General features: G+C 43.2%; 3 protein-coding genes, 3 long non-coding RNA genes and 1 pseudogene across 10 annotated transcripts; 3 read left to right on the top strand and 4 right to left on the bottom strand.

Moving 5' to 3' along the window:
- Positions 1-23,698: 23,698 nt before the first annotated feature.
- Positions 23,699-28,548, top strand: IER5 (immediate early response 5). The gene has a single exon (XM_055110864.2). The coding sequence runs from the start codon at positions 26,608-26,610 to the stop codon at positions 27,589-27,591; it is 984 nt and encodes a 327-aa protein (XP_054966839.2). The 5' UTR covers positions 23,699-26,607; the 3' UTR covers positions 27,592-28,548.
- Positions 28,549-127,922: 99,374 nt separating this feature from the next.
- LOC117976481 (uncharacterized) lies at positions 127,923-129,339 on the top strand. Its single transcript, XR_004667162.3, has 3 exons — positions 127,923-128,057; positions 128,337-128,391; positions 129,093-129,339. It is a non-coding gene; the product is annotated as an uncharacterized LOC117976481 (long non-coding RNA).
- Positions 129,340-258,342: 129,003 nt separating this feature from the next.
- CACNA1E (calcium voltage-gated channel subunit alpha1 E) lies at positions 258,343-756,616 on the top strand. 3 transcript variants are annotated; one of them, XM_057301979.2, is made up of 50 exons: positions 258,343-258,673; positions 355,429-355,876; positions 425,902-426,168; positions 452,705-452,810; positions 453,599-453,738; positions 521,219-521,322; positions 522,668-522,820; positions 524,191-524,372; positions 595,940-596,043; positions 661,231-661,346; positions 665,604-665,657; positions 666,306-666,395; positions 667,358-667,567; positions 668,320-668,432; positions 670,002-670,114; positions 670,457-670,588; positions 671,034-671,106; positions 672,008-672,125; positions 674,721-674,788; positions 676,318-676,415; positions 681,312-681,368; positions 682,521-683,171; positions 683,570-683,883; positions 686,033-686,192; positions 687,283-687,412; positions 688,125-688,184; positions 688,905-689,011; positions 700,212-700,223; positions 701,878-701,974; positions 704,964-705,124; positions 705,683-705,820; positions 706,652-706,853; positions 707,674-707,838; positions 708,485-708,595; positions 712,300-712,383; positions 713,132-713,257; positions 716,270-716,335; positions 721,011-721,102; positions 721,784-721,949; positions 726,586-726,713; positions 731,910-732,006; positions 734,170-734,275; positions 735,147-735,254; positions 735,804-735,904; positions 736,200-736,306; positions 740,948-741,059; positions 744,166-744,294; positions 745,369-745,549; positions 747,200-747,390; positions 748,824-756,616. In XM_057301979.2, the coding sequence occupies exons 2-50, from the start codon at positions 355,443-355,445 to the stop codon at positions 749,364-749,366; spliced, it is 7,377 nt and encodes a 2,458-aa protein (XP_057157962.1). In that variant the 5' UTR covers positions 258,343-258,673; positions 355,429-355,442; the 3' UTR covers positions 749,367-756,616. The 3 variants fall into 3 exon arrangements, with proteins under 3 accessions (XP_057157962.1, XP_063459668.1, XP_063459669.1); XM_063603598.1 differs by lacking the exon at positions 744,166-744,294 and having other exon boundaries at positions 258,344-258,673; XM_063603599.1 differs by lacking the exons at positions 681,312-681,368; positions 744,166-744,294 and having other exon boundaries at positions 258,344-258,673.
- A 199,835-nt stretch (positions 756,617-956,451) lies between these two features.
- Positions 956,452-986,289, bottom strand: LOC129397512 (uncharacterized). 2 transcript variants are annotated; one of them, XR_008624997.2, is made up of 3 exons: positions 982,967-986,289; positions 981,730-981,915; positions 956,452-956,698 (listed from the first exon to the last, which is right to left on the bottom strand). It is a non-coding gene; the product is annotated as an uncharacterized LOC129397512 (long non-coding RNA). The 2 variants fall into 2 exon arrangements; XR_010111879.1 differs by having other exon boundaries at positions 981,730-981,826.
- On the bottom strand, positions 963,618-977,068 carry LOC117976491 (uncharacterized). The gene is made up of 3 exons (XR_008624996.2): positions 974,347-977,068; positions 973,697-973,769; positions 963,618-968,708 (listed from the first exon to the last, which is right to left on the bottom strand). It is a non-coding gene; the product is annotated as an uncharacterized LOC117976491 (long non-coding RNA).
- Positions 986,290-1,008,252: 21,963 nt separating the features above from the next.
- On the bottom strand, positions 1,008,253-1,022,125 carry ZNF648 (zinc finger protein 648). 2 transcript variants are annotated; one of them, XM_034941930.2, is made up of 2 exons: positions 1,022,072-1,022,125; positions 1,008,253-1,011,832 (listed from the first exon to the last, which is right to left on the bottom strand). In XM_034941930.2, exon 2 carries the CDS (start codon positions 1,011,767-1,011,769, stop codon positions 1,010,063-1,010,065), a length of 1,707 nt encoding a protein of 568 aa, XP_034797821.1. In that variant the 5' UTR covers positions 1,011,770-1,011,832; positions 1,022,072-1,022,125; the 3' UTR covers positions 1,008,253-1,010,062. The 2 variants fall into 2 exon arrangements, with proteins under 2 accessions (XP_034797821.1, XP_057157960.1); XM_057301977.1 differs by lacking the exon at positions 1,022,072-1,022,125 and adding an exon at positions 1,015,320-1,015,475 and having other exon boundaries at positions 1,008,337-1,011,832.
- Positions 1,022,126-1,143,772: 121,647 nt separating this feature from the next.
- LOC106633885 (protein yippee-like 5) lies at positions 1,143,773-1,144,188 on the bottom strand (annotated as a pseudogene).
- Between the last annotated feature and the right edge of the window lie 9,245 nt (positions 1,144,189-1,153,433).

Here is a 1,153,433-nt window from a genome sequence, read left to right as displayed (position 1 = left end):
GCTTCTGCATTTGCCCCTGGGCGGGAGTTGGGTATGAAGGTCTGGGCCAGAAGGTTCTGAGTCGCTAAGCTGAGCTGCTGGGTGGCAGCTGGAAGGTCAGGCTGGCTGAAGCCCTGGCGAGGTGACACTGGGTCTGAGGCAGGTACAGTGGCAGCGGCCAGACCTCTGAGGACACAAATGGGTTAGAGTGTGGGAACAACCGGGGAAACAACCCGGGGGTGGGAAGGGAGTAGGAAGGGGGGAAACAGCCTCTGAGAGGAGGCTACAGGATGAAATGGGAAGGCACGAAAATAAGGAAGTGAAACCAAGGGAGAAATAAGACTGCCACCCAAGCTGAAGCCGTCCTGGCCTTTCTTCCTTTCTGAGGCATCAGCGCAGATTCTAAGTTTACTTGAACTAACTGAAAGCTCTGTTGTTTTCTGAGCAACATCACAGTGGCATAAATAGAGAATTCCTGGAACACACTGGCAAGACACACGCTCTAGAAGGTGACAATTCTGGGGAAATCTGAAGGGCTGGAATAATAAAAAGTCAAACATTTGGCATCCCATCAGCTGCTGAAACACAACCCTCTCACGTACTTTAAAATACCCAACACATGCACTCTGCATATTACTCACGAAACAGCTACGAATGCACAGTCCCTGTGTTACACACAACAGGAAGTTGCCAAACCAGATGTAACCCACCAAGGCTGAGCACATGGGCTGCCCTTCACCTTACTGTTAAAAGACTGAATGGTCATTGGTCCCTGAGGATCCCTGAAGAAGACAGGCAAGCTGTTCTAATCCAATTTAGGTCTTTGCAACTGAAATTGAGATCAAATTTCAAAGATCTGTAAACTAGTGCAGCTTCACAGACTCGAAATTAGTCTACAAGATGACATGTTTCTGGGCCTAATGATGACATTTTTAGAGACTGCCCCCAGCCACAAGGAATTATTCGTTTTTTCTGTGTGGCATGGTATACACCATATTTTCATTCAAGCCACAGAGTTTTTTTTACCCCAGTTTCTTATTAATAATCTGCCACAAATATTGATATTTAAATCAAATTCTTATGGCCTTCATTAGTTAATCAACCATTCATGAAATGTATGCGCCATAAGGCCTGACACTTCAGTGCCTGGCACATAGTAGGCACTCAGTACATATGCATATTGACAAAATGAACTGCTGCTCCTACAAGCTAGACTCTGTAGGCAACACAGCACAATGATGTTCTGAAAATTAGCAAGTACAAAAATGGCCCAGACATATGCTTATAGAAAAATCAAGCTCACATCACAGAAAATAATTTTAGAGATTGTAATCTAGAATGCATTTCTATAAAACAGTCCCTGGGTTTTCTGCTAACAGAAGAAATACAACTCTGGCTGGGGGCACGGTAGCTTACACCTGTAATCCCAGCACTTTGGGAGGCCAATGCGGGCAGATCACTTGAGGTCAGGAGTTCGAGACCAGCCTGGGCAACATGGTGAAACCCCGTCTCTACTAAAAATACAAAAAAATTAGCTGGGTGTGGTTGCTGGTGCCTATAATCCCAGCTACTTGGGAGGGTGAGACAGGAGAATCGCTTGAACCTGGGAGGCAGAGGTTGCAGTGAGCCAAGATTGCACCATTGCACTCCAGCCTGGGCGACAAGAGCGAAACTCTGTCTCAAAAAAAAAAAAAAAAAAAAAAAAAAAGAAAAGAAAAGAAAGAAAGAAATACAACTCTGACAGTGAGCTTTCATAGTAATACTGAAGACACAGGTTGAATAAAACTTTCAAGTGAGATGGGAGGGCCTGCACATAAATATGCCATGAAACAAAGGACATGGGGAGGATGAAGGGCTCAGCACTGCCTCCATGAAACAAAGGACATGGGGAGGATGAAGGGCTCAGCACTGCCTCCTTCCCTGCAGCCGCTGGGCTGGGCTAAGAGGACCCATAGGCAGTGGCGATGGCGACAGCAAGGAACTCAGAGATGTTCAGTGAGACAGAGGAACTTCTAATCCTCTAGTTTCCTTTTGTCTTCCTGATAGCCTATCCTCAGAGAAATAATTCCCTTACTAAACGCCTAAGTGCTTTTCAGCTCTGCCACTCAACTGACACTTAGCTATTCTGTGTTGGTATTTATCTGTTTCTGCACGGCTTATCTCCCTGGCTGGACTATAAACCCCTTAAGGGCACAATGTGAATTCTGTGTCCTTCACTTAGTATCAGGGTGATCTTAAGTTGTTTAACTTCTCTGAGCCTCATTTTTATAAAACCCAGGGCTAGTCAATACCTGTCTTCCAGTGTCAACGTGGGGATTAAAGGAGATGTGTGTATGCAAGCATATTGCAAAGAAATGGCATCTGGGATGTGTCTTCCTCTATGTGCTCTCCAGGGACTGCTCCCCATGTCCCATATAATCGCAGCCACCATTTATGAGTGCTTACTATGCACTGGGTACTTCACATATATTACTTCTATTCCTCATAACAACGTTGGCAGCAGGTATTATTATTATTATTTTGTTGAAGTTCAGATAAATTGTATTTCTTGACAAGGTTATATAGTTAATAAGTGGCAGAGGCATGATTCAGACTCAAGACAGTGTCTTGAGTCTGGGCACTGTCCTATCTGCACACAGGGCACTGTCCTATCTGCACACAGTAGGCCCACTCCATCAATGCCTGACCAAAACTGTGAGGTGTCATCCACTTAAAACTATTGAGGACTAAACTCTGATTTTTTTATCTTGCCCAAATTCTTATCTAAGGGGAGTGGGGAGTCATGCTCTACAAATCATAAATTCTCATCAGATGGGTTTTATTTAACCCTACATATCATGATTTATTTTCCAGCTTGACTCTGACATAACATTACCAGACAAAGAAGAAAATCAAAATATTTTAACCTGGCCAGGCATGGTGGCTCACGCCTGAATCCCAGCACTTTGGGAGGCCGAGGCAGGCGGATCACAAGGTCAGGAGTTCAAGACCACTCTGGCCAACATGGTGAAACCCCGTCTCTACTAAAAATACAAAAATTAGCTGAGCATAGTGGTGTGTGCCTATAATCCCAGCTACTTGGGAGGCTGAGGCAGGAGAATTGCTTGAACCGGGACCCAGGAGGCAGAGGTTGCAGTGAGCCGAGATCACGTCACTGCACTCCAGCCTGGGCGACAGAGCGAGACTCCGTCTCAAAAAAAAAAAAAAAAAAAAAAACCCACAAAAATTAGATGGGCGCAGTGGCAGTCACCTGTAATCCCAGCTACTCGGAAGGCTGAGGCAGGAGAATCACTTGAACCCAGCGGAGGCAGAGGTTGCAATGAGCCGAGATCACGCCACTGCACTCCAGCCTGGGTGACAGAGTGAGACTCCATCTCAAAAAAACATAGATATATATGATATGTAATATATTTAATATTAATTTAAATATATCAATTTTAATGTAATTTAAATATTAATATTAATTTAAATATATATATATTTTAAACCTCAAAACATGTTTCTTTGCCTTATTTTGAAATGGCCCTGCAAAGCTGTTCTTTGTCAGGGGAAATTTGCATCTGTAAAGAATCTCTATTAACATAGCTAGATCTTTTTCTTCCAGACCCTCCCAATCCTAAAAAGATTAACTAAGATCTGAATAGGAAACATTTGTCCCCTATTGTCTTTAAGCCACTGTAAGACTTAAAAAGAACTTTGGTCTCCACAATCTTTATCTTAACCTGAACATTCCCTTTCTATCTATCCCAGGTCTTTAGGCAAACTCAACCAATTGTCAACCAGAAAATGTCTAAATTCACCTATAGCCTGGAAGCCCCCACTTTGAGTTGTTCAGTCTTTCTGGACCAAACCAATGTATTTTTTAAATGCATTCGATTGATGTCTCATGCCCCCCTCAAATATATAAAACCAAGCTGCTCCCTGACCACCTTGGGCACATGTTCTCAGGACCTCCTGGGCCATGGTCACTCACTCACATTTGGCTCAGAATAAATCTCTTCAAATATTTTACAGAGTTCGATTCTTTTCGCCGACACTATGTTCTGTACTTAATCTTGGGAACAAAGGAGTTCAAACATCTGTGCAATGAATCAAAAATTAATAAAGGCCCTGATAAATTTAGGAAAGTTTGAATCTTTTTCCTCTGACTTTGATGATGTGACTTAAAGGCTGAACAAGGCCTAAAGGGCCAAATGAAGCAAGTTACCACACATTTCATGGACATGTCAGTGAAACCCGTGGATAACATTCGCTACTTGTTGATTCTTAGTATATGGAGATGCTGGTGCATAAAGGAAGAAGTATAAGCTCCCTCACCTTGCAAAAACAACTCACCCAGGGTAGATCTATGGGCACACAGAATTGTAGAGCTGGAGGGCCCATTGAGTGTCATATAGTTCAATTTTCTCACTTTTTTTTTTTTTTTGAGACGGAGTCTCGCTCTGTCGCCCAGGCTGGAGTGCAGTGGCGCAATCTCGGTTCACTGCAACCTCCGCCTCCCGGGTTCAAGCAATTCTCCTGCCTCAGCCTCCTGAGTAGCTGGGATGACAGGCGCCCGCCACCACGCCCAGCTAATTTTTGTATTTTTAGTAGAGACGGGGTTTCGCCATGTTGGTCAGGCTGGTCTCAAACCCCTGACCTTGTGATCCACCCATCTCGGCCTCCCAAAGTGCTGGGATTACAGGCGTGAGCCACCGCGCCCGGCAATTTTCTCATTAACATATGAGAAAATTGAGGCTAGAGTGAGTAAAGTGATTTGCCAAAAGAAACCCTGAAACCAATGATAAACCTCATGTCTTGACATAAATGTTCAACATCACTAGTCATTAGGGAAATGCAAATTAAGAGCACAATGAGCTATCACTGCATATCTCTAAGAACAGCTAAAATAAAAGAAGGCTGGGTGCGGTGGCTCACACCTACAATCCCTGCACTTTGGTAGGCTCACTTGAGTATCACTTGAGTCCAAAAGTGATACTTTGGGAGTATCACTTGAGTCCAGGAGTTCAGAATCAGCCTAAGGAACATGGTGAGACTCTGATTCTGTAAAAAATTAAAAAAAAAAAATTAGCTAGGCATGGTGAAATCTGCCTGTAGTCCCAGCTGCTCAGGAGGCTGAGGCTGGAGGATCACTTGAGCCCAGGAAGTCAAGGATACAGTGAGCTGTGTTTGTGCCACAGCACTCTAGCCTGTGCTGTCGGGCGAGCGGCACTCTAGCTTGGGGTATGGAGGGTAGGGGAGCGAGAGGGAGAGAGAGACCTTTGTCTCTTAACAAAAAGAAGTGATAATACCAAATGCTGGTGAGGATGTGGAAAAACTCAAAACAGTTTGGCCATTTCTTTTTATAAAGTTTTTGTGTATATATTTATGGGGTACATGAGATGTTTTGATACAGGCATGAACTGTGAAATAAGCACATCATGGAGAATGGGGTATTCATCTCCTCAAACATTCATCCTTTAAATTACAAACAATCTAATTACATTCTTTAGATAATTTAAAAATATGGCTGGGCGTGGTGGCTCATGCCTGTAATCCCAGCACTTTGGGAGGCCGAGGCGGGCAGATCACAAGGTCAGGAGACCGAGACCATCCTGGCTAACACGGTGAAACCCCGTCTCTACTAAACGAAATACAAAAAATTAGCCGGGCGTGATGGTGGGCGCCTGTAGTCCCATCTACTCGGGAGGCTGAAGCAGGAGAATGGCGTGAACCTGGGAGGTGGAGCTTGCAGTGAGCCAGGATCATGCCACTGCACTCCAGCCTGGGTGACAGAATGAGACTCCGTCTCAAAAACAAAAAAAAAAAAAAAGAAAGAAAGAAAGATTATTTAAAAATATACAATTACATTATTGTTGACATAGTCACCATATTGTGCTATCTAGTAGTAAGTCTTATTCATTCTTTGTTTTTTTGTACCCATTAGTTTGGCCATTTCTTTAAAAACTTGATATACACTTACCCAGCAATTTTATGCCTGGGCATTTACCCTAGAGAAATGAAAAAATATGTACGCATAAAAATCTGTATATGAATACTCATAGCAGCTTTATTTGTAATAGACTCAAACCAGAAACAATCAAAATGTCCCTTGATAAGTGAACTGTTAAACGATGGTACATCCATGCCATGGAATATTACTCAGCAATAGGAAGGAATGAACTACTGATGCATGCAACAATTTGGATGAATCTCAAGGGTATTGTGCAGAGTAAAAAATGCCAGTCTCAAAAGGGTCACCTACCATATAATTCCATTTATATAGCATTCTCAAAATGACAAAATTATAGAGATGAAAAACAGATTAGTGGTTGCCAGGGTTAGGAATGGCTCAGGGGAGGGCATGAGTAGACTGTGAAGGGGTAGCATGAGAAAGAGCTTTGTGGTGATGGGATGGTCCTGCATCCTGATTGCAGTGGTGGTCATACAGATCTACATGTGTGATAAAATGACACAGAACTATACACATGTATTGAACCATATCAATTTCTTGGTTTTGATATTGTACCATAATTATGTAAGATATAACCATGGAGGAAACTTGGTGAACAGTACATGGAACCTCTCTGTGTTGTCTTTGCACTTTCCTGCAAATCTATAATTATTTCAAAGTAAATTTATTTTATTTTATTATTATTATTTTTTTTGAGATGGAGTTTTGCTGTTGTTGCCCAGGCTGGAGTGCAATGGTGCAATCTTGGCTCACCGCAACCTCTGCCTCCCGGGTTCAAGCGATTCTCCTGCCTCAGTCTCTGGGACTACTTGCATACACCACTACGCCCAGGTAATTTTGTATTTTTAGTTTAGACAGGGTTTCTCCATGCTGGTCAGGCTGCTCTCGAACTCCCGACCTCAGGTGATCTGCCTGCCTCGGCTTCCCACAGTGCTGGGATTTCAGGCATGAGCCACTGCACCTGGCTAGTAAATTTTTTTTAATTAAAGGACAATGCACCTCCTCATTTCTGTTAGGATATTTGTAATTATCTGGTTTAACTAAATACATTAAACTAATTGCTATAGAGTGTTCCGTAAAGACTAGCCAAATAATAAAATTGACCAGTTAAAGTGACCTGTGTCTATTATAGCTAACTAAAACTTCTTTTTAAAAAATTGCACTTAGTTTGCAATCAGTAAGTTGTAAATTAAAAATACTTAAGTGGATCCATTAACAGTGGAATAATCTGAAAAGGTTGTCCTATTAAAATTTGGCACTATCATAATATTAAATATCATTTGTTTGGGGATTTTGGGGGATGTTTCCACTGGTTTAAGATTCTAGGCGGGGCATAGTGGCTCACGCCTGTAATTCCAGCATTTTGAGAGATCGAGGTGGGCAGATCACTGGAGGTCAGGAGTTTGAGACCCGCCTGGCCAACATAGTGAAATCCTGTCTCTACTAAAAATACAAAAATTAGCCAGGGGTGGTTGTGGGTTCCTGTAATCCCAGCTACTTGGGAGGCTGAGGCAGGAGAATTGCTTGAACCCGGGAGGTGGAGGTTACAGTGAGCCCAGAGCAAAACTCTGTCTCAAAGGAAAAAAAAAAAGATTCTATAGAAGAAAAAGCCCAAGGTATTCGGTTCCTGGATCTTGCTCCTATCTTCCATAATTTGAAGATGTCACCACCTAAGGTGACCATCATCTACTTACGTGACTGAAAATTCTCATCACTTGGTGGTGAGCAGCTCAATGAGATGATTTGAACTTTAAGCTCTTTTTGCACAGGCAGGAGGGCTACCACTTAAGACTGATTATACTTCAATTACTCTGATTGTTGGGTTTTAAAATGATTTCTTTGCAGCAGCTCTTGTCTAGCTTTTCATGGCTGCACCTTGAATCTACAGGTAAATCTCCCGTTTTTGGGGGCTTATGTTATCTAAGATGTGTAACTAACGTTTCTTTCCCATTGTGACTGTACCAGTCAATCTAATGAACAAACTTCAGTCACTGCATATTTCCTTAGGGGAAGTTCCCCATGGAATTTATTCATATATTGATTAGACATGATGGCCAGAATCTCAATTTTCTTGGCATGCATTTTAATAGGTCTAACCCTGGTCAGTTTTGTCCACAACAGCTATTCCAAAGTTTCTTCACTCCCTTCAAGCTCCCTGCTTACTTTACAAAGTACCCCACTTACCTCCAACTTTACAAAGATAATTGAGGTTCTCAGAAGTCTCTTAGCTCCTCCATCCACAAATGGACCTGTATCCCATTTCCCTTTATCTTCTTCCATTCAGTCACAATCTCAGTAGAGGTGTTCTATTTTTGTCCTGGGCTGGGGCCTTAGCCTCCACCTAAAACTCTAGGTCCCATTTTTTACTGACTCTCCCAAGATCTTTCCCAATTATTCCTCTCTCTCTGCTGTAGTTCAGCCTCATAGACTACCATACGTATGAACAGAAAAAAGTAGAGATCACAGCCAGTTTGAATGACCCTAGTATCAGTGTCTTAGGGCTGCCATAGCAGATTACCTTTAACAACAGATATTTCCTTTGAGTGGCAAGGTGCCCAGCCACAGGAGATGGATCATCACTGGTCAAAGCCAAATGTTGGTATCTTCCCATTCCCCTTTGCCAGTGATTGGTCTAGGGATAGACATGTGACCAAGTTCTAGCCAATGAGACATAAAGGAAAATCTTTTAGGGGTTTCTGGGAAACATTTTCTTCCATGATGAGGAAGAACTGTGTGAGGAGAGAATTCCTTGTACCTCCACCTTCTCTTCCTATGTTTTCACATTTTCATGTGAAGATGTGATGTTCAGAGTTGCAATAGCCATCTTGTAACCATTAGTGAAGATACTCTGAGGATGGCAGAGTTGAAACATTACAGGATTTTTGTCTTTGATTACATCATTGTAGTTACCTCCAGATTCCTTATTATAAAAGATGAATAAATGTCTTTTATTTTTTTTTTTGGAGACAGAGTCTCACTCTGTCGCCCAGGCTGGAGTGCAGTGGCGTGATCTTGGCTCACTGCAACCTCCTCCTCCCAGGTTCAAGCAATTCTTCTGCCTCAGCCTCCCCAGTAGCTGGGATTACAGGCGCACAGCACCACGCCCGGCTAATTTTTGTGTTTTTAGTAGAGACAGGGTTTCACCACGTTGGCTGGACTGGTCTCAGACTCCTGACCTCAGGACCTCAGGTGATCTGCCCACTTTGGCCTCCCAAAGTGCTGGGACCACAGGCATGAGCCACCACGAACAGCCACATAAATGTCTTTGTTTTTTTGTTTTGTTTTGTTTTGTTTTTTGAAACAGAGTCTTGCTCTGTTGCCAGGCTGGAGTGCAGTGGTGCCATCTCGGCTCACTGCAAGCTCCACCTCCCGGGTTCAAGCGATTCTCCTGCCTCAGCCTCCCAAGCAGCTGGGACTACAGGCACGAGCCACCACTCCCGGCTAATTTTTGTGTTTTTAGTAGAGACAGGGTTTCACCATGTTGGCCAGGATGGTCTCGATCTCTTGACCTCGTGATCTGCTCGCCTTGGCCTCCCAAAGTGCTGGGATTACAGGCATGAGCCACCGTGCCCAGCCTAATAAATGTCTTTGTTACTGCCCAAGTCACTATTATTTATTACTTGCAGCCAGGGATATCCTTTATAATACAATTGACACACTGTATCTCTTCACATTTCCATGTATCCTTGAAATAACATTTCATTATCTAAGGTCAAAAAACAAAACAAAACAAAATGAAAAACAATACCAAAAGAAAGGAGCAGAGATTTCACAGCCAGCCAGCCAAGGATTCCCCCTCTATTTACTAGCTGTGTGATTTTTTTTTTTTTAGATGGAGTCTTGCTCTGTCATGCAGGCTGGAGTGCAATGCTGCAATCTCGGCTCACGGCAACCTCCACCTCCCAGGTTCGAGCAATTCTCCTGCCCCAGCCTCCCAAGTAGCTGGGACTACAGGCACGCAAAACCACTCCTGGCTAATTTTTGTGTGTGTGTGTATTTTTAGTAGAGACAGGGTTTCACCACGTTGGCCAGGCTGGTCTCAAACTCCTGACCTCAGGTGATCTGCCCGCCTCAGCCTCCCAAAGTGCTGGGATTACAGGCGTGAGCCACCAAACCCAGCCTACTTAGCTGTGTGATCTTAAGCAAGTTCTTTTACACTGTGGTAAAATACATATAATATAAAATTCACTGTTAAGGTCTTAACCATTTTTAAGTGTACAGTTCAGTAAAGTACATTCACACTGTGGTGCAACCAATTTTTTTTTTTTTTTTTTTGAGACGTAGTCTCATTCTGTCACCCAAGCTGGAGTGCAGTGGCATGATCTCAGCTTACTGCAACCTCCGCCTCAGGTTCAAGCGATTTTCCAGCCTCAGCCTCCCGAGTAGCTTGGATTAGAGACATGCACCACCACGCCTGGCTAATTTTTGTATTTTTAGTAGAGACGGGGTTTCACCATGTTGGCCAGGCTGGTCTTGAATGTCTGACCTCCAGTGATCCACTCACCTCGCCCTCCCAAAGTGCTGGGATTACAGGCGTGAGCCACCATGCCATACCTTAATGTACTATTTTTATTCATATATTCAACAAATATTTTTTTACCCCTGCTATGTGCCAGCTACTGTCATAGGTGCCAGAGGTACCACAGCGAGCAACATAACAAATGTGGTGCCCTGAGCATGTTTTGGGGGCAGATGCTACTTCATTAAGGATTGAATGGTGACTGGAACTCTCTCTACCCACTCCCATCTTTCTATACATTATTCTCTTCTGCAACTAATAGAAGAAAAAACAGCTCAAGCTGCCTTCTCAGATACCATAAGCCTTGGCCCCCAGCTCTCCCCTTGTCCCCATGCCCTGCATCATAGAAGAGTTACCTTTGCCTTCTTTGATCTCACCCTTGTCCTTGTACATAGTCATATTGTAGGACTGATTAAAATGTATTTCTATTATAACCTCACCTGTCCATTTCCCCTACAAGGAGATGAGCTTCATGAAGGCACCAGTGGATGGGGCCTTACTTGTCTTAGTATTCCTAGGTCCTGGTATAGTGCTTGGCACATGGTAGACAATCAGTGAATCTTTATTGGGTGGTTGAAGTTGAGAGTTATTTTTTAAGTTAACCATCTGGAATATTATGATGGTTCTTTCTGTTCGCTTATATTGTGTTGGTTTAGAACTTGAACTGCAGGGATTTTAATAGGCAATGGAAACATACAGGAAACATCTTAATTTCTTTTTCCTTTATTTTTTATTTTTATTTTTTTAGAGACAGGGTCTCACGCTGTCACCCTGGCTGGAGTGCAATGGCTCACTGTAACCTCAAACTCCTAGGCTCAAGCAATCCTCTCACCTTGGCCTCCAAAAGCACTGGGATTATAAGCATGAGCCGCTGTGCCTGATCTCCTTTTTCCTTTAGATATTCTTCTACTGACAGTAATTTGGCAAATAAAGTTGGGCTACTCAAAGTCGTTTTCATTCCCCTTTTTCTAGCATGTTAGCAGTGGAAAGAACCTTAGATAACCCCTTTCTTTTATCAGATTAGGAAGCCGATGACTGTGTAGTGCTATGGTTTGCACAGGGTCACATGCCTAACAAGTGGTAGAATTCCACATGCGAATCTCATTGTTCATTCAATGCTTTTTCCACTATCCTCTGCCATCTGGCAAACATTCAAAGCCACAAATATTTATGGGGTGCCTATTAGATACAAGACAGTAGGCTGGATTCTACTGGAGAGATACAGGTTGAGAAAAAGATTCCCAGCCGGGCGCCACGGCTCACGCCTGTACTCCCAGCACTTTGGGAGGCCGAGGCAAGCGGATCACCTGAGGTCAGGAGTTCAAGACCAGCCTGACTAACATGGCGAAACCCCATCTCTACTGAAAACACAAAAATTAACCAAGCGTAGTGGCGGGTGCCTGTAACCCCAGCTACTCGGGAGGCTGAGGCAGGAGAATTGCTTGAACCCGGGAGGCGGAAGTTGCAGTGAGCCGAGATCACACCACTGCATTCCAGCTTGGGCGACAGAGTGAGACTCCATCTCAAAAAAAAAAAAAAAAGAGAGAAGATTCCTACCTTGAATCAGTTTTAATCTAATGATCAAGAAAGACATGCAGGCAGAAAATGGTAGAAAATATCGCATATGTAAAAAACAACTGATATGGCTTGGATTTGTATCCCCGCCCAAACCTTGTGTCGAATTATAATCCCCAATGTTGGAGGAGGGGCCTGGTGGGAGGTGACTGGATCATGGCGGATGATTTCCCCCTTACTGTTCTCATGATAGTGAGTTCTCAACTCACAAGATCTGGTTGTTTAGGACAAGCACGGTGGCTAATGCCTGTAATCCTAGCACTTTGGGAAGTTGAGGCAGGTGGATCGCTTAAGGCTAGGAGTTCAAGACCAGCCTGGCCAACATGGTGAAACCCCATGTCTACCAAAAATATAAAAATTAGCCGGCCATGGTGGCACATGCCTGTAGTCCCAGCTACTCAGGAGGCTGAGGCATGAGAATCACTTGAACCCAGGAGGCAGAGGTTGCAGTGAGCCAAAATGGCATCACTGCACTCCAGCCTGGGCGACAGAGCCAGACTCTGTCTCAAAAGAAAAAAAGATCTGGTTGTTTAAAAGTGTGTAGCTCCTCCCTCTGCTCTTTCTTCCTCCTTCTCTAGCCATGTAAGACATGCCTGCTTCCCCTTCACCTTCTGCCATGATTGTAAATTTCCTGAGGACTCCCCAGCCATGCTTCCTGTACAGCCTGTGGAAATGAGTCAATTAAACCTCTTTTCTTTATAAATTACCAAGTCTCAGGTAGTTCTTTATAGCAATGCGAGAATGGACTAATACAATAAGGTACATGGAAAAATCCATGGAGGTAATGAGCTCCAACTGAAGAACTGGCAGATCACTTTGGAGTAAAGGCGGTATCTTAACAGTGAGCAGACCAGCCCAGTTGCTCACACCTGTAATCCCAGCACATTGGGAGGCTGAAGCAGGAGGATCCCTTGAGCCCAGGATTTCAAGACCAGCATAGGGAACACAGACTCCTGCCTCCAGAATTTTTTTTTTTAATTAGCCAGGCATGGTAGCACATGCCTGTGTCTCAGCTACCCAGGAGGCTGAGGCAGAGGATCACTTGAGCCAGAGAGATCGAGGCTGCAGTGAGCTATGATCGTGCCACTGCACTCCAACTGGGCAACAGAGTAAGACACTGTCTCAGAAAAGAAAAGAGAACTGTGAGCACCCCCTTCTCCTTTGAGAGAGAGGGTATGGGTGTGTGGAGATGAGGACACGGCATCCTTCAGCGTCCCTGGATGCCATTTCTGGCACAGCTGGCAGGGTTGGAATGCTGCTCACCTCTCATTGTGTGCTTCCAGAAGAGATGAGGAACCATGACAATACCCAGACCAGCCACAGGTTTTCTGAACAGAAAAGAAAGAACCAAGCTCAGTATTTCAGACATATATTTACAACCTTATCTTTTCTTAATCTAAAATGTTCCTGAACAAGGACTTTTGAACCAAGACTCTCGGTTTGCAATACAACCTGATTTTGTAAACAAAAAACAAAAAACAAAAACCTCCAGAAATGCTCAGGATATTAAGTGACACAGAACTACAAAGAATAGTCTGTAGAATTAATGTGCTAATGAGGTACTAACACAGCTTTGCTCAGGATTAACACATTCAGGAGCCAACCAATTAACTGTCCTTTCTAATACCTCCCAGGCAAATTTCTGCGTTCAAAACTTGGTACAGCTCCTGGCCTATGTAAATCTCAGCTCCCATACACTTTTTTTTTTTTTTTTTCTGGGCTTGACTTGTGTAGGGGGCAGGTTGGGTAAATGAATAACCTTAAAGCTAGCTGAGTGGCACATCCCAGATTGAGTTCTTGTGTCATTACACTAAATGTTGGTTATATACCTGCACAATCATGTATTTCCTTAGCATCACCCCATTCCTTCGTGGATTCACACAGCCTTTCCCTGACCGTGGTCTCTGTCAGAGCAGAAGCCATGCTCGCTGGGCTTCTATTTTGCCAACTGTTCGTTGCTGACCTTCCTCCCTACTTAATATCCATGTATCATGCAGAGTCCTTGCCAAAGTAAAAAGAAGGTAAGCATCTCTGGATCCAAACATCTAACAGTTGAGTCAGCCACAGACACTTTTAAAGGAGGATCTTTTGGAAATATCACACCACATATATATTTCTATTCCTCTCTCCTTATTTTAAGAGACCTTCCAAGGTCTCCAAAAATATCTCTTCTCTTCATGAGGTTTTTTTCTTCTTTAAGATGTTTCAGAGTCAAGACTGGGAAAGACAATGTCGTAAAATGTTTTATATTTGCATCACTATACAGAGCTCCTCCATTCCCTTTTCTGGAAACCTCCTTCTGAAGGGACAATAGCTGGTTTTCTTCTCTAAATCATTAATTCAACAAATGTGCACTGAGAGTAACCCTGTGCATGCCATCTATTGCGCTAGGTGCTGAAGAGGAGATACAAGCAGCAAGTCTTGTTGGAACATCAAAGATAACAGGATTTCTCCATTTTGCCTACCTGTCAGAAGAAAGCTTGCAAATTTTATACTTCCTTTTCTGGCTATTGGGTGAAAAGGAGATGATTTATGAGTATTCCAAATGTCTTCCTCCACTATCTAATTTCTCCATCCGTTCATCCATCCACTCACCCCAACACTTTAAAGGGCCCTTCCAACTTCAGTGCTTCCTTTGGACCAAGTACTATGCTAGGCACTGAGGATACACACAGGGCAAGACCTGCCCTCTGCCCCCAGGGAAGTCCCAGTCCAGAGGGACACAGTTGTATGATCAAGACACAGTTGTATGATTCACGTAGGAACTTGAATGTCATTGCTAGAGTAGAGGTATGCACACAATACTAAGGAATCAAGATCGTAGTTTTGAGCAGCTGAGGCTGATTGTGGATTCATTCATAAAACAGATTTCTTTTTGTTGTTGTTGTTGATGGCTGCTTTAATTCCCTTTAGGTATAGTGCAAGGAAATTTAGAAACAGCAAAATCCAGATTCCAATTTGATATGTATAATCTGTTGATACTTTGGGGGCACGGTTTGGTCCTTCCATTTCTCCATGGTCCCTCTTCACCTGCGGCTCTGGACCTTCTCAAAGGCGTGCTGTGGGTCTGTTCCCCTCGTTCAGCTCATCGTGTGCTTTCCCTTCCCATCCACATCCCCAGTCATGATAGGAGACATTTCAGGACCCACAGAGCCTGGGCTGGCAGTACCAGTTGACATGGAGGAGTGTGAGAGGGAGTCTTTCATAGACAATGAAGAGGAAGAAGTAAAAGTGGCAGGCGAGGAGAGCAGAAAAAGGAGAGAAGGAAACAGGGAGGAAGGACAAAGCCGACAATGAAGGAGAGGCGGCTGCAGCAGCAGCCTTGGTTCTAACCAGATCTCTTCAAGACCTGATGCTGAGCAATTTCTGTAACTGAGAATCAGGCTTATAGAAGGGCTGGCTGCAACAGTCCTTCCAAATATGGGGGCAAGGTGAAGCAGAATTGCAGGAATACCGAAGACCTGACTCACTTGCTGAGCGACATCTTAAAGGACGATTTCGCTTCAAAATTATGAAGTCGGGGGAAAGAAAACTCTCTCAGGATCCATCATGTGTTGCTTTTGGAAATTATTATTTTGGAGCACAAGCTGTTTCCTGTCTTTAAAGCCTATTATCTATTTCCCTTCCAGGTGGAGGTTGGGCTGCCTGCTAATTTAATCCCCTGGGCTTCCCCCTCTGCCTTCAAGATCTCACAGACGTTCAGGCTTCATAAAGAGGGCACTTTTGTGTCTTCCTCCCCTGAAGGCCTCCATCTACCATGGCAGCAAAGGAGCTGCTATTTTGGGAAACAGCAGCAGAGTTGGGAGGGTTGTTAATTGTTTGTCAAACCCTTCCATGGGGGGGCAAGAAAAAGAGCAGAGCAGTGCCCTTGCCTTCACTCTATTTCACTCTTGCATCTGTGAGAAGGGAGGGGAAAAGAGGACTCCTTGTCCTTTTCAGGCACAGGCACCCAAACTAATTTAAAAAAAAAACAAAATTCATTCTTCTACCCAATGGAAAGACATAAACAAACATAATATTGTCCAAGAAACCAATCAAAATAGTTTAAAAATCATTTATAACGTCAAAAACAAAACAAAAACAGCCAAGCAAAAACCCTTCATAACAGAAATGAAACACCAGGGGTTTTGCCGTCCATTCTGATCAAACCACTGCAGCCAAACTGACTAAGCAGATCCCCAAGCCCCGCCAACACCCCACTGACACACATGAAAACAATTCTAGCCAGGCACACTAATGGGATAATTCACCATGACACACACTCACCCCATCACAGCACAGACAAGTTCAAAATCAAACAGAAAAAGTCCCAGACTAAGAAAAAGCTACTCGGGACTGTGACCTCAGAGGCCCCCATGTGATTCTAAGACTTTCCAAGAGTTAGTCAGCCCCTGAAGGAAATGGGTGGGAAGGGGCAAAGACCGGGAACCCAAATCTTATGCTTCTTCTTTTTTTTTGAGACAGGGTCTTGCTCTGTTGCCCAGGCTGGAGTGTAGTGATGTGATCTGGGCTCACTGAAACCTCTGCCTCCCAGGTTCAAGCAATTCTTGTGACTCAGCCTCCAGAGTAACTGGGATTACAGGCATGCGCCACCACACCCGGCTAAGTTTTGTATTTTTAGTAGAGACGGGGTTTCACCATGTTGGCCAGGCTGATCTCAAACTCCTGGGCTCAAGTGATGTGCCTGCCTTGGCCTCCCAAAGTGCTGGGATTATAGGTGTAAGCCACCGCACAGGCCAAAATCTTATGCTTCTTAATAGGGCAACACCACCAATCACTTTATAACTACTTGGTTTTCTTCCTAGACCAATGCTCATGTGGAAGCATGGCTAATCCTACTTGACATTTTTTTTTTTGAGACGGAATTTCACCCTTGTTGCCCAGGCTGGAGTACGGTGGTGCGATCTCCGCTCACTGCAACCTCTGCCTTCCAGGTTCAAGCAATTCTCCTGCCTCAGCCTCCCAAATAGCTGGGAATACAGGTATGAGCCACTGTGCCCAGCTACATTTTTTTTTAATACAATGATCTTTCAGCATTTTCAGGAAACTCCAAATGGAATGATCTCTTATTAATAGAGGAGTTGGGCTCAGAGAACTATGTAAGTGATAATGATAAAGGGAAGGATATGAGAGAATGCCTATTTTACATTTTTCCTCAAAAGAGCTCAGACTGCCTTATAAACACAAATCTACTAATCCGCCACACATTAGCTCCTGGTTAGCCAGCAGATCTGAAACTTCCTTTTGCACTGGAGGATGTGTTTGTATAAATACTTACTCAGAATCTGCTTAGTCAAAATGAGCATACGATGGGTTAGTGATTTAGGGTTTTTGAATTGAATGAACATTCATGTTAGAATTTAGATCAGCGGTGTTGATCTAAAGTGAACTTGACTAATGAATTAGAATATGTTCTATTAGCCACTACAGTTAGAATAGAAGGAGGGGGAAGGGGGCAAGATTTTCTTATTGGCTGAAAGAAATATATAGGTGGTCCCTAAATGAGCTGCTGATACCCTGCAAGGTTTTCAGTGCATCAGTAATCCACAATAAACGTTTAATCAGAACAGAGTGGGCAAGCAATTAGCTCAGTGATAAAAATCACACATTTGTAAACACCATGGCAGGAAAAGGAAACTGTTTAAAATCAACTTATTTTTTGTGAAAAATAGCTTTTATAGGGAAATGGTATAATGTAGAATCATGAAAAATTATGAGCTAGGCTAAGATAAAATGTATTTGCAGTAATATTTGGTTAATCTACCACTAGAATAATTTATGTCGAGTACTCTTTTTTATCCTCTAGTTGGCTGCGTTTAAATATTCTGGCCTCAAATTTTAGGAACCCATTAATTAATCCATTTATTTAATAGTCATTCATCCCCTGATACAAACACAGCAATATTCAGGGTGCTGGTTACAGGGAGGGCAGGATGCAAAAAAGTGTAATGGAGCATCTCCCAGCACTTTGTTTATTTATTTTTCGAGACAGAATCTTGCTCTGTAGCCCAGGCTGGAGTGCAGTGGTGTGATCTTGACCCCACCTCTCCAGTTCAAGCAATTCTTGTGCCTCAGCCTCCTGAGTGAGTAGCTGGGATTACCAGCATGCGTCACCACACCCGGCTAATTTTTTAAATTTTAGTAGAGACGGGGTTTCACCATGTTGGCCAGGCTGGCCTTGAACTCCTGACCTCAGGTGATCTGCCCGCCTTGGCCTCCCAAAGTGCTGTCTCCGAGCACTTAATGCTATTTGGAAATGAGAACTATATCCACATAAAAGTTAAGTAATATGAGTAAACAAAATATAATACAAAACAGAAATATAAGGGATACCACAAGATAGTGAGTGCTACTGTGGTTTTAAGTAACAAACAACTGTTGGATTATGAGAGAGAGAGTGTGTGTGTGAGCACACAATAAGCATCAATGGGCACAGAAGACTTCCTGGAGGAAGTGATGTGCAGAATTTGGGCGGGAGGGAAGATGATTTCTTCTTAAGAAACTAGATGAGATATATACTTTTTTTTTTCTTTTTTTGAGACAGAGTGTCGCTCTTGTTGCCCAAGCTGGAGTGCAATGGCATGATCTGGGCTTACTGCAACCTCTGCCTCCTGGGTTCAAGTGATTTGCTTCTGGAGTAGCTGGGATTACAGGCACGCACCACCACGCCTAGCTAATTTTTGTATTTTTAGTAGAGACAGGGTTTCACCATGTTGGTCAGGCTGGTTTCGAACTCCTGAGCTCAGGTGATCCACCCGCCTCAGCCTCCCAAAGTGCTGGGATTACAGGTCTGAGCCACCGCACTCGGCCGAGATATATACTTTTGATTAGATCTGTCTAGCTGAGAAAGAGGGCATTTATGTTGTTCAGGATAGTAGAAAGGTTGGAAAGATTAGCCTAGGTTCATAGAATCATAGAATTTTGGACCTAAAATGATTCTAAAACAATCAGCTAGGACACCAGTTCTCAAATGTGGATGCACGTTGTAATTACTCACGGAGCTTTTAAAAATTTCAGTGCTGGGTTTCACCCCAGAGACTGATTTAACTGATCTGGGTGAGGCCTGGGTGTCTGGAGGTTTAAAAGTTCCCCAGGTGATTCTAACGTACAGCCTTAGTTTGAGGTCTACTGATTTAGTCCAACTCCCCAGTTTTATGAGAAAAGGACCACCTTCAAATTTGCTGACACACAGCTGGTAAGAGCTGCCAGGACACCCAATGAGCCCCAGCTCTATGCACCACTCTCGGTTGTTTGTCTTTGACAATGTATTGTGTAGTACTCTGGAGACCACGCCAGAGAATTGGATTTTTGCCATAAAAGGTCATGGGAAGCCACTGAGGGTTTTTGTGCAGGAAAATGGCACATTAAAAACAAATGGTCCTGCAACTTCTAGAAAGACATCAGAATTGAAAGGAATAAATGCACCCTAACAACCCAGGGGATTGATGTTATCCATGTAAATACTCCTCTGAAATTTAAGTTTTCATGTTTATATTTTGAATTAAAAACTAATATTGTGATAATTTCTATGTGATGGCATTCAAATAAGGAGAACTGTGTTCCTCGAACTTGTGGTTGTCTGTTTAGAAAGAACTTTCTTCTGGCCAATTAGTTCTGTTGTTTACATTTTTCTTTGATTTTCTCCTTAACGCTACAACTATCTGTTTTATGTTTCATTTCTTTTAAAATTTATCTGTTCTGTCCTTTCCCTGTTCCCCAATCAAGGACATTTGTTAATTGCCCACAATATGCTCATGCATATTTATATGTCTACACCTCCCTCTCCCCTTATTGTCCCCAGGGCAGTATTGTCCAATAGAAATATAATTTGAGCCACATACGTAAAATTTTAGAAACAGATTAAATTAATATTAATAATCTATTTTATTTAACCCAATATATCTAAATTATATAATTTCAACATATAGCCATTATAAAAATACAAATGAGATATTTTACATTCTCTTTTTCATCCTATGTCTTTGAAACCTGCTGTGTATTTTACGGTTACAGCACATATCAACTGAGATGCTAGATTTTCAAAATTCAAAAACATGACACAATAAGATTGGGTTTCAGGAAACACGTATTCTGCTTCAATTTTTAAATTTAAATGGATTAAAATTACATAAAATGTAAAATGCAGTTCCTCAGTTGTACTTAACACATTTCATGTGCTCACTAGCCACATGTGGCTAGTAGCCAATGTAGTGAACAGCACAGGTCTAGGGTTTTATATGGTGGTGTTTTCTCATTCTGCAGCTTGATACGATCCTAGGCTCATTTTAATGAGTTTGATTACTCTACCCTTATTGAAGAATCTGTTTTCCTTAGGAGTCTTAAAGGAGACAGAATCTGAAAAAGTTGATCATAAAAACAATTTAAGGTTCTCTAGTGGCTGGTGCAATGGCTCACGCCTGTAATCCTAGCATTTTGGGAGGCTAAGGCAGGCAGATCACTTGAGGTCGGGAATTCAAGACCAGCTTGGCCAACATGGGGAAACCCTATCTCTACTAAAAATACAAAAAAATTAACCAGGTGTGGTGGCGCACGCCTGTAATCCCAGGGAGGCTAAGACACAAGAATCTCTTGAACCCAGGACGCAGAGGTTGCAGTAAGCTGAGATCCCACCACTGTACTCCAGCCTGGGTGACAGAGCAAGACTCTGTCTAAAACACAAAAACAAAAACAAAACAAAAACCAAAAAACAGAAAAAACAAAAAACAATTTAAGGTTATCTGAACAAAGATTCAAAATTTAGTACAAGAAGGTGGGCAGGGTTGTAAGCAGTTTAGGAATGAAAATGGAGAGGAGGGAAAAAGACAGGTTTTGATGTGCATTCCTAGTCAAACGCCATTTGAAAATTTAAAAATTATATAGAAAATCAAGCAGCCAGGGCCAGGCAAGGTGGCTCACGCCTGTAATCCCAGCACTTTGGGAGGCTGAGGCGGGCGGATCACAAGGTCAAGAGATCAAGACCATCCTGGCCAACATGGTGAAACCCTGTCTCTACTAAAAATACAAAAATTAGCCAGGCATGGTGGCGCACGCCTGTAGTCCCAGCTACTCAGGAGGCTGAGGCAGGAGAATTGCTTGAACCCAGGAGGTGGAGGCTGCAGTGAGCCAAGATTGTGCCTCTGCACTCCAGCCTGGGCGACGGAGCAGGGCTCTGTCTCAAAAAAAAAATAAAAATAAAAATAAAAAAAAAAGAAAAATGAAAAAGAAAATCAAGCAGCCAAGAGAAAAGAAAAAAAAAAAAGATGTACAATATCCAGAACAGTGAGAGAGAAAAGGAACAAATTAAAAAGTGGATTTGGGCCAGGTGCAGTGGCTCATACCTGTAATCCCAGCACTTTGGAAGGCCGAGGCAGGTGGATCAATTGAGGTCAGGAGTTTGAGACCAGCGTAGCAAACATGGTGAAACCCCATCTCTACTAAAAATACAAAAATTAGCTGTTGTGGTGGCATGCGCCTGTTGTCCCAGCTACTTGGAAGACTGAGAGGCAGAAGTTTCAGTGAGCCATGATCACACCACTGCACTCCAGCCTGGGCAACAGAGTGAGATTCTGTCTCAAAAAAAAAAAAAAAAAAAAAAAAAGGGGGATTTGTCTGTTCTCAGAAGAAAAAAAGGAGTATCACTTACATAAAGTGCTAATAATGTATTTTTATAGATCTTTTCCCCCTAAATATTTAGTATGTCATACAAATGACTATTTGATTGCATAAGCAACTTTGACACTGCCCCTCACCCCCCACCAATTGAAAATGTCCTAATATTGAAAGGTAGGGACAGTGCAAATAACTTATTTTTCTTTCACCAACTCCCTTCTTACTAATTGTTACTTCTCACATAGCTACCGTGTGCATAATCTGTAGTGGGTTTGCACAGACTAGACGTAATTTAAGGCAAGTTAAGATCTTTAATCATCTGATAATAATACTTAGCCTTCAATTAGTTGTGTAAACAAGGGCATAAATAGTGTCAACAGCAGTGGGCAGAGCAGCCTGTGCTGACAGGAATCCACAGGCTTGAGCCCAGATAGCGCCTGAGTGACCTCAGACAGCTGTGGAAACAGCAGAGCCCAAAGCTCCTTGTACTAATCTGCCTGTGCCCAGCAGAGGGGTGAAAAGACAGAACAGACCTGTGGGAGGTGCTCTGGCCTTTTCTTCCAGAGCAGTTGGTTCCTCTGTTCTTCTGACAACCCTACTGTTTCTGATCATGCTGCGAACTTCTCTTTTCAACTGACAAAATCTCAGAGATGGATGATGGCAAATTCTAACTCAGTTCCTGCTTGCTGAATCTGAAAAGAATATGCTATCGTCCTGCTTTTTTTGGTAGGTGGAGGTGAAGTTTCCTGATCATAAGAACTCGGGCCCTCCAGACATGAGTTCTAAAGGTTCCATTTCGTTCGCTCAGGATCAAAGAAAATCCTGATAATGACAGTGATAATGTGCAACTTGAAAGTCATCAGACATTTATTAAGCACCTATTATGTGGTACAGCAGAAAAAGCATTAAAAATTCAACAAGTACTAACAGTGTACCTACTAGGTGTTCAGAACTGTGCTAGGCACTGGTGTGATAACAATAACCATAATAACAACAATAACTAAGAATTATAAGTGTTTATATGGTGCTAGGAACTGTACTAAGCAATTTAGTTATTTTTATTATTCCCATTTTTCACAGGAGACTGAGGCACAAAGAGGTTAAATAACTTGCCTATATAAGCAAACTAAAATATGGATTTCCCATTTCACCTAGAGGTGAGATGACTTTCCAAAGCTCACACAGCAGTGAGAACAGGAGCCAGGCAATCTAGCCCCATGACCCCACACTGGAGCTTTAAGTAGGTTAAATGTAAATGAAGATAATGATATCTACTTTCAGAACTTTATAAATGCGCTAAATAATGCATGTACTATGTCTAGCACAGTGCTTGGTAAACATTATTATTATTAGGAATTCATTAATCCAAGTGCATAATCACTCAGTATGCACTGGTACAGCCAACCCAGTTGTTAAAGTATTGAAATGTTTCCATGTCAGTTGATAGAACCTCTGCCCTAAGCCCGTGAGTACCCCCTTACTGGCCAGCAGCCCCTCTTGCAGGAGCCCTCCAAACCCCTAGCATTGTAAGGGCCTCCAGGACCCTGTTCTGATGGTTAGTGCCTGTACTGCACCAGTTGTTATGTATTTTCACCATATCCTGGCTACAAATATGAGCTGGGCTCCTGCCTTCAATGAAGGCATAGTCTGGGAGGGACACTGGGCATGACAGGAGAAAGTGATGAGGGCAGTGATGAAGGAGTGTGCTGAGTACAGTGGTGGATGATGGAAAAGCTCAGCTCAGGCGGGTCAGAAAGCCTTCATGGAAGGCAAGAGGCTGACGCTAGCAATAACCTGCCTGGATGGGTGAGTGGGGGCATCCCAGATCATCACTAAAGTTCTTTTGTCTCTCAGTTTCTTCATTCTCTTTTTTTTTTGAGATGGAGTCTCGCTCTGTCACCCAGGCTGGAGTGCAGTGGTGCGACCTCCGCTCACTGTAACCTCTGCCTGCTGAGTTTCAGCAATTCCCCTGCCTCAGCCTCCCAAGTAGCTGGGATTACAGGCACGTGCCACCATGCCCGGCTAATTTTTTGTATTTTTAGTAAAGACGGGGTTTCACCATGCTGGCTGGGCTGGTCTTGAACTCCTAACCTCGTGATCCACCCACCTCGGCCTCCCAAAGTGCTGGGATTACAGGCGTGAGCCACCACGCCCTGCCAGTTTCTTCATTCTTGTTGCCTCCATCTAGTTCAGGTCTTCACAACCCTTTGCCTAAATTTCCACAAGAGCTTTTTATGTGCTCTTCTATGCACCAACTGTTCTAGAATCTATTCTGTGCTTCCCTTACTGAACAACCTTTAGTAAGGTCCCTGTGGTCCTATCTCCTCATCAAGGCACCCACAACCCACTATCATGCAGCCTCGGCCTCTGTTTCTAGCCTTTCCCACTTGCTTTTGGGCATGTACCCAGCACAACTGCAAAGTAAGATGTTCCCTACACTGGACTCTGTTGCTCCTGCTGCTTGGAACTTGTGGATCCTACCTCAGAGGTTTTCAGCACCCTCTTCAGATACAACTTCTTTGGTGAAACTTTCTCCCATCTATGTTCCTTTCTTCTCCCAGCCTCTTCTCCCACCCCAGGGTAGTATGTGGGGTAGTGTGTTCTGAGAACTAGCCTACATTGATAGCTTATTATATGCCAGGTGCTGTTCTATGAGCTTTGCATATGCTACCTTGTTCTACCCTCACAAAAACTCTAAGAGGTAGGCATTATTATTATTATATTTATATTTATTTTATTGTATTTTTTGAGACAGAGTCTCACTCTGTTGCCCAGGCTGGAGTACAATGGTGTGATCTCGGCTCACTGCAACCTCTGCCTCCTGTGTTCAAGCAATTCTCCTGCCTCAGCCTTCCGAGTAGCTGGGATTACAGGCACCTGCCGCCATGCCAGGCTAATTATTGTCTTTTTTTTTTTTTAGTAGAGACAGGGTTTCACCATATTAGCCAGGCTGGTCTTGAACTCCTGATCTCAAGTGATCCGCCCACCTTGTCCTTCCAAAGTGATAGGATTACAGGCGTGAGCCACCACACCCGGCTGATTATTTTGTAATAAAAAAGACAGCAGCACAGAGAAGTGAAATAATTTTCCAGAGGCCATGCAGCAAGTGAAAGGTGAAGCTGGGATTCCAACCTAGGAAGCCAGCCTCCTCAGCCTGTGCTCTTAGCCATTGCTTTATAGTGACTAATAACTTGCAAAGAAAAAGAGAAGAGAAAAATTCTTGCGTCATTACTCAATATATGCTATTTGGTTTTGTAATTATTTGTGTCATTATTTTATCTCTTCCTCTACGTGGGCTGAAAATTCCTAGAGGGGAGGAACTCTGGGTCTCAGAGCCTGCTGTCTCAGTTACCATCAGTTGTGGGCACAGGTAATGCTATTGAGCCATCACATCCTCTGGAGATTGTGAATTGGTCATGATCAAGCCCACTCTTCACTGGTATTTTTCCTAAATAAATTCATTGCTTGACCAACCCCGGGGCAGGATCAGGCCCAGGGTTCCACATGGACTCCAAGAAAGCAGTGCTTAGTTTTCTCATTCAGATTGTGGCTGAGAAGTTGTCATTTATCGTCTGTACAATAAAGCAGATGTGTATGTGACTTCCCCCTTTTCAGCAGTGGAGACATTGAAGCGGCCTGAGGTTATTTACCCAGAGTCCTCAGGCAGGTCTGTGGTGGAGCTTCGGTGGAACTAACTGGAAGTGACTCCATGTTTCCAGTCCAGGACCCTGGGCAACCCCGTGGTAATTGTGTCCTGATATACTTATAAGGACCAGTAGATGGACTAAGTTGTTGACTGACCAGAAAATTCTGGAACTCCCTAGCACTATATTTTTACCTTGACACGAAATGAAATTATGACATCATCATGGGAACACAGGACTTCTTTCTTTTTATTTTCAGAACTTGCTCGATTTTTCCAAGGGTGGACTGGGTCAGTCCTTGTAATGGAAAAATGGAAATGAAAAAAAAAAGGAAAAAAAATCATTGTGGAGAACCTGTAACATCTTCCATTTAACTTATTTGATAACTGGGTTTGTTCTAGAATCTAGAGAACAAAGTGAAAGATGCCAGCTTTAGAGGACAACCAATAACTTTGTATCTAGACACGATTCCTTGATAAGAAGCCAAAAACCTAGCCAAAAACTTCTGGAATCCCCCTTTTCTTTGGGGTTAGAACTGACAGCTGCTAAGAGTGTATGTGACTCTAGCGGGGAAAGCGGCTCATCCAAAAATAATGATTGCCAAATACTTTGCAGTAATACTATTTGTTATCCAGGGGTGTCCTCCGCCGCGTATGGCCACCATCTCTATTTTTGCCAGGGTTGAGGGGGGTCGCTTACAGGTGTGGCCGGCCTGGAAACGGTGGCGTGGCTGGTGAGGGCGGAGTCGATCGGGGAAGGATCAGGACTTTATGGCAGAACAGAGTCCACCACCGTGTTCGGAAGAAAGTTCGAATATTTTGTTCGCTTTGGTTCCGGCAAGCCATCGCACAAGCCAGAATCTGTAACTCCAAACGGTAGCGCTCTCGAGCACCGTCCCCAACATTCACTCCCCACGGGCCTGGTCTGCGGCCGCAAGCCGTCGCCCCCTTTAAGAGCCTGCTCCGCGGGACTAACGTTCGAACGGGCCCTGGCGCCCCTCCTCGGGCTCCGATTGGCCGTGCGCGGCGCACGAGGGCGCGCCGGCCAGCCCCGGAACGGTTGGCGGCCCTTCGTGATTGGCGGTCGAGGAGCCTATATAAGACGCGAGGCTGCCGGGCTGCCCTGTTTAGCGACCGGACCCGAAACGGGGAAGTTGTCTTGTGTGGAGAGGTTAGTAGATCTGCGCGCGCGTCACCAGAGTCGTTTCTCTTCGGAGTCTTAGGTGATCGAGGGTGTGCCCAGGGGGCGGACTTGTTTGCGCCTCCCGTTCCCTCCCAATTTCCAAACGTGTCACCCCGGCGCCGACGGCCCTGTGCAGGGGAAGCAGGATGGAGTTCAAGCTGGAGGCTCACCGCATCGTCAGCATCTCTCTGGGCAAGATCTACAACTCGCGGGTCCAGCGCGGCGGCATCAAGCTGCATAAGAACCTCCTGGTCTCGCTGGTGCTGCGCAGCGCCCGCCAAGTCTACCTGAGCGACCCGTGCCCCGGCCTCTACCTGGCCGGTCCCGCTGGGACCCCGGCACCGCCGCCGCAGCAGCAGCCCGGGGAGCCGGCGGCCGGGCCACCCGCCGGCTGGGGAGAGCCGCCCCCGCCCGCCGCTCGTGCCTCTTGGCCGGAGACCGAGCCGCAGCCGGAGCGCTCCTCCGTCTCAGACGCGCCGCGGGTAGGGGACGAGGTGCCAGTGGCCACGGTGACTGGAGTCGGGGACGTTTTTCAGGGCGGAGAGGCGGACGCGACGGAAGCTGCCTGGAGCCGCGTGGAGGGGCCGCGCCAGGCGGCAGCCAGAGAAGCCGAGGGTACCGCCGGAGGCTGGGGCGTCTTTCCTGAGGTATCTCGTGCCGCGCGCCGCCCCTGCGGCTGCCCCCTAGGCGGGGAGGACCCGCCGGGTACACCGGCCGCGACCTCCCGCGCTGCCTGCTGCTGCGCGCCGCGACCAGCCGAGGACGAGCCCCCCGCGCCGCCCGCGGTGTGCCCCAGGAAGCGCTGCGCGGCGGGGGTGGGCGGCGGCCCAGCGGGCTGCCCGGCGCCCGGCTCGACCCCGCTCAAGAAGCCCCGCCGGAACTTAGAGCAGCCGCCGAGTGGAGGAGAGGACGACGACGCGGAGGAGATGGAGACCGGGAACGTGGCTAACCTCATCAGCATCTTCGGTTCCAGTTTCTCGGGACTCCTACGGAAAAGCCCCGGGGGCGGCAGGGAGGAAGAGGAGGGAGAGGAGAGCGGTCCGGAAGCCGCCGAGCCCGGCCAGATCTGCTGCGATAAGCCGGTGCTGAGAGACATGAACCCCTGGAGCACAGCCATCGTGGCTTTCTGAGCCCTTGGCCCCCCTGCGGGGAGGAGGTGGAGCAGCGGGCGTCACCGAAGTGAGGGCCAGGCCCTTCCCGGCTGCGAGGACGCCCAGAGACCGCGGGCGCTGAGCGCGTTGGGCAGACTGGTTGCCTCTGGGCATCGCAAACTGCCCCCGGGCGCATCTGGCTTATCTGGAGACCTGGGAGCTTGAGGCTCATTGGAAGAGGACGATCGTTAACTTTTGTGTTTGTGTATGTCTGTGTATGTAAGTTTGTCTTGTGGCATTAAGACTATTTTGCTCTTCTGGAATGCACCACTCCTTCCCCAGGGTTTAAGAGATTGGGGGCAGACAGGGACTTTCCTCTGCCGGCTGCGTGGAGAAGGAAGCGGCTAAAAGGTTTGGGTCGGGGAGTTCCCCATTCGTTCTCCGGGGAGGGAGGGACTTTACACCCACCCCTCACCGGAAAGCTAGACCCGCTTCAGGGCCAGGAGTGGCGTTTCCGCACAGGATTTCCTAAGACGAGAGGGATTTAGCCAAGAGCACAGACTTGGATTCCTTCTGTCCCTCCCCACCTTTCTCTCCCAATGAAGAAACGTTTATATCCTGTGATTACTCTAGGAAAGGGGCGTATTAACGGTCCTTTGCTTCCCCGCAGGGGAGAAAAAGCTTGACGAACTTCACAGAAGAGTTCAAGCTTGGAAATAATGGAGTTTATAGAGAAAAGATATATTTTTAAAAGCTCTAGGTCAGAAGTACTACACAGTGCTTTTAAAAAGTGTTAAATGAGAGTTTACAGACAGAAGCCCGAAGTGGAAAGACCTTATGGTTTTGTAGATATGGTGACTCCAGTCTTTGTTGTATAAAGGTTGGGGGAGCTGATAAGGTTTTTGTACAGTATTTTCTCCTTCGTTGTATTGATTTTTGTATAAAAATGTAACTTCTACGTGTCTAACACGTATTAAATATTTTGAAGCAACGTAACTGCCTGCTTGTCTGTAATAACCTGCCTGGGTTGGGAGGGAAGTGGGAGGAGGGAAACCAGGGCCTGAGCTAGAAAATTGAAGGTGTGGTTCTTAGTATCAGTCATTCGCAGACTGAGGACATTGTTTACTGACTCCACTAAGTATCAAGAGAGACACGTTTAATTTTTCCTCCTAGATCAGAGGACTGCTATTAGATACTAATATCAGCGACCTGTCAGGTTCTAGAAACCTGCCACTACAACTGCCTTTTCTAAGGTCAGTTTAGACCAATTTGTCACCCAATATGTGGGTGTCTAATACTAACTAATTTAACCAACTTTTGAAGCCCCGCTTATCCACAAAAATGTTTTTCAGCAAAACTTTGTTTCCTGTTAAGCTATTAATACGGGTCATCTTTTAGCTTTGTAACTGAAAAAAAAAAGTTTAGATAGTAGTTTACCTTAAAAGCCCATTCGAACTGACATAGGAAGATGAAAGAGACTGACTTGTCCAAATTGTCAGGTCCACCTCTGCATCACAGTGGATGTCAGGATGTAAATTTTCAGTTTTTCTCTTACATCTAGAAAGTAAATGTATTGCTGAGAGGGAAATTGCTTGCATCAAACCAGATAAGGAAGGAGGGCTAGGCAAATTTAATTCTCATTTAGCAAAACTTCCTGATTTGTTACTTAAATGGTGACATCAGTGTTTGGTCATGGTAGACACTTAGGTGATGATAGCCAAAACATCCATCGATTTTACTAAAATCACTGCCATTAAGAGAGTTTTTTGTCTCTTCATGTTCAATGTTTGAAAGGTATTCAATAATCTATTTCAGAAGCAAATCAATTAGGGAATGGTGTTTATTAAAATACGGTACAGTTGCCAGGACTTTAAAAGATGGTACTGGTTTCTAACAACTTATGAGTATATAGGGTGTTTAAAAGATGGGAGAGATTGAAGAAAGACAAAGGTTTAAAAGTCATAGCCTTCGAGCATAAGAGGCATATGAATGGTGTCTTGGCCTTAACTCCCAATTATATGAACTTCTGTTTTAGCTGAATAGGCCAGTGCCTCGTGCCTTGATATTTCGGCAAATCTATTAGTGGTTCCTTAAGCATAGGCAACTTTCTACTTTATGCTCTGTCGCCATAATAATGTATTTATAGAATTAAACATTCTCAAATTAGGGTCTTGTTAAACTGACTTTTTCTTTCAGAAAGTAGCTACTTAAATTGTGTTACAGCTACAAAAGATCCATCAAGTGCTGACTGCTTAAACTGAAGAAGGTGTCCAGGGCCTTAATTCTGCAAACATTTCCTGTTGTTAGAAAGTATGATGCTTGAACAGCGATCTCAGTGTATTTTATGTTTTAAAGGGGGTAACATTTGGTGTGTTTAAGAGAGCTGATGTGTTTTGGATGAGACTAAAGTTGATCCTTGGTTTTACATTACGATGAACCTGGGTCCATGTGTCTGCTTAAAGAATGTAAATTGGCATACTTGATAGGAGGATAAAGCTTTGTAGGAATTAGAAAAGATCATTCTCTTTTTTGTTGCAGAAGCAGTATAGTATAGTAGTTAGAGCATGGGCCCTGGAGCCAGGCTGCTTGGTGTCTTCCTTTATTTATTTATTTATTTATTTTATTATAAAAAGTAAATATAAAGTGAGCTATGTTGACCAGGTTCGTCTTGAACTCCTGGCCTCAAGCAGTCCTCCTGCCTCAGCCTCCCAAAGTGCTGGGATTACAGGCATGAGCCACCACAACCTGGCCTGCTTGGGTTTTTCTACCTTGGCTGTGCCACCTAGCTGTGGGACCTTGGACAAGTTACTTCATCTCTCTGTGCCTCAGGTTTTTCAAATGTAAAATTGGGATAATTGGATCTGTCTCATAGGGTTGTGAAAATTAATGAGTTAATGCTCTTAGAAGAGTACCTCATATGTAATAAGCACGTAACTGTTAATTATTGTTAATGTAGAAGTTAATTCTGTGTATAAATCAGATACAGTGTGGTCAAAGATTTGTGTGTATTTGTAAGAAAAGAGGAGAATGGAGAATCTATTTTTAAGTGGTCCTATGTGTGAATGCTGGGTTCTTTTATTCCTCTTTTTCTCTGGACACTTGGCAGTCAGGAAGCTTTGTTCTACCAACGTAGTTTTGTTGCTGTGAATGTCTCACCAACCGGATGATTTTTCCAATTGTATCAAACAACTCTATTTTCAGGGAGGAGTAAGCTGAAGTGAAAACAGGCAAGGAGCAAAGTTCTTGTTGACATACAAATGCTTTCTGTGGATGAGTAAAGAAAAAAGTAGCCCATAAAGTTATTTTTGCTTGAATTACTTGCGCATGGAATGTTTAAAACATGCTTATTGATAGGTCCTGGACAAGAGCCTTCCCAATGCCAACCTAGGGCTATCACACAACCAAATCAGATGCAGTGTGACTAGAAACGATGCCATGGTTTTAGTACCTAACCACTTCTTGACCACTCTGGGAGGGACCTAGTCTCTTGATCAAATTAACCTTAGCTCTGGGGTGTAAAAAAACCTTCTGACTGCTGCGTAAAAGCCAGATGTTTAAAGTGCTTTCCAACAAGTACTCCAAGAAGATCACATTAATAGGGAATAAAGTCTGGGTGCGGTGGCTCACACCTGTAATCCCAGCACTTTGGGAGGCCGAGGCAGGTGGATCACCTGAGGTCAGGAGTTCAAGACCAGCCTGGCCAACATGGTGAAACCCTGTCTCTATGAAAAATATAAAAATAAGCCGGGTGTGGTGGTGGGAAAAAAGAGAATAAAGGGATAAATGTTAGTAATGTTTTTTTTTTTTTTTGAGACAGAGTCTTGCTCTGTCACCCAGGCTAGAGTGCAGTGGTGTGATCTCAGCTCACTGTAACCTCTGCCTCCCTAGTTCAAGCGATTCTCCTGCTTCAGCCTCCCAAAGTGCTGGGATTACAGGCATGCACCACCACGTCTGGCTAACTTTTGTATTTTTAGTAGAGACGGGGTTTCACCATGTTGACCAGGCTGGTCTCAAACTCCTGACCTCCGGTGATCCACCTGCCTTGGCCTCCCAAAGTGCTGGGATTACAGGCGTGAGCCACTGCCCCCGGCCCAGTATGTACTTCTCAACCATGTTGTTTTAACCCTGTCTTCCCTTGTAGAAACCATCATTTGTTCTTGGCGATGGGAACTAATGATGGAAAGCCTGAATTGCTCCTCCAAGGTGACTGGGTTTTCTTTATGGCACCAAATAACCTTTCCATTTCTTCTACTCATCACTGATTGGATTTGGGAGTGTGAAGTGAGAGGAGATGGGTCATTTGACAACTTTGGTGGAAAGCTTCTCAGAATAAAGATGTCAGAAATATTGGGAATGAAATTAATAATTATAAAACTGTTCCATCTTATCACTGGGTTAGTCTGAGTTTCTCGTACTGCAACTTACTAGGCATGATAACCTAGCCTCAGATCCTGTGTGATGGGGTCGACAGGCTAATCCCACTGTGATATGGCATTTGATGGACATTTAATTCCTTGTACTTTTTAAAAAAAAAGTAGAGTTAGTTCAGTTCACTGAATAACCAAAGGATTTCTGATCTCTTGCCCTAAATATTTTATTCTTCTCCTGTTTGTGAATTTTTTATTCTTCTAGACTTCCTTTTATCCCAGCAGTCCCTGAAAAAAGACAGGAATGAAAAGAAACGCTGATCCAACCTTTCCATGACTATGAAAGAGGCCATTACTATGAGGTGCAGTGCTCCGGTGGGGAGGGAGGCCTGCTTCCCAGGATTCCTGGCACTCTTTCCAGTAATGAGCAGTTTGTCTCTCAGCCTTTGAACCATTGTTCAAATTTAAAATTCAACCCAGTGGAAAGCCTTGGGAGGACAAACATAGAAGGAGAGTTGATGTTAGGAATCACTGTGATCTTAACGCATGCCCTTGGAGTTTTTCAGTAATAATTCTTAAGGGTACGATAGGGAACAAATGTGGAAGAGCAGAAAGTGTGAAAGGATACGCACATCTAGCTGAATGCCTCCTTCCTGATTCAAACAGTTTTTCCCAATGCCTGCTACCACTGCTCCCTCCCCCAGTGGGAATGGGGGTTTTAAAATAAAATCTCTCTCTAGCAATTGCTGTCTCCCAGAGGAATACAGCCCAAAGCTCTTTGCTGGACTACAGCCTGGGGTTTATCTCAGACCTCTGGAATCCTTCAGGCAGGGAAGGAGAAACCTCCAGGGACTGCATTCCTGAAAGGGCCTCTCCTCTTTCCTCTCCAGACCAGCAGCAGCCTCTATCACCGGATGCTGCCCACTTATGGGCAGGTGAAATAGAGTATTGGCTATCAGCTTTTGGAAGCTGCAGGAAGAAGGGCTGGTACCCAGCACTGCCACTGAGTATCTCTAGCAGGTGATTCTTTTAGGGGACTGGCATAGAACTGGCCTGGTGTATTATATTAGTCCGTTTTCACACCACTATAAAGAAATACCCAAGACTGGGTAACTGACAAAGAAAAGAGATTTAATTGGCTCACAGTTCGCATGTCTGGGGAAGCCTCAGGAAACTTACAATCATGGCGGAAGGGGAAGCGGGCACGTCTTACATGGCAGCAGGTGAGGGCACGTGTGAGCGCAGGAAAAACTACCATTTATAAAACTCATGGGAACAGCATGGGGGAACCACCCCATAATCCAATCACTTCTCTCCCCTGACATGTGGGGATTACAACTTGAGATTTGGGTGGGGACATAGAGGCAAACCGTTATCATCTGGGATATTTGCAGTAAATCTACTTTTTATGTAATAAAGTTTTCTGGGACCTGGTCACAAGAAGCCTCTAGGCCTGTGTGGTAAGCCATATCCCTAACTTACAGGATGGTGAGACAGCTGCCCCTTTTCCATCCATTTAGCACCAAGGCAGTCCTGGTCCCAGCCCTCTGCTTTTTCCCTATGAATGGGGCCTCTGCAAGGTTGCCCCAGCCCAATCATTCCACCAGATGCCAAGACAAGGCTCCTTTCAGTTTTTCTAGAATTCAGGGATGTGCGGAAAGCCATGTGTTCCCACCTGCTTGTTCTTCAACCCATTCCACCTCTCAAGTCTTGGGGCAGAGCAGCTGTTGGAAACTTGCATGCTGTGAGGTAAAAGAAAAACCATTTTGTTCCCTCTGTGCAAACACTGATGTTGTCTCTGAAGTGTAGGATTTCCTTTGGTACTCTCTACACTTGATCCTCTTCCAGAATCCAAGATACCATCCATGAGTTTTTCTCTATGTTGATCCACATCTGGTTCGTTCTTTCTAGCCAGTCACAGGATCTGCCTGTCTTCTGTGGCACAGATACTTCCTTCAGTGCTGTAGCTGTTTTGTCTTTCCATTTCTGTCTGTCTGGGTCTTTCTCTGTCTCCCCTCCCTCCACCCTCTCTTGAGGACGCTCATGTTCATTATTTTCCTCGGGAAGAATCTGACTGCTAAGGAGAGAACTGTGAGTGGGAATGCTACAGCCTGCTAAGAAGGAGCAGAGATTTGGATTTCCTGACCACGAGACTTGCAAAGAATCTCCAGAGACTCTGGGCCCTGGAGATCAAGCCACAGCTGTGTTAGCTGGAAATCATCCTCTCACTGTCTCACCAGACCGCCAATTCCATCATAATAGCAGGGGGTGGGTAGGGGAGTATACATCCTAGAAACAGGAGCAGCAGCTGAAACCCAACTTGGCTTGTGGCCAGATGCAGGAAAGGAGAGGCAAAGCCAGGGGAGCCCGAACGTGGGTTACACGGCATTTCCGCTCCCCACCCCAACTTTTTTTTTTTTTTTTTTTTTTTTTTTGCTGGAACTGCGTGTGCTGCTTTCTAGAACAGATAATGAATCACAGAGCTGCTCAGATGGAGAAATCCAAAAGTGCCTCTTTGCCTTATCTCCCCCTTCTAGGCTTTGATTGATTAATGGAGACTTTTTACAGAGTCACTAAAGTGGGAGTGGGGAGTCCTCATGACCCCCTGGGGGTCGTGCAGCAGAGGTGACCAGCGGGAAGTGAGCTACAGGATTGTGAAGTGATGTGGGGAGGTGGAGGAGGAACTGCCACTCAGTCAAGTTCTGCTCAAGAAGGTCTGCTATGGGCCGAGTGAATTTAGGGCAGGAGCACCCCACCCACTTTTTTCTCCTTGGCTTTTCTTAAACTGCATCACAACCTCCTGTTTTCTTCAGACAATTTCCAAGTTTTATTTTTGGTTTGGAAAAGGGTGAAAGTGCCTTGGCATCTGCATTTATCAGCTAGCACTCTGTGTGACCTACTTAAGAGACTGTGTAGTGACTTTTCTTTTTAGGGCCATGGGAGAAATCCCTAAAAGCAAACATTCAGTGTCAGAAACTGAAGTTGAGGTATATGGGATGCTCTGCTTGGGTGATTATGTTCTACAGCTCCTGCCGGTTTCTCCCCGCACCCCCCTGCCTCTTCAGAATGCATTTTGAAAGGCGCTCCTAGCCTGCACTGCAGAGAGCAGCTGTAAAGATGCAGCGTGGGGGCGATTCTGGTGCGTGGGCTGGCCCAGCTGTCTGCTTCCCAACCTTTCAGTCACCTCAGCATCAGGCATCTGGCTGCCTAACATGGAGCTGGCAGCTTGCTAAGGCTCCTGAATGCCCTCAGGAGATGAAGCGGGGAGTCTCTTACTTTACCAGGCAGAAAAGACTAAATGAGGTCCAGAGAGTGAGCAGCAGGTCATCATGAATGGTCAAGTGAGGACCCAAGCAGAGGCAGTGTTAGAATCAGCCCTGGACTGATTCCTTGAGACCTCTCTGGGCAAAGGGCTGTGGTCTTGACTCTGAACATGTGACTCACGATTTGGAAAGTCATTCATCTTTGTTGGTTTCTATTTACAGTTTTAAAATAAAGTATCCACTTGCCTCACAATTGTGATTAGAAGATAAATTAGTGTTTGTAAAGCAAAGCTAAAAGATATAAACAACTCACTCCTGGATCCCATCAATTAAGCATTGACAGGAACACCCAGAAGAAACTCATGAATAGGGAATACAAAGATGCAGACAACAGGACCCTGGCCCTCACGACCATTACATTCCAGTTAAGACGCAAAACAACATAGAACCCCCCCAAAACTTGATAGTATGTTAAGTGTCGGCTAGTCGCTTGCTTCTCAAAGTATGGTCCAGGGACCATGGGTATCATCTGGGAGCTTATGAAAAATGGAGAGTATCTCAGGCCCCACTTCAGACCTACTGAATCTGCAGTTTAACAAGATCCCCAGGTGATCAATATGCACATTAAAGTTTAAAGAGCAGATATTTCCACTGATCTCAGAATCAAGCATGAATTTCTCAGCTTTAGGTCACTCAAGGTCCAGCTGTGTCTTGTTATTTCTTCTCTCACATGCTGCCTCCAGCCATACGAACTATCTGCAGTTTAGGTAACTTATTTGCAGGCTTCTGGGCCTCTTCACGTGCTGCTTCCTAGAGAGGCATGGTCAAGTTTACAGCTTAACTGTGAGAATAAAGAAACTACAGGGAAGGAAAAAGAGCAGAAAGCTAAGACCTAGTGATGAGGAAGCCTAGAGGTAGGGGCTAGAATAGGAAGAGGGCTCTGTTAAAAGGAACAGTTTGCAGAGAGGTAGGAGTAGAGTCTGGCTGCTGTGAAGGGAGATGGGGCAAAGAAAATGTCCTTGAACTAAGACTGCCATTAGTGAATTATTATTATTATTATTTGAGACAGGGTCTTGCTGTGTCTCCCAGGCTGCAGTGCAGTGGAACGATCACAGCTCACTGCAGCCTCAGCCTCCCAAAGTAGTTGGGACTACAGGAGCGCACCACCATGCCAACTAATGTTTATATTTTTTGTAGAGATGAAGTGCCGCCATGTTGCCCAGGTTGGTCTCGAACTCCTGACCTCAAAGGATCTTCCTGCCCTCAGACTTTCAAACTACTGGGATTACAGGTGTGAGCCACTGTGCCCAGCCACATTTTTTTTTTTTTCTTTTAGAGACAGGGTCTTTGTTGCCCAGGCTGGAGTGCAGTGGTGCAATCATAGCTTACTGCAGCCTTGAACTCCTTGGACAAAGTGATCCTCCTGCCTCAGCCTCCCGAGTAGCTGGCACTACATGCACACGCCTCTATGCTCAGCTAAGTTTTAACTGGTGAATTTTGACAGAGGTTCTGTAGAAGATGGGAGAGAAAACTAGATTATAAGTGAGTGGAAAGATGTGGGGGCCCTGGCTGTAGCTCCTTCCCCAAGAAATTTGGCATAAAGGCAGAAAAGAACCAGGTGGCAGCTAGAAAGGATCTGGGGTCAATTGAAAGGGCCTGCACATGTCTTAAGGCAGAACCATTGGGTGCAGAAACAGCTAGAGTGACGGTGAATGGGATTTGAATACATAAACTCCTAAATATGAGTCTCTTATCAGGAGGAATAAACACTTTTTCTTCTCCTGTCAAATAAAAGGAGACAAGAGACACTAATAAATCACTCCAGGGACCTTGTTAGTATCAGCAGTCTGCATTCCCCTCCTCAATCCCAGTTCATGAAGAACCCTGCAGCTGAAACTCCAGCATACCAGTTGGCAAGGTAACAAACTGCTAAGGGATCCTGGAGAATAAAAGGATCACTCCTGAAACCCTAGTGCTGCCAGCTACTAATCTAAAGATAGAGATTTCTGATGCTTCATCCCCTTTATAGATTAGGAGTTTAAAACATTGGAATGCAAACATGTGCTATGAGGAAAGCAGGATTTGTCATTCTTGCCAGCAGAAAACACACATGCACACACGTGCACACGCGCACTTGTAGTCTGTTCTCATTTGGAAAGCCAGTTATGAATGAGCATGGTTTCCTGGGTAAAAATTTTCTCTTCCTTCCCTCCCCACCAAGTCTGACCTCATCTGTCATTTTCAGTGTTATGGAGGATTAGTCTGAGACTGAAAACAGGTTGAGACATGTCCAAAAAAGAGGCTCCGGATACCAAGAGAGGAGGGAGAGAAGCCAAGCAGTTTGAGGTCTCTTAAGGCAACTGACAAGAGGATCAGGAGAAGAAAGTTAAGAGTAAGAGCGGAGAGTGGAGTGGACGGATAGGGAAGGCAAGAGAGACAGATGTCTGTGATGATTTAACGAGAAACACGAGATTAAAATAAATTCAGAGTCAGAAAACAGGAAGAATGTGAGGAGAAAAAGGTAATGGACTGAGAACTGCAGTGTATTTGATAAAACATAGCCCCGTTCAGATGGAAAAACAGCATCATCCCCCAGCAAACTCCTCTGGAACGTGGGGGCGGGGGGAATGCAAAAGAATTAATAGCTCCACTTGGTAGTGGGATCCTTTCATGCTAAAGGTGTGAAAGTGATTTACAAACCGGCATCATTACTGGACCTTTGTCACAGTTTGCTGAAAAGATAAGGTGAGGCTCTAACTTGTTAGTCTTTGCATGCCTAGACCACCCAGAGACAAAACTCAGCCCAGGGCTCAAAATTCCTCCAGTCTGTTTGCTCTCTGTCCTAATTAGTGAAGCTATTTCTAAAAACAAACAGATATCTCGTCTCACAGATTCCCTCGCCCCACTGCTATCTGCATTTAGTGCCTTCTCCTGACTTGTCTGATTCTTCCACTTGCATTTCTTCTCAGGTACCAGGGTTGCAAATCTTGGCCTTACCCCCTACCTCCACCCCCCATCCCCCATACCTCTTACCAACACATCTAAACACTCGTTAAGTTCACAGCATTATCTTCACAATGTAGTTCATTTCTATTCCTGCTTTCTAGTTCCCACTGGTACCATCTTCGTTCTTCAAACACTTCTTACTTCAGTCTGTTCTCCATTTCGCATCAAAGCCCCCCTCACCCCCACCCCAGCCCTACCTTATAACTAATGGATTACTCATCTGACAGTACAGTTTTGGTGATGTTATCAGTCTCTGACTCAAAAGCCTCTAATAACTTCCCATATTCTCTATGAACTCCTCTGCCTGCCAGTCAGCCTTTCATTTAGCCATCATTTATTGTCTACTTTGTGTCAGGCACTGGGTACAAAGATGAGTAAGGAAGTTGATATCTAGAGGGAAGAGGGATGAAAAATGGATCATTACAATCCAGGGTTAATACTACTGTGATATAGGAATATTGATGAGGAATACTTAACCCAGACAGAGTGTCAGGGAAGGGTTCCTGCGAAGAGGAGGTTATTTCTGCGCTGAGTCGCAAATGGCAAATTGGACTTAGCCAAGTAGGGAATAAGGGGGAAATCATTCCAGGCAGATAGAGCTGCATGTGCAAAGGCCCTGAGGCCTTGAGAGCTGGTAGGAGCTGAACATCACAAATGCTTCCTTCCTTCTGTTTGGAGCACGGGTGTGAAGAATGGCCCTGAGGATTAAGAGGGGTCAGATTGCAAAACACTGGGCATGCCATGGAAGGGGGTTTGGTTTCACCTTAAAAGATGTGAGGGAGCCAAGGAAGGCTTTTAAGTGGGGCAGGGGAGCATGGTCCAGTTAGAGGGCTGTTCAATAATGCAGGTGAGAAATGATTGGGGCCAATAGCAACAGTGGCACTTCTCCTGAGGCATCTATCGTACATTGCCTTGTTATTTGTGTACATATTTAAAAATTTCCTGAAATGTCTTACCTCTCTTATTCTCACCAAGTTGTAAACTCTTTGAAGATAAGTGCTGGACCTTAATCTTTTCTATGTCAAAACCTTTTCTGCCAGGATCTGCTCTGGTATCAGCAGAACCAGAGACAGTGAAAAAATGGGGACTAGCCTAGAAGCAGTAAGCAAGAGGGAGCTCCCAAGCCAAGAGAAAGGAATGTGAGGTTTCTTTTCACTCCGACCCCACACTTCCTGCAGCCCAGCTGGGTTCCCGCTCTAGTTTCTGAGAAGCAAGGTCTGAGTCACCTTTCTTCCTAAACTCCCCTCTTCCCCAAAGGGATTGGAAGGCTGGAGGGGTACTGAGTAGGAAGGATAGCAGGCAGCACCATCTGATTCTTTCCCCTTCTTGCCATACAGACAAACGGCAGCGATACTGACAATGGCCAAGCCCTGAAGACCCTAGCCAGAATGTAACGTCCACCTCTCACCCCTGGGACCCGGCTTCCACTGGGGTGGAATTTCGCTTGGAGAGTAGGCAGAGGGGGGTGAAATTAGCCTTGAGAAGCTGGGTGGGAGGTGTGGGGAGGAGGGCTTGAGGGAAGGCAGGGAGTGGAATCAAATAATTTGAACCACTTCTCGGGTTACCGGGCTCTTCCCTGTCTTTCTGGTAATTGCTTGTTTACTCACTTCCTGGTTCTCAGAGGCTGCTGGACTCCTGCTGTTCTGGGAGTTGTGGGCTTACCTGACCCCCCTCCTCCCCACACCTTCTCCACTGTATAGAACCTACTGGGAAGGAACAAAGACCGGAGTTCAAGTCCTAATGAGGTCTCCAGTGAGGCAGAGATGATAGTCTTCATTTGGTACCAGGCAGAGAGATGCTGAAATCCCAGAACCAGCCCTTAAATTGGCTGTTGGCCTGGTGCTCAGAATGAGTACCCCTGGGAGGTGGGCAAGCTTCTGGAACCTGGTTTCTGGGAGAGGGGCTCTAAGTGCAAGGGCCCTACTGGGCCTATTTTGTCCCTAACCTACAGTCCCTCCCCAAGAGAGCATCTGAGTGCTGTGATTTAATAAATAATAAAAGTCAGAGTAAGGATATATGATAAACACAAATATGCATATTGTACCCATAAAGAAAACAGTAGACAAATAAATCCTCCTATCTGACTATAACTGGTAAGAGCTTGTACAAATGTTCCCAAAAGGAGACAGATATTAGCCCCTTCATTAGTTAAGGTCCTTATCTGCATTTCTATGGTGAGGGATGATCATGTATTCATTTAAGTATGACTCTGTGCCTCTGGAGACAGAGATTCTGCGAAAACATTGATTGGGGTAGGACCTTGCTAGAAAAAGTCATAGGTGTGCAATTCATATCTTCTAATTAAAGCACATTATCACTTACTTACAGATGGTTAGGGCTTTAATAAACTAACCCCTTAGGAGACCCTAGCTAGGTCAAAAAACAAAGATAATTTTCTATAGAAGGGTCAACATAAAACTAATGGAAGAGTTTACTATTGCTTTTCCTTAGGCACATTAGGTCCTTAAGGACTCTTAGCCTTGATCTCTAATTTCAGGTCTCCCCTTTGGCCAGGGCCTTAGGGAGGCCATGAGTCCTTGGGAAAGTGAAAGCAAAGCTGAATCTCCAATGGCATCTGGGACATCTCTGCCCCTTCCTTCTCTGTACTGTACCCTATCCTCAGCAGCACTTGTGGCTCCCCCAAAGCCATGTTTTCCCAGTCTTCCCCTGCCTGGGCCACCCTTCCCATTTACCTGCTGGGCCAATGAATCCTTGCAGACTTTTCTATTTGATGTAATGGTTTGTTCACGTTTCTTTGCTTGACCAGACTGTACCTTCTCCACCTCTAAATCACATTCATCTCCTTATCCCTCGAATCTAGCCCAGAACCTGGCAGATGCTAGGGACTAGATGTTGTCTGGGGAGACTCTAGTTCTGGTTCAGTCATTCACAATCTGTGTGACTTTCAGCAGGCCTTTTAATCTTTTTGTTTCTTAGCTTCTTCATTTTAAAATAAATCTTGCCAATTCCAACTTACACGGTTACAAATTAAAAATGAGACAACTGTGGAAGTGCTGAACAAAACGCCAGGTGGTGGAGGTGGTAGGAGGGGCGCTTAGCTCCAAGCGAAGACATATTTGTCTTAGTCTGCTCTGGCTGCCATAACAAAATACCACAGAGTGGTTTAAGCAAAAAAATGTATTTCTCATAGTTCCGGAGCCTGGAAATCTGAGATCAGGGTGCCAGCATGGTCAGGTTCTGTTTAGGGCTTTGTTTCTGGCTTGCAGATGGCCGCCTTCTTGCTGTACCCTCACATGGCAGAGGAGAGAGAGAGCTCCTAAAGACCCTATTTCCAGATATAGTCACATTAGGGGTTAGAGCTTCAACACATATGAATTTTGGGGAAGCATATCCATTCCACAGCAATGCTGAAGGAGATTCATCAGCACATAGCCCTTCAGTCCTGTTCCCACCTCCTACAGCTTGCAAATCTGAAGCATCCCAACTCCGTATTGCAACTACAGTAATCATGACTTGTATACCAATTTATAGATGTTTCAATAACTAAAGCATTTGTATGACATATCCTATGGCTTACGAAGAATATTTCATACAGTCTAATCTCATTTTCACAACTATCATCTCACAGTTGAGAAAAGCAAGGCCCCAATGGCCAGCCCAATCTTATTTCCAGGTCCTTTAACTGTATACCTTCAAACTCTTTAGGCCACACCAAAGTACTCGGTTGTAACCACTTCAAAGAAAACAGGGCTCTAAGAGCTGGTGAAGTCTAAACTCTTTAGTTCCTCCACTGTGACCACAGCTGACCGTCTTTACTTGTTCTATTCGCTCCCATATGAATCCTTTCTTTGTGCTCTAGAATTTTATGGAGTGGAAAATATATATGGAACGAGACAACATTCTTAGAGGAAAGGACTTTACAAATGCGAAGTATTAATATTTTGTTTGATATGGGCACCATTTTCAAAGGACCCTGCATACTTTCTTACTGTGTTTCTTTGGGATGCCCTGCCCACCCATGACAACTGAAGGAGCCACTCTGGTTTTAATTGCAGCAATTCACCAGACAGTTTAGAACTTTCTACGTGCCAGGGCCTCTGTCCCCTGCAGAAGCTCACATTCCAAACAAGTCAGGTGTAGGCTCCGCTCCTAGAGAGGGACGGTGTGAACAGAGCTAACTGGGTCGGCCTCTCTCCTTCCGACCTCCTACTCCCCTCCCAACACCTCCTCGCCCAGAACGTCTCAATTCTGACCCAGACACCCTGGGAGGCCGAGAGGCTCCTTTTGGATCTGCAATACACCCTCCTCACCACAACCAACAGACAAAACGCGCGAGTGCCGTGCAAGGTGGAAACCCTTCCCTCCGGGGGGCGATCGCCCCAGTAGGGTGAAGCAGGCCTCTTTGTTCACGGGATGCCTCGCTAGCAAGCCGGCGGCGGGGGCGTTCCCTGGACCGTGAGACCCCGGCTCCCGAGGACGCCTCCCGTGCCGCCGCTTCCCTCAAGCCCAGTGCCGCCAGCGGCCAGAGCTCCGGATTCCTCCCGCCCCCAGCCCACCGGCAACAGCTGGCTTCATTTTCCCAGTCCCCCTTTCATCTGGCCGCACAGGCAGAGCACCGTCCGCTAAGGTCTCCTCCCATCCCAGCAGGAAGGGCGGGGAGACCCGCGGAGGATTTAAAGGGGCGCGGAGGTCAGGAGGGCTGGGGGCGGCTCCGCGGAGAAAATGGGGCGCGCTCGTCCTCTCCCGCAGCCTCGGCCGCCGCGAAGCTTCCTCCCAGCTCCCGCCTTTCCGGGCCCGGCGGGCCGAGGGGGAAGGGAGGCTTCCTGCGCCGGCGCCCGCGGCTGCCCCAGTGAGGTCCCGCCCGAGAGCAGGCCCAGGCGGGGGCTGGGCGCGCGGCGCGGCGCTGCGGGCTGGAGGGCGGGGGCGGGGCCCGCCGCTTTTAGAGTCACCTCCCGCGCGCCGCGGCCGCCGTTGCCAGGGTGACCGGGGGAGCTCCGTTGGGGGGAGGCGGCCGCGGCGGGTACCGGCGGGCGGAGCTCAGCGGGCGGGGCGGGGCGGGGCGGGGGCGGGAGGAGCTTCCTCGTCGTCATGGGAACGGCGCAGTTATTTCCAGCCCCCGGGCCGTGCCAGTGGCGCGGTGCCAGGATGCGAGGGTATTGCAGGACAGCGGCAATCTGCTGCGACCTGGGACATAACAATGCGCCCCTTCTGCAGCGCTGGGCCCGCCGGCGAGAGGTCTCGCTGGTCTGAGAGGCTGGGGCCGCCCCCGCGCGTCGTGCCTCCTCGGCGCTCCTCGGCTCGGAGCCTGGCGGCCCAGCGCGCTCCCGGCTGCACGTGCTGCCCCCGCCGCCGCCCACGCCAGACAAAGCGGGGCCCTCCCGGGCGTGTTTCCTAGGCGCCCCCTTCCCTCGATGAACCGTTTGATTTCTTCCTTCTTCTCTCTCACTTCGTTCCAGCCCCCTCAACTGCCTCCTGGAGCGCCTTTTTTGTGTGCTCGCCATCTCACGTTTGGCCCTCTCTCCAAAGCTCTGCCTTCACGAACGCCTCCATTTGACCTTCCCCTTCCGCCACTCTCTGGTCTCCTTTGGTAGCTTTATCATACATTTGATGGAAGGGTGACTCTCCCCTCTCCTATTTTCAGCTCCACATTACCTTTTGTATTGTCCTCTCCCCTTCCTATTGGCATCTTCTTTCTGTCCTTGCCCTTTTCAAGACTCTTCCAGAAACTCTCTTGATGTCTCTGCCTCTTTTCACGGTTTCCTTTCCACTTTTTCTTTTCTCTCTGGGCTGTGGGACAGCAGAAGGGAGATTGCAAATGGCTACCTAGATTGAGTGCCCCTTTTACCTCACTGACGCCATCCTTTTTTCTGTCACCTTGAGGTCACATTATTTGGGCACCTTGATGAGGCTTTGGGGATTCTACTGCCGTTGCTGCCATTAGCAGTCTCTTTGCTTGGAAGCTTAAATGAAGGAAATTTCTGGGAACTGGTCAAAGACTCCTGAAATGCACCTTGAGGACTAAACATCTCTCTCCCTCCATCTCTGCTTGGTTACTCTGGTTTGTTTCAAACACCGGCTGCTGCTTCCCACTTCTTGACTCCCTGCACCCCTAGCCGCCCCCCCAGCAATCACATTGTTCATCCCTTTGGCACCAACCCTAGAGAGGAAAGGGTAGGTCCTCCTCTCCAGGAAGGAAGGTGGGGCAGAGTAGCTCCCGCAGGAAGGGAAGGAAAAAGGAGGGAAGGAAGGAAGTGGCCAACAGAAGGTGGAATCCGGTGGGAGGACTTTTCATTGTTTGAACGTCTTTCCTTTTTAGCTCTGCAAAGTCAAGCCCAAGGCCATCTCACCAAGGTTCTGCTGCCATCTCCCAGAACCCCAGCTAGGACTCCCTTGCCAGAGGCTGGAGGGGGCTGAGGTTTTGGTGGACATATTTAAGTGAAGTGGGCAGAGTTTCATGTATGCTGCAAATTGTAAGCACTTACATTTTTAATGTATCCATCTTCTGTTTCTTTTCTGTCCAACAAAGTCAGCTTTTATCTTCCCTTTTCTCCAGGGGAAAAAAAACCCCAAAAACTCCAGGGTAGAATTATGCCTCAGGTAAGGAAAATGTATCTACCATTTCCTGAGGACCTTCTACATGTGAATCTGCTCTTATGTTCTGTAATACTTTACATTTACATAGGGCTTTTTTCCCTGAGTTTTAAAGGGAAAGGGCTGAGTTTTAAAGTTAGTGGGTAAAAGGAACCAAGTAGGGTTGCGATAAGGGTTGAGATGAAGTAGTGGAAATGGGAGCTCTTTAAAACGAAATACTCATCAATACTGCTCTCCAATATTTCCCCACCTTTTTTGTAGCCTAGGCTTAGGGCCAAATGCAAGCCCCAAGAACACAGGCAAGGAGGTGCTTTTGTCCGTTCTAGGCATGTGATCCAGTACCAAAGATGCTTAGTTATGAACGAAGAGAAGTTTGTGGTATGACTATTCTTTTGCATAGTGTATCTTTGCATCTCCATTCACTTAATACCCGAATACCTAGAAAACTGCCAGCCAGACTTTGGTTCATTGTCAGTGTCTTGTTCCTTGAAAGCCCTAGAAGGACAAAAAAATTAGCTGTGCTTTGGAAGACTTTGTCTGGAACCTACACTAGGTTTCAGACAAGGTCATCCAACCTTCTGGATTAGTTAACTGTGTCCTGAACACTGAGCAGAGGCCAGAGGGAGTGGGGTTTTGTTTTTCTCAGCCTGGGGAAGCTCATCCTTGTGCTCTGCAACTGTGTGCTCTGGGGAGAGAGTGTTATCAACACTTCCATGGTGTGGGATGGGGTGGGGGTCAGGAAGGGGGCCAACAACTTTAGGAGGCTTTCTTTTGTTTTCTGTTTTAAGTTGCTGTCTTGGTGATGGGAAGATATGAAAGGGTGGACACCTGGCTGTTGGAGTTGGGACAAGTATGAGCAGAGCTGTGGGGCTTGGCTTCCTTTCCTACTGGCTCATTTCCCCGGGGAGGGGAAGATAGTGGTCTAGAGGGAATTTGCTATCCCTTTCAATCAGCAAACGGACCTGCAAGCCAGTTTGCCTGGGCACTTAGGGCACTGAGTTTGGGGCACCTCAGGGAGCTTATACTCTCCCAGAAAACACAAGCCCTGCAAACAGTTCTCTGGTCATTGTGTGGAGCAGGTGTGGGATGCAGAGGTAGGTAGGGCAGATTCCCCGTAAATAGAAGACAGGATTTTCTCATAAACAGAGGTCTCAACTATGAGGGGGAGCTGGGCTTCCTTAGGCATTCCTAGTTATGGAGATGGTCGAGGAGCCTGGGCTGGAAGTTAGCCTGTCAGAAATTCTGCAGCGTTGTGTTTCTGTGCTGGGTAGGGGTGAACTGATGGCCCACATGGTCCCGTCTGACTTCAAGATTCTGCAATTTTGAAATACACTAATGATCCTAGGCAGCATGTGATGAATAGCTTGAGCTTTACTAGGGATTCCATTCATCAAATATTTATTGAGTGTGTACTTTGTACTGCAGCTCTGCTAGATGCTGTAGGAGATTCAGAGGTATGAACAATGGGGTTTAAGATCTTTGCAGAGGCCGCTAACACTTGGAATACAGTGAGGCAGGAAGGGGGTTCCAGGCCAGAATGAGTGGTCCTGCCCCACATTACCATCCCATCAAAACCAGACAGTCAGCATTCTCTTAACACCAGTGCCCTGTGATTTGTTTCTTCCTGAGATGCTGGTTTCAAAGATTTCCAGCGACTTTGATCTGCAGGACGGGGGCAGAAGAGAGAAACCGTGTTAATCCAGAGAGAAAGGCAGAGCATGTGGGGTTGTGTCTCTAAGGGTGAACGCTGAGTGAGGATAGAGTCCCTCCTGTCAGGATGTGCCAGGATGGGGCAGGCATGAGAACCGGGAAGAAAATGAGGTGGAAATGAATGGGTCCCTGTAGGAGGAGGTAATGAGGTGAATCAGAAAAATCTGTCACTGAGATCCAGGAAGCGACTGGGAGGTTTACTCTCTCTTGGTCCTTTTAAAGATGAGATGTGTCAATTTGAGAACCTGGACTCATGAAGACAGATCTACCAGGCGCCAGGGATGGAGCGGGTGGGAGCTTGCTGTAGCTGCTGTGCAAAATGGTAAGATCCCCATACTTGGGCAGCCTGGAATTGGCCCTGGGGCCCATCTCTCGTTTACCATCTTTGGCAAAAGGAGTCCTGCTGAACCCCAAGAACTCCTTCCCTGGCCAGTGCTCAGTGCCCCCATCCCCATCAGCAGCCCCCTGGGAAGAGTCCAGGTATCTGTAGGGACTCTCAGGATTTGTAAGCCAGAGAGAGCTGTGGGGAGGGGGTGGAGGTGACCAATGCAGAATGGTGAATGTCTGGGGAAATGAATGTGTCCCTTTCAAGGATTCTGATTGGCTCGGTTGTTCAGGGGAGCAACTCAGGAATCAGTTTCATTAGACTCCTTAGCATCTTCAGGGATGCAAACCTCTGCTTTGTTGGTTTATGTCTGTGTGTGTCCTGGAATAACCTCCCTCTACCACAGCTGTGGACACTCTCAGACTCTTATGCCCAGAATGTCCTTCAGGGGATCATTTCTTGTAGCTTGGGAAGGACCTGGGTGTGATTTGAAGGGTCTCAGGAGGAGGGGCAGGCACTCACATGCCCCTAACCATGTCTCCTACTAGCCTGTAGCTTCTTTGGGGACATTGGTCTAGTTTTGAGGCATGATTTTGGGTACCCATTGAAATGCAAATGCTGCCTCTGCACTCCTGATGACTGTGTGCTGTAAGGAGCAGAGCAGCAAGCACAGAAAAGGGCCACCCAGCACAGACCAAGAGCCTGAAGGAATGGGATCTGGGACCAGGGAAGATGGGGATGGGGACAGGTCCAGGGAGGAAAAAAACAAATAAACACGGGGGTTAGGGTTAGAAGCCTTCTTTGCTGTCTGCGCTTCATCTCTGGTGAGCTGAAGGACTCTGGAGCTGCCCTCGGGTCCTGGCTTGCAGGATAGAGGTGCTCAGCCATCTCTGAACCATAGGGCCTGTGGACCTGACTCTGTGGCCTGGGATATCTGGGAACCTCCGTGAGGTAGATGGGGGCTGGAGTGAGATTTTATTCTACCTTGAATATGAGAATAGGAAGGCTACTTCTGGGAGTTTTGCTCCTGTCTGCATTCAGATCACCTCAGCTTTCTTTGCTTTGAAGAATGAACAGAAGCCAGGGGCTCCATTTGACAAGGGCTCTGCGGGGGAATTGTGGGATGTGGTTGTGAGCTGCAGGGAGCCCTTCTCCTGCCCAGATGATGGATGTGACAACCCTCTGCAAGAGAGGCAGCCAGATGCCAGTTGCTTTTCTGGTGTTAGCTCTCACTGGTGGGGTTCAGCTAGAAAGCCCTGGCAGGTATCATACGCAAACCAAACGAGGGCCAGAGGCACCTGGCCTGAACCCAGGGTCCTCAATGCCAGACACCTGGGAGTTCCCCTGCAAAGGGTAAGGCAGTGGAGGGGAGGGGCTGAGCTGGAAGCTGAAAGAGATGGGGCAGAGGATGGACTCTTCAGCCCCAGAGGAACTGGTCTTAAGCCTGTTGCACTAGTCAAGAGTGACCAAGAGGGAGCCCCCATGCCCGCGTGCATGATCAAGTTCTGAGAGCTGAGTGATTAACGTGTAACTCTGGCAACTCAGATCTGGCCATTTTTGGTTACTCCAAGGCCACTGAGCCTTCCTCCTGAGGTTCCCTGCATTTCCCATCTCCACCTGTCAACCTCTGTGTTGGACTGTTTGGTTTTATCTTCATCCTTAGCTGACACGTTCAAGAGCTAAGTGAGCTTAGAGGGTGAAAAGAGGCTCACCTTCACTTTCAGGATTAAATTCAAATTCTCCAGTACTAGATATTCAAGCCTTTGTGGTCCATTCCCTGCCTACTTTTACTGCCTCATCTTTTGACACCATCCCACATGCATGGCACCTTCTAGTCCAAACACATGGAGGTGTTTGTAGTTTTCCAGAGGATGGTCTACTGTCATTCTGCTGTGTCTTTGCCCATGCTGTTCACTCTCCCTGGAGCATATCCTTCCCTTCTCCCAATCCAGAGATGCCTGGCTCTTCCTATGAGGCCTTTGAAAGTACTTGTGGCTCGTCTTTTCCAGAGTTACTTTCCCGATGCCCCATGTCTCCCCATTCTGGGGTAAGAGGTCCCTTCTCTGTTCTCCCAGTCAACCCAGTCACAGCAGTTATCTATTAGATTGTGATCGTTTGCTCCTTTGTCTTCCTTTTTTTCGGGGGTTGGGGGGATGGAGTTTCACTCTTGTTGCCGAGATTGGAGTGCAGTGGCGCGATCTTGGCTCACTGCAAGCTCTGCCTCCCAGGTTCAAGCGATTCTCCTGCCTCAGCCTCCCAAGTAGCTGGGATTACAGGCATGTGCCATCATGCCTAGCTAATTTTTGTATTTTTAGTAGAGATGGGGTTTTGCCATGTTGGTCAAGCTGGTCTTGAGCTGACCTCAGGTGATCCACCCGCCTCAGCCTCCCAAAGTGTCGGTATTACAAGTGTGAGCCACTGTGCCTGGCCAAACTCCTTTGTCTTCCTAAGAAACAAACAATTTCTTCTGGGGTTTCTCAGTGCTTAGCACTGTGCCTGATACAGAATCATCACTTGTTTATTTGTTTAGTTGCCAGTTGTCCGTGTCCTCCCCACCCCCACTGGAATTTAAGCTCCATGAGAGCAAAGATCTTGTCTTCTTCATTCACTGCTAAACCCCAATGTCTAGCACATAGTGGGCCTGCAATAAATATTTGTTGAATGAATGCATGGAAGTCATGAGCTGTGATTCACATTTGGCTCCTCCCCTGAGTGCCCCAGTGACCTCGTGTAAGTTCCTCAGTGTACTTAGGATGGTGTGCGTGTGTGGGGGGAGTTGTGGTGGGACCTGTGTTTAGTGCACAGCCTTATGGACCACTTCAAGTCTTCTCTGTCTGAAATCTTCCAGCCTCCGCTCCTGTGGCCAGTTCTGTGCAGGATTCCCAGCTTTGTGTATGTACAACTCAGAAGTATGGAGGAGTTCGTACCTTGTGGATGAATGCTTCCCCCCATTCTTCTCCTGGTGGATCATCTTAAGATGAGTTTCAGTTTCCTCAGACGGTCTTGCAGGGTTGCAGGGTTGGTTACCAGTTGATCCTTAGCCATAGACAGCTTCATAATGAATCCTATTGACTCTCTGTCCCCTGTTTCTGCCTCCTGGGATTATATTCCCAAACGCACTGCTTGCACGTAAGCCTTTGTCTCAGGTTCTGCTTTTCGGGGGAACTCAGGTGAAGACAATCAGGTTCCACTCCTGGCTCTGCTACTAACTAGTTCTATTTTTGGGTAAAACCATTTCACCTGTCTGCTTCTGTTTCTTCAGCTGAAAAATGAATATCATTGCCTACCACACAAGGTTTTTTGTAATATTTGATAATTCAATATATGTGAGAGTGTCCGATTCAGTCCCTGCATATAGCAGGCATTCACTAAAGGTTTCTTTCTTTTCTTCCCTCCCATTGCTATAAAAAGGCAGGTCTGGGAAGCCTGCTTGGCCTCCTGGCTGGTGAGGCCTTGTGAACAAATGCTGCTGAACATGATATCTGCTCTGGTGGGAAAGCCAAGCCAGAGGAGCAAAGGGTGACTAGGCCAGATGACTCAGGGGTTTGGCAACTGGATCATTCTCTTCAGAGCATTCTGTAAACATTGGTCAATGGAATCTTGCAACATGCCTGACAGGTGGGAGGCGGGCAGGAGCAAGGGTGTGGAGGATGTGGAGGCAGGGAGGAGGCCAAACATGTTGCTCACAGGGGCCGAGGGCAGCATGTTTAAGATGCTCCTGCAGCATGCTGGTAGGAAATGTTTTCAATGGGGGAGAGGATGGGGTGGTGACTTCTCAAGTTCTATTTCTGTCCCCTGCTTCTTTCCTGTCAACCCCATGGCCTTTCCCGGGTGGCGTCTTTTTGCTGCAGAGAAAAAATCTTCATGCACCCCAAGTCCAAAGTAGCTTACAGCCCATAGCCATGAAAAGTGAGAGTACAATTTCTGGCCTTCCTATGGGAGATGAGAGAGGGATTTGGGGGAAGGGGAGCTGCCTGGCTCCCCCTTTATTTATATATGATATACCTCCTCAGCCCACAGGTAAGGCTGGTTCTAGGCACATTAAGCCCATTGGCTCCTGGGAAGATCCTTGGGAAATGACTCAGAAGGGCTGGGTCAGCTTTCATGGTGTTTTATCTTTGAGCAGTGAGACCTCTGCTTCCCACCCTCCCTGGCAGCCTCGGCAGCCAGCTGGGGACAGTCATGCTCGCTGATTTGCAGAGGGATTCTCTTTCTCTCTGCAGCCTCCACCACCCTAAGATGAGCACGGGAAGGGGAGGTTGGTGCCAGGGTGAATGGTTGGGTGCCTCCCCCTCCACAGAGGTGGTCCATCTCCCAGAACCTCCCGATGGACTAGATTCCTGCCCTGTTGGAAATCTGGCAGACATCTGGCTTTGACTGGGCCTTCTGAAGTAGCCCGGGAGGGGAAAGAGGCAATTGTCAGCAGATGATAGCCGCAGCTGGTGCTGTGCCTTTGTATCCACAGCCCCTCCACCTCCCTGTCCCTGCCCTGCTCCTTCCTTTTGGTGGCAGCCCAAGGCCTGCTCCCACCTGGCTAGCAAGTCCCTGAACTCCTTACATGCCCACTGTCAGGTCTCTGCGCCTTGTGGTCAGTTGCATTTAGAGACCTGAGGCTCCTCTCACTGCAGCCCCCCGCGGACCTCCCTTCCCTGCCCCCTAGCCAGCTACTGGCTGTGCAGGCACAAGCAGAGCAATCCGAAGAGCTGGGAACTTTCTCTGGAGGGAAGTGGCTGAGAGGGGTGGGGAGAGAGAGTGAAAACTGAAAGGGAGACTGGCAGTGAGAGAATTGTGGCCTAAATTGCCAGGACCAATCATCTCTAGGCGCCCAATTCCCAATTTGTTACATTCATCTGGGGATGAGCATTGAAATAGTCACACGTATATATTGCTTGCATATGCAGACATTCAGTGTGCAGTAAGTCCTCAGCTAACGTGATCGATGGGTTCTTGGAAACTGTGACTTTAAGCAAAATGACATATTGAAATCAATTTTACCACAGACTAATTGATATAAACAAGAGTTAAGTTCCTATGGAATATTTCTGGTCACAAAAATATCACCAAACTTTTTCTTTTCTTTTTTCTTTTTTTGAGACAGGGTCTCACTCTGTCTTCCAGGCTGGAGTGCAGTGGCATGATCATTGCTCACTGCAGCCTCTGTCTCCTGGGCTCAGGTGATCCTCCCACCTCAGCCTCCCAAGTAGCTGGGACCACAGGGGCATGCCACCCTGACCAGCTAATTTTTTTGGTATGTTTTGTAGAGATGAGTCTCACCATGTTGCCCAGGCTGGTCTCGAACTCCTGGGCTCAAGGGATCCACCTGCCTTGGCCTCCCAAAGTGCTGGGATTACAGGCATAAGCCACTGTGCCTGGCCATCACTAAACTTCTTAATAAAGACTCAAAACATTTCTAATATTAAACACTGAAATAAATGTGAGCTATGCATACATTTAAGAAAGATTAATAAAAATAAGACAATTATTAACCTGCTTTCCAGTTTAGGGTTGAAGCCTATCCCAGCAGCTCAGGGCACAAAGTAGGAACTGACCCTGGAGAGGCCGCCATTCCATTGCAGGGCACACTCACATCCCCACTCGCTCAGACTCGGATCGTGGAGACATGCCAATTCACCCAACACGTGCATCTTTGGGATGTGGGAGGACACCAGAGTACACGGAGAAAGCCAGGAGGAGCTGCTGTAGCTGGCTGGCCAAATTTGGTCACACTCATCCTCAGCCCCAACCCTCCTTTCCAGCTATCTGATCCTCCCATACTCCAGGCCCACGGTCCACCGAGTGTATGAATTGTGTCCTTTATCACAGTGGTTTTCAAAGTGTGGTTCCTGGACCAGCAGCATCAGTATCTCTTGAGGACTTGAAATGCAAATTACCGGCCCATCTCAGACCTCCTGAGTCAGAAACTTTCAGAATAGGGCTCAGCAAATCTGCTCATCAAGCCCTCCAAGTGATTCTGATGCTCTCTAAGGTGTGAGAACCACTCTTTCTCATGATGTTTGCAAGAATCTGAGCAAAGAATACTTTGTCCAGGGCAGAGAGACCAAGGCCAGCAGTGGGTAATTGCTCTAACAAGCCAGACTTCCTGGTGAACACCGTACAGCTTGCAACAGGTGCTAGAGGGTCCCACCCACTAACAACTACAACAGAGGCATCCAGAAATGCTGAGCGGACAGTTCTCACTGACATCTCTCCTAACTGGGAGTGGTATTCAACAGAGGTAGAAACGCTCTTCCCCAAGAATGTGGTGAAGCTGGGGGAGAAAGGGGCAGTGAAAAGAGAAAGAGAAATAGGGAAAGAATACGGGAAAAGCTGGGCATGGTGGCTCACGCCTGTAATCGCAGCACTTTGGGAGGCCAAGGCAGGTCGATCACTTGAGGTCAGGAGTTCAAGACCAGCAAGGAACCAGTGACTTGCAAGAGGAAACATGTTAGCTCAGCATTAAAATGCAGTGTTGGTTCTGACTTGGTGTCCACGTCTTTTCTCTGAAGGGGCCTCTGTGACAGTATTATTTGGTTAGCTAGGTTTTTCTGAGTAACAAGGCTGAATTTTTGGAGGCAAGGAGTATAGTAGAAGGAGCATTGGATAAGGAGTCAGGAAACAAGAACTCTTCTACCCACTTTTAACATATCTTTCTCAACTTAATGGGACTTTTTCTGGCCAGTTTCCCAACCTGTGCAGCTAGAGTAATATTATTAACTCCATTTACCTGAAAACAATGCTTTGAGGATGGGATAAGAACCCTGTTGTAAAAACTTTTGGGAAAGTTAAAAGTGTTTAGTATCTAGTCCTACAATACTAGTTTTTGTTGTTGTTGTTTCTTTTTTTTGAGACAGGGTCTCCATCTGTTTCCCAGGCCAGAGTGCAGTGACGTGACCATAGCTCACTGCAGACTCGATCTCCCAGACTCAAGCAATCCTCCCACCTCAGCCTCCCAAGTAGCTGGGACTACAGGCACACGCCAATATGCCTGGCTAACTTTAAAACTTTTCATAGAGGCTGGGCGTGGTGGCTCACGCCTGTAATACCAGCACTTGGGGAGGCTGAGATGGGCGGTTCACTTGAGGTCAGGAATTTGAGACCAGCCTGGACAATAGCAAAAGCCTGTGTCTACTGAATATACAAAAGTTAGCTGAGCGTGGTGGCTGGTGCCTGTAATCCCAGCTACTCAGGAGGCTGAGGCACAAGAATCGCTTGAACCTGGGAGGTGGAAGGAGGATGTAGTGAATTGAGATCACACCACTGCACTCCAGCCTGGGCAATAGAGTGAGACTTCATCCCAAAAAACAAAAAAACCAAAATCTTTTTATAGAGACAGTGTCTCATTATGTTGCTCAGGCTGGTCTTGAACTCCTGGGCTCAAGTGATCCGCCTGTCTCAGCCTCCCAAGTGCTGGGATTACAGGCATAAGCCACTGCACCCAGGCGTTTTTTTTTTTTGACAGGGTGTTGATCTGTCACCCAGGCTAGAATGCAGTGGTATGCTCACAGCTCACTGCACTGGGCTTGAACTCCTGAGCTCAAGTGATCCTCCCACCTCAGCCCCCTATAGCTGGGACTACAGGTCATGCCACCATGCCCAGCTAATTTTTTTTGGTATTTTTTGTAGAGATGGGGTGTCGACATGTTGGCTAGGCTGGTCCTGAACTCCTGTGCTCAAGGGATATGCCCACCTCAGCCTCCCAAACTGTGGAGCCAACATGCCCCACCGATTTTTTAAAAATAATCTTCTCTGTGGCCTGAACCCAAAGGGCAAGCAGAGTCAAAGGGCAGGTTCATATGTTGGAAATAACAGTTGAGCAAGGACAGGATGTCTGAGCTCTGATTTCAGTTTTGCCACTAACCAGCAGTGTGATTGTACATCAACTGCCTTTCTCTCTGGGCCTTAGTTTCCCCATCTATAAAATGGGGATGTTAGATTAGATCATGTCTAATGTCACACTAAGATTTAACAGTCTGGAAGTCTATGACTTTAATTAGTTATCATGGTCTTGATTTCTAGGCAGGCTATCATACTCTGGCCTTTGTGTCATGGAGGGAGAGAAGCCAAAGAAAAGAGATGGTGTGCATCAGAATATTGTTGCTAGATCCAGGATGCAGGACATGGGGGATGGAGACTGAAGGCAGAGCTGGAAGGCTGTCATTCTCAGACAATTTTCTGGAAGTCTGGGTGCTTTTTTCACCCATGAAGCTCGGGTTGGCAGCTTATAAACCAGGGAGTTCCCAGGAGAGAGAAGCTAGTAGGCTGGCTTCATAGACTCCTATGCCACCTCTCTCCTTGGCTTCATGACACTGGATATTTGAATTCCAATTGTCCCCTTCTGGAGACCAGCAGGGGTGGAGGGTAGGGAGCTTAACCTTTCAGCTCCACATCTATGCCTTGTCCTTAGCCTGGCCTTGAGAGAGCTGCTCAGAAAGAAGGGCGGTGAGCAGGCTACTGGCTTTAGGAAGGAAAGAGAAAAAGCCCAGCATGCTCTTAGAAGACCAGCATTCCTGCCTCCCCAAGCACTATCTCTGGCTCTCCTGCCACTGGACACCTCTGCCCTTAGCCAGGCCAAGGGTGTGTGCCCTGAGCCTCACTCACGTCCCTCCTCCTTAAGGGCCACTCACAGCTTTGGAGAGCAGCTTAAGTGGCAGAACCGGTATCAGAGCACCCCGGGGCTCTGTGAGGCTGTAGCTTCTACTCCTGGGAAAGGCTGGAGGCTATTTCTACTCCCTTAGTCAGCACAGGGCGGGAAGGGTGAGGGCCTGGGAAAGGCCAGTGGTGTGAGCTTCTGCAGTAATTGCTCCTCTGTAAACACAGTAATAGCAGGTCTGGGATTATGGCTGTTACTCCTGATAATTATCAGCTGCAGTGCCTTCCTCCCTAGGTGGGCCACACGAGCTCATCACAGCACAGGGGGCTGTGGAGTAAACTCCAGATTTCCCAGATCTCTTTCTACAGTTGCTAGGCAACTGGGAGTCTGTGCTGGAAGCAGGGGATCTCATTTAGGAAAATCTCCCTAGGTCCCCCAAATCTCTGAACTCGAAATTGATTGTTCTCCAAGTGGAGGCCTTGAATGACTGACCACTCACCTGGGAAGGTCAGAGGCCCGTCCAGATGCAAAGGCAGTCCGTCTGGTAACCGAATGAGGGACCCAGCCAGCCCAGGGCACATGGGGAGGAGAGGCTGGTCTGGGAGAAAGCCTTTTGCTGAATCCCATGACTTGTTTAGGGAACGGGGCTGGTTCCTGTGTACTGTGGCTTAGCTGGCTGGGATGAGAAGCAGCTTACAGGTGTCCACCTTGTACTGACCAGAGAAGACTAAGAGGTGACCCAGAAGAAGAGAAGACTCAGAGGGCTGGAAGGTGAACTTGTGTTATTTGGCTTGGTTTTTTTTTTTTGAGATGGAGTTTTGTTCTTGTTGCCCAGGCTGGAATGCAATGGCGCGATCTCGGCTCACTGCAACCTCTGCCTCCCAGGTTCAAGCAATTCTCCTGTCTCAGCCTCCCAAGTTGCTGGCTGGGATTACAGGCATGCACCACCACACCCTGTTTTTTATTTTTAGTAGAGACGGGGTTTCACTGTCTTGGTCAGGCTGGTCTTGAACTCCTGACCTCAGGTGATCCGCCCACCTTGGCCTCCCAAAGTGCTGGGATTACAGGCGTGAGCCACCGTGCCCAGCCAAGCTGGCTTGTTTTTAGTGGAAAGTGCCGTGAGTGTGTTAGGGAACAGGCCCTAGTGTCTTCTGCTCCACTCCAGAGCTCCATGGACCAGTGTGTGAGACCACAGGGGAGGAGAAAGTTCTTGGAGCTGCCTTGATTTGTTGATGAAGGGGATGTGACTTGGAGGTTAGTAACCCAAATCGTATCTATTCAAGGACCTAATGCATTGTTTTAGGCATGACTTGGGAATCTACTCCCAAGACACTCGGTCTCTTTGTCATAAGTTTGGGCAGGTGTGGAGTTGGGAAGGAGGAGAAGGAAGCAGCAGGGACTTTGGTCCTGGATCCTGTTCACCATGACCCAGCATGACGTTTTCCTATTGAGTTTTGAGGAGTGCATCTACTCTGCTTACCTGGCAAGAGACTCTAGCTCAGAAGCAGAAACCAAACACACAGGCATGAAAACCCAACAAACCTTCCTTGACCATGTACTCAGATTGGCAGGTGCTAGGGGCTAGGAGGAAAATCAGGACATGTAGGACCCAGTTCCTGCCCTCAGGGAGCTCACAGTCTACCAGGGAGGTGTCACATGTACTACTGCAATTAGAGGTCATTTTTCTTCCTGGGAATGAGTGTCTCACAGCAGCCAGAGGTTGAGGCTTTGTCTTAAGGTGGAGGTAATAAAAACCTGTTTGTTCTCCCAGAGCAAGACTTGCCTCAGGGCCCCTGCTTGTTCGAGACAGGGCATTCAGTTTGCCTGAGTCAGGCTGGGGAGGTTCTTCTAGTCTTTGGAATCCTGTTGGGCAGGGTGGCTGCAGGGGATCTGGAAGAGGTAAGGCCTGTCCCAGGGGTGGGGGCTGAGGAGGTGGACATGAAGAACTCCCTGGATTAGGACAGTGGCCCAGGAGGGGAAAAGAGATGTTTGGGTGGTAAGAAAAACAGAACGAGAGAGTAGGAGCAGCTGGCCACCCAGCAACCCTGACCACAGTCCTCTCCACCTAGCTGGAACGGCGTGTGATGAAAAGAACCAAGCTGCCCACACACTCGTGGTGACAGCACTTTAACACAGAAATATCCATGATCACAGTCATCTTCAGATTCAACCAATATTCATGGAGTTCCCACCGTGTGCCAGCTAAGAGGCTTGGTGCTTTTCCACAGCTATCTTCTTTAGCCCACATTCTCTCAATAATTCTATGAAGTAGGTGGCTCACTCCTGTAATCCCAGCACTTTGGGAGGGCGAGGCAGGCAGATCACTTGAGGTCAGGAGTTCAAGACCAGCTTGGCCAATGTGGTGAAACCCCATCCATCTGTACCAAAATTACAAAAATTAGTCAGGTGTGGTGGCACATGACTGCAATTCCAGCTACTCAGGAGGCAGAGGCACAAGAATCGCTTGAACCTGGGAGGCGGAGGTTGCAGTGAACTGAGATTGTGCCATTGCACTCTAGCCTGGATGACAGAGTGAGACTCTGGCTCAAAAATAATAATTCTATGAAGTAGGTAGCAGCCTCATTTTACAGATAAGAAAACAGAACTGTGAAGGCCTAAGAGTACACAGTGAATACTCACCAGATTTGGGTTTCAACTCATCCTGCTGGCAGGTTCTATGGGACACCACCTAGATGTCCTTTAAGTATTTATTTATTTATTTATTTATTTATTGAGATGGAGTCTTGCTCTGTCACCCAGGCTGGGGTGCAGTGGCGTGATCTTGGCTCACTACAATCTCTGCCTCCCGGGTTCAAGCGATTCTCCCGCCTCAGCCTCCTGAATAGCTGGGATTACAGGCACCTGCAATCATGCTCGGCTAATTTTTGTGTGTGTGTATTTTTGTGGAGACGGGGTGAGCCTCAGGTGATCCACCTGCCTTGGCCTTCCAAAGTGCTGGGATTACAGGTGTGAACCACCACACCTGGCCTCCTTTAAGTATTTCAAGTTCATTTTATCTAAAACCAAGTTCACTGCTGTTGACTCCTCCAGGGTTCCCTTGTCTCAGTAAATAGTCTCAGTGCAGCAGCCTGGAATGTGGATGTTTTCCTAGATACTTCCCTTTCTCTTGCTCCTACTCTCTAGGTCTGTTTCTCTTACCACCTAAACATCTCTTTTCCCCTCCTGGGCCACTGTCCTAATCCAGGCTTGAATCATGTATCAGCCTGGTTATCAGAATGGCCTCTAGCCTGGGCTCCCTGCCTGGAGCCTCCCCACCCTCTCCCATCCACATTGCTGCTGCAGGTACCTCTCTGTCAAGATAAATGCAAACCCATTATGTTCGTTGAAGGGCCCTTCTGGACTGGACTCTGATTGTTTGCAGTGCCACATCTCCTATCCAATCTTCCTGCACATTACTGTCCCCCAGGCAGGTGACCTGTGTGTGGTTTCCCGAGTGTGCCACACCTCTTGTCTGCCACATGCTTTGCTCAAGCTGTTCTTTCTCTCTGGCCTCCCTTGTTCTCACCCATCTCTGCTCATCCCCCCAACTTCTATTTGTGTCTTCCAACCTAGCCCCAGTTTCACCCCTTTGTGTTAGCATTTCCAGATGCCCCAGGTGGAGGTATTGCCCCTCGCTTCTGCTACCTGTCCCCAGAACAGACCGTGGGGCTCTGCTGACCAGAATTGGAGTTTTGGATGCTTGGCAACTGTAGTCATCGTTTGACAAATGAACAGCCTTAGAAAATAGTGTTTTAAGTCGAGGAGACACTGCAACATAAAATAAATTTTAGAAAACTATGTATATCTTGTGTAGTTCATTATTCAAAGGAAGAGAGTTAGCATTTGTTGAAGCCTACTACACTCTATGCCGGCCCTTTACATGTGTTATGTCACTTAACCCACAATGCCAGGACTGAGGCACAGAAAGCCTAGATGGCAGACCCACAGTCACTCCGCGGTTATGGGCCACACCTAGGGATCAAGTCCAGGCGAATTATCTGCTCCTTCCCTGCCTCCTCTGGCCTCTCCTTTTACAGGCAGGCTATCCAGTGTGGGGATTCTTTTCTTAGCTATCTGGAGGCCTATCAGGACTCTGACAAGGGAGTAGACAAGGGATAGGGGACCAGGACAAGAGGATCGGTGATGCCCAAGTCCCCACAACTCGATGTGTTTTCTTTTTTCTTTTTCTTTTTTCTTTTTGAGACAGAATTTCGCTCTGTTTCCCAGGCTGGAGTGCGGTGGTATGATCTCAGTTCACTGCAACCTCTGCTTCCTGGGTTCAAGCGATTTTCCTGCCTCAGCCTCCTGAGTAGCTGGGACCTCAGGCATGTGCTACCATGCCCAGCTAATATTTGTATTTTTAGTAGAGACAGGGTTTCACCATGTTGGCCAGGCTGGTCTTGAACTCCTGGCCTCAAATGATCCTCTCACCTTGGCCTCCCAAAGTGCTGGGATTACAGACAGGAGCTACTGTGCCTGGTCTTGTGGTGCGTTTTCATCACACCTTACTGTGTCTCTCCAGAGGCACAATTCCTACGGTAGGATTGTCACAAAGTGGCCTGAAGGCTGACAGCATTGTGACTCCATGACCAGGCACATTGGGCCTATGCCCCCATGGCTCATTTCAGCATGGAGAGAAGCAGAAACAGAGCTGGGCCCCGGGTTTTCCCAGGAGCCTGGAGCAGGGCCCTCCCCTCCCTGTCTCCTTGCTCAGCAGTGTGCCTGGTGCCAGCTGGTGCCCAGCACAGGACTATTGCATGAATGAAGGAATGATTGGGTGCATTCCAGAATGCCATGCTTCTCAGGAAGGAGGAGAAGGGAGTGCTCTCCCTTGTTCTTGGGTGTCTTTCCTAAGGTCAGGAGAATTTCTACCATCATCCAATTCCTAGCGCTCTCTCCACGCTCCCCTCCTTCTCTTCTCCCTTCCTTGGCCCCTTTTCTAGTCTCTTACCTGGGAGATGAACATATTATTTTACTTTTGCTGGCTTTGAGATCCCCTAGAGAATGATCCATTCAACACTTATTCACCAAACACTTATCGGGTGCCTTCTCTGTGCTTGCCAAGTGTGAGGCTCTATAGGTAGAAAAAGAATGAGGAAATGCGCCTGACCCCCAGGAGCTCATGCACAGGGGGCAGCCAGACAAGGCGATGGGTTACAATGGCATTTGACTGGAGGTGAGTGCAGTGAGGGACACCAGGAAGACTTGGATGGATGGGACTCAGGGAAGGCATCCTGGAGAAGGTGAGAGCTGAGCCGAGGCCTGAGCACTTGCATGACCCTGGGAGTGAGTGCCCCCTTACACTTTGTGTCCTTAGTCCCAGCTCTGGTCCTGAGGATGGGTTGGGGTTGGTGGGAAAGGGGAAGACAGTGATGGTGAACAGCTGGGAAGTGCCTTCCAGGTAAGGGAAGCAGCTTGTGGCAGAGGCCTGAAGTGAGCCCCATGGTTCCTTCATGTCCACCCCTCTGGAGGGGGCGCCGTGTGTCTGGGACAGCTGCTAGTTAATGCCTGTACCTCATCAGTCACACCCAAGAGCCAGACCATTCCCCACCCCCCCCCCCCGCCGTGTTACCAGTACTCTTTCTGGGGAGAGAAGGTAGCTCAAGGTGGCAAGGGTCTGGCTGTTGTGGGCTCTGACAGCTTCTCAGCCTGTCTACCAGAGTAATAAAATAACTGACACTTAGTGCTCACCGTGAGTCAGGCTCTGTTCTGAACAAGCACCTTACATGCATGAACTCACTTAGTTCTATGAGGATGGTGCTATTACTATCATCCCAACTTTACAGATGCAGACACTGAGGCACAGAATGGTGGAGTAACTTGTCCAAGGTCATACAAGCAGAGCCTGGATTCAAACTCAGGCAGTGCAGTCCCAGAGCCCATGCGCCTAACCACTATACTGCTTTTCCTAATACTGCTGAGAAACAGGAGAGAGTAAATGCCCTTTGGGCAATTTGTAGTAAGTACTACAGGTGTAAAATGTATGAAAAACTCACATCTTATCTTAAAAGCTCATGTTCATTGTGACCGGGCACAGTGGCTCACACCTGTAATTCCCAGCACTTTGGGAGGCTGAGGCAGGAGGATCGCTTGAGCCCAGGAATTCGAGACCAGCCTGGGCAACATGGCAAAACCCCATCTCTACAAAAAAATATAAAAATTTGGGCGTGATGGTGCATGCCTGTAATCCCAGCTACTTGGGAGGCTGAGGTGGGAGGATCACCTGAGCCCAGAAGTTGAGGCTGCAGTGAGCTGTGATGGTGCCACTGCACTCCAGCCTGGGCCACATGACAAAAAAAGTCATGTATGTTTTGCATCTATGGCAAAACAAAATCCCTGTTTAATAAAAATAACTTCCACCAAATAATCAAGTAGAATCGGTGCTTCAGAGAGATGTGGCCCATGTCTTCTGAGGCACTGAGTATCCTCAGAGACAGTCTGCAGCAGGGAGAGCCCAGCCAAGCACAGCTTTCAGAACAGGAGGGGCTCAGACCAGGCTGCAGGAGGTGGGAAGAAGGGACTTGAGTTTTCACATGGGTGCTAGATTGCTTTCCACCCTACATCCTCTCACCCTATTTATACTAGTGTCTCTCTGAAGTCAGAGTGCATGCTAGGAACATGGACAGAGACTTCCCCATGTGACCATCAGTGTGAAGGACTTCTGTCAATGGACTACTCCCATGTTATGGTCACTGGGCTGCCTTGTTGGTGGCTGCTGTTTCTCCTCCTCCCCTTCCCTGCCTCCCCTTTCCTTCCTCCCCCATCTCCTCCTCCCCTCCTCCTCCTCCCCCTCCTCCTCCTCCTCCTCCCCCTCCTCCTCCCCCCTCCTCCTCCCCCTCCTCCTCCTTCTTTGTCCCTCCTCCTCCTCCCCTTCTCCTCCCCCTCCTCCTTCCTTGTCCCCCCTCCTCCTCCCCTCTTCCTCCCCCTCCTCCTTCCTTGTTCCTCCTCCTCCTCCTTCCTCGTTCCTCTTCCTCCCTCCTCCTCCTCCTCCTTCTGCTTTCTTTTCTTCTGGAGGAGGCCTCCCTAAGAGTATGTTAGCCCACACACATGAGATCAGACTCTGGGGAACCTATTCCATTTTAGCTGCAGCATTTAGTTCTTTCCAGTTTTCTAATTCCTCTTTTTTTTTTTTTAGTTCTAGTGTTTGCTCATGTTGAGCCACTGCAGAAAAACCCCCTTGAGTGGGCTTAAAAAATAACAGCCACCACTACAAAACCCAACATTTTTATTATTTCTTTACCCTCCCAGTTTCCAAATAGTTCCCTCTTTTGGGGCACACATTGACCATCTTTCTTCTGTCCCAGACATGAGGTGCACTGTCGCATGGCTGACTGTGAGGCTCAGCGGGGCCATTTCTGTTGAACATATTGCAGGTGAAACTGCCCCAGCTTTCTTCTCCTCTGATGTCTTTCAGCCCCATCATCTCTGAGGTCTCCTTAGAGAGACCTCCTCATTCATTCATCCAGTGGATAATTATTGAGCACTTACTATTGGCCAGGTGCTGTTCCAGGCACAAGGGTGCCATGGAAAGCATGATAAAATTGTCTTGTGAAGCTTACATTGGTCAATGGAGACAGACAAACACCCAAGATGTAAATAAATTTAAAAGGTTCAGATAGTTATAAATGCTATGAAGAAAATAAAATTAAGTAATATACGGAGCAACAAGAGGAAAGGAGAAGAAACATCAAGTGCCAAGATCCCAGAGTAGGAAGACTTCAAGAATGGAAGGGGTATCAGGGACAGCGGGGAGGGGGAAGGAACAGATCACACAGGCCTTATATGCCATGGGGAGGAGTTTGATTTTATTTTTTGTGCAGCAGGGGAGCAACATGATCACTTCATGAGAAGGACCATCCTGGCTGTTGTGGAAAATGGATGGTTGTGACCAAGAGTGAGAACAGGGAGACCAGTTGGGAGGCCATTATAGTCACCCAGCCCTCGGCTATGGTGGCTTGGAAGGTGCCCCCTTGGATGGGGGCAACAAAGAGGGTGAGAAATAGATTTGAGGTAGATTTATTTTATTTTATTTTTTTGAGATGGAGTCTCACTCTGTTGCTCAAGCTGGAGTACAGTGGCACGATCTCTGCTCACTGCAACCTCTGCCTCCTGGGTTCAAGCCATTCTCCTTTCTCAGCCTCCTGAGTAGCTGGGATTACAGGCGGCGCCACCACACTGGCTAATTTTTGTATTTTTTTTTTTTTTTTTTTGAGACGGAGTCTCACTCTGTCGCCCAGGCTGGAGTGCAGTGGCACGATCTCAGCTCACTGCAAGCTCCGCCTCCTAGGTTCATGCCATTCTCCTGCCTCAGCCTCCTGAGTAGCTGGGACTACAGGCACCTGCCACCATGCCTGGCTAATTTTTTGTATATATATATTTTTTTTAGTAAAGATGGGGTTTCACCATGTTAGCCAGGATGGTCTCAATCTCATGACCTTGTGATCCGCCTGCCTTGGCCTCCCAAAGTGTTGGGATTACAGGCGTGAGCCACCGCGCCTGGCCTAATTTTTGTATTTTTAGTAAAGACAGGGTTTTGTCATGTTGGTCAGGCTGGTCTTGAACTCCTGATCGCTGGTAATCCACCTGCCTTGGCTTCCCAAAGTGCTGGGATTACAGGCATGAGCCACCACGCCTGGCCGGAGGTAGATTTTAGAGGCAGACACAGTGGAGTAGAAAATGCTCTTGTCTGGGACCCAGAAGTCCTGGGATTAAATCCTGAGTTCACCACTCATCAGATGTGGGAGCTTATACAGATGGCCTAATGCTTCAGTCTCCTCATGTATAAAATAAAGATAACGGCACCTACCTCCCAGTTTCTCAAGAAGGGGAGCTGAAGAAGGCAGATGTGCCCAGCATGGTGCCTGTGAAACAGGGCCTCCGCCAAGTTGCTTAGCGAGAATGAGTGTGGGTTCGAGTGTACTCCAGAGAGGTAACTAGGCACTCCAGGCATTTCCTGGAACTCACTTGTCCTCTGTTAAAAAGGTGGAAAGGAAAGATTGTCACCCAGGCTATTGGGAGTGGGCGCATCTTCCAGGTAACTCAAAGTCAACTCTGAGTAAACAGGTAAGGGTGTATTTGGAAGCCACTCATTGCCTTTTAAATTGGGACATGGGTTTTAGGTGAGGGTTGGGAAATGCTTAGGGCTGGCAGGAGAGAATGGCCTGAGGGGCTCATGGCGGCTGGGCCAGGCAGGAGGGCTTGAACCTGGGGGCGGGCCTGTTGCATCCAGAGGGGCAGCTGGTAGAGGTGGCTCTGGAAATACGGGCTCTGGCAGATGATGGAAGGAAGACTGGGGAACAGTTTGATGGACTGATAGGTTTCCAGAGACTCTCAGCCAGCCTGGATAGTGACCTTTTGCAGGTGGAGCTGGTCAGTTTTGAGGCCTTTCCGTGGAAGTTCTGAAAGCAGAGGTCCCACCCCTGGAAATCCCCCAGCCTACCCCGGCTTGTTGTTGTCCTGCAGCCCTGTGGGAGCTGCCTGACCCTGGGGCAGGGTGCACGGACTTCGATTAAGGCCAGAACCAAAGGTCAGCTTAACTGGAGTAGTATCCATGGGCTATGCCCCTTTCTTTTTAGCTCTCTGAAGTGTGGATGCTGCAGCATCAGGTTTCTGAAGGGTGGGAAAGGGGAGCTGACGTCAGCAGAGCACCTATGGAGCGCCTGGCACTGTGCCAAGCAGCCTAGACTCCTCATGACGCATGGGTAAAGCAAACTTTATTATCTCCATTTTTTTTTTAATAGTATGAAACTCAGGCTCCAAGGGTTGGAAGTAGCTTTTCCCATGTCACGTGACTGGTACTGGGAACTCGAGTCTGCCCTGCTTCACAGCTCTTGTTCCTGCACAAGTGTCTCCGGAGAGGCTGGGGTACATCAGAACCTCCAGAGGAGGGGACTTGGGAGCTTGATGTTTAAAAAAGCAACACAGGCATGTGCAATGGAGAACTGAATTGGAAGCTTCTGCCTGTGGCTTTTTTTTTTTTTTTTTTTTTTTGAGATGGAGTCTCGTTCTGTCACCTAGGCTGGAGTGCAGTGGTGGAATCTTGGCTCACTACAACCTCTGCCTCCCAGGATCAAGCAATTCTCCTTCCTTAGCCTCCCGCATAGCTGGGATTACAGGCATGTGCTACCACACTCAGCTAATTTTTTTGTATTTTTAGTAGAGACGGGGTTTTACCATGTTGGCCAGGCTGGTCTCAAACTCCTGAACTTATGTGATTTGCCTGCCTTGGCCACCCAAAGTGCTGGGATTACAGGCATGAGCCACCGTGCCTGGCCTGCCTGTGGCTTTATTGAAGGCCTTAGTGGGGGCATTGTTAGGTGCCTGCTTTTGCAACACCACCTTAGCAGGACTTACAGAATCTTAACTGGAAAAGAAACTTTAAACTGTGTTAACTAGGCCGGGCACCGTGACTCATATCTGTAATCCCAGCATTTTGAGAGGCCAAGGTGGTGGTTGTGGTGGGGCTGGGGGGTCATTTGAGCTCAGCCTGGGCAACACAGTAAGATCCTGTCTCACTATGGGCAGGGTGGTGCGTGCCTATAGACCTAATCACTTGTGGGGCTGAGGTGGGAGGATCGCTTGAACCCTGGAATAAACTGTGTTAACTGACTTTCCAGCTATGATGCCTGGGGAAGTCATTTAACCTCTCTTAGCCTCAGTTTTCTTGTCTGTACAATAGGGATCAAAATGTTTACCCTGCAGAACTCTTGAAGGATTAGGGATGTTATAGGAAATGACTTAGCATAATGCCTGGCCCAGCTAACCACTGAATGAATGGTAGCTGTTAACATTAACCAATGCGTCATTAAATCTTCTTTTTTGTGAGGGGACTGGGGGATTGTTGGCTCCCCTGTGGTCTGCTCACCCATTGCTGAGGCCCCCTCCTTGGCACAGCCTATTCCATAGAAAGAGCAGACTGCCAGCCACTCCTCTCCTTCTTCCTGAGGAAGCCCAGTGTCCCCACAGGCCATCGGACCCTTGCCCCTGGCGCTTGAGGCTTGGACACATGGTGACACCCTCTGCTTTTCAGCTGGCAAGCGTGCCCCCTCTCCAGGCTGGCCCCAGGGCAGGCTGGGCAGGGGGAGCTGGCCTCGTACTGGGGATGCTGGCCCTCTGCCCTGCTCCTCTGCCAGCTGGGCGGCTGGGCCCGGCAGCAGCTTGGACTAACTTGAAGGCCCAGCAGGGGCCTCTGTGGGCGGCAGCCTCCCTGAGCCCCTCTTTTAGCACCGGGCCATCTGGTGCCTCTGTCCCCTTTTGTGTGCCTGCGGGGAGAGGAGGGGAAGTGAAGGGGGAGGAGACAGGAGATCTCTCTGGCCAGCTTTCTTCTGAATTGAGGAGAAGGAGGAGTTTGAGACAGAGGGGAGCAGGGCCTGGGAAAGAGGTGGAGGGGACTCTAGGCTTGGGACTTAGGAGGAAAGGAGGAGGGAGACATGAGAGATGGGGGGAGAAAGAAAGCCCAGAAGGAACGGACGCTCTAGGATCCTGGGTACGAGAGCTCAAAGGGAGAAGAGAGCAGAGAGAGCAAGCCAGAACCAGAATGCTGTGTGGAGAGGAAAGGGAGTCCTGCAGAAGAGGGAAGAAAAGCACTCAGGAAAGAACGATGTCCAGGAGTTGAAAGGGGTACAAGACTCTCTCCAAGTACAATGTGTTAAGTTGGTGCCTTATTTCTGTTCTTGGAAAGAGGAAGTGAGAGTGTGTGGGTCGGATGCCCTTCCCTGGTCAGGCTGAGGGTGAAAGGGAGGGGCGGCTGAGACCTGCAGCGTGAATTTCCGCAGAGCAGCCTGGGGCCCAGCCTGGCCCTGCCCAGTGGCCATGCAGGTTGGTTCCCAGTCATGGCAGGCACCAACTGCGGACTCCCTAGGGGTGGGAAGAAAACGTCTCCTACTGACAAATACCCCTTTGATGGGGTTCACCTGGGGAGTAAAAATGCATTCCTGAGGGCATCAGAGGCATGACTTGAAAGAATGTCACGTTTGGGATTTTACAGGCTTTGAAGCACCTGTCCCCTGCCGGATGGCAGAACATCCCGTGTCCTCCATCAGGTCCCAATGGCGTGGCATGAATGATGCAGACACAGGAATAACAATAAAAGCGTGTGGCTTTGTGCTTCTCTGGTACCATGTTCATTTGGGCTCACGGTCTGCATTTGGTGTAGTCACAGAGGACACAGAGAATGGGCTATTTTCTCTGCTGAGGACAATACAGACTGGCCTTGGGTTGAATGCCTGCCTTTCCCTGGCTCTGTTCCTGGAGCCCACTCAGAGTTGAGCTCCTCTCCCTGCTTAGTTCTTCCAGGCAGTGGCCCCCTCCCTCTGCACTCTGGCCCTGAGGTGTGGTTAGCCCAAAATCTGCCAAGTCATCTGCATAAGGCCTTATCAGGGTCTGTCTTCCGGTCCCATCTGGAAAGTACTGTCCTTGAAGTGGGAAATCTTTGCAAATGAACGCACGACTGAGGCACTGGGAGAGCACACTAGGCATGAGAAAGTTGAGTGTGACTGATTTAGTGCATGTAGGTCCATTTAACATCAACCAAGTGCCAAGATTTTTTTCTTCCACCATTAAGTTCACTTGAAGATCACAGGCTGGCAGCTCTAGGAAGCACTTTGCAGCTCCAGTGCTGGTGTGGGGGTGCTCCATCCTGCCTCAAAATGTCCCTGCAGTGGTTCAGCCCTGCTGGGCTCTGGAGGAGAATGTGCCTTAGACATGCTCCCTGAGGAGCCACGGGGAGCAGGGCAGGCCACGGGGGAAGCAATTGCTGCCAGCGGGGCACGCTCACCTTGAGGAAGGGCAGGCTGCGGCTCAGAAGATCCCTGAGCAAGGTCACCAGATGCAGCCAGCGGACAGCTGACAGCAAGCAGAGATCTCGGGAGATGTCTGTTCGTGTGCATCTGCAGACAGGCTCACAGCTGAGCCACCTGAAGAAGGGCTAGAGATGACTTGCAGCAACTGCTGTGTATCGAGCACTTACGACGTGCAGGGCTTTGCACGGCAGGTGGTCCCAATCAGTCCTTGCAGCACCCTTGAGAAGGATGAAGAAGCCGTGGCCCAGAGAGGCTAAGGGACTCGCCCACCATCACACAGCCAATAAGGGGCGAAACTGCTCTCCAAACTGTGGCCAGGGGTCAACAAAGGCTGGGCCTGAAGGAGTGCAGTGGAGGAGGGGCACAGCTGGTGGGGGTGTCAGGGAGGGTTGCATGGAGGAGGCCTTGAAGAATGAGCAGGACATTGACTCTTGGAAGGGTGACATTTCTTCCAAATGGAGAAAACAGCAGGTACCAAAGCACAGGGCCTATTTTGGGATCTGAGAATCTGAGAAAAGGGCAGATTGTGGAGTGCTGTTTGGAAGAGTCAGGCCAGGGAGGCATGTTGTCCATTTGTGGAGTCTTTTTTTTTTTTTCCCATTCTCCTTTTATTTATTTATTTATTTATTTATTTATTTATTTATTTATTTATTTGAGATGAGGTCTCACTATGTTGCCCAGGCTGGCCTTGAACTCCTGGGATGCGGTGATCCTCCCACCTCAGTCTTGCTAGTAGCGGGGATTACAGACCTGTGCCACCTCACCTGGTTCATTGTATGAAGTCTTAATGCCACTCGGGGAGGCTGTATTTTCTTCATAGGGGTGGGGTCTGATGACGGTTTTGATGAGGGGAGTCCCATGGGTGGGCCTGTCCTGGCGGTGGCCTGAGGGGTTGGAATGCAGGGGAACAAAGAGCAGCAGGGCTGAGGCAGAAAAGCACTGTGGGGGCACAAAGATGGAGGGGTGGTGAGGAGGCCGCATCTACAGGGACACTGGGTGGGGACAGGGGATGAGTGGGTGAGAGTCGGGGCCTGAGAGGATTCAAAAGTGACTGAAATGATGATGGAGGGGTTATTTATAGAAATGGGGACGTCACAGAGAGAAGGTGCCTTTGAGTCGGGGAGGGGACGGGAAGAAGAAGGAGGGAGTGGATTTTTATTTTGAACCTGGTGGTTGTCAGTGGTTTGCTGGACCTTCGGGGGGGCCAACAGTGAACAGCAGGGGCTCCCTGATAATCAGCCCTAAAACCTTGTCTGGAACATGTTCAGCTTCTTCCTTGCCCACCCTCCTCCCACCCCGCCAGGTGCTGAGCTCACCATTTGTGATTCTTGGCCTTACATTCTGCACCTCCCAGTGGCACTGGAACCTTGGATGCCCCGGGAGCTGCAGGGCCCCAGTCACCAGCTGGTGCTGAGGGTCAGAGACTGCGACTGTGCAGGCCATGTCTGCAGGTGCTCCCCTGTGCAAGGCCTCCAGGGGCGGGGGTGTCCCTCAGACCTTCAGGGAAGTTGCTGATAAAGAATTTCCTTAGAGGGGGTAAGTCCCCCTCCCAGACCCAGCAAGGCCTTCTCTGTGTTTCCCCGGAAAAACCTCTTCCATCCTTCCGAAGCTCCAGGCCTTGTTGTGGGTGTGACAGCCGTGCCTGGATCCAGTGGCAGCAGGGGAAGGGGGAGACATTTTGGTTCAAGGGGCCATGGCAAAGGCACTGCCTGGCAGATGGAGGAGGGAGCTTCCTGCTGCTGGAGTGGCTGTCCTGGCTGTGAGTATCCTGTCCCCTCCACCCACCTGTTCCCCTCCTTTTTTTTTTTTTTTTTGAGATGGAGTCTCACTCTGTTGCCCAGGCTGGAGTGCAGTGGCGTAATCTGGACTCACTGCAAGCTCTGCCTCCTGGGTTCACACCATTCTCCTGCCTCAGCCTCCCGAGTAGCTGGGATTACAGGCGCCTGCCACCACGCCCGGCTAATTTTTGTATTTTTTTTTTTGAGACAGAGTCTTGCTCTGTTGCCCAGGCTGGAGTGCAGTGCCTCGGCTCACTGCAAGCTGCGCCTCCCGGGTTCATGCCATTCTCCTGCCTCAGCCTCCCTGGCAGCTGGGACTACAGGCACACGCCGTCACGCCCCGCTAATTTTTGTATTTTTAGTAGAGACGGGGTTTCACTGTGTTAGCCAGGATGGTCTCGATCTCCTGACCTTGTGATCTGCCTGCCTCGGCCTCCCACAGTGCTGGGATTACAGGTGTGAGCCACTGCGCCCGGCCTAATTTTTGTATTTTTAGTAGAGACGGGGTTTCACCATGTTTGGCCAGGCTGGTCTCAAACTCCTGACCTCAGGTGATCCACCCAACCTTGGCCTCCCAAAGTGCTGGGATTACAGGTGTGAGCCACCACACCCGGTCTTCCCTCCTCTTTTCAAACACTCTACTGGTACAGGGGAAAAACTTTTTGAACTCAAATTTTGGACTTGAATTAATTCCAATTCTAGGAAGAAGCAAATTAGATTGTAAATAAGATTCATTCATTCATTTTCTCACCCAAGAAGTGTGTATATTATGTCTACTCCATGTCAGATAAATGATAGCTAAGCTAAAATCCCCCCCACCCCAGAAGAGGTAAGAGTTGGGAGGTACAGACACGTAAACAGGCAAGAACAGTATAGGAGCAGCCCATGACCCAGATTTGGGGAGCTTGGGGGTGCCTCTGCAGAGAAAATGTTGCCTCAGCTGAGACCTGAGGTAGGTAGGAAACTGACCCAGGCAGAGGGAAAGGGACAACAGTGATCTCTGCAATGAGAACAGCAGGAGCAAAGGCCTGGATGAGACAGCATCCCCACCTTACTAAGGCACTAGAAGATCATCAGCTTAAGGAAACCAGCGATTCTAAAGACGCCTGCCCAGTAGGTCTCAACCCTGGCTGCACATTAGAATTACCTGGAAGCTTGAAAAAAATGCAGCAGTCTAGTCCCCCATCCCTAGAGGTTCTGATTCCCTGGGTCTGGGGAAGGTCATGGACACTGGCATTTAAAAAGTTCCCAAGCTCCCCATATGAGTCTAACCTGCAGCCTGGGCTGAGGACGCTACCACTGGTTTGTTTACTGAGGTTTGCTAATTACAGGCTGGTCATATTCAAGGGAGTGAGGGGTTGAAGCTGCTGAGTATAGTGGGAAGAAGGGAACAGCAGGTCTTTAAAATGAGTCTGCTTTGCATCCCTGAACTGACTGAGCCAGTGGCACTCTCTACACAGAGCCAGCTTCTCCCCATTTCCCCTCCTCTCCATCTCTTTGTTCCCACTGCCACCACCTTGTGCTGGCCCCTTGCCTCTCCAGGGATCGCCCAACCAGGCCTCTGCTGCTCAGGCAGTCAGCATGACCTTGACCCAAGGCACAGACAGGTTCCTGCGGCTCCTGTCCTGGATGGGATACGCCCACCTCCCACAGGCTCCAGAGAGAGCACATGGCCGTAATCCTCCAGCCTCACACCTGCTACCCCTCGCTTCACAACTTCTTCTACCCTGAGAAACCCCACACTTGTCATTCCCTCCCCACCTTCATTTCCCTTCCTGGAATGTCCTCTCTGCCTTCTCTACCTGAATTCCCTGTGTTCCTTCAAGAGGCTCAGGCGACAGCCCCTGTAGGTGAATTCAGTGCATTCTCTGCACACCCAGCCCGCACTGCCTGCCCACATGCCTGCGTGGGAATGGTTAAGACCAGATTTCTCCAGCAGCCTTCAGCCTTTGCTTCCCAGGCCTAGTGGCCCCCAGCACAGAGCAGGCGCTCAGGGAAGGTGAATTAATGAGTGCAGCTGAGGTAAGGGCAGCGGCCAGGGCCTGGCTGCAGATATTCATGCCATTTGGGCTACTCTCCTGTTTTAAAATGAGGAAATTGTGGGCCGGGCGTGGTGGCTCAGGCCTGTAATCTCAGCACTTTGGGAGGCCAAGGCGGGCAGATCACCTGAGGTCGGGAGTTCAAGAACAGCCTGACCAACATGGAGAAACCCCGTCTCCACTAAAAATACAAAATTAGCTGGCGTGGTGGCGCATGCCTGTAATCCCTGCTACTTGGGAGGCTGAGGCAGGAGAATCGCTTGAACCCAGGAGGCAGAGGTTACAGTGAGCCGAGATCGTGTCATTGCACTCCAGCCTGGGTGACAAGAGTGAAACTCCGTCTCAAAAAAAAAAAAAAAAAAGAGGAAATTGTGGTTCCCTCAGAAGAGAGACTTGTCAAAGGTCATTCTGTAAATGACAGAGTTGGCATTTATTAAGTCTCAGGTTTGAGATTGTTGCCTCCAGGGTTTTTCCGGCTTTGTGTTGACAATGCCAGATTTTCAAGGCGGGGTAGAGGAGCGTAGGAATTAGGGGAAGCTGCTATGTGACCCGCATCTTTCCTCTGTCTTCCACCCAAGTGTCCTTGTGCCCCCAGCTACTTTCTCCAATTTGCCTGATTTCATCCTGGGTGTTTTGTGTTTGGCTTTCACTACTGACTTCTCCTGTGGGCCCCCTGACAGTGACCGTGACTCTTAAACAGCCTTGTGGTTTCACAGTGCCATCCCTGCCAGGCGCTAGTTTCTTCAGAGCCTTGGTCCCCCAGCTTGGGAGCCTGGGGATGGGTGTGCCCCACGGGAGGGGCAGGCAAGGACAGAGAGCAGCGAGACTGTAGTGGGGTGTTTCTGCCTGTGTGTCCCTGGGTGTCTCCATCTGCGTGGCAGCAGCCCAGCGTGAGGCTGAGGGTGAGGGAGGCATGCCTGGGCATGTCTGCTGGGGCAGGCTGGCCAGGTTCCTGAGAAGACCAAGGAGATCCTTGGGAGAGGTGACTGGATCTGAGGCATGGAGAGAACGCCCGAATCAGGGGCGGGAGGCGAGCCGGAGCAGGGATGGGTATTGATGAGGAGGCTGTAATGGGGGTGGCTGGTAGTAGTGGTGGGTAGCATTTATTGACTACTTACCAGATGCCTGGCACTGGGCTTAGGTCTTTTACATATATTGGATCGTTTAGTCCTTAGAACAACACCATGAAGTGAGATTTATCTCCGCTTTTCAGATTTTACATTTTGCAGTTTACAGATAAGGAAACTGAGGCTCACGTCACCAGTCATCATTGGAGTCCCTGCCTGTCTGAGCCTCTGACTACTGTCCTCTCTGGAGACCTCGAGAGCCCTTGTGGGGACATCTAGAACTGCTGGGTGGGGTTCTAGGGGTGGGGGAGCTGCAGCGGTGTGGTTCAGAGCCAGGCAAATATGGATTTCTATTGTTTTTGTGTCTCAGACTGGCAGGGTCTAAGAAGCCTTGGGTAAGTTTTATAATCTTTAAAAAACTGAATTGTTTTCACCCTGGATTCCAAGATAATAAACTTTCTTTAGCCTTTGTTCATAAGGAGGTGCAGCTTTCTCTAAAAGACTCCTTCAGAATGCTGCCTGTGATGGCTCCTCTGGGCCATACTACTACGAACTGGCATAAAAACTAACAGCTCAAACCCTCCTGGGTCAAACTACAGAAGAAAACAATTCCTGGAGTGTCATAGTTGGCCACAAGCTGAACATGAGTAAGCAGCAGAGATGCTGATTTATAAGAAAAAGCTGATTTGTGACAGTGTGATCTGCAAAAGAGGGAACTGTCCTCCCCTGTCCTCCCCCTGCAATTTGTGTAAGGCCGAGTGACTTACTCTGAGTTGTTCCCAAGGCTTTATTTCTAGGCCACTTGTTAGGAACGCAGAACCCCTTGCCTTGCAGAATTACTGTGGGAATGGAGGCACAGTTCTGAAGCTAGCTTGGAAATGCCCACCTATAGCTCAGAACCTCATATTTATGAGAAAACAATAGGAGAAAGCAATTCAGCTGTGATGTGCAGCTGATTTTCACCATTCCTTTGCTATGACCAGGAAATGCCCCATTGGACACTTTGTGAAGGGAGCGATGATGTCATGGCCAGAGGCACAGCTTCTTTTAATATTCAGGTTGTTAGTATTTGGCGAAACCTGCCTCTTTCCACCCCCAACCCCTACTGGATTTTTCTGGAAGGCTTTTAGCTCTTCCCTCAATTGTGCGCACGTGTGCACACACACACAGAGACACACACGGACATACCCCCCACAGACAGACACAAACATATCATATACACAGAGACATACACACAGACACACTACACACATAGACACACCACACACACAAAGACACACCACAGACACACAGACACTCCACACACAGACACACCACAGACACACAGACACACCACACACAGACACACCACAGACACACAGACACACCACACACACAGACATACGCCACACACACAGAGACACACATCACACACAGACACACCACAGACACATAGACACACCACACACAGAGACATACCACACACACACAGACACACCACACACACAGAAACACCACAGACAGACACACCACACACATAGACACACCACACACGGACATACCACACACACAAAGAGACACCACACACACAAACACACCACAGACACACCACACACACAGACACACCACACAGACACACCACACACAGACACACCACACACAGACACGCACCACACACAGACATACCACACAGAGACACAGCACACAGACACAGCACGCACACACAGGGACACGGAGCACGCACACAGACAGCGGGGCCTGCCTTGAGCAGCTCCTCACCTCTGTGGATGCGTGACCACTTCCCTCACCCCAGTGTCTCTGACTCCCAGGGTGAGATCTCCTTCACACACTGTCCTAAAGTCTGACAACAACAATATGCCAATGGTTAGTCCTGCCTCCAAAATACACCTCCCTTCAGATTGTATCTCCATCCTTTTAGGGCCTTCCGTCTTCTTCGCCAACCCCGAGTCATTGCTTCTCATCCACACAAGGTGATCACCTATGGGACTCTTTGTTTTTGAGATGAAGTCTTGTTCTGTCACCCAGGCTGGAGTGCAGTGGCGTGATCTCAACTCACTGCAACCTCTGCCTCCCGGGTTCAAGCAGTTCTCTGCCTCAGCCTCCTGAGTAGCTGGGATTACAGGCACACAGCACCATGCCTGGCTAATTTTTGCATTTTTGCATTTTTAGTAGAGTCAGGGTTTCACCATGTTGGCCAGGCTGGTCGTGAACCCCTTGACCGCCTCGGCCTCCCACAGTGCTGGGATTACAGGCGTGAGCCACCACACCCCACCCGCCTATGGGACTCTTGATTCCCCACTGGCACCCCTGCGCCGACCCCAGGTTCCATTCCCCTCTTGGTAGCTGGAGTGAGCGCTGAACTGTCTGTCAGGCCATGCTGCTTCCCAGCCTTGAGAGTGAAACCCCCGGCTTTGAGCCTGTCCCTGTCCCTCTGCTCCTCCTGCTTCTCGCCTCCTTTCTCTTTTCTCTGCCACCACATTGCCCTGGGCTGCCTGAAGACATCCAGCTCCTTCCTGGCTCTGGGCTCCTTCGGTGGCTGTCCTGAGACTGTAGGATGCACCTGTCAGGTGTAGTTTAAATCTTGGCCCCCACCTCAGAGACATCTTCCTTGATGTCCCTTCCTAAAGTGGCCTCCCTCTACTCTCTTGGCTGATCCCATTTGTTCCTTCAGAGAGCAAAAAAACAATCCACAGTGCTCTGTTTTTTCATGCGTGTCCTTTTACATTGTGTCTCCTCCACCAGAATGTAATTTTGGAAGCCTGTTAATAGTTATAGTTGCAGAGTCCAGAACAGTGCTTGACTGTGAGGCTGTTCATAAATGTTTGTTGAATGAAGCACATTAAAGAGATTGATGACAAAATGCTCCCATGGTCGGGAAGCGTTATGGCGTGAAGGGATTTTGGGAGGTGGATGCTATAGAACCTGCCAAGTCGTACTGGTTGGTGACTGACTCAAAGTGGAGGACAAGCAGAGTTGTGTGAGGGCCTTAGTGGTTAGAGGGCCCTGCTGGGTTTGGTGAGGATGAGCTTTAGAAGCCCAATCCCTGGAGTCAGTGTCCAGGATGGACATGCCATTGGGGATGATGCTTCCAGGAGGATCACAGGGGAGGTATAGCCATTGGTGGAGACCTTGCTGCATCTACGCTTATTTTATTTTTCATTTATTGTTATTTTTTTGAGACAGGGTCTCACTTTGTTGCCCAGGCTGGAGTACAGTGGTATGATCATAGCTCACTGCAGCCTCGAATTCCTGTGCTCAAGCGATCCTCCTTCCTCAGCCTCCTCAGTAGCTGGGACTACAGGTACATGCACAACCATGCCCAGCTAACTTTTAATTTTTTTGTAGAGATGGGGTCTCACTATGTTGCCAGGGCTGCATCTATGCTTGTAATAAATTGGGCTATGTGGTTTAAACACAAACAAACCCCACTTTCCCACCCATCTTAAGTGGATTGAGAGTAATGTGGCTGGGGTGAAAATAATCACAGTTTAATTGGTTTTAAATATGCTAATGCCTGTGTTGAAAACACGGTGATGTGAGCAGATGCCGGCACACCTTTGGAGGTGTGACCTTTGTGCCACATGGTGGGATGACTAATGAGTGAAAGAGAATCCCCTAAAATAAGTTAGGGGTATGTTTATGAAGAGTCAAGTAGAGTCCTGGGAGAAACAGATTCAGGACACATGAAGGACTTGGTGGTAAGGGGAGAAGAACGTATGAATATAAGAGGCAAAAAGAGCAAGTTCTTTTAGGTGTTTGTCTAGGGCCGTGAGAAAGAAGTCAAGTATTATCTCTGAGATATTAAAACAATGGATTTTCACTCTCAGTAATCAAGTGCTCCTATTCACTGAATCAATGGGTTTAGTGGCTTTAGGGAAGCCCCAAACATCCTAGAACAGAGAAGCCTTCCTCAGTTTTGTGCTTCAAACTAGATTTTAAAAAGTCCATAGCAAGCTAATAGTCAATAATTTTGAGAGCCTGGTTAATAAGAGGGATATATTTTTTCTACTTTCCAAGAAGATCCCTTCTGTAAATCCAGAGCAGAGCTGGGGGGATCTGAGCATGGCTTGATGTGTGAAGCCACAGTGGAGAGAACAGAGGATTCCACACAAAGGAAGTGCCTGCCCCACAGGAAGGAAGAAAAACCCAGCTGGTGCTGGGAGAGGCTTGGAGGGAGATTGACACAATGAGGGAGCAGGGTACCATGCTGTGTGCCCCACCCACCACCCATGAACTAAGGGTAGGGGCAAGGTGCTAGAAATAGCCTACATAGGTAGATAGGAGGTAGAAAGTAGAGGGGCCTGCCGCCTACTTCCCATTTGGATATCTGGGAAGAGAGTCCCTTGCAGGTGTCTGCAGGGCAGCCCCGGCATGGTGGAAATGCTGGCAAATTGTGTCCTGTCAGAGGAAGGGCTGAGACAGTGGCCCTTGCTTCTCCACGACCTGCATGAAGGTATATCCGCGACTTCCCAGGTGCCCCCTGTGGGGCATAAGGAGGCTGGGAATTAAGAGCCAGCGTGCTGCAGAGGTGGGCCTAGGAGGCCCCATGGCTGAGCCTCAGAGTGGACAACAAGAGCAGGGCCAGAGGGAGGATGTGGCTGGGCCCTAGAGGGTCAGCAGTGCCAGGGAGCACTGAGGAGAGGCCCGGGCAGCAGGGGGCTGGTCAGACCATACAAGAGCATGTTCAGGCCATTGCCTAACCCGAGAGAACAGGTTATAAGCATCTCAAACCCAGCCGCACAGGGGCAGGAAAGGGTGTGGCTTAGGGACAGCATATGGGAAAGGCATTTAAGGGTTTTCATTCATAATAAGGTCAAAATGAGTCCCCAGTGTATTAAGATCTGTAAATAAATGAACAAGTTACAGTCTCCTCAGTGGAACCTGGTCCCATTCTTCTCAGGGCTGGTCAGCTCCCTTCCGGAGAATTACAGTCATGCTGGGTCTCCCTTCGAGACTGAACAGACAAACCAGACCCCCATACAGAGGAGAGTGGGGAGAAACCTCCACATAAGAGCAGCTTGCAAGGACTCGAGAACACACAGTCTGGTGAAAGAGAATTTAGGGGTGACACCGCTTAGGTTCTGTATGTTCCCAAGAGGAGACCCAATGCATGGATGTTATAGGGAGAGAGTTCAGCTCCAAAACCACTAGAACCATCTAATAATTCTAAACCGGCATGGGCTGAACCAGGACACTTCCTGGATATGGAGCATCCAAGCAGAAGCCAGAACACTGCTATGCAGGAGAGGCAGATGTCTGCCGGGTCATGGACCTGGACAACCTTCAACATTTCTTCCAACCTTAAGATTTTGTGAATCGCTGAATGAAATTCTAATTTTAAAGTTTCTGACTCAGAGGCAGAGGAGGCTCCTATTTTGAGTCAGAGTACCCAAATGCAAAGATCCCAGCTCCTTGGAGACAGACGGACCTGGCTTCTGAGACTGGCTTTGTCACTCACTAGTTGTGTGCCCTGGAGAACTTCCTTTCCCTTTCTGAATTGCAGTGTTCTCAGCTGGAAGATGGAGATATTTACCTGGCAGGGTGTTGTTGGCATTAAGTGAATCAATGTAGTAAACATGGCCAATTGTGTGTGTGCACACGTGTGTGTGTGTATGTGTGTGTGTGTGTGTTAGTGGGGGTAGGAGGAGTATAGGATGTTTGCCATGCTAGCAAATCTTATTATTGCCTACTGGTTAATTTTCTTTTTCCTAAGACCAGCTTACAGAGCAACGGAACACTGAGTTTAATGAAAAGATGAAACAGATGCTGATGTGGTGTGGACAGATACTGGTTTGAATCCTCTTAGCAGAGAAGGGAAAGTTCTGATATGGGGAAGATGGGGGAGGCACCTGTGACTATGCTGGAGGAAAGGGCAAGAGGAAGTCACCCCCTGAGGGCCACAGGTGGATACCCTCTGGTGCTGTACCTGGGCTTCTGGCCATGGGATGAGTTGAGCTGTGTGGTGCTCACTGTCTTTCGGGAAAGGAATGGGCCTGGACCGATCTGCCTCCCCCCATGACTATCTGCAGGTGACACCAGATCTGCAGTGACCTTCAGCTATGAAGTGGGCACAGGTTTCCTTTTAGCCCTCCCCACCTCGGCTTTCTGCACTTGTTCCTGCCAGCCCCCACTCCCTCTTACTTCATTCCTAATTCCTTCCTCCATCACATTTTTTCCCTTAGAAGCTCATGTACATAAGGAGGTATGAAGGACTGGCAAAGCTACAAGCCCGACCTCTACCAGGGATGCTTGCATTTCAACTCTCAGCCACTGCCATTCTCCACTGGGGGCCTCTCTCCCACAGTGTGAGAGTGTGGGTGGGCGTGGTGCAGCTGGCACCATGCTGATGTCTGTCTCTTTGCAAAGCTGACCTACCCTGGGTCAGGTCCTGGCTGCCTTGAGTACTGGGAGAGGGTGGTGAAAAACAGGCCCAAAGCTCTGCGGGGAGCAGCCCCTTCTCCCCTGGCCTTTGGCTAGGGGGAAGTGAGTGGGTCCTGCCTTGGGGCCTCCACTTCCGGGGCCTCGAGGACTGAGGCTGACTCGATGATTCCTGGAAGGTGATGATGTCATGGTGACATAGCAGTTCCCCTCCCCAGCCAAAGTCAATAGGAGAGTGGGTGATGAGTGTCTCTCATTGGCACAGAGGCCCGAGGCTCTCAGGAATGACCAAGTCCACTGGCTTGTCCAGGCCACTTAACACCACATTCATCAATAGCTCCCTTCCTCAAATTCCTACAGCTCTGATCATCTGTCCCTTCGGCGATCCCATATTCTGGACTTCCAGGGCAGGCTTGATTGATTTTAAACATTCTGCCCCTTTGTTTTTCCACGTCAACAAATTCACGAATCATAGAAATTCATCCCAGGTTGGCCTGTGCATCCTGGGGCTTTGGGGACACGGAGCCACCAGGCTTTCTCAGAAACAGAGCATGATCATGTGTACCCTTGCGTCCCAGCTTCACATCTGCATGTCTTTTCAACAATATTAATAGCTTCTTTAGAATCAGCATCTGTGTCTGTTTCTTTTGTTTTCTCCAGGACTCCTCGAAGGGGCTGAGTGTGTGGGAAAATCTAAAAATGCTTATGGGGAGGGGGAGGTTAAGCTCCCCTTCTTGTCCTTGTCAAGGGCTCTCTCCCACTACTTCACTGGGGGTGAAAGGCGCATCCGCAACAAGGGCCCCGTGAGTCCATAAGGAGATGTCTTCTGCTTCTCTCACCCGTGCTTATTAAAAGGTAACCTAGTCCCGGTGTGGGTTTGGGAAAAACGCTGCTGGACTTGCGCGGGTCGGGGTTGCTTTTGGATAGCCACTCCCTGCACTCTTGTTTACCAAAGACCTGACTCTCTGACAGACTGCGTCAGACCCGCATGGAGTAAAACGGATCCTTTGTCAGCTGGAGTCTGAATTCAAACGCCTTCTCTGCGGCCCTCCCCAGACCGACCCCAGCGTTTTACAAGGGAGCCCTGGCGTTGCCTTACGCTGCCCGATGCTGCCCCCTGCAGGCGGCTCGCAGACACAGCCCGCTCCGCTGGGTGTGGAGGCTCAGCCTGTGCCACACAAATGGGTTTTCATCACCTAGAGTTGTCAGAGCAGCTAATAGCGCATGAACAGGAAGAAAATTAGGCTTCTCTAAGTGAATTGGGTGTTGAAAGACACTGAAATAAATGGTGGAGGCAGTGAGAATGACTGATGGTGTTTCAAGTCTGAAGTAATAAGTTGGGGAGGTGAGGGTGGGAGAAGAAGGAACTAGTGTTTACAGTGACCATGTGATTTAAATCTGGGCTCACAACAGCCTCAGAGGCAAATGCTCTGAACTCCTGTTTAATGGATGGTGAAGTCGAGTCTTAGAGAAAAATTAAATAACTGCCCAAGATTATACAGCAATAAATGGCAGACCCAGGACTTGAACTCAGTGACCCCAGGCCTCTGTGACATCTGCTGTCCCGCCACCCCACCATAAGAGATCATCGTCCTGCCTGGAGGAAGATCCCTTTGTCTATGGGATGATCTGGGTTTTTTGGAATGAAGGGGAAACTTCAACAGGGAATTCTCTTCACTAAGACAGTTTGTAGCTGTAGCCTCTGTCATGTGATTTGAGGGGTGTTTGGCAGATCTCCCTGCCTGAAAACATCTCCCCAACTTGCTCATCACATTGCCTGGAATTTTGCTGTAAGAGAGTCCTTCCTTTGATTAAGATTGGCTAAGTGGTACTCCTGTTAAATGAAAATGCAATTCCTGTGGGGGAGTCACAGGTTAAACCTTTAAATCTTAATTCAACCTCAGTGGAGATGAGCTCATCAGGTTGCTTCATCCCTGTGATAGAGAATGAAGGGTGTGGGGAAATTGGAGGACAGGGGGTGTGCCAAAATCTAATTTTATTACTAAATGTCTCAGAGACTCCTCAAACTGTACCAAATGAAACTCTTTATCTTCTCTCCCACACTCTCCCTTCTTGGACATTAAACAGGCTCAGAAATCCCTGCAGTGTCCCTCTCTCCTCCATCTGATGGTCACTGGGTCCTCCCCAGCCTGCCTCTGAAGTGGTGCCTGAATCTCCACCATGCACCCTCACTCTGTGGTGTGCTCAGGCCCTCGTCAGTGTGTTTCTGCCCCTGAGACTTTACCCTTTAATCAAACCTCAGTGCAGCAGCAAATGAGAGCTTTTGAAAACATGAATCAGAGGATGCTGCATTTCCTCCTAAAATCTTCCTCAGTGCCTTAAAGAAAAGTGCCAATTTCTCAGTATTTTATACTTAGGAGAGTGTTCCCATCCTTCTCTCTTGCCTCTCCTCTGTACCTCTCATTACCACCCTCCTTCACCCCATTCCCCAGCCTGGTCATCTCATTCACAGCTCCATGCTTTTGTGCTTTGTTTTTGTCAGGAAAGCCCTTCTCCTTCAGTGGTCAGCTAACTACTCCTCCATGAAGCCATCCCTGATTCCTACTCCAGCCCCCAAGGAAGAGGTAAGTTTTTATGTCAACCCTCACTAAGCCCACACACATGAATGAATGGATGAGTAAACGAAGCTCAGCTGATGAGTGGACTATCCAGTTCAAAAGATGAGGTTGTTTCTGAAATGAATATAAACCAAACTGTGGCTACGTTTTTGAAGGTTGCTGCTATGATGCACCGAATGTGTCTGTGTGTGCATTGGTGGGATACAAAGACTCTGTTAGGGTAAATAATTTGATGGGCCTTGAACTTACACAAGCAGACTAGTTTCAGAACATTGCCATGGAGACGAATGAGGACTCAAGCAGCAGGGTACCACTTAGGCAATGACAGATTTTACAGAAAATGGGCTTAGATACACCTTTCTTGTCAAAAAATCTCCTAGCTAATGGGGAGAGTGCTTCAAGGCAGAATAAAAGCTTGCACCCTCAATGAACAAAAAGCTCCTGAAGTTAGAAAACCAGGAAGTAGCAGGTCAGGAAGAAGATAAATTCTTAGCGATAGACTGAAAGACAAATGGCCAATGAGGATGTTGGGGCCATGCCATGATGTTAGATAGAGTTCAGCATATTATATTAGAAAATAAACAAAGGATGAAGATGTTTCAAATGTATCTTTAGATGTCCTGTTGTGTGAAGTGAGGAAGCTGTTCCCTTGGTCCTTGGCAAACTGTTAAATCATTTATTTATTTATTTATTTATTTATTTGAGATAGAGTCTCACTCTGTCGCCCAGGCTGGAGTGCAGTGGTGCAGTTTTGGCTCACTGCAACCTCTGCCTTCTGGGTTCAAGCGATTCTCCTGTCTCAGCCTCCTGAGTGGCTGGGATTACAGGCACCCGCCACCATGCCAGGGCCATTTTTGTATTTTTAGTAGAGACGGGGATTTCACCATGTTGGCCAAGCTGGTCTTGAACTCCTGACCTCAAGTGATCTGCCTGCTTTGGCCTCCCAAAGTGCTGGGATTACAGGCATGACCCACCACACCTGGCCATGTTAAATCATTTATTACAGAACTAGGACTATATAATCTCCTACATAGCCACCATAGAACCTTTCAAGTCAGGGCTTGCACTTGGACACATCTGCCATCCAATCCACAGACCCCATTCAAAATTTTCAAGCTGTCCCAACAATGTCTCTTTTTCCTTTCTAGTCCAAGATCATATCCAGGAATACAAGTTGCATGGTTCTTGTGCCTCTTTAGTTTTCTCCAATTTGAAACAGTTTCTTAGTCTTTCCCTGTCTTTCATGTCATCAGCTGTTTTAAAGAGTACAAACCATTCATTCTGCAGGACGTCCCTGGGTCTGTCTAATGTCCTGGTGTCCAGACTTGGGTCATGCTCCCTTGATAAGAACACCACAGAAATGATGCTATTCTCATTTCAGCGAATTGCATGGGGTGGAAGGAGGAGACATAGGATGTCAATCCATTCCACAACTGGAACTGTTTATTTTGATCACCAGTCACGTACCAACATTTGTCTGCCAGGTTTCTCTCCTATAAAGACCCCATTTACCCCCTTTAAATTGATGGCATTTTGTGGGGAGATAATCCTGTTCTTTATCAAACTTGCATCTCCCAATCTTAGCCTCCATTGATGTCTCCTGCCAGAATCAACCACAACTATGACAGTTTCCAAATTATGGTTTTCTATTTCCATCATTCCTTTTCATTTTATTAGTTGGTGGGCTACTGTAATACAAAGCTTTCCCATTTTCTATGTTCATTTGCATATTTATTTCAGTAGGGAATCTTGTTTTATTCAATGGATTGTATTCCATTGCCATCCTTGTTTATTTTGATGTTCACATTGCTCCAGATATGGCCAGTGGAGTCCCTTCAGCTTGGCTCCTGCCTCCTTCTGACACATCTCCACCATTCTCAGCACTGTCTTACTTTCTGGCACTACAAAATGACCAAGGCTCATCATGGTACTTTTCCTTCTCCAGCCTGGAATTAGCTCTTTCTCCAAGGAGCCCTGCCTTCTTGTAGTGGAGGATGGTGTTTAGGAACCAAAATCTGAGCCCTTAGTGTGCTTCTTGTTACTGAGGTGTCATTGCTTCTAGGCCTGTTGAGTGGACAGATCTAGGAAATATATGTGTGCATATGTACACTCACAGGTGTATACACACATCTAGAACTATTTCCATATCTACCTGTGTTTATATATCAGAAAACAGTAAGTCGATGATACTCACACCTCCAGTTCCAATCCACCTCAGTGTTCTTTATAGTTTCCGTCTTTTCTATATTTGTAATTCTCTTCTCCAACAGTAAGAAACCTGACTGTCATTATCCTCAAGATATGTACTTATTTGCTCAAGAAGTTTACTTATTTTTGTAATGTAATCAATCTCCCAATGACAGCAGCTGTGTCTTTCACCTCTACTCCCTGTCCCCACCTCTAGTGCCCTGTATCCTTAGGTGCCAGCAGGCATATCATCAGTGAACTCCACACAGCAGCCCCCTCTCTGTCAGTACCCCATAGGGGCCCTATGTGACTCTTCCAGGCCAGGAAGGGAGGGGAAGGAAAAAGAGAAGAAAGGAAGATGAAGCCTGTGTGGATTGTTTTAACTGAATGCCAAAAGGAAGAAGGAGATGCCATTTTGCCTATGCCAGCAAGTGCTTTGTCAAGTATTGATCAATAAGAAAGTACAGATATCAATAAGAAAGTATATGCTCATGCATGTATGAATCAGTGATGAATATGACTTTAATACATAATCTAGTTATTTATGTTTAAAAGTAGTACATTGTTGATACCCCTTTCTTCACAAATACCCTAAAACCTTGTAGATGGGGTGGAGTGGGAAATATAAATTATCAGAAATGTGATCAGGAGTCAAAGAAATGCCCAAAGGGCAATTCAGAGTTGCATTCAGGCCTCAGAACAGGACACTTCTCAAAATTTGGGAGACAAAGTTAAAAATAGCTTATCCTGGTGGGCATGGTGGCTCATGCCTGTAATCCCAGCACTTTGGGAAGCTGAGGTGGGCAGATCACTTAGAGCTCAGGAGTTCAAGACCAGCCTGGCCAACACGGCAAAACCCCATCTCTACAAAAATACAAAAAAATTAGCCGGGCATTAGTGGTTCATGCCTGTAGTCCCAGATACTCAGGAGGCTAAGACTGGAGAACCTCTTGAGCTCAGGAAGCAGAGGTTGCAGTGAGCCGAGATTGCGCTACTGCACTCCAGCCTGGGCAAGAAAGTGAGACCCTTTCTCAAAAACAACAACAGCAACAAAAACAAAAACAAACTTGTTTATCCTCTGAGGTTGAAGCCAACAAAAAGCAGCCCCAAATAAATGAGATTAACTACCTGTGGGTGGAACTGTCTTGGAAGATGACTTATAATTGACTCCAGGCATCTTTCACATCTCCATGAAGGAGAATGAAGAGCCTTCCAAAATCTTCCTCTGCAGTAGTTCATTCATTCAACACTATTCACCTTGATGTCTGCCGTGTTTTCCCTTTTAACAATGCTATTTATCTCTTTGGAATTGTATGTCAGTCGGCTGAGCACTGGAGGATATAACAGGGAAGAAAACACATTCCTCATAGTCAGAAAGTTCATGGTCTGGAGTGGGAGACAGTGACCAGGGCACTTCAGCATGTGAGCTATGTGCATTGAGAGGCGTGAGCATCTAGCTCTGACTGGGTGGAGGTATGTGGAAAGGTGTGCCAGGGAGGTGACCGCTAAGTGGACACCTGAAGGACTCATGGGAATCAGCCAAGAGAAGGGAGTGGAGGGAATGTTACGGGATGAGTGGCCACATGTCCCAAGGTCTGGAAAAGTGAGAGAGCACGGAGCGCCTGGCCAGTGGCAAGTGGGAATGTCAAGTTTGAGGGGGAATGGGGTCGGGGTGAGATGGAGAGCTAAGCAGGCCTGGATCATCAGAGGTCTTGGAAGCCGTATTTAGGCGTTTGGACTTCGTCCTAGGGAGAGCGAGACATCCCTCAAGTGTGATCCGTAGACGTGTGATATGATCATGATCCCATTTTAGAAAAGCTCCCTGACTGTGTACAACAAGTTAGCCATACTCCTGGTTAAGGGCACAGTCTCCACAAGACTGCCCTCACTTCAGACATCAGCCCCAAGTTTGGAGGTCCTCAGGGTCACCTTCTCTTCTGACAAGTTGCCTAGAAATTCAGGGGTTCCCACACTACCTTCAGGTTTGATGATTCACTAGAATAACTCATGGAAATCCGGGAAGAGCTATACTTATGATTACAGTTTTATTATAATAAAAAGATACAAATTGGAACCTGTCAAAGAAAGGGACACATACAGCAGAATCTGAGAGGGTTTCAAACATGAAGCTTCTGTGTCCTCAGGATACAGTGCCCTGCCAGCATTGTATGTGACAACAAGCATGAAGGAAGTCCACTCAAGCTTTGGCATACAGTTTTTACTGGACTATAATGAAGTCCAGAGCCTTCATTAGGTAGCTGTGATTGATCGAATTTTTGCTCTTGTGGGTGGACTTGATCTCCAGGCCTCCTCCCCTTCCCAGAGGTCAGGCTGATATCATGAGGCCCAAAGCCCCAACCCCCTAACCACATGGTTGGTCCTTCTGGCATGGTCAACCCATACACTGAGTCCTCTCATACTAAATAAGGGACCCGCCACGAATAACACAGATACTCCTATCACTTGGGAAATTGCAAGGATTTAGAGGTTACCTCCCAGGAGCTGGGACAAATGCCAGATCTCTCCTTAGTTGAGGCCAGATTCCTTACTACACACTGTGGTGTGGCAATTAGACTGGATGAAAGCAAGTTTAGAAGCAGGGAAATCAATTGCTAGTTGCTGCAGCAATCCAAGGAAGAGAACATGGTGGTCTGGACCAAAGAACAGCAGAAGGAATGGAAAGAAGTGGAAGGTTTTCAAATGCTTGAATCCTAGAATGTCAGGACTTGGTGGCTGACTACTGGATAAGGGGTTTGAAGGATGGGGAGGAGTCAAAGATCATGAGTAGGTATCTGGCCTGGGCAAATGGTTGGTTTGGGGCTGCTGTTTGCCAACACCTTTGGCTTTTCAGTTTCCTGAACAATCAGCCTCACAGAGTGCTTGGCACATAGTGAGCATTCCATAAATATCTACTGAATAAAGAATGAACGAATGAATGGACTCATCTTTAAGCAGAAGAGACAGTGACTGGACCTAGACTGCTGCAAGAGAGCAGACCAGGCTCAGAAATCTTTATTATCCACTTCTGAGATGGGGCCACAGAGGAGCTCACCTATCTTCAGCAACTGGACATTTTCACCTTCCATGTAGGAGGCTTCCCAGGCCTGCTTAAGTAGGTGTGTGTGTGTATGTGTATGTGTATGTGTATGTGTATGTGTATGTTTATGTGTACGTGTATGTGTGTAATGAGGGGTGGCTCTATGCAAGTTGTGAATTTTATTGATCATTTGAAAGCCCGACTCATAATACTATTTTGGGGAGGCTTGAAAAGGGGCTTATGTGTACTTAGAATGGAATTGGGATGAGTGTTGAGGAGGAACTTACTTTCTCCTCTTTTCACATTTCCGTATGAGGGAGTTTGATTAGGGTGACATTCCTAGCTTCTCTCTGTCTCTTACTCTATTTTCTTTAGTAGTTGAACTGCTTAGTGAGCCCGTAAAGGAAATTGTGGGTATGTGGCTCAGCCCCTTCCGGGCCCTCTCTTAGGATCTGCCTGCCTGTAGAGAGTATGATCATTGCTTTCAGCCAGGTGCTTAGTGAGGCAGGCCTCACAGTGGGAGGCCTCGGGGATGCAGCTGTGCTAGTGCTTGGGAGGGCAAGTCTGCCTGATCCTGGGATGCAGTGTTAGAAAGCACACGGTTACTGTGTCCCTAAGTCACATTTCCTGAATCAGTTTTGTTATTCATATGTTCATGAAAGAGGGATGGTATCTATTTCAATCTCTCCCCAATACTGGGCTCCCAGCTGAAGGAAAGATGTCTGCAATGGGCTTTTCATGGCTGAAATGACCCTGCCCTGGTTCCCTGGGGAGTGGTTTTATGGCTCCCTCCCAGCTTGAGTTCCCGTTTGTCTTAGTCCATTTTCTGTTGCTATAACTGAATATCTCAGACTAGGTAATTTATAAAGAAAATAAATTTATGGAATTATTGTAGTTCTGCAGGCTAGAAAGTCCAAGGTCAAGAAACCACATTGAGCAAGAGCCTTGCTGGTGGGGACTCTCCATAGAGGCTCAAGGTGGTGCAGGGTATCACATGGTGGAGGGCTCATGAGAGACCTGAACTGGCTTTTAATAACAGACTCGCTCTTGTGATAACAAACCCACTCCCCTGATTTCCCATTAATCCATTAGCCCATCAATCCATTAATCACATTAACTATTAATTATTAATCAGAGCCCTCCTGACCCATCACCTCTTAAAGGCCCCTCCTGTTAATACTGTTACATTGGGGATTAAGTTTCAACATGAGTTTCAGAGGGGACAAATACTGTTCTTTTAGAGAGCCTCCCAGATTCCCTTCATGATTAGAATATGGTTATACAGTCTGAGTTGGGATTGAGTTAGGGTTACTGGATTGTGATTTCCAGCTGGTTTTAAGAACCGTGAACCTGGTACTCAATAAATACTATTTATTGGCCTGGGGAATGTGAAGCTTAGGCTTGGGTGATATTGGTGTTGGGTGGGCTTTCGGCAAGACACCAGTGAATATGAGCAATATCTTGGTGCTGATGTTGGCTGCTCCCAGATGCATCTGGGGACTTTTCCAATGCTAACCAACAGGTGCTATTTGTTATATCACAAAAATCCTCCAAGTCCACGTGACTGAAAATTGGGGGCAAAGGTCACCTCTGAAAGCTTATTTCTATCTTATTCCTATGTCATTCCTGAAAAGTCCATGTGCTTATTATAGATTGTAGTGGTGATAAAAGAGGTGAATTGCTGAACTGACAAAAATACTACAAAGTAGAAGCAGGGGATTAAATATACAAAATTGTAACCTGTGATCAAAATTATGACTTTGATCTAGGCTTAGAAGTTGTTACACCTTATCCCATGTTACTGGCAGGCAATGTAAGGTCAATATATTGCCAAAGAATTTGTCAGCCACACTGGGCAGTGTCCTCTCTACTAAAAGGCCACAGCCATGGAATGAAAGCCCTGCTCCTGGTCACAGACAGCCCAAGTCTGTTCTGGGAGCCAGATTTAAGGGAGGCCATAGCAGTGCCAGATGGTAGAAGCCAGAATATGGACTGTGGAGCTGGGTAGAACCTGGTTTGAATCCTGCCTCTGCTGTGAATGACCTTGGGCATATAACTTAACCTCTCTGAGCTTCTCTGAGCCACTGTCTTCTTATCTGTGAAATGGGAATGGTAACATCACACTAGATTCTTGTCAAGATCAAAAAAAGATGATGTACTTATATGAGTACCTAGCACCATGCTTTGTTGACATTGACATGTGAGACCCTTTCTCTCAGACTCTATCCTGATTGCATCAGAATTCTACAAGGCCTGGCATCCACTTATCAAGGGTATTAATTTCCTCCACGAGGCTGCTTTGACCTCCAGAACCCAGCAGGCGTGCTCTTCTGAACTCTCCACCTTATCACCTCCATGGATCATATCTTGCTTTGCTGAGTGTGCTTTCTATTCCTGTATCTGCATTTTACTTCCTCGATTAGGGTGTAATCTCTTTCCAAGCAGAAGCTTTCATCTTTTTAAAATGTTCCATTTTTGCATTTTAGCGCCGTGCCTTTTTGTACATAGCGCTTGCTCAAAAAATAGGAATCGGTTGATATTTTATCTACTTTTGTGTCCTAAAAATTGCCCCAGAGTCATGAGCTGAACTTAGCTTACATGAGGTCGTTACTACAAAGTCACAACATGTTTATTCATTTATCTGTTTATGTGGTAGCCCTACCATGACTCACACATCCAAATGAGGATTGCAGCCGTATAAGGGGCACTGTGAAGGCTGACTGTGATTCTGGGAGCCTGTCACCTCGCAAAACATTTTTGGAACTCCTGCTTTGAATCAGTGCCAGAGTTGCAGTGGTGAATCTTCACACCTCCTGGGAGGAGTTATTTTTGGAAACAGTGAAAATCTGTCTGGTCACATTTGGTAGGTGTGGTCATTCAGGGCCTGAGTGTGAGGAGGGATGCTCAGTGGAGTGGTAATTAGTTAATATTTAATTGGCCATTTCCAATGTGTCAGCCAGTTTACATCCACTGTCTTATTTTAATCTTAATGTGACCTCTATGAAGTAGGTGGTCTTATTATCACCATTTTATAGAAAAGGGACCCTGAGGCACAGAGAGTAAACCACACTCTGTACAGGGACTCCATGGCTTTTTACCCATTATTAAGCTAGTGTAGCAGGCACAGGGGACATACCCAAGTAACCCTTATGTACCCTAGCAGAGATGAGGGATCTGGACACCTTTTTTAAAAACAATAAGGCCAAGGACAGCCACATTTGGATTAGTGGGAGCAGGGGGAGAGTATGGGGAATGCGGGAACCCGGGAGGAGCTAAGAAAACTGGTCAGATCCTGCATCATAGGTGAGTACAGGCACCCCAGGGGGCCCAATGGGAGAGACCAGAGAAGGGAGGAGAGCACTGGGGCTTGTTTGGGAACCTCTGAGTGGGTAAAGATGGTCACTAAAATCTCCAACCAAAGGAATTCTTTTTATGCCTCTCTTTTTTGCTTTCTTAAAATTGTATTCATACTTGCTGATTATAAAAGGAGTTCAAGTTCATCGTAGAAAACTTAGAAAATATAGAGAAGTGATAAAGAAAATAAAAGTCATCTGTAAATGTCCCTCTCCTCCCCCAGGCCTCAGGCTTTGCTAAGACAAGGCCGCTGAGCAGATCAGCACACATCGGGTTATTTATAAAGCTCCCGCCTTCCTCTCCACCCACTCCCCTCTCTCTTGGCTACGGAGAAGCCTTCGGCCAGGACATTCCCTTGCAGCCTACTCAAGCTGCTATATAAAGCCCTGCACTTCTCGGGGCTGGATCAGAACGTTCCTTATCTCTCTGCAGCAGGACGCTGATAATCTGCCCAGCTGGCAGGCGCTCTGAGGTCGGCTTGGGCTGCTGCGCTCAGGGCCTACAGCCCCCGTGTGGTCGTCTTCTCTGGTTCCCACTGAAACTTGGCCAACGACACTAACTGAAACCTCAAATATAGGAAGTTGTTGGCTCGTTTCATTAGAGGGCAGTTGCCAGACAGCTGAGATGAACTGAATGGGCTTGGCATGGGTGACTGGTGTGTCCAGCACATTCAGGCTTAGTGGTCAGTACTGATGGCCCATCATGACGTCCCCTTCGGAAGCAGCTGTGCCAGCTCCCTCCTTCCCCAGCCCCCACCCCTGTTCCATCCCCTTTCTCTGCATTAGCGCTTGGCTCAGAGTCTTCTTCATCCATATGGCTTCTACAGGCAAAGGCCTTCTGTGGCCAGGTGGCCTGCTGCATTGCAGTGCCACAATTCCAGGCTGGACTTCTACCTAATTGAGAGTGGACCACAGCAGACGTACTTGCTCTGCCTAGAAAATAAGTTTTGTCATGGGAGGCAGAACCATCTTATTGCTGTAAGTCAGGGCAGAGGAGTGTGCAAAAGAGGCAAGGTATTATCCTGAAAAAATACACAGGTTTTAAATCGGAGCTGGTGTGACATCCTAGCTTCTCCACTTAGAAAGAAGTGTGATCCTAAGTAAGTTATGTAACCCCTTCGAAGCCTGGTTTTCTCATCTTTAAAACGTAGAGTGATATTTCCATCTTAGAACTGTTGTAAAATGTAAATAAGATGACATATGTAAAGCACTGAAAACATACATCAGATGGCATTATGGTAGCTATTTTTTTGTTTTGTTTTGTTTTGTTTTTGAGATGGAGTCTCACTCTGTTGCCCGGGCTGGAGTACAGTGGCACAATCTCGGCTCACTGCAACCTCTGCCTCCTGGGTTCAAGCAATTCTCCTGCCTCTACCTCTCAAGTAGATGGGATTACAGGCACCGACTACCACCCCCAGCTGATTTTTGTAGTTTTAGTAGAGACGGGATTTCACCATGTTGGCCAGGCTGGTCTCGAACTCCTGACCTCAGGTGATCTACCTGCCTCGGCCTCCCAAAATGCTAGAATTACAGGCATGCTAGGATTACAGGTGTGAGCCACTGTGCCCAGCCTTATGGTAGCTATTATAATTATTGTTAATAATATTATTATTTATGAACATTTGAATGAGAAAGAGTTGGTTTCTTTTTTTCCTCTTAGATTCAAGATCCAATAGGGAAACTTTTGACCTTGGTTGTTAAGAAACCCATCTAGGCAGGTAGGTGTGTGTTTCCATTGATATTTAAATGAGTTTTTCAAGTGTTGAGAAAATTTTTTCAAAGCAACTTCTGGGCCCTGAGAAGGTTCTGGTTCACCTTCATATTGGCCTCATAAGAATCAGGTCAACCTCATATGAAAAGGCAAGTCGTTGTACCTACTTGTTGGTCAAAATTTAGTAGCAAAATATTCCTGCTGTAAGCCACAAGACATTTTCAAGATGGAATGATTATCTGTAAAACAGCAATAATGAAAACATCACTTACCAGAACTTAGGAGGTACAGTTAAAGCAGTGTCCAGAGGAAAATGCGTAGTGTGATGGGTCATTTTGTGTGTCAACTTGACTGGGACACAGGGTGCCCAGATATTTTGTCAAACATTATTCTGGGTGTGTCTGTGAGGGTGTTTCTTTTTAAAAATTATTATTATTTTTTTTTGAGACAAGGTCTTGCTCTGTCACCTAGGCTGGAGTGCAGTGGCATGATCTTGGCTTACTGCAACCTCCACCTCTTGGGCTCAAGTGATCCTCCCACCTCAGCATCCTGAGTAGCTGAGATCACAGGCATGCCACCATACCTGGCTAATTTTTGTATTATTATTATTTTTTGAGATGGAGTCTTGCTCTGTCAGCCAGGCTGGAGTGCAGTGGCGTGATCTTGGCTCACTGCAACCTCTGCCTCCCAGGTTTGAGCAACTCTTATGCCTCAGCCTCCCGAGTAGCTGGGATTACAGGTGTGCACCACCACATCCAGCTAATTTTTCTATTTTTAGTAGAGACGAGGTTTTTGCCACATTGGCCAGGCTGGTCTTGAACTCTTGGGCTCAAGCGATCCACCTGCCTCAGCCTCTCAAAGTGCTGGGATGACAGGTGTGAGCCCCCATGCTGGCTGAGGGTGTTTCTATGTGAGATTAGTGTTTGAATTGGTAGATTGTAAAGCAGACTGCCCTTCCTGATGTGGGTGAGCCTCTTCCAATTCATTGAAGGCCTGAATGGATCAAAAAGGCAGAATAAGATAATCTTCTCTCTCTCTCTCTACCTATCTTTGAGCTGGAACATCAATCTTCTCCTGTCTTCAGACTCAGACTTGGACTGGAACTTAAATCATAAGCAATTGTGGTTCTCAGGCCCTCAGACTTGGACTGGAATGACATCATCAGTTCTCCTGGGTCTCCAGGTTGCTGACTGCAGATCTTACAAATTCTCATCCTCCATAATTGTGTGAGCCAATTCCTCATAACAATTTAATACATATCTACATAGATATCCGATTAGTTATGTTTCTCTGGATAACTCTGATTAATATGCATAGTCTTATAATGAATTAATAAAAAATTAAACAGGAATGAGAAAATGAAATAAGCATCCAATGGAAGTAGTTAGAAAAAAGGCAATAAATGTCAAGAAAGCAGAAAGGAATTAATAAATGTTAAAACAGAAATCAATTAATTAAAAAACAAAAATATTTTATAATTGATAAACTGATACATAATAAATATATTCAAAATAATATTCTTTGAAAAAACAGTAAGATTTCTAAATTGTCAGCTAACCCTCTCGAGAGAAAAGAAAAGAGGAAGCACAAATAAGAAATGCTAAGGGGTACTCGAGAGGCTGAGGTGGGAGAATCACTTGAGCTCAGGAGTTCAAGATCAGTCTGAGCAACACAGCGAGATGCTGTCTCTAAAAAAATTAAAAAAAAAATAGCCAGGTGTGGTGGTGTGTGACTGTGGCTCCAGCTACTTGGGAGGCAGAGGAAGAAGGATCACTTGAGCCCAGGAGTTCAAGGCTGCAGTGAGTTATGATCATGCTATTGCCTAGTTGACAGAGCAAGACCCTGCTCTTAAAAAATAAAAGAAAAAAAGAAATACCAACGGGACAATAACTACAGATAAAGGAAATTAAAAGAATCCTTAGGGACTATTTTGCTCAACTACATGTAAGAAAATTTAAAAACTTATGTAGTTAAGAATTAACCTTACCCAAAGAGAGGTTTGGCTTTTGTCCTGGCTCCTGGAAGGTAAGCTCTGGACCCTTGGAATGTCCTGCCTGATAAGAGTATCTTTGTCTACCTGGGAGCCTTAGGCCACCCTGGATAGTCAAATCCCATGTGATTTATGATGGGAGCTGGGGGCACATGGTATCTGTTCTACCTCCTGTGGGTCCAGAGAGGAAAGGTCAGCCCCATGGACAGTCAATTATGTCTGTGTTCTCGAGCCCCAATAAAAACTCCGGACACAAAGGCTCAGGTGAGCTTCTCTGTTTGGCAGTACTCTGTGTGTATTGTCACACATTGCTGCCGGGGAAAGCAGCATTTTCCATGGCTTCGCAGGGCGAGGGCAACTGGAAGCATTGTGCTTGGAACTTTCCTGGAGTCTGCCCTACGTGCCTCTTCTCTTGCCTGATTTTAATCTGTATCCTTTGTCTATAATAAACCATTAACCACAATGTAACAGCTTTTAGTGAGTTATGTGAGTCCTGGCAAATTATTGAAACTGAGGGTGGTCAGTTTCAACTTTGTAAAGCCTGACATATTGGATACTTTTCTGGGAAAATATAATTTGCCAAAAACTGACTCAACATCATAGTCAATATCAGTTTTGCCTTAGTTAACCTATAAATTAAAAGAAATCCCAAGAAACCTAACAGTTCATATGAAAAAAGAAGCAATGAAAATCAATGGGAAATGAGCCCTACAAGATATACTGTAATGCATATTATAAACCTACAATAAATAAAATAGTGTAGGACATCTTGGAGTTGGAATGAGATAAGAAGTCCAGAAATAGACCAAAACTTATTGGGAGTTTAGCTTCTGATAATGATGGCATTTCAAATCATTCAGGAAAAGAAATGAATTATTCAATAAATGGTGTTGAGACAACTGGGTAGCCATCTGGAAAAAAATTAAGTTGGATTCAGATCTCACTTCTTATATCAGGATACATACCAGGAGAAGTCAGTGATTTAAATGTTTCAAAATGATAGAAACAAGTTTGGGAGAGTAAAAAAGGATCTAATGACCATGTTGGAACAGGGAAGAACTTCCAAAGTATGACACTAAAAACAGAAGCCATAGAGAAAAAAACAATAACTTCTATTGCATTAAAATTATGCATGGGAAAAAGAACAAAAGTCAATTCAGAAGAGTAATGTCAAACCAGAAAAATTATCCTAATATTCCTAATGCGTAATGAACTTCTCTTCATCAACAAGAAAAATGACATACTATACAGTAAGAACATTTGCAAAAGGTATGAACAGAGAGTTCGTAGAAAAAGGAACAGAAGTGTTTTATGAACATATACAAAGCTGCTTCACGTTACTCATAGTAAGAGAAATAGTAAAATAAAACAACAGAGTTAGGATTTATCATTTTTTACTTAACAAATTGACAAAAGATTAAAAATTTGTTTATATACTGTTGGTGAAGGTATGAAGAACAGAAACTCTTATACGTTGCCGATGGGACACTAAATCTATACAGCCTATATAGGTGACAAAAATGACAAATGCACACACCTGTTGTTTAGCTTTCTACTCCTAGCAACTTATCCTAGTCACTTTTGGACAAAATGAAGTATGTACCAAGTTATTCACTGCAACATTGTTTGAAAGAGTAAAAGACTGGATACCTTTTAAATGTCTATCAAAAAAGCAGCAACTAAATCAGTTCTTGTATGTTGAGGCAATGTAATACTATGCAGCTCTAAAAAAATTAAGATTAGTTCATCTTTAATGCAAGTAAAAAAAAAAAGGAAGTTTTGTTTTGTTTTGTTTTGAGATGGAGTCTCACTCTGTCCCAGGCTGGAGTGCAATGGCATGATCTTAGCTCACTGCAACTTCCACCTCCTGTATTCAAGCTATTCTCCTGAGTCAGCCTCCCGAGTAGCTAATTTTTGTATTTTTTTTTTTAGTAGAGATGGGGTTTCACCATGTTGGCCAGGCTGGTCTTGAACTCCTGACCTCATGATCCACCCACCTCGACCTCCCAAAGCATTGGGATTACAGGCATGAGCCACCTTGCCCGGCCCTCGAAGGAAGTTCTTTATGTACTGATATGGGAATAACCTCCCAGATACACTTCACAGTGAAAAAATAAGGTGCAGAACAGTGTGTGCAAAAGTGTGCTATCATTTCTGTAGAATGGGAAAGAACATATGTGACAGTGAGAGCTGATATATAGTGTTGAACCTCCCTTGCGAGATAGGTACCACAATTATGTCCTGTTCTGTGGATGAGGGTAACTGGGGCACAGAGAAGCTGTCCAAGGTCACATACTAACTGGTGAGGGGCAGTGCTACGTCTTGAACTCAGGCAGTCTGGCTTCAGAATTTATATTCTCATTACTACATCATGTTCCTTTGTATGCATACATGGGCATATTTGTTTGTATTTTCATAAACGATCTCTGGGTGATTAAGAGAAACTATGGGAAGGGGATATTTCACTGTATTTCCTTCTGTGCATATGACTACTGGGTCACATGAAATATTATCTATATATTTTTTTAAAATTCAATAAACATATGATTAGGAGCAGGGTGCAGGGGAGGGGGATATGTTGCTTAGGACCTGAGTTCCCTAAGGCAGTTGTAAAATTCCAGCCTGGGTACCAGGGGCAGAAGGTCTCTGCCTGCTGCGCTGGCTACACTGTGTGGCCTCACCATGGCTCTGATCCACTCATGGAGCTCTTGCATGAATGGTGGGTGAAGGTGAGCCAGGAGATGCCCAGGTCCTGCCTACTGGAGGGCTGTGCCAGCCCACCCTGTCTTATTCTGACTCTGGGGTCCAGGGTCAAGGAGGTGGTCAGCAGGCTGGACCCTCCACTTGGGCCTTTGGTGTGATCCGAGGCCATTGTCCCCACACCCCGGGGCTATCAGTTTACCTGCTGGGCTTGCTTGGGAATCTCAGGGCAGTGGGATGGGATGGGGCAGGGTCTATTTTTGGTGGTGCCCATAATGGGTTCCTGCACAGGAGCATGTTCCTGGGAACAGAGGTGCTGCAAGCAGGAGCACCTTCAGGTTTTCAAGCACTTGGACTTCGCTTCAGCTCCAGATAAGAGGCCTACACAGCAGTGCGAGGGAGTCACCCATGGCCACAGAGAGGGCTATGGGACTTCCTTTCTGACATACACTCATCTGAAGAGAATTTCCTTTCTCTGCCCTCCCCTTTCTTTGCTTATCTGGGCACAGCCTGGCGCTGCTGTGTGATGAGTTGGTGCCAGGTGTTCAGAGGCCACCCCTCCCCAGTGGCTGGCCTCCTCCTCCATCTGTGATGAAGGAACCAGAATACCTGCAACAACCATGCAGCCTCACAACCACAACTGCCACAAACCACACAACAACCATGGCTGCAACAACCACAGCCATTTGACCACACACCACAACTGCAGTAACTACCAGAACTGCAGCGACCACACAAGCCACAACAGCAGCAACCACAACACCCGCACAACCACACATCCACAGTGGCCATTAGCTACTGTTTACCAAATGCGTACTTTGCTCTCACTTAAGACCCTGAGATGCAGTCCCGCAGCCTCCTGCTGTAGATCAGTGGAGGCTGAGGAGGTTGGGTGACTTCCGAAGAGTGTCAGGCAGGAATGGGTGGGGCTGGTCTTTGGCTCAGAGAGCTTGCTCCTTGGAGGGAAGGTGTGATCCTTTGAGGACTTCCATGTCAATTTGGCTGTAAGCCCTCAAGGATGGAAGCTCTTTCTAGTTTCCTTTTCCAGTGGGTGCCCTGAGATGCTTGGCTCCGAACTGTGAGAATAAGTGGGCCTCCCTGTGTAAAGGGGTTGGGAGCAACAGGCTTGTTTTCCTCTCGTCCCAGTTCTCATTTTCTGTGGCACCTCATGTGGGAGTTCAGTCAGGCTGGTGGAAAAAATTTTAGATGGAGTTATAGGATATAGACACAAATCTTCTTGGAAGGCTGGGGAGTTCTGCATAGCTTCAGATAGTTTGGCTGAAGGCAGCCAGATTCTCTTTTCAGGAGCCTAAGAGCTTAGGGTGCAGATACAAAGGCGTATAAGGGAGTTTATCTAAATAGCATGTTTACACATGTGGTCCTAAGACTAACCTTTGACCATTCGTGGGCAGGATGGCTGTCTTTGGGGGAGGGCGACCAGATTAATTACCCATAGGTGTGTTGACTCAAAGCCTTTGTCATTTAATGTGTGCTGGATAAATGCTGGCAGGACCAGCTAGTTGAGGCCATGGCTGCTACTCTTTACAGCACCTTCCTTGGTGTTTGTGAGGGGCCCAGACCCTTAACTGGACTGACAAGCAGAATATCTGTGTCACTGTACGTTATTCATCCGTCGCTGGGTCAGGGTCTGTGGGACAGACCCCCACAACCTCCCACTGGGGAGCAGGCCTCTGGCCTTCTGAAAGCCAATTTCCCAGAGGCCACTTTCCTCCCACCATGCAGTCACAGCTGTATACCTGCTGGTCCACCCTGCTGCCTTGGGGGTCCCGTGAAGGCCGGCTCTGTCTTTCTAGCTTTGCGCCTCTGCTCTGTGCAGGGCCTGGCATTTAGCAAGTGGTCTGGCAATGAAGGAAAGAACTTCCCTAGAAGGTTGTAGGGGTCCCCAGATCTTTGTGGCTCACTGTCACGAGTATATCCAGGTGGATATTTGAGCAGCAGACTGTCATTGGGAAGCAGGGCCTGGGCTCTGGGCCACATTGGACAGGCAGTTTCTGCTAGCCAGAATCTGCTAGCTTTCTCTCCTGGGTACCGGTGAGGTACTGGGCACAGTGGGCTGAGGCCTGTGGCAAGCTGGGCACAGTCGTGGTTCTTTCAGTTTCTGTTTCCTATTAGGGACTGACAATGGAATTAAGGGGCATGGAGAAGAGTGAGGCAGATGGTCCATGCTTCTGGAGAGCTCCGAGGACCTAGATGTTGGGTGTAGGGGGCGCTGGAGGGGATGTCAGAGGAGCCACGAGGGGGTCGCAAAGGAGAGGCGGGGAGCGGGTTGGGGTCAGAGTTTGAAGCCAGCTATCAGAGGAGGGAGGGCGCTGGTGGCCTTGCATCATGTGTGGGGTGGAGAGCACAGCCCAGGAAAAACAGTGATGGGGGAAGGAAGGGGTGAGGTGAGGCTGAAAGAAGACGCAAGCTTCTGCTAAGGAGGCTGGGTTTTATGTAATAAGCAACTGGGAGTCATGAGCACCGGAAGATGATGCAGTCCACACGTGGCCACTCAGGAAGACAGCTGCATCTTCTGTGAGGAGGCCTGGGGAGAGCTGTCACCCGGGCAGGATGGTCTACACAAGGTCTGCTGCAAACTCAGGTGCTAGCCTGGGTAGTGGCTGAGAAAATGAGCAGCTGGGACACCAGACGAGCTGGGCTGGGAAGGACGAGGCTGTGTGGTGCATCACCAGCCAGATGCCTGGGGTTGCAGGCTGGGAGTGGGGAAGGTGTGCCCAGGATTTAGAGGACACTGGGGGTGGAGAAGTGGGGGCAAGGGACAGGGGGAGAAGGAGAGGGGATAAGGAGAAATGCATCCTAGATCCAAGAGAATAAGATTTAACAGCAAACTTACTTTGTTCAGTTCATTTCCACATGAGGCTGTGCAAGTGAGAAATGAAGTGTCTCCTCATTACCCTTAATTCTGTCAATGTTAGGAAGCAAGAAGACTCCCCTCTTCCAGTCCTGGGGGTTGTTAGTTATGCTGAAAAGCACCCTGTGCTCTTTTTTGATTTCAGAGAAGGGGTACATTTTCCTCCAAGGAAGGGGGAGCCAGTTCCAGGACCTATCAGAACAGCACCTCTGAGGTTTGCTAAAGTATTTGCCTGGCTGTTCAGAGGCCCTAGTAACACAGTCAATTAACACATAATTTGTTTTATTTATTTATTTAGAGATGGGATCTTGCTCTGTTGCCCAGGCTGGAGTACAGTGGCATGATCTCAGCTCACTGAAACCTCAACTTCCTGGGCTCAAGTGATCCTCCTGTCTCAGTCTCCTGAGTAGCTGGGATCACAGGTGTGAGCCACCATGCCTGGCTAATTTTTTTGTGGACATGGGGTTTCACTATGTTGCCGAGGCTGGTCTTGAACTCCGGAGCTCAAGCAATCTACTTGCCTTGGTCTCCCAAAGTGCTGGGATTATGGGCATGAGCCACCACACCTGGCCATAATTTGTATATGTATTATAACTGTATTCATACAATAAAGTAAGCTAGAGAAAGGAAAATGTTATTATGAAAGTTGTAAGTGAGAGAATACATTTACTATTCATTAGGTAGACGTAGATCATCATAAAAGTCTTTACCCTCATTGCCTTTACATTAAGTAGGCTGAGGAGGTGGGAGAGAAGGGGTTGGTCTTGTCTTGGAGTGGCAGAGGCAGAAGAAAATCTGCATATAAGTAGGCCCAAGCAGTTTAGCACCATGTTGTTTAAGGGTCAACTGTATTTCAAATGAGGAAAGCTTGGGCTAGACTTAGAGAAAGGTAAGCAGGAGAAAAGTAATCATTAGCATGAAATACCTCTGAATTAGAATGCTGTCCACCTCCTCCCTGTCAAACAGCTGTGTGTACCTGGCTCAGGCCCCCTATTATTGTTCTCAAGTGTCAATAAAATTCCACCTGTACCTTCACTGGCTCCTTATCTTCATATAGACCCAGATTTTTGTGCATGCATCCTAGCTCAGATTGCTATAAGAGAATACTAAACTGGACAGCTAAAGCAACAGACATTTACTTGTTTCTCACAATTTTTCAGGATGGAAGTCTGAGATCAGGATACCAACATGTTCAGGTCTGGTAAGGGCTCTCTTCCTGGCTTGCAGACAGCCACCTTCTTGCTGTATCCTCAAATGACAGAGAGAGAGAGAGGAAACTCTACAGTCTCTTCCTCTTCTTATAAGGGTACTAACCCCATTATGAAAGACCAACATTCATGACTTCATTTAAGCCTAATTACCTCCCAAAGCCTTTACCTCCTAATACCATCACATTGGGAGTTAGCGTTTTAACATATGAATTTTGAGTGACACAAACATTTAGTTCACAAGAGTATAGTTATCTTGTTCTCCCAAAAGCTTTTAAAATTCTTACAAAGGAGTTAACACTATCTAGTTAATAACATGACTTTGAGGGCTAAGAGATATGCTAGTTGGGAAACGTCTAATATGATATAATGCCTGGCTCATAGCTGGAAGCAATACATCGTAGCAATAGTCATTATTGCTTAGATATTTAGTGCTTTTGTGGTTTAGTTCTAAACTTTTGTAATTTTCACTGTGATGTCATTCCACATAAATTTTTTACCTGGAACATGGGCTATAATTTCTTTTAATTATTATAAAAAAGTACATATATTTTCCTCTCACTCTTGAATGAGTAACAGTTTAGCTAGGTATAAAATTGTATATTGATAGTAACTTTCTCTTGGCACTTTGTGAGTTCCTCCCATGTTTTCTGGCATCTGTTTCTGATGATGTTCCTCCCATCAGTTTTCTTTTTTTTTGTAGATAATCTTTTTTTCTCCAATGAGATTTTTTTTCTTTATCCTGAGATGTCTCACAGTTTCACTGTAATATATAGACACTTAGATATATCACAGTGAAAATACAAGTTTCTATGTATCCATATCTAGTGAATTCTAACTTTAATACTGGAAAACTTCAGATATTATCTCTTTGAACATCACTTCTCTCTCATTCCTTTTATTCTTTTCTTCTGGAATTCCTATTAGCTGTATGTTGATGCCCGTCAGTGTATCTTCTATATCTCTTAGCTGCCCTTTCATATTTAAAAAAATACATTTTCCCTCTTTGTGTTGCATTATGGGTGATTTCTACAGTACTGCCTCCTAATTAGTGGATCTCTCTTCTACCATGACAACATAGAGTTTATCCAATACTTATGAGTTTATGTATTTTTTTTTTGAGACTGAGTATCTCAGTCTGTCGCCCAGACTGGAGTGCAATGGTGTGATCATGGCTCACTGCAGCCTTGATTGCCCAGGCTCAAGCAATTCTCCCACCTCAGCCTCCCAAGTAGCTGGGACCACAGGTGCACGCCACTATGCCTGGCTAATTTTGAAATGATTTGTAGAGACGGGGTCTTGCTATGTTGCCCAGGCTGGTCTTAAACTCCTGGGCTCAAGCTATCCTCCTGTCTCAGCTTCCCAAAATGTTAGAATTATAGGAGTGAGCCACTGTGGCTGGCCTGAGTTTATGTATTTTAATACCTATATTTTTCATTTCAATTGGTTCTCTTTTATAACTTGCTTTTGTTTTAGTTTGCCTATTTATTGTTTCATAGTTTATGTTTTTATAAATGGTTGTTAGTCATTCCTTTATATCTTTGAGGATCCTAAACATTTCTTCAAGCACTTGTTAATAGTTGACGTATTACATAATTTAAAAAATTTTCTGTCTCTTCCATAGAATGTAAGTTTCAAGAAGGTAGTTGTATTAGTCTGTTTTCACACTGGTATAAAGAACTGCCTGAGACTGGGTGATTTATAAAGAAAAGAGGTTCAATTGACTCACAGTTCTGCATGGATGGGGAGGGCTCAGGAAACTTACAATCATGGTGGAAGGGGAGGAGGCACATCTTACATGGTGGCAGGGAAGAGAGAGCATGCAAGAGCAGGAAAAACTGCCTTATAAAACCTTCAGATCTTGTGAGAACTCACGATCATGAGAACAGCATGGGAAAATCACCCCCATGATCCAAGCACCTCTCACCTGGTCCCTCCCTTGACACATGGGGATTATAAGGGATTATAATTCAAGATGAGATTTGGGTGGGGACACAGAACCAAACCATATCAGCAGTCTTGTTTTGTTGATAATTGTATCTTCAGCACCTAAAACAGTGTCTAGGACATGGTAGGTGCTTAGAATATTTGCTAAATAAATAATCAATTCCTTAAAAAGTCAGTGTCACATTGCCCTACCATTTTCACTTCTTCTGAAGTGAATTCAATTCCTACCATTACATTTTTAAATTACATTTTTTGACTGCCTTTTTAGTCTTTCTCTTGTGGGAGTTATTATTAGTAATTTTAGTCTCTCTCTATGCTCATTCCCTTTCAACCTAGTGGTTTTGCAGTAGCTTCTTTTTGGTCCTCACAGCCCCCAATTCAGAACCAGATTTTCAATTGTCAGCTCAGGTATCCATACTGCCATGATTTGGGGACATTGCTGATCCCAACACTGAGCCAGGGGACCTCTTTGGCAAGGTTCCTCTTCAACTGGGATAAGAAGCTTTGTATAAGTCTCAGCCCCAGCATTTTATATTCCTGGTTCTTGGGTGTGAAAGCCCCACCCAGTTTCTGGACTGGGAACCCCTGGCCATGTATAGTTCCCCTTTTACCACAAGAGAAGAGAAAAGCTCCTGGCCACCTCTGCCTGAGTGGTGACCTGGAGAACCTATAGCACCATTTCTGCTGTAGAATTGTATTTCTGTGTTTCTCTGATCCTTGGAGATGCTGATCTTTTTTTTTTTTTTTTCCTGGAATGCAATGGCGTGATCTCGGCTCACTGCAACCTCCTGGGCTCAAGCGATTCTCATGCCTCAGCCTCCTGAGCAGCTGGCAGTACATGAACTTGCCACCACACCCAGCTAATTTATATATTTTTGGTAGAGACAGGGTTTCACCATATTGCCTAGGCTGGTCTCGAACTCCTGACCTCAGGTGATCCACCTGCAGCAGCCTCCCAAAGTGATGGGATTACATGCGTGAGCCACTGCGCCCGGCCAAGATGCTGATCTTCCGGAGCAAGGCTTGGACTTTCATTTTTAAAATTTTTGTATCTTATGTATTATTGCTAGGTGTTTGGAGTGGTGGGGGGCTCTTAAAGCATGGATTTACAGTACCATTGTGCCTGGAAGGTGTTTGTGTCCCCCATTAAACCTATTGGAACAGCAGGCCCGCGGGGTTCACTCTGGAATGGCTGCAATGCTGACGTTGGAGGACATGTTAAAGCTCACCTAGCTCCACCTCATCTTACAGAAGCAAGGCCCAGTGGCTTGCTTCAGGCCCCGCATTTTGTTAGCCTCAGAGCCAGGAAGGTAAACGTGACTCCACGCCTGGGTCTTTGAACATTTGCCTTTGAACATCTGATGTTTTTCACGCAGAATGGCCTTCCTGCTTTGCTGCTGTCTGAGCCTCACAGTTTAAGGGTCAGCTCTAGTTCTACCCAGTTTTCTGTAGTCTTTTCTTCTTCCCCAGGCATATGGCACTTAAAAGGGAGGGAAAGAGCATGGGTTTTAATCATTACTTAGTGCCGACCCTGTAGTGGCTCTGCATGTGGGCTGGGCGGGGTGTCTTCACAGTTAATGGCTGTGTGAACGCTCACATTTTATATACGCCACTGCTCTCTAGTGGTCAACCCAGGCATCAACTCTGTAGTCTGGAACAGTGAGTAAAGCCACCCCAAGCTGTTCATAGCAAACATTAAGTTTCTCATAGTCATAACTTTCCTACCATTCATGGAAAAAATAGTTCAAGTCCTGTTTATTTGGTCTTTCAAAGCCAAATATATTATATTTATTTATATAATCAGAAACTATATATCTACCTCTGTATGTAGAGGTACACACATTCTCCCATTGAAGTTGATCATTTAAGCACCACTGTCCCATAGAAATATCACATAGGGCTGAGGCCAGGCATGGTGGCTCATGCCTGTAATCCCAGCACTTTGGGAGGGTAAGGAAGGAGAATTGCTTGAGCCCAGGAGTTTAAGACCAGCCTGGGCAACATAGCGAGACCCTGTCTCTACAAAAAATAAAAAAATTAGCCAGCAGTAGTGGTGCACATCTGTAGTTCCAGCTACTCAGGAGGCTGAGGCAGGAGGATCACTTGAGCCTGGGAGGTTTAGGCTGCAGTGAGCCGTGATTGTGCCACTGTACTCCAGTCTGGGTGATGAGACTCCGTCTCCAAAAAAAACAAAAAAACAAAAAAACCCCAGAAATATAACATGAGCCACATAGTAACTTAAAATTTTCTAGTAGCCACATTAAAAAATAAAAAAACATGTTAAATTCATTTTAATGATATAATTTATTTAACCGAATATATCTAAAATATTATCATTTCAACATGTAATCAATGTAAAAATTATTCACCAGATATTGTATATTCTTTTCTTGATAAGTTTTTGAAATCTGGTATGAATTTTACACTTATAGCACATCTCAGTTCAGACCAGCCTCACTGCAATTGCGGGTAGCCACATGGGGCTAGTGGCTACTGCTTTGGGCAGCAAAGGTCAAGGGCGGTGGTTTCCAAACTCCGTCCTTGCTCTTGCAACCTCCGGGGAGGGGAGAGGAGCTGAAGTTTAAGTTGATCACCAATGGCCAGTGGCTTTATCAATCGTGCCTCATAATGAAGCTTCCATAAAACCCAAAGAGACAGTGTTCAGAGAACTTCCGGATAGCCGAACATGTGGAGGTTCTTGGAGGGTGGCGTGCTCAGGGAAGGTATGGAAGCTCCACGCCTCTTCCCTCATACCTCGCCCTATGCCTCTCTTTGTTTATATTCTTTGTAATATCCTTCATAATCTGGTAAACATGTTTCCCTGAGTTCTGTAAGCCACTCTGGCAAATTAATCAAACCTAAAGAAATGTTGTGGAAAGCCCAGCTTGAGGATCTGTGGCTGGTGTCTGGAGGAAGAGGGAGGCAGTCTTGTGGGACTGAGCCCTCAACCTGTGGGATCTGATGCTATCTCCAGGTAGACAGTGTCCGAATTGAATTGGAAGATACCCCTGCAGCTCACGTCTGCTGCTGAATTGATTGCTTGCATGTTGGTGGGGTAAAACCACTGAGTATTTGGTCACAGAAGTCTGTTGTTTTTTGAGACAGAGTCTTGCTCTGTCACCCAGGCTGGAATGCAGTGGTGCAACCTCCGCTTCCTGGATTCAAGCAATTCTCATGCCTCAGTCACCCAAGTTGCTGGGATTACAGGTGTGCACCACCATACCTGGCTCATTTTTGTATTTTTAGTAGAGAAGGGGGTCTTACCATGTTGGCCAGGTTGGTCTCGAACTCCTGGCCTCAAGCTATCTGCTTGGCTTGGCCTCCCAAAGTGCTGGGATTATAAGCTTGAGCCACTGAGCCCGGCCAAAAGTCTTCTGTATTCATGTTGTTGGTGGTGTGAGAGCAGAAGAAACATTGTTCATGTTTGTTCCACTCACCTTGGCTGTTGCCACACACCTTGGAGGATGGCATTGCAATTTTGTGTGCCTCCTTTTAAATGCAGAGCAATGGAAGCTGATAAAATATAAGAAGAGAAAGCCATTGTTTTATGGGGAAGGTCGTTAATACCCTCCCAGGCTTTTAACAGGCCTAAATCTGAGGTGGTACTGGATCAGTTTGTCCCATTTCATGGGGCTGAGGGACAGAGGGGGAAGAATCTTTTTTGGGAGCAGCAGTTTTCCCCTCTGTACTCTGGAAGGAGCATCTTCTTGCAGTTGCTCCAAGTTGCAGACTGGTCTCAGGGTCCTCTCATCTCTAATTGGTGTCCCCCTTGGTTCATCTGTCTGACTGCATGTCCTAGCAAGTCACAGTTCTATCCCAGGCATCAAGGCTGAATTTCAAGGTGTCCTTAAGGTATGTCTTCTGGTCACCCTATTTATAAATGCAGGCCTTAATTCTCCACTCAGCAGCCTCTACGGCACTCATTAGTAGCTGTGTTTCTTTTTTCAAATATAACCTTTATGGTAGAGTCATAATATGGAAAAGATGCCAGCAGACTGAAATTTTGTAAATCAAATAATTTTGATTGCTCTGGGAGCTCACAATTTAAGGAATCCTGTGGTGAATTCTTTTGTAGACCGAGTAATCAGCCCTCTCTTTGTTTTAAAAATTCAAGTTTTAATATATTATCTTGCCTGAGGGAGATGATTCCACGCATATTAAAAATAAAAAAGATGCAAAGAAAAGATCCCATCTTCATGCTCCCCTTCCATATTTAAGTGGCGGTCTGTAATCACAATTATCCAGCTCTCAAGCAATTACACTAAATATTAATGAAAGAACCTAGTCACACAACTGTGCCCAAGGGAAGCTTCTGCCTGAAAGTCAGGGTTAATGGCCTCACAATTGTTTTAATGGATTTTCAATGAAGTGTGAAGATGACAGGCCAACAAGGGTGAGGTTCCATGACAGAGCACAATTAGCATCTTCCCATTAGTACCTGACCTTGTTTCTATTTTTATTTCTTTACAATCCTGGTGAACTGATTCCCTGAGTATTTATTTATTAGTTTATGTTGAACACAACTCATAAGACCTTTGTTAACTCAGAGTAAGAGCACCCATCTCCACTGCTTCTGCGGGAGAGGTATTATAGCTTTGTTTCATGGGGGTGTTGGTAAAGCCCCTCCTGATGATGTTTAGACAGCAAGGCTGATGCCCGCACATTCTAATGACTGACATGCTGCTGCTTTCCACTGGCCCTTTCTAACTCCCTGGCCCTCTTGTGTTCCACCCTTGTGACTCCAACCCCTGAAGAACTCGGCCTGAGACACCCAGCTCCCAGTGCCTGGTCCTCTGTTGTTTCTTTGTCCTCTGGAGTAATTGCTAGTGGTTACAAGCTCAGCCCCTGGAATCACACTGCTTGGGATGGAATCCTTCCTCTACTAGCTGTGTCTTTTGGCAAGTCACTTGATCATTTGGTGCCTCAGTTTCCTCAGCTGTAAGATGAGCCTTTAGTGCCTGTGGGCAAGCCAAGGGCCTTGTGCGGAACTCCTCCAGGGTGCCCTGTCTTCCTCCCGCATTTTGAGTCCACGTTCTTAAACCCCAGGAGTTTCCTTGACTCCCCTCTTAGCACTTCTGGGGACTCAGATTTTGCTCCGAATCTCTGGTTCCCTGACTGAGTCCCCTCTTTCAGAAAGGCTGCAGAAACTCTTTTTCCTTGTTTTAAAATTGGTGTTCTAACCTAGGGATTGGCAGCTATGGCCTGCCAACCACATCTAGCCCACAACTTATTGTTATAAATAAAGTTTTATTGGAACAAGCCAGGCTTATTCATTTATGTATTGTCTATGGCTGCTTTCAGGCTGCCACAGCAGAAGTGCGTAGCTGTGACAGAGACAGTGGCTCACAAGTCTAAAATATTACTATCTGGCTTTTTCCAGAAAATGTTTACCAACCCTTGCCTGTGTCCAACCCTTGAAACGTTTACCAACCCTTGAACTGTGTCCCCACAGAAAGATATGTTGAAGTCCTAACCTCCAGTACCTCAGAACGTGACCTTATTTGGAAATAGGGTCTTCACAAAGATAATCAAGTTAAAATAAGGTCATTAGGGTGGGCCTTAATCAATATGAGTAGTGTCCTTATGAAAAGGGGAAATTTAGACACAGAGACAAACGCACACACGGAAGATGTTGTGAAGACAACACCCTGTGAAGAGGCAACACCCTGTGAAGAGCGAGGCATCTATGCCTGAGGCTACCAGAAGCCTGTAGGGAGGCCTGGAACAGCTCCTTTCTGAGGGCAACGTGGTCTTAGACTTTAGGCCTCTAGAGCTGTGAGACAATAGATTTCTGTTTTTTTAAGTCACCTGGTATGTGGCAGTTTGTTATGGCAGCCCTAGGAAATGAGTGCACTGCCTAACCAATTCTTTTCTTTATTTCTTGTTGTTCTTTTATGTAACACATTTGTATGTTGTGCCAGGTCACTTCAAGGTGGCCCTCATACATGAGGTAATGGTGTCACCACCCAGTGTGTTCATTTTGCCTGCTGCCCAGAAAGAGCTGAAGATCAAGACTGGGGAATTGCAATAGAGAAAGAGTTTAATTCACGTGGAGATGGCTAAACAGGAGACCAGAGCTATATTATAACTCAAATCAGCCTCCCCCAAATTTTGGAGGCTAGAGTTTTTCAAGGTTATTTTGGCAGGCAGGGGGAATGGGTGTTGCTGATTGGTTGGGGATGCAATCCTAGGGCTGCGGAAAACAGTCCTTGTGTGTTGAGTCCACCTCTGGGTCGGGGAGCCACAGGCTGGCTGAGTCTTGAGCCACTTGTCCAGGTGGGTAAGTCTGAAAAAGATCTCAAAAGACCAGTCTTAGGTTCTGTGATAGTGCTGTGATCTGCAGAATTAATTGGGGAGGTTGCAAATTTTCTGACCTCTGGAATAATGGCCAGTAATCGTTTATGTCTACACCTCAGCAGCATCTAGTCTCTTCTCATCCTCTTAACCTGGTGGCCTTTCATTCATAGATTTTCATTAGTAAACCACCTTTCATTTCAAAGGCAGTTTAGTTTTGGGGAAGGGCTATTACCATTTAAACTGTAAACTAAATGTCTCCCAAAGGTAGCTTGGCCCATGCCCAGGAATGATGGAGGAAAGTTTGGAGGTTAAAGACAAAATGGGGGTTGGTTAGATCAGATCTCTTTTGCTGTCATAATTTTCTGTTATAATTTTTGCAAAGGCAGTTTCAGCAGGGCCAGTTGTCAACTCGTTTAACAGGTGACGGAGGCTCAGAGGCTTTGAGGGCCTTGTGCAGGGGCCCCTTGTAGGGCAGCAGTGGGGAGAGAACCAGCAATTCCCGAGGGCCCCTTCTGTGCTTTCCTCACATCACTTCGCAGCCCCCACAGCCAGCTGAGGAATTATAGGAAGAATCAGGCAGTTATGACTAGAAAAAGTGTGCTTTCTCTCCTGCCTCACTTCCCTGTCTCTGCGGGCTACTCAGCCACCTGAAGGACTGTCACTGTTGGAACCAGCCTGCACGGGATGTGGAACGTCTAGGGAAGTTGTTTCTTCCAAGGACAATGCCGGCCTCACCAGTGTGTGGCAATAAGAGACAGGATTGCTCTAGAGACTGAAACCGCCTTTGCAAAAATCATAACTGAGAAAATTATGACAGTGAAAGATACCAGACATAACTGACCCCATCTTGCTTCTAACCTCTAAACTGTCCTTATTCATTCCTGGGTATAGGCTGAACTAGCTTTGAGAAGGACTTTAGTGTATAGTTTATATAATAGCCCTTCCCAAAAGGCTAAACTGTTCTTGTAAAACAAATGAAAGGCCACCAGCTATGAAGTCAAGACGACAGTGGCTAGAATTCTAAATATTACCAGCCATTATTCCAGAGGTCGTAAGATTTGCAACTTCCCCAGTTACTCTTGAAGGTAACATCAACATTGTGAACCCAAGATCTGCCTTTTGAGATGTCTTTTCAGTTTTTTACATTTCTAACAACTGGATGGTCCCACCTGGACCTGCCAACCAGTTCTGGGGCCCCCACCCAGGAACTGACTCAGCAGAAGAGAACAGCTTTGACTCCCTATGATTTCATCCCCTGGCCAACCAATCAGTACTCCTGATTCACTGGCCCCTGACTCACCAAATTATCCTTAAAAACTCTGATCCCTGAGTTTTCCAGAAGACTGATTTGAGTAATAATAAAACTCTGATCTCCCGCACAGCTGGTTCTGCGTGAATTACTCTTTCTCTGTTGCAATTCCCCTGTCTTGATAAATTGGCTCTGTTTAGGCAGGAGGCAAGGTGAACCCCTTGGGCGTTACAGGACCTCTTCTTTGGCCCTGTGGGGTGTGCTGGGGCCTGAGAGGGGACAATGGAAGGGGCCTGGGGGCTGTTCCAGCGTATAAAACCATTGTGAAAGTTGGTGCTTTCCCTGGTTAAGGCTTGGTCTTGGATGCTGTAGGTTCCCCTGACCTCTGGCCCCAGGTGCCCATGCAGTCTAAGGTTCTTGCAGCCATGATCTCTGTTTCTTCCTTGTTCTGCTGTTACAACGATTCTTCCACATCATGGATATTTTGTGAGTTATGACAGGAGTTTGGGGACCACAGGTAGGGACGGTCATCCTGAAAGGGATGATCTCCATTTTATAGAAGAGAAAACTGAGTCTCTGTGGGGGTGAGTCTCACAGCCATCAGGGATGATGGTGGCACTGGGAGTGGCCCTTCTGGCTCTGCAGCTCTTGTGGTCACACTGGGCTGAGGTGGGGCAGTGTCCATGTGCTTGGCCTCTTTTCCCATCGAACATCATTCAGAATGTGATTCCCATGTGTGGGGTGGGGTGGGGGGAGCGAGAGCCCCAGCATAGACTCCGTGAATGCCCTTCTCCATGCACTGACTATGGAAAGTGCTGGATGCACTGAGTGTCACTAGCTAAGGTAGGGGAGGATGGAGAACTAGAGGGAGAAAAGCCAGGGTGTTTTCTGGGGAAGAGAGGAAGCAGGAGGCAAAAGAACAGAAGAAAAAAGTGTGAAACTGACCTTGGGACATTAACCTATCCCGCTCTCATCCCTGCCTTACCTCTGTACCCCTCCCCGCAAAGTTGAAGGAGGTGCCACCATCCTGGCCTCAGAGACACCAGTTCCTGAGACTGCCCAGCCCTGGGTCAGCCTTAGCAAAAAGGTGTAACCAGGGGCTGCAGCTGTCCTGGAACTGTGGGAAAGCCTGGGGTTGGGTGTTGGGGGATCTGAAGCTGGGGTTGAGGAGGAGCTGATAGAAGGACTCTGGGAGGCAAGGTCCCACCTCAGCAGGGTGGGACAGGTGCCTGACACGTCATTGTCAAAGGCGTTGGAACCAGAGTGACTCCATCTTGAATAGGGGCTGGGTGAAATGAGGCTGAGAGCTGCTGGGGCAGTATCCCCAGGAGGTTAGGCATTCTCAGTCACAGGATGAGACAGGAGGTCACAAGATGCAGGTCACAAAGACCCCACTGATAAAACAGGATGTGGTAAAGAAGCTGGCCCAAACTTGCCAGAACCAAGATAGTGACAAAAGTGACCTCTGGTTACCCTCACTGCTGATTATATGCTGATTAGAATGCGTTAGCATGCTGAAGACACTCCCATCGGTGCATGACAGTTTACAAATGCCCAGAAGTTACCATGTATGTCTAAAATGGGGAGGAGCTCTCAGTTCCTAGGGAAATCTCTGCCCCATTTCCCAGAAAACTCATGAATAATCCACCTCTTGTTTAGCATATGATCAAGAAATAAAAATAGCCAGTAGCAGCCCTCGGGGCTGTTCTGCCTATGGAGTAGCCACCCTTTTATTCCTTCACTTTTTTTTTTTTTTGAGACAGTCTCACTCTATTGCCTAGGTTGGAGTGCAGTGGTGTGATCTCGGCTCACTGTGACCTCTGCCTCCTGGGTTTAAGCGATTCTCCTGCCTCAGCCTCCCGAGTAACTGGGACTACAGGTATGAGCCACCATGCCTGGCTAATTTTTGTATTTTTAGTAGAGATGGGTTTTCACCATGTTGGCCAGGCTGGTCTCAAACTCCTGACCTCTGGTGATCCACCTCGGCCTCCCAAAGTGCTGGGATCAGGCGTGAGCTACTGCACCTGGCCTATTCCTTTACTTTTTAAATAAACTTGCTTTCACTTTAGTCTGTGAACTTGCCCCAAATTCTTTCTTGTGTGAGCTCCAAGAGCCCTGTCTTAGGGTCTGGATCAGGACTTCTTTCCGGTAACATCCTGACAGTGGTTGGGGAGCAGGGCTGCCCCATTCCTGCTTGAGGGAGGCTAAATAACAGCCCCCAAATATGTTTATGCCCTAATCCCTGGCACTAGGAATGTTAACATGTATCAAGAGGGACTTTGTCCATGCGGTTAAGGATCTTGAGGTGATTAGCCTGGCTTATCTAAGTGGGGCCCAGGTAATCACAAAGGTTCTCATCAGAGGGACCCAGGAGTCAAGAGTCAGAGAAGGCAGGAAGATCCGGGAAGCACAGACTGAACTGATGCGCTTGCAGAGACTGGAGAGCTGTGTTTTGGAGACGGAGGAGGGGCCAAGGCAGGCCATGGATTGTCTTCCCCACACTTTGGAAGGAACCAGCCCCGCTGATACCTTGATTTTAGCCCCATTAGCCTTATTTTGGACTTCTGATCTCCAGGACTGTAAGAATAATACTGTGTTATTTTAAACCTCTGAGTTTGTGGTGATTTTTTGCGGCAGCTGCAGGAAACAGAAAATGCACTGCCTAGATGGACCCTCTGACTCCCCACCACCCAGGCTGGAGCGGCAGAGGCTGCCAGGAAGAGCCGGAAAACAGGTGAACCCAAGGCCACTCCCTCCCCAGCCTGAGGTAAGCAATTCTGGGAGGTGTGGGGCCGTGTGGGGCCTGCTGAGGCGGTGTGGGGCCTGCTGAGGACAGCAGCCCTTCCAGGTGGGGTTGGGGCCTTCCCTGTGCCGAAGGCAGGAAGGGATCTAAAGCCCAGCCGCCCCTCCCCTGACCCTCAGGACACTAGCCCCAGTGCAGGGGCCCTCCAGCAGCTGCAGAGCTCCTCTAGCACCTGGTGTGGCACAGCAGCTTCCTTTATCTGATGATAGGTCACTGACCAGCTAATACAGGCCAAGCCTGCTGGGAGGCCAGGAATATGGCCATGAGGAGCACAGCACGATGTTCCCTCTGTCATGTGTGCATATTCTAGTGGAGGAAGACTGACAGTAAGTAGGTAAATATATGTACATCAGGTGGTGGCAAGGGCTGTAGAAAAAATGAGCAAGAGAGGGGCAGAGAAAGTGGTAGGATGGAAGGGAGATAGGGTGGGCAGGGAGGGCCAGATAGAATGCAGTTTGAGCCACGTAGATCTCTGAAGGAAGGAAGAACATTCCAGGGATAGGGACCAGGAGGACACAGGTGCCAGGACAGGAGCATACTGGGCATTTTCAAGGACAGGATGGAACCCAATGTGGCTGGCGTGGAGTGAGAGGTGGGGAAGGGATAGGAGCGGGAATGGGGAGGGAAGATGGCCTGGGATCCTGTGGGCATTAGCCGGGCTCACAGGGGAGCTCTTGGAGGGTTCTGAGCAGAGAAGTGAGCTGCTCTGTGCATTCCAAGGGTCCCTCTAGGAGACCTGAGATACCTCCTTTCCCTGTTCTGCAGCTGCGCTGGCTGCAAGGTACAGATTTGGCCCTCAGCTAAATTGCAAGGAAGACAGAGGAAGAGAGAGGAAGATTCCATTCTCCTGTTTCTTGCCCATTTCTCCTCATCAGTGGAACCCTGCCTGTACATGGTCTTCTTTATTTGCACACAGCTCCCTGCCCTCCCCAATACCTTACCAATGATTTACACTTTAGTAAAATCAAGGCTATGCATTCCATGACCCCTTCTCCAAAGTGATGAATTATGTCTCCAGAAAAGATATGTTGAAGTCCTAACCCCCAATTACTGCAGAATATGACCTTATTTGGAAATACGGTCATTGTAGATGAATTAGTTAAGATGAAATCACGCTGGAGTAGGATGGGCCCTTAATCCCATATGAATGATGTCCTTTTAAGAAGATAATGTGGGCTGGGTGTGGTGGCTCATGCCTGTAATCCCAGCACTTTGGGAGGCGGGTGGATCACCTGAGGTCAGGAGTTCGAGACCAGCCTGGCCAACATGATGAATCCCCATCTCTACTGAAAATACAAAAATTATCTGAGCGTGGTGATGGGCACCTGTAATCCCAGCTACTCAGGAGGCTGAGGCAACAGAATCACTTGAACCCAGGAGGCAGAGGTTGCAGTGAGCTGAGATGGTGCCACGGCACTCCAGTCTGGGTGACAGAGTGAAACTCTGTCTCAAAAAAAAAAAAAAAAAAAGAAGCTGATGTGAGATACAAGGGAGGAAGGCCATGTGAAGATGGAGGTGGAGGTGGGATTAGGCAGCTGCATGCCAAGAACAAGGCCAAGGATTGCTGGAAACCACTGTGAGCTGGAAGAGGCAGGGAAGGACTCTTCCCCAGAGCCTCCCGAGGAAGCGTGGCCCTGCTGACTCCTGGATTTCAGGCTTCTGGCCTCCAGAATAATGAGAAAATGAATTTCTGTTGCTTTAAGGCACCTGGTTTGTGGTACTTTGTTATGGCAGCCTTGGAAACGAGTCCCAGGGATGTTTCTTAGGGTCTGATTTCTAATCATAAAATTTGAGATTTTATCCCATTCAAAGAAATATCCGAAGTCTTATTAGCCTACTAGTCAGCCTTTACCTGAGGACAAAAGTGCTTTGTTTTGGGGGAATCCTGGGGCTGTATGGGAATTCCGAAGGGCACATTTGGCTCAATGGCCTGGATGTCTTACCTTTGGGAAGCAGGGAGCTGGGAGGAGCCTAGCTGGACCCCTGCCCCTCTGCTGGATGGGTTTGGCTCAGGGTGTGGGTATTGGGTAGGTGTGGATACAAAGTCTTGGTCCTTGCTGTGGCAGAGAAGGTTGATAAAGGGGCCTGGGGAAAATTATATTAGATGCTGAACTTTGCCTTTTATTCATTTGCCTGAAGATTAAGCTGTCCACAGGTTAATCTGCAGGTCCGTTCACAGGCAGGGACACAAAATGATCAAGACAGAGTCCCTTTCAAACAAACACCACACATGTATGTTCACTGTGGCATCATTCACAATAGCAGAAGGTGCAGACAACTCAAATGTCCCTCAGTGGATGAATGGAGAAACAAAACATGGCACACCCACACAATGGAATGCTCTTCAGCCATAGATGGAATGAAGTACTGCCCCACGCTACAGCATGGACCAACCTCAAAGACATGATGCTGCGTGAAAGAAGTCAGCCAGAAAAGGCCATATACTGTATGATTCCTTTCATGTAATATACCCAGAATAGGCGAAGCCACAGAGACAGAAGGCAGAGTGGTGATTGTCAGGGCTTGGAGGAGGGAGAAATGGGGAGTGGCTGCTTAATGGGTATGGGTTTCCTTTAGGGTGGTGAAAATGTTCTGGAACTAGGTAGTGGTGATGGTTGTCTAACACTGGGAATGTGCTAAATGTCACTGAATTGTGCAATTGAAAGTGGTAAATTTTTGTAATTTTACTACAATTTTAAAAAAACAACAGAGTGAGAGAAGACAATCAACAGAGAAATAGATATTTAACATATGCGCTATGAAGACCAAGAAGATGGGCTAAGGAGGCAGAGAGTGATGACGAGGGTGCTATTTTATGGGGTGGTCAAGGCTGGCCTTTCTGAGGAGGATGTGTGGGGAGAGCCAGGCACATGGCTGGGAGGAGACCCTTCCAGGATGTGGAGGAGGAGCAGCAAAGGCCTGGGGCAGAAGCGAGAAGGAGTGCTGGGGAACCAGCAAGAGGCTACCGGGACTGCAGCTGCAGTGGGAGGGGGTGGTGAAGGGATGGGGTGGGGGGGCGGCGGGCAGAAGAGGCCAAGCGCCTGCAACCACTGTCAGGGGTGGGAGCAGAGTAGTGGAGGGAGGGGCGAGCGTGGAAGCAGGAATTCAGCCAGGAGGCGGTTGCAGACAGGGATCTGTTTCTGAAGATCCATCAAGACCGGAGACTAAACACTTGCTTCTTGCTTTGGCTGTGCTGCTATTAATTAGAGCTCTGCAAACGGCCTCTCTTCTGTCCTCAATTCCAGTGCTACAGGGTCATGATTAAGCAGATCTGTCACTAAGTGAGGATTTTGTGCTTTTTGAATGCAGTGCCTAGGTATGTTCATTTATTTTTCTTTCAAGTTTGTATTGAACGACGTATTATATCTCACATGGTAGGTCTCCTGTGCCCCACTGCCTGGGGCTCCCTGTCCCTCTCCACTTGCTTTCTTTTTTCGCATTGCACTTACTTATCACTACCCAACACATTGGACATGCATTTGGCATGCTTGGTTTTATGTGTCAAACTTGGCTAAGCTATAAGACCCAGTTTTTTTTTTTTTATTTTTTCATTTTTATTTTTGAGATGGAGTCTCACTTTGTGGCCCAGGCTAGTGTGCAGTGGCGCGATATCGGCTCACTGCAAGCTCTGCCTCCTGGGTTCATGCCATTCTCCTGCCTCAGCCTCCTGAGTAGCTGGGACTACAGGCGCCCGCCACCATGCTTGGCTAATTTTTTTATTTTTTATTTTTTAGTAGAGACGGGGTTTCACCGTGTTAGCCAGGATGGTCTCAATCTCCTGACCTTGTGATCTGCCCGCCTTTGCCTCCCAAAGTGCTGGAATTACAGGTGTGAGCCACCGCGCCCAGGCAAGACCCAGTTATTGAAGCAAACGCTAACCTAGTGTTGCTGTGAAGGTATTTTATAGATATGGTAAACAAGATCAGTTGTCTTTAAGTAAATGAGATTACCCTTGATAGCTTGGTGGGCCTCATCTAATCAGTGGAGAGGTTTGAAGAGGAAAACTGACGTTTCCCTATGGAAGAAGAAATTCTGCCCCAAGACTGCAGCATCAGTTCCTGCATGAGTTTCCAGCCTGCTAGCCTGCTCCACAGATCTCAGACTTGCCAGCCTCCACAACTGTATGAGCCAATTCCTGAAATAAATTCCTTTATACATATATGTAATATGTACACATACACACATCTATGTCATCTAGATTTAGAGCTAATCTAGCTCCTCCTGGCTCTGTTTGTCTGGAGAACCCCGACTGATACTGATGTGTTTATTTGCTTATCATCCTCCCTACCCCAGACGCAGGCTCTCTAAGGGGAAGATCTTTTGTCTGTTTCCTTCATGCTGTGTCTGAAGTGACCAGGACAGCAGCCGGCAATAGGACGTGCTCAGTCGATATTGTACAATGGATCTTCATAATTCTTGCTTATTTGCGTGGTTGTTATCTGTCTGAAATTCAAGAAAGAAGGACATGAGAAAAGAAAAGGATGAAAGCACACTGGTCTTATCTGAGGCTGGGGATTTCCCTGTTGGGCCCAGCGTTGTGGATTCTGCAGTTGAGTTGTGTCTGTTTGCAGCTGAAAGAAAGCTGTGGCAGTGAGGAGAGGTTGCAAATTTAGAATCAAGTTCAAGTTCTCCTAGCAACATGCACACCCCCGCTGCTGGCTGGTGTAATCCAAGCACCAAACACGTGCAGCTGGGGTAGTGCGTGTTGCTAGGAGAACAATGACTCTCTTGCTTCCAGAGCTGGTAGGTGACTGCGGTATTACCAGGGGCGCACAAAGTGGGTGTTGCCCTTTGTTTCCCAAGTAATTGTTTTAAAGCAAGGTGAGGAGGAGCCTGGGGAGGGGTAGAATGAGAGAAAGCATGAACCCTGATTTGTGTTTGTTTGTTTAGGAACTAGAGGTTAGTGAAAAGCCTCTTGTTTCAGAATGTGTCCCAAATGGGTTTACAATTAGTGACAGAGTCTGTAGGAGCTTATGAAACAACCAATTCCCCACACTGTTTGGCTCTCAGCATCCACAGACCATCTGGATCAGCTGAGCATGAAGTGTGGGGGCGTGCATTGGGGGTGGGGTCCAGAAACAAAAAAGATCAAGCTGGCATCGGTTGGGGCGGGAGAGGGATTTGGGTTTTCAGATTTTCTTTCGCTTAATTACATTCGCAAGCTGTCCTGATCCTCATTCCCCTTCCCCATTGTTTCTGCCCTGTCAGCGGGGTTGACTGGCTGAAAACAGACCACCCGGGCAGCCAGAAGAACTGTGCCTGTCCCGGCAGCCCTGACTCCGGACAGGTGGTGTGGGGTGGTGTGAGGTGGTTGGGGGATGGGAGAACAGGGAAGCAGGGCCAAGGACAGTAATATCCCTGGCCACTCTTCATATATGTAGTCACCAATGCTCAAAGTCCTCCATGCCCCCACTTCCATCCTGCAAAGGAGGAAGCTGAGCTGCCAAGGAGTGGCAGAGCTGAGAGCAGCACCAGCTCCGTCTCTCCCGAACACCACCTTCTTTCTCCCATGTCTGCCTGCAGGATTTGATGATGAGACATCGTCTGCTACAGGATTTGCAGGGAAACATGGAGTATCACTTTGGGCCTATTTTCTAAGAGAATGGTCTGAAGAGAATAGATTCAAGTTTTCTCCCAGAAAAGCCTCTGCTTCAGGAGCAGGTAGCAGAAAAAATACAATATGTTCATCAAACAGGTTTGATTCCCCTCCTGGACACATGGAAAGGCTATCTTTTTTTTTTTTTTTTTTTAAGACGGAGGCTCGCTCAGCCACTCAGGCTGGAGTACAGTGGCATGATCTCTGCTCACTGCACCCACTGTCTCCTGGGTTCAAGCGATTCTCCCGTCTCAGCCTCCCAGGTAGCTGGGATTATAGGCACCCGCCATCATGCCTGGCTAATTTTTGTATTTTAGTAGAGACAGGGTTTCACCATGTTGGCCAGGCTTGTCTTAAACTCCTGAACTCTGCCCGCCTTGGCCTCCCAAAGTGCTAGGATTACAGGCGTGAGCCACTGCACCTGGCTGGAAAGGCTATCTTTCTGAGCTTCCACTACTGTAAGGTGGAGTCATAGTGTTAGAGTAGGTAGCTAAGCAGACATGAGCAGGACAGGAGAGGACTCCCCACCCCCCCGCCCACAGGAATGTCAGGCAACCATCAGGTGATGGTCAGGCAGTTGTTAACTGTCAGTCTAAAATAATAATAGGGCATAGCTGGCACCAAGGAAAGGAAGACTCCTAATAGAAAACACCTGAAGCTGGTGAGCAGCCGCTTCCTGGTAAGATCTCAGGAGCTGGGCGAGTGGGCTCTAGCCTGGGCACTAAGAGGCAAAATGACAGAGTTTAACCTGTATATGACCTTCTTCTAGGAACACTCGACTGGTAAGTGGAGAAATGCCTCAAATGAGCATGTGCACAACTTCAGTAAACATGCTGTGCATGTGGCCCCTCCCAAGTGCCCGCAGGCCACCACGCAAGTGGACAGCCCTGGACAGCCTGCCCCTAGGGAAGAATCAAGGGAGGAGAAACAGAAGCCCTGGAACTGTGCTAGTATATAAAACCCCAAGTCAAGGGCCGAATGGCACACTTGGATCTCTCAAGTCACCTGCTTGGCCCCCTTCCAAGTGTACTTTACTTCCATTTGTTCCTGCTCTAAAACTTTTTAATAAACTTTCACTCCTGCTCTAAAACTTGCCTCGGTCTCTCCCTCTGCCTTAAAACTACTTCTGCCCCCTCAGCCGAATTCTTTCCTCTGAGAGGGCAAGAATCAAGTTGCTGCACACCCCTGCAGATTCACTGCTGCTAACAATGGGGCTGGTTTTCTGGCCTGTGGAAGGTGGGCTAAAGGGATGAGCAGCCCTGCCTGGCTCGGTCCTAAAACCTGCCATACCATCCTCCCCCTGTTTTCTTCCCGTCTGCTTGTTGGATGCAGGGTACCCAGGGTGGTACTCCAAGGCCCTGAAAGACAGTGGAGCTACTTGGGAGGAGCCCAGGTCCCGAATGCCTTAGTGGAGCAGAATGTCTGCTACACTCAACTTGTATTGGACTCTGAAGGCAAAACTCACCTTTGTTGTGTTGGGCCACTAAGTTTTGGGGGACATCTGAAACAGGCTGTGCTGATTAATACGGAGTGGCCAGGAGGGCATGGGAAATGATCAGTTTTGTGGTCTGGGGGAGAGGCAGTGGGATTTGGTGGAAGTGTTTCCATGAGGGGGCAGAGAAGAGCCTCCTGGAGATAGAAAGGTGAAGTGGAAAGTGCTATCCTAAATTGAGAAAAGGGAGCCAGTGTGTGTGCACCCTCTTATATTTGTAAATTAGAGTTAACACTTCTGGTGGGGCCCTCTGTAAACTGTAAATACGGATAATAATGAAGGTTTGTATTGCATACTCACTTTTCTAAGTGCTTCAGATGGATGATCTCATTTAACCCTCATACCATCCCAGTGAGGTAGGAACTATTAATATCAGCCTCATTTTAGAGGTGAGAAAACAGAGATGAAGCACTTTCCCCACCATCACCAGAAAGTAAGTGGCACAGCCAGGATGGAGTTGAGGTATCCAGGCTCTTGAACCTGCCTCTTAACCATGATGTCTCTCTCTCTATGGACGGCACACTAAAACCTTTCTAATGAGGATGAAGAATTCTGCTGTTATACCTGGTGGTCTGAAATAAAGCAGAAATTTGGCTGGCTCAAGTGTTCCAGGTTGCTCAAGAAGCCATGCAATTCAATCCTCTCTGAAACGGTGCTGTATATTCCTGGAAGCATCCTAGAGGGAATAGGGAGTGCTGGGCTGATGGGGGAGAATGAGGGTCGAGAATGGGGGAGGCCAGCCTGCATTATTTGTAGGCTCAGAGGGAAGGGTCCTGAGTGGAGGACTAAAGGAGCCACTATGGCTAGACCAGTGCTCTTCTGACCCTGGTGCCACCCAGGAGTATGTCTCACTGCTGGGGCTGGCCAGCCCTGGCACATCTGGAGAAAGGACTGTTGGTGGGAAGAGACCTCAGCCACCCTCTCCAGAATGTGTCCTAAGAAGGAGGATGGGTCCGAAGGTGGGAAACGTATCCTATACATCTTTTTTTTTGAGATGGAGTTTCGCTCTTCTTGCCCAGGATGGAGTGCAATGGCATGATCTTGGCTCACTGCAACCTCCGCTTCCTGGGTTCAAGCGATTCTCCTGCCTCGGCCTCTCAAGTAGCTGGGATTGCAGGTGTGCACCAGCACACCCAGCTAGTTTTTGTATTTTTAGTAGAGATGAGATTTCACCATGTTGGCCAGGCTGGTCTCAAACTCCTGACCTCAGGTGATCCATCCACCTTGGCCTCCCAAAGTGCCGGGATTACAGGTGTAACCCACCACACCCGGCCTCCTATACATCTTTGTATCTTATACAAGAGAGGTGTTGAATCCACAAAGCAAATCCTTAGCAAGGGCCTACTATGTTCCAGGAGATGTACTAGATGCTCTGATAGTGAACCATGGCACGGCCCCTTCCTCATGGAGCTTTCAGTCTAGAATCTTCATCGGAGGAGGAGCTGAAGGTCATAGGCACTATAGGGCTGGGATGGCAAAAGGGCTCAGAAGTTCAGAAACCTCCAAAGCTAAGTCATACAGTTTGACTGGGATGGGGTTGTTTACTTGCAAGTGTTTTCTGACAACTGGAAGCTGTTCCTAATGGCAATTTGTCCACAAGAACTTATACAGTGCATTTTAGAGTTGCGGGAGAGTGAAGGAGCCCTCACCTGGGCTGGCTTCCACCAGGGAGCCAGAAGGGGAGCTCTTGAATGGGAATTTGGATAACTCTTTTTTAGGACCAGCAGAAATGATGCCCAGAATAGGGTCTTTCCATTTTCAATGTCGCTTTGCATGAACAGCTACTTGAGAGGCTGAGACAGGAGAATCACTTGAACCCGGGAGGCGGAGGTTGCAGTGAGCCAAGATCATTTGGGATTAATTAAGTCTACCTTTAATTTTCTCAGTGCCACAGGCACTCAGATGGAGCTGAAACCTTGCGTTGAATTAGGAAGAGAAGAAAAATCATTGGTGGGTCTAGAGCCTGCAGACATGATTTGCTGCTGGGACACTGCATGCAGGCAGCTGCGCTTTTCCCCAGTCTCTCTTGCTTTCTTGGACAGCAGCTTTTGGTAGTGTAAGTGTTGGATGCCCAGCTGATGTTTGGCCTTAGGGTGCAGGCAGACTTGGTGTCCTCATTCCTTCAACAGATGTGCTCTAAGTGGGAACAGCCTCCCTGTGCCAGGGATGTGTCTGTCCCCTTTTCATGCAAAAGCAGTGCTGGGAGTGCAGAGGCAATGCGGATGGGAGCTTGCTCATTTTCTTCATATTTCCTTTAAGCTCCGAGACCCCCACGCACTCTCCACATCAGGTTTAATGCAACTCACATGAACTTACAGATGAGCAGGGCAGAATTCCAAAAATATCCCTCTGCGGTCACCTCTCCTGAGCTCCAGCCCTCTGTTCCTAGTTGCTTTCTGGATGTCCTGCAACACGTCCCAATCATTATGTCCTCCTTTTACTCCACCACCATTTATTTAGAGTCTTCTCTATGCCAGGCCTTGCTAGTGGTGAAGAATAAAGAGTCAAAGAAGAGCTAGCCCTGCATCAGTTCAAATGGCCACCTCCTTCCTCCACCGGACCAAGCATTCCTTGCTCCACAGCGAGTTCTCAGCACCTGGGAGTTAGAACATAGTAGGTGCTCAATAAATATTGTTGCATACATGTTGGATAAACTAAACACCTGTCTTCAAAAGGCTTTGGGAAGATTGAGGAAACAGAAGTGAACCAGTAACTGCAGTTCACCCAGCACAAATGTTAGGATGGAGGTGAGTAAGAAGCTGTACTGGGGAAGAAGAAGGGCATTTGACTAAGTCTGACTGTGGGACTCAGGGTCTGCTTCCAGGAGGAGGCAATGCTGGAGCTGAGAATTGAAGAATAAGTGAGAGACAGCCTGGTGAGGAAGGGGAGGGGAGTTGGGGGAAGGATATTCCAGCTCTTGACAACAGCAGCCCAGGGACACCACTGCAGGTGTATTCTGGGAGCAGTAGTAGTAGGTGAGGTGGAGAGGTCCAGGGCAGGTGGCCAGGCTCATCTTTCTGCAAACCAGCCCCACCTTCCCCATCTTCCCTGGTTCTCTGGTGGGCACCCTCATTGTCCTGGAGCCGTTAGAGCAATCCTTCACAGTCCAGCTTGTCTCTTCCTTGGGATGAAGCCCTCCAGGTTCCACGCTCGCTCCAGCTGGGGCCTCTGGTCTAGCACCACCACTCCACCTTCACGTTCTGCTTGCCTGGGTTGCTGTCTCTGTCTCCTAACTGGTCCTCCCACCCCTTGTTTGGCTCCAATTCATCCTGCATACTTCTGCCAGAGTCATCCTTTTAGCGCTCAGATCCTTCCCCTGCTCAATAGCTTTCAGCGGCTCCCAGGTATCTACTAAATTAGGTGAAAACTTCTTTTTTTTTTTTAAGAGATGGGGTCTCATTGTCACCCAGCCTGAAGTGCAGTGTCACAATCACAGCTCACTGTAACCTTGAACTCCTGGGTTTGTTACATAGATATACATGTGTCATGGTGGTTTGCTGCACCCATCAACCCATCATCTACATTAGGTATTTCTCCTAATCTATCTCTCCCCTTGCCCCTCACCCCCCGACAGGCCCTGGTGTGTAACGTTCCCCTCCCTGTGTCCATGTGTTCTCATTGTTCAACTCCCACGTATAAGTGAGAACATGCGGTGTTTGGTTTCCTGTTCCTCTGTTAGTTTGCTGAGAATGATGGTTTCCAGCTTCATCCATGTCCCTGCAAAGGACATGAACTCATTCTTTTTTATGGCTGCATAGTATTTCATGGTATATATATGCCACATTTTCTTTACTCAGTCTATCATTGATGGGCATTTGGGTTGGTTCCAAGTCTTTGCTATTGTGAATAGTGCTGCAATAAACATACGTGTGCATGTGTCTTTATATAGTAGAATGATTTATAATCCTTTGGGAATATACCTAGTAATGGGATTGCTGGTTCAAATGGTATTTCTGACTCTAGATCTTGAGGAATTGCCACACTGTCTTCCACAATCGTTGAACTAATTTACACTCCCACCAACAGTATAAAAGTGTTCCTATTTCTCCACATCCTCTCCAGCATCTGTTTTTTCCTGACTTTTTAATGATTGCCATTCTAACTGGTGTGAGATGGTGTCTCATTGTGGTTTTGATTTGCATTTCTCTAATGACCAGTGATGATGAGCTTTTTTCATGTTTGTTGGCTGCATAAATGTCTTCTTTTGAGAAGTGTCTGTTCATATCCTTTGCCCACTTTTTGATGGGGTTGTTTGTTTTTTCCTTGAATTTTGTTTAAGTTCCTTGTAGATTCTGGATATTAGCCCTTTGTCAGATGGATAGATTGCAAAAGTTTTCTCCCATTCTGTAGGTTGCCTGTTCACTCTGCTGATAGTTTCTTTTGCTGTGCAGAAGCTCTTTAGTTTAATTAGATCCCATTTGTCAATTTTGCCTCCAAATTTCTATGGAATCCTATGTGTCTTTCAAGGCCAGTGTTAAACTCTGCTGTCTCTGTGAAGCCTTTCCCAACTCCCTGATGAAACCATATTCTAGCTCTTCCCTCCTTCCTCAGCACTGTGCTAGCCTCTCTCTTGAGCTGGAGGGTGATGGCTCCTTATCAAAGCTATTGGCAGTACTGAGGTGCTAAGCCATGTGTAAGGGCTAGGGCATCCAGGCAGACCTAGACTCTAGCAACCACTGCCTGCAAAGTCCCAAAGGGAGCCCTAGAGGAAGAACAAACAGAGGAGGAAGCAGAATCACCTTTGCTGGTAGCTGGGCTTGGACCATAAACCCCATGCAGTGAACTGGGGTTAGCTGGGCTGAGTATGGGGGCCTTCTTCTCCCCAAATCTCTGCTCTTCTTGTTCTCTGGCCAGCCACATGGAAGGACAAGGACAGTGCCTCAGCCTGGGCCAGTGAAGTGCATCTGCCGGGTGAACAGAGAACCTCTGCAGCTACATCCTCAGCTTATCTTTTATGCATAGTGACTACACCCACTTGCAAATATGTCAATGTCCTGAAATCTGACCAACCAGATGAGTGCTCTTCTTCCTTGGGTCAGAATGAAAGGCGAGGTGAGGGAGTCTTGACATCTTCTCATCCTGCCTTTGAAATCCCCCAATACCCAGCACAGTGCTGAAGCCAGAGTAAGAGCAACAGGGAATTGTTGAATTAATTTGAAACCAATACTGCTACCATGAGACTGGGTCTGCCTCTCACCTCAGAATCCAGGACGTGGAACTTCTAAACAGGGTGAGAATTGACATCAGAGTGCTGTCCACTTGGCTGCTAGGCATCTCATCCCTCTGCCTGCCTCTGTGCAAGTGCACTTAGACAGTGGAGCTCAGTAAAATCCAGCAACCCACGGGGCTTGGAGAACTCAGAGGAGATGTCTGTCAAAGCTCACTCCCAGAGATTCTGGCACTCTGGAGGACCACAGAGGAAACAGATATTGCGTGGCACCATGTGATGCAAGGGGGAAGAAAAGCCTGAGAAACAGAACAAACTGGGGAAAAAACACTGTGAAGCAGAAATACACAGGCTGTGATGGTGTATGTGACCCTCTCTACTTAGGAAGGAAGACAGTAAGAAAGGGGGAAGGGAGGAGGAGGAGGCTGCTAGGATCTGCATAGGACCCTGCATGTCAAAAAGGACTTTTGGGGCTGGGTGAGGTGGCTCACGCCTGTAATCCCAGCACTTTGGAAGGGTGAGGTGGGCGGATCACGAGGTCAAGAGATCGAGACCATCCTGGCCAACATGGCGAAACCCCGTTTCTACAAAAAATAAAAAATTTGCCTGGCGTGGTGGCATGCACCTGTAGTCCCAGCTACTTGAGAGACTGAGGCAGGAGAATGGCGTGAACCCGGGAGGTGGAGGTTGCAGTGAGCTGAGATCGTGCCACTGCACTCCAGCCTGGCTACAGAGTGAGACTCCATCTCAAAATAAATAAATAAATAAGTAAATAAAATAAAATAAAATAAAAAGGACTTTGAGGAGATGTGTTAATCAAAGGAGCTGAAATCCCTCATTCGGGTCTGCCCTGCCAGGTGCTGGGCCCCTGCTCAGCTTGCCCCAATCCTGTCTCCTGAAGCAGGTGGTCTCGCTTTCTCCGCAGCTGCTACCCATGGTACCCAGTCAGTGAGGGAATGCTGTTTGGCTCGCTGCTCTGTTTCGGGGGTAGAGGTTGGGTCAGGGGTGCCTCTCTCCTCACTCTGGGGTCAATTCTCATCCTGCCTTGAGATTCCAGGTCTGAACTCTGAAATGGGGGACAGCTTCATTCTTATGATACTGGGCCAATAGTCAGGGGCCTGGGTTCCACTGCTGTGGCTATCAGAATGGGGTCTGCAGGTGGATTTGTTCTTGTACAAGGAATAGCCCCATACAAGTGGGCAGGTGGAGGTGTTCATGCGCACTCTGAATAGATGCTGGTGGCTGTTGGGATGTCCTAGGTCACTCTGAGGTTCTGTGATTGTGCTTTTGAAGTAGATCAAGTAGGATCCTAGTTAACTTTTGGCTTTTCCTTTGTCCTCCAAATGTCTTTGGGGATTGTAATGTCTGTTCTACTGGTTTCCTGAAGAGTGAGCTGCCTTCTAAATTTTATATAGTAAAATCCTTAAGATCATTTAAATTTCCCATATGGAACTTCGTATTTTTGGATCTCAACTGCATGCTCCTTTCTTTCCCCTCCAAACAAAAGTCTCCTGTTTGAGGAGTTTTTAATGTCAGGACTTGAGGGGCTTACTCTTTAAGTAAGTGTATTTGTAATTTCTTGTATTCACCTGGTTACTAAAGCTATCACAGATCAGAAACTTGGAATACCATGGTTTTTGGTCTTCAAAATGCTTTCGTCAGCATTATTTCGTGCAAGCCTCACCTCCCCCACCTCCGGAAAGGAGGTTGGGTAGATTTTTATTTTTATCATCATTTTTCCACAGATGGGAACATCGAGGCACAGATGGGCTGGGGCACACGTAGAGTCAGGGCATGGCTGGGATTAGAACCTGGAGTCTCCGCCAAATGCTATTCCCCAGAGACCTCAGCCAGGGAGCGAGGCGCTTCTCCAACGTCAGGGTGTAGAGTCCCGTCTTTGTCTTCTCATCAGCCCAGAGCTGTGGCGCTGTGGGTGTAATGCGCTTGGCACAGGGAAGCCAGGGATTCCAGGAGCAGGAACCTCAGACTCATGCCAGAGATTGTCCTACAGGAGGGGTCACCTGGGGCCGGGGATATCTAACCCACAGGGAGAAAAGGGCCCCTGCAGGCTCTGCGCACCGGCGCCCGTGCAGCCCTGCCCACGGATCACTGTTCCTGGACTGAATGAATTGCTCTATGACCTACAGACTAGCAGTCCCTTCGGTGATACGCCCTTCCTTCCACCTTCTCTCCCTTTTGTCACCTCGGGTACCCTCTGGGCCTCCAGGCTCTTTCAGGCCGCCTTCCGCCGCCGATTCCGCAGATGGCCACTGGGTGGCGCCCGCGGCGTGCGGGCCGGGCCTTGGCGCTGACTGGGGCGGTGCGTCCAGCCTGCAGCTTCCCGGACCCCCAGCCCGCAGCGGGGCTGCTGGGGCCCCTTCCGCGAGCCTGGGGGCCTGGCGGAGCTGGACGAGGCTCAGGGTCATTTACAGAGAGACAGAGGTGGGTGGGTGGGGACGCTGGAGGTGGGACGGGGTGTGGGGAAGGGGAGGACGCTCGGAGCTCTGACAAGGCGGTGGTTCTTTTCCCCAGGGAAACCCTCTCGGGGTGGAACGGGCTGAACCGTTACCTTGGAAGAGCAGAGGAGAAAACGGTCTCTGCCCACAGAGTGATCTGGGGAGTGGAGGGTGGGGGGCGGGGGTGTCTTCCTTATCTGTTTAGCACATATAGCGCTTACTGCGTGCCAGGTACTTTACAAATGTTAACTCATTTAATTCTCAGGACAACCCCACAGACCCCGTTTTACAGCGGAGGACGCAGAGGCACAGGTTACCTAGTAAGTAGCAGAACCTGGACTCTACCCCAGGTAGCCCAGCTCTCCTGCTGCCTCCCCTCCCTCCTCATAGGGTGGGTAGGAGATGCGGGAGGGAGGCAGGTGTACACCCTCAGCGTTTATGGCCTCCTGCTTCATTCACTACCTCATTCATTCACTCAACAAATCTTGGTGTGGGGCTTCCTGCTGCCCAGGTGTGGTGCTTGCACTACCGTGGTTAGTGAAGCCAGCCACAGTCCTTGTCCTTGTGGACCTGGTGGGGGAGACAGAGATTACTCAACTAATCACACTAACCACGTTCTCCAGATGAGCGTTCTAGAGAAATGAACGCGCTCTCCCTCGCAGCCGCCTCTTCCTCTTGGTCCACTCTGTCCCTCCCATCCCAGGCCCACTGGCTTACCTGGCCCAGATGTGTCTGCTGAGATTCTAGCTCAGAGCTGAAGGGTGGACGGTGACTTGACTTTGTTGCACAGCCCTTGGGGACTCCCAAGGCGGACCACATCCATTGTCTTTTTTGGTCTTGTCCAGGGCAAGCTGCTGTGAGTCTCTTGGGGAGGCAGACTTTTTAGAAGGAGTGGGCGGTTCAAATCAGAGAATGTTCCAGGGGAGACTGGAGGGAGTCTTTAGTTTCAAACTGGAATCTGAATCCAGGCTGTCACCTGCTTTGTAGTGTTTGCTGATTTCTGTGACCCATCTGTTGGTAGGTTTCAAGCCACCAGTGAGATACCACAGAGCAAACAGCTGGGAAGAGAGGCCCAGAAGTGACTCTCACCAGGCTGTGTGGTGCTCCCGCACTCCGCCGGCGGTGTCTCTCCCTAGTTGTATGACCTGAGGCAAGTGATTTCACCAATGTAACCTCACTTTCTTCACCTGTAAAATGGGCCAACACCACCTCTCCCAGGCTGTTCGTGTGAGGATTAAATGACTTAGTGTTGTCTCCCACTTAATTACAATTAATTACATTTAATCCTTAGAATGGCCTTACGCATTCTAATTATTTGGTTTTATGTCAGTTTTTTCCAATGAACTGCGAACTCCTTGAAGGCAGGGACTATGTCACATTTATCTTTGTATCCCCAGTGTCTAGTACAGAGCTTGGCACATAGTAGGTACTCAATAAATGTGTCCCTTTCAAACCCAAAGCTATAGTCCTGTGCGAGTGAAACATGTGGTCCACCCCTCAGCCTGGGCCTTCTCTGTGAGCCTGGGGAGGGTGGACCTGTGGACCCTTGCACGGATCCTTCCCAAGGAGCCTGCATGGCTGGTTGAGATTTCAGCTTTTCAAAGTCCTTCCTGGGAACCATGTGCCATCTGAGGGCTGGCTGTTGGAGGATCACCCTGAGCACATCCCCTGGGCACCTGGAGCCCCCTGCCCTGGCTGTATATCTGTAGAGGACAGTTTAGGGGTGGGGTCTGTATCACAGACATGAGCAGGTCCCTGGCTCCTCCCAGCTTCTCAAAGTTTCTGGAACAGGGTGTAGGGAACACCAAGGTAATGATGTCATCACCCAAACCTAAAACATATGCCTATACATGGGAAAGGAGCCACCCTGGTCCTCTCTCCATGAAACACAGAATCCATCCTCAGTCCTGCCAGCCCTAGCTCGGATGCGGCTTGAAAACCTCCCTGTGAGCTTCCACTGGTGAGATGGGCTGTCCTCACATCTTCTGTGTTCCCTGACACCTCAGCTGCTGCCACAGGCCCCAGCTTGGCACTACACCCTGCCACCACGAGTTGCACATCCTTGCACCCCTGCTTCCCTTCTTGTTATCCAGCCACTCCTCTGTCTCTAGGGCTGTGTCCCTGAGTAAGGGGCTACATGGCTTGGTGAGCAGAGAAAAGAGCTGCAGGGAGGCTGTCAGCTCTCTGCAGGAGGCTGCAGTAACCATGCTCTTTCTTACTTTCCATGCTATTTGCTTCTCACCACCCGCGCTAGCTCCTCCCCACAATATCTGCTCAGTGGAGGATGCAAATGCTGTTCTCCAGGGTGGGCCTGGAGCATCTCACATCTCCAAGCCCTACAGGTTTCTTCTCCCAAGCAGCCCATTCCCCTCTCCCTCATTCATCTGGCCAGGTGTCTTTAACACCTCTTGCCCTCTGTACACTGTATCCCATTAGTCTATAAGTCCTATTGTGCCCACCCTCACTGTTGATTGATTGTGTGCTCTTCTCTCTGTACCCATCACCACTGATTTCCCTGGTCAATTCTCACCTGGATGATTGCTGTGAATTTTTTTTTTTTTTTTTTTTTTTTTTGAGATGGAGTCTCGCTCTGTCACACAGGCTAGAGTGCAGTGGGGCGATCTCGTTTCACTGGAACCTCTGCCTCCTGGGTTCCATATTGCTGTGAGTTCTTAATGGGGTCCTCCTGTCTTTAGTCCTTCCCCAGGCTCTACATTTAAGTATGTTCTCCAATGTAAATCATTCGTTTATTCTTTACTTCCATCAATAAACGTGCCAGGTACTGTTCCAGGCACGGGGGAGATGGCTGTGAGCAAGACAGGATCTCCAGTGTCCATGAGGCAACCTCTGTCCATAGCGTTCTGGGGGTTTCCAGAACCATGGGGCTAAGGCACACATCCCTCGGTTGGCATTTGGAGCATGTCAGTATCAGTCCTGGACTCTTTTTGCAGCCCCTTGTTTTCCATCACCTGCCTGTGAGCTCAGCTCTGGCCTTGCTGACCACTCTGCCTTCTCTAAACACACGATGCAATGTCTTAGGTCTGGAGTGCCCTTCTTTACCTTTCCATCCACTCCCTGGCCTCCAGCTCCAATGCATCCTGCACAGTGCCTCGCACATGGCTGGTGCTCCCTAACAAGCATTGACTCAAATGGGATTGATGGACTGGGAAAACCACAGGAGGCCCTCTGTTTGCAAAACTGAGCTAAGAGTCTCCTGATCTAACCACCTGAGGTCCTGGGAGTTGCCTCTTCATTGTCTTTGTCCAAGCTTTAATCAAAGTAGGATTCTGTTTACCTCCCTAGAAATTGTGTTGGTATGTCCTATATAAGTGTTTGCTGTTACTGTTGCTAGAAGCTGACTCTGCTATATCCTTAAAACTTCTTGAAGAACTTAACGTCCTTGTGATATGGTTTGGCTCTGTGTCCCCACCCAAATCTCGTCTTGTAGCTCCCATAATTCCCATGTGTTGTGGGAGGTACTGGGTGGGAGATGATCGAATCACAGGATAGGTCTTTCCCGTGCTGTTCTTGTGATAGTGAATGGGTCTCATGAGATCTGATGGTTTTAAACACAGGAGTTTCTCTGCACAAGCTCTCTTTTTGCCTGCTGCCATTCACGTAAGATGTGACTTGCTCCTCCTTGGTTTCTGCCAGGATTGTGAGGCTTCCCCACTCACGTGGAACTGTGAGTTCTCCATTGAACCTCTTTCCTTTGTAAATTGCTCAGTCTTGGGTATGTCTTTATCAGCAGTGTGAAAACAGACTAACAGAGTAAGTTGGTACCAGTAGAGTGGGGTGCTGCTGAAAAGATATCCAAAAATGTGGAAATGACTTTGGAATTGGGCAACAGCAGAAGTTGGAACAGTTTGGAGGGCTCAGTAGAAGACAGTAAAATGTGAGAAAGTTTGGAACTCCCCAGAGACTTGTTGAATGGCTTGGACAAAAATGCTGATAGTGATATGAATAATAAGGTCCAGGCTGAGGTGGTCTCAGATGGAGATGAGGAACTTGTTGGGAACTGGAGCTAAGGTGACTCTTGTTATGTTTTAGCAAAAAGACTGGTGGCATTTTGCCCCTGCCCTAGAGGTTTGTGGAACTTTGAACTTGAGAGAGATGATTTAGGGTATCTGGCAGAAGAAATTTCTAAGCAGCAAAGCATTCAAGAGGTGACTTGGGTGCTGTTAAAGGCGTTCAGTTTTATAAGGGAAGCAGAGCATAAAAGTTAGGAAAATTTGCAGCCCAACAATGTGATAGAAAAGAAAATCCCATTTTCTGAGGAGATATTCAAGCTGGCTGTAGAAATTTGTGTAAGTAAAAAGGAGCTGAATGTTAATCCCCAAGACAATGGGGAAAATGTCTCCAGGACATGTCAGAGGTCTTCACAGCAGCCTCTCCCATCACAGGCCTCGAGGCCTAGGAGAAAAAAGTGGTTTCGTGGGCTGGGTCCAGGGTCCCCATGCTGTGTGCAGCCTAGGGACTTGGTGCCTCGCATCCCAGCTGCTCCAGCCATGGCTGAAAGGGGCCTACATAGAGCTTGGGCCATGGCTTCAGAGGGTGCAAGCCCCAAGCCTTGGTGGCTTCCATGCGGCATTGAGCCCACAAGAGCACACAAGTCAAGAACTGGGGTTTGGGAACTTCTGCCTAGATTTCAGAGGATGTATGGAAACACCTGGATGTCCAGGCAGAAGTTTGCTGCAGGAGCAGCGCCCTTATGGAGAACTTCTGCTAGAGCAGTCCAGAAGGGAAAAGTGGGTTGGGAGCCCCGACACAGTCCCTACTGGAGCACCGCCTAGTGGAGCTGTGAGAAGAGGGCCACCATCTTCCAGACCCCAGAATGGTAGATCCACTGACAGCTTCTACCATGCACCTGGAAAAGCCACAGACACTCACCACCTGCCCATGAAGGCAGCCAGGAGGGAGGCTGTACCCTGCAAAGCCATAGGGGCGGAGCTGTCCAAGAACATAGAAACCCACCTCTTACACCAGCATGACATGGAGTCAAAGGAGATCATTTTGGAGCTTTAAAATTTGACTGCCCTGCTGGATTTCGGACTTGCATGGGGCCTGTAGCCCCTTTGTTTTGGCCAGTTTCTCCCATTTGGAATGGCTGTATTTACCCAATGCCTGTAACCCCACTGTATCTAGGAAGTAACTAACTTGCTTTTGATTGTACAGGCTTATAGGTGGAAGGGACTTGCCTTGTCTAAGATGAGACTTTGGACTGCAGACTTTTGAGTTAATGCTGAAATGAGACTTTGGGGGACTGTTGTGAAGGCATGAATGATTTTGAAATGTGAAGATATGAGATTTGGGAGGGTCTGGGGCCGAATGATATGATTTGGCTCTGTGTTCCCACCCAAATCTTATCTTGTACCTCCCATAATTCCCATATGTTGTGGGAGGGACCCAGTGGGAGATGATCGAATCACAGGGGTGGGTCTTTCCTGTGCTGTTCTTGTGATAGTGAATGGGTCTCATGAGATCTGATGGTTTTAAAAACAGGAGTTTCTCTGCACAAGCCCTCTTTTTGCCTGCTGCTATTCACATAAGATGTGACTTGCTCATCCTTGCCTTCCACCATGATTGTGAGGCTTCCCCAGCCATGTGGAACTGTAAGTCCAAAAAACCTCTTCCTTTTGTAAATTGCCCAGCCTTGGGTATGTCTTTATCAGCAGCATGAAAACAGACTAATACACCTTGTCATGAAAGTATGATTGTGGCTGGGCATGGTGGCTCATGCCTATAATCCCAGCACTTTGGGAGGCCAAGGCAGGAAGATTGCTTGAGTTTGAGACCTCAGCCTGCACAATATAGTGAGACCCCATCTTTACCAAAAATTAGCTGGGAATGGTGGTGCAAGCCTGTGGTCCTAGCTACTTGGGAAGCTGGGAGGTGGGAGGATCACTTGAGCCCAGAAGTTCAAGGCTGCAGTGAGCTATGATCGTACCACTGCTCTCCAGCGTGGGTGACAAAGACCCTGTCTCTTAAAGAAAAAAAAAAAAGAAGAGTAACCAAAAAATAAAAAGTGGAGGAAGAAGGGAAAAAAACACTGGGAATGCCCCACTGGCTGGGAAACTTTTATCAGCCAATCGCAGACACTGAAGGCTAAATTCCAGCTCAACTTTTTAGGTTACTTACTTTTCCTCTCTAGGCCTTATTTCGATCTACTTCTGAGAACTAAAGGAGACAACTCATGTAAACAAGCTTAGAACAGTGCCCATATGGTGAGTGCTCAGAAAATATTAGTGAGACACAAATCCAAACACCCCATAGCAGCCTGGAGGAGGGGACACACCTTCATTCATCATAGGTCACAGTCCCCTATCTGCCATTATGAAGTCCAAAAATCTCCAGATTCTGAAGTTTTCTGTTTGTTTGCAAGAAACTTTTTTGGTTGCAAGAAACTTTTTTGATTGCAAAACCTGACCTGAGCTGATGCTGGCCTGTTTATAGTCTTTATCATACTTGGTGTGAATATTCATGCAGTTCTCTGCAGAACTAATAGGCTGTTTAATTATGAGATGCTAGCTCAGACCCCTATTGGGGATTACAGAGTATAAAGTATATGCACTCCAGTTCTCTCTAAGATTGGAAAATTCTAAGTTCTGAAATGCAACTGGCTCCAGGGGTTTCTGATATGGGATTTTAGACCTGTTTTGGGAAGTTTGTCAGGTCATCCCATTACTGGGTATATACCCAAAGGACTATAAATCATGCTGCTATAAAGACACATGCACATGTATGTTTATTGCGGCACTATTCACAATAGCAAAGACTTGGAACCAACCCAAATGTCCAACAATGATAGACTGGATTAAGAAAATGTGGCACATATACACCATGGAATACTATGCAGCCATAAAAAATGATGAGTTCATGTCCTTTGTAGGGACATGGATGAAAATGGAAATCATCATTCTCAGTAAACTATCGCAAGGACAAAAAAACCAAACACTGCATGTTCTCACTCATAGATGGGAATTGAACAATGAGAACACATGGACACAGGAAGGGGAACATCACACTCTGGGGACTGTTGTGGGGTGGGGGGAGGGGGGAGAGATAGCATTAGGAGATATACCTAATGCTAAATGACGAGTTAATGGGTGCAGCACACCAGCATGGCACATGTGTACATATGTAACTAACCTGCACATCGTGCACATGTACCCTAAAACTTAAAGTATAATAATAATACAAAAAAAGAAAAGAATTTTCAACCCAGAATTTCATATCCAAGCTTCATAAGTGAAGGAGAAATAAAATCCTTTACAGACAAGCAAATGCTGAGAAATTTTTCATCACCAGGTCTGCCTTACAAGAGCTCCTGAAGGAAGCACTAAACATGGAAAGAATCAACCAGTACCAGCCACTGCAAAAACATGCCAAATTGTAAAGACCATTGATGCTAGGAAGAAACTGCATCAATTAACAGGCAAAATAACCAGCTAACATCATAATGACAGGATCAAATTCACCGATAACAATATTAACCTTAAATGTAAATGGGCTAAATGCCCCAATTAAAAGACACAGACTGGCAAATTGGATAAAGAGTCAAGACCTATCACTGTCCTATACTCAGGAAACCCATCTCACGTGCAGAGACACAGATAGGCTCAAAATACATGGATGGAGGAAGATCTACCAAGCAAATGGAAAGCCAAAAAAAAAAAAAAAAAAGAAGCAGGGGTTGCAATCCTAGTCTCTGATAAAATAGACTTGAAACCAACAAAGATCAAAAGAGACAAAGAAGGCCATCACATAATGGTAAAGGGATCAATGCAACAAGAAGAGCTAACTATCCTAAATATATATGCACCCAATACAGGAGCACCCAGATTCATAAAGCAAGTTCTTAGAGACCTAAAAAGAGACTTAGACTCCCACACAATAATAATGGGAGACTTTAACACCCCACTGTCAATATTAGACAGATCAATGAGACAGAAGGTTAACAAGGATATCCAGGACTTGAACTCAGCCCTGGACCAAGCAGACCTAATAGACATCTACAGAACTCTCCTCCCCAAATCAACAGAATATACATTCTCCTCAGCACCACATCACACTTACTCTAAAATTGACCACATAATTGGAAGTAAAGCACTCCTCAGCAAATGTAAAAGAACAGAAATCACAACAAGCTGGCTCTCAGACCACAGTGCAATCAAATTAGAACGCAGGATTAAGAAACTCACTCAAAACTGCACAATTACATGGATACTGAGCAACCTGCTCCTGAATGACTACTGGGTAAATAACGAAATGAAGGCAGAAACAAAGATGTTCTCTGAAACCAATGAGAACAAAGACACAATGTACCAGAATATCTGGACACATTTAAAGCAGTGTCTAGAGGGAAATTTATAGCACTAAATGCCCAAAAAAGAAAGCAGGAAAGATCTAAAATCGACACCCTAACATCACAATTAAAAGAACTAGAGAAGCAAGAGCAAACACATTCAAAAGCTAGCAGAAGGCAAGAAATAACTAAGATCAGAGCAGAACTGAAAGAGATAGAGACACAAAAAGTCCTTCAAAAAATCAATGAATCCAGGAGCTGGTGTTTTGAAAAGATCAACAAAATAGATAGACTGCTAGCAAGACTAATAAAGAAGAAAAGAGAGAAGAATCAAATAGATGCAATAAAAAATGATAAAGGGGATATCACCACAGATCCCACAGAAATACAAACTACCGTCAGAGAATACTACACCTCTATGCAAATAAATTAGAAAATCTAGAAGAAATGCATAAATTCCTGGACACTGGACAGATACACCCTCCCAAGACTAAACCAGAAAGAAGTTGAATCTCTGAATAGACCAATAACAGGTTCTGAAATTGAGGCAATAATTAATAGCCTATCAACCAAAAAAAGTCCAGGACCTGTTGGATTCACAGCCGAATTCTACCAGAGGTACAAAAAGGAGCTGGTACCATTCCTTCTGAAACTATTCCAATCAATAGAAAAAGAGGGAATCCTCCCTAACTCATTTCATGAGGACAGCATCATACTGATACCAAAGCCTGGCAGAGACACAACAAGAAAAAAGAGAATTTTAGACCAATATCACTGATGAACATCAATGCGAAAATCCTCAATAAAATACTGGCAAACTGAATCCAGCAGCACATCAAAAAGCTTATCCACCATGATCAAGTTGGCTTCATCCCTGGGATGCAAAGCTGGTTCAACATACGCAAATCAATAAATGTAATCCATCACATAAACAGAACCAATGACAAAAACCACATGATTATCTCAATAGATGCAGAAAAGGCCTTTGACAAAATTCAACAGCGCTTCGTGCTAAAAACTCCCAATAAACTAGGTATTGATGGAACCTATCTCAAAATAATAAGAGCTATTTATGACAAACCCACAGCCAATATCATACTGAATGGGCAAAAACTGGAAGCATTCCCTTTGAAAACTGGCAGAAGACAAGGATTTCCTCTCTCACCACTCCTATTCAACATAGAGTTGGAAGTTCTGGCCAGGGCAATCAGACAAGAGAAAGAAATAAAGGGTATTCAGTTAGGAAAAGAGAAAGTCAAATTGTCCCTGTTTGCGGATGACATGGTTGTATGTTTAGAAAACCCCAGTGTCTCAGCCCAAAATCTCCTTAAGCTGATAAGCAACTTCAGCAAAGTCGCAGGATACAAAATCAATGTGCAAAAATCACAAGCATTCCTATACACCAATAACAAACAGCCAAATCATGAGTGAACTCCCATTCACAATTGCTACAAAGAGAATAAAATACCTAGGAATCCAACTTAGAAGGGATGTGAAGGACCTCTTCAGGAGAACTACAAGACACTGCTCAACAAAATAAAAGAGGATACAAACAAATGGAAGAAAATTCCATGCTTATGGATAGCAAGAATCAATATCGTGAAAATGGCCATACTGCCCCAAGTAATTTATAGATTCAATGCTATCCCCATAAAGCTACTACTGACTTTCTTCACCGAATTGGAAAAAATTACTTTAAAGTTCATATGGAACCAAAAAAGAGCCTGAATTGCCAAGACAATCCTAAGCAAAAAGAACAAAGCTGGAGGCATTACATTACCTGACTTCAAACTATACTACAAGGCTACAGTAACCAAAACAGCATGGTACTGGTATGAAAACAGATATATAGACCAATGGAACAGAACAGAGCCCTTAGAAATAACACCACACATCTACAATCATCTGATCTTTGACAAACCTGATTAAAAACAAGAAATGGGGAAAGGATTCCCATTTAACAAAGGGTGCTGGGAAAACCTGCTACCCATATGTAGAAAGCTGAACCTGGATCTCTTCGTTACACCTCATACAAAAATTAATTCAAGATGGATTAAAGACTTAAATGTTAGACCTAAAACCATAAAAACCCTAGAAGAAAACCTAGGCACTACCATTCAGGACATAGGCATGGGCAAGGACTTCATGACTAAAACACCAAAAGCAATAGCAACACAAGCCAAAAGAGACAAATGGGATCTAATTAAACTAAAGAGCTTCTGCACAGAAAAAGAAATTACCATCAGAGTGAATAGGCAAACTACAGAATGGGAGAAAATTTTTGCAATCTACCCATCTGACAAAGGGCTAATATCCAGAATCTACAAAGAACTCAAACAAATTTACAAGAAAAAAACAACACCATCAAAAAGTGGGCAAAGGATATGAACAGACACTTCTCAAAAGAAGACACCTATGCAGCCAACAGAGGCATGAAAAAATGTTCATCATTACTGGCCATCAGAGAAATGCAAATCAAAACCACAATGAGATACCATCTCACGCCAGTTAGAATGGTGATCATTAAAGTCAGGAAACAACAGATGCTGGAGAGGATGTGGAGAAACAGGAACACTTTTACACTGTTGATGGGCGTGTAAATTAGTTCAACCATTGTAGAAGACAGTGTGGCAATTCCTCAAGGATCTAGAACTAGAAATACCATTTGACCCAGCAATCCCATTACTGGGTATATACCTGAAGGATTATAAATCATTCTACTATAAAGACACATGCACATGTATGTTTATTGCAGCACTATTCACAATAGCGAAGGCTTGGAACCAACCCAAATGCCCATCAATGATAGACTGGATAAAGAAAATGTGGCATATATACACCATGGAATACTATGCAGCCATAAAAAATGAGTTCATGTCCTTTGCAGGGACATGGATGAAATTGGCAACCATCATTCTCAGCAAAGTAACACAAGAAGAGAAAACCAAATACCACATGTTCTCACTCATAAGTGGGAGCTGAACAATGAGAACACATGGATACAGGGTGGGTAACATCACACACCGGGGCCTGTCAGGGGGTGGGGGGTTGGAGGAAGGATAGCATTAGGAGAAATACCTAATATAAATGGCGAGTTGATGGGTGCAGCACACCAATATGGCACATGTATACCTATGTATCAAACCTGTACGTTGTGTACATGTACCCTAGAACTTAAAGTATAATAATAAAAAAAAGTTCATGAGAAAAAAAGAAAAAGAAAAATCTTGCTTCAAATCTAGATCCTCACTGTAACTGAAAATCATTTGGCAACAGTTGGGTCAAATCTTCTGGTATCACCATGGCTGAATAAAAGGGATGCCAACTATCAGTACCAAAATGGCATTATTGAAATAGGTACAGAGGCTGGGTGTGGTAGCTCGCTCCTGTAATCTCAGCACTTTGGGAGGCCGAGGCAGGTGGATCACTGGAGGTCAGGAGTTTGACACCAGCCTGGCCAACATGGTGAAACCCTGTCTCTACTAAAAATACAAAAATTCACCAGACATGGTGGCGCATGCCTGTAATTCCAGCTACTCAGGTGGCTGAGGCAGGAGAATCACTTGAACCCAGGAGGCGGAGGTTCCCACTGCACTCCAGCCTGGGTGACAGAATGAGACTCTGTCTCAAAAAAAAAAAAAAGAGGGAGAGGTACAGAATAAACAATTATTTACCTCTCTGGGCCTTGGTGTTCTCATACAAAATGGGAATAACGATAGCAACTCTCACTGAGCACTTGCTGGGCACTAGACAAAGTTCTAAATCCTTGACATTATTTTATGTATCTCATTTAATTTTCACAACAACCTTACAGGTTATAATATTCTCATTTTGCAGATGAGGTAACCGTGGCCCAGAGAAGTTAAATAATTAGACCAAGCTTATCCAGCTGGTAAATGTGGATCTGAGCTTTGAACCTAGGCAGCTGGGCTTCAGAGCACAAGTTCTAATGACAGTAGTTCCTTCTCTTCCTTCTTCCTTTTCCTGGTAACTGCTTAAAAGCAGTTACCAGGAAAAGGAAATTACCATTCACTCTCATTTATTCTTTTAAATAGCTCCACTCCTTCTTTAGCTAACCGAGGGGCTATGAGGGTTAGTTGCCTTTTCTTCTCCTCTTCATCTGTCCGTCCATTTACCTGCCCCTCTATCCATGGACAAGATCAATACAATGTAAACAGCTACAGGGACGCCACTTACCAGCTGTTAGCTACTCTCCTCTCTAAACATCAATTCACTCACCTGTATAAGATAGCATCTCTAATATTTGCCTTACAGACTGCCTGCAAGTATTAAATGAGCTGTTTTATGTATAATGTCTAGCCTTGAATTCATATTTCTCTGTGTAGTTAAAAGAGACATAATTATATTTAAAAAATTCTACTAGTGGTAGAATTAAAGTTTTCACTAGTGTTCCCACATTCACATTTATTCCAAATCAGTCATGTTTTCATTTTTGAAAACCTTCATCTCACTGTACCCTGGGACAAGCGAATCCTCCAAGTGTTGAACTGACTAAGGAGCTGATGTCCACCTTGGCCATCACTGTCTTCCTGTGATCAAGGGAGCCATCTGCCTTTCGGATGGCAGGGATTCGGTCACCACGGACTGGCTTAGTGTCCTTACCTTCCTGAACTTGCGGTGGACAATGCTGGGCTGCTTCTTCCTGGAAGAAAGGGATAGGAGGCTTCAGATGTGGCTGTCCCTTCCTTTTCCAGGGAGGCAGTAGTGGGGAGAGCTTCAGGAGAAGCCAGGTTGGACTGGCCCTGCGGGCAGCTGCAATATGTATCGACTTCTAGGGAGTGTTCCAACAGCAAGGCCAAGGGCAGTATTTAGAAATTTCTAGTTCCCTGTGCTTCTGATCCTGGACATGGGGTAGTGAGGGGAGGCAGACAGCCTTTAGCCAGAGACAGCTTGGCACTCAGGCTCCTGCCATCTGGGTTGTGAGTGCTGTGTGTGTATGTGTGTGTCCCTGTGTGTGTGTCTGTTCATAGGCAGACTCTCCAGCCAGATGTCAGAGGGTCTCAAACCAGGTGCAGGGGAGTTTTTGATCAACTGTCTCCCCAACCACACCCCCAAGCATGCCTTCTTCCACCAGTTAAAATGTAGAACTAGATTACAATTCAAAAGAAGTTGAATTTTCATACATTTATTGCCTTATATCTGTGATACCAGGTAATACATTTTAAAAATACAGTCCCTGTTACATAATAATCATCAATGGCAAAAAGAAGAAATAGGCAACACATAAGACAAATAAACAAATCAAAGGCTCACGCTATCTGCTGCAGTCCCTTCCCTAGTGCCTCAGGAAGGAGGCTGACATTTCTGGATCTCTCTCTGCAGTCTGGGAGCAGGAGGGCACATGGTGAGCTGCAGTGTTGCTCAAGAGTCCAGGCTGCCAGCAGCCCCCAGCTGAGGTTGAAAGCTGAGCTGAAAGCTTGACTAGCTTGTCCCCATGGAAGCGTTCTCCTCCCAAGAACTCAGAGGCAGGAATGCCCCCAGATCCCATGTGGAGAACGTGTTGGAGCATCTATCTGGACTTTTAATGCAGCTGGGGAGGAGTGAGCCATTGCTGCTGGAGTTCAGGTAGCAGAGAGTTTTCCCTATGGGTGAAAAGTCAGGTGGCTGCTCTGGTGAACAGCAAGGCTTATGACACTGTTTGACCTTGAAGGTGTGACTCTAGAAGGAACTTGCAATTACTGAATACACATTGGTTGGTTATTCTGGCACCCTGCTGAGCCCTGAAGATCCCAAGGTTCACTACCTCAGCAATCATTTGGTGAGCACTTACCTGCGACAGGCACTGCTCTGGGTGCTGGAGTCAGAGTAGCAGGCAGGACGGAATCAGTAACCCTATTGTCATCAAGCTTGCCTTCTAGTGGTGCTAGACAATGGACAAGTGAAATACACAGCGTACTAGCTGGAGAGAAGCATCTGGAGAAAAACAAGGGACAGGAAAGCAGTGTTGGGGGAAGGTTGTACAACTTTAAATGGAGTGGCTAATAAAGGCCTCACTGAGAAGACGTCATTTACACGACGACCTGAAGGAGGTGAGGGAATGAGCCTTGTGGTTATCTAGAGAAAGAGTAGAACAGGGAGGAGGAATGGCAGGTGCAAATGCCCTGTGGTAGGGGAGGCCAGTGAGGCCAGAGCAGAGAGTACAAAAGGGAGACAGGTAGGAGATGGTATAGGAAGAGGGGTGAGTCATGCAGCACTGTGTGGGCTGCCTCAAAGCCTTTGCTGTACAGTTGCTAGCAGAGGAGTGACTTCAGGTTTTACAGGACGGCTTTTGCAGGATGCTGAAGAGAGACTGAAACAGTGTTTGGCCTCTAGCTCTGGGAGCATGGTGAGATGGTTCCTCGAGGGAAGGCCCAGGTGAGGATACCTTCAATTTGGGCCTGAGCATGGAGAAACATGGATGGAATCATCGGGTACCTAGGGAGAGAGGTCGGAGGGGGAGGCTTTGAAATAAACTTGAAAGCACTCTTGACAAAAAGAGAGAGAAAAGTGGCTATGAAAACTGCAGTGTGTACGGTACAATTCCATTTATGTAAAATTACACATGTATGTATGTAAGAAGTACTCGAGGTGTGTGAAAACTGGTCATTAAAAACAGGCAGTGGTTATTTCTGGGTGGCAGGTTTCAGGTGATCCTTTTTTTCCAAATATATTTCTTTATTGATTACTTATTTTTAAATTCTTAAAAGAAGCAGGTATTATTTATATAGCCAGAAAAAAATTCAGTAGAGCCACTTTTTTTTTTTTTTTTTCTGAGATGGCGTCTCACCGTCTCCCAGGCTGGAGTGCAATGGCGCGGCTCACTGCAACCTCTGCCTCCCAGGTTCAAGCGATTCTCCTCTCTCAGCCTCCTGAGTAGCTGGGACTACAGGCGTGCGCCACTGCACCTGGCTAATTTTTGTATTTTTAGTAGAGATAGGGTTTCGCCATGTTGGTCAGACTGGTCTCAAACTCCCGACCTCAGGTGATCCTCTCAATAGGCCTCCCAAAGTGCTGGGATTACAGGCGTGAGCCACCGTGCCCAGCCAGCAGAGCCACTTTCCTGGTGGAAGAATGAAAGATTCAGGGCGATTACTGGATTTATGTTTTGTTCTGCTGATACATTTAACCTTCTCACCGGTTAAAATGTAGAACTAGATTACAGTTCAAAAGAAGTTGAATTTTCCTACATTTATTGCCTTATATCTATGATACCAGGTAATACATTTAAAAAATACAGTCTGTATTGTTTACTTATTTTTAAACCAACTGAAGTAACCAACTCAAAAACAGGATGGAACTAGTTGGATGGGGATGGGGGTGATTTCTTCTTCTCCAGTGGGTCAAAGAGCTAAATTTGATTGGAAGCTGTGGTGGTTTAGCTTCTGCGTGGTTCATTCCTGTTTGCTCCATTCAGAGCATTTCCCCTCCGTGCTGCAAGTTCACAAGCAGCCTATCTGCCTCACTCCAAGCTCATCACTGTCAAGAGGTGGACGCTGTGAGAAGGCGAACTGCAGATTTAGGGCTGAACCTTACCCCACACCTGATGGGCGTGAAGAAGTGAAAAAGGAAGGAGCGGCACCACCACCTAGAAATCCTGGGCCGCAGAGCAACCGTGGCCCCTTGCACCAACCCCTTTCGAGGAAAGAGTAGAAAGGGCTTTGCAGAGCAAAGTGTGGTGGAGGAGGAGGCTGGCAGGGCCTGTCTCCACAGTCCCACCTCGCTTTCCTGCAGAATCACATCCTGTGAATAATTAACCCCCCGCAGGCTGAAGAACTGACTTTCAGCAAGCAGAGATTTCATGAAAATTTAAAGACCTGAGTTGAAGCAGGCTCTGCGTGTTGTTTTCATGGTGGCTTAAATATCTTTGAAAACCCAAAGCCTCAAGGTCTCCCATGGAGGCCACTGTGACATCTTGGGGGCTTCCTGGACCCCTGAGCCCTCGGGGCTGTATTCCCCAGGGACTCTGTCCCGAAAAGGAGGTCAGTGCCTGAGGGTGAGAACACCCCTGGATGCCTCTGCCTGATACCTGTGGGTGGGTTACAGGTGTCTCCCAAAGCGGTGGATCCACGCTGCCGGGTTACCAAGGCAACCTTGCTCCGCCCAGGACACAGGAGGAAGGGCGTGCTGACAGTAGGATCTCAGAGCTGTTTTTCTGTAGGGATCCAGGCTAAAAATACCCCACAATTGACACCCGCATGGTTTCGGAGGCCTCTGCCTTGCATCTCAGTGTGTCAGAAACTGTGCCCTGGCTGTGTTCTGATTCCCCTGAGCAGGGCTTGGCACTGCTTGAGGGTGAGGAGGGCAGGCACATTGGAGAACTGACGATGACCTTACTGGCTGCAGGTGCAGAGGCCTGAGTTAGGGCGGTGTGAAGAGAAGGACAGCTACTTCCCTGGCAGACACAGGGCCTGGCTTGTTTTACCTCGCTGGAAGTCATTAGCTTGGTAACTCCTGGGCAGCCTGCTTAAACCCGTAAAACCATTGGCAGCTCCTGGGGGCACTGGAGACACAGGAGACAGAAGAGTCTCCTGCCCACCCGCCTGCCCTCCCTCCCTCGTGGCCACAGAGAGCTGAGGAGGCCCTCCTGGGTCATTGCAGAGCCTGGGCCTGGGCCATTCTGAGCTTTGCCAGCCTGCGGCTCCTGCTCCTTTTGTTACGTGCTGCAGGGAAGTGCACTGAAGCCGAGAAGGCAAGCTTCTGCTGCTCCCAGGCTGCCAGTCCATGCTTCAGAAGGCAGCCCTCATTCTGAGTTTATGTGTGGCAAGAGCTTAGGCCCTCACTGTGGTACTGACCCCATAGTGCTGTGGGTTTGAAGGTGTCTTGGGATTCTGATATCTAGGAAACTCCCTCTGACAAGGACCTCTGAGGCCACTGCTACAACCTCAGAGCCCTGTAGGACGGTAATGTGGAGACTCAGACTGTGACTAAAGGGCCACACACCTGGTGACAGGCCGCCTCCCTGCAGTGCTCAAGCAGGGGACTGCCTGGCTGTCAGACGACCCACCAGGCGACCCTAACACACAGAGGCGACCCTAACTGCCTTTAGGTGGGTGCTCCTCCCACCTTTAAAGTCACCGCAGGCTCCTGTTGTAGTGCGGTTTCTGATTGCGCAGGCCTGGTGGGACCTGAGATTCCGCCTTCCTAAGGAGCCCCCAGGTGATGCTCATGTTGCGTTTCTCTGGAGCAACACCGTGAGAAGGAAAGCTTGAGAGCAATGGTTCTCAAACAGGGAAGCAAATACGAATCCTTGGGAAGCATTTGAAAGTTCCAGATTCCTGGGCACTGTCTGAGACTTCCTGAATCAGAGTCATTACATGATGTGTCCAAACAGCTAACAGGTGATTTGATGCATGACTTTGATTTGCAACCACTATCCTCAAGCCTTTAGTGGATGGCTAGACACCGGGAGAAATGTCTCCCCAGGCCAGTCCAAACACTTCCCTATTTTTAGCAAGATTTGCCCTTTGCAACCCTGGCCTACCATCATTCATGCTTCAACAAATTTTTATTAATTCTCTTCTGTGTTTTCATAAGGGTCTATTCTTTCTCTTCTAGGTGGACAGACAGACGGCAGATGACAGCGTCTGCTTCATGCCTCCAAGGGTGTAAAACAGAATCAGAGAAATCTCTAGTGGCTTAGGGTTCGCTAGCTTGGCTTCCTTACATGGTTGCAGAACCACTAATGTTTTCTTAATGAGCTGCCATTTACTTATGCAAATAGCAGGGCACAGATGCCAGGGGGATGAGGGCTTAGCAGAGAGGCGTGCCTCTGCATATGGCTCATGTTTTAACATGAGAGCTGCTGTCCTTGGAGCCTGCCCTCTTATTCATCTTTAACAGCCACTGTGCGGGCTGTGTGTCTGTGTATGCATGTTTGGGGGTCTTGCCAAGCTACACTGGCATGAGGGCATCTCCACCAGCCAGAGGTCCTGGTGGGAGTCATAGGCCAGCCCGTACTCTGCTGGTTCTGCCCACCTCTGTCTTGTGTCTGGCCTCACTGAGCTCTGTGAGGACTGGTAAAGGTGGGGGCAGAAGCTGTTGAACTGTACAGTGTAATGTGCTTGCTAGATCCAAACAGTGCTGTAAGTTTCATTTCTGGTCTCCATGAAAAACTTTTAGCAGAGGTTCTGTTGCATCTTGCCAAAATATTAAAACCACTCTCTTCATTTCTCGCTGGTTTTCCCAAGAAGCTTCCCCCATCACAACAAGAGAAGTTGGTGCTCGGACTTTGATGGTATAAGGTCCCTGAGTGTGTGGTTCCAGCATTGGTGTCAGCATCTTCGTTATTTAAGAGGAGTATCTTGCAGGGCTGTTGGCCTTTGGTGCCACAATAGGCACTGTTGAGACAGAACTGAATAGGCCCCTCTCCTCATGTCCAGGAACTTTTAGAACCTGCACAGGAAAGCAAAAACCTATCTGAAAAGGTGTGCTGGGTAGAGCTAGCAACATGCTTCTGAAGGGCTTCTGGGTCTGCCTGTCCTGGCATCTTATTCGTGCTGCTTTGCCTCCACGTCCTTTCTCCTATAATAACCAGTGGAGCTGCTCAGGATGTCTCCATGGACACTGCTGAGAACAGGCTCTCCCCATCTGGCCAGGCTGCCCCATAGCCTGCTGTGAAACACCTGCTGTAGAATCACAGATGCTGCCCGGTGAGGCCTTCTGCCACTTTCTGGAGATGCCAGACCTGTTACTAACACGGCCTTCCCATCCCCATACCCCATGTTTCTCTAAGCCTCAGCCTATCCTTTTCTCTCTCTGTAGCTGAGGACTTCTCTGCTGTGAACCAGTGTAGATTCTTCCTGGGAAACCAGCCTGGCAGGAAACACCGAATGGACAGTGGATGGCAGGGGTGCAGCATGGTAGAAGGCAGCGGGGGTTTCAGTCCTGGCTGTCACTTAACAGTTGTGAGACATAAATCACCTTGCCTCATGGGTCTCTGTTTCTTTTCCTTTCTTTTTGAGACAGGGTCTTACTCTGTCGCCTAGGCTGGAGTGCATTGGCAGAATCAAGCCTTGACCTCCCAGGCTCAAGTGATCCTCCCACCTCAGCCTCCCGAGTAGCTGGGACCATAGGCATGCTCCACCACACCCAGCTAATGTTTAAATGTTTTGTAGAGACAGGGTCTCACTATGTTGTCCAGGCTGGTCTCCAACTCCTGGACTCAAGCAAACCTCCCACCTAAGGCTCCCAAAGTACTGGGATTACAGGCATGAGCCACCATGCCTGGCCTCAGTTTCTTCATCTGTAAATGAGAAGCTTGGTTTGGCTTTATCTGGCCCACCCTGATTCCAAAAAACAATAAACAGCAACAAAACCAACAAAAAACCCCATTTGTACTAACATTGAAAAGTTTCATATAAAAGTATGGATTTTGGCCAGGCTCATTCCTCTAATTCCGTTACTTTAGGAGGCTGAAGTGGAAGGATCATTTCAGGCCAGGAATTCAAGATCAGCCTGGGCACCATAGCGAGGTATAGTCTCTACAAGAATAAGAATTAGAATAAGTATAGATTTCTTCCTTCTCTAGGAAGATTGGCATATCTGGCATCATCAGGGCCTCTTGGAGGCCATTGGCTGGACCTGAGTAACTGCTGCCCCTGGCTGTGGGATGTGCTATCAGGCCCACTTCTGTTACCATGCCAGGTCACTCAGTAATTTTACCTATTTGGTTCTCTAGGCATGTATATTAGTTTCCTGGGGTTGCCATAACAAATTCCCACAAACTGAGTGGCTGAGAGCAATAGACGTTTATTCTCTCACAGTTCTGGAGGCCAGAAGTCTGAGATCAAGGTGTTAGCAGGGCCATACCCACTCCTGAGGGCTCGGGGGAAGACGACCCCTTCCTTGCTTCTTTCTAGCTTTGTGTGGTCGGGGGCATGCTTGCTGCTCCTTGGCTTGTGGATGCATCACTCCAACTCTACCTCCATCATCACAGGGCCATATTCTCCCTGGGTGCCCATGTCCCTTTCTAAGGGTGCTAATCATTGGATTGGGTCCCACCCCAAGCCAGTATGACCTCATCTTAACCTGATTACATCCGCAAAGACCCCATTTGCAAATAAGGTTGTATTCTGAGGTTCCTGGTGGACATGGATTTTAGAGGATCATTAGTCAACACAGTGTAGCATGTGGGCTAAAACCTCGGGACCAAGCTGATTTCTTCCACTGTTGTTGTAGTTTTTTTTTTTTTTTTTTTAAGATAGGTCTTGTTCTGTTGCCTAGGTTGGAGTGCAATGGCATAATCATAGCTCACTGCAGGCTTGAACTCTTGGGCTCAAGCAATCTTCCTGCCTCAGCTTCCTGAGAAGCTGGGAATAGAGGCGTGCACCACTGCACCCAGCTCCGGCTGAGTTCTGATGTCCCTCTGACTCTTAAGTACCCTGATTCGCTGTCCTGCTGACTTCTGCCTTTAGTTTTCTTTTTCTGAATGGCATTTTTACTTCTTCAACTCTCTGGATATGAAGAGGAGGCACTATGATCTTCTGGTCTTGGTTTGGCCACTTGAAGGGCCACCTTGGTGACAGTCATCACTCTTCTGGGTATTTTGTTTCCCTGTGTCACTGCGGGACAATGGAAGCTTTCCTAACCTTTGGTGGAAGCAAGCTGAGAACAGGATGTATTTTTTTTGCCTGGTGAGATGCAGCCCTCAGTGGCACTGTCTCTGAGCAGCCCTTTCCCCATCTCACTCTGGAGGTCAGTTGTTTTTCCTCTGGACCCCCACAGCACCTTGGACATACCTTTATTCTAGCACTTACCTGCTAGATGGCAACGATCTATTTACAGACCTGTTTCCTCTCTAGTCTTGAGCTTCATGAGGTCAAAGACTGTGTTTTTCCACCAGTCTTTCAGGTGGGAACATGTTAGCTCTTAATAATTGTTTAATGAGTGGATGATGCTTCAGGGAGTCTACCAACTCTGTAATCAGGGTGGGATCAATCCCCTACACCTCCACACCCCTTCATAACATCATAGGCTTGAAGTTACTCTTTGCTTTCTTGAATGCTCCAGCTTCTGACTCTTCCATGGGCTATCCAGCCTTAATTGGGTGGATAATGGGGAAGAGATGGAGAGCTGGAGCCTCCCTTGCCAGCCCTTCTTACTGCTAGGTCTGATGTTGTTTGTGTTTTGCAGTTTCCTTCTCCCAAATTTCGAACCTGCTGAAGAGTAGCATTTTCTAACTTAGGGAGGGCATATTCACCAGATCTCTGGATGTTGGATGGTGTCCATGGTCTGCCTAATTCTAGCTATACTTTACATCCTTCATCAAAGCCCTTCAGCCCAGTGATGACTCAGTTTCCCCATCTGGCTGTGTCCATGTTTTATTCATTCATTTTTTCCCCAAGCATCTCTGCATTCAGAGATTAGATTCAGAGACAAACCACTGACAGAGATGTTTCTCCATCTCTTTTCCCCTCCCTGAGTGTGTCCATTCATACCTCCATGAGAAATGATCACTTAAAAATACTTATTTGGGAGACTAATTTATCTATTAGTGTAATGGTAACTTGCAGTCATTAAAAAATATGATGCCCTTCTGTCCTGAAAGAGTTAAATGTCCTTCCCACAATGAGTCACTCCCTCAAGTGGGATAACTGATGTTTTCACGAGTGGATGGGAAACAGTGGACCTCAGAGCAGGTACTTTAGTCACCCAGGTGCCCCAGGGACTTAAGGGATCACTTTTGCATCTCTACTTTTGATGGCAAGGATTGGCTAAGACTGTGTGGCTGAAAAGGCTTTAGAAAGTTGACTGTGATGTAAAAATATAAGGTGTTGATTGTTGTCACTGTGGCTGCAGGTCCTCCAAGGAGCTGCCTGCTGCCCCTTTCAGATAAGGGGCAACTACTCTCTCCCCAGTGCCTAGCACAGTGCCTGACACATATGAGGGACTCAGCCACTGTTTCCTGAATGAATGAACAATCCAACTGCAGAACTAGGGCTTACGTTTCTCAAAGCCTGGAGCTTGTGTCTGATTTACTCATGGCTATATCCCCAGCACCAAGAAGAGATACTTGTTAAATGAAGTATGAACTTCTAAGCCAGAATGGGCAACTTTTTACAACTGAGAATGCCCTCTTTTTACAACTGAGGAAACTGAGGCTCATGCCAATGATCACATCACTTTGTGGGTTTGGCTGTTGGTATTGCCCGCATCTGTAGTCCTGCAGGCAGATTTTTATTACATGTGACACTGTCCTTACACAAGAATTTTGCAAACTCAGTTCCTTGAGACATTGTGCCAAACCCTTCAGCAAAATTGAAATCTGCCACATCTGCTGTGTTCCTCTTAGTCACTAATTTTGGTAATTTGATTACAGAGAAAACCCTCTCTGTTGGAGCTTTTCTGTTCTGAACAAGGAAGCTGATTCTGTTTGAGGTGCTATCAGCCCTCCTTCTGAACAGGTTTTTTTTAACTTTCTGTTTTGTTCTTGAGTTTGGAAAATACAGCATTGACATCAGCTGCAGTGGGCAAACTGCCTCCAGTTCTTTTTAGAGCAGGGCAGGGAATAAGCAAATAAATACCTTCACATATACATAAATACTTTAGGCAGATGCTTCCAGGAGGGATCAGTACCTGAATGTGTTTTCCTCCAAATAAATCTGGTTGGTGAATGTGGGTGGGGGCAGAGAATGGAGGGAGGAGGACAGGCGGTTTGTTACAGATGACTTTATTCATTGGCTCTGGGAGCCCAGTCCAGCTGTCTGAACTGTGAAACCATGGGCAGGTCTTTGGTTTCTCTGGGCCTCAGTTTCCTCACATGGAAAAACAGTGCATTAGACTAACCTCCGAGTTACCCATCCTGGCTTAGAAGTTCATACATTCATAGAACAAGTATCTGTTCTAGGGGCTGGGGATGTAGCCCTGAATAAATCAGACACTAACTCCCGGCTTTGAGAAATGTAAGCCCTCATTCTGCAGTTGGATTGTTCATTCATTCAGGAAACAGTGGTTGAGCCCCTCCTATGTGTCAGGCACTGTGCTGGGCACTGGAGAGACAGTGGTGGCCCATGTAGAAGTGGGCTGTGCTAGATTCTAGGAAGCCTGTGGTCTGAGAGGGAAGAAGGACTAACAGTAAGGGATCCTTGTCATAGTGCAGTCGGAGAGGGTCAGGGAGCATCTCCCTGAGAGGAGAAGGCTGAACTGAGAGAAGGGTGAGGAAGAGCAGGAGGGAGCATGTTCCCCCCCACAGAAGAGTCACAAGTTCAGAGCCTCCTTCAGCCAGTTCAGTTCCCCTCAGTTCTCACTCAGGCTTTCAGTGCCTTCTGGGCTGCTGGGATACCTTTTGCATTTGGCCTTCCATGTTAAACTCTTTTCCCTAATTTCTATTTTTTTTAAACAATTTTTTCCCATGTCAGTGGGGTTTGAGGCATCAAGGGTGTTTGACAGCATAGAAGCCTTTTGGAACTTTATAGTCTTCTTTTTCTAGTAAGCCTGTGTCTTTTTTTTTTTTTTTTCTGCATGTTTTCCTTGGAAATGTGGCTGAGGGTTTGTCGGGAGCCCTTGCTTTTGTGGGGGAAGGGCACGTGGGAGCTGGGTCAGGGGACTGATCATGAACCATTTCGTGCCAGCACCAGGAAGGACCCACACACATGTCCCACACTGACTAAAGAACCAGTGTCAAACTGTAACCACTGTGCACCTCAGCAATCTTGGAAGGAACCTCCTCTCATTTAAAAATAAAACACGGCCAGGCATGGTGGCTCACGCCTGTAATCCTAGCACTTTGGGAGGCCCAGGTGGACAGATCACCTGAGGTCAGGAGTTTGAGACCAGCCTGACCAACATGGTGAAACCCCATCTCTACTAAAAATACAAAAATTAGCCGGGCATGATGGCACACACCTGTAATCCCAGCTATCTGGGAGACTAAGGCAGGAGAATTGCTGGAACCCAGGAGATAGAGGCCACAGTGAGCCAAGATTGCGCCACTGCACTCCAGTCTGGGTGACAGAGAGAGACTCTATCTCAAAAAAATATAAATAAATAAAACAAAAAATAAAACACATGGTTTTCCATATGCATTGTATACCCCAAGGCTGTGGCACCCAGGGGCACTCTCACCCTCTGAGCTTGGCCATATTGGCCGCCTTGCAGCTCCTCAAACTCTCCACGTGCTTCCCTCCTCAGGGCCTTGGCACCTGCTAGGGCTGCTCCTTGGAGCCCTCTTCCCTTCGCCTCATGCTCTGCCTGGCTTCCCCTTACTCACCCTTCCTACCCGGCTCCACCTCCCTTCTTCAGAGGAGTCTTCACTGACCCAGGCAAGGTTGGGTCCACTTTAGCATTTGGCCATCACTCCCTATTCTCTTCCTTCATAGCACTCACCTTTGCTAGTAGTTATATATTTGGGGAGTGATTTGATTAGTGGCTGCCCTCCTGATTAGACTCTAAGTCCCTTGAGAGCAGGAGCCATGTCTGTTTGAGTCCCTGTTGTTTCTTTCATTCTTTTTCTTTTTCTTTTTTTGAGACGAAGTCTCACTCTGTGCCCAGGCTGGAGTGCAGTGGCGTGATCTCGGCTCACCGCAACCTTCGCCTCCTGGGTTCAAGCAATTCTTGTGCCTCAGCCTCCTAAGTAGCTGGGATTACAGGCATGAACCACCATGCCTGGCTAATTTTTGTATTTTTCGTAGAGATGGGGTTTCACCGTGTTGGCCAGGCTGGTCTTGAATTCCTGACCTCAGGTTATCCACTCACCTTGGCCTCTCAAAGTGCTGGGATTACAGGCATGAACCAACGTGCCCGGCCTCTGTTTTTCCTTGAGCACAGAGCACAGTGCCTGGCACATAGTGAGGGCTCCACAAACGTGTTGGATGAGAAGCTGTCACCCATCACCACTGCCTAGCCTTTCTGGGTGTCTCATTTGCCACTAGGGGCCTCAAATGAGGAAGAGTCATATTTTCTTTTGGTAGCTCTCTGGGCAGTGCTTTTGTGAGACCTGGGCTGAGTCAAACCCATGGGACAATATGCTTTAGTCATGTTTGACAACAGCTCTGGACAAAAGGGAAATGAATGGACTCTTTGGAGGCCAGGAGCTCAGTACCCCAGTTAAAAGATGAGATATTTTGGCAAACAGTTGGGAGTTTAAATCTAATGTGCCTGAGATGGTGCTCATCAAATATCCACATGCTCCTCGCATACGCTGGCTTCCCTGGGCATTACACCGGGGCCATGCCTGGCTGTCTCCAGCGGGCTGTGAATGGAAGTAATGGAGCCATTTCCAGGCAGACACAGTTAAGATGGAGTATGCCTTTTTATTTTTATCTTTCATTTTTCAGACTGAGTCTTGCTTTGCCACCCAGGCTGGAGTGTAGTGCACGATCACCGGTCCCTGCAACCTCTGCCTCCTTGGCTCAAGCGATCCTCCCACCTAAGCCTCCTGAGTAGCTGGAACTACAGGTGCGTACCACCAGGCCCAGCAAATTTTTTGTAGAGACAGGGTTTCACCATGTTGTCCAGGCTGGTCTCAAACTCCTGGGCTCAAATGATTCTCATGCCTTGACCTTCCAGAGTGCTGGGATTACAGACATGAGCAATTGCGCCTGGCCTCTGTACTTTTTAAATCTCTTTCCTTACCTTGATGGCCATGTTTTTCCACAGGGCATAGTTGCAAGATGGAGGAGGCTCTCTTGACATGCACCAGCCTCTTTGTGAATGAGAAAGAAATCTTTGTTATATTAAGCCTTCAGATTTAAAATTAATCTGATTAAGATTTCAAGATTTGTTACTGCAGCATGTTATGGATTGTCCTGACTAATACTCTTTCACCATGTTAGACCTTCCTCACAATTCAGTTTTCTCCCAACCAAAATATTTATTTCCTTTTAAATTCATACCTGCTAGCCAGATGGCTTCAGGCATTCTGGGATTTGTATTAAGCATTCCAGGCATCCCACCAGTGATTTTCAGACACCACCTCTTCTGCCAACATTTGGTTGCATTGGTCTCTAGATACAGTTTCCTTCCCCTCCTCCAGGAGCAATGTTTCATGTTAAGTAAATGTCTTCCAGCCCCTGGTGACATTTCTGACAGCTTCTAGAAGAGGAGTTCTGCTTGGCAGATTCCTGGAATGTCTCACATACCCTTTTGACTTCTCCTAGGTGATCTCAGGGCAGACAGCATGTCCCTCTCAGGCCCTGAGCTCTTCCAATTATTCAGCAGGCTCTGAATTGAGAGGATCAGACCTAAAGCAGACAACCCCCACCCACACAGACAAATAGTCACGTATAGGTAAAGGAGCTCCCCTCTATCCTAGTGGTAGAGGAGGAAGTCCTGCTGCTTCTTTCTCTTTGTCCTTGGAGAGCTCCTGGGGAGGTGTCAGGGTACCTGCCAAGGACTAAGGGGCTTCTGCTCACGCACCAGAGCTGGTGTCAAATGTCAGATTCTGTTAGAGCTGAAGGGGCCTCTGGCTTGTCTCAGGGTCTGATTGACCTTGGGCCAGCCCCTGGAATTTCCTCACCTGTAAAACAAAGTGTGTGAGGCCAGGCACAGTGACTCACTCCTGTAATCCCAGCACTTTGGGAGGCAGAGGCGGGCGGATCACCTGAGGTCAGGAGTTCGAGACCAGCCTGACCAACATGGAGAAACCCTGCCTCTACTAAAAATACAAAAATTAGCCGGGCATGGTGGCATATGCCTGTAATCCCAGCTACTCGGGAGGCAGAGGCAGGAGAATCGCTTGAACGTGGGAGGCGGAGGTTGCAGTGAGCTGAGATCATGCCATTGCACTCCAGCCTGGGCAAGAAGAGCAAAATTCCATCTCAAAACAGACAAACAAAACAAAGTTTGTGAGTCGGGGGTCCAGGTGGGAGGATGAAGCACTCAATACTTTTCAAACCACTGGCCTTCAGGGATCATAAAGGTGAGTGATGGGGTCAGAGGGTCCTGGCCTCCTTTGCCTGAAAAGTCTTGCATTCATTATTTCATTTGCGTAGTGGGGTAATCCATTGAGGTTTTAGCTCATCCATTAATTCATGCTCTGTTCTGACTGCCATGAGAGACTCCAAAGATCAAAGTGAGCTTTTTTCTCCCTCCATCTTAAGAAAGTAGCCAAACCTTCCCATTTGGAATTCTGACCTTCTTGCTTTAGGGGTTTATGAACAACTTTTGAGTTTTAGGATGAAAAACCGATGCACAGGGACCAAGCTGGGTTTTGTTTGGAGGTGGGGAGTTCTGGAGGAGAGGAGAAGGAGTCTGGGGCTAAGAGTGTTCCTTCCTGGAAGAGAGGGGCTGGCAGGGGCCATGAGGGATAGAGGTCCATGCCTTTCCTGCCAAGGTGGTGGTGTTTGGTGGGTGGTTGGCTGCTGTGATTTTGAAGGTCAATGCTGTGGCCTTGAGAATAGTCACGGGTGGGAATGTCATCAAGCATGTGCTGGTGTAAGGAATCACCAAAAGAGGCATTTCTGTGTCTTCCTGAGTAGCAGGGTCTAAGAGATGGGTGAGGGTTGAGGAGGGTGGTCCTCCCTGTATGAGGAGCAGCAGCAGATGGCATTAAGAGCAGAGCCCCCTCCCTGGTGACTGAGGTGTGAGCTGAGAAAGAGGTAGCTTTACAGACTGGACATGGTTGATATTGGACCTCTTGGCTACCATGATGGGTAGAGACTGGGGCCAGATTTAAGGCACTTTAGAAGAATAAAGAATGTGAATGATGTGGGGGAATCCTCTGTTTGTTTGGCCTTTAGATAAGAGTTCTTTTGGAGGAAAGGTGACTACACGTTTGCAACCCACTGTACTGACTAAGGTTCTTTCTAAGGTTCTTTCTGGAATAGATACTTGATGACATGGTAGCTTTAATGGTGGCTTGAGGGTGGTAATGTCCCAAACTAGGGGAATTCCTCTTGCATCTCCCCTCCCCAGAACTGCCGTGCACCAGGGGGCACACCTGTGAAAACGGTATAGTTTCAGCCATGGCTGGGGAGTAAAATGTGGACTACCAATGTGGATGTAGTTCACGGAGCACACGTGAGACTCTGGGAGGCATGGTTGGAGACTCTGGGTCCCACCCTGCTCAAACCAGCGCTGATCTACTGATAACTGGAAGCACTCCGGCAAATTTACGGAATTCACGTTTGACCTGTTGGGCCACAAAACTCTCCAGCTTTGTCAGTATTCTTCAAAGGCACTGCCCCAGCCAAAGCAGAAGAGCCACCGGCCCCACTGGGGGGCCCAGCATGGGGGTTCACATGAGGGAAATGCCCATGACGGCAGGAACCCAAGTGCATACATGAATCAGAGTTGGTTTTTATGTGCCAGGTCACATCGGTCACTGTCCTCTGTGTTTTCCACGTCCTCAACGGGATATGAGGGTCATCCCCAGGATCTGTCCCATAGACTGACTCACTCCTTCTGTTTTCTGGAAATTTAATCCAAATCAATTTCTCGTTTTCTTATGCTTAGGGAAAGATTTGCTTGGAATTCATGAGGCTTTATCTCCAGGCTCTAGGAGGCACTGTGGCCGGTGGGGGATGGTGGGGGTGACAGAGTGTTCTAAGTGAAAGGAGAATTTCTATGTAAGCATTTCTGGCAAGTTGCCTAAAGAGATCTTAGTAGAAAAGGTCCTGAATTTCCAAGGCTCCAGTAATAATTTGTCATCATTTATCTTATTCTAAATAAATGTTCTTTCACACCTAATTTTATCTTAGTAATTCTGCGTTCTTTTCTTTCTTTCTTTGTGCTTAGAGAGCACAAAGACTGTAGAAACAGGGACCAGACAGGGCTATGTCCAGCAGTCCCTCAAACACACCCTGTACTTCACGCTGTTGGTGCTTTTGTCTGGATCATTCACCCACTGGCGTGTCCTTCCCAGTCCTCATGGTGGGGCCAGAGCCTGGCTCAAAGTCAGCTATGCTTGGCCTGGCATGACTTTTTCCTCCTTCCAACAGTCCTGGGCATTTTCTTTAAAATCCACTTAGAAGTTCTCAGGCACAACTTTATGATATTTCTTCTGTTGTTTGTCTTGAACTGAACTTCAATACCAGATTGTGATTAAACGTCTTGTATACATATTTTGTCATCCCTCCCCAAATCAGAGTGTAAGCTCCTTGAAGACAGTGACTGGTTTTCCACAAAGCGTGGTTCATAGGAAATGCCTCAACACCTATCTGTTGGCTTATTTGAACATAATTCCTGTAATGTTTTTAAAGTTTTAAAAATTTGCTATCTATTCAATTTAAAAAGGCAGAACAGGTAGATATTTTCTCTGCTTTATAGAATCAAAAATTTCAGCTGAGACACAGCTCATGTAGGAAACAGAATTAGACCATTGTTCCAAGGTGAGACAATTAGAGACCATTTTACATAAATGTTTCCATCTTATTTAAGTTCTTTCAAGAAAGTAGAAATTTCTAGCAAGTTCCTTACTAGCTGGTCTTGTTAATCAGGAAGACTTCTCTTCTGGCTACCCTGGCTCCTCTGTTCTGATTTAAGGTTTATTTGTCTTTTCTCTACACAACTGGAGAGATCTTTTCAAAACCCTAACCATGTCGGTGCTCTTGCTTAAAACCCTTCAGTGACTGCTTCCCCGTTGAGTTGAAAGAAACCCAGAATCTTCTGTGACTCACCACTCTGGTGAGCAGGTCCTGCCTGCCTCCCCAGCAGTCTCTGCCCTCCACTTCTCTCACTCTGTTCTAGACACAGGGCTCCTCTTACACTTCCTAGGACACACCAAGTGCTCTCTGCCTCAGGACTTTTGTGCGTGCAGCCAGTGCCTCTGCCTGCTATTCCTCCAGCTCCTTATCCTGGGAGTCTCTGCTTAAATATCACTAACCTCCTCTGATAGGCCTTTTGGATGACCCATCATGAGTAGGCTCCTGCTCTGCTGGACTCTGTCACAGCACTATATTTATTTTCTAGACAGAATGTTTCATAGTCTGAAATAATTTTAGTCATCAGTTGCTCTAGCTGTTTATGATCTCTGGGACCCCACTAGATGTAGGTTCTATGAGGGCAGGGACCCTGTCTGTTTTACTGAGTGTGGTGTTACCCCAGCCCCACCCCTACTTGTCACATGGCAGCGTTTTAATATGTATTTGCCAACTGGAGGACAGAAATATCCAATCTGTTAATCTTGGGGTAGAGGAGAGATCGGGACATACCCCTCAGAGTTTGGTGGTAAGAGGTTCACCCAAGTCTGAGAGGCCTGGGCAGGAGGCGCCCTGAAGATAGGTGCCCATCTCTGGATCAAGTCCATCAGCTGGTTTGGCTGGCAGGACAGGGCCTTCTCTCCCTCTGCTCTGGGCCCTGTGCATATACTCATGAAGTCAGGAAGCATTTCCTTTGTCCTTCCCTCTGGCCCCTGCCTACCAGCTTTGAGAAGGCCAGCAGGGAGCTGGTGAGCACCTGGTTCTGCCTGAATGGCTGGGAAAATGAGGTCGAGGAGACCCCCTCCTGTCCCTCATGGCTCCGTCTTTTCCTGAGGCCTCCAATGGTGAGCATTTGCCACTGAGCAAGCCTCAAGGAATAGATTTGGCAGTTTGTGTTCTCAAGGGAGGTGGAGATCACTCAGGGAGATGAGTCCAGATGAGGTTTTAAAATAAGCCATTGTTTGAGGCAACAGGGAACAGCCCATTTTGAGGCCCAGGGGCTCACCTGGGAGTTGGTGGATAAAAGGATGATCTCGTAGCTAGAAAAAGGGAAATCAGCTTCTGAGACTTTTTCCAGCTGCTCAGCTATAATACCATCCAAGAGGTGACCTTTAATGTGGGCGTGTGAGGCCAGCGTGCTGGGACAGACCAAAGGAATCAAGCCAAGAGATGCTGATGGCAAATTTAAACCAGTCAAGGGCGGAGTGGCCAGGGGCATAGCCTGTAGAAAGGGCAGCCAGAGAACGGGAAATTAAAAGAAATCCAGAAGCCAGTAATCGAACGTTAGGAAGAAGCCCAGTGAGTGGAGAGGGCTTTTGTGGAGGCCTGCAAACAGTGGGTGCCACAGTGGGAAAGCCAGCCAGGCAGTGCCCAGGGAAGTGGGTAGAGGGTACCACAACCCACCCTGAGAACTGGCAGTGCTCGGAGATGGGGCAGTGTCTGGGGGAGGCGGAGGGAGATGGAAAATGTCACTCCCCTACCCTCCCAGAGCAGGATGGTCAAAGATGCCTGGGCTTCAAAGGACATTTAGTGGCACTTAGTAAAGTCCATTTCATGTAAATAACCTAATCCCTACCTGTAAGGAACATAACACCATCTCCATTTCCTAGATATGGAGACAAGCCCTGAGAGGTTGAATGAGTTGTCTGAGGCCCCTGGCTAGTTAGGGCAGAACCAGGACTTGAATCAGGTTTTCTGATGCTGAGATCAAACCCTGGTCAGGTGTTTGGTCAGCATTGCAGGTCCCTGGAGGCTGTGCCTACCCCTTACCTCCCGGTTCTCCTACCCGTCTCTCAGGAGCCTCCTCCTCCTCAGTTCTAGTCAGATCCAGGTACCAAGAGCCTTTGAGTTCCAAGCCTGGCAGGTTCTGCTGCTTTGCTCCATCACCCCATGAGGCGACACTTTTCACCCTGGACCCAGGACCCTAGGAAGCCCAGAGGCTGTGGCATTTGGGGTGGAGCAAGGCAGCAGTCTCTGGAGCCCAGAGTTCTCTTCAGGCTGCATCATCGGGGAAGAGGAGCCTGCACATTTGTAGGAAGTACCTGATTCCAACGAAACCTCCTTCAGGCCCAGGAGGATGGATCATTGGTCTGACTTGGGTGGTGCTTCTCCTTGTCTCAGAGAGGCTGTGGTAGATTGCACTAAAGGCCTCTATTCTTCCCCCACTCTGTATCCATGCCCTTTGCCATGTGACTTTGTGGATTTGATTTCTTTATTTTTTGAATCTGGGATTAGTCATGTGGCCCACTTTGGTCAATAGAATAAGGTGGAAGGGAGTCTGAGGCTTCCAGCCTGGATCTTGAGAGGCCTTGTGCGTTTCTGCTTGCTGTCTTGCTGTCTCCCTGAAAGGAATGTGCCTGGGCTGGTCTGCTGGCCTCAGAGATGGGGAGGATGAGAGACATAGGGCAGAGCCACCCCAGCTGAGCATCCCAGAGAGAGCCCCTGCAGGTCTACAGATGCTGCAGTGAGCTTAGCCCACATCAGCTGCTCCATGCAGGCGTGTGAGCTGTCATTATTTAATTTTGTATGCTACTGGGGTTTTGTGGCTGTTAAGCAGCAGTCTACTGATAATAGCTAATAGATACAGAGGCACTTTAAGGGTTAGGAAAGTACTAGAATCTGAAGAACTAGCTAAATATATTATGTAGAAACAGGAAAAAAAGAGTAAGAAAGCTGGTTGACCAAACCTTAGCTCAGGAAGGGATTAGCTCAGGAAGACGGGTGCACTGAGCTGATGGGGACCCTGAGAATGTGGGTGAAGGTCAAAGCCAGGTGTGCTCCATAGCCATGCTTGTAACCTCCATAGTCTGCTGCCTCTTGGCCTTTCTCCACACATCGCTCCAGGGTCTGAGGCTGTGTCTGAGGCCTTACAGCAAGAGGCAGACCTCAGAGTGGCCCTTCCACCTTTCAGTAAGGGTCTCCTGGCTCCAAATGGCAGCCAGTTGCTGCCAAACCCCAGAGGTCACTTTTGAGCTCTGCAATGCCAAATTGGTCCTGCTCCCAGAAAACTGTGACGTGGCCTTGAGCCTATTTAGGCAGTTAGATTATACTCCAAGCACTGGCATTGCCCTGCCCTTGGAGCCTGAGAAACATCTTTGTATACCGGGCACAGGAGAGAACAACTGGCTTGTGCCTTCCTTTGCTCCAGCTTCATTTCTTGCACATCTGTTTTCCCAGAGGTGGGCTAGGGTGCCAACTCCTGACAGGCAGCTAGAGTGAGTTTACTATGCATTTGTGTGTATGCGCATGTGTTTGACAGTATAAGTGTGCATGTGTGTGTGTGTATGTGTATGTGGGGAGTGAGACTGGGGCGGGACAATTCTGTGTGTGTGTGTGTGTGTGTGTGTGTATGTGTGTTTATAGTCTGTGAAGCTCTCTTTATTCCTGGAGAGAACATAATGGGTTTACTGGATTATGGTTGTACTCTTCAATAATTTTTCTGCCCAGGGCCCCTGCTCGTCTCATTGCCTTTTCAATCCTTTCTTACTGGAAGTGCAGGAATTAGATCTGTGCTGGGAGAATCACGATTGCAGCCCAGTTAGGGGAAGAGGGAGTGAGTGTGGAGCCCCAGGCAGCCAGACTGGAAGAGAACAAGCTCTACCTGAACCCTTCTGCTCAGCCCCTGCCTGTCAGCCTGGACTTTTCATCTTATTTCCAGGTGTCAGAAGAAGGCCTCTGGGATTCCTGGGTTGGTTGACTAGTCAGGAAAGAGAGGCCGAGCTACAGGCAGCTGAAGGGAGCTTTGCAGCTCCTCCTGGTTCCCCAAGGCATTTTGTGCTGTGGTTCTCCAGCCCAGCTGTACATATGAGAATCAACTGGGAGGTTAAAAAATACCCATGCCTCAGACAATAGAATCAGAAGCTTTGGGGGTGAGCAAGGTGTTTTTATAACTCCCAGGTGATTCTCATATGCAGCCAGCATTGGAAGCACTGCTTCCAGAGGTGAATCTGTAAGCACCACCCTTGAGCTCTTTGACCAGATGGTGTTGGGGGCACCTGCTGGTGAGGCAGCCCTGTGAGTTAAGACACTGCCTGTAGTAGGCTGAACAATGGCCCCCAAAGATATCATGTCCGAACCCATGGAACTTACTACTTTATGAAATACTACCTTATTTGGAAAAAGGGTCTTTGAAGATGTGATTACATTAAGAATCTTAATAAGGGGACGTTATCCTGGATTATCCAGGTGGGTCTTAAGTGCTATCACATGAACTATTATAAGAGAAGGCAGAGGGTGCTATTCACACCCATGGATGAGGCGATGTGAAAATGGAGCAGAGAGAAATGTGAAGAGGCTGGCCTTGCAGATCGGAGTGCTTGTTAGGGATCCCAAGACAAGGGATTCTAGAAATCACTGGAAGCTGGAGGAGGCAAAGAATGGACTTTCCCTTAAAGCCTCCAGAGGGAGTGTGGCCCTCTTGACACCTTGCTTTTGGTCCAGTGAAACAAACTCTGGTTTCTGGTTCTGGAACTGTGAGATGAATGTGTGTTGGTTTTAAGCCATGTGGTTTATGGTAATTTGTTACAGCAGCCACAGGAGACTCATACACTGCCCTTCATGAGAGGCCATGTGAAATGTTAGGTCAGGGTTACCCTTTATGGGCTAATTACCTGCATTCCCTAGCCCAGCATAAAACCCACTGAATTCAATCCTTCAGCCAACTGGTCAACTACTATTAACCAGGGGACCAGCCCAATGCTGGATACAATGGCAACTACCAAGCAGGATGGGCAGTGACATGGTGTGTGGTCAGGACTGGGGTTAGCAACCTTTTTGGTTTTCTCCTTGCTGGTCACATGATGGTCAAGAAGAACTCAAGGTGGTAGGGATTATAGAAGCAGGGAGAAGTGGGTGATGGAAAGGGGATGGATTCCCTGGAGAGAACAGGTGAAAGTTTGGAGCTCGAAACATGTCCAAAATTTTTGGGAAACAAGAGCATGAACAAGCTTGTCTGGAGCTGAGATTTTATGAAGGGAGATTGTTCTTAAACTTCAGTGTGTTGAATGCCAGAGGAGTGGTGCCAAGAAATCTGTGTGTAATACAAGCTCCCTGGGTTCTTCTCATTTAGGCGATTCGCTGATCACATTTTGAGAAACACTGAGTTTGGGGACCATTGAGATAGAAAGTTGAAGGAGTGGATTGCAGTCACACTAACTTTATTCTCTCAAATTAGCAAAATTTAAAATATTATTTGCTTTACTACTCAGCATTTCTTCTTTCTTTTTTTTTTATTATACTTTAAGTTTTAGGGTACATGTGCACATTGTGCAGGTTAGTTACATATGTATACATGTGCCATGCTGGTGCACTGCACCCACTAACTCGTCATCTAGCATTAGGTATATCTCCCAATGCTATCCCTCCCCCCTCCCCCCACCCCACCACAGTCCCCAGAGTGTGATATTCCCCTTCTTGTGTCCATGTGATCTCATTGTTCAGTTCCCACCTATGAGTGAGAATATGCAGTGTTTGGTTTTTTGATCTTGCGATAGTTTACTGAGAATGATGATTTCCAATTTTATCCATGTCCCTACAAAGGACATGAACTCATCATTTTTTATGGCTGCATAGTATTCCATGGTGTATATGTGCCACATTTTCTTAATCCAGTCTATCATTGTTGGACATTTGGGTTGGTTCCAAGTCTTTGCTATTGTGAATAATGCCGCAATAAACATACGTGTGCATGTGTCTTTATAGCAGCATGATTTATAGTCATTTGGGTATATACCCAGTAATGGGATGGCTGGGTCAAATGGTAATTCTAGTTCTAGATCCATGAGGAATCACCACACTGACTTCCACAATGGTTGAACTAGTTTACAGTCCCACCAACAGTGTAAAAGTGTTCCTATTTCTCCACATCCTCTCCAGCACCTGCTGTTTCCTGACTTTTTAATGATTGCCATTCTAACTGGTGTGAGATGGTATCTCATAGTGGTTTTGATTTGCATTTCTCTGATGGCCAGTGATGATGAGCAAAATGGCCATACTGCCCAAGGTAATTTACAGATTCAATGCCATCCCCCTCAAGCTACCAATGACTTTCTTCACAGAATTGGAAAAAACTACTTTAAAGTTCATATGGAACCAAAAAAGAGCCCGCATTGCCAAGTCAATCCTAAGCCAAAAGAACAAAGCTGGAGGAATCACACTACCTGACTTCAAACTACACTACAAGGCTACAGTAACCAAAACAGCATGGTACTGGTACCAAAACAGAGATATAGATCAATGGAACAGAACAGAGCCCTCAGAAATAACGCCGCATACCTACAACTATCTGATCTTTGACAAACCTGAGAAAAACAAGCAATGGGGAAAGGATTCCCTATTTAATAAATGGTGCTGGGAAAACTGGCTAGCCATATGTAGAAAGCTGAAACTGGATCCCTTCCTTACACCTTATACAAAAATCAATTCAAGATGGATTAAAGATTTAAACGTTAGACCTAAAACCATAAAAACCCTAGAAGAAAACCTAGGCATTACCATTCAGGACTTAGGCATGGGCAAGGACTTCATGTCCAAAACACCAAAAGCAATGGCAACAAAAGACAAAATTGACAAATGGGATCTAATTAAACTAAAGAGCTTCTGCACAGCAAAAGAAACTACCATCAGAGTGAACAGGCAACCTATAAAATGGGAGAAAATTTTCGCAACTTACTCATCTGACAAAGGGCTAATATCCAGAATCTACAGTGAACTCAAACAAATTTACAAGAAAAAAACAAACAACCCCATCAAAAAGTGGGCAAAGGACATGAACAGACACTTCTCAAAAGAAGACATTTATGCAGCATTTCTTCTTTCTTTCTTTCTTTCTTTTTTTTGAGACAGAGTCTTGCTCTGTCACCCAGGCTGGAGTGCAATGGTGTGATCTCAGCTCACTGCAACCTCTGCCTCCTGGGTTCAAGCAATTCTCCTGCCTCAGCCTCCTGAGTAGCTGGGGTTACAGGCATGAGCCACCACGCCTGATTAATTTTTGCATTTTTAGTAGAGATGGGGTTTCACCATATTGGCAAGGCTGGTCTCGAACTCCTGACCTTTTGATCCGCCACCTCGGCCTCCCGAAGTGCTGGGATTATAGGTATGAGCCACCGCGCCCATCCTCAGCATTTTTTTTATACCTACACCATACCTTAAATTTTTATTTTTCTTAAAAAAATATAAATTTAAGAATTCTAAAACTACTATAACAATTATAATAAAAATCATCAGTTCCTATCTTCCTCTTTCATATTCCCAGAGGCAACCTCTTTCAATTCTTTTAGCTAATATTTATTCTGGGTTTTAGCCTCCATATTTTTAAATGACACATGTGTACTACTGTTTCCTGATGTTTCAATTTTTGGTGTTATCTCCCAACTTTCCCCTCAGGTTGATGATTAATTTTTCCATTCATCCCTGTCCCTCTCAACAGACCCAGTTCTTTCCCTCCATCTTCCCTGCAAAGCTTTTCATAATTTTTGGTTAAATAAAAATGAGTGTTTAGTTTTCTAGGTAAAATTATTCACAGCTAAGCCATTTAGTGTATTATGATTACATATCTTTTACGATATAACTTAGGTGTGTCTTAGAATAGTAATTGCTTATTTTTTATTGGCTTTGTTTTCCATGTACCTGTGATGGAGACAGCTAGCTGTGCCCCAGCATCCTTCCTTCTCTTCTCTGTAGTAAAAGAATTTTTAGCTGCATCTATTGGTGCCCAGCTAAAGCTACAGTTCCTATCCTCCTCCCTGATAGCTGGCTACAGTCATTGTGATGAGGTTTGGCTAACAGGAGGTGGGCAAATGTAATGTGGCCACATCTGGATCTTGCCATAACAGGCTAGGCATGTACCATCCCACTTCTCCTTCTTCATTCTTGCGGACTGAAGTGCAGATGTGGTGGCAGGAGTATGATCAGCCAACTTAGACCATAGGGTAGAAGTTGCATGTTGAAGGAAGGACAACATAATACAAGATGCCTGTGTTACCATGAGAAAGAAAGATGTCTGCTATCTTGTTTGAGCTCCTATACTGTTGGGTCTGTGTGGGGCCTAGTATTAATAGCCATGATAGTACCTGTGGGCAGATTTTCCATGAGGTGAATGAAGCTCAAGCTTCAGGATCTCTCACTTGCCCAGGCCCCTTTCAGGGCCCTGGAAGGAGCCCTAGTCATTTTGTGTTTGTAGTTCTGTATTCTTTTCATTAAGGAAGCCCTCTAGTTATATAAGCTTCAGGGCCCCAAAATTGGATCCCATCCCTCCCAGTATCTAAGGTAAAGACTGCTAGTATTCCACCAGCATCCACTCTCCTCTCCTTTGGACCTTAGTTAAACTGCATGTCCCAGCCTATCTTCCAGTTAAGTGTGACCCTGTGAGCGGCAATGGTGTATGCTGCCTCCAGGACTGGCTCATAAAAGCCTCCCCCAGGCTTCTCTGTGCGTTGCCCCATTCTGTGTGCTTGGGAGGGTGACAACAAGCAGCTTGGAAGACAGGTGCTGAAGATGGGGGAGCATTTGTCAACCAGGGTCCCTGATGAATGTGATGGGGGAGTCACTTGCCAGTATGAATGTCTGTTCAAGGCCATTACACCAAAAAGAAATAAACATGTTGACTGTAAGCTGCAGACTTTGGAGGGTTATATTTGTCTCTACACATCAGCTTACTCTACCTAATACAGTGCCTGTCACTAATTGATCCCCACCTTACAGAACTCTAAATCTCATTGCAGCACAGTTAAACCTGCTTGCTAATGTATCAGTCCCAGCGATTTCTTTGGGAAATCCCTCTAGGGATTGCTCAACTCCTCTAATCTGTTTTCTTGCTAGGTCTGTTGTATAGCTGTTAACGCTTACTGTCATCTTAGGGAATTCCTTTTGCTACTCTCCTGTGTTGCAGCCTGTTTTCTGGATTCTACGTCCTAATTTTTCCTTATTTATTCCTTTGTTTTGTTGTAACAAAAAAGATCTTCCAGTAGTTTCTAAAAAAGGGTACATGAGAGGTAAATTTGAAGAAATTTTGTATGTCTGGTTTATATTCTTGTACAATTTATATTCTTGTTTTCCATCTAATATATACTCTTTTTTTTTTTTTTTTTGAGGCAGAGTCTTACTCTATCACCTAGGCTGGAGTGCGGTGGTACAATCTCGGCTCACTGCAACCTCCACCTCCCAGGTTCAAGCAATTCTCCTACCTCAGCCTCCCGAGTAGCTGGGATTACAGGTGTGTGCCACCACGCGTGGCTAACTTTTGTATCTTTAGTAGAGACGGGGTTTCACCATGTTGGTCAGGCTGGTCTTGAACTCCTGACCTCAATTGATCCACCCGCTTTGGCCTCCGAAAGTGCTAAGATTACAGGCATGAGCCACTGCGCCCGGCCTTAATTGTTTTTTTGTAGAGACAAGATCTCACTGTATTGTCCAGGCTGGTCTCAATCTCCTGGCTTAAGGAATCCTCCCACCTCAGCATCCCAAAGTGCTGGGAATAAAGTCATGAGCCACTGTGCCTGGCCTCAAAAGTCCTCTTTTTTCTTTGAATCAATCGATCAATCTTACTTTTTTCCCCCAGTGTTGTATCCTTGGTTCACGAATATGGTATCTTCTTTTATCTCCATGAGGATAAAATTACAGTTTAAAGAAATGTTTTCTTCTGTTTATTGCATTATTTCTTTTACCTCTGAGTTTCTTTCTTTTTCTGTTTTGGCCCTTCATTGTCATGTTTGAGAATTTCTTCCAAATATCTGGCAATTCTTGGCTGTTTATATTTAAGAGAGAGGTATTAAGTCTCCTGGGAACTTCTGAGAGGTTTGTTGACTGGTGAGCCTCCCTAAAGCCAATACATTGCAGGCTCCCAAAGGTCAGTATCCCTATGTATTTTTTTTATGGCCCAGTTCCCAACAGAGAAATCCTTCATTCTCTTGCTTTGGAGTATAGCAGTGGCTGCTCAGAAGGGGAAAGGGTCTGTAGTGGAGATGGAGCTCCACCTTCGAAAAAGGACATGTTGGGCCAGCTTCTGGGATTGCTGTTAGTGACGGGCCCTCAGATGTCATGCTTTATGGATATCCGAGCTGCAGGAAGCCACCTTGCCCAAGGTCCTTCCGGTGTTGGCCCACATCCAATGGTTGATTAAGGTGGAGATATAAATGCCTGGCATTTTTGGCCCAATGTGGGCCAGTTCTATTGGCCCAACATGGGCCAATTTCAGTTCTAGAGACTCCATAGGGTTGGCTAAAGCTGTCAGACTTGAGTTGCAGCTCTATTCAAGTGCTGATCCCAAGAGTACTCCCTAATAGACTTCCTGTGTGGTAAACTCTGTCTCATAGTCCACTTTCTAGGCAACCCAGTTTGCAGCAGTTTCTTGAGGAGCATTCCATAAAAGCAGATGATAATATGGGGCTTTGGAGCTGGATCATTCACCTGCCTTCCCAAGAATAATGATCCCATCATTGCTGCTGGGTGGGGCACAGACAGTCCCTGGTACTAGTCTAGTGGTTCAACCTTTCATCAATTGTGGGTTTGAATGGTGGACCAGTAGAAGAAAACACATTAGCTGGTGCTATCCATCAGGTGTTAGAAAAAATGAGAAAAATACTGCTATAGACACAATAGGACTGGGTGATATCTGTCTTCCATTGCTGCTATAATAAATTACCACAAATGTAGTGCCTTATACAACTCAAATTTATTATCCTATAGATATGTAGGTCAGAAGTCTGACACAGGTCTCAAAAGCCAAGATGTCAGCCGGACTGTGATTCTTTCTGAAGGCTCCAGGGGATAGTGTTCTTCTTTACCTTTCCCAGCTTCTAGTGGCTGTCCGCATTCCTTGGCTTATGGCCCTTTCCACCATCTTCAAAGTCAGCAGTAATGGGTGGAATCCTTCTCATGCTGCTATCTCTCTAGTTCTCTGCAATCAGGAAAAGTTATCTGCCTTTAAGGACTCATGTGATTAGATTGGGCCCACCCAGACAATCCAGGATAATCTCCCCTCCTTAAGGTCCTTAACCTTAATTGCATCTGCAAAGTCCTTTTTGACATGTAAGGTCACATATTCCATGGGCTCTGAGGATCAGAGCATGGCTATCTTTGAGGACCCTTATTTTCCATTCATAGATGGATATTGCTGAGTTTTATGAAGAGATAGAGAAAGATAACAAGAGGCTGAGAGTGGTTATCAGCCAATTTAAAGCAAGGGTTAAATCCTCCTTGGCAGCATGTAAACAGGTTGTCTTGTCTTACAGAGGGAGGACAGGAAAAGAGGGCCAGGTCCAGGCCTTAGTGGTCAGAGTGGTTGATGTCCAAAGAAGTCTAAACTCCCAAACAAGGCAGGTCTTCTACGCCAAGGCCAGGGCCCTGGCTGGAAGAGGATACAATCCTGACACATGTATATCTGGGCCAAATCTCCAAAATCTTGACTTCTCAGATTTCCCTGAACTCTTTGAGCCTGCAGAAGTTGGTCATCCCCCCTATTAAAAACTAGGATTACGGCTGGGCGTGGTGGCTCATGCCTGTAATTCCAGCACTTTGGGAGGCTGAGGTGGGCAGATCGTGAGGTCAAGAGATCAAAGTCATCCTGGTTTTGATGGTGAAACCTCATCTCTACTAAAAATTAGCTGGGTGTGGTGGTGCGCACCTGTAGTCCCAGCTACTCGGGAGGCTGAGGCAGGAGAATCGCTTGAACCCAGGAGGCAGAGGTTGCAGTGAGCTGAGATCGTGCCACTGCACGCCAGCCTGGTGACAGAGTGAGACTCCGTCTCAAACAAAACAAAACAAAAACTAGGATTACCTCCACCCTCTTGCTTGAAGACAATGCAGAGGCCTCTCCCTGCAGGATAAATTGCGTTTCTCCTCCCTCAGTATTTGTCCTGCCTCCTTTTGGCCACTAGATATGTAACTAGGGTTAAGTCACAGCACAGTCCAGCCAGGGATATGCTGAGCTTGATAAAGGAGGAAGGGAACTATCTATCTCCCCAAATCTAGCCAGCATTTACTGGCAGGAACTGGAGGAGTTCTTTAGACTGGATTCTGAGAGTGCTTGATCATGAATGCCAGAGCTTAAGATCAAATAATGGAAAGTGTATTGATTTGGATATGTTCACAAGACACATGATTTAATCAGATGGTGTGAACCCAAAACTAGAGTGGCTCCTAGAACCGTGCCCACCTAAGTTAGGTCAAAATGCCATAGTGGCCAAAACAAATGGCAGAGAAAGAATTAAAAGACTCAGGGTCATAGGTATGCTCGATGCATATACCACATGAGTCCAGGAAACCCACTAGATGAGCTTACACAATTTAAGGAATGCACTGTTGAGAGAGTCACCAACATCACAAAGTTTGGTTGTGGCTCTCCTCTGTGGACCAGAGCTAATGGTAGGAGGAACCATTATAAAACTAGGCTCACTAGGCTGGGCGCGGTGGGTCTTGCCTGTAATCCCAGCACTTTGGGAGGCCGAGGCATGTGGATCACCAGAGATAAGGAGTTCGAGATAAAACTAGGGTCACTAGTAGCAGAAGGAAAAGGACCCCAATACAATAGAAGCCAGGTGGCAGTATTCAGCGTCCAGAAGCCATTTATGGATGCAATAATTGTAATGCATGGCAGAATCCATTATCGTGGAGGCAATTATTATAGTGAGCTGCAAGTTCAGAGTGATAGCCAAAGGGGGCCTGACTCACAGATAGTTGTGGAAATGATTAATGGAAGACAGTGTCCTTAGGGGCAAAATATATGGGTAGCAAACAAGGGTACTACTCAACTTGTACCAGCAGAAGAAATCAAGAATAGATTGTCAGAAACAGAATAGAGAGTCCAGAAATAAGTTCACACACCTAGAACCAACAGATTCTTGACAAAGAGCCAAGAACACACATTGGAGAAAAGACAGTCTCTTCAAGAAATGGTGCTGGGAAAATTGGATATTCACATGCAGAAGAACGAAACTAAACTCCTACCCCTCACCATATACAAAAATCAAATACTTAAATGTAGAACCCAAAACCATGAAACTAGTAGAAAAAAATATAGGTGAAACATTTTACAACCTGGGGCCGGGCAAGGATTTTTTAAAGAAGACCTCAAAAGCACAGTCAATGAAAACATTAATAGACAAATGGGACTACATCAAACTAAAAAGCTTTTGCAGAGCAAAGGAAACAATTAACAGAGTGAAGAGACAACCTACAGAATGGAAGAAAATATTTGCTAACTTTACGTCTGACAAGCAGTTAATATCAAATATATAGGGAACTTAAACTACTCAACAGCAAAAAATCAAAGAACCCAATTAAAAAGTGAGCAGAGACCTTAATAGAGATTTCTCAGAAGAAGACATTTGAATGGCCAACAGGCACATGAAAAAATGCTCAACATCAAAATGCAAATCAAAACAACAGTGAGATACCACCTCACTCCAGTTAGAATGGCTATTATCAAAAAGACAAAATAAATAAGTGTTGGTGAGGATGTGGAGAAAAGGGAACACTTAGGCACTATTGGGATTATAAATTAGAATAGCTACAATGGAAAACTGTGCTGAGGTTCCTCAAAAAGTAAAAATGAAACTACCATATGATCCAGCAGTCCCACTCCTGGGTATGTATTTGAAAAAAAAAAGGGCATCAGTATACCGAAGATATATCTGCACTCCCATGTTTATTGGTTCAGTATTCATAATAGCCAACATATGGCATCAACCCAAGTGCCCCAAAATGGATGAAAGAACAAAGAAAAAATCATATATATACACAATGAAATACTATTCAGCCATAAAAAGAACAAAATCCTGTCATTTGTGATAACATAGATGGCCCTGGAGGACAGTCTATAAGCCAGTCACAGAAAGAGAAATACCATATGATTTCATTCATATGTGGAATCTAAAAAAATAAAAAGCTGACATCCTAGAAGCAAGTAGAAAAGTGGTTACTAGAGACTGGGGAGGAGAGAAAAGAGGGGAGGATGAGGAGAAGTTGGTCAATGGATACAAAGTTACAATTAGATAGAGGAATAAGTTCTGGTGTTCTATTGCATAGTAGGGTGATCATGGTTAACAGTAAGATACGGTATATTAGAAAATAGCTAGAAGAGAGGCTTTTGAACGTCCTCATCACAAAGAAATGATAAATGTGTGAGGTGACCGTCAGGCTAACTACACTGATGTGGTCATTTTACAATGTATATATGTATCAAAACATCAAATTGTATCCCATAAATACGTGCAATTACAATGTCTCAAAGTAATCATAAAAGAATATTATTATTAGAAGGAAGGATTTCTGTAAAGGAAAAGAAACGAAAAAGAGTAGATGATCAGGACTGTAAGTGCAGTCACCCAATAAAAAGTCATAGTTCCTTGTCTGGTTTCTGGACGTGAGATAGTTTCCCGGACTCACTGAAGGAGAGGCAAAGTCCCCAGGAAGAAGGACATCTCTGCAGGTATACATGTTAATGATTCTACCATTCCTTCCTTCAAAGGCTCCTACAACCGTTTATTCTGGTAATTATATTCTGGGGAAAAAAGAATACTGAAATAGTTTGTGGCAGGTGGACATAGAGTTTGAGTTGACATAGACACCTCCCACTGCTCCTGCCCTCATTCACTCTGAGCCAGCTGCATGGGCCAGAAGTGGACTTACCTCAGGGCCTTTGCACCTGCTGTCCCCTCTGCCCACATGTCCTTCCCCCAAAGATCTGCATGGCTCCCCACCTCACCTCTCAGGGTGCCTCTGTTTCCTCTTTGTAAATGGGGTGATAACCACAGTACCCATCCCAGGGAATTGGTAGAAGTGTTGCATTAATGACATGAATTGCTATTTGTAAAGTTTTTAGAACAGTGCTGAACATGCAGGTGCACTGTATAGGTGTTTGAGACCTATAAAAACATGGAGCTTGAAATCTTAGATGATGTCTCCTCATCTTATGAAGTTCTTTCTCGATTCTTGCAGCTACTCTGGATTGGGTGAAACGAAGCTGAGCAGTTGAGGACTGAAGGTCACGCCTTTTGTATGAGTGAAGGAGAGAGGAAGTCTAGGCAAGCCTTCTGTGGGGGTTCATCAGTGGTTACCCAGGCTCGTCTCTGAGCCAGGTTGCTAGGCTGGCCAGCGTGTGACCTCCAAAATCCACCTCAGACCACAGGGTCCTGGTTTCTGGGGATGGGAACAGTGAATGAGTTTTTAAAAGGTCCTCAGTGAGCCAGGGGTGGTGCCACATGCCTGTAGTCCCCGCTACTCAGGAGGCTGGGGAGGGAGGATCACTGGAACCCAGGAGGTCAAGGCTGCAGTGTGCTATGATCATGTCTATGAATAGCCACTGCACGCCAACCTGGGCAGCATAGTGAGACCCCATCTCAAATAATAAAAAAAGGTCTTCAGGAGATTTTGATATATAACTAGCTATGGAACTCACTGTAGTGCTGATTTGCCTTTTCTGCCTGTTTTATTTTGTTTTAGTCTGTGGAGAGTGAGTGTGTTTGTGTGGGGGATAATCCTTTGTAATCCACTTGCTCTGGCAGAGCTATTGTAATGATTGGTTTGGATGTGATACTTTTGTATCAAAGCTCTTTCCATTGTCAGGTGGGTGAATAAAGATCATTATTTGTTCCTGTATGTCACTGTCAAGTAGAGAGCTTTCCCATTCTCTCCCTGCATCGCTCTGTATGCAGTAGGTATGCGGGAATGTAGTTATGGCAATGACATGCCCTTCTGACCATTTCCCACATCCCTTTCTGAGTCAGGTAGAAATATTTGAGGGCCAGTGGGACTGACAATAGCTGTTCTAGGAGGTCAGAAAGGAAGCGGAAAAGCAAGGCTGGCTTGGTTTCTGGAGGAAGAGAAGCCAGTCCTGAGAGCCCTCCAGCCTCCCGGCACTACTAGGGAAACTGTCCAGTTGAGTTACTTAGAATTGCATCTCTACTGGGCCCTGCTGTTAATCTCCAGCCCAGCCCCCATCAGAACCCAGACCGATAGCTGAGAATGGAGCTGTCTGTCTTTCTGACCCCCCTGATTGTTTTGTTATTGCTGGTGGGCTGATTTCCAGTTATGTAACCTCCTCTCTGTTAGATGAAATCTCATTATTTTACTGTGCTGTGCACATCAGGTCTGTTTCACGTTGAGCTACCTGAGAGGAGCTGGGAACGTGCTGTTTCTCATCATTTTCACCCAGCAAGAGAACTGGAGAGAGAGCTACACCCAAACCAATTATGGTCAGGCCCTTTGGGCTGTTATATAATTTTCCAGGAGACAGTGGAGTGAAGCAGACCTCAGCGTCCCAGAGGTGTGCTGCCAAGACAGTGTGCTTTCCTTGCTTGGAAGTCTTGGGTAAGTAAGTTCTCTTTCCAGCCAGAAGATTTTGAGGGGCATTTGTATATGGGGTAGAGAGAGTTCCTAAATTGACTTACGATTTTCTTGCACACAAATAAACAAAGAAGCAAGCAAACAAAAGCAAAGAGGGGCCTTCTTTCTAGGCCTGCTGTCTACTACGTTTTAGGTCCTGAGTGAGCTCTGATCCAGGCAAATCAGGTAACCAGTGTCATGGCCTCGAATCCACATATGAAAACCCTGACTCCCAGGCACAGTGTCCAGTGGGAAGCAGAAGGCCTGGTGAGATCCCAAGACCTGGAGTCCTCCGAGGTGATTAGCGTGGTATGACTGGGGAGAGTGGGCGCTCTGGGGTCAGGAGAACTGGTTTGATTCTGCTCTGCCACTTACAACCCATGTGATCTTGCACAAATCACTCTGCCAGTCAGGAAAACAGAAACAGGCCCAGGTCTTTCCACAGAGGGTGTTTAATTACACAGGCAATGGAAGAGCTGAGGAGACAAACGGGGGCCAAACGGGGGCCAAACGGGGACCGAGAGCACAGGCCCAGAATAGAGGGATTCTGCAGGAGGTGGGAAGCCAAGGGCCCTCCAGTGGGAGGGGCTGCCCAGTGTGAGCCAGGGCTCTGGAGCCAGGGGAGGAGCTGGAATCATGGGGAAGACAGATCTGAGAGATGTCATTTGGGGTAGAAAGAAGTGAAGAGAAATACCCTGGCATCTCCCTTACTCTCTCCTCCAATCTTACCCTGATCCCCCTTTGGTTGAACCTACAGGATGGCAAAGGAGCTTGGGAAATGAGTCTACTGTGGAACAGAACAGAGCAGGGAAAGGGCAGGGAATGGATGAAAGAGCGAAAGGGGGCATGGCCTGTGTAGAGTGAATGTCTTTGAATAAATTGTCTCCAATGTGAATTATTGCCACTGTCCCTAGGGCTGAGGCATGGGTGGACCAGGAGCTGGACTGGCCAGTGGACACTCTCAGCTATTTGGGAGGGGAAGGGGATGCAGTGTTTGCCCACACTGGTACCTCCTGTGACCAGCACAGCAGCCCTTGGTGATAATCTCCACGGGGCAGATAAACATGACCCTGTGTACTTCCATTTTACTGCTTTGTTTCTTTCTTTTAGAAGCTTCCTACCTCCTCTAAGAAGATTTTCCAGGCAAAACCCAGATCTGCTTTAGTGACTTCAGAAGAAAAAGATCTGAGGGAGGATGAGAAGCCGATAGCCAATGGTATGTGTGTGAAAACACGTGGCAGACACACATGCTCTCCAGCATTCTATCTCAGCTGATGGTCAGCAAGCCTTGGGCCGTCTTCACCTCCTTCTCCTTCATCTCACTGTCTTTCTACCATGCCATGTCTATCAGTTCAGTTCCCAGTGGAAGACAGGTGGTTTAGCCAAAGAAAATCCAATGAGGGGTCTATTTATCTGCGATCAGGGTTTGGGATGCCCATGTGCAGTAGTGATGCCCCAGGGATGAGCAAGAGTGGGAAGCTGTGGCCACCTTGAGACCTCAGGGCCAACAGAAGGGACTATGCTTCTGGAGCCCTGGGGAGCGGGAGCTTGGAAGAGGGCAAGAGGGGTCACCTCAGAAGCTATAGTCATAGAGAGATGCAACCACTGCCCAGACTGTGGCAAGGCATGGCGGGAGCAGGGGGAATCAACACCCAGCACCTGTCCCTTTGACCCTTTGACTTGCTGGTGACTTGCACTGGCTAAACCAGAAACTGGAGGGCAAGAGCCCCTCAGTGTAGCAGCCTATGGGGGCCAACCTTCTGAGGTCAAAGCAGGACAGAAGGTGGAGAAGGGACTTGGGGGGACACATGGAGAACAATCAAAAAAGTTTACCCCCTTTGTCACTTGGCACTGGAAAATCTGAGAAGCACCAGATGTTGTGAGTTACCTAAGAGGGGTTTGTTGCTTCAATGTCTTTCCAATTTGGGGGATTTTTGAAGAAAGTGTTTATGAGCAGGGCAGCTTGCCCCTTTACCTAGTCTTCCAAGAATAAAAGACAAGGCCTCAGTTTTTAGTCAGTTGTAAACACTTATATTCTTTATTTTTAGGTTATGAGGATGAGGGTCGCTATCCAAAGGATTGAGAGAGTAGGCTTTTGCACTATGTAGCCATGGATTCAAATCCCAGCATTACCATTGATCAGCTTGGGGCTTTTATAAAGTTAGTTACCTCTCTTAGTCTCGAGTTGCCAAAATGTAATGTGTTAGAAATATCAAGACATAGTTGAAAGGATGGAATGGGGTAAGATGTATAAATTGTTTAATAATGTTAGCTGCATGTTTTTATTTTGCAAACACATGGAGTGGAGTCATTGGGCAAGAAGCAAGACTCTCTCTCAAGGGAAAGTCTTGGCCATTTAACCAGTTATGGGGCGTGGGGAGGACTTTGGTGACATGGTAGGTGCCCAAGGTCCTCAGAGTGGCAAATCAGTGCATTTAAGAGCAGTTTTGTCTGCCTGGCTGAACAGATGCTCCCCTAGGAGAACTATATCCACAGGTACTATCTGGAAGTTAGAAGGTATCCTGGTGGGCTGCCTGCAGGCAGGGGGTTGGTGACCCTTTGTCTTGGGGTGTGAGGTCAGATGTGTCTGATTAGACAGGACTAAGAAGGAGACAGGCTGCTGTCCTCTTGGATGGCTCATCTCAAATAACTGCCACCATCTAACATCTGACTAGTGCTCTGCCACCTATAAAACACTCTCATTTCCTTCATCTCCTAATTTGACATGGATAGGGCTCAGCTTGCTTGTTCAAATCTCCCATGACTGACCACTTCTGCTGATTCACACAGGAAAAATCATCTAGTCAAGGTGAAAAAACGAAACCTTGAATGTGTCTCTACAGACTTTGAGATTTTGAGTAGGAAATAGAAGGACTTGAGGACTCATGAGTTTTCGTCTCTCCTTCCTGTTAAAGGTTGAGACTTTGCAAGAGAGAGGGGGCCGTGAGCTATGAGCAGCTGGCTCTGGGGAGGGTTTTAGAAGTATAAGGTTGGTGGAGGTGACACACCAGGGTGACGGGTTGCTTGCAGGAATGGAGTGGCAACCCAGGAAGGGTGGGGTTTTGGCCTGAATGCTTTTGCCAAACCCATCCTCAGGATGGACTTTATTTATGTATTATTTTTAATTTAACTTTTATTAAGTTCAGAGGTACATGTGCAGGTTTGTCATATGGTAAACTTTTGTCACGGGGGTTTGTTGTACAGATTATTTCGTCACCCAGGTATTAAGCCTGGTACCCATTAGTTATTTTTCCTGATCCTCTCCTTCTCCCTCCTCCCATCCTCCACCCTCTGATATGCCCCAGTGTGTTGTTCCCCTCTGTGTGTCCATGTGTTCTCATCATTTAGCTCCCACTTGTAAGTGAGAATGTGAGGCATTTGATTTTCTGTTCGTGCATTCGTTTGCTAAGGATTATGGCCTCCAGCTCCATAGGATGGACTTTAAAGGGTCATTTGAGACTGTAGAGAAAAATGCCCTGAGGAAGTATAAAGCTCAATACCATCCTTAGTAGGTGGAGCCGTATGGAGGCAGTGGTTACTTTTCAGGTGAAAATGAGAAGGAAAGGGTTGGGGACATGGTTGTAGACTTCAGACCCAACTGCACAGAGTGTGGGCCTGAAACAATTTAAACTTGAATTTTTTTTTTTTTTTGAGACAGAGTCTCACTCTTGTCACCCAGGCTGTAGTGCAATGGCACGATCTCAGCTCACTGCAACCTCTGCCTTTCAAGTTCAAGTGATTCTCCTGCCTCAGCCTCCCGAGTTGCTGGGACTACAGGTGCCCACCACCACGCCTGGCTAATTTTTGTATTTTTAGTAGAGACGGGGTTTCACCATGTTGGCCAGGCTGTGAACTTGAATTTTAATGCAAGAAAGTAAATACATGTGCAGATTCATTTCCCCTCCTTGTAGGTTTATGTCAAGCTAAGGACTGACTGCTACCATTGCTGGGAGGATAGAACCCTGTGGATGTGCCTCACATCCTCGTCCAACGAGGTAGTTACACAGTGGTGAAGTCTTGGCCTTAGGCATTCAAGTCCTGGCTGTACCACTTACTCTCTATGTGACTTTGGACAATTCCTCTAACTTTTCTTAGCTGTAGTTTCCTTCTCTGTGAAGCAGAAATTGTAATTGGGTTTATCTCAGGATGATTCTGAGGTTTCAGTGAAATGATGTGAGCAAAGAACACTGTTGGCCCACAGTAAGTATCATAGCATCCTCATTGGAACCTTTCCTATTCTGGTGGCCTAAGCTGGTGTTCACCTTCCAGGTACTCTCTACAGGCCCTAACCCTGGCCTGCCTTACCTTTCCAGAGGCACAAAGAAGTCCTAGACATCCCCAAAGCCACACAGTACCACACGGGGAGAGGAGGAGTTGCCCAGGCAGGAGACTGGCGGGAGCTGACAAAGAAGCCGGAGGAAAACCAAGGGCGAGTGTTTCCTTGAAAGACAGAGAGAAAAGATTCTCATGAGTGAGGAGTGACTGCTGGTGTCACAGGCTAGAGAGAGGGGAGATGTGCTGTGAGGGGAGAGCAGAGGGTGCCTCTCAACCTGGGAGATGCAGTGTGATGGCAGGTGGGAGACCTGAAGTCCACCATGCCCTGCTGTGGGGTCTTGGAGATGACGGCTGACATCTCTGTCTTGGCCTTCCTTACAATTATGGGGACCAGAGGGGGTGATTCAATGATTTATTCTTTCAAATTTCTTTTAGCTTTAAAGTGATATGATTCTATGATTAAAGGATTTACTTATTTTATTTTATTTTATTTTATTTTTTTGAGGTGGAGTCTCATTCTGTCACCCAGGCTGGAGTGCAGTGGCACAATCTCGACTCACTGCAATCTCCGCCTCCTGGGTTCAAGTGATTCTCCTGCCTCAGCCTCCTGGGTAGCTAAGATTACAGGTGCCTGCCACCATGCCTGGCTAATTTTTATATTTTTTAGTAGAGATGGGGTTTCAAATTCAAAATTAAGTCTCAAGTCAACAGGCATTTATTGAGGACCCAGAAAACTCAAGATTTTTACTGTGTTCAAGGTGCCCTGGGGAGCCTACACATGGTTGGGAGTCTTGGATTGGTTATCTATGATAATTTGATCTTGAATGAATCATTCAGCTTTCTTGACCCTTAGTTTTTCCATGTCTTCTAATAGTTATTGAGCATTCACCACCCCAGCAAGGTACCAGGCACTTTCAATTAGATTATCTCATTGAACACTGACAATCCTGCAAAGAATTTATGGATGAGGAGTAGTATTAGCGAAGTTGTGGGTTTCTTCAATGTCCCATGTCTCTGAGTGGTGCAGCTGGGAGGTGAGCAGAAGTCTGTTCCCTCCCCTGACCCTGATATGATGCATCTCCACACCTGTTTGCTACTGTTTCCGTCAGCGGAAGAGGCACTGCCAGGGCAACAAGTCTATCACAGAGCAAACCTAGTTAATTATAATGAGTTATTTATTTATCTGTCTCTCCTGCTATGTGTAAGATTCTTAAAAAACAGAGGCTGAATACAAATTACCTTTTTGTATCTCTGGAGTCCAGTAGAACATCTGGTACATAACAGGGGCTCAGGAGATGTTGAACCAGGCATTAGGACAGGCACTGGGGATTCATAGATTAAAGGATTTAGATCTAGCCCTCAAGTACTCATAGTCTAAAGGGGATATGGGCATACAACTATATAATGACAATGCAATGAGACACTTACTTTAATAGAGGTATGTATAATGTGAACATTTTTCTTTTTTTAGGGTTGAATTCATTTTAGTAAATACACTTTTTGAAATAAAAAAATTAAGGTCATTTTTATTTTTATTTTATAGCATATAGACAAATATAAATAATTTTATAATGAATATCTGTCACCAAACTTACTAGATCTTGCCAAACATTTGCCAAGCTTACTTTATTTTTATTTTTATACTTTAAGTTCTAAGGTACATGTGCACAATGTGCAGGTTTGTTACATATGTATACATGTGCCATGTTGGTATGCTGCACCCATTAACTTGTCATTTACATTAGGTATATCTCCTAATGCTATCCCTCCCCCATCCCCTCACCCCAAGACAGGTCCCAGTGTGTGATGTTCCCCTTCCTGTGTCCAAGTGTTCTCATTGTTGAATTCCCCACTATGAGTGAGAACATGAGGTGTTTGGTTTTTTGTCCTTGCGATAGTTTGCTGAGAATGATGGTTTCCAGCTTCATCCATGTCCCTACAAAGGACATGAACTCATCCTTTTTTATGGCTATGTAGTATTCCATGGTGTATATGTGCCACATTTTCTTAATCCAGTCTCTCATTGATGGACATTTGGGTTGGTTCCAAGTCTTTGCTATTGTGAATAGTGCCTCAGTAAACATACGTGTGCATGTGTCTTTATAGCAGCATCATTTATAATCGTTCGGGTATATACCCAGTAATGGGATGGCTGGGTCAAATGGTATTTCTAGTTCTAGATCCTTGAGGAATTGCCACACTGTCTTCCACAATGGTTGAACTAGTTTACAGTCCCACCAACAGTGTAAAAGTGTTCCTGTTTCTCCACATCCTCTCCAGCACCTGTTGTTTCCTGACTTTAATGATCGCCATTCTAACTGGTGTGAGATGGTATCTCACTGTGGTTTTGATTTGCATTTCTCTGATGGCCAGTGATGATGAGCTTTTTTTTACGTGTCTGTTGGCTGCATAAATGTCTTCTTTTGAGAAGTGTCTGTTCATATTCTTTGCCCACTTTTTGATGGGGTTGTTTGTTTTTTCTTGTAAATTTGGCCAAACTTACTTTAAATGAAAACACACACACACACACACGCACACACACACACACGCACGTGCGTTGCAGATCAGCTGAAAGAACCTGGATGTTCCTTTGGATCTCATTGTCCTCCCTGTCTAGAAGTAGCCCTTAATATAAATTTAGGTTTATTATCCCCATGCATTTTCTTAAAGAGACAGTGTCTTGCTCTTCTGCCCAGGCTGGAGGGCAGTGGTGTGATCATGGCTCACTGCAGCTCTATCTACTGTGCTCAAGTGATCCTTCTGCCTCAGCCTCCCATGTAGCTGGGACTATAGGCTCACACTTACACACTCAGCCCCCATGCAAATTCTTATATTGTGTGTGTGTGTATGTGTATAAATATATAAATATAAATAGAGAGAAAGGAGCCTATACAGATTCTTTCCTTCCTCCTTCCCTCCTCTCTCTCTTCCTTCCTTCCCTCATTCTCTCTCCTCCTTCCTTTCCCCATTCCTCTCTTTTTCTTTTCTCTTCTCTCTTCTTCTTCTTTGTGATTCTTAACAAAGTGGAAGTCTACTAGACACATTACTCAGAGACTTGTATTTTTCCAGTTAATCTATGCAGATTTATTGGATGAATGGCTTACCTGCCTTTCATCCTGTGTTTTGTGAAAGTGAGAGTTAGGGTAGGGGCTATGCCTCACACCAGAGAGATGTCTTTTTGCCCTTAAACTGGTAAGAGAAGGTCTCAAGAGAGGCAGCATGGGAAAGAGGCAGAAATGCTGAGTTGGGTCATGAAGGACCCCTGGGCATTGGAGCAGGAACCCTCACAATCATCTAGAACAGCAGTTCTCCACAGAGAGGGGGCTGTTCATGTGGGAGTTAGGCCGCAAGAAGTATTTTGCTTTTTAAAAACATAATAGAAACTTGAGAATTTTTTGCTCACAGTTATCCCTGGGGGCACCATGGTTTTTCAGGGGACGCCAGCTCATCCTCGGGCTGAGTGGTCTATCACGCACCCCCAAGAACATGCTCCCATTGTGCTCCCATGTCCTACAACAGCTTTGTGTTAGTAAGGATACAGGTTCTGCTACTCTGACAAAGACCCAAAGCTGGAGCTGCCATACATTTTCAGAAGTCTTGGGATCTGATTGTTACACAGAGCTATCATTAACAATTAAATTTTATAAACTTAAAAGTGAATATATTAAAAGTCAATGTAATGAATACTCAAAACTCCCCCCTTCCTAATTCCTTGACTACATTCTACTCTTCTCGATGCTATTGCAGTGATTCGCATGTATCATGTCTGCATGGGGCAATGCTCTGTAATGGGGTGAGGCTGCAGCTCTGGGTTCTGACCATCCAGTCTCCTTTGATCCTGCTGCTCTGGTATCTCAACACCTTATTCCATCCTGCATCCAAGGAGGCTTGTCTAAGCTCTAACTCCTGCCTGCACCCTAGACCAAGGAAAAAGGGGAAAGAGGAGAGGGAGGGTCCCTTCTTTTCTTTTAAATGCATGGTCTTGACCTTGCATACATTGCTTTTGCTCTCTTACCTTAATGGCTACATTTAGCTGCAAAGCAGCCTGGGAATATAGTCTTCATCAGGGCTGCCATGTGCCCAGCTAAAACATTTCTAACTCTAGAAGGAAAGAATGGATATTAGGGGACAGCTGGCCCTCTCTAACATTTCAAGGGTTCTACTAAGCTTCTAGGCCACCAAGCAGTCCCCTACTCCCTCATCCCAACTCTTCTGAAGGCCTGTTGCATGTCTCCAGGAAGGCTCTTGGAATTGTCCAAGCTGGTGTAGAGGTGGCACCCTCCAGCCAATGCTTTCAAAACACTCATGGGCTTCCCACATCCCCTGCCTCCAGGCAGCGAGAAGAGACTCAGAAACACATGAACCAGGACCATCTTTGTACAGAGTGAGCACCAACAGATAATCCCTGGTGAAGGGGACTCCACTGTAGTTAGGGCTGAGCTGGACTCTGGGTGAGGAGGGAATAATGGTATCAGGAAAAACTAGATAGTTCCTGCTTCAAGGAGCTCCTAATCCAGATGAAATTCTTATACCTGGAGGATCACTAATAATACAGGCAGTATCTGGTAAGGACCAGGTAATTCTTTTCTAATTTTAAATTCTGGGGAGAGAACCATTCTCCATGAGCAACCAACTCATTGTTGCTCTAAGCTCTTGTTTTGAACTTGGACAGTTATAATCAAATAAAACCTACCACAAAGTTTGGTTGAGATTAGTTAAAGATCTACCTAATTATTGTGCTGCCTAGTAATTAGGCAGCAATGGTAAGCAGTCCACATAAATGACTAATTAGCATTATTTTTACGTGATCAAAGTTTTTAATTTTCACTGTTACCCCGTACAGTTTATTGGTTATCTCTCTCGGTTCCAGCCATAACTAACACTTTGCAGCATGTAGGAGGCTCTGGCCCTCTCCAGCCTCTGGCCTGTGCCTGGAATGGTCTCTCTTGAAGTTCTCCATCAAGCCCTGTTGATACTTGGAAGAGGCATGGCACAGAGGTCAAGTGCTTGGGCTCTGGGGTCAAAATGCCTTCACGACTTAACTCCATTGTTTAAGCTGGGTGAGCTTAAGTGAGTTGCTTAATTTTCCACTGCTTCAGCTTGAGAATGTGCCTTGGACATAATTAATAATATATGTTATTAGCTCCTTTATTCATTCATTTGTTCAACAAATGTTGCGGGAAGTCAGGGACACCGAACGGAGGGACCGGCTGGAGCTGCGGCAGAGGAACATAAATTGTGAATATTTCATGGACATTTATCAGTTCCCAAATAATACTTTTATAGTTTCTTATGCCTGTCTTGTCTTTAATCTCTTAATCCTGTTATCTTCCTAAGCTGAGGATGTATGTCACCTTGGGACCACTGTGATAATTGTGTTAACTGTACAAATTGATTGTAAAACATGTGTGTTTGAACAATATGAAATCAGTGCACCTTGAAAAAGAACAGAATGATAGCGATTTTTAGGGAACAAGGGAAGACAACCGTAAGGTCTGACTGCCTGTGAGTTTGGGCAAAAAGAGCCATATTTTTCTTCTTGCAGAGAGCCTATAAATGGACGTGCAAGTAGGAGAGACATCGCTAAATTCTTTTCCTAGCAAGGAATATTAATATTAATACCCTGAGAAAGGAATGCACCCCTGGGGGGAGGTCTATAAATGGCCGCTCTGGGAATGTCTATCTTGTGCAATTGAGATAAGGGCTGAGATACCCCCTGGTCTCCTGCAGAACCCTCAGGCTTACTAGGGTGGGGAAAAAACTCCGCCTTGGTAAATTTGTGGTCAGACCGGTTCTCTGCTCTCGAACCCTGTTTTCTGTTGTTTAAGATGTTTATCAAGACAATACGTACCGCTGAACATAGACCCTTATTATTAGTTTTGCTTTTTGCCCTTTGCCTTGTGATCTTTGTTGGACCCTTACCAGTAGTTCTGCTTTTGCCCTTTGTCCTGTTCCCTCAGAAGCATGTGATCTTTGTTAGACCCTTACTAGTATTTCTGCTTTTTGCCCTTTGAAGTGTGTGATCTTTGTACCTACTCCCTGTTCTTACACCCCCTCTCTTTTTGAAACCCTTAATAAAAACTTGCTGGTCTGAGACTCAGGTGGGCATCATGGTCCTACCGATATGTGATGTCACCCCTGGTGGCCCAGCTGTAAAATTCATCTCTTTATACTGTCTCTCTTTATTTCTCAGCTGGCTGACACTTATGGAAAATAGAAAGAACCTACATTGAAATATTGGGGGCAGGTTCCCCCAGTATCTGGCACGCCAACATGGTTTTCTTTTTCCTAAGTGCATGTGGGAACCTGATTGCCTTTGGTAGGTGCGGAGAAACTTTCATCGGTCTGGTCCACAGAAACGCTTATTCAGCTCCCTGACGATTGGTGAGTTGTCTGTGTATTGTCCAGGGTAACTATGGGTCATGTGGAGTCTAAACATTATGCTTATCTCTGCTATATTAAACTCCTGTTAAAACAGGGAGGAGTTTGGGTACCCATGGAAAATATTGTCACCCTATTCAGGGTGGTGGAAGAACACTGTCCTTGGTTTCCTGAAAAGGGAATGTTAAATGTGGAACTATGGGATCATGTTGGTGGAAAATTCCGGGAACTGGTCCTGACAGAAAATTATGTTCCCGTCACTGTTTGGGTGATTGGGCCTTGGTACATGCCATTCTAATGACATACCAATCCTGTGACCCCCTGCAGTTACCACAGTTTTCTGAATCTGGCAACGCTCTACCTCTTCCTCAGTTTCCCTCTCCCACTCGGCCTTCGTTATCTGCTCAGCCTCTCCGTTTGCCTACTCCTCACCCACCTGAAGATATTGAAGATTTAATATCTAACTCTGGTGACTTTGGCTTAACATCACCCCCTGATGATCTTATTTCTTTTCACGAGAAGCCAGTACTTGTAGCTCCCATGGCCCTGACTTGGACAGCCTGGGACCATATCTATGCTAACTCTTCCCTCTCCAAACCTTTGCAGCCTTTGCCTCCAGAGCCATCTGATGGCTCCAGGACCAGACTACAATTTACCTGTAATTCTGCAGGCCCTCCCCCATCCACCACAGCCCCTCACCCTCCTGTCATTTCGGTCCCTCAACTGGTCACTTTGCCATCCACTCAACCTGCTTCTCTGTACCCTTCCTCATGCAGGGACACCCCTGCCATTCTGTTTGCACAGGATTGGGACAATAATCACCAGTATGCTTCTGCCTCTTCTGCTCCTCCAGTGCCCCTTTCTCATGCTCTCATACTGGTCTGACCTCCTCAACCTCAGTTTCCCTTATCTACACATACTTTTTCTGTCACTTCTATGCTGATTCCATCTCATGTGCCTGTTCTTGAAACTTCCATGCAACGCTTATTATACTAGAACAAAGAAACAAGTGGATTAGAGGCATGGGCTTATCCAGTTGTGCTGGAACCTCCCAATGCTCAAGGGGTATAAGTGCATCGATATGCGCTGCTCAATCTTACCTTTTTAAAAGAATTCAAGGATGCTTGTACTCAGTATGGTCCTACTTCTCCATATGTTAAAATGGTATTACAGACTCTTTGTACTGAGTTCATTTTGCTTCCTTGAGACTGGGACCTTTTGGCAAAAGCTGTTCTAACTCCATCTCAGCATTTACAATTCTGTATCTGGTGATCAGAGGAGGCCCGTCTGCAGGCTCAGCTAAATTGGGCTGATGGCATTCCAATTACTCAGGCTCAGCTCACAGGCTCTGATAATTACTCTCACACTACCGCCCAATTAGGCTTTGATGCTCTCACCATGGAACAAGTAACAAAGGTGTGTATGAGAGCTTGAGATAAATTAAGTGCCCTGGGCCAAGCTCCTGTTTCTTTTACTACTCTTAAACAGGGTCACAATGAATTATATCTTGATTTTTTGGGTAAATTACAAGATGCTGTTGAAAAATCTGTCTCTGATGAGTGCACTCAAGGTATTCTCCTTTGTATGTTAGCTTTTAAGATCACAGTTCATACTGGTCTCATTAATTCTGTTTCCTCTGATGAGATTAAACTTATGGTGTCTGCAAGGTTCCTGTTTCCATTCTGGCTGGTGAGTCAATTGCTCAATTACTTTTACTACCTAATATTGTTTTAAACAAAGGAGATAAGACACAGGGCCTTGGGATGGGCTCCGGCAGTGAAAAAGCTGCTTATTGGATTAATGTAATTTCTAAACAATGGCCCACCTGCACCATACACATTCAAGGAAAAAAGTTTGAGGGCCTAGTAGATACTGGGGCTGATGTTTCTATTATTTCCTCTAATTTATGGCCTTCCTCCTGGCTTAAACATCCCACTAACATGGGACTAGTAGGTGTTGGAAAAGCTGATGAAGTTCACCAGAGCACATTTATCTTGCCTTGCACTGGCCCTGATGGTCAAAAGGGTACAATTCAGCCTTATATCACACCAATCCCCATTAATCTTTGGGGTAGAGATTTGCTGGCACAATGGTGGGCTGAAATTAATATTCCACATCACTCTTACGGTGCTCCCAGTCAGCATATAATGGAAAACCTGGGGTTTGTTCCCAGACTTGGTCTCAGTCCAAGACATGAAGGAATTACTAAAGCTCTTCAAGTTACTGTAAAAGAAGACAGGGCTGGTTTAGGTTATCCTTTTCAATGACGGCCACTGCTTGCCTCCTAATCCTGTTCCTCTACAATGGAAATCTGAAACACCTGTTTGGATTGAGCAGCGGCCACTCTCTAAAGAAAAACTGGAGGCTTTAACTCAATTGGTTTCTGAACAGTTACAACTTGGAAATGTGGAATCTTCTCTTTCCCCCTGGAATTCTCCTGTGTTTCTAGTAAAAAAGAAATCAGGCAAGTGGAGGATGGTAACTGATTTAAGGGCCATTAATGCTGTAATTAAACCTATGGGCGCCATCCAACCTGGCGTGCCTGCCCCTGCTTTAATACCTAAGAATTGGCCTCTCATAGTTATTGATCTTAAAGACTCCCTACCATCTGCCAGCTTTATGTTGGACAGGTGCTTTCACCAGTTTGAGCTCAATTTCCCCAGGCCTATATGCTTCATTATATTGATGATATATTAATTGCTGCCCCCACTGATAAAGAATTAATTGACTGTTATCAATTTTTGAGTCACCGTGTTACAAAGGCTGGTTTACACATCACTCAGGATAAAATTCAACAGATCACTCCTGTTCAGTATTTAGGAATGGTGGTCAATAAAGAATGTATTCAACCTCAAAAGGTTCAGATTAGGAGAGATTCTTTAAAAACCTTAAATGATTTCCAAAAACTTTTGGGTAACATTAATTATTTAAGATCTACTTTAGGCATTCCAACATATGCGCTGTCTAACTTGTTTTCTACACTGTGTGGAAATTCCAATCTCCACAGTCCCAGGACTTTGACCCCTGAGGCTTCACTGGAACTGGAATTCATGGAGGAAAGAATCCACACTGCCCAGTTGTCTAGGGTACAGCCATCTCAGCCTTTTCAACTTCTGGTTTTCGCTTCATTGCACTCCCCTACTGGGCTAATAGTTCAACATAATGATTTAGTGGAACGGTGTTTTTTCCCTCATTCTGTGTCAAAAACTTTATCTGTTTGTCTGGACCAAATGGCCACCCTAATTGGACAAGCTTGGTGTAGAATACTTAAAATTTCTGGATTTGATCCGAATTTAATTGTGGTTCCTTTAAATCGGCTCAAAGTTCAGGCTGCTTTTCAACATTCCATACTGTGGCAAATTCACTTGGCTGATTTTATCAGTGTTATTGACAATCGTTATCCAAAAAACAAATTGTTTGATTTTATAAAAATGACTTCTTGGGTGGTCCCTCGATTGACCAAAGATCAGCCCATTCCTGAGGCCGTTACAGTGTTCACGGATAGCTCCAGTAATGGAAATGCTGGTTATGTGGGTCCTACAGACAAGCTTATTTCTAACCCTTATACCTCTGCTCAGAAGGCAGGGTTAATTGCTGTAATTACTGCCTTACAGGATTTCCCCAAACCTTTAAATATTGTCTCTGATTCTGCTTATGTTGTACATGCCACTAAAAATATAGAAACTGCTACTATCAAACATGTTAATAATTCTGAATTGGCTTCTTTATTTTCAAGGTTACAACAGGTGGTTCACCAATGTAGACACCGTTTCTATATTACACGTATTAGATCTCATACCACTTTACCGGGACCCATGTCTGCTAGTAACCATAAGGCCGACTGTTTGGTCTCTTTTGCTATCCAAGAGGCTCACGAGTTCCATAATCTCACTCATGTCAATGCTGCTGGATTAAAAGATAAATTTGTTCTCACCTGGAAGGAGGCTAAGCTTATTGTCCACTGCTGTCTTCAGTGCCAAGTTTTTGTACTTCCAAATCAGGAACCTGGCATTAATCCCAGAGGCCTAACTCCTAATGATTTATGGCAGATGGATGTGACTCATGTTAGCTCCTTTGGCAGACTTTCATATGTACATGTTTCTGTGGGTACCTTTTCAGGTTTTATTTGGGCTCCTTGCCAAACAGGGGAAGGCACACCCCATGTTAAAAGACATCCGTATTCTTGCTTTGCAGTTATGGGGCTTCCATATCAGATAAAGACAGACAACACCCCTGGATATGTTAGTAAGGCTTTTGATTTATTTATGCAACAATGGGGAATTTCCCATATTATCAGAATCCCTTACAATCCTAAGGGACAAGCTGTGGTGGAATGGGCCAATCACACTTTAAAAACTCAGTTGTCCAAACAGTCTGAGCAACAAAAGCATAATTTAACCACTCCCCAATCCCAATTACATTTAGCAATGTTACTTTAAACTTTCTAAATGTTCCTAAAGACAATACTCTGACCGCAGCTGAACGCCATTACACAGGCAAAAAATTCTCCCTAAATGAAGGCAAGCCAGTGTTATGGAAAAACTCCCAAACCAATACCTGGGAACCTGGAACAATTATAATATGGGGAAGAGGTTATGTTTATGTTTCACCAGGAGATCATCAATCCCCTGTCTGGGTGCCCACTAAGAGACTGAAACTTCATGTGAATACTAACAATGAAAACCACAGGGAAGAGACATCCGCATCAGAGACCGCCCTCATACCTGGTGAGATCTGTGCTGACTCCTCAGAAACCGGCACGCCAAATCAAGAAAGTCTGATTCAATCCTCCCTAATGGCAACGGAGACCCCTCTAACTAATCCCACTTCTCCTAATTACCTTTCTTTTTCTCCCTATGAACCTAAAAATCTTACCATTTCTATTAGCTTAAAAATAACATCCCCTTGTTCTTCTCTTCCTCCTTCAGCACTGGATCTCACTTACAATAGGTTTTATTTAATAATTCTCCTCCTTATACTTTCTGTCTCACCAGTTTCCCCTCATACTGATTTACCTGCTAAACAAAATTATTCTTATTGGGCTTATGTGCCTTTTCCTCCACTTATTCGACCTCTCCCCTGGATGGATGCTCCTGCAGAAATCTATACTAACGATAGTGTGTGGATGCCTGGAGCTACAGATGACCGTTGCCCCACTCAACCAGAAGAAAACACTGCATTTAATGTTACTATGGGTTATAAATAACCTCCTCTGTGCCTTGGACATGCACCTGGTTGGATCCATCTAGAAACTCAAGTCTGGGCTGCTTATCTTCTGGAGAGATTAGCTACAGGGGAACAGGGACATTTGGTCTCTGGCCTCTCCCTTTCTCCTTTAAGACAAATGAAAAGGGGAGTAATAGGATATACCCCATACTTTCAATATAAACCTGTAGGAAAACCATGTCCTAAAAATTTTGAGGGCCCATCTAAAACTTAAATTTGGGAAGCTTGTGTTAACTCATATGCAGTGCTATTAAAAAATGACTCATATGGTTTAGTAATAGACTGGGCACCAAAGGGCTATTTAAAAAACAATTGCTCCTCTGGTAGGAGGGAATGCCTGGAGGCTACTTATTTTATTTCTTATTGGGAGGACAAGGATCATCATCCTACTTTGCATAGGAGGTTCAGCTCATTCTTTCCCTTAAAATGGGAAGATAAGGGCATTACTCCCCTGAGGCCTCATATTATATTTCCCATTCTGAGCCCAGAACACCCAGAACTTTGGAAACTGGCTATTGCCATGTCTGGACTGCGAGTATGGGATGGGGAAACTTTTCTGTCTGTTGTCCCCACTACCACCCCTTGCATCCGTGATTCTGAACCCCGTGATAAATCTCCTTTGAACGCTTTTCCTCTTTTTGATGCTGATCCTCCTTTATGGGACTCCAGTTGGCATTATGATAATTCTTCTTGACTGATAATTCTGATAATTCTCTATGATAATTCTTTTTGACTTAACTCTACCTCTTTGGCATCCCCGGGCACCTTGGATTGCTTCTTTACAGTGGAGAACATCGGGCGTTGCCACCACCGCTCCTCTCCCTCAGTATCAATGTAGATTCAAACATTCTGCTTTGTTTACCTCCAGCCTGAATATTCCTATACAGAGTTGTGTTAAGCCTCCTTACATGCTGTTAGTGGGAAATATCAAAATTTGGACAAACAATCAAACTGTCCAATGCATTAATTGTCATTTACACACTTGTGTTAATTCCCGTTTTGACTTCAGGAAAAGTGTAATGTTGATTCGAGCTCGAGAAGGAATCTGGATACTGGTAACTTTACCCAGACCTTGGGAATCTTTCCCCTCAGTATGTTTAATTAATGAAGTATTATAATGAATTCTCAGAAGATCTAAGAGATTTGTTTTCACTTTAATGACTGTGACCATGGGCCTAATTACAGTCACTGCACTGGCCACCACTGCCGGAGTGGCATTACACCAATCTATTCAAATGGCTCATTTTGTTAATGATTGGCAAGCCAATTCCACCCAAATGTGGAATTCTCAACAGGGCAGTGATCAAAAATTAGCTAATCAAATTAATGATTTAAGACATTCTGTTATTTGGCTTGGAGATCGGCTAATGAGTCTTGAACATCGCATGCAAATGCAGTGTGACTGGAATACTTGTGATTTCTGTGTCACACCATATTCCTACAACAAGACTGATCATTCATGGGAAATGGTCAAAGGACACCTTCTGGGTAGGGAAGATAATTTATCCTTGGACATAACTAAATTAAAGAAACAAATTTTTGAAACCTCTCAAGCTCATTTACCCATTGTGCCTGGAGCTGAGGCATTAGATCAGGTGGCAGAAAGTCTTTCTGGACTAAACCCCATGACTTGGATTAAGTCTGTTGGGGGCTCCACTGTAGTACATTTTGGAATCATGTTTCTCTGTTTAATCGGCTTGTTTTTAGTGTGCCAGACCAGTCAAAGAATCTTGCACAAAACCGAGAGAACGAAGAAGTCTTCATCGCCATGGCACATTTATATAAAAATAAAGGGAGAGCTGTCATGGGAAGTCAGGGACCCCGAATGGAGGGACCTGCTGGAGCCGCGGTAGACAAACATAAGTTGTGAAGATTTCATGGACATTTATCAGTTCCCAAATAATACTTTTATAATTTCTTATGCCTGTCCTTAATCTCTTAATCCTGTTATCTTCGTAAGCTGAGGATGTACATCACCTCAGGACCACTGTGCTAATTGTGTTAACTGTACAAATTGTAAAACGTGTGTTTGAACAATATAAAATCAGTGCACCTTGAAAAAGAACAGAATAACAGCAATTTTTAGGGAACAAGGGAAGACAACCATAAGGTCTGACTGCCTATGGGGTCGGGCAAAAAGAGCCATATTTTTCTTCTTGCAGAGAGCCTACAAATGGACGTGCAAGTAGGGAAGATATTGCTAAATTCTTTTCCTAGCAATGAATATTAATATTAATACCCTGGGAAAGGAATGCATTCCTGGGGAGAGGTCTATAAACAGCCGTTCTGGTAATGTCTGTCTTGTGCAGTTGAGATAAGTACTGAGATGCACCCTGGTCTCCTGCAGAACCCTCAGGCTTACTAGGGTGGGGAAAAACTCTGCCCTGGTAAATTTGTGGTCGGACCAGTTCTCTGCTCTCAAACCCTGTTTTCTGTTGTTTAAGATGTTTATCAAGACAATATGTACTGCTGAACATAGACCCTTATCAGTAGTTCTGCTTTTGACCTTTGTCTTGTGATCTTTCTTAGAACCTTACTAGTAGTTCGCTTTTTGCCCTTTGAAGCATGTGATCTTTGTACCTACTCCCTGTACTTACACCCCCTCCCTTTTTTAAACCCTTAATAAAAACTTGCTGGTTTGAGGCTCAGGCAGGCATCATGGTCCTACCGATATGTGATATCACCCCTGGCGGCCCAGCTGTAAAATTCCTCTCTTTATACTGTCTCTCTTTATTTCTCAGCCGGCTGACACTTATGGAAAATAGAACCTACGTTGAAATATTGGGGGCGGGTTCCCCTGATAAACAAAGAACCGCATCCACTATTTTCCAGGTTGAGAATTAGTAGTGAAACAAACAAAGTCCTGTCCCCATAGTTTACATTTTAGAGGAAGGAGACAGATAATTAACAAGTCTGAAAGTTTATCAGGTGATGATAAGTCTGATGAAGAAAACAAGGCATGTTAAGATGATAGAGGAATTGCATCAGTCAGGAGAAGCTAGATGAAACTGCAGTAACAAACAACCCCCAAATCTCAGGGGCTGATTTTTTTGTTCATGCTCCATGTTAATTGTGGGGTGGGCAGGCGGGCTCTATTCCGCATCTTTCTCACTCTGTGATCCAGGCTCACTGAGTCCTCATCCTCTGGACTATCACCAGTCATTACAGCAGGCAGAAGGAGGAATGTGATGACTCATGTTGAAAGAGGGGAAACCAGGGATATTGATGTGCTGAGTAATCTCTGCTTGCTCCAGATCTGCTCCACTCTGTGCTCTTGAGCCTGAACTCCATGGATTGCATCATCAGGGCTCTCTGCCCTCTGATTTCCAGTTGTATTTGGCCTAAAGGAGGCATCATCAGGAGACTCGAGGGTGGGAAGAGAGCCAGGTGCTTGCTCTGTTGCTCTCTGCTTGGCCACAGTTTTGCAATGATTGTTTTCCTCAGGCCACAGCGCCATCAAGCACTCTCACTTCCATGGCTCTGGCTCTCAGAGGGGCTCTGGTAACACCAGTTTCTCCTCTTGCAGGACTAACCGTGGTATTGGCTTCCTAGTGTGGCTAGTTTTGAGGGGCTTTAAAATCTCTTCTTGGTTTCCTCCTTGAGTAGAATATTCATGGAAAGATCTCTCCAAAGATTCCTAGTGTGGCTAGTTTTGAGGGGCTTTAAAATCTCTTCTTGGTTTCCTCCTTGAGTAGAATATTCATGGAAAGATCTCTCCAAAGATCATTGCTGAATGTTCTAGCCACTTCTTGCTGGGACCCTCAAATATAATAGGTCAAAGGATTTGTGTCACAGAGGCCCCCTCTGAGGACATGACATTTGAAGCGAGGGAGAAAGTCAAGCAGGTGCTGGGTGTGGTGGGTCATGCCTGTAATCCCAGCACTTTGGGAGGCCAAGGCAGGTGGATCACCTGAGGTCAGGAGTTCGAGACCAGCCTGGCCAACATGGTGAAACTCCATCCCTACTTGCTACCAAAAAATACAAAAATTGGCGGGGTGTGGTGGCATGTGCCTATAGTCCCAGCTACTGGAGAGACTGAGGTGGGAGAATTGCTCCTGTCACATAGGAGCTGAAGCTGCCATCCACAGAGAATTGCTTGAACCCAGGAGGTGGAGGTTTCAGTGAGCCAAGATCACACTGTGGCACTCCAGTCTGGGCAACAGAATGAGACCCTGTCAAAAAAAAAAAAAAAGTCAGGCAGGTATTGCAGTGGGGAAGGAAGATGGTTCAGATTGAAAGGAGACCTTAGCAGTGGGAAAGTGGTTCTTGGCACATTCAAGGAACAGCAACAAGGCGGCCGTGGCCAGAGCTGACTGAGCTGGTGGAGAAATGATAGGAATCAGGGCCAGAGAGGCAGAGGCCCAGATTACACCAATGTTTTTCTAGGTGATGAGAGAAACTTTAGATTTTATTCTGAGTGACACAGGAAAGCACTGGGAGGTTTTGAGCCATGAGGAACATCATCTGGCTTACAATTTTAAAGGATAGTTCTGATTTTAAGGGCAAGATGGAGCAAGGAGATTGATTAGGAGGCTGATGCAAAAGTCTCAGAGGGAGAAGCTGGTGGCTTAGACCAAGGTGAGAGCAATGGAGTTGGTGAGAGGTGATAAATTAGGGTCTTAGTTTTAAGGTGGAGATAACACAAGCTTTGCTGACTGGTTGGATGTTGGCATGAGAGGAAAAGAGAATTCAAGAACTCCACAGATTTGGCCTGAAATGGGAAGACTGAGGGAGATGCAGTTTTTCTGAGAGATTAGGGTGGAACTCAAGTGTTCAGTTTTGCTCATATTTAGTTAAAGATTCCCATTAGACCTTAAAGGGGAGATGTCAAGTTTAGATTTAGTTAAAGATTCCCATTAGAACTTGAAGGGGAGATGTTGAGCTGTGGTTAGAGGAACAGGTCAGAGCTAGAAATACAAATTTGGTGGTTTCTGGTTGCAAGTGGTGTTTAAAGCCAAGACATGTGTGAACTCCTCGAGGGAGTAAGAGCGACAGAAGAGGTGTGAGGATTGAGGACTGTGGCATTCCCACATGCGAAGGTGTGGAGGACAAGGCGCCAGCAAGGGAGGTAAGGAAGGGTGGATGAAGGAGGAGAATTAAGTGAAGAAAGTGTTTCAAGGATGAGGGAGTAGTCACCTGCTGTGATGCTGCTAGGAGACCGAGAGGCTGCTCCTCCAAGAAGTCTGCTCTAGCCCCTCAAAGTGGACCCTTGGCTTTTTCCTGCACTCCTGCACACCCACTGCTGATTCTCTGTATTGTAGTTATCTTCTGTCACATCCATCTCCCTCTCTGTACCCCAAGTTCCTTGAAGATTGTGTCTTGTTAATGACACTGAGCTCATGCCATGCATACAGTGGTATTAAGTTAACAAAATTCACAAAACACAGGACTCAACCAAGGGGATGCGCACCTCCCCCCTGCACCAACCCCACGTACTGCCCAAACCTCCAGATTTGTTTCAACTAGCTGAGGTTCTCTGTTTTTTTTTCACCTTCCAGGGGCCTGAAGACTCTTTTAAGCCTTCCTTTTATAGTAGCCAATGCCCCCACCAACAATCCTATCCCTTATCATGCTGAACACTCTGGGGCTATTTCTTCTGGCCAAGCTACCTAGGTACCAGGAAATAGGGCTTCAGAATTGTGGAGATACATTTATACATTGTCTGCCTTGGTGGTGACCTGTTGAATTCTGAGGGGGTAGGAGAGAGGACGGGGAGAGAGAGGGAGAGAAGGAAAGGGGAGGGGAGGGGAGGGGAGAGGAAGGGAGAGGAGAGGAGATGAGAGGGAGAAAGAAGAGAGAAAGGAGAGCAGATCGGGAGAGGAAGAGGGAAAGAGACCCAAGACAGGGGTAGTGGCTCAGCATAAAAGAGGTGACCTTAGGAAAATTAGCTTTTTTTCCTCTGGCATCTCAGAAACTTGGGGCATAAAATGGTTTGGCTTAACACTTTCATTTTAAAAAGGAAAATTGAGGCTCAGAGAAGTGAGTGACTTATGATTTTAGAGGTGGCTGTGTGGCAGGGCTGGCCTAGAATGCATCCCTTGTGTCTCCCAGTTCAGTGTCCTCTTTATAACTTGGTGGTGACTTTGGGGAAAGGAATAGTTGTATCCCTCTTAGGTGAATATCTTCTACTTATTCAGTAATACCCAGAACTGCTTTAAAAGACAGCCTTCTTGTCCACAAATGAGAAAGGCTAAAACTGCAAACGATGGAGACAGAACAAAGGTGGGGCTGCTTCTCTGCTAAGGATTAATTGACAGCGATTCCTTAGGAGAGGGGTAGGGAATCAGGAGTTAGGAAAGGGAAGGCTAGAGTTGTGGAATTCAAACTGAAATTGAGTGAGAAGCACAAATTTGCTATTTGCTTTCTGAGCATGAAGGGATCGATTTCATGATGAATCGACCTGACTGCGCACCCTTGAGAAGGCAGAAGAAAGCCACAGTGGCTCAGTTTTCATCCCATCAATGAGAGAGTGAGGCCTGAATCTCAATTCTGCTCCTATAAGGGGCCAAATGATCTGCTGAGAAAGGCTCAGGTTAGTGCAGTCCGAGGGTGACCACATAGGATCCGAGTGGGGCCATTCTCCTTCTGGGGACTGCCTGGGCAGCATTTGTCTTGCCTGTTTGGCCACTGGTGGTGGGGGTGGGAGGTGGGGCATATTCCAGGCCTTACTGGGATCTTTGGAGCTGGGTGGTCATGAGGTTCAGCAGTGGGCTTGGTGCTCAGGTCTGTGAGCTGAGCATTCCTGGGTTTGCTCAAGTCTGGGGGCTTTGCCAGGTTCTGTCTCACTTAGCTCTTTCTAACAGTGTTAATTTCCAAACCCAGTCACTTCCACAAAGAGCCTGGCAGCCTCACTTCCTTTCTCAGTGAAGGTTTAATAGCACAGCACTGAAACAGGTCTCGTTGCTAAGCCTTCATTATTTCCACAACATATACTACAGAACTCCTACTAATATACTGTGACGCATTGTCCTCATTAAAACTAAACGACTCATGTCAAATTAAATGAGCAGAGAACATTGGGTTAGCCAGGGCTCTGGCTTGCAATTACATGTTTGTTTACTTGTTAATTGTCCAAGTTTAATAATTTTAGTAGCCCTTTCTTCTCGTCAATACAAATTACTGATGCCTCGGACTTGGTTTTCTGGGGAGCCCAGACTGGGAGGCAGGATACTGATGATCAATCCTACTGTGCCATATTGTACAAGACATTGAACCCTGTGCTGAGCCTCTCCTGGAGTACAGGGGCATGATCGTCACCACCCACCCACTTCTCCAGGATGCTGCAGAGCTTCCATAAAGTGGCAAAATCCAAAGGGCCCTAAGTGTGCTCCTCTCTGCAAGAGCTTTGGTCCAAAGATAAGTGTTCAGTTCAGGGGTCTAGCAGGGATTTGAAGGCTGGTGTATCCATCAGGGTTCTGCCAGAGAAATAGAACCAGTAGAATTTATTGCAAGGGATTTACTTACACAATTATGGGGTTGGCTAGGCAAGTGAAAGCCACAGGGCAAGCTGTCAGGAAGGGCAGGCTGGAAACTCTCACATAGGAGCTGAAGCTGCCGTCCACAGGCACAATTTCTTTCTCCTCAGGGAAGCCTCAGTTCTGCTCAGTTCTTTAGCTTGCAATGGATTGGATTATGTACACCAAGATTATTGAGGATAATATTCTTCTCTTAAAGTCAACTGACTGTAGATGTTAACCACATCTACAAAATACCCTCACAAGAACACATACCTTAGTGCTATTTGCATAACTGGGTACTATAGCCTGTTTAAGTTGACACACAAAACTAACCATCATGGCTCCAATCTAGAGACAGCCATCCCATTTAGCACTATTGCCTGTGCTTGGCTCAGTTGGTGCTAGAAAGTCCATGGGGTTCAGTTCAATTTTAAGAGGAATATTTTCTTTTTTTTTTTTTTTTATTTTTAATTTATTTATTTTTATTGATCATTCTTGGGTGTTTCTCACAGAGGGGGATTTGGCAGGGTCATAAGACAATAGTCGAGGGAGGGTCAGCAGATAAACAAGTGAACAAAGGTCTCTGGTTTTCCTATGCAGAGGACCCTGCGGCCTTCCGTAGTGTTTGTGTCCCTGGGTACTTGAGATTAGGGAGTGGTGATGACTCTTAACGAGCATGCTGCCTTCAAGCATCTGTTTAACAAAGCACATCTTGCACCACCCTTAATCCATTTAACCCTGAGTGGACACAGCACATGTTTCAGAGGGCACAGAGTTGGGGGTAAGGTCACCGATCAACAGGATCACAAGGCAGAAGAATTTTTCCTAGTACAGAACAAAATGAAAAGTCTCCCGTGTCTACCTCCCTCTACACAGACATGGCAACCATCCGATCTCTCAATCCCTTCCCCGCCTTTCCCCCGCTTCTATTCCACAAAACCGCCATTGTCATCATGGCCCATTCCCAATGAGCTGCCGGGTACACCTCCCAGACGGGGCGGTGGCCGGGCAGAGGGGCTCCTCACTTCCCAGTAGGGGCGGCCGGGCAGAGGCGCCCCTCATCTCCCAGACCGGGGGGCTGGCCGGGTGGGGGGCTGACCCCCCCACCTCCCTCCCGGACAGGGCGGCTGGCCAGGCGGGGGGCTGACCCCCCCACCTCCCTCCCGGATGGGGCGGCTGGCTGGGCGGGGGGCTGACCCCCCCACCTCCTTCCCGGACCGGGTGGCTGGCCGGGCAGAGGGGCTCCTCACTTCCCAGTAGGGGCGGCCGGGCAGAGGCGCCCCTCACCTCCCGGACGGGGTGGCTGGCCGGGTGGGGGGCTGACCCCCCCACCTCCCTCCCGGACAGGGCGGCTGGCCAGGCGGGGGGCTGACCCCCCCACCTCCCTCCCGGATGGGGCGGCTGGCTGGGTGGGGGGCTGACCCCCCCACCTCCTTCCCGGACCGGGCGGCTGGCCGGGCAGAGGGGCTCCTCACTTCCCAGTAGGGGCGGCCGGGCAGAGGCGCCCCTCACCTCCCGGACGGGGTGGCTGGCCGGGTGGGGGGCTGACCCCCCCACCTCCCTCCCGGACAGGGCGGCTGGCCAGGCGGGGGGCTGATCCCCCCACCTCCCTCCCGGATGGGGCGGCTGGCTGGGCGGGGGGCTGACCCCCCCACCTCCTTCCCGGACCGGGCAGCTGGCCGGGCAGAGGGGCTCCTCACTTCCCAGTAGGGGCGGCCGGGCAGAGGCGCCCCTCACCTCCCGGATGGGGCGGCTGGCCGGGCAGGGAGGCTGACCCCCCCACCTCCCTCCCGGACGGGGCGGCTGGCCGGGCAGAGGGGCTCCTCACTTCCCAGTAGGGGCGGCCGGGCAGAGGCGCCCCTCACCTCCCGGACGGGGCGGCTGGCCGGGCGGGGGGCTGACCCCCCCACCTCCCTCCCGGTCAGGGCAGTTGGCCTGGCGGGGGGCTGACGCCCCCACCTCCCTCCCGGATGGGGCGGCTGGCTGGGCAGAGGGGCTCCTCACTTCCCAGTAGGGGCGGCCGGGCAGAGGCGCCCCTCACCTCCCGGACGGGGTGGCCGGCCTGGCGGGGGGCTGACCCCCCCACCTCCCTCCCGGACAGGGCGGCTGGCCTGGCGGGGGGCTGACCCCCCCACCTCCCTCCCGGACGGGGCGACTGGCCGGGCGGGGGGCTGACTCCCCCACCTCCCTCCCGGACGGGGTGGCTGGCCGGGCGGGGGGCTGACCCCCCCCACCTCTTTCCCGGACGGGGCGGCTGGCTGGGCAGAGGGGCTCCTCACTTCCCAGTAGGGGCGGCCAGGCAGAGGCGCCCCTCACCTCCCAGACGGGGTGGCTGGCCGGGCGGGGGGCTGACCCCCCCACCTCCCTCCCGGACGGGGCGGCTGGCCGGGCGGGGGGTGACCCCCCCCACCTCCCTCCCGGACGGGGTGGCTGGCCGGGCGGGGGGCTGACCCCCCACCTCCCTCCCGGACGGGGTGGCTGGCCGGGCGGGGGGCTGACCCCCCACCTCCCTCCCAGACGGGGCGGCTGGCCTGGTGGGGGCTGACCCCCACCTCCCTCCTGGATGGGGTGGCTGCGGGGCAGAGACGCTCCTCACTTCCCAGACGAGGTGGCTGCCAGGCGGAGGGGCTCCTCACTTCTCATATGGGGTGGTTGCCAGGCGGAGGGTCTCCTCACTTCTCAGACGGGGCGACTGGGCAGAGACGCTCCTCACCTCCCAGACGGGGTCGCGGCTGGGTAGAGGCGCTCCTCACTTCCCAGACGGGGCGGCGGGGCAGAGGCGCTCCCCACATCTCAGACGATGGGCGGCTGGGCAGAGACGCTCCTCACTTCCTAGATGGGATGGTGACCGGGAAGAGGCGCTCCTCACTTCCTAGATGGGATGGCGGCCGGGCAGAGACGCTCCTCACTTTCCAGACTGGGTAGCCAGGCAGAGGGGCTCCTCACGTCCCAGATGATGGGCGGCCAGGCAGAGACGCTCCTCACTTCCCAGACGGGGTGGCGGCCGGGCAGAGGCTGCAATCTCGGCACTTTGGGAGGCCAAGGCAGGCGGCACGCTTCGCCGGGTGGTCAGAGCTATTCGCCCATAGTCCGTAGCCCAGAGCCGGGGCTGCTCGGCTCTCCGTCCCGGGGGGCCGGGGCCGGGCTGGAGGCGTGCAAGCCTCTCACCGCCGCCTCCCAGCCAGAGGAATATTTTCTTCCAAACATTTCATTCATTTACATTTTCATCAGACATATTTGGAGCACTTGCTAGGGGCCAGGCACTGCACTAGGAACTAGAGGTATATGTGTGAGTAAGCTGTGGTTAGTCTGTGCTGCAGGGGAGCTCGAAGTCTGGTGAGTGAAATGAGCACATACACAGATGACAATGTGGCGAGTGCCACAAGAGTGCTACGCACATGGCTTTCAAGAGCCCAGCCCTGGGAAGTCAGAGGAGGCTTCCAGGAGGAGGCAATGCCTGGTTATGAATGGATAGGGAAACTAGGGGAAGCAGTTAGGAAGGAGATGTTGGGAAATTGGGCATTTCAGGCAGAGTGGACACACAACTCCACAAAGGCACAAAGGTGAGGAATGCCACAGATTTGCAGGGGATTGTAAGCAGGTCTGTGAGCCTGGAGTGAGGACTGTGGGTGGTGGAGGCTAGTGAGGCTGGGAAGGTGGTGCTGCATCCTGAAAAGCCTCATAGAGGGGTTTGGACTTATCAGTAGATGATGAGGAGCAAATGCAGAGGCCCTCTGCATTTAAAAGGGCCTCTTGACTGGGTGCGGGGCTCATGCCTGTAATCCCAGCACTTTGGGAGGCTAGGGTGAGAGGATCACTGGAGCCCAGGATTTGAGACCAGCCTGAGCAACATAGGGAGACCCTGTCTTTACAAAAAATATAAAAAATAGCCGGGCATGGTGGCATGCTCCTGTGGTCCCAGTTACTTGGGAGGCTGAAGCAGGTGGATCATTTGAGCCCAGGAAGTCAATACTGCAGTAGCTATGATGGCACCACTGCACTCTAGCTGGGACACTGGGACACTCAGTGAGACCCTGTCTCAAAATAAAATAAAATAAAAAAAAACAGAAAGAAAGAAAAAGAAAAAAAGGTCGTCTCTAGAGTGCGAGGGGAGGATGAGATTATGGGACATGACTTGGGAGAAGAAGGCCCATTAAAGTCTAAAGACACAGAGTCAGGCCAGAGCAACTATTTAAGGATTGGAGAGAAGGCACCCAGAACTATTTGGGAGGTGAAGTCCACAGAACTGAATGGTTGGTTGGCCCCATGGGTGTGTAAGGAGAGGCAAGAATAAAAGATGGCACTAGTGACCCAGATAGAGAAAATGGGGAAGGCAGAGACTATAGGGGGCCATGATGAGCTCAGCTGGGGATACATTGAGTTTGAAGTGTCTGAGGGACACATAGCTGCCAGCTGGCACCTTGACATGTGGACATAGGGCTCAAGGAAAAGTTGTGGGCTGGGTATTGGGATATAAGATGTTTGGGAGCCATTAGAAATAGTGATGATCCAACGTGTGGAGTAGTTAAGATCATATAGAAACAACCCCCTGAGACAGACATTGTGTCCAATTCACAGATGTGGAAACTGAGGCTCAGAGATTGAGTAGCTTGCCTAAGTTTACACACCTGTTATTTCCCTCTGGTTTCATCCCTCCTCAGAGCACACCTCCAGTGGTGTCCATCACAATGTGTGTCTACAGTCTCTTACCTGCCTGCCTCCCCTACCAAACTCTGAGCCCATGAGCACGCAGTTGCTTCGGGGTGGGTGGGTGATGGCCCTGTGTGTAGATGGTCATCGCAGGAGCCCATTGCTATAAGAGAATATCTTCCACTGTTAACTGATGCCTGGGTTTCTACAATTTGGAATTTATTCTTTTTCTGGAAGTAATTTTCCTTTTAAATTTTTATTAATTTAAAAAAATTTTTAGACTAATTGACAAAGATTGTGTATATTCAAGGTGTACAAGTAATGATTTGATATACATATATAGTGATTATCACAACCAAATGAATGAACACACCCATCACCACCCACACTGTACATTAGATCCTCAGGATTTAGTCATCTTAGAACTTGCAGTTTTGTACCCTTTCATCAGCACTGCCCTATTTTCCCCACCCCCAGCCCGTGGCAACCACTGTTCTATCCTCTGCTTCTATGAGTTCAACATTTTTAGATTCCACATATAAGTAAGATAATATGGTATTTGTCTTTCTGTATCTGGCTAATTTAACTTAGCATAATGTCTGGCAGATTGAGCACCTGAAATTTATTCTTTTGGTTTAAGGCTCCTATTTTGTGAAAGAGGCAAAATAACCATGGGAAGCAAATTTGCCACATGTGGTCATTTTCACCGACTTGTGAATGCATTGACTAGGTTAGCACTTTTTCCACTGGTGCAGCCCTGTCTCACAGTAGAAGGGACTGAGATTCTGGGAGGTCATGCAGCTGGTAGGTGGCAGAGCTGGGTCTGGAACCACACCCTTTACATTCCAGTTATCTTTTCCCCTTCGTGTGATACCCCAAGGACTGGCTTTGGTTGGGTGAGTAAGGGAGCACATGTGCAGTTCTGGGTACCTGGGATGAGGAGGAGGTGTGGGAGATCCTCGGGCAGGAACCCTCCACAAGCAGGGAAGGAGTCCTAGGGGAAGGGGCCCGGGCTGTTCCCACTACAGCACACAGGGAGCACCTCCCTCTCACCTGGTTATTGTCAGAGTGAACACCCTACCCTTGTACCTCGAGGTGGTGTTCAGAAAACAACCCAGGCTGTCTTTAACCAGTTAGCATAATTTAGAACCAGCATGAAAAAGAGAGAAAGAAAAGGTGAGCAAGAGAGAGTTTGCCCAGGAGACAGACAGGGCAGCCTCTGGATGGTTTTCCCTGAGGCTGAGTGGTTGTCCAGGTCTACCTGGAGCCGGGAGCTGCAGTGGACACTTTGGTGGCTAAGGAGCCCCACAGGTGTGAGCAGACTCTGACCTGACCACAGTGGTCAGTGTGTCCTGCTCTGCACCAACCATTAGGGAATATGTTAGCTACAACTCAGTGCGCTTTGCACAAAGGCAAAAAGATGTATACGGGATCCTAGAATGTTAGTTGCTATAGCAACATCTGCGTTTATTATCACCTAAATCCATTCACCATGTAAATATAGTAACTATTTGACTTCCCCACCCCCAGTCCATTTGGTAGGATTAAAAAAAATTGTGACAACTGGAAAAAACCCCAACAAACAGAAGCATTGTGTGTGTGTGTGTGTGTGTGTGTGTGTTTAGCAGGCTTTCAGAGGACAAAAGAGGATGAGGACATTTGTGGGGTGTGTAGATGTTCATAGATTCCAAGTTCTTGGATGTAAGGCTGCTCCTTACAACCAAGGCAGGAAGATGAATTTCTAGAAGGAATGGGCCAGATTGCCACATGGAAAGTTGAGTGATGAGGAATGAGGTAGGTGAGGGGCAGAACAGGGGAATGATTTCGCAATGGGAAGAATTCTAGTCTGTAATCAGACACACCTGGGTGCAAGTCTTGGCATCATTGCTTACCACCTGAGTAACACTGGACCACCCAATCACCTGAGCCTGTTTCCTCATCTGAAAGTGGGAAAACCATAACCCACAACCTGTTTCAGCAACTTGGTCTTCTTCCAGGGGGCCTCGGTACCCCTGAGCCTGAGCTAGAGATGTGCTCACCAGCAGGAGTTTGTTTCCTGCACCAGCGCAGTTCCCTGGAGGGGCAGGTGAAAAGGGTCAGTGCCCAGCAGGGGTTGGTGAGAGTGATCATCATGCCAGTCTGAACAAAGGGGCCAGGCTAGCTAGAGAAAGCAGGGCATGGGACAGGACAGGGCAGGACAGTGCAGGGCAAAACAGGCAGTGGGGAGCTGGAGGTTCCTACCAGTGGACATTCCATGGGTCATTTTTTCTTTCAAAGACCCAGTTTCCACAGATGGAGGTATTAACTAGGATTAGTTAGGGGTGAGGAATGAAACCATGGGCAGAAACTCAGCATCCAGCAGCCATTTATGGAGAGCCTGCTGTGATCCAGGCACTGTGCTGGAAACTGGGATGTGAAGGTGGACAGATACAGGCCTGCTGAGGCCAGGGGAACCACTGCTACCGAAAGGACAGAAATTTTCTTCTCATACCCATCCTGTGCTCCATTTCCTTTCTTCCTTGGAACCCATATAGCAAAAGCAAACACTTGCTTTGCACTCACTCCTTGCTAGGCACTGTTCTAAGTGCTTTACACACATTAATTCACTTAATCCTTGCAATAGTTTCCTAAGGAAGGAACTAATATTATCCCACTTTACAGATGAGTAAACTGAGGCACATAGAGTGACATGTGCAGGAGCAGTGTGAGCCATAAGGTACTGGCTCTAAGAGTGACACTCAATCCGGATAGCTTCTTTTTCTATAATTCTCATGAGAAAATACACACAAAGCGCTTAGCCTGCACCTGGCCACACTAAGTGCTCAGCATATGTTGGCTATTAGTGCTGTGGATATTACTGTCTGATGGAACTATTGTCAGGCTCATGAAATTCAATCTTTTCTCCTCTTTGTAGAAATGGAACTCAATGTGCTTCATTAAAATTGTGATCGAGGCTCGATACGTTTTTAAAACCTATTTTAGAGTATGCTCTGGTTATCTACTGCTGCCTAATATACTGCTCTCAAATTTATTATCCTCGCAGACTCTGTGAATCAGCAATTCAACAGTGCACAGTGGGGATGGCTTGTTTCTGTTTCAGGATGTCTGGTGACTCAGCTGAGAAGATATAACAAATGCGAGTGACTTGAAAGGCCTGGGGTTCTGGAAACATTTGGTGGCTATTCACATGCATGTCTGGATAGCCGGAAGACTGAGCTCAGCTGGGATTATAGATTGGAACGCCTCCATATACCTACCTCTCCCTGGGCCTGGGTCCCCAGGGTAGTCAGATTTCTTATGTACATGGTAGCTCAGAGCTCCAAGTGCAAGTGTTCCAGCAACCAAGGAAAAGCCGCATGGCCTGATGACCCAGCCTTCAGAATACTCTAGGTTGGAGGAGTCACAATTCCATTCATATCCAAAGGGAAGCGATATAGACTCTAATGGGAAGAGTATCAAAGGATATATGTGATTATCAAAGATTTAGGAGGTTTGTTCACTATATAGAGAAATGAAACTCAAAGATTAAGCCAAATACATGGTTAATAAAATGTGGATAATTTGCTTTTGTCACCATTTCCTTTAAAAATATTTTTTAAAAAATTGCTTGACAAATAATATACTATAAATGATGTAGGTAATATTTCTCAAGTTATATTTCTTAGCTATTCCTAGAGTCATCCTATAAAACAAAAAGAAAACAAAGCTTCTGTGGTCAAATAAGTTCAGAAAATGCTGCATTCTATACATATAACCCCCTCTTGGAAAGTCATAATGCGTATTGACACATCAAGGCCTCTGAGAATCCTGCAGCAAATAAATATTTATCTTCTGTCAGAGTTTAGATTTTTCTAAAGCTTATTTGAGCAAAGAAGCTTAAAATTTTTCTTTTTGGGCTGTAATAACTGTTAAAAATCTTGCTGAACTAATGTCCCTTGAGCTCTTGTTAAGAAACGTTATCTAGGCTCTAGATTCCAGAGCAAACGTTGCCAGAACAGGTCCCAAAGTATTATTCAAGAACGTTTTCAATCATTGCACATAATTTTCAGAGCTTGACTTGAACATTTGCACCAGACCAATACAATCATAATCTATGAGGTGGGGCCTGAGCATTGGAATTTTTGAAAAGCACTTCAGGTAGTTTTTTTTTTTTAAATATACTTTAAGTTCTGGGGTACATGTGCACAACATGCAGATTTGTTACATAGGTATACATGTGCCATGTTGGTTTGCTGCACCCATCAACTTGTCATTTATATTAAGTATTTCTCCTAATGCTATCCCTCCCCCACCCCCCCACCCCTCAACAGGCCCCGGTGTGTGATGTTCCCCGCCCTGAGTCCCCGTGTTCTCATTGTTCAGATCCCGCTTATGAGTGAGAACATGTAGTGTTTGGTTTTCTCTTCTTGTGTTACTTTGCTGAGAATGATGGTTGCCAGTTTCATCCATGTCCCTGCAAAGGACATGAACTCACCCTTTTTATGGCTGCATAGTATTCCATGGTATATATGTGCCACATTTTCTTTATCCAGTCTATCATTGATGGGCATTTGGGTTGGTTTCAAGCCTTTGCTATTGTGAACAGTGCTGCAATAAACATACGTGTGCATGCGTCTTTATAGTAGAATGATTTATAATCCTTCAGGTATATACCCAGTAATGGGATTGCTGGGTCAAATGGTATTTCTAGTTCTAGATCCTTGAGGAATCCCCACTGTCTTCCACAATGGTTGAACTAATTTGCACTGTCACCAACAGTGTAAAAGCATTCCTATTTCTCCACATCCTCTCCAGCATCTGTTGTTTCCCGACTTTTTAATGATTGCCATTCTAATTGGCATGAGATGGTATCTCATTGTGGTTTTGATTTGCATTTCTCTGATGACAAGTGATGATGAGCATTTTTTCATAAGTTTGTTGGCTGCATAAATGTCTGCTTTTGAGAAGTGTCTGTTCATATCCTTTGGCCATTTTTTGATGGGGTTGTTTTTTTCTTGTAAATTTGTTTAAGTTATTTGTAGATTCTGGATATTAGCCCTTTGTCAGATGGATAGATTGCAAAAATTTTCTCCCAATCTGTAGGCTGCCTGTTCACTCTGCTGATAGTTTCTTTTTCTGTGCAGAAGCTCTTTAGTTTAATTAGATCTCATTTGTCTATTTTGGCTTTTGTTGCCATTGCTTTTGATGTTTCAGTCACGAAGTCTTTGCCCTTGCCTATGTCCTGAGTGGTATTGCCTACGTTTTCTTCTAGGGTTTTTATGGTTTTAGGTCTTACATTTAAGTCTTTAATTCATCTTGAGTTAATTTTTGTATGAGGTGTAAGGATGGGATCCAGTTTCAGTTTTCTGCATATGGCTAGCCAGTTTTCCCAATACCATTTATTAAATAGGGAATCCTTTCCCCGTTTCTTGTTTTGGTCAGGTTTGTCGAAGATCAGATGGTTGTAGATGTGTGGTGTTATTTCTGAGGTCTCTGTTCTGTTCCATTGGTCTATATATCTGTTTTGGTAACAGTACCATGCTGTTTTGGTTACTGTAGCCTCATAGTATAGTTTGAAGTCAGGTAGCGTGATGCCTCCAGCTTCGTTCTTTTTGCTTAGGATTGTCTTGACTATGTGGACTCTTTTTTGGTTCCATATGAACTTTAAAGTAGTTTTTTTTCAATTCTGTGAAGAAAGTCAGTGGTATTGATGGGGATAGCATTGAACCTATAAATTACTTTGGGCAGTATGGCAATTTTCACAATAATGATTCTTCTTATCCATGAGCGTGGAGTGTTCTTCCATTTGTTTATGTCCTCTTTTATTTCCTTGAGCAGTGATTTGTAGTTCTCCTTGAAGAGGTGCTTCACATCCCTTGTAAGTTTTATTCCTAGGTATTTTATTCTCTTTGTAGCAATTGTGAATGGGAGTTCACTCATGATTTGGCTCTTTGTTTGTCTGTTATTGGTGTAGAAATGCCTGTGATTTTTGCACATTGATTTTGTGTCCTGAGACTTCGCTGAAGTTGCTTATCAGGTTAAGGAGATTTTGGGCTTAGATGATGGGGTTGTCTAAATATACAATCATGTCATCTGCAAACAGAGGCAATTTGACTTCCTCTCTTCCTATTTGAATACTCTTTATTTCTTTCTGTTGCCTGATTACCATGGCCAGAACTTGCAATACTATGTTGAATAGGAGTGGTGAGAGAGAGCATCCTTGTCTTGTGCTGGTTTTCAAATGGAATGCTTCCAGTTTTTGCCCGTTCAGTATGATATTGGTAGTGGATTTGTCATAAATTATTTGAGATACATTCCATCTTATTGTTTTGAGATATGTTCCATCAACACCTAGTTCATTGAGAGTTTTTAGCATGAAGGCTGTTGAATTTTGTCAAAAGCCTTTTCTGCATCTATTGAGATAATCATGTGGTTTTTGTCATTGGTTCTGTTTATGTGATGGATTACATTTATTGATTTGTGTATGTTGAACCAGCCTTGCATCCCAGGGATGAAGCCAACTTGATCATGGTGGATAAGCTTTTTGATGTGCTGCTGGATTTGGTTTGCCAGTATTTTATTGAGGATTTTCACATCGATGTTTATCAGGTATATTGGCCTAAAGTTTTCTTTTTTTTTTTGTTATGTCTCTGCCAGGTTTTGGTATTAGGATGATGCTGGCCTCATAAAATGAGTAAGGAGGATTCCCTCTTTTTCTATTGATTGGAATAGGTTCAGAAGAAATGGTACCAGCTCCTCTTTGTACCTCTGGTAGAATTTGGCTGTGAATCTGTATGGTCCTGGACTTTTTTTTTTTGTTGGTAGGCTATTAATTATTGCCTCAATTTCAGAACCTGTTATTGGTCTATTCAGAGATTCAACTTCTTCCTGGTTTAGTCTTGGGAGGGTGTATGTGTCCAGGAAGTTATCAATTTTTTCTAGATTTTCTAGTTTATTTGCATGGAGGTGTTTATAGTGTTCTCTGATGGTAGTTTGTATTTCCGTGGGATTGGTGGTGATATCCCCTTCATCATTTTTTATTGCAACTATTTGATTCTTCTCTCTTTTCTTCTTTATTAGCCTGGCTAGTGGTCTATCTATTTTGTTGATCATTTCAAAAAACCAGATCCTGGATTCACTGATACTTTGAAGGGTTTTTCGTGTCTCTATCTCCTTCAGTTCTGCTCTGCTGTTAGTTATTTGTTGTCTTCTGCTAGCTTTTGAATGTGCTTGCTCTTGCTTCTTTAGTTCTTTTAATATTGATGTTAGGGTATCAATTTTAGATCTTTCCTGCTTTCTCTTGTGGGCCTTCAGTGCTATAAATTTCCCTCTACACACTGCTTTAAATGTGTCCCAGAGATTCTGGTATGTTGTGTCATTGTTCTCATTGGTTTCAAAGAACATCTTTTTTTCTGCCTTTATTTCCTTATTTACCCAGTAGTCATTCAGGAGCAGCAGTTTCCATGTAGTTGTGCAGTTTTGAGTGAGTTTCTTAATTCTGAGTTCTAATTTGATTGCACTGTGGTCTGAGACACAGTTTGTTGTGATTTCTGTTCTTTTACATTTGCTGAGGAGTGTTTTACTTCCAATTATGTGGTCAGTTTTAGAATAAGTGCAATGCGGTGCTGAGAAGAATGTATATTCTGTTGATTTGGGGTGGAGAGTTCTGTAGATGTCAATTAGGTCTGCTTGGTCCAGAGCTGAGTTCAAGTCCTGGATATCCTTGATAATTTTCTGTCTCATTGATCTGTCTAATATTGGCAGTGGGGTGTTAAAGTCTCACACTATTGTCGTGTGGGAGTCTAAGTCTCTTTGTAGGTCTCTAAGAACTTGCTTTATGAATCTGGGTGCTCCTGTATTGGGTGCATATATATTTAGGACAGTTAGCTCTTCTTGTTGCATTGATCCCTTTACCATTATGTGATGGCCTTCTTTGTCTCTTTTGATCTTTGTTGGTTTAAAGTCTGTTTCATCAGAGACTAGGATTGTAACCCCTGCTTTTTTTTTGCTTTCCATTTGCTTGGTAGAACTTCCTCCTTCCATTTATTTTAAGCCTATGTGTGTCTCTGTACTTGAGATGGGTCTCCTGAATACACACAACCGATGGGTCTTGACTCTTTATCCAATTTGCCAGTCTGTGTCTTTTAATTGGGGCATTTAGCCCACTTACATTTAAGATTAATATTGTTATGTGTGAATTTGATCCTGTCATTATGATGCTAGCTGGTTATTTTGCCCGTTAGTTGATGCAGTTTCTTCATAGCGTTGATGGTCTTTACAATTTGGCATGTTTTTGCAGTGGCTGGTACTGGTTGATTCTTTCCATGTTTAATGCTTCCTTCAGGGGCTCTTGTAAGGCAGGCCTGGTGGTGACAAAATCTCTCAGCATTTGCTTGTGTGTAAAGGCTTTTATTTCTCCTTCACTTATGAAACTTAGTTTGGCTGGATATGAAACTGGATATGAAAGAATTTTGGGTTGAAAATTCTTTAAGAATGTTGAATATTGACCCCCATTCTCTTCTGGCTTGTAGGGTTTCTGCTGAGGGATCCACTGTTAGTCTGATGGGCTTCCCATTGTGGATAACCTGGCCTTTCTGTTTGGCTGCCCTTAACATTTTTCCCTTCGTTTCAACTTTGGTGAATCTGATGATTATGTGTCTTGGGGTTGCTCGTCTCAAGGAATATCTTTGTGGTGTTCTCTGTATTTCCTGAATTTGAATGTTGGCCTGCCTTGCTGGGTTGGGGAAGTTCTCCTGGATAATATCCTGAAGAGTGTTTTCCAACTTGGTTCCATTCTCCCTGTCACTTTCAGGTACACCAATCAAACATGGATTTGGTCTTTTCACATAGTCCCATATTTCTTGGAGGCTTTGTTCATTTCTTTTCACTCTTTTTTCTCTAATCTTGTGTTCTCACTTTATTTCATTAAGTTGATCTTTAGTCACTGATATCCTTTCTTCTGCATGATCAGTTTGGCTACTGAAGCTTGTGTATGCTTCATGAAGTTCTCATGCTGTGTTTTTCAGCTCCATCAGGTCATTTATGTTCTTCTCTACACTGGTTATTCTAGTTAGCAATTCATGTAACCTCTTTTCAAGGTTCTTAGCTTCCTTGAGTTGGGTTAGAACATGCTCCTAAGTTCAGGTAGTTTTAATGTGCAATCAGGTTGAGAGCAATGGACTTAGACTATTATTTGAGAGAATGGCTGTTTGTTCTTGGGAGGCTGTGCACTTAGCTCAACAGTTTCTTGCTGGAAAGTTAGGAGAACAAACAGGCCAATTTGTCAACTATTACTGAAGTAGGAATTACAAAAGGGACTGCTTACTGAAGTGGGAATCACAAAAGTGCCCAGACAATCATTGCCCGGGCACTGTGGCTCATGCCTGTAATCCCAGCACTTTGGGAGGCCAAGGAGGGAGGATTGCTTGAGCCTAGGGGTTCAAGACCAGCTTGGGCAATATAGCAAAATTTAAAATATTAGCCAGGTGTGATGGCGTGCACCTGTAGTCTCAGCTACTTGGGAGGCTGAGGCGGAGGCAGGAGGATTGTTAAAGCCTGGGAGATAGAGGCTGCAGTGAGCTGTGATTGCACCATTGCATTTCAGCCTGGGCCACAGAGCAAGACTCTGTCTCAAAACAAAACAAAACAAAACAAACAAACAAACAAAAACAGAGAGACAGATCAGATATGTAATGTCCATATTTACCCTGTTCTGCTCTATGGGTCTTAGATTGCCAACCGCTGACCTTTGCCCATTTCCTCCAGATTGCATTGTCAAAGCCATTGTTGACTATTCTGCTGAGGTCTCTTCTCCTCCCCTTTCTGCCCTCCCGCCCTTGAAAAACAGGACCTTATTCTGGAATGGTTACTTCAAATTGAGGGTCATGTGCTACTCAGAGAGGGAGACCCTCTGTTATAGATTGGAAGAGGGCTTTTCAAAACTAGTGTGGAGATTCAAAGAAGGTGGTTAGAAAAGAGGACAGACATGGGGATTGGGGAGCAGAGATAGGAAATGGGATGTATCAATGAAAGAAACCTTCTTCCCATCCATGGGAGTTCCATGAAGAACTCAAACTTTAGCTTGCTCATCCCATAGGCTGGAGAAACTTCATACAGCATATAGCTTTAGACTCTCTATTCCTACTTATAACTTCCTTTAATTAATCTAAGCTTTTCATAAACAAACAAACAAAAAAACCCTGCTACATTCACAGCCTATGGCTAGATATATGAAGAATAAAGTAAAATGTCAGTAAAAGGAAGTGTGGCTGACCCCAAATCCAGCCTCCATGGTGTCACTGGAGATGGCTGTATCTAGGAGTTCTACATGGAGCCCACCTATGAAGTGAATGATGGTCCACAGTGCAGCTGGAAATGGCAAGATAAGCACCTTGAGTATCTTTAAGGTGAAACATTCTCATTTCTCATATAGTAGAGGAAGGTGACCTTGAAAATAAAGGGTGGGGATCGGGTGGGGAAGAAGGACAGCATGACACCTGAGCTGTGAGGTGCATCATAATTTATTTATTTAACAATTTCTCTGTAGACATTTGGTTTGTTTCAGGATCTTTCTATTTTCTATAACACTGCAATGTTGTGCACATTATTGCATATAAATCCTAGCCTGCATCTTGAATTATTATCTTAGGATAAATTCCTAGGGGTGGAATCACTGGATTAAAGGATATGGATGTTTTTAAGTCTCTTAATATACATGACTAATCCACCCGTAGAAAACTTGTATCAATTTATACTCCCATTAGCAGTGTACAAGCAAGCTCATTTCCCCACATGTCTGCCAACACTGGGCATTATAACTTAAAATACTTATTGGTGCTCTTATTATTTTTTCCTTGATTGCTCCTTTTCTGGCTTATTCCTAGAGTTTTCTAATGGAGTGAATTAAATCCCGTGAATATCTCTCTGTTTTCTTTTCAAGAAGTAAAATGGCAAATATCTCTTTGCTTTTCAAAACATAACAATCAATTTCTTTTTACACCCTCTGCCCAGTCAGAAGTAAGGAAATTTCAGATTACTAATAAAGAACAAGAAACCCTTTTTCTTTAATGGATGCTGCAAATAGCAGATGGTTCCAGGTGACTTTTTCCTAGTAATGACCTCCCATTTTTCTGTGCAAGCATATCAAAAACTTACTTCTGGGGAGCTTGTCTCCCAGCCTGAACATGCATTGTAAAATGAATTTTAAACATGCATTCTTGATAGAGATTTAAGTGAAACCATGAGTTAGTTTCTTCTTTTATTTGTCTTTCCAATTATCTAGAGTAATACTTATTGAATGCCTGCTAAGAGTCTTGCATTACACTAGACGTTGTCAAGTACAGATGATCTTCATTTTCCACAGATCCAGTATTTATGAATTTGCCTACCTGCTAAAATTTATTTGTGACCCTCAAATCAATACTCATGCCGCTTTCCTGGCTATCCATGGACATGCACAGAATGGTGAAAAATGTGGGTCGCCCAATGTGACCAGCTCAGTTCCCAGATGAGGTTGCACAAGACAATCCTGTGCCTTTCTGTTTCATCTCTCATACTCTAAATGTGTGCCTTTTGTGGTGTGTCCCTTTAGTGCCTTTTTTTTTTTCGCTTTTTGTTGGTGATTTCATTGTTTGAAATAGCTCCCAAGCATACTGCTGAAGTGTGCTCTAATGTTCCTAAGCACATGGAGACTGTGATATGCATTGTGGAAAAAACGCGTATGTTAGGTGAGGTTTGTTTCAGGCATGAGTTAGAGTGTTGTTGGCCATGAGTTCAATGAATCAACAATGTATATCCAATAAGAAGTCTTTAAAACAGAAACATACATAAAACAAGGTAATGGATTGATTGATCACTGAAAATGTTGTGACCAGAGGCTCTCAGGAATCTAACCCTATGTTTCCCCTAGGAGCAATGGTTCAGTATTCATTAATTCAGTGTTCCCAGCAACTTTATAGAACATAACTACTGGGAATAATGGGAGTTAGCTGTATATCAAAGGGTGATAGCCAACCTTGAGAGATGAGAGGAACATACAGAAAACACATAAAGAATGACCTAAATATTAAAAGTGGTACAAATAACAAAGACTAGAAAAATCAGGACATGCTAGAGGAAGGCTTTGTGGAATGAGTGGTGATAAACCTGGGATCTGCAGAACGAAGAGGGTTTATGTAGGCCCAGGAAACTGAGAGTAGGAGTGGGTGAATAATCTTATTTGGGGAGGATAGGTCGTACTTCAATTTGTTTGAATCTGAGGGTTATTTAATCTGGGGCATATGAGAAATAAGGATGGAAAAAATGTAGGGATAAGTTATGAAGAATCCTGAATGCAAGTCTGAGAAGGTCTTGGTTTGTTTGCTTCAGACTAGTATTTTTTTAAAAAATACAACTTTATTGAGGTGTAATTTGCATAAAATAAATTGCATCCATTATAAATGTAGTTTGATATATTTTGACAAATTTATACACCTGAGTAAACACCAGCACAGTCAAGATATAAAGCATTTTTATGACCCTAAAATGTCATATTTCTTAGCACTCAATACCCCTGCCACCCATGATCCTAGACCAAAAAATATAGCATAGAATAGCCTCTTAGAGAATTTCATACAAATGGAATCAGATAGTTAAGTGTTCTTATGAGACTTGTTGTTTACTGCTCAGCATAGTGCTTTTGAGATTTATTTATTTTTATATGTAGAATGTAGCTTTAATAAATTACTGAATAATATCCCATTGCATGGCTATACCAAAATTTGCTATTCATTCATTTGTTGTTGAACATTCAGGTTGTTTCCAGTTTTGTACTACTATAAATAAAACTGCTATAGCCATTCGTATATAACTCTGTCTGTGGAAATATGTTTTCCTTATTCTTGGATAAATACCTAAGAGTGGAATTGCGGGTCATATGGTAAGAGCATGTTTAACTTTTTAAGAAGCTGCCAAACAATTTCCAAAGAGGTTCCAACATTTTATATAACCTCAGTCATGTATAAAAATTCCAGTTGCTGCACATCCTTACAGCCAATACACTTTTTAAAGTTTTTGCCATTCTAGTGGGTATGAAGTGGTATCTCCTTGTGGTTTTAATTTACATATTCTTTATGACTAATGATAATCAGCTTTTCCTGTACTTGAGATTTGTATATCTTATTTTGTGAAGTCTCTGTTCAAATATGTTGCCATTTTTAGGGTTGGTTGTTTGTCTTATACTGGGCTGGAGAAATGCTTTAAATATTCTGGATATCAGTCTTTTGTCACACATATGTACTATTAATATTTTCTTGTACATCTTGCCTTTTCATTTTCATGATGGTGTCTTTTTTGAATTTTTCCTTTATTGTTTATTTTTAAAATGGCAACATAATATACATATTGTTCTGCAACTTGATTTTTAAAAAAATCTAACAATATACTGTGCATGTTTTTCCAGGGCAGAATATGTACAATCTACTTCATTCTTTTTAATAGATCCATATGTTCAATTTTATTTGATGGGCACTAAGGTTGTTTTTATTCTTGTTATTACAAACAATGCAGCATATAATCCTTAGGCATGTAAAGTTGTAAATCTGGGGTTAGGGATAGGATCACTTCTAAACATAAGAGGTCTAGACAGAGATTCACTGGCCTGACTGTAGACTCTCTCATGCTGTTGAGTGACCTGTGCTGACATTTATTACTATATTTATTGTTAGAATGTTTTTGATGTCTGCTAAAATATGTCTTCCTCATAATACTTCCTTTTTGAACAGTTTTAAAGCTATTCTCTTGCATTTTATTTTTATTTTATTTTTTTGAGATGAAGTCTTGCTCTTGTCCCCCAGGCTGCAGTGCAATGGTGCGATCTCAGCTCACTGCACCCTCAGCCTCCTGGCTTCAAGCACTTCTCCTGCCTCAGCCTCCCGAGTAGCTGGGATTACAGGCACCTGCCACTACGCCCGGCTAATTGTTTATTTTTAGTAGAGACGGGGTTTCACCATGCTGGCCATGCTGGTCTCGAACTCCTGACCTCAGGTGATCCACCCGCCTTGGCCTCCCAAAGTGCTGGTATTACAGGCATGAGCCACTCTGCCTGGCCTTTGCATTTTTATTTCTATGTAAACTTTAATAAATATAACATGTTAATAAATGCTTCATTAAGATATTGATCAGATTGAGTGGAGCCAAGATGGCTGAATAGGAACAGCTCCAGTCTACAGCTCCCAGCATGAGTGATGCAGAAGATGGGTGATTTCTGCATTTCCAACTGAGGTACCGGGTTCATCTCACTGGGGAGTGCTGGACAGTGGGTGCAGGACAGTGGGTGCAGCACACCATGCGTGAGCTGAAGCAGGGCGAGGCATCGCCTCACCTGGGAGGCACAAGGAGTCAGGGAATTCCCTTTCCTAGTCAAAGAAAGGGGTGACAGACGGCACCTGGAAAATTGGGTCATTCCCACCCTAATACTGTGCTTTTCCAATGGGCTTAACAAATGGAAAACCAGGAGATTATATCCCACACCTGGCTTGGAGGGTCCTATGCCCACAGAGCCTCGCTCTTTGCTAGTACAGCAGTCTGAGATCAAACTGCAAGTTGGCAGTGAGACTGGGGGAGGGGCACCCGCCATTGCTGAGGCTTGAGTAGGTAAACAAAGTTGCTAGGAAGCTCAAACTGGGTGGAGCCCACCACAGTTCAAGGAGGCCTGCCTTCCTCTGTAGGCTCCACCTCTGGGGGCAGGGCACAGACAAACAAAAGGCAGCAGTAACCTCTGCAGACTTAAATGTCCCTGTCTGACAGCTTTGAAGAGAGTAGTGGTTCTCCCAGCATGCAGCTTGGGATCTGAGAATGGGCAGACTGCCACCTCAAGTGGGTCCCTGACCCACGAGTAGCCCAACTGGGAGGCACCCCCCAGTAGGGGTGGACTGACACCTCACATGGCCGGGTACTCCTCTGAGACAAAACTTCCAGAGGAACGATCAGGCAGCAGCATTTGCAGTTCACCAATATCTGCTGTTCTGCAGCCACTGCTGCTGATACCCAGGAAAACAGGGGCTGGAGTGGACCTCCAGCAAACTCCAACAGATCTGCCGCTGAGGGTCCTGACTGTTAGAAGGAAAACTAACAAACAGAAAGGACATCCACACCAAAAACCCATCTGTACATCACCATCATCAAAGACCAAAAGTAGATAAAACCAAAAAGATGGGGGAAAAACAGAGCAGAAAACCCAGAAACTCTAAAAATCAGAGCGCCTCTCCTCCTCCAAAGGAATGCAGCTCCTCACCAGCAATGGAACAAAGCTGGACAGAGAATGACTTTGACGAGTTGAGAGAAGAAGGCTTCAGAAGATCAAACTGCTCCGAGCTAAAGGAGGAAGTTTGAACCAATAGCAAAGAAGTTAAAAACCTTGAAAAAAAATTAGACGAATGGCTAACTAGAATAACCAATGCAGAGAAGTCCTTAAAGGACCTGATGGAGCTGAAAACCACAGCATGAGAACTATGTGATGAATGCACAAGCCTCAGTAGCTGATGCGATCAACTGGAAGAAAGGGTATCAGCGATGGAAGATGAAATGAATGAAATGAAGTGGGAAGAGAAGTTTAGAGAAAAAAGAATAAAAAGAAATGAACAAAGCCTCCAAGAAATATGGGACTATGTGAAAAGACCAAATCTACGTCTGATTGGTGTACCTGAAAGTGATGGGGAGAATGGAACCAAGTTGGAAAACACTCTGCAAGGTATTATCCAGGAGAACTTCCCCAATCTAGCAAGGCAGGCCAACATTCAAATTCAGGAAATACAGAGAATGCCACAAAGATACTCCTCGAGAAGAGCAACTCCAAGACACTTAATTGTCAGTTTCACCAAAGTTGAAATGAAGGAAAAAATGTTAAGGGCAGCCAGAGAGAAAGGTCGGGTTACCCACAAAGGGAAGGCCATCAGACTAAGAGCTGATCTCTTGGCAGAAACTCTACAAGCCAGAAGAGAGTGGGGGCCAATATTCAACATTCTTAAAGAAAAGAATTTTCAACACAGAATTTCATATCCAGCCAAACTAAGCTTCATAAGTGAACGAGAAATAAAATACTTTACAGACAAGCAAGTGCTGACAGGCCTGCCCTAAAAGAGCTCCTGAAGGAAGCACTAAACATGGAAAGGAACAACCGGTACCAGCCACTGCAAAAACATGCCAAATTGTAAAGCCCATCAAGGCTAGGAAGAAACTGCATCAATTAACAGGCAAAATAACCAGCTAACATCATAATGACAGGATCAAATTCACACATAACCATATTAACCTTAAATGTAAATGGGCTAAATGCTCCAATTAAAAGACACAGACTGGCAAATTGGATAAAGAGTCAAGACCAATCAGTATGCTGTATTCAGGAAACCCATCTCACGTGCAGACACACATAGGCTCAAAATAAACGGATGGAGGAAGATCTACCAAGCAAATGGAAAACAAAAAAAGGCAGGGGTTGCAATCCTAGTCTCAGATAAAACAGACTTTAAACCAACAAAGATCAAAAGAGACAAAGAAGGCCATTACATAATGGTAAAGGGATCAATTCAACAAGAAGAGCTAACTATCCTAAATATATATGCACCCAATACAGGAGCACCCAGATTCATAAAGCAAGTCCTGAGTGACCTACAAAGAGACTTAGACTCCCACACAATAATAATGTGAGACTTTAACACCCCACTGTCAACATTAGACAGATCCATGAGACAGAAAGTTAACAAGGATATCCAGGAATTGAACTCAGCTCTGTGCCAAGCGGACCTAATAGACATCTACAGAACTCTCCACCCCAAATCAACAGAATATACATTCTTTTCAGCACCACACCACACCTATTCCAAAATTGACCACATAGCTGGAAGTAAAGCCCTCCTCAGCCAATGTAAAAGAACAGAAATTATAACAAACTGTCTCTCAGACCACAGTGCAATCAAACTAGAACTCAGGATTAAGAAACTCACTCAAAACCACTCAACTACATGGAAACTGAACAACCTGCTCCTGAATGACTACTGGGTACATAACGAAATGAAGGCAGAAATAAAGATGTTCTTTGAAACCAATGAGAGCAAAGACACAACATACCAGAATCTCTGGGACACATTCAAAGCAGTGTGTAGAGGAAAATTTATAGCACTGAATGCCCACAAGAGAAAGCAGGAAAGATCTAAAATTGACACCCTAACATCACAATTAAAAGAACTAGAGAAGCAAGAGCAAACACATTCAAAAGCTAGCAGAAAGCAAGAAATAACTAAGATTAGAGCAGGACTGAAGGAAATAGAGACAAAAAACCCTTCAAAAATCAATGAATCTGGGAGCTGGTGTTTTGAAAAAATCAACAAAATAGATAGACTGCTAGCAAGACTAATAAAGAAGAAAAGAGAGAAGAATCAAATAGACCCAATAAAAAATGACAAAGGGGATATCACCACCAATCCCACAGAAATACAAACTACCATCAGAGAATACTATAAATACCTCTACACAAATAAACTAGAAAATCTAGAAGAAATGGATAAATTCCTCAACACATACACTCTCCCAAGACTAAACCAGGAAGAAGTTGAATCTCTGAATAGACCAATAATGGGCTCTGAAATTGAGGCAATAATTAATAGCTTACCAACCAAAAAGAGTCCAGGACCAGATGGATTCACAGCCGAATTCTACCAGAGGTACAAGGAGGAGCTGGTACCATTCCTTCTGAAATTATTCCAATTAATAGAAAAAGAGAGAATCCTCCCTAACTCATTTTATGAGGCCAGCATCATCCTGATACCAAAGCCTGGCAGAGACATAACCAAAAAAGAGAGTTTTAGACCAATATCCTTGATGAACATTGATGCAAAAATCCTCAATAAAATACTGGCAAACCGAATCCAGCAGCACATCATAAAGCTTATCCACCATGATCAAGTGGGCTTCACCCCTGGGATGCAAGGCTGGTTCAACATACGAAAGTCAATAAACGTAATCCAGCATATAAACAGAACCAAAGACAAAAACCACATGATTATCTCAATAGATGCAGAAAAGGCCTTTGACAAAATTCAGCAACCCTTCATGCTAAAAACTCTCAATAAATTAGGTATTGATGGGACGTATCTCAAAATAATAAGAGCTATCTATGACAAACCCACAGCCAGTATCATACTGAATGGGCAAAATTTGGAAGCATTCCCTTTGAAAACTGGCACAAGACAGGGATGCCCTCTCTCACCACTCCTATTCAACGTAGTGTTGGAAGTTCTGGCCAGGGCAATTAGGCAGGAGAAGGAAATAAAGGGCATTCAATTAGGAAAAGAGGAAGTCAAATTGTCCCTGTTTGCAGATGACATGATTGTATATCTAGAAAACCCCATTGTCTCAGCCTAAAATCTCCTTAAGCTGATAAGCAACTTCAGCAAAGTCTCAGGATACAAAATCAATGTGCAAAAATCACAAGCATTCCTATACACCAATAACAGACAAACAGAGAGCCAAATCATGAGTGAACTCTCATTCACAATTGCTTCAAAGGGAATAAAATACCTAAGAATCCAACTTACAAGGGATGTGAAGGACCTCTTCAAGGAGAACTACAAACCACTGCTCAATGAAATAAAAGAGGATACAAACAAATGGAAGAACATTCCATGCTCATGGGTAGGCAGAATCAATATCGTGAAAATGGCCATACTGCCCAAGGTAATTTATAGATTCAATGCCATCCCCATCAAGCTACCAATGAATTTCTTCACAGAATTGGAAAAAACTACTTTTAAGTTCATATGGAACCAAAAAAGAACCCACATTGCCGAGTCAATCCTTAGCCAAGAGAACAAAGCTGGAGGCATCATGCTACCTGACTTCAAACTATACTACAAGGCTACAGTAACCAAAACAGCATAGTACTGGTACCAAAACAGAGAGAGAGACCAATGAAACAGAACAGAGCCCTCAGAAATAATGTCGCGTATCTACAACTATCTGATCTTTGACAAACCTGACAAAAACAAGCAATGGGGAAAGGATTCCCTATTTAATAAATGGTGCTGGGAAAACCTGCTAGCCATATGTAGAAAGCTGAGCCTGGATCCCTTCCTTACACCTTATACAAAAATTAATTCAAGATGGATTAAAGACTTAAATGTTAGACCTAAAACCATAAAAACCCTAGAAGAAAACCTAGGCAATACCATTCAGGACATAGGCATGGGCAAGAACTTCATGTCTACAACACCAAAAGCAATGGCAACAAAAGCCAAAACTGACAAATGGGATCTCATTAAACTAAAGAGCTTCTGCACAGCAAAAGAAACTACCATCGGAGTGAACAGGCAACCTACAGAATGCGAGAAAATTTTTGCAACCTACTCATCTGACAAAGGGCTAATATCCAGAATCTATAATGAACTCAAACAAATTTACAAGAAAAAAACAAACAACCCCATCAAAAAGTGGGCAAAGGATATGAACAGACACTTCTCAAAAGAAGATATTTATGCAGCCAAAAAACACATGAAAAAATGCTCATCATAACTGGCCATCATAGAAATGCAAATCAAAACCACAATGAGATACCATCTCACACCAGTTAGAATGGCGATCATTGAAAAGTCAGGAAACAACGGGTGCTGGAGAGGATGTGGAGAAATAGGAACACTTTTACACTGTTGGTGGGACTGTAAACTAGTTCAACCATTGTGGAAGTCAGTGTGGCAATTCCTCAGGGATCTAGAACTAGAAATACCATTTGACTCAGCCATCCCATTACTGGGTATATACCCAAAGGATTATAAATGATGCTGCTATAAAGACACATGCACACGTATGTTTATTGTGGCACTATTCAGAATAGCAAATGTGAATTTGTGAATAGGTTCCACTATGTGAATAGTGGAACCAACCCAAATATCCATCAATGATAGAAGACTGGATTAAGAAAATGTGGCACATACACACCATGGAATACTATGCAGCCATAAAAAATGATGAGTTCTTGTCCTTTGTAGGGACATGGATGAAGCTGTAAACCATAATTCTCAGCAAACTATCTCAAGGACAAAAAACCAAACACCGCATGTTCTCACTCATAGGTGGGAATTGAACAATGAGAACACATGGACACAGGAAGGGGAACATCACACACCGGGGACTGTTGTGTGGTGGGGGGAGGGGGGAGGGATAGCATTAGGAGATATACCTAATGCTAAATGACGAGTTAATGGGTGCAGCACACCAACATGGAACATGTATACCTATGTAACTAACCTGCACATTGGGCACATGTACCCTAAAACTTAAAGTTTAATAATAAAATAAAAAAAGATATTGATCAGATATACCCTAAATGTATTAATTTATGCTTTCACACTTTTGAATTTTCTTTTACCCTTTTTCTATATAGTCTTGTAATTTTCTTCAGAGAGATACAGTTGTCTTTTGAAGAGCAGAAGTTTTAATTTTATATGAAGGTCAATTTACCAATTTTTCCTTTTATAGTTCATGAATTTTGTATTCGTTCTAAGAAATCTTTAGTTACTCCAAGGTCACAAAGATTTGTCTCCTATGTTTTCTTCTAGAACTTTTATAGTTTTAGCTTTTACATTTAAGTCTATGGTCTGTATCAAATTAGTGTTTTTTTTGTATGATGTGAAAAAAGCGTTGAAATTCATTATTTTCTATATGGATAGCTAGCTGTTTCAGCAGCATTTATTGAAACAACAATCTTTTTCCTATTAGATTCCCTTGGCACTTTTGTCAAAAGTGACAATTGACCATATATGCCTTAATCTATTTCTGGACCCTCACTTCAATTCCATTGGTCTACATGTGTATCCTCTCTTGATACTGTACTCTCTTGATTACTGTAGCTTTATAGTAACTCTCAAAATCAAGTAGTGTAGGTTTTCCAATCTTATTCTTTTTTAAATTGTTTTGTCTAAGTTCCTTGAAATTCCATATACATTTTTTAATCAACTTCTCAAGTTCTATAAAAAAGTCTGTTGATATTTCCATATGCGTCCCATTGAATCTACAGATCAAGTTGGGGGAGAAATAACATTTTAACAGTATTGAGTTTTCCAATCCGTAAACATGGTATATCTGTCTAATTATTTAGGCCTACTTTTATTTACACAGTAATATTTTGTATTTTCAGTGTAGAGGTTTTTCACATATTTTATTTAAATTCTCCCTAAATAGTTTTTTAATGCTACTGCAACTTTTTTCATTGACTTTCTCTACTTTTATCCATTTATATGTCATTGATTTCTGCTTTTTTATGATTTCATTTTTCTGCTTCATTTGGTTTTAATTTGCTCTTTTTTCTAGTTTTTGTAAGGTGGAAATTTAGATAATTTATTGTGGACTTTTATTCTACTCTAATATCAGCATTTAAAGCTATTAATTTCCCAATAAGAACTGCTTTAGTTGCATGCTATATATTCTGATATGTGTGTTTTCCTTGTCATTCTGTTCAATATATTTCAAAGTTTATCTTATGATTTTTATTTGACCCCTTAATTATTTAGAAGAATTTTATTTAATTTCAACATATTTTGATTCAGATAACTTTATGTTGTTGACTTCTAATTTCATTCTGTTATGGTCAGAGTACACTGTAAGTTCTCTGAGTAGAAGATACTGAGTGGGGTGATATGTTCTATAAATATCAATGAGCTCAAGATAATTGATAGTGTTGTTCAAGTCTTCTGTATTTTTGTTGAATTTTTAGTCTACTTCTATCAATTACTAAGAGAGGGGTGTTGAAACCTCTAACTCTAATTATGGATTTATCTATTTCTCCTTTCACTTCTGTATGTTTTTGCTTCCTGTACTTTAAAACTGTTATGTGACACACATTGAAAGCTACTATATCTTTTTGAGGAAGTGATCTTTTTATTATGAAATGTGCCTCTTTATCCTGGGTTTTATTCCTTGTTCTGATATTAACATAGATACTCCAGGTTTCTTTTGATTAGTATTTTCATCATATATACCTTTTTACATCTTTTTCATTTTAACTTATCTTTGACTTTATATTTAGTGTTGATTTCTTATAGACAGCACATGCTTTTGTGTTCCAATTTTTTTTGACTGACAATCTCTGCCTTTTAATGGGACTGTTTAGACCACTTGCATTTAATGTAATTATTGATATAGTTGGGTCTAAATCTATTATTTTTCTATATGTTTTCTCTTCAAAATTGTTTTTATCTGTTCTTTGTTCATATTTTCCTCTTTTTCCTACCTTTTCTTGGTTATTTTGTAATATTCTATTTGCTCCCCACCATTAGCTTAATAGTGTGCGTGTGTGTGTGTGTGTGTGTGTGTGAGAGAGAGAGAGTGATATTTGTTCTAGGGTTTACAATATGCATGTTTAACTAAAGACAGTCTATCTTTGAATACTATTATACTGCTTCATATGTAATATCAAAACTTTAATATACTTCTGTATTTCTTTCTCCTATCCTTTGCTTTGTTTCTATTTTTATTTATTTAGTTTTAGAGACAGAGTCTTACTCTGTTGCCTAGGCTGGAGTGAAGTGGCACAATCATAGCTTACTGTAATCTTGGCTCCTGGGCTTGAGCAATCCTCCCACCTCAGCGTCTTGAGTAACTAGGACTTCAGATATACACCACCATGCCTGGCTAATTTTTAGGTTTTTTTTTTTTTTTGAGATGGCATCTCACTGTGTTATTGTTGTCATAAATTGTACTTCTACATATGTTATTAACCCCACAATACGTTGTTGTTGTTAGTTTTTAAAAATAGTCAGCCAGCTTTAAAAAAGTTAAAATATGAGAAAAAATGACTTTTACATATATCATCACATTTACTTTTTCCAACTTTCTTCATCCTTGGGGTAGTTTCAAGTTTCCATATGGTATTATTTTCTTTCTTCCTGAATAAGTTTACATTTCTTGTAATGAAGGTCTTCTGGCAACAAATTTTCTCAATCTTTGAAAAATGTTTATCCTGACTTCATTTTTAATTTCATTTTGATATTTACACTGGATTTTAAATTCTAGATTGACAAATTTATTCTCCTTTCATCACTATAAGGGTTCATTTAAGTGTTCTCTGACTTGCATTGTTTCTGATAAGTCTGTATGAATAAAAGCTTATACAATTTCAGTTAGGAGGAACAGGTTCATGAGAACTATTGTACAACATGGTGATTATGGTTAATAACAATCTATTGTATATTTGAAAGTTGCTAAGAGAGTAGATTTTAAATGTTCTCACTACAAAAAAATGATAAACATGTGAGGTAATGGATATGTTAATTAGCTTGATTTAGGTATTCCACAAGGTATACATAAAAAAAGATATGCTGTACACCATAAATATATATAATTTTTAATTTGTTGATTAAAAAAACAAAAAATAAAATAAAATAAGTGTTGAGCCAAAAAAAGATGGCATTCCATTGTCATCTGGCTTGCATTGTTTCTGGTAAGAAGTCTGTGTAAATCTTACCTTTGTTGCCAAGAATATACACTGGAGAAAAGACAGCCTCTTCAATAAATGGCACTTGGAAAACTGGCTATTCATATGTAGAGGAATGAAACTAGACTACTGTCTCTCACCCATATACAAAAATTAAATAAAAATGGATTAAAGACTGAAATCTAAGACCTCAAAATATGAAAGTACTATAAGAAAACATTGGGGAAAATCTCTAGGACATTGAACATTGGTCTGGGCAAACATCTCTTGAGCAATATCCCACAAGCACAGGAAACCAAAGCAAAAATGGAAAAATGGGATCACATTAAGTTAAAAAGCTTCTACACAGCAAAGGGTACAATTAACAAAGTGAAGACACAACCCACAGAATGGGAGAAAATATTTGCAAACTATCCATCTGACAAGGGATTAGTTTCAAGAATACACAAGGAGCTCAAACAACTCTATAGGGAAAAATCTAATAATCCAATCAAAATGTTGAGCAAAAAATTTAAATAAACATTTCTCAAAAGAAGATATAAAATGGTAAACAGGCATATGAAAAGGTGCTCAACATCATTGATTGTCAGAGAAATGCAAATCAAAACTACAACAAGATATTATTGCACCCCAATTAAAATGACTTTTATTCAAAAGTCAGGCAACAGCAAATGCTGGAGAGGATGTGGAGAAAAGGAAACTCTTGTACACTATTGGTGGGGATATAAATTAGTACAACCATTATGGAGGACAGTTTGGAGGTTCCTCAAAAAACTAAAAATTGAGCTACCATATGATCTATCAATCTCATGGCTGGGTATATAGCCCAAAGAAAGGAAATTGGTATATTGAAGAGGTATCTGCACTCCTGTGTTTGTTGCAGCACTGTTTATGATAGCTAAGATTTGGAAGCAACCTAAGTGTCCATTGGTAGATGAATGGATGAAGAAAATGTGGTACATATACACAATGGAGTACTATTCAGCCATAAAAAAGAATGAGATCCTGTCAATTTGCAGCAACATGGATGGAACTGGAGATCATTATGTTAAGTGAAATAAGCTAGGCACAGAAAGACAAACATCACATGTTCTCACTTACTTGTGGGATCTAAAAATCAAAACAATTGAACTCATGGACATAGAGAATAGAAAGATGGTTACCAGAGGCTGGGAAGGGTAGTGAGGGCTGTAGAAGGGAGGTAAGGATGGTTAATGGGTACAAAAAATAGAGGAATGAATAAGACCTAGTATTTGATAGCACAACAGGGGGACTGTAGTCAGTAATAACTTAATTGTACATTTTAAAATAACTTAGAGTGTAATTGGATTGTTTGTAACTCAAAGGATAAATGCTTGAGCAGATGGGTACGCCATTGTCCACGATGTGCTTATTTCACATTGCATGCCTGTATCAAGACATCTCATGTACCCTGTAAAATATATATGCCTACTATGTTCCCTTAAAAATTAAAAAAAAAATCTTACCTTTGTTTGTCTGTATCGTGTGTCTTTTTTCTCTCTGGTTCTTCTTAAAGATATTCTCCTTGTCACTGGTTTTCAAAAATTGATTATGAGTTGTCCTGGTGAGGTTTCTGTGTGTTTAGACTTCTTAGACTATGTGCTTAGACTGTTTGTTCAGTGTCTGATCCATGGATTTACAATTTTTATAAAATCTGGATAATTTTCATCTATTATATCTTCAAATTTGTTTTTGCCCTTCCCCAAACTTCTTGTTATGTTAGACATCTTGATATTTTCCTACTGGTTACTAAGGTGCTGGTATTTTGTTTTAGTCTTTTAAAAAATTTCTCTTTCTGTACTTAATTAGGATCATTTCTACTCTCATGTCTTCAAGTTAATTGATCTTTTCTTCTGCAATGTTTAATCTTCTCTTAATCTTATCCAATGAACTGTTCATTTCAAATAATGTGTTTGAAATCTCTGGGTGATTCATGTTGTTTTTACTTATATCTCTCCTCAAATGTTCTTGTTTACTTTTAAATGCTTATACATAGTTGCAACATTTAAATTTTTTGTTTTACATCTTGTCTGCAAATTCCTCATTTAATCTGTCATTTTTAGTGTGTGTTCATTGACTGATTTTCCTTGAGGTTTTGGATCACAATTTTCTGTGCTTTTGCATATCTAATAACTATTTGCATTAGAAGGTGAATGTTATAAATTTAGTTCATTGACTGCTTGATTTTGTTGTATTCCTTTAAAGAGTGATTGGCTTTGTTTTGGCAGGTAGTTAAATTACTTGAAGATTGATCTTGAGGCTTGTTTTAAAGTTCTTTTTTTTTAAGGTAGGTATGGAGTATACCTTATTCTAGGGCTTGTTTGCAACATTACCACACTATGATACTTCTGGCATCTCTAAAGAATGATTCGTAAATGCTTTGGGGTCTGTCCACTTTGGCTGATGGAAACTCAAATGATTTTCAGATCTGTTTGTGCTCTGAAATCTCTTGGCTTACAGCTCTTTGCTAATTGTTCTTTCTCAGTATTATGAGGTTTCACCCTATGCATGTACAGATTAGTGTTCAGGCAAAGACTTAAGGGGATCCCTATGCAGCTATCTGGAGCCCTTTCTTCATGTAGCTCATTCATTTTCAGTATTCTACCCTGAAAGTTTTGACTGTACCCTGAAAGTTTTGACTGCCTTGACCTTCTCAAACCTCAATCTCTGTCTCCTAAACTTGGCAAGACTACCAGGATTTGTTTGGATTCCTCATTCCTGTGCTGCAATCTGGAAATTGCATCTAGGCAAAGTGAACATAGAACTTATCCCATTTATTTCAGTTTTCTCAGGGTTCATACTCCTGCATTGCTTGTAGTTCAATCTCTGAAGATAGTTGTTTTGTCTAGATTTTTATTTGTATGAATTGGCAGGGCAATTTCTACAGCAGTTATTTATTCATAGGTAGAAGCAACAGTCTAGAGCAATATTTATCAATGTGTGTGCTTGAGCTTATGTGATCAGGTATATTTATGTTTGTGCCTTCATATAGTTATTGAGGGTCACTTTTCTTAGTCTGCTTGAGTTGCCGTAACAAAATACCATAGGCTGAGTGCTTAAGGAACAGAAATTTATTTTCTAATGGTTCTGGAGACTAGAAGTTAAAGATCAGGCTACCAGGATGGTTAGGTTCTAGTGAGGTCTCCTTTTTTGGCTTGCAGATGGCTGCCTTCTCACTATGTCCTCACATGACTGCAAAAGAGAGGGAGAGAGGGAGGGAAGGAGGTTGGGGAGAGAGAGAGAGAATGAGAAACAGCGAGTGAGCAAGAGCTCTCTGGTGTCTTTTCTTAAAAGGGCACCAATCCTGTCATGAGGACTCCACCATCATGACCGTATCTGAACCTGATTATCTCCCAAAGATCACATCTTTAAAAATCATCACATTGGGCATTAGGGCTTCAATACATGAATTTTGGGGGGGACACAATTCAGCCCATAACATACATTCATCAGAAATATCTCATTACTTACTTTTTCAACTGGTGTTAGCCACTCTTCTAAGATGTGCTTTAGTATCTAAATGACAAAACTCTCACTTTCTACTCTGTTAGGGCTGCTCAGTTTGAATGTTACTGCAGGCAATAGGGAGCCCTGACATACAGGTTTTTGAGCAGGGAGTTGACATGATGAAATGGCGATTTAGGTGTTTGAGGTAGAGAGGACTATGTATGGGAGGGTGACAGGGACAGCAAGCTATTTCATGGTCATTATGATAACCAGTTGATGAACTCTTTCAGGGTTAAGGGTCAGCAAAATTTGTCCTAAGTCACTTGCTTAGCTGGTTGTGCCTAACCTTATCATCAATCTCTTCACCAGAACCCTGGACAGCTCCAACAGTGAGGCTGACTCACATGCTGAAATGTATTCATTCATTTTTTTTATCAGCATTTATTTAACTGTTTTATCTTGCATTTTAAAGAAATACAAAATAAGTAAAGACTACTGCTCCAGCCCTTGGGAAGGCAAGACAAATATAAGTTGAAAAATAATCATAATAATTCACTATTTTGGTAAGTTTTCACCGCTGAAAAATGACCTTCAGTAAAAGAGATAAGCAACATACTCTCTCGAAGATTGTTTATATGTTATCTGGAAAAAAAGGATAGTCAATGTGGGCTGGTATTAGGTAGAGAAGACTTTACAGAAGAGGTTTTCTGAGTGTTGTCTTGAAAGATAGGCTGAGTGGAGCCTGCTCAAGAAGAGGTGTAAGATCTTTTGGACTACAGAAACCTCTCGGGCAATATCATAGGTGTTCAGGCTAACCCAAACAGGGTGGAAGTTGGACTTTGGGAGCTATTATGGGATAAAGGGAGGACCCCCAATAATAAATGTCTTTAAGCCTGGGTGGGGGCATGTGGATTTGCTGCTGCAATTGAAGAGGGAGCTGTAGGAGGTTCTTCTGCAGCAAAGTGACAGAAATTTTTGCCCTGTTTTCTACTCCTTTCCTCCACTTTCATGTGAGCTTATTTTAAAATTTGTTTTTGATAGTGATACAATTTTTAAATCAGTTTTATGCTTACATTTTATTTTTCTAACAAACTATATAGTTGATCCTCTCCACAAAAACCTGTAATAATATTTTAGGACTATAACCACTGAGTTAACATGTTAAACTAGTAATTGAACATCTTTTCTCTCCCAGACATAATTTGAGACACTGAGAGAGATACAAAGTTTTAGCATTTGTTCATTCACTCATTCAGTCAATATCTTATGATGCTTAATAGGACATGGTCCATGCCTTCCGTGTCTTAAAGTCTAGTGACCACACAGGACTAAAATAAATGACTGATTGAATGCAGATTTCCTCTCCTCTCCTTTTGTTACCATAGAAGTTCACTCGTCCTGCAGGGCCTCTCCCCAGGGCATTCTGATTGGCTTAGCGATACAAGAAGGGAGGATGCAGGATGGAAATCAGGAACAGTGTTGGGGTCCTCTGGGGCTGCTGCAGCCTTTATTCTCATATCACAGAATTCCACATTGACGTTCTCAACATCTTTCCATGGAGATTTCTTGGTCAGAAACAGTGTTTCTTTTCTTAGATTTTTAAGACGGTCATTTGAATCTATAATTGGGGCTCAAGTAGAAAGGATGAAAAGATCGTGAAAGATGTCACTTTCTTACATAGTTTCTGGGATAATGCCCAGCTGTGTGAGGCAGGTATAATAAATGAAAATCAATTATTTCATCAGTAGGTGGGAAGCCCTTTCAGCGAAAGGTTTTTAGTCTACAGTAAGCACATGCCATGCCACGTGACCACACATAGAGTTGAATGCAGCCTTAGACTGTGTTAATAAAAGTATAGTGTCTAAGTATCGGAAATGAAGAATTTCTGTTTTACTTTACATTGGTCAGTTTATGTCTAGAGTCTTTTATTCATCTTTTATTCATCTGTAGAGATCAGGTTTTAAGAGAGATGTAGACAAATTGATATCTTAAAGCACTAAGAGATAAAATGGGAAAATGAAAGATTTGAAACCAAGCGATATCTGAAATGGCCGAAGGAAGTCTGTATGTTGCTGTCACAGAAGTGAGGACTCAAAAAGGACTTGAGAACTGTATTTATTAGATTGGATCTGGGCAGACCCCAGAGTTATAATTAAGAGCAACTCAAGGAAGTATCAGGGAAATACAAGTGAAGGAACAGTTTTCAACAATGAGAACAGTTTCAAGATGGAATAGCTTGTCTGTTGGGGCAGTGAGTTCTCCATCACTGGGTAAATTTGATGAACATTTGGGGAAAATGTTGTGGAAGGATTTCAGTATCTGAAAGATGCTTGGGTTGTTTGATTATACAATTCTGTACTCTATAACAAATCCCATCACACCCCAATGCCCTCCGAGTGGAGAGGCAGAGCTAATGGGAACCAGGAACCTTGGCTGAGTGGGTAAAGAGAGTGACTTCCAGAGGCCCCACTTCTGAGTCATATTTGAGCCACTCTTAGAGACAGAACAGAGGGAGGAAGAGAAATAAATTCCAAGAGGGAAAACATCTTCCGTTGCCTTTGGCAAACATTGAAACACAGCAATTAATGCAGCCCTACAAGGGAAAGGGTGTTCCCTGGTGCACTGGCTTCTCTACCTGTCTGTACTTCCCAAGGCAAGTGGCTGATCATAGGCAACCTCTGAGCTACCTCTGGGAGGTAATTTGGTTCTGGGGTGTGGGTGAAGTGAGGGTAGGTCTGTTGCCAGTAACAGGAGATACAGTGTATACCAACCCCAAAGCTGTAGTTGCTCTTTCCTGACACTAAGATGAAGTCTCAGTTGCTTTTTCTCCCTTTGGCTTTGGGTGTTTTCTTGGTCTCTAAGACAGATGGGCCTCCTCACTAGCAAAGGTGAGTATTTTAGAGTTTATTGCTAATGCCTTCACTTGACATTAACACATCCTTCATTCACTGCCTTTGGCGTTTTTCTTTTCACATGTATTTGTCTTGTATCTCCAATAAATTATAAAATTCTCCAGGCGAGGATTGGCTCATACTTTTCTGTGTCCCCCATAGCACCTAGCCCAGTGCTCTTGTATAATGCAGGTGCTTACTGAAGTATTAATAATGAATGTCAACTTGTCAAAGTAGATCTTTTTGCTTGAAGGAGATGATGTTAGCTAGTTTTAATCTAGGAAAGTTGTACACTCTTCGTTATGAATATTAATCACTGAATGCCAGATATTTCCCTTTTTAAAAAACCCTTTAGGTATACTGGCTTATGTCATTTGAAAATTCTTGCAGGCGGGGAAGGTGTTGAACACCTTGAGGTCTCTCCTGGCCCAGCATTTGAAGATCATCCTCAAGGTCTGTTTAGCTCTGTTTGTTAGAGCAAGTTTTTGGGATTCTGCTAATGATGACATGAGTCTGCCCAAAGTCAACAATACACTCCCCTCACCCCATGATTTGGGTAGCTACTTCTCCTAGCAGAACAAAAAGAATATTTTTTTCAGGAAGCCACACATGCCTATTTAATTCCTAAATGTTCAAAAGGAAGAGAAATCTATTGGAGGGCAGCTGGAGCCATGATCAAGGCTGGCTTATGTGCACATGGCAGTGGGGATGGTGACCCTGCACACAACATCTCTTTGGCCTTTTTCTCACTGCCTCTGGAGAGGGCCTTGGGTAAAGGGCAGACAGGTTGGTACCCCTTAAAGGAGAGTCTTTTCAAACAAAAGCAAGAAATCTCAAAGCAGGGGTGTTTTTTTTTTCAGCTGCCTGGCTAAAAGTTCATATGTGGGGGAACCAAGGAAACCACCTTTGAAAGGCTGCGTGTGGACGAAATAATAGAATCTGAAACTGTATTCCTGTATTTTAAAAATAACAAAACTTGGCAGGTAATGGAAGCACACCGTGATTTAATTGCTTTTGGCATTAATTAAAAAGGATAGAACAGGCTTTCAGGGAGGGATTTTTATGACTGTAGGAGTGTTTGAACATTATCTCTCTCTCTCTCTCTCGCCCCTCTCTCTGTGTGTGTATGTGTGTGTGTATATATATGTATATACATATATACATATATATGTGTACATACATATATGTATATACATATATATGCATATATATGTGTACATATGTACATACATATATGTATACATACATGTAAATATACATATATACATATATAATTTATAATCATTTATAATCATATATATACGTGTATATACATATATACACATATATACATGTATATACATGTATATATGATTATAAATAATCACAAAAGCTAAAGAGGAAAAAGAAATATTAAAGGCTCATTTTACTGCCAAAACAAAGATTATTATTATATCTATGAAAAAGTAACTGGGGTTCCTTATGGGAATCTGTGCTGGGCAATGTTCTCATGATACTCAACCTTAATTTTTTATTTCTTAATTTCATGTTCATCCCTGCTGCCCATTATCTTCCCTTATGCCACTCAAGTTATTTTGCACCCCCAACACTTAATTGTAAAACATGAAATCATTGTTTTGTCACAGCCTTTTAAATAATTACTAATGGAACTAACCTAGCTGGATGGGTTATTTGTTCATCTTCAGTTGGTTCTTGTATTACCTAATCATTATAGTTGCTCTTCTCTGGGAAACTTGGAGATTTTTTATGGCCAAGGCTAAGATAACTGTGCAGAAATGTCATGTTGCTTCAAGTTCTATCTCTCTCAGGAGTGCTGAACAGACTTGCATAATTTTTCTTCTGCTTTCCAGATGAGAGAGGTAAAAAAACTGCCTAGTGCTGTTCCTCACTAGCTGTGACCTTGAGAAAGTTGTTTCTCGGAGTCAAAGATTTCTTGTCTTTAAAATGAAGGCATGAATTGGATTGTCTTGAAATTTTCCTTTGGCCCTACCATCTGTGATTCTGCTCCAGCTTAGCATTCTTCACTCATGCTCCATACCATAGGGCACCATGGGTACACAGCAGACAAGAAACGGTTGCACTGAAACAGAGGGAGAGTTGAGTCAAGAGAGTGAAATGACATTTGCAAAGCCCTGAGAAGCCGAGCCCTGTATGTTAATTGATTAACATTTCCCAGTACAGTGCCCTGAGCATTTTAGAGGAAACAAACTATATAAATGGAATGCATAAATGATTCCTCTTACATTCTAATTCATATACTTTCCATAGGCTAAAATGAGATCTTACTGGTGTTCATGTTTGGGGGTATAAATTTCTTTTGTGTGTGTGTGTGTGTGCTGTTCAAGGCCCATTTTAATTGGTCTATAACAAGAAAGAGCAGGAGAGCCAGCTGGTTTAGGGGTGGGGAGTATGGATTCAAGGGTGGGACAGTGACCTGGCATTGGGCACAGGCTGCAGCTGGAACCCACCTCCCTCACTGAAGTGCAGAGTTGTCTGAGATGGCAGCACTCTTCAGCCTCCATCTCAGCAACCAGAAACCTGAGGAAGCCAAAGGAGCCTTCACAGGAGCCCAGTAAGGCCACAAGACATGGCAGGTTATGACATATGGCATGTGGTTGGGAGAACAAAGAATACTAACCATCATTAACCTGGAAAGAAGCCTTGGGAATGTTATTGGGGCTATTTCCCAATACTTAAAGGACTGTCATGTGGAAGAAGGCTTGTGTTAGCTTTCAGAGAATGTTATTGGTGAAAGTTACAGACAGATAGATTTTAGTTTGGTTTCAATAAAGTATTCCAAGACTGTGTCAGAAATTGGAATAATAATAACATTTCATATCTTTATGGTGTTTTACAGTTACAAAACTGCTTTCCATGGCTAATTTAATGGCACTATGAGGTAGGTAGAGCTGGTATTATTGTTAATATCACCATCGTTATTACCACCAACACCATCGTTTTCAATCAGATGTGAGCACAGAGGTACATATTAAATGATTTATTCAAAATCATGAAGCTGTGAAGTGGGTAAGTCTAACTCCATATTCTATGCCTTTCATTAAATACACACACACGTGCACGCATGCACACACACACACATGCCCTGCCCCTCTAGTTTTCATTTTCATGTAACAAACCACTCAAAACTTATTGGCATAAAACAGCCATTTTTTATTCTGCTCACAAACTCTGTGGATAATGAACTCACACAGTAAGGCACAGTGGAGATGCCTTATCTCCACTCCATGATGTGTGGGGCCTCAGCTGGGAAGATGCAAAGGTGGAGGGTGACTTGATGACTGGGAGTTGGAATCATCTAGAGGAATCTTTACCCATTTGTCTGGTGGTTGATGTTGGCCATCAACTGAGAACTCAGCTCTCCATGTAGGCTAGTTTGGGCTTTTTCACAATATGGCAGCTAGATATCAAAAGCAAATGTCCCAAGGGAGCAAAGCAGAAGCATATGGCATTTTTTAAAATTTAGCCTTGGCAGTCACATAGCATCAATTCCATTCTATTCTATCGTTTGAAATAATCACAAGGCATGCCCAGTTCCAAGGTGAGTGCACAAAGAGCCCACCTTTTGGTGGGAGGAGGACCAAAGCTACATTGTAAGAAGCATGTGGAATGGAAGATATTGCTGTGGTCATCTTTGGAAAATACAATCTGCCACTGTGTGTGTGTGTGTGTGTGTGCGTGCACGCATGCACGCGTGCATATGTATGTCTATTTTTTCTGAATTATCAGACATAGTAAAAGCATACTCCTTTATGTTTTATTAATTTGTTAATGTGAGTATGTGTTAAAGGTAAGTTTTTTTTATACTTGCAATAAATTATCTTAACTGAAAAGGCTAAAGTTACTATTTGTTTCTAGCAATATGATAGACTAAATGTCTCTTGGTAGAGAATACCTAAAAAATGCTGATATAGTAAAAAAGATATGTCTTGTAAACACATGAATAAACTAGCAGGGAAGTAGTAGAAATTCCTCGGGGCCTCAAATGACAAGAAATATGACTAGGGAAAGCTAACTTCGTGCTAAATCTGGTGTGAGATTGGGGGCCGCTGCAGATCCTCGATGGTCTAGAACTTGGGTTTCACGTGAAATCTATGTGAAATGACTCAGTCAAAACCATCTTAGATCAAAGTTGAGTGAATGAGATGGGAGGTTGGAGACCCTTGCTGGGATTGGAGGCCCCCACATGAAACCACCAGAACCCTCAGAGGCTTGGTTCCTAGTGAAAAAATAAAACCCACCCTGCCAAGCGAGGTGGAGGGAAGAATAAGTTCCTCTCCCAGTCTTGGTTCTGAGTGGAATGGAAAAAAGAAAAAAAGTCCCTCTGGGAGTATCTACATGCCCACCCTCCTGCAGGTTGAGGGCTGGAATTCACATCCTCTTTCTAACCTCCAAAATTATAATCCAAACGTATAGGTTAAAATGATCCTGGGTTGGTTGTGTCTCTAAGAGCTACTTGGAAGGAGATGCAAATCCTCTCAGAGGAAACCCGGACTTCACAGAATTTTCACAAAGTTCCAAAGATTATGCATACGCGCGCGCACACACACACACACACAGATACACACAGTTTCCAAACTACAACAAACAAAACCTGCTGCCAGATCCCGCCAAATCTTTTTAAACCATTGGTCAGACCACGCCATTCTCCTCTTTAAGCCCTTCCTAGTACTCCTTGCACAGAATATTAATTTCTGGCAGCGAATTCCAGGGCCCCTCTCCTCATTCTGCATGGGCTGAGAGTGGTCTTTTCCTAGCCATGGTGGGGATTGCCTGGGACAGATCAGTGGGTGGGACTGGGAATCTGGGCTCTATGTGGCTAATTCAGGGTCTAATTTGTGGGGCCCCAGGGAGCAGCTGAATGCTTCCCCAGGTGCACAGCTGGCTTCTTGTAGTGTTGCTATTATGGGATTACTGGAAATGGCAAACTGAGCATCAAGCAGCAGGACCTCTTTCCTTGGACTCTGAGGGAAAGTTAGCAGCAACAGCTCATGCTCATGGCAATCTTAGGCTGGAGGAAGGGAGCGGACAGTGGAGGGGAGGATGCTCCTCTTGTGAGGAGAATACACTCTCCGTTTCAAAGCTCTCTAAGGGATAAGTCTGTATTTTGTGGTCATTCCTAGCCAGCTTCTAAAGTTATTTTGTAAGACCCAAATATCTCTTCTAACATTTAGCAAGTAGATAACACTTCCTGAGCACTGCCTCTGTGGAGAATGTATAAGGAGATACAAAGGAACACAGGCACGTGCTCCTTGACTTTAAAACGTACTTGATTTCCATTTCCCCAAAGAACAAAGAATTAGAATTGTTAGAGTTAATGATAGAAGGATCAAAAATATATGAAAGGAGCTATAAAAACTGGGACATGTCAACATTGTTCTATTTGCTACACAGCAGTGTTTGTTAAAAAATCGTATTTTTATGTCAAGATAGAAAATAAAAACAGAAAAATTATGAGCACATGAGAGGTTAGACAGGAGTAGCAGGGTTTGAACAGCAGGCCAGGGATGGCCTTCCATGTCTCGGGTCTTTTCTACCTTTCCATCTTCACCACAGGTTGGAGTAGCCTAGCTTTCTCCTTGCTTGTTTCTTAAGTCTTCTTAAAACTGTTCTGTCCCTAGAGCCTGTCAATCCCAAAGCCTTCTTTTCTATTTTTCTCACCTGGCCTAGGGGCCCTCATGCAAACAGGTCACCCTGCAGCCTGCCTACACAGTCCAGAGGCCCCAAGAGGGTTTTGCAGAGAAGCCCTGTCTAGACACCCAGTGTGGATGTCAACAGCTGAGGGCAGGTTGCCTGTGGGGAGGGCTACTAACACAAAGAGGGACCCATCACCCAGGACCACAGTGTTGTCAAGGGAAGACACTGGAGGAGATGTGCTGTCAGCAATGTTCTGCCAGTGGTGAGTATCTTTACTTGGGGGGCAGAGGGTAGAGAGAGACCTGGAAGAAAGCAGGATTGAGCAAGACTGAAGCATCAGAAGGGAGGGGGCAAACAAGTGTTCTGGGGATGGTGATAGATATTTAGAACTTGAGCCCCTGCTCCTGTCATCATGCTTCCTTTTCTCTTTACTTCTCCCTCACATTCCAAATACACCTGTAGCTTTTTATTACACAGCACTCAGGGGGTGGGTGGATGGAGCTGGAACAAACAAGCCCATTGGATTTTTGATGGAATATTCTTTCTTGCCTAACATAAATAATAAGTTGAGGATTTTAAATATATATTTTTTAATTCTAAAAAGCTTGGCTTTAAATATCAAGAGCCAAAGTCTAGATAGCTGAGATTTTAGACAGCAGAATGATATAATTTATTTCCCACTGAAAGGAGAGAAAAATGTGACAAACTGGGGGAAAGAGGAGAACCAAAGTGGATATTGCTAGAACTTAGGTGTTGCCTGAGTTTCCATAAAGGAGCTCAGAATCTCCATTCCCCTGGGATGAATTAGGGGACATGGGGTGGGACTGGGTGATTGAAACAATAAATGGATTGAAAAGAGTTCCAAGAACAGCAGACACTTGTGCCTCTCTTCCTGGTCTGTGGCCAAAGACCAAATAGTATAGTCTTTCCCCAGCATGGCACTTGGGCTGCAGAGTAGCAACAACCGGGGAAAGTTGAGGTTGGCAGGTCTGAGGACAGCCTTATGGAGTCCCATAGAGTGTTCTGTACTCTCCAGGGTGAAGGCAGAGAGCATGCAAAGAATTCCCACGGCACCTGCAATGGCTGCAGAAGGGGCTGGTAACAAGCTGGGAGGCCCTACGAGCCTCAAGTTGGTTTCTACAAGGAGGCTGCAGAATATGCATGCCTCCTGGTGAGAAGCTATGGCAGGATGATGAATGGTGAGGACCAGAGAAGATGAGATGTCCCTCTGTGGAGTTAGCCAGGACAGAGGACAAGTCAACAATCAGATGTCTTTCTTAGAAGCCAGGACAACACCCACCTTTCCCTAACGTAGGAATTTAGAGCATCCTCAGCAGGAAGGGAAGGAAAAGAGATGGAGAGTGTACATGTCACATTAACTGTATTTATCAATAAGTTCAAAAGAGACTGAATAACCTTGAATTGGAAAGATTATGATTCCTGCTACAGAGAAGGAAATGAGGGCTCATGAGCTAAGTTCTGTTATAGACAACAAAAATATTGTGCTTTTTGTGCAGTCTATGGTTGCACAATTTTATTTGTCATACAGATTTGCCTCGATGGGGTGAAGACACCAAAATGAAGTTGAGTAGGAGATGAATGTAGAGACCTTGAGAGGGGAAGAAAGCTCAAGGCACATAGGAGCTAATAATGATGAGAACTTGACTAGTTTCCAAGAGGGGCCTGGGAATGGGAGAAAGCATGCTGATGTTGCATGTTGCACAGTGAGGGCTGCAATCAGACCCCAGCCAACTTTTGTTTTCCGACACATTGATCTGTTTAATTGGTGCTTCTTGTCATGCCCTCAAATAGCTGTTTACAGAGAATCATGATGAACCCAAGAATGGCTTCAGCCTCTCCCAACACTCCTAGCTCTGAGTAGGCAAAGCCATCTATTAGTGCTGTGAGAATGACTCCCATACATATGACATGGAGAAGTGACAGTTGTGCTTCTCCAGGTACTGTGCATGACCCAATAGGGCCAGACCCAGACATCACTGAGGCTTTCTCTGCTCCTAAAAGGTCTGCTGATGAGAACAGGGAAACAGAAGGCCGTTCTGAATCAAAGTATCATGAAAGAGCCAAATACATATATCTCTAACAAAGCCACCAAACCCACTTCTCCTTCTGATGACTGAGCAATCACCTGTGAAATTTAATAAGAAAATTATCTGTAAGCTGGTTTCCCAGATCAAGAAAGATTTCCATGAAAAGAATGGGATTTTTGAGCTCTGTCATGAGGAGCATCTTCCCTTTTTTGAGGTTTCCCCCCTTTCCTTATCTGTGCTAGCTTTTAGCTTTTGCTTTTCCCTTCCCTTTTCTTTCTGTTCACCTTTCTCCCCCTAATGCTTGACCTTCAATTGTGGTTCCCTGAGCTTCAATTTTACATTCTATGAAAAAATGGGATTCCCTCCATTAGGAGAAACTGGATTTCCCTTTCTAATTTCCTGGATCTTTGTAAAATTCAAAGAACATCCTCAGATCCTAGACTGTTGATTGAATTATGGGTTTCACCTTCTGGAAATTTGACTTGTGGAGCAGGTTTGTTAAGAGGGTATGGGCCTGGCATGGTGGCTCATGCCTGTATTCCCAGCATTTTGGGAGGCCAAGGTGGGCAGATCAACTGAGGTCAGGAGTTCGAGACCAGCCTGACCAACATGGCAAAACCCCATCTCTACTAAAAATACAAAAATTAGCCAGGTGTAGTGGTGTGCATCTGTAATCCCAGCTGCTTGGGATGCTGAGGCAGGAGAATCGCTTGAACCCAGGAGGTGGAGGTTGCAGTGAACCGAGATCGTGCCACTGCACTCTAGCCTGGGCAATGCAGTGAGACTGTCTCAAAAAAGAAAAACAAACAAAACAAAACAAAACAATAAAAAAAAAACAAAAAAAAGGGGAGAAGGGATAGATTCAGAAAGATTCAGCACATTAGCAGGGATTGATTAATCCCCGTTTCTATGACCTCAGCATCCTAAGGGAACAGTGCAGGGATGGAGTTTTGATGGGGCAGAAGAACCTTTACCCATTCTACTCTCTGATAGATGATGATGGTACTCATGAGGCTCTCAGATAAATAATTACAGTTATGCTGTTAATGAGTAGGTTACATATAACTCCCCAAGTTACCTTTAAGAAAAAAAAGAGATGGAGGTCTCCCTTCGTAATCATGGCTGGAGTGCAATAGTGCGATCATAGCCAACTGTAACCTCCAACTCCAGGGCTCAAGGGATCCTCCTGCATTAACCTCCCAAGTATCAAATTGCTTTTTGAATGCATAGTCATGATTTTTAATTTCAGTCATGTATTTTATTTCTTTAATTTGGGGGGGCCTTTGGGTTTAGAGAGTAGCATTAATCATCCTCCTCTGTTCCTGGAGTATAATTATCATCATTCTTTGCAGTCATTTTCTTGTATTATTATTTTATTTTTTCTTCATTATTCAGGTCCTTATTCCTATCTCTCTAACCAGCACTGGAGTGCTCAATCTGTGGCCTTGAGTATGCATGTGTCTGTGAGGAATAGTGCATTTTCTATATATGGCATTTGATAAAATTATGCAGAATTTAAAACATTTACAAAAAAGGAAGGCCTGATGCATCTCTAAGTACCTATCGCTCAGCTGCAACAATTATCAACTCATGGCTAATTTCTTTTTCCTGTATATTGTTTTCCTACTCTTCTCCAGATTTTTAAAGCAAATCCCAGATATAATATAGTTTAATCTATAAATATTTCAGTATGTATTTCTAAAAGATAAAAACTCTTCCTTTTGAAAACTTTGCATCAGGAACCAAAGGAGGCCCAATACATTACAACTGGTTAACATATTTCTTAAATCTCTTTTAGCCTATAGGTTCCCATTCTATTCCTTTTTGTCTTTGGCAGTTTTTTATTCTTAAAGAAACTCAGTCATTTGTCTATTTGTTTCTAACAACTGTTTTGTTGATTGCATCCTTGTGATAGTGCCTGACATGTTCCTCTGTCTCCTCTGTAAATTAGAAGTTAGATCTGGAGGTTTGACCAGATTTAGGTTCAATGTAGGGGAGGCCAGACTGCATTATAGGTAGAACCATGTCCTTCCATCAGAGGGGATGTGACGTCTAGTTGTCTTGTGCTGTGAGTAGCCCTCAATGGTCATTCTTTATATTTAATTCATTAGAAAATGCAAAATGAGCATAACCTAGTTTTCTCATGTCTGTTTTTGTTTGTTAGCTGAAATACTACTGAAAGGGAAACTTTTGTTCGTCAACTTTCCCTCATCAGTTTGTGTAGGAAAAGTAGAATAAATGCTTGACTCTTTCTTTTTATTAACAGTTTTTAAAAGAATGAGTTGATTTCCGAGGGTAATCAATGAAATTTTTTTAAAACAAGTATTATAGTGAATTCATAGATTTAAACTAATTTAATGTGTTTCAATCAACTGTAGTTACTTTCCTTAATGGTTCTCAAATTGCCCCTTCCTTGGCTAGCAGGAAACTATTCAAGTTGGCTCCTGAGTTCCTTTGACATGAATATAGAAGTCTTACTTTCTGAGAAGTTTGCTAGATATTGTTAAATTCTTATCCCCGGGAGGTTATATCATTTTGCCTTCCCACAAGATTTTCCAGCAGAATGTGATTTTGAAATTAGATTTTTACTAATTTAATTGGTGAGAGATGATATCTCAGTGTAGTTTTAACTTGCTTTTCTCTTATTATGACTGAGGATGAACATCTTTTCATATTAGGAGCTATTTGCATTTTTTCCTATGAACTATCAGTTCATATCTTTATTATACATTACATTTTATTATATATTGTATATTAAATAAAAATGTTTTGGCCTCTTTATTTTTAGAAGGTCTTCATATATTAAGAACAGTAACCTCCTTTTGTTTATGAATAAATTGTGAACAGTTCTTCCTATTTTGCCATTTGTCTATTTTCTTTATGTTTTTTTTGCCATGCAAAAGTTAAAAAAATTTATGTAATAAAATTTATCAATTTTTAAAATTACTTCTGGGTTTGAGTCATAGGAAGGTTTTTCCTACTGCAAGATTATAGAGGAATTCACCCATGTTTTCTTCAAATATTTGTTGGTTTCATTTTTTAATATTTAAATCTCAGATCTGTTTGGAATTCATTCTGGAATACAGTTTAACCCATTTACGCCTAGTGTTCCATTACTGGAACACTAAGCATGGGGGAGTTATTTATATCCTACTGCTCAAGGTCATTGCCAAGGTCTGCTTTTTCACTCATGCAAAAATTCAAAAAATTGCAACCTCTGGCATAGTAATGGATCCGATCTTATCTTTTTCCATGTGGTTATACAGTTATACTACTTAGTAGAAAGTCTACATTTCCTCTGGTACTTTGAGATGCTGTCTTTAGCATATATTAAATGTTCGTACACAACGGGGTCATTTTCCAGATTTTATTTTCTGTTCATGTGACAATGCCAGTGAATTTTAATTATGGAGGCTTATGGTAGGGTTGAATTCTAACAGGACTACTCTTCCCCTCTCACTCACCTCAAACCATTGTTCTTAATTTTTAGATTTTTCCTGGTGATTCTTGCTTGTTCTTACATTTTTTTTTTTTTTTGGAGAGTTTTGCTCATGTTGCCCAGGCTGGTGTGCAATGGTGCGATCTCAGCTTACTGCAACCTCCGCCTCCTGGGTTCAAGCAATTCTCTTGCCTCAGCCTCCTGAGTAGCTGGGATTACAGGCGCCTGCCACCATGCCAGGACAATTTTTTTTTTTTTTTTTTTTTTTAGTAGAGACGGGCTTTCTTCATGTTGCCCAGGCTGATCTCAAACTCCTGAGCTCAAGTGATCCACCCACCTCAGCCTTCCAAAGTTCTGGGATTACAGGTGTGAGCCACAGCTCCCGGCCACAAATGAACTTTATATTATACTTGTCTAACTCAAGATAAAAAATTATTTGATGATATTTGTTATTGAGATTGCATTACACTTAGAAGACATAAAAAATGGAATTTTTAGGATGGTAAGTCTTCTGATTGAAAAACATGATATCTCATTTCATTTATTCAAGTCTACTTTTGTTTCTTGCAGGTTGTTTTGTAGTTTTCCTCACATAAGTTTTGGCCTAGGTATTTTATTTTTGCTATAGTAAAATGAGGTTTTCTCTTTCATTAGACTTTGAATTGGGTTTCTTTGCATATAATAATTTTAATTCTTGCTACCTTACTAAGTTTTCTTATAATTTTGGTAGTTTTTCTATTGATTCTTTGCAATTTTTGAGATTATATTATATGTAAATAGACTTTACCTCTGTCATTTCAATTCTTATTCCTCTAGATTCTTTCTCTTATCCAACTGGATTAGTTTAAACACAATGTTAAATAGAGGAAGAGATAGTGCTTGTCTTGTCTTGTTACCGACTTTTGTAGAAACACCTTTGGTTGTTTCCATTTGGTAAGATGCTGGATTTGGGTTTTTGTCTGTTGGTTTCTTTTGTTTGTCTATAACCCCCTCTTTTCTCTCCCTTTTCTTTCACTGAATCTATTTTGAAGTAATAGTCATTTACTCCCAATAAATTCCTATAAGGCAATCAGTGAGCTTATTTTATTCTTCACATATTCTTTCCAACATCCTTCTGTTTTTTAATTGTTGTATCACATGGAAATTGTCACATAGCTTTAACACACTACTTTTCATATTCTTATGTGTTCTCCCTTGTAACTATAATTTAGTCAGAGTCTTACTAATAAATCCACATTTAATATTAAATAATTATTTTCTAGTTGTTTGCTACTAAGTATAAAAGTGGAATTACTTTTTGTATATAGACCTTGTATCTTACAACCTTGCTAAATTTGTTAATAAGTTCTAACAACTGTTTTATAGTTTCCTATAAAACTTTCTACGTAAACAATCATGTCTATTTCATTGCAGATATTCCCTACCTCTTAATTCATTACAAGCATATTTTCCTTTACCTCACTGAGCATAGTTATACTGTATAAAATTGCTTTAAATTCCTCACCTGAGAATCCTAACATCTGGGTCATCTCAGGGTTGGCATCATGTTGATTATTTTTTTCCCTTGAGAATGGCTTACATCTTCCTGAGTCTTATTTGTTGAATAATTTTGGATCGTAGCCCGGACACTGTGAATGTTATGTTGTAAAGACTCTGCATTCTGTTATATTTCTCCAAGGAGTGTTGACATTTTGTTTTAGCAGACAATTAACTTGATTTAGACTCAGAATGCCAACTGTTGTGCCTGTGTTAGGTAGTGGCTCAGATCTGTGATCAGTTCTTGAAGTCACAGCAGTCAGTCAGCTGCTTTCAGTTTGTTCCATGTATGTGTGATTCAGAAGTCAGTCAGAGACTTGGGCTAGGTCTATACACACAATTTGAGATTCTCTTGTTCTTGTTCTCTTCTTTCTGGGGTTTACTCTTATTTTCCAGAAGCTTTGGTTGTCCTGGTTCCTCAGGTTAGAAAGATGATGGACTTTCTACCAGAATTTAAGCCGTTCTGCACCAGTGTTGCTGCAAATGTAGTCTCCCTCAGGGTAAAGCCACAATAAGCAAGGAACTCGCTCCACTTGCTGGCCTGGCCACTTGCTTCAAATTTCACTCCCCTCCAAAATATGCCTGCCTTTGTTTCAGTCCTCAGAGTTCTCAGGTAACTTTTTATTGTATTCATTTTCTAAGAGTTTATAGATGCTGTTTGACTTGGCAAGAGTTCACTCTTTTATACCAGAAGCGGAACTTCTCTTAGTACAGGTTGAGTATCCCTTATCTGAAATCCATGGGACCAGAAGTGTTTCGGATTTTGGATATTTTCAGATTTTGGAATATTTGCATATACATAATGAGATATCTTGGGGATGGGACCTAAGTCTAAATATGAAATTTATTTATGTTTCATATACACCTAGCCTGAAGGTAATTTTATACAATATACTTAAATAATCTTGTCCATGAAACAAAATTCCTGTACCTTGAACTGCTGGAAAGCAAAGGTGTCAGGTGTGGAATTTTCCACTTGTGGTGTCATGTCAGTGTTCAAAAAGTTTCAGATTTTGGAGTATTTTAGATTTTGCATTTTTGGATTAAGGATCCTCAACCTGTACTTTAAAAAATGTTGAAAGTGTCAAGTTCAGGAGGAAGTCCAGCCTCTGGAGCAGGCCCAGATGGGATTAGTTTTGATCCTAATAATCCTTCAACAGTGATTTCTCTACTCCCCTATAGCAAAGCCTGCCTTTTCTGGGTTGAGGCTGATGGTGAAGCTCACGTTTTAATGATGAGTACTTCTCCATAGGAGAATTTTCTGCCTCTTAGGTTCTGAGCCTCACTATGGCCACTGCTAGCCACCTGGAGCTAGATGGAATCAGGGCAGTGTCAGGTGTCACATCTCCCATCTATGAGCCCACAGGACTGTGCTCAGCAAGCATCCCAGTCTGCAGAGCAGGTGTAGAGTTGAGATGGCAACATCTTAAATCTCCCATATATGAGATTGCCCTTCAGTCTGACAGCAAGAGGACCACCTTACCTCCAGCGGGGGAATATTGTGTCTACAAAGGCACAGGGAAAAGGGATCAAAAATGGAGGTCTGTTTCCTGAATCCTGGGAAATGCAATCACTGGATCCTGCCATATTTTCTGCCTTTCGTGTAACTTTCACACTAAGTTGTAGTCTCTTTCAAATACCATTTCTTTCATAAAGCCTTTTGAAATTGTCACTAATCTCACTTAAAAAATCTCTCCAAGAACTGAGTATTTGTGGACTATGTTATCCCCTGTTTTGTCCTCTAATAATTTCATATGTACATGTCCTGTCTTCTCTATCAGTCTGTAATAATCTTCTGGGCTGGATCGCATTTCTTGAACAATTTATCTACCTATCAGTGCCTAACATAGGACATGTTATTAGAGTAGAATTGGTTTGAACTTGAAACCAGGAACACATTTTGACAGCTCAGAGCTCTGGGTTTGCAGTAGAAAATAATGTCTGTGAATTTATGTCTGTAAATTTCACTGTAGGTGGTTACAGAGCAATTTTAAGAGTCGAGGGCTCCAAATTTGCAGTGCAGAATATTAGGAGTAAATCTTTAAAAGAAATAAGTAAATGATGGACTTGTGTGTCTGAAGAGTTCAATTTAAGTAGAAGGGCTTAAAGCCAAGATGAGGATTATCAAGAAAGCAAACATGGCTATTTCAACAGGATTTAACCAAGTTAAATCCTGGGGCATGATCCTGGCATTTTAATTGAAATTAAAATTTAACATCAATGAAGTAAGAACACAGCACTGAATAAGAGCGGCACTTTAGTGTCATCCTGTTCACAAAATGTCAGCCTGACTTTTTCTCCTGGAAGATTCTGTGAGACCAAGGAATTTTCTGAGCAGGGTGTCTCCAGATCAGCAACGAGTGTTACATTATTGTTATTCTAGTCACAGATGGTTTTTAGACATTCTGTGTCCATCAGTTTGTTTCCTGACCTAACAGGATATACTGTTTACATTGTCTTGCTGGGAGTGCTATCGGCCTTGTTATGTTCCATAGGCCTTTTCTCCTGATCCATCTTGTGAATAATCCTCACTGATTTCTCCCTCCACTGAAGTCCTAGCACTTATCGTCCATGCTGCCCACGGACTCATCAAGTCATAATGTCTTGTCTTTGATGGCCACCTGGTTCAACTCACTCACCTTACACATGAGAAAACCGAGGCCCAGAGTGCCATAGTCAGTTTCCTAAGGTCATGCAGTAATTTGATAGCAAAATTGTGATTAGAATCTGAGTCTTCACAGTTTGGTATGCTTCCACCTCCATGGCACTGCTCACATTTACTATTATAAACATATAATAATAGAAATAATAATAAAATAATAATGTGGTATGTTTGTATAATGCTTTGTGCCTCATTTATTACATTATTATTATTTTTTACTTCTATCAAGACAGTACTGATTTGGTTAGAGGGCCAGTTCTTACAATATTTGGTCCCTAGAATTGAGCTCTATTTACAAAAAAGTCTTTTTAAAAAAACTAACAAATTGTATTTGTGATGCACAACATGATGTTTTGAAATATGTCTACATTATGGAAAGGTTCAATTGTAAGCTCTATTTTTGGGTGGGAGCACTTATTAGGATTTTCCATGGCCCAGAGAGACTGTACCGACTCTGTCCTCCTTCCCTTGTTATGCCTCTGTGCTTACCAAGCAGCCTTCCGAGGACTCATGTGGTCTTGCAGATACACTGATAGGAAGGAGGTAAGCTGGCTGGAGAATTTGAGTACATTACTTCAGGCCTCGGAAAGAATAACTCCCTGAGTAAATTAATAAACCGGCATTCTAGTTTCTCAGTCTCTGGAAACTTTGGCTTATGTGAACTATCCCCTGAGACTGGTTAATTTGGAGGGGACAGACAGAACTGTGTTTTAGAAGTTGCTCAGCCGAGATCAGATCTTCACTGATGATGGCTCTGCTGGGCCATGACTGTGTTGTAGGGCTTGTCTTACGAACTGCAAGTGGGCCAGCTAATCACAGTTTTACGATGAGCTACTTGATTTCTGGTTCCGTTTGGTACGCCCCATTTTATGCAGAGCTAAGGCACTTTCACAGGCTGGGTTTGGTACTCACAAAGCTTGATTACAACATCAGCCCAAAAACAGCCCAAGAGGACCCCCGAGGCAATCCTAGACAGCTGTGAGACAAAGGGGATGCCCGGCTTTTAATTCAGGTGAGGGAAGATTCCAGTTAGAAAAAAATCCTGAAGCCAATGAGAATTTGCTACCATTTATCAAACAATCTCATTCTCCAGAAATCTCATTCTCACCTATATTTAGGACAAACAGTAAGTGGGCCTGTTACTGTGCCATCAGCTCAAACCACCCCAAAACTCAGAGGCTTAAAACAACAATCATTTATTCTCAGGGACCAGCAGGTGAGCTGGGGCAGCTTTCCTTCAGGCTACAGTGGTGGCGTAGCTCTTCTTCATGCATCCCTCCTGCTCCTCCTGGGACTGGTGGGCCAAGCTGGGCATCATCTTTCCATGGTGGAGTCACAGGGGCAGGTGGGACAGCCCTAATGTGCAAGCACACCTCAAGCCCCTGCTTTCTCGTGTCTGCTGCATCCCTTGGGCCAAAGCAAGTTACATGGCTGAGCCCAGCTTCAAAGGCCAGGGACGGTTCCCTGCCTTCTTGTGGGAGGAGCTGCCAGTTTACACAGCAAAGAGTGTGGACACAGGGAGGGCTGGAGGACTGAAGACATTAAGACAAGCAATCCCCAGGGCCAGCTGCTATTTGGAATTCTTGGTGACAGGTTTTTGTTATTCATAGTCCCTGGGAAAGGTTTATCTACATGATGAGGTCCTTTTAAAAGAGAATGTGGTAACAGTTTGGCAGTTCCTCAAAAAGTTAAATGTGGAATTACGATATGATCCAGCAATTCCACTTCTGGGTATATCCCCAAAAGAATGGAAAGCAGGGACTTATATAGACACTAGGACCTCAGTGTTCACTACAGCATTATTCACAATGGCCAAAAGGTGGAAACAATCCAAATGTTCATTGAAAGATGATTGGATGAGCAAAATGTGGTATATACATCCAATGGATTAGTATTCAGTCTTAAAAAGGAGGGAAATTCTGACACATGCTACAACATGAATAAACCTTGAAAACATGGTAAGTGAAATAAATCAGTCACAAGGGATATGTGTGGGATGACAAATACTGTATGAATCCACTTAACACGAGGTACGTAGAGTAGTCAAATCCATAGAGACAGAAAGTGGAATGGTGGTTAGGGGGCTGGGGGCAGGGGGAATGGAGTAATGGTTTAATAGGTACAGAGTTTCTGTTGGGGAAGATGGAAGTTCTGTAGATGGAGGGTGGTGATGGTTGAACAATGTGAATGTACTTAATGCCACGAATTGTATACTTTAAAACGATTAAAAGGGTGAGTTTTATGTTATGTATATTTTATGTTGGCTTGGTCATCAGATCTTCAGAGAGACCTGGGGTGTCAGATGTGCAGAGAGGGTGTGAAGATCCTGCCATCCATTCTAGTATGAAAGCCTGTGTGTCTCAAAGATGAGGAGAGAAGGAAGCTCAGGTCTGAAATATTTGGATTAAATATGCTTATGAAATTTTTATTTGCAGAATTAAATCCATTTGGCCAGGCTAGAAGTTTGCTCACTTTGTAGAAACTGACTCAAGCTTGTATACGAAAAGTCCTGGGAAATGGGAGGATTCAGCACCTGAGGAGGTAAAATGAGGGGAATCTGGGGACTAATGAGACTGTGGTTTCTTTTCTCACCTTTTGTTAAATGGGTAACATAACAGATGCATGGGGAAGGATGGTGGACCCAATAAAGCCAGCAAAGTAACAATGAAGCCAATATGAGTGCTTAATGACACCTGCAGAGCTTGTCATTAAGCACTTGTCATCTGGGACTACGCAAGGTTTTGATGGGAGAGATGCCCAAACCTTCCTCTTATGACAGTTGGACTATTAGTATGTTTTCTGAGAAGAGAAAGCTAATGGGTGCCTCAAAACCTACCAGCTTCTGGTGTAGAAGGAGGTAAGTTCACCTGTCTAAATATATGTGCTTTTCCTTTTTTCCTTCCCAAATATGCTCTTCAGAAATATGCCAATGACATTGATATCTCAGTGTGGTGAAGGAGGAAGGAGGCGCTTGTCTTTAACCTTGACAACTGAAGAGGACTTCCTTTGTGCAAAGGTTCTGTGCCTTTATTGTTTTCTGTTTTCTCCCTGTCTCTTCTGTCCCTTATCTCCCTGGACTTGGAAAGAGAGAGATTCTAAATGGCCACCTTTCTATGTGACAACATTTTTAGGGTATCCACCTGGGAGGACAGGGTTGGCACATGCTGAGGAAGCAGTACATTGTCTAATTAGTTGTACCTGCTGTTAGACCTGCCTCTAGGATACAGCATGGGCTTGGGATGAGAATATCTTTTCTTTCCTTTTTTTTTTTTTTTTTTTAAGATGGTGTGTCACTCTGTTGCCTGGGCTGGAGTGCAGTGGTGCGATCTTGGCTCACTGCGATATCTGCCTCCCGGATTCAAGTGATTTTCCTGCCTCAGCCTTCTGAGTAGCTGGGATTACAGGTGCCCACCACTACGCCCAGCTAATTTTTTGTATTTTTAGTAGAGAAGGGGTTTCACCATGTTGGCCAGGCTGGTCTTGAACTCCTGACTTTGTGATTCACCCGCCTTGGCCTCCCAAAGTACTGGGATTACAGACATGAGCCACTTTCTTTCTCTGATGACTCATGTGGTCTTTGCTTGAGAATTCTGTGCCTTGGCAAGTTGGGTACCATTAGGCTCTCTGAATAGACAGACCACCATTGTCTGCGTTCCCTGGAGATGTGGAACTAAATATTATTTCCTTGGTCTTGGCCTTTCCCTCAAGCAAATACAGCCTCATGAAATTCTGGGTATGACCAGAGTCCCAAGAACCATAGGCCTGGGTGTCCAGCCATGGTTCCTGAGGGCAGAGCAATAGAAATATTGCAGAACAGACCCAGCAGCAACCACATCAAAGGCCCAAGGAGGGCAACCGACAAGGCTGCCTGTGGTCCTAGGTAATGGAAAGCGAAGGAACATTTGGTGAGTCATCACCAGAGCATCCATGGGGCTCGGGCAGAGGCTGCTGGGAGCACTGCCTGCTGTAGTCCAGGACCATCCCTTCCTGATCAATGGAAATGCATTCCTGCTTGTTCTAGTCTGGTGCCAAAGATGAACTCTCCCACTTCCCCCTCCTTTTACTCTAAACATCCCACAGGGACAGAATAAATAATGATTCAGATCAGTTGTCCTCAGAGTGGAGACCTGTCAGAGATCTGTCAGGAATGATGTGTAAACAGGGATGGGAAAATGAAAACTAGAAAAGCCTCAGGTGGGCTGTTAGGGAGGCATGAGGGCACCGGTGGCAAAACAGTTCACAGACTGTGATGGTTTTGGAAAACTATGGTTACTTTTTCTAAAATAGTCAATATGTGTGGATTTTCAGGATTAAAATTTGCAACCTTCCCTGAAAGGTAGGGAGGTGGTACTCAGACTTCTGTGTAATTGCAGTGTTAGGAGGGTGCATGGGAAGTTATCTTCCCTATTTCGTTGTCTTCAGGAAAGACCAACCAAGGCACCTGACTCAATTCCAGCCCATTTAAAAAAATCTCCATTTAAAAAATTGCTTGGCTTGTTTTTATAATAATTTTTATTGAATATTTTCTATGTACTATGTTCTTGACAGGCATCATCTCCTTTAATCCTTGCAATCACCCTATGAGAAAGGTATTGCTATTATCCACATTATACAGACAAGAAAACCGAGGCCCAGAGAGGTTAAATCACTTGCCCAAACCCACGTGTTGTTTACTTAGTGGCTGCTCTGGCAGTGAGCCTGGCATCTGACTCCAGAGCCTGAGCCTAGAGCACTGCTTGGGAGCCGTTCCTCAGGGTCTCGCTTTGGTGTACCTTCTGCAGTTTTGTCTCAGGACACCATAACAAAGTGCCACAGATTGGGTGGCTTAGACAATTGAAATTTATTTTCTCACACTTCTGGAGGCTAGATGTCTGAGATCAAGGTGCTGACAAGCTTGGTTGCCTGACTTTGCTGGCATGCTGTTCTTAGACTTCCAGCCTCCATGGCTGTAAGAAATAATTTCTGTTGTTTATAAGCCACCTAGTCCATGGTACTTTGTTATAGCAGCCTGAACTGACTAAGGCAATAACCATTTAAAGGTCCCCTGGGAAGGGACATGGAGTGGAGAGGAGATACCAGTGTTGGAGCCCTGTCCCCATTCCTGTGGGCTTATGCTGGTCTGGGCCCTTAGATTTTATTCTCTCGGAGATTCTTATGAATTAGTAAATATGGTTTTTCTTTCCCATTGTAGGGTGGTTGTCTTTCTTGCATAGAGGAGAGGGGATGGGTGTATATGATCTTGGCTGCTCCTAGACCTTAATTAGCCTGAGACTTTTCCAGGGTAACCCATCTGTTGAAGTCAGAGTTGTCCATTTCAGAATTTTATCTCTTTCCAAGGTACAGCCAGAGCCCTAGGAAGGGTACAACTCTATTACAATATACTTGACTTGAAACTGTAACTAAAAATGATGGTGATGAATTGCAGACAGAGCAAGCAAGTGAGCGAGAGAGCATGCAGGAGTGAGCAAGCAGCATCTGTTGAATGGTGAACCCCAAGAGTTCAATTACCCTAGTTCTCGCTGCAGAAGGTAACCATGGAAACCTCATAATCCAAAGCATCACCAGTCTCCGAGCAAAATACACACACATACACACACACACACACACACACACACACGCATGCCTCAAGAGGGCAGTATGTATGTATGCGTATGTGTGCATGTGCCTATGTTTCAGTTATTGTGTATGAGGGGTGTGTTTGTGTGATACTTGACAGTTTGCGTTGTGTGTATATCACATGGAATTAGTATGGGCATTTGCTGCCATGCTTTCCGGTTCTGTTCTCAGAGGTGGTGAAAGAGTGCAGATTTGTCCCAATGTTTGGGTGCTGCACTCAAAGATGGTTAGAACGTGGGAGAGGACGTGCAACTTCAGTTTAGTGGAGGGTAATGTGGTGGCAGGGTTTGGGCATGTAGGAAGGCTTTTAACTTATTTTTTTCCCATGTCAGGTTTCTATTGCACAAAAGGGTACAGGATTGAATTTTTCACCAGCTGGGAGGTATATTCTTGTGGAATGGGGAAACTCAGTGTGGATCCATATCGAACTTCTCAAACAATCTAATGCGGATATAAATCCAGGTTTGGGGGTATCATTTTTACAAAGCAGTGTCTTTTTTTAGGGCATCTGCTGGTCTTTTTGTATTTCTTTCTCTTTTCTAGCTTCCTGCTTTAAACCTCATCCTTTTTCTTAAGCTTGGGGCTAGCTGCGTATTGCTTGAGGGATATGTGAATGTTGCACTTGGGGAGGGGGTGGTAGGGACAACTCATGAACATCTGCTAATGAAATATGTCACTCAGTATGTGCACAATATCAAGAAGACTGTGTGTCACTTGGCAGATCTTTGAGTGTAAGGCAGCTCCGTCTGGATTAAGAATTATTTGTGTGTGTGGGGGGGTAGCTATATGAAGACTGGGACTTCAGATAGGCATTCCTAGGTTTCTGAGTGATGAATGGGGCGGGGGGGCACACACCATGCAAAACCTGGCCCTGTGTTAGGGGTTGTCTCAACTTAATGGTAGCTCTGTGCACACAAGTATAAGGGCTTATGTGTATGTGTTTACCAGCTCTGTCCCTCCCGCTTTGTGTGATGTATGAATGAAAGAGAATTCATTAGGAGGCATTGGGAAGAAACCCTGTCTTTCGAATTCTTGCCTTTCATTCACATTTATAGCTGAGGGTTTTTAAAGTATAGAGGTCTTATTTGTCCATAAAAAGATGATTACCAAAAGAATATTTTATTTTCTGTTTTTAAAGCAAGCTGCTTCCTGGATGACTGAAATCCACATTGGCATCTCCCAGCAGCGGCTTGAAACACTGCCCACATGGCCCATGTGCCTCTGGTAGCACTATCCCAGCCTCCGTCTGCTCCCAGGAAGAAAGGGCCAGGCTAAAAGGCTGGGAGACATTGGATGTTAGGCAGTTGCTTGTAGCTCTGACACCATGAAAGGAACTCCTAGCACTGGATGTGTAAAGTTACCTTTTAGGTTTGCCCAAATGGCACCAGGGCAACCCCAGAGATGGGCTGAAGACAACCACCCACTTGGCATTGATCACTTTCCCCATTCCTGCTGTTGCCCATCCTCATTTCCTTCAGGAGCTGGGTTGTCCACCCAGAATGTCTGAAAGATACCTTTGCTCTTGGCCCCCCACCTCCTCAAAACAGTCCAGGGAGGAGGAGGTCTCCTTCCCTCTCTCTGCTGTAGTACAGGGGGAGGCTCCTGCCCAGGCTTCCTACCCTGTGCTCCTTCCAGGGCATGTCTTGAGTGTTTAACAAGCAATGATTCAGAAACCTGTGGCTTTAGTTTATTTACACTTTCATTCATCTACTTTTTAAGTTCATTCCAAATGGTAGATTCTGGAGATACGGCAATGAAGAAGGCACTCTTTTTGCCCTTAGTGAGCTCACACGCTAGTCAAGGTGCCAACAAATAAAAAGGCAGTTATAGTACTATACAGTGAGATAAGATCCAATAGGGGTTAACCCAGGACACTATGGGAGCTTCTAAGAGGGGCACTAGCCCTGTTTTGGGGAGCAGGGAGGTTTATTAGAAGAGCTGATGTCTGATCAGTAATCTAAAGGGTGAAGGGGAATTATCTGGGTAAAGGGAGGTAATGGGATGCTTTCCAGCAAGGGGGAATGAAGTATTTGTTAGAAACATAACTGCTTCACAGGTGAAACCTCATAGCAAATGGTATTCATGACAGATAAAAAACGAGGGGTTCGGGGGGAGAGAGAGAGAGAGATGGAGAAGTACAGGAAGCAAACAAACACGTAGAGAGAGGGAGAGACAGAGAAAGATGGGCAGAGAGGAAAAGCTGGATGGTCGGGAGATGGCAAGACAGAGAGAGGACCACAGAATCATGCATTGTTAGGGCCAGGGGGAACCAGAGCAGACATCCACAAGCCCCTCATTTTAAAGATAAGAAAATGGAGGCAAAGAAAGGCTAAATAATTTGCCAGAGTCCCAAAGGTGTTTAGTTGGAATGCTGAGTGAGGAAACTAGATCTCCAGCTTCCAGTGGGTTGGAGAAAGAGGAGACAGAGGGAGACACGTAGGGCGAGAGCAAAGTCAGAGATGGAGGGAAGAAAGCTAGGTAAAAGCACGGCTGGCTGAGATTCACTGGCGTCTCACTGTCAGGATTATGGTGCGGAGTGAAAGCAGGGAAAGTTTAGATGACAACTCAGCTGGGTTTCTTTCTTTTCCTTTCCCCTCTACCTTTTCCTCTTTCTCACTTTCTCTTTCCCTTTCCAACCACATCTTGCCTACAACTAGATGTCAGGGAACTGGTTGCCATGGCTACTAAATAGCATACGTGCAAGCTGAATTATTAAACCAGGGTCTTTTCTTTGAAGCCCTGGTCCCAGTATGAAGTCCCGTTAGGGGGCGTCATGTGGGGCATAGGTCTGAGCCAGGGTGCTTTCTTGCAGGTCTGGCTGAAAACTGAGAGGACAGGGAGGGCATCTTGGGCACTGGGCTCTTTCCCTTGCTAGATGTATAGAGGTCTGGGGGTGGGGGGAGGTGCACCAGCGCGGGTGGAGGGATGGAGGGAGACAGGCCCTGTGTGCTGCTGAGAAGAATTCCTGCATCCCAGCCTGGTTCCCCTACCTCCTCTATCTAGAGCAGCAGCCACAACTCATTCAAATGGGACAAGAACCAAAACCAATCTTTTTGTTATGTCTGAAAGGACACCATATCGTTCTAAGTAGTTGTTACTTGTGGCCAGGGAAGGAAGAAATAAAATGGCAGGTATGTCCGGGGGATCATACTTGGGCATCTGGCATTAAGCCCCCTGCATGGATAGGTAAAGGGAATGGGTTGTGGGATCATCTTGTTGGTGAGCATCCCATGCTCCCAATTGTATGAATGGGTTGTCAGAGATAGTCTTGTTTGTGGGTACAATTGCTGTTTGTTTTGACGGTGGAGAGGAGTGGGTATGGACGCTCTGCTCTTTAGGAGATTCCAAGCCAGGAAAACCATCAGCCGTCTGGTATCCTAGCTCTTTAAACTTTTTCATTAAAAAAAAAAAAAAAACCACACATAGTAGAGTGAATGCTCCTGCTATGGGCTGAGGGGAGAAGGCCTGGGTGGCTGGTAACTATGCTGTGTGTGTGTGTGTGTGTGTGTGTGTGTGTGTGTGTGTGTATGTTGGGGTAGTGGTGGGGGCATGAAGAGTATATTTTGGGGTTCATGGCATTATTCTCCTTCCCCTGAGCTCCAGCAGATTCTGAGGTAATTTCTTAAAGTGGGGAAAATCTCCTCCTCTCCTTCCCCATGTTGTGCTTCTGACCTGGGGGTTTGAATCCTACGGCCAGGCTCTTCTCAAGGGCTCAGGAGAGGCCCCCACTGCACTCTTATGCTTGAACAGAAAAACCAACCAACCAAACAACCTTTTGATATGGGAAACCAGACCTCCAAGACTGTTCTAAAAATCTATCAGCCTCTGAGAAACTGAGGTGTAGCCCTGATTTTTTTCCTAATGCCCTGCCAGAACAATTTTTTTTCTTTTTAATGTCAGGCTAAAGCCCAGCTTTTGAAAGTCTGATTCATTGACTCAATTCTTTTCAGGCTTGGTGAGAATTTTCAGGACTTACCTGGCCCCGGGGCCAACGTCTTGGCTCCTCACAGCATGAACCTCTCAAGCAGACCTTCTGGGGGTAAATTGGGAACTAGCGAAGGAGGGTACATAGCCACCCTTTTCCTGCCACAGCTGAGGAAAGGTGAGAAGAGCTGTTGGCATGGTGGCTATTTAGTTCCCTTCAGTGCACGTTTCCACTGTGTGCCAGGCTCTGCCCTCAGCCATGGAAACTCATGGCCAAGTAGGAGGGCCAGCTGTCGTCATTCAGCCCTGGCCACCCTCAAGCGAGGCCTTCTGAGGACTTGACCCACCTGGGCCAAGGCTAAGCCAAAGCAACGAGTGGAGAGGGAGAGAATGCTTCTCTTTCTCTCCCTCCTCCTTCCCTGTGACTCCCTTCTCTTCTTGTCCCTTCCAATCCCACTGCCTCCTCTTCTCTCTTTTTCTGGAGCCCCTCTCTTCTCTGACTCTGAGCTCCTGGAGGACAGGAGGCAGTTGTTTATAAGCCACCTGCCAAAGCCTCCCTAGGGACCCTGCTGGGCCTTGTAAAGATGGGTGGGTGGGACGGAAAGTCATTACCTGCAGGGTTCTGGGAGACATTTCTATTGTTTTTGAGGGAAAGGTATGCAGAGAGCCAGAGAAATGGGGGAGAGGATACCCTAGAGGGATTCAGGTCTAGGAAGCCTTGGAAACGCCAGTTTGACTCAGTTTTGGGGCTGTTGATTTTTTGTGCTCCTTAACTGCCCACAGGAAACAGGGTCTCCCTTAGAGCCCCCAGCTAGCCCCTGGAGACCTTCAGAGAGCCTCTGGATCAGTCCACAGGCAGCGAACAGGCTCTGCATCGGGCTGGGGCTTCCCTTGGGAAGCGTCTGGCTCAGGGGCTGGTCCCCCACACCTCTCCTTCCCCCTTAACTTGGTCCTTGAAGCCCCCAGTTCTCTTGTTTCTTTTTAGATGTAATCATGCTTTTCCTCTCCCTGCCCAGTAAGGCCAGCGGCAAGGACCCTTGTGAGGTCCAGAGCTGGAGCCCAGGAAGGGGCCATCCCGCCCGCAAACGAGAATCGGGTACTCCAGTGGAAATCGCCCGCGGAAGTTTGAGGTTATTGAACTTTTCCACAGAAACCCTGACCTAAATTCTTGACCTCAGGCGGTTTACAACACAAATCCCCGCCTAAATGAAGCCTCGTGGCGCCCCCCTCCCCCCGCCCGCCGCCCCCAGCCCCGGGTGTATGCGCGCTCACGCCGGCGTTCAGCTCCCACCCTCCCGCCGCTCCCTCGCCGCCTCGCGCGTGCCGCCCGTGTCTGGACAGCGATATCTTCTGCTGTCTGGATATAGCTCTCTTCCCTCCTCCTTTGTTAGACCCTGGTCTGCCGTCTGGGGGGGGGGGGCATGTATGCGAGTTCTCTTTCTGATTGCCAGAAATTTCTTTTCCACAGTGTGAGCAAGAGATAGATTTTTAAAAATTGTCTCTCTTCTCTTTTATTTATTTTGTTCTCCGTGTGTGGCCCTCACCTCCGCCTGCCTTCCTTCCCCATTCTTTCTGTGGATTCCTCCTTCTTCCCCCTTCAATTTCACCATTTCTCCTCCCCCGTCTTCGCCCTCCCATCCCCACCCCTTTCCCCTTTTAAAATAATTCAGTGATGTCTCGGGAATACTAGCACACCCTCTTCATTCAGCTGAGCGCGGGACTGTGCATTAATTCAAGGTAAGCCCCGGGTTTTTACTGCCAGAGATGTGTCTGTCTTGCGCCCCGCATGCACTGCCTGCGGGGCTGCGCTGCACTCCCCGGCGGCGCCACGGGTCTGGCCCCCGCGCTTCTACGTGTTGGGGGGATGCATGGACCTTGGAGATCCGTAGTTGGCCCTAACCTTCTCGGAATCTCCTCTGCACGCGCTGCCTGTTCCTCCTCTGCACGCTCTGTCAGTTCCTTTGCAACTTCCGTGGGAATTGTCCTGGCGTGGGAAAGCCCCCGCGCTCTTTGGCGCTTAGGGTGTGCGTGTTGCGCCACTTGCCGCAGCGCTCAGGGCAGCATCCCGCTCGAGGATGCAGGGTTCTCACCAAGCAGTGAGTGGGGCTCTCGCGCCGCCGGGGAACGGAGCCAGGCTCCGAGAAGGGAGCAGGCTCGAGCCGCTGGGTTTTCGCAAGCCTTGGGGCCTCCGGCCGCCCTTCCATGCCTCCGGCTCGGGCGGCTCAGCAGGTCCCCGGCTTCCGGAAGTTTTGTGCGCGGATCGCTGGTGGGGAGGGCGCGCGGGCCAGTGGCTGAGCTTGCAGCGAAGTTTCCGTGAAGGAAGCTGCATGTGCCTTTGGAGGCGACTCGGGACTGCTGTAGGGTGGACTGGGTGTCTATGGAGTTGCGGGTCAGAGCGAGTAGGGTGGGTCCTTTCCTGGGACAAGACTGGTAATTGGGGCTCGAAGTAGGGGAGGAAAGAGCACAGAGAAAGCCAGGCTGCATAGGGTGACTTGCTTTTTGATCCGGCTTGAGTCTCCTTGTGCGAGAGTGGTTGTGCGTCCTTTCCCAGGGATGGAACATCCAGTTTTCTGTGCTTTTTTGCTTTGTGCCCATGTCTTGGAGAGAATAATGGGAGACACTAACCCACCGACGTCTCCCTTGAGATCGCGGCTTCCTCCTTGCGCAGGGGACTGAGGTCACTTGCTGCAATCGTGTCTGTGAGTCTGGCTGCTCAGAGCAGATGATTCAGGCTGTGGGTGCGTGCAGAGATCTGGGGGCTTGTCGTAATGGTTCACCGTGTTGGAACATTGATTCGTACTTACTCTTGGCTGAGAATCACACTGTGTCATAGAGGAAAGGCTGGGAGTCAGGATAAGCTTAATCCACAGAGCAGGCTGAACTCAGAGAAGTGTTTTCCTGCAAGGAAAGGATGTTTCTGATGCTTAAATAAGGGCATTGCTTTATCTCCACTGAGGTCAGAACCAGAGGAAAAGGGGCTTTCTCTCCTGGGGTTGGGATTTGGGCTAGACACCAGGAAAAAACTTCCCATTTGCAATTCCAAGATAAATTGCTAATGGGAAAATATAGAACTTCCACTGTAAATACGTGGGTCTTGTAGGATGGTGCAGCGATTTCTACCATCTAAACTAAGATGACCATTTCTTGTTGTTTGATTCCATTCTACTATTCTCTCACATGCTAAGTTTCTGACCAGCTAAGAAGTTTTTTACCACTTTGTAGTATAGTGTAATCATATCATTTATGATTGACTGATTGTCCAAGCTGGGACATTTCTGAGAGTGGACAGAGATGTTGGTAATAATTACACATGGCCAATGAAGACTCCCATGCAGATAGAGATAAATGATTGCCCTAAGAGTGACTGTATTTATGCTAGGTTAGAGGTAGGGATAATTCAAGAGGCAACATGCGTTGGTTTCATGTCATTTGGATCTTGCATCGTTTTTCCTGACTCAGATTTCTAATAGACTTTATTTCAGTTCCCTCTGAAAATCCAGCTCTCAAATACAAATCTCTTTCCTTTGATGAACACCTTTTTCTCCAATTACATGAGTCCCTCTGAAATGCCCATTCCTGGAGTGGAGCTTCATGCTCTAACTCTGCAGGGATGACAAACTGAGAGTGATTTACATCTATACCTCTGTCTTCTTGGTTGTATTTATGAGTCTGGGACTCCCAGGAGGCTGTCCTTCTGCCAGGAATTGTGAGTGTTGTGGTGATGGTAGCATGATATACAGTGACCCACAGAGTCACATGGTTGAGCTATTGGATCATCGCTGTCACAGCTCCTCCACTCCTTGAAGGCTAGGATGTGTGTGTTGAGTGTGAGAGAGAAGGAAGAGGAAAAAAAATCCTACATGTCTGGATTTCAAACTGAGAAACTCATATTCAAGAAGCATCCTATTGTGGAGAAATGTCTGTTTTTTACTTCCTTGCTTGTGTGAGGGAGTGATGAGGACTCTTACGGATGTGTCAGTCACACCTCCATCCCCCTTGCAGCCCATAAATCTGCCAGACAGCTAAGTTCCTGCAGGGCCTCAAAAAGTGTAGTTACCATTGATTGATTACTTATTGCTATATTTTCCAAATATTATACCAAGCAGCTTCCAGGCATTTTCATAATTAATTGTTAACCAATCCTATTAAGTAGGTATCCCCATTTTATAGATGAGGAAACTGATGCTCAGAAAAGTTAACTAACTTTCTCAAGTTCACCCAGCTAGTAGGAGGCAGAGCTGGGATTTGAACCCAGGCTAGCTGACTCCCTGCACACGAGGTTGACCCTTTGTGCTGAAGTTGATGGCATCTGACTCACAGAGTTAGTCCCAGCTGCTCAGCCTGGGGGGTGATGGCTGGTTCCAGAGTGGGGTAGATTGGCCAGTCTGCTCGGCCATCCTGACTGGTCCTTAACTCATGTTACCCCCATTTTTTCTGTCAGCAGTGTCCTTGCTTGGTGTCCGTCTTAGTCCATTTTGCTTTGCCATAAAGGAATACCTGAGGCTGGATAATTTATTTTAAAAAAAGAGGTTTATTTGGGTTATGGCTCTGCAGGCTGTGCAAGAAGCATGGTGCCAACATCCGTTTCTGGTGAAGGCTTCAGGAAGCTTTCACTCTTTGTGGAAAGGGAAGGGGAGCTGGTGTGTGCAGATCACAAGATGAGAGAGAAGCGAGAGAGAAGCAAGAGAGAGAGGAGGGAGGCTCTTTCTAACAACCAGATCTTGTGGCAATTAATAGAAAGAGAATGCATTCATTACCTCGAGGATGGTGCCAAGCCATTCATGAGGGATCAGCCCCCATGACCCAAACACCTCTCACTAGGTCCCCAACTCCAACACTGGGGGTCACATTTCAGCATGAGATTTGGAAGGGATGAACAACCAAACTTTGTGTGTCTTCCACTTTTTGCCTGGCAACCTAGATCTCACCACAGGGATCTCATCTCTGGATCCCAGTCCAGTGAGCTCATGAATCCTACCTGGGGTGGTGGAATTGTCTAATGGAAAGGCAGAGCACATGTCACCATCTGATTTTCAGGGTTTGTCTGCACCTTAGTTATTGATGCCTGCTTCTCTCAGGATCATAGTTAGGTGAATCCAGTTGTCTCAGAGACTGACCATGGCCTAGATTGGAAAAGGCCTTCTCACTCCTTGGCTTCCCCAGAAATAGTTCTGTAGACTAGTAGGGGAACCAGACCATCACTAGTTGATAGTGTGTTGGTTGGGTCCCTCAGATCCTCTCTATCATAAAGGCAAAAATAGAGGCTCATGTAGATAATTCTAGGCATTGTCATTCCCACTTACCCTGCAGCACAATAATTTACCAGACCAAGAACAGCATGGCTGGGGGGAAAGGAGGCAGGACGGAGATTGGGTCAGGATAGGGTAGTTAAAGAGTACTGCGTGGGAGACTTCATTTCTACCCAACTCAGCCTCTCTAAGAAGCCATGTGACCTTGTGCAAATCGGTAACCTAGTTGGGCCTCATTTAACTTGTCTGAAAATGAAGGTTGGGATATTTTCTAGCTTCAGCAGTCCCACAATTCAGGGTGGCTTTCTGCTCTGTGCTCTGTAAATCTGAGGCAGAACCACGCCTTTTCTCTTCCCTTCTACTGGGGGAGGGTAGGCGGGGCAGATGGGGCTTATGGACAGGAGTTAGATGGAGGGCCATGGAAGAAACCTTCTGGGTGGAGCAGCGACTGCCCTTGGTCTCCTGTAGGCAGGCCTCAGCCCAGTTCTGGTCTGGAAAAATTGGGTAGCTCAGCTGGTCAGGGATGAGTAGATGAGATGCTGGCATATATTACTTTGCATTCCCAACAAGTGAGGGAGAATTGGGAAAAGCAGGAAATACAATACTATACTAACAACCATCTACAATATGCCCTGAATGATTATCTGAGCAGTGGGGGAAGAGGGTGGGGGTGAGAGACAGGACAAAGGGAGAAGAAGAGACATGGTCTTTGTCCTCCTGGTGCTGACAGTGTGGGGAGAGCTTGGAACTAGGCCATTGGACCAAGTATACATGTTACAAACTATAAAGCCATTCAGAACCAAAAAGCCCCTTGCAAAACCATTTTTACAAACAGTTGTAACAAATAGTTAGAGTTGTTTATGTGCAAATAAAGTACCTTCCTGGCAGAAGCAAAGATGTGTGGTACCTTTCTCATTGTAACCTGGAAAACTGGTGTTATGAATGTCATCCTCATCCCTGACATGAGGATTCAAGAAGGTTCTATTGTCTGCAATACATGCATGGACTTGGGGGTAACTGCACTGAATGAGGTTATAGAATGGGGCTCCTCCAAGGAAAGGCCTTCCCATTTATGTTCATGTGTTATTGCTCTGGAAGATTCAGTCTCTGAATCACAGGGCCTTTGTAACTATGTGGATGACAGTTGAAAAATAAAATTTCCTCCATAAACACTAGTCTGGGCTTGGGGTGAAGAGAGAGTGCTCTAGATTCTCAGTACAGGATTGGTAGTGACAGCAGCAGCTGAATGGGGCTGAGGGAGGGCACAGCCCCTGGGAGCACCAGGATGAAGGTGTGATGCTGTCTTGGGCACAACTGCGTATGGCACGGGAGTGCATCCGTCCCTGTGAGTTTTCATATAATTTCTAACCTGGGTAAAAAAAATCTAGGGCTGCACCGATGGCCACACCTCTTATTGATGAAAATATCACTGTAGTTGCAAAAATGCAACTTGGTATCAAAGTAGTTCTCTGTGCCTTGCTGTCTTGCAGAGAGTGTGTGTATGCCTCTCTTAAGTGCCTTTTGGGGTTCCTTCCCCTTTCTCATGAACCAAATGTGTACATGTGCTTTTTCCAGAAGGAATGAGAAAATAAAGATGCATGGTTCTTTCTCTTAAGTGATTGGTGTCTAGCTCTAAGTCCAGTACTTTAATAAAGTATTTCTTTTATCAAATTATATATTCTCTGACGCTGGCATAGTGGATCTGGTCTTGTTCCAATCCATACTAGCTAGATGACCACAAGAAAAGCACTTAAACCTGCTGGGTCTCCACTTATTAATACACAGGCACAGAACTGTCTTTCAGAGAAGGGGAACTGGAGCCAATGGCCACTTGAGGCCCCTTCCCATGTTAGGATCATTGACTGTCATATGATTCTGTCTCCCTTCCCTTCTCTCTCTTCTTCTATTATCTATCTCCCTCTCTTACCCTTTACTAGTCATACAATAGGATTTTTTTGTTTGCTATATTTACTGAATAGGAATTTTATTCTTTGTTCTTAATTTAAAAAGCTGTGAGGAACATTTACATTTCTGCTTCTGAAAAGAAGGTAAATTGAGTTACTCTTGACTTATTTAGTCCTTGATTGATGTTTTCTTGAAAGTAATGATCCTAAATACAAAAAAGTTCCACCCTTTCCTTAGTGAGGGATTCATAATGACAGGTAAACACACATCCAACTTCCGCCTTCTTTTTTTGTTGGATCTCAGACTCTGGGTTAATGAGCTATTCGGTGCTGAAGTCTGAGAGTCCTAGGTTCATCCAGGCAAGGAAAGCCAGCCTTCCAACCTCAGAACCTGAGCCCTGGTCCAGAGCAGCTCCCATGATGACTGGAGAGGAAGGAGCCTGGGCTTGGGGGGGCAAAGCCCCTTATGTGAACTCAGTTCTGTCACTGGGTGAAAAATCACTTAAGTTCTCCCTGCTTTCCCTTTCCTTTCTTCTACTCACCTTTCCTCTCTTCCCTCTTTCTGAAAATGTGTCCTGAGGTCCTGTTCTGGACCAGGCACTGACTAGGATACTGGGAATAGAGCAATGAACAAGACAGCCAGATATCATACTGTTGTGGAATTTATATTATATTGTAGGAAGAGAGAAACCATACATAGATAAGTAGATTTAAAAAAAAAATCAGACCGTAATGAATGGCATTTGGAGAATTAATAGAGGGTGATGTGGCAGTGGCAGGGTCACACTTTAGATAGCAACATCAGGGAAGGCTTCTGAGGAGGTGATATTTAAGCCGAAGATCAGAATGATAAAAATGAAATAGGATCTATATCACAGATTCTCTATGGCTATTATGAGGAATAAGTTAAATTTTATGCAGAAGTGTTTGAGACTATGAAATGAATGCAGCACATTTTATATCTCATTGAGCAAAATTCTCTGAGGTTGAGCATTGTGATTAATTAATATTTGCAGTTTCAGTACCTAGCATAGTAGTGAATGTAGGATGAATTAAATTATAAATGTAAATCGGAAGTTCAAAGGAAATGTTTAAGAAATAAATTAGATGATGCCTAGGACAGGCCTTTGTGGAAGGAAGATCCTGTTCCTTCCACTGTTGCCACTACTGGGCTTTCCTGGAGGTTTGCATCCATGAAGCCCTGGGAGAGTGGAGGTTCCCTGGGTTTACAGGGTACCGAGGGATGGAGAGGGACAGGCAATACTGAGGGAGCAGTGTTCTTGTGTAAGTTCCAGGTTGCTCTTCTTGCTTTTCAGGGTCTTCTTAACCCAGAGCGGACAGAGGTTAGCTTAGCAGGAATTGGGAAGAGATGTCCAGGCCTCCTTCCATCTCCTGCATCTGGGAGGGTGGCTGTTTTTCCCATGCTGCACAGGATACAGACTTCATAGCCTTTGCCTTCCTCCAGTGCTGCCACAGCTCTCTCTTCTCTCCAGCCCAGGGTGGAGCCCATCGTGCTCAGAGGGGCTCTCAGTCCACTCCGCGGACTGCTGACTGAGACTTTGCAGACCTGCTCCCCTTCTCCCTGCTACCTGCCTGCCGGAAGAGTTGAGTCAACACAGCCCACCTCCTGCACCCAGAGCTGTGAGTCACAGTTGTTCAAACACGGAGGTGTGAATCACTCAACTTCTAGCCTTTGAGACATCTTGGGTGACAGCTGAGGGAGAAGGCTGTGTGTGTGTCCCTGCCCCTCACTTCCCTTTGGGTTTATCATGCTTCCTGCCCTTAGACCCTAGAGCTCAGACCTCACGGCCCTTCCCCAGGGCCACAAGACCAGTCTGGGGGTACATGGAGTGTTTATTCACTCACACGGGCGGGGTCCTTAGGAAGAACATCCTGTCCCAAGGTGTGGTTCCCGGACCAGCCACATAGCACCCTCGAGAACTTCTTAGGCATTCAAATTCTCATGCCCAGTCCCAGATATCCTGAATCAGAAACTCTAGGGGCGGGGCCAAGCCCTCCAGGGGAGTCTCATGCACGTTAGTTTGGGAACCCCTGTTAGAAGGATAACTGAGTGTGGAGCATCCAGCATGTGCCAGAAACTAGTTTTTTATTTATTTTTATTTTTTTAAATTTATTTTTAAATTTTTATTTTTATTTTATTGAATTATTTTTGGTGTGTCTAGGCCAAGGAAAGAGGAGATCGTGGGTGGGGAAACAGATTGAGGGAATCAGAAGCACCACTGTCCATCCGGAATTAAATCCACATCCCAGCATCTTCTGCAAATATTTCACTAATTATTTCCTCTCGGAACTCCTCCCTTCGTGCTCCTTCCTCTGGTGAGGCAGGCGCTCCCCTCCCAGGCCGCAGCGGACAGACAGGGATTGGGTTCCGTGTGCCTGCCACACCAGGCAGGCTCTTGCGGCTCCCAACTAGACCGCCTTGCACTCCGCGTGCACTGGCCACACATCCTCGCCTCCTCCACCAGCTCCGCCGCCGGTTTCCTTGGAAGTTAAATCTTGGAGGATTTGTCCACACCCAGGCCGCTGCCAATCCCAGCTCCTTCCCCAGCTCCTCACTTCCGATTTTTGCATATGCTAAGTCATTTAACAACTCCCCAGAAACTAGTTATATTGTATGTACACCTTTTTGAGGTACAGGAATTGTCATTCTTGTTTTATAGATGAGCAGAAAGGCCTGCAGAACCCGAGATCATAGTAGGTGGTAGATCCTGAGTTTGAATCCAGTCTTGACTTCGAAACCAGAATTATTGTGAGGTTTGGACCCCTAATTAAAATGCAAATATTTCTGACGAGATCTGTTACTAATCAGTAACATCTTAGTGCTCTTAGTGCTAATTCCTGTCCTGGCCATTCACAATAGACTGCTGAGAGGAGAGCGGAACAGCCCTGAGAAGGAGGCCTGGATACCTTATGGTGTCTCATGGGTGCTCCCACTGCTTGGCAGTTTCTCCTGTGGTTAGCTCTGGCTGAGTTCCTCCTCCAGATGGGACTGAGTGACTGATCCTTAAACACAGGTGCTTCCCAGTCCACCCTGGCCCTTTCAGCTATTTATGGTCCACACATCCCTCCCTTTGCCTTGGCCATCGCTCGTATGCTGGTGACTTCCAAATTTCTGTTCCAACCTAGGATTCTCTTTTGAGTTTGAGATTTCTCTCCAACTGAATACTAGATGTTTATACTTCAGCACCTCATAGTGTCTCAAACTCACCTTGTCTAAAACCTAACCCATCTTCATTTCCCAAATCTTGTCCTCCTCTCACATGGCCTCTTTCAGCAAATGGTACCGCCCTCCGTCCTGTTGCCCCAGACAGAAATCTGGGAGTCATTTGTGACTCTTGTTCCTCCCTTTTGCCCTGACGTTCATCACCTGACCTGCCCTCACCCACCCCACGTGGGCCTGGCTCTCAGTTGCTCATCCTGATTCCTCGATCCCTTTGGGCTGTCCTGGGTTCTTCTCCTTTGCACTCCCTTGGCATCCCGTGCTTACCTCTGACACTGTACTCCTTAGGTAGTGTTGTAACCGTCAGCCTCTCCTAGGCTGAAATCCTTGATGGCGAAGATTGTGTCTTTTATCTATGTGTCTCCAATGCTTTGCCCTTAGTAGGTGACTGATAAGTTTACTGAATATATAAACAAGTAAAGAAGCTACTCTGGAACCTTTGGCAAATCCTGATTCTCCTTCCCTTTGTTGCAGTATAATCTCCCCTATGATGGGGTCATTGTGCTCACCAACTATGACTTTGACAAGGTCCTTAACACTTGACTTTGAAGTGACAGTGAGTACCCACCAACTCCTCTCAGAGAAAGCAGGGAGTTGACTGAAGGCAGTAATACTACGGAGTGTGTATGTGGTATATATATCTGTGTAGAAAGTGTTGCCATGAAGCTGAAGTGGAAGAATCCAGGCAGATTTCATATTCCTGCCAACTTTATATCCAACAATTTGTAATTTATAGAAAATCAAAGAAGAGTTTTCTCTGATCTCCCCAACCCCCATCTTTCCCCCCAGGGTGAAGACTGTATTTCAGTTATCACTGTATACCCACAGCTCCTCAATATGTTGTCTAGAACACAGTTAAGTGCTAAATAAATGTTCAGAAAGAGCTTTGGCTAATGGCAAGAACTCTAGGAAAGGTTCTGGGTTGGGAGAATGAGGGCAGGACCTACAAATCCATGATCAGACCAGCTGAGTCCCATGGCTTTGAATATCATCTTTATGCCCCACACTCCTGTAGCAGTTAGCTTTTGCTGCATAATAAATCACCTCCGATCTCAGAGGCCTAAAACAACAGTTAGCATTTCTCACAATTCTGTGGGTTGGCTGGTGGTTCCTTTGTCCTAGGCTGGCCTGGCTGGAGTTGGATGGTCTGGTTTGGCCTCACTGACATCTATGGGTCATCAGCTGAGGCAGGGGCAGGGGGACAGCTGGGATGCTGGAGCCTCTCTCTTCACGATTTCACGTCCACAGAGAGGCCAGCCCAGGTGTCTTCACATAGTTGCAGAAGGTTTCAGAAGCAAGTGTCTTTGTTTGAGCTGCTGTAACACAACACCATAGGCTGGGTGGCTCATAAATAGCAGAAATTTAATGTTCACAGTTCTGGAGGCTGGGAAGTCTGATATCAAGGTGCTGGCAGATTTAGTCGTGGTGAGGGCCTTTTTCCTGGTTCATAGGTGGTGTCTTCTCGCTGTGTCCTCACATGGTGGAAAGGTAAGGAGCTCTCTGGGGCCTCTTTTGTAAGGGCACTAATCCCATTCATGAGGTCTCCACCCTCATGACCTAATCACCTCCTAAAGGCCCCACCTTCTAATACCATTACAATGGTGAATAGCTTTCCACATATGAATTTGGGGAGGATACAAACATTCAGACAATAGCAAGGAGAGAGGGCAAGCCCCAGTGAGCAAGCCTTTTTCAGTTCTCTGCTTGTGTCACATTTCCTACTGTTCCATTGCCTAAAGCAAGTCACATGGCCAAGCTAGATTCAGTATAGGAAGTGACTACCCAAGGCGTGGATATAGGAAAATGTGAACAAATTGGGATTTGTGTTAGCCTGGGTCTTCTGAGAAGTAGCCACCAAGATGGGGTGAAATGTACATGGATTTTTATTAGGAGAAAAACTGATGAGAGTAATGGGGAAGGAGTTGGGAAAGGCTAGAAAAGCCATCAGACCACCATGCAAGTCTAACCCTGAGTGACAGATTGAGGGAAGGTAAGTTGAGTTCAAGGGTCCCTGCCTGCTGTGCAATCTGAGGATTGCAAGGCTTTTGGGAGGCCCTCACGCCAAAGTTGGCTATCAAGGGAGTCCTGTGTCTCCTAGAGGTCTGCTAGGCACATTCTCACAGCCACCATAGTGTCATTACTCAAAGAATTTATCACAACTCCCAAATTTATACTTCCAGCTCAGACCTCTCTCCTAAGCTCTAGACCTCTATAGTCAATGGCTTTCTTAATCTTTCCACTGGGTGGTCTCAGAGGCATCTCACAGTGAACTTTTAATCTCTGCCTCCAAATCTGTTTTTCCTCCAGCTTTCTTTGTCTTGGTGAGTGGCGTCTTCATCCACCCGCAAGTCCAGGAGTCATTGTTGATACTTGCATCTCTGTATTCCTGTAGGTGATCCATTATGAAAGCCTGTCCACCTTATCCCTCAATATGTCTCGACCTTGTCTTCTTCTCTCCAGCTCTGCTGCCATTACCAAGACCAAACCACCTTCATCTCTCCCTTGGACAATCACAACAGCCTCCTAACCAATCTCTCCACTTCCTCTCTGGTCCCCTTGTGGAGCTCCAAGCTCCACAAGGAAGCCTGCATGATCTTGAAGCATAAACATGATTATACCACTTTTCAGCTTGAACTCCAAGATCTTAGCCATGGTCTCTGTGCCCTGCATGCTCCAGCCCCTACCCCACCACAGCTTCAATGCCTACATTGCTCTCTATCACCCACCACCTTCCAGCTACTCTGGCCTCTTTTAAAACACGCCACACTCTTTCTCACTGCAGGCCTTTGCACATGCTGTTCCCTCTCCCCATAATCTCCCATCCTCTCACTCCCCATTCACCTGGTTAGTGCCTATTCATTGTTCAGTTCTTGATTTAACTGTCATTTCTTCAGTGAGATCTTCTGTCTCACAGACAACTGCCACCCCTCACCCTAGCCCATCTAATTTATGTTCCCCTATGACACTCTCTTATAGCATCCTACAGTTTTATAGCTCTCATCCCAGTTCATGTGTGTATACTTAGTTACTTGTTAGTTTAGCATCTGTGTCTCCCAGGCAGAAAGTTCCCTAAGGATTGGGACTGTGTTTGCATTGTTCATGGCTGTGTCTCAGAGCCCAGCACAGTGCTTGGTATATAGCAGCATATCAATCACTGTTGGTTGAATGGATACAGGTCCAAGGGAGTGGAGGGGAGTAGGGGAGAAATGGGTCTTGCAGGGATTTGCCCCTCCCAGTCCCTGACTCAGGAGGAACTGAAGCTGCTCTGGTTCTGAGCGTGTGAGCTGAGACGTAGCATTGTTTCTCCCTGCACATTCCTTGCTGCCTTACCAGCCTCATGCTCTCCGTGCCCTCATTTTGGGGATATTGTCATACTGAAGACCCAGTGTCTCAAAGGAATTGGGCTGATCAGCTGTTCCTGGATTGGACAGAGAAGCTGAGGCCCCTTCCTGAGCTCACCCCTGACCTATGAAGGCATCCCGGCTCCCTGATTTCGTTCTGATTCCTGCTTCCTCTGGCTTTCACCACCACCCCTCCCTGCCATGGCCACCTCCCCCCAGCCCCCTCTCCCCTTCTTCTCTGCCTGCCTCCAGTTTCTTATGGCTGAAACCATAGGCTGAAGCACCTCAGAAATGTCAAAACAGGGGTCTTGGTGATGCTGGCTGTGCTGGGCATAAGTGGAGGAGAGTGCCAGAGGGTCAGCCTGGGGAAGGTGCCTGGGGAACGGGGCAAACACAGCCCGAGTTCCGTGTGTGGCTGCCACAATTCCGACCCCAGATTCTGTCATGTTCTGTCCCCCTTGGGTGAGGCAAGGCCTGCTGGCACCTGAGAAATCATTGCTGAAATTCTGTTGCTGAAACATAAAGCTGCCCAAGTCCCTGTGACAGAATTTCCTATTGGCAGGTGAGTCCAACGTAGTGTCAGAAGAGCAAGAGCTAAGCAGCCAGGGAGTCAGTGCTGCAGGGCAGGGCTCACAGCAGCAAATTTCAGACTGGGTCCTAGCTCTCCCAATTATTAGCTAAGTGGCTCCATACAGTGACTTATTTTCTTTGAGTCTCAGTTTCCTTGATGTATGTAGGAATAGTACCTAACCTCACAGGATTTGTGTAAAGATTGAATCAGTAGAAACAATCAACAAATATTAGCTAGAGATGATCTGGGCTTGTTTGAGAGCAAGGGATTGTACTGAGCTCTTGGGGGAAGGGAAGAGAGCAGGGTGGCAAGCAGAGCTCTAGCTGGGCACCACCATAGTACCTGTGGCTGGCCCTCTTAATCTGCTGTCTTATGGCATCTCAGAGCCTCAAGCCCAGTAAAAGTAGATTAAGCAAGCATATAAAGTATTTGTGGGAGGCAGACGGTGCAGATTGCCTTGGATCTTATATCCTTTCAGGCATGGCTATGGTGGGGAAGTGTATTAGTTAGGGTTCCCCAGAGAGAGAATCAATAGGAGATAGATAGATAGATAGATAGATAGATAGATAGATAGATAGATAGACAATATCTTTCTATCTATCTATTTTAGGGGATTTATTAGGGGAACTGGCTTACGTGATTACGGAGGCTGAGAAGGCCCATCACAGGCCATTTGTAAGCTGGGAACCCTGAGATGCCAGTAACATGGCTCAGTCCAAAGGCCTAAGAACCTGGAAGGACGGTGGCTGGTATAAGTCCTGGAATCCAAAGAGTGGAGAGCCCTGAGTTCTGATGTCCAAGGAGAGGGGAGGAAGAGTGTATCCCAGCTCCAGGAGAGGGTCTTTTCTCTGTTTTTGTTCTATGCAAGCCTTCAGGTAATTGGATGGTGCCTGACCTCATTAAAGGTACGCTTTCCCCACCTATTCCACTCAGACTCACACGCCAGTCTCCTTTGGAAACACTGTTAAGACACACCCCAAAATAATGCTTTACCAGTTCTCTAGGTATTCCTAAATCCAGTCAAGTTGACACCTAATATTAACCATCAGAGCATGTAAAGTTGTGAGGGCTCGGGTGATGCTAGTTTGTAGAGGTCATTCAAACCATTAAGATAATGAAACAGTTTCATTTTTCTGCATGTGGCTAGCCAGTTCTCCTAGCACTATTTATTAAATAGGGAATCCTTTCCCAATTGCTAGTTTTTGTCAGGTTTGTCGAAGATCAGATAATTGTAGGTGTGCAGTCTTATTTCTGGGTTCTCTATTCTGTTCCATTGGTCTATGTGTCTGTTCTTATATCAATACCATAAATGCCCATCAATTTAGACTAGATAAAGACAATGTGGTACATACACACTATGGAATACTATGCAGCCATAAAAAGGACCAAGAGCACGTCCTTTGCAAGGACATGAATGGAGCTAGAAGCCATTATCCTCAGCAAACTAACATAGGAACAGAAAACCAAATACTACGTGTTCTCACTTATAAGTGGGAGCTGAACGATGAGAACACATGGACACATTGAGGGGAGCAACACACACTGGGGCCTGTCGAAGACTGGGGAGTGGGAGAAGGGAGAGCATCAGGAAGAATAGCTAATGGATGTTGGGCTTAATACCTAGGTGATGGGACAATCTGTGCAGCAAACCACCATGGCACACATTTACCTATGTAACAAACCTGTACATCCTGCACATGTTACCCTGAGCTTAAAATAAAAGTTGGAAAAAAAAAGAGATAATGAAACATAATTCAGTTAAAAGATACACATTGTATCCCATTTTTATTTTCTAAGTATTCATGGCTTGTTAAGTGTGTATAATGTCAGCTATTACATGGGAACTAGCTCTTGATAAGTTTGCTCTTTTGTTCGGCCTATGAACATAGAGGATTCTTGAGATTTGCACTGTTATCAGCCTGCCATTGAATAATTTTAATTCTTATTTTCATTGATCCAGAAAAAGTCTTCTAGTTTGGTGGGTGGGGAGCACATATTGACTTTTGAAGGAGACTTGACAGATGTAATTATATCCCAGACTTGCTCCTAAATCCAGTACATCAAACAATTATTGAACTTTGAGTGTGGTGATTATTAACCTTTGTAGTCATAGAACCCTTTGAAAATCTGATGAAAGCTATGGACTCAAACTGATAAAATGCACACTCCAAATGCTGATATTACATCTGGGACCCCAAAGTCTCCTAAAAGTCATTCTACTTGGAGCCTGGGTGGATCACCCTCGATCAAGGCTATCCATCGTGAGTCAACCAGAAGAGGTCCGTGCAGAACGCAGAGGACAGAGATACTACTAGGTGGAAAGGCAGGCCTAGGGCTTGCCCTCATGGAAACATCTGGTGGTATGGGAGTCATGCAGGTAGGGGTGTTTCCATCCTCTGTGTGCTAACTGGATCTCTCTGAGGATGCTACCTACACCTTGAAGGAAAGGGGCTCCCTTCATCAGCTGTGGGCCCAGACGCCACTGAGCAGGCCCACAGGAAGCAATTCACAGTGAGGCAGTGGAGGGTGGACTACATCAGTCCCCAGTCCCTTCTGGCATGAACACACTAGAAGTCTGTGGAAGAGGCTTCCCCTCACAAGCCTCAGCCTTTACTCACTTTATTTCTCCTCCTGACTTGCCCTGCCCTCTCCTCTGTGCCCATCTTCTGGGGTCTCACTTCCTCCAAGCCCACACCCATTACATACATCAGGGTTGGCAACATTTTCTGCAAAGGGCCAGACAGTAAATATTTTAGTCTGTGGGCCATGTGGTCTCTGTCTCAACTACTCAGTCCTTCCAATGTAGCTCAGAAGCAGCCACAGCCAATACATAACTCAATGGGCATGGATGAGTTCCAATAAAACTTAATTTATAAAAGCAAGTGAGCCAGATATAGCCCAAGGGCCATAGTTTGCTAGCTCCTGCTGAGATCATTTGTTTCATTAGGGGCTTACAAAATGATGCTTTCTAATCCTGTCATTCCTTCTTCATTTCTTTTTCTTTCTTTTTTTTTTTTGAGACGTAGTCTCGCTCTGTCACCCAGGTTGGAGTGCAATGGCACAATCTCGGCTTGCTGCAACCTCTGCCTCCCAGGCTCAAGGGATTCTCTTGCCTCAGCCTCCTAAGTAGCTGGGATTACAGGCATGTACCACCATGCCCGGCTAATTTTTTGTATTTAGTAGATATGGGGTTTCATCATGTTGGTCAGGCTGGTCTCGAATTCCTGACCTTAGTTGATCCACCCACCTTGGCCTCCCAAAGTGCTGGGATTTACAGGCGTGAGCCACTATGCCCAGCCATTCCTTCTTTATTTCTTAGTTGGAATACATTTATAAAGAGAAACTTTCCTTGCACTATTTGGCCACTTCCATTCTTTTTGAACCCTCTTTAATGAGGCTCTCCTCTCCCCTCACTTCACCAAAATTCTTCTTTCCAAGATCATAAATGGCCTTCCCATTGCTAAATCCAGTGGTCAACTCTCAGTTTTCATCTTGAGATACTTGACCTAATGAGTCCTTGACATGGGCAAGCACTTCTTCATCTGGCTTTCAGGACACGCCCTCTCCTCGTGTTCATTGCTAACTCCTTCCAGGGCTTTGTTAATTTTCTGTCATCAACCAGCTGTGAGCCTTGGATACCCCAGGGTGCAGTCCTAAGGCCTCTTCTTTATCTATAATCACTTATCCAAAGTCCAGATTTAAAATACCACCCAATATAGATGACTTCTAAACATATAGCTGGCCTTCTTCCTGAATGCTACACGTGTCCATCCAATTGTTATGAGAGGTATCCACATGGATGTCTGACAGGCATATCAAACTGTGCATATTTAAATATGAATTCTTGATCTTCTTGCTCCTTCTTCAATCTTCCCTATGTCAGTTAATGACAACATCATCCTTCTAATAGCTCTGGCCAAAAAATCTCAGCATCATTCTTGACACCTCTCTTTCACTCCCCACATCCAATCTGTCAGCAAATCCTGTTGGCTCTGTCTTCAAAATATATCTGCTTCTCACCACCTCCACTGCTACCAGCCTGGTTCAAGCTACTGTCACAGCCTCCCGTAACTGACACAGGTGGTCATGCTGCCCTACCTGGAGTGTGTTCTCAACCCAGCAGCTCAAAGGATCCTTTAGAAGCTGAGTCAGGGGGTCTCACTCCTCTGCCTGAAACCCTCCAGTGTCTTCCCATCTTACTGAGAGTAGAAGTTAGAGCCTTAAAATGGCCTATGGAGCCCTGCAGGGTCTGAGAGCTGCCCCACCGCTTATCTCCCTGGACTGTCTACTGCTCTCCCCATCTCTCTCTATTCCAGTTGCACAGGTTCCTTGCTGTGCCTCACATGTGCTGGGCACACTTCGCCTCTGGCCCTGTAGACTTGCTCTTCCCTCTGGCATGCTCTTCTCCAGGTTTCTGTATGGCTTGCCCCTCACCACCTTCAGGTCTTTGCTCAAATGTCACTGTATCAGTGAGGCCTTCCCTGATCACATTGCTATTCCTACCAACCCTGCACTCCAAGAAAGGAAGTCAGGATCTCTAGCAAACAGGATCCACACTGTCTTTCCTCTGAGACCCTCAGGAAAGCTGCCTGGTTGCAGACCATGTAGGGAATATCGCCCTGCCCTTCCTTATCCTTAGCCCTAAGTGGATGCTGCAGTTGAAGTCTTGACTGCACATAATGTCCCAAGACTGAAACGGGAGTCTTGTCTTTCCTTCTGTCTCTGTGCAGGACACTGTCAAACCTCCAAGAAAGAGACCTGTTTTTCTTTTCCTTAAATGCTAAGCTTTCAGACTCCTCTGGTTGCTAGCCTAGCTGTGCTGTCCTGAATCTGGGGAGTGGGATACCCTCTTTGGATTCACAGGTGGCCTTGGGGTATTGTCTTCAGGTTTTCAGCTGTGCATGCTGCTGTAGTTTTAATCCAAGGCCTGCATCCTGGAGCATGCCCTGGCCCAGAAAAAGGCAGTGGTGGCCCTCTCTTTGGGCCTTTTTACCCTTCTGTCTGCCATCCAGGGACCATTGTGCCTTGGTTCATCTCCATTCGTCTATGTGGAAATCATGTCTGTAATTTTGGACTTGAATTCACACCTGACATATGGACACTTCAGGTTCCTGCTGGGGGGAATTTGGATGATGTCATGAAGCAGAGATGTCTGTGAGGCTGACACCCTGGAGCCTTTCCCCAGCCAAGCTGCTCATAGTCCAGTCCTTGGCCCCCACCCTAGAGCACCACAGACTGTCTGAGCCATATGGGGCCATAGAGATCTCATAGTCCAACTTCTGAGTTTCTCTGCAGTATGCCTGATAAGTAGTTATCCAGACGACCTCACTACTTTTCAGGATAGTCCCTTCTATTTCAGACAGGTCTAATCAATAGAACTTACTTTAGACCTTCAATCTAGTTGAGTCTCCTGTTTTTCCTCTTGATGGGTACTTCCATTGTGACTTTTCAACATTTGCTCATACAGTGAGGGCTTGAGTGAAGATAGAATCAGTTAAGGGACCATTTACTAAGTGGTGAGGTTCTTAAAGGCAGGAACCCATCCTGTTCATCTCTGTATTCCTAGTACTTGGCAAAATGCCCAGATGTTAGAGGTGTTCAATAACTGTTAATAATAATGATAAATAAGAAAGTACTACTTATCAAGTTCTTATGATGTGGTAGGCACTACTCTAAGCCCTATACATGCCTCAAAACAACTCAATGCAGTACTATTATTACTGTTTTGTGGATGATGAAACTGAGGCTTAGAAATGTTAAGTACCTTGTCTCAGGTGACATAGCTGTTAAAGGAAGGAGCAAGGATTTAGGCCTAGCACAGCTGACTTTAGAATTCGTACTCTTTGTGTATTGTTTATGGTTTCTTTTTTCTCTGTATTTATTTTATTGTGGTAAAATATATATGACATAAAATTTATCATGTTAGCCATTTTTAAGTGTACAGTTTAGTGGCATTAAGTAATTCACATTGTTGTGCAACTGCAACTGCCTTCCATTTCTAGAACTTTTTCATCTTCCCAAACTAGACTGCTTACCCATCAAAGACTAACTTCCAATTCCTCCCTCCCCCAGCCCTTGGCAACCACCAATCTACTTGCTGTCTCTCTGAATTTGACTACTCTGGGTATCTCATATAAGTAACATCATATAGTATTTGTGCTTTTGTGATCAGCTTATTTCATCTAGCATAATGTCTTTTTTTCTTAAAGTAGGAAGTGATTTTGGAATTTAGTTTTCTTTATATTACATCTATATAATGTCTTATATCTATTACATAGATATAATGCAAAGAAAATTAAAATAAATATAGTTATATTTTAATTTTCTTTATATCTGTATTTCATATATTTAAGGTGTTACAACATGTTTTGATATACACATCCATAGTAAAATGATTACTACAGCCAAGCAAATTAGCATATTCTTCACCATACATAGTTCCTGTTTTGTGTGGTAGGAGCACTTAGAATCTACTCTTTTTTTTTTTTTGAGACGGAGTCTCGCTCTGTCGCCCAGGCTGGAGTGCAGTGGCATGATCTCGGCTCACTGCAAGCTCCTCCTCCCAGGTTCACGCCATTCTCCTGCCTCAGCCTCCCGAGTAGCTGGGCCTACAGGCGCCCGCCACCACGCCTGGCTAATTTTTTGTATTTTTTTTTAGTAGAGGCAGGGTTTCACTGTGTTAGCCAGGATGGTAGAATCTACCCTTTTAACAAAATTTCAGTGTACTATACAATATTGTTAACTATAGCCCTAACCCTGTACATTTAAGATCTGTAGATGTATTCATCCTATATAGCTGCAAGTTTTTACCCTTTGACCTACTGCTCCACTTTTCTTCCTCCTTCCTGCCCCTAACCGCCATTTTACTCTTTGTTTTTACATGTTTGACTTTTTAAAGATTCCACATGTAAGTGAGATCACGCAGTACTTTTCTTTCTGTGTTTAGGTTCTTTGTCTACTATAACATCCTCCAGTTTCATTCATGTTGTCTAAAATGAGAGTATCTCCTTTTTAAAGGCTGAGTAGTATTCCATTCTGTATATATATTACAATTTCTTTATCCACTCATCCATTGGTAGGCACTTAAGTTGTTTCCATTGTCTTAACTATTGTGCATAATGCTACAGTTAACATGAAAGTGCAAATATCTCTACAAGGTACTGATTTCATTTCTTTTGGCTATATAACCAGCAGAAGGGTTGCTGGATCATATGGTAGTTCTATTTTTAATTTTTTTGAGGAACATCCATGCTGTTTTCCATAATGATTGTACCAATTTACATTCCTACCAACAATGTACAAGACATTCCTTTTCTCTACACCCTTGCCAACACATGTCTCTTGTCTTTTTGTTAATAGCCATACTAACAGGTATAAGGTTATACCCCATTGTGGGCTTTTTTTTGTTTGTTTTTGTGAGATGGAGTGTTGCACTCTCACCCAGGCTGGAGTGCGGTGGCGTGATCTTGGCTCACTGCAACCTCTGCCTCCCAGGTTCAAGCGATTCTCCTGCCTCAGGCTACCAAGTAGCTGGGATTACAGGTGTGCGCCACCATACCTGGCTAATTTATATATTTTTAGTAGAGATGGAGTTTCGCCGTGTTGGCCAGGCTGGTCTTGAACTCCTGCCTCAAGTGATCTGCCCGTCTCAGCCTCCCAAAATACTGGGATTACAGGCGTGAGCCACAGCACCTGGTCCCCTTGTGGTTTTGATGTGCATTTCCCTGATGATTAGTGATGTTGAGCACCTTTTTATGCACCTCTTGGCCATCTATGTGTCTTCTTTGGAAAAATGTCTATTCAGGTCATTTACCCATTTTTTTTTTTTTTTTTTTTTTGCGGCTAAGTTGTGTGAGTTCTTTATATACTTTAAATATTAACTCTTTGTCAGATACGTAGTTTGCAAATATTTTCTACCAATCAGTAGGCTGTCTTTTAATTTTGTTGGATTTTCCTTTGCTGTTCAGAAGCTTTTTAGTTTGATGCAGTACCACTTGTTTATTTTTGCTTTTGTTACCTAAGCTTTTGGTGTGATATTCAAAAAATTATTGCCAAGGCCACTATCAAAGAGCTTTTCCCTTATTTCTTTTTTCCCAGCACTTTTATGATTTCAGGTCTTTTTTTTTTTTATTGATCATTCTTGGGTGTTTCTCGCAGAGGGGGATTTGGCAGGGTCATAGGACAATAGTGGAGGGAAGGTCAGCAGATAAACAAGTGAACAAAGGTCTGGTTTTCCTAGGCAGAGGACCCTGGGGCCTTCCGCAGTGTTTGTGTCCCTGGGTACTTGAGATTAGGGAGTGGTGATGACTCTTAACCAGCATGCTGCCTTCAAGCATCTGTTTAACAAAGCACATCTTGCACCGCCCTTAATCCATTTAACCCTGAGTGGACACAGCACATGTTTCAGAGAGCACCGGGTTGGGGGTAAGGTCATAGATCAACAGCATCCCAAGGCAGAAGAATTTTTCTTAGTACAGAACAAAATGGAGTCTCCTATGTCCACTTCTTTCTACACAGACACAGCAACAATCTGATTTCTCTATCTTTTCCCCACATTTCCCCCCTTTCTATTCAACAAAACCGCCATCGTCATCATGGCCCGCTCTCAATGAGCTGTTGGGTACACCTCCCAGACAGGGTGGCAGCCGGGCAGAGGGGCTCCTCACTTCCCAGAAGGGGTGGCCGGGCAGAGGTGCCCCCCACCTCCCGGATGGGGCAGCTGGCCGGGCGGGGGCTGCCCCCCACCTCCCTCCCTGACAGGGCGGCTGGCCGGCCAGGGGCCGGCCCCCACCTCCCTCCTGGACGGGGCGGCTGGCCGGGCGGGGGCCGCCCCCCACCTCCCTCCCAGACGGGGCGGCTGGCCGGGCGGAGGCTGCCCCCCACCTCCGGGAAGGGGCGGCTGCCGGGCGGAGACGCTCCTCACCTCCCAGATGGGGCGGCTGCCTGGCGGAGGGGCTCCTCACTTCTCAGACGGGGCGGCCAGGCAGAGACGCTCCTCACCTCCCAGACGGGGTCGCGGCCAGGCAGAGGCGCTCCTCACATCCCAGACGGGGCGGAGGGGCAGAGGTGCTCCCCACATCTCAGATGATGGGCGGCCGGGCAGAGATGCTCCTCACTTCCTAGACGGGATGGCGGCCCGGAAGAGGCACTCCTCACTTCCCAGACTGGGCAGCCAGGCAGAGGGGCTCCTCACATCCCAGACGATGGGCGGCCAGGCAGAGACGCTCCTCACCTCCCAGACGGGGTGGCGGCCGGGCAGAGGCTGCAATCTCGGCACTTTGGGAGGCCAAGGCAGGCGGCTGGGAGGTGGAGGTTGTAGCGAGCCGAGATCACGCCACTGCACTCCAGCCTGGGCAACATTGAGCACTGAGTGAACGAGACTCCATCTGCAATCCTGGCACCTCGGGAGGCCGAGGCTGGCAGATCACTCACGGTTAAGAGCTGGAGACCAGCCCGGCCAACATAGGAAACCCCGTCTCCACCCAAAAAATATGAAAACCAGTCAGGCGTGGCGGCGTGCGCCTGCAATCGCAGGCACTCGGCAGGCTGAGGCAGGAGAATCAGGCAGGGAGGTTGCAGTGAGCAGAGATGGCGGCAGTACAGTCCAGCTTCGGCTCGACATCAGAGGGAGACCGTGGAAAGAGAGGGAGAGGGAGACCATGGGGAGAGGGAGAGGGAGACCATGGGGAGAGAGAGAGGGAGACCGTGGAAAGAGAGGGAGAGGGAGACCATGGGGAGAGGGAGAGGGAGACCATGGGGAGAGAGAGAGGGAGATCGTGGGGAGAGGGAGAGGGAGGGGGAGGGGAGGGGGAGGGGGAGGGAGAGGGAGTGGGAGAGGGAGAGGGAGAGGGAGCGATTTCAGGTCTTATGTTTTGGTCTTTAATCCATTTTGAGATGATTTTTGTGTATAGTGTAAATTAAGGGTCCAGTTTCATTTTTTTTTTTTGCCTGTGGATATACAGTTTTTCTAGCACAATTAATTGAAGACACTGTCCTCTCTCCATAGTGTATTCTTGGTGGCCTTGTCAAAAATTAGTTGACTGTCTATGCTTTGAATTATTTCTAGGCTCTCTATTCTGTTCCATTGGTTTATGTGTCTGTTTTGATTATTATAATTTTGTAATATAATTTGAAATCAGGAAGTATGATGCTTCCAACTTTGTTTTTCTTTTTCAAGATTGCTTTGGCTATTCAGGATCTTATATGATTCCATACAAATTTTAGAATTGTTTTTTATTTGTGTGAAAAGTACCATTGGAATTTTGATAGGGATTGTGCTGAATCTGTGTATCACATTGGGTAGTGTGACCATTTTAACAATATTAATTCTTCTAACCCAGAAACATGGGAAATCTTTCCATTTATTTATGCCTTTTTTTCAATTTTTTAAATCAATGTTATATAGTTTTTAGTGCACAGATCTTTCACTTCCTTGGTTAAATTTATTCCTGAGTATTTTATTGTTTTTGATACTGTTGTTCACTTAACATAGTGTCTTCAGGCTTCATTCATGTTATATCACCAGAACTTCCTTCCTTTTTAAGGCTAAATAATATTCTATTGTATGTATATACCACATTTTGTGGTATGAGTTTAAAATTTTGCAATATAGTCCCAAATAACCTTCCAAGGAAATTGTAGAGTTTATTCATCTACCGACATAGTACCTATTTCCTTGCCTCCCTACTAATATACTGTGTTACCAAACATTTTTGGTTGACTATCTGAGAGATAAAAAATGGTATCTCCTGGTTTCAATATGCATTTCTCTTACTGTGAGATTCAACATCTTTAAAATTATTAAAAACCATTTATATTTCCATTTCTGTGAATGATTGTTTATATCCTTTGCACAGTTTCCTATTAATTTGTAGACTATTTTGTATATTAAGCAAATTAGGCTTTTGTAGTATAAATTCAGAAAATGTTTTCCTAGTTTGTAGTTTGCCTTTTGAAGGTGTTTATGTTTTTATGACAGTTTTTACACTTTTATACAGTTGAATGTATCAGTCTTTTTATTATTGTGTCTTGGTTGTATATTATTCTTACAAAGGCCTTCACAAACACAAAAATTATACTTTTTTTTTTTTTTTACTTCTAGCACTTTTCATGGCTTTATTTCTTACATTTAAATCTTTGATTCATTGATAATTAATTTTGGTAGAAGACTTGGGGGAAGGATCCTACATAATTTTTTTTACATGTCTACTCACTTGTCCCAATACTATTTATTGAATTATTCATCTCTTCCTCAGTGATCTCAAATTTAATATTTCCTATAGGTATATGGGTCTGTTTCAGCATTTTCTATTTTATTCTGTTGATTAATTTGTTTATTCATATGCCAGAATACAGGTTTTAATTAATGCGATTTTATAATATGCCTTAATATGTTGTATGGCTAGTCATTTTTGATACATTTCTTTTTTGAATTTTTTGGGATAATGTTACTTATTTATTCTTCCACATGATCTTTAAATTAAACTTACCTAGCTCCTCCACAAAATTTATTGGTAATTTTTTTGAGAATAAATTTACATCTTTATGATATAAAGTTTCTTTATTCATGAATGTGGTATGATTTTCCACTTGTTCAAGTTCTTCTTTTGTGTCTTTAAATAGTATTTAAATTAAAAGCTTCTTCATCCATCTTGCATATTTTTTATTAAATTCATTCCTAGGGTTTTGTTTTTATTTTTTATTACAGGGTTCCACATTGTTAACTAGTAGAGATCTTATTGTGCTGATAGAAACTTAGTTTCTACCCTCCTGGCCTAGGATGTTATGAGTGTCCCTCAAGGAAAAATTCCCCCAAATCCTGCCACTTACTCCAAATTTGGCTGATGATTTACTATCTGCTTTTACTTTCTGAGTAGTGAATGTGTTTCAGGCCCATCAATATCATCTTACATTTGTCTACAAACTATTTTATATATGTGATTTCATTTGATCCTTACAATTACCTTGAGATGTTGACAAAGAGGGTGTCTCTTTGTGTCCATTTTGAAGTGGAAGTAATTGACCCTTGGCAGATTAAGAAGCTTGCCTGAGATCACACAGGTAAGGAGGGACCAGGAAGAACTCAGGCCTCTTACCTTCCAGTCCAGGTTCTTAAAGTTACTCCTGTGTCCTGATGGTGGTCCTGCCCTCCTATTCCACCTCCGAGAGGAGCACCTTCCTGCCTTGCCTTTTATGATTGCTCCTATTCCAGTCTTCCCTCCCCAAAGCCTTGGCCTTGCTGCTCTGGGTCTGTGCAGGGAAGTGCTTCAAAATGCTTGGAGCACACCCCACAGTCCGGCTGGAAGATATTGAGGTCTGGTGCTGGCTTCTGCTGCTCTCTGGATGTTTACTGCAGCAGCAGTGAGGAGAGTTTGTCATTCCTAGAGGTTGCATTGTCAGGTTGACACCCAGATTGTCTCATGCTGCTGCCTTGATTTCTTAGAGAATAATGAAACACCCCCACCTTCCTCGTCCCTTGTCTAGACGAGGATTAAAGGCAGCCTCCCTTATTCTCCCACTTTAGCAAGGGTTGGCTGTGCTCTGAAGAGGGTTCAGTGTTCTCTGCCTCCCAGGGAACCTTCTCCTGGGCTTCAGCTCAACCAGCCTGCAAGGGGCACACAGCCCTCTAGCACACCAGAGACCAGCCCTGCATGGGCCCAACATGAAACCCTTGGCCTAGGGCACAGGGCACAGAGTTTCAATCAGTGTTAATCTCCTGCCTCTCTTCTTTCCTTTATTCTTTTTCTGTTGTTCTCAAAAATGTTCACTGCTGTCTACTCTACTCCCTTCTCCCAACTGCCACTGGACTACTTACATGGCTATTTTTCCTGGGAATTCATTTATTCATCCATCCATCCATTCATTCAAAAAAGTTTTACTGAACGCTCACTCTGTGTCTGACAAGATTCCAGGTGCTGAGAATACAGCAGTGAACAAGATAAAGGTGGGAGGAGATAAACAACAATCAAGTAACTAGACAAGTAAATAAGACTCTTCCCACAGTGACAAGTTCCTGGAAGGAAACAGGACAAGGGTGTGTGGAAGAGGGAGATTTGGGAGTGTCTTCCAAATGAAGTGGTCAAGGGAGTTGTCTGAGGAAGTGATATTTGACTCTAGACTTGAATGGTAAGAAGGGGCCAACTATGTCAAGACCTGGCAGAAGAGCATTCTAGGCAAAGGGAAGGGCAGGTACAAAGGCCCAGAGGTTGACCCAGGCGTGGCATGTTCCAGAGGCTGGTGAGGCATTAGTGCTCTGGGCAAGGGGGCAAGGGGAAGAAGAGGAGGTCAGAGGAGGAAGCATAGCCTTATAAAGCATTTGGATTTTCAGTATGATAAGATGATTTTTGGAGAATTTTAATCAGAGGAGTGACAGGCTCTGATCTATGTTTAAGACTATTTTGGCACCAAGAGACATATCAAACTGCTTGTAGCAACATTATTCATAATAGTAAAAAAAAAAAAACCCTGGGAATTACTCAAATGCCCATCAACAGTAGAATGGATAAATAATAGATTGTCATATGACAATAAGAATGAACAAACTATGGCTACACACACGGATGAATTTCCTAAATATCATGCTGAGGGAAAGAAGCCCAACAGAACAGAATCCTTGCCGTCTGATTCCATTTGTGGAGACTTCAAGTTCCAGCCAAAACCCAGACTAGAGCTTTTAGGGATGCATGTTTGGGTGCTTTTAGGGATGCATGGTTGGGTGATAAAATATAAGAATAGTCAAAGAAGTGCTTACCTCGAAAGCGTGGATAGTGGTTGTCTTTGGCAGAGAAAGAGGACCACTGATAGAGAACACAAAGTGGGCTTCAGAGTAGAACTGGTAATGTTCTATTTCTTGACCTTGTGGGTGCTTCCACATGGCTCACTTTGTATGGTTTTGTTTTGTACACTTTCCTGCTTATATATTCACAACAAAAAGGTATAGAAACTTCACTTTGGCTGCTGTGTGACAAATGGGTGGCAGGGCATCAAGAGCCAGGGGAGAGGACTATCCCTTAGTGGGCTGCCAAAATCACAGGACAGGGGGTGGTATATTGGGAGGTATTTTGGTGGTGACAGCCACAGGACGTGCCCACAGATTGGCTGTGGTTGGTGGTGGTGATGAGGGAGGCATCAATTAGGATGCCTCCTGGAACTTGGCTTGAGCAACTGGGTAGATGGGGGTCCATTCACTGACAAGGAGAAGACTGGGGTGGAGGAGGCTGGAGGGAGAGAGAAAGAATGCTGCTTTCGTTCTGTCAAGTTTGAGAGGCTGATATGGGCTGGATGGTGTCCCCTCCAAATCTCATGTTGCCATGTGACCTCCGGTGCTGGAGGTGGGCGTAGGGGGAGATGTTTGGGTCATAAGGATCGATTCCTCATGAGCAGCTTAGTGCTGTCCTCATGATAATGAGTGAGTTCTTGCTCTACTAGTTCACGTGAGATCTGGTTGTCCAAGTGACTGTGGCACCTCTCCCCTCCTTGCTCCCTCTCTTGCCATATGAGGCACTGGCTGCCCCTTTCCCTTCTACCGTGACTGTAAGCTTCCTGAAGCCCTCACCAGAAGCAGATGCTGGTGCTATACCTCAGGTACAGAGTGCAGAATCATGAGCCAAATAAACTTCTTTCCTTTTTAAATTACCCTCAGCTGTTTCTTTATAGCAATGCAAAAAATGGACTAACCCAGATGTGTATTATGCATTTAAGTGGAGAAATCAAGGAGGCGACAGCTTTCTGACTGGCTAGTTGGCCTCTAGCCTGGCCCCTTGCATTGCATCCTTGCATCCTTGGCCCCATGGTTCCCATGACCTCTCTAAAGAGGAAACCTGGTGATGCCCTGTCTCCTCTCAGAATTGTCCCTATCACCCAAAGGATAGAAAACAAATTCCTCATTGTGGCCCCAAGCCTGTGCCTGGGTGGTCTGCCTCCCCGGCTTCTCCTCTCCCCTCCCTGGCTATATAAAAGGACAACAGGCCCTTCCCTTGTCCCTACCCCCCTCACCTGGCTACTCTTGCTCACCCTTCAAATCAGCTTGCATACCTGTTTCCACAGGAAGTTGTTCCTGCCAAGAAGCCTTTCTCAGCCCCACAAACAGAGTCAGGTACCCTCCTGTGTTCTCTCAAACTTCCTTTTAGTTAGCTCTCCTGTTAGCTAGCAGTCACCCCACTGCTCTGGAAGAATCTCTTCACTTCCATCTTCTCTGTGCAACTGTAAGCTACTTGAGGGCAACAGTTGGGTCCTGTTTACAGCTGGATTCCAAGCAGCTGCACGTACCTGTCCAGGCAAACTCTCTTTCCACTAACACTGCTTGCTAAATCAGTACATCAAACGTACCTCCGTACACATTCCAGGCACTGCTCTTTCTCTCCACCCAAAACATGCTTGGTCTTGCTACGTCTACAAGGATCCTGTCTTGGGCTGAAAGGCTAAGGCAAACCCTCGGCAGGGAGAGGACATGGGAAGTTTGGTGCTGTCTCTAAAGTCTCCTGAGATGGCAGATGCTTTCCTGCCTCAGGGTCTTGAAAGGTCACCAAGGAGGAGGCAAGGAAAGAGAAACAACATTCAGCCTTTCTGCCACCCTCAGAGACAAAAATGACTGAATAATTGCCTCAGGGGAAAACCAGGGGTCTAAGCAGCTGGAAATGCTCTTTGCCCTAGGGACACACTTGGCAAGGACAGTGGAATTACACTGTGGCATCATCCCTGCCTAACAGCCCACCTCCACTTGACATGAATGTTGGAGGAGTCCTTAGTGGAAAAGGAACCACCCAGAGTGCAAGATAGAGGGCCCTTTCTTGGCTGATAGCACTGAGGCCCCCGGGCTGGCCATCGGCCTGGGAACCTGAAGTCTTTCTTTTAATTACCTGCTGGCAAAGCCCCAGTTGCCTCTGGTTTACACTGGCTGGGTTAGCCCAGGGAGCTAACCAGCTCTGAGGCCATTCTTGTAATTATGCCACATCCCTTCCCCTGCCCCACCATTCCTAGGTGGCCAAGGTATGATACGTTGAATTTCATGCCTGTCAGAAAAAGGTGATCCAGGCCAGACCCTGGAGGTAAAGACAGTGAGTGGGGCAGGCAGGACTCCTGCAGTCTTAGCCAGCTCCCTGTTACCCACCTCAACAGAGGTGCCAGCGCCAGAAGCCCCCTGCCTCAGCTGCAGCCTGGGTGCCTCCTTCAGCAGGGTCTGCACACCTAGCTGGGCTCTGCTCCTTGGAAGGCAAAGCCAGGGAGAAGCAGCTTTGCAGGGTGAGCCGTCATCGGCTATGCTGATTGATGCTGATTGCATTGGAGTGCTGGTAGCTATTTGCTTGTAAAGCCTCCTAATAAGAGTGCCACAGACCCTGGGGTGAGATGATCTCACAGTCAGTGTGAATTTGAGTGACAGGAAACACTGGCGGATGAAGGGCTGGCTGCACATGGAATTGCTGCATTTCTTCTTATGGTTCAATGTGGCCACATGCCGAGTTGCTGAGTTGGGGGGCCAGGGGGCTGCGCCTGGGGCATGAGTGGCTACCGAGAAGGCTCTAGGCCTAAAATAACTCCCCAGGGTCTGCTGGCTTTGGGTCTTTCTTGGGCATGTGGCTGTGTGACTGCAGGGCTGCTGTTAGAATGTCAGGTCAGTCTACTGGCGGAGAGGAGACATAGATGAACACGCTGGCAAGTTTGGGCTTCTCAGTGGAGAGCGGGGCTCATCGAGGACTGGAAGAGGTGTTCGAGATGAGCTATCCAACAACCCTCATTTTACAGATGCACAAACTGCGGCCCAGGAAGGGCAGATGACTTGCTCATTTCCCCGCTTCTTGAGTGGCTGAGCCAGGCTTGTGCCTAGCTCTACCTTCTGGCCAAGGACCGTCTGACAGAGGCAGGAGTCGGGGCTCCAGGATTACTGAGTACTGTGGGAGGAGGGGAGAGAGTGGCCACAGGAAGGAGGGGCTGCAGGCACCGAGGGTGAGCTTCAGCTCCCCACAACGTGTCCAGGGTAGTCTCCTCACAGCTCTGTCTCAGGCAGGACCAGGTGTTTCTGAGGGGCAGACCATAGATGGCCAACCGGACGTGCAAGATTGAAGGCTGTCACGCTCTGGCAGGATGTGGAATGGAGACCCCTGCACAGCTGAAGGGGCGCAGCAGGACGGCAGGAGTGCTGGGGGGCACTGAAGGTCAGCGAGGGCCGAGGGTTCCCTCTGGAGGGCACCCACACCAGAACTTCTCTCTGTGTGCTTCCTTAGATGTCTCCATAGTTCTGTCCCCAACTCCTTTCAGATCTTTTCTCAAAAGTCATTTTCTCTGGAAGATTTTCCTGGGTCATTCTTTCTCCAATACATTTCTCTGCTCTAGTTTTTCTCCTTAGTCCTTATCACCATGTAAAGTGCCATTTGTTGTACTTTAAAAACATTTCCCATATTGTCTGTATCTCCATGAGAATGTAGGCTACAGAAGGATAGGGATTTTGTCTGATTTGTTGCCAGTACAGTGGGCAGCCCCCAGTGGAAGGGAGAAGGCCATCAATGGATGCAGCCTGAATTTATTTTGAGACCTTGTCACTTCCCCATCACTTGTAGGCTACATTGTAGGTCCCTGTTCTTCCTAATCAATTCAGGTTACTTTACCTTTTCTCAGTCCCTCCTGGCAATTCTCTGGGGCGGGGTTCCATTCCCTTAGGACCCTTCTCTAAGGGGAGTCAGCCAATCTCAGGTGTGTCAATGTCTTTACCTTTATTACCTTTTAACCAGGGGCTCTTGGGATCACATTCCCTTCATGCAAAGGGCTGGATCTTTAATGACGGGAATTGGAGGCACCATGGGCAGGGACAGGGAGGCACCTGGCATCAAGCCTCCCTGGGTTGCCTCTTAGATACTGGGACGAAGTAGCTGCTGACTCCTGCCTTGGGGCCACTGCTTGGACCATAAGGAAGTCTCTCTATGGAAGCAAACCCCAGGTGGTGTGTTTTGAGGAGAGCATGCCCTGCATCTGAGGTGCAGAGTCCTCTAAAAACTTCCTGAGAGCAGAGCCAGGCACCTAGTAGGTGCTCAGTCACTGACTGACAGTCTTGGGCTAATCACGGAGGACCACGCCTTTTCATGAAAACATCTCATCTCAGCACTGCCTTCCTGTTAGCACCAAGGAAATCTTCACTCACCACGCTTCCTGCATTCAGATCCCGTGCCATCCCCCATCACTTCGAAGAATGGCCACCACATTACTGTATGCGCACCAGGATCACAGAAATGCAGCCTCCCGCAGGCTTGTCCCACAGACGGTTTGTTTCGCTTCTAACCTGATTTCTCTTAGGGTTTGTCTAATTTTCTATAAAGCATGACTGTTCATGGAGCCAGAAAGTCCCAGGAACCTTCCCAAGCTGAAGAGATACAAAGCAGGCAATGGAAGAATCAAAATCTGTCTGCATATTCTTCCTTCCCTGTCTTTCTTTTTTCCTCCCATCCCCAGATGGTGGTTTGGTGTTTTTGTCTATGAATCAATGTGCAGCTTGTTTCTGCACAGCAAGGCAGATAGAATTCCTACTAGAGAAGCTCTTGCCCAAAGAGCATCAGGGCCCCCTCCCTCCATCTCCACCCTGAACTCCAGACCCTGCAGGCTCTGGGATTGCCCATTCGAAAGGCCCATGCCTGCCTCTGCACCCACTCCTCCTCCACCAGTGACTCGGGGTTTGTTGTGACTCAGGCCTTTATTCACATTGCGTGTTTCAGTCATTTGTGGGGCTTGTGACAGTCTAAACTCAATGACTGTGTCAGCCATTGTGGGTGATGGAATTGGTGACAGCAAGTGGGCCTCAGCCTGCTGGGTGGGATGGGGGATAGCCCCTTCACCACGAGGAGTTTTTCTGAGTGTTGTGCCCTATCAGGCTTCTGGTGAGAAGTGCTCTAAGACAGTAAATATTTCCCCTTTTTATCAAGAAATAACAATATCCCAGTTGAAGGTGTAAAAGGCAATTTGCATAGGCGTTAATTATTGAGGCTGCACAGCAGCTCTCCTTGGGGCACCATCCAGAGGTGGCTCACAGCCAGGAACACAAAGGATCCTCTCTGGGAGTGCAGCCAGGGCCAGGCCTTCCACCCAGGCTTGGTTCCTGAAGTGAGCAGTTGGAGCTGAACATCCTGACAACAGACTTAGTCCCATTCCTTGAAGCCATGCGTCTCATGGAGGGTGGTATTGATGCCAGTTGCAGCTCAGCACTGAGCTATCCTGGGAGCTTCGATGGGGTCTCGGTGGACAGATGGACTTGCAGTTGAGATGGGGGGTCATTTCATTCCAGATGTGGGCACGCTTTGTCATGGGGGTCAGCAGGGCTGGTCAGCATGCCCAAGGTCAGCATGGGGGAGGGTATCAAATCAGGTCGCATCTAAACTTAGAGCTTCCAAGCCTGAGGTCTCTGTGAGTCTGCATCTCACCTTTCCCTCCCCTTCCCCACATCTAGTGCATTCCCCATTTCACAGTCAAAGAAAGCGTGAGTGATCTGAGGAGCTGACTTAGAGGGTCAGTATGGTTTGCTAATGGCAGTTCTGCTGTTATCATCTTGGTGATGAGCCTTGATACAAGCCACTGAGTCTCCAGATCTCATTAACCATTGCCATGCTCCTGGGAAGCTGTGTGAGGTGGTGATCAACTGTGTATGTGTTGGGTGAGTGTATTGTTGCCTCAGTGGTTTTTGTGCCTTCTAGTATTTACTGCACACTCTCTTCTAGGAGATCCAAGCCAGATGTCCAGGAAAAGGGTGAATTCTCCTTTCTCCTCTTACATGCTCCAGACTTGAAAGCCATATTCTGCTTTCAGCTGCTCTACTGGGCATCTGTGCCTGGAGACATCGATGTCTACTTACAACTTAGGAGAGCACTGGGCAGTAGAGCCTGTGGGGAGCAGCAGTGAGTTCTCATATCCTCATTTCACAGAGGAAGAGCCTTCAGTGAAGGCACGATGGGATGTGGCCAGGTCCTACAGCCAGACAGTGGTAGGGGCAGGACTGGAACTTAGGACCCAGCATGAAACTCCCTATCCAGTGCTTGTCCCACCAGCCATGCCGTTCTCCTGGGCAGAGACAGCAGAATGGTTAGTAGGCAGTCAGGGGGCTCCTCAGATAGCAGCATCCTTGGGGAGCTCTTGGGGACCCACAGGAAGAGCAGGGAGAGGGCGGGCTTGGGTGGGCTGCTGTTATGGGACAGAGAGAAGGTGCAGAGAAGCATCACAATGTGGAATAAAATTGGCCCTTGGTGGAGTTGATGCCTGTTTTCTGTTTGGGTGGGGACAGAAACACAGGTCCCCTGTGGGGCTTGTCCAAGGCCACAAAGGTCAACTAAACCTGGACTCAAATCTTGGCTTGCCAAGGAGCAGGCAACGTTTGCTCTCACTGTGTACTGGGCTGGGGAGACTTGAGAGGAAGCCTCAGGGAGCCCCAGTCTTGTTGGGAAGAACAGCCCTGCCCCAAGGGAGACAGGGTACATTTCAGGGCTAAATTGTGTTCTATGAAAACTCCCAAGTGCTGGAGGAGTTCAAAGAGGGGAATGAAGCAGTGACATTGAAAGGGAAGACAATAGAGAAGGGAGGCCTTGAACTGAAGCCCGAAGGAAGGTGAAATGAGAGAGACAGTGAGGGGGTGAGGGCTGCCAGGGTGGGAGTGCCTGCAGCAAAGCAAGAGGCGGGGCTGGGCCTGAGTTACTGAGACAGGCCTGTGTAGGAAGTACTCCACGCTGTGTAGGGAGGACTCAGGCCTGTGTAGGGAGGACTCTGGGCTGTGTAGGGAGGACTCCACGCTGTGTAGGGAGGACTCCAGGCTGCATAGGGAGGACTCAGGGCTGTGTAGAGGGGACTCAGGGTTGTGTAGGGAGGAATCAGGGCTGTGTGTGTGTATAGGGGTATTGTGGACGAGCCTCCAAGAAATGTGAAATGGAGCAAAGTTGGGAAATTTGAATTCTGGCCTCCACTCTTACCAACAACTGTGTGACCCCAGGCAAGTCACTGTCTTCTCTGCACTCAGTATCCTGGGGTGTAGTTGGCCTTTCAGACCTGATCCAGCCTCAACTTCTGAGATATTCTGGGTAAAGAACCTCGCCTCCTCAACTTTGCTGTCCCTGAGTGTGGAGAGGAAGGGTGTTGCACCCTGTGACCCCTGCACCCTGGCCAGGAAGCTGCCTTGGAGCTGCTTGTGTTTACTGGGGGAAATTTAGTGGGCTCTTAGGAGCCTGATGCTCTCAGCAAACCAGAGCCTGAATTAATGCTTTAATTATCCAGGCAGCCTTCCCTAAGGCCCCGTTCTCCATTTTAATTTTGGGAAACTCACGCAAGTGATATTCTTCTTCTCTTGATCTGTCATCAGTCAGGCTGAAATCACTCCCGTGGAGCCTTGGCGGAGGATGTGTGTCCTGGCACTGAGAGCCCTCCGTCATCCAGAGCTGGGTGGTTCCCGCAGCTGCTCCCCAAGAACAGGGCAAAAAGGAGATCAAGTGGAGCCCTGCTCCTCTGGGGCTTTAAGCACCCCTCCTCTTTTCTACTGCTCTTTTTCTGCTTCCTCTCCTCTCCTCTCTCCTTTTATAACCAAGGGTGGGAGACTTGGGAGTGTCAGCTGGCTCCACGTCTCCAATGGAACCTCACAAGGACTCGCAGAGCTCAGCTTGCCCAGGACTGAGACAATGTTAGACGGAATGAGTCCCTTGGCAGCATTGGTCATGTGCTTGCACTAACCTTGACCCCTGGGTGTCAAAGTAACTCTAGTCAGCACTCCTACAGGAGGCATTTCCACCCAGACTGGGGCTCTGTTTCAACAGAGTCGTGGCCCCATGACTCAAACTTGGAAATCATCAGAAATGCCCACCCTGCTTTGCCTCATATTCTCCCAATTTTTTCCCACCTACAACCTTATATAGTTAAGGGATTAATTAGTTAATTGAGCAAGTATTTGTTGGGTGCCCACCATTTACTAGGCACTGTGCTGGTGCTGAGGGCGCAGGGGTGAACAAGACAAATGCAGTCCCTGTGCTTTGGGTGGGAGGAGGCAACTGAAAAAAGGCAATGAGCAAATGATTGAGCAAGTAAATGAGCAAATAAGTAAAACAATGATAAATGGTGGTAAGTCCTATGAAGAAAACACACAGAGGCAGAGAAAAACAGGAGGGGACTCTTTTGGAGACTGGGTTAGGAAAAGACCCTTTCAGAGGTGACATTTAGGTTTAGACCAAAGAAGGAGCCAGCCATGTGAAGAGCTGTAGGAGCAGGATTGCAGATAGAGCCAGTGGCTGGGGCTGGGAATACCTTGAGGAGGACGGGTAGGTCTGAGCTCCTTACTCCTGAGCCGTGGGGGGATCCAGGCAGGATAGGTGGCTCACACAGTGGGGAGTGGATGTGCTGAGTCTCAGCCACCTCAGCATCTAGAGCTGTAGCCCCACGGCTCAAGAAGTGCTCAGAGTCCATAAGTGTATCACGGAATATGGTGGGGAGAAGAATGGTCCTACCCTGGACTCTCTGAGGTGGAGGAAGATGGCCACAAGTTCCCCAGAGTGACAGAACTTTGGTTTTCCAGTATGGAGATAAAGTGATTTGGATGTTGTATTCATTTCCTGTGTCTGCTGTAACAAATTACTACAAACTTCATGGCTGACAGCAACAGAAATTTGTTCTCTCACCGTTCTGGTGGCCAGATGTCCTCAATCAGTATCACTGGGCTGAAGTCAAGGTGTCAGCTGGGCCAAACTCCCTCTAGGGGCTGTAGAGGAGAATGTGTTCCTTGGCTTTCCCAGGTTCTGGTGGCTGCTGGCATTCCTTGGCCTGTGACCACATCACTCCCATGTCTGCCTCCACAGTCACATTGCTGTCTCCTCCTCTGTTGTCATATCTCCCTCTGCCTCTCTCGTAAGGATATTTGTGATTGCATTTAGGCCCATCCAGATAAATCCAGGATAATCTCTCCATCTCAAGATCCTCAACTCAATGACGCCTGCAATGTCTCTTTTGCTATATTAGGGTCATTTATGGATTCTGGAGACTGGAATGCGAGCATAGTTGGCTGTTATTCAGCCTGCCACAGATGAGATGATAAAAGGAAGAGGAGGAGGAGGTGAGTGGGGGCAGTGAGGGCATAGTCCATGCACTTGCAGCATCTGGAGTAGATAGTGCTGGACATTCAATATGCTCTGGTAAAATGCTATCAGAGAATCCTGCCATCAGCTGGAGGTGACAGGCCTATACTTGATTATGTCACCAGCTGTGATATTTTAATTTTTCATAACATCTTAATCCTGTCATTCCCAGGAGAGGATTTGATCAGCAGGAAAGAGGGATGAGAAGTTTGGGGTGGCAGAAGCCCTGGGCCTTTCAGTAGCATTGACTCTTATAAAAAGCCTTTTGACGAGGAGTAAAAGGGCGGAGAGCAGTGGGAAATGACGGCATCCAAGTGAGTGGTGGTGAGAGTGGGTGGGGAGGGGTGAGTACTTCCGTTGGCATAACAGGGTCCTTGGCTGGCTTTAGTTCTGAGTTACTTGTTGGTAGGTTTTAAGAATTGATGGAGTTAAATAATTATGAGACAAGATCAAGTAAATAAGCAAAGAATATTGTTTTTCTTAGATCTGTCAAAGAAACCATAAGGTCTCCTACCTAGACAGTCTTTCTAGAAATATTGAATTTCTCTTTATTATTTCTGAAGTTAAACAAGAATAAATTTGAATAATTAATGCATTGGTCTCTCTCTTCACCGCCTCCTCTGCCACTTGTTAGTGTCTAGATCATCTTAAGGTGCTGAGAGGAAAGAAATAGATCAGAGAAGTGGCAAGGCAATTTGGAGACATCAACTAAATTGCTTGCCTGGTTTGTGGGTGGAGGTGGTGGTTGTGATTGGAGGGTGCGGGCTCTTGACTGTAAGTGCCTGGGGGACTGTGCCAGTGTCTCTTTGATCTGTCTCAGTGCAGGACTCAGGTTGATGAGACCTTTCAAATAAGATCGACTCCCTGATTGGGCTGGGGAGTAGGGCTTAGTGTGGGCTGCAAGAGAGGAGCAGATGGGCCGGCTCCAGGAAGAACTAGTGAACTAGTTCTGACCTGAGGGAGGGCAGGTCAGGGATTTGGATTGACCCTCAGTGCCCAGTCAGTGTGGCCTCTGTGGGCTTCAGTCATGCTGCCCCGGCTTCTGGACAGCTGCTTGTTATTGGCTGTGCTGCTATTTGCTGTATCTAACACAGATCGTTGCCCACACATATTGGGAATTAATGGGATGACTGGTTACCTGGCTTCTGATGAACCAATGACCTCCTCCACTAACCCTGATGGGCCTGCAGGACATCATCTCCCTGAGATCCTTTGAGGGGCCCATTTATATATCCCACAGCATTTAATGGGGGCCTACTGTGGGTCAGGCTCTGGGGATACCACAAACATGGTTCAGGCTTGGTCCCCAAGTTTGTCCAGTCGGAGAAACAGACAAGTGTTAGGCAATCACTACAGAGTGCTTCAGTCCTGAGTGCAGGGGGATCTGAGAACACAAAACCCAGGGCTGAGAGTTAAGGGTGGCTTTCTGGAGGAAGTCACATCTGCTCTGAAGTCTGAAAGATAACTTGGGATTAGCCAAATGAAAGGGGAACATTCCAGATAGTAGGAAAAAACATTGACAAGCTCTTGAGAGAGAGAGAGCATGATGTGTTTGGGGAACCATTAGTAGTCTGGCATGAATATGCTGTTGGGTGATGGATGGGGGTGGGAAGAGATGTCAGTGAACCATGCATGCTAGACACTTTGGATGGGGCATTAAGGAAATGGGTTCTGAGAGAGTTTAACAGTGTAAATAAACCATTCTTTCCAATGCATCCCATTGGCTAAAGCAGTCACAGATCCACCCACCTAGATTCAAGGGATGAGTGGGAACATAGATAGATTCTACCTCCTGAAAGAGGGAGTGCTAACATATCTGTGGCTACCACACTGAGGAAGGAAGGTAATGGAAGGTTGTAAAAGGCAAGACTATTCTTACTCACAGGCAAGGAATTTGAAGAGATTCCCTGTCTGTTAGAGTTAATAATTATTTGCTATGTACCTGTATTGCCATACTGGGTTGCTAAAAATAGAAAGGTTTCCACACATTTTAGTAAACAGCCACTTCTCTGAGCCCCTGAGTGTGGTCTAATTGCCTTGCTGCCTGACTCGGTTCCTCCCCTGGGACACACAAATTGGAAACGTACTTTATTTATATAGTATTTACATTGAATATCTATCTCTATATCAGACTGGCAGCTGACTAAGGGCAGAGGACTTTTTTTTTTTTTTAAACAGTCTATCGTAACAGTGCTTGCCACATCGTAGGCACTCAATCAGCATTTGAATAAATGAATGAAACCAATATGTATCGGGTACCCATCATGAGCCAGGCACATTCTGGGCCTAGAGCAAGAGAGATCATAAGCAAAATAAATAAGTAAAATCTACAGCATGTTAGATGTGGACTCCTGCTATGGAGAAAATCTGGGGCCGAGGACAAGGAGTGGCAGGAAGGACTTGCTCTTTTAAATAGGGTGCTCAGGGATGGCCTGCTGAGAAGGTGACTTGAGTGAACACCTGAAGAAATGAGTGAATGGGCTTACACAGTTGATCGGTGTGGGGGGCACTGTGGAGTCCACCTTGTTAGAATCAATACCTTCTGTACCAGTTTCCTGTGGTTAGAAGGGTCTTAATTAGAGATTCTTCTCTATGGTTCAGGTTGTCTGCACCTTCCCACAGTGCACATGGCTCCATCCCTTCAGAGGGACACTGAGCTGCAGGTCTTGCTACAGTTCCCACCCGCAGAGTAGTTTTCATGGAGGGAGACAGGGAAAAGGGCAGTAGAGCCTTGGTTCCGGGAAGGTTTTAGGGAGGAGAGGGTTTGGGGGGATAATGGGTGAGGGCAGGGGTGCCAAGGTCCACTGTGGAAAGGGGAAAAGAGAGGGAGGCAAAAAAGGAGGATTTTGCCTATGAAGAAACCAAACCAGAAAATTAAAATGGCCCACCCCAAGCCTGGTGAGTAACATGAACCAGCGAGGTTAAGGACCTTAGCAATACTTGCAGGAACTCAGGCTGTGCTCAATTGTGCAATGAGAGCAAAGAGGGCCAGCACACAGGCAGAGCCTGCTGGTGCCTGCCCCACAAGGAAAGCTGAGACCCACTGTCAGAAAACACAGAGAAAGGTGCAAATTTCTCAATATACATAAAATAGTCCCTGGGGAAAGAGCCCAGTGGGCTGCCTAAGCCAGGCAGGGCCCGTCTGCTTGCCTGGGTTTGGATCCTTGGATCCTGGTCCCACCGTGAACTAACTGGGAGACCCAAAGCAAACTCTTCATCCTTTTAAGCATCAGTTTCCTCATCAGAAAAATATGGAAAAATAATGAGACCTCCCTCATAGGGTGGCAATGAGGGTTGCATTAGACAATGAGTACAGGCCGGGCATGGTGGCTCATGTCTGTAATCTCAGCACTTTGGGAGGCCCAGGCAGGTGGATCACTGGAGGTCAGGAGTTTGAGACCAGCTTGACCAACATGGTGAAACCCTGTCTCTACTAAAAATACAAAAAATAGCAGTGCATGATGGCACGTGCCTGTAATCCCAGGTACTCGGGAGGCTAAGGCAGGAGAATCACTTGAACCCGGGATGGGGAGTTTGCAGTGAGCCGAAATCACACCAACACACCCCAGTCTGGGTGACAGAGTGAGACTCCATCTCAAACAAAACAAAACAAAACAAAACAAGACAAACCAAACCAGACAATGAGTACAAAGTACTTAGCCCAGGGCCCATGATTAAGTGCTCATTTTATTGATAATTTTTTAAAAATATGCAAAGGCCCCCTTTAAAAGAGAGCTTTGCACTGCAATGCTTGTTTACAGAGCAGCAGCTGTGTGACAGTCACTGGAGGACAGGGGATGTTAAAGCTGAATTGATAGGAGGCGATACTGAGAGTGGAGGCATCAGACAGGAAAGTGAAGCATCTCAGGGACTGTGCAGCAAACCAATGGGGAATGAAGACCCAGTTTGTAAGGCAATTAATTTGCATACTACTCTGTGATCCAAAAGTTCATATAATATTAAAGTTGTTTTAAGTGTTTCATTTCCTGTTTTCCTTTTTTTGCTCATTTTTTTTTGGCTCAAAAAATACTCATTTTTAAAAAGATTTTCATGAACACCATAAAGGCACCCCCTCCCAGGGTTCACAGCCTGACTCAGGGCCATCACAGCGCCTGGTGCCCTGCGGTAGCAGACATGAAAACTGCTCCATTAGACTAGGCTCACTGGCGAACAAGTGCTCCTGAAGACAGATTTATTAGGAATATTCTAGATGACTTAGAGGTACTTGGAGCAGAGGTATTTTTCTCTGAATTTTTAGGAAGTGGAGCATGAGGACTCAGGGGAGAAGAAAAGTAGCAGGACTCTCTCCAGCCACTGTATTCCCTGGCTGTTGCCTTCTATTCATGTGTGTGTGTGTGTGTGTGTGTGTGTGTTCAAGTTGATTGTGAGATCCTAGAAGATAGTCCCTATATCAACTGTTTGCTTTGCATCTAACCCATACTATTTCCCCTCCCCCTAGTTTAATATAAGATTTTATGCCTCACACTTGGGACACAAAGATGCAAGAAAGACTCTTGGTTTGACTTGGTCCCTTAGCAGCTGGACCCACTCGTGGCTCTGCTGTCCCCAGAAGACATACATGCTCTTGCCTTTGCACAGCCTGCCAGCAGGCCTTCAGGGAGAAGAGAGCCAGGTCTGCTCTGAAGGGCACTTAGGCTCTGCAGGCCTCAGCCTTGTTGAAACTTCTCTGCCACCTTGGAGGAAGCTGCGGCAGTGGAGGCTGTTCCAGGCTCTACTGCTGTGCATCTCTTCCTACCAGGGCGGGCTCCTGTTGTATCCTGGGAGTTTCCTTGTCCTGGGATGTGAGGTGCAGGGAGGTTAGCTTCTCTATGCTCTAGTCCCTTCCTCCCCACTCTCCTGAGCCCTGGTAGGAGCTTTTAGAGTATTCTTTGGCTCCAGTGGACAAAATAACCTGGTTGCTCGAATGGATTCTAAATATAACCACGGCAGCAAAGAGGCTCAGCTAGAGGGTACGGAGAAGTTGTGCTTGGGTAAACGACGGTTCATTTCTGATTATTTTACCACTAATTGGAGCTGCCTTCTCTCGGGCTTCCTCTTCTCCTTTTTAGCAGCGAATGTGATTGCTTCCATTGAATTCGCTCCCTTCCTCCCTCCTGCCTGCTGCTTCCTCCCCCACCCACTGCTGGAAAGGAGCCTTTTCTCTTGCTCTTGTTCTTGCTCTTGGATCAGCCCCAGAGGCTCACTGGTCTGGGGCAGGTCTCTGGAAGGCTGGGTTGTCAGCTTCCTCCCCTCCAGCGGAGGTGGCTCCCACTCCTGTTCTCAGCTCAGACCCCCCAGAATGGGTGTTGCCTCACCATTGCCATGTTTAGAAGTCCTCAGGGGGGCATTTTGGGAATTTTTCAATATTCAAACTATGATTTATTCCCATCTCCATATGAGAAAATGGAGATGGATGCGTTAGTCTCTTCTCAGGTCACCTAGTGAACAGGGCTGGACCCTCTGTCCCCTGTTCTGGGCTACCACCCTTTGTAGTGAGCACAGACTCCTGTTCTTGTTTCCCTATTTTTATTTGTTTTTTGTTTTGAGAGAAAGGATGCTGCCAGGCAGCCTCTGTGAGTTCAGGGTTAGTTGATGATGAAAAGTCCTAGATAGGATTGCCTGTATGTGACCAAAAGAAAACCTCCTCCTTGCTCTTTGGCGAAATTCAGCCCTGCCTAAACCATCACTGTTCAATTTAGACAAACTAAAGGGTATTTGGTTTTTCTTGGGTTTCAAAGCTATATAGATTAACTCCAAACAGCTGAATGACATTTGACATCTAGATGCCATGAACAGCCAGCCACCTGAGGTACCCTTGGTGCCTACCCTGGTTGAACACAATGCCTGGAATCTCTGCCTCTTAGCATCATGAATGAGGATGGCAAGGAGGTCACTTCTACTCCAGTGAGGGGTGTTTCTCTGCTGCTCATTCGTGGTGAGTGGAGGAAAGGGAGGATGGAGCCTTTCATGACATTTGCCATGAAAAGGAGGTGAGAGATTTGCTGGTGGAGCGTTCTGTCTGTCAGAAAGTGGGAGGTTTGGTCCTCTTCTAGTGTCAGGGGAGGCAGTAGGATGGAGACTGAGGAGAGTAGAGGGGTTTGACATCTCCTGCAGGAGAATGGGGAGTGCTGCCTACCCAAACACACCAGGCCGTGTCCATAGCTAGCTCTCCACATGGAAGGGGCCAGGTCTTCCTCACTACAATGGCCTAAGCAGTCTTCACTCCTCTAATTTCAGGGGGACCAGGCTAGCAGTAGTCTTTCTCTTGTTTGGAGCAGGTGAGTTATACCTACTACTCCTATTCCTTGGTCAGGAACTTTTTCTGGAGACTTAGCTGGGAACCTGGAAGTATGTGAAATCATGCTTAAGATCACACACTCAGTTTTGTTTTGCTGGAAGATGCAACAATGAGATTTGTATTGATTTCTATTCTACTGTATAAAGAGACATTTTAAAGAGTATTTGGTGAAATCTTATTCAATGTATAATCTTATGAAAATTTACTAGGTTGCAGGAGAGATTTTATATTTTGGATATTATAAAGAGCTTCTTTATTGTGGCTGGTGTTCTGATGAACTGAGGAACTAGGCATGGAGATTTCTTGGAGAAGCCTAGACAGCTGCTGTTTTGGAATGGGTTGAATGTGAATATTCGATTTTGCAGGAGGAGTGTTAGTGAGTGTGGAATCTGGCCATCACAGAGCTGTGTGTTAGCTCTGATTTATTCATAATGAACTATCATTCCCCATCAATGTAAAGCAGGCTTCTATAAACTGTCCTCCCTCAGAAGTACACCCAGCATGCTACATAATGTCCCCGTAACATTTTCCCCCATATGTTTTTCCTCAAATACCAGTCTAATGCATATGCCAGCCATGTTCCTCACTTATGACATTTCCTTACTTTTATCATTTTATCAGCAACTCAGAGAGTGGTTGTGGGACTAACAGGAATTTTGGATGACACCAGAATGTTTATTTGGTGCAGCTTCTGGCCATTCCTTGGAAAGTGCCTTGGGTATGCTATGTTTGATCAGTGGCTTAGCCACTCACTAACTGTTGGAGTCCTTGATAAATCCTTTACCTCTCTCGGGTTTAGTGCCCTGTTTGTAAAATAGAGGCTTGGCCTGATCATTCACTGAACAGGTATTTATGGAACACTGGGTATGTGCTAAGTGTGCATGTACAATCATATTGATATAAGACACTGTCCTTTAGCTGGGGGAGGGGCATGGAGTTTGGACAGAAGACAGAGACATATAAACAAATAAGTACAAGGCAAAGTGTACAGCATGCTAAGGGAACAGAGGGGAGAGATGGAGTAATTATGCCTGAGAGGGTTCGGAAATGACACACTGAAGAAAGTGATGTTTGCACTTGGCCTTAACATATGATCTTTTTAGTGTGCAAGGTGAGAAGGCAGAAAAAAACAGCGTGGGCAAAACCACAGAAGTTTGAACATGGCATGGATATGGGGCTTAGCAAGCAGTCCAGTGTGGCTGAAGGGAGAGGTGATGCTGGGGAGGAAGCTGAAACCAGCTAAATGAGTTCACTAGGCCATTGCAAGCGGGTGGGCTTCTGCTCCCACTAAGAAGCTAGCAGTAGTTCCGATACTCTATGGCTCTGTGCTTACTCTGCTAGTTTGGATATCCACCCAGAAGTGTGGGTGATGGGGGGTTTTAAAATTCCTCCCGAGCTTCCCTGGTCTTTTCTCTGAGACATTTCTAAGATTAAACTGTGTAGTGGGTACTTATCTCTAGTCACAAATTTAGGTGTGTAAGAAATGTAATTTTATTTATTTTTCTATAATTCAACTTATTTCTATAATACGTTCCTATTCTGCTAGAGAAGAAACTTAACCTCACTGAATTTGGGATCACCTCCTTTCCTTACGATTGTAGCTAACTTGGGGTGCGTGGGGGAGCATCGGTCATGAATTCACACTGGCAGTTGCTGAAATGTCTACATTGCTGCCCAGCCTTACATTTCACTGCGGAGCAGTTTTGACTCTCCCTCTCTCAGTGCAAGGCTGCTCTAGGTCTGGCTCCCTCTCTTCTGGTGCACGGGAATCATAAGGGTTTTGCTGCTTCCATGACACCTCGGGCCATAGGGGCAGCACCACAGGGCTATCTAAACCCTATTTCTGGTACAGCCTTTAGCAGAAAAGAGTTAAACATAGGGTTCACCCTAAAAAACATAGGGTTTACCCAAAAAGTTAAACATAGGGTTACCATATGACCCAGCACTTCCACTCCTAGGCATATACCCCAAAGAATCAATAACATATAACCACACAAAAACTGGTACATGCCTGTTCATAGAAGCATGATTTCTAATAGCCCCAAAATGAAAACAACACAATGCCCATTAGCTGATGAATGGATAAACAAAATGTGTCATATCCATACAAAGAATTTAGCCATAAAAAGGAAGGGAGTACAGATACATACTGTATCATAGATATGAACCTTGAAAACATTATATTAGGTGAAAGGAACCAGACATAATGGCCATATACTGCATGATCCTGTTTGTTTGGAATGTCCAGAAGAGGCAAATCTGTAGACCAGAGACTAGGGGTGGGGGAGAATTGGGAGTGACTACTCATGGGTACAACAGGTATGGGCTTTCTTTTAGAGGGTGAGGAATGGAAATGTTCTGGAATTAGATAGTGGTGATGGTTGTAAAACATTGTGAATATACTAAAAACCACTGAATTGTACACTTTAAGGTGGTGAATTTTATGTTAAGTGAATTATATTTCAATTTTGAGGACTGAAAAAAAAACCCTCACGATCTTTCTGGACACCCTTTACAACTATATCTTCTCCAAGATCTTGTTGCCCCCTAGGGTTCTACCTGGGAAAGGGGGCAAGGACCCACAACCTGTGGGGAGAGTGACTCTAGTACCTTTGAAGGGTGGGAGGCAGGGCACAGGGTTCCTCTTTCTTAGGGACCTAGTACATCTTTCCACTCCTTGCTTCACAGGTGGCATCTCACCACTCCCAGTCACCCTCACCACTCACCACTCTGAGAGCCTTCTTCATGTGGTCTCCTCAGTCTGTGGCCTAGACGCTGAATCCTCTCTGCTCCTTTCTGAGGGCTGGGCTTTGAAAACCCAAAAGCCAAATCTAACTCTTTCTCTTCCTTTGTAACTCCTCTGTGTTTTCCTTCCCTGAGGCAATGTACTGTCGTAAGCAGACTCAATGAGGGAAGGACAGAGGAGCATAGGGAAATATGGAGGTGGGCTTGGAAGTATTTAAAATGGTTAATATTTAAAAATATTGTTCTACTACCATATGTGGCTCAGTCTTCTACTTTGGGCAGGGACCCCTTTCCTGGATGTAGCAGGGAAGGTCTCAGAGGTTTCACAAGGCAGGAGATTTGGCTGCTAGACTCCTTTTCCCATGACTCACTGGGAGAACTCCCAGATTATTGTTAGAAGAAGATGGAGTGGTTGCTAGAGGGCTGGCCCTGGGCAGAGGCAACATGAAAAGGGGCCTTTTCATGCCCCCATAATCACCCCATTGAGAGAGCTGTTTATTCTCTTCCCACCTCTCCTGCAAGGCTTTCTTCCTCAACCTGTTCCCCTCCTACAGGTGTCTGCCTTGGTGCCCCAAGTTCTGCCTGTGACTGTCACTGCTCTGTTTGTATCTGAGGATGTAAGGGGGAAGGGGATTAGACTTGATCTTTAAGTCCCTTGGATGGTTCTGATATCTACAAGCTGAATAGCTTTGGGCAAATTACTTAACAAGACTCAGTTTCCACATCTATAAATGGTGGTATGATTCCTTAGCTTATACAGCCTCTCCAGTCTAGACATTAATGATTATTAGATTTGTTAAGTGTACATACTACTCAGCATAGTATGTGGCACATAGCAGGAGCTCATTAAATGGCTATCACATTGATTATTATTACTAGGTTGCAGTCTTGAGCTAGTCGTTTGCCTTCTGCGAGCTTGTTTCCTCATCTGTAAAATGGGGCTAATATTACCTCCTTCATAGGACTATTTTGAAGCATCTGGCATCCAGTAGGTATTAAATGAACCTTAATGGACCTTTTTCCAGCAACTTCTGATCCAGCTGTTTTCTCCAGCAACTTCCAATCCTTCCTCATCAGAGCCCAAAAGGAGAAGTGCTTTGTCCCAGTCATGAGCACACAGCTCTGTGTCTGTCAGACTCCTGACTCTTTCTCCCTGGAGGCCCAAAGTCTCTTGTGTTTTCCTAGTAGGTGCAGAAATGGAAGAATGGACTGGTATGTGTGAGTCCTTTCTGCTGTGGATGGCAGCAAGACCTCCTCATTACGGGAATGAGTTCTTGCCTTTGTTGCTGTTTCCCACGTGGATACAGGCTTCATCTGGCCTTGGCTTTGTCGGTCCATAGGTATGTAGTCTCCAGTGAGGAACTCAGCTTCTCCAGACCTCAGTTTCCTTGTCTGTAGAATAGAGATGATGATACTGTTTGCCTCACACATCTTACAGGCTTGTTGCTTGAAACTAATGGAAGGATGAATGTGAAAATACTGTGAGCTCTGTAAAATGCTATAAGGGATTATTCTCCTGGGATACCTGACTATCTAAAGTTTGCCAATGCTTTGGAAACACAAATGTCTCCCAGAGGCAGCTTACTGGGGACCTCATGTCAGCAGGAATTAGAGTGAAATATGATGGGAATAAGAGTTAGAAACAAACATCAAGGAAGGGAAACGGGGGAACCGGAGCAAATGTGAAAGAGGAGATGGGAGAAACGAAAACCAGACTCTTTTCCTGTTTTACAGACTTGTTTGCAGTTTTGCCTTGGGCTGACCTGACCCCTCGGCTGTAACCCTCCCTCTGGGAGTCCTCCTTAGGATCTCGTTATAAGTTTACTGAAGACAAGAGGCGTGGAGAGAGGGTGGAGGTATCTGTGAAAGGACATAAATGTCCCATCATAGGTCTGACATCATGCCCCATATAGGCCCTCAAGGGCTCTGTGGACATAGTTCCCCCTGGGGGACCATCTACAGAGGACAAATAGACCTGTATCATTTCTGATTCCATCCCCTAAGTCTTGAGGGCAGATTTTTGTGCCTAGTCTGGTGCTGAAGGTTATAAAGAAGCCTAAAATCTCATCCCTGCTCTCAAGGGTACTCACAATCTCATTAGGAAGATGAGAAGTAGATATGGGAAAACTATTACACAAACCAAAAACCAGAAACAAACCCGCTTGTGAATACCTGCCAAAATGCGCGTGTGGGATGTCTATTACTATAATACCTCAGAGGAGAGAAATAGTCCTAGCCAGCATGGCTAAGGAAGGAAGTAGAGAATCCATGTTTGAAAATAGTGGAAACTAAATTTGGATGGTGTTTTAGGTCATATCCCTAAATGCAGACCTCGAAATAAAGATTGATATGCAAATGACTTACCAAGGAAGTGCTTCGAGGAGACAGAGGTAAGGGACTAGAGGGGCAGGACAAGGTGAGGAGAACAACAAGTAGGGGTGCAATTTCAGGTGACATCCCAGCCTCAGCCTGACCCCTCAGGGAGCTCTGGAGCATAAATTGCACAAAACAGTTTGTCAACCAGTAGGCAAGGGTGGTTGACATGGTCCCTGTCCATCAGTCATTGGCTATATAGGTTGCTGCAGGGCAGAAAGAGACTCCCCTGGTCTCTGGCTCTCTGCATGATGATGTGGGAATTTGCCAAGCCCTATAAGGTTGCAGGTGCCAGCCATCAGAAACAAGGCGTGCAGAAGCTGTGGTTTGGTGCATGGAAGTGGTGAGAGAGCTCTGGGAAGGGCAGCAACAGACTTCACTACGGACAGGAGAGGTGGGGCCAGAGTATGGGATGTCTTCATCACCAGAGTTAGAAGTCTGAACTTGGTCCTCTGTTCACCATAAGCCCTTATGAATTCCTGAGGAGGTGACTGGCACATGGAAAAGAGAAAGATGAAACCAACAGTGATATTCACGGGGACTGGAGGTGGCGGAGCCTGGAGGCAAGTCAGGCTAGGCATGCCCTTCCCATTAGGGCCTTTGTACTGGCTGTTCCACATTGCCTGGAATGTTTATTCCCCGTGACTCTGATTGGCTCCCTCCCTTACCTCCTTCAGGTTTTTGCTCAGATTTCACTTTTGCATCAAAGCCTTCCCTGACTCTTCCATTGAACTCTACATTGTGTGTCTTCTTTATTCACCATCCTAAGCTCCTTTGTCCAGCTTTTTCCATAGTGCTGGTCAGCTGCCATTGTATTTTACACCACACTTGTTTATGATGCCCGTCGTTAATTGTCTCTTGTCCTTAGAATGTGAGCTCTGTGTGGGCAGGATCACTGTTTTCCTCACCGATTCATTGTGAGTGGGTCAGGAGTGCCTGGCTCATGGCAGGCACGCAGTAAACATTCTGTACAATGAATCACTGTGATCAGAGGTGGGATGGAGTCTATCCCAGAAGGAGCCAGATTGGAAGGCCAGACCTCAGAGATCTTATACAGAAGAAATAACAGGGATGGATGGTTCAACACAGGGGTTGAATTGCAGGAAGCTACAAGAAAGATTACGAAGATCTGGACAAAGGAAGGTAGAATGATGCTGTGTCCTTGGTGAGTAGCTGTGCCCAGGTAGTTGATGTAGTGGCATGGAGGGGACAGAATTCCGAGTGGAGCAGCATGTTGAGGGGATATACAATACAGTGAGGTTCTGGGGAGCAAATTTTCCCTTGAGGGTGCCATGGGGTGTGGGAGGAGAAAGTAGCTGCTTTGGATCCTCTTGGGCTCCAGTCTTCCACCTCTGCAGGGAAAGCCAGGTGCTTCGATAGGAGTGGGCAGGAGGCTTTTCCTGCTCCCCTGCCCATGGTCCCCTTCCTGCCAGCAGGGCTGCTGGGAGAATGAGTGGTTTCCTGGCCTTTCCTCTGTACAAGCCTTTGGAAGCGTTCGTTAGCCAAGCCACCCCTGTCCCATTGAGGGGCCTGGGAGGTCTCATTCACCCTGGACATGTCTGGGTAGCAGCACTGAGCACGTGCTTTGGGAGGTAGTGCTGGTTAACACTCCCAGTGAGTGTGCATGACTGTGAATGAAGGTGAGGACAGCCTGCTATCAGGATGGCAATCCTAGCTTTTTTTTATTTTTTATTTTTATGAATCAACGTCTCACTCTGTCACCCAGGTGGGAGTGCAGTGACGCGATCATGGCTCTCTGCTGCCTCAACCTCCCAGGCTCAAGTGATCCTTCTGCCTCAGCCTCCCACGTAGGTGGGACTATGGGCATGTACAACCACACCTCGCTAATTTAAAAATTTTTATTTTGTAAAGACAGGGTCCTGCTACGTTGCCCAGGCTGGTCTTGAACTTCAGGCCTCAAGCAATATTCCCGCCTTGACCTCCCAAATTGCAGGGATTACAGGCATGAGTCACTGCACCTGGCCGATCCTAGCCTTTGAGGGTTACCTGGCATTCCGGAGACAGTTGGGTAAATCTGATGATGGGGTCAGGGCAGCTGCAGCCTATTGGCTTGATTTGTTGTTGTTCTACTGAAAAAGTAGCAAGGGGAGGCCTGAGCCGGCGTGGTCAGTTCAGTGGCTGCCTTAGACACTGCTCTCCCTTTCTAACCTGAAGCCAGGGTCTGGACAGGGAGGGGCATCCCAGCAAGAAGTTCAAGGAGCTGTATTTGCTTTGTTGGGCACAGGCCTTCTTCTCTGTGGCTGGGGCCACGGACCTGCTCTGGTGTCCTGACGTTTAGCAGGAAATGGCACCTAGGCACAGTTGGTAGTCTTTTAAGGCAGATGATGGAAGTGCTGGTAGCTACAGCATCCTCACAGAGGAAGTGGACAAGGGGGCTAGGGTAGAGAGGAGGATTAGGGCAGATGTACTGTGCAAACTGGCTGGTGAGCACAAGTGAGATGGTTCTTGGGGACCTTCTGCTGTAACTGGGGAGATGTTGCAGGGGACCAAAGGCCTGCAAGAGCCTGTGAACTTGAGGTGTTCTGTTACTCTGACTCTACATCTGTGGGCTGGGGAGAGGTGGAGAAAGGCTGATGAATGGAACCTGGGCCTGGGGCCTCCAGAGAACAGGACTCCCCTTGGGGACCTGGTTCTCATTTGACTATCCTCTCTGAATGGCTATTCCTATCTGACACCTTCCATTTTAGGGTTGGAGGAGAGTACTGAAGCACCTCTCACACATGACCTCTGTGGTGTTGCATCCTTCCTTCCATCTCTCCTATTCTTGCTACAGGGGTCTGTGATGGCCTTTGGTCCATGGTATCAGACACTGGCTCAAGGCAATGCACTGTGCTAGAATCTGATTGGATTTACTTGCTTTGCAGGTTGCACAAGACCTAGTTGTCTCAAGGTAAGAGTCAATAAGTACATCTTATTAACTGATTTGACCTGAGGCACTTTGAGGGGTCCTGTTGTAATCTTGCCACTTTCCTCTGCTTTTCTCATTTATCCCTCTTTTTTTGCAACTTGAGAAGTAAAATAGCAGCCTACCAAGGTGAGGCCACACTTGCGGGGATAACATTTGAGCCAAGGCTTCATAAGGGCTGCTGTAGGAGGGGAGAGCATCCTGGCACTTTAGTGGGCTATGTGGCAGACTGCAATTGCAAGGATTAGCAGTGTGAGCCCTGATCCTGCTACCTCTTTGCTGTGTGACCCCAGACAACTTGCTTCGCTTCTCTGAACCTGAGACCTGCCTCACAAAAATGAAGAGGAAGCATATATGCCTTTATATTGGGTAACTGAAGAGTGATAGATTAATACTGATAATAGTGGTAGCTATCATCCTTTGAAGACCCCTGTGGTGCTTGGCACTTAACCTGTATGATCTATAATTCTCATAAGCAGCCATCTAGGGGTACTTTTATTTCCACTTCATAAGTAAAGGGACAATGGCATGGAGTTTTGCATCCCTTAAAACTTGTTCCTCTTTCCATTTTGTGATTCTGTGTCTGTGGTGAAGGAGGCCTTCCCTGCCTAACATGTCCTATTAGCTACTTTGGGAGCTACCAACGGGTGGGCCCAGAGAGGGCCCTGGACACCTGGCTTCCTGGGACACCTCTGCGTCTCCTACCTCTCCCATCCCTGGAGGTTGCCACACAAAAGAGTGTTGTGGTTGCGCCTTCTGCATTTGGGTGCCCTGTTGCTCATCAGGATCAAGGCAGGTTCTTAGCAAAATTTAGAATTTGTCAAAGATCTTTGGCCTGGTGCCTCACCCAAAGTGCTGTTTAAGAAGCTCTTTTTTGAGTTGAGTTGGCACCGTCTCATCTCTCCTTTCAAACTAATTTTTTTTTTTTTCCTGTTTGGGTTCCAGGAATTTTTTTCTCAGGTTTTCCCAGGACCTCCTGGATATTTATTTTTGCTGTGCACTATAACCTTGCAAAACATTTAGGGATCATCTCAAAGGGGTATAGACATTGGAGTTGTAGAAGAAATTAATAAAAATAAAGCTTGAAACTTTCCAGATGAACTTGATTTGAATTAATAATTATTTATATTTATATAACTATAATATAATATATAATACTATAATACTATAATATATAATATATAACTATAATATAATTATATAATATATAATATATAACTATAATATAATTATATAATATATAATATATAACTATAATATAATTATATAATATATAATATATAACTATAATATAATTATATAATATATAATTAATCAAATATAACAAATTATTACTAATGAATAACTTCTAATTATAACTTTAATTAGATATTAAAATAGCAGAGAGTAACTAGTTGACTACTTAAAAATGTTTCATAAGAGATGGGTAAGATATGGTAAAGTAGCTTTTATATTTTAATCATTTTCAAATGCAATGAATATAATTCTATTCCAGAGTCATAGAAATATGCCAATTTATTTATAATTTGCTTTCTTTGAAAATAATGCTTTATTTCTCATATAGTCTTCAGAATAACTTTAACAATGCTTTTGATAGATTGTCTTGTGAAGTAGTTGACAAAAAGAAAATTGGCCAGGCATGGTAGCTTGCCCCTGTAATCCCAGCACTTTGGGAAGCCAAGGCAGACAGATCACTTGAGGCCAGGAGTTCGAGACCAGCCTGGCCAACATGGTGAAACTCTATCTCTACTAAAAATACAAAAATAAGCTGGGTGTGGTGGTGCGCATCTGTAATCCCAGCTATTGGTGAGGCTAAGGCATGAAAATCGCTTGAGCCTGGGAGGCTCACCGCAGTGAGCTGAGATCATGCCACTGCACTCCAGCCTGGGTGACAGAGAGAGACTCTGTCTAAAAAAAGTAAAATAAAAAGAAAATGTATCATTTAGACAGAGAAAGAGACTGTGTCTAAAAAAAAAAAAATACATCACAAATCTACCAGAATACCCAGAAAGAAGGTATTTATAACAGGGTGACAAATGAAAACTATTTTCGCAGAGAACCTATGTACAAATCTTATTGTTGAAAAGATTTCTAAAAAGTTATTAAAGACAATTGAATTAGAAATGATCAAAGCTGAAAATCACAATTAGCTTGAAATAAGAATATCAATTTATGTGAGAGAAGGTTGAGTTGTGTAACAAATAATTCAGACATCTCTATGGAGCTGTAGTAACAACTGCTTTTCAAAATTTCCATCTGACATTTTCCCTCTTCTGTCTGTGAGGATGGAGAAAAGGAGATGGGGTTGGGGGGCAGGACCAGGGAGGAGGGGGCAGTGCTGTGCCCATAGTTAACATGAGCGGCTTCAGTGTGAGTGGCCATGGAACTGATTTTGAAAAAGTTGTATAAAGAAAGCCCCTCGCACTCCACAAAAAGATTTTGTTTGGTGTTTATTTATACTGAATTTGTTTCTAACTTTCCAAGAAAGGAGACAAATGAAGTATCTTGGAGGCAGCAGGGTAAATGAGCATGGGTTTTGGAGTCAGATTACTCAGTTCCACTTCCCTAGAATGGATCTCAGAATACTCTCCCTACGTATTCTTCAGTAAGTAAAGATGATATATGCAAAGCACTGGGCCCACGGTAAATTCTTTTAAAATTACTGCTAGGATTTGTATGAATGATGTTCTATCAGGAGGATGACTATGCTAGAAGAAGCACAGTCCAGAGGGTTGAAGCGCATGCTGTGGAAGAGAGTAGACTCTTTTGTCTAAGTGACTCCACTAGTTCAGGTCAGGACATTCGTCACTTCATGATGCAGGACTGCAAGTATACCAGTGAATAGTTGTGTGTCAACATTTCAAAGCTAGTTGGCTCCAAGGTATTTCTAGCTTGGAAATTTCCACTAATTGAAGCCTTGCTTTGTACAAAATGCAGTGTGGAGATTGGAAACTGGAGAAATTACCTGGCTTGCTACCAAGTCTTTTTAATGGCTGCATCTTCGGGCTCTGTTTCTTGGTCTGACTTGGCCACAGGAGAAAACGAATGTCTGTGGTGTCATGAGCCTTGCTCTGGCTGTCAGAGTCCCCTGGGAGGGAAGCTAATTTTCTAGACATTAACTAAGGGACTTGTGAAGCTCAAAAGGCCACATCACAGAGCTTTCTCTCGAGTGAATTTGTGGAATGAAAGCCATCCTGTAGTTTTAATACATAGGCCTCAAAGGTGGGGACCGCATACCAGGAGACATTTTTTTAGCAGCTGGTGCCAGCCTGAAGCATGACACACCAAAGAACCAAGGGGCTCCAGCTGCTCAGGCCCAGGCCAGACTAACCACACTGCCCTGGAGACACAGGAAGACCAATGAGTCCCTTCTGTATGCCGTCAAGATGCCCTATGGGCCTCCTGAAACTCAAACACCATTTGATTAGTAGGAGAAGAGGGGAAAAACACCCTTGGTAGGAAATTCGACTTCGTCTTTTTAAAAAATCTTTTATTTTAGGCTCAAGGGTACATGTTCAGATTTGTCATATAGGCAAATTGTGTGTCATGGGGGTTTGAGGTACAGATTATTTTGTCATCCAAGTAAATAAGCACAGAACCAAATAGGTAGTTTTTCAGTCCTCACCCTCCTCCCACGCTCCACTCTCAAGTAGGCCCTGGTGTCTGCTGTTCCCTTCTTTGTGTCCATATGTACTCAACTTTGTTTATTTTTTTCACAGTTGAGAATTTTAATTTTTCAAAATTATTAATTGATGTCAATCAATTTGCAAAATTGAAAGACTAGGACATTCAGGGGTGTGGTTAAAAAAAAAAACAAAATTAAAATATAATGAACCCTGAAAAGCTGCATTCCAACTTGGACACTGTGTTAGTGTTGCCTTCCTCTTTGTTTCAGAAAATCATCTCATGTTCCAGGATACTCTAACTATTCACACTTGTATTGTTTCATAGTTTTTTTTTTTTTTCTTTCAACTTTTATTTTAGGTTCAGAGAGTACATGTGGAGGTTTGTTACATGGGCAAATTTTATGTCACTGGGGTTTGGTGTACAAATGATTTCTTCATGCCCAGGTAGTGAGCATAGTACCTGATTCAACCCTTACCCTCCTCCCACACTCCTTCGTCAAGTAGGCCCTGGTGTTTGTTGTTCCCCTCTTTATGTCCATGTGTACTCAATGTTTAGCTCCCACTTATAAGTGAGAACATGTGGTATTTGGTTTTCTGTTCCTACATTAATTAGCTTAGGATAATGGACTACAGCTGCATCTGTGTTGCTGAAAAGGACATGATTTTGTGTTTTTTTTTATGGCTGTGTAGTATTCCATGGTGTATACATACCATATTTTCTTTATCCAGTCCGTCTTTGGTGGGCATCTAGGTTGTTTCCATGTCTTCACTATTGTGACTAACACTGTGATAAACATATGAGTGCATTTTTTTGGTAGAATGATTTATCTTCCTTTGGGTATATGCCCAGTAGTGGGATTGCTGTGTCAAATAATTCTGCTCTAAGTTCTTTGAGGAATTTCCAAATTGCTTTCCACTGTGGCTGAGCTAATTTACATTTCTACCATCAGCATATAAGTATTCCCTTTTCTCCACAGCCTCAACAACATGTTATTTTTTGACTTTTTAATAATAACCTTTCTGATTGGTGTGAGATGGTATCTCATTGTGGTTTTGATTTGCATTTCTCTAATGACTAGTGATGTTGAGCATTTTTTCATATGCTTGTTGGCTGCACGTATGTCTTCTTTTGAGCAGTGTCTGTTCATGTCCTTTGCCCATTTTTAAATGAGGTTGTTTTTCACCTATTGATTTGTTTAAATTCCTTATAGATTCTGAATATTAGACCTTTGCTGAATGCATAGTTTATGAATATTTTCTCATTTTGTAGGTTGTCTGTTTATTGATGTCTTCTTTTGCTGTGCAGAAGCTCTTTATTTTATTTTTAAACTTAGTTTATTTTTATTTTTTGCCATTGCCCAAGCTGGAGTGCAATAGTGTGATCCTAGGTCACTGCAGCCTCAATCTTCCAGCATCAAGAAATCCTCCCACCTCAGCCTATGGAATAGCTGGGACTACAGGAATGTGCCACTACACCCAGCTGACTATTTATTTATTTATTTATTTATTTATTTATTTATTTTTATTCTTAGTAGAGACAAGGTCTCACTATGTTTCCTAGGCTGTTCTCAAACTCCTGAGCTCAAGCAATCCTGCCTTGGCCTCCCAAAGTGCTGGGATTAGAGGCATGAACCACTGCATCTGGCCAGAAGCTCTTTAGTTTAATTAGGTCCTACTTATCTATTTTTGTTTTTGTTGCAATTGCTTTTGGAGACTTCATTACGAAATCTTTGCCAAGGCCTATGTTCAGAATGGTATTTCCTAGGTTTTCTGTTAGGGTTTTTATAGTTTTAGGTTTTACATTTAAGTCTTTAATTTATTTTGAGTTGATTCTTCTATGTAGTGAAAGGAAGGGATCTAGATTCAATCTTCTGCATATGGCTAGCCATTTATCCCAGCACCACTTATTGAATAGGGAGTCCTTCCCCCATTGCTTGTTATTGTCAACTTTGTGGAAAATCAGATGGTTGTAGGCATGTGACTTTATTTCTGGGTTCGTTAACCTGTTCCATTAGTCTATGTATCTGTTTTTGTATCAGTACCATGCTGTTTTGGTTACTGTAGCCTTGTAGTATAGTTTGAAGTTGGGTAACGTGATACCTCAGGTAATGTGATGCCTTTGTTCTTTTTGCTTAGGATTACTTTGGGTATTTGGGCTTCTTTTTGGTTCCATATGAATTTTAGGATAGTTTCTTGTAATTCTGTGAAAAATGACATTGGTAGTTTGGTAGGAATAGCACTGAATTTGTAAATTTCTTTGAGCAGTATAGCCATTATAATGATATTGATTCTTCCTGTACATGAGCATAAAATACTTTTTCCATTTGTTTATGTTGTCTCTGATTTCTTTCAGCAGTGTTGTGTAGTTCTCACTGTAGTGATCTTTCACCTCCCTGGTTAGCTGTATTACTAGATATTTTATTCTTTTTGTGGCTATTGTGAGTGGGATTACATTCTTGATTTGGCTCTCAGCTTGGATGTTATTGGTGTATAGAAATAATACTGATTTTTGTGCATTGATTTCATATCGTGAAACTTTACTGAAATTGTTTATCAGTTTTAGGACCTTTTAAGCAGAGACTAGGGGGTTTTCTAGGTATAGAATCATATCGTCTGCAAAGAGAGATAGTTTGACTTCCTCTCTTCCTATTTGGACGCCTTTTATTTCTTTTTCTTGCCCGATTGCTATTGCTAGGATTTCCAGTACTAAATTGAATAGGAGTGGCAAGAGTGGGCATCCTTATCTTGTTCCAGTTCTCACAGGGAATGCGTCCAGCTTTTGCTCATTCAGTAAGATGCTGGTTTGTCATAGGGGGCTCTCATTATTTTGAAGTATGTTCCTTTGATACCTAGTTTGTTGAGCTACTAGCTCATGAAGGGATGTTGAATATATATATATATATATATATATATATATTTTTTTTTTTTTAACATGAAGGGATATTTAATATTATCAAAAGCCATCTCTGTGTCTATTGAGATGATCATGTGGGTTTTGTTTTTAGTTCTGTTTATGTAATGAATCACATTTATTGATTTGCATATGTTGAACCAACCTTGAATCCCAGGAATAAATCCTACTTGATCACGGTGAATTATCTTTTTGATGTGCTGCTGGATTCAGTTTGGCAGCATTTTGTTGAGGATTTTTGTGCCTATGTTCATCAGGGATATTGGCCTGAAGTTTTCTTTTTTCATTGTTTCTCTGACAGATTTTGGTATCAGAATGATGCTGGCCTCATAGAATGAGTTAGGGAGGAGTTCCTTCTCAGTTTTTTGGAACAACTTCAGTAGGATTGGTACCAGCTCCTTCATTGTATTTGCGGTAGAATTTGGCTGTGAATCTATCTGGTCCAGGGGTTTTTCTGGTTGGTAGGTTTTTATTACTGATTTAATCTTGGAACTCATTATGGTCTGTTCAGGACTTCAATTTCTTCCTGGTTCAATCTTGGAGGTTGTATGTTTCCAGGAATTCACCCATTTCTTTTAGGTTTTCTAGTTTTTATAAGTAGGATTATTCACAATAGTCTCCGATGGTTTTTTTGTATTGCTGTGGGGTTGATGGTAAGTCACCTTTGTCATTTCTGATTGTGTTTATTTGGATGTTCTCTCTTTTTCTTTTTCTTTTTTTCTTTTTTGAGATGGAGTCTCGCTCTGTCTCCCAGGCTGGAGTGCAATGGCATGATTTCGGCTCAGTGCAACCTCTGCCTCCCAGGTTCAAGTAATTCTCCTGCCTCAGCCTCCCGAGTAGCTGGGATTACAGGCACCTGCCACCATGCCCGGCTAATTTTTTGTATTTTTAGTAGAGACAGGGTTTCACCATGTTGGCCAGGCTGGCATCAAACTCCTGACCTCATGTGATCCACCCACCTTGGCCTCCCAAAGTGCTGGGATTACAGGCATAGACCACCGTGCCTGGCCCAAGGTAGATTTTAGAGGCAGACACAGAGGAGGAGAAAATGCTCTTGTCTGAGACCCAGAAGTCCTCTCTTTTTCTTTATTAATGTAGCTAGCAGTCTATAAACATTGTTTATTCTTTTACAAAACAAACTTTTGGTTTTGTTTATCATTTGTATAGATTTTTGCATCTCAATTTCATTCAGTTCAGCTCTGATTTTGTTATTTATTTTCTTCTGCTGTCTTTGGGATTGGTTTGCTCTTGCTTTTCTAGTTCATCTAGGTATGATGTTAGGTTGTTAATTTGAGATCTTGATGTAGGCATTTAGCACTATGAACTTTCTTCTTAACACTGCTTTAGATGTGTCCCAGAAAGTCTGGTATGTTTTATCTTTGTTTTCATTAGTTTCAAATAATTTTTTGATTTCTGCCTTAATTTATTTCTTTACCCAATGGTCATTGATGAGCAGGTTGTTTAATTTCCATGTAATTGTATGGTTTTGAGAGATGTCCTTAATACTGATTTCTATTTTTGTTGCACTGTTGTCCAAGACAGTACTTGGCATTATTTTATGTTTTTTTTTTTTTTGGAGGAAATTCAACTTTGAATTGATTCAGTTTTTTTCTCTTAAAAAGCTGAGATATCCCAAAAGAAAAAAAAATTTTTTTGAGACAGGTTATTGCTCTGTCTCCCAGGCTGGAGTGCAGTGATACGATCATGCCTAACTGCAGCCGTGGATTCCTGGGCTCAGGTAATCCTCCCACCTCAGCCTCCTGAATAGCTGGGACTATAGCTATGTACCATCATGCCTGGCTAATTAAAAAAATTTTGTTTTTTAGAGATGGGGTCTTGCTATGTTGCCCAGGCTGGTCTTGAACGCCTGAGCTCAAGTGATCCTCCTACCTCAGCCTCCCAAAATGCTGGTATTACAAGTGTGAGCAACTGAGCATGGCTGAAAAACTGTTTTAAGTCAGCAGGGTCTTAAGCAAGTTTAAACGGCATGTTTAAACGCCCCTTCTCTTACTGCCTAGAGAGATTTAGAGCTCAATAATAAAACTAAATTTGGCTTTAAAAAAGGTAAAACTTTTTTTTACACATCTGAGCCATACGTATAATTTTTGTATTTCTACATATATCAAATAATAAATGTAAAAGATACAAAAGGATTAGGATTAGTAGGGTGAAAACAAAATAATACAACATAGTTAAGATGAATCAAAAAGTGGGTACACTATATGCCATAAATGTCTTCTCAGTTATGAAGTGGGCTTCAGTTTTGGCTCTGAACTTCTTTGCAGCTAGAATAAGAAGAGAACACAATTAGTCACAGGTGTCACATTTTTATAAGGTGAAAGAAAAATAGTTGCTCTGAAGAAGATTTCTAGACACTGAAGTTGGGGAGACCATGAGGTGCTTAGTGATGCATTAGACAAATAACACCTGTGGGAAACAACTTGATGGGAATTTGTTAATTTTTTCAAGAAATATTTATAGAATGTGCACATTATGCTTATCATGCAGGTACTGGGGATGTGCAATGGACTGATGTTTATGTCCCCCCGACAGATTCATATGTTGAAATCTAACCCCCAGCTGCAAGGTTTGAGCCAAGACCTCTGGGGATATCTGATAGAGTCTGCCAAGAGGAGAAACTTGAGCTGGTTCCTGGAGGATCAGGGACAACCATGATAACAAAAGCAAACTTTTGTTTGGTGCTTACTTTGTCTATTCTAGGAACTATTCTAAACACTTTTCCATCGAATGTGTTGGTTAGCTTATTTTAATATTCACAACAGCTCTGTGAAGCAGGTAGTACTATTATAGTCCCCATTCTACAGATGAGGAAACTCAGACACAGGTAAGTCAGGCATCATGCTGTGGATTGCCTAGCTGGTAAGCAATGGCAAGCAATGGAGCCCCCCTTCCCCTCCTCCGTGAGGGATTTGCTTCTACTCATCCTTCCAGTCTTCTCTGGGAGACCTTTCCTGATTCCCTTGATGAGGCTGAGTTTTCTGGTTGCGTGTTCTAACAGCATGCTGTACTTGCCCTGCTTAGAACTTCCCACATTATATGATTACAAATTTATCTATGTACATTATTCATTCAATCTGTTAAATTATTTATTACTTACTAGATAATTAATTATTACATATCGTTATTTATAACATATAAATAAAAGTTATTTAATGTCTGTTTCTCCCTGTAGACTGTAATCTCCATTAGGGCAGAAACTATGCATGCATTTTCTCATTATTTGATCTCTAGTGCAAGAGTTTGACACACATAAGGCACTCAATAAATATTTTTTAAGTGAATGGAGCCAGGATAGGGCTTGAGCTATAGGAAGAATTCATGGTAGAAACCTAAGGTGGCTGGGAACGAGAGTGGGCATGGGGTTTGGAGATATTTTAGGACAAACCTTCCACAAATCATACCATCTATGTGGATTCCTCCTTTTTTGTTTTTGTTTGCCTTAAAGTAAACTCTGACCAGAATTACCCACCCAGGAAGGTAAGCTGTTTGCCTTTCTGGCGCAGAGGCAAGAAAGAAGGAAGGAGAGTTGGAAGAGCCGCTTTTCCTTCTACGATTGCATTGGCCTATTGCATGTTTCCTGAACCAGTATAGCAGTGCAGAATATGCCGGGACACATTTTTATGTCTTAAGTTTCTTTTCCTCCCTGAGTCTCTAAGAGATAGAGGCATAGAGGACCTCATGCTGGGAGGCAGCTTGTGTTACATTTTCCTTTGTTCCCTGTTTCCCATTTTTGGAAGGCCCCTCACAGCTTGGGGCAGGAGGGGGTGAGGGGTGGCTCCCACTGTCTGTCTTGCTGCAGGGTTGGCAGGGATGGGAACTGGTTTTAGTTTTTTGACATCATGTCACTCTTCCTCTATATCCTAAGCTGCTGTCTCCTAGTTTTCTATTTCCAGGGGAGGATGGTGGCTGAATCTATATTTGATGGGATTTTCTGCTTCTCTTTGTCACATTCGACTCAGTGAAGGTGAGTTAATTAGACACATTAAAGAGTCTGGAAACTGGCAACTGGAGTTTTGTGGCCTTTGCTACTTCTGTACCCCTGAGGCTGTCAGGGATAATGTGGCTGTTTTCAGCTCAGCTCCTCCTACCATTTGCATGATGAGGAACTTAGCTTCTCCCAGGAAGAAGAACTGGTTAAGGAAAGAGTTTACTGTATGGTCCCTTACCTTGAATGCCCCCACTAGTTTTATGAGTCAAATTCATGTATTTGTTCATTGAGTAGATGTTTACTGAGTGCCTTCTAGGTGCCTAGGTCTATGACAACAAGCACTTATAAAGAATGTAAAAAGGGGTTACATGAAAATCATGGACAGTTGTTACCAAAGGAGTTGAGAGGACATAGAGATTAAATATTTTTTGAGTAATCAGAATAGACTTTATAAGAGAGGTGGAGTTTTAGTTGGACTTCTAAACATGGATAGGAATTTGATCAGGGGTAGAGTTGGGTGGAAGGGGAGATGCTAGAATTCTGGAATTCTAAGTGGAGGTGATTGTGTGAGCAAAGGCCAGAATAAAGACCTGTTTGGGGTCTGGCAAATGAATCGATATTATTGTAGCAAAGAGTTCATATGGTATTTGTGGTGGTAGAGAGATGTGTTTAGAGATGAATGCTGGGGTTAAAGAGTAGGATCACTTTGGAGTTTATGTGGGGAGCCATCAAGGGTTTTACAGCAGGGATGAAATAGGATAAAACTTAAAATTCAGGAAGCATCTTCTAAAATAATTATCTTCTGGAGGATAAATTAAAGGGAGGAGAAATTGAAAGCAAGGAAACCAGTTCAATTCAAGCCCATAATATTAGCTAACACTTAAATAATGTTTACTATGTATCAGGTACTGTTTTATGCACTTCACCTATGTTAAATCATTTAATCTTCACAATAACTTCTGATATTGATACTATAATAATTCCTGTGCTACAGTAAAAAATGAATGCATATTGAGGTTAAATGACTTGCCCAAGATCATATAGCCAATAAACAAATACAATGAGCTAGTATTTGTACTCAGGCAGTCTGGCTCCAGCATTCCATACTCTTAATAATACACTATCCATTCTCTTTGTATTTATTGAACCCTAACAACATGCAGGAGCTGCTAGCAACATTTAAACATAAATAAAATGCACATAGTTTTGTCCTTCATCATTTAGTTAATCAGAAATTATTTTGGTAATTCAGATGACCATTAAGATTTTAACTATAGTGATGGTAATAGAAATGGGTAAAAAGGGAGTAATTGATAGAACTTAGTGCTAGACTTGTTGTGGGATTTGAGACCACTTACAATTTGGAAGCTTGGGCTGATCCTTCCTTCAATTTACTTATTTGTGATATAGGTGTAATAATAATGACAGAGATCTGGCTTCTGGCCAAGATGGAGCAAAAAGGACCATATTGAACTTCCCACCTGAAATAACAAAAAATCACACATGGTATATGAGATAAGAGTTTGCAAGATCTTGAACATCAGGCAAAAAAGGACAGTAATCTTTGAGCGATGGCAAGCACATGAGGTGAACTCCATGATTGCCTTACTTTACTGTCTTGAGAGAGATTCCAGGCTGCATTTCAGGGAATAGGAACCCAGGTAGATTCCAGCAGACTCCCTGAATTGAGGAGACAAAGCTGAGAGCCCAGGGAGACCAAAGGGATTAGAGTTTACAGGACAAAGTGACAGATAAGATTTGGAAAGGATTCCTTTTAAGTATTCAGCTGAGTACTTAAAAGTGCATGTATGTGAGGAAACTACCCAAGGCTGGGGAAATAACTGCTGGATAGGATTAGAGGTAACAGTGCCCAGAATTCACACAGAGACATAAATAGTGCCTATTCTCAGTAGGCTGACTGGAAACCTCAAGATTCAAGGAGAGTTGGTAGAGTACACAGAAAGATCTTCTTCAGTAGTGGGGAAAAACTATGTCTAGAGCAAACATCACTCTGATTCTGCAAAACAAAATTTAAAAGCAAGATACAAAAGGACTGAAGTGTTTCCAATTAATTAGATCTCAGAACAAGGCTCAAAATATTTATGGGGAAACAATTTCCAGCATCCAATAAAGTAAAATTCACAATGTCTACCATCTAGTCAAAGATTACCAGGCATGCAAAGAAGCAGGAAAATACACCCATAATGAGGACATAAGTCAATCAGAATTGAGGTAAATGTAAGAATTAGTAGACAAGGACATTAAAATCATTATTATAACTGTATTAAATACATTCAAAAAGTTAAGTAGAGACATGGGAAATAAACAGAGGCCAAGTCCATAGCAATAAAAATATGCAAAGTAAGACAAAGGAAAAGTGTTTAAAAAAAGAACAGAGCATTAGTAAGCTGTGGAACAACTTTGGGCAGCCTGGTATATATGCAACTGGAATCCACAAAGGAAGAGACAGAAAGGAGAGAAAAAATATTTGAAGAAACAATGGCTGAAAATTTCCAAATTTAATGAAAACTATTAATCTACAAATTCAAGAAGCTTACAAACCACAAGCAAAAGAAACATGAAGAAAACTATACCAAGGCACATTATAATCAAATTGCATAATCAAGGCATATCAAATCAAAACCACTATGTTTTAGTCGGTTTGAGCTGCCTTAACAAGATACCACAAACTGGGTAGCTTATAAACAACATTTATTTATTGCAATTTGGTAGGCTGGTAAACGTGAGATCAAGGCAGATTTGGTGTCTGGTGAGGTCCCACTTTCTGGCTTATAGACAGTGCCCTTTTCATTGTGTCCTCACTTGATGGAAAGGGCTAGCTAGCTCTCTGGGATCTCTTTTATAAGAGGGCTAATCCCAATCATAAGGTCTCTACCCTTATGATATAATCACCTCCTAAAGGCCTCACCTTCTAATGTCAGATTCATGATTAGGTGTCAACATATGAATTTGAGGGGGACAGAAACATTTAGATCATAGCACATGATAAAGAGAAAATCTTAAAAGCCACCAGAGAAAAAGCCACATTATGGATAGAGGAACAGAGGTAAGGATGACAGCAGATTTCTTTTGGAAACAATGCAAATGGGAAGGCAGTGGCAACATCTTTAAAGTAGTGGGAAGGTAGACTGTCATAAGATATATATATATATTTATATATATCATAAAGTACATATATTTAATATATATTTAAATATAATATGTATTTGATATATATTATAAATCCTAAATCAACCATTAAAATAGCAAAGAGTTGTAGGTAATAAGCCAATAATGGAAATAAAATAGAACAATACAAAATATTCAGTTTATCCAAAAGAAGGCGAAAAAGAGGAAAAAACTTATCAATAAATACCGCAGTTGAAAGAGACATTGTCAGATTGGATAAAACAAGACCCAACTACATCCTGCCTACAAGAAACATACTGCAAATAATAAAGACACAAACTTTATAGTACTAAATGCTTATTTTGGAAAAGAAGAAACATCTCAAAGTGGTGACTTCAGCTTCCATCTTAAGAAATAAAAGAAAGAAGAGCAAAGTAAACCCAAAGTAAGTACAAGAAAATAATAAAGATCAAAGCTAAAATCAATTACATAGAAAACAGAAAAGTCTGATAGCAAAACCAGACAAAAGATATAATAAGAAAAGAAAACTGCAAATCAACATCCCCCATGGACATAGTTGCAAAAATAGTTCGTTTGCTGAAACAAAATTTCAGCAAACTGAATTCAAACAAGTGGCAAATAAGCACATTAAAATACACTCACTATTGTTGGTTGTTAAGAAATGTAAATTAAAACCTTAACAAGGCACCACTACATGTCTATTAGGAAAGCTAAAATTAAAAATACTGATGGTATGAAGTGTTAGTGAGGATGTGGAAGAAATGGAACTCTGAAACACTAATAATGGGAATACAAAATGATAGAATTATGTTGGAAAGCAGTTTAGCAGTTTTAAAAAAAAATTAAACATATACCTACAAAATGATATAACCATTTTACCCAAAATAATTTACCCAAGGGTAATGAAAGTATATGTCCATATAGGCTGGGCACGGTGGCCCATGCCTGTCCCAGCAGCACTTTGAGAGGCCAAGGCGGGTGGATCACGGGGTCGGGAGTTCGAGACCAGCCTGGCCAACATGATGAAACCCCATCTCTACTAAAAATACAAAAATTAGCCAGGCGTGGTGATGGGCATCTGTAATCCCAGCTACTCGGGAGGCTGAGGCAGGAGAATCGCTTGAACCCAGGAGGTGGAGGTTGCAGTGAGCTGAGATTGTGCCACTTGCACTCCAGCCTGGGCACCAAGAGTGAGACTCCATCTCAAAAAAAAAAAATGTCCATATGAAGACCTGTACACAAGTGTTCATAGAAGTATTTATAATAGCAAAAAATGAAACAACTGAAATATCCATTAACAGATGCATGGATAAACAAACCCATATATCAACACAATGGAATACTATGTGGCAATAAAAAGGGATGAACTATTGATATGAGCTACAACATGGGATGGATGTCAAAATAAGTATGCTGACTGAAAGAAGCCAGGCAAAAATGAGTATGTAATATATGATTCCACTTACATAAAATTCTAGGAAATTCACATTAATATATAGTGACAGAAAGCATATCAATGATTGCGTGGAGAAGATGAGGAAGTAGGGAGGGGTAAGGGGAAGATTGCCAAGGGATACATACAAAGAAGTTTTTTGGGAAAATGGCTATGTTCGTTATCTTGATTTTGGTAATGTTTCATATTGTACTCAATTCTACTCCAATAAAGCTGTTAACATAGTAATGAAAACTTCAGTGATTAGTGAGATGATACATGAAAGCCCTTTATGTGCTGTACAATACTATAGAATAGTTAGTTATTAATTCTATACAAGGAATTAATTACATATAACTGTGAGGTTGTAAGCTTATGAAACTAGAAGTGTGGTGGTCGGATCAGCAGAAATAAGAAAGGAATAGGAGCTGGTTTGTAAAAGATTGTGAATTCTATTTTCCCAAATCTATGTAGGGAACATATAGTTGGGAACATATAGCTGAGAAAACCCAAGAGCTAGTTGAGAATGTGGAACTACAGCTGCAGAGAGGTGAATGCTACCACGAAAATGTGCACATGAGCATGGAGGTGAGAGCAGAAGGCAGGAGAGTAGATGAGATCTCTGGCCAGAAAGCATGGAGCAAGGGAAGAGAAGCCTGAGGACAGCCCCTAGGCTGGAACAGTAACTAGGGAAGGGGCTATTTGGGATAGGGCAATTAGAGGTCATCCAAAATGGTGCCCTTTGAGCTGAGCCAGCCATATGAAGATGAGGGGAAAAGTGTTCCAGGCTGAGGAACAGTGATTGCAGAGGCCTCGAGATGAGAAAGACCCAAACTGTTCTCGGAACAGTTCAGGAGGGCAGTGTGGCTAGAGCTGGTAAGGGAGAGGAAGGTAGTGTGAGACTGGGTTTGGCTGGTAGGCTGTGGTGAGTTTAGATTTTATTTTCAGGACAATAGAAAGTTATCAATGGGTTTTTAGAAAGGTCACTCTGGCTGCAAGCGAACAAATGCCTGTGGAGTGGGGAGGAGTGGAAGCCAAAATCAGCTAAGATGTTCTTTGAGTAGTTCAGGTGCATCCAGTGACTTGGGCTAGGTTAATGGCAGTGGAGAGGAAGAATTTAAGGTAGAAAGAGCAGGATTTGATAAAACCCAGTGTGTCTAGGAATCTTGTTGATGACCAAATCATTTGGGCCTTGAAATTTTAGAGTTGGAAGTGTGTTAGGGATGGCCTAATATTACTCCTTGACCAACCACCTTATTTTCCACTCTGCTCTGTACAAATACCTTAGCAAATAGCAATAACAATCTTCTCTCAAATGTGTGTGGTACTTTAAAGCTTCCCGTGTGCTTCATAATCAATGTTTCCTTTAAGGGCATGGCTTGACCCAACCTTTAGCTCAGCCCATTGCTCAGGTGCTCTGCTCCAGCTGATCTGGTCTTATCTTGCTAGTCAGATGCAGGGAATGGTGGTTCCTGTGTTGTAAAGTGGGACTCATGCAGAAGGGGCGGAGGCTTAGGTGGTGGGATGAAGCTGGAGAAGTGACTCCTCTCCAGAGACTGGCTCTGAGTACACAGCCAGCCATCTTGTCTTAAGACAAGGCCAGGACAGCTGCCTCCTCTTCTGGGGACCTCCTCCCCACATTCCAGCCTGTTAAAATCAGGCTGTGTTCACAGTCCATATTGTAATGTGTTCTCCTTAATGGGATCTTTCTCTGCTTTCCTCCCGTGACCGCATCTCTCATTCCTTTGAACTTCCCCATTGGTATCTCTTTTCAGGCATTTATTTCAGCCCAATTGTTATAATTACTTCCAACTTTCCTTGAGTTACAGTGTCTTTCACTTCTTTATTCCCCACAGCCCCACTTGCATGTAGCTCATGCATATAGCACAGTCCAGTGAAGGTTGTTTAATTGAACTCATTCAAGGTCAAATACATCCTTTGGACATGGTAGGTGCACAGAAAAATTAGAAGGGAGCTAAGATTCCCTGGTGAATGCTGATTCATTTATCTCTACACAGGTATGATGATGAGGCAAGCGGGGGCAGAAAGGAAGCAGAAGTAGTAAACGGAGCAGTTGGGAGTGCTTTGAACTAAGAAAGTATGTGTGTGGCAAATGCCTTTAGAAAACTCTGACTGAGCAGGAGCCTGACCACCATCTTAACTCTTCCTCATTTAAAATTTAAAACGGTCTGTGGGGAGATACTCTCCTTTTAGGATCATCAATCTGATTTTGTTCCAGAACTCAGTTGGGAAATTAGGTTTTTATTTTAGGAATTTGCTAGAATATACTGTGGCAGAAACTGGCAAATGCTCACTAAACCCATTTCCTTTTCTTCCTGGGCACACAGCTCAACTACATTTCCCTGCCTCCCTTACGGGGTATGAACATGTGACCAAACTCTGGCTGTGGAGCGTAGGCAAAAGGGATGTGTGGCACCTCCAGACCTGACCCACAAAACCTCCTACATCATCATCCAGGCCTTTTCTCTTATTTCCTGCTGGCTGCATGCCAGAGATCTGGCAGAGGGCAGCACTGCCCAACAGAACTTTCCACGGCGATGCAACTTTCCATGCCTCTGCTGTCCACTATGATAATCATGTGCTCACTGAGCGCTGGAAATGGAGCGAATGTGACTGAAAAACTGAATTTTTTACTTTATTTAATTTTAATGCATTTAAACTGCCCTACGTGGGTATGGCTGCCACATTGGGCACCACAGCTTTTGATGCAAGGAGTCTGGTTCCTGGGTGACTGGATGGAGCAGAATCTCCTGTTTACCTGCACTGCGCAGTGAAGTACATGAGAAATCAGTATGGTGTTAAGACACGGAGATGCGATATCTATGCCATAAAGTGAGGGATACCTGCTGATTCACCTATACTAAAAATTCATATAGTATACATCTCAGCTGGATACCAACGTGGCTGGACAAACCCAGTATCTAATGTCAAATCCAATTATCCAGTGTCATTCTTAGAAGGAAAATCTACTCTTCTTTTGCCTCTCTTGAGCTCCCAATCTTTCTTCACCCTATTTTATTGGGGAAAAATGGAGGCCCTCCAAGCAAGCACTACTTCCTTTTTCCATGTAGGGTAGCAGAGTGAACTCAGGGTTCTCGTTTCTTCTCCATCATAGCTCACTGTGTGACTCAGGCAAGTTACATTTCTTCTCTGATTATTGGCTTCCTCATCTTTAAAGTTGCGATTTCTGGTTTTGGTTCTTTTTCTAAAATGCTCCTTTCAAATATCTGCTCTCTCTCTGCACCCTTTGTGCTTCTCCTCCTATCTTGGAAGGGACGATCCTCACTCCTGGTGTTCCCGGTACAAGCCCCTCCCAGACCCTGCCATGTTCCATTCTGCCCTCTGATAGCATTAGGAGATATACCTAATGCTAAATGACGAGTTAATGGGTGCAGCACACCAGCATGGCACATGTATACATATGTAACTAACCTGCACATTGTGCACATGTACCCTAAAACTTAAAGTATAATAATAATAACATAAAAAAAATCTTTCCTGCTTTCCTGCCTCTTTCCTCTTTACCAATGATTAAGCCCATACCTGCTATCACTACTGCCTCCCATTTCACTTACCTTCACTCTTTCCAGCCTAGATTTTGCCCTGATGTCTCTGCTGAGATGGATTTTGGGAATATCACTGTAAATACCCTCCCTTCAGCTTATAAAGGGGGGGCTCTGGGAACAGGGTGAGTCTCTCCTGTCTCAGCAGAGGAAGACACTTAATCCTGTTGCATGGCTCTTCTCCCTTCATCTATAAATTCTAGACTCTTACCTCCTACACTGCCAGGGTGTCATGAGAATTAAAAGTTTGTAAATTGCCTTGAGTTCCTTGGAGATAGCTAGCGAGTGCAAGTAATAAAAATCATTTCATATAAAGCTGTTGAAAAACAGGCAGTGAATTGGTTCACAGTCTCCCTCATTGGGTTATGATTATGAACGTCTCCGATGGAATATCACATTACAGCAAGACAGGTGATGCCTGTGTTCAGCTGCCAATTGTAATAAAGAGCTTAATTTGCACTTCTATCTATTTTTCATTTCACTCTGTTGGGGAGTGGAGGTGACAGGGATGGGGATATTCAAGGAAGCTTTATAAGCGCATCCTTGAATTGGTGATGGGGAGATGATTGTTCTAGCATTGTTAAATAGCCAAAGCTAGACAGCTTGCTGCCATGAACTCTCCCGCTGTTCTATTACTTAATTACTATTGTTTTTCCTGTTTCCTAAGTCAGGGACTTTGAATCCGTCATTTCTGCACCTACCCCTTCCTTCCTTTTGTTTTCCTTACTTTTATTTCCTTCCCTACTCCACTTCCTTCCTTTCCTTCCTCTTTCCTCTTCTCCTCTCTTACCTCCCTCCCTCCCCCTGTTTCTCCCTTCTTTCCTTCCTTTGTTCCTTTCCTCCTCTCTTTACCTTCCTTTCTTTCCTCTCTCCCTCCCTCTCTTCCTCCCTTCCTTCATTTATTTTACTCTTATTCCTCATAATTTTGATCATCTACCATATATATACTGAAGAGAGTAGAGATAAAGTAGCAAATGAGGTAAATAAGATTTTTGTTCTCATGTAATTTGCAAACTATGATGGTTGACAATCAACAACACAAGGAATTCTAACAAAGTGTTATTTGTTCATTCATTCTTTCATTCGTAAATCAATAAGGAGAGCTTACTATGAGCCAGGCAATGTTCTAGGCACTTGGTATAAATCAGTGAACAACTGATAGTGGGGCTCTGATGGTCTAAGTACAGACTTCTCTGAGAATGCAAAGCAAGAGACCTCTTCTTATCCAAGGGGTCAGGAGGGAAGGATATCCAAAGTATCCCAGGGAAGGGATACTTTGACGGTGAGAAGTTAGCCTGGCAATAAAAGGGGCAGGGGGAGTGGTCCAGCTAGCTGCTGAAGGGAGCAGCTTGTGGAAGGTCAGGAAGAAGCTCAATCAGTGTGGCTGGCACACATCACATGTAAGGTCAGAATGGCAAAAATGAGTCCTGAGAGCAAGGCAGGGGCTCTCTGAGCCACAGTAGGCAGTTTGAGGTTTATTCTAGGTCATCTGAAGGACACCGAAGGGGGTGAGGACAATCAGGATCAGAGCCATCCAATAAAACTTTTTGCAGTGATGGAAATTGGTCTCTGGCCAACATGGCAGCAGCTAGCCATGGAAACTATTTATTGCACACTTGAATTGTGACTAGTATAACTGAGGAACTGAGTTTTAAATTGTATTTTATTGAAATGTAAATAGCTCCATGTGGCTAGTAGCTAGCATAATGGACAGTACAAATCAGTATTGTCTGCTCATCATATCCAGAATACAATCAAATTCCTCCTGCACCCTCATGTAGGCCCTTCCGCAACTCTTAAGCCTTCCCCAAACACTGAAGCTTCTTGTACTGACTGAATCTCTTGGTTAATTGGGTAACTATGTGTGTTCCCATTTCTCCTCAATGAGTCTGCACACGCTTTGAGTGGGGACCGCTCTTGGGCTTTTGTTTTTGCCTCATCGCAGGCCACATGGCCTGAGTTCATTGAATAACTTTTGTTCGATTGATTGACTCCTGATTTCCTTGGGCTGATGGGTAGAAAGTGCAAGGATGCAGATACCAGTGTTGCAGATGGGCTGCCCGTGAGGTCTGTGTTCCCCAGCCCTCCGAGAGTACACAGGGGATGTCTGTCCATGAGAAGCCAAGCCGTGTGACCTCTGGGAGCCCTTCCAGAGTCTCATTTGCCCAGCCCTCAGGTGTTTCTGTGCTGTGAGTGGGGTGAGGTGGAGGGAGTTCTCAGCTTTCCTGCAGAAAGGCAGGCACCTGTCACCACCCTGAACACTTGGGCTGCTCCTTTGAGTGCTTTACAGTGACAGGGAGCTTGCTTTCCATTCCTGTATTTTCTCTGGACAGTCAAATCACTTTCCCACTGAGGCTTCTAGTTTTAAAATGATTAAAAAAAGGGCCTATTTCCATGCTTATGTTTTAGGCTCAGCTTGAGGCATAAAAGGAAATGTCCTCATAGTAATTGCTCTGAATGGATTTGGGGGTAATAGATGATCTGCCTCTTCCCCAGCTCCCCTCAGCCACAGGAGCCAAAGGTGTATGAAGCTCCTGCCCCGAGGGAGAGCTGCTCCTCAGTGCGTTCTTTTGTGTAGCAGCAGAAGGCCCATGACACGGTGCCCAGGGCTAGTTCTCTCTAACTGGAAGTGCAGATGGTGTTGCCCCATTTTCAGAGTACACGGAGACTGGAGACGTGGTAATTTTAGTGTTGGAACAGGGATCCTGCCCTGGCAGAGTCTTGGTTCCTACTTGGGGAACGTATTTTCATAGAATAACAGACTTTCAAATGTAATTTAGTCAGTGCTTGCATTTTTTGTGTCCCTTTCTGGTGGTTGTCACTTGTAGCGATGTGGACTACATTACCATATGAGGCTGCCCTCCTGACCTCAGGACCTCTAACTATTGCAACACATTTCCCTAGGTTGAGCTAAAATTTGCCCTTTGTAGTGTTCACTCCTGGGTCCCAACCTTCCCCCTTGGGACCCTATAAAGCAAGCCTGATCATCCCTCCTTCATGTGAACTGGTATTTGATGATAGCTAAGAGTTCCTTCAACATTTTCTCTGAGGATAAGGTCTCAATTCCTGTGGTCACCTTGGCCGATAGATATTTGTTTCTCCCCGGAGAGTGGAGCACCCAGCGGTGGTCTTAGCAGAGCAGCCAGAGCACGGCCATCACTGGAACATCATTCTAGATGTTCCACTCCTTTGACACAGCCTAAGAGAACCGTGGGAGACTACAGAGCTCCAGTTAGTCAGTGCTCCTTATCTGCGGTAACGTTCTAGAAGGTCGCCGTGAGCCCTCAATTAGCCAATGCTGAGCCATTGCTTCTAGACAAAGAGGAAATATAGTCATGTGTCAGTTAATGACAGGGATACATTCTGAGAAAGGCATCACTAGGTGATTTTGTCATTGTGTGAACATCACAGATACACAAACATAAATGATATAGCCTATTACACACCCAGGCTATATGGTATAGCCTATCGCTCCTAGGCTACAAATCTGTATGGCATGTTACTGCACTGAATACTGTAGGCCCTTGTAACACAATGGTAAGTATTTGTGTATCTAATAAACATATATAAGCATAGAAAAGGTACAATAAAAATATGGTATTATAGGCCGGGCACGGTGACTCACGCTTGTAATCCCAGAAATTTGGGAGGCCGAGGCGGGCGGATCACCTGAGGTCGGGAGTTTGAGACCAGCCTGACCAACATGGAGAAACCCCGTCTTTACCAAAAAAATATAAAATTAGCTGGATGTGGTGGTGCATGCCTGTAATCCCAGCTACTCTGGAGGCTGAGGCAGGAGAATTGCTTGAACTTGGGGTGTGGAGGTTGCAGTAAGCCAAGATGGCGCCATTGCACTCCGGCCTGGGCAACAAGAGTGAAACTCCATCTCAAAAAAAAAAAAAGGTATTATGATCTTATGGGAGCATCGTTGTATATGCTGTCTGACATTGATGGAAACGTTGTTTTGTGGTGCATGACTGTATAGGGTTAGGTTTCTGTGAGCTTCTGCTTACAACATTTTCATCAAATGATCAATCCATAAGCTTGTTTCATGTATGTTTTTGTTTAAAGACATCTTCTTTAATATACATTTTTGATTCATTAGCATTGAACTCTCAGCCAATAGCCCTGTAGCTCATGCCTGAACCAAGCTTACGTAACACGTATATTTTCTCCGTGAGGCACATTGCAGCTTTCTTGCACTTAGGAACACTAGACAGCACTCAGTACTATGTTTGGGGCCATTTTAGCAGCACCATCATCAACAGAAAGTGCAAAAATGCAAAAATCATGGCACTAAATAGACCACAAAAGGGTCCCTTGTGTACAGCATGAGAGCTGAAACAAGGAGACTTCGTGTTACCTGTCTGAATTCAACTGAGAAAGAGTGTGTTGGGTGACTAATTTTTTCACACCCTGCATAGGTCCACAGATGAGCTGTGAGTGTTGGTCTTGGGGTTACAAATCAATGTTAGTGACTAGACTAATTCACAAGTACGGAATCTGCAATTAATGAGGATGGACTGTACCATGACCCTAAGGAAGTAGAAAAATAGTGGTTGGCTTCATGCAGGATGTGGAGAATAGTGCCATAGCAGAAATTTCATGCATGCGTGTGTCGCAGGGAGGTCCCAAGTAGTGGCTTGTGTCTGTGTGTGTTTTACTTTTGGTCCCGTGTCCTCAGATGGACTCTCAGCTCCAGCTGGACAAGCCTCTCATTTCCGTCAGCCATGTCTGGCACAGTGTTTCACCCAGAGTGGCACTTGCAAATCTTTGTTACTGGGGCTGCTGAGGAGATCAGTGCTGATTTAGAGCAGAAGGAGCTGAGGGAGAGAATGAAATGTGACAAGAGATGTGCATAGGTCCTAAGAGATACTTCAAGTGAAGACACAGAGATTTAGGTTAATTCAGAAAATCAATGAAGAGGCAGTGGAAGAAAGTGAAGGAGGAGACTGACGTGGCTGCAGCCACAATACAGATGATTTTAGAGGAGGCTGACTGTGCTTTGGCATGGGACTGGTGAGAAGCTTGTTTTCCTTTTCCCAGGAAGGACTTTCCTTCCTGAGAGCACGAGGACTTCGCTGCCGTGTGATTGATTGCTGTTCTTCGTGACAGTGCCCCTGAGCCTAGGCAGGGCTATGTGTCCACTGTTCAGAAGAGCAAAGTGGGAGGGGGCTTAAGCCACCTTCCCAAGGGAACAGGATCAGTGATGGCGCCAGGGTTCCCACTGTTGCTAACCTGACCGCCTTAGGAGGGGCTTCTGCTGAATGCAGTGATCACCCAGGAGAGGAGAGGAGACACCTTATTTATTTATTTATTTATTTATTTATTTATTTATTTTTTATGAGAAGTTAGGAAAGTGAAAGAAGTCGAGAGAACCTGTAAAAGGAGAGGTGTTGTTTTTGTTGCTTGGTCATGACAGCTTGATTCAGTTCAATAGACATTTGTTGAGCTTCTGCGTGTCCTTCCTGCCACAAAGGATGGAATCATGGGCTGGACAGAGAACAATTCTGGGCATGGAGGTCAGTGACAGCTGCCCGTAAGTAGGAGAGTGGATTTAATCCATGAGTCAGGGAAGCACATCAAGGACTGGAAGCGAGGGCTCAGAGTGGTTGCTGAAAGCCATATGCTTTTGTGTAGTACGAGGCTTGAGCCTGAAATCTGTTGCCTAGAGATGATTCTGTTCTGTTAGGCTGCCAGCTCGGTGCTTTTGCCCTGTGGCTCAACATCCTAGAACCGTAAGTGCTGTGGAGGTCAGAGAGTTGGAGATACAGTGAGCTATAACACATGGCATTCTAGCAGGGGAAAAAGTCAGATGGACATGTAACTATGAAATTATAGTGTGTCTCCAGTGTTGTGTGATTACAAAGGAGGGAGAAATTGCTTCCTGTTGGAAAGTTGCCCGAGGCTTCATGAAGGAGGAGATGATTGATGTGCTGATTGGCCGCCAAACTGCCCCTGCCCTTACCTTTCCATCTCTGTAATTTCCACCCAGTTACTTAAGCCAAAAATCTGGAGGAGTTATCACCAGTTCTCTCCTTTTCTTAATCTTCCCCACATCCAATCTATCACCAAATTGCTTAGCTTCTGTCTTAAAAAGAGAGCTCAACGCTCTCAATTTTACTCTTTATTCATTGCCACCACTGGAGCCCTGGGCACATCACCTGTGGCTGAGACTACTGAAAAAGCCTCACCTAAGGGTGGTTTAAAATTCTACTCATTTTCCTCTTTTATCAGCAGTTTTTGCAGCAGCCAGAGTAATCTTTCAAAAAATAATCTAAGATCCTGCCACTCCCCTGCTTAAAAACCTTTGTAGATTTCTGTATTAGTCAGGATCCAGCTGTGAAACAACTTTGGGTATTTCAAGCAGGGAATATTAATACAAAGATTTGGTTGCATAGGTACAAATAGAGATGGAAGGCAACCCAGGGCAGGCAGCCATTACCATGTTTACACTGGAGGCACCCAAGCCCTGGAACCCGGAACCTACTCAACCATGGTGAGTCCTGCCTTGGGGTAGCTGGGAATTCAGTGGGAGGGGCTGTCTGGGGGGGAAGCTCCAGTGGCAAAGGAGACACCACCATGGCCAACGAATGCCAGCTAGAGCCAAGAGGGAGAGGGGAAATACTCGGGCTCCTCTTTTCTTTCTTTCTTCTAGTCTCCCCCTGGGGCCTCCCAGTGGTCAAACCTTGCTAGAGCCAGTTCTCTAGGGAGTCTGGGGAATGCTGAAGGGTGGAAACAGATGTGACAGGAGTGTGGTGCAGTAAATTTCAGGCACTGGCTGAACTATTTATGCAGACTGGGTTTGGCTCGTAGGTGGAATAGAAGGCTGTTGGATTTGTCTGTCAGAAAGTACCATAGCACAGGAATCTGGTCTGCCACTCCAGATCTTCTCTCTGTCTCTGTCTCTCTCTCTGTCTTTCTCTCTCTCTGTCTCTCTCTGTGTGTGTGTGTGTGTTTAGTGGAAGGACAGACCTCTTTTGGGCCAGGGATTGGTGAATGAGGAAGAGCCTCTCTTGGCCTCCTATTGAGCCTGGGAGGATAAGCACAGAATATTCTTAAGAGAGGTCTGTGGTAGATCAGCCCAGAAAGTATAAGGAATAGGCAGTTTGGTACCTCCAGAATACAATCCCAGTGTCTTTTAATCTGGCATTAAAGCCTTTTAGGTTCTCATCCAATCTTACCTTCCATGTTTCTCTAACTGGAATATTTTTCCTGACGCTCAACTCAAGACTTACTAATTTCACCCTCCATGCCTTTGCATGTAAGATTCCTTTCATTCAATTCCTATCATTCTTCAAGAATGGTTCAAACCTCACCTCTTCCAGGAAGCCTTCCTGGTTTCCTCCAGCACTCAGGGATCTTGCTTTCCTTCTCAGAGCTCCTAAAAGGGTTAAGGTTGCTTTTACTACTTGGTAAGATTATAGTTTTGCCAAAGAAGGATAGTTTACCTCTCCAAAAATATTTCAGGCTCTTCCACGGCCAGGGCAGGGAGTCATTAAGTCTTTGTATTCACCAGAGATGTCATCACTGTGTGCAGGAACACAGTGGATGCCTGACCAACATCTGTGGAAGGGAAATGTATTCAGTCCTAAAGATCAAGTAGTCAGTGTTCAATAAAACAAAGGAGAAGAAGCTGAGCAGGTAGAAATGTGTGATCAGTGATCTCAGAACCCCAAAAAGGTGCTTTAGAAATAAGACAGAGCAATACAGTCATTGGAACCAAATGTGAGACTGTGACTCATGAAGAGAAGGGAGGCTGCCCCTAATTAACAGGAAGCTGGAAAAAAAGACAGTGGCAAGAGAGAGGCTGAGATGGGGAGCAGGCTGAGGAAGCTTAGCATGGAGGTATTGTGTGATGTTGGCAATTTTGAAATGTTATGTTTAGCAATGAGTAATACATAACTGATCTAGTGGAAAATGTAGGGCTGGTTCTTCAGGGAGGTAAGAATGAGATCTGTGAAATGATAAGGAGTTAATTGCAGATATCTGTGTTGAAAGTTATAATGTCAGTTTGCCAATGCAGGCATTGCCATGAGTATGAATGGATTTTCTTTGTGGAGTGCTGGAGGCATACACAGCTGCAGGTGTTGTTTACATGTTCCACATGCTTTCATGCTGAAATGTGCTTATCAGCTAAATGCATGCTGTGGGGGAAGGCTGCCGGGGTTCAAATCCTGGCTCTACCAATTACCAATTATGGGATTTTAGGAAAGTTGATAAATCTGTGCCTCAGTTTTCCTCATCTGTAAGATGGGGTTAATAATAGTACCTTCCTTACAGCATTATCATAGGATTAAACAAGATGTAAAGGATTCAAGAATGTCTAGCTTATTGTAAAAGCTGACAGGACATTAGTTATTATTACCATTAGTTGTCTTTTATGTTGTCTTCAAGGCTTTGAGGATGGAACTGTTGGAGGGGTAGGTGATATTTTCTTTTCTTTTTTTTTCTGAAACAGGGTCTCCCTCTGTCACCCAGGCTGGAGTGCAGTAGCATGATCTTGGCTCACTGCAACCTCTGCCTTCCAGGCTCAAGCGATCCTCCCACCTCACTTCCTGAGTAGCTGGGACCACAGGCACATGCCACCAGGTCCAGCTAATTTTTTGTATTTTTGGTAGAGACAGAGTTTTGCAATGTTGCCTAGGCTGGTCTCGAACTCCTGAGCTCAGGTGATCTACCTGCCTCAGCCTCCCAAAGTGCTGGGATTACTGGCGTGTGCCACCGTGCCTGGCCAAGAAGGACTGGTGATCTTTTCTGATGGGGGCAGTGAGTACTCATTTGGACTCAAGACCTTAAAAACCATTACATTTCAAGTACTTGGAAAAAATGTTTGCAACTTTCAACAAGCAGGTACCAAGAACCTTTTCCTGGGTTTGTGCTTTTGAAGAGCAGCTCGGGTTATGTTGTGTGACTGTCAGCCACTGTGGGACTGAGTGGGACTGAGTGCCTGAACCTGGGGATAGGAAGAAAAGTAGGGATTGGCTCCTAGTCTCTAGACAGGGCCTGTAAGGTACCCTGCAAGAGTGTGATGTGGTGACTTCAGTTGGCCAAAGGTGGCTTCTCAGGGGACGGTTGGTTGCTGACTCAGTCCAGGTGTGTGGAAGGTGCTTGATACAAGAATGGGAAGAGTGGTGGGGGAGTTTACTTTATCTCCAGCCAGACCTGGGTTCAAATCAGAGTTTGCCTTCTCACCACTTACGTGACTTTTGGAAACCACTTAACTTCTCTGAGCCTTGTAAAATGGGAGGTTTAAATAAGATAGCATATTTAAAGTGTCTGGCACATAGTAAGACTGATAAATGTGAATTCCCTTTTCTCAGTTTCTTCATCTGTAAAATGTGGATAATACAGAACATTTTGTGAGGCTTTTGTAACAATTTTAGATAATTTATTCATTCACTAAAATATTTTTAGTGTTGACTATATGCCAAAAATCCTTAAGGGTTTGGGGTATCTCATCAAATAAAACAGACATAGATACCGGCCCTTTTCTAGTTTAGATTTTAGCAGGGAAAGATAGACAATACACTATCATAAACAAATACAGCTTCTAATGTGTTGAAAGATGATAAGTGCTATGGGGGAAAAGGGGAAAATAGGATAAGGGGGATTGGGAGTGCTGAGGGTGGGGCAGTGTGCAGGATTCTACAGGATGGCTAAGACAGGCCATCATTGTTAAGGTGATATTTGAGCAAATATGTGAAGAAGATGACGGACTTAGCCAGAATGATATTTAGGGGAAGAGCATTCCAGACAGAAGAAACAGTCAGTGCAAATGCTGTGGGAGTGAGCCTGGCATGTTCCGAGAACAACATGGAGGCCAGTGTGGCTGGAGCAGAGGAAAGAGAGACTAGAAGGAGGTAGAGTCTGGGAAGTAACAGGAAGCCAGATGGTGCAGGGCCTTGCTGACCACTGGGAGGTCAGCTGTGGCTGTTACTCTAAGTGAAGGGAGGGTACATTGCAGGATGCTATGCAGAGAGGAATGATGTGCTCTGCCTATTTAAGAGGCTCACACTGCACATTGGTTACTGTGTTCAGAATAGACTGTAGAGGGGTAAGGGTGGAAATAGAGAGACCAGTTAGAAGGTTGTTGCTGTGTCCAGATGAGAGATGATGGTGGCTTGTACCAGGATGGTAGCAGTGGATGGTGAGAAGTGACTCGATCTTTTTATATATCTTGTAGGTAGATTTAATAGCATTCACTGATGATTGGATATGGGGAATGAGAAGTATAGGAGTCAAGGACAGCTTGAGCAACCAGAAGGATAGAGCTGCCATCAATTCAGAAGGAGATTGTGAAGCAGGCTTGGATGGGAAAAGTTAGGAGTTCACACTTGGGCATGTTGAATTTGAGTTGTATGTTATATATCCAAGTAGAGAAGTCATGGAGGCACCTGGTTATATGAGTCAGAAATTTGGGAGAAAGGTCTGAGCTGAGTTATAAATTTTGGAGTTGACAACATATATGGTAATTCAAATCACATGACTGGATGAGGTCACCATCTTTTCTGATGGGGGCAGTGAGTACTCATTTGGACTCAAGACCTTAAAAACCATTACATTTCAAGTATTTGGAAAAAATGTTTGCAACTTTCAACAAGCAGGTACCAAGAACCTCTTCCTGGGTTTGTGCGTTTGAAGAGCAGCTGGGGTTAAGAGTGGCATGAGGGCCTCCAGCTTAAAGAATCGAGGCAGAAGAAGAAAAGCCAGCAAAGGAAGTTGAGAAGTGATCCATGAGGTCGAAGGAAAACCAGGAGAGTGTGATGTCATGGAAGCCAGATGAAGAAAGTGTTTCAAGGGGGCAAGAGTGATCAATTATGTCAAATAATGTGATGAGTCAAGTGTATTAGCTATCTATCATTGTGTAACAAATCACTCAAAAACTTAGCAGCTTAAAACAACAAAAATGTATTATCTCACAAAGTTTCCAAGACTTAGGAATCTAGGAGTTGCTAAGGTGGCTAGTCCTGACTCAAGATCTCTTGCAGGTTGAAATTAAGTTGTTAGCTGTGGCCGCAGTCATCTCTAGGGTCAACTGGGGCTGGAGAATCCCATTCCAAACTCACTCTTGCAGTTCTTGGCACCTTATTTCCTGGCCATGTAGGCCATCTGAGTGGCCTCATGACATAGCATCTGGCTTCCCCCACAGCAAGTGGCCCAAGAGGAAGACAGACTGCAGGAGAGCACCCCAGACGGAAGCCACAGTCTTTTGTACCTAACTGTGGTAGTGTCATGCCATCACCTCTGAATGTTCTTGGTTACACAGACCAACCCTGGTACAGTGTGGGAGGGGACCGCACAAAGGTGAACATCCCAGGAGGTGGGGTCATCTTGGAAGCTGGCTACCACATCAAGCATGACAAGAACAATTGGTCATTTGGTTTAGCAATGTGGAGGGCATTGATAACCTTAACAAAAGCGTGGGGAGAAAAGTTTGATCAAAGTTGGTGTAAGAAGGGATGGGAGGAGGAGAACTGAGACAGTGAATAGAGATGACTCTTTTGAAGAGTTTGTCACAAAGGAGAACAAAGAAATCAGGAAATAGCTGATGAAGGAAGTGGTTTTTCTAAGATGAGAGAAACAACAGTATGTTTGCACATTGATAGGAGTAATCCAACGAGTGAAAAATTGATGACGCAGAAGAGAAAGGTAATTGCTGGAGCCTGGTCCTGAGTAGAACAATGTGGAATAACATAGAAACAGATATTCCCTCAACCCAGAATAAATAGTTTATGCTAAAACAGATAAAATTACCCACTACATTCTTATAGAGACAAGAGGTATCAGATCTCAAGAGTTTAAGGAAAATAAATCACAGGAGAGAAATCTTAAAATTGGGAAAATTATTTCCATTAACTACTTCTTCTTCTGGGACTTGGGTAAAGACTGGAGCTACTTTATTTTAGGAGTAGAACACATCTGTCCAGGCTGCCGAAGATGCCTGGTTTGAACACCTCTGCAGCGAACCTGGCCAATGGAACAGCTGGGACTCCCTTGCAAGCTGCAGACCTGCTTTGTAGGGTAGTTCCAAGCCCTGAAGATAGGTGGGTTTTCTGCCACCAGATGAGGGAATTCTAGAAGCAACCAAACAGACCTTCACAGTAAAAAAGGGCAGAGGTCTACAGGAGCTCTCAGAATGTCTCTGGGAGGGTCAAGAGCATCAGTCCTCACTGATGCCTCCCATGCTCCCAGCAGGCCTCACATTATAGAATTCTCTTCTATTACTATGTCTCACCACAGTAATGGTGGATGGGAACTCTGTCCTGAACCCTTACAAAACCCAGGCCCCTGCCTGGGTGAGTTTTTTGTTTATTTCCAGGCCGGAGTGCAGTGGCACAATCTTAGCTCACTGCAACCTCCACCTACCGGGCTCAAGTGATTCTCCTGCCTCAGCCTTCCAAGTAGCTGGGATTACAGGCATGCGTCACCACACCAGGCTAATTTTTGTATTTTTAGTAGAGACGGGGTTTCACCGTGTTGGCCAGGCTGGTCTCGAACTGACCTCGAGTGATCCGCCTGCCTCGGCCTCCCAAAGTGCTGGGATTACAGGCGTGAGCCACTGCGCCTGGCCAGGGTGGGGTGTTTCAGCCTCTCATCAAGTCACTAGGAAGACTCCAGGAAAAAGGAGGAAAGTGAGAAAAACTTTTGAATGGGCTACATCGGTGATGCTTAGAATCCAGCTCCAGGACCTGGTGTCCCTCCCCCTCATCCCGTCTTGTCCTTCCCTCTCCCTGCTGAGCTCCGCAGCCCTGGGGCTTCCACATGTAGCCCTTACCCTTCTTGTACTCCAGTCAGTTCTCATTGGCATTCTCCTGGTTCTCAAAATGCTTTTACCCTATTGGCTAGGGCAAAAAATGACCTGAGAGATCCTGGACACTCTCCTAGCAACTGTGCCAGAGCTGGTGGCCATCGCCTTTTTGCAGAGACAGATGCTCCTGTAACAGGAACAAATCAATTAGCCAGCCTGCTGCTAATGTGCAAATGTCACCTTATTAAGCTAGTGTCTGCCTGGGGAAGCCGCCTCTTTCTCCTGTCCCCACCCTGAAGCTCAGCCCTCTGCTGTTGCTTCAACCTCTGTCTCTTCTGAGGTCAATTGTAAAATGAAACTGCTGCCATATGAACATCTATGAAAGCCACAGGCTCTACCCAGATGCCTTGGCTGAGAGGAGGGGCAGTTTAATTTCCCTTCCTTCTCTGAAGAGTCTTGATGTGCAAAGACCAGTTCTCCCTTTATCACCATTTCCAGAAAAACAGAAACAAGGCAAAACAAAATAAAAACAAAACTTTTCACCTATTTTTGGTGCCAAAACCTTAAATTAGATTAAGATCACATCAATTTCTTCCATAAGCTTTGTAGCTTAGGAAGTGCATGCTCACACTTTATTTTATTTAACCCTCATAATAAATCTACTGGAGGAAAGGACAATTATCTCCATATTACAGATGAGAAAACTGAGGCCCAGAGAGATTGGCTGACTTGCTCAAGGATATTAAGCCAGTAAATCGCAAAGCCAGGGCTGGAAGAAGGGCAAGAAGGGCCAGAAAAGCTGATTCAAAGCGCAGGAACTCTGGAGGCACCTCCTGGCAGCTGGAGCAGGGTGTGTGGAGTGCCCTCCCTCCATGAGCTAAAGGAGGACTGGCTTCCATGAAGCACCAGCATTGCTCTGTCACCCCCACCCAACCTGGTCACCTTTCACTATGACCACTTTCCATCCTGTCTCACTTTCAGGAACGAGGTCTGAGCAGTGCAGCTGGACCTACTATAGTCATAGTTTTCCACTGGCTTTGACTTCATCTAGCGAAAACCAACACCCCTTTGAAATCTGTAGCCCCATCCCTAAAAATCAGCCTTTCAGCTTGAATCAAAAGGCAAAAGGCAATGGAGATCCAACTGGAAACAGAGCTCCCTTCCTCCCTTCCAGGCAATGCTGCTGTGTAGAAGGTCACTTCAGAAATTCTGTCTACACTATGAGGACGTAAATATTAGGGAGAATCTCCTCTGCCTCACATGAACCTGGGTCCTTCAGTGAGTCCCCCCACCATATCCCCTCAATCCTTTGATTCTTCCCAGTATTGTGACCTTTCTGTCCTTCCTCTGAAGTTGTAGGAGTTGATTCTTCCCAAAATAACCTGAGTAATGGCTTGTAGGAAAGTTACAATTAGCTTTTCACAGGGAAGAAAGCTTAGAGAGTTTTTTTTCTTTTAAAGGAAAAGAGGTAGAAGGAAAAAAAAAAGCAAATGAAAAATCTTGTGGTCTTCCAAGTCAATTTAGAAAACACTGAGTTATTTCCGTCGAGCTATTCTGACAGGAGATACATTGATTTTTGGCCTCTCTTCATTGTTTTTAATGCTGATTACATCCTCTTTTTCTAGATTGTCCCAGGTGGCCACAGGTGAATGAATTGTGTTTCCTTACAGACCACTGATTTCTGTGTTGACACACATTGATTTCAGCTCAGAGTAAGAAAGATCATCCTAATAGAGCTATCTAAAGTTGGAATAGTTGCTTGGGTGGTGGGGGAAGGAGGGTGGTAATGAAATAGTGAAATCCCTGTCAATGGAGGTGTTCAAAGACTGAATGACTGTGGAGGGAATGTGATCGAGCTGACTCCAGCAGGACTGGGAAGATAGCTCAGGGGATCTTTAATGTTCTCACCTCATGTTCAGCATTAACACCTGAGATGACTGTTTAATATTATGTAGATACTACATGCCAGTGAGGACAGTGTTTCCCAAAGTGTGACTTGTTAGATGTTTCCCACAGGGTGGTATGCTTGATGATTTTCTTTGGTAAGGAATTTACTGTTAAAATAGTAAAAATATAATTAGTACAACAAATCACAATTTCATGGATACCATTGCCTGGGATGAAGCTAACAAAACCCATGCCATAGTAATGGACATTTAGACTGTAAAAATTACAGGTGAGGCCCTAAGTGGTAACCTTGAACATTTAAGACCTTCATTGCTGAATTTTAGCCTTAAATGTTTTGAAGGATAAATAGTACAGGTGACCCAGATAAATAATAGGGAATCTGATCTACTGTAGTTCTATGCTATATCTCAGTGTTCCCCCCAACCAGGGGTACATCGTGAAGCAGATTTGAATTTGCTTCACAAAACTCAGGTTATAAAAATCTAGCATTCATTATTTCCAGAATCTTGCTAGATTTCTGAGTTTCCAGCCACTTTAGTGGAAAACAACTTGATCTTTTTAAATTTATGTTTTACCTTATTTCTAGCCAGAGGTTTTCTAGTTAACTGATGATTTATCATTCTTTTGATTATATACATCATTCCTTTGATGTATATACAGTCAGCTGCCTGCTACCCCTCCTTTCCTGAAGTTTATGTGGCCTGACGTTGGGGTGGGGCATCTGGGCTGCAGACCCTCTGGGGAGGCTGCAGACTGGCCGTGGCTGCAGGGAAGAGGGCCCTCCTTGTCTGTGGGCATTGACACCTCTCCCCCACCACTTCAGTTGCTGAAGCATCCCCATGCCCTACCAAGCCTCTTGTCTCCTGATACGTGAACCCTGTCTCCTCCTTGCCCAAGCCTTGAGACCCCTTTAGGACCATTGGCAAGATCCCCATGCCCCTCTTTGGCTCAAGGTTGTGTGCTGAAGACAGGAAATCTTCAGAGAGCCTCCTGCACCACTCAGGAGACACAGGAGCTTTAGGGATAGGGAGTGGCCATCACGGGCTCTCTCTCTCTGCCTCTCCCCAGTCCTGATGGCCTGTGTTTTCCCTTGGGGTACATTGAGCTCCTATTGATCAGGCACTTTGCAAAGCTGTCTCTGTCCAGGGTTTGAGAGGGTCACGCTTTGCTGTATTATGGCTGCAATGGCTTCCAACTGGTCTCCCTGCCTCTTCGCCTGCTCTCCCACGGTCTGTCCTCACCAGCAGCTACACAGGAGTGTCATGCCTGCTTAAAACCCTCCAAAGGCTTCCCACTTACCTCAGAGCAAAAGGCAAAGGCCCTCTGTGATCTGTCCCCCAACATTACATCGCTGATATCATCTGCTGCTACTCCTGTTCTAGCCACACTGGCCTCCTTGCTGCTCCTAGCAAGGAACATTCTAGGCATGCTCCCTCATTAGGCCTTTGTGCAGCTTTTTCTGTCTTCCCTATATCAGAATTGCCACTTCCTCACTTATTTCGAATATGCTGAAATGTCACCTTCTTGGTGAGGCCTACTCTGACCACACTGTTTCAGTTGCAGTCCACCCTAACTCCCATCCTTCCTGCCTTGCTGACCCTGACATGATGCACAGTTCTTAGCTTAAACACCCTGTCCTCCAGGCAGCCTCCCCAACTCCCCAAGACCCTCTATAGCCTCCCAGAGAACCTTATTTGTTTTTTCCACTTGAGCACAAATCAAGGTTCATGTTAGAATCTGTTTATTTTTCTGTTTTAAGCTCTGGTGGCTGGCACAATGTTGGGCAAGTAATAGGTGCTTATTGTCAATGTATTGAATAAGTAAATGGTTGAATGAATGAGTGAATGACTCAGTTCACTTTTAAAAAAGCTTGAAGATTGTTGAGGAGATTGGCTAGTAAGGCTTGTAAAACCTCCAGTATGGTGCTTGGCTCAAGAAAAGGAAGTTTATATTTATAATTCCTATGATAAAGGAGGGCTTCTTGTCACAGAGCTTCTGTATTGTCTGTGATTCAACTAGTTTCAGTGAAAATCACACGGATTTTTATGTAGGAAACATCAGGCTAAAATGCTTGAAAGATGTGTGGCAGGAGGAAGTGGCAGCCCTGCACTTTGAAGCATTGGGTCTTTCTTATGCCTGCTAGCAGAGGCCCCTCTTCTTGACTCCTCTTGGAATTACTGCCTGGCTGTTAAGTGGCCCAGCTCCCTAGAATACCGACACCTTAGAGGGGGCCTATTTATGTCAGCGATTTTCATCTCCAATGAAGAGCCTGGCCCTGGGGCACTTGTGTTTGGTCTGAGAAGAAGTAGAAGAAAGGTAGGATGGGCCACTTTGGAGCTTGTGTGTGATGATTGATGGCCCAGACATTCTCTCACTCCCGTTTTGTATCATTACATATTTTCAAAGAAGATGATCTGCTAACACAACTAAAGGTATACTAATTTTTATAACCAGATGAGATATTTCTTATATATAAATTTGCGAATCAGAAAAAATATTCTTTTCAGACCAGTTATCTTCCTTTTTGGATTGAAGAGTAGTGTTGCCATAATCATGGGGGATTTTGTAGAATATTATGGTGAAGACAGGAATTTGGCAACAGCTAGAGGGTGGTGTGAAGACCCTGGCAGCTGGGGGACAGAGGTATAGGTGGTGAGAGAGAGCCCAGGGGCCAGGGAAAGAGGTGGGAAGGGTCCCAAGACTCATTTTTCCCATTCCTCCTAGTTTCCTCCCAGAGCAGAGCCATCACTTCATTCCCATCAGGCAATCACAAGATCACAAAGGATGATTCACCTCTTCTTTCCATTACCTCTTGGGGCAGTCTGAGAGCTCGCTCTGTGATGATGCTGCTTGGAGAGGCCCAGGATTGCTGTGCCAAGCCAGAGTGTACTCCGTCCCCATGCAGTACTGTCCTTAGTTAGAAAGTGCTGCTGACAACAGCTCTGCTTCCTCTACATGGACCTGCATAAAGACAAGGAGCCAGGCCTGGGGGATGGGTCAGGTGGAACCTGGCACAAACATGTATGAACTTATTACCCCCCTGCACACACATGTACATATGTACATGCCATCACTGAAACACACAGTCTTATACCCAAGGGACAGGACTATTTGAGGGCCCATCTACTTTCAAAGTACAGCCTATACTATCCTTACTTCAACTTCCAGAGAGACATTAAATAAGGAATCAGATTTTGAATTCTAGGTACAGTGTTACTAGCTATGTGACCTTGGGTAACTTTCTGTGCCCTGTTTTCTTATTTACTTAATGGGAAAGATAAAAGTACTTACCCAATAGGTTGGTTAATAAACATGAATTTCAGGTCTTGAGTTCAAGAAATGGAACCAATACCATTATTAGAGCCAGCATGGTGCAGTAGATGGTGGCATGGCATTTGGAGTCAGTCAGATCTGGATAAGAGGCTCTTCCATTTAATGACTATGTGATCCTAACCTTGGGAAAATTATTTAATCCTTTTAAGTCTCAGTTTCCTCATTTGTAAAATTGAGTTCACAGTAATAGTTATTTGATAAGATTTTTTTCGAGAATTAAGTAAAAATTTAAAGGATTTGTTGCATAAAAGCCCCTTATAGTATCTAGTATAAAATTAAGAACCCAATAAATATTAACCATTATTTTTACTGATGATGGTGGTGGAGGTGGTGTCTAGTATGACCCCTCATCCTCATTCTACCCTACTGAATTGCAGAAAGGCCTTTTACATATAACCCAATTGCACTGTTCACTTCCCCACCTCAAACTTACTGCTTGCCCAATTGAACTTAACTTTATTCAGTTTAGATTGAGTCACTTTTCCATTATTCTGAGGATTGTTAGAATTAGAATACTGACCAAGAATTTTATGCAAAAGTGAAGTCCCAGTGTCCATTTATAGAGGATGAACTACAACCAAAAAACATAGAGAGGGATAAGAAGACTCCCCCCTGCTGTGATCAGAACAATTAAATGGCTTTGTAGACTGTGGAGTATTTAAAATCTTATAATTTTTCAGGTGAATATGGGAACTCCCTCAACTAATGTGCTTTGGGGTGTAAGTAACAGAAAACCTGACTCAAATGGGCTTTGGCCAATAGGAGCTGTATTGGCTCATATTGCTGGTGGTCTAAGGTGGGGTGGCTTCCGGGTTGATTGAATCTGGGGCTCCCTTTCCATTTCCTGTGATTTTCTTGGCCCTGCTCTCCTCCATGTGGCAGGCTTATCCTCAGCTGGCAGTGATGTGGTGGCAGCGGTTTCACAGTTTGCATCTGTGCAGCACACTGTCCAGAGGCAGAGAGGGGCCACTTCTTTTTCTAGCCTTCCCTTAAAAGCTGGGAGATTTTCCCTCCAAAACCCTAGTAAATGTTACCTTATACTTCATTGGCTTTAAATGAGTCACATGCCCTTTCCTTAACTAATCACTGGCAAAGGGATGTGGTTACCTTGACTGGATTAGTCTAATTAGAACCTGCTATGGAGCTGGAGCCCATCCCCCAAACTGTACGGACGGTGCACAAGGTTGGGGGATGGAACGATCTTGAGGAGGTAAACATAATGCCTACTACAGTTTTCCTTTTTAGATCATTGGAGAGATGTGGGCACTTTCAATTGGATTGTAATTGTTGGTCTAATCTTACAAGTGCCTTGTGTCTTATTGCAGAACGTCAGGGAACACCTGTCTGAGTTGTGCACCTGGAATTGCCAACATCGTGCTCAGTATGCATTTATTGAGCTAAAAATCCTTCAGGCCACATTATCTCTAGAAATGTGAATTTTGTTCTCAATGAATTCTTTGGCTTAAAAAACAGGTTAATTATAACATAATTGTTGGTAATCATGTCATAAAATATGTAATAAATGACCAGAAAGAAAAAGCATAAAACAGAAGTCAGAGGGCACAGAGAAGAGAGTGGAATGAAGAAAAGATCCTAAAAGCTTTCAGAGATCAGACACGCTTTGGAGGCACAGGTATGCCCTTCTTCCATTTCCATCAGCTCCTGAGTATCCAGATCCTAACCCAAGATCTTCCCACTCATTGTCAAGCTTCTTTGAACTTCCCACGTGTTTGATCACAGCTGAGGTGTGCAAAAAGGCTGGGTTCTGAGATAGGTCAGATGGAATCTGACCAGAAGGGGCCAGGCCTGGCAGCCAGATGGGGAAGAGCTCAGGCCACCAGCACAGAGGTTCACAACTGGCCAACATGTGAGGCACTCGAGGGCTGTGAGGTGTCCTCCATGAAGACCACATTGTAGGCCCCATATGCCCAGCTTTGGGCTTTGTTCTTGTTTCCCTAGGTGGCAACTCAGACTGGCTCTCCCTGTCCAAACCGTGTTCCCTACTTAGAGCTGCAGCATGAGGGGTTGCCCCTGGGCTAGTACCTTTGAAAGCCTGTGCTGCTGTTATGACCCTACTCAGAGAGGAGATTTAATCTGCCAGCACAAACAGTGCTGTCCATAACTTTACTGCAGTACCAACGTACTCCCTTTAAAAGACAATCACCTCCAAGAAAATCACTTCAGGTAATCTTGGTCTGAGTGGGTGGGAGGGATATTACGAGGCTCTAATTGGAGATCCCCAGTGCTACTGGGATTGATACTTGAGAAATGTTTTGTTAGAAAAGAGGCTATTGGAGAAGATTTTGCAGCATTGTAGATGCCATTGTCTGAGCCTGATGCTGCAGTGGTTTGGACAAACACCCTTCAGGGACTATATAGAGGCTTCTGGAAGTTAGCCCCTAGCCCTTCTCTATCCCAGTCTAGATAACTGGCATTTCAATTTGTTTCTCCGAGTCCAAGGGGTTGTAGCATTTTGTTTTCTTTCCAGTTAACTATTACTGACTCCTAGTGACTTTTCCTTCCAGAGACTATCCAAGGAGTAGTTTTCTGTCCTTAGTTTTCTACCTCCCTTAAGTTCCTTAGAAAAGTATGGGAAACTGTAAAATATCTTCTTTCCTCCGTACCTGTTTACCTTTCTCCCTCTCTCCTCCCCTCACTCCTTCCTTTTATAAGCTCTTACTGAATGCTTACAATTACTACATTTCTGCTCTTCAGTGGTTAAGCAGGGCCAGGTGACTGAATTCTGGCTAATGGAATGTGGAGAGTTGATATACACCACTTCTAGGCCTTGCCTGTAAGCCTCATGCAAAATCTTTCAAGTGCTTAGTCTTTTTCTTTGTCTCCCAGCTGGAGAGAAAAAGAGTTTAGGAAGACTCTGAGGCCCAGGGCTTGGGTGTTAGCAGGACCAGGTGCCTGTTTTTGTAAATAAAAAATTTTATTGAAATACAGCCGTATCCATTTGTTTATATATTGTCTATGCTGCTTTCACACTGAAAAGGCAGAGTTGTGTAGTTGCAACTAAGATCTTATGGCCTGCAATGGCTAAAATATTTACTATCTAACCCTTTAAGAAAAAAATTTGCTTAACCCTTCCCCAGGGGATGGCAGAGCCACTGAATGAAAGGAACCTGGTTCCCTGAATGACTATGTAGAGCAGAGTCTCTCTTTCCCATCTTCCAGGCCAACTTGCATCATTAGACAGTGATATTGGAGAGAAATAAGTTTTTATTTTATTAAGCTATAGATATTTTGAGGTTGTTTAATACAAACATAAGTTATTTTACATAATAAAAATGGTAGCTAATATTTATTGGGCATTTTTTATGGCCAGGTGCTGTTCTATGAGCTTCTGTATTTAATTCTCACAACTTTATGATGTATCTACCTTTTTTTTTTCTTTTTTTGAGATGGAGTCTCGTTCTGTCTCCCAGGCTGGAGTGAAGTGGCGCGATCTCGGCTAGCTATAACTTCTACCTCCTGGGTTCAAGAAATTCTCTGCCTCAGCCTCCTGAGTAGCCGGGATTACAGGCACCTGCCAGCATGCCCGGTTAATTTTTTTGTCTTTTTAGTAGAGACAGAGTTTCACCATCTTGGCCAGGCTGGTCTCAAACTCCTGACTTTTTGATCCACCCGCCTCAGCCTCCCAAAGTGGATGTATCTACTTTACATGTATCTACTTAATCTGTAAAATGATGTATGATCATTTTACAGATTAAGATATGCAAGGCTATGTAATTTGCCGAGGGATTCAGTTGGTGAGAGTAGAGTTGGGATTCATACCCAGCTCCAGAGTGTAGGCTCCTAACTTCTATTTTTTTGCCCCATATTTACCTAACTTACAGTTCCAAGTTCCTCCCCAGATACTATGTTGATTCTTATCACAGGCTTCTGTAGGGCAGGTTATATTATTATCCTCATTGTTTATGTGAGAAAACTGACCTAGAGAAGTCAAGCTAAAGGTTGCTTGACTAGCAAGTGGCAGAAATGTAACCTGAACCCAGAGCTTCTGATACCAGAATACGGACTCTTTCAACTCCTCCGCAGAGACTCAGACTGACTTAGTGCACACTCCATATTTGAAGCTGTGTTTTCCTTGAGTCTTGGTTTACATTCAGAATGCACCAGCCTGTTAAATTGCTGTTGGACATTAGCCCATCCTTGAACAGTCACCATAACAACATAGGCACATGGAGAGGAATGTGGGGTAGGCAAAAACTGATGCCAGTCCAGGGGAGAATAGAACTTTGCAGGGAGTGGGGGTGGGTCAGGGAACACTTCCTGGGTGTGTTTTGCTATGTTCTTTTCATGATATAGACTGGAAATGATTGAGAAGGACACTGTTCTAGTGGCTTTTAGCAACCTGACTCATCCAGGACAATACCTCTTACCAACTTAGGACAACCTCTCAGGCTGACACACTGCTTTTAGGACAGTGTTTGAAGACATGATTCCTAGGGGGAAAGGGTGTCTATTAACAATGTAGGTTCCTGAACCCACCCAAGATCTACTGCATGAGAATCTCTGAAGAGACATCCAGGAATCTGCATTTTTAACCAGCAATGTAGATGGTTCTGATGTACATTAGAGATTGAGAAGTGCGGTCTTAGGAAGTCATGGTAAATGAAAATCATGCCCAGCTTTTACTCCTCCTTTTGCAGTCAGGTAGCAGGCTGGCTCAGCTAAGAAAAATCCCTAGATGAATATTTATTTCTGCACAGGGAATGTTTCCTCTCAGAGTAGGCGGGTGAGTATGCTGAGTAGGTCATTCCCTGCCATTCCTATTGCTGGGCAGGAAACCCATTTTACTGTATCAGTTCTCTCTCAAGAGAATCATTTTTAGAATTAACTCAACATGATATATAAGTTGTAGAGTATCATATCTCAAAATTTGTTTCCATCTTATAACTTTTAATTTCTAACAGGTGGGAATTAGGACATCTTTACCCTCATCCAGCCTATGGCAGACAGAGGGTACAGAGCCAAGATAGCTCAGGGCCAGCTTGGGGACACTTGTATGCCTACAACTCACCTCGTAGTGTTCATCAGTTCCATTTCTGTCCGCTATCTCTTAGCCAATGTGCTTGGTGGTCTATGCAGTGGAGATTTCTTTGCTGAACTCAGAACTTTCAGGGAATAAAGATAGTAGACTTAGAAAAGCATGAGTTTCATTGACTTGCTGGTGTATCCACTTCTCACAAGGTAAGTTGGAGGATGCACATGTTCTGGAGGAATCAGAAAGAGAGTGGTGGAGGGGTGGGAATAGGATGGGCATGCACCCAAGGAAAGGAAGATGAATGTCCTCAATGTGACAGACTCATCTTTAAGGGTCTGAGAGGCACAGATAAGCCAAAGGGGTGCATGGACCATTATTTCTAAAGCAGTCAAAAATAGATGAATTAAGAAGTAAAACTCTTGATAGGGTATAAAGGGAAAGATGGTGCAAAGGACATAATATTTCTTCATGGACAAAGATCTTGACTTTGACTCTGGAAGGGTGACAGGGAAGACAATTTCAGTAGTAGGCTATGAGCTCAAGTGTTTTTGGCAGTGCAGGGTGCTTGTGTGGGGGTGGAGGAAGAGAGCCCTTATTCTGCCATTCCACTGTGCCCTGACAGGGAAGGGAAGGGTTTTTCTGGGGCTGCTGGATTACACTAAACACTCTTCCACCCCAGGTTCCCCATAATTTAAAATCACACCCTCTGCTCATTAACCAAACTTAGCAATGAAGAATAAGAAGAGAAGTAGGTAGGAAGCAAGGGTTAGAGTCAGACTGGTGCTCTCAAAGCTTTCATTAGCTCATTCTTGGGCAAGTTTTGCAGAGCTCATCTTATAACTTTTAATTTCTAAGCAGGCCCTCTTCTCCCTCCCTTCAGGAGTGTTGAGTGTGAGCTACAGGACAGCAACTTTGCTCTCAGGAAGCTGCTCACCTGGGTCCACCCCTCATTCTCTTTTGTAGATCTCCATTTCCTATTTTTGCCAGGTTCTCTGTAGAACCTGCTTCCATGGGCGTAGGCTGAATGACAATAATGGAGTCCAAGAGATGCAGATGAAAGACCAAAGTTTACAGGACTTTATAAATAAAGTTTTATCAGAACACAGTCATTCCCACTCATTTACATATTCTCTGGCTGCTTTCATGCTACAACAGCAGCGTTTAAATAGTTGCAACAGAGATTGTGTGGCACGCAAAGCTCAAAATATTAATTTTCTGGTCCTTTGCAACAGAGATTATATGGCGTGCAAAGCTTGAAATATTTATTTTCTGGCCCTTTGCAGTGTTTGCCAATCCTTGCTCTAGAGAGTTTTGTATGGGCATTTAAATGCTACCTTTAAGTAACATATATCACTTCCACTCACAACTCACTGGCCAAAATGGTCACATGGCCCCACTCAACCATAGAGGGCCAGGAAGTACGTCCTACTGTGTGCCCAAGAAGGGGATAATCAGAATATTTGGCAAACAGCACTAATGGTCACCATAAGCACCTAATATGAATTGAACTCAGTACTAGGTGCTGGGTATAGAAAGAAGAACAAGACAAAATTGTTGATCTCAAGGAATTTAAGGAATGCCAGAATTTGGGGATTGGAGGGGGAAGGCTAAGTATAGATTCGAGTGTCCTTTCCTAGAAGATATAGACTTGCTTGTCTGAATTGCTTGAGATCTCGGCTTGGTGCTAGCCAGAACTGGGGACTGGTCGGCTTGGCAAGCAGTGGGGGCAACAGACCCTCCTGGTGAACATTTGTATCAATAATAGAAGGGTTGTTTAACAGAAGTTCTTACAGGAAAGATGAGATAATTTCATATTTTGATATTCATAACATAAAGCTGGAGCTCCGCAGTGCATATTATTGCTGTTGTAATTTTGGCAAAGATGTGATTCAAATTGGCAAAGTGTCTGGGAAGAGGAAATCATGTAAGGAGAGAGGGTGGGATGGGTCAGGAAACAGAGGTGGGGAGCCAGGTACTGGTGGCCTGGTGAGAGCTGGGAGGGTGGCCCAGGAGCCTTTGTCACAGACAGACACGAGGGAAAGGAGGCTGCAGCCAGCAGGGCCTGAGAATTCTTGGAGTTGCTGGAGATGCTAAGGCCTGGGGAGGGAGTGGGAGCAGCAGGGGAGGGGTGTGCGCGTGCATGTGGTGAGGGAGAGACATTTAAACATTGTAGGAATGAAGGATAAATTTAAAATCCCTCAAGGGGAGTTGAGACAGAATGACAACGTGAGGAACATGAATCACTCTTTCTAGGGACCCACCCAGCTGTTGGCATGATTTGGAATACATTTTCTTCTCCTTACCAAGCTCATTCTGGACTCTTTATCTTCCTTCTCCCTGATCCCTTGACCTGGCCTTGGTGGCCAAGTACCTAGTGTTGGCTACCATGTCCTGGGAGCTTCAAGCTCAAAAGCATTGAGGCCTTAGGGTGTGGTGCAGGTAGGGCAAGAAAGACCAGTCCAGATGCTGGAGATGGAGAAGGGGACAAATAGAGAAGGTATCTTAGGGCTCCATGGGCGTCCGAGTCTACTGAATGCTCCCATCAGGCTTTATCATGTATGCGCTAAGATCATCCTCTCATCCAGACTTTTTGTTTCTATTTATTATCTTAGCATAATGAGGAGGGGGGCTGGGAGAGGCATTTATGGATTCTGCTTCATGTGGTAGAGACACTGTGATCAATATAGTGGAGAAAACCATAAGCTAGGACTTGAAATCTGAGTTCTCTCCCAGCTCTGCTTTTTATTGGCAGTGTGATCCTGGGCGGGCTCTCTACCTTTGTGGACCTCAGCATCCATAAAATGATATGGTTAGATCATTATAATTCCTAACCATTGAAATAGTCTTTGTTTTTGTGACTTGCAATTTGACTTGCCGTCCAACCCAGGGAAGGCGGGGTGGGAGATGGTGTCCGGAGGGCAACTTTCTGGGAGGATGCCACCCTGGGGGCCCAGTACAGCTCCCAACACATAGTGGGTGCTCAACCATCCAACACTGGTTGAATGATCTGGAGGCCAGGGTTCCTCTGAGCATGTAGAGCACGGGACACTTCTTAGATGCCACCTGTGGTCACTGAGACGTGTGGTTGGGAGGAATTCTGGTTTTGGGCTCCTGGCTAGGAGGGAGGCAATAAGCAGGTATCTTGAAAAGGTGGTAAGTTCAGGCCCTCTCAAGCCACAAGGACTCCCCCCAGTACTTAGACCTGCTATGGGGACTAGCAATGTGTGAGTAACTTTTACGTCTCTCATTAAGTTAAACCTTTGCTAATTGGAGCATGTCAAGATCTAGTACCAGCCACCCACCTGGAGTGCTGCTTTCACTTGGGCAGGTCCATGAGGCGTAAAACAGGGAAAACACCTCAATGGCTTTGGACTCAACCTTTAGGGGTGTAGTAGTGGAGGAGCAGTGCACAAAGGAGGAGAGAGGAGTGACCAGGGAGGCAGGAAGAAACCTTTGGTTTTCCTAAATCCTCCCTCATGCACATGCTCTTCCTTTTGCCTGTTTTCCTCTCCTGTTCCTCAACTGGCAAACTCTGTTTAACCTGGCTCCAGGGTCCTTTCCTTCACAAAGCCCTCCTGACCAACCCCAGCTGGGCTAGGTGCCCCTCTTTTTTTTCTTTTTTTGGGATGGAGTCTTGTTCTGTCACCCAGGCTGGAGTGCAATGGTGCAGTTTCAGCTCACTGCAACCTCTGCCCACCGGGTTCAAGCGATTCTCCTGTCTCAGCCTCCCAAGTAGCTGGGATTACAGGCACACGCCACCACACCTGGCTAATTTTTGTATTTTTAGTAGAGACTAGGTTTCACCATGTTGGCCAGGCTGGTCTCAAACTCCTGACCTCAAGTGATCTGCTCGCCTTGGTCTCCCAAAGTGCTGGGATTATAGGCATGAGCCACTGCGCCCAGCCAGGTGTGCCTCTCATGTGCTCCTCTAGCAATCAGGCCTACGCCAATCATAGCACATTCTGTGATGTGGTCACAATCGATGTTCTTCCTGCCTCTTCCATGAGGATGATGTGGACTAAGTCCAGCTCATGTTGTTGTGCCTAGTGCCTGGCACAGTGCCTTGCACATGGTAAGTTCTCAGTCAATGCTGATTGAATACTTACGTCTTTCAGAGGCCAATCTGGCTATGTCCTCCTTGGCATGGAAAAGGAGAATGATGCCAAGGGGAGCAGCAGGGGCATCTGAGTCACACATGGCCCCCGGTCCTGAGGCAGGCACAGGCATTAAAAAAGGAGGAAGGAACCTGCATACAGGACCCAGTTCTCAAGAAGAGTTCTCCTTAGGCTGGGCTCAGAGGCTCATGCCTGTAATCCTAGCACTTTGGGAGGCTGAGTGAGGAGGATCGCTTGAGCCCAGGAGTTGAGACTAGTCTAGGCAACACGGGGAAACGTCATCTCTACAAAAAATAAAAAATTTGCTGGATGTGGTGGTGTGTGCCTGTGGTTCCAGTTACTCAGGAGGCTGAGACGGGAGGATCACCGGACCCTGGGAGGTTGATGCTGCAGTGAGCCGTGATTGCACCATTGCACTCCAGCCTGGGTGACAGATCCTATCTCAAAAAAAAAAAAAAAAAAGGAGAGACCACCTTGTGGCTTGGTGCCCCCAGGCACGCACTTGGGAGGCAGGGCAGCAGGTGGTGGTGGCAATCCCCCCAGAGTGGGCCCTGGGGAAGGGGTTAGAGGGATTCTTCCACCAAAAATGGGAGGGAACAGCCAGCTAGCTGTCCGAGGTGGGGCTGATGTGCGGCCCTCGGAGTTCTCTCCTTATTGCAGCACCTCTAAACCTTACCAACGCGGCATATCATTATTTCTTTAACCTGTGTCTTCTGCAGTAGACTGTAAGTTTATGAGGGCAAGAATCCAGTCCACGTTGTTAAATTCTGGACACCTGGGGGCCCAGCCTGGTCCACCGCGGATGCTCCTAATTTCAACATCATTTATTGAGCTCCACTGTGTGCCAGTTTGTGGGTCAGGCCCGGGATGTAGCACTGAGCAAGCCAGAAGCCTTGGCCTGGAAGGCAATGCCATTAACCTCTTTCTTTCTCTTCTCTATTTCCCTGTGACCTTGGCCCCATTCTTCCTCCCTCCCTCCCTTCCCCACTCCTTGTCTCTGCCCTCTCCCTCCCACAGAGCAATGTTCTGTGATGGTGCCCGAGATGCGTGGACTGAGCCCAGACCGCAGGCTGCCCGAGCCCGCCCCCTGCCCGGCTGCGGGGAGCCCTGAGCCCAGGTCCGCGGGCCGCCGCCAACGCCACGTCCTGGCCCTGCCGGAAGAAGAGGCATGGCGGCCCCAGCAGTGCGCTCTGCTCGAGGCCGACGCCTCGGACGAGGTGGGCATGCTGCCGGCTTCCCCGCGCGCCGCCTCTGGCTTCGACAGCTTCTTCCAAGTGCAGGAGGGCGAGGGCCAGGGCTGGGAGGGCGCCATGGCACTGGAGGCGGGCTCCAGCCCTTTCCTGCCGGTGAGCCCCGAGGTCATGAAGCGGCGGCGCGGGGGCCTCATCGAGCAGCGCGACATCATCAAGGCCCACGAGGCGCACAAGATGCAGAGCACCCCGCAGGCCCGGCGCAAGGAATGGGAGTGAGTATGGCGGGGACGCGGGGGCGGGCGTGGCTGGCTGGGCCTGAGGTCGGGGTGGGTTCCTGGAGCGGATGGGCCCCGTGAGGCCGCCCTGGAGGGTCGGGAGATGCTTTCGCTGTGCTGCGACTAACGAGAGGCTGGACCCTCTGGATGAGTTTGGTCAGTCCCTGATCTCACCACCCGGCTGTAGGCCTCGTCCAGCCTCACTGAGGCGTTCAGCTGTCAGATGTGGGTGAATCAGGCTTGCCCCCAAGGCTCACTTGTTTTACTAAGAGCCTGTGGAGAAAGAACTGGGGTCTGTTTCATTCTCTGAGCTTTCCTGAAAGCCAGGGAGAATCCTTCACAACGTGGATCATCTATTTCACCTTTACTTCAGGAACTGCAGCTAACCCTGCCTTTTTAATATCCTCCTTGGATGAATGATTACATTTTGGGCACATCTCCAGTGGATGGAGGAAAATGTCCAAGATCTGTGTGGCCACTCCTGGCTTTATTTCTGCTCTGTTTGTGTAGGGCAAAAGGCCAACTTTAATTCACACCTGTTGAGAATTTTGGCTTTTTCTTCTTAGGAGTCCTAAATTAAAGGAAGATGGGATTTCACTTAATTCTCTCGGTTGCCCCAGGTTTTTGCTCCATAGAAGGACTTTGCTTTGTCCTGTGGATGCCGGAGTTTACTCGGCATGCTGGCATGCCCTGTGGTCTGTATGTCTTTATCTCTTCTTGCTTTAGATTGTTGACTTGCTAGATGTCATCAAGTACAAAGAGATTAGTCACAGATGTATTTTGATGGTGGTGGTCGTGGTGGGATTTACCTACTTGGTTTCAGTGAATGTTCTGGATGATACAAGTAGGGGTAAATGAGCTGATCTCTGTTTCATAAGGATGTTAATGTTTGTTAGTTCGCTCATTCATTCATTCAGTGAGTCCGAATGTATGCCGGGCTCCTGGGATTCAGAGAGGAGTTGGGCACAGCCAGCATTCGACAAATCTCTTGGTTGTTCATCTCTCAGCACTATTAGTATTTAGAGCCTTGCATACCTGTCTTTAAGTGCCAGGCAACATTCCAAGCACCTTACATATATCCACTCATGTTAACCTTCACCATAACTATGAGGTAGGTACAGTTATTAGCCACATGTAACCAATGAGGCACAGAGAAGTTAAGTGACTTTCTCAAGGTCACGTGGATAACAACCGCATTGTTACTGTGATTTGATATTAATTAGTAATTTGAACCCTGGCAGTCTGGTTGTGGAATCCATGCCTTTAACCATGATGGCACAGTGCCTTTCATTCTAACTCTCAAAGTACTTCTCTCAACAACCTATTGAGATGCCATAGTAAGAGCACTGGTGTGGGGGTTTGGAGACTTGGGTCTAATTCCCAGGGTGACCTAATTAGTGGTGTGACCTTGAGTAAGTCACCTCATCATGACTTTGAAAAACAAGTAGGAGGGAATAGACTTCCTTTAAATACAGTGCAGCTCTGATAGCTGGCCTTTCTTCATATTTAGAAGTACTATTTTTTAATGCACCTCCGTCTTATCTTTCTGAGAGGACCCTGAACAACTTGAGGGCTGAGACTGTCATGCACATTGTTCATGTCACTCAATGCCTATCATCTGGCCTAACCCAAAAAATCCCACAATACTCAATGAAAAACTAGCTTTACCATGACTAGCAATGTGGAAATAACTTTTATGTCTTTCACTAAGTTAAACTTTTACTGATTGGAGGATGTCAAGATCTAGTACCAGCCACCTACCTGGGGTGCCGGCGGGGATGATTGGGAGACTGTTTTCACTTGGGCAGGTCCATGAAGAGGTGAACCAGGGAATACACATCAATGGCCTTGGGAAATGTCAGCCTTTAGGGGTGTGGCAGTGGAGGAAGAGCACATGAAGGAGGTGAGAAGGAGTGGAAGGAGGTGGGAGGGTAACCAGAGGGTATAGGGGCAAAGAAGTAAGGAAAACGGTGTGTTCAGAAGGAAGGTCATCATCTCCATGGAATGTTGCTGAGAGGTCAAATAAAATGAAGATAGAGAAGGAAACACTGGCTTTGGCAACACAGAGATGACCTGAATGGGAGTAGTTTCCACAGGGCGATGGGGTCAGTAGCCCAGTTGGAGTGGGTTGAAAAGAAAATGGGAAGTGATAGAGACAGTGATGTTGCCCCATCCTTCTCTGCTCCCCAACACTCACAGCCTCATCATGGCTTTTCCCCTCACCACCCAAATTCCTTAGCCTCATGGCTCTGTACGTGCCTTAATTTGATCTTCTCCACACCCCTCCCCAGTTCTACGAACCCTAATGTTAGTGAGCAAAGAGGGCTTGCTGCTCGGGGCACTAGAAGCCAATACTACAGCACTGGGTTTTTGAGAAGAGAAGCTTTTTATTGCATGTTGATTCACAAAGAGACGGGATGTCAAGCCCAAATCTGTCTCTCTGTCCTTGCTGCAAGGCAGTATTTTCATTAGAAAAGGTTCAAGGGATTAGTAAGTGATTGATGGAGGGAAAGGGGAGGTCTGGAAAGTCCTTGGACATGCTCAGTTATCTCTTCATGCTACCTCACAGGTTGCATGTGAAAATTCTTGAGGACTTAGTATGAAACATGTCATGGAAGTTCAGGCTGTGGTGTCAGCAAGCTTGTTCTGCAGACGCCAGTAGGCCAGGCCATCTTGGTTCCAACTGATGTCAGCCAGTTTTTTCTTGATCTCACGTTGTGGGGAATTTCAGCATTTCTGCAAGTTGTTTCTTTTCTTATCTGCCATTCTGCAAGCTCAAGAATATCTGTTAGTCATTGGTTTCTTACTCTTTGGGGCACAGTTTCAGCTTCAGCTTTTCAGCAGGTTGTTTCTTTTCTTATCTGCTATCCTGTAAGCCAAAGAATGTAGTCATTGGCCTCTTTAACTCTTTGGGGCACGGTTTCACTAATACACTGTCTGGCACTCATGTTTCATCATCAGCAAAATCCTGTTCATCCTCCTCGTCTTCTCTGGAAGTCCCCTTCACTCTCTTATTTCTGCTGGAGCCTGGAGCCCCCAGGAATGCGGCTTGCTCTGCAGCTGCCTCATGTGACAGCTGCTTTCCCTTCCACGCTGCCTTGGACCCTGGAGTCTAGAGAAGCAATTTGCTCCTCACTATTGCTTCCAGACCATTACTCCCCTCTCCTGTCCTAAAAATGCCAGCTGTGGCGTGCATGTCATCAGATAATACCACCTACTACCCCTCGTTGCCACCATCTACAAACTCCCAAGTCACTTGCTTCATTCCAGGAAGAATGGGTTAGCCCTGGGTTTACTGTCTCTCTTCCCCACGTCTTCAGCTGCTGGCAGTTCTTAGTGATTTCAGTATCCACGTAGATGACCCTTCCTGCACCCTGACCTCTTGGTTCCTTAGCCCCTTCTGTTTGGTGACTTTGCCTTCTTGCTTCCTGCTGACAGCTCACCTCCATGGTCTGCCTGGACATTGTCATAACTGCATTACTCCATAATCTCGGGTTCAAGCATCCCACTGTGTGATCACCCCCTCTTTTCTCTCCACTTCACTCCCTCTAGTGCTCAGTTCCCAAGATTCTTTAATCTTACTGCATCCACAAGACATTGATCCTATTACCTTTTCACTATCCCCTTCCCCAGTCATGTCACCATTTCCCATCTTATCAAACTGAATTCCATCATAAGCACCAAACATATTTTCCAGATAAAATAGTGACCTTTCACTTGAAGTCTCCTCCTACCCTCTCAAGCTCTTTCTTCTACCAACTTCTAAGATAGAATGAATCATCCACAAAGGGCAAGAATGCTGGAGCTCAAGTTGGTTTCTAGTGTACTTCATGCTTCACCATCATTATAATCTCCTTATTTTCACCCTCAACTTTGTTGTCCCTCTGCTGCTTTGTTATACCTTGTCTGGCAAAACTTCAGCCCTGCTAAATCCCACTTGCCCCTATTCTTCATGTACATATGGGCAGGTCACCATAGCTATAGAAAAAGTCACAGCCACGCTGATTGACCTCACTGTGAATTGGTGACTGCCACCTCCAGTTGGCCCTTAGTCCTGCCCAGAAATCTTACTACTTTTCCCTTTTCTATTCACTCTCACACTCCTCTAGAGATTATTTCACATGCTTTTCCCTTAACTCTCAAATCCCATCATTTCCTGCCAGCTCGCTCCTAGCTCATGACTACAATTGCCTTCCTATTTCACTGGGAAAATAGCAGCAATCAGGAGAGGCGTGTACAGGCTCCATCCACTGCACTGACCGCCTGCTGCGTCTGGGCCCTGGTACCAGGCCTTTACCTTCTGTTACTGTGGACTGACTACCCCTCAGGTTCCATGTGGAGTCTGTTGCCCATGTAGAGAAAAATGAGCCCCTTTGTTTATTCTGTCTCCATTTTTTTTTCTTACAATTTTCTCTGGAACCCATTCCAATCAGGTCTTTGTCTCAGGCAAACAAACAGCTGTTGACATGGTGACATTGGCCTTCCCAAGGCAGAATCCAATGGGTGTTCCTTCGTGTCCATCTTCCTTGACCTAGCAGCAACATTTGATCACTTCCTCTTTCTTGAAACTCTTTTGTCCTTATTTTTTATATTTTATATTTTTTTAGAGACAGGATTTTGCCATGTTGCCCAGACTGATCTCAAACTCTTGGCCTCAAGTAATCCTCCTGCCTCAGCCTCCTGAGCTAGGAGTACAGGTGAAAGTGTTTTGTCACATGGCTTTTACGATACCCACTCTTGGTTCTCCTCCTATGTTGCGGGTTGCTTCTCAATCTCTTGCTAGTTTCCACTTCCTTTTCCCAATCCTTACTAAACACTGGATGTCCCAGGGCTTGGTCCTCAGCCTGTTCTCTTCTCACCAGTGCTTACTTCCTAGTGCTCTTGCCCAGTCCCAGACCTTTGGTTAACATCATATACTGCTGACCTCTAAATTGGTGTCTGTACTCAGGACCTCTTCCCTGAATTTTAGATACCAACCACTTATTCACCATCTTTACTTGTACATCCATCAACATCTCAAGCTGAACATGTCTAACATCAAAATATTGATTTCTCTCCAAACCTACTTCTCTTGTAGTTTTCTCTTTCATTAAACCTATATTTTTTCTGTTGCTGGGGCCAGAAATGTTGAAGTCATTTTGATTCTCACATTGACACTCAATTCTTGCCAATCCCCAGTGTCTCCCCCTTCAAAATGTATCAGATCACCATTCACCACCTCTGCTGCTGTCTCCCTGGTCCAAGCATCTTTTATTATTTTTATTCCAAACACATGTATATGATACTAGATGCCCAGCACTATTCTAGGTACTTTATAAATATCAATTAATTTATCCATGTAATAATTGATCGAAGCTGGTACCATTATTACCATTATTGTCCCCATTTTTGCACTTGGGGGATAGAGAGTTTAAGTCACTTGCCCAAGATCATAATGTCAACCACCTCTTAATGCGCCTCCCTGCCTCTGCCCCTCCCTGCTAGACTCTGTTTCCCCAACTGCAGCTAAAGATCCTTACTTTTTCTTTTTTGATTTACAAAGGATTTAGAAAGGTAGAACAAGTAGTTTCTGTCCAAGAGTCTTAAGAAATATTTCATATCAGTCCTTAGCTCAGTGCATGATTTCCATCTTCTCCCTCTTCCCCCTGCCCAGCCAGCCTCCTAAAGATGCATGGATGTCTTTGGTTTGATTTCTTCATCTTTCCCCTTAACTCATTCTGCACTGGCTACACTGGTCCCTTGTTATGCCTTGAATGTACTCAGACCTCCCACATCAGGCCTCTGCCTTTTACTGGTCCCTTTGCCTAGAATGCTTTTCCCATTTATCAGGATGGCTCCTCTCTCATTTCATTTAGGTTTCTGCTCAGAGAGAACTTCCTGATCACCCTATTTAAATAGCATTCCCCCATTGTCACTCTCTTTCCCTCTTTATTTTGCTTTATTTTTCATCATAGCCCTTATTGTTTCCCCAACGGACACACAAACACACACACATACGTACAAGCACAGATATTTTACACTGGAGTGCAAGCTTCTTGAAAGCAGGGCCTCTGTCTTACCTTCAGGGTCCAGAACAGTGCCTAGTGTGCAGTTGACTCACAATAAGTGTTTGCTGAAAGAATGATGAAATAAACATATTGAGGGGAATTGATATCCATTCTAATCAGCTAAGTTCCAGGGAAGGAGGCAGCTGAGTTCCCTGTGTCAACTGTGTGGTTGTACAGGTTGCTGACTGCAGAGTCCTCCAGTTGAACAGTCAGCAGTGGAAGTGGGGAGTCTGTTCTCTGCCCCACTTCAGGGCTGCCCAGGATCTGCATGCACTTTGTAGAGATGGAAATTTTTCCTCCCTTCTGTTTCCTGCCTTTCAGCTTCTCCTGACTTATGTTCTTTAGACAGGATCCCTTTGGCTCTAGGACAGGGGCAGCCTGGTCCTTTCCCAGGGCTTGGATTTACTGCAGTGGGAAATCAGGCAGGGTTCTCTGTGGGCAGCCCTGACAGCATCTTGCTCCTCCCAAGGCCCTGTCCACTGCTTATACAGGTGAAAGCCTGGGACACATACCACCAGCTTTACAAATCCTGTCTCCTAGACACTGAGTCAGGACCCTGGTGATAGTGAAACAGACTAGAAACCAACCTGGGAGGTCTCCTGCATTTTTTTTTTTTTGTCTTTGGCTGGGTAAGCCAAATACTGATGGGAGAAGGAGTACTTTAGGTGATTTCAGATGAAGCAGATTTTCTTGTACAGAATGCTGTTTTCCTAAGAACCTATTTAAAGGTTTCCTCAGGCTTACTTTTCAGGTGATGAGGACCTCCTGGTTAGCACCAAGTGTTTATTGTGTACTAAGTTTTATAACTTTAGCAATGGGCATGTCACAATGTTTTACTAATACTTTAATATAGTTCTCTCCAGCTTAAAACATTTTTCATACACATGATCTCATCTGAGCCTCACAATGACCTCATGAATTAGCTGTTATTATTTATAATTTACAGGAGAGAAAAATGAGCTCTGAAGTTAGAGGTGGTACTAGGTCAAAAACCTATGTCTTGATAATGACTGCCACCATTTATTGAGCACTGGCTATATGGTAGGTGATTTGCATGTATTATTTATTCTAATGGAAATAATAGGTACCATGATGAAGAACAGAAACATTTTGTATGGCACTATTATTGCATATGGGTCTGGAAGAAAGGAAATTATGTGTAACTTTAAATTCTGCGTAGGTTGGTATGACTTACTCTATAAAGAGGGAGGGGGTATTTCCATAATCATAGTACTTAGCACACTACATTGTAATTGCCTGTTTACATGTCTGTGTCCCCCACTAGATTGTAAGCAGAGAAGTCTGTCTGCTCCCCATTGTGTCTCCTTTACTTAGTACTGTGTTGGGCACATAATAGGCACTCAGTAGACATTTGCAGATGAAAAACAACAACAACAACAGCAACAACATGATTTTTCATATTGGGAAACTGAGGCTTGATAAGGTTAAGTTACCTGCCCAGTATCACAGAGCCAGTGAGGATTCACTCCAGGTCCTCTAATTCCGAAGCCCATGTTTGTTCTACTGAGCCATCCTACTCACTGGTGTCCCTACAGTAACTGGCACAGCACTGGGTAAATGACGGGAACTCAGTTCATGCTTGAATTCTTGCAATGCTACTTGTAAATTGTGGGCTTGGGCACTTTGTAACCTCCGCATGTTTTGAGTAGAGGAGAGAAATAATACCTACCTTGCAAGCCTGTTGCAAATTTTGACCACATTTATTAGATCATATAGTCTGGTGGGGGGTCCTCAAAATGTTGATGAGCACCAGGGTTATTCTGGGCCTCTTCTCTGCCTACAGCCTCCCTGGGTGACCTCACCAGGTCCACATATCTGCAGATGACTCTCAAATGTAAATTTCCAAAGAACCCTTGACTCTTGAAGCCAAATGCTTGTCTGGCATCTCTGTACTGTTGTCTATCTAATCAGCTTCTAAAACATAATGTGGCTAGAACAAAACTCCTGATCCTCTTCTGATCCTGTCTGGCCCCTCATTTTTCCTTATCTCAGTAAATGGCACCACTATTTCTCCAGTTGTCCGAGCCAAATATTCTCATTATCTTTTATTTCTCTCCATTTTTCCTCACTTCTGATCAGTGGTAAGCCCTGTCAATAACATCTCCCAAACATATCCCAAGTCCAAACACTTCTCCATCTCCACTGCTACCAATCTCTTCCAAGCCACTATCCTTTGGACCATTGCAATGGCCTCCTAACGTGTCTTTGCATCTTTGTTTCCCTAGAATAAGAGAATGTGATCTATTGACACAACAGGCAGGGACAATATGAACTCTTTTTGCTGGCTCATAAGGCCCTACCCGACCTGAGCTTTGCTTAACTCCTGGCCTCATCTACTCTCTCCCTTGTTCCCTGTGCTCCTGCCCACTCGCCTTTTATTTAGGCTATGCCTGTTTATGTCTCTACCCTGGCTCCTGCCGTTGCCTGGAATATTTCTCCAGATCTCAACAGGGTTGGTTCATTCTTGCCATTTGGACCTTAGCTCAAATGATACTTCCTCAGAGAGGCTGTCCTTCATCACACAGTCTAAAATAGACACCTGGTCACTGTGCCATATCACCTATGCAATTGACCACCAACCCCCACAAGAATGTTGGTGCCGTGAGATCAGTGATTTGACTGCCTCATTCACTCCATATCCCCAGTGCTGAGGGCAATGCTGACATATGGGCCCTCAGTAATTATTTGTGAATGAATATTTATGAATGTTCCGTAACAGTGGCTATGGTTATAGTTACGATCTATGTGTTCACCTGGCCTCTGATAGCCCTAGCCATACCAAACGGTCTAGTCCAGGAAGCTCAGGACACCACTGGCTCTAGGTCTAGACCAGGGTCAGCCCTTGGGGTGTGGAGATTCATGAGCTGTAAAACACAGGTTGGTTAACTTACAGGTTGTATGAGAACTGTCCTCCTTCAAGCTATTGTTTGATCACCACAGAGCCATGTCTTATTTGACTTTGGGTAAGATATCCAACCTTTGTGGGCCTCATTTTGCTCTTTTGCTAGATTGTGGATGAGTACAGCAACCTTTTTGAATTGTTATGAAGGAAAAACAGCATGTAAAGTACTTAGTCCGATGCTTGGTTGTTTTTCTCCTTGATGTCTGGTTCCTCACCTTCAGGAGCCTGTCACTTGCTATCACTTATAGTTTAACCAAAACATTAGATTGTGAATCTAACAATAGAAGCCTGCAACTTCTTATCTACCGAGAAAGTGTACAAGAACTGCTAACTCATGCCCCCATGCCTAGCAACATGGCTTTCTCAACTTTGAAAGGATTAGAGTCATCTGTTGGTCTTAGGAACCAAAAACATTGATGCAACTCCAAATAAAAGTAGCAAACATGTATTTTTCCACTACCATAATAACCCTAATCCCCTTAATCTTACCCATCATTACTACCTTAGCGAACCCCTATAAAAAAGGTTCATATCCAAATTACGTAAAAACATCTATCGCATGTGCCTTCATCATCAGCCTCATCCCTACAACAATGTTTATATGTACAGATCAAGAAGTCATTATCTCAAACTGACAGGCATCAGAGGTTTGCCGAAGCCCACGGTGCAGAGGTTGTAGTTAGGCTTGGGATCAGCTGTATACATCAACGGACCACAGCAGCATGTGGGAGACTACAGGAGGGAATGCACAGTGCCTGGCACAAGGTCAACAGTCAGTGCATATGAGCCATTATTATGATCATTATTATTATTCATCTGGTCTAGCTGCTTCATTTACAGGTGAGGAAGCTGGGGTCCTGAGAGCCTGGGTGACTGCTGGTGCTTTATGTGAAGGTCAGTGGACTGTGGTGAGTGTCAAGGTAGGAGGAACCAGTCCTGGAAGTGCCACCCACTTCTGTCTCATGTGCCCTGCAGCTATGCTGACTTAGTAGGGGTGATCACATTCAAACAACAGTCTCACCGGCATTCACACCGCATTCAGCATCAGCAACATATTCTGTAAGGCAACACCTGTCTTAACCTTGAAGCTTTATGGGTGAATTTAAGGGCCATTGGGCCAATTTTTTTTTTTTTTTTTTTTGCCGGCCTTTTGAAAGGCGGCCAGCCTCCTGCAGATCTAGTGAGACTAAGTGGAGACCTCAGTCCACGTGCTGCCACCTGCTGCCAGCATCAGACATCACTCGGGTTGTTAGAATACAGGAATCTGTGGAACCACTATTGCCAAAAGGGTGCATGGCAGAATTTGTTGTTATATATGAGTGCTTTGTTGAATTATCAGATATTTTAATTTTATTTAAATGTGTATGTTTTTAGAGGGGGCAGGAAGTCTCCAGGTCACTGTATTCCCCACCATTCCCTACTGCCTTAGGGCTATTAGAGGACTGACTTGGTCCTGAAGGCACCTGAGTTTGCAGGTCTGCAAAATCCAACCTTCTCACTCAGAGATGAGGCATTTCAGGATCCTAGGGCTGTAGTGTAACAGGGTTGCAGAAACCAGAACATATGCCAGTGGAACACAGAAATCATGAGCCTTCAACACACTGGGTTATCACTAACCAACAGCAAGTTTGAAAACCACCAGCCAAGGAGAGACCTGGAGCACATGCCCTGCTTTCTTGGAATTCTGAGCAGAGCAGGAAGGTTCAGAGAATCCAGAGAATTGGGCTTCCCTTAGGAACTGACGCAATTTGGGTGATTTCTAGAGATTTGCTTTAAGATGATCCTTTGGGGAACTTCAGCACACACCCTTGAATTTTCCTTACCTGTCCTCCCGGGATTAGAAAAAAGAGGCTGTTTCTAGATCTGGTCTCTGGTGACTCGCCTTTCCCTTCAACCTTCCGCAGTTCTAGAAATGCTTCCCTAGAGAACTGGGTTTGAGAATAAACAAGGTGGTGCGCGAGCAGCGCGGTTTTCTGTGCTTGCAGTGGAGACCGCCTGTGACAAGGAGGGTCCTGTACTGGGAAGGAGGGGGACTGGCCCCCTGCTAAGTGCCTGGCGACTCTCATCTCTTGCAGAGAACGAATGCATAACCTCTCTGCCACTCCCTTTCTCTTTCTGAAGCCATTGGATGCCCTGAGAGAAAGCAGAGGGTTTCCATCTTTTCCAGAGCACAGTGCTGGGAGCAAGGGCTGGGGGAGATCTGTTGTCCCAGTTCTTCCCTTCTAAGGCAGGCCTTGGGGGAGGACTCTCCCCCAAGACTCTGCAGCCTGGTGCTCAAGCCGGATCGGCCCGTTCTGTGCTTCCTTTTGTGGCACCATCAGAGTCTTCTCCCTGTTTGGAGGCTCAGGTGAATCAGTCCCCTCTCTCCCACCCTGCCCTTGCGCTGGGCTGCCTCCACTCTGCTCCCATGGCCATATCTGTAGAAGGGGGCTCTTCAGTCTTCTGAACATGTCAAGATTCGGAAATTCTGCCCCCAGCCACCTTTTTGAAGAAAATGGGAAAAGCGGCGCCCTCTAGCGCCAGCTGCTCAATTTGTTTTCCCTCTTTTTCAGAAGAGATATTTTTTCTTCTTTTATGGTGCCCCCAAGTGGTTGTTTCTGTGTATTGCAGCCGCAGTCTCATTGGGATGTTTTCCGCTGTGTAGCTGGAGGGGCTGGGGCAGCCTGGTGGTCAGCACTCACATCACAAGAAAGGAAAGCGAAGCCAGGAGGAGAAGGGCCTTGGCAGGGCATGACGAGCGCCCCGAGACTCCCACCGCAGTCCAGGGCCTTCCCCCTCCCTGACCACTGGCAACCCCTTGCCATCTTTAAGGGCTTGCCTGGACCCATGGCTGCAAATGAGCCAAAGGCGTTTTCCTCTTGGATGTGAGGGGATGGGTGAAGACACGTGCAGAAAAGGAAGTGCTCATTGTGGAGGAGGTGAACATAATTGGAGGAATTTGCTTTGGCCTTTTTGGCTGAAAAAAATATTTATGAAATTGCTGTACACCCCCGCTCCCCCCCCACCCCAAGCAGAGTTAGACACCTATAGCATTCCAGGCACCGATGAAAAGACCTTTAAAATTAATCGCACATAACTTCTCATTGAAGGTACAGGTGAGAAGGCTGAGGCGCAGAGAAGGAGGTGGGCGTGGGGCACCCTTCTGAGGACCCCACCTCAGCCGCTCATTCCCCAGCCACACTGTCCTCCTTCTCTTCTCTTCTGCTTTTAGCTCCTTTAACCATCTTTCTCTTCCTCTTTTTCTCTCGAAGCCCATAGCAGGGAGGGAATGAAGGCATGCAGGGTTGGCGTGTGAGTGAGGAAGAGGGCTCGTCCTCCTTTCCCCTCTGTCCCTGCCCCCGCCTCTCCTGGGGACCTCCTTGCAGACCCTCTGCAGCTGTGCTCACATCCCACTACTCAGCCTCACTGCTATTCTAAAAAGGCAGCATCACTGCCTGCTGATCAGGTGATGAGGAACCTGCAACCCTTCCCAAATTTATAAAGAAAACACAGAGGAATTCAGTAAATTCTCTTTCTGCTCTTGGAGTAGGACAGACCAGTGGTCAGTTCTGGGGACAGTGCTCCTGGTGTGGAGACAGTGTTGGCTGGACACACCCAGCTTGGGTGCACTGGGGTCAGGTGGTCAGGTCTAACTCCATCCCCCTCCTGTCACTCCATCTCAACAATTCCCCAACTCAGTCCTACCCCATCTCAACCCTTCCTCCATCTCAAGTCCTCCCCATTTCAGCCACTATCCATCTCAAGCCCTTCCTATGTCAACCCTTATCAATTAAACTCCTCCTCATCTGAACCCTTCCCTAATTCAACCCAGCTCATCTCAACCCCTTCCCATCTCAACCGCTTCCCATCTCAGCCACTTCACAACTCAACCCCTTCACAACTCAACCCCATTCCCATCATGGCCCCATCACAACTCAACCCCTTCCCATCTCATTCCCTTCACAACTCAACCCCTTCCCATCTCAACCCCTTCACAACTCAACCCCTTAACAACAGAACCCCTTCCCATCTCAACCACTTCACAACTTAACCCCTTCACAACTCAATCCCTTCCCATCTCAACCCCTTCCCATCTCTACCCCTTTACAATTCAACCCCTTCACAACTCAACCCCTTCCCATCTCAACCCCTTCACAAATCAGCCCCTTCCCATCTCAATCCCTGTCCATCTCAACCCCTTCACAACTCAACCCCTTCACAACTCAACCCCTTCCCATCTCAACCCTTCACAGCTCAACCGCTGCCCATCTCAACCCCTTCACAACTCAACCTCTTCCCATCTCAACCCCTTCACAACTCAGCCCCTTCACAACTCAACCCCTTCACAACTCAACCCCTTTTCATCTCAACCCCTTCACAGCTCAACCCCTTCACAACTCAACCCCTTCACATCTCAACCCCTTCACAACTCAACCCCTTCACAACTCAACCCCTTCCCATCTCAACCTTTCCCATCTCAGCCCCTTCCCACCTCAGCTTCTTCACATCTCTACCCCTTCCCATCTCAACCCCTTCACAACTCAACCCCTTCCTTACTCAATCCCTTCCTATCTCAACCCCTTCACAACTCAACCCCTCTCCATCTCAGTGTCTCCCCAACTTGACCCTTCAACATCTCAACCACACTCATCTCAATGCCTCCCTATTTCACCCTCTCCCCATCTCAAACCTACCTCATCTGAACTCTACCCATCTCACCACACCCATCTCAACCCTCACCCATCTCAACCTCTGCCCCATCTCAACCTCACTCATCTCAACTCCTTCCCTATCTCTACCCCTGCCCATCCCAACCCCTCCCATCTCAATTCCACCGCCATCTCAACTCCTCCCCCATCTTAACCCCTCCTCACCTCAATCCCTCTCCATCTCAACCCCCTCCACCTCAACTTCTCCTTCATCTCAGCCTCTTCCTCATCCTAACCCCTCCCACCTCAACCCTTCCCCATCTCAAGACTTCCCCATCTCAACTGCTCTCTTCCTCAACTCCTCCATCTCAACCCCTCCCCAACTTCAACCCCTCCCCCACCTCAACTCCTCTCCAACTTCAACCCCTCCCCCACCTCAACCTCTCCCCATCTCAACTCCTCTCTCATCTCAGCCCCCTCCCCCAGCTGCCATCTGTTATGGTTGCTTCTTTCCCCTGTGTTTATACTTAAGCTGGGAAAAATTCCCCCTCCCTCCCTCCCTCCTCCCCTTCCCTCTTTCTGTGATGAACATGAAATTATATTACACATATAGGTCTTTGTTTTGCTCTTATTCTTTTAGTTTTAAAAAATTACAGGATATGGTGTGCATCTTTCTTTGGCCATTTCTGGAAAGATGTCCATAACATCTCTTTCACGCTGCAGAGTATTCCTCAGCATGGCTGAACCACAGTTTATTCCAGCAGCCCTATCAATGGATGTTCCCAGTTGCTTTGCAGTTACCAGCTGTGCTGTAGTAAGCTTCCCCTACATGCCTTTAGGACGTGCACTTTCATTTCTGTAGGGTCAAGTCCTAGAAGTGGGACTGTGGACAAGTCTTTCCCACGCTATGCCCTCACTCTCCGGAGGACTGGCACTTCTCTCAACACCCCTCCTCAGCATCTCAGCCTCAAATTGAAGTGTGAACTTTCACAGTCTGTGTTATCTCTCTGGCCCCACTGGAGAGGCCCGATGAATTGATAATATGCCAGCAGGAAACAGAGAGATGGAGTTATTAATTGTCAGTCCATGAGCCCACCCTCTCAAGGTCCTAATTTAGCATGCTGACAGCTTCGGTTTTATCCAGAGCCAGGGCAAGCCTCTGGGGACACTGTGGCTCAGCTAGGGGCATCCGGCACAGAGTGGAGAGCCCTGGTGCCTTTCTGGGTGGGGTGGAGGGGCGCTTGCAAGAGGCTTGTGAATTCAGAAGTTCCTTCAGGGATCCCTTTGTGCCTGCTGTGGGGTAGGGGAGAGAAACAGGCTGGGAGTGGGGGCAGGAATGGGAGTTTTAGTGTCCAGGTGGTGGTGATGGTTGGTGTGTGCTGCTCTTGAGCCCCAGTGGTGGGTTTGTGATTCTGGTTCTGCTGCAGGACAGTGACACTCACCAAGCTGTGTTGGGTGTAGTTGTCTCAGGGAGGTGCCTGCTTTCAAACCAAAGTTCCTTTGATGGGGAGGACTGAGCCCAGGAAGACTGCTTGCATATCAATATTACTCTAACCCATGGCCCTCTTTAACATGCACATGCACACTCCTGGAAAGGATATCATTAAATCTGGCATTGGTGCATGGCCAGGCTCACATAGGGTTGCTCAAGAAATGTTTCTGTAAAGGAGGCTGGGTGCGGTGGCTCATGCCTGTAATCCCAGCACTTTGGGAGGTTGAAGTGGGTGGATCATTTGAGGTCAGGAGTTCAAGACCAGCCTGGCCAATATGGTGAAACCCCATCTCTACTAAAAATACAAAAATTAGCTGGGCATGGTGGCACATGCCTGTAATCCCAGCTATTTGGGAGGCTGAGGCAAGAGAATCGCTTGAACCTGGGAAGCAGAGGTTACAGTGAACCGAGATCACAACACTGCACTCCAAACTGGGCAACAGAGTGAGATTCCATCTTAAATAACACAAAAAAGAATTGTTTCTGTAAAGGAAACTACCTATAGGAAGCTGCGTGACCTTGGCCAAGCCTCTTCACCTCTCTGGGCCCTTTTTAATGTGGATTAGAGGTGGTCCTTATTTTGGTTTGCTCCATACTGGGCAGCCAGAACCATCTAGAACACCAGCCAGGACTTGCTTCCCAAGGGTGCTCCTCTGTTGCGGTGCCTGCCTCTCTGCCAATCTCTCTCCACACAGTGGAGGCTCTGAGTCTTTCCTACTTTGAGCCCTCATCTCCACCAGCATCTATGCGTAGCTCTGCCGTCTCAGGCGCCTCTCAAGAAGTTTTAGGCAGCAGAGTTGGTGGAAGCTGAAAAGTCATTTGAATTAGTTTGCCTGGGTCTATTGCTCAGGAGCCTGGGCACATCTCTTAACCTTTCTGGGGCTGAGGACACCAGCATTCAGGGTTGTGTGTGAGGTGCTTAGTATGATTATTACTCATGTTTGTTATTAGGCTCTGTCCTGCTTCCCCCAGGCGTGGCCAGGAAGACAGAACAGCCATTTACACAGTAAGCTGCCCAGTGACCCTGCCTTTCCCATTCCCAGTCTGCTTTTAAAAAATATGGGTGTCTAGACCCCAACCCTCAAAGATTCAGATCAGTTCATCTTAGGTGAAGTTTTAACAGGAAGATGTATATAGATGTATATATTTTACAAGCTCTTCAGGTGATTGATTAGTTTAAGAACCATTGATTGAGACCCATGGCAACTGGGCGGGCAGGTACCTTGTGCTCATGGGGCCTGCCCAGCCAGACACAGCCTTTTTCAGGAGCAAATCCCCCTATCTCTCTTTTGGGACACAGCAGACTGTCTGAGATCATCTGATGACCTCTACGTACTCTTTTCTGGGGCTAAGCTGCCTTTCTGGATCAGTTAGAAGGCAACTGGAACATCTCTGAAAGGTTCTGGATCTCTGTGCACGTACAGTAAGGGGACAGAGCTCATTCTGTGACAGTCTTACCGATGCACCACAATGTAGCAGTCTCTCGTTGTAAGACATCACCCGGAGTTCTTCGTTTCATGACCAAAAAAATTAAGGAGTGTGGACAAAGGGTGAGGTTAGAACGAAAGTTTAATAAGCAAAAGAAGAAAGTCCTCTGCCACAGAGGGGACCCGAAAGAGGGTTGCCTTTTTACAGTTGAATTCAAAAGCTTTTATAAGAAACTCCCCTCATCTCTGTAGCTGTTTGTGTAATTCCCCTTATCTATGCAGCTGCGGGCATGTCCTTAGGCAAGCACGAAGCACAGCTTCTCTTGTTGGTGTTACTGTGGTTATGTTTTGGGTAAGCCCCCCACCTCCTTGTGCAAGTTCCCATGGAGCCCACTGTGTACATGCCCGAAAAGAGGAGGAAACCTTTCTGTGGGAGCCCACTGATTACACCAAGAACAAAGGCTGCTATGTTGGGCCTTACTTGCTTATCTGTGCAGCTGCAGCCTGAGTTTTCCCCCAGGCTGCTCTATTTGTGCCTGTAGCTTGATTTTTCAGGCTGTCTTTCATTTTGAAAGAATTTTACCAAAGACAAGCTTTAGCTGCCTGCCCAACTAGTTTTTCCTTTTCTCCTTCCTCAACTGGATCATAACTTATGACTCTGAGGCTGAGTCCTGGGATAGTTGGATGTAGAGGGGGCATTATCTGGATTTGAACCCAGTAATTCTTAGCTGTCTGATATTACATAAGTTGCTTAGCCTTCCTGAACCTCACTTTCACCACCTATAGGACAATATGTGCTTTGCAATAATAACATTAGATTTCTAGAAACACACACACATGCATAACACCAGGAACAAATTTTCCTATAACTTATTTTATTGATTTCTTTTACATATATGAAATAGAAAAGTGATATTCCAAAGAATTATACCTCTCAATTTTTTTTAGGAAAAATGTTTAAAAAATAAAAAAATAAAAGAATTCAAATTGTGCAAGTAAAACAAAAGGTAAATTGGAGCTCTGCTTTAAAGTAAATTTCAATAGAAGATTGTTGTTGTTTTCTTTAAGTAAGAAGCTGAAATTGTGGAGTGAGTTTTGATGTGGCAGTGTGTACGCTGTCTTGGTTATCCAGCTGTTTTGACTCAGTTTTGATGGCAACAGATACTGACCATGAAACTCAGAGGTAAGTAATTTCACCATTTTGAAGACACCCACAGCTCTTGACATTTTCAAAGGTGGTTCCCAAAATAGGAGTTCTTTTGAGATGGCATTGGTATATTCCAAGGTGATGGATGCCAGAGATTGGCTGGGTGGCTTGATCTGGGTTGCAGACAGTTAAAAGTTAAAGAAAAGTGGGGTAGCTTCTACTTCCTTCATGACCTGGTCCAGCATATTAACAGACATGCCAGTGGACCTGGGTGCTTGATGTTACTTAACACAGGTATCATTTCCACTTTTTCCATCTGCTCCAAGCCACAGGGAAACTCAGCCATTTCCAGGGCCCTTGGCTTCAGGAAGGTCTCTGCAGTTGCATGGAGCCTGCTTTGCCTGGCATTCTGCAGGATTCTTTAGTACAAGGATTTTGACTGGGTCAAATCAGAGATTTGGGCAAATTCCTGCATTTTAAAATAGTCTTCTCCTAAAACCCTTTCATTTTATGTGATGGACAGATAAGAGATACAGGGCTCCTGTATCAGAAATTTTATTTGACTTTTGGAGTAGAGTGACCTGAAGAACAAATTGTAGTTTTATTTTTCTCATTACAGCAAGTCAGGAGGAGGCAGCCTGGGCCTGGTGGGGCACTTCTCTGATGTCAACAGGGTCTGCCCATCCTGCCATCTTTAGTGTGGCTTCCTGCATCCCCGATCGACCAAGTGGCAGATCTGAGGGCAAAAGAAAGCCTGATATTGGAGTCAGCCCCCTTTGGAAGAACTTTCCCTACAGCCCACCTAGTAACTTCTGATGATACCTCCTTGGCCTGATTTAATTCAGTGCACCAAAAATATTATCATTTCAACACAAAACCAATGCAAACAAAGAATATGCCCCTAAATGAAATGGTGGGATCTAGTTTAATTTTTATCAAGAGACCTTCCTGAAGCCAAGGGCCCTGGAAATGGCTGAGTTTCCCTGTGGCTTGGAGCAGAGGGAAAAAGTGGAAATGATACCTGTGTTAAGTAACATCAAGCACCCAGGTCCACTGGCATGTCTGTTAATAAAAAAATTTTTTAATGTTTTCATTCATGTATCGTTTCAACTGAATCACATGTACCCTAAAACTTAAAGTATAATAAAAATAAATAAATAAAATAAAATAACAAAAAAAATGTTTTCACAAAGACAGTTTTCAAAGTAACAAAGGACATTGGGAAAAAAAATCCTTTGGTTGTTCCAAGTGTACAGAACATCAGATAACAATAACGTCAATTTTCCACAGAGAAACCAAATATGTCATTTAAATGCTTCCACAATTAAACATTTGATGTGTATGTTGGGTGAGGAGGCAACAGGATTGGATAGGGTGGTGGGAAGTCTGAGTTTTGGTCTCCCCTCTCTCACTAACTAGCTGTGTGGCTTTCACTAAACAACTCCAGGCCCTTAACCTCACTAGCTCAGTTTTATCATCTGTAAAATGAAAGGATTGGTCTTGATCAGTGCTGTCCAATAAAAATAATATTTGAGCCACCTGTATAATTTTAAGATTTTTAGTAGCCATGTTAAAAAAGCAAAAGGAAACAAGTAAAATCAATATATTTTATTTAATCCAATGCACCAAAAATATTATCATTTCAACACAAAACAAATAAAATTATTGAGAAAGTATTTTACATTTTTTTGCACTAAGTCTTTGAATGCTGTGTATAATTTACCCTTCCAGCACATCTCAGTTTGGACTGGCACAGTGTCAGGCGCTCAGCAGCTGCACACCTCTCCTGGCTACTGTTTTGAATGGTGCTGCCCTCCAGAGCTCCAAGGTTTCTTCCAGTCCTGACCCTTGAGGATTGTCAACTTTTTTTCTTGACTCAGCTTTGAGTGTCTTGGCCTCTTTTTCCATCCCCCAACCTGGGGCTTACTTCTCTTCAGGCATGGGGTGAAGGGATCAAAACCCTGAGGGCCACCCCCACTCCATGATTTCTTTCTGCACTGTCTGCTGTCTGTCCTGTGCTTTCCTGATTTGGAATCACTTCCCTCGCTTTTTCTCAGGCTGAGAGCCCTCCCAGCTTGCCTTATCTCTGCCTGGTCCCTGAGGTAACCCATTTGCAGCCTCCCATTCCTGCTCTGTCTAGGCCATTTCATGTTCTCGTAATTTTGCATTCCATTGCCTTTAAAATCTTCAACCACTTAAAAATGTAATAATATACATTTTTTTCTTTCATTACAAAAGACGTGCTCATTGTGAAACAATTGGGAAATATAGGAGCTTATAAAGAATAATATAAAAATCACTCATAATCCACTCACTCCAACCCAACCACTGCTAATGTTTTGATGTGCTTATCTTTGGTCTTTTTCTAAGCATTACGTATACATGTAAATGTGTTTTAAATTTCTTTTTCTGGAGATTTTACAGAATATATAGTTTTCTATTCTATTTCTTTCACTTTTCATTATACTATGAGCGTTATAACAATATCATTAAGTATCGTTTGAAAACATCATTTGTAATTGCTAATGGCTGAGGTTCAGGGAGAGGTTTTGATAATATTATGTCACCGTTAAGCTAGGGACTTAGATAAACTAAGTATCTGCCCTGCTTCTCATTCCTCCTTGTTGAAGAGCTCTTGACCAATGTAAAAAGCAGTAGCCAAATGTGAAATAAAGAACTACCTTATTAACAGCTCAGCAAGCACTGGAGACCGGCATGTTTGCATTTCCACGCTCATTGGTCTAGGTGAGGCTTCCTGGTCCCCATCCCTGGAGTCTAAGATGAGCTGGGCTTGTGGAGCAACCTTGGCCTTGACTTTCCTACTTGGCTCAGACTGGCTTTGGCAAATTGCTTAACCGCTGTGGGTATGTCCTTATCTGTAAAGTGGTGATTATAATAGTGCTCACCTCATAGGTCTGTTGTGCAAATTAAATGAGAGAGGCATATAAAGTGCTTATCATAGTTCCTGGCAGATAGTAAATGATCCATAAATGTTAGTTTTACCATTTCCCTATTTTTGGACACTTAAGTGGCTTAATTTTTTTTTACTATTATAAATTAATCAGTTTATCAGTAACAAATATTTATTGAGTACTTACTACTGGCCAAATTTTTTGTTTTAAATACAGAAATTACAGGGGTAACCAAGACCAGACAGGTGTCTGATCTCATGGAATTTAAATTTTAATGGGAGACATGATCAATAAGCAGGGTAAGTTTGGATATGGAAAAGGCTATCAATCACATACAACAAGATGATGCCCTGAGCTTCAGGTAGGGTGGGCAGCGAGGAGCTTTCTGAGTTAGGTGATGTGTGAGCAGACATCTGAATGACAAGGGGGATATCAGGGGAAGAGCAAGTTAAAGACCTTGAAGTGGAAGTGAACTTGAGGAGTTCAATCAAAATTCAGAAGCAGGGAGTGCAGGGGGTTTGGTGTGGTGGGAGGAGCTACGGGAGGTGGGCAGGAGCCACCTGGTCAGGGAACACTTCGGAGCTCAGGGTGAGGACTGTGGACTTCATTGCAAGGTATGAGACATGCACTGGAGGCTTCCGTGCAGCGGAGGGATGCCGACTCAGTGGTGTGCTGGAGCGGGCTCATGGGAGCTTCTGAGAGCCTCTTGGCACGTCTCTTCCCAGCTCCTTATTCAGTGAAATCATGTTGATAAGTGGCTTGATCTGGGTTGCAGACAGTTACAGATTCTCCTCAATTTATCAGGACACAATCTGATCAACCCATTGTAAGTGAAAAATATCATCAGTCAAAACTGCATTTAACACCATCTAAACCCAATATAAAGTCAAAAGATCATAAGTCAAACCATCATAAGCCCAGGACTGTCTATATTTGTAACACAGGAGTTTATAGCAGATGCTACTCTTCCCCTAGAGAGCCAGTTGTTAAATGTTTACCAGCACACCACTGGAACAAACTAATCTAGGTTTTAAAAAATTCTCTTTGCCTATGCTCTGTGAAGAATGAATTACAGGGAGGCAATATGCAGTTTTGACTGTAGTTTTGAGAATTTCCTTAGGATAAATTACTGGAAGTGAAATTACTACAGAAAATTATCTAATTGCTCCCCCTACTGAAAATGTTCATCATTTATACCTCCACTAGCAGCAAGGTACCATTTCCTTGTGCTCTTACTCACACTTAGCTTTAGCCACCCCCATAGAATGTTCCTTCTATCTAGAACTTTGCATTCTGTTCTCTATGTGTAGCTGATTATTTATTTATTTATTTTTTAATCCTTCAGGTCTGGTCTCACATCTCTCTTCTCAGAGGACTTTCCTGACCACTCTATTTCATTGTAATTACTTATTTGCCAGAACCATGGCCATTTATTTATGTCTAGGACAGGGTCTGCCACATAGTAGGCTCCCAATATATATTATTGAATGAATGAATGCATCTGCCTACCTTTCTGAATTCTCAAATTGATACTAATACAGTCAAAGGAGTTCCTTTCCTTGGAATGTCTAGGATTGGCTTTTTTCAGCTTAATGATATTTCTGGAGTTGAGGTATATTAAGTCCAAAGAGTTCAATAATTGATAACAAAATACTGTGCAATAACCTAACATCATAACAAGATATTTTGCAATAAAATGCAGCTTTAAAACATCTGTTATCCAAGTGAAGTGATGACTCACAGATTCAGAGAAAATATTTCCAAACCATACATCTGATAAGGAGTTAATATTAAAAATATATAAGGAACTCAAACGACTTAAGAGCAAGAAAACAAATAACCCTATTAAAAAATGGGCAGGGGAGCTGAACAGACATTTCTCAAAAGAAGGCATACAGATGGCCAACAGATCCATGAAAAGATGCTCAAAATCACTAATCATCAGGGAAATGCAAATTTAACCACAGTGAGTTATCAGTTCACACCTGTTAGAATGGCTATAATAAAAGAGACAAACAATGAATGTTGGTGAAAATGTAGAGAGAAGGATATTCTTATGTATTGTTGGTAGAATGTATATTGATACAGCCATTATGGAAAACAGTATGGCGGTTCCTTAAAAGCTAAAAACAGAACTACCATATGATCCAGTAGTCCCACTTCTGGGTATATGTCCAAAGGAGATGAATCAATATTTTGAAAAGATATCCACACTCCCATGTTCATTGTCTCATTATTCACAATAGCTAAGATATGCAAGCAAGCTAAGTGTCTATCAATGGGTTCATGGATTAAGAAAATATGGTGTGTATACACAATGAAATACTTTCAGCCTTAGAAAGAAGAAAATTGTCATTTGTGACAGCATGGGTGAACCTGGAGCATATTATGCTAAGTGAAATAAACAGGCACCGAAATGCCAATATCATATGAGCTCACTTATATGTGGAACCCAAGAAAGTTGAACTCAGACATACAGAGTACAATGGTGGTTACAGAGGCTGGGGAAGAGGGGGTGGGTGAGAAAGGGGTGAGGTTGTTCAAAGGGTACAACATTTTAGTTAGACAGGAGGAATGTGTTTTAGAGATCTGTTGCACAGCATGTTTGCTATAGTTAATAATAGCAGGTTGCGTATTTCAAAATTGCGAAAACAGTAGATTTTAAATGTTCTCACCACAAATAAGTATATGAGGTGATGGATATGTTAATTAGCTTGATTTTATCATGTAAAATCTACAATGTAAATATTATGAAAACATCACATTAAACCCCATAAATATATACAATTATTATGTCAATTAAAATGAATTAAAATAATAGAAAACCCCCAAAAAAGCATGTTATCCATTAAAACACGAAAAACCAAGAGCCGTCAATAACTGCATGTTTCTAGTGAGACTACAGCAATTTCTCTGTGCACTTGCCAGAGGCTTCTCTGACATGTGGTCACCCTGGAGCCCATGCAACACCCTCTTATTGCCACAGGCTTCTGTGCTCACTGCATGGCCAATATGTGTAGACTAACTTCTGACAGTTTTATATTCTCTTTTAAAATTTTCCACATTTGCTCTTGATCTCATTCTTTCTTTTTTCTGTGCTATAAATTTCTCCAGCTCTACTAGATCATCCCACCAGTGTAAAAACATGCAATAGAATGTCACATATAAGAACAAAACACAAGAATCCTTGCTACCTCATACGCCTCTTTATCCTCGGTCCCATTTCTCTGCTCTCCTGTATAGCAAAACTTCTCAGAAAAGTGGCGAATGTTGTCCCCACTTTCTCATCTCCTGCCCCTCCTAACCACTCTAACAGGTGTCTGCTCACAAAAACTGCTCTTGTTCAGGTCATTAGTGATGCCCACATTCCTAAGTCCCATGGTTCTTTCTCTGTCTTTATTTGATTTGACCTCTCAGGGTACTTATACTCTCATTCTTGAAGCATTTGCTTCTCTGGCTTTTGTGGTAGCATGCTGTTCTAGTTTTCCTATTTCACTGGCTGTCCCATTCCAGTCTCTGTTGCTGGTTCTTGCTCCTCTGCTATACCCCTGATGTAGGTGTGCCCCAGGGCTGGATTCTGGGCCCTCTTCTCTTCTCTGTCTATGCTCACTCCCAGGATCTCACCCATTTTTGTAGGTTTACATAAATCCACATGTAAATGACTCCCACATTTATAGATTCAGCCTTCATCTCTCCTCTGAGCTCCTGAGGCTGAAATCCAGCTGTTCCCTTGACATCTTAACTCAGGTGTCTAATGAGAGTCTTCAACTGAACAGGTCCGAGGAACTTTTGACTTATGCCATCCTCCAGTCTATTCCTCCTCATGTCTTCCTTTCCCCACAAATGACACTACCATCTATGGTGTGGCTCTGATTCCAGATTATACTAAAGAGTTAAGGGAGGTGTGTGGTGAGAATGGTGGCCATACTCCCTTGGGGTGCTGTCACCAGGACCAGTCTTGAGCCCAGTTCAGCCCTCCTTGTTTAGTAGCATATGTCTCAGAACGTGATATGCACGGTCAGTTCCATCCACCGCTTTCACTTCCGGCCCCTTTTCTTAGGAGTTTTGGTTTCATAATGGCTCTAGAAGCAGAGGAACTGAAGGCTAGAGTGGGCAAAAGTATTCTGTCTACTTCCAAAATTATATTCATGCAAGAGAAGTTGACTTCCTGGTTTTCTGGGTAGTATAATCCCTGGGTCCATATGATGTGGAGCTGGAATTGTGAATGGGGAATGGTGCACTTATGGAAATTCTTTCAGGGCAGTAGGTTTGTTTTGTTCCAATTCCATTCTCATTTTTAAAAATACCATTTGCTTTTGCCTTTTTATTTTTTTAAATCATCAGGTGGGGAGTGGGAAAGTCTAAATCAAAGACTGTCATTCAGATGGTATTTTAGGCTAGAAATCCCCAATATAGAAATACAAACATAAACAATTAGCAGAAATTTATTTATGAGAATGGCAAAATTCAGAAAGGTGGATCATACCACTCTTGTCACTGATGAGGGAGATGGAAATTTGCACGCGTACACTGGTGGGAGCATAACTGGTACGCTTATTTTGGAAGAATCTAGTGAAGTGAAACGTGTGCATGACCTATAACCCAGCAATCCCACTCTTGGGTATATATGTCCTAGATAAATTCTGAAAAGATGTGTACAAAGATTTCACTGTAGTATTTTACTTGTGATAGCAGGGACTTAGAGGCAACCTAGGTGCCCATTCCAAGGGAATAGATAGTTAAAGTGTGGTGGAGCATCTATGGGAGGGATATGCAGTGGAGAAGCAACAGCCTAAACACATATAGCAACATGGTTAGATTTTCACAACAATGTTGAGTAAAAAACAATAGGAACTGGATGAGATTTATAACATATTATGACTTATATGTTAAGTTAAAAACATACCTACCAAACGTTTCCTATTTGATTTGGATATTTGAATATTTAAGTGTGTATGTTAAATATGTCAGAGATGGTACCCATGCTAGGGCAGGGGGTTGAAGGGGAAAAAAGCCCTGTAGCCTCTGGAGTCAATTCAGACATAGAGAATAATAATATGTCTAAAATTAAAGACAGAAATTTCAAATTTGAGATATTTTCCCTGTAAATTTTAGAAGGTTAGAGTTTCCCAAATTTAGTTTGTTTTTTTTTTTTTAAAGAACTGCCTTTAAACCAAGGTTCATGCCCTGCTTGAGTAGGCCATGACTTTGTCTATGGCAGTTAGAGCTAGACTCTACCTCTTTTCTGCTCCCAAACTGCTCCGAGTTGCTTGTGGTGTGAAACCGGTATACACAATCAGTTGTCTTACTTTCTAGAGGATGAACCCCTTAAGGACAGGGCTGCAACTCAGTCATCCTGGTGTCCCCATCACCCAGCACAGTGACCAGCAGTGATCTGTACTTATTTGTCACCTTTAATTGCATCACTGTGTTTGTAGTCTTTTTGGTGTATGTGCTTGCCCTGGCAAGAGGCTCATCTAAGGCATTTCCCCACAAAAGGGCAAGCCTCTCCCACAGATACAGTATAATACTAACTTCCAAGAACATAACATGTCATATGGTCACAGGTATAAAAACATAAAATGGATTTTCCCGAGTGATGGCCAAATTTATCCCCACAGGGAGGCAGCATCTTTTCTACTTAAGAAGTACCTTTCGGAAGTGCTTTTCAAGTTAATCCAATCGCAAAAACATTGAATCCTACCAAGTGCCAGGGGACAGAAGTCTAGGGGGCATTTCCATCAAGATGGCCAGAAGGCTCTAGATCAAGTGGTAAACAGAGCGTGGTATGTGGAGTACAATCCTTTCGGCAATAATAGTCATAGTAGGAAATAATAAAGACCTACATTTATAGAATGCTTTAGACCTTTCAAAAGTACTTTTGTGTCAATTATCTCAGTATGGTTTGGTGACCAAATCTCAGGCAGCACCTGTGATCAGGTAGATGTTTTCTTTGGAAAATGATCTCCAGCATTGGGCTACATATTTTTTAGGTTGCATGAGTGTGCGGGGGAAAGAGGCAATTGTCATATGCTTCCATAGAAGGAGAAGAAGGAGCGAAGAATGGAAATTTTCCCATCCCTAGGAGTAAAACCTTACATCAGTGATACCCAATCCTGCTTATTGATGCCCTAGGGGTGTCTTGAAATTCTTCAAAGGAAATTAATTGTAATTCACTTCAATTTTTAAAATCCACAGATATGCTGCATAGCACAATGCTTCTGGGCAGGGGTGGCCCAGGGGAGGTGGACTGGAAGTTGTGTGTGTCAAAGAAGCTGTCAATCCACCAAAGAACAATAGCAAGCTGAAACTCCCCCAAATTTGGGGGAGTGATTGGTCTATGTTTGCACCTGCAGGGTAGGCAGAGGCAGAAAGGGTTGATGTTGATTACTGAAAAAGTTGAAATAGCTTTGTGGGTGACCAGAATGACATCATGCTCTCAACAGAGGATGCCCTGCCTGGGGCCACTGCTATTAAGATGCCCAGCTTGGCTGGACACCATGGCTCACTCCTGTAAACTCAGCACTTCGGGAGGCTGCGGTGGATCCAGGCTTGGGTAGGCCTTGGATTGCCTGAGCCCAGGAGTTCGACACCAGCCTGGGCAACCTTGTGAGAGCCCTGTCTCCATAAAAAATTTTAAAAAATTAGCTGGGTGTGGTGGCTCATGCCTATGATCCTACTCAGGAAGCTGAGGTGGAAGGATTGCTTGAGCCTGGGAGGTCGAGGCTGCAGTGAGCCATGGTCATGCCATTGCACTCCAGCCTGGGTGAGAGAGCGAGATGACCTTGTTTCAAAAAAAAAAAAAAAAAAGCGCCCAGCTCTTCCCAAAGTCTGGAAAAGCAGGCTTCCTGGCCCCTAGGGGCTATGTCAAATCTGTGTTCCACAGTGGATGGCAAGGCTTCATTTTATCCTTATCATCTTTAATCGGCTAAGTTAACAATTCATTGCTTTTTTTTGAGACAAAGTCCCACTCCGTCACCCAGGCTGGAGTGCAGTGGCGCAATCTCGGCTCACTGCAACCTCCAGTTCCTGGGTTCAAGCAATTCTTCTGCCTCAGCAGAAGTCCAGAGTACCTGGGACTACAAGCGCCCGTCACCACACCCAGCTAATTTTTGTATTGTTAGTAGAGACGGGGTTTCCCCATGTTGGTCAGGATGGTCTTGATTTCCTGACCTCATGATCTGCCTCCCTCAGCCTCCCAAAGTGCTGGGATTACAGGCGTGAGCCACCGAACCTGGCCCAATTCACTGCTTTTAACATTTGTTGATGCTCAGAAAGTGCTACTGGAAGGCTGCTATAGGTTTAAGAACACAATGATTGGTCATTCTTTTTCTTTCCTACCCAGATTGGAAATTCCAAGTTTGCTCTGTCATCGCATCTGGTTAATGCAGACACTCGAATCACTGTGTGTTCTAGTACTCAGAACTTAAAAGCCATCATATCGGATATGGGAGACTCACTGACAACTGGGCCTCAAAGGAATTTATCAAGCGCCGCCTCTGCTTTTCTCTTCCTGCTTTGCTGGGTTTGCATGGGAGCTGGGATTTGCGGGCAGCTGTAAGTGTGTTTGGGCTGGAGGCAAACTCTTGTGTCTTTTTAGCCTGATTCTACATAGCATAGTAGGAAAGGGGCCAGAGAAAGTGGCTGGCAGTAACAGAGCCTCTGTTTTGAGAATGTGAAGCAGCCTGGGAGAGAGTGAGGGAAGAAAGGAGGGGAGCCGAGAGTTAGAAAAGCCTTAATTCATTTCATCTGACAGCTCAGAGCCAGAAGTTGCCAGGTCTACTCATTTGCAGGTTGTGTTGTCAACACAATCACAGCATTTTATAGCCCACATGGACCTTGGACTCTGGCATGCCATGTAATAGGCTGCAAAAAGTAGCAGCTCTGCTTCCCATCTCACTGGGGGCATGGGGAGAGGAGGATTGGGTTTAGGGAGGAAGGGTACAGGTGTGAAGGGCACAGGTATGAGGTGCATAGGTATGAGAGACTCAAGTGTGGGGGGCACAGGTATGGGGACATAAGTATGAGGGACACAGGTGTGAAGGGCACAGGTGTGAGGGGCACAGGTGTGAAGGGCACAGGTATGAGGGACACAGGTATGAGGGTCAAAGGCATGAGGGAGACAGGTGTGAGGGGCCAGGTGTGATGGGCACAGGTATGAGGGACAGGTATGAGGGACACAGGTGTGAAGGGCACAGGTGTAAGGGGCACAGGTGTGGGGGAACATGTGTGAAGGGTACAGGTATAAGGGGCACAGGTATGAAGGGAATGGATGTGGGGGACACAGGTGTGAAGGGCACAGATGTGAAGGACACAGAGCTTCATCTTTGCTCCTCATTTTGTTCTTGCGCTTTCTCTTTCCAGCTGTTACAAAGTGCCTTCCAGTGGGCCACCTCCCCACTTCCTCTGTTGGGGGCAGGCCAGCACAGCCTATTGCCCAGATGGCAGGTCTCAAAACAGCCTCCCAGTGACCTGGTTCTATAATATCCTAGAAGGAGTTGGAGGACATGACCATGTCCTGGTTCTTTGTGTTCAGATAAACTCAAAGGCCCTCAATTCCAAGCCCTTCCACATCCTGTCCCTTTCTTCCTTCCATTCCCCAGAAGACAGTGATTGGTGAGTCAATGGGCTCCATAGGTGATGTTCCACCCCATGGGAGAGAAAGCATCTTAGTGCAGCTGTGCCCACTGTCCCATACGTGGGCTGCTCCCTCTGCAGGAAGTCTATCTCTGCAGAACAGCCTTGCTGTCAGGAGCGCCCTGGTCACCCGGCCTCTCTGGCTTATTGTGCAGGAGGGGCAGAATTCTAAACCAAGGAGAAGAAAAGCCCAAATGGAGATAAGCTGGCCCAGTGCAGAGGAGCAGCATAACTTAGTAGGAAGCACTAGGCTAGAGTTCGAGTCCTGGCTCTGGCTTTGCAAAGTGTGTACGTTTACACACACCACTTTACTTTTTTATACTCAATTTCTTTCTCTGTAAACTATGGGAAAAAATCTCCACTTTCTCTACTTTACAGAACTAATATAAAAATGTGTGAAACCACTATGCAAAATATGAAATACCAGATGAAAGTAAGGTGATGGACAGAACTGTACAGCCTCAGGCTTCTCAACCAAAGATCCAGGTCCATTCTGCTGTCTGCCTCCAGTAGATGTTTGACACGAACTCCATAGTCTCAATTTCAACCTCATACTTCATGGTTTCTTTGTCTCTTCCCTGGGTTTTCCCCATGGCGATAAGAGATCAGAAAATGTGCTCTCTCTTTGTGTCTGAGATGTTGGAGATGACTAAGAAAATATCTTAAATGTATTTTGAGGCCTGGTATTCTAAAACAAAGCCTGCTGCTGAGGAAAACTACAAAGGGTGGTGCAGATTTAAAAGGAGGCAGATAGCCTGCTGCAGGCAGGACCACAGTCTTATCACCCCACTACACAGCTATAAAGACACACAGGTTCTGAGGTGGCATGTCCTGCAGCAACTGTGTAAGGCAGGGCTTCTTATCCCTGTTTTACAGATAAGGTAATACTGAGGCTTTGTGAGCAGACAGAGGTCTCTCCAATGGTGAGGCCAGGATTTGATCCCAGGTCCGTCAAACTCCAGGATCCATTCTCTTCCCCCTGCAGCACAATAAATTTGATTATGCATAGAATGTACATGTGACAGCTCTCATCCTGTATCTGCCTCACAGCAGGACTTAGTGCTTTGATGAATCCTCAAAATAATTTAGTTTCATAGTACACTGATGGGAAATGGAGCTTTTACTGAAGATTTTTCTGGCGCCAGATGAAGAAGACATTTTGCATTAAACATCATCTAAACAAACTTCCTTTAATTCCTTGAATTCATTCTTAGCATCTCTGTTCTTCTTTCTAATGCTTCTTTCTCAGCTCTACTTCCAGGATTGGTTCATCTATTTTTTCTCACTCTTTTGCTTTGATCCCTTGGTATCTTCTCCATTGTTCCAAGTAATTCATTTCCCTCCCGCAGCATAGGCAGGGTGGCCGAGAAAAAGCCCTGCGTTAGTTGAGCTGCCTTCCTTTGATAGCAATCCAGTGAGCATCTGGGTTATTCTGGCATGTCCCCGGGTGGGGCTGACCAAAGCATTCACTCAACAGAGCAGGTGTCCTCCAAGGCTAAGGTGGACTGTGCTATTAAAAAAAAAATAAGATTTTTCTTTATATTGTGTGATGTGGGAGAGATGGAGAAGGAGAGGTAAAAGAGAGGGTGTAAGGTACTGGAACTGCTATGGGGGGAAAGGGAGGAGGGAATTGATAGGGGACATTAAAATTTGAATTACAGGACTTGGTGATTATCTGGAGAAGCAGAGAAAGGAAAGAGAAGGGAGGACTCCCAGGTACATGACTACAGCAGCAGGGTAGAGTAAGATGGAGAATTCTGGAAGAAAAATGGATTTGAGATGGGTGAGAAGAAGAATAGTTTGGGGAAGATAATTTAGTTTCTGAATGTAGGGCTTCCTTCCTATCTACTTGGGACCCTGCCCCTCCTGTCTGACCCCAGCAGATGCACATTTTGCTTTAGTTTTAGGTCATCTGCTGATTCATCTGCTGATTCAGGCCAGCACCAGCTGGGGAAATGGGAGCAGCCAGCAAGCTCAGGAGCTCAGAATGTGATTCCCCAGCTCACCGCCATGATGAGTGCTCCGTAGACAACTTACTCTGTTTGGAGTCCCCTGGGGTTGCTCCCACCTCTGGGGTCTCCTCTTCCATTTTTCCCCACGTGGTTCCTCTGTCTTCTCTCTCTCTAAATTTTTTGACTTCTGACCTTTCAGAAATTTCTCACATCTCTGGTTCACTGATGGCATTCTTGTTTTCCAGTACTAGTTTTAGATATGTTCCTAAACAAAACACAACAAAATGGAGGAAAAGAGAGATATGTACTGAGCCTACTTTCTTGATCAACACTTCTATACTTGTTTGTTTTCATGTCTCATTCCCCTTCATGACTTTGAATTTCTTAAGGGCAGGAATCCCTTTGTTTCTGAGCACTAACCAATTCTCCTTTTCCATGCACTAGGGAACTTAGTATTTAGGAAATTCTGTGGCTACTTCTTTTGTAATTGAAAACAAAGATTAAAATACAATACATAGTCTTCCAATTCAATATTTGTTTTTTCATATATTTCCAAGTCAACACTATTCCTGAGTGCCTCTTCTGTGTTTAGCATGAATTTAAGCAAATATGTAGAAAAGTGGAAAACATGAACACACCAGATGACCCTGCTATTCCCCATGCTTCTGGGTTTCAGGGCTGGAGAGGATGAAGGATAGGAAGTGAGGATGAAGGATGGAAGTGATTCTCTGGCCTAGAGGAAGTGCCTTGTGTAGCTGGCTGATTGGTAGGTGAGCTTCTGTCAGTCCTCCCCAACTTCATGTCTTTGCTGCATACTTGTCCTGTAATTGGTATTACACCAGGAGTATGAGGTACAACAGGTGATGTAGCACACAAGGGCCTTGCCCTCAATGAACTGGGTGGATCAGCCTGACACAGAGGCAGCAGTTGGGGAGCATTCTAAGTTAAGAGTTAAAAATTGTAGCTCTTGACAGATCTGGTCTCAAGCTCACCTGACTTGCTAAATTAGTGATTCATGCAGTAAGATCATTCAGATTCCAAAAAGGGAGGCATCAGTATGGGGAGAGCATCTTTTCACCTTTGCACATGGCTCCAGAATTTCCACTGGTTCAAAAGAATCCCCAGCAACCCCAGTCTCAGGAGATAATTGCTCTTAACAGCGCACCACACTGGGCACCCCAGCACTTATGGACAGCAGAGGAATGTAAGGGTGAATGCATGTTTTTTTTTCTGCAAATGACTGTCACTCATTCATCTTGGAGCCCACCTGACAACTTGCTTTCCAGGTAAAATAGCATCATTTTTCTAGGCTGGCTTCTTCTATGCTCACTAGCAGGGCTGACCTCAGATGTCTGGGGAAGTCTTAGGTACCTTACCAGACTGTGGTGTTCTTTGGGGGGACTTCCAGGACTGGGAGAGGATGTGGCAGGGGCCATTGTTCTGGAGTCTCCCAATATCTGTGAGGTCATCACAGGGGTGCCATCCTGCCCTTGCAGCACAGCTTAGATTTTGCCTTGGTCTGTAATAAAGGATGAAGTGAATCTCTGCCAAAGGTCCCAGGCTTGCTTGGTGCCAAGGGTTTCATTCTGAGCACGCCAGCATACAGTCGGCCTAATGGATAAAGCTATTATAGATTATCTAATTAATACAGCAGACTGCTGTTTCATTACAGGGGCTATGGACTCTGTCAGTGCACAATGCGTAGAGGTACTGCCATCAGTTTCTTGTTCCTGGTGTTGGGGTGGCTAATGTACTATATGAAGGTTCAGAGGCATTTAAAAAGATGATCAAGTGCCATGCTGAATTCATGTTTACAGCTTCTTGGCTTGGGCTCTTGAAATCTAGAAGTCTTTGGGACTGAAAGCGAAGAATTTGTCTTGGTTCAAATGCTGTCTGCTCAATCCCATTATTGCCTTCCAGCACGTGCCCTTGGACACTCTCGTATCTTGTTGTCTGGTTGTAGAGCAGATTTTCACATGCTGGGAGACATCATGAAATGTGCCATTTGTTTCACTGAGAAAGCTCTTCTGGTGGCTGGTGGGGCTGTGGCACCTACTAGATCACTGTGTTATTTCCAGATCCTGTGTTTGGTGTAAATGGTACCTGGTTTGTTTCCTATCTTTAAATTATAGTATTCTTAGGAGTGCTGTTCTTTTGAACTGCACCTGTTGGACTCTTCTTAATTCCCGAAGAATCTGGGCCATTGTTTTTTAAGCTTGTAATATTATCCTTCACTGTAGGGTGATTTGGTAAGGTTGCACTTCCAAGGTTCTTACATTCTTCCCAAATGTACCTCATTGCACAAGCTGCTACCAGGAGAAAAGGGTGCCTGGATTAGTCTCAGGGTTCAAATATCCAGAATATCAAGGTTTCTCTTAGGAATAGTTAACTGAGTAAAAGAAAACCTGCTTGTTATTCTATTTTGGGATTTTCCCCCCCTATAAAAATAGAACTGTATTTAAAAGTTAAATCTAGACTGGGCATGGTGGCTCATGCCTTCATTCCCAGAGCTTTGGGAGGCCAAGGTGGGAGGATCATTTGAAGCTAGGAATTTGAGACCAGCTGGGCAACATAGCAAGACCTCATCTCTAAAAAAAAAAAAAGAAAAAAAAATTAGCCAGGCATGGTGGTGTGCCTGTAGTCCCAGTTATCCAGGAGCCTGAGGTGGGAGGATGGCTTGAGCCCAGGAGTTCAAGGCTGCAGTGAGATATGATTGCACCTCTGTACTCCAACTTGGGCAACAGAGTGAGACCATCTCTTAAAAAGAAAAAAAAAAAAAGCAGTTAAATCTACGTATAGATAGTAAAGTGTTTTAGTTTTTCTGTTACTGCCTTTACAAATGACCACAAATTTAGTAGTTTAAAAAAACTCCAAATTTATTATCTTACAGTTCTGTAAAGCAGAGACCTGGTATGGGCCTCCCCAGGCTAAAATTAAGGTGTCGGCAGACTGTGTTCCTTTCTGGAGGCTCTCAGGGAGAACGTGTTTCCTGCTCCTTCTGGCTGTTGGCAGAAGTCAAGTCTTGTGGCTGTAGGGTCGCAGTTTCCTTCCCTTGCTGGCTGTAACCTAAGGGCTCTTTCATGCTTCTGGAAGCTGCTGCATTCCTTGGCTTGTGGCCTCTTCTCTCCATCTTCAAAGCCAGTAATAGCGGGTGGGGTCTTTCTCATGCTCTGTCTTTTGAACTCACTCTTTTCTCTTCATCTCTGCTTTTAAGAGCTGGTGTGATTAGATAAGAGATTATGTAATTAGTCAGACCATGATAATCCATGATAAATCTCTTCATTTTAAGGTCAGCTGATTAGCAACCTCAATGCCATCTGCAGTCTTAGTTCCCGTAATTTACAGGTTCTGGGGATTATGATGTAGACATCTTTGAGGGGGACATTATTCTGTGTACCACATATGATTTCTTCATTAAACACAATACATGTAATTTAAATTCTAGAGGTTACAATGGGGAGGAGGTAAATTAGCTTTTTTTGAGCACCTACTGTATGCCAAACCTCATGCTAGATCTGCACATGCATCCCCTCATTCTAACATCTCAACAACCAGATGAGATAAATACTATCCTTGTTTGATGATGAGTTAACTGAGGTTTAGAGAAATTAACTAACTTTCCTGAAGTCCAAAAGCTAGTAAACGTAGAAGTCAGGACTCAAGCTCAGGTGGCTAAGATTCCAAATCTGAATGTTTCTCTTTCTACCACATCATATTTTTTTCTCCTGGGATCTCAACTAAAAGCCTCAGAAGTAATCACTTATTTAAATGTATGTGTTTCCTCCAGGTTTGTTATAGTCTGTTTGAAGTCTGAGTTTGACGTAGATAGATTACTCATTTCCCCTACTCCAGCCTCTGATAAGCAGCAGACCAATTGTATATTACCACAACCTGGGAAAAGAGAGACAACTGATAAAGTGAAGAGACTTTGTCTCAAGGCCTTTGGTGGGGCTGAGCTCTAAGTCAACTAAGTGGCTTAAAGTGGAACCAGGCATCTTATCCCTGCAGGGCCTCCCCTGGGTGTGACAGGTGGAGGGCATACCAGTCGGAAAGCTGGTCCAAGCCTCCTGTATCCTGCTCATCTCAGCTGCCTGGGACTCTGCCGAGAGGCTGCCTTTGGTCAGTTCAAGCTGCCCCAGCCAGCACGGTTGACTGGCACAGAACGGCCTGGAGTGGCTGTGCCAACTCAGTCATAATGGGAGGAGCTGTGCAGAGAAAGACCTTCCAGGAATTGAGGGTGCAAGGAGATAGGATGGGGCAGATATGAGCGGCAAGTTTGGTGGGGCCATTGGCAGGGCCACATCTGGAGGCCTCCCATTCTGTGAAACACCCCAGCAGTGTGTTAATTGATTTATTTTGAGTGCAGTTTGTTTGGATGTGGGTAGACTATTGATGCTGTGGCACTTTGGAAGCTCACGTTTCCAAGCCAGAGATACTTCATTTGTGTCTGAATGAGAAAAATCTCAAGATACATGCTGTTCCATCCCTGAGATGCCTGCCACAGTACCAACTCATGGAGGCTGCAGTTACTTCAGTCTCATATACACATATATGTGTGCTCACGTACACACTTTTAAATAATGTGATCGGCTTATGTCCTGCTTCAGTATTCCTGCTCTTTTCTTCCAATTTGGGTACTGCTCTGACAGGCTGGCAGCACACCACAATTCTGTCTTTGCACATTGATTGACCTGACTCTGACATATCAGGATTGCAAATTACTAACTTGCTTTTAGGCCCTGGCTCCTGAGGAATTTATAATGTCTATTGGGATCTCTTCTCCCCCTTAGCTTCTGCATTGAGAGTCAGAAGTGTGCATGAAGTGGTGTTGGCTTCTTTCTGTTTGTATCCAGGAGGGTGGGAGGCCCCAGGAGAGCAGACATCTGGGGCTTCTTTCTGTTGCACAGCCAATGCCTATCCACAGACGACCTTATGTGAAGGTGCTAGGCTGTGAGTTCCTTTGTTTTATTTCAGGAAACATTGATTAAACATCTATTTTGGATATTCAAAGACAAAAAATGACCAACTTATTTCTCAATTAAAATGGCAAATGCAATATAGTGTTATCATTGCTATGGGGAGTGGGTGGGAAATATAAGGTATTATAGGGGCACAGGGGCACATAGGAGGGTGCCTATATTCGTCTGTTTTCACACTGCTATAAAGACATACCTGAGAATGGGTAATTTATGAAGAAAAGAGGTTTAATTGACTCACAGTTCTGCAGGCTATACAGGAAGCATGGCTGGGGAGGTCTCAGGAAACTTACAATCATGGTGGAAAGCGAAGGAGAAGCCAGCATGTCTTATGTGGCTGCAACAGGAGGAAGAGAGAGAGCAAAGGGGGAAGGGCTACACACTTTCGAACAACCAGATTTCATGAGAATTCACTATCACAAGAATAGCAAGGGGGAAGTCTGCCCCCATGGTCCAACCTTCTCCCACCAGGTGCCCTTCCCCAACATTGGGGATTACAATTCAATATGAGATTTGGGTGGGGACACAGAGCCAAACCATATCAGTGAGTGCCCAACCCCATCTTGGTAGTGGATGGTCAGGAAAAGCTTCCTTTAAGAACTGACATACAAGCTAAACCTAAAAACAGTGGAGATTTTCAGGTGAATGGGGATTGTGTGTGTGTGTGTGTGTGTGTGTGTGTGTTTGTGTGTAGAAGGGGTTCAAGAAGAAGGAAAGACAAGTTCTAGGCAGAATAGATGGCATGGGAAAACACCCAGAGGCCAAAGATAATTTGGCAATTGAGAGAATTAGAAACCGAGATTATGGGTGGTTTTTAGAGCGCAGTAATATCATGGATGGAGGTATGGGGAGAGATTAGATTAGCAGGAACTAAAAAACGAGATAATAATATATAGGCGAGGTGCAGGAATTTGTGCTTTAACCTTAGGGAAATGCAGAGCTACTGAACAATTGTAGAATAGTTTCATGATCAAATTTGGCTTTAAAGGAGATGATTTTAGCTGTGATACAGAGAACGGCTTGGAGGAGGCAGGACCAGCATCAGGGAGACCCACTGCAGTGGTCTTAGGTGATAAGAGCAGTAGCCTGACCTAAGGACTAGAATGGAGAAAGCAGGTGAATCTGAAAGATATTTAGGAATTGCAAAGAGTAGGACTTTGTGATTGAAGAATAGGATTGAGGGAGAGGAGGTGGCAATAAGAATACCCCTATTTCTGGCTTAGGCAACTGGATGGTGATAGTGGAGCCATTGATGGCTACAGAGACAGAGAAGGCAGCACAAGTGTGGAGGCATGGGGTGGAAAGATGAGAGCTGTATGGGCATGTGGAGGTATAGAAATACTTCTGTGCTGTTGACGAATAGTCGGCCCTTAGCAGGCACTCATATATTTTCTTCCACTGCCTCGCTCACCCTAACTAACCCAGTCCCTAGGGCATTCTCAAGATCTAGAAATGGAACAGTTACTGTGTGACATAGCAGGAGGTCTCCTGTTCTGACTGGTTAGTGCCCTTGCCATACCAGATCAATATTTTTAACATCCCTTCTGTGGAGACAGTTCCTGTGGTAGGGTTCCTGTGGCAGTTGGTTGTAAAAAGACAAGAGCTGAGGAGAAAGAGGTTATAGCCAACCAGGCACGGTGGCTCACACCTGTAATCACAGCATTTTGGGAGGCCGAGGTGGGTGGATCACCTAAGGTCAGGAGTTCGAGACCAGCCTGGCCAACATGGTGAAACCCCATCTCTACTAAAAATACAAAATTAGCCGGGCATGGTGGCGCATGCCTGTAGTCCCAGCTACTTGGCTGAGGCAGGAGAATTCACTTGAATCTGGGAGGCAGAGGTTGCAGTGAGCTGAGATCATGCCACTGCACTCCAGTCTGGGCAACAAGAGCGAAACTCAGTCTCAAAAAACAAAACAAAACAAAATAAAGTCATAGCTAGCAATGTTTTATTTGAGAGTCACCACCTAAAGGGTAAAGCCTTTGAGTGGATGGAAGTCTTCAGGAAGAGTGTAGCAAGAAGGAAGACAGGGCCCAGGGCTAAGGAATTTGGACTTTACCCTACGAGAAGTGGGGAGCCAATAATGTATTTTAAGCAGGGGCATGAGGCAACTGGTGAAGCCTGCAGGACTAAAGGGAGTGCCAGAGATGTCTGACAAGGTTGCTGCCCTCAATGAACTAATTGGGGTAGATGAGATAAATGTCTCTTGGAAAGTAATGGTCATGCCAGGTGTGATGATTAAGTAGCAGGTGTGTAGCACAGAGAGTAAGGGGGCTAATTGTTTCCACAAAATAACTTGGAGCCCGTATGGTTAGGGCCAGATGAGGGCTTAGTCAATCAATTTGCCTTTGTGGTAATCCTGAATAGAAGAGGCTGCTCCTTGGGTGAGAAGACAAATAGACTTTTGAGTTCCTTTTAAAGGCTAGACACTTGGATAACTAGGAAGGGTTCTTAATAAAAGTGAATGCCTTTTATGGGACTTTGCAGTTTACAAAGCCCTTTGATGTCTGCTACCTCATTTCATTCTTTTAACAAGTAAGTTAGAGGACATTGCAGAGATAAGGAAGTGAGGCCCAGAGACGTTAGAAGTTAATTAATAAGTTATGGAGCCAGTCTTCATGTCTGGGTCTTTAGATCCAAAGTTTGATTCTTTCACACTTCTCCAGTGGTTTGCAAACTGTGTTCCTTGGAGCCCTTCAGGGATGCCTTGGGCTTGCAGGTGATGGGGAGGGGATGGGAAGCATTCAGGGAGCAGGGCTTCTGCTCCCAGAGCCCTACCTCAGCCAGGGCTCTCAGGAATTTTCCAGTTTTCTATGTCAGCCTATTTTGGAAGGTTTCCCCCAAGGAAGCATTTCCCAATGTGGAAAAACCTACTGTATCCTGTCTTCAAGGCTATCTCTAGGTAGGCCTGTCCCTAAACCCTCCTCCAAAGTTGGTGTGAATTCCTGTGCTTAACCACATACAAGATCTAGCAAAACACTTCTTCTTTTCTAACCCTAACTCTTCAGCTCTAGCTCCAGCCTCTTCCCTCTGGATCTTGTTCTAGGTTGTCTGGTGGTTCTTCTCAGTACAATGTCTGTTTCGTTTCTGCCCCAACACCCTACCACCTTTTTCTAGATTCCTGGCACTCCAGACACTGGAAGAACGAGTATAAATATTTACCAGCTTGGATCCTTTCCCAGACATCCATTGTTGCTGACCCTGTGACCATCAGCTGGACAGTTTTAGTGTCTTCAAATCTTGATGGACTTGTATTTGGACACTTTGTGGCAGTGTTTTTCTGAAACCAGTGCATCTCAAGTAGTTGGATCTAATAATTCCTTTGTTCTCAGAAATTGTACGTTCATTAAAACAATCCTTTGTCCATTAAGTTACTTTTTTTAAAGGCTACAGTTTGCCTGGATGTATCCAGTAGGCATGAGTTAGAGATTAAAGACAAAGGGCCCAGGGGCAAAGGAAATAATTTTATTTCCTAATCATACAGTGACATTACAAGTTAGCATTTCTGTAGTTTCCCTTGCTGAGAACTGCCTAGAATTTAGTGATAACTTCCTGACTCACAAATTGTGAAACCTAGGCCTAAGCCTTTCTCCTTTTCTTAAATATTTATTGAGCACCTACAGTATAGGTGCAAAGCTTAGCTCTAGGCTCTGTAAAGGATACGGATTTTAACAAACAGTTTCTGCCTTCAAGGGAGTTAATGGTCCCAGCATGTGCCTAAGTAATACAAGGAGGAGGCAGGGAGGGGTGGATGGAGTAAGTGCTGAGGGTGGCCTGAAAATGGAAGTAATCAGTTTATTTTGGGGTTCCAAATGAGAACATTAGTATTATGCTAAGTAACTTCTCTTTTATATCCTGCTCCAGAAGTGTAGGGGTTGGTGGCAGAATCCCACAGTGGACAGAGGCCCAGAAGCCAACTGGACAGAAGGTCTAGCAAGGAGAGCTGACCCTGATAAATCTAGTCCCAGCTGCTGGTGTGGTTGATGATAGAGAGCTGTGGGCTCCAGAGGAATTCTGGTGCTGAGACAAACTCAGATATTTCAGTTGTATGCTTTGCAAAATCTGTTTGATTGCCAGTAGCTCTTGAGCCCTTAGCCCCTGATAGGCTGGTCACCCACCAGATCCACAGCAGGGAGAACACAGGCTCTGCAGACAGAGACTGGGTACAGGTTACTGCTCTCTTTCTCACTTTACTGTGTTGGTTGCTTAACTTCTCTTGCCTCAGGGTTCTCACAGTGCAGAGGGGAAATGATACCTACCTTGATGGGTGGTTGAAAGGGTGGGAGAGCGTGCAGGGAAAGAGCTTGGCATACAGTAGACACTCATTAGATAGTACCTCATTACTTTTGTTATGAATCCAAGGGCTTCATGGTGGGATCAAGGACCACAGCTGTGGTGGCCTAGCACAGATGTTGCATTTTACTCTTGTGAGTGGTCAGGAAAGCCATGCTGTATGGTGGAGTGAGGGTCTAGAGATCAGGCCCCCATCCCCACCCTGCTCCCCAGAGCCTCCAGGGGACCTTGGACAAGACTCTTAACCTTCTCTGTACATTATTCCTATTCAAACACTGATAAAATGGAAGTGAAAAATCACAACCTTCTGAATTGAAAGGGACCTTCCAATATAATATGCAATAGGCATATTTAGTAGAAGAGACAGTTGAGGCTTAGACAAGGTGAAATGAAGCTCCAAAGGCAAATCAGGGGGTGGCCCTGTCTTGACTCCCAATATAATGCTCCCCTTCACATAGTTGCTACCCAAGTAGGTGGTGGCTTGAGAGTTTGGGAGCATTCATGAACTATTGCATCTGAGGTGCTTTTGGCTGGACCACTTATATTATAGACAAATCCATTTTTATTAGCATCATTCAAGGTTCATAGCATAAAGGCTGCAAGAAATGGTAGTGAAAATATGCTGTCTTCCCCCTAAACCAGTTTTAATTTCTTAACTCCCTCCTGCCCCTTGGTTCCTCTAAGTATTTTCCTGCTCTGACCTGATATTCATTCACTTGGTATTTATTCCACATGTACTAGGCTTTACGTACTACAGGGACTTCATAGCCAAGACATGCAAAGTTGAAAAGTTGGATAAACAATACAGGAAAAACAAAAGTGAACAAAAATGCAAAGCACTATATGATTAAATGTTGAATGAGAAATCTATGCCTGTGGTTCCCAAATGCTAATTTATGGATTTGTACTTGTTGATGATAACATTTTCATCAGTTTTCTGTGAAATGAGAAAAATAGGGCAAGGTGTGATTATTTCATAAGGCTAAATTTATTTAATAGGATTTTCTGAGATTATATCCTTCCAACATTTTAGTGCTAAAATGTCCTTTCTTTTATGAGATGCTGGAGCATAAATAGTGGTGGTTGAAAGCCCATACTTAAAAAAATAGAAAGTTGGCCACATTATGTTGGTTTCTTTTGAAATTTGGCTCATCCTTGAAATCTAAAGCTAAGACAACCACTGGTGGGCACAAAAGTCCAGAGTGAAGGGGAGGAGCAATTTTTGAGGAGTGGAGTGCTCAGGGAGAGCTCCAAGGACAAGGACAAACACTGATAAGGAATTGAAGGATGAGAGGATTCAATAATGTGGAGAGGTTTGGGGAGGCTTCCTCTTGAGAGGATAACGTGAGAAGAGCCTTGGGAGCAAGTGTGGAGGGTCTGTTGAGGGCAATAGGGAGAAAAGTTTGGATGCCTTGTCTTTTTACCTGCTGTGCTCGTAAAAAATTCACCCAGTTGTTACCACAATAAAAACTGATCTTTGGCTCCTTTCAATTAACCAGGTCACAGTCCTGAACTACTTGCCCCAGTCACTGAATCAATGCCCCAGTTCACCTTGTATTCCAGAACTAGTCTTTCATCTGCTCAAGGCAAGGTCAAAAACAGGCATACAAGAGCATCTGATGCTCAGTAACTCAGCTCCAGTTCTGACTTCTTTTTTTTCATCCTTGACCATAATTTAGACTCATTAATGGGTTAGATGGTCTTTGCTCATTCTGGCCTCGTTTCTGGGCCCTACACCCTAGGCCATGCCCTTGAATGTGTCCCTATCTCTCTGAGGAGGACCCACGAGCAGTAGTGTGCCAGATGCATCACAGAGGGGACTTAGGGAATGGAAGAAGGCTCAACAGGATGCATTTACTGGGTGGAGAGGGAGGAACTGGTGGCCTATGCCTGTGGGACTGAGGTTCGGATGGTTACCATTGACTAAAATGGGAAGAGAGCCTGTTTGGAGGAGAAGAATTTGGTTTCAGGGATGTTGAGCCCAGGAATGGGAAGGGAGAACTGGTAAGAAATTGGAGGGAGGTGAAGGGAGGATGAGGAGAAGGACCAGGTCCATTTGGAGTCATGGTCAAGATCTTCTGGAGAGAGACTGCATCATTGCTGCAGGTACCAGTGAGTGAGGAGGAAACTGAAAAGAGTTCAGCCTCACAGGAAGGCTGGAAATTAGTGCAGGAGGGATGGGCAGGTGAGTAGGAGGCTGGGGAGGTCACAGAGGACAAGATAAGAGAGTCCATTAACCTAGAGAACATACCATTTGTGTCTGTAGGGGGTACTCATGTGTTCTGGACTAGGAGGAGTTGTGTTTCACTATGGGTGAAGAGCCTGAGGGTAAGGAGAGGCTGTGCCTGTTCTGCGACCCTCCATGTGATCTGAGGTATTCCCTTGGCACATACTCAGACACCCACCTCCTTTGCTTGGTGTCTTCAATCTTTCCATACCTCCTCCTCAGGGGGAAGAAGTCCTTGCTTCAAGTAACTGACTGGCTGCAAGTCATGGAGAGGGTTGGGGCCAAGGGAGCCATCTTTTTTTATGCCTCCCTCTGGGGCTGCTAAGAGCAGTAGATCTGTTTGAGCTTATTTATGTGCCTGGAGTTGAGAGCTCATATTTTGCTTATTCAACCAGCTTCCCACGCTGCCAGGAAGGCACTAAGCAGCAGAAATTCATGTTCACCCTCTCCTCTGTCTCCCTCTCTCTCTCACTCTGTCTTTGGTATTCTTCAACTCCAACGGGAGCTAATATTTACCTGCAGTGTTAGCTGTGGGGCTGTGGGATGTGGCAGCTGGAGGTGGAGAAGACTTTTTTCTCCCTTCCTCCTCCACCTGTCTTTCCCTAGAGATTTGAAAAGGGAAAAATTTTAATTTTAATCTTTAAGACTGCCTGTTTGAGATTTCAGATGTTGTTGAGAAAAGTCAAGGGGTCTTGTGCTCACTTTTCTACTGAAAGATAAGTGTCTTAGTCTGTGAGCCTCTATAATAAAGTACCACAAAGCAAGTGGCTTGTAACAACAGAAATTTATTTTTTATAGTTCTGGAGGCTGGGAAGTCCAAGATCAAGGCACTGGTAGATTTGGTGTCTGGCAAGGGCCCTCTGCCTGATGGATACCTTTCTTTCCACTGTAACCTTACATGGTGTAAGGGGCAAAGGATCTCTTTGGGGCCTCTTTTAAAAGGGCACTAATCTCATTCATGGGGGCTCCACCCTTATGACCTAATCACTTCCCAAAGGCCCAACCTCCTAATACCATCCCCATGGGGGGGTTAGGATTTCAACATATGAATTTGGGTGAACATAAACATTCAGTCCATCAAAACAAGGAGGAAGATGAGATTGGTGGGCTTTTAGGACATGCTGCAGAGAAGGGAGAAAATGTCAGCCAAGGAATACTGTCATACTATTCCTTACAAGTGGAGTGACTCCCGCGTTGGTGACAAGAGGGCATGGATGACAGAGTCTGAGACATTACTGTGACTGGTCTTACTTGGTGCTGGTCAGCTTGGACAACTTCTGCAGGGGGAGCCTAGCAGATTTCATGTGCTAGGCACAACAAGCAGGGCTGGCAGCCATAGCTTCTCCCTACCTGCAGGGAATGTGCATAGGGGCAAGTTCCCTCTGAGCCCACTGCCTGGTGCTGACTCAGCCCAAGTGCTAACCTGCTCACCAGTCAGGAGTTGAACATATAGATGAAGTTGAACGAATGTCTGAGGCCAGGAATAGGAAAAATGTCTCAGCTCAATGTGGTTTGCGCATGACAAAAAGAGTAACTGGTGATATTTCTAAGACCTTGGTACATTCCCACTATGGGACAGGATCATCCCTCTCCAGGATGCTGGGGGAAGGGACAGGTGGGAGATGGGGCAGGGATGAAAAGGAGAACCTTGAGGCCGGGAGTGGGTGGGCATGTTGGCCTGCATGGATTCCACACAAGGTCTAAGTCCATCTGTGTGTGTAAGCCAGCGCCCATAGCGGCTGGAGGCTCCTCCACTCACTTCTCCAGTGCCTTTTCCTGCCTTTCTAGCAGTTTTCCAGAAAGTCTATTCCTGTTCTTCAAACTGCTCTTTTATGCTATGTGTCATGATTTCTCATGCCCCAGTTTGTCCTGTTGTTGCCATGGTAGCTGGCTAGGGGTCGTCTCCAGTTGGGTGGGAATATCTTGCTGGCAGGCCACGGAGGCAGAAGAAGATATGGGTGACTTCAGGCTGGTGCTTCGGGGACTCCTGGTGTTACAGACCACCTCCTGGCTCCCCATTCCCACCCCTCTGCATTTCCCACAGTTTCCTATGCCCACCAGAAGGCAAAAACAGAGGAGGAAACAAGTGTAATATTTGCCTTTGTTACGGCCATTTCAGAAAAAGCCTGGCAAGGCATAGACTGCCCCTTTCAAGATTGAGCTATGGCAGAACTAAGATGGGACCCTTGTCTGGGCAAGAACCGCAAGGGAACACTTGTCCCATCAACACTTAGAAAGAGAAAAGAAGGCAGCAGACAGCAAGGCAGGATTTAGCTGTGAAAAGCCACTTCCAAGAAACACGAAGATAAACTGAATGCCCTTGACACCTATGAGCTAAGCATCTGGCAGCTGGGACTCTCCATGCCTATGAATATAGAAACTTTTGTATGGGCCCTTGACTTCACTTTTGTGAAGTTTCCTGTGATTTGGGCACACTGCATTATTGTTTGCCTTTCTATCTTTCACTTTGGTTTCTATCACATTTGATGGCTACTTTTCACATGATACATTTTAAATCATTTATTTACCCATCCATCCATCCATCCATCCATCCATTTATTCAACAAATATTCAAGAAATAACCATTGATTACATACTATATATTATGTACTGTTCCAACTATGGAGAGATAGCAGTGAACAATATTGACAGTCTCTGCTCTCAAGGAGCTTACATTCATCTGAGATAGATCAATAACAAATAGACAAGAAAATACAGGATAGTAAAGAGTGGAAGATTAACCTGGGGTGATGTCACAGACTGTGACTGGGTGGATGGTCCAGGAAGGCTCTGCAAAGGTAGCATGTGAGCTGAGATCTGAAAGCCAGGAAGCAACCGCTATGGGGGGATGGGGAAGAACATTCCCAGTACAGGGAACAACTAGCTTAATGCCCTAAGGCAGAAGCAAGATTGGTATGTTTGAGAAACCTCAAGGAGGGCAGTTGAGATAGGTGAGCTGGTGAGCACTTGGGCTGAGTCAGCACCAGGCAGCAGGCTCTGAGGGAACTTGCCCTTTACATACGTTCAGGTAGGGAGAAGCTATGGCTCCCAGCCTTGCTTGTTGTTGTGTCTAGCACATGAACTCTGTGAGGCTTCCTCTGTAGAAGCTGCCCACGCTGGCCAGTGCCAAGTAAACCAGTCATAGTAATGCCTCAGACTCCATCATCCATGCCCTCTTGTCCCCAACACTGGAGCTACTCCACCTGTGACTGGAGCGATGGGGAAGGACGTGGAAGATACAGTCAGAGGGTTAGTGTGCCAGACACCTTACCTGCACCATGTCACAGCCTTGTGGCCTCAACTGTTTCTGGGACTTTTGGCTGCTTGTTCAGGTTCCAGTTGTCACTGCAGTGACTGAGCAACTCCATGCATGTAAAACCCGACAGCACTTCACCTCATGAAGGTGTACCTCCCACCTCTTACCCTGGAGCTTCCCTATTGACACCAACTCACGAGATGCACAGGACTCTCCTGGGCAACTGGAAGGTGGAGAGGAAATTAACTCCCTGAGTGATGAACATTTGATCAGTGAGAGATTGAGCAGATGAATTCTTCTCTGTCTTCAGATGGACTGTCCTGAGGCACAGTTGTCTTTTACCAATGGCCAGCTAGGTAATGCACCATCATATTGGCTCTCCCTCCTTGCCTGCCTTACTTCCCTTTTCCCTCACTCCTGCTTCCTTGCGTTTGCATACCTTAATAAAGGCACCTGAACCCTTGCCTCAGGCTCTGCTTTCTGGGGGAAACCACACTTAGACGGAGAGGCAGGCACCAGCTGATATAGGGCCTGGTAGGACATGATAAGGAATTTACATTTCATTTTGAGAATTAGGGGAGGTTATTAGAGAATACTGAACTGGAGAATGATATGGTCTGTTAGACTTTTAAAAAAGCTGACTCTGGTTGCAGTTTGGAGAATAGATTGAAGGAAGGCAGGATGAGCAGTGGGCAGGCTACTATCACAGTTCAGGGGAGAGATGGATGATGGCATGAACCAGAGTGGGAGCAGTGGTGGTCATGAGCCTGTGTGTTTGTGAAGGGCAACCATAAGACAAGGCTGTACTGAGAAGCATACTGGGTAGTGGGCCAGGAACAGGACCCACACCTTTGCACAGCAGCTGTTATGGTTGAAATTCAAATATGTGGTTCAGCAAGGCAACAAATTACAACCTACCAAGGACCTTCATCACCTGTTGAACATAGAGAGACTTCAGCTGGGGAGAACTGAAGACCTTTACAGAAACCTCAGGACATTGTTATTCAAACCGATCCATGGAGTTCCCTCAGGAGGAAGGAGCTTGGGTTCAGCTCCTAGTTGAATCAGAGTAACTCTCTGCCTTCATCTGTTTAATTCATTTACACTTAGAGTAGTATTTCTTTTGCAGAAAGGGATGCGTGGCTAAAAATGTACTACTGCTTCCATTAATGAAAATTAATTTAGCTTAATAAGATGAGTCTGAATCTTGGATTCTGCCAGCCCTGAGTTTGAATTCTAGTTTGACCCATTTCTAGGTATGTGGCCTTTAAGTTTCTCATCTGCAGTATGGGAATTAACACTAACTTCCTGGAGTTGTGAGAGTTAAATGATTTGGGTGTATAAAATATCTGATACATGCTCTTTATACCCTCTTTACTCCACTCATAGTAAATAAATCCTGTGGGAAGCTGAAGTACGGTGGGGATTGAATTGAGGTGGGTGCAACCTTAGCCCTCACCTGGTAGACTTCCTTCTAGAGTTTAACCTGGAGATACTGGAGTTTTTGCCATTAAGGGAGGTAACAGGTCATTACAAAACATTCCTCTGGAGTTATTCAGGAGACTAGAACTGAGCCCTTTCTTTTGAGAGGGTCAAAACAGTATTGATTTATGAATGACTATGATAGTACCCCTGTGAGATAGTTTAAAAGAAGTGTTGGGCCGGGCGCAGTGGCTCACGCCTGTAATCCCAGCACTTTGGGAGGCCGAGGCGGGCGGATCACGAGGTCAGGAGATCGAGACCATCCTGGCTAACACGGTGATACCCCGTCTCTACTAAAAATACAAAAAATTAGCCAGGCGTGGTGGCGGGCACCTGTAGTCCCAGCTACTCGGGAGGCTGAGGCAGGAGAATGGCATCAACTTGGGAGGCGGAGCTTGCAGTGAGCCGAGATTGCACCACTGCACTCCAGCCTGGACGACAGAGCAAGACTCCATCTCAAAAAAAAAAAAAAAAAGTGTTGTTCAATCCATTTTATAGATGATAGTTTCTAATACTTCAGGCAGTTGTGCCTTCCCTCTGCAATCAAACTCTGGGGCATTTTTCCCCTTGATGCTGTCTTCTTCACTTGCTCAACCAAAAATACCAGCTCTTGCAGAATAAATCATCAATTTCTGAGGGTGGCTGATGTGAACAACTCATATGAATCTCAGGCCCATCTTAGATTTTTTTTTTTGGGAAATTACAAAAGTATTTTACATTTGTTATAGAAAATATGGAAAAGCATATGGAAGAAAATGAAAATTATCCGTAATGCCATCATGTACAACTGATCATTAATAATGGATAAATATCCTTCTAGGCTTTTTTTTCCCTACACACACACCTGTATGTATATTCACACACATACATATACCCACATACAGCTTATTATACTAATGGGGATTATAGGGTGCACATCTTGCTTTTGTAACCAGCTTTACTGATTAATAATATATTATGAACAGTGTACTGTGTCATTAAATATAGTTTTACCATGTGATTTTGAATAATTGCAAGAATTCTCTTATGTGATTCTTATGATTTGATAACAAGTTCCTTATTGTTTTTCACTTACAATACAAAAAGATTGTAGTTTTTAATATTCAAATGAACAATCCAATGACCAGTTTTATAAATGCATCTTCATGTGCAAGTCTAATGATCTGATAAGGAGAAATTCCTAGGATTAGAATTATTGGGGCATAGGCTGTGCACATATTTATGACTCTTGAGAAGTATTGCCCTACCTCCTTCAGGAAAGGTTGTGCTAATTCCAACCTCACCCACAGTGAATGAGATTGCACTCATCTTTGCCAACTCTGGGTATTTCAATTAGTAAGAATGTCTCTTGAACTTCTCCTAAACACAGTTTAATTATGATATATTTCGAACATTTGTATAGAAAACAAGAGACACCCACGTACCCACTACCAAGATTAAATACATAATAATATTTGCCATATTTGCTTCATCCCTCTCCCATTTTCAAATAAACACAATGTTACAGATGCATTTTGTATGCTCATTCTTTGTTCCTTGCTCCAGAAGTCATCACTCCTCTGAAATTGATATTTCATTACCATGTGCATTTTTGTAATTTTACTACATGTGCATTTATGAAAAAGCATGTATATGAATTTTTTGAGTTTTAAAGTTTTATTTACGTGATACATAGAATGTGTCCTTTTGCAGCAAAATGAACATTTGTTTTTAAGATTTACCAGTATTATTACATGCATACTGAGTTCATTATTTCACTTTCTGCATAGAACTCCATTGTATAAATAAATCACAGGTTCTTAATTCGCTTCCCTTCTGAGGGGAGGCTAGGTTGCTATAATTATTTGTTATTACAGATAAAATGATCATCCTTGTCCATGTCTCTTGGGTGCATGTGTGAGATTTTCTCTGGAAAGATACCTAAAAGTGGAATTGCTGAGTTTAGGAATACACATTTCCAACTTTTATTAGGTACAGTAGTTCCCCCTTATCTGCAGGGGATAAGACCCCCAGTGGATGCCTCAAACTGTGGATAGTGCCAAATCTTATAAATGCTATATTTTTCCTACACATACATACCTATGATAAAGTTTAATTTATAAATTAGACACAGGAAGAGATGAATAATAACTATTAATAAAATAGAACAATTATGTGATATACTGTAATGAAAGCTATTCATATAACTTATATGGGCTCTCTCTCCCTCTCTAAAATTATCTTAATATTTTTGGACTCTGGTTGACTGAGGGTAATGGAAAGTGAAACTGTGGATAAGGTGGGGACTACTGTATTATCTAACACATTGCTTTTCAGAGTGAATGTGTCATTTCCACTCTGCATATCATATGCAGAACTCCCATTTCTATGTATCTTCAACGTCACTTGAGATGTTCAGAATTATTAAAGTGTGCCAATCTGATGGGTGTGAAATGGAATCCAATTATTGCATTAATTGCACTTTCCCTGATTACTAATGAAATTGAGCACTGAACATATGTTTGTTGGCCATTTGGATTTCCTCTTGTGTGAATTGTAGATTCCTATCCTCTGCCCATATTTCTATCAGGTAGTATGTGTTTTTCTTATGATTTCTGAGAATCCTTGAATATGTTCTAGATAGAATTCGTGAGTTGTCAGTATCTTCTCCCCCACATGACTTGTCTTTTTCACTTTGTTTATGGTGCTTTTTGTCATACAGAGTTATTAATTTTAGTGTGGTAAAATGTATCTGCATTTTTTTGATGATTTTTGTTCATCTTCTCTCATTTAAAAATTCCTTCCACATACTGAGATAAAAAAGAAGTCATTTATATTTTTTAAATAACTTTTTTTATAGTTTTGCATATCACATTTGGCTCTTTTAATCTATCTGGAACTAATTTTTGTGTATAGTGTGAGGTGGGCTCTAATTTTATCTATTTTTTCTCTGCTATGATTAGTCCTTTGACTCAACACCATTTAGTGAGTAGGCAATTCTTATCTGCTGTTTCTGGGCACTTTATTTTATTCCACTGGTCTATTTGTATATCCCTCTCACCCATGTCTCACTAATTTAGTTTTTATAACTTTGTAGTTTTGGTATATTAATTCTCCCCAAATTGTCTTGCCTATTGGCTCTTTATTCATCATATGATTTTTAGGATCACCTTGTCACATTTCACTAAAAAGATTAGATTTTAATTGAAATGGAATAAATGGATAGATTAACCTAAGGGAGCCTTGCCATATTTAAGCTACTTTGTTTTTTGTTTTTTTTTTAGTCCCTGGGCATGACTTATTTCTTCTTACGTTTAGAGCTTTCTTAAAGTCCCTCAAGAGAGTTGAAAATTTTTCTTTACATCTTTGATTGGGTTTGTTTTTAGGTACCTTATGGTTTTGTTGCTTTTGCATGGTGTCTTCTTATCATTACGTTTTCTGATTCTTTGTTTTAGGTGTACCAGAACTTGTACTTTTGTACACTGATTTCATGTCCACCATCTTTGTAGAATTCTCTTACTACTGTGAGTGGCTTTTTTTTTTTTTTTTGTAGGCAACTCTTATATTTTGGATGCAGGCAGCATCACCTGTGAATAATGATAACTTTGTTTTTTCCTTTATAATCCATATGCCTTTTCTTTCTTTTTCTTTACTTATTACATTAACCAGTACTTCAAGTCCAATACTGAATAGAAAGAGTTTTAGTGGGTGTCCTAGACTGATACTTCACTTTACAGCTATGTCTTGACTTAGTCTGTGTTCCCTGTGAACACCACCCTACCTCTGACCATCCTGCCCACTTTACATGGCATTGTTGATTAGTAATTTAGTTCCTTTTTTGTGTATGTATTCATAAATTAGACACTATATATATATAAATAAAATTGTCATTATATCCACTATTATCTTTTGCTCCTCACACCATTTTCTTGCAGACCATTCTTTTCTTCCATTTAAATTTCCTCCCCAAGAAATGTCTTATAGTACTTATTTCCCCTGAACTTGTATAGTAAACTCTCTATTTTCCTGGAAAAGTCTTTATTTCGAGTCATAATTTAGCTATTTTCAACACTTGATGATATTATTCTATCACTTTCTGGCCTGGCCTCTATTATTATAATTAATAATCTAATTGCTGCTTCTTGTAGGTAATCTGTCTTTCCTCTCAGGATGCTTTTAAGATTTTTTTCCTTCATATTTTTGGATCTTTTGATATTTCACTAGAATATGTGTGTATAGGTTGAATTTATTTTTATTTATCCTCCTTAGAATTCATTGAAATTCTTGACTTGGAGGATTTATATCTTTCATCAATACTAGAAAATTTATCCTACAGATCTTCAAATATTGTCTTTCTGCAGTCTCTATGATCTCTTTATAGAAGTCCCATTAGATATATTTTGGGTCTCTTCATTCTGTCTTCCATGTCTGTTAACTTTAATCATATTTTCTCTATTTTTATCTCCCTGGGCTGTATACTGTGGAGTTTCCTCATATGTGTTTTCCTGTTTACTGACACTCTCCTTAGTTATATATAATCTAATAGTTAACCTATCTATTGCCTTTAATTTCAATGATTATATATTTTATTACAATAAATTTTGTATTTGCCACTTTTTCAAATTATCTTTTTTCATTTCATTGCATTCTATTATTTTATTTCTTTACATATCTTTTCTATTATTTCAAGTACTGGAGCTTTAATCTTCTTGTTCTTTGTATTAGCTAACTTATCCTTATGCTGATTATTTCCTTGTGTGCTTCAAAAATTTTGATTACAAGTCATGTTTAGTAGTGCTTGTTTTCCCCATGGAAATGCAGTGTACTCGGGATTGTGAGAGTAGCCTAATAGAGTAGTTTTGTTTGATTTTCTTACTTGACCCAGGGGTGTTATTTTCTTGGCCTAAGTGTTCCTGAATCCCGCTGAACATGTAGTGTAAATTCAGCCCATAAATCCATGTCACACACAATCTTGAGTTTTGATTTCTCAGGGTTTTGCTTTTTCTCATTCACTCAGAGACAGAAGCTTCCTTGTTATCTATTTTTGCTGTAGAGTTGATTTTCATGCAGTTTATTTAACTGAAGGTACAGTTCTTTAAGGGTTATAGCTTAGCGCAGAATCTTAGTTCCAACTTCTGTCCACATAAGGTCTGAAGACCTTATCACTTCTCTTGAGTGGACATTAAAACTTACCCATTAGGCTGGGCATGGTGGCTCATGCCTATAATCCCAGCACTTTGGGAGGCCAAGGCTGGTGGATCACTTGAAGCCAGGAGTTTGAGAACAGCCTGGCCAACATGGCAAAACCATATTTCTACTAAAAAAAAAAAAAAAATTAAGCCTTGTGTGGGTGGCGTGTGCCTGTGGTCCCAGCTACTCAGGAGGCTGAGACATGAGAATCGCTTGAGTTTGGGAGGTGGAGGTTGCAGTTAACTGAGATGGGGCCACTGTACTCCAGCTTGGGTGAAAGAGCGAGACTCTGTCTTAAAACAAAACAAAACAAAACAAAAAATAAAACAAAGCAAAGCAAAGCAAAACAAAACAAAACACATGAAAAACCCAACCCATTACATCTTTGTTACCAGGACTAGTTACTGCCTATGGGACAGCTGCAGTTTCAATTCACACACTTCCTCCTTTGTATTGCAATTCCTCCTAGGGATTTCCTTTTATATCTTTCAAGTTCAGCAATATATCTTTTCAAATATATTTGAAAATATATTTCTGTACTTTATCAGTTTTTCTAGAAATGTGTAGCAAGAGATTTTCTTATTCTGCCATCTTTCTAGTACTGAATCCTTGAATGACTTTTACAAAGAGAATAAAATAGGAAAGCATAAAATAGTCCCTGGGAAATACACACAGTCCTCTAAGACTTGAAACTAGATGTTCCTAATGGAGAGGTTAGTAAGAGTGCCGGACACAACACAGGGGGAAGATTTGAGGAAGGAAGTGGGTGAGAAACAGCAGTGCATTAATGGGCAATTACTTTCTGCCCCCTCAGATGGTACGTGAGTGCTTAGCTAATGGCAGTTCACTTAGAAAAGTGATCATTGGTAAGTCCTTACCAGCAGCTCCCAAAAATATCTTGCCTGAAGTGATCGAGCCTTTTTAGGAAACGAAAGATCAGATTCAGAAAGCAAGGAGATGGTTCTCAAATTCTAGTGAAGACAAATTCTAGAAGAAAAGCTTTCAAAGGGTGTTGTTGACCAGAGAAGCTGAAGGATTCAAGCTTTCTTGTAGCTTTAAAAATAAGAAGGGTAAGAAAACAGAAGGAAAAGCAGGGGATGAGGGTACACAGGGTTGAGTTGAAAGCATGAGTGTAGGAGTTTTCACTGCAGACATAGCTGATTTGAGGGGGAAACATTGTTTTGCAGGGCTTGTGACCAAATTTCTTAGGATCCAAAGTGTCAGGAGAAATCCTATTTATTTGAAATCTAGTTGATAAGCCTTAAGCTGATTATGTCAGGTTGAGGTCACTTTTTCTTTTCAGCTTGGGTTGTCCCTTCAGACTCTGCTGTCCCTTCAGTTTCTTTTATCTTAAGGCATGGAGCCCTGTGCAGGCCTATGAGACCATCAGAAAAACAGAGGTGCAGCTCTGAGTTCACTCCAACTCTCAAAGGCTGTGACTTACTAGATATGAGGGAGAAAATGAAAGTGTACATAGTGAGGCAAATGCATTCCACTGGGGTTCCTGCATTCCTGGTCATGATGTTGATGAGTCCTATGAGCTAGAGCAATCTATTTAATTATTCTACATCAGGAGTCTCAACTGGGAGGTGATTTGGGCCCCAAGGGTCATTTAGCAATGTTTGGAAACATTTTTGATTGTCACACCTGAGTGGGGGAAGTATCTCTGGTGTCTAGTGGCTACAGGCCAGGGATGCTGCTGAATACCCTACAGTGCAAGGGCATCCCCTATGACAAAGAATTATCTGACTCAGAAATGCCAATAATGCTGAGCTTAAGACACCCTTCTCTACATGTCTTTTCTTATCTGCAACATGGAGGGGTTAGAAGAAGAGGTTGACGTGTGTGGCTAGATTAGGTTATTACCCATCTGTCTAACAGAGAGCACTTCAACCCACATCACATCTCTAGATACATGGAGGAAATGAAATTAGTTGAAAATGTTCCCCAATTTTCTACCAAAGAACAAAATATTGTACTCGAGATGTGAGCTTTGCAGGTTCACGGTGACCACTGTGTCTGCCTCCACGCATTGGGTCATTGGTCTTGTCATGTTAGGTTTGTGAGTTGCACTTGCACCTGTGAAGGGAGGGTTGAGGACAGGCTTCCTTGAGCTGAACTGATTGTCTCCAGAACGGTTTTATCAGCTGTAGCTTCTCCCACAGCACCTTCCCAACATGGTGCAGATCCTAAGGAGTCCATGTCCTGCTTGTGTCCATTTGGCTTTGTTTATAGTTTCCATTCATTTATTTATGCATTTATTCATTCATTTAATAAACATGTATTCAGAGTCCACTAGACATAAGGCAGTGCATTAGTTACTATGGAGAATGCAAAGATGAATGAGCCAAGCCCCTTGTAGTATAGCGGGGAGCCAAGATGTGTACACCACAGTATCTGAGGCAGGGTGACATAAAGTGCCAGCAGTACTCAGAGGAGAGAGAGATCACTTTTGTCATATGACCACAAATTGCTTCATAAGGGAGGTAGCATATGGGCTGGGCTTTTAAGTCTAAATAATTTTTTGGCAGGTGGCTATGGAAGAAGGGGTAAGGAAGGGAGAAAGAAAATGAGAAATGATATGGAGGAGGTCAATTACAAGGTGTTCTCAGGGAAGGGTTAACAGTCCTGCTTCATTGGAGCAGTAGTAGGAGATATTGCTAGGAGCATAATGGCAGGTAATAAGGACTTAGACTGGATGACATTTAAGTTTTCTTTCAACCCTAAGATGATAAGATCTTATGATTGGATAGTTATATTTGATAGGCACTAGAAAACTCATTCATTCATTCAACAACAACAAAAAATTTATTAAAATTTTTTTTTTAACCAGATACTGTTCTAGGCATTGGGGATACAACATTGTGCAAGTGCTTCAATTTTATTGCACTGAAAGGTGAGATAGGGTCAGAGTTGAGCTGTGCAATGAATTTTTGTGGTAGAACCTGGAAGAGGAAGATGGATGAGGAGACTCTGCCCATCTCCTGAATGGAAGGTAATGCTGACTTGAGGGGTGGTGGTGCAAATGGCAAGGACAGGAGGACTGTGACAGTGGCATAGAGAGAAAAATGACAGGGCTTGGGGAATGCTTGTTGTGGGAGTTGGAGTCAAGGATGCAGCCAAAGTTTTGTGCCTGAGTTAGGGGGAGACTGCAATGCTGCAAACAGCATTAGAGACCTAGGAGGGAGCTGGTTTGTAGAGAAAGAGGATGAGTTTGCTTTTAAACAAACTGATTCACGATGCTGTCAGGCCGTCCAGGTGGAGGTGCCCATTTGAGCCATGGTGAATATAGTACCAGACAAAAACAAAAACCAACAAAAAACAGAGCCAAAGATAAAGGTTTGGAAGTCTTCTGGATATTAGCTTTATTTGAAGCCATCCATATGAATGAGATCACCAAGAGAGTGCATACATAGTGAAGAAGGCAGACACCGGGATCTGAGGAATGTTCACATTTAGGAGGCAGGAGAAGGAAAGGTGAAGAAGATGAAGGGGCAGTTAGGGAGGTAGAAGGAGGAGTTTGGAAATGCTCCTGAGGGAGGCAGGAAGAGGAAAGCCAATTCATGCTGAGTCCCAATATATAAGAATGTGTGCACACCCTAATAGCCTCCAGGGAAACAGACTTTGGGGTGAAAAAATTCCCTGGAACATATTTAGCTGTAAAAGTGTTGAGCCACCTTATCATGTTATCACTTCTTAGTGCTTCAGCCAGAGGGTGAGGAGGGAGGGGGAGTGGAGGAGGCTTTCCAGTGAGTCATCCCTCCTGCATGTTAGGAGTTTTGGTTAAAAGATTTACAGAGAGAGAGAGTGAGAGAGAGAGAGTGTGAGAGAGAGAAAGAGAGCAAGAGAGCAAGAGAGAGAGAGCACGAGAGCGCACAAGTGAGCGTGAGCGAGCTGCTCGATTTATTTTAGTTTTTTTAAGAGATGGAGTCTCTAAAATATTTTTTTTTTATAGATGGGATCTCTGTCACCCAGGTTGGAGTGTAGTGCTGTGATCACAGCTCACTGCAGCCTTGAACTCCTGGGTTCAAGCATTCCTCCCATCTCAGCCTCTTGAGTAGCTGGGATTATAGGCATGTGCCAAAACACTTGGCTAATTTATTTTTATTTTTATTTCTTGTAGAGGCAGATTCTCTATGTTCTCTATTCTCTCTATGTTGCCCAGGCTGATCTCAAACTCCTGGCTTTGGGTGATCCTCCCATCTCGGCTTCCCAAAGTGCTGGGATTACAGGCGTGAACTGCCACATCTGGCCTTATTTTCTAATAGGTTCCTAGGGCACTGTGGCAACAATGCCTTTTCCCCTGAGAGGTATACAACCAAGGAGAGGACATTTGGGGACCTTCTATGATTGATTTTTGTCTGTGCCATCCTGTTCCCCATAGCCTTGATGGCCAAGTGGCTATGTGGGGATCTGTAGTTCACGCAAAGCCTACAGTTCCCAGGTGAAGGGACTTTTTATCTTTTCACCTTTGGCCATGGCTTGGAGAAGGCTTTGGGCCTACTGCTTGGCTCTTATCAAGTCCTGAGTGACCCCCTGCTCTTCTGCGCTAGGCCCTTGAAACTCTCCTCATCTAGTCTTAAGTTCCAGGCTACAATTTCTCCTTCAGCTTGTCTCTTGCAATAAGGTTGTCTTGGTCTGTTTTTGCTCCTATAACAAAATACTCTAGAACGGGTAATTTATAAACAGCACAAACTTATTTCTCACAGTTACGGAGCCTGGGAAGTCAAAGATCAAAGTGCTGGCAGGTTAAATGTCTGTCGAGGACACGGTCTCTGCTTCCTTGAATGCTGCTTCCTCCAGAGTAGCTGATGGCAGTATCCTCACATGGCAGACAGCTGATGGACAAAAAGGGCCTAGCTACTTCTCTCCAGCCCTTTTATAAAACACTAATCCCATCCATAAGATTAGCCCTGATGGCTTAATCATGTCCTAAAGACTTTACCTCTTAATACTTCTGCATTGGGGATTAAGTTTTAACATGAAATTTGAAGGTGATGCAAACATTCAAACCATAGCAAAGGGCAGTAGTAAGATGTAGTCTCTGGCATTTGGCAGGTCCAGGCTCCAAGTGTAGTTCTGTGTGATCTTAGTGTAGGAACTTAGTTTCTCTGATCTTTATTCACCTTATTTGGGAAATGGTTGAAGCTAACCATACCTACATTGTAGGATTCTTGCGCAGATCAATGAGGCAACACATATATAGTGCTTCAGCCTTCCACAGATGTTGGTTACTGTTGATGCTTTGAAGAGTTTCTTTGATGTTTTTTAACTTAATACTCTTTTGGTTGAGTTGCTTTCAGAATTTCTTTCCCTTTTCTCCCAATGTTTTTCAATTAAGAAAAAAATGTAATTAATTTGAAGAAAATTATAACCTAACACCTCTTAGCCAACTTCTGTGCGGCTCTTTGGGGAAATAAAGGGCCGTGAATGCTTTGATTATAGTGATATAATTCCCTTTTGGAAATAAGTTTGTTTTTTTACATCATCTATAATGCCTGGTGTCTGTCCCCGCAAATATAACAATAATACCACCCACAGTGGTGTGACACTCTGTGTTTACAAAGAATTTTCATACATATCATCTCAACAATCTCAGTATCATTCTGTAAACTGGGTCTTTCACCCTCAGTGAAAGTAATCCCTTTTCTGATATCACCACCTCATAAAGGTATCTGCACCCTCATGTTCATTGCAGCATTATTTACAATAACTAGGATATGGAAAAAACAAAATGTTCATTGATGGATGAATGGATAAAGAAAATGTGGCGTATGTAGACACACACACACAATGGATTGTTATTCTGCTGTAAAAAAGAAGTAGATCCTGCCATTTGCCCCAACATGGATGGACCTGGAGGACATTATGCTAAGTGAAATACACACAGCATGATCTCACATATGTAGAATGAAAAAGGGAATGAAACAGTGGTTAGCACCAGTGGGTGGGGGGTGGGGACTGGAGGAGGAAGTAGGGAGACGTAGGTCAAAGGATACAAAGTAGGTATGTAGGATGAATGAGTCTAGAGATCTAATGTGGGGCATGTGGAATAAAATTAATAAAATTGTATTGTATTAGAGACTTGTGTTAAATAAGTAGATATCAGCTGCTCTTGTTACAAAAAAAGTAACTATGTGAGATAATGGATGTGAATCTTCTTCACTGTAGTAACCATTTTACTATCTATATGTATCCGATAACATCCTGTTGTAAATCTCAAATGTACACAATAAAATTTATTTTTTAAAAAAGGAAGTTGTCTTTTGACATCACCTATAATGCCTGGTATCTGTACCTGTAAATATAATAGTAATACCACCTACAGTGGCATGACACTGAGTTTACAAAGCATTTTAATACACATCATCTCTACCATCTCAACATCATTCTGTGAGCTGGGTCTTTCAGCCCCAGTGAGCTGGTGACTCTTCAGGTTTTAGATGCACGCGTGCGTGTGTGTGCGCGCGCACTTGAGGTATTGCTTCTTTTAACACAAAAAGCTGAAGTTTCAAAGCAGGTGGGGTGTGGGTTAAACACCGTTCTAAATGGCAGGCCTGCTGTTCGTGGGGAGGGAGAGTGGCCTGAAAGTTTAAAAATAACCTGAACATTATAGACTCCTGTGAATTCTACAGCCCAGAGCACTGTGAGTCTGTGGGTGTTTTACCTGCTGGAGTGCAGGCAGGAAAACAAGTTGAGATGCAGGAGGATTTAAATTTGCTGAGTCCTTTAGTGGCATGGGCTGGCAGCAGAAGTATTTGTGAAAAAAAATTAAAGCCAGAACTAATGATCAGGATCGATGTTCCTGAATGGTAGGAACAGTGCTACCCTTTGATTTGCTGAACACTGCATAATATTTGTATTGACGGTGCAGCAGACCCTTGTTTTCTATGACTGAACAACTATCCTTCCCCCCTTGCTCCCTTCCCTCCCTTACTGACCTCTCCAGAGTTTGGCTGATACCTTTTGCAGATAGCTAACTGAGGCTGACCTACCAGGGAGCTCAGGGTTGGGACATTTTGGATAGACTTAGCCATTCATTGAAAAACAAGTAAATGGTGTAAAACCATGCTCATTATGCATAAATTATGGGCAATATCATACCCTTTGAATTTTGAGAGTTTTGAAGGGTTGAAATAATTTTTGAATTAGCACTCAGTTCTTGATCTGACTCCTGTTGCTCTGGGATATTGCAATGCAAAATGACAGCAGCAGTAGGAGCAGCAGGTTGGGCTACGAATGTATCATCACATTTGGTTTATCAGTAGCCCCATGCAATTCAGAGGGCAGGTACTACTTTTGCCATTTTTGCATGTAAGGATATAAACCCAACCAGGACTGAGGTGCAAGCCTCCTGGTGTTGTTTCCACCTTGATAACTCATTTATTCTGAGGCCCTTCGGCACCATCTGTAGAGTCTGGATATATTCTTGCCTCTTGGAACTGTAGAATCATCATGAAATCTCTATTCTCTAGCTCAAATTTCTATTAATGATATCAGCGAGATGAATTAATGGGTTTTGAAGTCAGGGTGACCTAGGATTGATCTTTTGCTATGTCACCCACCACCTATGTGACCATCAGGGAAGTTACTTAGTCCCTTTCAGTCTTGCTTCTCTTCCTGTAAAATGGGGTTTATAATAGCACTTACCACATGGGCTTATTTTGAGAAATAAGGAAAGTGAATCTGGTTAGCATGGAGCCTTGCACATTGTACGTATAAGTATTTAATACCTAGGACAAATAATATTATAAACAGCATCACCTATCTTTTCCTTGTAATTATTCTTTATTTGTTTGATCCATGTCCATTTTTCTTTTTTTTATAGCTCCAGAATTTGCAATATGAAAATAGAGATTATTTAAACAAAAGGAAAGTAGCATAACTGGAAACTTTGAATTATTCTATTAATACTTGACTGCATATGGAAGAATATTATTGAAAAATATGATCCAGTGATGGGGTGGTTTTGTGAAAAAATACAAGTCTTTAAAGGAAAAAGCTAAATCTTGAGTGCATGTATATGTGTGTGTCCAAGGAGCTGGCTTGTCAGTGGTGTTAGAAGTATTTCAGAAATTCTCTCTTGATTGGGAATTACATTTCCACCTTTCCAATTTGTAAACGGCACATTAGGAATATTCAGAAACCTGCAAAAGAGCCTGTAGTTCTTCACATTTGAATGTACTGTATTAAGCCTGTCTGAAAACTTCCCGTAGCATGGGAAGATAACCTGCATGTTTGTACACTTGGCTGGCAGAACGTGAGATCATATCAGAATCTAGTGCATGTCTTTGCAAACGTGTGTGTCATTTTCATATGTAATTCTTCATAAGAGAAATAGGCATGATGACATTTGCCTTTTTGTAAAGAAGAGATAGAACGAATTAATACTGTAGTTGATATGGGTTTTTTTTGAAGCAGGACTTTATTATCTTATGTTTAATTTTCTGTGGAAAGGGATCTCAAAATATTCTTTAGGTGGGGAGCTGTTTCCTTTTAATAACTGATTCCTCAGATCTTATTTCAACTCTGTTTCTAAGAGCAAGAAATATTCCTCATAAGACAATGAACCCTATTGTTTAATGATTGATAAGATGGTGCTTGGGCAGTTAGTGTGCTGGAGAAGTTACCCCTGAGTTAGAGGCACTTAATTTCCTACAAGGGAAGTAAGTACCCTTTTTTGATATATATTTATTCCTGTTTATATCATCTGGGTTGATGTCCACTCAACTCACAAGAAACAGCTGGGAACACCTGGCAGCAGAGAGAGGCTTCTAGTCAGAGCTAGAATGTGTTAGGGGAAGGGTAGCTCCTCAGACAGGGCCCAGATACCTGATTGATGCCCAAGCTCTTTTTCACCAATAACAGTTGCAGGAGATCCATGCATTCACTGACAATTTATTTTGCAAAGGCTTGCTATGAGGATAACATAATGCAGGCACTCTAGGTAAAAGAACAAAGAGAAAGATATGTCCTCTACTCCTGAGAAGCTTACACCATAGTTGAGGAGACAAGGCATACATAATTGAAAAACTAAATATGAATATAATGGCAAAGTTACAGTTATGACAATATCAGTGATAAAACAGTACTATGAACGATACAGAAATTCTGTGAGTTTATAGGAGGTACAGGTCAGTGTTGGAGCGATTATGAAAGGCTTTGTGGGAGAGCAGATTTGAACTGAACCATGCATAGAAGGATGCCTAGGAGTGGGAGAAGCAGAAAAGAGGAAGAATGTTTTTGGGGCAGTGTGAAGCAGGCGCTGTGAGCAGGACTTTGAGGCAGGAGTGGGCATGACACGTTTGTTTATGTACCTCATACTATGGTACGTGAGGAGATAGTGTTGGAAAGATAGATTGAATTCTGATTGCCTTGAATTGTCAGGCTAAGGTGTCTGGCCATTTTATAGGCAGTGGGGAGCCACCGAAGTGATGACAATGTAACATGCATAGCAACTGGCATTTTGGGAGGGGGAGCTTGCTTTGAAGGATTTACAATGACGTCACTTTTACACATATTGAGTCTGGGGATGAGGGACAATCCATATGCAGCTACCCGTAACTTCATTGGACACCTGGGTCTGGAAATGAGGCGAAAGGTGAGGTCTAGGAGCTAGATGTGGTGTGGAGGGGGTAGTTGAAATGGCAGGTAAGGATATAATCTTGAAGGGAGAGAAGTCAGACAGAGGAAAGGGGTTGGGGACAGACCCATGGGTGCCCTACAGGTGAGAGCAGTAAGAGGAAGAGAAGGAAACGGTGAGAAACTGGGAGATGTGGTGGCTGGGATGCCAAGAACGATGACCTCTGAGGAGAGGGGGAGGTCAGTGGTGTCAAATGCTGCACAGTGGTCAAGTAGGAGGGTAAAAAAAGGGACCATCAGGGGTTCAGTGGGAGTCTTAGAGCAATTTCTGTGGAGTGGAAGGGGCAGAGCTAGTAAATGGCCTGCCCAGGTGTATATTTCAAAACTGGCCTTAAGTCCATATCATATGGGAATGCCTTCTTCACTTTGATTATTTTATACTAGGTGGGTGTAACCAGCTGCTCAGTGTAGGAGAGAGTGGGAGAGAGAGGGTGTGGTGATGGACAGGTGGTGGCTTAATCTGCTGATGATTCCAACACAAAGGGTTCTTGGAGAGGCAAGATTGGTGGGTGCAGTGGAATCTTATTCTCTTTCTCTGGGCCTTCAGGGCCCCTTTAGGCTTGACGGCAGCTGTGAGCTGCATTTTCTGTTACTGCGGCATTATCTTCAAGAGTGAAATGTAGGGAGTGGATCAAGACCAGGCAAGACACGAATCCAACCTGGGCACCTTCTCCTAGGCACTGCCTCCTTTGGGCTAGCCCCTGACATGATACCTGACACGTGGAAGGTGCTCACTGCATGTCTGCTAAATGAACGAATCGGCCTGAGCCCACCCGGGCTGAACGAGCTTTGCAAGGTGTGGGCTGTGTTGTGTTTTCTGAGTCAAGAGGCCGTGGGGGTGGATGGATGGATGTGCTCCTGCCGGTTGTTCTCACCCTCTGCTCACCCCCATCAGTGGGAGCTGGGGCGCTGCTGAGTCCTCCTGCTGCACTTTGCCTTGGCCGAGCAGCAAGGTTGGGCCCTGAGGGTGGGAAGGGAGGTAGACAGTGATGGGCATGGGCTCCTTTGCTGTCTGGGGCTAAACTCCGAACCTCCAAATCAACTTTCCCAATAAAGCTTAATATCTATTAGGGTAAGCATATTTTTGGCTTTTCTCTGGGCTGAAAAGTGACCTCATCTTATGGGAAAGAAAGGCTTGAAGTGGTAATGCTATAATCTTCGTGATCCTAGATACATTGAAAGAAAATAAAAATGCTGATTGACTAATTAACTCCATGCATCTTGTGTACTGCCCCCCTCCCCACCCCCCAAAACATCCTAAACATTCATGCTCCAGGCTGCTGCTCCATGCCTCCAATAAACTAGCTCTTCAAAGAGATCTCTTTTGTATTCTTCCCTTTTCCAGCTGCCTCCAATGGGAGGGGATGGCTCCCTGCTCTGTTCTCTCCCAGTACTCTCCTGTGGTGCTCTCCACATCCCGCCTTGTATTCGAGCCCTTTGTGGGTATGTTTTCCCTTCTCCTCTTGTGAACTGTAAGTTTTTAGAGGCTATGACTGTGTCTAATTTATCTCTGAGCCCCAGAATCCCTGAGAACAATGTGTGGCTCATCAAAGGGGATTAATGAGTATTTGTTAAATGGGTTTATGAATTCATGAATAAGTAAACAAACACACAGCTCTCTCAGGTATCATGGCCTTTGGGTCTCCAGACACTGGTCTCTACTATTTTTTTTTCCTTTTTTCCTCCATTCCTCTTTCTGACCTGATCTCAGGCACTTACATGTCTCTGCTCCTCTGTCCATCCCCCGCACAACAGAGTGTGTTCATCCCTGGCTGCACTTCTGAAGTTGGCTTTCAGAAACAGTCTGTAGACATGCAGTGTTTCCAGTGTGTTACCGTGGTCACAGCTACTGAAGGTGAAATGTACATAACAAGTACTTACGTAGCACTTACTTATTGTGTGCAAGGTACTGATCTAAGAGCTTTATGCATATAAACTAACTTAATTTTCACAACAGCCCAGTGGAGCAGAATGGTATTATTCTTAACAATTAAACCCTCTGGGAGACTCTCTGGTTCAAGTCATGCCTTACCTCTCTAAAGCTCAAGATCCTGCCTATAACTTGACTTTTAAGCAAGGAAAATATTATTTTGACATGCAGTATGTTAATAATGGTCACATATTGTGAAGAATCCTGTCCTTATTATTAGGAGATCCAGCTCTGCTATTTCCTAGCTCTGTGCACTTGGACAAGTCCCTGACCCTCTGGGTGTTCAGATAACAGGATGTGCCTCACAGTCCTTCTGCAAAGATGCAATGAGAAAACATTACGGTTGGCACCCAGGAAGTGATGGGTTGTCATAAATGAATGGTTTTAAAAACATTTTAAAACCAACTTTGCTGACCTGTGGTTAGCTGATAGCATGTTGGAGTGTGGGGCTTCTCAGGCTTAGGTTTGAGAGATGCTGATTCTAGGGACGGACATTACATAAGGATGTGAAGTTATGTTTTCACCCAAGTAAGGGCTGTGAGGTATTGTGAAAGCCACCAGACTCGCAAGATGTCTGCATTGCCATAATGCTCCTCTGCTCCACTATGTATTTGCACATGGTCTCCTGCCAACTTTTTTCTTAAGAACCCACTCCCAAATCCTCTCTGCATTATGTTCCTTAGAGCACTGCTTTGCATAAGAGTCTATTTCTTGGAAAAGCTCAACGGAGGAAAAATAGAACAAAAGGGGCTCTGATAACTTAAGCATAAGCTATCTGAGTGTAACTGGCAGGGTGGGGGAAGATGAAGGAGCAGGCCTGGTGGGAGGGGCACAGGCCATTTGGATGAAGCCCACATTCACAGACTTCTCAGTGATGGGTGAAAAATCTCTTATGAAGATGGCCCAAGGCCTGACAGATCTGGGAAGAGCTTAAGAATGAGGGTAATAGGCCAACTGCTTCTCCAACTTTGCCACTCATGTCCATCTGTCTTAGTACAAACTCCCACAGGCTGCCTGATCTGGGGCAGTGTGGACACCTTGTTTTCTGCCTTTTCCAGAAGAGGCTGGAGGGACTACCTACCAGTCCCCTTCACATCTGATTGCAGCTCGATGATACACTGCAGTAGAGGGGCTGCAGGATAAATGCTTTGAAATGTAATAGTCTTCATGGGCTTTATAAAGTAGGAAAGTTTTCCACTTGCTTCCTTAGCTCCTGTCGGGTTTCCACTTTGCAGGTCATTGCTTTCAGAAAAACATGTGGAGCATTTGGTAACCCCATCTTAACTTGGGAGGGTGTGTGTGGGGCTGCACTTTCCAACTACTGTGAGATGGGCTGGCTGCATTGTGGTGAAATTTAGTACCTCAACAAAGTCCCATAGGGGAGTAGAGGGCTGTTGACAAGAGGTCAGAGCCTAGGAATATCTAAGCTCTGAGGCATGGTGCATGGGGTGCTGGGCTGCCAAGCACTCGTGCTCAGTGACCAGTAGATGGTGCTCTGACAACAGGAAAATACAGTTACTGTCCCTCTGAGACTGGAAAGGGATTTTCAGATGGTCTTCAAACTGGTTTCCAATCAGAGTTATGACTAATTGCTGATTTTCCACATTTCCATTTGTGGATCCTTAATAGGACAGTGGAACTCGGGGCACTGGAAGGAGAATGCCCACCAAATTCCCATATGAAGAAATTCCCATATGAAGTCATGCAATACTGCATGACTACAGTATTCTGGTCATGAACTTTTTCTGAGGATCCTCCTGGATCTTGGGGGCATGGTGCCAGGAACACTTGGCCTCTGATCAAATTCAATTTGAGGATGGTAAGCATAGCATTTCCATAGGCTTAGTGTCATTGTATAGTTTCTTCTCTTGATAAACAATTTAGAATTACCCTATTGCTGTCCTGAAGGGCAGCATGGGTTTTAGAAAGAGCTGCAGATTGGAAGTCAGATGTGTTAGAAGTCCACACTCTGCCGCTTATCAGATGTGGGCAAATGGCTTAACGTTGCTGAAACTCTGCTGCTTTGTCTGTCAAGGGTCGTGATACATGTGTTACCAGGCTCACCTCAGAAGTTTGGAGTCAGGCTCAGCTGTGGGGCTTATGTAAACTGAAAACTATTAAACACATATATTATTCAACCATTAAAATTGTAGCCACTGGCGGGGCGCAATGGCTCATGCTAGCACTTTGGGAGGCTGAGGCAGGTGGACTGCTTGAGCCTAGGAGTTGCCAGCTAGGACAACATAGTGAGACCGTCGTCTCTATAAAAAAAATAAAAACAACAACTGTAGCTGCCTTGGGGGCTGGTAGAATGGGGGATTAGAGAGTATGAAACCAGTATAGAAATTCATAGATCTCAAAGCTCTCAAGAGCTATGACAGCCAGGTGGGGGTGGAAGATGAGAGTCTGTCTTCCTGCTAGCACTGCTGCCCTTAGGCCAAGTCTCTTCACAAAGCCATTTATGCCATTATGTTTGCCCCTTTCCTTTTTGGCTGCACCCTCCAAGAATTATCCCTTTTAACTCACATAGGTGCTGAAACTCCCTAAGGTATTCCACATTAATTCCCAACCTATGCATTTATGATTCCTGTCTCCTTGGAAGGCAAGAAGGCAGATATCAACTCCAGTGTGTCGTCGCATTTGCACATGTAGTATCCCATCTTGAGTATTCTAGGTCTCTGAAGAATTACAACAGCCAAAGAGAACACAGGACGTGGAATACTGGATCTCTGCTGACATCTGATAACACTGAAGAGACAAGTCGGGGATCTCTGATGTTCCAAGAACTAAGTCTGGGAAGTAAAAGGCTAGTGAGCCCTGCTTATTCTGGGCATTGAGAAGGTATGCCGCCAGCCTGCTGAGGCAGAACCACAAAGGAAAGGGGTGAGGTGACAGAATGAGAGTGAAGTTCATGAAGCTTTCTGGCCTGCGAGGTTATACAATCTAGTATAATCTAGTGTAAAAAGCTACATGATTTATGTCATCACCCATCTTGTTCCTTATAGTATCCTCAGTGCCTAAAACAGTGCCTGGCACCTGGAAGGGACTCAAAGATACTTCTCTAATGATTTGAATGAATTTTGTGCTATGGATTATGGTACTGTCTGAAAGCAGCGACATACACTTAATAATTTCTGAAAGCCCTTTTTCTAACCCTGTGTAGTTTACAGGGATACCGAGATAGCCACTTGGGACTAGTTCTAAGTGACTGGCTGACGGGACTTCATGGTTCACAGCACCACCCTCCCTCCGTTTCACGACTGACTAGGTATTCAGACAGAAGAGGACCCTCTGATTAAAGCAGGAGGAAGGACAGAGTAAGGCAGTAATGTGAAATCAAAGTAACAATTACAGCTGACTCACCTTGAATAGTAATTTCACCTGAAATGGGCTCCCCTGAATCCAAAGGTCAAATGTCTTCCCCAAGGGCAGCAGGCTGGACATGTTGAGACCATTCCTTTGGATTTCCAGTAGAGAATTTTCCTTCACACACACACACACACACACACACACACTCACATACATTCTCACACAACAGACACATGTCAGTGCTCACAGGGCCTTGCCCACAGACAGACACATACCCGTAGAAACACACATGCCATGCACTCAGACATCACCTCACTTCTCAACAGTTAATCTCACTTCATAGGCGTGAAGCCATACTCACCCATGGTTTCCAACCTCTGGGCTTTGGTCAGTGTCTGTTTCCTTCCTCAGCCCCTCCTTTCCTTCTTCCCTTCCATTGTTCGGGTTGGGAGGATTTGGAGAGGCCTATGTGTTGAGCCAAGGCAGGAAAACGCAGAGGACGGTGTGCCCCAGCTAGTGTGGACATGGGAGGGGACAGCTGGTCCCTGCCCTCAGTTCAAACCACCAGTCACCTGTGGGGAAGGGCTTGGCGGCTAAACAGGAGCTCTTTCCCTGGGGCTTGGAGTCCACCTTTCCCACCTCTGCAGCTCAGATACCAATTCTATTTTTTTTTTCTACATTAATGGGTTGGGTTTGAGAAAGTCCGTGGAGCTTATTTGGGAGTAAAGGATGGGGGGCGGGAGGATCCTTCTGATTGTTCGCATTTCGAGAAGGGTAGTTTTAGCCCATAACTCACCATGGAGGGCCCTTCCAGGAGAGGTCGGGCAGGGCTTTCCTACAGCGGAACCGGGAGGCCGCCCCGTGAGGGCAGAAGCTCCCGCCAGGAGCCAGCACCACCAGCAGAGTGTGGAACCCCCAGAGGTCCTAGCCTCCTCCACGGGGCCTCCCAGGTGCTAAGTGGGGAGATGGGGAGAGGGTTCTGCCCTCTACTTGGAAATCCCTGGCCGTGTTCGTGGAGCCTGGGAGGTGCGGAGGAGCGGCGACGCGGCCATGGCGCTAGGCGCGCAAAGGCCCCGACACCTCACTAGGGCGGCGGCGGGCCCGTGGCACCGCTCCCGGCACCGAACAGGGCACAGCACTGGGGACACTTCTCTGCAGGGACCCAAGACGCGCGTGCGTGTGCGCCCCACGCCAGGCCCTCGCTCTCTTGCGGAGACTCCGCCGCATCGCTGGCTGCACCTGCCTCTCTCTTCTCGGCATTACTTGGGGGAAAGGGGACTCTTCACTGGACCTTTGCAGAGGTGGCTGCTACCCTTTGGCCACATAAATCAAGAAAGCAAGCCAGCCTCACCTCCCAGGAACCTCCAGCCTTCCGGCTGCGTCCCCGCCCCTCCCGCCTGGCCAGCTCCTCCCCCGCTTCTCCCAGCGCTCTTGCGCGCCTCGCTGCGCCTCTGCGCGCCGCTCGCTGTCCTCGGCCTCGCCTCCCCCTTCTCCTTCCGCATCTTCTCCAGTGCTCCGCCGAGGGCGCTGCCTGCGGGGAAGAGGGAGACTGAGCCGTTAGTGAGGAAGTTCGGTCTGTGGACAAGTGTGGTGCCAGGCCGCCGCGAGGCTCGGCTGCAACCTGTTCCTCGCCCGCCGGTGCTCGCCGCCCGCCCGCTCGCGCTCCCGCCCTCTCGGCGGCGCAGCCGCGGATCGCTGTTGCATGCTGATCCGGGGAGGCGGCGGTGGCGAGCGCTCCGGGCGGATGCTGGCACTCAGGCTTCGCTGCTCTCTGGATGCTGCTCAACTTCTAGCCCAAGCGCAGGAGCTTTGAAGTCATTTGTCCCTTTTCGCTTGGATCGACTTCTTATTTTGAGATTTTGGGCATTGCGGTTTACGCAGGAACCTCAATATCGCTCTCCCCACCTCCCTCCCTCTTTCTCCAACCTTTGGATGCGTCTCTGCTGGCAGATATAAAGACCCAAGTCTTCGCGGTGGAATTTCTTAGATGGACTTGCAGGGGCTGGCGTTATAAAGCATGTCATCGTAACCCCGTCCTCGTCTTTGTTTATTTTTTTTTAAAGTTCTTTTGTTTTCATTTTCCCCTCCTTCCCACCCCTTCCCCCAACCAATAAATCACCAAACTGTTACCTAGCGGGCCGGTGCCTGCCTCTCTCCCTGAACTAGGTGGTGCGTCTGCCAGAAGAGGAGCTATGTTTGAAGAGCAGCCTACTCCACCCCTCTCCTCTCTGGTCCCTGAACACCACCACACACTGGCATTTTGAAAAAAATATTTTCCTCCAGAAACTGAGCACCCCCAAGCCCTACCACCCGCTTTTTTTTTTCTTTTTTCTTTTTTTTTTTCCCCTTCTTGAGGAATGGAGCTTCGCAGAGGTTGCATTTAGATTCAACAGTTCACAGCGGCGGGCTGCTGCTGCTGCCTCTCCGAAGAGCTCGCGGAGCTCCCCAGAGGCGGTGGTCCCCGTGCTTGTCTGGATGCGGCTCTGAGTCTCCGTGTGTCTTTCTGCTTGTTGCTGTGTGCGGGTGTTCGGCCGCGATCACCTTTGTGTGTCTTCTGTCTGTTTAAACCTCAGGATGGCTCGCTTCGGGGAGGCGGTGGTCGCCAGGCCAGGGTCCGGCGATGGAGACTCGGACCAGAGCAGGAACCGGCAAGGAACCCCCGTGCCGGCCTCGGGGCAGGCGGCCGCCTACAAGCAGACGAAAGCGCAGAGGGCGCGGACTATGGCTTTGTACAACCCCATTCCCGTCCGGCAGAACTGTTTCACCGTCAACAGATCCCTGTTCATCTTCGGAGAAGATAACATTGTCAGGAAATATGCCAAGAAGCTCATCGATTGGCCATATCCTTTCTTGCCCACCATAACTCCCTCTCCCCCTTTGCATTTCTTCGGGTGAAGGGGGGTACCTAGCATGGAATGTATCCCCCACCCCTTCCTGGTGCCAATTTGCCCCTTTGCTGAAGCACACTCATCGGTGCATCTAAGGGGCAAGCTTGGTGCCGTGGAGACCCGTTTGGGCACTAGTGTTTTTCAAGGTAAGACTTTTGGTTTTTTATTTTTCCTATGTGGAAATCTTTAGTGTCCCTGGGTGCATCCCTTTCTGGGCTGGGCTTTGTCTGATTCCCAGCCCCCTCCCCACCCCTACTCCCTTCACATACCGCCCTCTACATAGATTGGGTTGCCCCAATGCTTCCTTTCATAATCAATTCTCATTTTCCTTTCTTTAAGCCAGCCACTCTGCCCGTATCCCCACCAGCCAGGAGACACCGCACTGTCTTCCTGTAGGGAAGTCAAGGCCCCACGAGGGGATTTATCAGTTCAGAAGTTCCCAGGGCCAAAACCCTGTGTACAGATAGACAAATGAATAAATAAAACAGGCTTTTGGGTGGGGACTCAGCTAACTCTAGGGACTTAAGTTTAAGTTCCACTGAAAGTGGCATGAGTGAGTGTCTGTCAGGAGAGGTGATCTCTGTTGCCACAGCCCAAGGAGCTCAAACTTGGAGTTCTCCTCTCAGCCAAGAAAGAGCAGCTCATCAGGCCTGTCCTGTCCTTGGTCCTTGGTTGGGTACTCTTGCTTCTTAGTGCTTGACCCAGCTGATTGCTCTCCCAGTATCCAGGATCCAGGTGGATCGGCTGGGCCTGAATTCATCCGCTGAGGCCAGAGGTGTGCATGCAGTCTCTCTCTCCCTAGCTCCAAAGGAACTGCTCTCCCCAAAGCACTGGTGGGGGCCATCTCTGATGGTGGTGGTGTCAGGGTGAACAGGCATGGAAGGAGCTTCTTTGCAGGTTTAATCAAGTGCACCAAATGCAGGCTGCTGATTAGGCAGCTCACTGCCTTGTTCTTCACTAAGGATTGGACGCCTGGCAAGGCCATTGGGAATTGGGGGTGGTGAGGCAGTGAAGGGGATTAGTAGGAGGCAAGCTAGTGGTCTGGCGTTAAATATGGGGATGGGGTTGGAGACATGGGACTTTGGGAGGGAGATTTGGGAGGGATGCATCTGCAATGGAGGCCCCTTCTTTTCTCCCCTATTCTCCCTCTTTCCCACCCCCACCATCCAGGTGTGCAGCAGTGAGGCAGCTGGAGCTGCCTTGGGTCTCTAGTATTAGCCAGACACGCGGCTCATTTCCCCCAGGGCCTGGGCATCTCCCTACTCCCCCAACCCCAGTCTCTGGCCTTCCCCTTCTTCTCTAGTTCCCTGCCTCAGCAGCTCGGTGATTGGCTGGCGCGTGGTGCTTCTAGGCAGCACCCCTCATTAGAAACGAAGGAGCATCTCTAAGCAGATATTCTTCCTGCTGCTGTTCGCATCCTCCCACAGCAACCCCGGCTGGGCTTCTCCCTCTCTCCTCTCTGCATCCCGCTCCCCTGCTCCACTCTCACAGAGTGATCCCAGGCCATCCATTGCCTGAGTTGAACGTATCTAGCTAGGGTGGAGGTTTCGGGCGGGGGAGGGGTCGGGTCCCTGCAGTCACGCCTGCCGGTGCGCTGCACAAAGCGGACAGATCTCATTGTGTTGTGTGCTGCGGCTGCAAATATTCCTCTAGGCAGTCTACGGATTTCCCAGCTGGGCCCTCCTTTCTCACTCGGCTTCTACGGTTCTCTAAATCTTCCCATCCACCAGGTGCTGCCTTGCTGTGCCCCTCTCTTAGGGGCGTGTTTATTCAGACAGGCGCCCTCCCGTTTCTTTGCGGTAGACAAAGCCGCCCAACCGCCCCGCGGGTGGCAAAGTGTGCCAGCAGCCATCGTTGGCACCTCGGACAGCGCCGCTGAAACTCCCGGCGGCCCGGGGCTCCCCAGTTACCCGGGTTCAGCACCTCGGGTACTTCTGGCCGGGCCCAGCCTTGGAGCTGAGAAACCAGGCACATTTCCTACACCACGCGGTCACCTTTTTTCACGTTTTCTCTTCCGCTGCAAAGACACCGCCTTTCCACCAGGCGTTGCGAGCGCGCAAGGTGCGGCTGTGAGTCTTACTCCTCCCTTTCCTTGTCTTTGGCCAAAAATGGACCAAAGAGAGTCAAACGGGAGACTCTCGAGGGAGTTGATTTCAGCATCATGCTCAGTGCCTTGGCCCCGAGCCCTGTCCCAATGGTCTCTTCTGTCTGCATAGTGGGAAATTTCACAGTGGTTCTACAGCATGTAGGCTGTGGTAACAGTGTTCAGGGAACATCTGCTAAGGTGTTCAGTGGAGCCCTGTTGGAAAATATAAAATACACCATGTACAATGTAATTGACTAATATATTCCCTCTGGTGGTGACCACGTGGAAACATTGGGCTTCCGTGGGAAACGCACCTAAATTCCTAGTCTCACCTTCCTTTCCTTTCTAAACAAACAACTTCCCAAGTATCTTGCTTTGTCTTATTGGGAGTCAGTCTGGTTAGTGGTTGCCCATAAAGCTTTGGAGCTAGGCTGCCTGGGTTGAAATCCTAGTTCCTTCACCAGCTTTCTGACCTTGAAAATTACTTCATTACTCTGTGACTCAGTCTTCTTACCTGTTAAATGAGGATAATAATAATAATACTGGGAGAATTAAATGACTTAATATATATCACATGCCTAAAACATTATCTAATTACCCAGTAATCACTAGTTGTTATTATTAATGGCATCTTTCAGAAATTTCAGCATGCCTGAAGTGGGGAGGGGTCTTAGTTCAGGTGAAGTCCTCTAGATTCTTGCCTCTCAAAGAGAGCAAGGAGCTGCATCCACATCACCTGGGAGCTTGCTAAAAATTCAGAATCCTGGGCCCCACTTCAATCCTGCTGAATCAGAATCTGCATTGTAATAAGATCCCTAGGTGATTAATATGCTCATTAAAGTTTAGGAAATACTTCTTTGCTCTTTGTAAGTGCCAGATTTTTTTTTTTAAAGAAAGGAAGGTTGTTCAGTTGTTCAGAAAACATGTCAAGACCTGCTTTCATATTGACATATGCACATTTAGCATGCTTGAGGATTTTGTTTGTGTTACAACACGTTTTGAGACTTACACTTTCATTGGCTGCAGAAAGTCACTGTAGGACGAGGGGGATAATGTACACTTCTATGTGCCGCATTAGTGGTCTCATCATGCTGTGCATTACTGGTCTTTAATCATGTTTGTCTGAAAAGATTGGTTAAGTAAAAGGAATGGTTTAATTTATGCTTCTAGGATCACCCCGCCTTGGAGGGGGAGGGTAATCTTATCCAGTTATTAATAGGGGAGGTCTAGTTCTTATGGGAAGAAATGCTCAAGATAACCCAGATTTGGCATGAAAGATGGTGGCAAGTCAACAGCCTACTCTGAATGTGTTTCATTTTTCTTGGAAGCTACATCTGCATAGGGAGATAATTTTATTTTCTTATGGCACTTTCCTCTGCAGTGGATACCATACTCTTTTTAAAAATGCTAATGCGATTTAAAATGTGATGTTACATTCTATACAATTCCTCGTTTTCGTTTTCTTTTTTGCTCATCTAATAGATCTTCTCTGGCACTTAGCTGTTCTGAGTGCCCTCCCATGTTCACCGTGCCTCACGCTTACCAGCTCTCACTGTTTCATGCCCAGGGCCCATTACCCTGTGGGCATACAGCATCTCTCATGTGGTTTGCAGGATGCCCCACACTTGTTTGAACTTTTCCAGGTCACGGGTGTGAAGGCAAGAAGTAGTGTGTCTGGCTTGGAGACTCTATGCCAGAGTTGGGCAATAGGATATTCCCCCCACAACTCCATCGCCTTGGTTGTCTCAGCAGGGGAGCACATGTTTCGTGTGGAAATGAATATGGCTTACAGTAGGAAGGTCAAATATGTTTGCAGTCCTGAGATAATGAAGCTCATCACAATGAACCTGTGGACATTAATCCATGATTTCTTATTGTAGAGAATTTCACTGTATCCCCAAAGCACTCTGGCTATGGATCAGAGGTTGTATGCTTTATTACTGTGAATCTCCCATTGTAAAATGTCCGTTTATTTTGGAGGATTTTGGTGAGGATTACCAAAAGTTTTAGTTCTTAAATCTCCCATTTTGATGTCTTCTTTTCTTCTGCTTTTGTTGCCTATAAATGTATAGCACATTGCAGGATAGTAGACTGAGGTCCCCGTAAGAATTTCAGGTTTGATGTAACTAGTGAATCATGAGTCAAGATGCCTTGATTAGGGAAGATGATGGCAGCTAACAAGGATGAAGTCTGTAATTATATCCTATGATCAGATAATGCAGAGGGGTTCATATCTTCTGTGTACCTGTGCGTGGATGCAGATGGTGAAACAGATAGTGACTGGAGCTGGTACTGGAGCTGTAGGAGAAAGTTCTTCATTTTCTGAGCATCCCAGGACAATCTCTGAACTGCCTGTTGGCTTTGCTTTTGATATGAAGTGTGGGTAATGTTTCATGTGGAAACCAGGCCATGACTTGTTGTGGGGACCATTTGTAATTGGGATGCAGCCTGGAAAATGAGTTGGAGTGAAGGAATTTGACAGAAATGAAATGACTTGAGGATAGAGACAAAAATATCCTCAATGTGATAGTTTTGTCTGTTGGTTTGCATGTCATTATTTCTCCACTTCCCTCCACTTGCTTTTTCTGCAATAGGCGCAGTGCATGCTATGAATTAAAGGAGGAAGAGGAAAGTAATGAGAACAGGCCTGCTTTTTTTTTTTCTTCTGAAACATCCAGACTCTGAAATTATTAGCTCCATCCAAAATTACTTATCTCTTTATAGCACTGCTGTACAAAATGTAGGTGTTTTTCCCCCTCAAATTCTGCTGCTTTCCCCCTTCTTTATAGGAACATCTGGTTTCTTTCAATCTTCATATTCTTAGTGAAAATAAAACTGAGTGAAGCTTTGCTAAGCTCTCAGAACTCTTGCAAACCCTTGACTCCATGTGTTTGATGAGCAGGTCAGCTACCTCCCTTACGTCATGCACAGGGCTGCCTGGAAAGCTACAGCTCACCAGACACCAAAGCCCAGATGTGCAATCCAGTCCATCAATGGTGACTCTGCTGATCTTATTTTGCTTATCACTGACCACAAAGACATAAAAGAGGAAACCTAAATGCAACTCTAATTAATATCCTTTTATTCAGAGAGAGAGAGAGAGAGAGAGAGAGAGACCAGGTCTTTACTTTCTCTTTCTGCCTGTCTTTTCATCTTTCTATATTTCTCCCTCTCTCATTTTTAGGTTCAGCCTTTGTGAATAATTCATTATATGTGTGGGTTTTTCCTAGGATTTTCAGAAAAGGAAGGTTATTTGTCTTCCTCTTGGGTAGGATTATTAAGGTCTCTCACAGAGGACCAACTTCAGGAATCTACTTTTTCTCTAAGACCTTTGTTTTCTGCAGTGGGACTGTCACACAACAGAAAGGAAGCTGGGGAGAAATCTTGTAACCTGCTTTTTCTTGTCATTTTTATGATGACTGCCTCCTACCCAGCCCTGTTACATTTGAGTGCCCCCAAAGTATGCAACTACTAGCCTTTTCTACTCAGAGACTGTGGTTAAGTGGAAGGTACATGTCACTCTGAATCCTCTCATCATCTTGGGTTTTCACACTGATGAATGCCGAACGACTAGGCTAAGGAACAGTCCCCTGTAACCATTTCTTTTCAAATTCCAGTGTGAATTTTTATAGGAATTACAGGGAGCAGGGGTAGTTATGGGGACCAGGCGTGGAAATTAGTGTCTAACACTCCGCCACCACTACCACCACCACGATGTGGCTTCTAAAGCAGTCCCTTCCACAGAGGGATAGAAACATGAGGGGCTTGGATCAATGTTACTTTTCCCAAGCCTTCTAAACATGCACAGAGAGGATGCACGTGTGGGTTCACCCATCAGTCATGTTTCCAGCATCAATCTTAATTAAGGACAGAAGGTATAGCACAAAGTTTTTAGACTCCTCCAACCTCGTGGTTTCTTAGTGTTAAGGTTATTGCAGAGAGATGTTTATGGTGTATCTTTGCTCGCTGAGCACCCCAAATATGTTTCCTTATAAAGCTTGACGAGCCCCAGTGTCCTCATCTCTGGAAAGCAGGGAGCAGCTAGAAGATGTGTTCTTATAAGGTGAAGATGGGCCAGATTAAGGGGAACAGCAATGAATGACTTTAAAATGTGTCAGTTATCCAAGAGATCCTCCCTGCCACCTCCCAGAGCAGTGGGTACTTCTTAGGAGCTTCCTTTATTGTATTTGGAGCTCCAAATTTGTAGGACTAGATAGTTCCACCCTTAATCCTCTTACTTATTAAAAAAAAAAAAAAGGAGCCTCAAATAGACCCATTTGTAAAGCAGTAGTTAATCCCAGAAGCAGGTGGGTGGGGCTTGGGAATGCTATGTCCAGCTAGGCTCCAGCCACGCTCCAGCCACGTGAGGCTTCAGAGAGAGGCCCTGCCTGGCACCTGTGCCAAGCATGTTTTTTTTTTTTTTTTTTTTTTTTTTTTTTTTTTTTGCCTGTGGGTGGTTGATTTGAATCACTGTTGCAACTCTGCATAATCTTGAGGCTATATTTTTTTGTGTGTGCTGCATTTTGTCTTTTGCTGCATTTTTGCTGCATTTGGGCTGCATCGGTTCTCTTCATCTGTGGAGAATTCGGAAAGCCTCTTTCAGATATATGCCTGAGCTTTCCAAAGACTTGTGTCATTAAAGGGGGGTGTCATCTTTCTTCCCTTTGGGGGAGGGATTAAAAAGGATGTAGCTGGATGGTAGGTAGCAGGCTAGAGGGGAAAGGAAGAAGTGCTCTGGTGTAGATCATGGGTGGAGCCTTGATGATACTCAGTCTATTATGGCATCATTGCTGAGATGCAGGACATCATGCGTGGCCTTCTGGATCCAGAGCGGAGGCTCTGAAAACCAGCACTAGGAGGAAAATTAATACTCTCGAGCCTTTCTCAGCCTTCAGCTTTGCTGTAGGTTGGAAGTTTTTCAAACTTTCTGTGCCTCTTTCTCAATTTCCACACCATTGTCTCATGGGACTGGTCAGAGCCAAAAAGCATGAAATGGATTTTCAACAGTCACTCACTAACGTCCTGGCAATTTCCAGCTGTGTTCTCCGGGGAACTGTTTTGCTGCTTTTCTATCAGCGACCATTCCTTTCAGCAGGTGATTTCCATCAACATCAAGGCTAATTCCTCATTTAGTTCCTTTGTGTTGATGTCAGACATAGGCGGTCTGCCCGTTTCATCTACACTACTGGCTGTCAACCTGTGTCTCAGAATCACCTGGAGGGCTTGTTAAAATACAGATTACTACCCCCCACTCCCAGAGTTTCTGGTTCAGTAGGTCTGAAGTAGGGCTGGAGAATTTTTGTTGGTCACAATTTCCCAGGTGATATTCATGCTGCTGGTCTTGGACATCATGCTTTGAGAACCATTGCTGTACATGGTTTTGTTATCTGCCTGGCAATGCCTTTCTAGAAGGCCAGTCTTACAAATTGCTGATGCATTTCCTCATCCCAAATCTCTCTCATTTACCAGCTAAAGCCCTGCTGCTAACAAAAGCTTATGCTTTGGGTTTGGATAGTGAGGAGGCTTTGAGACTTCTCTAACAAAATGCTGATGACCTTGAGACCAGGGACATATTAAGCAAAATATATGTCATTATCAACTTTGAGTTAGTTTATCTTGTTCTTTCAGGACTTATCACTGAGAGCAGGCTCTTCTGAGAAGGGACATGCACCCATTTAATTCCAGCACCTAGCACATGCTGGCACATGGTGAGCATTCAGTAAACTTTTGTTGGATGATTTATACCCAAATTGGCTACTATTGAGTTAACAAGCATCAACAAAGTGCCTCATATTGCCCTGACCAGGACCTGTAAGACCAGGTGTAGCCCCAGGGAGGGGACGGGAGGTTGCCAGGAGGTGGTGTGAGGGCAGTGGATGGCTGGGAGGGGAGTGAAGGATCATCACATGGGAATTGGAAGGCTGTAAAGGACAAGATTTAGCTACTTCATAATTTTCCTCAGGATTCTTTCAGTTTCTGTATTACTTGATGCAGGCTTTCTCACGGAAAACAAAACAAAACAAAACAAAACAAAAACCAGGGTATTTGTTATCTGGCACTTTGTTACATGGAACTCTTTATTAATTGGCATATAGTATAATGACAATTGAGATTTGTGATGGTGACCCCCTAGGTACCACAGAATGTTGGAGTGCTTTCTGAAGAGCATTCATTGCATTATATTCAACACAGTGCCAATGGTGTGTGCACTTCATTGTATTTTGAGCTTTGTGTGATTTATAATTCATATTGATTATATAAGTAGCTCATTACCACTTTTTTTGTTCAATTAACCAAAGTGTTCTTCTCCAGCTGTACCAGATGACAGAGGAATTGGTATGTTGTTCTAGAAATCAGACCTTTTAGTTCTAGAAATATTATAGGAGCTGGAGGTGAATCCTGGTGCAATTGTCATGTATCAGGTGATATTTAGAACAAAGTCATTATTTCAAAAATGGACTAATAGCTCAGCAGGCTTTAGATTTACTGGGTAAGTTCCCCAGCTGGTAAGCTGGTATTACATCTAACTGGGTGTGTTTGTTTCTGTAGGCTAACACTGAAAATGAACCACCGAGATTTCCAAGAGAGCTTTCAATAAGCATCTCAGCAAGAGGTTGTCAGATGATACCTTCCCCAACTTGACTCTGAGTTATCCAACTTTTATGCCTTGGGCTTATTTTCCTGCTCTTTTTTACTCCCACTTCCCTCCTTCCTGAAGGTCAGGAGATGTTGAGCTCTAAAATGATTCTGTTGTAGGGTGATGGTCTTTAGGTTCTTCAGGGTCAGTTTGAAACTCTATGGAACTTCAGAGTATGACCTGAATAAATGTCTGAGTAGTGACCTGAGTAAGTGTCTAGATGACCTCAGTAAGTGTCTAGATGGCATCTAGATGACTCTTTTTGGAGTGTTGGGACCATTAAGTCCCTCTAGTACAGTGTTTGTTCATTTGCTTTCTATACTGGGATCACAAATCCTACTGACATCTGGTTGATGCTATAGACCTGTCTCTCCTGAAAAATACACATACAATTTTGCATTCAATTTTAGAGGTCTATGAATCACAATTTAAAAACATCTATCATGTTAAAAAATTCCCACAATTTGGGATGTTGGGATGCTGGGCTATCAGGAGTAGTGATTCTCAACCAAATATCAAAGCATTTATGAGCAAGTACGACAGGAACTTTATATGAAGGAACTAGAGAGATACGGTTGCACTGGGCTGTCAGCCAGGCTGCTATGAAAGAACACAAACATTCTAACCAAAGGGCATGAATTCAATACAGAAACTCTTTCTACATCACTGTGAAAGACGACTGTCAAGCTGGAATACCTCCAGTGACAGGGTGCTCTTCTGTTGTTAAAAAACTTAAGATATAGGAAGTGGAAATATTCCTCCTTATAGCTTCCATTTGTTCTTTCCCTTCCTGTTTTCTGTTTTGTAAAACAATATAGACTCAGTCTACTTCCTTTCACTTGACAATACTATGGCATTGAACAGCACAGTTGGCGGATTTTTGGTGATGATAGACATGGCTCTTGGCACATGTGGCCCTTAAGGACTTGATATGTGGCTAATGTGACTGAGAACTAAATTTTAAATTTTACTGACTTAATTTTAGTTAAGTTTAAATAGCCACATATGGCTAGTGGCTACTGTACAGGATGGCACAGGCAGAGGGAATACATGATGAGTCAGAAAGCTTAAGCTCCCCTTTGGTTCTGTCATTTGTTAGCCTTGTAACTGGGCAGGGTCTCCTTGGCTTGGTATGCAGGGCTTCTCATGAGCCACTCTGCACATTGCCCCAGCTTTCCTTGACCACTGTAATCACTGTCTCTCCAGCTGCTTCAGTGGCTGCTGATCCCTGAAGGCACCATCCTCTTCTAGGCCTCTGTGCCTTTGCACTTGCTGCTTTTCCACCTGGAATGAGTCTGGCTTTAAGATTGTACTCAGAGGTCACTTCCTCTGTAAAGCCTTCCTTGATTTCTCTTGGCCGAATAAGACCAGCTTCCTCCTTTGGGCTCTCATAGGGCGCTTTATTTATTACTTTGTTGTATCACATACCACATAATTTTAGTATTGGTTTAAAATCCCTGCAAGGGAGGGGGGACGTTATCTAATTACCAGATAATAAGGCAATGCTTATTAACATCAGCATTTAACACATTAGTTTGAATTAAAATACTTTTTAAAGTGGTGTTTTTTTTTTTAAAGAAGTGGCATTCCATTTCTGACTTGAGATAGTCAGCTAAAATCTCTGAATCTTTTTTTTTATATGAATTGATGACAGAGTTAGTTTTCTCTCACTCTGTTCTCATTCAGTTTAATTTTTGAATCTAGATTCAGGACTCTGTGTTTATATCAAGTATATTTTATCTCCTTGCTTTTGCTCCAATGGTTTATCCTGTAGAGATCCTTTTCAATTGAGAACAAAGAACTAACATTCATTGAGCACAAAGAACTAACATTCATTGAGCATCTACCAAATTTCAGGCTGTACTTCAAACAAGTGTATTATCCACATTTTAAATATGGGGAAGCTGAGGCTAAAGAAGATTAAATCACTTGCCCAAGGTCACCACCGGTGAGCTTGAACAAGTGGTCCGAATCCAAAGTTTAAGTGATTTCTACACCGCACTGTCTATGGACTTTGCTGTTTCATGAGTGAGCTCCCCACCCTAAGTGCTATGTCATCTGCAGATTTATAAGCAAATACTTAATGCTTTCATTTGAGTAATTGATAAAAATATATTTGGAATCAGGGACCCTCTTTCTGCTTATCATCAGTGTATTAGTCAGTGTGTGTTGACCGTTCAGCTTTTCTCAAGTATTCTGAACTGTGCTTTAGCCTACTGACATTTCTGTATTTTGTCTGTAAAAATATTGTACGCGATATTCTTGTCACATGCTTTACTGAAATCAGTACACACTTTCATGACTACTTCATGTCTATTTTAAGCAGGATGTAGCATCTTGGTTTCTCCAAAGTCCACTTTAGGTATCATTTTCAGAGACTCAGACAATATTTTATTTCTTTCTTAGACAATAAAAGTGTTGTGTCCTAGATCTCAGGAGTTGAAGGGATATTAGATGTCATCTAGTCCAATGCCCAGTTGATGAAAGCTTCACCTTAGAGTTCAGGATTTACCAGTCTCTGCATGGAAGCATTAGGGTATTAGGGTGTCGTTGTTAAAAATGACCTCTGGATTCAAATCTCAGTATCACCTCTGTCACTTTATAGCTGTGTGCCTCAGGCAACCTGCTTACCCTTGCAGTGCCTTGGATTTTTCAAATGTAAAACAGAGATAGTAATTTGCTTCTGGGGTGTATCATAGGATTTTTGTGAAGGTCAGATGAGATAATACATGCAAAGTGCTTGGAACAATGTTTGGCAAATAGTAAGCTGTGAATAAATCTTGGTTATTAGTATATGGTTAATTTCAGATACATAAACATTAAACTTCTGCAGCTATGTTTTCTCTTTCCAACAATGCTGTCCTACTTCCTCCTGGCTCTTACCAAGTTTCTAACCTGAGTGCTGCCAGATAATGTTTACGTGACCTTGCAATGGTTTCATCACCTCCCTGAGCCTCAGTGTCTTCAGATGTGAGGTGGAGGTCACTTTCCCTGCTTTGCCTACCTTATAAGACTGTTGTGAGGTTAGCATTGGCTAATGTGTATGAAAGCCCTTTGCAAACATATTAGGTATTAGTATTAGTGTTAATGTTGACAGAATTTATAAATATATAACACTTATTGAACATTTACTATGTGTCAGATTACTGTGCTAAGTGCTGCCCATGAGTTATTGCATTGATTCTTCATGACAATCCTACAGAGATAGGCATTCTTGTTTTCTGTCTTTCATAGTTAGAAGGATTAAGGTGTGGAGAGGTTAACTCATTTCCCTGAGATCGCACAGTAAGAGCTGGAGGCCTGGATCAGAACTCGTGCTCTTAATCACTGAAGCTAAATAGTCTTTCCATAAGACTTTTTTTTCTTCCTTCTCAAAGTTATTGGGTTTACATTTTTAAAAATAAAATTTAAAATATCTACATCAAAACCTGTTTCCTTTATATGTTTCTAATGCTGATTTTATACCAGTATTGTACCTAAGGACACATTTGGATTTACAATCAGAAAAAATATCTTCAGGAGCAATAATGATGCAGAATTTTCCCAGCAAGCTTTTGATAAAAACAGATAGGATACTTAAAATGATCTATAACCTTAACAGACTCACTTGATTTTGTCTTTGTTTGAACAAAAATGGTAGCAAAAAATTTCAGATGGCTTGATGGATGGCATGTAGAAGGATCCCCTTTAGATCCTTGGCATCTGGGCAGATTTTCTTCCTGGGGGTTGCCAGCCTCCTGGCTAACTACTTCCTATCTGCTTAGGCTTCTTGGGTATTTAGGGCCTCTATGTTTGTTCTATCAGATAAGAGAGAAAAGATTGGAATTCATTAACTGTGGAGGAAGCTTCTGAAAGGGTTAGGGTGCTGTGGGGGGAAGGGGAAACCTGCATTGCTTGGGACTCTTGGAAATATGCCTAATGAGCTTTGTGAAGGTCCTCTGCTAGGGATCTTAGGGGCATTTTACCTGTGGGAAATGTTTACTGGTGTGGACGAGAATGGAGAATTAGGATGCACCACTTGGCTTCCGGAAACCAGACAGAGCACTCAAAAGAAATTAAGGAGTGGGCCTAAAAAGTTAAAGGAACTGCCTCTCCTTTCTGCTAACTTTGGATTGTTTTTGCATGGAAATTTGTATTTGTGAAATAACTGAGCCATATGGATGCACAAGGATGCATGTGTTCTTCTAGTCTGTTGATATGAGGAGCAGTTGAAGGGTGTGGGCTTGTCTGGAGGTGGGGTGAGTAGGTGGATGTGGTAACATGAGGAGGGAGCAGGTCTGAGGAATATGGGCCTATGTCAATCCGAGGATCTGGGCATTTTGGCAAGAGCACCCTCCCTTCTCATAGAGAGGTATTTATTTATTTTTGAGATCACCATCTGCCCCACCACCTCCCCCCACCTGAAGTTCTATGGATAAGGATGTTACATCTCTGGGTAACCTCTTTCCCTGGCGATGATTAAAGAGTAACAAATGCCCACTCAGAAAGACTGTACAGGCTGAGAAAGACTGAGCTCATTTCTGTCACAAACATCAGTAGACAGGCTCAGGAGAGCAAAGCAAAGGAATAGATTCTAGGAAATTAGAACTTCTAACAGCTTTCTATACTTCCACTGTGAAAAAGGCTGGGTGCAGAACAACCTGCATAATCATATGCCTTACCATTTCTCTTTTTATCTTACCTTCATGTCTTTTTATCATATAATTTTACCACCATTCTATAGGGACCTCCCTCCAGGCCTGGAGAGCTTTCTGTTCCTCAATATGCATCCCTGAGAATGGATGGAGGAAACTAACCTTTAATGAATGCCTATTGTATGACAGGCACTCTACAGTGTGCTCTAGAGGAGTGTATCATTTAATCCAACCCCGGGTGAAGTGGATATTGTTCTCATTTTATAGATGATTAGCTTAAGGTCACAGATAGATGTGGTCTGACTGCTGCCACTGGCTGCTCTCTTTCCATTGTTTCATGCTGCCTTGGGTTAGACCAGAAGACCAGCAGGTACTCTTCCCTAACAGAGTATCTTTTTAGGATGACACTGTGAACTACTTGCATGCATCTGCAGCATCACTGGGTATGAGGCTAACTCATGAAGGAGTGAAGGATCAGTAGATGGAAGAAGAGCAACTATCTCTTTCCCATCATTATGGTCATCATGAAATGGACCTGAGACATCCTGGCCTGGGTCACTGGAATGCGAGCTTGAGTCGGAATCTGAGATCTTTGCTATTTTGTCTTTTCCCCCCCAAAACTCCACTGCTGCAGTTCCTTTATCTGTCTGCAGAGTGCGTTTGGTTTGGAAATGCCAGTTCCCCTTTCAATATTAGCATGGAAAGTCCATTTTCTTTTTTCCGGTTCTCAGAGAAGTCTACCCTCAGTCCTTTCTGTTCTGGGGTACCCATAGTGTGAGTCATAGTGTGGAGGTGGCAGCTTTCATGACCTTCTCTTGAAATTTTACATACTGAATGCAGCTTTTTAAGGAAATGAGGGTTGGGTTATAGAGAGACTGCAGAAAGACTCTTATATCCTGATAAAGACTATAGAAGAGGCTTATAGTAGGTTTGTGGAAAAGGGCAGCTTTTCCACAATGGTTCACTCCCAGGCCACCATTGTGAAGATTCTAGCTTTTCTTTAACTCTGTTAGAGAAGCTGCTAGCGAATCCAACTGGTCATGGAGCTCCTATGCTTGACAATTTAGAAGTATTTCCATGGACTCTAGACCCTTTCAAGATGTCCCTGGGTGTGCCAGGATTTCCATTTTTGAATGCTATTGTGGGATCTCCTCATTAGTAATTTCACCAAAGATGGCTTCTCTCAGTTGTAATCATGTATGCTCTTTCTTTCTCCTCCGTTTCCCTTCCCATCATGTTCCTCATTAGCATAACAGAATACTAGAATATTAGATTTATAGAGAATAAAAAGAAACTTGAATCAAACTCACACTTATCCATAAGAAAACTGAAGGCCATAGAGGTTAAATGATTTGCCTCAATAAGTGGCAGAGCAGAGCCTAGAACCCAGGGCCCCGACCAAGTGCCAGCATCCTTTTGTCACATTTTCTCTTCTTTCCTCTGTACCCTTTCTGTGCTCAACCATCTTCTCTCTAGTCCCTTCTTTCTCTTCTGGGGCTTCCTCATCCTTAGCAAGTATATGTTTTTGGTGTTTGGGGCATAGGAGGCTGGATATAAGGATCATGACTAATAAGAAAGGACTTACGTAAGAAAAAATAGGAATGGATAAGAGAAAGATATTCATAGAGGTGAAGCCAACCAGCAGAGATCCAGTGAGAATTGGAAACAGTGACTCAGAAAAATGGTTAATATTCTTCTTTCCCAAATACGTTGCTGGAGAACTTTGTGAAATGATAATATAAAACTCAATAGGCAATGGACTTCTACCCAGTGTAAAACCAAGAGCAGATCTCAGCAGATGGGAGAATAGATGGATGCTTAGGCAAGCACTCATCTCAGAATGGTTGCTGGGCTCTTCAGTAGCCCTAAGAAAGGCAAATTATCCAGACTCTGCCTTAAGAGGTAGCTCTTTGAGAACAATTGAGTACTCCTGGGAAGGAGGAAGCAGCTCAAATAAAAAGATCTTTAGATCCCTTTCTTTTAGAATTCTCAATTGGAGCTAAGAGACCAGGGAATTTTATTTGATTATTCTGATAATAGTTTTCCAAGCTTTTCAGGGTATAGGGCTGAGAGTACAGAGAGGTTTCTAGCCCTGGTTCTGGAAAAATCTCATTCCTTTCCTGGTCTCAGCATCTACATCTGTAAAATGAGTGTGTTGGAATAGTTACTAAGACTCTAAGGTGCCTTTCAGTTCCCACTGTAGAGACTCTGGGATTCTAGTTTCCATCATTGTTATTTCAGCTGATTGGAGGACACGATTAACTTTCTTGGTCTCCAGCATTCGAAGCCTGGCTGCACATTAGAATAAGCCTGGGAACTTCTAGAAACGCTGACACCTAGACTGCACCCAAGACAAATTAAATCCAAATTTCTGGAGATAGGACCCCTGTATTCTTAATTTTGAAAAGCTTTCCAGGTGATTCTATGGTCCAGCCATGGCTGAGATCCACTGATCTTCTAGACTGAGGGGAGCCAGTTACCTGACTTCCTTCTGTTTCTTTTGAGTGTACTTTGATTAGGTCTTGGCTGCTCCCTCTCAGTTTTCTTGCAGGCTATGGTGAAATAGCAGGAGCCGCCTGGGTGTCTTGAAATTTAGCCTGAGAGAATGGGGTGATTAATTCTTATGTTTCACTGCATTGACAAAGCCATTCACCTGTGGCTGCTTCCGACACACCTCCAGCTGCACAGGTAACAGCCTTCTGTGATGAGGGGGATGGACCAGACATCCTGAATGCAGGTCTGGCTGAGGAGGCCATTTGAGGCTGAAGGACAGAGTAAGGCTCACCCAGGAGGCCCTTGAGCAGGTGACTAAGAGTTGTTGACCTTGCTTCCTACCTGGTTGGTTCATCCCTTATGCATATGAAGGTTGATCCAGCATGACTACCATTGAATACAGCAGTCACCTCCCTAACATCCTTGACACTCCCCTGGATATGTGGAACTCACAATAAGTACTGTGCTGAAACTGGCTTGTCCCAGCTCTTGAGTGTCCTCTCTGTGTGTCTCTTCTAGACTCCATGTTCAGTGATATCAAGATGGTAGCTTGAAATTGGCCATGGAGAGAGTATTTATACCCCAGAAATTTGCAAATGCTACACATTGGGGCTTTTCCCCTGATGTTAAACATCTATTAGCACAACACTTAGTTTTCTACTTAACAAAATAGTCCATTCACTTGTGGAACAGTGGAAGTTCTTCTCTTTATTGCTCCAGATCTGTCTTCGGATGGGTACTCTGCACATTGGGTCTTAGTCTTTGCCTCCATAATAACTTAGAAAACATCTGAGCCCCTTATTACAAGCTAGCCCTTCAGATATTTGAAAGCAGCTGTGATGTATTTCTCGTCTTCCCTTTCCAAGCTGAGTATCCCTAGTTCTTTCAACATTATCTCACGTGGTTTGCAGGCTCAGTAGGTATCTTTGAATGCCAGGGCACAGTTGCAGAGTTTTCAGAGGAAAACAAACATTCTCCCACAGGTGATCTATGGACTCTTTCACAAAAGGCTTTTCATTTTTCTTTTGCTGTCTCAGTTCCATGATGCTGGTGTTGATATGAAGTGGGGTGTAGTCTTGGGTGGGGTTGCTGATTGCACCTCATAGTCATCTTCCCTGAAATGCACGTTGCTGCCAGAACTCTTGATGGGCTCCAATTCATCAGAGTGTCATCAAAACACAAATTCTCGTTTCTGAAACAGGTAATTTTCCCACTGCTGTTTTGTTTTCTTCCAGAGGCTTTTAATGCTCCCCTTTTCTTTTTTCCCTTTTCTCTAGCGTTCAATCATTTGTCTGCTGTTCACCAAAGCTGTGTGTTGAATGACAGCGTTTTGAGTCCAGGATCCAGTCACACGCAAAACAAATGAATTTGTTAAGACTTATCCAGCTGTCTGTAACTGCAAGGGGCATGGCAGTGGGAGGAGGGAGGGAGACAGTACTGTCTTATTTTCTCAGAACCAGCACTCCCCATCCTTTGGGAATCAGGGCCCAGATGAGTCTGGAACTGACCTCAGTGTTGGTTCACCAAAGTAGCAATCATGTGCACTTCCTTTCAGCCATTTTATCCAGAGGGCAGGGTCCTGGGAGTCAGATGGGAGTTCTTTGCTCTAAAGTAATGAGAATTTGGACTTGCCTTCACAGCCAGCATTAAATGGGTAATGCTTAGGATCTTTTGCTTTGAGTAACTGAGTCCACTGACCTCCATGAGAGAGCAGCAGGATTGTATTGGCAAACAAAAGGCGTTTTGAGGAGTTCTCTGCCTCTTTGTTATGTTCTCAATATTGCTTTATTTGTCTTTCATTCATTAGGTTTTTAGGAGTAGGTGTGATGGCATTTCCATCTTCTTGACAGCAGGAGTGGGGAAGAGAGAGAGAGAGAGAGGGATTAAGAAGGAGAGAGGTGTGTGTCTGTTCAGGACTGCCTGTCAGATGGTGAATTTGAACAGAGGCAGCTGTTGTCATGGCGATGGCAGGTTGCATCCCACCACCATGGAAACCAAAGTTAAAAAACTGATGTTAAGGCTGGAAGTCACATGATGCATTTTTGTTTTGTTTTGTTTTAAAAAAAGAAAAGGGGTTTGGTTTTTTAGTCTTTTTTTTTAAGACGAGGTTGGGTGGTGAGAAAAATTGCACAAGGAAAGCAATGAGATGATGACATGGGACAGTATGGAGTAGGCAGAGCCTTCTTTCATGTTTTTCTGCTTGTTGACAGTGCATGTCTCCTGCCGTGGTTAGAGAGGGGAGGGGAGGGATATGCAGGGTGGACTTCCAGGTTTGCGGCCAGAGTTGTGCACTGCTAACTGTCACATGGAGAAACACAGTGGTTTAGCCCTCTTGCCCTTTGGAGGTGATGTGTGGTTCACCTTCTGTTGATCAGCCCAGAACAGACACAGGAAACCTAAAAGTATGGACTACCCAAATAGGAAAATAGTCCATATATTGATAAATTTGGAAGGTTAACATTTATTTTCAGAGAATTGAAAAGTTCATCTATAGCTCCTCAGAATCTCCAGGAATAGTTCTGTCTGTTTATTCCCTTTTCTGGGCTGGTCTCTTTTGGGCTGCCATGTCCTGCCAGGGCAGCCATAGGAGTAAGTGCAAAGAAGTCCAGAAGGAGCCCTGGGCCAAGACTCCTTGCACCATTGCTTATCTCTTAACCTGGGCCCTCTCACCTGGGCAGGGTGGAGCGGCTTGCTGAGAGGCATTAGAAAGCCCTCTTGGCTCTCCATCTTTTTACCTCATACTCACTTCTACTTTATGCCATGATCTGGAGAAAATGTGAAACATCCCTCCAGGAAGGGAGCTGGACTGGCCAGGGCTGTTTTTGCTTGTTTGTTCTTTTTTGTTTTGTTTTGTTTTGTTTTGTTTTTTGAGACAGAGTCTCACCCTGTCCCCCAGGCTGGAGTGCAGTGGTACGATCTCGGCTCACGCCAACCTCCATCTCCTGGGTTCAAGCTATTCTCCTGCCTCAGCCTCCTAAGTAGCTGGGATTACAGGTGCCCACCACCATGTCTGGCTAATTTTTGTATTAATTGCAGAGACAGGGTTTCACCATGTTGGCCAGGCTGGTCTTGAACTCTTGACCTCAAGTGATTCACTCGCCTCGGCCTCCCAAAGTGCTGGGATTGCAGGCGTGAGCCACTGTGCCTGGCCAGGCCAGGCCTGTTTGAACAGGGCAGGTTTGAATTTTCCTTTTGTGTAGACAGGTTAGGAAGCAGAGATTTCTGTAAGAATGTCTGCTTCTAGGAAGGTAAGGAAGACCATGAGGGATGCAGACACACTGTTGAAGTGATGGTCATAACTATTGCTATGTCTGGGTTTTAGGCACAAGGTCTTATGTCTTTGGCATTACTCGTCCCTCCAGGACAGATGTATCTTTCTCAGTCGGCTCAGACGAGGGTCATATGATCTCACCAGCATGATCTCACTGCATTTCCATCAGGGTCTGTGGGAACTGGAGCCAGACTTCTGCGATGGTTCAACCCCTCCTGTTCTTAGCCCTGGCCTGGGGTGTGATTAATATCCCTTCTAATCACTGGGAGAGATTGCATCAGAGCCATCAGCTTCATAAATCCTCCTCTGGGGACTGGTGTTTGGATGCGCTTTCCATATTCTCAGGAGGTTCTGGGCCAAATGTCTTTGCTCTTTTCCCGGAGGCCCATTACCATAATTTTCTTTTAAATCCTTTATTGGAGTTGGTCTCCTCTGTGTCAGTCCATGGCTACAGCCAGCCAACCCACTCCTGAGGGCTGGAGGCTGTGACCACCAACAGATGCTTTCCCCAAAGTATTGAGCCACAGTAGATGCTGAAAGATTGAGTTAGTAGGATACTGAAAGTAACTGTATTTGTGCAACACTTTACAGTTTTCAGAGGGAGTTCAGATTCCGGTATCATTTTAGGCTTCAGTCCTTTTGTATTTCTTGTTTGGTTCTGTGGGAATGGATGGTCATAACCCTTCATTGACTCTTGAGTACTGTGTTGGGACAGCTTTTGCAGTCGGAGGCCTGGCTCTGGTTTCCTTTACCAAGCTACATTTTCTCCATTGCATTCCAGGTCTTGAAGAAGATTCTGAAGTTACACGGAAGGCTTGGATAGCTGTATTTCATTCCTGTTCATATGTAAAATGTCTATTTGGTGTCATGCTAATAGGGAATCACAGACTAGTTAAGGCTCTTTCTCTGTTACTGTCTTTGAGTCAAAGTCCACTTATTAGGATGATATTTATGTGCACATGAGGAAGAGGTGGAAAGACATGCATGAAGGCGTCCATGCCATCCTCTGAGGCTGTTACATCTCTTGGATTTAGACATCCAAAAACATGAGACTGAAGGGAGAAAAGGAGACAGGTCTTCCTGTAGGGTCTGAGGTGAGGGGTGGAAATGGGTAAAGGAGGCTGAGGAATGCCTCCCCTCAGACTGTGGACTCTTCTATACCCCCCGAGGAGTTTCCAGGAAGTGCCTGAGTGCCCACCGACTGCTCCCCACAAAAGCATATTCTGCATTAGGCTGAAGTTGGGAGAGTGCACAGCATTCTATCTGCCTGCCTGTCCCTGGTGGCCCCTTACCCCTCAGAGCATGGCCTTCTTAGTGTTCGGATGTCATAGGCTCTGGGAGGAGACAGCTGAGTACAGAGGTCTTCAGGATGAGCCCCCTGGTGGTGATAGAGATGCATGTTTGCCTGGGGACACCCAATATTTACTGCCTGAGGCCTAAGTCCTTCCCAAGCATGTACCTGCAGATCTGTACCTGAGAGGTGATGATGAGGAGGCTCTTCAGGCTCAGGCAGATGAAGAGCTCAGCTCCAGGCCAGGCCCCCAGGGCTCCGGTGACAGCAGAACCAGCATCACCACCCTTGCCCCAGCTTTCTGTGCTTCAAGAAGGAAATGAACAAATGGCAGGTGTGCAGGCCACGTCGTGCTGCTCAAATTAGCCATGTTGCTAAGGAAACAAGTCAACCATTCAAAGGAAGGAGCATTGGGTAAAGGAGATAAATCAATAAGCGAACCTATTTTTATCATTTCCCTAATGATTGTCTTGAAACTGCTAGACTAGAAAGAGAGTTGGAGCGACACAGGTCCTCATTAATGGGCTCAGAGGGAGCAAGGAGTGAAGGGGTGTTTGAGGAGATTGCCAGTAAAGTTTATGAAATGAGGCCTCTAGTGAGCAGTGAGCTGGTACAGGAGGGAAGGCAGGAAGGAAGATGTCTTTTGCAGGTTTCAAAGTGCTTTCATGGTCATTTCCTCATTTTGGCCAGGTCCCTTCATTCTCTTGCATTTAATCCTCTCCGAAGTCTTTTTCTGATTTCTCTGGCCATCGCATTCCTCCTCACTCTCAGGTTGGGATGGGTTTTTGTGTTGATTTGTTCTTTTCAGGATACATATAGCTTTAATTGATTTTGTAGTGATAAATGAACACATGCTCATTTGAACACTCAGAAAATGGTTAGAGGAGTAAAGAAGAAAGTGAAAATAACCCTGCTACTGAGAGAAGACTCATCATCCTTCCAGCAAGACAGAATTTTTTCTCGTTCTCTCCCTTCTCTTTTTTTTTGTTTTTGTTTTTTTTGAGACGGAGTCTTGCTGTGTTGCCCAGGCTGGAATGCAGTGGCACGATCTCAGCTCACTGCAAGCTCCGCCTCCCAGGTTCACGCCATTCTCCTGCCTCAGCCTCCCGAGTAGCTGGGACTACAGGTGCGTGCCACCATGCCTGGCTAACATTTTGTATTTCTTTTAGTAGAGATGGGGTTTCACCGTGTTAGCCAGGATGATCTTGATCTCCTGACCTCGTGATCTGCCCACCTCAGCTTCTGAAAGTGCTGGGATTACAGACGTGAGCCACTGCACCTGGCCTTCTCTTTTTTTTTTTTTAAACATGAAAGGGATCTTCCATGTATGCTGGTTTATTTTCTTTTTTAAATAGGTCATGTGTGTCTACAGTGGACAGTATAAAAAGTTCAAATGGGTATACAGTGTGGAGAGTGTGGGTACCTTTTGTAAGGATACCTTTGGCTCTAGTTTCCCTGTATGATTCATTTATCAATTGAGTATTAATTTATTAATAAAATAACAGTTACTGGGGCCCCACTGTGTGCCAAGCACAGTGGTGAGTGAGGCAGGCAAGGTCCTGCCCTGGGGCTCCCAGTCCTTACTGCCCCATCATCTCCATTTGTTCAAGATTTCAAAACACAAGCAATCTGGATACCAGGGATAGATATTCTTCCCTAAAATATACACAGTGTCAGGCACAGAGTGTAATGAGTGTCACTGAATTCTAGAACAGAGAGTCAGAGTCCTGGACAGCCTTCCATCTTGTCCCTGATTGTAGTTGCCATGAAGGGTGATGGTCTTTGAGGCCGTGGCGACTCGGAGCTCCCTTTGACCTTTCTAAGTCATGTCTTTGTCCAGTCTGCCAGGTTGAGGTGCACTAGCTTGACTGGTGGATGGGTGTTATTTGCCGTCTAGGCTCTTCTCTTTGGGGATGTAGCAGAGCCATTGCTTTGGGGTGTGAAGTTTTGCTGTCGGGAAGAAATGGGAGTGGTGCCTCGGAGGCAGCCTGCAAGGGTGGGAGTGAGCAGGAGCCATGGCTCAGGCCAGAGTGGGTGAGCAAAGCCCTGTCTTTATAATGGCTCCTCAGTGAATGCCTCATGTTCATTCCTACCTGCATTGAACATTGACTAAGCTCCTACTGTATACCATGGGCTCTGCTAAGCACTGCCAGTAGAGACATGAGCAAAACTCCTGCTTTCAAGATACAGTTTCTTGATTTAAATAGGAGAAGAAATAATACAGTCACACAATTCAAAGAGCTGTGGGGCACGGGGAGAAACTTTCACTGACAAGGTGGCATTTCAGCTTGGTCTTGATGTATGACCGGAAAAGAGAAGAAACGCCATTGCATGTGGTGGCAGAAGCACCTAGATGTAAATGCCTCTTCTTTGTGCTTTCTTCAGAAAGGGAAGTGGAAAAGACTTTAAAGAACAGGGCTGTAAGGGAGAGTGGCTGGGGCCTAGGCAGACTTGGATGGTCTCTTCTGGTCACCTCCCCTGAGATTTCCCTGCCACTATCCATTCTTTCCCCTAGCCCACAGTTACACAGAATCTCCACATTCTCACTGCAGGTTCTTCATTACCGCAGCCATGAATTCATCCTGAGGTCTAGATGCCCTATAAGGCCGAAAGGGACATCCCTCTCAAGGGCATATATATCTGAACAATTTTAAAAATGTAAAGCAAAAAAAAATATTTTTAAGCCAGAAGATTGCTGCCCTGAATGGGCCTCACATCAGATAGTGGGAAGAGGATTTGGCTGGAGAGGAAGTGAGAATAGGGTCTTCTTAGAACCTGTGAATTACCAAACTCCCACCTTTAGATTCTAGACTTTAGGGCCTTGGGTAGCACCAGCCATCAAGACCTCATGAATTCTCAGCCACCCAGATACCTGGCCAGTCACTGGGAGTTTGACTCATCAGCACCTGGGCCAAGAGCCATTCCCCTGCCTGGAGCATCTTCCGGTGGTGTTGGCTACACCTTCCTGAGCTAGCCTGTGTCCCCACAAACCTCACATATCTGCCCTTGGACATTCTGGGCTAGTTGAGCTTAAAGGTCCTTGTAGGGAGCAATATACTTGGGTTAACTGGCTAGGAAAATGCAGGTATGGGTGTGGAAGCAGGGAGCTGGGGCAGTGGAGGAACTGCCATGGTCCAAGGGGATATTGTGAGTGGGGAGTCAGGGGCAGTGGAGGAGCTGCCATGGTCCAAGTGGGTATTGTGAGTGGGGAGGCCTTGGAGGCACATGGCTGCCAGAACCTGTCTTGCCTGCAGGCTCAGCACTGAGAACCCATCTACTTTGAAGCCTGTGCTTATCACTTTCAGGTTTTCAGGGGAAGAAGATTCAACCCCCCAAAACAATCATAGACCCCACATAGACCCATGAGAATGCGAGAGGTCTGCAGCTTGAACGAGAAAGTACTCGTGCCCAGTCCTACCTCCCAGGGCAGGCACTGGGCTTCTTGGATCTGCTGAGCAGGTGTCTGAAATTGCATGAGACGTTTCCAGCTGTGAGGAGTGACCAGGTGAGCCCCACACTGTTGTGAACACTTTTGTTAGGAACCAGGACAGGGGATGACATGGAAGAGGCCCTGGTTTCACTCCAGTCAGATCCATCGGCCCTCCTCCCCCAGCTCTTGGGGACTGGCAGACAGACCGCCACTTTGTGTCAGGCTGCCGAGGTATGTTCCTGGGAACACCGTTCAAAAGAGATGCTCTGAAAAAAAGAGTTACAAGGTGAAGCAAGTTTGGGAAATGTTGTGTGCTGTCCCAAACGCCTTGTGTGTGTGTGTGTGTGTGTGTGTGTGTGATGGGGTGTGTGCCCACTGTATGCAAAAGTATTAGGGCCCCAAGAAGTCCTGCTGGGGAGAAACCTGCTTAACTTTACCCAACCCAGGCTTTCTCTCATTGGTTGATTGCAAGTTCCTATAGCACCAGTATTTCATGGCCTGCATTTTAGGAATACCACTCTCAACGCTCTCAACTTCTGTTGTCTTTTGTCAGTGACTTGTATGCGTGTTGTCAGTTCCCTTTCTGGACCCATCGCCCAAGCATGTTTTCAGGAAAGGGTATGGATTCCTTGACCACCATTGCTGCTGGGTTCCCATCTTTAATTTGCAGGATGAGTCTGGGATTCCGGGTGCCTATGCCAGGCCCAGGGCAACCTAGGCTGTTCAGAAGGCTTATGGGACACTGGGTCCTTGTGTGGTCCCTGGTTGCTCTGCATTTTTTCAGAGGTCTGGGTTACAGCCATGATGGGAGGGGAGGAGCACTCCCCCTATGATCAGTGGGCATGGGTGGCCCTTGGCAGGCTGTATGTTGGGGGCCAGTCCTTAGAAGGTGGGCATGCTAGCTGGGTGGGCGTCTGTGATGTGTGTCTGCTGGCATGTTTGGCTCTCAGGGGCTTGGCACCCGGAGTGTTTGAAGGAAGAGGAATGCCCATGGGTGCTGAGGGACTTTCCATGTGGGGAGGCGCCCCTCTGAGTGGGAGGGTTTAAGCAGGCACAGTGGGGTGTGGAGGCAATGGACAGGCTCTGAAGTCCCTTGAGGCCAGGTCTGTTTTTAGTTCCGGTGGCTGAACCTCAGGGCAGCAGAGGCCCATGGAATGGTCTCTGGGGTCTGTGTGCTGTGTGAGTGCTAGAGGTGCGTGGGAAGGAACGATGGCGGTCAGCTGCTGGCGAGTGAGTGTGACTCTACAGTGTGACTCAGGGATGCATGGTGGTGGGGGAGGAGAAGGCACTGCCAAATGAGGATTAAGAGAAGGACTAGGGGCTCACACACAGCCAGCATCTCAGCCCTGCAGCCCCCGATGCCAGCACCAAGACCAGAGCAACTGGTGAGCAGCTCACATCTCATTGCACACACTGCCTTGCCCTCCCCAGAGATGCCCTGGGTGCTAACTTAACATTGTGTTATTGCCACAGGTAGCCTGGCAGGATGGGGGGCATTGCAGGGATAGCTGTGATTTGCCCTCCTGAACTCCACGAGAGGGTTCCAGGCCCTGCACCCTACACAGCCTGTCTGGGTATGTGGGGAGATAAGAACAGTCCCTTTCCTTCCCTCCACTTTGCCAGATCTACTGCTCCTCTCTTCTGCCTGGATTCCAGAATCTTCTAGAGCACAGGTTGCTCAGCAAGACCAGCTGCAGTAGCTAACTTGTGTTTGTTGTAACAGTAATCACAGAATGAAATCCCAACATGCAGAATGACAGCGCTGGGAGCTGGTGATTCCCTCTTTCTCTTCTGAGAGTCCTTCCCACCTCCCTCGGAGCATGTGGCAAAACCTTCCTGCAGGGGTCATAGTCCTGTTTTTGAAAAGGCACAGGGAGCACCTCACCTGTTTTCAAAAATATCTAACAGAAAAAAGCCTGCATTCATTCATTGTAGTGTGGTTCTTACAGGACTGGACTTTGCTGTCCAGGATTCCAGACTCGTGATCAGTCTCTGTTTCATATAGATGCAGACACTTAGAAGAAAATAAGGTGGGACAAAGCAAGCCTCTCCTTCCCCCAGAAGTACATTGCTGAGTGGAATTTTAAAATAGAAGGAAGCTCACATGGAGAGAATTGTTTATTTTCCAGATGTTCTTCTGTTACTCAGTGGTGCAGAGATTCTAGAAGAGAGGACTCCAGTTGTGAGCCCAGGAGAGCAATGGATTGCAGCAGCTGGATCTGTGCACAAGCATCGTTACCCAGTTCAGTGGTTTGAAGACTGGGGAGAACAAGGGGTCTGCGATGGCATTAATTATGTTTCTTCCTCCTTTCTTCCCCCTTCCATTTTCAGCCTTGGTTATTGGATTTGTTACTGAATTCACTCAGTAGCTGGAGTGTCTGCCATATGCCCAACTATATTATGTATTGGCTATATACGTTCTTTTTTTGGAGAAGATGCTTTGTGTTCAGAGACCAGGCACAAATGTTTTTGGTTTCACATGCTAAGGACCATCCACTGTCTTGCCTGCCTGCCTGTTTACAAATAAAAATCATGCAAACTGCACAGACACAATGCGGGTTGATAGAGTTGTGTGTTTATGGGCACGGCCATCTTGGAGGCTGTGTCCCTCTCTGGTGAATTTGTTCCTTAACTCCACTTTCCCACGCCATTTGAGTACATGATCCTGGCCACCATCATTGCCAACTGCATCGTCCTGGCCCTGGAGCAGCATCTTCCTGAGGATGACAAGACCCCCATGTCCCGAAGACTGGTATGTGATTCCCCTCCTTCTCCCCTTTGCCCCTTTTGTCTTTCTTGGTTTCTTCTCCTCTGCTTTATCACTCTCCCATTCCCTTCCTGCCTGTGAGTTCTGGGAGGGGTTTGCTCTTTGCTGGGGGACAAGCTAATGACAGACCCCATGGGGATTCACACGGAAAAGAAGAGATTACAAACACTGTGTCTGTGCTGCGTGGCAGCCAGGGAAGAAGAAAGGGCAGGCACAGGCCCATTTTCTTCCCTCCTCTTTCCTAAGGGACTTCTGACACGAGAGGAAGAGGTGGGGAGTAGAGGGGAGAGGATGAAGGATGCTCAGTGCTTGTGTGTATTTGTGGTTATGAACTTCCCAATGCTTACGTCCTTATTCTCCTTAAAGAAATGAGTCACACATCTAACGTATTCCCCCTAAAAAGAGCAGACAAATTGCCTAAAATTCACGTGTGTACTTGAGATGATGACCTTCAAGCTTCTAACTTATGTGAAGAGCAGCAAACTCCTTCAGGGCAAAGCCAGGGCCATCAGGGACCTTCCTGGGAAGGAAGTCTAGCCCCTGGGTGTGACCCTCACATTATCCATTTCTACAGCTGGCTCCCCTGGGTCTCCCTTGCCCTGTGCACTCCTGAGTCACAGACAGCCTGCAAGGGTCCCTTAGCACCCTTGCTTCCCACCTACACATGGGCAGGCCCAGCACAGACATCCAGGAAGGGCCAGGCTGTGCTTTTGCCTGTGTCTCATAAAGCACAGTCCTCTTCTCACTGGTGCTTCTGCTCCTCATCCCCACAGGAGAAGACAGAACCTTATTTCATTGGGATCTTTTGCTTTGAAGCTGGGATCAAAATTGTGGCCCTGGGGTTCATCTTCCATAAGGGCTCATACCTCCGCAATGGCTGGAATGTCATGGACTTCATCGTGGTCCTCAGTGGGTAAGTCCACTTTCTCTCTCTGTCTGTGTGTGTGTATGAAGGGGGTTGGTATCATGAGGTGGCTGGGGGCAGGGAACCTGGGGTGGAAAGACAGCAATCTGTAGAGTAGGGGCAGAAGAAAAAGTTCAAGGCTAAGATTCCCCAGGGTGCTGGACCATAGGTCAGCCACCTCAAGAGGAGGATGAGTACTGTGTGGAGATGCGTGTGGTGTTAGGCAGAGGCCATGGGACTCTCAGCCAGGTCTGGAAGCTGCCACTTCTGGTTTTCCATTCTGTGCTTGGCTCAGTGGCTAAACACCCACTTCTCTGGGGAGGGTGACATTTCCCAATGAGCCTTTTCACCAAAGCAAGCAGCTTACCCCCGCCTGGGAGGCACCTCCGAGACGGGCCAAAAGATGTAGTCAAATGCAGCTTCTTTTGGGCGTTGGAGAAGACCCCAGCCGTATTTTCTAAACTGATCATTGAGACTTGTGTTCTGACAACAGAAGTTTTTATCATTTGCATATTTGTTAATAGTATAAAATCAAATCATATTAAAATGTTGGATAAATCATTCTGTGGAAATTAATATAGCCATACGACATTGGGGCTGACCCAGTGTCACAGCAGCACATATGATGGCAGTATATTTAGTTAAATATTTGATAAATCATTCTTTTGGAAATGAATATAGTATGAAGAAGCTGGGTTGACCCAGTGCCGTTGGCAGCAAATGTGTTGGCCTTGGGAATGGTGTGACGGGCAGGCCTTCCTGGGCTTTTGTGGCTTCCTATTGGTCTTTGTGTCAGGTGGCTCTTGGTACCTGCAAAGCTGGGCACTGAGGAGTGGTCCTGTGTGGATGTGGCAGCAAGTGATGTGGTCTGGAAATTCCCTTACCCAACTGCTTGGCAGACAGGGTTCAAACCCATGAAGAAAAGAAGAGAGTGACTTAGAATGGCAGGGAAGGCGAAATATTAGCTACTACTGTGATTGACCAAAAGGAAAGGAGAGAAAAGAGGAATTGTTTTCCAGGGAGGAGTCAGAGGTGGGGTGAAGGTAGATAAAGTCTTAGAAGGAAGGGTAAGGGCTTGGGAATGATTGCATCTATTTGTTGTCTTGTGGAATAGACAAAATACTCTTATTTTTTAATCTTTACACCATTGGGATTACGTGAAAGAGAAAACACTGAAGATGTAATGGACTGGAATATGTAAATGGAAGCATGTAAGCAGCCAGCCCCTCAATATGGGAAATGGATAAATAGACTGGGATGACTATTCATGTTTAAAAATATCTGTTGCCTTACAAAAGGATTTTCTGGAGGTTAGTTTTCTAAAAGAAAATTCTACTACATTTTAAATATGAATTAGTATATGAAGATATAGTTTTTACATAGTATTACAGAAGTATATTGGGTAATGTTGCAAATGTCCCTAAAATAAATAATATGTGCTGTATTAGAAGAGACCCGTATGAGAATCTGAATCATTTAGAAATGTTATGATTCTATCTAGAAGAAAAGTGTTGTATAAGTCACTACAGAAGAACAACAAAAAAAGAAAAGTATTGTAATGTGTATATAATAAGTTTGTGTAAATTCTTGGTCCTGCTCAGCTCTATATGTGGCAGAATCCATTTGAAATTTCTTGTCTAGTCCATTTATTTTTGTTTTAAATGATTATATGTTCATTAAAGAAATATGGAAAATACAGAAAAGTCAAAAGAAGAAAAAAAAAATTCACTGATTCAGAAAAATTCCTGATTGTTTTGTGGTATTTCCTTCCAGGCCTTCGATGCTAAGCAAGCTGTCTTTTAAATGCTTGTAATTTTGCTGCTTTCTTCCCAATATAGTATGAGCATATTACATGTTATTGCATATTTTGGTAAAAATCTGTAATGACTGATCAGCAGTTTGTTAAGTAGATGTACACATCTTGCTTCTCATTTTTGCAGTTACTTGACACTTGGATTCTTTCTGTTTTTTGGCTCTGATAAATAATTATTAAAGATGCTCCAACGTACGTCTTTTGGATATCACATTTTATGAGACATTTTACAAGGTTGAAGAAGTACTTCTGGAGGAGTATACGGCTGTTCTGGTGTGGGGTCTGGGAACTAATGGCTGAGAGGAGGTGGAGAAACTGGACTGTTTGACTGCATGAGAGAAGACTTCCAGTAGATGTTAATCTCTCTGCAAATAAGGGTTGCTACATGGTTGTTGAAGAAGCAGATTCATAGGGACCCATAGGGTTCTTTTGTCAGCGAAGCCAAGAAGGGCCCCTGGGTCCTTGCCTGCATGTCCAGGGGGTGCTCAAGAGTCAGTGCAGGTGCTGAGCTTGGCTGAGTCAGTTGTCCTCTCTGTGCTCTCTTTCCCATCCCTCACATCTTCCCTTCTTAGTGGCTCTTCAGATGTCCCTGGCTTTGTGAATTGCCTTCACAGGCCCCTGATTTCCATATGAACTCACAGGACTTTGCTCCTGCTCCTCCTCCAGACCTGCTGCTTAGCCCTCTTCTCAGCATGGACCATTCCCTTTCTCCTCAATTCATGGGTGAATGTGCTCCAGGCAAAGAGCTTGGTCCTCTTGAGATCCCCGCTGAGGGGCTGAGGGTTGCGGTTCTATCCCACAGGAATGCATGATCATATTTAGTCTTACAGTCACATGATGCTCTCATCTACCACATTGTGTGGCTCTAAGATGCACGTTTTTCATGCTGGAACATTGCTGAAATCAGCCTGTGTCTTACAATAATGGCATGATATAGTTTAATTGACAGCATGTTTTTCTTTCTTAGTGCTACATAAAATTACGGGGCATCTTACAATTGTTGGGGTTGTAGATTCAATGACATGTGATACCAACCAGGGAGGCAGGCAAAGTGGACTTTAGAGATGAGTCATCTGGTACTCAAAGAGGGTAAGTTATTCGCCCAAGATCACACCTGCCTCTTAATGGCAGATGCAGGAGTCAGAATTGTGCCTTTTGATCCAGGGCTGGTGTTTTGACCCCTGCCCTGTGCAGCCTCCTTACCAGGCCACCTGGTATCCCCCTTTGTCTTCCTGACACCTGCACCCACAGCAGTCCCTGCTGACAGCTCTTCCTTCCCACCTCATCTCCAGGTGTCACCTCCCATTTTCCCCTCTGCACAGGAGGAATGACAGGTGCTGGAGCATGACACAGTGCCTCAGGGCTGAGGCTGCGCAACTTCTCAGCTCTCGGTGCTGACAGGAGGGAAGTGGGTGCTGAGGTGTCAGTCAGCTGGCTCAGTGTAAGACCTGCTCTTATTGATCTTTGCTAAGAGATGACTAGTTGGGGGGCCTGGGCTACCACATTCTGCCTGTGACCTCTGACCTCCTAAACTTTAGTGTTCTTTGGCCTATAAGTTGAGGGTGTGCATGGTTTAGAAAGCGCATTTATGTACATTGCTTCATCTTGTCCTCATAATGCCATAGAAAAGACCGTGCTAGCCTCATTTTACAGATGAAGAAACTGAGGATCAGAGAGGGCACATGAATTGCTAGCAGGCACTAGATCCAGGACTTGAGCCCACATCTCCTGGCTCCAAGTTCCTTCTTTCACTGACTTTTCCCCATACTGTCAGTTACTTCATAACCCCAAGGGCCCCATGGTTCTAAGGCTCTGTGGTTGCAGGTTCTTTTAGTCCCCGTGAGGCAGTGTGGGATGAGCTCAGGGAGGTATGATCAGGCAAATGCTCACTCTCAAAGGTGGGGCTTCACATGTGAGTTGAAGGGGACAGGGGCCCAATGTGTCCATCCTGAGACTTCTCTCTGTGGGCTTGGGATGAGACTCCCTGCTCTGTGGTAAAGAAGGCATGTCACTTTAACTGTCAGCATAGCATGGTTTGATGTGTAGAGAGTGGATCAGAGTTCCAGCTGATTTCTTCATTAAATGGCTTGTTTGTTCACTCATTCACTCACCAATTCATTAATTCAGTGAAACTAGTATTGTGTTGGTGAAGGCAGAAGGCAATGCTGGGACCGAGAAACGTGGACGTTATTATATTTTCCCACCTGCTAAAAGACAGTGGAATTTGCCATTCTTTTAACACATTCTTATCTTACAGAACTTGGGATCTCTCTTGCATTGGGAACAACTCAGGCAATTTTTAAACACTTGTCAGGCCACCTGGAGAATTCCAAATTAGTTGAAGTCACTATTACACATTAGTCAAGAGTGAGTTATAAAAATATAGTACCTGGAAGAGATGGGCAGATGAGATGGGAGGATGAGAGTCAAGGGTACTCCTAAACCATGGGTAACAACAGGGAAATGAAGGCGAGGACTGTGTCTTAGATGCCCGCTCATCTCTATATGCCCAGTGCCTGGCATATAGTTGGTACTCAGTAAATGCTGATTGAATTGAATTGCTGTCCTATCCCCAGATTCTCTTATCTATAGGATACAAAAATGAGTGCTGGGGGAAGGCTGGGGCTGGGGTAAAGAGGGATTGTCTGTTCCCAGCCTTCCCCCTTGGCCTGGCTGAGCTAGGCAGTGTCTATGTCTCTCTCATCTCTATCTACCTCTGCCAGGCTGCTCATATTCTGGTCATTCTATTAGGAAAATGAAAGCTGGGAGCTCAATTTCTAGGCCATTAAGCAATATTGGGCTTCCAGTCATCTGTGGTTATTTACCAGGTTGTCAGTGTTATCTCCTGAGAATTGCTTCCTGGGTGATGAGAGCAGAGTCAGCACTGCATATTGAAGACCTAACCTCATTGAAGTGGCTGTGGATGGGGTGGGGGTTGGAGGGGTGGATAAGGAGAAAGCAGGGGTATCACATCACCTAGCATTTACCATCTAATAAAAATGGTCATTTATTGAACCATGTGCCAAAGACCACACACGCACACACACACAATTTCTAATCCTAAAAATGTACCAGGAGTTGAGAATCATTAGGCTTGACTATTACCCAGTCCCATTTTACAGATGAAGAAGCCAAGGCACAGACAGTTTAACTTGTCCAAATCCAAATGGTTGGTATAAGGTAAAGTCAGAATTTGAACCCAGGCCGGTTTGCCTTTAGCACCTGGGCACCTTCCCTAGGCCAAGTGATGTCACTGCCTCAGACTCAGCGACAGCACCAGCTGTTCCTGTGCTGCTGGAGCAATTTAGTCTCCTTTCACTATTTCCCTTGTGTCTCTTTGGGTTCAGGCCAAATGGAGAAAAGTGTGTTATCCCTTTCCATCTAGGAAGTCTTTGTTTTCCATTGTATGTTAAAATATTGGTGACATTACAGAGCTAGTCGTGAGTGTTGGTAATATTGTCTATTTTCCTAAGAAAACCCCCAAATCAGCTCAAAATATGCTCTTTCCTGAGTTTTGTCAGCCTTGCGTGGGAGGTGACCTGCGTTGGCTCTTCCCTTTACTGCGGAGCACATGGTGTAGACTCTGGGGAGGGGCAGGTGTGTCTGTGCCTGGCTCTTCCTCCTTCCTCTGCCAAGGTCATCACCCCAGGGCCTAGGAGGCCCCTCAAGAGCTATTGCTGAATACCCACTCTGTACCAGGTACTGTGTTTGGTGTGGGTGGAATGGGGCCTAGTGTCTTCCATGGTGGTGGGGGCTGGAGCCACGCAACATGAGAACCTGAAAGGGTGTCCAGCCTGGCCCTGGGGCACTGGGGAAAGCTTCTTGAAAGAAGTCACATTTAAACAAGTGGAAAGGATGGACAGATGGAACTCAGCTGGGCAGGGAAGGAGAAGAGCCCTTCTGGGAGAAAGAATGCTATGTACAAATGCCCTGTGGGGGTGGCGCATGGAGAGAGGCACACAGACAGACCACAGGACACTTCTGGAAGCCTGGCAGGTGGCATGGGGAGAGACCTGCAGAGGTCAGCAGGGGCCAGTCTAGGCCATTCTGAGTAGTCTGTACTTTAACCAGAGGGCAGTGGGGAGCCACGGAAGGCTTTGAGCAGGGGGTTCACTATTTCACTGTTTCACTCTGAGTCTGCTCTGGATGTGGCACAACTCTTTTTTCTTTTTTACCCTGGAATCAACTCTGAGGAAAGCCATGGAAAAGAGTTGGAGCCATCTCCACATCCTTAGCTGCAGTTTGGGAGAATGTGCAGAGCCAAGCAGAAAGAGGGGAGGCAGAGGAAAAGGGAGCAGGGGAGAGGAGAGCCAGGGAGTGCTGCAGTAAAGCTGGGAGCTGCCGTCCTCATCCCCAGCTTCTCGCCAGTGGCACATGCAGAACGATTTAGCCTGAAGCCTGTTGGTAGGAGGATGCTATCTAGAGCTAAATATATATTGATAGGTATTTTTAGAGGGTTTTCTGTAAGGAGGCTGCCCTAATACAAGAGTTTCCTGAGCAGCTAAAGATCGAGGAAAGCAGAGTTTTCCTCAGCACTGTCTCTCTGAGGCTGAGAATGTGGGGGAAGAGTTGTGAATGCAGTCCTCGGGCCCCCAGCCCAATTTGAATCCCTGTGGTAATAGTATGATATCACTGGGTATTTATATAGCATCACCAGGCCAGTGAGCCTGGCGGGACCTCAGAGACCTGTCTTTTACTTGTCCTTACTGTTCTGGGCAGGTGAAGGATGCAGATGGGGAGCAAGGGCAGAATGGGTAGAGGGAGGAGACATGAGAACTTGTTATTTAGGAGATGGGGAAACCGAGGCTGAGTGGAGCAAGGCAAGGGACTCAGAGATACTTAGCTGAGCTGCTAGATGACCAGATATTTATGTAGCGCCTTAATGCTAGGCACTAAACCTGGCATCAGCATTATTAATGCTGATGTTGGGGAGGTCTGCAAGCCTGTAAGCCTTACCACTTTTCAGTTCTTCCTCTCAGCATCGTTGCTGGCTGCTCCTCTGACAGATCTCCACCTCCTCCCTGGCTTTTTGTGCATTTCTAGCTCCACACTGGGGAGCACAGCTGCCACTTGCAGCATCTCCTTTTATCAGAACATTATTTCTGTTCCAATTGCATTCCCCCCCAGATGGGCAAATGATGGAAAAGATAAGGTTAGAATATAGGATTTTGATTCCAGGGAGAGGTGGGCAAAAGACAAAATGTGAAGCTTAAAGGTCTCTTCTTAGCTCTGTGCTGCTGATAAATCCAGTTACTTCAGGGAGACTCCGAGTGAGAGTGCCAGTTAGTAGTTGATGGGCAGCTGAGTTGGGATTGTGCCTTGGGTGGGAGGGAATTTTTTCTCATGTATGCACTCTGTCTTTTTTCTATATTGAGATGCACCATTGGTTCACTCAACAGATATATATTGAATATACACTGTGTTCCAGATGTAAGACATTGGTGTTGGGATGGTTTCTGTTTCCTGAAAGGCTTCTTCTTGCCACCCCCACCCATTGACAGAAGCTCCATATGGACAGAACTGAGTGGGGCCTGAATTGGCTTTGATATCACCAAAGAGGAGGAAAAGCCAGAGGGAGTGAAGAAGGCTTCAAAATCCCTGGGTGGTTTGGTTTGGGACTTTATTTGTCTCCTGGCATTGCATTCACTCAGGGTGATACAGGGAAAGAAATTATGGCAAGGTGCTTTCTAAGTCAGACCGTTCTCCTGGGCCTGGAGCTCTCATTTGAAGGCAGTTAAACGCGTGCATTCTTGTGCTTGTGCATGAGTGTATGTGGAAGAGGGAGGTGGGGTGAAAATTCCCAGGTATGTTTTCAAAGCAGAGGTGGATATGGCATAAATGCGAACTCTATAGATTTACAAGAATTGAGAATTAAAGGAACTGTTTACATTTCCATTCTGTGGTTGAAATATGTCTCCTCCTTTGGGTAGAGATTTGTGCACTTGTGTCTATGTTGTAAATATAGTCCACAGTTAAGTATAACTGTGTTGGTGTGAAATGTGAAAATGCAGCAGCACTATTTAATGTATGTGTCACTGAAGTCAGGAAATAGCAGATATAATGAGTGCAGAGTGGTTACCAAAGGGAAGGGGCAAGGGGGGGCAGAGCCGATGTTGAGAGGAAAATGAGGGCGTGCTGGTTTAAGAAAGAACGTATGAAGACAAGGTAAGGCTAAGGTTACTAAAGCTCAATCACTGAATTTTAGATCTAGGAGAATAATAAATTTGCCTAACTTTCCCTTACTTATTATTTTTTTCACAGAAGAGAAGACTAAAGTGCATGTTGCTAAGAAACTTGTCCAGGGTCTTTTAGATGGGGTGTGGTGAGCTGGGGCTTGGATCCTGTGTAATTCCAAATCTAGGACTCTGTTGCCGCGGTGCCTTACTACCCCTGGCGATGAGAATCTGCTGCTTCTTGGTTGTATTTAGGCCATGAAGCTGGAGGTATTAAGAAATAAGATTTTCTGTTATTTGGCTGGAATATATATGTGCAACTTACATGGAAACAGAGTTTAATCTCATGGACTGAATGACCTGGGGGCTCTGGGTTCTGGTCCTGATCCTGACATACATTCTCTCTGTCATACTGGTGATGATGTAACCCATCTCAGCTTGGCTTTCCTTTATGAAACTTCATTTATGAAGTGAAGGTAAAACCTGCTGTAGCTACCTCCACCAGGTTTCATGACAAGCAAATAGGATAGTGATGATGTTGATAATGACAGCTCCCATTTAACCAGGAGCTCATGTCTTATTTTAAATGCAGAAGGCTTCATATTCTATACTGGCACTTGCACATATTATTTTAAATATAGAAATGTAAGGCAATGGTGATATTATCTCCATTTTACAGATGAGGAAACCAAAACTTAAAGAGGCAAAGTCACTTGCTCAAGGTCAAACAGTTACTAAGGGGAGAGATTGGCCCTTTAATTCTATTATCAACAATTCTAAAGCCCTTGCTACATCTAGTGTACAGCACAGCCTCCACTGCCAAAGTGTTTTGCAAAACAATAAAGCAAAATACCAAATCAGTGAACAATAATACCTTCCCTCCAGGACAGTGATATTATAAAGATAAATGTTAAAATACACATAAAGCACCCTGAGTGCCTTGAAAAAAACCAGCATATAAAAATTGAAAGTACTCAAAATACTATGGTTCTGTAGACCTCATTAAGAATGGTCATTTATCTCTATAAAACTTGCAACCACAGAAACAAATTTCACTGAAACCTATTGCAAATTTTAAAACTATGGTAAATTTAAAATTTTCCATTAGTTATAATTTTGCCTCAAGAGAGAAGTTTACTACATATCGCACATAGGATATATCTTATTTCCTATCAGCAGCATATCTAATTTTATCAAAATTAGTCAAATCCTGCTACAGTCATTACCCATAAGAACAACAAAGAAGTTCCAAGAGTAAAAGTTGGAACAAAGGCCTTTATTTAAAATTTTTCTAACAAGGAAAATGTTACATTTTCTAGATTTCCATTTTTTTGGTCTTCCCTTTCTTTGTCTTCTATCCTCCCCACTTCTCACAAAACATACACAGGCCAGAGGGGTCAGCCCCTGTCCGCCCACATCTGGATGTGACCCAGGAAGGCTGACAATGCCCTCTCTCCTCCAGGAAGAATGTCCAGGCAGAGCCCTTGCACAAAGGAGGGGCTGAAAAGAAGCCTGAGGTCTGACTTCTTCCCTCTTGTCTTTCATTTCCTTCCTTCTTGGCTGCCACTCTTCTGTCAGTTGCCTGGACCTTGGTGACAGAACATTTAGGAAGGGGGCTCAGGGCCATGGCTTTTCTCCCTGGCCTCCAGCACTGGAACAGTGACTAGGAGGCAGAGTGACAAGTGTGGCTGCTTCACGTGTCAGATGCATTGGAAACAATTTACATCACTGTGGGGGTCCCTGCATCTCACCTCCTCTCCACCAGCTCTCTGGGGCCCAGCTGGCCTTGGAGAGTCCTTACCTAGTCCAGGTTGGCATGACTAGCCATGGGAGAGCTCAATCTGAAATGGAACTGAAACTGACCTGGTTTGGGGTATCTTTGCTGTTGAATCTTAGTCAAAACTCTGGGTGAGGGAGAGAAAACCAGAAAGAAGCCCACTCAGGGCTAAGCATCCCTAATACCCATATATGAGCTCTGAACTATGGTGTGGGGGAAAATGGACAGAGTCAGGAGAAGACAGGAGGGAAGGAAGTATAGAGGCAGCCGGTATTAGTTGAGCACATCCTGTGTTCAAACATTGTGCTGACTGCTAGGGATGCAGCACTGGATGGAGATATAGCCTCTATTCATAGCTTGCTGTCCAGCAGAGAAGACAGATATTTACTTTAATTTAATAGTGTATAACATGCTGCATAGGAGAAGAGTTAGGGTGCTAGGATAACTTTTCACTGGGACCCTAACCTAACTTGAGACCTGAAGACTGAGTTATACTTAGCTGGGATGAGACGAGAAGAGGGAAGGGGACAGGATGAGGAGAGTTCCGGGCAGAGGGTAGGACAGCTGTGCAGGGCTAGAGATGGGGGAGGCCATGGCAGGTCTGAGAAACAAAAAGAAGGCTGGAGGGGCCCACAGTGATTGTAATCTAAGAGGGGTTGGAAAGTAGGCAGGGACCACATCATTCACATCATTCAGGGCCTCGTTGGCATGTCCAGGCATGTTCAGTGGGAGGCCATTGAATGGTTTGAAACAGGAAAGTGAACAGATTTGCAGGAGAGGCACGATGTTTGCAGAGAAGAAGATAGAACAAGTTGCCCAAATGACTCCATGTCTCCTCAGAATTAGGGAAATAGGATTAAAGTCCTCAGTGTCCCTTTCTTCCTTCTTGCCTCCTCCTTCCAACATCAGCCCTCAACTATAATTTTGTTTAACCTATTGGAGCTGTACCAAAAATCAGTTTACAGACCTTATAATCTAGCCGAGCACATGTTAAAGATTTGTTAATCTGCCCAGAGTAGAGACATAGTCCCTGGCCCTCTGAGATTATACTCTGAGCATCTCCTACTGATTCAAATAATGGGTAAGAATTGATGAGTGTGTGGGCTTTTATTTTTTATATTCAGCAGAGAAATTATTTTAAAAATGCTTTGCTGAGAACATTGCTATATGATTATTATGATTTTTATTTTTCTGATAGAACAATAGTCAAAAGATCAAGCCAACCCACATGCTTGTTTATGGGATGTTTCTCTTTTCCCTGTTCCCAAAGCCCATGACACATCATGATGCTGAATCTGGATCCTAACTGAACTCTGGTTAATAACCACTGTAAATATAACATTTTGTGATTTAGGGGCCCTTACATCCTTCCAGTGGGGAGCTCAAAGTGCTCTGTGAGTTACATTCTACCCACTCATTTGGAAGAGGGAAATAGAGAATCCCAGTTCCCTTTCCAAGTAAGTGTCGTATTCTCTGTTCTGGAGACAGGTCACCCAGATGGATCCTTCACATATGGACTCTGGTGATAGAGATGGGAAGGGAGTAAATGCTCACCCCGGTCTTTTATCCTGCCCACTTCCATCCCACATCCCCTCTTCAGATGAGTGCAGCCAGCTCTTTAACGTGTTAGCTTCTTCCTCCCTGCTCTTCTGTTGTCCTTTTCTTAGTCTCCCTAATCCTTCCCTGTTTTCATTTTACATTCTGTTCTGAAATACAAGACTTGGGGAGTTTGAGGTAGATGCCACAGAGGGTAGTATGTGGTGTTGTGGTTGTGGTGTGTATGAGAGACTCATTCTGACCAAGACCTTCTTAGAACTTTGTCTATTAGACTCTGACCTCCAGTCCTTCTTCTCCAATAAGCAAATTCAAGTTTGAGGTGGGATCTCCCTACTGGGAATCTGATCAGGTCAAAGTTTGACTAGCTAGTACTGCAAATAAAGGAGGAGGAACTTCCGATGATTTCCACTCCCCCCAGCTGTGACTGGTCTGAACTCTAAGCAACAAGAAATCACCTACAAGCACTGGCTGTTTCCTGAATAAAGTTTCCCTCAAATATGTAACATAGTATATTTTGTAGTGTGTGGATGCTGTTGTGATTTATAAAATATAAATACATCTAAAAGTATTGTTGAATGAGTAGTATTGTTTTCTTTTTTAATTTATTCAATATAGCATAGTGATTAAGAATTTGGGCTTCATAGACAAGCAAACCTGAATTCATATCTTTGCTCTACTGTTTACTAGTACTGTGGTTGTGGGCAAGTGACCCAGCTTCTGTTAAGTCTCAATGTCTCCATCTACATAGAAAAAGGAATGGCTCTGGGTAATAACAATTATTTAACCATGTTGTTAAGGGGCTATAGTAATTGAAATAACTCCTCCAAGGGATGGGGTTGGTCTTGAATTTGTGGCATTAAAAAGAGAGCCTCACACTTGAAAGAATGAGAATTGCTAGTTCAGTGTAACTAACCCATTGATATGAAAGAAGGAGATGAGGCCCAGAACTGCAATGTATGCCCCATTTTGCCTGTGGCTAAAGCCTGATTTTAGTCAAGCTGGTCTTCAGTCTTGTGTAGAGGTGATGGGGAAAGTAGAAGTAGAAGTTAGATACAATGCTTCACTTGTGAACAGAACAGTCTAATTGGAGTTCACGAGATATATGGCCCGTGTTTGATTTTTGGTATTTGGTAGTGGAGGTCGGGGAGTTGGGAGCAAGCAGCTGTCATCCTTTTGGGAAGCCATGCTGTCCCCAGCAGGTGACACCCCAAGTCTCTTTGCCAGTGAGGCCCCACCACCCCACAGTGGTATGAGTTAGGCTGCTCATGCAGAGTCATTTCTCAGGCATTATTCCTAACTCTTTTCCTTTTCATAAAGTGAGAGGGCTTATGCTCATCCCTCAACCAGACTATGAAAGAGACACTCACATTCCCAAGTGGTGGTTTTATTTTTTTATATTTTATGTTTGTATGGGAAATTGTGGATAAAGTGAAATAATTATAAATAAATGGTATGTTTCCTTTTTTAAAAAAGAGCAATCTAATTGGAATAGAATGTATGTGTGGTCCTAAGGCAGCTGGGAACAATGTGACCCGTACAGAGCTTGTTCCAGGTTGGCTGGTCCAGGCTATAGGAGTCTCATTTTTAAACTCTAAAATACCTCTCTTGCAAGATTTATGTACTAGATTAAACAGGGCTAGATGCTCTAACAAATAACCCCCCAAATTTCAATGGGTTAACATAGTAGGTTCTCTCTTGCTCCTTGAACAGGACAGTGTGTCCTGAACAGTGCTCCTGGCTTCCCTCCACTTGGTGAGGTAGAGACCCAGGCTCCTTCTCTCTGGTAGCTCTGCTGTCCTCTATGATCTCATGGTTTATGTCCCTTCAAGAGAAGTGGAAAGAGAGAGTAAGGATAAGGCATACTCCTTAAATGTATTGGTATAGAACTGATACACATTACTTCTAGTCACATCCCATTGACAAGGAGCAGCCATGTGGCTCAGCCTAGTTGCAGGTGAGACTGGGAGATCTAATCCCTAATTGGGCAGCTGCCTTCTAGCAAAAACCTTGCCCTGTGGGAAGGAGAGCATCAATTTTGGAGGACAGTAATGATCTCTTCATTGTCTATGTGAGTATAAATTGTCAGATGCATAGGAGATATATAATAAATGTTTTCTTCTAATTATTAGTAACATCCATTGAGTCAAGAAATATTTGCTATGTGTGTACAAAACATTTTGCTAAGTATTGAGGCTAGAAAGATAAATAATAAGATACCTGCCCCCAAGGAACTTTAAGTCTGATGTGTAGATAGTGTATATAGGTAGATGATTTTCATTTGAGCTTGACATCATTTGATCAGAAGAAAAAACTGGGAATAAATGTGCTCTACTCTGTGCAATCAGCTTTCTATCTGTCCATCTATCCTCCTTTCATTGAATGGGTCCCATGTGTAAGGCCTAGCGGTGAGCAGTAGGAGGGACAGCAGTAGAATTAAATAAGGAAGAGATGGAAGATCACTGGGAATGTGGTTTCACTTTGCCCTAATGCAGCAGCTGTTGACACACTACATGCTGGTGTAACTAGCCATTGAACTGTTTTTGCCACCTCTCTTGATCAAGCTTTGAAGATAAGAATGAGAAACAATTAGTGTATTTCATATTTTTTTTATTTTTGTTGTCATGCTTATTTTTGTCCTCTTCAAGACAGCAAAGCCTAGGGGTCGTCAGCCAGCTGAGGCTGTTTATAAAATGTCCATGTTGGCCTGGATATCACTACTGGTTAACATTTGTCAAACTCTAAACTCTGTAGTCTAGTAAAACAGAGGATCAGGAGCCAGTTTCAGAAGGAAAACCACCCTTTCCATTTACTAATTTCTTTTCTATCCTTAGCCTGCACAAAGAAGGTTGAGAAGTCAGAAGTTTAGTTATGAACTGTGTACAACTACAACAAATAGAGTCAGTAGTAAATAAATGGTTGTCATGAGTCTTTGGAGAAGGATTTATTATTGTGGCCATAGATTGGAGTGGTCCTTGAGGATGTTAATTATGTTGCTCCTTGTTGCAGTTTATGACATGGCTTCTATGTGGGGTAATTGGATCTAGGGGAGCTATCCTTTTCCATGGAAAAGGGCCAGTTTGGTCTCAGGTTTATAGCCCTAAGGAAAGGAGTTTCAGAAAGCAGTTGCCCAAATTTTTCAGCCTCCTTGATATTTCCAGTGCAGAATTCTGGAAAAGGTCTCCTTAATTCAGAAATTGGCCTTTGTTGCAGGGATGCTACGTCAGGAGGCAGGGAGGCGAAGAATGGAAAAGAGAGCTGAGATTACCTAGTTATTCAGGACTGTGGACGTAATTAATAGCTGGTGTTCAGTGCTAATCACTGCATTAAACATTTCAAAGGATTTAAAAAAAATTTTTGGCAACATCCCTGTGAGGTAGGTACTATTATAATCACTACTAGATGAGGAAACCAGGGCTTAGGTGGTTCAGTAATTCCCCCATATCATGCTGCTAATAGTTTGTAGGGTCAGGATTCCAATGAGGAAGCCTGACTCCAGAGCTTAGGTTTCTGACCGTGATGCTACACTGCCTTCCTAATTTATGTATCTAGTGGCTGCATGGTCTGAATTTTTTTTTTTTTTTTTTACTCCTGATGCATCTTAATTAACAAAAGTGAAAGGATGTATCTGTTGGTCTGGATGTCAAAATCCATCCAAGGGAATATAAAACTCACTACTTGGTTTTAGTTACTGGAAAAATGGCTTCTATTGGAGGGGATTAAGAGAACAATAGATTATTGGTTTTTCTATATCATTTTGATCTTGAAATCAATTTAGAAATATTGTCCATTTAGCCTGTTAACAATAGGTTAGAGTTATAACACAGGACAGCCTGGCAAGATGCAAGGAACAAAGGCTCTGGCATGACATAGTTCTGTATTTGAAGTCTGCTTCTGGCTTTGTGACACTGAGCAAGTTATTTAACCTCTCATCCTCAATTTCCTTATTGGGAAATGAAGGATTTAGGGTATTTCTGAGTATTTTATGAGACTAAACTGGTATGATATATGTTGAGCATTTGAAACAGTGCTCTGCACATAGTAGATTTTCAACAATAGTACCTGCTACTATTTTATAGTTTATTGATGAGGAAAGGGAAGCATATAATGAACAAATATATTCTCTGGGTTACTCTAGCCCCCACAAAAAACTTACCCTAGCTGGGATGAAGTTGTTGTCCTTGTATTTTCAATCTGTTGCTACTTGTGCTGGATTATGCTAGCTTCTAGAACATACTAAATCTTGAGTTAATTTCTTAGTCCATTTGGACGGCTATATCAAAAGTATCATAGACCAGGTGGCTTATAAACAACAGAAATTTATTTCTCAACATTCTGGAGACTGGGAAGTCCATGATCAAAGCAGATTCAGTGCCTGGCAAAGGCCCCTTTCCTGGCTGCTGGACAGCTGTCTGTGTCCTCACATGGTAGAAGGGGTGAGGGAGCTCTCTGGTGTCTCTTTTATAAGGACACTAATCCCATATAAGAGCAGAGTCCTCATGACCTAATACCTTCTAAAGGCTGAACCTCCAAATATCACATTGGGGATTAGGTTTCAACATATGGATTTTGGGGATACACAAACATTCAGTCTATTACAGTGGGCTTTAGAGTCCTGAAATCACTTCATCTTTGATCTGCATTTATAGCTTAATTTATCTTGATACAGGTTTCAAAATATAATTGAATAGCTACACTCACTTGATAATATTAAAGTAGGGCTATATCTTTAAGGCACAGTATCAGCTGGCTGTGAACAAAATGCTGGCTGATATATATGGTCTTCTTTTTCTCTCTGTATTCTTTTTTGAATTCTCATTCCAGTTCTGGTTTTAAATGTACCTTCAGTAAATAGATCCTCTTTATTTCCCTTCTAGTTCATTACTTACTTCCCATGCCTTCCTACTTATATAATCAAAATCTCATGATAGTTCTATGTTGTTTGTGTTGCTTTCCAATTACTTATCTGAGTCTTCCTCTTTTGAGAGAATATAACACATTAATATTTATTGTAATAAATGGTTTTTTATTCTTTTCCTTTATTTTATTTGCTATTTATTAGACTTTATTACTGTTTCTTCATTTTTCTTCTTCTTTCTGTATTGATCAGCATCTTTAAATCAGTTTTTTATAATTATCTACTGGATTATCAAACTCTTATGGTGAAGACCATTTTTTATCTGTTTCATTTTACTCCCCATCTTTCCACTTCTGATATGGTTTGGTTGTGTCCCTACCCAAATCTCAACTTGAATTGTATCTCCCACAATTCCCACATGTTGTGGGAGGGACCCGGGGTGGGGGGGGGCAGTAATTGAATCATGGGGGCTGGACTTTCCCATGCTATTCTCATGATAGTGAATAAGTCTCATGAGATCTGCTGGGTTTATCAGGGGTTTCCACTTTTGCTTCTTCCTCATTTTTCTCTTCCTGCTGCCATGTAAGAAGTACGTTTCACCTCCTGCCATTATTCTGAGGCCTCCCCAGCCAAGTGGAGCTGGAAGTCTCATTAAACCTCTTTTTGTTCCCAGTTTCAGGTATGTTTTTATCAGCAGCATGAAAACAAACTAATGCAGTAAATTGGTACCAGGAGAGGGGTGTTGCTGAAAAGATACCTGAAAATGTGGAAGTGACTTTGGAACTGGATAACAGGCAGAGGTTGGAACAGTTTGGAGGGCTCAGAAGAAGAAAGGAAAACGTGAGAAAGTTTGGAATCTCTTAGAGACCTGTTGAATGGCTTTGACAAAAATGCTGATAGTGATAGGAACGATAATGTCCAGGCTGTGGTTGTCTCAGGTGGAGATGAGGAACTTGTTGGGAACTGGAGCAGAAGTGGCTCTTGTTATGTTTTAGCAAAGAGACTGGTGGCCTATTGCCCCTGCCCTAGAGATTTGTGGAACTTTGAACTTGAGAGAGATGATTTAGGGTGTCTGGTGGAGGAAATTTCTTTGCAGCAAAGCATTCAAAAGGTGAGTTGGGTGCTGTTAAAAGCATTCTATTTTAAAAGGGAAACAGAGCATAAAAGTTCAGAAAATTGGCAACCTGACAATGCAGTAGAGAAGAAAAACCCATTTTTTGAGGAGAAATTCGTGTTGGCTGCAGAAATTTGCATAAGTAGCAAGGAGCCTAATGTTAATGCCCAAGACCATGGGGAAAATATCTCCAGGCCATGTCAGAGACCTTCATGGCAGCCCCTCCCATCACAGGCCCAGAGGCCCAGGAGGAAAAATTGGTTTTGTGGGCTGGGCCCAGGGTCCCTGTGCTGTGTACAGTTTAGGGACTTGGTGCCCTGTGTCCCAGCTGTTCCAGCTGTGGCTGAAAGGAGCCAATGTACAGCTCAGGCTGTGGCTTCAGAGGGTGGAAGCCCCAAGCCTTGGCAGCTTCCACATGGTGTTGAGTCTGAGGGTGCACAGAAGTCAAGAATTGAGGTTTGGGAACCTCCACCTAGATTTCAGAAGTTGTATGGAAATGCCTGGATTCCCAGGCAGAAGTTTGCTGCAGGGGCAGGGCCCTCACGGAGAACCTCTGCTAGGGCACTGTGGAAGGGAAATGTGGGGTTGGAGCCCCCACATGGAGTCCCTACGGGGGCACTGCCTAGTGGAATTTTGAGAAGAGGGCCACCGTCCTCCAGACCCCAGAATGGTAGATCCATTGGCAGCTTGCACTGTGCACCTGGAAAAGCCGCAGACACTCAACACCAGCCCATGAAAGCAGCCAGGAGGAAGGCTGTACTTCACAAAGCCACAGGGGTGGAGCTGCTCAAGACCATGGGAACCTACCTGTTGCATTGGCATGTCCTGGATGTGAGATCTGGAGTCAAAGGAGATCATTTTGGAGCTTTAAAATTTGACTGCCTCACTGGATTTCGGATTTGCATGGGCCCTGCAACACCTTTGTTTTGGCCAATTTTTCCCATTTGGAATGGCTGTATTCCCCCAATACCTGTACCTCCATTGTATCTGGGAAGTAACTAGCTTGCTTTTGATTTTACGGGCCCATAGGTGGAAGGGACTTGCCTTGCCTCAGATAAGACTTTGGACTGTGGACTTTTGGGTTAATGCTGAAATGAACTAAGACTTTGGGGGACTGTTGGGAAGGCATCATTAGTTTTGAAATGTGAGGACATGAGATTTGGAGGGGCCAGGGGTGGAATGAGATGGTTTGGCTGTGTCCCCACCCAAATCTCAACTTGAGTTGTATCTCCCATAATTCCCACATGTTGTGGGAGGGACCCAGGGGGAGGTAATTGAATCACGAGGGCTAGTCTTTGCTGTGGTATTCTCATGATAGTGAATAAATCTCACAAGATCTGATGGGTTTATCGGGGTTTCCACTTTTGCTTCTTCCTTATTTTTCTCTTGCTGCCGCCATGTTAAGAAGTGCCTTTCACCTCCCGTCATGATTCTGAGGCCTCCCCAGCCATGTGGGAGGCCTCTTTTTGGGGAACCTCTTTTTGTTCCCAGTTTCAGGTATGTCTTTATCAGCAGCATGAAAATGAACTAATATAACTTTTTTGCAGGCTTATAAGCATCCATATACATACAGCACTAAATTTGATGCTGAGAATGTAGTAGATTTTTAATACTTATGTGTAGCTGACAGTTTGACTGTGAAACTCAGTTGATTCCAGTGAAAAATGGTGTGTCATAGTGGAAAGCCCACCTAGACCCAAATTAGTAGAATCCTGGTAGTGGTCCTTATTGGTCGTATGACTGCAGCACTAGTTGTTTTATCTTCTTGAATCTTAATTTAAAATGAGATAGCAATACTAGCTTACAGAACCATTGAAGAGACTGAATGGAATGGCATATGTGAAAATGTCTGGTAACTTTATTGTTGCTGGTACCTTTACCTGTCTACCTTCCTCCCATCCCTTCTGCTGGCCAGTAGCATGAGTCATGAGGGGCACCATATGCAGTTATCTATATTCAGGCTATGGGTGCTGCAGAGAAGAGAGCTCATTAAAATTTGATGGTGTTCACAGGAGCTGCTGGGCTGGAGAGGTAAAATGGAAGAGAAGAGAAAGAATAAGAAATAAGAATAGTCAGAAATTTTGCAGCTTTTGAAGAAGGAAGGCACAGGCTTATGGTTTATGATCTGTTTGTATGCATGCCTGCCTATGGGTTGTATTTATTCCTGCCTGAGATTACCTCAAAGTACATCTACATCTATATTTCATATTCATCCTCTATACCATATATTCTCCTAAGGAGAACTCTTGAATGTGAACTGTATGGCAGTGGTGTTTCCTTTGCAGCTTGCTTGCTTTATGAATGATTTTGTTGAAAGAATTTAAAAGCCTTTTCCTTCCTTTGGAGAAACCATAACTTATTTGGATAAACTGCTCCAGAATGGGATTCCCCTGTCTTTTCGGTTTGTATCTTTTCTGCCTTTTACCAATCCATGCCATGATGTTCTGTTGTGTGGGAACCAGTCTAAGACCTGGCTTCCTAGGGGGCTAGCCCCCTTCCTCTGTGCCCATTTAGCACTTATCTGCATTTTCCCTCCATCAGCAGGCATTTGTGTCCCCTCTGTGTTATTCTCGTGGCCCTCTTGTTTCTTCACTGAGATTGAGGGCGGGGGTCATGTTCTCCTTTCCCTGTTCTCTAGGGAGACTTGTGTATATATTCTTATACCCACAATAGATGCCCAACAAATGCAAGATGAGTGAGAGGTGAAAAGCAGGGTTCTGTGCAAACCTGTCCATGGAGCTGGGCAGGGCGGGAGGTACGGAAACCATGAGCCCAGCTTATGCCTTATCGTCCATGTTCACTCATACTTTGCCCAGGGTGTGTTTACTGCTCCTGAGCCCAGGTAGCAGGCATAAGAATCTAAGCTATAACCAAACCTTAGGCCCAGGAGCAGTAAGAGTGTGGGTTCTAAGCTCATAGTCCAGCTGTGGGACTGAGGCTGAAGGTAGAAAAATTGCCGGGCATGGTGGCTCACGCCTGCAATCCCAGCACTTTGGGAGGCCAAGGTGGGTCAATCACCTGAGGTCAGGAGTTTGAGACCAGCCTGGCCAACATGGTGAAACCCCGTCTCTACCAAAAATACAAAAAATTACCCCGGTGTGATGGCACGTACCTGTAATCCCAGCTACTCAGGAGGCTGAGGCAGTAGAATCACTTGAACCTGTGAGACAGAGGTTGCAGTGAGCCACCATTGCACCGTTGCACTCCAGCCTGGGCAACAGAGTGAAACTTCATCTCAAAAAAAAGAAAAGAAAAGAAAAGAAAACTGGGTGACATGGAGTGGGGTCCTTTGATCAGGACTCTGAGGAGGCTGGTGTGTTTCTCCCTTCCTGTTTCAGAGGCAGCCCACATCACTTAGCCAATTAAGTTGGAGGACTCTATTTTCTGTTTGAGTGTTTGTTGTTTTTTGTTTAAAATAAATGATGTGTTAATATGGCCAATTGTTTGCATGACACAGATTTCTTTTCAATCAGTCTCTTTTCCCCTCTCCCCACTCTTCCTGGACAATTAGCAAAGTGTTTGGTCTTTGGTTTGGATGAATAATTGATTCAGAAGCTTTGTGAATGATTCATGGCCCATGTGCTGGGGCAGCATGATGTGGTGTATGGGTGTGTGGCAGCAGCACCTCATTACAAAGGTCAAGCTTCTCCCGAGCTTGGTGCAGGGGCTGTGCAGGCCACCTCCAGGGGCAGAGCAGGTTGCACATGGTCTTTCTCTCATGTTCTCTCAAAGAGAGAGTGTTGGAGCTTCTTCCAGAAAAGCAAGGTTCTCTATGGGCGTGTGACTTCCAGACCAGTGATTCTGGTTTGGGTTGGATTTGTCAGTGAACTGAAGCTTTCCCCTTTAAGCCAACACTTCACTCTCCCCAAGCTGAATAACTGATTTGATTTTCAAAGCATTTGAGGAAAGGAGATCTCTTGCCTGTCTTCCTTTACATTACAGTACTTCAAACCTTCCCAAGCAGGGGACACTTTTTTCTTTGGATCTTCACCTAAACACTCCCTGCTACTACACTAATTTTATTTCCTTGTCTATCTCCTTCACTGGAGATGGAGAACACCTGGTTACCATTCGCTTTATAGGTCTCCCTTGTCTTTGAAGACTATTATTACCTACTTGCTTGCATGAGGCAATGGGACTTTTGCCTAGCCTGTGGAAGAGTGGCATTCCCTATCTACAAAACCTCTCAGTATTTGAGACTTCTTAATGTGTCCTGGTCTTTAGAAGCTGACTTAGGAAAAATAAGTTGGTTACATTAAGTCCTGAACCAAGTTTTTTGTCTCTTAGGCAGTCAGATCCCACATTTTTAAATAGGGAATCGAGACAGAGACAGGATATGAATAAAATCCAAGACTCTGATGAAGATGTGGCAGTTTGGTGATTGATCATTTGGGGTTTTTTTTTAGTAAGATCATAAAAATATTACATAAAAATGTATTTTCTAGCATAAGTTATGATTATCATGTTTAGGTCCCTAATCCATATGGTGTTTCTTTGCATCTAGTATGTGAGGTATGACTATACCTATATGTTTTTCCATCACTTCCCAACTCCACTGAGTGAATACGAATAGTACAACTTTTGCCCACTGATTTGTAATGTCACTTCTGTTTGTATACCAAATTCCCATATATATGTGGTCTGTTTTTAGGCTGTCTTTTCTATCCCATTGGCAATGACTAATGACTATATTTTTATAAAACTTTTTGATAACTGGTAGTGCCAATCTTCCCCTCCACTTGTCTTTAAAACTGGCTAATCTTAGCCATTATAGTTTCATATGAATTAGAACTAACTTGTCAAAATCTTCAGGTTTTGTTTGGAAATGCAGTGGATTTATTGACTACTTTTGGGGAAAATTAACATTTTCACAATGTTGAATCTTACCAATATTTCTCCACTTATTTGGGATATATTTTATACCCTATTATAGTTTTGGAGATTTTTTCCACTTATGACTTGCGCATCTTTGTTATAATTTTTCTTCTGTATCTTGTAATTTTATTACTCTTGTGAATGATTTAATTTTTTTATTTCTAATAGAATGTTGCTAATGTATAGGAATGTTAGTTTTTATTCGTTGATGTTATATCCAGCAATCGTGTAAAAGTTTATTAGTTAAAATCATGTTGGTAGATTTTTTTTAGATTATATAGGTAGAAAACTGTATTAACTACAAACAAGTGTTATTGTATTTGTTTCTTTCTAATTCACCTAGTATATGTTTCTTTTTCTTATCTTATTGCCCTAAACAGAACTTCCAGGAAAATGTTGTGTAATGACAGTAATAGAAGGCTGTCTTATTTTGTTCCTTATTTAAAGTTTAACAATGAAGACAGATATTCCTTATAGTGTTATGGTGAATACTCTTTATAAAGGAAGTAAAGAATGATTGTTAAACTAATGTCAACAGCTCAATATTTTCATCTAATTCATAAACTCAAAGGTTTTGGAAGTTCATTCTGTAGAAGATTAAACATTGACATTATTGTGGGTGCTATTGAAAATTGAGTTAAAAGTTTAGTATTAGCAATAAGCTTATTTTTGGAGTGATAATATACATACAATTTTGATGAAACATGATGTTATTGTATAAACAAAGTTTTTACTAAATTAAGAAACCTATGGAACCGAAACATATAGGATGAATTGTATGGACAAAGAATTCATTATCACAGCCACACAAAGTATGGTATTCCGCATTTTGAAATAAAGACTATGTATTGGGTACAGTATACACTGCTTGGGTGACGGCTACACTAAAATCTCAGAAATCCCCACTAAAGAATTTATCCATGTAACCAAAACTACCTGTACCCCCAAAACTATTGAAATAAAAATAAAAAATAAGAAAAGAAGTAGTAGGCAAATAGAATGAGTAAAAAAGAAAAAGTAACAAGAAAATTTAGCAAGTTCATCAAAAAGCAAGAAAGCAGAGAAAGGAAGCAATTTTAAAGTGAGGCAAGCATATTGTGTGAAAGTAGAAGTAAGTCCTGACTTAATAGCAATTGAAATAAATGTAACAGATTAAACTTATTTTTTAAAAGTCAGAGGCCCTGTGACTTTATTTAATTTTTTGATCTTATGTTTAAATGACTAAGCTAAGTAAAATGACACTAGAAAATTGAAAATAGAGGAGGTGGCAAAAGGTGTTCTAGACAAATGCCAACCAAAAGTAAGTGAATATAACATTAAAAAAATTCAAGGTGAAAATATCAAAGGAAACAATAGTGACTATTTCACTGTGATAAAAAGAAAATAATTGAAGGACATTTAAAACTTATGCACCGTCAGAATAAATGTCTGTTAAAAATGTAAAGGTAACTATTAGGTAAGGAGATTTCCAACTGGTTTTGAACAAAATGCAACAAAAATTTAGGGGTCTTTATAAAAAAGTTCAGTATCATTTTGGGCACTTAGGTTGATTTACAAAGCAGGTCCTCAGAGGCTTAAACATTTATAAAATGTTTCCCCTCCCCCATTTGTCTTTAAAATTGGCTAATCTTAGGCATTAGAGGTCCTGAACTAAGTTTTGAACAAGGTAATGGGCAGCAAAGAGAAAAAATGTATGCTGCAATTCTGACTTTATAAAAACTCACCACCAACATCATCACAAAACTTTTGTAGTTCAGTTACTCTGTGTATTTGAAATTTTTTTTTTTTTTTTTAGCTTTTTTTATTTTTATTTTTTTTATTTTTTATTTTATTTATTTTTTATTATACTTTAAGTTTTAGGGTACATGTGCACATTGTGCAGGTTAGTTACATATGTATACATGTGCCATGCTGGTGCGCTGCACCCACTAACTCGTCATCTAGCATTAGGTATATCTCCCAATGCTATCCCTCCCCCCTCCCCCCTCCCCACCACAGTCCCCAGAGTATGATATTCCCCTTCCTGTGTCCATGTGATCTCATTGTTCAATTCCCACCTATGAGTGAGAATATGCGGTGTTTGGTTTTTTGTTCTTGCGATAGTTTACTGAGAATGATGGTTTCCAATTTCATCCATGTCCCTACAAAGGATATGAACTCATCATTTTTTATGGCTGCATAGTATTCCATGGTGTATATGTGCCACATTTTCTTAATCCAGTCTATCATTGTTGGACATTTGGGTTGGTTCCAAGTCTTTGCTATTGTGAATAATGCCGCAATAAACATACGTGTGCATGTGTCTTTATAGCAGCATGATTTATAGTCATTTGGGTATATACCCAGTAATGGGATGGCTGGGTCAAATGGTATTTCTAGTTCTAGATCCCTGAGGAATCGCCACACTGACTTCCACAATGGTTGAACTAGTTTACAGTCCCACCAACAGTGTAAAAGTGTTCCTATTTCTCCACATCCTCTCCAGCACCTGTTGTTTCCTGACTTTTTAATGATTGCCATTCTAACTGGGGTGAGATGATATCTCATAGTGGTTTTGATTTGCATTTCTCTGATGGCCAGTGATGATGAGCATTTTTTCATGTGTTTTTTGGCTGCATAAATGTCTTCTTTTGAGAAGTGCCTGTTCATGTCCTTCGCCCACTTTTTGATGGGGTTGTTTGTTTTTTTCTTGTAAATTTGTTTGAGTTCACTGTAGATTCTGGATATTAGCCCTTTGTCAGATGAGTAGGTTGCGAAAATTTTCTCCCATGTTGTAGGTTGCCTATTCGCTCTGATGGTAGTTTCTTTTGCTGTGCAGAAGCTCTTTAGTTTAATTAGATCCCATTTGTCAATTTTGTCTTTTGTTGCCATTGCTTTTGGTGTTTTGGACATGAAGTCCTTGCCCACGCCTATGTCCTGAATGGTAATGCCTAGGTTTTCTTCTAGGGTTTTTATGGTTTTAGGTCTAACGTTTAAATCTTTAATCCATCTTGAATTGATTTTTGTATAAGGTGTAAGGAAGGGATCCAGTTTCAGCTTTCTACATATGGCTAGCCAGTTTTCCCAGCACCATTTATTAAATAGGGAATCCTTTCCCCATTGCTTGTTTTTCTCAGGTTTGTCAAAGATCAGATAGTTGTAGGTAAGCGGCGTTATTTCTGAGGGCTCTGTTCTGTTCCATTGATCTATATTTCTGTTTTGGTACCAGTACCATGCTGTTTTGGTTACTGTAGCCTTGTAGTATAGTTTGAAGTCAGGTAGTGTGATGCCTCCAGCTTTGTTCTTTTGGCTTAGGATTGACTTGGCGATGCGGGCTCTCTTTTGGTTCCATATGAACTTTGAAGTAGTTTTTTCCAATTCTGTGAAGAAAGTCATTGGTAGCTTGATGGGGATGGCATTGAATCTATAAATTACCTTGGGCAGTATGGCCATTTTCACGATATTGATTCTTCTTATTCATAAGCATGGAATGTTTTTCCATTTGTGCCCTCTCTTATTTCCTTGAGCAGTGGTTTGTAGTTCTGCTTGCAGAGATCCTTCACATCCCTTGTAAGTTGTATTTGTAGGTATTTGATTCTCTCTGTGACAATTGTGAATGGGAGTTCACTCACTTTTGGTGCTGTAAAATTTCACTAATATGTGTCTTATATGATGGTTTCTATTTATTTTTATTTTTATGGCATTTTAAGATTTCTATTTTTATTCAATGCTGGGAAGTACTTTTGAATTGATTCTTTTACTTACAAATTCTCTGCTTCTCCACTTCTTAATTTTGCTCCTCTCCATTTTATCTATTCTTTATTTGTAGCACTTGTTTTAAATGATGTTGGAATTTCTTCCTTCTATTTTTAATCTTTTCTTTATATTTTTCATCTTTTTCTTACTCTTGTGTTGATTTCTGGGAACACTGCTCAGTTCAATTTTTCACATCTCAAATTCACCTATTTTGCCACTCAATCTACTTAATCATTTTAAAAGTTTTCAGTTATCGAAATGTTCAATTGCACCATCTCTGGTAATTTTGTAAAATGCTTGCAATATTCTCACACTTTTCTAAGCTGATAATTATATGTCTTCATTCTCATTGAGTATAAGTTCTTTGATTGTTGAGTTTCTTCTCTCTCTCTCCGTGGTATTGAAATTCCTCAAGTTTTTGGTGATTCTTGATTGTAATATTATCTTCTTTCTACCATGTCTGTTTGTGCAAACTTCTTGGAAGGAGAATACCTATGAAGCTAATAGTCTGGCAAGGGTATAGAAGTGGTGAGACCTGCTGCTGGATGGGTCACTTTGATGACCAGTCCCCTGGGAGTGAGCACTTCCTGTTCCTCTCAGGCATGGAAAGGCATGAGAGCACTTCCCCATCTTTCTCACCCAACTTTGATGCCCATTGCCCCTGCTTGTGGGCAGATTTTCCTTTTTGCTGCCCGGTCTGAGGGATAAGGTGGGTTAAGGAGGAGGGTTAAAGTGAGTGCTCGATCTTCCTGCTACTGTATTCAAACCATCACCCTGTTGGTCACCTGGATCCCATCAGATCCCAGTGGCCACCCTCTGTAGATGGGAGCACTTGTGGTGACATGCCTACATTTGAGTGGTCATATTCTCTTCTGAGGGCTGGGGGCTGTGGTTTCTTTTTCTTTTCTCTTCTTTTCTTTTTTTTGAGATGGAGTTTTGCTCTTGTTGCCCAGACTGGAGTGCAGTGGCACGATCTCGGCTCACTGCACCCTCCACCTCCAAGATTCAAGTGATTCTCCTGCCTCAGCTTCCCAAGTAGCTGGGATTACAGGCATGAACCATCACACCTGGCTAATTTTGTGTTTTTAGTAGAGACAGGGTTTCACCTTGTTGGCCAGGCTGGTCTTGAACTCCTAACCTCAGGTGATCCACCCGCCTTGGCCTCCCAAAGTGCTGGGATTACAGGTGTGAGCCACCACACCTGGCCTGTGGTTTCTTTTTAAAAATCAGTTGCAGCTACTTTCTGTCCAGAGGGGATTCATCACAACATCTAGCCTAGTGAGGGTTTGTTTCTCTTTTTGCTGTCCAGTGTGGTTACTGTATGTATATAGAAAATGATTTCTAGGAATTTGGTGGAAGTGGGGAGAGGTCACAGTGTGTGTTCAGTCTACCTGTCTGAGAGAGAAGTTGAGGCAATATTTTCTTCTAACCTCTCTGAGTCTCAGTTACTTCACATTCAAAATGAGGTGGTGATGATGATGAAGCATGAGGGTGGTAGTGGTGATTCTCAGTTAATATTTGAAATTGGAGTGTATGTCAGGCACTGTTCTAAGTACTTTACCTGTGCAAACACATCTAATGCCTCAACAATCCTATGATGTCTATTCTATTACTATTGCCATTTTATAGATGAAGAAACAGAGGTACAGTGGGATTAAATAATTTGCCCAGATAAGGGGCTACCTACTATATAGGATTAGTTTGAGAATTATTAAGCTAACACATGTAAAGCACTTAGCATAGTACCTGAAATATATTGGAACAACAAAAATGGCACTAATAAATATATACTGAGTGAATGCAAAATCACCAAATATTTATATTCCATGCAGTTTGCAGAAGATCTTGTAGAAGTTAGTTGGACAGGGTGCCCTGTTCTAGTGTTTTCTGTCTTAGTGTTTTTATGTAATATAAAAGCTGTGTGTTTCTGGCCATTTGATTCTTACCCTACCAGTTCAATATTTAAAATTTTTACATATTGAGTTATTGGTGCTTGAAACCATTTTAAATCTTTCTGCTTTCTCATATAATATGATTGCAAATAAATTAGGTAATGAGTTTTAAAAAATCAGTTGTGGTTAATCTTTCAGGTTCAGAGAACTGAAAAATATATCTGCTTTAAGGGAACTTACATTCTAATTTCCATACACATATATATTACATGCATTTTTATACATGCTGCATGAGAAAGATGTCCTTTATATGGTGGTTCTGTATTGAATACCAGCATCCAGCACATTGTCTGGCACACAGCAGGTGTTCAATAAAGTACTGCTGATTCAATGGAATCTTTTTCATGTGTTATACGTAAATGTGCATGTATATGTAAATTGGAATGCAAATCTGTGCCTTCCTGGGACCCATAGTCTAGTGGAAGAGAGTGACTGTTAAGAAGCAATTGCAGTACATCACCGCACTAATGCTCTGTTGAATGTATTCTGGGAGTATGGAAGAAGGAGAAGGTGACTGTGTTTGGGAAAAAAGAGTCACAGAGAGGTGATATTTATTTAAGCTGGATGTTGAAGGTGAGTAGGGGATTGCCAAGGAGAACATGGGAAAGGGCATTCAGTCAGGGAAAGTGGAGGAAAGCAAACTGACTAGCAAAGTCCTGAGAATCTACAAAGTGAAAATCTGTTCGGTGATACAGTGTTAATCTGAAAAGGCTTCTGTTGAATTTTGAAAAAGATCATGCAGAAGATGATAAGCATGGTTTCACAAAATGTAATATAATTCTGCAATTCTTTGCCTAAAGGCTTTCAGTGGTTTGCTGTTTTCTGCAGCAGAATACAAGATCCCTCCTGACCTGACCACATGCAGCCTGCCCTCCAGCTATACTGGACTACTTGTGGTTCCTTGAATTGTGTGCTATTTCATGCCTCCTTCCTTTTGAATGTGCTCTTTTGCATGCTGTAACACCAACCCTGCCATCCCTCTGGCTGGTATCTATTCAGCTAAGTGACTATTCCCTGACTGTGCTTCCTCCCCATTTCCTTCTATTTTCCCTTACTCGTTGACTAGGCTCACCCTAAACTTCACTCACCCAGTTGACATTAGTATCTCCTCCACTACATAGCCGCTTACCAAGGGCTTGAAGGCAGGGGTTGTATTGTATTCTATTTGAACTCCTTGTGTGCCTAGCACTTAGTAGTCATTCAGCAAATATTACCAACTGAACAGATAATGACTGAACAAGCTAATTAATGAATTAATGAATGAATGGCAGATATGAAAGGGGGAAGAATTCAGGAAGACAGGCAAAATATTTCAAGGATGCCTTTAAGGCCAAATGAAGAAATGGCAGGTTGATCCAGCCAATCCTTGTCACATGATCACCTTCATGGGAGGAAGAATATATTATTCCCGGTCTGCTTACCCCTTCTCTAATGGTCCTTTTACCACTACTAATGCTCTGTATGAGCCTCTCAATCCAGGTGTCCCGCAAGATCTGAGTCCCACTGAAGCTTTTCTTAAGTTGAGTAAAAGTAACCTGAAAAAACTGATAAGCATTTTTCTTAGTAGAAATCCTTCCTCTGAGCAGTAACCTCTGAATATTATGTATAAAACCATTACATTACTTAATGGATAAGACTCATGTTAAAATTCGCCTTGTCTCCACAGAAGATAGACCCAGAGTTTAGTCTTTGCTTTTAGTGGCCACATGTAAAAGTGGTGTACAGTGGAGCTGTATTACTTATTATAGGTCTTATGTTAAAATAGGACAAAGGTAAAATTAGAAACCAGGATGCCAGATTTCAGGTCCCCAGTCTTACAACAAATAAACATGTTTCCTATTTAGGTCCTGTTTGGTCTCTATCCTCCTTATCATCACCATCAGCAGATGCTCAATGAACACCTCCTATTTGGGTGTGACATCCTGTTGTGTGCTTGTGATGCACAGTTAGACCCTTCAGATTGTTTATAATAAGGGAGATGGAGAATCTTCACAAAATCCCCCGATGTAAACGCATTTCCTAGATCCCTTGTGGAATTTATTGTAATTCTATACATGCACACAATAAACATCAGAGGGCTTCGAGTAGGTGCCTCATCATCAGGAATGCCCTGTATCCTCATCTCCCAAACCGTGGCTCAGGGCTGATTCCCCTGTGTTTACTACCCTAATCTCTGTGCTCTATGGCAACATGGTGTTTTATATGGCTTTTATATGGTAGTGTGTATTCCTTGTGTGCCTGGCACTTAGTAGTTATTCAGCAATATTTGATAAATATTGAACAAATTAACAAATGAATGACACATATGAAAGGGAGAGAATTAGGAAGGCAGATGATGAGGTTCAGAATATGCTCCCCAAAATATGTCACCTTGGTGTACTCAATGTTTTAAGCTAAAGGAATTTGAAAAACAACGTGTGCAGGAAAGACTCTCTGGCCTTCCCCTGAAAGAGCTCATAGAACGCTCATGTGAGAGGTGTCCTCCCATCCCTGGAGGAAAGGAGCATCGTGATCCCTGAAGACAGAGGGACACTGACAGGGATATGAACAAACGGACCTCGCAAAGTCTCCCCTAGTTTACTGTACTTAGCCCACACCATTTTGTCTTATTGTATTTTTCCATAATTTTCCACTCTTCATCAAACCTGGTATTAAAACAGTCAGGTATAATCATTTCTTGGAGTCCTCATTTCCTCATGAAGGCTCCTGTGTCATATAAAAGTTATACAGGTTAAGCATCCCTAATCCAAAAATCCAAAATCAGGAAATGCTCCAAAATCTGTAACTTCTTGTAACGTGGTATTCAAATGCTCATTGGAGCATTTCAGATTTTGGAGTTTTGGATTAGAGATGCTCAGCTGGAGAGTATAACATGAATATTCCCAAATCAAAGAAATCCAAAACACCTCTGCTCCCATGCATTTTGGATAAAGGATATTTAACCTGAATTAAATAAATCTGTATGTTTTTCTTTTGTTAATTTGTCTTTTGTTATAGAACCACAGCTGAGAACCTGGAAGGGTAAAAGGAAAAGGTTTTTTCCTCCACTGCACGGGCAAAATATTGCAAGAATGTTCTTAAGGTCCTAAAAAATCTCAAGATTTAACAGGTTTTTAGGCAGAAATGTTGTACTTTCCATTTAGAAAGAAGTTGAAGCTTTATATCCAACATTATATATGTTTAACATAATAACAGTTAGAGATACACTTAAAAAAAGATAGAATTTCTAAGGAATAGGATTTCAGGAGCTAGAGGTACTAGGAGTTATGAATCTCCCAGTTAGATAGGTAGACAATGAAAAAAAAAGGGGGGAAGGGGATGATTTGCAGTTTGATGGTAACAGGATCGTTGAGAGCAGCAAAACAGAAGTAAATTGATGCTCATCTCCCAGATTAGTTGAGAACAGCCTAATTAGCTAATGAACAGTTCCAGTCCTATGTTCTGAAAGGCTCTGTTTCTGGGCAAGCCTCAGTGCTTAGCAGCAGCTGCTAAAGCATGTGGACATGCTAACACCAAGCAGAGGAGCACATGTTATGTTTTGACCTGCAAAGACTCGTCTTTTTGAGTCACACATTCTTTAAGGAGTATTAGAAATCTTGTTTCTTCGTATAATAGAGAAGTAGCAGTCACAGTGGCATGAACTCTGGAGCCAGACTGCCTGGGTTCAAATCTCAGCTTTGTCACTTACTAACACAGTGATCACTGCTGCTTGGTCTCTACGTCCTCATGTAGGCCCTTGCTCCCGACCATTGTATCAGGTTTGGTCTGGGTGACAAAGAGAACACGGCAGAAGTGAGGGTGTGGCTTTTGAGGCTAGGTCCTAGCAGACATTGCCATATCTTCCTTGCTCTCTTGGATCACTTGCTTGGTGGAGAAGCAGGTTACCATATCATGAGGACACTCAAGGAGTCCTATGGAAGGTCACATGATCAGGAACTGGAGACTCCTGCCAAAGCCGTGAGTAAGCCGTCCTGGAAACCCAGATTAGTCAAGTGTTCAGATAACTGCAAACCCCAGCTGACAGTTTGACTCCAACTGTGGTTGGTTTCTTGACTGCAACCTCATCAGAGATCTTGAGCAAAAGATCCCCACAAAAACACTCTCAGATTCCCCACATGCTAATTACTGTTTTAAGCCATGAAGCTTGCTTTTCAGAAGTGTTAATAGATAATTAAAGCAAAAAACTTTGTAAAGAACTAGTTTAAAGGATGTTCTTAACAACAGACTTGACTTGATGAAGAAATAGTGACTGATATTGTTTGGCTTTGTGTCTCCACCCAAATCTCATCTTGAATTGTAATCTCCACAGTCCCCACATGTCAAGGGGGAGATCAGGTGGAGGTAATTGAATAATGGGGGTGGTTTCCCCCATGCTGTTCTCATGATAGTGAGTGAGTTCTCACGAGATCTGATGGTTTTATAAGGGGCTCTTCCCCATTGGCTCAGCACTTCTCCTTCCTGCTGCTTTGTGAAGAAAGTGTCTTACTTCCCCTTTGCCATGATTCTAAGTTTCCTGAGGCCTCCCCAGCCATGCTGAACTGTGAGTCAGTTAAAACTCTTTCCCTTATAAATTACCCAGTCCCGAGCAGTTCTTTATAGCAGTATGAAATCGGACTAATACAGTGGCATGCCTTTTAATTTCTTGATTTATGGAATACCTTTAAAGTAATGTTACCTAAAGTAACTTTTGTGGAACAATAGTCCTGCAAGATGCTCCATATATAAGTGGTTTGATGTGTTTATTAGTTTGGGAAATGCTGCATACTAGATCTCCTTCTTGGAAATACATGTTGCTCATAAGCATGTTAAAGAATATAAACAAGTCTTAAGGATTTTTTGTTTGTTTGTGTAGTCCATTGTTTCCTAAACTCATATAACCAAGGAATTTTTAAAGTCAAATGTCACATATTAAAATATTAGAGAATACTCTGTAAGAAATGTTGTCTTATAGCACTGATTCTCAGACTTATGCCTACATCAGAATCATCTGGAAAGCTTAAAACGAGATTGTTGGGCCCCACTCCCTGTGTTTCTAATTCAGATAACCTGGGTTAGGGCTTGAAAATTTGCATTTCTAATAAGATCCCTGCTGATGCTGATGCTGCTGATGGGTGCGTGTGTCGGGAGGGGACCACACTTTGGGAACCACTGTTCACTAGGGTTTCAGGTTCCTGAGTAAGACCTTAAAGAATGAACATGCAGATGGCCAATAAGCACAGGAACTGATGTTCATCTGCTATGGACTGAATGTTCCTGTCCACAAATTCATATGTTGAAACCCCAGTCCCCAATGTAATGATATTTGGAGGTAGGGTTTTGGGGAGCTAATTAGTTCATAAGGGTACAGACTTTATGATGGGAATAGTGCTTTCAGAACAGCCATAAGATAGCTTGCTTCATCTCTCTCTGTCATGTGAGAACACAGTAAGAAGATGGTTCTCTGCAGACTGAGAAGAGGGTCCTCGCCAGGAATCTAACTGGCCAGCACCTTGATCTTGGACATCCCAGCCTCCAAAACTTTGAGAAATAAATTTCTGTTGTTGAGGCCACCTAGTATATGGTATTTTTTAAAGCAGCTGGAACTGAGCAAGGCAACATCATTAGCTATTAGGGAAATGCAAATAAAAACCACGATAAGATACCACCTCACACCCATTAGGGTGGTTACAATAAAAAAGACAGACAATAACAAATATTGAGCAGGAATATGGAGAAATTTGGATCCTCACACATTGCTGTTGAGAATGTGAAATGGCACAGCCTCTTTTAAGCTCCTTAAAATGTTAAACATAGACCATATGACCCAGCTATTTCACCCCTAGAAATTTTAAGAGGCATAACGTATACCCATACAAAAAGTTGTGCATTAATGTCCATAGAGCATCATTCACAATAGACAAAAAGTATCCCAAGTGTCCATCAGCTGATGAATGGGTAAACAAAATGTGGTATGTCAGACAATGGAATACTACTCGACAATGAAAAGCAACGAAGTACTGATACTTGCTATAACGTGGGTGGACCTGGAAAACATAAAGAAGTTCCTCACAACAGGCTACATATTTTATGACTCCATTTATATTAAAAAGTTCAGAATGAGCAAATCCATAAAGAAAGGGCGTACGATAGTTGTTACGAAAGGCTGGTAGAAGTGAGGTGGGGAGTTGACTGGTAATGGGTTTGGAGTTTTTTTGGAGCGTTGAAAATGTCCTAAAATTAGATAGTGGTGATGGTTGCACAATCCTGAATATACTAAAAAAAAAACCCCACTGAATTGTATGCTTTAGAAGGGTAAATTATGTGGTTGTAAATTATAACTCAATAAAGCTGCTATAAAAATGCATATAGCTTCTAAATTAGGATGGCAACAAAAGTACAAATATCCAATTGCAGTATACGTTTTAACTTTATTGTAACCTATAAGGTGCCAGAGGCATACTACAAATGGTGGCAGTGGTGGGTTGGTGCAAACTGAAAATTTAGATGTAGCTGGCGTTTTAGCACCCTTCTCCCCCTCCTTCATTCCCGTGCAGATAATAAATGTTTATTATTGTTCTATTGTGGCCCCAAGTGAGCTGTGGACGTGGTGGGGAAGCAGCAGGCTGACCCCGGAGGGTTTGCTAATCAGAGAGAGTGTAAAACCTGTTTCAGAATCTGTCATTTACATGGGGCAGCAAATGACAGATAGCAATTTAAAGGGTCACCTTTCCCAGGGTATGGCTGTTTTGGTCATTGTGGTTGGTTGTTTTGCATTTTAAGAATGTTTGGAGCCTTAAGCTAGCACGGTGGCTCTCCAAGCTTCAGCGTGCATCAAAATCTTCTGAGGTTCTTGTTTAAAATGAAAAATTTGGCCCTACCCCCAGAGGGTAAGGGTAAGCAAGCACTCAGATCATTCTGATGCAGGTGGCTCATGGACCACGGTAAAAACATTTCAGCTCCAAAAAAAAAAGTCTTGCTATGTTGGGGGTGTACATAAATAAGCATGGGGCTGATCTAACCAACCCCAGGACAGTAGTTACTCCCAGAAGGAGGGGATGAAAACAGGTCGGGTGGAGCCTTGCCTGTGTCTGAAATGTCTAGGTTTTTTAAAACATGATTTGAAAGAAATAACAGAAAATATTAACCCCTGTTACATATAATACCATGTTTGTTGTATCTTTTGCCTTATTTTTTGACTATTTGAAATGCAGTATCTCAAAGTATTTTGTCATATTTGGCATTTTAGATGTTCATCCATTCCAGGGACTCAGCGCACTGAGGCAGGGAAGACAGTGGTCCAGTTGGTGGGCTCCCTGTGTCCTGCAGGGCTGTGGGGGGATGGCAGTGCTCCCAGCTTGGACTCCCCCCACACTGAGGTGGGAGATTTCCTCCTCCCACGTGAGGGTGTGGTCTTGACTACTCCTGGCTCCACACAGGCTGTCCCTTAGGGCAGGGGGCAGGAGCTCAAGAAGCTGGAGGATAGAATTTCTCCCCTGAGAACAGGAAAGAGAGGAGGCACGAGGAAACCACAGCCTGCCTGCTTTACCCCGATGGACTTCTGTTCAGGGAGTTTGGGTGAATTCCACATTTGGATCACAATAGTTGTCGCCTGCCTTTCTTTTCCCTCATAGCTTTCAAGACCCCTTTCATGTCCCCCTGTCTCCAGGAAAGATGATTTATTTTTTTCTTGGCCCAAGGCTCCCCCAGGGGCCCCAAGTCCAAACACTTTCTTTGCTGTTCCTTCAGGAGTGTTCTTTCTGTGATCCCATTATGTTGAAATATATGCAGATGGAGCATCACGTGTGCCTCTAGGGGGCTGGGGAGGAGCCTAAGGAACCTAGAGAGCCATCCTGAGATGTGGGGAGAGGGTTGGGGTGCTGCAGGAGAGCGGGATGACTGGCCTGTGTTGACAGGGACGCCGTGGGGAAGCAGCAACTGCCCCGACAGTCTTGTAAATGGAGTGTTCACCTCTAGCAGATGTAAGGCATGGTTTGGAAGGGGATGTGTGCCAGGTCGTCAAGTTTCACAGCAGTCTCAGGCCAGTTGGGAAGCCTGGCAGCGTGTGCCATCCCTGAGCAAGAGGGAGGCTGGAAGAGAGGACTGTGGTCTGAAAGTTAGGAGCCCTGGGCTCTTGCTAGCTTCTTCCTTCCTTGAACCTCTGCCCTGCTGTGTGAGAGCAGGTAGTGCCCTTCCTCTGCCTTATGGAGTGATGAGAAGGAATTAGGGCACTTGGAAGATGCTGATTTCTAATCCTTTAGTTGCCACCAGGCCTCAGCCCCCTTGACTTTCTTCCTCACCCCCTCAATTTTCCTGCTGCCCTTGAGCTCTTCATAAAAGTCCCTGCTGGAGCCCTGCCTTCTGTTTTCTATCTCAAATTGTCCCCTTTCCCTTCCCAGACCTGTTGTCCTCTATGTTGAAAGTTTCTAAAGTTATGTGAGGGACTGTTTGGGGCTAGGGTGGAAGGGGGCTCTTAGTAGACACCACCACTCACCCATTCTGTGCCAAGCTTGGGGCCAGCTGCTGCGGTGATAAACACACCCTCTTCTCTACACAAAAAAGCCGTGCAGACAGTGCACATTCATCAGCTCCTGTTCTGCCTCTTCATGACAACTGTCCACCTCTCAGGACATGATGTGCTCTGAATATCAGTGTCGGGCCATTTCAAACCCAGGGGATTTGGTGTCTGGTGTTAGCCTGGGGTAAGAAGTAGTGACCCAGGCACTGGGCTCACCCCTTTCCTGCATTCTTTATGCCTGACAGTTTCTCAAGTCGTGCCTGTCCTTTTAAATCAAGCGATCTGTCCTTCCCTTCGATGTCCTCCCGGCCACCAGCCTACATCCTCATTACCTGATAACTTAGATGATTTAAAGCCTCACTGGTTGGCTTCTTGCCGTCATTTTCTCGCCAGCTTCAGTCTGTTAACGGCCATGAGAATCTCACTAAAGCCCTTCTACAGCAAGGCACATGCCTAAACGGGAACCCAAAACATCTCCCTCTTTCCCATTGCCCCTTCTGCCCTGTTCTCTGTGGCTTTTGAAGCCTTCCTCAGCACTGATGCCACCTGAACTCCAGCAGTGCTCATGCCTGCCCCCGACTCTGGCCACCGATGCCACCTTAACTCCAGCAGTGCTGATGCTTGCCCCTGACTCTGGCCACCGATGCCACCCTAACTCCAGTGGTGCTCATGCCTGTCGCTTTGGATTTCTCACCCCTGTTCATGATCTGCCCTCCTCTGGAATCCTCTATCCTCTCCTCTTTCCTGTGCATCTTTCAAAGCCTTTCACGATGACACGGGCTGGTGTATTTGCATTCAGATCCTCTGTTGACTAGAACTGGAAGGGACCTTGGAGGTCCTTGAGTCCAGCTTCTTTCCAGAGTCCCCGCAAGGGGCAGTAACTTGCCACTGACTACACACCAGGTTATTCCAGGACCAGACTTCTCACTCCTAGTCCAGCGCTCCTTCCACCACACCATGCTGCCCAAAGATGTAGAGGAAGCATTCTCGCCCACAGCTGACTGGGATGTTGTCATCAACAGCGGCGGAGATGCAGCGGGAGTAAATAACAATGTTTGTGGAGGCCTTCTTATTCATTGCATTTGCGATGCAATTAGCACTTTATTATAGCTTGTTCTCATTCTTATTGTCAGTTCCACACATTGAGCCCTTTATTTTATTAGAATATAACACTGCCTCGTTTGCTAATTACCTCATACATAGAACTAAAAACTGTCTTAAATATCTTTTGTAGCCCACAGCATCTCCTGAAGTTCTAGGCATAGAGGAGAACTTACTATCTACTTGTTAATTCACTGGGTTTCAAGGACAATTCCAGGCAAGGCTCACATTTGAGCCATTAGTTGTGATGAAGACCTGTCCACTAACAGCATTGTCAGCTTTGCCTTAATTTTCTATCTGAGGCTTCTTAGAGCCTCCTGGTTAGAGGTAGGTATACTTTCCCCTCTGTTCCCATAACACTTTTTTTTTTCTTTTTTTTCTTTTTTTTTTTGAGTCAGGGTCTCATTCTGTCACCCAGGCTGGAGTGCAGTGGTGCGATCTCAGCTCACCGCAACCTCTGCCTCCCGGGCTCAAGCGATTCTCCTGCCTCAACCTCTTGAGTAGCTGGGATTACAGGTGCGTGCCACTACCACCCAGCTAATTTTTGTGTTTTTAGTAGATACGGGGTTTCACCAGGTTGGCTAGGCTAGTCTTGAACTCCTGACCTCAAATGATCCACCTGCGTTGGCCTCCCAAAGTGCTGGGATTACAGATGTGAGCCACCGTGCCCAGCCTCCATAACACTTTATTAGTATCTTTATTGTTGCTCATGTCATATGGATAATTATGAACAGACTCCTGCCTCCTCCTATGTTTCTGGGGACAATAAGAAGTCTTTCTTTGTATGGCCCGTAGGCTGCTTTGTCCACACAATGTCTTGCACATGGTTGTGCCCATACATGGTTGTTGAATTGAATATTATGAATAATGACAGAGTTAACAGTAGCTTACCCTTATGTGGTTTATCTACACAACCCAGGGCTTTCTTCCACAGTGTGGCCAAACCCCAGACTGGGACTAAGGCCAGGCTAGGAGGGTTTGGGATGGTTTCTAGATGGGCAAAGATAGTTTTGTGTCTCAGAATGTGTCTCTAACCACATCTCAAAACCAAATATGATAAATGACTTTCGTCTTATCCATCATGTTTAGTTGGCTAAGCCTCTTCCTCTATCAGCCCAGATAATGAAGAGATGGCATTTTTATTGTTTTCTCTGTGGCACAGAGAATAAAGCAAGTTCCCAGGTAACAAGGCACAGCAGCACCTTTCAAGCCCTGAAACTGAGATGGTCTGGGAAGAACAGGCACGTCTAGGAGAAACAGAAAGGAAAAGCCAGCCGGAAAGGGGAATCATTCTTAATCGATCCCAAGCCTCTGAGAGCTGGAAGGTCTGACTGCATTTTACAAATAAAAAAGTCAAAGCCCCATAAAGGAAAGTAGCTTAAAGCCACAGGGATGGTGAAGGAGTGGCGTCAGGATGGGCAGAAAGAGCTCTGGACTCTTAGGCTGCTGCTACAACCACCTGGTGTGGGTTTTCTTAACACCACAGCTCCATCAGGTTCTTAGGAAAAATGTCACACAACCAGTTTGTCAAAAGGGCTTTGAGGGCATTAAGAAAGGAACAGAAGTGGATGGATTAGAATGGACATGTAGGGTACCAAGGGGCCAGAGTGAGAATGAGGAAGAAGGGCTGAAGAGAGAGGGATCAGTCGTATTTGCTTCTGTTTCTGAATACTTTCCCTTTTTGGAAAGAGAAGTAAGAGAATAGAAGGCTAAAATCATGCCACAGACTGGCAGGGGTGGTTGGGTGTAGACACAACAGCTCACCTTCAGGCTGCTTTCACATTCATTCATCTCTTTCCCTTATAATGATGATACTGCCTCCAGTTTTTAGAACTTTCTGGAAACTTCTGAGAAGTGACTGTCTAAAGGGGGATGATGGGAGAGGGGGAGTTGCCCATGGGTTCCTATCGTGCTTGCTGGAGCAATGGGTGTTGGCAGATTTCTTCAGAAGGAGTTTGTCAGCAGTGGGGTGGGGCTGGGAAGAAAGCCACAGTGAGGCAACAGGTGCAGGCATGGAGACCAGAGCAAGCACAGTGTCCGTGGGGAATGGCATGCATGTCACGGCAACCACTGGAATGAGCGTGGAGTGGAGCATGGCGGAGAGTGGGGGTGAACAGGCAGGCAGGAGCTCTAGGTCTGTGTACTGTGGTGACACTTCTGGATTCTACTGTGAAGACAATAGAGGGCCATTAAGAGGCTTAAAGTGAGGGGGTGGTAGAATCCTGGCTACATAGACCTCCCAGCACTCAGAGCCTTGGAATCTTGCCATGGTGGTACATGTGTGTGTTGGGGGTAATTAGGGAGGAAGGGGTGAGGTTGAGCTAGGATGACTAGTTAGGACACCATCTTTACTGTCTAGAATATACTGAGGGCTGTGACCTGGGCTGTGTCAGTGGGACCAGAGGAGGGGACAGATACAAAAAATACTTAGGGGTCTTTAAACTTAGGGGATGAGAGGGAAGAATCCAAGATGAATCCCAAGTGTAGGGGAGGGTGGCTTTTTTCACCCTGGATGAGGAGCAGTCTGGTATGGAGAGGGGATGAGGGTGGCTCTGGCTTTGGCGGTTGGGTGTGTCTTTTGGACTGGGTGTGGTGCCCTATAGAAAGGCTGGAGCTTGGGACAGGTCTGTGTGGACACCTCGATTCATCACTGCATGGTTGGTAGTTGAAACCATAGACATGGGTCAGATTGTCCCAGTGAAATGGCAGAGAAGAGGGCAAGGACAGACTCCAAGAGGCCCTGAATCAAATGGGTATGGAAAATATGGAGGGCCTGGGATGGAGGCTGAGAGGGAGCTGGCAGGAGGGGTGGGGGCAGATTGGTTGAGACCATTAGCAGGGAAATGAGGGAGAAAGAGTTTCCAGAAGGGAATGGTTACCAGGTTCAAATGTGAGGGAGGAATTCACTGCTGGCATTTGTTTGAGAAGCCCTGACCTTTTCTGTTCCCTTGCTAGAAATAAATGCTTTTTTTTTTTGGTAGCAGACAGTAATGTACTGGAATGGAATCATGATTGTTCCGTGTCTCAGAATCCATATGTAAAGTCCCTTGTCAGATAGCAGGGAAACAGTCATCTTTGGGCAGTTCGTACTGAGAGGGAGGGGAGGCCGAGTGTGAAGGATCAGTGCCTTAATTTTAGCAAGGCTCTGAGCTCCTTGGAAGGCAAGCTTTATTTCTACATAGATTGAAAGTATTATTATTATTACATCCTTACGCTGTATCAGCACCAAACACTGGAGTCCTCAATACTGTATTTATTTCTCTGGGCTTTTGGAGGGGTGGGGAAGAAACGGGACATTTAGGTTGCTAAGTGATTGTGCTTGCTTCTAAAAATAATGAGATTCCCCAGTGGCTCGTTCTCCTGTGTTTTGCTTAGAGTTAGAGGATGCCAAGGTCAAGTTATAGATGACAGGCTGTGTCTCCAGGTGGTGTCAGGGCATCCTGTTGGGGAAGGACAAGGTAAACTCTCCCTCTCTGGTCCTCCCACCTGCATCCCCTTAGGGCCCACTACTTTGGGAAATTGCAGGAAAAACTGGGCCTCCCCCTGCTTGGATTGAAGAGCCTCGCCTAGGCAGTCAGCCTCAGTGGTTGCCATGGTGATGGTGGGTGGTTGGTGGGGTGGTGATGCAGCGTTTGGCCTGTGCAGCTGAGGTCCTCAATGCAGGCTGCTTGGAGCCCAGGCTGCTGAAGCTTTTGACAGTTTGTTTAGGATTCCAGAGGGTCACTTGCTGCGGTGTTGAAATCTTCAGACAGACCCGCCAGCTCAGCCAGCTGAAACCTTCATTGTTGAATATGCATCTCACAGGCCAAATTTTGGCAGGCGCTCATGGGATTAGGAGCTCCACAGCAAGCTTGATGGGGGAAGGGGTGTGTGAAAAAGTTCTGTGCAGGGGAGAGGGGCTGGGATAATAGACTCTGAGGACAACAGAAGGCCAGAGGCCCTTCAGATCGTCCAGTTCATCAACACCTTCAACAACATCCCTGACAGCTGGTCACCAAGCTTCTGCTTGGACTCTCCTTGTGATGGGGAGCTCACTACCGGGCAAGGCGCACCACTCCATTGTTGAATAGGTTTTACATTTTCTCCTCTCTCCCTCACTTCTTTCGTTCCCTCCCTCATTCTCTCCATCTTTCCTTCCCCCCTCCTTTCCTTGCATCCTTTCATTTTTTTGGCAAAATTCTGGCCCCTTCTAATTTGATTCACTGACTCAAGTTATGCCAAGAAGGAAAGCAGTGTAAGCTTTCATCAAAGTGACAACCACTTGCCACCCAACAAAACATTCATACTTTTCTCAGCTACTTCTGACATTATTTCAAGACCCCTTGTTATTTCCCCATCCCCTATATTTCTCCATATTGCTCTTAAAATATAACACCCAGAATGAACCACAGTACTCGACTGGTCTGACCAATGCAGAGGACTTTAGGGTGACACCCATGTTTGTGAACAGTCTGAGATGATTTTGTAGCCCCCTCCTCACACCCTTGGCTGATACGAAGGCTGTGATTCTCTGTCGTTCCCAGATCTTTTACATATGAGCAGCTGATGCTGGGCTCTACATTTGTACTTTTTTGATTTTGTCATCTAAGCTGTTGAGAAACACGTTGAAATGGACAGAAATGGTGATGGAATGCCGTGGCAAAACTCTAGAGGCCTCCCTGCAGGTGGAAATTATAATAGTATTCATAGCTTTTTTTCTTCTGTTTTTATATCCAACTATCTACTTGTCTAACCAATTAATCACTGATCTTTTTTTTTTTCCTTAGAGTATTCCCTTCCATTGTATGGATGTGCTACAGTTTGTTTATTTATTCAGCAATGGAAGGACATTTGTTGTTTTCCAGTTTGGGGTGATTATGAATAAAGCTGCTCTAAACATTTTTTAAAATCATTATATATTTATTATTTTACTTTAAGTTCTGGGATACATGTGCAGAACGTGCAGGTTTGTTACATAGGTATACGTGTGCCATGGTGGCTTGCTGCACCTATTGACCCATCCTCTAAATTCCCTCCCCTCACCCCCACCCCCTAACAGGCCCCTTTGCAGGGACATGGATATTTTGGTGTTATTTCTGAGGTCTCTGTTCTGTTCCATTGGTCTGTATATCTGTTTCGATACCCAGTACCATGGTGTTTCGGTTACTGTAGCCTTGTAGTACAGTTTGAAATCAGGTAGCATGATGCCTCCAGCTTTGTTCTTTTTGCTTAGGATTGTCTTGGCTATACAGGGTCTTCTTTAATTCCATATGAAATTTAAAGTAGTTTTTTTCTAAATCTGTGAAGAATGTCAATGGTATAGCATTGGGAATAGCATTGAATCTAGAAATTACTTTGGGCAGTATGGCCATTTTTACAATATTGATTCTTCCTATCCATGAAGATGGAATGTTTTTTCCATTTGTTTGTGTACTTTCTTATTTCCTTGAGCAGTGGTTTGTAGTTCTCCTTGAAGAGGTCCTTCACATCCCTTGTTAGCTGTATTCCTAGGTATCTTATTCTTTTTGTAGCGATTGTGAATGGGAGTTCATTCATGATTCGGCTCTCTGCTTGTCTATTATTGGTGTATAGGAATGCTTGTGATTTTTGCACATTGATTTTGTATCCTGAGACTTTACTGAAGTTGCTTATCAGTTTAAGGACTTTTTGGGCTGCGATGATGGGGTTTTCTAAATATACAATTATGTCATCTGCAAACAGAGACAACTTGGCTTCCTCTCTTCCTATGTGAATACCCTTTATTTCTTTCTCTTGCCTGATTGCCCTGGCCAGAACTTCCAATACTATGTTGAATAGGAGTAGTGAGAGAGAGCATCCTTGTCTCATGCCAGTTTTCAAAGGGAATGCTTCCAGTTTTTGCCCATTCAGTGTGATATTGGCTATGGGTTTGACATAAATAGCTCTTATTATTTTGAGATGCGTTCCATCAATACCTAGTTTATTGAGAGTTTTTAGCATGAAGAGATGTAGAATTTATCAAAGGCCTTTTCTGCATCTCTTGAGATAATCATGTGGTTTTTGTCATTGGTTCTGTTTTTGTGATGGATTATGTTTATTCATTTGCGTATGTTGAACCAGCCTGGCATCCCAGGGATAAAGCCGACTTGATCGTGGTGGATAAGTTTTTTGATATAGTCACTGGTATTTTGAGATGATTGCTATCATTATCATGATCTTACTAATAAGAAAGCAGAGCCACAGAGAGGTAAAATAAGTTGCTCAAGGTCACACAGGCTCTAAATAGCAAAGTCAGTATTTCAATTTAGTGTTTTTTGTTGAGCTAGGGTTTCACTCTGTCATGCAGGCTGGAGTGCAGTGGTGAGATCACAGCCCACTGCAGCCTTGACCTCCTGGACTCCAGGGATCCACCCCAGCCTCCCTAGTAGCTGGGAATACAGGCACATTCCACCATGCCCAGCTGATTTTTTTAGTTTTATTTTTTGTATAGATGAGGTTTTGCCATGTTGCCCAGGCTGGTCTCGAACTCCTGAGCTCAAGTGATCCTCTCACCTCCGCCTCCCAAAGTGCTTGGGATTAAAGATGTGAGCCACTGCGCCCAGCCTGAATTTAGTTTTTATTCAGTAATCCATATAATTTGGGAATGATTGTTCAAATGGCACAGACTCTCACGGGGGTTCAATCTACCATTGTGTCAGTGTAGCAGATGAGATTTTTGTCAAGGGGCTTGCTGAAATCCAGGGTACCATATCTTTAGCATTTTCCTAGTCTGTTTGTCCAATAACCCTGTTTAAAAAAGGAAACAAGATTAGCTTGGATCGGTTTATTCCAAGAAATCTCATGCTAATTCCTAATAATAAGAAACAATGCCAATAGTGATACTAATGGTCCTCACATTTGCTGAGCCCTAGCCTGTGCCAGGCACTGAGCTAAGCTTGTCCCAGCACTGTTTGATCATCCTGCTTTCTCGTTGCTCACACACTGTGTACTGACATATGGCTGAATTCTCCTGGGATTGACAATGAGCTTACTGGTTATCACTGTAGAGTCTTCTGTTTGGAATCAAGACATTTGCTCAGGTTTCTAAGGCCTCTGTTTTTATCCCCAGTTTCTCACAAGCTGCTTGTTTGGATGTCTTATCAGTGCTGGATCTAAGTGAGCATTTAATTTGGAGCTGCAGGCTGGGTTCAAGTCTGGCTCTATGACAGCTTTTTATCAGTGAGACCAACAGCAAATCACTCAACCTTGAGCTTTGGTCTTCTCCTCTTCCAAATGGAGATTATAATCCCTATGCAGAGTATTTCCACAGATGCTGAGATGCTCATACAGGAGAATGTTTATGTAAAAGTGCTTCTCAGACTTCAGTTGCAGACACACTTGAGCCATTTTTGTTATTTAAAATGGTTAAGTGTTCCTACTAGTATTATCTCCTATCCAAGTTTCACTTTTAACAGAATTTATCCTCCCCCTTTTAGATTTTTAAAAAATATTCATAAGACACTCAGAGGTATGACTGACTGTTGGTCACTAGACCCAGAAAGGGGTATACCTACCAGCTCTTGCCCACTGAGTTGTGCTTGAGGTGGAAGAAACAGAATTGCAGACTCCAGGAGGAAAAGGTATGCTTCTAGAGGTCTTTCATCTAGAGCGAATCTTTCCCACCTTCTCCTAATCAGCAGAAATCATTACAGGAACAAGACATATCGATCCTGGTCAGAGGGCACCGTATACATAGAGTTCTATTTTCTTCTTTTTCTTTCCACCCTCCCCCAGCCTCAGAAGGCTAATCCAGTGCCACCTGCGATTTCTTCTGATGTTACTGTGGAAGGGAGGGTTACATACAGAGAATAACCAGGTTTCCTCCTGTGGCACCTGCAGCCCCATTTTCTCATTGGGAAAACTAAGGTATGAAGGAATAGGTTAGGACTTAATGGTGCATAAACTCAGAGCCAGCAGTCATTCTTCCATCCCTGGTCTTGCCATTTGGAAGATGTGATCCACTATGTTGTAAGCTCTAAGGGGCAGGAAATACAAGATGATGTATTTATGTAAATATAATGTAATATGTTGTAATCATATGTGCATTCAGGAATGAATGACTGAATAAGTGAAGGGAGAATTCTTTTCTACCTGAACTGTGGCTCCTGCTAGTCTGAAAGGCATGCAGCCTTTCTTAAGCTTTATGAAGACGAAGGCTAGGAAGAAGTTCAGAAAAGCTTCTCCCATCTTTATTCTTTAAACTCTATATAAAGGCATGAAATGTTCTGAGACTGACGAAAACATGGGCCTAGACCAGCAAATGATTTTGGGATAACAAAGATGTACCTAGTTCTCTAGCTATTGTCACCTCCTTTGTTGTGCCAGTGATGGTTACCGTGTGTCCTCCTTCACTGGAGGATACAGCCAAAGTGAAGGATGCTGCAGTGTAAGGATGCAGGATGGGTTTTCTGGCTTCAAATTCGTTATAGACTAGAGTAGCCCAGGGCATCTTCTTACTAGATGTCTTGCAGCATGGCAGCGACACCCCTGGTCCCTCTGGGGTGGATGGGGTGCAGCACACCTTGGTGAGGGGTTTACACTAAATACTGCTGACCCCAGGACAGCAATTTCTCATACATTTTTATTCCAAAGTATTCCTGAAAGGTACTTTTGCTTCCTCATGTTTCCACAACAACCCCCTCTAGAGCAAGGATATAAATAAGAAAGCAAAATTTCAGGCTCTCTTAACAATCACAGTAGCTGTTAACTGCTGAAAGGGACTCAGAGAGGGGCCCCTGTGGGTGGGGGAGGCAGAGGGTGGAGCAGGCCAGCCTGTCTCCCTGGGTAGCACATCCCCAAAGAATCCTCTGAGCATTGATCTTTGATTGTGCCCCTTCCGTGATACCCAGCAGGAACTTCTCCCCTAAAGAGGGGTCACTTTGTATTGAGGATCTCCTTCTTATATTGCATTTGCTTAGAGGGTGCATGGCCTCAGACCACATTTTGGGGCTGATGGGAAGAAGTTGGGGCAGGAGGGCACTGTGGTCATAATGAGGTCATGGACTGCTAAAGCTTCCAGTTCTGAGGGGCTCAGGTTTCTCAACAGAGTGAAGATCAAAGTGTGTTCAGCGTGGCTGCTGCTGCTGCTACAAAGAGGTGTGAAATGTGGGTTTGGAAAGAGAACCGAGGATAATTTGCTAGTTTATAGCCTTTCCTAGAGTTCACACAGAATTTTTAGTACTTTCTCTCCCTCCCTTTTTTGTAACTGTTTCAGAGAAGGTGTGAGATCAGCAGGCTGTGAACATCGTGCAGTGTGGGAAAGGGGAGCTGAGGCATGGGTCTCTGTCTCCTTGGCCCTGGGAGAAGGGATTTTGGTGGGAGCTAGGGGAGTGTTTGGGTGTCATCTTGGGGAGCATGTTGGGGAGTGTGTGGGATCAACATTCCCACCACCTTCCTCCCTGTCACCTGGGTGCTGGCTTCTGGAAGGCTCAGCCCTGCAGGTCCATAGCAGGACTTTCCTGGCTGTGCCATACAAAGTACCTGACGATGAGATTGCTTGGAAGGGCATGGGGAGGAGCCAGTGACAGATGTGGTGGGATCCATAGAAAGGGCTGCTGTGGAGCCTCTGCGTATTACTCAGGAGCACCTACTAAGTTTTCTGTACAGCCTTTGTTTTGCCCTCTGGAAAATGCCACCAGGAGCTCTAACCTTACTGTGATCACCCTTTGCCATTCAGTGCCTGCCTCCATTCCTTCTGACAGCTTTAGATATTTGAACAGTCCTCTTGCTGACAGCTGTGTGGAGCAGGAGTGTCCTGTTCGCATGCCAAGTACTCAGACTCTGGGAAGACAGAGATAATGAACTTCCTTTTCACCCCAGTGATTGCCTCCGAGTTCAGAACTCTGTGCCCTTGCATCAGGCTGTGGCTGAGCCTCCAACTTGCTTTGCTCCCTTGGCCCAGCATCTCTCCCCTTCCTGTCTACTTTCTCAACCACTGCTGGGAGACCTTCCTAAAGCATAGCTTTGCTCACGTTATCCGCTGGGCAGAAACCATCCATGGGTCTCAGTGCTCATGAGAGGAGGGGGCAGAGCTAGCTCAGCGGCACTCTGTGGGGAAAGGACTCGGGTTATGTTAAGAAAGTGAGATTGCTGCCAAAAGGGATCCCACCCTCTGGGCCTGCTGTGACTGGGATTCCAGGCCTTGAATAAGATTCAGACCGTCCCATTTTTAAATTCAGCTCTGGCTAGACTGCCTCTGCAGTGTTTTTGAAATGGGTGCTACCTTAGAAGAGCAAAAAGGAGTAGTCTCAGATACAGTTGTCCAGAATAACTAGGGTTTGATCTAAAGAGTGAGTTACCGGGAAATGAGAGAAGGAGTGAGGACATAGGCCTGGAGAAGAGAATAATTCCAGAAGCAAATGACATTTGTCTTGGAACACTTGAAGGGCAGTCTTGAAGCTACACTAAGAGAGGGTTACTTTGTGTAGCTCCAAGTTCAGGGATGGGCTGTGCTGCCCTCACTGCAAGAGTTCATATAGATGCTGGGATGAGCTTCACCCAGGAACACTGTGTTCCTGGAGTTTGGGCTTGATTTTCTAAGATCATATCCAACTTGAAGTTTATCAGTTCACCCTTTCCTGCCACATACATTTATCGAGTACCTACTACATGCCAAGCACCTTAGTTTGTATTATACTGGAAAGGCAGCACAGGCTTTGCCCTCAGAGAACTCAGTCCAGTAGGGAAAAACAGATAAGAAAACTGAATTATAAGATAGAAGATTGAGGGAAAGGGTGGTTTGGGAAACGTTCCTGAAGCAAGTGCATGCTGAACAGTGTTGAGGAGGAGCAGTTTAAACCTAGCCAGGGCGAGATGCATGCGAGAGCCCTGAAATGTGAAAGCTGGGCACCTGCAGGAAACCAAAATTAGTTCAGGTGACTGGAGGGTGGCAGGCGGAGGCGTGGCAAGAGGCTGGAAGACAAGGTGGAAGACAGATCATGACATTATTCTAAAGTCAACATGGAAGGATTGGAGGATTTTAAATGAGAAGCTACAAGCCAGACTTGGATTTTAGAAAGATCACTCTAGTAATGGTCTGGAGAGAAGAATACGGGAGGAAGGGGCAGGGAGGCAGAGAGAAACCAGTAGGTATTCTTGTGAAAAATTATGAGGACGTTGGCAGTAGGGATAGAGAAATGAAGCTGTTAATAGAGAAAAAGCTATGGAGTTCCTACAAGATGGTCTTTTGGGAAAGACAGAAGAGGTGACATTTAAGTTGAGACCTGGAAGATGAGAATAAAACAGTCACGTGTAGATGTGAGACCAAGAGAGCTCCAAATTGAAGGACTAGCGAAGCCCTTGAAACAGAATTAAGCCTGGAGCATTCAAGAAACAGAGAAGGCTGTTGTGCCCAGATCACAGAGATCAGTGGAGACAGCCTGAATCTTGCAGGGCCTGGGAGAGGTCTGTTCCTGGGAAAGGTTTGGGCTGTTACTGCAAGTGTAATGAGAAGCTAGGGAGCTATAAGCAAATTGGTCTGACTTACACCCTAGAAATTTCACTCCACTGTGTAAGGAATGGATTGCACAGAATATGTGCAGGCTGGAGGCCTTGTAGGGAGCTGTTGGAGAGTGGAAATGCCCAGCAGGGTACCAGGTATGCAAGGAGAGAGGTGTGTCCTGGAGATAAAGACTGGGAGTCATTTGCATCCAAGTGATAGTTGGGCACTTCGTTTCGGTGAGGCCTTTTAGGGAGTGAGTGTGGATTGAAAATAAAAGTGGGGAAAGGCAAGTATGAAACTTTAGGAAATGTGGCTTTTACAGGGAAGTGGAGGAAGAGGAGTAGCCAAAGGAGAAAAGGATAACTCAGAAGGAAAGGGAGGAATTTCAAGGAGAGGGTACTAAACACTACAGAATTATTATAAAGTGCTGCAATACAATACCGACAAGTACATCTTGAATTTGGAGACCTGCGGGCCGCTGATGCCCTGTAATGAGTCATTTTCACAGAGTGAGGAGGACAGCAGCCAGGGGCAGCAGGCTGGGTAGGTAGAGGGTACAAATGTGCACCAGCTTCAGAAGCTGGACAGGGAAGTGAGGAGGCTAAGGAGGGGCCACAGAGATGCAGGGAAGAGCTGTGTCAGAAGAGAGCACACAAAAAGTTGAGGAAACAGGAGAGGGGGTCATCACAGAGCTGCTGAAGGCGTGGGATGCAGAGCATCGACATTCTTCTGCAATGTGAGAAAAAAGGTCACCAGCTTTTAGGAGACTTCAGTCCACATTGGTATTAGAAAGTTTTGATTGTTTAAAATAAGGATCTCTAATGATTATGGAAGAGCTATTTTTTTTTCTGTATTTGTTGACCTTTAGTCATATTTGAAGTTTAGCAATCAGAACATGTACTACAGCTCTTAATATGAATGTAAACTCACCATCCAGGCCCACCTAGACAGGGTCACAAAGAGTTGCTTTTGTGAAGAGCTCTCAATATTTTTGCCAACTTCAGAAGGTTAGGAAGATACTGCAAACAAGCTTGCTTTTTTTTTTTTAAGTTTTTTTTTGTGTGTGTGATTATAAGGAATATATTTCCATTGGAAAAAAAATTAAGAAAATACAGATAAGCATAAAGATAATACAGATAACTTGTAATTCCACTACCTAAAGACAATCCCTGTTACCATTTTGGTATATTTCCTTCTAGTCTTTTTTCCTTTTGAATGTATTTTACACTGTTGAATTAATATTTTAGATAAAATATTTTCCCTTTAAAGTTATACCGCTTTTCCTCTTAAGACTATATGATGCCTTTTCCATTGTATTAAAAGTTCTGTAGAAATAACATTTAATAGCATTTAAAAGGTTGTGTAATATTCCATTGAGTGCACCATACTTTGCTCAACCATTCCCCTATTGTTAAAACACTAAAGACTTTCTGTGGAAAACCAGTATGGCAGTTCCTCAAAAAATTAAACATAATATGATTAACCATATAAACCAAATTGAACCATAAAAATTAAACCATATGATTCAGCAATTCCACTTCTGGGTATGTACCCAAAGGAATTGAAAGCAGGGACTTGAACAGATTTGTACACCCATGTTCACAGCAGCATTATTCACAATAACCAAAAGGTTTCAGAAGCAACCCAAGTGTTCACTGATGGAGGAATGGATAAACAAAATGTGGTCTGAACATACAATGGAACAGTATTCAGCCTTAGAAACGAAGGTAGGCCTGACACATGCTACAGCATGGAAGAACCTTGGAAACATGATGCCAAGTGAAATAAGCCAGGGACAAAAGGACAAATATTATGTGATTCCACTCATATTAGGTACTTAGAGTGGTCAGATTCACAGGCAGAAAGCAGAAGATGGTTGCCAGGGGCTAGCAGGAGGGGAGAGTTATTGTTTAATGGTACAGAGTTTCAGTTAGGGCAGATGAAAAAGTTCTGGAGATGAGTGGTAGTGATGGTTGTACAACAATATGAATGTACTTAATGCTACAGAACTCTACACTAAAAATGGTTTAAAATGGCAAATTTCATGTTATGTATAGTTTACCACAATTAAAAATCTTAATACTGACATTTTTTTGAAGTTGGGTTTATTGGGGTATAATTTGCATTTAGCAAAATCCATTCTTCTTAGATATACAACTCTGTGTTTTGACAAATGTATATAGTTGGCTAACTACTACCGTAATCAAGATATTGAATATTTCTATCACCCCCCAAATTCCTTCCAGCCTCTTTCTAGTTAATCTTTTCTCTTCATCCCCAGCCTCTAGTAACTGCCGATTTTTTGTTCTTATAGTTTTGCCTTTTCTAGAATGTCATAAATGGGATGAGGAGTCTACAGCCTTTTTGGCTTCTTGCACTTTGCATAATGCTTTTGAGATTCATCCATGTTGCTGCATATATCTGTAGTTCATTTCTCTTTATTTCTGCCTAGTATTCAGTTGTATGGATGATCACAATTTGTTTATTCACCAATCGAGGGACATTTCAGTTGTTTTCAGTTTGGGGCAATTATGAATGTAGCTGTGATAAATAACTATTCATTGCTGGGTCAAATGGTAAGTATATATATAACTCTGTAAGGAGCTGCCAAACCGTTTTCCAAAATGGGTGTTTTATTTTGCATTCCCGTCAGCAGTATATGAGAGTTACAGTTGTTCCACGTTCTAAGCAGCATTTAATATTATCAGGCTTTTTATTGTTTTGGTTTGGTTTGTTTTTAGCCTTCTAATAAGTGTGTAGTAATAACTATTGTGGTTTTAATTTGCATTTCTCTAATGATTAATAATGTCCCATCTTTTCATGTGCTTATTTATCCTCCTTATCTCTCATTGCTGAAGCGACCTGTTCACTTCTTTTGGCCATTTTTTAGTTAGGTTGCATGTTTTATTATTTAGTTGTAGATGATTTTTAAATTTTTTGCTATTATAGATAATGCTTCAATGAACAACATTGTATGTGAAAATATTGCCCTCACTTTGGGTCTATACTTATAATAATTTCCTAAAGCTACTAAATCAAAGAGAGTGAACATCTTCACCATCCTTATATGCCCATAGTCCACCAGCTCTTCAAAACCATTGCACCAATTCACTGTCCTACTGGTGGCAGTTTAATAGGCATGACAGGCCATTGTGTTGTCTTAATTGGAATTTGTTTGATTATAATGCTATGGAACTTTTTTTCATATAATTATTAAACAGTCTGTGTTCCTTCTTTTGTGAGTCATCATCCCTTGCCTTTTTTGTTACTGGATTGACATAGAAATTTGCCATGGCTGTATCTCTACAGGATTAGTTCTACAGTATGTGAGGCTCCATGCCAGGATCAGCAGTTTACAGTATTTTCATAAAATCTTAACTTGGTCTTAGCCTCGTTTCTTTCATTTTCAGAGGTCACGAGTTAATTTGCATAGCTGGCAAGATAAAAATAAGAGTTGAAGAGAAAGATTTTTGCCCTCAAGTTAAACTTGGACACTGGGTGTCAGCACTTCTGTGAGAGGCAGACATCTCTCTGTTGTTCCTAATAAATAGAAAAAGTGTTCTTTTAAATTCCTCTCTGAGAAAATGGCCATGCCACTTAGTTTCCCTGTTGTGAGAGTAACCTCTTGATTCCTCTAACAACTCAGCATTTTATGTGTTCACAATGAAAGTACAATTAAAAGCACTTACTTCATGCTTGCATATCTCTATCAAATAGATTTGGGCAGCAAACAGTTCCTGTATATAGGCACAATTCTTTTTTAATTATTAAAATTGCTTATATTTTATTTTATTCCAAATAGATGGTATGGGATGTGATATGACTCAGAAGTACTAGAATGAATTTTGACTTAATAACTCTAAAAATAAAAAGCATTTTGTTTTCTCTGACAAATAGCTCTCGTTCATTTTGATGCTCGACAGACAGCTGATATTTTATAAAACTTTATAATTGCCTCTTCATCAAGCACTGTAATTGTAGGTTTGTCTTCTATGCAAGTATGGGGAACTGGGTATTTTCTTTTAAATACTTGTCATCCTAGGAGGCGGATTGCCTATGCCTGTCATGCAAATCAATTTTTCAGGCATCATAGGCAGAACTAGGAAAGTAGAACAATGGAAAAATATATATTTTTGTCTAAAATTTATGGATCTGTGACTTGTCTGAAAGAGTTATTTGAGAAGGTTTTTATAAACTCAAACAGATCCTTTAAACTAGATATTTCCCAGACTGCCCAAAAAAGGGCCCCTGTCCCCCCATACCACACAACACTATGAGAAAGTAGAGTTTTATTGCTTGGGTTTTTCTTTTCCTCATACTTTGAAAGATCTCTTTGGCCAGCTTTCCATTCAGTGTTAACCCACACTCGTCAGTGTTTGATGTCATGAGAAGAGGACTCTGGCTTGCTCAAGGATCATGAGTGAGTAAATTTTTCAGTCTTCCAGAAGGGGAAAAGGAAGCATCATTTTGGTATCTTAGGGATTAAGACACTTGCTAACATGATATCAAGAAAAAAGCTTGCACACTCTCCAATTGGTATACTGGCTCCATGCCAGTTACATAGTTTTGGGTTTTTCCTTGTTTTTCCTATACAAGGATACCTCAGAGAATGGTTGTTTGGCTCCAGACCACTGCAATGAAACAAATATCTCAGGAAAGTCACATAAATTCTTTGGTTTTCCAGTGCATATAAGAGTTATGTTTACCCTATAGTGTAACTTATACATATAGTGTAGTCTATTAAGTGTGCAGTAGCATTATGTGAAAAACAATGTACATCTCTTAAAAATACTTTATTGCTAAGAAGTGCTCATGATCATCTAAGCATTCAGTGAGCTGTAATCTTTTTGCTCCTGGTAGATCTTACCTGGATGTTAATAGCTGCTGACTGATTAGGGTGCTGGTTGCTAAAGGGTGGAGTGGCTGTGGAAATTTCTTAAAATAAGACAAGAACAAACTTTACTGTATCCGTTGACTCTTCCTTTCATGAAATATTTTTCTGTTGCTTGTGATACTGGTTTATAGCATTTGTCTCACAGTAGAATTTCTTTCAAAATTGGAGTCAATTCTCTCAAACTCTGCTGCTGCTTTATCAACTAATTTCATGTAATATTATAAATCCTTTGTTGTCATTTTAACAATGTTCACAGCATCTTCATCAGGAGTAGATTTTACCTCAAGAAACTACTTTCTTTGCTTATTCATAAGAAGCAGTTCCTACTGTGAAAGTTTTATGAGATTGCAGCAATTCAGTCACATCTTCAGGCTCCATTTCTGATTCTAGTTCTCTTGCTATTCTTACCACATCTTCAGTTACTTCCTCCACTGAAGTTTTCAACTCCTCAAAGTCATACATAAGAGTTGGAATCAACTTCTTCCAAATTCTTGTTTATGTTGGTCTTTTGACCTCTTCCTATGAATCGTGAATGTTCTTAATGGCATGTAGAATGGTGAGTCCCTTCCAGAAGGTTCCAAATGACTGTGACCAGATCCATCAGAGGAATCATGATCTATGGCAGCTGTAGTCTTCTGAGATGTTATTTCTTAAATAGTGTGACTTGAAAGTCGAAATTACTTCTTGATCCATGGACTGCAGAGTGGATGTTGTGTTAGCAGGTATGAAAACCACATTAATCTTTGTTTCCATCAGTGCTCTTGGTACACTGTCAATGAGCTGTAATATTTTGAAAGGAATCTTTTTTTTTTTTTTTTCTGAGCAGGTCTCAACAGTGGGCTTAAAATATTCGGGAAACCATGCTGTAAAGAGATGTGCTGTCACGTAGGCTTTGCTGTTCCATTTATAGAGCACAGGCAGAGTAGATTTAGCATAATTTTTAAGGGCCCTAGGATTTTTGGAATGGTCAGTGAGCATTGGCATCACCTTAAGTCACTAACTGCATTTACCCATAACAGGAGAGTCAGCCTGTCTTTTGAGGCTCTTATAAGTCTGGCCACACCAGTTATACCATCTTTCACTTTGGTTTCTTATCTAGATGGTATTATCTATATGGAATAGGCAAGTGGGTTATTGTGAGTGACAGAAACCTAACTTCGACTAGTTTGAGCAAGGAGGTACTTTTCAGGGAAATGATGTTTCACAAAACTGCCACGCTGCAGGCAGAATTAGAAAATAGGCCTTGGGAATTGCAGAAATAGGGCTCCAGGTCCACCAGAATTATTTCCTCTTTTCATTCCCTCTTGGCCCTGTAAGAGTGGCTTTATTTTTCTCTCTCACTGTAGCCAGTTTTCTTCTGGAAGAGAAAACATGGATAGTGACAGCTCTTGAGCCTTTTAGCTTATGGCTTCAGCTGCTTCAGAAGAGATCAACCAAACTCTATTGGTTCTAACTCCAAACATCCAGGGAAGGAACTTCCTGCCCCTGATCCTGTTAACTGTGTCCAGTAGTGCCATGTAAGAGCCCTGAAATTTTTGGAAAGACCTTAGGGATGAAGTATTGTTGTCAGAGGAAGAGGAGGGACTAGTAGTAAAAACAATAGGTGTACATTCTTTGTGGGCAGTGCTGGATTATATAGCTAATCATGGGACTTGGATACTGGAGTTCATTAGTGCATCTTGTAACAAGGCCACTTTTGGGGGTGTGGCTCCCACATGGATAATTAGCTGGATCCTGGTCTTCAGCTGTGTCCTACTCTATCCCTGACTAGCCATCTCACAACTGCTTGTTCCTGGTCCTGGGGGGCACCTGCGGAGAGAAAGTGTGTGGGTGGTAGATCAACAGAAATCCCTCACCACTACTAGAAAAACAACTCAAAGAACACGTATTTATGTAGATGATTTCTTATAATGTGTGATTTCCCTCTCCAGCAATTTTCCTTTGCCAACTCTCTGAAGCACAGTTTTGGTAACATTCATATGATGCTGCAATCATAGGATACCATAAAGCTCTGCAGAGAGGCAACTCTGGTTGTCCTAGAGAATGCATTTGTCAAATATATGTGCCTTTGGGATATATTACTAGCTATTAGCCATTATCTGTTGTAGCTTTTGAAAGCACTCCAAATTTGGAATCTAAATTTCTGGGTTTGAGTCTCAGCTTGATCATGTATTATCTCAGTGACCTGGAGCTAGCTAGTTTCTCTCTCTGAACCTTAATTCTCAAACTTATAAAATTGGGATAGTGGTACCTGTATGGAACAGGGCTATATAAACTGTGAAACAACAATAAGAAATGTTTCTTTTTCTTTTTGTTATCACCTGGGCCTGAATGACAGAGTTTTTCTCCATCTCTTGGCATTTCTCCTAGCTGTGTCTGAGTGAATAATCAGGGACTTTCTCAGAAAAGAGAAGGAAATGCAGGACCATTGGTAGGAACTTGACCTTTGTTTCTATCATACTGAGGTTAAGCAAACAAAACTCTTTATTTCTGTATTCTTCGTCGGGCATCCTTTGGGGAACCTCTTCTTGAGGTTAAGGTGAGATGAAGGCTTCCTTTGGATACACGTTCAGGCCAAGCTTCATGCTCTGAGGAGTTGTTTCAGGAAGAAAGAGAGAGGAGCTATGTGTATGTTCTCCCAGTGTGAATAGGGACTAATGTGAAACATATGCCGTTGCCTTTAATCAGGCTATTAAGCATTTCTCAGTTTTGAAGGAACCTCTATCTGAGAGGTTCACCTATAGCAGTGGTTCTCAACTAGGGGTGATTTTTGCTTCCCAGAGGACATTTGACAATGTCTGGAGACGTTGTTGGTTGTCATTGCTGGGTGAGGTGGGAGGGGGTTGGCAGGAGGGGTTGCCGCAGGTATCTAGTGGTTAGAGGCCAGGGATGCTGCTAAATATACTACTACCATGCATAAGGCAGCTCCCCACCACCAATTGTCTGTCCCCAAACATCAATACAACATCTTCTTCTTAGTGTGGTGGTTTTGATTGTTGAGCTTTCTTTTGGTGGGGAAGGAGAAAGGATTTTTAGGCCATGATTTTTACTCTCATCAAAAGGCATATATTGAGACCACTTCATACCCACTAGGATTTTTCTGAAATTTAATTATGAATGCCATTTTAAATTCCAGAAGGGGTTGCCTTACTTTTGTTAAATACAGTACTCTTTATTCCCTCCTAGAAATGGCACAGATCTCTCTTGGAGAGCTCAAGGTGACTCTATTCCCCTTCTCATCCTCTTAAGAAATATCATGGCTTCTTATCTGTTATATATTGTCTGTGGTCTTAGAAGAAAGTCTGTGTTCCAGTTTGGCCATAAATTAACTCAGAGCCATATGTATTGAGCAATATACCCCACCAAGCTGTAAAACAAATGAACAAATGGAAAACAACAAAAGAAACTCCAAACCAACCAACCAATCAGAAACAGGTCACTGCCCCATGACAGTTTCGAAGTGTGTGTGAAAGAGTAGAGAGAAAGAGCTTTAAGACTGTCCATTCTGGAGGGCAGCAAGATGTTGTTGCTTCAGGTAGCATAAGAGGGAACAGATTCTCTTCTAGAATGCTGTGTTTGTGGTTCTTGGAAAAGCACAGCAAAACCTTTCAAGGCAAACTGTTTCATCATTCTGGGATAACACCAAGAAGCTGCATGGTGCTATTAAAGCAGCCATTCATGTTGGTCTGCCTTGTCTTCTGTAGAGGTGGGTTTTTTAAACTGTGGATCAGCTCCTTTGGAGGGTCATGAAATGCATTTAGTTGATTAAAACCTTAAGTAAGGAAGAATTGAAGAGAAAACATGAGTACATCACACAAATAAAGAGTACTGTTTTATGAAACATTATGTAATTTTATGTATGTGTGTATATATGTGTATATATATGTATATGTATATATATATATATATACACACACACACACACACATCTGGCTTGTGATGTAAAATACATTGCTTAATGTAGACTATGATCCAAAAGGCTTGAAAATCACCACTTTATATGCTTTTACCTTTGTTCTAGAACATAGGTCAATTGAAGCCCGAAGTGTATTTTCTGTTCTAACTCAGGGGCCTGAGTTTCATTACCTGCTTACCTGCTCATTCCTAAACCAGTCACTACCCAGGACAGTGGATGATTTGCTTATACGAATCTACATTCACCCACAGGGGAGTCTGGAGAGCTGCCTGGCCTCCCCAGCATGCATGTTGTCAGGGAAGGCTGCTGCAGAGAAGGCAGCCAGCACAGCCGCCCCAGGAATGGCCTGTGGGGATAGAGAAAGTGGCATTAATTTAGGTACAGAGACCAAGGTAAACACCCAGTTATGGCAACTGGGGCTGGGGCTTGGGGAGAAGGTAAAAGACCAATAGTTAATCAGGAAAATTCTTTTGAGCTTAGAGTAGCAGTGTGGTTAACCTGGTGTTCCATTGCCAAATTTAAGCCTGGAGTTCTTTGAACACTGCCAGGCTTGGTCCAAAACCTTAATACAGCCTATAAAATTTTCCTTCTGTGACATTTCCCAGTCTCTCCAGATCTGTTCATTCATTCATTCATTCATTTATTTTTGAGACAGAGTCTTTCTCTGCTGCTCAGACTGGAGTGCAGTGGCGTGATCGTGATTCACTGCAGCCTCTATCTCCTGGGGTTGTGATTCTCCCACCTCAGCCTCCCAAGTAGCAGGGACTACAGACACATGCCACCATGCCCAGCTTATTTTTATTTATTTTCATAGAGATTCATAGAGATAGGTTCTTGTCATGTTGTCCACGCTGGCCTTGAAGTCCTGGGCCCAAGCAATTCCTCCAACTTGGCCTCCATTAAGTGCTGGGATTACAGGCGTGAGCCACTGTGCCTGGCCCTCTTCGGACTCCTTACTGTCTACTCTCCCCTGATTCATTAGGTTTCAGCCACACCAACCTTGTTTCAGTTTTTCAGATATGCTGGTTTCTTTTGTGCCTCAAGACTTTCTGTGCAGGCCTTTTTCTGCATCTGGGATGCTCTTCCCACATTGTTTCCTCTGACCTACTCCAGCTTCACTTTTTAGCTCATCTGCCACTTCCACAGTGAAGCTTCCTTCCCTGACCTTTCACTTATCATAATTGAGACCTATTTAATGTATGTCTCTTTCATTAAGTATCGCAAGGACAGCCATGATCACCGTCTTGTTCTCTACTATAATGCCAGGGCCTGTTGCATGGCATATGGTCAGAAGTATCTCGATTGTAGAGTAAGTCTTGGGCTCTGGGATGGAGCTAAGCCTGATGGCATCAAGGGGCCCCGGCAGAGTAGGTGGGGAGGAAGAGGCAGCTTGCAGCCATCTGGGCTGGGCTTGACATCTTTTACACCTTTCCCAGCCTCGTCCTCTTCCCTCAGATATATTTTGGTCAAGTTGATTTTCTTTGGCTTATCTCTATGTGAACAGTTTAATACACAGGGACTTTTTAAAAAATAAAATGAAGTAAAGTCTCCAGAAATTGATTCCCAAATCAAATCACACTTCAGTAATTTAAAAGAAATGGAGAGCAAAACATCATGTGTAATTCAGTAGATTTTTGATAGATCATAATTACTTACACATGTGGCTACACCCCCTTTAATTTGGATATCCAATTATTAGGTGTCATGGGCCCAGTCACAGCTCCGTGGATGCGTCTGTGGATGAGTCCAACTAATCTGCAATTGGAAATGTATTAACACCCACTTCTCCTTGAGCGAAGGGCATTTCTAGAGCATTACTGTTTGCATATTGTTCCAGAAGGAGCCATAGTGTGTGGAAATGGGAAAGATGGTTTCTGCCATCAGGAAGCTGGTTTTGAACTGAGTTACGAGGATCTAACTCATTAATGATCAGACCCATGTTCTAAGATATAAGAACTGTATGTAATTGGGAGTTAAACATAGAGCAGCTCTCTGGATGTTGAGAGGAAGGGAGATTGGTGTGAGCTACAGAAGCATAGCACCATCAAGGCAGGTGTTGGCTCACAGAGTTAGAGCCAGGAGGGGTCTGAGAGGTCTGTTTATCTGATCATTTCATTTTATAGATAAGAAAACTGATATATTATTTCTCTTCTTCCTCTGTAATACCTAATTATTTTCTATGAGACAAACTGTAGTATACTTTTTTTTTTTTTTTAAAGTTCTTCCTCATTCAGCTTCCCCAGTGGCACCAGTTTTCCCTTTTGGGAGGATCTTATTGTGTGTTCCTGGGCGGGGAGTCTTGCTCACCTTGGAAGTGGTAGGGGATTTGGGTGCAGGGGGACTTAACCTTGACCACATGCTTCTTCTGACTTTACTCTTAAGCTGATGATGCAACAACAGCAAGACAGTTCATGTTTATAATCATACCAATAGCCACAGTGGCCTAAGAATCAGATTTCCCAGAATCTCTGACCTTTGCCAAGTGTATTAGTTTCCTACAGCTGCTGTAACAAATGACCACAAATTTGGTGGCTTAAAGCAACATGTGTATTTTCTTACAGTTCTGGAAGTCAGAAGTCTAAAATCACTTTCAGTAGGCTAAAATCCAGGGTTGTGCTTCCCATCTCTCCTCCCCAGAGGCTTTAGTTCGTTTCTTTGCCTCTCCCAGCTTCTAGAGCTGCATTCTTGTGTTCTTTGGCCCTTGGGCCCTTCCTCTATCTTCAGAGCCAGGTGCAGAATAACTTGCTTCTGTCCTTACATTGCCTTCTCTCTGTCTAGTCAATCTTCTGCCTTTTTCTTGTAAGGGCACCTGTGATTGTGCCTCGAGTCCACCTGGATAATCCAGGCTATTCTTTCCACCACCAGATCCTTAATCCCATCTGCAAAGTCCCTTTTGCCATAACAGGTAACGTTCACAGATTTCTCAATTAGGACCTGGATATCCCTGCCCCAACAAGGTTTCTGCTTTCCTCTTTTCCCAGCCTGGTCTTCCAATATCCCCTCAATTCTGTGAGTTCCTGGTATCTTCTCAGTATACCTTTTTGGAGGGAGGGAGCTGATGGGTCTGCAGTTTAAGACAGTTGAAATCTGTTTCTGTTGTTTATGACCAGGAACCTCCATGGTAAATCAGTGCTATGTGCAGAACTTTACAAGCATTATTTTTTTTTAATCCTTGTTTTAACTTTCTTAGGAAGGCACTATCCCCTTTTTCCAGGTAAGAAAACTGTAGCTCAGAGTGGCAATTGCAAAAAGCCTGACAGCTAGTATAGGTGATGGAACTGGGATTTGAAACTAGCCAGTGTGACTGGAGAGCGTATGCCTTATCCCTTTCTCAGAATCCTAGTTCAACTAGCTTTTGGTCTTAGACCTTTTCCAAGGAGGAAGTAGAATGTCATCTGGGCCCTGAGGTCTGAATCAAATTGTTTAGGCCAGGGAGAAAAGGCAAAGGAGAAGCATTCCAGGTAGGAGGGAGGCTGGAGCCTAGGAAGTGAATCCAAGAGATTTAAAGGAAGGGGCACGACAGGTAAAGTGGAATGACAGATAAAGGAACCAACCACGTATGGAATGCTTTTGAATGGACACAGCAACTCATTTATGTCAACTACCCATGGGAATGATATTCTGACTCAACTTTGTGTTGGAAATTCAGCTTGTATTAGGTCCCTTGCTGCCTCCTCATGGCCTCCTCATCACATGGGCTGGTTAAACATCTAACATCCTTTGCTAGTGTTAGCCTTTTCTCACAGATGCTGATGAACAGTCTGTCTTTCAAAAACTTAACAAGGTTCTTTGTTGGTATCGATATGGGTAATTTCTGGAGCTTGGAAGACATCCTGGACCTAATGGTGAAAGATCTCTGGCTTGTGTCTCCTTTCAGAAGAGAAATTGGAAATTTTTTTCTAGGGCTGGGGCAATGACTAAGAAGGGAGCTCTTTATCTGGTCTTTTCTGGTTACTACTTAAGTGTAACTGATAGATTTAGCAAATGAAAATATAAGACATCCAGTTAAATTTGAATTTTAGGTTTCAGATAAACAATGAATATTCTGTGCATTGTACAAATATTGCACTAAAAATTATTTATCTGAAATTCAAACTTAACTGGGTGTCCTGCATTTTAGCTGGCAACCCTGAACCTATGACCACTGTTTCAGGGTATTTTCAGGCATAGACTTGTACAGTGAATGTGCCTGTGAAAAGATATTATAGACCTGGATTGACAAGGAGGCTAGGAAAGAACCTCAAGGTCAAAGGGAATGCAAGGTTGGAGAATTCTTTGGGTGACTAACTTGGGGAGAGATGATTTGTTTCTCATTGCCCAGAGCATTGCCTCTGTCTTCTGTTCTGCTGTGCCACTGCACTATGGCCACAATGAGAAAGACTTGTGCTGCATCATCAGGATTGTATCAATCTCCATTCTCTTCCTATTTGCTGACACCTAAAAGTAAAAACATTCAAGGTAGGGTTGAGCCATGATCTCTAACAGGAAATAGTTATTGAACTTGACTGTGTGCAGAACATGATACCTGTGCTGGTGGTGGTCAGAGGGCTGAGTGTACTCTCCAACTGTCCTCTGTTGTGGGGGCAAAGTGGGCATTAAGCCCCCCCTTGTATACAGAGCTTTCCACCGGGCTGTGTGCCTATAGTGACAAAACAAATGGAAAACACGCTTGTGCTCTTGAGGAGCACAGATATATGCCTCTTGGGACAGCAGAGAGCTTAGGCTTTTATTAACTCAAAATTGGAGTTATTCTCAGTGGCCCCACTCTGATTTTGTGGTGTGTGTCTCTCCATGTGTGTATATAGAAATATTGCAGCAATCATCACCTGCCATTAAGCTACTTTTGTACATAGTAATTAGGAGAGGTGCGTGGAGTCTGGTCCTGAGAGTGAGATATGGCAAGTGATCTGTGGCGCTTGGTAATTTGTGGCCTTAGAATGAAGGGAAGAATGCTCACTTGCCCATTTGGGGACCAAAACTAAAAAACCTTGATATTTTTTAGCAACACACTGGACTAAGGAACAGTGGACCCTCCCAGCACTGGGCAAACATTACACAGCGTAATGGCAGGGTGGGGAAAGGACTGGCTTTGACATCAGAAGATAACTGACTTTAACTCCTGATCTTACCATTTATTAGCAATTTAATTTTTTCTGAGCTTTGGCTTGCTCTTTTATGAGATGGAGACAGTAGCAATATGAGGAAAATTTTGAAGATTTAATGACATAGCATTTGAAAATGCTAACTGACAGCAAGCACCTTGTATTTGTCACTGCGGTGTTTCCCATTCTCATAGCACTTTGTAACTAACTCTGTTATAATGCTTCATGGTGTGTTATAATTATTTCTTTTATGTGTCTGTCTACTTCCACTAGACTGAGAATCAAGGGCCATTTTCAACTCTTTACTTTTCCAGTAGCCTCCTGATTAAGCCCTGGTACTTACAAGGCCCATAGTTTTGCTGAGCTGTGTGTACTTCAATACTTAAGCTTTGCTAGGAGGCAAGTCTTTAACTTCTGAGTTTCCATTCTTTCCTCTGTCTCTCTAGCTCTCTTACTGAGAACTGGGAAGATCCCATGGGACAGGATCTGTCCAGTCCTCAGTAAGAGTCTTTCAAGAATATTACCATCTCAACACCAGTCAGAATGGCGATTATTAAAAAGTCAAGAAAAAACAGATGGTAGAGAAATAGGAATGCTTTTACACTGTTGGTGGGAATGTAAATTAGTTCAACCACTGTGGAAGACAATGTGGTGATTCCTCAAGGACCTAGAACCAGAAATACCATTTGACCCAGCAATCCCGTTACTGGGCATATACCCAAAGGAATATAAATCATTCTGTTATCAAGATACATACACATGTATGTTCATTGCAGCACTATTTGCAAAAGCAAAGATGTGGAATCAACCCAAATGCCCATCAATGATAGACTGGATAAAGAAGATGTGGTACATATACACCATGGAATACTATGCAACCATAAAAAGGAATGAGATCATGTCCTTTGCAGGGACATGGATGGAACTGGAAGCCATTATCCTCAGCAAACTAACACAGAAACAGAAAACCAAACACTGCATATTCTCACTCATAAGTGGGAGCTGAATGATGAGAACACATGGACACAGGGAGGGGAACAACACATACTGGGGCCTCTCACGGGTAAGTGTGGGGAGAGGGGAAGGGAGAGCATCAGGAGAAATAACTAATATGTGCTGGGCTTAATACCTAGGTCACGGGTTGATAGGTGCAGCAAACCACCATGGCACACATTTACCTATGTAACAAACCTGCACATTCTGCACATGTACCTCAGAATTTAAAATTTTTAAAAAAGAATATTAGAAGATCCTCATTAGACTCTAAATGCTTGAGTATAGATTCCCAGTATTCTCCTGTGTACTCAAACACATGTATGTTTGAATAGTATCCCAGCTTGCTACCCTATTCTCAGTAAGTTCTAGGATTTCCTTGATGTTCTCTCCTTTTGACCTCTGCTTCAACAAATTTATTAATTTAATCAGTGCAATTCAAGTTCAATTCATCAAGCCTTTATTGAGTGCCTCTTACTTGCCAGTCACTGGGCTAGGTTTTGGGGGTAGAGATGAGTAAAATGGTGCCTCCATTAGAGGTGTTTCAGATTTAGTGGGAGAGACAGATGAGAAAACAGAATTTCTCTAGGATGTGGTTAGGGCAGTGATGGAGGTGGACACATTATGGGAGCACAGAATAGGGCTATTTTCCTTTATTGTCTTTTTCCTCTAAGAATTCCATTGTTGGCCAGGTATGGTGGCTGACACCTGTAATCCCAGCACTTTGGGAGGCCGAGGCAGGCAGATCATGAGGTCAGGAGTTCGAGACCAGCCTGGACAGCATGGTGAAACCCCGTCTCTACTAAAAATACAAAAATCAGCCAGGTGTGGTGGCATATGCCTGTAATCCCAGCTACTCGGGAGGCTGAGGCAAGAGAATCGCTTGAACTCAGGAAGCGGAGGTTGCAGTGAGTTGAGATCGTGCCATTGCACTCCAGCCTGGACGACAGAGCAAGACTCTGTCTCAAAAAAAAAGAATCCCATTGTCCCTGCTTACTTTCTAACAGGTGAACAGGGAGCCGGCTGTCATTCCTGCCTCAAGGAGTATTGGAACGGTGGGAGTTAGGAAGCTTCCAGTGGCCAATGTGCCTCAATTAAAGACCCAGTTGGTAGCCCTCCTGCACTGGAGGACAGAAAAGAACACTTGGAGGCCCAGGACAGCACAAGGCCACAGGCTGCATGGCCCTGGCTGCAGTGTGGTTGGGAGAATTTGGGGAGCAGGTAGTTTCAGCCAAAGACTAACTTGGTGACATGCGCATACCTCATAGCTGGCTCTGTGAGACCCCTGCAACAAATGCCATCTTTTTCCTTCCCTCTTTCAAGTTAGCTTTGCTTTTGTTCTCTTTCCCATTTCTCTGACATTTGCTTCTCCCCCCAGTTCTTATTTATTTCCTTTCTTGTTTATATCCCTACATTTTCTTTTACTGCTCACTCTTCTATCATCTTATTCTTCTTTCCCTCTACCATTTTTCCCCTCTACATTTGAGCCATCTTTGCCTTTTAATTTTATCTTTCTGCCTCTATCACCATGTTCTGAAACATAACTGTTAAACTCAGGGTTGGAGAGGAAATTTTCATTTCCAACAGGGCTCTTTATGATATGAAAAGAGTGTCTCATGTGTATCTGAGTATCCTAGGAAACAAGTCTAATTTCTAACTCATATTCTGCATACTGTGTTTGAAAGACATCATCATGAAAGGAGAGTCTCCCACCTCGGTAGCACAGGAGACTGTGCTGTGCACCTTACCTTTATTACAAGAACCAGCCAAACAATGATTCCTTCTTTTTTGTGGTTCTCTATCTCCACACCTATCCTTGAAGTTTCTCTTTATCTCTCTCTTTCTCTTTTTCTATTTCTGTCGTATTTTTCAGTTCTATTTTCTATGTTGCTTCTCGTTCTTTTTTCTCTTTAGTCCTTCCCTACTTATTAGAAATTATATGACCCCCTCCTTAATGTCTTTCCTTGGCCTTGGAAGATAGAGTCAAAAGGAGTGTGGAAGACTCCACTGCCCCAAGTCCCCCCGTTTCTGACGATGGCATGGAAGTGTGACTCAGGAGAGATGGGGAAGATTCAGAAACCTTGTCTAGCTCTTGAGATTCTTTATGAGTAGGATTTCTTTCTGCTTCTTATTTTTAGGTAGTATGAACGTAGACTCAGAGAATCTTAAAGTTGACAGGAATCTCTATTGGTTGTTTAAATAACCTTTACCCCATGTAGGATCCCTCTTTACTTCCTAATGATGCTCTACAGGTAGCTCCCGGTTACTTGGAGTTTTGGGAAGGGTGCCAGCACATGAAGCTGTCCGCTTGGCTGTTGGCAGTACTAATTGTGTTAGTTACCGCTTGCGATTCTGTTGTCCTGGTCTGTATGATTTGTACCTAATGATTGTACGTCTGCTTCTGAGGGCCATAGGGCATGCACTTTCCATACAGTTCTTTTTCTGAGATTGAAGACACGTCAAATATTGAAGGAACTTCAGGTACCTTCTTTAATACTTGAACTATTTCAGAGAGGTTCCATCAGAAATAAACAAAACAAGCCATTCTTGCCACCATTTGACTATAGAGGAACCCAGTTTTCTGAATGCCTCATTTCCTGATGGTTCTGAGTAGCTGAGATTGTTCTGGAGGGATTATGGGGGAGAAACTTCCTTTCATTCTTCACAGGAAGAAGAATAAAATGAGCAAGTTTTAAATTAAGATTTTATTAATATTAGTAAGCTTTGCATTAGCCACAATGTCTGTGTGTACATTACAGTTTATAGAATACTCTTAATATTAAATACCATGTCATTTTATTTTTATAACTAGACCACGATACCCCCTTATTTTAGAGATGACAGAAGTGGGGTTCATAGAGGTTGAGAGACTTGTGTTGAGTCACCCCATTCTCAACAGAGTGAGTCAGACTTAAACTCAGTTCTTCTGCTCTTAATCTTCTGCTGTGTCTTTCATAAATACATATATGTCCTTGTCTCTCCAAAGTCCCTGCAATGTCATGAGATTATAGGAAATAAGTTGTCTCCTTGGTGGACACAATCTAATAGAATTATGGATTTGTATGTGTGTGTATTTCTGGATTTGGCTGTGGAACATGGAAAAATAGGAAGAAATCCAATTATGGTCAAAGAGTGGTTTGTGCAATTATAAAAATACTGATACTATGTGAAGACCATTGAAAATCTTCTCCAGTTGCAAGCATCAGCATAATTGATTTGTTTGGTAAAAATTCTGTCAAGGTAGAGATGAGTGAGTTACTTTTTTACTGCAGTTAATCCAGAGAAATTTCCTGAAGGAGATAGACAGGGGAACCTAAGAAAATTTTGAAATAAAAAAATACAAGGGCCTAGTGGGTTGGAAAGAGGGGAAGGAGTTGAAACAGGGCAGAGAGGAGAAAGGGGACAAGGTTTGGGGACAGGAATGGGACAGATGTTGTGGACCTTGTGTTTTGCTTGGGATTTGGAACTAGGGTTCTGGTATGATGATAAGTTTTCCTTCTTTGCAAAGTAAAACCCAGATGGCTAAATTTAATTCCACTTGGAGCCACTGGTGATTCACCCAAGCTCAGGTGCACCCACATACAGCTGGCGTCGGCGCTGTGTGCTTTCCAGGCTGAGCTTGCCTCAGCCCCGCTTCCTGCATGGAACAAGAGGGGAAAACCAGACTGGTAACCTTGACCCTTCTGTGTCTCTGTCTGCAGCATCCTGGCCACTGCAGGAACCCACTTCAATACTCATGTGGACCTGAGGACCCTCCGGGCTGTGCGTGTCCTGCGGCCCTTGAAGCTCGTGTCAGGGATACCTAGTGAGCATCTGCCATTCTTTCTGCTCTGCTAAGAACTTTCTTCATGTGTCCTCAGCTGGATCCAGGTCTAAGGGAATTTGGGATAAACAAACAATATTCCTCCTGGGAGGAAGCCTCAGTGGTAATAAATAGTGGAGATGGAGCAATCTGGTGTAACATTTTACTTTACATTTAACTTTTTGCAAATATAAAAGATAATAGAAAATCTTTACAGAAAATGTGGAAAGTAAAGAAAACAACAAAAAAGAAAAGTGCTCTTTATCTTATCACTCAGAAATCACTTTTGTTAAAATTTCAATATTTTTCATTTTTCCCCTGTGCATTTTAATATAATTGAAATCATTATGTAGATTGTAGTTTTATATCCTGAAATAAGTATTTTATTTTCCTAACCTTAAAAATTCTTGGCTGAGTGCGGTGGCTCACACCTGTAATCCTAGCACTTGGGAGGCTGAGCTGGGTGGATTGCTTGAGTTCAGGAAGAGTTCGAGACCAGTCTGGGCAACATGGTGAAACCCCATCTCCACAAAAAGTAAAAAATCAGCTGAGCATGGTGGCTCACACCTGTAACCCCAACACTTTGGGAGGCTGAGGCAGGTGGATCGCTTGAGTTCAGGAGGAGTTTGAGACCAGCCTGGGCAACATGGTGAAACCCCATCTCCACAAAAAATACAAAAAAGTAAAAAAAAAGGTAGCTGAGCATGGCAGCTCACTCCTGTAGTCCCAGCTACTCAGGAAGCTGAGGTGGGAGGATCACTTGGGCCTGGGAGGCCAAGGCTGCAGTGAGCCAAGATCACGCCACTGCACTCCAGCCTTGGCGACAGACCGACACTCTGTCTCAAAACAAAAAAATTCTTATATGTGTTATGATTTATTTAGCCATTTTTATGTTTTATGTTGCTGGATGGCATAAAAAATAAAAATAGGCTATTTCCAGTTTTTCTCCAACTATAAATGTGCTGCAACAAACACCTTTTTACTTAAATCTTTATTCAAATCTCTGACTGTTTTCTTGGCTAGAATCCTAGAAATGCAATGTGTGGGTCAAAGGATATGGCATTTTCTGAATAGTGCTTGTACTAATTGTGCTTCCCCAACAGGGACTGAGAACTGGGTCTGAGATAGTGTGAATGGGAAGATGAACTTTGTCCCAGCTCTTGAAGGATTTACAGCCTATCAGAGCTGGGCCTAATTTCCTTTAGGAAAGGAGCACATTCTAATAAATTTAATCTATCAGAAGTAGAAGGCAGCATGGATGAAACCAATGAGGGAATGAAACTAATCCTCCCCTATCAGATGGTGCTGAGGGACGGCTGCATTGGTCATTCTCTGTCCTTCCTTCTAGGCCTGCAGATTGTGTTGAAGTCCATCATGAAGGCCATGGTACCTCTTCTGCAGATTGGCCTTCTGCTCTTCTTTGCCATCCTGATGTTTGCTATCATTGGTTTGGAGTTCTACAGTGGCAAGTTACATCGAGCATGCTTCATGAACAATTCAGGTAGGGTCGTTCTTTTCTGTCTTCTCCTTTTCCCTTCTCCCCTCTGTTAACTGGGGTAATTTCAGGGCACTTGGAGGCTCATTGGAAAAGTATGTCCTATTCTGACCCTGGAATTAGAATCAGAAGCTTCTAGTCAGCAGCCTTTTGAGGCACAGTCAACCGAGACTAGATATCCTCACTTGACATTAATATTGCAAAGCAAATATGTAGTTGGAAGATTTCAAATAGATGGTCTTGGCTCCCCTATCCCATGGTCAAGGGCCATGGGAATGAACTTGAAAAGTCATCTGTCTGAGCCAGGCATAGTGGCACCCACCTGTAGTTCCAGCTACTCCCTGGAGGCTTAGGCAAGAGGATTGTTGAAGCCCAGGAGTTTGAGGCCAGCCTGGACAACTAGTGTCTCTCTGTCCCTATCTCTCTGTCTACAAAAAAAAAAAGTGCAGCCTCTCTGAATATCTGAATCAATACACCTTGACTCTTTGTACAGCAGCCTCTGACTGAATAAATAAGTACTTTTTGTATAGTGGCCTCTCTGGCCCACAGGCTGGTGAGATCTAGGAGTCCAGAGTCAGAGTTGGGTCCCTCTGGATCTGTGGAGACATTTTCCCTTCATGATCCTTCTCACCATCTTCTCGCTCTCTGTTTTGACCCACACGTGGTGTGGAAGAACTGAGGGAGCTCTGAGCTTGGTTTGCAAGTGTGCTTGGGAGATTGTTAGGGTACACAACCCGAAATTCTCATATCTTTGTATTTCATTTGTTCTTTTCAAGTTGAGTTGAGTATCCTAGGAGGAAAGGAGATGGGAGGCAGGCTGAAGAATTCCAAATAAGTACCATGCTTTTTATGAAAAGAACCTTAAAAGAACACCTTCCACCTTGGATTTCTATTTTTTATTTTTATCTTTTATTCAAAACCAGGAATCCATGCTGGAAAAACAAGGAGTTAAACCCCCCTAAAAGGACCATAGTTTATAACTGTCCCCAAGAAACACAGGAAGAACTCAGGGCTCATCCTGGAGTCTGAAGCCAGAAAACCTCACTTTGCCTTTTCCTCAAAGTGTGCCGTGTGATTCAGTCCTCTTAATTCCTGTGGTACTTCAGGTGAGGGTAGAGGATGAAGCTTGCAGAGAGTAGGGGACCATGTGGAGGAGAGGCTCCCTTTTTCAGGAGACTGGGAAACATTGGATTGAACACATGATATGTGAGCTGGGAGGTGCAGAGAGGCCAGGGAGGAGAGGGAGCCTGAGACAAAAAAGGGCAGGCCTCTTTCCGTGGGGGAATGGAATTGCTTGCCTGTGGCTTCCTGGGGTCATTTCCAGCTCATGCGAAACACCATGTGATTTATCCCCTACCCTCCAAATGTGTCTGCAGGTATTCTAGAAGGATTTGACCCCCCTCACCCATGTGGTGTGCAGGGCTGCCCAGCTGGTTATGAATGCAAGGACTGGATCGGCCCCAATGATGGGATCACCCAGTTTGATAACATCCTTTTTGCTGTGCTGACTGTCTTCCAGTGCATCACCATGGAAGGGTGGACCACCGTGCTGTACAATGTGAGTAGAGCTGGTGGGGACCTGGAAGGAGGAGGGAAGAACCCTGGATGGAGGCTTCTGTGGTTGTTTGGCCTGGCTAGTCCGGGGACAGGGAGGGCTATGGATATAGGTGTATTGGGAATGGGAGGTGAAGACTCAACTGCGATAAGCCTTAGCAGTTCATAACCCTCTTTTGTCTGGCCTCTTGCTACGTACAAGTACACAGCTTCTTAATACGATTAGGAAATTACATCCTATGTTGGATAGGTGAACAAATTAGTTAAGTCAGATCAACTTAATAGTTACAGAATATGTTGGTTGGACGTGGTGGTAGGGTATAGTGAAGGGTACTAATGTATGATACTGGCTGCCCAGTAGAATTAGCTGGAAGCTTAAAAAATTTTATCACCCCCTCAGGATCTGGGATAATTTACTAAAAAAGAACAAAAAGAAAAGAAAAACAATTATACCAACTGGGCTCCATCCCAAACCAATTAAGTAGGAATATTTAGGGGTGAAGGTCATTTTAGAAAAGTCATTGACTTTTCTAAAAAGCTTCCTATCTGATTCTCGTATGTAGCCACTGTCAAGAACTACTGCATTACACACACATAAAAAGCATGCTTAATTGTGAGATTCACCAGGGGTGCTTGTTGAAAATTCAGATTCACAGACCCCTTCTCTGGAGATTCTAATTTTGTGTAGCTTTGTATAGCTAGTGAGCTGTGCTTTTTTCAAGTGCCCTGGTGATTCACATGATCAGACATGTTGAGAAGGTTCTGAGTTGGTCTAGCTGCCTGTCAGGGATGTTGGGGATTCCTGCATGGGGACAGAAGGTAGGGTGATCATGAAGTCTCTTCCATCTTCCAGAGTCTAATTTTAATAAGTTATCAAAGGCTTGGTGCAGACTGTATGCTCAAAAATGAGAGTGAGTTGAGGTATGTGGTTTGATGTACATGGATCCTAGGTGGGTAAAGCAGTTTGGGCAGGTGCTTTTGAAGGACTGTACCCTTACCTGCATTCAGCCAGCCCACCCCAAAACAGTAACTTTGGAATGATCATGCCTCTTATGTACACTCCCACCATCTGCCTTTACCTTAAGGTGCCCTCTGTTTCCTTCAGTTCTTCTCTAGATCTTTTTAGCCTGATTCTATCTGTATAAAACTTATTAGGTGGAACATAAGGTGGCTTATACAAAGCACCCTTTAGAAAGAGCTTTGGATATAATTTACACTGGAGGGAAAGGAAATGCTGTGTCTCAGAAGAAACTCGACTAGACTATAATGCCCAAAGAGCAAGGATTGTGTAAGGCCTGTACAAGGAAGTACTTAGTAGAGGTCCATTGCTAACCTGGATCCATTCCCACATAGGATGAGCAAGGCAGGACTGAAGGTTTGCAGAAAAGAGTCACTGGCTATTATGCTAAAGCTCTAAAGGGCAGTGAAGAAGTCCCAAGGACCAGCTTACACCCAGCAAGCCCAGGGATGAAGCGTGACCCAGAAAGCCCTGGAGGACACTCTGCAGTTCTCACCAGCTGTGGGAGGCAGCAGGAAGGAGGGGAGGGGGAGGCAAGGTTGATGAGTGCAGTCACTCCTCATTTGAGATGTAAAGGTTGTCTTGAGGCCATGCCACTCAAATTAGCCAGGCACCTCTAGGAATTGCAGCACTGGCCCTGCAGTGGCTGGTGTCACATGGAGGGCTTTGAGAGTGATGCATTTCAATTATATGTGTAGACTCACCTAAGTGATGTGATAAATGCATTGAAAGCCTGAAAGGAGAAGTGTTGCATTTGAGGATACAGGCGTGATTGTTGGTCCTCTTTAGCCAAGATTCAGATGGTACTGAGAGGAGAAGGAGCACAGCTGAAGAACCACTCATTTTTTATTCATTAGTTTCTTTGTTCATTCCTTCATTCTTTCAGTGTTTATTAACTGAGCATCTATTACATGCCAAGCACTGTCCTAGGCACTAGGGAAATAGGGAGAAAAAAGTGCCATGATTCCTGCTATCATAGTGCTCTCTTCAAATCCCTGTCTCTCTCCAGTTACCTGTCAACCACAGGTTTAGAAGTTACACACAGGCAGAGATCTTGCTCCTCTCTCTAGTTTTGCTCACTAAGGAGGGAAGGAGGGAGGGGAGGAGATCAAGTTGCAGATACTTTGAAACCTTTTATTGCATGGGTGTCCAGGGCCCACAGACTGACATACTCTGACTTCCAGCCTGTCATTGAACTTGAGTTTACTGAAGGCCTCCTGCTATTCTGATGGCTGGATTTAGGGCTAGGGGGACTGTCACCCAAAGACTGTCTACCTGTTTGGACTGTCTGCTACCTGTTTGGACTGTTCCTACACACACACACACACACACACACACACACACTTATATACACTGGTTGCGTACCACGAGGTTAACTATGAATGACTAGTCAGCTTAGTATTATAAATACATGTATACATATATATGTGTGTGTTTCTGCATATAGAAAAATGACTCACTAAGCATCACCACAACCACCACCAATAAGATGCAAATATAAATATAACTGTATTGATTTTCCTTTCTACCACTCCTCATTCTGGGAAGGCCCAGTTCACCCAGCTGCTCGATTTGTTCATGAAGAGCACTAAAAGAGGGGGATCCCCTATTTCCCAGCCCTATGCACCTTCTATTCAGTGGTGCAACGAACATGTAAGATTTATTGTTGTTAGTTACATCCAAATCAGTAGGAGAATCTTCAGGTTTACCCAGTAGGAAGAAGCTCTCAAGCATGTGGGCTCAGTTTAACCTTTTTATATGCAATGTAAGTGCTTCCCTCATGTTTGCCTCCCTTTTCTGTAGCACAGACTCTTCCTAGATGCCTCCCTATGACCTTGTGTTGCTCTGCCAATGATTACTATTAATTTCATTTGCTTGTGGCTTTTCTCATTATAATGAATTGTAAGGGGGAGGGTTCCCATTGTCAGGGCAACCTGGAGTCACCTGTGCTTCATTTAGTCTCTATCCAAATGTCAACTGCTTGGTCAAACTCCAACTATATTCTTGGCTTCCCTCCCTCCTCTGGTGGAAGGAATGCAAAACTGTCGACAGTTCTGGCTATTGCTACCTGTTTGCACTGTCTCTCCCAAAGGTCTCCTCGACTTGCAAACTCTCTTCTTTACTTATTTCTCCTAACCTGATAAGTATGTCTTCCACAGTACAATGTGTTCTCCTTCTGATCAATGCTCTTCATTCAACAAATGTTACTGTGGCTCGCTAACCCTCTTCACCTGGGCTGGAGGTGGCTGAGAGAAGTGACTTTCTTCTGATTCTGATCTGAGTCTTATTTCTCTTTGTCATTATAGTTTTATGTTATCTGCTGATTCAGTTATCTCTTTTATTGTATCAGGACTAATTCCCAGATTGCAGAGGTTCCCAGTCCCTGTCTGCAGTTACTCACATCTTTGCTCCTGAAGTCTAGTATGTTTCATTTGTATTTCTGTAGTTGGAGTTATTTCTCTTCTTACTTACTGTTGATAAACTCATGTAGAGGCAGAAATTTCTTGGAGGTGTACTGTTTCTGCAGCTTTGCAGGTATGCTTTCCGCATCTGTTGTGACTACTTAAGATGCTGCAAGCTGCTATGGTGGAAGGGGTTTTATGGACTTCATTGGCTTTTGGCAAGAAGTGGCAACTTAAAGTCTGGATGCTTTCTGAGAGTCTTCCCAACTCCTCAGAAATCTTTTGGTCTATCAACAATGACTGTGGCTGTCTTTTAAGTTGCCTTTTCACAGCTGCATATAGTCAGGATTTATTAAATGGTTAACAGCTATTCACTTTCTGTCTCATTGAGATTTTGCTTTATGTTCATCTATGAGCATGGTGAGGCATAACATCCATCTCGCAGTTGATGAAAAACTACCATTCTCTTTATGAAGTTCCTCTCATTTTGTGGTATCTACAGAGAATGCTTTGGGTTCTGAGATCCATGAGACTAGGGAATGTGGCTTCCATCTTTGCTTCAGTCTTTTCCTACCACCTCCTCCACATTATAGTAGAACTACTCAAAACTAATTTGACAAATAGGTGGCAGGAGTCTATGATTATCTTATGGTGCTAGAGTGATAAGATGAACCAACTGACCTAGGATCAGGTGTATAGTTCCTGAAATTTGTAGACACTGTAATTGTGACTGGTATTGTAGATACTGTAAGTGTTACTGTAATTGTAATTGGTATCCAGGATCACTCATGCTCTGGAATAAACTGGTCCCCCCCGCCCGGCCCTCAAACAACCCCATCTGGACTGCCCTGTTCTTATGTCCTTGCATGAGTCTGGGATCCTGTAATATAGGTGATACTTGGAATTGGATACTAGTATCTGTTCATCTGTTACTTATCCATAAAGGGATTGGTAAGTGGATCTTGGAAGTTACTTTCTTTTTCCCATGACGGCTGGGAGGTGAGGTGTATGTGCTTAGTGAGGAGCTATGATAACTTCTTTTTAATTGGCAGAACACCTTGCTTGTCAGGCTTTTCATGGAGAGGAGAGAGTAGAGGGAGAGGGAAACTATTTCCTGAACTCATAGTAAAGGCTTTTCCCCTCTGTTTACATTCATACATAAGTATAGATTCATTCACTAACTCATTCACTCACCAAATAATTTTTAAGTGGCTATTATGTGCCAAATACTGTTCTAGATGTTGGTGATACAGTAGAGAGTAAAACATAGGAAAGTCCCGGCCCTCATGGAACTTATATTCTAGTGGGAAAATGCATATAGAACATAAGGAAAACATATGGTATATCAGATAGTGATAGATGCTGTGGAGAAAAAAATGTGGGGAAAGGGAGAACTTGGTTGCAATTTTAAATGGAGATGTCAGGAGGACCACATTGAGAAGATGGCATTCGAACAAAGACTTGAAGTGGGTGGGTGAGGGAGTGGGCCATGTGGTTATCTGGGGGAAGAGTCTCCTGAGTCCCAGATAGCTGGGCCAGCAAGTGCAGAGATCCTGAGATGGGGACGGGCTGGGTGTATTTGAAGAACAGCAAAGAGCACAGTGGGTTGAACTGCAGTGAGTGAGGCGGAAAGTAGGAGATGGAATAGTCAGTCAGATCATGTGGAGCCCTGAAGGCCATTATACAGACTCTGGTTTTTACTCTGAGTGAGATGGGAAAGCAATGGAGGGTTTTGAGGAAAGGAGTGACATGACCTGACTTGTGTTTGAAAAAGGATCACTCCACCTCCTTTGGTAGAGCAAAAGTAGAAACAGGGATTCAAATCAAGGTTATAGCAAGGATATAAAAAAAATGATAGAGGCTTGGGCCAGGGAGGTAGCAGTGGAGGAGGTGAAAAGTGGTTGGATTCTGCATATATTTTTAAGTAAAGCTCATGGGATTCTTCGATGGATTGAATATGAGTTTGGGAGAAAGCAGCAAGAAGAGTGGAGTTGCCATTAACTAAGCTGGGGAAGAACACAGGTAAAGTAGGTTGGGAGGAAGAGGAGAATTGAGTTTGGATGTGTTAAATTTGCCATGCTCATTTGATACGGTAGTATAGGGAAGGGGGTGAATAAATGAGTTCATGGTAGAAGGCTTGGCTGGAGAAATAAATTTGGGAGTTTTCAGTGTATAGATGGTAAAGTATTAAGACTGGCCGAAACCACCAAGGAAGTGAATATAGACAGGGAAGAGAGGAGATTCCAGGACTGAGTTCTCATGTTAAGGTGAAGAGGAAAACGGTTATCAGCAAAGAAGACTGAGAAGGAGCAGTAGGGAGGTGAGAGGAAAATTAGAAACCTGGTGTCCTGGGGCCAAGTGAAGAGCGCGCTGCAGAGGGAGAAAGTAGAGGATGATCAAGTCAGTTCTCTGAAGAAGTGTTTTTCCTATCATATGATTATTCAGTTAAAAAAGGTTATTACTAGAGTATCTTGCAAATAATTTCTTGGTCATTTGTATAAATTCATCCACAGATTCTCTTGAATTCACATTCATATTTACTCTTTCAAAAACTCTTATCTATATGCTTTGCTCATTTGAATCAAATGCTTCAGATGGGTCAAGGAAGGTGAAGGCTAAGAACCACTGAATGCCAGGAGCAGTTTGAGTGGAGTAGGAAGGATTTCAGAGAGCAATGGAAACAGCGTGGAAGAAATACCACTTACATGCTGATGGGAATGATCCATTTGAGATAAAAATTATTGTTGATGAAGGAGAGGGAGGAGAATTGGTGGAGTGATTTCCTTGAACAGGTGTGTGTGTGTGGTGTGGGGAGGTCTAGACCACAGATGTAGGGATTGGCTTAGATAGGAGCTCTAATCATCCATTCATAGTACTAGGAGTAGAGGAAGAACAAGTGGCTGCAAAGGCTGGTACGTGGGTAGATGTGGTGTTGGAATCTTGTAGAAATTCTCTTCCTATTGCTTCTATTTTCTCAATGAAAGAGGAAGTAAGGTCATCAGCAGAGGGTGGGAGGAGGAAAATGTTGAAAGTTTGAGGAGAAGGTATAACATAATTTTCCAGAAGACTGAGGGAGTAAGTGGAGTAGGAAATGCATTGGGTTGCTGGACAGCTTTATGGACTCACTTGGAGTTAGTTGTGATGAAGTTCAAGTGAGACCAGTGAGCCTGGTGTGTTTTCCTCTGGTCACATTCAGCCACTGAATATGGGAAGTAGGTGGAGATTTGGCTTTTATGAGAATAGTTTTGCCAGTTGAGCACAATAAAATGAGAGAAGATCAAGAGAGTGACTATAACATAGCCATGGAATTTGAGCTGGATAAAGAGCAAAGAGGTGGGGGAGAAACCGTGAAAAGGGAGGAGAGTACGTGGATTATAGACCGTTTTTGAAATGTGACTCTTAGGGCCGGGCGCGGTGGCTCACGCCTGTAATCCCAGCACTTTGGGAGGCCGAGGCGGGCGGATCACTAGGTCAGGAGATCGAGACCATCCTGGCTAACACGGTGAAACCCCGTCTCTACTAAAAATATAAAAAAATAGCCGGGCGCAGTGGCGGGCGCCTGTAGTCCCAGCTACTCAGGAGGCTGAGGCAGGAGAATGGTGTGAACCCGGGAGGCGGAGCTTGCAGTGAGCCGAGATAGCGCCACTGCAGTCCGGCCTGGGTGAAAGAGCGAGACTCCGTCTCAAGAAAAAAAGAAAGAAAGAAAGAAAGGAAAGAAAGGAAAGAAAGGAAAGAAAGGAAAGAAAGGAAAGAAAGGAAAGAAAGGAAAGGAAGGAAAGGAAGGAAAGGAAGGAAAGAAAAGAAAGAAAGAAAGAAATATACTCTTGAATCTGCTGGACAAATTCAGTCTGTGGAGTAAGTTGAGAAACCTGTCTCACTGCATAGAAGTAGGGAGTGGGTTTTGAAACCAAATGTTCTGATTTCTAATTTGATGCTCGCACTGCCCCCAGTGGAAGGAGAGTGAGTGTGTGCATGTGCCGCACATGTGCAGAGTAAGCTGTGACTCTGGGCGCCGGCGCACCGCTGGGCCCTCTGTGGCACCACTCCCAGGGTGTCTGGTCCTGTTTCAGCTCAATTCAGAATGTGAACTTGGGGAACATTTGGGGACTGAAACCCACCAGGCCCGCCCACCTACCTCACTAGCATTGTACTCTGTCATCTTGGTTTCCTCCTCAGAGTGTCTGTCTCTTTTTTTAAACACACTTAACGTTGCAGCTTATGATGCTGACTTTGGCAGCCTGTTCTGTTAATACTTGTCCTCTCTAAACCCTACAGTGCCTTCTTCTTGGCCTCTGTCTGCTGGGCTGGGGGCCTGTGGTCCACAGCCTTCTCCCCACCGCTCCCTCCCTGGGAAGAAACCGGCGTTTTCTTTCTTTCTCACACTTAACTATTTTCCCATCCATAGCTGTCTCCACCCTGAAGTTATTCCTACTCATTGCATTTCTGTCTTGGTTTGTCAAACCAGGATGCCATCATGTTTGGGATTTATTCCAAATGTGCTAAGTGTGCCTCCTGATCTGGTGCCTGAATTTCACACCACGAACCAGGCCAGTCTCCTAGTCTTTTGTTTGTGCATAGCCATTAGGCTGGCTCAGGGTTCCTTTCCTTTTTGTTTCATTTACTCTAATATGCGGTTTAATTTCTAATCCATGGCCAAAGGCCTCAGCTGCCTGATGTGTCACGCAGCTTTGGGCTATGATCTTTCTGTTCTCAGGCAACACCAGGCCTTAGGACTGAGGGGCAGAAATTAGCTGGAGGTGGTGCGTTGGTGACTCAATGGCTGTTTCAGGTACTTTTCACTCTGGAATCCAAATGCTGACAGAATCTCAGCCAGGTGGGGATGGCACAGTGCCAGTATATGGCACACTAGGAAAGCCAAGAAGTCTTTATTCACTGTTCCTCAATTCATTATTCACTCGAAGACTTACGAGCAATTTTTTTCATGCCCTTCAGAGTGTGGTCCATCTTGGAATCATCCAGGGGTATTTGCAGATTCCCGGGCCCTGCCCCAGATCTGGTGGGCCAGCATCTCTAGAGGTAGGAGGAAGGAATCTGTATTTTCAGCAAGCTCCCATGTGATTCTGAGGCCACGCTGAAGTTTGAGAACCACTGTTCTACATCAATGTAATTGCCAGGCAGTAAGAGGTTGACATGGCACATAAATGGGAGAGTACTGAAGAAAAAGGCACACTTCTGCCTTCAGGCTGCAAGCCTACTATGTGAATTTCCATGAGGTCATGCGTTACTCAACGTTTGCCTAACATAAAGTGATTGACACGCAGTGGGCTCTCAGGAAGTAGTTAATTTATGGACTTAGGTCAAGAAGGGGCAATAAGTCAGGTGCATGGGTACATACATATACTTGTAACAATAGGGCAAACTAAATATAATGAATAATTGGGAGATATACAAGCAGAGATCTCTGGGAGGATTGAGGAGAGAGTGGATAATTTAAAGTGAACTGCTGAGCCTGGCTTGGTGGCTCACACCTGTAGTCCCAGCTACCTGGAAGGCTGAGGCAGGAGGATCTCTTGAGTCCAGGAGTTCAAGGCTGCAGTGTGCTATGATTGACCTATGAATCATAGGTCAGCCTGGGCAACATAGTGAGACTCCATCTCTAAAAAGAAAATAAAATAAAGTGAGCCTCTGGACAGCCCATGTAGAAATGTGAAAGCTGGTGAACTCAAGGGGAGCCCATGATACTGGATTGTAGCCTGTTGGACAAAGAGTCAGAGCTCTTGACAACACATCAAAGGCATCATTTACCCACTGGGTGCTTAGATGCTACTTTATCTTTTTACCTTCCTTTAGGGACAAGGCTCAGAAACTGACTTGAAAGTTAGTTTGCCCAACCCTTTAGGTGGGAGGGAAGGGTTGGATGTACTAACTTTACCTTAACCATCCTCTCCTTAGCTGGTCCTCATTCCATGCCTGTTGAAAACAATATGCGTAGATTTACAGACCTTTGCCTGCCTCTAGTTCCCTATGTTGCAGTTAGATGTCAGCTGTTTGGCCACAGCGAAGCTTCAGCTGCAGCTTTCCCTGTTGATTGACATGTGTGCCCTCAATTACACCTCAGTTCCCTCCCAAAGAGAGGGAAGGATTGAACAGGATCCTTTCTCCTTTAAGGTGCCAGGTACTAGGGGCCCCATTTACACTTCTGGAGAGCTCTTTTAAAAGGGATTCCTGAGAACCTCCACTCTTCACTGCCTTCCACCTTAAGCCCCATTGTCTGTCCACAAGAGGAAACAGGATTTTGTGCACTCATGGGGCAGCAGAGTAGTGGAGTCAATTACAAAAAAAAAAAAAAAAAATATATATATATATATATATATATATATATATATAGTATTTGACTGATGAGTACAGCTTTGGTTTATCATCTGCACTGGAATATCTTTGATGTTTTGGGAAATCACAACACTCAAATCAGATAAAGAAGCCACAGTGACAGGACCAATGCCAGAGGACCTGGGATATCTTCTGACTTTTGTCCTCTCAGCTTCTCCTAGTGCCCCTTTTCTTGAGAAGCAGTGACCCAAGGCGGGGCCCTTCCTTGCAGTGTGCAGTCTTCCTCACCCCAGGAGCTGGTGGGTGGGTCGCAGCACCTGTGATAGTCAGAGAGGACCACTTGAATTTCTGTCCTCCTGAGGGTGCCTTGCAGGTGCTCCCACCCCTCCCTCCCACTCTCCCCACTCACCATCCCCAAGCCACGGCCTTCACTCCGAACCTGGGACTTGTCAGCTGGTATCTGTGGATGGGCTTTGATGGCATCCATAAAATTTGTTGCAAGTTTTGTTTTTAAAATATATCTTTTAACTACCACATTTTCTTGAATCTAAGATGCCATTGATTATATACTCTATCAAAAATTGAATAATTCTGTTATTAAATTTAAGCATTATTAAATGTTGTCAGGGGAAAAGCCACTGCTTTCTATGCATTATGTATTCATATATTCTGAGTTACAAAACCTTCCACTGTAAAGAAAGGTATATTGTAGAATTGAGGAAATAGAAAATGAAGGAATAAAACTAATTTTAAAAGCCACATGTAATCCATGTGTTATACAAATTTTCACACGTGAAGACCACCCACAGTCATGCTGGCTTAATTCTTTTCTTTGTGGAGACCTTGGAGTCAAGCTCCCTTTGCTATCTCTGCATTTATTTGAGCTTTGTGTAAATGTGGTATTGATTAGAAAGCTTCTAGTTCTGTGTTAGTCTTTTTAAAAGAATCAGGCCCCAGCTTGTTTGCTTTTATAAAGTGATGTAAGTGATCACACTATTACCTTTCTGTATGATTCAAGATTTTCTCAATACTGTGAAACTAAAATAAAATACAAAAATAAGCTGGATGCCAAAGCTGATTCAAGACTGCAATAGTCATCTATAACCCTGGTTTCAAATTTTTGTCTTCCGGAAAACAACCTCATGTTTTGAGTGATATTGAATAAATGTTCTTTATTATGAATATATTTATATTAAATATATACAATATATTTATGCCAGAAGATGTCTCATTTTTGTAAGTTTTATGCATGGATGTTCTGATAAAAGTTTTATTTGAAAAAAGTGATTTCTGATGCCAAAGGTACTATAACATAGTGGTTAGGAATCCTGGTCTTACTTTACTATCTATGTGACTTTGGCAACTTACTTAATCTCTGTGCCTTTATTTTCCTATCAGTAATGTGAGGATAATTATGGTACCCACCTCACTGAGTTGTAGTAAGAAGTAAGGTAACATGGATAAAGCCTTTGACACATGTCTGGCACATAGCACTCATGTGAGAAATTATTAGTTAAAAAGTTTTGAAAACCATCTAGGATAGACAAAGCATCTTCTTCCATTGGCCCACTGTATAAACCTGCTCCTCTCAGACTGGTCCTTCCTGTCTCTCAGTCTAGCCACTTTACACTTTCCATTTGCATCATTGCCAACCTTGAATGTACACTCTTGGAATTACCTCCAAAACTCTGATGTCGCCTTCTCCACAGAGCCTTCTCTGACTATCCCTGAGAAATTCAAAAGAGAGGAGATGCTTCCCTGAGCCTTCTCCCCCAGACCTAAATGTTATTAGCATTCCTTCCCAGATTCTCCTGTGTCATTCATCGTCTTCTAGGTGTTTACATCCCTTTTCCTTATTAAATGTTCTGTCTCCTGGCATCAACCACAGTCCCCTAGACATGGCTAAGTATTCGGTAAATATCCACTGATGGATTGATTTCACAGAGTGGCTGTCGGAATCCACCAAAGATGCCATGGCTTCCAGACTGCCAGGCTGTCGGGAGATGCAGCACAGGTTCTGCTCTCAGAGTGAGCTGCTGTCCGCAGGGACTATGGCTGCTGCAGCCTCTGCTTGTCCTGCCTCACTACAGCTCAGCTCCCTCCTCCAGTGACCGGTGGGGGGTGAGGGGGGGGAACAATGAAAAGTAGGGGAAAGGTAATTTATTTCAGTGTTTACAGAGGGTTTGCGTGTAATTAGCAGTTTATTTCTGTGACACAGCTGGCCTCCTCAGCTTGGAATCTGACTTTGAAATGCTCTTAAAGAGACCCATACCTAGGCAATCTGAGGGGTGCTGGGGACTTGGGAAGAGAGCGAAGAAAAATGTCATGCCCTGTCTTTGGTGATGATGCTTGACCAAGGACAGCCACTAAAGTGAAGACTCCCTTGTTCCTTCTTTCCCCAACTCTCCCATGCATGCACACACACACACACAAACACACTTTTGTTTCTTGAGTCATATTCTGTTAGTGAATCCACCTTCGACTTAGACCTTTTACAAGGCACATTTTTTTTAACCTTTTGTTCACATCAAAGCTTGGGCTTTGATATCTTCACTGGGGATAGGGGAACAGTCACTTGATCCCCTCCTGCCATAAGCCCCATGATTGCAGGCAAAACACTGTTCTCCTCTTTTTAAGTATTGAATAGATGAATAAATAAATGTGCATCAGTCTTTTCATCAGTAATATGGGGGTAATACTGCCTGCTGTTTCTACCTTGAAAGTTTTATAGCAATTACATGAGAAAAAGTATATGAAAGTGCTTTGAAAAAGATGTTCAGCCCTCACTATATGAGTGTACTATTTTTATGACTTTTTGCTGCTATGAGCTGTGGACTTACAAACTCAATTTTGCTAAGTTAGCAGTTTTTTTGTGCTTATGCAGAGTGGGTGTCTGGTTGCTTCGGGAGCATGTAAGACAAATTATCCTAACATATTTTCTGTCTCTTAGCATCAGTTTGCTGTGTTTGTTCTGTGTCATGAGCGTGCTCAGGTCCTGTGATCTTGGTTAGAAATACAGTATTTATATTTTGTACATATTGAAAAACATACCTATATTTGGTGCAAAAGTGGCACTTTAATAGTTCTTGCTAACTTGCATAAACTGTGAATAACTGGTGAAACCTATGTTGCAGTTGCTTCCAAATTCAAACATGTTTCAGAACTTTTTTTCTTTTTGAGGTGGAGTCTTGCTCTGTCGCCCAGGCTGGAGTGCAGTGGCATGATCTCGGTTCACTGCAACCTCCTCCGCTCGGGTTCAAGCGATTCTTCTGCCTCAGCCTTCTGAGTAGCTGGGACTACAGGCACCCACCACCACACCCAGCTAATTTTTGTATTTTTAGTAGAGACGGGGTTTCACCATATTGGCCAGGCTGGTTTCGAACTCCTGACCTCGTGATCCCCCCGCCTCAGCCTCCCAAAGTGCTGGGATTACAGGTGTGAGCTACCGTGCCTGGCCAAGGACATCTTAACCTTTGCAAGTGTTAGGGTAGACCTGACATTCATCTGTGGCAGTGTTCCTGAATGGGCTGGGGCTGAGCCCATGAGAGGGTCTGTACCAGAATAGCATAATGGAAAAATAATGGCAATGTAGTTTTTCATGAAACTAAATTTGTTCAACTTGAAACTGGATTTACACATTGAAAATGTTAGTGTCCTTTCCTGGCAAAATAAAAAGTTAAGAACATCGTTGCAAGCATAGATATTTTTGTCTTTGTTTTGTGAAAATTTTGTGATCTGTGAAGGCTAAAAATCTATGCTGATATATATTTTATCTATGTAATAGATATAATAGGTAAATATATTAATATAATTATATAATTTACTTGCAAATGCATAATATTGCTATTAGCAGGTTGAGTTTTCTTTTCCATTCTAGTGATACTGAGATTTTTATATTAATTTTAAGAGAAACTGGTAGTCATTTATGTAACCTGTCATTGAAGAATGAGTATTTTAGAAAATCACATAGGCTGGTATAGTGAATGCCATTTCTAAGAATAAAGTAGTATCAGGCATTGGGTTATATTCAGAAGACCTGTATTTGGGCCAAGTGTTTCACCTAGGCTGGAGTGCAGTGGCGTGATCTTGGCTTACTGCAACCTCCACCTCCCAGGTTCAAGTGATTCTTGTGCCTTAGCCTCCTGAGTAGCTAGGATCACAGGCCCCTGCTACCATGCCAGACTAATTTTTGTATTTTAATAGAGACAGGGTTTCGCCATGTTGGCCGGACTGGTCTTGAACTCCTGACTGCAAGTGATCCACCTGCCATGGCCTCCCAAAGTGCTGGGATTACAGGCATGAGCCACCGCACCTGGCTGCAAGTTTTGTTTCTTATCCATTCTTCCTGACTCTGCCATGGTATTAGGCAAGTCATGTGACCTCAGTGAGACTCATTTTCCACTTCTATTAATTAGGAATGCCAATTCAGTACTTAGTTCATACAATGGCTGTAAGAATTAAAGAAAAATGTATGTGTGAGAGTGCTTTGTGCATCAAGATGTGCCTTACGAATTTAAGGTATTATAAAAATCCTTTAAAGTTATGAACATTCATGTTAGGAAGATTTCTATTACTGAGATTTACAATACAGGTTTTTCACGTATCATTTTTAAACATGTTTTGACAGATACAGTCAATGGTATCCCTCAGAAGAAAGGTAGAACGTATATTCAAAATATTGTTAGGATATTTCTCTTTCCTTTGTGCTCAAAGCATCCTGATATCATGACCTTTTCAAGTGTTTTCTTGATATGAAACAAAGCTGCCACTGCCTGAGTAGTTTGTATAAAAACATCAGATTTCTGGGTGAAGCAGAAAAGAAAGGGAGTGTGGAGCTTGATTCCTTCCCCAGGGGTCTCTATGATGCCATCCTTGAATGAATGATCAAGGCGTGTCCCCCACTGCCTCTGAAGGTACTTCTCGTGGCTGCCACCAGCTGTCTTAACAATTTGGAAGGAAAGGCAGGCCCAAAGGGCAGCAGGCACATGCACACCCAGGTGATCACACCTCCCTCGTCCCCTGCACACATTTAAGCTCTTGGCAGCACATGTTCCCCAGGCACAGGCGGGGCTGGCGTAGTCAGCAAGGCTGCCACATCTCTGTCACAAGCTTCCCTTTCTCCTAGTGTTTTCAGCAGGCCTGTATCTCTCCACCATCCTCCCCTTCCCGGGTCTCCCACTCTCCTCTCTCTGTGACAGGTTCTTTTTCCTTGGCAGATTGCACTGGAATGGTGTGACAGTCCCTCAGGGATCATGCCACCTGCCCAAGCTGGGGAGGAATAGCAGAGAGGCATCCGTGGCTGGCCAGGTCACCAGGATAACACTCCCCACAGGCGAGGGTATCCAGGGCTCCTGGGACTGCAGATTCCATTGCCTCATTGAGCCAGGAGCCTTGGTCTACGCTGTAGGACCTCAGTCCACCCAGGAACACTAAACTTGCCTGCCTGCCACTTGGCGCTACTATAGGCAGCTGTACCTATCAGCACACCATGCCTGGGAAGGTGACCACAGAGAGTAATTGCCAGTGTTTAGTCTGTGTGTGCATGTGGGTGACAGAGCGAAAAGGAAGGTATGGACCTCTCTTTTATATCCAGGTTATTTATTGCATTTGTCTTACGACTTCCATTTAGAGCTAAATAAACTGCAAAGTAGGTTATTTAAACTGGATCTTGGGTGCTTTAGCAAGTGGAGAAGTGGGCGGTGAGGAGGGAGAAAGATGGGAGATTGGGCCGGGGAGATTGAGAGAAAGAGGCCAAAAGAAACACAACGTGGCTTATTTTCCTCCCCTTGGTAGTGGAAGGCATGGTGTGCTGTGGCTCACAGACAGAGATCCCCTTTGCTGGGGGATCTTGAAGAGCTTTCTGTCTCAGGCTTTTGGGAAGCAGCCTCCTGTGGACATATCTTGCTTTTACAATTTATAAATAAAAAACTAAGGCACAGCCTAGGAGTGCAGATTGCACAAAGCCTACAGTTACCTACCCCACCTGGAAGGGTAGCTCCCCACTTCTTTGCCTGCTTGTCACGGTCACGTGCCCCCTCCACCTGCCTTGGACTTGTGCAGCCTAATAGAGGGCAGGTGTACAAGGAAGAACGTCGTTGGGGCATTTTATCGTCACCCTGTCCAAATGAGGTTTCAGGGAGTCTCATCTCCAGAGAGTAGTCTTCCACCCACCATGTACGTGTGTGTATGTGTGTGTGTGTGTGTGTGTGTGTGTGTGTGTGTGTGTACACACGCATATTTAAGCTCAGATGCCCTGCAGGCCCAGGGAGCTCTTTGCCAAGAGACTCTTGGTCCATCCAGATCACTCATGAATTCTCTTTTGTACAGACTTGATAAAGGGTGTTTCTTGAGTACCAGAAGTACTGTAGTACTGTACATAATTCATAACATGAAGCAAGATAAAGTAGAAAGAACAAGAAAAGATAATAACCGGGGAATTAAAAGTTTCCAACGTTGTTAGAAGCTGGGAGAGTGAGTCAGCAGTACATATGTCCTTAGGGAGAGCTTTGCACAGGGCTGGTTTTGGGGTAGGGGCCTAGGTGTCCAAAAAAGGAGGAAGGAGATGCTCAGGAGGAGCAGAAATAGGGATGTGGAGGAGAAGGGGCTGAGGGCAGGGAGAATGGGTGCAGATTGCAAGTGGGGGTGAATTCTAGCTCTGCCTTGCCTCCTCCCCTCCCTTTGAAGGAAAGAGATATCATGGGGCCTTAATCATCTCCTTATCTCTCATTCCTTTCCTGGTTTAATTAAATTTCTGTTCTAATTTGGAAGAGCTTGCATGTTCTCGACTGCTGTGGCAACCAATCTCTTTTATGAGACCCACCCTGGCACTCAGAGGAGTTTATCACCTCCATGGGACTTGGACCCTCTGTAGCTTTTGCCATCATGGTCAGTTCTGTAGTGAGCAGAGGTGGATTTGAGAGGAGAAAGGGGCTCCCTTATTGTTGTCAAAGTCATCTTGTTTACAATGGCCTCAGTCTGCCCCTTCCTCTTCTTCACCAGGGAGTGAAGCCTCTTCTATCCATGTGTATTTTTTGTGTTTCGCATTGTGTTACCTCTCCTCTCCCAGGACAAAACACACTTCGTTGGGATCTCTTTGAATGTTAAATAATACCGAAAATACAGATGAAAGACAGGAAACGTGGATAAACGTACCATCAGCATTCCTCTTACACCTACTGTGTGCCAGGCACAGTGCTGGGCACTCTACACATGTGACTGCCTCGAAGGTGATGGATCGGTCCTCATTTGATGAATGAGGCACTGTATTAGTCCGTTTTCATGCTGCTATAAAGACATACCTGAGACTGGGCAATTTACAAATGGAAGAGGTTTAATTTGACTTACAGTTCCACATGGCTGGGGAGGCCTCACAATCATGGCGGAAGGCATGGAGGAGCAAGTCACATTTTATGCAGATGGCAGCAGGCAAAATAAGAGCTTGGACAGAAAAACTCCCATTTTTTAAGTAATCAGATCTTGTGAGACTCATTCACTGTCACGAGAACAGCCCAGGAAAGACTTGCCCCCATAATTCAATCACCTCCCACCGGCTTCCTCCCACGACACGTGGGAATTGTGGGAGTTACAATTCAAGATGAGATTTGGGTGAGGACACAGCCAAACTATATCAGGCGCTTAAGGCTTACAGAGGTTAAAGGATCCTCCCAAGGTCATACAGCTGTTAAGGTAGAAAGCCCAACTGGAACCTTGTCTTGTGAGCTAGAAAAGCCCAGGCTGTCCCCACTACTCCCTGTTAGAGGAGGACGTGAGAGGAGATGGATGAAGGATTTCGGCAATTCACTTCAACTTAACGGACATACCAAACATTGGAGTGCCGACCGATTACCAGGGCCTGTGTTAGGCATTGGATGGTGGAAGAGCTTTTGCTCCTGCCCTCAGGGAGACAAGACATGCTTGTGTTCAGTGGATGCCTTGAGGAAGTGTTATGGTCCCTTTGAGCATTATGGACCCATTGCTGTGGGGTATAAAGGCAGTGGCGGTGTTCTGTCTGAGGTAGCCAAGAAAGGCTTCATAGAGAAACCTTGTAGAGATAGAATTTCACCAGGGGGAGAAGGAGATCAGGACCTGGGCAGAAGCGTGGTGGAGGTATGACATTTGTGTGCCGTGTTGAGGAAGTGGCCACAATAAAGGAGTTGGGGTGGAAAATGCCTGGAGATGAGACTGGGGAAGAGATTGGGGGTGAGTGATAAAGGACTGAGTGTCCATTAATGACTACAGAGTTCCTTCTATCAGGGAAATCATCTCATTACTTGAAATTATCAATGACTTATCTGTACATCTTTTTGTCTGACACTGTCCTTGTTCAGTGGCCCCAGGGCTCAAATGTGGAAATTAGTCTAATGAACTAGAGTTCATCCCTTTCATGCCTCCTTTGGTCTTTTACTGTGGCCCACATAGCCCTGATAATCTGTCCCCGGACTGCTCTTCTGTCTTAACTTCACGCCCTTGCCTCCTCCATTGACTGTGTTCCCTCCACCATGACTGCTAGCCGTCTAGGCTCTTTCCTGCTTCCTGGCTGTGGCCACACTGTTTCCGCCATTTTTTTTTTTAATTTCTAAATTTTGTTTTAAGTTCAGGTGTATATGTGCAGGATGTGCATGCAGGTTTGTTACATAGGTAAACGTATGCCATGGTGATTTGCTACACAGGTCATCCCATCACCCAGATACCAAGCCCAGCATCCACTAGCTATTCTTCCTGAGCCTCTCCCCCCTCCCCACTCTTGCCCTCCGATAGGCCCCAGTGTGTGTTGTTCCCCCCTCCCATGTGTCCATGTGTTCTCATCATTTAGCTCCCTCTTATAAGTGAGAACATGGGGCACTTGGTTTTCCGTTCTTGTGTTAGTTTGCTAAGGATAACAGCCTCCAGCTCCATCCATGTCTCTGCAAAGGACATGATCTCATTCCTTTTTATGGCTGCAGAGTATTCCATGGTGTACATGTACCACATTTGCTTTATCCAGTCTATCATTGACGGGCATTTAGGTTGATTCCATGTCTTTGTGTTCTTCATCTGGCCAATGCCTACTGATCCTTCAAGCTTCATCTTAATTGTTACTTCCTTAGAGAGCACTCTCCTAATCCTAATATAAATTGAGTGCTTTTGGTATAATTTTTTTAATCACAATCTTATTTCCTTCATAGCGCTTATCACCTCTTGTGTGTGTATTTGTGTGACCATTTATTAAGTTTCTGCTCTGTTAACTACACTGTAAACTCTGTAGGTGCAGGGATGTCTATTATTTCGTGACTATTGCCAGAACCTTGCATATCGTGTGGCATGTAGTAGGTGCTTAGTAAAAAATCTGGTGAATTACTGGATGGATGGAGTAATAAATTAGTGAATGATATAGGATCAAGCTATCAGCAGGGAATATTCTTATGCTCAGTGAAAACACAAAGCCTATGTTAAATAAGGCAAATTTGTTGGTATTTCCAATTGCATTTTTTTAATTCAACAAATATTTGTTGAGCACCGATTATAGCTAGGCATTGTGCTAGGAGTCAGGGCTATAGTGAAGAACAAGCAAAATCAGTCCACCTGGAATTCATATTATAGTGTGATGATATCTATTAAACAATTTAAAAAATAAGTGTATACTGTCAGGTAGTGATGAGTCATATGAAGGCAAAGCAAAGGAAGGGGCAGAGAGTGTTGCAGGGAGGCAGTATGCTTCAGATGAGGTGGTCTGGGAAGGAGGTGGTATCTGAGCAGAAATCTGCAGAAGTGGGAGGAAAAGCCCTGGGATATCTGTGGAAGAGCATTCCAGATGGAGAGCCAGCAAGTGCAGGGACCCAAAGTGTTTGCTTGGCAGGTTCAGGGAGTGTCCAACAGGCCAGGGAGGCTTGAGCACTCTGAGGGGCAAGAGGTCAGAGAGAGGGTCAGGGCCAGATCAGGTTGGGCCTCGTTGACTGTGATTAGGAGTTTGGATTTTACTCCGAGTGTGATGGGAAGTCTTTGAGGTGCTTTGAACAGATGAGGTAGAAGATCTGGTATATGCTGAAAGATCACTCTACCTGCTGTATGGAGAACTGGCCATGGCAGGGCAAGAGTGGAGGCGGGCAGCTGGCAGTGGTGGTGCAGCCTGGAATGGCTGTGCTGGTGGGGCTGAGCAGTGATTAGATTGGGATGTGTTTTGAAGGTGGAGCTGGCAGGACTTGTTAATGGGTTGAATGTGGGGTAGGAGAGATGGGAAGATCAAGGAGGGCTCTTCAGCTACATTAATCTGTTAATAGCGGTGCCATCTACCAAGATAGGGGAGCCGAGAGAAGGGGCAGGATGGTTGAGCAAGGTCAAGAGTTGAGCTGGAGGCATGTTAAATTGGAGTGGCCTAATTGATGTCTATGAGATAGCCCAGTTAGAGATGTCATAAGAAGTAAGTAGCTGGACATCTGAGTCTGGAGCTGGGTCAGAGCAAGAGATATACACTTGAGAAACATTAATTTATTAATGGTGTTTTGAATCATGAGATGGACTGATGTCCCTTAGTCTTGAAGAAGGCATAGACAGAGAAGAGGACCAACGACTTAGCTCTGAGAAACTACAACTTAATGTGTATTAGCACTGCAGTAGGTCTATTACTAAGGCCCTGAGAACTTGATCATCTTCTCTTGGGGCTATTTCTTCTGGAATTGAGCCCAAATTTAGTGTTGTTGCTCCTTTTAGGAAGTTATTATGACAGGGGCTACTTTGCCATAGGGGATGAAAATAGGAATTCCCACTACCACCCCATGGGCTAGCTGAAGGTGCAGGGCAGGTAGAGATTCGGGTATGGAGGGAGCTCTTCAGTCTGAGTCTGTTCTGTTTTGGTTCATTTTCCTTTTGTCTGCTGTTCTTCTCCTGTGAAAATTGTTTTCCCTCAAGCTGATGTTTTTAAAGCTTAATTTTTATTTCTGTAACTGTACTCCTTTTCATTCTACAAACCTTTATTGAGGGCCTGCCATGTGCTAGACACTGCTCAGAACTGCTAAGTGCTGGGATGCTCCCTTTCCAAACACACGGCTCCTCCCCGTGATTCTTTTCCTGCTCAAAGCCATCTGCTCTCTCCCACCTGGTCCTCATTTTATTGATGGCTATTACATCATCTACCTGTCCATCATTTTTCATACCTCTTATATCATTATTAGATGTTCTAGCTACCAAGTCTTGGAATCAGTCTTCCCATTTTGTCTTACACCCCACATTTAACTCACCAGTAGCTCCTTTGGCTCTATATTCAATATTTATCCAGAATCTGCCTACCAATCCTGACCTCCAGCGCTGCACCCTGGTCTAAGCCACCACCATCTCTTGCCTGAGTTAGTGCAGTCTCTCCCTGATTGCATCATTGCCCCACTTCAGACCATCCTTATGATCCTGGCAGTGTAAATCAGACCATGTCCCCACTCTGCACAGAACCCTCCAGTAGCTCCTCTTCCCTTGCTGAGTAAAAGCCAGAGCCCTTGCAAGGGTCTACAGGGCCCTCCATGATCTGCTCTTCCACTCCCTTCTGCTTCTTGCCTTAATCTGCTCCAGCACAGTAGCCCTCTTGCTGCAGATGACATGTTGGGCATGCTTCTGCCTTGGATGGAACCTTGCTAACATGGGTCTTGCTGCAACATTCTTCCCAGTTATCAGGGTGGGCTCACTCTTTCCCGTCCTCTGGTCTTTACTCGGTGAGTTCTTTCCTGACCATCGTATTTAAAATCGAACCTCCTCCTTCCCAGTACTCTCTTAACTCCCTTTCAGATGTATTTCTCTCCAGAGAGCTTATCACTAGCGACCACAGTATATACTTTGCCTGTTTATTTTGTCTGTTGGCTAAGTGATCCCACTAGAGTACAAGCTTCATGAGGGCAGGACTTTTGTCTCACACACTGCTGCAAACAGTTGATGCTCAGGTTAGTACCTGGCAGAAGGTAAGTACAGATTGAGTTACTTCTCATTGGAAATGCTTGGGACAAGAAGTGTTTCAGATTTAGGATTTTTTCAGATTTTGGAATATTTGTATTATATTGGTTGAGCATCCCAAATCCAAAAATGTGAAATCTGAAATGCTCCAATGAGCATTTCTTGGGCCATCATGTTGGTTCTCAAAAAGTTTTGGATTTTGAAAGATTTCAGATTTCAGATTTTTGGATTTGGGATGCTCAACCTGTATTTAATAAATATTTGCTGAATGAATAAATGACAGAACATGAGTTCATGGGATGGGAGGGTGGTCAATGCACTGTATTTGTTCTAGTTACTGTTACTCTCATAGTCTTTGCACTAGGCCCTTTGGTGACAAGTGGGCTGCATTTGTGAGATGGTTGGATGCCATTAGGGACCTAAGCTGTGTTCTCAGAATAGCATTGCCACACTAGAAGCCAGTTGGCCTTAGCAAGTTGAACCATTTGCTGGGATGTCCTTAGTATTATTAGGCAAACTGATCATCCAAGGTTTAGGGTTAGATGAATCCATAAAAGAGCTCATTGAGGTTGTATTAATAAAAACAACCATTCATTGAGTCCACAAGATCCATACTTAAGCATGAAAATTACTCTAGGGTGTCTTGCTGGGGGATAGGTGGGGGATCGGAATTGCCAAGGGTGTCCTCATGAGGAGGCCTCCATCCAGCCTCAACAAGCCTTAAACACCTCATTCAGGTGCCGTAGCAAGCCTTAAACACCTCTGGGTAGGGTTTGAATCTGTAAATGAATCAGAGGTAAATGAATCTTAAAACCTACTGGCCTTAAGAATTGGAAGGCCCCTTGCTTATATCCTTGGGGATATTTACTGTGGTGAAAGGATGAGGGTAAGGAATGATAGCAAACATTCAAAAAGCACATATTATATGCCAGGCGCTGTTCTAAGACCGCTCTGTGGATATAAACCCACTTAATTTTCCCAATAGCCCTTTGAGGTAGAAAGATTATATTCCCATTTTACAGTTGAGAAAATCAAGGCTGCCTGTCTGCAGGGTCTTTGCTCTTGTTGATTATGCTACAACCGTCTCAAAAGAAGTGTTGTTCTAGGGCCATTTAGGATGATACACTGATGTTTAATACACTTATGTGTTACATTTTGATGTGTGGTATTGTTGTGGGGAGTAGCTAGCTGTGTGTGGAAATGGACTTTTCATGAGGCATGCATGTGTGAACACTGTAATTAGTATTTCCAAGAGAGAAAAGCAACCCCCTTCCCCGCCCCCGCCAACACCCCAACACTGCACCTACCCAGAGACTTTGCTCGTGACACATTTTTTTTTCCCCATAGGAGAGAATGTTAAAGTAGGGCCATCTCTTAGATGAAAGTCCTAGAGGCTTTGGGACATATGAAGACTGGTCAGATGCTATTGAGCATTTCTCACCTTTGATCCTCTGTTCTGAGGAATTCTTGATAGCCTAGGACTAATCTATAGTTCTCAGAGGGGCCAGTTGTCTTGTTGCCTCCTGTTCTCGCCTCCGCCTGCCTGTCTCCCTGGCTCTGAGTCTCTGGTGATATGTGCTGGCTCACCGTCAGGTGTTGGGGGATGGGGAGGTGGCTGTGCAGCTGCCGCCGAGCTGCTCACTTGGTAAGAGAAGTGTGCCACTAAGTGAAAATGAGGCTTGGCGACTGCCCTGTGACCCACTGCCCTCTGTACCTTGCCCTTCCCTGTGGGTGGCAGAGCTAGACAGCCATTCTCATCCTGGAAACACTGGTTTTAAGGGAGAGGCCAGGCTTCTTGTGTTTGCTGTACCCATCCTGACTTGGAAGGAAGGTCTTTGTTGACTCCATGAATGGCACCCAGGGGTCCAGTCTTCAAGTTCCATTGCTTTCTCTGGCCTGTGGCTCATGACTAATTCCACCCCAACCTTGTCTCAGACTGGGGTCCCACTCACCACCAGGGCGTGAGCTTTTGGGGAACCCTCCCTGCTTGTCAGCCCTCTTTTGGAGGAGTAACCAGGACCCCCAGACCCCGCTTTTAGATATCCGGGTTCAATATAACACATAGAACTTTCCCCTCTTCTTCTGGGCAAGCTTGAGATGGTGTTTTTCATGAAAAGGGCCAGCTGAGGGATCGTTTCAGAGAAGCCCAGGTTGGCTACACTTTCCTTAGGATGAGACTGGGACATGGAAAGTGGGAGGAGAAGGAGCAGTTGGGTTTGGCCCTTGCAGGCAGTATTTTCCTCTGGACTAGGAGGTCCTCTGCACAGTGCCAGGCCTCACACTGCATGTAATTAGGCTTCTAATGCCATTTTCTATTGACAAGGGCAAGCTGCTGCCAAGTCACTTGAGATGAAATTGGGTCACCTGTCACAATTCCTGTGGGACTGAGGTAGAACTGTGCTTACTACACACTTTGCCCTATTTTAACCTCTGACTGGATCTGATCCCATATCTTAGCTGGAGGAGGAGATGAGGGAGGAGCGGGGGCCTCTCAGAGCCACTCTGATCCTCATAGGGTGGGAACTTGGCCCAGGGATGCCTTGCTTAACCTAGCGGGGAGTTTCTTAACAGAGGTCAGAGTGAATCTTTTATCCCTTTCTAAGTCCAATTTGTAGGACATGGGGAAGACAGTGACCTCAAATTCCCAGTGTGGGAGACATGAGAGAGGCCTCATTTGTCACTCTGAGTCAGGAGGAGGAATGGGCAGTTATTTGTCTTCTCTCAGAAAGCCACGCTGTCTAGTTGATAGCTCTTCTCTGAGAATGGAAATAAGGAGAGCTGTCCAGAGATTGAGTGAGGGAGGAGAGGGAGAGAAAAGAAAGTGCTTTTGAGTGTGTGCATGCATGCTCATATATTCACGTGCTTAACTTAGGAGGCAATTTCGGAGGAAACAGAGAGAAAGAAATTAGAACAAGCAGGAAGAGTTCCAAGATGGGGGAGAAAGGGGCATAACATGGACAAAAGCCTGCCTAAAGAAGCAGTGAATGGACCACATGCAAGTGGGGAGACAGAAGCAGAAGAAAAAGGGGCGGGCGGGGTGGGGGAGAAAGCAGGTGGGGCTGGGAAGTTCTGCCTATGTGCATTGTCTTCCAGGTGCTTTTGTAAGCCTGAGCCATGCCCAAGGCAGCACTGGCAGCTCAAGCTCAGGCCAAACACACACGAGAAGAGTATCGTATTGTGTTTTCTTTTCTTCGTGTTTTTGAAACAGGAATAAAAACTACCAAAAGAGAAACACAGGGAAAAAAAATAGAAAGGGAAAAAAATCTATTCAAGGAGGCATGAAGATTTAATCAACACCCAGTGTTCTTAGCAGGTCGGGAGCAAGCACAAATCGTATTATCTATGCAGCTATTTCTGACACCCCCCAGCAGCCCTCAGAGCAACCTCTGCCACTGCCCAGAGTCTGGGAGGCAGTTCCTGGGTTCCAGTGTCCTGGGCTATTTTGGGTGGGAAGAATTGCTGAGCCAGTCAAGGGAATGGGGTACAGGGTGTGTCATCTTCTTGAGGAGCTTCTCAGCATATAGAGATTTCCGGCTTTACATGGTAGGTATTTGTCCAGATGGAGATTTTGGCATAGACATTTATCCTAATGTGCTGGATATAAACTTGGGGGTAATTCGGGAATTTAAAACTCAGCCATGTTACCTTCAGTACAGTATATGGATCAATCTCTTCTGCTTTATCTCTCAGTGGCATTCAACACGGTTGCTTTCTCTCTCTTTAAAATTCATGACTTTGGTGCCATTACACCATCCTGTTTCCATCCATCTTTCTGGTTGCTTCTTCTCCTTTGGGGCTCTCATTTATTCTCACTCCCTCTCCTTCTAGGAGATCTTGTTGAAGTCTCTTGACTATACACCAATGAGTTGAATTTCTATTTCCAGCCCAGAACTCTCTTCTGAGCTCCAGACTCATATCTAATCAGCTACTGTTAGCACCGTTCTAAATACCTGAGACTACCAAGCCTTCAACTGAGGGCTTTATCCCTCTGTTGTTCTCTTTCCCACCTGCCTGTCCTAGTAAAACAGCTCTACCACCTACGGAGTTGCCCAAGCCAAAAACCACACATTGTCCTTCTTTTTCCCTACTCCTTCACCCTCTTGTTTTCTGTCTGCCATCAAACAGCAGGTCGTATGGATGCTACCTCCAAAATATATCCCCGGCTGCACCCAGTCCTCCCTCCCCATTACATCTACCCTGACCTGGCCACCATCTTCTTTGCCCCTGATGACTGCAGCAGCCTCTTGACTGTCTTTCCAGCTTTCTTCCTTATTTCTCTTCAATCCATTCTCTACTCCATGGCCAGAAGGATTTTTAAACAATGCAAATGTCCTATGTCACTTCCCTTTTTATAAAACCCTTTACTGGATTCATTTGAAATACAGACCCAAATCTAACATGATCCATAAGACGAGTGGCCTCTGCCAGCCTTTCCAGCCTTGCCCTTGTTTTACCCATGCTGGCTTGTGTCAGAATCAGCCCCCAACCCGACTCCATCAACCTCAGAACCTTTGGACATGCTGTCCTGCATGCATGAGGGTTTCTTCCTTCAGTGGCCCCTCCCATTTGGGCTAATTCCTACTTATTGTTTCCATCTCAGTGTAAAGGACATATCCTCTGGAAAATCCACTCTGATCATTGACCCTAAACAAAGTCAGTCCCTCTCAGAAATCACACTCATGACCCTTTCAATTTTTCTTTGGAATACTTACCACCATTGTAACACTCCAGTTGTTTTTGGAATGTTTAATACCATTCTACCTACTAAACATAAGCTCCATGAGAGCAGGGCCATGTCTGTCCTGTTCACTGTGGTGTCTCCAGGATATGGCACCCCAGATGGTCCATCGTAGAGGTTGAATAAATGAGTGAATCTATCTCAAACACTTTTGTGCCTAGGGCTTTGATTCAAGCACAAGGTGAGAGTGGAGCAGGGTGGGATGTTCTAAAAGACAGAATAAAGAATTCTTGTCCTTAAGGCCCCTCCTACCTAGTCCTGTTCTGTTTTGTGTTATGATTATCAGCTATGTGTATATAAACTTTCACCAAATAAAGATTGTTGCTTTTTGAGGATTACGTCTTAAATTTTGTTGTCCCACTCACTAGGTTTCATTTCCTTGGATGTTTTATAGACATGTATGTACCTTTCAGTCCCTGTCTAGGTGGATGCACCTTCCTCCCCTTCCCACTGGTCTGTATCCTTGCGATCCCAGCGTGTGCGGTAGCCTGAACTGCTTGAGTTATGACAGCCTAAGAGCTGGGCGTTCCTGGCCATGGCTCTTATTCTCTAGAAGCTTCAGCCTTTCTGCAAAATGCGAATGAGATTATTAATGGTAATAATACCTTGTCTATCTTTCAGGGTTGTTGTGAGGAAAAGATGAGTTCATTTATGTCAAATACTTTGAAAACTACAAAGCTCCATGAGAGTGTTGGAATTAAGTAAGGATGCTAGGGAGTGACGAGAGATGAGCAATTGCTCTTAACTTCAGAGAAGAAAGTTTCCTGCAGGAGGTGGAGATTAGGAATGAGGCTGGAAAGATGGTGTTTCAGGCAGCATCCTGGCAGGAAACGGAAGGCAACTTCAGCTGGGTTTTGAAGAGGGTTTAGTAATGGTACCATTTCAGGGATGTGGACAGGAATATGGGACTGAGAAGCCATACTTAGACCCTGGGGATTAGCTATTGTGGGATGTCATTTCTAGTCCTGGACCTGAAGGAGCAAGGTGAGGAAATGAGGTTGTTAGAGCCTGGTGAGGAAGGAAGAGGGGCTGCCTGACTGTGACCACAGAGGGACCTCAACCTGCCTGAATTGCCACACTGATGCTTCTGGTGCCACCTCTTAGAAACTAGAGGGCTAGGGAGCCGGATGATGCAGTTTGTAGGGCCTCACTTCTCAGGGCACAGAGAAGGGTGGAAAGTAGGTGAGGGAGGGGCAGGTAAGTGGAGAATAACCAGTGGGGATGGGTATGATTTGGGAAGACAGGGAGGAGTGAGGAACGATGAGGATATCCAGGTAAGGATAATGATGGGAGAAAAGCAGAAAGGCTGGAGAATATGGAGCAGTTGAAGAAATTAGTGGGAAATAGGATTTAAGAAGTTGGCAGGAATGACCAAACCATGATTGTCAGGCTTGGAAGACGGGGCTTTATCCTGCAGACAAGGGGGGCTACAGCAGTTGTTTCCACAGAGGAGATCCATTATGAAAACTGTCTGGAGAAATGGTTTGGGCAGAGGTATGTGAGTAGAGGGAGGCAAGGAATGACCAGAACACTGTTGTGACCACCGGTGAGAATGGAGAGCGCCGGGTGAACACAAGAACCACTGGAAATGGATGAGACTGAATGCAAGGGCATGTCTACAGGAGACCCCAGGGCACAGAGAAGCCCCAAGCCTGGCATTTCTGAGCAGGATTGCTTTGCTCGATGCCACCTTCTCCCTCTCCTCTATTCTAGTCATGTGCCAGGGCTTTGTGACCCGTGCTTTTCTGTTCTTTTCCTTGGGACATCTCTGCTACTGTCACTGCTGCCTCTTCCCTTATTTCTGAAGGTTTCTTCCACATTTCTCCTTATTGATTGTATATTATTACTGCAACTCATGAATGACCGTCAGAGGTTTCTGGGCCTACAGGGCTGGGGCAGGGGTGTCTTCTGACCATTTCAATCTTCTGCCACAGCCTGGACCACACAGACAGCTTTAGCATCAGAAGAGATGGCCACACCCAGAGCTGGGCTCCCAGTATCCACAAAGGAAAGTTCAGCTTAGGAAGAAGAAATGGGGAGAGAACATTTTTCTTCCTTAGCACCTGAATGAATGCTTTGCCCAGCAGGGCTACCTCCTGCCAGTCTCTACCTTTGTTGTAATGCCAATTCTTATTTAATGTCTGCCAAACACAAAAGGTCCATCAGGGTCACGTGGAAAGAAAGTGAAATGCTGGCGGTGCCCCCTGGGCGTAGGCCTGAAATAAGATGAACAGGAAATAAAACATAACTGCAGGGAAGGCGGGCCCTAGACAAAGAATGGCAGTGGGCTTGCTTGTTCCTCCTCTTTGCTCCCTTCCTTTCAAGCCTCTTGCTTTGAGAGGGAGAGGCTTGTGTGTGTTTTGTATGGGTTGGTAGTGTGAGAAGGAAGTCAAGATGTTTGGGAAGGATGAATTTTGAGGGAGGATGTTAAACAGAAGAACAGCCAAGTATGGGGAAGGATTGGGAATAATGGCCCTAAATGTGGCAGAGTAGAAAGAGAAGGAAAAGAACAGAGTGAAAAGGCACACCGGTTTCAGTGTGGCAGAAGGAGCTCAAACACAGGGTGGGGAGTTGATGAGGGCTTTGCTTGGCTATTTGTGTGCAAGTTGTGAGAAAATTGCTAATAAACCAATGCAAATCATCATTTATTCATGTCATTAAGCACTATGTTTAGCTCCTTCGTGCATTATCTTATTCTCACAGCAGTTGTGTGAGCTAGAACTCTATTTTCTATGATTTGCCTAGATTTGTAGATGACTAAACTAAGGCTGAACATGAGTAACTTGCCCATACAGCTGACAAGCAGTACGCTGGATCCGAAACTCAAGTGGGCAAAACCAGGATCGTCAAGGGAGTGTTCCTTCTGGACATAGCTCCTAGGCATTAACTCCCAGCATATTGGCTGGAGTTAGAGAAGTATTGCCAGGACAGAGCACATCTCCATCTTCCTCTGTCTCCCCATCCCATGTCTTATTATCCAGTTTTGTGGCCCCTGGACACCAACACAGTATTCATTGGATGATGAAGAACAGTGGGAAAAGCCTGGTCCATTTGGTGTGCACAAAGCATCTTCCTGACCTCTTACTGTAAAAGCCATGACAGTTTGCTCCCTATGTTGTACAAGAGAAAGGATAAAAGCCTTTTGCCTCCAGTATTACAGAGAGAGTCTGTAGACTGCGCATACTTCCTGAAGGCAAGTCTTTTCACAGTCCCTGCACATAAGTACCAATTAGATAATTTTTCCAGCCATTTCCTCATTCCCATCCCAATAATAAACCAATAACCTAAACATACTAAGGTTGAGAACACTCCTCCCAAATATCTTTGTGTAATTGGATGATCTACAGAACGTATATGAGGACTTGTTGGGTGATGCCCAAGTGCTATGTCTTTGTCTGCAGCACTTTCTACTTTGCATGGTCTATAAAAGACAGCTACAGAATACAGTGTGGTCTGTCTTTGGCTTTGAAGTTGGACATGCTGAATATTGTTAATTATTCCTTGCAATACAGCAAAAAGTTCTGATCCAAACATTGTTGCTTATGCTTAAGTTTGTTGAAAAATTTGAAATCAGGCCTTGTGAATTTGATCATCTAAGATCTTATTTGCAGAGACATCTACTTACTCAGGTAGTAATGTCAATAGTGATGTCCTGAGGCTCAAGAAATCCCTGTTTGCATTGTGGTGAGCTCCTCAGCCACATTGGAGCATCTTGGGTGATTCCAATGAGGAATTTTGAGGACCAGCTCAGCCCCATGCACAACAGCATGCAGCTTTGCTCTAATATAAATAAAAACAATGGAAGTAGCTATTTTTATTGGACTTTTACTATTATAATATGTGCTAGGCACTATGTAGAGGGCTTAAGTTCATTATTTCCAACTCTTACAACTTTGCAATCTAACATTACTACAATTTTTTTTTTCTTAAGATGGGGAAACAGAAGAGTTAATAACTCACCAAAGTCACAGCTCAGTCCATGATCTTAGCCTCTACCAGTTCTGAAAGACATGCCTCCTGCTGTGTAGTAGTTCCAACAGGGCATGGTTCTGATACTAATCCATTTCCATGATTATGAACAAGCAAGGCCTTGGCAAAATTGTGAGATAGTAAGGCATGCCTTCTAGCTGCCAGCCCTTTTGTCCTTTCCCTTAGAACCTTTCGTAAAATTCTCCACCCCCATCACCACCATCAACACACTTCTACCTCTCACTGTCTCCACTAGCAAATTCTTTTCCCCATTGATTCCTTCATTCATTTCGTCAACTGATCTTTATTGCATGCTGACTATGTGCTAGGTACCATGGTGGGCACTGCTCTAAGGAAAGATTCTAATTTCAGTTACTTCCATTTTTGCTTGATTTTTAAGTCAGTGTTTTTTTTTTCTCAGAAGCAATTCATTCTGAGTGCTTACCTCTAATCAGAGAATGAAAAACCTTGTCAATTATCAAAAGAATGTGAGACATCAGCAGGCAGATGGTGGGTTTTGGGCAGGTGCACCTCTACTGTCAAGACAGTTGCCATTCTTCCTCAAGGATAAGATAGACCTGAGGTACACAGAAGTGAGTTCATGCATGATGTGGATCTACCTCCGGAGGCCCTATCCCACTAGATAATTTGTAGATTCAATAGGGGAAGGGTGCTTCCTGACTTAGAAAGCAGATCTCAGCCTCTGACCCTATCCTTGCACTGTGGCTGAGTTATGTTTACTGCCATAGTTACTATAGTGTATTTAAAGCTATAATATTGAAAGACCCTATGGTTGGCAGATTTCTTCTTGGGCAACAGGCTTATGTTACAGTTCTTAGATAAAGACCACTTGTATATGGTCATTCTAGTATGCAACCAACTCTCTGTGATCATCTCTGATGAAATTCTAGTTGAGAATAAAATTTCCCTTGATACATACAGAAGGCAAAAAAGATATTCTCTAAAAAAACACGCAAGAGAAGATTTCCATCTGAAGGCCAATGCACCAATGCACCTAAGAGCAGAGACTGTCAAGTCACCCTACAGAGTCTTCCTGTCCCAGGAGAAAACACGACACTTGAGATTACCATACCCAAACAAAGCATGACCCTCTCATGGCCTGGCCACGTATGGAAGCAAGGGAAAGAGCACCAGAGGAAAGAATAGGTAGGACCCATCCCAACATCTGTAGGGAAGAGAGAGCTCCGTCCAAGGGCTGGACTTTCAGGTCTCTCTGGAGGGGAGCAGGCTGAACCATGCTACTGCAGCCTAATGCCACTGACTATCTCAGTCATGTGATGCACTCTCCTTGCTCTGATCCATCTTCCAATCACAAATTGACTTCCCAGGAGGCTTGCCTGTGAGAGGGTGATGGGTTCACCTGAGCTCATGTGGGCCCTGGTCTTTGCAAGGTTTTATTTTTCATCGGAATGCTCAGGTGTAGTGAGTTCGACCTGAGAAACAATCAACTGTCAGGGCTGATGAATCAGGTTTGTGAGCAACTGACATTGAGGGTTGGACTCTGGAGTAGATAGAGTTTACTCAGGGAAGCCTCTCACTAGAGGCTTCCTGGGAGAATGCTGTCTGGCCTGTAGGCAATAGTCCTTGATGCCATTCCTTTTCCAGTTTGGTGCTACTTGACTCTGAGTTTTCTTTAAGACAGCTGGGACAGTTCCATGGAGGGTAGACTCATGCACAGAGATATCATATTCATAACGGCTCTTTGCTATACAGCTACTGCAATCTACAATCCCACACAAGATACCCCCTCCTTCAGTTTTTGAGTATACATATAACTGTCAGGTTGATTGAATAAGTTTGCCTATCCTGAGGTCATAAAGACAGTCTCCTGTTTTATTTTCTAGAAGTTTTATTGGTTTATTTTTCACATTTAGTTTCCAATCCACCTGGAATTGATTTTTATGTGTATTGTGAGCAGGAGTTAAGATTTATTTTTTTATGTGGACATCCAATTGACCTAGCACTATTTATTACAAGTCTTTATTTTCTCTGTTACTGTCTGTCACCTTTATCATAACCATATCCTGACCACGTGTGTATGAGTTTGCTTCCGGACTCTGTTCTATTCCATTGTATCTCTTTGTATCAGATACCACACAGTTTCTTAATAACTGTAGCTTTATAATAAAAGTCATGTGGTGATGTAATTTTTCTAAATTTGTTCTCTATTTTCAGGTTTGTCTTGGTTATTTTTTTTTCTTCTCAGCATTTATGTATACATTTAGCCTTTAAAAAACATGAGGGCTAGGAGTGCTGACCACCTCCTGGGCAAAAATCCACATATAACTTTTGAGACCCCCCAAACTTAACTACTAATAGCCTACTATGGGCTGGAAGTGTTACTGATAACGTAAGCTGTCCATTAATACATATTTTATATAATATATGTGTTATATACTGTATTCTTAAGATAGCTAGAGAAAAGAAAATCTTATTAAGAAAATCATAAGGAAGAGAACATATTTACTATGATTAAGCCTAAGTGGATCATCATAAAAGTCTTCATTCTCTTCATTTTCACATTGAGTAGGCTGAGGAGGAGGAGGAAGAAAAGGAAGGGGTGGTCTTACTGTCTCAAGGGTCAAAGAGGTGGAGGAGGTGGAAGGGATGGCAGGCACACATGGCGTAACTTTATGGAAAAACCTCATAATTTTTTTTTTGGTTTTTCATTTCTTCAAAAATGTTTCTATATGGTACCAATCCTCTTTCCACCATTTGCTTTAGTTTCAGTGCCTGTGTAATAGAAGGGCTCATGTCATAAAAGAAGACAAAAATCAGTCTTGAATAATCAGAACCCTTCTGCCAGATTGTCTAATGTCAACCTGTTTTCTGGGACTGCTGCTTCTATATCTTCTTCCTCATGATCTGGCACTGGTTCAGAAGCACTCATCTTCACCAAGTCATCTTCTGTTAGTTCCTCTGATGTGGTGTCTGTTAGCTCTTGATTTCCTCCAAGATTCATATCTTGAAACCCTTCATCCCCAATCTTTTATGCTGTATCCACAATATCTTTCATGATTTCCTTGATTTGCTCTGTCATAAATTCTATGAAGTCATGTACAACATGTGGACACAGTTTTCTCCAGTGGATATTTATTGTTTGGGGCATGATGACTTTCACAGCTTTTACTATAACAATGATGGCATCTTCAATGGTATAATCCTTTCAGGCTTCTATATTTTATCTATTGGAGTTATCTTCCATAGCATTGAAAATTCTTTCCTTAGGGTACCACGTGTAATGAGCCTTAAAGGTCCTTGTGACCCCCTGATCTAGAGGCTGAATTAGAGACTGTGTTTGAGGACAAGTAGACCACTTCAACACCTTCAGTGTTGAATTTGTGAGTTTCTGCTTGGCCAGGGGCTTTATGTGATGTCAGAAGAACTTTAAAAGGCAGTCCTTTATTGGCAAGATACTTCCTGACTTCAAGGACAAAGCATTGATGGAACCAATCCAGAAAAGTGGTTCTTGTTGTCCAGGCCTTCTTATTGTACAACCAAAAGACTGGCAGCTGGTGTTTATCTTTTCCCTTCAAGGCTTGGGGGTTAGCAACTTTATGGGTACTTTATCAGGAAGGTCCTGATCATAAACCTAACTGCATTTGCACAAAACAGTAGAGTTAGCCTATTCCTTCCAGCCTTAAATCCTGGTGCTCACTTCTCTCCCTTATTAATAAATGTCCTTTGTGGCATATTTTTTTCCCAAAATAGGGCACTTTGTCTGCATTAAAACCACTTAAGGTAGACATCTTTCCTCCTCGATGATGTTTTTCACTGGTGCCTGGGAACTCCTCTGCTGCCTCTTGGTTGGTAGCAGCTGCTTATCCTGTTAGCTTGACATTTTTTTAAGCCAAATATCTTTCTAAAATTATCAAACCATCCTTTGCTGGCATTAACGTCTCCAGCTTTAGATAATTCACATTCCTTTTCCTTTGTCATATAATGACTTCAATTTTTTTCAAATCAAATTAGTCTATAGGTATGCCTTGCTTATAGCAATCCTGCACCCATGTAAAAGCTGCATTTTTAATATGAGATAAAAAGATATTTCACAAAAAGTATAAGGTTTTTGTACCTGCTGACGTAGCTGCTACAACTACTTTGCAATTTTCTTTTCTTTTCTTTTTTTTCTTTTTTACAATGATCCACATGTTGGATTCATTTGTCTTGAAATAGCAGGTAGCCACAGCTGTAGGCCTCAATTTATGGCAAATATCAAGCAATTTAACTTTCTCTTATACTGTCATGACCTTTCTCTACTTCTTGGGAACACTTCCAGCATCACTAGTAGTGACATTTCTTATGGGTCCCATGATGTTATTCAAGGTTTACAGTATTGCTCTAAACACAGTGAAAACTATGCAAGAACCATGAGAGATCACTTTTTACTACAGCATGCAATTTACTGGAGACAATTGCTCACTCAGAGATGATTATTGTCACATGGTGTTTGAAGCAGATACTTGCAACACTTGAGCTCATTGCAATAGCAACAGGAGGTGGCTACAAAAATACAGGCAGTAGTACAGTTACACATGCAGTTAATTTTATGCAGTTATGCTTTATAGTGCATCTTTACATTTGTTTACATTTCTCTGAACTAAATGGTATCATGTACAGTCTGTAAATGTGTGGATAAGTTTTGATACATTTTAACTTTTTATAATCTGTATATTTTATGGTAGTAAATGATATAGATTAATATCTACATATATTTTGCACATTCATGACATACCTAACTTTGATATTTCTAGGTTACACAGTTCTGTAAGTTTTTTCAAATTGTTGCAAATGTCCAAATTTTTTTTCCAATATATTTATTGAAAATAATCTGCATATAAGTGGACCCATGCAGTTCAAACATGTGTTGTTCAAGGATCAGTTGTATGTACTTTAGAATTATCCTGTCAATTTTTACTAAAAAAACTCTTGCTAGGGTTTTGATTGGGACTGCATTGAATCTATAGAATATTGGGGAGAATTGACATCTTTATAATAATATTGAGTTTTCTCATTCATGCAGGTAATATAGTCATCCATTCATTATATACTTTTTCTCATTAAAGTTTTATACTATTTTGTGTAGAGGTCTGATATATCTTTTATTTTATTTTATTTTTTGAGATGGAGTCTCACTCTGTCACTGCACTCCAGGCTGGAGTGCAGTGGTGCGATCTCGGCTCACTGCAACCTCTGCCTCCCGGGTTCGAGCAATTCTCTGCCTCAGCCTCTGGAGTAGCTGGGATTACAGGCACCTGCCACCACGCCTGGCTAATTTTTGTATTTTTAGTCGAGATGTGGTTTCACCATCTTGGCCAGGCTGGTGTTGAACTCCTGAGCTCATGATCTGCTCGCCTCGGCCTCCTAAAGTGCTGGGATTACAGGTGTGAGCCACCATGCCTGGCTGATATATCTTTTATTAAACTCATTTTGATGCTATCATAATTGGCATTATTTTTAAAGTTCTGTTTTCTAGTTTTTGTTGCCAGTATATAAATATACACATTAATTTAGCCATATTCAGCTATCTTGATAAATTCACTTACCAATTTTAGTAGTGTATCTGAAGATTCTTTTGGATTTTCTATATATATAATCGTGTCATCTGTGAATAATGGTAGTTTAATTTTTCATTTCCAATTCTTATGCCCTTTTTATTTCTCTTATCTTATTATACTGGCTAGGACCTTGTTATAAATTAAATAGAAGTGGCAATAATGGAATTCTTATCTCATTCACAGTCTCAATGGAAAAGTTTCACTGTTTTCTCATTAAACATGATCTTTGCTGTAGGTTTTTTATAGACACCCTTTTTAGGACTAAGAAAGTTTCCTTCTATTCCTAATTTGTTAGGTGTTTTTAATAAACACAAGTTGAACTTTACTAAAATTTTTTTCTGCAGCTATTGCATTGATCATGATTTTCCTCCTATATTCTTTTAATATAGTGAATCACATTGATTTTTCATTGCAACCTTGGAGTGACATCACCTTTCTTGTGATATGTTTTTTCTATATCATTGGGTTTGATTTTTTAAGATTGCATTATCTGTTTTCACAATAGAAACTGGCCTATAATTTGTTTTTCTTGCAATGCTCTTGTGAAGTTTTGATATTAAGGTTAGGTTTCCTTAATGAAACAAGCTAGATATGCTGTCTTTTTCTACTCTTTGGAAGATTTTGTAAGATTGAAGTATTTTCTTCCTTAGGGTTCACCCATGGAGATATCTGGGCTTGGAGGTTTTTTGTTTGTTTGTTTTGTTTTTTATTTTTTGTTTTTTATTGTGGTTTCTACCAAGTTGTAATTTAACACAGTGGAGAATCAATCTGTTATTTACCATGTTGAAAGAATAGGCTGGGGACAGTGGCTCACTCCTATAATCCCAGCACTTTGGGAGCCCAAGGTGGGTGGATCATGAGGTCGAGATTGAGACCATCCTGGCCAACATGGTGAAACCCCATCTCTACTAAAAAAAATTACGAAAATTAGCTGGGTGTGGTGGTGCACACCCGTAGTCCCAGCTACTCGGGAGGCTGAGGCAGGAGAATTGCCTGAACCGGGGAGGCAGAGGTTGCAGTGAGCTGAGATCGCACCACTGCTCTCCAGCCTGGTGACAGAGTAAGACTCCATCTCAAAAAAACAAAACAAAACAAACAAAAAAAAGGAGGTGGGGGGAATCATGGAATCAATGCAGAAAAAAATTTAATGAGGTTCAAACTTTCTTTGTTTTGTCTTTTTTATGTCTCTTATAAGTTACAGATTTAATTTCTTTGAAAGAGAACCATTAAGCTTTTCTACTTCTTGTGTCAATTACTGTAAGTTATTTTTTGAAGTAATTTATCCATTGCATTCTTATTTTCAAATTTAGTTGCATAAAGCTCATAATGTCTCCTTATTATCTTTTAAAACATTCATAGGATCTGTAGTGATGTCCTTTTTTCATTCCTGATGGTGATAATCTCTGCTTTCTCCCTCTTATTTATTTATATCTATTAGTCTTGCTAGAAGTTTATCAAATTCATTAGTCTTCTCAAAGAACCAATTTTTGGTTTTGTTGATTTTTCTGGATTGTAAATTTATTTTTGTTTTTATTTATGTTCTTTATTTCCTTCTAAATTTGAGGGGTTTAATATGCTGTTCTGTTTCAAACTTTTCCATGCATATCTTTATATTTAAGGTGTATTTCTTATGAGCAGCTTTTTTTTTCTTTTCCTAGTGGGAGTTGTTAGTGTTTGTTTTGCTCATCATGGTATGTTGTACCTGGAATAGTAGCTGGAACATCCTAAGTCTTCCACCAGAAAATATTGAATGAACGAGAGAATGAGCACTGAGGTCTTTGTCAAGGGCGGAAGGTGGGACAGAGATCATCAGGAATCTGAGTTTGTCCTGCAACAAGTGAATCGGTGCAACTCCCTTGAGGACTTTTGTTCTCTGTGTATTCCCTATCTGACGATGATTTAACCAGTCTTCATGCTTATCTGTTTCATGCCAATCCCCCTATCAAGAACTTCTGCTTTCCTTCTTCCCACCTCCATCACTCACAATTATAGCAGTGAGGGGTGCCACAAGCTTAAGTATATAGCATGTTCTTTGCCAACATTCCCAACAACCCCTCCTTTTCAATGTTCTCTCACAGAAAGATTGCCTCCCACACCTCTCTTCATTACAAAAGAGCCCAAATGACTCCTGGTATTTTAAGGGGCACAAAGTTATGACAGTGACAGAGCGATGTGGTATTAGCAAAATGACTCCGTTGGATGTGCCATTAGGGCTTTGCATGTCATCTGGGTGACTGCTGTTTTGTCCACATTTAGCTGGGTGAGCCCCAGAGCTGAAGGAGTTTATTTTCGGTGTAGGAAGAAAAGCTTTTTGGATTTGCCTGTCGGTTCCTTTTATTTTTTTCAAAGACTCCAAAGTTGATATGGCTTTTTCCCCCTCCCTTGCTTCAGAGGCCCAAAGATGTAGACAATGAGTCTCTGCATGACATTTAATTCGCCTACGGTGCTGTTTTGAATGTTACAGATGAACCAACTATGAATTGGCTGTATGTCTGTATTTGTATGAATATGTGAGACAAGGGGACTAGATGAACTAGAGAGAAGCATTCTTGGGAAGAATAAGAAGACACCAGGGAAGAGATGGTGGTGGGCATGGCAGATGAGAGTCACAGTGGTAGAGGGGACTTCAAGAGATCATCTGGGCTGGGCGTGGTGACTCATGCCTATAATCCCAGCACTTTGGGAGGCCAAGGCAGGTGGATCACTTGAGGTCAGGAGTGCGAGACCAGCCTGGCCAACATGGTGAAAGCTTGTCTCTACTAAAAAATACAAAATTAGCTGGGCATGGTGGTGCGTGCCTGTAATCCTGGTCACTCGGGAGGCTGAGGCAGGAGAATTGCTTGAACCTGGGAGGTGGAGGTTTCAGTGAGCCAAGATCGTGCCACTGCACTCCAGCCTGGGTGACAGAGCAAGACTCCATCTCAAAAAAAAGAAAAAAGAAACCATCTGGTTGAGTCCTTTGTCCTTCAGTAGATGAAGTGTCCTCATCCATATTTTATAGACAATACAATTGAAATCCAGAGATGTTTCATTATTTGAAGAAGAAGTTGGAATCTGATTCTGCTAGCCTGTGAATTTCAAAGGTCAAAGACTATATTGACGTTGATCACTGTTGTATTCCCAGCACCTAATTCAGTGAGTAGTACAGGGTAGGTGCTCAATAAATATTTGCTGAGTAAACACCAAATATATACCTACAGCTGCTGAAAATTCATTTATGTTACACTTTAAGTTGTTCTCCAGAGCATCTGGTTAATCTGGCCCTAAAGTACTACAAAAATTATCAGTTTTTAAATTCATAGATACATGATAACAAGTAAAATAAATGGATTTCAGTTTATTAGTTGAGGGTTCATTCATATAACAAATTTTTGTTGAGTATCAATATTATATACAAAGCACTGGTCTAAATACTGGGGATACATCAGGGAACAAAACAATCCAAATCCCTGCCCTCATGGAACTTACATTGTTTACAGTGTAAAAATAAAACAGATAAATCATATACATAGTGCATTAGATGGTGATACAGTACAAGGGGACGGGGTCGGTTTTGGTAGGAGGGCCTGATGGTGTACTTTTATATGGGGTAGTTAGGAAAGGCCTCACAGAGAAGTTGACTTTTGAATAAAGACCTGAAGAAAGCTAGGGATTAAGCCATATGAACATCTGGGGAACAAGCATTTTGAGAAAGAACAGCAAGTGTGAAGGCCCTGAGGAAGGAGGGTGTCTAGAGAGGTCAGGGAGGAGCTAGGAGAACCATATGGATGGAGCTTATCAACTAGGGGAGCCAGGTCAGGTAGAATCCTGTAGGTCATGATGAGACTTTGACTTTAACTTGGGGTGAGTTAGGAAGCCTTTGGAGAGCTTCAAAGAGGTCAGTGACATGATTCAGCTTACATTTGAATAGGGTCACCCTAGCTGCTTTGTTGGGAATGGACTGAAAGGGGGCAAAGATGGAAGTAAGGAGACCAGTTAGGAGGCAATTGCAATAATATGAGTGAGAGATGATGGTGGCTTAGCCCAGAGGGTAGCAGTATGAATGGTGAGGAGGAGTGAAATTCTGGATAGGTTTTGAAGGAAGGAAAGGCTGATGGATTTATTGATGAACCTGACATGGGATATGCGAGACAAAGGGGGAGGGTCATGATTATTTGAAGGCTTTTGGCTTGAGCAGCTGGTAGGATGGCATTGTAATTAACTAAGCTGTGGAGAATGGTGAGAAGAGCAGGTTTGTGTTTTATTGGGGAGGGGGGAAGGATCAGGAACTCAGGTTTAAACGTGAAGTTGGAGGTGGCTACTAGACATCCATAGAGGATCTTTTGTAGGCAGGTAGAAAAATGACTTGAATTCAGAGAAGTTTGTGGTGAAAAAATACATATATATCTGCATTGTTGTAGTATATAGTTTTTAAGACCATGAGAATTAGGTGTGAATAAAGCTGATGTCATGAGTTTTATTAGTATATGGCCAAGATAGGGTTTTCTATTATATTCTGGGGGTCATTGATTAGCTTCAGGGCTACTAATCCAAGATAGCCATGTAGAGCAAGTATGTATTAACTCTACAGGTGAGCTGGTGAGGGAAGGGGGTAGATCAGCTTAAGCCAGCCTCACTGCCAGGAAAGCAGCCTTGGGTGTTGAGTCAGCTCTGCTATCATCCTTTCTGTGAAGGGGAAGACATCCTGATTGCTGTTATAGATATGAAGATAAACTCACCTGGATAATGTCATTTCACCATGTAGGCACTCCTCATCCACATGTTGAGACATGGGCATACACGTGCAATTGAATTCATTTCTTGTTTTTCTTGTGATACATTCACCTCAAGGTGAGACTTAGGTAGAGTTGACCAATGGGCTGGAGATCATGTGCTTAGGAAACCCTGAGAACACAGCTGCTCTCAACTTGTAAGGTGTTTCTTTCCAAGGAGCCCCAAATGGATTGTGCTATACTCATGGCATTATGGTTGGTAATGGAGGTGCAAAGAAGTAGAAGACTTGGAGGGTTCCCTTAAGGAACTTATCTGGTGGACTTACATGAAAATTCAAATAGTAATGCAAGATGGAAGGTGCCAGACAACAGAGGCATGAAATAGTTCATATGAGTCATGAGAAATTCTGAGTGAAATCCTAGGTGCCATAAAGTCAGGAAAGGCTCATTCACATAGGAGATTGGGCTTGAGCTGACCTTTGAGGAGTGGGAAGACTTAAATAAGTAAAGAGGAAGAGGGCTTCCTAGTGTGGTTGTGCAGGTTGTACATAAACAACTCTAAACAGCACCATAAATGTCACAATCCATGTGTATGGCCCCAAGATGGAAAGACACTCCAGGAGGGAAAAAAAGCATGGAAAAAAACAAGGAGATAGAGTTACATAATACATGGAAAGTTTATTTGGCTGATGCTAGTCAAATATCCATCTACTTATTTAGGAAATATTTATCGTCTGGCATCATTGAGATCACACTGAACAGAGTGGAAGATTCATTTAGGAAAGCAGTGACAAAAATGTGTGGGCTGTTGCTATTCGATGTGAGGCCTTGAATGTCAAACCAAGGACTTAGGACTTTGCCCCATGGGCAATCAGGAGGTATAGAAGGTTTTGGATGAGAGGTTGATGTTTTAAAAATAGTGTTCTAGAAGGATATCTTGGCAACAATGCACCAGATGGCTTGGGTTATGGGGTGACTTGTGGTGGGGAAGTGAAGGAAAACCATAAACCAGGAAAAGAGTGGAGAGTGTTAAAGGTAATTCAGTATGGGTTAACAGAAAGACATGGAGTCATTTTCAAACATACAGAGTCGACTGTACATTCACCAATTAGGTGCTTGGTAAATGCTTACTGTGTCCGTGGTTCTCTAATACATGTAAAAGGGAGACAGAAAAAAATTCAACAGTAATAATCCCAGGTATATCTGTGAATATAAAACACATATCCACATTGCAAGTCAGCCTGTCAATAAGGGAGGACAGAACATAGATAAGCAGAATGAGATATGGTGAATAAATTTAATAACTGCCAAGCTAGTTAGCATTTATGGAGCTCCTTAATGGCTTAAAGCATGACTGTATCACACTTGAGTTTTTTTACTACAACCCTATGAAATTAGTGTTATCAGCCATCTTTCAATTTCAATGAGGAAACCAAGATGCCGAGAGACTGAGTGACCTATTGTGCTACCTAGCCTTGCACTGTGCCAAGCTCAGTATCTCTACAATACATAGGTAGGGGAACCTCTAGTTACTGAGCCAGCTTTGTCAGCTGTGGCGAGGGTCATACCTGATGCAGCCATGAGTGCATCCCTTCCTCAAGGGGCATACAAGACCCTGCCGAGCTAAGACATCCAGTATGGGGTCTTTGTCACTGCCAAGAATGCCCCTGGCCATAATAACTGTCCTTGAGTAGCAAGAATAGCAGAGTCCCTACTCCCTGCTCCTGGATGAGTTAGGTCAACAGGGACTCCACCAACTCTCCATGGCACTGGTCCATCAGAGCTGCCTCATGCCTATTTCCATGCCTAGGTTATGCTGTAGGAAGCATTGGCATATCCAAGGCTAGATCTTTCATTTCCTTCCCCTGCGAGTCTTCTGTAATTGCTTGAAACTCTGGGAAGTCCAGCTTTTGGCTTAGTAGAGGGCTGTTCTTTCACTGAGTCAGGGCCCTTTCATGATGGAACCTCTTCTGATTATGAAGGTAATGTCAGAGTAGTTGGTGGGTATATTTGCTAGGGCTGCCGTAACAAAACACCACAGACTACTGGCTTAAACAGAAATTTACTTTCTCATAGTTCTGGAGGCTGGGAGTCCTAGAGCAAGGTGTTGGCAGGTTTGTTTTGTCCTGAGCCTCTCTCCTTGGCTTGCAGATGGCCCCCTTCTTGCTGTGTCCTCCCATGTTCTTTTTCTGTGTGCATGCATCTTTTGTGTACAAGTTTACTTTTCTTGTAATAATACCAGTAAGGTTGGATTAGGGCCCACCCTATTGACCTGATTTTTAAACCACATCACCTCTTTAAAAGGCCCTGTCTCCAAATATAGTGGGAGTTATGGCCTTGGGGTGAATTTTGGTGGGAGACACAATTCCGATCATAATCCTGGGGAAGCTCTTCCCACTCCACATTTCATTGTCCTGTTGTCCTTGCTCTCCTAATTCTACTTCCCTTCCCTCACCTTTTCTGGAAGTCTGTTTGAGCCTGGATCCAGAAGATGCAAGGGAGAGATCTGAAGTGTTGCTTAAAAAAACCGCAACAGCCCACTTATGCTTAGGAGCTTTTTCTGGGCACCTTTCAGCAGCAACACACCCTCACAGTTGGACTTCCTGTGGTGAAGGAAATTTTCTAATTTCTTTTATTAGGCTAATTAGGAAAAGAAAAACAATCATTTTTTCTCAAATCAGATACTATAACTGGGACACAATGATTATTAATCATCATCAGCTGCAATTGAAGTCCATTTGGTCATTCAACAAACATTCCCCAACCCCATTCCCACCTTTCCAATTATGCAACCCCTCAGTTAAAACCGCCATCTCCAGAAGGCTCTCCCTAACTAATTTGGCCCACAATGGTAAACCCCTTTTCAAAATTTGTGTAACATTTGACATCTGTATTACTTATTTGGTATGTATTATAGTGTACCTTAAAATCTTTAATGTACACATATACATAACAAAATAAGTTCCTTAAGGACAAAAGACCACACTTTATATAATTTTTGTTTGCTGGAATTTAACAGAGAGTAGGCACAGAAAAAGTTCTCAAATGTTTGCTGAATGATTAAATGATTAAATAATTTGAGGATGGGTATTTTTTGGGCCCATAAATTTAGAAATTACTGTTAAATAAAATAACATTATATAGATTTCGTAGATTACAAATTTTGAAAAAATTGAACAGCAATAAAATACATTTTAAATTCAAACAATATATGGGCATACCTTGGAGATATTGCAGGTTTGATTTCAGACCACTGCAATAAAGTGAATGACAATAAAGTAAATCACACAAATTTTTGTTTCCCAGTGCATATAAAAGTTATGTTTATGCTATATTGTAGTCTATTAAGTGTGCAATAACATCGTGTCAAAAAAACATATCTACATACCTTAAATAAGAAATATATTGCTAACAATCATCTGAGCCTTCAGAAAGTCTTAATCTTTAGCTAGTGGAGGGTCTTGCCTCAATGTTGATGGCTGTTGACTGATCTGAGTAGTGGTTGCTGAAGGTTGGGATGACTGTGGCAGTGTCTGAAAACGTCTTAGTGTGTTTTTCTTGCTATAAAAGAATACCTGAGGCTGGATATTTTATAAAGAAAAGCTTTTTATTTGCCATACAGTTCTGCAATCTATACAAGAAGCATGGCATTGGCGTCTGCATCTGGTGAGGGCGTCAAGCTGCTCCCACTCGTGGTGGAAGGCGAAGGGGAGCCTGCCACATGGTGAGAGCAGGAAGCAAGAGAGTGGGGAGGGAGGTACCAGGCTCTTAAAAATTCTAGACAGAACTAATAGAGCAAGAATGGAGAACTCATCATTATTAGGATGGCACCAGGCATCAAGCTATTCATGGGAGATCCACTCCCATGACCCAAACACCTCCCATTAGGCCCCACCTTCAACCCTAGAGATCCAATTTCAACATGAGATTTGGAGGGTCAAATTTCCAAACTATAGCAATAAGAGAAGAATGATGCTTGCTGCAGCCATTGACTCTTTCATGAAAGATTTCTCTATAGCATGTAATGCTGTTTGGTAGCATTTTACCAACAGTAGAACTTTTTTTGAAACTGAAGTCAATCCTCTCAAACCCTGCTGCTCTTCTATCAACTAAGTTTATGTAATTTTCTAAATTTTTTGTTGTCATTTCAACAACGTTCACAGCATCTTTACAGGAGTAGATTTCATCTCAAAAAGCAAAAAGCAACTCCTCATCAATGAAAATTTTATCATGAGATTGCAGCAATTCAGTCACATCTTCAGGCTTTATTTCTATTTTTAGTTCTCTTGCTGTTTTCACCCCATCTGCAGTTACTTCCTCCACTGAAGTCTTGAACCCCCTCAAAGTCATTCATGAGGGTTGGAGTCAACTTTGTTCAAATGTCTGTTAATATTGATATTTTTACCACTTCCCATGAATCATGAATGTTCTTAATGGCATCTAGAATGGTGAATCCTATTCAGAAAGTTTTCTGTTTACTTTGCCTAGATCCATTAGAGGAATCACTATGGCAGCTATAGCCTTATGAAGTACATTTCTTAAGTAATAAGACTTGAAAGTTGAAATTGCTCCTTAATCCATGGGCTACAGAATGGATGTTGTGTTATCAGGCATGAAAACAACATTAATTTCCTTGTGCATGTTCATGAGAGCTCTTGGATGACCAAGTGCATTATCAGTATTTTGAAAGGAATCTTTTTTTTTTTTTTTGAGAAGCAGATCTCAACAGTGGGCTTAAAATATTAAGGAAACCATGCTGTAAACAGATGTTCTGTCATCCAGACTTTGTTGTTTCATTTATAGAGCACAAGCAGAGTAGATTTAGCATAACTCCTAAGGGCCCTAGGATTTTTGGAATGGCCAATGAACATTGGCTTTAACTTAAAGTCACCAGTTGCATTAACCTCCTAACAAGAGAGTTAGCCTGTTCTTTGAGTCTTTGAAGCCAAACGTCGTCTTCTCTACTTACAATTTTCTCGTCTCTAGTTATGAAAGTCCTAGATGGCAGCTTCTTGCAATATGAAGCTGTTTCATCTACATTGAAAATCTTTTGTTTAGTGTACCTGTCTTTATCAATTATCTTAATCTTCTGGAAACCTTGCTGTAACTTCTGTATCTGCACTTGCTACTTCACCTTGCACTTTCATGTATGGAAACGGCTTCTTTCCTTCAACCTCGTGGACCAAGCTCTGCTAGTTTCCAACTTCTGCAGCTTTCTCACCTTTATTAGCCTTCACAGAATTGAGGAGACTTAGGTTCTTGCTCTGGATTAGGCTTTGGCTTAAAGGGATGTTGTGACTGGTTTGATCTTCCATCCAGACCACTCAGACGTTCTCTGTATCAGCAAAAGGTTATTTAGCTTTCTTATTCATGTGTTCACTGGAGTTGCACTTTTAATTTCCTTCAACAACTTTTTCTTGCACTCACAATTTGGCTATTTGGTGTAAGAGGCCTAGTTTTTAGTCTATCTCAGCCTTCGCCATGCCTTCCTCACTAAGCTTAATCATTTCTAGCTTTTGATTTAAAGTCAGAGAAGTGTGACTCTTCCTTTCACTTGAACACTTAGAGGCCATTTTAGGGTTATTAACTGGCCCAATTTCAATATTGTTGTGTCTCAGGGGATAGGGAGGCCAAAAAAGAGGGACAGAAATGGGGGAATGAATGGCAGGTCAATGGTGCAGTCATAACACACAACATTTATCAATTAAGCATACCAACTTACATAAACATGACTTATGGCACCCCACAACAATTATAATAGTAACGTCAAAGATTGCTGATCACAAATCACCATGACAGATATAATAATAATGAAAAATTTTGAAATATTGCAAGAATTATCAAAATGTGACACAGAAACATGAAGCGAGCATGTGCTGTTGGAAAAATAGCATCCGTAGTCTTATTGGACTCAGGGTTGTAAAAAATGCAACATTTGTGAAGTGCAGTAAAGTACAGTAAAATGAGGTATGCCTGTAGAACTAATCTCGTGTCTTAGATGTGTGAAAAAAAGAAAAGAACACTAAAGCCAGGTTAGAGAGTTCTGCTTTCTGCTGTGCCTTTCATGGACTTTTGAACCTTGGGAAGTTACTCAGCCTCTCTCAGGGCCTTTCACCATTTACAAGGTGAGGCCATGGACTCTCAGATGACAACTAGATTTACCTTGCATGCAGTTTTCAGTGTATGGACATGGTTTACTGGAGAAAGATTCTGAGATCATGTCCAAACCCATCTACGAAAAGTACCTGGAATTGTTAGTCATGTCAGCAAATGCAGAGGAGGAAGTATAGGTAGTGTAAGTATAGACGTTCTCTGAGGTCCCTCCGAGCAGTAAAGCTCTATGAATTTATGATTCACTTTCTCTTTCATGAAGAGAAAGCACTTCAGAAACTTATGGGGCTCTGTAGTCATCACCAAGAACATTTGCTTTCATTGTACTGTTAAGTAGGAGTGCTCATTAGCAGAGATTCTGGTCAACCAAATGCTGGGTTAGTGTAGAGTATGCTACTTGATCTAAATTCAGGAAAACATGCCCAGGGCGTAGGACTTCCATGCTACACAAATTTTCTTAATTGCATTGGTGTAAAATGTGCAACTAAAAGGGTAATGAGAGTGGTTATCTCTAGGTAATGATTGTGGGTAATTTTTGTTTTCCCGTTTATGCTTTTCTGTACTTCTAAATGTTCATATATAACTTTTATAATTAGAAGAAACAAATCCTATAAAAAAGAATGATAGATACTCTAGCAAGATGAAAGAACAAGGAAGAATTTCAAAATTCAGTTCATTTCAGTGAACACTTATCCATTTCATTCAATAAATATTTATTTACCACTTACAATGTTACAGGTACTGCAGGGGTTACCAGTAACTGATTCAAGAAGGAGAGCTGTTCACAGAGCAAGATGTTTCACAGAAGGGAAAGCTATTGAACTAGGTCTTATAGGAAGAGTTATCAATTGACAGAATATGAAAATGGGGCATCTTGGGAAGAGGAAATGGTACCTGTATCTGGAAAATGTAATGCATTATCAAAGGACCGTGAATGTTTCTGAGAGGGATCCTCCTTAGGAGTGGGGGGAGATAAGGCTCAGTAAATGGATGAGGCCCAGACTGTTGTGTCATGGTGTCTAACTAGTGGGCAAAGTAGAGCCACTGCAGGGTTCTAAGCAGAGGAAGGCCACCATGAGAACAGTGTGTTGGGAACACTGATGTTGGCTTCAGGAGGGTCAGAGGGAATTCACTGGGCAGCACAGTGGTTCAGGGTAAGGGAATGCTGTATAAGCACCAGGCTTCTTCCCAAGTGTTCTTAATTATTACAAATTAGGAAGATTAAGGTTTAAATTGTGTCACTAACATGCTTATTCAGTGGGTGAGGCTACAGGTTGCTAAACTTTTTAGAATTGTGATACAATAATCTCATTGTTTTAGTGTCATGTCTTTTCCACCCACCTCTGCTTTCTCTTTCTAACCTTCTCCCACCCCGTGTTATTGGCATTTAGTTCATATTCATTTTAGTATTAAAGTGAAGTAATTATTTCTGTATTGTGAAATTGGCATTTGAGATCATTGGAAATATTCTTTAATGCTGTAAGCTAGAGTTTTAAAAAATAGGATTAGTTAAGTCATATTTTTTAAAAGCTAAAAAAATCACCCAGAAGCTATTGAAGATGATGAGATAATGAGATGAAGAAGTTGAGATGGACTGTGTGTCTCTTGAGTCAATGTCGATAACCTTTGGAACCTGTCCTAAGTGAGAACCTCGATTGCCCTACTGCAAATGCACGTGTTCAGCTGCTGATTCAGGACTGATCACTGGGGGTGCCTCAGAACTTTCCATTTTCTTAGATTCGTCAGCAAATTCACACTCAGGGACCTTATGAGACCAAGTCAGAGTAAATGTCCAGGGTTTACAGAGTGGATACAGTGGCTCTGTTTCTCAAGAAGGACTCTGTATAATTAGATTATCATTCTTCTATTAAAAAGTTGAAATTCTTTCTCCCAGGAGCTCATTGCCAGTGCCTTCTCTGTAGTCTTATAGTCAATTCAAAAATATATCACTTCTGGAAGATGTGAGCTTGAAGTGTGAATGCTATCACATGAATCTTCTTTTTATCATAGAAAAGGCTTTTAGGTGGGGTGTTGATGTCAAGATTAACTCAGAGAAAATTGGCTGCAGTTAGGGCTGAATGATAGTGATCATTCCAAAACTCATTAGGAGTCTAAAAAGTGAATATTTAGACTTTGACCAAAACCCATTTGTCCTAGAGTGAAATATGGTAGCGAGAGAAAGACAGCCCTGCAACCCCGAAGTGTAGGCGGGCCTTTCTTTAGGAACCAGGCATGTTCTTGAAATCTTGTGTGTCAATCAGCTTTTTGTAAATGGAATCCTTTTTTCTCCTTCATTAACTTTCCCTGTAATTTCAGCAGTGTTTAACATTCATTACTGATTGATCTTGAGTTGGCAGTTAACTGCTAACATTCAGATTTGGATTTTAGTGCTTCTTTCTTGATTTTCTTGCCTTTTTTTCTTTGCTCACTTTCTTTCAGCAACTACTTAAGGAGTAAATACTATGTCTCAGGCCCAGTGATAGGGACTGGGAATATAAGTAAGAATGACAGGTAAACAATTACCGTAGGAAATGGTAAATGCAAATCCTAGGAGTACAGAGAAGCTGTGGTAGCACGGAGTCCCTCTGCCTGGGGAGGGCTTCCCAGGGCAGGGGTTACTGAAGGATCTGAAGATGTGAGGAGGTGCTTGCTTGGGTGATGCCCATCCAAGGAAGACCAGGATCAGAGGCAGGTTTGGGATTAACTAACTGGAAGGACTTTGGTGTTGAGGAGTTTCAGTCTCAGGACAAGCAGTGAAGCAGCTGATGATCTTTGCTTAGCCTTCTACATGGAGTGAGTTGTGGGGAAAAGTTGTTTGCAACATGTATTTCCCTAATGGCCAGGGAGGGGTTATTTCACTATTATTTCTCTCTCAACTTTTCTATCAAATACACTTGTGGAGTTTCTGTAGTGTGAATTGTCTTACTTCAATCTGTAAGTTCAATCTATATTCATGAAGTAGGAGGGCACCCCTAAATAAGATTGAGAGGGAAAAAACATGAATATTTTCAGTTTTAGTGGGAACTCTCATATTTGACTTAGTAACATTAAAAATGATTATATAGAAATTACAAATTTTTTATGGTAAAGGACACCATAAGTAATGTCAACAAATGATTAATACACTGAGAAAAATGACATGTAAAAAAAATTCTAACATAAGTATATATAAAGAGCCTCTATAAATTTATAAGAAAAAGACAACATATAGAAATATGGACAAAGGAAGAGAGTAAGCGATTCAAAGGAAAGGCAAACCATATGGCCAATAAACACCTGAAATGATGCTAAAACTCAGAAAAATGCAAATTAAAGCAATAAATCGGACCAATTCTTTATCCATCAGATTGGCTAACATTAGTAGGAAGATTAGTGGAATGTTGCCTACCTGTGGTTCTGTGCGTCTGTGTGGGTCTACTTTAATGAGTTTAGATCTAGGTGCTTGTCCTGGAGGCACATTCACAGTGTGTTTTTTAAATAAGAAAAGCAAGTTACAGAGTAATGTGTATAGTATGATCCCATTCAAAAAAATAGCAAAATGCTATGTGTAAGTTTGAATGTGCCTGAAGATAGGTGGGAAGAAAACACATCGGGCCGTAAGCACTTACCACAGCAGGATGGGAATGGGGGGAGGGTGGGGGCAAGTAACTTTTTCTATATACATCTTTGTATGCAGTTGTATACATATTGCCTTTGTAATTTAATGTACAAAGACAAAATAAGTACCTAGAAATTAAGAACAGATTAGTACACTTTTTCTGCTACTGTCTTGCCATAGTGTTGTTCAAACCAGCTAGAAAACAATTTTGTGGTGCCAGGTGAGATGAACTCTCCACCTCTTCCTGAGGGCTTTGTCTTCATGCATGGGACAAAGCAGTGTAATTAACATGCCCCCCCCACCTTAAAACCTAATATTCATTCATCTCTTACTTTGGTTATTATTTAAAAAGAAAACATTTGTCAATTACTTCACACTGACAAGCACCATCCCACTGAGGGGGCAGGCAGGCGGTCCATCTCACCACCCAGCTGTATTGCAACAACGCCCTCTCCATCTGGGAATACGGCCCAGGCACTCCTCTGGAATCCTGAACACACTCCAGGCACCTCTCTTCTTACTGAACACCACCTATGCTTGGAGCACCATGTGAGAGGACACCTCTGGTATCAGGCAGCTTCAGATGTATTCAGAGAGATTGAAAACTGCAAGGATTCAAGGCATAACAAATGATACACAGACAAGAAAAAAAGACATTTAGAGTGGGGGATAGGGCCTGAAGGCTTGAATGGTCCTACAAGACTTTCTCAAAAGTCGTCACCCTGGGACCTGAAACATTAGAGCTCTTTCCAGAGTAAGTCTATTCTCAGCCAGAGGTCTCCAACAGAGGCTGTCCATGTGTACTGGTTTCAAGTTCTGCTTACCTCCCAAGTGTTGTTTTTTCTGACCCTGACCTAATTCCTCCCAGGCCAGGCTGGCCAGCACCTTCTGAAATTGCTCTCAGGCAGCTGGAAGGCCTGGCTGGCAGGAGCCCTGGGTTTTTCACCCTCAGCCCCAGGGCTCTTTGAAGGCCTACTCTCCAAGAACAAACAAACCTGGCCTGACGCTGCATAGCTGCAGAATAGGGGAGCTTTCTCGGCCTGGTGCCCAGGGTGGCCGAGCTGCCAGCCAGGTGCATGATCCTCAGTTAATTAGGTAACTATAGGTAGTCCTGCAGCCCAGGCCCTGTGCTGATTAGTCTGGGCTGTTGTTGGAGACCTCTGAGAATAGACTTACTCTGGAAAGAGCTCTGATGTTTCAGGTCCAGGGTGATGACTTTTGAGAAAGTCTTGTAGGACCATTCAAACCTTCAGGCTCTATCCCCCTCTCTAAATGTCTTTTTTCTTGCCTGTATATCATCTGCTATGCCTTGAATCCTTGCAGTTTTCAGTCTCTCTGAATATATCTTAAGTTGCCTGATACCAGAGGTGTCCTCTCACAGTGTGCTCCCCCAGCATCGTGCTCTGAGCATAGGTGGTGTTCAGCAAGAAGAAAGGTGCCTGGAGTGTGTTCAGGATTCCAGAGGAGTGCCTGGGCCGTATTCCCAGAAGGAGAGGGCGTTGTTGCAGTATGGCTGGGTGGTGAGATAGGCCTCCTGCCTGCCCCCTCAGTGGGATGGTGCTTGTCAGTGTGAAGTAAACCCTGGAGCACCTGAGGGAGGAAGAGGAGGAGATAGATCTTCAGCTTCCAGGGACTAGACTGAAAGCTCAACTGGCAAAATGCCCATTTTATTCCCTCATTGCAAGCTGAAAGTAGAGAGCTGAGGAACCCCGGGCTTGACCACTTTTTTGCATTGACAGATCCTTTGTGGGAGACACATGATCCACATGGGCATTCCTAGATCCCTTTGAAGACTCCATAAGCCCAGGGAGATCAGATTTACCTCAGGTTTCAAGTAGATCTCAAGATCCCACTGGAACTCAGATTTTCAGGGGAGTTCAGAATTAGGGCACGAAGTGCAGGAGATGGTATCAACAGCAACAAATCTGTCTGATATTCTAAAAGAGTTCATCCCAGTGTAGCCCCAAAGACTTCAGACTGAACCAGATTCACCTTGAATTGAATAAGCTGATGCAATATTGGCAGCTACACATTCTTCATATGACACCTCTTTTCTCAACTTCTCTTCACCCTGTAGTCTCCACAGAGATATCCCTGAGGGATAGCAAGAGTGGGGAACTAACCTGTTTCTTTGCACTGAATGAGCAATGCTTGTGCCTTTCCTCTTTTCTTCTATCCGTACATTTCCAGAGGAGCCAGTTTATAGAGGGTATAGAGTAACCCAAGAATACAGGTTTGGGAGTAAGGGAGCTGGCTTTTATTCCAAGTGCTGCCACTGGCTCTCCGTGTCACCCTGGTCAAGGCATGGGGTGGGAGCAGGTGTTGAAAGGAGCCTGCTGCTGGGGATTGGCTGGCCCCCAAGGAGCTTATGCCCCTCTTGCTAGGATGCTGGGGATCAGGTCAGTAACACCTGTAGTTACAGATTTGGGCTTTGTTACATATTTAATATTTAATTTAAAAAGAATTAATGACAGTCATAGCCCATATATAACCCACTTCCTGCTGTGATTTGTTTGGCCCAGTTTTACAAAGTTGTCCTGTCAGAGGAATTTCATTTATAAAGTTCCTTATTGCTGAGCCTCTGTGTGTTCCAGTTATGAGTCACATGTGTCAACACCGTGGAAATGAAATTTGTACCCCCTGGACCCATGCGGATTGATTTGATTCTGGGCTAAATGGAAATAGAACCTGTACAAGTCAAATGTTTCTGGAGCATCTGCCATCTACAGGGCACTTGGAGGAAACATAAAGACATTCGAGACACAATCCATGTATTCAAAGAATGCACAGTCCAGCCAACAATGTTTTAAAGCTTCCAGTAGTTTCCTAAAAAATACCATAGTCTTTTTGAGTTTGGAGAATATTATTACTGTTGTCAATTACTTTTTATTAGCACCCTATATGATATAGGTATTATCTTAGGTTGGTTTCCCTGGAAGTCAGGTCTGCAAAAGAGAATTGCAAGCAGAACGTCTATCGAAGTGTGCTTTGGGAAGATACACCTGAGGATGCAAAAAAGCCAAAGTTGAACAGAGGAAAGGCTGACTCGCACCACCAGAACTGGATGTCCCTTCAGAGGTGTCTCTAATCGAGGCAAGGGGCAGTTTCCAAGGAAGGGTGCAGCAGCTGGGGAATAAGAGTGTCTGCCCTGAAAGCAGAACCTGAGTATAATATCATGGTATCCACTCCAGGCATTCAAATTCATTCTTATCACCATAGCTAATACTTACCGAATGCTTTCTGCTTGCCATAGCTTGAGCAGAGTGTTTTCGCTGCACTGTTTCTGATTCATGCAATGTAGAGATAAGGCAGTTAAGGGGCAGAGAAGTGAACTGCACAATGAATACCATGGTAGGCAGAGAGGTGGAGAGGGGAATTATTAATAACTGTCAGACTACACTTTTTTATTTTTTTGAGATGGAATCTTGCTCTGTCACCCAGGCTGGAGTGCAGTGCCACCATCTCAGCTCACTGCAACCTCCACCTCCCAGGTTGAAGCGATTCTCATGCTTTAGCCTCCTGAGTAGCTGGGAATATAGGCGCCTGCCACCACGCCCGGCTCAGTTTTGTATTTTTGGTAGAGACAGAGTTTCACCAAGTTGGCCATACTGGTTTTGAAATCCTGACCTCAAGTAATCTGCCTGCCTTGGCCTCCCAAAGTGTTGGGATTACAGGCATGAGTCATTGTGCCTGGCCTCAAACTGTACTTCACATGTAATTTTCAAAGCGCTATCCCATGATAGGAATTATCATTCCCATTGTACAAATTGAGAAACTAAAGCATGGAGAGGTGAAGGGATTTACCCGATGTCACAGAACAAAGAAGAAAGAGGTAAGGCCAGGGTTTTCCTATTAGCCTATGATGTCTCACAGAGATAACCTGTCCAGTTAGATACCCAGTTTTGGCTGGAGAAGGCATCACAGACCTTGGGTAATTGATGGCCCACCAGTTTGCACCCCTTTCCATTAATGTGGACAGATCATGCCCTTTGTTGTGGGTCAGTGAGCGTGGTCTTTGAAGTTAGGCAGATGTGGGTTTGAATTCTAGCTCTCATTTTATGACTTACGTGTCAGTTCACACCTCTAAGCTCACTTTGCTCTTCTTTAAAATGGGGGTGATAATGATGACTTCATTGGGTCATTATGAGGATTAAAAGAAATCAGGTATGAGAAATCTCTCAGCACATTCTCCCCTCCCTGGCAAAAGGGTTCAAGGCTGCACAAAGATTATCTAAGGGCAGATACTCTGAACATAGCCATAGTTTATTGATTCAGCATTTTCTCATTTGCTTCCCTCTCTCAAGAGGCAAGAGAGAAAGCAAGACTGTCTTCCATGCAGTTTGCTCAGAATTCTAACACTAGCCTGTTAGTCTAATCATAACACATTTCTTCTTGGAAACAAACATAGCAACAGCAATTATATCTTACTTTTAATGTCTAATTGGCTGTAAACTTGCTTTTACTAAGTTATTTCCATCGAACATGTAGAGCATTGTGCAGTTTGCTTATCTTGATGTCCTCCTCTTGCAGTCCCCATCTTGGCTTTATTCGGGAGGCCAATTATGTGTATGCTAGCCTTGTGGGTGCCCTAGAAACTCCAGCAAAGGCCAGTGACAGTGTTGTGAGCCTTCTGCTCCTCATTATCCACAGAGGCAGGAGCCTATCAGAGCCTCCAACCTTGAATTTTTGTGTGAGTTCTGCTTCTGTTCTCCTACTCCAGGTATGTCCCCTCACCTGGCTTCTGGAGTAACCTATCCCTGTTCTCTGAACCCCCACTTCGCTGTGCCTTCCTCTGCTTCTAACCCTGCCTCTATGATGGGCTCTCTCTCCTTTTCCTCATAAGCCGATCATTCTTTTCCTGCAAGAAGTCCCACAGGGAAGCCATGCCATCCTAGCCAGACTCGGTTATGGTATGACCTGGCGTTCAGAGGACACACCCCAGCACCTCTACACTGGCTTTCAGCCAGATATGTCTTCACCGCTTGTTGAGACAGAACAGCTTTCTTCTATCTTTATGCTATGAAGCAGCCTTTCCAGGAGCCCTACTGGGGCCAGAGCCCAAGTGGGAAGATCCTCCCTTAAGCTTTCCCCTCTGTTTTTCCAACTCCTGAAACTTACATCCTTCTGCAGGCTTCAGGACTCAGTGTAGGTGTGTCTGATGCCTGGTCATCCTAGAGAAGGGGTTGTGGGAGGGGCTGTACCTGTTGCTATGGCAGCAACCAGTTGAGATCATGAACCCATTTGATTCAGAGGCAATTGCAAGGTGAATCAATCTCCTTGTCACCCACTCCTCTTCTCCTCCCTCTCCATCTCTCCCCACAGCCTTCTGTCATCTTTCCTCCTCCCCACTCAACCTCAAGCTTTCTCCTTCCCCAGATCTCTCTCTCTCTCTTTTTTTACTCCTAGTTATGATACATCAATGTAGCAGCTAAAGCTACTCATGGTAGACTTCTTATTTATATTATACTTTAGCAAGCATCACCTAAAGGGCTTATTAAAACACAGATTGCTGAGCTTCCTCTAGAGTTCTGATCTGGACTCTGCACTAGGACCCAAGAAAGTGCATTTCTGACAAGGTCCCAAATGATGCTGACACTGCACGTCCAGGGGCCTCACTCTGAGAACCACTGCTCTAGACTATGTTTACCCAATTTGATTTGATTGTGGCTGGAATATTCCTCTGCATTTTGATTCTAAAGTATTTGATTAGCTCATTCATCCATTCATAGAACAGATGTTTATTGAGCATCTATTCAGTGTGAAACACTGTACTAGGTACTAGCTACCTAGAGAAACATAAAACCTTGCCCTCTAAGAGTTCACAGATCTGTACAAAAGACACAGTAAATAAGTAATTATTATATGGGGTGATAAGTATTGTAATAACCTGCAAATAATAAGAGATTTAAAAGTATACAACCAACTCCTTGCTCATGGCAAGTAAAATATTTAGATGATAGGAATATAAATAATAATGACCTATTCATTTATTTTTCTTTCTTTGCCAAGAATTGCCTGAAGGGAACTGAGCTTAACCTATTTAAATAATAATATTAACATCTAATGTTTGTGGAGCATTTACTATGTTTCAGATACTGTACCACATACAAGGCATATTGGTTAAGAGTGCTGGGGTCAGACTGCTAGGGATATAGTCCTGACTTGTTATTATCTGTGCAACCTCAGGCAAGTTACTTAACCACTCTGTGCCTCAGTTTCCTCATCAGAGGAAAAGGTTATAGTACTGGTTTCTGCTTCAGCAGATTACTGAGAAGATGAAATGTGATAATGTAGTCAAAACATATATAGTAATTACTCCAAAACACATTGACTCTTATTACCAACATATTTTGACCTGATGCTGAATATCACAGAATTGGCCTAGAGAAATTGATATCTTCCAGACTAAATAAATCTCCAGGATTTTGTCAGAATGGATGGGGGCTGGACCTCAATGTGGGGATTAGAGAATTCCAAAGCAGGCCTGAAAACCCCTTGGAGCACCAGTCAGAGGAAGCAGCCCTACTTGGCTGTCGGAGAATCAGTGCACCCCAATGGAATATAAGAAAGGCCCTGATGGATGGCCAGGATTTGGACCATGAAACTTGTTTTGGAGGAGGGAGGGGGATTGTCAGGACTGAGGCTTTACAGTCTCTGGTTGACACAGCTGAGGAAGGCAGAACCCTCAGGCTGGGGTGTGAGAGTTTCAAGCTTAGCCTTGACCAGTCTTGCCATCTAGAGAACCAGGGTCACTTTCAGGCCCAAATGCCACGGGGCTGGTGCTGTCAGCATTATCAGAGCGTTTCCTAGCAATGCCCATCAGCAAAGAGGCTGTGTTTTCTGAACCTTCTCCAAAGAGGCTGCCCTCTCCCCTCTTCGATATGCACCCCCATCCCTGAGAGAAGTGGTTTCCTCTTGTTATTTGGAAATCAGGGAGAGAGTTTCCCAATCTTTGTCTGGGGCTCTACAGGGACCACAGTCCACATTCATGTTGAGTCAAGTCTCTCTTTTCTGTCTCTTAGACCCAGCTTCACAGCTGAGACTGTAGCTATATGAGAAAGCAGAATCTACCAGTTTTGTTTTAATCCTTTCCTGAGCTCATCAGAGATAAGAGTGATAGAGACTTTCCTCTTACAGAGAGGATTAGAAGTTCTTTGTGGCAAGATATACCTGGGAAGGGGTTATTAAGTGATCATCCCTGATAAAGCCCCTCTAATCATCTACTAGTTTTGCCATTTTAGTGGTGGGAAAAAACCCACAAAACCCTAGGCACTTAATTAACTCTTGGGGAAATCTTTCTAATCCCTCCCTCCCTCCCTCCCTCCCTCCCTCCCTCCTTCCCTCCCTCCCTTCCTCCCTTCCTCCCTCCCTTCCTCCCTTCCTTCCTTCCTGCCTTCCTGCCTTCCTTCCTTCCTTTCTGTGTGTCTTTGTGTCTTTCTGTCTTTCACCCTTTCTGCTTGTCTCAGATTTAATCGGAGCCATACATTCAGCTTATTCACTTATTTGTTTATTCATTCAACAAACACTTGCTGAGCACCTACTGAGAGCTAAGTTGGGTTCTGGGCCAGAAACAGACAAAGCAAACCTGCTTCTTGTTCTTGAGGGTGTCAAATATTGTAGAAGTGAACAACATACCAGCCCACAATGATTATGTTGCAGTTAAGTGGTATGGTGGAATTCAGTGCAGGGCATAAGGGAGTGACTGACTCTGGGAAGGTTTTTTAGTGAAGGTAACATTCAGTCAGGGATTGAGTGGAGGCTTTTCAGGTGGAAAAGGCAGTGGGGACAACATGAGCAATAATGTAGACATAGGAAAGAATGTGGCATAGAATTGCAAGAAGCTGGATGTGGCTGTGTGACTTGGTATACAGGTAGGCAGATGCTGTGAGAGACAGATGAGCTAGAGAGGCTAGGTTGGGTCAGTCATGGTAGGGGATTGGCATGGGCAAATTCCCATTTCAAGGTATTAAGCAGGGGAGAGACAGGGCAAGATGTGTTGGTTAGAAATGACAACTCTTCCCTGCTCTGAAGAATGAAACCAGCTGTGCCTGGGAATCACTTGCCCCACTTTACAAGATCTCCCTGGCAACAGAATGGCTGTTGTACAACTAGCCAGGGAATTTGCTGTGACAGTCTTCCAACCTTATCTGACATCCAGAGCAGAGAAGGAATTGCCAAGTTAGGGTGTAGATATCAAAGGAATTGAAGCAACACAACATTGGAATAGGATTACAATATGAAATTAGAAACTATTTTCTCTGCTGGCATTGTTGTAAATACCAGCATCCATCGCTCCCTTCTCAAATATATTGTAAGTTAAAACATTGCTATTTTTATCTCTAACCCTCTTGCCCTCTAACCCAGGCAATACAATATAGCTTCTTGAGGAGAGGCCCAAGCTGGGTGTGGATTCTGAATCTTCACCCAGCTTCACATGCTTATTGTGGGAGCTTGGGCACATCCCCTGTGCCTTCTGAGCCTGGGTTGTGTTGTTATTGTTGCTTGTTGGTTTGTGATATGATTTGGCTGTGTCCCTGCCCAAAATCTCATCTTGAGTTGTAATCCCTATAATCCTCACAATCTCCACGTGTCAAGGGAGAGACCAGGTGGGGGTGATTGACTCATGGGGGCAGTTTCCCCCATGCTGTTCTCATGATAGTGAGTGAGTTCTCACAAGATCTGGTGGTTTTATAAGTGTTTGGTAGTTCCTCCTACATTCATTCTCCATCCTGCCTCCTTGTGAAGAAGGTGCCTTGCTTCCCCTTCTGCCATGATTGTAAGTTTCCTGAGGCTTCCCCAGCCATGCTGAACTGTGAGTCAATTAAACCTCTTTCCTTATAAATTGCCTAGCCTTGGGCAGTTCTTTATAGCAGTGTGAAAACAAACCAATACAGTTTGTTACATGTACAATTGCAATAGCCCCTCTCTTGCATATGGTTGTGAAGATTAATGTATGCTATGCACCTGGTCCAATGTCCAGCTTAGAGTAGAGTAGAGGCCTTTTTTTTTTTTTTTGAGATGGAGTCTCGCTATGTCTCCCAGGCTGGAGTGCATTGGCATGATCTTGGCTCACTGCAAGCTCCGCTGACCAGGTTCACGCCATTCTCCTGCCTCAGCCTCCTGAGTAGCTGAGACTACAGGTGCCTGCCACCACGCCCGGCTAATTTTTTTGTATTTTTAGTAGAGATGGGGTTTCACCGTGTTAGCCAGGATGGTCTCGATCTCCTGACCTCGTGATCCGCCCACCTTGGCCTACCAAAGTGCTGGGATTACAGGTGTGAGCCACCACGCCCAGCCGAGTAGATGCTTAACAAGTGGAAACCATTATTATTTTCCTCCCCTTTGATACATGGAGCCTTAGGGTCTAAGTGACAGGAAAATGTTCAGATAAAGATGTTTTAATTATGTCTTCTTATACTTCCAGAAAGAGGTCTGCATGGGTTTAGGTCAGCTCTGCCTTCCGACAGCTTACGTGCATTCTTGTGTTGCTCTCCCATCTTCACTGCTCTTCCTACATTCCACTCTAATGAACGGCAGAGAGAGCTATGCAAAGTGGTCAAAGTAAAAAGGGATTCTTTCCGATGTTTCCCAGATTGGAGAAACAATGAACATGATTACTTTATTATCTCTGTTTTGTTTTAACCTTGTTGTGCCCCAAACTAATGGGGATGCTCATTTGGAATGAGCTTTGTGTATCTTTGGGCAAAGAGGAAAACCAAGATGAATTTCTAGGAGGGCAGCAGGAGAGTGAATAAGAGAGTACAAATCATCACAAATCAAGAGATGAGAAAAGAGAAGGGGGTTGGGAATGGCAGAATTGGAACCTGAGAGTTAGAGTCCATGAGAGAGAGAGAAGCAAAATGAGAAATATGGAGTCTGAGTGGGAAGGAACCCCACATCTGTTGTCTGATACAGGCACCTACTCAAGGGAGGAATTCGGCATCAGTGTCCCTCACAGATGGTTGCCTGACACAGTGATTTCTATAAATAACAATTATATGGCACTATGGGAAGTGGATGAGGCTACTTACAAATGGAGCTGACCAGCCTGGGGACTGACTGTCCCCAAGGTCTGTCAAAGAGGTGATGGGAAGATATTTTGTGCACATCTGTAGCTCAGTGTGCTATGAGAAACTGACCTCATAGGGCCATCTTGGAGTGACTCGCCCATGTACCCTCAGGCCTTCAGGTGATTAATAGGCATGTAGGACTGACATTTCATTATCACTGCATCAACGCTGATGTAGACTTATTGAGCATGTCTTCCATTGATGCTGTCTTGGGTTCTGGAGATACAAAGACTTACAAGCCATGGTTCCTTGCTTTCAACCTGTTTTTATTAAGGAATAGGAGTGTTTCCTGTGGCCACAGAATAAACGAAACTAAGTGTCCTGGGGCTTCTTCAGGAAACCAGTGGGGCTAACCAGACTTATATAGTGTTTGATACACAATCATTAATTAAAACAGAGATGTTCAATGATAAATTAATTCACCTTCTGCTCAGAATTCATTGAGGAGGGAAGAATGGAAGCCAAGAAAAATGATTATCTGAAGCTTTTTTCTTGAGCGTCTGCCCTTGTAGGCTGTGCTGAATATTTGAGTGAGCTAAGTGTACTTGCTGTATGTCAACAGAGATGACATTTTACAGGTGATATATTTATTTCCAGAGAAGGAAACTTATATAGGCTTGTGAAGCAGAAGAATGCCAGCAGGTTTCTAATCTCCTATTAGTAAACAACATTATCGAGAATCTCCTGTTTGTGGAGTAATATTATAGGCATTTGTAGAGTGAACACAGAAATAAAGATGCAGTTCTGTCTTTAAGAAACATTCAGCCCTAATGGGAATGGAGGACCAATATGTAAAAGAGACAGAACACATATAAAGAAGGTCCATAAATAAGTGCAAATAAATGCCTGAGTGCAGCACTTAATGTTCTGTTTTCTATTATAGGTATTTGTACTCACGACTTAGCCTTCTTATGGATACCAAAGCCCTTGAGAACTGTTTTCCTTTCTCGTTCATCTTGTGCAGAGTACACACTCAAAAGTGTTGAATGAATATTTATGCTACTGTGAGGTGTGCCTAATTGCTGGGGGAATTCTGGAGTGAAGTAGAATGACATGTTTAGGGGAAACCTTATAGCGGCTTAGCAGTGTTTTCAAGTATGAGAGGACTCGTAATTGGTGGAGTAAGGGGACAGGAGGGAGAAGAAAGAAGGAAGAGTTCACGGGGACTGAGCAAATCCAAACAATTTATGCCACCATTCAGGGTCCTCCATGATCTGATCCTTCAGGTCTTACCTTGCCTTGCTTGCTGCCACCAAAGGCAGCCCACTGTGGCCTTAGCATTCCCACCTCTTTCTCTCTCCTTGGAATGTCTTCCTCTGTTGATTGGCCATCTGAATCCACCTTCCACTTCATATCTGGGTGAAAGTACAGTCTCAGGAAGCCTTACATGACATCTCTATCCTTGCTCCTATCTTCATTAAATGGCAGTGTTTGAAGGTCTGATTTCAGTGGTCTTCACCTTCAGAGGAAATGAGAGACAATCATGGTCTTCAACCTCGGGTAGCTTTCAAATGAGATCATGAGGCAACACTAATTTTTTTTTTTTTTTTGAGACAGAGTCTCGCTCTGTCACCCAGGCTGGAGTGTAGTGGTGTGATCTCGGCTTACTGCAACCTCCGTCTCCTGGGTTCAAGCGATTCTTCTGCCTCAGCCTCCTGAGTAGCTGGGACTACAGGCATGCGTCACCACACCCAGCTAATTTTTGTATTTTTAGTAGAGACGGGCTTTCACCATCTTGGCCAGGCTGGTCTTGAACTCCTGACCTTGTGATCCGCTCGCCTCTGCTTCCCAAAGTGCTGGGATTACAGGCGTGAGCCACCGCGCCTGGCCTGGGGCAACACTAATTATATACAAAATAATAAGAGGGAGCAGGGCTGTATATAATTAGGTGCTAAACAGAGTAGACAGAACAGAAGAACTGTGCAGAGTTGATTGGGGGTCAGAAGTCCTGCATTCTGGTTCTACTTCCGTAACCAATAAGTGGAGTACCTTTTGGCAGTCACTTGGCTTTTGAACCTTGGTTCTTCTGTAAAATGAGGGGTTTGTGCAAGAAGCTGTGATTCCTTCCAGCTCTAGAATCTGTAAGATGATAAAGGTTAGAGTACTCATATTAGACTGAGTGGGAAATAGTGATTTGTTAGTAAGAGGGGAGAGGGGAACATCAGGAAAAGCAATAAATGATGGCGACCAGAAGGATTGATTCCTGACAACCATAGGACAAAGTGGAGAATCAGAGAGGGATTGGTTGAAGAGCAGTTACCTTGGTATTATCCAGCATGTTCTTTCTGGAATAGGATGGGCACTGCACAAAACGTTCACAATAGAGGATATATGAAGCCTCCTGTACTCTTTTGCCTTTCTGATACTCACCTCCCCTCTTGTTTTCAGAGCCCTTTCTGGTGCTTGCCCCTCTTTAAAGAATACAAATCTCTCATCAGCAAGCCCTGTAGAAGGGGCAAAGGGGTGATGCGCTTTAGCTCATCACCACTGGGCACGTTCTCTTTAATCCTCTCTTAAATTCACCTGCTTTGGCTGATCTGCATACAGTGGGAGTGGTGTCAGAGCAACACACTGGCCTTTTCCCAAAGCAAAGCGGGATCCCAGCCTGGATGGCCCAGCACAGGGTCAGCTGCCTCCATCCTGGCCCCCTAGAGCATCTGCCTCCCCAGCACCCTGGGCTGCAGTAGCAGAGGGCCTTCTTTTTAATTTTTTTCTAATAATCATTGTTTTTTCAAACCCTAAAACAACACTTTGTTATTGCATGATAGTTGCAAAAATATAAAAATAATTTTTAAGAATAACTCATTTCTACCCCCTCACTCCCCCCACAGGTTATCATCACTATTATTAATAACATTTTTCACTATTTTGACTAAAAAATGTTCTCTTTTAAAATCCACCCATGACCCAGAACTATTTAAACTAATTTTATTTTGGAGAAAAACCCTAAAACTTTTATTATAGAGATTTTCAGTCATGCACAAAAGTAGAGAGAATAAAATATTAAACCCTATGTAACCCACATCAGCCCCAGCAGTTACAAGAAGACCTTAAAGTCTTTAGAGGATCCGGCATCTCCCTGTTGGGCTTCTGTGTCAGAGTTCAGAAAGGGAGAGGGGAGGGACAGGATAAATATCACATGACATCAATGTTGGAATTACTAGGATTTAACCAGAGGGATTTTAAGCACAGCAGGACCCTGAGCCCTGCCCATATTGGAGGTGCCCAGTTTTGCAGACCCTGCCACGGCAGCCTTCGTAGTCCTATGTGGCACCGCTCTTTGCTCTTGAATTGTCCTCCCAGGAGTGTGGATGGGTTTTCACTGACACACGGGTACCTGCCTGCCCAGTGCCAGTGGTGAGGACTGCCCACATCTGGGGTGGGCCATGCCAGCCCTTGCAGCTGACCGGCCAGAGCTCCTGACCCTGGTCTCAGTAGCATCGTGTGGCTGCTTGTAGGTTGGGTGGAGGAGTGTTTCTTTCTGTGCTCCTCCTCTTTGCCAAACACTCTGCTGCATTTTCCCACTGGCAAAAGAAGGGGAAGAATAGGTGGTGAAACGTGGTTCTGGACTAAGGCACTGCTTCATCCTCAGTGACAATCACTGACATTCTTGGCAGCGGGGAGATGGTGGCTGCATCAAGTCCAGAGGATTCTGAATGACCAGAATGTGTGGGAAGCCTTGCTTACTCATAACGGCCCCTGGCTAAGCCAGATGCTGCCTCCGGAGATTGTTTGTGTGGGGAGACTTAGTATGTTTATTAAATATACTCAGGACTCCAAGTTACAGTGAAACGCCCTGCTCCTGGGCCTGACAGTCTCAGCCTCCTGGCTGGGTGGCAGCAGGTGCCTATGTTTCACTTGGAGCTCTAGGTCCTCATTCTTTCCCCTGCTCCGCAACCTTTGCCTCTTGCCTGGGGGGCTGAGAAGACAGCTTTCATTTTTCTGGCTGTAAGATCCTAGTGGTGACTGTCCTATCTGTCTTTTGTTCTGCCCTAGAAGGTAGTAATAGTATGGGTAGGATTGCTTTTAAGAGTTCTGGAACTAAAGCAGACATGAAGAGTCAAGGGTTTGCAAGAAGTTGACCCATTTTGGTTCTAGATTGTGGCCCCACATCTGCCGATAAGTTGCTTGGATCCTCAGGGAAGTCGCTTTGCTTCCTTGGGGCTCAGTTTCCTCTCCTATGGAATGATGAGTTGGATGACTTGTTCTCATCATCCTCTTCCAAGAGTATGACTGGATTTCCTAGTCTGCAGGAAACCCATTATAGGCATTTAATTGCCCAGTGATGTGTGGGGTATGCTGTACATTGTATCCTTTTCCTAAAATGTGGGTGTGGTCAGAGGAATCATACCGTGGCTTTGAGGTAGAAACACCATCCAACTGGTGTGACTCAGGGGAGGGGTGTTGCCAGCTTTGTATGGTGGGTCAAAACCCTGATAGAATGCCTTAAATCAAATTCCCTAGAAACTGATTGTGAAACTGAGCTTCTTGTGGCAGTGTTTTAATGAGGGACTGCTCTTAGGAGTTACCTAAAGGTATGTGAGGGAAGCAGGATAGGTCAAGGGAAAAACTAGGCAAAGCCTCAGCCTGGTTCCATGGGCAGCCCAAAGTGTGAATTCCACCACAGCAATTGTCTTACCCAGTGGCAAAAGGGCCGGGCCATTGATAACTCCTACATTAGGTAGTTATCTGTTACAGCCCCCCATCATCACCAGCAGAGGCAGGAATAACATTCCAGGTGAAGCTGGTCTGTCAGGCAAGGGTAAGCATCTGAAAAGCATACAGGAGCAAGGCAGGTGTGAGTTATTAGCAGCCAACAGTTACGTAGCAGCTGGGGGATGAGACATGGGCAGAATGCCACAGAGCCTGCCACATCCTTACTGGTGAGAGCTGCGCAGGGAGGAAGGCAGGAGTAGGGTGAGAGAGGGCTGTCCTGGGTGGCTGATTCCTGTGGATGGCTCAGCACATGCAGGAAAGTGTTCAGATGGGATTTCCAATTAGGTCAATCTAAGTGATTGTTCTAAAAGTTGGGATGATGTTACATTTGGGGTGGGGGATAGAGTGCCTAGGAAGGGACGTGAGGAAGACCTTAAGGTTATCTAGAGGCTGGTTGTCCAGTGATATATATTTTGACAAAATCCGGGGTACCTTTATGACTTGCATTTCAGCATAACATCCACACAGAGCTCCAGGGGGCTGCTACTGCAAGGTAGTAGCAGTTCATTCTGAGAGCGCGTTCCCCACCCTCTTTTTTCTTCTTATAGGTCCCCCACTTCTTGGCATGTCTTCATCTTAATCTTTTTCTTCATCTTTCTTCTACCTCCATAATTAATCTTTTCACTGCCTTTCTGGCTTCTGCTGTCTCAGCCAAGGTAGTTTCTTAGACTCCCGTGTTATTGTTTTCCCTGAAAACTTCAGCACATCCTTTTCTGACCTCCTGGACCCATGCAGGCCCACCTGCCCCAGTTCCCTGTGCTCCCTTCATAGCACTGACCACACTCCAGAGTTAAAGTTACATTTGTGTGCTCACTTGCTTCATGGGTGTTTCCCCCATTAGATCACAAGTTTCAAAGAGCTGGGACTGAGACTGTCTTGCTCATCGTCCTGAACACACAGAAAATTATCTGTCACATAGTAGGTGGCCCATGAATGTGTTGAATAAAAAATATGGCATTTCAGCTCCAAGACATGGAATCCAAGTCCCTCGCTCAGGGTGGGACAGGAGCTGTCATACTTGGTGCTGGAGGAAATGGGAGCCTAGGGGAGGGTGTGTTGGCCTGTGAGGTGCAGGAGGCCAGGTATGTGTCTGTGAGGGAAGGTGTGAAGCAGTTGAATCAGTTCCTGGCCTCTTTCCTTCCCCACTCACTGCTCTGTGAATTTTCCTTTCCGTGGGAGTGGTCAGCAGAGGCTTTGGACAGATGCTTCTGCAGAGATGAATGGCCTGGCTTTTTTGCTAGCCTATGTTGGCTGCTCCAACCATCTCCTGACCTGAGCTCAGTTAATAATTAAGGAAGCCGAAGATCTCTCCTCAAGATGGAGCCTTGAGTCCAGCAGTTCTTAATCAAAAGTAATCTTGTCCCCCAGAACATTTGGCAATTTTTGATTGTTGCATCTGGAGAAGTACTAGTGGCCTCTAATGGGTAGAGGCCAGGAATGCTGCTAAGGCACACACAGGAGAGCCCCCACCAAACAGAACTGTCTCTCCACAGGTGCTGGCAGTGCTGCAGTGGAGGAAGCCCTGCCTAGGCCAGCCCTGATCTAACCAGCAGGTGCTGCTGACAGCCTCTGGAGCAGGTGTTCCCCAGAGACCCTTTGCTTCTGAAAGGACCATGGAATCAGCATCTGCCTTACTCCCAGCCCCAACACACTCAGCCTCCCCACTCAATCATAGGCAATTCAGCCTCCCAGGTTACAGCTGCTTTGTGAAGAGGGTGCACAGACAGGGACAATGTTTTCCATGGAGCCCTGGGGAACCCTGTTAGAGACCTGTCTCTGGGGCTGGGGGCTGGGCACTGCCTGCATAGCCTCAGCTCAGGGGACCCATGGGGCCCCTTTCCTCCTGCTTGCTCTATCCCCATCTTTCTCTCCAATCCTCCTCCCACCCCACCTTGCAGCATCTCCCCCAGTCCCCTGGAGATTAATGTGATAATTACCATGTGTGCCTGTTTACGCAGGGAGTGGGTGAGCTTGCCACCCCCATCAGTCAGGTTCCCAAAGGAACACATTCCCACAATGTCAGGACTGGTACCCGCTGAGCACTCCTGTGCAGGTGGGCTGCCGCCCCCGAACTGCTTTCTCTGTCATCACCCTCGTCGTGCACACGTGTGCATGTGTGTCACTCAGGGGATCGGCAGGTGAGGAAGATGGAGAGCAGCCAGCGTGCCAGTCTAGGGAAGGGCTGGGTGGGGAGGGTGTTGGGAGATGGGAGGAGCATCAGTGCCCCATGTAAGAGGACACTGACCAAAGAGAAGCACTCTCCTGTGATGCCTGACTGATAGTAGGTGTTGCATGAGTGGTGTGGGATGGAGGGGCTGGCATTTTCTGGGCAGCATTCTTTGCAGGGAGGGCCCTGGTTTCCCTTAGCTGCTCCACAGTAGAGGTCAGGGCTGTGAAGGTTCTCCTGGGGCCAGAATCTTGATTGGAGTACTTAGCATGGCTGTCCCGTGTTCCTGAAGGAAGAGTCGCTGGGGAAAATAGAGTGCAAGTCTTACATGAAAGGAGTTTGCGAGAACTGCCACTCTGTCACAGAAGCTGGGGGGGATGCTGTAGAGAGAGAATGAGTGATTCTCCCTCTCACAGGCAACCCTCCTCTCTTGCACCTCCTGCTGAGACAGACACGTGCACACCATGAGAGAGAAAACAGTCACAACTCTGTGGTTGAACTGGCAGCTTCACCCCGACTTCCACTTCACGTGCTTTCTGGGTACTTGCTGCCTTGAGTTGTCGGTTGCTGCTGCTTTTTTAATCTCAAAGGACACTTGAGTCATTGTCTCTCCTACACTGGACAATTTTGTTTTAATAATGATGAATCAGAAGGAGATTGAAGCCCCAACTGGCATCAGAAAGAACCGTGCCATTTTGAAAAAGGGAAGCATGCATTCCTTTGCTAGCCTGCTTCCTGCCGAGGTGTGTCCCTTTGTCCTACGGGGTGTGTCACTGACCCGTGGACAAACATGCAAGGGGAGTGGAAGCCAGTTGGCCAGGAAGAATGAAACAGGAGGGAGAGGAGCAAGGTGTGGAGAGGGTGGGGCAAGCCTATTAACAGGTGTGTGAATAACCTACAGGAGCTGTCAAGCTGCTTTCTCCAGAAGAACCTTTTAAGCTGTCAGTCATCTTCAAGAACCCCCAGGGCCTTGCTGGTGCTGGTGTCTTCCCAGCTATGCTTTTCTCCTTCTAGTTCCCATCCTCCTCTTTTTTCATCCAGCAGGCCCCACTGTGGTGGATAATGTTTGCGGCAATTCAGAGAAATCTCCACAGATTGAGAGGGGGCTATCAGAATGAATTGTATCAGTGTATTTTTAACAGGAGAATCTTCATATTAGAATTGTGGACGTTTTTTGATTAGTCGACCATCTATGCATGCCAAACCCTTTGTTAGGTGCCAGATACAGAAATGAGCAGACAGTTAAGGTTTCTGCCTGAATATAGGTTGAAGCAACACCAAAACATACTCACAAAATGCTGAATCAAAAGACACTGCTCGTCATTGGTTTTTTATAGAATTGAGAAACACATTCCAGATTCTGACCCACTGTAGTTCCTACATTTCATAGGCTATGTTCTTCGATGTGTTACTAGATTTTCTCTGAAAATGAGGGTTTCACTATAATCAAAAGTGTTTATGAAATGGTGGAATAAACAAGGTAAATAATGTTCTTTTTTTGTGGATCTTCTCATGGGCTCAGAAGAAAATATAATCTGCTGTTTCCCAAATTTCTTTGGTTACAGAAGCCCCTTTTCCACAAAATACACTAACTTCTTACAGATCTCTAGCAATGAGAACAATGTAATTTTGGACATCCTCTTTACAGCATCCCTGGCAAGTAGTCACCCAAGTGAAATTGCTCTGAGCCACCCTCAAACTGTAGCTCAATTATTTAAGAACAAAATTATCTTAAAAGTCACAATTTCATCATTGCTATTGCTGATACCTGCTAATGTTTGTTGGCAACAAAGTCCTATCTGGGTGCTCGGTGTAGACTCAGTTTTTGTTGCCAAGGAATGTTGGGGTGCTGGGGGGTTTGGCCACTGGCTAAGCCATAGAGTGAATAAACCCTGTTAATCTGGAGCTTTACTGGTGAATCATCAGAGCTAGCCAGCCTTACAGAAGGACTGATTTGTAATCACGAATAAACACAGAGCTAGCTATACAAATATCATTGCAATTCATTTTTCAGCTCATAGGGAAGGTCCACGTCTTAACGATCTCAGAGAAAACGGCTTCCTACCTCCCTTAAAACCCTCAACAACTCTTGGAATCTAGTTCCTTTGGATCTTTCTACTAATATTCAGGAAGAGTTTTCTCTGAGGTCTGGCCCACATCTTCCCTGATTGTATTTAACTGACCAGACCTGATTGAACCAAAGAGCTCCATCTTACACACTGAAATTGGCAGGTCCCTGCATCTGTCCCTTCCCATTCAGAAAGTGTTTTCTTGTTTACTTTTAACTTTTATTCTGCTTCAATTGCAATTATCTCTCTCTGAATAGTGTAGAGGCAAAAAAAAAGACACAAGTGTGGTGAAAGGAGATTGCCTTAGAAGCTGTTTTAGTGGGGTGATTCCTCAAATACCCCAAAACAGAACTAGCATTCAACCCAGCAATCCCATTACTGGGTTTGCTTACAACCCAAAGGAATATAAATCATTCAGTTATAAAAACACATGCATGCATATGCTCATTGCAGCACTATTCATGATAGCAAAGACATGGAATCAACCTAAATGCCCATCAATGACAGAATGGTTAAAGAATATGCAATACATATACACCATGGAATACTATGTAGCCTTAAAAAAAATGAGAACATGTTCTTTGCAGGAACATGGATGGAGCTGGAGGCCATTATCCTTAGCAAACCAACACAGGAACAGACGACCAAATACTGCATGTTCTCACTTATAGGTGGGGGCTAAATGATGAGAACACATGGACATATAGAGAGGAACAACACACTGGAGTCTTTTGGAGGGTGAAGGGTGGGGGAAGGAAGAGGACCAAGAAAAAAGCAGCTATTGGGTACTAGGCTTAATACCTGGGTGATGAAATAATCTGTACAACAAACCCCTCTGACATGAATTTACCTATATAACAAACCTGCACATGTACCCTTGAACTTAAAATAAAAGTTAAGCTGTTGTTAATGGATGAATCAACTATACAGTGATAGCTTCCATGACTGATAAGAGGCTATATTCTGTGGACCGCAATATTTGAATGGGAGACAGAAATGAGATAATTTGGAAGAAAACAAGAGAATGTCACAGAAGTCCACAGGAAGCATGGGGACAATGAATCAAAATATGTTTTCAGAATTTAGTAGTGAGAGGGGGAAAAGGTAAATTGGAGGGACAAGAAATACTTTGCTATAGAAATTCTGAGTTCTGGTCTTAATTTTACTAATTTAGCTTGTGAGTTTTAGGCATGGCATTTGACTTTGGCCTTGTTTTTCCAGTGAAGTAGAGATAAAATATCTGTTGTAAGTTTCAAATGGGTCTTAGAGTTTGTGTGTGAGAGAGTGGAGTGGGGGTCGAAGGGATTTCAAAGCCCTGCATATGTGAAATGCAATTCAGAAAGACTATTTGGAAAGACTTCGAGGTGCTGTCAGGGGAGGAAGAGTCAAAGGGAAGACTGAGAACCCTTAGTTGAGTGGTACAGCTTTTAGAGAGACTCCCAAGCTCTATTTCAAGGTTCTAATAAGATATCCTGCTAAGAATTGCTTCTCTGTTTAAGTCATGAGATATAATTCTTCCTCAATCCCTGACCATTCAAGGGTCTTGCATCTATTCATGATTCGAGAATCCAGAATATGGATTTGCAGGCATTTTTTAATTCACTGAGTGTTAACATTAGAGTGCAAGAGATCACTCTTCAAATCCAGATTTATTCCTTGTTCTGGCCAGAGCCTTGCTGGGGCCAGGCCTGGGCCAGCTCTGTGCTATTGTACTATGATGGAAGAAAGCAAGCTGTGCGTGGGTCAAGGGCTGAGCAAGACGCAGAGGACCCTAAAATGTCTTCCAAATAACCCTGTCAAGGCCTTTGCTAGCATCCATGGAATAGATTGGGCACAGCCTGCCTTTGTCTTTTTGAGAATTTGCCCAATTTTGTGTGCAGAGGCTTAGAACCCACATTACCAAATGCTATAAAACCAGTGGTTGTTTGCGTGACCTTGGAAAACTATCTGACCTTTCTGTATTGTCTTCTCATGTGCTAAGCAAGAGTGTGAGAATATTCCAACTCAGTATATTATGGTGAGGCTGATGCTGTGTTCTTCATTATGTACGTGGGAGATTTTGAGCTAACTCACGGTAATACCAAATTGGGAATGGAGTAAGGCAATATTTAACTGTATTGCATTGTGGTTTTTACATCACCCTCTGTGCAGCTGCAAGAATGTAAGCTTTACTTATGGAAGACGGCTTTAAGTATTAAGGAACCATTTTTCTTTCTTTCAGACCAATGATGCCTTAGGAGCCACCTGGAATTGGCTGTACTTCATCCCCCTCATCATCATTGGATCCTTCTTTGTTCTCAACCTAGTCCTGGGAGTGCTTTCCGGGTGAGCCAGATGTTTCTCTCTTCTTAACTCATTTGCTGACTGCTAACTGTAAACTAATGCCTCCTGACTCATGGCAGATTCATTCATTTAACCTTCATTTAGAAGACACTTACCGAGCAGTTCCTCTGTGCCAAATGCTTTCTAGATGCTGGGAATGCAGTAGTGAACCGTCATTCTAATAATCTTGATTATTCTCAGGAATTAAAAAGTCTTGACGTCAGGCACAACACTGAACACAGTATGTAGTGAGAGTTCATTTATTCATCCATGCTTTCATTCAGTAACTCAGCAGTCAGAGACCTATGTCAAACACGGTGCTGGTTGTTAGGGAAATAAAATTGAACTAGACACAGGCTGTGCCTCAGAAGTTTCTTACTCTATAGTGTTTTGGGCATCAAGTCTCATATTTGTGGCTTGAATTAGTTTATACAAATCTGCAACTATTTGGGGTCCAATACCATGGTAAGCATCGCCAGGAGCACACAAAGTATAAGGTGTGGTTCCTCTCCTTAGGAAACATGTTTTGCCAAGAAGATGATACACATGAAACAGAGAATATGAGTTCTTTTACTGACTTATACAAGGTATAATCATTTGTTTTGGGGAAAGGACAAATCTATGTAATCTGAAGTCAACAGGGATAGTTTCATCAAGGATTGAGATTTTGCTTGGATTATGAAATATGTAGTAGGATTACATAGACTATATGGGAGTGAACATTTCAGGAAGGGGAACATCACACCATAAGCAAAGATGAAAAAATGGGACTTGTCATGGAGTGTGAAGAAATTATAATGTAACATCTTAGGATAGCTGAGACGGGGATATATTTTAGAGATTCTTATATTTTTCTAAGCAAAACTGAACTTAATTTTTTGTCAGAGTGGCATACGTTCTTCAAATGAAAATTTATAAGGTGGCACTTCTGTTTAAACATGGCAGATTGAACTAAGTTGGTCATTTCTTGAAACTCCACTAACACAGAAAATAAATTTTAAGAAGGGCACTAGGACAAAGAGAACAAGAGGAATGACAAGAGATGAAAGATGTCAACAACATTTTTGAACATAGAAAAAATTGGCAACAGACAGTGATAGGAAAGCTGAAGTTTAATTGTTTAGGGAATACCAGTAAAAAAGCAAACTGATTGTTCTTCGGAGCCCTAGAAAGGCTCAGGAATTGGAGACACCAGGTAGGTCTGAGAGCTGGGGTAGGCATGGTGCTAAAAACAAGAGGATTGATGCAAAGTCCTTGTAAGGAACATTAGACTTCCTGCCCCACCCCACTATAACCTCCAGGCAATGCTGACAGATATCTGCTTCACCCAACTCCCATCCTAGCAAAAGTTAGGAGACTTAATCTCTGTAGATGTGGAATCAGAGAAGCTTGGAATTGTACCATCAGATACACCTGAGGGTAGGGTTGATATGTTGTACTGAAAACAGGAGGGCTAAATGAAAGTCTACAAACTGAATGTGCATAGTCCAGCCCACTTCTCCTGCCTGACTCTTAAAAACATAGCAGTCTGGTAGGAGTTGAGAGGATTCCTCTTTTGGGGAACTGTCTGAAGAGAAGGGACAAATTTATACTGATATTTGGGAGAGACCAGAGAAACAGGTTCCTACCTCATCACCTTTGGTAAGACTCACTGTATTAATTACCTATGGCTGCTTTCAACTAATTACCATAGCTCCGCGGCTTAAAACTGTGAGAGAAACTTCATTTTCTTATAGTTCTGAAGGGTACAGGCCCAAAATCTGGTAGGGCCGTTGATATAGTTTGGCTGTGTCCCCACCCAAATCTCATCTTGAATTGTAGCTCCCACAATTCCCAGGTGTTGTGGGAGGGACCTGGTGGGAGGTAATTGAATCATGGAGGTGGGTCTTTCCTGTGCTGTTCTCATGATTGTCACGAGACCTGATGATTTTATAAAAGGGAGTTTCCCTGTACAAGCTCTCTTCTCTTGTCTGCTGCCAAGTGAGATGTGCCTTTCACCTTCTGCCATGATTGTGAGGCCTCCCCAGCCACGTGGAACTGTGAGTCCATGAAATGTCTTTCTTTTGTAAATGTCTCAGTCTTGTGTATGTCTTTATTAGCAGCATGAAAATGGACTAATACAGCTGTGATCCCTCCAAGGGCTCTAAAGGAGAATTGATTTTCTTCCTCTTCCAGCTTCTGGCAGCCCCAGGCATTCCTTGGCTTATAGCCACGTCACTGTAATCTCTGCCTCTGTGATCATATTGCCTCTTCTTCAATGTCTGTGCAGTTTTATAAGGCCACTTGTCATTGGATTTAGGGTCATTCTGATAAGCCAGGATGATCTCTTCTTTGAACATCCTTAACTTAATAATCTGCAAAGATTATTTTTCCAAATAAAGTAACATTCACATGTTCCAGGACTTAGGATGTGAACAAATCATTTGGGGGGCTCCCAGTCATCCCATTACATTCACCATTCTACAAGCTCCAAGCTTGCATACAGAGTTGCCAATGAGGCTTTTGTGCCGTGCTTTTAAATATGAACACACAGCTAGGGATCATCAGCATTTGAGGAAAATGCCCAACACAAAAGAACAAAAAACAAAATCATGAATTATAAAAAGGTAATTGAGGGAATATGAACAATGCAGGGAGTAGAAGACATTTAAAAGCTGTATCTGCTATTAGAGATAGAAGAGAAACCATTTCATTTACAGAATAACAGGCCAATAAATTAAAAAAAACATTTAGAGGTTAAGGGCTCTTGGAAATTAATGTAAAATGTACATTCATTTTACAAAGTACTATATATACTTATATATATTTACATTAAATATAAAAATGAAATAATGTAAAAATATAAGAATGTAATAAAAATATAAATGTTATACATGTTTGGAATATAAAATTGATGAAATTACCTACAAAACAGAACAGCAAAATAGGATTGATCCAGCTTTTAACTATAATAGGAGTTCTATAAAAAGAACAGAGACATGGAAAGGAAGAAATTAACAAAAATCTAAGAAATGTTCCCAGAGTCAAAAGACTCTCATTGCCAGATTAAAAGATGTGTTGAGGCAGATGCAAGGATGTTCTTTCCAGCATTATTTCATGGTAGTGGGGAGTTGGAGGCAACTTGGATGTCCATAACTGGGAGATTATATAGGTAAAATATTGGATGTATACCATGGCACAGTATGTAGCAGTATGTACTGTGGCATCCTATGTAGCACAGAGCAACAAATACTGTGTACACATGAAACATAAGATATCTTGGGCGGGGCGCGCTGGCTCACGCCTGTAATCCCAGCACTTTGGGAGGCCGAGGCGGGCAGATCACGAGGTCAGGAGATCGAGACCATCCTGGCTAACACAGTGAAACCCTGTCTCTACTAAAAATACAAAAAATTAGCCGGGCGAGGTGGCGGGCGCCTGTAGTCCCAGCTACGCGAGAGGCTGAGGCAGGAGAATGGCGTGAACCCCAGGGGGCGGAGCCTGCAGTGAGCCGAGATCGCGCCACTGCCCTCCAGCCTGGGCGACGGCGAGACTCCATCTCAAAAAAAAAAAAAAAAAAAAAAAAAAGAAACATAAGATATCTTAAGAACATAGATTTTAGTGAAAACAAGAATCACTGTGATATGATAACATTTACATAAAACTACATGCACACAAAATATACAGTTTGTGAAAATACATTCAAATCAAAGGCACATTTTGAATATATTATAATTTTTTAAAATTTTTATTTTAATTTAATGATAATTTTTATAGCAGGGTGATATAAGGTAGGTATGGAGGTAAAAGAGAACAAATGAGTTTAATTAATAATGAAATACACACTGAAAATTCAGCATGACTAATGGAAAGTGAGCACCCCAAGGTGAATCATCATGAAATTTCAGAGTATCAGATTAAAAAATATTCTGAAAGTGCCTGGTAATTAGGAAGGAGATAGAATTTATCTACAAAGAAATAGGAATCAGGATAGCTTTGGGCTTCTCAATGGCAACACTGAAAGTTAGTAACAAATAGATAAGTTCTTAAAACTTTCATAAGGAAAATAATTTTCAAGATAGAATTCTATACCTAGCTCGAATACCAATTGTTTTTTAGGATGGAATCACAATATTTTTAGATATCCATTTTGAAAAAGTTACTGGTGAATGTGAGTCACTAAAAATAAGGAAGTAATTGAAGAAAGAGAAGAACGTGATACTCATGGAAACAAGGGATTCGATGGAGGAGAGAAAGAAGAGGAATTGATTCCCAGGGTGATGAACGTAAGTCTAGGATGACAGAAGCCTAGAGAGTATCAAGCAGTATCAAGATTTGAGTAGGGTGACAGAGGCCTCTAAAAATGCTATCTGTAAGAAAAAATAAAACTAATGTATTCCCCAATGTGTGTTATTATTTTCAAAAGAGCTCATGGTTTTGCCAAAACTATATACAGTCATGTGCCACATAATGACATTTCAGTCAATGACTGATGTATATGCAACAGTGGTCCCACAGGATTTAGTGGAGCTGAAAAATTCCTGTGGCTTAGTGATGTCATAGTCATCTTAACATCATAGTGCAATGCATTACTCACATGGTTGTGGTGACGCTGGTGTAAAAAAACCCTGAATTGTCAATCATATAACAGTAGAACATATACAATTATGTACAGTATATAGTATTCGACAGTAAATGACTATGTTACTGATTTGGTATTTACTTTCAATTGTTATTTTACAGTTTATTCCTACTTATTTTTAAAAAAGTTATCTGTAAAACAGTCTGAGGCAGGTTCCTCAGGAGGTATTCCAGAGGAAGGCATTGTCATCATAGGAGATGACAGCTCCCTGTGTGTTATTGCTCCTGAAGACCTTCCAGTGGGACAAGATATGGAGGTGGAAGACAGTGATATTGATGGTCCTGACCCTGTGCAGGCCTAGGCTAGTGTGTGTGTTTGTGTCTTCACTTTTAACAAAAGATTTTAAAAAGTAAAAAAAGTAAAAAATAAGAATAAAAAAGCTTATAGAATAAGGATGTAAGGAAAGAAAATATATTTGTACAGCTGTACAATGTGTGTTTTAAGCTAAGCATTATTGCCAAAGAGTCTAAGTTAAATTTTTTCTAAGTTTATAAGGTAAAGTTACAGTATGTGAAGATTAATTTATTGAAATAAAATTGTTTTTAATAAATTCAGTGTAGCTTAAGTGTCCAGTGTTGATAAAGTCTACAGTGCCGTACAGTAATGTCCTAGGCCTTCACATTCACTCACCACTCACTTTCTGACTCACCCAGAGCAACTTCCTGCAAGCTCCATTCATGGTAAGTGCTATACGGTGTACCATTTTTAAAAATCTTTTATACCATATTTTTACTATCCCTTTTCTATGTTTAGATATATTTAGATGTACAAATACTTAATGATGTGTTATAATTGCCCACAGTATTTAGTATAGTAACATGCTGTATAGGTTTACAGCCTAGGAGCAATAGGTTACAGCATATAGCCTAGGTATGTAGTAGGCTATACCATCTAGGTCTGTGTAAGTACACATTCTGGTGTTCACACAACAACAACATTGCCTAGCAATGCATTTCTCAGAATGTACCCCTTTTGTTAAGCCATACATGACTGTATGAATATATGTATGTATTTGTATATACACACATACACAAAAAAACACTCTAAGCATTTAATTCCATGAAATATGAAATTGTTACCAGTAAGAAATATAAGCATAGTAAGTAGGTCCTCTATTCAGCTCAGTTGTCAACCAAATTTATGTTGCTGATGCCGAATTTTGATATAGCCCCTTACAGTGCTGTGATTACCTTAAGTGGATGGAGGAGGCTGAATATGGGGAGGGGAAAGGGAGGGGGAGATTTCAGTCAAAGACTGAAATCTTAGGTTCCACAGTAAGGAAGTATTTAGGCAATATCTAAAATGGAAAGATAAAGACATTTCAGTTTTTAAGTATAATATTTAGAAATTTGGAAATGAATACCAGAAGAAACAGGTAAAAGAGTTGAAAGTGGTTGCCTCTGGGGAGTGAAATTCAGGGGTTAGGAGAGGTAAAGCAGAGGGCTGCCAGTTTTTCATTAGAAGTCTTTCAAAATTATTTGACTTTTTAAATTCTACATGTGTTTCTTTGAAAAAATAGAAATTAAATTTTAAAGTAATAATATTGCACACACACAAAAGTGTAGGACGAAAGGCGTATATAAGAATATTCATCTAACATCCGTGGGGGAAGGATTGGCATGGAGAGAGACCAGATTCAGTAGGATTAAGCAGGAAACAACCATAGTAATCCAACGATGTGGTACTAAGAGCCTGTGGTGGTAATTTGTGAAAAACTGAAGACATCGTAAAGAAGAACTTTAATAATGTTTATTTTGAGTGGAGAGTCTTAAGACATAAGAGATTTCTTCTATATTTACTCATTCAGTGAGTGTTTGTTGGCATTCTTTGTTCGTGCCCAAGCACTGCTAGACGTTACTGTCTCCAGCCAGCCAGTACCTACAACTCCAATGTGCACCTTCCATAACTCTGGCCCCCAGAGAAGCCTGACCACAGGCTCTCCTCTTGTATTTCTACTGAGAGGATAATGTCATGTTTGTGTAATCTTATCTGATATTCTTTGTCCTAAGTGTGTATATATTTTAGTTTGGAAAATTTAAGACAGATTCTTACTATATATTTGGGGAGAAAAGTAGATGTGGTGCCAACAAAAGCCACTGGTGTTCTGGATGAGGCTCCAGTATAGGTTCGAGTTGTGTCTTAACAGAGCTGGAAATGGAACAGAACACTACCATACTGGACAGTGCCTTGTGTCTGACCACATGGACTCTCTGGTTTGGAATCACATCTTTTCATTCTCTTACATCTTTCTCTGCATGGGAAACAGTTGTACATTGGAAGAGGCATGGGCTTTAGCATCTGACATTCATGGGTGAGAAGCCTAACCCTGTAAGAAACCACTTATTAGCATTGCGAATTTGGATAAGTTACTCTGAGCCTGCTTCCTGCTCTGTAAAATGGGATAGCAATAGCTCTCTCATATATAAAACCCTAGCCCAGGGTCTGGCATGGAGTAGCCCTTAGCTCTTATTAGCTGCCTATATCCTTCGATAATATTAACATACATTTTCTCAGCCTCTTAGGTCCAGGTGGCATCACCTGCTTAACGGCCTGTGAATGTTCGATTGATCTAGCTGTCGGGCCATGGGCTCCTCTGGGAGATGGCCTGCACAGATTAGATGTCATGGAACTGGGATGGCAGATGCCTTCTTAGCACTTCTGGAGAAGCCTAGGAAGTGACAGTGGCAGCTGGGAACAGCTGATATGAATAAATTTTGACATTTTAAGGAGTGTTCACAATAGGGGCCTTATAGGCTGGGACTGAAATCATTCTGACCTGGTTTCTTTTTCTCATTCTGAAGCTCAGCACAGTTTGGGGTGGGCTTTATTGGTGTCTGCAGGGGGTTCAGCAGCAGCCAGTCCTGTGTACAGGAGGGGCTGTGGGTTCTCTCTTCTGCTTGGTTGTCTCTCACATGCCTTTGGAAAGATTGTGAGCTTTCTCCTTAGAGTGGGGGTTTAGTTGGGATTTAATTCAGAAGCAGCCTGGGAAATAGCTTGGAAACCTAGGGAGCAGGTTTCTTGTGACCTGCAGGCAGCTGAATGTTATGTACCAAGGCTGTTCCCAGAGCAGAGAGAGACAGAAATTAAAGGGGGAACACACATGGCTCCTAGGTTGGGCAAGTGAGGGAGAGAGTCCATGTGAGAGGGGGCAGGCCACATCCACTGGTGCTCAGGGACCCCTGGATGCCAAGTGTGGAAATGACTGGGGCACCTGCCTCTGGGGCACAGGCATTGGTGGGAGGAAGGCTGTGAGGCATGTTTGTCGGCTGAGATTTAAAGAGGAAGTATGGATGGAAGCATTGTAGCATTTTTACTTGTCTCAAAGGAAATGGGATTTGATGAAAACCATTAGCTTAGGCATGAAGAGAAGCAGAGCTTCCTGTCTCCATGGAAACAAAGCAGGGCTGCATAAGCACATCCTGAAATGCCATCAGGGGCTACAGGGCAGCGGCTAACACAAACAGAAATGACCATGAGCCATCCCACTGTCTCCATCCATTGTTGCCTGGGCTTCTGGACAGGGAAAGGTAAATATGGGGAAGCAGTTGAGCTGTCTCAAAACCAGAGCAGGGACAGTCAGACCAGAGACTGCTTCCATATATGTATGGGGAGCAATGTGAGCTCTCTTGTGTAAAGCATGCCATAGTTTTCAAAGCACCTTTGCTTTTGTGATCATATTTGTTCTTTGCAATGACTCCATGCAGTACGTGGACAGTATCTTTATTTGGAAATGAGAAGAGGGAGGTTTAGTTAATCTCCAACTACTTACTGGCAGAGGTGGGGCCAGAGGTTACAATTTCTCAACTTCTAGTTAGTGCTTATTTTAGTGTACACTACGTAGCCTCTACTCAGGGATACTGACACCTGAGGTGGCATACCCAGAGATATGCTGCCAGTGGTAAGCCTGGAATATCATCTTGACCATATAGATTTGGTGCAAGCTTTAATGTGTATGTGCATTGACGTACACACTAATTCACACACACTGATGTTCACGTATACAATGTGACCCGGTATGTGTACAGGGCAGAAGATGCCAAGACCCACTGTCAAGGTCCTGTTGCCCTAAGACTAATGGGAAGTGGTGAAGTGTCCATAGTAGAGGAGGAATTCTTCTGGTTGCATCTCATGAATGCATAGAGTGGCTCCCACGACAAGCAAAACTACAGCTGTCTGCCTTGCTAGCAACTCATGTGCAAGCTGATTCTGTGCGATTCAGCAAGTGTTTATTGAGTGTCTGCTACGCAAAAGATACCTGGCTAGACATTTAGAATACAAAGATGGGTAAAATGAGGAGATTGTAGACTAATTATGGAAATATTTCAAAAATACATGTAATGGGACTCTAAGTTCAAATAGTCCAGAAGGCTAGTCCCTCCCCAAAGCTAATTTTTTTTTGAGATTCATATATGCAGGTCACTAATTTTGGGTTCCTACTATCTTGCAAGGCATTGTTGAGGATAAAAAGATGAATAAGACCTAGGTCTTGGCCACAATGGGCATATTAACAACTATAACTTCAGTGTTAAACCTTGTATCTCCTGTTGGGTGTGCCATTGCATCTTAGGAGGTGGTTCCTGAGTGTTTCCCATGCCTGACCTGAGACAGGAATGGCTCCTGGTCTTAAGAAGGAAATTATTCATGCCCAGCTCAGTGTTCCAGATGAGATCTCTGAGGGGAATTGGTGGGTATTAGTTTGACGTATATCTGCTCCTCCCAAGGCTGGCTGACATTGAAGGTGACTGGCTAACATAAGGGAGAGTAATTCTGCTGGGATTCTAACGCTGGAATCAACCAGTAGAAAGTCAATGACTGACTCACGCAAGAGTTACTAAGTACTTGTTGTATGTGACTCACTGCTAGGGGCTAGGGATACGAGGTCAAACAAGGACAGAGAGCTGCTACCCCTCAAGGGGTTTGAGTCTAGGAAGAGATAGCAACAGGGGAGCATTTAAATTAGAAGGGGCAAGGATCAGGTAAGGCCAACTGAAGCAGGTGACAGTGGTGTGTGCCTTTGAAGAGCCAGCGATAGTTTGCGAGCACAAGGGAGAAGCACATTCTAGCACAGAGGCACAGGCAGAGGCTCATCGAGAAGGGCTTCTTGGGCTAAGCTGGTACGTTTAAGCTTGATTCCAGAAGCTTGTGGGAGGTTTTAGATTGTTAGATAAGGAGATGGCTGGATTTGCATTTGAAGATGATCACCCTGGAGAAGGTACATAGAGAAGCAAGACTGGAAGCAAACAGAGAGGAGCAGCAGTTCAGGGGAGAAGCAGAGAAGCAGCAGGGCTGAAGTACAGCGGTGGGGACGGAAAGGACAGGACAGCTCCAGGAGGTGTTGGGGGCCAGGTGTCGGATCTGCAGGATTCGGGACTGTGTGGGTATGTCTGAGTGGGTTTGGTGTGGAAATCAGAGGGAAGTCTTCTGGATTGCTTTTAGGTTTCTGAATTGAGACTGTAGGTGGCTGGGGGAGAACACAGGCCAAAGGGTAGGTCTTAAGGGAAAGAGGGCAGGTTTTGGACCTGTTGAGTATGAGAAAGCGTAACACACTTCATGACTTTTGGCCAGTTCACAGGAGTAGAGTAGGGTTTGTTTTAAGTTGTTTTTCTTGTAAGCTATAATTTTTTGAGACTGTGCTATCCATCAAGCATTGTGCCAATCACATGACACATATTGTCTCATTTAATCCTCACAGTGACCATATGAGGAAGTACTAACTTCCTTTTATAAATAGAGATACTGTGGGATGCTTGGTAATTTGCCAAAGTGAACAAAGCTCATGAGCAGTAGATTCAGAATTTGGACTGAGATCTACTAGGCACAAACACCTATGCTTTTAAGCAGATCCTCCAGATAGTTTAAATGACCTTTATGGAAGGAAATTATCTGTCATCTAGTACAGCAGAACTTGATGAAAATGAACAGGTCCTCCATGACGGCCATGGCACATGTAACTTCCCAGTCCTGTGGACAGAAATTTCCTGTATGATACCCTGCTATGATGACCAGAGTGGGGTGTTCATAATTCCTACACTGATGAGAAGGACTTTTCCTAGGTGAGTTGTGTGACCATGGGGGTCACATAAAAAGCTTATGGGAGCTTGCTGAGAGAATCTGCATTTCCCCAAGACACTGCTTAGTGTATCAGTTGTGAAAATTGTATCTTAGGGTGAGATAAAAATTATTTGAGGAAGACAAGACTCTAAGTGTCGTTTGTGCCTGCCTCCTTGTTACAGTGGAGGAAACTCGGCTGGAGAGTGAAATGACTTGCTCAGTTTGTAGACAGCTATTTAGTGTTAGACCTTGGCTAGAAGCTAGCTGCCCTGGCTCCCTGTCTGGGGTGCTTTTTCCTCCATGCCCTATGTATAGCCTAGTAGTAAAATACAGACTCTAGACAGTCTAGCTGGGTTTGAGTTCTGTTCCTATCACTTGCCAGCTATGACAATGATGTTAGGTAAATTATTTCACTTTTCTATACCTTCAGTTACCCAATTGTGAATAAGGATATTGGTGTTTGTCATATAAGATTACCGGGGAAATGAAATCAGATAATACATGTTAAGTGTTTAATACCTGGGTGATAGTAATTACTTAATAAATGTTAGCTGTTAGTAGCAGATTTCTTTCTCAAGAGCCTGGTTTACACTCAGTAGGTGGGGCTGGGAAAGAGCCATTCTTACCTACCAAGTACTCCCATTGAGTCAATTAGCATGAGCTCAGATGTTTTCAGATACCACTTGTAGAGCTGACCATCCATGGCACCCTACAGGGAACAGCAAAGACAGACTGTGCCCTTGGGCCCCACATGAGGCCATCAGCTTGGACACTCCACCATTTGAAGTTCCTTGGAGTACCTGGGGCTTTCTATTCTCTGCTCATGTGATCTGGAGTAAGCCTCTAATTTTCTTTGTTAAATTCCTGCTCATCCCTCTCAGCTTGTTTTAACTTTGGCTTCTTTCACAAGATCTTTCCAGGTCTATACCCCCCAATCTCATTTTACAATTAGTATTAAAATCTTTCTCCCACATGTTCCCATAGCACTATATGCCTGTTTGTTATAGAATCTGTCACTCATAGTAATATCATGGAATTGTTATATAATTTAATACTACTAAAGATAAGATATAATATTTATTGAAACCTTGTCATCTGCCCGATACCATGGTAAATGCTTTATATACATTATTTCAATTAATTTTTGTAACAGCCTTATGAGGCAGGTACTGTTGTTAACCCCATTTTATAATTGAGGAAATGGAGACTGAGAGTGGCTAAGAGTCTTGCCTAAGGGTGCACAGTCTAATGAGAGGCAGAGCTCTCCTCCCTTCTCCTGGATGCACTATCTTCCTGTGCTTTGGAGTCACAGATGTCTCTGTCACCCATTAAGTTTTGTTTCTTCTGCTGAGGATGTCTTTCCATGTATTTGGATCGCTCCTGATATCTTAGTGCCTTGTTTTTGTGTTCAAGAAATGATTGATGAATTGAAGGGAAACCGAGTAACATCAGGACCCTCTTAGGGAATGCCATGCCCCCCTATGACCTCCTGGAGGATAGTATTGCAGAGAACTGAGGAAGAGGCTGGCATCTTAAAAGTCAGGAGCATAATCACTGGTACTGGAGATCCTCGAAAAACCTGCAGAGAAGCTGTTTGCTTTCTGGAATGTTGATCCCAGCTTACAAGCATTGCAGACAAGTAATTATGATAGGTTGGACATTTTTACACTTGGCCATTGCTAATATTTTTTTCTTTGAGTTAATTCCTTATACCATTTGCCCATTTTCCCATAAATTGGCATATTTATCTTTTTCATATGAACTTAGATTATTTGCATAGTAAGGATATTAACCTTTTATATCATATGTGGTGCATGTTTTCAGAATAATCACTTCTAAAGGATTGTTAAAGCTGTTATCCTATAGGCAATTGTGGGCAAATAAGGCTGTTGGAAGCAGAAAAAGACAAAACAGTTATTCTTTTTTATTTTAGAGCATTTGGTTTATAAAGCATTTCATGTGTTTGATTCCCACAATAATCCTAAGAAGTATATTAGTATTTTACAAACAAGGAGATTGCAGCTCGAAGTGGGCAAGTGACATGCCCTAAATGACAAATGTAAGTCTGATTTTAGGACTCCCAGTCCAGTGCTCTTGTTCCACAAAGGAGTGCTTCCCCTATGGAGTGGGCATTTGCAATGGGACCTTTGCTGCTCAGCTTCTACTCACAACAGAGATGTGATTTACACACATGCCCCAGCACAACAACAAAGTGCTCTTTTGAGTTGATTAATTCAACAGATAGTGCCAAACACTGTTCTCTAGATGCTGGGGATTCAAAAATCCCTGCCTCCATGGAGCTTATATTTTTCTGTTGCACATGTAATCTATATTTTATGTAATATTACCCCCATTTTAGGACTTTATTATTAGGAAGAAGTACAATCAGCACCAACACCCTGAAATTGCCCTGTATTGATAACGCTATGGGCTGTGAAATGTGAATGTGAAATGTAATGCAGCTGCTTTTGGGGGGAAAAAGGCTCTGATTTTCTTGTATTAATTAAAATTCTGTCTCCTTTCAAAAATTAATCTCTAGTGTCTCTTGCTGTTATCTACCTTGAGAAGCAGAGGCAGTGTCAGGATAGGTGGTTCTGGGGGCTCAGCCAAGGTGAGAGCATCCTTGGCTGCAGAGGTATGGCGGGGGTGGAGAGGTGAAGTCATAGCTGGGAGAAGCCAAGAATCCTATCCAGAACGGTTGCATGTGAGAGGCAGGGTGAAGGTGTTGAGGGAAAAGGAACAGAGAAATCAGTAAGTAGAACTATCAACATAAATAATCAAAACAAGGTACTGTTTTACAAGCATTTATCCTTTTTAAAGTGAACCGTTGACAATTAGATTGGGACTTCATTAGGTGCCTTTTTGGATATGAAGACAATAACCAAATATAAAAATGCCTCCGTTCTCTGTTGAATTTTTCACACATGAAATTTCTGGTTGACCAAGTTCTTAGGTAACTGAAACATCCTTGTAGCTCCTCAGCCATGCTCTAACTTAGTATAGGTAAATCTAACACTCTGATACCTGTATACCTATATACCTATATATACACACACACACACACACACACACATACATCTATACATATGTACATATCTGTGTATATATACACCCATATATGCATACATACACACACATTTTCACACATGTATATGATGTTTTCTATTCATGTGCAAACTGCAATTCATATACTCCAGGATTTGTCCCTTCATTTAGTACTTAAGGAACCCAATAGATGATTGTGCCATTCTCTGAATTTGCCTTGCACAGTGACTACATTTAAACTTATTTCAAGAATGTTCCATTTTAAAATCTAGTTTTATTTGTTTTTCAGAGGAGGAGATAACTTCTACTTAGTAAAATATAACATGAAGTAATGTTTAAAAAGATGGCTTTTTAGATAGATGAAATAAGTTCTGGTGTTCTATTGCACAGTAGGTGATGATGGTTAACAGTAAGGCATTATATATTACAAAGTAGCTTGAAGAGAGGCTTTTAATTGTTCTCACCACAAAGAAATGATACATGCATGAAGTGATGGATATGCTAAATACCCTGATTTAATCATTAAACAACATATTTATGTATCGAAACATCAGATTATACCCCATAAATATGTACAATTACAATGTGCCAATTAAAAAATAAAAACAAATGAAAAAAATTTAAAAAGATGGCTTTGCTAAGAGACAGACCTGGATTTAATGTTCCAATCTGCTACTAAGCTCCGAAGTGTACATATTCACTTAGATATCCCTTAGGTGTCTTAAGCTTAGGATGCCCCAAACAGAATTCATTGTTTAACTTCTTTTCCTCATCACTAAACACACTCTCTATTCTTTCTATATTCTCTGGTTTTCTTTTACTCTTTCTGTGATTCTTTTATCACATTTGTTATCCAAGATAGAAACCTGAGTTAATCCTGGTATCTTCTCCTCACTTATTCTCTGGGCCTAATTGCTCATCAAGACCTACTGATTAAGTTTCATAAAACTATGTCCTGGACTATAGCAATTGTCTTTTTAAATGTTCTCCCTGCTGTAATGCAGCCTGCTATTCATGAGAAAACAGTCTTTACAAACCAGACATTTAATTATAGAATTTGTATACCTTAGTTATTTATAATGGGATCCCATTGCCTAAATGATAGAATCACTTATGTATTCACTTAACCAGTTTTCAATAGATGTTGAGCTTCTGTGTGCCAGGCAGTATTCTAGATGTTAGGAATACAGCAGGGAACAAAACAAAAATCCCTGCCCTCATAAAAGTTGCTTTCCAATATGGGGAGAGTCTAAGGACATATATTCTGATTTAGGTAAATGAAAAGACAAACCCTGCTCTTGAAAAGGAATACTTCAAATTACAAAGATGTCTGCTTTCTCCACTTTAGTCTTTAATGTGATATTGATAAATGTAAACAATGTTTTTACTAAATTATATTAAAATTTATCTGAAAATGTAAATGTATAAGAGTAGCCAAGACATTTCCTTAAAGAACAATGAGGAACAGGAACTTTTTATATAGGGAGTAAAATATATTCTAAAGCTACAATAATTGAAATGATGTGATATAATATAGGAATACAGGAACCAAATATATATATACACACACACACACACACACGACATATATTGTGTATGTGTGTGTATATATATGAATTTACAGTATATATAAGTGTAAAGTGTCATTTCAAATCATTGAAGATAAATCATTCAGTGAATTGTGTGACTGGCTAGTTACTTGGCAGGACAAAAATTGAGTTGGGGCCCCATCTTATTTCTTATATCAAAATAAATTGCAGGTGGAGCTAGTACATGCATTTTAAAAATTAAATCTTAAAAGGATTCAAAGAAAACACAGACAATTAAAAAACTTCAAGGGAGAAGACCTTTCTAGGCATTATGCAAATCAATAAGCCATAAAGGAAATAATTGATATGTTTGAATTTGTAAAAATAAAAATACACTGACCACTATAATTTATTAATAACTTCCAAAAACAAATGAGTTAGTTTTGAATTTTAGATTGATTATATAGAGGATTCAGGAAGGTGATAAAAAGATGATTGATAAGTAATAAGATTGTAATAAAGCTCTAGTTCCAGACAGAAAATGAGGATTTCAAGCACTGATGGCTGAAATGTAAGGTGAAAACCAGCTGAAGATTTTAAGTGGTAAAATAGTCAGGACATGATGAATGACTGGCTGTAAGCAGTAGGGAAGATCACCTAGTATATGATCCCAAGATTCAGTTGCAAATGTTTTGGAGAACTTTGGTTCCATTTACTGACATGAATAATAGAAGAAGAAAAAAGCTCTTATTCCGAGAGAAAGGCTTGTTTAATTTTAGACTTAGAAAGTTTGAAGTTCAAGAGGCCTGAACAAGTAGATAGGATCATCCAATATCTGTGTCTTAAGAAAAGAGGGAGGAAAGATATGATACACTATCAGAACACAATAGACAAAATGGTACAAATACATAAGGTTATCCATGGAGGGGAGGTAGAGAAGAAAAAACAGCCACAGATAGAGGTTTCTAGAAACACCATTTAAGAGAATATTAAGATTTTCAAAAGGACATACCAGAAACATCACATCATAGAGGATGAAGAAGTACAGGGTTTCAAAAAGGAATGAGAAGACCCCAAGTGCTGAATGAGTCATAGAGATCCAATACACAGTTGACTAAAAAATAGCTGTTGAAGCTGGCAATGTGGAGGACGTGTCTGTCTTTTTTTTTTTTTTTTTAACTTTTTTTTTGAAATAATTATAGAATCAACAGGAAGTTGTAAAAAATTACAGGGAGGTCCTATGTATTCTTCTCCCAGTTTCCCCCAATGGTAACATCTTGCATAACTGTAGCACAATACCAAAACCAGAAAATTGACATTGGTGCAATCCGTAGAGCTTCAGATTTCACCAGTTTCACATACACTCATTTGTGTGTGTAGTTCCATGTAATTTTATCACGTGTAAATTTGCATAACCACTGCCACAATCAAGATACAGAACTGTCCTATCATCATAAGACCCCTTGTGCTACCCTTTATAGCCACACCTACTATCCTCTACCCTTGCCAACACATTCTTCTAATTTTGTCATTTCAAGAATGTTACATAAATGGAATCATAGGATAGAAAACTTTTTGAAATTGACCTTTCTTCACTAAGCATAATTGCCTTGAAGTCTATCCAGGTTTTCCATGTATCAGTTGTTCATTCCTTTTTATTTCTGAATAGTATTCCATGGTATGGATATACCACGGTTTGTTTCCATGCACTCCTTGGAGGACATGTGAATTTTTTTCAGTTTGGGTTACTACAAGTAAGGCTGCTATGAAGAACATTTGTGTACAGGTTTTTGTGTGAACATAAATTTTCCTTTCTCTGGGAAAAAATGCTCAAGAGTGCAGTCGCTGGGCCATATGGTAAGTGCATGTTTAGTTTTATAAGAAACTGCCTACCTGTCTTCCAGAGTGGCTGTTCCATTTTACATTCTTGCTAGCAATGCATGAGACTTCTGGTTTTTCCATATTCTTACCTGTGGGCTTAGAAAATTAAATAATATACAATGAACATTAATAAGTATCTTATTAATTAACAAATTTATCTCAAAGTTATAAGACAATAATGTAGACCCAGGCTGGGCATGGTGACTCATGCCTGTAATCCCAGCACTTTGAGAGGTTGAGGCAGGAGGATTGCTTGAGCCCAGGAGTTTGAGACTAGCCTGGGCAACAACGCGAGACTCAGTCTCTTTAAAAAAAAAAATTAGCTGGGTGTGGTGGCATGTGCCTGTAGTCCCAGCTATTCAGGAGGCTGAAGCAGGAGGATCACTTGAATCCAGGAGGTCGAGGCTGCAGTGAGCTGTGTTTGTGCCACTACATTCCAGCCTGGGCAACAAAGTGAGACCCTGTCTCAAAAAAAATTATAATAAGGTAGACCAATAATTATTAAATCATGTTTTTAAAATTATGGACCAGTAAGTTCTCAGGAAAAAAATAAACAACAAAACCAACATTGGTTGGGTAGAAAAGTTGAATACAGAGTTAATAACTTTTAATTTTAGCAGTTAAAGACTTTAAAACAAATAGATTAATCACAAAAACTCAACTGCTAGCTTCACTCACCATCAATTCATTAAAGAAAAGGTCCAAATTAATGTTCTTTGTTTTGTAAGACCTCTCAAAGCTTTGCTGCAACCTACTTTTCTAGCCTCAATTCAAAGATTCCTCTGCCTTAGCCTGGCCACACAGCTCACTGTTCCCGGATTTCCCAGGTAATCACTTCTTTGGCTAGAAATAACCAACCCCCACAGGCACTTCCACCCACTGCTGTATTTGACTGGGGAACTCTGACTCATCCTTCAAGGTCAAGTTTCTTCATCTGGGTTCCCATTGCACTATATATACTCCTCTATTAGAGCACTCGTTACGTTATTTTATAGTTATTTGTGGAGGTCTTTGTCCCTTTCACAGGATTACGAAGAAGGGCATCATGGTGAGTTCACTTTCTTTTCCCCAGCATTTAGCAAGCATAATTAACAAGCACACAGTAAGCTCCCAGTAAATGGCCTCAAGTGAACAAATCAAAGGCCAACTTCCTGTTTGTGATGTCTGTATTCATCAGAAATTTTCCTGAGATTTTGAGCATTGTTTTCAGTGTGTATAATTCCCCTGAAACCCAAGTTTAATATTAGCTGAAGAGCAGAGCACAAGGCACTTGTAGTAGGACTCCAAGAAGTGTGCCACTCCAAGAACGTCTCCATTACATCGAGAAAGAGGGAATATTTGTTATCAGCATGATGGACATGATCCCAGTGTAATTGTTGCTGTTGTGAAGGCCTTTTGAATGGTTTTCCCCCTCCCCATGATAATTTATCTCCTACATTCACTTCACTATAGCTTTGATACCAAAATCTTGGGCTTTTCCAGATTAGAAAAAAATATGTTTTTGTTTAAACTTGTCTCTTTTTCTGGTCTATAGAACCTCATAATAATTGGCTTTGCCACATGGAAATTTGTAATAACATTAGAGCCCCACATCATTCTGAGGTTATAGTCCATAGCTGAGGCCCTATAATTAGACATGTTTTCTGTGCACTTGCAGACACGTATACACTGAGGTGGCTGAAATAATACCTCCCAATTTCCCCGGCTGATAATCAGAGTCTTTACAGTTTGGTTATATACTGGGTGCTTGGCATTTCTAGCTGTTAAGTTGAGAAGCTGTTAGAGTTGTAGTTGAATTAAAAGTTATTTTCCCCTTGGTGTCAAGTGTATCACTACATTCTCAACACTTAATTATCATTGTGTCCCAAAATATTCTTCATTTAGCAAAATATTGAAATTACTCTTTCCTGTTGAAGAAACTAACTCTACTATGCAAGAGAGCACTGAGATGCCGTGTTCCACAGAGAACCCAGGAAATGAATGGCATTTGAGGGCATTTGGGGCAACTGGAGGAGCCCCAAAACCTGTTAAAGGGCCACATATTCTTACCTATATTAGACTTAACTTGATAGCTAATCTTTTTAGCAGCTGACACGTCCTCAGGCTGAAGCTGACCAGACCAAAATAGGCCTCCCCACCCTCGGCAGAGTTGACTGAAATGGCATTAAAGTAGGACATGACTTCCCTTCCCCATGCCCCCACCCCACTACCTTCTGTGCTGTTCACAGAGAAGTTTCTCCTCCATCCTCTTGTCCGTGTGTTTTCACATTGTATGTTCTATTTAGATCAAGGTACCCAGTGACCAAATATAATATGAGGAAGGGATGATCTAATTATGAGCAATTAATACCTTAGTGAGCAAGAGCTGAAGGAGGAAGGTACAGACTAATTTTTTAAAGTAAAAGGTGGTAAGGGGGAGAAATACTTCTTGGATCACTTACTAAAATATCTAATCACAAACATTTATTCATTTATTATTATTATTATTATTGAGACACGGTCTTGCTCTGTCACCCATGCTGGAGTGCAGTGGTGCAGTCATAGCTCACTGTACCCTCGACCTCCCAGGTTTAAGGGATCCTCCCACCTCAACCTTCCCAGGAGCTGGGACTACAGGTGCATATCACCACACCTGGCTAATTTTTTGTAGAGGTGGGATCTCACTTTGTTGCCCAGGCTGGTCTCAAACTCCTCAGCTCAAGCAATCTTCCTGCCTTGGCCTCCCAAAGTGCTGGGATTACAGGCGTGATCTACTGCGTCCAGCCAGCAAACATTTGTTAGCACCAATATGTCAGGCACTCTGAGTTTGATAGTGAACAAGAAGATGGAGTCCCTTGCTCTTATGAACTTTATTTTTCTCATGGCTGAGACAGAAAACAAGCAAGCAAATAACACAAATAATGGGAAATGTTATGAAGAAAATGAGCAGGCTTTGGATAGCAACTTTGATTCCTGTCTTAGAAAGAAAAAACAATCAGACTTGAGAGAATTGCTGCCAGACTTCTACAGTCTGCATTGATCTGACCCCGTGTGATTCTATGGATACGCTTCCCTCACCTGACATAACGGCTCCCACACTATTTCCCTACAGGAGAAATGATGCTTGTGTTTCTCTAGTGGCCAGTGTCAGTTACTCTGAAGATGTGATTTACCAACCAACTGGGCTAAACAAACAAACAAACAAAAACCGGAGCAATAGGACCTTGAATGCATAATTAACTTGTGTGGAAGACTTCGTTCTTCACTCAGGGGTGTTAAAAAGGATGCCTTTGTGAGCTAAAAGCAGAACTACCATTTGACCCAGCATTCCCATTACTGGGTATATACCTAGAGGAATATAAATCATTCTACTGTAAAGACACATGCATGTGAATGTTCACCGCAGCACTATTTACAATAGCAAAGACATGGAATCAACTTAAATGCTCATCAGTGACAGATTGGATAAAGAAAATGTGGTACATATACTCATGGAATACTATGCAGCCATAAAAAAGAACAAGATTATGTCACTTACAATAACATGGATGAAGCTGGAGGCCGTTATCCTTAGCAAACTAACGCAGGAACAGAAAACCAAATACCTCATGTTCTCAGTTATAAGTGGGAGCTAAATGATGAGAATTCATGAGCACAAAGAGGAGAACAACAGACAGTGGGGTCTACTTGAGTGTGGAGGGTGGGAGGAGGGAGAGGAGCAAAAAACATAACTATTGGGTACTAAGTTTAATACCTGGGTGATGAAATAATCTGTACAACAAATGCCTGTGACATGAGTTAACCTGTACATGTACCCCAAACCTAAAATAAAGTAACTTTTGAAAAAAAGGATGTCTTTGCATTAACTAGTGGGGAAAGTTGCCCTAGTGGATTAAGTAACTTAATATTTCTTCCAAAGGTAATGATCTGGAAACCAAGACTGTGCTTTTATTGATATCTTCACCTTCTAAATTCCCTCTGTAAACATCTATGAATAGGAGTGAAGAAAGGACCTAAAGTGGTCAGAGGGAACCTCGAGGCCAAGGCCAAGTTGTATCCCAGACTGTCTGGCTCCAGAGAGTAAGGTCTTCCTTCAGTCATTCATTTCTGGCCCCCTTTCCTCTGCACTACCCTCAGAAACAGTAGCAGATACCTATTGCAAGGTTGCGCTGTGCTGGTCATGTTCACAGACAATGCAAACATTTTCCCTGCTTTCTAGGCATTTCTTATCCATATAGTCTTTCAAACCTGGTCAAGGTTTTCTCCTGGCAAAATTTGAGAAGTTGGTGGCATTTGTATTTGAGATCATGCACCTTTGCTGTCCCTTAGTTTAATGTTTCCCCTTTTCTCTTCCCTGTCCTTCGGTCAGGGAGGAGTTATTTGTTGGACTTAACTAGCTCACATATGGGGTTTTGGCCTGGGTTCCCTGAAAGACGACCCCAAGAAAAGAATTGGCTGCAAAAGGGAGCAAGTGAGAAAATTGAGGCAGAGAAGGGGAAAAAGCCAAAGAGTTATGTGTTAATTGAGAGGGTTGTCAGTATGAACTGCTGAGGCTTAATCCACTGGGAACCCTTGAAGGAACCATGTAGAACGTACCTCAGCCCTGCTCCACCAAGCAACTGGGAAACTGGGACATAGATACATGTATCTGTATGTTTATGTATGTATGTATATGAGTATGTGTGTGTGTGTGTGTGTGTATTTTTCCCCCATCCATCAATCCCTGTCCATCCTTGAGTGATGACACTTTGGGGCTGCCCTGTTTGTGGACTTAACAGTGCCTGGAGAAATTCCGTAGGTCGAGAAGCAGGAAGATGTAAGCACTCAAAGTGGGCACTGTCACATACCTGTGTGAGTGTTTAAGGCCTGTCCACTGCAGCTGCAGAACCCAGAGTTGGCCCGAGGGGATATGGGGTGGCATCCAGAGCATATGCTCTTGCTCCACATTCAAGGAGTAGATCATTCATTCAACATTTGTGGAGCACCTACTATGTGCCAGGAACAGCTTTTCCAAGGTTAGTGAGTTAGAAGAAGCAGAGTGACAACAGAATTCAGGACTAGAGTGAGCCGGAGAGCAGATGGTCCACTGCCCAGAAAGAGGACATCCCTTATAGGGCCAGGGGATGGAAGCCACGGGCTGGGCAGGACATTCCTGTCCCAACCCACATGGCAGCTAGAGTCCTGGAAATTACAGTCGACATGACCCCACCCCTCTCCTGAAACACAGTTTCCTCCTCCCAACCCCACCCAGCAGTGCACACCCCAACACCCGCTCTGCCAGCTCTCGTTCGTTGCCTGTTTCTCCTCAATATAACCACCATTTTATTTTATCCCAGCTCCCAGCGTGCATTTGTCCTGCACAGCCTTGCTGCCCTTCACCCTGCTCCTCAGTGTAGAGTACCATGTTCCCGTTATTATTGTTCAGTTCCCCAGCCACACAACTAATCCTGTTAGGGCCAATTTAGGCAATACAAGAGTCTGGAGCTTTTATGACCTAAGCAGTTGGGGCTCTCCTTATGCTACCAATGATGAATGATAGAATAAGTAAGCAGAGGGCTGGGCGCGGTGGCTCATGCCTGTAATCCCAGCACCTTGAGAGGCCAAGGCGGGCGGATCACGAGGTCAGGAGATCGAGACCATCCTGGCTAACACGGTAAAACCCCGTCTCTACTAAAAATACAAAAAAAAAAAAAAAAAAATAGCCAGGCATGGCGGCGTGCGCCTGTAGTCCCAGCTGCTGGGGAGGCTGAGGCAGCAGAATGGCGTGAACCTGGGAGGCGGAGCTTGCAGTGAGCCGAGATCGCGCCACTGTGCACTCCAGTGTGGGTGACAGAGCAAGACTCCGTCTCAAAAAAAAAAAAAAAAAAAAAAAAGAATAAGCAGAGTCTCAATTAAAATACTCATTGATCATGTCTGATGTCACAGAGTTTAATCTTAAATTCAGTAGACCCATAAATTAAAAATACTGGATCTCAGTAGCCAGAGGGTCATTCTGTCTTAGAGCCCCTCGACACAGTCCCCCTAATACAGACCAGGCCTCATCTGAATGTTCCATGCCCCCTCAGCTGCGAATTCCCATGTTTTCTGGGCCAGTTATCTGACCTCTTCCTGCAAGGGCAGTGCAGCAGGGGTGTGGGCTCTCAGGGGGACAGAGGGACTCTGCCACAGGCTTGACCTGACCATCTCTCTCAAGTCTCTCTCTACACCCCAGCACAGAGAGAGCAGAGGTCTGCAGAGTGCCACCCCTCTAGCAGCTCTGTGGACCAAACAAGCATTTCACCTGCAGGTGCCAGCTCAGCGTGCCAGGGCATGAGTGTCCCCCAGGTGGCAGGGTGACTGCCTTTCTTAGGTGGCTTATGTTCAGTGTGGAAGTTCAGGCTCTCTCATTCCTGTTTCGATTCCTTTTCCCTCTCTGTCTCACCTGGTCTTTGATAGCAAAGGTTAGTGTTATAATTAAACAATCAATTTAGCAAATTTTCTTTGGGGATTTCCTTTCCTTTTGTTTTGCCAACTGTAATTCCTCCAGTCTCCAGAGAGATCCCCTGTGAAGTGCATCTGAGGTGTTTTCACTTTCCCTCATCCACAGTTGTTGTTGTTTTCAGGGACTAACAAATGACAAATAAGACACAGCATGTTCGTGGTTTATATAAGCAGGAAGGAATATATCTGCTTCTCTCTGCAGGAAGAGAGGAGGAGGAAAAGAGGAGGAGGCACAGCTGATGGCTGCTACCCAAGGCCTTGCTCCGAAACATCATGGGTGATTGGGAGTCTAAGAATATTAATTGGAGACAGTGGGAACAGGGGTAATTTCACGTACCCAGTAGGGACATGCTGTGCTAAGAGCATGTGAGAAAATAGCGTGTGAGAAAAATTTACCTGATGGTGCTGCTATAGGTCTTATTTTCTTCCATGTTTTGTTTCTTATGCAAAACGTATATGTGTTAAGAGAAGGGGATGGGGAAGGAGAGTTCATGGAGGAGAGAAGAGGAGGAGAAATAAACTTTGAAAATTCTAGTTGCCATGACAACATAATGAGCTCCAAAAGTGGCATCTCTGAACCAGTTTTGCATGGGAAGGCAGAGAAGCTCAAAAGGGAAAGAATTAAAATAATAAAAATAATAAAACAGTGATCATGAAGCAAAGGATACATCTGAAGAGGCTGTGAGCCCTTCTTGTCACCCTCTGTGTGTTGGGATTGTCAAAGCTGCTTGCTCCTGGCTGACCTGGGCAGAGCCTGCGGGATTGCCGTCAGGGGTTGGAATGCCTTTGCAGCCTCCCGGGCTCTGGACAATGCGCAGCTAAGGGATTTTGACAAAAAAGACCTCATGCATTCTGTGTGAAGTGCATTGTGCTTGAGAACCCATTGCAAGTCAGGCTGTCTTCCTGCTCTGTTTCTCCTCCCTTTCCTCCCTCCCACCCGCCCTTTCTTATAGCTCAGCTTTACTCTTTTCAATGAATTTCACTGTAGCCCAAGTGACAGTGTGTGCTGTGTCACTCTTACCACCATGGTATAGAAGGTAAAATCCCCATTATTGGGCACTCATTAGAACTATAAGGCTCTTCTCCCCAGCAAAGTGTCCCAGAGCTGTGCGAGGCTTATACAAAAGAAGGAAGCATTGAGAAGTGCAGAATGTGAAAGCCAAGAAGGATTTGTAGGTAATGATGTTTTTGCCCACCATACTCAAATTGGAAATGCACCCACAGCATCATAGAATTATTTATTATTAAAAATGTATTTTAATGAAGATATCCCTTGGTATCCCTTGTCCTGGTTCAAGTCGTGTTCATGTTTTCCTCATTATAATGGCCAGGACATTGCACTACATACGTTTCCATAATATAATCGGTGTTTAACAGCATCTGAGCCAATCCATCAGTTAAGGCACTTGTTCTGAGAACTGGTTGAATGTGGGGATCCTGCTGCCCCCTTGTGCTTGTTTGATATTGTTGCCCACGAGACTATCTAGGGTGTACATTATGATGTCTCTACCACCAAGCTCTGTGTCTGGCACACAGTAATTAATATATGTTGAATGAATGAGTGCTTAGTTCCAGCTGAAGCATGAAGCCCTCCTTAGTATATATGTGCTCCGGCTAGACTCCAACGAATAGCTGTTTGGCAATACAAGTCAAGTTGAATGGATGATGTATAAGTGAACTGATATCCCCTATGGAGGACAGCAATTCTCAGTGAAATAAGCAAATCATTGTGTGAGTTCTGTGTATCAGCAAAGATTAAATCTATTAAGTTTCTAGCTTCTTTCAGATGTTAACCACTTAAGTAGTTAATATTTGCATAATGCTTCCTATAGTTCAGAACCATTAGTCAGTGAGGGGAACCTCCTTTTCTCTGTTGTGTTTCTTGGTGGAAGAACTTCCTCCAGAAAACACTTTTTAGGCCTTTGCCTTCATCCTTTGCTCATTCCTCCTGAATTGTAATAGATGAATTTAGAAGAACTGGCTGTGCTCCTCTCAGCTTCTTCCTCCTCTTTAGAACTGGCCGGCCCTCCAGGAACATATCTTCTCTACTCCCTTTTGCTTGTAGCTTCTGGGACAGTGCCCTGTAATAGGGTAGGACTGGGCTTCTGTGGTTGTTCCTATGACTGGATGGTTCAAAATTCCGGGGTATACACTCAGGATAGATCTAGAAGATAGATGATAGATCTAAAGTCATGTTCTCCAACTTGCTTTATCAGAAATGAAACTGATTATTTTTTGTCTTTATTTATCTAACTCCAGTATATCCCGTGTCTCAGCTGGTTTCATAATCAGGAGGGGAATAAAAGGAAAATTGTATATTGATCCCCACAGCACTGCTATACATGATTAGAAAGTCTTTTCCCCCTTTAAACATGTAATTTTAGATGATACAATACAATCTCAGATGTGATTTTTGTCACCTTCAAGACATCCAGCAATTCTAGCACCTTAGATATTTATATCGCAGGTCAGTTGGAAAAGAGTAGTCACAAAACACAAATTATGTTCATAGTACACTTGGCTAGTGTGCAATCTCCTGATCACCAAACACAGGAGAATTCAAAAGAAGTATGAAACCTGGTCCTTTGTCTTGGGGGCTTATTTCCTCCCACAGAAAGCTGAAACCTGCCACATCTTTTCATATGGGTGATCCCTGAAATAGGCATTCTGGGCTGGAGATACCACTGTGGTTTCTATCATGTAAGAGCAGTTTTGTAGAAGAGGTGAGATTTGAACAGGGCTTTGAAAGGTAGCTGGAACTTATATAAGCCCAGGGGTGTCATGGAGTGGGTTTTGGGGGAGAAGTTTTAGGAATAACAGGATGATCCCCAACTTTGAGACAGGCCCTAATTTATTTGTGGGATAAAAAGGATATTGAATATGAGAGTGGTGGGAACATCATTGGTTTAGTTAGGTCTGGTTAGATCATGGAGGGCCTCACAGCAGAGGGAATTAAGGCAGGAGAGTTACTGTGGGTGCTGGATGGAGGGGGCAGGATGACCATGCGGGACATAGTATTTGGGGAAGATTAGCTTGCAGGCCTGTTCTGTGGATGAGGACGCTTGCTTGTCTGGGTTCTCTGCTGCCTCTTCAACTTTAATCTTCTAGGAACTCTGAGTGGCCCCAGCATGAGGGCTCTAGTGGTGCCCCTCTGCCAGCCACTCTGAACTGTGGCAGACTTGCCCAGCACAGAAGTTAGGATAGGCTGTCTCTAAAAGAGGACTGAGAGAGTGTTTACTCTACCCAGACCATGGCTTTGAGATTGGATATCAGGATGCATGTTATTTTTTTAAAAGAGCTTTTTTGTTGTTATCTTCTAGATAAATGAGAAATCAGAAACAAAGTCACCATTCACCTGAAAAGGCACCACTGTCTGGGAGCAGTAGCAATGGGCTATATATAATAACAATAATGATAATAAAACAGGTACTGTTTATAAAGTGTTAACCGCCTGTTAGGACTTTTCTTATTGTATTGCTGCACATCTATCTAACATGTATGTATCTAACAAGGACATACTGAACTAACAAGGACACACTGAATACTGGTATTAGGATTTGAAAAGGCTGGGGTAAATACAGACATACAAAAACAACCCTGATTTGAAGGTTTTGGAAGGACCTCTTAGGAAAAGAGGGAGGCAATTTAGCATTGTTTTGGATTACGGGGCTCAAATCCTCATTCTTCATTTAATTAGCTGTGTCACCTTGGGCACATTTTCTAACCTTTCTCAGACTTAGTTTCTCCACCTGGAAAGTGGGGATCATAATATTTCATGGAGTTTTTGTTGATCAAATGATGTAATGAATACAAAGAACTTAGCACAGTGCTGGCACATAAGAGATGTTCAGTAACACATAACTATTAAGAACCTAGCCTCCTGTGAAACATGAATTTTCTATTATTCATTTTTATCTTTGAGTTAAGGCTTTTTAAGAGCCTCTAGATAACTACAAATATGATATCTGGTGAAAGTTCCACATTTTCTTCCTCATGGTCTTTCACACCTTTGCATGATTCACTTACTGGCACCTAAGGATGACAGAGTCCCAGGAGAGAGGTACTCAGACAGGACAGAGTCATTTTAATAGATAGGGAGTAGAGTTGTAAACGATGAAGAAATCTGGAAAAGAATGGCTGGAAAGTTAACAAAATGTATTGGATAACTACAATGTGCTAGGTTTTGTATATTATCTCTTCCTTACAACAATTCAGTATGACAGGCTGTGTTTCCCCATATTACCCATGGTGGAATGTGAACTGCAGGAGCCTTGCATACTTCCCCAAGGATCCCCAGTTGGTAAGTTGGGGACTAGGATTTTTCACTTGGGTCTCTCTTAATCCAAAGCTCACGTGCTTTGTCCTAAACTCTGCTGCCCTTCGGAAAATGCACAGAGCAACGGTCCTATTAGAAGAAGGCAAACTCGGGCCAGGGCTCCTGGGCAGCCAGGGGGCAGATAAGGACATAATGCCAGGGAGCTCCATGTAAACACGTGAAAGAGGGAAATGGGCCACAAGGTATCCTTTCACAAACGGTTACTTCCAGTGTCCTTAGAGCTGGCTTGGTCTCAGGAGGACAGAGAGGCCACACTCACAAGGCATATTACCCATCAGGATGGCACTGCAGTGATGGGATTCTGAGATCTTTGTCCTCCTCCTATCAGTGGCTGGGCTAACAGCAGGCCAGGCTGGACAGTGGCCTGGGAACATAGGGCAGGCAGGCAACCTGTTACTTGCCATAGAAGTGTGCAGAATTGACAAATCCATGTTCAGAAGGGCATCAAAGTCTGGGTGAGGCTGATCTTCTAAAGTTAAGTCCACCTGTAATTCCAGTGCCTTGGGAGGCTGAGGTGGGAGAATCACTTGAGCAGGCTGGGCAACATTGCGGAACCTCATTTTGACAAGAAACTTTAAAAATAAAAAATATTAGCAGAGCATGGTGGTGTGTACCTATAGTCCTAGCTACTCGGGAGGCTGAGACAGGCAGGTTGCTTGAGCCCAGGAGTTCAAGGCTGCAGTGGTTGCATCACTGAAGTCCAGCCTGCGTGACAGAGTGAGACCTTGTCTCAAAAAAAAAAAAAAAAAAAAAAGAGTCCCCAGTCTCAGCAGCTAGACAGAGAGCAAGAGTCAAGACCCAGGAGAAACCAGTGGGTGGAAGGGAAGCAGTGAATGAGGGGAATCAAAATGGGCATTTGGGAGATGTCACTAGAGGTATTCCCTGGGCAGAGAATGGGCTGTTAGTGTGGTTCCTATGTCCTTCTTGTGACAGTGGCTAGGCACTTTCAAGGAGCCAGGTCTGACGTGCTATGATGCATGAGCCTCCAACCATTAGGGTGAAGGATGTGATCTGGGGTGAGAGCACAAGCCAATGATGTGACAACCACATGGGCCTGAGTGAGTGAAAACTGCCACAGTGAGCAGCGTGTAGGCTGCCAACCCACAGGGCCGGGAAAGTCAAGAACTGTGTGTTCCACCCGCACATGTTCTCTCATGCACATGCCGACCAGCCCAGCCCACCCTGCTTCTCACACGCCCTGCCTCCGGAAACGAAGAGCCAAAAAGGGAAAACCTCCCGAGAGTGCTTTTTACATCTTGCCAGACATCGGTCCACGCAGCAGCACACTTCACCACACCCCATCCCTGTCCTCAGTTATCCTCTGTGTTCCCAGTCAGTGGTCTCTCAGCCTTGAAGCTCTTTCACCTCCTTGGGGCGCTTGAAAATGTTGGCCAGTTCCTTGAGACCTTCCTTCTCCCCTAGATTTCTCATTTCTCACTTCCTATGTGTCTGACCACTCCCTCCCAGCATCAGTAGGAGAAACCTTCAGCCCTGTTGCCATAGGTGCTAGGTCAGAGTTGCTTCCCAGGTGTCACACAGGGACTCAGGCTGAGGAACACTCCATTGTCTTCCAATGCTACCTTTTCAACAAGTACCCGTGCAGTCGCCCTGGAAGAAGGGAAAGGCTGCAGAGGGAGCACTGTCAGTTAAATGCTTTAGGGCGGTGCGTGACAGTTCTACTCACATTTCATTAGGGAATGAGTCATGTGGCCGTGCCTCCCCTCAAGGGTGAAGAACAGTTGAGGAGAACTGGATGTGTTCTTTTTCTCTGGGTTCTGGGTGGTTCTCCACAGGGAGCCGTTCTGAGCATGATTGCCTACCACTGCCCTAAGCCTTCTGTGTCCTTGTGACCCTCAGATCCATGTCCCCAACTTCTGCCTCTCCTGTGCTGCAAAGCCGTATTTTCAACTGTGTGGTAGATTCAAATGAAGTACTTCAAGCTTAGCATCCCACAAACCAAATTAATTTCCCCTACCAAAAACCCACTTGGCCATCTTGGGGGGCCTTTGGAATTCCTGGAGCATCCTTATCTGGTCTGCAAATTCCCTTTTATTCTGTGAAATGTCTGTTGCTCTCCCCATCCTCCTGTTTATTTCCAGTATCCTTGATCCTGTCACACCCAGGTTTCTGCCATAGCCTACCAAATGGTGTCCCTTCCTCCTCTTTAGTTTTTGGCAAAAACATAGCTATTTTCCTAAAAATAGACCTAATCATGTTACTCCCTTATGTAAAAACCTTAGACTATTTCCTACAACCCACAGAATGAAGTAAATCACATCAAGTCATTGGGGGAATGGGGTTGTATTTGAACAGAACCAGACAAGGATCTGAATGCTGGTCTACCACCTACCAGCTGTGAGTAAGTTATTTAACTTCATTGACTCTGTTTTTCAATCTATAAAAGGAAGATAATGATACCTACCTCACAGGGTTGCTTTATTTTTTGCTGTGTTCTGTGCCTATCATCTGGTTGGCTGGGGACTTTGGGCAAGTCATTTTCTTCCTCTAGAACCAGGGATGGGGAAGCAGCTTCTCTCTGACCTCATCACTTCCTACTCTCTTGCCTACTTCTCTTCAGCCACACTTTCTATAACTGTGAAAGGGGAAAGAGCTCTGGAGGTCCTTACCCTGGCAATGCAATATTTGCCCTTAAATGTATTTGCCAGAACTGGTCATGTGGCCACATCCAATGTTGGGGGCCAAGAAGGCTGGGAGCCAAAAGTATTATGTGAGCAGTGTTAATGACTATCCGATTAACGATGACCCCATAGTGGGTATAGACCCTTGCCCTTTGGAGCGCCTCTTGCCTGGTCAAGGTCTGACGCTGGGACCCCGTGTGACCATAGTTCAGTTGACTTTGTCAGGTTTTTCTTAGCTTCCTTCCAAAGAGGATGGGATACACAATACTTTTAAGTACATTTAGGACTTGATGATAAAAACTGACCCTCCAAGATGCTCTAACTAGAAGGAATGCTGACTATCTTCTTGTCAGTTTTGCTTATCACAGGTGAGGAAACTGGAGGACCAAGAAGGGTGAGACATTCCCGCCAAGCTGGTTGCTGGCATCTCAGACTCAGTATGGCCACCTCTGAACTCTCATTGTCCCTCCCAGCAAATCCCACCCTCCAGCTTATATTTCCTCAATGGCTGGTTGTATTAGTCTGTTCTCACTTTGCTATAAAAAAATACCCGAGACTGGGTAGTTTATGTAGAAAAGAGGTTTAATTGGCATATGGTTCTGCAGACTGTGCAGTAAGCATGATTCTGGTATCTGCTGAACTTCTGGGGAGGCCTCAAGAAACTTACAATTGTGGCAGAAGTTAAAGCAGGAGCTGGCACGTCTTACATGGCAGGAGCAGTAGGAAGAGAGTGAGCGAGTGGGGAGGTGCTACACACTTTTAAACAACCAGATCTCATGAGAACTTACTATCACAAGAGCAGCACCAAGGGGATGCTGCTAAATCATTCATGAGAAATACCTCCATGATCCGGTCACCTTCCACCAGGCCCCACCTCCAGTGTTGGGGATTACAGCTTGACATGAGATTTGGGCGGGAACACAGATCCAAACCATATCACTGGTGTTGCCATTGATCTCTACTTATCCTTTAACATGCAGTGTCCTCTTCCCTGAATACCTTCCCCAGTTCCTTCCATAGAATTGGAGCCCCTCCCTTCCCTATGTTATCCATGTCCCATTTATGGCATATGACATTTTATATTGGTTTACTTGTCTGGCTCCTTGGTAGATAAGATTGACTTGAGTACAGCAAGGGCATCTTATGCATCTTTGCATTTTCCAGTCTAGCAAGTGGCACTTTATGCAATGGCACTGGATAGAATTCTTGTCTGAATTATTGGAAAAAAACCAGTTCCCACAGGTTCAACAACAGGCAGTGGAAGAGTTGGAACTTCTTATTTTTGTTCTCAGTCACTTACTACTGAATTGTATTTAGCTTGCAGTTTTTCAGTCTCCTGCAGCATTGTGTTCCATGCTCTTATGCTTGGGTTTAAGAGACTTTTTTAAGATCAGATTTTATTTCTTTCTTCTTTTATTTTAGGTTCAAGGAGGTATATGTGCAAGTTTGTTACATAGGTAAATTGCATGTCACTGAGGTTTGGTGTACAAATGATTTCATCACCCAGATAGTGAGCATAGTACCCAATAGGGAGTTTATCATTCCTCACTGTCCTCTGATCTTCATCCTCAAGTTTGCCCTGATATCTATTGTTAACCTATTTCTGTCCATGTGTACTCAATGTTTAGCTCCCTCTTATAAGTGAGAACATGCAGCATTTGGTTTTCTGTTTCTGCATGAAGTCACTTAGGATAATGTCCTCCAACTGCAACATGTTGCTGCAAAGGACGTGATTTCATTCTTTTTTGTGCTTGCATACTATTCCATGGTGTATATGCACCACAATTTCTTTATGCAGTCCACTGTTGGTGGGCATCTAGGTTGATTTCATGTCTTTACTGTTGTAAATAGTGCTGCAATGAACATATGTATGCCTGTGTTTTTATCGTAGAACAATTTATATTCCTTTGGGTATATATACAGATTGCTCCTTCAGGCCAGGTTCTAGGGGAAGTATGACAATGACTTGCTGAGGTTTGCTAGGTCAAATGGTAGTTCTGTTTTAAATTCTTTGAGAAATCTCCAAACTGCTTTCCACAGTGGCTGAACTGATTTACATTCTCATCAACAGTGTATACGCGTTCCCTTTTCTCTGCAACTTTGTCAAATCTTTTATTTTTTGACTTTTAATAATGGCCATTATGACTGATGTGAGATGGTATCTCATTGTGGTTTTGATTTGCGTTTCTCTAATGATTAGTGGTGTTGAACATTTTTTCATATGCTTTGTTGGCCATGTGTATGTCTTCTTTTGAGGAGTGCTTGTTCATGTCTTTTGTTCATTTTTAAAGGGCTTGTTTGGTTTTCACTGTTGATTTAATTTTCTTATAGATTCTGGATATTAGATCTTTGTTGGATGCATAGATTGCAAATATTTTCTCCCACTCTGTAGGTTGTCTGTTTACTCTTTTGTTAGTTTCTTTTGCTGTGCAGAAGCTCTTTCATTTAATTAGGTCCTACTTGTTAATTTTTGTTTTTGTTGCAATTGCTTTTGGAGTCTACATCATGAAATCTTTGCCAAGGCCAATGTCCAGAATGGTATTTCCTAGGTTTTCTCCTAGGGTTTTCATAGTTTTAAGTTTTTCATTTAAGTCTTTAATCCATTTTGAGTTGTTTTTTGTGTATGGTGAAAGGAAGGGGTCCAGTTTCAATCTTTTGCATATGGCTAACCAGCTATCCCAGCACCATTTATTGAATATGGAGTCTTTCCCTATTGCTTCTTATTGTCAACTTTCTCTCTTGTCTTCATTTGGTTTGCTGATTTGCTTTGTTTCATGTTTGGTGATAATGCCATATTCCCATTCAAGATGGATGTTCTTCCTAAATAAAGGATTTTTTAAATCCTTTTTTTTTTTTGCCTTGTTAGTGACATGCTACAGAAAATAAACAGGGTAATTCTGATTTGTGATTGGACAGCCTTTGAATTAAAGGAGTACATATGGCTTTGGGGGGCTTAATATATTGTAAAGACTGAGTTACTCTTGAGATTCTCTGTAAGTTTTTCAAACTGTAAAGTGGCTGACATTTGAAAGTATTATATGTAACATCCAACATCATGTCTGCTGCATAGTATATACTAATTAGGAGAATTTGATGAACAAATGGAGAATTTTTCCTCCCAGGAGCATGCTTACAAAGGAAACATTTTTTTTTTTTTGCCTTGCCTAGGTAGCACATAGCCCACCTTTAAGTTATTTATTTATTTTTTTGAGACGGAATTAAGTTTTTAAATGATTTTTATATGTGTTATTTCATGTCCTCATAACAAGTTGTTGTGCAACCATATATATTATACCTCTCAAGTCAAGTATTATGTTATGAATGCCTTGTACAAGTGTTGAGGGAACCGAGTTGGAATGTGAATAACTAACCCAGTGTGGTCTATCTTCTGCCAGTAACAGTTTCATTGCACCATCTTCCTTACTGGAGGTCAGTCACCTTACCCCACTGACTGGGCCCCTCTTGGAGTATCTCCTTTTTACTTTTGGAAGGTTCTCAGAACTTTCTCAATAATATTTCAAATTGCCATGTTTTGGCCAGGTGTTTTCAGTTGTGCAAATCTTAAACCCATTTCTAGAAGATGTTCTCAGTCCTGATCTCACCTATTCAATAAACATAAAGTTTCTACTATGAGTTAAGTGCTCTGTTAATTTTGGTGGGGAAAGCACAAACAGACCTATTGTTAAGGCACACTCTCAAACTTTGTCTGGAAGACCTTTTGGAATACTTCACCTACATCTCATAGTTTTATTATTTCTGGTTTCTCAATACTTACTCATTTGTACCCCACTTGTTTCCTATGTTGTATATAAAATGACCCTGTCCTTTATATTTTTTATCTCCTGCATCCTAGTTCTCTAAGTTTTACTTCCTGAAAGCCATCAAATGCAACTAACACTGGGTTTCATTTGAGTTAGACCTGTAGAGTGCTTGGGCTAGAAAGGCTCTCAGGGAGCACTTTGCAGTTAAAATGAAGCCACCCACCCCCCCCAGTCCCTGCCTCCCCAGGGTAGTCTTGACCAAGACCTAGAGACAGTGAGGGGTAGATTAGGGCCAGAATCCAGGCCCCTGACTCCTAGTCAGTACCCTATGTCTACCTATCCTTGTCCGGTGAACCTTTTGATATTTGATTTCCATCCTTGTTATCCCTTTTTCTTTATTTGATGCTAAGCTATTGTCGTCATTCCTCATTAGATCCAATTACAGAGGCTTGGAGGCCAGTAAGAACCAAGTTTTTTTTTTTTGAGATGGAGTTTCACTCTTGTTGCCCAGGCTGGAGTGCAATGACATGATCTTGGCTCACTGCAACCTCCACTTCCTGGGTTCAAGCGATTCTCCTGCCTCAGCCTCCCGAGTAGCTGGGATTACAGGCATGCGCCACCACGCCTGGCTAATTTTGTGTTTTTAGTAGAGATGGGGTTTCTCCATGTTTGGTCAGGCTGGTTTCGAACTCCTGACCTCAGGTGATCTGCCTGCAGCAGCCTCCCAAAGTGCTGGGATTACAGGTGTGAGCCACTGCGCCTGGCCAGAACCAAGTGTTTTAAGGGATGGCTTCATGTCTGAGTTTTGGCCTTTCACACTGACTTGCTATGGCTCGTAGCAAGGTGATGAGGCTCTTTTAATCTTCATAGATATCCAGATAATACAGCTTGGATCACTGATAGTAGGAATTACAAGGCCCTCCTAATCCAGTGAGGACATGGTGTTCAGAGGCCAAGACATGGTGGGGATGCTTGCAGCACCTTCATGTGAAGAGTTTCCCTGCATGGAGGTGTTTGGAAAACAGGCTTGTGGGTGAGGGGCAAAGAGATTTCTAAAAAGACTGCATTGACCTTTTGGATTTTTCTGTAGCTCACCTCAAAGACAGGCAGAGATCCTGGGTGACATGTGGTGCCAATTTGTATTGTATTCCTACTGGCTCTGTAGATATTGTCTTTTGTTATGTCCTTGGCAAGAGAAATGTGATTGATGTGATTGGGAACATGAGACTGGTGGGGTGGGGGTGGTTCTCAAGCTCCCCATAATTCACACATTTCAAGAGAGGAGCACAGAAGGACTTCATCTGAAGGGAGGAATGAACCATCTAACCTCCAGTGGCAGATGGGAGCCGAGACCCTGGAGTCATTGGGGCAGCAGGTGCCTGAGCAAGGGGAATAACAGCAGTTTCCCACCAAAAGTCTTCTATTGGGATTTTCATGTTTTCTGTCCTGCCTTTTAATGTTTTTTAATGAACAATAGGATCTATGACTCTTTATGCTTTGGGGAGTCACTCAGGACAAGTTTCATACCCCCACTTGGAGTTCGGATTATTATTTACTGATTTAGACAGCTTGGGGGGCTGTCACCACACTTCTTCTGTCTTGTCCAGTTCACCCCTCAGCTGGCTAAGTCTGAGAAGGTGTTACACGCACAGCTCAGGAAGAAGGCATGCCTAAGTTTCTAACTAAGTGAATGCAAGGCAGCTGGGTCTGAGAGCCCCAGAGGCTCACCTCTGCACATGGTGAGGGAAAAATAAAGATGGCTTCTGAGTGATTTTATGACTTTTGAAAGAAGGGGCATTGGGACAAATAAAAGGATACAGCCAATGGACACGCAGTTCTTTGGACTGGAAGAAAAATTATAACCTGTTTGCTTTTAGGGTCTTTGTATTCATCTACAATAGTATATGGTTTGTTACAGATTCCAGGACATTTTCCATATATATATTTTATTTTTTTTCCTACTATAACTTTAAAAGAAATTATTTCCCCCATTATTTAAATTAATAAACAAAGGCTTATTGATGATTTACCTAGAATCACATAGAATATGCCAGAGGCAGAACTTGAAACCAGCTTTATTCCTTCTGGTTCAGTGTTTTTTCTCTTATTATTCAATATAACTCAATTCCCTCATAACCATGAAGCATTATGTTTTCGTGACTTATGGTTCATTGACTTACAAACATCATTTTGTCTGAAATATTTCATATACACAAAAGAATATATATATATTACATATGGTTTGTTCCATATATGTGGGACAAATGAAATGAGTATCTGGGCACTAACAATGAAGCTTAAGTGATAGAACATTACTGATGCCAGGGAAACCCAATTGCCTTTCCTGCATCTCTCACCCTCCCACTCAAGGGTAGTATTTATTATCCTTTTGCTTATCATTTAGTTTTACTACTTGTGTATATTTCCCTATGCAATATATCACTAAATGTTATATGAATTGTAAAATACAGTGTATGTTTTTATAGAGGTTGGTTCATTCACTTCACTTTCGCTGCTGTGCAGAATTGTACACAGCAGAAGTGTAAGTGTATTGCAAGTTATTTATCCCCTCTCCACTTCTAGAATTTTGCTAATGAAGGTGACACTGCTATGAAGATTCTGGAAATTTTCTGGGGCTATAGGACATTTGCATGCTTAACTCTGCAAGATAATGCCCAATTGCTCTTTTCCCCTGTCCTTTTTAACTTATAATTGACAAAATTTGTACATATTTACAAGGTACAAAGTGATGTTTTGATATATGTATATATTGTGAAATGATTAAATCAAGATAATTGGTCTATCACCTCAAACACTTCTCATTTATTTGTGGTAAGAACATTTGCTATCTACTCTCAGTAATTGTCAAATATACAATACATTGATATTAATTAGTCACCATGCTATATAATAGACCTCCAGAATTTATCCTGTTTAACTGCAACTTTTACCATTTGGCTAACATCTCTCCATTTCCCCTTCCCACTCCAGCACCTGGTAACCAGCAGGCGCTGCTGGTCTACTCCTTGCTTCTATGAGTTCTACTTTTTTAGATTCCACATATAAATGAGATAAGGCAATATTTGTCTTCTTGTGCTTAGCTTATTCTATTTAGCATAATGTCTTTGAGGTTCACTTATGTTGTCATGAATGACAGAATTTTGATTTTTTTAACTTTAAGTTCTGAGATACATATGCAGAATGTGTAGGTTTGTTACATAGGTATACACATGACATGGTGGTTTGCTGCGCCCATCAACCTATCATCTACATTAGGTATTTCTCCTAATGCTATCCCTCCCCTACCCACCCCCTGACTCCTTGACAGGCCCCTGTGTGTGATGTTCCCCTCCCTGTGTCCATGTGTTCTCATTGTTCAGCTCCCACTTAGGAGTGAGAACATGCAGTGTTTGGTTTTCTGTTCTTGTGTTAGTTTGCTGAGAATGATGGTTTCCAGCTTCATCCATGTCCCTGCAAAGGACATGAACTCATGCTTTTTTGTGGCCACATAGTATTCCACGATGTATATGTGCCACATTTTCTTTATCCAGTCTATCATTGATGGGCATTTGAATTGGTTCCAAGTCTTTGCTATTGTGAATAGTGCTGCAGTAAACATGTGTGCATATGTCTTTATAGTAGAATGATTTATAATCCTTTGGGTATATACCCAGTAATGGGATTGCTGGGTCAAATGGTATTTCTGGGTCAAATGGTATTTCTGGTTCTAGATCCTTGAGGAATTGCCACACTGTCTTCCACAAGAGCTGAACTAATTGACAGTTCCACCAACACTGTAAAAGCATTCCTGTTTCTCCACATCCTCTCCAGCACCTGTTGTTTCCTGACTTTTTAATGATTGCCATTCTAACTGGCATGAGATGGTATCTAATTGTGGTTTTGATTTGTATTTATCTAATGACTAGTGGTGATGAGCTTTTTTTCATATGTTTCTTGGTCATATAAATGTCTTCTTTTGAGAAGTGTCTGTTCATATCCTTTGGTCATTTTTTCATGGTGTTGTTTCTCTTTTCTTGTAAATGTGTTTAAGTTCCTTGTAGATTCTGGATATTAGCCATTTGTCAGATGGATAGATTGCCAAAATTTTCTCCCATTCTGTAGGTTGCCTGTTCACTAGCTATTGATGCAGCGTATCTCAAAATAATAAGGGCTATTTATGACAAACCTGCAGCCAATATCATAGCAAATGGGCAAAAACTGGAAGCATTCCCTTTGGAAACCAGCACAAGACAAGGATGACTTCTCTCACCACTCCCATTCAACATAGTATTGGAAATTCTGTCCAGGGCAATCAGGCAACAGAAAGAAATAAAGGGTATTCAAATAGGAGAGAAGAAGTTAAATTATCTCTGTTTGTAGATGATGTGATTGTATATTTAGAAAACCCCATCGTCTCAGCCCAAAATCTCCTTAGGCTGATAAGCAACTTCAGCAAAGTCTCAGGATACAAAATCAATGTGCAAAAATCACAAGCATCCCTATACATCAATAATGGACAGAGAGCCAATACATGAGTGACCTCCCATTCACAATTACCACAAAAATAAGAAAATACCTAGGAATACAACTTACAAGGGATGTGAAGGACCTCTTCAAGGAGAACTACAAACCACTGCTCAAGGAAATAAGAGAGGAAACAAACAAATGGAAAAATATTCCATGCTCATAGCTAGGAAGAATCAATATTGTGAAAATGGCCATACTGCCAAGGTAATTTATAGATCCAGTGCTATCCCCATCAAGCTACCATTGACTTTCTTCACAGAATTAGAAAAAACTACTTTAAATTTCATATGGAACCAAAAAAGAGCACTTATAGCCAAGACAATTCTAAGCAAAAAGAACAAAGCTAGAGGCATCATGCTACCTGACTTCAAACTATACTACAAGGTTACAGTAACCAAAACAACATGGTACTGGTACCAAAACAGATATATAGACCAATGGAACAGAACAGAGGCCTCAGAAATAATGCCACACATCTACAACCATCTGATCTTTGACAAACCTGACAAAAACAAGCAATGGGGAAAGGAATCCTTATTTAATAAATGGTGTTGGGAAAACTGGCTAGCCATATGCAGAAAACTGAAACTGGACCCCTTCCTTACACCTTATACAAAAATTAACTCAAGATGGATGAAAGACTTAAACATAAGACCCCAAACCATAAAAATCCTATAAGAAAACCTAGGCAATACCATTTAGGACATAGGCATGAGCAAAGATTTCATGAATAAAATACCAAATGCAATGGCAACAAAAATCAAAATTGACAAATGGGATCTAATTAAACTAAAAAGCTTCTGCACAGCAAAAGAATTTTTATTGTTTTAAAGGCTGAATAGTATTCTGTTAATGTATACCACATTTTCTTTGTCCATTTATGGGCACTTAGATTGATTCCATATTGTGGCTATTGTGAATAATGTTTCAATGAACATGTGAGTGTAGATAACTCTCAGATATACCAATTTCATTTCCTTTGGATATACACCCAGAAGTGGGATTGCTGGTTCATATGGTAGTTATATTTTTAATATTTTGAGGAACCTTAATACTCTTTCCATAGTAGCTGTACTAATTTATATTCCCATCATTAGTGTACAATAGCTCTCTTTTCTCCATATCCTCGCCAACATTTATCTTTTGGCTTTTTGATAATAGCCATTCTAACAGTTGTGAGATGATATCTCATTGTGGCTTTAACTTGGGTTTCCCTGATGGTCAATTATATTGAACCTTTTCTCATATACCCATTGTCCATTTGCATGTCTTCTTTTGGGAAATGTCTATTCAGATCTTTTGGCCAATTTTTAGTCATGTCATTTGTTTTCTTGCTATTGAGTTGCTTGAGTTTCCCATATATTTTGGATATTAACCCCTGTATTAGGCCATTGTTACATTACTATAAAGAAATACCTGAGACTGGGTAATTTATAAAGAAAAGAAGTTTAATTGGCTTACAGTTCTGCAGGCTGTGTGGGAAGTATAACACTACCATCTGCTTCTGGAGAGGCCTCTGGAATCTTACAATCATGGTGGAAGGTGAAGTGGGAGCTTGCATGTTACATGGTGAAAGTAGGCACAAAAGAGCAAGTTGGGGGTCTTACATGCTTTTAAATGACCAGATCTCACAACAACTAACTCACTATGGTGAGGACAGTACCAAGAGGGATGGTAGTAAACCATTCATGAGAAATCTATCTCTGTGATATAGTCACCTCCCACCAGGCCCCCCTCCAACATTGGGGAATTACATTTCAATATGAGATTTGGGCAGGGACACACATCCAAACTATATCAGATGTGCAGTTTGCAGATATTTTCACCCATTCCGTAAGTTGTCTCCTCTGTTGACTGTTTCAGAAGCTTTTTAGTTTGATGCAATCCTATTTGTATATTTTTGCTTTGGTTGCTGGTGCTTTTGGGGACATATTCAAAAAAATCATTGCTAGACCAATGCAAAATATCTTTTCCCCTATGTTTTCTTCTAGTAGTTTTATAGTTTCAGGTCTTATGTGTAAGTCTTTAATCCATTTTGAGTTTATTTTTACATATGGGGTATATAAGAGTCCAGTTTAATTCTTCCACATGTGGATATCTATCCAGTTTTCCCAATGCCATTTATTGAAGAGGCTGTCCTTTCCCTATTGCATGTTCTTGGAACCTTTGTTGAAGATCACTTGACTGTAAATATGCAAATTTATTTCTGAGCTTGAAATAAGGTAATGCGATGCCTCCAGCTTTGTTCTTTTTGCTCAAGGTTGCTTTGGCTATTCTGGGTATTTATGGTAAAAATTAATTTTTCTTTTTTTTCTTTTTTTATTATACTTTAAGTTTTAGGGTACATGTGCACAACGTGCAGGTTTGTTACATATATATACATGTGCCATGTTGGTGTGCTGCACCCATTAATGATAGACTGGATTAAGAAAATGTGGCACATATACACCATGGAATACTACGCAGCCACAAAAAATGATGAGTTCATGTCCTTTGTAGGGACATGGAAAAATTAATTTTTCTATTTCTGTGAAACGTGTCATTGGAATTTTAGTAGGAATTACATTGAATGTGTAGATCACTTTAGGTAATATGAATAGTTTAACAGTATTAATTATTCCAGTTGATGAACATGGGATATCTTTTCATTTATTTGTTCTTCTTCATTTCTTTCATCAGTGTTGTATACAGAGCTTTCGCTTCCTTGGTTAAATTTATTCCTAAGTATTTTATTTTTTTGATGCTATTGTAAATGGTATTAAAATTTTTTTTTTCAGATAGTTGTTAGTGTATACATACGCTACTAATTTTTATGTTGATTTTGTATCCTGTTACTTTACTGAATTTATTAGTTCTAATAGTTTTTTTGGTTGAGCCTTTGCGGTTTTCTGTATATAACATCATGTCTTCTGCAAACGAAGACAATTTTACTTATTTCTTTCCAATTTGGATGCCTTTTGTTTCTTTTTCTTCCCAAATTGCTCTGGCTGGGACTTCCAGTAATATATTGAAAATAAGTGGCAAAAGTATGGGTATCCTTGTCTTGTTACTGATCTTCAAGGAAAAGCTTTCAGTTTTTTGCCATTGAGTATGATGTTAGCTGTGGGCTTGTCACATATGGCCTTTATTATACTGAGATACATTTCTTCCACACCTAATTTTTTAGAGGGTTTATTATGAAAGAATGTTGAGTTTTGTCAAATAGTGTTTATGCATCTATTGACATGATCATATGATTTTATCTTTCATCCTGTTAATGTGGTGTATCACACTTACTGATTTGTATATGTTGAATCATCCTTATGTTCCAAGAATAATTTCCACTTGATCATGGTGAATGGTCCTTTCAATGTGCTCTTAAATTTGGTAATTAATAAATAATAGAAATGTATTTCTCACAGTTCCAGAGGCTGGGAATTTCAAGATCAAGGCTCCTATAGATTTGATGTCTGCTGAGGGATCTCTTTTCCCAGGATGGAGCCATTTTGCTGCATTATCACATGGCAGAAAGCGCTAACACTGTGTTATCACATGGTACGAAGACAAAAAGAAAAAAATGAGATGAATATTATATCCTTACATGGCAGAAAGTATGGAAGGACAAAGGGACTTAGCTAGTTTCCTCTAGCTCTTTATAAGGTTGCTAATCCCATTCATGAGGATAGATCCCTAATGGCTTAGTCACCTCCTAAAGGCTCCACCTCAGTACTGTTGCATTGGGGATTAAGTTTCAGCATGAAGTTTGGAGGGGGCACAAACATTCAAATCATAGTATCTATAATACTTTGTGAGTTAATTTTTGTGAAGGGTGTAAGGTCTGTGTCTGGATTCATTTTTGTTGTATGTGGATATCCATTTGTTCCAGCACCATAGAGAAGAAAGTATCTCTATTCAATTGTATTACCTTTGCTCCTTTGTCAAAGATCAGCTGCCTATATTTATGTGGATCTTTTTCTGGGATCTTTATTCTCTTTCATTGGTCTATTTGTTCCATTGGTCTATTTCATCAATACCACATGATCTTGATTGCTGTAGATTTATAATAAGCCTTGAAGTCAGGTTGTGTCAGTTCTTCAACTGTGTTCTTCTTTAATGTTGTGTTAACCATTCTGAGTCTTTTGTCTCTCCTTATAAACTTTAGAATCAGTTTGTCAGTATCTATAAGGTTACTTGCTGGGATTTGGGTTAGAATTGCATTGAATCTATAGATCAAGTTGGGAAGAACTGACATCTTGACCATATTAAGTCTTCCTATTCATGAACATGAAATGGCTCACCATGTATTTAATTCTTGATTTTATTTATCAGAGTTTTGTAGTTTTCCTTATGTAGATCTTCTACATATTTGGTTAGATTCTTACTTATTTAATTGTTTAGGTACAAATGAAAATGACACTGTGTTTTTAATTTCTTTTTCTGCAAATAATTTTTTATTGTACTTTAAGTTCTGGGGTACACGTGCAGAACGCGCAGGTTTGTTACGTAGGTATACACCTGACATGGTGGTTTGTGCACCCATCAACCCATCATCCACATTAGGTATTTCGCCTAATGCTATCCCTCCCCTAACCCCCCCACCCCCCGACAGGCCCAGTGTGTGATGTTCCCCGCCCTGTGTCCATATGTTCTCATTGTTCAACTCCCACTTATGAGTGAGAACATGCGGTGTTTAGCTTTCTGTTCTTGTGATAGTTTGCTGAGAATTATGGTTTCCAGCTTCATCCATGTCCCTGCAAAGGGCATGAACTCATCCTTTTTTATGGCTGCATAGTATTCTACAGTGTATATATGCCACATTTTCTTTATCCAGTCTATCATTGATGGACATTTGGGTTGGTTCCAAGTCTTTGCTATTGTGAACAGTGCCACAATAAACATACATGTGCATGTGTCTTTATAGTAGAATGATTTATAATCCTTTGGGTATATACCCAGTAATGGGATTGCTGGGTAAAATTGCCACACGATCTTCCACAACAGTTGAACTAATTTACACTCCCACAAACCATGTAAAAGTGTTTCTATTTCTCCACATCCTCTCCAGCACCTGTTGTTTCCTGACATTTTAATGATTGCCATTCTAACTGAACATGAGATGGTATCTAATTGTGGTTTTGATTTGCATTTCTCTAATGACCAGTGATGATGAGCTTTTTTTCATATGTTTGTTGGCGGCATAAATGTCTTCTTTTGAGAAGTGTCTGTTCATATCCTTTGGTCATTTTTTTATGGGGTTGTTTTTTTTCTTGTAAATTTGTTTAAGTTCTTTGTAGATTCTGGATATTAGCCCTTTGTCAAAGGGATAGATTGCCAAAGTTATCTCCTATTCTGTAAGTTTCCTGTTCACTCTGATGATAGTTTTTTTGCTGTGCAGGAGCTCTTTAGTTTGATTAGATCATGTTTGTCAATTTTGGCTTCTGTTGCCATTGCTTTTGGTGTTTTAGTCATGAAGTCTTTGCTCATGCCTGTGTCCTGAATGGTATTGCCTAGGTTTTCTTATAGGGTTTTTATGGTTTGGGGTCTTACGTTTAAGTCTTTCATCCATCTTGAGTTAATTTTTGTATAAGGTGTAAGGAAGGGGTCCAGTTTCAGTTTTCTGCATATGGCTAGCCAGTTTTCCCAACACCATTTATTAAATAGGGAATCCTTTCCCTATTGCTTGTTTTTGTCAGATTTGTCAAAGATCAGATGGTTGTAGATGTGTGGCATTATTTCTGAGGCCTCTGTTCTGTTCCATTGGTCTATATATCTGTTTTGGTACCAGTACCATGCTGTTTTGGTTACTGTAGCCTTATAGTATAGTTTGAAGTCAGGTAGCATGATGCCTCTAGCTTTGTTCTTTTTGCTTAGAATTGTCTTGGCTATAAGTGCTCTTTTTTGGTTCCATATGAAATTTAAAGTAGTTTTTTCCAATTCTGTGAAGAAAGTCAATGGTAGCTTGATGGGGATAGCATTGAATCTGTAAATTATTTTGGGCAGTATGGCCATTTTCATGATACTGATTCTTCCAATCCAAGAGCATGGAATATTTTTCCATTTGTTTGTTTCCTCTCTTATTTCCTTGAGCAGTGGCTTGTAGTTCTCCTTGAAGAGGTCCTTCACATCCCTTGTAAGTTGTATTCCTAGGTATTTTCTTATTTTTGTGGTAATTGTGAATGGGAGGTCACTCATGATTTGGCTCTCTGTCTATTATTGGTGTATAGGAATGCTTGTGATTTTTGCACATTGATTTTGTATCCTGAGACTTTGTTCTAGTTTTTTTTTTATCAAGTATTTTGGATTTTCTACATAGATGACTTCTTTAAATTTCTTAGGCTTCTTTAAAGACTTTATCTTGGTGTTATGGAGTTTACTCTAATGGTGCTAGTTATGGGTTTCCTTTTAGCTATCCTGCTTTTATATGCATTGTGCTCACTGCATCTATGTATCTGAATATTTCATTCTTGAAAAATCAAGTATTATCTTTTCAAATATTTTCTCTCATCATTTGTCTCTTCTCATTTTATGAAACTCTGACTTGACTTATTTAAGATCTTCAACCTAACATTTCTATTAGCCTCACTTTCAGTTTTCTCATCTCTTTATTTCTATGCACTGCATTAAAAATATATATGTGTATATATATATTTATTTAGTTCTTTGATTTTATTTATCAGAGTTTTGTCATTTTCCTTATGTAGATATTGTACATATTTGGTCAGATTTTTACTTATTTAATTTTTTTAGGTACTACATTTTACATACATTTTCTGTTCTGCTATCTGCTCTGTCCTGTAACCTATCTTTGAAATTTAAATTTTAAAGAAAAACAACACAAATGATCAAAATCTGGAATGAAAAGGGGGGCATCACTATAGATCCTACAGAAATCAGATAATTAAGGTTATATTATGAATAATGTTGTGCCAGTAAATTCAATAACTTGGATAAAATGGCAAGTTTCTTGAAAACCAAAATACCAAAACATTGCCAAAAAACCATATGATCATCTTAATAGATACAGAAAAAGCCTTTGATAAAATCCAACATTGCTTTATAATAAAAACCCTCAACAAACTAGACATCAAAGAAACATACCTCAAAATAATAAGAGCCAGCTGTGACAAACTCACAGCCAACATCATACTGAATGGGCAAAAGCTGGAAGCATTCCTCTTGAGAACTGATACAAGACAAGGATGCCCACTCTCACCACTTCTACTGAACATGCTATTGGAAGTCCTACCTGGAGTAATCAGGTAAGAGAAATAAATGAAAGGTATTGAAATAGGAAAAGAAGTCAAACTATCTCTCTTTGCTAACAATAACAATTCTACATCTAGAAAACTCTAAAGACTTCATGAAAAGTTTCCTGGAACTGATGAACAACTTCAGTGAAGTTTCAGGATACAAAATCAATATAAAATTCAGTAGCATTTCTATACATCAGTAGTGTTCAAACTGATAGCCAAATCAAGAACACAATCCCCCTTACAATGGCCACAAAAAATAAATACCTAGGAATACATCTGCCAAGGAGATGAAACATCTCTACCAACAAGAAAAACTACAAAACACTGCTGAAAGAAATCATAGATGACACAAAAAACTGAAAAATATTTTATGCTCATGAATTGGAAGAGTCAGTATTGTTAAAATGGCCATACTGCCCAAAGCAACACTATTTCAATCAAACTACAAATGTCACTTTTCACAGAATGAGAAAAAACTATTCTAAAATTTATATGGAGCTAAAAAAGGGCCCAAATAGCCAAAGCAATCCTAAGCAGCAGGAACAAAGCCAGTGACATCACACCACCTGATTTCAAACTATACTATAAGACTACAGTAACCCAAACAGCATGGTCTTGGTACAGAAACAGAAACATAGACCAATGAAACAGAATAGGGAACCCAGGCATAAGGCTGCAAACCTACAGACATCTGATCTTCAACAAAGTTGACAGAATTAAGCAATGGGGAAAGGAATCCCTGTTCAATAAACAATGCTGGGATAGCTGGTTAGCTAGATGCAGAAAAATGAAACTGGACCCTTACCTCTCAATATATACAAACATTAAGATGAATTAAAAATTTGAATATAAGACCTCAAACTATGAGAATCCAAGAAGTACACCTAGGAAACACCATTTTGGACATCAGCCTTGAGAAAGATTTATGACTAAGTCCTCAAAAGCAATTGCAATAAAAAACAATTGACAAGTGGGACCTAATTAAACTAAAGAGCTCTGTATGGCAAAAGAAGTTATCAACAGAGTAAACAGACAACCTACAGAATGAGAATGCAAAATATTTGCAAACTATGCATCCAACAAAGGTCTAATATCCAGAATCTCTAGGAACATAAACAATTCAACAAGCAAAAAACAAACAACCCCATTAAAAAATGGGCAAAGGACATGAAAAGCACTTTTTAAAAGATACACAAGCAACCAACAAATGTGAAAAAAATGCTCAACATTGCTAATTATTGGAGAAAAACAAATCAAAATCGCAATGAGATACCATCTCACACCAGTCAGAATGGCTATTACTAAAGCAAAAAAAAAAAAAAAACAAACAAAAAACAGATGCTAGCAAGGCTGCAGAGAGATGGGAATGCTTATACTCTGTTGGTGGGAATGTAAATTAGTTCAGCCCCTGTGGAAAGCAGTTTGGAGATTTCTCAAAGAATTTAAAACAAAACTAGCATTCAACCCAGCAATCCCATTACTGGGTATATAATTCCAAAGAAAATAAATTGTTCTACCCAAATGACACATGCACTTATATGTTGATTGCAGCACTATTCACAACAGCAAAGACATGGAGTCAATCTAGATGCCCATCAATGGTGGATTGGATAAAGAAAATGTGGTACATATACACCATGGAATACTATATATCCATAAAAAGGAATGACATCTCCTTTGGAGCAACATGAATGCAGCTGGAGGCCATTAACTTAAGTGAATTAATGCAGGAACAGAAAACCAAATATCAAATGTTCTCACTTATAAGTGGGAGCTAAATAATTGGGCACTCATGGACATAAAGATGGCAACAATAGACACTGGGTACTACTGGAGGTGGTAGAGGGTTGAAAAACTGTTGGGCACTATAGTCACTACCTGGGCAACAGGATCATTCATATCCCACACTTCAGCATCACACAATATACTCATGTAACAAATCTGCACATGTACCCTCTGAATCTAAAATAAAAGTTGAAATAAAGAAAATTACCAAAACTAAGAGAAGAAATTTAAAATCTAAATAAACACAGATCTGTTAAAGGAATTTAATTCATATTCTAAAACTTCCCACAAAGAAAACTGTAGGCCACATTGTTTTACCAGTCAATTCTACCAAACATTAAGGAAGAAATAATGCTGATCCTTCACAAACCCCTTTAGGATATGAGGCAGGGGGAAAAACACTTCTCAACTCATTTGATGTGATCAGCATAACCCCATTACTTAAACCTGACAAATATGTAATGAGAAAATAACAATGTCCATTATGAATGTAAATGCAAATTTCCTTGAAAATATTATTAAATCTGGCAAAATATAAAGGATAATATGTCATTACCACGTGATGTTTAATTCATGAATGCAAGGTTGATTTAGCATTTGAAAATCAGTCAAGTTAATATACTACATTAGCAGTAAAAGAGGGAGAAAGCATACAGCACCTTAACATGTGCAAAAATAACTTAAAACTTACTAGTCCTTTATAATAAAGACTTGCAGTAAATTAATAATAGAAAAGAACTTTCTCAGTCTGATAAAATGGCATTGCTATTGTTTGAATGTGTTTTCCAAAGTTTATGTGTTATAATCCCCAGTGCAACAGAGTTGAGAGGTGGGACCCTTAAGAGGTGATTAGGTCATGACAGCTCTGCCCTCGTGAATGGATTAATGCCATTATTGTGGGAGTGGGTTCTTGATAAAAGGATGAATTCATCCCACTTTCCCATGCTCTGTTGCATAGGCTTTGCCATTACACCCTTCTGCCATGAGATGATGCAGCAAGAAGGCCCTTGCAAGATACAACCCATTGATCTTGGACTTCTCAGCCACCAGAACAATGAGCCATGTAAATTTTGGTTTATTATAAATTACCCAGTCTCAAGTGTTCTGTTATAGTGGCACAAAATAGCTTGGGACAGGCATCTATAAAAAACCCACAGCCAGCATCATACTTAATGAAATATTAATCCCTCTTCCCTGTAATCTGGAAATGGGCAAGGACTTTCACTTTTACCACTTGTCTTTAATGTTGTTATGTACATCTGAGCCATATTAATAAGGAAAGGAAAGAAAATAAAGGGTACATAAATTGGAAAGGAAAAAATAAAAACCAATTTTTTCACAGATAACATGATTATGTATTTTGAAAATCTAACAGTAGACTCTAAACTACAAGAGCTAATTAAGTGAATTCAGCCAGGTCACAGGATACAAGGTCAACATACAAAAATTAATTGGATTATATATGCTTGCAATGACCAAGTTAAATTTAAATTTAAATTAACTAAAAATGGATGTTAAATATTTAAGGAATAACAAAAAAATCAAATATCTAGAAATAAATCTGACAAAAGATGTCAAGACCTTTCTACTGAAAACTACAGAACATTGCTGAAGTAAATTAGTCTTTTGAAAAATGGAGAGACATGGTATCTTTATGGATTGAAAAACTTAATATTATTAAGATATCCATTATCTCTAAATCAATATGGAGATTAAATAAAATCCCCATCAAAATTCTAGCAGGTTAATTTGAAGAACTAGACAGATGATTCAAAACTTGATATGGAAAGGCAAAGGCTTTAGAGAGCCCAGAACAATTCTAAAAAGAGAACAAAATTGTAGGACTTATTACACTACTTGATTTTAAGATCCACTGTAAAGCTACTGTAATCAAGACAATATGGTATTGCTGTCAACAGACAAATAGACCACTGGAACAGATTAGAGAGCCCCTCATGTATATTGGTGGTTGATTTGTGGCAAAGATGCAAGTTCAATTTAGAGGGGGAAAGGAAAGTCTTTTAATAAATTTTGCTATATCCACTGTATATTCATATAAAAAAGTGAATCTACAGCTGGGTGTGGTGGCTCATGCCTGTAATCCCACTTTGGGAGGCTGAGGTGGGCGAATCACTTGAGGTCAGGAGTTTGAAACCAGCCAACATGGCGAAACCCCATCTCTACAAAAAATACAAAAATAACCCAGGTGTGGTGGTGTGTGCCTGTAGTCCCAGCTACTCGGGAGGCTGAGACATGACAATTGCTTGAATCCAGGAGGCGGAGGTTGCAGTGGGTTGAGATTGCGCCACTGCACTCCAGCTTGCGCATCAGAGCTAGACCCTGTCTCTAATAAATAAATTAATAAATAAGAATCTAGACCTTTATCTCTCTGTGTAGATTAAAATTAATTTGAGAATATCTTTGCGAATTCAGGCGAGACAAATGTTTCTTGGACAGAATACAATATAAAAAGCATAAACAATGAAATCAAAACAATAAGTTGGGCTTTGTCAAAATAAACAATTTTTGTTTATCAAAAGATGCCATTAAGAAAATGAATAAAAACAAGACACAGACTAGGAGACAATATTTACGTAACATATATCTTTTTTTTTTTGACCTTGGAGATTTCCATCACTTTTTTGTAAGCTTAGGAATGCATTAATTATCATGCTTGTCAATCTAGCACCTGGGTGTTTTGTGTAAAAGTTATTTCAGAACACTGGTGTTTTATTCTGCCAGAGTAGAAGTCAGTTCTTTGACTTTTCAGATTCTCTGCAAAATATGACATTTTTCTGAGCAGCATTAGGTAGAAATATACTATAGTATCATAGTGATTACATTATTTCACACAAACAGAATTATATAACCAAATTCTCTATAGTTACCCCTTCAGAAGTAAAGCCTATACTTACTAGTTTCCCAGGGAGGAGTCGTTATTGCAAAGGAGTAGATTAAACCTGTGGGGAAAAAATGTTGGCCTGGTGTATCTTTTTAGGCATCAGCCTTCCTGTAAGTGGAGCTGTGACCAGGTGTATGTATACACATGTGTATGCATGTACATTTTCATGACTGCAGATGTAGACACGTGTATGCACAGATAATGTTTGCAGATAAGATGTATTTTCAGATAAGAATGGAGTAATATTTTAACTTGGGTTCATTGTAATGTTTGGATATAAGATATCTAAAAAAAGATCAGTGTTTATTGGTAGAGCGTGATTACTTGCAAAAGAATTTGACTATTTTATTTATGCTAGTGACAACTAGTGTTTTTCATAGGAATCCATTTCTAGTAATTACTGTTTGATAATATAAGGGTAATGTGAATTTCCTGCTTCCTGCACATAATAAGAATGTGAATTTAATGCCTTCTTTATAGCCTCATTTCTCCACTCCATAGAGCAGGATGAGGAAGAGATACTCTGTAGTGGAGTTCAGGGGCTTTTCTGACCTCGGGTCCTATCCTTTCATCTGAGTACATCCTCAGAGACAAGAGGCAGAAGAGAATACAGAAGGGGAAAAATAGGATGAAAAAGAATAACAAAAGCAGGGGAGGAAACACACAGGAAGAAAGAAGAGGAAAATACACTGAAAAGCTGTGGTGAAATGTTGCTGATGTAATCCTAAGGGCCTCAGGTGGCACAGGTCCCCTGGCTTCTATTTGCCTCTCTAGACCTATCTGTGGTCAGAAGAACCTTGTTCTGTCAGTACTTAGATGTATGACCTTGAACAGATTCTTAAACATCCTTTGGCTTCATTTAAAAAGTGAGCTAGTATCAGGTATTTTGTAGTTTTGTGAAAATCAAAGCAGATAGTGCTTACAAACTTCAGCAGAGCGTCTGGTACATCATAAACACAAAATAAGTGGTCATTAGTATGATGATCTCCATACCACATCTTCCAGCTGCAAAAAATGGTTTTGCTCCAGACAGTGCTTTTCAAACTATCCGTGTCGAAGAATTGCTTCTAAACATTACCAGTCTACTGTGTGTTTATACTTTTGTAAAATGCATTTGTTTATAAAAAGAATTACCTGAAAACTGAAATGAAAAATATAAACAGATATAAAATACAGCCATCAATTTTTATTCTTATATTTGGTAGACATCAAATATCTGTAAAATTATTGTAGAAGTTACTAGTGCTTTTAATTTCTGAATTTATCTTATGGACTGGAAATAGTTTGCAGATAGGCATTGGTCCATGGTTCACACTTTGACCGATACTTCATACACTGCTCTGTGAAGAGCAGATCTACTGTTGCCTATAAATACATAAGGGTGGACTTTGCTAAGGCAAGGGACTTAGGAGTATTTAGAAGTCTATGCTGGGGTGGGGGTTATGGTCCAAGCTGGAAGCTTCCACCCTCATGCATGTCTCTGATGGCTCCAAACTCTGGAGAGTCTGCTTTGAAGGAAATCTTCACATAAAAGGTCCTATGTAAAAATGTCTTCTCCTGAAGGTGGTAGAGTTATTTAGAATCTATGAGGTGAACAGCTAGAGTTCAGAAGTTGTCTAACAGTCTACACGTGTTCAGTAACATAGACTTTATCAAAAGATGCGCTCTCCTCCTCTCTAAACCTCACCAGTATTCCTTCCCTTCCAGTGTTGATTTGTATTATCCTTGATGCAAATGTCTGATTTGAGTTAATATTTCAAGGTCACAAAGTAATAAGGGTTGTCAACTGACAGTACTTTGTACTTTAAGAGAGCAGCTCCTTAGGAATTTCAGAGTCCACTCTTATCTGTTGAAGATCTACCATACTAGGCGCCATGACTGGTGCCTTGGTTCACATGGGCTTGCTGATGCAGCAGCTCAGTCAAGTTGCAGTTTTTATCAATGCCATTTATTAGGAAATTGAACTTCAGAAAGCTTCAATAACTTGCCTGTGGTCTGATTCAAAGATAGGTGTAATGAGTCCAAATACAGTTTTTATTTTTACAATACCACAGGTTTAATCGTCTTTCATGGCATTGTGTCACTGTCATTGTATATGTATTGGACGAATCCTCATGGAAAAGTGCATAGCCTACCACAGCCCTAGGCACTGGTGTCCATGACAGGCCAGCCATCTAGTAAGAAAATATCTTTGCTTGTATGTCACCAGCTTTTGTTTCATTTATCTCTAATAGATAAGGATATTTTCAATAAGGTAACAATTAATGGCATTTTAATGAAGAACTTAGGTTAACTGTAAGACAGGCTTAAAGAAGTTGGTGATTTATTAAATATCCTCAATTTAAGAAAGACTTCTAAGTAAGGGATGATAACAGTCAACTTAAATGATACTGAGACTACAGAGGGACAAAGTCTCAATTGCAGCAGAAAATATTTAAGCTGAATATAGTGAAGAATTTCCTGCCATGATGTTGCTTTACAGCTTTGGAATAGTCTTGAAAGTTCATATAGAGTGTCAAAGAATAGGTGTACAGCTTGTTTTCAGAAGGTCCTGGTAGAGAATTCTTAGATTGACTACATTACCAGTAGATATGATCTGCAGTGGTTGTGACTCATAGAGGTAACCTCCAGAAGAAAGAATATGTACTTCTGAATGTTCTGATGCCTTTATCCATTCATGCAACAAATATTGCTTGAATTCCTTCTAGGCACCAGGCATTGTTCTGAGGATATGATGGTGAACATGGCAGAAGAGATCCTTTTCTTGTGTAGCTTATATTCTTGAGCAAAGACAAAAAACCAAATAGCTGAACAAGGTAGCTTTTAGGGACAGATGTTATTAATGAAATAAACAGGTTAATGTGGTAGAGTGCAGCAGGTAATGGGGCCATTAATTTTAATTTTGTGATCAGGAAAGTTCCCCCATCCCATGCCTGTGGTCGGGAAGAGAGACAGAGCAGATCTATGGAGGGTCTCATAGGCCACAATAAAGGGTTTGTATTTTAACAATGAGAAGCCAGCAGAAAGTCTTAAACAGAAGGATAGCATGATGTATTTTGAATTCACAAGTCACCCTGTTTTCCTGCTATGAAGGAAATAGGGGGATTGGGACAAAGATGGAAATGTGAAGTCAGTAAGGGAGGCTACTGCGCTCTTGCAGCCAACTGAAGGCAAGAAGCATCCAGGCAGGAGACAGCAGTAGCCTGGACTAGGGTGACAGCAGTGGGTTTGGAGAAAAGGGGTAAGACTGCCAGGAATTGCTTATGGATTGGGCTGAGGTTGGGATGAGAAAGGAAGAAGGGAAAATGACCCCTAACTTGGGTGGTTTTATTTACTGAGGTGGGAGAGACTAGAGGAGGAGAAGTTTGGGGAGAAATCACTTGGCCATGTTACATCCGAGATGCCTATTTGACATCCAAGTAGCTGATGTCAAGTTGACAGTTACATAACTGGGTTTCAAGCTCAGTGGTGAATTTGGGCTGGAGACAAAAATTCGGTAGCTTTCAGCATAGAGATGATGTTGGAAGTCTCCATGGGCCCGTGCAACGTCACCTGGAGGGAGAATGTTTTAGAAGAGAGGACCTATGCCTGGGCCCTGGGGCACTCCAATGTCTAGAGGAGGAGTGAAGGAGATTGAGAAGAATCAAACAAAAGAGTGGGTGTCATGGAAGCCCAAGAGAAGAGGCCTCTCCTGGAAGGATAAGCTGAAGTCTAAAGATCCACTGAGCCCCAAACCCCTGTTGAGTCCACAGACCCTGGACCCACACAGCTTCAGGACTGACCTGGAATTGAGCTAACCTCAGTTGTTTTAGGTCAAGGCACAGGGTGTGTGCCCCCTCCACTCCATTCTCTCCTGTTGTTCCCAAATCTGAACTGCTTCTTGTCTGGTGGCTGCCCGTAGTGTGTGGTGCACTTATTCATGATGTAAACAGTTGCCAGACAGCCTGTCTGTGCTGGGACTTCAGGCATAACCATGAACAAGAGCAATCTACACAGTTTCTGCCCTTGCAGAGCTTACAGCATCATAGGGTCACCAACGAGAAATGAGACAATTCCAATAAATGGAAATAGTTGAGGTACAGCTGCTTCTAGTACAGACTGTGTGATATGGGTAAGTCAAGTTGCTGTTCTAAGCCTGGATTTTCCTGCCTGAAAAATAGAACTAAGTCTAAGAGACTTTCTAAGATACCCTGAAGATGTGAATTAATGACTGTGTGAATCAAAACTCCTATACATCCCATCCCATTTTAATTGCATCCCTGGAAAGGACAGCGAGTGGAAAGGCCAGGCTAGTCCTTCTGTGTATTGAGTCACGTTTGGTGCGTTAGCCCACACCGAGCCTCTAAACTTCCTTCCACTCACTTCGAGTCTCTCCTCAGGAGCTCCCCCTGGTCCATTTTCCCTCATATTTTGGCTCTTCTTTCCCATCTCCACCATCCCATTTCTGTGAGCTTTGGGCCTTCTCCTTGGTTCCACTTGACCATCCCAAAGCATATAAAAGGACTTGTTTTCATAAGGAAGAAACTTTTGGTGATGAACCATGACATTTTGCCTTCCTGAGAGGAATCTTTGATGTTTAAATTATCTGGGGATGTTGAACAAAGGAATGTGGGAAATGCAAAACTTTTTACAAGGGGGAAAGATGCCCACACAGGGTGAAGTGTACAAAGCTTCAACCTGGTAATAAACTCTCAATTTCTTCCTTGAACACAGCTGCACCTCTCCTCAGACACCTCCAAAGCTTTTGGGGAGGGAGCTGGTTGCTGTGCCTTCTCAGAGGAGTGCGAAATGTGTCTCTGAGAAGAACACAGCCATTTGTTCTGTTAGGATGCTTCTTTCAGACTGTAATTAGAGTGCTGTGGGGGGTGTAGATGGAGGAGAAAGAAGAATATGAAATGCTCTTACTTCCCTGTGGCTCATTCTTCCTGCACCACGGGGCTTTGAACCCACTGAAATATTGTGACTGAAACATACACTGTTATATGCAGAGACAGAGAGAAAGCAGCATGTACACCTCTGAGTTCATGCCTTGATAGTATCTGTGTGCTACAATGAGGTGGCGCAGACTGGCGGAGAATTAAACAGAGTAGATCTGAATTCTGCCGTGTAACTCTTTGTCTTTCAACACTCTTGAAAGCCTTTATTTTTCCAAACTGCGAAACAGAGATGAAAGTGTGGTCCCCTAGCCCTTTTCTTAAAAGGTTTTAAGGACCACCATGTGAGAACTCATAACTTTTCAATATTCATAGTACATGCTATTCTGTGATCATCCCACTTATGGGAGGGATTCATGAAGCAGTTATAATGAAATAGTGTAGCATCTAAGAATATTTGTGGGTTTTTTGGTTTTGTTTTAAACTTTATTTGCAGCAATATCAACAACAATTTATTGATGATGTTTTACTGAATAATCAGTTAACATCTTTCTAGCATGTGCCAGCAGAGGGGAAGGAGGGTGGCAGAGAAAGAGCATCTAGGATGGTTCTGTTTCATTCACAGCAGATAATCCTTGAAGCAGCTGGCACATATTGTGTGGATGACAGAGAATTTGGTGCTGTTGAGCTTAATGATCTTTAATATAAACGTGTCAGGATATCCAGCTGACTTATATACACAGCTGAATTCCTGATCCTCCCTCTTCCCAAACGTGCTCCATTATCTTTTCCATCCTGGTTTGTTTAACTCCATTCTTCTGGTTGCTGTAGCTTAAAACTTTGGGGTCATCTTGGATGCATGTCTCTCTTACACTCCTCGTCCACCAGCCAGCAAGTCCTCCTAGCTGTGTCTTCACAGTCTATCCAGAGCCCCACTGTTTCTCATGAGCTATACTTTACCACTCTCGCCAAGGCCACCATCATCTGGATACAACCTGGAAGATCTCCCTGCTTCCACCCTTAATCCCCTTCAGTCTCTTTTCAACAGGACAACCAGAGACATTCTTTGCAAACTTAAGTTGTGGGACTCTTCTGCTGCAACTGACCAATCGTTTCCCAATAACACCAAGTAAAACTCAAATCTTTATAGGGTATCTATGGCCCTACATGATGGCCCTCCACTTCCCCACTGCCTGCTACCACTCTGACCTTTTTTCCATGTATTCAGTCCACTCTAGTCACATTGGCTCTTTTCTGTTCTTCAAAAGCTCCTGCAAGATGCTTCTGCCCCACAGCTTTGCCCTGGTCATCACCTCTGCCTGGAATCCTCCTCCCCTGATGTCTGCATGGCTCACTTCCTCACATCTCTCATGTCATTCCTCAAGCCATCTCAGTGAGGCCCTCCCTGGCCACTCAACCAAATATTCCAGCTCCCCGACACCCAATACTTACTATACTTCTCTGCTTTATTTTTCCCTGAGGAATTATCAGTTTATAACATTCTGTTTATTATGCTTATTTATCTTGTTTATTGTTTTTCTCCTGCAGTATAATGTAAGCTCTGTTGAGGACAAAGATTTGCTTCTCTTTTTGAGAAGGGGGTCTTATTCTCTGGCCCAGGCTGGTCTTGACCTCTTGACCTCAAGCCATCCTCCTTCCTCTGCCTCTCAAGTATCTGAGATTACAGGTGCATACCAGCATGCCCAATTATACTTGCTACTATATCCTCATATTCTAAAACAGTACCTACCATGTAGTAGGCACTCAATAAATTGTATTTTGGAGGTGGAATGAATATATAAAATAAAGGCCTTGATAATAGCTTATCTGTATTATGATACATTCTCAGAAAAGTCAGTAATATAACAGCTACTTGGAGCACCTACTATACCTTGCACATTCTATCATTTAATCCTCACAACAACCTTTTGAGATAGGTATGATCATTATTCCTAATTTTATGAATGAGGAAACTAAGATTTAGTTTAAGAACTTGCCCCAGATCACACCACGATGGAGCTAGGATTCAAACCCAGGTCTGTACAACTTCAGAGCTTTTAATCATTATACTTTAACATTCTGGATTCCACCAACTTCAAGGTTAAAAACCGAAACAGGAAACATATTCCAGTTCCTTCATTATCTCCCTTACATTAATTGTCATGCTTTTCTTCCCCTGTGTCTACTCAAACAAATAAATGAGATCTCAATATTGAGAAGAGAAAGAAAAAAGACCAGTCATTCCCTGAGCTCCTAAAAGAATAATCTTCTTTGAGTTCTCATAACTGAAATGTCATGAAGCTGTGGAATAGCACTGGCTTTGGAACGTGATGCTCTAGGTCTGCCGCCACCGCCCTAATCCTTGGAAATGGCAAGTCATCTGACCTCTCTCTATGCCTTAGTTTCCCTGCTTATGGAAAGCCGGTCTTGGACAGGTGATCTGTCAGGTTCCCCTCGCCTGATATCCTGGTCTGTGAGACTCCTGGTCTGTCTTCCATTGCCGTGGACATAAGGTGGTGGAGTAGGAGTGGGATATAGCACTTCATGTAATGCCATTTATTTGCCTTAACCACTTTAGGGAAGGATTTCTGCTCATAGGAGGAGCCTTCCGAAAGCTCCAGATTCTAAGGAAGAATGACCCCATATGATGTCGTCGAGCATTTGCATCACCCATCCTGCTTATTAGAGTCAATAATGGATAGGATTTAGAGGGCTAGCTTCTGTTTTGGCCTTTATTGACAACCTAAGTCTCCTTAAATCCTTTCTGGAACAAGTCAAGGGATAAAGCATAAATAACTTTAATACTGCTGAACTCTATGACCTTCAGTAAGGTGTTTACCTTCTCTGGGGCTGTGTTTGCTTCTCTGAAAAATGGGAGAAATGGTTCCCCAGGCTCGTAAGAACACTGAAAATATAGAAACATTGAAGAGGCTCACCCTAACCCCAACCCATTTTCCAATGGCACTGAAATGAAACCACTGCCAACACAGAATTGCCAATCTTGCTTCCAATTTCTCTGTTAGTTTCACAACATTTAGGGTTGAAGAGGTTTTTCTTGATGTCTAACCCAAATTCCTCCTTCCTAAAGCAAAGACTTTACAGGAACCTTGGCAAGGTTTCCCTATGGGTAGCAAAGCTCTCTGAAACATGGACTCTGAAGATTAATAGGAATATGACCATGTGGCCATTTGTGTGCTTGGCAGAGTGTGTGTACATATGCTGCTTGTGCCAGGATGTGTGTGTGTTTCCATGCCAATGTGTGTGATGAAGCATGCAAGTGTGTACAGTAGTGTGGATAAACAGATCTTTGAGTCACACAGGCCAGCCCATCCTGGCACTTTGTCTTCCTTTTGGTTGTCATGACAGCAGCGAGGGGCTGTGCATCAGTAAACAAAGCTCCCTGCATGGAGCTGGGAGGAGAGGTCTGGAGCGAGAGGCTAAAACATGAGTCAAGCAGTCCTCCAACCGAGGCTTTCTTACCCCAGCCGACCTACCAGAACATCTTCATCGCTAGACAAGCATCGAGATACCAGTCCAGGTGCCCTGTGACTGACTCTGGGGTCACATAACATGGGCAGACATTTCAGGCTGGAGCTAGGCTTTCATCAACCTCACTTCTAATCCCCAAGAGTTAGCAACAGCATAATCAAGTCTAGAAATGTGAATGACCGAAGACCCTCCTAGTATCAGCCTATGGGCTAAAACCAGTTACTTCATTAAGGCAGAAATTAGCCACTTTGTGATTTGTCTGTAGCAGTGGCTCCTTATAGGTTCATACATTCATAAAATACTAATTTTAATAATAACCTAAAATGATTTCAAAGAAGTCTCTGTCTTCTCTCCCCTCTTCCCTCCAGGCACGCATGATAAATGTTTTGGGCATTCTACCTTGTATGAGATTATGTAATTCTTCCACTTCATCTTATTGATTAATTATATAGAATTAGCTGTGTATGAATAGTTGAGTTTTACAATTTATATTTCTCATGTAAACTGCTGCAGAAAAAAAGCAGTCACAAATACAAATGTAGTAACCAGGATAAAAGAAAACTGTGCTCAACCATGCAGGGCAAAGAGATCCACCTTGTTCTTAGTTTCCATGACTGAAATTTAGAAACCCAAACCTTGCATACATATGTAGCATCTAGAGTAGAGGCTCATCCATGCTTAACTCCAATTCACCTTACTTCCCTGTATGCAAGAGCCGTATGTGAGGGGACCTACAGGTTAGGTTTGGGGCTGGAGGAGCAACCTAAAATTAAGGATGACAGAATTGGGTAAGGAGAAGTATCGGGAATGAAACACAACTTGGATTTGTGTCACTGTACAATCTCTTATGGGAATCTAGTCAGGACTCTCAGAGTCAACCAGATCTATCCCTGCCTCTGGTTATGAGCCTAGGGTTTATGTGGGTCCTAATGTCAACTCTTACTGATGAAGAAATTGAGACAGCAAGGTGACTGTCCAGTTTGTAAGCAGCAGAGGATACCTAGATCCCCAGCTCTGAAAATAGAATGGTGGTGTTTCTGCTGCATCACATGGGGATTTGTTTTTGTTCCCCTTGTTTGGAATTCTGAAATCTAGATGCATCCCTTCTTGATTTCTGTTGCATCTCTCGGTGTAGAAACCCTGGATAGAACAAATGAAAAGGAGCCAATTACCTATCCTCTTACCTTAGGCCACAGGCTGTTGCCAAGCGGCCTTAGGGAATATGAACACTCTTCTTCTATAGGCCAGATTCCCCCTTTTACATTTTCTATGCCTTGCTCCAAGGGAACTGGATAAATTAAGATATTCATAGTGCCCTGCTATGAGCTGCCTTTCAATGGGGGAATTCAGCAGTCGTCTGGTAAACTAAATAACGGTAATATGCATCATCATCTGAATAACCCCAGGATCCTCTGTGAAGAGGACAGGGTACTCAGATCCTCAGAGGAGAGAGGGACCAGTTAAAGGAGTATGCTTTGTTTCGCAGGTCTGGCCACATATATACCCATGAGCCTGATGGGCATGTTAAATCTAAGGTTTATGAAGCTGAATCTTATTTACTCCTGTTCTCTCCAGAATGCAATATGTGTATGAATAAATGGACACAAAATCAAGCAGTATATCACTAGCTTGACTAACGCTATGAATTTTATTCTAGGCCTTTAATAACCCAACACAGAGCAATGGATTTTTATGCTACTGTCTCAATGAAAAGGATAGTCCCTTAAAGAAAAACAAAACCCATCTGTTTTAATATCCTTATTTTCCTCAACCTTGGGCTGAAATGAAATCCCTCTTGTAGATTTTAAATGTTGACTTCTAGATAGCAGGGAAGACAGCTAAGGCATTGTGGAAACAGCACATAACCTGGAAGAAGACATTAGTTTGAATTTTGTCTCTGCCTCTTGCTAATTGGATTATCTTGGGCAAGTAATCTTTTTGAATCTCGCAGGGCTTTTGAAACTATAAATGAAATAATTTACATGAAAATGATTTGTAAATTTAACAAGTTTAAATGTGTTACATGAACATTAGCTGTTCTTGATATTTTATTTCTATAATCTATGGAATCTATCATACCAGACACTGGGTTAAGCTTCTCTGACCCTTGTTGGAATGTGATACTTGACCTCATGAAGGCTTTACTTGACCTCATGAAGCCTGCAGACTAGTCAGGGAGACAGGCCATGGGTACTAACAATTACAGCAGCGAGGGCAGAGGGGCTGTAAGAGTTAGGAAAGACACAGGTGCTGGACTTGCTACCCAGGTTCCCAATGAAAGAACAAAACAGAAAAGGCTGCTTGATAAAGCATCATAAAGAAGGTCCCCCACATCCTCCATTAAGGTGCTGGAGCTGCTTAGGAGGTACTCCCAGTGGTGCACATTTGTTGCTTTACTTCTTTTAGCCAAGAGGCTTGGCCAAATTGGTTGGGCTCTGGGACTGTGAGTTCCAGCTAGGATGCCAGGTGGGAGGGTGGGAGGAAAGGGAGCCTACAATGGCGAAGAAGAGCAGGGAACCCAGCGAGTGAGACCCGGATCCAGGAAACTTCCAAACACAAGGAGGCATGTGGAAACAGCGCTTAATCTGGAACCAGAAGAGGTTAGATAAAGGGAGGTTAGACGGGGGTTTGTTGGCCTATCCTACCAGAAATCAAGCTACATCGTCATTCTGGGGGCCTTATAGAGATGACATACCCCATTCTTCATAGTCTAATTTACACTGATTATAGTGGAGTCAAATGAAGAGAAACTGGTGGCAGTGTGCAGGAGTTGCTCCTAGTTCACCTGCTCCCTTTGAGTCAGTGCAGAGATGGAGTACTCCTCCTTTTAAGCCTCTGGGAGTCAGGGAAGAACTATGACTTCTCCTAGTTAGCCTGGATATTTGTCATTAAAAAAAATCTACTGAACATATACTATGTGGTAGGCCTATTCTAGTCTAGGAAGATAGAAAGTTGAGTAAGGCACAGAATGTTTTTGCAAAAAGCTTACATAGAAGGAGAGACATACAGCTGACCATAGTAAACGTCTGACTGCAAGATGAGCTCTAAAGGGATGGGGAAGAGGTAGACTGGAGGCCAGAAGGTTGGGGTGCAGTGATGGTGGGACCCAAACAGAAGAGGCAACATTTCAGCCTGGCCTTGAAGAAGGATTTTGACTCAGGCAGATAAGCATTGTGCACTAGCCTTGAACGCCCATCCTGCCTTTTCAGTAAGTGTGGGAGATGTGCTGTAGTTGAAGTGTGGCTGTGGTGGGCTGTAGGCAGGCAGGGGGTGGATAGGGATGGCAGGAGGAGATAAGGCTTGAAGAGAAAGGTTTGGCTCCAACTGTGTAAGACTTTGAACGTCACGCTTGAAGGCTTCATCCTCTTCATTGAGCAGAGGGTGATGGAAGCCGTAGAAGAGGGGCTAATAGAGTAGAAAGAGATGAAATTTAGAAGATCTGAGAGTTGTGGTTCCTCTGAGGGGCTATGTGTCCTTAGACACTTGCCCTCTCAAAGGGCCACTTAAGTCCCTTTAGATTCAGTTTTCTGAGCTGGAAAATGGATATGTTGGTCATAATGCTTATCCTAGATGCTCAAGGATGATTATGTTCCTCCGGTCATAGCCTGCTTCAATTCTCCTCTTTCAAGGTCTTGCTCAAAATATCACCTTCTTATTAAACCTCCCTGGATTCCCCCAGGGTTGAGAAATCAAGACGCAGACCTATGAAAAGGTAAAGTAACATATAAAAATGCCATTGGGCTAGGCAAATATTTGGTGCATGAAGGACTTGGGCTCTTACAAGAGAAAGGCCTGGGTTCTAATCTTGGCTCTGTTTCTTACTTAAACTCCATCAAGTTGCATAACTTTTAAGTTAAGGATGAAAATACCTATTCTACCTTCTTCTCAGAATGGTTGTAAAGATTAAATGAGCAAAATGTATGAAGGTGCTTGGTAAATTAAGATTTGCTCTACACATGTTACTTGCCATGGTTAGTACTGGAGGTTTGGAAGTGGTAAGATCCAGTGAATGACCTTTTAAAAAGATAACGTTGATAGTGTGAGATGGGTGAAAGGAGGAGAAAGAGACAGGAGGTTGAGAGACCAGCCGGGTGCTATTGCAGTGGTCCAGGCAGGGAAGGATGAGATCATGGACCAAGATAGTGAGGATGGAGAGGCAGGGTGAATTCAAGTGCTTTTATGAAGGTAGAACCAACTGGACAATGGTACTAACTGGACAGGAGGGACTGAAAGAAGCAAAAATCCAAAGGTAAGAATTTTGGTGGAAGGTGATGTCATGAACCAAGCCAGCCCCTTGTTACTTTCAAATTTCTGAAATTCAGAAAGTAGAAAGGAGGCATCCCAGGGCTTGAATTCAGTTACCCTGGCCCTCACTGGCCCTGGTCGCTCTTCATTTTGACTCTCTCCTTCCCTTCCCCCATAGCACCTTTAGTAGAACCCAATGAACCTGAAGCCAAGCACAGGAGAATTTGTCCTTCCAATGTGCCTTTCCCTACACCTTCTGCCTGATTGTAAGCAGGTGGCTGTACCCAAGGACACCAGCTCTATTTTGGCAGGAGGGCCAGGTGTGACACGAGCAGGTGTCTGTTGGCATTATGGTAGACTGGCGTCTTCCCTTTCCCTGCACTGTAGCTGGGGCCCATCCCCCAGCCCCTCATTCATTTCTTCTTTCCTAGACACGACAGAGAAACTGGCAGGACTTACAGTGGGTGCTGGACTCCCTCAGATTCAGTCTGCAGCTCTATTTTTTTTTTTAAACGTCTTGCTCTGTTGCCCAGGCTGGAGTGCAGTGGCACGATCACAGCTCACTGTAACCTCGAATTCCTGGGCTCAAACAGTCCTTCCACCTCAGCTTCCCAAAGTGCTGGGATTACAGGCATGAGCCACTGTGCCTGGCCTGCAGCTCTTTATGGGGATCACATTTAATAAGTAGAACAGCTTCCCAGGTAGTAGGAGAACACCTGAGCCATGGCTGGGAGGCACTGCACTGGTAAGGGCATCCTAGCCTGGAAGGGTGTTTGGTGATGAGAGAGGCATTGCTAGAGGTGGCTTCTGGAGGAACCTGTTAGCAAACTGTGATTTATTTATCCCCATTCTTTCACCCAATAAATTTGATCCTCCTCTTCTCTACCAGGGAGCCCTTAGTCCTCTTCTCTTCTCTTTCTCCCATGGAGCTGTAGCCTTCTCATTCCTGTTGTCACACGGAGTGGCATTGGCCCCCTGAGCCCGTCATGGGCTCTATCTTCTTCCTGACCCTGACCCTCACCTGAGTGTTCCCTCTGCCTCATGATCTCCCCTCCACCCCACCCCCACCACCTTCCCACTGGCTTTATGGGAGTCAGGTGTCCTTCTCACGTCCCTTCCTTTCTTATTTAACTGACATCAGTCAACTTTGAATAGCATTTTAGCCTTTGAAGTCATCAGGCTCATTGATCTTCAGTGGCAGCTTTTATTGAGCACCAGAGTACAGGACAGCAGAGGCAACACAGCATTGTGGTTAGGGTTCAAATCCCAGCAAGGCATTTCACCTCAATAAACCTTGGCTTCCCCATCTGTTAAATGGGAATTTTAATAGTATTAATACTTCATAGGATGGTCGTGAGGATGAAATGAGTTAATGGGTGTAAAAACCTTGATAAAGGGCCAACACATCATAATTGGTCAATATACGTTAATCACTATTGTTATCAAAAGGAGAAAGAGTAGCTGTGCCCTTCAGAGGGTTAAGGGTTTTTGTTGTAGCTGAAGAGGTGGAACATGGCATTTTGAAACCTAGTTTCTCACATGGCTAAGAACATACCTTTCAAAACAGAGCAAGCAATCAGTTGGTCCTGACTGGAATGCAGCTAGTCTGGGAAGGCTTCCTTTGTGAGGCTGAATGAGGTGTGTTTCTGTGTAACATTGTAAGGAGGTCATATTTGCAGCCTGGGTCAGGGGAAAGGGTACATGGGCTTAATAGAGGTACTTGCTCAGATACTCTCTCTCTGTTGCTTGATTCACTCTTTCCCTTAGTCATGGCCCTATCCAAACCCAGTGAATCTTATCCTTCTTGTCCACAGGGAATTTGCCAAAGAGAGAGAGAGAGTGGAGAACCGAAGGGCTTTCATGAAGCTGCGGCGCCAGCAGCAGATTGAGCGTGAGCTGAATGGCTACCGTGCCTGGATAGACAAAGCAGGTAGGCCTGGGGGGCTGCAGGAGGCTGGTGAGTGGGCTGCAGAGACATCAGGGCTGGCCCCTCACTCCCAATGCTCCCATTCAAGGGGCAGCCTAGACAAGACAAGAGAGACACTCTGGATGCCTGGTTGGCTCTTAAGGTTCCCTGCTCATCCCACTTTCTTCCTCTGGGGTCTAACTGTCCTGTCTATCAAACTGTCCCAACACCTTAAGGCAGGCATCTTAGCAAGGTGAACTGAGTAAAAGTAACATAACCCAATCCTGGAGCTGAGACTGGGCTGATGGCGTTTTGTAATACCGTTCCTGGTGCTCACAGCAGTCCATTCATTCAGCAAATATTTATTGAGTGCCTACTTTGTGCCAGACCCTGTTCTAAGCACTTGGGATATGGCAGTGAGCCAAACAGTCAACCAGCTCACCAAAGCTCTTCGCTTGTAAAGCTCTCTAGTTGGCTAAGGCAACAATAAACAAAATAATAAATGAGTAACTTATAAGACAATGATAAGGTGGTAAATATGATGGGAAAACTGATCAAGTTAGGGGTATGGGGTATAGAATGTGCCACAGTTTTAAATAGGTCAGGGTGGGCCCATTGGTGTGTAGACTTGAAGAAATGAAGGAGTGAGCCAGAGGAAGTTCTGGGAGAGGAGTATTTCAGCGCCAAGTACCTAACATGGGAGTGAGCTGGGGTGCCCAAGGAGCAGAAGGGGGAAGGAATAGGGAGGAGGAACAGGAGACAGAGTGACGGCTGTCATGGGGGAAGTGGGCAGCAATCATGTTTGACCTTATGGGGCCTTGTAAGGGCTATGGGCTTCACTCTGAGTGACACAAGAACCATGGGAGGGTTTTGAGCAGAGGACTGACGTGCTGGCCGCATTGAGAATAGACCATAGAAGGATAAGGCTGGAAGCAGAGGGACTAGTAGTGCCGCCGTCTAGGGAGGAGATAATGGTGAGAACAGGTGTTTTCCTAAGCCTTGAGCTGTCATCAGTTCTTACCCTGTGACTCAACATTAGGAATAGTTCTCAGCTGCCTGTGAGAATAGGTCCAAACCTATCATGATTTCATTAACCCACAGAGCCACCAGATTCAAGTTTGGCTGTGGCTCAGATGCTTATGAAGGGCATCAATCACCCCCATATTTGTCAATAAAAGGGACGGGTTTGCTTTCTTTATTATTTTAAAGGTTGGTTTGCATTAGTATTATATATCTTCATTTTCTTCCAGAGGAACAAGTGATTTCTTAAATAAAAACTACACGTATGACAGTATCTTTTCTCTATTCCTAATAGAAAACATAGCACAAAAGTGAGGTCACAGAGGAAAAATTTGGAGTATGATTTAGTGCTTAGTTGCTTGAGCCTTATTCTTCTGTAGGAGCTTTGGAATGACACTATAACACTTACTGTGACTGCCAACACACAAAAACCCTCTCTAAGCTCTGCAGTCAACTTTTGGTGACCTCCAAGGGTTGAGAGGGTACCTGTATGATTACGATCTGCACTCCCTTGTAGCCTCTGGAAACATGAGCAATGTGTGTTGACTATAGTTGCATTTCGCCCTTTCTCCTCCAAGGCTGTTGTGTAGGGATGAAGTGGACACGAATATCCCCTACCGCTTCCCAGAATGGTAATTCAGGCTTACCATGGGAGGTCAAGCAGATTTGCCTCTAGGCCAGGAAGGCAGCTTGATGGTCCCAGCTGTCCTTGGCTTTCTCGGCGGAGGAGCCATCTGACAGACCACTAAGAGAGCTGGCAGCAGACCCAGGAAGGAGCCCGCCCAGCCTTGGCCACCCCACACAGGTCAGGTGGCAGGGTATGCTGCTCGCTGGGGCTCTGCTTTTCAAATACTTGCAGAATTCCAAGGCTTCCCTTTCTTCCAGTTGGCAAAGCCAGCTCTCTCCTCCTTCTAAGAAAAAAGACGCACTGCGACGTCAAAGTGTGCTTCCTGGCCCTTCCCTTTACAAATGGAGCACCAGTGAATCAGAGACAGATGGGTTACATTTCCCTGGAAAGACACTCAAGTTCTAAAGCGAACTTGGCAAAAGGCATGGGGTGAGGAGGAAGGGGGATGGCTTCAGCAAATCCAGAGCCCTTGAGTGCTTCCCAGAGATCTTGGCAGCACCACACACCTTCCATCTGTCCTGGGGGGTCCCCAGATCTGCTCACCCCAAAGCCCAGACACTGTGCACAGCAAAAGTGACTGTCTGGCTAAGATAATTAAAGTTGCTATGAGGTATTTTAACAAGTTCCTAATTTTTAAATGATGCCCTCCAAACACGTGCTATAAAATGACTTAAAAACCCTTTATGTCTGCAGGAAGGAGTGCCTCACCAGTAACACTTAACCTGTTAATTTAGCATTTTGCCAGAGGCTATACTTAAAAAAGAAAGCAAACATTTATGACTTTGTAATAATGGCCATCCGGTGAGTACCATCCCAGCCTTAAAATGTTCCCCTCCCTAGGAAATACATTATGTACTCTCAGTTTTATCTGTAGCTGGAATTACGGTAATGACTTTAACCTCTCCTACTGTCCTTTTACTTGTTAAAAGTGTTTAAATTAAACCATTGTTTAGTAGGGTCTGAAGCTAGCTTTCCCCCAGCAGCTGGGATCTTAGGGAATGTTTAACGAGGCCTCTGGCTCCCTGGCCTATGGGTTGAGCTCAAACTCATCCCGTCACTCCTCATAGGGCATGCAGGATCCCACCAGACTTGGGAGAGAAGGGCTATTTTGTTGATGCACTTGGAGGGATGCTAGTGAGGTTTGGTCTAACAAGTCTTAGTAGAAAATATTCCCCTTCAGATGATGACACCTCAGTAGAGTATGGGACTGCTCCTGGGGACACCAAGTGGGAAGAGTACAGGGGACTGTCTGGTGTCATTTTAGAACAACAAGCAAATATATTATTTCATCATCAACCAGTCCTTCAGTTCTCTAACACCAACTAGGTGTTCAACAATCAGTTAAATTCTAACACTAAATACTACCTCAAATTAGCATAGACCCCACAGGTTAAAGGCTCGGTTCCACAGGACTGCCCCCACTTTAGATGGCAGCCAAAAGTGGGATCTCCAGGCAACCAACATATCTGCCTGGCTGACTACAAATCTGGGGTTCCCACAACCGTCACCCCACTCCCCACTGGTTCAGTAATTTGTTAGAATGACTCACAGAACTTTGGAAAAACCATACTGTATTATAAAGGATACAACTCAGGAACAGCCCAATGGAAGAGGTATATAGGGCAGGGTATGGTGGTGGGGAGCACAGAGCTTCATGTCCTCTCTGAGAACACCACCCTCCCAGCTCATTGATGTGTTTACCAACCCAGATGCCTCCTGAACCCCAATATGCGGAACCCCAACATTTAGCATGCCCATCATTACATAGGCATGCTCGATTAAACCATCGGCCATTGGCAATTAAACTAATCTCTAGTGCCCCTCCTCCCTAGAAGTGGGAGTAGGGGGAGGCTGAAAGTTCTAGCCTCCAGTCCTGTGGCAGTTTGTTCTGGCTACAAGCTACCTCCTCTAACCTATCCAGGGCCCCTCTCTCCTCCATGAGTCATTCATTAGCATATGAAAGACTGCCAGGAACCAGAGACAAAAACCAAATACTTTTTAAATTTTATCTTAGGGACAAATTCATGATTGGCCCAAGCCTCTTTGGCTCAGGCTCTGGTCAACCAACAAAGGATGGAAGCGATGGGGACAGGAGGAAACTCACAAGCCCCCCTCCTGTCTCCAAGGACCTTTGGGCATCTTCCTCTGACTCCTCCTCATAGACATAGAATAAAGCCCAAAACATGGGCTCAGCTCCTGAATGAGGGTGTAGATGTTATAACCCATGGCCACTGGCAAGAGAAGCTAAGGAAGCTGTTGCTGCTAGAAGTTCAAGGAGTTAGGAAAGACAGGAAGCTGGGTGGAATTAAAAACAGAAATGGAAATTTTTCATTCCTATCAAGGATTTTAGCTTCTTCCTCTCTTCTCACAGGTATCCTCCTGAACAGGAGTATCAGACACAGAGCCGATTGTTACCCCAAACACCCCCTCCCCGAGGCTTCCTTTCTGTTCTCAGGAGCTCTCTGTGCACCCTCTGTGACACTTGCTTTCTTTCTGATGCTGGTGCCTGTGACAGGCTCTGAACTCTGCTCTCTCTCTGTTGCCCTGAGCTGAAGTTGTCCCTGAGGGATTTTCATCTTGCAGAATAATTTGGCATTTACAGATAATTTACCAAACCATTTGTTTCCATATAGAGGAAGTCATGCTCGCTGAAGAAAATAAAAATGCTGGAACATCCGCCTTAGAAGGTAAGGAAATGTTCTGATGCCTTATTCCAGTTGCATTTGCCCCTCTTAGGCGATGGCTATCTCTCTTGATCAAAAGGGGAGAAAGAAATGAAAGACGGTGTTCTGGGATTTGAAATGAGAGTCTTTCTGTCATAAAATCCCTCATGCTTTAAAATGAAGGGAATTGAGTCACAGATTTAAATGCCTTTTAAAGTGATGAAAATGAAACCCAAGAGTTGCTTTGTTCCAGGGCATGTGATTGATACTGAGCAAGGAAAAGGCCATCCTACAACCAATGCTATCTAAAGGGACCTTCTCTTAAAATGTGTGGGGATCACCTTGAGACCACTTGCATTACCAGGAAGTGGCATTGTAGATGAAGAGCCAGGACAGATGGATACGGAGTGCCTGTTTACCTCCTGCATTTAGATAGGCTCTAGCATGGCTTCCAGAGCTCTTGTGTTGCAGGAAGGTGCTGGTGAGCACAGCATTTGCGGTCCGGTAGACATCCTTGATTTCTGTTACCCTGGCTCAGGTATTAAAGGCAGATAGATGCCTGTGTTACAGGGGCCTCACACAAGGCATCTTGCCTGCATTCCTCAAAATTTTGTCCAGAATGGTCTGGGTGTACTTGTGGCCTCTCACTGGTCTTCCCTTTCCCTGGTGCAGTGCTTCGAAGGGCAACCATCAAGAGGAGCCGGACAGAGGCCATGACTCGAGACTCCAGTGATGAGCACTGTGTTGATATCTCCTCTGTGGGTGAGTGGATCCAGTTAGATCTTTTACTGCTCTGAATCTCCCATGAAAAGGAAGATCCTGTCTTTTGAGAAGCACCACAAGGAGGGAAAGAATCCAAAGGGTCCAGAATTTAGGAATGTAATTAAGGAAAAGGGTGGAAATCGAATCTAGATTACAATGATTTATTTAAAAAAAAAAAAAAAGGACCTGGGGATGCTATTTATTCACATGAAACATGGGATTTAGGGCTAAGAATCCAACCCAAGTTTTTCAGGTGTGGCAGATGTATTCCATTTGCAGAAGTATCCACCCTCTCCTGGGAGTGATGATGAGAACCCACTTTGGGACATTGTTCAAAGGATCCTGAGGACCTGTTGCTTCCAGGGACACGGATGTGAGATCTTGAAGCCATTTGCTTAACAACAGTAGCCCCCACCTACTTCCATCATGTGAAATTTAAACTAATTCTGATTGGCAATTATTTAACATTATGTGTTCCATCTCAGGTGCTCCTAGAGATTCTGGCTGATGGCAGGTTTTTCCTCCCCAGAAAAAGGGAAAGGTCTTGTTCCATCCTCAAAAGCAGAAGAGACTTACAAAGTTCATTGCTGTTTTGTGCCACCAGTGGTAGAAATATCACCAGTGTAGCAGAAGAATTCCAGTGCTTGAAGCTATTTTAAAAGGAAAGGGCAGAAAGAAGCCCAATCTGTTAAAAACATAAACACGATCCTATTAAGATTCAAGACACTGGTGTCCTGCCTGGGGAATCTTTCCATTTCTTAGGACTGAGAGTGCCCAGAGAGGAAAAACAGGGTCACTGCCTATAGAAACTACTGAGCCCGTAAGATGGGGATTCCCCACACCTGCAATGTGGCAGTCACCTTGCCCTGGGACTAGAGCAGCCCATCTTGCCCTTCGAATGCTCCCTGGCCCGGACCACAGGATATTTTGCAGTCTCATTCTTCCTTACTTCTCCCTCTTAGGCACACCTCTGGCCCGAGCCAGTATCAAAAGTGCAAAGGTAGATGGGGTCTCTTATTTCCGGCACAAGGAAAGGCTTCTGCGCATCTCCATTCGCCACATGGTTAAATCCCAGGTGTTTTACTGGATTGTGCTGAGCCTTGTGGCACTCAACACTGCCTGTGTGGCCATTGTCCATCACAACCAGCCCCAGTGGCTCACCCACCTCCTCTGTAAGTAAAGCCTCTCTCTAAAGCCTCCTCTGCTGGTCCCCATGTGGGGCAGCTTGATGTGTGTGTGAACGCAAGACAGCAAAGCACCCTGCTAGGAAAGGTTCTACCTCTTCACACTGTGAGGGAGCCCACATCGTCCTCAAGGGGGCTGGAGTATCTCATGACTGTTTCCAGCTTTCATTCTTTAGGTAAACAGATCATTGTTGATGAATCAACAAGATAGCATAACGTTATACCTTTGGGTACCATAAAGCCTTCACTTCCTTTCTTAAGGAGACTCAATGATCAGGAGTTTTGATCATTGAAATTCTGGGCAGGAAGTTCTCAGGGCAATGGAGATCTCAAATAGACCAGAAGAAGAGCTTATAGGTCAGCTCCAGATTAGACTGCCACTGGGTGTGAGTGAGGGTCAGGGGCCTGTCCCTGCCAGGCATGTAGGGAGGAATCCAGCTCTTTGATCAAAGCCATAGTAAGTCCTCTCTTTCCCCCTGAGGGCCCTCTACCATATAAAGACCAGTGACAGGCCTACCTATTGAAAGAGAGCAATGCTGATCTCTTGAGTGCACCTGGGACTCGGCCTGGGTCAGAGGGTACTCGGACATCATTAGGCTCTGTCCAGCCCTGGCCTGATGTGGCCACCGAATGTCCTGACGTGTGCTGTTGTGAGATCCTCTGTAGGTGGGTGTGTTAGCTGAGAAGTGCATGAGCCCACCCCACATGTGGAACCAATGCTCTACTTTTAATACTTCCAGACTATGCAGAATTTCTGTTTCTGGGACTCTTCCTCTTGGAGATGTCCCTGAAGATGTATGGCATGGGGCCTCGCCTTTATTTTCACTCTTCATTCAACTGCTTTGATTTTGGGGTAAGTCCTCGGAAGCCTGCCTCTGCTCCTGCTTCGTGTTGATATGCCCTGGTTTTAGATAAGCAGCTTGCTCCTTACTCAGCATGAGGCACTGAAATCAGAATATGTAAAAGCGGAATAGATAAGATTAGCTAAAGGGAATTCAGAAGCGAGTGAATCCTTCCCATGCAGGGTTTGTTTGTTTTTCTGAGCTCTTTGATTTTCAATATTTTTATTAAAATGTAACACATACATTATAGAGGGTACACTTAAGTGTATAGCTCCGTGAGAGTTTACAAAGCTACCCATAGCCAGAGTTTTGAACCACTTATTATCTTGGGGGAAGCCTGAAAAGGACAAAGGACTTGATTTTAGAGGTGGTTCTGTAGGAAAGAGAAGCTTATATATTTGTTTTTCTACTTCAGTTTAAAATTGGGATAATTATCTAGATAGACCCTCATTCAAACACACACACACACACACACACACACACACACACACCCACCCCCTTATATTAGCAAGTCCTCACAGAGAATATCTCAGTCAGCTGTTTACTTTCTACATAGTATGGATATCTAAATGTATACATTGTGCTAACACTTCAAGGTGCTTTCACGTATCTTTTATTTTTGTCCCCTGCCGCTTACAGGAGTCCTATGAACTACATTTCATTTCAGGAGTTAGCCTTCCCATTTACACAAGAATAAATAGAAGCTACCGTGCCCAAGTTCATATACCCAGTTAGCAGCAGAACTGGGTCGCAGAACTTTGGGCTCCTGAACCACTTCTCTTTCTGTCAATCCCACTACTTTTTCTGCCAAAGCTTCAGTTAGGTGCTAAAGATTTTGAACACTTGCTAATCTACATTTTAACTTGGAACATATGGTTCTGAGTACAGGCAATTTTCAGGCATAACAGCTAGTGAGAGATCACTTTAACCTCAGTTTCTTTGTGTCCGTACCTTTCGGCATTGCTGTCAGGATTAATAGTTGTTGTTTCTCCTAGCACAATATCTAGAACATAGTGGACATTCAATAAATATATAATTAAAATAAAGGAAATAGAAATGTTCATCTGAAATTGCTGCATCTTGCAGCAATCAGATCCTACATCACCATGAACTGTCACATTGCGGGATGCAAGACCTCCATGACTGAAAGATATTTATTATATCAAGGACCAAAACGTTCTTGTTAGCACTAAATTTTAGGATGATGAGAGAATATAGACCTTCTCTGAGATTTCTGTATTGAGAAGCAACTTGTACTAATTAGTTTCCTTGGTTTGAGTACCACTCCTTTGTCAGAGCATCAGAAGCAGCAACTAGCTGTTGTAGTTTTCACCAAGGACAGGAGTCAGTAAGCCAATCTACAGTGTGAAGGATTAAAGTTAGGAAGGGGATTGGAGAGCAATGGGAGAGAGGTGGCAGCTTCCCACATAGGTAGTTCTACTGAAGGTAGGGCTGGTGGGAGAGGAGAGTTTTTATTTCCCCATCCCCCACTGAGAGCTGTTGATGGTGTGCTGGGCGCTAGAATGCCCCCTCTTCTCCTCTTCCTCCTCCTCTCACTGTGGCTGGCATTGCCTCTCTAGGTCACAGTGGGCAGTATCTTTGAAGTGGTCTGGGCAATCTTCAGACCTGGTACGTCTTTTGGAATCAGTGTCTTGCGAGCCCTCCGGCTTCTAAGAATATTTAAAATAACCAAGTAAGTGATCAGAATTTGGACTTTTCCCAATGACTTTGAGAGTAGAACCTTTTTTCTGCCTTGTATTTTCTTCCATCTTCTCTTTCCCCCTTAGGGGGAAAGTATCCCTTCCCTGCCCCACCCCTTTTCTATTCTTTAGCTCTTCCTTTTTCTCCAAAGATTAAACCAAAAATATCTATGGTGCCACATTCCCAAGGGGAGCAATAGGTTTCTGCCCTCTTTACTTCCTACAAATATACAAATGCAGCTTATTTCATAGACTACCAGGCATATGCTGAGCTGGGCTTGGTGGGTGACTTGGTATGCAGTGTTCACAGCTGTCACATTGTCTGGGTTTTGTAGGTATTGGGCTTCCCTACGGAATTTGGTGGTCTCCTTGATGAGCTCAATGAAGTCTATCATCAGTTTGCTTTTCCTCCTCTTCCTCTTCATCGTTGTCTTTGCTCTCCTAGGAATGCAGTTATTTGGAGGCAGGTAAGTGCCCAGAAGCTTTCCATCCAAAGGAGGCTCAAAACCCAGTCGTAGCCTGTGTTGGGCTAGGGTCATTAACTCAATCACCATGTTACTATCCTGTCTGCCTTTGCCCATGGCCTGAATTAACCACTGAGTGAGTTCATAGGTGGAGTAAACGTCTCTGCTTTTATTCCTTTCATGCTGTACAGGGTTCTCATTCCGGGGACCCATTTCTTTGGTGCTGTCCCTGAAATGTGCAGCGTGGGCACATTCTTCAAAGTGCATAGTTTATCAGTAGTAGTCACTGTTACAGTCTTTGTAAGTTATGTGGAATGGGGAAAAAGTAGGGAAGAGGGGGGTTGTAGAAGAAAGGAGAAAAGAAGTGATGAAAGCTGTGATCTTGGGGAATGGAAAACTTGGTATGTGAGATTTTCATTTCATTATTTTCTCTAATTTTGTTTTTCAGGTTTAACTTTAATGATGGGACTCCTTCGGCAAATTTTGATACCTTCCCTGCAGCCATCATGACCGTGTTCCAGGTATGAGGCCAGCTGACGGTTCACAAGTGCTGCATGGGGTCCCTTGGACTGCACACTGCAAGACAAGGATGAGTTTCAGGATAATTCTGCTTTTCCTTTCCAGGCTCCTCCCAGGGGATTGAGGCACTCTTTCTAGTTGAGCGGTCATTACTACAATAATCCCTAGAACTTCTGTGGCTTTGTTCTTACCAATAGTAAGAGAGCTCTGTTGGGACCATCTCACTGTCCTTCTCTCACACCTGTGAGTTTGCAGGAGACACTGAGTCTGAGGCATTCAGCCAAGAATCACATCTATGGTTTTCTGAAATCTAGGGGCATCTTCTAACCCATTTAATGAGGTATCCATTAAATGGTGTTTATTTAACAAGGTCTCTTTTCCATCCCTACTCCCCCCAAAACTCAACCGTTTAAATCATGGGGAAAACTCAAAATCAATAGTGTCTTAGGCCTAAAGAAAAATACTGTTTGGCCAGAATCTGAGGTTGGACCACAACCCATTTCCTGAACTGCAGCCCACAAGGCTCTTTCCAATCATGCTGCTGTTCCAGACCCTGTATCTGGGCAGCTCTGAGGACAGTTAGGTAATGACCAGACCACCTGATCTGTGTCATTTCCACAAGGACCTTGCAAAACTGGAGGTGGGAGACACTCTGTAGTTGGAGGAACAGAATCTTTCCCTTTGATGCTCTCCTCCCATTTTCAATGCCTAAAATTCTTTTCCATACGAAAAAAAAGTTTAGGATTATTTATGGAAATGACTTTTTTTTTCTTAACTCCTTGGCAAGATTGTCAAGCAAGGGGGTAGATGCAAAAGACCCAGGCCCAGAATTTGCCCTTGGCATTGGCCCCATTTTCTCCTCCAGCCCAGGTTTCTGATGCGCCTGTCATTTGCTTTGTGTAGATCCTGACGGGTGAGGACTGGAATGAGGTGATGTACAATGGGATCCGCTCCCAGGGTGGGGTCAGCTCAGGCATGTGGTCTGCCATCTACTTCATTGTGCTCACCTTGTTTGGCAACTGTATCCTTTTTAAGATGCACCTCCTCAAGCTGCCTGCCTTCCTGGACCAGCATTTGAGGAGGCATTGGTGGTGGTGGTGCTAGAGCTTGGGTTGGTGGGACAGGGGCGTGGACATTGTTTGGTGTACTAAAGTAAATAAGGATCCTGATCTGAAGGACTTTATGTACCAGTTGGGTAAAGAATACAAACATAAACAAGATAGAGTATTATCCAAATCTGTAGTGTATGCAAAGAATAACATAGGAGGCTGTTACATTGAATGGTTGGAGGTACTATGAGCTGGGGAACATTAGACAAAGCAGAGATCACTGTAGGCTGAAAGAGGCACATTATACCACTAATGAATTAATTACATGCTAATGTAGAACAGAGCCTGCCACATAGTAAGATCCCAAAAAATTCGTGTTAGGATTAATGCTATTACTGCTAATTATAGCAAATATGTATTGTATTTGGGCTATACGTGAGACCTTAAACTAAGTGCTTCATAGGCACTATTTCATCTAATCCTTACAAGACAGAGAAAAAAATATCTCGAGTAAAATAACTACTAAATTGTAAAGGGAGACTAAAGTCCAGTTCCATCTAACTCCAGTGCCCTATCCAATCACAAGATCTAGAACAGGAAATTTAGGTTTTAATCCCAGCAACTCTGTGTATCAGCTGTGTGGCCTTGGGAAAGTTACTTAATGACTTCAAGCTTCTATTTTTTACAACTGAAAGGAGAATAATAATATTTATCTCCTTTGTTCGTGGTGAATACTAAATGAGATAATTTATTTGCATGTGATTTATAATTACAAACTTCTATACAACTGTTAGATGCTTTTGGGGAGTTGGGTTGGCCATGAATTGGGATTAGTAGAACAGAAAGGCAGAACCATGGGACGCAGGTGTATTTTTGCATTTTCCATAGTTTCATAGAGAAGACATGCTGTTTTACGTTTTCTGCCCTGAAAACATCTAGAGGTCGGGACAGACTAGAAGCTCAATATGAGAAACTCATGAAAAGAACACTAGGCAGTAAGTCACAGACATGGAAGCTCCATGTGTCCCAATGGCACCATCATTTTCCTGATATTCTGGGGGTAGTCAGAGCTGGGCTTTGATGCTAGAACAGTTCTATGTTCCACAACACATAGGCTTTGAAGAGAGTTGGAAATTGAGACTTCAGGCACTAGAGTATGGCATAGGAATAGATTTCATAGTGAATCATGTCTGCTGTGTGACATTTTGTTAAATGAAATGTGGAACCCTTCAGGACCCTCACAAGAAGAATGGGAGAAGTTAGCATCTCATTATTGGGAGATGCTCAGTAACAGGGGCTCTGGAATCTCATTCTTTTTGTCGTTAAGGACAGAATGGTGTGACGCCCATTGGTCTAGGTAGGATTCAATTCCAGCCTCCCAGAATGGGGAGATGAGCTCCCATACTGAGCTCCCTACACATCTTGTTCAGTGATTCTCTTAGTTGTTATTGCTATGGGTAGAGGCCACAGCTGACTAAAGACCTTTTGAATGTGGCTGAACAAACTCAAAGTGCTTTTTCTGTTCCCTTACTCATCAACAATTAATGCAGAAGACTTCTGTAACCAAATGCGTGGGTTTTTTTACTCACCAACAAGCAAGCAATCCGGCAGTGGATACTAATTGGTGTCCTCTAATTCAATTCTGACGCTATCTACCTGGAGATAGCATCAGATCCCACAGGTCGATGGCTCAATCCCCAAGACTGCCCCTGCCTTACGATGACAATTGCATGCCTCAGGTTACTTTACCTGTGTTTTGAAGGCTATAATTCGGGGTTCCCACAACCCCCTTCCTGGGTTTGGTTAATTTGCTAGAATGGCTCACGGAACTCAGGAAAACACATTTACTGGTTTATTATAAAGGATATTACAAAGGATGCAGTTGAAGAGGGGCAGAGGGAAAGGCATGGGGGATGGGCACAGAACATTCATATCCTCTCCGGGAGTGCCAGTCTCCAGGAACCTCCACATGTTCAGCTATCCAGAAGCTCTCCGAACCCTGTCCTTTTGGATTGTTATGGAGTCTTCATTACATAGGCATGATTGATTAAGCCATTGGTCATTGGTGATCAACTTAACCTTCAGCCCCTCACCCCTCCCCAGGGGTTGTGGGAGTAGGGCTGAAAGTTCCAACTCTCTAATCATGCCTTGGTTTGGTGACCAGCCCCCATCCAGAAGCTACCTAGGGGCTACCAGATAACACTTTGGAGTTTCTAAGGATTTAAAGAGTTGTATGCCAGGAAACACAGTTAAAGACCAAATAATAATTTTTCACAGTATCGTAATTTTCCTCACCCCATCTGGCCCCCAGATGGTTTGATTCAAGTATTTCTTTATCCTGGGTAAAGAGATGATATGCAGAAGGAGGGAAGAAATATCCTCTTTCTCCTTTCAACAGAGTTGTACAACATCTCCCTCTCTGTTCTCACAGCCCCTGCTTAAGTGACTCTTCAGGGTAGCTTCTGTTCCTGTTAGTGTCCCAGGAAGGAAAGATTATCAGGTGGCCTCTCAGCCTTGCTGAAGACTTTTGCTTTTCTTATTTGCCCATCCTTAATTCATCACCCCAGACACGCTACTGAATGTGTTCTTGGCTATCGCTGTGGATAATCTCGCCAACGCCCAGGAACTGACCAAGGTAAGCATTGTTTTCTGGGGATCTGATGTTTCTCTAGTGCCATTGGGTGGTACCCTTTGGCCTTTGGAACTCTCTCCCAAAGTCTACATTGTCTGACTCAGGCCTGCCAGGAAGGCCCTTTCTGGAAACTTCTGGACAGTTGGAGAGCCACACACCCATGACGGAAGGCTGGTTCACTTTTATTGAGTTTGGTGAGCCTCAGCCTAGCCCAGGGGGCCTCAAGGAACACAGAAAATAACATCTTAATTTCTATGAGCCCTCAAAGGAGTCCTTTCCAGGATCATCATGGAGAGTCAAGAAAATTCTAAAGCCCTGGTTTTAAGTTCCACCTCTGCTACTGCAACCTGCGGCTGTGTGACCTGAATCACATGACTTAACCCTTTTGGGTTTTGGTGGGAGAGAGATCAGGGCCATCACAGTTCCTGGGCTATGGCTGTTGGGATATTCCAGTAGGCAAAGGTCATTTTGGGGAAATTTCAATGAAGCCAGATACTAAATTTCTCACAGAACTGTTCCCTTCTTTTCTCTGATTAATTTCCCCAGTGTGGGGAGGTAATATTAACAGCAGTGGGATGGTCTACAGAGATGAGTAAAAACCCTTCTCTTCACAGAAGGTGCCAATTTGGTTTTGGGCAGAGGTGCATAGCATCCTGCTGACATTTCTGAGCTTCTTCCATGCATTCTCTGATGATCTTTCTACATCCTTGAGGGTCTTCTTATCTGCATATATGGTAGGAAAAATACCAGCTTTAGTAGCTGAGAAACTGGGTCTGAGTCCCACACCTGCCATTGGCTGTGTTGGCTTTGCTTGGACTCCTGATCTCTATTAGCATTGGTTTCTTCATGCATGAGACAGGAATGCCATATCTGCATTGTGTACCTTACAGGATTACTGTGAGGATCAAGTAAAATAACGTCTGTGAAAACCATAGCATGCTCTGAAGATGTATGTGCTCTTATTAGCTCTAGTCATTTTACCTGAGCTGGTTTTCCTTGGGTTCATACATAGAGGGGACACTTGCAGGAATGCTGCTGAAGGGATGAGATCTTGGCCTAAGCACCCACTTAGCTGTGCAGAGAAGACACTACAATGGGGCACTCAGCCTCAGCACTTTACTCGGCGGGGTCCTTGCCTGGAAGGCCCCTGCTCCATCACTTCCAGACACTGTAGGACATCTGAGAAGTGTCAGCTCCTGCCACTGACCTCCACAGCCATAGCCAGCTCCACTGAGGGCTAGGGGTTGGGGTAGACTTCTCCTGGTTCTCATGAGCAACCTGTGGATGGCTCCAAGATGGAGACAAGGATTGCTGGCCACGCTGTAGCTGTGAGACTACTGACCCTCAAGGGGCCTGGCCTCTGGCCATCAGAAGTCTCTGAGCCAACCTAACATCTCGCTGCCTTGTTTATCCTCTTCCTGTGTCTTCCTCACTTCACTTGGTATTCAGAACTCCTCCTTAGGAGAGCAGCCAAGGGAAGCTACTCTCCTTCCTGGGGATCCCAGGCAAAGCCATCTCTGCTTTGTGTCTAGGATGAACAGGAGGAAGAAGAGGCCTTCAACCAGAAACATGCACTGCAGAAGGCCAAGGAGGTCAGCCCGATGTCTGCACCCAACATGCCTTCGATCGAGTGAGTCAGCTGCCCCCTTCACTGATCCCTGAGCTCCTGTGCTAACAGCCAATTCATCAACTCACAGAACTATTGGTTATAGGAGTGTAACTACTCCATGCTGGGAACTGTTCCTGAGAATACAGCAGTGAGCCAGACAGAGTCTGTTTTCATGGAACTGTTATTTCAGTGAGTGAGACAGATAATAAACATGCACATCATTTCAGATAGTGACAGGTGCTATAAGTAAATGAAACAGGGTCCTATGGTGGAGAAGTACAGGAGCTGGGTGGGAGCAGCTTATGTCAAGCCAGAAGGGATTCTCTGAAGGGGAGCTGTTTAAGCCAAGACCTAAGTGTGTAGATGACAGTCATGTGACATTTTGAAGGAAGAGTGTTCCCCAGCAAGGTTCAGTGTGACTGGTGTGTAATTAATGAGGGGAAATAGAGAAAGGGCCGGGGAGGGGGCAGGGGCCAACTCGGAGGTCCTTAAAGTCCAGGTGGAAGAGTTTAGCTTTTATTCTAGCTGAAATCACAAGAGGACTTCAAGTGGAAGGATGAATAGGATATGATTTACACTTTTAAAAAGGTCACTCTGTTCTATGGAGCATAACGGACTGTAGGGGCCAGAGTGGAGGCAGGGAAAGAGTCTGCTCTCAGAGTAAAGTAGGTGAGAGGTAATGGGGGTTTAGACTAGGGTGGGGGAAGTGAAGGAGATGAGTAATCCCATTCAGTCGGTAGTTTGGAGAGAGAGCCAATAGGATGAGCTCATGGATTAAACGTGGCAGGGGTGAGGATGAATAAAAGGGAAGAAACAAAAATCGATCCCAGGTTTTAAGGTTTTGTGGACTAAGCAACGGATTGGGGAGTGGTGGTAGTTACTGTATCCCTGGAAACTGTTGGAAATCTAAAGTTCATTTTGAGATACTTCTAAGGCATCCAAGTATTGAACTGGCTATTGGTTACCTGCATCTGGAGCTCAGAAAAGTCAGAATTAAAACAATGATTGGGGAAGGTTATTCGCATTTAGATGGTATTTAAGTCATTAGTATGGGTCAGATGACCCAGAGACCCAGCTGCTGAGGACAGAGGCTGACAGCGCTCCTCCTGCTTAAGAGGAGAAACCAGCTAAGGAGACCAAGGGAGTGCAGCCGGGAGGCAAGAGAAAGAACAGGAGGCATAGTGTGCTGGAAACCTGTGAAGGAAAACTGCAGGAAGGAGGAGTGGGTGCCGGTGCTACATACTGTAGAAAAATCACATACAATGAGGAACAGAAAAGGGACCACTGCATATGGCAAAATGAAAGATGTTAGTGACCTTACAAGAGCCATTTTCATGGCCAGGTTGGAACAGAACCCAGTTGAAGTGGACTAGGGAGAGAACAGGATGTGATAAAGGAGAGTGGTGAGTCCACTGCTTCAGGGATCTAGCCTGGACCTGTGGTAGAGCTACAGGTAGTCGGCCTGGGCCCTGCGTGGCCTGGTCTCTGCGTGGTGACACAGAGGGGTATTGGAGAAGAGGCTGGGAAGTGACCATAGAACCACATAACTCCTGTTGTTGCATCGGGGCCTGCATGAGGACTGTGTGAGTGGTGAGTGGTGCTGGGGCATCTGTGGGAGGGTCCGAGACCCCCAAGGGGGTGGAAGTCTATCCTGGCAATGACCCTGTCATTGTTACTTGAAGCTAGTAAGGGAGGAGCCCTTGGTTGGCTAGAGCTCCAGTGAAGGGCTCCCAGGCAGCCTCTTCCTTGCCTTGTGGGGCATGCCAGGGTTGTGTGTTGAAGCGGGGGACCTCCCTCCTGCACGGCCATCATCTTGCCTTTGCCTTTCGTAACAAATGCCTGGCCCCTGGATCCCTCTTCTGTGAGTGAAAGAGAAAAATTCCCTTCCAAATCATTAAAGGTTGATAGGGAAATGCCAAAGATTGATAGGGAATATTCCTCTCTGGAATATTCTCTGGGCCTTGAGTAATTTCTACTCCACCTTCCCTGAACTCATGAGTTTGGGTTAAAAACACATACACACAGGTATCCAAAAATGTGGATGGGTAGGACTGGCTGTCACTTAGGAGTGGGTGGTTCTATTTACTGAGATGAGGAAGCCTGGGGGAGAAGTGGGTTTAGAGAGATGTGAGTTGGGACAACGCTTGGCCCAGAGTAGAAACTCACTATTTCTGGAATGAAAGAATGAATGAAATGTGGGTAGGCACAGGCAGGGCCGTGGGAATTGAGCAGAGTGTGCACCAGGGCACAGTGAGGTGGAAGGACGTGCTGCAAACATCCAAGACCAGCAGAGACCCGGGCTTTGGTGCTGTACATGTGCTGTGAGGTTGGCGTTGCTGGTGTGAGCCACCTCCGGGTGTGTGTGCCCCGCTCAGCTGTGTACACTCTGCTCAGGTATGTACCCTGCACAGATGTGTGTGCCCTGCAAAGACGTGTGCACCCTGCTCGTGTGCGTACTCTGCCCAGGTGTATGTGCCCTGCACAGGTGTGTCTACATTGCTTAGGTGTGTGTGTCCTACATAGGTGTGTGTCCTCTGCCCAGGTGTGTGTGCCCTACACAGGTGTGTGTGCTCTGCACAGGTATGTGTACAATGCTCAGGTGTGTGTGCATTTTGCTCAGGTGTGTGTGCCCTGCTCAGCTATGTGTGCCCTGCACAGATGTGTGAACATCGCTCAGGTGTGTGTACCCTGCTCAGGTGTGTGTACACTGCTCAGGTGTGTGTGCATTTTGCTCGGGTGTGTGTGCCCTGCTCAGCTGTGTGTGCCCTGCACAGATGTGTGAACATCGCTCAGGTGTGTGTGCCCTGCTCAGGTGTGTGTACACTGCTCAGGTGTGTGTGCATTTTGCTCGGGTGTGTGTGCCCTGCTCAGCTGTGTGTGCCTTGCACAGATGTGTGAATATTGCTCAGGTGTGTGTGCCCTGCTCAGGTGTGTGTGCATTTTGCTCGGGTGTGTGTGCCCTGCTCAGCTGTGTGTGCCCTGCACAAATGTGTGTACACTGCTTAGGTGTATGTGCCCTGCTAAGGTGTGTGTGCTCTGCACAGGTGTGTGTGCCCTGCACCAGTGTGCGTACATTGCTTAGGTGTGTGTGCTCTGCTCAGTTGTATATGCCTTGCTCAGGTGTTCATGCCCTGCTTGGGTGTTAAGGCGAAACTGCTGATTTCCGACTACACTTTAAGTGCAAACATGGCTATCCATGAAGAAACACAGAAGAAGCACTGTTAAAAAGCAAAGTGCCTGAGTGCTAGTTATATTTGTCTCACTAATATACCCTGTGACCTCAGAGAGAAAACCACTCCGATCTCAGAACCTCTATTTCCTCATCTTTGAAATGAGAAGAATGCCACCTGCCCTTCCTATCCCACAAGGGCTATTGTGAGGCGTACACAAGGTCTCATTCATATGAGTTGGAGACATGTGGATGCTTCTCTGTATGATTTTAGGTATGAATGTAAGTTTGAATCTGTGCATATGTGAGTAGAGAGAATGCTCATGCTTGTGTGTGTGAAAGAATCCTTCCACGTATGTACACTCTTACACACATGCTTCTGGATAGCTGGTATTTGAATATTTGAGAATTTGCAAATAGATGGTGTGATGTGCTTTTCCTAGCAGGTGTGCATGCTGCCTGTCTAAAGCGTACGCTTCTACTTCTGTATCTACCCATGCTTCTTGGCTCTCCCGCCCCCACCTGTGCCTTGTTGCTTTGCAGGTCACTGATGCTGAGGGTTGTATTCAGTTGAGGAGCTCACAGGCTTCTCCACAATGATGTCTGCATCAGTGGGTGCTCCTGGGTGGCCACACACATGTGCACTGTGCATCTTCCAGACACCCAGAGTGGGCCTCAGACCAACTGCCTCTGCTCCCTCAGTCCCACCCTTGTGTGGGGCTCTTCTGCAGACATGTGAAAGATGGCAGTTGAGGGGGATTAATTTGCCTAGCATGTTCTCCGTGGGTGGGCATCAGCTTTATCAGGAAAGGAACAGCATTTGCCAACATCCCAGGTCCAAGCAGGGCCCACTGGGCTGGACTGAGTTCATCAGGCCAGTAACTGGGGCAGGCTCACTGCAAGGATAGCCCAGATGTGTTGTCCTCTAGCTGAGCATTGAACCTGTGCTGACAGCTTATTTACCAGGCATCCTGTCTGTTTTTGCGGGCACAGTTCATACGTTGCCATTCTAACCTTGTGTTTGTAAGGACACAACATGCATATGGAAGAGAGTTTTCTCTGTACAAGGCTAAGAAGGTCAATACTCTGCTCTGCCCAGCTGAACATAGAACAGGGTCTATGGCCAGGGCCTCTGCGTTGCTCAAAGGCAGAGGTCACTGCTCACATCCTGGAGTACATGGATGGTGGCCTACGGAAAGATGGTGCTGCCTCTGACCATGGACCACTTCGTAGCCTTGACATCGTGCATGGCAGAGCACTTGCTCCCCTGCATGTTTTGTGAAGCTGGGTCAGGGTCTGCTATGGGAGTCATGAGCTGGGGAGCCACACCCAATGAATGTGCTATGCTAGCCCTAGAAATGACTCGGGGGAGGGGAAGAAAACTACTCAGCAACATCTACAGGATTTCCAAAATAGGAATCTGAAGGATGTGTAGGTGGAAGTTTGCGTGCCTATGAGGCATGGTGTTTGAGCATCTGGAGCTGTGGATCATGTGAAATGGCATAACCTGTGTGCCTCTGCATGTGTGCTTCAAAAACTAGATCCATGTATTTGCACATAGCAAGGAATCGAAAGTCACTCCATTGGAGAATCGAATGTGGGGAGTCTACAGAAGGCAAGCAGGCACGTGGAGACCTGATGGCCACACAGAGGACTCCCTGTCTCCCTCTGGAAATCTGCTGGTGGCTGTGGGGCTTGAGGTTCCTAGAGGTTGGGGTGAACTGAACCTGTCCGTTTTTCTTCCCCAGAAGAGACAGAAGGAGAAGACACCACATGTCGATGTGGGAGCCACGCAGCAGCCACCTGTATGTGTGTACCAGTTTGCGTGTTTGTGAGTGGTTACGTGTGGGCGTGGGACAATGTGTCATTGTCCTTGCCATAGACAAAGTGGCACTGGGTGTGCATGTCGGTGTGTGGCTTGGTGTGTGTGTGTGTGTTCCGTTCACATGATCTGTGGATATGCCCTCTGCACCTCTCAACATTTGCTTATATCAGCGTGTGTCTACCTTTGTGAACTGTGTGTTTTTCGCTCTTCAGTCTGGCCTGTGAGTGGGTATATGTTGTGTTAGTGTTGGTGGGTATACCTCTCACGTAGGTAGTTGTGTACAGCTATGTGTGGGCCTCAGCGAGGATGCGTGTGGGTACATGCGCGTGTCCCCTTCACAGTTTGTAGGTGTGCGCCCACAGGCACAGGCGCAGGGAGGAGGTAACTCCCCCTCCGCCCAGCGAGCCCTCTCCCATGTGCTCTCCTGCACTTGTCATGTTCATGATTTCCTGCTGCCCCATGAATGCTCCTCTAGGCCCCTGGGCTGAAATGCTCGATCGCAGTTTTGAGTATGAGCTGCTGGTGGTCTCTGCACTTAGCCTTCTCTGGCTTTTATTAGCTATTGTGGAAGAGACTCCTAGCACTCTTACTTTTGAGGGTGATATCAAGACTTTTTGTAATAAGTCTGCCTGGCACTCTTCTTACCCTTCAATGGTATCTGACCATTTCAGCCCTCATTATCCCGGGCTGTAACCTGAGAGGGAAGGGAGATGAGGGGGAGAGGAGGAGGAAAGACCTTTGACCTTGAATCAAGGGCCATTGAGTGTGTACAAGCAGATGCCCCGAAAGCAAGGAGAGCAGGGGAGTGAAGACGTGGTAAGCCTGTGGACGGCTGCCCCAACAGGCCCTGGGGACTTGGAACTCCTCCCAGGGTTGATGCCTACCCAGCCCTCAGCTACTACAAAGCAGGGATTGGAGCGGAAAGTACCTGGGCTGGGAGGCACCTGCCCGATGAGCTCCTCACGTGTGGCCCGCCTGCTCCTCGCATCTTTCTGTGCTTCCTGTCTGCAGGTCCTGGGCACTCCCATTTGCCCCCACCATGTGTCCTGCCCTCTCACATGGCCCCTGTGGCCACCCTCCCTGCCTGCAGCTTCCGGGCTCTGACTGCGGCCCTGCCCTTTCCCCTTGGCAGGAGGGAGCGGAGGCGCCGGCACCACATGTCCGTGTGGGAGCAGCGTACCAGCCAGCTGAGGAAGCACATGCAGATGTCCAGCCAGGAGGCCCTCAACAGAGAGGAGGCACCGACCATGAACCCGCTCAACCCCCTCAACCCGCTCAGCTCCCTCAACCCGCTCAATGCCCACCCCAGCCTTTATCGGCGACCCAGGGCCATTGAGGGCCTGGCCCTGGGCCTGGCCCTGGAGAAGTTCGAGGAGGAGCGCATCAGCCGTGGGGGGTCCCTCAAGGGGGATGGAGGGGACCGATCCAGTGCCCTGGACAACCAGAGGACCCCTTTGTCCCTGGGCCAGCGGGAGCCACCGTGGCTGGCCAGGCCCTGTCATGGAAACTGTGACCCGACTCAGCAGGAGGCAGGGGGAGGAGAGGCTGTGGTGACCTTTGAGGACCGGGCCAGGCACAGGCAGAGCCAACGGCGCAGCCGGCATCGCCGCGTCAGGACAGAAGGCAAGGAGTCCTCTTCAGCCTCCCGGAGCAGGTCTGCCAGCCAGGAACGCAGTCTGGATGAAGCCATGCCCACTGAAGGGGAGAAGGACCATGAGCTCAGGGGCAACCATGGTGCCAAGGAGCCAACGATCCAAGAAGAGAGAGCCCAGGATTTAAGGAGGTGAGTCACAGGGCTCCCAGATGGATGGCACACAGACTGCTGTTAGGTGTTCCTCAATATAAGCCTTTCTGAGCTCCAGTTTCTTCTCCTATTATAAAATGGAAATGATGCTGACACACACTTTGTGAGGTATGAATAAATATAACAGGCAGCGGGCTCTGTCCCCCCAAAAACGAGGGCCTGTTGGAAGTGGGTCGTGGATAGAAGGACGGGAATAAGGCAGTGGCCATGGCTTGTGGGTCTTAGCACCTCTCTGCCTGTCTGGGTGGGGTGGAAGGCAGTGGTGGCCTTGTACCTTCCAGGCTGCCTGAGCTTCCCCGCCTTCCCCTTGTGCCAGGCACACCTGCCATTTGGGGACAGCGTCTGAGCACCAGCTCTCTCTTCCTCTCTCTTCACAGGACCAACAGTCTGATGGTGTCCAGAGGCTCCGGGCTGGCAGGAGGCCTTGATGAGGCTGACACCCCCCTAGTCCTGCCCCATCCTGAGTTGGAAGTGGGGAAGCACGTGGTGCTGACGGAGCAGGAGCCAGAAGGCAGCAGTGAGCAGGCCCTGCTGGGGAATGTGCAGCTAGACATGGGCCGGGTCATCAGCCAGAGCGAGCCCGACCTCTCCTGCATCACGGCCAACACGGACAAGGCCACCACCGAGAGCACCAGCGTCACCGTCGCCATCCCCGACGTGGACCCCTTGGTGGACTCAACCGTGGTGCACAGTGAGAGCACAGTCCCTGTTCCCCTCCACCCCCAACTCCTATCCCATCTGGGGCTGGGGCCATGACAATAAAGCCACATGGAAAGCACCACCAGGAGGAGTAAATCATCCTTCAAGAAGTAAAAATGAGTGGCAGTTTTCTCCCAGTGTGCAGAACAAAAATAAGCTAGCGTTCTCTTCATCTTAAATTTTTCCCATAAAATTTCCCCAGGCTTGTTCCTGTGACCACCCTCAAGTCTTCAGAGTGATCACTTGTGACTTTGTGCCCAGTTAGATATTCAGCTGTTTGCTTTGGTGTATGAATATTTGATGGTGTTGTCTGGGGTCTCCCAGGTGCACTGCTGCCCCGGCAAGTTAGGGAGCCTCTGATGGAGTGGACCATGGCTCTGCTCACTGAGTGATCTTGGAAAAATCTCTGCATCTCTTGAGGCCTCAGTTTGTCATATGTAAAGTGAGAGCATTGTACTAGATGATCTCTGAGGCCTTTCCCTGTACTAACATTTTATATGATTCTATTGCTCTTATCAACTCTTTTTCTCCTAGGAGCTTTTAGCCACAAGTTCTCCCCATCACAGTTCCCTTAGGCAACAAATGTTAATCAATGGTGTCCTAAAGGGAAACACAGCCAAAAAAAAAAGCACTTCCCCACCCCTGCCCTGACCCTACATCCCATCCCTGTATTCATCCTACCCCTTATCCTTGCCCTGACCCCATACCCCATCCCTGCGCTGACCCCACACCTCATCCCTGCATTATGAATTCCACACCCTATCCTTGCCCTGACCCCATACCCCATCCCTGCTCTGGCCTCATGCTCTCCGTGCATTAATCCCACCTGCTGCCCCGCGATCACTGAATTGTGACCACAGGGTTCCAGCCTTGCTGTTTTCCTCTACTTTTTCTGTATTTACTCTTTCACATGACAATCTTTCCCCTCCCTGTTTTTCTTTCTTCCATGGCTCCCTCTCCATTTCCGCATCTTCTCTATAGTCAACGTGCCACTGCTACTTCAGAAAGTGCAATCTCCCATGTCCAGTGCATGCTTCAGTTGACTTGGGCATGTCTCAGGATCCCAGACCCACAGCTCTTTTGGTGTTTGTTTGCTTTAATACATAAGAAGTGTTTTGGGCCTTCTCTTATGAGAAAGAACATAAAGCTTTACTCTCCCTCTGTTGTAATTCCAGAGCTAGTCTTTGGTCTTGGTCATAGGTAAAAGCATGTGATAGGAAGGCTTTTGGATACTTCTTATGACTTACTCTTTAGGAGGCCTGGGCATGAGCCAGGACCACCGAGGTCCACTGCTGACACAGGGTTCCAGGGTGGAGTCATTCAATGAGCAGGGAGCAGTGGGCGAGGGTGACTGGGGCCCTTTCCCCACTGTGACAGCTTCAGCCTCCTGCCAGTTTAACCTACACCGTGTCTTGAGTATGGAAACAGAGCAGCAGCTGAGAGCTCCCCTCGACCTCTGGCTCCTTCGTCCTCCCAATCCTTGGATGCAGTCATGGACCTATACTCACATGAATATTGCATTCTCATTTCTACATTAATCATGGCCGAAAAAAGCACAGCCAGAAAGCCTGCTGCAAACAGAGTCATGATTTCTTGAAATCTTCCATTGCAGGGTGATTCAATGAAAGGCTATAGGATTTTGAATTGGGAACCCATACTAGCTGTATGACCTTAGGAATGGTACTTAAATTGCCAGAACTTTAGTTTTCCCATCTGTATCATGGGAGTAATAATACATGCCACTGAGGGTATACCCCTCAGTGGGAAAATTCAGTAAGTGAGCATGTACAAAGAATCCAGAGTTTAGATATAAAATCTAAACCTTGTGAATTTTATAACAGAAACATCTTGTTGTTTATCAGACTGTAAAAGTTCAACCTTAAAAGTGGAAACATGATCATGGTCATTTATATGACATAAAAGGTTATTTCTCATAACATTTGGGGAGGGTAAAAATAAGAAGAGAAGAGGAGTTTAACTCAGTGTCAGGTAGTAAATACCCCCAGTGCCTGCAGGGCACCTTGTTAGGGACATCCCTGGAGCCCTTTCTCCTCCTCTCCTTTCATCCCCAACTAAACACAAATGGTGCCATTTTCACATGCCTCATGGTTTCTGAAGATTTCAACGTGTTCCTCTTGCAGTTAGCAACAAGACGGATGGGGAAGCCAGTCCCTTGAAGGAGGCAGAGATCAGAGAGGATGAGGAGGAGGTGGAGAAGAAGAAGCAGAAGAAGGAGAAGCGTGAGACAGGCAAAGCCATGGTGCCCCACAGCTCAATGTTCATCTTCAGCACCACCAACCCGTAAGCCACCCTCGCGTTGCTCCCTCTTTAGTGCTAGGGTAAATGGCCAGGTGTGAGGCAGGGCAGGGTGAAGGGGAGAGGAAGGATGGGGGCCCAGCCATCTTCTTAAGCCTTCCTGGTGGAGCATGGCCAGACATTGAGCATCTGGGGTGCCCCCTAAGTGAGGTGGGTTGGTAAGTTAGTCAGCCTCTGAACTCTGTGCCCATAGCTGAAAGAGTAACATCGACAGGAGAGCATGAGAAATGTCATTGGAAAGGAACTCTTTACCAGTCTTTGGTCAGTAGGTAGTGTGGAGGGAGGAAGGAAATCTACTTGAGATTTTGCCACCAAATATTCCAGAAGTGGATAGAGCCAAGAATGTGGAGCCTAGAATGACCAGATCACCTGTTGGAGTTGAGAGTTTTGGTCACACTGCTCTACATGTGGAGTTTTGAAATGGTCTGCTCTGAGCATGCTACTCAGAGCAGAGGCAGCGACATGAAGTAGGGGTGACAGAGCGGAGTCTGGAAGGTTAGATTCAGGAAAGATGGAATTTGGGAAGAGCGTTCCAGCAGGGCTCTGGGAAGGGAGCAACCTGAGTTAAGGCATGTGAGCCATCCATGGCTAGAATGCAGAATATAGAATACAGTTACTTTAACCAGAATAACCTGGGGCTCATGAAAACTCATTACTGCTTTCGTCAGGAATTTTAGAATCAAGATCTCTTTTTATGTTTTTTGGTTCTTTGTAATTTCCTTGGGATGTCCCAGTTTCCTTACAGTGGGAGAGTAGACATCGAGATACAGCAGAGGGTGCTATGCAGCTGCCCTGAGTTGGTAGGCTGATGCTGGCTGCTCCCCATGGCTCAGACGTGTCTGTGGATAATGTATCTTGGCTTGCGTGCTGCAGCCTTTAACCAATCTGATTACCTTCCTCCACTGGGGCTTTAAATCAAGGGTGGTGGCTGAGAAATTAAATTGCTCTCCCTGGCGGCTTCCTTTGGCAAGGGCCTGGCTGTCTGGAAGGGGCCAGTATGTGTATGTGGGAGTGAGGAGTAAGGGCATGGGCGTGGTGGGGAGTGGGCCAGCTCAGCCATGCCCACTGCCCGCAGGATCCGGAGGGCCTGCCACTACATCGTGAACCTGCGCTACTTTGAGATGTGTATCCTCCTGGTGATTGCAGCCAGCAGCATCGCCCTGGCGGCAGAGGACCCCGTCCTGACCAACTCGGAGCGCAACAAAGTGGGTACACAGGGGCCATGTGCCAGCCTCTGTAGTGCTCTGGTGCTCACCCCATCCCAGCACTGGAGGTGAACCGAGATGGTAGCAAGGTTTCTGGGGAATGAGCAAGGGTTGGAAATTGCCCACTCCTGTTCCTCAGGGCGAAGTATGAACCATTCCCAGACAAGCCCCTTCTTAGCCCAACATACTACAAGGCTCTGCCCCAAACCGGCCAGGGCTCTGCAGGGCTCTGCAGCCACCCATGGGCTTGGATGTGGGTCTAATATAGGGTCATGGATGGTGTGTGTGAAGCTGGCAGCTGCAGCTCCACCACAGGGGGCCAAGGCCTCTCCTGGGGTCCCACGGGTATGTGTCAGGAGACATGAGGGACGCGAGGAGGACAGGAGCTGACAAGGATTTCAGGTCCCGAGCCTGAACTAAAGGACAGGTATGTGGGCAATTCAGACCCAAAATGCTAAGTTCTGGCCAACGAGAGGGAGCAGCCAAGGAGTGGCCACTGGGTCACATGGCTCCAGCAGGGCCCATGCCCCTCCTTCTGGCATTTCTCTCTCAGTCCAGCTAGTGGCTCTAATTCCAAGCCTTTGTTCTGAGGGTGCAGTGGGTGAGGGCCAGGGTGGGCGTGCATGAGTGCATGTGTCCTGGCAGGTGGGAGCTCATGTAGTAGCCTGTTGGCCACACATGGTCATTTCCTTCCACCATATGTGTCTTTCAGGTCCTGAGGTATTTTGACTATGTGTTCACGGGCGTGTTCACCTTTGAGATGGTTATAAAGGTAAAAACTTCTAGAGAAAACCTGGGCTCTTGGGTTTAGATGGGTCACCTGTCTGCTCCTTAGGCTAGAGCCCTTCCTCAGTGTTACCACCTACCAGCCAATGGCAGCCCTCAGTAGAGCTTCTGCCGCCCCTTCTCTGGCCTCAGAATCCTGAAGAAATCTGTCTCAGCAAGACACGGCTGCGTGGATGTGTTTGTACTGGTGCAGGCCTGTGGACATGGCCCAAGTAGGAGGCAGGCAACAGATGTGCAGACAGGGTTGGGGCCTGCACTCCCCTCCCCAGTGCTTGTCTTGGCTGAGCCTGGGTGTGTGCCAAGGCAAAGGGCTAGGTAGAGATGAGTCTTCCTGGGCTTCATCTAGTCCCAGCCACCACAACACTCCATAGTCTGTCTTGTTCCCAGCCTCATCCATCCAGGATTTTACCCATCTGTGCATATGTGGCAATGCCCAGTGCTCTGAGCCATAAATGAAAGGAGGAATGTGGCAGGGTTCTGTGACAACCAAGCAGTCTAGTGAACCCTGGGTGACTATGAGATGGGGGCCTCAGGACTCAGTTATGTGGAGAAAGCCTGCTGGACCTAACCTCTCATTCTCCAGGTCCTAGCGTAGGGTTGGTTGTGGAGACAGTGGCAGTGGGGGCACTGCCATGATGAACAGAGCTCAGGTCAAGTGTTGCCCACACTTTCTTGGCTCACTGTGGCTGTTCATATCCTTCTGCAGATGATAGACCAAGGCTTGATCCTGCAGGATGGGTCCTACTTCCGAGACTTGTGGAACATCCTGGACTTTGTGGTGGTCGTTGGCGCATTGGTGGCCTTTGCTCTGGCGTAAGTGACTCTTTTCTTATTTGATTCCCTTCCTTCCCCTCTTCCTGGAGACTCCAGTTGATTTGAAGCCCTTTCCAGAAATGCAACATGCAGGGTGATGCCAAAGAATGCCCCCGCTGGAAATCTGCTCCCCAGTCGCCCCCAGCAGAGCTCCTGAGCGCCTTGCAGCTCCAGCTCATGTGACCTGAGTGGCAGAATGAGGGAAGCAGGAGTAGGGAGCGTCAGGAGGGAGAAGCCAGAGGCCCTAGGAATTCCTTTCCTAGAGATGAGTAAGCATGGGCAGGCACTCACAGTGTGGACAGTGTTTCCATGCATTCAGCAATGGACCCAGGAACAGCTTATGGGCCCTTTCTTTCTTGAGTGTGTCAATCAAGGAAGCAGCTTGAAAGAAAGATGCAGAGGGTAGAGCAAAGTTGAGGATCACGGAATCCTAGGCATGGTGAGGTTTTCTGTTCATAGCAGGTGTAAACGAGAGCTCTTCCAGGGATGCCAGAACCATGCTTTTGCACAAACCTAATAATATGTTTAATCTCCAAAAGGAAAGGCTTTCCAAACTTTCCTTGATAACATACCTAGGAAAACAGTGTTAAACCATTCAGGCAACAAAATCATGTTCATAATATTTGTGGGATTTTTTTTTCCCCTGCACATGGATCCAGCTCTAGCCAGTTTTCAATCACATTCTAACATTTCCTGTGGAATCTAGCCAAGGAAAGGGCTCTTCTAGCCCTCCTGGGTTTAACTAGGAAATGGGATGCTTTCAGGGCCTTTTTCCTAACCCGGTGTATAGAGTGTCCCAGTAGGATGAATGACAGCCTCAGGGCTCTGTCTGTACCTTGTTCGCCCTGAGCAGCTTCAGCCTCTTCCAGGAGGCACAACAGAATTCTCAGAGCCATCCCTCAAGTCTCTCTGAGTACAAGTGGAAGCCTCATCTTTAGGCTAAGCAAGGCTAGCTACACTGTGTAGTGAGGCAGGAGAGCTTTCAGGAGCTTCTGTCATTGATGGCAGCTGCAAAAGGAACACAGTATCTTCACACGTTTACCCTTCTGAGTGGTTTTCCCTCCAAGGGTTTGCCCTTCCAAGTGTTTAGAAAGAGATCACCCTTGGAAGGGTTTGCCCTTCTAAATGTTTAGAAACACAGGGAAGCTGACAGTGCTTCTCCCCAAGCTTCTCTTCAAGCACTGTCAGCTGCTGTCTCTTATCCTTTCTGGCAGAAAAACAGGTGGGATAAAAATTACCAGATGTTTCTCAAGTGGCCTGGTGGGGGTGGGGATAGTGGAGGGCTCTCTCTCTTGAGGAGAGGTACAAGATACACTCCCAGCTGTGCTAGGAGTGTAGGATCTCCCAGACCCTGGAACTGGACTGTGTCCACTGCTTCCTCAGCCATGAGAGACCCTTCAAAAGAAAACCACATTGAGCATAGTTTGTGACTCTAAAATGGGCTGGTGATCAAGGTAATTCCAGTGTCCCTTGTCCCCTTGTGCACATGTTAATTCCATTGTGTGCAGTCACCTTTGTCCCCCACAAAAAGAAAGCTTTCTGTCACATGTGGCTGGACTGTTCTTGAAGAAATTTTACAGAAGCATGGGGTATTTTCTCAAGCATCTGGGCCCTGTCTGGATTCTCATGGTGCAATGAAAGGAAAGGCAGCTCTGGCTCCAAAAGAGGGACTTCCAGCTCCTCTTCCGTCTTCTTGGAAAGAAGGATTAAAGTCTGCCTTTGCCCTAAGGAGACCCACCTTTTTTGTTAGAGATAAATATTATCCTTAGGTTTTTAAAAGGTCAAGTTCCCTTTTCATTTTACAAATTCATTTGCATAGATTATTCACTGTATCATTCTTCTTATTTTGATCTCTAAAAATCATGTGTCTCTCTTTGAAGTATAAAGGACAAAGAGATAGAAGCATATAGGAAAGAACCCACCCCATCTTTAGGAAGAACAGAGCCCACTGGCATAACAGGACAGAGTGGCAGGAAAGGTTGGGCTGTGGAACCAGATGGGCTCTTGTTTGAATCCCAGCCCCTCTACTTTCCAGCTTTGTGTCCTTGAGCCACACAGCAAAATATTAACCCTCCTAACCTCAGTTCTCATCTCTGAAATGCAGACAAAATAATGTGTGTAAAGTGCTTAGGACGGGGCCTGATGTAGTGTGAACAGTCAATACATGTTGATTCCCCTCCTCATCCTTCCATTCTCTTATCACATCATGAAATCCAAATATAGGAGCAAGTACATATTGATGCGCAATGTATACAGATAGATGTGTGCAGGCTGGCCCAAGACCTAGTTGTTTTATACAGACACACCCCCCTCGCCTATGCCCGTGTGCCTGGTAACCAGGCTGGTGTGTTGGTGCCAGTGTGGGAGGAGGTGTGTTTTAGAGGGAGCTCCTGCATGCCTGCCCATTGTCCACAGTCCAGACATCTCTCCTGAGACCCAGAGCAGTGATGATGTGCGGTAGAGCTGTCATCTGTCTTGTTCTTTCTTTGTGCCCTTTGAAACGTGGCGGTGGTGGCTTTGGTGCTGGTGGCAGGGGAAGCCTTAACAGCCCCGGAGCTGAAGCCTCTCTGTTGGTCCTCAGACCAGGTACAGTGCAGGGGCCCCCAGGAACCCCCTCGTTCTGGGGTCCACACTTATGTGATGGATTGAGAGTTATGATCCATCACTTGCTTTTAGTCATGTTACTTCTTGAACTCTCTCTTCATTTTCTCTGAAACATAGATGATACTTGCTCACCCTTCTCCATCCATTTTCTCTTTTGCCTTCAACTTCCCAAGCTTGCCATGCCCATTCCCTCTCCCCTTTCTCCGCTCATGGAGCAGGTTCCCACTCCCCCTCCTTTGGCCTTCGTCACATTTGCCGAGGGAGGTCCAGGTAATGCTTTCTCTCACTCATGCACCCATGCTTTCTAACTCTGCCCTGTTCCTTTCCTCATTAATCGTACCAGAGAATTCAGCTCTCCCATCACTTTGATGGAGTTAGCCAGAGTCCCACCTGCCAGCAGAGAGAGGGCCTGGCCTGGGGCAGAGAGTGAAAGAAGTCACTGAGCCTATATTCCTCATGGTCAGGGGCTCAGGCCAGCAGAAAGCCAAATGTGGGGTTGTCTGCAGGCTTGTCAAGTATCTCTCTCCTTGTGTTTACAACTTTCGTTATCATATCCCATATATTTGCCCCATAATGTCCACCATTCAAATAACCTTATTCCTGTCCCAGTCTCTTTCTGTCCTTCTTGAAATTGAACCATGACTTAGTGAGGAGGCTTCTGTGAAGCCTATTGCTTAATAGACTTGAGCTATGGTGGTTGCCATGGTAGCATCTTTCTGTGGCTCCTCAGAAACCAGGGCTGACATGGCATTCCTTCCACCACCCAGCCAGAGCCTTCTCAGACCCTGGCCCAACTCCCAGGAGCAAAGCCCCTCACCGAGTGGGGGGAGTGACCTCTAGCTGAATTCTCAAACAAAGCTGTGGTGTCCCCTGAGCCCTCCTGCCGAGGCGTGTGCCTGCCACCATGTATGTTTTCTACAAGCATATATGTTGTTTATGCAGTGGCTGAAGAGAAGACTGTTCTCCACAGCTACATACATCAAGTTAAGGGAACGTTTATAATGTAAACCTGGAAAATTCCATTAGGGAACTTTATTGACTTTTGAGGAGGAAGGGAAGGGGATTTTTTCATTTATTTATTTTTCTTCTTGGATTTATTTTAAGTGTGGGCAGAAGCAGTGGATAAAAAAATAAATGGAAAGATACCCACATTGCAACTTTTCTGTTCTTTCCAATTCACTTTTACATTATAAGGCATTTATAAGAACACTCAGGTCTCCTTCCTTAAGCCCAGCATCCCTGCAGGGAGGTGGGCAGAGTTTTGGCAAAGGTTGGGTTCAGGGCTTCGTTATTCCGCTGCCCTCACAACACCCACTTTCTGGGCCACATGGAGACAGAGTGTTTGCTGACTATAAATGTCCAGAGCTGTGCCTTCTGTACTTTGAGGTTTCAAGAAAAGTCTGGTGAGTGGCTGGATCTATGAAACCTTCCTCTTTTTTTCTTTCCAAAGAAGAGGGATTCTTTTGTGTGATTTTATGTGAAAGGACCAGAAACCGCTTTGTCTAGTTTCCACACACCCTGTTGCCATCGCTGCTGCTTCCCAGACTCCTGCATGGAAGGCAAAGATGGTTACAGCCTTGGCATTTCTGGGGATCTGCACATGAGGCACATTCCCCTGCTTTGGGGGACCCTGCTCCCCAACCAAAGTCAGCTGCCTTGTAGGGGGGTCACGTAACCACTACACAGATTACATTCATGAACCTCACAGAACCCTCATGTTTCATGTGTTTCATGTTTAGTGAAGTGACTTGGGCAAACAGGTGGGCAGGGACAGCATCTCTGGAGAAATGTAGGAGAGGACCAGGACACCTGTGCGTGTGTGTCTTTCTGTGTGTGACACCTGCACTCCAACCCAGGACTCTCACCCTCTCCATTTCCACTGCTCTACAACACGTTACTTGACTAGCTCGATTCACATGAGCAGGTGAGCTCTCCTGGATTGGATTCTAAGTAGTCATCTCACAGCTTATAATTGCTCGTCAGCACAGATGGTTTAATAGAAAAATAACTAGCAATTCTGCTCCCATCTCCTCCCCCACCTCGGAATTTACCATGGCCTGTGCATCAGTCAGTTACACAGGCTCTCCGGCGGCTGACGCCAAAGCTTCCCATTGCCATTTGCTGTTGTAGCAGGGCATGGGGTGAGGTCAGGACTCCCTGGCACTCAGGAGATTTGGCTCACAGCCGCACTTGGCCTTTCATTATTCAGTCCTTAGCCAGAAACGAAAAACATGAGTCAATCTGCCTCTTGATGCCAGAAGGAACTGGAGTTCCCACATTAGCTTTTATTACATTCTTTTCATTGAAGTATGTCACTTTCCTGACACTTGACACTCTGCCCTAGTCACTGAGATGGATAAGGTCCATTGAATGCATTCAGCAGTAGCTGTAGCAGCAGAGTTATATACACAGGCATGGACAATTTTAGATTTGGAAGGATCCTAAGGAGCCACATAATATGTTCCTCTGGGAGCTGGGCGTGGTGGCTCATGCCTGTAACCCCAACGAGTTGGGAGGCTGAGGTGGGAGGATTGTTTAAGGCTGGGAGTTTGAGAATATGGTCCTCTGGTTCTGGATTTGCTTGTGGGATTTTGTATTTTAGAAGGTGAGAATGTGCACATGTAAGAAAGAGGTGGCTATTCAGCACCAAAATGCTCGTACACACTCACGCTCAGCACAGCATAGAAACAACAGACAAACATTTCACCCTAAACCTGGCTGTTTCTTTCTCCTATTCACTACCTGCCTGTGTCTGAGGCAGTCCCCTCAAACCTCCAGCATTGCCTATGGGTCTTCTTTCTTGACAGAACTTCCCTCTTTTCAAACTGAAAGGGGAGTCTTCCAAAGGAAGCAGTGACTGCACATTAATCTTGGAGGCAAAAAAAGTGGACGAAGTCCTGCTTCATGCAAAGAAGATCCATTTACCACTGAGCCAGACAGGCCATCCAGTGCCCCTGTTCTGTGGAAGAGAACGAAGGATTAAAATTAAATTTAGCCGTCAAGTAGCCCATTAACTGTGGATTTAGGAGGCCAGCTGAAAAGGAATTGGAAATTTCCAACTGTAAGCAGATAGGAGGATGTTGTTTCCTGACACTCCAGTTTAAAAGTCACCTCAAGAATGACTACATCTGATTTTTGTGCCCAGACAAGGACACTAAGGATGATCAATGCCCATGGACTTTTGAGGTGCCCACTACTATATCATAGCTGCCTTGAAAATGGAGTTTGGGAGGGAGTAAGGAGGGACAGAGTGGCAGCCACATGGAGGGAGTGAGTGTCTGAAAGGAGATAAGTCCTCAGTCTACCTACTCTTGGCATTAAGTCTCAGCATGCATATTTTTTAGTGAACGCTGGAAAATGTGTTGTCTGCTGCATGTGACATTGGTACTGCTGAGGAACTGCCTGTAGAATATTCACTTTGAGACCTTTATCTTATGGAGGCAATAGGTGTGAACACCCAAGTAGTTTTTTTTTTTTAATTAACAGCATGAAATTGGGAGATGGTTGGTTGTAAATGGGATCTCAGCCCGTGGCCACAGACCCAAGCAAAATGAAATGATCCAATCAGGGAACACTGCCCTATCCACACGGTAACCAACAACCAACTAGACCCAGATATAAAATGCACCCTGTGAGCCTTCACAACCATGGGAAGAGCCCAGTACTGCTGGATTAGTGGAAACTCCTCATAGTGCCCTCCAGATTTAAAAGTAGATTTTAGAGTAACTTGAGTCGGAAGACTTCATAATGGGACTTGGGGACCATCAACACAGATCATGCCAGCCACCTTCCTAATCCACATGCACAGGGGCACAGCCTAGCATTTCAAATTAGTCTTCAGTGGGACAAGTGTATTGGGTGGACTTCCACCAGCTCCAAGGCCTTCTTAGAAAGATCAGCAGATGAGGTGTCTTTGGGTATGTTTAGAATAAGACAAAAGAGACAACTAAGTCCACTGTTCACCAGATTGAATAATAAAACTGCTAGGAGACAGTTAGATGCTCTGCTCTCTCCTGCTGCTTCTCAGTGTTTGGACAAAAACACCTGCCAGTTGGAGTATGGTGCTGTGTATAGCAAAGGAGAAAGCTTGCAAAAGGCTCTCAGGAGTGTGTGTGAGGAGCTCGTTGAGGTCCATGTGCAAGAGGGAAAGGATTATGCACCACTTAGCATAGAGCTAGTGCTCTGGTCACATGACAAAGAAAGATGGCAGAATAACAATGGATTGAGGGTTCGAGGGTGACCCCAAGAAATGCTGAGGCATGGACCACGAGGAAAAATAAACCCCAAATGATAGCCGCTAAGCAGTGACAATGTCAAAGTGGTAAATTTAAAATTTTCACAGAAGCAGATGAACATATCCTTATCTGCAGATCCTAGAGAGACAGGCACTGCCAGTGCAAAAGGGGAAACTTCCCCATGGGTCTTTAGAATTTTTAAAGTGCTTTCACACTCTTTATTTTATTTATCACCGAACAGTCCTGTTTTACAGTTGAGAAGTGGATTGCCTGAGGTTTGACTAGTCTGACTCATTTGACTAGTAAATAGCAAAGCCAGTTCTTGAGCAACCTTGGTGTTCTGATTTGAAGTTCAGTGTTGTCTCCATTATGTTAAGCGCCGTTCTACACATCATGTTCTAGTTAGCTCCAAGCAATTAACCCCTGTAAGCTAAGAGCAGTGGCTTGGTATAGATCTCTCCTCAACCTACAGATCCTTCTGTCTCTACCTGGTGACAGACAAGACCTATGGGGAGATGGAGAAGGTCATCCCTGAACTTGTCCATCTTGTTGTTTCATCTGTAACTTTTTTTTTCCTAGGAACCCTCATAGACCCTAAACTGATTACAGGGAGTGTGATAGCTTAGTATTTGAGATCAGGAAGTACTTGGTCCTTTTACTGTTTCCTTCTTTGGTTAAAACGCTCCAGTGGTTCCCGTTTGAAAGGCACTCTAACATCACAAATAAGAGCATAGGTTTCAGAGTCAGGCACATTTAGGCCGGAATCCCAGCCCTATTATTAACTGCCTTAACTTTGAACCTCTGCTTCTTCATCTGTAAATGGGGATTCAAAATAATATTTTGGTCCTATAAGCATTAAATAAGGTAAAATGTATTTAATGTCTGCTATAGTGCCAAGGACTTAGTAATTGTATAATAAATGATAGTTATTATTTCCTACCAAATAATAGTCCAGACACATTAGTGAGACACTCGAGGCTCCTCACAGCATGACCCCTCCATCTACCTTTCACTCCTGCAAGCCTGGCCATTCCCTGAGGCAAGAGATTCCTTCAGATCCCTGAGCTATTCCCCGCTCATGGGGTAGGGCAGAAGGCCATGGCACTTAAAGGACAGAAGGGTTCTTTAGAACCTGATGTTCCTGCTCTGCCCTCATGGGAGGAGAATCAGTTCCTGGCAGAAATCAACTTGAGAGCATGTGCTTTGAGAAGAGGGGGCTGGGAGGTGAAGAGCGGGATTACATTGAATGATGAGTAATTACACATGAAAGATCTGGAGGGCAGCTTGACAATTGAGCTGGAAAATTCTCGTCTTTTACTGATGAAACAAGAAAAATCTGTCATTTTTTTTTTTTTACTGGAGAGCAGCCAGGAACTTACCAAATAAATAGAAAATAAATGGTAAAATGGGTGGCCCAATTGAGTCCCAATTAAAGTGAGACCAGTGCATCCTAATGTGTGGAATTGTCCTTAGATTTTAACATTAGAGTCAATTTTTGAACCTGATAGAAATTTTATTAATGAGGCAGTGTAAAAACATCTGATTATAATTTAGTATCAGAGACTAGCAAAGTGTTATCGAACAATTACATTTAAATGATTTGTAAAATGCACGTGAATTATTTCCTAAACAGTGTGCCTCAATTGAGGTACTTGAAGAGCTCATCCTTTTAGTTTGATGAAATGTCTTCCTTGCGATCTTGTTGGCTTTGATAATGGCTTAAATCACTCTTGTATGTATGGATTTGGGAGCAGTACTTTGGCCTAGTCCATGTGTAAATTATATTTTAACTAATGGGGACTAAATTGTTGAGGCTTTTCTTGACTCCAGGGCTTTGTTATTCAGTACTCTTTTCATTTCAAATGGCAATTTTAAAATCAGTTAAATCTTGCCCCTGTTAACAAAACTGAGGATGAAAGCATATTTTTCTGCAGCTATTCCAATTCATAGCTTTTCAATGGCTCCTCTGCAGTAAGAGACCTGATGAAAGATGCGTAGAGCAATGACTAATTTTATTTTTTTTTATTTTACTTTTGGCCTGTGTCTGATTGCTATCCTTGGCTCAGACCTGTGGGAGTTAGGATGTGACAAATAGCCCCCCCAGTGGTTTGGCAGCCACGTTCAGCTGTTAAGATTAGAGTGTACCATTAAGGAACCCTGTTTTCCAAAACAAGGGACAATGGTGAGTTTGCATTATAACATGCCTTATATGGTATATGTAGTAATACAATGAATTATACCATGATGTTTTACTAGGATTCTGGGGGGAAATTAATTCAAGAGAGCAAATTATACCCTTTATCCACGTGTGTGGGAGGAGCAGGAAATATTGGGCCCTCCTGCAGAAGATGCATGTCTATGAGCATGACCTCTGAGAACCTTTTCAGATGCTGCAGGATAGAAAGGTCTCCGAGATAAGGACTTGAGCTAAGCAGAAGGCAGAAGCTTGGGGTGTGTGATCCTAGATCACCTGCCCATATATTGATCTCCCAACCTATTCTTACATCTTAGAGATATGAAAGATTATCCCTTAGTTCTTCCTTAAGACAAATGTAGCCTGGGGAAAGGGAAACCTTTGTGGTTATTTTGGTAAATTTTTTAATTGATTTCATTTTTCCTATGGCAGCTTGCAGTTATACTTTTATTTATGTGCTTGTTTACTTGAGGTCTATCTTCCCTACTAGACTAGGTAAGTTTCAAAAGGTTGGCAACCTCATTTGTTCACAACTGTATATCCAGTATGCAGAACAGTGCCTGACATATATTAAGGACTCCACAGATGCTTGGTATATGGATGAATAAAGATGTGTTTGGCTGACCTACCATATGCCCTGTCTTATATGTGAGAAGATGCTGGGGAAGATATTTCTGTCCTCTGAACATTTAGAGGTTATCACATTAAGGATTTAAGGTTTATAAGGCCTTGGGTCTAATTCCCAAGTCATCATTCATTTGGCATTTATAGTGAAAATTAATTTAATTTTGAATATGGGATCATTTGTTGAGTAAAATAACCATTAGAAGTCTTTGCTTGTGACATACAGTAGTGGAACATAGGTTTGCCATACGTTGGCAAAAACTAAGAAAGGAAAGAAAAAAAGTAACCTTCATCACAATGTCCAACTAAGAACCAAAACCTGAATTATAAGCACTTCTTCTCAGCAGCAGGCCAGGATAGGGAATCATGAGATGCAGGTTCACCTATGTTTCTAAACTCACTCAGTGAATGATCTTAGGCAAGGCACTTCCTCCTGGGGCCTCAGTTTCCTGTGCAGTTGGGTGGATTTCAGGGATCTCTGCCAGCTCAGAAATTCACTGTGCTGTTTGACAGAACCTTGAACTAAAACCTGCTGATGCAGAGCCTTAGTGGTTAAGAGCAAGAGCTTTGATCATCATACATGCTTGGGTTCATGTCCCAGCTCTGCCAGCTGATGTCGGGCACTCAACCTCTCTGAATCTCTTCTGTGAAATGGGGATAGTGATTCCTATGTGCTAAAGTTAGGAGGTTTAAATAAAGATTTGCACTAAAATGGCTTAGCACAGAGTCTGGCCCAGAATAAATAAATATTCAAAAAATTTAAAAGTTGTCATTATTTCTATCTTGAAGATATTTATGCCCTGACTTATTTTAAATGCCTCACCAGTAGAACTGGGATGATTTTTCACCTTCAAGCTGCACAGTATGCTCACAATGGACTGGCGGTCATTTAATTTATCAAAAGGCAAACTTTGGTGTGACATCATGATCTTGACAGACAAATGCCTCCCTCCCTTATTTCAAGTTGGTTTAATGGTGTTGCTCCTCTGAGCTTCTAAGAGACATCAGTGAGTCTCTCTCTGAGTGGTTGCGTGTCCCTCTTTAGATGAAACCCTTTATAAGCATAACTATGCCAGTGTGTGAGAGAATTTCTGGCCCAGAGTGGGCATAGTTCCTGCAGCCTGGTTTCTTATAAATTCACTGGAAACAGAGTTTGTCTGAAGACTGCATAGGAAATGAAAGTAAACGCCTGCACTTAGAAAACTGCAGTTAAACCAGACTCCATGGAAATAACACACAATACCCAGAAGTCTATGTAGAATTGTCCCTTGTGCTGGCAGAGGACCTTCGCCCCTGCAGGCTGGGACAGTGGCAATGGAGCAAATGGTGTGCTGGCCCTTCCTTTCACAAAGGTGTGGACACTCTAAGTGCCAAGGCTGTGGGTGGGGTCCCCTGGGCCTGTGCTGCTCTGATTCCCTATCATTGTAAGGTTCTCTTTTCTCCCTGAAGTGTTCTGACTGTCTTTCTTCTCTCTACCCCAACCCCATTTTTTTGTTTTGTTTTATTTTGATTTTCTACTGCTCTCTGATTGGATCCTCCATAGGAACGCTTTGGGGTAAATATGTTCGATTATCTTTGAAGTAAACGATACAAGGAATGAGTTGGAGGAGCGAGAAAGTATGGTTGGGAGGGGAGGGGCTCACGCACTGAGAAAAGAGTGGTCAGTTTTTATTTATATCCAAGGGATCAAAATTAGGAGTCACCAAGCCTTCTTGGGAAATGGTCATTCTTATTGGTTTGGATATGTATTCGGCTCATATGTTGCCTCTTTTAGGTATGTAGACAGATGAGCCTAATGCAGTGAAATCGTTTGTAAAACATGCCAAAGTCTCTGGATGCTAAAGACCATATCAGTGCAAGCCTTTTGGATTATTTATATTCAGATCTGGGATTGAATAAAAGTGACTTGTAGGTCATGGCCTATAATCATTAAGAGAGTCTTAAAATAAACATTCTGGGCAAAGTCAGCATTCCTTCATTTCGATTAAATATCTTTTGGCCTCGTTTTCTGTGAAAGAATGGATGGACTTTTATCTCCCTGTCAGGGGGGTGGGGTGGGGGGTAGGTATCGCAGGCAGGTCGGGGGGAAAGCAGCCGGAAGCCTTGCAGTTTCCACCTGATGTTCTGGACCCCATTTCCTCAGATTGTTGGTGTAAGAGTAATCTGGGTCAACATGAAGAAAGAGACAGAGCCTGACTCCACTATTTAGAGTCTTGTTTTCCACCATTTGTGTGTTTTATAAATGACAACTATTTGAATTGAATGCAAATATCTCAGGGGATGAACAGAGAAGAAAGAGAAATGCAAATTTATTTGTTCATTTTATTCCTAAAAATAAAAAGAGAAACATACTGTCACTATTAGGAGTAAACATTTCCAAGAGGCTGACTAGGGAGGATCAATAGCTGTAGGGCCAGGATAAAGGTAGGCTGGGCCTGCAGTTTGGGCCTCCTCCAGCTGAGTGGCTCTCTGCAGCCTGTGCTAGGTACACACCATCTGCAATGGAAGGGACTGCGGGAACAGCCAGCCACACAGAGGTACTGGGGTGTGACCCAAGGTCCTGGCTAGAAGCCTGCATGACATGCTTTCTCTGGAACACGTGGCCCAGTGAGAGTGTCATGTCTGCCACCCTGCCTCACCTTGCTGTCTCCTGAACTAATGAACTGTGCAGCGGTGACAAACCCAGATTAAGTCTAGTGCCCTGATGAGACTTGCTCTCAACTGTGGGTTCATCAATTCAGCAAATATCATTTGAGAACCTATCATTTGACAAGCACTGGATTAGGCACAGTAGGGATCTGAAGTGGGCTACTGCTCACGTTCCCTAGTGGATATGTCTTCTGTTTTCATTGTGCCAATGTGGTAATCAGCAGCATTAGACTGGTAGTTAGGGAAGGAAGTGTTTATTAACATATGTGCATGGATGCCTCTGTGTGCCTGTATGTTCCTCTGTGTGTGTATATATGAGTGTGTACGTGCATGTGTATGTGTGTTCATGCGTGCACACTGGGAAGTGATTTGAGAATATTCCTGAAGCATTTTTCGCAGGATGTCCCTGGAGTCAAATCTGACTCAGTTTCTGGCTTCTTGCCTCCATCTCTCCCATACATCTCTCCCCTTTTAGCCTGTTGTTACTAATGCCATAGTTTGAATGTCATTTTTATTTCTCCCCCATTCCATATGATTCCCTGGGGGCCTCTCCCCTGCAGAACCAACAAAGGACGGGACATCAAGACCATCAAGTCTCTGCGGGTGCTCCGAGTTCTAAGGCCACTGAAAACCATCAAGCGCTTGCCCAAGCTCAAGGTAGTGTTTACAGAGTTTGTTCCCATCAAATCCCCTTCTCCCGTCTTCTCTCTTTAGCCATGGCTGGCCTGCCTTTGGAGAATTTGTTCTGGGAATATTCCTTTTTCTCACACGGATATCGAAGTTCTTTTCATCTGCCTGAGCTAAAGGTCTTAGTTTCAAAGGAAAATAACCAACATCCCAAGAAATCTATAAGAAAGCTTTTCCTTTTAAGTTCAGACCCAGATGGTATCTTCTCTCCGGTGTGATATGTCATCCAAGAGGGAATCCTGTGTGGCTTTGTCCTGGGGCCTCCTATGTCCCCAGTGCAGACCCAGAACACCAGAATGGAAGCAACGGGATCCCTCTGTGTGTTCTGGTCTGCATATTTTTTAAGGCCGAGTATCCTGGGACATTTTCTTTTTCTTATAACTCAAGAGGAGAAGAGGCTCTTCTAGCCCTACCCTTCATAATTTTGAGGCACAGATAGGTCAGTAACTTGTCCAAGGACATGCAGTCCATTTTTGGCAGAGGCAGAGAAGAAATGGGAAGTGAGCTGACATGAATTAAGTTCTTCCTATTGCCAGGACGTTTACTAGGTATCTTACCCAGATTTCTCCTTGTCTAATATGCTCCCTCCTCAACTCCCCTGGGGCTCCACCTTCCACGAGTCTCCCTGCCTCTCAGGAAAGCTTCCTGCACTCTATCACACAATTCTGCTAGACTGTTGAGCCCACCTGCCCCACCCCGCATACTTTGCTGTTAGTGGAAGCTGAGGCTCCATGGGAGGAAAGTTCTTTCTCTCTGAATTCCTGTGAATGACAGCAAGCCACTGCCAGGGAGAGGACCAGAGCTCCTGGTTTCCAGCCCCAAAGTCTTTCTGCTGCTCAGGCCACATAGCCAGTCAAGCCCCATCTTCAGGGGCTACACCAGAATACTTCCCAGCAAGCAGACTCAATTCCCTAACTTCAGCATCACATGGAATCATGCAGTGCTTCTCAAGGTGTGGGTCATAGGCCACCTGCATCAGGATCACCTGGGTACTTCTTAAAATCCAGATTGCTGACAACCGCAACACAATAGAGCCAGACTCCCTGTGGGAGGGGCTTGGAGTGCGCCTCCTAAACGGGCTTCCCAGGTGACTCTTAGAATATAGTGTAGTTTGAGAACCCCTGTCAACATTAAAAAGAACCCACTTGAGTGCGAGGCTCAGCTCTAGGACTTAGAAGCTATATGACTCAGGGCAAATTACTTATTCTTTGACTTTCTTTCACGTGGGAAATGAGGACACATTGTAACTCATACATCTGTGGTGTGGAGAAAATGAACTGACGTGAGTGGTCCCTGTTAGAAAACTCAACAGTTCCTCTGGAATGCCTGGGCCTGCTCTCCCAAGCCTGCCACGGAGGACACAGCTTGGGGAGGGCTCTTGTGCACTTGGCTCTCCCTTGCTTCTCAATTCCCACTTCCTATTGAATTCTCATCACCTCTGATGCTCTTTGCCCACTCTACCCCAGACCTCCTTCAGGCCTCATAGCACTGCTTCCCTTTCAGCCATTTAGCTCTGCAGAGAGGAGGCAAATCTAACTAGGTTTGTGAAACAGAAGAAAAGTCACTTCTGAGAGGCCCCGATGTGACTGAAACCTGGCTACCTTTCAGAGCCCAGGGCCCTGGCCCACCGCGTGGGTTCCCAGAGAGAGACACCCATGCTCCCAAGGAAGTGGCCTGGCCGACTGTTGTCCTCCCTGGCTACCCCACCTTCCCCCCTGGAGGAAGCACTTCTCACAGTGTCAGCTGTTTCTTACCACCTTCCTGCCCATAAATGCTCATTGGGTTCTGCCTCACACACAGAGCGTGGCCAGGCTGCCTTGGGCCCTGACCCTTATCAGTATTGTCAGTGATCCTGCAGGGCAGGATTCAGTGGGCCTCAAGGAGAGTGCAGACAAGCTTGATGAGATTAGTTAATAGGCCAGAGAAAGCACCCTGCAACCTGGCTTAATTCTGTTAAATTAGAAAGGGCTAGTTCCTCGCTCTGCAGCTCCATAACCTGAGAGAGACGTAGGTGGCTCTGATGATTCCACAAGGGTGCCTGTCACTTACATTCCCTGCAGTGTTGAACTAATTAAACCAGCAGTGCTTCACCCAGTGCTGCAAAGAAGCAACTGCACAAATGCAGCACCACCGTGGGGCTAGATTGTCCTGTGAGCTAAACCTAAAAACCTAGAAAATAACCTGAAAATGCCCTGCAATGTATTGAATTCCCATGTAACTCCTCACAGCTTAGGGCCTAGAGTGGAGGTCTCTGGAGGTCTGTTGCCTTTTAACTGAAGTGTAAGTCCCTAGTTCTATCTACCCAGCCTCGCCATCTCTAAGAGAAGGTGTGTATTGGTCTTTCCCACATTACTTCTATTGGTCTTCATCCCAAATGCAGCCACCTTCACTAGAGAACATTTACATGAAGTGCTGAATATAATCATAAATGTATGAACTTGCTATGAAATATTAGTGAAATGAACAAAGATGATAGTGTATTATTACCTGATCCTTTTAGAAAGGTAAGGAGAAAACAATACATAATCAGTATATAAATAGAATCTAAGAACGTCACCAAATAAAGCACAAGCTATTTAAAGACTAAAATGGGCTAAATGATCTCAAATATTCCTTCCAGCTATACACTTCTATGCTTCACACTAAGTGGAGTACCCGTACCAGGATCACACAGAGGACCGCATTCCTTGCTTGATATCATCTGATTTCTACTGCGTTGGGTCTACATTCAGTTTCAGAACATGTGTTCCCATCCCAGGTGGTAGGTCCTTGCAGTCATAACCAGCTTAGAAGCCAGCCCTTAATCTCATGAGCACCACCTCACCTCTTAGCAGGAAATTCTCTCCTGGGACAACTTCTTGGTGGGGCTGGGTAGTGGTGGTATGGCCCAGCTCGGCTCTAGGCAAGTATGCAGACCATCACAGGGTTCACACAGCAGGGCTGTTTGCTCTGTCCACAGGCCGTCTTCGACTGCGTAGTGACCTCCTTGAAGAATGTCTTCAACATACTCATTGTGTACAAGCTCTTCATGTTCATCTTTGCTGTCATCGCAGTTCAGCTCTTCAAGGGAAAGTTCTTTTATTGCACGGACAGTTCCAAGGACACAGAGAAGGAGTGCATGTAAGTGCCACCAGCGCATTCCACTTGATTTTGCTAAAGCATGTCCTGATGATCCCACTCCACCACCACAGGTCCACCCTCCCTCCTTTCTATCTTACCCATCTCTGCTCTTCTTTCAGCAAAAAGACAAAATGGAATCAATAAACTTTTTACTGAGTGCCTCTTTTGTGTCAGACATGAAAACTTGAGTGTAAAATATCTCGTACCATGACATTTTACACTCGAGTTTTCATTTCAAACCCCTATAACCAGCTATTGAAATAAGTTTTATTTGCTTATTATACAAGTGGAAGCTAAGACTCAGAAAGTTTAAGCAAGTTGCTCAAGGTTACACAGCCAGTAGTGAAAGGGTTAGGATTTACTCCTGTATCTATTGGGCACCAAATCCCATTTTTGCTCCATGGTAAAAATACCTTCCTTTAATAAAATTCCTTTTGCCTTACACATGTATGGTGATCATTATTACCCCCACATTATTGCGGCCTGTAGAATTTGCTGACTCTTCTGTAGAATGAGCTATAGTGAGGAGGCTCTCTTTCATTTCTGCTCTGGTTTTAGAGGCAACTATGTAGATCATGAGAAAAACAAGATGGAGGTGAAGGGCCGGGAATGGAAGCGCCATGAATTCCACTACGACAACATTATCTGGGCCCTGCTGACCCTCTTCACCGTCTCCACAGGGGAAGGATGGCCTCAGTGAGTGATTGAGTTGTCATGCTTGTCTGTGGCTGTGATAGGACCCCTGGTTGCCTTGAGAAGCTGACTCAAGGTGAACAAGGCTCACGCTTTGTTACTGTATCAGGGAAAGTAAGGGGTTTTGAGAAGGTGACACAGGCAGAAAAGAGGAAGAATGAAAATTCTTCAGGCAAAAATAGAGAAGTGGGTGAGCAAATCAGGAAAATATTTGAAACTCTTAATCTTTTAGCCAATTATTGAGGAGTCAAGTGGAGCCATCTGACTTCTATGGAATAAATGAGTTTTGAACAGCCCTGTACCCATAAGGAGAATTCCTGAGAGCTGTTATAGACAGATTTATCCTCCAGGGGGGCCCAGCACCTGAAAGCCTGAGGATTGAGGGTTAAGAATGAGTTGGCAAAACCCAAAGGCACTTCCTGTGATCATGAGGAAGACCACAGAATGCAGGTCTTATGCTGCCCGTAGTTGAAAGCTAATTTCTCAGAGACTTAGCAATGACTAAGACACCACTCTCTGGTGGCAACAGGTTCTACTTGGCAGCAAAATGTTAAATGGGAATCTGGGAGTCTCTTTGTATTGAACATGACAACCTAAACTATGAAATGGTGTCCTTCTGTTGCTTAGGAGTTGAGTGCGTGATGGAACAGAGGCTAGAAAGAGAAGTGGATTGTTGATAGCAGGATATGACAACTTGGGTTTGGACTCAAAAAAAATTAATGGAGGATCTGCAAAGTCAAAGAAGTCAGATAAAAAATTATAATAGGTGGCACATTTCCTAATGAAGCCAAGACTGTCATCCACCATCTGTGCCCTCTTGTTCTGTCCCCATAGAGTTCTGCAGCACTCTGTAGATGTGACAGAGGAAGACCGAGGCCCAAGCCGCAGCAACCGCATGGAGATGTCTATCTTTTATGTGGTCTACTTTGTGGTCTTCCCCTTCTTCTTTGTCAATATCTTTGTGGCTCTCATCATCATCACCTTCCAGGAGCAAGGGGATAAGATGATGGAGGAGTGCAGCCTGGAGAAGAATGAGGTAATGACAATTGGTCTAAAGTGGGGAGCAGCAGGGGCTCCAGAAAGGATTCTTGGGCCAGCAATGTAAGAAAGGAGGACTGCATTTTCTTAACTTGATTAAGAATTATAGAGAGAAGATGGGAAAAGTAATTATTCAGCCATTAAATAAACATTTTCCAAGCACTGTTTAAGGCCCACGTATGAGGCACGGAGATCTGGAAGATATGTAAGATGTTTAACATGCAGTCTTTACCTTTGTGTGCACATAGTCTAGAAAACAATGATAACTTCAGATATCTGCTTATCTGACTGTGACCTTCCATGCCATGTACTTGCTGTAAGGGCAGGGAATGTGTCTTATCGCAGCTTTTCCAGCAACAAGCATAATTCTGGCACATTGTAACATTTCAAAAGCTGTTTTTGAAATTTCTTTATTTTATTTTATTTTTTCGATGGAACTGAACTAGAAACTGTTAGGGACTGTAAGAGAAATGCGACATAAAGTGCTGTAGAAATACATAGGTAGGTAGATCTTTACTTCTGACTAAGGACATCAAGGAAGGATTCCTGCCTAAATAGCTCAGCCACATGCTGTGTAAAGGACTTTTTTAATAACCGTGAAGTCCCTACTCCATGTGGCAACACCTCCAGTTTTGTGTACTCCTTTAAGGTGATGCCTTGTCTGTAGTTTTGTCCAAGTGACCCCAGTTGCCATCTTTACTTGCCCAGCCCTGCCCTTTTTCCCATTCACCGTCCTCCTCTTCTGAGCATGGAACAGAGCCTGCCATGGTAGATCTAGGGGATTTGAATTTGTGCTAATAACCATGACTTTCTTGCAGAGGGCGTGCATCGACTTCGCCATCAGCGCCAAACCTCTCACCCGCTACATGCCGCAGAACAGACACACCTTCCAGTACCGCGTGTGGCACTTTGTGGTGTCTCCGTCCTTTGAGTACACCATTATGGCCATGATCGCCTTGAATACCGTTGTGCTGATGATGAAGGTGAGAGGAGAGAGGCACAAGAGCCGACTGAGCCCCAGCGATGGTTCCCTCCCAGGGCAAGTGGGAAGACACCCCAACATCCCAGCCCATCACTGCTTTACCTACTTTTCCATCATTGAATCCTTTTGTGATCTTATTTTGTTCAATAACCCAACCTCTGGGGCTTTGGGGGTCCACTGAGCAAAATGCAGTGCAGACTATAGTAGCCATCCAGGGGCTCCCAAGACCTGAGATGGCAATGGGAGGCAGCTTCAGACAAGGGTGGAAAAATCAGGAGACAGAGATCCATCATCACGGGGTCTAAAGGAGCCTTGGAGTATTCAGAGAGGCTCATCCTATTTAATACTAAATGACTAACTCCAGTAACTAACTCTAGAAAATGTTTCTTCCCTGCCCACCCTCATCTCTAGGAAGACTGGCTGTTTTGCTATTAAGTCTGGTGGGGCGTGGGTCTGTGTTTTCCTTTGTTTTGTTGGGTAGAATATGTGGTTCTCCTCTCCAGCACTCGAAGTCCATCTCTCCTCCTGTACCACACACCAGAGTGTCCCACAGGGCAGGAATGAGAGATGGCCAACCTCAGTGACATGTATTCCCCCTCTTACCTTAAGGCTGTGATTCTTTCTCTCTTCTTTTTTCTTCCTGGCAGTATTACTCTGCTCCCTGTACCTATGAGCTGGCCCTGAAGTACCTGAATATCGCCTTCACCATGGTGTTTTCCCTGGAATGTGTCCTGAAGGTCATCGCTTTTGGCTTTTTGGTATGTTGCTGAATCCTTCCCAGCACTGGGCTTTTCTCTTTCTGTTGGGTGCCTTCCCAGTCTTTGTTGAAGGGGAGGTGGTTACTGCTATTCCAGAAATCACCCACCTAGATGTAGGCTCGTTTTGACTGCTCAGTAAACTGCCGTAGAGACAAGATGATGTGTGAGGAAGCTGGGAGAAAGGGCAAAGGAAGCCACAGCCATCAGCCTGGTCCTGTGAAATTCTGTCAGCAGTCCAGAGGCGGCCATCATTGAGTTTCACTAGAACTGCAATTTATGTGTAGATGAAGGAGGAAGCCAAAGATTGGACTAATAAACTTCAAGTGCTTATTTACTGGTAAAAGGTATAACAGTTTTATAACACAAATGGGAAAATAACTATCTCTCTTAGCCTCAAACATAGCAAATAATAGATTTTACCTATTAGTCCTTCTGCCATTAGTAACATGAAGAGTAATTTCTGCCAAAGAAAATAGGTGTTTATTACTTATGCCTATAAAGGCTAATGACCTTTAAGGGGTGTGTCTGTGTGTGTGTGTGTGTGTGTGTGTGTGTGTGTGTATGGAGTGCAAGGGGAAGGATTCTGGAATTAAGTTTGAGGAGGTTTGGGGATGATGAATTTTTCTGCCATGAGCCCTCTTTTTTCTTCTCAACTACTATTAATAATTATAATTGTTGGGCAAATGCTTGCATCTGTCCTCAAGAGTGTTAAGAAAATCTAGCCCTTTGCTTCAGTGCCCTATAAACAAGATAAGCCCCTTGGCCACCCTCCCCCCAACTTGCTTCAGTGTGTGCAGCGAGTTCAGTGGGATGCAAGCCCATGTGACAGCTGTTTCACACTTACTTAGGATGTGAGCTACCATTTCAAATTACATGTGTGTATGGCTTTCCCTGCAAGGAGGAGAACTTTGCTCATTATCTGAATAAGTGTTTGTCTGGTAGCAGCTTTAACAGAGACTCTGGGCTGGGTTCGATAATTGTGAGTGTTGATTATGGGGGCTGCTTTTGGTCTCCCAGCGGTTCTTTGAAAAACCATTAATTTGATCATTTTGGGTGGAGAGTTTAAGGGAACCAATTGCAGTTGGCTGTATTGTGTTTGCCTGGCTCCCTTTTGAGTGTTTTGAGACTTGGGGAAATAAAAAAGTAAAAGAAACTACTACCAACAAAGATGCCTTTATAATACAGTCTAGCCCTGAGCAGGGGGAGCTGAGAGAGAGTGAGACGCAAGCACCACAACAGGGAAATTTTTTCTATGCATGTTGATTACTTGTATGTGGTATTGACATTGTCTGTGACTTAAGTCCCATTATGTGTCTAATTATGGTGAGTGCTGAATATATACTCACAGCCTTAACTAGATTCGGCCCTTGAAGCCTGCCTCCTTCCCACCCTACCCCCATGTTTTCATTCAAGGTCTAGGGGGATTTTCACTCTGTAAAAGGTACCACTAATTCTGATAAGTCTTTACATTGTTAAGGCACTCTAAGCTTTCAGAATATTGTAATATATACTATTTCGTTAGATCTTCTCAGTGACTCTGAAATAGGCATGGCAGATGTCACTATCATAATTGCCATTATTGTTGTTGTTATTTTAAATGAGGAAATTGAAGTTCAGAAAAATTGTATAGCTTCTTAAAGATTACACAGTGAAAGGCAATAGAATTGCAAGGCAAAATGGGAATAAAAAGGGAAGGGAAAAAGAAAAAGAGGGAAAGATGTAACAAAAATTGGTTGGCTATTAAGTACCAAATGCTTTACATATTGCTTTTCTCTCCATAACAATATATTAAATAAGCATTCTTATTTTCTCCTTTTTATGGATGAGCTGGAGCTCAGAAAGGTTGAATACTTTGGCTAAGATTAGTAAGAGGTAGGGCCAGGATTCAGACCCTGTTCTATCTGACTTCAAAGCTCACAATAATCTAGTCTACACTGCACTGTACTATTCTATACCATATACCAGTGTTCTAGTCTATACCACAGCATGCTATTCTGTATTGTAAAGCATTGTTAACTGGAATCCAGAGCTTCTGGTCCTCTGAGACCTAGATCCATGCACCAAGGTTTAGAAAGAATTAAAACCAAGAATTAGGAAGTTCACCCCAGGTTGGACAATAGGAGAGCCCTGAGAATTGAGGAATTCAGAGACTTAATTTAGCTCCACCACTGATAGACTAAATATTCTAATGGAAAGTGAATTTATGAAACTGTGTGATTCAGTCTGTCCATATGCCCCACAGGTACATGTGGCTTTGTAATAAGGCCTCTTTCAGCCTCATTTTCTCATACATAAAATGAAGATAACAGTAGCTACCTTATGGCCTTAGCTACTTTGTTGTATGTATCCAATTAAGTGATGTTCATAACCTTCTGAGTGGGTGTTCATTAAATGTAACTTCTCTCTCTCCACATTCCTTTTCTTTCTTTATTGGGTATTTTCCCCCAACTCCTCTTGCCAACTCTTCCATTCAGGACTCTATGAACATGGGATATTTTTCACTCCCTGCCTCTAGGATCCATGAGAAGAATAAATGAGTTGAAAGAATGCCAAAGGCCTGGACTAGTGTCTGGCTCATGTAGGAATTCAATGATGCTAGTTGTGAGGCTGGGATGGAGTATACTTCTGCAGTGCTCTGAGAGTCTCTTGTGTTTTATTCCAAGGATAGAATAAAATAATCCATTGTCCTGTGATCTTGCTGAGGATATCAATTACAGGTGTTTGAAATTTTCTCCTCTTTGTACTTTCTCTGTCTCCTCTGAATTTCTTTATTCTGTTGATTTAAATCTCTGTTTTCTGTGTTACAGACTGCCCTTTAAATGTCCCAGGGGCAAGCAAGTGAATTGTTTTTGAGATTCAAGTGTCCTTTTTGTTTGTTTTTAAAGGAACATAGTCTAAGGTCTGTGTTCATCTGAGCCTAGGAGATGGATGCATAGTCCACCCTCTCCTGTTAAATGGAGTGTTATCTGGTTGGTGGATTTTCCAGGCTCTTTATATCTCCTTCAGCCCACTCATTGTATTACTGCTTCCTTGTACTTAGTTACATCTCCTCAAAAGATGTAACAGCAGAGAAAGAGTGGAAAGATGAAGTCTATTTATCCTATTACCAATCAGTAGTTGGTTTGAAAAGGCTCAATGGAGTTAGAAGGAGATTTTTGGCACATCTGTAACCTTCAGTCACTTATGACTTGTGTGACTTTTGTTGATAGTTGAAAGTCAGACTGTATTTTATAGGGCACTTGATGCAATAGAGATAATTTAAAAGTTATAGCTGTATGACCATGGCAATGGTTTCACAGGTACAAACGTTTCCCCAAACCCATCAAGATATATCCATTAAATATGGATAGCTTTTTATTTTTCAATCATGCCTCCATAGAGGTTTTTAAATACATAAATATTTGTTAAAAATAAAAATTGAAAAAAACATTTTTTTACATACGAGCTTTTGGTGACAGTTTCAAAAATAAAGTCTTCAAATAGTGATAGAACTGCTTTCCAAATGAGAAATTTCCAGATCAGTAAAGGAGAAATGGCATCTCTGGTTAGAAATGGGAAACTGAAGCCAAAGTAAGAGTGAACTTATGCATGAATTGACAAGTTTTATTTCCAAGGGACAAACAAAGTTATATAATGAAAGATGTCTTTTCTCCTTTTTTTTTCTTTCCTTTTCTGATGTTCCTATGACTGAATTCATTTGGCAGAACTATTTCCGAGACACCTGGAATATCTTTGACTTCATCACCGTGATTGGCAGTATCACAGAAATTATCCTGACAGACAGCAAGGTGAATGGCTTATAAGATCCATGTCTGTAAGCTTGGTCCTGGAGTAGCATTTTTAAAACTCCTCTGTATATTCAGTCCATTTTTAACCCACCAAAGCAAATGCGTACCCCTCTAAGTGTTGGAAATTTACTCCCTTGCTGCTCGGCATCAGCCAGGGAATGCAAACTTGGGAGTGGCACTGGATCTCCGGGAAGGCTTTGTTGATTTGCCTGACTCAGGCAGCAGACCTCTAATGGGGTAGGTGGAATAGACGGTGTCAGAAGAGAGCTAGCATGCATAGCGTTGCACTAGATTCTCAAAGGAGGCACAGTATCTTTGCCCTCAAAGTTCACAGACCTGTATTTTTTCCATAAACTTGTTCCTTCTAAAGATGACTTGGAGAGCTCAGGGTAACTCTCTTTGAATATTAGAGGGCCAGCGTGTGCTAGAGGGGTTCCTAGATCTGCTCTTTTTGGCATCTAAGTGCAGACTTCAGGCCACTCAGTAGAAGACTAGGGAGGCTGGTTTTGTGTGCAGGGTACCCTTCTCCAGTACATCCTTTACCCTTCTACCTGGGGATAGAGAGCAGGCATGGGAAGGCTTAGGAGATGGGCCTCACTGGCCAGCCCATCAGCTGGAATTGGGGTTAACAAAGACAGAGACTGTGTCCCATTTATTGGAATGAGGGATAAATACACAAATACTAGTGCTTAGATTTTTCTAAATCACCATAATGTTCCTAATTATATGTTTCCTTTTGGTCCACCAGCTGGTGAACACCAGTGGCTTCAATATGAGCTTTCTGAAGCTCTTCCGAGCTGCCCGCCTCATAAAGCTCCTGCGTCAGGGCTATACCATACGCATTTTGCTGTGGACCTTTGTGCAGTCCTTTAAGGTAAGAGGTACCAGCAAATCCTCTCTGAGGGTTGTCATATCAGACAGTACAGCCAGGCAACACTGGCATCATTACCCAAGTCCCTTCACCTCTGGGAAGCTGAAGCTAGTAGAACGGGTGTTTGTTAGAAGCATTCAGTAAATACTGCAATTCTTAGTTACAGCACAGCTTGGCTTGACTGGGATCAGCTTATGTCTACTGGATAGAATCTTATTTTAGAAAAACACCTTGACTTTGTGACTCAGGCATCCTCTCTGTCTGCTGAGGCAGGGGACACATTTTATAAGATGTGCTTCATCCATAGAGATTCCAGACAGTCCTGAGTAACCCCATCCATGTAAAGAGCCAGCCATCTGTAGTCAGATGTCCTCTGCATTTTCAGGAACTTTGGGTGTTTTTATTTCACATGAAAGTTTTTCAAAGGACTCATTGAGTTGTGTTTCATAGAGAGATGATTCATACTTAGCCCCACCTTTGTCTTCATCAGTGTTTATTTCCTGAGCCACTGAACACAGGGTATACTAATGGCCACCTCTGCGTCCTACAAATAAATCGGGACATCTGGGCAGGTTAATATGATGTGTTTCTGCTGCACAGTCTCGTGGAGCTGTACAGAGGTGTACATATGATAAATATAAGTAAAAAATTGACAGCTGAGACCCAGACTTTGAGTAAAAGTTTCTTAAACATACTGAAATATCTTTGGACTCTAGCAAATATCATAAATTAGTTGTTTTTAAGCTTTGGGGGGCCTAAATGTTGTTCAAATGCCTGTTCTTACTAAAACGAGTTTTTCAGTGAATGTGTTTAAAAATAAATTTGATGGAATTAAGTGATTCAAAGATGAGAAATTATGAATTCACCAAATTGACTTTCTTATTTTAATTATTTATAGTTTAATTAAAAATTAAGCTAAAGAAGGCAAGCCAGTGAATTCATGGTTTCTCATCACTTGGAAAAGGATTTCTCCCCACATCCATCATTACTGATTTACTTCTTCATCGAGGACCTGGGATTTTGAGATGTGAGATCAATTTTAAGGATGTTCTGGCTCCTAGGAGCGACCTTGACATTTTTTATCATATCCAGAGCAAGTGTTTGGCGTAATGACTCCCACGAGGCCTCACTTCAATGAAAACTATTTTTCTAAAGTTATATATGGAGGATAAATCTAAAACCTTAGTGAGAATTTTCTGAGTCTCAGGTGATTTTGGATTTAGAATTGGAAACACAAGATGCTTTTAAAACCTTTTTTTTTTTAGAGGATTGCCCAACAAACTTCAGTGGTTAGTCTTTTAAGAAATATGTGTCATCCTGTCATATTATCACAATCACCAAGTCTCTGAGAAACCATATACTATTGAGGGCAAAGAAAATATTGTCAAAAATTGATGGCCAAATGGTTGGCTTATTCCAGCAAATACTACAGAGAACAGGGAAGACAGGTGAATTTGCCTCCAGGTGACACTGTGTTATAGATAGATGTTTCCTTTTCAGAACAGTTCTGTGACACAGTATAGAAGTTTGATTTTTAAAAGTCAGATTAACAAAGGCTACCTCTGCAAATAGAAAGCAGAGAGCCACATGATATAAACAGCATCGCCATTGCCTATACCTCCCCCACCCTCCCCTAAACAGCATCCAGTTTTCTACCTCTGACCCCTACTCTAGAGTTCTTCCCTCTTTTCCCTTATTTTGTGTTAGAATGTATAAACATGACAAGAAAGGAAAACAGAATGAATCTTTGCTTTTCTCCCTACATTGGGAGTAGGGAGAGATAAACTAGGGACTAGAGTGGAGACAGTAGAATAAGGGCAGAAGGTAAAGATGAAAGGTAGCAGCACTGCAGGCACAAGAAACCCTGTCCTTCCTTCTGGCTTTCTGTAGCGGAGGTCCACATTGCCCATTAAAGTGTAGTCAACCCCCATCACAGAGCCTAGGAATCAACACTTCATTGGAGAGGGAATTCTCCCACCCACTTTCAGTTGCATTTTAATTTTAGCCTCTCTTCAAGTTGTAAATAGTCTCATAGGGCTCTTCATTTTGTTAGTGCTGTTGAAAAGCTCTGCCCTGCTCATGCAGTCTGAAAGCCTCAATTGATCTCCTGGGATTCATGGTGTGCACAATCAAGACAGGGTGGAGACTCCTCGTAGCACTGTCTGCCAGGGAGCTTAGTGGATGGTAAAGAAGAGGGACTTCTCTGGCAGCGCTGAGATCAACGCAAAATTACAGTGTCCCACTCTGGCCCCAAATCCAAACTGTCCTATGTCTGCATCCTCCTCCAGCACCAAGGCCAGTTCCCTGCCTCACATCTCCTTGCCTTGACCCTCACCTCTAAAACTGAAATGTTATCCCAAAGTGGCAATAAGCATGCACAGTATGGAATTTTGTGCCACATGGCTTCATGGCAGAGTTTTTTGGTGGCTAACTTACCATGCTTTTGCATGAAACATAATAAAACGTCAGGAGGCTTAAACACTGGGAAATGACATTTCATCAGAAAATGAATGACCTTTCTAGGAACTTACAAACAAGTGAGACCCCAGTCATTTCATTTTGATTCCAGATTCTTCATTATGGGTGCCACTTTGGGTATGGGAGTGGGAGGGGGTAATACAGGGATTTGGAAGCCAAAGCTAGGTGCTTCATATTTAATTTGCATCACAATTGCTAGGTTATTAATTTTCTGCATGGCAAGTGGGATGAACCCCAAGCCCAGGAAGTTTTCCCAGCTTTCCTTCTAGATATGGGCTATATTTATGGGTGAGTGAATCTTCCTGATAGAGGTAAATTTTAAGCCTCCCTTTGGCCAACTGTTTACCTATCTGTCAGAGGACAAGGATGCCTGAGAAAGTACTGCACCTCAAAACAGAACAACCCCAGGGAAGAGGGAGTCCCAGTCTGTGTTTGCATTAGCCTCCAGGCAAGATCCTGTACTGCCGGTGACTGCAGGTTGTTGAGCTTGGGTGCTGCTTTTCTTTGATTAACGTCTTATCTCTGCTTTCCTTCCAGGCCCTCCCTTATGTCTGCCTTTTAATTGCCATGCTTTTCTTCATTTATGCCATCATTGGGATGCAGGTGAGCTGGTAAATCAAGGGCCTGGTGGGGGACAGCTGTTACCCAGATAATCTCTGGCTTAGCAACCTAAGCATGCAAGACTTGAAGATGCTTTGAATCCCTTCTTGCCTAAGGGTGCTCCCCTGAGGTCTTGTCACAGTGTGACCTTGGGAATTTCACATGTGCAGTGGCTCCCCATTTTAGCTTGCCTAAGTATTCAGGGTAGTCTGGTACAGGGGCTTCATCTCAGGTTGTCAGATCATGGTGCTAATTCATAAGCAGCTGGGCTTCTGTGGTGACAGCCATAGAACTAAAGCAAAGATGACACCATTGTTCTTAGCCAGAAAGATCCCCCAGGAGACTAAGAGTCTATTTCTCAGGATCTCTGGTATTTTGACTTGGCCTAAAAGAAGGTCAGATGTTAGTTCTTCCTGTAAATGGTGACACCAAATCACCACATATAGTCATGGCTGTCTTACAGAGTCTTATACTTACACAGTCTTGACTGGCTGAGATTTATGCCCTAAGATACATTACTGTGAACAACTCATGGAGTTCCTGGCAGCCCGTTCATTCCCAGGGAGACTCAAGGGCCACATTCCAGCTAATTAGGCCATGCAACTTCCTGGACAGTTCCCTTGTTTTCCCACCCCAGGTATTTATGCAGGTAGCCAGAGGCCTACTAAGCAGAAGAAGCCAAAGGATCTTTCAAAGATGATGGTTGTTCTTGGTGGGTGAATTCCTACTGTAAATAACCAGCAGCACATCCCATGAACCTATCTGGTTGGAGACACAGGCTTTCTGCTTGTCTCCAGAGGGCTAACTTTCTGACTTGGAGATATTGTGACTAGATCCCAGCATAGAACTTCGGCTATGTGACAGCCTCCTGCAGTCAGGCAGTCTGGCTGCCTTGGGCCTGCCGGCTGCCTTCCCAACTGTGTTGCCACCTGGAGCTGCTGCTGGAGTGTCCCAGCCTTGCTGTGTCTGCAGCCTTTTCCGGAGCCTTTCTGAAATGTCTCTTCCTTTCACTCTTCTCTCTTGCCTGTACTTCTTGGTTTCATTCTTTAACTCTATTACTGGAGAATTTTGTTCTCTAAAAATACAGTAGAATGTCAAGTGTCAAAATGTGTAAGACTTGGTTGAGAAGTAGTGAGTTCTCCTTCACTGAGGATATTTCAGTAGGAATTTAATGATCATGTTGGCAGTGTTGGAAATAGAATTCCTGCTGAAGTTTCATATTGGCTTTGTAGCGTTCATGAAGTCCTGTCTAACTCCAATATATTTGATTCTGGAATTAAAATATTCTTGAAGAGCCAAATGAAAGCTTGATTTAAATTATTTTTTCAAAATTTATTTTTTATTGATGTATAATTGTAGATATTTTTGGGGTACATGTGATATTTTGATGCTCGTATACAATGTGTAATGATCAAATCAGGGTAATTGCTTTATCCATCACCTCAAACATTTATATCTTATTTATGTTGGAAACATTATAATTCTTTTCGTCTGGTTATCATTAAGTTCTTTTTGCCTATGCTCAAAATAGTTCTTACCCCTTTTCATCTTCAAACAAAATAAACTAGAATAACACCATCTCCAGTACTGATCTGGTATGAATATTGTTGATTCTGATAATGGTGATAATGCTGTTTATCATTATTTAAATTCCTTGGTGTACAAGACGCTGTACTAAATGTATGCATAGAGAGAGAGTGAGGGGGGAGAAAGGGAGGGAGTGAAAGGAAGAGAGAGCGAGCATGTCCAGACAAGACATATGACTAATGTTTCTGAGTAATGTGAAAACGTTTATAGGTGAGTTTCATTGTCTCCATTGATGCTTAGCATAGTTAAGTAACTTATAACATGCTCAAGTTCTCAGACAGTAAGTGAAAGAGGTGAGTTGTAAAATCAGCTCCGTCTGCTCCCTAGCCCATGTTCATAACTCTATACTGTGTCTCATCCCACCAGACAAGCAGACACAAGTATTTATTTTTACCCTCTAGTTGGAGGTAGAAGTTGTTCAATTATGAAATTGTAGTCTTCACAATAACTGTACGGTCTAACATCTTATTCCCCTCAGATTTCTTTCCAAAGGATATTAGCACTATGTCCATTCCACAGAGATATGAATGACATTTCTGCTATGACTTGCTTTGAGCTGGCCATCCCCATCCTGGTCTATGACAGAGACACAGCACCAAGCACAAAGCAGACACCTGAGCTTGTTGCTAGAGAGACTGTTTCTAATATAGTCACAACAAAACTGAGGGATCTGTACAAATAAACGCAAGGGCAGAGACAAGCTTTTGGAAAAATATTAATAGCAACAAGGTATGTCTATGAGAAAAACCATTATTATTCCAAACTTTCAAAGGCGCCTTGGAAAAAGGGACCTTTGCAGAAGAATCGGAAGTTAGAAAGGAGGAGTAACTTGCTGGGGATGAGAAAGAGCCCTGTGGCTACGTGGTGTCAGGAAGTGGGATTGTCAGCCTCAGCTCCTTCACTGAACAACTGTGTGAACTTGGTGAAGTCACTGTATCTCTCTGCACCTTAACTCCCTCACCAGTACAGTGGAGGTGTTGGTTAGAGACCTTCACAAGTCTCTTCTAGTTCTAAAGTTCTGTAATCCCAACTGAAATGGATTTAAATCTATACTCTCATGAGATTTTTCTATGAGGTCTCAGCATCCATTCTTTCTCTTCCATACCCTGTTGATGGAGGTTTAAGTTAGTGACAAGGACTAAGTGAAAAGTTGAAAAAAAAAAAGTACAAAAAATTTAAGAACATCTTCACAATAAATATGTGTTTTTGACTTAAATTATGTTTGTTTTGTTCTGCTTTTTGGTTTTTTTTTTTTTTTTTTTTTGTAAAGATGAGGTCTCACTGTGTTGCCCAGGCTTGTCTTGAACTCCTGGGCTCAAGCAGTCCTCTCACCTCAGCCCCACAAAGTGCTGGGATTACAGGTGTGAGCCACCATGCCCGGCTTGACTTAAATTATCTTAGATTCAAAATAGTTTTGGTTTCTTGGACTATTACACACATACTTTGTGCAAAATCGCAGTGTGCTCTGCAGTTAGTTTGTGATTGGATGAGGTGTTTGAGAAAATCATAATGAATTCAACTCATGATACCTCCAGAAGTGTCATAGGGAAAAAAGACACTGTAAGTTGTATGTCTGTGGTGAATCAGGGATAAATCATGAATTCCAAACCAAGAGGGAAGAAGAGGGCAGGAAATGTGAACAGGGCAAGGATAAATGTCAGTGCCCTCCTGGGGTATCCAGAGTTAATTAGATTTGACTGCTTGGGTGGGATTTTTTAAATGCTACTATTTGTCTCTTTGGGGCCCTCTAGCTTCTTCTTCTCTTTCCATTCTTCTCTGCTGCTGCCTCACTTGCCACCTCCATTCTCCCTGAGAGACAAGTAGTATTTGGGTTTTGAAAAACAGCATTGAGAACAAATTCCCAGAGCAGGTGTCAGTGGGAGTTACTTGAGCAAAATAGCTGGGGGCAGAGATTGTTCCTCAATTGCACATTCTAAAAACTGTGAGGGGGAAAATGTGTTCCATTTAGCATACATTGGATAAACTGAAGCATGTTCAATGCAGGCTGAAAATTGTCTCAAATGACTGGAAAAGTAACCCAGTAAGTCCTCGATTGTCTCAACATTGACTTGTGAGAATAGGTCCTGATACCCAAAATGTGGTTGGGGAAGGAGGGTGCATGTGAAAGCCTCCTTTTCATCTGAAGAGTGGAGGGGTTGACCTTGGCTCCAGGCAGTGCTGTGTCTGGGAGTTCATCATTACTCAGTCTCTGTGGATAAAGATCTCTGAGTGTTCCCTCTTTTGAATGTTCACAGTGATTACATTCTAAGCTCAGTAGCCAGCAGCAGATCAGCAAATCTCATTCTGTCACCCAGAATCTGCCCAAAGCCATTTTCTGTTTTCCTTTTCAAAGTGCCCAGTTGGCCCGACTTTCTCCATCCTATTGGCCTGGACTTCATTTTAGCTCCTGCATAAATGTTTCCTTTTGGATGGGATTTGGGTCTGTTGGATGATACATGTGGACATATATAAATATATGCATGTGGATATATGTGTGTTCAATCTCATAGATTCTACATTAATGACATACAGACCTTCTAAGATGTGACTCAATGGATAGAAACATATCTAAGGAAGATAGAGATGCCACTCTCTAACCTGATCTGCTTGTAAATTGCAGGGTGGCATCTGCCCAAGCCATAAATGATGTCTTCTTGCAAATCTGAATGCTCCCATCATGACTACCTGAGACAGGAAGAGAGGGGTAGCTCCTTCTGTGCACTCCTGCTGTGAGATAATGTCTTTGACAGACGCTTGAGTACCATGGTGACAGGTACCATGGAAATAAAAGACCAGATTAGGTGTAGGAGGAACTATGTACAGGCAGAATGACTTCAAAAGAGCTTGCGTTCTACGTTATGCTCGGACCTTGCTGTATGGGTCCCCTTTGCTGCACTAGAGCAGTGGAGGATAATTATTCTTGCATATCAGCCCAAAAGCACAGTATCCAGCAGCTCTCTGGGTCTGAGTTGTCTGCTTCAGGGGTAGGTCATCGGGAAGAGCCATGCAAGTGGCTTTGCCAACCCTCATGTGCTGGACACATCACACAGCTTGGTAATGCTCATTGTTTTCTGTTGTTTCGCTCCTCAAGGTATTTGGAAACATAAAATTAGACGAGGAGAGTCACATCAACCGGCACAACAACTTCCGGAGTTTCTTTGGGTCCCTAATGCTACTCTTCAGGTACCTGGATGCGTAACTGTCATAGCTGGGGTTCTCCTGATGGAGGGAGAGAGAGTTTGTCTGCCTCTTCCTCCCATTTCCCTTTGTATCTTTATTCCACTTCCTTTGCTCCTGTCAGTAGAAAGGGGAACAGGCAATGTCTTTGCCAAACTGCCCCTATAACATTAGAAAGTTTTGTCTTGTCTACAGCCATACCACCATGAATGTGCCTGATCTTGTCTGATCTTGGAAGCTAAGCAGGGTTGGGTCTGCTAAATACTTGGGTGGGAGAAAATTTCATCAATGTCTTTGGCTCAGCAGTTAATTTGCAAATTTTAACTTCAACATGGCCTGCAAGGGTTTGGGATGGGGGAATGTCAGGACAGTGTTTGCAGACCAAATTCCACTTAAGGGCTGAAACCTTGGATAGCCAGGTTTATGCTGGGTCTTAGAGAATCCCATGACTAGTAGCAGAGACCCCATAAAAGATGGAGACGCAGTGGATGGGGTAGCAGAACCCAAAACAGACCTCAGTGGGACTCTTTATCTCTGCATGGAAAGCACTAGAAGGGGTCAACTGGGTAAAATGGGAGCCTGTTGGGCCCAGACAAGAGCGAGGATGGGGAAATTGGGAAAGAGGACCAAGAATGTGATAGGATCTGCAGAGCTGCTCCTGCTAACCAAAATGTCTCTTGGGCTCAGGAGTGCCACAGGTGAAGCCTGGCAGGAGATTATGCTGTCATGCCTTGGGGAGAAGGGCTGTGAGCCTGACACCACCGCACCATCAGGGCAGAACGAGAACGAACGCTGCGGCACCGATCTGGCCTACGTGTACTTTGTCTCCTTCATCTTCTTCTGCTCCTTCTTGGTGAGCAACATTGTGCTCTTGCCTTGCTATGTGGCCCATCCCATCCTACCCCTAACCCTCTGATACATAGACCGGAGATGTTTGCTTCAGTGTATGTTTGTGCTTCCCTCCCCTCCTCTCTCCACACCCCCACCATGCACACACTCACACTCACGTCCACACCCAGGTTAAGAACTAGATCATCCTCTGGAGAACTCTTGGAGATTAGAGTGCCTGTCAGACTCCTGGATGGGTGACTTTCAATGATTGAGAAAAGTCTTTGTTGCTTCTAGGGAGATTGTTGTGAAAAGGGAAGGTGAGCATATTTAAGTGCATTGCGCTTCATATCGAATCTATGGACACTCAGAGTAATCCTTTGTCATCATACCTCAGGTATTTTATCTTATAAGTAGGTCTATGGATATCTTCGCTTTGGGAGATTTTTGAACTGCTTGAGAAAAGGTACCTTGAAAATGCAAGGTTATGGCATTGATAAGAGTAGAATGATGATAATGGAATAAATGTGGTTCTCTCTTGGCTTGTAATGTTATTACATTTGATGATAATTGACCAGCTGATAGATGAGAAAGAATGAGATTGCTTGATTGCTTTGGGTGTTGGTAAATATTGAGTAGTATATGTGGAGCATACCCACCTATAAAGTGGTGGGAAGCCCTATGTGCCTCTGAAGTCTCTTTTGGAGAAAGCATGACTCAGCACACCCACTTCCAGAAACTTCCACCCTGCATATCAGACAAGCAGTGATAAATAGAATAATAAAAGGGCCAGTTTAGTGTTTCTGGTCACTCTGAAATTCCTCAGCTCAACTACACTGCTAATGCCACTGGCTGTACAAAAACCTAAAACTAAGACAGTGATGCCACTGAAAAGTGGTCAATTTCATGGCCATGCTTCAAAAAGTGAATTAATTGTTTTATGTCCAGGCATTGCTACCTTGCAAGTGATCCCAAGGGGACTGAAACTTCCCACATGTCCAGCTCTCCAGTGAGGGGGGTGGGCTACAGAAAGACCATTAAGTGTTGCCTGTAGGTCAGTGTGGCAGGGAGGGAGCTAATGGGAGATGTGGGCAGCCCACGCAGTAGTCTTGGCTTTGTTCCTCTGCTAGCCTTGGCCAAGACACTTTCCCTTTTATAGCATCTATAAAATGGGAGAAAAAAAATGACTTAATAATAGGAACATTTTATACACAATGAACTGATCCATGTGTTTTAATATACTTCCTTCTTATGTATATGAAAGGTTTTTCAATAAAAAGAAAAGAATATACAACAGTATCTTATTTACAAATATGGAAGTATAATGTATAAAGAAAAAACCCCCTGAAATTTAGAATAATGCTATTGATGGGAGTTTTCCATTTATTCACATCTTCAGCACATTTTTATTGAGTGGCCATTGTGAGGTTCACTCTCAGCAAGGCCCATCCCTCAGTCACCAGTAGTCAAGGGGTGAAACCAGCTCACAGCTTCCAGGAATCAGTGCTCACTGCTAGGGTGAAATGGAGCAGATAGAAGCGCATGTGGACATCTTACTTTTATCTTATATGGTTTAAGTGTTTCATAATAAATATTTAAAAGAAACCAAAGATATAACTGGAAATTAATTAGAGACCTTAAAGGTACTTTTGGAATTTTGAGACAGAGGGTGCTGCATAATTCACATTACTGTTATTTTTAATGAGGCTATATTCAGTACGAGATGATCTGCTTTCAGATCTATATGAGACTGACTTTGTGACCTTGGACAAGTCACACAGCTTCTCAACTCAAACCAGCCACTCTACAGAGATTTACTGATGCCTCTACGATGTGCCCGAGGCCTTGTGCTGGAAGCTAAGAACAAAAATGTGAATCCAAAGCAATTCTGTCCTTGAAGGGTGATGGTAATTAAACCTGCCTCACAAAGAGTTGGAGCAAGCGTAACAACAAGTAATAGGTGTGACTGCACACGCTACACTCTTAATGACTGTTCAAATGAAAAGCAGTAACAGTGCTAATAGTTTTCATTGGCATTAATAATAGGTACCCTGAAAAGTGTACAAAAGAAATGTCTGGATACATGGAAAACCCTTTATAGCCCAGGTAGTAGTTGAACAAATTCACTGTGGCTCCAACCTCAGAGGCGGAAAGACAGACAGGCCCATGTTGGGATTAGGTTCGCCTGCATGAGACAGAAATCTCCAGATAACAGTGGCTTAACCAGGAGGGATGCTGATTTCCCTTCCACATCAGTGAAGTCTGGAGGAAGGCAGGCAGTCTGGTTATGGTGGCTCCAAAGGGGTGTTGGGGCCCCAGACCTACTCCTGCTTTCTGCTCCATCACCTCTATGGTGTGTCCCTCATCCTCATGGAAGAGAAGACACCTAGACCTCCAGCCATCCATCTCTACTCTAGGCAGCAGGAGAAAAGAAGGAAGAGAAGAGTCTGGCTGTTAGGTATGACCAGCAGTCTCTGTATTGTAGAAAGACTCCAACCATGTCCTTCCTCCACACTGTCTCCTTATCCTGTACACCCTGTCTGCATATCTGGCACGTCTGTGCACCTGGCCACTTGGCCTGGGGGTCCACAATAGAGACTCCAGTTTTCCCACCAGTTGTTATCTATCAGGCAGGACCCTTTCACTTACAAGAGACAGAAAGCCCAGCTAAATCTGCTTCAGTAAAGTGGGATTTTACAGGCTCCTGTAAATGAGGAGTCCTGGGGCACAGCAGGCTTGATATGGGGCTCAGATGATATCACCAGGTCCAGGTCTCTCTATTTACAGATCTCTGCCTCCACCTTGCTCCATCCTTGTGAGTGCAAATATCAACATCTCAAGATGGCTGTAGCAGCAGCTCTAGACCTCACATTTTCACACATTTAAGAGCAACAGGAAGAACTATTTTGCCCAGAAGATTCAATACCATTTTATTGGTTTTGATGGGATCACCAACCACTGTGCCCAGGGAAATGGGGTTTAATGACTAGTTGAGGCCTGGGTCACAGGAGGGTATCCCACTGAATCTCACTAACTGGGAACAGCCAAGAACCTGGGCCAGAAATACAGTGAATGGGTGAGCAGGGCAGCCAGGAAACAAGGAAACAGTGCTGTTGAACATCAAGTCCTGTCGATTCCAACTTTGTTAACTCTCTACTCTGGTCTGTGCTGTCATCCTGCCCCTGGTAGATTCAGGAGTACTGCAACATCCTCCCTTGGTTTCCCACCCACCCTACATGCTGCTACCAAGAGTTCTTTCTGAATGCAAATGTCACTTTATCTCTCTCCTCTCTAAACCCCTTTAGTAGTTCCTGTTGCTTACAGAACAATCTAGATCAGTGGTTGGCAAACTATAGCCCTTGGGACAAATCAGGTTTACCACCTGTTTTTGTATAGCCTGTGAAATAATGGCTTCTACGTTCTTAAATGGTTGAGGAAAGAAAACAAAAGATGAATGATGTTTCATGACATGGAATTACATGGAATTCAAATTTCAGTGTCCATAAACAAAGCTTTACCAGAACCATCGTGTTCATTTGTATACAAATGGTCTGTCTGGTGCTACAACAGCAAAACTGAATAGTTACAGCAGAGACCACACAGCCTGCAGAGCCTAAAATATTTGCTATCTGACCAGTTCACTGATCCTGGTCTACACTCTTTAGCTCAGTGTATGAGATGCTTCTGTGATCCGGCACTTGGATCCAGCCTGCTCCGCCCTCCTTGCAGATCCCTGACTATTCCCTGTCCCTGCATACCTCTGTTCTGGCTCCTTTGCTAAAACACCCTCCTCCATGCCCATGTCTATATGGTGAACAGTACTCAAACATCAACCCTCTTATACATTTTTTCTTCAGCCAGGAGAAGTTGCCTTCATACTCTTTTCTGTCCCCACTGGAACCTGCATGTGCTTCTTTCATGGCTCTTAAAATTTGTCCATTTGTATGTTTCCATTACATCACAGTCTCTACTCAGTATCAAAGAAGTCTTGAAGAGCATTCAAGTAACCACATCTAGTGAAGCCCTGCTGTGCTGTAAGCCCTGTGCTGGGCATGGGAATATACCTCTGGACAAGAACTTTCTTATCTCACATCTCTGGCACCTGAATCTCTGTTTGGAACATAGTAGGTGCACAGTAAAGGCTGGCTAAACAAATAAGTGGAAGAGTAGGGACTTAGAAACTGCTTAAGAGCCAAGAACAGCTTAAAGTCATCACAACAGTAGGCCATGCTGTCAGCTGTAAAACATCTTACCAGTTGTTCTTTGGCTGCTTTCGTGGAGCAAGAATGAAGGGAGAGGCTGGGAAGGGAAGGTTAGCATCTGGCCTTGACTTCCTCTAGCCCTCAAGAATGTTATGGCTGCTGCTGTTCCCTCTGCTGCCACAGTAACAATTAAATAAATGGAACAGATAATAAAAGTGACTGTGGGGTACTCTACAAATATGAAGTGGCATAGAAATGTAAAGTAAGAATGCTCACACAATGAAACTGTGGTACAAATAATGAAAACGTGTTGCATTCAGCAAGATCAGTGGTGCTTGAGCTAGGAACTTCAGGCCTACAAACTTTTGAATTCTTTTCTTTGCCCTGAAGCCTGTTCTTCTGCTTCCTGAGCTCTGCTTTAGGTTTCCCCTAATCCCTCTTCTTCCCCTTGCCCTTCAGATGCTCAACCTGTTCGTGGCCGTCATCATGGACAACTTTGAGTACCTGACTCGGGACTCCTCCATCCTGGGGCCTCACCACTTGGACGAGTTTGTCCGCGTCTGGGCAGAATATGACCGAGCAGCATGGTGCGTAGGCCCCTCGGCCGCCCAAGCGGGGCCCAGAGCAAAGGTCTCTGGAGTTCCCAGGGAAGAGGTTGGAATTGGAGCCACCCAAATGCCTGCCTGTTACAGAAGGAAAGGAGATTCCTCTTGATTGTGGCCCATAGAAGAGGCTCTGGTATCAAGCCAGTCACCAAAGACTTCTGTATCCTCCTTTCCCCTCTCTTTCCTTCTGTGACAGGGTTTTCCCTTTGTGGGCTGGTCTCATCATCCAGTCCTCACCTCAGATTATTTGGGCTCAATCCCAAGAGAACTTTCCAATAATCTTTTTCTGCCAATGGTTAGTGGACTCCTTTGAGTTATCAGGGGGTTTGACAAGGGTTTTTGGCCAGCTGGACATCTGGCCACCATGATCAGTGACTATGAGTGTTTTCTCTTTCTCGTTCCTCTCAACAGATACAGTTGGATATAACTCTGAAATTATTTTTTAAAAACCAAACAAGTTGTTCTTCCAACTGTTCCCTTAAACATTTGTGGATTTTTATTACATGGAACTAAATTAAATGGTAGGAATTGGTGAAGATAACTTCTTTACTGTCTCTTTTGCTGTTTAGTAGTTCTGAAGTGATAGCGTGCCTTCTAGGCTCTAGAGCAGGGATTGGCAAACTACATCCCATGGGCAAAATTCAGCCCATTGTCTGTTTTTGCAAATAAAGTTTTATTGAAAGACAGCTCAACCATTCGTTTACGTATTGTCTCTGGCTGCTTACATACTACAAGGAAGAGGTGAGTGATTGTGACAGAGATGGTATGGTCCTCAAATTTGAAAGTATTTACTACAGAAATATTAGGTTGGAGCAAAAGTAATTGTAGGCCATTTTTGCAACAACCTATATATTTTACTGTCAAAAAATTTACTGCCAGAAACATTTGCTAATCCCTGCTTTGGAGTATAAAGGCAGCATTTTGGCCCTCATGGCTGAGGACAAGGTGAGAGTTCTATGAATGCTTACTCCAAAGGAACTGTTCTGTTCCAGGTCATTTTAGCTTTTGGGTCTTAACTCACCAATCCTCTATCCATTCTGGTCCCCCTCTGAAAAATACTGCAAGAAATGTTATCCTTTACAGGCATGGACCAAGTTGCTTCCACCTGGAACCCCCTTCATAATCAGAGACTTTTCCCAAAAATCTATCCTCTGGTGAGGCTGTTGAACTTGGGTCACTGTTTTACAGACTAGAAGGGTGAATCAGAATTCTTTCCTTCATTAATTATTAATGACTTAGGGTACAGAGTTATCTAAATCCATTCCTATTACAATGGCTGAGCAACAGCTTTTTCTTTCTGGTCTTACTTTCTAATAAATAGATCTTAGAAAGCAATGGGCAGTGTGTTAGAGGAGAAGGCAGCCAGGCCTGCGTGTCTTCAGCTCCATGGCCTTGGACAAGTCACGTAACCACTCTGGGCTTCTTTACCTGTAAAATGGTGATCGTGATACCTACATAACTTGCAAGGTGTTTGTGAGGATGATATTAAATCATGTGTAACTGTTATTATAATCGACAATAACCACACGGGAATGCTAATTGGAATGTCTAGAAAATCAGCCTCTGTTACCATGGATATCTATGGGATTGGGAGCCTAAGAAGGGACCTCTTCACTCACCCAAGAGGAGAAACCAACTGTGAGCAAAAAAGTCCATTGTTCATCTGGGCTCACTCAGGTATCCTTGGCTTCCAGAAACCCCAGCTTCTTGTGGTTTCACTTATCTTGGGATCCAAATGCTGTGTGTATAAAACATGCTCCTCCCTACTTATTCCAGTTGCTGGGAAGAAATGATTCCATGAGGATGAATCATGAGACTCAGACGTGTGGACTGGGAAAGAGCATAAAGACAAAGAAGAATTTCTTCTGTGTGCTTTGTAATTCACAGTGTAATTCATTCTAGTTAGACTTTGGTTGGCTTTCTTTATAAGGTGGGTGAGGAAGACTAACAAAAGTAATGTGAGCCAATGTCTTCAAAAGGGGGGCTGAAACCAGTTGCAAAAAATGTCAGTCTATAGCCACTCCCAACCCACCTACTTCCCAATCTCACTAGGGCAAAATGAAAGGACAACTGGCTAAATTACCTCCTCTCAAGAGTTGAGAGACTTGGAGGTACTGATGAGCTGCTATCTGGAAGAATAGGAGGAATCAACCCTCAAATTTCAAAAAGCCTAGAAAGAGTAAAGCTGAGCTGAAGCAATAGTCTCCATACAGTTGCAAGCAAGGACTGAATGCACAGAGGTGGAGATGTTGTGCTTATAATTTCCAGCGGAAACCCTGGTCTGTTCCAGGGTGTATACAGACCTGCAGATCCCTGGGTGTTGCTTCTTTTTCTGGACGCTGACAGAGAAGATGCTGTAGCCACTGAAAATTAATCAATCATTAATTCTATCCCTTCCATAGGAAGCTGGTACTCTCTAATGGGCTCCTGGGAAAAGGGTTGGTAAGATAGCTAGAATTCTGACTGGCTCCAGCCAAGCTGCTGTTGGCTGAGTGGCAGAAAGAGGGCTGCGGGGAGAGTGTCCATGGCTTCCTCCCTGGCTGCTCTCTGAACACAGACCTCAGCAGGCTCCTACTGAGTAAAGAAGACTTGCCCAAGCTGAACGCAGAAAAATCTGTCACAAAGAGAAACAAAGCCCTTTGTGATTTCCCTCATGCCAACTGTGCTCCTTGCTAATTAGCCTAATGGGAAATTTGTCTCTTCCAGACTGCAGAAAGCCACTGACTTCCCACTGCCCCTGAAAAGTGGGTCTGAGTAACTGACTGTAATCAGTGTCTGTGAAAAGCAAACAGTTCTGCAGTCCACTTCAAGGCAGCCTGACATCTGCTCTGGACAGCGGTCTGAGTCATTTGTGAATTGGCAGGCTTTGTTCCTAGAAGCCTAGCTAGAGCCAGGGCTGTGTCTGCATCTGGCCAGGTATGGTCCAGATAGGTATAATGGGGTGCTCTTGGTCATTAGGCAGTTCCCTTTGGCATTGACCAGGCTCTGATTTCCTTAGAAAATTGCAGCAGTGCAGTTTGGCAAGGTAATGGTTCTCTGGTGCTTACTGTTTTCAGTCTCTCCTGGTCTGGCTTTGCCAGGCCCAAGGAAAGAAGCTGCTCTGACCTCTTTCAGCCATCCTCTTCATGGCTAAGCTGTCATTTCTTTTCCACCCTTCTCTGAGTGTCCTATTAACCCACCTGTGCTTCCTTTACAGCGGCAGGATCCCGTATAAGGATATGTACAAATTAGTGCGGGTGATCTCGCCTCCTCTGGGCCTGGGAGAGAACTGCCCCTACAGGGTGGCTTGCAAGGTTTGCCTCCCAGTCCCCAGCCATGATCTGCCGTGGGATGCAACATCTAACCCCTCCTCTCTGTCCTCTGCTCCACCACCACTGCGCCACATGAGGGAACCTTCATGTTGCTTTCCTTTGAGTTTAAAGAGGTCCAAACCCTTCCAGAACCAGCAGCTGTTATATAAAGATAAGGGCATACTTTGGGGAAAAGGCAGAAGAGTTAAGAACTTCATATGAAGACCAGTGTGATCACTCTCTTCACATGCACACACTCATGTATGTGTGTATATGCACATGTACACACACACACACACACACACACACACAGGTCCACCTTAGTCTGTATAGTTAATCAGAGGGACCTCTCCTTTCTCTATAGAATGCAGAAATATTTTTAACCCAGCAAAAGAATTCTGGCTTCTTTTCACTGGAGATGGAGAAGCCTCATTTTAGCAAAAGAGCCTCATCGTCCCATATGTAATGTATGGAGTATGATCCTAGTGATCCCACCCTCCCAGCTCCTGGATGGTCTGGTCAGAATGACTATGAAAGCTATAGGACAGAAGGGGTGAGAAACAAAGAATTAGGGCAAGAGGTGAGAGTAGGTAAAAGAGGCATGGATTTGGTGCTGTGTGGAAGAAGGTAGTAATAGCTCAGAGAGTCTGGGAAGATCACAGTGAATGAAGCACTACTGAGAGAGTCCCTACCTTAGGGTCCTGCCATGGGTTGCTGTGAGGGATCTGAGGGGGCTGTCATAGTTTCCAAGTCACTTCTTGTCAGTTACACCAAGGATATTGTTCAGGGGTGAGTAGGACCTCCCTGCTCAAATCTGCCATACCCAGGGAATTCTCTGTATCCCAATGGCTCTACTAAGCCCCTATGTAAGGCCAAGCCTGCTAGGTAAGGAACCCTCTCCTGGTGCAAGTGGAGGGAAGCATGGGCTCCCTGGGGCATAGCACTGCCCAGGCAGCTGGAAGACGACCTAGGCTCAGGAAGGATGCCAGCCTGGACAATGGGATAGAGCTGGCTTGGGATGGTGACACGGTGATTCCATACTCAGGAGGCTGGACAGCTGCCTCTGCTGAGACTCTTTAAACTCCACCCTGGTGAAACCCGCAGCCGCATGTGGGAGAGCTGGGGAGGGTAGCATGGCATGCAAGATGCTCTTCCTCCTCCTGTTTTTGTTTCTTCTGTCCCCAGCATGCCATTGACCTGGCACATGCTGGGGAATAAAGAGCAGTCTTGTCCACAGAGCCAGGTGGAAGCAACGGGGCCAACTCTTTGAGCAGCAAGCACAGCCCACCACCTTCAGTGCAAGACGCCGCCTCCTGCTGCACACACACACCAGAGGGGGGATACACGACGTTCTGCCTGTGGGTTCAGTGGAGAACAGCCTGACTTCCAGGCCAGCGCCCCAGCCGGGGTCAGAAACTCCAACCCATGGCTGGAGCACCGTCTATCCGGTTTATACCGCTCACACACAGCCCTGGGAATTGAAAATAAGCTGTGTTGTATTGGGGAGGGATGAAGTGAACAGGGAAGTCAGGGGAATGCTAATCGAGGAGAAAATGAGACCCCGTGACTGTTCCCATGGAGAGTCATAGGGACTGAAGGTTGCCACCAGTTTTCCCGGGTCTGTGTGGGGCGTGATATAAACCGCACCAGGATGGAGTCATGTCTACGATTTGCCTTGATTAACAGGTTTCCTATTCTTTTCCCGTTTGTCCATTTTGTTTTGTTTTTCTTCTCCTGTTTTCTGTATTTTGTTCGTTTTTGCTCTCTGGGAATGCCTATTCTCCTCTCCTACCTGTCTGCATCCTTCTCCCCACTTCCTTCTCCTTTCCCTGCCACCCCACTGCCCCGCTAACCCACCCCATCCCAACTCACCACCCTCCATGAGCAGTGGCCGCATCCATTACACTGAGATGTATGAAATGCTGACTCTCATGTCACCTCCGCTAGGCCTCGGCAAGAGATGTCCCTCCAAAGTGGCATATAAGGTAGACCACCCCTTCCTTTGTTCTGGGCTAGAGACCAACAGGAAATGGGATCTAGTTGTGGGGAGGCCAGAACATGGGGAGGAAGCCAGGCTGGGGAGGTGGAGGAGGGAACTAAGGAGGAAAGGCACGATGAGACTGAAGAGTCAGGAAGGTTCCCAGGAGGACGAACTCATGAGACAATACAAGGAATGGTTTTTAATACTGTTCAACATGGTTTTTTATGTGATATTTTGTGTTTCTACAACTGTGTGGCTTCTTGTGAGTGAGTTACCTGACAAGCAGTGTTAAGTGGTGTGTTTCCTTTTAGAGGAGGCAGAGTGGTGGCCTGTGGGATGGCATATATGGGCAAGAAGGAAGCCTACAGCAAAACAGCTATCAGTGCTCATATGCAAAGAAATATCTTCAATCAGATAAGGAAATCATGCAGAAATTCCTTTAAACATGGAATTGTTAGGAGAAAGGAAAATTCCTTTAAACAAGAAATTTTTAGGAGAGAGGAAAACTCATAACAAATGTTTTCACCCATGACATAGGAAGAATGGCATAGGTTCCTTCTAGGTGTAAGAAGAAAAGAGGAACCTGTCTTCCATCCTGTGATAGACTGAGGAATGCAGCTCTATTCCACTAGCCCAGCTACCCCATTCTCTTGGAAATACTCAAAAGGAAGGGAAATAATGGGCACAAGTTGTATTCAGCATTAAATTTGACTTACTGGCATAACATAGTTATGGGGCCTGGCCCCAGAGTTATGGGTGGATTCCCCCATGGCTTGCTGTTTAGAGATTATTGTACACTGGGAGTCACTTGCCCTTGGGGTGCTCATAGCTTTTGGACATGAGTTGTTTTGCCACCCATTAGTAATAGTTACTGTTAGTTCCCCTTTGCTATTTAGACTGACCCAGAACTCTGGAGCTCTTTCATTCACCTAGGAACACATCATAGTAATGTTTCCACTTCTCTAGATGTTTAAAGAAGTGGGAGAGAGATGGAACTCAAATCCAAACAAGAAACTGGCTTTCCACTCTAAGACACCATGTGGCATCAGCTTTAGGCAGGATGCTGCAATGGAACATTAGAGACCCTTCTTTGGGAAGAGGTACTTCCCTCTCTGCCAGGCTGGTGGTTCTGCCAGAGGACGTTCTCCTGCTGCTACCTCACGTTGTATGGCCCCAGATAGCATCTCACTGGAACATGGCCATTAGGGACCCTCATTCCCCCCAGTACATGGCTCCTCGTGCACAGCTTAGGGGCTGGCATCCTTTTTGCTCACGATGGCCACATCCAAAAGTACCAGGTGGTAGAATGTGGCCTTGAATTTGTACTTCTGGGATGAAGCTTGGTGGGAGAAGGGGAGCGGGGATTGGAGGAAAAGTTAAAGAGCTCCAAAAGCAAAATACTCTCTGGAAAGTGGATTTGGCCATTTCAGTGTGATCCCTTTCTTTGGGTGAGGGGAACAAGGCCTGCCCACTCTGCTCCTGCCTGGGCCACCCTTCCTCGTTCTGTCTCCTCCGCTCTCCCCATCCTCCTACCCCAGAGCCTGTTTGCACTCTCCCCCTTGTCCATCCTGCTCCACCTCATCCTTTAGACAAGTTGGACTTATGCATGTTCAACCATGTGCGGGCAAATTTCATCTATTAAAGACTCAAAAAGGGGGCACCAGGATGCATCTTTCAAGTTAGATAAGCAAAGCAAAATCTCATTTCTCACTGTATTTCCATATGAGTTTCAGGGGGTATTCATGGGACAAGTGGAAATATGGAGCAGCCTTGAACAGGGAATGGAGCCACCTCCCCGAGCTGACTCCTTTCCTTGAGCCACTTCTTTTAGAACTCACTTCCCATCCCTAATAAAGACATTCTTAGGACTCCATGGGGGGGCCTTACTGAATGATTAGGGAAGCCCCTTCCCTTTGGAATTTGGCATCATTCCCTTGGTGGAGAAAAAACAAACAAACTACAACAACAACAACAAAACAGCAGCAAATGAGCCTTAAGTGAGAAGCAGGGAGAGAAGGACTGGGGCAGGGGATGGGGATCCTTGCCCTTCTTTTTCGTCTGTGCATTTGACCTCTGCCCTTTTCTTCCTTTCTCACTGAGATGTCTTTCAATTTTTTTTTTTTTTTTTTTTTTTTTGCCTGCTGTTTCTTTTTTCTCTTTCACACAGAGGTTGGTCCTGATGAACATGCCAGTAGCTGAGGACATGACGGTCCACTTCACCTCCACACTTATGGCTCTGATCCGGACAGCTCTGGACATTAAAATTGCCAAAGGTAAGCTTAGGAAGGGAGGTGGGAAGGAGGAATTCTGGAACAACTCATGCAGGTGGCACAGGATGGAGATATTTGAACTGTCATCTATCCAGCTAAGGACACAACAATGCAGTCATCTGAACATCAAGTATCTGACTCAATAACTAATAATTGCCCTTTCCTTCTGGTACAGTGAATGGTTTGATAATCTCTAGGGCTTCTTTCAGCTTTAAAAGTATATGATCTTCAGTGTCTGGCTCACAATAGGTATTCTAGAAATATTTATTGACCAGAGGTTAATTTTGTCCTTTTTTTCTGTATATGGTTTATTTTCTCTGAAGTCTTGAGAGGCTTCTGTGGCAGAAGATGCTGTCATAGAGGCCATGGGAGTGTTTTATTCCTCTTGATTTCTAATGATTGATTTAGGAGAGAACAGGCTTACTACTACTTCCAGGTGGACCTTTAGCCTTTCTGCTCTTGTGCAATCTAAATCCTTTTTAAAATCAGGTCACTCAGACTATGGAGTTAGGGTTGCTGGAGGGATTGATGTATGGATAAGAAGGCAGAGGAACGTACTTGCAGCTATTGTTATTTTCTCCTCTGATGTATTGAGCACCTGGGAGGCTTTTAGAATGAATGAGGAAGTTGCTCTTAGTCTGAGGGCCTCAGATCTCTTGGCAGGATATCCCTGAGTCACTGAAAAAGGGAGCCAAAATGTGTTCTGCTTCTTTAGCAGAAAGACCTGGTATTGCAAGATCCATTGTCACTTAGGGCCAAGATTTCCTCTTAAAATATGAGGTGCCCTGCTGATTCAGCTCCTACCTTCACCTCCTCCCTCACTCCTGGTTATTTCTGGGTCTATTCTATTTATTAGTAATTTATCTTATTCTAGGTGGTGCAGACAGGCAGCAGCTAGACTCAGAGCTACAAAAGGAGACCCTAGCCATCTGGCCTCACCTATCCCAGAAGATGCTGGATCTGCTTGTGCCCATGCCCAAAGGTTCGGGTCTTCTCCTGGGTATCCTTGTCACTGTGGGCCCAGCATGTGAAGACTACGTCTTTGGGGGGAACCCAGAGTGATCAAAGAGATAAGGAAAGTTTGCCCTTTTCAATTAATAAGGACAAAAGGGACTTAAGGATAAAACATGTTCTTTAAGATAGGTCACTGTGGTTGTGGATGAGACTTCCTGGGTGTATAGCTCTCTCCCTCCATATAATACTGCTCAGCAAACCCTCATGGGAGAAAGGATGTTGTCACTTAGCTATAGAGATTTAGAATGGTAGGCGTGATGCTTACTCATGTACTGCTTATCCTCAGTATCATCACCATCACTAGGCGGGCATGCAAGCCCCCTGAGGACAGATCAGGGGATCTATGCACTCTGCATCCTCAGATCCTGGCACCATGGGGACCCTCAATATACATTGGATGAATGGGTGACTGATAGCGCAGACCTGTTCCAGAGAGTGGGTAACAAAACTTAGAGGTTCCTCACTCTCTCCCATTATCTACTCCCTGTTCACCATCATGCCACATTTGTGTTTCTAGCCTCTGACCTGACTGTGGGCAAAATCTATGCAGCAATGATGATCATGGACTACTATAAGCAGAGTAAGGTGAAGAAGCAGAGGCAGCAGCTGGAGGAACAGGTGAAAGTCAATGCCAGCATTGCTAAGTGGGTGGGCCATGAGGGGTTGCAGGAGGGAATAGGCCTGTGCCTCCCTGGGGCATAGTGCCCGGCAAGGACTTAGAAGCAGCAGTAATGGGTGCGGGGCCCAAGAACTTTCTAGTGACGTGGAATTAGAAACCCAGTGGATTGAAGGTTAAAATGGTCAAACAAGGGATAAGTTATGTGCCTGTATTATCCATGTTAATTTTATTTTCCCCACAGCAAACTCCGTAGTCATTGGAATTCTTTCCTTCTTCTTCCCTCTTTTTACCCAGAAAAATGCCCCCATGTTCCAGCGCATGGAGCCTTCATCTCTGCCTCAGGAGATCATTGCTAATGCCAAAGCCCTGCCTTACCTCCAGCAGGACCCCGTTTCAGGCCTGTGAGTAGCACCAAAACATCCCTGGCATGGCTGCTTGCAATCTGTCACCCATGCTGTTGTGCAGACCCCAAAACTCACTGCTCAGAAGGGCCCAAGAACAAATACTCTGAGCTTGAGTGATCCTTTTTCTGAAGTTGAATATCTTAAAGTGATTTTCAGCAGGAGTAAGAGAAAAGCAGACTAAGCATACTTAGCACTGTGGTCAACATCGGCGATCACTGTGAATGAACAACAGAGGAAGGGAGTTTGACTTGTCTTTTAATATACTTGGGTCTTATAGAGGAGATTATTTTTCTTCACAACAGAACTACAACTAATTCTTGATTATCGCTTCCCCGTGGATCTAGTGTCCTGCTGGAAGATAGAGCCTCCCTCACAGGTGCCATGCTGGCTGAGTGTAAGAGGGGAATAGAACCAGCAGTTACTGCTTTCCCTGAGGTTGACACTTCTAGAGACACTATTTGCAGAATCTCACTTGATTCCCACTCTAGCAGCCTACTATACCCTGGAGGTATATATTAATATCACCACTTTATACATGAAGAAACTGGAGACTAACTGAGGTTAACTACGTTGCCTAAAGTCCTGGCTAGTAGAATGTGGAGCTGGAATTTAAGTTCCTTATTTCTGACCCCAGAGTGTTTTCACTATACCATGTTTTCTTTAATGAACAAAAGGGACCTTATTCAGAAAGGGAACTTACTTTTTCTATAATAGGAGTAAAAATAAAACACAAATTAAGGAATTTTCCCATCCTTCTGAGTGATAAGCCTTTGCCCCAATTAATCTACTATAGCATATGTATCTCATAACATTATATTTCGATCATCAGCAAGCATTTAGTGCATACCTAAAGAACACAAGTCTTTCTACTCAATGTAAATGAGCTTTTGTGATTGGGTTTAACAAAGTCCCAGTTCTTACAAAACCAGGAAACACCAAATCGCTTATGTTAATTACTAAGAGAGTGATACTTAGGGCTTGGGAATGAGACTTCTGTCGGAGTCATTTGGAATTGCTCAGATCATTGATTTCTTTCTGCCTGTGGGGCTGGACTGTTTTTGAAAAGCACTGTTTTCAGAGATCAAAGTCCAACATCCTTGGAAGAGAAGAAAAGGATGAGAGTCATGACCAAGGTCATTTTTTTTTTTTTAATAATTTGATGTTATGAAGTACAGGGTGTGAATTCTCCTGTCCACAGAAAACAAGTCAGTGTTTATCTTCTGCTTGTGTAGGAGGGAGGGAGGGAAAGAAGTATGAGTGGAAGAGTGGGACCTCTTCACTGGAAGGGTTTACGCTGTTTTTTGTTTGTTTGTTTTTTTGAGACGGAGTCTCACTCTGTTGCCCAGGCTGGAGTGCAGTGGCACAATCTCAGCTGACTGCAAACTCCGCCTCCCGGGTTCATGCCATTCTCCTGCCTCAGCCTACCGAGTAGCTGGGACTACAGGCACCCGCCACTATGCCCAGCTAATTTTTAGTAGAGACGGGGTTTCACCGTGTTTGCCAGGATGGTCTCGATCTCCTGACCTCATGATCCGCCTGTCTTGGCCTCCCAAAGTGCTTGAGTTGTTTTTGTTTTGGCAGTCCTTGGCTTAGAAATGGGGGACACCACCCCCTAAATTGCAATCTCTGTTTATCTACAATTTGCTTTACAAATTAACCCACCACCATAGGATCACTCTGGCTTTTCTCCATGTATTTATTGATCCATTTACTCATTGATTTTTACCAATATTTATTAAGAGCCAATATGTCCCCAGAGCTGACTTAGGCACTGGGGCTACGGCAGAGAACACGTCCCCATGGAGACAAATCTGGAAGAAGAAATTACAAGAGCAATACAGGCAAACAATGCTGAAGGGTGGGCTGTTGTGATGTCATGGAAACAGCTCACTCAGTTTGAGGGTTTAGAGAGGCCTTCCTGAGGAAGTAACATTTGAGTGAGACTTGAAGACAAGCTCTTCAAGAGTGGTAAGAGAAAGTATGGTAAGTTTAAGGAACCTAAAAACTGTCATGATGGTTGGAGCATGGAGAGCTCAGGGGATGTGTTAAGTTATGGATTTGGAGAGATACACAGGGGCTAGTACTTTGGGGGCATTATAAGCAGGATAAAGAAGTTGGATTTTGTCTTTGGATAATGGGGTTTTATGCATCAGAATCATGTGATCAGATGTGTGCTTTCTTGAACTCAGTGTAGGCTAAATGGATTGGAGGGAAGCATTTCTAGAGGCAGGAACACCATTTCGTAGGTTACTGCAGTTGTGTAAATTATCAGTGATAGTAGCTTGGACTAGCAGGATAGAGATGGAGACAGATGTGAGATATTTGGTAGATAAGACTGGATAGGATTTGGTGATTGATTTGCTACTTGGACTAAAGAGGAAGGAGGAAGCAAAGGATTCTGGGTGAAGCCTTTGGGTGCATGTTGGTACATTTCCTGACATGGGGACACTGGTGGAACAGCAGGCTGGTTCCTCAGAACCATCTGTGTTTCTAGAGCCATGCATTGTTCAGTAGAGGTTGATCTAGGGGTATAGTGGTAGACATAACAGATAGGGTCACTCCCTCAAATATGGTGGAAAACCAGACATTAAACAGAGGATTATTGGAAAGAAGAAAAGTAGCATTTTCAGTGATTTAATTACAGTTCTGATAAGTGCTAGAAAGAGTTTACAGAGCGGTAGGGGAGTTGGAGAGAAGTGTTCTGCACTCTTAGAGTGGCCTCTACTAAAATCTCGAGGCAGAAACAAGCCTAGCCTATCCAATGAACTAAAAAAGGCCGCCATGTCTGGAGTTCAGGGAGAAAAGGGGAAAGTGGTACAAGAGGAGGCTAGTGACGTAGGGACCAGATCGTGAGGGAGGCTGTGTTCAGAATTCTGGACTTTATGCCCCAGCTTGACAAGGTTTTCAAAGTAGGAGATCACTCTGGTTTCCAGTTATTTAACTCTGTGAGATTATTAAGTGATTCCAAGGGTCCTCTCCCTCTAGTGAGGATTCTATAATTATTTACTCTCTGTAGGACAAAAAGGAACCCATTTCTTTCTTTCTGAGACATGATCTCATTCTGTTGCCCAGGCTGGAGTACAGTGGCACAACTGGCTCACTTTAGCCTCCACTTTCTAGGCTCAAGTGAACCTCCTGTCTCAGCCTCCTGTGCAGCCAGGACCACCCCAGGCACGTGCTATCACTGCTGGCTAATTTTTTTGTAGAGACAGGTCTTGCTTTGTTGCCCAGGTTGGTCTCAGATTCCTGAGCTCAAGCTATCTTCCCAGTTCGGCCTTCCAAAGTGCTGAGAGTACAGGTGTGAAACACAGTGCAAAGCCGAGAACTCATTCTTATACTAGCTGTGCTCAATCTTGTTCCCAGTGGTTCTCAGGAGATGCCACAAGTGGGGAAGATGACTGACATTTAGGCAGGTCATTTAAATACTGTAAAAACTCTGTAGCAGCTGTGAAAACTCAGCAAAAGCTCTCATTGGAAGCAAGGGGACAGATTAGGTGATTCTCTGCTCTTCATATCTTCTCCTGTAATCTAAAAAAACATTCCTATGGATTGTTTTTAAGTAATTGGCAACCTTGCTCATGCCTTGAGTTTTCCATTGGATGCAGAGTCATCAGCAGTAGACTTAAAAGAGATGGTGTCCCATCTCTCCCTCCTAACTCCACCACAAAGAGAGCTGCTGCCCAACCACTGACCCCAGTCCTTCCTCCCATAATCTGGAAGCTCACTCTGCATTCTTGAGCAGGTCAGATGGTAGCTATTACCATACTGGTGGCAGTCAGCCAATAATTTGGCAACAGGCACCACATTCTCCAGAAAGCTTGGCTGCTTCTTTCTCTCCTAACAAGCCCAGTGGATCCCGTCAGGTTAAGAGTGTCTGGAAGTACTAGACAGTGGTTTAATAACAAGCCTACTGTGCCAGTTCTGCATTCTTTTCCCTTGGAGGCCTCTAAACAACTTAAACAACTGGGCAGACTTTGTCTCCATCCTCTTTTCTCACCACCATTTAAACCTCTTCCTACATTGCCATCAACCAAGAGGTTTTCAACTCCTCACCACCACCTCTGAAATCCTTCTCAGTTCATGAACCCCACCACCTCTGAAATCCTTCTCAGTTCATGAACCAACAGACTTAATGTATGGTACAAAGTAGTCCTTCAATAAATGGCAATGGAATTGGACTGAATTGTTTAGTTTGGCCAGGGATGTTGGCAAAATAAGACCATATTCTTACTGCGAGTAGGGAAAATTTTTAAAAAGTCCATGGCTGCTTAATATTTAAACAAACTGTTCACTGTGTAAACTAGGGTGTTTTTCCGCCAAATGGGGAAACTGAACAGAAATAGGTTTACAATCTAGTGTTGCTCTTCCATATGGCTGAATGTGACAAATGATGTCATAGACATGCTAGCCCCCGGCAGAATAATGAATGGTTCCAAAGGCAGGATGCAGGTTGAAAACATCAGTTTCTGTCTCTTCTGGTGCTTTTTTTTTTTTTTTTTTTAATTTCAGGACTAGCCACATGTAAGTTACTAGGTTTACAAAAGCCAGTCAAGGCTAAAGGGTGTTGCCCTGCTGGGGTGGGAATTGCTAGTGGCATGACTGTCCCTCATTACCTCTGGATTTGACATTGCTTTTCAGGAGTGGCCGGAGTGGATACCCTTCGATGAGTCCACTCTCTCCCCAGGATATATTCCAGTTGGCTTGTATGGACCCCGCCGATGATGGACAGTTCCAAGAACGGCAGTCTCTGGTGAATGCATGAGTTATATGACCTCAAAAATACTTCCTTGGTTTCCTGATCCCTCTCACTAATTTTAATACATAGTCATGGTCTGTCAGGAAAATCCATTCTGGTAGTTTAGCCAGTTGCCCTGGAGGTGTCCTGCCTTAGCCCTTTTCTAGCCCAGTTTCTCATGTGCTCTGACAATGTTCCCTCTTCAGGTTTTACAGTCCCAGAGGTCCCTTCCCTGCAGCAGGAACTTAAATTGCTTTAGGCCAAGCCCTCTTAGTTTATGCCCGAATATCAAGTGTAAGACCGGAAGTCACTTATAAAATCTTGCCTTTGATGGGGAGCTTGAAGATGCATCACCAGAGAATGAGTGACACCAACCCTGCCTCTTAGTGTAGTTAGGTACTGCTTGTGGGACACACAAATGCCCCATGCCATTCCTTAGTGATGCCCACCTCCTCTAGAACCTAGCAGCAGCATGTGCCACAGTGACGAGCTGCCTGCCAGGAGGCACAGAAGACTGTCTTACCTCTGCTCTGTGTGGGTTCAGGCACATTGTCCCTTTTGGTCACAATTCAAAGACATTCTAACAGGCCACTAAAGTAACTTCCCTGACCCCAAAATGAGTTTATTAGCATAAATGGTGAAATTCCTGGCTGGGCGCGGTGGCTCACGCCTGTAATCCCAGTACTTTGGGAGGCCAAGGCGGGCAGATCATGAGGTCAGGAGATCGAGACCATCCTGGCTAACACTGTGAAACCCCGTCTCTACTAAAAATACAAAAAAAATTTTCCAGGCTTGGTGGCAGGCACCTGTGGTTCCAGCTACTCAGGAGGCTGAGGCAGGAGAATGGCATGAACCTGGGAGGTGGAGCTTGCAATGAGCCGAGATCACACTGCTGCACTCCAGCCTGGGTGACAGAGCAAGACTCCGTCTCAAAAACAAATAAAAAAGCAATTCCTGAGAGACCTATTGACTCAAGTGAAAGCCTGAAGAAGAGAGGAGAGATTCAAGTTTTGGCTTAGCTAATACAAAGCTAAAATATGGTTCCTAAACATCATTGACTTTACCATTATTCCTAGTTCAGGAGCCATGAGCTCAAGGTCCCCCACCCCAACCTTAGCTTAGAATTGAAGCCCAAGCAGTCACTGGACTGAAGAGAAAAAAAGACAAAACCCAACCATTGCAAAAGTCTGTACAGACAGCTTGTACTAAGTGAGTTCCATATCATTTAAATTCTGATTCATCTGTGGCTTTTCTCTCCCCTTCATTTCTCTCCTGATCCCTCCCCGCTGCTACTGTGTACCTCAGAGCCACCCTGAATGATGTGTGATGGAATGGGCACCCCCACAGAGGGCGAAAAACACTCAGTAGCTCAAACAAATGCGTGCTTCTATCTCCTGCGAGTGCTGAGACAGAGAATCGTGCATGGTTGTGTGGGGGAGACAGTTAGTCCAGACGCCCCCAGGGCTGAGCAATTGACTGCCTGAGGGTGTTCTTGATGAGGCAGGTAGGAACTAGTAGAGTCATTCTCTGCCCTCCCCTCTGAGGAACTTAGCACCAACACCTGTGGAATAATAAACTATAGATAGTTTGATTCTTAAAAAGACCTCACAGCATTTTGCCTGCCTGGCGATGTGTCTAGTGGGAAAAAAATCGCAATAATGTGTCCTTTCTTTCACAGGGAGACTTTATGACATCATTTCTGCGGGTTCCCCAGGGCTGAGCCATAGTGCCAGGACTTTTTGGATATGTGTTCATCTCATTGTCAGTACCAGTGTCTGTAATTCAATTTAGGTGTCGGCCTGTGCTACACACTCAACACTGTGTACTTCTGCCCATCCCTCGGGGCTGCTGCTCCATGTCCCCAGGCGTGGCCATGATTGTGTGTGTGCATATGGAGTGTGCGTCTCACACCACCTCTGATACCTGTAGACTGCAGTGTTGTTACCACGTCTGTCTGGAGTCAGAACTGTGTGCTATACAAAGCATGTACTACAAACACTATAACTCCCTCAAGTGCACCATAGCACATGTCTTGGGAAAGTACCCCTGCCATACACACCAGAAACCACTCAGCCAAATGGTCACATAGGCTAAGGTGGGGGTCCCAGACACTCTTTCCTTTGGGCAATGCCCTACATGTTTTAGGGTGTCATTTCCTAAATATAAAATCCTAAATATAAAATAGCTTTTTTCTGGTACGATCTCCATCTGCCCAAGATGTTCTTAGGTCTTTTTGTTAGGTAGCCCACGTAAACGTCTCTCATACAGCTCTTTATGCAATGATACTAGCTATCTGTATAGCGCATGCACAACTGCCAAACAAGAATGACGGAACCTTAGAGATTTCCAGTCCAACCTGATAACACTGTAGGCTGGCACAGTCCAAAACAATAGCTCTTAGCCACATGTGGCTAGTCCAGATAAAATATAAACTAATTTTTATATTGATTACATGTTGACATGCTAATATTTGGATATATTCAGCTAAATTAAATGTTATTAAATTTCACCTTTTACAACATGGTTACTTGGACATTTAAAATTCTGCAAGTGGCTTGCATCATCCTTCCATGGGACTGTGTCACTCAGGGCATCCCTGACAGCCACCCACCACATCTTTGGATGGTTTCAATCAGAAGAAAACTCTTAAAGTCACGTGTCTTAAGGCTTGAGAAGACGTATTTGACATCAGAAATTGTTTACTTCCCTTAGAAAACTGGTTTCTATTTAATTGATAAAAGGCTTCTTCAGATTAAAAGAATAAATCCAATGCTATCACTTCTTAGAAAGCGAACTTCACATATCTGAAAAGTATTATACCAAACAGTGTTTGTTGCAGAAAACAATAAAATCTGAATCGTTGCTTAGTGATGAAAAAGAGGAATCTACACCAGAAAAATAGGTGACCTTCAGTACTCAATCCCAGCTAGAGCTTCCTGTCTGGAACATATAGCACATAGGTGCACATAAACACACACACACATATACATACAACTGAGACCTTAAAGCTGCAAGTCTCTCTTTTGAAAGCCATTCTTGAGGAGGCTGAATTGTCCACTGGACGTGAGAAGCAATGAGATGGAACCAAGTCCCACAAGCTTGGCTGTGTGTTTATTTCCAGGAGCCAGAGGTTAGTGAATTAAAAAGCGTGCAGCCCTCTAACCATGGCATCTACCTTCCTTCGGACACCCAGGAGCATGCGGGATCTGGGAGGGCATCTTCTATGCCACGTCTGACTGTGGATCCCCAGGTAAAAAGCAACCACCTACATTAATGCAGTGGCATCCGGGCTGTATTAGCTGGGTTATGGAATAATATCTGATATTTGCAGGTGAGCCGTTGACGTGCCCGCACCCCTTCCCTATAAATAAAAGCTGGCTCATGGGTCGTCTCTAATAGAGCCTGCTTCTCCGGTGTTTTCAATGACCCCCCTAACCACAACAACCCAGCGAACGAAATTGCATACTTCACTCTGGACGGGTTAAACATTCTCAAGATTCAACCAGCCATGCAAGAAATATTTTCCAGGATTTTCTCTGTGTACTTCTCCATCCTTTTTTTGTTTCCTGACTCCTCCAGCACATATGCAGTTACTTACACACACAGGTCTGTGTCAGGACTGTCTGTCCTAACCAGTGCAGGCCACACCTCATTTCTTTGTCTGTTTTCCTGGCTTCTTTTTCCTGTCTGTCTGTCTTACATCAGGTTTTGACAGAGACAAGAAGTTTTTGTAGATTTGTTTTAATATCTGTGGCAAATCAAAATGCCAGAATTTAAAACGGGGCTAGGTGGGATTGATGGCAGCAGAGGGAGAGTGATACATTCTTAGCACTTGTTAAATTGCAAGCTCTCCTAGGCTCTAGTGCTGCAGGGCAGGGCCTTCTCTGCCAAGGGCGTTTAAAAAAAAAAAAAAAAGCAAAGCCATGCTTCTTTCATGGATGGGATGGCCTCTTAGACAATTGCCCTCACATGTTTCAAAGCAGCACAGTATTTGCTGCAGCCTGGCTGCGCCCCATGGTAGAGGGCTCTATGGGAGCTTGCACAGTTCCTGCCTGCATTCCGCATGGCTTTGCCTTGGTACACTCAGCTACAGGAAGAAAAGATCCTGGACCATTTCCAGTGACTATATTAACATAATGTAAGTATGCTTTCTTGAACAGTTTCCACCAGCTAAGGTTTGAGCAAGAGAGATTCAAGGGAAGTTACCATTTCCAGGGGTTACAATTTGCCTTCCTTAACGTCTCAGTCTTGGTGCTTCTGTCCTTTTAGATCTTTTCAATCGTTAATCCATACCTTGTGTTTTTCTGGGGGCTTGTATTTCCAGGTGGTGACAGACCCTAGCTCCATGAGACGTTCATTTTCCACTATTCGGGATAAGCGTTCAAATTCCTCGTGGTTGGAGGAATTCTCCATGGAGCGAAGCAGTGAAAATACCTACAAGTCCCGTCGCCGGAGTTACCACTCCTCCTTGCGGCTGTCAGCCCACCGCCTGAACTCTGATTCAGGTGAGGAGGTCTTCAGTGTCCAGCTCTTTCATCAGGCAGTGGGCTCCTGCCCTGGACTTACTCTCCAAGGACTATAGATAACCAGAAAAGAATTCAGAGACAAGGGCTGAAGAAAGTGAAGGATGCTCCTTACCAAAGGGAATTCCTGTATCTGACTTACATCCTGAAACAGGCCAAAGCCCTCCTCTGTGTTCACCAGAAAGGCTGTTGCAATCCCTTCCTTCTGGAGCAGGGCTATACAAATCATTAGAATTGAGGGAGCTTTTCAAATAGCCTTCTACAAAACCACTGGGGCTTTTTAGGCTTGTATTAGAGACCCACTGTGAGGACTGAACTTTAACCACCAATTCCACTTCAACCTAAACAGTGCTACCTGGAGTTATTTCCTGTGTTTGATTTTTTTTTTTTTTTTTTTTTGAGACAGAGTTTCACTCTGCGGCCCAGGCTAGAGTGCAGTGGTGTGATCTCGGCTCACTGCAAGCTCCGCCTCCCGGGTTCACACCATTCTCCTGCCTCAGCCTCCTGAATAGCTGGGACTACAGGCGCCCGCCACCGTGCCTGGCTAATTTTTTGTATATTTAGTAGAGACGGGGTTTCACCATGTTAGCCAGGATGGTCTCAATCTCCTGACCTCGTGATCCGCCCGCCTAGGCCTCCCAAAGTGCTGGGATTACAGGCGTGAGCCACTGCACCTGGCCCGAATTTCTTTTAAGCTTTTTGCTTTAAAAAAATATATATATATCTATATATATCTATATATATTAGTCTGGCTCAACTATTTTGTTTTATTGGATAAAGGAATCAAAGTTGAAAAAGCAGTGACTTGTCCCATGTCATAGGGCCATTAAGTGGCAGAACTGGGACTAGCACTGGGATCCTTTCATTTCAATCCTGGACTTCTCACCATGGCATTATGTTAGGTGTGTGATTATTTAGTTCATAGAAATTTCTTAATTCCCTTCTGCTGGTGCCACCTTCCCCCCAAAAAGTTATGCAGCCATATTTATGATAGAGTTCCTGAGCCATATTGTTAACCAAGATCCTATATTGTGTGTAGCATAAATAGAAACAGAATAGATTGCATTGTTTGACATATGTGTCTCTAGTGGCACCTTGCAAACTTACCTGCTTACAAAATAGGTAATTTGCTAGCCTGCCTTTCTCCCCTGTCTCCCCTGCTTCCCTTTCAGATCATCTTTTGACATACCTGGAGAAGCCAGGATTCTTTTAGGGGCCTATCTTTTTTCAGGCTGCTACAACAAATTACCACAGACTGGGTGGATTCAATAACATGTATTTGTCATGGTTCTGTAGGCTGGGAAATCCAAGACCAAGGTGCCAGCAGATCCCTGTCTTCTTTCTATTCTCACATGATGGAGAGCAGAGAGATAGGAAGCAAGCACTCTCAGGCCTCTTCTTATCAGGGCACTAATCTCATCATGGAGGCCCCACCCTCATACCCTGCCTCCTAATACCATACCATCAGGAACAAATTAGGCCTCAACATTTGAATTTGGGGGGGACACAAACATGTGGTTCCTCTGAGGGCCCAACCCCAGGCTGTGATGTGATACTTGGAGAGAAGTCCCTTCATCATCATTGGTCAGAGTGGACAGAGTTATAACCAAGTGCTTTTGTCATCTCTCACAGGCCACAAGTCTGACACTCACCGCTCAGGGGGCAGGGAGCGGGGACGGTCAAAAGAGCGAAAGCATCTTCTCTCTCCTGATGTCTCCCGCTGCAATTCAGAAGAGCGAGGGACCCAGGCTGACTGGGAGTCCCCAGAGCGCCGTCAATCCAGGTCACCCAGTGAGGGCAGGTCACAGACGCCCAACAGACAGGTGAGCGCAGAGAGGAAGCCAGTCTACAGCAGAAGGACAGGGGAGGGTGGGCTGTATCATTAGATGCAAGTCGTGAGCATTTCGCAAACGCATTCAAGTACCCACAAAGACTGGAATTTCACAGGAAGCTATACCTATAGTGCATAGAGGTTAGCTGCTCAATGCTTGTGTACTCAGAGATGATCTGAATTCACAGAAAACCAGATTTCCCCCAAAAAGATGGTGTCTAGAGGTCATTCCATTCCAGCCTTCAGAAACCAGAGATATAAATAGGTTGACAGCCAGATTTTGGAGGAGAGGATGGTCCTTTAGCCAGAAAGTTTCCTTTGACCATCTTGTGATCCTCAGTATTTGTGAGAATTGTGATTCATCTCTCAGCCCAGGATTCACAAGTCAGAGCAGTTCACCCTCATTTACCTAGCTTGCAGCCATCCCAGCAAGATCATGCCTTTTGCTGAACCACCAGCTTGGTGCCTAAGGAATAACTATCAGATCTGTATGAAAACATTCATAGACTCTGTTTTACTCCTTACTACAGCCCTATCTCTAGTCATGGCATTTTGACCCATAATAGGAGAGCCCCTCAACAGAAATGATCAGCGGAGAAAAGGCAGGGCTGCTAATGCAAACCTTTAGAGACACAGCAGTCAAGAGGTTTCCCTTCTAGAACAACAGTTTTCAAATTTTAGTGCCGAACAGCATTAACCCATGAAGTTTACTAGCACTGCACATTCCTGGTGCCTGAAGGACCCAGGAGTCTGCCTTTGAAAAGACCCCTCTGTAGGATTCTCAGCAGGAGGTTCGTAGGTCACACATACCTTAAGAAATGCTCTCCTGGAGGTTTACTTCCCAAAACCTGGGCTCAGTTTCCCTTGGGAATAGGTGAGGGCAAGTATGGCCTGAGCCAACAACTGAGTGTATCAGGTACAGAAGCTGAGTTCAGCAAACCACAGAAGACATGGGCAGGAATAAGGGTTTCCCAGACAGAGCAACTCCAGCATTTGTTCACCTTCCACAGAGTTGTCTTTCTCAAGTTTAAAGTCTCTCTTTTAGTGTGCCCCTTGTTACATATGTAGAGCTTCCTTAGTAGTCCAAGTGCTTGTTCCACGGACCTGCCACCCCTAGCATCACCTGGAAGCTTGTTAGAAATGCAGAATCTCAGGCCTTGCCCCAGATCTTCTGAGCCTGCATCTGCAGTTTAACCAGATCCCCAGAGGTTTGTATGCACAAAGTCTGAGATGTCCTGGTCTAAATGTTCTTGACTCCTTAATCTCTTCAATCCCTTTTTCCCTGAGTGGATGTGAATACTACAGGGAGCTCCAGCTCAGGCCTCTCCCTGACAGAATTCAGATTCCAAGGACTCTCTTAACAGAGTTGCAAGTAGGGATCATGCCAAGCCCAATCTAACATGCCATGTCTCTCCTGCTATACAGGGCACAGGTTCCCTAAGTGAGAGCTCCATCCCCTCTGTCTCTGACACCAGCACCCCAAGAAGAAGTCGTCGGCAGCTCCCACCCGTCCCGCCAAAGCCCCGGCCCCTCCTTTCCTACAGCTCCCTGATTCGACACGCGGGCAGCATCTCTCCACCTGCTGATGGAAGCGAGGAGGGCTCCCCGCTGACCTCCCAAGCTCTGGAGAGCAACAATGCTTGCCTGACCGAGTCTTCCAACTCTCCGCACCCCCAGCAGAGCCAACATGCCTCCCCACAGCGCTACATCTCCGAGCCCTACTTGGCCCTGCACGAAGACTCCCATGCCTCAGACTGTGGTGAGGAGGAGACGCTCACTTTCGAAGCAGCCGTGGCTACTAGCCTGGGCCGTTCCAACACCATCGGCTCAGCCCCACCCCTGCGGCATAGCTGGCAGATGCCCAACGGGCACTATCGGCGGCGGAGGCGCGGGGGCCCTGGGCCAGGCATGATGTGTGGGGCTGTCAACAACCTGCTAAGTGACACGGAAGAAGATGACAAATGCTAGAGGCTGCTCCCCCCTCCGATGCATGCTCTTCTCTCACATGGAGAAAACCAAGACAGAATTGGGAAGCCAGTGCGGCCCGGGGGGGAGGAAGAGGGAAAAGGAAGATGGAAGGACACCATGCATTATCAGAGAAGAGGAAGTAAAGGACAATCAGAACACCAGTCAAACCCACCAAATTGCTTTATTCCCCTTTGCAAGATGGGCACTGCCATAGTTCTGCCTCTTTGCTGGGGAAAGATACCAGGAACGTGGAGGGTTATTACTGCGGGAGAAGGGACACGAGGATGGCTTTGCTTCCCCTTGCCCCTTCCCACTTTTCTAAAAGCTGTGGAGGGATCTAGCTGGCCTATGTCTACACTCAGTGCCCTGAGAAGCCTGGAAGACTTTCTGGCTCTTAACTGGGGAGTAGTGGAGACCATAGGAGAGGACTCTCCTCCCTCACCAGCTCTTACGCCTCAGCCAGCACCACTGCCACCAGGGCAACTGCAGCAGCATCTCATGCATAACCCTGTGGCTTGCTTCCCCCAGGGCAGCACAGGCTAAGTCAGGAACATCGGATGCCAGGGAGGGAGGAGAAAGCCGAAGCGAAAGGGGTCAGGGTGCTGAGGCAACAGCAGCAAGGGCTGGTCTGGACAAGAAAAGCCATAGCCCGGCAGCCCCTACCATGAGGGAGACAGAGAAACAGAACTGGTGGTGCTGGGGGGTATAGCCCCCCATCCTTGAGGCCTGTCACCCACACAGTAGGTGCTGAGACTTAGGACAGGTCAGGAAGTCCCCCAGGGTCCACAAAGGTGCCTGAGGCTCTGGTAAGGGTGAAGATAAAAGTATTTAACAACCGCTATGGCATCAATGTAAGTGGAGTTTGGTCCTAGTGCCGGAGCCCATGCTATTGCAGGCATTGGCTCTTTAGATGCCAGTCATGGGGGAACCCTGAGGGTGTGGGTACAGTAGCAGGGGCCACCTAAGAGATTCAAAACAGAGTCTGTTTTCCAACCAGTGTGGAAGCAATTAAATATGTGTAACAGTGCTACGGCCACACCAGCACCTCCTGGCTGAAGGTCAGCCCACACTCTGGTCCATGAGGCAGCAAGGCCAGTGCTGTGCCAAGCCCAGTAAGGCCAAGTGCCAGAGGCCCAGCCTTCCCTGCCACTCCTCTGAGAGGGCAGAACACACATATCCAAGTAGGCTACCCACCACTGGGTAGGGATTTCTGTAAAGATGGGAAAGGCTGATAGATTGAAATAAGCTTCTGTGAAAGTCTGGATTTACTGAGGACCTCCCCTGAGGAGGGACCGTTGGGACTGCAGCTTCTGCAGCTGGTGTGGGGTTCAGGTCAGTTTGACAGGATGCTTTAAGGTGATTAGTAAATATACCTCAGCTTAGACTTGGGCTGCTCCTTCTAGCAAAGCAGGCTCCAGTGGGGCCTCATCATACAGGATGACAAGACTGGGGCCCTGGTCACCTTGAATATGCCCCTGGGCCAAGATGGGGCTTCACCCCTCCCCAGAGTAAGAGCTGGGGCTGACAGTCCCACTCTGTCATTCCTAATGGCCCAAACGCAGAAGCACTGAGCAAGAGAGCCCTTTCTTGCCAAGCCAGTGCTCTTTTGGTATATGGCATACAGCTCCATCGGAGGGGACACATCACTGGCTTTATCTGGTGGAAATGTACCTTTCCCTTAAGTTCATCCTTAGTGCCATCACAGCAGGTGAATGGGTGCCCGACGGGGCCCTCCTTCCCCCACCAGGAACAGATGGAGCCTGCCACCCAGGATCCTGATCTGCCCTGCACTGAGCACTCAGTGGATAAACACTCCTCCAGCCCAGACACACTCCTCCTCTTGGGCAGGAGCAATCCAGAGTTGTTATTTTTCTTAGAAGGAGCCTCTTTTCCCTCTATTTTTTAAATTGAAATATAATAGCTGCATCAGCCCTGAAAAGCCAAATTCAACCACATGGCTGGAGAATCATTTGTCATGGCCCCGCCTTCTCTTCTGATACTGATGGAGCTTTATGACCCACGGTCAGCCCCCAAACCAAAGTTGTCCCAACAGAGGAGGCCAGTGAGGCAGAGACAGAGCTCTCCCACTCTCAGACCCTCTTTTGTCTTCATTTTCCTCTCCCACTTAGCACATGTGTGCTTGAGGGTGGCTGGGAATGTGATATACAGCACCCTGATCCTAACAGGTGTGATCGTTACGTAAGACGCTGATTCTGGGCCTTGTATTGCTTTTAAAGTTTCCTCTGCTCAGCATCATTTCATGCCAAAGTGCTGCTATGGGCTGCTTTGTGTGCACAAAATTGCTTTTTCCACCTCGGAAATACAGCTTTCCCTAGGGGGAGGCCTACAACAGGACGACCATTCTGAGCCAGCGAGTCTATTGCATGGTGTTTTGAGAAAGGGAATTTTAGTGACACCTTATGCCATTTCAAGAGGAGAAATGCAGGCTGGCAGAGCAATTTCCAGAAATGGAATTTGCCTGCAAATAGTATAAACAACACTAAATTTACTGTGCCAGGAAATCTTCCTGAACTCCTTGAACTCATACACACAGGTATTTGAGTCCTGAATAAAGTGTTGGAAAGCACTGCAGATGCGGTCACCTGACTGACCACCTGGGTTTTCTATTACCAGTGAATTTCTTTTATTCACCTTCCCTTGACCAAGAAATTGGGTTTCTTTTCCCTCAGCCTGCACTTACTCTTCTATTAAGACCAGAAAATAAAATAATTTTCCGTTGAGTCACAAACTCATCATCTTGTTTGGTTTTCTGCTGCCTCTGAACAAAAGTCAATGCCAGCCTTCCCTTGCTGGGTGTCAGAGTCTGCCTCCCTTGAAAAGAGGCCCCTATAGACCCCAACACCTATTCTTTTCTCTGGTTAATTACAGCAGCATCTGAGAAATTCCATGCAAAAGAAGACTACAACCAGTGTTTGAGATATACCACAAGATCAAATTTGGGCACTGGTGGTCCACCTCAGAAGACTCTTGAGTCATATATTCAGTTTCTCTTGCTAATATATGACTCGTCTTCACCATCTCCTCAAAACAAGAGCAAAGCCAAGATAGAGGAAGGTAAAAGGAGGAGGAAAGGAAACCAAGGCAGGGAGATGTTCTAAGTAGGTTTGCATTTAGTTACCCCTCATTTCACTTAAGGCTCCAGACAGACTCCAGGTAGGGAATGCATGCTGTCTCTTTCTCTGTGTCTGTCTCCCCATCTCCTAGAGGACAGAGTGCCAGCGACCTTTGGACAGGGGCAGGGCTCCAGCCAAGGTGCCCCTGAGCCAGGGTCAGCATAGAATTTCCTGCCCCGTGAAGGGCTGGCACCAGCTAGCATCCCCTTGGTTCCACATGAGTCATGAACACAATTGTCAGTGGGGGTCTCTGCTGCCCTTCTGGCTGAAGAATCTGTTTTTCTTCTGGGCTTCACTTGTAGTTCCTATTCAATGTCTCCATAGGGCACTGAGATCACCAAGAACATTACCCAGAAGCTGAAGTCCAAATGTTCTAGATTTTGACCTCTCTTGACTCTGGGGCCACAAAGAGAAGTCCCCATAATCCACCTCTCAGCCAGTATCTCCCTTCTTTGCACAGATTCCTCCCAACCCCATAGAGCCTATGTGGTGAGCATGAGGGTCGTCTTCCCTCTGTTCTCCCATCCCAGCCTCTGTTTTGCTGCATGTTAGCGCTGATCCAGCTCCTGAGATGGTTAATTCCACCCAATCCAAGCTTATTTGCTTGCCTGACTGACTCCACCACTCTCTCAGCTATGGGGGAATATTGCATTCTAATGAAATAGGGTTTGGAACTCACCTGGTGCTGCTCGCAAGACAACTGACACAAGGTGTAGGGTGTGGGGGTGGACACAATGCCCACCTACTGGATAAAAGCTCACTGCAGGAAAATGAGGTCTCCTGGCATAATGCAACAAAAATCTCATATAATTTTGATTTTTAAAAAGTTGTTCTCAATTTTTCATTACATCCTACTTCTCAGCCCTCTGGATGTTTCATTTTTTTGGACAAAGTGTTTCTTTAGTGGTTGGGGCCAGGGACAGGTTGAGGGATATTTCTCGGCTCATTTATAAGATATAAATATTATGAGGTTGTATGTAAAGAAAGAGCAAACGTACAGCAGAAGGGGAGCAAATAGCTACCTTTCAAGGATTTTGAGACTTGAAGGTTAAGGAATTTTTACTGCTATTTTTGTTCATCAGTTTCATGTCTGTTATGTTTTGAGATCCTCAGAGGCCTAGGGTTAGCGTATGCCAAGAATCCTGGTGAGAGGCGTTGCCATGCCTTGGGGTGAATTCTTCCCCACTAGCTCTCTCACCCAGCCTACAAGTCCTTCCCTCATAGATCCCAGAGCAATGGGCACCGTCCAGGAGGTACAGGAGAGGACTTTATGATGCAGGAAAGAAGGAAGAAGTGGGTCCCTTGCAAGTGGCCAGACAGGGAATGATGGTTTGACTCCAGAAAGAGTCTCTATGGAATCAGGTTCAGGTTTGGATAACTTCTCTTTAAAATATCTCCACATTGAGACGCTTATTTTAACAAAATCCAAACAAAATTAACTCAGGGCTTGTGACCTAACCTTTGTAAGAAGGTGATCAAAGAGATCCTACATTAATAAGTACTGCCTGTAGCACCAGCTTTGCCTTTTTGTCTTTTGTTGTTTCTTTCCTGAACCACCCTGTACATCATAGCCAGGTCTACCCCAAATAGAGCAGCAGCTGATGGCTTCTCTGCTGTCTGTGGAGGGAGGGCTCGGCTGCAGAGCTATGGTGTTTTGTCAGCTGTTAGGTGCTACAGCCCACCCAGTCAGAGTACATAGACATAGCGCTTTAAGGGACAAAGGACAAACAGAACTATCTTTGCTTTCCGGAGGCCATCTTTTTCTTTCCTTGAATCCTTTCTGCTTTAAACTTCTGAGGTTTATGCATCCCAGAGAGGTCACACCAAGCCAAAGAGAACAAATTCATAGATTGTCCCAGCCTACCCAAAGGGCCTGAAAAGCCTCTCTAAACAAAACTCAAGATAGCTGAGAAGTATGAATGGGGTTCACAGCAAAGTCCAATTGATGGCTTTTGAGGCTGGGACACCCCCAAACTGCCCTTCTGTTTTCCTAGTTTTGCTTTCTTCCACCCACCCTCTCTCCGCATGCTGTAAGTTAGGGGAGTTAGTATCTTGAACTTCTAAATGCAAAAGGAGATTTTATCATAAGCCATGCTACCTGTAAATACATTATTGAGGTTTGCATTTTTATTTTTGGAGGTATGAAAGAGTTGAGTAGACCAAGTCAAAAGAGGTGTGGGGATTTATGTTTATTTTTATTTGTTTGGGGTGGTTTGGTTGGTGGCTGGGTTTCTTGTAACAGACCTATTCTGGAATAGCAAAGAAGGATACCTTGGTGATCTGCAATGTTTCTGAATCTGTTTCTCTTTAGGAAGTGATTGCCATCAAATTTAGTGATATGATATTTGAGTCAAAAATCTGAGGTTATAGTACCAGCTGTCTTTTCTCTCTGGTCTCCTTTTTGTCGTCTTTCTCTTTCTGTCTAAATTGGCCTCTGTCTTTTCCTAAGGACTTAAAATATAACCCAAATTAATGAAAAACTGCCCCAAAACTTCAGTGAAAGCCAAGGAGGTACAGAATTTTTTCAGGACATCTTTAACCAATACAAAATTTATGTCTTAAGAAGGTAATTTTTACAATAGTGTAGTAATCTGATAAATGAAAACTATTGGAAGTCAATAGTTTTTTATATTCCAGCTTTCTGTATTCAAACTTGTGCCTTCAGCAAGCATCTCTTCACTTTCTTTCCCTTGTCAATTGAAACATGAATGTTTGGCTAACTCATGATGTAAAGTGTCTGTTAAGTTAATAATACATAATTTAAAGCACTTAGTCTCCACAAAGCAATTTAGAAAAATCTTCACTTGTTAGATCCCATGAAGTACCTATGAAATTCTCAGCATTGCTATAAGCATTTGATTTTTTTTTTTAAGGAAACTTCCTGTTTAATGGAATCTGAATCCAGGATTTGCTTTAATTTCACTCTATTCTTCCCATTTTCCCTTATTCTTCTTGCTATCTCTCTAATTAAAAAAAAAAAAACCTAGACTTTTTTTTTTCAATCCAGAAAGTTGGGTTTTCATGATCTGAGCTTCCTTATGTCGCCTTCTCTTTGTGCAAACTTAAACCAGTCATAGATTGTCACCCAGACATATTCTCCAACCCAGCATTGGAAATCTGAATGAATCTTTTCTCTTTTTGTCCTACAAGTTTGCCAGAGATGAGAATGGATTGCTGTCTACATTCTACAACCAGACCCTAGACTTTATACCAGGCTGTGCCACTTCCTCTTCACTTCACTCAGAGGATGGCCCCAAAACTGAAAAGGAAACGAAATCATCAAATATACCAAATCCGAATTTGACTTTATTTGATGACTCAATAGTTTTCCTTCCGCTACTCTAATTTTTTTTTATGGCAATGGCCTATATGGCACAAGAACCACCACTTAAAGCAAATCTGTTGAACATTTTTATAAGGGATGAGCAAGAAAAACACACTCCAAAATTTTAAAGTGCCATTAATCAATTTTTAAAAATAAAGGTAATATGAAATGAGGGCTAAACAATGTAATATAACTGCCAGTTAAGGTAGACAGTAGTTGTGGTCTTAGTTACATTTGATATGGAGTTGTGTAATATTAAGCAGATCCCAGTGGAGTTAGTAAAAACATAGGTATTGAGTTTTAATGGCTACCAATTGGGATATATACTTAGCCTGCAGGCTGAACTTTAGTCAGTGTTTTTCTATCCTGTTGTTTTGTGAACAAGTCAAAATTTATACAAAGCTACCCTAAGTGCTGCAATTGCAGAGGAACTTGCCTCTTTGTGATATTAGAGGGCAGTCCAACTCCGCTCAAACTGAGTCCAAGATTTGAATTCATCCAGAAAAACAAATGGAGGAGAAAAGCCTAATGCACCACATGTGTTTGGCATTTCATGGCTGGGACAATGGAGTAGAGGGTAGGAAGACAAGCTGTAGAACAAAAGCAAAGTGAGGTAGAAAGTAACAGGTCCCAGAAGAGGACAGACTTAGAGATGTGTAACCTTGGATCCTCTTTTTCACTTAGAATATGGGTAAACTTCTTAGCACAAGACTGGATTCAGAGAAGTTCTTTCTGTTAAACTCACCTAGGGTAGTGGCTTTGAAGGCCTCAGAGGATTAATAGATTCCCAAAATTTTCTTCCAGACCTGGGAGATGGAGAGAAAGAGGTTCTTGCTTTAAAGCGGCTCGAAGACAATCTTTATGACTTTAGCAACTCTTCAACATAGTAGCACCAATAAAGGAGAGATTATGTTAACTTCCTAGTGGTGAGAATACCATGGGATGGGAGAAGGGCCAGTGAGTGGGACGGGAATGAGCTTCATCAGGAACAGATTTCAGACTCTGCAGGGTGCACTGGTTCTAGCCTCAAATAACAACATTGCAAGGAGGTGGACTACAGGGTCCACACCCTCTGTCCTTCGGGGTCCATGGTCAGGCCATTCCCTCTTTGTTTTGCTCCTAGAGGATGAGCATGTAAGATGAGATCAGGAGGGAAATTGGGTGCTCTGCCTCAGGCTGTTAAAATGCTGCTACCTGCATTCGAAAACGTGCAAGTCATGCCCCACAAGACACCTCCTTAGGGCAGCATCCACTGTGGTGTGCCAGCCTGACACCCCTGCAGTCACGGTGTTTGAATGGCAGCTGATGCTGGCCCACCCAGAGTATCGGTGCATCTCTCCTAAAGCCACAGTTCAGCACTGCATGTTGACCAGGCGGATATCCTGTAATATAGATGCTCGTTTGGATCCAAAAGGAAAACCATTAAAAATAAAAGAAAGATGAAAAACTTTAATGTTTTGGGGGGGATAAAAGAAAAGAATAAATAAAACCTTGTTGTAAAGAATGCATCGGCCTGATTTCCCTCACTTGATGTGTTTCTTTGCTGCTACCAGAAAGGGAAATCATGGGAGTGAAGCCTGCCAGGACCCTCAGGGTAAGCTGGCAGCAGGCGCTGCAGCTGCGCTTAGTTGGGGTCTGCTCAGACCAGTCAGGAGGAATTCAGGAGGCTTTCAAAGTCCCAAGGACATCCTGGCTCTGAAAGGTTTTCTTTTGTTAAAAAATGCACTTTGTGCTGTATGTGGTAGCTCGTATGTGTTACCCCAGCTATTCAGGAAGCTAGGGCAGAAGGATTGCTTGAGGCTAGGAATTCGAGACTGGCCTGGATGACAGAGTGAAACCCTCATCTCTTAAAAAAAAAAAAAAAGGAAAAAAAATGTTCTCTGCCTTGGATAACATTTTTTTTTTTAAAGATTCCATACAAACTCATTCCCTGAAAGAGATAAACAGATTTTCTAATCAGGACATTGTCCTGATCTGCAAGCGAGGAGTTTAACAAGGTAGGCAGAGAACTTCCTTATGGAACAACAGGGCTCTGTGACCAGAAAAACTATGACCAGCCTCCTCTGAAAAAAGGTGGGGGGATTATAGGGCACCAGCTCAGCCGCCAAGTTCAGGAAGCAGCTGATTCCCAAGACTCTTAGGAGATACTGTCCATTCTTCCTCCTGTCCACATCACTCCCCGTTTAACTGCAATCGCTCCCTTGCCACAGGGAAAGCAGCAAGCCCCAGGCCCAGGCCTCCATTTGATTTGCCACTCCGAGAACTGTCTGCTTCATTCTGCTTGGGGAGATATCTTCACCTAATCCTAGTGTTAATTATTTTAATCTGAGCAACGCTTTTATCAATTAGATAGAAACCAGCATTCCAAAATAAGTCCCCTAAGTTTGTAGTTTGAGCCAAGATATTTTCTTGAGCCCTAAGATATATGACTTTATTAGCTAGGATTTTTCTTATGATTAAAAACATCCAAAAATGTGATATGTGGTCATCTCTCAGGGAGGTCTAGGTCCTTGCAGGCTGGATTTTAGAAATTTCTAAGATTCTCTACAACTTTTAAATTTTATGTTATTTTTCAATCATAATTTCTTTCCTGTGGCTTCTATCACCATTGGAGTTAGAATCTGACAACCTTTAACTTCACACTTTTATGAGATAATAAGTTGGTTTCTTGGGCAAAAGTTGGTTTGTAAGCCATTTACATGGATTGATGATTTCTGTTCTTGTTTTCTTCTAACCTAGAACTCAGGTCCACAGTTTTCCACAGGCTAATGGCACTATGAAACAGATATAAAGAAAAATAGACACTGTTCTGAGTTTCTCTTGAGTGTTTTTGTGCTATGATCTGATCATCTATTGGTTACCTTTACACATTACGTTCCTAAATCTTCTGTCCTGCCTCTGGGATATTAGAAACTTGTCTTTACTTATCACATTACTTTGCTAATGAGCTGGGAAAATTCCCAAACTAAAGACCCGGATTTCAGTTTTTAAAATATTTAACCACAAAATATTGGGACTAGTCACAGGCACACATAGCCCGGGAACTCCTTAAACACCTGCAACAAAAAGAAAAGAATAGAGGCTACAAATGCAAGCGCTGGAATAGAACCAACTGAGGTCCAACCTGTGCACCACCAGTTACATGCTGTGAGGCCCTGCGTTGGCCACTTAACCTAAAACTCACTTTCTTCACCTTTAAAATGGGAACAATAATAGCGACAACCCCATAGGGTGGTTAGGCAGAGTGAACAAATTATTGTGTATGAAGAGAATAGCCCGTGTCTGTCCACAATAGGCATCTGATAAATGTCAGGTCTCACCATCGTTGTCATCATTAGCACCACATACAAGTGCATTCCCCAAACCCACCACATCTGAGAAACTGAATCTTTCAGGGCCACATGCTGAGAATACACTGGTGGGTGCTCCCCTTCTGTTAATGAAACACAGAGGACGAGTTGATCCTTAGGCAAGTTTCTAAGGAAAGGGGGATACATTTAAAAAGCAAATCATTACTATGTAGCTATTTTAAAATAATGCCGCCACTCTTGCCTGAGAAACAAGTCATAATTTTGTTTATTCTTCATTTCTCATTTCCATATTCATTTAATAACAAAATGGGAGAAACATTAGTGGGAGATAGTAATTGTAAAAGTAGCAATAAAGTTAATGGCAACATTAAAAATACTGTACACCTATAAACACGGCAATATTCAAGGCAATTTGAAATATCAAGTAACTCACAAATTGACGGCACATGTAAGTGAACCATACATTTAGGGTCAGTGGCCTGTTAGTCCATTAGAAAAAAGGAAAAATAATAATAATTCTGTTTAAAGACCATTCCTAAGTGGTCAATAAAGAATGATTAGTTCATAAAACATCAACTCTGGACATAAATAAATTGAGAAACCCTTTCCAGGAGATCGCCAGGGGAATATTCAGGATACCAGAAGGCAAAACAATGTGAGACTGAAGCCAAGCACTGTAAATCCATCCAGAAAGAGGGCTCCCATGCCTCGGGGCACTGCTTCCAGATCCCCATCCTCTGCTTCTGCAGGCAAAATCATGTGTGTGTTTAAAATCAACAATAATAACTATAGCCTTCATCTGCTGATCTAAATGATTCTACAACACACAGGAATCATAGAGCCCAGAATGTTGGCTTAAGGGAGAGCCTAGGTATTGATTCTGCCAGAGTCTATTTCATATGTGAGGGATCTGACATTTGGAAAAACTCTAAAATGGGTTTTCCAGAGGCCAAGAAAGTATCCTGTGAACCTGGACTGCCATATTAGGCTCCTGAGGGTAGCCTCAGCAACCCTAGCACAACCGTCCAAAAAAGAAGGAAAAAATAACTGAAACACACCCCAGGAGGCTTCTTTTGCTAATGTGTCCAGAAGACTCCTTTGGGAACCTAATGGAAGCTGTGTATCCTCTCCCTTGAAAAGGGTACCAAAAAATCTGAGTGTTTACATCCTCCAGTCCCAAACCGAGCCTGTTTATAACCCCTGCAACAGTAGCAGGTGGTATCATGGAAAGACCAGGCATAAATGAACTATTTTCATCAAAGTAATTCAAAGAGCGAGCTATGACAGTTGGATCAAACTATTCAGGCCTGGAAACAGAGGACGGAATCCAGGCTGATTTCCTGGCATGTTGGAAATACTGCTTGCCTCTGTGACCAGATCAGATGGCTTGACAATGATGGGAATACAGTGTGGCTATCTGGGAGGTGGGGTGGAAGAGAAAAGGGCAACTTATATAAATATAGCTCAGTAAATACACTGGCCTAAGGCATTAGGTAGACCTGGGTACAAATTCTAGCTATGCATTTAACAGTAACCCCAGCCAGGTTACTTAGCTTGTAACCCTGGATTTCCTTAACTGTATAATTAGGATAACAAGACTAACCTTGCATAGTTGTATTTAGGATTAGGGATTACACACATACACACACACACACACACACACACACAGAGAAAGAGAGAGAGAGAGCGCCCAGCATGGTGTCTATCACATAGCTGGTATGCAATAAAACATGACTGCTATTATTATTAGTTCACTCATTCATTGAATGTATTTATTAACCATTTACTATGGTGCCAAGCACTAGGGTTTTAATAAGCAAGCCAGATGAAGCAGTGTCCTTAAGTTGTTCACAGCCTAATGGAAGCTACAGATAAGAAAACAAACCACTGCACCATGGTGTAATCTTTGTGAGGGTGAGGAATTTTCAGGGTACTATGGAAGCCCCTCAAAGCAACTTGGGGAGTCAGAAATGGCTTCCAGGGAGAACTGCTATTTGAGACAAAGCCTAAAGAATAACAGGGGTTGGTTGGGCCATAAGGATGGGGCGAAGATGTCAGGTAGAGGTGCAGGAGGAGGTATCTTGCTCTAGTTCAAGAGCAGATCTTTGAGAGAGTTTGTTAAAGGACAGGCTGGAGAGTGAAGGGAGAGCTTACAAGCCATTTCTCAGAGTTTAGCCTTCACACCATCCCTGTATTGGCAAACAGCAATGGCAAGTATTAAATCATGGGGAGACTAGGCACAGACAACACATCGATAAACCAAACCAGGTTTACTTACCTGAATAAGGAAGAAACTCAAAATACAGAATAACTGTATTATCCAAGACCAAGATACAAGCTTCTGGCCACTGAATTCTGCATGAGAGGGTACACAGCTAACAGTGAAAACATGAATGAGTAAGGGTCACACCAGACCCTCTGGATACCTGATTATCTCCCCCATTTTTAGCCTACCACAGAGGGTCTCATTTAATTCTTTCAGCAACATAAGCTCCACATGTCTATACCCACCAGTGGAAGGCAGTCAGTTTGACCAGCCCTAGTGAAGCCTTCAGACATTCCCTGCTGATTCTGCACTGCCCTGAGAGACCCAAGGGACTGTCCGTACGATACCTTTCAAGTTTCCCTTAAGGGCATATACAGCTCTGTCATGAACATCTTCAGCTTCTTCAGAACATTTCTCACAGGATGAGCCAAGGACCAAAAGAAATCAGACCACAGTCTCATTTTCTAGTAAGAAAATCCTCTCATAGAATCATGGCCAGTGGTTGAGATAAATTATAGAAGTTTGATGTATGTCATCAAAGCAGTCTTTGCTTCATTAAAACACAATAATGGTCCCTTAAAAATAGGATTGTGTTAATAAATTGATGCATGAACAATTTCCAGGAGCATATCTTAAAGTGAAACTCACCTCAAATATTTGTCTAAGGAGAAGCAAACTAGTGGCTGTGGTAAAACTGGTTAACCAGTTCTACTTAAAGTCCTCTCTTGTATTAAGTCCCTTTGCCTGGGACTCTATTTCCCTGTTATATTTCTGCCCCAGACCTATCAGATCACCTTTCTTATTTTCCAGGCATTTGGAAACTATCTTTTTCAATCACTTTTCTTTTGTTCAGTGTGGTGTGCATCATAAAAATAAAGGAGAGGGTCTCCATAGATAGACTGTAATTGTGAACAGTTTCAAAGAAGTTTTAAATAACTCCCTGATTCTTAGAATCAATTTAAAATAAGCCATGTTGTATGGGCATGAGTGCTTCTTGGGGAGATTGGTAATGCTCCCTCGGCTAGCAGTGGAGTAGCTGAGCTAACAAGGAGTTCCTGGTGCCAGGTGGGTCTTTGCACACTGAATTCGTGTCTGTGGGGAGAAGCAGCTGCCACTCAGATCTGAACTGGGAAGAGATGACTTTAACCTTGGGCAATAACTAGAGTTCTGAATGGCAGCTGCTCTGCAAGATTGAGGAAATAACAGAGGTTCTCAGGCAGCATAATTGGATACCAGCATAAGTTGTTGTTTTGTTTTTTTTAAGAGAGGGAGAGAGAAAAAAAGGTATGGAAAAGAGGAAAAGGAAGGAGAAGAAAAAGAAGAAAAATGGTAACTGGCAACTTTACCATTATCAAGCATCACAATCTAGTCACTAAGCATAGAAGAAAGGCTCTTTTTTAATTAGAGAAATAAGCAGGTTAGTCACACACTAATCAAGACCTATTTTTGCTTGAATTAGGTCAGTCTTCGTTAAATGCCTCTCTAGAAATAGGCGGAGGTCGAACTCTCCATGGGTGGTTTGCATGGATGCAGCAGAGATGACTCACGTTTGCTGATCTTAAGAGCTGTACAGATGGCTGGGAGCTGCCGATTAAAACCTCCTTGACAACTCCTCGGAGACTGAAGACCACCCACCTCCATCTTCACTGGGAGCAAATGGACTGTAGAGTGAGCAACATGGTTTCTGACTTGATCCTCAGGCCAGGGGGTAAACAAAGGCAGCTTGACCTTTTGCTAAACAGAGTGTCCAGGAAAATAATCCTCAGCTTGTTTTGAAAGCACGCTGGACAGAGAATTACTGGTACTTTTGTGAACTGGTAGGTCTCTGCACTGGAATAAGAAGCCACCGTAACTGGGTCCTCGTGGTGTGACTGATTCATTTTCAGTCTACCCAGACTGTCCTGGTTTTAAAACTGAAAATCCTACAACCTGGGAATCCCCTTAGTTCACTGCAAACCAACAATTGGTCATCTTTGCTCTCCTTACAAAGAGTAAGATGCAAGGCCAAATTTTGGCTTGAATGATGTTCCAGGTTCTCCACAGTTGGTGAAAAATCATTGAATGAGAAAATGTGCAGGATGAAAGGGATATTAGTAACTACCTGATCCAGTAGTTCTCAAACTTCAGTGTGTATCAGAACCCCCTGGGCTGCTTATTGAAAATGTAAATGTCTGGGTTCTATTGCAAAAATCTGATTCCATCCATATGTCTTAGGTAGGGTCCCAAATTCTGCAATTTTATAAGCACCTTAGATGACTCTGATTATACATGGTCCAAGGACCTATGTTTGGAAAGCAGGGATTTAATTACAGCTCATTTTATGGATAAGAAGTCTATGTTGCCTGAAGCCACACAATACGCAACTGCAAACTGGTCTGAAATAACGCCTCAAATATGCACTCCACTCCTGGTTCAAATTTATTTTCATTTATAGCATTTCGGGATTACATGGTCCCTTTCCTTGCGCCTGTCTGATCATGTTATCCTTCTCGAAAATATCATTTCAGAAAATATTTGACAAAAAGAAAATAGAGACTTCACTAGATGTAGCCATATTTATAGGGTTTGGCATTTCTTTTCTGTGAGTAGCTGATGCCAGCTTCAAAGGAACAGAAGCTGTAATGTCTTGTTTTCCTTCTTGAGAAGTTTCTTAGAAGCACCAGCTGCTTTGAGCCAGTCTGCTTTTGTATACAAGGTTCCGAGACCTCACACTGATTTAGCCAGGGCAGGGGATGTTAATTTTAAAGGAACCTGAGATTAGACATAATAAAACAATTCAGGCTCCCAAATTTGCAGTTTACAGAATTGGACCCAAGGCATTTCATGTCAGTATGCCTCATCTCTGGTTTTTCCATAGCATATAGAATCAGTCCTTAAATTTCAGGGCAAAGGGTAAGCTTTCTAATGTGGTATTTTAAGCTGGCTTTAACTAAAAAGCTGGCAATTTGGGATGCGACCCGTTTCATGTTGTTTTATTCTGTGTCTGTCTTCTCCCATTTTATTTTTTGTTTTTATATCTGAACGCATACTGCTAGTCTTCAGAAATCTTCCTCCATGTGACTTTTATCTAATAATGCTCATAGACTTGTCCTCTGGAGCTACCTAAGTCTAATTCCTATTCCAGAAGACAATTCTTCAAATATTTGGAAAAAGTTATCAAGACCTACCTAGGCTATACATCCCTAATTTATTCAGGTGTCAAGCCCCCTTTCCAAACTCCTAGTTCTCCTCCAGGTGTGATTTACAACATTACTGTCTTTTTAAAGTGCATCATCCAGAACTGAACCCAGATCCTCATCCCCACCCCATCTCCTCCCATGCAGCATCTATCATTAGAACTGGGTGAGGTGAACGGAGGAGACCCACAGACCCACAGAAAAGCACAAAGATTTCCACAATCTTTGTGGAATCTTTGTGGAATCTTTCACCCTGTGAAAAGGGCCCCATCCAGAATATGGAGGGAGAAAGCATCCATTCCTCTTACCTTCCAGGTGTGGACTGGGAATTGTTTTAGCAATGGTGACAATAAATTGAAGCCAAGTGGAGATGTGGAGACAATCCATTCAAAACATTGGTATGATTGATGCAATGGACTGAATGTTTGTGTCTCCCCAAAATTCATATGTTAAAACTCTAACTCCAGTGTGATGGTATTTAGAGGTGAGGCCAATGGGAGCTAATTAGATCTGGAGGGTAGAGCCCTCATAAATGGGATGGGTATCCGTCTTAGTCAACTTGTGCTGCTATAACAACATGCCATAGACTGAGTGATTTATAAAGAACAGAGATTTATTTCTTGGAGTTGCGGAGGCTGTGAAGTCCAAGATCAAGGCACCAGCATTGGTGCCTGGTAAGGGCTGCTGTCTCTTACAGGATGGCATCTAATAGCTGTGTCTTCACATGGCAGAAGGCAGGAGGGCAAGAGAGTGCTCCCTTCAACCTCCAGCCCTTTTATAAGGGTGCTCCACCCTCATGACTTCATGGCAGATGTGACCTGCCAAAGGCCACACCTCTTAATACTTTTGTATTGGAGGTTAAGTTTTAACATGAATTTTGGAGTGGCACCATCAATCAAACCACTGTAATACCCTTACAAGGAGAGGCCAGAAAGGTAGCTAGTACTCTTTCCACCACATAAGCAACACAACAAGAAGATGGCACATATACACCATGGAATACTATGCAGCCATAAAAAGTGATGAGTTCATGTCCTTTGTAGGGACATGGATGAAGCTGGAAATCATCATTCTCAGCAAACTATTGCAAGGACAAAAAACCAAACACCGCATGTTCTCACTCACAGGTGGGAATTGAACAATGAGAACACATGGACACAGGAAGGGGAACATCACACACCGGGGCCTGTCGTGGGGTGGGGGGAGGGGGGAGGGATAGCATTAGGAGATATACCTAATGTTAAATGACGAGTTAATGGGTGCAGCATACCAACATTGCACATGTATATATATGTAACAATCCTGCACGTTGTGCACATGTACCCTAAAACTTAAAGTATAATAAAAAAAGAATAAATAAAATAAAATAGGTTTTATGGTATGTAAATTATATCTTAATAAAGCTGCTTTGAAAAAATGTAAAAAAAAAAAAAAAAAAGATGGCCACCTGCAAACCAGGAAGCAGGCCCTCACCAGACACCGTATCTACTGCACCTTGATCTTGGACTTCCTAGCTTCCAGAACAGTGAGAAATAAATGTTGTTTCAGCCACCCAGTCTGTGGTAATGTGTTATAACAGCTGGAGCTGAGTATGATAACCAACTTCTTGAGCCACAGTTCCTACAGACTGGGTTGCATATGTTTCAAAGAAAAGCATTTTTTTTCAATAAAACATTCTTTATTCATGAATTGTAGAGTTTTGCCTTAACATTTTTGTCCTTTAACAACTTTAGTGAGATACAATTCACATATCTCACAGTGCATCCATGTATAATTACGATTTAATGGTTTTTATTATATAGAATTGTGCAACTATCACCACTGACAACCTTAGAATGTTTTCATCACCTCAAAAACATAATCAAATTTTAGGCATTGTCCTAATCAATTTATTTACTAATTTCACCCATTTACAGGACATTTACTTTGTATAGTAATGACTGTCCAGTGAGTACTAAATATTATAAGAACTCAATATGAAAGAATGAGGAATAAAGAGGGAGATTTACTACTTGGAGACTAAATGACCCTGGTGTACAATATTAATATGCCATGTATTTATTTATGCCATTTATTTATTACTATGCCAATTTTGCATAGCAACTAAGAGCAAAGACTCTGGGGCCAAACTGGCTGGGTTCAAATATTGCTTTCACTACCTCCTGACCCTGGGAAAGTCATTTCCATGTGAAACATGAAGACAATCATTGTTCCTACCTCACATGATTCTTACAAGGATTAAATAGATTAATATGCACAATATTTAGGACAGAGCTGGTTCTCAATCAGTGTTTGCTAATCTTATTGTATATAAAGTAATCCTATATATTCTGACCTTCTACTAGGGTAATCCTTCATGACTCTGAAGGCTGTGAGATTTTGTATTTGTACATATACTCTGCCAGCAGTTCAGTATGCATCAAGAATGTGGTTAGAATGAGATATCTTTGAAATTATTCATGATCGGATGTTTTACCTGGGAGAAAAAATAGAGATAGTCTAATCTTATTTAATGAATGAAAAGGAAACAAAAAAGAAGCTCAGAGAGGTAACTTATTCACTCAAGTTCACACAGCTACCGAATGGCAGTTCTTGGCTTAAAAACAAGGTTTTCTGTCATTTAAGTTTGCCAGTGCCCATAATGGCACTTAGTAAATAATAGGTACTAAAATGTTTAATTGAAGGAAATGGATGATTCACTTAGAATATGCTAGAGTGATATAAAAGAGTCACTGACCTTTCAGTTTCTTTATTGCAACATGCTTTCTTCTCACCTCTGGACTGAGGCATGCATTTTTATTTACCTTGAAAATCTTTCCCAACTATCTTTTGCCAGCTTCCTACTCAACCTTCAGGAGGAGCTGAGGCAAAAAATCTTCCCCAATGGCAAATAAGTCTGGGTGGAGCACTTCTTCTATGTACTCCCATAGTACCTTGTACTTTCCCTGTTATCGCCATATTATAGAATCGCACCAAATTATAATTGGTCAATCCATTCTACTAGAATGTAAGCTACACAAAGGCAAGGACTGTGTTAATGCTTCAACAGTTTTTATTTCTGACACAACAGGGACCTAGCATAGAGTAATAATATTTTCAGAGGAACATTAGAAACCATGGAAGGAACTGATGATTGTTCCCAATATTTGTTCTCCCTTCTTCTTCTAAGAACAGAATTTTCTCACTGGTATTTTAGGTCACATGACTACCAAACCAGAGACAGCATTGACCAGCCCACCTTGGAGCTAGATGTAGACAGTGATTAAGTTTTCACCAGTGGAATCAAAGTGTGGCAGGCCTGGTCTTACTAATGCAGGCCTCCATAACAACTGATTCAGCACTGACTGAGTGGTTAAGTTAAATATTAAAAGCTGATAGAGCCAGTGCCCTTACACAAAGGCTGGAATGTAACAAAAGCCCACCAAGAGTTTTGCCCACACCTTTCCTGGGCCTTAACAGGATAACTAAGATAACAAGACAATGAAGGAATTCTTAACAGGGCCCGTTTAGAATTAAACGAGTTTTACTGGGGTTTTGAAAAAACTCTCCAGACTTCCACGAACAAGTTTACTGGGGGTCTGAAGGAACTCCCCAAACCTCCATAATTTAGCAGAAGACAAGATAAGGGTAATCACCCCAGCACCTGGACACATTTAGGTTAAGAAAATTTACTAAGGATCCAGAAGGAGGTCTTCAGGACTCAGATCTTGGTTATAGATTAAAAGAAATTAATCACTATGTCTTTAGATAAATGCACACTTGCACATAGACATATAGCTTAGAAGGTATATAAGCTATGGAAAACTTTGTCATTTTTGAGTTTTTCTGGCGGTATTTTCCAGGCCTTCTCCCTGTAACCTGTACCTGGTTACAGAAATAAACTCTCTTCTTTCCCAGTTCATCTGCATCTCATTATTGGGCCACAAGAATAAGCAGCCTGACCCTCATTTTGGTCTGGGAACAAAAGTGCAAGTGATACATACAACTTTCTTAAAAAGAAATGCTTACAATCGACTTTTTCCTCTTCCCTTCTTTATTTGGGCTAGAAGGCAGATATGGTGCTGGTAAGCCAAATGGGAGCAGGTGAGGGTGGAAAATATGCCCAAGGGATGGGGAAGCAGCCAGGTAGAAGGAAACAAAGTTCTTGGATGATCGTGTAGGGTAAGGTAGTACTGTCTGACCTATGATGACTGGCTGCCTAACTTTGGATTGTTAAATGAGGAAATATATAAACCTATAACTTGTTCAAACTCCTATGCTTTGAGGTCTTTGTTATAGCTTCTTAGGCCTTTCCTTAACTAAAATAAAAACAAAGCATAAGTATTCCAAACAATCACCCACCATTCAGAGCCTTTGAAATTCTAGATACTAGCATTACTTAAGCTCTATTGCTTGCAAAGAATAGCTACATCCACTCAGGTTAGCACTAGTACTGGAGGAAATTTCATGAGGCTATCTCTGGACATAAGAATAGCAGTAATCTTGACCATATGACCAGATGCCACTGAGACTGGAAAAAGTTTGTAGTCTGCAGAATTCTGGTGACCTGGCAGATAGGCTAACAACTGACCCCTTAGAAGCAGGCATCCATTCAAGGCAACCCCGTGTCCCCAGCCCACACCATCAGCATGACTCAGCTACTCTCCCCATGGCTGATTCCCCCTGGTCTTTCCACTTCTTTCTTCTTTTTTTTTATGTAATTCTGATTCTCTCATATTGCAGAGTTCAAAAGCTCAAGGGGGGGTAAAAAAACCCTGATTAACCCAATTTAAGCAACATCTAATGGGCTACTGGCCAAACTATAGATGAGCAGCTTTTATTTGAGATGTCTTTCATGCATAAATTAGCTGCAGCTAAATTGGGATTAGGAGTCATATGGCACAGAACATGGCCATGTCTGTATTAGAATCTGCTCAATAGTTTGTCTTCAGCAGGAGTATATTAGTTTTCTATTGCTGTTATAACAAATTTCTAAAAATTTAGTGGCTTAAAGTGACACAAATTTTGTTATCTTACACTTCTATAGAGCAGAAAGCCAACATGGATCTTACCTGGCAAAGGTCAACAAGTAAGCAGGGTTTATTCCCTTCCAGAAACTCTAGGGGAGAATGCATTTCCTTTCCTTTTTTAGCTTCTAGAGACCTCCCACATTCTTTTGCTCATGGCCCGCTCTTCTGTCTTCAAAGTCTGCAACATCTGGCCATGTCCTTCTCATACTGCTATCTGTCTGGTTCTCTCTTTTGCCTCCCTTTTCTGCTTTTAAATACCCTTGGTTTTACATTTGGCCCACTCAAATAATCCAGGATAATCTCCCTATTTTGAGGTAAACCAATAAGCAAACTTAATTCCACCCTCTCCCTTAATTCCTTTTTGCCATGTAATAATGTAACATGCAGGTTGGAGGAATTAGATGTGAACATCTTCAGAGGGCCATTATTCTGCCTACCACAAGGAGACTACAGATGAAAGTTTGCTGGCCTACCGTGATAACTTTCTCCTATATTTTCTTATAGGACAAACATTTTGTATATTTTGTTTATGGTATTAAGAATTGCAGCTCCTTTTTACCCCATATGGATATCAAGTTGTTCTAGCACCCTTAAAACAGAAACAAAAGCAAAAGACTAAACTTATTCCATTCAATTATATTGGATTGTTAAAACAAAAATCAACTGACCATATACATGTGGGTCTGTTTCTGGAATATTTATAATGTTCTATTATTCTATAAGTTTATATTTATACCAACCATACTGTCTTGATAGTTTTATAATAAATCTTGAAATCAAATAGTGTTAGCCCAACATTTTCTTTTTCAAAATTGTTTTGACTATTCTTAGTGCTTTGTATTTTTACATAAATTGTAGAATCACCTTGTCAATTTCCTCAACAGTAGCCTGTTATGATTATTATCTGGATTGTATTAAATCCTTTCAAATATTGTTGGGTTAATTTTATAAATTGCTTAGTTCAAATCTGTTAATATTTTATCAAGGATTTTTACATTTATGGTTATGAGAAATATTGGTCTATAGTTTTTTTTTCTTGTAATATTTTGGAGATAAGAATAATGACAGCCTCATGTCTTGAGAGAGGTTTTGATGTGCACCTCTAACTCTATAGATTTAGAATTAGTTTCAAGCAATAAACCCATCCTGGTGTTCCCCAAAGTCCTTTTATCCTGGACAATGATCAGCCCTCCCTGTGAGCCTGAGATTCATTGATATAGACCTGAATGTGTGCAGAGGAGTATTACAGAAAAGATAAAGGTAGAGACCAAAAACTGATTCCCAGCCCTGGTAAAATTTATCAAATAACTAAATGGAGAAGTCAATAGGGCCTAAATAAAGGTAAAAATAACCTCTGCTGAAAAGTTTTCTCATTTGTTATCATTCAGTCTGAGCTGAAATGTATTGGGGGAAATGGGTAATATTTGTATATGTCTGCACTCCTCTTGCTACCTTTCAGCCTAAAGCTGTAGTGCATCCATAGGGATGGCTATGTCCTTCACTGTAAATGATTAGCATCATAATTTCCAAGCACAAGTATTAAATATGAATACTTGTAAAAAAAACTTCCTTTTTACAAGTATTCATATTTATAAGAAATAAAACCCTCTTCCTTTTAAACTCACCAACTAGGGCCTCTTAGGGCACTCTTGCCTTGTTTTGATCAAACTTGCAGAGCAGCAACTGTTACTGTTTAGAAGGAATGACTTTTAGAAAGAACCATACTGTCTCCTTAAAATTGTTTCCTGTGCGAAAGCTATAAGGCTGTAAGTAGGAAATGCGCGCACATACAAGTAGCGTATATATCTACACATTAAAACCACAAATGCAGATGTGTATTTAAAAGTTCATTACTACTCAGCCATAAAACGGAATGAATTAATGGCATTCACAGCAACCTGAATGGGATTGGAGACCATTATTCTAAGTGAAGTAACTCAGGAATTGAAAACAAAACATCATATGTTCTCACTCATAAGTGAGAGCTAAGCTATGAGGATGCAAAGGCATAAGAATGATAAAATGGACTTTGCGGACTTGGGGAGAAAGGGTGGGAAGGGGGTAAGGAATAAAGGACAACAAATTAGGTTCAGTGTATACTGCTCAGGTGATGAGTGCACCAAAATCTCACAAATCACCACTAAAGAACTGACTCATGTAACCAAATACCACCTGTTCCCCAAAAACCTATGGAAATAAGTTTTTTTTAAAAAGTTCATTTCAAATGGCAATAATTTATTGACACTTTTCTAGATTCTAGGAACTGTGCTAAGGGCTATGAGGGATTCACAGATGTCAAATAAGGAAGGGACTTTGAATGAAATAAGCTTACAAATCAGATGAGAACATTAACATTCATATACATAATTCTAGGACATAGGAAAGAGTAATAAGGTTTAAAATGCTAGAAAGAGGCACATATATACAACCTGAGAGGGTGAAAGTGCCAGCTACTGCCTGCCACATTGTAAGTTCTCAATAAATATTCATTTAGTGGATACATGGATGATGAATAAGTATCTCTGGTCATATCCCTTAAATACAATTATTGAATAAACTATTGTTGAGCAGGGGGAAAACACTGGGGACTATAAGAATACTATTTGAATAATTTTGCCCTTCATCTATGCTACAGGCCTGTGTAATCCAGATATATCAGAAACAGATGTTTCTGAATGATTTTTCTAATATTCTTTCTGGAGGATATATTATAATGAAATGCTGTGTTGCTATCTCATTAGTTATCAATATTAGGCTCACTCTGGCTCTCTACCCACAATATGCAACCAGGAAGCATGATTCCCAGAAAGTTGCAGCATTACACAAAAGCAGATGGAGGATCCAATCTGGATACTACAGAGTCTGCTAGTAAAAGAGAAGCCAAATAATGTCTGCTGCTGAGAAATGCTAGGGAACAGTATTTTCCTCTAGGGCAGCCCATATGACTTCTAGAATTTCATTCCTCTCCCCTACCCCTAAATGTAAAATAATTCTACTTCCAAAAAGTGAGGCTATAAAAACATCTGCTTCCATCCAAGATGGAATAATAGGGTCTATGTTTAACTTCAAACAACCAAAAAAAAAAAAAAAAAGGACCATCTATAGGTAACAATGGTTTGTAAGACACTGCATATCTGGCAATGAAGAAGAGTAATCCTTGAGACACAGGAAACAAATGAAGTGAGTACTATGATTGCCCCAGCACAGTTTCTTGAGAAAGTTTGCAGGCCATGGTTTCAGGGCTGGGAGAAGGGGACCCATATGGAGCCCAGTGAAGTCCTTGAGCTGAGGAGAGGAGAGGAGAGGTTGTGGGAGACCATGGAAGTTCACACTGGCAGAATAGAGTACCAGAAAGGAAAGAGCTTCAAAGAGAACCCTGGAGCTCTGTAGCGATTTCCCCTTGAGAATTGAACTGAATACTGATCAGCCCATGCATATGAAAAAACTAACCATAGCTGGGAAGAACCCATTTCAAATGATTACAGGTAACAATGTCTTGTGATAAGACAATGCAAGAAACTAGAATGAAAAACCAGATTAATGGGGTATTTGGTATATTTCCCAAAAGGTATTTAACTCATAATAGGGAACAATTAGTCCTAGGAAAACATTTCTAATTCTGCCTTACAAATCTTAACAACAAAACTTTAAAGGATCAAATTATTTCCAGGTAACATAAAAACAACCCAGAACAGAATTCAAGGATATTAATTGAAATACAAAAATATACAGTGCCCCACAAAATAAAATGTAAAGTTTCCAACATCTAATCAAAAATCTTCATGAGGCAAAGAAGCAAGAAGTACAACTCATGAGATAAATTAGTAAAATTGAAGCTGACTTGGAAATGACAGAGATGTTAGAATTAGCAGACAAGGACACTGAAACAATTATTATGACTGTGTTATGTATGTTCAAAACATTAAGAAGAGACATAGAAGACATTAAAATTACCCAAATTGAGCTACTGGAGATGAAAATTACAAAGTGTGAGATGAAAAATAAACTGGGTGAGATTAATAGCAGATTAGATTTTGCAGAAGAAAAGACTAGTGATTTTAAAACATACATAGTAAATAGAAAACATGCAAAAAACAAAATTAAAAAATATGAATAGAGCATCAGTGATCCTTGGGCCAACTTTATGAAGCCAAACTAAAGTGCAACTTGAATTTTTTAAGGTGGAGGGACAGAAAAAACATTTTTAAAATAATGGTTGAAAAGTTTCCAAAGTTGATGAAAACTATAAGCTCACCCAGGAAGCTAAATGAATCACAAACACAAGAAAATGAACCACACAAACACAATAAACAGAAGTAAATATACACCAAGGCATAGCATATAATTGCTCAAAGTCAGTGATATAAGAAAATCTCAAAAGCATCTAGAGAAAAGAAGACATAATACATACAGAGTGTGGTGTGCACAACAATTTCTTCCTAAAGATATCCATGTCCTAACCCTTGGAACCTATAAATGTTAGGTTTCATGGCAAGAAAGAATCAAGGGAGAAGAGAGAGTTAAGTTTGCTAATCAGCTAACTTTAAGATAGAGAGGTTATTTGGGTTGATTTGAGCGAGCCCAATGTAATCACAAGAGTTCTTAGGAGTGGAAGAGGGAGGCAAAAGAGAGGACCAGAGATGGCAGTGTGAGAAGGACATGGCCTAATGTTGCTGATTTTGAAGGCAAAAGAGGGGACCAGGAGCCAAAAATGTGAAAGGTTTCTACAATCTGGGAAAGGCAAAAAAAAAAAAAAAGTTTCCCCCTAGGGCTTCCAGAAAAGAATGTAGCTCATGAGTCCATTTCAGATTTCTGACCTCCAGAACTGAAAGGAAGTAAATTTGTACTGTTTTAAGCTACTAAGTTTCTTGTAATTTGTTACCACAGCAAATAAAAAGTCAATAGGCAAAGTAACAAATAAAAGAATGACAGCTGATTTCTTATTGGAAGCATTGCAAGATAGAAGATGGCTTAACATCTTTAAAGTACTAAATTTTTTAAAATGTGAAACTTTTTTTTAAAATGATGGTTAAGTAAAGTTTCTTTCAGATTTACAAAAGCTGAAAGACACAGTAGATAAATGTTTAAGGAGGTCCTTCAGGCAAAAGGAAAATGACCCCAGATAGAAATATGAATTTACACACAAAAAAAATGAAAAGCACTGGAAATAACTACATGTGTAAATATATAGTATTTTTATTATTTAAATATTTGTTAAAGATAAAGTTTTAAATCAAAGAAATAATGTATTTTTACAACATCTGTAAAAGTAAAATTTATGACAAGAGACTTACAGTAGTACACTTTTCATTTCTCATTTCAGGAGGGGAGAAATGAAAAGTGTACTACTATAAGTCTATTGTAAGTAAATAGACTTACTAGTGTAAGTCTACTGTAAGTCTCCTCTCCTGAAATGAGGGGAGAAATGAAAGTGTAGTATTATAAGTGTCTTATATCCTGTTAGAAACGGTTTATCACTTGAAAACAGACAAAGAATAAGTTAAAGACATACATGACAAACCCTAAGGCAACCACTACAATAACAAAGCAAAGAGTTATAGTGAATAAACCAATAAAAAACTAAATGGAATTGTAAAAATACTAACTTAATCCAAAGGAAGGCAGAAAAAAGAAGAAAATGAAAAACAGATGGGAAACAGAAAACACTAGCAACATGATACATTAAAACTAGACATCTCAAGAATTATATTAAATGGTCTAAATACACCAATTAAAAGGAGAGACTGTCAGATTAAAATGAAATTTAAGGCTCAACTTTATGCTGCTTATAAGAAACACATTTCAAATATAAAGACAGAAGTAGATTTAAAATAAAAGGAGGAAAAATATGCAACGCTGATAATAGTTTTTAAAAAGCTGAAGTGGTAATACTAATATTAAAGAAAATAGATTGCAAAGTAAAGATTACTAGGAATGAAAGAAGTTAATTTATAATGCTGAAGGGGTCATTTCATCCAGTAGAAATAATCATAGAGGTTTATGCACCATGTGACAGAATTTCAAAACACATAAAACAAAAATTGATAGAACTGCAAGAATAAATAAGCATATTCACAATTATTGTTGGATATTTCTATACTCCTCTCACATTTGTTGATAAAACTGACAGGAAATCAGTAAGGATATTGCAGACTTGAATACCTCCCTCATTATTTGACGTAGTTGAAGACCATAGAAGATTAAACAACAATAGAAGAGATATTTTCAGATGAACAAGCAATATTTATCAAAATAGACAATACTGTGGGCCATTAAAAAGCCTCAAGAAATTAAAAAATATTCAGCTAACACAAAGTGTGTTCTTTCATTACAATGAAATGAAACTAAAAGCCAGTAACAAAAAGATTTATGGAAAATCACTCAAATAATTGGAAACTAAATAATATGCTTCTAAATAACACGTCAAAGAAGAAATCAAAAGGGAAATTAAAATGTATTTTGAGATTAATGAAAATGAAAAGACTACATATAATTTGTGAGATGCCATAATTTTATAGCATTAATGCCAACATTAGAAGAGGGGAAAAGCTTCAAATCAATGACCTCAGCTTCCATCTTAGATAACTAGAGAAAGAAGAACAAATTAAATCTGAAGGAAGTAGAAGAAAGTAAATTTCAGATAAGAAATTAATGAAATAGAAAATAGGAAAAAAATCAATAAAATGAAAAGCTGGTTCTTTGAGATGAAGTGATAAATCTCAAGCTTGACAGATTAGGAAAAGAAAGAGAAAAGATATGAACAAGTAGTATCAATAATTAGATAGAAGACATTACTACATAGTCTAGTAATATTAAAAACCTAATAAGGGAATATTATAAATAAATTTATCTCAATACATTTGACAACTTAGATTAAATTTGTAGTTAAAAACCTTCCCATAAAGAAAACCCCAAGCTCACATGGCTTCGCTGGTTAAGTAATACCAATACTATACAAACTGTTCCAGAAAATTGAAAAGGATGGACTACTTCCCAAGTCATTCTATGAGGTTATTACTAAATTGATGTTAAAATCAGGTAAAAACATTACAAAAGGCCGGGCGCGGTGGCTCACGCCTGTAATCCCAGCACTTTGGGAGGCCGAGGCGGGCGGATCACGAGGTCAGGAGATCAAGACCATCCTGGCTAACACGGTGAAACCCCGTCTCTACTAAAAATACAAAAAATTAGCCGGGCGCGGTAGCGGGCGCCTGTAGTCCCAGCTACTCGGGAGGCTGAGGCAGGAGAATGGCGTGAACCCGGGAGGCGGAGCTTGCAGTGAGCCGAGATCGCGCCACTGCACTCCAGCCTGGGCGACAGAGCGAGACTCCGTCTCAAAAAAAAAAAAAAAAAAAAAAAAAAAAAAAAAAAAAAATTACAAAAAGTGAACTACCAATTACTATCCTCATAAATATTAATGCAAAAGTTATAAATAAAATTTTAGCAAATTAAATCCATCAGTATATAGAAATAATAATACGTCATGATCAAGTAAAATTTTTTCAGGAATGTGAGATTAGTTCATCATGCAAAAATCAATTAACATAGAATTATGGGAAGATGCAGAGTAGGAATGACCAGAAATCTGTCTCCCCACCTAGACAACAATTACACTGGTAGAATCTGTCTGATGTAAAAATGTTGAAACTGAAGTCTATTGACAGCATGTAACGTCCAAAGGAAGCTTTAGACAATAAATTACAATTAATTTCAGTTAGTTTCAGCTCTTAGCAAATTAGTAGCTACTCCTAATTCTCCACTCCTCATTCCTGTAGGAGACAGCTGTGCATGTTTTCCTGGAGTAGCTTGCACAGTTTGTGGGAGCCAAGGTGGGCAAAAGTACAATGTCCTTCCAACAGTGAAGATCTGTGTTCTCATCTTAGAGATATAGACAAAGAGATGACAGCCAATGTTGTTACACCTCCCCACTACATTGTTTCAAGACCCTCCTCCTCTGGCTGAAATGACTTTCATAGTATTTAATGATCTAGTGCTTTGCTTTGCCACCTCCTTTATTTGCAGTGCCCCCTTCTCTATTTTTTCTTTTCCCTGACAGGGACCCAGATATTGAAGACTAGGTCATTCAAAAGCAACCATACATATGAGGCATAAGTAGAAAGTCACCATGCCTCCCAAAGACAGATATCCCAAAGGATTAGCAAAAAAGCCTTAAGTTTATACCTCAGGCTGAACTATGGCCAGAGACTGCCTACAATAACTAAAAACAAAACAGCAAACACTGGCAAAGAAAGATAATTAAATTTCCAGAGTTACCACATTGTTAGATTCAAATGTTCAGTGTTCAACAGCAGAAAATCACAAGGCATACAAAGAAATAGGAAAGTATAGCCCTTTCAAAGGAAAAAAATATCAACAGAAACTGTCCCTGTCAAAAGACCTGATGATGGATTTTGTAGGCAAAAACAGCTAGCTTAAAAATGCTCAAAGAACTAGAGGAAGATGTGGAGAAGTAGAGAAAGTCAATAAAATTATGTATGAACAAAATGCAAATATTAGAGATAGAAAACATAAGAAACCAAAAGGAAATTCTGGAGCTAAATCAATAAAATTATGTATGAACAAAATGGAAATATTAGAGATAGAAAATGTAATAGGAAACCGAAAGGAAATTCTGGAGCTAAAAAGTACAATAATTGAAATGAAAAATTTACTAGAAGAGGTCCATAGGCAGATTTGAACAGGCAGAGAAAAGGATCAGCAAACCTAAAGTTGGAACAATAGAAATTACTTAGTCTGAGCAACAGGAAAGCAAAAAAGACAGAAGGAAAGTAAACAGAGGCTAAGGGACCTGTAGGCCAACATTAAGCAGACCAATTTACTAATAATAAGTTCCAGGAAGAAGAGAGAGAAAGAGCCAAAGGGGCATACAGAATAGTTGAAGTGGTAGGTGAAACTTCAAGCTTGATGAAAGATATAAACACCCAAGAAACTCAACCAACTCTAAGTACAATGAAGATAAAAAGCCCTATGGTGAGACACATGATAATCAAACTGCTGAAAGACAAAGAACCATGAAAGCAGAAAGAGAGAAGTGACTCCTCACATATAACAGATCTTCAATACATTATTAGTAGATTTTTCATCATAAATTTTGGAGGATAGAAGGCAGTGGGCTGATATATTCAGAGAGCTAAAAGGAAAAAAAAAATCTGTCAACCAAGAATTCTATATCCAGCAGAACTGTATTTCAAAAGTGAAGGAGAAATTAAAACATTCCCAGATGAACAAAAGCTGAGAGTTCATTATCACAAGACTTGCCTTGGGATAAATGCCAAAGGGAATCCTGCAGGCTGAAATGAAAGAACACAACACAATAACTTGAAGTGATGAAAAGAAATAACTATCACAGCAAAGGCAAATCACGGGCAATTATAAAAGCTAGTATTATTGAAGCAATGGTGTGTAACTCTACTCTTTGTTTTCTACATGATTTAAGAGACTAATATATATTTTTAAATAGTCTAAAAGCTAATATTATTAAGTTTATAACTTTATATTATCTAACTTATGAAACTAATGCATTTAAAATTTGACTGATTTATGTTTCTGAACACACAATGTATAAAGATGTAATTGTATAAAATCAACAACTGAGGGGGTGAGAACAGAGCTGTTAAAAAAGTTTTCATATGCTATTGAAGTTAAACCGGTATAAATTAAAATTAAAGTATTACAACCTTAGGATTTTAAGTGTAATCCTCATGGCAATCATAAAGAAAATGGTTAAACAACATACAAAAAAGAAAATAAGAAATAATTTAAATGTTTCACTACAAAAATTGAACTAAACACAAAAGAAGATAGTAATGCAGGAAACTAGGGACTAAAATACTATAAGCCATAAAGAAAAAGTAGCAAAATGACAGAAGTTCCTCATATCAGTAATTACTTTAAATGTAAATAGATTAAACTATACAATCAAAAAGAGATTGTCAGAATAAAAAAAAAATCCAACCATATGCTATCCACATAAGGATATCCATATCGCTGAAAGTGATAAAATAGAAAAGAATATTGTATGCAAATAGTAACCAAAAGAAAGCAAGGATGGCTATACTAATATCAGGCAAAATATACTTTAAATCAAAAAAAGACAGGATAAGGAAAGATATTGTATATAATATTTAATCCAGCAAGAAAATATAACATATATTTCATAATAGATATAACATTATATCTATTATAAACATTTATGCACCTAATAACTGACCATCAAATATGTGAAGCAAAAATTGACAGTATGGAGATTAAACAACACACACTTAGAAAATGAATGAATCAAAGAAGAAATCATGAGGGAAATTAGAAAATACTTAGTGATGAACGAAAATAAGACTGCAACATACCAATACTTACAGGAGGCAGCAAAAGCAGTGCTAAGGGAAAAATTTATAGCTATAAATGCTTACATTAAAAAAGCCAGAAATATCTCAAATCAATAATCTGTCTTTACAATGAAAGCACCTAGGGAAAGGACGACAAACTAAACCCAAAGCTAGCAGAAGAAAGTAAATAATTAAGATTAGAGCAGAGATAGAGTGGAAAAAAAGAGAACAGAAAAATAAGAGAAAAAATATCAACAAAACCAAAGTGAGTTCTTCAAAATGATCAGTAAAATGGACAATCCTTTAACTAGATGAACTAAGAAAAAAGAGAGAGAAGATTCAAATTACTGAAACTGGAAATGAAAGTGAAGACATTACTGTTAATTCTACACGAAGAAAAAGAATCAGAAGATAGTACTATGAGCAACTGGATGCCACCAAGTTGGATAACTTACATAAAATAGACAAATTTGAGGAAATGCAAAACCTACCAAGATGAAACTTCAAAGAAATAGAAAATCTGGATAGACCTATAACTAGTAAGGACTTAAATACGTAACTAAGAAATCTTCCCTCAGAGAAGGTCGAGAAGGCAAATGAAACACTCAAGAGGCATTTAAGGAAACTAACACAAGAAACTCATCTCCCATGGTCTACTCTTTTGCCCATGGCCCTGTTGAGAATCCAAAATTCTTCTCACAAAATAGGGCTCACTCCATATGAAATGCTGTATGGACCACCTTTTCTCACAAATGACCTCCTACTTGATCAGGAAATGGCCAACTTGGTCAAAGATATAACTCATTTGGCATAATATCAACAAAACCTTAAAAACCTACCTGAAGGATGTCACAGAGAAAAGAGAACAGAGTTGTTTCAACCAGGAGATCTAGTGTTGGTCAAATCTCTCCCCTCTACCTCCCCATCTATGGACTCTTTGTGGGAAGGACCATACTTGGTAATCCTCTCTACTCCCACTGCAGTTAAGGTGGCAGGAGTGGAATCTTGGATTCACCACACCCGAGTTAAACTTTGGACATCCCCTGAGGAACCTGCGGGACCATCAGCTCAGGAATCCCAAGATCAGCCAGACCAGCCTCCATACACCTGTGAACCGTTAGAGGACTTGCACCTCCTATTTCGGAAGGAAACATTCCAGACTAAAATGCCTCCTACCACTGATCCTGAGGAAAGACCCCTTCCTCCTTAAAAAAAATAAGTGAAAACAGCATACTAACCATACTCTTTGTGATAGGACTATATACTGTAGCTCCTGCCAGGATGAAAATCCTAATCACATCAACCTTCTTTCTATCTTCCTTCCTTTTGACAGCAATTTACTCCTACCTCTAACTCAGACTCGATAAAATGATCTCATTTTCCAGAGTACCCTCTTTAACTTCCTATTTGCTCTTTGCCTATGTATCCCTCCTGCTTCCTTGGATACCTCATACAATCACCCCTCCCCTTCCACTAGCTCCTAATTACCTCTACAAGGCTCTCAACTTAACTCGCTCTCTGTTAAACCAGTCCAATCCTTCCCTGGCAAATGACTGTTGGCTTTGTATCTCTCTATCAATCTCTGCCTACATTGCCACTCCCATTCCCACAAAAAACTGGGTCTTTACCAACTTAACCTATCACCCTCATTATGAAGGAAAAAGACCCTTTCTGACTTCTAAATATGCAATCATTAGCTGACTTCCCCATATCTGATGGACCAAGAATACCCTAACATGACGTGCAATCCAAATTTTACGTTCTTACATTTCCAACCTCACCTATTACACAAGAAATGAAAACCCATACAAGGCCCTGTAACCATGAATACTATCTTAACTTTCCAAGCCCCTTTATGCATCCAATGCAACCTGTTATCAGGCCTGCCCCTGGGGCACCTACTACCGCATGAGTGTAATTACATCCTACGACTTCAAGCCCCAACTGATCATAGTAACTTCTGAGTCACCCAAACAGCTCCATTCAGATGGCTTGTCTGCTTCTCAGGGCCCCCCAAAATCATCACCTCCTCCCCGCTTAACAAACAGTCCAGGTTTTCTAATGGCAAACATACTCCCTGCATGACCATTCACCCCTGGACCCCACCCTCCAGCAGCGCCCCCACCACTAGTGAATGCCTTCTTATCCCCTCTTTCAATCATTCTCTCAAATGGTTCCTAGTGGATACAAAACTTCTTTTCTCCAGTGGGAAAATAGAACACAGGGAGCCACTCAGTTTGCTCCCAACACCCCTTTCCAGCCACTCACTGGAGCTACCTTGGCAAGTACTCTAGGAGTATGGGAAAATGAAAACAACAAACTCACACACCTGTTTAACATGCATAACTAGTTCTGTCTACCCAGCCAAGGTATATTCTTCTTATGTGGAACATCGACCTATATCTGCCTCCCCACTAACTGGACAGGCACCTGCACCTTAGTCTTTCTAAGTCCCAACATTAACATTGCCCCTGGAAATCAGACCTTATCAGTACTCCTCAAAGCTCAAGTCTGTCAGCACAGAGCCATACAACTAATACCCCTACTTATAGGGTTAGGAATAGCTACTGCTACAGAAACCGGAATAGCCAGTTTATCTACTTCATTTTCCTACTACCACACACTCTCAAAGGATTTCTCAGACAGTTTGCAAGAAATAGCAAAATCTATCCTTACTTTACAATCCCAAATAGACTCTTTGGCAGCCATGACTCTCCAAAACTGCCAAGGCCTAGACCTCCTCACTGCTGAGAAAGGAGGACTCTGCACCTTTTTAGGGGAAGAGTGTTGTTTTTACACTAACCAGTCAGGGATAGTATGAGATGCCACCCAGTGTTTACAGGAAAAGGCTTCTGAAATCAGACAATGCCTTTCAAACTCTTATACCAACCTCTGGAGTTGGGCAACATGGCTTCTCCCCTTTCTAGGTCCCATGGCAGCCATCTTGCTGTTACTCGCCTTTGAGCCTTGTATTTTTAGCCTTCTTTTCAAATTTGTTTCCTCTAGAATCAAGGCCATCAAGCCACAGATAGTCTTACAAATGGAGCCCCAAATGAGTTCAAATAACAACTTCTACCAAGGACCCCTGGACTGACCCACTGGCACTTTCACTGGCCTAGAGAGCTCCCCTCTGGAGGACCCTACAACTGCAGGGTCCCTTCATTGCCCCATCCAGCAGGAAGTAGCTAGAGCGGTCATCGGACAAATTCACAACAGCAGTTGGGGTGTCCTATTTAGAAGGGGGATTGAGAGGTGACAACATGCTGGCAGCCCTCGCTTGCTCTCAGCACCTCCTTGGCCTCGGTGTCTGCTCTGGCCATGCTTGAGGAGCCCTTCAGCCTGCTGCTACACTGTGGGAGCCCCTCTCTGGGCTGGCCGAGGCTGGAGCCAGCTCCCTCTGCTTGCGGGGAGGTGTGGAGGGAGAGGCATGGGTGGGAACCAGGGCGGTGCGCAGCGCTTGTGGGACAGCGCGAGTTCTGGGTGGGCATGGGCTTGGTGGGCCCCGCATTTGGAGCGGCTGGCCAGCACCACCAGCCCCGGGCAGTGAGGGGCTTAGCACCCGGGCCAGCAGCTGCAGAGGCGGCACCAGGTCTCCCAGCACTGCCAGCCTGCCGGCGCCATGCTTGAATTCTTGCCGGGCTTCAGCCGCCTCCCTGCAGGGCAGGGCTCAGGACCTGCAGCCCACCATGCCGGAGTCCCCCAGCGATGGGCTCCCGAATGGCCCGAGCCTTCCCGATGGGTGCCACCCACTGCTTCGCAGCGCCCGGTCCCATCAACCGCCCAAGGGCTGAGGAGTGCAGGCACGTGGTGTGGGACTGGCAGGCAGCTCCGCCTGCGGCCCTGGTGTAGGATCCACTAGGTGAAGCCAGCTGGGCTCCTGAGTTGGGTGGGGACTTGGAGAAATTTTATGCCTAGCTGGAGGATTATATATGCACACACCAATCAGCACTCTGTGTCTAGCTCAGGGTTCGTGGATGCACCAATCAGCACTCTGTATCTAGCTAATCTGGTGGGGACTTGGAGAACTTTTATGTCTAACTAAAGGATTGTAAATACACCAATCAGCACTCTGTATCTAGCTCAAGGTTTGTAAACACACCAGTCAGCACTCTGTGTCTAGCTCAAGGTTTGTAAACATACCAATCAGCACCCTGTGTCTAGCTCAAGGTTTGGAAATGCACCAATCAGTGCTTTGTGTCCAGCTAATCTGGTGGGGACTTGGAGAACTTTTGTGTCTAGCTAAAGGATTGTAAACACACCGACCAGCACCCTGTATCTAGCTCATGGTTTGTAAATGCACCAGTCAGTGCTCTGTGTCTAGCTAATCTAGTGGGGACTTGGAGAACTTTTATGTTTAGCTAGAGGATTGTAAATATACCAGTCAGCACTCTGTGTCTAGCTCAGGGATTGTAAATGCACCAATCAGCACCCTGTCAAAACAGACCAATCAACTCTCTGTAAAATGGACCAATCGGCTGTCTGTAAAATGTGCCAATCAGCAGGATGTGGGGGTCAGATAAGGGAATAAAAGCAGACTGCCCGAGCCAGCAGCGGCAACCCGCTTGGGTCCCCTTCCACACTGTGGAAGCTTTGTTCTTTCGCTCTTTGTAATAAATCTTGCTGCTGCTCACTCTTTGGGTCCGCACCGCCTTCATGAGCTGTGACACTCACCATGAAGGTCTGCAGCTTCACTTCTGAGGCCAGCGAGACCACAAGACCACCAGGATGAATGAACAACTCCAGACGGGAGGAATGAACAACTCCAGACGCGCCACCTTAAGAGCTGTAACACTCACCGCAAAGGTCTGCAGCTTCACTCCTGAAGCCAGCGAGACCCACCAGAAGGAAGAAACTCCGAACACATCCAAACATCAGAAGGAACAAACTCCGGACACGCCACCTTTAAGAACTGTAACACTCACCGCGAGGGTCCACAGCTTGGTTCTTAAAGTCAGTGAGATCAAGAACCCACCAATTCCCGGACACACAAAGACCATAAGTAAATGTCTAATGTTGCATGTAGAGGAACTAAAAAAGTAAAAACTAAACTGAAGATTAATGGAAAAAAAAGAAATAATAAAAATCAGAGCAGAAGAGATTTTTTAAAATACAAAAAATTAATGAAATGATGAGTTGGCTTTTTGAAAACATAAATATAATTGATAAACCTTTAGCTAGACTAAAAAAGGGGGGACAGAACTCAAACAAAATCAGAGATGAAAAAGGAAACACCACAACAAATACCACATAAACAGGCTCATAACAGACTATTAAGAACAAATATGCCAACAAATTGGAAAACCTAGAAGAAATGAATAAATTTCTTAACACATAAAACCTACCAACATTGAATCAGAAAGAAATAGAAACATAATCAGACCAATAGAAAGTACTAATGTTAAAGCAGTAATGAAAACCTTTTTCTCAAAGAATAGCCCAGGACCTGAAGGCTTCCCTCACATTTAAAGAAGAATTAATACCAATTTTTCTAAAACTATTACAAAAAATTTAAGAGGAGGACATTCTTCCAATTTATTCTTGAGACCAGCATTACCCTGATACAAAAACCAGACAAAGACACCTCAGCAACAACAAAATTACAGGACAATATACCTGAGGAACATAGATGCAGAAATCTTCCACAAGATACCAGCAATTCAAATTCAACAGCACATTAAAAAATTCATTCACCATAAACAAGTGGGATTCATTCCAGGAATGCAAACGTGGTTCAACATACACAAATAAATGTGATACATCACATTAACAGAATGAAGGATAAAAATAATATAACAATCTCAATAAAGGAAGAAAAGGCTTTGGTAGAATTTAACATCCTTTTATCATAAAAAAAAAACTTGCAACAGATTAGGTATAAAAGAAATATATCTCAACATAATAAAGGCCAAATATGATGTACCCGCAGTTAACATCATACTAAACTAAGAAAAGTTGAAAGCTTTTCTTCTATGATTCAGAAAAAGATAAGGATGTTCACTTTCACCAATTTTGTTCAACACAGCATTGGAAGTCCTAGCCAGAGCAATTAGGCAAGAGAAAGAAATAAAGAGATTAATAACCAGAATATATAAAGAGATCAAACAACTATGAAAAAATTAATAATCTGATTTTAAAATGGGCACAAGATCTGAACAGACATTTATCAAAAGAAGACAAACAAAAAGGCAGGGAAGAAAAATGGCAGATAGGAGGCAGGACTAAATTGCAACTCCCACTTGGACGGACAGAGCAGCGTGTGGAGACTCACATCATGAACTTTTGGTCCAAGAACTATTGCAGGAACATAACAAAAAAGCTGAGAGAATCCACAGACCCTTTAAAGGAAGTGGATTGCTCTTGCAGGCCATGAGAGACAGCCAAAAAACTGTGAGTGCCCAAAGCATAAAAATGTGACAGGGGAATCATTCACCCCCGAACACATACCCACACTGGGGAACCCGAAGGTCCAGGTCACTGGAGAAGGATTTGACCTTACCTGGAGCTGAGGCAAATTTAGAGAGTCAAACAAAATACAGGGGTAGAAGAAGCAGCAGGAAGAGCCTTGTGGGCTCTCTTGGTCCCCAGGGAAGCCATTTCTGATTTTGTCTCACAGAGGTCCTTGAGAAGGGCTGCCAAAGGATCTGTGAAAAGACCAGAGGAAGAAGGAAACTTCCAGCTAAACTTTGTAACAATTTCACCCAAACACAAAGTTTCCTGAACAGAACTTGGGGTAGGGGGTGCATTGGGAGTGCAGACACAGCACAGACGCCACTGTAGGCTGGGAGGTGTGAAGCCTGAAGCCCTGCTTGTTTTCTCAGCTAGGAGGCTGGTTGTTTGGGGCAAGTTCTCAGCCCTATTCACTCACTGCTTGGAAATAAACTTAGTGCTGTTGGGAGGTAGGGGGTGGGTGGGAGTGAGACTGGCCTTTTGGGCTGTGTGGGAGCTGGGTAAGGCCTGTAACTGCCGGCTTTCCCTCACTTCTCTAGTGATCTGCATTAGACAGCAGAGGCAGCCATAAACCCCCTGGGAACATAACTCCATTGGCCTGAGAACCATACCCCTATCTCCACCAGTAGCTGCAGCAAACCCCACCCAAGGAGAGTCTAAGCTCAGACACACCTAACCCTGCCCCAAACTGATGGTCTTTCTCTACCTGCCCTGGTAGCTGAAGACAAAGGATATAATATCTTGAGAACTCTAGGGCCCCGCCCACTGCCTGATCTTCCCTATACTACAGCAGTGGATGCTCTCTTGAAAGCTTCACCTCCTGGCAGGAGGCCATCCAACACAAAACTAGTGCAATCAACAAAACTACAACTAAAGACTCTCACAGAGTCCATTTCACTCTCCTGCCATCTCCACCAGAGCAGGTGCTGGTATGCATAGCTAAGAGACCTGAAGATAAGTTCACACCACATGACACTGTGCAGACACCCCCAGTACCAGCCCGAGGCCTGGTAGCTCTGCTGGGTGGCTAGATCCAGAAGAGAAATAACAATCACTGCAGTTAACTCTCAGAAAGCCACATCCCTAAGGAAACGGGGAGAGCACTACATCAAGGGAGCACCCCTTGGGATAAAAGCATCTGAACAGCAGCCCCTGAGCCCCAGATCTTCCCTCTGACATAGTACGACAAATTAGAAGGAACCAGAAAAATAGTCATGGTAATATGACAAAACAAGGTTTTTTAATTCCCCCTAAAGATTGCACTAGCTCATAAGCAATGGATACAAACCAAGAAGAAATCCCCAAATTGCGAGAAAAAGAATTTAGAAGGTTGATTATTAAGCTGGAGGCATCAGACTTTGACTGCAAAATATACTACAAAGCCATAGTAACTAGAATAGCATGGTATTGGCATAAAACAGACTCATAGACCAATAAAACATAATAGAGAATGCATAAATAAATCCATGCAAGAATCAGTGAACTGATTCTTGACAATGGTACCAAGAGTGCACATTGGGGAAAGAATGATCTCTTCAATAAATCGTGCTGGGAAAACTGGATATGCAGAAGAATAAAACTAGATTCCTGTCTTTCACCATATACAAAATCAACTCAAAATTGATCAAAGACTTAAAAGGGAGACCCAAAATTATGAGATTACTGAAGAAAACCTGGGGGAAACACTTTATAACATTGGTCTAGGCAAGGATTTTTTGGATAAGACCTTTCAAAAGCACAGACAACAGCAAAAATAAACAAATTGAATTATATCAAATTAAAAAGTTTCTGCACAGCAAAGTAATCAATCAACATAGTGAAGAGCCATCTTATAGAAGGGGAGAAAATATTTGCAAACGATGCATCTGACAAGGGGTTAATATCTAGAATATATAAGGAATTTAAACAACTCAGTAGCAAAAATAAATTAATTTTAAAAATCTGATTTTAAAATGGATAAAAGACCTGAATAGACATTTTTGAAAAGAAGACGTGGTCAGGTATGATGGTTCACCCTATAATCCCAGAAATATGGGAGGTCAAGGTGGGTGGATCGCCTGAGGTCAGGAGTTTGAGACCAGCCTGGCCAACATGATGAAACCCTGTCTCTATTCAAAATACAAAAACATTAGCCAGGCGTGGTGACATGCGCCTGTAATCACAGCTAGTTGGGAGGCTGAGGCATGAGAATCACCTGAACCCAGGAGACAGAGGCTGCAGCGAGCCGAGATCAAGCCACTGCACTCAAGCCTGAGCAACAGAGTGATACTTTGCCTCAATTAAAAAAAAAAGACACATAAATTATATAAATGGCCAACAAGTACAAGAAAAAGTGCTCAACGTCACTAATCATCAGAGAAATACAAATCAAAGCCATAGTGAGATATCATCTCACTCTGGTTAAAGAGATGAGCCATTATCAAACTGTCAAAAAATAACAAATGCCAGCAAGGATGTGGAGAAAGGGGAACTTTTATACACTGTTGGTGGGAACGTAAGTCAGTATAGCCACTATATTCAATAGTATGGAAGTTCCTCAAAAAATTAAATATAGAACTACCATGTAATTCAGAAATCCCACTGCTGGGTATACATCTACAGGAAACAAAATCAATATGTTAAAAAGATATCTGTACTCCCATGTTTATTGCAGCAAAAATTCACAACATCTAAGATATGAAATCAAGTGTCTGTCAACAGATGAATGGATTTTTAAAGTGTGATATATGTACACAACATAATACTATTCAGCCATAAAAAAGAATGAAATCCTGTCATTTGGAAAAACATGAATAAACCTGAAAGACATTATGTTAAGGGAAATAAGCCAGGTGCAAAAGTCACATACCACATGATCTCACTTATACATTGAATCTGAAATATTTGACCTCTTAAGAGTAGAGATTGGAACAGTGGTTACCAGAGGATGGGAGAATGCAGGGAAAAGGTGGGAATGGGGAGAGACTGGTCAACAGCTACATTACAGTTAGAGAAGAAGAAGTAGTTCTGGTGTTCTATTATACAGTAAGGAGTATGCAGTGAACAATAATGTATTGTGTATTTCAAGATAGCAAGAAGAGAGAATTTTGAATGTTCTCATTACAAAAAAAGGTTGAATGATGAATATACTAATTACCCTGATTTGATCACTATATAATATATACATGTATCAAAACATCACACTGTACCTAATAAATATATACAATTGTTATTTGTCAATTAAAATTTTTTAAAACTACAAAACACTTCTGAAAGAAATTAAAGGAGATGTAAATAAATGGAAAAACATCCCATGTTCATGAATTGGAAGACAATAGCATGAAGATATCAATACTACCCAAAGTGCTTTACAGATTTAATTCAATCACTATCAAGGTCCCAATGACATTTTTTGAAGAGATAGAAAAACTCATTCTAAAATTTATAGATTTCCAAAGGACTCTGAATAGCCAAAACAATCCCAAAAAAGAACAACAAAGCTGGAGGACTCACATTTCCTGATGTCAAATCTTACCACAAATCTACAGTAATCAAAAGTGTGGTACTAGTATACAGACATATAGACCAATGGAATAGAATAGAGAGTCCAGAAATAAACATTGAATAGTGCCAAGACCATTCAATGGGAAAAGGAAAGTCTTTCCAACAAAGGTGCTGAATATCCATATGCAAAAGAGTGAAGGTAAACTGTTACCTAACACCATACCCAAAAATTAACGTGAAATGAATCAAAGACCTAAACATAAGAGCTAAACTATAAAACTCTTGGAAGAAAACATAAGGCAAAATATTAATACCACTGGATTTGGCAATGATTTCTGACATATGACATCACAAAAACCAGCAATAAAAGAAAAACAATTGGACTTCATAAAAAAATTTGAATGTGCATCAAAAAACTCTATCAGAGTAAAAAGGAAACCCACAGAATGGAAGAAAATATTTGCAAATAATATATCTGATAGGGAATTGATATGCAGAACATATAGAGAATTCCTACAACTAATAAACAAAAATCAAACAACCTGAATAAAAAATGGTCAAAGTCTTGAACAGACATTCCTCCAAAGAAGATATACGAATGGCCAATAAGCACACGAAAGCTTGTTTGGAGGTTCTAGCAGGGGAGCGCAGCTACTCCTACTCATATACCCTTGTTCTGTCTTCCTCTATCGGGGATGGTCATCCTCTATGACTGAGCATGCAGCTTCGAGAGGGACGCACATGGAGCAGTGACAGAGGAAGGACATAGCTGCCTAGCCAGCCAGATCAGCCAAATCAACACTGGCAATCAAAGGGGAGACAGATGCTGCAGCCAGATCACCCTCATATCCAAGCACATAAAAAGATGATCAAATTCACTAATAATCAGAGAAATGTGAATAAAAGTTGTGCTTATATCTCACCTCTTACCCATTAGGATATCTACAGTCGAAAAAAAAAAAAACAGGAAAAAACAAGTGTTGGTGAGGATGTGGAAGAATTAGAATCCTTGTGCACTATTGGTGAGAATGTAAAATAGGATAGCCTCTGTGGAAAACAAAGGGCAGTTCCTGAAAATATTAAAAATAGAATCACTACATGAACCGTCAATTTCACTTCTGGGCATATGCCCAAAAAACTTAAAAGCAGGGTCTAGACGAGTTATTTTTATACTCATGCTCATAGCAGCATTATTCACAATAGTTAAAATGTGGAACCAACCCCAAATGTCCATCAACAGATGAATAATCAAAACGTGGTATATACATACAATAGAATATTATTCAGCCTTAAAAAGGAATAAAATCCTGACAAATACTACAACAAGGATGAACCTTGGGGACATTATTCTGAGTGAAATAAGCCAGTAACAAAAATATAAATATTTCACAATTCCACTTATATAAGGTATTTAGAATAGTCAAACTCATAGAAGCAGATAATAGAATGGTGGTTGCCAGGGGCTAGGGATAAGAGGGAATGAGGAATTATGGTTTAATGGTTATAGAGTTTCCATTTTACAAGATAAGAAGAGTACTGGAAATGGATGGTTGTTATAGTCACACAACAATATCAATATGGTCAATACCACTGAACTGTACACTTAAAAATGGTTAAGATGGTAAATTTATGTTATATGTATTTTACCAAAATAAAAAGTTGGAATAAAGTGATGTAATTAATCATATTAATAATCTATAAAAGTGAAACCCTGTGATCAGCTCAGTTGATGCAGAAAAATCACATGACAAAATCTGACCTCCATTCCTGACAAAATCTGTTAGCAAGAATATACAGACACTTTCTTAATCTCATAAACAGCATGTATGAAAAACCTATAGCTAACATCTTGTAGTGGTTACCTTACAAATTTCAACGTTCATATTTTACATATTTAGCATCCATCTTAAGTTAGTACTTTTGCAATCTCCCAAACAAAAGCTTAACTGTGTTTAACTTCAATCTCTTGCCATTTGTACTATTGTGATATATAGTTTAGCTACATATGTAATAAAATTCATAGGACTTTATATCATCATCATCATTTTAAAAAGCATTTTTAGTTACCATCTCCTGTTGTTTTCATTCTTTCAAATAATTCCATGATTCCAATAGGATTATTTTAATACAGCCTTAAGAACCTCCTCTATTGTTTTTTTAGTGCTTATTTGTTTGCAGTGAATGCTGTTTTTATTTGTCTAAAAATCTTTACCGTAATTTTCTTTTAAATTTTTATTTTGACAGAATTTCAGAGTTCAAAAATTCAAAGCAGTAATACAAGGTGAAATAATACAAAGAATTTCTATATTCACCTAGATTCCTCAAATGATTACTTCTTTGCATTTATCATATCATTCCCTCTCTGTCTTCTCCCCCAGCCCCACTTCTTGTTTTTGTTTTTTGTTTTTTGTGGGTTTTTTTGACACAGAGTCTCGCTCTGTCGCCAGGTTGGAGTGCAGTGGTGCAATCTTGGCTCACTGCAACCTCCGACTGCCTGGTTCAAGCCATTCTCCTGCCTCAGCCTCCTGAGTAGCTGGGATTACAGGCACATGTCACCACACCCAGCTAATCTTTGTTGTTTTGCTTTTTTTTTTTTTTTAGTAGAGATGGGGTTTCACCATGTTGGCCAGGATGGTCTCAATCTCCTGACCTCATAATCCGCCCGCCTCGGCCTCCCAAAGTGCTGGGATTACAGGCTTGAGCCACCATACCCCGTGATAATTTTTTAATTACATTTTTCTTTCTAAATTCATTGGCTATCTAGCATCAGAAACAGCTTTTCCTTCTTAGTCATTTATTAATTGGTATCAATGTGAATTTATGGGGTTTTTAAAATTTCACCTTTATTTTTTGAAGGATATTCTCTCTGGACGTAGTTTTTTTAAAGATGTCATTTCAGTGCCTCTGGCTTAAAGAGTTTTAGTTGAAGAGTCAGCCCTTAATCTTGTTGTTACATTGGAAGTGATATCTGCAGTTCCCACTTCGCTCTGCCCCCAGCTATGTTTAAGGTTATCTCTGTCTTTGGTTTTCAGCAGGTTGAATGTATGTGCTATAGTTGGTTTTCTTTGGACTTAGCTTGTTTGGGATGTGCTAAACGCTTTGATCTTAGAATTGAAGACTTTCATTCACTGATGAATGAAAAATTCTTATCCATTACCTCTTCGGTTATTACTTTTGCCCCAACCTGTCTTTCTTCTTCTTCTGGGACCTATATGTAATCCTATGATTTTTTTTTTTTTTTTGAGATGGGGTCTCCTTCTGTCACCCAGGCTGGAGTGTAGTGGTGTGATCATGGCTCACTGCAGCTTCTACCTCCCTAGGGTCAGGTGATCCTCCCACCTCAGCCCCCCAAGTAGCCGAGACTACAAGTACATGTCACCACAGTCTATTTTTTGGTATTTTTTGTAGAGGTGAAATTACACCAGGTTTCCCAGGCTGATCTTGAACTCCTGGGCTCAAGCCCTCCACCTGTCTTGACCTCTCAAGGTCCTGGGATTATAGGCATGAGCCACCATTCCCGTCCTACTACAATTTTTTTTTTAAACTGAGTTCCACGCATCTGTTACTCTCTTGTTTTTAAAAATTTTTAATCTGCTGTGCTTCAATTTCAATTTGAGTATTATCTCTTGATCTTCAGTTTACTAATTCTATATTCTGTGTCTAAGTCTACTGTTGAAACTAATGACATTTTAAGATCAATGAATTTTTAATTTGTACTTTTTAGTTCTAGAGTATCCACCTGACACTTTCATTGCTTTTCAATTCTCTGATGAAATGTTTCATGTTTTATCCATTTGGTCCTCTTTATGTTGTTTACCATAAATCACTGTTACTTTAAAGTTATTGTCTGTTAACACCAATATCTGGATCATTTGTGGATCTTCTTTCCTTATTCTTCTTTCTCTTCCTCTTTCCCTCTTCTTGTTCTTCTTCTTTCCTTGTTTTTGGCTATTTTCTAACCTGTTTGCATTTTCAGTAACTTTTAATTTTAATATACCTATTGTTCATAAATAAACCATAAAGACACCAGATGATAAGTTCTATAGCTGTTGTTCTCCCTTTTTGTCTGTTAGGCTTATTGAGTATATGGTTAATAATCTCAATCTGGTCAGGCTTTCTACTGAATAGTGTCTGGTTTGAAGATTTTCTGTGACTCAGTTTACCTCTGGTATGTCCCTATACCCCAAGATTAGCCCTCCAAGGCTTTTTGTAGTCTAGTGAGCATCTTTCTTCCACCTGAAAGATGGCATGTGCTTCTATTATTCCTTTCAGAGGTTTTAAGCTTAGCTTTTTAGTCTCCTGCCTTATTCCACTTCAATATCTGGCAAAGGAAGGGACAGTCTGTTTGTGGTAGCCCCCTTTTCTCTAGAAAGAATTTGTCTCTTAAGTCCTGCGGTGTTTGACTTTCTGTTCCTGTGTTAGTTCACTTAGAATAATGACCTCCTGCTCTGTTCATGTTGCTGCAAAGAACATGATATTATTCCTTTTTGTGGCTGTGTAGTATCCCATGATATATACGTACCACATTGCATCCAATCTACCATTGGTGGGCATTTAGGTTGATTCCATGTCTTTGCTATTGTGAATAGTGCTGTAATGAATACACATATACATATGTCATTATGGTGAAATAATTTATATTCCTTTTGGTATATACCCAATAATCGGATTGCTAGGTTGAATGGTAGTTCTAAATTCTTTGAGAAATTGCCAGACTAGCTGGGCACAGCGGCTCATGCCTGTAATCCTAGCACTTTGGGAGGCAGACGCGGACAGACTGCCTGATCTCAGGAGTTCAAGATAAGCCTGGGCAACATGGTGAAACCCTGTCTCTACTAAGAATACAAAAAATTAGCTGGGTGTGGTGGCAAGTGCCTGTAATCCCAACTACTGGGGAGGCTGAGGCAGAAGAATTGCTTGAACCCAGGAGCCAGAGGTTGCAGTGGGTCAAGATCACACCACTTCACACCAGCCTGAGCGACAGAGTATGACTGTGTCAAAAAAAACAAAAAAATTCCCAAACTAATTTTTGCAACTTTTGAAAATTATATTTTAGTTGATGCAGATATGGTTTCCAGTTTTCTAATGAAAACTGTGTGTCAGTATATTAATAACTGCTACGTCCCTTTATATTACTTTTTATTTAAATAAGATAGCAGCACATTTTAGGAAATTGGGAAGCTGGAACATCCACTAATTCTAATGAAATTTGAATTGCATTAATTGACTGTGAAAAATAAAGGAGGAGTTTTATAAGTTAGTTTATACAATCTCAAACATTTTTTAAAAAGATTCTTCAAAATACATCATAGGAATATATAGAGAAAAATGAGATATCAATGTTGTATTTATACATTGTTTATATCCACACTATAGTTATTACACATTTATAATGCAACAAGACTTCATTAAGCATCTTTTTTGTGGTTCCCTGTGAGATATAGGTAACTAGATCTCTATCTTTAGTCTCTTCTGAAATCACTGAACTGAAGCAATGTCATGACCATAACCTTGGACAATGGTGTGTTGCTAAATATCTAACAAGTGGCTCTTCAAGGAAGAAACAAACACACATCGACTTATAGCATTATCCATTACTCATAGCATAAATCCTCCCACTATGTTCAATTTCAAGCAACCAGCATGATTACTTAATGTGGGGTTTGGGAAGAGATATGAACAATTGGCTTGCATAAGCCAATGCCAACAAGCTCCAGTATGCTACTGAGTCCTAGGAATGACTGAGTTGAGCATAGTGAGGAGTTCTTTAACAAGTCTATTCCGGCTTACTTGATGCTTTACAACTGCCTACGCTGGTATGGTTAGTGTGCACAACAGGCTGCCTTAAGTGATTATCTCTTTATTCCATGAGCCATTATTCATTTTACACAGGCAACTCACAAACAGCATCTTCTACTGAAACACTAAGATAATAATAAAAGTAAAATGAAAAATGGTTTCTAAAATCCAGGGGTGCTGCTCCGTCTGGGACATTTATGAAGATGGTGTATGCAGAGATCAAGTGAGAATCAGCTCTCAGAGGGAAGGGAGTCTCAGCAGAGGGCAGGGAGTCCAGTGGGGGAAAAAAATAAATCACAAACCTGGAATTGCTGCTGGACATAGATTTACCCTCAGGAAGAGTGGCTGAGAAGCCTAAGAAGAACCATAAAGCTGCTAGAATATCAGGGTTAGAAGAGTTCCTGGGATTAATCTGGACTTACCTCCCACCCAGGACCATGTTCTCCCCCAGAGAAGAATCTGAATGTCCCCTGGAGTTCACTGATTTCTTTCTCTTCAACTCAGTTTCTCTATCCTTTAATTAACCAATGTCTTAAGAAAATTATGACTCAGATAATCCTAAAATATACTGAGAATCTATGTCTTTTCCAAATATGAACAAAACTTAAAGAGGGATGTTTTATATTGACTGCAAACTACAGATGACTACTCAGCCACGATCCATCAGTGCCACCTGCCATGGACACAGGGGAGGCAAGTAACTGTGCTAACACCACAAATCTGTCATCTTTGACTTAAAAGAATATATTCCTCTCAGGTTTCCCCATGTATGAAAATTGATCATCATAGCATTAGAGAAAATGAGAAGAAATCCCAAAGCAGAGGGAAGTTGTTTACTTCTTTCATGCCATGCTTTCTCTGTTATAATGCACAGGGGTCAGGAATACAAAATAAGACACCATCCAGAATTTGGAAAGGAGGTAAAGCTGCCTTGCAGAATTATTATCATTATTATTATTATTATTACTATTGAGATGGAGTTTCGCTGTGTTGCCCAGGCTGGAGTGCAGTAGCGCAATCTTGGCTCACCACAGCCTCTGCATCCTAGCTTGAAGCAATTCTCCTGCCTCAGCCTCCCGAGTAGCTGGGACTACAGGCAGGTGCCACCAGGTCCCGCTAATTTTTGTATTTTTAGTAGAGATGGGGTTTCACTATATTGCCTGCCTCAGCCTCCCAAAGTGCTGGGATCACAGGCATGAGCCACCATGCCCGGCCTACAGGACATAATAAGTTACAGCAGAGATATGTAAAGTCATCTTAAAAGACAGCAAGATTTGACTATAACCTGAATGGACGTCCATTCAGGTTATATATAACCTTTCTTGGATGTCCAAGAAAGCATATGGCAATCAGGATAGGGATGAACAGCAAGAGAAACTTAGAAAAAAATAAATAGAGGGATGACTTCAACTACATAAAAGGGGTAGAAAATACAAAGCCAGAGGCCAGTGTTGGCAGAGTCTTCGAGCACTGTCTAGGACAGAAGAAAGTCTGACTGCAAACTGGAGAGTTCCCACTGGTAAAGGACCCTTCATAATGCACTGAAGAGTTTCAAGCCACCTTAGCTAGAGTGGGACCCCATCTAAAGAAACACACTGTTCTATTTGCCTAATCCTGGAACACTTAGCTGTCCAGAAAAACATGCCTATTTATAATGAATGTGGTCAATTGGATAACGACAAAGAGAGGTTGTCCGCACCTAGGAAACCTTCCAGGAGGTGCAAGTGTGTCACGATGAAGGCAAGTGGCCATGTGTTTGCTGAAATCCTCTCCAGTGACCCTGGCATTCATGCCATCACCCATTTCTGAATATTACCAGCCTTCAGAAAAAGAGTATATCACACCTACATGAAATTAAAACCCATGTGACAATTATATTTCTTTTCATAAGTTCATAAATAATTTAAGTAATATGTACATTAACTCATGTGAGACTAACGTAATGCTACCCCTGAAAGACTCACTCACTCTCAGAAAACCAAAACAGGTTTCAGGTGTTCAAAACTGATGGCTAAAACCTGGACTTAGGTGAAGTCAGCTGGTTAAAGGGCAATCAGGTAACCTTCCCTGATAGCTACCTTGCCTTGTGATGGAGACTCTTAATTTTGGGCAACAAAAGGTGGCATGACTAAGAGTGTTAGCTCTTTCTAGTTCCTACCCACAAAATGAGGCTAACACCTTCTGCATAGTATTGTTGTGAGAATAACAATGATAATGTTCCTGGAACATCTTCAGTGGTCAGAGACAGGCTAGATGCTCATCAATCCAACTTCTTCTTGTGCACAAAGAAATGCTACATTTCCCACCCTCCTCTGGAATGACATTGAGGCCATCAGATTCTCACCAATGGGATGTGTCTGGAAGTGATATGCATCACTTCTAGGTTTGGTCACAAAACTCCCTGTACTTTCATATGTGGTTAAGAAAAATTACATATAATAGGAGGCCTCTGAGAGAAATCAGGAGCCATCGAGAATAACGAACAAGAGAGTTATTTCCATAGTCACGGCACAGCTAAGGAACCCTTATGACATCTGCCTAACAGGATTCCAGAAGTGTTACAAACAAGTAACTGAACAGTGTCTCTACTTTTTCTCTTTCTGAAGGGTACTTATTGTGGTTATCCTACCTCTGTTCCATCATTGTATACTGGGGGGAAGGGAATATAACTTTTTTATTTCATGAGTTGCCAGGCTTAAAAAAGCAACATTTAGATATGATGGAAAGGATGACTGTACAACTATCAGGATTCTTGAACTTTAAGCTGGATGCAGGGACTTGAGGGAGGGGGTTTTGGTGATGCCCTTGGAGAGCATGTCCTATGTATAAAAGCAAGAATGAAAGAGACTTCTCTGATCAGATGGGCAGTTCATGAAGAGGCTTGCTAGCTGTCCACTACCAAACCTGTTTTTCTCAAACACACAGAAGCCTGCATTTTCCAGTATAATTTGCAGTTATGTTGGAACAATAAGAATGGGTTCTGGCAAGTGGGATGTGGATAAAAGTGATCATCCATACTCACTGTTACCAATAAGTAATAAAGTGGCCCCTAGCCACAGGTAACTATTTAAAAGCAAATTAACAAAAAGCAAAAATAGACAAATGGGACTGAAACTAAAATGCTTCCTCACAGCAAAAGAAATAACCAGGGTAAACAGACAACTTAGAGAGTGAGAGAAAATATTTGCAAACCATGCATCTGATAAAGGAAAAATATCTAGAATCTATGAAGAACTCAAACAGCTAAACGAGAAAAAAGAAAACCATTAAAAAGTGGGCAAAAGACATGAACACTTTTTCAAAAGAAGACATACACGTGGCCAAAAAACATGAAAACATGTTCAACATCACTAATTATCAGAAAAATGCAACTTAAAACCACAATGAGATACCATATTACACCAGTCAGAATAGCTATTATTAAAAAGTCAAAAAACAACAGATGTTAGTAAGGATTCAGAGAAAAGGGGACACTTATACACTGTTGGTGGGAATGTAAATTAATGAACCCTCTAAGGAAAACAGTATGGAGATTTCTCAAAGAACTAAAAATAGAACTATGATTTGATCCAGCAATCCCCCTGCTGAGTACCCCAAGGAAAATAAATCATTTTATGTGTGTGTGTGTGTATGTGTGTGTGTGTATGTGTGTGTGTGTGTATATATATATATATGTGTTGTGTGTGCATGTGTCTATATATACACACATTTTATGTATGTATAAAATCACTTTATATATATACATATATAATATATAAAAGACACCTGCACTTGTATGTTTATCACAATACTATTCACAATAGCAAAGTTATGAAATCAACCTAAGTGTCCATCAATAGATGATTAGATAAAGAAAATGTGGTACATATATACCATGGAATACTACTTAGCCACAAAAAAGAATGAAATTATGTCCTTTGCAGTAACATGGATGAAACTGGAGGCCATTATCCTAAGTGCAACAACTCAAAAAAATCAAATACCACATGTTCTTACTTATACGTGGGAGCTAAAGAATGGGTATACATGGATATACAGAGTGGGATAACAGACATTGGAGACTCCAAAAGGTGGGAGGGGGTGACGGATGAAAAATTACCTACTGGTCAGTGGGGCCAAGATGGCCCACTAGAAGCAGTGGTGTTCCAAGGCGCCCATTGAAAAAAAACCATAATAAGCGTGTGAATCCTTCACCGGCAACAAAGGTATCCATGTTCTCTCATCAAAATTGACTAGAAGGCTGGCATGACTGAGAGAGAGAAGGAAGAGCAGTGTGGTGCAGCGGCCCATGTGAGAGCCACATGGGAAAGGGGAACCCTCTCCCCCAAGCCAAGAGAGGCAGTGAGTGAGCTTGCTACCCAGCCAGGGAAACTGTGCTTTACTGTGTAACCCATGGATTGGAAGACCCCACTCGTGAACCCACACCACTGGAGCCTAGCATACCAACCTTAGAATGTACAGATACTTACAGCCTCTCAGCTGGAATTTGCTTGAGCCTACTGAACTCCCAGGGGTAGGGGCAACAAGCACCGGCTGTGGCTGCCAGCTGTCTAAGTCGTTTGAGCTCATTGGGGGAGAGGCAGCAGCCAGAACTGGGATGCACAACTACCTAACGTGCTAAGCTCCCTGGGTGGGTGAAGGGTGGCACTCATTTCTATAGCTGCAGGCTGTGCTTTTCCCCTGCTGGAACCAGGGAGGCTGGATGGCTTGGTCCAAAGACTTGCCTCCACAAACTAACACACCGGCTGTGGCAGTCTGTGGCCAGAGTGCCTCTTTAGCTCTAACCCTGACCCATCCTTCCTCGGTGAGTGGGGCTTCCCTGCAGGATCTCCAATAACTCCAGCCAGAGGCTCAGGGACAGAATTAGGATCTCCCTAGGCCTAGGGGAGGGGTGGTCGCAGTCTCTGTGAACCAGCAGACTTAGCCTCTCCTCCTGGTAGTTCTGAGGAATCCAGGAAGCCCAGATGAGTGGGTTTCACCTCAGCGAAACATATCATCTCCACCAAGGCACAAAGTGCTTTGTTAAATGGGTTCTGCTCCTGGTGCCACCAAACTGGGTGAGACCCTCCAACAGGGTTTGTCAGACACCCTACACAGGAGCATCCTACTGACATCAGGTTGATGCTCCTTGAGGTCAGAGGTCCCAGAAGCAGGAGGCATCCATCTTTGCTACTCTCCAGCCTCCCTGAGTGACATTTCCAGGCATGGGAGCAAATCAGATGAATAGGGCTGGAAGTGAATCCCCAGCGAATTGCAGCAGCCCTACAGAAGAGGGACCTGACCATTGACAGAAAAACAAACAGAAAGTGACAATGACACCATCAACAAAAACAACAACAAAACGGGCCCCCATAAAAACCCCATCTGAGGGTCAGCAGCCTCAAAGACCAAAACTAGACAAATTCATGAAGATGAGAAAGAATGAATGAAAAAATGCAGAAAACCCAAAATGCCAGAACGCTGCTTCTCCTCCAAATGATCACAACATCTCTCCATCAAGGGTGCAGAACTGGATGGAGGATGAGATGGACAAATTGACAGAAGTAGGCTTCAGAAGATGGGTAATAAAAAACTATGATGAGCTAAAGGAACATGTTCTAACCCAATGTAAAGAAGCTAAGATCATTGACAAAAGGTTAGAGGAATTGCTAACTAGAATAACCAGTTTAGAGAGGAATATAAATGACATAATGGAGCTGAAAAACACAGCATGAAAACTTCATGAAGCATACACAAGTATCAACAGCCAAATCGACCAAACAGAAGAAAGGATATCAGAGTTTGAAGACTACATTACTGAAATAAGACATGCAAACAAGAATAGGGAAAAAAAAGAATGAAAATGAATGAACAAAGCCTCCAAGAAATATAGGACTTCATAAAAGACCAAACCTATGATTGATTGGAATACCAGAAGGAGACAGGGAGAATGGAAAAAAGCTGGAAAACACACTTCAGGATATTATCCAGGAGAACTTCTCCAATCTAGCAAGACAGGCCAACATGCAAATTCAGGAAATATAGAGAACACCAGTAAGGTACTCCACAAGAAGATCAACCCCAAGACACATGATTATCAGATTCTCCAAGGTCTAAATGAAGGAAAAACTGTTAAGGGCAGCCAGAGAGAAAGGCCAGGTCACCTACAAATGAAAGCCCATCAGGCTAAGAGCAGACCTCTCAGCAGAAACTCTACAAGCCAGAAGAGATTGGGGGCCAATATTGAACATTCTTAAAGAAAAGAATTTTCAACCCAGAATTTCACATCAAGCCAAACTAAGCTTCATAAGTGAAGGAGAAATAAAATCCTTTCCAGACAAGCAAATGCTAAGGGATATCATTACCACCAGGCCTGTCCTGCAAGAACTCCTGAAAGAAGCACTAACTATGGAAAGGGAAAACCAGTACCAGCCATTGCAGAAACACACCAAAATATAAAGACCAATGACACTACAAAGAAACTGCATCAACTAGTGTGCAAAATACCCAAATAGCCTCATAATGACAGGATCAAATTCACACAATACTAACTTTAAATGTAAATGGGATATATGCCCCAATTAAAGGACAGATTGGCAAATTGGATAAGGAGTCAAGACCCATTGGTGTGCTGTATTCAGGAGACCCATCTTACATGCAAAGACACACATAGGCTCAAAATAAGAGATGGAGGAAAATTTACCAAGCAGATGGAAACCAAAAAAAAAAAAAAAAATCAGGGGTTGCAGTCCTGGTCTCTGACAAAACAGACTTTAAACCAATGAAGATCAAAAAGACAAAAAAGCACATTACCAAATGGTAAAGGAAACAATTCAACCAGAAGAGCTAATTATTTTGAATATATATACACCCAGTACAGGAGCACCCAGATTCATAAAACAAGTTCTTAGAGACTGACAAAGAGACTTAGACTCCCACACAATAATAGTGGGAGGCTTTAAACCCCCACTGTCAGTATCAATGAGACAGAAAATTAACAAAGATATTAGGACTTGAACTCAGCTCTAGATCAAGTGGTCCTAGTAGATGTCTACAGAACTCTCTACCCCAAATCAATAGAATAATCATTCTTCTCAGTGCCACATGGCACTTATTCTAAAATTGACCACATAATTGGAAGTAAAACACTTCTCAGCAAATGGGAAAGAACTGAAATCATAACAAACAGTCTCTCAGACCACAGTACAATCAAATTAGAACTCAGGATTAAGAAATTCACTCAAAACCACACAATTTCACAGAAATGGAACAACCTATTCCCGAATGACTCCTGGGTAAATAATAAAATTAAGGCAGAAATGAAGAAGTTCTTTGAAACCAATGAGAATAAAGAAAACATATCAGAATCTCTGGGACACAGCTAAAGCAGTGTTTAGAGGGAAATTTATGGCACTAAAGGCCCACATCAGAAAGCTAGAAAGATCTCAAATTCACACCCTAACATTACAATTAAAAGAGCTAGAGAGGCAAGAGAAAACGAATCCAAAAGCTGGAAGAGAAGAAATAACTAAGATCAGAGAAGAATTGAAGGAGATAAAGACATGAAAAACCCTGCAAAAAAATCAAAGAATTCAGGAGATGTTTTTTTGAAAAAAATTAAAATAGATAGACCACTTGCTAGACTAATAAGGAAGGGAGAGAAGAATCAAATAGACACAATAAAAATGATACAAGGGATATCACCACTGACCCAAGAGAAATAAGAACTACCATCAGAGAATAATATAAACACCTCTATGCAAATAAACTGGAAAATCTAGAAGAAATGGATAAATTCCTGGACACACACACCCTTCTAAGACTGAACTAGGAAGAAGTTGAATCCCTGAATATACCAATAACAAGCTCTGAAATTGAGGCAGTAATTAATAGCCTACCAATCAAAAAAAGCCCAGGACCAGACAGATTCACAGCTGAATACTACCAGAAATAAAAACAGGAGCTGGTACCATTCCTTCTGAAACTAATCCAAACAATTGAAAAGGAGGGACTCCTCCCTAACACATTTCATGAAGCCAGCATCATTTTGATACCAACACCTGGCAGAGACACAACAAAAAAAGAAAACTTCAGGATAATATCCTTGATGAACATCAATGCAAAAATCCTCAATAAAATACTGGCAAACCGAACCCAGCAGCACAAAAAAACTTATCCACCATGATCAAGTCGTCTTCATCCCTGGGATGCAAGGCTGATTCAAAATATACAAATCAATAAATGTAATCCATCACATAAACAGAACCAATGACAAATTCCACATGATTATCTCAATAGGTGCGGAAAAGGCCTTTGATAAAATTCAACACCCCTTCATGTTAAAAACTCTCAATAATCTAGGTATTGATGGAACATACCTCAAAATAATAACAGCCATTTGTAACAAACCCATAGCCAATAAAATATTGAATGGGCAAGCGCTGCAGGCATTCCCTTTGAAATCCGGTGCAAGACAAGGATGCCCTCTTTCACCACCCCTATTCAACATAGTATTCGAAGTTCTGGCCAGGGCAATTAGGCAAGAGAAAGAAATAAAGGGCATTTGAATAGGAAGAGAGGAAGTCAGATTGTCTCTGTTGGCAGATGACATGATTCTATATTTAGAAATCCCCATCATCTCAGCCCCAAAACTCCTTAAGCTGATAAGCAACTTCAGCAAAGTCTCAGGATACAAAACCAATGTGCAAAAATCAAAAGCATTGCTTTACACCAACAATAGGCAAGCAGAGAGCAAAATCATGAATGAACTCCTATTCAGAATTGTTACAGAGAATAAAATACCTAGGAATACAGGTAACAAGGGGTGTGAAGGACCTCTTCAAGAACTACAAAACACTGCTCAAGGAAATAAGAGAAGACACAAACAAATGGAAAAACATTCCATCCTCATTGATAAAAAGAATCAATATCATGAAAATGGCCATACTGCTCAAAGTAATTTATAGGTTCAATGCTATTCCAATCGAACTACCACTGACATTCTTCATGGAATTAGAAAACACTATTTTAAATTTCATATGGAATCAAAGAAGAACCCTGTATAGCCAAGAGAAGTATAAGCAAAAAGAACAAAGCTGGAGGCATCATGCTACCTGACTTCAAACTATATTACAAGGCTACAGTAACCAAAACAGCGTGGTACTTGTACCAAAACAGACACATAGACAAATGCGGCAGAACAGAGACTTCAGAAATAACACCACATATCTACAACCATCTGATCTTTGACAAACCTGACAAAAACAAGCAATGGGGAAAGGATCTCCTATTCAATAAATAGTACTGGGAAAACTGGCAAACCATATGCAGAAAACTGAAACCGGACCCCTTCCTTACACCTTACACAAAAATTAACTCAAGATGGATTAAAGACTTAAGTGTAAAAACCAAAACGATAAAAACCCTAGAAGAAAACCTAGACAATACCATTCAGGGAATAGGCATAGACAAAGACTTCATGACTAAAACACCAAAAGCAATTGCAACAAAAGCCAAAATTAACAAATGGGACCTAATTAAACTAAAGAGCTTCTGCACAGAAAAGGAAACTATCATCAGAGTGAACGGGCCATCTAAAGAATGGGAGAAAAATTTTGCAATCTACCCATCTGACCAAGGTCTAATATCCAGAATTTACAAGGAACTTAAACATATTTACAAGAAAAAAAAACCATCAAAAATGGGCAAAAGACATGAACAGACAATTCTCAAATGAAGACATTTACATGGCCAAAAACATATGAAAAAAAGCTTAACATCACTGATCATTAGAGAAATGCAAATCAAAACCACAATGAGATACCATCTCATGCCAGTCAGAATGATGATTATTGAAAACTCAGGAAACAATAGATGCTGGCAAGGCTGTGGAGAAATAGGAACGCTTTTACACTATTGGTAGGAATGTAAATTCATTCAACTATTTTGGAAGACAGTATGGGGATTCCTCAAGGATCTAGAACTAGAAATACCATTTGATCCAGCAATCCCATTACTGGGTATATATCCAAAGGAATATAAATCATTCTTCTATAAAGACACATGCACATGTATGTTTATTGCAGCACTATTTACAATAGCAAAGACATGGAACAAACCCAAATGCCCATCAATGATAGACTGGATAAAGAAAATGTGATACATATACAGCATGAAATACTATGCAGCCATAAAAAGGAATGAGATCATGTCCTTTGCAGGGACATGGATGAAGCTGGAAGCCATCATCCTCAGCAAACTAACACAGGAACAGAAAACCAAACACCACATGTTCTCACTCTTAAGTAGGATTTGAACATTGAGAACACATGGATACAGAGAGGGGAATAACACACACCAGGGCCTGTTGGGGGCTGGGGGGTGAGAGGAGGGAACTTAGAAGATGGGTCAATAGGTGAAGCAAACCAGCATGGCACACATATACCTATGGAACAAATCTGCATGTTCTGCACATGTATCACATTTTTTTAGAATAAATTAAAAAAAAAAAGAAAGAAAAGTCACCTCTTGGGTACAATGTACACCATTTAGTTGATGGTTACACTAAAAGTCCAGACTTCACCACTATGCAATATATCTATGGAACCAAATTGCACTTGTACCCCCTAATTCTATAAAAATAAAAAATACTAAAAATTTAAAAGATACTTTTCCTAGGATAGTCATGATGATTACATCATACAAAATTGTTCTTAGTATTTGGAATGAAAGGTATGGTAATTAGTTCTAGTCAACCTAGCCAGAAAAGTCACTTGAATTTCAGTGGAATGACATTTCCTGATATTGTTATGTGCTAGGTGCAAAAATATGGCCAAGGACAAAGTTCTGGTAAGCAGACTGAGTGGAGATTCTGAGTATGAGGTCTTTGGTCCGGCTTTGGGTCCTCTGCTGACTCACAGATTGGTGCCCATAAACAAACAAAACTTTCTTCTTAGTCACACTAGCTACATTCTGAGTGTTCAGCAGCCACATATCTAGTGACTTTCATACTGGATGGTGCAGATAAAAAGCATTTCCTTCATCACAGAAGGTTCTATTCAACAGTGCTGGTCTAGCCCTATGGGAGTGAGCTTGGCATCTCCTTAAATGAGATGAAGGCTTGGAAGGCCCAAATAGTGGGGAGACTGGTGACTATTCATTAGGATAAATTTAGGACATATTCAAGTGTCAATCAGAGATAACAAATACCTCTAATTAAATATGTGACTGGTGGATGCAACAAGCATATTTATGCCTGTAGCAGAGAGTTGGAGACAAGGGGACTAATAGTCGTTACTTTAATAACAATGTTATCTTCCTCTACAGTGAAAAAATGTTTGCTATTTATTTAGCTTTATAGATACAAAGTGCTATGAAAATAAGTCAGTGGGCTATCCTGACTTCTGGACTGATTATCCCCTCAAAAATCATATTAGCACACTTGAATTTCTCTCTCTATGAAGGAAGAGTTTGTAAATCAAAAGTAAACCTCAGGGCCTGTTGAAACAAATTTCTAATCAATGAAAAGTCCTGGGATGCCTGCAAAAGTGCTTTCAGAAATATTGAATATTATCTAAATCATGATCAGGGCCAATGGCTGCCTGTGTGGCTGAAAGTTTCCCTATAGGACTCACAGAATGTTTCCATACCGCCAATCCAACAGAATTTGGTTTCTTAAACATTGCTCCAGAAGAATCCCACAGGTAACAAGCATCATTTGTGACATTAGCTTCCTCTCTGATGATTATGATGAGGTCAAATGTCCTATGTTAGTCTGGAGCCATGGGTATTGTCTATTTGTTTATTTTTCATGTATGAATGTGTACCTAAATCTAAGTGTGATATCAACTTCCTTAAGATTTTTTTGCATATCTAAATCTGCACATGTTCCTATACACAAAAACATGATCATACTGTAGCACATTGAGGGGAAAAACAGCACAGTTTTACTACTATTCATGTGGACATAGGCAAGTCGCTTTATTTTTCAGAACACTGTTTAACTGTACTCTAAAATGCATGAGTGAACTAAATGTCTACAATCCAATCTCATTAACTTCCATTATTTTTAACTTCTATGTAAAGAAAAAACAAATAGAAAAATATATTAATATTCTACCTAAGATTTTATTGTCCCGTTTAAACATTTACTTTTAAACAAGCATATTTGATTTATTAGTGCCCGTAAACAAATGAAACTTTGTTCAAATTTCCCCCAAGTACTCTTGAATTGCTACAAGTATTCATGAATTCGCAAGAACCCGTGGGTATAAGGGCAAACTATTACACCATTGAATGACAGAGCTGATGGACTGATCTTGTTAGCTAGACAATCCAGGATGACATTTGCTGTAATCCAGGATTTGACCAAACTAAATGTGTATCTTTGCCCTACACATTGGAAAATGGCTGTTTACATTATAATCCTGTGTGAGGCCACATCCATCTAACTTTGAGTCATCTTAATCTTTCAAATATCTTTCTTTAGTCAAGTAAGTACCATAAGTAACCATATGATCCTCAGAGCAAATACTTAGTCCTTGTCAATTATCCCTTAACATATCCATAAGAAAAGAATGTTCAGTCAGGAGGCAGGGCTGTAGTGTGGAAATAAAGTCATACTAGGAACAGAAAAACTAAATTTGAGCCCTGGTTTCCATTCAATCTAACATTTATTGAGTAGCCAGTATGTGCAAAAATGTTGGGTTAGATTCTGGAGATACAATGGCAAATAAGACAAAAATAGCTTACTAATTCATTGGGGGAGATAAGCACTAAACATGTAATTGCAGATATAAGCATTTCCAAGAGGGATATGAAAGATACTATGGGGGCATAGATGAAGGGACTTTTACTTACTGAGAGTTAAGTGAAGATGAGAAAGTTAAGTGACAGTTATCCAGGGAAAGGTAAAGGAGAAGTAATCCAAACAGTAGGAAACACGTGTGGTGAAGTTTTAGCGGCAAAAGAGAACATCACACATGAGGAATTAAAGGAAGTTCAGATGAGTTAGATCATAGAGAACAGGAGGAAAATATCCTGAGACAAAGAAGAGGAGGTACACAGGAGCAGAATGTGGAAGACCCTGAGATAACATCAAACAGCTATGATCTTGGGAAGACCTCCTTGGGCCATCATAGTACAGGATACTGGAGTAGGTGAACTGTAAGAACCCTTCCAACTCTGAGGTTGAAAGAATGTATGACATTCAATTATTCCATGTTCCAGAAGCCCACAGTTTAAATTTGAGGGTTGAGAGAAATGTAGCTAGAGGTACACTATAGGGTATAGTTTAGGGTAAAGTATAGCCTGATGTCTCAAGCAATTTTTCCCTATTCCATGAATTTTAGGGATGTCTCTGTGTGTTGTCATGGAAACAAAGCACAAGGATTCCAAATTTTCCTGCTGTGTGATATAGCCATTGAGTGGAGATTCTGAGTACGAGGTCTTTGGTCCTGCTTTGGGTCCTCTGCTGACTCACACCAAACCTGGGATGTTTATTACTCTCTAACTTATCACCTCCTTTCAAAACTATCATGGAGATACTGAAAACACTTTTCCTAGGATAGTCATGATGATTACATCATACAAAATATTCTTAGTATTTGGAATGAAAGGTATGGTAATTAATTCCGGTCAGCCCAGCCAGGAAAGTCACCTGAATTTCCGTGGAATGACATTTCCTGATATTGTTATGTGCTAGGTGCAAAAATTTGGCCCAGGACAAAGTTCCGGTAGGCAGATTCACAGCTGGTAAGCAACTGTTGCTAAGACTGCATGCCTTGTGAAACAGAAAATGTTTTCTTGTTCTGCGATGTTTCAAACACCCTGACAGTGTTGGGGCCATAAAGATGCTCAAGAAATATTGAAAGAATATGAAAATGAATCAAAGTGTCTATTGGTATGGTTTAGGTTTTCTCAACCCACCTAGACAGACATGCAGCAGGAACCCATGTAAATCATAAAGGATATGAACACACATTTCCAGAACTGGTCCAGCCTCCTTTCTATTTATGCATTCTGACTTGTTTTGTGTAACTCTGGACTTCCTTGGTTTTTCTACCTTAGTTTGGCTTTGTTATTGGATGTCACATTTCCTATAACCCCCTCACCCCCAGCTCTTGAAAATTTATTTTAGGCTCACTATTCCAGCTAACCGGCATCTCACTTTGTACCAAGTGCTAATATTTAATCATTTAAATAACAGACATCATGACAGAAACTTTTAATTCTCCTAGTGATACAGAACAAGCCATTTGTGAATGCAAGGGTCACATGTAACTTGAAAGCCCTTTTTTGCATAATGGCAGAAGGTGTTTCCTTTAACTTCAAGTCACTTAACCTAGTGCTTTCCCTTGGAGAAACACAGAATAAGTCTGTTCCTTTAACATGACAGTCATTTAAATAGTGAAGATTAGGGATTACTTTCTATCTCAAGCTCTTTCCTAGAAATTCTTTCAACTACCATGTAGGGTACAGTTTTGAAATAATCTACCTTCCTGATAAATTTAGTATATAAACCAAAAACTACATGACAAAAACAGCACCATAACTGAAGTCAAAAGAGAAAATCCAAGAGAAAATATTTGCAACATATATCAGAGATAAAAGCTAATATCCCTAATATGTAAATGTCTCATAAAAATTAAGAGGAGAGACTAAAATCCTGATATAAAGATAGGCAAGGCATGAATAGGCAACTCACAAAAACATACAAAATGACCCTCAAACATATGAAAAAATGTTCACTCATTAGATTTTATGCAAATTAATTTAATACTAATTATATTACACTGACATACCATTTCTCATTTATCAGAAAGGTGAAAACTACAACAAAAGGCATTTTGTTGGTGATGCCATGTGGAAATGGCTCCCTCTTACATTGATGGTGGGAATATAAATTAGTACAATTCTTTTGGAGGAGAATTTGGCAATACATAATTTAAAATATATATATGCAGTTACCTCTTGGCCCAGCAAAATAGTCGAAGCAATTGTGAGAAGTAGTTTTAAGAATTTACCTTAAAAATATAACCTCAGCAATATGAAAATACACATGTACAATATTACTTATGGCAGCATTGTTTGTAATTGTTCAGTATTTGAAATAACTTAAAGAATAAAATGTAGCAAAGTGATGAATAAACTATGGTACATCCACACAGTGCAATACTATACAGCTGTAAAAAGAATGAGTTATCTATGAACTGATAAAGAGTAACTGTTAGCATAGAATGTTAGTTGAATAGAAGCAACCTACACAAAAGTGCCAGTGGTAAGCTACTCTGAGTATAAGAAAGGAGGAATAAGAAAATACACATGACTTTGTTCATTTGTGAAAAAATGAAACAGAAAAGGCAAACCAGAAACTAATAAGAGTGTTTACCTACAGACTGTGGGTAGAAACCAGGTGAAAAAGAAGGGGAATGGAGTATAAGGGACTGGGGGAGTGACACTTCTCTAGTAAAAAAAAAAAAAATAGTAATAAGAGTGTTTACCTACAGACTGTGGGTAGAAACCAGGTGAAAAAGAAGGGGAATGGAGTATAAGGGACTGGGGGAGTGACACTTCTCTAGTAAAAAAAAAAAATATATATATATATATATACATATATATATACACATATATATACATATATACACATATATACATATATACACATATATATACATATATACACATATATACATATATACACATATATACATATATATACACACATATATACACATATATATACACATATATATATATGACTTTTAGAACTATGGTAATTTCTCACAGACTTGGAGTAAATATAATAATTAACAAAGTGGGGAAGGAGACCTCAAATAGGATATAACGGAAAAGAATGAGCCACACTCCATTACAAATACAGTCATGTGTCACTTAACAATGGGGATATGTTCTGAGAAATGGTAATGTTGTCTTTGCATGAACATCATAGAGTGTACTTACACACACCCAGATGGTATAGCCTACCGAACATATATAAACACAGGAAAGACACAGTAAGAATATGGTATTATAACCTTATGGGATCACTGATGTGTATGTGGTTCATTGTTGACTGAAACATCATATTGTGGTGTGTGACTGTAATATAACCACACTGAAGGGGTGGTGCCTGTAGCTAACCAACCAATTAACTTTAAAAAACATCAGTTTGACTATAAATTTTTAAGGTCAAAGACAAAAGAAAAACTGTGCACAAATATTGTACTTTAGTTAGGTTTGTTTTCCACAGGCTTACGTATCCTGAAACTACTTTGCATGTATTCTATGAATCAGCCTATGATATTAATAATAATAATAATAGGTTGGTTTTTGTTAGGGAAGGGCATTGTGAATAAGAAAAGGGGGAAGGCTAGAAAAAACCGTGTCTGGAGGTATCAGTACTAGCTCAAGGTTTGAAAATGCATCTAGATAGAGAAATAGTTATAGGAATATGTGTGTGTATATATTCATACATGTATTTCATAGGCCTGTCTTCTCAGGACTAGGAGCAATTATACCTACATATCAGTGAATGAACCTAACACTTATTCTCTAGAAAAAAGGAATGCTTTCAATAAAATATCATTTGTCAGTAAAAGAAGCCAGGACTCCTTGAAGAAAAGGCACACTCCAGGGCTAGGACAGGGAAAGTATAAGATGAGCCTCCACCATCTTGGGGTGCCAGAGATCTAAAAGCGCTCAATGAATGATAGGGCCATATCAAAAGGACACTGGAGCTAATTGAATGAGCTCCTGGTGATCAGAAAAATTGGAGCAACAAAATGAATAATGGTGATGAATTATCACTCATAGAATAAAAAGAATCTGTGAGTCCATGCTTATATAAATAAATAATAAATGGTAAAGAAAGACAAACACTTTTTTTATGAGACTCCAATTAATAAATGTAGAAGGAATGCTGAAAAGAGAAGTTCACCATTCAGCAAATACCTCAGTAACAGCTATTTAGGCAAGAATCATCAATAGAAACTATAATTAGTAGACAAAATATGATGAGAAAAAAGGTATTTACATAGTCTCAAAGTATCTTACCATAAGATACTTATTTAAAAGGGGAAATAGAGTGGAAGAGCTTGGCAGACACCATGTTGACCAATTGTCAAGGATAATGTCACCAGCAATGAGACAAGTCAACATTATGTGCCTCCTGATATGATACACTGAGGAGGACATGATATTGCTTCTGTTGAATTCTTGAAAAAAAAAATGCCTTTTCTGAATCCAATCATGAGGAAACATCATATAAATTGAGGAATATCGCATAATATTTTGAACAGTATTCTTGAAAAATGTTAAAGTAAAACAAGAAAGATCAAGGAACTGTTTCAGATTAAAGAAGACTAAAGAGACAAGACAACCACTAAATGCAATGTGTGATCTCAGATTGGATCCTGGATCAGGAAAATGAGATAGGATAATTGGCAACATTTGAACAAGGTCTGGTAAATACATAATAAAATCATATCGATGTTAATTTCCTGATTTTGATAACTGTACCATATAGAATAGGCTGAATTTGCATCTTCCTAAAATTCATATGTTAAAGTCCCCCAGTACCTCAGAATGTGACTATTTGGAGATAGAGCCTTTAAAGAGGCAATTAAGGTAAAGTGAGATTCTACAGGTGGGCCCCAATGCCATGTGATTGGTATGCTTATAGGAAGATATTAGGGCACAGAAAACACAGACTGAGGGGTGACCATGTGAGGATGCAGTGAGAAAGTAGCCATCTTCAAGCCAACGAGACAGGCATCAAATGAAACCAAACCTGCCAACACCTTGATCTAGGACTTCCAGCCTCCAGAACTTCAAGAAAATAAATTTCTGTTTTTTAAGCCACCCAGTCTGTAGCATTTTGTTATGGCAGCCCTAGCAGACTAATACAACATACAATGGAATATTGTTTAGTCTTAAAAATGAAGGAAATTCTGACAACATGCTAAAATATAAGCTTTGAGGACATTACATTAAGTAAAATAAACCACTTATGACAGGCAAATGACTCCACTTACATGAGAAACTTAAAGTAGTCAAACTCATAGAGCCAGAGAGTAGAATGGTGGTTTCTAGGGGCTGAGAGGAGACAATGAGGAATTACTGTTTAATTCGTATAGAGTCTCGGTTTGAGAAGATGAAAAAATGTTCTGGAGATAGATGGTGGTGGTTGTACAACAATGTAAATATACTTAACGCCACTGAACTATTCACTAAAAAAATAGTTAAAATGGTAAATTTTATATTAAGTATTTTGTCCACAATTTAAAAATAAAATTTAAGAAAAAACAAGGAGGAAATTTGGATACAGAGATGAAAGACACAGAGAAGACACCATGTGACAAAAGAGGCAGAGACTAGAATGATGCAGTCGAGGAATGCCAAGCAAGGACTGTTAACAGCCACCAGCAGGTGGGGAGAGGCAAGAAGGGATTCTCCTTTAGAGCCCTAGGGGAACACAGCCCCGCTGACAGCTTGATTTCAGACATCTAGCCTCCAGAACTGTGAGAATAAATTTTTGTTGCTTTAAGCCAAGAAAAAAAGGATCTCATGAGCCTTAGAGCCCCAATCTGAAGCTTCTGTGAAACATTACACAAAGCGATATATCTAGCCAGCTTGGAATGGATTCAGGAGGGTGAAGTATCATTATTTCACGTGGATTAAGTGCTTGAAATGTGCAGGTCTGAAGTGTCTGTAAATGTACCTGCCCAAACAACAGCCAAGTCTCATTCTTTTCCTTGGGGGAAGCTACTTGTCTTCGTAAATCACTGCCTAAGTGGGGCATCACCAGGAAGAAAGAGTGAAGCAGATAAACTTTATCTCCTGTGATCCTAAGCCCAGTTTGCCCATTCTTACTTTCCACCAGAGCAGCAATGGTGGTGGGAAAATTGTGAAGGAGTTAAGAGACTTGTTTTTATTTTTTGTGTTAATTTATTCATTTATTTGTTCACAGATAGTCAGCCATTGAGTACTTTTTGCATAATCCAAGGAATATGTAAATTTGTTTAGTTGACAAATATTTGAGTGCCGGCCATGTGTAAAATGCTGGTATATGCACTGGAGATATGGTAGTGAACAAGACAATGTCCCTGTGGCTACCATGAAAATGCACCTCTCAGATCTCCTATTTCAGGAAATGTCACTGACACCCCCAGCTGTTGTGTTCTGAAATCTGTCACAATATTCCTGCCAAGGCTACAGTTCCCATAATCTGCTTCCAGCTGTTAACTGAACATGGCTGAGGTACTAGGATAGGCCAGGTGCTGAAAGATGTAGGCTTCCTATAATGAATGACTTTGGCTTAGGGACTCCTTGGCCTTCCAGAAACTTTCTTAAAATTATACTGCAATCCATGGTCTGTCTTTCTTACTTTTCCTCCTTCACAAGAGTCAGAACTCCAGTATAGTCTAACCTGTTTTCCAGCTTTCTCTGGTTTCTTCCCCATATTCCCTTACTGGTGTTTCCCCCAGTATGTCTATTGTGTCTTGTATTAGGCCATTTTTGTGTTGATATAAAGAAATACCTGAGGCTGGGTGATTTATAAAGAGAAGATTTTTAATTAGCCCAAGGTTTTGTAGGCTTTATAGGCATGGCTCTAGCATATTTTCTTCAGTGAGGGCCTCAAGAAACTTACAATCATGGGAGAAGGTAAAAAGGGAGCAGGCATCTCACATGGTGAGAGCAGGAGCAAGAGAAGTGGGGAGGTGCTACACACTTTTAAACAACCAGGTCTCATGAGAACTCACTCACTATCATGAGGACAGCACCAAGACATTCATGAGGGATCCACAGCCACACCCAAACATCTCCCACCAGGCCCTACCTCCAACATTGGAGATTACATTTCAACATGAGATTTGGAGGTAACAGACATCTAAACTATATCACATCTCTAACCCCATCTTGATGTCTGCTTCTTAGAGGGCCCTGACTAGCAGTCCCCAACTCTGTGCAGGAGGTGGCAAAGAGAGTGGTTAAGAGCACAGGCTCTGGAGTCAGACTGCCTGGTTTGAAGCCCTGCCCGGCCATTTACTAACAGGCTGTCTAATTTCTCCCTGCCTCCATTTCATCAGCAACTTTGCCTCAGTTTCATCATCTGTAAAATGAGGATAATAATAGTATATTAATCTCATAGCATTGTAGTTAGGATTAAACATGTTGTTATATTTAAATACCATGAGATTTACAAAACACTGCTGAAAGAAATCAGAGACAACACAAACAAATGGAAAAACATTCCATGCTTGTAGACAAGAAGAATCAATATCGTTAAGATGGTCATATTGCCCAAAGCAATTTACAGATTCAATGCTATTCCTATTAAGCATAACAATGTCATTTTTTCACAGAATTAAAAAAAAAACTACTCTAACATTCACATGGAACCAAAAAAGAGCCCGAATAGCCAAAGCAATCCTAAGCAAAAAGAACAAAGCTGGAGGCATCACACTACCTGACTTCAAAACTATGCTACAAGTCTATAGTAACCAAAACAGCATAGTTCTGGTACAAAAACAGATACGTAGAACAATGGAATAGGTTAGCAACCCCAGAAACAAAACCACACACCTAAAACCAACCATCTGATCTTCAACAAACTCAACAATAGCAAGCAATAGGGAAAAGACTCCCTATTCAATAAATGGTGCTGGGATAATTGTCTAGCTATATGCAGAAGATTGAAACTGGACTCCTTCCTTTCACCATATAAAAAAATCAACCCAAAGTGGAGTAAAGACTTAAATGTAAGACCTAAAACTATAAAAACATTAGAAGAAAACTTAGGAAATACCATTCTGGACATAGGCCTTGGCAAAGATTTCAAGAAGTCTCCAAAAGCAATTGCAACAACAAAAAATTGACAAGTGAGTCATAATTAAATGAAAGAGCTTCTGCATAGCAAAAGAAACATAATAAAGAGAACCTATAGAATGGGAGAAATTACTCACAAACTATGCATCCAACAAAGGCCTAATATCTAGAATCTATAAAGAACTTAAGCCAACAACCAAAAAACAACCCCATTTAAAAAAAAAGACAAAGGATATGAAAAAACCCTTCTCAAAAGAAGATATACACATGGTCAATGAGCATGTGAAAAAATGCTCAACATCACTAATCATTAGATAAATTCAAATCAAAACCATAATGAGATACCATCTCACACCAGTCAGACTGGCTATTATTAAAAGTTCAAAAAACAACAGATGTTGATGAGGCTTCAGAGAAAAGGGAATGTTTATACACTGCTATTGGAAATGTAAATTAGTTCAGCAACTGTGGAAAGCAGTTTGGAGAGTTCTCAAATAATTTAAAAAATAACTCTCATTTGACCCAGCAATCCCATTACTTGGTATATACCCAAAGGAATATAAACCATTCTACCAAAAAGACATATGCACATGTATGTTCATCACAACACTATCCACAATAGCAAATACATGGAATCAACTTAAATGCCCACCAACAATGGACTGGATAAAGAAAATGTGGTATGTATACACCATGGAATACTATACAGCCATAAAAAATAAAATCATGTTATTTGCAGCAACATGTATGCAGCTGAAGGCCGTTATCTTAAGCAAACTAACACAGGAACAGAAAACCAAATATCACATGTTCTCACTTATAAGTGGGAGTTAACCTTGAGTGCATATGGACATAAAAATGGGAACAACAGACCCTGAGGCCTACTTTGAGTGAGGGGAGGGTAAAGATTAAAAAAAAAAAAAAACTACCTATTGGATACTATGCTCACTACCTGGGTGATGAAATCATTTGTACACCAAACCCCAGCAACATGCAACTTACCCATGTGACAAACCTGCACGTGTACCCCCCCAAACCTAAAATAAAAGCTGAGGAAAAAAATAATATGTAAAGTGCTTAGAATGGTGCCAGGTTACAAGGTCTATATAAACATCAGTTATTATAGAGCTTGTGTTTTAGTAAAGGAGATAGAGAAATATATAGAAAAAATACTAGGTGGTGAAAATACTAAGGTGAAAATCAGGAGAGTTATGTGATATGGTGACTAATGAACCATTTTAGATTTGGAAGCTAGGAAAGGTCAACAAGAAAGAATAACTAGAAGTTATTCCATATATTGCTGAGTTCAGTATAGCTAAACTTGACTGTGCTCCAGCTGATCTGAGATCTGGGGAAGAATTGCTTAGCCAAAGCTAACAGCTTGTGTAAAGACCTGAAAGCAAGAATGAGTGGTCATGACTCAGACAAAACAAGAGGAACAGGGAATCTAAAGGATGGTAACAGTGGAGGAGACAGGTGAGGAGTCCAGGGATTCAGGCAGAAACCAGACAGAAGAGTCTCATTCCTTTCTTCTTTCATTAATTCATTCAGTGTGTATTTGGCAGCCACCCAACTAAGTACTCTAGCTCTGAACTTTCTAGTCACATATTAGAGGTAACTTGAAGTAGTCAAGTCCTAGACAAAACTCACACAGGAGGTAAAACATTCCTCTAAAGACCGCCTCCTTCTTTGTGTTTTTGCATAACTTGATTCAAGTTTTCTGTCCTTTGCACATTTCTACTTATAGACATACTTATGATGAACATAGGCTTGTTTTTTATTTAAGTTTACCTTATAGATACTTCAGTTTTTAAAAATTATATATGGTGCTTAATACATATAAAATAACTAGATTCATTTTAGTTATCAAAGTTCTGATAGCTTGAAAACAACAACAACAAACAACTCTGACTAGTAGAATTAGAAATTATTCCATACATTGCTGAGTTCAGCATAGCTTAACTTGACTGTGCTCCACTTGATCTGACCAGCAGTTAATGAATTCCTTTCATAAGGGGGTGGAGTTTGGTAACCCCTCTAGCAGTTTTATATAATAGTGTCTGAAACACCCACTTAGGGGTATTTTTTATTTTACCTTGTGTTGCAGTCTAATGTGAAGCCAGAGATTAATGTTTTGCAACTTCAAGGTCTTAAGCAAGCACTTAATTCTGCATAACGTAGAGCTTTCTCTGAACAGGCATAGCCATATAATTCATCAGGGTCTAAGTGTCCTCATTTATAAAAAAAGGTCTAATAAACATTTAATATATATTACATAAACATTTAATTTAAATATTAGCCTGAATTAGTCACATCTTCTCCAATGGAATCCCCTGAATCTGGAATGTGGGACAATGAGGAGATTATGAAGCTCTTTTGGGGTACGCTTTTTACCCACAAATTCAGTCAAGGTGAAAAAAATCTCTAACAGGAATTTCAGATGGGGAAGTGACAGCTAAAGTGGTGAACTAGACAGAAAAACCACTGGGCTTTCATCTCAAATTAGAGCCTGAGGATAAGAATAGCTTTTGCAGCAATACTCACCTGGGCAAAATTACAAAGGACATTAGTTTCCAGGTCTCAAGCTGCAGTTGGCTATAGTGAGTCTTCCCTCAAGGGCTGCATACCTTCCTCTGATAAAATCTATGAACTCCCCCGGGAAGCCAGAGATTTCCTTGTTATATCTGCCTCTAATTGGGGTTCAGCCTCTTAGTCCATTTGTTGCCATGAAGGAATACCTGAGGCTGAGTGATTTGTAAAGAAAAGAGGCTTATTTGGATCATGGTTCTGCAGGCTGTACAAGGAGCATAATGTCAGTATCTGCTTCTGGTGTGGGCCTCAGGCTGCTTCCACTCATGGTGGAAGACAAAAGGGAGCTGGCTTGTGCAGAGAGCAGATGGTGAGAGAGGAGGCAAGAGAGATGGGAGGGGGGTGTCAGGATCTTTATAACAACTCTCTCTCATGAGAACTAATGGAGCAATAACTCATTCATTACTGTGAGGATGGCACCAAGACGTTCATGAGGAATCTGCCCCTATTACCCAAACACTTCCCATTAGGCTCACTTCTAATATTGAGTATTGAATTTCAACATGAGGTTTGGAGGGTCAAATATCAAAACTATAGCAGGACCTGTGCTATTTACTAACCCTGTGGCATCAGTTGTTCAGTCTGCAAAATACAGCAACATATAACCAACACCTATCTTCCTCAAAGAGTTATGGTGAGTTTTTACCATAACTATATGTGAGGGAGAAAAGCAGTAACTTAGAGAACAAAGTGGGCAATGAAAAAAGCACTTCCTGGGATCTTAGCATTGAAAGGAAAGGATATAAGACTGATTATTCTCTAGACTAAACAAAGGGCCATAGCAGCAGAAAGGAAATCACTTCTAATATTGGATAATTGAGGAAGGAAAATAAAGCTTGCCTATATTGTGTTGCTTGTTTGATTATGGAAATGAAAATATCATTTTTACTAAGGTGGTTCTTTACCTGAAGCAGTGGCTCTCAAGTTTGATTGCTCCTCAGAGTCACTGCGTTGAGCCCAATCCCACACTTACTGAGAATATCTGAGACCTCCACTTCTGGCTAAGATGGAATAACAGATCATGATACTCTCCCATTTAAAATAGCCAAAAATGGACAAAGAATATAAAACAATGTTCTACAGGGCACTTCACATAGAAAAAAAAGGAAGGACAATAATCTTGGAGACATGGGAAAAACATTAGGTAAGCATTGATTATCCCAAGCTTACTACCTGAGAAACCTGAGAAAGCTTCTAGGCTCTGGTGCAGAGTGGAGCCTAGTGGACTGCTTGAGCTGGAAGGAGAAAGCAGAGTCTGGTGAGATTAAGCTGGTAGAATTCGAAGGACAGAATACCAGAGAGAAAGAGCTACAAAGAGAGAGAATGAAAGTGTGAGCACTTTGGATATGTGCAAATATACCCCTTGAATATTCAACTGAATATTGAAAATGTATAAGAAAACTACCTAAGACTGGGTTGGGGGAACTGTCTAAAAGGACTAGAAGTGACAGCATCCAGCATCCACATAGGGCCAAAAGTAGCACCTATTCTTAATACCCAGAATGGAAGACCTCAAGATTCAAAGGTCAATGGGTAGGTCAAACAGGTTGTTGCTTCAGTGGTATGGAATAATTAGTCCTATACTGATAACTGTTCCAATCCTGCCTAACAAAACTTAAAATCAGACAGAAAAAAATTAAACTGTTTCCAAGTAACTTAACTATATTCCAGAGTATATAAGCCCAAGAGTATTTATAGAAATACAAAAATACCCAGCAGTCAACAAGATAAAATTCACAATGTTTGGCATTCAACAACAAAAATAAATTACTGGCCATAAAAGGAAGCAAGAAAATATAACTCATAATGAGGAGATAAGTCAAGTAATTGAAAATAACCCAGAATTGACACAGATGCTAGAGTTAGCAGACAAGGACATGGAACCACCAGTTATTATGGCTGTACTCTATATAAGTCAAAAAGTAACTAGAGATATTTCTATGAAAAAAGCTTAAAGAAAACTTCTAGAGAAGAAAATGACAATGTTTAACATAAAAACACACTAGTTGGAAATAGCAGATTAGAGATGGCAAAAGAAAAGATCAGTAAACTATAAAGACAGAGCAACAAAAACTATTCAAAATGAAACACACAGGAAAAAAAGAATTAAAAATAAAACAGCAGTGAGCTATGGGATACCTTCAAGCAGCTTAATATTTTTAAAACTAGAATACCCAGACAGGGAGACAGAGACAGAGACAGAGAGGGAGGAGTGGTGAGAAAAAAATGTTATAATAAATATTTACAGAACAAAATGACTGAAATGTTCCCAAATTTGAGAAATACAATAAGACACAGATCCAAGGAAGTCAACAAAACCCAAGCACAAAAAATTAAAGAAAATTACACCACATTGAATAAGAAACCTGCTCAAAACCAATGATAGAGAATCCTAAAGGCAACCAGAGGAATAAAAGACATTAACGGCTGAGGAACAAAGATAAAAAAGAAAACAAGCCAGGCATGGTGGCTCAAGCCTGTAATCCCAGCACTTTGGGAGGCTGAGGCGGGTGGATCACAAGGTCAGGAGATCGAGACCATCCCGGCTAATGTGGTGAAACCCCATCTCTACTAAAAATACAAAAAAAAATAGCCAGGTGTGGTGGCAGGCACCTGTAGTCCCAGATACTCTGGAGGCTGAGGCAGGAGAATGGTGTGAACCCGGGAGGCAGAGCTCACAGTGAGCCAAGATCGCACCACTGCACTCCAGCCTAGGCGACAGAGCAAGACTCCATCTTAAAAAAAAAAAAAAAAAGAAAACAGACATCTTATTGGAAACAATGCAAGTTGAGAAGACAGTGATGTCACACTTCAAAATACTAAAAAAAAAACTATCAACCTAGAATTTTATAATCAGTGAAAATAGCTTTCAAAAATTAAGGCTAAATATTTTTTCACACTAAAAGAATGTTACAGCTTTTCTTTTACAGCAGATTTGCACTATAATAAATGTTAAAAGAAGTCCTTCAGGCAGAAGGAAAGTAATACCAGATGGAAATACAGATCTGTAAAAAAGAATTAAGAACAATGGAAATTGTAACTACATAGGTAAATATATATATATTATTATTTAAGTCACTTTTAACAATAATTAGCTGCTTAGACACAAATGATACATTGTGGTATTTAGTTTATTACAGTTTTAAACATCTGTAAAAGTAAAATAGATGACTAAAATAGCATAAAGTTCAGAAGGGAAGTAATATACTATTGTAAATTTCTTCTATTATATATGAAGTGAAGGTAGACTCTGATAAGTTAAAGAAGTATATTATTTACCTTAAAACAAATACTAAAATAAAAAAGAGATGTAGCTAATAATCCAAAAAATTAGATAAAATGAAATAATAAAATCTATTCAAATATTCCAAAAGGTGGCAAATATAGGGGGAAAAGGTGGGAGAAGGGGGATGCATAGGGAACAAATAGAGGACAAATAATATAATAGACCCAAACCTAACCATCTTAATAATCACATTAAATATAAGTGGTCAAAGTGCCCTAACTAGAAGGCAGAGATTATGACATTGGATAAAAAGTAAGACCCAACTGTATGCTGACTACAAGGAATATACTTCAAATATGAGGACACAAATAGCTTAAGAGTAAAATGATGGAAAAAGATTACCACACTCACACTAATCAAAAGAAGGTCAGAGGGACTTGACCTTCTTTTGATTAGTGTGAGTGTGGTAATCATCTATCATCATGGCAGATGGGAAGTAGGACTAGATTGCAGCTCTGACTCAGATGGACAGAGCAGCATGTGGAGGTTCACATTGTGAATTTTAGCGCCTGAACAACTGCAAGAACAAACCAGGAATCCCAAGAGGACCCAAAGACCCTCTGAAGGAAGTGGATTGCTCCTGAATGACCTGGGAGACACCCCAAATACTGTGAGTGCCCAAACTGCAAAAGTGGTAAAGGGAGATCCTTCATTCTCAAGTGTACATCCCCACTAGGGAAACTGAAGGTGTAGTTTGTGGGAGAAGTTTCTGACCTTATCTGGAGCTGAGTCAACTTAGAATGCTGAGAAAAATACAGTGGCAGAGGAAGCAGTGGGAAAGGCCCTGGGAACTCTTGCAGGGTCCCCAGGCAGGCCATTCCTTCCTGGCACCACAAGGATCCTTCAGGAGGGTGGACAGAGGCATGGGGAAAATGATACAGGGAGGAAGAAGTCTCCGGCTGAACTTTGTAACAATTTGAATGGGGCAAGAAGCCTCCTGGCCAGAACTCAGGGGAGGGCATGAATCCAACATGCAGACTCCATAGGTGGGGGAAGAACCAAAGCCCTTTTCTTTTGCAGCTGAGAGGTAGGTAGCCTCGGGCAAGTTCTCAAGCCCTACTTGCCCACTGCCTAGAAACATACTTGATGCTGTTGGCGGGGGGGGGGGGCGCACAGTGGGAGTGGGACCAGCCCTTTGGATTGCATGAGAGCTGGGTGATGGCTGTGATTGCCAGCTTTCCCCCACTTCCCTAACAACCTGCATGGCTCAGCAGAGGCAGTCACAGTCCTCCTAGGTACACAACTCCATTGGCCTGGGAACCTCACCCCCACCCCCCACAGCAGCCACAGCAAGTCCCACCCAAGGAGAGTCTGAGCTCAGACGCACCTATCCCTGCCCTCACCTGATAGCCCTTCCCTACTCACCCTGGTAGCTGAAGACAAAAGGCAATACTCTTGGGAGTTCTAGGGCCCTGCCCACCACCAGTTCCTCTCCATACAATTATAGCTGATGCTCTCTGGAAAGTGCCACCTTTTGGCATGAGGCCAACGAGCACAAAAACAGAACATTAAACCACCAAAGCTAAGAATGCTCACAGAGTCCATTGCACCTCCCTGCCACCTCCACTGGAACAGGTGCTGATATCCATGGCTGAGAGATCCATAGATGGTTCACATCACAGGATTTTGTGCAGAAAACCCCCAGTACAAGCTCAGAGCCTGGTAGACTTGGTGGGTGGCTAGAGAGATAACAGAAGAGAGGTAACAATCACTGCAGCTTGGCTCTCAAGAAGCCACATCCATAGGAAAAGGGGGAGAGTACTATATCAAGGGAACACCCCAAGGGACAAAAGAATCTGAACAGTCTTCAGCCATAGACCTTCCCTTGGACAGAGACTATCCAAATGAGAAGGAACTAGAAAACAAACTCTGGTGATATGACAAAACAAGGCTCTTTAACATTCCCCCTCCTCAATCACACTAGCTCACCAGCAATGGATCCAAATCAAAAGAAATCTCTGATTTACCTGAAAAAGAATTGAGGAGGTTATTAAGCTAATCAGGGAGATACCAGAGAAAAGCAAAGCCCAATGCAAGGAAATCCAAAAAACAATACAAGAAGTGAAGGGAGAAATATTCAAGGAAATAGATAGCATAAAGAAAAAACAATCAAAACTTCAGGAAACATTGAACACACTTATAGAAATGCAAAATGCCCTCGTAAGTCTCAGTAATAGAATTGAACAAGTAGAAGAAAGAAATTCAGAGCTCAAAGAAAAGGTCTTCAAATTAACCCAATCCAATAAAGTCAAAGAAAAAAGAATAAGAAAATATGAACAAAGCCTCCAAGTCTGGGATTGTGTTAAACCACCAAACCTAAGAATAATCAGTGTTCCTGAGGAAGAAGTGATATCTAAAAGCTTGGAAAATGTATTTGGGGGAATAATTGAGGAAAACTTCCCCAGCCTTGCTAGAGACCTAGACACCCAAATACAAGAAACATGAAGATCACCTGGGAAATTCATCACAAAAGATCATCACCTAGGCACATAGTCATCAGGTTATCTAAAGTTAATTGAAGGAAAGAATCTTAAGAGCTGTGAGACAAAAGTACCAGGTAACCCATAAAGGAAAACCTATCAGATTAACAGCAGATTTCTCAGCAGAAACCCTACAAGCTAGAAGGGTTTGGGGCCCTATCTTCAGCCTACTCAAACAAAACAATTATCAGCCAAGAATTTTGTATCCAGCAAAACTAAGCATCATACATGAAGGAAAGATCCAGTCTTTTTCAGACAAACAAATGCTGAGAGAATTCTTGTAGCTACCACTACAAAAATTGCTAAAAGGAGCTCTAAATCATGAAACAAATCCTGGAAAGATATCAAAACAGAACATCTTTAAAGCATAAAGCACACAGGACCTATTAAACAAAAATACAATTTAAAAAGCAAAAACAAAAAACAAAAATATCAAGGTAAACAGGCAACAAACAGCATGATGATTGGAATGGAACCTCACATCTCAACGCTAATATTGAAAGTAAATGGCTTCAATGCTCCACTTAAAAGATACAGAACAGCAGAATGGATAAGAACTCACCAACCAACTATCTGCTGTCTTCAGGAAACTCACCTGACACATAAGTACTCACATAAATTTAATGGGGTGGAAAAAGGCATTTCATGCAAATGGACACCAAAAGCAAGCAATGGTGGCTATGCTTATATCAGACAAACAAACTTTAATGCAACAGCAATTTAAAAAGACAAAGAGAGACATTATATAGTGATAAAAGTCCTTGTCCAACAGGAAAATATCACAATCTTAAACATATATACACCTAACACTGGAGCTCTCAAATTTATAAAACAATTACTAGTAGACCTAAGAAATGAGATAGACAGCAACACAATAATAGTGGGGGATTTCAATACTCCACTGACAGCACTAGACAGGTCATCAAGACAGAAAGTCAACAAAGAAACAATGGATTTAAACTATACTGGAACAAATGGACTTAACAGATACCTACAGAACATTTCATCCAACAACCACAGAATACACATTCTATTCAACAGCACATGGAACTTTCTCCAAGACAGAATATAGGATAGGCCACAAAACAAGCCTCAATAAATTTAAGAAAATTGAAATTATATCAAGCATGCTCTCAGATGACAGTGGAATAAAACGGGAAATCAACTCCAAAAGGAACCCTCAAAACCGTGCAAATACATGGAAATTAAATAACCTGCTCCTGAATGATCATTGAGCCAAAAACGAAATCAAGGTGGAAATTTAAAAATTCTTCAAACTAAATGACAATAATGAGAAAACCTATCAAAACCTCTGGGATACAGCAAAGATGGTGCTAAGAGGAAAGTTCATAGCCATAAACACCTACATCAAAAAGGCTGAAGGAGCAAAAATTGGCATTCTAAGGTCACAGCTCAAGGAACTAGAGAAACAAGAATAAACCAAACCAAAACCCAGCAGAAGAATGGAAATAACAAAGATCAGAGCGGAACTAAATAAAAGTGAAACAAAAAAATACAAAATATAAATGAAACAAAAAGCTTGTTCTTTGAAGAGGTAAACAAAAAATTGATAGACCATTAGTGAGATTAGCCAAGAAAAGAAGAGAGAAGATCCAAATAAGCTCAATTAGAAACAAAATGGGAGATATCAAAACTGATACCACAGAATTACAAAAGATCATTCAAGGCTACCATGAACACCTTTACATGCATAAACTAGAAAACCTAGAGATGAATAAATTCCTGGAAATATACAACCCTCCTGGCTTAAATCAGGAAGAAATAGATACTCTGAACAGACCAATAGTAAGCAGTGGGATTTAAATGGTCATTTAAAAATTACCAACAAATAAAAGTCCAGGTCCAGATAGATTCACAGCAGAATTCTACCAGACATTCAAATAATAATTGGTACCAATCTTTTGACACTATTCCACAAGGTAGAGAAAGAGGGAACCCTCCCTAATTCATTCTATGAAGCCAGCATCACCCTAATACCCAAACCAGGAAAGAACATAACCAAAAAAGAAAACTGCAGACCAATATCCCTGATGAACATAGATGCTGAAATCCTTAACAAAATACTAGCTAACTGAATCCAACAGCATATCAAAAAGATAATCCACCATGATCAAGTGGGTTTCATACCACGGATGCAGGAATGCTTTCAAATATGTAAATCAATAAAAGTGATATACAACATAAACAGAATTAAAAACAAAAAAACACACACATGATTATATCAATAAATGTAGAAAAAGCATTCAAAAAAATCCAGCATCGTTTTATTATTAAAACTCTCAGCAAAATCAACATACAATGGACATACCTCAATGAAATAAAAGCCATCTATGACAAACCACACAGCCAACATAATACTGAATGGGGAAAAGTTGAAGGCATTCCCTCTGAGAACTGGAACGAGAAAAGGATACCCACTCTCACCACTCCTCTTCAACATAGTACTAGAAGCCCTCGTCAGAGCAATCAGAGAAAAGAAAGAAATAAAGGGCATCCAAGTTGGTAAAGAGGAAGTCAAACTGTCCCTCCCTGTTTGCTGATGATATGATCGTTTACCTTAAAAACCCTAAAGACTCCTCAAGAAAGCTCCTAGAACTGATACGTGAATTCAGCAAAGTTTCCGGGTACAAGATTAATGTACACAAATCAGTAGCTCTTCCATATGCCAACAGTGGCCAAGTAGAGAATCAAATCAAGAACTCAACCCCTTTCACAACAGTTTCAAAAATAATAAAATACCTAGGAATATACCTAACCAAGGAGGTGAAAGACCTCTACAAGGAAAACTACAAAACACTGCTGAAGGAAATCATAGATGACAGAAACAAATGGAAATACATCCCATGCTCATGGATGGGTAGAATCAGTATTGTGAAAATGATCATACTGCCAAAAGCAATGTGCAAATTCAACCCAATCCCCATCAAAATACCACTACCATTCTTTACAGAATTGGAAAAAACAATTCTAAAATTCATATGGAACCAAAAAAGAGCCCACATAGCCAAAGCAAGACTAAGCAAAAAGAACAAATCTGAAGGCATAACACCACCTGATTTCAAACTATACTATAAGGCCATAGTCACCAAAACAGCATGACCCTGGTATAAAAATAGGCACATAGACCAATGGAACAGAATAGAGGACCCAGAAATAAAGGCAAATACTTACAGCCAACTGGTCTTTGACAAAGCAAACAAAAACATAAAGTGGGGAAAGGACAGCCTTTTTAACAAATGGTGCTGGGATAATTGGCTAGCCACATGTAGGAGAATGAAATTGAATCCTCATCTCTCACCTTATACAAAAATCAATTCAAGATGGATCAAGGACTTAAATCTAAGACCTGAAACTATAAAAATTCTAGAATATAGCATTGGAAAAACCCTTCTAGGCATTGGCTTAGGCAAGGATTTCATGATTAAGAACCCAAAAGCAAATGCAATAAAAACAAAGATAAATAGCTGGGACTTAATTAAACTAAAGAGCTTTTGCACTGCAAAAGGAACAGCCAGCAGAGTAAACAGACAACGCACAGAGTGGGAGAAAATCTTCACAATCTATACATCTGACAAAGGACTAATATCCAGAATCTACAAGAAACTCAAATTAGTAACAAAAAACAAACAATCCCACTGAAAAGTGGGCTAAGGGCATGAATAGACAAGTCTCAAAAGAAGACATACAAATGGTCAGCAAACATGAAAAAATGCTCAACATCACTAATAATCAGGGAAATGCAAATCAAAACCACAATGCGATACCACTTTACTCCTGCAAAATGGCCAAAATAAAAAAATCAAAAAATGGTAGATGTTGGCGTTAATGCAGTGATCAAGGAACACTTCTACACTGCTAGTGTGAATGTAAACTAGTGCAAACACTGTGGAAAACAGTGTGGAGATTCCTTAAAGAGCTAAAAGTAGAACTACCATTTGATCCAGCAATCCCACTACTGGGTATCTGTTCAGAGGAAAATAAGTCATTATACAAAAAAGGTACTTGCACATGCATGTTTATAGCAGCACAATTAGCAATTGCAAAATCATGGAACCAACCCAAATGCCAAGCAATCAATGAGTGGATGAAGAAACTGTAGTATATATATATGATGGAATATTAACTCTGCCATAAAAAGAAATGAATTAACAGCATTCACAGTGACTTGAATGAGATTGGAGACTATTATTTTAAGTGAAGTAACTCAGGAATGGAAAACCAAACATTGTATGTTCTCACTGATATGTGGGAGCTAAGCTATGGGGATGCAAAGGCATAAGAATGATACAATGGACTTTGGAGACTTGGGGGAAATGGTAGGAGGAGGGTGAGGGATAAGACTACAAATAGGGTGCAGTGTGTACTGCTCGGATGATGGATGCACCAAAATCTCACAAACCACCACTAAATAACTTACTCATGTAATCAAACTCCACCTGTACCCCAGTAATCTATGGAAAAAAAATACAAGAAGGTTGGAGGGATTGTTTTAATATCATAACAAGAATATTAACAGAGATAAAGAAGATCACTTTTTAAATTTAAATTTTAAGTTCAGGGGTATATATGCAAGTTTCTTATATAGGTAAACTTGTGTCATGGGGGTTTGTTGTACATATTATTTCATCACCCAAGTATTAAGCCTAACACCCATTACTTATGTTTTCTGATCCTCTCCCTCCTCCCACACTCCACCCTCAGGCCCAGTGTCTGTTGTTCCACTCTATGTGTCCATGTGTTTGTTGTTCCATTCTATGTGTCTATGTATTCTCATCCTTTAGCTTCTACTTAAAGTGAAAACATGTGGTATTTGGTTTTCTGTTCCTGCATTAGTATGCTTAGAATAATGGCCTTCAGCTCCATCCATGTTGCTGAAAGGGATGTGATCTTGTTCTTTCTGGCAGCGCAGTGTTCCATGGTGTATATGTACCATATTTTCTTTATCCCATCTACCATTGATGGGTATTTAGGTTGGTTCCACGTCTTTGCCATTGTCAATAGTGCTGCAATGAACATACACGTACATGTGTCTTTATAATAGAATAATTTATATTCCTTTGGGTATATAACCAGTAATGGGATTACTGGGTAGAATGGAATTTCTGTTTTTAAATATTTGAGGCATCACCACACTGTCTTCAACAATGGTTGAATGAATTTACACTCCCACCAACAGGGTACACCATTCCTTTTTCTCTGCAACCTCACAGGCATCTGTCATTTTTTGACTTTTTAATAATAGCCATTCTTATAATCATATGAAGAAAAACTTTTCTTCATATGATTGTTAGCTATTCCTATTAAACTACCATTGACATTCTTCACAGAACTAAAAAAAATATATATTTTAAAATGTATATGGAACCAAAAAAGAGCTCAAATATCCAAGGAAATCCTAAGCAAAAAGAACAAAGCTAGAGGCATCATGTTTCCTAACTTCAAACTATACTACAGTGCTACAGTAAACAAAACAGCATGGTACTGGTACAAAAATAGACCCATAGACCAGAGGAACAGAATAGAGAATCCAGAAATAAGGCCACACACCTACAACTACCTGATCTTCAACAAACCTGACAAAAACAAGAAATGGGAAAAAAAATTCCCTATTCAATAAACGGTGCTGGGATAACTGGCTAGCATTATGTAGAAGACTGAAACTAGACCCTTTCTCTATACCATATACAAAAATTAATTCAAGATGCATTAAGACTTAAATGTAAAACCCACAACTATAAATGCCCTCAAAGACAATCTAGGCAATACCTAGACATAACAATGGGCAAAGATTTCATGACAAAGACACCAAAGCAATCGCAACAAAAGGAAAAATGGGCATACAGGATCTAATTAAACTAAAGAGTTTCTGGACAGTATAGGAAACTAGCAACGTAGTAAACAGACAACCTACAGAATGGGAGAAAAATGTTGTAAACTATACATCTGACAAAGGTCTAATATCCACCATCTATAAGGAACTTAAATTTACAAGAAAAAAAACATTAAAAAGTGGGAAAGGGTTGGAGGGAATGGCAGATAGGAGACAGGACTAACGGGCAGCTCCCACTCAGATGGACAGAGCAGCATGTGAAGACTCACATTGTGAACTTTTACTCCAATAACTACCACAGGAACATACTAGGAAAACTGAGAAAATCCACAGACCCTTTGAAGGAGGTGAGCTGCTGCTGCAGGCTCCATGGGACAGCCAAGGAACTGTGAATCTGCTTGGTTTCTCAGCTGGGAGGCTTGTAGCCTGGGGCAAGTTCTCAGCCCTGCTCATTGGCTGCCTGGAAATAAACTTGGTGCTGTTGTGGGGACATGGTGGGAGTGAGATGGGCCTTTCACATGGCAGGCTGCATGGGAACTAGGTGAAGCCTGTGGCTGCTGGCTTTTCCCCACTTCCCTGGTGACCTGTGTGACACAGCAGACACAACCATAATTCCCCATAACATAACTCCATTGGCCTGGGTACCACATCCCCATCTGCCATAGCAGCTGTAGCAAGCCCTGCCCAAGGAGAGTCTGAGCTCAGTCATTACACAAAAAAGATACCTGCACATGCATGTTTATAGCAGTACAATTCACAAATGCAAAAATATGCAACCAGCCCTAATGCCCATCAAGCAACAAGTTTGTGTGTGTGTATATATATATGTTTTTTTGTGTATATATATATGTATGTATATATGTGTGTGTGTGTGTATATATACACACAAACATATTTGCAAACACACACACATATTTACATATAGACACACACACCATGGAATACTAGTCAGGCATAAAAAGAAACAAAACAATGGCATTTACAGCAACCTGGGTGAAATTGGAGACCATTATTCTAAGTGAAGTAACTCAGGAATGGAAAACCAAAGATCACCTGTTTCTCATTCATAAGTGGGAGCTAAGCTATGAAGACGCAAAGGCATAAGAATGATACAGTGGACTTTGGGGGCTTGGGAAAGGGTGGGATGGGGATGAGGGATAAAAGACTACAAATTGGGTACAGTGTACACTGCTCAGGTTACAGGTGCACCCAAATCTCAGAAATCACCACTAAAGAACCTGTTCATGTAAACAAACACCACCTCTTTCCCAGAAACCTATTGAAAAGTGGGAAAACAACATGAAGAGACACTTTTAAAAGGAAGACATACATGCAGCCAACAATAAAAAGATCATTTAAACATAATAAAAGGGTCAGTTCAACATAACAATTCTAAATGTTTATAAATCTTATAACAAATTCAAATACATAAAACAAAAACTGACCAAACTTCAAGGAGAAAGACAAGTCCATAATTGTAGCAATAGCTTCCAATACTTTCTCTCAAAACTTGATAGAATATGAATACATAGGCCAGGCATGGTGGCTCGTGCCTCTAATCCCAGCAGATTGGGAGGCCAGGGCAGGCAGATCACTTGAAGTCAGGAGCTCAAGAACAGCCTGGCCAACATGGTGAAATCCTGTCTCTACTAAAAATACAAAAAAAATTAGCCAGGCGTGGTGGTGTGAGCCTGTATTCCCAGCTACCTGGGAGGCCAAGGCAGGAGAATCACCTGAACCCAGCAGGGAGACGTTGCAGTAACCTGAGATTGCAGCCTGGGTGACACAGTGAGATCCCATCTCAAACAAACCAACAAACCCATAAAAATCAGTAAGAATATAGAAGACTTGACTATCAACCAACTCAAACAAATTTGTATGTATAGAATACTCTGGCTGACAATATCAGAGTAAATATTCCCTTCAAGTACATGAGGAATATTTACCAAGATATACTATACCTTGGCTCATAGAGCAAGTCTCAGTATACTTGAAATGAAAAAAATCATACAAAGCATGTTCTCATGTTCTCTGACCACAATGCAATTAAATACAAAATCAAGAACAGAAAGATACCTGGAAAATGTCCAAATATTTGGAAACAAAAATGAGTTTCTAAATAACCCATGGGACAAAGAAGATGTCTAAAGGGAAATTAGAAATTATTTTGTACTGAATGAAAATAACATAACAGATCAAAATATTTAAGATCCTACTAAAGAAGTAAATAGGAAAATCAAATGCATATATTAGAAAAGCCTCACATCAATGAGCTGATCTCGCATCAATGACCTGAGATCTATCTCACGTCAATGACTTGAGATTCTATCTTAAGAAGCTAGAAAAAGAACAAACTAAATCCAAAGTAAGCATAAGATAAAAATAAATATTACAGTGGCTATTAACAAAATAAAAAACAGGATTCCATTCCAAGATGGCTAAATAGTAACAGCTCCAGTCTACAGCTCCCAGCATGACTGATGCAGAAGATGGGTGATTTCTGCATTTCCAACTGAGGTACCTGGTTCATCTCATTGGGACTGGATGGACAGTGGATACAGCCCACAGAAGGTGAGCCAAAGCAGGGTGGGGCATCGTCTCACCTGGGAAGTGCAAGGGGTCAGGGGATTTCTGTTTCCTAGCCAAGGGAAGCCGTGACAGACGGTACCTGGAAAAACAGGACACTCCCACCCAAATACTGTGCTTTTCCAATTTTCCAACAGTCTTAGCAAATGGCACACCAGGAGATTATATCCTGTGCCTGGATCAGTGGGTCCCACACCCACGGAGCCTTGCTCACTGCTAGCACAGCAGTCGGAGATTGACCTGCGAGGCAGCAGCCTGGCAGGGGGAGGGGCATCTGCCATTGCTGAGGCTTGAATAGGTAAACAAAGCAGCCAGGGAAGCTCAAACTGTGAGGAGCCCACCACAGCTCAGTGAGGCCTGCTGCCTCTGGAGGCAGGGCATAGCTGAACAAAAGGCAGCAGAAAATTCTGCAGACTTAAACATTTCTCTCTGACAGCTCTGAAGAGAGCAGTGGTTCTCCAAGCACAGTGTTTGAGCTTGGAGAATGGACAGACTGCCTCCTCAAGTGGGTCCCTGACCCTCGTGTAGCCTAACTGGAAGATACTTCCTAGCAGGGGCCGGCTGACACCTTATACAGGCAGGTGCCCCTCTGGGACGAAGCTTCCAGAGGAAGGATCAGTCAGCAATATTTGCTGTTCTGCAATATTTGCTGTTCTGCAGACTTCGCTGATGATACCCAGGCAAACATGGTCTGGAGTGGACCTCCAGCAAACTCCAACAGACCTGCAGCTGAGGGGCCTGACTGTTACAAGGAAAACTAACAAACAGGAATAGCATCAACATCAAAAAAAAGGACATCGACACCAAAACCCCATTTATAGGTCACCAACATCAAAGACCAAAGGTAGATAAAACCACAAAGATGGGGAGAAACCAGAGCAGAAAAGCTGAAAATTCTAAAAACCAGAGTGCCTCTTCTCCTCCAAAGGATCACAGCTCCTCGCCAGCAGTGGAACAAAGCTGGATGGAGAATGACTTTGACAAGCTGCAGAAGTAGGTTTCAGAGGGTCAGTAATAACAAACAGAAGGATGTTCAAACCCCAAACCCATCACAAGTAAGCTAAACACCTTGAAAAAAGATTAGATGAATGGCTAACTAGAATAAACAGTGTAGAGAAGACCTTAAATGACTTGATGGAGCTGAAAACCATGGCACGAGAACTTCGTGACATGTGCACAAGCTTCAATACCCGATTTGATTAAGTGGAAGAAAGGTTATCAGTGATTGAAGATCAAATTAATGAAATAAAGTGAGAAGAGAAATTTAGAGAAAAAAGAGTAAAAAGAAACGAGCAAAGCCTCCAAGAAGTATGGGACTATGTGAAAAGACCAAACCTACATTTGATTGGTGTACCTGAAAGTGACAGGGAGAATGGAACCAAGTTGGAAAACACTCTTCAGGATATTGTCCAGGAGAACTTCCCCAACCTAGCAAGGCAGGCCAACATTCAAATTCAGGAAATACAGAGAACACCACAAAGATACTCCTCAAGAAGAGCAACCCCAAGACAGATAATTGTCAGATTCACCAAGGTTGAAATGAAGGAAAAAATGTTAAGGGCAGCCAGACAGAAAGGTCGGGTTGCCCACAAAGGGAAGCCCATCAGACTAACAGCTGATCTCTCAGCAGAAACTCTATAAGCCAGAAGAGAGTGGGGAGCCAATATTCAACATTCTTAAAGAAAAGAATTTTCAATGCAGAATTTCATATCCAGCCAAACTAAGCTTCATAAGTGAAGGAGAAATAAAATCCTTTACAGACAAGCAAATGCTGAGAGATTTTGTCACCACCAGGCCTGCCTTACAAGAGCTCCTGAAGGAAGCACTAAACATGGAAAGGAAAACCTGTACCAGCCACTGCAAAAACATGCCAAATTGTAAAGACCATTGATGCTAGGAAGAAACTGCATCAACTAATGGGCAAAATAATCAGCTAACATCATAATGACAGGATCAAATTCACACATAACAATATTAACCTTAAATATAAATGGGCTAAATGCCCCTGTTAAAAGACACAGACTGGCAAATTGGATCAAGAGTCAAGACCCATCAGTATGCTGTATTCAGGAGATCCATCTCATGTGCAAAGATGCACATAGGCTCAAAATAAAGGATGGAGGAAGATCTACCAAGCAAATAGAAAAAAAAAAGAGCAGGGGTTGCAATCCTAGTCTCTGATAAAACAGATTTTAAACCAACGAAGGTCAAAAAAGACAAGGCCATTACATAACAGTAAAGGGATCAATTCAACAAGAAAAGCTAACTATCCTAAGTACATACACACCCCAAACAGGAGCATCCAGATTCATAAAGCAAGTCCTTAGAGACATACAAAGAGACTTAGACTCCCACACAATAATAATGGGAGACTTTAACATGCCACTGTCAATATTAGACAGATGAACAAGAGAGAAGGCTAACAAGGATATTCAGGACTTGAACTCAGCTCTGCTGAGTTGAACAAGCAGACCTAATAGACATCTACAGAACTCTCCACCCCAAATCAACAGAATATACATTCTTCTCAGCACCACATCACACTCATTCTAAAATTGACCACATAATTGGAAGTAAAGCACTCCTCAGCAAATGTAAAAGAACAGAAATCAGAACAAACTGTCTCTCAGACCACAGTGCAATCAAATTAGAACTCAAGATTAAGAAACTCATTCAAAACCACACAACAACATGGAAACTGAACAACCTGCTCCTGAATGACTACTGGGTAAATAATAAAATGAAGGCAGAAATAAGGATGTTCTTTGAAACCAATGAGAACAAAGACACAATGTACCAGAATCTCTGGGACACATTTAAAGCAGTGTGTAGAGGAAAATTTATGCTACTAAATGCCCACAAAAGAAAGCAGGAAAGATCTAAAATCGACACCCTAACATCACAATTAGAAGAACTAGAGAACCAAGAGCAAACACATTCAAAAGCTAGCAGAGGCAAGAAATAACTAAAATCAGAGCAGAACTGAAGGATATAGAGACACAAAAAAAACCCTCCAAAAAAAAATCAAAGAATCCAGGAGCTGGTTTTTTGAAAAGATCAACAAAATTGATAGACTGCCAGCAAGACTAATAAAGAAGAGAGAAGACTCAAATAGATGCAATAAAAATGATAAAGGGGATATCACCACCGATCCCACAGAAATACAAACTACCATCAGAGAATACTATAAACACATCTGTGCAAATAAACTAGAAAATCTAGAAGAAATGGACAAATTCGTGTACACGTACACCCACCCAAGACTAAACCAGGAAGAAGCTGAATCTCTGAATAGACCAATAACAGGCTCTGAAATTGAAGCAATAATTAATCACCTATCAACCAAAAAAAAGTCAAGGACCAGACGGATTCACAGCTGAATTCTACCAGAGGTACAAAGAGGAGCTGTTACCATTCCTTCTGAAACTATTCCAATCAATAGAAAAAGAGGGAATCCTCTCTAACTCATTTTATGAGGCCAGCATCATCCTGATACCAAAGCCTGGCAGAGACATAACAAAAAAAGAGAATTTTAGACCAATATCCCCCATGAACATCATTGTGAAAATCCTCAATAAAATACCAAAAAACCAAATCCAACAGCACGTCAAAAAGCTTATCCACCACAATCAAGTTGACTTCATCCCTGGGATGCAAGGCTGGATTAACATATGCAAATCACTCTGATGGTAGTTTCTTTTGCTGTGCAGAAGCTGTTTAGTTTAATTAGATCCCATTTGTCAATTTTGGCTTTTGTTGCCATTGCTTTTGGTGTTTTAGACATGAAGTCCTTGCCCATTCCTATGTCCTGAATGGTATTGCCTAGGTTTTCTTCTAGGGTTTTTACGGTTTTAGGTCTAACATTTAAGTCTTTAATCCATCTTGAATTAATTTTTGTATAAGGTGTAAGGAAGGGATCCAGTTTCAGCTTTCTACATATGGCTAGCCAGTTTTCACAGCACCATTTATTAAATAGGGAATCCTTTCCCCATTTCTTGTTTGTGTCAGGTTTGTCAAAGATCAGATGGTTGTAGATATGTGGCATTATTTCTGAGGGCTCTGTTCTGTTCCATTGATCTATATCTCTGTTTTAGTACCAGTACCATGCTGTTTTGGTTACTGTAGCCTTGTAGTATAGTTTGAAGTCAGGTAGCATGATGCCTCCGGCTTTCTTCTTTTGGCTTAGGATTGACTTGGCGATGCGGGCTCTTTTTTGGTTCCATATGAACTTTAAAGTAGTTTTTTCCAATTCTGTGAAGAAAGTCATTGGTAGCTTGATGGGGATGGCATTGAATCTATAAATTACCTTGGGCAGTATGGCCATTTTCACGATATTGATTCTTCCTACCCATGAGCATGGAATGTTCTTCCATTTGTTTGTATCCTCTTTTATTTCATTGGGCAGTGGTTTGTAGTTCTCCTTGAAGAGGTCCTTCACATCCCTTGTAAGTTGGATTCCTAGGTATTTTATTATCTTTGAAGCAATTGTGAATGGGAGTTCACTCATGATTTGGCTGTTTGTCTGTTATTGGTGTATAAGAATGCTTGTGATTTTTGTACATTGATTTTGTATCCTGAGACTTTGCTGAAGTTGCTTATCAGCTTAAGGAGATTTTGGACTGAGACAATGGGGTTTTCTAGATATACAATCATGTCATCTGCAGATAGGGACAATTTGACTTCCTCTTTTCCTAATTGAATACCCTTTATTTCCTTCTCCTGCCTAATTGCCCTGGCCAGAATTTCCAACACTATGTTGAATAGGAGTGGTGAGAGAGGGCATCCCTGTCTTGTGCCAGTTTTCAAAGGGAATGTCTCCAGTTTTTGCCTATTGAGTATGATATTGGCTGTGGGTTTGTCATAGATAGCTCTCATTATTTTGAGATATGTCCCATCAATACCTAATTTATTGAGAGTTTTTAGCATGAAGAGTTGCTGAATTTTGTCAAAGGCCTTTTCTGCATCTATTGAGATAATCATGTGGTTTTTGTCTTTGGTTCTGTTTATATGCTGGATTACATTTATTGATTTGTGTATGTTGAACCAGCCTTGCATCCCAGGGATGAAGCCCACTTGATCATGGTGGATAAGCTTTTTGATGTGCTGCTGGATTCGGTTTGCCAGTATTTTATTGAGGATTTTTGCATCAATGTTCATCGAGGATATTGGTCTAAAATTCTCTTTTTTTGTTGTGTCTCTGCCAGGCTTTGGTTTCAGGATGATGCTGGCCTCATAAAATGAGTTAGAGAGGATTCCCTCTTTTTCTATTGATTGGAATAGTTTCAGAAGGAATGGTACCAGCTCCTCCTTGTACCTCTGGTAGAATTCGGCTGTGAATCCATCTGGTCCTGGACTTAAGAGTGAACAGGCAACCTACAAAACAGGAGAAAATTTTCACAACCTACTCACCTGACAAAGGGCTAATATCCAGAATCTACAATGAACTCAAACAAATTTACAAGAAAAAAAAAAACAACCCCATCAAAAAGTGGGCAAAGGATATGAACAGACACTTCTCAAAAGAAGACATTTATGCAACCAAAAAACACATGAAAAAATGCTCATCATCACTGGCCATCAGAGAAATGCAGATCAAAACCACAATGAGATACCATCTCACACCAGTTACAATGGCGATCATTAAAAAGTCAGGAAACAACAGGTGCTGGAGAGGATGTGGAGAAATAGGAACACTTTTACACTGTTGGTGGGACTGTAAACTAGTTCAACCATTGTGGAAGTCAGTGTGGCGATTCCTCAGGAATCTAGAACTAGAAATACCATTTGACCCAGCAATCCCATTACTGGGTATATACCCAAAGGATTATAAATCATGCTGCTATAAAGACACATGCATACATATGTTTATTGTGGCACTATTCACAATAGCAAAGACTTGGAACCAACCCAAATGTCCAACAACGATAGACTGGATTAAGAAAAGGTGGTACATATACACCAGGGAATACTATGCAGCCATAAAAAATGATGAGTTCATGTCCTTTGTAGGGACATGGATAAAACTGGAAACCATCATTCTCAGCAAACTATCTCAAGGACAGAAAACCAAACACTGCATGTTCTCACTCATAGTTGGGAATTGAACAATGAGAACATTTGGACACAGGGTGGAGAACATTACACTCCAGGACCTGTCGTGGGATGGGGGGCTTGGGGAGGGATAGCATTAGGAGAAATACCTAATGTAAATGATGAGTTAATGGGTGCAGCAAACCAACATGGCACACGTATACGTATGTAACAAACCTGCACGTTGTGCACATGTACCCTAGAACTTAAAGTATAATAAAAATAAATAAATAAAATCAAAAACAAAAAAAGGAAAAATCAAAATCAAAAGCTGGCTCTTTGAGGATATTAATAAAATTGATAAGCTTTCAGCAAGACTGATAAGGAAAAAAGAAAAACACTCAAAACACCAATATTAAAAATGGGAGAAAATACAGCACCACAGATCCTTCAGATATTAAAAGGATAGTAAAAAGATATTACAAGCAACTTTATGCCAATAAATTCCATAACTTAGATGAAATAGACAAGCTCCTTATACACAAACTACCAAAAACTCACTCAAGAGGAGAATCGTTTGAACCCAGGAGGCAGAGGCTGCAGTGAGTCGAGATTGCACCACTGCACTCCGGTCTGGGAGACAGAGTGAGGAAAAAAAAAAAAGACTGGGGCCAAGATGGGCAAAAAGAAACAGCTCCAGTCTGCAGCTCCTAGTGAGACCAACACTGAAGGCAGGTGATTTCTGCATTTCCAACTGAGGTACCCAGTTCATCTCACTGGGAATGGTTAGACTGTGGGTGTAACCCATGGAGGGTGAGCAACAGCAGAGTGGGGCGTCACTTCACCTGTGAAGTGCAAGGAGCCAGGGGGACCTCCCTCCCCCAACCAAGAGAATTCATGTGGGACTGTGCTACCCTGCCCAGATACTATACTTTTCGCACGGTTTTTGGAATCTGTAGATCAGGAGATTTCCTCATGTGCCTACACAATCAGGGCCCCAGGTTTCAAGCACAAAACTGGGTGGCTGTTTGGGCAGACACTGAGATAGCTGCGGGAGTTTTTTTTTTTCTTTTGTACCCCAGTGGTGCCTGGAACCCCAGCGACAGAACCGTTCACTCCCATGAAAAGGGGGATGAAGCCAAGGAGCCAAGTGGTCTTGCTCAGTGGGTCCCACTCCCATGGAGCTCAGCAAGCTAAGAACCACTGGCTTAAATTCTCACTGCCAGCACAGCAGTCTGAAGTTGACGTGGGACGAACCAGCTTGGAAGCAGGAGGGGCACCCACCGTTACTGAAGCTTTAGTAGGCGGTTTTCCCCTGACAGTGCTAAGGAGGCTGGGAGGTGTGGACTGGGCAGAATTCACCATAGCATGGCAAAGCAGCTGTGGCCAGACTGCTTCTCTAGATTCCTCCTCACTGGGCAGGGCATCTCTGAAGAAAAGGTAACACCCCCAGTCAAGGGCTTACAGATTAACTTCCATCTCCCTAGGATGGAGCACGTGGGGGAAGGGTTGGCTGTGGGCACATCAGCAGCAGATTTAATCTCTCCCACCTGCCTGCTCTGAAGAGAGCAGCTGATCCTGACAAGACGGATTCTTCCAGCACAGTGTACCAGCTCTGCTAAGGGACAGACTGCTTCCTCAAGTGGGTCCCTGGGTCCCTGACCCCCATGCCTCCTGACTGGGAGAGATCTCCAAATAGGGGTTGACAGACACCTCATACAGGAGAGCTCCAGCTGGAATCAGGCCAGTGCTCCAGAGGAAGGAGCAGACAGTAATCTTTGCTGTTTTGCAGCCTCTGCTGGTGATACCCAGATGAACAGCATCTGGAGTGGACCTCCAGCAAACTGCAGCAGACCTGCAGAAGAGAGGCCTGTTAGAAGAAAAACTAAAAAACAGAATGCAACAACATCAAAATCAACAAAAGGGACCCCCACACAGAAACCCCATTCAAAGGTCATCAGATTCAAAGATGAAAGGTAGGTAAATCCACAAAAATGAAAAAAAAAAAAGGTGCAAAAATGCTGAAAATTCCAAAAACCAGAATGCCTCTTCTCCAAATGGTCACAACTCCTCTCCAGGAAGGGCACAAAACTGGACAGAGAATGAGACTGATGAATTCGCAGAAGTAGGCTCCAGGAGGTGGGTAATAACAAACTCCTCTGAGCTAAAGAAGCATGTTCTAACCCAATGGAAGGAAGCTAAGAACCTTGATATAAGGTTACAGGAACTGCTCACTAGAATAACCAGTTTAGAGAGGAACATAAATGACCTGATGGAGTTGAAAAACACAGCATGATAACTTCATGAAGCATAAACAAGTATCAATAGCTGAATCGATCAAGCAGAAGAAAGAATATCAGAGATTGAAGATCAGTTCACTGAAATAAGGCATGAAGACAAGATTAGAGAAAAAAGAATGAAAAGGAACAAACAAAGCCTCCAAGAAATATGGGACTATGTGAAAAGACCAAACCTACATTTGATTAGTGTACCTGAAAGTGATGGGGAGAATGGAACCAAGTTGGAAAATGCACTTCAGCATATTATCCAGGAAAATTTCCCCAACCTAGCAAGACAGGCTGATATTCAAATTCAGAAAATACAGAGAACACCACTAAGATACTCCTCAAGAACAACCCCAAGATGCGTAATTGTCAAATTTTCCAAGGTTGAAACGAAGAAAAAAATGTTAAGGACAGTCAGAGAGAAAGGTCAGGTTAACTACAAAGGGAGGCCCATTGGACTAACAACAGATCTCTCTGCAGAAACCCTAGAAGTCAGAAGACAGTGGAGGCCAATATTCAACGTTCTTAAAGAAAAGAATTTTCAACACAGAATTTCATATCCAGCCAAATTAAGCTTCATAAGTGAAGGAGAAATAAAATCCTTTACAGACAAGCAAATGCTGAGGGATTTTTGTCACCACCAGGCCTGCCTTATAAGAGCTCCTGAAGGAAGCACTAAATATGGAAAGAGAAAACCGGTACCAGTCATGGCAAAAACACACCAAAATATAAAGACCAATGACCTATGAAGAAACTGCATCAACTAATGTGCAAAATAACCATCTAGCATCATGATGATAGGATCAAATTCACACATAACAATATAAATCTTAAATGTAAATTAGCTAAATACCCCAATTAAAAGACACAGACTGGCAAATTTGATAAAGAGTCAAGACCCATTGGTGTGCTGTATTCAGGAGACCCATCTCACATGCAAAGACACACACAGGCTCAAAATAAAAGGATGGAGGAATATTTACCCAGCAAATGGAAAGCAAAAAGAAGCAGGGGTTGCCATCCTAGTCTCTGATAAAACAGACTTTAAACCAACAAAGATCAAAAAAGACAAGAGCATTACGTAATGGTAAAGGGATCAATGCAACAAGAAGAGCTAACTATCCTAAATACATACGCACCCAATACAGGAGCATGCAAATTCATTAAAAAAATCCTTAGAGACCTATGAAGAGACATAGATTCCCTCACAATAATAGTGGGAGACTTTAACACCCCACTGTCAATACTAGACAGATCAATGAGACAGAAAATTAACAAGGATATTCAGAACTTGAACTCAGCTCTGGACTAGGTGGACCTAATAGAAATCTACAGTACTCTCCACCCCAAATCAGCAGAATATACATTCTTCTCAATACCACGTACCATTTATTCTAAAATCAACCACATAATTGGAAGTAAAACACTCCCCCGCAAATGCAAAAGAATGGAAATTATAACAAACAGTCTTTCAGACCACAGTGCAATCAAATTAGAACTCAGGATTAAGAAACTCACTCAAAACCACACAACTACATGGAAATTGAACAATGTGCTCCTGAATGACAAAACAGCATGATACTGGTACCAAAACAGATATATAGACCAAAGGAACAAAACAGAGACCTCAGAAATAACACCACACATTTACAACCATCTGATCTTCGACAAACCTGATGAAAACAAGAAATGGGGAAAGGATTCCCTATTTAATAAATGGTGCTGGGAAAACTGGTTAGCCCTATGCAGAAAACTGAAACTGGACCCCTCCCTTACACCTTATACAAAAATTAACTCAAGATGAAGTAAAGACTTAAATGTAAAACCTAAAACCATAAAAACCCTGGAAGAAAACCTAGGCAATACCATTCAGTACATAGGCATGGGCAAAGACTTCATAACTAAAACACCAAAAACAATGGCAACAAAAGCTGAAGCTGACAAATGGGGTCTAATTAAACTAAAGAGCTTCTGCACAGCAAAAGAGACTATCATCAGAGTGAAAAGGCAACCTACAGAATGGGAGAAAGTTTTTGCAATCTATCCATCTAACAAAGGGCTAATATCCAGAATCTACAAGGAACTTAAATTTACAAGAAAAAAAAAAACCCCATCAAAAAGTGAGTGAAGGATATGAACGGACACGTCTCAAAAGAAGACATTTATGCGGCCAACAAACATATGAAAAAAAGCTCATCATCACTGGTCATTAGAGAAATGCAAGTCAAAACCACAATGAGATACCAGCTAACGCCAGTTAGAATGGCTATCATTAAAAAGTCAGGAAACAACAGATGCTGCAGAGGATAGAAACGCTTTTACACTGTAGGTGAGAGTATAAATTAGTTCAATCATTGTGGAAGACTGTGGCAATTCCTCAAGGATCTAGAACCAGAAATACCATTTGACACCCAGCAATCCCATTACTGAGTATATACCCAAAAGATTTTAAATCATTCTATTATAAAGACATGCACACATATGTTTATTACAGAACTATTCACAATAGCAAAAACTTGGAACCAACCCAAATGCCCATCAATGATAGACTGGATAAAGAAAATGTGACACATACACACCATGGAATACTATGCAGCCATAAAAAAGGATGAGTTCATGTCCTTTGCAGGGACATGGATGAAGCTGGAAACCATCATTCTCAGCAAACTAACACAGGAAGAGAAAACCAAACACCACATGTTCTCACTCATAAGTGGGAGTTGAACAATGAGAACACATGGACACATGGAGGGGAACATCACACACTGGGGCCTGTTGAGGGGGTGGGGGCCTAGGGTAGGGATAGCATTAGGAGAAATACCTAACATAAGATGATGGGTTGATGGGTGCAACAAACTACCATGGCACCTGTATACCTACATAACAAACCTGCAGTTTCTGCACTTGTATCCCAGAACTTGAAGAGTGTGTGTGTGTGTGTGTGTGTGTGTGTGTGTGTGTGTGTGTGTGTAGCTCAAATTAAAAAGACTGGCCATATTAACTACTGAGAAAGATGGATGGGGAGGAACTGTGATTTTTATACACTGCTGCTGGGAATGTAAAATGGTACAACCACTTTGGAAAACAGTTTCACAATTTCTTAAAAAGTTAAAAAATACAACTACTGTGATTTGTCTATTCCACTCCTACACATTTATCCAAGATAAATTAAAGCATACGTCCGTATAATGACTTATACATGAATTTTCATAGAAACTTAATTTGGAATAGTCTCAAACTTGAAGAAACCCAAATGTCCATCAACAGATGAATGGTTAAAGTGATATATCCATACAATGAAATACCACTTATTTAAAGTGGGGATGGATTAGGAGAGGAGAAAGAATGACCCCTCTAAAGAGTTTAACTGAGATCACTTTGACAACATCACGTGGAGGTCTTGAGGTGTCTTATCTCCAGTGCAGCTCTGGTGCTCAATTGCAGTCCCTTGCCAGAAGCCACTGGCAATGCTGTTTGACCTTGTGATAATTTTTTAGGATGTTTCTGTGTTCTTTATAATCCCACTTGCAGCTCCCCAATTTAAGTCAGTCATAGAAGAGTTGCTTAGATACCTATCTGGCTATCATGTATCCTCTAAACATACCTACTGCAACAGACTAGAATACATTTAGAATTGTGAAACTGCAAAATGTTTGGGTTTTGTGGGAAATATTTTATAAAACCGTAAGACAGGCATACATACATTCTTTCCCTTCAGACTTCATTTGCAATTTTCAGGGATGGAAAATGGTTTATTCTTTCAGTGGAAACCAGAAAAAGACAAAGTTTTCCAGCTCAAGGTAGATATTTAGTCTTTCTTTTCTTTCAAAATACTAAGACAAATATTTACCCTCCAAAACGTTCTCCATGAACAATATTGTAGGAGGGGCGTGCTGTCTTCCAGAAGTGTGTTTGGGTGTGATAAGGATCCTGTAGAGACCTACCGAACTCTAAAAGCCTCCCATTCCTGTGATTGACAACTGCAGAGATGATTTCACCAGGAAAAACCTAGGGATACATACTCAGGGTTTGTGGCGGCCTTGGGCAAAAAGCTGAAGGCCTGAGGAACCTGTGGTCAGGGCTTTGGATAAGGTAAGGTCTGAGAAACTGCTGACTAGCCCTTATTGTAACGATTGCGATCTGGACTTTCTGATCTGAGTCTCCAGCCATGAGTGGACTCTCAGCGCCTCCCAATTGTTCTTCTGTAGGTTCCTTCTATACTTCCCCATCTTCACAAGGCTGTTTCATACCTTCTCTACTTCTTTTCAATTTCTGGCCCTTCAAAATATCTGGACTTCTCTCTTCCATCAGATGTAACCTCACTCCAATTCTGGCCCCTAGATCCATAAGTGAACCTGCATCCTTAGTCATTCTTTTCTACTTTTCTCCTTCTAGAGAGGGAAAGGTCTCTGGATCCTATGCCACCTCTTTCTCAGAAGTTTTCACCTATAGGTTACCCTTTTCTCCCCCTGTATCTTAAACCACCTCTTCCCTACTGGTTTCTTGCCATTTATTGTTAAATGATGTTAATTTTCTTCCATTGTAACACAGAAACAACATATAAAGCCATAACACCTTCTCCCTTTATCCCTTCTTCCCATCCAAATATTACCCTCTCACCTTTCTTTTACAATTAAACTTCTTAAAACACACACATAACACAACTATCTCCCACTCACTCTTCTACTCAAATATGTCTTTCCAATTCATGCCATTAAAGTTCCTATTACCAAAGTTGACAGGAACTCTCTTGCTAAATCTAATGAACACTTCTCATGTCCTACCTTCTCAACCTCTGTGGTGTGTGACAATGCAGTATAGCATAGTGGTTAGAGCATGAACTCTGTAGCCACAGTGCCACGGTCTGTCTCTGATTATTCCTTTTATTACCTTTGAGTAAGTTCTCTAACTTCACTTGGCTTTGGTTTTCTTCCCTGGAATATGAGGGTGTTAGTAATGGTGTTTACCTTATAGGATTGTTGGGAGGATGTGACGAGCTCTGTGTATAGCACTTAGCACAGGGGTGCCTGGCACAGGGTAAGCACTCTCTAAGTGTTAGTATTATTATTGACCACTCCCTTCTTCATTCCTGAAACACTATGTTCAGCCATTCTGCACTCCTCCAGCTTTCCAGAGACCTGTCCAGTGTTGCTTCTCATCTCCTTAGCAGGTACTATTTCTCTACCATCCTCTAAATGTTAATGTTCCTCAGGGTTTTTTCTTAGGTCTTCTCTTCTCAGTCTCCTTGGGTGAGCTATCCCAAACGTTATTTCAATTCTTTCTTATATCGCAATGACCCCAAACTGCCTCAATGCCCTAAACTTCATATCTGAAATACTTACTAAACATTTCCATTTATATGCCCCATAGGCTGTTCAAACTCTACATGTCCAAAACTCAGTTTATTTTCCCCTCCAAAACTTGTCTCCTCTTTTTTTTATTATCCTACAGAATGACAACATGATCTCCTCAGGTACCCAAGTTAGAAACATGGGTTGCAGTTTGAATTTCTCCTTCTCTCTTCATTTCACCCATCACAATCTATCACTAAGTCAGGGCTACTTCATATATAATTTTGATTCTATTTTTATATATTCTTACTTTTAGCCCCTGGTTGAGGCTATCACCATCTCTAGCATGGATTACTGGGAAAAAAAGAATTTGTCTTCCTCCCTTCAGTCTGGTTTCTTTCTACACAGTTCTTTGTACCTCAACCGTAAGACCTTGTTAAAATGCACACCACTTTCTACCAATTCTGCATACCAAACTTTCAATATCTCTTTCTTGCTCTTAAAACCCAAATTTTTAGACATGGTGCTCAAGGCTCTTTAAGGTCTTCTATTTTAGTTTCTGACCATTTTCTCCCTTCACCCTGAACTCTGTACTCCATCAGACTAAGCTGCATTCGATTCCCCAAATTTTTGAAACTCACACTCACCTCCAGACTTAGCAGTCCTCTTTCCCCTTTCTACTGTCTCTCCACTATCATCTGGTTAATTCCTACCTGCCTCAGATGTCACTTCTCATGTTCAGTAAAATGCAATTGATTATCACCCTGCTGATATTGGGCAGCTCTGTGTCTTTTTACAGACAAGAGAGTTTCTTACACCCTTTTCTCTTCCTACCCCTGGACCTCTTATCTTTTATTCACTTCCCATCAATCTACTGATAATTTCCAAATCTCTAATCCTAGCTTGGGTCTGCCCTTCAAATTAGCATTAACGTTAGCATTTCTGATTATGTATATATATATATATATATATTGCATAGCATATGTGTGCATATATACATGTGTACATATCTTTGATTTATGTGTAACATCTTACTAGTTTCCTCATTTATGATATAAATATTTAATACATGTTCACTTTACATTTTACATTTGTATGAGAATCATTTTACCCTTTTTAAAATTTATCTTTTAATAACCATGTAATAGATTTACTATCATTATCCCCATTTTACATTTGATGAAACTGAGCCCTAATTGATAATAGAATTGTGTCAAAGAGGAAATAATTTACTAGTAAGTGACAGAGAAGAGCTTTAAACCCAGTCCATGCTCTTAAGTACTACCCTACCTTCTGTGAAAAGTTGGGGTCCCTGTTGGTTTTGTCCACCAGAGTATCCCAGTATTTAGAACAGTGCCTGACAAAAGGTGGATATTCAGTAAATATTTAATAACTTGTGGGCTGAATTAGTTGACTAAAATTCAAGTATCTGACAAATTTCAAACTGATTTTCTGACAATTCCATCCCCCACAAAGTAGAAAAATTAGCCATAGATACTGCTGCCCCAGGAGACCAGGAAAATACAAGACAGTTATTACATTTAGATTTTGCATTGGTCAGGATTCTCTGGAGGTATGAAACTAATAGGATATATGTATATACGAAAGGGAGTTTATTAAGGAGAATTGACTCACACGATCACAAGATGTAGTCCTACCATAGGCCGTCTGCAAGTTGAGGAGCAAGGAAGCCAGTAGTGGCTCAGTCTGAGTCACAAAACCTCAAAAGTAGGAAAGCCAACAGTGTAGCCTTCAGTCTGTGGCTGAAGATCCCAGAGCCCCTGGCAAACCACTGGTATAATTCTAAGAGTCCAAAATCTGAAGAACGTGGAGTCTGATGTGCAAGCGCAGGAAGCATCCAGTAGGGGAGAAAGATGAAGGCTGGAAGACTCAGCAGGTCAGCTCATTCCACCTTCTGCTTGCTTTTTCTAGCCATCCTGGCAACCAATTGGATGGTACCCATTCAGATTGAGGGTTGGTCTCTCTCTCCCAGTCCATTGACTCAACTGTTAATCTCCTCTGGCAACACCCTCACAGACATACCCAGAAACAACACTTTGCATCCTTCAATCCAGTCAAGTTGACAATATTACCATCACAGATTGCAATATAGCATTTGACAAGGTCTCTCATGTTACGTTTTGGGGAAGAAAACAAAATGCAAACTTGATATTATTTATTAAGATGGTCAAAATTAGCTGAAACAAAAGGAAGCTGATTTTCCAACTATAGAAAGAGAGTACTCTGTCTTACCTCAGTCTTATTGAAATATTTTAATCTGCCTTACACAGAGCAAGTCTGCTTTATTACCTGCTTTAGCTCCAGGACCTAGAAGAATGCCTAGCATGTAGATATAAATTTGTTTGAATGAATATTGTGACATACTTGCTAAAGTTTGCATAATAGAATTGTAATGAAAGAAATACACTGGACCTCTAAGCAGCATTTGAAACAATTGACAATTCCATCCTTGAGACCTCCTTGCTGGTTTTCTATCTGTAAGTCGGGATACTCCCTTTCTTCTTCCTTTGTGGAGTCCTCTTTCTCTTCCAAGACCTATGTGGTGGAGTTTCTTACACCCTTTTCTTACCCCTGGACCTCTCATCCTGTCCCTTTTATTCACTTCCCATCAATCTACTGATAATTTCCAAATCTCTAATCCTAGCTTGGGTCTGCCCTTCAAATTAGCATTAACATTTTCAACTGTATATTTGACGTCTCCATTGTTGCCAATCCAAGTTTATCATGTGCAAAATAGAACTTATAACTCACCCAAGAAACCAAGAAAACACCTGCTTTTCTTCCTATGTTTTCTCTTTCAGCAAATGTACTCATAAAAATTGTTTACCTGAATGAACAATACAGAGGCCACACCTAAGAATACCCATTTAAGTCCCAGAGTTAGCTCTTTGTTCCAAAAAAAGCATCTGCATCAGCAAGGGTGGAGGAGAAGGAGCTTAGCAACAGCACATGTGACAGAGACTTTGGGAATTGTGTGACAAGAGGCTGAGGATGAGTCAGTACTCTGAGCTGTGTCAGCCAAAGAACTGATTCAACTTTGATAGCATTGACCTGAACTATGGTATTTGAAAAAAGAAAGTGGTGGCTTTTCTATACTCCATATTGGTTATAACACACCTGGAATATTGTGGTCACTTCTGGATACTGGGCTTTGGGTGTAATAAAGATAAGTTGGAGATAGAAGAAATTGACTAGAAAGATGCTGCAACTTAAAACCATTAGAAGGGAATCAGAATACACTACCCCAAGATATGCCACTTTGCCATATTGATTACTTTGAGCTGAAGACAATGAGAAAGAGTGGATAAAGGGCTCTCAACTCTCCCCATTTCTACTTAAAAGGTAGGGCAAAAATTTCCTTTGGGAAAGGGGCCCTTCATGTGCCAGGAAGAAAAGATTCCTATCTCTAGAAACAGGGAGTTGACACAGAGATGAGTCTGTACAAATAAACCTCACTAAAATCACACTTATCTTCCATTAGTTTCCTTATATATTTCCTAGTTGCTGTCCTACAACTTACTGCCTCCAGCCTAAGTCCCTTTTTCCTTTTTCTTGTCATGGCTGCAAAATCTATTACTCTTTGTTAAAATGTATATAGGCCCACAGGTATAACTTCTTCTTTGGATTTTTAAAATTATTTCTATGGATCCCCAATGCCACATAAAAATATTAACATCAAATAAAATTTGTATGCTTTTTCTCCTGCTGAGGTGTCTTACGTCTGTTTAATTCAAAGGCCCAGGAACAGAAACTAATGTGAAAGGAAAATAAATCTTGGCACCCCCAAATCACTAAGCCAAGGGAAAAGTCAAGCTGGAAACTATGTCAGGCAAACCTGCCTCCCATTTTATTCCTAAATAAGATAACTACAAAGATAAAAAGCTACATACCTCCCTCACAATTTGCCCACAAAGAAATTCCTTGTGGACAAAGGACAAACAGAACTCAAAGTCATCCCTCTGCTCACGTGAGACAAATGCATATCTGATTGTCTCCTTTGCTCTATTGTTTCACTAAGCCAGACTAAGGCATAAGTGACTATTCCTATAAATCATGTATTCAGAGAAAGGCTAATCAGAAACTAAAAATAATGCAACCTTTTGTCTTTTTTCTCCTATGACCTGGAAGCCCCCGCTTTGAGTTATCTTGCCTTTCTGGACCAAACCAATGTATATCTTACATATATTGATGTCTCCCTAAAATGTATGAAACCAAACTGTGTCCCAACCACCCCGGATGCATGTTGTCAGGACCTCCTGAGGCTGTGTCATGGGTGTGTCCTCAACCTTGGCAAAATAAACTTTCTAAGTTGATTGAGACCTGTCTCATATACCCTTGGTTTACCCCAAGAGGGTAGAGGAAAAGTCTTTCCTTCCTTACACATATGAAGTGAGGAGCTATTAAAGGCTCAGTATAGACATAAATGCTGCATCTCTACAGTTGTGCTACTTTTATCTTTTAATCTAAGATACAGGGTGCCTAAGAGAGTGATGGAAAGCAACTGGTCTCAAATATATTTGCTGATTGATCCAGGACTTTAGCAATTGACTTAGTTTGCTTTCTTAAAAGGCTGAATGGCTTTCTTAGTCCTATTAATGGCACGTAATTTGGAGATAATTAAATATTTATTTTACAGATTTTGTCAATTTCTTGGAATCTTAGGGCGGAGCAGTCCAGATTCTCCAAGCTGAGCAATTTGGCTTCTCCACTTTTTTTTGAAAGTAGATTTGGTGCAAAGGTGTTTAATTACCTTCCAGCCTCTCTAAATAGGTATGAGATTCCAAGCTTTATGATCCTTGATAGCTGTAACCAGCTTATGTAAAGATGCTCAAAGTAGCTCCTATGGCCTATTTCTTTTTTCTTTTCTTCCTGGAGTTTCCCAAATACCTCTAAGCTGCAATATTTGCATGCCCAAGGGGTATATTCAATCCTATTACTGTGCTGAGTGTGAAACAGTCCACCCACAGAATGGTCTCTGCCCTCAGGGTAAATTAAATGAGATACCAGATGTGGTGGAATACTGCATTGAGTAGGTGCTTGATAATAGTTGGATGTGAATGTAAAAGAACTGTCTTGCCTCTACACTCATTCATTATTGAGAAATAGCTCTAAATATTGGCCAGTTTTCAATAAGTGTAGATATTGCTAATGAAACCAACACAGACTGTGAAAAAAGTGTTCTTATTATTTAATCTGGGTATTTCATCTCTCACCAGATACTTTTCAGATCTTGGGTATTCTCTGGAGATAAGGAGTGGGTGTAGTGACAGTGGTAGTAAAGATCATGGATCTCATTAATGAGACATTTTGAGACAAGAAATCTGTCATGTCTAATGCAAAAGGTTTCTGTGAAAAGTTAGATATAGATGCAGTCACTCAACATTATTTACAAAAAAGTGGATAATACATTTTCTCCCTGCGAAAATTTATTCATAAAATAGAACACAGAAGCCAAACTGGAGAGTATGACTCAGTGGACTTCTGGTTGATTGACAGACTGATTAATCCGAAAAGAGCCTTTCTTGTAAAGAGTTTAAGGTGTTCCTCTTAGAATAAAATAAAATTAAGGACACTTGAATACAAAGCATTGGCATTGAAACTACTAGAACGTGGCACATTTAAAAAATGTTAATAGTGGGAGAATTTCCAGAATTTGTAATCATGTGTAAAGTTCATATCATAGTTTCCCAATACAGTTATACTGTAGTATGATTATATGTTTCTGACATTCCAGCAACCATAACAACAGTTCACACTTATTGAGTACTTATTATGTGGATGACATGATGCTAAGACCTTATACAGATTAATTCAACAACCATGTGGGATTGGCAGGGTGGGGTGGGCTGAGGTGGGAAGATCTCTTGAGCCCAGCCAGGAGGTTGAGGCTACAGTGAGCTGAGATGGCACCACTGCACTCCAGGCTAGGTGACAGAGTGAGACCCTGTTTGTTAAAAATCAATGACAATAAAACAGAAAACCACCACCACCACCACCAAGACAGCCAAGTAATTAAAAGGGGCCCCTGGAGAACCTCTGGCCAGCTGGCACACTGGGAGGATGGGGTGAGGCCTTGGGAAATTCGTGCCATTTGCAGTGGGGAGGAGCCTGGCCTCTCCTGTTCCTGGATGGTGACCTGGAATTCAATCTGTGAGATGGCGGCCTGTTAACAGGAACCTCTCTGGCTTTGCTGACAGTCTTTTTCCTTTCTGCCCAATAAATCCTGTAACCCCTCACCCTTTAAAGTGTCTGCGTGCCTAATCTTTCCTGGTCGTGTGACAAGAACCCAGTTTTTTCTACAATACCACCATGTGGGCCATAAACATTTTCCCCATTTTGCAAGTAATGATGAAAATATCTAATACTTACTGAACATAGGCACTATTTCAATGGCTTTATGAGCATTATTGCATTAAATCCTTTAAGTAAAATTACCAAAAACTTGGAAGTAAGGTAAAAAGGCTACATCATGACCTTTTGAAGACGTACAGAGCAACGTCCAACAAACTTGCATAAGGGTCATATGATTCTCGAGAGAAAGTAACTTTGACTTACCATTTACTACTAATCAGATCCCAGGCTCTGTAAAGTTAGTTTCTAACTTTTAGAAAATCAAACATTACAAATGATTTTTGCAAATTATTTTTGTCTGATAGGAAAGATAATCCTAACGATCATAGTGCTTTTACTTAGGACATTAACCAGTTTTCTGTCAAAATGTTCCAATCTTATTCTGGTGCTTCTATTTTCCAAGTTTCTTGTATCTTCCTTTACACCAGTGTTATCATCCTCCTGGTTCCATCATTAATAATTCAAATTAATCCTTGATACATTTTGTACCTTATATTTGCATAATTATGTATTTCACTTATTGAAAATTATGTAGTTTGATATTATAATACTTGCAATGATCCTCTGAGGCAATTGCTATAGTCATCATTCCTGTACAAAAGTTGAGGAAACAGACACAGAGGCATTCCTTACTTGCACAAGAACATACGAACGGTAAATTATAGAGTCAGAATGCAGAGCTAGGCTGTTTGATATCAAAGCTTACATGTTTAACTTCTGAGTTATCTTCTAAGAAGGCCAATACAAAGAGTTAACCAACTTTACCAATAAGCTGTGTTCTAGTAGGTGTGAGAGCTTGATTATTCTGGCTCTGATTCCACAGGCTTAATGTCTATGTTTTGATATATATGACATGTAGGCATTGAACACAGTCTAGGGAAGTAATTCATGGAAGAGAGGAAGGGAATTTAAAAAAATCTTAATTCTTATCCATTTTGCTAACTTCATTAGGGATACATCACAAGAAACCAAAGCCAAATTAAGAAAACAAAACAAAAGAACAGTCCAGAAACCTAAAAAAGTGACAGAGTAATTTCCTACACCACCAGCATTTTTTTTTTTTTTTTTGCCGAGTCAAAAAATGAATTTGCTAATTGCCAGGGTTCCAAAGTCTTGGTTTTGCATTTATTCTAATTTGCATTTCAATGCCATTAGGGAAGATTTCTGGAAAGAAATTTAGGCGATGAGTCTACTGCTGGTGCATATGCCAGAGAGAAAGCCAAGTTTACTATTTACCAAGTGAAACAGTATGAGAAGTAACTTATGGCACTTACCAAATACAGATTGCCAGGTAGTCAGGAAAACATGTGCCTTTTGTTAGCACTTCTGATAAGTCCCTCATTTGGGGGTTCCTTGGGAAACCTGTGGGACAGAACCCTTCCCACCTACATGTGCTCTTCCCATGCTCTACATGACCTAGAGAGATAGAACGCATCTTCATCCAAGAGTTCTAATGTAAATGCACACAGGGAGGTAAGTACAGTGTGAGGATCAGAGGAGGACTGTGGCCTCGCTCTGACCAAAGGTGGTGGTCATTCCTTCACTCAGCTGATTGCTGTCACATGCTACATGCTGACAGGCTTAGTGTGACATCATCCCACTTACAAAAAAAAAAAAAGCCCCACAAACTCAGAGTTTTATGTAAAAACTCCTGCTTTTAAATGTTGGCAATTATTTCAGTATTTAAACACTGTGCTGAATAAAAAAAAACATATCTGAAATCCAAATTTAGCCCACAGTCTACTGGTCTGCAATTTCTGATTTAAATAGACCTATTATGGGAAAATCTAGATTTATTCACAAGTTAAAATAGGGCATAATTAGTGTTTAAAAAGATTTATCATAGGTTCCTTTAAGAAGCAAGTTCTTTTCCATGTTTAAAATATTACTAGGTTCAGGGAAACTTAATTTTAGACTCATTTTGAGTAATACATCAATTACATAGAATGCCTTATTTGCAGAGACTACCTAATCTTGCTTGGTCCTATCCTAGCTCTTTGAATTCAGAACAATTCTAATTAAACTTAACACTTCACTCATTCAACGTGTAAAGTAACTACCACATAAGAAATTTGCAAGGTGTAGAAAATACCAAGGTAGGTAAGACTTGGTCTGGAAGAGCCCTATTCACAGCAGCATAGTATATATAGTGGGAAGAATGTGAGTGACTTTGGAACTGACAGACTGAGTCCTGGATCTGATTTTTTCTTGTTGTTTGAGGCAGGGTCTTGCTTTGTTGCCCAGGCTGCAGTGCAGTGGCACAAACACGGCTCATTGCAGCTGTGACCTCCTGGGCTCAAGCAATCCTACCTTCTGCCTTAGCCCCCTAAGTAGCTGGGACTGCAGGTGCACACTACCAGGCCCAGCTAATTTTTGTGTTGTTTGTACAGATGAGATTTCATCATGTTGCCCAGGCTGGTCTTGAACTCCTGAGCTAAAGTGATCTGCCTGCCTTGGTTCCCAAAGTGCTGGGATTACAGGTGTGAGCCACCACACCTGGCCTCTGATTGTTATTAGTTCTATTATCTATTATTTGCTGTATATTTCTTACTTTTAGTTTCCTTATCTGGAAAATGTGAGAAATAACATCACCATTCTAAGAAGATTTTATTACATATACGTGAAAGCACTAGGCAAATAGTAAGTGCTTAATAGTTAACTGAAATGAATCTTTGTGAAAATTTTTCCCACTCTGTTTTTATGAAGTAAAAATTTTTGTTGCAAGTGACATAAACCCAACTCAAACTTGTTAGGCAAAAAGGTGAGTTTTTTGGGAAAATACAAAAATAATCTATGTAAGCAAAAGAAGAGTTGAATAATCAAACAACAGGAGGGGCAGGGATGCCTCAGGCGGGAAACAGAACCTGGACTGCCATCGGCATCTCTCTCTCTCTCTTTCCTCTCTGTATTCTCTTTTATTGCAGTTCAGCTTTCTCCACAAAGCAGTGCAGATGCCATGGATAGTGCCCAGCCCTCACACTTCATAGCTTTTACCTCCAGAAAATAATCACCACTATTATTTTAGCGCCAGTTTGAAGAGTGACAGGGAAGGACCCTGACAGGGTTGCCTTGGACCAGCACTCACTTCTAAAAGAAATCACTAGGGACCCTGAAGTTAGGTTATGGGAACATATGAAAATTTAAAATTCCCTATAAGCACATGAGTGCCTGGAAAAGAAAGTTTCAAGGAGAAGAGGATAGGCTGGTACCATGAGAAGGGAAGGCTGTTGGACAGACACAACAGACTTTAACCACACAGTCTTCACCCTCCTGCTTCTTTTTGTATGCATCTAAAACATCTGAAATGAGAGTAATTATCAAACACATTCCGACAATTATCTAATTACTTTATGCTTATAGCACCTCCACAAGGGGCAGGATAAGTATTTCCATCCCTTTTTATACATCATGAAATAATTTCAATCAGCATATGGAATTGAACCAAGAGCCAAGTCTACCAAGCAATATATTTTTTATGTTGAATCATTATATGCTGAGGCTAATTTGCTTTTTCCACTTGATTCATAATTCCTATTGGGGAGGAAAAACTTCTCTACCCTTTTAGGTTCAATGACTAATGACTAGGGGCCTTCAAATTAGACTGACAAAAGACAGATTAATAAGAGAAAAAGCACATAATTTTCATTAATGTTTACATGCACAGGAGTTCACAGAAAAAAGTGAGACTCAAAGAAGTAGTTAGAATCAGGGATTTAAAGACAATTTTAACAAAGGAAAGGGAGTTTGGACTTTGAGGGACAATAAATCATGGGGAAGTGACTTAGGAAATAAATTAGGGAATGAATGTAAGGGTTATTTTAGTAAACCTGTTTATGCAAACTCATCTTGGTGTCAACTCTCTGTCTCTGGTGATAAGAGTCCCTCCTCTTCTTTTCCTGGTACAGGGGAAAACCTTCACAGAATTTATGCCTTGCTTTTAAGCAGATAAGGGCAGAAATCTCTTTCTGCATTTGTAGGTTCTTAGTTGCCTTCATCTCAAAACTATCCCTTTTCCAAAGTAGCATATGCAGGGGTGGCATATCCTGATCCCTTTCATTCCTTTAAGGACTAGAAGCTGCTTGGCTCTAAACCATGTTCCCATGAGAACTGGGCACAGAACTAGGTTGCATGTGTGGCAGAGTGACCGAAGCTATCAACAGATAATTCCATGGATGTTTTCTTTACCTCAAAAACAATCTGCAGGCTCAGAATGATCTGGAGATTCACCATGTGGTGCCCCATTAACCCAGAACACCCAGGAGTCCCCATGGCAGGAATATTATGCTATCACTGTTGCTAACTATGCACAGGAAAAGTATCCCATGGGATGCCACTTCCAGTTTTACTAAGGTATAATTAACATACTGAAAACTGTGTATATGTGGAATGTACAGTTTTATAAATTTTGCCATTTTAAATACTTGTGAAGGCATCACTACTATCAAGATAACGAACATATGTGTCACCCCCTAAAGTTTCTTCATCCCTCTTTGCGATCCCCTCCCTTGTGCCTTTCTCCTCATCTTTATCTCCAAGCATGCGCAGATCTGCTTCTGTCACTATGCATTAGTTTGCATTTTCTAGAATTTCATACAAATGAAATCATGTAGTATGTACTTCTTTTTTTCCTGGCTACTATCACTCGGTATAGTTATTCTGAGATCCATCCATGTGGTTGTGTGTATTAATGACTTCTTCCTTTTTATTGCTTGACAGGGTAGTGTTTCATTGTATGGATATGCCACAATTTGTTCATCTATTCACCTGTTGGTAGACATTTGCATTGTTTCCAGTTTAGAGCTAGTGCAAATTCAGCTGATATGAATAGTGAGCAAGTTGTTGTATGGACATGTGCTTTTGTTTGGAGTAATACCTCGGAGTGGAATAGCTGGATCACATGGCAGGCATGTGTTCAACTTTTTAAGAAACTAAGTTTTCCACAGCCATTATATTATTTTACATTCCTACCAGCAATGGATTAGAGTTTCAGTTCCTTCATATTTTTGCCAACACTTGGTATTCTGTCTTTTGAAGTTTAGCCATTCTAAAAGATGTGTAGTAATATTTTATTGTGGTTTTAATTTGCATTTCCCTCACGACTAATGATACTGAACATCTTTTCATGTGCTTAAATGCCATTTGTGCATCTTTTTTGAAATGTCTGTGCAAATATTTTGCTCATTTATAAACTTGGTTACTTCTTGAGTTTTGAGATTTATATATTCTAAATGTAAGTTATTTATCAGATATAGGCTTTGCAAATATATTTTCCCAATGTGTGGCTTTTTATTGCCTTAATAGTGTCTTTCAAAAAGCAGAATTCTGCTGCAAGTAATCACTGAGAAGCCCACCTCAATATGCTGGGATGTGTAATGCTAGTTTCTAGGAGGGGTAGAACAAGAGCTCTGTTACTGGTGCCCTTGTATAATCCAGGAAGTTAGGTGGTGTTAGCACATGTGGCACCACACTTACCATGTAGCCGGGACATGGGAGTTATGTCCTGTGCCATGTCACGGGATCATTAGGTAGTATTTTCATCAAACTCCTGACACCACCACCAGGCAGCAGGCCCCCCTTTAGTGTGCACCCAGATGCTTGGCAGGTTGGCAGTACAGTGACTGCCTCACTGTGTTACAATCAATCACTCCTAGCATCCTCTGGAGCCCTGAGGCAAACTTGAAAGCTAGGTGCACTTTCAGCATCTGCAGCACCTCGCAGTTCATTGCAGTTTCCTATGTGGTGTACAGCTGCAAATCAGCATCATCATCTTCAGCATGCCAACAAGCCTGCATCAAATGGCAAGTAGAAGGCATGGAGGCAAATGCTCTCCAGCTGTGTTCTTCTTGCAGAACTGCTAAGTCCTGAGATTCCTCCAAAGGTCTTAGTGTGGCAGGAGTAGTATTGTATGACAGTCCACAGAGGGAATATAGATCCCATTCCAGAGCCATCTACAATATACTTGATTATCTGGAAATGCCCAGGGGCATGGTTAGGTTGATTTTTCCCCAGACCGCCATCCATCACATAGGCCCATCATCCTTCCTGGGTTAGAGAGCTGATGACTGACTAAGCAACATTGCCCACAGCCAGGGGCTGCCTCCATTACAAGTGGCCATGTCAAATATATGATGGAAATTATTTGATAAAAAGGGAGTAGGAAGAGAAAAAGTAATGCTCCTATTTCTGACAGGTTAAAATAGCTACAGTGAAACAGGGTGCCCTTTAGTGCAAGTAAATGATTCTTTTTCTGTCCAGAAATAGTCCTGGAGCCCAAAAAAGTGCTAGCGAGGTCATGCTGTATCTGGTAAGCATCTTCCTAATCGCTGAGGCTTTCACCAAAATATTTAACTGAATTTGAGGAGGAGGAGCGTCAATTTTTTAGAAGAAATAATATAGGCTCTGAAATAATCCTTGATAAGAATCCATGATAAGAAGTCTCAGATAATAATTTGGGGAATGTGTGGCTAAGGAGTCTAAGAAAGTTGCCCTGAGGTGGAGGAAGGCAGGTCTTCACACACTTGGAGGACTATGGGTGAGGTGCCCAGCCAGGTTTCCAATCATGGGGATACAGACCTCCCAGATACTCTGGAAGACAGACTTAGAGACCCTGATGGCAAAGTCACCTTCAAAAAAGAACCCTGGGGGAAAGGAAGGAAATAACCACTGATTGAAGGGATACTGGTATCAGACAATGAGCACTAGGATACACCTAGGCTATAATTATCCTGTACACAATTAGAGAGTATCTCACTGCAGCCACACAATAATACTGTGAAGTATTATTTCTCTCACTTTTAGATTGATGCTCAGAGTAGCTTCTCTAATTCATTCACTTATCCTAGCATTTACTGTACAGCGTTTACTGTGCAGTGTGTCAGCATTCTGACAGTCCCTGGGGCTACAAAGATGAATGAGACAAAGACCCTGACTTTGAGGAGCTCATGATCAAATCAGCCTAATTCATGGGACAGATATGTCAACAGAAAAATGACTGTACAGTGCTCTGTAATATGTTGTTTTATTTCAACTGTGCCATTCAAGCTGAGAGGCAGGGCAATATTAGAGCAGAAGTAAGGCTAGAAGGACAGCAAATTTGGTCTGAGCCAGTTATGGAAGACTTCTCTTAGGAACTGACTTGAATCACATTCTCAAGGGCAAAGGAATTAGCTGGACAAAGAAGGGAGGAAGAAGGCTTTCCAGAGTCCTGAGCTACTATATCTCAGAATGGATTTTGAGCCTGGCTCTTGTCCATTTTCAAAATGGACTCCCACAGCTACCGGGACCCCAGCCTTGAAGATTTCTGAGCTCCCAGAACTGGGCTAACTCTGAGGGAGGTGAAGTGTCCCTAGTCAGGTCCCAGGGGGTGAGATGAGCTTCAACAATCTTACTTTGACAATACTCCTAAAGTAGTAGACCTTGATTTAACCTATAGCTTCTGAGACCTGTGGGGCATACCCTGAGCATTCCTGAAATTGAGACAAATAACTGATTATTTCCACCTTTCATGTGAGGTCCAAGAACAGTTTACCCTTCACAAAATCAAGTGAGTTACTTCTTAGCATCTTAGCACCTTCTAGTTTTCTTAGTGGTTAATAAGAGCTAATATTTATTGAATGCTTACTAAGTAGTAAGCACTAAGCATTGTTCTTAATATTTGCATATATATATGCATTCAATATTCAATATAATAAGTAGATAATTAAATATATTTTCCATTTACTAGATGAGGAAAATGAGGAACCGAGAAGCCAGATTGATCTAGTGTGAATCAGGTCCTGAGGAATGGGAGCCCACATTTTCAGACTCAGCACCAGATTTATTAAGTTACGAGAAGCTCTAGAAACCAACTCTCAGTGGGGGAAACCTATTAGTACATCATTTGAATCAGTGCTATGTACCAAGTTGGGACAAAGACTCACATTTTTCAAATTTTTGTGTGTGGGGGACTCCTACAATCCCAAGTGCCAAGTAGCTAGAAACAGCAACACAGAGAGACAGTGGGCAAAGAAGAGGGTAGCATTTCATTTCCACATGACTCAGATGCTAATGCATTATGTCTTGTTATTAATAGCACTTACTACACTCTTACCTGCCCTTGGCCCTCAAGAGAAACTGAGAAGGCTCCTAGTAGTCTAATCTCACTCTCTTTCCACATGTACCTTGCCAGCTGCATGCTAGTCCTTTGGGACACTTTCCCCCGTTTTCATACCTCCAAAGTTCCCCTTGATAGTCACTGAACTCAGATTTCACAAAGAACAATTTGCTTAAGTTTCCAAAATTGCCCCAAGGAGGGCTTTGCTATGGCAGTTGTTTTGTACTAATTGGATGACCTGTCCTTGGCACACTTCCTTTAGCATATAATATGGTTTGGCTCTGTGTCCCTATCCAAGTCTCAAGTCAAACTGTAATCCCCACATGTTGGAGGAGGGGCCTGGTGGGAAATAATTGAATCACGGGGGCAGATTTCCCCCTTGCACTTCTCATAATGAATGAGTTCTGAGATCTGGTTGTTCAAAAGTGTGTAGCACTTCCTCCTTCTCTCTCTCCTGCCACCATGTGAAGACATGCTTGCTTCCCCTTCACCCTTCCACCATAACTGTATGTTTCCTGAGACCTCCCCAGCCATGCCTCCTGTACAGCCTGTGGAACTGTGAGTCAATTAAACCCCTTTTCTTTATAAATTAACCAGTCTCAGGTAGTTCTTTATAACAGTGTGAGAACAGACGAATACGGTATAATTCAGCCACATTTATCAATGATTCCTTGACACATGCGGTTTACCATTGACTTACTGACTTCTACCTGGAAAGAAGCAACAAAGGCTTCTGCCAGAGAGGGCAGTGTTCTGCTAGGTAAACATCCATTGACCAAGTTCTCAATGTTGGGATCCTTCTTACAGTTTAAAACTCATGGATCTCCAAGGCAATTCTCAACACAACCCCTCCACCCCAAACCCCCCAACCCATAGAGCAAGAGTGTCATTTCCTTCCTAGTTGCTTTTGGCTTGACTCCTTTTTTTTCTTTTTCCAGACTCGGGAAAGTGTTTTAAGAAAGAAGTTATTATAATTATTATTCTGGTATTGCAAGGCCAATAGATTGGGAGACAACTACCACTGAAAAGAGAACTTGTTATAGTAACGTACTGCAAAAGGAGGAGTCACGCAAGAATGTACCAGGGTCAGTAGAGAGACAGAAGAAATGGAACGAAAACATGGGAAATGCTTTTATTGTAATTTCTCTGGGAAGAAACGGCCAAGGCAGGGTAAGCAGCCTTAGAATGGGCTAGTTTGAATAATTTTAGTGGTTTCTAGGGATGTTCCTAGTTTTCTGGCTTCTGGTCCTGGGGTGAGTAGGGCAGGGGAATGGTGGCATTGCATGTGAGAACTGCACAGAGGAGATAGTTGGGGATGTGGGCTCTGGATTGGATGGTTTGCATGTAAAACACAGGCTTGCAGCCCAGTCCTTTACCATCTTTAGGAATTGGCTAACCCTGGGAGGGGCAGTCCCTACAGGATGAGGAAAGCCCTAGATTTCAAAGCATCAAATATGAGAACTAGAAAATGTAATTATTATAGAAGAGAGCTGCTAGATTCTTCTCTGCTGAGGAGGTATGTCTCTCTCCAAGGTCCTGCCTTAAGCTTTTTTTTTTTTTTTTTTCAGAGTGAGGTGCTCTGACTCATCCTGGGAATGCTCCATTTTCTCTGATTTGCATCTAAAAATTAAAATATTCAAATTCAGCAGTGGATCTGGAATTCACACATCTTTGTATGTGAGGCTAGTTTCCCTGGATTGAACATGACTTCCTCTTTCGAAGAAGGATTTCTAAGTCTCTAAGTCTCTGCTGAAGGTGGGGTTATGGATCCCCAGGTCATGTGTGAATAGCCAATTGTTTCTTGTGGGTCAACTGCTGAGAAATCAATCAACCAACAGCAGCCAGATCAAGCCAGTCATCTTAATAGTTACAACAATTAGGCTTGGGCTAGGTATTCTCTATACTAGTACCTTTCAGCCCCAGCTGCAAAACAGAATCACCAGAGGAGCTTTAAAAACATATCAGTTACTGGGGCTGGCAGCAGACCAGTTGAAGCAGAATCTTTGAAGGTGTGATCTGGGTAACAATATTTTTCAGAAGTTCTCCATTAAATTCTAAAGTTCAGCCAGGGATAAGAACTACTGTTCCATACTGACTGAATTATTAAACAATTTGACAATGGGTCATTAGAATAGCTGGTTAATAGCCAATAGATAATGTAAAATTAAAACTCTGGGTTAATTTGGAACCATCTTGATTTTTAGAACAGAGAATTCTTGCCATAGAAGAGCTGGGTCTGAGGCACTCAGTGTCTGTTGCTTCCTGCTTCAGACTTCAAAACTGCCTGCCTTCTCCCTTACACTGCCTGTATGGGTAACTCCACTGGACTTAGAATATCCTCTATTCCCCTTACTCTGTGAAAATAAAAGATCGTCGGAGGCTATGATAGGTTCCAAGAGGCATGTTTTCACTTCCAGTTGCCATTCTGGTGGCAAATTGGATACTCTTCAGCCATGAGACATGGCTCAGCTTCTGACAGAATTTAGTGGAATGCCAGGAAGGAATTGAGGTATCTGACTTTGGGCCAGGATGCCTGTTCTCTGTAAGCCTTCCAGATCCCTAGCCAAGCTTCTCGCACTCTAATTATTGAGATAAGCAGCAGCAGACCATTCACTCAAATCAGCGGAGACCTGCTGCTGTTCCTATTTTCATAGGCACCAGGAAGAGAAGCTGATGTTCCTAAAGAATCCTCAAGTTTTCCATAAAGTCCTGGGGAGGGTAGGATAGTCCCCAGAGAATGCCACACCCAATTGCAGAGGTGCCTTGGTAAACCTTCTTCCAGAATTTTCTGTTTCAGAAATCTCATTAAAGAGTTTGAAACTCTATTTTGGCTGTACTTTTGGAGGCTGATCATGGAAAACTTCTCCTGTCTACCTTAGCCTTCTTCTGCTTTTTAAGCATGTGAAATGATCATATTATTGGGAAAACAGAAGTATCCAGGAACAAATTAAATGAGCTTTGTCAAGGTCACTGAGAGAACATCTTCAGATTCTCTTATTTAAGATGTCATGTGTATTGGTAAGTCATCTTAATGATCATGGACCCAAAAAATACACAGGTTCTGAGAATCTGTAAAATAATGATGGTAGTAGCAGTAGAATCTCTCAGCACATTATAATTTATAAAGCATTTTTCATAGCATTGTTAACAATAGCTAAAATTTAATGAGCACTTCTCGTGTGCCAGACTTTGAGTAATTTGGATGTATTTTCACCTTTAATTTTCACAAACTCCTTTGGAAGTAGGGGCTACTATCCAAATTTGAGAGAAATAAAAAAGGAAGGAAGAAAGAAAGAAAAAAGAAGGAGAAAAATTGAAGAGAGGTTAATAACTGGCCAACATTTTCACACTGTTAAAAGATGGTGCTGGGTCTCTAAGTTGAGTGTGTCTGACTCCAGGGCTGGTGCTGTTAACCACCCAAATGCCTACAGGGGCTAGGCAGGTGAGAAAAAAGGGAGACCAGGTATAAAATAACACTCTCTTTTACTGGATTTTCCTGTTCTTCCACATCTCTAAATGTAGAAGAGAGCCTCTGGTCCTTGGGTCTCTTCTGTACCCACCTTTACTCCCTGAATGACATCATCCAGTTCCGTCTATCTATCAAGGACTCCCAAATTTTCACCTCAGAATCCAGCCTCTTCCACACATCCAGACCCATGTATCCAATGCTTATTGTTACTTTCACACTTGAATGTCTAATAGACATCTCAAAGCTAACACGCGTAAAACCAAACTCTCAAGTTATATCCCTGGAGACCAATCTTCACTACCTCAATGTTTCCTGGCTCAAGAAATAGTCCTGCAATTCACACATGTGCTTATGACAACTCTTGGAGTCATCCTTGTTGCCCTTCTTATTCTTACACCTCATAACTAATCCTCTTTTCATTTTATTTATTCATTTTACCCACAGAGAATATCCCAACTATTCTCTCTCTCTACCCTGCCTTCACTGTTATCATAATTTAAGCCACCATTATCTCTGGCCTGGCCCTTGCCTTTCAATGGTTCTCCCTGTCTCCTTGCCTGTAGTCTCTCCTTTGTCCTCATAACAATTAATGATGAGGACAAACATCAGCTGGGTAAAAAAGAAACTATCAGTATGTGGAAGGACTGACAACTTAAGTATTGTCAGGCCTCCCTAGCCTCCATCTGGTACAGTTTAGAAACTGCATAAACCCCCTAACTTCATGACATTGCTCCCACAATGACCACAGCCAATGGGCTTTTGCATTGGGTTCCAAATCACTCGTCTGACAACCATGACCTAGAATCAATGCTCACCACAGGTCTGCTTGGTTGTTCCTCTGTACCATTTCCCCAAGATTCCCCCTTCTAATAATGGGGTTCTTGAGGTCTACTCCATCTCTGTCCTTGCCCTCTATGCTGTATACTTAGCTTGGATGACTGAGTTTATGCTTCAGCCCTGACCCCAACCTTCCTGTTCCAGCAAGCGGTCTCTCCCTGACCCTCCTATGAGCATCCGGCCCTGTCTTGCCCTTGCAAACCCCTCCTTGGGATTCAAGACCCCGCATCAACACCAGCACTATGCTGACAGTGGTTGCTTTGCAAATGGTACTCTCAAGCCTGACCCTCGAGGCCAAGCCCAGGCTGGTGCTGAGGCAGGCTTCCTTGGCAGCAACATAATAACTGTGCCGATTTATAGAGGGCCTGTCTGCTGAGTCTGGGATGCTGTATATAATAATGAAAACTCAGTCATCCTGGGGGATGGAGGTAACCAGGTCCCTTACCAACTCAGGCCAAAGTGCTCAGAGGGGCCCAGCTGAGCAGCCAGGAGAACAAAGTTATAGACTAAATAAATTTAACCTAGGCCCGAGAGCCAGAAATTGATGATGAACAAAACATCCTCCGGAAGTAACCAAAAGGATCAGAGCCTGAGAACTTTGTCGTCAGGGCACCTGTGGCTTGAGCTCTCAAAACACTTTGAAGAGAGGGAGTTACTTCTCAAGGAAGCACTAAAGGCCTAGCTGAGCATGTTTCTCCTGTGAGGCCAGTGTATTCTGCAGAGGAAAGGTCACCTGGGACCTAGAACAGACTCCCTTCAGATCCAGTCACCTGGGACCTAGAACAGACTCCCTTCAGATCCAGAGAAAAAAGAGCTGCTCTGCTAGATTGGGGCTGGGCTCAGAGCTCAGCTCCTCCACCCCCAGCTCTGTGGCCCAGCATCTCCATGTACACCAGCTCCTTTGACCTTCTCAAGACTCTGTGGGCCAGGTAAGGCTGTGTATTCATTTCCTGTGGCTGCCATTATAAGTTATCAGACTAGGTGGCTTAAGACAGAAATTCATTCTCTCACAGTTCTGGATGCCAGAAATCTGAAACAAAGGTGCCAGCATGGTGGACTCCTTCTGGAGACTATGATGGAGAATTTCTTCCATCCTTTTTTCCTAGCTTCTGGTGACTGCTGGGAATCCCAGCATTTTTTTGACGTCTACGTATATCACTGCAATTTCTCCTTTCTTCATAAGGTCTTTCTATGTTTCTCCTCTGTACCTGCATCTCTTATCTTTTATAGGAAACCTATCATTGGATTTAGTGGCCATCCTAATCCATCATGATCTTGAGATCCTTATCTTAGTTACATCTAGAAAGGCCCTTACCAAATAAGGTCACATTCTGAGGTCTTAGGTAGACATATATTTTAGGGGGTGATATGGTTTTGCTGTGTCCCCACCCAAATCTCATCTTGAATTGTAGCTCCTACAGTTCCTATGTGTCATGGGAGGGACCCAGTGGGAGGTAATTGAATCATGGGGGTGGGTCTTTCCTGTGCTGGTCTCATGATACTGAATAAGTCTCACAAGATTTCATTGTTTTATAAAGGGGTTTCCCCTGCACAAGTTCTCTCTTGCCTGCCACCATGTAATATGTGACTTTCACCTTCTGCCATGATTGTGAGGCCTCCCCAGCCACATGTCACTGTGAGTTCATTAAACCTCTTTTTCTTTATAAATTACTCAGTCTTGAGTATGTCTTCTTTAGCAGTGTGAAAACGGACAAATACAGGCAACATTACTGAACTCACCACAGGCTGACAATTTTATTACATAAGGGAAACCAAGACTGTGAGAGGTTAAATCATCCAAATCACAAAGCTATTAATGAAAGTGCCAGATTTGGAACACAGAGGACATGGCATATCATATCTCTTGGGATGTTCTGAAGCAATGGAATACCCAATGCCTTGTTTTAGCAATAAATGGGTGTCTCAAGTTATGTGCTGTTCATCATAGATGAAGGAAAAATCTTAAAGTAAAAATTAAGCGGTAATGCCAAGACCAAGTCATCTCAATATACTTTTAGTTGCCCAGTTGCTTTCCACAGAATTTCCATTTAATTTGTAGATGATTTTCTTTAAAGCTAAAGTCTCTGATAACACACTTCTTTTCCGATTATTTAATTACATTTATGTGACAGTCTTTTATCAAGTGCCTATTATGTGTCGGACTGGTATAAAGATGTGTAAGACATAGCCTCTGTCGACAGAATGCTCACTATCTGGGGATAAGCTTGTGTCTAACGGACCATTGCTGTCCAGAACAGAGAGATGAGGGTAATAGAGAATGTTTGAAGTACCAAGAAGAGACAAAAGATGGAGCCAGGAATGATGCCTAAAGACCAGAGGGCAGGGTTCAGGAAGTGAGCTTTAATGAAGTCTTGAAAGAAAAGTGGTGATTCCTCAGGGGGATAAGTAGGGAGAGGATTCTAGATCAAGAGAACAGCATGTGCAAAGGTATTTATAAATAAGTGGGGATGTTTTGTTTGCTGGGGTAAGGATTAATATCTATTAAAAGTTTGAGAAAGTAAGCAGAGACCATATTGTTACCGGCCTTGTGTACTAGAACAGGCATTCAGGTTTTATCCTAAGCCACTGATGAGCTTTAAGTAGGGTGAGGAGTGTCACAGGTGAGTTTGCACTTTAAAAAGACCCAGCAGCAGTGTGGAGAATATATAGGCAGAGGGCCAGTATGGAGACAAGAAGACCATTAAGAGACATTTGCAAGCTGTCAAAAGCTTAGAGTGATGGCACATATGGCATTGGGGCTGGAGGGGTGGGATGAACTAGAAAACCATTTGTTGGCACCCATCCTGAATCCCTGCCAGGCTGAGTTCATGACTCCCTTTGTGTTCCCACAGCACTTCTGCTGTGATGTATTGTTCACATATCACATCGCACCATATTTTTGGTTTACAAGTCTGCCCCCATCATTAATCATGGACTCCTTGAGACTGTGCCTTATTCATCTTTGTTTCCCAGAACCTAACAGAGATGTCCAATAAATACATATTGATAGAATTTTTAATGAGGCAGAACCAACAATAATTGGTGATAAATTCAATGTAGGAAGTAAGGAGGAAAGGGAGAGTCTCAAAAGAAGAAAAAGAGACTCCTAAGGCCTCACTTGTGTGGGCAGGGAGAAGGTGGTGCCTATTACTATTATTAGCCTATTACCAAGAAGTTTTTGATTGCTCTGGGCTTGGAGTTCTTTGAGGAAAGATACCTCATCAGACCCAGCTTGGTACTGAGTGTTGTAAATACTTCATCAATTGTGTTAGGTTGAATTGCCTGCTGGATCAAAACTTACCATCTAATGGCTAAATATCCCTGGAGTGGGATTCAGGAGAATGAAGTTCTACCACTCGTCCTGCTCTGCCAGCCACAAACTCTTTGCACTCAGAGATGAGGTCCAGCCTCTCTGACTGGAGAGCCATGCTTGCAAGTCCAACTGCTTCAAACACTACCTCCCACTGCAAGCTTTCCCTTGGGACCTCCCAGTAATTTTTTTCCAGCTTTATTGAGATATGATTGACAAATAAAAATTGTACATATTTAGGGTATACAATGTAATGTTTTGATATGTGTCTATACTATGAAATAATTAATACAACCAAGCAAGTTAACATATCCATCGCCTCAAGCAGTTACCATGTTTTTGTGATGAGAATACTTGAGATCTACTTTCTTAGCAAACTTCAGGTATATGTGTTAATAACTATAGTCACTGTGTTGTATATTATTGGTCTCCAGTTCTCATTCATCCTTTAACTGAAGGTTTGTATTCTTAGTGCAGCCTAATTTGATATAATCTCTCCTCCTTCTGATCAGTCATAACCATGCCCCCTCCCACACACAACCCCTATATCTCTTTAGATATTTTCATCACTCTACCTTGTATTATAGTTTAGGGTGAACACATTCTGACTCCCTTCATAGATTAAAACTACCAGGAGCAGGATTCATGGCAGATTCATTTGACAACAGTATGTAGCATACTGCTACATATTCAATAATTTGGCTAAATGAGTAAATGAATAAAACTCATTGAAAGGTGGGAAAAATCCATCTGGAAGATTCCTCCTGGTCTTTATGTTACTTTGACAATTATTGCCTGATCTGCAGGGTGAGCTTGGCAGGAGGACTGGATGGGGTGCAAGAGGGCAGATTTCTGGGGGAAAAGGTCTCAGCTCTTCTTATAAGCCAGGGGATCCCATGAGAACATGGCAGTCACTTACCTGATGCCCCCTGCTCCCCATCTTAGAGAATAACTGGATAAGAATATGGCTCATTGAGTCTAGAAAATTATCAAAAAAGACATTCAGGATGGGCAGGTTGCTGGTTTCCTTACAGCCTGCATGAAGTTTCTCTTCGGCACTGAGAATACTCCCAGTTTTATAGCCTACACAAGCTTCTGGTTTCACTTGGTTGCATATTTCAGCACCCAATGATCCAAAAGACTGATAAGGATTCCCTCAGTTGCTGGGTCACATCCCCTGCCCACACCCAGTCCTGGCTGGAAATCTGCTGGGTCTCCGGAAAACTGCCTGCAGCACTGATCCACAAGCAGGGATCAGCACCTATGGGGGGTGGCGGACACTGTCTCAGGGTCCTTCTTGCTGTGAGGGCTCCCATTTGTAATCCACTAAAATACTCAGGGCCTTGGTGACTCATGCCCGCATGACATTTGCCTAATTAATTCTGCCTCTTAGATTCTCAGCTCTCTGGTCTGTGAAGGGGTGGCTGGGAGCTGCGGGGGAGTGGGATTTGCTGAAGCTGCAGGGGCAGAGCCAGTGGGAAAATGGAAAAGAGCACAGCCAGGGAAGGGACTTTCCAGGAGCAAGGCAAGTGGCTGGACCCCCTCAGCTATTCAGGGAACTTGTGGGGCCATCTTACATTTCTGCAGCTGTGCTGGGAAGACCTGGACAAAGCAAAGGACCTGAGGGGCCTGTGGGCAGGATGCCAGGGGAGGGGAAAGGGGGGATCCCCTCTTGGTGTTGATAGATATTGATACAGAGCACTCCTGGCAGCTAGCAAGGGCATTGCTGGGGCATTTGGTCAAGCTGAGGGACTGACATAACTACACTGCAAGGAGAGAGAGAGGAGAGGAGGCTTTCCTCTGGAGTTGCTGGCCAGAAGCATCATCTACTGCCTGCTGCTGTTCATTTGTGGGCACTGCAATGGGGCTAGTGATGTATCAGGATGCTGGGGAGGGATTTTAGGACTCAGAAAGCAGCAATATTTAAATTGTTATATACATTAGAATGGTATAGGAAGCTTGTAAATTGAAAACTCCTAGGCTCTGCCCCTCAGAGATTCACTGCTCATGTTACAAACTCCAGGGTGATTCTGATGCCAACAGTCCTCAGATCAGACCAGACACACCTACAGGGTGGGTTGGACCAAATGGCCATCCCATGATAACAGGCTGCCCTTCCAGAAGCACAGGTAGCTTACTTTAAAAGTGTCAATTGGGAGCCAGGCGCGGTGGTTCACATCTGTAATCCCAGGACTTTGGGAGGCCAAGGTGGGTGGATCAAGAGGTCAGGAAATCGAGACCATCCTGGCTAATATGGTGAAACCCCACCTCTACTAAAAATACAAAAAATTAGCCGGGCATGGTGGCACGTGCCTGTAGTCACAGCTACTCGGGAGGCTGAGGCAGGAGAATGGCATGAACCTGGGAGGCAGAGCTTGCAGTGAGCTGAGATTGAGCCACTGGACTCCAGCCTGGGTGACAGAGCAAGACTCCGTCTCAAAAAAATAAAAAATAAAACATAACGTGTCAATTGGGAATTCCCAGGCAAGATGTTCAAATAGGAACAGCTCTGATCTGCAGCTCCCAGTGAGACCAACGCAGAAGGCAGGTGAGTTCTGCATTTCCAACTGAGGTACCCAGCTTATCTCATTGGGACTGATTAGACAGTGGGTGCAGCCCATGGAGGGTGAGCAGAAGCAGGGTGGGGCGTTGCCTCACTCAGGAAGTACAAGGGGTTGGAGAACTCCCTCCAGTAGCCAAGGGAAGTGGTAAGGGACCCTGCCATGAAAGATGGTGCTATCCAGCCCCAGATACTACGCTTTTCCCATGGTCTTCACAACCCACAGACCAGGAGATTCTTTTGGGAGCCTACACCACCAGGGCCCTGGGTTTCAAGCACAAAACTGGGCACCGTTTGGGCAGACAGCGAGCTAGCTGCAGGAGTTTTTTTCATACCAAGTGGCACCTGGAGGGCCAATGAGACAGAACTGTTCACTCCCCTGGAAAGGGGGCTGAAGCCAGGGAGCCGAGTGGTCTTGCTCAGTGGATCCCACCCCCATGGAACCCAACAAGCTAAGATCTACTGGCTTGAAATTCTCGCTGCCAGCACAGCATTCTGAAGTCAACCTGGAACACTCGAGCTTGATCAGGGGTGGGGTGCCCACCATTACTGAGGCTTGAGTAGGTAGTTTTCCCCTCACAGCATAAACAAAGCCTCTGGAAGTTCAGACTGGGCAGAGCCCACCACAGTGCCTCAAAGCCATGGTAGCCAGATTGCCTCTGTAGATTCCTCCTCTCTGGGCAGGGGATCCCTGAAAGAAAGGCAGCAGCCCTAGTCAGGGGCTTATAGATAAAACTCTCATCTCCCTGGGACAGAGCACATGGGGGAAGGGGTGGCTGTGGGCACCGCTTCAGCAGATTTAAATGCTCCTGCCTGCCAACTCTGCACAACTATACACGCATACAACTGTACAACTTTATGGAAACTGAACAACCTGCTCCTGAACGAGTACTGGGTAAATAACACAATTGAGGCAGAAATAAGTTCTTTGAAACCAATGAGAACAAAGACACAACATACCAGAATCTCTGGGACACAGCTAAAGCAGTGTGTAGAGGGAAACTTATAGCACTAAAAGCTCACAGGAGAAAGCGGGAAAGATCTAAAATCAACACCCTAATATCACAATTGAAAGAACTAGAAAAGCAAGAGCAAACAAATTCAAAAGCTAGCAAAAGACAACAAATAATTAAGATCAGAGCAGAACTAAAGGAGATAGACACATGAAAAACTCTTCAAAAAAAAAAAAAAAAAAAAAAAACAATGAATCCAGGAGCTGGTTTTCTGCAAATATCAACAAAATAGATAGACCACTAGCCAGACTAAAAAAGAAGCAAAGAGAGAAGAATCAAATAGACACAGTAAAAAATGATACAGTGGAGATCACCACTGATCCCACAGAAATACAAACTACCATCAAAGAATACTATAAACACCTCTATGCAAATAAACTAGAAAATCTAGAAGAAATGGATGAATTCCTGGACACATACACCCTCCCAAGACTAAACCAGGAAGAAGTTGAATCCCTGAATGGATCAGTAACAAGTTCTGAAATTGAAGTAGTAATTAATAGCATACCGACAAATAAAAGCCTAGAACCAGACAGATTAACAGCCAAATTCTACCAGAGGTACAAAGAGGAGCTGGTACTATTCCTTCTGAAACTATTCCAAAAAATATAAAAAGACTCCTCCCTAATTCATCTTATGAGGCCAGTATCATCCTGATATCAACAGCTAGCAAAAACACAACAAAAAAAGAAAATTTCAGGCCAATACCCCTGATGAACGTCAATGGGAAAATCCTCAGTAAAATACTGGCAAACCAAATCCAGCAGCACATCAAAAACTTATCCACCACAATCAAGTTGGCTTCATACCTGGGATGCAAGGCTGGTTCAACATACAGAAATCAATAAACGTAATCCATCACGTAAACAGAACCAATGTCAAAAACCACATGATTATCTCAATAGATGCACAAAAGGCCTTTGATAAAATTGAACATATTTTCATGTTAAAAACTCTTAATAAACTAGGTATTGATGGAACATATCTCAAAATAATAAGAGCTATTTATGACAAACCCACAGCCAATATCATACTGAATGGGCAAAAGCTAGAAGCATTCCCTTCGAAAACCAGTGCAAGACAAGGATGCCCTCTCTCACCACTCCTATTCAACTTAGTATTAGAAGTTCTGGCCAGGGCAATCAGGCAAGAGAAAGAAATACAGTGTATTCAAATAGAAAGAGAGGAAGTCAAGTTAGCTCTGTTTGAAGATGACATGATTATATATTTAGAAAACCCATTATCTCAGCACAAAAACTCCTTAAGCTGATAAGCAACTTCAGCAAAGTCTCAGGATAGAAAATCAATGTGCAAAAATCACAAGCATTCCTATACACTGATAATAGAGAGCCAAATTATGAGTGAACTCCCATTCACAATTGTCACAGAGAGAATCAAATACCTACAAATACAACTTACAAGGGATGTGAAGGATCTCTGCAAGCAGAACTACAAACCACTGCTCAAGGAAATAAGAGAGGGCACAAATGGAAAAACATTCCATGCTTATGAATAAGAAGAATCAATATCGTGAAAATGGCCATACTGTCCAAAGTAATTTATAGATTCAATGCTATCCCCATCAAGCTACCAATGACTTTCTTCACAGAATTAGAAAAAACTACTTTAAATTTCATATGGAACCAAAAGAGAGCCCTTATAGCCAAGACAATCCTAAGCCAAAAGAACAAAGCTGGAGGCCTCACACTACCAGACTTCAAACTATACTACAAGGCTACAGTAACCAAAACAGCATGATACTGGTACCAAAACAGATACATAGACCAATGGAACAGAATAGAGACCTCAGAAATAACATCACACATCTACAACCATCTGATCTTTGACAAACCTGACAAAAACAAGCAATGGGGAGAGGATTCCCTATTTAATAATTGGTGTTCGGGAAACTGGCTAGCCATATGCAGAAAACTGAAATTGCACCCCTTCCTTACACCTTATACAAAAATTAACTCAAGATGTATTAAAGATTTAAATGCAAGACCTAAAACCATAAAAACCCTACAAGAAAACCTAGGCAATATCATTCAGGACATAGGCATGGGCAAAGACTTCATGACTAAAACGCCATAAGCAATGGCAACAAAAGCCAAAATTGACAAATGGGGTCTAATTAAATTAAGAGCTTCGGCACAGCAAAAGAAACTATCATCAGAGTGAACAAGCAACCTACAGAATGGGAGAAAATTTTTGCAATCTATCCATCTAACAAAGGGCTAATATCCAGAATCTACAAGGAACTTAAACAAATTTACAAGAAAAAAAACAAACAACCCCACCAAAAAGTGGGCAAAGGATATGAACAGACACTTTTCAATAGAAGACATTTATGCGGCCAACAAACACATGAAAAAAAGATCATCACTGGTCATTAGAGAAAGGCAAATCAAAACCACAATGAGATATCATCTCACACCAGTTAGAATGGTGATCATTAAAAAGTCAGGAAATAACAGATGCTGGAGATAGGAATGCTTTTATACTGATGGTGGGAGTGTAAATTAGTTCAACCATTGTGGAAGACAGTGTGGCGATTCCTCAAGGATCTAAAACCGAAATACCATTTGACCCTGCAATCCCATTACTGGGTATATACCCAAAGGATTATAAATCATTCTACTATAAAGACACATGCACACTTATGTTTTTTGCAACATTATTCCCAATGGCAATGACTTGGAACCAACTCAAATGCCCATCAATGTTAGACTGGATAAAGAAAATGTGGCACATATACACCATGGAATACTATGCAGCCATAAAAAAGGATGAGTTTGTGTCCTTTGCAGGGACATGGATGAAGCTGGAAACCATCATTTTCAGCAAACACAAGAACAGAAAACCAAACACCACATGTTCTCACTCATAATTGGCATTTGAATGAGAACACATGGGCACAGGGAGGGGAACATCACACACCAGTGCCTGTTGGGGGGTGGGGGGTAAGGGGAGGGATAGCATTTTGAGAAGTACCTAATGAAGATGACAGGTTGATGGGTGCGACAAACCACCATGGCACCTGTATACCTATGTAACAAACCTGCACGTTCTGCACATTTCCCAGAACTTAAAGTATAATTTTTAAAAAGTGTCAATTATCTCTCCTTTCTTGTCCTTTCTCATACAGCAAAACCCCAACACCAGATCTATCTAATTCTCCACCTTTTTAAACTCCTTGAGATACTGAATTTTGTCGGATAAACACGTATTCTTGGGCAGATTGGCGGCCCTCGAAGTGAGGGCCTTCAACTTGGCTCAGCCACGACCCAACCATCACACTGTGGTCCTCCCACCTCACTAACCTATTTTTAAGTCCACGCCCAACACACTTTTGCCACTCTCCCCCGCCTGCCTAGACCACCTACCTGCCTCATTATTTGCAAATGGCTTTAACCTTCACATCAAGTAAAATAAAGGTTCTTGGGTTGGAAATCCACTACCTCCCAAACCTACCTAGCACCACATCTGCATGAGTATCCACCCTGTCTTCTGATCTCAGGGAAGAGATCACAGTCCCTGTGCTTTGTCAGTGTCTTAATTATCTCCCCCCTCTCTCTATCATCTTTCCTTCATTGACTTTTTTTTTTTGAGAAACATTCTCATTCTGTCACCCAGGCTAGAGTGCAGTGGGCATGATCTCGGTTCACTATATCCTCTACTTCCTGGACTTAAGTGATGCTCTCACCTAAGCTTCCTGAGTAGCTGGGACTACAAGTGCATGCCACCACACCTGGCTATTTTTTGTATTTTTTGAGGCGACAGGGTTTTGCCACATTGCCCAGGCTGGCCTTGAACTCCTGGGGTCTGGTAATCCACCCACCTCGGCCTCCAAAAGTGCTGGGATTACAGGTATGAGCCACTGGGCCCAGCCCTGCTTTTTCCCTTGACAAATATACATGTCCAAGTCTAACTTAAAAAATTCTCCCTCATTCCTTTGCCCTTCTTTCACCACTGCATGACTTCTCTTCTGCTTTTTCAATGGGCAGTTTTACCACAACTGTCTCCACTTTTCACCTCCCGTTGAATCCTCTGTTTGTTATATTCCAAGTCCCACCACCTCCACTCTGAAGCTGCTCATCAAGATGGAAAATTATCTTCACTTGCCAAACACTATCTCATCTGACCTCTGGGCAGCTCTTGAACATGTTTGCGTCTCCCTCCTCAAACCCTTCTTTTTCACTAGCAGCACTGCCTACTGGTTTTCTTCCCAACTCTCTGTTGCCTCTCATTTTCCTTCCCAGGGTCCTTTCCTTTACCTGCCTCAGAAGAGCATTCTCTCCCTGGGTTTCTTTCTTAGCTCCTATTCTTACTCCATACACTCTCACAGCTTCAACTACCACCCATAGCCTGATAGCTCCCAAACTAGATCCCAAGACCAGATCTGTTCTATGAGCCTTGAACAGTTCTATGCAACGATCTATTGGTTATCTCTACTCAGATCTCTAACAGAGAGCTTTAACTCATGCCCAAAACAGAACTTACCACTCCTTTATGCCTGCCATTGATCAATTCCATTGTTACTATTTCTATATTTTGTAACTCAGTGTTTCTCAAACTTTTTTACTTATTGTTGTCTCACCTTGTCACCTTTTCAGAGGGTTCTCTAACTACCTTATCTAAAATAGCAACCCTATTCTCACCTTCCAACAATCTCCATCCCCTTATCCTGTGTTTTCTTCATAGAATGTATTGGAACCTAAACATTATTGTATATATTTGCTTTATTTTCTGTCTCTCCTACTTAAAGGCTGTAAAAGACAGGGACTTTCATTCACCACAGCATCTCCTGCACCTAGAACAATGCCTGGGACATAAGGAATGAAAGTATGGGCTCAGAATTATGCAGTGGACTCCACTGGGGTGATTTTAAAATACAGATTCAGAGGCCCCACTCCACCTCAGCCTCTAGGGTGAAGCCCAGGAATTGACATTTTCAAAAAGCTCACCAAGTTAGTTATTGTAGGAACTCTTTCCTAACAAGATGAATGTCACTGTCACCAATCTGCACATCCTAACTCATCATTCCCTCTTACTTTGCAGATCCGGTTATTCACCATGCCCTATTTTTCTCTCTCCTTGTCCCATCTAATGTTTCTGACATTACTTAGATGTGTACCCTCCCTATTTTCCAATGTCACTACCTTCTGTGGAACAAAAATAAAATCCTAAGTTCCCTGACTGACTGAATGAACCCCTCTTGGCCAAGAAGACTCCAGAAAAACTTTAAAAACTAAATTTCTGGGCCATCACAGGACAGGAGGTTGGTCATGCCTCTCAGTACACCCTCCTTCCTTGCTAACTTGCCAGATTTTTTTCCCTAAGAGTTAAATAGAAACCAGCCTTGGAAAACAAAGAGTGGAAAACTCACTCCTCTGCTGACTTCAGCCAACCACTTGATATTATGGCCAATTCCCCTCCCTTTTTGCAGTTTCCTGGTGACACTAATCAGTTTCACAAAGTATTCTTTCCTGATAAATGACCACCAACCACAAATTAGGTCCAGCTGGTTTATGAAGCTTGTGCCCAACAAAGCACCTGTGTCCTAAATTTCACCTTTTGATGTATAGAGACTAATTTTACTGTATTTTAATGCTACGTCTCTACCCCAAACTGAACTTGGGATGTCTGTAACATGTATGTTTCCTTGCCATGCCTGCATGACCTCCCTTTATGAATATTCATAGCTCCTCCTAAAACCTGTTGAATATGTATATTTCCTGTTTGGCATAAAATTCCTGTTCTACCTTTCCTCCCCTCTAAGTGCCTGCTTTTGGTCTCAGCAGGAGGCTTCACTTCCCAGCCTGCAGGTTGCAACCCCTCAGAAGAAATAAAGTTCTCTTTTCCAAATTTTAGATCCCATGCTTTTAAGTCAATACTTCATACCATTACTATTTTTTGTCAGCTATCTGGGCATGTTTCTAATCGATATCTCCATCCTTGACCTGACATAATACATTTTTCTATGCTTCCCTCAGAGTAAATATCACACCACTTCCCTGTTAAAAATCTTTTATCCATTTCCTACTGCCTTTGAAATTAGGCCCAAATTCATGATTGTGTTCTGGCTACCACATAGCTCTCATGTCAGTCTTCCTGAATCAGCCTTGTCCTCTCTGCTCCAGTCAAACTGGACAACTTGCATGGCCGTGTTTATCATCTCTCCTCCTAGCTGCACAGGTTTGTAGCTATTCTGTCTGGAATTCCCTTCCCTCTGCTTTTCCCTGTAGCCAACCCCAATAAGTCACACCCTCCCACTCAGGTATGGGTCTTCTCTCAGAACCAAATGCACTCCTAGGTCACAGCTGGATGAAGTGGTTTCTACCACTAGCTTGTAGGTCTCTTAAATGCAAAGTCTGTGCCTTTGAGCTCTGCATCCCCAGAGCCTACATAGGCAGGATCGTGCTGAAGCCAGCTTTCTCCAGCTTGGAAAAACCAATTGAGCAGCTCTCCCCAGTTTCCACATTTACTTTAGTAGCTTGTAATCAGCCATGGAGGGAGTATTTACACCACAGAAATTGGCAAATTATATAAATCAGGAATTTTTTCCTTTCCTGGAGAGCTGGTTGTTAAATATTCACCAGCATATCCCTGCCTACAGAGCACCATGTCTAACACCAAATATGCACTCAATTCAATCAATATTTGCTGGATACATGAATGAACATATGAGCAAATAAAAGCTTTTGGGATTCACAATTGTCTTTTTGAGACTTGCAATTTCATGTTTTTTTCCTTGTATAACACATTGCCCATTCATTCCCTCTTTTATAAAATCCTTCAATTGAAAAAAGAGATAGCTGTCATGTTTCCCCTTAATCTTCTATTTCTCATACTAGAGTTCCTCAGTTCCTTCAGCCATTCCTAAGGATACTTTTCACTCTGGCCATGTCCCTGGAAAGGCTCTGACATATCAGGGTTCCTTTTTAAAAACCATGGCTCCCAGATGTGACACATTCCCTTGGATGGCCTGACCAGGGCTGACGACAATGGACCCATGGAATTCCAGTAATTAGTGTTTGGTGCTTCTATCACTAAAGCTTTGGGTATGAGCTGTGCTCACACACACCTAAACTCACACAAATCCATCATACACTTATGTACTAAGTGGATATTGATACAAAATGTCATTTTCACAGACAGCCTTGTTAAATGTTGTTCTATATTTTTTCAGCCTCAATCTCTTAACCTATTAAGATGCTATTTAATCTTGATTCTATCATCTCTCAGTGTTTTTGTCTGCCCTGATGTCTGAATTTCAAATTATGCACCAGAGATTCTTGAGTAGGTAATAGAAGAGGAACCATGGGAAGGAAGGAAGCTAACATTGATCAAGGAATGCCTTCCTTATGCAAGGTATTAGGCAAGATATTTATTATTATTATTTTTCAAGACAGGGCCTCACTCTGTCACCCAGATTGGAGTGCAGTGGCACGATCTCAGCTCACTGCAACTTCCACCTCCCAGGCTCAAGCAATCCTCCACCTTAGCCTTCTGAATAGCTGGGACCACAGGTGTGTGCCACCACACCCAGCTAATTTTGTGTGTGTATTTTTGGTAGAGATGGGGTTTCATCATGTTGCCCAGACTGAAGGTATTTCCATATATTTTACCTCCTTTAATTCTAGTGACAACCTACAAGGAAAGCATTGATAGTAACATTTAAACAGATTAAAACTCCCCAGTGCCACACAGAGTGAAAGTGCCCTTGATCGGAGTGAAGCTGTTTGTAAGCTGGAGGTCGAATCAGATCCCATGTTTATCTGAGTCTACACTTTGTGTGCACCATTGCACTGCTTCCCAGAAAACATTACCAATAGCTAAGGTTAGCATTAATGAAGTGCTTTCATAGTGACTTCTTTATAGAACACCTACAATGTTATTAGGGAGTTTCTACTCCCTCTTTTTAAAAGACTTACTTCTTTGGCCAAGTTCAGATAATCTCCATAGAGTGGCCAAGGAATGGCCCATGCTGCCTGACCATAAGATAGAATGCCAACAGGCAAACCATTGCTGCCCTCTAGCCATGAGAGCAGTAATAAAATCAACATTATTTCATAGCCTATGTTGGGCACTGAGATGCCAAACTCTGTGTGAAGCTTGCTATTTACATGTTCTTGATCACTTTCATAATCAGCCTATGAGGCAGGTGTTCCTATTTTCAAAGTGTGGAAACTAACACCTTGAGAGGTGAGTTCACCTGCCTAGGATCATGGTTAATAAGAGGCAGAGTTGGGCCTTATTAACTTCTATGCCCCATTCTCATCCATGACAGTTGACGGGGAAGAATCGCCTGAAGGAGTACAAAAGCCCAGATTGTCTCATAGGCCACTGGAAAAATTCCTGGCCTTGCTTGACCTTTTCTCCAAGACTCTCTGGGTTTTCTAAGGGTAATCACATATTTGCAATTCAGTGATGTCCAGATCCATGTCCAAATTCCATTTATTGTTTAAATTTATTGTAAAGAAAGAAGGAAAATAAGCAAATGAAGAGGAGACAAGGGAGGATTTGTGCCTGTCCATTTTAGAACTGCCATTCCCCCCACTCCCATATGTTGCCATTCTGGCTATGAAAGTCAAGTTTCTTCCAGCATGTGCATATCTGTATATGTCAAAATGGTCAATCATCCAGGCCTACAAGGCTGCCTGGATTATATGTCAGCATTCAACATCATATCAATGACCCAAATAGGCCAACAGATTCCTGACAGGTTTATTTCCCCCAGAGAGAGGTATAAACACACCCATTCCTCAGAAAATAGTATCTTTTTTTTTTCTTTACTTATTCTCTCTTAGATTCTTTCTCCTGCCTGAACAGGTCCTGACTAAACATTGTCACCACGATGAATGGTGAGGTGTCATGCAGAGAGAAGTGCCATAATGCAGACGGCATTAGCTGCAAACAGGAGCATGAGATCTTAAGACAACACTTCTGAAGCCAGAATAGCTAAGAAGAGAGAAGTACTGCTAAGACTTGGGTGTTTGGTCCAGACATGCTCCTTTTAGCTCAATGTCATTCCATTCTCCTCTCACCCATCAGATTGGATGTACCTAATTGGTCTCCAGGTGTGCTTTTGCTGTCTCTTGTCTCTGATTCTGCCCTATAGCCTGCCACTGCCTATTAATGCTGCCTGGAATTATGCCCCTCCAAGCTTCCTTTCCCTCTGAAGACCTTCCTAACTTACTGTACCTTCCAGAGGTTCAGGCTACTATCCCAGGCCACCTTTCCACAACCTAGAGTCTCCAACTGAAAGAACAGGGTCCAACTTATTGACACAGTTGCTGGATGGCTTCTTGGTCACTGACCTGAGTTGTATTTCTTGAACCTGCCTGTTGAGGAAGAGGCAGAGTTATTGACCAACTCAGAGCAAGGAGGGTGTCCTACTATATTATTTTTAGCTAGATTCTTAGCAGGGAAATCTGAAGCCAAGATCCCTGTCTATGTCACTGCAGACCAGACCTTATAAGCTGCCAAGGCTCTTCAACACAGCCCAGCTTTGAATGGCCTTGCCTTTGGAAATATGGCCTTTATTAGAATGAACTAGATGTGTTTTAGGGACAAGGAACATTCAAGGAGCCTTGAGAAGATGCAACACCCACTCTTTCACACTCTACTTCCCATACATGAGAGATGATGATCATAAACACCATCCCTCCAGGGCCAGGACACCATGCTTATCCTAACTTACAGACAAAAACAATTCAATTTATGCCTGTTCCAAGGACATGCTTAGTTTCAATGCCCTTAGTTTTAATACCCTGTTCCTGAGGGAGGTGACTAAGCCCAATGCATGTCCCAGGTTTGAAGGATATCGCTTAGGAAAGGTTCAGTCTGCAATTCCGCTCCTCACCATTCCTAAGAATGATGAAATAGGATCTAGGAAAATACCCTCACATTTAGGGGCTTCCTGCTGGCAGGACAACTGAGCCACTCATTCCTTTGCAGTTGAGTCTGCTTATAGAAAATACCATTCAATTTCTGCTCAATTCAACATCCATGTATCAAACATTTAAGTACCTGGTTCTGTGCTAGATTCTGAAGATGTAAAAATAGATAACAGGACTACTTCACTCAAGCAGTTTATTGTCCAGTAAGAAGACCCAAACTTCTTATGTAATCATGTTACATATGCAACTAAATAAGTATGTACAAGGTTCAGATACAGAAGTGCTATAAAGAAGGAAGCCATTGATCCTACAGGTGTGGGGGCAGTCAAGTGTCCTAACAGGAGATCATGCCACACAAAAATTTGAAAAATAGCTGTGTACTTCCTATTCGAGTTAGTGGAATGAATGCACATTATCCCCACTATCTCCTGAAACCTTACCAAAAAACAACACAGGGATTTTTTTCTTTAAGGAATAAATATTTAAAGACAAGGAGATCAGGAAAAGAAACAATACCAAACACTTATTTTGAAGAAGAAAAGCAGATGGGCATTTGATAACGACTCTACAGAGCTGAGAAGACTGAAATCTTAACTGGCAGTGGAAGTGACTGAACCGCAGAACCCCAGAAAGGTACAAGATGTCTCTAATCATGAAGGTGAAAGTGAAGCTAAAAGCAGAAGCATCTCAAAGTTGACCCCATGATGCCTTCTCCCCACAACCACCCTCCCCACCACACATGCAGATAGCTCTCCTTCCTCAACCATGGCAGAAGTTGGGAGAGGATGAACTAGAGGGACTCCAGGTTGGGGCCATCAGGTACAGTGAGGGCTGAAGTGTTGTCCTGAAAGCAGGGATTCAGGGAAATCTGCAGATAGAACTGTCAGAGCCTTCTGCAATCAGAACATCAGCACCAGGCTCATTCTCTCTAGGAAAAGAGAGAAAACTGCCTAGTCCAAGAGAAAAGACATAAAGGGTGCCACCATATAACAGCAGGGTCACATCACCCAGCTGATGAAGCTGTTTCTAGTCAACAGGCCCCATTCACAAGCATAGAGTTCTTTAGAGTGGACAGCCCAGAATTTCCAGGTGTTGGAGAAAAGCCTCTGAAAGCAAAGCTCCCCCTCCCTCCAAAAACAGGAAAAAAAAGAATTTAGAAGAAAATCAAGACAAGTCAGGGAAAAGAGGCCTGTATAATTTTATATATACATATTCATATTTATATATACAATTTACATATATATAAAATTGTATAGGTCTCATATATATATGTATAGGTCTCATATGTATAAAAGATATATATAGCATATAGAGAAGAAATAAGATATATAATTATATAAAAGATATATATCTTATATTTTACAATATATAGTTATATATTATATATAACATATCTATTACTATATATAAGCTATATAGTAACATTATATCTATTATATATTATACATAATATCTAAGATATGTTATATGTATTGATATATATAATATAGATTATGTTATCTATCTATATTTTTTCAATATCCTTAAAGAGAAGAGAAAGTTTTATTGATGGAACAAAACAGGATGATTTAGAAAGAAGTAGGTCATTCAGAGGACCAAAAATTAACAATTTCTTAGAAATGCATAAAAACTTGACAAATATTTGGAAGATAATTTGAAGAAAACAGAGAATAGAATAAAAAAAACAAAGAGAAAACAGGAAATTATGAAATTAGGGAATCAGCCTAGGAATACTAAAGAATTTCTAAAAGAAACAATGGCAAAAATAGAAATTATTAAATATTTCAAGAAAATTTCCCAGAACTGAAGGACTTTAACTTCTGGATTATAAGGTGCACCAAGCAACCAGCACAATGACAGAACACAGGCTCACATCAAAGCACATCATTGTAAAATTTCATACCATGAAGGACAGAGAGAAGCCCCTGAAACATTTTCAGGGAAGTCAGATACAAAGGATCAAGAACCAAAAAGGCATCAGACTTGCTTAGTTTTCATTTCTTCACTTACTACTAATCCACGCTTTTTTTCCAGAGAAAAGTGCGTAATCCAAGAGAAAGGCATTGGGAGCTGCTGTCAGTGGATTCGTAGTGAGTAAAGAAAATGGGGCAATGCCTTTAAAACTCTGAAGAAAAATCATTTCCAATCTAGGATTCTATACATAGGCAAACTGTCAATCAAAAGTCAGAACAGAATAAATATACTTTCAGCTTGCAAGTTTTCAAAAACATTTATCACCCATACATCTTTCTCAGGAGGCTACTTCAGGATATGGTTTGACAAAGACGGGGAGTAAATAAAGACAAGATGACATGGGATCCAGGAAACAGGGAATCTAACATAGGAGAGGGGAAGGGGGGAAAGAGAATTCTAAGATGATGAAGAAGGGAACTCAGGAAGATAGCTGCTCAGCAGGCATGCAGTGCAGGTAGCACAGACTGGAGAGGAAGCACAGAGAGTATCTAGAAAGCTCCCAAGAAGATGAACTTCTTGGAATATCTGATGTGTTTAAATATATTGAGAAGAAATGTACATATATGGAAGAATGTCTAGGTAGGAATTAGTGGTAGGTGAACAGAAAACTGCACAAACGAAGAAATAAGACAATTATTAACTCCAAGGAATATTAAATGTTGTACAAGAAAGAAAATGTAATCATCCTTTACACTACATGGACATGCTGTGAATACAGTCATAATTATGTAAACACTGAATACAGATCTAACTAAAATGATGATATAAGCCTACTGGGAGGTTTGGAAAAAAAAATGTGGAGGTGGGTGAGGGAGGTGTTAAAGAGAGCTAATTCTTCATCTTTCATAGTGAGAATTTAATAATTCCTAAAATGAAAAATCAAGAGGTCGGCAGTAGAAACATGTTATTTAACAATTTGGAGGTAAATGCCCAAAGAGCAATCAAAAGTGGTTGCCTCTGGGAAGTGGGAAAGAAGGATGGAGAAGGGGAAGGCCAGGAATCTGCTATTTTTCATAATAAGGCTTACAACTACTTGACTTCTTAGAACCCATATAACATTTAAATTTAAAAAGATTTCCCTGGGTGGAGAGAAGGAAGAAATCATCTTCAAGTATTTACAAATACTCAACATGTGACACAGTGGGGAATACACTCAGAGTTGCCCTAGGGCGTTGGAGTGTGGAAGAGTTAGGAGACCTGGGAGAGGCCAGCAGAATCCAGATCATGAAGGGCTTTGCATGCCCTCAACCCAGATGGATCACTTCCCAGGGCATTGTGAGAAGTCTCAAACCGAACTATGGAAAACGGAAGATTGGCTGGGCTATTAAAATGGAAAAATGTTGGTCTGGTTTCTGGAAGGAAGAAAGAGCAATGGCTCATTGTTCAGGTAAAATTCTAGAATGGACTTTAAAATGAACAATTTTGACAAAAGGAATAATCATAAAAAATCAACACGGGTTCATGAAGAAGTTACACCAGAATCCCTCTTTCTTATCCAGTGTGATTATGAGATTGAAAGATACAAGAAAGCTGAGCACACAGGATCTCTTTATTTCAGTTAAATATTTGTCTTCTTGCTGCTGCTATGAATAAGACGAAGATGTGGACCAGGCGACAATATGGTGGGGTGACTATGTAACTGATTGATTAGCCATAAGCTGTGGTTTATGTCCTTTGCTCAGGGGTTCTGCCCTAACTGATTTCTGTCCCAAATCAGTATTTTAAACCATGAATTGGATGATGACATTTTTATCAAGTTTCCATGTCAGAACCCCAAAAAGGCTAATATTTGGAAAAGGCAGCCTTCTAAATGATCTTGACATGTATGAAATAATGGATTGAATCTAACAACCTAAGCTTACTAGTAACAAATATGAATTCCTTTGCATGGGGTATGTCGCCCTGTCATCACCAGGCCAGCTTTACCTGTGGCTACAAGTTCCTTAGACTCTGGAAAAGGTAACTACCTACAGTACTGAGACAAGCCTTGCTTCTTCTGTTTTAAGTGTCCCCCCACTTTTCTCCCCCACCCCACAATATACTTAATCAACACAAACTCCACTGGCAGATTCAGCACAAGCTATGAATTTTTGTCTTACTGCACCCTCTCTTTCTCTACCCCAATACCAATAGGATTTGACATTTTTTCCTTTGGGTTCCCACTGTACCCAAGTGATGTCTCCAAACTAGCTACAGCACTCCAAGGCCATTTCCCCCTTTAATTAGTGAGGAAGTATAATGGGGTAGTTAAATAGCTGCTGGAACCAGACTCACTGGGTTCAAATCCTGGCTCTACCATTTATTGACTGTGAGATGGTGGGAAAGTCCCTTAAATGCTCTGTGCCTCAGTCTCCCCATCTAGAGAGAAGAGGTGATAATACTTCCTACCTCACTGGGAGGAAAAGAGGATTAAATAAGTTGATGTTAATAACTAGCACAAGGAAAGTATAAGCAGTTATACGTATATACCTGTCTCTCTTAATAGTCACTGACCACCTTATGAATTGTATCTCCATATCACAGCAATTAACATTTTGGAACATAGCAAATCCAAGAGCACTGACTTACAACCCTTCAGTAGCTCTCTACCACCCCTAAGACAAAGACCAACTTCCACAGCCTGCCTAGATTTCCTTGAGACCTGGCAGGAGCTGGCCTCTCAAGCCTACACTCTCCCCCAACACTCTTCAGATGCTACACTGAAGCCCTGAAAAATATCCCAGCCACTAACCTTCTCCAGACCTTTGTTCTGAGGCCTTCTCCACCCTCTGAATGCTGATGTTCTAGCCAGAGCCAATTTCAAGGCTAGACAGCTGGCACAGAGCAGCAGAACCCAGAAAAATAGTGATGGCTCATGGTTCACCAGTGGCTTACTCTTTGTGAGGATGTCACCATGGACCAGAACATGTGTCACCTCCACACCACCCTCAGGCTGCCTGTGTGAGCATCTCAGCATGGACCAGAACATGTATCACTCACATACTGCCAACAGGCTCTCTGTGTGAGCGCCTCAACATGGACCAGGGTGTCACCCCCGCACCACCATCAGGTTCTCTCTGTGTCTTTCCATGAACCAGGACATGTGTCACCCCCACACTGCCATCAGGCTGAGTGCCTCACCATGGACCAGAGTGTGTGTCACTCCTCCACCACCATCAGGCTCTCCCATCATTTGAGTGGCTTCTTGCAGAGCCTATTAGCACCTGAAGGGAGCCCTCATCTCTCTGAGCCCTTGGTCTCTCAGGACAACTTTTTCCTCATGTGCGCTGCCCTCTTCAATGCAGATATTCTCGGGGAGTCCAGTTAATTTTTTACTCTTGTAAAATTAACTCAGTATTAGCCAGATCTGGGAATATTAGCTGAGAACATCTTGGTTTCTTCATGACCTCTACATATAACTAATGTTTTGTGGTCAGGGCCTCTGTCATCTCCACATTTGACTTTCTCAGATTCCTAATCTGAGTCATGAACTTGGAAGGTACTTTCAAACCTCACTGTTGATTTTGACAACCTGAAAGCCCACAATTGGGGGTGAAGGGGAAAACACCCACTGGACTGAGAAGAAACGTGCTTATGTTGCCCTCTCTGAAAATCTTTAATCACTATTTAAAAAAAAAAAAAAAGCAAAAACAGTGTCCTGTGTAAGTTCAGCTCTCTGGGGCATGTGGACCTCCACAAGCTAGGGGCCATTTCCTGATGCAGAGCCTCCGGTTGCCTGTGACTGGAACCGCAGTGCCATCCAATGGCAATCTTGTGTAATGCAGTAGCTCCTCCATCTTTCTGCACCTGTAGTTTTCCTAGTGCTCCTGAACAGGAAGCCTCACAAGTCCTGTGGTATAAAAACCTGTTTTCTGTTCCTGTGTTGGTTTGCTTAGGATAACGGCCTCCAGCTCCTTCTGTGTTGCTGCAAAGGACATGATCTTGTGTCCTTGAGGGTGGAAGGTGGGAGGAGGCAAAGGATCAAAAACTATCGGGTACTATGCTTATTACCTGGGTGACAAAATAACCTGTAAACCAGCACCCCCTGCCGCCGTGATATGCAATTTGCCCATATAACAAACCTGCACACGTACCTCTGAACTTAAAAGTTAAAAAAAGGAAACCTGTTTTCTCAATGTCATTTGAGTATGCAGCCTTTTTCTTTCTTTTTGTTTAATGTCTATGAACCTTTTGAAGGCTTAATGCTTTATAGAGTTCGAGCAGCAGTTCGCAAAGTGTGGTCCAGGGAGTCCCAAGAACCTTTTAGGGATTTTGCAAAGTCAGAATTATTTTTATAGTAATACTAAGACATATTCCGCCTTTGGCTTCTTATTCCCTTATAAGGGTACACTGGAGTCTTCCCAGGGCTATGTGACCTACACTGTCCTCAGAGGCAGATATGAGACTCAAACAGAGGCAGATATGAGAATGGAGCTGCCTTCTATTAAGCAAGATATTATAAAGATTTGCAAAATTTAAAAAACGTCATTTATTACTTTTTTGGAAAATACAGTTATTTTATTGAAATACGTTATTATGTGTATGTAATAATTGGTTTTGTTGTTGTTGTTGTTTTGTTTTTTTGGTTTTTTTTGAGACGGAGTCTCGCTCTGTCGCCAAGGCTGGAGGGCAGTGGTGCGATCTCGGCTCGCTGCAAGCTCCGCCTCCCGGGTTCACACCATTCTCCTGCCTCAGCCTCCGGAGTAGCTGGGACTACATGCACCCACCACCATGCCCGGCTAATTTTTTGTACTTTTAGTAGAGACGAGGTTTCACCGTGTTAGCCAGGATGGTCTCGCCCTCCTGACCTCGTGATCCGCCCGCCTAGGCCTCCCAAAGTGCTGGGATTACAGGCGTGATCCACCGCGCCAGGCCTAGAATTGTTATTTTTAATGAACATTTTTAAAATTTCTAATTTTGAATATGGTTAAGTATTGAGAGACGTTACCCCCCCCCCCCCCCCCACATAGACTAAAGCTCTTTGGAGTCCTGGATATTCATTTTAAGAGTGTAAAAGGGTATTGAGACTAAAAAACTTAATAACCGAAAACTTAAAAACTTAAGTTTCAGAGGCTTAGTTGGACTGTCCAACTATGTACTCTCATCATTTCTGTATCGAATGGGACACATGGGTGTCACAGAACCTCACTGGCATAGTAAACAAGGGGATGTGGATATATTTTTTCTAGGGAGAAGGCTTAGCTTTCCTCTGGTTTTCAAAGCTCTGTATGACGCTGTCCAACCCCATAAAGGTTAGGAGCCACTTAAAAGCGAGCATGACAGCCAAGGGGCTAGAAGGCTTGACACTCATCCCCTCTCTGACACCGACTACTCTGTGACAGATACGAGTCACCTAATCTGTGCTTTATGAGAGGAAAGGGGTAGAGGATCTGTCTGGTGTTTCTCTCCTGTCAAAATATAGAAAAATCAGATAAATGTCCATTTTAATTACTTTATAGTTAAAGGAACAATCTTTTAAGTTGTGATTTATACGATGCCTTGTCAGTAAAAGAACTGAAGGTAGTTTGATTCTTCCCCAGCTAGTGTGAAAAATGTGATCTACAGCCTGGGGTAACCAAAGGAGAGTAAATTGAAAAGGACTTATTGCTTTTCCAGATGTTTGTCTATTTTAGTGATCTTTCAAAGATCATGTTGTTGGACTTATTTATCAGGCCTACTGCCTTTCATTTTTCTGTTTTATAGTCTCTTGATTTTTGTTTTCCTGGATAAATTTATTTCATTACTTCTTGTTTTATAATTACTTAACACCATGAATTTTCCCTTTAAGGTACAGATTTAGCTATATTCTTTGTTTTTATATATAATATTCTATTTTTAAAAAATTCTAATTATTGAAGTTTTAGTTTTTTCTATTGTCCAAAAATTAAAAGCTTTTAAAAGTTTCTTATGATTCTTTTAAAAAATACTTGATTTCTAGTTGCATTACATTTTTATAACTGCTGTATTGATATAATTCACATACCCTAAAATTTACCTTTTTAAAGTGTATAATTGTTTTTTGTATGTCAGTTATGTAATAATCACTACCATCTAATTTTAGGACATTTTTATCACTCTGAAAAGAAAACCTATATCCATTAGCCATCACTCCCTAATCTCCTTAGACCCCCACCCCACTCCCATCTTAGAAACCTCTCATCTATTTTCTATCTCTATAGATTTTCCTGTTAGGGACATTTCATATATATGGAATTATATAATATGTTACCTTTACTGTCTGGCTTCTTTTACTTAGCAAAATGTTCTCAAGGCTTTTCTATGTTGTAGCAAGAATAAATACTTCATTCTTTTTTATGGCTGGAATAGTACTGCATTGTATGAATTTACTGCATTTATCTCTGTTCATTAGCTGATGGGCATTTGGATTGTTTCCTTTTTTGGTTATTATGAATAATGCTACTATTAACTATTGTGCACAAATTTTTGCATGAATAAAAACACACAAAAACTATTCCTCTTTGCTGTATACCTTTACCAGTAGAATTGCTGTATTATATGGTATATTAAAATTCTATGTTTAACATTTTGAGGAACTGTCAAACTGTGTTCCAAAGTGGCTGTATCATTCTATAGTCCAACCATTTCTCCACATTCTGCCCAATAATTGATATTTTTCTTAGTCATCCTAGTGGGTATGAAGGAGTAGCTCATTGTGGTTATGATTAGCATTTTCTTAATGACTTATGATGCTGAGTCCACTGCATTTTGGTCAGAGATTGTGGCCAAATATTAGAATTTATTGTGATTTTTTCTTTGTAGCTTAATATGTGATCAATTAAATATTCTCTTAATTGCAGAAGACAATCTTTGTTCTTCAGTAAAATGTGATGGTTTTCTATAAAGATCTCTGATATGTAGGGTATACATTGCAATATACATATTATTCAATTATATCCTTATTATTTGCCTGTTAAAAATGCAAAATGTCGAAATATTACTATATTTCTGCTTCTTCTTGTATTTCTATCATTTTACCCTTAAACAAATTGAGGCAATGTTATTTGGTACATAAAGGTTTATGACAGTTTCGGCTTCATTGAGAACTACATCCTTGTTAATATAGTGGTTCTCTGTGTAAAAATGTATAAAATTTTTTTTATCTGATATTGATATTGTTCACTGTTTCCTTATTAGTTGCATTTGCATAAAATGCTTTTGGCATGTTCATAATTTTATTGCCACTTTGCTTTAAATAAGTATCAGATAAATAAGATATAGACAATTTAAAGTTTTTATTTTAATATTATACTTATACAAATGTGTTTTATTGTCTACTAGTAAAAACAAATAAATGAAAACAAATTTTCTGTCTTATAGTGTGATGTCCCTTTTTTCCCAATAAGCTGTTAATAAATTAATGGTAATATCACAACCTCAATGTCATCTTATAAATGAAAAACTATATCCTAGGAATAAAGGATATAGGTTGTGGGTTTTTCAAAAACCCAATCTGAATGTCTTTATATTTTAATGAAAAACTTCATCTATTAATAATTTGCATTTATTTTGATAAATTTCATATTTGGTTTTAGTTCTTTTGTAGCATTCCATACTTTAAAATTTTCTTTTCTGTTGATAAATTATATTTTCTCTGCATTTATTATTTATAGTTTTCAAAGGGTATAAGCAGTTCCTAATTATGCCATTGGCTTCCCATAAGCTTTTCAAAAGCATTGTGTTAACTTATATTTCTTTAAAATTAGATTAAGAAGTTCAACAATATTTTTAAAACTACCATATTTGATGCCATTTTTTCCACCCTACCCCTCGATCACCAACTTCTACGTTTTTTATTACATTTCAAGTTTTTCTATCCATGTTTTTATTATGCAATTATTTTATATGCTTTATCTCTTTTGATAAGCATTATTTGAAGTTTTCACTAATTTTTCTATGAGACAAGGTCTTGCTCTGTTGCCCAGGCTGGAGTGCAGTGGCACGATCTCAGCTCACTGCAACTCAGCCGCTCAGGTTCAAGCAATTCTCCTGCCTCAAGCTTCCCAAGTAGCTGGGATTTTAGGCCCGTGCCACCAGGACCAGCTAATTTTTGTATTTTTTAGCAGAGACAGGGTTTCACCATGTTGGCCAGGCTGGCCTCAAACTCCTGACCTCAAATGATCCACCCACCTTCCTCCCAAAGTGCTCAGATTACAGGCCACTGTGCCCGGCCTGAAATTTTCATTAAATTTTATGTTCATATAAACAGCAAATATTTAGACATCTCTATTTTAACTGGTTTAAGTAGTCATTGCTGCTTTTCTTTTTATATCCTGATCTCCCTAACCTCGAGCTTTCAGTTTTGCTCCATTATTCATTGGGAAAAAATATTCATGTAGCTTATAAAAAGTAATATACATGAGTAGGACATTTTCTGAGTACCTAAACATCTTAGAATATCTTCAAATTGCTGACACATAAGAAAAGAAAGCTTAGCTTTGTACAAAATTCTTAGGTTACAAAATTTTCTAGGTTGTATTCCATTGTTTTCCAGAATTTCCTGTTTCTAGAATCTAAAATCAACCTGTTTTATCAGGCAAAGAAAAATAATATACAAATACTACCAGCAATGAACACAATACTTTAATATTAATAATTTCAGATTTTTTTATTCCTAGGATATAGTTTTCCATTTATAAGATGAAGTTGAGATTGTGACATTACCATTAATTTATTAACAGCTTATTGGGAAAAAAGGGACATCACACTAAAGGACATAAAAGTGGTTTTGTGTTTACTAGTAGACAATAAAACACATTTGTCTGTATAAGTATATTCTAATATTAAAATAAAAACTTTAAGTTGTATTTTCATCTGAAGTTTAAAAAAAATTATGAAACATTTTAGTCATTAGCAATCATACATAAGAATAATATACTTTTATAGCTTATGTTTATAACATTGATCTTTTTAGCAACATTAGAATTAATACTATAATTTCAAAGTAGACCATGTAATGCCAGGATTTTGTCTACATTTCCCATTTGGAAATTTTTATTATTTCCTTAATCATATTATTGGACAGAGCCTGAGTGACAGCACTTCTTCCAGACACATGAATTGGTCAGAGCTTTTCTAGTTTTGAAAATTCTATTTGGTACAAGAAATCTGATGGTACCTACCATCTTTTATCACATTGCTTAGCATATAACATGCAATCTTCTATTTGCAGGAAACCTTTTTATTTTAATGTTGTCATCATACAGACATCTTTTTGGGACGTTTTATGCAATGAAGAGGCATTTCAAAATAAGTTAAAGTTCAATGGTTAGTGTTATACCAAGACAAGTAACTTAACTAAAAAGACAACTCAGTGTAAAACTATAGTCTTCAATGAGGTTCATACATGTAAAAGTAATGACAATCACATTATAATTTACTATTCTACCAGACAAATGTAGGTGGCCTTCAATATCAATTGTAGCATGCATTTAATTTGGAAATATAAGACTGTCTCACGATTTCAATTCTTTTGCATTTGCTGAGAGTGTCTTACTTCTGATTATGTAATTGATTTTAGAGTAAGTGCCATGTGGTAATGAAATGAATGTATATTGTTGTTTTCTTGGGTGGAGAGCTCTGTAGATATCTATGAGGTCCATTTGATCCAGTGTTAAGTTCAGGTCCTGAATATCTGTTAATTTTCAGTCTTGATGATCTGTCTAATATTGTCAACGGGGTGTTAAAGACTCCCAGTAGTATTGTGTGGGCATATAAGTCTCTTTGAAGGTCTCTAAGAACTTGCTTTATGAATCTGAGTGCTCCTGTGTTAGGTGCATGTATATTTATGATAGTTAGATCTTATTGAATTGAACCCTTTACCATTATGTCATGCCCTTCTTTGTCTTTTTTGATCTTTGTTGGTTTAAAGTCTGTTTTGTCAGAAATTAGAATTGCAACCTCTGCTTATTTCTGTTTTCCATTTGCTATCTACATTTTTTTCCATCCTTTTATTTTGAGCCTATGTGTGTCACTGCATGTGAGATGGGTTTCTTGACAGCAAACCAATGGATCTTGGGGTTTCTCATCCAGCTTACCACTCTAACAGCCTCTCAGACCACAGCACAATCAAATTTGAAATCAAAACTAAGAAATTCACTTGAAACTATACAATTACATGGAAATTGAATAACCTGATCCTGTATGACTTTGGGGTAAATAATAAAATTAAGGTAGAGATCAAGAAGTTCTTTGAAACTAATGAGACAAAGATACAATGTATCAGAATCTCTGGGACACAGCTAAGGCAGTCTTTTTTTTTTTTTTTTTTTTTTGAGATGGAGTCTCGCTCTGTCACCCAGGCTGGAGTGCAGTGGCACGATCTCCACTCACTGCAAGCTCCACCTCCTGGGTTCACGCCATTCTCCTGCCTCAGCCTCCCAAGTAGCTGGGACTACAGGCACCCACCACCACGCCTGGCTAATTTTTTGTATTTTTAGTAGAGACAGGGTTTCACTGTGTTAGCCAGGATGGTCTTGATCTCCTGACCTTGTGATCTGCCCGTCTTGGTCTCCCAAAGTGCTGGGATTACAGGCATGAGCCACTGCACCTGGCCAAGGCAGTCTTAAGAGGGAAATTTATAGCACTAGACGCACACATCAAAAAGTTAGAAAGACCAAGTTAACAACCTAACATCACAACTAAAAGAGCTAGAGAACCAAGAGCAAACAAATCTCAAAGCTAGCAAAAGACAAGAAATAACCAAAGCCAGAGCTAAACTGAAGGAGATAAAGACACAAAAAAAAAACAGTTCAAAAGATCGAGAAATTCAGGAGCTTGTTTTTTGAAAAAATTAATAAAATAGGTAGACCACTAGCTAGACTAATAAAGAAGAAAAGAGAGAAGATGCAAATAAACACAAGCAGAAACAACAAGGGGGATATTACCACTGACCCCACAGATATACAAACAACCATCAGGGAATATTATGAATATCTCTGTGGACATAAACTAGAAAATCTGGAAGAAATGAATAAATTCCTGGAAACATACATCCTCCCAAGACTGAACCAGGAAGAAATTGAATTCCTGAACAAACCAATAATGAGCTCTGAAACTGAGGCAGTAATAAATAGCCTACCAACGAAAAGAAGCCCAGGACCAGATGGATTCACAGCTGAATTCTACCAGATATACAAATAAGAGCTGGTACCATTCCTACTGAAACTATTCCAAAAATTGAGGAGTAGGGACTCCTCCCTAATTCATTCCAGATGGCTGGCACCATCCTGATACCAAAACCTGGCAGAAATACAATTAAAAAAGAAAACTTCAGGCCAATATTCTTGATGAACATTGATGCAAAAATCCTCAACAAAATACTGCCAAATCAAATCCAGCAGCATATCAAAAAGCTTATCCACCATGCTCAAGTAGGCTTCATCCCCAGGATGCAAGGTTGGTTCAACATACATAATCAATAAATGGGATTCATCACATAAACAGAACTAATGACAAAAAAACCACATGATTACCTCAATAGATACATAAAAAGGCTTTTGATAAAATTCAACATCCCCTCATGTTAAAAACTCTCAATGAACTAGGTATCGAAAGAACATACCTCAAAATAATAAGAGCCATATATGACAAACCCACAGCCAACATCATACTGAATGAGCAAAAGCTGAACCCTTTCCCCTTTAAAATTGGCACAAGACACATATGCTGTCTCTTACCACTCCTATTCAACAGAGTACTGAAAGTTCTGGCTAGGGCAATAAGGCAAGAAAAACAAACAAAGGACATCCAAACAAACCATCCCTGTTTGCAGATGACATGATTCTTTATCTAGAAAACCCCCATCATCTCAGCCCAAAAGCTTCTTAAGTTAATAAACAACTTTAGCAGTCTCAGGATACAAAATCAATGTACAAAAATCCTAGCATTTCTAACACCACCAACAGTCAAGCCAAGAGTTACATCAGGAAAAATTTTCATTTACAATTACCACAAAAGAATAAAATACCTAGGAATACAGCTAACTAGGGAGATGAAATATTTCTACAAGTAGAACATAAACCACTGCTCAAAAAAATCAGAGATAACACAAATGGAAAAACATTCCATGCTCATGGATCAAAAGCATCAATATTGTTAAAATGGCCATACTGTCCAAAGCAATTTATAGATTCAATACTATTCCTACTAAACGACCATTGACATTCTTCACAGAACTAGAGAAAACTATTTTAAAATTCATATAGAACAAAAACAGAGTCTGAGTAGCCAAGGCAATCCTAAGCAAAAAGAAGAAAGCTGAAGGCATCACACTATCTGGTTTCAAACTATACTACAGGGATACAGTAACCAAAACAGCATGGTACTGGTACAAAAATAGATACATAGACCAATGAAACAGAATAGAGAACCCAGAAATAAGACTGCACACCTACAAATATCTGATTGTTGACAAACCTGACAAAAACAAGCAATGGGGAAAGAATTCCTCATTCAATAAATGGTGCTGGGATAACTTGCTAGCCATATGCAGAAGATTGAAACTGGACCTGTTCCTTATGCCATATACAAAAATTAACTCAAGGTGAATTAAAGACTTAAATGTAAAACCCAAAACCATAAAAATCCTGGAAGACAACCTAGGCAATACCATTCAGGACACAGGCATGGGCAAAGATTTCATGAAGACGCCAAAAGCAATTGTAACAAAATCAAAAATTGACAAATAGGATCTAATTAAACTGAAGAGTTTCTGCACAGCAAAAGAAACTATCAACATAGTAAACAGACAACTTACAGAATGGGAGAAAATTTTTGCAAACTATGCGTCTGACAAAGTCTAAAAACCAGAGTCTACAAGGAACTTAAATTAACAAGAAAAAAAACAAGCATCCCCATTAAAAAGTGGACAAAGGACATGAACACTTTTCAAAAGACAGCATACATGAAGCCAACAATCCTATGAAAAAAAGCTTAACATAACCAATCATTAGAGAAATGAAAATCAAAAGCACAATAAGATACCATCTCACACCAGTCAGAATGGCTACTATTAAAAAGTCAAAAAATAACATGCTGGCGAGGTTGTGGAGACAAAGAACACTTATACACTGTTAGTGGGAGTGTAAATTAGTTCAGCTATTGTGGAACACAGTGTGGCAATTTCTCAAATACCTACAGACAGAAATACCATTCAACTCAGCAATCCCATTACTAGGTATATATCCAAAGGAATATAAATCATTCTATTACAAAGGCATATGCACACGTATGTTCATTGAAGCACTATTCACAATAGCAAAGACATGGAATCAACCTAAATGCCCATCAACAATAGACTGGATAAAGAAAATGTGGTACATATAAACCATGGATTACTATACAGCCATAAAAAGGAATGAGATCATGTCTTTTTCAGGGACATGGATGAAGTTGGAGGCCATTATGCTTAGCAAACTAACACAGGAACAGAAAACCAAATACTGCATGTTCTCACTTAAAAGTGGGAGCTAAATGATGAGAACACATGGATACATAGAGGGGGACAACACAGACGGGGGTCTTTCAGAGGATCAGGGAAAATAACTAATGCATACTAGGTTATTTTTAGGGTATAGCCCCTTTCTTTAGGTATTAAGCCCCCACCCTTAATATCTGAGTGATGAAATAAGCTGTACCACAAACTCCCATGACACAAGTTTACCTATGTAACAAACCTGCGTTTGTAACCCTGAACTTAAAAAAGAATGTCTTGAGGTCTATGAAATTCATTATAAACAACCCGAATTGGATATTGATATTTACAGTTTGAGCTATTTTTTAATATTGCAATTGGGATTTTGTACCTACCTTTTTATACTTGTTTAAACATTTCCTTTAGGTAAAAATCCTAAAAGATTGTTGAGCAAAGAGTTAAACACTTAAAACTTATGATACACATTGCCTAAATTACTATCGAAAAAATTTATCTGAATTTATTGTTTTGACCAGAAATGAGTTCATATTCTCCTATGTCCATGCCAAAATTGGTTTTACCATTTTATATTGTAGATATAATAGTGATATGATTTGGCTGTGTCCCCACCCAAATCTCATCTTAATTCTAGTTCCCATAATCCCCATTTGTCATGGGAAGGACCTGATGGGAGGTAATTGAATCATGGGGGTGTTTACCTCCATGCTGTTTTTGTGATAGTAAGTTCTCACAAGATCTGACGGTTTTATAAGGGACTGGTTCCCCTTTTGCTTGGCACTTCTCCTTCCTGCCATCATGTGAAGAGGGATGTGTTTGCTTCCCCTTCTGCCATGGTTATAAGTTTCTTGAGGCCTCCCTGCCATGTGTAACTGTGAGTCAATTAAACCTCTTTTCTTTATAAATTACCCAGTCTTGGGCAGTTCTTTATAGCTGCATGAGAACAGACTAATACAGTAAATTGGTACCAGGAAGTAGTGGGATGCTGCTATAAGGATACCCAAAAACGTGGAAGCAGCTTTGGAACTGGGTAACAGGCAGAGATTGAAACAGTTTAGAGGGCTCAGAAGAAGACAGGAAAATATGGGACAGTTTGGAACTTCCTAGAGCCTTGGAGGGCTCAGAAGACAGGAAGGCATGGGAAAGTTTGGAAATTCCTAGAGATTTGTTGAATGGCTTTGACCAAAATGTTAATAATGATATGAACAATGAAGTCCAGGCTAAGGTGGTCTCAGAGATGAGGAACTTGTTGGAAACTGGAATAAAGGTGATTCTTGCTATGCTTTAGCAAAGAGACTGGTGGCATATTGCTCCCACCCTAGAGATCTGTGGAACTTTGAACTTGAGAGAGATGATTTAGGGTATCTGGTGGAAGAAATGTCTAAATGGCAAAGCATTCAAGAGGTGGCTTGGGTCCACTTAAAAGCATTCAGTTTTATGCATTCACAAAGGTATGGTTTGGAATTGGAACTTATGTTTAAAAGGGAAGCAGAACATAAAAGTTTAGAAAATTTGCAGACTGATGATGCAGTAGGGAAAAAAAAACATTTTCTGGGGAGAAATTCAAGCCTGCTACAGAAATCTTCATAAGTAATGAAGAGCCAAATGTTAATCACCAAGACAATGGGGAGAATATCTCCAGAACATGCCAGAAACCTTCATAGCAGCCACTTCCATCACAGTCCTAGAGGCCTAGGAGGGAAAAATGGTTTCCTGGGCTGGGCCAAATAGTTTCCCCCCTGCTCTATGCAGCCTTTGGATATGGTGCCCTGAGTCTCAGTTGCTTCAGCTCCAGCCATGGTTAAAAGGTGCCAATGTACAAGTTCATGCCATTGCTTCAGCAGGTGCAAGCCCCAAGTTTTGGTGGCTTACACGTGGTGTTGGGCCTCCAGGTGCACAGAAGTCAACAACTGGGGTCTGGGGACCTCAGTCAAGATTTCAGAAGATGTATGGAAATGCCTGGATGTCCAGGCAGAAGTTTGCTGTAGGGGCAGAACCCTCAAGAGAACCTCTGCTGGCACAGTGTGGAAGGAAAATGTGGGGCTGGAGTCCCCAGAGTCCTAACTGGGGCACTGCCTAGTGGAGCTGTGAAAAGAGTGCCAGCATCCTCCAGACCCCAGAATGGTAGATCCACTGACAACTTGTATCATGTGCCTGGAAAAGCTGCAGATGCTCAATGCCAGCCCATGAAAGCAGCCACGAGTGGAGCCATACCTGGCAAAGCCACAGGGGCAGAGCTTCCCCAGGCTGTGGGAGCCCACCTATTGCATCAGCATGACCTGGATGTGAGACATGGAGTCAAAGGAGATCATTTTGGAACTTTAAGGTTTAATGACTGCACTATTGGATTTTGGAATTGCATAGGGCCTATACCCCTTTGTTTTGGCCAATTTCTCCCATTTGGAACAGGTATATTTACCCAATGCCCATACCTTCATTTTATCTAGGAAGTAACTGACTTGCTTTTGATTTTACAGGCCTATAGGCAAAAGGGACTTGCCTTGTCTCAGATGAGACCTTGGACTCGGGGTTAATGCTGGAATTAAGATTTTTGGGGACTGTTAGAAAGGCATAATTGTGTTTTGAGTTGTGAGAACATGAGATTTGGGAGGGCCCAGGGCAAATGATATGGTTTGGCTCTGTCCCTACTTAAATATCATCTTGTAGTTCCCATAATCACCATGTTTCATGGAAGGGACCCTGTGAGAGGTAATTGAATCATAGGGACAGTTATTCACATGCTGCTATTCTCGTGATAGTGAGTTCTCACAAGATCTGATGGTTTTATAAGGGACTTTTCCCCCTTTTATGTGGCACTTCTCCTTCCTGCCATCAAGTGAAAAAGGATGTGTTTGCTTCCCCTTCCACCATGATTGTAGGTTTCCTGAGGCCCCCCAAGCTATGTGGAACTGAGTCACTTAAACCTCTTTCATGTATAAATTACCCACTCTCAAGCAGTTCTTTATAGCAGCATGAGAAAAGAATACAGATGAAAATTAAATGTTTTAATTTGCACTTCTCGATGTCTATTAAGTTAGAATATTTTCTCTATGTTCCCTGCCTACTTTCTACTGATTTGAAATTTCTTTATAAGAAAATACTAATACTTTATCTGTCATATGTTATAAAATATATATTCCCAATGTCCTGTTTGTATTCTGATATTGTTCATGTTGCTTTCATCACATGCAAGTTTTCAATCTTAATACAATTAAGTCTATCAGTCCTTCCCTTTATTCACTTCCTTTGCTATGATTCAGCCTGATTTTCCCCCGCACAAGTTCCTTTTAAGAATTTTTCTTTATCATCAACTCTTGGCATATTTTGAAGTTCCTTGTGTATTTTTGTCTGTATTTATCTTGCTTGAAGTTCATAGTACTTCCTCAATATGTAGGTTGAGGTCTTCAGTTTCCTAAAATTATCAGTCATAATTGCTTCAAATATCACCTCTATCCTCATTTTCCTCTGAGATTAAAATTGTATATTAAAACTTTTCATCATAACCTGTGTGACTCTAAAGTTTTCCATTATTTCATCACTTTTCCTTGACTCTTACCTTGTTTTTCTTACCTGTCTTATCTGTTTTTTTCAGTTGTTATCTAAACCCAGAATTTTAATTACAGCTGTGTTTTTCAATTCTAGAATTTCCATTTACTTTTAAAAAAGTTTCTGGTTCTCAGAAATTCCCCTTGTCTTTTAATTCCCTCAACACAGTAATCAAAGCTATTTTAAAGTCTGTTATAACTTCCCTTATAACTTCCTTATATGTATTTTTCATGGATTTGTTTTTATTGTCTGCTTTTATTTTCTCTTTGTTTTCACTTAAGTGTTCTGTTTTCATATACCTGGCTATATTTGACTAAGTTCTGAAAACCATTAATGAAAAATTTTATAAATAGTTGAGGCTTTGGATGATATTTTTATCTTCCTTCAAAAACAGCTTATATTTTCTTCCCATGGGCCACGACTCTGGGAGTACTAACAATCCCAGATCACTTACTACCATCAGATATTTAGATGATTCAAAGGTAGTCTTATGTCTCTCTGGGAGTCGTTCCTAATTCATGATTTCCCATAGGGTATAAATCTTAACTCAGCTGCTTTTGAAATTGACAAATATCTTACGAAGTAAGATGACACAAAATGCTGGGCTTATCCCCTTAAGTTTTTCTTTCCAGATTGTAGCCTCACAAATTCTCATTGACTTGGAAGCTCCACAATGTTTTCAAAATTGAGTTTTCTAGATTTTTTAAAATAAAACCTCAGCCTGATTTTTTTCTCTTTATTCTTAGTCTATCTTTGGATGTATGTAAGATTTTCTTAAATTAAAAGAAATTGGTCAGGCTATATCTAGATATGATCTCTTAAAGTGATTCATTTGTCTAAAGCTTGCATGCAAACACGTGCTCTCCTACCCCACAACCAGATAATGGAAATACTTTTCTCTATTTCTTGAACAATTACATCAGTTCCACTTACTCTGGTCTTTCATCCAAAAATACCTATTATCCACATACTGTGCTCTCTATTTTCCACCATCTATATTCAAAATATTCTTGGTCAGCATTTTTCTCTTTGTCCTTTTAATCTGAATTCCAAAATCTTCCATTTCATCTGCTGATTCAATTCTCTACAATTTCAATTCTGCTCTTCACGTCTGACAGTAAATTTTAATGTATAATATTTGTGTTACAATTTTCTTACAAAATTCTTACTTTTTAATCTCATTTTATGATTTTCATTTCACCTTATCTCCCTTTGTGACTTCTTGCTATTAATTCATAGACTTCATGTTAACTTTCAAGGCTCTTGAATGGCTTCCTGAAGTCCTCTAAATCCTGCAACAGTTGTATGCTCATCGTTTGAGTCTCTCACATACTGTTAGACATTTTCTTTTCATTGATTCATAATTTGTCTACTGCTAACTTCCACTTGGGGCAGCCATTTAAAAATATACATAGAAAGAGGAAGTGTTCATAGTCTCAGAATTTAGAAATAACTTAGGGTCACCATCAGAATATTTGGAGCTAGTAAAATTGAGTGTTTATATTACATTCTTGAAGTTTTAGTAATAAAATGGATCCCAAGATTGCACTTTTGTTTGTTTAAATATACGTAATATTTGAAACTACCTTAATGCCAGCAGCATACTTTAGTTTCTATTGCTTGTTCAACAAACATAATGAAAGGATATGTGTACCTAATTTCTTACAGGGAATAGGGGTAAAAAAAAAAAAAGAGAAATGTGTTAGTGAAGCAAAGCATTGGAGTGTACTAGTAGAGAAAAGTATAACCTATTTGAAAGATGCTTGATGAAAAAAATTGGGAATTATTTGTCCTATTTCATCCACAGGCACCATGTGCAATGTTGTCAGTTAACTTATTTAAACTTAATTCCATCTGTGAAAACACTGTTTTAGCTCCTAAGTTGCCTAAATTTTGTGTATTAATGGGAAAATATGAGGAATGCTCTGCATTTGACATAAGAAAGTCCTTGTATAAATTCAAGGTGGATTATTAATGCTATTACTTTTTACTGTAATTATTATTCTCTGTGCTTCTCTAGGTCAATCTTTTATTAAATCCACAGAGAAGAATCCATTGGGATTGATGTGTCTTCAAAAACATAGCTTATATAACAAATAGATACATTAAAAGCTGATAAGTGATACTTAGAACTGTTTCATGAAGTTAACTAAATTAAAGGAAGTTTTATATATTTACATCTTTTCCTTACATAGTTTGCTGTCTTCTTAATTATACGAAGTTTTTGCTACCTTTGCTTGATTCTCTGACATCCCCATCATTAGATATTATTTGGTCTATTTTAGCAAAGATCAATGCTCAAGATTGCCAGTGAGAATTATGAGGTAATTATACCTCATGTTGGGGTATTCACTAGTAATATGCAGGGTCAGAAACACACACACACACACGCACACATACCCAACACACACAGCACCCCAGCTTTGTAGATGACTTGGTCCTTTAATTTTAGAGGTTTTCTTTCTTAGCTTTCATAGTGCCGACCTGTGGGCAAGAGGCAGTGAAAATTCACTGTGACAATTGTTATATATTTTACATATGTATCATTTTATATATATATATGTTATATATATCTGATATGATAGTAAAAGTTCTCATATCTTACACTTTGCACTTTCAGTTTTGTAGTAATGAAGATTAGGCAGAAATTTTTATTTTTAATTTCAAGTCCCAGCTTCACCAACCTCTGAAAAAGATACACAAAGAACCTTTCTTACGAGCCACTAGCACTGAGTTTATGCTTCATTTTCTGAAGCAGATTGTCTTCCATAATTGCATGCTTTGAACATTTTAACATAGAAAAGTCTTTAATTCAAATATCTGAAATAATTTCTCCAATGATCTATAAACTAGTATCCACTAGATTGCACACCGACTGATTAAGTAGTACTGAAAAACAAACAGCGTATTGTGTTAACTCAGAAATATGTTAGAGAGGAATCATCTTTAAGGAGAGAAGCCTTATTCATCTGACTTCATCCTCTGCCGTTATTCCCCTGTAATATTTGGAGTAGACAATTTAGTTTGTCCATTGAATTTAAGCTGTTTGTCACTAAATTTCTAGTGAGCCATGATTACAAAAGAATTATTTTGAGAAGGCATGATGACTGCTAACAAAATTCACTGTTACGACTGGACCATCATGTCAGCAAACACTTAGTGCGTGTACTATGTATTGGACATCATGCCAGGCCGTAGGGTACTAAAGAAATGAGAAAGACATGGTCCTTGCATCAGCAGAGTTTTTCAGGGGGGACCAAAAAGTTTTTCTTAGGATACCAAATTTCATTCAGAAGGGAGAATTCAAAATAAAGTCTATAAGACTAATGAGCCAAGCTAAGGATGTTAAAATTCACAAGAGATTCCAGGCTCTGAATATTTACATGGCAGCATTGGGATCCATCTGCCCAGCAAAATGTAGCCATAATCATAGCTGACATTTGGACGGCACATTTACAAAATTTTTTAATTGACAAATAGTAATTGTACATATTCATGAGGTATATACTGCTGTTTTGGTACACAATGTATAGTGATCAGAGTAATTAATATCCATCATATCAAACATTTACCCTTTCTTTGTGTTGGGAACATTCAGTATCTGCCTCCAAGCTATTTGAAACACTATATTATTGTGTGTTTTTTTTAATTTTATTGTTACTATACTTTAAGTTTTAGGGTACATGTGCACAACGTGCAGGTTTGTTACATATGTATACATGTGCCATGTTGATGTGCTGCACTCATTAACTCCTCATTTAACATTAGGTACATCTCCTAATGCTATCCCTCCCCGCTCCCCCAACCCCACAACAGTCCCTGGTGTGTGATGTTCCCCTTCCTGTGTCCAAGTGTTCTCATTGTTGGATTCCCACCTATGAGTGAGAACATGTGGTATTTGGTTTTCTGTCCTTGCGATAGTTTGCTGAGAATGATGGTTTCCAGTTTCATCCATGTCCCTACAAAGGACATGAACTCATCCTTTTTTATGGCTGCATAGTATTCCATGGTGTATATGTGCCACATTTCCTTAATCCAGTCTATCGTTGTTGGACATTTGGGTTGGTTCCAAGTCTTTGCTATTGTGAATAATGCCGCAATAAACATACGTGTGCATGTGTCTTTATAGCAGCGTGATTTATAATCCTTTGGGTATATACCCAGTAATAGGATGGCTGAGTCAAATGGTATTTCTAGTTCTAGATCCCTGAGGAATTGCCACACTGACTTCCACCATGGTTGAACTAGTTTACCGTCCCACCAACAGTGTAAAAGTGCTCCTATTTCTCCACATCCTCTCCAGCACCTGTTGTTTCCTGACTTTTTAATGATCACCATTCTAACTGGTGTGAGATGGTATCTCATTGTGGTTTTGATTTGCATTTCTGTGATGGCCAGTGATGATAAGCATTTTTTCATGAAAACACTATATTGTTAACTATAGTCACCCTACAGTGATATAGAACAATTAAGTGTATTCCTCCTATCTGCTTGTAATTCTGTATCCTTTAACAAATCTGTGCCTCTCCAGTCTCTAGTATCCTCTACTCTATTATTTACTTCTAAGAGATCAACTTTTGCTCCCTCTCCCTCTCCCCACGGTCTCCGTCTCCCTCTCCCTCTCTCTCCACGTTCTCCCTCTGATGCCGAGTGGAGGCTGGACTGTAGTGCTGCCGTCTCGGCTCACTGCAACCTCCCTGCCTGATTCTCCTGCTTCAGCCTGCCAAGTGCCTGGGATTGCAGGCACACGCTGCCACGCCTGACTGGTTTTCGTATTTTTTTGGTGGAGAGGGGGTTTCGCCACATTGGCCGGGCTGGTCTCCAGCTCCTAACTGCAAGTGATCTGCTAGCCTTGGCCTCCCCAGGTGCCGGGATTGCAGACGGAGTCTCGCTCACTCAGTGCTCAATGTTGCCCAGGCTGGAGTGCAGTGGTGTGATCTCGGCTCGCTACAACCTCCACCTCCCAGCCGCCTGCCTTGGCCTCCCAAAGTGCCGAGATTGCAGCCTCTGCCAGGCCGCCACCCCGTCTGGGAAGCGAGGAGCGTCTCTGCCTGGCTGCCCATCGTGTGGGATGTGAGGAGCCCCTCTGCCCGGCCGCCCAGTCTGGAAAGTGAGGAGCGCCTCTTCCCGGCCACCATCCCGTCTAGGAAGTGGGGAGCGTCTCTGCTCCGCCGCCCATCGTCTGAGATGTGGGGAGCGCCTCTGCCCCACTGCCCATCGTCTGAGATGTGGGGAGCACCTCTGCCCCGCCGCCCCGTCTGGGATGTGAGGAGCGCCTCTGCCTGGCCGCGACCCCGTCTGGGAACTGAGGAGTGTCTCTGCCCGACCGCCACCCCGTCTGGGAGGTGAGGAGCGTCTCTGCCCGGCCGCCCCATCTGAGAAGTGAGGAGCCCCTCCACCCGGCAGCTGCCCCATCTGGGAAGTGAGGAGCGTCTCCGCCTGGCAGCCGCCCCCTCCAGGAGGTGGGGGACAGCCCCCACTCGGCCAGCCGCCCCGTCCAGGAGGGAGGTGGGGGCAGCCCCCGCCCGGCCAGCCGCCCCGTCCGGGAGGGAGGTGGGGGGCAGCCCCCACCTGGCCAGCCGCCCTGCCTGGGAGGGAGGTGGGGGGCACCTCTGCCCGGCCGCCACCCCGTCTGGGAGGTGTACCCAGCAGCTCATTGAGAACGGGCCATGATGATGATGGCGGTTTTGTCGAGTGGAAGTGCGGGAAGTGTGGGGAAAGGAAAGAAAAATCAGATTGTTGCTGTGTCTGTGTAGAAAGAAGTAGACATGGGAGACTGCATTTTGTTCTGTACTAAGAAAAATTCTTCTGCCTTGGGATGCTGTTAATCTATGGCCTTACCCCCAACCCCTTGCTCTCTGAAACACGTGCTGTGTCCACTCAGGGTTAAATGGATTAAGGGCAGTGCAAGATGTGCTTTGTTGAACAGATGCTTGAAGGCAGCATGTTCGTTGAGAGTCATCACCACTCCCTAATCTCAAGTACCCAGGGACACAAACACTGCAGAAGGCCACAGGGTCCTCTGCCTAGGAAAACCAGAGACCCTTGTTCACATGTTTATCTGCTGACCTTCCCTCCACTATTGTCCTGTGACCCTGCCAAATCCCCCTCTCCGAGAAACACCCAAGAATGATCAATAAATACTAAAAAAAAAAAAAAAAAGAGAGATCAACTTTTTAAAACTTCCACATGAGTGAGAGCATATGGTGTTTAACTTTCTATTCCTGGCTTATTTCATTTATCATAGGGCCCACTAGTTCCATCCATTTTGACACAAACTACAGGATTTCATTATTTTTATGGCTGAATAGTATTCCATAGTGTATACATGTCATATTTTCTTAATCCATTCATCTGTTGTTGGACACCTAGGTTGATTTGTTATCTTGGCTATTACGAATAGTTCTGCAATAAACATGGGGTCTCTTCAATATAATTATTTCCTTTCCTTTCCTTTGGATAAATGTCCAGTAATGGGATTGCTGAATCATATGGTAGCTCTATTTGTAGTTTTATGAGAAACCTCCACACTGTTCTCCATAGTAGCTGTACTAGTTTACATTCCCACCAACAGTGTAGACGAGTCCCCCTTTCTCCATATCTTCTCCAGCATGTGTTATTGTCTGTATTGTTGATAATAGCCATCCTAACGGGGTAAAATGATACCTTATCATGGTTCTGATTTGCATTCCCCTGGTGATTACTGATGTTGAGTGTTTTTTCATATGTTTCTGGCCATTCGTATGCCTTTTTAAGAGACATGTCTGTTAAGATCATTTTCCTGGTTTTTTAAAACTATACTTTAAGATCTGGGATACATGTGCAGAACGCACAGGTTTGTTACATAGGTATATACATGCCATGATGGTTTGCTGCACCCATCAACCCGTCATCTACGTTAGGTATTTCTCCTAATGTTATTCCTCCCCTAGCCCACCACCCGACAGGCCCCAGTGTGTCATGTTCCCTCCCTGTGTCCATATGTTCTCATTTTTCAACTGCCACTTATGAGTGAGAACATGTAGTGTTTTCTGTTCCTGTGTTAGTTTGGTGAGAATTATGGTTTCCAGCTTCATCCATGTCTCTGTAAAGGACATGCACTCATCCTTTTTTATGGGTGCGTAGTATTCCAAGGTGTATATATGCCACATTTTGTTTATCCAGTCTATCATTGATGGGCATTTGGGTTAGTTCCAAGACTTTGCTATTGTGAATAGTGCTGCAATAAACATACATGTGCATCATGTGTATGTGTCTTTATAGAATGATTTATAATCCTTTGGGTATATATCCAGTAATGAGATTGCTGGGTCAAATGGTATTTTTGGTTCTAGGTTCTTGAGGAATTGTAACACTGTCTTCAACAATGGTTGAACTAATTTATACTCCCACCAACAGTGTAAAAGCATTTCTACTTCTCCACATCCTCTCCAGCATCTGTTGTTTCCTGACTTTTTAATGATAGCCATTCTAACTGGGGTGAGATGGTATCTCATTCTGGTTTTGATTTGCATTTCTCTAATGACCAGTGATGAGCTTTTTTGCACATGTTTGTTGGCCACATAAATGTCTTCTTTTGAGAAGTGTCTGTTCATATTATTTGCCCACTTTTTGATGGTTTTTTTTCTTGTAAATCTGTTTAAGTTCCTTGTAGATTCTAGATATTAGCCCTTTGTCAGATGGACAGATTGCAAAAATTTTCTCCCATTCTGTAGGTTGCCTGTTCACTCTGATGATAGTTTTTTTTTTTTTTTTTTTTTTTTTTTTGCTGTGCAGAAGCTCTTTAGTTTAATTAGGTCCCATTTGTCAATTTTGGCTTTTGTTGCCATTGCTTTCGGTGTTTTAGTCATGAAGTCTTTGCCCGTGCCTATGTCCTGAATGGTATTGCCTAGGTTTTCTTCTAAGGGTTTTTATGGTTTTAAGTTTTACATTTCATTCTTTAATCTACCTTGAGTTAATTTTTTAATAAAGTGTAAGGAAGGGGTCCAGTTTTAGTTTTCTGCATATGGTTAGCCACTTTTCCCAACACCATTTTAAATAGGTAATTGTTTCCCCATTGCTTGTTTTTGTCAGGTTTGTCAAAAATCAGATGGTTATAGATGTGTGGTGTAATTTCTGAGGCTTCTATTCTGTTCCACTGGTGTATATATCTGTGTTAGTACCAGTACCATGCTGTTTTGGTTACTGTAGCATTGCAGTATAGTTTGAAGTCAGGTAGCGTGATGCCTCCAGCTTTGTTCTTTTTGCTTAGGATTGTCTTGGCTATACGGGTCTTTTTTTTTTTTTTTGGTTCCATATAAAATTTAAAGTAGTTTTTTTCTAATTTTGTGAAGAAAGTCAATTGTACCTTGATGGGGATACTACTGAATCTATAAATTACTTTCATGACATTGATTCTTCCTATCCATGAGCATGGAATGTTTTTCCATTTGTTTGTATCCTCTCTTATTTCCTTCAGCAGTGGTTTGTAGTTCTCCTCAAGGAGATCTTTCACATCCCCTGTAAGTTGTATTCCTAGTTATTTGATTCTCTTTGTAGTAATTGTGAATGGGAGTTCACTCATGATTTGGCTTTCTATTATTGGTGTATAGGAATGCTTGTGATGTTTGCACATTGATTTTGTATCCTGAGACTTTACTGAAGTTGCTTATCAGCTTAAGGAGATTTTGGGCTGAGACAATGGGGTTTTCTAAATATATAATCATGTCATCTGCAAACAGAGACAATTTGGCTTCCTCTTTTCCTATGTGAATACCCTGGACATGCCTGATTGCCCTGGACAGAACTTCCACTACTATGTTGAATAGGGGTGGTGAGAGAGGGCATTCTTGTCTTGTGCCAGTTTTCAAAGGGAATGCTTCCAGCTTTTGCCCATTCAATATGATATTGGCTGTGGGTTTGTCATAAATAGCTTATTATTTTGAGACACGTTCCATCATTACCTAGTTTATTTAGAGTTTTTAGCATGAAAGGGTGTTGAATTTTATTGAAGGCCTTTTTGCGTCTATTAAGTTAATCATGTGGTTTTTGTCATTGGTTCTGTTTATGTGATGGATTATGTTTATTGATTTGCATACATTGAACCAGCCTTGTATTCCAGGTATGAAGCTGACTTGATCATAGTGGATAAGCTTTTTGGTGTACTGCTGGATTCAGTTTGCCAGTATTTTATTGAGGATTTTCACATCAACATTCATCAGGAATATTGGCCTGAAATTTTCTTTTTTTGTTGTGTCTCTGCCAGTTTTTGGTATCAGGATGACGCTGGCCTCATAAAATGAGTTAGGGAGGAGCCCCTCTTTTTCTACTGTTTGTAATAGTTTCAGGAGGAATGGTACCAGCTCCTCTTGATACCTCTGGTAGAATTCGGCCATGAATCCATCTGGTCCTGTACTTTTTTTTTTTTTTTTGGTTGGTAGGCTATCAATTACTGCCTCAACTTCAGAACTTGTTATTGGTCTATACAGGGATTTGACTTCTTCCTGGTTTAGTCTTTGGAGGGTGTATGTGTCCAGGAATTTATCAATTTCTTGTAGATTTTCTAGTTTATTTCTGTAGAGGTGTTTATAGTATTCTGATAGTAGTTTGTATTTCTATGGGATCAGTAGTGTCATACCCTTTATCATTTTTTATTGTGTCTATTTGATTCTTCTCTCTTTTCTTATAAGTCTGGCTAGTGGTGTATCTATTTTGTTAATCTTTTCAAAAAACCTGCTCCTGTATTCATTTATTTTTTGAAGGGTTTTTTGTGTCTCTATCTCCTTCAGTTCTGCTCTGATCTTAGTTATTTCTTGCCTTCTGCTAGTTTTTGAATGTGTTTGCTCTTGCTTCTCCAGTTCTTTTAATTGTGATGTTATGGTGTCAATTTTACATCTTTTCTGCTTTCTCCTGTGGGCATTTAGTACTATAAATTTCCCTCTACACACTGCTTTAGCTGTGTCCCAGAGATTCTGGTACGTTGTCTTTTTTTCTCATTGGTTTCAAAGAACTTATTTATTTCTGCCTTAATTTCGTTATTTACCCAGTAGTCATTCAGAAGTAGGTTGTTCAGTATCCACGTAGTTGTGCAATTTTGAGTGAGTTTCTTAATCCTGATTTCTAATTTGATTGCATTGTGGTTGAGAGACTGTTATGATTTCCATTCTTTTGCATTTGCTGAGGAGTGTTTTACTTCCAATTATGTGGTCACTTTTAGAATAAGTGTGATGTGGTGCTGAGAAGAATGTATATTCTGTTGATTTGGACTGGAGAGTTCTGTAGGTGTCTATTAGGTCTGCTTGGTCTAGAGCTGAGTTCAAGTCCTGAATATCCTTGTTAATTTTCTGTCTCGTTGATCTAATATTGACAGAGGGGTGCTAAAGTCTTTCACTATTATTGTATGGGAGTCTAAGTCTCTTTGTAGGTCTCTAAGAACTTGCTTTATTAATCTGGATGCTCCTGTATTGGGTGCATATATACTTAGGATAGTTAGCTCTTCTTGTTGCATTGATCCCTTTGCCATTATGTAATGGCCTTCTTTGTCTCTTTTGATCTTTGTTGGTTTAAAGTCTGTTTTATCTCAGACTAGGATTGCAACCCCTGCTTTTTTTGTTTTTTTCTTGGTAAATATTTCTCCATCCCTTTATTTTGAGCCTATGTGTGTCTTTGCATGTGACAGGGATCTCCTGAATACAGCACACCGATGGGTCTTGACTCTTTATCCAATTTGCCAGTCTGTGTCTTTTAATTGGGGCATTTACCCATTTACATTTAAGGTTAATATTGTTACATGTGAATTTCAGATGCTAGCCAGTTATTTTGCCCATTAGTTGATGCAGTTTCTTCATAGTATTGACGGTATTTGCAATTTGGTTTGTTTTTGCAGTGGCTGGTACCGGTTTTTCTTTCCATATTTAGTGCTTCCTTCAGGTGCTCTTATAAGGTTGGCCTAGTGGTGAGAAAATCTCTCAGCATTTGCTTGTCTGTAAAGTGTTTACTTCTCCTTCACTTATGAAGCATGGTTTTGTTGGATATGAAATTCTGGGTTGAAAATTCTTTTAAGGCTCTCCCTCTCCCTCTCCCTACGGTCTCCCTCTGATGCCGAGCCAAAGCTGGACTGTACTGCCACCATCTCTGCTCACTGCAACCTCCCTGCCTGATTCTCCTGCCTCAACCTGCCGACTGCCTGTGATTGCAGGCGAGTGCCGCCACGCCTGACTGGTTTTTGTATTTTTTTGGTGGAGATGGGGTTTCGCTGTGTTGGCCAGGCTGGTCTCCAGCTCCTAACCGGGAGTGATCTGCCAGCCTCGGCCTCCCGAGGTGCCAGGATTGCAGATGGAGTCTCATTCACTCAGTGCTCAATGTTACCCAGGCTGGAGTGCAGTGGCGTGATCTCAGCTCGCTACAACCTCCACCTCCCAGCCGCCTGCCTTGGCCTCCCAAAGTGCCGAGATTGCAGCCCCTACCCAGCCGCCACCCCGTCTGGGAAGTGAGGAGCATCTCTGCCTGGCCGCCCATCGTCTGGGATGTGAGGAGCCCCTCTGCCTGGCTGCCCAGTCTGGGAAGTGAGGTGTGCCTCTTCCCAGCAGCCATCCCGTCTAGGAAGTGAGGAGCATCTCTGCCCGGCTGCCCATCATCTGAGATGTGGGGAGCGCCTCTGCCCCGCTGCCCCGTCTGGGATGTGAGGAGCACCTCTGCCCGGCCGCGACCCTGTCTGGGAGGTGAGGAGCATCTCTGCCCGCCCACCCCGTCTGAGAAGTAAGGAGCCCCTCTGCCCGGCAGCCAACCCGTCTGAGAAGTGAGAAGCCCCTCCACCCGGCAGCTGCCCCGTCTGAGAAGTGAGGAGCATCTCTGCCTGGCAGCCACCCTGTCCGGGAGGTGGGGGGCAGCCCCCGCCCAGCCAGCCGCCCTGTCCAGGAGGGAGGCGGGGGGTCAGCCCCCGCCCAGCCAGCCGCCCCGTCCGGGAGGGAGGCGGGGGATCAGCCTCCACCCAGCCGCCGCCCCGTCCAGAAGGTGGGGGGTGCCTCTGCCCGGCCACCCCTTCTGGGAAGTGAGGAGCCCCTCTGCCCGGCCGCCACCCCGTCTGGGAGGTGTACCCAGCAGCTCATTGAGAACGGGCCATGATGACGATGGCGGTTTTGTCAAATAGAAAAGGGGGAAATGTGGGGAAAAGATAGAGAAATCAGATTGTTGCTGTGTCTGTGTAGAAAGAAGTAGACATAGGAGACTCCATTTTGTTCTGTACTAAGAAAAATTCTTCTGCCTTGGGATGCTGTTGATCTATGACCTTACCCCCAACCCCTTGCTCTCTGAAACATGTGCTATGTCCACTCAGGGTTAAATGAATTAAGGGCGGTGCAAGATGTGCTTTGTTAAACAGATGCTTGAAGGCAGCATGCTCCTTAAGGTTAAGAGTCATCACCACTCCCTAATCTCAACTACCCAGGGACACAAACACTGTGGAAGGCCCCAGGGTCCTCTGCCTAGGAAAACCAGAGACCTTTGTTCACTGTTTATCTGCTGACCTTCCCACCACTATTGTCCTATGACCCTGCCAAATCCCCCTCTGCGAGAAACACCCAGGAAAGATTAAAAAAAAAAAAAAAAGAAAAGAAAAGAAAATTCTTTTAAGAATGATTGGGCCCCACTCTTTCCTGGTTTGTAGGGTTTCTGCAGAGAGATCTGCTGTTAGTCTGATGGGATTCCCTTTGTGGGTAACCCAATCTTTCTCTCTGGCTGCCCTTGACATTTTTTCTTTCATTTCAACCTTGGTGAATCTGATTATCATGTGTCTTGGGGTTGCTCTTCTCTAGGAGTATCTTTGAGGTGTTCCTTTTCATTCTTTTTTCTCTAATCTTGTCTTAATGCTTTATTTCATTAAGTTGATCTCTAAATCTCAGATATCCTTTCTCCCACTTGATTGATTTGGCTATTGACACTTGTGTATTTTGATCTCTAAATCTCGGATATCCTTTCTTCTGCTTGATCGATTTGGCTATTGATACTTGTGTATGCTTCATGAAGTTCTTGTGCGGTGTTTTTCAGCTCCATCAGGTCATTTATGTTCTCTAAACTGGTTATTCTAGTTAGCAATTCCTCTAACCTTTTTTCAAGGTTCTTAGCTTCCTTGCATTGGGTTAGAACATGCTCCTTTAGCTTGGAGGAGTTTGTTATTACCCACCTCCTGAAGCCTACTTCTGTCAATTTGTCAAACACTCTCTGTCCAGTTTTGTTCACTTGCTAGTGACGAGTTGCAATCCTTTGGAGGAGAAGAGGCTTCTGGTTTTTGGAATTTTCAACCTTTTTGTGCTTTTTGTGCTTTTTTCCTCATCTTCATGGATTTATCTACATTTGGTCTTTGATGTTGGTGACCTTCACATGGGGTTTGTGTGTGGACATCCTTTCTTTTGATGTGATGCTATTCCTTTCTGTTTGTTAGTTTTCCTTCTAACAGGCCCCTTTGCTGCATGTCTGCTGGAGTTTGCTGGAGGTCCACTCCAGACGCTGGTTGTCTGGGTATCACCAACGGAGGCTGCAGAACAGCAAAGATTGCTGCCTCTTCCTTCCTCTGGAAGTTTCATCCCAGAGGGGCACTTGCCAGCCGGAACTCTCCTGTATGAGGTGTCTGTCAACCCTTGCTGGGAGGTATCTCCCAGTCAGGAGGCACAGGGGTCAGGCACCCAGTTGAGGGGGCAGTCTGTCCTTTAACAGAGCTCAAGCACTGTGCTAGGAGATCTGCTGCTCTCTTCAGAGCTGGCAGGCAGGAACATTTAAGTCTGCTGAAGCTGTATCCACAGCCACCCCTTCCCCCAGGTGCTCTGTCCCAGGGAGATGGGAATTCTATCTATAAGCCCCTGACTGGGACTGCTGCCTTTCTTTCAGAGATTCCCTACCCAGAGAGGAGGAATCTAGAGAGGCAGTGTGGTTACAGCAGCTTTACTGAGCTGTGGTGGTCTCCACCCAGTTGGAACTTCCAAGCGGCTTTGTTTACACTGTGAGGGGAAAACCACCTACTGAAGCCTCAGTAATGGTGGATGTCCCTCCCTCCACCAAGCTCAAGTATCCCATGTCGACTTCAGACCGCTATACTGGCGCTGAGAATTTCAAGCCAGTGGATCTTAGCTTGCTGGCTCCAAGGGGGTGGGATCCACTGAGCTATACCACTTGGCTCCCTGGCTTCAGCCCCCTTTCCAGGGGAGTGAATGGTTTTGTCTCACTGGCATTCCAGGCATCACTGGCCTCCGTGTCTGCACAAATGGCTGCCCAGTTTTGTGCTTGAAACCCAGAGCCCTTATGGTTTAGGCACCTGAGGGAGTCTCCTGGTCTGTGGGATGCAAAGACCATGGGAAAAACGTAGTATTTGGGCCAGAATGCACCATTCCTCATGGCACAGTCCCTCACAGCTTCTTTTGGCTAGGGGAGGGAGTTCCCTGACCCTTTGCAGTTCCTGGATGAGGCAACGCCTCACCCTGCTTCAGCTCACCCTCTGTGGGCTGCACCTACTGTCTAACCAGTCCCAATGAGGTGAACCAGGTACATTTGTTGGAAATGCAGAACCACCTCCTGCATTGATCTCACTGGAAGCTGCAGACTGGAGCTGTTCCTATTCGGCCATCTTGCCAGCCACCTCCTTTCCTGTTATGTTAGTTGGATTTTTTTTTTCTTTTGCGATGTGTCAGTTTTTTATATGTTCTGGATATTAATCTTGTTGGATGAATAGTTTTCAAGTATTTTCTTTCATTCTATAGGTTATCTTTTCACTCTGTTGATTGTTTCTTTTGCTTTATAGCACTATTTAATTTATAAACTCATGTCCCTGCATGATTATATTTCATTTGCATAGTGACTCACTCACTTTTTAGCTACATGACCCTAAGCAAATCATTTACCTTCTATGAGTTTGGAAACAGGGATAATAGTGCCTATCTCTTAAGGCTGTTCAGGAGGTTAAATAAGCACAGCACTTAAAATAATTTCACTGAAAACTACAAGCTTTTGCTGAGATTAAAGTAAAGAATAGCAAATAAATAGAGAAAAATACCATATTCATGGACTGGAATAGTTAACATTGTTAAATTTAAGATGTTAAATTTGCCCCCAGGTGATTGATCCAATCAAATTATCAGAAGGTTTTTATAAAAATTGCTAAGCAGATTTTATTATTTACATGGAAATACAAAAGACCTAGTTTTGTGAAAAAAAAATGTTGAAGATCAAAGTTCAAGAATCTAGTTTAAAGCTACAGTACTATAAATATTATGTGGTATCAGTGAAAGAAAAAGAACAATGAAACATAGGAATACTTCTACATAAATACCATCACACAACTTGTTACAAAGATGCCATTACAAGTCACTGGGGAAGGATGTCCTTCTTAATAAATGTTGATTGGATGTTGATATAGGAAAAATGAAAGTGACCCTCCTATCTTGCACCATAAAAATTAAGATAGACTATAGACCAAATATAAAACATAAAATGATAAAATTTCTAGAAGAAAGAATAGGAAAACATCTTCAGAAGCCTTGCCAGAAGCAAATATTTTTAGACAGGACATAAAGATCAATAATCATAAAAGAAAGGATATATTAATTTTGGCTTCTTTAAAATTAAGAACTATGGGCCAGGCATGGTGGCTCATATCTGTAATACCAGCACTTTGGGAGCCTGAGTTGGGAGGATCATTTTAGGACCGGAATTGAAGACCAGCCTGGGTAACATAGAGAGACATTGTCTCTACAATAAAAAAACTTGCCAGGCATGGTGGTGCATGTCTGTAGTTCCAGCCACTCAGGAGTCTGAGGCAGAAGTTTAAGGTTACCGTGAGTTATGATTGTGCCACTGCACTCCATCCTGTGCGATACAGTGAGACACTGTTAACTAAATAAACATTAAGACCTATCAACAGAGTGAAAAGTCAAGACACAGAGGGAAAAGATATGGGCAAAACATATACTTCACAATGGACTATCACCTGCAATGTATAAAAACTCTTATAAACCAATAATACAAACAACAAAATTGAAAAGGCAAAAGACCTGAACTTCAAATAGAGGCTATCCAACTGGCCAATACATATATAAACAGTTGCTTATCATTATTAGTGAGAGAAATTCATATTAAAGCCATGACAAAACATTTTCAATAGAATGACTAAAATTAAAGACTAGCAATACCAAGTGTTCATGAAAATACAAAGCAACTGGAACTCAAATTGTTGTTGCTGGTGGGAGTAAAAATTGGTATAACCCGGTTGGAAAACCACTTGGCAGTTGATATTAAAGGTAAACATACATAATTCCTAGATCTAGCACCTTCCAACCATCCCAGTTATATACTCAAAAGAAATAAAAGGATTTCCACCAAAATATTTCTACAAGAATTTTCAAAGCAGCTTTATGCATAATAGCAAAACCTGGAAACAATCCAAATGTTCATCAATAACAGATTTGATGTAGTCATATAATAAAACAGTACACAGGAGTAAACAAAACTAATGACTGTTACATGCAACATGGATGAATCTCACAAACATGTATGAAAAGAGCCAGGAAAAAAATGAATGCATCTTGTATGAATTCCATTTATATAAAAGTCAAGAATATGCATAACTAATCATATTAGTCCATTGCTAATAAAGACATACCCAAGACTGAGTAATTTATAAAAGAAAGAGGTTTGACTCAGTTCCATATGGCTGGAGAGGCCTCAGGAAACTTACAATCATGACAAAGGCACCTCTTCACAGGATGGCAGGAGGGAAAATGAGTGCCCAGTGAAGAGGGAAGCCCTTTATAAAATCATCAGGTTTCATGAGAACTCACTATCACAAGAACACGATGGTGGAAACCACCATCATGATTATCTCACCTGGTCCCTTCCATGACACATGGGGATTATGGGAACTACAATTCAAGATGAGATTTGAGTGGCAACACAGCCAAACCATATCATTCTACCCTTGGCCCTTCCAAAATCTCATGTCCTCCCAATTCAAAACACAATCACGCTCTTCCAACAGTCCTCCAAAGTCTTAACTCATTCCAGCATTAACTCAAAAGTCCAAGTCCAAAGTCTAATCTTAGACAAGGCAAGTCCCTTCTGCCTATGAGCCTGTAAAGTCAAAAGCAAATTAGTTATTTCCTAGATACAATGGGGTACAGTCACTGGGTAAATACACCCATTTGAAATGGGAGAAATTGGCCAAAACAAAGGGGCTACAGGCTCCAAGCAAGTCTGAAATTCAATAGGTCAGTTATTAAACCTTTGGAACTTTAGTTCCAAAATGATCTCCTCTGACTTCATGTCTCACATCCAGGTCACACCGATACAACACTTGGGCTCCCATAGCCTTTGGCAGCTCTGCTTCTCTGGCTTTTGCAGGGTCTAGTTCCCCTCCTGGCTGCTTTCATGGGCTGGTGTTCAGTGTCTGAAGCTTTTCTAGACACACAGTGCAAGCTGTTGGTGGATCTACCATTTTGGGATCTAGAGGACAAAGCCCTCTTCTCACAGCTCTACTAGGCAGTGCTCCAGTGAGGACTCTGTGTGGGAGCTCCAACTCCACATTCCCTTCTGCAATGCCCTAACAGAGGTTCTCCATGAAGGCTCCATCCCTGCAGCACACCTCTGCCTGGACATCCAGGCATTTCCATACATCCTCTGAAATTTAGGTGGAGGTTCCCAAACCTCATTTCTTATCTTCTGTGCACCTGTGGGACCAACACCACGTGGATGCTGCCAAGGCTTGGGGCTTGCATCCTCTGAAGCAACGACTCAAGCTGAACCTTGGCTCCTTTTTAGCCACAGCTGGAGCTGAAACAGCTGGGATGCAGGGCAACATGTCCCTCAACTGCATAGAGCAGGAGGGAAACCATTTGGCCCAGCCCAGGAAATCATTTTTTTCCCTCCTAGGCCTCTGGATCTATGATGGGAGTGGCTGCCATGAAGGTCTCTGATGTGCCCTGGAGACATTTTCACCACCATCTTGGTGATTAACATTCAGCTCCTTGTTACTTATGCAAATTTCTGCAGCAGGCTTGAATTCCTCCCCAGAAAATGGGTTTTTCTTTTTTACTGCATCATCAGCCTGCAAAGTTTCCAAACTTTTATGCTCTGCTTCCTTTCGAATGCTTTGCTACTTATAAATTTCTTTCACCAGATACTCATCATCTCTCTCAACTTCAAAGTTCCACAGATCTCTAGGGCAGAGGCAAAATGCCACCACATCTCTTGGCTAAAGCATAACAAGAGTCACCTTTGCTCCACTTCCCAACAAGTTCCTCACCTCCATCTGAAACCACCTCAGCCTGGACTTCATTGTCCATATCACTATCAGCATTTTGGTCAAAGCCATTCAACAAGTCTCTAGGAAGTTTCAAACTTCCCTACATCTTCCTGTCTTCTGAGCCCTCCAAGTCTCTAGGAAGTTTCAAACTGTCCCATATTTTCCTGACTTCTTCTGAACTATCCAAATTATTCCAACCTCTACCTTTCACCCAGTTCCAAAGTCACTTTCACATTTTTGAGTATCTTTACAGCAGCACCCCACTACCCAGTACCAATTTACTATATTAGTCTGTTCTCAAGCTGCTAATAAAGACATAACCAAGACTTGGTAATTTATAAAGGAAAGAGATTAAATTGACTCACAGTTCCATATGTCTGGAGAGGCCTCAGGAAACTTACAATCATGGCAGAAGGCACCTCTTCACAGGGTGGCAGGCGAGAGATTGAGTGCCTAGTGAAGGAGGAAGCCCCGTATAAAACCATCAGATCTCATGAGAACTCACTGTCACAAGGACAGGATGAGGCAAACTGTCCCCCATGATTCAATTATCTCTACCTGGTCCCTCCCACAACACGTGAGGATTATGGGAATAATTCAAGATGAGATTTGAGTGAGGACACAGCCAAACTCTATCACTAATCTATTGTGATGGAGGCCAAATATCAATTACCTTTGGAGGCTTTGAATTGGGAGAAGGCATGAAGGTCTCTTCTGGAGTGCTTATCATCTATATCTTTATCTGGGTAGTTGTTTTACAAGTGTATAAATATATAAAAACTCACTAAGCTTTACCCTTAAGATTTGTGCACTTTATTGCAAATATATACACATATATATATATATATGTATAAATATATACACATATATATATGTATAAATATATACACATGCACTTTTAATATCATCTGGTACATAGTGAGCACTCAATAGGTGTTAACCGTTTTCATAATTAAAACCCCACAGAGAAAATAGAACAAGTAATGTCTCATTTCACAGATGGAAATGAAGCTTGACTGTATTCAAATCCTCATCTAAGCTTGCAGAACTGACAAGTGGAGGAGCTGGGGTTTGAGCCTTGACTCTGACGCTGGGTCTAGGGTAGGCAGTGCTACCTGCTTTGTCTTGGTGTGCTCTCTCACATGCGTGCATTCTCTCTATATATATATATAAAAAATATATATAATATATATTATATGTTTTATGTTACTTTTAATTGACAAATAATTGTTTATATTTAATGAGGTACAATGTGATGTCTTGATACATGTATACATTGTGGAATGATCATATCAGACTAGCATATCCATCACATCAAATATTTATCACCTCTTTCTGGTGAGATCATTTAAAATCCTATCTTTCAGCTATTTTGAAATATACATTAACTGTGATCACTATGCTGTATAATAGAACACCTGAACTTATTACTTCTAACTGAAAATTTGTACCCATTGACCAACGTCCTGTTTCCCCACCTATTGCCCTTTCCCCCAGCCTTTGATAACCACCATCCACTCTTTACTTCTATGAGCTTGATTTTTTAAAATTCCACATATAAGTGAGGTCATACAATATTTGTCTCTCTGTGCCTGGCTTATTTTACTTAACATACTCTCTCCTAAGTTCATGCATGTTGTTGCAAATAACAAAATTTTCTGCTTAAGATTGAACAATGTTCCATTGTGCACATATACCATATTTTGTTAATCAATTTATCCATTAATGGACACTTAGGTTGATTCCATATCTTGGCTGTCGTGAACAATGTTGCAATGACATTGGAGTACAGACATCTCTTTGGCATACTGATTTCAATTCCTTTGGGAATTGAATATCCAGTAGTAGGATTGCTCAATCACATGTTTATTATTCATTTTTGGAGGAGTCGCTATACTGTCTTCCAAAATAGCTGCACTAATTTGCAATACCACCAACCGTGCATAAGAAGTCCCCTTTCTCCACATCCTCACCAACATTTATTTTTTACCTTTTCAATAACAGCCAATCTAAATGGTGTGAGGTGATATCTCATTGTGGTTTGAATTTGGATTTCTCTGGTGATTAGAAATGTTGAACATTTTTTTCACATATCTCTAGGCCATTTATATATTCTTCTGAGAAATGTCTTCATTTTGAGAAATGTCTATTTGACATTTCTTTGCCCATTTTAATAGTTTTTGTTTTGAGTAGCTTGAGCTCCTTGTATATTTTGGATATTAGCCGCCATCCCTGTTGGTGCTCTTTCAAAGGTGACTTCAGTTTCCCCTGACTGCTCCTCAGCTATCAGGGCATGCTTTCTACTTTTCCGCATGGGGTTTGGAGGCTTCTCAGGTCTTTGGCTGATTAGGGGAAGCAGGCAGGCAGCCACAACATGCACAGGATGCCTCACTAAAGACGTATTTACAGCTACGTACCAAGTGCTTAGAACCATGCATTATTCTAACTACTCACAATTACTCACTTGGTATATTATAAGCCCAGAACACAGGGATTGAGAAATAATGGGGTTTTTACACAGTCAATGTAAAAGATGCCCCTACTTCCTGTGTTCTGAGCCCTGCACATGGCTGTGTTCCAGGCAGAGGACAGAAAAAAACAAAGGGGAAAAATTCACTCCACACTAAGACCTCTTCATGGTTCTCTTGCTATGATTCCATTTCCAATTTCTTGAAGTACAAATGTGGCTGCTATATTAGGTACAATCTGAGTAAAGCAAATCTTCTGAGTAGTCATAGGTGCTATGGTTTGCCTGATTAGCTCTCGGCAATCATACATCCCTGAGGCCACCCTGCTCTCATCCTCATAACTAAGTCATGACCACCTAAGTCATGGCTGGAAGGGAGAATCTGTCATTCATCAAATCCTTTTGGGGGGATGTCTGTCCTATGTTGCTATCAGATGTGATTGAAAATTTTGACTGGGTGTGGTGGCTCACACCTGTAATCCCAGCACTCTGGAAGGCAGAGGCAGACGGATCACTAGAGGTCAGAGTTCGAGACCAGACTGGCCAACACGGTGAAACTTCGTTTCTACTAAAAATACAAAAATTAGCTGGGCATGGTGGTGCACGCCTGTAATCCCAGCTACTCAGGAGGTTGAGGCAGGAAAATTGCTTGAACTCAGGAGGCGGAGGTTGCAGTGAATGAAGATCACGCCACTGCACTCCAGCCTGGACAACAGAGTGAGTGAGACTCTGTGTCAGAAAAAAGAAAAAAAAGAAGTTTGATCATTTGTTTGTTCATCAGACCATGTGATGGATACCGTTCTGGATCTGGGGATGTATCCATAAACAAAAGAGATGAAAATTCTTGCCCTCATTGGAGAAGATGAAGCATAAGAGAAATAACTGTTATGGTAGGTTTAAAGGTGGCATGTGTCACAGGAGAAGTAGAGCAGGGTATGGAGGATGGAACGTGCTGGCTGGGGAAGGGGCATTGGTGAATGAGCCCCCTGAGAGGGTGATGTTTTGGCAGAGGCTTGGAGGAGGTGAGGGAATGAGTTTTCTCGGGGAAGAGGCCTCTGGAGGGAAAGAAGAACAGTCAGTGCAAAGGTCCTGAAGCAGGAATATGGCTGCTTTTCTTAAGAAGCACCAAGGCTGGGGCAGGTGAGTGAAGAGGAGCTCACTAGAAGCTGAGGTCATGTGAAAATATTTTTTTTTCTTTTTGAGACAGAGTCTTGCTCTGTCCCCCAGGCTGGAGTGCAGTGGCAAGATTTAGGCTCACTGCAAGCTTAGCCTCCCGGGTTCACGCCATTCTGCCTCAGCCTCCCGAGTAGCCAGGACTACAGACGCCCGCCACCACGCCCAGCGAATTTTTTGTATTTTTTGGTAGAGATGAGTGCTCCAGGATGGTCTCGATCTCCTGACCTCGTGATCCTCCTGCCTCGGCCTCCCAAAGTGCTGGGATTACAGGCATGAGCCACTGCGCCCGGCCTGTGAAAGTATTTTTAAAATGCTGAAGGAAGGGGCCTTCTGAGAGCTCTCTATTATTTTCTGCTATGAGCCCTGTGATTAAAAGGTGTTTGGGAGGAAGAGGAACTAGGGCAGGTGGCTGGATGGATTTTGCACCCCTGTGGTGTGCCATTGTCTAGGAACAAAGCACCCCATGCTGGGAATGACTGGAGCTCAGGAGTAAGGAATTATATATATACATTTTTAAAGAATCCAATTCCCCTTCACTGTCCTAAGATCCCTGCATCTTGGGGGACCAGTGCAAGTTGGTCAAGTTTCTGTTCTTACTTAACTTCAGCCAGAATACATTCTGACTCTCACCCTCCCTTCCTTCCCTCCCAGAATCAGGCAGAGAAGCTACAGAATTTATTTTTGTGCTTTTGTGGCCAGGCTATTTTTATCTTTATAAATTATTTCCCATTTAAAAAAATATCTCATTTAATGAGCTGTATTTCTAAGTGACTAGGGTTATACATATTTCAAAAGGCACCCTCAGGGGCCTTCTGAGAGCCTCGCCTGGCAGGAATGCTTCCAAGTCCTCCTTGTTCCCTTTCTAGGTGCAGCCTCAGGTGGTCACTGGGCCCCAGGACACTATGAGGATGGAGGATGCAAACCTGAGGAGGTGGGGGTAAAACAGACTCTGCCCTCCCAGTCCCCCTCCAAGGTTGTCTTTGTCAACTAATAACTTTGTTATAGTTGGGGTCAAATTTCCGTGGAGACTGACCAAACAGGGCAATAAAATGCCTCCTCTATTCAGTCCTCAGTAACAATTTTTACTGTAAACTGCTGTGTGTAGATCATCACTAGAAATTGAAAAAGAAGTCCCAGGTCCCCACATCCAGAGTAAACATCATGGTACCTACATCTTCATCATAGATACTTCCAATTATGGGTTGAAAACATTTTGACACATGAGCAAACCTCTGGATTTACATAGAAGACGGTCTTAAATGAATAGAAAACCCAGGAAAATCTAGAAATGGCTTTCTGACATAGGAAAAAAGAAACAGAAAAGGACCTATGAATAAATAAAAACAGTAACACTGGCAGCAATGGCTAAATATAAGAGCTAGGCAATTATAACACTTTATGTGCTGGATACTGAGCTATGGGCCCTATCTTTATTACTCATTTAACGTTGAAAAACCTCTATGAAGCTGCTATTATCCCCATTTATCAGAAAAAAAAAAAGGAATTTTAAAGAGGTAACAAGTCCAATTCCAAACAGCTTGTGTCAAAAAAGGTCTGTCTGCTCTAAGTTTTTGAAGAAAAGAAAAACAGAGGGTAAAGAAATGGGAAGGACATTGGGAGAAGCAGAGAGAAACTTACAGGTAAGAATACAAGAAGCAAGTTCTGTTTGGATGGTAAAAGAAAGATTAAAATATTTGAGCTTGTAAAACAAATGTCATATCAAGAACTTCCATAAAGTTATGTTTTTAGATAGAAATGTTCTTTCTTAACTGGTTGACAGGTGTTATATTTGTCCATAGTCTTTCAAAACATTAGAAAGATGAGTTATAAGATGATAAAAGGTAAAAAATTATCCTGGGATGTCAGCTACTGACCTGGTGGTAGAGATTAATTACTCTGAAAGCCAGGTGCTAGTTGTTATCACACTTTCAGAATAGAGTGAGGTTCTGGTGGCCTGACAGCTCATGAGAGCTTGTTAGGCCCACTCAACTCCTGGAGTGGTGACTCTAATTGACTGCTAAGTTTCCCTCACAACCCTAAGGTGTTATAATTTTCTCCCTTTGGTCAGGTCACACTATCTCATCTATCTACTTATTCTATCTATTCTATCATTTATCTTCATCTCTGTAAATGGCTCCCAAATCAAATTGCAACTCAGAATTGCACATTTGTGAAGCTTTGAAAACTAAAATCAGGTTAAAAAAACCTAAAATATATAATACTCTAATATTTAATGTATATAATGCTAATACAGTATAATAAAACTAATCCCCCAAAACAGTTTTTTGTTTGTTTGTTTGTTTGTTTTGTTTTGTTTTTTAAGACAGAATTTCACTCTGTCGCCCAGGCTGGAGCACAGTGGTGCAATCTTGGCTCACTGCAACCTCTACCTCCTGGGTTCAAGTGATTCTCATATCTCGGCCTCCTGAGAAGCTGGAATTACAAGCATGCACCACCAGGCCCAGCTAACTTTTGTATTTTTAGTAGAGACGGAGTTTCACCATGTTGGCAAGGCTGTTCTCAAACTCCTGACCTCAAGTGATCCACCCGCCTCGGCCTCCCAAACTGCTGGGATTATAGGCGTGAACCACCACACTCAGCCAACAAGTTTTAACTCTTATCAGTTTGCCCCATTCCAAGTTTGCAAGAAGTCCAGGCAGGAAGCAAAAATGGCAGCTTCAGGGGCTGCTTTGTCAGAGTTAGTCATAGGTTGGCAACTCTTTTCCAGAGGAGGGCATTGTAACTCTTGAGCACAAGAACATGCAGTTGATCTTTGTAACCACCAAGGCACCTAGTTCTGTGCCTGTCAGATGAAGGTGTTCTGCATTGGCTTGTAGGATAGATGGATGCGCTGAGATGAGACAAACAAGGGGAGAGGTTGAATATCTCCCAGCTCTGCCGCCTACCAGCTATGTAAATTAGGTAATTTACTTAACCTCTTTAAGTCATAATTCCATATCTTCCAAATGCAGAACTCATACCCATCTCATATTTTTTGTTATGAGAAGCCAATAAAATCATCTCTATAAAGCACACAGCACAATGCCTGGTGTTTTTAACTTGCTTAATAGCTTTGACCTAAAAGAGGATAGGGATAAATGTTTAAGATGGAGAGAACAGAAATTCAGGGGGCTCATGGTAGATGACAACATAGGAAACGAGGTATTTTATTCAAGTTGAGACTTAGAAAATCTGTCAGAATTCTAGAGAAGAGTCAGTAAGAATATAATAGATGCCGCCAGGCTCAGTGGCTCACACCTGTAATCCCAGTACTTTGGGAAGCCGAGGCAGGTGGATCACTTGAGGTCAGGAGTTCCAGACCAGCCTGGCCAACATGGTGAAACCCAGTCTCAACTGAAAATGCAAAAATTAGCCAGGCGTGGTGGCAGGTGCCTGTAATCCCAGCTACTTGGGGGCGAGGCAGGAGAATCACTTGAATCTGGGAGGAGGAGGTTGCAGTGAGCCAAGATCCTGCCATTGCACTCCAGCCTAGGGGACAAGAGTGAGACTTCATCTCAAAAATAATAAATAAATAAAATAATAATAGTAATAATACAACAGATGGTACCTAGTTGGGAAACTAGGATCTGATTCTGGGTCAGAAGTTTTGGGAAAACTTTTATTCCAAAAAGTACGTAAACAAGTAAAGCCACAATCTTAGCTCAAGACCAAGGAGTAAAGCTCCTTTTCTCACATGACAGCTGAAAATAAGCCCTATATCTTCAGAGAAATTGCCCCTAAATTAGTGCGCCCTTGTTTTTAGACTTTGACACAGCAAACATTTATTAAATATTTGCTATCTTCTAGGCATTGTATCACCATAAAGTTCTTTGACTATCACTAAGAAGCCCCACAGTTGCCAGTTTGATATGCAAGGAGCTTGTCAATTGTAACTCCTGTCCTCACAACAAGAAATAAACTGAAAACCAATAATTCTTCTTAGATCCATCAGAGAATTAAGGTCACAAAGCCAACTATTAAATACATCCTCAAAATTGGAGAGGCAGATGAATATAGAGAACTGCAGCTTACCTGGAGCAGAAGCTGCTGCTAGAGACAGGTAGGAGTATTTAAGGAAAATTGACTAATTGCTGGAGACTTAATGTAAACCAGCTTGAGAGATAAAACTCTGGGTGCCTCACTTTAGGGTGGATCTCCACACTTTCATGAATTTTACCTTAAGGAATTTCACCAGATTCTTGGGGTGAAGATTGAGGAAACCCTGCCCCAACCTGAAACATAAAAAAAAGCCCCCAACATAAAAAATAAATTGTACCCAACATAAAAGAAAGCAAAAGCACACACACTTACGGGGAAGCCTGAGACCAGCTAGGCAGAACCCAGTGTTAACCAGAGGTGGCCACAGAGTTGACTCTTTCAAAATCAACTCACAGTTGTTTGGGTTATCTAACTGGTAATGCTGGGGATTTCCGGGGGCTATTATGGTTGAGAACTGATAAAGTAGGTCAAGGTCACAAGAAATTATGGTGAACACATCATAGACAGTGAGAAGGGAAATAAGTGAGGTTGGGAGTAGGTGGGATGGGATGGTGGAATTAGGGAGGTCAAAGAACTGAGTTCACAAGATGGCCGACTAGAAGCAGCAGTGATCAGAGGCTCCCACTGAAAAGAATGATTAGGCTGGGCATGGTGGCTCACGCCTGTAATCCCAGCATTTTGGGAGGCTGAGGCAGGCAGATCACTTGAGGTCAGGAGTTTGAGACCAGCCTGGCCAACATGGTGAAACCCAGTCTCCACCAAAAATACAAAAAACCAACCAGGCATGGTGGCAGCTGCCTGTAATCCCAGCTACTCGGGAGGCTGAGGCAGGAGAATTGCTTGAACCCGAGAGTCAGAGGTAGTAGTGAGCCGAGATCACACCATTGCATTCCAGCCTGGGTGACAAGAGCAAAACTCGAAAGAAAAGAAAAGAAAGAAAGAAAGAGAAGAAAAGAACCATTATACCATGTGAATCCTGCACTGGCAATCAAGGTATCCAGCTTCTCTCATCAGAACTGACTAGATGGCTGGTGTGATCCACAGAGAGGAAAGAAGGGCAGTGTGGTGCAGTGGCCCACCTGAGAGCCACACGAGGCAGGCGAGTCCCCATCCCCCAGTCAAGGGAGGTGATGAGTGAGCGTGCTACCCAGCAGGGTAAACCATGCTTTTTCCACAGAACTGTGCAACCCACGGATCAGAAGATCCCACTTGCAAACCCACCCCACCAGGGCCTAGGGTCCCAATCCCGGACCTGCACAGATTCTCAACAGCCTCTCAGCTAGAATCTGCTTAAGGTTGGCAAGTTCCTGGGGAAAGGGGCAACCAGCACCAAAGCTGCTGCTGCCTATCTAAGCCATTTGAGCTCCTTAGGAGAGGGACAGCAACCTGCACTGGGACTCATAACTGCCTAATATGCTAAGCTTCCTGGGCTCTGTCTCTGTAGCTCCAGGCCACGCTTTTCCCCTGCTGGAGCCAGGAAGTCTGGACGGCTTGATCCCAAAAGGTGTCCTCCACAGCCCAACACACCAGATATGGGAAACTGCAGCCAGAGCGCCTCTTCAGGCCTGACCCTGACCCATCCTTCCTCACTGGGTGGGGCCTCCCTGCAGGAACTCTAACAACTCCAGCCAGAGGCTCAGGGACAGAACCCCAATCTCCCTGGGCCTGAGCCCCTAGGGGGAACGGTGGCTGCAGTCTCTGCAGACTAGCAGACTTAGCCTTTCCTCCTGGTGTGTTTGAGGAATCCAGGCAGCACAGACAAGTGGGTTTCCCCCCAGCAAAGCACACTCCCTCCACCAAGGACAGTCAAAGTGCTTGTTAAACTGGTCCTGTTTCCCATGCCACCCACCTGGGTGAGACCCTCTAACAGGGGTTGTCAGACACCCTACACAGGAGTGATCCTACTGGCATCAGGTTGGTGCCTTTGGAGGTCAGAGATCCCAGAAGAAGGAACAGGCACCCACCCATCTTTGCTGTTCTCCAGCCTCCTTGAGTGACATCTCCAGGTGCAGGAGGTAACCAGATGAATAGGGCCTGAAGTGAACCCCCAGCAAATTGCAGAAGAGGGACCTGACCATTGAAAGAAAAACAAACAGAAAGCAACAACACCACCATCAACAACAAAAAAAGTCCCCACCAAAACCCCATCCAAGGGTCAGCAGCCTCAAAGATCAAAACTAGACAAACTCATGAAGAATAAATGAAAAAATGCTGAAAACCCATAAAGCCAGAGTGCCTCTTCTCCTCCAAATGATCACAACACCTCTCCAGCAATGGCACAAAACTGGATAGAGGATGAGATGGATGAATTGACAGAAGTAGGCTTCAGAAGATAGGTAATGAAAAACTACACTGAGCTAAAGGAGTATGTTCTAATCCAATGCAAAGAAGCTAAAAACCTTGATAAAGGTTAGAGGAAGTGCTAACTAGAATAACCAGTTTAGACAGAAACATATATGACCTGATGGAGATGGAAAACACAGAACGAAAACTTCGTGAAGCATACACAAGTATCAACAGCTGAATTGACTGAGTGGAAGAAAAGATATCAGAGTTTGAAGACCACCTTGCTGAAAGAAGGGATGCAGACAAGAATAGAGAAAAAAGAATAAAAGGGAATGAAGAAATCCTCCAAGAAATATGGGACTACATAAAAGGACCAAATCTATGATTGATTGGAGTACCTGAAGGAAAGGGGGAGAATGGAAACAAGCTGGGAAACACACTTCAGGATATTATCCAGGAGAACTTCCCCAACCTAGCAAGACAGGCCAACATGCAAATTTAGGAAATACAGAGAACATCACTAAGATATTCCACAAGAATATCAACCCCAAGACACATAATCATCAGATTCTCCAAGGTCAAAATGAAGAAAAAAATGTTAAGGGCAGCCAGAGAGAAAGGCCAGGTCACCTACAAAGGGAAGCCCATCAGACTAATAGTGGACCTCTCAGCAGAAACCCTACAAGCCAAAGACATTGGGGGCTGATATTCAACATTCTTAAAGAAAAGAATTTTCAACCCAGAATTTCATATCCAGCAAAACCAAGCTTCATAAGCGAAGGATAAATAGAATCCTTTCCAGACAAAAAAATGATGGGGATTTCATCACCATTAGGCCTGCCTCGCAAGAGAGTTCCTGAAGGAAGCACTAAATATGGAAAAGAAAAACTGGTACCAGCCCCTACAAAAGCACATCAAAACATAAAGACCAATGATATGATGAAGAAACTGCATCAACTAGTGTGCAAAATAACCAGATAGCATCATGACGACAGGATCAAATTCACACATAACAATACTAACCTTAAATGTAAATGGACTAAATGTCCCAATTAAAAGATAGAGACAGGAAGGGGAACATTACACACCAGGGACTGCTGTGGGGTGGGGGGGAGGCAGGAGGGATAGCATTAGGAGATATACCTAATGCTAAATGACGAGTTAATGGGTGCAGCACACCAACATGACACATGTATACATATGTAACAAACCTGCACGTTGTGCACATGTACCCAAAAACTTAAAGTATAATAATAATAAAATTAAAAAAAAAAGATAGAGACAGACTGGCAAATTGGATAAAGAGTCAAGACCCATCAGTGTGTTGTATTCAGGAGACCCATCTCACATGCAAAGACACACATAGGCTCAAAATAAAGGGATGGAGGAAAATTAACCAAGCAAATAGAAAGTGAGAAAAAAAAAAAAGCAGGGGTTACAAAGAAGGGCATTACATAATGGTAAAGCGATCAATTCAACAAGAAGAGCTAATTATCCTAAATTTGTATGCACCCAATACAGGAGCACCCAGATTCATAAAACAAGTTCTTAGAGACCTACAAAAAGACTTAGATTCCCACACAATAATAGTGGGAGACTTTAACACCCCACTGTCAATATTAGATCAACAGGACAGAAAATTAACAAGGATATTCAGGACTTGAACTCAGTTCTAGACCAAGCAAACAGAATATACATTCTTCTCAGTATCACATGGCACTTATTCTAAAATCTACCACATAATTGGACATAAAACATTTCCCAGCAAATGCAAAAGAACTAAAATCATAACAGTCTCAGACCACAGTGCAATAAAATTAGAACTCGGGATTAAGAAATCCACACAATTACATGGAAATTGAAAAACCTGCTCCTGAATGACTCCTGAGTAAATAATCAAATTAAGGCAGAAATCAAGAAGTTCTTTGAAACCAATGAGAAAAAAGAGACAACATGCCAGAATCTCTGGGACACAGCTAAAACAGTGTTAAGAGGGGGAATTTATAGCATGAAATGCCCACATTAGAAAGCTAGAAAGATCTCATATTGACACCCTAACATCACAATTTAAAAAGCTATAAAAGAGAATGAGTTCATGTCCTTTACAGGCACACGGATGAAGCTGGAAGCCATCATTCTCAGCAAACTAACACAGGAACAGAAAACCAAACACTACATGTTCTCACTCATAAGTGGGAGTTGAACAATGAGAACACATGAACACAAGGAGGGGAACGTCACACTCTGGAGCCTGTCAGTGGGGTGGGGGACAAGGGGAGGGAGAGCATTAGGAGAAATATGTAATGTAGATGGTGGGTTGATGGGTGCAGCAAGCTGCCATGGCACATGTATACCTATGTAACAAAACTGCATGTTCTCTACATGTATCCCAGAACTAAAATTTAGAAAAACAACAACAACGAAAACACTTAAAGGAGCTAGAGAAGCAAGAGCAAATGAATCCAAAAGCTAGCAGAAGACAAGAAATAACTAAGATCAGAGCAGAATTGAAGGCAATAGAGACACAAAAACACCCTCCAAAAAAATCAATGAATCCAGGAACTGTTTTTTTGAAAAGATTAACAAAACAGACTGCTAGCCAGACTAATAAAGATGAAAAGAGAGAAGAATCAAATAGACACAATAAAAAATGATATAGGGGATATCACCACCGACCCCAGAGAAATACAAACTACCATCAGAGAATGCTATAAACACCTCTATGCAAATAAACTAGAAAATCTAGAAGAAATTGGTAAATTCCTGGACACATACACCCTCCAAAGACTAAACCAGGAAGAAGTCAAATCCCTGAATAGACCAATAAGAAGTTCTGAAATTGAGGCAGTAATTAATAGCCTACCAACCAAAGAAAGCCCAAGACCAGACAGATTCACAGCTGAATTCTACCAGAGATACAAAGAGGAGCTGGTACCATCCCTTCTGAAACTATTCCAAACAACTGAAGAGGTGGGACTCCTCCCTAGCTCATTTTATGAAGCCAGCATCATCCTGATGCCAAAACCTGGCAGAGACATAACAAAAAAAGAAAGCTTCAGGCCAATATCCCTGATGAACATCGAAGTGAAAAGCCTCAATAAAATAGTGGCAAACTGAATCCAGCAGCACATCAAAAAACTTATCCACCACGATCAAATCGGCTTCATGCCTGGAATGCAAGGCTAGTTCAACATACACAAATCAATAAATGTAATCCGTCATATAAACAGAACCAAAGACAAAACCACATGATTATCTCAATAGACACAGAAAGGGCCTTTGATAAAATTGAACATATTTTCATGTTAAAAACTCTCAATAAACTAGGTATTGATGGAACATATCCCAAAATAATAAGAGCTATTTATGACAAACCCACAGGCAATATCATAATGGGCAAAGCTGGAAGCATTCCCTTTGAAAACCCGGTACAAGACAAGGACGCCGTCTCTCACCACTCCATTCAACATAGTATTGGAAGTTCTGTCCAGGGCAATCAGGCAATAGAAAGAAATAAAGAGTATTCAAATAGGAAGAGAGAAAGTCAAATTGTCTGTTTGCGATGACATGATTGTATATTTAGGAAACCCCATCATCTCAGCCCCAAAACTCCTTAAGCTGATAAGTAACTTCAGCAAAGTCTCAGGATACAAAATCAATGTGCAAAAATCACAATCACTCCTTTACACCAACAACAGATAAGCAGAGAGCCAAATCATGAATGAACTTCCATTCACAATTGCTACAGAAATAATACCTAGCAATACAGCTAACAAGAGATGTGAAGGATCTCTTCAAGGAGAACTACAAACCACTGCTTAAGGAAATAAGAGAGGACACAAACAAATGGAAAAACATTCCATCCTCATTGATAAAAAGAATCAATATCATGAAAATGGCCATATTCCCCAAAGTAATTTCTAGATTCAATGCTATTCCCATCAAACGACCACTGACGTTCTTCACAGAATTAGAAATAAACTATTTTTAATTTCATATGGAATCAAAAAAGACCCGGTATAGCCAAGACAATCCTAAGCAAAAAGAACAAAGCTGGAGGCTGTTCTGACTTCAAACTGTACTACAAGGCTACACAAAACAGCATGGTACTGGTACCAAAACAGACACATAGACAAATGCGGCAGAACAGAGACTTCAGAAATAACACCACCCATCTACAACCATCTGATCTTTGACAAACCTGACAAAAACAAACAATGGGGAAAGGATCTCCTATTCAATAAATAGTGCTGGGAAAACTGGCGAACCATATGCAGAAAACTGAAACTGGACCCCTTCCTTACACCTTATTCAAAAATTAACTCAAGATGGATTAAAGATTTAAGTGTAAAACCTAAAACGATAAAAACCCTAGAAGAAAACCTAGGCAATACCATTCAGGGAAGAGGCATAGGCAAAGACTTCATGACCAAAACACCAAAAGCAATTGCAACAAAAGCCAAAATTAACAAATGGGATCTAATTAAACTAAAGAGCTTCTGCACAGCGAAGGAAACTATCGTCAGAGTGAAAAGGCAACCTAAAGAATGCAAGAAAGTTTTTGCAATCTACCCATCTGACAGAGGTCTAATATTCAGAATTTACAAGGAACTTAAGCAAAGTTACAAGAAAAAAACCAACTTCATCAAAAAGTAGACAAAAGATATGAACAGACACTTCTCAAAATAAGACATTTATGTGGCCAAAAAACATATGAAAAAAAAGCTCAACATTACTGATTATTAGAGAAATGCAAATCAAAACCACAATGAGATACCATCTCACACCAGTCAGAATGGCAATTATTAAAAAGTCAAGAAACAACAGATGCTGGCAAGGCTGTGGAGAAATAGGAACACTTTTATACTATTGGTGGGAATGTAAATTTGTTCAACCATTGTGGAAGACAGTGTGGCAATTCTTCAAGGATCTAGAACCAGAAATACCATTTGACCCAGCAATCCCATTACTGGGTATATATCCAAAGGAATATAAATCATTCTACTATAAAGAGTGGACTATTCTACTCTTTTTAAAATATCCTTTATATATATCTTTTTAAAATATTTATCAAAAATATTTATAAATATTATTTATAGAAACATTCTACTATAAAGTACACTTATGCTTATTGAAGCACTGTTTACAATAGCAAAGTCACGGAACCAACCCAAATGTCCATCAGTGATAGAATGGATAAAGAAAAATAAATCAAATGTGGTATATATACACCATGGAATACTATGCAGCCATAGAAAGGAATGAGATCATGTTCTCTCTAGGGACATAGATGAAGCTGGAAGCCATCATTCTCAGCAAACTAGCACAGAAACAGAAAACCAAACACTGCATGTTCTCACTCATAAGTGGGAGTTGAACCATGACAACACATGGACATGGAGAGGGGAACAACACACACCAGGGCCTGTTGGTGGGTGGGAGGATAGGAGAGGGAACTTAGAGGATCCGTCAATAGGTGCAGCAAACCACCATGGCACATGTACACCTATGTAACAAACCTGCACATTTTGCACATGTATCCAAGAACTTAAAGTAAAATTAAAAAAAAACTGAGCTCATGATGGGGTGCAGAGCAAAGGTGAGTATGGGAGGTGTAAATCATAAAACAGAAAGGATGTTTAAAGTCTGGAGGTACAATAAATGTAAGTAATGTAGAGTTCAATTAGTTTGTATATACTAGGATAGGATAGAAAAATGGGGAGGGATACATTCAAAGGCATCTGTGTGACTGAATGTGTAAACCAAAGGACATGTTCTATGGGTAGAGGATAACTTGCAATCTTTACACATTTACCTTTTATTGTTTTAGAGCGATTTTTGATCTCTGATGCAGATACCTCCTGTCTCCATGTTTTATCTATTACATCAGACTATGGGTCTAGCTTTTTAGGCAATAAGAAATTTTTTCAAACTATGGAAAAGGGGAAAGGGCATAATAAACACTTTGGACTTCAGTCATTGTGATGGATTATCTTGCCACTTGGTTTGAAATCTAAGTTTGCAAATCAGAAAGGTAAAACATTCTGAAGCATCGCCAGCTGTGAGCTGGGCAGGCCACTTCAGGAAGGGCTTGATCACTCAAGTGGCAGAAAAGCCGGAGTCACAGAAATGTGTATGGTCAGCAGCAGAAAGTACCAGATGACAATGCTTATTTAGAATTTGAGGCTTGATGCTTGGGAAATGTGAAATAATAGGCCACATGAATCATTATCACCTAGGTCGGTATTGCTCTTATTTTAGAATAGACAATCGCCTGTGTGGTATGAATTGAAGGACATCACAAGGAAATATCATGAACTCTTACACTACTAGAACAAAGACAGACCTTAGAAGTCACCTAGTCTAGAAGTTCCCTCCCTGTGTGTTATGGGTGTACCTCAGCCCTTAGGGAAGACTCTAGAAGCCTCATTCCCAGGGGTGCAGTACAAAAATTACTTTCTATGTGTGTTATGATAGGAAAAGGCTTGTGGGTACTAAGTGGTGCAACCTCATCATAGTCCATGTGAAAAATCTGAAAGCAATGAGGTGAAGGAGCTTCCTAAGTTGTTTTGGGTAGTTAGAACTGTGATCCAGATGTCCTGAAGCTGCTTCTCAATACACTGTCTTAGGTCTTCCTCTGCTGGCTTGAAAGTTTCTCCACAGGTAGAGGAACATTCTGTTAAGTTAGAGCCTGGCCTTTTAGTAATTAAATTGAAAGTCAGTCCCCTTCCAAAACCCTCCAAAGACTTCCCATTGCACTTATAAAATTTAAACTTCTTATCAGGAACTACAAAGCACTGCATGACTTGACTGTAGCCCACCTCTCCGGGCTTATTCCCTCCACTCCCTTACTCATCACACCACAGCCATCCTCACTTCCTTCCCTTTCCTATCCAAGTTGTTCCCACCTCAGAAACTCTACACTTGCTCTTCCTTCTGCCTGGAACACTCTTTTCCCAGATCTTGCTCTGCTTCATTCAGGGGAAGATTCAAATATCACCTCCTCAGTGAAGCCCTCCCTACTTACCCCAGCTCAAGTAATTATTCTATTATATTACCTTCTTTATTTTCTTCATAGAACCTACTACTATCACAAATGGTCTTGTTTATGTACTTACTGTCTGTCTCTCCCACTAGAAGGTAAGCAGGGACCTTGTCTAAATTGATCCCTAGAATAAGGCTTAGCACATGATAGGTATTTCAGTACTTTTGTGAATTAATGAGTAATATATTATTTGCCTAGGATACTTCATATTTTAATAGAAAATGTGAAGTATCCTAGGCAAATAACATATAGTCATTATCAGTTAATAGATTATTAGGAAATTGTTCATCAGCTTATTTCCAGGGCTCCAGCTAGCAGGGATGCATGATTATCTCTAGCAGTTCAGGGGAGAAACTAAAAAGGATTAAATGGGACTGCAGATAGGTAAAGAGGCTTTGTTATGGGTAAGTAGGAAAAAGAGAGGCCCAGGTAGGAGAAACTGCCAGGATGAGGGTGCACGCAGGTCAATGACATTAGAAGGGACTTCTAGAAAGGAGAGGAGATTGCCATCATGACAACTCACTCTGTTCACTGGTGTGCTCAAAGCTGACCCCAAACATGGGCATTTATGGAGGCGGCAGAGTGCCAGAAACATCAGGACAGTTGTTCCAATGTAAATGTGACTCTCTTTCAACAACTCACCTGTGTGGTATACAAATGCCTGCCATTGGCCATCAGGATTCCTGCCACCCTGTACCACTTACTAGGAGGAAGTTCAGAGAACTGTTGTAAGCAGTTACTAAATGTAAGCTGGAAGAAGAATCTAAAGAAATGGATTTCTAAAACCTCTGGAGGCCTCTTTCTAAAACCACTCAGAAGGTAAAGATAGAAAAAGGAAAATGGAGAGAGATGCCAAAGGAATGAGAGTAGGAGGTAGAAAGAGACGTTCCTTCAGGAGTTTAATAAGAATAACGTTAAGGCTTTTGGAAATGATTAACAACAGTGACAGCTCTATTCAGAAGTGAAATGAATAAATATTAGAGCTACCCCACAATATCTAGGTGGGAAGCACTTGACAGACATCAGCTGTAACGGACAGCACCACTCACAGCTGCACGGATGGAAAAGCCAAAGCTTCCTGAGCTTCCTAGTCTCTCAAATTTTCTGTTGAATCTCTCTTGATGGTTCTTTCGGGATAGGGCTGTCCTTTCCCGTTTGACTGTTCTGCAGGCCTGTGGCACAGACTTACATAAGGCATATGCAGAGAAATAACAGGATTTCTGGGAAGCAGCACTTAAAGGCTTATTTTTTTAAAACTGCATTGCTATATTTAGGGAAATGATTCAGAAGACACCCCCACTCCATCACATGCACACCTCTCTGTCTAGTGTTCCATGCACGTTTGACTGTTTTTCTTGGCATTTTATGTTTTTCTAATTTCAGTATAGGGTTTTGCATCTCTCCATAAAGGTTTTTTCTGTAGCAATCATTTTTGCCTTTTTTTTTTCTTTTACAGGTGATGTGATGGCTTGGGCTCTCATGAATAAAATATAAAGCAGCGTATGACATCTCCTCACATGGATCAAAAGTTTGGGAACTGCATGGTTCATGAGGGAAAATGTGTTCTCTAAAGGCCTGGGGAGGTTTGGGGTAATTCTTCTTGTCACAGGACATGAATCTTTGAAATGTCAAGCTAAAAACAAGCTCTTGACATCATATTAGTGCTATTGGCTCATTCAGCAGGTTCTCTCCCCATTGCCTGGGATGCAGAGGCTGTGGTGATTTTCTGTGGAAAAAAGCACAGCAAGGAGAGGTCTAGGTTCTAATCCCAGAAACACTGATAATAAGGTAAATGTCTCTGAGTGTGTTTTTTGTTTTGTTTTGTTTTTTTGAGACAGTCTCCCTCTGTTGCTCAGGCTAAAGTGCAGTGGTGCGATCTTGGCTTACTGTAATCTCCACCTCTCGTGTTCAAGTGATTCTCGTGCCTCAGTCTCCCAAGTAGCTGGGGTTATAGGCATGTGCCACACCTGGCCTTGCTATTTCCTCTTACAGCCTCATTTTCCTCATGTATAAAATGAGAGGATTGAATGGTATCAGCCCTTCCCACACTGACTCACAGAACTCTAGTGAGAATACACAATATACACGTATGTCCCTTCTTTTGGTCATTCATAAGGCTCAATAGCACTTTAAAGACTCAGTATGTTCTATAATAGTAATAAAACTTTGTTGATTACATTATTTTCCAAACTAACTTGCCCATGAAACAGCCCCTGAACCTCTCTCTTTCCTCGTCCCCGACACCCTTTAACCTCTATCTCATTGGGCCCTAGTGTTCTAAGGAACCTATTAACTAGATGATTTTGTGGGCTCCTTTCAGCTCCAGATTCAATTTGGTTCTGCCATAAGGCCCTACTTCTTGCCAAACATGTGCTCGTGCAATGAGAAGGGACATGTCCCCTGCCTCCAAGCTGCTCACAGTCATGGTCTATTCCGGTCCCTGTGATAGAAGAGCAAGTTGTCTAATTAGCTGAGGACATCACTTTGAAGGGTGAGCAGAATGCCCAGAAGCTGAAGATTGCTTATAGTTCATTGGCTAATAGCTTGCTCTGTGCTTTAGATGTTTCCTTGTGAGTTCACCAGAAATATGTGAATCTATGATGAAATATTAAAGAGAAACTGTGTCATTGTTTTCCCAAAAAATCCCCTGAGAGAGCTCTGTGCTGATTTTGGAGAAGACCATGATCAAATGTGCCCATTGGGATAAAATGATGGTCACCAAGGATCACGCAGGTAAGTGTCGGGAGCTTCTGCCCAGGATGGGCATGTCTGAAATCATTTAAGGGGAAAAATTGCACAGAGAACAGGAAGATTCTTGTTTGGTGGTAGAGCAGCTTTAAATTTGTTCCAGAATATTTTATGAAAACATTTCTCTGATTTGGGATTCGCTCTTCTGGACAAAGCAAATGCAAATCTGCCTCAAGCTTTACCACTAATGGTACCACCCACCAAGTCTCCATATGGCCCCGTGACTAAGGACATTTGTTTTAACTTTAAAGTGGCCCCTAACTGTGCCATAGGCACAGTAGTACATGATATCAAGCTACTAGAGATATGGCTTGGGGGGGAAGAGAGAGAAAGGAAAAGCAGGCAGAAATGCTGCTTTGTGCTACACTGATGACAGATGGATCACCTATGGCATGTGGAACATTTCCTAAACCACAGCTCGCTTCTAACAAGAATGCAGAAAGAAGGGCTCTCTCTGCCCTTCTTCCAATATAGTGTTAACAGAGATGACATTTGATTTGGAAGAGGAGTAAATAAAAATGAAACAAAAATGTGGGGAGACTGTGGGATTGGAGGAAGGCAACTGATGAGCAATCAGACCACAAGGTGATAACACTGAGCACATGTAAATTAGAGAGAATTTCAGTAGAGATGGATTCAATTTCAAATCCAGGGAAATCAAATGCCCACTCCTGCTACCCCCCATATGTGTGGCAGCAGGCAGAAGAGAACATTGTTCCCTAAAAGGAGAGTGGGATGTTAGAGAAGTGGGAGAGAGAGAAATAGGAGCTATTCTGCGACTGTGTGTTTCCTAAACTGGATGACCACAGGTGCTGCAGGGAGCCGTGCTAAGCCTGCCTAGGGAGGGGCACTTGATTTCCTGATTAGCCTTCTCATCAGGCTTCTGTGAAGCTGGAGAGGTGGGCTGCTTTATGCTGCTGCAGCTTTGGCAGGCTGATGTCTCTCAGGGAGAAAATGGGAGTACAGCCAGCAGGCAGCGCCAGCATGGCGTTGAGGCCCAGTGGGCACTCAGGTCCTAGGGTGCAAGGAGAGCGAAGCAACTGCTGAATCTTAACTCCTCTATGAATCCCCTTTCTAACATTACCTCCTTCCTGTCTTGCCCCTCCTTTCACAGCCCATTTTCCAATCTTGTTGAGATGTTGGATTTTTCTTTCCTTTTTTGTTTTCCTTCTCCTCTTCTTGGCCCATTTTCTCACTGTCCCGCTCAGACCCACAGCCAGTCTCGCCAGCAACTGTCTTGTCAGCACATTACATAACTTTGTGTCTTTGTCTTTATCCTGTGTTCACTCTGCAGACTTTAACCCCAAGAAAACCCAGCAAATGTTTCACTTTTCTGCTTGCATGGCTGATTGCTAAAGAATCTGTTTCAGCTGAGTTCCCCAGCATCCCTGGCATTCCTTTCCCTTGATACTCCTGCCTCCCTTTTCCTTGTAGAGGCCACTTGGCATTACCCTACCCCCTTCCCAAGCCCTTTATTACTCCTGCCTTCCCCACCTTAGCTCCCTATCTTAACAGATGGCCTTGCTTCTATCTGCACACAGGGCAATGGAAAGGGAAACCAGGCAGCTGGATCTTGTTTCATGGAAGATCTTTTCATCAGTGGAAAGCCTTAATGAACTTGGATTTACAAAGGAAGGCTTAGACCAGAAAGGAGAGTAAGGGATAGGAACAGTTGCCTAACATAATAGAGTGGAAAAAAATCGCATTCTGAAGGACAACAAGGAGAGGAATAGGGAGGAGTCGGCAAGTTGGCCAAAGTTAACTGACACTCAGGAGAAGCCCCAAGTGCAAAATCCCAGTGGGGAAAACAAAGGCTTTTAAGAACAAGAGTGAATAAATACCCCTTCTTTGCCTCCCATCAAAAGCCTCTGTACAGTCTACCACAAATACAAGCGCTTTGTGAGAATGTGGTTTTGTAGAATTTAAGGAAGGAACGCTTTTCTATCTGGGGCAATGAAGCATAGACATAAGAGCGCTATGATTGAGACCCAGAGGAATCTATGAAAACACGAGCCCTGGGACTCTGTAGAAATTTTGGGAAGGCCTTAATAACTTTCACTTGTTTGGAATACTGAAGCACTCTTATCTCAGTTTAAAGGGAAAGAGAGGACCCCCACAAATGGATATCTGGATTAAACAGAAAAACAAAAACAAAAAACATGCCTTCAAGAGTAAATTTCTTCAACTTTGCCCCCATTCCACAAACATATCTTCAGCTATACCTATGTTACCTCAGTCTCATTCATCTCAAAGAAGAGGTATAGAGGCAGTGTGATTTGAGAGAAAAAGAACAAACGTGAACAAACACACCTGAACAAAACTAAACAAAAAGAAAAAACAGATTTGGCTTTTGAATCTGAACTCAAACCTGACTAGCTGTGTGGCTTTGGGCAAGTTGCTTAACCTCTCTGAGCTAAGGTCAACTTTCTTATCTATAAAATGAGGAATAAAACCCTTTTAGAGTTGTTAGGTTTAAAAGACAATGTATGATAGTAACCCCATGGTCCCTCCCTAAGAGAGCTCAAGCAAAAGCTCTACCCCAGCTCTAAGATCCCAGTTCTTCTTACCTGCCAAGGACAGGGGCCAGCAGGAAGCCCCAGACACTCATGACTCCATACCCTCAAATGCTCACAGCTCAACACTCAGAGTTTCTCATCAACATCTGCCTTGAGTCCACTGGAACCAATCTCATTATGGCGTTTGTCCCTGTTTGTGTTACTTGCCCCAAGAAGCTGCTGGTTCCCAGGACACTCTCACTTCCCATCTTTTTATCCCTATATGACTCTCTACAACTTAATTCTATCCCCACATCCCACCCCTCCTGAGCTCCCCAAACCTTCCACTGTGCCCTCTTGAATTCATGATCCATCATTAGCAAAAAATCCCTCTGCCTCCAGCCTCTTCTCTGAACATTCACTTTCTTGCTCTAATCAAAACTTGGCTCTCCCCAGAGGACACTGCCTCCAGTAGCGCAGAGGCTGCTTTTCCTCCCACGGCCCTCAGACTTCTGGGCTTGAAGGCAGGATGAGGTCCTCCTTGCTGCTCATCACAACTTCCAGACCATTCTCCCTCTCTCCTCCCAAAATACCCCTGCTTTGAATCATATGTCATCCGACTATATCACCCACTACCCTTCATTGCAGCTATAACTTACTGACATTTGTCTCACTGTCATTTTCTTCAACATTACTTCTATCTCGATTTTTCGTGATTTTAATATACCACCTGAAGAAACTTCATGTGTCATGGCCACTCACTTCACTAAATGTCCCTGCATTGGTGATCTTGTCCTCCACCCTCCCTCATTACTCTCAGGTGACACCCTGGGCCTTATCATAACAAATTACTGTGACTATTCCATGATACTCCCTCTGTGATCGCCCTTATATTTTTAGCTCTTTCTAAAGCCCTAGATCCAAAAAATCCTCTGCACCCCCCTCCACAGAACCTATAATCCACTGATCCTGCCACCTTTTTACTGTCCCCACCCACTTTATGTCCTCTTCTCTTCCCTCCTAAACCAGCTTAGATCCATAGTCAGTCATTAGTCACTTCTGTGTATATATCCTCACTTTCCATGTCCCTGTTGTTTCATTACATTTGCTTGGCTAAACTCCAAATTTGATTATTTCTCATTTTTGTTGCTTTGGCCTATGAAGTCAGTCCAGCTAGAAGTGGCTGGAAACATAAAAAACCATGCTGGCATGTCTTGCTTTAAATTCAACTCTTGACCTCAAGGAGGTCCATAAAGCTGCCTGACAACCACACTGTATTTCCCTAGTACATTCACCCTCCCACTCTACTAGATGAGTATTTCGCACCTTCTTCTTTCTCCTCACACATCCAACACCTCTGCCCCCCCTCGCAGCAGACAACCTTGCTTCTTACTTTCCTGGCAAAATTGGAGCAATCAGAAGAGAACTTCCACAAACTCCCACTCCCTCAATCTACCCACCTTCCACCATCTGCACCCATATATTCTGCCTTCCTGCTGTTACTAAAGATGAACCCTATGCTCCTCTTTGAAGCCAATCTTTCCCTCACATAATTAAGAACACCTGACTGTGGTAAGTTGAGTGTGTATGTGTTGAAACTGTGTGTGCTTTTAATTTCTTCCTGTTATAAACAAGACTGTTACGAATAACTTAATGCCAAATATGCTGAATTTTGGATCATTTCCTTAGAATGGATTCCCAAAAAGATATAAGGATGAGGGCAAACCGTATTTCTATTTTCATGGTAATATAGTATGTGCTGAGGGGAGTGGGAATCAGGGGAATAAGCTATCTCTGGCTCACTGTTGCATATGAGAGGGAAAAATTAACCTTATGAAAGAAAAACTTAAAATAGAGCTAAGCTACAATGAAAACATGAATAACACTTAGCAAATATATCTGAGTTTATATGTTACAATGCAGTTAATCCAAATGATAACTTTTACATCTATTCCTTTCTCCAAAAAAGTCAATTTTTTAAGTTTACAATTTTGTTCAGAAACCAAATAACAAAGCAACAAAAACTAAAATATTAATTTTTGCTTGTACTATTGGTGCCAATTCACAGAAAACAATTCTGGAAAGGAGTTTTATTGATGCGATGTGATTTTTCTCATCAATAAGTATTCCTGAAATTGAATTACTAAACCTTCTTAATATTTCAAGAATTGCATAAGCACCTACAGAATTCCATGAAACCTTCGCTGATATTAGAGGGAGGTGAGTGGAAAGAAAATCGAATCATGTCTGTTGGCCACTTTCTTGCTGTACTTGTATAGATTTTAGTAATTCATAGTGAGCAGTGTTGGCACTTCCTTATAATTATTTTATTCATATTTTTCCATTACAAAAGCAATATATCTCCAGGTAAAAGAGGTAATTTATCATTTATTTTCTAAAAGAAATTTCTTCTCTGTTCCTACATGCCGTCAAGTCTCAGTGAAGGAATAAAAATACATAAATCCCACAAGAAACAAGAGAACACACAAGCAAACCATAGATAAGAAGAAAATTTGGCAAGTTTGAAAGATCTCATTTATGTCAAGTCCAAATACCAGATGGAGGAGTAGTGACTGACTGCAGAGTGGAGTAAGCCCAGCCCACATGCCTACAGCAGAAAGGTAACTTGCCCAATGGGTTCCTGGGAGGACTTAGCATTTGGAAGACCCAGGCACTGCCAAAGATGAGGATGAGGCATAAGACTAAAAATAGAGGGCTTGGTTGAAATCTGTATGTAGCTGGATCCTCCCAAATCCCCTTCTCAAAACTACACAGGCTGGGCACGGTGGCTGAAGCCTGTAATCCCCAGCACTTTGGGAGGCCGAGGCAGGCGGATCATGAGGTCAGGAATTCAAGACCAAACTGCCCAATTCGGTGAAACCTCGTCTCTACTAAAAATACAAAAATTAGCTGGGTATGATGGTGCACGCCTGTAGTCCCAGCTACTCGGGAGGCTGAGGCAGAAGAATCGCTTGAACCTGGGAGACAGAGGTTGCAGTGAGCCGAGATTGAGCCACTGCACTCCAGCCTGGGTGACAGAGCAAGACTTCATCTCAAAACAGCAACAACAAAACAAAAACAAAAACAAAAAAACTGCACAACCAGATGACTAACCCTGCAAAAGATCAGAAGTTGATTCTCTAACAAAATCGAATAAGGCTTCCAAATGTGGGGACACCAGGCATTGAAAATGCAGAATTTAGTGAAAGTTTGCACTTTAAATAATGAGACTCTTCCCACACCTTGCCCTCACAACACAGACGGATATATGTGCCATCCCACCTCCCAAAATATTGGAGGACTATTCTATTTGGATATTGAATAGCCCCCAAAGGATTTTCATGTACTGACACATGTGGGTCTCTCAATAAAGAGCTAACCCCTGCTTAACGGTCTACAAGGCCCATCCATGCTTACGAAATTTTGTATCAAATTTTTAATACCTTATTTTTAAATTGAATGGTCAAAAAGCATAGGATACTTAAGGAGAGCCTCTAACATCCAAAAGAGAAACAACAAACAGGAAAAAGGAATTAGAAGAAAAACAGATTATACCAGCAAGGAATTATTATAATACTGAGAGGAGAAAAAATACTGCATTCATGAAGCAAGACAGAATGCCATGAAAAAAAGAAAAAGCATTGTATTAAAATATAATAGGCTATGCTGTAGCAACACTCAATTTTCAATGATTGAGGACAACTAAAGTTTATTTCTCATTTATAGCAAGTCCAAAGCAATTATAAGTTGTTCTCCTTTATCTGGGACTCAGAGATGCAAGCTCCCTTGATTTTAAGACACCACCATTTTCACATGTGGCTTACAAGGACACCAGAGCAGGAGGCAAGAGGGATGGACCCAGGCACAGTAGCTTTTAGCTGCCTCAGCCTGAAAGTGACTTATGTCACTTCTTCTCACAGACCACTCACCAGAACTAGTACATGGCTCCAATCTAATGAAAGCCAGGAAATGTAGAAAAGCACATGGAATATTTGTTGAGCTCCACATGTCTGCAACAGGAACTATCAGAGAACAAGAAAGAGCTCATGAAAATGAATAATGATAGCTGAAATTAAAGATTCAGTAGAAAATGTAGAAGATAAACTTGAGAAAACCTATCAGGAGATACAGTTGACCCTTGAACAACACAGGTTTGAACTGGGCAGATCCACTTATGAGCAGATGGAAAATATAGTATTTGAGGAATACAAAAGGTGCTTACACTTTTTCTGTATGCAGATTTCAAAAGGCCAACTGTGGAACTTGCATATATGTGAATTTTGGCATACAAGGGGGTCCTGAAAACGACCCCCTGTGCATCCTGAGGGATGACTATACATTTTTAAATCACAGAGAAACTTAAAGAGGTTTATAATCCATCCAATTATTAGGAATTATGAAGATTGCAGACAAAAAGAATGGGAAGAAATTTTCTATAAATACCAAAAAATCATCCACAAACTAAAATATGCAAGTCTCCAAATTAAAAAGGTCCACTAACACAGACACTCACCCTTTGGGCAAAAGCTATGATGAGGAGTCATGTGACACATGACCCAACAGCCTGTGGTTGAAACAACAAACCATCAGAGGTATGGCCTGCACTTGGTTTAATGGAAGGAAGCGGGATGACTGGCAAGTACCTTGCAGAGCCTGTTCAGTTTAGTGTAGGGTGTCATGCCTTTTCTTTATCACTTAACTTTGTATAATAATTGTATTTCCATGGAACTTGATGACCACAGCTATTACATTTATTGGTTACAAATATCCTCCTATACAACAGACACACCATATTTTACTTAACCCTCCCACTAGTTAGACTTTAATGTTGCTTCCAATCTTTTATTGTTCTAAATAAGATCGTTGTGACTATCTGAGTAAATTTTAAGTTTTAAATGATTTCTTTAGGAGGGACACCCTAAAGCTGTAAAGAATGGGAGCAAACCTTATTACATTTCCATGATTCTTGGTGGATTTTACAGAAATCAACTTCTACAATTATTATACCAACTTCTAACGCATGCAAGCATAAATGCACATACAGTCATTGGCATTGTTTTTATTGAAAAATATTTTGCTAACTTAGGAGGAAATGGATTTGTATACATTTCTGTATATTTGCATATAATTTCATTTTAATGAACTATCTGTCTGTAAACATCACTTATGTATCCATTCAGTGCTTAGTGCTTTTCCTATTACTTTGTAGAAATACTCTATATTGATCCATCAGTTACTTATTTGCCTTTTAATAGATCTGTCCTTAAAATCTTTAAATCAGTTGATCCCCTTTTAATGATTACTACTAATCATATATTTCTCTAGAAATTTCACAATTACTTGTTTCACTGTGATTAAATTTTGTAAATGCAGGTCCTTAGTAAAATATGCTCAGTATTATTTGATGAGTGCCTCCTACATTTCAGGCATTGGAGGTACAAGATGAGCAGAAATGGTCCTGCCTCCAGCAGTTTACAGAACTGATGCTTCCTACAAATTGTTAATCCCAGCTCCATCACTGAGCAGAATGCTTTTCCCACTGCTGTCTCATGTAAAAAATTCTTATATGTAAATGCATTCTATTTTTAGCTGTTTTTCCTGTTTTTTCTTGTGTAAGAACTATAGTTTTAATTATTGTAATTTGTTTTGACATCTGTGAATTTAAGTTTTTCCTGTTTTTCATTATTTGATGTTCTTTTTTTTTTTTTTTTGTAGAGACAGGGCTTCACCATGTTGTCCAGGCTGGTTGTGAACTCCTGGCCTCAAGCGATCCACATATCTTAGCCTCCCAGAGTACTGGTATCACAGTCATGAGCCACTGTGCCCGGCCAGATGTTCATTTCTTTAAACAAATATTAAAAATCATTTTTTCAAGTCCCCAAATATTGGAATTTTTATGGGACGTGTATTAATGTCAAGTAGGTAGAAAATAGTTGAAGTCCTTACATTATTTGGATGTTTCAATTCACAGTATGGTAGGGTTCTCTATTTATAAAGTTTATAGTTTTTTTTTTTTTTTTTTTTTTTAATTGAGACGGAGTTTCACTCATGTTGCCCAAGCTGGAGTGCAGTGATGTGATCTCGGCTCACTGCAACCTCTGCCTCCCGGGTTCAAGCGATTCTCCTGCCTCAGCCTCCTGAGTAGCTGGGATTACAGGTGCCCACCATCATGCCTGGCTAATTTTTGTAGTTTTGGTAGAGACGGGGTTTCACCATGTTGGTTAGGCTAGTCCTGAACTCCTGACCTCAGGTGATCCACCCGCTTTGGCCTCCCAAAGTTCTGGGATTACAGGTGTGAACCACCGCACCCGGCCTTTAAGTTTATAGTTTAATACTTGTTGAGTATCTGGCAAAGTGTTGCCTGTTGTTTAATAGTGCTTAATATTGTCTTTGTGGTATTGTATCCAAGTTCAATGATGAGAGAATAAAAGGCCAACTTATGAACAAAGGAAAATAAAGGTAGGTGTGAGTACTACATTTATCTTTGTAACTTTTAATAAACCAGTTAAATATCCTAAACTTTTATACCTTTTTAATAGTTTTAGACTCTTGCAAAGTTATTGGATTTTGTTTTGTTGTTGGTTTATTTAACATTCAGAGGTGTGTGTGTTTTATGGCATGCAAGGGTGGCAATGTCTGCCAGTGATATCTTGAGATTCAGAGATAATATTAACCAACTGAGAAGAAGGGCTGCAGTTTATACTTGTTGATTCTGGTGGAATCCTGAGACCTGTCCACCTATTGCTAACTAACAAAGCATTTCGTATCTCAGCGGCCTAAGACAAAAATAATTTACTGTTGCTCATATTCAGTTTGTCAACTGGGGTTCAGCAGATCTGGACTGGGCTCTGCTTCTCACTACAGCTCTACAGATCAGCTGGCAGAGTAAGAGGAGGGGAGGTCTGCTTTAAGCTGCCAGTGGTGGGAGCAGATTTGTATCACATGAGTCTTATCCTCCCTACCCTGGGCATGTCCTTCTCATGGCAAATGGTGAAAGTGCAAGAGAGCAAATGGAAATGCAAAGCAAGCAACAGGACTAAGCTCAAAGTCAAGCCCCACTCACAATGAGGCCATGACAAGGATGTGAATGCAGTGAATGGGGCAGAGAATGCAGATAATGGGGCAAAGAATTGGGACCAATGATACCACGAACTCATGTAGGAAAGAAGGAACTGGTGAGGAAAGATCCATAAGACCAAGGGAAGATTGGGATATGAGGAAGTAGAGAAGTAAGACAAGCACTCTGTAAATAGTTAAGCCTACAGGAGATCAGTGGGGTTTCTGCTATCATCTAGACAAGGAGTCCAGGACATGGAAAAGGAATGATGACAAGAACTTCATCAATTCTTAACTTCTTCCAAGTCTGTGACCCAGTAGTAAAGAGCACTACAACCTTTTAAACAAAAGGCTATGTGTTTGTTCTTGGGGACTGCAAGAAGGCAGCTGTAGTCTTTTTGTAGAGACTCACTCTGCATTCAGTCACAGGAAAGTACTTTACACAATTAAAATGGAGACTGGTTGAGATTAACCTCTTTTCAGATTGCTTCTGTTCTGGGCTGCTGGCCTTAGGTGGCCTTCTGGGGAGGGTAAAAATCCTATGCAGCAGTGGAGCTCTCCCCTGCTCCATTTCTTTTCCTCCTGGTGATATATCCCTGGAACATTTTGGAGAAGTTTAAGGATCTGTGTGAACATGAGGGAGAGGAGTAGATTCTCAAAGACTTGGTATAATTCAGATTAGATTTTCCCTCTCTCTGTGCAGAGATTTTGCTCCCTCTCAGTCTTCTCCTAAAGCTGGACTCAGGAAGAGCCAGCTGGCAAACAAGCTTTTAGGGGGAAGAAAGATTATACTTTCCAGTCAGAATAGGGGGAGTTTCTGGTTCCCCACATTTCTCCACAAAGCTTAAATCTGTTTTTATCCCCAACTGTGAGTCATACTTATTGTTTGTAAGGTATCTATTTTAAACCATTTAAAAACAAGATTTGATATATTATAAGCTCTTACCGAAATGTATAAATTTGTTAATTGGCATAATTATTTGAAAGCCCTGCTTAATAGTAGAAATTTAAAGTAATCTACTAGCTACTTACATTCTCACTCTACTCTACAACCCAAAATGTAATCAGACACCCAACCCATTTTAAGAAATTAACTCTATGTCTAATTGGTCTATTTAAAAATTCCCAAGTTCATGAATTCATGAATGTCTTTCATGAAAGACATAGGTACTCTTGGGGAAGATAATTTTGTCATAAGTTTATGATAAGTAATGATACCACATCCAGCACAGCAGTTGCAATTAGGAATACTATTTGGTTTCATATTTAATAATCCAATATTGTTCATAATTCATCTGTTTGCAGGGACCAAACTGGTGAATTAAAGGGGAATGCAATGAAGACAATCATACCTGCATCCTTTGGATCTCAGGGTGGCGCTAATCTCTGCCATTCTTTTGTGATAAAATTTTTTTAGTCTTGGTGTGGGCAGAAAGGGGACAGGGGGTGTGAAGTTTCAGGGGTTTCCACTTAATCTTCTCTACTACAGGACTTCTTACTGTATACATCAAGAAATGAATGTGAGGTTTCCACCAAATGCTAAACATGTCTCTTCCAATTACCAAGCTTGGAAGCAGGAAAATGAGCACAGCGTGGGACTGTGACCCATTGGATCCACCGTGAGGTGGATCTGGGCCAAGATTCCATTTGCTGTCTCAGCCGCAAATGTGCCCCTACTCTAACAGCGGTGCCACATTGGTGCTCTGAGCCCCCTGGGTATCAGCATCAACCCAAAATGTGTATCTAATAGCTCTAGAAAGATCTGGGTAAATGGTCAAAGATTTTTTTGGGGCGTAAGATTGGAGAAATAACTACTATCTACAATTGCCATGGTGTTGCAGCATTCTTCCTCATAGGGACCTGGCCTCTCCTTCAGTAAATGGGTTCTAACCAGACAGCCAAAAACTGATTAGGAGATTATGACTTTCTACAGAAGTGGCTGACTTCAGCCTTCTACCCAACCATTCTTGATCTCTTGATTATATATAATAAGCAGTACCCTTTTTGGCTGTCCATTTATTTTGTCCCTAGGAACACCATGTTCTAGCCATCTCCTTTGATATCTGTAGGTTAGGCCTCTCTGGCTGCCATCCTGAGCCTGCTGCCCATTATGGTTATTACACCCACCTTGCTTCTGACAGTTAAGTGCTGCCACCTGACTTGTTTTTCCAGACTTCTATCATCTCCGTTGTTATTAGGCACCCAATTCTGTAACCGCATGCCCTACCACCAGAACTGGCTTACAAAAGACAGCTACTGCTGAGGTTTTCAATGATGCTGAAGCCCCCTCACCAGTGCATTTCTTTCTAAATGGATTGCCCTGTGAGTTCTCTTAAGAATTTGGTCATCTAGTGGTTTTCTTGCCTTATTTAGCAGATGTAACCCAGCATACTCACTTCTCTGAAATTTCTAATACCTTCTCCATTATTTGTCACAAAAGTTCCTGCATTTTTACTTCACTTTGCTTCATTGCCTTTTTCAGTGTTCCAAAATGTTTCCTAGCATCAGCTTGAGTCACCTCCCAAGTCCTTGCTAGGGAATTAGCTTACAGCAGTGGTGGAGTGCCCCAAATCTCCAAGCTTTCCCTTAACAAACTTATACTCTGTTCCCTTTGGTTAGGCACTCCTAGGGTCCTCTCTTAGACACACTCTCTCAGCTTCTGCTTAGTAAGTTTTCTCTAGGTCCTGAGGTTCCTTGAACAAATAATGTCATCTTCCATTACGAAGGCCCAGCACTTTTCTGATTGAGCTGAGATTTGATGCTAGTTACGCATCAGGTGGCTAAGAGGGGAAGTGGGGGTATATCCTGAAGAGGACCCTTCATGGTCTTGTAAGGCCTTATTTGAAGTCTCTTTATAGTCTTCAAGCAAGGTGGAGAATGGGGGACAATCTTCAACAATGGAGAATAGGCCATTTCTTCAGGAATGGAGGGTTCAGGGGAAATTAAAGTTCGAAGTGCATATATGCAAAGATCTATTCCAAGAGTCAAAATCACATGCTTTCCCTATTAAGATCATGACTTTGGCTTAAGAGACTTGCCTAGCCTGAGAGCTCTGCCTTCTCAGAGTTTTGCACTATTGCAATCAAGTCGTGTGCCCCCACCCCATTCCAGCTGCAGGAATTGAAGCCTTCTACTCTCATGCTTTGCATTAAAATTTTGACTAATTTATCTGAGTCTGTAATTTTCTCTCAACTACTCATTCAACTCCAAGTAACATAACTATTTTCCCTCATTTCTCAAATGCCTGAGACACTGCACCAGACATTCCACCCAAACCCACACCAGCTCATTACAATGGAAATCTTAGCAATCACACTGTATAGCATACCAGGGATTAATTCTCCACCTACCTCTAGTGGCAGTGGGGTCCTCATTGCCATCCAGCCAGCAAGTGAATTAACCCTAGAATCCATCTCCAATGCCAGTTGTCTTAAATTGGGTTCCTAAGCAGTGAGGACTGAGATGAAGATTCTTATGCTTGATTGGGAAGTGCTCCCAGGATAAGAGGAGTGAAGGCAGCAGGATAGGACAGGAATAGGAAACTTAAACAAGAGCATGGTCACGGCTGAAGACTAGTTTTGGTTTGATTCTACAGGGAAGCGCAAGTTGCACCACATGTCAAGCCCACTTTGAGGTAGCGGGTAGAGAGCTCGGTGGGCAGGCTTTTGTACTACTGTGTCTGTTACAATTGGCTGTCCTGGGAGGTGGGGGCGTTTCCTCCCAGGAAAGGAGGCTTCTGTTTGGCTGAAGGCTAGTTCCTAGTGGAGGCACAGCTGAGAATTATCAGCAGCCAACACAAACAACAGCAACCAGGAGATACAAAGAGGCCTATAAAGAGGATCTAGGTGGAGTACAAAGCTAATCCTTTACACTAATGAATATGTACTATATGATAAGCTTTCTTTCCTTTTTTTTTTTTTTTCTTCAGACAGAGTCTCACTCTGTCGCCCAGGCTGGAGTGCAGTGGCATGATTTCGGCTCACTGCAACCTCTGCCTCCTGGGTTCAAGCAATTCCCCTGCCTCAGCCCTCCGGAGTAGCTGGGATTACAAGCGTGTGCCACCACACCTGGCTAATTTTTAGTAGAGACGAGGTTTCACCATGTTGACTAGGCTGGTCTCGAACTCCTGACTCCAAGAGATCCACCTGCCTTGGGCTCCAAAAGCACTGGGATTATAGGCAGCCTAATGATAAGCTTTTTAAAATTGACTCTGTCATTTAAACTTCACAACAATTCCATGAAGGAGGTATTATGATTGTCTCCATTTTAGAGACAAGGAAAATGAATCTTGAGAATTCAAGTGACTTTCTCATGGTTATACAATGAAGGGCCATGTATTCAGGTGTAATAATATCATAGATAAAAAGGCATATCTCAGTTTCTGCATGTTTTAAATGGGTACATGCAGAACCTATCTCTGTTTATATCTTAATGTAGGGACACTAAGGTTAGCCAACTGGATTCATATCCTGGGTTTTAAGTGCTTTACAATAATAGTGCCCTTAGAATTCAATTGTGAATCTTATTCCCTAAGTATTGTTGATCTTACGTATTGGTTTTATGTGTGTGTGTATCAACTCAGTTACTGGTAATATTCAATTAATTGAAACACTATATTTACCAATTACCTTGGATAGTCATTGTTAAAAATTACTAGGAAATTCTCCATTAAGTAATAAAAAGGCCAGAAAACAAGTCTCCATACGGGATTAATAATTTATTTGGTTTCGGGCTGTGTGTTAAGCACTTTACATCCATTTTCTCATTATGAAGTAAGTACTAGCATCACATCCCAATGCAGATAAGAAAACTGAGACTCTAGGGGGTTTGTTAACTATTTTCAAATCACTGAACTAGGAAGGGATGGGTCTGAGAATGAAACTAAAACTACTATCTGACACCAAAACTAATATTGGACATTTAATGAGAAAATGGCTTATCTTAGATTCACATATATAGACACAATTGGTGATAAGAGAGATCAATATGGGTAAAGGAAATTTTCCACCTTCTCAGCTTTCTTTCACGAGCCAAATCTGAAGGCTATGAAGGAGATGGAAAATTTCAAAAAATACTCATTCACCCAGCACATCACTGAGCAGGAGAACATTTCTGAAACAAGAAAGAAGAATCATTAATAATGACTTGCTAAAATAAAAAGTATTTTTCTAGAGGCAGTGCCCTGAGCTGACACAGAATTGAGTGACTCTGACTCCACAGCTTGGATTAAATCATCAAATTGGGTCCTCTGGCGTAGAGGAGGATGAGGTTTTGTGCAGGGGTTCGTATCTATTACTATAGGAACCATGCCAGCCACCTGCCCGCAAGGGTGGCTTCCCCAGAATGCTACTGAGATTTTCTTTGCTTTTTCTGCTCACCACCTCCTACCACCAATGGAGAAGACAAGTGCTGAATCCCTCTGTGCTTTGTCTCCTGAGGCTACTCTGAAAAAGGAAGCAAAGCTGCCCCTCTGTTGGCAGAAGTCTACTCCTGTTGTCCTCAGATGTTACTTACCTTTCTAGACATCAATTTCCTCATTTGTGAAGTAGGAATAGTTCACTCCTTTGGATTGTTGTGGGGATGAAATTATTTTATACACACACACACAAAATAGCACACACAACACTATTTTGTGTGTGTGCGCATGCACATACATGCGTGTCTAGGACAAAAACATTTCTGAATAAGTTCAGATACTCTCCCCATACCTCACTTTATTAAAAGTAGAAGAACTGAAGGAAGGAAATATTATTACCCTGTTCAAAACGCATATTGATTCTCTACAGCCTACGAGATTAAGAACAAACCCTGTCCAATATTCAAGACCTTCCTTGGTCCGGTCCTGGATTCCCTTCTCAGCTACCTTTCCCATGATTCTGCATCTCTCGCTAGTCACTGAACATGATCTACACTTGCTGACCTTTATGCTTTTCTCATACCTTTCTCTCTACTTGCACCAGTCTCTCTAAATTTTGCCTAAATCTTATCTACCAGTTTAGTCTCAGAATGTGGAAATTCTATATAAATCAAATTTCAGGAATAGTTATGGGTAATAGTATTTCATTCCATCAATGTAACTTATCATTTGCTGTGGGCGAAACTCCAGTTTAAGAATGTTTCTTAATGTTATCAAACCATCTGTGTATAACTTGATGGATTTCTACAAGGTACACATGCTCACATAACTACCTCCCAGATCAAGAAATAGAGTTTTAGAAATACCCAAGAAGCCTCCCTTGTGCCCCTTTCTAATCTGTACCCCCTTCTTCAAAGGTAGCTGTTGTAGTGATATATCATAGGTTGGCTTTTGTATTTTTAAAAATTTTATATAAATGGAATCATACAACATATATTCTTTTGTGTATGGATGATTTTGACTAATGTTTATGATATGTATTCATATTTTTACATATAGCAGTTCATTATTTATCATGGCTTCATAGCGTTCAGTCACATAAAAATACTACTAACCATTTTATAGTGTTAACGGGCATTTTGGTTGTTTCCAATTTGGAGTTATAATGAACAATGTCATATGAACATTTTTATATTGATATTTTTGTCTACATGTGTACATGTTTTTGTGAGCTATATATAGGAGTGAAATTGCTAGGCATAGGGTATGCCTAGTTTAAATTTAGTGAATACTGCTAGTTTTCCAAAGTGGTTGTATCTGTTTACACCCCCACAGAATATAGAATTTCAAGTGTTTTCTGTCTTCACCAACACTCATTATTGTATGTCTTTTTCATTACAGTCATTTTAGCAGATGTACAGTGGTGCTTTATTATGGTTTTTTCATTTTCTGGATGACTCATGATTTTGAGCTCCTTTTCATGTTTACTGGATATTTAGTATTCTCTCCTGTGAACTGCCTATTCGAATTCCTTGCCCCTTTTGCTATTGGGTTAAGACTGTATAGCTTTTATGATTTCAACCCATTATTGCTGTATTGTCCCTCAGTGATTAAAATCTTACCTGTCTTATAGACCCTTTTATATAAAGCATGTGTAGAATTTCATCAGTAATTGTTTTAGAGTCCCTCAGGGCAGCCTAGAGTTGCAGCTTGAGCAGAAGGATCTCTGTATTTTGAACCTATAAGAGTTCTTCTGATATTTTATCTGACTCCAGTAAAGAAAGTTTGTTTTTTTTAAATTATGTATAGTGAGTATTGAAAATTAAAATAAACGAAATGAATGAATCCAGGTATCAGTAGATAAAAAGTTTATTTCACAGACTTACCTTTTTAAAAAGATACATCAAAAAAAAATTGAGATGGGATTGTTCCCTTGACCTTGACTCCCTTCATGGGCGGGAACTAGGGTGGCTCGGTTCACTCAGCCTGCCACTGGCCACTCCTCACAAGAGGGAGTGTGTGAGCAAGTGAGCGCAGGAAACAGAGGGAACAAATGCTGGAACCAGCCGGTCACTCCTGTCTGGCAGAAGCAGGCTCTGTGCAGGCCCCGCAGCAGCATCCAAGCCCCTGCCCTCTTGGCACCCGAGTTCTTGTCTGGCGCCCCGGAAGAATCAGGTCACACAAACGGATTGAAGGGTAGTATACACGGAGGATTTTATTGGGCAATAAGCGTGGCTCTCAGTGGGATGGGGAATTGGAAAGGAGGTAGTGCAGGAAGAAGGTGATGTTTCCCTGAAGCCACACCATCTGAAGTTAGCCATGTCTATCCTTAGTCTCTGATGTTCAGTTGCTGCTTCTCGGCTTGACGCTCAGCCACTTGTATCCCCGATGCTCAGCAGCTTGTGTTCCTGACGCTCAGCAGATTGTATCTGCCAGCTGAAATATTTTTGTGAACACAGGAAAGGGGCGTGGCAGGCCAAAAAAGCAACATTTGGGTGGAAAAACAGGGTCAGCTGTTTTCATTTAGGGCGATGGTTCCAGGCTTAAGGGTGGGGTTTGGCCAGGATCCCAGCCATGCTAGATCAATATGATAATTGACCTCTAGGCAGGGGATAATGGCAAATAGGAGGCAGGCCTAACTTGCATCTCCCACTTAGATGGACAGAATAGCATGTGGAGACTCACATTGTGAACTTTTGCTCCAAGAACCACTGGAGAAACATACCATGAAAACCAAAAGAATTCACAGACCCTTTGAAAAAAGCAGCTTGCTGCTGTAAACTCCAGGAGGCAGCTGAAAAACTGCGGGTGCCCAAAGCACGAGGCGGGAGAGTCTACCTCTGAACACACATCCTCACTGGAGAGTCTGAAAATCCAGATCACAGGAGAAGAATTTAACCTTACCTGGAGCTGAAACGAATTTAGAAAGCTGGGAGAAATATAAAAGTAGAAGCAGCAGCATGAAGAGCCCTGTAGGCACTCCCAGGCCCCAAGAAAGCCCAGGGAACCCATTTCTGACTTTATCTCACAGAAGTCCTTGAGGAGGGCTGTCAGTGGAGTTGGGGAAGGACCACAGGGAGAAGGAAACTTCCAGCTGCTTTGTAATAATTTCAACCAAGCATGAATTTTCCAGGGCAGAATCTGGGGGTGAATGGGAAGTGCAATCACAGAAGCCATGGTGAGGAGGGGCAAAACCTGAAAACCCTGCTTGCTTTCTTGGGCGCGGGGTTGGGGGGTTGGGGAGGGTGGCGGCGCTTGTAGCCTGGAGCAAGTTCCCAGTCCTGCTTACCAGCTGCCTGGATATAAACTCGGTGCTGTTGGGGGAGCATGGTGGGAGTGAGACTGGCCTAACTGGCTGTGTGGGAGCTGGGTGGGGCCTGTCACTGCGGCAACCTCCCACTTCCCTGGTGACCTGCAGCCATAATCCCCCTAGGGATATAACTCCGTCAGTCTGAGAAACACAGCCCCATCCCCACAGTGGCCACAGCAAGCCCCACCCAAGGAAAGTCTGAGCTCAGACACACTTAACCCTTCCCCCACCTATGGTCTTTCTCTACGCGCTATGGCAGCCGAAGTCATAATCTCTTGAGAGCTCTATGGCACCACCCACCACCTGAGAAACCTCAGTATTTATCTAGGCTACCCTAGGGCAAGCTTGTATCCTTCCTATAATACTGCAGCGGATGCTTTCTTCAAAGCGCCACCTCCTGGCTGGAGGCCAACCAACACAAACCATTACAGCAACTCATAAAAGAACAACCCTGCCCCAAGAAAGGAGAAAACAATAGCTAACTCCACTGCCTGTGACATCGTGGCTAACTAGAGGTCCTGAGTCTGCCCACGTGACAACTTTACTGCCAGCACAACCAGCATTCGAGAACACCTGAGCATTAAACAAAACTACAACTAAGGTCCCACACAGAGTCCACCTCACTTCCCTGCTACCACCACCAGAGCAGGTGCTGGTATCCATGGCTGAGAGACCTGAAGATGGATCACATCACAGGACTCTTTGCAGACACTCCGCAGTACAAGCTCAGAGCCCAGTAAGCCCGCTGGGTGGCTAGACCCAGAAGAGAAATAACAATCACTGCAGTTTTGCATTCAGGAAGCTCCACCCCTAGGGGAAGGGGGAGGGCACCACATCAAGGAAGCACCCCATGGGACAAAAGAATCTGGAGTGCAGCCCTTGAGTCCCAGATCTTCCCTCTGTCATAGTCTACCCAAATGAGAAAAAAACAGATAAACAATTCTGGTAATATGACAAAACAAGGTTCTTTGACACCCCCAAAAGATCACAGTAGCTCACCAGCAATGGATGTAAGCCAAGAAGAAATCTCTGAATTTCCAGAAAAAGAATTCAGAAGGCCAATTGTTTTTCCTGATAAATACAGTTTTATTCATCTCATGATATTTCTAGGGATATTTTTATGTACCTGTTATATTTTAGCACCCATGATAGCCACACCCTAAATCTAGCTCTGAACACGCTATCAAATTAATTAAATTGTAGCAATCACTAACACGTGGGTTGACTACGTGCCAGGCATTTTACATATATATAATATATATTTTTTAAATTATACTTTAAGTTCTAGGGTACATGTGCACAATGTGCAGGTTTGTTACATATGTATACATGTGCCATGTTGGTGTGCTGCACCCATTAACTTGTCATTTACATTAGGTATATCTCCTAATGCTATCCCTCCCCCCTCCCCCAACCCCACAACAGTCCCTGGTGTGTGATGTTCCCCTTCCTGTGTCCAAGTGTTCTCATTGTTCAATTCCCACCTATGAGTGAAAACATGCAGTGTTTGGTGTTCTGTACTTGCGATAGTTTGCTGAGAATTATGTTTTCCAGCTTCATCCATGTCCCTACAAAGGACATGAATTAATCCTTTTTTATGGCTGCATAGTATTCCATGGTGTATATGTGCCACATTTTCTTAATCCAGTCTATCACTGATGGACATTTGGGTTGGTTCCAAGTCTTTGCTATTGTGAATAGTAAAGACACAATAACGTATATGTGCATGTGTCTTTATAGCATACAATAAACGTATGTGTGCATGTGTCTTTATAGCAACATGATTTATAATCCTTTGGGTATATACCCAGTAATGGGATGGCTGGGTCAAATGGTATTTCTAGTTCTAGATCCTTGAGGAGTTGCCACACTGTCTTTCACATGGTTGAACTAGTTTACAGTCCCACCAACAGTGTAAAAGTGTTCCTATTTCTCCACATCCTCTCCAGCACCTGTTGTTTCCTGACTTTTTAATGATCGCCATTCTAACTGGTGTGAGATGGTATCTCATTGTGGTTTTGATTTGCATTTCTCTGATGGCAGAAGGCCAATTATTAAGCTACTCAAGGAAGCATCAGAGAAAGGTGAATACCAACTTAAAGAAATTTTTAAAATGTTGCAGGATATAGACAGAAAAATCTCCAGAGAAATAGACAGCATAAATAAAAAACAATCACAACTTCTAGAAATGAAGAACACACTGAGAGAAATGCAAAATACACCAGAAAGTCAACAATAGAATCAAACAAGTAGAAGAGAGAACTTCAGAGCTCAAAGACAAGGCTTTTGAATTAACCCAATACAACAAGGACAAAGAAAAAGGAATTAAAAAAAATGAATAAAGCCTCCAAGAAGTTTGGGATTATGTTAAACAACCAAACCGAAGAATAATTGGTGTTCCCGAGGAAGAAGATAAATCTAAAAGTTTGGAAAACATATTTGAGGGAATAATTGAGGGAAATTTCTTGACCTTGCTAGAGATCTAGATATTCAAATACAAGAAGCTCAACGGACTCCCAGGAAATTCATTGCAAAAAGATCATCACCTAGGCACACAGTCATCAGGTTATCTAAAGTCAAGATGAAGGAAAGAATCTTAAGAGCTTTCAGGCAAAAGCATCAGGTAACCTATAAAGGAAGACCTATCAGATTAACAGGAGATTTCTCAAGAGAAACCCTACAAGCTAGAAGGGATTGGGGTCCTATCTTTGGCCTCCTTAAACAAAACAATTATCAGCCAAGAATGTTGTATACAGTGAAACTAAGCTTCATAAATAAGGAAAGATACAGTCTTTTTCAGAAAAACAAATGCTGAGAGAATTCACCACTACTAAGCCCATACTACAAGAACTGCTAAAAGGAGCTCTAAGTCTTGAAATAAATCCTTGAAATACACCAAAATAGAACCTCCTTAAAGCATAAATCTTACAGGGCCTATAACACAATAATAAAATGAAAACAAAACAAGGTATTCAGACAACAACTAGCATGATGAATAGAAAAGTACCTCACATCTCAATATTAACATGGAAAGTAAATGGCCTAAATGCTCCACTTAAAAGACACAGAATGGCAGAATGGATAAGAATTCACTAACCATGTATGTGCTATCTTCAAGAGACTCACCTAATAAATAAAGACTCACAAAAACTTAAAGGAGTGAAAAAAATATATTCCATGAAAATTGACACCAAAAGCAAGCAGAAGTAGCTATTCTTATATCAGAAAAAATGAACATTAAAGCAACAACAGTTTAAAAAGACAAAAAGGGACATTATATAATGATAAAATTTGTAGTTCAACAGGAAAATATCACAATCCTAAATTTATATGCACCTAACACTGGTGCTCCCAAATTTATAAAACAATTACTATTAGACCTAAGAAATGAGATAGATGGCAACACAATAATAGTGGGGATTTCAGTACTCCATTGACAGCACTAGACAGGTCATCAAGACAGAAAGTCAACAAAGAAACAATGGACTTAAACTATACATTAGAACAGGCCGGGCACAGCGGCTCACACACCTGCAATCCCAGCACTTTGGGAGGCCAAGGAGGGTGGATCATTTGAGGTCAGGAGTTCGAGACCAGCCTGGTCAACATGGTGAAATCCTGTCTCTACTAAAGATACTAAAATTTGCTGGGCATGGTGGTGCATGCCTGTAATCCTAGCTATTCAGGAGGCTGAGACAGGAGAATTGCTTGAACATGGGAGGCGGAGTTGCAGTGAGCCAAGATCACACCACTGTACTCCAGCCTGGGTGACAGAGTGAGACTCCGACTCAAAAAAAATAAAAAAATTAAAATAAAATAAAAATAAACTATACCCTAGAGCAAATGCACTTAATAGATATTTACAGAACATTCTACCTAACAACTGCAGAATATACATTCTATTCATTAGCACATGAAACATTCTCCAAAATAGACCACATGATAGGCCACAAAACAAGTCTCAATAAATATAAGAAAATTCTACCAAGTACTCTCTCAGACCACAGTGGAATAAAAATGGAAATTCTCTCTAAAAAGAACCCTAAAAACCATGCAAATATATGGAAATTAAATAACCTGCTCCTAAATGATCATTGGATCAAAAATGAAATCAAGATGGAAATTTGAAAATTCTTTGAACTGAAAGATAATAGTGACACATCCTATCAAAACCTCTGGGAAATGGCAAAGGCAGTGCTAAGAGGAAAGTTTATATTTTTAAGTGCCTACATCAAAAAGTCTAAAAGAGCACAAATAGACAATCTAAGGTCACACCTCAAGAAACTGGAGAAACAAGAACAAACCAAACCAAAACACAGCAGAAGAAAAGAAATAACAAAGATCAGAGCAGAACTAAATGAAACTGAAATAAACAAACAAAAAATACAAAAAACGAATGAAACAAAAAGCTTGTTCTTTGGAAAGATAAATAAAATTGATAGACCATTAGTGAGATTAACCAAGAAAAGAAGAGCGAGGATCCAAATAAGCTCAATTAGAAACAAAACAGGAGATATCACAACTGATACCACAGAAATAGATCATTCAAGGCTACCATGAACACCTTTATGTGCATAAACTAGAAAACCTAGAGGAGATACATAAATTCCTGGAAATACACAACCCTCCTAGATTAAGCCAGCAAGAAATAGAAACTCTGACCACACCAATAACAAGCAGCAAGACTGAAATGGTAATTTAAAAATTGCCACACACACACACACACACACACACACACACACACACACACACAAAGTCCAGGACCAGATGGATTCACAGCTGGTGCTGAATTCTGTCTGATGTTCAAAGAATAGTTGGTACCAATCCTATCGACACTATTCCACAAGATAAAGAGGGAATACTCCCTAAATTATTCTATGAAGCCAGTATCACCCTGATACCAAAACCAGGAAAGGACATAACAGAAAAAGAAAACTACAGGCCACTATCCCTAATGAATATAGATGCAAAAATCCTTAACAAAATACTAGTGAATTGAATCCAACAGCATATCTAAAAGATAATCCAACGTGATCAAGTGGGTTTCATACCAGGGATTCAGGGATGGTTTAACATATGCAAGTCAATAAATGTGATACACCACATAAACAGAATTAAAAACAAAAATCACATTATCATCTCAATAGATGCAAAAAAAAGCATTTGACAAAACCCAGCATCCCTTTATGATTAAAACCCTCAGCAAAATTGGCATAGAAGGGACATATCTTAATGTAATAAAAGCCATTTATGACAAACCCACAGCCGACATAACACTGAATAAAGTTGAAAGCACTCCTCCCGAGAACTGGAATAAGGACGCCCACTCTCACCATTTCTAATCAACACAGTATTAGAAGTCCTAGCGAGAGCAATCAGACAAGAGAAAAAAATAAAGGGCATCCAAATTGGTGAAGAGGAAGTCAAACTGTTGCTGTCTGAGGATGATATGCTCATATACCTAGAAAATCATAAAGACTCCTCCAAAAAGCTCTTAGAACTGATAAATGAATTTAGCAAAATTTCGGGATAAAAAATTAATGTACACAAATCAGTAGTTCTGCTATGCACCAACAGTAACCAAGCTGAGAATCAAATACAAAAGTCACCCCCTTTAATAACAGCTGAAAAAAACCAACCTAGAAATATGCCTAACCAAGGAGGTGAAATACCTCTACAAGGAAAACTACAAAACACTGCTGAAAGAAATCACAGATGACACAAACCAATGGAAAAACATCCCATGCTCATGGATGGATAGAATCAATATGATGAAAATGACCATACTGCCAAAAGGAATATACAAATTTAAAACAATTCCTATCAAAATACCATCATCATTCTTCACAGAATTAGAAAAACATCCTAAAATTCATATGCAACCAAAAGAGAAGCTGCATAGCCAAAGGAAGATTAAGTAAAAAGAACAAATCTGGAGGCATCACATTACCTGACTTCAAACTACACTACAAGACTATAGTCACCAAAGTAGTATGGTACTGGCATAAAAATAGACACATAGACCAGTGAAACAGAATAGGGAGCCCAGAAATGAAGCCAAATACTTGCGGCCAACAGATCTTTGACAAACTAAGCAAAAACATTTAAGTGGAGAAGGGACACCCTATTCAACAGATGGTGCTGGGATAACTGGCAAGCCACATGTAGAAGAATGAAATTGGCTCCCTCTCCCTCTCCCTCATCTCCCACTTTCCACGGTCTCCCTCTGATGCCGCTCCCTCATCTCCCACTTTCCACGGTCTCCCTCTGATGCCGAGCCGAGGCTGGACTGTACTGCCGCCATCTTGGCTCACTGCAACCTCCCTGCCTGATTCTCCTGCCTCAGCCTGCCGAGTGCCTGGGATTGCAGGCACGCGCCGCCACGCCTGACTGGTTTTTGTATTTTTTGGTGGAGACGGGGTTTCACCCTGTTGGCTGGGCTGGTATCCAGCTCCTGACCCCGAGTGATCTGCCCACCTGGGCCTCCCGAGGTGCTGGGATTGCAGACGGAGTCCCGCTCACTCAGTGCTCAATGTTGCCCAGGCTGGAGTGCAGTGGCGTGATCTCGGCTCGCTACAATCTCCACCTCCCAGCCGCCTGCCTTGGCCTCCCAAAGTGCCGAGATTGCAGCCTCTGCCTGGCCACCACCCGTCTGGGAAGTGAGAAGCGTCTCTGCCTGGCTGCCCATTGTCTGGGATGTGAGGAGCCCCTCTGCCCGGCTGCCCAGTCTGGGAAGTGAGGAGCGCCTCTTCCCGGCCGCCATCCCGTCTAGGAAGTGAGGAGCGTCTCTGCCCAGCCGCCCATTGTCTGAGATGTGGGGAGCGCCTCTGCCCCGCCGCCCCGTCTGGGATGTGAGGAGCGCCTCTGCCTGGCCGTGACCCCGTCTGGGATCTGAGGAGTGTCTCTGCCCGACCGCCACCCCGTCTGGGAGGTGAGGAGCGTCTCTGCCTGGCTGCCCCATCTGAGAAGTGAGGAGCCCCTCCAGCCCGGCAGCCGCCCCCTCTGGGAAGTGAGGACCGTCTCCGCCCGGCAGCTGCCCTGTCCAGGAGGTGGGGGACAGCCCCCGCCCGGCCAGCCGCCCCGTCCGGGAGGGAGGTGGGGGGCAGCCCTCGCCCGGCCAGCTGCCCCGTCCGGGAGGGAGGTGGGGGTCAGCCCCCGCCCAGCCAGCCGCCCCGTCCGGGAGGGAGATGGGGGGCAGCCCCTGCCCGGCCAGCCGCCCCGTCCGGCCGCCGCCCCATCTGGGAAGTGAGGAGCCCCTCTGCCGGGCCGCCACCCCGTCTGGGAGGTGTACCCAACAGCTCATTGAGAACGGGCCATGATGATGATGGCGGTTTTGTCCAATAGAAAAGGGGGAAATGTGGGGAAAAGAAAGAGAGATCAGATTGTTACTGTGTCTGTGTAGAAAGAAATAGACATAGGAGACTCCATTTTGTTCGGTACTAAGAAAAATTCTTCTGCCTTGGGATGCTGTTAATTTATAACCTTACCCTCAACCCCGTGCTCTCTGAAATATGTGCTGTGTCCACTCAGGGTTAAATGGATTAAGGGCGGTGCAAGATGTGCTTTGTTAAACAGATGCTTGAAGGCAGCATGCTCGTTAAGAGTCATCACCACTCCCTAATTTCAAGTACCCAGGGACACAAACACTGCGAAAGGCGGCAGGGTCCTCTGCCTAGGAAAACCAGAGACCCTTGTTCACATGTTTATCTGCTGACCTTCCGTCCACTATTGTCCTATGACCCTGCCAAATCCCCCTCTCTGAGAAACACCCAAGAATGATCAATAAATACTAAAAAAAAAAAAAAAAAAAAAAAGAAATGACTTGCTCTGCCAAATATTAACAAGTATCATAAATATCTGTTACTCTAAAAGGATGGTTCAAAATAAAAAAATAAAAAATAAAAAAAAAGAAGAATGAAACTGGATCCTCAACTCTCACATTAAACAAAAATCAACTCAACACGGACCTTAAATCTTAAGACCTGAAACCATAAAAAATCTAGAATATAACATCAGAAAAACTCTTCTAGACATTGACTTAGGCAAAGACTTCATAACCAAGAACCCAAAAGAAAATGCAACAAAAACAAAGATAAACAGATGGGACTTAATTAAACTAAAAGGCTTCTGAAGAGCAAAAGAAATAATCAGCAGAGTAAACAGACAACTCATAGAGTGGGAGAAAATATTTGCAAACAATGCATCCGACAAAGGACTAATACCCAGAATCTACAAGGAATTCAAACAAATCAGCAAGAAAAAAAAAATCTCATCAAAAAGTGGCCTAAGAACATGACTAGACAATTCTCAAAAGAAGTTATACAAGTGGCCATATGTAAAAATGCTAAACATCTCTAATTATTAGGGAAATACAAATCAAAACCTCAATATGATACAAGCTTACTCCTAAAAGAATGGCCATAATTTTAAAAATAATAATAATAATAGATGTTGGCATGGATGTGGTGAAAAGGGAACACATTTACACTGCTGTGGGAATGTAAATTAGTACAACCACTATGGAAAACTGTGTGGAGATTCCTTAAAGAACTAAAAGTTGATCTACCATTTAAGCCAGCAATTACACTACTAGATATCTACCCAGAGGAAAAGAAGTCATTATATGAAAAAGACACTTATACAAGCATGTTTATAGCAGCACCATTTGCAATTGCAAAAATATGGAACCAGTCCAAATGCCCATCAACCAACAAGTGAATAAATAAAATGTGATATATATATATATGTAAAAAAGCAGCCCCAGAAATATGTGTACACACCATGGAATACTACTGAGCCATAAAAAGGAATGAAATAACGGCATTTGGAGCAACCTGGATGGAAGTGGAGGCCATTATTCTAAGTGAAGTAACTCACAAACATCGTATGTTTTCACTTACAAGGGGAAGCTAAGCTATGGGGATGCAAAGACATAAGAATGACACAGTGGACTTGGGGACTCAAGGGGAAAGGTGAGAGTGGGGCGAGAGATAAAAGACTACACACTGGGTACAGTGTGCACTGCTCAGGTGATGGGTGCACAAAAATCTCAGAGATCACCACTAAAGAACTTGTCCATTTCATCAAATACCACCTGTTCCCCAAAAACCTATTGAAATAAAAAAACTGATAAAAAATAAAAAGATATACCAGGTTAATTTTTATTTCATCAAACACTAGCAAAAAGTTTTTCAAGACCTGGGCCATGGTTTACTTATTTCTAGTAAGTGCCCACATAATATTCTAGGACAAACAAAATAAAACAAAACAAAAACCTCTGCTGAAGTCATTGAGAATCATTATAATAAGCTCCACAATTAAATACCAATCCTACTCAAGTATGTAAGGGCAAAAAAACTATGATCACTTTGAATATCTATATGTAAATAAAAAAGTAAAAGAATCAGAGCTGAAAGGAAAAAGGATATTTATTTTCCAGGTTTCTACGTGATGAGCACAGTCTTGTATCAGGACAAGGTCTAGTATCAAAGCCAAATGCTTTTGATAGAAGACACAAGGCATAAATGAGATAGATCTAGAGAGGCACATAATATTATGGCTCTGGCTATGATGAATAATGAATTTTGGACTTACTTTCCAAATGAATAACTCTAAAAATGTATAAATACATAAAGCATCAATTTTTAGATGTTGGATAAGAGGTAGCACAAGGCAGTGATCCTTAAGAAGAAAACACAGGAGGTGAGCTCAACATTCACCACAGGTTCTGCTTGAGGACAACACAAAAGGCAGTGGTCATGCTGGATGGAGAAAACACAAACTAGAGGTTAGTAATGCTGGGGTAGCTCAGATTTGTGGTACTAATGAGGCAGGAGCTCTGTAAACAAGCAGCCCCAGAAACATATGTAGAAGTCTCCTTGGTTTTTTGGGTGAAAACTAAGTTGCACAAACATGTAGGAAGACTCTACAAGGACATGGCATGGAATCGCTGCTGGGGTTGTGGGGGGCAGTGCTCTAGCCAGAAGAAAATGCAAGAGCTTGCACAAAACTGGGAGATGTTGGGATTCCTACCAGCCAAAGTGGAAAGGCTTTGCTGAACACTCAATGTAAACAATTGAATGCTAGAAAGGCCACTCTTTAGGACTGAAGACCATAGCATAGAGTGAGGGCTACTCTAGACTTGCTCTAACAAAGCCTAAAGCCAAGTCACCCCAGGATCAAAATGACTCACTAGTAAGTTAACTACTTGCTAGAACAAAACTCAGTACCTTTTGAAGGAGATGGCATAATCCAGACTTTCTTTAACATAGCAATTGATACATCTAATGTATGATTAAAAAAAAAACACTAAATACAAGAATAGCAAAATTAGTGTTAATTACACATACACACACCTAAATGAAAACAGATTCAAGATGACATAGATGTTTAAATTAGCAGAAAAATATTTTTAAACTATTATAAATATGCTCAAGGGTTTCAAGAAAACTATACATATAATAAGTGAGCAGATGTGGAAATCTCAGCAGAAAAATGGAAACTATAACAAAATCAAATGGAAATTATAGAATTGAGAGTACAACATCTGAAAGGAAATATGTACTTGAAGGGATTAATAGCAGATTGGATACTGTAAAAGTAAAGATTATTTACTGAAACAATAGAAACAATTCAAACTGATTTACAAAGAGAAAAAAAATCAATAAGAAGAACCCCAGAGACATATGGAACAACATAAAGCAATATATACATATAACTGAAGAGAAAAGAGAGAGAGAAGAGATAGACTGGAGCAAAAAAAAATGTTTGAAAAAATAATAGCAAATATTTTTCTAAATTGTTAAAAACAAATCAACCTACAATCCAAAAATTTCAACAATCCTGAGCAAGATAAACACAAGGAAAACCATACAGGCACATTATGTCAAACTACTGAAGACCAAAGCCTTTTTTGAAACAAACAAAAGTCTTTAAAATAACCTGAAAAATATAGTCACAATACATAAAAAGGAACATTGAGAAGAATGGCAGTTGATTTTTCATCAGAATCACTGGAGGACCTGGCCAGGCATGGTGGCTCACACCCGTAATCCCAGCATTTTGGGAGACCGAGGCAGGTGGATTGCTCGGGTCCAGGAGTTCAATATCAGCCTGGGCAACATGGTGAAACCTCATCTACAAAAAATACAAAAATTAGCTGGACATAGTGGTACACACCTGTAGTCCCAGCGACTTGGGAGGCTCAAGTGGGAGAATCGCTTGAGCCCAGGAGGCCAAGGTTGTAGGGAGTGAAGATCATGCCACTGCACTCCAGCCTTGGCAAGAGTGAGACCCCGTGTCAAAAACAAAAACAAACAAAACAAAAACAAAAACACAATGCAAACAAAAAATGATGGAGGACCCAAGACAAAGGAACAACATGTGTAAAGTGCTGAAAAAACTCCCAAAAAACTTCCTAAAATTTCACATGCAGGGAGAATATCCTTCAAAAGTGAATGCAAAGTAGAGAAACCCATGAAGTAGATTGATTCAATTCATATAATTGAAATGAAAAAAAAAAATATGACTTAGAAAAGAAATACGACCTCAGATCTACTGTAGGGCAAGTGCTTCCCCTAGTCAATGAGATCTGCTGCCTCCTGCTGGCTCTTCTCAATGTATGGGATTTACTGTTGGTTATTTCTTGCTATCCTTAAGATAAAGCTTTGGAGGCCGTTTCATTTCATGTAGTATTTGTTTTCACGGGAAATTCTAATGTTTCATTTGCTACTCAATTCTTGGTTGCCTCAACATATGCTTTTTTTCTATACTAGACCAAGAATAAATTATTGGATTGTTTTTATTTATTTATTGAGACAGAATCTCACTCTGTCACCCAGGCTGGAGTGCAGTGGTGCGATCTCGGCTCATTGCAACCTCTGCCTCCCAGGTTCAAGCGATTCTTCTGCCTCAGCCTCCCAAGTAGCTGGGACTACAGGTGCACGCCACCACACCCTGCTAATTTTTGTTTTTAGTAAAGACAGGGTTTCACCATATTGGTCAGGCTGGTCTCAAACTCCTGACCTCGTGATTCACCCACCTCGGCCTTTCAAAGTGCTGTGATTACAGGCATGAGCCACCGTGCCAGGCTGGATTCCTTCATTTTTACATAAACAACCACTGTACTGTTCAATTACAGTTTCAGACTACAGGAAATATCTGACAGTCTTTCTTGGGTTTTTCAGACAAAGTTCAATTCTCTAAAGGGTACAAAAGGAAGGATACAGAACTTAGCATTATTTTTTAGAGCAAACATGCAGGGGCAAGCTTCTAGAACCCCCTCCCTGATTCTGTTGGAGGGGAGGGGAAGGAAGCACAGATGTTGCTAAGTCCAAGTAAGTGAGGGTCATGTGAAGCTTGATTAATCCCCTCCAGTAGTTCTGTCTATAGACTAATCAGGATATGTCTTCATCTGAGTCAGGTGCATCTCATCAATCTCTGGCCCAGCCAATGTACAACGTCACTTCCGAGTTCAGTGCAGTGTACAGAGGCTTAGACATAATAACCATTTTTCTCCTTCAGCCACTCCCTCTCCAAGGGTGATACAGCTTGGTCTGAAAACTTTCTTGAAATTTAAAGCTGCAGAACTAAAACAAGGTCACTTACCAAAATGCTTCATGGAGTTATGCCAATAGACCCTTAAAATAGCCATAGAACCTGTTTTTTTTTTCTATTTTATCTTCTTTAATAATAGTGTTTGAGAATTATGGATGTTGGCCCCATATGGGGGAAAAATGTACTTATGTTTTCTGAAATTATTGTGATTCATGAATTACATAATTTTAGGATGATAGACCTGAAAAGGACTCTGAAGCTCAGCTGTTTTAATGCCCAATTTTCAAATTATAGAAAAGAGACTTAGGGACATCAGTGATTTTTTCCAGGGCAAATATCTTAGGAGCAGAATTAGGACTAAAACTTGACTAGGAGTCCTTTCTCCAACAAGATACTATCCAAGCCACCCAGCAGATTTCGTAACTGTAACATGCCAACCTCACTTCCCTATAAACATGCAGTTTTCCTCACTGATTAGTAGACAAATATCTAGTTTCCTTCTGTGGGAGTGGGGAGGGGAGCCCACTACAGGTTCATCTCAAACCAAATGTATCTTTCCATTTTTTTGTAAATTGACAATTTATAAATGCATATATTTATGGGGTACAAAGTGATATTATGATTTATGAATATAATGTGCAATAATTAAATCAAGCTAATTAACATATCTCCTCAAATTTTTTTTGTGATGAGAACATTTGAAATTTACTCTTAGCAATTTTGAAATGTAGAATACACTATTATTAACTATATTTATCATACTGTACAATAGCTCTCAAGAAAAAATAACATTTTCTCCTGAGATTTTGTACCCTTTGACCATCATCTCCACATTCTCCTCACCCTCCAGACTCTGTAACCACCATTCTGTTCTCTGCTTCTGAGTTCAATTGTTTTGGATTCTACATGTAAGTGGGAATATGCAGTATTTATCTTTCTGTGCCTGCTTATTTCACTTAGCATAATGTTTCCCAATTCCATCTATATTGTCACAAATGACAGAATCTTTAAGGCTGAAAAATATTCCATTTTGTATATATACACCACTTTTTTGTTAATCCATTCATCTGTTGATGAACATCTAGATTAATTCTGTAACTTGGCTATTTTGAATAGTAGTGCAAGGAACATGGGAGTGCAGACATCTTTTTGACAAACTGATTTCCAATATTTTGAGTCAATACCCAGAGGTGGAACTGCTAGGTCATATGGTAATTATAATTTTAGATTTTTGAGGAAACTTCCTACAGTTTTCCATAAAGACTGTACTAATTTACATTTCTACCAACTGTATACAAGAGGGACCCTTTTTTCCACAAATCTTCCTAACACTTGTTCTCTTTCAGCTTTTTGATAATAGCCATTCTGACAAGTGTGAGATGATACAGAGATTTTAATTTGAATTTTCTGAATGATGAGCAATGTTGAGCATTTTTTCATATATCTGTTGGCCATTTATATATCTTCTTTTGAGAAATGTTTATTCAGGTCCCTTGCCCATTTTTTAGTTGGGTTTTTTTTGTTTTCTTGCTATTGAGTTGAGTTCCTTACATATTTTGGATATTAGCCCCTTATTGGAAGTACAGCTTGCAAATATTTTCTCCCAATCCATAGGTTGTCTCTTTACACTGCTAAATGTTTTCTTTGCAGTGAAGAACCTTTTTAGTTTGATACAGTCCCATTTGTCTATTTTTACTTTTGTTGCTTGAGCACTGGGGGTTAAAAAAAGTCCAAAAAACTATTGCCCAGATCAATGTAATGTAGTTTTTCCCTTTTATTTTAGTCTATATTTAGTATCCCTAGGCCGGGTGCAGTGGCTCATGCCTGTACTCCCAGCACTTTGGGAGGCCAAGGTGGGCAGATCACAAGGTCATGAGATCAAGACCATCCTATCCAACATGGTGAAACCCCGTCTCTACTAAAATACAAAAGATTAGCTGGGCATGGTGGTGCATGCCTATAGTCCCAGCTACTTGGGAGGCTGAGGCAGGAGAATCACTTGAACTCAGGAGGCAGAGGTTGCAGTGAGCTGAGATCACGCCACCGCACTCCAGCCTGGAGACAGAGCAAGACTCCGTCTCAAAAACAAACAAACAAAAAATTAGTATCCCTAATCTGAAAATCTGAAATTTGAAATGCTCCAAAATCTGAAACGTTTTTAGTTTTGGTGTGGCGCTCAAAGGAAATTCTCACTGGAGTATTTTGGATTTTGGATGTTTGGGTTAGGGATGCTCAACCATTAAATGTAATGCAAATATTCCAGAATAAAAAAAACAAAATCCAAAACACTTCCATTCCCAAGTATTTTGAATGAGGGATACTCAACCTGCAGTACTTTTACAATTTCGAGTCTTACATTTAAGTCTTTAATCCATTTTGAGTTGATTTTTGCATATGATGTAAGAGTCCAATTTAATTCTTCTGTATATGGATGCCCAGTTTTTACAAGACTCTTTTATTGAAGAGACTATCCTTTCCCCATTGTGTATTCTTGACTTTTTTTTCTGAAGATCAATTGACCTTACATACATGTACCCATTTCTTGGGTCTCCATTCTGTTCTATTAGTCAATGTGTGTATTTTTTTGGCAGTACCAAACTGTTTAAATTACCATAGCTTTGTAGTATAGTTTAAAATCAGGTATTGTGTTGCCTCCAGCTTTGCTGTTTTTGTTAGTGATTGCCTTTACTATTCAAAATTTTTCTGGTTCCATATCAGTTTTAGACTATCTTTTCTATTCTATAAAAAAAATGACATTGTAATTCTGATAAGGATTGCTTCAAATCTGTATATTGCTTTGGGTAGTATGGACATTTTAACAATATAATTCTTCCAATCAATGAATTGATTGGAAGGGGTATCTTTCCATTTGTGTCTTTGATTTTTTCATTAACATTTTATAGTTTTCAGTGTATAGGCCCTTCTCCTGGGTTAAATTTATTCCTAAGCTTTTTTTTTTTTGGTGGCTATTGTCAATGGGATTGTTCTTTTGATTTCTTTTCCAGATAGACTGTTGTTAGTGTATAGAAATGCTGATTTTTGTGTGTTGATTTTGCATCCTGCAACTTTATTTAATCTATTTATTAGTTTCAATAGTTTTTTTGAGTCTTTAGATTTTTCTATATATAAGACCATGTCATCAACAAACAGTGATAATTTCACCTTTTCCTTTTCTCTATGGATGTCTTGTTTCTTTTTTTGCCTAATTGCTCTCATAAAGACTTCCAGACAGGAAAAACGAGAGCTGTGAATTCCCAGGCAATTCCCTTGAACTCAAGCTGGAATCAGTGGCTCACCCTTATGAATTGGAACATGCATATTTAGGGTATGTACACAGCTGAGTTGAAGATCCAAGAAAGAGTATTCATCACTGTTTCACTGTGCATCGTTTTGATTATTAGTGAGAATGTTTTTCTATATGTTACTACATAAACATTTCCTCCATGTTTGTCATTTGTTTTCCAGTGGAGGCTCATTGGCAAAATAATTTCCAAAGGAACCCTTGAGAAATGCAGTGGAGGGCTAAAAGGGAATAAGCGGAAATGTAAGCTCAGAAAGGTTACTCTCACCTCATCCACACCGTCCTTCTTAAATTTCACGCTGAGATAGAACAGTATATTCCAGCATATTTCAAATATCATACTGTAATCAATATAAGAAATTGTTACAATATTTTCTATTCTTTTTGTCATACTAAGTCTTTGAAATCTGGTGTATATTTCATACTTATAGCACATCTCAGTGCAGATGTTAAATTTTCATCAGAAATGCTTGTAGTAAGATTTCATAAAATTTACAGTTTAAAAAATAGATTTATATACCCAAATTGTTTCAAACATACTTAGAAGTTTTCCAATAACTGAATCATGTACTAACACATCAGCTCCCTTTAAAATTTGCATGTACATTTGCAAAACTAGTTTATCCTTTTAGAAAAATGGCTTTGACTTTGAAGTAAATGTATTTCATCTTCCAAGCTGTTTGTCCAAGTTAACTCACCAACTCTTATATATTAGCATCAAATTCAAAGGGATAGGATATAAATAGCATCTCTAAATTTATAAATATTAACAACCTTTTCATATTTTTCTTGTGTTTGCTAATTTATATAACATTGCTGATGACAACTAAAATCTTGTGCATTTTGATTCATATTAGAGAAAATGTAAGAATCCTTATTATTTTTTATTATGAAAAGATTGAATTTCAATATACATACCTGACTAGCCGGGTCTTATGTGAGCTTTTCTTTTCCTTAGAGTTTCAAACTTAGCTGTTCATATGAGAAGTATAATATCAATGAGAAATCAGAAATAATATACTGCCATGTTTTATCTTTGATGATTGAATATTTAGCAAGCACTCCTTCTGTTTTTAAAAAAACTGGAATAGTATAGTATATCTCTGTAAAACTCTCCTAGTACTAAACCAACATGCAACTTTTGTCCCATTCTCAACTCTCCTGTTTTTCCTTCCACCAAGTTTTTGCTCTTCTCCCCTTCTCAAGGGAGAAGAATTGCTAATCCAGTTAGGTTTCAAGTTACTGATTGGACCACATTTCTTAGTGGGTGCTTCCTTCATTTTTCAGTGCCATGTAGATACTCTCTCTTCCATTTCCTTTTTCTTTACAGCTAATGAACTGCCTCCTCACAGATGACTAGCCATCTTGTTCTCTCTCTGTTACTCCTTTTCACTTAAGTGGGTAAGCTGATTTAGAACTTCCTGCTTCAGGACAGGCGCGGTGGCTCACGCCTGTAATCCCAGTACTTTCGCAGGCCGAGGTAGGCGGATCACGAGGTCAGGACTTTTTTTTTTTTTTGAGACGGAGTCTCGCTCTGCCCCCCCAGGCTGGAGTGCAGTGGCGTGATCTCGGCTCACTGCAAGCTCCGCCTCCCAGGTTCACGCCATTCTCCTGCCTCAGCCTCCCGAGTAGCTGGGACTACGGGCACCCGCCACCATGCCTGGCTAATTTTTTTTTTTTTTTTTTTTTTTTTTGTATTTTTAGTAGAGACGGGGTTTCACTGTGTTAGCCAGGATGGTCTCGATCTCCGAGGTCAGGAATTTGAGACCAGCCTGCCCAACATGGCGAAACCCCGTCTCTACTAAAAATACAAAAAATTAGCCGGGCATGGTGGCAGGCACCTGTAATCCCAGCTACTTGGGAGGCTGAGGCAGGAGAATTGCTTGAACCCAGGAGGCGGAGGTTGCAGTGAGCCACGCCACTGCACTCCAGTGTGGGTGACAAGAGCGAAACTCCGTTTCAAACAAACAAAAAAAAAGAACTTCCTGCTTCAAAACATGCCTTGCCATCTTGTACTATCTTCCTCATTCATACACAAAGTAAAAATCCTTGGCTTGATCTCCAACATGCCACTGACTAGAAAGTGGAAATCCCAAGATCTGCAGGTTTAGGGAAAAACAGAGAGATCTGACGTGACCTTTAGGTTAGGCTACATGTCCCTACCTAGGTTTACTGGGGCACTAGACATATATTTAGCTAGGACTCTCAGATGCAAGTGAACAAATCTAATAGGAAGTACCTTAGGGGGTGGGGGAAATTTTATTGGCTCATATAATCAAATAATGCAAAGGGCGGGAATGTAGCTATTCTTGGAGACTTACTAGAACTGAATTATTTACCATTTGGACTTTATATCTTGCCTCTGCTTTCCTCAGCAAGACGGCCTCCTCTCAGACCAGCATCCTCTAGAAGACTGGAGTCATGGGCACTGGCATCTTTCCGCTTCAACTTCAGGTAAAAGAGTCTTTTTTCTTAATTTCTATTTGGAAAATCTCAAAAGGATCCTGAATGACCACATTTACATAATCTGCCCATCCCTGGCAGAGCTGGGTAAAGAAATAGTTCCCAAAAAGAAGTAGGGAATGCTGTCAGCAGGAGAAGGGAGGGGTTCTAGAGACACAAAACAAGAAGTACACATTACTGTAATTATCAAATACTAGCCCAACTAACAACGAAGTCCTTCTGTATTACTTTGTTCCCTCTGCTTAAAACCTTCGGTAACTTTATGAAGGCAATGTGACTGGGCTGAGTCAAGATTTCTGGAATTTCTGGAATCCTGAAGTTAAAATCAATATTTCACCTGCGCTTCTAGTGCAGGTCAAGAAATGAATATAAACTTTAGAATGTTTAGGATGGTTTGGAATGCTTTCGATGCATATGCTTTAAAAAAAAATAACAAAAAGGTGACAAAATCTGATTATCTAATTAATTAGGACTCTTTTTGTTGTTGTTGTCTATTAAAAGAGAAAAAATACAGACTGGCTGAAGCCAAAATAAAGCTATGGGCTCACATAACTGAAAATTCCAGGGATAATTTCACATCAGACACAGTTAGGTCCTGGGGCTCAAAGAGTGTTCTCAGAATCCAGTCTCCTTGTAGCCATCTCTTGTCTTTGTGTTCCTCTGTCTTGGCTCCTTTCACAGATAGATTGTACCCCCACTCTGACTATATGGCTGCCTACAGCTCCAAGCTTCCACTCTATCCTCTTACCAATCCGCAGTGGAAATAACTTGCATCTTTTCCTAAAGTTCCAATAAAAATCCTAGAATTGGGTCTAATTGCTTTTGATGATCTTGGCTTGGGCTATGTCTCTGGCGGGGTGGAGTCAACCCCACTGAAACCACATGAACTCAGAGAAGGAACCTGCAATTCCCTCTGTTGAGTCAGGGTGCTTTTATTAGAGAAAGGGCAAGTGATCCCTGGGAAAATGAAAATGATCAATCTCTGATATGCAGATAATTTGGGAACAAACAAACACACTATAATTTCCCCATCCAAATATAACTATTGTTAGTATTTTGGCAATATACTTACATTATTTTTCATATGTATTTTTTACATGGTTATAATTATAGTCTACTTAAAATTTTCTCCTGAATTGTCTAACATTCTATCATATACACTTTTCATGTCTCTCTATAATTTTCCAACCATTATTTTAATGGTTACACATAAAATAACTATAATTTACTCCCAGGGACACCAAGGTTGCTTCCTTTCCTTTAAAAGCTATAAATAAAGCTGTGATAAACATCATCATGCATACAGCTTTTTCTATTGCTTAGATGATTTTAGAGCAGTTGAATTTTCAAAAAGTTGAATTACTGAGTTAAAAGGTATATATATTTATGACTTCCCAAATTTTTCCCCTTTTCCAAAAAGGATAATGCTTATTCATAATGCTATCACAATATATAAGTAGTAATCATATCTAAAACGTTAAGTCCAAGAACACTGAAATGTTAAACTGAAGAAGGTAGTAAATTTCTCTGAGAGTAATAAAAATGCTTATGAAGAAGATATTTAACCCTTTGATTCTATACCAAATTTTTCAGAAATCAGTTATATCACACTGCTCAGTCATGTAGTTGCACATTTGTTCCTTTTGGAAAGTTATGTCAATCACAGAAGAACAAAAGTTGATAAGGACATTATTAAACAAAGTAATATAAATGACATGGCATGGGATTATAAATTTCAGCCATTCTCATTTCTCTAATATCTTCTGCACAGTGTAGATAATTAAGCATCTGGGCAAAAATTTACCCACAAGAACATATGTGACAATGTTGTTAATAATAACAACAAAATGGAGACATGTCTGCTGAGCTTTAGATGCCTATCTCTACCTGTTTGCTAAACATCTCCATCTCGATGTTTGAAGGCATTCTCAAAAGTTATGTCCAAATTAGAAATTATTCTGGGGCTTAGCATAGTGTCTAGCATGTAGAAAATGCTTAAATGTCTGTCTGATGAATGAATCAATACATGAATTTTTTCCAATAAATACACTTCACTTCCTATAATCCATTGTGCTAAATTGTTTTTCATCTACCCCGTTACGCAAACCAGAAACCTCATCATCCTGGAGTCCACCTTTTTTCCTCCCTTTTATTTGATTTGTCAACAAATTCTCCTGATTCCACTTTAGAAACATCCATTGTCTCTACTCTCCAAACCATGTCCATTGTCCTAGTTCGCCTCATCACCATCTCTCACTTGGATTATTACCACAGCTTCTTCCTTGGCCTCCTGCTTCTAGTCTTAGACTTCTTTTACTTTCCTAACTGTAAGCTTTCTAAAACTTAGAGCCAATTACACTACTCTTCTCAGAATCCCACAATGGCTCACCATACACAGGGCAAAATTTGAAACCATCTAGTACGGCTAATAAGACCCTTCATATTACTTGACCCCTGCCTATCTGCTTAGCCTCACCTCTCATCTCTCCACACATCCTGACCACACCTATTCCACTTCACCCTGCAGCAATACTGAACTTACCATAGACCTCTCAATTTTTACTGGTCTTTCATACTTCTGTACCTCTGCACATGATGTCGAAACTGCCTGATTAGAATGCCCTCTCTCTCTACTTAGAGAGGTTCACAGCAAATTTTCACTTTTTCTTCAATATTCAACTTAAGAGAAAGTCCTTTGGAAATATTAAAGAGGAGGTCAGGTGAGGACAGAATCAGCTATACATCTCTGGTGCGTAGCTATGTATAAAGGTACTGGTTGAAGCTATCAGAGTGGAAGAATTCTCGGGATGGCATGCAATGAGAGACAGGCTGTGGGCCATATTAGAATGTAGAGGAAGAAAAAACCCAAGAAAACTAAGAGGAGCACAGACAGATGCAATCTTCCAGAAGCCAAGAAAAAAGAAGAGTTTTAAACAGAATGAGGTAACAAAAACTGTCCGCTACAGCAGAGAAATGGAGTAAGATGATGATTTCAAAGCATTCATTGGCTTTGGTATTTAAAAGGCTTTCGCATAATCTTAGAGCAGTTTCAGTGGAAGGTGGGATCAAAATCTGACTACAGTAGATTAGTTGAAGAAGAAATGAAGTTGACAACTGTATACTATACTTTTCTCTCCAGGGCTCGAAAGAAAAAGATGGAAAATAAGCCATTGGGTGATGACTCGGGGGGTGGATGCTATAAAGGGATTTTTTTAAAAATAGGGAATATTAGTAAGTGCAGAGGAAGTGGGAATGATGAAAGATACAGTTCTGAGATAAAGATCCCCAAAGAGACTAAAAGGGATGAGATTAAGAGCACAAAGGAGGGGTGAGTCTTACACAGAAGGATCTTGGTCTCTGAGAATGCAGAAAAAGAGAAAAGGCTGGGTATGATTGGCAATCTCCAAAGTATTCCACAAGGCCTTGTCAAAGTTTACCAAATGATCAAAAGAAGATTTCTACATACTTCACAATTTTACTTCTGGCCAATTTTGGGAAAGAGAAGCAAGGATTTAATGAAATATATGAATACGGAAAATGACAGCTCCAAGTGACTACTTGGAAAGGAAATAGGAAAAGATAATGTGAGTTTGGAAATAATACCACAAGGTGATGGAAGGAGGGGAGAATAATACATGTGCTCTTTGGAGCCAGGCAAACCTGGGGGGAATGTTGTCCCTACCACATGCTAGCTCTGACCTTAAGCAAGTTACCTAACCTTCTCTCAGCCTGAGTTTCTTCTTCTAAAAGCAAGGTTAATAATGCTTGTCTCATGGGGTTGGAATGAGAATTAGAAATAATATATTAGTGCAAAACACTACTTTTTCTCACCTTCCCTTCCCTCACTTCCAGGACATATCACCTGAGACATTTGTTGATTATATTTGGGAGCTCTTCATTAAGGTGTGTGCTAGAGTTTTTAAAAGGTATATCCCACATATAGATAAAGATGGTTTACTTTAAAAAAGTGAAAATAGAAACACAAATAGGGTCAGGCAAGAAGAGGGTGAAAAGCAGAACTCATTGCTTGTGACTGTAAAGGATAATAGCAGAAAATATTAGAAACACTGTTTAAAGATAGTATTGATAACTGTAAGATTGGTGCAAAAGTAATTGTGCTTTTCACCATTAAAAGTAATGTATCCAGCACTTTGGGAGGCCGAGGCAGGCGGATCACGAGGTCAGGAGATCAAGACCATCTTGGCTAACACAGTGAAACCCCGTCTCTACTAAAAATACAAAAAATCAGCCAGGTGTGGTGGCGGGTGCCTGTAGTCCCAGCTACTCAGGAGGCTGAGGCAGGAGAATGGCATGAACCTGGGAGGCAGAGCTTGCAGTGAGCCTAGATCACGCCATTGTACTCCAGCCTGGGTGACAGAGCGAGAAAAAAAAAAAAAAGAATGTATCATTCCAATGGACTGGTTTTTATTACATTTCACTTTTCTTATTTATCATGTGTCAGATATTGTGCTAGGAATTTTTAAAAATAAGTTCATACACGGTTCTCATAATGGCTCTCCAAGGAAGGTACCTTTATTCGCAACTATGTGATGAAGATACTGAGTGTTATGGATTGAATTTTGTCCCCCGAAAAGTGACATGTGAAAGTCCTAACCCTCAGTACCTGAGAATGTGGTCTTATTTGGAAATACGGACATTGTAGATACAATAATTTGAGTTCATACTAGAATAGGGTGGGTTCCAAATGCAATGTGACTGGTGCCCTCATAAGAAGATGGTGAGACCCAGAGCACCCTGTGAAGACAGAGCATTGGAGTGATGTATCAGCAAGCCAAGGAACACCTGGGCCTCTAGAAGTTAGGAGATGGAAGAGATCCTCCTACAGAGCCTTCAGGAGAGCATGACCCTACTGACACCAATTTTGGACTTCTAGCCTCCAGAACTGTGATGTAATACATTTCTGTTGTTTTAAGCCACCCGGTTTTTGGTGCTTTCTTATGTCAGCCCTAGGAAACTAACACTGAGTCTTAAGGAATTCCTCACTTGTCCAGAATTGCCCAGCTAGTTTGGGATAGAGCCAATATTCAAACCCAGGGCTGCTTGGCCCCCAAATCCATAGTCTTTTTTTTTTTTTTTTTTGAGACGGAGTCTCAGACTGTCGCCTGGGCTGGAGTGAAATGACGCGATCTCAGCTCACTGCAACCTCCGCCTCCTGGGTTCAAGCGATTCTCCTGCCTCAGCCTCCTGAGTAGCTGGGATTACAGGCACACACCACCACATCTGGCTAATTTTTTGTATTTTTAGTAGAGATGGGGTTTCACTATGTTGGCCAGACTGGTCTCGAACTCCTTACCTCATGATCCACCCGCCTCAGCCTCCCAAAGTGCTGGGATTACAGGCGTGAGCCACCGCGCCTGGCCTCCATGGTCTTTTGATAATGCTGGGGTGAGTCAATCTTTGATTCTATTTTACTGTGATAACATGATGTAGGATCAAATACTGACTCGTATCAGAAAAGTGATTCCTTATCTTCTAGTCTTTTTAATATTCTGTGAATAGTATATATTTCTTTTGTTAGAAAAATTACTGTACGCTACTATAGACTTCATAAACACTGTACACTTAGGTTTCACTATATTTATGAAAAAATATTTTTCTTTCCTCAGTAACCTTAGCTTACCATAATGTTTTTACTTTATAAACTTGAAAAAAATGACTCTTTTATAATAAGTTTAAAACATAAATACATTGTACAGATACACAAAACTATTTTTTTCTTTATATCCTTATTCTATAAGCTTTTTATATCTTAACTTTTTAATTTTTAAACTTTTTTGTTAAAAACAGACACAAACACACACATTAGCCTAGGCTTACACAGAGTCAGGATCATCAGTGTCACTGTCTTCCACCTCCACATCTTGTCCCATTGGAAGGTCTTCAGGGGCAATAACACACCCGGAGCTGTCATCTCCTATGATGACAATGCTCTTATGGAATACCTCCTGAAAGGCCTGCCTGAGGCTGACAGTTAACTTTTCTTATAAGTAGAAGGAATGCATTCTAAAATAATGATAAAAAGTAGAATACAGTAAATATATGAACCAGTAACAGTCGTTTATTATCATTTTGAAGTATTATGTATTGCACATAATCATGTGTGCTATCTTTTTATATGACTGGCAGCATGGTAGGTTTGTTTACACCAGCATCACAACAAACATGTGAGTAATACATTGCGGTACAATGTTACAATGGCTTTGTCGCTAGGTGATAAGAATTTTTCAGCTCCATTATAATCTTATGGGACCAATGTTATATATGTAGTCCATCGATGATCAAAATGTCATTATGGGGCACATGACTGTAAAATCTACATCTTGAGGACTGGCCTTTCTGACAGCTTTTTTTTTAGTTTTGAGGATCAAACCCTTGGGGCCATTGATTCATTGGATCATTCAGCAAATGATCAAATGGGTAATTTGCGGTACAATCTAAACAAAGGAAAACCTTAAGATGTCCATTTCTTCAAGGAACCTCTAATCTGGAACAGCAATAAATTCTCTACGCAAAAGAGAAACACTAAAGGCAGTAAGGTAACAGCTCTGAAAGTGCTAAAAATATGGAGGGGAGAGAGCGATAACTTGTATGGTCACCATTGACCTTGCTGATGCAGAAATAAATCATCTTTACTCTTCATTCTCTTGAATTCTCACCCACCCTGCCACCTCATCCAAAATTTGTTAATTCTATGTGCAAAACATCTTTCAAATCCACCCCTCTCTCTTCATCCTCACTGCCCCCATCCTAGTCCACATCAATGCCAGTCTTCTGATTTTCCTGTCTCTAGTCTGATCTTCTCCCAATGCACTCTGCAGAGTGACCTTTATGAAATGTAGATCTGATTATGCCACGTTCCCACTTTAAAAGCCTCTAGAGGTGTGAACCTATGGTGATCCTCTCACCGAGGCCTGCTATTTTCTCTTACTGGAACTCTGTCCCCTCCCCTGGGCACCCTCCCGCCTCTGGCCTAGCGAATTCCCTCCATCTTCCGGTCTCAGTTCCTCCAAGAAACCTTCTCACCTAACCCGTCCGGTCAGGGTACTTTCCTTACCTAACACCCACTCCCTCGTTTACTTCTCCTTGGCTGGACTGAAGTTGGGCAGGGCAGGGGCTAGTCTGCCTTCTTCTGGGCCCGACCCTCCCGGCCGGCACCACAGGCATTACAGGTACTCTGTGCACCCAGGCTGCGCAGACCCGCAGCTTTCTATCCTGTAGCTCACTTTCCTCTGAGGCGGGCTGGAGGCGGAGCTTGTCCGCTGGGGGTGGGGCTCAAAGCTGGGGCGGGGATACGGAGCAAAACTTAAGAGGAAGATGAGAAGCCTGGTTGGCCAGGAGGCTTATCTGTCAGGACAGGGGGCGGGGCCTGGGGGGCCGTACCTTTGCTTACCGCGAGTGGGCGGGGCAGGTTTTACCGCCGCGGCCCATCAGCGAAGATCGCTGAGCGGCGCCCGCCTTGCGGGCCTCCAGGACCCGGTCGCCGCCATCCGGTGGGAAGCCGGGTGGCCTGCGGGTGAGGGGAGCGAGGCGGACGGAGGGCACCCCACCCCCGGGGGGCGGGGCGGGCGGAGGGCACCCTACATCCGGGAGCCGGGGCGGCGCCTGGAGAGCGGAGCAGGCAGCGCTTTCTGCCCGCTGAGTGGGTCAGGCGCCGCCCCCTTGTGGTCTCGGCCGGCGGGCCGCCCTTTGGAGCGCGCGGGAACCGGACGCCCGCCCTAGGAGAGAGGATCCAGGAGACCACTCCGGGCGGGATCCGCGGAGCCTGGGGCCGGGCGGTTGGCCCACATTATAAGAGGGCCTGCGTTGCTTCTACCTCAAAGGCTTTAGGGTGTTTGTTAATTCCCCGTCCCCCAACCTGATGATGCTCCAGGTATTTACAGGCAGGTGCCCCATAGGCTGTTTACTGGGAAGCAGAATTGGTGGACTCCGTTCGGGGATATGAGGAAAGATCCATAAGCAGAGAGAATAAAGCCTTTGCACTTACATTTTACTTCTCTTATTCCTCACCTCTACCACCTTTCCCCTTGACCCCCAATGGGCTGCAGGTCACATCATCTTGTCCTTGATATATTCAGAAAATAGAAGCCCCTCAAACAACTTAGAAGCAGTCCCCGCATGTCACCAAATAATAGACCACAGCTGGCATGTGAATGCTACCAGTTAGAGATGTGTAGTAGTTTGTAATTTCCTCATGAATAGTTCAAACTAGAGATTTCTAAATTATTACTAAATTTTAGTATTAATCTAAATATTGTTAATAGATTTTTGTATTATTACTAAATGCATAATCTTTGGAGCAGAAGTTGTGGGAAAAGAATATTTGGACAAATACCTGACAAGTTACCCGGTATTTTACTTTCTTTGAAGCAATTAAAGAGGTCTGTGTCTTGTCTTGAATAATTAATTTACTTAGGTTGCTGTTTAAAATGCTTTTAAATTTTCAAAACACATCTGTGAGGAGAGGCCTCCACATCTTCAGTTGAAAACTGGAAGAAGCAAAAGGAATAGAGTGTTTATCTTTGAAAAAAGTACACCTAACTAAAATAATAATAAAAAATATGCAGGTGGATAGAAACTCAACAGCTTTCTTCATAGGGTTTGAAACCATAACTGAAGGAAAGGCTATCTGCTATCTCCACTTTGTCTGCCTCTTCAGTCATCTCTCATTATTCAACTTACCTTCTAGTCAGGTCAAATTACAGTTTCTCCAGACTCATATTGCTTTCATATATCTCTTTGTCTTTGTACATAATACTCCTTTACCTTCCTAATGCTTATTTTACCTTCGAAATTCAGCCAATGTATCAACTCTCCTAGAAAGTTCCATTATCTTTCCTCCAAGTACAGGTCTTTCCACTGTACTACCATCGAGTTCTGGGATGCTTCTCCTTGGTGGCACTTTTTATACCGTGATATAATTCTCTCTTTACTTATTCCTGTATCAGGTTGTTAGGGCAATGCCTTTATCTCAATATTCTGTAAATGTAGCATGGACGGATTGATGATGGACAGACAGGTGGGCGAGGGAATAGCTACAAGGATGGACATATACGTGGGAGAAAAGGGACGGACAAATGTATAAATAGATGTTTTAAGGTTGGGTAGGTGAGTGGATGGAACTAAAGCTTAGAGAGTAAATCTTGATGAAGACTTGTTGGGAAACAATTAAGAAGATCTTGATATGATGAGCTCAAGGAGGTTGATGGAAAGGGGTGGGGGATAGTTGAGGATCGGTCATTGAAACCATTATTTCTTTTGGAAAAATATTGAGAAAACATGTACTAAAGTTAATAAATGCTACTTTGTGAGGAAAAGATAATATTAGTTTGATATTCTTAGTATTTAAAGTGTAAAGGACTAACATTTCCCTCTCCTATTTAGTCTCCATTTCTTTCTTAATCTCTAGTGTAAGCATTATTTAAAAGTTATTTATTATAGTAAATATCTGGACATTCTCATCAGTGTGGTTATTCTTAAAAGTTGTCGGCAGGGTGCTATGGCTCACGCTTGTAATCCCAGCACTTTGGGAGGCCGAGGCGGGTGGATCACGAGGTCAGGAGATCGAGACCATCCTGGCCAACACGGTGAAACCCCGTCTCTACTAAAAATACAAAAATTAGCTGGGCGTGGTGGCGTGCGCCTGTAGTCCCAGCTACTCAAGAGGCTGAGGCAGGAGAATCGCTTGAACCCAGGAGGCGGAGGTTGCAGTGAGCCGAGATCACACCACTGCACTCCAGCCTAGGTGACAGAATGAAACTCCATCTCAGAAAAAAAAAAAAAAAAAAAGTTGTCTAAAGTATTTTATTGTTGTTGCCTAAACTAATTGACTTCTGTGCTTTTGGTCCTTTAAAACACTGTTTTAATAGTTACACTTTTTTCTGTAATAATACTTTACATGTGTTAAAAGAAAAACTTTAGACAAATTAAATTTACCAGTTTATTTGAGCAAAGAATGACTCAGGAATCATGCATCACTGAGAACCAAAAGTTCAGAGTGCTGCACAGTGTGAGCAATGGACTTTTATAGGCCCAACACAGAAGCAGAGGAGAGGAATCACCTGATTGGTTGGGCATGGTGGCTGATGCCTGTAATCCCAGCAACTCGATAGACTTACTAGGGAGGATTGCTTGAGCCCAGGAGTTTGAGGCTGCAGTGAACTGTGATCACACCACTGCACTCCAGCCTGGGCAACAAAGCAACCCTCCTGCCCCCACCCTGACCCCATCTGCTGTACTTACTGTCAGTAAGCTTGCTTTGGGTTTATGAGATCCAATAAATATGGATTCATATCAAACTGTTTGTCTCACCTTATTCATCAGTTGACACCTATCAAAGGCATATCCCGGGTACTGTTCTGAACATGTGAGGACAAGAGATTCAAAATGCTAAAGGCTCACAATATCACAGCAAGATGCTATTGGGAATTAGAGAGACCAGCATGTTGCTAACAAGAAAACCTGTGTATGTGATTGCAGAATTCTACAGGTGGTCTTAAAGAAGTTTTCTCATGGGCCATATTCATATTCTGTGCTTTATTCAGCTTCATATTTTTTCTCTAGCAAGGTATCATCAAGAGTTTGCAGGAGGACATTGTTACTCTTGCTGAAATTCTGTCAGCAGGACTAAGGTTACATATTATCATGCCCCTTCTGCTTCCAATAACAAATGACCTTAAAAATAGCATGGCCTGAGATCTATGCCAAGAAAATATCCACATTATATTTGTAATTCACACTGTTCTGAAGTTGAATTTGTGATTATTATATTGAGACTATATTAAAATACTTCCCTAGTTGTATTTATTATACTCATGAGATTTGGTGATTTATTATTAAACCTCTTAGAGTTAATTATGTTTATTGCCCCAGTCTTTTCTGAAGGAAACTTGGGAATTGTCTTTCTTATCCCTAATTAGGAAATTACAAAATGCTCTTCTGAGCACATGGGAATTGTTTTCCCTTGCTCCATGAGACTGACCCACCAGGTTTATTAAACAAAAACCTCTTTGATAACAGATCAAAATTTTAACTTTACTATTAAAATATATAAGGATATTCTATTAAATAGCAGATCAGCTTCACCCCTTCTAGTTCCTCATTTTACATTTTTGAGGGAAGAAGGGTTTTTTCCCTCTGGTTGAAAACATACTTTTAAAAAAAATAACAAAATTGCCAAGTTATAAATGTTGTATTAGTTTGCTAGGGCTGTAATAATAAAGTACTATAAGCTGGATGACTTAATAAATATTTCACCTCTCAGTTCTGGAGGCTAGAAGTCTGATATCAAGGTGTCTTAAAAGTTGGTTCCTTTTAAGGGCTGTGAGGGGGAGTCTGTTCCAGGCCTCTCCCCCTTGGCTTTGTTAATGGCCATCTTCTCCCTATGTCTCTCCACGTTGTTATCCTTCTATTCATGTCTTTTTCTGTGCCCAAATTTATGCAATGGACTGAAAGTGTCCACCCTAAAATGCATATGTTGAAATCCTAATCCCGGTGGGATAATATTTGAAGGTGGGGCCTGTGGGAGGTGATCAGGTCATAAGGGTGGAGCCTCATGATTGAAATTAGTGCCTTTTATAAGAAGAGGTCCAAGAACTGCTAGCTCTCCTTCTGCCATGTCATGATCCAATTAGAAGTCAGCAGCAGTCTGCAACCTGGAAGAGGACCTTCACCAGACCCTGACTCTGCTGGTGCCCTGATCTTAGACTTCCAAGCCTTCAGAATTGTGAGAAATAAATTTCTGTTGTTTATAAGCCATCCAGTTTATGGTACTTTGTTGGAACAGCCAAATGAATAAGACAATTTATATGAATAGACTTATGGTTCTGTGACTTGGTTTTTTCACTCAACATTTTCTAAACCTGTACTTACAGCTTTGCTTCATTCATCTTAACTGCTATTTAACATCCCATTATATTAATAAAACACAATTGATTTATGTATTCTTTTACTGATGAATATTTAAAATGTTTCCAAAGTTTTGCCATTAGAAATTATGCTGCAATTAATATTCTTACATATATTCATAATCTCCTCATGTATACTTAAATTTCTTAAGGGGGGTGGTCTCCTGCTTTGCTGATTGTGTTGCCTCATCAATAAAAAAGCTTAACTGCTTATCCTCAATATGTCTCTATTTATAAATTATATAAATGTCCTATTGTATTAACCTGTAATACCCATTATCAAATGTAATTTTTTTCTTAAAAGATAAGTACAAAATTCTACTATTTTCTTCCCATATCCCATTTGAATTGCTAAGGTATAAGGTATAGATATATTGATGATTACTGATACTACTATCATATCATCATCATCATACTGTATTATAGTATTATATCAATGTAATATTAAACATCATATTACTCTCCAAGAACTGTACCAATAATTTGCATTCCTTTTATCAGAGTATGAAAATTTCCATTTCTCCACATCCTTACCAACACTTGATGTAAATATGTACTTTTAACATTTTATTTTGAAAAAATTTCAAACTAGCAGAAAAGTTGTTAGAATAATACAATGACATCCTGTATAACCTCCACCTAGATTCACCAATTAATAACAGTTTGCTGCAGTTGCCTTTTTTTCTCTTTGTCTATCTCCCTCTTTTCTTTCCTCCCTTCCCTCTGTTGTAGAAAAAGCTAGGCTCCTGTCACACAACCAGGAAAATTTAGGCATGCAGACACATTGTAGGGTGAATAGGGCTGTTTTTATAGGGTGAAAAGGAAAAAAGGCAAGAGGAACTCTCAGCAAAGTGAGAGAGAGTCCTGCTAGCAGGCCCCCCACCTTACAGATTGAATCCCAGGCCACCACACAGGAAATGAAGAGGCCAGGCTCCTCCCCATGCAGGGATTTCCTCTGGCTCCACTCCCTTCCCCCAGAGCACAGGTGGCCATTATTCAGAGAGAATCAGTCAGGAAAGGGTGTGCTTTTTCCGGGACTAGCAGTCCAGTTCTTCAGCCTTCAGGCTGTTGTAGGCTTGAAGGTGGGCTTTCACCAGGGACCCTTGGCTGTCTCCTGTCTCTATCATTCCCCCTTCTAAAGAAGTACATCTAACTGCTGTTAGGATAAGGATAAGGATAAGGATAAGGATAAGGATAAGGATAAGGATAAGGGTTAAAGATAAGGATAAGGACAGTAAGACAATCTTAACTGCCTCCTGCTGACAGGGGGCGCTGTTTTGGGACTACGGCAGTCAGATCTCCCTCAAAGGCCTATATAACGGTTTCTGGCAAAAGGGGCCATCATCCGAGGCTCTGGATGCATGACCTTTTAGAGTTTGATGGCCTGAGGCGAGAAGAAACAAATCAGGTTGTTAGAAAATATGTATTAAAACGAAACAAGGTGAGTAAGGACAGCTCAAAAATCCTAAGGCCTTTTACCAGTTTGCACTGGGAGAAGGAGGCCAAAAGCCCAACTGGAAAAAAAACTTTTACCCTTGTGCCAGTATCTCAGGCTTCTGGGTTCCCTTTCCCCAAGCCCAATCCTATGCCAATGAGTTTAAGGTTTGGGAAATTAACTTTTTCCAGTTTGGAGGATGCATCCAAGGGGAGTTTCCTGTAGTATGAAGACACAATTACTTTTCAGTGAAGAGAGGACAGAGGAAGAAAAAGGAAAAAAGAAGGCATTTTTTTCAGAGGACTCTCAGGGGTTCAGGATGCATTTGAAAGGGATACAGACTGAAGATACATGGCTACTCATCTAGAAAGAGAGGAGCAGGTGTCCCTGCTTCCTTTCTTTCCCTGGAAAATACTCAGGGTACATGAGGGAGAGAAAGTGGGGCATTGCTCTTTGTCTCTTCCATCCTTGTATCCCCAAGTCCCAGTGACCATGACAGGGTGCCACCCATGGGTGTCAAAGCGGCTTTCACCCATTTTATCAGGGGGACCAGGATGGTGTGGGAGTATCTGCTCTTACCTACATATGCCCTATCTGCCCTGCTGTCAGTAGCCTTTGAATTCCTTAGACCTCACTTATGCCATGGATACTAGCATGACTTTTATCCATGAAACCGGAAGCTTGGTTTAATCAGCAGGAATTAGTCATGTTCACCTGTGCTGTGCATTTAATTTCTGCTATTGTCTGCCTCCGGATCCCTCAGATCCAGTTTTCTTTCCTAGGGCTTTTACCCGAGCCTGGAATTGAGTGTGTCTCTGGGGCATTGCATGGATTCCTTATCATAAGCCGAATGCTACAATGAAGCTGTGGGATTGAGTCCTCCTCCAACAAGGGAGAGAAAAGGACATCCAGATAATTGGTGACTATAGATATGCTTGCTAAGGTTTGGAATGCATGGGGCTTGGCTTTGGTTAGCTCTCTTGGTCTTACTTTCCCAAAAAGGAAACCTCCAGGTTATGGGCACCCTATTTATTCCCATCACCTGGCAGGAATTGCAGGATAATTGCTCAGAACTAGAATATTGATCCAGATTTTTATATCACCTATCCCTCTTGTTCCCTCTGAGCTGCAGCTGGAGATCACTGGTCAGTTTATAGGAATAAGCAGAGTTAGTTTAAAATGTAGGCAAAAATTTAAAAACAACTAATGAGTCTAGAATTTAATGATAAATGTGTAAGTTTTAAAATATAATTTCTCTTTCTTTAGTCCTCATTTATGTTAAGAACAAATCAGGATAGGACTGCATTATTTACGAAATAGATGTTAGTCTTATACTTGGCCTGATTATTTGCACAAAGTGCAACAAGAATAATTATTTCTACATAGGCCTTTCAGATTGGCTTTGGTGGAACTGTTCCACAAGGAATCTTCGGTAAGACCTTTTAAAGCTGAGCCCAGCCATGGGTTTGTATCCTCAAATACCTGTGAGTTGGGTAAACTCTGCTCTTCTTGAGGTCCCAAGAACATGTGGTTCCTGGGCCTGTTGGAAAGTGACATTCTTTACTCACTGCAGGTTAGGAACCGTGTATGGAGACTGTGTAGACAAGGGTATGAGACCTAGTTTTATCAGCTCTGCAAATCGAGCTTGACTCTTTAAAGGGAAGCATGCCCTTCCAGTCAAAGCCTTGGTAAAACAACCAGTTTCTCTAATTGCATCCTGTTGCAAAAGAAAATGGATTCTTATTGCACTAGATGCAAACAACTATATTGCCATATGTTAAGAATACTCACAGATAGTTTCCAAATTCCAGAGGAACCAGGCAGAGAGAAACAAACATGCTCCAAATTTTGTTCACACCTTTCTCAATTATTAAAGGCCATAAATAGTTCAAAATAAGTTTCCATAACTCTGAAAAACAAAACAAGGATTAACAATGCTCCAAGCAAAAATAAAAAAGATTACTGAAATTTTCTATTAGTTCAGTCCATTCAATGAGTCTTGTTTTGCTTGATATTCATGAGCATTTCAGCTCTTCATGAGTCCTGATGGAAATAACTATATTGCCATAAGTTAAGAATACTCACAGATAGTTTCCAAATTCTAGAGGAACCAGGCAGAAAGAAACAAACATGCTCCAAATTTTGTTCACACCTTTCTCAATTATTAAAGGCCATAAATAGTTCAAAATAAGTTTCCATAACTCTGAAAAACAAAACAAGGATTAACAATGCTCCAAGCAAAAATAAAAAAGATTACTGAAATTTTCTATTAGTTCAGTCCATTCAATGAGTCTTGTTTTGCTTGATATTCATGAGCATTTCAGCTCTTCATGAGTCCTGATGGAAATAACTATATTGCCATAAGTTAAGAATATTCACAGATAGTTTCCAAATTCTAGAGGAACCAGGCAGAAAGAAACAAACATGCTCCAAATTTTGTTCATGCCTTTATCAATTATTAAAGGCCATAAATAGTTTTTCCTTTATTTCAATGTTACAATCTCCAAAGTTATCAGAAACCTGTATTTGAGTGCACCTGGCAGAGTCCTGTAGCTTATTATAAACCATCTTTTGAAAAGGCTCAAAGCAAGACAACACTTTTCTGAATAACAAAATGTCCAGGGTAGTTACAGTCAGAAACACAGTTGACAAAGAAGGTTGGTTATCTCTGGGGTTTACAATAACTTAATATAACAACCTTAATTAGGATTGAGAGTATATACTTTAGACATTAGAATTTTAGAAATCCCATACAATTCTGGAATATATATTAATATTATTCACTAAAATATAACCTAAAGAAGATTGAACATCATTTTGGCAAACCCACGTACCTAAACATGTCAACTAATCCCGTTTACCTCCCTTTTGAGTATTCCAGGGGCCCTCTGTAGCATCCAAAAGCCAGGCATCAGGAAAGACAATTTTGAAACTGAAGTTTGATTTTGGGAAGCCGATTAAATATGTGAGAGGTTTAAAACACTTGATGTTATGAAACAGAATTCCAGATTACCATAAGTTATTTATTTTGCCAAAATTATTCAAAAATTTAAAAAAGCAAAAACCTTTTATAACCATTTACAAATTTTGCTAAAGAGCAGATTAGTACCTTAAGAGTATCTTGTTGTGCTTTTATTTCAATGCTCAATTTACATAAAAACCATATAATAACCTTTTGAATTTAGTTAATATGTTCACACACAGAATTTCTTTTGCAAGATGAATTTTTACAGCCTTTCCAGCTTGTTTGAACTTTGAGTTTTATCTTATCTAATTCAAAACAATCCTTTAACCCTAAGAATTTACATTTCCACACCTTCTTATAATCTTTTATTAAAAACACATTTTACTGCTCTTACATACGTTGCATGTAAATCTATTTCCAGTAGTTTCTATTACATGTTATAATGGTAATTCCTAACAATTTTTAACTTTAATGTAAAACCTGGTAAATTGTATTAATTATGTACTAAGTGAAGCCAAGGTTTGACTCCTTCCAGCATAATTAAGGGTGTGGTTGGTTCTGTATGTCCCCAGGCCTTACCAATTGTGAGGCAGGAAGTTGAGCAGTTCTCAAAAACCAAGAAAGCAGTTTATAACCCCAAAACATTTAGCAAACCTAGTATCTGACCTGCACAATCTAGTCCACCTATTTACATTTTGACGACATCTGCACTTTACCAATAATCTTTAAGGCTGTTTTTACTTTTCAAAGATTAAAATCATGTGAACTGAAGGGTACCACAGCTTTTATCTAACCTTTAAAAATTTTTTTGATCCAAGCACTTATCCTTAAGTCAATTAATTAGAGCTTTTTTTAAATAGACATCACAATCACAACACATATGTAACTACACAGATAGGCAGAAGAAAACCCAGCAGCCATACGAGTTTTCCTTTGCCAATCTCCTAATTGGATTATTGGCTTCTCATGTGTGCATTAAGAGTGGCAAGACAAAATGGAGAAAAAGAATTCGTTTGGCTGAGAAAAAAAAAAAAATTTCCAGCAAAACAAGATCGAAGAAAAAAAAAACATAAAGGCCTTTTAAATATACCTATAACTTGGATATCCAGTTTTAATTAAGCTGAGCATGCTCTAAGAAAATCCTTTTAACTCCATTATTATCCTACTTTAGCCTCACCAAGCTGCCAATATTTCTGGCTTTCAAACTTTACTAAACGTAACCTCACAGGTGAAACCAGCAAGTCTTAATTAAGGTTATGATTTAACTGCAAGTGTATGAGGTATTTTCAAAGGGGGTAAGCAGTTCTTACAAAATTTAGAACATTTAAAGGTTACCTTTAATGTAAATGGCAATCAGTAAATGGCAAAAGCCACACAGCTATCAACCTGAAAGTACTCATTCCCTAAGCCAGGATTGAATCAGCTGCCATTGTAAAGTGTTATAGGATAAACAAAATATTGCCACGTGGTTACAGGTCATGCTCCCAGGCACATGAAAAAAGATGGAGGCCTACAGCAAAGTTTGCTACTGACTATACAGAAAATCATGCAAAGCACACCAGATTGGCTACAGCTTAAGACCAACCTCACAAATCCTTTTACCTAATTAAAACTTTTCAGAGTGGCCAGGCGCAATGGCTCACACCTGTAATGCCAGCACTTTGGGAGGCTGAGGTGGGCAGATCACCTGAGGTCAGGAGTTTGAGAACAGCCTGGACAGCATGATGAAACCTTGTCTCTACTAAAAATACAAAAATTAGCCAGGCGTGGTGGTGCGTGGCTGTAATTCCAGCTACTTGGGAGGCTGAGGCAGGAGCATAGTTTGAACCTGGGAGGCAGAGGTTGCAGTGAGCTGAGATAGCACCACTGCACTCCAGCCTGAGTGTCAGAGCTAGACTCTATCTCAAAAAAACAAAAAACAAAACAAAACTTTGCAGAGAATATAAACAGTGATCCTTATCATTCCTGGCCTAGTAAAACATCTTCTAAAAGCAAAAAACAAAAACAAAAACAAAACAAAACAACTCCTTAAAAGTTAACTGCTGACAGGGTAGAGAAAAGGAAAGAAGTTTAAAGTGCAGGGTTGGAAAGACGCCTGGGGAAAGAACCTCTTATTCTTAACGCAAATGGTTCCTTTCCCCTGGGTTTGGACTGAGTCTGGCCAGTCAGCCCTTTGGGGCTGCCTTGGGGCCTGGGCAGCGGCTGTGGCTTATTCCCATTCTGTGTGACCTCACCTTACACACATGCTGCAGACACAGCCGTGTATCCCCCTGGGAGAGAAGGGGTGTTGGGAGCTGCAGCTCACCCAATCGTCCTGCACATGCCTGCCGCCATTGACGTGGGTGTGGACCACCAGCAATATTTTAAAAGATAGGTGCTGTTACTGTCTTGAAAAACGAAGAAAAATGCCATAGGACCAAAAGGCTCAGAAATGAAAGTGAGAGGTTTTGGGTCTGCATTTTACTGAATCTTCCTCAGATCCCACATTCTGGGCGCCAAAAATGTAGGAAAAAATGGGGTTCTTGTCACATAACCAGGAAAATTCAGGCACGTAGACACATTGTGGGGTGAGTAGGGCAGGGTTTATTGGGTGAAAAGAAAAAAAGGAAAGAGGAACTCTCAGCAAAGTTAGAGACAGTCCTGCTAGCAGGCCCCCACCTTACAGATTGAATCCCAGGCCACCACACAGGAACTGAAGAGGTCAGGCTCCTCCCCCTTCAAATGGAATGAACTTCCCCTGGCTCCACCCCATTCCCCCAGTGCACAGGTGAGCATTATTCAGGGAGAATCAGTCAGGAAAGGGCAGGTTTCATCCATCCCGGACCAGCAGTCTGGTTTTTGAGCCTTCACGTTGTTTTAGGCTTGAAGGAGGGCTTTCGCCTGGGACCCTTGGCTGTGTCCTGCCTCTATTACATTCTTCCCTTCATACATATTTATTTTTTACTTATACAATTTTTTAATCCATTTGAGAATAAATTGCAGACATCATGACCCTTCAGTCCTAAATATTCACACATGTATTTCCCAAGAACAAAGGTATTCTCTTACGTAACCATGATAAAATTATCAAATTCAAGAAACTTACATTGATGTAGAACTATAAAACTCACCAGTTTTCCCAATTATTTCTAGCAATTTTTTTTCTGACCCAGAACATACGATGTATTTAGCTGCCATGTTTCTTTAATCTCCTTTAATCTGGAACAGTTTTTTAGATTTTATTTTTCATGACATTGATGTATTTGAATTTTACAGGACAGTTATTTTGTTTCTTGTTCCTAAATTTGGGTTTGCTTAATGGTTTACACGTGATTTGATTGGGTTGTGCATTTTTGTCAGGAATATTATACAAGAGATGTTGCGTCCTCAGTGAATTGCATAAGGAGGTTGTGAAATTTGTGAAATGTTTGCCAATCTAATGGAAGTTAAATGGAGTTGCACTTTATTTTGGGTTTCCTTGTTTATTCCTGAGGTTGAGCATCTTTTCCCATGTTTACTGGTAATTCATGTTTCTTCTGGATTTTTTTCCTAGTCTTTGCCAATGTTTTTGATATGTTTTCCTTATTGATTTGTCTGAGTTATTTATAGATTATGGATAGTCCTCCTTTGACAAGTATATATGTCATAAATGTTCTTCCAATCTGTCACTTGTCTTTTATATTTAGTCATGTCACCCTTTGTTTTACAGAACTTTAAGTTTTTAATGTGGTCTAATTCCAGCCTATTTTCCTTTATACTTCCTTTTAATGTCTTGTTAAAATCATCTCCTATGCTATAAAGGTATGTAAGTTTACTTCTTAGAGTTTTAACATTTTGTTATTTACACTTGGATATTTAATCTTTTATGGCATGAGGAGGAAATCGAATTTTATTTCTTTCTGTATGTATATCTTGTTGTTCCAACACCATTATTGAATAACTTGATCTTTCTCCACTGATTTGTAATGCCTGCTCTATCATATACCAAGAGCCTGTATGTATGCTTGGGTCTCTTTCTGGATTTTCTAGTCTGTTTTTATGAAAATATTTGTCTAATGTTATGTCAATATAAAACTGACTCAATGACACTAAAATGACTTGCTGTGGCATACATCTTACTAACTGGTCAGGCTACCCCTCCATGTTTCTTTTTTATTTTTTCCCTCTCAGAATTATTTTGGCCATTTATGGGACTTCAACCCTTCCATGAATCTGAGAACCATTTTCTTCAAAGTCCTTAAAACATATGCATTGGAGTTTTTGTTGGGAATGTGTTGACTTTAAGTTCCAGATAATTTAATCTTTATAGTGCTGAGTCCCTCCATCTATGAGCATAAAGTTGATCTATCTTGTATTTTATAAGATTCTATTTTATGTTCCTCAATATCATTTTATAATTTTGTCCATAAGAGTTCTGTTAATCTTTTATTGGATTTTATTCCCAACGATCACAGAGATTTTACTGTTAATGTGAATATTACTTTAATTACATTTTAAAAATTGATTATTGCTTGTACAGAAATCTATTAATTTTTATAGGGTAATCTTGTGTTTAGTTCTAATGAATTATCTGTAAATTTTCTTAGACTGTTTTTGTAGGCAGTTATTTTATCTACAAATACAGTTTTGTCTCTTCCTTTTAAATTTTTATACTTCTCTGTCCTTATAGCATCAGGTAGGCCTTCAGATACAATGTTGAACAGTAATTTTCATAACAGGAGGCTCCTTTTCTTGTTTCTGACTTTAAAGCATTTCACCATTATGATGTTGGTCGTAGGTTTTTTGTTTTGTTTTGTTTTGTTTTGAGACAGAGTCTCACTCTGTTGCCCAGGCTGGAGTGCAGTGGCATGATCTTAGCTCACTGCAACTTGCGCCTCCCAGGTTCAAGCAATTCTCCCACCTCAGCCTTCCAAGTAGCTGGGATTACAGGTGTGAGCCACCACACCCGGCTGATTTTTGTATTTTTGGTAGAGATGATGTTTCACCATGTTGGCCAGGCTGGTCTCAAATTCCTGACCTCAAGTGATCTGCCCGCCTCGGCTTCCCAAAATGCTGGGATTACAGGCATGAGCCACTACACCCAGTCAGTTGTAGGTTTTTGTTAGTTAGCTACGATAGACATTTTTGGTACCCAGCATCACATCCCCTCTGTCCACCTCTAATTATAGCCACAGCTATAGCAGACATTGGTGGCTTATGCTAACAGCATCTCACCTCAAGCATATGCCGTGTGTCTTTCTCTTTTGCCCAATGACTTCTCTGCAATAGCAGGCCTTCTCAGAAACCACAGGAGCCCATCAGTCCTAGTGTGGGTACAACCTGGGAGTCCTGGGCTGGGGGTGTTAATGTTGCCTGTGGGCATCTGTCAATCATTGGTGGATGGGAGCTTATGAATAGATGCCTCAGCCTCTAGTCTTATTTTTCTCTGATGGACAATTCTTTGTATACTCCTAGAAGTCTCAGTGGTATTGAGACCTTCTTGCTTAGAGCAGCAATCTTGATAACACACACCCTTATATTGGCTTGCCTTCCTTGCTTGTTTCATCCTCCTTGTGGCCTCACTCCTACTTCCTGGAATCATCTCCCAAAAAGAGTACTTAGTACTTTGGTCTCTGTCTTAACCTCTGTTGTCAAGAAAATCTAAAGAGGTGTCTTTTAATTTCATAGTTTCCAAGAGTTTTTATTATGAATTTCTAGTGAGTTTTATTGAATACTTTTTCTATCATGTCTGTTACGATTATCCTGTTTCTTTGATTTTAATCAGTTAATGTGGTTAATTACTTCAGTAGAATTTCTTTATATTGCAACATCTTTTTATTCCTGGGATAAATCTTCCTTAGTCATATATTTTTTTGTTTCATTGTTATTTGGTTTTGAGGATTTATTTTTCCCTATTGGATTTTATTTGCTAACATTTATTTAGGATTTTTATATTTGTATTTACACGTGAGATGCAGTCATAATTTTCTTCCCTTATATCTTCCTAATCCAGTCTTATGTAAAAGTTGCCCTCTCTCATTTTATTTTCTAGGATAGTCTGTATTAGAAAATGATTATCTATTCCTTGAAGAATAGATAGATAGATAGAATTTACTTGTAAAACCATGTAAGCCTAAGTTATTTGGAGGTTGAGGGAAAGGGAATAAAAATTTAAATAATAGATTAATAATTTTTAGTGCTTATTGATTTGAAATTTTTTGTTTGTCTTTTGTTTGTTTTGTTTTGTTTTTTGAGACAGAGTCTCACTGTCTCATGCTGGAATGCAGTGGCATGATCTTGGCTCACCGCAACCTCCGCCTCCCAGGTTCAAGCAATTCTCCTGCTTCAGCCTCCTGAGAAGCTGGGATTAAAGGCGGGCACCACCATGCCTGGCTAATTTTTGTATTTTTAGTAGAGATGGGGTTTCACCATGTTGGCCAGGCTGGTCTCAAACTCCTGACCTCAAGTGATCTGCCTGCCTTGGCCTCCCAATGTGCTGGGATTACAGATGTGATCCACTGTGCCTGGCCTGAATGTTTTCTTTCTTTCTTTTTTCTTTTTTTGACAGGGTCTTCTCTGGCACCCAGGCTAGAGTGCACTGGTGTGATCCCAGCTCACTGCAGCCTTGACCTCTCAGGCTCAAGCGATCTTCCAACCTCATGGTCCCAAGTAGCTGGGACCACAGGTGTGCGCCACCACACCTGACTAATTTTTTAATATTTTATTGAGACATTGTTTCCCCTATGATGCCCAGGCTGGTCTCAAACTCCTGGGCTCAAGTGATCATCCTACCTCTACCTTCTGAAGTGTTGGGATTATAGGCATGAGCCACCACACCCAGCTATTGGGGGAACCTGCCCCCAATATTTCAACGTAGGTTCTATTTTCCATAAGTGTTGGCCAACTGAGAAATAAAGAGAAAGAGTACAAAGAGAGGAATTTTACAGCTGGGCCACCGGAGGTGACATCACATATCGGTAGGACCGTGATGCCCGCCTGAGTCTCAGACCAGCAAGACTTTATTAAGGGTTTCAAAAGGGGAGGGGGTGTAAAACAGGGAGTAGGTACAAAGATCACATACTTCAAAGGGCAAAAAGCATAACAAAGATCACATGCTTTTGAGGGAACAGGACAAAAGACAAAACAGAACTACTGATAAGGGTTTATGTTCAGCTGTGCACATATTGTCTTGATAAACATCTTAAACAACAGAAAACAGGGTTTGAGAGCAGAAAACCGGTCTGACCACAAATTTACCAGGGCGGAGTTTTTCCCCACCCTAATAAGCCTGAGGGTACTGCAGGAGACCAGGGCGTATTTCAGTCCTTATCACAAGCAAATAAGACAGGCACTCCCAGAGCGGCCATTTATAGTCCTCCCCCCAGGAATGCATTCCTTTCCCAGGGTATTAATATTAATATTCCTTGCTAGGAAAAGAATTTGGTGATATCTTTCCTACTTGCACGTCCGTTTATAGGCTCTCTGCACGAAGAAAAATATGGCTCTTCTTGCCTGACCCCGCAGGCAGTCAGACCTTATGGTTGTCTTCCCTTGTTCCCTAAAAATCGCTATTATTCTGTTCTTTTTCAAGGTGCACTGATTTCATATTGTTCAAACACACGTTTTACAATCAATTTTTACAGTTAACACAATTATCACAGTGGTCCTGAGGTGACGTACATCCTCAGCTTACGAAGATAACAGGATTAAGAGATTAAAGACAGGCATAAGAAATTACAAAAGTGTTATTTGGGAACTGATAAATGTCCATATTAAAATGAAATCTTCACAATTTATGTTCCTCTGCTGCGGCTCCAGCCAGTCCCTCCATTTGGGGTCCCTGACTTCCCGCAACACCCAGCCTGATTTGAACTATATTCCCAGGGCTATTTTGATGATTTATATTATTCCGGAAACTTTTCCATTTCATTGAAGTTTTTAAATTTACAGGCACTAGGTGGTTTAGTTTATTCAAATATTATTTATTCTGTTCTAGTTCTTTTTTTTTTAGAGATGGATCTCACTGTCACCAGGCTGGAGTGCAGCGGTGCAATGACGGCTCACTGTGGCCTCGACCTCCTGGGCTCAAGTGATCCTCCTGTCTCATCCTCCTGAGTAGCTGGGACTAAAGGTGTACACCACTACACTCAGCTAATTTTTTATATTTTATTTTTTGTAGAGATGGGTCTCAATGTGTTGCTTAAGCTGGTCTCAGACTCTTGGCATCAAGTGATCCTCCTGCAGCCTTGACCTCTCAGGCTCAAAAATCCTCCTAGCCTTAGGCTCAAGTGATCCTTCTAGCCTCAGGCTACCTCAGAGGCAGGAGGATCACTTAGGCCAAGAGTTTGAGACCAGCCTGAAACTGCTGGGATTATAGGCATGAACCACCATGCTTAGCCTCCCTTTTCATTTCTAATATTTTGGTGCCTTTCTCCCTTTTCCCTTTAACAGTCCTGCTAGTGCTTTCTCTTTTTGATTAGTGTCTACAAAGAACCAACTTTTCATTGTAATCCCTTTCTCTCCTGCTTGTCTTCTAGATTACTAATTTCTTCTTATTGTGACCACATCCTGGTTCAGAGGATGTATCTTCTTCTAACTGCTATTCCAGCTATGCAGCTTTGTATAAGCATCTCACAGGTTGTGAGCACAACTTTTTCTACCTAAGTTTCATTTTTATTTTATTTATACTTTGGGAACTGTACTCTCAGCCACTTCTGCCAATTCTCAGACACAGAACCCAACAAGCCTACATCTTTAGTCTCAACTACTGCATCGTATTTCTATTTAGTTATAGTCCATAAGGGTTTTAATCTTAATTTTAAGCACAGCTATATTTTAAGTATTTTCTCTTGTTATATCTTATCTATAATTGCATTGCTATGTATTTCAGGAGTGGTGGTTAAAGTGTAAACTTCCAACACCATCTTGACTGAAGGTCAAGCAACTACTGTTCTACTTCTTTTTAGAATTAGAAACTATTGGCCGCGTGTGGTGGCTCATGCCTGTAATCTCAGAACTTTGGGAGGTCAAGGCAGGCAGATCACTTGAGGCCAGGAATTTGAGACCAGCCTGGCCATCATGGCAAAACCCCATCGCTACTAAAAATACAAGAATTATCCAGGCATGGTGGTGCATGCCTGTAATCCCAGCTACTCGGGAGGCTGAGGCCTGATTCTGCTTGGGAGAACTGCTTGAACTCAGGAGATGGAGGTTGCAGTGAGCTGAGATCACACCATGCACTCCAACCTGGGTGACAGAGTTAAGACTCTGTCTCAAATTAAATAAATAGAAACCATTTATCTATTGAGAAAAATGTAAATAATTTTGTAGTTCTTTGAGTAGATTTTAGCAAATTATATGAATAAAAGTTATTTTCTTTTCCTTTAGGATGTTTAAAAGTTAAAATAAAGCTATGTCAAAACTGTTTAGGAAGTATGTAGGGCCAAAGGACCTTCACCAAAAAGCCAAAAACAAATACCCAGCCCAGTGGCCTGAGAATGGACATAGAGGTAGCAAGGCAGTCAGATGATGCCCAGGACACAGAGAAGGCATCTTCAGATGACTCCAGCCTGAGCTCAGGAAAGATAAATCAGGAATTAAGGCTGCATATGGATATTCAGGAGGAGTACTGGCTACCCTCCTTGCTGGCTGTATCTTAGCAGTTTTCTCAGGTTGGCAGGAGCTTCTGGTAGAACTTTAGTGTGAAGATGAGGAAACTTATGAAATCTGTTACCACTCCCAGAGTGAAACCCCTATAGGGATCTCGGTCACTTCTAGAACCAACTTTAACCTACAGTATGAGGATGAAGGCATAGAATCATATTGTTCTGAGCACTCAGAAGAACTTCAGGGAGAGTATATTGAGGATGATGAAAATAGGATCCTTGTTGACATTTTATGATGAAGACATAGATCTGATCTCTAGAGAAGATTGCTCTGATCAACAGCACAATTGTTGGACATCTTTTTGGGACCTCACAGGACTTCAGGAGCATAAGCAGAACCATTTAGGGGAGGATTCCTACTGTCACCCCACCTGTAGCAAGGAATTATTCTGGGCTGCCAACCTATGCATGCACAAATTGATTCACTCTGGAGACCAGCCATGTAAGGGGCCTGAAAGTGATAAAGGTTTCATCCGCACAGCGGATGTTTGGAGGCACCTGTGTAATGTGCATGAGATGGAGTGCTCCAAAATGACTATGGAAAGTGTACTGTGAGAGATCCCTAGTCCATGGTACACCAAAGCCAGCACAGTTCAGATGAACAAAACACAGGGAAGGAAGACTGCAAACCACACATCTGTCCCCTCTGCTGTAAGGAGTTTCACAAATCAAACCTGCTGTCAAGACTTAAGGTGGCCCCTCAGCAGAGCAAGCCACAAAAATGCCAAGAGTGTGGTGTGGCCTTTGTCCAGGTGGACAGGTGAAAAAGATACCAATAAATGCACTCTAGAGTGCAGCCTTTCTACTGAGATGAGTGTGGGGGACTTTCACTCAGCTGGTATCCCTGCAACCCTATCAGCGGATTCATTCTGGAAAGCAGTCTCCCGTGCTTCCTCTGCTCATGCTGTCACTCAGCCAGGGACCTTGAGGAGGCATGATGGACTCATGAAGTGGAGGGACCCTAGTGGCTGAGCTGTCAAGTTTATCTCCACCTTTTGTTTTTATGTCTATTAAGATCTATTCAATAAAACAAGTTTTCTGTCACTAACTTACTCAGTTCAGGCTTCTCCTCCAGGCCCTGCCCCTCATGAATGGCTTGAAATAAATCTAAGAATGCAGTTTTTCCCCCTTAGAAATGCTGTGGTTATTTCTAGCAAGAATAAGATAGGTACTTACAGGTATAGATAATACTGTTATTAATGGCTGAAAATTAAATAAATTATTACAGTTGAGTTTATAGTTGATAAGCTATATATAAATATATTTATATATATAAATTTTTATAGTTGATAAACTCAACTGTAAAAATTATTTAATTCTCAAATAAATAAGCCTTATCAAGGAGCCAAGCCATTTTCATAATCTGGTGTTCTACTTGGTTTCTTAAGGACTAGTCTTTATTGAAGTTTTCCGTAATTGCAATCCCTGTGATGGTTGGCATGCAGTTCTGAATGTAAATGTAGCCTCTTTCCTCAAGTCCATTTGCAGTCTGGTTTATCTTTGTCATTAATTATTTGTACTTTTCAAAAGAAAGTATTTATTTTTCTTAAAAGCTGTGACAATACTTATTTGGATGATTTTTCAAACTACATATACCATTTATATATTCCAAGAGTAATCGTTACATTTATAAGACATAACATGACTGATTTCCTGTATCAGCAATACATTCATTTCAGTATTTGAAGAAATTTGTTTACCCCTTTGGAGTATAAGCTGTCTTAGTTACCTTGTTTGTTTTTCTCTTTTAAAAATTATCCAAAAGATAGTCTTTGATAGGGCTTACTTTGCAAGTCTGTGTTAGCCCTTTTGCTATTATAACTGACTTCAGTTCCTGGGTTTTGGTGCTGGAGACATATTTGGAAGTGGAATTCAAAAGAGAATCTTTATTTTAGGCCAGTTGATGGGCTTCAGGAGGCCTGTGACTCCTTGAAATTGTAACACAAAACATCAGTAATGAGGGGTTTTTGATAGGGTCCGCAGCTTTTATTGGATTCTCAAGTAGCTTGTGATTCAAGAAAAGGTTCAGAAGCATTTTCATCATGAAGATTTAGGAAACAGCTGCAGATCTAATTGGTTATAGCATTTTGGAAACTCTGGAGTGATTTTCAGACTCACTCTAATTTCATCCTTATCCTTAGTTCTTTACTACTTTTCTCAGGACTGGTATATCAATACAAAAGCACCATCTTTAGTATACTTGTAATAAATGCTTTCCTTCACATTTGTAATTTTACTGGCAGTAATCCTTTGCATGGTGTTTCCTTTTCTGCAAAATGGGGATAATATTATAATATTGCCCTCAAAGGACTGTGTTTTAGGCTCTGGAGAACTACGAATTTCTCCCCTTTCTAGGAAAGACCATACATTAATTTACTTATCTTTGAATTAAGAATTGAAATATACCAAGAAAGAGAGTGACCAAAAGGGATTCATACTTACAATTCCTTATCAGATGTGATACTGGTGTCCACGTATTTCTGCCCCCTTCTCAAAGGCTCCCTCTTCCTGGGCCCTGGAGCTATTAAGGCTCACTTGGCAATGGGACAGATTACACAAGGGTACCTATGCAACAACTGGGCCTCAACCAGCCTTAGTGGGTGGCCATTGGAGAGAATGTGGCAAGAGGCAGCAGACATGTTTCCAAACCTTCTGGCAATTTACTTAAGGTAGAAATCAGGGCTTGTGGTGACTAGTCTCTTACTCGTTAGGAGGAAGTTGTTCTTTATATTATTGTTATCTACTGTGGCATTACAAATTACCAACCAAAATTCAACATCTTAAAAAAAACAAGTATTTATTATTTTACAGTTTCCAAGGATCAGTAATTTGAGAGCCACTTAGCTGCACAATTCTGGCTGTTGGTCTTTCATGAGGTTTCAATCAAGTAGTCAGCCAGGTCTCCAGTCAACTGAACTCTTGACTGGGGATAGAGGATCCACTTACAAGTTCACTGATGTGGCTGTTGGTGGAACACCCAGTTCCTCAGCACAGGGCCTCTCTACAAGGCTACTCATGACATGGTGGCTGTCTTCTGCCAGAGCAAGTGAATGAGGGAAAAAGAGAGAGAAAGAGAAACAAAGTATCCTATGGAAGCCACAGTACTTTTTATGCCTAGCCTCCAAAGTCACACACCATCACTTCTGCTTTATTCTATCCATTAGAACCGAGTGACTAAGTCCAGCCCACACTAAAAGGGAAGGAAACTAGGCTCCACTCTTGAAGGGAGGTATGTCAAAGAATTTGTGAACACATTTTTAAAGCCACCACAGTGATGATGAAAAATAAAAATGTAAGCAGGCATAACTTCTAAACCAAAAGGCAAGAAATTTGCTACATATTCTCCTTGTTGCAGACAGGCAGCCTATTCTTAGAGAGGACACGTAGACCTTATTGACCTTTGCTTAACAATAACAGACAATAGCATGACCTATTAATCTTGATTGCGTTCCTGGAAAGGAAAATTGTTGCAGACCCCATGTGGGAATATTTTTCAAGGACCTTTCATAACAGATTATTGTAGGAATTAATTGAGATAATGAATGTAGTGCCCAATCCCTAAAAAGTGTTCACTAAATGGTAGCTATTTTTATCCTTTCACCAAGCCTTATTAACTCCACCCCTGAAATCTCTGGCATCTTCTCATCTTACCTCTGTCCCCACTTGTCCTTGACTTCATCTGAACTACCACAAGAGATTCCCTCTATCCCTGTTTTTGGCCTCCTCCATGTATTCTTTGTTTTTAGCAAGAGGTGTTTTTCTTTAAATCTTAGTGATAACTTATATTTTATAGCAGTTCTATTCATTTGCTGAACCAATCTGCTGAGTTCCTGACACTCCTAAACAGTGAAACTCTGAACCAATTTGACTGAAAGTTGTAGGGTGGGGGTGGTTAAGGAGAAAAATGAGGAGGAGAGAGAGAGAGATAAAAACATTATCTAGACAGTGGAAAAATTGTACTGGCATGGTTTAATGCAGAATGGAAAGAGGGAAATTGATGTTAAAAATGAGCTTTCCTGTCAACTTAAACAGCTGCCCTCTTCTGGTTTGATGAAACATTGAGTCACTCCATCTTTGGCAATATGTTCATGGGTCATGGAGTTTGTAGTTCGTATTCTAGTTCTGAGTCTAGCAATGACATCTGCTTGAGTGTTCTGGCAATTAAACTAATGCTTTACACAAAATTTTCTTCCAAGCAAGATTTTTTAAGCTCTAGTTGGAATTCCTGGGTGATCTATTGTGTTCATATCAGGTTAATATAGCTTTTCAATGTGCATGCATTTAGAGTATAGAGTGTGTAAATGTTGACTGCCAAGATTAACTGCTGGTATATTTTTCTGTGTAAGGCACAGGCACAGAATGTTTCTTTAGCCAGTGATATGAAACAACAGTGGGCCTTCAAGGAAGTATTACTCCTTTAACTCCAATTTATTCCCCCTGGCTAGGTTATTGACAGTTTCCAAGGCATCAATGATTAAGAGCTGCCAACCCAGACTCTCCCAGATCCATTAAGTCATTCACAGGTCTTTGTTCCTGAGTCATGCCATGATTTCTGCTGTGCTGTGTTTCAATTTTTATCATCGTTTAAATTGAATTTATTGTCATCCACTTTAAAAATGCACATCAACAACTCCATTCCAAACAGAGGCAGTTGGCCCTGTGAACAGTCTCTGGAGCAAGCATGTCTAAATGTCACATCATTACTGTGCCAGCCACTTTCTAGCTGTGGTATCTTTCTCCCTTGATTTCCTAATCTTAAAAAATGGGGATAAGAATCACCATAAGTTTGCTTTAAAAAACAGTTAACATATATAAAACATTTAGAACAGTTCCTGGCACAAACTGAACACAATGTAAGTGTTGGCTATTATCATTATGGTCTAAAGAATACAAGTCATGAGCACCATAGACTGGTGAACCCATCAGGGGAATTTTTATTAAGTGGAAACTTATAAATGAACATTTTTACTGGGTATATTCAAATTAATTTTGGCAACCTGTACTGTGGAAACAGCATTAACCCAGAGAGAAGCTTTAAATTCTTTTTGTCACGAGGAAGGCCCTGCCCTTATTTTATTTTATTTATTTATTTTGAGACAGCATCTCACTCTGTCACTCAGGCTGAATTGCAGTGGCATGATCACAGCTCACTGCGGCCACCACCTCTTAGGCTCAAGTAATCATCTTGCCTCAGCTTCCCCAGTAGCTGGGACTATGTGTGTGTGCCACCACGCCTAGCTCATTTTTGTTGTTGTTGTTTTTTGAGATGGAGTTTCACTCTTGTCACCCTGGCTGGAGTGCAATGGTGTGATCTTGGCTCACTGCAACCTCCGCCTCCTGGGTTCAAGCGATTCTCCTGCCTCAGCCTCCCGAGTAGCTGAGATTACAGGCGCCTGCCACCATGCTCAGCTAATTTTTGTAATTTTAGTAGAGATGGGGTTTTACCATGTTGGCCAGTCTGGTCTCGAATTCCTGACCTCAGGTGATTCACCCACCTCAGCCTCCCAAAGTGCTGGGATTATAGGCATGAGCCACTGCACCTGGCCAACCTGGCTCATTAAAAAAATTTTTTTTTAAAGGGATGGGGGTGTCACTATGTTGCCCAGGCTAGTCTCAAACTCCTGGGATCAAGCAATCCTCCCACCTTGGCCTCCCAAAGTGCTGGGATTACAGGAATGAGCCACCACACCTGGCTTTACCCTGATTTTTAATTACATAATAGAGAAATAAGATTGTCTGCTGTGATGTACAGTAGGTTACCAGAAAACCAGAAAGTAGCTCGGCATAATTTGGGGCACAAATGCAAGACAGAATAACCTGTCTTCAAGCATTGATTCTTCTCCAAAGATGTGACTCAACTACCCCTACTCTGAATGGACAGACTCTACTGGGCAGAATTTGTCCCAAGCCACCTCACAGCTGGTTGGCTTCTCTTTTGTCCACTCCATGTACTGTTGCCTTCTACTTGTGTACCACTGTCTGGTCCAGTGATCTGTGACTACTGGTTCCAATGGGATTCCTTTCTTCTCTAATACCTACTCAGAATGACCCTTGCAGTTGATGTGAGAAAAGACTGGTTGGGACAATTTTCCTTAAAATCTGAGTTGTTTTGTGAAAGGCCTGAAGGACTAATGAACTTCTCTTGGACCTGTTCAGTACATTCTACCCCTTATATTCCAGAAACATAGTATACAGCACCAAAGATACCCAGCACAAGCAAATCCAGCGTTTCTGCCTATTAACAAGTACGCTCACTCCTTCTCCAAAGCTATGCCCATGTGGAAGCCATACCTAGATACCACACTGCAGACCTTTATCAGTATTCAAGGTTAGGGTTCAGCAAGTTATATGGTTAACAAACAGCGCAGGTGACTCCTATGCAACCAGGTTTTGGCGAACAACTCCATAAAAATTATAAAACAAAACCAAATTTTTTAATTTGTAAAAACTATACTAATGACCATCTTCAAGAAAGGATACAATGAAAAGGAGTAATCCTTCAGTCTTCAACTATTTTATTAATTATCTAGGAAAAAAAAGTTAGCTTTTGCTCTCTTCATAGTCACAAGCTCATCTTGTGACTTTTCTACCAATTTAAAGCTCTTGCATCCAGCCAAAGTTTCCATCATATAGTAGGATCACTCTAACTTTTACCTACTACTACCACTTCTATTTTGCCAATGCAGATGCAGAAACTGAAGCCCAAGGTCACATCAACAGTAAAGGATGGGGATGGACTCTTTTATTACGGTTACCTTGGTCAAACAAGACACAAGACTATCTAGCTATCTAGCTATCTCTCTTACTTCTCTTTGGCGCCCCCATGTGTCATGAGAATGCTATTTAGAGGTCACACCCTAGTTCCAAATCAGGTGGAAACCAAGAGAAATTCAGATTTGGCATTCTTTGGTGGCAATTTTAGGAATATACTAAAGGTACTCCCCCAAAAAGGGCACTATACCTTCTTATGGAATATCTTATTTAACTTCAGTAAGATGAGAAGTGCCGTTTGCCTATGTGCACCAAGGACATCTGTGGAGTCATAGATTCCTCACAGTTGAGGTTCAGCTAAGAACTACTGACTTTATACAGATCACTATACACATCAATACACTTTGCAGAATGGCTGTTAGTAATGCAAACTTTGAAATAACCTCATTAGATAACTGTGAGCACGTAGGCTTCCATACCTGGTTTTAATGATTTTGAAATGCAGACAAGCCACTGGCACTTGGGCAAAGGGTGTTTTGTTCACTTCAAGTCAAGACTAATGATTCAGACAAATTTAAATGAACCCAAACGGTTTCATGAACCATGGTTAAGGCTTTGTGGAGAAATTATATATGTCTCTCTGTAAATGGGCCAATTGCTTTGTAAATATCACATATGACTTAAGCCCTCAGAGTGCAAACAGGAAAAGAGGCAGCCAGAGAGAAGGCATATATGAATTTATATGAATTCTGTGGGTGAGACTCGGGTTAGATCTACTTACTAAATTCCACTATAAAGAGGAATGGGCTTCTTTTTCAGATGCTAAGGCTGTCCTGAACTTCTAGAATAACTGGAATATGACATAAACCACCTTCTCTAAGATAAAGCCCTTCTCCACTTCAAAGCCAAGACTCATAAAGATATATCCTAAGGGTAAAGCCATTTCTGCAGTCAAGTGAAATGATGGGATGTTGGACTGGGTTTGAGTTCCTCCAAAAACGGCATTGCTTTGGGGGAGTTCATCATAGGGACCACTTCTGGGGATTCCTTTATTTATATAAAAACCAAAAAGCATCTTTCTCTAAAGAGGACCAGCCCCTCAGGCCTTCTTTTCAGTATTTGCATATGGCTTTGAGGGTAGGACAGGTTAGTCTTTTTCCCCACCTTATCCCTGGAGCCTGGCCCAGTGCCCAGTATGTAATTCTAGAAGCAGTTTCTGATTGATTCAGGTTCCCCAACCCAAGGAACTCAACGTTTGATCAGCTCCCACTACTTTGTCTTTCCCTTTTCCAATTGCTTATGACCTCGGACACTCAGAACCACTGATGTGAAACCACCCACCTGGGTGCTCTCTCGGTGGTGACTTTCTGTTCAAGGGATCAAATAAATAATCAAATGGACCACTCATGACCCGCGACCTGCTGGGAGGCGAGGCTGACCAGTGAGGCTGGCAATACCATGTGAGTGGGCCCACCTGGGAAGGTTCCAAGTAGTGAGGTCGACGATGCTATCTTCACTCGTCAGAGGAGGAAGGGATGGGCTCCTTCTTGCAGGTGCCGTGCTTGGCTCGGTGTCGTTGGAGGTGATTGGACCTGGTGAAGGCCTGGCCGCAGTCCTCACACTGGTAGGGCCTCTCTCCGTTGTGCACTCGTATGTGCTGGGCCAACTCAGAGGCAATGCGGAAGGCCCTGCCGCACTCGGCACAGAGGAATCCCTTCTCCCCGGAGTGGATCTGTTGGTGCCGCTTCAGGGTCGAAGAGCGGGCAAAGGCCTGGCCACACTGCGTGCAAGGAAAGGGCCTCTCGCCAGTGTGGATGCGCTGGTGGCGCACGAGGCGCGAGGGCTGCGCGAAGGCCACGCCGCAGTCAGCGCACTTGAAAGGCCTCTGGCCGGTGTGCAGCGTCTGGTGCTCGGACAGATTGGAGGACTTGGTGAAGCACTTGCCGCAGGTGGGGCAGGGGAAGGGCCGCTCGCCCGAGTGCACGCGCTGGTGCTCCACCATGCGGCTGGCCACAGCGAACTCCCGGTCGCAGGCGGGGCAGCGGAAGGGCTTGGCGCCCAGGTGCGTGCGCTGGTGGCGCAGCAGCGACAGCGGCTTGTTGAAGGTCAGGCCGCACTCGGAGCACGGGAAGGGCTTATTGTTGCTGTGCATGTTGCGCTGGTGTTTGCGCAGGTCCGAAGAGCGCACGAAGGCCTTCCCGCAGTCTGGACACGGGTAGGGTTTCTCGCCTGTGTGGGTGCGGATGTGCTTCCGGTGGTCGGAGGACCAGGTGTAGGCCTTGTCGCAGAAGGAGCACTGGTAGGGCCGCTCGCCCGTGTGCAGGCGCCTGTGCTGCTGGAGTGTGCCGCGGTGGGAGTAGGCCTTCCCGCATAGCTCGCACGCGTAGCGCTTGGCGGCGCCGCCGCGCGTCTCCGCGGGGCTCAGCGGCTTGCTGGGCTTCTGAAAGGCCCGCCCGCCCCGCAGGCACCTGTAGGGACGCGCCTCAGCCTCTCCGCCCTCGCGCCGGCCCGCCTGGTTCTGTACTTTCCTGCTGTTCCGCGCTTTTGCCAGGACCGCGGCAGCCAGGCTGGCTGGGGTGGCCGACGCCTGGGCTGGTGTATGTGTCTCTTGCGTGGGAAGGTCCCAGTTGCTCCCCGGCCTGGGGAAACACAACAGAGAAGAGTTCCCTGCGGACGTGTCTACACTTTTGTGCGCACAGAGATACTTTCCATTGCTGGGGAAGCTGGATGGGACATCCAAGACTGCGTCCTGGTTTGCCCTCGAGTCTCCATCATCACCCGCAGGTAGTCGGTCCCCAAGAGGTTGCATCTGACCTAACAATTTGTGTGCGAGACCACTGGGAAGGGTACCCAGAGCTCTGCTTGCTCCCGGGGAACCCTGGGTCTCCTTGATCTTTGTCACATCTCTGCTCCAACTGGCTTTCCCAGACATTTCCACTGGTTTCTGCCCCATGCCCCCAGCACTGGAAGAGTCAGAGAATTTCTCTTCCTCTTTGCCCAGTGGATGGGGCCATGGCAAGTCAGGATTTTCGTGTGTTACTGGGGAGCTGTCCCTTGGACAGGCCACCGGGTCAGCGGTGCCCTCTTTTTCGGCCTCCCCACCATCTTCATCGTCACTCTCTAAGTTCATGCTCAGCATCTGGGTGTCATGAGCCTCCTCAGTCAAGCTGCTGAGAGGAGACGCCTCTCCCCACCTGTCCTGGGAGTCCACTTGTGCCATGATGTTCAGGCGCTTCTATTGCCTGCTCCTCTGAGGAGGAGTATCCTGCTTGGCTCAGGATACCTGCAAAAAGAAAAGTACGAAGAGAAAATCACAAAGAATGTACTTAATCACTTTCATGAGCAGAGGGACTGAGGTTCCCACTATAGCTCTGTTTCCAACTGGTCTCCATGTCAGGCATATTGTTGAGCCTCACTGAGGACAGAGGCCTGGCTCTGCTGAAAATTCCAGTCATCCTGTTTCCTCTGGAGATCCCACTTGCTATAAGCCCCAGGAGACCATGCTGTCAGGAATAGCCAGGGTGGGGCATTTGCTGGGTGCCAGCTGTGCCTTGTCCTGTCTAGGGTGCTCATCCCCAACCACTAACCAAATGTGTCCTTTGTCAGCATGGGGGACAACTCGATGAGAGGGTAGGAACCAAGCTGTGGTCCTCCTAAGACACTCTTACAGTGTCCCCCACTCAGGAAGCTGGAAACCAGGCTGGCTTTTGCTGTCCCTGCCAGGAATGGAAGTCTGCCATCCCATGATGGTGTCAGCTAGGGTTACCTCTCAGGCCCTGGGCTGTGTAGGCCACCTCTTCCAAAGATAAGGAGCAGCCCTTGGGAGAATGAGGGTGAGTCAGGAAGGCACCAGTTGCCCCTCACTGATTAAGCGGGGCTTCTCAGGCCCTTGTAACTTCTGAGGAACTCCTAACTGCCAGGAAGGCTACCCATAAGCACCCGGGGGCAGAGGATGCCCACTGAGAGCTTGACCTGTCTTTGAAATTTTGCTTCATCATAAACATTCAGGAGAGTTTACATTTTATGTCTCATTTTTGTTTTTGTTTTTAATTGAGTCGGAGTCTTGCTCTGTCACCCAGGCTGGAGTGCAGTGGCGCGATCTTGGCTCACTGCAACCTCTGCCTCCCGGTTCAAGTGATTCTCTGCCTCAGCCTCTTGAGTAGCTGGGATTACAGGTGCCCACCACCATGCCCGGCTAATTTTTGTATTTTTAGTAGAGACAGGGTTTCACCATCTTGGCCAGGCTGGTCTTGAACTCCTGACCTTGTGATCCACCTGCCTCGGCCTCCCGAAGTGCTGGGATTACAGGCGTGAGCCACTGTGCCCTGCCAGTCGCGTTTGTGTTATAGAAAATAGTATTAAAGTTACCTGGGTTTAAATGTTTAATCTTCCCCCAAGTGTGCCATATTGATCCCCTGGCATACCACAGATGTCCACTGGGGTACACATCTCCTGACTCAAGAAGCCAGATGTAGGATTTCAAACATAACGCATGAGACATGAGAGCCATTTGGGTTTTATTTTCAAACTTATTTTATTTTAGCTTGAAGACATGGAGAAAGCCTGCTGGAGGATTGGTTAACAAGGATTGGATGAGTGACAGATTTTAAAGGAGTTACTAGAGAGGCAGGGTACTGAGGGCCTCTCCAGGGGGACAACTGTTGACCAGAGGGCTAAATCTGCTTTAGTCTGGAGAGAAACTTCTGAGAATCCCAGAGGGGGTATTAAAACTCTCATTTTTCTGGGCACACGTTATGAGCCAGGCACTATGTTGAGTGCTTCACAAACATAATTTCATTTATTCCTCTCAGCAAACTTTAAGATAGATGCTATTGGGAGGCCGAGGCGGATGGATGATGAGGTCAAGAGATTGAGACCATTTTGGCTAACACGGTGAAACCCCGTCTCTACTAAAAATACAAAAAAATTAGCTGGGCATGGTGGTGGAGCTTGCAGTGAGCTGAGATCGCGCCACTGCACTCCAGCCTGGGTGACAGAGTGAGACTACGTCTCAAAAAAAAGATAGATGCTATTATTACTATATTATTCTTTCAATTTTACAGACCAGGAAACTGAGCTTTATTGAGGTTACTTACCTTCCCAAGGCCACACAGCTCATAGACAGCAGCAGTGGGGTTTCTCTCTAATTTTAAGGCCATTAAGCCCCAAATGGTCCTGCCTCCCAGCTGTGGCCTTCAGACTGAAGCCTGCTCTGGGGCTGGGCTCTGCCCAAGAGCAGCTGCAGCATCCTGGGGTGAAAAGCCGTGGCTTTCTGCAGGCATCAAAGCCCCTTGTGTTTTCTGGGCCAAGGAACCTTGGCTACAGGGCCTCGCTGCTGGGCTCCTCCCTGCTTTCATTGACCCAGATTGCCCTCCGCCAAAGAGAGAGGCCAGTGGCTGCCCATCAGAGCCAGGACCCATGTTGCAGAGGCCACTGCCTGGGGTGCTCAAGAGTATTAGTCACTGAGTATTTACCTTCTGAAAGCTCCTTCTCTCTACCTCTGCCCACCTTTCACTGCCATCTCAGACTGGATAAAAGGAGTGATCTTTGTATTTGGCTGGTCCAGTTAACCCTATCCCCATCTCATTAAACTGTTCTTCCCTGGTTTCTGCCTGATCATGAGCCCAGTTACCCTGTGTGTATGAAGAGGGAGCAGTATGGAGGAATCCTCACTTTCTACTCTGGATACAGAAGCCATGGATGGAGGGAGGACACATTGCAGTTGTGACTGGAATTCAGCATCTCATGTCTCTTTGTGCCCTAAAGCCCAGGGACCACTCCTCTTCTCTCACTGCTTCCCTCACCCATCACGTGGCAGAGGGTAGCTGGCATGCCTTTTGACAGGAGCCCAGGTCTGACATATTTTCAGCGTAGTGGATCTTAGGGAGTGAATGTGTAGTTCATAGAGGGGACATACCACTAGCCAACCTCATAGAACTTGCTCAGACCAGCAGGCTTGATCCGGGGCTGTGGGTCCCCCAGCAGGGACAGCAAAGGGATGCTGGATTTGTATGAAACGCATGTCTTAGGTCTCTTTCCCTCTTTACGACAACATACTGCCTGTTTCTGTGGCACTGTTCACAGATCACTGACTTTACCCGCTCCCCACCCCACCTCCAGCACAAATACCCCATTTTCCACAGTCTGTGTGTCATTCTTTTCCTCTGGGCCACAGGGGAGCCTCCTTAGGGTGGCACACAGCCCTCCACTAGCTAACCAATCTCCTCTCCAGAGCCCGTCAGGAGACTCTCTTTTCAGATGAGGTATCCCTCCTCCATCTGAAGCCATATCCCCAGTGAATATGTCCTGCTTTCTTCCTCCTGTCGCTGCCACACGCATGCTCTCGACCACCAGGAAGACCTGGAGGCAGGCAGGGGCACAGGGAGGGATTTTCTGGCAAAGTCTGCACAAATATACCTGGTCTGAAAGAGGAACACTGATGCCATGGTATGGCAGGCCTCTCTGCTCCCCAGATGTGCTAGTCCCCAGAGGCTGTCAGAGCAGTCCTTTGCTGGAACTTCCTCTGCACTTGCCAGCCAAGAGTGGACCAAATGCAGCCTTTGACTCCCCAACCTCATACATCCATCAACACTCTGCAGAAGCCTACCCTAAGGGCTTGTTGCAACCCCAGCCCATACCCCTCTTCTTTCCTTCATTCTTTCCAGATTGTACTAAAGTCCATCCTAGGCAGCCGCCTCCTACTTTCTTCTCTGCTCACCGCCTTCAGGCCTTGCTCTCCACTCCTGGCTCACACACAGGCAGTTGCTTACCTGGGAAATGCCGACAGCAGTGTGGGGCCTCTGCCCTGGCTTCTGTGACACGTGGGCTCTCAGCAACAGGAACCAGTTAGGTACAAATCAGCAGAGATGGTGTCTCTGTCTCTCACGCTTTGTGTCCAGTCCAGCGGCTGCAGAGAGAGCCTCTGGAGGTGGGGCCAGTGTAATACACTCAACCTTCCTGCCTGCATCCAGAGAGCAGCCTGGGAAATAGAGTGGGGCTGCCCTCTCTCACTGCCTGAACCGATCCTCTGGCTCCCTCTGCTCCTGCCTCCCCTCCCTGCCAAAGCCAGCCTTCCTCCTTCCCTCCTCTCAGTCTTCCTGCAGGTGGCCCTATGCCTCTTGTTCACTTTCACTCCTTCTTTCCACAGAGCAGTCCATCCTTCACTTTAGCCCTGGTATGCCCATGGGCCACATGTCACTTGTGAGCTTCCTGGGTAGCATGCTTTTTCCCTCCTGGAAGGCAGAACAGAGTATTTGGCCTATATGCCCACCTCCCTATTCTAGTACCCACCTTTTGCAGGACTGTGAGTTGCAGAACTGTGAGGGGTTGGGATTCCCAGAATTCTTTGTAGCAGCCCATTCATTGGCTCAAAGATGCCCACAGCCTTTTAACTGGGAGTAGGGGTGCAGGGAGATGGTTTTCTGTCTTATGCATACAGATGCCAGGCCTGTCTGGGGTCTCTTTCCACTTTCAGCATTGATTCCCATGCAGGTTCATTTTGAAGAGAAGGATTGGTCCAAGGTGGAAGACTCAGTACATTCAGAATTTTTACCCACTCAAGTCTAATGTGCATTTATTAGGATGAACATTCAGGGCATTAAAATAGGTGATGGAAGTGTGGTTCCTGTGACGTCACTAGGTGGTCACAAAGTATACTGATTGACGGCAGGGTCTGGGTCTGGGTTTGAATCTTACTACTTACTAGCTGTGTGATCTTGGGCAAGTTATTTAACCTCTATGTGCCTTAGTGTCTCATCTGCAAAACAGGGACCAGGATACTATTGCCATCATGGAAGTTTGGGGAGTATTAAATGAGATAATGCATGTAAGGAGCTTAGTTCGGTGTTTGGAACATAGCAAGTACCCAAAAACGTTAGCTGCTTTCATTGTTATTATTGATGATTTTTAAAAATTTTAAGTTCCGGGATACATGTGCAGGATATGCATGTTTGTTACATAGGTAAACATGTGCCATGCTGGTTTGCTGCACCTATCAACCCTTCCTTCACCTAGGTATTAAGCCCGGCATGCATTAGCTATTTTTCCTGATGCTCTCTCCACCCCGCACTCCCCCAACTGGCCCCAATATGTGTTGTTCCCCTCCCTGTGTCCATGTGTTCTCACTGTTCAGCTCCCATTTATAAGTGAGAACATGCGGTGTTTGGTTCTCTGTTCCTTTGCCAGTTTGCTGAGGATAATGCCTCCAGCTCCATCCCTGTCCCTGCAAAAGATATGATCCTGTTCCTTTTTATGGCTGCATGGTATTCCATGGTGTATATATACCACATTTTCTTTATCCAGTCTATCACTGATGGGCATTTGGGTTGATTCCAAGTCTGCTATTGTGAATAGTGCGGCATTGAACATATGCATGCATGTATCTTTATAATAGAATTATTTATATTCCTTTGGGTATATTCCCAGTAATGGGATTGTGGATCAAATGGTATTTCTGGTTCTAAATCTTTGAGGAATCGCTATACTGTCTTCCACAATGGTTGAACTAATTTACATTCCCACCAACGGCGTAAAAACGTTCCTATTTCTTCGCAACCTCGCCAGCATCTGTTGTTTCTTGACTTTTTGATAATCGCCATTCTGACTGGCATGAGATGGTATCTCATTGTGGTTTTAATTTGCATTTCTCTAATGATCAGTAATGTTGAGCTTTTTTTTCATGTGTTTGTTGGCTGCATGTATGTCTTCTTTTGAGAAGTGTCTATTCACATTCTTTGCCCACTTTTTAATGGGGTTGTTTGTGGGGGGTTTCGTAAATTTGCTTAAGTTCCTTGTAGATTCTGGATATTAGACCTTTGTCAGATGGATAGATTGAAAACATTTTCTCCCATTCTATAGGTTGTCTGTTCACTCTGATGATAGTTTCTTTTGCTGTGCAGAAGCTCATTAGTTTAATTCGATCCTATTTGTCAATTTTTGCTTTTGTTGCAATTGCTTTTGGCGATTTCATAAAATCTTTTCCTATGCCTATGTCCTGAATGTAATTGCCTAGATTTTCTTCTAGGATTTTTATAGTTTTTGGTTTTACGTTTAAGTCTTTAATTCATCTAGTGTTAATTTTTGTGTAAGGTGTAAGGAAGGAGCCAGTTTCAATTTTGTGCATATGGCTAGCCAGTTCTCCTGGCACCATTTATTAAATAGGGAATCCTTTCCCCATTGCTTGTTTTTGTCAGGTTTTCGGAAGATCAGATGGTTGTAGATGTGTGGTTTTATTTCTAAGTTCTCTTTCTGTTTCATTGGTCTGTGTGCTTGTTTTTGTAGCATACCATGCTGTTTTGGTTACTGTAGCCTTGTAGTATAGTTTGAAGTTGGGTAGCATGATGCCTCTAGCTTTGTTATTTTTGCTTAGGATTGTCTTGGCTCTACAAGCTCTTGTTTGGTTCTATATGAATTTTAAAATAGTTTTTTCTAATTCTGTGAAGAATGTCAGTGGTAGTTTAATGGGAATAGCACTGAATCTATAAATTGCTTTGGGCAGTATGGCCATTTTCACAATATTGGTTCTTCCTATTCATTATTGATGATTTTGTTGTTTTTAGGGAAGACATCATTCCAGGGCTTCTTTTATATCCCTGTGGCCCTGTTGAAGCTGCAACTCTTCTGAACAGCAGTTTTCAGAATGTGATCCAGAAAAGCAGGTTTCAATGTCCCCTTGGTGTTTTTAAGGCATGGTTTCAGAGGAAAGAGGCAGGCAGCAGAGACATACCTCTAGGTCTCTGAGTCTGAATATCTGGAATAGGGTTCAAATTCTGAAGTCCATAGAGCCTCTGAAATAAAGTGCAGAATGTGGCAGATATGTGGACATGTGCTGTTCTGACAAGAGGATCCTTGGTAGCCATCCATTTATTGAAGGGGCCATGATCCAAAAAATGTTGAGAACCATTGGCATTTGGGGAGAGCATGGGATGGGGAGAGTAGGTGAACACTTAAAATAGCTCCCATAGCCACGTTATCAGTTGGTGCTGCCACTAGCCCGCATCCCAACATGGTTGCTCAAAATATCCCAAGTGTCCATATGGTACAGGCTTTGAGCTTCAGCTATCTTTGGCAAGAAAGTACCTAATTCTTCACTGATTGTGAAGGAGCCTGTGGAGATGAAAGTTGGAGCTGGGATGAGTGTGTGTGTGTGTATGTCCCTCCCATTCCCAGCCTCACAGCAATGGTACATTTATTGAGCAGTTACTAGTGCTAACACTATGCTAGCATGCCACACACAATGCCCCAATTAATCTTCATCACATCCTAACGAAGCAGCTACTACTAGTGTTACCTGCATTTACAGATGGAGGATACAGAGCCATAGGCAGCTTAAGGGCCACAGCCACACAGTTCCTACATAGTGGAGCTGCAATTTGAGCCAAGGTATCAGAGTCTGCACTCTTAACCACTACCACATTAGATTCCCAAACACTGTCCCTCAGAGCCTGCATGCTTGGCCTTTGCTTGACTCTACCCTTATTTCCTCCTGGAAAGTCTTAGTCCCTCCTCCCCAAGGCTATGTGACCTGTGTATCTGTGGTCACTATAGTCATTCCCCCAGAAGGCATTCTTCTCCCTCAGCCTTGCTGCCCAGAGAGATGGTTCCCACTAAGTGCCTGCACAGTCTCATCACCTATTCCTCATTCAGCCTGGACAGCCTGTTTTCCATCATGCTTTATTTCTAGAAACCGTAACAACCGAGTAATTATCAGACACCTTGGGACTTCCACGTTAAATTGTCCACGTGAGTCCTCCTTGGTTTTCAAGACACGCTGGTGTTGCCATCTCACTGGTATGGGATAGTCCACCTAGTGGTGAATGGGACCAGGACTGGCCTGGAGGCTACATCAAGAGACAAGGTGTACACAAGCCCCTTATCTCCCTGAGTCACCTACCCTGATACATCCTCCAAGCCATCTTAAGAACGCTGTTTTGAAGTGCCATGTGCCTTTATCTATGTGAGACTTCACTATCCTAATGAGTGGCACACAGTGGGTGCAGATCAGGCCTCAGATCTGAAACCCAGGTCTTGCCCATCCCACTGGTCAACCTATTGCTCAGACTCCAAGGGACAGGAATCCCTTTTGTTTCCTGGGTGTGTTTCCCTTTTGACAGCACAAGCACATTTACTGTCTCATTTAATCTTTCCAACACTCACTGTAAGGACCACGAGAAATGGAGAGTGGAAGGCCCTTTCCCTAAGGCCACATCCTTTTCCTGCTTTTAGGAACTTCTGAAATCTGTGTCATTCTGCCCAGTTCCTTAAGCATGGAAACAAAGTAGGTGTTCTTTTATGTATTGGTTATTATTTGCAAGTCTGCCTCTAAAATCTGGCAATTCCTCTGAGCTGCTGATTGGCAGTAGTGAAAACAAGGGTCTGCCCGCCTGTCTGGGAAGAGGAAAAAGCAGAGACTGAAGGAGTAACACAAGGCATCTGGGAGAGAGAAGGGCATTTGATGGGCATGGTGCAGGAGCTCATTTGTGCCTATCAATGACATGGACTGGATGGGTGGAGTGGAGTGACATGGTGGAACATGAGCCACACTGGCCTATGTTCTTCCCCATGCTCTGCTGCCAGCTGTCATCACAGCAATCTGCCTGAGCTGCTTCCAAACAGTGGGAATGGTTGGTGAGGTATACTATCTAATCTTCTTCTTGCCCCAGCCCTTCATCATCCTTGAGGAGGAGTGATAGAGGCAGTTAAGTGGCCAATACATGGTGGAGACTTTAAATATTGTTTTTCATGCAGGCATCAAACTTTGCTGAGTATGAATACACATGCAGAAAGCAGAATTGGACAGGAACTCAGTACACAACCTTGAGTCAGAAAGGCCTGGCTTTAAATCCCATTTCTGTTTGTTTGATGATCTTGGTCCATTTACTTAACTTCTTTGAGCCTCATGCTCCTCACCCATAAAATGGGAATAAGAATAATTTCATGATAGGGTTGTAAAATAACCTGAAACCACATTTTAAAAGCATTTGGTCTAGTGTTAGCTGTATAGTCATTTTTCAATAAATTATAACCCTTATTATTTTTATCCTAGAGCTATTGGGAGCTTGCTGATACCTTTGCTCCATCCCTGTTCTTCCAGAATGCTAGCCCTTAATTACTCTGCTTCCAGAAGGGTGCCATTCTCTGATTCTGGTCTCCTAGCCCCAAACATTCCCACTGAGAGACTGACCAAGCAGCCTTTTTTGAGGCCAATAACGTTCCTAGAGCAGTGATGTCATAAACCTGGGTCTGTCATCGCGTGCTACACTTGGCACACGTGGCAATCAGTGACAGAGTGGAAGGTTTGTGCTCTGGATGGGATGACATTATAAGGCAATGACATCACATGTCAGTACTTCCTGGCACCCCCTGCAGAACAGTGCCAGGTAGAATGCCTTCTCTTCACTAACTCAACACCACCTGCCCCGGTGAAGACTGCACAGTGTAGTGATGGAGCATACAGGCTCTGACATCAGGCTACTTGGGTAAATCCTATTTCTACACCCTGCATGACTGTGAGCAAGTTGCTTAACCTTTCTGTGCCCCAGTTTCTTTATCTGTAAATTATGGCTAATAATAATATTTAATATCTAGCTTACAGAGTTGTTGTGGGGTTTAAATGAGATGATGTGCCTTGCAGAGTACAAGGGATGGACAAGTGCCCAATCAGTATTAGCTAACAATATAATATGGGGTAGGAAGGCACCTCTACCTCCTGTCTAAACAGCAGAGAACCCAGAGAACCCACCTCTGGTCTCCACTGGAACCTTTTCCTCAAACTTTCTGAAGCCCTTACTCAGTATAACCAGGTCCTACTGAGGCAGTGGTCTCTGGAGCCACTTCTGGAGCTCACCAGAAGACCAGCCCTTTCCAAGCTTCTCAAGACCTACATTGCACTATAGTGACCCTGCCAGATGACCCTGGAAGCCCCTGGCCCAGGCCGAGGGAGCATAAGCTGCAAGCAGTGGGTTGGGCTTCACTGCAAGCAGTTGGATGGGTTCATGGAACCCTCAGGGTACAAGAGGCTGAAGATTCAAATTGTCTACTGGCATAGCAGCATATTATCTTGGCCCACACTGACTACCACATCTTTCAAGGCCACAGAGACTTCAGGCCTCCACTCCTCCACATTCCACCTCAGCCTTGGGACCTTGTAGAGAACTGAGGAAGAACACCACAAATGAGATTTCTGGGAATCTTCTATACCTTAGGTTTACGTTCTGACTTTGCTGGTCCTTCTGGGCTCAGGGATAGAAGGTCTGGGGAGGTTAGAAGGGAAGATACTGCTTATCTTTACGTAATAAACACATTGAAAAAGAACCCTCTGATCTCTTGTATCAGTGGGAATCCCTTCAACTGAGGCTTACCAGAGCCCAGGGGCATGATGAAGCTGTTGGAAATTTAAAAACAAAGGCATCGACCTCAGTATTTTTAATGAAGAGATCTAAGAAATTATCTAGTGCAGCCCCTCTGTTTTACTGGTGTTGAGATTGAAGTATGCATTTATTTGTTCGATCATTCATTTACTCACCAAACATTTGTTGAGCTTTACTATGTCAGTGTTTTTCAGACTGCAGGACACAATCTGTGAATATGACAGGGAATCACTTTAGTGAGCCACAACCAACATTCTTTTTTAGAATAGAACAGAAGACAGTAGAATATATCAAAGTGTCTCACACATAAAAGTATAGTTTCATGTAATTTTTGTTTTAGGTTTATAAACATAGTCTGGGGGTATATAATGAAGACTGTATCTCATAGTCTGGTTTGCTCTGATTCTTGGTCAAACACAGTTGAAAAACATTGTACATTGCATCAACCCTGCTGTACATAAGAATAATCTGGGGCCAGGTGCAGTGGCTCATGCCTGTAACCTATAGTCCCAGCACTTTGGGAGGCTGGGGCGGGAGGATCCCTTGAGCCCAGGAGTTCGAGACCAGCCTCGGCAACATAGGGAGACCTCACCTTCACAAAGAATTTTTAAAAATTAGCTGGATGTGGTGGCACACACCTGTGGTCCCAGCTACTCAGGAGGCTGAGGCAGGAGGATCAGTTAAGCTCAGGAGGTTGAGGCTACAGTGAGCCATGATCAAACCACTGCACTCCAGGCTGGGCAACAGAGTGAGACCGAGTCTCAAAGGAAAAAGAAAAGAAAATTTTCCTCTCTGTTCTTAGAAGAAAGAAAGAAAGAAGGGAGGAACAAAGGAAGGAAGGAGGGAGGGAGGGAAGGAAGGAAGGAAAAAGAAAAAGAAAAGAAAAAAGAAAGAGAAAGAGGCAAGACAATACAGAAAAGAAAAGAAAGAAGGAAGAAAAAGAAAGAGAAAGAGGAAAGAGAGAGAAGGAAGGAAGGAAAGAAGAAAAGAAGACGAGGGGAGCGGGGAGAGGAGGTGGGAGGGGAGGGGGAAGAGGAGGGGAGTGGAAGGCGGGGACGGGAGTGGAAAAGAAGGGGGAGGGGAGAAGGGGAGGGGGGAGGGGAGAGAGAAGGGGAGAGGGAGGGGTGAGGGGAGGCGAGGGGGGAGGGGAGGGGAGGGGGGAGGCGGGAGGGGAGGGGAAGAGAGGGGAGGAGAGGGAAGGAGAGAGGAAGGGGAAGGCAGGGGCCTCGCCACTGTCCGGAATTCTCCCCCATATTCCCTGATCCTTGCTTACCGCCTTGGGCAGGTGCTGTCTCTCTCTCTGGACCAGGCTGGAGCCTCCCGGCTCTCTGGCTCCCCCTTTGGCTCCCTGGAACATTGCCGCTGGGAGCCTGGCTTCCAACACAGCTGCGGAGCTCCTGGCTCCGCTGTCCTCCCAGGTCACACCACCTACATGCGCTGGCCAGGGTACAAGGGGCCTTTTCTTTCCAAGGCCCCCATCAAAACCACACGCCTCTCCTCGCAGCTGTCTAGCTCGGCTGCCTGAACACAGAGGTAATTCACAGGAGATGTGGAAGGGCATTTGAGGTTTCCATAAAAACATACTCCCTTTTCCTCTTTCAACTGCTGCACTGAACGTAACCAGAGAGGACCTCTCTTCATAGCACTCTGGCCACGGGTGTGAAGCAAGTTTCTTGAAAGAAATTTCCTATAGGGCTGCTGGAGTGCGGCATCCCTCTGTAGGTGTGGATTCTCCTGGCAGGATGAGCTGTGGCCTGGTTTTGCCTATATTGAACAGTAAGCATGTCTATTCTTCGAAAAGACCATGAAAACCTCTGGCAAATCTAATGGGGAGTGTGGGCTGGGTGAGTTAAAAAGAAATAAAATATAAGTAAGGTATAAAAATATAAAGGCGTACTTTGAGCAATTTTATGTCATCATGTTTGAAAACATCAATGAAGCAAATTACATTCTTGTACATATGTAGAATTGAAATCTTACATTTGGAATAAAAAGTATCAACAATCTGCTAATAGCTGGGCCTCATCAGATGAAAGTGCCTGGGCCAGACCCAGTCCTTGGCCTTGCAGAGACAAAAACTCTATTTTGACATGCTTCCCCCACCCACCTGTCACCACCTCCACCCCAGGTGCCCAGGCTAGTTAGGGAAGGGCAGAGGTGTGAGGGCTCCAGGCATGGCTACTCTGGAGAGCAAGCTTCTGCTCTTCAGCCAGGTTTTCTCGCTTAGGAGGGGAGGGAGGATGAGATGTGGCAGAGGCCCTTTGCACAGTGATGTGCAGTCCTTCTTTACCAGGAAAAACGGGACTGCCGAGGATCCCAGGACATTCCTGAAGGCTCACCAGCCTGGCTCTATGCATAGGACAGTGTAGACAAGTTGAACTACAGCACCAAGAGCACTGAATCAGAGCTGGGGCTGGTATCAGGAGCCTGGTGCCTCTTCTGCACCCCAAGGACATGGCTGTGTAACCGGACCCAGGTTCAGCTGCTTGCTGCTGCAAAGCCAGAGGCAAGGGGTGCTGGGAGGAAAAGCAGAGCCAGCAAACCCAGAAGATGGCAAGCTAGCATTCTAAAGTACCATCTTACATTTTATAACTTACCATAGAGTTTTTAAAGGGATATGTGGTATAGGGGACATGTGGGAGTGGTACAGGGTACTGGACTTGTGTGTCTTGTTCCGATGGCTCTCTTGGTTAATTGCTCATCAGGAGGTCTGGTTGGTATTAGCTTGATTTTGGCTCAATTGTTCACAACTCACTCTAAGTGGGAGGAGTGGGGCACCTGGATTGTTTCAATATTAGCCTCTGGGATTTCTTAGGTAAGAGCATAATTAGATAAGCATGCACTGGTGAGGGGATTGTCTAGAGAGGGAAGGAATGAAGGGGTAAGAGGGAAGGGAAGGAAGAAAAGGAAATGGGTGATTTTTAAAACAGAGGTTCCCGGTTATAACTGCACAGGGCCCTGTTACCTGTGGCTCCAGCTGCAGGTTTGCTCTCATACAACCTATGTGGGCAGTACTGGGGATAGACCTAAGTTCTCGCTTTGCCAAGTCCCTTTTCCTGGACCCTGGCAGGCCATTCTCCTGTTGACACATCTTCAACTGTAAAGGTTGCCCCTTAGTTAGTTAGCACCCAGCTATAGTTTCATCCCAGTCCCAGTGACACTGTTTCAGCACCTTCAGTGGACTTGGGGGCTTCCTGAGCCTGTTCAGCTCTGTGTTTCTGGGCTACACACCCACATCGGCTCCTTGGGTGGTTTACCCTCACCCATTAGGATTCTTCCTCTTAAGAGGTGAAGACATCGCCAAGCTTCAGAACAGCCTTACTGTAGCCATCTGCTTAGTATAGGTTGAGCACCACTAACCTCAAAATCCAAAGTCTGAAATGCTCCAAAATCCAAAACTTTCAGAACACTGACATGATGCCAAAAGTGAAAAATTCTACACCTGACCTCATGTGACAGGTCATAGCCAAAATGCAGGTGCACAACACACAGTTTATTTAGAATGCCTCCTCATCCTAAGGGACCCACCTCCTGGACCCCCACTGCTTTGGATGTTTCTCCTCACCTAAAAAAAAAAATACAGCGTTCAATGACCTTTTAATCAAAACACAGCATTGTAGCTGAAAGCCTGTTGTTTGTTGCTGCTGTTGTCTGACAGCTGATACAGGTATTCTGGTGATGCTCCTGTGCTGCTTATTTATCCAGACACATTATTTTTTCATTGTATTAATAATGTATCTTTTTTTACTGTTTAAGTACTTATGTGTAAATAAGTATAGGAAAATGATTGCTTATTGGTAGCATCCACAGTTAGAGTCAGGAATGATGATGATGCCAAACAACCATGTTTGGTTGGTCCACATGGGTGACTGAGATAGTGACACCTGTGCTTTCTAATGGCTCAATGTATGCAAACTTTATTTCATACACAAAATTATTTAAAATATCATATAAAATTAACCTTGGAATATGTATATAAGGTGTATATGAAACATAAATGAATTTTGTGTTTAGACTTGGGTCCCATCCCCAAGATATCTCATTATGTATATGCACATATTCCAAAATATGAAATCCATAACATTGCTGATTCCAAGTATTTTGGATAAGGGATACTCAACTTATATAATGAGAAAAGGCAGGAGTATGGAGTACAACTTTGGAGTCAGAAGGGCTTGGGTTCAAATCCCTGCTCTGCCACTTGCTAGTTGTATGACCTTGATGAAGTTCTCTGGCTTGTCTCAGGCCTGTTTGTGTAGGAGGGGCAATGGGGTTAACAGCGCCTCTCTTATGGAACTTCTGTATGTGTTATGCAGACAAACATTTCATCATCACCTTGCACAGTGCAAGAGCTCAATGCATAACAGCTGTGTTGTTCTCAAAAAGTAGAAAACATGGAGAGACTGGTAGCTGAGGAAAAAAATGAGAAAAGAACTGCAGTCCTTTTGTAGTCCTAGTTTCTCTATTCAGGACTCAGCATTTGATGATGTTTACGGGTCTCTTCAAACATGGCTTCCAAACTGAACATGATATTTTGGGTGCAGCTGGTCTGACCATTATGGAGCAAAGAAGACTTGGCTCTTCCTTATTTCTGGTTCTCCCTTGGTATCCCAAAAACTTTGGCCTTTCTGGTGGGCACAACCACCTAACCCCTTCAGTGTTAAGAAACATCCCAAAGCATTTTGTACATAAGCAATGGTGATGTCACATCTCTTCTATGCTATTTTTGGGTAGCTGGGCTTCTCTTGTGAGTTGAATTTTGATTTGGGGGTACAAGATGTTATATTAGGGACCAACATCTCTGAAGGAAAGGGGGATCAACAGAATTGGGTAGCGGAAGATGAGGCCCAACAAAGCCTCAGCCAACCTGGCAGAAAGCTTTGGAGCAAGTTTCCTTGGGCAGAGTGCCCAGCATTGGGCTGAAGAGGCCAGCTCTTTCAATATCCAGGTCACCAGATACAGGAGGCAGTGGAAAGGCTATGATCTCGGACAAGGCAGCTCTCTGCAGTTGAGGCAGACTCTGAAGGAGCTGACAGCTAAAGGGTGTCTGCTGACTGCATTCCCCACAGCTGCACAGCAAGTGCTTCTCTGGAGGAAGATCTGGGCAGCACATCTTCATGTGTGTACCTCTGTACCCAGGTGTAGCACCTACAATTCCCACTTCAGCCCAGCTGCAGAGGCCAATGCTGTCCTAGGTAAGAGAGGCCTTTTCTCTCTTACTGCTTCTTTCCCATACAGGCCAGCTTCTAGAAACCCTTATCTACACATGCTCTCTCCACTTTTTCTCATTCCATTTACTCTTCAAGCCTGTTACACTCTAGCTTCTACCCTCCATCTAATTGAAATTGCTCTAGTCAAGGTCGTTGACCTCCATTTAGGAAAAGCCAAAATACACATTTTTTGTCCCTTACTGAAACTCTCAGCCTTAGTAAACATGGTTGGCCTCTCCCTCCTTCCCCACTTTCCTTTCCTGGCTTCCTCATATGTCTCTTTTCCACCTCTTCCTGTCTTTAAATGTTGGCATTCTTCAGAATTTGGCCCTAAGTGCTCCATTCCTCTCCACTCCTCTTCTATCTCTTCTGTTACCTCTCTTTTCCTCTTCTCTCTTCTCTTCTTTAATATTTTCTTCCCCTTCCCTTTATCTCCCCTTTTTCCCTCTCTTCTCTGCTCCTATTCCTTTCTCTCCTCTCTTCTTCTCTCTTCTGTTTTCTCCATATGTTTTCTCTAAGTGATTTTATTCATGCTCGTGGCTTGAAATCTCACCTATATTCTAAAAACCACCAAAAATATATCTCTGAATTCCAGATCTCTATAATTCAACTGCCTGGTTTTACTCATTAACATCCTAAACATAACCATTCAAAACTGAATCCCCCAATCTACTCCTCTCTGAGATGTTACCATCTCAATAAATGACACCATCAACAATTGGCTTGGTTAAGCCAAAATCCTGGGAGTTATTCTTTTACCCTGATTTTTTTCACCACCTTGTCTTTTGGATCAGCTTGTCCTATTGATTTAATCTCCAAACTGTATACTGAAGTAATTTACTTCTCTTCACCACCATTGCCACTTCTCTAGCACAAGCCATTATCACCTACTTCCTGGAATACTGAAGTTGCCTTGTTATTGGTCTTCATGTGAGCATTTTTGCTCCCCTGCAATCCATTCTCCACATGACAACCACAGCAATCTTTTTGTAAGTTATGAATTTGTTAAATATATATTGAGCACCTGCTATGAGCTGGATACTGCTCAAGGCCTGGGGATATAGCAGGAAAAGAGAGAGGGGAGAGAGAGAGAGAGAGAAAGAGAGAGAGAGAGATAAAAGAAGAAGGAGGAGGAGGGTGGGGAGCAGAAGAAAGAGGAAAGAGAAGAGGGGAAGAGGAAAAGAAAAAAAGGTACTACCTTTGTACTTCCAAGGAGTTCACGTTCTTGCCAGGACACAAAAAAAATAGGCAAAAGAGTGATTTAGAAGGTGATGAAAACTATGAAGTGCTATGGAGACAAATAAAGTGGGAAGTGGGTGGTAATAGGGCAAGAGGATGGGAAGTAAGTAGAGGGTTATCTGGAAAGACTCTGATGTGACTTTCAGCAAGTACCTGAAAGAAGTGAAGGAGTAAGCCACGTCACTCTCTTGTTTGGGGGATGCAGGGAAGGGAAGAGAGAGAGTGTTCTAGGCAGAACAGTAAATGTAAAGGCCACGAGTTCAGATCCTGCCTGGCATGTTTGATGGACAGCCAGTGAGGCTAAGGGAAAGACAACAAGAAAAGAGGACAGAGTAGCAAGGGCCTGATTGCGTACGGCCATGAAGATTATGTAAGGAACTGGCTTTATCTAGAGTCAGATGGGAACCGTTCAAAGAGTTTTGGGTAGAGGGAGGCATCAATTCATTCACCTGACAAATATTTGTTTAGTACTTACTAGGCACCAATTTACGCTTCAGGGTCTTATCAGTGAACAAAACAAACACAAATTGTACCCATCAGGAGCTTATAGAACTAAAAGCCTATACTATAAAAGGAGAAAGGTCTCAGATAATGACCTTAGTTTCCATTTTAAGAAACTAGGAAAAAGAAGATCAAATAAATCTAAAGTTATTAGAATAAAGGAAATGATAAAGATTATAGTCAAAAGGAAAAAATAGAAAACAAATACAACAGAAAAACAACAATATTGGTTGGGCATGGTGGTTCACACCTGTAATCCCAGCACTTTGGGAGGCCAAGGTGGGTGAATCACTTGAGGTCAGGAGTTTGAGACCAGCCTGGCCAACATGGTGAAACCCCATCTCTACTAAAAATACAAAAATTAGCCGGGCGTGGTGGCATGCGCCTGTAATCCTAACTACTCTGGAGGCTGAGGCAGGAGAATTGCTTGAACCTGAGAGGAGGAGATGCAGTGAGCTGAGATCATGCCACTGCACTCCAGCCTAGGCGACAGAGCGAGACTCCATCCCAGAAAAAAAAAAAAAAAAAAAGAGAGAGAGAGAGACAGAGAAACAATAACAATGGAGCCAAAAGCTGATTCTTGAGAAAATCAATAAAATTGAAAAATCTCTGATCTGACTGATTAGGTAAAAAAGAGAGAAAACACATCCTAAATTTAACCATCAGGAACAGAAGATATGACATCTCTATAGATGCTACAGATATTAAAAGGATAATAAGGAAATGTTATAAACAACTTTGTCCCTACACATTTTATAACAGAATAGTTCACTTGCGGCTGGGCGCTGTGGCTCACGCCTGTAATCCCAGCACTTTGGGAGACCAAGGCGGGCGGATCACGAGGTCAGGAGATCGAGACAATCCTGGCTAACATGGTGAAACCCCGTCTCTACTAAAAATACAAAAAATTAGCTGGGCGTGGTGGTGGGCGCCTGTAGCCCCAGCTACTCGGAAGGCTGAGGCAGGAGAATGGCGTGAACCCGGCAGGCGGAGCTTGCAGTGAGCCGAGATAGCGCCACTGCACTCCAGCCTGGGCAACAGAGCAAGATTCTGTCTCGAAAAAAAAAAAAAAAAAAAAAGCATAGTTAACTTGCATATCCCTAAAACACTTCCTTGTTCTCCATATTTGTCCATATTTGTTGAAGTTCTCTATAACCGTCTACGTCCCTACCACAGGCTGGAAGTTCCTTCAGAGCAGGGACCAAATCTTTTTCCTAGCCAGTCCCCTGTGACGGGCCATAAAATAAAAGCACTATACCGAGAAAGGGCCTGTTGCCAAAATAATAGATTTTATCCAGCAAAAAGTGAGGTCAATGGCTGGGCGTGGTGGCTCATGCCTGTAATCCCAGCACTTTGGGAGGCCAAGGCAGGCAGATCGCCTGAGCTCAGGAGTTTGAGACCATCTTGGGCAACATGGTGAAACCCCGTCTCTACTAAAATACAAAAAATTAGCTGGGCGTGGTGACGTGCACCTATAATCCTAGCTACTTGGGAAGCTGAGGAGCGAGAATCGCTTGAGCCCCTGAGGCTGAGGTTGCAGTGAGCCAAGATGGCGCCACCGCACTTCAGCTTGGGCTACCGAGTGAGACTCCATCTCAAAAAAAAAACAAAACAAAACAAAACAAAAAACCAGTGAGGTCAAAATGCAGGTGTCCCCTGAAATGCCATTAGAATTAATAAACAAATTCAGCAAAGAAGCTAGATAGAAAGTCAACACACATTTCTATCCACTAACAATATTTCTATCCACTAACAGTAAGCAACATTAAAAAGAAAGTAAGAGAACAAATTCATTTACAATGGCATCAGAAAGAAGAACATACTTTGGAATTAACTAAAGAGCTGAAAGACTTGTACAATGAAAGCTACAAAGCATCTTTGAAAGAAATTAAAGGAGACTTAATAAATGGAAACACAACTCATGTTTATGGATTGGAAGACATATTATTAAGATGTAAATACTACCCAAAGCAATCTACCAATTTAATATAATTCCTATCAAAATCCCAATAACCATTTTTGTAGAAATGAAAAAATCTTAAAATTTTTATGGAATCTCAAGGGACTCAAAATAGCCAAAACAATTTTGAAAAAGAAAAAACATAGTTGGAGGACTCACACTTCCTAATTTCAAAACTTATTACAAAGCTACAGTAATCAAAACTGTGATACTGGCATAAAGACAGACATAGACAATGGAATAGAATAGAGAGCCTAAAAGTAAACCCTTGTGTATATGGTCAAATTATTTTTGAGAAGGATGCCAAGACCATTCAATAGGATAGGATAGCCTTTTCAAATAATGGTGCTAGGAAAACTGGGCCTGCACCTACAAAATATTGTAGTTGGACCCTTACTTAATGCCATATACAAAAATCAACTCAAAATGGATCAAAGATATAAATATAAGAGCTAAAACTGTAAAACTCAGAAGAAGACATAGGACAAAAGCTTTACAACATGGAATTTGTCAATACATTCTTGAATAGGACACCAAAGACATGGGGAACACAAGAAAACATAGACAAACTGGACTTCACAAAATTAAAAACTTCCGTGCATCAAAGAACACTATCAACAGAATGAAAAAGCAACCTACAGAATGGGAGAAAATACTTCCAAATGATATGTCTGATAAGAGAATAACATTCAGAATACATAGAGAACTCCAGAAACTCGACAACAAAAAAACCAAACAACCTTATTACAAAATTGGCAAAGGACTTGAATAGACATTTCTCCAAAGAAGATATACAAATGGCCAATAAGCACATGAAAAGATGCTCAACGTCACTAATTATTCAGGAAATACAAATCAAAACCACAATGAGATACTACCTCACATCCATTAGAATGACTACTACCATTAGAAAAACCCTAGAAAATAACAAGTGTTGGCAAGCATGCGGAGAAACTGGAACCCTTGTCCATTGTTGGTGGAAATGTGAAAATGTACAACCACAGTGGAAAATAGTATAGTGGTTCCTTGAAAAGTTAAAAGTATCATTGTCAAGCAATTCCACTTCTAGGTAGATACCCAAAAGAATTGAAAGCAGGGTCTTGGAGAGATATTCGTACACCCATGTTCATAGCAGCATTATTCACAATAGCTAAAATCTGGAAGCAGCCCAAATATCTTTCAACAGAAGAACAGATAAGCAAAATGTGGTATACACATACAGTGGAATATTATTCAGCCTTAAAAAGGAAGTAAAGCCAGATGCGGTGGCTCACGCCTGAAATCCTAGTACTTTGGGAGGCCGAGGCTGGTGGATCACCTGAGGTCAGGAGTTTGAGACCAGCCTGGCCAACATGGCGAAACCCCATCTCTACTAAAAATACAAAAAAATTAGGTGGGCATGGTGGTGGGTGCCTGTAATCCCAGCTACTTAGGAGGCTGAGGCAGAGAATTGCTTGAACCCAGGAGGCGGAGGTTGCAGTGAGCCGAGATTGCACGATTGCACTCCAGCCTGGGTGACAGAGCGAAACTCCATCTCAAAAAAAATAAAAATAAAAATAAATACATAAACAAATGAAGTAAATTCTTACATAAGCTGCAACATGGATTAACCTTGGGGACATTATCCCAAGTGAAATAAGCCAATAACGCTGAAGACAAATACTGTATGATTTCACTTACATGAGGTGCCTGGAGTAGTTAAAATTATAAAGACAAAAAGTAGAACGGTGGTTGCCAGGAGCTGAAGGAGAGAGGCATGGGGAATTGCTATTTAAATGGGTATAGAGTTTCAGTTTTATAAGATGAGAATAGCTCTGGAAATGGATGGTGGAGATGGGGGTTCACAACAATATGAATGTGCAGATGCTTCTCAACTTATGATGGGGTTATATCTTGATAAACCCATCATAAGTGAAAAAAATTCTAAGTGGAAATTGCAGTTAGTACACCTAACCTATTGAGCATCACAGCTGAGCCCAGCCCACCTGAAACGTGTCCGGAACACTTACATTGGCCTCTAGTTGAACAGAATCATCTGCATCACAGTCCACGGGAGAGTATCACGGTTTACTCTTGTGATGGCGTGGCTGATTGACAGCCGCAGCTTGATGCAGCTGCCCAGATTGTGAGAGTATCACACTGCATATTGCTAGCCTGGGAAAAGGTCAAAATTCAAAATTTGAAGTACAGTTTCTAGTGAATGTGGTACATTCTCACACCATTGTAAAGTCGAAAATTTTAAGTTGAGCCATTGTAAATAGAGGATCATTGTACTTAATATCATTGAGCTGTACACTTAAAAACAGTTAAGGTGGTTAATTTTATATTTTGTGTATTTTACCTGACTTTCTTGCAAAATCTTATATGAGGCAAGGGAGTAAGATGTGCAAATATCTGGGAGAAGCCAGAAAGGAAAGAACCAGTACAGAGGCCTGAAATGTGCGGGTCAAGGACACCTAGGTGAATGGAATGGGCAGTGGGAAGAGAAGGAGGAGGTGAAGTCCTGGCCAGATCACATAGGGTCTTGCAGGTCATTGAAAGGAGTTTGGCATTTTCTCTGAGTAATATTTTAACCAGATCACTCTGGCTACTATTTTAAGACAGCTGATGGGAGCAATGGTGGACTCAGGAGGATCAGTTAGGAGGCTTTGCAGTAATCTGGGTGAGGGATGATGGTGGCTTGGACCAGAGTTGTCATAAATGGTGAGAAATGGTCAATTTCTAGATATGTTTTAAAGTTAGAGCTAACATGATTTTGTTATATATTGGCTATGGGGTGTGAGAGAAAGAGAGGAGTCAAGGACAACTCTGAGGTTTTTGGCCTGAACAACCAGAAGGATGGAGCTGCCATTAAGTGAGCAGGGGAAGACAGTGGGAGAAACAGAGTTTAGGAGAGAAAGTCCAAGAGCTTCAGTTTGGATGAGGTTTCCACTTGGAAACATTGATGCGACAGTTGGAGAGGCATCTGGATTTCAAGATGAGGATCTTGGTAGAAAATACAATTTGAATTATCAATGTGTGGATTACACTTAAAGCCATCGGATTCTATGAGTCACCGAGGGAGTGTATACAGTGAAGAGATTCGAGGACTGAGCCCTGGACCAGTCCAATGTTCATAAGTAGGGGAGATGAGAAATGCCCAGCAAAAGAGGTGAAAAGATGTGGACAAAAGGTTTGAAGAGAAGTCAGATGTCTGTGATATTCTGGAGATCAAGGGAAGAAAATCGTTCAAGGAGAAGGGAGTGCCACATGATGTCAAACACTACTGAGAGTTCCTATTAATGAGAACTAAGAATTGGCCATCCAATTAAGCTACATGGGGATCAAACCTGATTGGAGTAGATTTAAGGGAGGAGAGGAATTGTAGTCTGTGAGTCTAAACAGATTATTCAAAGAGTGATTATGTGGGAATAGAGAAATAGGATTGTGTCCTTGAGAAAGTAAGAGAGGATGGGACTCAGGGCCTGTACAGGAGTGGCCTCGGCACAGGCAGCTGGTCCACAGGAAAAGGAGAGCGGAAGTCATGGACGCAGGCACAGGGTGTGGCTAGATGTGGAGGTGGCAGCTTGAGGAAGTACTCTTGCTAGGGTTGCTTTTTCTCAGCAAAATAAGAAGTAAGGTCGTTGGCTGAGATGGATGATAGTGGAGGAAGTGTGGGAAGTCTAAAAAGAAAAAAGGCATAAAATATTCATTTGCAGAGTGAATGGGTTCATAATTGCCAGGTAGCAATAAAGGCCCACGCAAGGTTAGTGGTCATGAATTGAAGTTAGGCCAGCCAGGAAGATGGTGTGCTTTCCCCCAACATGTTGGCTGTGTGGGCAGAAGCTTGGAGTTCACCATTGTTAGAGTTTTGCCAGACAAATACAACGAAACTAAAGAAAGGTACTAAAGATGAGGGGTTATGAAAAAGAAGTGACTAATGTGATGAACCATGGAATTGAAGCCAAGTCAGATGGGGAGAGAGAGCCTGAGGGGAGCAGGACGAGTTAAAAGGTGGAAGGGCCAGACTTCCCCTGGGTGGAAGGATGGGTGGTGGTGGGATTTCAGGGGCAGCGAGCTGGGAAGTTTAAGGAAGTGCTGGCCAGAGAGGGAGTTGCACCAAATTGAGACTGCAGAGGGAGTGCAGTTGTTATTGAGGACAAGCTTTAGATTTGGGCCATTTGCATATTTGATAAAGGACAAGATCCTTGGAGAAGAGGAGCTCACAGACTCAGGGAAGCAAAAAGCCAGCTCCACAGAGTTGTAGTTCTTAGAATGATGACAAGTGGGGTTGGTGAAAATGATGGTGAACCAGGTGCTGAGATCCATATAAGGAATGAGAGGAAGCCCTCTGGGGTTTGTGGGAGACTTCATGGAGGAGTGGTGGATGCCACAGGCTGCTTATTCAAAGCTGGGGAGCTTTAAGAGAGGAAGAATGGTCTGAAATAGCAAAGGAGTGAGGAAGACACTTGCCCCACCCAGTGGTAGGAGGGATGTGGAAGAGAAAATTAATCCTCCACTTGAGAAGGAACTATTCTCAGAAGAGAGCCATGTTTCATGAGAGCAAAAAGGGGAAGAGAAGATGTTGAGGATATAGGATATTGTTTCTATCCAGTGTAACATGTTTCAATTACTTCCCACCATGCTTTGAACCTTCCAGACCAAATCCTTTGCCACCTGCCCGCTACCTCTCTACATTCCAGCCACACTGTCCTTAGCATGTTCCTTGGATATATCAAGTTCTTTCCAACCCTGGGGGCTTTGCACTTGCTGCCATGTTCTTTCCTTTCTTGAAATTGTACCTCTTCCCCACCCCAATCCCTTAAGTCTCATGTTGAGTGTCATTTCCTTAAGAAATCTTGCTGAACACCCTCTTTAAATCAGGTGCTGTGCTTGGTGCCACTGAAGCAATAGGAATCCACACACAGTTTCTATCTTCAAGTTAGTTTACAGTCAGATGAAGCAAAGAGGGGAGCAGGTGGTTTGAAAGTGTCCTAAGGGCTTCAATGGGGTAAACCCAGAGCACATGGGAGCACACAGGAGAAACTATTAAATGAACCATGGTGGGGGTGATGGGGGGGGTGGGGGTGGGGGTGGTAGTGGAGGTGGGTGGTGGGCAGTGGGAGAGTTTCAGAAAATGGCTAAACAGAGGCCTGAGGATGATCAGGAGTTAATGAGGAGAGGGTGGGGCCTACTGAGAGAGTGTGGGGAGCCATGAGCTGGTCAGGATGGCTGGAATGTAGCAGGATATGGGGATGATGCTATAGGGGTGAGTGTCCCACAGGAGACCTGCGGGACATGCTATGGAGTTGGGCTCTTTCCCGGGGTCTCTGGGGGCCACTAAAGGATGAGTTTTTGTCTTTATATATAAAGAGGTATATATAACAATTTTGCAGAAGAATTATGACCAGAAGCAGAGTATTATCAAGTTTGGCCCCTTCTGTGTTTAGCCCTAGAACAAGTATAGAACTGCCATCTGGGAGCGCAGTGACCACAGCCTTCTGGGGCACAAGACAAGGCCTAGTGCTATCTGGGCGAAAATTGGCTAGGATCGTAGAACTGCCAGAGCTGCAGAACGTCCTGGACTAGTGGCCTCCCACCCACCACCCAGACAGTTTCATTCACCAGCTTTGTAGTTGGGACACCTTCTCCATGTTATCCTAATGACAAGAAGATAAAAAGCAAGAGAACAATTGAATGGAATCACTATAAAATGTTCCCAGGCCCCTTCCAAACTATAAGCTTTCAGACTTCCTTTCTCTAACTTGAGACTACAGAGTAATACCGATGCCTTGCGAGATGACCGTGACTTAAATTTATTGTGTGCTTAGCAGGTGCCAGGCCCGTGTCACAGCAACACAGGCAGATGCTTTCATCGCCATTTTGTACAAGAGGAAACAGGCACAGAGAGGGTAAGTAAATTACCCTTTGTCACATAGCTAATAAGTGACAGAGCAAAGATTCAGACCCTTGGAGTCTGATTCCAGAGCCCATGGTCTATACCAACACTCATACCACCTCTAAAGTTGGTGTCTTCTAAGTAGTCAGAGTAAGATTAAATCAGGTTCAAACAGTGTGGGACTGAGGCATATCTGGCTGTGTTCAAGACTTTATAAAACTTCTCTGGGATCACTGACCAGAACATTTCACAGCTCAGAATGCTTGTTTTTGACCAGACTGGGGGCATCTAAAGAAAAGCTCTAGGGAAAGGAGGTAGCAGAGCATGGACTGCCTGCCCTAAGCTCCCACTGGCTGGCTCAGCAGGGAGCTCTGGAGCATGGTGGTGTCCGTACAGCCCACAGCCTTCCTGTGCTTTCTCCCTGAGCGTACACACAGTGTCAATGGAAACACAGTCATCACATGTTACACGTCTCTACCAGTCAAGGGCAGAAGCACAAATGTCTGAGGGCTTGTTTAGGAAGGGCTTTGGGGAGCATCTGCTCAACATGAAAGTTGCTAGAAATATAGTTGGGGGCCAGGCATGGTGGCTCACACCTGTAATCTCAGCACTTTGGGAGGCCGAGGCGGGCGGATCACCTGAGGTCAGGCCAACATAGTGAAACCTCGTCTCTACTAAAAATACAAAAAAAATAGACACATGGTGGCACAAGCCTGTCATCTCAGCTATTCTACAGGCTGAGGCACACGAATCACTTGAACCCAGGGGGAGGTGGTTGCAGTGAGCCAAGATCACACCACTGCACTCCAGCCTGAACGACAGAGGGAGGCTTTGTCTCAAAAAATATATATATACACACACGCATATATATATAGTAGGGATTCTCAGGTCCATGTTTCCTATTTTCTCCACTGTGAACTCTGTCTTTTCCCTTTCTACTAAAGGGAGGGAGAGTGCTGACACCCACCCACCGCCCTCCTGCTGTCTCCGGGCTGTTCCTCCATAGAACCTCCCTCTCCAACTGGCCAGGCCTGGTCTGTCATCTGCACAGGCCACTCCCACCACCCTAAATTCTTTTACCTCTTTCCAGTTTTCAAAATCACATTCACGAAGACTCTTCTGGTCATTCTGACCCACCCTGTGTCTCCCCCCATCTCTCACAGTACATGTGATCTGCATTCCCATAGACTCTTACAGCAGGAAAGGGCTTCGAGAGTCTGTGCTCATCCTCCTCATCCTGTCACTGAAAATTAAACCAAGGCCAAGAGGACAAGTGTTTTGCTCCAAATCACTGAGAAGTGTACTGCTCTCTCTCTAATTGTTTCAATAACAGGGGCCCTGTCTTGATCTCCTTTGCACCCATGACCTATATGAATCTGCTATAAACCCTGGTACAAGAACATTGAGTTCCTTTATTTCCTCATTGTGGTTTGAACTGGTATTTCTCTACTTCTGGGACAATGTCAGGGTTCTCGAGTCCCTCATAGAGTCAAGGAGGCTGATCCTTGGGCATTTGTCCAAGTGGGTTACAAGGGTGACATCTGGGGCTCTTTCAGCCTGTATCACAGGTCTCTGGCTTCAGGATGCATCTCTGCCATTCTGAGGACCTGGGAATTCATTGTAAGGCTGACATCCAGAGCTTCCTGGCACTATGCAGACACTTCCCTCTGGGGCTTGATACTTCTCTGGGGCTCTGCGGGGACCAGGGTGGGGCAGTGGCCTGGAGTCCTCTCCCCACACTGACCCAGAGAACTGTCTACTAGGGGAGGCATCTTCCCTGCCTCCTCCTTCCTTGGGTTGCATTGCTTTGTCTCTCAAACCCAGGCCTCCCTCTTGTTTTTCACCATAGACCTGGAGGGCCCCTAAACCCTAATGATTAGCAACTGAAAAACTTGTTTTTCCTTTCTCTTAACCTTTTAAACCTGCCCAGAAATTGAGGGAAAAGGTTTGTAGTCTGTCCTCTTGGGGGCAGCAAAGAGGTGCATTAAAAATATAGCAATTAAGTTTCTATTTAAAAGGCCAGCAATTCACATCTTGCTCATCCTTTTACCTGGAATCTTCTCCATTTTTCAACTGGTTCATGCTGGCTTATCCTTCAGGACTCAGCTCAGACATCACCGCAGATAGAAGTTACTCATGTTCATGAATCACCCCCACTTCTCACTCCCTTCTGCAAAAGTGGGGCTTTGCTTTATTGTCCTCTGTATTGCCAGCCCCCTCATATCAAGTGCTCCACAAACACATGCTGACTTGCACTGAATTCAAGGCAAAGTGGTGGGTAAGTGAGATCCACCTGTTGACTGGTGGCTTCCCAGGGAAGATAGACTTAAACAAGAGGCACCAAAAGAGGCGCGTGTTTGGGGGACATTCCACTTCCTAGAATAAGATATTCAAACGCAGAGCCAGAGAGGGAGGACAGGGAGGCCTCTCCTGGCTCCCTGCCTCTATTTACACCAGGCATTCAGAGTGGGGGACAGTTCTAAGACTGACCAGGAGGTGGCAGCGTTGCCCCTTGGATGAGGGACTCCCTTCAGCAGGACAGAGGCAAAGGACACCGCCTCTCTAGCTCTGGGAGGGAGTCACCAGGAGGCCTCCTCTAGGCCAGTCTCAGAGGGCCAGGATGCCAGCTGCCTTGCACACAGTAGGGATCTATAGCCATGTGTGGATCCAACGTGGTTTTGTTTGTTTGTTTTTGAGACAGAGTTTTGCTCTTGTTGCCCAGGCTGGAGTGTAGTGGTGCGATCATGGCTCTCTGCAACCTCTGCCTCCTGGGTTCAAGTGATTCTTGTGCCTCAGCCTCCTGAGTAGCTAGGACTACAGATGCCCGCCACCACATCTGGCTAATTTTTGTGTTTTTAGTAGAGACAGGGTTTCACCATGTTGGCCAGGCTAGTCTCGAACTCCTGACCTCAAGTGATCCTCCTGCCTCTGCCTCCCAAAGTGCTGGGATTATAGGCATGAGCCACCACACCCAGCCCCACATGTTCTTATTCTAAGCTTTGCTAGGGGCTTTGCATGGGAAAGGAAGGAAGGAAGAGTGGGAGAGATGGAGGGAGGGAGAGAAGGGACTCAGGCCTTAACCTAGAACCCCTGCATCAGAGTCTCTAGGATGGTTCCTGGGAATCCTCAGGTGATTCTGATGGAGGCAGGCACAATTCTCCCTTGTGTGACTAATTTCCCAAGGCCTCGCCTTTCAATCACAGAACTGATTTTATCCATTGTGAAAACCTAATGCAGACCCCAGCGCACGCCTCCTGCTCTCCCTCAGCTGGGAGGCTGACCGAGGTATTTTAGGCATCCCGCCAGAGATGGCTGCTAGGTTGCAAAGACAAGCAGTGCCCTCCTGGGCACAGCCCTATGCCCCCCAGTGGGCACTCCCTCTCTCCTTCTCATCCTATCTTCAGCTTTGGCATGAGTGGCTGGCCTGACACAGCCCACCTCACCCCAGCAGTGGCGCCCCAGGCTGAGCTTCAACCCAACTCTTGGGTAAGCAGCAGGGAAACTGAGTAGTATTTCACAGTTAGTCTCTGTCCCCTCTCAAACAGGCAGTATTTTCAGGAGTCCTTCGTGACATTGAGGCCTGTGGAGGACATCTTGATGTTGACTGGGGGCACACGTTGGCAGGGCTACCCCCATGCGGAAAATCTTGGCCGGGGTGGCGGGCTTTTGGTTTTAACAACAAGTGACTCAATTGTTGTCCCTTCTTCCTGCAGCCTCCCCAAGTCACTGCCCACAGATGGCCCTGGGCAGAAAGTGGTCAAAGAGAGTGAAGCCCGGGGGAGGAAAGCTCGGGTGCCCATGGTGCCCACTGGATGGCTGGCCTGGTTGGGACCCACTCTGGCGGGGCCAGCTCCTGGTGGTTCCCTGCACATCCATCCACTGTTTCCCATCTCCACTCTGCCAGAAAGTCCTTCCTCTCCTGACCCCGCCATCCAAACCCTATGTGTTTCAGGAAATCATTTTTTCAGATGCTACCTGGGGACTCCTGCAGCTGCTGTGCATTTTCTTGGAATCTCTCATGGAACCATGCGTGATGACTGTTTCTACATCTCTGCATGGGAAGGAACTCAGGGATAGAGGGCACCCCGTTCCATCCCCATCCCAGCCCCTAGTGCAGGGGAAGAGAGCCGTGGATGTTAACTATTGTGAGTACATGACGGGAAGGAGAAGGTGGTGGCGCCTCAGGGTTGACAGGAAGGGACAGGAAGGTTTCATCATGGAGGCAGGAAGGGGGCCGGGCCCTGAAGGATGGATTCCATTTCTAGGTGAAAGTCACCAGCGTGTTATCAGAGCGTCCTTCTTAAGTAGAGTCAGTGCTGCGCTATTTTGAGTGGAATGAAGGTGGTCTGTGGGTTGGAAAGGCCAGTCATGATCCCCAGTCCATTTTGTGGGTGCCCCTGGTTGATCCCTAAGACAACTTCCTGGAGTGTGTGCATTGACCACAGATGGCAGGGCCTGGGCTTCTCTCCTGAACCCAGTTCACACCAAAAAAGGACATGAAGGACAAGGACCAAGAGAGGGCTGGAGGCAGAAGTGCTCTCAGAGCGGACACAGGGTCCCACCCCAATCCTTGTGCCTGAAGCAGAGTTGCAGTGTGGCCGCTACTGGCACCAGTACAGCAAAGCAACACCCTAAAATCAAAGCGGGAACAGCAGGAGATGGAGCCCGTGTCTTTGAGGACCTCAGAGGCAGAACTTCTGGTTGGGGCCTGAGGACTTTTGCACTCTCCTGAGCACCCTTGCCTTTTCTTGCCACTGCAAGGGAGATGTTATCTTCAGACTCTGGGGCTATTGCAAGCTGCTGCTCTTCCATGAAAAGCTTGGGGCCTTTGCTCAGTGAAGTTAGGATGTTTTGAGATTACAGGGAGGGTGGAGGAAACAGGAGGGCCCACAGGGTGGGTGAAAAACCTCATTCTCCGCCCTCTCAGCTCCACCCTGTATGCACTACCAGCATTCTCAAGGCTTCCTTCTCAGTTTGTGTAAGACAAGGAAAGCCTGAACCAGGGATTCCCCTCTCAGCCACCCCAGCTGCAGCCCCTGAGGGTGGGTGTGCATGCAAGGGACAGGGTGGGGAGCCACAAGCTCATCTTCCGCCCCTCCACAGCTCATCTGGCCTTGCCTCTATTGCTTGGGGAAAATGGCACCTTGAGGACAGAGTGTGCCTTGCTTTCTCCTAGGAGAATGTTCTCTTTCTGTACTCGCTGATGGAGCTCTGGCTAAAAAAAGTATATTTCCCTGCCTTTTCTTTCTTCCTCCTTGAGGGCCTCTCTGTAGACTTTATCAGGCCACACTGATGAGCTCAGAACAGAAAAGTTATGGCTATATGGGAGCAGGCTCCTCCCTCATAGCTCCTGGTCAGATCTGGACATCTGGGGCAGCCCCGGATCGGAGCCCCAGGCTGGCCCTGGACCAGACCCCTGCTCCTCTGTCCCAGGCTGGCCCACTGCCTCCATGAGTCACTAAGGTAACCAGGAGGGCAACCACAGGGGAAAACAACCACCCTTATTGCCCCAGGTGGCAGTCCCAGCCCAGGGCCAAACTGGAGCATTACTTCAACTGTACCAAAGTCAGGCCTGTGCCTGGGGCTGCAGGAGGTGGCTGCAAAGAGGCTGGGCGGGGCAGCAGGAAGCCTTGTGGAACTTGCGTGTGTCCTGACTTGCCATTTCTGATGTCAGCACCTTCAGATGCCCTTTCATGGGGTAGGAACTGGGAAGGGCAGAGGTAGTAACATCTGAACAAAGCTGGGTGAATTCCCACGGAAGACGGAGCATCGAGCCGTCAATGCCTTTTGGTAAACAAGTCGCAGCTCTTCCGTCTTGGCTCATCCTCATGGGCACATCCCAGTGGTGTTCCCTGCCCACCTCTGCACCCACATTTTAAGGTGTGTAATCTGCCTCCAGCTCTGTCCTCCCCACCTCAGAGCCTTAGGATCTCTGGCTCTGACATTCAGTGCAATGTGTGCCGCCTGGTAGGCGCTCAGCGTTTTGAGTGAAAGAATAAATGTTTAGGTTTCCAGCAGCACCCCGTGGTGCTGGGATCACAGAGTGGCTGCTAAACCCAGGGTGTTGATTTGAGTGCCCAATGGGTGCTCCTCCGAAAGTAAGGGAAGTGACCCTGTGGAGCTGTGGCAGAGGTCGCATCCCCTGAGTTGCTGACCTTGCAGAGAAGCACAGGGTGCTCCTGCCTGTGGGTTGGGTGAAGCACCATGTATATCTTTATCTCTGCCTGGGGGCCTGTTTCCTCCCCTTGACTTGTGCCTCCTCAATAGCAAGCCCGAGTCTCATTTAAGCTTTGAATTCTAGCACAGAGCTGGGCCCATCCATTAGATGAAGTGTGTTTACAAGTCTGTTCCGGAGTCGGTGGTGCTCCTGCTGCTTCACCTGGGCTCAGGACACCGAATACAAGATGCGGTTTCAGGATCTGGAATCCGCAGAGCCAGTGGGCTCCATAACCTGGGTCTGGGTGCCATGGCTAGCATCGTTGGCTGTAAGGAAGCTGTTCTGGCAATTCTTGATGGCCGCTTCCCTAGCATCTCTGCGACAGGAGCCCTGAGAGAGGTCCTCTTCCTCCCTTTCCTTAACATCTGCCCTAGAGCTCGGCTGAGCTTCCCTGGGCCCTTGCAGCCCTGGTAGGCCTTTAGCACACAGAGTCAATATTTGTAAGATGCTCTGATGAGTGGCAGGAAGGGAATATACATTCTGTTTTATAGAAGGCAAGAGAAATATCAGAGGGAAAAAGTAAGCTTGCTCTTCATATTTGACCCCCACAGTGCCTGGAATGTGTGAGACAGATCCTGCCCTTTCCTTCACCAAGCCACCTAGCAGAACCCACGCCATCCAGGGCATCTGCGAGAGAAACACCTCTCCCAGCCTCCCCTGAGCAGCCCACTAGCGCTGTGGATTCCAGATCCTGAAACTGCATCTTGCACTCGGTGTCCTGAGCCCAGCTGAAGTGGCAGGAGCACCACTGACTCCAGAACAGACTTGTAAAGAAAGAAGGTATCTCCCAAGTCAGCCACAGAGGCTCATGGTTTCCTGCTCCATCTAGTCCTGGGTGTTTGCTTAAATGGGCACTGGCTGACATGACTGAAACCTCATGCATCCATCACACATTCACCCTCAACAAAGACACAGCCCCTCCTTTAAGGCCTGCGCTCCCTGTACATACACAGTGCCCTGCAGCACAGAGAAACCACATGAATGGCCTTCTTGGCTCAAGGAGTCAGGGAGTAGGGGCCTGCTGAGCATGACCATGTCCAGAGAGTGGGGACCCCGAGAACTGTAACAGCCCATTGGACAGATGTGGGCAGGAATGGGGACAAAATCACCCACAGTCTCAGACCCCAAATGAGGTGTGAATATGAAATCCATGAAAACCTCATGTGGAGGCCAAAAGACTAACTAGATTCCCATCTCATCTCTCCAGGCCAGAAGCCTATTATCCAATCCTTCCTCTCATTGCAAGCCCCAGAAGTAACAGCAATTACAAAATAAAGAAAAATAAGAACTTGTCAGCTCCAATTTTGGGGTTTGAATGTGGTCTCTGGGGAATGATCAGACGGTGGAAGCAGCTGTGGGCAGGGACTCCTCATGCAGCGATGATTACTCACTAACCCAGGGCATGCATTCGAGGTAAACCCTGTGGGATTCAGGGCTTGTCCTGCATCTCACAGTTGAGCGGGCAAGAGCCAACTCTGCCCAAGTGAGGCTTTGTCCCGCACGTCATCTGTATGACCTTGCTCTAGGCTGCTCAGGGACGGTAAGATTTTTGTTCTTGAGGACTGAAGCAGGTGATGGCCCAAGTGCAATGAGTTCTGTGGGCATCAATGCTCAAAATAAACACTAATGCACTACAGTCCCTCCCACTTGAGAGGCCCCTACCTGTCCCACAATATCTCATCCACCTAGAATTGAATCCTGGGTCAGATCCATACTCAACCAACTCATTTAAGTGCTACCAAGGGCTGACAGTGGTAATAGGCTTTCCCTATTACCTGTAAGGGGCATATGTTCCTTTTATAGATGCAGAAATTAGAAGTCAGATTGCTTAAGTGACTTGCCCAAGACCACAAAGGTAACGGAGACACAGGTCTTTTGATTTCTAATTCAGTGTTTTGACACCACACAAAGGCCACCTCCTTCTTTGAAACCTGGAATGGTGCCAATTGCCCTACAGAATCCCAGCATGGCAACCGGCTGGAAGAGGAGAGGCAAGGTGCAATTAGCATTCACTGTGTGTCAGGCTTGAAGCAAGCCTTTTCCTCCACCTGCCTTCTGTTGGTGAGTGTTAATCAGCCCTGCTCTTTGGGGTCCTAACGCATGGACTCAGGGGCCAGAACTCCGCCTCAGGCTACTTATGGCATCCCAGACAAGATATTTCACCTCCATAGACCTCAATTTCCTCACCTGTAAAATGGGATTAGAATGCCATCCACCTCACAGAGTTTGTTTATGGATTCACTGAGTTAATTTGTGTGAAGCACTCAGAACAGGGATTGGCACTTAGTACATGCTTTATAAGTAAGTGTTTATTGTTGTTTAATATTACTTCCAAATAGGACAAACTAGTTGCCACATCTCCAGGGCCCCTGGCCACACCCACTGTCCCAGAAAGCTCCACTGTGAGGTTCTTATGCACCTGAACTGGGCCTTCTAGGAAGCAGCTTCTATGGCTGAGGGTCCAGCCAGCCTGGTTCCACTTTCTCCTCCCTCTGGACTCTGCTCTTATTCACCAACTGTCCTGGGAACGCTGGGACTGTCATCACAGCACAAAGGCGGTACAAAGCACAGATCAAGCACTCAGTGACTGGGCTGCCAGCAGCTTCTTGCTGCCTCAGATGCAGAAGGGACAAGTGCCTGGTTCTTGGCCTGGCCCAAGGGTGGAATGAAGTCTCTGGCACAGCTTGGCGTGTGTTCCAGGCTCCCTCACAGGAAGAACCAAACACAGGCCCCTCCCTCAACACTCTCGCTGCTTGTTCTCCTCTCCTTCTTGATAGGGTCCAGGTAGTCCCTTACTCCACCCAGTTGCTTAGCGAGCTGCTTCTACCTTTCATTTTTTTTTGTTTGCTTCATGGACAGTGTTCTCTCCCAGAAGCAGAAAGTCCAACGAGGGACATTATGAGGTGGACTTCGTGTGATGGGGAAGGATCGCTTGTGAAGGGAAGACCATGAGGCTCTTGGGGGCACGCACCCACTTTCCCACACAGCTAGCAGTGGTGGGAAGAGAAGCCTGCTCTCAGTAGACTTCTCTAGAGAGGAGATTTCAATAGGCTTATGGAAAAATTGACACAGAATTTATATTAGTTAAGGTATCCTAGCTATTGTACTATGCAAATTCTCAAATCCTGGTGGCTTCACCCATAGAAGTTTACTTCTTACTTCTGCAAAATACAATCTGGAAAGGAATTACTCAGGTACCCAGGCTGATGGAGGCACTGCCATATGCAACATGCAGCTTCCAAAATCAGCTGGAGTATAGACATCCAGCCAGCAGATGAGGCAGAGAGGGTGTGGAGAGTTGGAAGGCTTTTTTGGGTTAGTCCTGGGAGCAGTACATATCACTCCCACCTACATCCCACTGGCCAGAACTCCACCACCAGCCTCCCCCATCATAAATGGGACTGGGAAATGTCACCCTTGCTGGAAAGCCCCTCCCAACACCACCTCCACATTGAACAGGGAACGTGACTGTGGTAGAATCAACCAAATAGGAGTGCCCACTGAAGGGCATTCGAGGAGGAGGTTTTAGCAGCGTGATCTCAGCTGCTCCTGAAATGAAAGAAGAGTGCAAGAAATCTGAAAAGGCCATCTTAATAAACAGAAGCAAATAAACGGACCAAGTGGCTACAAAGGAAACTCAGATGAGCTCAGTCTTAAAGAAAACATGTACGAAAGGTGGAAAGAGTGGCACTGACCAAAAACAACATAAAAATAGAAAAGACTGACGTAGAGCTGAAGAGTCATGTTAAGAATGTTGAACCAAGATATCAGAAAAATGTTAACACAGGAGCCTTTTTAAAGCTTTGTTTGAGTCAGAAGAACAAAGGAGTCTTAGGTCTGTCCCTGTGGATGGATGGTGGGATGTTCCTGAGCGACAGAAGAAACATTCCTACCCATTTTTATTTTCCTCCCAACATTTTCGTCAAAGTGAATGATTTTAAGACCAAAAAGAGCAGGAGTTTTGAATAGAAGGCATTGAAATCTCCAAAGAATCAGGAGTGTACAAGACCAAAACTTATTCCTCAAATTAACTGAAATATTCTAGCCCAAATGAATTATATTCCAGAGTTCTAAAATAATTTTTAAGAAGAGAGTAGTGTAGATGCAGGAATTTAAGAGCATAAGCCCTGGAGCTAGACTACCTGAGTTTGAGTCTTGGCTCAGACACTTGCTAGCTGTGTGACCTTGGGAAAATTACCTAATCAATCTGTGCCTTAGTTTTTCTATCGGGTAAGTGGATAAAATAATATTACCTACTTCACAGGGTTGTTTAAGGATTTAAATAGGATGCTGTCTAAGCACCAGGCCTGACACCTATTCATTGTTCAATAACTGTTAGTTCTTGTTGCTGCTGCTACCATGACATGGCTGATCTTCTGTGAGTGATCTATAAAACATCATGGCAACCACAAGAAAGTCTAGAAAACAGAGATGAACAAATGCATTCCAATTTTCAAATACAAGAAGTGAATTTTTCTCAATGCCATCAATGCCAGGCAAAATTTCTGACTCTATGATAATTTAACATATTGTTATGTACCTACTGTGTGTCGGGCTCTATGCTGGGCCCTGAGAATCAAGCACTGAGCAAAATAAACAGAAATTCATGCCTTCTTCATGTAGTAGGTCTAGTAAAGGGAGACATATACTTTTTAAAAATAAGTAAATATATAACATGTTTATTGCTAATAGGTGGTACAGAGAAAAACGATGCAGGCCGGGAGGATGCATAATGTTAGAGTGAGAGGGTGACCATTTTAAAGAGAGAAGTCAGGTAAAGTCTTTGTGACAAGAAGACCTTTTAGTAAAATCTGAAGATGAGTGACTCTCTGGAGAAGGAACCACAAGTGCAAAGAGCCCAAGAGGGAAGTGTACCCAGTGTGTTCCCAGCACAGCAAGGAGGCCAGTGTGCCTCATGTGGAGAAACTAGCAGGGAGAAGGGTGGAAGATGGGGTCAGAGAGATAGCAGGAGGCCAGATCAGGCAGGGATTTGAAAGCCCTTGTAAGGACCAGCAACGTTACCCAGAGAGAGATGGCAGCCATTGACCAGAAGAGTGGCATGCTCTGATTTACATTTTAACACATTCCCTCTGTGTTGCAAATAGACTGAAGGGAGGCTACGGTGGAAGCAAACAGGCCTGTTTTAATAAACTGTGCAGTGATGATGGTTGGAACCAGGCTGGTAGCTATGGGCATGCAGAGACATGGTCTAACAAGCAGTCAGATTCTGGATAGAAGCAATTGAATTTTGCTAATAGATTGAATGAGGATATGAGAAAAAGAGAGGAGTCAAGGCTAATTCCAAGGATTTTGGCCTGATCAGCTGGAGTGATGGTATGGACATTAACTGAAATGGGATGGCTACAGGAGTGCAGACACAGGTTTAGGTGACAGGAAGAAATGAGGAGCTTGTTTTTGGATGTGTTGTAGTTGAGATTTCTATTTGATATTCAAGAAGAGAAATCTGGCAGGTGGTTGGATTCATGTGTCTGGAGATCAAGGAAGAGGCCAAGGTTGGAGAGGTACATCCATGAGAATGCTACAAGGGACTAAAGTAACTTACAAAAAGAGGAAGTCCAGGCCGGGCACGGTGGCTCACGCCTGTAATCTCAGCACTTTGGGAGGCCGAGGCGGGCGGATCACGAGGTCAAGAGATCGAGACCATCCTGGCCAACATGGTGAAACCCTGTCTCTACTAAAAATACAAAAATTAGCTGGGGGTGGTGGCGCATGCCTGTAGTCCCAACTACCTGGGAGGCTGAGGCAGGAGAATCACTTGAACTCAGGAGGTGGAGGTTGCAGTGAGCCCAAATCACGCCACTGCACTCCAGCCTGGTGACAGAGTGAAACTCTGTCTCAAAAAAAAAAAAAAAAAAGAGGAAGTCCAAAGACGGAGCTCCCAGGTATTCCAATGTTAAGACATTGAGAAGAGGAGGAGGAATGAGTACCTAGAAAGTGGTGACGACCAGGATTTGAGATTGGGTCACCAAGAACAGGTTTTGCCAGATGAAGCTCATTCTTTTATTTAGAAATTGTCCCAAACAATGCCATAGTTTGTCCAGATTTCAAAATGGTATTTGAAAAAAAAAAAAAGATTCTTCTGACATCTTTGAACATGATGGCAATATGGTGTCTTATGAAGCAGCTTTACTGGATTTATAAATGGCCTATTCCATCCTCTCTCTCCAAGGCCTGGACAAAAATTGGATCAAATAAGAGCATCTTGGGAATGATACTCCAATTTGCAGATGCTGCAAAGCTAGGCAAGATAGAGATACATTGTCAAAACATGCAGGATCCCAAATAATTCTGGTGGATTAGATGAATAGTCAGAGCTAACAAAATGACACTTAACAAGAATGATTGGGAATTCCTGCATTTTGGTACCAATAACTGAATATCTAAATGTCAGATGAGGGAACCAGTGTTTGGCCACAGTAAATGAGAATGTGGCCCAGGAATTTATGTTGATAATAAGCTCCATATGAAGCAGAACTGTGATATGTTACCAAAATATATAGCCTTCCCCAGCAACAAAAACATAGGAGTGTCATCTATAATAACTAACTATCTTACGGCACCTCTGTGCTGGTCAGTCCACACCTAGAATATTTTATTCCATTCTGGCATCATGCTTAAAAAGGGAAACTGACATACTGGGGTGCATACACAGGAGAAAAATCGGGACCTGTGAAAACTGCTGCAACCTTCTGGTCCTCCTGCTTCCACCTCTTGCCTCTCCTACCAGTTCCCCACACTGCTCCCAGTTTTCTTCCTTGGACATAAATAGGATCATATCACTCACTTGTTTAAAGTCTTCAGTGCTTTTTTCTTCACTGCCTAAGGAAGACTCTTCATGTTCTATCTTTTTCAGCCTCATTTCCCTCTACTCTCCTGTTGGGTTCTATGCTCTGGCCACCCTGTTCCCCAGGTTACTACACTTGTTCTCACACCATGCTTTCATCTGTGGAGTTAGTACCTTCTGTGGGCTCTCAAAGCACCTGATTTTTCCCTTACCTTTTGTTGCCTTACCTCACCATGTATTCTGGCCTTTTTTCTTACCTATATCACAACTAGGCTGCAAGCTACTTGAAGGCAGGGACAATAATACTTCTGTCTCTCTTTTTTTTTTTTTTTTCTGTTTGGACAGATCTTGCCACAAAACATGTACTCAGTAAAGACTGGTTGAATTAATGAAGGACGGAATGAAGGAAGACATAAATAAATGAATCAGTGCTAGTTCCTCTTCCTGTTGGCTCATCTGCTATATCCCATTCATCCTTCCAGGCACCCAGCTCAGACATCAGGCATTCAGAATCCTTCCTGCTGCCGCATACTGCACCTTTCCCTGAACTTCCCACAGCACTTGGCATGTGGCTCCATAGAGCCCCTGGGGCATTGTACTTATTTGCCTACCTGGTTTTTCTGTCTCATTCATCTTTGTATGCCCCAGACCATGGCTAGCCATGTACCTGGTGTCATATCTTATGAGGAATGCCTAAGGCCATGGAGAGTCTATAGCCCAGAGAAAGGGAAACACAATTCTTTGATTAGAAAGGAAAAAAGATGGTCCTTCAGCCTGGTGGTGCAGTGCCGGCTCACATCTGTGAGAGATAGCAATGGACAGACTTGACAGGCTCTCCAACTCTGAGATTTTGTGGTTCCCGGCTCTGGAATTTAATTTGCTGTGTTATTTCACTGATAGTCTTGTTTCCAGGCTAAATAGCCCCAGAGAAAGGTAGGGAGGAAGTGTGGCCCCCTTTCCTGCAGGTGGATTGTGGCAGAGGATAAGGAAGATGGTCACCCTCTGAGGCAGCAGAGAGGTCAAGGGTGAATTTTCTAATCTCTCCATACTTTATGGAGGGAAGGTATTCCTGACCATGGCATCCCATTGGGACTAGGAGAGGTACTCCTCACACCCTGTCCCAGAAGGCTCTTGGCCCTGGCTCTCTCCAAAGCCAATCTGATTCAGGGAGCCGTGGCTGCTGTACCACAAGACCTTTTTCCCATTGCATTTGGAGTATAGAGATTCAGCTTTCTGCCAATGCCACAATTACTTCTGGTTCAGGGAAGGTCTGAATTCTTGCAGAGATCTAGAAGGAGGTCATCAGTGTGGGCAGAAAATCGTCACAGGAAAGACTGAATGTCCCTACAGCCTTCAGCTGCATGGCCGTTTTGCCCTGGGACATGGATAAAGAGAGGAGTAGGAGACCAGAGAGGAGCTATCTGAAGAACAACTCTGCCAGCATTCTGCAGGCAAGACAACAGCTTTCCAGGAAATCTGTGGTCACCGTAGCAAGATCCTGACCTGGCATCAGCTTTCAGGATGTTGGTGCAGGTTCAGAGGATGCTGTACCTTGTCCCTGAATACCTGGTTTCCTAGAAAGTACATGCAGAAGACGGCTCTGTCTGCATAGAACCTGCTTGGGTGTGCTCAGGTATCTACAGGTTGAAACTCTGAAAGCGGGTCAAGAACCAGGCTGGCCAACAGGAGGCATTTCTAGGATTGTTTTCTAAGAACAGGCATGATAAAATAACCACATTCAAGTTTTCTGTTTCATTCCCCTTATCAAGGGGACAAAGTTTGTAAGTGCTGCTCTGACCTTTACAACCATTGAAGAAGACACTTGACACAGTTTTGATGTCACTCTGAAATGCTCCCCTTGCTTGATTCTCCCTACCTGTTTTTCTAACACCCTATCCCTCCCACTGCACTTTCTCCTCAATCTCACTACCAGAATTTCAGAAAGCAATTCAATGCACAATAAACCAGTAACAGCCTTAAGCTTTGTCTCTGAGTGACTTTGGTGCCCTACTGGTCCATACAACTTGTGGCAGTAACTTGCTTCTAGCCTGTTGAGCTCAGCAGCAGACCACGATTCACTCGGACAAGGACTGGCCCAACCCACAGTAGACACTGGGCTGGAGCTGGCGTTTGTGAAGGCAGAGAATGCCACCCTCCCGTCACTTCAAGGATGCAGCTATTCTAGGGATAAACCCAGATCTGATGGGCTGTGTTTTGGAAAGCAGTTGATAACAGTGTTGTCGTAGAAAACACCTACCTGGGGAGTTCCTTGGACCTTTAAAACAACATCTGTTTATTTAGCACAGTGCCTGTCACACAGGAGCCATTCAGTAAACATTTCATGGATATCTGTTGAATTGGTCTATCGACAAGAATTTAATGAACACCCAGAATTAGTTCTAGGTATCCAGGGAGAAATAAAAAGGAAGAGTGGCAAGTCCTGTCTTCAATGATTCTACAACTCAATGGTGAAAAGACTTACACATTGGAAGAGTAAAATCCCACCATGTGGCAGTCTGTGACCAGGCATACCTGTGTACTGCAGTCCTGCCAGACTTGAGGGCTTAGAAAAGCTCTGCTTTGCTCAGCTTTTCACACTGACTAGGGTCCTACCCAACGTGCCTGTGGACCATCTGTGAGAACCTACGTAGGAGTGATGACTTTGCCTTGTGAAAGGAGATGGCCACACATCTCTCCCTCTAAATGTTAAAGTTCTCCTTGCTCTAATTTGGTTAAAAGCATTTCGTAAGTATTGAAGTTGGTGTCACATAGAAGGATTATAGAGGACACGTTAGTAATGCTTGTCATGTAATGCTCATAACTTTGGCAATGAACATGATGATGGTAATGGGATTGGAATCGCTGTGATGAGGGTTTTTGCTGCTTTGCTAATGAAGAAATCAGTAAGGAATGAAGCTTCCAAAGGTCACACACACACACACACAAACACACACACACATTTTCCTCATCCACTCACCAGTTGGTATATACTTAGGTTGATTCCATATCTTTGCAAGTGTGAATTGTGCTGTTATAAACATACATGTGCAGGTGTCTTTTTGATATAATGACTTCTCTTCCTTTAGGTAGATACCCAGCAGCGGGATTGCCGGATTGAATGGCAGATCTACTTTTAGTTCTTTGAGAAATCTCTGTACTGTTTCCTATAGAGGTTGTAGTAATTTACATTGCCATCAATGGTGTATAAGCGTTCCCTTTTCACCACATCCGTACTGACATCTATTGCTTTTGTGACTTTTTAGTAATAGTTATTCTGATTGGGATAAGGTGGTATTTCATCATGGTTTAATTTGCATTTCCCTGATGATTAGGAATATCAAGCATTTTTTCATGTTATTTGGCCATTTGTATATCTTCTTTTGAAAAATGTTTGTTCATGTCATTTGCCTACTTTTCAATGGGATTTTTTTTTCCTTTGCTGATTTGTTTGAGTTCCTTGTGGATTCTGGATATTAGTCCTTTGTCAGATGTAGAGTTTGCCAATATTTTCTCCCATCCTATAGGTTATCTATTTACTCTGTTGATTATTTATTTTGGTGTGCAAAAGCTTTTTAGTTTAATTACGTTCCATTTATTTATTTTTGTGTTTATTTTGTTGCATTTGCTTTTGGGGTCTTAGTCATAAATTCTTTGCATAGGCCAACGTCCAGAGAGGTTTTCGTAGATATCCTTCTAGAATTTTTATGGTTTCAGGTCTTAAATTTAATTTAAGTCTTTTAATTCAGCTTGAGTTAATTTTTATATATGGTTAGAGATAGGGATCCAGTTTCCTTCTTCTGTGTATGGTAATCCAGTTTTCCCAGCACCATTTATTGAACAGTGTGTGTTTTTGTCTGCCTTGTTGATCTTTGTCAAATATCAGTTGGTTGTAAGTATTTGGCTTTATTTCTAGGTTCTCTATTCTATTCCACTGGTCTATGTGTCTACTTTTATCGCAGTACCATGCTGTTTTGGTTACTATATCTTTGTAATATAATTTGAAGTTGGGTTATGTGATGCCTTCAGATTGGTTCTTTTTATCTAGGATTGCTTTGGCGATTCCAGCTCTTTTTTGATTCCATATACATTTTAGGATTGCTTTTTCTAATTATGTGAAAAATGATATTGGTAGTTTGATAGGAATTACATTAAATTTGTAGATTGCTTTGGGCAGTATGGTCATTTTCATAATATTGATTGTTTCAATTCATGAGCATGAGATGTTTTTCCATTTGTTTGTGTCATTTATGATTTCCTTCCTTCCTTTCTTTTCTTTCCTTTCTTTCTTTTCTTTCTTTTACTTTCTTTTTTTTTTTTTTTTTTTTTTTGACATAGTTTCACTCTGTCACCCAGGCTAGAATGCAGTGATGCGATCTCGGCTGACTGCAAGCTCTGCCTCTAGGGTTCAAGCGATTCTTGTGCCTCAGCCTCCCAAGTAGCTGGGATTATAGGCATGCACCACCACACCTGGCTAATTTTTGTATTATTAGTAGAGACAGAGTTTTGCCATGTTGGCCAGGCTGGTCTTGAACTCCTGACTTCAAGTGATTCGACTGCCTTGGCCTCCCAAAGTGCTGGGATTACAGGCATGAGCCACCATGCCTGGCCATTTATGATTTCTTTCAACAGTATTTGGTAGTTATCCTTGTAGAGGTCTTTCACCTCCTTGGTTAAGTATGTTCCTAAGGTGTTTTTTTTTTTTTTTTGGTAACTATTGTAAGTGGGATTGAGTTCTTAACTTTATTCTCAGCGTGGTCTTTAATGGTGTATATGAGTGCCACTGATTTGCATACTTTGATTTTGTAACCTGAGACTTTGCTGAATTCATCTATCAAATTGAGGAGTCTTTTGAAAGAGTCTTCAGAGTTTTCTAGGTATAAGACCATATCATTGGCAAACAGAGATAGTTTGACTTCCTTTTTCCCAATTCAGATGCTCCCCCACGCCCTGCCTCGGCCTTTTTTTTCTCTTGCCTGATTGCTCTGGCTGGGACTTCCTACCTTGTCCATCTTTCCTATGTACAGGTGAGGTCCTTGTGGAGACAGGCCTTCTACAAGAGCTTTCTTCTCATGTTTTTCCACACCTTGCTTCCCTTCACCAGACTTCTGCAACAGAAATGGAGGAAATGGAGGTTATCTTGGCCAGTAAATTCTCTGGCCCAGTTGGAGTCTACCAATATGCCCTGTTGCCCTTCTGTTTATAGACTCCATGTGGTGAGGGACACAGCCTCTCTGGTTTTCCGGTCCAACTCCTGCAGCCGGCACAGCACAGGCATACTGTAGGTCTTCAATAACTATATGCTGAATTAATTAATACGTAATCTAGTCTTCAGAGAGTCCCACTTCTACCAAACCAGCAGAATGTCTCTTGCCTAATTCCACAGGTCTAAAAACATGGGGTGCAGATGTCCTCTCCTGAATCCCTTCCCCTGTCTTCTACCTCCTTCCCAGTCCATAAGGAATTCTAGTCTAATCCCCCTTCCAGAGCAAATCTCTGCTAAAGGTGGAATTTCCTTTGAGGTCACAAGGAAAAATTTCAATATCAGCTGAAAATAAGCCCCCAATGTCCTTTGTGCTTTCAATTTTTGGCCTTTTGGACTTGTTGATCATTTTTAGGCACAGAAATCTATTATTTCATCTCTTTCCAAGTTGGTAATTTTCAGGTGAATTGGTTGTATGTTTCAGGGAATGGGGGAAACCTGGGCAGAGATCATTTTAAAGTAGTCTTTGGCACTTCCTTGATTTTCAAATGTCTTTGATTTCTCAGCTGATAGAATTGAAGTCTTCTCCCCAAGTATCATTAGGCTTTACCCCAGCTCCCAACATGTCAAGTGGCTGTGGGAAGGAGCTGAGGCATGAGGGCAGGCGCAGACATCCTGCCTAGTGGACACAGGCTGGAGCATGCCTGTCCCAGGGATCCCTGCAGCCCACAGCCCGCTGTGCCTGTCACCCAACCTCACCTAACCACATTCTTCCTGCATCGCAGTCGCCTGCAAGACAATACCTTCACTGCTGGCCTCTTGCTTCTCTGACCCACAAAGAATGTCTGGCTCGATAAACATTCACCCAGTGATTATAGGATTAACTGCAACCTGTAGCAAAGGGAAGCTTTTAAACAAAGGTTTTGCTTTGTTGCTTTGGAAGGGAAAATTAAAAATATAAAGCCAACAAGCATATTATGTGTTAATGGGTACTTTAGGTTTTGAGTTCCAGAATTCAGTTATCAGTGAGAATTTCCTCTTGCAAAGAGGTAATCAAGTTCAGGCTGTTGTGCTCCTATCTCTCCTTCTCTCCACAGGCTCCACTTTTAATTGCAGTTTCCATGACAGTGAGATTGTTGCAAGAAAGCGAGAAAGATTGTGCATGTACTAGGAAAATGTTTATGCAAATTCACATTTTTCTTTTTTTCTTTTTTCTTTGCTAGAAAGAAAGAAGGAATGGTGGAATGCTAGAAAGAAAGAAGAGAAGTGATTTTATGTTCTTGAGTATTTATTATGTGCCAGGCACGAAGCTAGGTGTTTAACATATATATGGCGTTAAATGTGTGTGTGTGTATAAAACTTTTTTTATTGTGAACTATATAACTCACCTACCAAAGAGTACACAAAACAAAAAATGTCCAGCTCAGTGATTTATCACAAAGCAAACACCCAGGTAAAATCAAGAACTAGACATTGCCAGAATCCCAGAAGTGGCCCTTTTGATGCCTTTCAATTATTACCTCCTCCTTTCCCTTCAAAGGAAAAAACTACCCTGACTTTTGTGGAAATCACTTGTTTGCTTTTCATTGTAGTTTTACCACCTATGCATTAATCCTAAACACTATAGTTTAATCATTATAATTCGTCTTTTTTTTGAGATGGAATCTCATTCTGTCACCCAGGCTGGAGTGCAATGGCGTGATCTCAGCTCACTGCAACCTCCGCCTCCTGGGCTCAAGCAATTCTCATGCCTCAGCCTTCCAAGTAGCCGGGATTACAGGCATGTGCCACTACGCCCGACTAATTTTTGTATTTTCAGTAGAGACGGGGTTTCACCATGTTGGTCAGGCTGGTCTCAAACTTCTGACCTCAGGTGATCCTCCTGCCTTAACCTCTCAAAGTTCTGGGATTACAGAGGTTGCAGTGAGCCACCACTCCCAGACTAATTGGTTTAATATCCAGTAGAGCAAGTCCTCCCAGGTTTTTGTTTTTGTTTTTTTGTTTTTTTTTTTGAGATGGAGTCTCACTCTATTGCCCAGGCTGGAGTGCAGTGGCTCTATCTCGACTCACTGCAAGCTCTGCCTCCCAGGTTCACGCCATTCTCCTGCCTCATCCTCCCAAGTAGCTGGGACTACAGGCGCCCGCCACCATGCCCAGCTAATTTTTTGTATTTTTAGTAGAGACGGGGTTTCACCGTGTTAGCCAGGATGATCTTGATCTCCTGACCTCGTGATCTGCCCGCCTTGGCCTCCCAAAGTGCTGAGATTACAGGTGTGAGCCACCACTCCCAGTTTGTTTTTATTCCAGAATGTCTTGGTTGTGTTTATCCCTTTGCATTTCCATAAAAACTTTAGAATCAGCTTGTCAATTTCCACAAAAGAAAAACTGTTATTTTCTTTCTTTCTTTTTTTTGGTTGTGGCAGGGAGATTGCGTTGAATCTGTAGATCAGTTTTGGGGAAAATGATGTTTTCACATTTTTTTATTCTAATTTCCATCATGATTTCTTTGAAGTTTCAAGCATATGAGGATTTTTTAGTTATCTCTTTGTCACTTTTTCCCCGGAGAAATACTTGGAATTACTTCAATATTTTGCAATTTATTGAGACTTACATTATGACCTACCATATAGTAAATTTCTGTGAATTTTCCTTGTGTGCTTGGAAAAAAATTGTACCCTGCAATTATAGTGTGCATGTCTTGTAAGTATTCTTTAGGTCAAGTGTATTTGATTGTGTTGTTCAAATCTATATGATTAATAATGTTTGTCTGCTAGTTATACCATTTGCTGTGAGAAGTATGTTAAAAGTCTACCATTTGTGATAGTGAATTTGTTTTTCTGTTTTCTTTTGTATATTTTGAGGCTATGTTAGCAGTATGTAGAAAATTAGAATTATATTTTCCTGGTGAATTCAACTTTATCATAATGAAGTAGGTCTTTCTTATCCCCAACAGTGCCTTTTTATGGTACATGTTTAAGGTTTATACCATGCTGTTTTGATATACATATACATAGTGAAATGATTACTTGTAGTTAAGCAAATTAATCTATCACCGTATATGTATATACATATATGTGTATATATACATATATGTATACATATATACATATACATGCACACATATATTACACACACATATATGTATGTTTATATACAGATGAATTTTGATTATTTCACTTTTCCCATTTATTAACTTGGAAGTTACCTGTTTTTACTAATTTTACTAATTACTAGTTTTTACTAATTCTTTTAGATGTTAATTCATTGATTTCCTCTCCCAATCATTGTTATTGTGAATTTTGATTCTCTGTACATTTTAAACTCCCCATACTTTGTACTACCGTTTTGTATGGTTGATATTTATTTAGACTCAACCATATATTTATTCTTGACTTGCTTTTCATTCTTTCCTTGATCTCCAACTTGCTAACTGAAATACTTTTTTGTTTTGTCTGAAGAACTTTTTAATGTTTTCTTCAGTTATGAGTCTGCTGGTGACAATTTCCTTGGTTTTTGTTTTAATGCAGTTTTTCTTACAAATTCTTGGCTGGGTCCTGTGGCTTACGCCTGTAATCCTACACTTTGGGAGGCTGAGGCAGGAGAATTGCTTGAGCCCAGGAGTTTGAGACCAGCCTGAGCAATACAGTGTGACCCCATCCAATACAAAAATACAAAAATTAGCCAGGTGTGTTGGTGTGCACCTATAGTCTCAGACAATTGGGAGGCTGAGGTGACCCAGGAGTCAGAGGTTGCAGTGAGCCGAGATTGTGCCACTGCATTCCAGCCTGGGCAACAGAGAGACACCCTGTCTGAAAACAAAATGAAATCAAATAACAAAAAAATCTTCATTCTTGATAGATTTTTAAATTCTGATCATAACATTTTAGATGGGCAGCTATTTTATTTCAGCCTTTTAAAGATGTAATTTCACTGCCTCTTGGCTTCCACTGTTGAGAAGTCAGCTCTAAGTCTTACTGTTGCTCTTTTGAGAGTAATCTGTCCCTTTTTCTCTAGTTGTATTTGAGTTTGAAAATTTCTCAGCCACTACTTCTTCAGATATTGCTTCCATTATTTCCTCCTTTTATTTGCCTGCTGATACTCTAACTACACATATACTAGATCTTCCCACTATATCTTCTATACCTCTTACCATCTCTTGTAGACTTTCCATCCTTTTCCTCTTCATGCTTTATTCTATGATTGTCTTCTGACCTATCTTCCACTTCACAAATTTTCTCTTCAGTTGGGTCTCAACAATTGCTAAAGTTATTCATTGAGTTCTTAATTTTGACTACTATATTTTTTAATTCTAGAACTTATTTTTGTTTCTTTTATATAGTTTCTAGTTTGCTAAGTCCTTAATCATTTATTTTCTTGAAAAAATAACAGCACATGTTATATACTTCCGTTCACCTCTATGGATATATCTTCACTCTCTCCACTCTGCTGGCTCTCCAGGAACCTGTCTGCATGGACTGTATCAATTAACTTTCTTGTCCTCTGGCTTCTAGCTGTGTTTGGCTAAAGTAAAGTACCAGTAGGACCACAGGGAAGGAGGAGAGTGAGATTCAGTACTGATTTACCTGATCTCTTCCTGTGGGGTCACTGTGGGCTGGCCACATTCCCTGACCATAGACTCTCTGTCTCTAGATTCTGATAGTTCCTCCCTCCCTGTAACTCTTCAAGCCTACAGGTGGTAAAGCCTCCTCATTGTTAATAGCCCCAGAGTATTGGACCCCATCTCTCCCCATCACTACCCATACTTTTGAAAATTATTCCTTTATTAAGGAATAATATTATCCCTCATATTATCATAGTTTGATGGTTCCATCTGTGTCTGGTTGGAAATCTGACTGACACAACATGTTTATATTATAAAATGTTTTTGGTTATTTAAATAATCAGACTCTGTGGATCTGTAAGACTTCATGTGGATCTATTTCTACTGTCCTTGTTTCTGCTATTTTATTAGTCATATTTTCCTGTTTCATGTGGCTATTTTTTATTTTTTTAATTTTTATGTATTTACTTTTTTTGAGATGGGGTTATGAGAATGGCGAATTTTTGTATTTTTGGTGGAGACGGGGTGTTGCCATGTTGCCCAGGCTGGTCTCAAACTCCTAACCTCAAGTGATTCACCCACCTTGGCCTCCCAAAGTGCTGGGATTACAGGCATGAGCCACCGTACCTGCCCTCATGTGGCTATATTTAAATTATGTGCTAATAATTGTACATGCAGAATTGCTTATAGAAATGTATTCTTCATTGAGAAAGGACTTACATTTGCTTTTGCCAGGCAGTTGAGATTATTGTAAACTGAAGTGTCTAGGAAGCCTTATGTAGTTCAAGTTCATTCTTCTTCAGTATCTCAACTTGAAATGGGGAGATTTACCAGCAACTCTCCTCACCTTGGCAGGCCCTAGAATATAATCCATTCCCTTAATTTAGCCTCTTACCCTTTCTGCAACCCCTCATGAATTGCCAAATGCTCCCAGGACAGAGCAGCCTTATCTTCCAATTTACTTTTTTAAGCCTCCAAATTGGTTCAGTAATTATATTCTCTCTCTTGTTGGTTCTCATTTAAAAAAAAAAAAAAAGTTTCTGGTTATCTTCAACAGGAAAATTGCTCTGAATTAATTTTCCTTCTTCAAACTTGGCTAGTCTAACTAATTTATCTAGGGTGATGCATCTAGAATAGCTCAGATAAGCCTAGCCATAAATCCTGTACTCTTTTGTTTAACACTAAACCATCTTTAGCCTCAACTGAAAAAACTGATTGTTTAAAATTGAACCAGAATTTTGCACTGCTAGCTACAAAAGTCAAAATAATTTAATATGCAAATGTGAGTCTCTTAAGGATGTTCTCCATATCTCATTTGCTTTTATATCCTTAGCACTTAGCATAGTATGTATTCAGACAGTATTTGTAAGTAAAAGAAAGAATAAGTAAAAGGATGAAATACATAAAATTCAAATGAAGATAGCTTCTATATGGATTATATTTCTCAACCTAAAATAATCCTCATCTAGTATATCAGGTGTCTTCCTTGTTCAATTTTCCTTTTCAAGATAAAATTTTTAAATGGTATAAGTGGAACACGTCTATAAATTCCAGGCTTCCATTCTCTGCTCCCCTATCCCAAATATTACAAGAGATGATCAAGATCAAGACTAGCCTAGTTTCTTTCTAGGAGTCCCTAGGACTGGGGAAGACTATCAGATGGTGGTCCAGTGCCAAATACTAGAAGGACCTATTCCTGTCAATCCAGCTTCAACATGCCTCAAACTGGACTCAGCATCATCTCCTTTTCCCTTACTAATTTATTCTCCTTCTCTGTGTTTACTACCGTATCTGGTGTCACTGCATCATCCTCCCAGTTGCCTGTACCAGAATCCTAGGGGTTATCTCTTATTGCATCCTATCCAAATCACCAAGCTTGGTGAGTCAGTGTCTACATATTTCTCACATTTGCCCCACCCTGAATATCTCTACTGTGACTGCTCTAATGTGAGTTCTCATCACTATTCACCTGGAGGTCAGCATTGGCCTTTTAACTGGTCTCACCTTTATCCTCTCTGGACCATCCCCACAGAGAGATCAAACACTGACACAACATTGCCTAAAGCCCTTTGGTGCTTTCCTACTGTCCACAGACAGTCTAAGCTCCTTGCCACAGTTGGTAAACTCTCCATAATCTGGCCCTTACCTATCTCTCAAACCTCCTTTTCCACTGTTCACCTTTGTGAGGTCCGTGGTCTAAAACTGCCAAACATATTACATACACTTCCAAGTATTCCTGCTGTTCCTTCTGCATGAATTTCTCTTCCCTTACTTCTCCCCCTATTTAAAACTTTATTTATTCTTCAAAAATCACCTTCTGCCTCTTGAGTCTAGTCCAAGTGGCCCTTCCACGTGCTCCTATGGCAAAGTGTCATCAAAACACATAATTAGCCTGTAATCTCAGCACTTTGGGATGCCAAGGCAGGCAGATCACTTGAGATCAGGAGTTCAAGACCAGCCTGATCAACATGGTAAAACCCTATCTCTACAAAAAATACAAAAATTAGCCAGATGTGGTGGTGCATGCCCGCAATCCCAGCTACTTGGGAGGCTGAAGCAGGAGAATAGCTTGAACCCGGGAGGTGGAGGTTGCAGTGAGCCAAGATCTTGCCACTGCACTCCAGCCTGGATGACAGAGCAAGGCTCCGTCTAAAACAAACAAACAAAACAAGACCACCCCACATAATCAGTTTTTTATGACTGTCACCCTCACCTATCTGTAAGAAACTTGAAGCACTCCAGCTTAATGGTGGCATTTAATAGGCCCTTAGTAACAGTTTGAAAAACTAAATTGAATAATAATCATTAAGATTAATCAAAATTAGAATTTATATTGTCTAGGTGTCTTAGTCATTTCGATGGGTGGGATTTATTTTGTTGTTCCTCGAGTGTATTTTTCTCTTAATTTTAAATAATATCTATAACTATGAATATTATATTTTAAAGATCCATTATATTTTCTAGCTTATAAATGGGTGATTATCATATTATTTTCAAAGCTGACTTTTTTTTTTTTAAACACAGCAAGATAGGCACATTGATACTGAGCTCTCGTTTGCTCATTTTGGGGCCCTCACATATTTTGACATTTTTTCATCTTCTCCATCAAAAGAGACTCAGTGTTCTGTAGGATGGTGCTCCATTTGTTAATATATTATCGTTATTAATATGTTACCTTCCTTCCTAGTGGGATTGGAACGTACATTGTTTTATGCCTTTATTCATTCCTCATCCTAACCAATTCCTTATATTTATGTCATGGAACCATCTCCCTGGTACCTCAGAGTAAAACTCTTCTCTCAGCAGAAATGATAAGTTCTGCTGGTTGGTTATTTCAGTTGCTGGAGCAGTAGCTAGTGAGGGTCTCTGCCCCCTGCGATTAATCCAGACGATCGCTATCAACTTTCTCACCTTTGCTCTAAAAACCCCAGCTTCCCTTAGCTTTATAACAATAATGGTGATGCCTATTGCCAGTGATTTGAAGAAGCGACCCAGGGAAGAAGGGAGTGAATGCTTTTTACAAATGACTGGGTCTCCATTTGGTTTTATTGCTTATTCTCTTACAACTTATAACCCCCAAAAGGCAAAAGAAAAGTTCATTAGTTCAGTGTCTGACAGCTCAGAAACGAGTAACCCAACACATTTGTGTCCCCTCCATTGATTTAACCCTTGTGGTAAGTTGAATTTTCAAATAATGTCCACAGCTATATTTCTAGTCTCACATATTGTTCTGGAACCTTGCCACCTCCATCTGCAATAAGAAATGAAGTCCATCTCCCCTTCGCTTTGTGACTGCTTCAATGGGTATAATGTCATGGAAATGATACTGAATAACTTCTAAAGTTAGATTATGAAAGGCAACCTGGCCAGGCATGGTGGCTCATGCCTGTAATCCCAGCACTTTGGGAGGCCAAGGCGGGTGGATCACTTGAGCTCAGGAGATGGAGACCAGCCTGGGCAACATGGCAAAACCCTGTCTCTACTAAACATACAAAAATTAGCTGGGCGTAGCCAGGCGTGGTGACTCACGCCTGTAATCCCAGCACTTTGGGAGGCCGAGGCGGGCGGATCACAAGGTCGGGAGATCGAGACCATCCTGGCTAACATGGTGAAACCCCGTCTCTACTAAAAATACAAAAAATTAGCTGGGCGCAGTGGCAGGCGCCTGTAGTCCCAGCTACTCGGGAGGCTGAGGCAGGAAAATAGTGTGAACCCGGGAGGCGGAGCTTGCAGTGTGCCGAGATCGCGCCACTGCACTCTAGCCTGGGTGACAGAGCGAGACTCCGTCTCAAAAAAAAAAAAAAAAAAAAAAAAATTAGCTGGGCTTGGTGGCACATGCCTGTAGTCCCAGCCACTTGGGAGGCTGAGGTGGGAGGATTGCTTGAGCCCAGGAGGCAGAGGTTGCATTGAGCCAAGATTGTGCCACTGCACTCCAGCCTGGATAATAGAGTGAAAATGTGTGGCGGGGAGGGGTGGGGGGCGGGGAGGCAACCCACACCTTGGGAACACTGAGCTGCTCTTTATGATGATATCCAATTACCCTGAAGCTGCATGTTGGAAAGGTCGTGTGGAGATATCATGTAGAGGGAGAGAGAGGCCCAATGAACCCCAGCTATTTTAGCTCTCATTTTTGCATCTTCCCAGTGAACTGACAGACAAAGGCTGGGAGCTGGAAACTTCTGAAGGCTCATTCACTTGCATGTCTGTCATGAAGCTTCAGGGCAGCTCCAGCTGATGCCAGGTGAGCAAAGATGAGCTATTTTCTCTATACCCTGCCAAAACTGCAGATTTGTATGTGAAACAAATGCTGTTTTAAGCCACTACATTTTTGGAGGGGTTCTTATGCAGGAATATGTAATGAGAACACCCCTAATGACCTGAGCTCAAACCAGAAGTATTATTTAATCCCTTTTCTGTAAAAAAGTAGAAATTTAGGTTCTTGATATGCTCTTTATGGCAGACAGAAATGACAAGTCAGAGTGTTTTAAACTCTTTGTTTCCAGGCTACTGGGTGAATATAACACAGGACATATTTATTCAGGGCCTCTGGGAAGCTAGAGAAAGAAAGAATAATTAAAGTGGTCCGGAAGGAAGAGAAGCATGTGACAGGCTATGCCTGGTACCTCCAGACCAGAGGGTAAGGGATGACCATTCCTTTCTTGTACATGTGTATCACATTCCTGATTTTCCAAAAACGGTATTCACCACCCCCAGAGAAGAACGCGAAAGTCCTGCTTTTCAGAGTGCATGATTCTTTCCACAGAGAAAGAAGACTCCCCCCTCCCTTCCTCTCCTCTCCTTGCTACTTACTATATTTCTAGCGCTCGTGCCTCCATGATTAGAAGACAGGTGGGTGACTGTCCATGGTGCTGCCCTCTGCTTACTGCACCAGACCATGTTTTGTTCCTTCACAGGAACCCACATCCACAGGCTCTGTGATTTACAAAGACAAAGGCATCCTAGATGCCTACATGATCTAGAATGTGTCACTAGGTCTTGTACATTTGTTGCAGATGGGATATAAAGAACGTCTAAAAGGGAAGACCACCCTTTGTTCTTTTCTTTACTCCAGTACCTTACCTTTCCTCCTCTATCTCTTTCCTTCACCCCATGCCCTCTCCCTGCAGGCCTCTTTTATTGCTGTGCCAGATCGTAAGTGGAGGTAGAAAGTGGATGGCGGTGGCAGGGTCCTGAGGGTCCAGAGGATAGGACTATGCTTCACAGTTATCCAGGTGGCAGCTGTGGTGAGGGCTGACAGAGATGCTCCATCTGAAGCCAGACCTGCATACCAATCCAGCCTCTGATGTTTGATTGCTGTGTGAGTGAAGCAGTCACTGAGTCACATTTTTTCTCATCTGTAGACAGATAACTCAGGCACAGCAATGTGATGAGGATTAAGTGGGGTGCTGTATTAGAATCTTGTAAACTACGAAACATTCGGCTAATGAAGGGTTACTTCCTTCTATGGGGGCCCCAAACAGAGATTAAAAAGTGGTAAAAGGATGAGTCCAAGGAACTACTGAAGGCTGCAGCAATGATGGGACCGATGAGGAGGGAGAATCCCCAGAGGCAGAGGAAATCTGGACCAAAGTCCTAGCCAGCTGGGTCTCATGGAGCTAACCCAGCAGAGAGAGAAAGAGGCTCACCTGGAGTTGGGCGGATGCCCAAACGAAGGCGGCAGGCAAGGCTCAGAGCTGAAAGGGAAGGAACAATTGTAATAATAGCAGCCATGTGCCAAGCCCTGGCCAAATGCCAGCCACTGTGCAAGGCTTACATGCTCATTTAATTCTCACAACAACTCTGAGGCACGTGTTACTATCCTCATTTTACACAGTGGAGAATGAGGTTCTGATAGGCCTAAGAAATTTCTAAAAATCTCACGGCCAGGAAATGGCAAAATCTGGATTCAAATCTAGGGTTTTCTATTTATCTATCTATCTATCTATCTATCTATCTATCTATCTATCTATCTATCTATCTATCTTGAGATGGAGTCATGTTCTGTCACCCAGGCTGGAGTGCAATGGCGTGATCTCGGGTCACTGCAACCTTCACCTCCCAGGTTCAAGCAATTCCTGTGCCTCAGCCTCCCAAGTAGTTGGAATTATGGGTGCCTGCCACCATGCCCAATTAATTTTTTTATTTTTAGTAGAGTTGGGGTTTCGCCCTGTTGATCAGGCTGGTCTCCAACTCCTGACCTCAGGTGATCCACCCGCCTTGGCCTTCCAATGTGCTGGGATTATAGGCATGAGCCACTGCGCCCAGCCCAAATCTAGGGTTTTCTTACACCTAACTAAGCCAAAGTTAGCAAGCTTGAGATAAGATTTTTGGTTTTGTTTTGTTTGGGTTTTTTTCATGATTTCTTTTCAAGACAGAGTTTCACTCTTGTCACCCAGGCTGGAGTGCAATGGCACAATCTCAGCTCACTGCAACCTCCACCTCCTGGGTTCAAGCGATTCTCCTGCCTCAGTCTCCCAAGTAGCTGGGATTACAGGTGCCCACCACCATGTTCAACTAATTTTTGTATTTTTAGTAGAGACGGGTTTTCACTATGTTGGCCAGGCTGGTCTCAAACTCCTGACCTCAGGTGATTCACCCTCCTTGGCCTCCCAAAGTGCTGGGATTACAGGTGTGAGCCATTGTGCTCGGCTGATTTTTTTTTTTTTAATAACAAAGAGAAGCATCAGATCAGAAGAACCTAATGTCAGGCAGACTCCAAAGCCAAGGGATCAAAGAACAGGGTGAGCAAAACAAGAGAGGGTAGGGGGACAAGTCAGAAAGGGGTCTGTGCGAGCACCAGAAACATGCACATACCCTCTTCCCTGTGGAGTGGCTCATGGGTGGGCCAGGCACTTTTAAAGAGCTGGGAACAGAGCAATCTTCTGCAGCCTGTTCTTATGTGAGGACCAGAAAAGTTTCCGCGTGGGTCTCCCTGTGCTCATGTTCCCATCTCGTCGTTGTAATTGATAGCATTAGTGCATGGTATCAACCAGCATTTGCCAATGTTTGTTCTGTGGGACCTTAGTTCTGCAGGGTTAATAGATACAACTTGGAATGAAGATTCAGTTAAATTCACTTCAATTTAACACACTTAGTGAATACCCACAAACAGAGCTATGAAGTATGTATTCAACCATGAACAATAGGCGAAGAAGTCTCTGTTTTCATGGAGCTTGTAGACCAGATGTTCAGTAAGTTTGGAAAATGTTACGCCACAGTGATATCGGTTTCTTTACTGCAAACATTTCAGGGTCTTATTATGCTAATAATCATTGTGACTTTATAAGAGTGGGGTAGAGTATATAGCGTTCCCCCATGATATCTATCCATGGAATCCTATTTTACTTGTTGTAAAGTCTCTTCTTGTGGCTCCCAGGCTAGTGTTCTTTTTTCTTTCTTTTTGAGATAGAGTTTTGCTCTTGTCACCCAGTGGAGTGCAATGGTGCAATCTCAGCTCACTGCAACCTCTGCCTCTTGGGTTCAAGCAATCCTCCAGCCTCAGTCTCCCTAATAGCTGGAATTACACGCACCCACCACCACGCCTGGCTAATTTTTTTATTTTTAGTAGAGACGGGGTTTCACCATGTTGGTCAGGCTGGTTTCGAACTCCTGACCTCAGGTGATCCTGCCTCGGCCTCCCAGAGTGCTGGGATTACAGACATGAGCCACTGCGCCTGGCCCAGGGCTAGTATTCTACAGAACAAGCTTGCAGGGGATGCTAGGGCAGACAGAGAATGATACACACCCCTTCACCTCCCTTCATTTTACCACAATACTGGTAGTGTGGCCAAAAGGAATGATGGGGAACACATAAGCCCAGAACATGGCAGCCAGGTGACACAACTATGGGGGTAAGGGTGCCATTCATGGATGCCAAGTGATGGCTGCCTCTCAACACTGAGCCTGATGAAGAGTCAAGACTACCAGGAAATCGCCACAGGTGAGCCCACAGAAGGTGTGTGCTTCTCTGAACAGGATTGAGAAGCTCACTGGGCCAAAGATATAGCAGGAGAAGGAGAAATAGAAAGTGGAGCCTTGGGAGAGGGAAAGTCCTTTGCTCCTAGGCCATAAGAGAGGGGGAGGATTTTCTGTCACAGTCCTGTGGGAGGACCTAGGTGGCAGCTGCCCTGGCGTAGGGGAACTGCATATCCTGTCTTATAGATATAAAGAGAAGTGCTCCTGGAGCCAGCGTGGGGCTTTGTATGCCAGCAATCAAAGTTTATCACTCAGGCAAACAAGCCAGAGGAAAAGAGCTGACAAATGGCTAGCATTTCCCCCGCTTTCTTCTCCAGGAAGACGTTTTGGTCTTCGTTTCCCTCTGGGTTTTTCCTCTCTCTGATCTCTCTTGCCCTCACGCAGTGTTCCCTGCCCAGGCATTACATAACAGCCTGGACTGCAGGGAACACCTATACAAGAGGCCATGACAGTTAGACAATGGGCAGGCACAGGCTGCCCTGAGAAAATGGAGTCATTCATGAGCTGTGTGAGAGGCGGCTCTGTTCCCAGCTTGGCTCACTGGTAAATGAAGTGCGCTGGGGACAAAGAGGGAAACTTTACACTCTAGCAATTTTCCCACAGTGGCAGGCTCACAGAAAAACAAGTCACTAGTTGGCTTAGAGGAGAAAAGGCAACCATATCCATAGACTTTGCTTTCTCCCCCAGATTGCCGTCTTGTGCCAAAACCACAGAATAAACTCCCAGGGAGGGAACAGCAAGGCTATACTCGCTCTGGGTCTCAAACGACAGAAGCCAGAGAAAAGGTGTGGGTCTGCCTTCGGCTTCTGTTTCTATGGCTGCTTGATGGGTTTTCATTTCTGATCAGCTCACATTTGACCTCTGATCTAGGTCACCACCTTAGAGGGAAGGAATGTTTTCAGTCGAGATGATCATCCTGAGATAAATAATAACGGCTCCCCCTGTTGCAGCTGCTCAGCAGGGTCGGGGAGCACCTTCCTCTAACACAGCCGGCCGGCTCGCCTGATCTTAGGGGCTCTTCAGCCCACACTGCTTAGGGCTGTGTGTGGAGTCACACCTGGAGAATACTTTGCTGTGGGGCCCAGGGCCTCTTTGGGTGGGAATCTATGCTGCAGCTGCAGGTATAGTGCTGTCCTATAGACCATAAGGTGCTAAAAATTTAACCAAAAAGTTATTGAGTGTCTTATAGTGGGTGTTTTATGTAAGACTAAATTTTATGTCAAGAAAATACCAAGGTTATTACAAATAATCTTACATGTTAAAAACAATTACCAAATCCCAGCAATGACCTACTTACCTATTTAAAGAAATACCAAGCTCTTATCCAACTTACCTATTTAGGGACTTTTGGAGTCCATTACAGAGCTACTCAACCCACGGCAGTAATCCTCCCTCTGAGAATACTACTGTAATCCTCAAGTGCAGAGTAGAGACTACTGTGCGGTAAGTATTATAAGGTATTAAGATACCTCTCTATCCACCCTGGAATCTTGCCTTCCTCCCCAGTCCTAGAGAGACCCACAGGATAATGAGGGAAGGGAATTAGGTGGTATAAAATGTTTCCTAAATGATAAATGGACGCCAATGCCATCCAGCCTGGAAATACATGTACATGTAAAATGGACCTGGGTTTGCCAGCTCAGCCTCATACAGGAAGACTCTATCCTTCTGAGCACCAAGCCTACAACATGAGTAAATGCCAGTTGCTTAAGAATACAGAGGTTAAATGCTCTGGGTCAGACAGATGGGCCTGGATCCTGATTTCAAAACTTAGTAGCTGTGTGACCTCAAAGGAGTTGCTTCACTTTTGCTGCCTCCACTGTATTGTCATAGTGGTCACAATATTTAGGAAGGTGGGCTAGGACAGACCAAGCATCTCTCCTGGGAGTGCTGAAGGAAGTGGACACCAGGGCGACCCCCTCTCTGGGGCCATTCTTAGCCAAGAGTCCCTGCCCACAGCACTGAATACCCTCATGAGACCAGTGGCCATATTTTGAGGAGAATCCCCATTAACCTGGGAAAACTTCACAACAGACCAACATCATTTCCTGCATTGGGGCTTGGAAACCACTGCATGAAATAATTTATCTGTTACTGTTTAATCCTATACTGGCTTTAGTTATATTATTTATAGAGACACCTTTAAAGTTTTCTCCTTTATGCATCAGGTGTAGCTAGGCAACGTTCGCTACATCTACGTGCCTCCCCTAACTGTTTCCACTTCAGCATTTGAGGGAAGAATCAAAAGCCCTTGGGCTTGGAGATGCTCAGAGAATAGGCACGAGGCAACATTTTCTGAGCTCTCACCACATCCCGGGTACCATGCTAGACTTGCGTACCTATGGTACTCCCAACAGAGTGAGGCAGAGAGATGATGCAGTGGGTTAGAGCCTAAGGATGGAGACTGGAAACCTATGGGAGCATGTGCTAACCAGGGTGGTGGTGACCAGAGAAGGCTTTCCAGAGGAAGAGATAGCCAAGCTGAGTCTTGATGAATAGCCAGGGGCAGGTGTGGTGGTGCACCCAGGCAGAAGGAGTACAGCAAGAAAGAACTTGGCCAGCCCAGAGAGCCTGCCTGTCTGATGTGTTGCAGTAGATCCACAGATCTGCAGAATTGGAAGAGGTGGTGAGGGAGGAGGGGGAGAATAGGAAGGCAGGAGCCAGGTCTCCATAACGCTCCTAATTCCCTCTGGGACATCATCTGTCCCTCAACAATGCCTCTAATAGAGATATCTGCTGCTCTAAACATTTACTGATGCCTTAATCTTTCAAGCAGAATGGTAAAGAAGAAAAAGCCTGTGGGTACCTCCTCGCATGTGTTGTTTGTTTATTGTGAGACAAGGTCTCACTCTGTCACCCAGGCTGGAGTGCAGTGGCACCATCACGGCTCACTGCAGCCTTGACCTCCTGAGCTCAAGCAATCCTCCTACCTCAGCCTCCTGAGTAGCTGGGACTACAGGCATGTGCCACCACACCCAGCTAATTTTTGTATTTTTTGTGGAGATGGGGTCTTACCATGTTGCCCACGCTGGGATTCCTCACATGTTTTCACATAAGTAGTCCCTATACTTGCCTTGTTCTTTCCAATTGAAGAGAATTCTTCAGGCAATTAAGTTTATGCTTCCACAACGATGTCTCTTCTCCCCACTGCTCTTTGAAGCTGATCTTTGTTGGAAAAATTATTTTTCATCAAATTGATCTAGATTACTCATTGACTAGCTTGTTGACCATAGTTGCTTCTCAAAAAAAGCTCACCTGTTAAGCTTAACAATAGGTACCAGTATTGAACTAGTATTATATGCCTGGCATGATGCTGGGTGCTTCTGAAACATTTTCATTCAATATGCATAGCAAATTAATGAGGAAGACACTATGATCATTTCCCCTTACAGATGAGAAAAATAAAGCTTGATAAAATAACAGCTTATATGTGACAGAACTGGATTTTAATCTATTTGATTCCAAAATCACCACTCTTAGCCAATTCACTCCACTGCTATTATAAATTGCTTTTGAGAACAACTTAAAAGAAAGACATGTGGCTGTTGCTGCATGATGGACAACCAAGTTTTTTGACCAGAAAACATTTTGCCCCTTGCAGAAAGAACTCGGGAAAGCAGCAGGCAGTCTGGAATGGCGATGGGAAGATCCAAAGGCAGCAAAGGCTTCTCTCCGCCATGTGAAAGGCCTGAGTTTAGATACCTCAGGGAAGTTTTAATGCCAACCTTCTGTAAAATCCCCATTCTCTAATGTATGGCTTTAATTAACAGTCATGTATCAATATTTGTTAATCACAACAAATATACCATACTCCTGTGAGATGTTATCAACAGGAAAAATTGAAGGAGAGGTGCATGGAGCTCTGTACTATCCTTGCAATTTTTCTGTAAATCTAAAACTGTTGTAAAAAATAAAGTCGGGGGAGGAGCAAAAAGAAAAAAAGTTTATTTTTTATTGAAAAGAAAAACCCTCATTCTCCACAGCCACATCCATATTTCAGAATTGTTCTTAGAAACTTCCAGAAACAATTCATTTACTGTATATAACATTATGGCCTAGATTAAACTGAGCAGTAATTATTAATGCTTAACGTTAGTGTGGAAGCTCAAAAATTATATACTAGAGTGTTTGTGTAACTCTAAATCTTAAGATACATGTCAGTGATACCCGAAGCTTCTTTTTTTTTTATTTTATAGAGAAAACATAATTGACAAAATGGTCACATACTTTTTAAACTTTGTTTTCGACATCTTTGGGAATTGTAACCATTGAACCCCATGTTCCTGATTCAAGCTCCTCTGTGCATCTCTTAAGAGTTGTTGAATTTCAGTCATAATGCCTGGGATGGAAGAAAAGGCTTCCAAGGGGCTGATCTCACAAATCAGCGGATAGGCTGACCAGTCTTTTTACTCTGTTTGTTCTCAGGCCTGTGAAAGCGTTCTCTGGTCCTAAACATCCTGTTCTAGTTGTGCCCCATTTGTTGAGGGGTTGAGGGTGGCATTGATGCAGTCTCCATGCTTTAACTAGGCTGCTATTACCTATTACCTGCCTGCCTCAGCTTCCAACTACCACCCAGGTTAAGAGGGCATGTCTGATGAAGAAACCACCTCCCTTAGTCAAGATGATTCAACTTCATTCTACTCTCATCCCCTTTCTCCAGGTGGAAATCTGAGGGTCTGAGGAGGAGACAGAGAGAGAAAGGGGACGCAAAAAGGCTCAATTCTCAGGCTTCTGTCCCAACAACATCAGTATTATCTTCATAAATTTAAAAAATATATAGCTTTATATTATATATAAAGTCATATATATAACTATATATATAACTATATATATAACTATATATATAACTATATATATAACTATATATATATAACTATATATATATAACTATATATATATAACTATATATATATAACTATATATATATAAAACAATGTAGAAAGACTGGTCAACGTGAGTTTCATTATTATCCAGAAAGCCAGCAGGAGTTGGATGAGCTCATTCACAGAGACCACTGGGTTTTAGGAGCAGGGATTTTTATCCCTCTGGACTGGGAGAGTTGGGAAGAATGAAAGGATCCTAGCTTTACCAAATTCAGACTCACATTTTAGTTCCCAGCCAAAGGTCATGTTGAAGCACAGTGAGAAGCAGTTTCCCTGAGGAAGGGGGTTGGACTTGGAGGTTGGTTCCCCTATTTAGATTCAGACAATGGGAGGGAAGTTTATTACTTTTACAGCATGGTGACAATGCAATGCTTGGTAAAAAACAGTTCTTAGGACATTTAGAATTTGTTCTCTTTCCCTGCCATGTGCTTATGGGATGCTCCCATAAATCCCTTCTCTTATCTGGATACAGGGACCTATTGACTAGTCCTGCTAGGGATTGGGATCTGGAAAAAGCAATTTTTTTCTTTGGTTTGTGCATTTTTAAAATGTTCTTAGTCCTTTTAAAAGGACTATTCATATTCCCAGGAAAAGATAACTGTATCAATTACTAGATACGGCACCTTGGTCATCAAGAGTGAGTCCAACAACTAGCAGGTGTCTTGGTTTGTGAGGCGCCCCCTCCAGCATTAATGGGAAAAGAGATGAGGGCCAGGGCTGGGTGTGTTGGCTGATGCCTGTAATCCCAGCACTTCGGGAGGCTGAGGCAGGGGGATCACAAGGTCAGGAGTTCGAGACCAGCCTGGCCAACAGGGTGAAACCTTGCCTCTTCTAAAAATACAAAAAAATAGCCGATGTGGTGGCATGCGCCTGTAATCCCAGCTACTCAGTGGGCTGAGGCAGAAGAATCGCTTGAACCCGGGAGGAGGAGGTTGCAGTGAGCGGAGATCGTGCCACTGCACTGCAGCCTGGGTGACTGAACAAGACTCTGTAAAAAAAAAAGATGAGGGTCCAGTGATTCCAGTCTAATGCCTCACTCCTGGGTCGATCTCACCAAATAGCAAAGGGTTTCCTGTTCACCCTTTCCATACTGGAACAAGTGAGAGGTGGAGGATGGTGAATCATTTTCCAAAGCCAGAATTGGCCCTCTTGGAATCTTTGTGCATTTCCGATGGAATGTAGGAAAATTAAGGGAAATCGGGAGGCTCCAGGGATTTAGCATGGTTTGGGCCACAGCACAAGGTCCCATAGGCTCTGAAAGACTAAGCTATAGCTCCAATACAGGCGTTATCTGACTCCAAAGTTCAGGCCTCTTCTACTTGAGATCTGAGTCCCTCACACTGGAGCATGGTCAGTTAAGGCTGCAAAAGGGAGAGAGTAATGGAGGTCAGCGTTGAATAGATACGAATATAAACTCTTGGGCACTGTTAACGCCAAACAGCCTGACATCTTACTTCAGATATAACTGTAACAGTGTCCAAAATCCAATATTAGCATTTAAAACTTGTAGCACACTTATTGTGGAGTCATTGAGTGATGCAGAAAGAAAAATAAAGCCCTGAGAATTCAGCTCATTTACCCAAGTCACTGACACATTTAAGAAACAGCTCTTATAAGTCCATTTAGGTGGTTTAGGGCTGCGGAAGATGCCCAGAATCCCTAAATAGAAATAAGTACTGGTCATCAGAGCAGTGCGGTTAGGCCCTTTCTGGCCAGGAGGTCAGCTTGGGCTCCAGAGCCACTTGTTCAGCTCTGATATCTAAACAGCCAAAGTGAATTATTCACTTAGGAGGGTGAAAAACACTCAACTCCCTGGGATTGTCAAATGGAGTTTTCCATCATAAAATATCTTAGTCATTTGGAATCTAACCAAAGTAAACGCCTGGTCCTGACCCATCCATACCTCTGTGCTGGATGGGAAAGGAGAGAGGGAAATCCCAAAACAAATGGAAAAGCCACTTTGCCAGCCACAGAGCATGCATGGCCCTCCCTGGGCAGGTCTACTCCAGGTGAGACACGGTTTGAGCCAGGCTACAGGTGATGAGCGGGTCACGGGAGGGCTCTAAATGGCATCTCTGTTTGATTCCAGGCCTGAGTGGGGCTGCGGCTTACATAACAGTTTGGCAGGGAGATGCAGCCAGGCGGAAGCACGCGGGTTTCCAGCAGCGTATAATCATCTTTGATTTCTCTGTTTGCTCAGCAGCTTTCATGTGGTGGGGGAGGCAGTAGTGCAGGAGGAGGGGCAGAATTCTGATACACTGCGGCCTTCTGTTTTCTTCTGCAAAACAAACAGCCCCAAACAGATCCCCATGGCCAGGGAATTAGCCACTGCCACAGAAGTCCCGTGGCAGTCTAGGGGAGGAGCTGCCCTGGAGCCTGGGTCAGGCCTAAGAAGGTCAGAGATTGACTTAAAGTTACGGTCTCGCTAGGTGCACAGGAGCCCAAAGGGCTACCGAGGAGCAGGGGTCTTGGATGCTGGCAGCACCTAACATGGTTTACCCTCTTGGCACTGAGGGCTGTGGTGTCCCCTTCTGATTACAGAGGTTACTGAATCCCATACTACGTCCATCCAGAAAGGCAGCTTGTCAGGTCTCTTTCCTACTAATCACTGCCTCCATACCAGGCTAATTCTGCTGGAATCCTGAGCATCTGGGAGCAACCAATTTAGAAAATAACATTTCCTTTGACTAAAATACAAATTTCTAGCTCCTTTTGATCCTAATCGGTTTGGAATTGAGTAGCAGCTGTTCCCCTTTAGAATGGGCTCATACTCACCACTTGCTGTGGTCTGCACTATTCCCTATTGTCTTACACCAGGAGATCTTTTCATTTAGTTACTCTGCTTGCCTGGCCCTTGCAGACATTTGTAAGATGAATTCCCTGCCCTATCCTAAGTATAATGATTTGATAGAATATAATTTGCTTACCTCTCTGATTCTCCCACTAGACTGTAAACTCTTTCGACAGAAGCACAAATTGGTCATTCATTTATTCATTCAACAATTATCTACGGCATGCTCACTTTGGACAGAGTGCTAAGTGCTAGTCATTGTGTTAGGAATATAGAATTTATCATGGGGGCCTTTAGTGCCTGGCACTTAGCACATGCCGTATACATGTGATTAGATTAAATGAATACATAAATAATTCTTCCAGCATGCAAACTGTTGATCTTGGCAGTGAGGTTCTGTTACCAATGTGTCCACCCTCTCAACCTTATGAATAGGTTTATTGACAGGATACATCTTGTTTTGCAAGTGATTTGCATGAACTTGTATAATGTTGTGCTCAGATATTTCCTTACATTCAGATATTTTCTAACCCCCAGCTTGCATCTCTGGCCTCATGTTTTGCTACTCCCTGCCCTATCAGCCATGAGGAACTGCTTGTATGACCTCCCTGAACTCACTCTGCTCCTGGGGCCTCCACGCCCTTGCTCACCCTCTCCCCTTAGTCTGGAAAGCCTTCATTTTGTCCTTTGCCTCATTACCACCCCTTCCCTGGCCAGCTCCCAGCCACCTCATAACCCTCACTCAGACATCTTCTTCCCAGGAGCCTCCTCTGATTCCTCCAGGCTGAGTTAGGAGCTTCTACTCTTTGCTCTCATTTGCGGTGTGGCTCTTTTACAAGTCTGTCTCCACCACCATGCTGCAAGCCCTGGAGGCAGGAACTGGACATTTTTTGTTATCTCTGTGTTTTCAAGGCCAATCATAGAATAGGAACTTTGTATATAGAAAGAACAATTCAGTCATGCTTGTGAATGAAACCCTAGCCAGGCCTGCACCTGTTTTAGCACATCAGTGCACACACACCCTCAATTTTGACACTCCTCTGCAGAGTCCAGATAACCAACCAAGGATCCAAATGGATTCTTGTTTTGGACAGAGTCTAGCTCTCTGTTGACATATCATGTTCTTTCCTCTATTATAGTAACTACCCATACTCTGTGTGTTTTCTCAAGTTTTCTGTGTTTGAATACATGAAATTCTTTTGCTCTTTGTATGAAAACAATGCCATCTGTTCACTAGATAGAAATTCTGGAAAGCTTCAGAAAAGCAACCAGGTTTTACAGCAGAACAGTCTAAGATATACCTCAGTGGGATTCTGGGTGGGAGGCAGATAAGATTAGGACAAGAACAACTTGGAGTTCTTAGTTTTGTGTGGTTCCCTGCCCCCCTTTTTTGATTTTAGATTTTAGAACTTTTCTCTCAAATTCATTTCAATGAGATTCATGCTCCAGTGAAAACTATCATTCTTCTTAAATTCCAGCCTAGCAACCTCAGGGGTGATGATAGTCTTCAGGAACTTTCTGGGATAATGGAAGTGTTCCATATACAAGGGCACTAATAACATAGGGGTGTACATTTGTTTAACATTTTTTGAATAGTATATTTATGATCAGTGAATTTCACTGGAAGGAAAGTTTAACACAATTTAAAAATTTTTATTGAGTACCTACTATGGCCCTGGAACTCATTTGGGTACTGTTTTGGTACTCAAAAAAAGGCCATTAATGAAAAACTCACAGCTAACATTACAATCAATGGGAAAAACTGAAAACTTTTTTTTTTAAGTTCCAGTGCAAGACAAGGCTGCCCACTCTAGTCATTTCTATTCAACATAATATTGGAAGTACTCAACCAAGCAACTGGGCAAGGAAAAGAAATAAAAGGCACACAAATCAGAAAGAAATAAGTAATACATGCAGAATACATGACCCTGTATGTAGAAAATCCCAAAAACTCCAGAAAAAACTCTTAGAACTAATAAATGAATAAGTAACTTTGCAGAATACAAAATTAACATATAAAAATCTGTTTAATTTCTGTACACAAATAATGACCTCTTCAAAAAAGAAATTAAGGAAACAATCCTATCATTTAAAAAAAGTGAAGTATTTAGGAATAAATTTAATCAAGGAGGTGAAAGACCTATCCAAAGAAAACTGTAAAACATTAATGAAAGATATTGGCTGGGCACAGTGGCTCATGCCTGTAACCCCAGCACTTTGGGATGCCAAAGTGGGTGGATAACTTGAGATCAGGAGTTTGAGACCAGCCTGGCCAACATGGTAAAACCCCATCTCTACAAAAAATACAACAATTATCCAGTGTGGAGGCACATGCCTGTAGTCCCAGCTATTCAGGAAGCTGAGACATGAGAATCGCTTGAACCCAGGAGGCGGAGGTTGCAGTGAGCCAAGATTGTGCCACTGCACTTCAGCTGGGTGACAGAGTGAGACTCTGTCTATAGAAAGAGAGAAAGAAAAGAAAGAAAGAAAAGAAAAAAAGAAAGAAAGAAGGAAGACACAAATAAATGAAAAGATATCCTTCATTCATGGATTGGAAGAATTAATATTCCTTTTTTTTTTTTGACAGTCTCAATCTGTTGCCCAGGCTGGAGTGCAGTGGCACGATCTCAGCTCACTGCAACCTCCACCTCCTGGGTTCAAGCAATTCTCCTGCCTCAGCCTCCCGAATAGCTGGGATTATAGGCATGCACCACCATGTCTGTCTAATTTTTGTAATTTTTGTAGAAATGGGGTTTCACCATGATGGCCAGGCTGGTCTTGAACTCCTGACCTCAAGTGATCTGCCCCCCTGGGCCTCCCAAAGTGCTGGGATTACAGGCATGAGCCACTGCACCAGGCCTGGAAGAATTAATATTCTAAATGTTCATACTACCCAAAGCAATCTACAGATTAAATGTAATCTTTATCAAAATTCCAATGGCATTCTTCATAGAAATAGAAAAAACAGTTCTAAAATTTGTATGGAACCACAAAAGACCCTGAATCACCAAACCAATTCCAAGAAAGAAAAAACATAGTTGGGGCACCACACTACTTCACTTAAAATTATATTATACAGTTACAGTAATTTTAAAAAGCACTGGTATAAAAACAGGCACATAGACCAATGGAACAGAATAGCGAGCCCAGCAATAAACACAAGCATATATGGTTAACTAACTTTTGGCATGGCCTCCAAGAGAATACAGTGAGGAAAGAATCTTTCATGTGAAAATAAAGGGGCTGGAAAAACTAAATTTCCACATGCAGAGGAATCCAATTGGAATTTGTCTCACACATACACAAAAATAAACTCAAATTGGATAAAAGGCCCAGATGTAAGACCTGAAACCAAAATCTCCTAGAAGAAAACATAGGGAAAAAGCTCCTTGACATTCACTTTGGCAAGGATTTTTTAGATATCACACCAAAAACTCAGGCTATAAAAGCGAAAATAAATAAATAGGACTGCATCAAACTAAAAAGCTTTGGCAAAGCAAAGAAAATAATCAACAAGATGAGAAGTCAGCCTATAGATTGGGAGAAAATATTTGCAAACCATATATCTGATATGGAGTTAATATACAAAAATATAAAGAACTTGTACAACTCAGTATCAGAAAAATAAATAACTTGATCAAAAAATAGACCTGAATATACTTTTCTCCAAAAAAGACATAAAGATGACTACAGGTATATGAAAAGATGTTCAACATCACTAATCATTAGGGAAGTACAAATCAAAACCACAATGAGGTATCACCTCACAACTGTTAGAATAGCTATTATCAAAAAGACAAGAGATAACAAGTGTTTGTGAGGGTGGGGAGAAAAGGTAACTTTATTACACTGTTGGGGAGAGTGTAGATTCATGTAGCCACTGTGGAAAACAGTATGGAGGTTCTGAAAGAAATTAAAAATAGAACTACCAGATGAGCCAGCAATCCCTTTTCTTGGTATATACCTGAAAGAGATGAAAATATATCCACCCCCATACTCATTGCAGCATTATTCGCAATGCCAAGATAATCAAAGTGTCTGTTGACAGATGAATGGCTAAAGAAACTGTAGTACATATACACAATGGAATACTATTCAGCCTAAAAAAGAATGAGATCCTGCCATTTGTAAAAACATGGATGAACCTGGAGGGCATTATGCTAAGTGAAATAACTAAACACAGAAAGAGAAATACTGTATGATCTCACATATGAAATATTTTTTTAAGTTGAATATACGGAGATAGAGAATAAAAAAGTAATTACAAGAGCAGGGGCTGGAGAGGGAGGAAATAGGGAGATATAGGTGAAAATATAAAAAGCAGCAGATATGTAAAATGAACAAGTATAGAGATCTAATGTACAGCATGAAGACTACAGCTAATAGTATTGTATTATACTGGGGATTTTTGCTAAAAGAGATTTTAGCTGCTCTTGCCTCACACACACACACAAATGGGTAATGATGTGAGATGATGGATATGTTAATTTGCTTGACTACAGTAACCATTTCACTATGTACATCAAAATGTCATCTTGCACACCTTAAATATATACAATAAAATTTAAATAAATTGCAAAAAAAAAATAGTAAGAATCATTTCTTGAATACCTACTATGTCCCTGGCACTCATCTGGGTAGTGTTCTGGTAGCATTCTAGGTGTATCTAGGGGATAGATTAGAGAAAAAGCAGATGAAAATTCCTACCCTCGTGGAGCTTATATCCTTGAATGTCAATTTCACACATTCAGTACAAAAGGGCATGCTGATATTTATCCTCATTGAAGCTGTTGACCTCCTTCAAGGGCTTGTCAATACCAGGACTGCTCAAAATGATTAACCAGATGATTTGGACTGCACTGGAATTTGATTAGTGGTAATTTGAAACATCCAATAATATTTGCCTTGCCTAGTGATAAGCAGATACTTGGCAAAGAGGATGGAGTACAAGCCCTGCTTTATCTCAGAACACAGACATCAGGGACTGTAGGAAAGAATGCTCTAGAAGGAGGTCCCCTCCCTGGGGCAGGCCCTGTGTTGGGAATGGAATGCAGATTTCAAGTCAGAGAAGGCAAGTGGAGAAGGCCACTGTCCAGGTCTGTAGGTGGGACAGACACAGAGGGCTGGCTGTTTCCCTTGATGGTTCTCACCAGTAGCCAAAATCAGGGATCTAAAACAGAGTCTTTTAACAGGGCTGCTTTATGGAAGAGAGGGGCTAGAGTCGAAAACCAAAACTGCTCCAAAGTAGTCCAAAGAAGCTAATATGGAAACAGCCATTTTTCATAGACTTATTCATTTAGATTAGGATGATATGAATTGAAGAATCTTTTTTTTTATATTGGTCAGAGACTTAGTGTAAGAAAATTGGGAATATTAAAAAGAAACGACATTGTGACTGGTCTATGATTTATATTACTAATAGTAAACTGCCATTGCTGAACATGCTTAGAAAACATTTTAAAGAAGCTTTGTAGAACTTAGGCTACAAGACTACAACCTGTATCACTTAAGGAACTTATTATGCTCATAACATTGCCAACTGATGGAATGTGCCTCTGCTGACTTGTACCCAGGCCAGCCCACACTACAGACTGCAGTCAAGTCTTCTCTGCATGTCTTCATCAGCCCCCCACCCTCTGTTTATTAAGGCCACAGTGGAGCCAGCCTGGAGGAACAGGGCTAGGAAGGAGGGCGTGGATCCAGGAACCCAGTACAAATCACATGCAATTCCTCACTGTCTCTAATTTTTATTCTCCAGTGAAGGTCAGTGTAGGAGAGAAAGATAAATGCAAGGAGGGCACCTTGGGGAGTTAAGGGAAAGTAATGGTGCTGACTGCATGCTCTGGGAGTTGTTGTCTTCTCATATCTGTGCTAGCAGGGCAATTTTCTTCTTGCAACACCACATTCCCCTCTACCTTAACAGTGGATACCTGAAAAGTTTATTTTGTCATTTAAAAAGATGCAGAATACTCTTCTCAATCCTTCAATCATACAGATTACAGGAAAAAAAAAGAGATTAACACAAGTAGAAATGAGCCACGGTTTTGCCTCTGATGTGTCACTGTAGAGGAATCACCTCTTTTTCTAAGCCCCTCTATTCCCTAGGCAGCACCCTAGGCTGTTGAGGCTACACGCCAGCTGGTGCAGCTCCACGGTACCATTCCTATTTGACAGATAAGAGGACCCCAGGTATGTAATAAATGGTCATGAGAGGTTCTGCTGACTGTGGACACCAACATACTTGCAGCTTCATTGAATGCTCTAGAAGGAGGTCCCCTCCCTGGGGCAAGCCCTGTCCTGGTAATGGAATTCAGACTGCAGGTTGGAGGAGGCAAGTGGAAAAGGCTGCTGTCCAGGCCTGTGGGTAAAACACAGAAATGGCTGGCTGCATCTTCCCTTTCTCTATTTTCTTTCCTCCAGTGTATACAAAGTGCTGATATAAAATTTTCTGATCTCCATCAGCAATCATCTTCAAATAGCAAAGTGGAGAAGGCAGCAAGAAGGGCAATAAACCCAGGGAAAGAAAAGAAAGAAGTCAGCAGCCATGGAGGGAGGCTTAAGTGAGTGGCAGGGGTGATGAGAAACCTGGCCTCCAGGTAGAGAGCACAATGTGAAACTGTGCAGGGGAAGTCAGTTTTCTAAACTGAAGGACACAGCATATCTGTTTTGATGATGTTAGTATTAGCCTATCCCTGGAGATGAGAGTCTCAGCTTAGGCCTCTTACAGAAAGCCTGGTAACTGGTGGTTCTTTGGGAAGCCCAGATGTCATGAAAGCTGTCTTCAAACTGAGAGTTAATCGTAGTCCCAAATTTGATGTCCCTTCCCAATCCTCACCATGTGGGTTAGCTTGAGATCTTTTCAGAACATAAATTCTTGCAAAAAAAAGTACTGGAGTTGGTCAGAAGTCCTGGGTTCAAGTCTTAACTCTTAACCATGTACAAATCATTTATATGCCAATTCAGTTTTCTCATTTGTGAGATGGGAAGGTTAACACCACCCTGCCTGCCTCCCTGGGTGGCTATGGGCTGAGGCTCCAGTGAATGAAGGTGAAGCTTGTGCCAGTGGAACCAGGGTTGGCATTTTTCTGTGCATCATCTGTAATGCTCTGCTCAGGGCAGGTGTGCTCACAGGTTAAGTAACAAGCAGAATGATGCAACAAAGGCAGTACTACTCTCTCTACATCTGTCACTAAGAGGTTAGGTTGCAAAACTGGATCTCATTTCAATATCTGCTTCTTTAGGCTTCAAGAAACAAGATCTAAAGCTTCCTTTCCTAGTATTATCCTGGGCACCTCCCGGGCCTGAGCTCACCCTACCTGCACGCACAGCCCTTCGGAAGAATCTTGGAGAGCCACTGCCAAAGTCATTACTGCTATCCTCATTCTGCCCCATATCGTGAATATAGCAATCAAAGGGGCACCTCATGCATGATCGGGAATTTTCCCAGCATCCAACTCTTAGGAGTACGTGCACCAGAAAGGGGGCTGACCAAGGTCGAGTGCTTATTAGTTTAATAATTGGAACACCAGTGGTACTTCCTGCCAAGTGTTCAAAGACATGACAATAAAGTTTTTCCATTTGGCACTGGTGGCTTGGGGGTGAACCTTGCTGGTGCACACAGGGCTGGAGTTGAGGAGCTGGAGGTCACCCTGACCCCTGCTCCTGGAGCCATCACCTCCTTGTCCATGATCATCAGACTTGCATTTCCATGTGAATGAGCCAAGGGAAGAAGTGTTTCTGAGTTTTATGGGCCTTTTATTCTCTTCTTTTCTTTAAAAATTGGACCAGGAACTCCAGCCCTTTCAGCTTTCTTCCTCTCCCTGGAGTCCCACTGGTGCACATTACTGCTAATGGGGCTTTGCGCCTGCCAACCCAAAAGGAAGAACAGGTCCGCGGTGCATCTGTGGCCTAATGAGGAGCCTTGAATGGAAATGAGAGTCAAACATGCATTGAAAATATTCAGTTCTCAGTTGGTCATCCCTCCCCCGCCCCTCGCCATCTCAAGGTCCCCGAGCCCTGTGCCAGCAGAAGGTGACCTGCCAAACTGATATCCCATGAAGCTTGGGGAAGGGCACTCAAATGGGACCCAGAAGCACACCCTGAACTTGTTTTCTCTGTGCTCAGCACTGCCAAGGCAGGGGCTGAAGCAAAGAGGCAAGCGGGAACAGGAGCAGGGTTTGCCAGACTGAGCAGAAAGGAAAATCAGGGAAATAGGGAGCTGGGAGTCAGATGCCGGGTGGCGGCCTGAAAACCCATTGTTAGGAAGTTCACTCTGAGCAGTGAGTAGGAACTTTTATCTTGGCAACTTTAATGGAGAAAGAACAGGGAGGCAGGTAGCAGAAAAAACATGGGCCCCTAAGTCAGGAGACGCAGTCCCAGGCTTGGCCCTGGGGCACGTAAGCTGCAGCAAAACTATGACAATTTGGATAACTTGGGTTTTTTTTGTTGTTTTTTTTTTTTAGCCTTGGCTCCCTACTGTGTAAAATAGGAGTGGTAAGCCATGCTTTACCTGCTTCCCAAGCACATTGTGAGGACTTCCTGAGACACTGTCTGTGGAAGGGCTTTTCTGGAGGTGGTGAGGCTGGCTAAGCAGTCAGCAAATGGGCAAGGTGGGCATGAGAGTGGGGGACCCCCAAACCTGCAAGTGTTCAGCTAATAAAACTCAGCACTGCATATTACAAAGCAGTTGTTCAGATCAAAGTGAATGGAGTAGCTCCAAAGTAGCCAAGTGATGTCAATGCCATTAAACAGCATGCTAACGAGGGTGCATCATCAGCATGATGGCCAGCAAAGGTTGGAGCATGGCAGTGCTCACCCAGAACAACCCAGGGCAAGTGGAGATAAGATAGTCTGGGTGGAGATGGGCCATCATGGCTTGATTCCCTTTGGATCACACAACTAGCTTACGACTTCAGTTTCAGGCTCACCAGAACCTCTTCCGACCATGTACTGACTTGCATGGAGAGTCCATATCAGGGACAAATGTGTAGCTCAGGGGACTTTACAGTTTTCTGCAAGGCTGGTAAATATTTTACTGTAATGCTTTATATATCAGTCTCCGATGACTTGACTCATATAACTTATTTCCCTTTATGTTCAATTTGGGGCACTGACATTATTGAGTTTTTAGACCTGGAAGGCTGAGGGGGACTAAATCTTGATATGGTGAGAGTCCCAGGGATCTGCTAACTGTGGGACTTTTTCTGGGCTTCCAATTGACATCCCCTGGACTATGCTTACTATTCCCCTCTAAATGACAGCAGCTTTGATAGTCTATACAGCTGGTGTCTGGACCAAGGTTAGAGCTAGAGGAATAAAAAGGAGAGATTTTGAAAAGGCTTTGTCAATAACACAGACTTGAGTGCGAATAAAGCAAAAGAAGTCAGACACCCATGGCCAGGTGCAGTGGCTCATACCTGTAATCCTAGCACTTTGGGAGGCCAAGGCAGGCAGCTCACTTGAGGTAAAGAGTTTGAGACCAGCCTGGCCAACACGGCAAACCCTGTCTCTACTAAAAATACAAAAATGAGCTGGGTGTATTGGTGCACACTTGCAATACCAGCTCCTTAGGAGGCTGAGACATGCGAATCGCTTGAACCTGGGAGGCAGAGGTTGCGGTGAGCTGAGAATGTGTCACTGCACTCCAGCCTGGGTGACAGAGCTAGACTCTGTCTCAAGAAAAAAAAAAAAAAAAAAAATAGGGAGGCCGAGGTGGGCAGATCACAAGGTCAGGAGATCAAGATCATCCTGCATAACGTGATGAAACCCTGTCTCTACTAAAAATACAAAAAAATTAGCTGGGCATGGTGGCAGGCACCTGTAGTCCCAACTACTTGGGAGGCTGAAGCAGGAGAATGGCATGAACCTGGGAGTCGGAGCTTGCAGTGAACCTAGATCGTGCCACTGCACTCCAGCCTGGATGACAGAACAAGACTCAGTCTCAAAAAACAAACAAACAAACAAAAAAAGTAAGTAAATAAATAAATAAAAATAAAAAAGCACTTTGGGAGGCCGAGGCAGGCAGATCATGAGGTCAGGAGATCGAGACCATCCTGGCAAACATGGTGAAACCCCGTTTCTACTAAAAATACAAAAATTAGCCAGGTGTGGTGGCCCGCACCTGTAGTCCCAGCTACTCAGGATGCTGAGGCAGGAGAATTGCTTGAACCTGGGAGGCGAAGGTTGCAATGAGTCGAGATCATGCCATTGCACTCCAACCTGGTGACGGAGAGAGACTCCGTCTTAAAAAAAAAAAAGAAAAAAAAATCAGGCTTCCATAACATCTCCAAGTTTTAGATCTAGTGAATTGGGATGTGGTATGGAGGAGAGTGTGCCTATTGACAATCACGCGAGGGGTATAAGAAGGTTGATGAGTACCACATGCATGGTGCTTTCCCTCCCTCCTGTCTTCAAGTATTTGTCACTAATCATTATGGGCATTCTTTCCTTCTGAGAAGGACCAAAACCTCAGAATCCTTTTCAACCCAAAATATTCCAGGAACCACTCCAATAGGTCAAAGCTACTTTATGAGATGAAATCATGAGATGACCTCTTGAAGCTGATATTTATTTCTTACTTACATAAAGGAGTTACTAAATATTCATTGGTTGCTGATAACCTCAGACAAGTTCATTTAGATAATCCTTGACTACAGGAAGAAAAAAAGAGAAGTCAATCAGTTGACCTTCTCTGGTATCTAATCTCCAATAACAGCCACAATAAAATACAGTCACGACAATCCCCACGTATGCCATGGGACCATATTTTCTGACTCATCAGGGGAGGAAAAGAGAAAATTTTACTTTTCGATGTAAGCAGAAGCTAGGGATAAGCTCAAAATATGTAGGAATCCTTGTCCATTTGAGACCCAGCTGTCTTCCTAAGTTTAAAACTCAGAAAGTCATCATATGCCTCTTTTGGGTAAAGATAATTCCTCCCACTATACCATCTCCATACACTCGTTTCTACTATCATCCGACCCATATAAACTAGACAGGAAGCTCTGAGTGTCTGCCATAGACCTCTGCAAGCAAAGAGACCCCAAGCATTTCTTTCTGCCTGAATAATTACGGTTCAGTTCATCTGTGATGAGAGATATCAGCCCTGCCACAGCTAATTACTATAGGAATTGGCCTTCAGTCAAACGCAATCAAGTATGGATTAACTATGATGCAGAGCACTACTCAATGTGCTGTGTTGGGGAAAAACTCTATCTAGTGGTGGTCTTTCACACTGGATAGCAACAATGCAATCACATCCTCTCTTGGGAAATGTAAAAGATACTACAGAAAAGGAGGGTCACAGGAGTCTCTGCAGTAACCTGAATCATGTCAAAGTATTTTATTGCTCCCCAGTCCAGTCTAGGCCTAATATGCATTCCATTTTGAAAGCCTTGGACCAGAATGTGGAACACAGAATGGTTGCAAAACTGCTGAGCACTTGACCCATTCCCTTACTTCCCTGTAAATTCCAACAATAAAGCTCCAACACTTAGCATAAGCTGGGTATGTCTCTTTTTTTCTTTTCTTTTCTTTTCTTTTTTTTTTTTTTGAGACAGAGTTTTGCTCTTGTTGCCCAGGCTGGAGTGCAATGGCACAATCTCGGCCAACAGCAACCTCCGCCTCCTGGGTTCAAGCGATTCTTCTGCCTCAGCTTCCCAAGTAGCTGGGATTACAAGCATACACTACCAAACCCAGCTAACTTTTTGTATTTAGTAGAGATGGGGTTTTGCCATGTTGGTCAAGCTGGTCTCAAACTCCTGACCTCAGGTGATCCACTGCCCTCAGGCTCCCAAAGTGCTGGTATTACAGGCATGAGCCACTGCCCCCAACCGTGTCTCTTTCTTGTAGCCTGAAACAGCAAGAGCCTGACTAATATACTATATGTGGAAAACTTCAGAGCATTTAAAGATTTCAAAAATATTTGACATGTCATTTGAAGACTATAAAGTATTATGATAACTCCACCCTGAAAAATTCTTCCAAAAATTTAAACCTCATCTAAAGCAATTAGACATTTGGAAAATCAAGTAAATCATGAGAAACATACAAATATCAATATATAGACATCTAGAAAACACAATATTCATAAGTAAAACTATTTGTTGTTTCAGCAATAGGAGGAATGAGCAAAGGCTACCTTAGGGAAACACAAGCACGTGGCATGGGCCCAATATTTCCTTTGAAATGTATGCCATGCCTGTAACTCCCTTTCTACTTGTACTGGGATGCCTAATTCAGACCCTTGGTGCTTTATAGATGTGTCTTGCAATAGAGATGTAATGACTGGTTCCCATGATTCTGGTCTATGTGTCCTTCAATTTGTCCTGCATGCCAGAACAACTACATTAATGCCACTTCTTTGCTTAAAATGTCTCTGTGGCTTCTATTTATGATCCTCTTTCTGGGTTGCCAGGAACTATATCATCCAGCCTTATTCCTTTGTACTCCACACCTAATTCTATTCCAGCTTAGCCATCTCATCATGAAAATGCTCTGCTCATTCCCATGGCTCTGCCCTCACTCCTCGTATTTCTTTCTCTTGGCATAAGGACCCCCTTCATCAGCTCTATCCTACTCTATCTAAAGGCTGGCTTATATCCCACCTCCCACCTGAAGCCTTCCCTGATCTATAGAGAAAAAAGTAGATTAGTTGTTGTCAGAGGCTGAGGCATAAGGCAGGTGATATGGTTTGGCTGTGTCCCCACCCAAATCTCATCCTGAATTGTATTTCACATAATCCCCATGTGTTGTGGGAGGGGTCCAGTGGAGATAATTGAATCATGGGGGCAGTCTCCCTCATCCTGTTCTAATGATAATGAGTTAGTTCTCATGAGGTCTGATGGTTTTGTAAGGGGCTTCCCCCTTCTCTGGGCACTCATTCTTCTCCTTCCTGCCGCTATATGAAGAAGGACATGTTTGCTTTCGCTTCCACCACGATTGTAAGTTTCCTGAGGCCTCCCCAGCCCTGTGGAATTGTGAGTTAATTAAACCTCTTTCCTTTATAAATTACCCAGTCTTGGGTTTGTCCTTATAGCCATGGGAGAACAGACTAATACAGTGGGGAAATGGCTATGACTGCTAATGGGTATGGGGTTTCTTTTTTGGGGAGATGAAAATGTTCTGGGATTTGACAGTGGTGATGGATGCATGATTTTTATCAATATACTAAAAGCCATGAAGGCTTCCCATCTCCCACATGAAGCCCTCCCTTGTCACCCACACCCCTCACTCACCTGCACTCCTCTAGGAACTTCACAGAGCTTATTATTTTAGCTCACAAATCAACCCTGCCTTATAGAGTTACTGCTTCTCTGTATGGGCCAGATTTAGTTGCTAAGCTAGATAATATACACCTTGACTTTGAGTATGAGGAAACTGTTTTCTTGTTGACATTGAATAAATATCCTAAATTTTACCCACAATCCCTAGAGGCAGCTTCAGAAAGCAAGATTTATTAGGAATCTCTTTTTGCCAACAGGGAAATGAAAAACATGTATATTGCAATCTCCTGTAGTCAGTGTTCAGCCTGAAAAACAAAAACTGGTGAGCAGGTAGTTCTTACTACCAGAGGACTGTTAATACTGTTGCTATTAACTATAAATATGATTTGTAATAAAAGCCCACATGAGACATAGTGCCATTAGGAAACAAGAATTCCCAGAGGCCACACATTAGGAATCAGGCTGTGTGATATAAAAAACACTGAACTGGAGTCAGGTAGTCTGGGATCTCCTGGACCTGCAACTCCATCGCTGTATGACTTTGGTCAAGTCCGTTAATTTCTCTAAACCCTACTTCCCAATTTGGAAACAGAGCACATCAGACTAGTGACCTCTGAGGTTTGTTCTAGCATTAAAATTCTGGTGACTGTTGCTATGCCTGGGATAATTTCTCACTAAGTTAGAAGGAAACATTGGGATATCTTACAAAATGACTTGGCCTATTATCTATTTCAGAATGCTGCTGACCTTCTGTTCTCAGTTATTGGTATCCTATCTGGCTAAAGAAGCTGCTTCCTTGGTAACCCAGGGGGAGACCCAACTTTAGCCCCACCGTTGGCCTTGGGGCCAAACTACTGCCTAGCCTCTGCAAAACTTGCCAGTTGGCTTTTAAGATTTTCTTACACATATGCTTATTTATTTTCAGTTGGTTAACCTTGAAGTTGAGGCCAATTTTGTTTTGTGACTTTTGTTCTAAGCTGTCTGTTGAACAGTTTAAGTCTCTTGGAGCCTTTTATTTAGCTGAACCTCAATTGTTCTGTTCTGGGAACTGCACCCCCCTGACTCCCCACCGTGGTGCCCTGGATAATTTAGGCTGCAACCTCTCCTCCTTCCTCTAGTGACATTGCAGAGCACCTCTGCGAACTATGATGCACACACCTTGTTTTATGAGATTTCAGTTCCACAAGGAGAATAACAGAGAATGGAGTAGCTGAATGACTGGACTTGAATTCAGTGCAGATTTTGTGACATTCAGGACATTTTTTCTCCTTTTTTGTTAGCAGCCCCCAGAGCTATCTAACCACAGGAGCTTGAATGACACACCTACCTCTCAAGATTATAGAGTCTGCCTCAAAAGCCACCACTATGCCAGCTTCCTGTGTGGGTCTATAGACCCCTTGGGAGATCTACATGATAGTGCCTGTACGGAGACTGAGCATTAGAATGCATCTTAATTTCAAGCACATCAGCTCCACTGCCAATATGGATTCAGTGATCCAAAGTGTTTAAATCCAAGTCTGGGGTGCAAGTTGATGCTCTTAAGTGGCTGTTGTTGACCTGGGGTTCCTGTGACAGTAAACTTGGGCTTGAGAAAGGATCCAAAGAGTGCCTGGGCCTCAAGAAGACACTACCAAGGAATGAATGGCCCTCACTGAACTCCTGTGACATAATAAGATATCTTCACCATTGAATAAGGGATTTTCCTTGAAAATATTATGCTAATTGAAAGAAACCAAATTGTAGAAGGTCACATATTATATGATTTCATTTATATGAAATGTCCAGATAGGCAAATCTATAGAGACAGAAAGTAGATTCATTCTTATCAGAGGCTGAGGGGTAAGGTGGGGAAATGGCTTTGACTGCTAGTGGGTATAAGGTTTCTTTTGTGGGGAGACGAAAATGTTCTAGAATTTGAGATTGGTGATGGATGCACGATTTTATCAATGTACTAAAAGCCATTGACTTGCACACATTAAATTAGTAAATGGTATGGTACATAAATTACAACTCAATAAAGCTGTTTAAAAAAATAAGGCATTCTGTCTACTAAAATAAAACAAAAGAAATAAAACCAGACTTTCACAGTCAACAAGTCTGTCATCAGATAATGCTGATTAATAGTAAAACTGTAATACACTCTCCCTCTGAAGTTGGAGTGGGCTCTGCTGAAAATAGAAATCTCAGGCATATGAAGAGGTTGGTGTCAGTCTGTTCTTCGTGGAATACATTTAATGAGAATCTTTTGCTTCTTTCTCTAAAGAAAGTAGAACTGAAAGAGGAGGGTGTCAGTTTCTTAGCAGCTTGCAAAGCCCAAATCAATATAAAAAGAGCTTCCATTTCTCAAGTATCTTCTAGGTATTCAGTGAATACCCAGGGTTAAGGCTATTTACATGCATACTTGCTAATCCTCACCACAACGCTGCAAGGTAGATATTCCTATCTCTGTTTTACTTAGGAGAGAAATTATGTTCCCAAAGTTGCAGAGCAAGTAAATAGCAGAACCAAGATTAGACCCAGATCAGTCTAACTCCAAGGCCTTTGTCCTCAGTATCTCTCAACCCTCAATTAGAAGAGTTATCACAGCCCTGGCTGAACCTGCCTAGGTTATTTAACAAATTTTTAGCATTTTGAAGCCATTCCATTCAGTTACAGCAGCAGTTACTGTTCAGAAATTTACATTCCAAAAACTGAAATCAACAAGGCAATGCTGCTTGTCTCAGCATTGTAGTTTTGATGATTCTTAGAGATGTGTTATGTTATTTAAGACATTTTTAGTGGCTCTCACTGCCAAAGACTATGGATCTCATCATTGCCTGTGCCCACAAGGACCCTCTGTTCCCTCTGACCTCAGGCCTCTTCCCATCCAACAAGCCTCTCTGCACTTCTATGTTCCCCTACTGGAACAAAGTCAGAACTGGATCTGCTGACGCCACATATAGGCATGGAATCTGAGATTGCTCTATTGGGATCATCATTCTAGACACTTCCCTCTGCCATGGCAGGCTTTTGCTTCCATGCCAGATTGACATGATGCTATACTGAGTGAGGACAACTCTGAGAGACCCACAGTCTTCCCAAGCTAGACCCAGGGAAGCAGTTTGGGGGTTCCCCAAATATATTTGGCTGTTTGCATGAACCCAAGGGGATTTAACCTCAAGGGCAAAATAAGAACTCTCATCTCAGAATCCCTGCCACCCTCTCTGTGCCCTACTCTTCATGACTGGAAGAAGTTTTCTCTTCCCTTAGGGGTGAGAATGCCAAGTCATATCCTGCTTCTCTCAATACCGTGCCTCAGAGTAGAACCCTTTGCTCAGACCCCTCAGGTCTGCTCTGGATATATAAAGGGAATCTTTGGAAACATACAAAACCCTTTCTCTCTCAATAAATCCTGGCTTTCAAGGTGAATTCCTCTTCATGGACCCAAAGAGTCTAATTTCAAATGGAAAGCTCAGGAATGATCTCTTGTTCTGGACCAGTTCTACCCAGGCTCTGATCTCTGTGTGTGAACTGTTTGTTACTGTCTGCAACAATAAAGTATAGGAATTGAGAATATTTGGAAACTTTTATAGAAATTTGGCAGAGCAATTTTATGTTGTTGAATTTAATTAAAATCTTGTACCTCTTATGTCTATGTCTGTTAATTTTTCTAGTAATTTATACTTTGATTACATCTTTTAAAATGACAGATTGGAATTTTTTTTTTTAATGACCCTTTACCACAGATAGTTTGAGAAGTGCTGTTTTAGGCTGTATCTGAACTTCCCCTTAAGGAAATGCCAGTGTCACAATGGGTGGAGAAGCCATAGGAAAACAAGGAACTGTTTTCTACACCAAAAATACAGTGACTTACTATCTCAAAAATAGGTCTTCATTATGCAGCCATTACATTAATTCTCTTGAAAAATAAAAATGTACCTCCTATTCTAAGGGGAAAAAAATAGAAAACTAAGTTGCATATAATCAACTGGTTATTTCCATTAGACGTAATTGCCCACTGACCTATCTCAGTTGGGTTAGGACTAAATTCAAATGGATTTAAGGGCCAGGTGCAGTGGCTCATGCCTGTAATCTCAGCACTTTGGAAGGCCAAGGTGAGTGGATCACCTGAGGTCAGGAGTTCAAGACCAGCCTGGCCAACATGGTGAAACCCCGTCTCTACCAAAACTACAAAAATTAGCCAGGCGTAGTGGCAGGTACCTGTAATCCCAGCTACTCGGGAGGCTGAGGCAGGAGAATCACTTGAACCCAGGAGGTAGAGGTTGCAGTGAGCCAAGATCATGCCACTGCACTCCAGGCTAGGTGACAGAGCAAAACTCTGTCTCAACAAACAAACAAACAAACAAAAAACAAATGGATGTAAGACTTCTGGAGAATAGTGCAGTGTAAAGCATCAAACCAATGCCTGCAGTTCCCTCATTATTAAGTATATTAGCTAAGGTACAGACCCAATTTTAGCAAAATATGTCTCTAAAATGCCATGTCATAAACAAGATAATTGTTTATGACAATTAAAATAAAAAAAAAGACAATATGTCTTTTTCATATATTGGTCCAGAATTTGGTAATCAAGGATCAGCGGATGGCTCTGCTACCTCCAACAGGTGGCTCCCCTCATTGGGTCCAAAGGAATTGATCCAGTTCCCACTATCTCCCAGTCAGGGAAAGGGAAAAAGTACTGGGGAGGTGCATACCCAAATAATGCCTTTAATGACAAGACAAGTGTTCTGTAGTTAGATGGCCTATTTCCCAGTGGAAATTCTATTCCTATTATTGGTGTGGAAAATAATAATAATAATACTTTAGGGGTCTGAGCATAGGGTTCTACTCTAAGGCATGGTGTTGAGAGAATATGACTTGGCATTCCCATCTCTAAGGAAGGAGAAAATTTCTTCCAGTCATGAAGAGTAGGGCACAGAGAAGGTGGCAGGGATTCTGATAGGAGAGTCCCTGTTTTGTCCTTCAGGTTGAATTCCCTTGGCTCCATGGAAATAAGTAGGCTGTCACACTATGGAATCTTACTAGGCTGAACATTTTTACAAACCTTGAGCTTTTCTGAACTTGTCAATACCTAGTCACTTACAATTTTATAGTTAGAAACCTAAATAATTATCATTTTTTAGATCTTTCCAAATTAACCAAAAATTTCTATTGTACTTATCGTTCTCTAATTTTTCTTGAAAAATTTCCCCCAGATATTTTGATAGTATTGTGATTATGAGATAAACAGCAAGATGGATTTTTTTAAAAGAAAAAAACCTACAATTTATCAAAACTAATTCAAGAATATATATAAAACCCGAACAATTTTTAACTAAAAAAATTTAAATATATCATTTAAAATATCTGGCCAGACTCAGTGGGATTACACCTGTAATCCCAGTGCTTTGGGAGGCTGAGGCAAGAGGATTGCCTGTGGCCAGGAGTTCAAGACCAGCCTGGGCAACATAGTGAGAATCTGTCCTTTATTTAAATATATATATTCCTACAAAGAAAACTCTAGCCCCAGATTGCTTCACTGGAAAGTTCTATCAAATATTCAAGAAATAGATAATGCCAATCTTATGTGAGCTATCCCAGAGCATAGGGCATAGGTAGGTAATGTAGGGACACGCATCCCAGGCAGGAACAGTACGTGCAGGGGCACAAAGGCAGAGAACACAATGAATTGGGGAAACAAGTTGTTCAGTATAGCTGGAGCTCAAAGGACTTCTTGGAGAGAATCTGAATAAAGCAAAATATCAACATCAACTGAAAACTTCTTGTAATAATATCCTAGAAACGAAGAAGTCCTGACTGTCTCTACAAGTGCCCTTAAATGGTTTCTTAATCACAAGCCTTTTCAAGGACTCCTATAAGTCTGCACCTGGGATGGCAGATATGCTGAATACAAGCTGCCTTGCCCCACATCTGGGCCCATAATATTTATGATAATAACAACTTGTATTTATTGAGCACTCTACTAGACACAGTGCTAAGCACTTGACATGAATTATCTCAACAATCCTTACAATAACCCTGTGAAGCAGATGCTATAATCTATTTGCATTTTACAGATAATAAACAAGCCTGAAAGTGGTTAGGTAACTTGCTTAAAGACTTGGCTAGTAAGTTGCAGAGATAGGGCTGGAACTTCAGTCCTTCTAGCTATAATAGTCATGCTCTTGGGCTACTATGCTAGCCTGCCCGGGCCAGATATCACTAATTGATCATTGCATTCTCTTCCTTCTTTTTTCTTTTCTTTTCTTTTTTTTTTTTTTTTTTTTTTTTGAGATGGAGTCTCATTCTGTCACCCAGGCTGGAGTGCAGTGGCACAATCTCGGCTCACTGCAACCTCTGCCTCCCGGGTTCAAGAGATTCTCCTGCCTCAGCCTCCTAAGTAGCTGGGACTACAGGCACGCGCTACCACGTCCAGCTAATTTTTGTATTTTTAGTAGAGATGGGTTTCACCATGTTGGCCAGGCTGATCTCGAAAGCCTGACCTCGTGTCTGCCCTCCTCGGCCTCCCAAAGTGCTGGGATTACAGGCGTGAGCCACTGTGCCCAGCCGATCATTGCATTCTTTTTCATTCAGCACAGACCAAGCCTCCCAACTTCTTTTAGTACAGTGTTCTAGGGAGCCACTGTAGATTAATCAGAATTGGCACATGAGATGGGATCATTGCTGCCCTTGGCTTATACTCCAGTGATGTTATCTCAGATGCAGCCTCAGATTCTGATTCAGCACTGGAATCCTGAATAAGTGACATCAAATGCTGATCTACCATCATAAATTGCATTCTAGCATGTTTACTTGGAGTTTGCATGGTTTTCTTTATAAGCTCTCCTGGTGATCCTAAGGTGCAACCAAGGCTGACAACCATCTGCCTTCCTTATTTCTGACCCTTTAAATCAATCTGAAGCACTCAGGATTGCTGGCCCATAGAGAGAAACTGAAAATCCCAGCTTGCCTTAGCTACCATTACCAAAAACCCAGCTCCTTCACCTGTTCCTAACTAACTTTTATTTTGTTCTCATCCTTCTTGGCTCTCGGGTCCTGTGTTGCAATGGGTGGAAACAGCCAAGTTTCATCTCAGGCTGTAGAACCCAACCCTGATCTTTTCTCTAAACAAGCGGGAACCTTAGGAGCTAGACAGAGGCTGGGATGCTGTATCTTAGAAACCGGGGATGCTGGGGCTCCAGGAATCTTGCAGAGGGATGTAGTGCATGGAGGTGAGGGAGGGATCCAAGGGAAAAATGGAAGTTAAATTCATGGGCAACATTCCAGAGATTCATCATCAAAGCAGAGGACCTAGGCAAGGAGACTCTAGGATCATGATCCAGGGAAAACAGCACAGAGAAGGGAAGGGTTTGTAGCAGAGTTCAGGTGGTGAAGCCTGGAGAAATTCTCTAAGGTGCAGATAACACCTGCAGCTGTGGCTTACTATAAGCCTATGACCTGAGGCTGGGTGAGGTCACCCTGTAGCCTCACCTGGACCTAGCTATTTACCTGCAGAGCTCAAGGAATTTGTGTGGTTATCCTTTTGCCACCTCAGCTTCAAATAAAAGGTTTGGCAAAGGTTTGGCTTTGGGGAGCCTAAAGCAGGATTTTGGAGATTAGCCAAAGAGACTACAGAGATTCCTTTTTTTTTTTTTGAGATAGAGTCTTGCTCTTGTCACCCAGGATAGAGTGCAGTGGCATGATCTTGGCTCACTACAACCTTCGGCTCCCGGGATCAAGTGATTCTCATGCCTCAGCCTCCTGAGTAGCTGGGATTATAGGCATGTGCCACCACACCCAGCCTTTTTTCTTTTTTTTCTTTTTTTTGAGACGGAGCCTCGCTCTGTCGCTGAGGCTGGAGTGCAATGGCGTGATCTTGGCTCATTGCAACCTCTGCCTCCTGGGTTCAAGCAATTCTCCTGCCTCAGCCTCCCAAGTAGCTGAGACTACAAGTGCCTGCCACCATGCCTGGCTAATTTTTTGGTATTTTTTAGTGGAGATGGGGGTTTCACCATGTTAGCCAGGCTGGTCTTGAACTCCTGACCTCAGGTGATCTGGCCACTTCGGCCTCCCAAAATGTTGGAATTAAGGCATGAGCCACCGCACCCAGCCCCTATTTTTGTATTCTTAAAAGAGACCAGGTTTCGCCATGTTGACCAGGCTAGTCTTGGCCAACTCCTGACCTCAAGTATCTGCCCACCTCAGCCTCCCAAAGTGCTGGGATTACAGTCATGAGCCGCCATGCCTGGCTGGGATACTGAATTTTGAATCAGAAAATCCAGACTTTACAATAGTCAAAACCATATCTTATTTGTCTTTCTGCTCCATTACCCAGGATTTTACTTAGAACATCAGTAGACACCTGAAAACATTGGTCAAATAAAAGTGAATAAATGATTAAAGAACAAATTAAGAAGTAAATGAAGCCCGACATAAATAAAGGCCCTGCTAATCCACCAGCTACACTCGTGTGACAAAGGCCCCAGAGATACCCATGCTCTATATCCATGGAATTGTGCCATGGGGCTGGCTTACTGGGGATTCTATTTACCTGTGGTCTTGACGGGCCTCCCTGGAGAAACAGTAACCTGACATCTGGAGAGTACATTTGGCTCTGTGAACTAGGTCAGATCTGCAGACTTGTGGTTTACCCACTTAGACCCATGCCACACACAGCAGGCCCCTGATGAGAGCCCTGGCATCCTTGCCTTGTGCTTCTTCACCATCCCCTCCCAGATCTCACCTGGCCTCTTTGGTCCCAACTGTGTGCCTCCTCTCCTCTCTCTAGCTTCTTGCTCTTATCTATGCCCTTTGCCTGACCCTGCCTCTCTGGTTCTGACCTTGGCTCCCCTCCTTGCAGTGAGCATTTACCCTTCAGATCATATCTGCAGCTGCCACTCTGGGCAAACTCCCTGTCCCTCAAACTTGGCCTCCATGTCCATTGGCCATAGGCTGATTTTCCCACTGTGCTTGGTCAGGCTTCATGGGTGGAATTCAGACACCAGGACTGGGCATCCTGGTCAAAACCAGGGGCAAACGCTCTCACCTGCATTCTCGGGCGGGAGGCAGGGGTCCCAGGTGGCCAAGAAACTTACCCCATAACTGAACAGAGGTGGCATGCCCACACTCCGTCCCTGGACAAGGGAAGCTCAAATTCAAATAGTATACAACATTGTGCTTCTCACATAGTAAAACCAATCTTTCAGAAATGTGTCCTGAATTCCTAAGGGGAGGAAGGGAGAAAGATCCTCCAGAAAATAAAAAAAAATTCCAATAAAACAAAGTTGGTCCACTGGCAATATAGTACAAAACAAAGATCTTGGTAAGAAAACATCTCCCTGATTTTGGGGTTCCCATGAAAATAACACAGGTCTCCATGAAAATAACGTAGATGAAGCAGCAGAGAACTGACAAAGGCTGTAGAAACATGGAAAGAGTAATGATAACGCAGAGATCAGAGGTGAAGTGAACCTTCACAAAGCTGGGCTAGGTGATATTAACGTAGATGCTATTAACCAGAAATTCCCAGTCAAGTCAACCCGGCTTGGCAGTGGTGGCCACCAGAGGGCGCTAGAGTAGAGTCCGTGGGAGAACTTCAGCGGTGGCCCTGCAGGTTTGAGAGGCACCTTCCCGGAGGATGGATTTGAAGGGCTGAGGGTCCAGCAGTTCTGTGGGTTGGCGGCTCACAGGAGAAAGCATGAAGACATACTTCCATCCTCACACCCCCGAAGGTCCTTGCCTGGACTGGAAGCTAAAGAAGCACATGCTATATTGTTTTCCTAGTGACAAAAATCCCAGCTGGCCTCTGGTTAACTTTTCAAACAAATGGCACTGATGTGATATTGGGCGAACTCTAGGTGTCACTGACCTAATAAAAAGAAAAAAGCTATTTGCTTCCCATTTTCCGATGCAGTGAGGATTTCACAGTGATCTCAAACACAGTGAAATACATAAAAAGAGCCTAGCTTAATGCCGGGCACCCAGCAAATGCCCAATAAACATCTGTTCCCTTTCCTCAATAAACCCCATTTGCCTCTCAGCCTGCAGCCTCCCACACTGGTGGACCCACGTGCCCCTCAGAAGTGAAGCTTTTGGCCCCTGTAAAGCAGCAGCCCCTCTGGCCAGAGAGTCTTTTGTCCCAGAGCCTTTGTTGTTCCAGATTTCTCACTGTGAGGCCTCAGCAGCTGCCAGGGGGCCACCCCAGGAGCTGGAATCAGAGCTCAGAAAGACAGCAGTCCTTCTTCTGCTCCTTTCTGGGCCCGCATGCCCCAGTCCCACACCCAGCCTCAACCACACTGCCCTGCACACCCTCACCGTGCCCCCACTTCTCCACAATGTGTTTCTGATCTGCCCAGGAACAGTCACCAGCTCACTTTTCCTGCCTGGTCTCATTAGCGTGGCCTCTGGGCCTGGGCCTGGGTGTGTAGCCCAGAGGCTTGCACGGAGGTGATCAGATTGCAGGGAAGAGTATGTTTCCCTCCCTGCCTCTGCTTGTTTTCTTCAGGGGCCAGGGCCAGCCAGCTGAGCTGTCTTCCTCTTCCCCGGCTTCTCACCCTCCCTCACACATGGTCTGACTTCAGTGGGTGGGGGGATGAGCAGAGGGTGTGACACACATGAGTGTGCATGACTCGCATGCAGGGAGTGTGAGTTGTGGGCAGGTTTCTTAAGGGGAGGCAAGGCTGCTACTACTCCGGGAAACAGGCCTGGGAGCCAGGGGAAGTGGAGGAGGAAGGCCAAGCTGGGGATTTGTACAGACCAGTTCTGGCCAGATCTCTTAAAATGTTTTGTTCTTGCATTGCTGCTGCTGCTGCTGTTGGTTTTTTTCCCCCCTTCCCTGTGCTGAGCTGTCATTTCTTAGTCCAGCCAGGCCCTTATGAACTTCTGGTTCCTCTAAACGGTAAACACCCTGGTTTTCCAGACTACACCATAGCTCTCTTTTCTTATTTGCCTTCAAAATACACTTTAAAAAAAAAAAAGAAAGTAGAAAATGGCAATATCAGTGATAAGGGCAGGGCACGCACTTAAAAAGAACAGTTCAATCTAACATTTATCGAGCCTGCCACCTTCCTCAGCTTTATTCTCTCCTTTCTTGTTCTTGGTAACAGCAGATAAGAAATCAGCTGTGGGTCAATACGTGAAAAATGTTCACCCTTTTAGAGTAGTATTAAAATAAATATTTTCAATGACAACATTAAGCAGTTAATAATTAAAGCATGAGCATATTTATACTTAAAAGGGGCTGGAGTCCCTTCTGTCCAAATCAAATTTTCCACAAGCGTTGGTAACAAGGTGGCTGGGAATGTTGAGATGTGAGACTGGCCTTCCAAGGATCAGGAGGGCAGCTGGTGGTGGGTCTGCTCTCTCTCATCACTCTCAGTGGTGACATCACCGTCCATCCTCCCCAGTACTAAGATCTGCTTCAGGAAAGAGCCTGAAACCAGCCGCATGTATCTCATGTTGGTGAAAGAAAATCACAGTAGTGGTCCTCAGTGGGACTCTAAAATGACTTCACATCAGCCTCATTTGGTAAATGAGGAAACTGAGGCTCCAAGAGGTGATGTGTGTCACCCAAGTTTCCATAGCAGAGCTAGAAAAAGACCTTGTTCCTGGGGTCCTGGGAGAGGGTCCTACTGCCCAGCTCTGACGGATGAAAGGAAGGCTTTTTTCCATGGTACCAGCTGTTGCTATGGGCAACCCTAGAGATCACTCTGTGGGGTGTGGGATCCTTCGGGAGAGCTTGTGCTTCCATTTGGAGAGACCTCACAAAGAGGGTGTGCCATGGGGACTAACATAAAAAATCAAGAGTGGGGAGACAGAAAGAGGAAGGTCAGCAGAACTGTCCAGATTTCTACAATGCCCGCCCTTCTTACAGGCAAGCTAAGCCATCTACGTGTTGGGGGCATGGTTGCTGGCCCTCCGGAAACCCCTCGGATCTGAAGAGCAGACAAGAGCATCTGTCATCTCACAGAGATGCCTTGGGATTTGAATACTTGTTTTGTCTTTGGCCTGGAGTTTTACTCTTAGAGCTCCTTGCCCAGATATTCCATGGTAACCCACTGTCATATTCTGCATGGTCCTCTGAGATAAATATGGAGAAATTATGGAATGCAAGGGAAAGAATTCTGAACTTCAAATGAGAAGAGCTGGGTTTGTGTCTGGCTTCACTCCTTACTTGTGTCTAATCAAAAGCAAATCAAAATTGAAAGTAAGAGCTAAATTTTTGTTAAGGTAGGATTTTAAGGCAATTGTTAAGTCAAAGATGTATCTTAAGGACCAATTCAAAACCATGTATTCTCGTACATCACTCTTACTGTATTTTCTAGACTCTAAGAAGCCACTGACTAATACACAGCAGCAAGTTAATAACAGCTTTTAGGGGGAAAGGAGAAGAAAAATGTTTCTCTGTTAAACATACACATCAATTGTAAGATACAGGATCTCTGAAATGTCAGGTGTGAAGATCAAGCTGCTTGGAATGAAAGAAACAGTGGTATTGTTACCATTTTGAAGGAAGACTGGCTCAGGGAAGGGCAAAAGACATTTTTGAACACACGGCTACTTATCGGGCTAGTAGAATGTTCCCCAAATTCTCCTTTGTAATACCTACATCCTCTTTGGCTGTTCCCCTCCTGGTCCTCAGTCTTTTGTTTACCTGTCATTTAAACTTTCCACCAGTTTGGCCAATGGCCATTGTGTCAACTGCAGCTCCGACTTGTCCAGGCAAACACCGGATCACTGACCAAGTGCTCACCAAGCCTCAGGGTACACATACCAGCCCCGCGGTACCATACCCTCAGGGTACACAACCACACCCACAGACACCTGGTAATACTGCTTCATACTACTTAATTTTCCTGTAAGCAGACTTTCTGACTTAAATCATTTTGTTTCAGAAGTAAAAGTGATAATTTCACTTTACATGCAAAACCTATATCACTTCTGTAGATACAAAGTAAGCATAAAAATAGTAAAATGGGCCAAGCGCAATGGCTCACACCCGTAATCCCAGCACTTTGGGAGGTCAAGGCAGGCAGATCACTTGAGGTCAGGAGTTCGAGACCAGCCTGGCCAACATGGTGAAACCCCATCTCTACTAAAAATACAAAAATTAGATGAGCATGGTGGCGCATGCCTGTAATCCTAGCAACTCAGGAGGCTGAGGCAGGAGAATCACTTGAACCCAGGAGGCAGTGGTTGCAGTGAGCTGGGATCATGCCACTGCACTCCAGCCTAGGTGACAGAGCCAGACCCTGTCTCAAAAAAAAAAAAGTAAAATGGAAACATAAAACCTTAAAAAAAAAAAAAACTATGTTGATTCTAATACCTTGTGTGTAGAATAAATCCAATCAATTTATGAAAATAATTTCCTCACTGAGAAAAATGAAACTGTTTGTAATCTTTCCATAAGAAAGGAATATTCAACCCCACGTACTAAGTTTAAGAGAACAGCGAGGAGCTATGTCTGTTAGGGCCAGTTACACGTAGGAGCCACAGTACCAGCTGCCTGCAGAGTAGCTGTGTGACCACAGGTCAGTTTCTCAACATCTGTGCGCCTTAGTTCCTTGTTTGTCAAACAGAAATGAAAATAACACCAATTTGGGGGTTATTTCTGATGACTAAATGAGTTAATGCATGCAAAGCACTTATGACAGTGCCTGGTATTTAGTAAGGTCTCAATACATGTTAGCTATAATGATAATCAGTAGTCAGGGTATTACAATTAGTAGTATTCATGACTTAAAATTCCTACTCACTGGAGTTGGAGTCAGAAAGATTTTTAAGACATTAACTGTTTTCTCTCATAAGACTGGTTACTCAGGGTTAGTTTCTAACCAAAATGATGAAAATAACTGTTGCCCAACAACTGCTCCTTAAAGAAGCCATCTCCAGGATGGAGTGTCAGAATATGTCCAGTTAAATCTGGTCATGTTTGGAAAGTGATGGAAAGTGGGTTCCTAATCTACTCCCTGCCACATTCCAGTTTAGAAAAATACTTATATATTTTTTTCATTTTCCAAGGATCACTATGTTCAAAACAATTTTGATCTAATTATTCGGACGACTTCATTACCATGTGCTTCAGATAATGACAATAGTTTTTGATAAAATTTGAGTCTGGTTGAACACTTGCTTGACTAGAAGACACATGTGTGGGTCCTTGGTGTACTATCTGGGCCAGTAACCCCTTACTGAGCATGAACTATATGCTATGCAGGGTTAAATTATTTAATTCTCATAGTAACCCAATGTTTTAGGTACTCTGTCCCCATTTTACGGCTGAGGAAAACCGAGGCACAGAGTGGTCAAGTGACTTAAGATTACAGTGTTAATCATGGGTTTGAGACAGAATTCAGAGGCCTTCCTCGGTGCCAGAACCCTGTTCTCCAAACTCCTCTGCCTCGTGGGAGTGACAGTGTAATCTGAGGCCACAGCCCTGCCTTAGCTTTTCCCAGGGGCCCTGGCCTCAGAGAAAGGCACCAGGGTGGGATGTTCTGCCCCTATAGATTTCTGCTGGCCCAGCCCTACCTGGAAACCCAGATGATGAGCAAAGAAGTCCCTTGCATGGGTGTAACAGCATGTGGGGGGTCTCCAATCGCCCCAGGCAAGAGAAGGACACTGTGGTTCCCTACCCGATTCCCATCTTTCCTTCCTCCTACTTCCTTCTATTACTGTTAAATCCTACCCCTCAGTGGCAGGCACCAACTTTCCTACCTCCTTTCCTCTACCAGCAAACTTATCAGGTTAGGCCTGTAGACTATGTTTGATAAAAACTGAATTGGCACATAGTAGGTCTCTAAGGTGTATGTGAGCAAATGATAAATATAATTGGAATTTTCTTTGACTGTATACTCCTTCCTTATGGGCAAGAACTCTGATTTCTCTGTTTCATTAGAGCTTATTATAGTGCCCAGCACATAGTAGATGCTCAAGGAGTATCAGTTACTGAATGTCTGGTGCAAAGGAGCTGGGAAAAAATCTAAAGGAGAAGGGATGAGTTTGGGTTTTATTTTTAGTGCCAATGTTCAAAAATATTTTTTAAAAATGTTCTACCAAACCCAAAATATTTCATTGAACACCTGGGACATCTCAGCTCTGGGAAGATCTTCCTATTACATCTCACTGCCTCCCTATTCCTGCTTCACTCTGGAAGTCCTCAGGTTATTAGGGAAAGCTCTAAAGGTGGAGGGCTGCTGGCAGGGAGATAAACATGCAGAGACAAGAGGCAGGAGTGGACGAAAACTAAGAGATACAGCAAAGATGTACGAGAGTAAGAAAACACTTGCATTCCTTCCCACGCACAGCCAGGTTGCTAGGAAGGACCTAAGACCTATGTCAGCCCTTGCCACCCTTACCAGGCAGTGACCTTGGAGAGGGACTTCAGAGACCAGAGCTTTCATACTAAAGGAAGATTGGAGGTTGTGATTATTGTTCACTATCCGAGGTCCAACTTTGTTCTGATTCAGTCTCATTTCTTTCACATCTTGACTGTTACTGAGTACTGGGGTTTCTTTTCAAAATAACAGAGATATGTGAACTCAGGAGAAGCTTCAGGAAGAAGCCTTTGAGGGGAACCTGGGGTTAGGTTTTAGAGGAAGACAGAAGAAGAGGAGGAGCTGTCTTTGATAGGAGCATCTGACAACAGAAGGAGATCTCTGTGGAGGTGCTTCTGAAAGACTGGTAACAGAGGGCTCCATGAGAAAGCTCGTCAAGGGAAGGGGGAAGTGGTTCCGAGAAATGAGCTCAGAAGAGCTCTGACTTCACGTTGCCATGGTGGCAACATCCTTGCTCCATTACAACATACATCACCTAACACATGACAAAAGCAGTCTGCAAAGGGGAAGGGACGGCTGAATCAAGCCCTGCTGAGTCACTGTAGTTAACTTCCCACTCTCTGTCCACTGCATTTCTTTAGAGCTTCTTGAGACTGGCCCTCACGGCCCAGCTTTGGGTAAATTATTGGCTCAAGAATTCAGCTTTGAATTCAATCTTCCCAGATAGGATCCTCATGGCCTCTAGTTTGGCCATTCAGTCTTAACAGGTAGGTTCCTCATGGCCTCTCTCTTACTAGGCCATTACTCTCCTTGTTTGCCTTGACTTCTGAAAGCTGTGTGTTTTGGTGTTTTTACCCTACAAGCAATTTTAACTTTCTTTTTTTGCATAGACCAGCCATGGCTCCCTGCGATTTCAATCCCAGCTCAATATCACATTCCCTCAGACCATGTTGTTTTAGCCTGGCCCTGACATTCTTACAGCTAATTTATTCATTTCTTGCCCTGAAAAACCTCTAAGTCTTAGCCCAGCCCTGGGAACAAGACAGGATTAGTCTTGTGTGGATTTCTGAACTTGACAGTTGAAGACTTTAGATACCTAAAATCAAATTCACTTGTGACCCAGGCCACTCAATGCTACACTTACACAGAGGGACAGTCCTTGGGTATGTTGCTATGTGACATACAACATGCATGCTCATTAGGATCCCTCATGAAGGCAGGCACTGACATACTTACTCCTTTGAAACCCTAAATTTAGACCAAAGGAAATGTCACCTCAAATTGGGCCCATGGTCCATCCAAATCAGGCAATAACAACAGCCAACATCTGCTACATGGTGCTGACATTCTGCTAACCACTTCTCAAGCATTTGCTTCCTTACTATGGTTGTTCTCAAAACAATCCTGAGGGGTGGATATCATCATCAACAGTTTACAAACAAGCAGGGAACTTAGATAAAGCACGGATCACCCTTGAACAAGTTTGAACTGCATGGGTTAACTTACAGGTGAATTTTTTTCAACAAATATATTGGAATATTGTTTGGAGATTTGTGAAAATTTGAAAAAAACTCACGGACCAACGATGTAGCCTAAAAATATCAAAAAATTAAGAAAAGGTTATGTCACAAATACATAAAGAATAAAAAGATGTTAGTCTATTTTATCATTTACTACCATAAAATATACAAATCTGTAAAAATAAGTTAAAATTTATCAAAATTTACACACACACTTACAGACCAGTGCCATTTGCAGTCAAGAGAAATCCAAACAAACATAAAGATGTAGTATTAAGTTGTCACTGCATAAAGTTAACTGTTTGGAGTCACCCCCTGCTGCTATTGCAGTGAGCTCCAATATCATGAGTATCCACTTAAAACACTGTGTGATGCTGATCATCTAGAGTGAGCAGTTTGTCTCTCCAGTAAATTGGTTCTCACTTATTTTTCATCATGTTTAGTGCATTCCTATAAACTTTGAGTAACACTGTGGGACTCATATGAGGTGCCACTAATAATGTTGGAAGTGCTCCCAAAAAATAGAGAAAAGTCATGACATTCCTAGAAGAAGTTGAATTGCTTGATATGTACCATAGACTGAGGTCTGCAGCTGTGGCATCTGCCATTTCAGATGGAGGACTCATCTTAGAAACAGACAACATAAACTTACAGTAACAATACCTACAGTACTGTACTATAAATGTATTTTCTCCTCATGAGTTTCTTAATAATATTTTCTTTTCTCTGGCTTACTTTATTGTAATAAGACAGTATAGTACATATAGCATACAAAATACATGTTAATCATCTGTTTCTGGTTATAGGTAAGGTTTCCAAGCAATGGTAGATATCAGTAGTTAAGTTTTTGGCCACTCAAAAGTTATACATGGATGAATTTTCAATTGCACTGGGTGTCAGTGCTCCTAATCCCTGCATTAGTCAAGGCTCACCTATAATTGCTCAATGTCACCTATCTTGCATGCTATAGAACAGGACTTGGACCCAGATCTGTCTGAATCCCAAACCCAAGCTTTGAATCAATTAAACTCTTGGACTGCCAGGCACGGTGGCTTACGCCTGTAATCCCAGCACTTTGGGAGGCTGAGGTGGGAGGATCACAAGGTCAGCAGTTCAAGACAAGCCTGGCCAACATAGTGAAACCCCGTCTTTACTAAAATTACAAAAATTAGCCCAGTGTGGTGGCAGGTGCCTGTAATTCCAGCTATTTGGGAGGCTGAGGCAGAAGAATCGCTTGAACCCAGGAGGCGGAGATTGCAGTGAGCCGAGACCACACCATTGCACTCCAGCCTGGGTGACAGAGCAAGACTCCGTCTAAAAAAAAAAAAAAAAAAAAAGCTCTTGGACTAAGGCATTTTTCGGGGGAGAATCACACTCTTTACAAGCCACTGACCACATAAGGTCCCCTGAAACACTGTTTAGTTCTCTTAACAACCTGACAGTCTTATGTTATCTATAATTCAATTCCTCTTGAATCCGAATGTTCTGCTTACATAAACTCTTGAGTAACAGTTTTCTTTTCTTTTTTTTCTGAGACGGAGTCTTGCTCTGTCACCCAGGCTGGAGTTAAATGGTGCCATCTCAGCTCACTGCAACCTCCACCTCCCGGGTTCAAGCAATTCTCCTGCCTCAGCCTCCTGAGTAGCTGGGATTACAGGTGCCCACCATCACACCCTGCTAATTTTTATATTTTCACTAGAGATGGGGTTTCATCATGTTGGCCAGGCTGGTCTCAAACTCTGACCTCATGATCTGCCTGCCTCGGCCTCCCAAAGTGCTGGGACTACAGGCGTGAGCCACCACGCCCAGCCAACAGTTCTCATTAGATTAGTGCTTTCTATGTGCTTCCTCTTATTTGAGCTAATGCTGTCTTCAATCATTACAGAGTAGTCCTTAATTCTAATACAATAAGATCTGTGAATTTCAATTTCCCCTAGTAGAAACCTTTGGTTTTCTTTAGATTTATTTTATCATGCTTTAAAGGTCTCACATTTCCAGGCCAAAAAGTTACGTGTACAGTGTTTATATAAGGCGGCAGTCTCAACACCTTACTTCCTGACCCCAAGCTCCAAGTGAACCAACAAGCTCCAGACTGTTCCCTGTATGTGCCTGCATTTTCCCACCACCCTTCAAATAAAAATACTCTTCCCTTTTCAACACCTATTCCCTGTATCCTCATAGCAAAATCTATACTTTTTTTGTAGTGTAGATTTTGGGTTAATATTGCCTCCCTCCTTGAAGCCTTTTTTGGTGGCCCCCAGATGGAAGTGATTCCACTCTCAAGTGAAATAACACCATAGGACCATATATCCTGTATTCTTTACATGACACTTATCACTTTCTTGCTGGATTTTGGTCGCACTATTTCACATTTCTCCTAGCTACTTGAGACCAAGTTCTGTATATATTTTCTAGTGACTTACATTAAATTAGGTACTCACATATTGGCTCAATGCATCAATTAATATATACATAAATACTTGTACTTGACTTCTTTCTCAGAACATTTCCATTTCTTTATCAGAATGATATAACTGTAACTGCTTGAGGCATTCCAAGTAATAGATCATCATGAGTTTACACAAAGCTAAGACAATATCTTTTAGTTTGTATCTGACATCCTTCTGGCAATTGCCAACATTTTTTTTTTTTTTTTTTTTTTTTTAATTATACTTTAAGTTTTAGGGTACATGTGCACATTGTGCAGGTTAGTTACATATGTATACATGTGCCATGCTGGTGCGCTGCACCCACCAACTCGTCATCTAGCATTAGGTATATCTCCCAATGCTATCCCTCCCCCCTCCCCCCTCCCCACCACAGTCCCCAGAGTATGATATTCCCCTTCCTGTGTCCATGTGATCTCATTGTTCAATTCCCACCTATGAGTGAGAATATGCGGTGTTTGGTTTTTTGTTCTTGCGATAGTTTACTGAGAATGATGGTTTCCAATTTCATCCATGTCCCTACAAAGGATATGAACTCATCATTTTTTATGGCTGCATAGTATTCCATGGTGTATATGTGCCACATTTTCTTAATCCAGTCTATCATTGTTGGACATTTGGGTTGGTTCCAAGTCTTTGCTATTGTGAATAATGCCGCAATAAACATACGTGTGCATGTGTCTTTATAGCAGCATGATTTATAGTCATTTGGGTATATACCCAGTAATGGGATGGCTGGGTCAAATGGTATTTCTAGTTCTAGATCCCTGAGGAATCGCCACACTGACTTCCACAATGGTTGAACTAGTTTACAGTCCCACCAACAGTGTAAAAGTGTTCCTATTTCTCCACATCCTCTCCAGCACCTGTTGTTTCCTGACTTTTTAATGATTGCCATTCTAACTGGTGTGAGATGATATCTCATAGTGGTTTTGATTTGCATTTCTCTGATGGCCAGTGATGATGAGCATTTTTTCATGTGTTTTTTGGCTGCATAAATGTCTTCTTTTGAGAAGTGCCTGTTCATGTCCTTCGCCCACTTTTTGATGGGGTTGTTTGTTTTTTTCTTGTAAATTTGTTTGAGTTCACCGTAGATTCTGGATATTAGCCCTTTGTCAGATGAGTAGGTTGCAAAAATTTTCTCCCATGTTGTAGGTTGCCTGTTCACTCTGATGGTAGTTACTTTTGCTGTGCAGAAGCTCTTTAGTTTAATTAGATCCCATTTGTCAATTTTGGCTTTTGTTGCCATTGCTTTTGGTGTTTTGGACATGAAGTCCTTGCCCACGCCTATGTCCTGAATGGTAATGCCTAGGTTTTCTTCTAGGGTTTTCATGGTTTTAGGTCTGACGTTTAAATCTTTAATCCATCTTGAATTGATTTTTGTATAAGGTGTAAGGAAGGGATCCAGTTTCAGCTTTCTACATATGGCTAGCCAGTTTTCCCAGCACCATTTATTAAATAGGGAATCCTTTCCCCATTGCTTGTTTTTCTCAGGTTTGTCAAAGATCAGATAGTTGTAGGTAAGTGGCGTTATTTCTGAGGGCTCTGTTCTGTTCCATTGATCTATATTTCTGTTTTGGTACCAGTACCATGCTGTTTTGGTTACTGTAGCCTTGTAGTATAGTTTGAAGTCAGGTAGTGTGATGCCTCCAGCTTTGTTCTTGTGGCTTAGGATTGACTTGGCGATGCGGGCTCTCTTTCGGTTCCATATGAACTTTAAAGTAGTTTTTTCCAATTCTGTGAAGAAAGTCATTGGAAGCTTGATGGGGATGGCATTGAATCTGTAAATTACCTTGGGCAGTATGGCCATTTTCACGATATTGATTCTTCCTACCCATGAGCAAGGAATGTTCTTCCATTTGTTTGTATCCTCTTTTATTTCCTTGAGCAGTGGTTTGTAGTTCTCCTTGAAGAGGTGCTTCACATCCCTTGTAAGTTGGATTCCTAGGTATTTTATTCTCTTTGAAGCAATTGTGAATGGGAGTTCACTCATGATTTGGCTCTCTGTTTGTCTGTTATTGGTGTATAAGAATGCTTGTGATTTTTGTACATTGATTTTGTATCCTGAGACTTTGCTGAAGTTGCTTATCAGCTTAAGGAGATTTTGGGCTGAGACAGTGGGGTTTTCTAGATAAACAATCATGTCGTCTGCAAACAGGGACAATTTGACTTCCTCTTTTCCTAATTGAATACCCTTTATTTCCTTCTCCTGCCTGATTGCCCTGGCCAGAACTTCCAACACTATGTTGAATAGGAGCGGTGAGAGAGGGCATCCCTGTCTTGTGCCAGTTTTCAAAGGGAATGCTTCCAGTTTTTGCCCATTCAGTATGATATTGGCTGTGGGTTTGTCATAGATAGCTCTTATTATTTTGAAATATGTCCCATCAATACCTAATTTATTGAGAGTTTTTAGCATGAAGGGTTGTTGAATTTTGTCAAAGGCTTTTTCTGCATCTATTGAGATAATCATGTGGTTTTTGTCTTTGGCTCTGTTTATATGCTGGATTACATTTATTGATTTGCGTATGTTGAACCAGCCTTGCATCCCAGGGATGAAGCCCACTTGATCATGGTGGATAAGCTTTTTGATGTGCTGCTGGATTCGGTTTGCCAGTATTTTATTGAGGATTTTTGCATCAATGTTCATCAAGGATATTGGTCTAAAATTCTCTTTTTTGGTTGTGTCTCTGCCAGGCTTTGGTATCAGAATGATGCTGGCCTCATAAAATGAGTTAGGGAGGATTCCCTCTTTTTCTATTGATTGGAATAGTTTCAGAAGGAATGGTACCAGTTCCTCCTTGTACCTCTGGTAGATTTCGGCTGTGAATCCATCTGGTCCTGGACTCTTTTTGGTTGGTAAACTATTGATTATTGCCCCAATTTCAGCTCCTGTTATTGGTCTATTCAGAGATTCAACTTCTTCCTGGTTTAGTCTTGGGAGAGTGTATGTGTCGAGGAATGTATCCATTTCTTCTAGATTTTCTAGTTTATTTGCGTAGAGGTGTTTGTAGTATTCTCTGATGGTAGTTTGTATTTCTGTGGGATCGGTGGTGATATCCCCTTTATCATTTTTTATTGCGTCTATTTGATTCTTCTCTCTTTTTTTCTTTATTAGTCTTGCTAGCGGTCTATCAATTTTGTTGATCCTTTCAAAAAAACCAGCTCCTGGATTCATTAATTTTTTGAAGGGTTTTTTGTGTCTCTATTTCCTTCAGTTCTGCTCTGATTTTAGTTATTTCTTGCCTTCTGCTAGCTTTTGAATGTGTTTGCTCTTGCTTTTCTAGTTCTTTTAATTGTGATGTTAGGGTGTCAATTTTGGATCTTTCCTGCTTTCTCTTGTGGGCATTTAGTGCTATAAATTTCCCTCTGCACACTGCTTTGAATGCGTCCCAGAGATTCTGGTATGTTGTGTCTTTGTTCTCGTTGGTTTCAAAGAACATCTTTATTTCTGCCTTCATTTCGTTATGTACCCAGCAGTCATTCAGGAGCAGGTTGTTCAGTTTCCATGTAGTTGAGCGGCTTTGAGTGAGATTCTTAATCCTGAGTTCTAGTTTGATTGCACTGTGGTCTGAGAGCTAGTTTGTTATAATTTCTGTTCTTTTACATTTGCTGAGGAGAGCTTTACTTCCAACTATGTGGTCAATTTTGGAATAGGTGTGGTGTGGTGCTGAAAAAAATGTATATTCTGTTGATTTGGGGTGGAGAGTTCTGTAGATGTCTATTAGGTCCGCTTGGTGCAGAGCTGAGTTCAATTCCTGGGTATCCTTGTTGACTTTCTGTCTCGTTGATCTGTCTAATGTTGACAGTGGGGTGTTAAAGTCTCCCATTATTAATGTGTGGGAGTCTAAGTCTCTTTGTAGGTCACTCAGGACTTGCTTTATGAATCTGGGTGCTCCTGTATTGGGTGCATAAATATTTAGGATAGTTAGCTCCTCTTGTTGAATTGATCCCTTTACCATTATGTAATGGCCTTCTTTGTCTCTTTTGATCTTTGTTGGTTTAAAGTCTGTTTTATCAGAGACTAGGATTGCAACCCCTGCCTTTTTTTGTTTTCCATTTGCTTGGTAGATCTTCCTCCATCCTTTTATTTTGAGCCTATGTGTGTCTCTGCACGTGAGATGGGTTTCCTGAATACAGCACACTGATGGGTCTTGACTCTTTATCCAACTTGCCAGTCTGTGTCTTTTAATTGGAGAATTTAGTCCATTTACATTTAAAGTTAATATTGTTATGTGTGAATTTGATCCTGTCATTATGATGTTAGCTGGTGATTTTGCTCGTTAGTTGATGCAGTTTCTTCCTAGTCTTGATGGTCTTTACATTTTGGCATGATTTTGCAGCGGCTGGTACCGGTTGTTCCTTTCCATATTTAGCGCTTCCTTCAGGAGCTCTTTTAGGGCAGGCCTGGTGGTGACAAAATCGGTCAGCATTTGCTTGTCTGTAAAGTATTTTATTTCTCCTTCACTTATGAAGCTTAGTTTGGCTGGATATGAAATTCTGGGTTGAAAATTCTTTTCTTTAAGAATGTTGAATATTGGCCCCCACTCTCTTCTAGCTTGTAGGGTTTCTGCCGAGAGATCCGCTGTTAGTCTGATGGGCTTCCCTTTGAGGGTAACCCGACCTTTCTGTCTGGCTGCCCTTAACATTTTTTCCTTCATTTCAACTTTGGTGAATCTGACAATTATGTGTCTTGGAGTTGCTCTTCTCGAGGAGTATCTTTGTGGCGTTCTCTGTATTTCCTGAATCTGAACGTTGGCCTGCCTTGCTAGATTGGGGAAGTTCTCCTGGATAATATCCTGCAGAGTGTTTTCCAACTTGGTTTCATTCTCCGCATCACTTTCAGGTACACCAATCAGACGTAGATTTGGTCTTTTCACATAGTCCCATATTTCTTGGAGGCTTTGCTCATTTCTTTTTATTTTTTTTTCTGTAGACTTCCCTTCTCTCTTCGTTTCATTCATTTCATCTTCCATTGCTGATACCCTTTCTTCCAGTTGATCGCATCGGCTCCTGAGGCTTCTGCATTCTTCACGTAGTTCTCGAGCCTTGGTTTTCAGCTCCATCAGCTCCTTTAAGCACTTCTCTGTATTGGTTATTCTAGTTATACATTCTTCTAAATTTTTTTCAAAGTTTTCAACTTCTTTGCCTTTGGTTTGAATGTCCTCCCGTAGCTCAGAGTAATTTGATCGTCTGAAGCCTTCTTCTCTCAGCTCGTCAAAATCATTCTCCATCCAGCTTTGTTCCGTTGCTGGTGAGGAACTGCGTTCCTTTGGAGGAGGAGAGGCGCTCTGCATTTTAGAGTTTCCTGTTTTTCTGTTCTGTTTTCTCCCCATCTTTGTGGTTTTATCTACTTTTGGTCTTTGATGATGGTGATGTACAGATGGGTTTTCGGTGTGGATGTCCTTTCTGTTTGTTAGTTTTCCTTCTAACAGACAGGACCCTCAGCTGCAGGTCTGTTGGAATATCCTGCCGTGTGAGGTGTCAGTGTGCCCCTGCTGGGGGGTGCCTCCCAGTTAGGCTGCTTGGGGGTCAGGGGTTAGGGACCCACTTGAGGAGGCAGTCTGCCCGTTCTCAGATCTCCAGCTGCGTGCTGGGAGAACCACTGCTCTCTTCAAAGCTGTCAGACAGGGACATTTAAGTCTGCAGAGGTTACTGCTGTCTTTTTGTTTGTCTGTGCCCTGCCCCCAGAGGTGGAGCCTACAGAGGCAGGCAGGCCTCCTTGAGCTGTGGTGGGCTCCACCCAGTTCGAGCTTCCTGGCTGCTTTGTTTACCTAAGCAAGCCTGGGCAATGGCGGGCGCCCCTCCCCCAGCCTCGCTGCCGCCTTGCAGTTTGATCTCAGACTGCTGTGCTAGCAATCAGCGAGATTCCGAGGGCGTAGGACCCTCCGAGCCAGGTGTGGGATATAGTCTCGTGGTGCGCCGTTTTTTAAGCCGGTCTGAAACGCGCAATATTCGGGTGGGAGTGACCCGAGTTTTCCAGGTGCGTCCGTCACCCTTTTCGTTGACTCAGAAAGGGAACTCCCTGACCCCTTGCGCTTCCCAGGTGAGGCAATGCCTCGCCCTGCTTCGGCTCGCGCACGGTGCGCGCACCCACTGGCCTGCGCCCACTGTCTGGCACTCCCTAGTGAGATGAACCCGGTACCTCAGATGGAAATGCAGAAATCTCCCGTCTTCTGCGTCGCTCACGCTGGGAGCTGTAGACCGGAGCTGTTCCTATTCGGCCATCTTGGCTCAAAAGATCGCCAACATTTAAAATATTTTGACTAACGCTAAAATTGCAGTGGCACATCAAAGTCTTCTTGGGAAAATTGAACCCTTTCCTGGATCATAACTGGGAAGCCTGTGTTTGTCATCTTGAAACAGGATGTGGCTACTTCTCTCATAAATGCATTATTTCTTTGCTTAACTTTAATTTGAAAATACTCTTATCTTACCTACAATATTGAGATTGCACTGGCCACACTTTCAAATTATGTATCTTATAGACATGTTGTCATTTGTTTCATGCACCATTATACCAGCAAAATCTCAAACTAAAGACCCTTCCATGGCAAAAGAAACAGCATTCTAATTTATCTCCCCTAGTATTTAAAGTCTGCACGTAAATTGTTCTGCATTTCTGGCTCACGCTAGAATGCAGAACTGTCAACCATGGCAATATTTGTGGTGAGTATTGGCTAAACCTTCATTCTCTGCACACACCGGGAATATTTTGACAAAAACTATTTAAAATATATTATGCACCCACATGCAGCTGGTGTTGTACAGAGTACTAAAAGGCACAATCTGCAAGGAATTCCAAGGCATCAAAGCTGCCTTTCAGATCCAAAATTGCTCTTTTTTCGAGAGACCTGAGAGTGTACATGGAAGGGAAATCATGATTATCCAAAAGCTACTGCTGCAGTCGTTACTATGTTACCTATGTGATTACTTTCTCTCAAGGAGAACATAGTGCTTGCAAAATAAGGGCTTTCAACCCATTTTAATCTTTAGTCTATTTTCCTACTATATAAAACAATTTGGCGCTGTGTCATTATAGATCAGGATTCCAAAGCCACCTCAGGAATAGCAGAACTCAAAGGTTAGTGTGTGTAAAGAATCATCCTTTTACAAGAAAAAAACAACCCCATCAAAAAGTGGGTGAAGGATATGAACAGACACTTCTCAAAAGAAGACATTTATGTGGCCAACAAACACATGAAAAAAGCTCACTATCACTAGTCATTTGAGAAATGCAAATCAAAACCACAATGAGATATCATCTCATGCCAATTAGAATGGCGATCATTAAAAAGTCAGGAAACAACAGATGCTGGAGAGGATGTGGAGAAATAGGAACGATTTTATACTGTTGATGGGAGTGTAAATTCATTCAACCATTGTGGAAGACAGTGTGGGGATTCCTCAAGGGTCTAGAACCAGAAATACCATTTGACCCAGCAATCCCATTACTGGGTATATACCCAAAGGATTAGAAATCATTCTACTATAAAGACACATGAACATGTATGTTTATTGCAGCACTATTCATAATAGCAAAGACTTGGAACCAACCCAAATGCCCATCAGTGATAGACTAGATAAAGAAAATGTGACACATATACACCATGGAATACTATGCAGCCATAAAAAGGATGGGTTCATGTCTTTTGCAGGGACATGGATGAAACTGGAAACCATCATTCTTAGCAAACTAACACAGGAACAGAAAACCAAACACCACATGTTCTTACTCATAGGTGGGAGTTGAAAAATGAGAACACATGGACGCAGGGAGGGGAACATCACACACTGGGGCCTGTTAGTGGGTGGGGGTTAGGGGAGGGATAGCATTAGGAGAAATACCTAATACCTATGTAACAAACCTGCACGTTCTGCACATGTATCCCAGAACTTAAAATAAAAAAATACAATTAAAAAAAAATCATCCAAGGTGTTTCTTTTTGAAATGCAGACACACAGGCCCCAGTTCACACCTACTGATTTGCTATCTCTGGGGGCAAGGCTGGTAATCTGTATATTTTAACAAGTCCATCTAGAATGCTGATCAGTGGCCCTGGGGCAGACTTTGAGGGAAAAAATAGAACTGGTAAATGAGAAAGATTGTAAAGAAGTTATCATAACATCAGGGACTGACAGAGCAGAATGGTGTTTACTTTCTGGGGGATGTAGGGTCATCACAGGGCCCTGCCTGTTCCTTGCAGGGGTAGAACCCCTCATCTCACCTGAATCGAGTTGATGTGATGGGATTGCCACAGGCTGATAGCACAAGAACTCCAGAGTCCTTGTCCAAGCAGCTGTGAGATTTGAGAGGAGTACTTCACCTCTCAGAGCCAGGCCTGATGATCTCCAAGGGTGCTCTAATTAACCTATGAATTAATTCAGGGGAGGCTGCAGCTTTCCCTTTCTGGCATTGCCGTCCAACAAAAACAATGCAAGCCACATATGTACATGTACATTTTCTAGTAGCTCCATTTCAAAAAGTGAAAAGAAACCACGTGAAATTAATAGTATATTTTAATACGATATATCTGAAATGCTATGATTTCAGTGTGATCAACATAACTCTTGAGATATTTTATATTTTTTGGTTTTAAGTCTTGAAAATCTGGGGCCTATTTTATACTTTCAGCACATCTCAATTTAGATAGCCACATTTTAAGTGTTCAGGAGTCACCCATGAATACTCTACTAGACAGTACTGCAATAGGGTAGGGATCCGCAAACTATAGCTCATGGGCCAAGTCAAAAGAAGCATAATATTTCAAAATATATGAAAATTAACTGAAATTTAAATTTTAGTTTCATAAATAAATTTTATCGGAATGTAGCCATACTCATTCATTCATATATTATCCATGGCTGTTTTTTGTGTGTGTGTTTTTGTTTTGTTTTAGAACAATAGAGTTGAGTAGTTACAAGAGAAACCATATGGCCCATAAAGCCTAAGGTATTTACTATCTGATCCATTATAGAAAAAAAGTTGATAGATGTGTGCTCTAGGAATCCACAGAGAGGAAGAATAAGAGGCTACCCTCGAGGGCTGGGTCCTTCTGGCCCTCTGCTATTTGCATATAAGCAAGGTTTGGCTAGTGCTTGGCTTGGAGACATAGCAAGCCTCTACAGAAAGGGTTAGGGGGCTGGATGGTAAAGGCTCAGAGGGCTTACCAATAACATGGAATGCTGATGGGGATGCCACAGCAAAGAGGAAAGTCAGGTGGGCCCAATACAAGGGCGTGAAGCAAGGAAGGACATCCTAGTTGGCAAGACACTAGAGGAGGGCCTGGTTTGGAGGTGACACTCCATGCAACAAGGGGCCCTGAAGATGGATTTGGCCAGCTTGACCCATTTTCCTGTGTATGGATTTTGGATTTGAACCCTAACTGAGTAGGAATAACAGCAGCTGCCTGCTTTCATTTGTCACTCTTCTGTATTTAAAGGTCTGTTCTTACCTGGTGATGAGCTTTTACAACTTCCATCAATGTCCAGTATTTAAGCTGCATCCCCTCTGCCTATCCTTTCTGGCTCTGGATTCCAAACTTTGTTGGTCACTTGGTTTTTCTGTCACCCTGGCTGACTGCATGGATGATTGGAGGGCAGACTAGCCCAGGCCCTTGAGTTCAGGGAACCTTTCCAGGGCTGTAATTACCTGGGATTTAGCTCCATCAAAGCATATTTTGATCCATCAACCCAATGTCCTGGCCCAACCCTTCCAGTTCCTGTAAGTTACCATTGGGCAAAATAAAGATAACATTTATTAATTTTTCTCTTTTAAACAATTGGGAAAATATGACCAAGCCTTTGGGGAGAAAAACAGTTATCTGGCCTCTTTGATCCATTTCCTTGTGATTTATAAATTCCTGGTAGCATGTCTTTAATTGGTAGTATTTTTTTGCTGTATTATTCCATAAATCTTTCTGCTCTTAATCCTGTTGACCCAATCATTTCTGCATTTATTCATTTTTTTTACCCTTCATCCAGATTTTCTAAATGTTAACATCCTACATTACCATGGTACATTTGCTAAAACTAAGAAGCCAGCATTATGATTAGTACTAGTAGTACAGTACTATTAACTAAACTTGACACTTTATTCACATTTCAGTTTTCTGTTCTGAAACATAATGTAGGATATCACATAGCATTTAGAACAATTTTAAATTAGCACAAAAATCAACATTATTAATCAGTTAGTGACTCTACCATCAAAATCTAAAGGTACCTTTCTGAAATACTTGAGAGGTCTTGGAAACCGTTTACTCTCTTAAGTAGTTTTTTGCAAACTTGTTGACTTATTAATTGACATAGTAAACTTTTTTTACAATTGTTATCTGATTAAATACACATAACATTTTAATGATGAAATACATATAACATTTCCCATCATAACCATTTTTAATTGTACAGTTCAGTGATATGGAATACATTCATAATGTTGTGCAACCATCACCACCATTCATCTCTATAACTCTTACATCTTGTAAAACTAAAACTCTGTATCCATTAAACAATAATGCCCCATTCCCCGACCCTAGTCCACATCAAACACCATTCTACTTCCTGTGTCTATGATTTTTGACTACTTTAACTACCTCATATAAGTGGAATCATACAGTATTTATCTTTGTGTGGCTGCTTATTTCACTTGGCATAATGTTCTCAAGTTTCATCCATGTTGTGGCATATGTCAGAATCTCCTTCCTTTATAAGGCTGAGTAATATTCCATTGTATTTTTATACCACCATTTGCTTATCCATTCATCTATCAATGGACACTTGTGTTGATCCCACATTTTAGCTATTGTGAATAGTGCTGCCAAAAACACGGGTGTACAAATATCTCTTCCAGACCGTGCTTTCAGTTATTTGGGGTATATCTCCAGAACTGGAATTGCTGAGTAATATAAAAATTCTGTTTTTAATTTTTTGGAAACCTGCCATGCTGTTTTGCACAGTGGCTGTACTATTTTACATTCCCAACAACAGTGCACAAGAGTTCTAATTTCTTCACATTCTCACCAATACACGTTATTTTCTGTGATTTTTTTTTTAAACAGTAGCCACCCTAAAGGAGGTGAGGTGGTATTTTATTATGGTGTTGATTTGCATTTATCTAATGATTAGTGATGTTAAAAATCTTTTCATATGCTTATTGGCCATTTGTATATCTTCTTTGGAGAAATGACTATTAAAGTCTTTTGCTCATTTTTGAATTTGGTTATTTGCTTTTTCATTGAGTTTTAGGAGTGTTCTATATAGTCTGGATACAATCTCTACAGATATACTATTCGCTAATATTTTTCCCATTCTGTGGACCACATTTCTACTAAGTTGATAGCATCTTCTGATGTACAAAATTTTAAAATTTTCATAAGGTCCAATTGTCTAATTTTTTCTTCTATTGCCTGTGTTTTGGTGTCATATCCAAGAATTCAGTGCCAAACCCAACGTCAGGAAGGATTTGCCCTAAGTTTTCTTATAAGAGTTTTATAGTTTTAGGTCTTATATTAAGATCTTTGATCCATTTTGAGTTAATTTTTGTATATAGTGTTAGGTAAGGATTCAACCTCATTATTTTGCATGTGGATATCCAGTTTTTCCCACATCATTTGTTGAAAATACTGTCCTTTTTCATGGAATGATCCTGTCACCCTTGTCAAAAATCACTTGACCATATATGTGAGGACTGACTTCTGGGCTCATGATTCTATTTCATTGATCTGTATGTCTGTCTTTATGCCAGTACCACACTGTTTTGATTACTGCAGATTTGTGGTAAATTTTGAAATCAGGAAATATGAGTCCTCTAGATTTGTTCTTTTTCAAGATTATTCTGACTATTCAGGATCCCTTAAAACTCCATGTGAATTTTAGGATAGGCTCTTCTATTTCTACAAAAAAAGTTTTTGGATTTTGAAAGTGATTGCATTGAATTTGTAGATTGCTTTTGGTAGTATTGCCATCTTAACAATATTAAGTCTTCCAATTCAATAACATGAAATGTATTTCCACTTATTTATGTCTTCTTTAATTTTTCTCAGCAATGTTTTATAGTTTTAATCATATGAGTCTTTCACCTCTTTGGTTAAATTAATTACTAAGTATTTTATTCTTTTTGCTGCTATAGTCAATGAAATTTTTTTCATAATTCCCTTTTTAGGTTGTTCATTGTTAGTGTATAGAAATGCAACTGATTTTTCTGTGTTGACTTTTTAGCTGGTTACTTTGTTGAACTCGTTTAATTTTAACAATTTTTGTGGGATCTTTAGTGTTTTCTACATACAAGTTCATATCATCTGCAAACAGAAATAGTTTTACATTTTGTTTTCCAATTTGGATGTCTTTTATTTCTTTCTTGCCTAATTGCTGTGGCTAGAACTTCCAGTACTATGTTGAATAAAAGTGGTAAAAGCAAACATCCTTGACTTTTTCTTGATCTTAGAGAAAAGCTTTCTGTCTTTCACCACGAAGTATGATGTTTACTGTGGGTTTCTTTCATATGGCTTTTATTATGTTGAGGTAGTTTACTTCTGCTCCTAGTTTGTTGAGTGTTTTTTATCATGAGAGTGTTGAATTTTGTCAAATGCTTTTTCTGCATCAATAATACGATCTTTTTTTTCATTCATTCTTTTGATGTGGTATATTACACTGATCAATTCTGCATGTTGAACCATCTTTGCATTCCAAAAATAAATCCCCCTTGGTCATAATAAATAATCATGTTAATATGCTGTTGAATTCAGTTTGCTAGTATTTTTTTTGGTAATTTTTGTATCAATGTTCATAAGAAATATTGATTTGTAATTTTCTTTTCTTGTAGTGCCTTTACCTAGCTTTGGTATTGGGGTAATGCTGGCCTCATAGAATGAGTTAGGAAGTGTTGTCTTTTCTTCAGTTTTTGAACAGTTTGAGAAGGGTTGGATACTAGTTCTTCTTTAAATGTTTTGTTGAATTCACCAGTGATTCCATCAGGTCTAGTGCTTTTCTTTCTTGGGAGATTTTTGAATACTGATTCAATCTCCTTACTCGTTATAGGTCTATTTAGACTTTATATATGATTTAGTCTCAGTAGGTTTCTGTGCTTCTAGAAATTTGTCCATTTCATCTAGGTTATCCAGTTTGGTGGCGTGTAATTCTTCATAGTTCTCTCTTTTAATTGTTTTTATTTCTGTAGAATTGGTAGTAATGCCCACACATTCATTTCTGGTTTTAGTAATTTTTTCTTAGTCCATATAGCTAAAGGTTTGTCAATTTTATTGCTGTTTTTAAAGAATCAACTTTTGGTTTCATTAATTTTTTTATTGTTTTTCCATTTTTTTTTTTTTTTTAGTTCATTAAGTTGTACGTTACGCTATTGATTTGAGATCTTTCTTGTTTTTTAAAGAAGGAAATTAGGCCAGGTGCAGTGGCTCACACTTGTAATCCCAGCACTTTAGAAGGCTGAGGTGGGAGGATCACTTGAGGTCAAGAGTTCAAGACCAGCCTGGCCAATATGGTGAAACCCCATCTCTACTAAAAATACAAAAATTAATTGGGCGTAGTGGTACATGCCTGTAGTTCTAGCTACTTGGAGGCTGAAGCATGAGGCTGAAACATGAGAACTGCTTCAACCCGGGAGGAGGAGGTTGTAGTGAACCAAGATCATGCCACTGCACTCCAGCCTGGATGACAGAGAGCAAGACTCAGTCTCAAAAAAAAAAAAAAAAAAATTAATTAATTAAATTAAAAAATAAAGTAATAAATTATACTATAAATTTTCCCCTTACTATTACTTTTGCTGCATTCATAAGTTTTGATATGTTATATTTTCATTTTCATTCATCTCCAAGTAATTTTTAATTTCCCTCTTGATTTCTTCTTTGATCCACTGGTTGTTAAAGGTTGTGTTGTTTAATTTCTATAAATTTGTAAATTTTTCAGTTTTACTTCTGTTATCCATTTCTAACTTCATCCCTGTGTGGTTGGAGAAGATACTTTGTACAATATCTATCTTCTTAAATCTATTGAGCATTAGTTTGCTGCCTAACATATGGTCTATCTTGGAAAATGTCCCATGTGTTCTTGAGAAGAATGTGAATGCTATTGTTGTTTACTAGAGTGTTCTATATATGTACGTTAAACCTAGTTGATTTATTGTGTTGTTTAAGTCCCCTATTTCCTTATTTATCTTCTGTCTAGTTGTTTCATTTATTATATTTAAAAAAATTCTTTTCAAGCAGTTTCACATCCATACGTTTATTTCTATTTGAAAAATAGTCTGTATTGTGGGAAGGGTGTTATTTGTCCCAATTTTACAGATTCAGATGTCAAGGACCAGAGATGTCAAGAGATTTTCTTAAGTTCCCACAATTATTAGTGGCCAAGCTAAGCTAAATACAAAGTTTGACTACTAGACTTGTAACTTTTCTGCTACATTTTATTCTTATCCTCTTCTTCCTTTGTCTCAATGTTTCTTCCTCTCAACTCATGTGAACTTTAATAACAATTTCTCCACCATCTTTGTTCTCTCTCTCCTTCTGAGCCCTCTCATGCTCTCTGAAGCAGCCATGCCTGCCTCTTGCCCCCTTAGCATCACTCCTCCCTGGAACAATGAGTTACAGTCATGTCCTGAGCATCTCTCTTCGGCTCCTAATACACTTTGTCTCACATTCTGCTTTCCCCCCATAATCTTTTGAACCAAGACGCACTTCATGTGGGGGAAAGGAGGTGACTCTGAACTTGAGGGAGAGCAGCAAACCTGAGATGCTCAAAGCTGAGATTCTCAGCCAGGATTCTCTTCTTCCCTAGAGCATCTCTAGTGAGCTCTGAAGTCACTGGGAATTTTTCAATGCATTGGAAGGTTAATGTTAGTTGCCTTGATTTTTATTTTTAATCACAAAATGTTAGAGCTGGAACATACTTTAGAGATTATCTTATCCATCCTTCTGATTACAGATGAAAAAACTGAGGCCCAAAGAGGTGTCTGAAACTCAATTCCCACTCCAGTGTTTCAACATTTGGAAATTGAACATCATAATATCCTGTAAACATAGGGTCTTTTCAGTCATAAAAGAGTCAGGACTCCTTGGTTTAAATTATCTTTAAGGCTTTTACCAAATTACTTCCTGTCTAAATTACTGGAATATCATCAGATAAAATGAAGGACCAGGAAACATAAGAACTGAAACTTATCCCTGTCTCTTTTTGAACTTGGTAGTAGCCCCCACACCAAATTTTCTATACATCTCTGAAATGTCACCTAACGGTCATTTATTTAATCATCCAGTCATTCATATTACCAACATTGGTCAAGTAAAGCAATCTCTATATATCAGGTATTTTTCTGGATCCTGCAATATAGAAACCAAAGTTACAATCTTGCCTTTACAAAGCTCACCATCTTCTTGAAGAAAGGGACTGCCAACAGGCACCATGATGCAGCATGTGGAGGTAGGCCCAGGACACAGTACAGCACCCAGGCAGACACCAACCTAGATCTGGGAAGTGAGTTGTGGGAGAGGCAGCTGGGAAGGATTTATAGAAAGAGGCAACTGACTCCAGGGTGGAATTTAAAAAGATGAGTAGAAATTAGCCACTCTTTCGTATATTCAATAAATATTCAAAGAGTACCCTCTGCACCATATACTGAGATAAGGCATTCTAAGTACAGAGTTGGTGGAAACAGAAAAAGTCCCTGCTATGGTTTGATTGTGACCCCAAAAGTTCAGGTGTTGGAAACTTAATTTTCGATGCAACAGTGTTGAGAGGTAGGCACTTTAAGAAGTGATTAGGTCATGAGGGTTCTACCTCATGCATGGATTAATGTCATTATTGTGCAGGGTGGGTTTGTTCTAAAAGGAAGTTTAGTCCCTCTCACGTGCACACATGCTTGCTCTCTTACCCTTCTGCCTTCTGCCATGGGATCACGCAGCATGAAAATCCTCACCAGATGTAGACTCCTCAACCTTGGACTTCTCATCCACCAGAATTGTAAGAAATGCATTTCTTTTCTTTATAAATTACCCACTCAGTGGTGTTCTTTTATAGCAACACAAAACAGACTAAGACAGTTCCTGTCTCACTGGCCCTTATAGTTAGTTAGAAGTCAGGCAATAAATAGGTAAACAAATATTTACAAAATGTGAAGGGCTAGGAAGGATACCAAGATAGGGAGAACAAGAAGGGGGCCCGTTAGAGATCAAGAAAGTCCTTGCTGAGGAGGTTATTAGATTGTTTCTGAACAATAAGAAGGAATGAACCACGTGAAAAGCCAGGTACGAGAGTTCCAGACAGAGGGACGTGGGTGTGCAAAGGCCCTGAAGCAGAAAATGGCTAAGTCTGTTTTAAAAACTGCAGAAAGAGCTTGGTGTCAAACAAAGCGAATTAGAAAAGGAGAGAGGTTGTGATATGCTGCTGGGGAGGGAAGCAAAGATCAGTGCACTCAGGGCTTGGTGGGCCAAAGTAAAAATGAGCATCAAGGATTTTCCAAACAGAAGGAATGGGCCATGTAAAGGCCTAGAAATATGAAACCAGTGGCACTTGGAGGGATTGGCATGAGAAATTAGTGGCCTACAACATGATAGTGTACAGTCCATACACAGCATGAGCTGGCCACCTTGAGCTAGAGGCCTTGGTCTTTCCTAACCTACTCTAACAACCTTTCAAATAGACTAAAACCATGAAATATGCCCCTGGGTCTTTTGGATGGTGGTCATTTCAGCCTTTCTAATCAGCTTCTGGAGGTGACATTTAAGAGGACAAACTAGAGACAGCAACAGCTCATCCAGTGTACCACGCTGAGTGAAAACAAATTCCGCAGTTCCTACAAGATAAATAAAAATTCAGAATTGAGAATGGCAAGGACAGCTGGCCAGCAGGAGACAGGCAAATGGCCAATGGTTCATGTTTGGATGACAAGGGAAGAAAGAATGAAATGCAAGAGGAAAACAAGAACTCTCTCTTCAAACAGTTGGGAAACACCCTCTGCTTCCCTTCATTTCCCAGCTGGGGAGGGCAGCAGCAGCAGGACAAGAGGTCAGGAGGAAGCATTCAATCCTGGAGACCTGCTGGAGTGGATGCCACTGGGCCGGATGCCGGAAACGGGAGAAACAGAGGATGTGGTGCCCAGTCCCTGCCGATGCCAGGGCCTGCCTTAAAGAACTGGACATCAGCAAACAGAAAACCATTCAGGCCCTGCAGCAGGCGGGGTTCCCATGGCAACCAACAATTCCCCAGCACCTCCACATCCCCTTCTTTTCCCCTCATAAACTTGCCATTTGTATCTAACCTACACTTTGGATAATGTCCAGGTTGGATAAGAGGTGCTGGGAGTGGGGGTAGATATTGGAGAGAGTGTCAAGGAATAGGAAGAAGATACCTGGTTTTCACATGAAGTCGGAGAATTAAAAGCTGTTGGATCCATAGGCAAATTTTAATCAGGCTGTGTTTTTTTTGAGCCCAACTTTCCTTCCAGTTCTGGCATTTGTCCAAGGCTCTTTTATAGCCAAAGGCCACTGGTCACTACTTCCTCTTGGCCCTCCCTAGTCATCATTCTTGCCTGCTGGAAGGGATGCTCTGCTGCCCGATACTGTTCCCAAGTCAATTAATGGTCCCTCCCCTAAATCTGAGCTGGCCAAAGTCCCTCTGCCCTTTTAGTGGCTGACAGATTAAAGGAAAGGGAAAAACACCCTGGGAATGTTAAAGACAGTAGACTCCTGAGCCCCACCTTCAAGATTCAGAGTCATTATGCCTTGAAGGGAGTTCTAAAAATTCACATTATTCCCACACAGGTTTATGCAGATTTTGGTGGATGCTAGACACACTAAAGAAACACCATCTCAGGGGTCACTTGGATTGGAATGAAGCCAAGGCCATGGGATCAACTGACTTCCAAGGATATTTGGGCCAGGGTGGCAGATACGTAGGAGAAAATGTCCTTTGGTGTGAGGAGAGGTCCTTCCCAACCCCAGGGTGTGCACTCCTCTGGCCCTTTGGAGCTGTGAGTATCCTTCAATGTCTTTCAGCCAACACTAAAACTTTTCAAAAGAAGGAGGTTCCAGTTTTCTTCCTAGTGAATACGTGATCTATTCCCTCTTCCAGAGTGGCTCTGGGTTCAAGAACCAACTTCAAGCAATGCTTGACTTAAGTGAAAGTGGGTACACTGATTGTCATTTCTGATTCTAACAACCCAAATCAGACCCAGGGAAAAGCACATGAAATGAAGCAAAAAATGAACAGAAATGACCATGACTAAAAAGCCGGGAGGGATTTCTCTTATGTTGGAAATAGAAGAAATGTCTGTGTTGACCTTGCTTTCTTCTTTGGTGCTGATTAGTTTTAAATGGAGTTATTTTAATTTTTGTATGCAGTGAATAATTTTGCTCTGAGACTCATCTGGCCTTAGTTACCCTATTTATGGCAAAAAATGAAGAAATTCTGCAAAGGAATATTTCAATCATCAAAGGAATTGATTGAGCAGAAGTATACAGTACGGAGGAAGTGGGAAGTGATTGACTGTCTGTTCTAGAGATAAAAACGCATAATGATTTCTGTCAGAAATGTGCTGGCATTACATATCAAAAGTTAACACAGGCTGGGCTCAGTGGCTCACATCTGTAATCTCAGCACTTTGGGAGGCCAAGGCAAGAGTATTGCTTGAGGCCAGGAGGTCAAGATCAGCCTGAACAACATAGTGAGACCCTGTCTCTATAAAAAATACAAAAATTAGCCAAGTGTGATGACACACGCCTGTAGTCCCAGCTACTCCAGAGAATCACTTCAGCCCAGGAGGTAAAGGCTGCAGTAAGCTGTGATCATACCACTGCCCTCCAGCCTGGGTGACAGGGTGAAACTTGGTCTCAAAAAAAAAGTTAACACAGAGATTTCCCTGAAGGGAAATCTTCATCCACTACTTAGTGCTCATGTATCACAAAATGACGCACTTTTATGTATAGGTTCTTGGGGGCTGGTTTTAATGAAGGGTAAGGATCGTGTGACATTTCTTTGTATTCATCATAGTTTCCAGTACAATGCTAGTCATTTAGTAAGTATTTATAAAGCCGTTAATTGGTGAATTTTAAAAAGTAGATGGTTTTAATGCCTCAATGAGCTATTTTTAAGCTGCATTTACTGGATATTGTCCCTGGAGTGAGGTGACAACAGAGGGACCTGCAATGTTTCCTTAGCGTATCCCTGTGTACCTGCCATGTTTGTAATGATAAATCTCCAGAGGGACTGGCTGGATAAGATCTTTCAGAGGCACCTGCAAGACTGAGCTTGATCACTCGTTAGGCTTCTGAGTTGAAGGATTAAATGAAGGCAGGCTCTGGACCCTAACCACCTGAGCTAGAATTCCAGCTCTATCATCCATTGCTGTGGGACTTCATACAAATTACTCAACCTGTCCTCATCTGTAAAACAGGGATCATAAAAGAACCTGCTGTAGGGTTGCTGCAAGAATTAAATGAGAGAATGCATGCAAAGCAAGGAAACAGCCCAGCCCAGCCCATAGTAAGAGCCCAATAAACATTACTATGATTACGTGATTGAGTAGTGACCAGAACCGGTTGGCTCACGATCAAAGAATGAGGACTACAGCTCCTAGCCCCACAGACATGCTCAGATGGGATTCCGCCCCTGAGAACATGAACGGTATGTATCTATGTCTCCTATCAAGCAGCATTTTACACCTGAATGTGTTGCTGAATCATTCAGTATAATGAGATCAAATACCTAAACATGAGGATTCCTTGCTCTGTCCCTGTTCCAGTCTCATTTCTAACAACTCCACTCTGTATGTATGTCCTGTTCACTTTCTTACTGAGCATCTAGGTTGTCTAGAATCTGCATAGTGAGGAAAAGAGAGGAACTACACTTAGCATAAGGTCTTCCCTAAAAATCATAGTTAAGTTCCGTTAAGGAAAATGGGATGAGGGGGTTGAATGACAGAAACAAAGAAACCAAAGCAGGCACATTCCCCTGTTTCCCAATAACAGATGCTGAGATGCTTTTCTGGGAGAGTAATCAGCTTGTTTTCAAGGGATGCTGGGCCCTCCTTCTAGAGTTAAGAACCAAAAATATTCTCAAAAGGTTTTGAAGTTTGGCATTCTAATAAAAAAAGAAAAAAAAAGCATGTTGTTCTAACCTTTTCAAACTTCCAAAGTCAGCAAATGAGAGCCAGAGACGGTAGTCACCAGACTGCGTTTTGGCTGTGAGATTTTCAATCCACTGTCTCCAGGTCTTTTTTGAACAATAATAGCTTCATAGCATTCCTCTCTCTGCTCCTGTTCCAAAATGAGTATGACACAGTGAATGCCAGGGAGAAGCAAAGGTATTTTTTAAATGACATCTGAATATATACAAATAATGGAATGATATTTAGCCTTTACAAGGAATGAAATTCTGACACATGCTACAACATGGATGAACTTTGACAACATTATACTGACTGCAATAAGCCAGTCTCAAAAAGACAAACACTATATGATTCTACTTAAGTATTTAGAGTGGTCAAATTCATACAGACAGAAAATAGAATGATGCTTGCCAGGGGCTGGGAGGAAGGGAAGCGGGGAACTGTTTAATGAATATGGAGTTTCAGTTTGGAATGATCAAAATGTTCTCTTTTTTGTTTTTTGTTTTTTGGTTTTGTTTTGTTTTTGAGACAGGTTCTCATTCTGTCTCTGAGGCTGGAGTGCAGTGGTGCGATCTTGGCTTACTGCAGTCTCTGCCTCCTGCGCTCAAGCGATCCTCCCACCTGAGCCGCTTGAATATCTGGGATCACAGGCACAAGCCACCACACCCAGCTGATTTTTGTATTTTTTGTAGAAACAGGGTTTCGCCATGTTGCCTAGGCTGGTCTCAAACTTCTGAGCTCAAGTGATCTACCTGACTTGGCCTCCCAAAATGCTGGGTTTACAGGCATGAGCCACTGTGCCTGGTGACGGAAAAGTTCTGAAGATGGATAATGGTGATGGTTACATAACAATGTGAACATACTTAATGCCAATGAACTGCACACTTAAAAATGGTTTAAAACAGCATGGTGTTTCATTTATATATGCACTTTACCACGTAAGAAAAAGGTGTCTTAGAGTCATCCATGTGCCTATGCATAAGGTTTTTTCTTATATCTCCCCTTTACCCATATGTTAACATAATTTCCAGAATGGCCACCCTCTACTATTATGGTCATGAAGTAACATGGAATGAACAATATACCTGGATATTTTGGAATAAACAATATACCTGGATTTGCATGCTTTTTCTTATGAAACTAAACTGCTTTTTAATTGGTACCAAAATAGTTAAAATGGTAAATTTTATGTGATGTATATTTTTACCAAACACACACAAAAAACTTGAAGCATCAAGAAGAATGATGTCCAAGCAGTGGGTGAAATTTCTGCCCCCTCTTTGCACAGCTGCTCTGCTCTGGACCTATTACAGAATGGTTGTCCTTTTCTCATCTTGTACAGTAGCAGATGTTTACCATAACAGATGTTATACTAAATGTTTTTGAGTGGATTTCATCGGAGGGTTGTGGAATCTGCTCCAATCTTTCAATTTAGCTTACCAGTCCCAATGCCTGCTCCTCTTGAGGGTTCTGCTAAGGGGGTGGAAGGCGCCAAAGGAAGGGAAGGTGGCTGAACTACCAAGCATTTTTCTGGGTAGCATGTGGCACAGACTCCCTAAGAGAAATATCAGAGTCCATGGGTTTATGTGGTAGATGACTAAAAGCATTTCTCTCCAGTTGCCTAAATAAACAACATACTTGCCACTTCCCAATAGAAAGAGATTTGGAGATAGTAGAACGATATTCCAATTAAATACTTCAGTAGCTTTCAGATTATTTTGATTGCAACCCACATTAAGAAATAATTTTACATCATGACATAATATGTGCATTCATATTGACGCATTTATATAACAGAAGAAACAATTGAAGTTTTGTGATACAATACTTGCCCCTATTACATGAAGTCCACGCTAAGATTTTAGGCCACTCCTTTCCACAGTTCTGATCTGATCTACTTTATTTCACCTTTTTTTTTTGAAATGAAGTCACACTCTGTCGCCCAGGCTGGAGCGCCGTGGCGCAATCTTGGGTCACTGAAACCTCTGCCTCCCGGGTTCAAGCAATATTCCTGCCTCAGCCTCCTGAATAGCTGGGATTATTGCTGGTTGTAATCTATTACATTTATTTTAGGACTCACGAATAGGTCTAGATCTGCAGTTTGAAAAATACTGAACTGTGTCTGATGCTGTCACCACTGGGTTAAGACGAAACTGCTTGCTCCAGAGGACTAACGACAGGTGAGACTCCTATGCAAGTGAGAGAGTTGATTGGGTAGGTCGATTTCTCTTCAGTCTCAGAGGGGAAAAAGCCTGATGTGGTAGCACAGAAATGGATTGCAAAACGAGTGCGTGTGAGCCACGGGTCTACAGGCAAGGCTCAGCAGGAGAGCCCAGGATCACGTGTCTGCACTTCAGCAGGAACACTGAATATGGACCGTCAGCAAAGTCCACCCTTCTTGGATATCACTGCAAAATTATAAAATCAAAGCTAATTTGGGAAATCGGGGAAAAGGCAAAAACAGGAAACTCTGTGGTCTTGCTAAAGAGTTCAGTAACGAGAGGAGTCCATAGACTATGCTAGTTTTTCAGAGAGAATTTAAAGTCAGGAAATCTTTGAACACACGTGGTGTCACCTGTACTTTCTGGAGCCTTCTGCACCCACTTATCCATGCTTCTAACTCTGTCTTTCTTGCTGTGTTGTCTAGGGATCTGGGAAACAGAATGTTGGCACCTCTTGCCTGATGTCTCTGTTGATTTTTTTTCTGTGCATGTCAGAGAGGTCTGGAGGAAGTTAGCCCCCTGGGGAATGTGTGCTTACTGGCTATTCATAGTCAAACCCAGAATGGGAATTGACATTCATTGAAATCATGAATGTCATGAGGAAGCACATATAATGTAGAGACAAGTACCAGGCACCATAAATACACGTTATTTTTGGCAGATTATGTTCAAATTATTATATTTTCCAGGGCTGAGACACCAAACTAAGTCTGGGTGTGGTGGTTTATGCCTGGAATCCCAGGGCTATGGGAGACCAAGGCGGAGGGATTGCTTGAGGCCAGGAGTTTGAGACCAACCTGAGCAGCATGCCAAGACCTCATCTGTACCAAAAAAATAAAAAATAAAAATAAATAGCTGGGCATGGTGGCGTGTGTCTGTATTCCCAGCTACAGGAGGCTGAGATGGGAGGATTGTTTGAGCTAGGGAAGTAGAGGCTGCAGTGAGTCACGAGCATACCACCGCACTCCAGCCTGGGTGACAGAGGGAGACCCTGTCTCCAAAAGAAAAAAAAAACTAATAACTCACATTCAAAACAAAATGATACCTGTCTATGGCAGCTCCAGAACACTCCCTAATGTGCCATAGATGTTTAAGAAAGTCATTCCACACACTTCCTTTAAGGCATTCTCAGGTTTCCTAAGGCAAGCTAGCTTCTACCTCCCTTTTCTAAAGATGTGCCTAATGATCTAAAAGGAGGTGGGCCCCTCTATGCTACCTCATACAGGTACTTGGGCAATAACAAGATTGTGGTTTCCAGAATAATGGGCACTGCCACCATCGGAGTCCATAGGATGCTGTATGAGTGCCAAACAGTTCAGGCTGGCATCTCTGTTAGTTTCAAATGATAAAATGCTAGGCTATAACAATGTTTAAAGATTATCTCTTCCAATTCCTTCAATACATTGTCCCAAGTCACCTGGGACACCGTGAATGGCCTTCCTTCCCAAGCTCATCTCCTCCAAACATATCCAGCTCCTCTTTTCCATTTTATCTATTACGATAAACAGAGTGTCGTTACCACAGAGTTCAGCAATTCATTTCCCTCTGTTTTTTCCATGTGTCTATTATTCTATGTTTCCATATAGATGGCAGCATCCCCCTTTGGCCTTCCCCTCCTTCTCTGGCATGTATTCTAACTGCTTGTCGACGGGTGCCAGGAAGTCTCAACCTTATGTAGTCTTTCAGACAGAAGGAGAACCTAGCTGACAGCATTGTCTCCTAATTTTCTCGTAAGACGAAGTACAGCCAGAAAGGAGAAGCATAAGTTTCAGAAAAGGAATCTGACCACATGGAGGAGACTTTGCTGTATTTTCTAAGAAATCTTTGTGATTAACCAAATATGTTGGTTATGACACTTTCAGCTGCCTGAAACAGAAAACTCCCACTCACACAGCTTAAAAAATGCAAACAAATGTATTGTCTCACATACTTAAAGTCCAGAGATGGCTTGGGTTTCAGGAAAGATACGGTTCAGTGCTATTCAGTAATGTCATCAGGGACAGAGGTTACTTCTGTCCTTCCAGTCTGCTGTCCTCAGCATGGGTTCATTCAACAAGATGGCGGCCACTGGATATCAGCTGGCCACACACTTCCTGTTCATATCCAGTAGGAAAGAATGAATGGAAGTAACCTCTGCCCAAAGGCCCCTCCTTTAGTCTGATTGGGCCAAATTAAGTAATACATTCATCATTGGCCTAATAACAGTTGCCAGAAGGATGTCATGTGCTAACTGGTATAGATCAAGGCTTTTCAATAGCAGTAACACTGACATTTTGGACTGGATTATTCCTGTTGTGGGGGCTGTTCTGTGTACTATAGAATGTTTAGCAGCATCCCTAGGCTTTATAGTCCCTCAGCACCACCTGTCATGAGAATTAAAAATGTCTTCTGACATTGCCAAATGTCCCCTGGAAGACAGGAAAAATCACCCCAGGGCTGAGAACCACTGGTATAGACTAATCAGGTTACTTATGGCCTCTGCACCTTAGTTTTCTAAGATAGTCATCCTATCCATGTGTAAAATGGGACTCATAATAGTAGCTCTCTCATATGACCATTATGAGAATTAAATGAGTAAGTTTATGTAAACACACAGAATATAGTAAGCAATACATAAATGATAACTATTACTTTCGTCCACTACTCAGTGTATGAAACATATGATGTGCTCAAATATTTTCTGAATAACTAATTCAGTGGAAAAGTCACTTGGATCCATGTAACAGTGATGTAGTTCAGAAAAATGGTATTCTACAATGCTACTACTGCTGAACATTTCTGAAGTTGGGATTATATTCTGAATTTATGAGGCATGTCATTTCTTCATTTGAGAATGTCACTGCAATATAAGGCCTTATTACATGTATAAGGGTAAAACCTGGTGCCATTTGGAATTTAAATGGCCACTATGAAATGAAAAGGGTGAGCTAGTGGGAATCAGGGACCTTAGATGGACTCGCTGGTTTATTCATCCAGAACGTAGACCAAGTCTGTTCAGCCTTGCATCCTGGAAGCCAAAACTGAGAGCATTTCCTTAGCTGAAGGTTGTAGAGTTGGAAGTGCAATCTGAAGTCCAATGAATAAAGGTGCTGAGAGGAGTATCTTGATAACATAATTTAAAAGTGTATGCATTTTTCCACTTTGTTACTGTTGATAATAATGTTTCAATTTGAAGGGTGCACCATATGGTTTTAAAAATCACTTTCACATGCCTCTCTGGAAGTTTCGTTGGATGAAAGGGAGAGTGAATATTTGCAAGTATATGGCAAACCAAACTCTCATATCTCTGAATTTACAAATAAATTTTAAAAGGTGGAATTCAGTTGGAGAATTGCCCATAGGGGCTACCCTGACCAAACTCATGAGTGTTAAACCATTGAGTTTTTAGAGTTCATTTTTGCTGTAGCAAAGCTTCTCCTATTCTAAATAATATCTCAAACTAGAGATTCTGAAGCATATTTTTAAAAAAGAATTTGATATTTGGGTTTTTTTTAAAGGATTAAACTATTCTTAATGGGCAAAATGAGAACTTTGTTGGACTTAACCTTATTTTGTAATTTAGTACTTTGAAATAGCATATGGGGAAATACCATAATAATTTCTATGCTTGGGGCTTATGAAGGTCTTGCAGTAGCTCTGCTTACCAGAGCACTGAGGATTCACAGCTTCAGAGTAAAGACAAACAGCTCATTGTTGTTTCTACAGGGTCTTTCAGCCCTTTCCCAAATATTCTTTCCATTCCTGTAGCTTTCTACTTTTGTTTGGGGATTCCCTTTACTTTGAATGTTTGCCCTAACTTCTCCTTCAAGTTCAGGTCAATTTAACTTCTTCCAAAAAGACTTCCTAGATTCTCCAAGGAGTGATAGATTTTATTCCTCTACATGTATTATTTCATAATACCTATTACATTTATAACTGACCCTTCCCATGCCACCCCTCAGTACAAATTGTGATGGATTTGGATGAATTCCAAATTGGGTGAATAAACCAGTGAGTCCATCTAAGGCCCCTGATTCCCACTAGCTCACCTTTCTCATTTCATAGTGGCCATTTAAATTCCAAATGGCACCAGGTTTTACCCGTATACATACAATACATACACATGCATATGCTAAATTGTAGCTTTTAGAAAATAGATACTATTTCTTACTCACTGTTGTCCTCACCATAACATGTGCTCAGAATGCAGAAAAAGTTCAATGCATTTCTGAATTTTAGTAAAACCATCTTTTTTTTTGGCAGACACAGCCATTTAGTATCTTTTAAATTATCATGTAGCCCTGCTCCATTCTACAGAGTAAGGGCTCCCATGACAGGTTTGTTTATTCATTCACAAATAAATTCAAAGCTAGGCATGTTATTTCATACCTGTAGTCCCAGCCCTTTGGGAGGCTGAGGCAGGAGGATCACTTGAGGCCAGGAGTTCAGGATCAACCTGGGCAACATAGCAAGACCTAGTCTCTACAAAAACTTAAAAAAAATATAAATTCAGAAATCCTCCCTCTAAAGTAGGTACTATCCTGAATAGTGTGTCCTCTGTAACTATCAAGACAGCTGCAACCACCTGCAGAGTGTGCCTACAATGTGCCAGGCTCTGTGTGAGTGACTCACTGTCAGCCTGAGCCTCTGGCCAAGGCTCAGCTTTCCAGAACTTCTTTCTTTTCAGGGAAATGTAACTCCCAGCATCTGGAGAAGCTAATTACTCCTTGTTCATGTTTGCTCTTGCACCAAGACTTTTTTCTTTTATTTTTTATTTTTAGGAACAGTCTGTTCGTGTTTCCTTGGCTCAGATCTCTATGTTCCCATACCATTATGATGTAACTTAGAATTTATTTTACAGAACTGAACTCAATTCAATTTTGAAATTGTATAAGAGATCTACTCCACCCCTTTTCTTTCCATTAAAAAGCAAGAGGGATGTGTAGAAGCAATTTATTAAGGGTCCCTGCGGCTAGTCCCAGACCGCTATTTCACTGTTTCCTTATAGTTCACTGAGAAGGGAAGGGAGAACAGGAAAGGGGAGACCAGTTCCTTCCTTCCTGAATGATTGTGTGGCCAATCCACAGGAACGCCACACCTCAGCCATCCTACTCCCATCAGGGAAGCAGTACTCAGAGAGTCATCCCAGAGCCAGGGCTGGCTGTGTCAGGCTACGATGACAGTTCAGATTGGTAGGTGAAATTTGGCCAACAACAGGGAAGGTGTGATAGGACGTGATAATTATTAGAACATGACATTTTGAGAATAGGATCCAAGTAAGTTTAATATATCTTCAGCACCAACACAATGACTTGGCTTAGTAATAGCTCCAGAATGATTAAGTGAATGAATGCCATGTTCTTGCTTTCTGCAAACACTCTTTAAAAAGCATCTCCTTCATGTCTCTCTTCTGTATATCAGGAATCAGGAATTTGATGAGGCATGCAGCTCATCAGTCTGGAAGCATTCTGCTAATTACAAAAGCCCAGGATGCTTGGGTGGAAAAAGCACAGGTTAGAGAGGGGAGAGTAGAAAAGGGTTTTTCCAGAGCCTTTTCTTCTTTTTTTTTTTTTTTTTTTTTTTGACGGAGTCTCACTCTGTGGCCAGGCTGGAGTGCAGTAGGGCAATCTCGGCTCACTGCAACCTCTGCCTCCCGGGTTCAAGCAATTCTCCTGCCTCAGCCTCCCGAGTATCTGGGATTACAGGCACACACCATGCCCAGCTAATTTTTGTATTTTTAGTAGAGATGGAGTTTCACCATGTTGGCCAGGATGGTCTCGATCTCTTGACCTCATGATCCGCCAGCCTTGGCCTCCCAAAGTGCTGGGATTACAGGCATAAGCCACTGTGCCTGGCCTTATCCTTTTTTTTCTTTTTGAGACAACTTCTCACTGTCACCTAGGCTGGAGTACAGTGGTGTGATCAAGGCTCACTGCAGACTGGACCTTCCAGACTCAAGTGATCCTCTCGCCTCAGCCTCCCTAGTAGCTGGGATTACAGGCATGCACTATCATGCTGGGCTAATTTTTTAATTTTTAGTAGAGACAGGGCCTCACCATGTTGCCCAGGCTGGTCTCAAACTCCTGGGCTCAAGCAATCCTCCCACCTTGGCTTCCCAAAGTGCTGGGATTACAGATGTGAGTCACCAAGCCCAGCCCTCCAGAGCCTTTTCAAATAGGCTAGAGCCCACTTCCCTGTATGCTTAGTTTCAGGTTTCTATGTCATCCTCCCAACATGTTGAAATCTGTGAGAACAAGGATCAACAGTATACGACAATGGTTTAATGGGCTCTGCAGTTGTAAAACCCTGGATTCTAGTCCTGGTTCTCCACTGACAAAGAGGAAGTCACTTAACCACTTTGACTTTTAATCCATTATCCATAAAATGAAGGTGGTAATAGTATCTGTCTCATGAGGTTGCTAGGAAGATTAATTTATATACAATGCACATAAAGTACTTGGCGCGGCCCCTGGGACAGAATAAGGTCTGAATAAATGAGAGCTGTTGTAATTAATTCAAGGCATAGCATGTGGCATTTCATGGACATTTTTCAATTGCTTGAGTAAAACAGACCCAGCTTGGAGAAAGCAGAACAAATCAGAATGAGACAGTCCATCAGGATTCCTTCCAAATTTGTGATCACATTGCAGCTCATCCCTTTGTTTTGGCTCAGTCATTTCTCCAATTGTGAGCAACTTAGGGCTCTTCACAATAGGGAGAATGGGCATATTCACAGGGGCAAATTACAGTTGGAGGAAGCCTCCTGGAGGAATGGTTTTCAGGGGACTTAGGTCCTGGCTAAGTGCCTTACAGCACTTGAAGATTGTTGAGGAGCCATTCTCCACTCCCCCTAGTTTTATGAAGGTATACTTGACGAAACTATATATACTTGCAGTGTACATTATGATGTTTTGATATAAGTATACATACTGAAATTAAATAATTAACATAGCAATCATATCACACATTTATCAATTTTTGTGGTGAGAACACTTGAAATCTACTGTTAGCAATTTTCAAGTAGTCAATACGTTATTATTAATTATAGTTATCATACTGTAAAAGAGATCTCCAGATGTTATTCATCTTGTCTAACTGAAACTTTGTACCATTTGGCCAAGAGTTCCCCATTCCTGCCCCCAACCTCCCAGCCCCTGGTAACCACCATTCTATTCTCTTCTTCTATGAGTTCAAAAAAAAAGTTTTTTTTTTGAGATGCAGTCTCGGTGTGATCCCAGCTCACTGCAACCTCTACTTCCCAGATTCAAGCGATTCCCCTGCCTCAGCCTCCTGAGTAGCTGGGATTACAGGCATGCACCACCACGTCTAGCTAATTTTTTGTATTTTTAGTAGAGATGGGGGTTTCACCATGTTGGCCAGGCTGGTCTCGACCTCCTGACCTCAAGTGATCCACCTGCCTTGGCCTCCCAAAGTGCTGGGATTACAGGCATGAGCCACCATGTCCCGCCTGTGAGTTCAAATTTTTTAGAGTCCACATATGAGTGAAATTATGTGATATTAGTCTTTCTGTGCCTGTTACTTCACTTAGCATAACATCCCCCAGGTTCATACATGTTGTTGCAAATGACAGGATTTCATTTTTCAAGGCTGAATAGTATTCCATTGTGTATATATACTACATGTTCTTTATCCATTCGTCTGTTGATGGGCACTTAAGTTGCTTACGCACCTTAGCTATTGTAGATAATGCTGCAAGAAACATGGGAGTGCAGATATCTCTTTGAGATCCAAATTCCATAGAGTTTTTTTTTTAACCTCAATTGAGAGCAAAGTAAGAGGAAATGGAGCCTAATGGCCCCTGAAGAACTTCTTGCTAGACAGGAAGAAATTCCTGGAAGTTATTTAGCCTCATCAGAGGGGGCAGTTAATATCCTTCTCAGAACAGAAAAATATTGAACTTTATTGAGGTATAATTAATATACAACAAAATGCACTCCTTTGTTGGATGGAGTTCAATTAGTTTTGACAAATGAATACACTCATGTAACTACTACTGCAATCAAGATTTAGCACATTTTCATCACCCCAAGAATTTCTTCTTGCCTGTCTACAGTCCACTTGGGTCCTGAGTGATTCTGTTATTACATGTTAATTTTGCTTATTCTAGAATTTTATATGATGGAATCACACAATATGTACTCTCTCTTCTGTGTTTGGTGGTGTTTTGCTCACTCACGTTGTTGCATATACCCATTGTTTGTTCATTTTTATTAGAGTATAATATAATATTGTATCTTATAGCTTTTTAAAATCTGTTCACCTGTAGATGGATATTTTAGTTGTTTTTCAGGTTGTGGACATGATAAAGTTGCATGTGTGTGCAAGTCTTTGTGTGGATATATGTGTTCCTTTCTCTTGGGTAAATACCTAGCAGTGAAATTGCTGGGTGGTTAGGTAAGAAACTTTTAAGAAATTGGCAAATAGCTTTTAAAAATAGCTGTATCATTTTATGTTCCCACCAGCAGTGTGAGTTCCAGGTATTCTACATCTGTATTAATCAAAGTTCTCCAAAGAAACAGAACCAATGGGAGATTCTATGTATGTATATAATTTATTATGGGAATTGGCTCACACAATTACAGAGGGCAAGAAGTTGTCTGCAAGCTGGAGAGCCAAGAAAGCCAGTAGTGAGTCAGGAGTGCTCTTGTCCAAAGATAGGTGAAGATGGGTGTCCCAGTTTAAACAGAGAGTGTGAATTTGCCCTTATTTATTTCTTTTGCTCTATTTGAGTCCTCAATGGATGAAACAATGCCTGCCCACATTGAAGGGTGATTTTCTTTACTTTCTACCAATTCAAGTGTTAATCTCTTCTGGAAATATCCTCACAGACATACCAGAAAAAGTTATACCAGCTATCTTGGCATCCCTTAGCCCAGTCAAGTTAACCCATAAAGTTAACCATCACAACATTCTCACCAACAGTTGATATTTGCAGTAGGCAAAATAATAGCTCCCAAAGGATGTCCATGTTGTAATCCCCAAAACCTGTAAATATGTCACCTTACATGGCAAAAGGGACTTTGTAGATGTGATTGAGAATCTTTTTTTCTTTTTTAGTATTTTTTTGAGAGAGAACTCTTCTGTGTTGTCCAGGCTGAAGTCCAGTGGTGCAATCACGGCTCACTGCAGCCTCAACCTCCGGGCTCAAGCGATCCTCCCACTGGGACTACAGGTATGCACTGTCATGCCCAGCTATTTATTTTATTTTTTGTAGAGAGAGGGTCTTGCTGTGTTACCCAGGCTACTCTTGAACTCCTGAGCTCAAGCGATCCTCCCACCTTGGCCTCCCAAAGTGTTGGGACTATAGGTGTGAGCCATCATGCCCGGCCTGGTTAAGGATCTTGAGATGAAGAGATTAACCAGGTGAGCCAATATAATCATAAAGGTCCTTAAAAGATGGAAGGTGGAGGCAGAAGTGTTAGAGGAGATGTGAGGATGAAAACAGGTCAGTGTGATGTGGTCATCTGCTAAGGAATGAGGGCAGCCACTAAAAAAATAGAAAAGTCAAAGAATAGGTTTTCTCTTAAAGCTTCCAGAAGGAATGCAGCTCGGCAGACAGCTTGATTTTAGCCCCGTAAGCCCCATTTCAGATGTCTCACCTCAAGAACCGTAAGACATTAAGTTTGTGTTGTTGTAAGTATGTGGTAATTTATTATAGCAGCAATAGGAAACTAATACATTTTGTTGGTCTTTTTAATTTTAGTAATTCAATGAATATGTATTGTATCTCAGAATGGTTTTACTGTGTGTGTCTATCTAACGATGTCAAGCATCTTTTAGGAGCCCTTCATATATTTCCCGTAAAATGTCTGCTCAAGTCTTTTGTCCATTTTAATTGGATTGTCTTATGATTTAGTTGCAAGAGTTCTGCATATGTCTTGGATACAAATCCTTTGTTAATATATGAATTGGTACTATTTTTTCCCAGTATTTGGCTTACTTTTTTATTTTCTTAATGATGTCTTTCAAAGGGAAGAAATTTTTAATTTTGATGAAATCCAATGTATCAATTTTTAACTTTTTATGCTTTATGCTTTTTGAGTCTAATAAATTTTTGACTATCCTCAAATGGCAGGAATTTGGATGTAGGTTCTTTTCTAAAAGTTCTACAATTTCAACTTTAAAATTTACTTCCTTGAACTTTTTAATGTGAGTTGAGATGCTTTGTATGAAGCCAGAGGCTTTGTTTCAGAGAATCTTTTCAGGCAGACTTATAACTCCATTAACTCCGTCTCTGGGTGATAGACACTAAAGCAATCACTTCAGCACTTTGGGAGGCCGAGGCAGGCAGATCACCTGAGGTCAGGAGTTTGAGACCAGTCTGGCCAACATGGTGAAACTCCGTCTATACCAAAAATAGAAAAATTAGCTGGGCGCGGTAGTGTGCGTCTGTAATCCAAGCTACTTGGGAGGCTGAGGCAGGAGAATCGCTTGAGCCCAGGAGGTGGAGGTTGCAGTGAGCCGAGATTGCACCACTGCACTCCAGCCTGAGTGACAGAGCAAGATTCCGTGTCAAAAAAAAAGAAAAAAATATGAAAATATGCTTTTTTGCCTGTTACTCTTTCTGACTACTGAAACGTAAACTAGCATTTACTGCATTGTGATGCTCTGCCAGACAAACTTTCCTCAACTATAAAACTCGGTTCATTTCATATATGAGAAAGCTGAGATTCATGGAGTTTAATTACCTGCTATAGATTATACAAGTACAATCAGTCCAGAATTTAAGTTCCTGTCTCATGGATATACTTTGAACTTTCTCATCTGATGGTATGACTTCTTACTCTTGAAATATATTACCCTTTTTTTCTATGAAAATTGTTATTTCTCTAAAGTCAAAATGCATTAACCATATTAAATATGGGCTCTTTCTTCTCAAGCGCCTGTCAGATTATGAAGGGAACAATCCAATGCTCCTCTTTTCTTTCCTTAGGGGCAGAGGTTTTTGGCACCATTTGTATCTCCAGTGTCCTGATTCACTTCTGTGAAGAGCAAAGGCAATTGATGGATCAATGCTTGGAGCAAAATGCAGAGAATCACTTCTTTGGAAGTGATTAGCATCTGACATTCTAAAAATGGATGAGCAGAGGGATTAGCCTTTATGCAATTGGGACCCTGAAAAGCAAGTATTAGGTTGGTGCAAAAGTAATTGTAGTTTTACCATTAATTTCAATGGCAAAACTGCAAATGCTTTTGCACCAACCTATATATACATGAGCATACATAGACATTGAGGAATGTATATCACTACACAAAGCCACCAGCAGCCATGTTTGTTGGAGGAAGGATTGCCGAGGATCTTTTCTGTGTCCTCTTGGGAGACACAGGAGTGGTAGAAACAGGCCCCTACATGGTGAACACACTTAAAAGGTGGCATTCTGACCCTCTCACTGCCCTACTGTGGCTTTCAGGCTAATTTATTAATTCTCAGTGCCTCAATTTTCTATTTTAGTGATAGAAACAGTATTGTTTATGTGCTAAACTGACTCCCTATTTACTAGCCCCATGATTTTGAACAATTTGCTTTATTTCTCTGTGTCTCATTTTCTCATCTGTAAAATGTAGCTGCCATGACACTGATCCAACATGGTTATGATAAGAATTTAATGAACTAAGATGGGTAAAGCTCATGAATGCTGCCTGGTATATAGCAAGGGCTCAATAAATATCTTCAGTTATAGGACAATTGTACGTACATACATACATATATATATACACATATATAGATATGTGTGTGTGTGTACCTATATATTTTTCTCAAATGTGACAGAACTGCTTGGTTGTCCTTTTCCATGTAACAAACATAGTAATATAAATAAAGTAATAGTTGGGAAAAAACAATCTTACAATAGTCCCATGAAGTACTGAGCCACAGAGAAGTTAAATATAATGCCCATGTTTATAGAATTCGGAATGATTACACAGATTACACAATACTTCTTTATTTTCCTGTCCAGATCCGATAGCTTTAGGTGAAGTGGGGAGAATGAGTCATAACTGGCAGGTATCGGAGGGGGGCTAATATCTCTGGCTGCTTTGCCTTCAACACATGATTTATTCCACCCAGCAGTGGCTGAGCTGAGCCTAGAAAACAAGTTTGCCTGGTTATATCCATGCTCACTCTGCTGCTCAGCCTTCTTAGTGCAACATACGGTCAGGAACCCTCCCTCAACGGTGAGATGTTTGTGGGTTTGCTGGTTGACACTGGAAAGGAGAGTGTGGTGACAAAATGAGCTAAGGTGAGAGCAGGGTGTTTCAAAAGCAAATACTGCCTTCTTTACACGCTTGCCAACTCTCAGAGGAAAGACTGTGATTCTGTCTTTGTGGACCGTGGAAGTTCCCTGCACCTTTGTCTATTACAGGACTGTCTTGTCTTACTTATCTGAATGCCCCTAGTGCCCAGTCCAGAGCCTGGTGAATGGTCAGTGTTCCATAACTGTTGAATGGCACTGGATACCAACCATCTTAGCCCTGGAAAGAGCTTGAGTGATCTAAGTTGCAGGGAAGCTCAGAAATAATAACACCTGAACTCCTGCTGGATACAGGAATCTCCTTGCATTATAAATCAAAGAGTGTAGTGGTTTAGAGCATAGGATCTGGAAACAGACTTTCCTGGGTTTAAGTCAGCTCCATCATCCCAAATCCTGTAAATATGGGCAGTTTATTTAACTTCTCTGTGCCTCAATACTTTATAGGGATATTGTAAGATTTTTTCCCAACTATTACTTTATTTATATTACTATGCTTGTTACAAAGAAAAAGACAACAAAGCAGTTCTGCCCCATTTCACAAAAAGTTTCCAATCAACACCAATTACATGGTGATAAATAACTGGAATGGTGACACCTTTGGGTCAAGACTGGCATGAAAAATGCTATGGTTCATCTCCAACAAGAATATGGCACACTGGCCAGCACAGGTAATGCCAAAACTGAGTCCTTAGTGCTCGGTGCAGATTTGGATCTCTTCTCTGAAGGTAGCAAATCAGGTAAAATAATTGGGTTTTTAAAAAATAAGTTTAAAATGAAGCTCAAGTTAAAAACCCATGCTCTTGACATATTTCCTTTCAAATTTTATATAAAACACACTTTTCTACTCTAATAGCCCAGATTTTTTCTTTACACAGCCCATCACATAGTTGCAGACAGACTCTTCTGCCTTAAGATGTAAACATAGGGAAAAATTGATGACATCTGCATAATATTCTTTCCACACTCTGCTATTACATGGAAAATACAAAATTTTTTTTTTAAAAAAAGAAAGAAAGGTTCCATCTTAGATTCTCACAACCTCTTGTTCCGCAGTTTATGAACCTGACTCTGATACTAAGTTGGCAGTGTGTGTAAGCAGATTTTTGTTTTCAGTGAAGGAAACCTGGAGAAAGATGGATTGAGCTCATTTTCTTCCAAGAGTTATTGAATGGTACATGCTCCTCAAAGCCCTCATTCTCTTCAACTAGAGCACATTTCGGAATCACACAGCCTTCCTTATAATGCTGGCTGTCTTCAGTGGCAAACTCACAGATCCATCCCAGTTGGCTGTTGCGGTTTTTGTAGCTCACACCTTGAACCATGTGGCAGCCAGTGAGCATGATCCGATCTTGAACTTCACCATACTGTAGGTTAACTACTTTGTGACAAAGAAACGCCCTGCTAGTGGTGCCTGTGCACCTAGTAGAGATAAGCTGAGTTCTGAGCCATTGGTCAGGATTATATCACAGTTTGCACGAGAAAACAAATGGGTACTGCCAATATAATCAAGGAAAATTCTGCCCATTTTTGGAGCTGAAATTTTAAAAACCTGCATAGGTGAGTAGAATAAAGGGGTTGCAAGAACAGACCAACCCTCCCTACAGCAAGCGAAAGGTAGGACGCAACCCACAGTGGACATAACTGGGCTGGCCTGGGCTTCCCCTGATGCTGGGTTGTGATACTGTAAGATTTTAATAAGATAATATATTTAGCTTATTTAAAACAATGCCTGGTACATAGGAAGTGCTCAATAAATGCTGACCTCCTCCTCTTCCTCTTTCTTCTTCCTCCTCTTTCTTTTTCTTCCTTTTCTTTTCTCCTCCTCATCACTCCCTTCCTCTTCTTCTTCATCTGGCTTCTCCTTGGAAATCCTCAATGACAGAGATACACTGAGGCAAACCTACCTTCTCTTTATTTCCATTCATTGATGTCCAACCTGTCTTCCCATGAAGGCTTTCAGACAGCCAAAGATAGCTATTAGTATGTCCAGAACCTTCTGTAAAGTGACACATCTACACTTCTCTCTAATCATGTTTTCTCATTCCATGTGATATCCAGATTTTTTTCCATTTGTTTAAAGCCTTTTCATTGCCTATGGGTGATGCCTTAGTTGCACACGATCCTAATGCAGTTAGTTCAGGAAGAAGGAAGTGTGGGCTTTTTTCTTCTCCAACATAGGCATGATTCCAACTCAAACATAGTTTCTTGGATCTCTTTGAAGAGGTAGAGGTTATGAACACGGTATCTACCTAGCTGTTATCACTCATTATACCCACCCCAGACACACATGCACATTCACCCTGCATCTCTGCTCTTTTACTAGGGTTGAGGTGTGAGCTTCTGTGTGACATAACTCCTCCTTCCCCCATGATGGCTGCTGTGACACTCTGAGAGGGGACCAAATGGGTGCTGGCCATTCTGCGTTTCTTTTAGTGCCACAAAAAACTTCTTCAATACTTGAAGCAGAGTAACAGCTGTGAACCAGCAGAGTGATCCAGAAATCCCCCAAGTCCTACATAGCAGCCAGGGATCCCAGGGAGACCTGGCTTGACTTAGCAGGAGTGCTCCGTGGCAGAGAGTGAGTGATGCCCATTCTGAACCTGCAGTTTTAAGTCTCTGTTCCCCTGGTGCTTGGGTACTTGATGTTTACAGCTTCTCTCCTGAGCTGCGCCATTCCTCCCGTCTTGCCTCCCTGTTGTGCTCCACCCGTTGCTGATTCCTGCTTGTCTTGCCAACCTCAGCTCTCCCCAAACCTTAAAACACCTATGCTCAACAGTCTGCTTTTCTTTGTATATTTAAGGCTCTAGTACCTGATTCCCCTTCAGGCATTAAGCTCCTTCAATAATAACTAACAATTCTGGAGCAAGAATTGTCAGTGAAAAAAAATTAACATTTACTGAGCATTTACTATTTGCTAGACTAAGTGATTTACATGCAACATGTCATCTAAACCTCACAAAGACCCTCTCATATAAGGTAGCTCATGTTATTGGCTATTTGTTATATGTTAATATATGTTACATGTGCTTATATATGTGTGTGTGTGGGGGGGGTGTGTGTGTATATATATATATATATATATATATATGTTATATGTTATATGTTATTAGTTACAAGAAAAGAAAATGGGGGCCAGGCATGGTGGCTCACGCCTGTAATCTGAGCACTTTGAGAGGCCAACGTGGATGGATTGCTTGAGCCCAGGAGTTCAAGACCAGCCTGGCCAACATGATGAAACCCCCATCTCTACAAAAAATACAAAACCTAGCTGGGGGTGGTGGCATGCACCTGTAGTCCCAGCTACTCAGGAGGGCTGATGTGGGAGGATAATTTGAGCCCAGGAGATGGAGGTTGCAGTGAGCTGAGATCACATCACTGCACTCCAAATCCTGTCTCAAAAAAAAAAAAAAAAAAAGAAAGAAAAGAAAAGAAAATGGGGCTTGAGAGGTTAGATATCTTGTACGAGGTCAACCATCTGGTAGTGGTAGAACTGAGGTGGGTACCCAGTATCTCTGAGTCCAAAGTGTAATGCTTCTCCAAACAGGAATCCTCCAGTAATTAACAATAATTCCCTCCCATGGGGCATCTTGGGATTCCAACAGGAAAGAAGAACCACTGTCAGTTATGAAACAAGGGATTTATTATAAAATTTAGACCTTACATAATTATGGAAGAAGCAGAGAAAGTGAAGGTGCCACTGGAGAGTTGAAAGATCAGAGCAAAAGTAAGTAACAGTCATGCATGTCCTACTGCAGAAGTGAAACTGCAAAGGCAAGCTCATGGGAAGCCCATGAGAAACTGCCTCCACTGCCAATATATGGCAATAGGCCTGGACTCTCAGACCACTGTTGATCAGTGGGGTCAGGTAGGAAGATAGGTAGAATGTAGAGCAGATGACAGCAAGGACAAACTGGAACCTGCCAGCACCTCTGCACCTGTCATCATGTCTAATCACAATGACTTTCAGAGGTAATCATGCTGCTTCACTTCAATCTTTCAAATCTCATGCACATTTCTTTTTTGACAACTCCAATCAAGAACCATATCGGTGGGGGGAACTCTGGGAAATATACTTCCAGGTTAATCAAGTTGACATATGCAAACCATCCTGCCTTAGTCTGTGTTGCGCTTTCATAGAAGAATACCTGAGACTGAGTAATGTATAAAGATTAGAAATGTATTGGCTTATGGTTCTGGAAGCTGGGAAGTCCAAGATGGAAAGGCTGGCATTTGGCAAGGGTCTTCTTGCTAAGTCATCTCATAGTGGAAGGGCACAGGGGGCTGGGGACCAGGGACCAAACTCACCCTTTTAGAATGAACTCAATCCTGTGGGTTTGTATTAATCAATTCATGAGGGTGGAGCCCTCATGGCCTAATCACCTCTCACTAGACCTCACCTCTCAACACAGTTGCAATGGAGATTAAGTTACCAGCACATGGTTTTTTGGCAGGCACATTTAAACCTTAAATGTGCAAACTTCTTCCCATGTATCATCCTCAAAAGCAGCAGGGCATGTAATCTACTGGAGATTCCATGCATTATCTATGATTCTTAGGGTACAATAATGCTTACAAAATCTAAGTATTTATTGGTTCACTTGTAATTCAATAACTTAGTATGTGGCTGTTATTCATTTACTTTCTTTTTCCTATTTCAGAAGATCAGAGGAGGGCTTACCATTTTAGTGCTGACCATTAGTTTAAATAAAAAAGAAGTTAATTTTTAAAAATTCACTACAGACAGACAAGATGATAAATTTTTCCAGCATCAATGCATAGATAACAATTAATACTTGACATAGATTCTATTTAAAACAAAATAATGTTTTAAAAAATTCTTCACTAGTGGTATGCTAAGGATTCCAGCAAAGCCAAACAGCCTTCAGGCATAGGATGAATCATCTAATTTGTTTGTCAAGGCTCATTCAGCTGGAAAGGGCTGTAATTTCATGCAGGGAGAATTTCTAATGGCAGCTTTCTGGTATCAGGCATCACACCACTGGAATGATATTAGCAGCTCACCACCAAAACCAGTGGGCAAACTCCTTTACAGCTGATTTATGGGTATATTAGTCAGCTCTGGCTGTCATAACAAAATATCACATACTGGATGGCTTCATATAAATGTTTTCCCCTTAGTTCCGGAGGCTGAAAGTACAAGACTGGGGTCCCAGCATGATCAGGTTCTGACGAGGTCTCTCTTTCTTGCTTGCATATGGCTGCCTTCTTGCTCTGTCCTCCCATGATGGAGAGAGAGAGGTTGGGGTGGGGAGGAGAGAGTGCATGAGCTCTGGTATCTCTTCCTCTTCTTACCAGTGCACTAATCCCAACCCATCATGAAGACCTACCCTCGTGACCTCATCTAAACTTAATTATCTCCCATACCATCACAATGAGCACTGGAGTTAGAGCTCCTACATCTGAATTTGGTGGTGGGACACAATTCAGTCCATAGCAACAGGCATTTCAGATGGACCTGGAACCTTGAAGTTCTCAGGTTTCCTGCCAGCCTGACTGGACCCACAGTCTTTACACTGAACCCATTCTCTTCTGCCTTGGCTCAACATTCATCTCTTATTGGTTTTAATGTCACCAGGCTAAGAAATTCTCTTTCAGCCAAGAGTCTGATTTTTTTTTTTCAACATGAAAATCCCCATGGATATTTAGAGGAAAAAAAAGCAGCCTTCCATGAGTGTATGGCATAAGGCAGAAGGAGGCAGGTGCCCTGAGATGAGCAGATCTGTCCCCCACCTAGGAACACCATTCAATCACTCATTATACAATTATTTTGAGCATCTTCTCTGTACTAAGCACTGTGCTAGATGATGTGGGTACTATGGAGAATAACATAGATGACTCATATCTTGATGCAATGGACTGAATGTTCATGTCCCCCAAAATTCATATGTTGAAATCCTAATCCCCAATATTATGGTATTAGGAGGAGGGGTCTTTGGGAAGTGACTAGGTCATGAGAATAGAGCCCTCATGAATGGGATTAGTACCTTATAAAAGACACCCCAGAGACTCTCTTACTCTCCTTCCAACAGGCGAGGATACAGTGAAAAGATGGAAAGTGTGCAACCTGGAAGAGAACCCTTGCCAGAACCTGACCATGACCACGCCAGCACCCTGATCTCAGACTTTTCAGCCTTCACAACTGTGGGAAATAAGTTTCTGCTGTTTATAAGCCACCTAGTCTATGGTACATTTGTTAGAGCTGTGCAAACTGACTAAGACACTGCACAATGCCAATTTCAGATACTCCGTCACATTTTCCAGGCTAATAAATTCTTGTCTGTTAGAATTTTGTCTGCCATTGTGACTTTGGAGAAGAGAGTGACATATTTATTTCTCTATATTTTCTCCTTTCACATTCTCTCATCCTCATCCTACTATAGGCCTCTGTGGCTTCATCTAAGTAAATTAGAGAGCAGGGACCTATGCTTTATCGCCAGTTCCCTAAAACTATTTTCTTGTCATTGGCTTTTGGAAAGGCAAGACTGAGAGCAGCAATGTCCTCCGGTGGTAAAAACTGCAGTCACAATGTCTTACTGCCCGGAACCAGGAGATACCTCTCTCAAGTCTTTCACAGGCTCAGATTTTAAGTCTCCTTGGCAGTCTCTCCCTCTTCCTCTCCCTCTCCCTCCCTCTGCCCCTCTCTCTTTTGAGATGGAGTCTGGCTCTGTCTCCCGAGCTGGAGTGCAGTGGTGCAATCATGGCTCACTGCAGCCTGGACCTTTTGGGCTCAAGTGATCCTTCTGCTTCAGCTGCTTGAGTAGTTGGGACTACAGGCATGCACCACCATGCCTGGCTAATATTTTTTTGTAGAGAAGAGGGCTCACTATGTTGCCCAGGCTGGCCTCAAACTCCTGGGCTCAAGCAATTTTCCCACCTTGGCTTCCCAAAGTGCTGGGATTACAGGCATGAGCCACCGTGCTCAGCCTGCTATCTCTCTCACTTAAACAAACAAACAAACAAACAAAAATAGAGATGGTGATGTGGATTCAGGTGGGACAGAGATCTGAAATCACCTCAGAACCAGCAATTGCTCTGATCAGAGTGACCCCACACTGACCCCTTTTCACTCAGACATTTCCAAACTCCAGCTTCTTGGAGGCAGTGGTTGGTGTAATTGGTTCTTTACTGGGATTCTAGCACAGGGGTGTCCAATCTTTTGGCTTCCCTAGACCACATTGGAAGAAGAAGAATTGTCTTGGGCCACACACAAAATATACTAACACTAATGATAGCTGATAAGCTAAAAAAAATTTGCAAAAACATCTCATAATGTTTTAAGAAAGTTTACGAATTTGTGTCAGGCTGCATTCAAAGCCATCTTGGGTGACATGTGGCCCATGGGCCATGGATTGGACAAGCTTGTCTAGCAGATGGTTCAGATGAATCTTTAATTAAACATGTTTTCCAACCTCAATTTGACCTTCAGTGTCCGTTTCAATAGTACTTGTCACACTTTAATGGACCTTATTGTTGAATTGCTAGATGATGACCTTCAGCAACCAGTTGAGTTTGGAAAACATGGGCCAATCCACCATTGGTTCACCAACTGGGTCTCTCTCCTTTTTCCTAAGATAGCTACATCAAACCTTCTCTGTTCTTCTCAAAGGGTTGATACCCTTTTACAATCTAAAAATAGTCAGGTCATTCATCCAAGAATGATCAGATCACTCTGCCCTTAGAGCTCTTCTGCAGCTCCCCGTTGCCTTGGGATAGAGCTCCGCTCAGCACCTGCACTCACCTGGCCTCTAACAGCTTCAGCTCTCTATGCCTCTCTAGTCTTGCCTCTGTCACTTCCTAACAATGTGCTCTGTGCTTACTTCAGTCTTTGCAACTCATCAAGTTCTTGCCTCTAGGCTTTCATCCCAATGTGCTGATGCTTTAATTTAGTATGATCCTCACCTTCCCCACACCCTAGCTGGCCTTCAGGTATCATTTTTCTTGCACTTCATGAAGGAAGACTTCTCCCCCTTCTTTCAGTAGGCTAATTATCCATGGTATGTGCTCCTATCACACACTGAACTTCCTTTTCAACAGCACTCGTCACACTTTACTGGATCTTATTGTTGAATTGCTAGATGATGAGCTCTACTAGATGATGAGCTTCCAGTAGGCAGGGATTGCATTGTTCTCTGATGCGTCCCTACTGCCGAATAGAGAGCTTTACACACAGTAGGCAATCACTACACAACCAACTCAGTGAATGGACTAATCATGTAGGATCACAGAAAGTTTGAAAAATTGTGGCAAAAATCACTCATAATGCCATTATGAATGATAATAGGACCATTTTCATTTTCACTTATTTCCTTCTCTTCCTCCTCCCACCAAATATTCATGTCTTTAAAGAGTTGCAGTCATTATGCACTTATAATGTGGTTTTTTGCTTCTAACTTCACATTTTTACTAAGTTACACATAATGAGACTTAAGCATTGGAGCTCATCTCTGTCCTACAAGCAGCACAGGGCTCTGTCAGAAGAAATGTAAATAAGAGGGAAAAGAATACATGTGATACATTATCGCATTTATTCTAGGTTGTGCTCTGACTTTTCCCAAACTCTGGACAAACAGGCATGGACTCTATGTAGGGTAACAACTTCTATGGCAGGCTTGGATTTGTACATGGTCTGTAACAAGACAAAAATGCAAGGTACCTTCAAATAATTTGATTTTCTCCCTCCCATCCTCTCTTTCACTCATTTAAAAAAATGATAAAAACTACTCAACTGCATAGATAGGTTCTTTCAGGTTAGGGAGGAACTATGGAGTTGAGCAGCCCTAGATTTTAAATACTGTCCCTTTGCCTGCTAACTTCGGGAAACTCACACCCTCTAAGCTTCAGTTTTCTTATTTGTATAATGAGGACAGTAGTAGTACCTGCCTCATAGTGGGGCTATGAAGTGTAAATGAAGTCATGCATATGAAGTGCTGAGCACAGTGCTTGGCACATAGTAAGTGCTCAATAAATGATAGTTATTTTAGTTTTTATCCATAAGCAGATGGATCTCCCCAACATTTCTCAGGAAACTAACCACTGTTAAGTGAATAGATCTCTGATGTTCTTACACTATAGAGAGGACACCATATAAAAACTGCTGAAGTGAAGAGCAGCTTGAACACAAATACCTGCAATCCAGATCATCTGTCCCTTCTCTGTCTATGCAGGCTCATATGTTAAACCACTGTCCAAGGCACATCTTCCTGGCTGGTGGACACTCTTGCTGGCCCTTAGTTTCACTCGCTCTGAGAAAAGGCTGCCTGTCTCCAAACTTATTCTTCAAATTGGATGAAAATCCTACAAGTTCTTTTCAGTGATGTGATAACAGTCTCACAGATCGAAACATTATTTATTTATATTATTGATGGAGTACTTTTCCTATTCAACTCTAAAATGCATGCACACACAACAGAGTTTCACTTTGGAATAGCTGTTGCTCTTTTGCTCCCTTCACATGGCTAGGTCAGTTCATAAAGCAATTTTTTTTTTTTTTTTTGAGACAGAGTCTCATCCTGTTGCCCAGGCTGGAGTGCAATGGCATGATCTTGGCTCACTGCAACCTCCGCCTCCTGGTTCAAGTGATTCTCCTGCCTCAGCCTCCCAAGTAGCTGGGATTACAGGCATGCGCCACCACCCCTGGGTAATTTTTTGTGTCTTTAGTACAGACAGGGTTTCACCATGTTGGCCAGGCTGGTCTCGAACTCCTGACCTCATGATCCGCCTACCTCGGCCTCCCAAAGTGCTGGGATTACAGGTGTGAGCCACTGCACCCGGCCTAAAATAATTATATCTTAAGATAGAAAGAAACTGTATGATACAGCCTCTGTTTCAGTATGGGGGAGAAAAATCATGTTCCTTCTTTCTACTGTGTTTAGTGTGTTCATTGAACACACATTTACAGAGAAATTCTTGGAAGTCAAGATGAAAGGATAAAGGAATGCAAAGCACAGCCTTAAGATCTCAGAGCCAAGTGAGAGACCCATGCATTCACAGTAAACTATCTTCATGTGAAAAATGCTATGTTTGGAGCTGGTATATAGTAAAAAGAGAACTCAGTTAAGAATGCTATTATCTTATTTACCCAATTTAAAATGCTATTGATAAGAAGATGAACTCCAATTTTAGAAATGGTGTCTTAGGTCAAGTTTCCCAGAGATAGATCCTGAGACCAACATTCATGTGCAACTGATTAATTAGGAAAGGCTCCCAGCAAAACCCAATAAGGGAATAAGGAAAGCAGGCCATGGAAGGGGAGGAAGCCAAGCAAAGTCCCAAGACAGCAGCTGCAGCCTGATTCCCCAGGGGGAACTCTGGGGTGGAAGTTGCATCTCAGAGTCTGTCCTGATTTGGGGCAAGGAACTGGATTTTCATACTTCTGCACTAGTCCTGGGCCAAGGATGCCCGGGGACATGATATTTTCAGCTCTCTGCTCTGGGCAGCCCTAGAGCAGTCTTTTGAAGAGAATAGCAAGGGCAGGCAGTTGGAAGCAGAAGCCCACATTTATATGAGGAAAGGTGCACAGAAATGGTACAAAGAATCCAAGAGGATCTGGGCAGAACACCAACAATGTTTGCTACAGAAGATAGGATGTGAACAAATGTGCATCTTAAAAACAATGGAATAGCAATGGAGGAAATGGGCATCAGTGTAGGCTTCACGGAGGAAGTCAGGTGGCCTTGAAAGGATCAGCAGAAGAAATGCTTCAGTCAGGGGGAATATGGTGAGCAAAGTGAGAGGATCAATGTGAGACCA

Source organism: Pan paniscus, chromosome 1, assembly GCF_029289425.2.
Source record: "Pan paniscus chromosome 1, NHGRI_mPanPan1-v2.0_pri, whole genome shotgun sequence".
Taxonomy (NCBI): domain Eukaryota; kingdom Metazoa; phylum Chordata; class Mammalia; order Primates; family Hominidae; genus Pan; species Pan paniscus.
Note: the sequence above shows the minus strand (reverse complement) of the source record. Positions and strands in the feature narration are given on the sequence as shown.

Coding starts and splice junctions, on each gene's coding strand:
- IER5 (XM_055110864.2), top strand. CDS start 26,608: ATGGAGTTCAAGCTGGAGGCTCACCGCATCGTCAGCATCTCTCTGGGC.
- CACNA1E (XM_057301979.2), top strand. CDS start 355,443: ATGGTGCCCGAGATGCGTGGACTGAGCCCAGACCGCAGGCTGCCCGAG. Junction 670,115..670,456: donor AGAATATTTAAAATAACCAA/GTAAGTGATCAG, acceptor TGGGTTTTGTAG/GTATTGGGCTTCCCTACGGA. Junction 683,172..683,569: donor AGAGCCCAGGATTTAAGGAG/GTGAGTCACAGG, acceptor CTCTCTTCACAG/GACCAACAGTCTGATGGTGT.
- ZNF648 (XM_034941930.2), bottom strand. CDS start 1,011,769: ATGGCACAAGTGGACTCCCAGGACAGGTGGGGAGAGGCGTCTCCTCTC.